This window comes from Lagopus muta, chromosome 2, assembly GCF_023343835.1.
Source record: "Lagopus muta isolate bLagMut1 chromosome 2, bLagMut1 primary, whole genome shotgun sequence".
Classification (NCBI taxonomy): Eukaryota; Metazoa; Chordata; class Aves; order Galliformes; family Phasianidae; genus Lagopus; species Lagopus muta.
Window position 1 is genome coordinate 25,224,796 of NC_064434.1, and position 1,153,433 is coordinate 26,378,228.

General features: G+C 36.1%; 6 protein-coding genes and 3 long non-coding RNA genes across 19 annotated transcripts; 2 read left to right on the plus strand and 7 right to left on the minus strand.

Moving 5' to 3' along the window:
• Positions 1-38,468: 38,468 nt before the first annotated feature.
• Positions 38,469-56,406, minus strand: LGSN (lengsin, lens protein with glutamine synthetase domain). The gene is made up of 4 exons (XM_048937653.1): positions 56,377-56,406; positions 48,466-49,456; positions 42,119-42,297; positions 38,469-40,674 (listed from the first exon to the last, which is right to left on the minus strand). Exons 1-4 carry the CDS (start codon positions 56,404-56,406, stop codon positions 39,475-39,477), a joined length of 2,400 nt encoding a protein of 799 aa, XP_048793610.1. The 3' UTR covers positions 38,469-39,474.
• A 5,928-nt stretch (positions 56,407-62,334) lies between these two features.
• LOC125689335 (uncharacterized) lies at positions 62,335-66,702 on the minus strand. Its single transcript, XR_007375207.1, has 3 exons — positions 65,946-66,702; positions 64,981-65,075; positions 62,335-62,980 (listed from the first exon to the last, which is right to left on the minus strand). It is a non-coding gene; the product is annotated as an uncharacterized LOC125689335 (long non-coding RNA).
• Positions 66,703-124,781: 58,079 nt separating this feature from the next.
• Positions 124,782-139,846, plus strand: PTP4A1 (protein tyrosine phosphatase 4A1). The gene is made up of 6 exons (XM_048936086.1): positions 124,782-125,037; positions 133,531-134,081; positions 135,583-135,675; positions 135,977-136,107; positions 137,297-137,371; positions 138,388-139,846. The coding sequence occupies exons 2-6, from the start codon at positions 133,977-133,979 to the stop codon at positions 138,503-138,505; spliced, it is 522 nt and encodes a 173-aa protein (XP_048792043.1). The 5' UTR covers positions 124,782-125,037; positions 133,531-133,976; the 3' UTR covers positions 138,506-139,846.
• Positions 139,847-148,769: 8,923 nt separating this feature from the next.
• On the plus strand, positions 148,770-194,213 carry PHF3 (PHD finger protein 3). 11 transcript variants are annotated; one of them, XM_048937848.1, is made up of 17 exons: positions 148,770-148,989; positions 162,820-162,953; positions 164,413-164,568; positions 165,140-165,301; positions 166,351-168,136; positions 177,364-177,691; positions 178,649-178,826; positions 180,918-181,068; positions 181,194-181,350; positions 182,327-182,443; positions 183,930-184,058; positions 184,427-184,562; positions 184,848-185,046; positions 187,707-187,854; positions 188,840-188,929; positions 189,875-190,070; positions 191,152-194,213. In XM_048937848.1, the coding sequence occupies exons 4-17, from the start codon at positions 165,160-165,162 to the stop codon at positions 193,329-193,331; spliced, it is 5,937 nt and encodes a 1,978-aa protein (XP_048793805.1). In that variant the 5' UTR covers positions 148,770-148,989; positions 162,820-162,953; positions 164,413-164,568; positions 165,140-165,159; the 3' UTR covers positions 193,332-194,213. The 11 variants fall into 11 exon arrangements, with proteins under 11 accessions (XP_048793805.1, XP_048793811.1, XP_048793804.1 ...); XM_048937854.1 differs by having other exon boundaries at positions 164,413-164,487; XM_048937851.1 differs by lacking the exon at positions 148,770-148,989 and adding an exon at positions 157,702-157,803.
• Positions 194,214-194,587: 374 nt separating this feature from the next.
• On the minus strand, positions 194,588-896,845 carry LOC125689991 (protein eyes shut homolog). Its single transcript, XM_048937860.1, has 45 exons — positions 896,823-896,845; positions 891,021-891,135; positions 868,845-869,004; positions 859,259-859,363; positions 858,841-858,980; positions 850,269-850,435; positions 843,066-843,319; positions 831,892-831,996; positions 748,902-749,015; positions 746,927-747,049; positions 733,780-733,884; positions 715,016-715,138; positions 713,347-713,460; positions 712,210-712,323; positions 710,072-710,185; positions 695,068-695,265; positions 692,671-692,792; positions 657,795-657,916; positions 635,979-636,238; positions 628,659-628,755; positions 627,605-627,712; positions 626,830-626,975; positions 604,046-604,217; positions 603,431-603,509; positions 597,781-597,980; positions 541,226-541,350; positions 539,716-539,840; positions 532,288-532,531; positions 466,110-466,300; positions 464,312-464,403; positions 449,419-449,569; positions 415,270-415,382; positions 390,156-390,385; positions 345,194-345,358; positions 334,381-334,534; positions 292,972-293,080; positions 289,147-289,367; positions 238,797-238,969; positions 228,063-228,245; positions 225,586-225,752; positions 225,257-225,401; positions 222,493-222,667; positions 218,659-218,831; positions 207,284-207,445; positions 194,588-198,414 (listed from the first exon to the last, which is right to left on the minus strand). Exons 2-45 carry the CDS (start codon positions 891,129-891,131, stop codon positions 197,216-197,218), a joined length of 7,650 nt encoding a protein of 2,549 aa, XP_048793817.1. The 5' UTR covers positions 891,132-891,135; positions 896,823-896,845; the 3' UTR covers positions 194,588-197,215.
• LOC125689994 (uncharacterized) lies at positions 586,507-588,131 on the minus strand. Its single transcript, XR_007375471.1, has 2 exons — positions 588,080-588,131; positions 586,507-587,227 (listed from the first exon to the last, which is right to left on the minus strand). It is a non-coding gene; the product is annotated as an uncharacterized LOC125689994 (long non-coding RNA).
• Positions 828,592-830,470, minus strand: LOC125689990 (uncharacterized). Its single transcript, XM_048937859.1, has one exon. It carries the CDS (start codon positions 830,214-830,216, stop codon positions 828,669-828,671), a length of 1,548 nt encoding a protein of 515 aa, XP_048793816.1. The 5' UTR covers positions 830,217-830,470; the 3' UTR covers positions 828,592-828,668.
• A 563-nt stretch (positions 896,846-897,408) lies between the features above and the next one.
• On the minus strand, positions 897,409-952,389 carry LOC125688619 (protein eyes shut homolog). Its single transcript, XM_048934820.1, has 7 exons — positions 952,359-952,389; positions 951,671-951,736; positions 948,924-948,998; positions 941,185-942,032; positions 939,065-939,178; positions 898,135-898,328; positions 897,409-897,495 (listed from the first exon to the last, which is right to left on the minus strand). The coding sequence occupies exons 4-7, from the start codon at positions 941,927-941,929 to the stop codon at positions 897,409-897,411; spliced, it is 1,140 nt and encodes a 379-aa protein (XP_048790777.1). The 5' UTR covers positions 941,930-942,032; positions 948,924-948,998; positions 951,671-951,736; positions 952,359-952,389.
• A 29,233-nt stretch (positions 952,390-981,622) lies between these two features.
• LOC125689993 (uncharacterized) lies at positions 981,623-998,705 on the minus strand. Its single transcript, XR_007375470.1, has 3 exons — positions 998,654-998,705; positions 983,142-983,295; positions 981,623-982,834 (listed from the first exon to the last, which is right to left on the minus strand). It is a non-coding gene; the product is annotated as an uncharacterized LOC125689993 (long non-coding RNA).
• Between the last annotated feature and the right edge of the window lie 154,728 nt (positions 998,706-1,153,433).

A 1,153,433-nucleotide genomic window follows, 5' to 3' on the forward strand; every position in this document is an offset into this window, starting at 1 on the left:
TGCATTTTGCATGAAGGAGTGGAGAAAAAAAGCTTGAACCAGTAGATAAAAGAAACTGGAAAGCTGAAGCCAAAAAGGGATCTACTCAATTGGCTGCTCCTTACTGAGATGAACTGAGACACCATTGCATGCCGGCTCTTTAAGCAAACATATAAAATAGACTTCTTGATTCCTGTCTGACTAGGTCAACTAATTGTACTGCCTGATTTTGAAAATGAATGATAATGGATTTCTCTTTCAAATTTTCTGATGCAAAAGTAACACAGAGAAATCTGACTTGATTACATGCTGTATTAATCGGTAGTTTGGTCACTTGAAAGCATTGAGTTATTGACTGAATTTTAATTGTGATTTTGGCTTTCACAGTCATGATCATTGCACTGTGCCACTTTTAATTAACTCTCTGAAACTAGTACATTGGACTGATAATGTGCTTGCTTCATTTTATTAAAAGAATGAGCAAGCAAACATTAAAAAAACATAAAAAATACAAAGGTATTTATTTCCTTCATCAAATTACCACATGGGTTATGCATTCAAGGGCAAAGGTGAAATTAAACTACTTGCAAACTGCTTGGCTCACCTTCAAAACTAGTATTAAATCACTTGTATTTGACAGTCAATGGAAATGAAAAGAGAATATGCTTCTTTAATCTATAGATTATATGGATGAAATATATTTGGTATCCACCTATTTCACAGTCTTCTTTTGGATAATTTTAAGAAGCCTGGTTTGGGATTGATTTTATTTTTTTTTTACTCAGAATATTTTTCTCTTTTACTGATCAAGTAGAAACTAAAATGAAGACACCTTTGGGTGGAAACTCAGATAACTTGCTAAAACCTTGAGTTTGCAAACATTGAAATATTTGGGTTTTTTACCAACACATTAGAATGACAGCTTTTTTAGGTATTTGGGTTTCTCTCGGACAGTAATTCATGATACTTACTGATGTAACTCAGGAAAATGAAGCTGGAATTTCAAGCCCATTCAAAACACTATTTTAACCCATTAATATTATTTCTTTAATTCCACCTCATTATTTTCAACCCATATGTTGCACCCCCACTACTTCTTCATGTCTATGGTATGTCCATGAGCATTCTCATGGAAATGGACATCCCAAGTTTGAATATTTAATTGAGGTGACAAATTCTGAATCTAGGACTTCAGCTGATAAAAATGAGACCTTTATTAGAAAGGAAATTGTATTTTATTACCTCTACTGGCATTCTTACTTCAGTATATTCATAACACAGGTTTTACAGCCAGCTGTACAAACAATAAGGCAGGCAGGACTGGGAAAACACTTACCTTGTGATCCTTGTGAAGCTTAACTCTGAAATAGGTTCCCAGTATTTGAACCACCAGATCTGGCTGCTTTCACTGCTCAATAAATAGGCACTAGCATCTAATGAACTGTAGTGATCAAAACTTGAGTTCTCAAAAAATGCCCTGGATAGATAATGGGCTCATGAATTTTGTGTAGAGTTGGGGAACTAAAATGGCGGTTGACTGCCCAAATAGCCTGGGGCAGTCAAATACTGTGGCACAGTGGTGAAAGAGAGGTGAGCCAATCAATTTGATTTTTATTGAAAGAACCCTAAAATTCTGAATTTTCATTTAAAAAAAAAAAAAGAAAAATTGCATAATTACAACAGCAATGTTTTGTAGTACTTGAAGTTGAATTTCAGGCTGAAGATGAAAGGAAAATCTCGTTTCTGAGGACTTTTGACAGGTTAGTTGTGCATTTCTCCTTTTTTCCTATTCATTTATATTGTTTCATTATGCAATGTTAAGGCACCAATTAACTCACAGAGAATGTTCCAAGATTTCATGATTATTAATCTCTACATTTCAAAGGACTAACTGAATTACTGTTGTGTAAACCCAGAGCATTATTCATGAAGCTGTGGCTGAATCTGCATTTCTTTCAATCCTCAGCATGAACAGCCATATCCTTGATGAACAAGAGAAAATGAGAAATAAATCCAACAGAAGATTTTGATATCAAATTTGAGAAGACTACAGTCTATAAATCTCGGCAGGAGGACTAGGAAAAAAAAAAAAAAGAAGAAGAAGAAGGTTTAAATAATGCATGCTGATAAAAAAAAAAGGAAACATGTCCTGATTGCATAAAAGTGTTAGGAATAGTATGATCATTTAATTTGCTGCAAAAACTTCACAAATATCCTAAGATACACCTTTTCTGATACATAGCGTATCACACTACATAGGTATAACTGGTTATTGTAAAAATGCTAGAAAAAAATCTTCATATATTCAGAAGCCTGTTTTACAATCCTTTCTAATGTATTATTTTCCCCACATCTCCTAGTATATTTAGAACAATTAAGACAGTCTTTGCTGGGAGATAGTTGAATTCATTATTTAATCTGAAAATCTGCTGTTTTCTCAACTTCCCTGTAGCAAAAGCAAATTTATCTCCATGATAACCATTTCACCAAGCACCTAAAACTTAAGGCAGAAATTGTCACCCATGTGAAGCAAACTGGATCATGTTTCAGTTTGTGTCTTTAATTACACTTTAATTAATACTATTATCAGTCAACAGCAGTTGGCTATTCTATGCTCCACTCAAAAGCTATTTCTACTGACCCATATTAATATGCCAACCACTGTAGCTCTTCTTTCTGTTACTTGCATTTGCCTTTTCTGAAGGAATGTTGCAAAGCTAATGCAGCCCGCCTGTGTTAAACACTGCATTTTTCTTCAGTTGGCTTAGTTGAAAGATCTTGACAACCACGTATGAAATCAGAAATTGATAAAACAAACCTGGATAAATCTTGAAGTAATTACAAAATTATTACAATATATGGAACAAATGAACAGTTATGTTGGAGACTGAAATCATATAAAAATCGCAGATGGGTAGGACTATACTGGCAAAACTCTGCTTTGTTCTGTTGTCTAGAAGGGAACTGTTAAGACCATGTTCCTACACAGAGAAACTTTCATATGCTTGAGGGAGATAGAAGACAGTGATGAAAATTATACTTTCCTTGGAAAGTAAGTTTTTCATTTGGAGCATGCCTGAATTTCACTTCGATTTGCGAGCTAGAGTACATTAATAATTCATAACTGCTTTGGCAAACTACTAAAGAAGCCTTAAACTTCTTCAGAGTTAACGTCACCAAAGATTTTATGTAACAGAAATAATAAATGGATAGAAGGTAAAACCATAAGGGCAGAGTTGTCACTCACTAGGCTTGCTGGAGCTGTGCTTCAGCTTCCTAAACCATGTGTGTTTTTCTTTTCTGTTTCATCTATCACAGAGTGGCTTGGGTTGTAAAGGACCTAAAAGATCATCGAGTTCCAGCCTCCCTGCCATGCGTAAAGTTACCAGCAACTAGATCAGGCTGCTCAGGACCCCATCCATTCTGGCCTTGTATAGGAATGGGACATCCACTTCTCCTCTGGCCAATCTGCTCCAGTGCCTCATCACCTTCTGAGTAAACAATCTCTTCCCTGTATACAACCTAAATCTCCCCTCTTTTAATTTAAAGCCGTTACCCCTAGTCCTATCACTAGTACTAGTGAGTGCTTGTAAGCACTCAAGTACTGGAAGGCTACAATGAGGTCTCCCTGGAGTCTTCTCTTCTTCAAGATAAACATAATCCAGTTCCCTCTTTCTTCATAAGAGAGGTACACCAGCCCTCTGATTGTTCTCATGGCCTTCCTTTGGAACCATTCCAACAGCTCCAAGTCATTCTTTTGCTGGGGTCCTCAGGCATTTCAGGTGTCACCTCAAAAAGGCAGAGTAGAGGGGGACAATCACCTCCCTCTCCCTTCTGGCCACCCAGGAGCAGCGCAGGATAGAACTGGTCTTCAGGCCTGCAAAATCACACTGCTGGCTCCAGCTTTTCCTCCATCAAGACCTCCAATTTCTTCTCCACAGGGCTGCTATCAAGGAGTTCTCCCACTCTGTACACATATCTGGGATTGCCCCAACTTGAGTGCGACACCTTGCACTTGGCGTTGTGAACCACATTAGGTTTACATGAGCCAAATTTTCACGCCTATCCAGGTCCCTTTGGATGGCATCCCTTCCTTCTGTTGTGTCAACTGCACCACTCAGCTTGGTGTCATCAGGAAATCTGCTGAAGGTACACCCAATACCATATGCCTTTGATAAAGATATAGAAGAGAACTGGTCCCAAGACAGAAATCTGGGGAACACCACTGGTGACTGGACTCCACTTGGCTGTACAGCCATTGATCACAACCCTCTGGCTGTGACTATCCAGCCAATAGTTTACAACAAATACTCCACCCTTCAAATCCATCTCTCCAGTTTACAGATAAGGATGAGGTGCAGAACCATGTCAAAGGCCTTGCACAAGTCCAGGTAGACAATATCAGTTACCCTTCTTTGTCCATCAATTTCATCACTCCATTGCAGAAGGCCTCCAGATTGGTCAGGCACAATCAGTCTTTTGTGAAGCCATGATGGCTGCCTTGGATCACCTCCTCATCCATGTGTCTTAACATATCTTTCAGGAGGATCTTCTCATGAGGTGGTCTCAGACTTACTTTGCTCTTGCAATGTGAGGGATTTTGCACCACCAACACCCTCCTAGAGGTTCAGAGACACGAGAGGCATAGAAAGACTGGCTGCCAGTGAAAATCAAGGCAAAGAACTGGTTGAATACTTTAGATTTCTTCATATCCGTTGAAGACAGTTCTCTATCCTTGTCTACGCTTAGGTAAATTATGTTACTAAGACACTCTGTATTAAAAAGAGAAATAGAAAGAAAAATAAAATTCTTGTATAGGACGTATTTTTTCAAATAATACATATAATATTGCTACATTATTTATGTTCAATTCAGTGACAAGCTTGTAGATGGACTTCCTAACACTGCATGCCTGCAACCAGTTAAGGGGGAAAGGGCCTTTGTTAGGCTAATCATTGGAGTGTTATCAAAATGATCTTTCTGGGCCCATTTAGAAGTCTAAATACTTCTTGCAGTTGAAATATAGTGCATACATACAATTAAATTTATAAATATTGCTAACCAAATGAAATTGCTAGCAATCTGGTAGCTAGCAATAAACTCTTTCTCGGTGAATTCACTGAGCTGAGAATAACAGAAGATGCTGTAATTGAACAGCATGTGGTAATATTATGTTGAAAGTTTCCAAATAGTGTTCGTTTTCTCACTCACGTTTCAATGATGTGCTATGAAAATAGAAGTTATATAACTCAGCTTTTGAAATTGAGAGAATTTGAAGAAATTGAAAGAATATTCTTCAAAGCATGACATTTTTTGTTATTGATGTATCTTTATAAGTCCTCAAAATAATATCACAGATGTTGAATGTAAGACTTTAGATAGTTTCCTCATGTCAGTCATTTTGCATTCTTTAATAGAATACACTTCTTGTTTAAAATAATTAAGTGATTTCATGAATGTGAGGTCTCAATTTTTCATTTACTTTTACTATATGTAATAATATCTTTATATGCAGTAATATATGATGTACAAATACATCCATTTATTTACACATCAGAAGTAGTCAAATCTGAGTTAAAAACAGACAAGCAAGGAAGTAAAAGCACATTGCACAAATATTTATGTGATTCTCAATCAGTCTGGAGTAATGGTCCAAAATACTTTTTAGTTCAAAGATAGGAGAATTCACCCCCACTTAAAATGCTTTAGATGCTTGAGTAGCATCTAAAGAAATGTATTTCCTTTTTTGTTTGAATAGAATTTCTTCAAAAATGTCATCTGCCTATGAAATACAAATTAGCACATTTACAATCCCAGAAAATAAAAAAAATATGGCCACATTCACATATCAATTCAATGTTGGGCAACAACTGTTAGAAATAGAAATGCATATATACGATTTATAGTACCCCATAAAATGCTGGTCACCTACAAATGGCTGTAGTGGTTCAGAAAATGCTTCCATGTTATGCTATCCCCAGCACTGGCTATAAACACAAGCCTGGGGAAAAGCAAAAACAAAGCAAGCATTTATTCCACGTCCCATGGATATGCTCTCAGCCTTTGCTTGTTTTATGAGTCTTACTGAATTCCTGAGACTGACACAGATTGTCATTTATTTATCCTCACCTGATTTCTCTACCAACAAATTGAACTGATTCCCTTGAATATCTGCAATTCTTTTCTTTCTTCCATTAGTTATCTCCCTCATTTATAGATCACTCCCATGCACATCTTCTCCTGTCTTTGTCCAGACTTGCATTCAAGATTATGTGGCACATTAGGATGAAATAAGCTCCTAAATTGGTGCTTCTTTAACTCAGTTCCAGCAATACACTTTCCTATTATACCATTTTCTCTCTTTTCTCATAGTTGTTTGGCTTGTTTCTGGATGAAGTCAACACACAAGAAGAAAGTACATTTAACAGGCTGCTTGAAAAGAACTTGCCACCTAGGCACTGGTCTTTCCAATTCCCAATTCCAATTTCTTGCAAATATATTTGGTAAATTATGGTCACACATAGAGGGCTGAGGATGTTAGAAAGAGAGTAATAATTAAAAATAAAACTATCTCCTTTAATATTGCAAGAGGGTGATTGTGACCTCTGCTGTACTAGAGACAGTAATTAGTTGTTTTTCATCTTTTAGTCCTTAAATCAATTTTGGTGCCATAGAATGATATAAAATCATATTTCTTGAAAACCTCTAGAAGAATATGTGCCGGAAAAGCAATTATTCACTGTTTTTAACAGTCTATCCTAAATTGTTCTAGTCAACATTCATGTGTACTTGTTTCTTGGGATTCTTCAGGCAGCTGACATAATCTGTTGTTATCTCATTGCAAGCAGTCAGCATGACCAGACAATATTATTTGTCTTTGCTTGTCCTGTGCTACTTTCATAATAGAACTATTTGCTGTCCTGTCTATAGATTTTGACAGGTTTTCCTGGGAGAAAAGGGCCAAATTGATTACATAAACAAATATTTAAATAATTAATTATTTTAAACGTGTGTAACAGGATCAGGCATAAAGGCTTCATCAAAATGTTGTTAAAATAGAAATATTGGGAATACAAGTCTGATTTAAAAGGGTCGACTTTCAAAGGAACTATGCAGGTTAGTTGGCATTAATTCTGCTACTGCTTTTATCTTTTCTATATTATGATACTTTTTTAGATATTGATTTTTTTCTTCCTATAAAAATAGAATGTGCACATTGTCAGGAACATGATAAGGAAAGATCTCAATAACATTAGTGATTACCATCATCATCATCTTGGGGAAAATGTATCCCCTTGACATTTGGTGGAGGGAACGGGGCTCTGATTTTACCTGTCATGTAGCTGTATGTCCAGAGGATGCATCAGACGTGACTGAATACAGAAGAATTCAGTGTGACTTATCCATTAAGCTCCATTTCAGGATGAATAAATCCATAGGTGAAGGTTTTCAAAGAAGAGCTACAGAAGTTCAGTTCTAAAATATATATTTCACTTAAGTAAAGGTCTAGTGCACTGTTCTAATTCTTGCCCTAGTGTAGTTACTAAATTCAGGCATAATTCTTTAGAAGAAAATGTGCAGAACTTAAACCTCATTCATCTGCTTTTCAGAAGACTGAACATTCAGAAGTCCCTACTGAAATCAATAGGGTCTGCTGAGAATCTGGCATTTCTGACAATACCATTTTTTTTTCACTCCAGCTATGAGTCAGGAGTTAAGCTAAATGTTTATCATATATTCCAAATATGGAAACAGAGAAAGTGGAAATCTGTGATTGTATTTAAAACATTTTACAGATGCTTCAGAATTGTTTGTCCAGAGATGCATTCATTTTTTTAGTGTGTTAACTCTTAAAATTAGATTCTTCATTTCTGCCAAATATTTTCACTCTCCCAATCTAAATTGAACTGTGTGACACGGCAAACTACATTTCCTCCATGATAACTCCAGACATAATGTTCTCACATCCCAAGGTCTAACGCATGAAGTAATGCTACTTTATTGATTGGAAAGTAAAATTAAGATTAAAAATGCCATTACTTTATTCAGGGGAAAATGGAATTGCAAGTTTTGAAACTAATTTAAATATTATTTGAGAAATTGGATGACTGTGTGCAGAACTCTACAGAACATGGCAAATATACTTGTTACTCCTTAGTAAGATTTAAAGGTAAGGTATGTTAGTCTTCGAGTGGTAGACATTTGTTTTATTTTTATTTCCCTCTCCATCTGAGTACAATAAGAGTAATTATTTGCTGTTGTTTTCCTAGAAAAAAAAAAAAAGGAAAAAAAAAAAACTTTAAGCATGTGAAAAAGAATCTTTAAGAGAGGTATGCCAGACATAAGTTAACAAGAAATGAAGTAGTTGGTGTATAGAGATACTGACTTATCTGTTTATAAGATATACCCTTACTAGGTTGTCATCACCATAGTTTCTAAAAAAAAAGAAAAAAAAATCTGTTACATATTTGTACTCTACAAATCTGACTGGAAAAAAAGAAAAAAAAAAAAACAACAAAAGTCGTTTTTCCGAATTAAACTAATAAAGAACTGAATTATGGAGAGGTTAAAATGACCTTCCTAATTACATACTGGTTATCTGAATAGGAACTTTTCCATCATTTTTCCGTTTCTTGTGTTTTTGGGTTTGGTTTCTTTTTTTCTTTTTTTGGCTACAATCTCTTTGGATTAGTGCCTATTATTTTTTTTACAATCGTACACTTGGTCTAACAGAATATGACCTTGTGCAAGTCTGTCCTTAATGCAAGTTGGCTTGGTACTAAGATGATGAAATACTAAATCAGGTAATTTGACATAAAATGAAAGAGAAAGAGCTGTAGAAGAAAATTAGAAATCTTAATTTAATTTTAAATGTTTTACCTTTTAATTACTCAGGAGAAAAATCAATTTAGACAATTCCATGCTTCATTTGCTTTGAAACATCATTTTGAATGTTTGATTTTGTCTATTGTCTCACTTTCTGTGCTACTGTTTTGGTGGGGTTTTTTTGGCAAATTATAGAATGAAAATTAAAAGAATAAGACAACTACTTAACCTTCCTTACATTGTTTGAAAATTGTTTCACATTATTCTAAGAGAAAGAAAAAAATTAAATGAAAATTATTTTTCTCCCTAATTTTACCTATTCCCCAGGCTTTTCAGTGGGAAGCAAGAGAAAATTTAAAAATATTACAAGAAAAAGTATCCTATTATTTTTAGAAATGTCTTTTTAGAATTCTTTCATCAGATAAGAGAAAGGAAACACTGAGAAATAATCTTTTTCACTAACTTTTTTTCAATTAAACTCAATGTTCCTCCTTGCATTTCTTGAAGAAAATCTCAGCATCTTCTAATAATACTGATAATAATTAAAGTAGTTTCATTTTAATTGTCTGGCCTTGGGCTATAGTTTCATGATATGTATTGTCCAGATAAAATATTATCTCTAAGTCTGCCTTTGTCTCCTGACACTTCTTTCCACCTCAGCCATTTTGACCCACTCTCTTTAATGTGCAAGAAAATTCTGGTGTCCTGCATGATATCATCATGCTGGAATCAGATCCTGGAGTGGCACAGCAAGAAGCCAGCATAATCCAAGAGTGAAACCAAGGGATAACCAACATGGTTTTGAACCAAGTCATAAGTCATTGTTAAATAAGTTATCTCAAGGTGAGATGATTTTTATCCAACATGATATTCTTGAATTTAAGTGTAGATAAATATAGTATGGGTGTAAATGACTAAGTAAAAAGACAGAATAGCCAGTCTCTTGATTCTTACTAAAGAGATGATGTAAAGATATGAAGAAAAAAAAAAAAAAAGGAAATAAAACTAGCTGACCGGTATAGCCATATATCTTTCCTACTGGTGATTCAGGTTTTTCCATGTTGAAATTAATCACTTTTAAGATTAAGTGTTTGGGGTTGTAACATATGAAATTTGGACTATTACCCCCATTAAGTAGTCTGTGCCTGTAGGTAATACATGCAAAGCTTATATACAGAGCATCAAATCCAAAGAACAGAACAGCAGTGTTCCATCTGCACAGTACATTAGGTTTATAGAAACACAGAATCACAGAATCATTGAAGGGTGCATGCTGGAAGGGAGGGACTTTAAAAATCATATATTTGTAAACTCCCTGCCATGTTCAAGGATGCTACCAACAAGATTAGGCTGCCCAGGGCCCCACCCTGTCTGGCCATGAACACTTGCATGCATAGGGTATCCTCAGCTTCTCTGGGCTTTTAAACCATTCTCTGTCATTCTCTGTCTTTGTCCTTAGGATTGCCCTGACTCAGGTGCAGTACCTTGCAGGTGGCCTTGTGGAACTTTATAAAGGTGTCATGGGTCCAAATTTCAAGTCTGTCAAAGTCCCTCCGAATGGTATCCCTTCCGTCCTGTGTGTCAGCCAGATCACACAGCTTGGTGCAGTTGAATCAAGGTACAGAAACGAATTAAAGCACATGAGATTAGACAATCATAATATTAGGCTTGGTACAGATACATTGAAACACATATCATACTTCCAGAGCATGACTAGAGTCTACAAGAAGAAACGTTCATACAGGTTAGGAATATACACAACAGCTGAAGTGTTTTCATCAGTGCAGTTGCCTTAACATTTCAACATAGGGCAAAACCTTGGCAAGCATTGAAGTAATCATCCTTTATTCCTTCTCAAACTGATCTTTTCTATAAGTAGAGGAAAAAATGTCAAGAGATTCTTAGCGCTGCACTGCCATAGCTGCGTGGTGCCAGAGATGTTTCTCCTAAAAGCACTTCTGCAGCAAGCAGAGTGACTGCTGTCTATCTGTATCAGACAATCATGCTATTCATGCTCTGTAGAAGAACTCTTTATAAAATTATATTTCTTTCTCCTGCTCAGTCAAAATAATACGTGTTTTATACTTCCTGGGGTCAGTCAGTACAAGAAAAACAAGAAGTGAATACCCATTCCACAAACTTCTGAATCCTAGAAAGCTTCAATCAACATAATATAAAGGTACAGGCAATCTGCAAAATTCATGTTTCCTACAGATTTGGTAGACTGGAGAATGGATAGTTGGTTTCAGACCCTGTGTGACTGTGGCAGATTAAATTAAAGAAAGAAAATTAAAGAAAATTAAAAAACATTTAAAGAATTTAAATGACTCAATTCCAAGAACTTACCTTTGCTAACATTACTTAAATGTTGTTTTGTAAAGAAAAAAAATTGCAGTTTCGATTGTTCATGGCCTATCAGTCTTTAAAATCACTTTACGAACAAATCTTTTTTTCAGACTGATTCAATGAAATCTGAAAGTAGAAAAACAGCAACTACCCCTTTGTCATGTGCAGAAGAATCTTGAGCAAGCTCAAGAACTGAGAGAAAGGAGACATAGGAAACACTGTGGAACCCCATTAGCAAAAATGATTTTCTTCATAGGCTGGCTGTATGCTTTGCTCTGCCTGAACTGGCACTTTGAGACACTGCTAAGTTTTTCAGAAACCAAACCATATCCATATATGTTTTCCTTCAGTTGTTTTTATTTAATAACACTACTGTCACTGCAGGTGAAGTTTGTGAACTATATATCACTATGTTAGGGTGAATCTTCTCAGTTTTGTCTCCTCTAATATGCTACTATGAGAAACATGGGTGCCTCTGTGAGTGCCATTTATTGCAGTGTTTCAAACACCAGTGGAATAAATAAGCACAACTCTATCTGTTGGTAGGGAGAGAATATATGGTTATTTAGGCTAAACCACAAAAGAATCTTCTTTACTTTATTCATTCAGAATATCAGATTACTAAGGAGATTCCTAAAAACGGAAGATGGCAAAATGGGCAAAGTGAAGTAACATGGAGATGATGTGTATGGAACAAAAGGATTTAAAAGGTCAATTTGCCATTGTTTTGGCCTTGAGTGTAGAGAACTATGATTATTTAATTCCTCCTAAAATCATTTTTTAATTTATTTCTATGTTCATGTGTTGGTTTTTTTCTTTCTTTCTACTACAATTAACTACTTTCACTTTCTTACTGTCTCTCACACATTTTTATCAATAAATACCACTTCACTTCTTCTGGGCATCCTTCTGCTTTTTTCACTTGTGGTAAAACAAACTCAAAGGAGCCTTTTTTGCAGCTCATACATCTGCATTTTCTTCTGACAAATTCTTAAAGTGAGTTTTTAAGCTTTGATTCAAGTTCGTATAAATTTACTTTTTAATCAACCATTAGAAGTTCTATGCTTTAAACCTTCAGTAATAATTAATTATTTTCTAAATCTGAGTATTTGTGTCAGCAAGGACTGAACATGATGATACACACAGCACTGACTAACACTTCTAATATCTGCACAGGTCATTACACACCCTGTTTAGCCCCTAATAGCAGTGCATGACCTTCTTTTTCATTATCCTTGTCCATCACCATAAAGTCTTTTATCTTGCTAGAGAATTGCTGCCTTCAGTAATATTTTCTTATATAAGACGGAACAGAATTCAATTTATCATACAAATTAAAAGAGGATTTAGGCATGTAGTAAGGTGTAACTTTAAAAAAAAAAGATTGGGGGGAGGCAATCAAAGGCATGATGATGATCTATCTTCCTACCACTCTTGATAGGGGCAAAACTATTCTCCACCTTAGGCAACAATAGCAACATGGAAGGTCTAATGTCTCATTTTTCTTTTCATCGGAAGTGAGAGCCCGCTAATTTAAAAATGAGAGCATTCTATCATGGTTGTGTCTCAGCAAAATGGAGGACACTGGACTGGCTGCAACTGGTTAAACATAAAGAGTTGTCATTACCAAAGTTTGTACCCTTCAGGTGTGTTAAAATGCCGCATTGGTAGCAGTGCTGCCTGGTAGCATTATCTACATTAATCTGAAGTTATTGTTAAACAGGGATTTTTCAATTTCATGGTACTTTGAAATATGTGTTAGCACCAGGATCTGCGTCCTCTTTTGAAATCCGTGTGGCATCTCTCTCTACCTGCTGTGCTTAATTTCAAAATCCAATGTTATCATCAAGAAAATCTGTTTCCTCTTTAGTCCATGTGCTCTATTTCACACCAATTTTCATCAAAAACCTTCCACAGTTCTTACTATAAATTGATCCTGTCTAGCCCAGCCTGACCTTCAGACCTCATAAAATGATGTTTATTAAAAGTTTTAAGTCTTGCACTGTGAAAGTTCTGAATAGTCAAGAACTACTTTGTTCCTATTGCAATATCTTTGAAATTATTTGATTTAAAAAAGGAATAAGTTTTTACACCAAGCAATGCATTTTTCCAGTAGATAGTATATCTCTGCTAACTTTGATATTAGGCAGACCACAGTCTGCTTTTATTCCTTGACTGGAAAGAAAGGAGAAAAGAAAGGGTAAGAGTAACTCCAGACGTCATCTGATGACTGCTGCAGGGGCAAAAATGCCTTATTTGAGTTAAGGTGGCAGACTTGAAAGCACAGTTGGATCACTGGATCTTTATGACAGTCACAACTATATTTAGTCTGTGCTAAGTTATGTCACAGAATCCATCTTGTTCTTCAATTTTTAGCATTACTTTTGCATTGTAATTCAATCACATGACCACAATACATGCTTCTACAGGAAACAAAGATTCCTTTTCCCAGTACAATTCTTCTTTAAACTACTTTTTAGAAGTTGCTGTTTGATACTTAGTTTTTGCTAATAGAGAGTGGGTTCTCTATACACACCTCCGAAAAACGCTATGAGTAGATCCATTTCTGGATATCAGCTCCAATTCTGGGTATTTTCAAACTTACTTAAGCACAGTTTGGTCTCTACATGTTACTAGGAAAAAAAAAAAAAAAAAAAAAAAAAAAAGGTGTTTTTTTATGACAGCACAAATGTTATCAAGTTGTGATTTTCTTAAATATATGTTACCAAAAATTAAATACTCTATAAGCAGAAGCAGAGTAAGGAAGGGGCTAAAAAAATAAAAGAGCATTCTGAAATGTACCAGTACTGACAGAGCAGCTTCTCAACTTCTGCTTCAGAGGACACATACTGTCTCAGGAATGCTTTCTTCAGGTCCTCTAGGTATTTCCTGTAAGCACTGGATACCTTGGAGCAAGGAGAAGTAGCTTGCAAGGATCTCTAAGAAAATGTTGCAATGTCTGCCTAAACAAAATCATATAAACATCTAGGTTGCAAAAGACCTCCAAGTCTGTTCATCAACCAGAGTCTCATCACTAAACTATGTTCCTTAGAGCCACAGCCATGTCTCTTAAATACCTTCAGGGATGGAGACCCCACCACTTCGTTGAGCAGCTTGTTCCACGTAGAAAAACTGCAATGTGTCCACCTCCGTCATGACTCTGAGTGAAGGTACAAGATCAATTTAACTCTGAGTTATTATTCTATATGCACATAGACAAAAAAGCAAGGTTTGAAAACACATTATATGTAAAAACTGATTCTGAAGCAGTTATAAAGGCATCATTAAAATTAAACCCTGAAGTTACTCCAGATTGCTCCAGAGTGAGTTTTATGGGATACTGTCTGACAAACAGCACTAATTTCACTAGAAACATCAATAGAATGTTTAGATGTCTAGAAACATCAGTATTGACCTAATTCTGCAGTTCTGATTAGACAATACTGCAGTGAGAAGTTTTGTGGAATGGGAAAACTAGACTCAAGCAAACTGTCTCGGCAAAATGAAAATGGCATCACAGATTACTAAGCATGTCTCAACATATCAATTGATCTGTGCAATATTTGTTCTTGTACTTGCTTTGAGAATGTCACAGTAACACAGATGGTGCAATTAGGTGGTTGGCTTTGATAAGCTGCACCTGCTTTTATGGTCTCAGAACATAATATTTCTGGCCATTTTATTTCTTACAGCATCTTTTCTCAAATGTTGGAAAAGCACTTGTTATTTGCACTCTTCCACATCTCTGGCAATAAAATATGCCTTTGTAGGAATACACAGCCTCTTTTATATTTAATGGTGCTAGTGGGATGATCCCATTACTCTTACTGTTGAATGGAAAATGATGGCACAGCATGATGTGTGAAACAACACTCATTGCCGTTTGTAGGCAAACAGTTTTTATCAGAGTATTCAAAGTCTGCTGCGACAAATATTCTGGCTAATAATGACAATCGACCCAGCTAAGGACCCAGAACATGGGGCAATGTGGAGGCACTCCTGCATGGGGTGCATGTAGGGTCACATAGAGCCTATGTCCCCAAGAAGGGGACATATGTGGGCCTACACCCAAACATTTAGTGCTAGGAGATGCAATCAGCAGGAACAGGGGATTCAAGGGTACAAGTAGGTATTAATTACAGAAGTGTATTTGGAAATCTGTATACAGTATTATATTTCGAGCGTCTGGAGTTGTGGCTTATGTCCTGTATTGCCAGTATTGATTCTGAATGTATAGTTCAGTGATTGCCAGTTAACTACATCGTTAATAAATCAATACACCGCTTTGAATCTGATTTGATTTAAACCACATGAGCTGAGCAGCTGTCCCTTGTGACACATATGATCTATTACTACAGAGGCCTAGGTCCCACAGAGAAGGATACATGAACACTCTTACTTCTATAAATAAAAATTCTTAGCTTAAAGCATTCAGCAGTAGCAACGTTAAAAATAGTGGAAATATGGAGGATGGAAAACTTCAGAAACCAGAACCACTCACTATAAGACCATTACTAAGGAAAGCAATTTTGACAAAATTACACTGTATATTTTGCAAACAGCAATACTCCATATGCTTAGTGATTACTATTTTTTCAATTTATTGAAAAACTACATTTTCCACCTGCTATTTACTGTCAATTTATAAAGGCACTAAAAGGCTTGCAACTGTTTTGGCTTCCCTGAGAATAGAATGAGTTTCAGCTACTAGTTTTCAGTGTTAGTGGTTTATTACTGAATATGATTTTAAACACTCAGTGGCAAGTTTGGATATCCAACGCAGCATGAACTGGTAGTCACAATGCAAAATAGATATATTTAACTGAAGAGTTGCTATTTTAGCAAGATCTTCAGTTTATTCTTGGGACAGCCTCTTCTACAGCAAGTCAGGAAAGAAAACTTAATTTTAGAAAACTAAATACTAAAGAAGAGCAAAAAAAAAAAATGCACAGAGAAGTTCTGCACTGAATCATTTCTAATAAAACAGAATAAGGTTTCATGTCAATGCACAAAATTTGCCAGTGTTTCAAAAAAAAAAAAGCAGAAATAAGTGGTCTTTCAGTACAGCTGGAGAGCAACTCTGTCAGGAAGTGTAGTGATAGGAAGTGGGTAATGGCTAAATAAAACCTTATGTGATGGGTGAACAAGTGACAGATGGATCAGATTCAATGAGTCAAAATAAATGTTGATGTATCAGACTGGTGGCCAGTCACTACCAGGGTTCTGCATCACTCCATTTTAGGGTCAGTTCATTGTTTTCATTGTTTTCATCAATTACACCAATATAGAGCTAGAAGGTATATTAAGTTTGTTTACACTAAACTGTGAGGAGCTGTTGACTCCTTCTAGTTTAGAGAGGTCTTGAAGAGAGATCTATATAAACCAGAGGGTGGAGCAACTACTAGTCTCATGAAGTTTAACAACTGCAAGTGCCAGACTCTGGCCTGTCCTAGAATAATACACCCAGGTTTGAGGCTCCCCAACACCAGAAAGATGTAGAACTGTTGGAGTGGATCCAGAGGAGGGCCATAAAGATGATCAGAGGGCACCTCTCTTATGAAGAAAGGCTGAGCACTGTCACAGGCTGCCCAGAGAAGTGGTGAGTTAGAGGCATTCAAGGCCAGGCTCCCCTGGGCAGGGGCCATGGCCTCAAACCTGGTGGACTTTAAGAAGCTCTTGGACAACTCTCTCGGACATATGGTTTGAATTTTGGATGGTGCTTTGTGGAGCCAGGAGTTGGACTTGTTGATCCTTTGTGTCCCTTCCAACTTGGGATATTTTATGATTCTGTGATTTCAAGGCCACTTTTTTTGTTATTAATTAAATGCATTACTGTTGCTTATAAATCTGACCATAGCTTCCAGTTGGCTGAAATGCATTTTCTCTGACACGATATGGCACAAAGCTCACTCCTGAATGGTGTGCATAAACACTCATTTCTCTATGTGTTGTGAAGCACATTCCTAACACCAGGCTTTGAGCTATTTTGTGTATTTTTGATGTAGAATTTTTCAGGTTCTCCAGGGTTTACCATTTACTTCATCAGGGCACGCTACTGTTAATAGAATAATTCTACTTTGTTCTTGAATGTTGTTTTCAAATGCTAACCTAAACAGCGAGCATCCAGTTTCCTCTTCCAAATCACAGAAATGTCTCTTATGCTCGTTTTCTTCTCCCCTATGGGTTCTGTACTCAAAAATGACTCTTCTGTTATAACACCAGTATTTCTGTTTCTTCAGCAACATACATTTCTCTCTATATTCCTTCATATTTTTCCAAAATTTTTAACATCAGTGATTTTCAGTACACAGCAACTATGCTCAGTTTGTTTGATTTCCTGAGTATTTATGTCTCCCTAAATTCCAGCACTTCACAAGAAACTATTTTTACCTAGAATGTATTGTCTTCATCTTTACAGTTTGTTTAGATACTGATTGTAATAACTTACATGTCATAGTGAAACACAACATTATTCCTTTCTCATCTCTCCCCAGCTCATCTATCAAAAATATTAAAAGACAGTATAGGGTAAAGAAGAGTAAGCTATAAAGACAAAATCATACCATAAAATCAAACTGAAATTAATGAATTCCACAGTATTCATTATACTTAATAGTTTTATTGTCACATAGAAAAAGAATACTATATCAGAATACTACATGTCTCACTTAGTATCTTCTTGGAAGGAAAAATACAAAGAAATGAAAAGGAAAAATACTTAAATTTAATTTAAAAGAATAAGTTATACTTACTTTTGTCTTATGCACTGGACATGGGAGGACTTTAGGGTTAGGGAGGACTTTAAACTGAATTCTGTGTTCAACAGCTGGCCTGTTTATTCCTGTTCAGGAGAAGAATGCTACAGGAGAGGTTTCTGACATCAGATTCCTCTCAAAAAAGAAGACAGGGTTTCTGATGTGAGAAGCCTCACGACCTGCCTCTCTCCCTCCTGGACTTGTTCTGCACTCAATCTGTTTGCTGCCTAAGGCCAACCATGCTGCTGATGCTCTCCCCTGAAAGGTGTCTGCCATCAGATCTCTCACTACAGAATGCCTGCTGATGGACTCTCCTGGGCCTGCTACCTGAGTCCTCCTGGATCCTGGTGGTGACTATCCCCACTTTACATAATTCTTGCTTCTTTCCTATTTTTTTATCACCCACCTTCCCTTCCCCATCACCCTAATTGGTAATAGTGTCTGTCTTTCCCTTCCCCATCTCCCTGATTAAGATTTGTAATAAACTAGTCAGACCAACATTTGAACTGTTGTTTTTTAATCTCACGCAGATATACACATATCAAAGAATCTCCTTCCCTCCTATAAATTGGAGTGAGACACCTTCTCTTCTCCAAAACTGGCCCTCAGCTGCCATCTATCACACAGTAATAAAATGTAATGGAATATTTATGGGAAGGTTCAACCTCTACTGCCATACCATCTATATCCACCTCTGATGTCATGGGCCTACATAACAAAATAGAATACACTACTTTCAGGGCAGCCCTTGTACTACACAATCTTTGCTCTCTCCCAGGCATGACAAAATGTCAAGCTCTGAAAATACACTTGATTGAATTAACAAATTGCAATTAACCCTGACATAACAAGTAAAGCAGGTCATCAGTATGTAGAGTACATTTCAGTCACCTTAAGAAAAGGCCTTCAAAACTTGTAATATATCTTTCATAGTTGTGAAAGAAACATTACACTTACCCTTCATGGTTGAAATATTGCATATTTTCAATGAGTCATTGCAGCATACTCAAGCATTTTGGAGTGGCAAAGGTAACTGAATTGTTCTTTCCCTAGTATATAAAGAAAACAGAGCTGAATAATGCCAAGATGAATTGTGATTATATTACTAGGGAATTCAATACCCACACTACAAGGCTGTTATGAACACTGTGACTTAATTAGGAAAGTGCTTGCAGTAACTTACTTACTCTATGGTTATTTAGATACTTTCATTAGTTTGTTGCTGTTTGTTTTTTGTTGTTCTTGCTTGGTTTTCTAAGAGATTTAGTTTGACATTAGAACTTGGTGGTTCATTCCATGTTGTAGTCATTTAACAGGAACATGAATAATGAAATCTGTGTTTATAAATGTGTAAGGTATTAAAGATTTGAAGGACATGTGAAGTTAAAAATGCATTTTTTTTTTGCACTTTCCTATAATTATCATTTTAAATATTAGTAACAACCTAGACATATTTATTTGTCCTGAACTACCATGGAAAAGATGCAAAGTAGCAAACCATAGCACTCCTTACTAAAGACCCATCAGTTGCATGATCCCGAAAATCATTATAAATATTATTGATAAATTTTTTTGTAATAATCTTATATGAAAAAAAGTTCTCTGAAGTGTCTTTCTCTCTTTAGAATTTGGATATTTGGAAAATAAGGTGATTTTAAGCTCTTAATGTCTTGTTTATATCTTATCTGATATTTTGCCAGCAATGCACAGAAGAGTATAATTTAACAGGACATCTATAATTTAAAAAAGAAGCACACTTTTATTTGGATTGCCACTATTGATCCAAATATCAGGTTGCCAGGTCAAGTGTATTTGGTTTTTGTAAGGTAAGTGATGGTATCTTATACATGTATTGGATAAATCAGTAACGAACAAATGCTAAACAGAGTTTGCTGGGAGTGAAATAGTACTAGCAGAGTTTTTACATATTCCCTTCAGCAGCTGAGTGTAAAGACATTATTTTTACCACATGGACATAAAATGTATAAGTAGGTTAGATAAGCAGGATAAGTGTGTCCAAAAGGAGATGCCTATAATATGAATGAATATAAGCTAAACTTTGTAGGATTTCTTTATACTGAATGGGTCAAAAATAAGTACATCTATAGTACAATTTACCTAATCCCAAACCTGGAATTTATAACAGTTAAAATACACAAAATTTAAGACAGGTTGAGGAGCCAGAACTGTGAGGTTAGATGTAGACACCCACACTGTATATAACTAAGTCCAAATGAGATGTCTGCTACCCACGTCACACCAAGACTCATGTAGTCTAGCCACATGACTCAAGTTCACTGAATTTGATCCCTAGTAGAATTAGTTCAATGGAAAAGAGAAATTACATTAAAAAGCTCCAGCTGTATTCATAGCATCATAGGGGTTGGAAGGGAATTCTGCAGTTCTGTGAGTAACTGATTCCCATTTTCTTTTGTTGTTGTTGTTTTTTCAAGGTAATTTCTTCCACAGATACACAGAAATGTCTTCTGAGTTACACACCTTAATAAAAAGAGGTTTTGTACAGATTCCACAATCAGAAAATTATAAGGAAAAAATAAGTGGAAAAGTGTCTGAAGGCATAGTTATACCTTCATGAAAGAGAATAAATGAAAAACAGGTTACCATTTGTTCTATGTAATGGTGAGCTCGACATAACATCAACATCACTCCCATCATTCAAAACTAATGGTCAAAACCTCTTATATTTGACTATATATGAAAAAATAAGGGCAGGCAGAGATAATTTGTGTGTAGGCTAACTGCAACTTGCCAGGATTGATAGCACCAGTGTCTGTATTAAGTATGTGATGAAGCTGCAGGGAAAAGATAGAAATAAATATGGAGCTCATTCACTCAGAGGAACAACTCCATCTCAACCACTGAGCATGGGAATGAATGTTGTGATCTTGGCATTAGCAATTTGATCTGCAATTAGGACATTCATGAAGTAATACTGGCAGCCAAAATGCAGATAAATACACATTTGCTTTTAGAAGAGCATGTTGTATCAGTAAATTGACACAGAAAATGATTACTCATCTTATGTGAGAGAGATGAATTATTATGAATTATTAGGCTAGAGAAAAACTGATGTAAATTTCCTTAGGCAGAAACCATGAATATTTGTTCTACCTGCCTGGTCCGTGAACCAGTAAATGAAATTCTAAGCTCTGTGCTAAATTTTGTGGACCTTTTTCTCTTATTACCTAAATGTTAATATGCTGTGCATTTCTAACCACATGTGCACGAGGACCAGTACTTTCAAGCAAAGGATTTTGCTATGAAGGCTGTAAAGGAGTGTTGCATTGGCAAACCCTCTGCAAGAATAGGGGAAAAAGGGATTGAACACTAAAAACTAATTCTGGTTTATTCCATTACTGTCTCAGGGTTCCTAGGTTATTTTTGTGAATGAAGTCTTCAATAAGGTGACTGGAATCCTTGGTTTGTAAGAATAGTGGTATCACTGGGAAGAAAATCATACCTGAGATTCAACCTTTCAGTCAAATTCATTAGTTTAATTTTGCAAATATTTAAATATGAGCGATACTCTCCTGAGAATGAAAACCTAAGTGGCCATTTCTTGCTATCTTCACTCTACATCTCATCTCATCACATGCAAGGAGTAGAGACTGTATTTCAATACATTTTGAAAACATCTGTCTTTTTATGGAACAACAGAATTAAGCTTTCTCTGCATTTGTCATTAAGAGATCACATTTCTGTGTAGCAGCCACACATAACTTTTACGATCACCAAAATTCACATACAGTGTGCAGCACATACCATGGGAAACACAAAATTTTTTTTGCTCTCTTCTATGTAGAGACTGGAAAGAGGTGGAAATCCGTCCTACTTTATAATCTGCGTTTGTCTTTCTCAATATTTTAACTTTGTGTTGTGACTTTTTATTTAAAGCCTGTCAAACTGGTTTGCTAAAGTATGATCTCTAGAGCAGGCAGAGTAAGCAGAACTAGCCCATTCAGAAGTCAGGTAACAGAAAGGTCTCAAATGTAGGATGATAGGATTCCACAGAGCGAACAAATATTTGAAACTCTTAACCACTTTGTGTTATTTTTCAGGGGGTAAGCTCCACATCTATTCTTTTTTCTCCCTCTTCTTACTCTCAACAAATTTTTTTCACCCTCCTGCCTTTGCATGCCCACTTTCTTCATCCTTCCTTGCTCCAGCATCTGTGTGAAATTCCTCAGTAAAATGTAAGCAATAATCCAAATGGAGAGGAAAAAGCCACAAATATAGAAAAACAGGAATATTCAATTTTACAAGCATTCCACTCAAACCCCTCAAATTTCTGCATTTCAGTCCCTCGTTCCATTGTTGGCCTCATTGCAAGCTTTGTAACAAGAGCCAAAGAGCAGGCCAGCTGGCTGGAGACGGCCTCACTTCCCATCTGCCTCCTGCAGCCCCAGCTCTCCTTCAGAGAGATGGATTGCTCAGTCCACAAGTATATCATGCCAGTCTTTTATTTTGCAAGTGTAGCAACGTTAGGGAAGCACTGAGGAATATAGTAGATGATTACAATTTCACAACAGAGCTGTTTGAAGTGTTCTATTTAATTCAATAAAATGTAATAGCAAATGGTATTTTTTTCGAAAACTTTCATAAGGCACTATAAAAAAATCAATAAAAATCTATTTCCCTAGCTCAGTTGCATCATTAGAAAAGCTACTTTTTGGTGTCGTATCCATGGAACTTTATTAGTTTTATTCCAATTTGATTTTGTACTACCCTTTTATAAAATAGTAAGAATAATGACAGTAACAAGGAAAGAAACACTTCTGTAAGGCCCAAATTACACAATTAAAGGTATGCTTGACACCAGATATGAATTTGAAATACTCTTATTAAGAAGAAAGTTGAAGTATATTAATTGCATAATTAAAGGATTTGAGGCCATATCCTACAAATATAAAAATGTGATAGAAGGAAAATATTTTTGTTCCAATGACCCCAAGAAGATGTTCAATTTATTACATAAAATAACTTTCAAATATGTTGCTAAATGCAAAACCCACCCAGCTCTGAGAATATGTTTGTTTAAATGTCCTGGCTGGTACAGAGGTGCCAGATTCTCCTGTCAGATGAAAATAGGCCACACTGAGAACTTTGTACTGATGCATAAAGTCCCCTACCTCCCTCTAGTGGATGAAAAGGAGTACACTGCTTTCTATGAAAGAGCTGCTTAGAGCTTTTACTTCATATTTGAAGGTACCACAAATTCCTTTCTCTTTCCATTTCATATATAGTTCTGCCATGTATAAATGTATTTCAAATGATAGCACTATTGATGCATTATTTTAGAGGAATACTTTCATTTCTCTTCCCTTGTCCTGTGGAATGTAGCTTAAAGTAACCATGAGGTAGTTTGTAGAGAAAGCAGTATATTTTAAAAAGTAACTAATGTAATTGGAATAAAAAACACGACAAATTTAAATCTCACCAGTCCTTCTTGACAGCTAAACCAGAACTGTTTATGTTTTGGAGCAAACTAAATCTTGCCAAAAGTACTGTTTTACTTTTTTTTCCCTTCTTGCACTAGAAGTACATAGTCATGGATCTTTTGTTTGCACCAATATTGCTTGTCTCCTATACAAGACTGTGTCATTGTATTACAAATACAAGAAATAATCAATATTGTTTTAATTATGCAGATTTCATCTATTTTCACCCTCTTAAAAAAAAAACTTTTTTTAATAGTTTGTAATGTGTTTTACATAATTTAAATAGTAGGAGAGAAATATACTTAGTAGTGTCTGCTAGCTACTAGTAGGGTTTCCTTCTTGAAACTTGGCCTTAAAGCCAGTCCAGGCTTCCACCTACTCCTGCAAAACTTGTATGAGTGGGAAGATCTACAGGTGGGTTCTCACATCTGTGGCACAGAGAAGCCAGGCATCACAGCACAGCCTTCATTGTAGGCTCCAGGAAAAGTGGGGGGCAAAGTCTTTGGAGAAAGGAAAGGACTCTTCAGTGCCCTGAGGGAAAAACACTTTTCTCATTAAATCTGAGTAAGCAGTTGAAACTGATTGTCACTCCCCCTCACAAAAGCAAGGAAAGTTCAGTGATGTTGCATGTGAGGTACCTCTATAGAAGCACACAGAAGCACATAGAATCACTCAGGTTGGAAGTGACCTTAAAGATCATTGAGTCCAACCACAACCTAACCATACTACCCAAACTCTAACAACCCTGAACTAAATCATGTCCCTGAGCACCACATCCAAACAGTTTTTAAATGCATCCAAGGATGGTGACTCAACCACTTCCCTGGGGAGCCTATTCTAGTGCTTAACAACCCTTTCTGTAATGAAGTTTTTCCTGATATCCAACCTAAACTTACCCTTGTGCAACTTGAGGCCACTTACCCGCATCCAGTCACCTGTCACCAGTGAAAAGAAACCAATCCCACTCTCACTGTAAGCACCTTTCAGATACTGGAAGAGAAATCTGCCCTCAGCCTCCTTTTCCCCAGACTAAACAGCACCAGTTCCTTCAGTCACTCAGTTTGTGGCCATTTCCCCTTGTTCTATCACAGCGCACCACTGAAAAGAGTCTGGCCTCATCCCTTTACCTCCTGCACCTTAGATGTTTACAGACATTGATCAGATCCCCTCTGAGTCTTCTTTTCTCAAGCCTGAATAGATCCATGTCACTCAGCCTTTCCTCACACAGGAGATGCTCCAGGTGCTTTATCATCTTTGTGGCCCTCTGCTGGGGTCTTTCCAGGAGATCCCTGTCTTTTTTGTACCAGGAAGCACAGAACTGGATACAGGAGTCCAGGTGAGGTGTGACCAGGGCAGAGTAGAGGGAAAGGATCACCTCCCTTGACCTGCTGGCCACACTTTTTTTAAAGCACCCCAGGATGCCATTGGCCTTCTTGGCCATCACTGCTGGCTCATGGCCAACCTGTTGTCCACCAGGATACACAGGTCTCTCTCTGCAGAGCTCCTCTCCAGCAGGTCATTCTCCAACCTGTACAGGTGCATACAGTTATTCCTTCCCAGGTGCAAGACTCTACACTTGCTTTTGTTAAACCTCATCCATTTCCTCTCTGCCCAGCTTTCCTGTCTGTCCAGGTTTCGTTGAGTGGCAGCACAGCCATTCCTCCCAGCTTCATATCATCAGCAAACTTGATGAAGGTGGACGTTATGCCCTCATCAAGGTCACTGATGAAGATGTTGAACAAGACTGGACCCAGCACTAGTTCTGTGTGTCCACTTCTTACCGTATGCAGCCCCTCCTCTGTCAACAGGGCCTAATGTGACTTCCCTTTTGGAGGCTCTTGGTGCTGCACGTGTGTTGTTACTGGAGACTTGGGATTGCCTGGATACCCACAACATATTGCATCTTTCTCAGCTATGGTCTGACGATGTGAGAGAGAAAAGGCTTATATCGTCTGCTGGATCTTAGATATATGCCCTCTGTCTGCAGACTACCTATGGCCTCACAGGCTGCAGCACTCCTAAGCATGTAAGTTATTTCACCTATTTGCCTGAGCACTTTATGCTGCTCTGCATGGCTCATTATTTGTATTGCAGGACTGCCTACCGCAGTAGTCTGCAAATTAGGAATTACAACTGGGAGCAGAAGTATAGCAGAAGATATAAGGGAGTGTTATAAGAAACTGAGCTGCTGGTGTTGTTTTTTTTTTGCTGTATTTGAGGTTGCACACCTGGAGGCGAGCAAGAAGTGAAGCTGCAATCATAAACAATTTGGGAACAAAGCACATGGTCTCTAGTAATGACTAAATCCTAATAGGCAAGGCAATGTAGAGATAGCAGTTAGGGACAGAAGTATATAGCTTACAATCTGTGTAGCTATTTACTTAATTTAAAAAGGTGGGGGTGAAATGGTATTGCTTCACCAATATAATGAATAGTCATATAAAGGTCTGAGAAATAAATGCCAAAAACACCTCGGACAAAGACCAGACGCATTTTACTTCTCTGGGAGTTTCCTAATGGCAGTTTTCACAGTGAGAAAGATAAAATTTTTCTACGCAGACACATCACTGTCTGAGAACTCCATTCAGGAGACTGATGCATTGCAAACTGTTAAGAACCATATTTCAGTAAATCAAATAAATGTCTAATCAGTTCCTATGTATTACACACAGCTAGTTCATATTGTCCACAAAAGATTCAGGCTTTGTGGAAGGATTTTGCTCTCTTTTCTATCCCTAACTAAGAGGAAATAATCTGATGAGTTCATACTTCATTTCAAAGGGTCCTCAGGGTGTAGTCACAACAACTATGCTAGTTACAATTCTATTAAGTGGCAGCCTATGCAACATAAACTACTGATATATGCTTAGAGATTTCAAATTATCTGTAAAACCTTAAGAATGGACGAAAAAGTCTTATACATTTTAAAGATTTTCATCAAAGTAGAGTTCTAATGTTTTCAAGTCCTTCCATGTTGTACAATTTTGACTGATATCACTAAATTGCAAAGCTGTAATTATACTCCTATTTTTAGTCTAGCTTTTAATATTAATTTGTTGCTTATATAACCTCAAGTGCATAAATCTGTATATAATTTTTGCATCAGGAAACATCCAAATAGACAAGATTTGAATTCATAAAACAATATTAGCAGAACAGATTAGTTTTAGAAGTATTTATTAACAATACAATTGTGTTAATATTGATAAAATTCCTATGGACCTTGGTATGGCACCAAACAGAACTGAGATATTCTCATATACAGTACTAGACTGCAATCATTGTAGTAAATTTGGTCTTGGGAAAGCCCTCTGATAGTGCTATGTTCTTATCAGACTTTCTCTGTAATTCTCCACAGCTTTACACAAAGCCTATAGTTTGTGATTAGTCTTGAGTGCCGTACAGCCAAGTACCAGACTCTCTTCTCATCTCTACCAGTTATTTGCTTTGTCACCTCCATCAAGTTCTCAGATTGATTCTGGGTAAAATTACGTATTGTGAAAACTATAGTATGTTTGTCATCTCCTTCAAAATAGATTAATTCAAACCTATAATTCCACAGTGCTCTCAGGATCTTCAATCTAAATAAAGAACTGGGAAAAAAAAATGATATCAAGGTAAATTTTGTTCTATAGGAACTACTCTCTCCAGTGAAAAAACCTTGCAAAACGTCTATAGTTTGAAAGACACAGACACATAATTTTTAAAATCATTCTGATTTCTAGCCATGTTAGAATCTTTTTGTGATATAGTAATATTAGTTGCAATTATTGATGTCATAACTGTGGGAGTATGGTGTCTGGAAGTAGTATATTAATTAGATAAATCTTAATTTAAACACAGCTATACTGGGGAGGGAAAAAAAAAAAAAAAAAAAAAAAAAAGGTTTTTGCTAGTACATCTTAGGTTGTTGAAGTGAAGCCAGCATGTTATAGTTCTGAAAGCTGCATTGAACTTAGTAATGTTTCTTGATTCAACTGTACAATAAATCTTTTTCTAATGACAGCTAAGACTCTGATCTTTCATTTCCCTTCACTTCTCTCTTCTGAGATTGTCCTAGTTTATTTAGATTTGAGCAGTTCTCATTGCAGTCATACTTGCAAGAGTTTTACAGCACCAAATCATAGCTGAAATTGTAATAAATCAAGGATTTGATGGCTTCTCAAACAAACATTTTCTAGACTGAAGGCATTTCTCTGAGAAAGTTGATAAAAGGTAGTTAAAATGTTTCCGCAGATCAATGTTGTGGCAGTGCACAAAGTTCTGACTGTAGAGGGATTTGCAGATCAAAACAAAGACTGAAACATTGTACAGAGTTAAACAAGAGTCCTCAAAAGAGGAAAGCTTATTTATCACTCCAATAAACAAGTTGGCAGCTTGTGTAAGTGTAAGTGTAGATTTCCTGCAGGCCTTCAAAAATAGCTCATGTGGTAAATATCTCATTAGATTATTTTGAAGACCTCAGATAAGCATAAACTTGTGCAATGAGTTACAATAACAGAGAGATGATAGAACAGCTCCAGAAATACTCTGCCTCTCACATCCTTTAGGCAGACAAAGAGCTTGTTTAGAAATGAGTATATTTCCTTTGCAGACAATACTGAGTTGGGAAGGAGTGTTGATCTGCCTGAGGGGAGAAGAGCACTACAGAGGGACCTGGACAGACTGGATCAATGGGCCAAAGCAAACTGCATGAGTTTCAGTGGGGCCAAGCAGTGTACCGATGGGCAGTTGGCTGAATATGAGCCAGTAGAGTGCCCAAGTGGCCAAGAAGGCCAATGGCATCCTGGCTTGTATCAGGAATGGTGTGGTGAACAAGACTAGGGAAGGCATCCTGCCCCTGTACTCGGCATTGGTGAGGCCTCACCTTAGGTACTGTGTTCAGTTTGGGGCACCTCGGTACAGAAAGGACACTGAGGTGCTGGAGCAGGAACAAAGAAGGGCAACAAGGCTTGTGAAGGGCTTGGAGAATATGCCCTATGAGGAGAGACTGAAGAAACTGGGGCAGTTCCTGAGGAAAAGGAGGCTGAGGGGAGACCTTACTGCTCTCTTCCAATATGAAAGGTGCTTACAGTGAGAGCGGGGCTGGTCTCTTCTCACTGGTGACTCGATGGTCTTACAGGTCTTTTCCAACCTGAGCAATTCTATGGTTCTAGGATTCTATGAAGCATAGGAAGTTCTTCACAGTAAAGGTGACAGAGCACTGGAACAGGCTGCTTAGTGAGGTTGTGGAGTCTCTGGAAACGATCAAGATCCTCCTGGATGCCTACCTGTGCAACCTGATCTGGGAGCCTGATTTGGCTGGGGAGTTGGACTAGATCATCTCTAGAAGTTCCTTCCAGCCCCTACAATTCTGTGATTCTGTGAACTGGAAAGAGTTCATCAATGTGCTCCAGGCACAGACAGTCTCCTGGGCTGTGTCAAGATTAATAACTGCAAGGAATCTTTCAGCTACCCTAGGCACATCCTCATTTACCCTACACCAGGATAATGCATGCTAACTTCCTCTCAACGGGTTTCATTTCAGTTTCTGGGGGGTGGAAACCAGGGCATCCGTGACAGAAAGAGGTCAAGGCATTTTTTAGCCTAGTTCCAATATAAATGATCAAGGGACAAGGACTTTTGTTCCTTTAAGTCTTATAAACACAAGCAAATATGTAAGAGTCACCGCCTATAGTCATTTTTTAACAGGAAAAAATATTATCTACCCTGTGAGTGAGTCCAAACATCCATCCACATCACTCTGCCCAACATCAATACACCAGTAGTGTTTTGTGGGACTAAAGCCCAAGTTTGTTAAGAGAAGCTTCTGGAGCCTCACAGAAGTGCAAGGCATAGCAGACAGGAGTCTGTCCCACAAAGCATGAGCGTGCCTAAGCCTGTCCTTGACAGCCATTCCTTGCAGACAACTCATGCAGGAATATGTCCTTGCGTATCTTCAGTTCACTGCATAAGAACAAAAAAATAATTAGATTGTCCTTGAAGATGTAATTAAGGGCTTAACTCTCTCTTTAAATTCTATTATCACAGAATTGTTTGAGTTGGAAGGGACCCTTAAAGGTCATCTACTCCAACTCCACCACAGCTAGATCAGGTTGCCCAGAGCACCGTCCAGCCTGACCTTAAATGTCTCCAATGATGGGATATTCACCACAACACTGGGCAACCTGATTCAGTGCCTCCCCACCCTTACTGTAAAAACAACTTTGTATGTCCAATATAAATCTCCCCTTTTAGTTTGAAACCATTTCCCCTTGTACTTTAACAGCAGACTCTGCAACAGAGTTAGACCCCTCCTTTTTTACAGCCCTCCCTCCCCCCCCCACCCCCTCTCCCCTCCATAGATACCAAAAGGTCTCTATCTGGTCTTCCCAGAGCCTTTTATCATCAAGATGCAAATGCAGAGCAGCACCACTTTAGAAGGTGGATTTAAACTCCCATAAACTGGGAATAAGTAAAATTATGGGCAAGCCTCCAAACACCAAGGAGGCTTTCCAATGCTGGGTAAAGTTATGTAAAATGATAGCATTCAAGAGAGGATTTTGAAATGATGCTGGGTAAAGTTATGTAAAATGATAGCATTCAGGAGAGGATTTTGAAATGAAAGGTTCTGAAAAAAATAATAGCTCTTACAGAGATCAGAGAGGATTTTCACAAAATCTGACATGGAAACAGCCAAAAGTATAGCCTACTATATCAGGAAGAATGTTTAAAACATCAGATAAGCTGAAATATATCTTCTTAAAGTTAATAAGTATTTTCACTGTTGTTATTTACACAGCAAAATGATGTGCTGATTTTGAAAAATCTTCTTATATCTTTAAAAATGCTAATGTAAACAGTGAGCAACCCTAGAGGTTAAACAGGCTGGAAGATAACAAGGAATTGAATGCTGTGGTTGTTTTGACTCGTCACACTTAAATAAATAAGATTCCACATATCTCTTCAAAGGTGAAATTTACTTTCTATGAGAATCATATTTTTTTCCCCAAAAATCTCTGCATGAAAATTCTTAACCATAGTGTCTCTTCAATTTTTTTTTTTTTGTTAGAATTAAATACAAGGAAGCAATGCCTAAATTAGAATAGATAGAGAAAATTCTCTTTTATAATAAGTAAATAAATAAACAAACTGTTTGTATTGGGCAGAACTGCAAAATATCTCTGCCTGCCTGCTGCAGCAAGGAATTGTTAGGCAGCAATTCTTTCAAAATCCTTAGCAAAGATTTACAATTGCATTCTGCTATTATGCACTTAATTGGCAGAACAGCATTCAAAAGAAAAAATGACAGAAGAATATGATGAAAAGAGAATATTTAAAAAGTCCTTAATTTTACATAACTTTTAACAGTGTAATTAACAGTAATTATGATAATTAACGGTTCTGATTTTGATTAGTATGAGAGAATACATAAATATTAAAACGTGATATTCTTGTTTGGGAAAATATGCATGCCTGGATCAGAGTGAGACATGGACAGAAGGCCAAGATAATAATTTTCTCTTCTTTCCAAGATCAAGATTAAGGAAAAAAAAAAACAACAAAAGAACTGGAAATCACTTAGAAGGGAAGCAACCTTTAAATTCTTTCCTTTCTTAGCAGGTGGCAATTACATTTTATGATTGTTTTCATTTGGGTACTATGCTGCTTAATCATCCATTTCTTCATGTTTCTATCTCCACATCTCAATACTGCTATAGGAAAAAGTATTTCTATGGTGCTGTTCCAAATGGGCTCACTTGAATAATTTGGCCTTACTGGAGAAAAAAAAAAAAAAAAAAGAGAGAGAAAGAAAAAAGAAATAAAAAAGAAAAAAACACTGAAAACAAACAAAATTTTAAAAAGATAGCACTATATTTTTGCAAGTCAGAAGGAAAAGTCAAACCTCAGATTAAAATCTTAGAATTTAAGATTTTAAAAGAATCCTTACAATAAAAACTTCTATTTTCAAGACTTCTGGAGGTATAATTACAGCAACTGAATAAACTAAGCCAGGTAAACCTGTGAATGCCATGAAATGTATCTTCTTCCTCTATCTCTATAAGCAGGCTAGTACAAACTGCAAAATATCAAACTATATTTTTATTCTATTAGATCTCATACTTAAGAAACATATAAGAGATTTTAGGAATCATCCTGTTGCTACAGAGATTATATGCTGTACTCTGCAATGTACTAGACAAGCAAGTTCACATGTTGGCAGTTTGCACAGAGCTGCTTAAATAATTGCATGAACATTTATTACATATTCCTTGTCTTTAAAAGAACACGTGATGTATGAGGATGTCACAGTTTTGTACTTTTGCTGTTGGTATTCCACATCACGACCTATGTGGTACCAAAAGGTAATTAAAGAGTTAATGCTCCAGTTCTGTGGATTGGCAACTTTCCAGATACCTGGTTCACAAAAGAGAGGAAGATACATCACGGGATCTTGCTCATGGACAGGAGCTTCCACCTCTCTCACTTCCTGGCAGAGGGTGTGTGGGTGTGCTTCCTAGCTGCATGCCTTCAAGTTTGCTCAGTTTCACAAAACTCTCTCTTATTTTATTTGATTTATTAGCCTCAATTTCAATTAGATTGCATTACATTGTGTTGTCTTGTATTCTGATATCACAGTTAGTAAAATAAGTTTTCCTCCTTAGATTGTTGCTGCTGTTTTCTTGTGTTTTGTTTTTTTTTTGTTTTTTTTTGTTTGTTTGTTTGTTTGTTTGTTTGTTTTTTTGAGCCCAGCTCCCATCTCTCTACTGTTTCCTTTTTCCCCTCTCCATTTTTGGGGTTAAGGGGCCCACAGGCCTACTGCCCCTCTGCCACAGGCATGGATTGATCTAGACAGCTCCTTGACACAGGAGAAAGCTTAGGGACACTCATTTTATTTATTTTGTTCTTAAATTAGGAGGTGTATTGGGATTGCTTGTTTGCAGCCTGAACCATTGATTGAGTACCAGGTGAGAAGATGTGGCTAACCCAGGGCACACAGGTGCAAGAAGTGAACCCAGGCAACTAGAAGCAGTTGGTTCTTCTCACTCTCATTTAAGGGTCTGAATTTTAAATTTAAGGGTTAGCAGCTAAGGGAGTAGAATCTCTATTAGGAAACTTCAGAAAAAGTAAGTCATTTATTCCTGCTATATCTTAAGAAATACTATTATGAGTATGTTTCTGTGCTGCTAAACCTTTTTATACCTCTAGCTCCCTATTTTCTTACAATTCTTCCTTCTTAAGTCACTTAATTCTATAACTTCTCACGCTTTTTTCTCTCCTACATTTTGTAATATATATTTTCAGCAACAGCCAAACTATAAGCTACACTGTAATAGCCTAGAGCCATTGTAGAGGCAAGTGGAAGAAAGCAGTGTTACAGCCATAAAGCTACATGAGTGGGACTTAGCAGGATGTCTTGGGTTTCTCAGTTCCAGCAGGACTCAATTGAAGCAGCAGATGAGCAGATGAATAACCAGTATCTGCAAGGTGTCATTCTATTTTTTGGTTCTTCAATTCTATAACAAAAATTGTCTCTTCTGGGGCTTAGAGTCAGACTGTTTAAAATGACAGATTAAGTCACTTATGCCTAGTGAAACTCGAAATAAACCAATGATTAAATGAATTAACTATTGATCCTTCTGGGATTTCTAGAACTGATATTCAATACTTCAATGGGAGGATACCATTTGACACTGTTGATGAATTCTACTTAAAATTCAAAATATTCTCTGATTGCAGAAAATGAATCAACAGTATGAAGTTCTCAAAGCCAACTTCAAAGTAGCTTCTGTTTGAAAACTTCTAGAGATGCATCCATCCCATCCATTTCTTTGTTGGCTGGTCATGTGCCAGATGTTCAGCTGGATGAAGAATGAACCTTTTTGCCTGAAAAAGCCAGATGATCTTTCTTCCTTCTATTTTGCTTTCCCATGACCACTATCTGTTTTTCCTTTCTCATTCTGCTGGTTTTATTGATGTCTGGTAATCTGCATGAATTTCCCTATTTTGTTTCTAGCTTCAAGCACACACTGGAAACATCCCTGCATTGGACAGTTTAAATCCTTCTGAAAATATATATTCTCAACAGTATTGCCTCAAACTTTCAATGGAATACACTATATAAAGAAATATGAGTGACTATGATTTTAAAACCATTTGTCTAAACAAAATCAAAGTGAGTTTTCAATTGAAGTTTCCACAGATTTTCTTGCAAATACTATTTAGCTCCTGTGTAACAATTAGTTCACTCTATGACAAAATATCTCTAGCTGACTGCTGAAAGCTACCTTGTATTTATACTTAATGAACATTTACAATGAACAAGGCAATCTACAGAGCCCCAGGATGAGCTCATTCTCAGTGTGAGGTGTGGTCAGCATGATGGGGCAATGTGCAGAATATTCTAAGTTAAAGAGACCATTTCATTGTTCCTTGAAATTCAGAGTTTCTAGTCAATATATCCTAGTGTGTTGAAAAACTACCATGTTTCTAAGCAGCACTGTGAGCATCCCAAAAGAAGTACAACTTTGCCTGGACCTGCCGAGATGTCTACATTCCACATACATCCTTAAAGTGAATGGGATTTGCCATTTTACCTAGATTCATCAGTCAAAGACGTATCACTACAGTAATAATAATCCAAATCAAGCAAGGTGCTTGCTGGACCTTACTGTCACTTAGTGATTTATGATACAGCACATGAAAGCTTAAAGGTAAACCTTATTGTGAATCTCAATGATTTAGTATATAATACAGAACTCTTAGTGTGTAATTCTGTTGTAAATTTGTATTGATTTACTGTGCAATATATAGAAACTAATGGTGTAGCTTCATTGTGAGACTCCTTGCACTTGCTTCCAGTACCATGCAGCTGACTGTGTAACTTCATTGTGAAACAGTGATTTACCAGGGAGTACTGAAGATTTCACTAAGCAGCTCTGTTGTAAGCCCCTAATGATGTGCTCATTCAGCAATGTTGGTGAATAAACTGGACTTGCTGTAACTTGCTGTTGCTGTATGGTGAAGAATTACATGCAACCAATGAAATATTTGTATAGAAATATTTTAATAACTCTATAGAAGACATCATTTAAATTAAAATATTAGCCTCTAATTGAATGAATAAGGTGCCATACAGAAAAGACTGTTTTCTTCAAGAAATATAACACAGGCATAGGTAGTATATTAAGTTTGCCTAAAATCTCCCAGGTTTCAGAAGCCTCAGAGTTTTCCACTTTTTAAAAAAAAATTCTAGTATTGCTAACATACTTCATTATTCATGGAGTCATAGAATTATTTGCGTTGGAAGGGATGCTTAAAAGTCACTTAGTCCAATTCCAATAAGGGGGGACACCACAGTAAAATCAGGATTCCCAGAGCACTGTGCAATCTGATCTTGAATGTCTTCAATGGCAGGATATCCACCAAAACTCTGGGCAACCTGTTCCAGTGCCTCACCCCCGTTATTGTACAGGAAACTTCTTGTGTCCAATCTAAATCTCTCCTCTTTTAGTTTTAACCCATTTCTCCTTGCCCTTTAGCAACAGGCTGCTAAAGCGTATGTTCCATTCCCACTTTCTGCCCCCCTCAGATACCAAAAGACTTCTATCAGGTCACCTCAGAGCCTTATCTTCTTCAAGATAACAGCCCCAACTCTCTCAGCCTGTCCTTGTAGGAGAGATGTTCCATCTCTTGGATCATTTTTGTGGCCCTCCTCTGGATGGATTCCAACTGCTTAATGCCTTTCTTTCTGCCTTAAAAATCTCCAAGATTTTTAGCACTGCCTTTCACCTAGGGTAGACTGGGCCAGGAAGTATTCAAATGATTATTTGTGGTCAACTGATTTTGGTCAGCAACAAACGCCTAATTCCTTGTACATCCTGCCACCCTCCATTAGGATGGAGGAGAGAATTGGAAGGGCAAACATGAGTGGAGACTTGCCAATCGCCTTCCACAGGCAGATCAATGGTCAGCCAGTTTTCCAAGCAAAGTCTACTGTGGAGAAAAAAAAAAAAAATAATAAACTGCCTCACAGTTTTGATTGCTGAGTATTCAGTCTTAAGATATGGAATATGTCTTTGGTCAGTTCATGTCAGCAGTCCTGGCCAAATCCCACCTTCTTGGCCACCCCCAGATTACTCAGTGTGGAGTCAGAAGCAAATAAGGCCTTGATTCTCTGCAAGCACTGTAGGCTGCAACCCTGTAGGTTACTATTGAGAAAATGAACCCCATCCCTACTAGATCTAGTATGTGGTTAAATGATGTATAAGAAAGTAGGTTTCACTGAAGTTGTGGTTAGCACCACCTCTAACACTAATGCAACATAAATTTTCAAATATTGTATAAATATATTGTATAAATACATATATCCCAGTTGATCTTTGGAGATGTTTATCCCTTGTCACTAAGGCCAGTTAGTTCTAGTGAGAACTAACTTCCACACTCAGGGGCACAGCTGAATACCTAAAAATTGACAGAGTGAGCCTGCACCCAAAAGCTGTGAATTTAACTTGATATTCTACAGAAAGACTATGTAAGTGTATATGGAAGGGACACATAACAATGTTGTGTATTACCTGTAATCCTGCATGTGGTAGCAGGTTCCATCTCAGGTATACTTAAGTTTTATAAGTCAAACAAAAAAGAAAAAGTAAGGACATAACATTTACGAGGATGAAATATCATTACCAGTGCAGCATGGGATGGCAGAAAACGCTGTCCATGGATGTTTTCATGATGAGAGCTTAACGTCAGCAAAGAAATCAAAAAGCACTCTTAAATTACAGATTAAATTGAACAACGGTTGTTGCATGCCTTCAATCAAAAGAAAATTGCTCTGCAGTTGCAAACTCATCCAAGTGTCTTCCCTTTCAGCCATGGTTTTATTCACCTTCAACTAATTATTCCTTATCCAGCAGCTGACATCCTGACCGCTGCCTTGCTGAGCTTTTCTCAGGTGGTGAATAAGAGCTTACGTAAATTGAGCACTCTCACCTACTCAGCCCTCTTCACTTCTTTCTCTCACTGCTGAAATATAACATAGCTTAGTGAAACTGCCTGTAGGTAGTTCCTCTTCTCTTTACTTCCTTTACTGCCATATCCTGGGACCATATTTTTCTATTTCCCAAACAGCTTAATTTCAGACCAGTTAAACGAATGTTTTGCAGCAACCATGCCGATTCAATTTTTATTAAAACATTTGGATAATTTTAAACTTGTTTGAGATTTTTACTAGGAAAGGAAATCAAACTAAAGAATATGTTGCAAAGAGTTGAGGGAAGGGGATTGTTAAAGCCTGAATCTTGCAACTTTGTGTTGAGATTGAATATGTGATAAATGTGAGGTGTGGAAGCTGACTTGCAGAATGAATGCTGACTGACTACGTATGTAGTCAGAATTATATATAGAAGTGCCTATCCCCAACTAATATCTGGACTGTATGGCTAAATCTCAATAACCTAAATTCTGCATTTGGGTTCAGCAAACCTTTACTCGGTTCTGCTCAGGAACAGAAATGCAGTTGGAACAAGTGTGTCTAGGATGCATTTATTATGTATTTATGATTCTCCCACAGCAGGCAAGAAATAATGAGTTGGAAAGGAAATAAATTAGTATAGGTAAAATGGCAATCCATATGAGCAAGTAGACTCTCCTCAGCATTTTAATAAGGCAATACTATGAAAGACTTTTCAGTGGTGGCCTACATTCAATTACAAAGTGCTGTTGTTAAATGACATACTTTGATTGCAGCACTGTTAATATATATGAAGATTATATGCATATGTACATACACACAAACATGGATGTATCTCTTTAGATTAACTAAAAATTTACATGATTTTATTAGGAATTGAGATAATGTTTTGAGAAGTCTGAAAATGCATCCTTTAATGGAAAATTCAACAGTAAACTAAGTTTAACTAACCAAGTGGTAAAGAGATGCACTAGCTTTCAGCTACTGTAGTATGATTCTTTGAAATATCATACATACATATACAACATAAATAGGTATATTTTTATGTGATGTTTTGCAGCACAGTATGAGAGTTTGAGATCCCAGAGGAAAGTTGCACAGTGCACTGCTGCCCTCTGGCTGGAGCCTGAAAGAAGACTGAAGATTCACTTGCGTGGATGGTGTCAGCAGTTTGACATACAGGAGATATGTTAATTACTAAATTAAATTTTGTTTTCGTATCTTACAAAACCTGAAGCATAGTTAGATGAATGCCATTTTCAAATTCATGGTACTGTATGGAGGAATCCGTAGATTTTATGTAATTTTTCTGACACTGTATCACAAAGTAGATCAAGACAAATTGTAATTAGGGGTTACAAGATTCTACAAATACCCACTAGTTAAAAGCATGGTGGTGACTCCAAAGGTTTTCTAAATGTCAATCCTATTGATTCATTATCCCGTGGATGTTCACTTAATGAACTTAATTATTCACTTAATTATTAATTGTATTTATTGAAAAGCATAGCTAGCCTAGCAAATATTTATTTAACTTATTTTTGATTTGCCAACTACCATAATGGCTTTATCATGCTGATATTCTAAAAAGTCATCTTTAATACTTTAACTATTTTAAAAGCTTAGGAGTTTAGACCAATGTTCCTTGTAATTCTTCTGCATGGCATGGAACCAAAGCCTGGCTCAAACCAATATGTAGAAACAGTAGTCATGACATTACACAGTGTCAAAAGCAGTACCACTTTGTCAATGAATATGTAAGTACATAGTCTGATTAAAGCTGCAAAGATTAAAAGATGCTTTATTAATAACAGAAATTTCTCATGCAGAGCACCTGACTGTAGCATCCTGGGAAATGAGCACTACCTTATGCAAAGCTAGAGGTTTTAAATGTCATCATAATTTTTTTTTTTTCAATTTAAAACACTGCACAAGTTTAAATTACCAAACTGTGGTGTTTGAGACATTGATCTTGGACCTGCAGAATAGTGAATGGTATTTCCAGACAATACTTCAAGTGATGAAATGTTAACAGCACATCACTCAATGGTTATTGATTTCAATTGAGCAGTATGAAGTGGTCATCTTTTCTCCTTGCCCTTCTGAAGCAAATGCATGAAAAATTGTTCAAGGATGCAAACAACTTCAAAAAGTCATAACTGTTTATTTTGAAAGAAATATTCTTGATGCTAGCCCACAGAGTTGGAATTACCTTATTTTTGTTACATTGAAAAATTCTATTTTTAGGAAACTAGTCAATTTTCTATTTCAAATAGTATTGTGACTGATTTAGGTATCTAAGTCACAAAATAACTGAAAGAACTTCTCTCAGTTTTACATGGTATTTCTGGATCTCTCTGGGAAAGGCAAGATCACTTATGTTTTATTTAATCTGCTTTATTTTATAGAAAAAATAATATGAAATATATATAGATCAGAAATCTGATTTTGCAAACTCCTGTGTGGGAATGTGCTTCTATATCCGGATCAGCTTCTATACAAACTTCAAACTTGTTAAGATTATTACATTTACAGAAGTTTAACACATGTCCATAGCAATTTCTGGTGCAGCTTTGTTTAGCCGGTGTGCCTGCTTTAATGTAAAAATCTTATCCTTTTAATATATAAGATTCATGCAGTGATGGTCATCAACACATCTTGCCAAGATGAAGAAGAAGGAATAGCTATTGAACTGTGCAACTGTTGGGACTAAACAAGAAGAAAGGTAAGAAAACATGATCAAAGAAAGTATTTTTGAGTTTTTTCTGCCAAGATCTTGTGAAGAATGAGAAACAACCAGAAATAGAAGAAAGGACTTGGTAAATAAATATGTTCACAGAGCCCCTGAAGAGCTTTTTGTGCAGCAAAATAGAAGCTCTTTTCCATTTCACCTTCTCTTTTCTTCTTTCTACCAGCAGGCCTGTTCACTTAAAATGAAAACTAGTATTCTAAAAGCCTGTCAATATCTTTTCATCAGTATCAGTTTTCTACTTTGCAGAATGTACAGACTATAAAATGAAATTGCCATTTACTCTTCAAAGAAGGAAATGCAATAAATAAAGCATGAAAACATTTTAAAATATATTTACTAATTTCAAGATATTTGTCTACAGTATATGCGTTTACACAGCATCAGTACAGAAGTGTGCTTCCTCTAAATAAAATACCCCAGGCATTTATTCCTTTCACTATCCATTTCTTCAGTTTCTAATTCATAATGTTTCATGGCAATGAAATAATTGATGAAAGTTTCACCTAATGCTTCCTTAATGCATGAATCTTTTTCAAGTGCCACAAGAGCATCTTCTAGCTTCAGAGGGACGGATGAAGGTTTCAGACCAGATATGTGGTTTTCTTCCAGGGATGTATCATCATACCTAAGTCCCCTCTTTACTCCATCTAGACCTGCAGCAATAGTAGCCGCAAGTACCAAGTAGGGGTTTGCTGTAGCAGAACTTAATTTATTCTCAATGCGAGTGCCTTTTCCACCATGACATTTGACATTAAAGGCACAGCTGTTATCATTATATGCCCATTTTGCACTTACAGTCTCTTTTGATTCTTTGCTGTATTTGGAATAAGGCTTACGGCAGCTGGTGGTAGGAGCCATCAAGCAGCTAATAGCTGCTGAGTGTGCCAAGAGACCAGATAGCCAATTTTTTCCAATATCTGTGAGCTCCTCAGCTCCATAACCAGCAGAAAACAAATTCTTCTGCCCATTCAGGTCCCACAGACTATGTGAGAGAGCACCTGAATTATAGAATCCTGATTCTGAGAAAAAGCTAGCTATGTAGCTATACTTCTTAGCCACCTCTTTAATGCCTGTTCTAAATGTGAAGGCACTGTCAGCAGCATCTATGCCAAATGCTGGATGAAAAGTGATCTCCATTTGTCCAGGCCCACTAGAAGAAGAAAAGCTTTCAATGTTGGCCCCAGTACAATACATTCCTTCAATGAGCTCCTGAATGAATGTCTGGTCATGGTTATTTAGTATCGTTGCTGCAGGAAAGGATATTGTCTTTGAATTTACAACCTCAGTAATGCCATAAATACAAAATTCATAAGTGAAGGCAGAGTGTAGAGAGAAGCCGTTGTCCTGAAGCTCTCTCAGCTGCTTCTTGGCAATGTGCCTAGGTGAGGTCATTAGAGGGTTGCCCAGCACAGTGAAGGAATCACATATCACTCTAGCTGTCTGTTCGGTCCAGGGTAGAATTCGAAATGTTGATAAATCAGGGTTCAGGATTATGTCACAATTAAAATTGGTTGCATTTATATAATCTATTTCATTATCCTTAGGATTCAGGGTCAGTTCAAGATAGCTTCTGGGCATGGCAACACCATGAATTGCTTTTTCCTAAACACAGAGCAGAATGACAAATTACAGAATAAGAAAATAACTGAATGGTATTTCTATGCAAGTAAAATTTATAAAAGTCTGATTTATAGCAAAACAGTAGCATTTTTCATAAAAGAACACCTAAAGAACAGCAATTGTTAAAGTGGAAGATACTTACCAATAACTGTATCGCTATGAAGTGGGACAATCTTGTACAAAATTTGTATGAAAATTCTGGCATCAAATATCCTGATGATTGTTCTTTTAATTCCCATTCAGAGATGTAGAAAAAAATGTTCAACACTTAGTATTCCTTTTTTGTTTTTCCTTATTTTTTGTACAACTATGGGAATCATCAGTTATGTGCAAACTTTGCAGCCAAACTTTTCTTTATAGTTACTTTATGAGGCTTTAGCATTCTCTGAGCATTTGTTTTACAGGGAGCTAAGTGACCATAAAAGACTCATGATGAAAGTCAGGCTGCCACTTCTCTTTGGATGAGATAACACTTGCCTCACCATTTTTCAAATGCAAAATTAAACCAAAAATTCTCACTTTCTGGTTTTATTGAGTTGGAGAAGAAAAAAGAACAATCAAACAAAAAACAAAACATACATAGCATTTTCAAGTGCGAAATTATTCAGTGCTCCCCTCTTAGGTAGCAAATGGGATAAACTCTTAGTTCTATCTTCTCTCTTTAAACAGAGAACTTCCACTTACACAGATGAAATGTAAATAGGACATCTCCAAGCAAGCGCCTGTACAACTTAAAACCACTGGATGATGAAAGCTGCAATTATGTGGCTGTCAAGAGAAAATTGGCTCACATTTACATTTTACCTTTATCCTTCTATGGGAAAGGGAACAGAGGATACAGAATGAACGTAAAAAAGGGAAAGCTCAGAGCTGATAAAATATTTCCTAACCAGGTGGAATACTGTTGAAATACTTAAAACTATAAATAATGGCTCCTCTAAAAATGAATGAATGAATCATCAGTACAGAAAATTCTGCTACTGAATCATATTTCTCACCTGATTGACTACTATAACATTTCTAATAGCTAAAGACATTTTAATTTACTCATTTTCTTTTTGTTAGTGGTTACAATTTTCTCATTGGATTTTATGATATCCAATAAATCTAAATCTTTATAATTGTGTAGAACTTGAAAAGATTAAGAGAAGAGTTTACTAGAAGTGCAAAGAGGAGAAACTACTGGCCCTATTTAATTGGATTATCATTTTTGAGAAACCAAGGGATAGATGATTACAGTGATGAAAAAATGTCCACATTCTTTGGGAAGAATAACAAGTGAAAGAAGCAGATAATTTGTTCTAAGTTTGAGATTCTACTTGCACTAGGAAAAAAAAAAAAAAAAACATATATATACACATATATAAAATATATAAAGGACAGGGCAATGAAAACACTAGGTGTACCTAGAAACCAAAACACTTACATGAAAAAAGCGAGAAGGAACATTCTTTGATCTTGACACACCATGGAGGTCTATTGATTCAAATCTGACAAATTGTATGCTGTCCCTGGCCATCTGCTGCTTAATAAATTCAATGTGAGAGAACAGGTGAAGGAGGCTTGGAATTCCGAGGCCGTTTATATCAGGTTCTCTGCTGGATGCTATAAGTGAAGAGAAATGTTCATATAAAAAAAAAATAATGAATGCTGCAATACAGGCTGTTCTAAAAAGTACAGTAGTGGCAAACTAGTGCAGAGTGTAAAAATAAAACTAAGAAAAAGATATGGATCACACAACATTTCTGTAAATATACAGGTTTGTTTTGTGTTTTTTTTTTTCCGGAGAATCCATACAAAATCCTGTATTTTTGGGAATAGTCTGTAACTCGAATGTTTTTTCGATAAGAAAACACAGGGCTATCAAGCACTGAAGCCAGGGATTTCTGAGGAATACCTCGGTGTGTTTATTGGGTGAGTTTAAGAGCACAAATAGCAACTGGATAATCTTTTCCCACTGAAAGTTGATTTAATTCAGATTCTGTGTTCCTTTGAACTCTTTAAAAAGTGCACGGATAAAGAAATATAATAAAAAGAATATTTATCTACTAAACCTGTCTTTTTTTCTTTAGAGACCTAAGAATAGTAACTTCTTTTCACAAACCTCTTGATCCCTGAGCCTGTTTTCTTTTGCATATCTATGTATTATTACTATTCAAGTTAAACTATATAAAATATTAATTTATATTTACTACCATAAACTAACTAAACCAAAGACAAAAAATATGATATCAATATTTTAAAATAAAATATTTCTTTCTTTGTAGGAATAAAGTCCTCCATTCTTCCATGGAAACTGAGAATTTGACTAGATGAATTTTTTAAAATCATTCAGACCAACAGTAAATCAGGAACAGCTGCCACTTATCATCAGCCTTCAAGTGGAAGTCAAAAGTTACATCGCTGATAGAAGGAACACTCCTAATCTCACCAGTACCAAATTACCACAAATGGGGTAAAATTCCTTTAGCAGAAGACAGCAGACAGATCTTTTTCATCTTTCCACTGGGACAGCTAGGACTCCCAGCTAAAAAGCTGCAAGGAGTCCAGCAAAATGGCCCAGCACAAAGCTGTCTGACCATTCCTTCAGAAGGCAGCAAACTTCCACAGTCATAGACTTTGTGGAAGCTCTGAATGCTGCTGTACCAATCTTCAGCTTCAGATGGCAAGGAGGTTGCTAGGATACTAAAAAGTGAGGAGACATTAAGTAATAACATTGCTCCCTGAGGAATAAATAACAAGTGAAAGCAAAAACAAAAGTTTAAGTAAATATAAAAGTCAAAGGAAAAACAGCATAAATCAAATAAGTAAAACCAAGAAAATAAAAATTGTCACAGACACCGTCTCTCTTTCCTGTCATCTGCTTCAGCTGTGAGCTGCTTATGGAAACAACTTTTTTCTCTGTCCTCAAAAGCACTGGGGCACTGTGTCCTTAAAGAGATATACATTGAATAAGGAAGTCCTGTTCAATTTTGTGCAACACTCACTCACGCTGTTACAGATGCTCACAAAACATAACCAGTGAGCAGGGAATCTATGTAAATTGACATTAATTTATGTATGTCATCCAGGAAACAAGGACTTGAATCCTACTTCAGTCATCCCATTTTGTTTTACAACATACAACAAATATTTACTGATAATTGGCAGATTTGATCTCCTTGTGAATTTGAGCATCGAGCAGCAGTCTATTAGCAGATAATAATCTGCGGCTACTGAGCAGATGCATAGAGCTCAAAAAGATTCTGAGGATCTTCCTATGGATTACAAGTGGCATCTTCAGCTCCAGGGTAAGAAGCCTGAGGATTTGGCTGTAAAAGTAGTGCTAGAGCCTTTATTCTACAAGTGTAATTTCCTGTGCAAAGATGGTACATATCTCTCTTTCTCATTCAGGGTTTACAGTTCTGTCACAGGTAGGTCTTAATGTTTTCATATTACTCAAAGTAATATTTGACTGTCATCCTTGGATATAAGGCTTGCAGATATTTCTTATAAAGAAGTTGCATTTATTACTTACATCTTCTGAGCACACATTTTTTCAGGAAAAAATCTCCACATAATTTATGAAAAACAACTTTAACTCTGACCCAAATAATCCTGTAAATCAGTGTTCCTAGGAAATATAAATAACTTTATAGTAATTTCAAAGTGAAAAATAAGTGTGATATATGTTCATAATAATGATAGATTAATTCATTTCAGAATGCAAAGCTACTGATATATGTTATTTAAATATCTAACAAGGTAAGTAATTTTTTTAAGTTATATGTGCATTGTCTGCAAGCTAAGGTTATTGTTATTTCAATAAATGCATTACTACATAATTATATTATATGAAATGTCATAAATTAATACAAAAATTCTGAAGGTGATATGTGTTCAACAACATTAAGGAAACCAAAAGAATTAACTGAAGAAGTAAGAATTTTATTTTCAGGTTTGACTTGTTATTAGTGATGGATCTTCTCAGATAATGAGCTTAAAATTAATATCAGTATTTTAATTTAAATTGGGCTAGACTAAGTCCTTGCAGCCTAGTGATGGAGAAAGTTTGGAGAAGAGTAGTTAGGAAACCAAGTACTTTGTCTTTTCCCAATTCATACAAACTTCATCTAGAGCATCACCTACTGTAGATAAGTTAGAAAACAAATAAATGTTAGGCAAATGTAGCAGACATAGATACACAATCTAACAGTCTTACACTCTCATGAGGGAGAACTGTGTTCGCAAGTGTAATTGTTTCCCTGGGACTTTAGAAATAAAGACATCTTCATTTTCAATTCATAAACTCTACTAACAGAAACATATATATTAGTTTCACAAAATGCTCAAACTTGGGTTCAGATTTTCATTTTAAAATTGATTTTTAAATCCAGATTGGACTTATTTTATAAAGAAAATTTCTGCATGTATGTCACAGTTTCTAAATAGTTAAATCAATAGTACACAGGAAAACATTTAATGTTTATTTCTCTGTTTTTCTATCTGTTCTATGGTTCTATCTGCTTTTTCCATGTAAGTTACCTCTGAGAAGCAATTGGTATCACTTGTGTTTGTTTTCTAATTGCTACAAACTAGTTATTAATATATATTAATTATCTACACATATTTAAAAATATATATGAACAATGCAAAACTACAAATACTACTCCAAAAATCTATAACATATACAAATAATAATATAAATATGAGTGAGAGCACCATATGAAATGGAATGCAAAATTATTTAGGGAAAATAAGCCTTTGCACAATGTTCAAGGTAGGTTAAACTCTTCTTTAGTACATTGTAGAAGGAGAGGTAGCTGCAGAGAAATAGTAGAGAATCCATTTCAGTTATATTAGGTCTAAACTAATTATTCTGGCCACACTGCAATGTTACTAGAAAGAAAATGGGTATCTCTACTAGTAAGGAAGAATTACCGTCTGAATATACCTTTTTTGCTCACAGCATTGCAGGATGACTGGCTTATCACCAGGTGAGTTGAATCTTACATAAAAGGGGACATAATGGAGAAGAAATATAGGATCTTATGTTGTACTGATCCAAGAAAAAAAAAAGTATATCATAAAGTAAGTAATCATAAGTATAAAACACATAGTCATACAGCAAGAAGAGATTTCAGCTATCAGTATGAAAGATAAAGGATTTAGGACTTCTGGTTTACTTTAAAGAAAAATATTTGGATTTTGAGCCAGTGAGGCAAATAAATAAATAAATAAATAAAATTAGCAAGGATTATGTAGGTTAACTCAAAAGAAAAAGGAAAGAAAAAGGCAAAAAATATGATGGTTTGCTCAACAAAAAATAGGGACAATTGAGGTTTAGAAAGAAGCTGAGCTTCATCCCGTGCTATGTCTGAGCTCAAAATGTAAAAAACTAAATGTAAAAAAATATATATTAACTGCAGAAGGGGCATAAAGAATGTACATGATGGAATAGCATGGCTTTGTTTTTTCACTTTAGGTAAGCTCCAAGAACAGAACAGATTATATGAGGGCTGCTTGAAAGCAATGCCTCCTATTTTATTATGCTGGCCCATGATGGCAGAGGTGGATGTTGATGGTATGGCAGTAAAGGGTGAACTTTCCCACTAATATTCTACTATGCTTTGTTGCCATGGAACTGGTGGCAACACAGGGGCTGTCTGCCCCTAAATGTCATTAAGATTAGATATCTGAAAATTTGCTATATATGAGGAGTTGCATTTTAGGTATATTCAGTGTCAATTCATGCTTAGATCCAAGACTTTTGCTCAGGCCCTTCAGTAAATAAAACGTTTAGGATAGTATTTTATCAATGTCTTATCAAAATTAATTGATTAATTTATTATTAGGGCAAAGACTCATTCAAGATAGCAGAATTTCATCCAAAGCTTTCTTCTCTTTATTTAAGCTACTAAGTATATGCAATGAAGTTGTTTCAAAACACATTTCTATTACTACTTCTACACAAAGATTGTACTTCCGTTTGTTAGAGGAAATATGAAATTGTACCCAACACTGTACAACTTGTTAAGTAAAAGTCAAGTGTAATCCAAAGCTCTGAGATTCCAAAATTTTTATTGTTGAGTTTGTTTTAGATGAGAAAAAACAGTTCTACCCCATCTCCCCTCAAAGTTAGCTTTCATATATAGATCTCCTACAGTTGTTATCACCAGTGACAGAGAATAAGAATAAATCCAGGTTGCTTCCAGCATTTCAAATCAGCAAGGCAAATAATCTAAGCTAACATGCAGACTTCTTCTCCATTGGGTAGAAAGAGAAGCCAAACTCCAGAGGCCAATTTCTCAAAAACCTTTAACTACCTCTTTGAAGACAGAATTCCTACCTTTCTCTACTGATAAAGGAATGAGCTTGGATTAGACACTTTAAGTGGCTAAAATCTGGATGAAATCTCCCTGTGGAATCTGCAATTAATCTCTTCAATTCCTTATAATTTTTAAATGGTGTCATAATGAAGAATAGTTTTTCCTGTATTTTAAAATGTATTTTCTGGCAAGACAGTAAATGAGAAAACAGCGGTAATCTAAATTTGGCAATGAATTTTGCTAGCCTTTCAGCAGAACAGGAACAAAAAAATGACCTTCTAAAGTAATAACATGCAGAGCAGTCTAAGAAATAATCCTCTGAGCTGCATATTCTAAGAGAGAGAGGTTTGAACACAAAGTATTTTTTCAGATCTGTTAAGTTCTCATTCAGTTCCATGAATTAGTTTTGATGTACAACCATTCACGGATATGTTGCCTGAATTTGTTCAAACTTGTTAACACGATATGTCAAAAACTGTTCTGTAGCTAACAAAATTAGGTATACGTTCAGATTCTTTACAGATTACCCACAGCCACGCTTCCACCATCTGAAAGCAGAACAAGACAGCAGGATAACTTAATACTATTGTATATTAATATTCTCTTGCATTCTGTTGTATAGCTAATAATTGACAAAATATCTTATTAATGAAGATAAAATATTCATATTTCTTGTATCACTGAAATAGATCAGAGAGCATCATACATACCCTGAAAAACTTATAATATTATCTGATGCTCCCAGAAATTTATTAACCTGATATGCGCTCAACTGGCAATTTTTTATGGGTTTTATTGTCCTTCCTGGAATAGATACAAAGCAACTAATTGCTTAAGTTCATCACATTATTATAGCTTTAGCTTTCAATTTGTTGACCCAGCTAGTCTAGAAGTCTAGTTTTTACTATTCAAAGAAAACACAGCCTATTAGTAGCAATTAATTTACTCTATAAACACTTCCAAAATGAACTTATTGAACATCATGAAGATAAGAGGATTTTCTGCATCATTTTCTTTTTCATATTAGATATTTTGCATTCTAGTCCTCTAATAGGGCTAATAACTGAAAACACCTCTCTCACATAGGGCCTATTTTCTCTTCTGTAAATGTTGAAAAGGAAATTTTAAGAAGGCCAAGTAACTTCAGAGTTCTACACTGCCTAGCAGACCTTTGGGAAATGTTGCCTGTGCTCAGTTTAAATGAGGAAATGTCTCAGTTTTAGTGAATAAGACGTAGCCACTTATGCATGGAACTCTTTGGCAGCTTGGCTTTGTAAAAGCCTTACTTAAATTAAAAAAAAAGTGCAGCATAGACGTAGGGTACAACTTCTGATCCATCCCTATCACACAAGTGTTGTTTTCTTCTGCTCTAGCTCTGACTAAATTTTGCAACATCACAAAACCACATGAAACAATAGAAACATATTCTTTAATAGTACAGCAGGTGATGGTTAAATATCCTTACCAGAGTTGCCTGCAGAAGAGTCAAACAGAATCTCAGGAGCAGAACTTTCGGCACTCATGGAAGTTTCTGGTTGTTTCAGGAATGGCTGATCCACCTCGCCTCCTGCTGGTTGTGGCTGGTCAGAACCTGCAGAGCTGAGGACCAGCAGAGGTTTGCTCTGCTGCCCTGCTTCCTCCTTGCAAAAATTGTGGTACTTCTGATTCTCTTTTCCAAAATGGAGACTAAGCATCTCAAATGGCCTGCCTGGTTTTTCAGCTCTTTTCTCCATGGGCTTCAAGTTTTGTTGACCAACAGAGCCACTTGACCCGCCTCTGTAATTTGGCCCATGGGCAGGCGGAGGGCCTTCACTCAGAAGTTTTTTTAGCTCTTGTAGAGTTTGTTTAGAAATGCCAGGTGCGAAAGATACTGCAGTGTCACTCCCTCGTGTGGTTGCAGTGCTCTCCAGGGAACCCATCTTTGTCATATGAAACTTGCTGTTTTCTTCATCCGTCCTGCTCCAGACCTCTTGTTTATGCTCTGTCTTCTCACTGTCCTCTTCTTCACACACTGTCTCTGTGCATTCAACTTTCTCTGTATTGCTGGTGGATTGTACAGCCATGGACAGCTTTGTTGTACCTGACGTTTCTGTCCCCTCCTGCATTTTTTCTATTGCTATTTTCCCACTGTCAGCATTTTCTGGGATGTCATATATTTCCCCAGACATGTCTTCTTTCACGTTGCTGCCAAAATGGGAACTGCCTCTGTCCCCTCTGTGGTTTTCTACCAAAGGAAAATTAGTCAGGTTTTGAAGAGAATGATGCAGTGGTGGTTCTGAAATAACAGTGGTTCCTTGAAGAGGATGACAATCTGGGATTTTTGAGGTGAGAGATGGCTCAATCTTCTCATTTTCTAATAGAGGAGACTGCTTTGTGGTACTTTTGATTCCCTTTTTCTTTCTGAAACTACATATATTGTTGCCATCAACTTCATCATTGCCAATTCCAGCTGTTTTCTGTAACCAGCAATAAAATATACAGCCAAATAATATGCATGAACGAAACAGAACAGAGAAAGGGAGTAATACCGCCAGCTGCTTTTACTTTGTAGCACTTCCAGGACTTCTTGCTAATAGAGATCTCTGTGAATACTTAACTACACTCAGATTAGGCTATTTGGGTAAGATTTCTTACTGAATTCTTTTTCTTAATTTTAGAATGAAGCTGGTGAAAGTACCTTTATAATTTAATTTTCAGGCAGATTTAATAGATTTCAGTTAATACACACAGTGTGACGTCATTTGTCAAGCAAGTGTGCTCTTTAAATGTGAGGAAAAAAAAGCATTTGTAATGATCACACCTATGTTTATTCTTATGTATGTTAAAATAGTTTGTTTGTTGTTATTTTTTGATAGAGGAAATGTATTGCCCTAAAACATGGAACAGTACCAATTCTTGTAAGTATGGGAAGAGAAAGCTGAAAATAAATTATTTTTAAATGAATTTTGCAATCTAATTTGGCTAAATAACCAAACTCCCATGGCAGTAGTCAAATGAGCAAATCCACGTTTAGATGTGTAAGCAGGAAAGAAATAAGAGATTATATTTACTTTTCTTTTTTTTTTTTTTTTTTTTTTTTTTTTTTTTTTTTCCCATTGATGTGATTTAGTGCTGGGAGCAGATTGTGAAATAGACATAAAAAAAAAAAAAAATAGAGATGGTGCAATGAGGAAGTAGAAAGAATATGTTTGTATTATCCCAATGAATATCAGTATGGGCCTGAATTGTCTCTCCATTAGTATGATTAATCTGCTGATGTCAAGGTAAAGAACAAAGGATAGAAAATAAGAAATAGCAAAGATTTTAATATCAATTTGATTAAAAAAATGATTAATTATTTCACAAAATATCAGGGTAGGGATCAAATTCTCCATCTTCTGATGTCATAATTATGGTTCTGTAGTACTGTTTAACCAACAAGGAAATCACTCCATACTGGTCACAAATTGTCATGAATACATTCTCAAGCATGTATTTAAAACACAGCAACATTGCCAACAGTTCTTGGCTTGCTTGGGTCAGGCTGGAATTGAGAGCTGTAAAATCACTGAGAAACAAAGAGGTATTCACTGTATCAGACTATTCTTTACCCTTTCCACAAAGGAATAATCTGCACACTCCACATTTTCTGAATTTCCAGAAGAAAAAATGATCAGCACAAAAGCAGAATGCCTGTCTAGGTAAGGCAATAGACCCTTCTAGTGGCAGACAAAAACATTTAGAAGAAAAGGAAGCAGCATCTGATATGTAAATGGAAGGAAACCGTTATGTGGCTTCCATTATAATCATTAATATCACCATTTTTCTCTGTTATTCTTTACCTATTATGGTATTTTCCATCATTATACCACTCAACAAGGCATAGAACTTGTTTCTTAAAACAGAGCTTGCAGAAATATTTCTTTCCTCTCTCCCCCTTGCTCTGAATCTCTGCAATGTGTTTTATTTACAGCTTCTTTCAGAGCTCACCAGGGCACTCCTGCTGGTGCAGAAAGCAGATAACAGCCAGCTCTCTAGTAAGGACATTACAAAACTTAAATGTAGTGAAGAAACATTCCTGAATAACAAAGCAGACAAGAGCTGCTTATAACTGAGCATTTTAACATCTCTATTAGTTATACAAGACCGTGAGTGAAGCTGGAAAAATGCCAACTGCCAAATGGATAAACCCAAATAATTTTAAAATAAAAGAGGTATCTAATTCAATTTCAAGATAAATAAAATGATTTTTCTGAAAGGAAAGATGCTATGAAAACTATCATGAAAAGACTGAGTTTCAAATTAATTAATGAAAAATATTTAAAGAAGCATCCTTTGTGGCAGAGGATGCCAGCATTAAAATTTTCAGATTTCTTCTTCATGAAGTCTTCAAAAGTCATTTGTTTTCTTCAGAAACCAGTACCATGACCACAATATCTGCATTTCTGCCCTATAATGCATTCCTGTATTCTGTGCTTAAAGATCACTATTGACAGTTTAAATGGTAGACTCAATTTTCGCCAGTTGTTCCTCTAACAGGTCTTTGAAAAACTATTCAACATAATGACTGAAGATTAATGCATCATTTTGTATATTACTTACATCTTGAGTCAAACAAAGTAGTTCATGTAACAAACTCAGAACATCAGAAACCTGCCCTTTCAGTTAAATGCTTTGATGAACACAAGGTAGCAGGCCCACATTATAATCTTTACCAAAACAAATTCTTTCTGAATAGAGATGGAAAATTTTATTCTTAACAAAATTCTAATAACAAATGTACCTGTTCTACTCTGCAAAGGGTTTGTTTTCTCTACAGAAGTGGAGGCTGTGGTGCTGCAATTTTATCATCGGATATTTGTCATAGGAAAGGGATATTGCACTTATTGTTCTAAAAAACACGATCATTTTTACTTTTAAAGAAAAAAAATCTCTTACATTTTTACAGAGAACGCTGTATCTACACTAATCTACGCTTTACCTGAGATACTCAATACAGGGCACTGTCCCTGGAGATTTTCAATGCCAGGCTGGACCAGGTTCTGAGTAACCTGATCTAGCTGTGGATGTCCCTGTTCATTGCAGGTGAGTCAGATTGCGATGACCTTTAAAGATCCCTTCCAGCTCTGAGGATTATATGATTCTATGGTTCTAGAAGCATGAGCCACAAAATAGCCTTACTGTCTGGCAGTTTATGTGGGTGTCAACAGTCAGAAAAAGTCCAGTACAGTGTGGGAAGCACCTGGGGAATATGACCTAAGAATTTTCTCCTTAATTTATTATTTATAGAAGTTTATTTTACAGAAGACAGGATAATTAAGTGAAGTAGCATCTTGAAAGAGCTACAGTACAAGTGAGCTGGAGAGTGATCATGACTTAATTTCATGGAATCATGCTGGGTAGAAAGGAAAAAGTCATGGCATTAACACGGTAAAAGTTCTAATTATTTTTAATGTCATTACCAAATGCTCCTACATTTTTTTGCTGCATAGCAGCAGTAACAGGATATCCTAAAGCTACATAGAAGTTTTTTTAGCCATCGTTTATTTCAGTATCATTCTGTTTTCATTTGTTTTCAAATATTTACTGGCATGCTCAGTAAAAAGCCTTGAAACTTTTGAAATTTGTTTCTCTTTCTTAGTGAACACTCAAGTGGTGATTCAATTATTCTTGCCAGAAATACAAGGTCCAAAATTTATGCAGTGTATGCTGCATTATGCAACAAATTAAAATTTACATTTTCTAAAAGATGTATCTGTTATGAACTGTCACTGATAGTTATTGGTGCTCCACAAGTCCTGACTTCCATTAGGCCTTTTTGCTCCAACACTGTAACTTGTGCTGTTCCCCTTGATGTGGGAGATTTGCTGCTGGGAGGGTTTCCATTTTGGTGAAGGTGGACCAGTGCAAGTCCTAGAACAGGCAGGAAGACTAGGGTGGAATAAACATCAATTCCTGTTATGGACAATTTCAACTCATGCAAATAACAGCTTAACTTGTATTTATTAGATATCTATTCCATTGCTCTGAATGCATAAGAGTCTGGATGTTTGTGACCAACAAGAAGAAAATGTCCTTACATTACAGACAGTGCCTCAGGGATATGCTCATGTATTACAGCGGTGTGTTAGGGAACCATGCCAAATAACGAGAACAAGACAATATCCTGCTGTTCAGCTCCCATATGATAATGGCAGGTAGGAAGTGGAGAGAATACAGGATAGTACAAGCAAGAGATATTTCAGCCCTTTGCAGATAAGATTTCTAGCTCTACTTAAACCAACTACCTGCCACTTCTGGCATGCTTTCAGGCTTTCACAGCTGATAGACATTTAATATCTTGTGGCAATGCAAAAGCCATACATCTAAAACAATTGATCTTAATCAGTGTGCATTCCCTTCTAAGCTTTGTACAAGCACTGAAGTGGAACATTAACTGTATCATGAAATGCAGAGCTGTCAACAGGTAGTTCATATGTAACCTGCCAATCTGTAGGCCAAGAACATTTGGAAATGTAAAGTGTCACCTTTGGGAGGAATAATAAGTGCAGAGACTTCTGGTGTGTGGAACAGGTGAAAGTCCAAGACAATTATTGAACATTTGCCTCAAAAGGATTTTATAAATGATTCAAAATATATCTGCAGTGTACTGTGGGACAAAGTCAGACGTTGCAAAAGGAAAATTCTGTTTTTCCTACTTTTTCGTCCTGACCTTAGGCAAAGATGCAAACACTACTGAGGTTTATAAATTTATCTGAGCAATGTATTGATGAACAGAGACAGAAAAATGAGAAAAAGGAACTCACACTATAGCATTTGAAAGGAAGAATTGAGGAAAGGAATATGTTTTAAAAGATTTCCTGCATAACTGTGGATAAACTGACGCAGAAGGAAAGTGGAAGAGGAAACAGTGCAACTCTAGCAGTAGCTTTTCTGTACATACATAATCAACAAGATAACTAATGTACCTGCTACTGGCTATCCAAAGAAATGATGCAGCTACTCAGTAAACTGCACTGCAGTATTAATCCCACCTTTGTTTTCACTTTTCTTTCAGATTATTAACAAATTTTAGCCACTATTTAATAAGTGTTAGGAGGTGAAATTGTGATGATCTTCCTCAGTTCTTAATAAATATTTTTCAAGAATAAATGATTCATTTTGCAAAGGCCATCAAGACATCAAAATGTGCTAAGATTTAGAAAACTGTGGAAAACAGAGAAATATATATGCTAAAAACAAAAGTGAAAAAAAAACATAAGGTCATTTGAATGTGTTATTTATTTAAACTGCTTCACTTGGATTTTTCATCACAAAAATCAGATTTGATAAAGTGAAATGAACTGTTTCCAGACTAATTTCCAGTCTTAAAAAATCATAAGCTCTTCTTCAAATGATGTCAACAATTGCCTTATTCACATTATTTGAGCATTTTTCGAGATTACTTTCAAAAGTAAACCAACTTTGAAGTGCTGAGGAATTTTCTCTGAACCACTTGGGCTGCTACCAGGTTACCATTTATAGCTTCTTCTGTTTGGCATGGTCAAGTTTAACTAATGTTTTTATGTGGTAGCAAATCTAAAAGTCAAGTCTTAAAGAGAGGGGTTCCTTAAGAATTTACACAATAGTGTGCATAAAACAAGTATGCCCACGTCCAAGTTTTTTCTCTGTCTCTTCTCCCGGCAGATAGAAAGGGTTGCCCAGCTGCCTCCCAGCAATGAAACAGTGAAGGAGCACAGGCAGCTGGAACTAATTTTCTACTGCTGGGAATTAATGTAGTTTCTCTAGAGCTGCTGGCGCTACTCAGATTTATACCAGAAGGGAATTTGGCCCATGGACTTAGAGGGAAACACAGGGAACATCCCAGGCATTTTCAGGAAGTTACTGTGGGCATACAGAGAGATTCTAGCTTTTTGCTTGTAGTGATAAAATAGTGTGCACTACTATATGCAAATGCTGGTGGTTTGTAAGCTAGAGATGTGAAGGTTGCAGCACATCATCAAGATATTGCTGTAACTAATTTCTCTCTCAGTGACCCTGTTTGATGAAGTGGTTCTCAGGGAGTGATTTACTACTACAGAAACTTCACAGTGAAGGACCTTCAAGTGCATAAATATTAGGTATGTGTGATTATTTTGCAGTTAGAGAAGCACAATCTTACCATAGGTTACAGGAAGATGACAGTAACATTAGGAGCAGAGGCAGAGTTTCCTTCCTGCTTTAAAACTTGTAAATATGCTCAAGATTATTAATGTTCTTCATGGGAAAATAAATTGAATGAGTTTAGCTCACTTATTTTTACATCTGACTTCTGCCTTTGTCTGCTGTTCCTATCCAAAGACTCCATACTACACATGCAATTAGTAGTTTTACTTAAGGTCACTGATTCTCTAACTGTTTCAAGGCAGCATAGTCCTTGTGGCAAAGTTATTTAAAAGTAGTTACCTTGGACTATGCCACCTGCACCACATAAAAAAATTCCCTTAAGTGAGATAGAATCTCAAAATGAAGATCATTTTGGACCAAAAAGAACACTGGTGGTGTCATCTCCAACTTGCAGCAGTGCAAATGAGATGTAGTAACAGGGTCCATTTAACACATGACTGATTCTTCATCTGGAAGATATTTGCAAGGAAATGGACTTAATGATCTACAAGACTTTTATGTCTAATTTCTGTGACTCATTTCATATACAAAGATGGTCTAGGAAGCAGCCAGTGACTCAGAGCAGGTGTATCTCTGGCATAAAAAGTATCCATTTCTTCATCCTGATGAAAATTTCTAGTAGCCTTAGGAAGTCTGCACCATTACTTCTAAGCTATGTTATGTCTTTCTAGCATTTTTAATTGAACATTTATACTTCATGTTTTTCAGAAAGAGATCTTTTGGACTCTACCCAAAATAACAGGTATTTTTAACTTTATTGAAAGTATTCATTGTAATGCTTAGACGAAAATCAGCTTTAAAAAGCACTTATATGAAAACTGAGCATCTGCAACTTCACCCAGCTCAGTAGAATGACTCAAAAGTGTCACTTTCTAATTTCAGTCAGTCTCTATTCGACAAACAGTAGTGGTTCCATTCATATTAATGAAGCCAATCTGATCTTCTACAAATATTAATGGAATCCGATTTTTGATCACTATTTCTGTTACTTTTGATAATCTCTTTAAAGAAAGACATGAGAAGGTAAAATGAGCTAGACTTGCTTTCTAAGGCAGTAACTGTTTCAGTTGATCTGTGTCTGCTGCAGAATTAGACCACACACAACACATACATGTAAAGAAAATTGTGTATAAAGCACAACAAAGTATTTGCTTGATTAAAATCTTGTAGCAGGTGCAAAAGTATTTTATATCAGCTTACCTGCTCAGAAATCATTCTGTCAGTTCCTTACCTGTTGAGTGAAATCTCCGTTTTTGTTCATGTCCACTTCATTCTAGTACAAGTCACCATTAGATATGGCTTGGTAAAAGAGTAGTGGAAAGACATCTCATATTTATAGGCCCAGACACAAAAAAGGTTAGTTAAAACAGAACTGCTGCAATGTTCTTTTCCCAGAAAGCCATTCAAATGACAAACCATAGAAAGCAGCCCTGATGTGTCATGGCCAGGAGCACTGTTTTCTGGAACACTGTTGAAGTAGTGAACTGACAAATGTACATTATTAGCTGCCTGCCTGCATGGAAACAAATACAGCTGAGTATAAAACTGTTTTGCTGCACTTTTTTCCTCCCAAAAGGGTGGGGTTTTTGTTTTTTTTTGTTTTGTTGTGTTCTTTTTTTTTTTTTTTTTTTTTGTCCTGTAGCAAACCATTTTCATTCTAGAACAGAAGGCTATTATTAGGCTTCTTCGATGTAAAACCTACGTGCCATTGTAACAACAGTGTTATTGGGGCACGTGGGGAGGAGTTTGAAAGGCACAGCTCACTGCAAGAGCAATGTGGAGTGCTCGACTGTCAATCAAGGTGTTTACAAGTTGCTAATTAATACTGGTTGATCTGGTTTTAGTAGATTTAGGTAGAAGGGTCTTTTTTTGCTCAAAAAGTCTCAAAATATATTGAGAATAGCTGAGTTCCTTATGCCTCTTTAGTTGTCAGGTTTAGCATGGATTTAAAGGACCATGTTTAACTGATGTTTCGTTCATCTAAATTTCTTCAGCTGACATAACATTAGAGGATGAGTGTGTGTGCTTACAGCAAGCAGCTGATTGTTAAGAATTGTGTTCAGCATTGTATTAATATGACATTTACTCCTGGAAGGAAAAAAAAAAAAGAAAAAAAAAAAAAAAAGCTGGTTTGGCAATCTTTCGTGTGTTTTAAAAATAAAGTGTTCAGTTCATGAAAATTATCCCACACAGATAATAAGTGTGGGCTAGGAACTATAGTTCACAAAAATTTCAGGCATCTTCAGTGAACTTGTTAAGCGCTCAAGTCCCAGAAGATGATTCTGAAAATCCTTTTTCATCTTGGAGGCACTGAAAGGCCAGACCTCTTAACTCTGCAATCCATCTACTCAGCTGCAATGGCTGTCCTCATTCTAGGCTGCTCCACTTGTCAGAAATCAGAGCAGATCAACAATTCTGTAACTCTGCAAGTTTATCAGTATTCAAGAAATGGGCTTAGTTATAAAACTTTCAGCACTGTAATGTATTAAAAATGCTTTTGACAGCTTATACTGCTGTGAATTCATAGTTAATATTGTTATTAGTAAATCCAGTTCATCAAGTGTATGTACTTGGTAGCTTAATATTCTCATGGATATGTGTTCTTTGTGGCATCAATGGAAAAGGAGCCCTAAGAGAACAAGCATGTTCTCTGTAGGAGAGGCAGAGATTTACACAAAATGTTCCTTTTCTTTTAGATTATAGGGTTGATGTCATGAGTTTACATAATTATTTAATTTAAATATGCTGGGCTTCAGCCACTAATTTTCAAATATTAATCTAAAATTGCAGATGCTTTGGAATTACAACACAGAGACCAAAAGAGTGATCACTTGATATTTTAGCTAGGGATACTTTGTAGACAGTATGATGAGTATGCACTGAAGAGAAAGTGGAAACTGCTCATTATCCCATTAGCAGCTCTTCTGTAGCTAAAAAAGAGATACAGCTTTGCTTATGACAGCTATGGCAGCAGATAACTGCCAGTTCAGGGAAGCTGTCTACTGGCTAGCTGCCAACTTCTCACTTCACAGTGTTTTACAGTTGTTTCTGATTCCAGCTACGGAAGTCAGGGTTTTTTTCTTTTCACATGTTTTCCAAAGAAGAGATGAAAATAATCACTGCTCAAAGTCTCCTCCCATACAAATTGGTTTTCCAGTTGTTTTTTAGGAAAAACTCTAAAAGAGTGGTGTCAGGTTCTGGAGCAGGCTGCCCAGAAAGGTGGTGAAAATACTATCCCTGGAGGTGTTCAGGAAACATCTAGATGTTGTACTGAAGGACATGGTTTAGTGGGAAATATTGGTGATAGGTGGGACAATTGGACTGGAAGTTCTTGAAGGTCTTTTCCAACCTTGGTGATTCCGTGATTCTGGAAGGGAATATCTATATCCTCTAGTTTTAGGTAGGAGAGAATCAGGCTTCTTTCTTTCCCCATTGGTGTAGGTTACCTTCAGTTGTTAATTTAAGTGGGTTTCCTGCAACGCCTCAAGATTCCATATCTTGAATAGGTCTTGAATAGGTCTTGAATGGTGCTTAATGCATCCCAGGTAGGAGGGAGGATTACATCCTGTAATCTGTTTATAAACCTGGAAAATTTATCAGATTAACATTATCACTTTCTTTTATCACATAAAGAATATGAGTTGCAAGTGCTCTTGTTTCTAATCCTGACAAGGATGGCAAAATCTGCCTATCCCCCCTAGAAGAGCTGGCTTGCGCAGTGTCTTTTCCTTCACTGTTTCTTTGCAGCTGTGATAAAAGATATTCAGCAACAAGATTTTGCAGAAAAAGTCAGTTATGTGTCAGTTTACATTGCCCCCTGTAAACTGGAAATACAATTACATCTTGGTACTGATCCTTTCTCAATTACTGCAGCTATCTTTCTGCTAGGTTCTCTTTTCGGACTTCTTGCTATGATTTTCTCTTCCAGCACTCTCACAAGAATGCTTCCACTTGGCTTCAGTGCGTATTTCCAGTATCCTTTCATTCATTGCCCTGTGCTTCTTGATTTCTATTCTAATTAGGCAGCCAGCAATGCTACTATGAAAACTGCTCGCTCTTGTATTTGTAGGTGGCAAAAACTAGGCACACACTGTAATCAAAGACATGGAGAGGACGAGAAGCTGGCCTAAGCTATATTGGAAGTTAATGAGGATAACTTTTTTTTATATCAATGACATGTAAGTAATCTTAACAATAGGTTATAAGCTATTATTTCATACTCATAAAAACTACAGTGGGCAGAAAGGTTGATCACTGGGAAGTGTAGCATTGTTTATGTTTCAAATGATGCCATAATACATGTGCTCCATAATTAAAGCATTAAAATTAAATGCCAGACCTCATTATATCTCAGTTCTTTGTCTTTCACATAATGAATGTGCAAATGAAATGCTGAGAGCTGTTGTTTATTTTACTCTTGTCATCACATTCAATTAATTTTCTAAGTTGAAATTTTAGAATTACTTCTCAAATTATAAAGGACGACTGGTTACAATGACAATTCTGTCAATCTGTGAGTCTAAGTGATAATTTGACATGAATATCTGAGATCCTGTAAGTTTTTATTATCCTTAATACATCCCCATATTCATGTATTCTTTCCTTCTTTGCATTGCTTCTTCATCTTATTAAGTAACTGGAAATAATTCTTTTTATCTGTGGTTTTGTTTTGTTTCTAGGTCATTGTGGTTTTTATGATTTCAGTTTCTCTTCCTGTTCTTTGTATATTAAGTAGAGCTTTCTGCTAAACGTCTTCCCTCCCCTGTCATCTTTTCTTTGCAAGACATATACTAATTTACTAGCTCCTGCATACAGCTGTCACTAAAAGAGAAGTAAATAAATAAGAGAGTTACAAAATAGTGCTAAGAGTTTTAGACAGAGAGTAAAAAATACTACATTGAAACTGGAACAAAACCATAACTAGAATGATGATTTCTGTGCTCCTAGCTCTACTCCATATTCCTTCTTTCCCATCCATTGCAGCCACCATTGCAAATTGTGCTCAGCCCCCTGGCAGTCACACACCATCACAAGGCACTGAGTGCACTGAGCTGCGCAGCTGAACATTCATGTTCATGCTTTACACTGGTTGGCACCACACAGGAAGCCCATCACACCAAAAAGGTGCCAAGGCGTGGAACAGCCTGTGCTGCAGTCTGGGAAGGGAGAGCAAGTAAGCCAGGTGCCAGAAACACCTCCCAGGGAAGACTATGTCTGCATCTGGCCCTGCAGGATATAATTAGCAATTAATCTGGATTAAATTAAATACAGGTAATAATGCTTGAATGCTTAATCCTAAAAGGCATGTTATGTGAGCATCACTAATACGATTCCAGTTTCACAGATGTCTTTATAACATTATCTAGCTGTAACATACTCTCAAGATGACCCGGAAGAAGCTGCATCGTGGAAATGGCACATCAGAGGTACCCCCACTATCTCCTACAACAGCTGGGATTTTCCACATTAATTTTCCATCTGAATTCATGGCAGATGTAACACATCTTACTTGACTCACCAACACAAGTGTCACAGGCTGACATGCTGTAACAACAGATCCTTGCATCCATGTTAATTCATTTCAGAGCCTTGCAAATTGAAGAGGCCGTGAACCCACACTGAAAAAAGGCTAGATGATAACCTCTGGTTGTCAGCAGAGGCTGTGGTCACTGCAAAATGCTTTGATCTCACAGAATTGTTTGAGTTGGAATGGAACATTTAAAGGTCATGTGGACCAATCCCTTGCAATGAACAGGGACACCTACAGCTAGATCAGGTTGCTCAGTGCCCTGTGCAACCTGACCTGGAGTATCTCCAAAGATGAGGCTTCTACCACTTCTCTGAGTAACCTCTGCCCATGCTTCACTACCCTTATCATAATAAATTGTGATTAAATTCATTATTCTTCAACCATCTCCAACCTTCCCTCCCTTGCCTCGTGTCTTCTGTGTCCTTTGGGTTACCACAACAAGGCAGCAAAACTATCAGACCTCATTCAATTCAATTTTTCCATGGTTATCCCTATGGCCTTGCCTGCTGCAGAAAGGGGAGCACAGTGACACCAGCAGCCTTGGTCCTCTGCTTGAAGGTAGGAAAAGAGTTCATATTTTTCTTGACAAAGCTCCCAGATTCTTCTGGATTAAGCCAAACAACAGACTGCAAGCTGCCTCTGAGATGTATTAACACAGCAATGAAAGGTGCTCCATGGCAATACAGTACTAAAAGGGGAAACATCCTAAAAGTATTTGTTCTTTCAAGAACAAAACTGGTCCAGTGTCTTTGCATTGTGCAAATATTTCTGCTTGCATGGTAGATGACTTGTCAAATAGATTTGCTGAGGAACTATCAGGTTTAACTATCAGCTTTCCATAGTATGAAGTTGTATGAGAGTGGTGCATATTGTGGGAAAATTAGGAACTGTAGTGCATAACCTGAGATTATTAATAATATTCATGCTAGGTGGTTTCCTGTCTGTAATTTTCTAATTGCCTGACCTAAAAGTATATGTATCTCATCACAAAGGAGAATTACTGGTGTCTACTACTTTTATTTAAATTTATAAATTGGTAAAAGAAATCAAACAAATACTTATTTGTCCATGTTATACACTTCCTTGTAAAGAAACGTTTGTAGCTGTTATGTTTAAAGTCTTTCTCAGGTTACATCTGGAGATTTAAAACAAAGAGAAATTAAGGTAATCTCTGGAACAGTTTTTAGTATTTTTTAATCAATAGGAATTATATACTGGGTTATTATGCTTTAAACTTGTGTATTTCTACTGGTTGAAATTTGATTCCAGATTTATTAACCTAATTAGCTGGACATTTTGATATTTTTGTGCTATTGCACCATTACTCCAGTATCCTTTATTTTTATATCCTCAGTAAATCTATCCACCATGAAAATAGATGCTCTTTCACACTATTTGCATGCAAAGAACACTTGGTTTATGTGCATTCCTAGGTGCCTATTTCCTTTTTCCCAGTAGATTATTTCTGCTGTTCAGACAGAAAAGAGTCTATGTTTCATTTGTTCAGTTAAGTACTCATCTAGGGTGCAGTAGGTAAAGTTTCAATCCTACTTGTGCCTGAATGGATTTAAATATACTGGTCTCCCCTAACAGTCAGTCCAACAGCTGCTTTTGCAAGAAGAATAAGAGACAAAGGTACTTAATCTTCCTTGTCAGAATTGTTCCATTTAATGTAAACTGATTATAAAATCATTGGTTCAGATAAAGTACATGTATAAGCAACTTTTCTAGACAGACAGAGGACCTAGTTTAATCTGTGTCTCAGTAAAAATGGTGTATTTTACAGTTATTTTTATCCTAGTTTTTATATCCTCCAGATTTTGCTTAGATGGTGTGGGTTCCCCTCCCTTTGGATGATATTCTTTCAGTCCTAGGGGGTTACACTGTAATCTGTCACATCAATGGGAATCCAGTAGTATTTATAGGATTTGAGTGAAATGATTATGATGACAGTAATAAATGTTCCCCACGAAATGGTTTAGCACTTTAAATGGTTATATGAAAAAAATGCATCTCCTCTAGCCTCCATAAACTCTGGTCTGATAGAAGTAAGGGAAAGCAGAAAATCGTTTTACATTTCATCTCACTTTGGCATATGTAGTGCAGACCTGATTATTTACTCCATTATTACTTTATCTCCTTTGCTATTCACAAACACAGATTTCTCTTCAAGAGAAGCAAGGTCAGGTGGAGGATGGCATACACCCATTTCTTGTCCTGTCTTGGAGTTGGCACACATTCAGGAGCAAAACTCTGCAACCTGAACTGTGAGTGGGAAAGCATTCTTGTCCCCTGCTAGACATGCCTAAAAAATAAAAATAAAAATATTTTAAAAAAGGAAATTAGCCTTATAGAGCTTAAATAAGGAAGATGGAATATCAATCCATGTAAAAATATGATTAAGGCAAAAGAGCAGAAATAAAATTCTACTGAATTGAAAATGGATTGGGCCTTGTATTCTTCAACTGCAAGTGAATTTTCCAGACCAATCAGTCTGAGAAGAAAACATGTTTTGTGTTATAAGTGCAATGAAATTCTTCTCGTGGATGTTATAGTCTGGCAACCCAGCCATCTCTTTTCTACCATGGTCGGCTGAACCTTGAATGATAATAATATTTTAAGTAAAATATAAACTGCAGTCCAATTGTCTGGATTTGCAATAAAAATGCAAAGGCTACTTACAATGCACATTAACAGAGTAAATTAATAACAACATAAAAGTGGTGTAACTGCCTCAGAACATTTTTCATCTAAGTACTTGTATGTATTCATATTGCTGCACCCCTTTTATCTGGTAGCTGTCAAGACTGGATTTTTTTATTCATATAAATCCTCTCCCTAGTGATCTGAATACCTCGCTTTTTATCCTTCTTCGTGCTTCTATAAAGATGCTCTCAAAAGACCCAAAGAATATCACAGCAATGTCAAACATTTAATATAATTCTACTCAGATAAAGAGCATTTTTACTATATAAAGACAGGCTTGTTCCTATGATTGTTAAAAATTCTCATGCTCTTAGATAGAGGAATAAACAGTAACTTTTGTGTTTTCAAAGTTGAACTCAGAGAATTAACTGCACGTTTTCAATAGCTTTAATGAAGGTTGTATGACTAAAACATTATTCATCTTTCTATAGTGAGTAGGTTTTCGTAACATCTTTCCTCAAGGTAGGTACCATGTCATCCAAAATCTGGGAAGAAAACTCTCTAACTCTAATGAGGTGTTAGAAATTGGCATTCGTCATGATATGAATTGGATGACTTGGCAACCAAGAGAACTCTCTCAGAGTTCAGGTTCTGCATTTAAACAGTTAAGATATACATATGCAATACATTGGCATATATATTCATTCTTTTCCAAGAATGCATTGATATACACTAATATCTTTCTGGGCATGCATGGTTGCATTTAGGGTGGTCATACATCCACATACTTTATCCCATTTTCCGCCATCAGCTTCATCACAGAAACTTTTAGCTGAGCTTCAGCTGTTTTTCCCCAGTTCAGCAAATTTCTACTGTTTATTAGGCCATAATGAGCAATTTCCAAAACAATACACATTTAATATTCTAGTACCTCATGAAATGCAAAAATAAGTAGTCTATTATGTCTCCAGTGCTTCTTGTGAAGCAGAATTAAGAGAAAACAAGGCTGCTCACACATCAAGCAAAGTTGAAGTGGAAAGTTTTAGAATTAGCACTCATTGATTCCTTTTGCTGAACTACTATGTTGGTCTTCAAACCAATACACTGATCTCTATTGCTAAACAAACCAGCCAGTATCACCTTACCTCTAGTTGTCCTTACTGAACTTTAAAATTAACTTTCCTCTTATGGAAAGAAAAAAAAAAAAATCTTTAAAACACATGTTGTGCTATGTTGAGCCAGAGCTGAAACTGAAGAAAATGCTAATTTTTGCAAACCTCATACATACTCAATATCTGAGTAGGCTTCATATAGGGGCAAATAACAGGGGCACTAAGCAAGCACACAGGTGTACACAGCCTGGATTAGGCAAGATCACAGCTAAGACTCTAACAAATGCAGTTAGGAACAGCATAGTTAAGGAGGCTGCATGGCAGGTCCTACTCTTTTAGGCTTTCTCTGAGTTATTTCCCCTTGTTTCTTCCCAGCTGGCAATGTATACTAATACTCCTGTCTCCTCCACCAGTGGAATTTGAAAAAGTTCAGATGAATCTGATTGAATTTAGAAGAACTACATGCAGATAAACATAAATCAAAATTTGTTCAAAACATTTTCCATATTTCACGTGTTCTAAAAAGAAGTAATAGTTTAAGACATACCTAAACAAAGTCCAGAATAGAAATGAGTTCTGTAGGAATTAGACCTTTTCAGTCATTCCACTGAAATCTCAGGTGGACGTAATTAGGCAGAACTGCTAAAAAGAGAGATACTAAAGTTCTAGCCCTTCAATCTCAGCTGGAATTAAGTGTTATCAAATACATAGGAAATGGTTGTTATGCTCTCTATTTACATTAGGTGGCATCATTCTCACATATTTTCGATTTACATCAAGAAGCTGTGAAGCAATCATTCTAGGTTGAAATAAAGTGTGAAATACTTTCATATGGTAAATACTCTATTTGCAACAAATAAGAACCTTTTATATTATTAAGGCAAGCAAATTTACTTCCTTTCAGTGTAGAATAAATCTCCATTACTGAAGAAATGCTGCAAGGCATAGTAAGCAGGAGAGTAGAGCAACCAACTGATTTACCAGTAAACCTTGCTCTCTAATAGGCTTATATTAAACCTACATTCTTCTCCCCAACTCTAAACAGGTTCTGTTCCCAGAAGAAAAAAAAAACCTCTAAAACCCACTTATGATTCAACTTATTTAGTAGAGCTATAACCTTTCACCAGAACTCATATTCTTTGAGAATTAGTGAGGGAATTCCTCAAAAAAAGTTGGCTGAAGTTGAGAATTGCTTTTTATAACAGATTTCACCAAGTGGTTCATTCCAAGTTAAAATGAAGTCAGAACTTCTAAAACACTTTTGGAAAAGGAATGATGGAGAGGGTAAGTGGAGACGGCAATCAAGTTCAGTTCAACTCATTCTCTTCTCAAATCAGTTATGCATATCACCTAGGTAATGTACAGACCTAGGAATGGATGTTCAGTATCTCTAGGTGGTACCTCAAAACCAAGTGCAACAAAGTAACAAGAGTCTTCTTCCTGCCTCAGAAGAAAACTTCAAATATACATCAGACCATTTTTGCACATTTTCACTCTGATATACTTCAGTACCTTGGCAACAGTTGTCTGTAGTCGTGTTTTAATGCTGTTAATCTGCCATCACAGTTGAAAATCTCATTAGAAAGAAATTCTTACAGGACTCGTGGTACTGGTGCTTCTAGTCTTGAGGTGAATTCTTGGAAGAGCGCTACTTGAAAGCTATAGATTACATTTTGCCAAACTTGGAGAAGGAAATACAGTCAAACACATGAGAGTTCTCTAAATGACTGGGGTTACTATTTAGATCATCTTGAGCCCCTGCAAACTCTTTTTATGGGTTGAGAAAAATTGGCATGGATTGATAATACAGGGTCTACTGAGAAGTAATTTCTGACCAATCTTCCTCTCTGCATTTTAGAGCCAGTTCACACCTGCCTTGCTTCTGCCTTTTCCAAGCTTATTCATGGTGGTATCATAAGCAGACTCTTCCTTCCCATATCCAGTCCGGACTCCTGCTCACAAATTGCTCCCTCTGACCTGTAGCTGCTTTCAATAATGGCTCATCACCACTGTAGACACCTGCTTGCTTCTTCAGGAAATACCTGACTGTCCTTTCAAATGGGAGTCAGAGGGGATACAAAAAAAGATTCCCAATCTGCTTAAATGAAGAACTATCAAATCTCCACTTTTTCACTGGTATTTAAAAGTGTAATTTTTTTTTTTTCATATGGCAGGTTGATCCAGTTGAGTGTAAGGACAGAGCACTAGCTGTACGAGTTCAAGGTAAAAGTCATTGCAAAAATAGCAAAAAGGAACCTGACCTTGTCATAATGAGACAGCCACTGTGCTGCTGCCAGGCTACGTCTGCCTAGAAACAGGATAAACACAGAGAGTGGAACAGGTGCTAAAGCACCTCATTAGTGTGATGAGTGTTTGCTGTAACCATTCTCATCCTGACGTGGGAGAGAATAAACTTCTACTCAAGAGGGACAGCTGCTCCCAAAGCTAGGCAGCTCTGATCTCATTAAAAGTCTGTGCTCCAGTTTGCAAAGAAATGCTAGAGCCTAAAAAACTCATCACCACACAGAAATTCAAGTGGATGTGCAGTAGAGCTGTGGACAGTGGCCTTCTTATTGGCTCTAGAAAGGAAAAGGGTAAAATGAGCACCAATGACGTTATGTGTTAGGGCCCTGGGCATCCCACTCTGGGTGTACCTGCTTGAGCAGGAGTTGGGCCAGATAGACCCTGAGGTCTCTGTCAACCTCAGCCATTCTGTGATTCTGAAACTATTGGTGGGTTTTTTTTTGTGTGTCCCCCTAAAGTTATTGACTGAAGCAACCCGGTGGGAAAAACATTTACACATCTGGTTAGAGAAGGGAAAGGTAAGAAGTCTAAGATATCAGCTTTCTCACAACTCTCCTGAATCTTCATGAATTGCAGTTGACCCATTTAGCAAGATTTTGAAAATACTGGAGAGGTTTTTCAGAGTCCTGGTGGAAGGTTCATTCTTGACAGGAGCACTATCCCTCTGCTAACTTAAAATCTCTTCTTCAAAGTAGGGCGATGCTTGGGCATTTCAAAGACCTCAAAGTATTAACAGGAGCAAAATGGCACTTTGTTTCTAGTCTCATTCATTGAAAGGGCTGAGTTATTTGGCTGAGATATTAAGGAATTCAGGCAGGGGCATGGGCAGAGTATGAAAAGTTTTGGCTTAAACTCAGCTTTTCAAAAGAAGGTGGAAAAACTAAAAACAGTATTGTATAATGGGAGTGGAGGCTGTTGTCAGTGATGCCTTCAATCGTGCATAATAAGTGTTGCTGCTAGCACTATGGGTAACAGTTCTGACCTGCTTTTATACTTTACTGCAGCAGTAAAGGGTACTTTCAATACAAATATCAGAATACATTCAAAAGTCATTATGAACCCATTGTACAGAATATTCATTTGTTCTCAGACTACTATAATGCTTTAATTAGAGGTGCAGGAAACAACCAAGGAACAAACGTGGTCTGAGGGTGTCTCAAGTGTTATTCTCATGGGCATCTTCTATGAGAGACAAGGAAACTTATGGGGAGTGAGAGGTGTGTATCTGTCCTTCCTGTGTGCCAGCTGATGTTAATGTGATGTTCATACCACTGTGACTCAGCAGCAACAAACCTGCAATTTCCTGCAGGCTTCAGGCATTTGACATCAGAATGACTCGGCATCCATACAGACAGCTGAAGAGTCCTTAGCACAATTGCACCAGGACATCTTTAAAATAGTTTGGTAGAAATACTGTTAATTTTCAAGGTCTCCTTTTCCTTTCATTTAGCTATTAAGTAATCTTTCTGGAATTGTTTCAAAAATGAGTTACAGTTGTGCAGGGCTTGTAGCAGCATCACAACTATTACAAAACATTTTTGCATCTTCTTCTCTGAGAAATGCTTATCACAACTTTTTTTTCCACCAGACCTTTGATATTTGGGGATGGAGGCAGCAGGAACATGGACACCATAGAGGAATTGTGCCTGCTTTTCTGTTGCTGTAAGGACCACCTTCTCTCAATTTTATTTCTCAGAATCTTTTGATGTCCCACTGAAAATAATAAGCACAAATTCTCTAAGATAAAAATTGTCACTGAACCCTGGTGAAAGAGAACTGAGCAACTTTCTGCCTTTTGAGGAACTTTAAATACCTAAGAATGAGAAGAAAGTCGTACTTCACCCAGAAACAGCCCTAACCAACCTCTTTCTTCTTGCATAACCACACTGTGAGCTCAGGGGCTTTCTGCTCTGAGTGAGGAATAGGAACATAAAACATAAGCTAAAAGGATCCCTTCACCCATGCTTATGGAAGCCACGGCTACCCATCCTCTATCAAGAAGTCTCATGTAGAACACAAACTAGCTCCACAAACCATCCAGTGTTTGTTGGTCTTTCTTCTTCATGAAGGCATCTAAGCACATGTGTACAGACTCATTCCCACATAGAATAAGCAACTCATACTGTGTGAAAATCAGCTCTGTCAAGTGTTGACATCAGTGATGTGACGATTAATTGAAGGCTCAAATCTGATAACGGCAATTCTTACAGTGCCATGTGACAGAAGTTGTTTCAGTCATCTTTTCAGACAGATGGCTAAGGAATTGACTTCAAAATTAATATGCAAAAGGAATATTAGGTTGCAAGTTCTTTACTGTCTTTTCCTTTTTTAGGTGCTGCTACTTCCAAGCAGTCTGTTTGTGCTGCTGGCAAAAGAGATTCCAAGTAGCTTCAGTCCATGTGCTGGATAGTCACGTTAGCCACTTCTGGCCACTTTAGTCACTTTAACCTGATAGGTGAAAGAATATGAGTGAGTGCCTGGACATACTGACACAGCACTACCTTAGCATAGTCACACAACTGAATGCAGGTTGAGGAACTTTGGTTAGACATGGAAGTTAGAAAAAAAGCAGATAAATTACCTCCTGGCAACCTTAATTCTATTCTCTTAAGCAATTGCATTTCAATACAATTTTAGTTGTATAATCACATCATGCTATTCCTCTGTTATTGCTTCTTACATTTAATTTAAAAAATGGATTCCTATGGTAGCTAAATTAAGATTTCAGAGGAAACTGTAGGTGCAGTGGTGGTTAGCTTTCAAGTTCTTGACCCCACATCCTATTTTATACTTCTGCATTGTTTCGGTTCTTTGCATATTGAAGTTTAAACGGAATGATAACATCAAAGTGAGGTGAATTTTGAATGTTTGTTACCACAGCTTCACAACAGACTACCATAGATGGTGTCTGCTTTTCACGTATCACAAGTTCAAACCCACACACACTGCCTTGTGGAAAGTTTCATTGTTTGATTGGTTTGTTTCTAGAAGAAAAATGCTCCTACTAAACACAGAAATGTGTTCATATTTCATGGGAGATATTACATTCTGAATATCTTGAAAGACAATAGAATAAGAGCAATTGGTCTGCAAGTCCCACAAGGCATCAAAGTAGTTTTCCAAATTAAAGAAGAACAATATTGTTTTAAACATAGAATTTTGGTGTTGAAAATTGGTGAGTTTGGGTTCACACTTCTAGCATTCAGTTTTTCACCAAAAAGCAGTATTTTCTTTCAGGCAAGTCAATCCTCCTACTTACTTCCAAGTGGCAGCTGACACTGTTTGAAAATGTTACTAGGCAATGGCAGGGCTGCAGAGAACAAATTAAACAAAATTCTTACCTCAATGTACTTTAGCTGGCATTTGAATTTTAAAGGAAGAAACTGTTTTGGATTTTGTTTACTTAGCCTATTCCAGCTCCTTTGTTTGTAGTTCTAATGAAGTTCTGGCGTTATTGATGGACCCCTCAAAGAGCACAGTGTTTCTATCCCAGCCAGTCAGTGGCTTCAAGGACTGAAAACAAAACATTGTATTTTCTCCCAGGTAATTTAAGAAGCTTTGATATTTGCTCTTTCTGCATAGTGCCTGCTTAAAAACATATTTTTCCAACCATCACTGACCAGACTTGAAAGCTTTTTGCTTTGTTCCAAAGGAGATTATTCATTCTGGTTTAATCTATGGATAGCTAACATGATCTGAATTCAGATTTGCTCTTTATTCAACCAGATGACTCATGGCCACTTCAGTTCTGGCCTGTCTGCATCATCAGCCTGTTTTTCCAGGAGTTTTGCTCAGAGTTCGGGCTAAGCTGCCTTCAGGCATATGATTTTCATTTTGGCTTCTCTTTTCAGTTTGATAACTAAGTCTAAAGTGTGAATGTAAAAGAAGCCAAATATCCTAGGAATTCAATGAAGAATGAAACTTTCCTAGAGGCCATTAACCTGTGAACCTACATAATCAGTCAAGGAGATTCCATGCTACTATGGAAAATGGGAAATATTTGAGATTTATGAAGTTTTAGTATGATACAAACTTTTGGCATATGGGCTTTTGTATTAAATTCTTTTATGAACCTTTAGGAAAACAGATTTTTGCTGTACAAACCTGAGACTTTGTCATGGTTTGCACTGAAGTCCTGTGCCTGGAGCTAATAATAACTCTGATATCAAAATTCAAAAGGCAATACTGTGGATGCCTATCTGACTCCTCCTTTCCAAAAGCCTTTCACACTAACAAAATGCCTTCACCCCACTAAAAACAGGAGTTTTATCAGGACTGACTTGATGCAGTTTGCCTATCCTAACTTCTTGTTTGGAAGAAATGGAAATGGACCTGGGGGTATTGATTGATGCTCGGCTGAATATGAGCCGACAGTGTGCCCAGGTGGCCAAGAAGGCCAATGGCATCCTGGCTTGCATCAGAAACAGCGTTGCAAGCAGGAGCAGAGAGGTGATTGTTCCCCTATATTCAGCACTCGTGAGGCCGCACCTCGAGTACTGTGTCCAGTTTTGGGCCCCTCACTGCAAGAAAGATATTGAGGCCCTGGAACGTGTTCAAAGAAGGGCAACGAAGCTGGTGAGGGGTCTGGAACACAGGCCATATGAGGAGAGGCTGAAGGAGCTGGGAATGTTCAGCCTGGAGAAGAGGAGGCTCAGGGGAGACCTTATTGCTCTCTATAACTTCCTGAAGGGAGGTTGTAGTGAGCTGGGGGGTCGGCCTCTTCTCTCGTGTCATTAGTGATAGGACCAGGGGGAATGGTTTCAAGCTACGGCAGGGGAGATTCAGGCTGGACATGAGGAAGTATTACTTTTCAGAAAGGGTGGTCAGGCACTGGAATGGACTGCCCAGGGAGGTGGTGGAGTCACCGAGCCTGGGGGTGTTCAAGGAAAGACTGGATGTTATGTTGAGGGACATGGTTTAGTGGGAGCTATTGGGAATAGGTGAACGGTTGGACTGGGTGATCTTTTAGGTCTTTTCCAACCTTAGTGATTCTATGATTCTATGATTCTATGATTAAATGTAAGGGAAAAGAAAACAATCATGTAGAAGAGGCACCCGACAAATAATCTCTTTAAGAAATGAAAATTACGAGCTGTTTTTGCTTATCTGAAACAAATTTTCTGCTGTTTGTTCAATATGGTTCTTTCAGAGAACACCTTTTTCTATAAGGAAGAATTCCTTCATAACAAACATCCTCTTTGCAGCATTGCTACAAAGGATTTCTTTTTTTAAGATAGTTCTCCTTTTTACTGTTATGAACATTAATGTTTGTATGAAAGTGAGATTTTTATTCTTTTGGGCTTATTCATTATATCACCACCTTTTAACATTCATTTAGTGCTTTTTTTTTCCTTGAAGAGTGCCAAAACATCTGTTACTACTAACAATGTGCTATCTACTGCAATGTTGCAGCATAGGTGAAGTCTTGTCATTCCTTTTCCAAAGAATGTGCTCTTTTCTGCCCCTGAACATCAAAGAGGTATAGAGGTGTATGTGACATTAAAGTACACCACCATAATAATAATATTTTCACCCACATGCTCATGATAATTTTACATGGGAGATAAATGAGTATCACGCAGCTGTTTTTCCAATAGAAATAGGGAAAAAACAGCACAGCTTAGAAACTTACTGACCTTTTCTGCTTTCATACCAGCGCTGCTTCCTGCAATTCTGCTTTAGAGTCTTAACATCCTCTGTAAGTGACTCTAGGATGCATGAATATGGATACTGCAGAAAATACGAGGGAAATGAATTCTTTGTAGCATTTACTGGGATACTACATGTTGGTGTAGCCATTGCAAAACTTCCACAAACACAGAACTCTTGTTAGAAAACAATATTGATAGCTTTTAGTAAGCAAAATAACAACATGAAAATACCTCTGGCTTTGGCATTTCTGTACCTAATGAAGCTTCAGACACTTACTATTTATTAGAGAGGCACAGTATTGCTATCAAAGCTACCACCAATTCAATCAATTTCTCATAACAAAGATCTTGAACCCAGTCTTTAATTTTCAAGTTCAGTCTTTCCTTTTTATGAACAAAGTCTAACTGCTGTGAAGGAATGTACAAGATATATCACGGGTACTTTTGATGATGCTTCTTCGTATAAACATAATAATTACTATTTAAAAAAAATCAACTGGAAAAATATTTAAGTCATTATTGGTGCTGGAAATCCATAGGAAAAATAGACCATATATCATAATATTTTCTTTATATTTCTCGATAAATCCTCTTACATATATTGCAAGTATTTCACTGTTCATGCTCTTTCGTTTGTCTTTACCAAGGCGGGATTTCCATTTGAAGGATTTCCACATGACTTAGAGGATTTTTGTTTGTTTCAAATAAATCCTCAAAATCTTACAAAATTCCACATCCACAGTTCAGTTCCAGTGTTATTGGGGACAATCGTCTTGTAAGTTCTTCCTTCCTTGGAATGTTTCCATGTGGTTGGAAGTATGAAATCCTTTTACTATAAATTTATTATTCCTTCATGTACTGGGCCTCTGCACTTTACCCACCTAACAGTTTTGCTTGTCAGAAGATAAAATGACTAATGTATTCAGCAGAAAATGTGCACATTTTTAATGAAAAAGTCAAGGCATCAAGTGGTACTTCCTGGCTATTTTTTAGCTGAGGTACACTCACCAGATCCACAATATCAAAATACTGCATTGCCCCAGAGATTAGAAATAAAATAGAAAGCACTCTGTGCATCTTCTCTCATGCGTTCTTGTATGTTGAATAGTTGAGATGCCTGTCTGGATGTCCTAGATCCACCAATGGATAACTGGCACCTTATTCTCCTGTAATCCAGGACCCAGCAGTCACTGAAAGCAAGTAGAATTTTTTAACCTGTGTTTGATCTGATGTCTGAAGTTTTAGAATGGCACTTATCTTCTTGATGTGTGACTCACTTCCATGGCTGAAATGCCACATATTTCAGTCTGTCTCATCAGTGTTCTGAAGATCTGAATTGTTCTGTCTCAAAATGTTTTCATAGTATCATAGAATGGCTTGGGTAGGAAGGAACCTTCTAGTTTCATCTAGTTCCAACCTTCCTGCCATAGGCAGGGCTCCCACCTTAGATCAGGCTGCCCAAGACCCCATCCAACCTGGCCTTGAACTCCTACACGGATGGGGAACTGGCAGCTTCTCTGGGCAGCCTATGCCAGTACCTCATCACCCTCTGAGTAAAGCATTTCTTCCTAACATCTAATCTAAATCTCCTCTCTCTTAGTTTAAAGCCATTCCCCCATGTCCTATCAAATCATGTAAAAAGTCTCCCTCATGTTTATAATCTCCCTTTAAATACTGAAAGACCACAGTAAGGTCTTCCTGGAGCCTTCTCTTCTCTAGACATAACAATCCCAGCTCCCTCAGCCTGACTTTGTAGGAGACGTGCTCCAGACTTCTGATCATCTTAGCTGCCCTCATCTGGATCTACTCTAACAGCTCCATGTCTTTCTCATGCTGGGAGTCCCAGGCTTGGGTGCAGTACTCCATATAGAGCCTCAAAAGAGTAGGGTAGAGAAGGACAATCTCCTCCCTCTTCACCTCTCTTCTGATGCAGCCCAGGATACTGCTGGTCTTCCAGGCTGCAAGTGCACACTGCTGGCTCACGTACAGCTTTTGTTCACCAAAACCCCAAAGTCCTTCTTCACAAGGCTGTTTGCAGTGAGAGCCCTTTGGATGGTATCCCTTCCTTCCATTGTATCAACTGCACCACTCAGGTTGTTGTTGTCCACAAACTTACTGAGGGTACACATACTTGATCCCATTATGGCATTGATAAAAATGTTGACAGTTGTCCTGATCCAGTTGCAGCACCTTGCATCTGGCCTTGTTAAATGTCTTTAGGTTCATGCGGGCCTACATCTCAAGCTTGTCCAGTCCCTTTGATATCATCCCTTCTTTCTTTCTATTACTTTCAGATACTTTGTTATTTTTTTTGCTTACTCACAGTTAACAATTTTACTATGGCCTCATTGCCTCAATGTCGCCTTCCCAGCATCCTTCTGCACAGGCTAACATTTGTGGGTTGTGGCAGGCAGAGAGATTTACTGCTTTGTCCACGAGAGTGGAATTCTCCCTGCTCTGGAAAAGCCAAGCATATCTTCCTCACTCCTTGCTGCTGAACGTATGCTAAGCTTGATCTTAAAAAGTCTTGGAAAGCTCTTGAAAACTGGAGCTGCTGGCAAGCCAAGTAAGTGGCAGTCACTCCCCACCCCCTCCAAGAATTCATGTTCTGCAAGGGGGATTTTCCTCTCATTTAAGACTGAAAACATTCCTGAGAAGAACAGTTTGTCCTCAAGTTGGCATAATGTTGCACTAAACATTTGCCACTTACTGTTCTGCAAGCTGTTAAGCTTCCTGTGAAAGCCGTAAGATACCACAGAAGCACTCTTTTGTAAACAGAGACCTACATCATTTTATTAAAGTACTGTGGCAAGACTTATGTGGGAACAAAACAAGGGGAAGTTGCATCAGTATGTGGGCTGCAAATGGGGCAAGGGGAACTGTTATCCTAAATTAACAAAGAGAACAAATGACATTCAACCAGGAAGACTTCCGTTTACAAGGAACAGCATTTCAGAGGAAAACAGAACTCTAATGGTAAGCGAAGAATACAGGATAAACAGACACAAATACGGAGAGATTTAAAGTAGTCAAGACACAGAAGCATGATGGAAAATAAAGAGGAGGAAAAAAAATTTACAATATGCTCTACAGGTGTAGAAATAGATGAGAAATGCAGTTCTTACAAGGACTCTGGATAATCATGCTGAGTGACCAAGAAGTCCCTTCTTTTATCACAGAACAAAGACAACCACACTACACTGTGTGGATGCCTTGCTCAACTAAGGTCATTGGTATCTCCTTACTGAACTGTGGAGCTTATTTTCAGTCTTGAATCATAATCCTATTTGCTATGCACTTACCAACCCTCCTACTGCTAACAACCTAATTACAACACAAAAATGAACAGATACACATAGATGAACACAGTTCAGTGAATCTAGGTGGTTCTTTCCTGCCTGGCATCCCCACGGAAATGAGAAAGCACCCTGAAGCCTCCTTGTTCACCGTGACAGACTTTGGTCAAAGAACGTCTGAATCCTGATTGCCAGTACAGAATTTGTAGGTTACTGATTCTCCAAAATACAGGAGAATGAGTCCTGCCCTTGTATATATATCAGAAAAAGGGATCAGATTGAACCTTCTCAGAGGTGGCAAGTATGTAACATGCTGTGATAAAACAGGCAAAACACTGCACTGCTTTACAGAAAAGTAAACACACAGAGCTTCTCTGAACCTTCCAACACTGAAATTGACTAGACCAGAATGGCCTGTGTCTGCACTACTGATCATTCTTTCTCTCCAAAGCTTAGCAGCTTCCAAAATGCCTGCAGGGAATTGCCTCTATTCTGCACCAAATCCCAGGGAATGCCCAATGCTTGGAGGAGCTGGAGTTGGTCCAGTGTGAACCAGGGCCCAGGTTAATGATCTAGCAGTACAGATGGCTGAGCTTCATTACTCTAGAAGATTTAGAATCAGATACCACCTGTAGCACTAATCTGATGGAAGTCATGAGCAAGAATTAACTGAAGGAGAAAATGGAGCTTTCAAGTATTTACTGCAAAGGTAAATTAAGTGGACTGCACTTCTGTATGTATGAGAGGCAAAAAACAGATTGATGCTCCAGAAAGTAACTGCAGGTCAACAGAGCACTGCTTGGAAGGGCAGATTCAGGACTGTGAGAGTGGGAACTACATTCTTTTTTCTGTTCCTACTGCAAGGCAATGGTGTGCTGAGTGCTGGGGTGAAGGCCCAGCAGGGAGTCAAGAGCAAACCTATTTACAAACAGACCAGATTGCACCACAATTGCCTAACTTACATAAGCATTTTGTCATCCTGGAGAAAACAATCCAGCTAGACCACAAATAGCAGATGAGTGCTCAGGTGAAAAGCAGTTGCAAGTCATTGTTCTGAGAAAACACTTGGAAAGGCAGAGCCCAAGGCTATGACATCAACCACAGAGCTCTGTAAGCCAAGCCTGGGTGCTGGTGAGTCAGTGTGCATAAACCATCAGCATTCAGGAAGCCCTTCATGACCAAGTCCAATAAAATTTATTGCTGTTAATTTGCAATTAACTCAGATTAAGTTGACATAAATTGGAGAATCTGACTCATAGACATTTTGTAAGCTTATTTTTTAAACCTTATCTATTAAATAAACAGGTTTTCTGTTTTTTAAATGACATAAGTTAGTATTACTTGCCTTTGCATGAAGTAATGCTTCTTTTCACCTAGAAAAGGATCCAGATCCAATTTTTTTCTATAGCTGTTCTGTGTCTGGGCTGAGAAACTAATCAACACTCTTAATTTCTGCCCCAAATGATCTTTTATGCAAGCTTATGGAGAAGGTATGATTTAGAAATATATATATATATTTGCATCTCAGTTGTGTTATAACTCTTCTGAGGATTTACATTCAGCAACACCATGAGTCAGATCTTGCCTTAAAGCCACAGCCGGATTTATGTTGCTATAGGAGAGACAAGAATTTAGTGCCATCCCTTGTGTTGGGCAGTTCTTTTTATATTCCTGTAGCAGCATCAGCACTGATTCTAATCTCCTGGGCCGCAGGATAAGCCCATACCACTTGTGCATTGGAGGGAGGTGCTCTGGGGCCACAGTGCTGTGACAGCCAAATTTGGCTGCGTAGAAGGTGGCAAGAGCAGGGCCATTCTCAGCTGTATAAAGAAGTGTCGCTAGGCAACAAAAGTAACTATGGTTACCTGTATCTGAAATGAAGCACGGAATTCTGTGATTAGTCATTCATCTGGAAAAACACTTTTTTTTCCCCCTTAATGAATGTATCAAAATGTAACAACGCTTCTGCATAAATGTTGTTGCACTGACAAGACAGGTTTAAATAGATCTTACCTTACTGGCACTTGCTCCACCTCAGGTTCCACAAGCTCTAGTTCTTTTGCTTTCAAACACTTGAAGCTGCAGCATTAGTGACACAGTATGACTAGGAGTCAGGTTCTTCTAAACTCTCCATAAGGGAAACACCCTGGAGAAGCTACAGGAGAAGCAGTAGAATTCCTTTGCCTGGTGAAACTGGCTATTCCTTCCCCAGAAAAAAATAGAAACATAGTATCATAGTATGGTTAAGGTTGGAAAATAATCCTAAGAACATTTAGGTCCAACTGTCACCATCATGCCCACTTAGCCATGTCCCTCAGTGCCACATCTACATGTTTATTGAACACTTGTGGGGATGGTGACTTCACCATTTCCCTGGGAAGCCATTCCAATGCCTCATCACTCTTTCTGAAAATAAATTTTCCTAATATCCAACCTGAACCTCCCCTGGAGCAAATTAAGGCCATTGCTTCTTGTTGTATCTCTGTTACTTGGGAAGACAGGCCAACTTCCACGTTGCTACAGCCTTCTTTCAGGAAGATGGTGTTGGTGTTCACTAGGTACATAAGATTGTTGATTAATAGTCAAAAGTGCCATTAATTTTGTGACTAATGCTGTAATGCGTATCATCTCACATGTACTGGAGATTTCTGAGAATAAAAGGTGGCTCAGAGAACAACATCCTGGAGACCTGAATCTAGTTTCAACATCAGGGACAAAGAGCATCTGAGGTCACCAGCACTTTCCCTCCAGTGACTGCAGGAGTGCAGTGATGTGGAATACCTTCATGTGACCTTAACAGAGCCAGAAAAGCTCCCAAATCCAGTATCTCCTGACCTCTGCACTTCTAAGCTAAATTCCTCCCAGCTCCTAACATGGTGATCCATTTAACTTTGCCTGCAGTTATGTGTCTTGGTGCAAACACTGACTCAGAGGGTGGTTGTACCAGTCTTTTTCCTGTCACTTCTCTCACCTAATGCTAAAGGATCTAGTCAGTGAAATTGATCTGCAGTCAGTACAGGCACTTACAGGAGCATGGATTTGTCCTTGCACAAAGAGTGTATTCAAAGAGATATTCTCAGCTATTCCTTACAGGAGCCTGTAAGCAAATCATTGATTTGTGGGAATTTGGGCAATGCTAACTGTAATTTGATTTTACAGCAACAACTCCCCTTACTTCATGAGAATTGATTATGAAAATATACCAAGGAGCTCAGCTGGTAACAAAAAAGTTGTATTTCTTAGCATCTGTGATTCGTCAGCTACTTTAAAAATGAATGCAAAGCAATAAGCAAATAAATACATATGCTGTATTATAACCTACCTTGCTTTAATTAACTCGTTTATTTTGTTTACCATTGGAATGAGGCAGCAATGTATTTTAATCTACTTAATCAACATCTTTATTAAAAATCATGCTTTTCAGCTGTGATCACTAAGCCAAATAATACATGGTATGAGAAGGAAGCTTATGAAAATCTGTAGAAACTATTTTGATCAGTCTTATCCAAAAAATGAATTGAGCTTCAAACAATGAGCCTTTCATCCTATGAAGCCTGTTAGGAAATACAACTGCAAACATTCTTAAGCTTAAATGGTAGCTACTGAGGCTACAATGTCCATGCTAGAAACATTATATTTGATTTACCTTGCATCACAGAAAAAAGAGGAGAAAGGAGAAAAAAGTTTGTCCAACTCAGTAGTACATTTGCAGTACTGACACAGTCATAAACTACGCTTTCATCGGTCTTGTGGTTGAGATGCAGTGATGTTGGAAAAAGCCTAATAATTTCATAGATTTTCCATGATGAAGCCTACGCACGTCTAGACAGACTCCTAACAGGCACTCACACACAGTCACTGTTATTAGAGTTTTAGATACGACTATCAAGGTGAAGCTTTTTTTCTCGATACAAGAAGTGAATCACAGAGACAAGGAACAAAATAGGCCCTAGCAATGAGTTTTTGTTGGAAATTATGTATTAAGGAAAGAAAAAAAAAACTGGACTAGATATTTAGAATTAATATCTTTTATTGAGGTAACAGTCATCTAGAAACACAGAAAAAGGCTGGAACAAGAAGCACCATATTGAGTACCTGTTATAAAAACCTGTTTCATTTTGAAGCTGGGCACAAATCTCATAACAAATTTATTTTCACATGACTGCCCAGACTTTCTGCTCTAAACTGGCTCAGTAATGCCTTGGCCTTTTTCACAGTGTTACTGCATTTCTCCCAGACCCAGCCAAAAGCAGAGGCACTTGCAGAATGTAAGAATGAAGGAATGAATTATTTACTAAGTAAAACAAATCTCTCTCTGAACACTAAAGCTAATAAAACATGGTTTCCTATAAATTTTTGTCCTGTGCTTGATTGACTTTGGCCAGATTTGAGCACTTGAAACACTGCTTTTCACAAACTGTGCTGTCCGAATGAAGTTTCTCTTCCTGGATTCCAGGCTTCTTTCTCCAGTCTGTTCTAAAAGAGTATAAATTTCTATAGCAGGCTTTAATTAATAGAATTCCTCCCTTTCAACTGTTCATTTATTTGCATGAAACTTGGAATTTAATTATTTTTGAGACCTCTGCCATTTTGCTGGATGTGGTAGAAATCAGACAGGACATTCCAGTCATTATAGTGAATTCAGGAAATTGTCATACATAGAGAAGTGAGCTGAGCACATACAACTGTGTAAATCTCATTTCTGTAAGGAAAAAAAAAAAAAAAAAAAAAAAAAAGGGAGTAAAAATTGGTTTGATTACCTTAAACTAAAGCTGCTAAACAAGCCTATGTCTATGCTGTGAATGATTAAGATCTAGATTTAAAATGTAAAGTTTTTTGGATATCTTAGGACCCTAAAAAATTATTTAAATCTGGCTTTGGCTTCTTTGTGTCATTATTACCTGGGAAATATTTGAAGGTAGATTCTTTGAATTCTGAATGTGTATGTTTGGTGGCCCTGCTAGGCAGGGGGGTTGGAACTACATGATCCTTGGGGTCCCTTCCAACCCGGGTGATTCTGTGATTCTGTGATTCTGTGATTCTTTGCTCTTATCTACCTGTGGCTGTTAGTAATATTTTCATATCTAGACAACAAGAACAGAGCAGTTGCGTTCAGAAGGGCAGAAAGCTACATTCTCCATTTCCACTTTATTTACTCAGTCTGCTGGAGTATTGGAGCTGGTTGTGAATGTTAAGAATGGCCATTTCCTAGCCTGCTGATGAATTCAAACACAACGCATTTTTGTAAAATCCTAAGAACCATGACTAGCTTTAGAAGAATTTTCTGAGGTAATAAATCCAGTTTCCATATCAAGGGCTGCAGAACCTTCCAAAACAGCAGAAAAGTTTTTTTGTTTTTTGTTTTTTTTACATGGCTCCTGTAGAACACTGCGCTCTTTATTTCTGGATGCACTAAAATGCACAAAGTGCATGGCTGAAGTGTACCTTTCATAACAACACAATCTGGTACAAGTGCTTTTACATTTCGACCTGAACTAAATGGACCATATCTGACCGTTACTGAGCTTGTGGCTGAGGTGAAAACAGATTTCTCCCCTAGGACAATACCTATGATTGTTTGTTAGCCTTTATCTTTCTTAATAAGTTATTTTACCCCATAATGTTTTTCAAATTAATAGGACCATATCTGTAATTAAATGCATTTGTTTTCACAACATTTTCCCCAAGGGCTTAAATAAAGTCTACCAGTATTACACATAGTTTGTGAAATAAGGCATTTATGGAAAGATTGAAGTGAACAGGAGTCAAAGTAGCCAAAATCCACCCCACCTACTTTGCAGTCAGGATCTGGGGGCTGATAGCTCCTGGACTAGAAGTTATCTCTCACACTGCTGAGATACCCTCATCTGCACCCACTCTTACAGCTGCTGGGCTGGAATAAGACTCTCGGGCCCTTGTCTATACTCCAATTCCAGTGCCTTAAAGAGCGCGCTAATCTAAGAGGGCAAACAAAAGGCAATCTGTGTCTACAGCCTTTTTTTAGAGCTGTTCTTATTCTAGTTTCTGGTTTGAGTTCTACCTGTGCACTACCATTTAAAAGACATAAGAACAAAAATTATGAACAATATTGGCAACAGATATTTTCCCATTCCCCATGAGTTTTTCTCTTCGTGGTTCCATGAATTTTGTGATCTTTTCTGTGCAGTTTTCCAGCTTCATCTTCACTGTAGAGTATCCATCAACCCAGAGTTCCCCACACTCTGAGGCATGGAAGATACCGCTTCAACATTTCCCAGATCAACCGTGAAGGCCAAAGTTCTGTATTTCCTGGGCAAGTGCTATATTTTACAGGCTGTTAAGTAAAAGCAGGTATTCCTTCCAAGGGATCTCAGGACTGGGAAGCCCCAAGGAGATGTTCTTGCCTGCTGTGAGTCCCTCAGAGCCCGAGTTTCAGCAATTGAAAGATTGATTACCATACATCTTGCTGAAGACAATTGTCTAAATCTTTGGAAACCTCTACCTTTCCTTTAGCAATCAGAAGCAGCTTTGCCTCATGTAACACAATGGAAAATTCCCAAAGACTAGCTTACTACAGATGCAAAGTAACCACTCATCCACAATATTTAGAAAAAGGTAACAAATTGATGTGGTAACAAATTGATCAAGTATTTTTCTCCATCAGATGGAAAATATTCTATAACTCAAAATAATCTTCAGAGTACAGGAAAAAATCTCAAAGAAAATCTGCATTTTTACAAACATTGGACATTGATTTACAGATTTATAGCTTGTTTCTTTGCTGTAATTTGTGTAGGCGACTGTCTTTAGAAGTAATGCATTTGAAAGCGTATGGCATCTTATAAGAGTGCCATCTGACATGACACCTCCAATGCAATTTTTCCTTTCTATGTGAAATGCCAAACAAAAACAGTTACTGGAAGACTGACCCTTCTACTTATAGTTCTCTAGATTCACTCTGGTTTAACTTTCAAAAATTCTTTCTCTCTTTGTTTTTCTCTTGGGGCTTTTAAAATAACTACAAATAATACAAATACGTCATCAGAAGTGCTGTCTACCCCAAGGCAACACATGCCATCCTTGACATCTGTAGCAGCTTACGCTAAATTGTTGTTTATGTTCTGTAAACAATTTTTTCAAATAGGAATTCTTCTGGTCATATTCGTGGGCTGCAGCAGGACATGGAACTAGAACCTTTTCTTCCAGGAATTAAATGGTGGGGCAAATTTGGTGTTATCATTTTTCAGGTCACCTATATGCATACCCACATTGGGACAGAAACAGACAGTGAACTCCAAAAATCCCATGCAAACAACAGGGTACATAGCAGGACAAAGCAGACAGAATAGCTGATGCAGAAACAGATAGCAAAAAGCAAAACAGAAAGCTAGGGATATGTCACTGTTCTGGAGATCAAAGAAATCACTTTAGAGCAGCTTTTCCCTTGATCCAGACCTGGATATTGAGTTGTTAATAAACATTTCTACCCATTTCTAAACATTGCAACAACCACATCTTTGTTCATTGTTTTGTCTGCAGTAAATTCTACTCATAGTTAATTTTAATTCCAAAAATGACTATTTTCCTTCAGCTGGGATCTTGTTTTGTTTTTGCAATATTTCAATGTGAAAGTATTTTGTTACGTAAAACAAATAATTAAAGAGTTAAGAAATGTTGTTCTTAAGCATATTCTGAGTGGGAAAAAAACCTTTTTTTTCCTTTTTATTTTATTTTATTTTATTTTACTTTATTTTATTTTATTTTGCTAGCTCCTTCTTTCTTTTTTCTTGTTTTTAACCAGCATGAGATTGCTCTCTGCAGCAGTGTTTTTTTCTTTTTGCAATTCCAGCAAAATTTTCCCTTTCTACTTATTGTTGCTAGCTACAAACAGAGATGAAACACAGACATGTTCCATCTTGGGACATATTACTTATGTAGTCTTCTAATAATAAGTATTGTTATTTATACTTTATGGATGTTTCTGTTAAGTTCTGTGTTGCAGGTGCTGCATAAGCATAAAATAGAAAGCTAGTTTCTAGGTCAATAGGAGTTAATTCCTGTTCACATTATGCTTTCGAGTTGCCACCATAAATACAATGAGTAGTTGAAGATAATGGGAAAAGGAAAATCAAAGGAATTTAGAATGAAAATTAACAGAAGCCAGCAAAATACATCTGCATCATTTTGTTTTATAACAACTAATTACCAGAAATCCCATTTAGCTTTTCATTCACCTAGTTCAACTCAACATAAAATTCAGTCCACATAATTTTTGTTTTATTTCTTTGTCATCAAATATTTTCTACTAATCTACTCCTGGCAATGAATTCAAAACAGAAATGTTTTCCTTAATTGCCTTGGGATATGACATATCATCACTCAAAGTCATTTCTGCTTACTGACTGAAGCACTGCCTTTTAATAATGAGAAATAGATACAGGTCTGTGATTTCTGAAGGCAAGTAGCCAGGAAATGTGAGATGTACAGCAGATAATCTGATCTTCTGAGATGAACTCTTAACAACAGCGTAGTCTCTGGCTGAGATAGTCTCTTAAATCTACATACCTGTGAATTTTGGTGGCAAAATATATATTAGTTAAAAATAACTTCAACAGGTGTGAAAATACTTAATTAAATATAAATCTTGTGATGTCTATCTTAATTACCTGGTCAGCACAGAAATTTCTGGTAGATAATTTGCTTTAGCAAATAGCCAGTGGAAAAGCATAGAAATATCAATAATGCAATTATCCTCCAAAAGCGCTACGAGAAAAGTCTCTGAAGTCAGCCCAGAGGAATCTCAAAAATATATATATCAAAATAAATAAAAAAAGGAAGGGGTTGGGTCTCTATTTAGGGGATGTGGTGCCTTTCTCAAATCTATAGTTAAATTCTCCTAACCTTATAGATTAAGGATTCAAACTCATCTGTAAGGGCTTTCCTTTTAAAGCTGCATTTTGAAAAACTGGCAGTGAGTCCTATGCTTATTTACACTAACAAAGGTTGAGGACACAAAGTTGTCCTTTAAATTTTATGCATGAACATCAGATTGATATCACATCTCCTTTTATAAGGTGGATATGCAACCTCAGCACTCTCTTCTACTGAGGAAATTTAAGTGCATAAGCACAGATAACTTTTCATCTTACCTTGAACAACAGATGAAAGATTAATTGGATAAAATTGACATTCTTTATTATTTTTTCTGGAACTGTCCTTCTACACAAAAGAACTGCAAGAGGTAACGATGAAGTAGGGAAAAATACTCTCTTGGATATACAAGGAAGCAGAGTTCTAAATACAGGTAACTATGCAGAGCTACTTTAAATATTGCATCCATGATGCTCCAATATCAAGAGGCAGCTCAGAAACTTTTCAAAATTCAGCTCCCTGTCCTCCCAGTGTGTGCCCTAACTACAGTAGCACAGGATCAAATTCTCTCTTGTGCTTTGATTTCATAGCCCAACAAAATGGTCTGCTTTTCTTCTACAAGTGCTTTATTTACACAAAGGACACTGTAATAATGGCTTGTTGCTCATACCATGGCTTATGCTTGACTAAAAGCAGGCTGCAAAAGAATAGATAGAAGTTGTCTTTTTCTATGGCTTGCACAGGTTTTCGATACCTGAACAACACCAGCACCATAAAAACTTGAATATTAATAATATTAATAAATAAATGCTCTGAAATGAGAAATGGCTATTTTTGTTGGCGTCACTACTTTGGGGTCCTGTTCCTAGTCATATAACTGGTGGCCAGCAGTGTGAGGGAGTTAAATGTCCCCTTCTGCTTTGCCTTTGCAAGGTCCTGTCTGGAGTACTGATTCCAGGCATGGGGCCCAAAACACAGGAAAGATGTGGAAATTTTGGATGGATTTCCAGATGAGGGTCAGTACACCTCTCTTATGAAGAAAGATTGTCAGAGCTGGTGTTGTACAGTCTGGGGAAGAAAAGATTATGAGGAGAACTCATTGCATCCTTCCAATACTTTACTTAATGAGAGTTTAAGAGCATGAAGGAAATCAAATTTTTACACAGGTTGATAGTCATAGAACAAGGGAAAATGGTTTTAAACTAAAGGAGAAGAGGATTAGATTTCAGGGGGAAGATTTTCACTCAGAGAGTGTTGAGGTGCTGGAACAGGCTGCCCAGGGAGGCTGTGCACGTCACATCCCTGGAGGTGTTCAAGGCCGGGTTGCTTGGGCCCAGGGCAATCTGATGTAGTGGTTGATCTAGCATGCGGCAGGGAGGTTAAATCGAGATGGTCTTTGAGATCTCTTCCAACCCAGACCATAATTCTATGATTCTATGATTAAGAGTAATCCTTACTCAAACACATAATCTACAGGTAAATGGACTTATTTATCCTACCGTCTGCAAGCAGTAAGGAAGCCTACTGTACCATTTCATACAGAAGGAAGATGTGTCAAAAGCAGCGCTTAAGATGCCAGGCCCTACAAACCTCAGGCTCTATAATAATTACTTTTGGCAGGAGGAGGATCAAATACAGTTTAAATATTGGGACTGGACAAAAATACCATAAGTAAATATAAGGAGCACGCCTCCAGAGCCAGGCCAGCATGATCATGGACCTCAGATGGCATTGAGGAGACTAGGAAACCCAAAAGCTAGCTTGTGTCCTCCAAAAATACCAGTAACAGAAACAAAGGCAGAAGTTATTCAGTTTTAGATTCAAGTTACTGCAGATAGAGAACTGCTAAGCTGTTTGAACACGTAATTGGGTTTTAAATCTTTCCTCTGTGCAAACTTCTGGAATTCAGTATGCATTGCTGTAGGAAAAAATACTTGCAGGTCTCAAAAATTGTTAATTTTTGGCTTTTTTCTTTTATTTCCCCCCTCCTGCCCCTGTTTTTTCTAATGAAAACAGTGTGCATACCTGTCTCCTGCCTCTACAAAGGCTGTGCAAGGCAGCCTGGCAGACTATACTAAATGCCAGCGTAAATGTGGCTCTGTGGTGCATGGCTGAGGAGTAAAGCCTTTCTCAAATGAGAATGGATTGTCTCAAGGGAAGAACATTCCATGGCTGAGTTCTTTTATATCAGCTAGCTGTGTCACTGAATGCCAAGAAATGAGACTGAGTTACTATTCCTTGGCTTAGGTTTTTGCAAAGAAATAACCCCACTTTACAATCACAGTGCAAATAATAATACGAGGAGTAGCTGCAAGACACGATAATTGCTTCTCATAGGAGGATGAGATGGTATTCTAAAAGTAAGATTTTATACAAGAGCTCAACAATCTGCCTTTGATATACCACGTAGCTTTCAACAAATTGCATCCTTTCCCAGTGCTTCTTTATCCTCTTACTTTTTTTTCCTCTTGTAATTTCTTTACTCTTGTTTCTGGAAGATTCATATGTACATGGAGTGTTTAATAAGAAGGATTTTTTAGTTCTAGGCTGCATTGTTCTTCAAAAACACAGGAAGGACTAATGATTGATAAATCAAAAAACTGTGAATCCTGAAAGTTTAATTAACATTTACTGTGAATTCTGAAAGTTTAGTTAACTTTTACTGTGAATTCTGATTAAATTAAAGCATAATATATAGTTTTCCCCTCTCACTATACTCTTTATGAGTACGTCTGTGTTCCATCTAAGCTGCTGAAATAAAATCTAGTGACTTTAAGGTCTACAGTCTCTCATTTATACTAATATAAAAAAGAAGATTCTATGCATGTTGTGCATGGATGCTTAGGAAATTAGGAATGGGTAGAATGAGGAATTGTCCCAAATCTTGGTTGAATAGTAAGGAGGAAATTCTAATGGTAATTTTCTGCTTGCCAAACACTGCAACTAGAAAAATAGTAGGTGCAGAGTCAAAGAAAGGACTTTACCTTAGATGATGTGTAGCTATTTTTTTGTGAGATATCTGAGCATTAAATATGTTTTGATAAATGAGGATTCCTTGAGTAACAGTAAAAGACTTATTTGTCAGATAACTTCTTTAACAAGGATGTGACTGTGGAAGACCTTACATGTGAAGAAAAAGCTAATGAATGTACCAAATGAACTTTTATTATTCCATCTCAAAATTCAGTCTTAAGTCAACAATTCTGTTCTATTCCTATAGTGAATAGGAACTTGTATAACAAGTTCTTGCATCAGAAGTGTATAACAAATTCATCCAAGTTTAGCTGCATAACTGAAGTCTGAGAGGCAAGACACAACTGTAATGAGGCTCCAGATGTTCAGTAGAGTTAATGAAGGATAAAATACCTGTACTTGTTTATGTTTCTTTTATGTTAGAATGGTAGTTTAAGAAATAGTGCAGATTTATTATAAATTTCCATTCTGATGGAATTTTTTCTACAGGTCATATAAAAATTCAGCCTCCTGAAACACTCATTTTTATTTATACATATTTTGATGGACTACACTACATGTACAGGTATGTACACTATTACATACTACAGGTATTTTTAATTGTTACCCCTTATGAAGCAATCTTTAACTCTCATTCCCCATCTAGAACTTCTCTGAGTTTGGTATTGTTCACTCAGATGTAAAGTTTTCTACAAGCTGATAAGCTGATATTTGACAGACAGTATGGGCTTTATTCAGATATCTTCCCAGACCCAGAATATTCAGTTTCCATTATGACTTGAAAGATGGGTCATAGTGAATTTTCTATGTTGCTCGGAGATTGAATTCTGTCCTGTTTCCAATTAAGAATGACTACAAGACAGGAAAATCACAAAGATAAATACTAGAAAGCTTGCCAGGAAATGTATCTGCCTCTTTGATTAAATTTAGATATTCTTTTACTTGTCAAGTTTCACACACTGAATCCGAAATAGACTTGGCTTCTATTTCCTGCAATTTAGACTACATACATTTACATTCTGTGACATCTTTACTTCTTTTTTACTCCACTATACCAAATGGATCATCATTATCAAAGTATACTAGTATGTGTAGTCTATATGATCAAGGAGAAAAAAAAAAGACCAGAAAATGGCTACAGAAGAAAGTGTGCTTGTTTTGCAGAAACACAGAATCCAAGACTATAAAATGTATAAAATATATTCCATGTTTCCAAAGAAAATGTAGGGAGAGCTTCCAGTGTTTTGTTTTTTTTTTTTTCCATAGAGGAATACCATTCCAGCCTTGCTTCCCACCTGTTTGGTGAGCCCTTCTGTAGGACATCCTTCCACAAAATTATTCAATTGTGAATTCAAAGGCGAATGCAGGGAAATTCAGAGAAGCATACAGAATACATGAAAGACAAAGAAAGGAGAAGAGAGAAGAACTATTCACTGTTTTCCACAACACAAATACAATGCAGAACAAAATAAAATTACCAGGCAACAGGTTTAAAACAAATAAAAGGATGTATTTTTCTTGTAACACATAATTAAATTTTAGTACTCATTGACATAGGATGTTGTGGATGCCAAGAGTATAAATGGGCTCTAAAAGCAATTAGACAAAATTTATATAAGAATTCATGAAAGACTTCTGTTCTGAAAGTCAGTGAGTCTTAGATTACTGAATGTTATAAGGGTATAACTAAGGGAAAAATCATTCTGTGTTTGTGTTGTTTCATCATCATTCCCAAAGTGTCTACTGGTAGACATTATCAAAGATGGGTTGGGGAGACAGATAAACAGGATCATGGGACACAGAAACAGAGAATGATTGGCATTGGAAGAGACCCCTGGATGCCACCTGGTCCTACCCTCTGTTCAAGCAAATATATCCGAAGCAGAAGACTCCATTACCTCTCTGGGCAACCTGTGCCAGTGCTCCATCATGGTATAGTAAACTGCTTCCTGATGTTCAGACAGAATCTCCTGCATTCAAGTTTGTGTTCATTATCTCTTGTCCCGTCTCTAGGTACCTCTGAAAAGAGTCTGGCTCTGTTGTCTTTGCACTCTCCCTGTTTTTCAACAGTGCTATTAAACAATGCTGCTTGGAAGACAAGCAGATTATTGGACATGTGGACTGCAAAGCATACCATCCTCTGCACTGCCAATCACTAGTGGCTGAGATAGTAGAGATTATAAACCAGACGTAGAGAAGCAATTGACTTTAGATGCGTGCCAACAAAAGTGGTAGATCAATCTTGCATGGTTGCAGCACTGACAAATTCATAACCATAAGTTTCAATGAGAACAGAACAAGCAAGTTTTTCTTCTAGTAGTTTAGTATGCTTTAGATACTAAAATAGTGGGAATAGACAATCTACTGATAGCTGCAAAAATGTAGATTGTCTAAGACATGACTACACTGGTTTACTCCTGTTTGCTTTAATCAGATTACCTCAAAGCATCTTTGTACGTCAGGCACCAGAAAGTTATACATTTGTCAACAATGCCGAATCTATACTTACTTCTGGAATGAGCCTATCAAATCAGAGAGCAAGACAAATACACTACAGTGGGAGGATGGTAGGTTTTGCTTGCACACTTGTCACAGGGATGCATTTCACAGTGATCAGTGTCTAGAAGACATGAGCAAGTAACTAATTGTAAATTACTGTATTTATGAGTGCAGCAGGGCAAATTCTAGCCTAATTATATTTAAATTCAAGGCACTTGCTACACAATAAGACACAATATAAATTAATTCTTTTTAAATTGTCCTTGCCTGTAGCTGGGATCTTAAAGCTCCCTTCCAACACAAACCATTCTATGACTCTTTGATCATTCTATGATTATATATTATAACTTTCTCAGTATAAAAACAAAAGAGAAATATTAAATAATGTTTTAATTCACTCTTTCAAATTGAAGTTGATAATCTGTAGTGTTTGTACCTTTGTAGATTACTCATATGCCACCTGACAGTACTTCATCCAAATTGAAGAGGAATATAATTGTCTAAGCCGGAACTGTAAGAGGTTTTCTCACTCTTGCTTTTTTTTCACTCCAGCTGTCTATCTCTTCTTTTTCTTGAGATAAATATTAACTTACCCAAATATGGTAAAAATAACTTGCTGCCAAACCTTTTCATCAAATTTGCTTAATTCAGTTGCTTTGTTTTTTTTTAACTTGTAGCTTAGAACCAAAAAGCAGTTTGGGTTTTTTTGAAAGTGCCAGAAAATGGGGATCAGGTCTGTTCTGCAGATTTTTGGGAGCCTGACACAGTTAAGAATTGGGAAATTATTTGTTTCTATCCTATTGCTTGTTCTCTGTCTAAGGGGATAAGCATACTTTTTATTTGGTTCCTGACTGGAATCTTCCCCTTTCAGAGAATCGCTGAATCACAGAATGGCCAGGGTTGGAAGGGACCTCAAGGATCATTAATCTCCAACCCTCCTGCCACATGCAGGGCCACCAACCTCCTCATTTAATACCAGACCAGGCTGCCCAGGGCCCCATCCAAGCTGGCCTTGAACACCTCCAGGGACGGGGCATCCACAACCCCTTTGGGCAGCCTGTTCCAGCACCTCACCACTCTTCCTGTAAAGAACTTCCTCCTGACATCCAACCTAAATCTTCCCTCCTTCAACTTAAAACCATTTTCCCTTGTCCTGCTGTTATCAACCCTTTCAAAGAGTTGATTCCCCTCCTGTTTATAGACTCCCTTTAGGTACTGACAGGCTGCAATGAGCTCACCCCGCAGCCTTCTTTTCTCCATGCTGAACAAGCCCAGCTCCCTCAGCCTGTCCTCATAGGGGAGGTACTCCAGTCCCCTGATCATCTTCGTGGCTCTCTTCTGGACCCCTTTCAACAGGTCTTTGTCTTTCTTGTACTGGGGGCTCCAGACCTGGACGCAGTACTCCATTACTCCAGTACTTTCATCTGAAACTGACTGCTTTGTTAGTTTATTATCTCAACTTTTTTGTTGAAATAATGAAAGGTCTTCTACACCTTCAGAGACACATAAATAAGGTGTTTTATCTTTCAAATATCATGAAAGATTTTTTTTTTCATGCTTCATTTTCTTCACCATGTGATATTTCCTTTTTTGAAGTACTTGCAACTATGTTTCTTTCACAGTCTGTAGGCAAAAGAGTAATTAATGCTCACTTTTACCACTAGTTATCAGAGCTGAGGTATTTGTATTCACAACCTATCCACAATATGTCTTGTCACGATTTTTTGAGGGTTGATATCCATTATTGCCAAGGCAGATCTACATTATGCATTTTGATAAATTGGTAATAAATTCAGTTTAATAAATTTAACCGTGTGTTCTGATTAGCTAGTGAATACAATAAGACATAGTTTCATGTTGATGCCTTGGGATGCTGGTGCCTCCACTCAGAACTGTTTCTTTCAGAATGAGCTCTTTGCTGAGGCACAAGTGGATCAGCCAAAACACAAGAGATTCTTGACATATTACACATGAAATAGCAAAGGCTCTTAGATGTAGGGCTGTTTCAGGGAAAGAATATACTTCTACTGACGTCTTTAGCACTTATGTGCTGTAAAGTATTACGGCTCTATTCGAAAGAGTCATGTGGTACTCTCAGATTTGATGCCCTGAGTCCAGATCTATGACTCTAGGGTATTTATTTATTTTACAAGCTCAGAAAGTGAGTATGATTAGAACTGGACCAGCACAGGTGATGACGAAGTTAGCAGGCCCAGCTACTTCAACTTCAGTCAGCTGGCCTGTACTAATCGTTGTAAAGAATCCCACTGAGCTCAGTGTTTCAGTGGTTGGGCACATATCAGAATTCATGTGCTTGAGACAGAAATATCATCATCTGCCAAAGTCCTTTTAGAGCAGTTCTCTCACTTCTACCCAGGTGAGAAAACAGATATGAGTGGCGGCTGACAATCAGCTTTATTACAGCTGCAAGCAGGGGTAGCAACCAAACTCCGAAGCAGCATGCAGATGGAAAGGCATGTATATGGCAGTCTTGAGGAAAGTAGAGGGAGACAACCCCCAAAAATATCACATTAAACACACGAGAAAAACTGACATAAAGGCATCTTTCTAATGGAGGCAGTGACCATGACTTGACCTTGCAAGTACGTGTTGAATTGAGCCTACTCTGTTTTACTAGGTAATCTGGTTTGGGACAGATATAACATGGCTGCTTATCATTATACTTCATAACTAGCTCTGAAGTCAAATAAGAACAGTGTTCTGAAACCAGCAAGTTTTATAAATTCATTTTAATAATCCACCAGTTAGAAAATGAGCACTTTGTCTTTATTGTTCATTTTCTTGTGACTACTTGTTAAAATGTATAAAAAGAAAAAGCACTTGTGCTTTGTACATCTTTTACAATGCCATTTTTTTTCACTGGCCAATAACTGTCTATGTATACACACAGACGCCCACATGTATTTACTAGATGATTTCTATTAATTGTAAATGCTGTCCCCAAATACCTTCTAGCCTAGTGATGCTAAGCTGTTGATAATAAATAAGCAAGTGCTGCAGGTGAAAAAAGTAGCTGTTAGTAAGTTCAAAGTGTCAAAATATCTTGAATATACATACACAGAAAATTTTCTTTATCCTCATGGTTTCTCCAACAGTACAGAGTTGTAACAGAAATATCAATTTTGATATGGCTGAAGTATGTACAGAAAAGTTTGTGTGCAAAAGCACCACAAGAAACAATAGAGCTGAAGCTAAAATAATGGTCTGTATTGACAACAAAGAACACAATCCAACTGGCAAACACTTAAAAATGTGGTTTTGTGAAGATCAGAGGGTCTGTCATCTAATCACAAGAGGATGACAGCAAAGATGCACTATATTATATGCATTGCTCTTGCTCCTTTTATCCTCAGAGGAAAGTAGATTGTAATTATGAAGATACCTCAAATGAGAAAAAAATCATTAGTGCCCTACATAAAATTCATGGTAAGTGAAATAAAATTCTGAAACAGAGCAACCATAAAAAAATTTTTGGTTTCTAAAGAGTATTGAAGACCAGACCAAAAATCCATTTGTCATAACCAAAAAAGACAAAGCCAAGAGACACAGCAAGGACTCAACAAAAAATATGCTTTGCATCCACATAACACACAGGTGTTCCATTCCAGACCGTGCAGCCTGTACACCTCTGTGCTTGTGAGTATGTGGGTATGAGTAAGAAAAAACCTACAGGTGATCAGAAAAAAAATTGTTTCCAAAGAGCTTCTGTAAGGTCTCAAGTTGAATTTTCTTTACATAAATTTTTCACTGAATTGAGGAGAAAGGAATGTTCATATTTAATTTGTTGTAAATGATCCCCAAAGAGAAATTAGTTAAAATAAAACCTATAATCACTTGACATCTTTAAGAACTCTATTCTTTCTGTGTGGAACGCCAAGAAAACAGGCAGGACGAGTTGATGAAATGAAGCACTTGCAGTAACCATATAATTTATTATTATTATTATTATTATTATTATTATTATTATTATTATTATTATTATTATTATTTATGTATAGCTGCATTAAGTATGAGATTAAAACACCTAAATGTAAGAGTTCCAGGTATCTAAGCTGAGGAACTGTTTTATTTGCTATTAAGGTCATAGCGATAATAAATATCAGCTTTAACCTGAGCTGAACTTCTCGTTAGACTGCACTAACTGCTGATTAGACTTTCATCAGCCATAATGATAGCTGAGACCTTAGGCATGTCCTTTGTCCACCTAAGTATAAAAGTGTAAATATATGTATCTTCATGTCTAACCAAAAATCACCTTCATGTGTTCAGATTTTATTGGTCTATTTTTGGGTGTGCGCAGCAGTATCATTAGGAATGTCATAATCAACAACATTTTAACTGTGATAAATCTGTGCGGGTTTTTTTGTGGTTTTTTTTTTTGTTTGTTTGTTTTTTCCCTCTTCAAAAACATCTTTATATACTGTAAATTTGGGTTAAATTTTCTAATACTTGAAGCTTCATTTTATGCAGTAGAACTATTTAACACAGTTAAAAATCACCATAACTGCAAACTCTTAAAAAATCTCCAAACTGTTGTTTGGAAATATCTATGCTGGTATCCGGTTACGGATACCATATTCTGGGTTAATGTTTCCTGAGAGGTTATCAATGGACAAACTACATGACATGAAATTCAGTATATCTGGTATAACTATTCTGTTTCACTCCCACAGATTTTCCATTATTTACAGATAGCACAGAATGGAAAAATTGTTCAGACTCTTTTACTGTAACAGATCAGGTTGCATTTTTCTTTTCAAGGTGAAGGTAAACTCTTGTTCTTGGAAATCCTGACAACAATGATATCTGAAATCTCTTGTTGAGTCACATATCAACACTGATATCTAAAGATGAATTTTCCCCATATTTGGCTGCTGATGGTTTCACTGCTGAATAAAATACTCTGTTTCAAAAGTATTAGATTAAATCTGCCCATTTTGTTTTACTTTTTTTCCTTCTTGCAAGCTCACTTTGATTGTGCACTTGTTAGAGCACAAGTAGGACTCACGCTCTGGGGTTTTATTCAGTTCTTTGCTGACTGTTCAGACCTACACAATCTTTTACTTTTTATTTAATTTTGTTTGTATAGAGTTCATTATATAGTCCAGAATCTCATGTACTTCATCATGAAAACAAATTTTAACAAGTATTGCTGATGGTTTTAAAATCTATTCTACCCATCTTAAACATCACTACCACGTTGATTTTTTAATGAAGTCTTCATTTTTTTTTCTTGCTCTTATACACACTCTAAAATTTCATTTGGACTTTGTTCATACTTGATTTGGTTTAAGATCTGAAGCTCCAAGTAAACATCTGCTTTGTTCCATCCCACTGATTACAAAGTGGAGCATTGGAGAGAACGTTGCACAGACAGTGCAAGAGGAAGACTTATGTGGGAATATTTCCTCCCAGGCAGGCACCTCTTATTCTCCATCCCCATGGATGGTGCTGAAATCTACAGTTTTACAGAGGACTTTATGGTCAGTGGGGAGAAGAGACTTGGCATGAGCAACCTTCCACCCACACACCTTTGACAGAGCTGAACATGACTTCATTGCTGATTATAGCAGTATAGTTGTGGTGTTGGTACTGTTTTATTTCCTCTGGTTAACATCCAAAAGAAAGGGAAATGAGCAAGGGAAATGAGCTCTGGCCTTCATCTAGCCCACATACATCCTGTCAATGATATAGTACACAGACAAATTTTCAAGTGCCATCATTTGTTTTTAATGATATTCAGAAGAGGTAGGACATAAAAACTGTCAATGGAAATTGTAAGATGAGTGGCAGAATATGAAACTTCTCCATTCTCTCCTGTTTCTGGTAACAGATTGAGGATATTCTGTTGTCAATTAATTCTGCCAAAAATGCCAAAAGTCACTAAGTAAATTATACTCATGGTAGATTTTAGTGATTCTTCTTCTGTTTTGATACATAATTATCCATTAATTTGTAATACTTGCTTACTATAATTTTTGAAATTTCTTTTTAAAAAATATGCTGAACTTGTTTCCTGTTTATATGTATTTTGTTCAATATTTGAAACAGTTTAAAGTCTTACTTTTCAAAATTGTTGCAAAATATAAAAGATGCTCAAACAGAAATCTGACTTTCCTATATCCCAGTCTGTTGTTTTTCCCTTCTGGAGCAGCAAATAATTACTTTACAAATATGAAACTATTTAGTGATTTTTTTTCTCCCCCCATCTTCTGTTGATTGAAGTGACCTCACATAAAAGAGGAAGTGTCCTCTAGATTCTGATATATTACATAAAAATGTTAAAATCTGCTTATTGCTTTACACATGAGGGCCCTAACTATCTGTACTATGAGAACACGTGTATTCACTACAAAATAGATTGCAAAAGATTCCACATCTCATCAGATACAGTATGAGAGTATCCTCCACAACAGTTTCCCAAGAGAAGATATCTAGGAAGATACCTGCCTTAGCAGCCCTGTCAGGACATAGTTTTCAGTGTCGGTCCCCAAACAGTGTAGTGACATCCAGCATATGGTGGCAGAAGCACCTCAGTGGCAGAAATTTGCACCGTACATGAAATAAGTGCTAAGGGAATAAAGCACATCTGCATTAAGCATCTTGGTATTTGATCTCTGCCAAATAAATAATGCAAATAATCATCCAGGGATTGTGGGGACATACATGCCTTAAAATTGGAAGTCCTAATATCAACAGATGGCCACGTAACTTTTCTGAACTTAGTTCAGGACCTAAAATGCTTAGTCTAAACAGATAGATAACACAAAATTATAGGATGGGAAAAGTATAGATGGCACATAAATGTACTGAGGAACAATGGGAATGTTTTCAGGCATGCATTCTCAGAACCTCTGCACATAGTGAAAAAGTATCTTGTGGAAGCTGCTCAGAAGCGTCAGCTCCAGCACAAAATTCTCCTGGTTGTTCAAGTTCACTTCTAGTTTGGGGATTTAAGTGAGAGTTCAAGGTTGAAAATGTTCATTTATTTCTCACTGTAATGTTTAAAACTAGCAGAAAGATAGTTCATGCAAGTCCAGCATGAAATATTCACAGATAGCAGCTGGTCACAGAACCAGATTCTAGATAAAACAAACATTTTTCAGTACCTCATTAGAGCACCAAGTACTTGTCACATATGGGCATCAACTGATCACTTTGCACAAAAAATTCATCCCAGACAAACAGCAAGCAGGCAGGTCCGTGTTAAAACAATTCTATTTCACTTCCTTTTATTTTCTTTCTTTCCCACTTCAGAAATTTTATATCCAGCCAAGCCTCCCATTTCTCCAGTCTTCAGTACCTCCTACAGTGCTGTGAATCAAGCTTTAGAATCAGCACAGTGAAATCCTCACATGATTGACAAGTCAGTGCATCAACTGTATTCAGATATCTAAACACAGTATTTCCTATCCTAGATAGACAGAATGAGTTCAGGACAAATTGTTTCAACCTCTCATTTTTTCCTTCTTGTAACCCAACTTAGATTTTTTTTTACTTGACCCCTTACTTTATAGTTTTAGAATTTTTCATTTTTTACCTTCCTCCAGTCATATCCCTTTCCCCTGTGTCATCATCCCAATCTATGTTAGCTCTGTGTTTTTCCTTCTAAAAGAGAAAGATCAAATCAACTTTTATCATTTCTTCACTGTTCTTATTTATACATAAGAAATAAAGTTTTCTGGCTAGAGAAGGATGTTCTCTAGCTGAATACAGTCATGTATTACTAGAAATTGATGGCAAAGACTGATATGATTCCATTTATTTATTAATATAGTTCACAAAGCAATGTTATGCACTTCAGACTACATATTAAAACATGCAGTTATCCATATGCACTTTACATATATGGGAGAACAGACAGATGTATATATGCATGTGGATGTACATTATCATCTCAATAGAAAGAAGTAAAAGATAAACTAAAAATCTAACAGAAAAATAATAAAACCCCCAAATGACTGAACTCTTACTTTCAAAACATTAACTGTTTAAAGTTTAATTCCCAAATTTACTAAAATAAAATGAGGTCTCGTTTCTGTTCTCTTCACATGCATGAATGCCTTCAAATCTTTTCTTTTCTTTTCAACGGAGCTCATATGTCAGCACATCTTTTCTTTTAGAAAAAAAAAAAAAAGAAAAATGTGGATATCAAAAAGATATCAACATTTTACCAAACTTGGGACATTTGCTGAAAGTAAAATCCCTGTAGTTTCAACAGGATTTTTCCCAGAGAGTTGTGGATAGTGGTTTCTCAACATGATAGAAGAAATATATTTCATTCATAAGTAAAAGTTATGTAATTAAGTCTACGGCATTTCTTAAACAACAGCAGATTTGAAGGGCACTTATTTTATTATGCTAAAGCATCTATTATGAATCAGGCCTTAAAATGAATTTCCAAAGTGTATTTGAGGACAGATGATTATGTGGACATATGGAAATAGTTACATGTTCCAAATGTTTTTTTCACTTTTTATTAAAAACCCTTGTCATCATGTTTGGAATAAGTTCATGCCAGAAAGTTAGAAGTTACTACAAAAGTAGTTCTTGCAATTATGAAGAAAAATAACATGAATTCTTCTCTTACAGCTGTGCAACCATATTATTGGCAATATATGTTCCATTTTTCCACTTCTAAAATAACAGGAAATAAAAGCAATAGAAAATAGAGGTTTTTTTAATACTAACTGTTTTTCTCAGCTGGATTTAGATCTCTTCTATCCAAAATGTATATCTACTTCAATGAAAACGCAGTTTCTGCTTCTGTGCCCTTAAAACTGCATTGAAACAGAAACCTTGATATTTAAGCCTGCCAATGGAGTGAATAAATTAATATTTTATATACTATTCAGATTAATATTTTATATATCATTCAGGTAGAATGTATGTTCTTTATGACTTATGTTGTTGGAATAAATCAGCTTTAAGAGAGGAGAACTTGACCAATATGGCTAAGCATGTACTTCTCATTGAGAAGTACACAAATCTAATACTTCTGGAGTATCTGGTGGGAAGCAGTTATGTCTTACTCTTACCACTGTTATCTTCTTCTTTCTTAAAAAGAACAATTTTATTAAACATAATAAGGAAAAAATCATGAAATTAAAGTTTCAAACCATTGGAGAGGTCACTCTTCTACATCTGGAGGAACACAGAATTAATCACACTGCCTAGGTTTTCTGCTTCTACATAATCTTGACTTGACACTGTCGCATTGGTTATACTGTTAAAGACGATAGAATATTTTACATAAAGGGACTCAGCCTAATCAGACTGACCACCCAAAGTCAAGATTTTACTCCATATTCGATTGGAAAAGATTAGAACCTCCTGGACGACATCACGCTTTTAAAGTTGATATCACAACCATTTGTTCTAAAGAGAGTTTGGATTTAAAACAACCCATTTCTCCCTAATCCAACTACTCATTTCTGTTTGTGTGCTACCCGTCTTGTTTTGCTGGTTTATTCATTTGTGTGGCCAAGACCGTGAAGATGATTCAGAACAAATGATCCAGGGAGAAAAGAAGATAATTATTTTAACTCATTTCACCAGCTTCAGTAAGGAAATCTAGCAATTTTGTCATTTTTTTTATATTTGTTGGGATATTCTTGCATCATGAGACACTTGAGAGCAACTAAGGATACGTGGCCGCTTCATATTAAGGCATTGCAAAATTAAACATTAAAGGATACAAGGTCCAACATTTGAGATTTTACTAGTAGTCAGTGGGGTTGGACCATTCACAGTGGTGGAATTCATGGCAAGCAGTGAAAATATACAGTACTTACACTATACCCAGAGTACATCACAAAATCATTATAATATTTAATATTATTTTCCTACAGTAGATATAAAAATAGCCTATTTGAAGTGTGTTATAAATGTCACTTAAATATTCATGTATCTTCCCTGATGAGAGGAAAGATACACATTTAGATGTGTGATTAAAATGATTATTAAAAATAATTTTATTTTTATTTTAGGATTCTCTACTTAAGATTGGTGTTGATTTAAAAAGTAAAGTAATTGAAATTACTGGCATCTGTTAAGATCCACTTGAAATCAGTGACAAAGTAGACATTTTTTTCTCTTTAAGTATTTCTAGATTTCAATTCAAATAGCCCTTCTAGAAAGCAAGAGATTATTTTCTTGAAAATATATGTTAGTAATTCACATATGCGTAACGCAAGTATGAGGAAACACATTCTACGGTCATCCTGTGAAAGCTACATTTGGTGAAATGACTGAAATTTAAAAACATGCACTTTTACAAATTTTTTTTTACACACAGTACACGTTTTATGTCCAGTAACATATATGATTTCACAAAATTTAGAGATTTGACATATCAAGCAATATTATTTCCTGGAGTGACTTTCCTTTGTTAAAAAACAGCAACAACAGAAGACCTGTTTGGGGATAAATATGCGTGAGTTAAAGGGGAACTGGGGCTTCTCATTCCTTAAGAAAAAGAAGTTAGCTCCACATAACTCTCCTTAAAGTTCAAAGAAATCTCGACAGAAACCAGTAATTAATATAATGTCAGTAAAACCTATAATGTCAAGCATTTCATAAGAAGCCTAATATTTTTAATAAATTCCTAAAATAAATTCACAAAAATGTAACATATTTTTTGCATATTTTTCCTATTGCTAAAGTAATATGATTTTAAACCAAATTAATGTTTGCATGAAACTTGAAGTGGACTAATAAGGTTATTAGCAGTGAAACAGACTGGATGTTTCTTTGAGGAACTAGTACACAAGTCACATTCCAAAAACAGGATACACAGAAATCATGTCAGCTGCTGCTGCAATGAAAAGCCACTGCGATGTATGATGCACATAGGGTCTGGCTTAGCTCCAGATATGTACAAAGTCCAAGACACCATCTGATACTTTTAATTTCCAGTCAGGAAAAAATAAAGGCAACATAAACAGGATAAGATTCAAGATTCATCATGGTCTTGCTAAGATACTGTTGTTCTTGCTACAGCATTAGCAAGGCAAAAGTCAGACCTGACTACAATCCTCATTATACATTTCACCTAAAAGTGTGCTTACCAAATAAATTGTTTCAAATCATTTCTTATTTGAAATTGTTTTAATTACTTGATAGCTCATTTGCACTGGTAATTGTTTGACAAAATTGAAGTTATTTTGGAGTTATATTGGTGTAATATAGAGCAGAATTAGACCTTATAATTACTTTAAGAGCAGATGGATGATAGAATCATAGACAGTGTTTTTCCCATAGAAGAAGTTGGATCTGGATCTGGAACTCACCCAGCAATAATTGTTGTTGAAACTGACGTTTTCCATACTGGAAACCTGTCTGAGCCTGGAAACTTTCAGGAAACGCTAGCCATAACAATTTAGTTGTTTGTTGGAGAAAATAAGGAAAAACAGATTGTTTTCTACATATTAAAAAAAATAGAGAGAGAGGAAGATATCTTTTATTTACAATATTTTAGTCCCATTTCACTCTCCCATGGTCTTCCTCTTCAAGGTTTGTATGATGGCCTTAAACTTGAGCAAGATGTGGACATGTCAAGGATGGACCTTTCACTCTAAAATTCCATCTCAAATATTTACATGATAAAGCTTTAAAAACTCATATGTGCCCCTTGCGACCTGTGTGAGAACAGTAAAAAAATCCTTAAAATTACACACCCATTGAACACATTAAAGTTTTACAAGGCATGTAGTGATGAGTAGGCTGTTCCTGCAGGATCTCATAAAGTGAATGACTAAGCTGATACACAGGCAGTTTAATTTTTTTTTGGCTGTTCACAGCTGCTTTGCCTTGGAGAAGTTCTGGTACAAGAAGTAAAATTGCAACCACACAACACTAAGCACACAGATTGTAACAGTTGTCAGTGGGACCTCTGCTCTAGACATATGTTTTGCTAAAAATACTTCTCTACTTGAAAAATGTGGCCTCAGCCTTCTTGGACATATGATATTAATGTATCCTTTTGACCTTAACCTCACTATAATTTTGCTTCCTACAAGGAAATAAAGATAAAATTATCCATTATTTCACATGGGAGTTGGGAAAATAGATCAATGACTTTTCATGATTTCAGATATGAGCAATAGATTTCACAGTAAAATCTGTGAGAAAGGTAATGATCCGCTATTCAGAAAGAATGTTAATGATGTGTTCAGTCATTTGTAATGAATTAGGCAACGTTGTAAATATGTGTTTCTGTATCATTATACATGGGGATTTGGATGCCAATCCAAGATTACAAAAGTACTTTCATTCTGGTATTTACAAACTTTATGATGTTTGGTTTCTCAACGTTACTTACATTTTAACATTTGTGTCTATGTCTACAGTCTTTAAAACAGCGAATTTTGCTACAGCAGTGCTTTCAGTCTGTAGTTAATGGCAAATTCTACAGCTCCTGAATAGAAATGAGCTTAGTTATGACACCACGATTGTTTCTCTCTATAATTGTTGTTAGTGACTGTTGACTGTATTTTGACACAGCCTGTTTTCTCACCGTAGGCCTTGCCTTGCAGATTTATCACTCCCACTGCTTGCTCTGCCGCCTCCTCCCTTTGTGTGTGCAGTTGTGCCAGGTGAGCAAAGAGATCTGTTTATAAACAGTTCAGTCTTTCAGCTGATGACCAGAATGAAAAATAAACTACAGATATACCACTGGAGAAAGCATTCACTTATTGAGTTTTGCCTAGGGGCTATAAAATCGGATAAATGAGCAACAGAATAGATAACTGTTTGCCATTTTTTGTCCCATTTCAGCTGCAAAGAGACATTTCTACGGACCACTTATTTAGCATCACTCAGCCTTGAGGAAGGTTGGACATTTCAGCCTGTGCTTCACGTCAGTACACTTAATTACATTTTTAACCATTGCCAGCTAAAATCAGGCACATAAATAAGTCCTTTGTGTAACATCTGGAGATGTGAAAGGGCTCAGTGTGAAGATATTTTTTATTTTGTTTTGCCACTGGCTTGCCATTTGCAGGTGTGGCTCTCATTTAATGAAGAAATACATTTATTTGATAATAAGGTGTTATATTTACATAAATATTGTCCAAGGAAAGCTACAGCCTGGCATTTTAATTAGAATTTGAATGAAGTGGAATTTGCAATATCAAGTAACCTTGAGTTGATAAGGCAACATAACTATATATTCCCATCCATACTGTGGTAAAAGCCAATACGAAAAACCACACAGAGTAACAGATACTGTGGTAAATTTTGCACACTGTCAGAAAGAAATCTTGAGCTGATCTTTTCTCTGCAGACTGTGCAAGCAGACAGATTTCTAGAAACTACTTTTTAAAAAAAGAGCATAGCCAAAAAGAATGTCTGGACATTATGACGGCCAAGTAGGTCACCAAGAAAACAGCATCTCAATGATTGTAAAACAAAAATAAACCCAAAGATGAAAACTAGTTTGGAAAAAAAAAAAAAAAAAAAAAAAAAAAAAACCTCAGAGATCCTGCTGATGCAATCATTTATATCCTAAGGAAAAAAAAAAAAAAAAGTTATATAAAACAATTTCTCTGAGAGGTCACTGTGAATCCAGGTCAACAAAGATTAAAATAACAGCAGGGGAAATTCATAACAAATCAATTTTACAAAATAAAAGTCCTTTATCTCACTTATAAACCAGGAACAAACTAAACATTGGCACAAAAAGGTTATGCAAAAGAATATCTTCAATATCTGGTATAATAAATCACAGTTAAACCAGGAATACTTTACATATTTTGATAAGTTTTAAGATCACAGCATAAAAGTTTAGAAGAATCCTGAGGCCAGGATGATTGGATACTCCAAATATAACATGTATGTTAGAGAAACCCAATCAGAAACAGAATCTCATGTACAAAAAGCATATGAAATTACAGTCACTCTTCTAAACAATGCAGTATAAGTGAGATACAGACTTAATGTGCTTTGTTCACTGTAGTTCCTATGAGATAAAAATCATGGGTTTGTTTTCATTTCATTTGTTGTGCTGCTGCAAATTTAAACATAATGGATGTTTCACAAATTATGGATGTTAAGAAGGCATTCAAATACACATGTAGGTGCTAATTAATTGTAGAAGGCACTACAGACCATGTCACTCTTCCATATAGTTCACGTAAAAGAACAGATTTGGAATACTACAGCCTAAAACTGACAAACGTTAAACTTGAATTATCTGTGCACTGTATTGTGGTTCCCATTTATCAGCTTTCTAATGAAATACATAGAACCAGTTTACATTGCAGTTAGTAGCGAGTCAATGTTCAGCAATTTGAGAAACATAACAAGCATGTTCTATTGTGTCCTTCAAACTGTTTCATCAGAATTCCTAAAAGACAAAAATTACAGTGTTTTTTTGTTTGTTTGTTTTTAGCACAGTGAAGGATAGTGGTGCTTACAAATCAGGACCATTCATTGTAGTCTATATATTCACCATCAGCACTTGAATCTCTCTCTTAAAGGTCTGACTTCCCATTTCTATCATCAGACTATACCTTTCCAAACCTTTCTCCAGAGATCTCAACTGTTCCACTTTGTCACAATTTTCTCCAAAATCTGTTTCTTCTATAAATTTTTCTGTTCAGTATCTGAATGGTAAGGATTATGGTTCTTTCAAGTAACTGTATCTCCAAACAGATGCCATAAGCCATAAGCCACTGAAATAAATGTTAGGTAGGTAGGAGAGAAAAAATCATTCTGAAAGTCCAGTACTTAACCCAAGTTAGAGAACTTTCAGGTCATCTTGAGAATCAGATCCAAGTCAATTTGCAACATGCTTTCTTAATCTCTCATTTACACGGTGGAGACATAAAATTATTGTAAACCAGAGATAAGTCTCATTGAGATTATTTGAATTTGACACTGAAAGAATAAGTCACAAATGTGTATATGTATTAGTATTTCATTATTCTTCCTGCATATATGAAAGCAGGTTGTTCAGGTTTAGCCTTTTGAAGCAGTGACATCATTTCTGAGTAGCAATTTGAACTTCCAAGATGGTAAAGAAAAAGCTCTCTTGTCTTCACTAAGCCTTTACTAAGAATACTGTATACTTCAGCTTTTTTTTATGTAGAAGATAAGTTGAGTTTGTACACATACATACTTATTCACATGCGCTGTTTCCTGTAAAATGTCTTCAGATCCTGCCACTTTCCAATCACATGAAAAAAAAAAGAAATTATTAAGAGATGCAGAACAAGTCCATAAGAAGTAAAAACTGACTACTAGGTTTAGACCTCTTCAGTACTTGATTTTTCAAAGTCAGTGATTCAGTCATAAAGCAAGAATATTCAGACTTCTGAAAACTTTGAAAAACAGACTCCTTTTGAGCTCCTTGAAAATCTATCGTACAGCTACTGAGCAGAGAAGCACTTGCTTTTCATTACTGATTTAGCCAGTCAGATTAGAAGACAGCAAAAATAGAAAAAAGAATTATAGCAATGCCTGTGTCTTTTGTCTTAGATCAACATGGAAGTACTTAAACAGTATAGAGCCAATAATAAGGCACATAAGCAAGGAAGAGTACAGCACCAACTCACTTTGTGGGATAATGCATACTTGTAAGACTTATTTCTAAACCACATTTTTCAGAAATATATTCCTTAAGAGACTGCAGCCCGATTCTTCTCCTTTTTATAAACATCATCCATATATATCTGACTGAATTTTAAGTCCTGTCTCAGTAGTTTCTGACCTCAAGAGAGAATCTTCAATGGAATTTCTGCACAAAGTGTCCTTTGATTCTTCAAAATGAATTCAGGGATCCAGCATATATAGCCTACTCTTTCATTACTAAAAATATGTTAAGATTCTGTAGGTCTTGAATATGTATTTCCTGTCCCTTCAGCATACAAGTTGTTCTTCTTTAGCCTTATCAGAATATGTGAAGACCTTATATAGTATGTAAAAAGAGGGAAGAATATTACACGTGTACAAGCAATGATATGTGAAAACTAACTGTAAGTTAACTTGAGCAACAGACTCATAAGCTCTCAGTATGTCACTTCAGGGTCCCCAGAGACCAGTAGACAGACTTCCATTTGATTAAAAGTCTAAAATTTGGTAATGGATTCTAGGATTTTCCAATTGCTACCAAAGGTTAAAATCGGTAGGAGCCCATTAGCTTTCTACAAGCATGTACCTTGGCATGAATTAGAGGAGCTGAATAGTAGCAGTAATTTGTGTCATTGGCATAAGGTTATGGTCAACATACACTACTGACAGACTGAAAACACTGGATAAATGTAATAGATTTTGACACTGGTATAGTGCACTTGTTTCCAATCTGGGCAATAGAGTATACCTAACTCTCCTGTACATAAAAAAGGAATATTTAACTTCTTATCATTAATCTTGTTTTATGTTCCATTATTTTTTTGAACTAGCCTGACAGCTGAATTTAGGATCTTTCTTTGCCTTTCTTGCCATGGACCTCCAAATCATCACATGGTAACAAAAGGCTATGGGCAATTGTTAACTCAGAGTTGTCTGTATTTGTTTTAAATTTTAAAGGTACTTTCACCATTCCTAAATGTCCTTCTGCAGGAATTGGAAAGCTGTGATTTCCTTAATTGCATTTGCCTAGTCATATCCATAGAACTGCTAAAAACAGTAGCTCTGATGCTGACTCATTTCCCATTGCGTCCTATGACATTTGTGTTAAGTGACTATGAATAGCAGGATTCAAAGGTGTTTTACCCATGAACGGAGTGGCAATGCAGTACTTTTAATTCCAGTTCCAAAAGACTGTAAATCAAAACTGCAAAGTCCTTCTACTTATTTTTCAGAAGGAAACTGAATGTATCTTGAAGTTACTTAATTGCAATGTTGAAAGTCAAGAGTCTTCCAAATATGAAGGGTTGCTTTGACTGATTTAAAAAAAAAAAAAAAAAAGAAATCCTTAGAAAAACTAAGACTGCAGCTTTTAATGTTTGATAACATCTGTTTGGCAAAAACAGGTGGTACACAGGCTTGTGTTCCAAGGATAGATTCTAACAGTTCTGTATGATCTGAAATTGACACTGAGACAGTTTGCTTCTAGCTAGTGTTTCTACAGCATTTTTTCCCCAGTTTATACAAAGCAAGTGGAAAAATCTTCTATCTTACTTTGATTTCTATCTTATGAGCCAGTGTGTCAGGTAATTATCCCAGGTCTAGTACTTTGAGGCAAATGAGCTAGAGAACATTTTTCTCCTAGAAAATGTTAGAATATCTTCCTTGAAAAGACTGAAAAAGAATGGAAATTTCAGGTTCTTCACTCCCTGGTGCAGTGTCTTCTTTTTTTCCTAGAATAAAATAAAGGCAAAATTAAAAAGAAAAAATTATATCTGAGATGTTCATTTGCAGACTTATGCAGACTAACTATAATTGTAATGCATTTTCTGCTATTGCAAGGTCTTTGGAAGAAATTTTGTCCTTAATTAATCTATCCGTCTCACCTATATCTCTATTTGCTCCTCAGGATAACTCAGTATTGTAACATTTGACCTTCTCTGGTAAATTGTTTGTATTTTCGGGCAAACAGCATGTCATTCTGACTAATTTCATACAGCTAAAATTAAAAACAGCACTGAGCTTTGCTTTACTGAAAATATGTGTTTTTAACATAAATTGATTAATTTTTACATGTAAGAAGAAATAAATCACATAAAGCTGAGCCTATGTCTTAGAGACTTCAGTCTCCAAAATACCATTAGTATTACAATAATAAAAATAGGACTTTATAGAGGCCATCCTAGTTTAGTTAGAGCATTGCTCTCCTGACACTATCATTATATGAACACAAAGCACCTTCTATTCTCAGCTCCCACTCGCAGTTCATAAATAGCTGTGGTGATCTGTACAAAAACAGGTTGCAAACAAGATGGAAGAAACCTGTAGTGAGAACAAACCTATCTTTTTGCTAGAGTTTAATTATTGTTTGTACTGCTGCAATGACCACAGTCAAAGTACTAGAGTGCCCTGTGTGCTTTAGAAATAAAATTTGTCCTTTTTTGGGGGATCTTGTGAGAATTATTCATAAAACAAAGCTAAAGATGAGTCCTGCGGTGGTATGTATGTTGTCATAATAGTTGAGTTTAGAAATAGTGTTCCTTATAACATTCTACACTACCACTCATTCTGCCTAGCATTGGGATGGTCACAAATGCTTGGTGGGATGATGGCAAAGGAGAGGTCAAAGGAAGAGCCAGGCAGCACTGTAGCCTCTGTAGTTCAGAGGAAAAGGCATAGGGGCTGCTTTATCTCAGATCTCCTCAGAGTACATAATGTTCTGCACAGCAATTAGGAGGTATCAAACATGAATGGCAGCAATGGCATGCTGGAGGCCTACCAGCTACAGCAGCTGGCCCATAGACCATGTGATCTGGTCTGCCTGAGGAAAGGAACTATCAAAATTAGACTTTGTCTGGCAAAGATCTCCGAGACAAAGAAAAAACTGCATAGGAAGGAATGATCTTAAAAGTCCCAATAAAAAAAAAAAAAATGCAGCAGATTGAGTAGCTTTGGGAGCATTTCAAGAGATCAGTTTCCTGTTGCAAGGGAATTACCTTACACATTTATTCTTTCTCTTCCTTCACTGCTTCTTTAGTGATGCTAATAAACATCCAAAAAGACAGTAATATCCAGTAAGTCTATAGTCAGAATGTTCATCTCGCAGAAAACTCACCATCGTGTCTAACAGGTCTGCCCCTGAGACCGAAGAGCATCTGTCTCTCCAAGGCAGTTTGCTCTTGTGACCTTCTTGCCCCAGGTATTTTCAACTGGAAACCTTTAAGTCTAAAAGCACATTGCATGTTCTGTTCAAAGAAGATCTGAAAAGAGACACAATAAAGTGCTTAAGCACTTGGCCCCAGGAGTAAATTTCAAAACTGAGGATTTGGTATCCATGTGAAATATAAAGCACAGATAAATATGCAAGTGACTTGGAATGACAACAGGAAAAGTTAAAACCCTGCTTTTCAGACAATAAAAAATCTTGAGGATAGTGATACGTCTGAAATCCAACCTCTCCAGAAATGTTCCATGCAATGCCAGATTGCAAAAAAGCATTCCTTTCCACTCATGACCCATGGTCATAAATTCTTATTTTAGAATAGTCTGGATTTGAATATGTTCTTTTCCTCATATACACTGATGGAATGGTTTCTGCATAACTGTCTCGAGGTTAATATACTGGGGACAGAAAGACTGTCTTTAGATTAAAATTTATTTTCAATTTCATACTCATGTTTCATATTTTCTAATTGACACATTATTAATAGGAGGTAGATAGTATTGTAGAAATGAAAATAACCCTTTCCAAATGGAAGCAGAGAGGAAAATAAGAACGGATAAACTAGTTAGCCAACTGCAGTTCTCAGGAGAACACCACAGTAAACAACCAAGGAATACTGAGATCTCAACAAGTCAATCAAAAAGATATGTAAGGGACTCCCTACCATATTATACCAATTTAATCTCATTCTGACCAATTTAATTCTCATTCTGGATAGAAGATAAGAAGAAAAGATTACATACATTTACATGCAAAACTTTTTGATACTTTCCTTCTTACTTCAAGCAATCAGAGAAAAATATCTTGATTAAATTAAAGTAGAATCAATGCAAAATCTTGGAAAACTATTTAAAGGAATATGTAAAGAGAAAATAAATTAATTGTTTATTGTTCAGTGAGAGGGATGACTGAGTGTAAAACTGCAGAAATTTTAATTGCACATTCTAAAATGTGCTGTCAGTAACTTACATTATCAAATAGAAGAGTAAATTACAACAGTTGCATGCTGCACACTTTTTAGAGACTGTAAGTAAATTAAGTCACAATTTAAGAGCTTAAACAAATTGGAGAAAAGATAACTGGAGAAAAGATAACTGCAAATTAAAAGAAATTTATAAAAGAAAAGAAAACACAGCATAAATTTATTTATGGTTTAAGGTATATATTAAGGCATACTAACAGTACAACAGAAAAATGACTAGACAAAATTTCTCACTGTTTTTCAAGATAAGGTGAATGAACACTATCATATTGTTGCAAAAACAAAACAAAACAAAACAAAACAAAAAACCAAAAACAAAAAAGGAATATGTTTTCCTGTTTTCCTGGGATTCATACAATTCATACACAGAAGTCTTGCAAATAGCACAACATGAAATAGCTTTTGTACTCAAACAAACATGGACAGATCCTTGTCTGCTTCCTGTTTGGGGCAGCTAAATCTAAGAAAGTAGTAAGAAAGTAGTTAGAGAATGGTAAGAGACAAATTATATGCACTGGAGCAAAAGACTGAAGGATCCAGGCTGGCTTAATTTTGGAAGATATCTAAACCTGAAGAATTCCAGAAGTGATTTAAGCAGACAAGACGTTAGCTGCTTTGGAAAATGACCAAAGCCACATCTGAAGTTCTGGGAAGTATGAGGTTCCTTTCATTGCCATCCTTTCAAATGAGAAAACTCAAAAAGATTTGCTTTTATGGGGGGCAGGACATCCATATCTACAATTGTAATGAAATTACTGATATTGTATTTCCTCTTTAGTTTCCTATTTACAGTGTCTGGCTTAGTTCCATTAATAACCTCTTCATTAGCAATGTAAAGTCAGCAGAAAATGTACAAAAGGACACAAGGTTGAAACAAACAGCTTTAGCCCTTGTAAGTTAGAGGACCGCTTACCAGACAAAGGACCAAGGCTCCTACCCTATGCAGCACTTCTCTCTTTAACCAAACAGATGACTAAGTGCTAGCAATAGGAAGAAGGACGATAAAATCTTATGCTGTTAAGTGCAGCAGAATGAATTTGACAAAGAGCCATGAAAAAATATTAATTTAACTAATAGCGCTTAATTTAAACTTGTTTCTCATAACTATATTTCTAATTTCAGAAAAATCAGAAGACATTATGTATGCTGCCACGAGCAGAAAAACTATTTTAAGTAATCAAAATTGGAGGGAGGTATCAGGTGTTGTTTATCCATATAAACGTTAGTAAATCCAGAAAATAGCAATTGCAAAATAGCAATAAAGGTCTCTTTTTTCATGTTAGAAGGCATTAGCCCTTTGTCCAAAATCATAACTGAAATCTTCTACTTCAACATTGTGTATTGTCAAAGCCATTTTTTTTTTAATATATAAATAAATGTTTGAAGATCAAGATATGCACCTTTTAAATAAACAGCAGAAGACAAGGATTCGACTTGGCTGCCACAGAAGTAATTAGAATCCAAATTCCTGTTTTTGTGTTGCACTAAATTTATATCCATATCTCAGGTGAAGTATATTCAAAGTATAACACAGAGCTTCATCAACCCTGCAGTCCAGGATTTGTCCTTTCTAAATTGACATTCATGTAATTTCCAGCCTTTTAGTGTTTGGTCTTACATTATGCTGACATTTAAAATATGTTATGTTTGAAATATACATTAACTCTTTATTCTTTTAAATGCAGCAATAAGAAATAAATTACTAGTAGTTCATATATTATCCTGAAATGTTTGAGACTTCTGTTTAAATCATTATCCCAAATCAATATGAGTTTCCTGTTTCTCTAATCACTAGTCAATTCTGGACCATCCTGAACCAATAATATTGTTCCACTATGGATAAAATGGATAAACATTAAGGAAGTTAGAGACCAAAAGCATAAGAAGGCAGACACTTAGCTAATAGGTACAACACACATTCCAGCAAACATTTTTACAAATTGCTAGAGTGGAAGTAACTCTAGTCAGTCACTATGTACTAGAGAAACAGTTCATTTTGAGGATTAAACCAGTCTTCGGAGAGATTCAGATTCAAATCTCAGGAAAAGGAACAGAGGATTAAATTTAAAGTCTTTATTTCTTAAGAATTGGCTTGACCCTAGAGTGGAAAATCTACACCACCACATAATTGTGCTTGGAAGCCATGTGAAATTCTTCATTTATTTTGCTTTTCTTAAAAGTACACAAGTAATTTTAGGTCAAATGCACCTTTTTCTGTTGCAGAGATGAAATGATGATTGTTTTTGTACGTTATGGTTTCTGCATCTTAAATGCTTTCCCAGTGAGTCTAATAAAGAGCTAATATAGATGTCTGAGAAACTGTAGTACCCCAAACATTGGAGTATATTCATGACAGATTAGAAAAGCGTCTGCCAGCAATGACATTCACTGATCCTTGGGACAGGAAAATGGACTGGGTCACTTCCTGGAGTTCTTAGCTAGCCTTTATTTTTTCATCTAATTTTCTGTCCCTCAGGAAGGAACAGTCTGGGTTTAGCGCTAGCAAAAGCAGAAGATCCTCCCACAAGCTCAAAGATCACAGGTCCCATTTGAATACAAGAAATTGGATTCAACTGCATAGGTCTGAAATATAGACATATGTTCTTAGGGCTTGCAAGTATGCTACTTGTCCATTTAATTTGATACTCTGAAATATAGTATTGCCAGCTAACATCAGGATGATGAACTAAGAGAACTTATCAATATCCTGCTGAATAAAGGTAGAAAATCACATCCCGTGGCATATTAAATGTATTGTATCAACAGGTTGAATATATTTATTGATAGTCACATTTGATTGTACTGCAATCCTACTAATTTTCACAAGTGGATAAATTACTAACAAAGCTCTGGAGCACTGTGGTTTCATGCTGATGGGCAACTAACCTCCACCATGCTGCTTTCTCCTCCCAGTCTTCAAGGGACTGGGGGAAAAAAATGAGAGCTAAAGGCCTGAGATAAAGACAGGGAAATTGCTCACCAATTACTGCAACAGGCAAAATAGACTCAGAACAGGGAGATTAATGTAACTTATTGTCTATTACTAACAGACTAGCAGTGAGAAGCTAAAAGCAAACTGCAAACACCTTTCCTCCATTCACCTTCTCCCACCTCTTGCATTAAGCAGAGCAGAATGGGACATAGGAGCTGTGGTCAGTCCATAATGCTTTGTATCTGCCACTCCTACAAGGTCTCTCTAACCTGCTCCATGTGAGATCCCTCCCACAGTATATCATCTGTACGGTAACTGTTGAGTCACAGCCTGAACCATTGATTGAGCACGTGGGGAAAGGATCAGGTCAGCCCTGGGAGCACAGGTGAAGGCAGTTCACTTGTGTGAACAGAAGGGGTGGAGCCTGGCTGCACTTCTCTTAGACCTCATTTAAGGGCTGACTGCCACTCTGGAAGGATCTCTTTCTGGAGTTCCCTCCTTTGTGGAGTTTTCCCCTGTGAGCCTAGAGCTCCAGAGCTGGATTATTTTTCCTTCCCTTCTAGTACATTTCTATTGCATTAGTCTCTCTGTCATTACACTTCTTGTATCACCCTTCCATTATGTTGATCTTTCTGGCTGTTACACCATCCTTTCCCCAGCTGATCTCAGGTAGGCTTCCCACTAGCTGCAGATCTTTAAGCACCTCTCCAATGCTGGTCAGACCTTTTGTGGTCATGTGAGCACACTGACGATCATGTCTGGCTAGCTGTTGGTCAGCGCTCTCCAGCCTTTTTTTGCCAGACAACTCTCTGCAAACCTGTAACACTGCACAGAGTTGTTATGATCCAAGTGCAGGACCTACCACTTAACCTTATTGACTATCATGCAGTTGGACTCAGAAATGCAGCCCATCCAGATCCCTTTGTAAAGCCTTCCTATGCTCAAACAGATCACCAGTCCAGCCTAAGTTGATATAATTAGTGAACTTCCTGGAACTGCACTCAATTCCCTCATCCCAATCACTGATAAAAATATTAAACAAAAACATCCCCACTATTGTGCCCTAGGGTACGCATCAGTGCCTGAATGCCAGTAACGCTGAGCTCCATTAAGCCCAGTCAGTTCTTTTCTTGTGGAGCTGTCCTGGCCATGAGCAGCCTTCTTCTGAATGTTGTGGTAAACAGTGTCAAATGCTTTTCTAAAACCCAGGTAAACAATATCCACAATACGTTAACTTTATATCTTGTACAGTGCAACATTATCTTATGACAAGGACAGTAACTTTGAAGAAAGTAACAGCTATACCATTTTGGCCGCATAACAGTATAGAAGATGGCGTATTGGAACGAAGCACAGAATAACAGAATTCTAAGAGTTGGAAGGGACCTCTGGAGATATCTAGTCCAATCTCCCTGCTAAAGCACATTCCCTACAGGTTGCATCATATGTTGCACAGGAAAGAGTCCAGGTAGAACTCTTGAATATCTCCAGAGAAGACTCCATAACCTCTCTAGACAGCCTGTTCCAGTGCTCTGTCACCCTCTGAGTAAAGAACCTCTTCCTGATGTTTGTATGGATTTTCCTGTGTTCCAGTTTGTGCCCATTACCCCTTGTCCTGTCACTCGGAACAAAGAAAAGCTACATGGGCAGAAATGGATATCTCTGATCAAGGGACAGTATCAAAGACTGTATAGGAGGAATACAGAGCATAAAGGAGAGGAAAGAGGAAAACCAACTAAGATTAAATATAAAATGGAATTCCTGACCATTCAGAAAGGGGAAAATGAAGTAATAAAATTTCACCTCTGACTCTGAGATTGAAAAAAGATTGAAGAATATTCTGAAGAAGATTGGTGTGGCCACAGATCAAGGATTCAGATCATTGGAATGAAGAAAAAAAAATATAGAGCCTGGTGGCAGATGAGACCAAGAAAACAATGTTGTTAGTATTGATTGGTTCCTGTAACATCTGCAGAGAAAAAAGGCAGAAGGAAGGGATAGGCCCATGAAAATCCTTAAAAACAAAGAAAACGTAGTGCAAGAAGACAAAACAGCATGCAAAAATAGCTAAGATGTTAACATAGCCATAACAGTAAATAAGGCACGAGACTTTAGGTTCTAGATAGAGAATTACTTGTATGTGGCAGTGTGAGAATTACAAAACTGTAGGTGGGACGTTCTCCCCCCCCCTACCCCCCCCTTCCTGTGCTCATGGCTGTAGTGGATAAAGACAGAAAAGAGAACAGTAGTTTGTTTCAAGAATTATTATCCTTGTGGTACCTAGGTACCTTGTGGTGCCTAGGCTAAAGTGTATTTGTGAGCTGACTGGAGGAGCTATTTGCTTTGCTGATACTTTCATTCATCTGCAGGTTGTATTTATACTTTTATTTTCCTTAGCTAATCAGTGACTTTGAGTAATATTTCTCTGAGGTTGTAGTATCAGTTTCATGGTTACATTCAAGAACTTTTAAACAAACGCCTGCCTATTTTCTTTAAAAATCTTACTTTGTTTTAATTGCAGGATGAATACAAATTATTCTCATACTCCAAGAGTTGACTGAGAGCTATTTTATTTCTCAACTCTGCTTTTTTTTTTTTTTTTTTTTTGGTCTCATATCTCCTTCCTAGCTGCATTGGTTCCTACTGATTCTGTTCTTAGTTTCTTAATTCTCCTCATACTTTCAATAGGAATCCTTAAAATATAATTCAGGTTGTGAATTCCCTTACACTGGAATCATCTAAAGCCCTGCATCTCGAAGTCACAATTGCCCTGGAAAGCTTGATTTATGCTGAGGTCATTTAGAACTTCTAAAAAGTAATCTTTTAAGCTAGAGGACAACTTCCAAAGGTAGAATTTACCTTCTTCTCAGTTCTTAAACAGAAATGAAGTCCCATTTATTTTTTCCAAAATTAACATTGTATGTGAGAATGTGCCCAAATCAAGCAGAGTGGAACCTGAATAAAGTTTTCAGACTGTTTTCTGAAATAAGACTGAAACAAGACTGAAAAAAAATTGGGGGGGGGGGGAGGGGGGAAATTTGGCATTGTTTCCTAAATGTGGGTAGAGAACGAACATCAAAATAGGAAACAGCACAGCTAGATAAACAAGTAAACAAATAAAATCACAAGATGAGTAATGGAATAGTCTTTATGGTCAGCTATATATACAATAGCACCTTCAACCAAGTTGTGATTCCTGCATTACCTTTCACTGTACTTTAGTTAGTTTAGAACAAGTTTTACAACCTTAATCCTGTACAAATAGTCTGTGGTTCTGAAAGCTTCTGTTCAAGTCTGGACTTACTGAGTCACTAACAGTTTGAAAGGTTTCAGGAAATGCATGATTCACAGAGTTCATTCATGAGCCCAGCAATACAGACAGTAGAGGTTTCCAGCCACTGAGTAGCATAACACACCCAATTTCAGAGGTTTTTGTAAGAGTTTGTAGCATTAATTCTTAGCAATAGTGTATGTGGAGTTCTGGTATCACACTGCACAGACTTTTGAAAATGTCTTCAGATTGTTTCTCGTGGCTCACAAATAGCTAAATAAAACCAAATCTTGAAATGTATCTTGATGCTTAGATATTTAAATTTTGGGAATGTTATGATGTCTTCTGCAATGAAGTTCAGTAAAAACCTGAAAATTCTGGCGACAAGTAAGACGTAATATTTTAGAGTTTGATTTCATCAAAAAGCGTACACTATGTAGTGAAAATCTAAGGGTCTATTTCTATTTTGTATTGGTTATTGTTTTTGCATTTATTGGTTTTACATCCATCTTGCCTGTATCCTAAGAATTTTCTTCTACTGCTTACTAGGAAGACTTCACATGGAGTTTCTTTTAGGGGTACTGAAAACTTTCAAAACTGTCTGAGAAAGACTCTTCAGGAAGTAAAGGCTTTATTGATCTCTCAAAGAGTAACTTAATCTTTTTCTGTTCTTGTAAATATAATGTTTTTTCTGAATTACTTGTCATAACCTATTTAGTAAAGCTTAGCACTTAGCTCTCTATCTTTCTGCTCCTTCTCCCCTTGTTTCTGAAGTCCAGCTTCAAGGACATGAGTTTCCTTGTGTATGATTATCAACAGAGGATACATCTACAAGGCAGAACATCCTCACACCCATTCAAGCCACATGAAGTACCTCTGATCTGCAATTCCATAAGCAATATATATCATACTACAGTGGCTGAAAAGATATAACCCAGTTTGCATAGTGTCCTTCAGAGTGGTGTATCTTTAGGAAAAAAGCCAAATAATTATTTCTCCTTTATATTTCTTAGCATTCTTCCTTTGTAATACTGACATCAAAAGACATGCCCCAGATCTAAGTGTTTATGTTTTGGTGGATGCATTTATGTGATGATTGATGCCTTTTGCACAGTACTAGATGGTGAGGAGAAAAATGAAAGCAACAAAAACACTATGGTAATGTTTTTATGACAAACTGGATGGCCATGAAACCTGCTGCTACCATGTCTCAAAGTATATGGTTAGTGTTTCAGGCAGGAATTGTACAATTCTACAATTCTACAATCTCATTCTATAATGAGATCACTTAAATACAGATGAAATGGTTGATGTGGCTGCAGAATTTTGCATCTAAGATGCAGAAGTAAATATGTCCCACTGCTCTTGGTGTAGAGACATTAACTCATTAAAAATAATTGCCTGTGTGACATCAGAAACATGTTGAAGTAATAGCTTCAGAAGTTGAAGTAATTGTTTCAGAGAATAGGGTCATGGCTAAGATGCATATGCCTACAGCCTGCGTTGCTGAAAACACATATGAACATGTCAGCTACAACAGATTTACTCTCCAGTCTTGACCTTGATGGCAAGTTCAAAAATACTAATTTGAAATTTATTTTAAAGGCACATCTCATTAGGGGTACAAAGGAAGTCTTTCAGCATAAATGAACTACTTGCATGGACAAACCACAACGTATTATTCCTCATATTCTCAATAGCATAGGAGTCCTCACTACTAGTGTGGTATGTATTATTTTGGCCAACGATGTTAATGTGACTGCTGGCCAAAGCAATGTTCTATTCAAGTCCTGGGAAAAGACAATTTAATTACACACATAGCATCTGTGAAGGCTTGTGCAGAGTTCATCTGGCAGATTGAAAGCAAAATAGCATAAGGCCTACAAAACCATTTGAACACAGTGTAGCAAAAACTTCATGTTTAATGATAGTCTGATACACTACCCTCTATCTGCAAGACCAAAGAACATACCATAAAAAAGACAGCATACTTCTGTTTTTATGAATAAGTTTACTCATGCAAAAGGCAAAAGAAACAAGGGATACTAATTCTCAGCATCTGACCATGGAATATGATAGTCCTCAGGTGCTTTCTTGTTTAAAACAAAATAGAAAATCTGCTGTATTTATCTTAGGAAGTACAGAAAACTTAAACTTTCCCTGTACTGAATTATGGCTTCCAATGTGATTTTGAAATGAACTTTGCTTTCTCCTATTACTAGCTAATCTTAATGTGTTTGTGAATTTTGTTTCATAGGATTCAATATATTTTGTTTTTCAGGTGATTTGTTTTTTCCTGTTTAATTCAAAACTTCAGAGGTATGAGTACTAGCAAATCCCTCTAATACACTGACAATTTTAGTATTATATGAAGGGGAAATATTCACTAAACACAGAAGAGACAAAAGGAATATATATGCCAAACACAAACAAGTAATTTTTATTTTCTATGACGTGTTCTAAATTCCTATCTGGTATGATAATTTTAATTGCCATTTAATGGCATAGGGTTGTGTTTGAGCATAGAACTGAACTGCAACAGGTCTGTTATCAGCTTTTGCTTCTGTCTATCAATTTTTAACTTAAAGATCAGAATTAAAATTACAGGCAGGAATTCATAATAACAAAATTCAAGCAACAAATGACAAGGCAAACTTTGAGTATGGTGACAATACAGCTCATCAGTTGCTGGAAGCATATAATGAGTTGTATGAATGGACCAGTAATGTTCTCCTGTCTCAGTCACTGCTGAACAGGCAATGAGTGACTGATAGCTGCAGTAAAGAATATGGAACAAGTTCAAGTCTGGGAACTTCTCTAGATGTTTTCATGACATCTTTTAATCCATAATTCCAGACTTGGAATACTAGAAGCTAATGGCATGTTTAAAAAATGCTCCATTGTCGTTTAGCCTGAATACACTGACGAGAGATTACTCTTTAATGGTGGTTGCAGCATTAACAGCACAAGGCAATATAACTCTGGTTAATGTTTTAGACCAGAAGCATAAATGACTTTTCACATTCTTCCAGAATAATGTTTCGTAAAGGAAAAGTTACAAGGCTGTGTAATCACTGTGTACTCTCATAATTGCCATGAAAATGTCAAAGATATTATTATTAAAGCACTAGCATAGCAGTCTTCATGCATTCATAGCAGCATTGGTGCAAGCCAGTAACAGAAAGATCAGAACTAGATTTGTAACAGTAGCTGTATAGGATTTTTGCTCCACAATTTCTTCCAGTCACAGCAAATAGGGAGAGCTCCAAAGGCTCTGTTTTTGCCCCTATGTCTAGGCTCTGATTCAGTCCTGGTGTCCCTCCCAGACTGTCAGCTTGAACAGCTTGTGGAGACAAACACTGTGATATACCCAAAATGTCAGACTGTTGGATTGTTCCTAAAAGAGTGTAGAGAAAATCTAACATAAATGAAATCAACGAGTATAGGTTTATGCTGCTTAAATAGGAATAAGTAAAAATGTAAAAATGGATAAGAACAGAACACTTATTGTGAACAGTACCTTTCAAAAAAAAAATATTGAGACTGTTTTTCGTTCAAATTACTCCTGTAACACTGCTTAAATCACCAGCCACTGGGATTATCTGTTGCCTAAGTGCCAATTATAAATGTTAAACCTGCAAAGTGACAGCTCCACTACAGCACGCACATGGCTTTTAAAGATCAGGCTGCGGTTTAGGTTACTTCTTCAGTCACGAATAGTTGTTCATATGCTGAACTCTGATGTTTCTACATGTATTGATCATGAAGTCTCATAACAGAGACAATATTTTACTGAATAAACAGGCAACGTGAGAAATATACTGAATTTTCTGGATAAACAACTGAAAAAGGACTGCACAGTATGTCTTTGTACTGAAGAGGTATCAACTTACTTCAGTTCCTCTAATCTTTTCATGACTGATATTACTGAATTCCAGAAAGAAATGGATATTACCTTCTCTGCCAAAACCAAGTTGAAAGTGGAAAACTCTTATTGTCCTTAAAGCATATAGACAAGTTGCAGCCAAAGATCATAATGCCATATTGAAATCTTTAGCAGACCACATCTTGCATATGAAATGCTTATTTACATTAATGGGTGAAGAAGCCTCTTCCAAATCCTGATAATGAATTCAGAATTTAATAAATATGTATGGAAAAACAAACTAAACAATTATAAAGTCTAGAAAGTATAAAGTCTTTCATTTTTGATAATGTGCTAGAGAGAAAAACATTCATCTCCTACTATAAGTTAATCAACTACCCCTTTATTCCATTCAATACAACAAAAACATCAAATATATCTTTAAAACATCAATGCAGAAATTTCCACAGCAGAAAGTTTCCTCTTTCTAGTGTAAATCATAGGTCTGTTCCATTGGTCTTCTACCAGAACAGCTTCGTTAGGTGCAGCAACAGAGGACTCGGATGTTTGCTGTGACCATGCTGGCCCAGGACCGTGAAAGCAGAACAGGCATCGCCACTGCACTGTTGAGTGAAACTGAGGCAGAGGAGAGAAAAGAACTAATGGTTTTAGTGTAAAGTGGAAAACAGTCATGAGATTTTTAAGAGACTGAGCAGAAGAGTGCAGTTTGAGAATAGATTTTGATCGGAAATATCCATCTAGCAATAAGAGTAAAATATACTAAGCAAAAATGGGATAAACAAGCTGTGGAAATGAAGATGACAGTTTAAAAGAGGGGCAAGAAACAGAAATTCAGAAGAATTTCATGTACACAAAGAAAAGATCGTTAGCTAAAAGTATAAAGCAGCAATTAAATGGTAAACGTTAATAAACTTCAGAAATATTAAAAGCAGAATTTTCATATAAGACAAACTTTAAGAAATAATTTATCCCCATTGTGACATAAACATCATGAGGGGTTTGAACTAGCTAAATAAATACAAATAAAGGATCCACTACTAAAAGTCTTTTCCTATTAGACATTCTCAAGATGTGTAAAACTCTCATTTTGTAGTTTACGACCTCCTTCGTATCTCATTCTGCAAAATTTCACCAATTATTCCTGTATGGAACTTAGTAACCTCTATTTTTTTCAGAGCATGTGAATTTTTATGACCTGCTATCATTTATTTCCCCTTTCTTTTCAAATTAAGAAACTCTCAGGAGCCTGTATTTTCTCCCTGTGAGGTATCTCTGAATCCATTTTTTTTTTCCAGTTAAATAGGAAGAGTTCTTCATGTGTCAGTAACTTTTTCCAGTCTTCAAATATTTTCTCAACCTGCAGTCTCATCAATACATCAATGTCTCTTCTAAAACAAGTCTCTGGATCAATCACAACTCAAGCACATGAATTACGCAAACTATTGACTTGTGCCTTATGCTATCCTGTGACCTCTCCCACTCCATGGCTCTTTTCACCAGAAAGCTAGAAGATTGTGGAATCTGAGAGAGACCACAGCACAAAACCTAACCTGAGGAGGGAGCAGAAAGGTCATTAAAATGGGTAATGTAAAGGAAAGGACAGGTAATAGGGCAAGTAGCCAAATGTCATGCACAGGCTTCAGGATTGTTTTTTTAATTTGAGAAGTCAAGGGCCAACAGAACTACATACAGTATTTCAATAGTCAGTATTAGTGCTATATAAAAATACCTCTAACTCGTCTCATAATTTCCTATTACTTATAACAGATCACATAAGGATCACTTTTACTGCTACCATGTCACTTGACCCATATTGACTTATGTGTCCACTCTGAGTCCCGGACTCTCCTCAAAGTAACAGTAGCATTCTTAAAAACTCACAAATTTTGCTTATGTTCCACGTTCTAGATGTATGACCTTGCTTGCAGCTGCACCTAAACACATTTTTGAGTGGACACAATTACTAGACAACCTCTGCATAATTACTTCAACATCATTGCTACTTGCTATTGCATCAGTCTTTTTTTTTTTTTTTTCAGTGATAATTGATTATATTCCTTTGATAAAATTGTTTGAAAACATGAATATTTAGTGTTCCAGACACGCTGTTACTTTCATGCCAATCTTCTAATCTTATCAAAGCATTAAGCCAGCTTTCTTTGACAATAGCTATTTTCCCTAGAACTATATCAATTTGCACTAATTATCCTCTAATTCTTCTTTGTTTGTTTTAATCAGTTTAGTCATAGAAAAGTTCTTTATTAGATGACAGTTGAACCAGCCTATCACTCTACCTTTTTAAACATTGGCATAAAGTGAGTATGAACACAGCCTTCGGAAATTTCACCACAAAAACCTATAGTTATGACAGCAAGTCAAATTTCTATCTAGAAAACTCTTCACTGTGTACATCAGCTCCAGGAGTGGCTTTAGTACCAATATGAAATGCCCCTAATTTCATTCAAACTTAGATAAGGATTAGCATATATAAAAACCAATTTCAGTGAGACTACTGCACAATTACATGCAGCTGCTACTGAACTGAATTCAGACTCTGATATTTCTTTGTAGTGTAGAACTTTTACAAATCTCATAGAAAAAGGTACTAGAAAAAAAAATATGTCATACAATCATAGGTGGGTCTAGGTTGGAAGGGACCTTAAAGATCATTTAGTTTCAATCCCCCTGCTGTGGGCGAGGACATCTTCCACTTGAAAAAAGCTTTGCTCAAAGCCTCATCCAACCTGCTCTTGAACACTTCCAGTAATGGGGAATCCACAGATTCTCTGAGCAGCCAGTTCCAGTGCCCTACCATCCTCGGAGGAAAGTATGTTCTTCCGAATGCATAATTTAACTCTACCATATTACAGTTTAAGACTCCTTGCCCTATCTATCCTTATACTCCTTGATTAAGTGAGTAGGCCCCTCTTAGGTACTGAAAGGCCATAATAAGGTCTTCCCAGAACCATCTCTTCTCCAGGCTGAAAAAAACCCAGCTCTCTCTGCCTGTTTTCACAGGAGAGGTGCTCCAGCCCCCAATCATCCCCATGGTCCCACTCTGGACCTGCTCCAACAGCTCCATGTCTTTCTTGTGCTGGGGACTCCAAAGATGAATGCAGTACTCCTGCTGGGTTCTCAAAAGGGTAGAGGGGCAAGATCACCTCCTTCACCTTGCTGGCCATTCAGGTCTTTTGATGCAGCCCAAGATATGATTTGCTTCCTGGGCTGCAAACACACACAGCACACACTGCTGTCTCATGACTGATTTTTCATCCACCAGTATCCCCAAGTCCTTCCCTGTCTGGCTGCTCTCCATCCATTCATCCCCAGTGTGCACTGATACAGGACTGCCCTGACCCACTTGCAGCACCTTGCACTTGGCACTGCTGAACAACAAGAAGGTTGACAAAAGTGTTCAATTTTTTTCTTATTGTAGCCTCTTATCGTAAAAGATGTATCCATTTTCCTAATGATAATTGCCTCTTTTCTGAATTCTCCCACAGGTTTATCGTTACAAGTATTTCTATTTAAAATTCTTCAGGAGTCTTGTAACTTTTTTTATTTCTTCCTATCTCTTCAAACCACTTTATTTCATCAGTACACTGGTTTGGATCCGTAACTACTCTCGTCTGTCTCTCCAGTAAATACCCTTGTATGAAACACTAGGCCACTTTATTGACTCTGTTATATTACTCCAAGTACCTCTTGTCATCTTAGATCAGAACACACAGGGACTGTGTCTTACAGGGTGATCAATATGACGTATATGACTACAAGTGAGGGATCCAGATAGGGACTAACATAATGAAAAGTGATACAAATATTTAAATGACACAAATGCTGTTTCCAGAAGAAAAGATCATAATAATAATAATAAAAGGTTTCAGACCAAAAGCTTCCTGAGCTAAATCTTAGGGAATATAATTTCAAAGGCAAAGCCAGTGATCTTCAGTGACTCTTATTCCCAGTGTAAATTACTGCGGTGGAGTACCAAAAGGCTGTTGCAGCAAAAAAAAAAAAAAAAGAAAAGAAAAAAAAAAAGAAATCTGATCCTAAAATGCGATCAGTTAAACGTACCACGAAACAGTAAACAAAAGCTTACATTGTCGGAGGAAAAAGCAGCACGAATGAAAGGAGGCAGAGAGCTGTTCAACCTGTCTCACAGCTCTGCACAACGCAAATTCCTTCATCGACAAGAGGGAAGCTTTGTCTGCGTTTTCTCTTCTCTGAAAACCTTCCTAACTTTGTATAACCTCCCACAAACAGCATCCCAAGCAGCCATTAACCTTGAGATCGTCATTTTTATAGTGTTTTGAGAACATTCTCAACTTTTATGCCGAGAAGCGTAAGCAGCTACGAGCTCACCAGACACACCTCGAGTCAGTCAGTAAACATTAAACGCAAGTGCAAATAAACACAGGCTGGAGGTATTTATAGCGCAGAAAGGCTGGTTTTATTTCCACGGCTCCCAGGCAGAAATTAGCTCGTGTCCGTGTTGTCTCAACATGGGTGGAGCAAAAGGTAACACGGTTCTGAGTAACATCTCTCTCACATGACAGTCGTCACAAAAACTGCCTCTGTTTGAGGCACAGCTATGAGATCTCCCTTCGCAATTCTTAACGAAGCAGCCAGTAACGCCCGGCCCCTGCGGGCGAATGGCGAACGCCCCTCACTACCCGCATCCGCCCCGGCGCCGCCGCCGCCCGCTTCATTTCAGCAACCGGTTCGCGCCGGCCACCTCCGCCTCTCGGCGCCCGCCCGCCCTCGCACGGCCCTGCGGTGCCACGCCCCCAGGCTATCTAGCTCCCGCCCCGCCCCGCGGGAGGCGCCTCTTATTGGCCGAGCGCGCCGCTCGTCAAGGCCGCGCGCCAGCGAGAGGCGGGCTCCGCGGCGCTAGTGCAGGAGGCGGCGTCCAGGCTCCCCCCCTTGTGTCGCCGCGTCCGCTCCGCACCAGCCGCAGAGCCGCCCGCTGCCGCCGTCGCAGCTGTATGCTCCAGCCCCGCTCCGCCGCCGAACCCCCTCCGGCAGCTCCGCGGCCTCCAGCGCCTCCGCCTCCTCCTGGTTCCGCTCCTCCTGCCCCCGGCGGTGGCGCCCGCACCCCGGCTGTATGATCAGGCTACAGTCTTCAATGAGTAACCATATTCCTGTGAGTGCCGCCGCCCGCGCCCCGGACCCTCGCCCCACTGCCCTTGTGCGCTGGCTGCGCGCTTCTCCCTTTCTCCTCCGTCTCCTCCATGTTGACTCTTTGTTCTGCTACCTGGGCGAGCGGCGGGGAGCAGCCCGGCCCTCCCGCGTTGCGCCTCGCTCTCCCTTCCGCCCCGCTGCCGTGTCCGTCAACCGCCGCTGAGCGGCCCGCGCCGGCCCACGAAGCCGCTTCGTAAGCGTTCCCGGCGGTTGCGGCCCGGCCCGCCCTGGCGGCGGTCCCGAGCCCGTGGCGAAAGGCAGCGCCCGGCGGCGTTGGTCCCCTTGTCGACGGGAAGGCCGGGCCGGGCGGCGGCCGCGGGGTACAAGATGGCTCCACGTCGGGAGCCTGGCGGGAGCGTGATTCGAACTCGTGACCGCCGCGGCGGAGGCGCCGGTCCGGCCGCCCGCGGTGTGGCGAGGCGAGCCGGGAGTTCCGCGGCGAGCGCGGCCCTCGGGATTCGTAAGGATGGGACAAGCCTCGGCTTGCCCGCGGGTGCCTGGCGGTCAGGTGGTGCGGCGGGACGGCCGGGAGCCAAGCCTGGGAGGGAGGGAAGGAGGGAGGGAGAGAAGGAGGGGAGGGAGCGTGCGGGGAGGCGGGCGGTAGCCATGGCGGCTCGTCCCGTCCTGCGTTGCCCCCGGCCCGGCGGGCACGTGCGCGGCGGCCATCAGCGGGCTCTTTGTCCGCGCTGCGCCCGGTACGCGAGGCCCTTCTGCTGTGAGCCTCCCGGGCAAGGCCGAAGATGTGCGGCTGGACTCGCTGCTGTCCGGGTCTTAGAGGTCGGCACGGGAGGAGGTATTTATTTGCGAGTCGAAGTGGATTTTTCTGTACGGTTGCCAATTTATAGTTAGAAGCTCACGGATGTAATAAAATATTCTGATGGAACTTGTTTTTTGAGACATTTCTTCTTCCCCGGCTGTAGTACTCTATTGTGCCTCACCTCTGTGACCGCAGGGCACACACAGCGTGCCTTAAAGAGCAACCGTAGTGAGGCTTGCTCACAGCAGGATGCCCTCCAAAAGGCAGAATGTGATCAGAACATACTTGTTATCAGTTACACGGCATGGTCAGGGACCATTTTGTGCTGGTCTGTCAGCTGCAGGCACAGCAAATACTTAGAACTGATGAACACACAGCCCTTGTGCTACAGTTCCTGGTGTTCCTTACTGTTGCTGGAGACAGCTTCCAATGTGTCTTATCTGTGACTGCAGAGCTGCTGAAGCAGTGACTCAGAAGTATGAACCCTGTCTCCTTGTAACTTCATTACACTGTCAGATCAGAAAGCCTGAAGATGACACGTAAATGTCAGCTCTTATTATTCCACTGATGGAGCAGCAAAGGGCTTTGAAAATTTCTTGCAAGATCAGAACTGTTTTAGAGGAGAAATGTGGAAGAGCACAGAAATGGCAGAGATGGGAGGAAATGTGAGAATGAGGAAGAGAACTGACTGACAGCTACAGCAGGGGCCAAGCAATATCGTTGTCTTAGCGAGGCTGAATGTCAGGCAGCAAATAAATAGAACTTATCCTGATCCAGTAACTCCACTTTTGTGAAAATGCTTTTGCTATGACGAAGATACACTACGTAGTAATGCTGAGTCTGCCTCAGTGTGTAGGCAGTCTGTAAGAGAGCAATTTTTCTTAAAGGTAACTGGAATTCCCAAATAAGGGTAATTCTGGTGAATGGTGAATCCTTGAATGAGTACGTTGTCATAGTTTTTAAGAAATAATGAAAGTGGGTCTGTAAGATCGGTGAAGAGGTAAAAGGAGGTCCGTAACTCTATACAGCTTTTCGCGGATTAAATACTTACTCTTTGGCACTGATATTAAATAGTGAAATGCCATAACTCTTTACATGCATATGTTTAAAACGTAATGGAATAGGTTTTGAGTAGACTGATGAGAAATATATAGTTTGCTGTATAAATGATGGAAGTGTTATGTCACTTTGAAACTGTTCTTGGCTTCAGATGCTCAAAAGATGCATTAGACAAAGGAGTGGAATGTTTTTTGGAACGTCTTATTTGCCCCAGTGTCTGTTAAGGCTTTTTCACATGTTCATTTGTGGCGCAAGTTAGGAGAACTCTGAAAACAATCGTGTCCTCTGTTTCATCTATGGAAGTTGTGTTGACTTGTTACACAGGAAGTTTTGAGATAATCTTTTCTTCCCCTTAACTGCATACTTTAACCACAGGAAGCATCCTTCTTTTGCAGAGCGTGTTGTAGCACATTTGTGATAAACTTCTGGCATCTTCTGTTTGTGATATGAGTGTGTATTTTCTTACGTTAAGTGTTGCTTTCTCTGGTCTGAAGAGGATAGTTCTGTTGCTGTGGTTATCATAACAGAGGTATCGTGTATCCTGTAGATAGGAGGTGAATCTCGTCAACAATCTCTGATGAAGGTGTGCTTTAATGTTATAGAGTGGCTTTGCTATTTGTACCCCTCACCTTCCCATTCCTTTGTATCTATCTTGGTTATCACCTAGGCTTTGAGTAGTATGTGAGGATTGGGGTATTTGCCCTCCTGTTTTTTTAAAGGTAGACATTTTCAAATTGTAATGAAATGTGTCTTCTAGTTCCCTTTTCTAGCTATGCCTCTGTAGGTTCAGTAGCTAAGTATCTAACTTCAGGAATATGATCCCACATAGTTGATTCTGGAGATAAATGTTTGTTCAAGAAGCAGGTGGATTGAGCAACTGTGAACTGTCTTACATGTGTTTTGAAACTGAAGTACCATGCAGCTGTGTACACAGGTGCTTCTGTTTTCATGCTTCTAAAGACGCTACCAGCCTGTGAACAAGAATATCAGTAGCGTGGGATAGACTTGCATCTCCTCTCTGTATACACGTTGGTACCAATCTGATAGATTTTTCATAAGCAGTCTTTTTGAGACACAAGTGACTGTTTCAAATGAAGAACGGGCACGTGAATCTGTTTGTCAATGGAGATGTATATTCAGCTTTCCGTCCCAAAGAGGAGTGTGAAATAAAGCTTTTCTTTACAAGATGTCTTCCTTTTGCTTGAATTTAATTTATTCTTTTTAATTTCTTCCAGCATGCGTGATAGATGGAGCAATCCTAGTTAACATGACTGTCCCTTATTGGATAGGATAACTTCTCTTAGTAGGGAGTTTTGATGTATTAACCTTCCTTATGTTTTCAAGTTTTTGCTGTACCTGAGAGTCTAAAGGTAGCTTGGCTTTTTGTTACTTATAGAAACAGCTGCTTTGCACTTAGGTTGCTCTGAATGTAATGCCTCCTATTTATTTCCGTGGATACTGCAACACCTACCAGGAGCACAGTAACGCTTCGATAGAACACATTCTTGGCTACAAAACACAATTTTTTCAGCAGTCATCACCATTAGCTGTGCATTTTTACCAGTGATGAACAAGAGCCTGCATACAGTGCTTGTAAAAATCTGCGCCAGCGGAGGTGTTCCATTGTTTCACAGCTGCTATGGTGGTGTCTCTGCGAGGAGCATGTTGCCCTCATAGTCTGTCATTCGTTAGCCCTAACAGCTGGTAGTTGGAAGGCATTCAATCTGGATTGTATTGTAGGATGGTCCATCTGAGACTGGTAATATGGAGTTGGCATTATCATATTGCAGAAGAAAGGTTGTCTTGTTCTCTGGCCTAACTCTGGAAGTTTGAAATGGTGGTCGTAGTTCATGGTTTGTTCAGGTTCCAGGAAATCCAGGAGAATCATCCCTTTCCTATCTCAGAAGACAGTGCGTATCACCCACCGAGGGCTGTTCTGAACTTTGATGGGAAATTCTCATGTTGCCAGTGTATACACTGATGTTTTGACTCCAACTTGTAGTGGTGGTGTTGGTCTTGCCATTAGTAATGATGAGATCCAGGAAACTCACTGTGTGGCTTATATTTGTTAAGTAGGTCCTGACAAACTTGCATGCAGTGTTCTTGTTCATGGGACCTACCTGGTGTAAACTTTGTACTCTTCCAGTGTGTCCACCATTATTTTCAGTGCATTGGAACCCATATTCAGCTTGGTTCACTGTTCTCTGGTTGTAATCCACTGATTAGTGCAAATGAGCTGATTGAGATGCTCTTGATTTGGTGATGCGGCAGCAGTACACAGGCACCTGGAACATGGCTTGCCTTTAATATTTCTGTTCCCACTACTGAAACACACTGCCCACCACCTCAGTGAGCTCGCATCCGCTGTTTGGTCTCTATCAGCATTCAACAAGTGTTGATTTATATCAGTGGGTGCCACTTTTTCCCCATGGAGTAATTCAGTTGTGTGCTTTTGCTTTGTGCGCACTTCTGTCTGACATTCTGTCAAACTGCCCTTTTGCTGCTGTCACACAGCAACAAACTAATAGAATATTGGTGGGAAGGTTCAACCCCTCCCACAATATCACCAACGTCTGCATCTGATGTCATGGGCCAAGATAATAAAATAAGAAGTGTTACCTTTGGAGCAGCATTCATATCTCCAATATCTTTCAGTGTTCGTTTTCCTCAAATAATACTCAGTTTGAGATGGGAAACAGCAATGGAGTACTCAGATTAATTGCACAAACTGCTATTTAGTATCATTCTGTGTTAAACTTGTGTGTGCAATAACATGGCCATTGTCATCTGCACAGCTTTATGCTTTCATATGCTAACTTGTTGGTTTTTTTTTTTTTAAAGCTTACCTACCAAATAATAGTCTGAAAATTGTACTTCCAAGCCTCTTGTGAGTTGCTTAAGTCATTTGAATTCTACCTAAATACAAGGTGCTCTTAATTGCTACAGCAGTATTTTTTATAGCTCAATTTTTGTCTTGAGATCTAGTTGCTGAAGGTGGCTTTAGCCTTGTACTCCAGCTTAATGATCTAATGCAAGTAGTGTGCCCATATACTTGTCTTTAATTTTCTTTTGACTGCTGGAACAGACCTAAACTAGGCTGGTAAAATCTCTTTTAGTGTAGTACAGTCTTTTACTACATCAAGGTATTGATCTAGGTATGGAACTTTGTAGCTACCAGTGAGGAGAGAGAGAGAGAGAGAGAGAATATTCATCAAAGGAAAATGTGAGCTTTGTCTCTTTGTCATGCAGCAGCAGCTGTTGCCAAGGCAAACAGTGAGAATGAAATGCATGCGTAGTTAGGTCCTCAGTTCTTTGAGTTGGTAAGGTGCTGATGTGTCTGATTGAAGCTTGCTAAGCCAGTATTAAAGAAATTAATTAATTTGTAGGGGTTAATTGCATGTAGAACTCAAACTTAACGTTGTGTAATGTATTTCAACTTTGTATTGTGGCTGCATCTGCTGGATGTGATTAACAATCTGCTTTAAAATGTAGGTGTTATGACTGCTGTGCTGCTTGCCTTTTGCTTAACCCCTGTGATGTATTTGCCTGGTGTTATAGTGAGTATTGGTAGTTGTAGATTAAGGGCAGCCAACGTACCAGATTGGGTAAAACCAATTGCTTCTTACCTACGCCAGTATGGGGTTGTGATGGCTTTCCTATTATTCAGTGTTTAATTAAAAATTCTTCATCTTGTTTTGAAAAACCTTTCCTGTACCCTAGTGACCGGGTTCTATTTCATCACTTCCTCAGGCTCACTTTTGTGTTCTTCTTGTTTGTCAGCCTTCTCTCCCTCATTCTCTATTGGAGAAAATGGCCAGGCTTGCCTTAGAAGTCTTAAAAAAGAGATAATCATAAGATCTGTCAGCGCATGAGAAAAGCAGCTAAGACCTTGTGCAGCTGTATCTGCTTAAAGCTGTCCTGTGCTTCTCTGCTGTTCAGCTTCTTAAACTAATTAAAAGTGATTTTAAATAAACCCTCTTCAGTTCTTTCACTCGGTTGCTATTTTAGTTGTTGCCGAAATCTGAACCTAGGTCTCCTTTGTGCATCATCTGAACTTCTCCTGGTATGGTATGGTTGGTATGTCAATGATGATTCTTGAAATCCTTCACATTCTTCTGGTTACTGTTCTCTGCTGACAGAGGAATCCTTCTTGCTCTTTTTTTTCATACTTATTTCTGTTTGAGATTTGCTGTCTCTCAAGTTGCATCACAGATAATTCTGAAAAGTAAGTGGCAAGCTTAACCCTTTAGTCCTCAAAAATGATGGTGGTAGTACCTCTAGAGCGGCAGTGAAATGTGTATGTGCAACTGCTCTAGTACTTCTGTTCCCTTTCTGCTAAATTTTGTCATATTGGTTAGCAATTTTGTTTTTGAAACCATGCTGTGAGATGCATCCCTTAAAACTTACTACCAAGAAGTTGTCAAAGAACGTGAAAAAGATGACTGCAGATGTTTATAGGAAGCCTTGTGTGGTGCATTTCTGCTGCAATCTGATCTGGTAATGGTTTGTATCTCCCCTGTTAATGTTTCTAAAACTCCCTCTTCTGCAAAGGAAGGAAAGGAGCAAAGCCTGCAACATTGTTACCATTTTTTAAAAGAGGTGACTAAGAATTCCTGTTCTGCTAGGGTGCTCCATGGAAAAAGCTACAATTAGGTCGTTTGATCTCAGCTCTTTGAAAAGGCAGATAACAGCAGGACGAGAGAAAATGGTTTCAAGTTGAGGGAGTAAAGATTTAGGTTGGATGTCAGGGGGAAATTCTTTACAGAGCGCGATTGGTGAGGTGCTGGAACAGGCTGCCAGAGAAGTTGTGGATGCCCTGTCCCTGGAGGTGTTGAAGGCCAGGTTGGATGGGGCCCTGGGCAGCCTGGCCTAGTACTAAATGGGGAGGTTGGTGGCCCTGCATGTGGCAGGGGAGTTGGAGCTTCATGATCCTTGAGGTCCCTTCCAACCCTGGCCATTCTGTGATCTGTTGTGGCTTCTGCTCAATGCTAAATATGGTTATTAATAAGGGGCCACTGTTGTCTTTGTGGCTTAGTGTGTGCAGTGGGGCCTTGATCTGACTCCAAATCCTGGATGGCAATTAGCAGCTGTGACTTTATTGCATGTAGCTTTTCTACTTGCCATTTTTGATAGTGTTTTAAGACATTAGCTGCTGTTGGGCTACCTTCTTATGTTTGGGCAGCTCTTCAGCTCAGGGTATTTGAACATATTGCTACAGTGTAGTTACCATTTGATTGCTAGAAACTAGATTTATGAAGGCAAAACTGATACTGCTATCTCCCAGCTTGGGAAAACAAACAAACAAACAAACAAAACCACCTTATTAGATACAGTAAGTCTGACAGCAGTTATCTAATATTGCATGCTCAACCCATTCCTAAGGTATTTTGATGATGTTTTGATTGGACTTAATGCATGAATTCTTCTGGTGTTTAGAATTGGCTGACCAACATAAGTCAGTTTTTCTGCTAAGGAGCTGTGGGATTAGTGATGCTTCTTTCTAGTACCTACGTATATTTTGTGGACGTCTGGTCCAGCTTTTATGTATTTTCTGGGAAACAAAACTTGTGTGCTATTCTAATTCTTGGAAAGGAAAGACTTTCTGGGAGTATGAACAGCAGTACTAATACTGTTAGCTGAACACACATCTAGCTCCTGTGCATAAGGTTCCAGAGTGCGTTAAAAAAAAACAACATGTATTTTTGGATCATATACACAGCACCATCTGCAAATGAATACATAACTCATGGCAGTTCAAAAGCTATGATGATGAACTTCCTGGTTTTGCATCTTGTAGTACTGTTATATGCAAATTCAACCACAGCTGGGAATTACTGGGAAAGAATTACCTATTCAATAAACTTGCCTTTAAATTTTTTTTTTAACTACAGTGTAACTGTTATCTTGATGTATTAATAAAGCAATGATGTCGAAAGGCAGCTAACACTAGATGAAAACTTCTCTGTCATCAGCCTTAAGTATGTGAAATGTTCTTCTAGAAATCTGTGTGTCTTGACAGTCGAAACATGTTTAAAAGCTTTGCTAGGCCACACAGATTTTTGCATTTTATTTCAAGACTTGTCACACTCAATATTTTTTTCCTGGTTACCCTGTTCTTAAATTGATGATTTTTGAATGTAAACTAAGTCCATTACGCTAGGCTTTACAACCATTTTTTTTCTGTATCAGTAGGCTGGTAGTTTTATATGAATGTTTTAAGTTCTGTGATGGTCAGCTTGAAGATTGAAGGAATCTCATCCTTGCCTTTATGTAACCACTTCAGCTTGGTGTAGCTGTAGGTGTTGTGATATGTCTTAATTCACAATGAGAAACATGCTGCAACTTGCAAAACTTGATACATTGTATTTGTGCTAGCTCTTTTGAATATTGAAATATTGGAAATATTAAATTCATTAGCATTAAGGCTTCCTTATCTGGCATCTTTCTATTTAATAATGTATATATGTTTTTCTTGTTAGAAAGGTAACAGGGTTTTCATGCAAGCCTGATTCTTTGATTTAAAAAATAAACCTGCTGAAAATACTGTCTCTGCTTTCATTTTGTTCATTTTATAATGCTTTCTTCAAAGTGACCTTATTTCACATATGCTCATTGTATTTTTTTCTTGTCTCTTTACAGCAGTTCTGTGGTGTTCTTGGTCACACATTTATGGAGTTTCTGAAGGGCAGTGGAGACTACTGCCAGGCACAGCACGACCTGTATGCAGACAAGTGAACTGTAGAAATTCATTACTACTCCACCAAGAAGCCCCCCTAAGAGTGGTTGACCAGGATAAAGAAGTATTGAATTGAAATTGGCAGAGCATTTAACAAAAGAATTCAGACCTGGATGGGGTAAACCTCAGTGCACTGCCTTTCTTTTGCCTCAGTATTACTGGATTGAAGAATTGCTGCTTCTTGTTAGGAGGTTCATTTCATTTCCCATTGCTCCCGACTTCATACTTCCAAGCACTGAGAATTTCACGTGGAGTATAGTGAAGTAGACTTCGGTTTCTCTACATCACTTCTATATTAGATTTTTTTTGAATCCTTTCACAATCTTGTTGCATGTTTAACTAAATTAATATGGCCCGAATGAACCGCCCAGCTCCTGTGGAAATCACCTACAAGAACATGAGATTTCTAATCACACACAATCCAACCAATGCAACCTTAAACAAATTTATAGAGGTAAGGTCAAACTAGAATTCTTGTTGGTGTATTCTTATGCCTAGTATCTAACTATTTTTTTTTTTTTTAACAAGTGGAAGCTGTACGAAGGGATACCGAGTGAGACAATGAACTCATTTTAAATAGTGATGCAATGTTTCACAAATCCACTGACAGATATACTCAGACTTTGGCCTTCACTGAGGCATGCTTCTGGATGTGAAGCACAGAAATAATAGTGTTATCTGCTATATAATATGTTCAGTATGCTACTTTGGTGTGAAACAGGAAAGGTCAGGCATAGAAAAACTGAGATCTAGTAGCAACAGGGGATCTTACATAGATTCATCTAAAGTTGTATAAAATTCCCTTGCTCTTATTGAAGTAGTGATTGAAAATAATGATTCAGTGTACAGTGTACACCAAAAAGTTAGGAACAAATGATAGAATTGCAGTATGCTTTCACTGCCTGTTTTCCTTCAATATTAGCAAACACTGGTTTTACTGTAACTTAAAAGAATTCCATGTGAGTCATTTTTACTTGGATGAAATTTGTGGTGGTATACTTACAGTGCAGTGTGACCTGAGTTGCTGAAATTGTTTCATTTTATGCTGCAACACTTCCCCATTTAAATCTATGTGTATTGGCATGCACTGCTAGTATCTGAATTTTCTATCTAAACCTTGCAATTTGCATGTTGGAAACATAAAATGTACAGTTGAGTGCATGCATATGATAATAACATCTTCCTCCAGGGTTACCTCTGTGTGAGGTTTGAACCTGTAATGCAGTCCCTCCTTAGTAACATTTAAGTTACTTCCATTGTATTTTATATGCCCATTCAGTATGGGCTAACAATGTATGAGAAGCACAGTGAATTCATCTTTGTTTGCATTTATACCTTCAAAGCTAGATAGTGTGGTTAAGCTACAAGCATGTCCTTGGCAGTTGTAGTCTAAATGACAGGAGAATATGGGGAGAATGAAAAATTAGTAATCTGTTTTCCCATTTATGAGGCTTAATAGCAGAGTGGAAAGAGTTTTTCTTTTATCTTCTAGGTATAAAAACCCATGAACTGGAATGATTTACTGTTCTGTGCTCACCATTCTTATTAGTAAGATGTTTTAAAAGCTTCTAGTTTTAAGTAGAGCATGAGAAGAGGAAGATGTAAACTTCATTCAGGATGTTTTGAGTGAAGCATCTAGCTTTGCAACCTTGGAATCTGGCTGTTATTTTTTAAGAAGTAATCTTTCAGAGATGAATTATTTCACTAGTCTTTATCTGGAGCTAACAAGAAAAAACCTGACCATCTTAACCTTCAGATACTTTTGCAGAAGAGCATTAAGGTATCTGCTATTTGCAAGGTATTTTAATTATTTCAGCTTTGTGTTCCGTACACCTGGCAAGCATTTCTATTAATTTATTTACTGAAACTTTTGGAATAAGTTAGCTTACTAACCTATTGAGAAAGTAAATAAATGAAGTCAGTTTACCATTAAAGCAGTTCTTTTCACTCCCTAGGAACTTAAGAAATATGGCGTTACCACAGTGGTAAGAGTGTGTGAAGCTACTTATGATACTGCTCCGGTGGAAAAAGAAGGCATTCAGGTTTTGGTAAGTAATGCAGAAACAGTGGTTTGGGGGTTGGTTTTTTAGTTGTTATTTTTTAAAGAAAACTTTTTATATGTTACATAGTCACCACCTTGATTCAATTCTGTAAGCGTATTCTAGCAGCTCATGTAAGCAAAAGCTATTCAGATCTCTTAGGGGTAAAAAATCCTGGAGTAAACTCTGTCATTCAATGAAAATAGGTTGAGAGGAATATATTCCTCACAATGTTAATTTTTTTAGAGAACTATAAATTCTAATTCACATAGTAAAATTTCTCTTTATATGTATTTATGTGTTCTTATAGGATTGGCCCTTTGATGACGGTGCACCACCATCCAACCAGATTGTTGATGATTGGCTAAACCTCCTTAAAGTTAAATTTCGTGAAGAACCTGGTTGTTGTATTGCTGTACACTGTGTTGCTGGTCTTGGACGGTGGGTGAAATTTTAAAGATCTGTTGAATTGCCATTCGTGGTCAGACTTCTTAAGATTTAGTGAAAAAGTGTAGTTGGGGCAAATTTCAAAATAGTCACAGATCTAGTATTGGGAGGAGCTCACACTTAGAAGTAGATAAGATGACTGCAAATTGTTGCATGTAAAACATTAGACTTCTGAGCATTTTAGACAAAAGGTTATCCTGTTCCCACAGCTATCAAACTACTAAGTGAAGTAAACAAATACATTCCTGTACCAAATTGATAAGTGTCACATTGGTATTTTTTGTCTTGCTGAAGTCTTCCTTTTCTTATGGCTTTATTGACTCTCATCTGTAACTTTCTTCTTCTATCCCTATTTCAAAGGTATTGCCAGTCTCTTAATAAGGATACAGTAGACATTAACCCCGCCCAAGAAAGGTGTTTTAGTATATGAAGGAACAACTTTCACCCATCAAGTAAAATGATGGGTCTGCTTCCCTCTCCCCCAGATTTGGTGGTTAAATAGTTGAGGAAAAGTACCTGATTTTTATCATGTAAGGCTTCGTAAATACTTAAGTATGTTAAAAAAAATACTCAGCAAGCTTGTTACTAGGTAAACATATCTTTTGTTGCAGTGTAGTATGTTTCTTGTCCTCTGTGTGGTTGTTTCTTTTTTAAAAATAAAAAGCAGTGTAAATTGTTGTTATTTGAGTAACAGCAGCTCTCTCAGATGAGAGATGCTGTGGCAAGCAAGGAGGTCTCCCCCTCACGGTAGGATGGCATGGAGATTGCATCTGTAGTTTTCATTGGATCTGGTTTGACCTCTTACTTTTATTTTGGGTTTCTCATTGCTTTTAAGGAGGGATTGTTTGTGGGAATAGAAACCCATGTGCAACTCTTGCCTGGAATTAATTGCCACTGAAAGTACTTGCGTATTATTCCTGCTGTCCTTCCATATACTTCAGGTCAGGTGAATAAAATTAAGGTTAGCTAGAGCTGATCCCTGATTTTTAACAGAGGTGAATGGCTTGTAAGTGTCTGATATAATTGCCCAATTAATTTAGGAAAGTCTTCTGTCCTTATTTGATATTTCATCCCTGGGGAAGGAAAAAGCAGGGGAAAGAAGTGGGAGAATTACACTTTTTTTCCCCTGTGTGTGAATTGGCAAATCCTAAACTGTGAAAACATTACTATTTTTTTTTATTAGAGCTCCAGTCTTAGTTGCTCTTGCACTGATAGAATGTGGAATGAAATATGAAGATGCAGTGCAGTTCATAAGACAGTAAGTATGAAGTTAATATCTGTTTCCAAGATTTAACTTGCCAACATATCTTTGGTCTTTACAGGGAATTCTGAATGCTCTTCTTGTTTGTTGTTTGTAAGATGAAATCTGAACCTTTTAACAAACTTTCTGAACACAGTCAGTGTTGTGGGACTTGTCTTGTGAAATGGGTACTTCTTCATGAGAGACAAAACACCTTAGAAACTAGGTTCTTTCTAGTAGCTAGCACTCATTTACATTTCTGAATCATCCCTTCTTTTAATATATTGAAATGTCCTAAACAATTCCCCAATTGTCTTTCTGGTAGAAAAATCAGAAAAATATTTTTTTATATTTTTTGTAAATCTATGCAAGTTGGATGAGGAAACAAGTAGTGCCAATGCCCTAAGTTTGTAGGCATCAACTATATCTTAAGAACACTGCATTGCAAACAAAAAATAGTAAAATACTATTTGCGTAATTGCCAAACGTGTAAGGCCTCAGATTGAGTTCATCTTGTGCACCTTAACAGGGTGGTGTGTACAAAATGAGAAATATAAAACTTCATATAAAATATAGGTCTTTCGTGGACTCTTGGTTTGAATAGATCCAACAAAGATCCACTTCTGTATAGATGTGTTATAAATATAACTTAGTATTGTAGTATTCTTAATTATTTTAAGAGATTAGACAGATTAAGTTGTTTAAGGAGGAGATTGTCTCAACTCTCTGTAGCTTCCTTTTGAAGTTTTTACTAAAGATCTTATGCAAGATCTTTGGCTTGTGTATATTAGGGGCTAAAACACCATCTAAAATACTATGTGCTCCTTTGATCATGTGGTCCAACGAGGTATTTTTCAAAGGAAGCTACCACCCTCTTTTCTGGCACTTAGCTTTTAATTAGCCTTATTTTGGTTACAGTCCTGGTTTAATCGTGTGTGTTTTTTCAAGTGACTAAAAATATTTTTTCTCCAATGGATGATGTTATTTCACTGGGCAGTAGATTAATATTTTAAGATATTTCTTCTTCCATTTAGGAAACGTCGTGGAGCTTTTAATAGCAAACAACTTCTGTACTTGGAGAAATACCGCCCCAAGATGCGCCTGCGTTTTAAAGACTCCAATGGTCACCGAAATAACTGTTGCATTCAGTAAAGCCCAGCAGCCTATGTTACTACTTTGGGATTAAAGGATGGAAACGAGAATTGAGCAGACTGCGTGCCAAAGGCATGGATCTGATATTTTTAAGTAGTAAAGGAAGCTTCCATAGGAGTATTTAATAGGCTAAAAAGTTAATAGTAATGCAACTGTGTTTAGATGAATATCCATCTGTTTGGAGACCTGATAAATGTTTTTGCTGTACCCTATTTCTGAGCTGTCTCCTTGTTTATTAATTACCAATTGAAATATCCTTTAATCATGCCGTTGAGTCTTACCCACCTAGTTTCAACTACTAAAAATTGGGGTACTAAAATAAATCAGTCTGTAGAGAAATTAGGTGCCAAAATACTTAGCATATCAGCTACGTGTTTTTCCTTATAGATGGATGTAGTTCTGATAACGTAAGAACTACCAGCTTATCTGGACCTTACTATTTTTTTCTAGTCATTTCAATATTGAAGAATATGGCCTCTAAGATAGTCTTGCCTGCTCACCGTATGTTTTGTCTCCCACAATCGCACTAGAATTACCAGGATTTGCACAGTGTTTTGTTTTTTTTTTTTAAACTATGACTTACAGCAACTTTTTCCTCCAGTGTCTGTACTTTTCTGTTTTCTGACCTCTCCATTTTACAAATCATTACGCTCTGATTACTCATGTAGAAAATCTTTTAAATTGTACAGAAGCACACAAGTCTTTAATGTCTCCAGACAAAAAGCCTTACAGTAAAATTAATGTTGACACTTGATGTGCAACTTAACAGAGGGCCTAAAAAGGTTGGGAGGGGCTATTTAATATTTCTAGTAAAATGTTGCCTTTGTCTTGTGCAGGAAGTATAGAATATGCCCTTTACTTTAGTAAATATTTTTTTAAAACTTAGAAATGCTTTGTTATCGTAGCTAAAAATTCTTAATCAGAAAATTTCTGAAAAATCTTGTAGTTTCTTTTACTGTACCTATTGAAAGTTGTTTACCAACTATTGCTTTGTTGAAAGTGTGATTATTTTTTTTTTTGTTTGTTTGTTTTGTTTTTCCTCCTTGAGTTTCTGCTATGACTTGGGCAGACCTCTGTAATATTTTGTATGCCTTTCAAGCTGCGTAACTTAATATTTGGATACTTGATAATTTGTTTTATTATGTAATTGATAAAATGGTGATGTGTATTAATGTTAGTTCAACCATATATTTATACTGTCTTGGGAATGTGTGGTTATAGTTCTGTGGGAGAAATAATTTTGCCAGTGTTCACCAGCTTGTAAAATCTAGTGCGAGAGCTTAAACATCTAAATAAATACTGAAAAGCACTTACAAAGTTTGCTGAAACACTCATGATTCACTTCTTGTGTACTTTATTGGCAGTCTTATGGTGCCTAAGTTCTAAATCTATCCAGGCATCTTTTTTTTTTTCTCTTCAAATCTGGGCCGGAGTGTCCCCTTTGCTGTAATGTTTGCTGTTTGTTTTACTCATAAATAAATGTGGACAAAATTAATAGTAGAGGGTATGGTATTATTTCTTTATGGAGCTTACTTTTGACTTCTTTCCTCAGTACTAAAATAACTTAATTATTGAAATTCCTTGCAATAAATACAGAGGAGTAATAAAATGCTGCTGATATAAGTGCTCTCACGGCTTTATAGATGTATTTATATGTTATCGTACAATCATAGACTGGTTTGGGTTGGAAGAGATCCCAAGGATCATCAGATTCCAACCTCCCTGCTGTGTGTGTGTGTGCGTGTGCGGGGGGGGGGGGGAGGGGGGAGGGGAAGAGTTCATAATGCTTCATTATCAAGGTAGAAACTTTAACGAGGCTTCTGAAGAATTGTTTCTGGAAAGGTATAGCCTCATTATAAAGAGCACTTTAAAATGTCAGTGTGTCTTGAAAAGGCCTGAAACTCAATATACTTTACCTTAGTTATGATTCTACACAGTAGTAAAATCTCTTGTAAGAGGAAATCAAGCTTTGTTTAAGTTTGTGTAAGTTTGTAAACTAGTTTGTATTCTGAAGATACTATTTAAAAATCAGCAGTCTTGATGTGTTATATCTCAATCCTTGTGCTTCCACTTACCTACTTCCCTTCATCTTTTCAATTGCTGTAATCAATCTTAAAATTCCTCACATTGCAGTTATAATTCAAACTAAAATGACAGTCAAATCTGAAGTGTTCAGGTAATTTTAGAAGTTGGGGGAAGTGAAGTATGGAGAAGGTAGATAGTCTGAACACTTAGTTTCAGTGTCAGAAGCTTGAGGGGATCAAGTTCTGCAGGGTGACAGGACACTAGAGTACATCTTTTGATCCTATAGCAATGCTTAATCGGTTCTTTGTTGTTGTGGCTTGTCAGACTCCATTTCCTGCAAAAACAAACAACTTTACACAGCAGAACTGGGGGAAAAAGTAGCATTGAACTCACTGAATGAGCAAAGGGATTGTTTAGTATCTTAACATCAACCCACCATCTGAGGTGACTTCCCCAGTTTACTGTAATTGGGGTAAATATAACTCTTCTATATGCAAAATGGTACTTTTGTTAAATTGGTCCTTGAATGGTTTTAGTATGACCAGGTGCGTAGGGGCTTGCTAGCACCTTGTGCAAGTAAAAAGTGGCAAGATGCAGTTCTACTCTGTCCAGCTCCGTTGGCTTATTACTCCTGTGTATACATGACAGTTTATGGTCATTTGAAGGACTGAGACCACCTTTGAAATGAAAAAGTCATCGATATTTCTCTTGTCAAGGAGGAATTGCAAACATCCTACAAAAATTCTGTAACTCAGCAGTTAGCAGGCTGAAAACTGACACTTGTTCAGTGTAAGCATCCAAATTAAGGTAAAAGTAATCCGTTCATATATTTCAGATTCTTCACATTTCTGTAAATCCTAGTGAAATACATTTGATTTTTTTATACTTAAACCTCTAGGTGTATATTCTTAGTCTCTTGCGTAATTCCTGTATTTTACACATAGGAGGGATGAATTTAGGTTAAGAGCTGTAACATACTTGCAATACTAGTTTGGTCCTATGAACTTCTTAAAAGTGGACTTGACCTCAGGCACTTGCATAAACAGACACTGATAAAGAGGAAAAACTTTGCATAATGTTTTTTATCAGTTTAATGCAAAGATTAAGTCAACTTCTGAAGTGTGTATTTAAATATGAATCTGTAGGGAATGAAGAATAAAATTTTTTTTGTCTAACAAGACCTTTTAACAGAAAAAAAAATGTTGGCTCTATCTGAACTGTGAGTATAGCAGATGAAAATAAAGCTAGTTTAGGTTATGTATAATTTATGAGTCTATAAAAAAAAAGGAAGAAACTCAAATGGAATTACTGTATCTCCTCTTAATGCTAAGGCCTCACATTAAAGAGGCTCTACTAATGCATCTAATTTTAGATAATTTAAAATTATTGCTCAGCTATTGTTCTTTTATGTGTCTATATGTTGTTGGCAGTTCTTACAGCATATTACTCTTCTTTTACAAGGCTTTCATGTTGTGGACTGAATGGGTTGGGTAAGTATGGTTTGTAAATGGTAATATTCCTTTGCATGTTTAACACAAGTTTAAAAATCTCTGTTAAGTATTTGGAGGAGTATGATCTTGCAGTTGCGGCAGAAAATTGGTAGATTGTAATTGTAATGTTTTGCCAATGTTGGGGAAAGGCGGTCAAACAAGATACTCTGTAACCAGGCATCAAAATTGAATATGAAGTAAAAAATTTTTTTCTTGAATCTGACTACCTGAAGTGCTTGAGTACTCAATTTCAAATGAAGTGTAGAAATGATTTGATACTATGTAGTGTTACATTTTTCTGATGGGTCCTGAAGCATTTCTAATGTAACACTCAAAGCCAGGTAATGCTTGTTAACCAATCAGGTTCCTCAGTTCTCCATTAATTGGTGTCTTTGCATAAAGAGTGCAGTTGTAAGACCCATCCAAAGTGCTATAAAAGAACCACACAGGAAGATCATGTGTAATGCACAAATTTTAAATTAGAGCTGAGATCTTTGACCATATGAAAAACAGTAAAACATTGCTAATTCATATAAGCATTGCTCATTCTTGTAAATGCAGTGGTGGAGGGAAAAAGATGTATAATTAAGTATTTGTATTTGAGGGGAAAACTAAGGTTTCATAGCTGCCCATATCCATACCGTGTTTAAACTTCTGCATGTTTGACTGCAGCATTCAAGACTTTTTGTTTGTTTTTGTTTTTGCAAGGTGGTTTTTAAACATATGTGATACAGTTTAAATAATTGAGGTAGCATTCATTCATTTTTAGAGTTGTTGCAATTTTGCTATATTAGTAACTGTAGAGGAGACAGTCGATTTGGAAACCACAATAATCTATTTGGAACAGTGCTCTCTTTTTGTACATATTTGTGTAATCTCTACTGAAGTTATCACTAATAATTAAATATACATACATACATAAATACACTATAATTACAATTTGACAGTTTAACTCAAATCCTAATAGCAGACCAAAGTTTCTTTTAATTGCTGGGACTCCTGAGCAAAGAGGATGTTTGCCCATTGTAATGGCTTACATTCCATTAAAGGAATTCTGAACTTATGTCAGGCAACTAATTGTGCTAACAGAGATGCCTAAAGCAGGCTGCATTACATAAAGGTGAGAGCATGTTCTGTAAAGGGAGCATGAGACAGCAAATTCAGTTCTGATCAGCACTGATATCTGCAGGTAGATAACAAAAAGTCTCACTTGTCTACACGCAATATACATTTCAAAGTAAGGTAAAAAGTCATTTATTTCAATTTGTAATAAACACTAATGATTATAACCTGATTTCATTTTTACTGATATGAATTTATGCTACAGCACAAAGCAAGCCTGACATTATTTTCCTTTTGGTGATTGCTTTGTATGAATTCTGTTAATTTTGATGTTGTTATAATGCATTCTGTCCTAGGTGTGTTGATAATTAATTATCTCAATAACAACACAATTGCTTATCATGGGAAAACATCTCTGTGAGGGAATAGTGGCTAAGTGATGGTCTGACAAGAAGAGATAAGGATGGTGCCAGAAGATCAAGTTGTCTGCTTCCATTTCTGATTCAAATGAGAACTCTTTTAAAGTGCGGCCAAAGAAAACCAGATACCACAGTGTTCACATAGGTGGAAATGCCAAACATAGAAATGTTTATACAGTGAAGAACTTCAGTGGTCAGCACTGTATGTAGCCTGCATCAATGTAACAAAGCCTGAGTAATGGGGAAAATGCTTTTTGTGGTGGGTTTGAATCTTAGTTTCACTTCAGGAGTAATAGCTGTATAGAGCTGTACTTCATTCTTATTCTTATCCTTCATAAACTCGCACATGGAAATACTTAGCAAGCTTCACAGATACCTTTTTCTGAAGTTGAATTGCATTCAGGCTTTGTAGGAGGAACGGCTGAGGACGATACAATCTTCCCAATGCACAGCACCACAGTTATGATACTGATCTGAATGCAACCATATCTCTTCGGCATTGTAGCTCAATGAATTTTTCATTGACTGGTACTAATAGGAGGCTATTTGTTGCTTAGCCTCCCTTCTTCAGTTTCTGAGTAAATCTGTACTCCAATGTAGGAAATACAAACCCTGAACTTACCTTTAATGTCTCAATTCAACTCTACAACTCAATTCACTCTAATAGAGATAGGTAATGACAAAGGAAGCACAGCAGAAATGCAAGCCATGAAATGATTCCTTATATTGTGAGTGTAACTATCCCTTTGAGCTTGACGTGTGTGATGTTCTATGTTAACACACAGCCCTTCTCCCAAGGATGGCTGCCTTTCTCTCCCATCTGCTCTTTAGGATGGGATGTCTGGCTTTTCACTACTCCCTTGATCCTGGTAGAGAGTTCCTTGAAAAGTACAAAACTTTAGGGGCTGAGATAAGTGCAGTTTCATAAATGGAAAAAAAAAAAAAAAAAGGAAATTAACAAGAAGTGATGTATAACACAGTTGCTCACTATATGCTGACTGATGCCCTGCCAGTTCCCAAGCAATGGCAGTGAGCCCCTCACACCAACTTCCTGTTTTTTGTTCAACATGATGCCACAAGACATGGAATTTGCCAAATTTGCCACGTTTCAGAAAACAGAAGAGAATAACGATGAATTATGAACAGTCTCAACCTAAATTAACACTTTGCCTCAGTATTGAGTAATACAGAGTAGAAGGAAATGGCTGCAAATTTTATGAAAATAAGTATGTAGAACATGAATATTTCTCAGAAGCATTTCCAAGGGACTTTGTATTTTCTAGTTTGAGAGGTTGGAGAATGTCCACCTACAAATTCTGAAAGAGCTGACTAATCACGTTTCAAGTTCAGAGGCAAGATTTCTAATGCATACCATAGGAAAGTTACAGGCAACACCCAGGAGAACATCTTTCTGCTTCTATAAAAGCTAGGGCTGGGAGTGAACCATGCAGTTGTACCGCTCACCCTATACAGCCGATGACTCCCAGAGGAGCATGAGGAGCAGAGGCCCGTCTCAGCAGGAAGCCAGGGTTAGGAGTGGGTTTATTGCAAAGCTGAATGGTGTACAGCCAGTATTCCCAGGAGCATCATAAAATGTTTGTGACTTGTTGCTGTATAGACTCCCACTCAGATATATAATACACCATTATCTAATGACATTTGGATAAAATCTAGAATAAGAGCAAGAATTGTATTGATGGAAAAAGGCCTGGATGCCATGCATAGTCGTTGTCTAATTTGTCCAAGAAAGATTAATTCAGACTAAATATGTGTGTTCAATAAGATTTCTTCTACAACAGATGAGGGAACATCTAGGGAACATCTAGCAAAATCAAATTACAATTTTGAATCTTTGAAGTTCTTTCACTTGATTTTGATTTTCAGAGTGATAAATCATATGTTCTTCATTCCTAAACTAGTTTATTTATACTGTATTTTTCTTTATTCTCTCTCTCTCTCTCTCTTTTTTTTTTTTTTTTTTTAATTAAGAATCATGTATTTAAGAAATAATTGGCCTTTTGTTTTTTAGCAATCTGGTTACCTTACAGCCTCTTGGTTCTGTGCTTTAGCACTCAGCAGAACAGCCCTACAGCCCAACAACCTTAGCAAAAAGGCATGCTGACAGCCTCTATTTCTAGCACCATGCTCATGCTCCAGCTACTTGATGTGGCATCACATTTGTTGGCAGGAAACACTTGGAACAACCTGCTATACAACAGGGATAGAGGGTAGAGATGATTGCTGAACATGCATGTGAAGGAAATACAATGCCAAGCCTTAGTGGAAAAGCAGAGAGGAAACACCACAAATCAGAAAACAGCTTCAAAGAAAACCTGTATGAATTTCTAATGAAGATATATCACGTACACAGTGCAACTTGTCTGAATAATGTTCAGTAAGTATATATATATGGTGTATACATATATATATATATGTATATATACACCTGAAGTTACTTATAGAATAAAGATTTATGCTTTTTTACATATCTCCTTATGAATATCTGTGGGAAAAAAATCATAAAATGAATACTTAGTCAAAGCGTATTCTTTTTAACCATTATTTAGTACCAAACAATTGTCTCCACAGTACCTAAAAATAAAGTTAATCAGGCACTGGAGTGAAACATCAGGTATTTAGAGTATTAGTATCTCTAGCAGCAGTTCCACAGGCAACTGCCCAAGCTACTGTAGGAAGTAACTCAGAAAAGCCAGCTTTATGGAGCTATTGGAATTTGTTTTCCTCCAATCTAAAACTTCATTCAAGGATGTTTTTTTTCCTGTTTTACACAAACGTCTGCATATAATCATAACTCTATCTTATCTTCCAGTATAAAATACCTTATTTTAGTCTTTAATGTGTGTATTCCATTTGATAAAATAAATAGCTTGTATTATCTGTATGTTTCATATCTCTACTAAAAATATCCTGGTATATAATCAATGGCCAAACATCCTTGTCTTCAGAATCACACTTTTGTTCTGTTTTTTAAACCAACAGCTTAATCTACTTCTATTTCCATAGAACTGCATGATTTCTTGTTGCTCACATGAAACTACTGCTTTTTCTAATGATCAGCAGCTTTTGATGAGTCTTAAAGTGGGGAAAGAGAACAATCTTGTCTTAAACCTAATGGAAAGAAGTGGGTATAGTGCAACATTTGAGTTCAGGTATATATTTAGATGTTTGCACTCTATAACTACCTGAAAGGAGGTTGTGACACAGTGGGTGCCAGCTTCTTCTCCTGCATTAGCAGGAAGAAATTACGTAGTTTACAAAATTACTGCAACACTTGGGCTTTAGTATGATTAAAATTAAATACTTTTAGAAAATTCAACGAACCTCCACAACCAAAAAAGAGCTGTTCTTGTGAGAGTTTCCCTGAATAGTTAAAGGACTAATGCTGTAGTGTATAACAATGAAAAATACTATCCTGGGGCACAGGAGAGACTTGATAGTTTGCAACATATCCCATCACTTCATCCTTGATATAATTTGGGTGTGCAGCAATCCAGCTTCTTTCTATATTTTGACTGACGAACTGAAGAAACAGTATTTAATACACAAAAGCAAACCATGTTCAGTAAGAAATTTGACTACATATAAGATATTTTCATAAGTAGTATTTAGAAAAAAACATCATGGAAAGCAGAAGAAGGGTATAAGGAAAACAATTCAGCAATCTTTTGGAATGAACTGTAGAGATTTGGAACTACTGGCAAAGAAACTGCCTTCTCCTGCTGATTTATCTTGTGTTTTAGGGCAGTGGCACAGAGTTCTCAGAAAATAAATAGGTTGCTTTCCAATGGAAATAGCTTGCAAGATCTGGAATATTACCAAATATCTAATGTAATAGGATGGCATTATAAAAGTGTTGCTGGGAAAGATAGCAAGTGGTGCAGCTGTACTTGTGCGTAGCTGATATGCCATTGTATACAAAGTTATCTGTAATGCCTATTCAGTTGCTCTCTGTGGTGATATTGGTTTTTTTTGTTTGTTTGTTTTTGTTTTTCTTTTAATTAATGTTACCTAAAACCATAACGTAAGCATTATAAATGGAAAGATCACTATATTTGATAGGCAGTCATGGCTAAAAGAAGTATATGAGCTCTACTACAGTGACCTAGGTCACAGGAGTTGGGCAAGTTTGCAAAGTGTAAAAAAAGAACAGAGTGTGGCAATGAGCAGTGATCAGATTGCTAGTGATGCTTTGATGGTGCTTCCATCTGAAGTAGTGCAATCAATAGCAAAATCTGTGCGATGCAGATGTGGTAATGGGAGTTTCACTTCAGACAGTGATTTCATACCTTACTATAATCTTAATAATATATCAAAGTATTAGCACCTTGTTGAAAGCCTGTGGAGAAATTAGTGCCATAAACTCAGTAGCCCAGTGCTATGCCATTGTAATGTAGCACTATTCTTTGAAGCAGACGCCTGCCTTGGAGAGAGAATTTCTGAAACTGGAAAAGCACAGATGGATAATTTGAAAAATCAACTTGTGGTGATGTGATGTACATAAATATGATCTAAGAAGGACGGAGAGAGACATCTGGGTTAAAAACCATGCTTTGCAACGAAGGTGTTTGTCTCATTGCAACTAATCCGCGCAGCAGCTGAAAGCATGCGCTGTGACAGTGCTGTTGGTAAGTAAGCTGCATTTAAGTCGTCATAATGAAAACTAGAAGAAGGAAAAAAAAGGTTATTTGTTTAGGCAGCGTTACACGGTGCATAAATCTCTTCAGGTGCTGGAACAGGCTGCCCAGAGAGGTTGTGGATGCCCCGTCCCTGGAGGTGTTCAAGGCCAGACTGGATGGGGCCCTGGGCAGCCTGGCCTAGCATTAAATGGGGAGGAGGTTGGTGGCCCTGTATGTGGCAGGGGGGTTGGAGATTCATGATCCTTGAAGTCCCTTCCAACTCTGGCCATTCTGTGATTCTGTAATTCTGTGTGCGGAGGCCCACTCTGGCACGATGCACACGCACAAATCGACCAGAAAGCAAAAGAGAGGCAAAACGCAGGCCTTCCGCCGGCCGCCGCAGTCCGTCTCGTGGTGGCCCTGGGGTTGCGAAGCGGGAGCCATTCTAGCTGCAACGGGAGTGACCGGGCGCGAATCAGCGCCGATGTCCTGAGGAACGCCATTACCTTGCTGCAGGCAGACGGCACGCAGCACACGCGCCCTTCCCACCCGGTCGGGCCAGTCCCGCCCGGCGCCTGCGCAGCGTGGCACCGCCTCCCCGTAAACAGCACCATCACATGAGCGGCCGGGCCCGGCGCGGCGCCGCTCGCCTGACGCCGCGGGGGCGCGCTTACGGGAAGCGGGCGCGCGGCCGACACCGCCAGCCCTGCCCAGCCCAGCCAGCCAGCCGCGCCAGGCCGGGACGGAACCAGCCGCGGCAGGGGGAGCCCCGCTCCCGCAGGCCGCCCTCTCTCCCTTCACAGCGGCAGCCGCGTCCTTCCTGCCGGGGCAGCGCCGGGCGGCGGAGCAGGGTAAGTGGCCACGGCAGGGCGAGGGAGAGAGGGCAGCGCCGCGCGGCCTCGCCCCCCTGTCCCGGGGCGTGGCGGACGGACGAGGCCCGGTGTGGCGAAGGCGCGCCCGGCCCGTTGGCAGGGCCCGGAGTCGCGGCTGGGGCCGGACGGGCCGCGGCCTGCTTCCGTCGTACGGACGGAGCGCGGGCCGGGCGCGGAGGCGGCCTTCCTGCCCCGCGGAGGCGGCCCGCGGGCCTGGTGGGAGCTCCCGGCCCCGCTCCGTCGGCGATGACCTTGTGGAGGCCGCGGGCCTTTGGCCGGCCGGGGCCGGGCTCCGCGGTACTGTACGGCCTGGCCTGGCTGCCCGCGCATGCGGCGGACTGCTTGTCTGCCCCGGGGCCCGGCCCGTGCCCCCTGTCGTGCTCCTGCCCGCCATGCGCTGCCCCACGTGGGCGAAGCCTTCACCCTTCGCTGCTCTTGCCTGTTTTCACCTCTGCTGCCGTCTTGCCCCACGCAAACCTGGCAAACAAACGCCAGTTTAGAACCAGCTGTGCCTCTGCTATTGGTCTGACCTGCTGCGGGCTCCTCCTCCCATTCCTCATACTTAGCCTCATCAACAATTCCCGTGTTTAACTCTTGTGTACAGTACTCGCTGTAGGAAGCGTGGCACAAAATATGGTCATCTGGGGTGCATGGGGGAAGCTGTGGCCTGGTGGCATTCTGGATCCTGATTTTGAGTGGTATGGCTTTCCAGGGGCAGTGTGTCCATGCTTCCTTTCTAGTGCTGGAGTGTGGATACCTAATATGCATCGTGTATTAGGAGAGCTATCACTCAGGTTAACACGCATTCCTTCAGTATAGTCTGTATAGTGGAGACATAGCCGTGCAATGAGCAACTGAACACAATTGGATGCTTTCTTGTGTGACCTGTTCCAGAGAACCTGCTTTAGTGGCAGGCTTGGACTAGGTGATCCTCAGCAGTCCTTTCCAAGTCCTACAGTTCTGTGACTGGGAGAGGAACACTGCTTACTGTAGGGTGAATTAAAAGAAATAGTGTGAGGAATGGAGCGTGAAAATGATTAAGGGAATGCAGGAGCATGAAATGACAGCAGGCGCAGTGTACAAATTCTTGTGGCAGCATTGTCTTTTAGATGGCTGTTATTCCATTATGTGTCTATATGTTTACATTTGGTACTAACATCACAAAACTGAGGAAATATGATAGGATAATATGTGATAATTGTGAATATGGCTTTTCTTTAATGGTACTAATTCACATTAATTGTGCTTAATAAATTAATCTGTTAAAGTTTGGGGAACACCCAGTGAGGGAGATCTAGATATACTGTGTTTTGTATTTCTTGATGTAGTTTAGCTTGAATGGTCTTTATGCTTAGTTTGTAGCTTGCAACAGAACTGTGGTCAGCTCTCTTTTTGCTTCACTACAAAGATTTTTCTTCTAATTTCAGTTCTGCTTTAAAATTCTTACTTACAATCAAAACATTTAGCTATTTTTTAACTATCATTGTCTGTTATTCAACCATTTGTTTTTTGCAAGTATGTTACATTTGTTAACCTTCATGAATTTTAAGGAGCTGAGAGGGCATCTAGAACTCCAAGTCATGTTGAACTAGATCTAATTCTAATTAGCACTGGAACAGGCTGCCCAGGGAGGTGGTGGAGTCTCCTTCTCTGGAGATGTTCAAGACCTGCCTGGATGCCTACCTGTGCGACCTACTGTAGGGAACCTGCTTTGGCAGGGGGGTTGGACTCGATGATCTCTGGAGGTCCCTTCCAACCCCTACAATTCTGTGATTCTGTGATTCTGTAATTCAGTATAGTTGTCCCAGTGTAGAATTGGTTCTTGTTTCTGAGAAAACTAAAGCTCGAAGAACTGTTTAATAAGTCTGCTGTACTTCTGTGACCTATTTGGAGTGCTTGACTCTACTCTTAAATGGAGTAAATGCTGTTCATGTGTGAAGGGCTGAGCATATGTATGATACATGGAATAATGTTAGTTGTTAACTTTCTGAAAGTCTTCAGTTTTTTAAATTTAATTTTCCCTGAACAATGTAAGTATTATTGAATCCAAATCACAAAAATGTTAAGAAAGAAATTATTTCTAGGAAATAATAATCTTTTATTATCTTGCCTGTCATAGCCTTTTATGACTAAGAATAAAAGGCCTTTATACCTTTTATGACTAAGAATACTTTTAAAAGATAGTATTTGGAAGTAGAAATGACAAAGTGCAGTGAAGAGGATATGAGTGTTCATTATATAACAGCAAAATGAGAAATATGGGCAGCTTGTGACATGCATCTGAATGATATCAGTGTGATCTCATGGAGGGTGTTGTATTGCCATGGAAAATCTCCCAAGGTTTCACCACTGAGCATCTATTTCTGAAAATCCTAATTCTTGGGTGCTTTTCCAAATGAATCATATCGGAGAGAGTGAGAAACTCAACAAGTGTTAGGAATGAAGTTGCTCTATCGGGGACGACTGACAAGCAGTCAATGTAACGTATTACAAAGCTTAACACTTAGGCAGTGTTCAAACTTAAACTACCTTGGTCATCTTGATAAGGTTGAAAAGTGGGCCCTTATGAACCTAATGAGATTCAACAGGTTTTACACTTGGGTCAAGGTAATCCCATATATGTATACAAACTGGGAGAAGAACTCCTTGAGAGTAGTCCTGCTGAGAAGGACTTAGGGGTGTCCTGGTTGATGAAAAACTGAACTTGAGCCAGCAGCGCATGCTTGCTGCCTGGAAGGCCAATGCTATCCCAGGGTCCATCAGAAGAGGGCTGGCCAGCCGGGTGAGGGAGGTGACTGTCAACCTCTACTCTGCCCTTTTGAGGCCCCATCTGAAGTACTGGGTCCAGGTCTGAGGCCTCCAGCATAGGAAAGATGTGGAACTTAGGGGGAGAGAGAAGGGCCACAAAGATGGTCAAAAGGGCTGTAGCACCTCTCCTGTGAAGACAGACTAAAGGAACTGGTCTTGTTCACTCTAGAAAGGAGAAGGCTGTGACGAGACCTTGTTACGGTCTTCCAATGTTTAAAGGGAGTTCATAAGCAAGAGGGAAGTCAACTTTTTACATGGGTGGATAGTGATAAAACAAGGGGGAATAGTTTTAAACTGAAAGAGGGGAGATTTAGATTAGATGTCAGGGGAAAACTTTTCATTGAGAGTGGTGAGGTGCTGGAACAGGTTGCTGAGGGAGACTGTGGATGCCCTGTCCCTGGAGGTGTTTAAAGCCAGGTTGAATAAGGCTCTGGGCAACCCAATCTAGTATTTGATCTAGTGGCTGACAACTCTGCCTGTGGCAGGAGAGTTGGAACTTGATCCTTGACGTCACTTCCAACCCAAACTGTTCTGTGATTCTATGATAAAGCAATTATTGAGGAATTTAAGGGGGGGGGGGTGGGGTGGGGTGGGGTGGAAGAGTATAGCAGTTATGGAAAAGGAGTCCTTTGGAGGTCCCTTCCAACTCCTACAGTTCTGTGATTCTGTGAAAAGTAATCTGTCTTAGGCTTTTTTATTTTCAGGGGAATATTTCTTCTTAGCGGGCTTATAAATTCTAGTGTTGTATAGAGATCTATAATGTGTCTGTGAGTGATATAAAAAAGTATAATCCTTCTTTGTTATCTTTGTGAAATTCAACAGTATTCATGGAAGGGATGGTCCAGCAAAGGAGAGAGGTCTGCCTTGTGACATATGGAGGATATCCCAGCATTAAGTTGTTCTTGTGACAGAATACAACTTCTAGTGTAACACTTAATTCCTCTGCTAACAGCTGAAGTGAAAAAACGTTTTATTTGAAGAGTGGTTAATCTGTTGAAAGAAGGTCTGCTAATTTTATTTTGTGTGATATAATTTCATCTTGTATGATTAGGAAAATATTTTTCTATCTTTTGCATTTCTTTGTCTTTTATCTTAAACCATTGTTTGAAATTTATTTTACTTCTTGGTCACTGAAAGAGAACAGGAGACATATAGATACTTACGGGATGATGTTTTTGGCATCCAGCTTTATCAGTGTACCTGCTATGCACAATCCTGATGTTTCAAATACTCCTTTTGACTGCATGTTGCTGTTAGACATATCTTTGATGGTGTCCTGTTTGATGAGAGATGGATAAATTAGATAAAATCTGATTATTCTCAAAGGCCAAAGCTTAGCAAACCATATGCTGAGTTTTGTTTGATTTATCAGTTTTCTTGTTTGTTTTGTTTTTGATAAAGAGCACTGACATTTTCTGTAGTAAATCTGAACTCAGGTGTTCATAAATCAAATCTTCTCGTCCTGTGAAAAGCATTTTGTCATTTCTTTTATTTTTTGAAGACTGCCCTCTATGATGGGATTTGAGACAGTATGAACCAGAGTAAGAACAGATTGGTGTGGGAGCTGTAAAATCCAATTTAGTTACTGGCTCTGCCACTGACATATTGCCTAATACTGATTTCCTTCTTTATCCCATGATGTGTTTAGGTTGCGAGCTCTGTTGGCTAGAATCTGTTCTACTGTAGAGAACATGAGTCTCTCACTTGTGGCTTTTGGTGCTGAGTTAGCTGTAAGCATTGTAAGACTAAATACAGCTTCTAATGCTGAAAACATGGATGCATGGCAGCTTAGCATTAATTTTCATCTAGGCAGTGGTAACCTTAAACATTAAGGTTTTGTATACATGGAAGTAGGAGAGTAAGAGTAAAACTTGCCGGTGCTCAGCAGGTGACGCTGGTTGATGGGTGAGTTACAAGTATAGGATATCAGGGGCACTTGAGGTGGTTTGTCACCTCTGTTGAGTGAAGAAGTGTCTGGTGTGCTGAGTGCTCTTTTTAGGTATGGTATTTACAAAAACACTCAGGAGAAGATTGCCTAAACCCCGTGTGCAGTTAGCTAACTCCATGTCAGTTCAGATGCAGTTTCTTTCTATCCTGTTGGGAGGCTGTTCTTACAATTTATGGCTGACTGATGATGCAGTGTCAGCTTTTTGCGTATGTTTTGATCTCTAAGAAACAGTTTATCCAAATAGCTGTGTTCCATTTATACACTTTTCTAACCAGTGCTTTTAATACTACGGCTTGAGGAAATGAATGTCATTTGAGGCTTCTGTGGAGTTCGTTAGCTGCTGTTTAGACCAGTCTTGCTCTGGTTATTTGGTGTGTGTAAGCTGATGGAAAGCGCTTACAGGACAACAGGCCAAGTCGCTTGTTTTCGACATTGTTGTGTTTCTAACATCAGTCCAGTCAATAGCTAGATTTAGAAAACCTTTTAGAAGCATCAGCCAAGTTCAGTGAATTGAAAAGAAAGTCTATTCAGGAATGTAGATAAATGAAATGGAAAGAATTATAATGTCACTATGCTGTCTTCAGCAGCTTCAGACTTACTGAATCAAGTAGATCTGTTACGTAGGTGGGATCTCCAGCGTTTAGAATGCAGAGTATCCTGGCTAGGAAGAGTGAGTTTTTTTCCTTTCTTTGGTTTGTTTTTCAGATGTTTTTCCTGTCTGTCCAAACCTCAGGCAATCATTACTATGTTTTTAATAGAACTACTATATTTTTCTAATATCTTAAATTCTGTGGACTTCATAAGCCGGACTTCATTTTAAAGATGCAATTATTAAACATACAGGAACTTTATATGCTTAAATATAAAATGCAATCTGTGCAGAAGAGGGAAGAAATTTTTAAAAATGTTTTTAAAATCTTGTCTAGCATGAAGGATGTGTTTCTTTTTTTGTCAGTCCCTCCAGGTTCTACACCTCACATGATGATTGATGTAGTAGTCATAGAAATACTTTTTCGAAACTTGGTATGGTGCAAATTGTACAAAGAATTGAACATTAGTGTCTTGGAATCAAAATGTTGCCTTACTTTGTTCATGTGCTTTGCTGGCATGCTTCTCTAACTGTCTTAGCAATTGAAGAACGTCAGTTTTTTAATCTTATTAGATTTGATTGTGGTGGGACTTCTATGTGAAACCACTTTGATTGTAAACTTGCAGTGATGATTTACTGCAACACTTGGCTAAAACTTTTACTTAATCATAGAATCATACTCCAGAAACAGACTTTTTGATACAATTTATCTTGAATTCTCTCTGTAATTAGCTAGGTGTTACTGAAGATGACTGTGGCCATTACATTGTAGATGTTTTGACAATTATTTTGCAGTGCATTTAGTGTTCTGAGTAGGTGCATGGTGGTTCTGCAGTACTGTAGGTAGTCTCCCCCCTGCCTCTTATCGGGTAGTTGAAGAGAAAGATTAGTTTGTCCGCAGCCATTTTTGGTAGCAGGGGCTGCAATTCTACCAGAGCTTTTGTTATGTGGAACTTGCTATTAATGAAGTGGACAACACCACCTTGATAACAGAAGTTTTTGAATGAGTACTATATAGATGTTCTCCTCCTGTAGAAGGGAAAACAGGCAAACATTGTATGTGTCTCTCCTTCATATTTAATTTTAGGTAGAAAAGATTTCTTACAGTAATTTGTGTCATTGGTGCTTGCTGGTGGCTAAGTTTGCCATCATTTTATCATGTGTTTCTTACTCACATGCTTGTATGATGCAAGTGTTTAAAAACAAAGCAAAACACACACGCATACAAAACAAACACATGTCATTACAGGAGGGAGTTTTAAAGTTCCAGTTGTGGCTATTATAATTATTTTCCTACTTGGAGCAGCTCCAGCTCTTCAGTTCACTCTGTGTAGTATCAAATTGTTGTAGCTTTGTTGCATAATAGAGTAGATCATACAGTACAGCACAGCACCTCCTCAGCTGCAATTAGCTTTGCTTGTTGCCAAACTTGGAAATCATTTTATGAACTCTGTAGAAGCCTATGGATTGCTGTAGACTCTTGTTGACATGCTGCATGCATAGATGCACTGCTTAATAAAAAATGTATTTTTTGGTGTAGGGAATTTTCAAATTAGAGCATTCTTGTTGTAAAACTGCTACTTTATTATGTAAAAGCACCTGATTTGGCATGGATTTTCCTTTTGGCTGCCTGGTTGGCCTGTAGGATGTTGTGCATTAGACTGTTTTTGTCATGCTTAGCGTGTGAAAAGGCACTATGCTCTGCAGAGGCATCATGCTACACCTAACAGTTGTTTTCTGCCTTATGGGGGAATGAAGAAAGTCTGTCATGTTTTTAATAAAAAAAGGTATTTTTCATGCTCACGTGTGGTTTTTGTGAACTTGTGATATTAAATACATTTTTAAAATAGTTTTTAAATGTTAGCAAGACAGGTACGTCTATGTCTTAGATTGCTCCCTTGATCACTAAAATGGAAGTAACTCAGTTAATATGCATGTAAAAGAAAGAATACTTACTGTTGTAGTGAGCATAAGTAGACTCATATTTTGTGGCAGTTTCCTAGAATAGGAATCTAGCAACTAATTCAAGCACCACAAACTGTAAATCTCACTTCTCTGCTTTTCCTTTAATGCCTTCATGCAAAAAATCAAATCTTGCTGTGTGGGTGAAGGTGGCTGATAAAGGAAAGTGTGGGAGAGAATGTGCCCTTTTCCTGTTTCCAGAAGCCTGGACAGCTTTGTATGTGCCAAAATTGGTCTCTCAGGCTTTCTAGATATTGCCAGACACTACTCCATCTCCCTTATGTCCTAAGATTACCATATTTACTATAATGATTAATCTGCACTCAGAGTACGTGGTTATGCTGAACTTTCGAAGAAGCATTTTGATGACATCTTTCTATCATGTAGTTGTCCATTTTTATCAGTTGAATCTCTGCTGAAACAGTGACATCTTTGCTATGTTGCTAAGAACTGATACAGGAAATTGAGAATTGCTTCCTGTAAATTGTAGGTACAATCTTTGAAGCTACTTAGGTCTCACCTGAACTTTTTCAAAACTAAAGTTTGTAAAGCAATTCTTGCCTTTCTGAGGCCATCTGACAGAATTCTCATGTACTTGATCGGGGTTACATTTTCGTGTAAAACCTTTGTAACCTTGAATATAACAATAAGTGAAAAAATAGTAGGGTGAAGACTCCCCTGCTTAAAAATAGTTACTTGCTTTGAAGTACTTGCTAGTTCCTGTGTGAGTGGGAATGTAATCTTTCTCAGTGTTGGGCCCTGGTCTTTGCTCCTGAGCTTTCTCAGCTTCACTGGTGTTGGCAGAAGCTGACCATGACTTTTTATTTAGAGGAACAAAGATGTGCACATGCAGAATACTAACCAGGTTCCACACCACCCCCTGCACCCCAGCTCTTTAAGGTTGAGACAACTAGAAGGATGTTTTGCTTAAACCTTGTTATAAGCACTCTGTGGAAGTGGCAGCACTTTGATGTTGATGAAGCAGCTATTAGTAACTTAGCATGCAGCTTCTTTTTGAGATAGCTAGAAAGAGAAATGATTTCAGGTATGCAGTGAGCCATAATAAGCCATAAGCAGATTTTTATTTTTTTTAATTTTTCAAATAATTCCAGAATACCTTAAGAGTTCTGAAAACAGCAGAAAGAATTTACTAGTTTCTTAGGTGTTTTACAATTTGTAGCTTATTTTCTTATGATATTTTTCTTGTCTTTCTATAGGGCTGAAAGACACACAGGACTCTTCATGGATATAGTTGATACATTTAACCATTTAATTCCTACTGAACACTTAGATGATGCCCTATTTCTAGGATCCAACCTGGAGAATGAAATCTGTGAGGACTTTAGTACAAGTCAGAATGTCTTAGAGGATTCGCTGAAGAACATGCTCAGCGATAAGGATCCTATGCTAGGATCTGCAAGTGCCCAGTTCTGTTTGCCTGTTTTGGATAGCAATGATCCCAATTTCCAGATGCCTTGTTCAACAGGTAAATCTTATAATTTTTTAAGATTACAGTTTTAAATACAGTAATACTTCAGTGCCAATCCTTTTTCCGTAATGTAGAAATAACAACTTGGGATTTCTGTCTCTTCCCTGCCGCTTTTGTTGTGCTGTTTACATGCTTGGCATGTACAACATGCGGTTCTTTTTAATCTGGTCTGAGACAAAAGTAATTTGGGCTTTGACTTGAGTATGTGTAAATTATTCCCAATTAAAATTGTGATTTGTTTAGCATAACAACTGTGCCTCGTGGAGTTGCTAGGTGTTTTCAAAAATTTGACAGTTTGGGATGAGCAATAGGAGTGTTTGAGGTGAACTAGATTGCTTCTCTAATGTCAGGGTTACTTTGTCAGGACTGGAAGTTCTACTTCTCAGTTGATACTGAGTGCGTGTTGTGCTTTGGTTGTCTTGAAGCAAAACATTGGAACAGTAATACTATTGGTTATTGTTCGGAAACACCTGATTTGGAAACACGTTAGAACAAAGTTTTAAATAAAAATCATGTTGGGAATTATGGAGCAGTTTTGAGAGACTGGAGAAAACTATTCTAACTTTGGAGAAGAGTTGGGAGAAAATTATATTCTAAAATGATGTATGTTGTAAATAGGTTTTTTTATTAATTTGACTACAAGTTATGAATTTTTTTTTGATTCATTGCCAAAAAGTGTTGTAGATTAGTGCAGAGAACTGATCACACTGACTTTTTTTCTATTAACTTTTGTGAACTATTTCTGAAAATCTTGATCTATTCCTAGCATAATATATTCTGTTTCTACTAACAGACTAAATTCTCACCTTCATTAGATCGAGTGCTGTTATGGCTTAGAGATTAATTTGCCTAAATAAAAGTTGTTACTGATTGAAGCAGTGACCCAGTGAGCTACAGAACCAAAAGAAGACTTTTGTTCTTTTACTGCTTTAGTACAATGTGATTTGAGGCCGTCTTTAATATTTTTGTTTGCTCTTTTAATAGTTCAGATCCTTACACTCTTTTGTCTTTAGCCTAAAGGTAAAATGCATTTTATCAGTTTTAACGTGCAGCTGAACCAATTTTCCTCTCTCATGCCAACATGAAACCAGGAAAAAACATATCTCTGCCATCATTTTGTAAATTTGACTGGCTTCTAATTTTTGTTTCATTCAGTCAGGATACAGCTGGATGTTTTAGAAGTTATGGGGAGATATCTCAGGGCTTGTGGTACACTAGTTAAATATTTCTCTTAAAAGTGATCAGCAGTGGAATAATGAATACTGCAGATGTTTAAATAATTTTTAAGCTTGCTATTCATTTAAATAAGTGAACTAACTCAATTAATTGTGGCTACTATTTTAGTCTGCAGGGAATCAAAACTGAAAGCACGACTGAAAGTGGTGGAGTCCTCATATCTGGAGGATGTTTAAGAGACATGTGGACATGGCATTAAGGGACATTGTTTATTATAATTATATTATGCTTATTATTTGTTTATTTTATTGTTTATTGATGGGACTTAGTAGGTCAGGTTGATGGTTGGACATGGTAATCTTGAAGGTGCTTTCCAATCTAGGTGATTCTATGATCCTGTATCTTTAAAGCTGAATTTGAGTACATTTCTGTGAAAGGAGCTTTGAGAAGGGCAGGTGTCAGGCCTGTGTAACCACTTAACAGATTTGTAATAACCATTTTTCTGCTAGTCTCAGTTATGGGTTGATGTACTGCCCTTTTGCTTGCTGATGAGTAGACATCAGTCCTTGATAAACATTATTTACAGGCCTAATACAAAGTGATTGCTTGCCAACACTGCACCAGTCTTGCTCACCTTTTGTGTTTATATTGCATATCATTCACCTGGAGTGAGCTTTCTGTTACTGCTGAGCTCTTTTCAAGGTGGTGATCTTCCTGTATGTAATGGATGCTGATAGCATCTTAGCTGTACAACCCCTAAACAATTTAAGTACTTGTCTATGAAACAGAGCTGCTTTGATTTTTAAGTTTGATTTCCAATTGCTGCTTGTTAGAGGCATTTCCACAGAAAATGTTCAAGCTGTTCTATAGATTGGATTATATGTGATTCTTATGGGAAGAGTATTAGCATCATAGTCAGCACTGACAAATACCAAAGGGGATGTGAATAGATATCTGTTGCTTGTGTCTTGATAGGAGGAACTTTGTCAGTGCCTTGTCCTATCCAGTTTGTGCTGGATCTAATTTTTTTGTTCAATTAGATGACATTATTGATCTTAATCTACTCTGAGCTTGCTCTGTAGTTGCCACAAAGTAATGGGATGGGGTTGTCTTGTTCAACGTTGATTGAATGATTGGTGTTTGGAGAAGAAAAGATCGTTTCCAGGTCTGCTAATGACTTTGAGTAGAGATGGAAGTAATTTTTCATTACTTTTTGTAAGATAGAAAGGGCATGGGTCAAATCAGCATTTGTTATGCTGAAATCCTTTCAGGACGTGTCTGAAAAGTGAGTGCTAAACAGCGAAGATGTAGTTAGGTTGCTGGTTTGTGGGATTAAACAAAGCAGATTTCTGCTTCTGTAGCACACTTGGGAAGATTTTTATTTCAGTAATCAAGGTACAGACCATTGGCAAATCTTAGTCCTCAACTGCAGTTCTTGGGAACTTTGTAGTAATGAAAGTTGCTTATTGTGACCTATTGAAATAGGTTTTAGCAGTAAGACCCAGTGTCACTAGTAGAAGTTGACAAACTGCTGTCTTTGCCAGTTAAGAGACAGAATTTGATGAAGTGAGGCTTTCAAGAGTGAAATGAAACACTCAAAGCGTGGTGTGTAGGGTACTTGTAGGTGTGTTTCTGGTTCTGATCATCTGTATGGCAGAATGTTCTCCCAAAAATGAAATAATCAATGCAGATTAATTATGTGGAATAGCTCCCACCTGTCTTTCATGTTTGAGTACTGTGTGTGTGTGTGATGTGGTAGTTTTGGTTTTGTTTTAGATTGTGTTTCCTTCTTATCATTTTTCTTTAATCAGAAGTGGAAAATATGAAGCTTAGGGTATGACATTTCTCTTCAGAGCAACACCTTCTTTTCACTCTTGTTTGACAGCGTAGTGATAGGTTTTGTTCTGTTATTTCTTGCTGTAAGATATATGGAAATTTATCCACTAATTTTATGACCTTCTGAGATCAGACTGAAAACACTTGTAGTAGAGATTGTATGGTTTCATTCATTGCAAGTAATGCAGTGATTTGCCACTCATCTCCAAAGATGTTGACTTGCAATCAACAGCTGCAGAATGGCGATTTTCATCTTGTGTTGTTGAATTGAGTATGGCTGTGTGTGCATACATATATAATATATATGCATAATGAGACTAAATAAGCAGTATTCATACCAAATGGACATTTCTAGCTCTTGTAACTCTGTAGTTTTTCAGGATGTCACTCACTGGAGTAGTTTGATGTATTGTGTATTACACGTGTAGTAGGATGAATGGGATTTGAATTGCCTAACATTCAGAGATGTTTCTGGATTTCATAATAGAATCAAATTTTTAACTAGTGTGTTTTATAAGTATGTTTATCACAGAAATACTTCTAATAAATTATGTGGAAGACTGGCCCTATACGAGAGCGTGCAGAGGCTGTTGGGAGCTATAGCACTTTTTTCCTGTCCCTCTGGATTGCTACTTGGAAAAGGTTTCCTCCAGGTGCAGTCTGTTCTTTCTAGCTTTAGCCTGTGTGTTCATGAGTACTGTTGAAGGCATTACCTCTGCTAAAATTGTGACCACACACTAAATGTTTGGTGTCAAAATGATTGTTCTGATTACAAATACTTTTTAATAATTGGCTGGATGATACTTCAGGCTGTTTTCTCTAAAATGAAACATACATCCTTTTTTTTTTTTTTTTTTTTTTTCTTCTTCCTTGCATATAAAGTAATTTTGAATGTAACGTCTAGATTGCAACCCAAAATGAGTTACAGTTTCAATATTTTTACCTTTTTACCTTCCTTCCTCTAAGCTACACAGTGTCTTGTGACCAAGGTAGTAACCTTTGTGTAAAATTGAGTTTGCTGCATTGGCGTCAGATCGAGAATTTGGAAGATGTTTTGCATGTTTTTTTGTGGGTTTTTTTTTGTGTTTTTATTTTTTTGGGGGGGTAGGTAATGAACTGTCAGTTTTCCACACTGTTGGTCCTTCTGCAGAGTTTACTTCTTTCTTTGGAACAGGGAGAGGAGTTGAATCTTCAGCAACAGTACAAAGCAGGAATAGTGGAACATTATTCGATGTGATTAGCTAAGCAAAAAACAGACCTTATATCCTCAAAATAAGAACTCCAGTTCTATACTTGAAACTTAACCTTGTCAAAAATGTGCCAAAAATTTGAATATTTCTGTCTAATTTTGGCTGAGAATAATAATTTCAAAGATGTTGCTGATATTTTACATATTTTCTTCTCTTTTTCTTGCCTTCCTCCATCAAGTAAGGCCTGTTTGCCTCAATTATACATTGGTGAAGAATTTGTCACAGTTTTGTTTTAACACATGCAAAATTTACTTAAATTTGCAAATACTTTTAATATGCTATTCTATTAGTGTCAAACACATGAAAAGATGGCACAGCAGAGTGTTTTGGAAATATAAACACTTTGCAAGTAACAGAGACACTCAAAATATTAAGGTGATAGTGGTATTTCTTCCAGTATTTATATATATATATGTATATTGACTATGACCCTTTTTTTCCTTCTTTGCAGCTTCTTCAGTTGTATGCTAGTGTACACCTTTTCTGTTCTGATATGATTTTTTTCTTGTTTTTCCTTCTTCCTACTTGATTTTCTATCACTTATACCTCTTTCTTTATTTCTGTACATGCTTATTACTAAGATAATCTCTAGTTATTTATTAATAAGATAATTTCTTTCTGTCTGTATCTGCTTTGGTTGGTTTCCTCTTTCCAAATCTGTATCTCTGCCTCGTCTTCCCTTTCATAATTCAATTTTCTCATCTCCCCTGTATCTGTTACTATTCTGTGTCATTTTTTCCTTTCCCAGCAGGGTTCTATGTTGAGTGCTCCTCATCCCACCTCACGTGGCTGTAGTAACTGAGTTGTAGCTCAGGTGGTTTGAAATAAACAAGATTCTGTGCTTCAAATTCACTCCATAAAATTAAAGCTACAGCACAGAGTCTTGTAAGTATGAAAATATTTTCATTCTAATATTTCAAACTGTCAATAGTAATCTGAATGTATCCCTTGTGTTAATGAAGAAGGGTGTTAAATTGGATTAACTTGTATAAGAACATGTAAAATCTGATGCTTTAATGAGCTGTGAAATCTGTTCTAGAACTGTTCCAGAACTTTTCTGAATAGTCCTTATTTGTCACATTATCTTCAGTATTAGTGTAGTTCTGCATTAAAGGGTCAGAAGGAGGTGAGGGTGGTCTCTTCCCCATGCTCACTCCCTGTCCTTGGAGACTTTTGAGGCAGGGCTGGATCAGGCTCTGGGCAACCTGATCTAACTGTGGGTGTCCTGGTTCATTGCAGGGAAGTTGAACTAGATGACCTTTAAAGGTCCCTTCCAAGGCTAATGATTCTGTGATTCTATAGTTTTGTAGGAATATTGTTCTAATAAAACAACAGATGCCAAAGTGTTGTGCTGTTGAAGGAATGTAATCTTTCAGAACACAAGAATGGGTAGCCTGAGTTAGGATCCATCTTGTTCAGTTTCCTAATGCTGGCTGTTGTCCAAGACAGATATTAAGGAGAAAATAAAGTCTGACAAGGCAGTCAGTGTCACATTTTCCCCAGTGTGTAGCTTATAGTAAATAAGTAATTAAAGAACATGTGGTTGAGTAGAGTAACACTAGCTTTATCAGTCCTGTGCAGCTTGTGTGATATCTGTGTGTATGCATTAAGATAGCTGCGTGACTTGAAAAGAGTTGCCAGTAATTTTCAGAAATATGCTTTTCCTCTAACCAGAGGTAATACAATGCAGTAACTAAATAAGATGGTTAAAATTAAATGAGTGACAGTAATTTGTCAGCTAAAGAAACTTCTAGCTTTCAGCTCCTGACAGCTTTCTAATTGCAGAGGTCCAGAATGCAGTTCACCAGATGCCAAATTCAGCCTTACTTTAAAAGGCTATTTAAAAACTTTCTAATTTTTGAACTTGGAAAAAAAATCTTTGTTAGTTCATCCTGTCATGTACCTGTGGGTTGAATGACAGTCTTGACAGGCCTGGTTATTCATCAGTGCTTGGCTTTTAGCAATCTTTTACAACCTCTTTTTTTTGTTTGTTTGTTTTTAATGCTCATTATTGCAGTGGCTTCATGAGAGCTTTTAAAGCAGAAATTCAGAGTTTCAGAGGCAATCTGAAAATTTCAACTTTTCTATTAGTTTCTTGCTTTTTTGATTTCTACGATAAATGCATTAAATCTAAGCAACCTTAAGTCAGCAACTGATTAAAAAAAAATTAGCTTATTTCTGTTGTTTAAGTTTTGCCTTTAAAATTCTTCTGCCTAAGTGCCTGGATAGTGAGGAATAGGGTAACTTGCTTAGAGTCTTGTGTTGTGTTTGTAAGACTCTTCTATGTGTTTTTATAAAATTGCTTCAGTCTTTGGCTTGATCTCACAAATTTCGCATCCTACAGGGACCAGGATTCATTAATCACACATAGGATCTTGGGATAGGAGAGGCTACCATTGCAGAACCAGACTTAGAGAAGGTGAGGAGAATGGCTGGTACAGTGGCCTGACTGCCTCTTAGGAAACCTATTTTCAAGAGCAACCTCTGGGATCCTTCTCAGGTTAGTGGAGGATAGGAATTGGACAATGTTCTCTAACTCTGGCTGGGAGACTTGTGCATGCTGCACTCAATACCCTTCCAAAAATGGGTTGTAGGTGGAGATGTGTGATGTGGGTGGGACTTGCAGTTTCGAAATTGTATCTCATGAGAAAACTCTGGTTTTTGAAGTCCATTGTTCTTCTGGATCAGCTTTTTCTACTGTTTATCTTTCTTCACCTTTTCTTAAATGAAAAGGAGCAATGAGGGACAGCTGATCTTATTAAAACTGGGGACCTTCCTGTGGCATAAAAAACAATAAAAATGTGAGTCCACCAGAAAGCTATGAGGACTATCTGCAGAAATTTTAAGCATTGGGTCATAGTTTCTTCTACACTAAAACTGCCTCACATGGGAATTTTTTGTCTTGCCTATCTTCATTTTTTTCCCTTTTGTTTGTTTTAAATGGCTTTTTACTTATTTTTCCCTGTCTCTTTCACTACCTTGCTTAGCCCTACAGCTGCAACACATTTTGTTCATTTTAAGTTTTAGGCTCTATCTTGGTTTTTTCTTTTTTGTTTTCTTTTTCCCCCCAGTTATTGGTCTTGATGATATTATGGATGAAGAAGGAGTTAAAGAGAGTGGTAATGATGCTATTGATGAAGATGAGTTAACTGTACCCAGCCGGAATTTGAGGAGCCGTCTGGAAGAAACATCAGTTGCATCACCCAGGAAATCACCACGTTTAATGGCACAAGGTGGTCATTCAATAGGTTATGCATGTTTTTGCACATTCAAGGTCAACTGAATTTTTATAATCCCTTCCTAATGTTTATACATGATAAATGAAGCTTAATATTTGATCATGTGAATTAGAGTACAGGCTGTTTTTCATACACTGTAGCTAGAATTCAGTATCAGTAGGGTGTATATATACATAAATCAGTGTGGTTCTTTAATAAAACTGTTATATTTTCAAACAATATTAGAAAATTAAACTAGCATGGCTATTTATTTTGGATTAAAAATTTTAATTCTGTTATTTTTGTGTATTCTTTTTGTTTTAAATTAAGTTAAAATAGCAATCTTTCATACAGACATCTCAACATGCTTAATACTTACTTCAATTACATACTTAAATTCTACATGATTTTGCTTATGGTAATGATTTGTGATTATGCCAAATGTTTATGATTAGGGATTTTTTGAACTTATTCAGCTGGTGGAGTTATTGACAGCCCTACTTCTTCCTCCATAGCGTACTCTGAGTTAAAAAGATAAAATTAATTGATAGAAAAATGGGAATTTAAGGAAGAGTCTGTTACAAAGCTGGTGAATATATGCCTTTTTAAAAAGTGAAATTGATGATTGGTTAAAATTTGAAAAGATATCATCAAGTGAGGCTGTTACTGACTTTCAGATTCGTTTATTGTGCTTTCTAAAAACCTTCTAAACATTACAGCTATACTTCTAATCACAATATTATCTAGACGTCATTTTTATTTAGAGTAGATAAAGTTCAGTGCTAGAAAAGTAGTGGGTTTTGATTCTTTTTCGTCAGAGGTTCATCAGAAGTTTTTTTCATATGCTACTTGCAATTTTAACAGCTGTTAGAGTAATGAAATGCTTAGATTCAAACTGTTGTGTTTTTGTTTAATGTATTAAAACTTAGTTGTTTCACTAAACTTGAGTTCCCTTCGTGCCTGGTATTATAAGTAAGGCTAAATCATTTCTGTTCTAGGTTATTCTTGTGTTTGCAAATAGCAGTATACAGTAAAGTTAAGATGTTTTCTTTTTGCCTTCGTAGAGCCAGTCCGGAGTTTGCGACAGAGCACACTGGCCAAGCGTTCAAATATTGCACCCGTAGCTAGTACCAAGAAATCATCTGTGAAAAGTGGATCTGCCACCAAAACAGGACAGAAACAGCAAGACAGAAGTCCAGCTAAAGAGGCAGATGTTGCCACACCCCTGAAAGTGGAACAGCCTAAAGAAGTTAGGCGTAGTACAAGGAGATCAGGACAGGCGGAAGGAACAGTAGCAGCTTCCCAGAGTACAAAAAGTATTCCTAGTCCTGAAGAGGTAAATGAAGTGAAGTCCGAACCCCTTGAGCAGGCAAAAGTTGAGGAAACATCCCAAGAGTTAAGTTCTAATTCTGCAGGATCTTGTACTCTTCCTAAAGAAACAAAGGAAATATCAGAGATTGCTGCAAAGGCTGAGTCTGGGAATGTTGATTCAGTTTGTCCTGCAGATACTGAAATTACTGCACTTAATGATGAAGCAAATGATGTGAATGATTCAATGGGCTCTGAAGCTTCTTCAGAAGAAAAGGCTGAAAATAAAACAGTGGAATTGGAGAAGATAACAGAAGAGCAAAGTGGGCAAACTGGAAAAACTAATGATCTGTCTAGTGCTTGTGTGAATCAGAGTGAAATTTATGAGACCTTTTCCAATTTGTCTGGCTCTGTAGAAGATGGGGTTGAATGTAGATTGGGTTCCTGCAGTGTGGAACTCCCAGATGAAAATAGATTGTCAGTAAAAGAATGTGTAACAGAGGCTGTGGATGATGGCAAGGGACTGGAGAAAACTGTAACTTCAGCAGAGAAATTACTGGACAGTACAGAGTTTGATAATAAAGACTTGAAAAGTGAAGAGTTTACTTCTGTTGACCCAGGAAATAGCATTTTAGAAAGCACTGTTCTTGACCATACAAGCCAAAATGTACAGCAACAGATCAACAGTACTACGGTAGAAGACTCTGACACATTAAAATTTCAGGTTGATGATAAACAAATTAACATTCCATCAAAATGTGAAAAGAACATGAAACCTCGGCATAGTAAATCTGTAGTAGAAAATAAGCAAGATATGACTGAGGGTACTGAACAGAAATCAAGTACAACGCAACAGGATGTGAAGCATTCAAGAACAAGAGCTGATTCTACTGTTTCAGGTCTTCACAGTTCATCTTCAGCAAGTCTCAAACGGAATGCAGAAGAACAAGAAAGTCATCAGCATCCAAATAACCCTGTTAAAATTAGGAAGAAACAGACTGATCTGGCTTTGAAAACAAAGAGTCGTCTTACATCAGCCTCGGTAAAAAAGCAGGCTAATACAATGCTGAAGAAAATACCCCGAGTCCAGGCTTCTGGGCTTGTGCATAAGTCATCAATTCAGAAAGCAATTGAGAAATCTACTCAAAGCAGTTCTAAAGATACCCACCACTCTGGGCATCCAATACCAGGGCATATTTCAAATCTTGGTCAAAAGCAAGCCCAGAAACACCAGTTTGCTTCTGTGCTAAAAACAAATAGTTCTACAAAGGAAGAGCTAGAGGCAAAAGATGCCGCTACGGTAGAACATCTGAAGGAGGATGATAAAGAAAAAAACAAATCAAAAAGAACTGATAAGAATCTTCAACCTCGCCAGAGAAGAAGTAGCAAAAGTCTTTCACTTGATGAACCCCCGTTGTTCATTCCAGATAACATTTCAACTGTTAAAAGGGAAGGCTTGGAGCATGCCCCTGCTAGTGAAAGCAGACATGTTTGGGTGCCCAACAAGCAGTGTGGCTTTTGCAAAAAGCCACATGGCAACAGGTGTGTGTGGCTTTGTGCCTGCAGAGTTATTTATCGTTGGACTTTTTTTCCCTTTTATCAATTGTTTCTTACTGCTGGTACCCAAACAAAAGCATAGCCTAGTAATGGTAGCCTGTTATACTGTGAATTGGTGTCATTTGCCCTCATGCACTTTTGTCTTTTGTTTGGAATGTTAGAAACTAGCTTGGCTATATGTTTTTACTAGGAAAGTTTTGTTTGCATCTCAGCCAGAATGTTGTGTATTCTGAACTAACTTTTTTTCTCAGAAATCAGACAAAGCTTTCCATGGTCTAGATTCATTTCTTTCCACATGCTCCTTAAGCTAAAGGTTCACCATCTATCAGAGTTGAATGGTTGTATACATACAATTTATAGCTGTTAGAACTAGGATTGTATTACATAGAGGTGAAGAGGGGAATAACAAGTTGGGTGGGGAGCAGAAAAGGCTGGGAAAACATTATGAAACTTTCACATAGGCATACCTGAAATTGCTTTCATATGCAGCCTCATTTGCCATTTAAAGTTGACGTCCCTCTGTCACTAAGTGAACTGAAAAAGGCCATTATGTTCCAATAATGTGCTGTCAATCCAGGAATAAGAATTCCTTCACTACCACTTTTTTATGTTTTAGATTCATTATCTAGTAACTGTTTTTTGCTCATTTAATTTGCAGCTGTAGTATCTGTATTGGTGTTATTAAAAGAGGTAATGATAGGTTTGCTCTGCAAGCTTAATTTCATATGCTTTCTTTTAGAAAAACATTATTAGAACTTGTTACCATTTATCCCTCTGTAATACTGTTTTATTTTATGCAGTTGGCATCTCCTCAGTTTAAGCCAGGACTAATCAGTTTGAAGTAAAATTAACGATATAACACATATAACCTATGTATTTGTACAGGAATAAGTGCAGCGAACCAATTTGACATGGTCAGGTTTTAGTGCTCTTAGAATGGCATATAACAGTATAATATTTGGATTACCAACTGAGGTCATTGTTGATAGCGGTCATGAATTTTCTCAGATTGTGATTACTGGTATCTCAAGCTTTTTAATGTCAGGTTTTGTTGTGTAGGTATTTTTTTTATTTTGTCTTTTTTTTTTCTTCTTTTTTGAGACAGCAACAACAAAAATTTGTCAGAAGTCTTGATCTAACCAAGTTTCAGCAGAAGATTGTATTACCTAAATTTAGAAAGATATAGGGAATGTGATTGAGATATGCTATTGAGGAAGCTTTCATTATTGAACCTCATACTTAATAACAGAAAAATTAAGACCAGTCCATCACATTCCATTAACACTTTTTAAAAATTAATTTTTTTTATTTCATAAACCTTTCTGATTCGGTTGATGTTGCTGGGATTGAAGGGGAAGCAGAACTTATATCTGAAGTGTCTTGGCGTTTTTATGTCGGTTTAAGAATTGGTACAAAGCCAAGCAAACATCTTCAGTATTCAATATTAAAATAATAAATTTAATAGTTTTGATGTATTTCCAAGTGAACAGCATATCAAAATTATCCAGAGGAATGTTTCCTCCTCCAATGCACTTTGTGGATTGCATTTCAAGGGATTTTTGTCTTCCTCATGTAACAGTGCGGTCAGCCAGCCCATTCTGTTTACTTGTATGTTTGTGGTATAGGGGTGAGGAGAAAGAAAAGTGTGACATGATAGAGAAGTATCTTAAAATGGCCGAAGTTTGACAGGCCTAAGATATGGAACAGTATTTGCAATGGAAATTCTGTTCAGTGGTCACTTTAGAAATTTTTATTAATGCTGTGGTACAAATTATTTGTAGAAAAAGTTGAGCTGAATTTGCAGTCTTGTTCATAAATAATGTGCATTACCACTTTGCAATATGCCATAATAATGAAACACACAAAATTTAGGCTACAAAATACTAGACTCGTGAACCTTTTAATCTTCCCTGCAATAAATACAAACTCACCAACTTATTAACATAATACTAAGCTTGGAGAATTGATTCAGGTCGGAGAGAATGTAGAGATTGTTTCATCAGCCTTGTTTGTGTAGAGAATCCCCAAGCAGGATGCTTATTTAGGCCTTTCACAGCCCCAGGGTAATCTGCCTGTGATCTTCCTATGCTATGCTAGAAGAACAGCACAGGATGGAGGTGCTGTTTTATTTCAGAATCAACTCGAAAAAATTGTATCCAGTTTTCTACAGTTGACCACGTTTAGAGTTGAAGTTGACTTACGTTATACAGCTGACAGAGGGATTCGGTTGGGAAAGGAGTCCATCCTTGTAACTTTCATGATCAAAAAAACTTTCAAGTTAAAATATGCCTTATCTTATAAGAGTTGTACCTGTTTCTTAATGTTGATAGATCTGATTATTGTTCTTGCTTTGAACAGTAACTGTTTATATTCTGCCTTCTACTTGTCTTGATGCTTATAAGCTGGAACCAACATAGCTGAATTGTATTTTGTGTCACCCTTTCCCATAAACTGGGTGATCAGTGCTTGACTTAAAAATTGGTTGTTATAATCTGTTTGCTTGATGGTTTTCTGTTGATTCCCATTCAGAGATTTACTTTTGCAAGATAACTAAATAAGTAGTTGTTCTTTCAAATGGAAACTAAACTCTTTCTGGGTCAGGTCAGGTAATTGATGTCTCTTTATATTCAGTAATTTTTATAACATATGGCACAGTTTTATCTGCTTAGAGCAAAGTTTGAATTGTTTTTTATTACTGATTGCAGTATTTCTTTCAACTTGTTTGGCTTTAGTATTGTGTTCCAGTACTGTCAGATGTTTTCTTGTCATCTAGTAACATACATCACACCTGTAAATTTTGATTCATTCATATATAGATGAAAGGCATTTGTCTATACGTGTATACATATCTATCTATCTATCTATATATAGATATAGATATGTGTATTGCATGAAGATCTTACAGACCAAAGTTATTACCTGAGTTTCTCAGTGAGCTGAAACTATGTTGGAAATAATAAGATCTATCACAAATGTAAATGTTACTTTTACTGAAGACGGATTGAAGATATTTAAAAATAGTAGAAGAAAAAAAAACATGGAATTTCCTGGCATAGAGATAGAAGAGGATACCCTGCAGATTGTGAGAAATCTGCTAATGGAGGATTTCTTCTTGTGTCCATATTATAAATTTCTCCATTTTTCCTTGTAAATGTTCAATACACTCAGATTCATAAGCTGAATTAATTTCTTTCTTAGGCAGATAGACAAAACTTAACTGAAGTTTTGAAGGTCCTCTCCTTTGTTCACCAACTTAAATTTAATAATTAGTACGTAACTTGCGATTTTCTGTTTCTAAACAAATTTTCTAGAAAGCACTATGGAAAGCAAAAGGAAGTCTGTAATTCTAATTGCTTTCTGGTAATTTCCTCTTGATTTCTACAATTCTAGTAATTTTTTTATTTTTTATTTTTATTTTTTTTTAAATAAATCTGTTTTTGTGTTGCTTGGAATTTGATGATGCCATTTGTGTGGTCGGAGTACTAGAACTTCTCAGAGCTCACAGATGAGCTTTGTACTGCAGAACAAGATTCTTCCTTACTGAGGTCATGCTTTTTTCCTGCATTTCAGTTGTGGAAAATGGAGGAAAAGGTACCGATACTGTAAAAGGCAGTTGTAAAGGTGTAGAATTTGATTAAGAAAAGATAAAATATTCTAAATCTCCTGGGTACAGAGAGCCACCAAAAAGCTTCTGTAAAACTAATATACAAAATTACTTCAATTTATGTGTAAAGTTTAAAAACAAACAAATCCACGTGCTGTTGTTGCTGTAGCAAAATTAAATTACAGTGTAAACAAGGTGGCATTGTAATATGTTATTAAAAAATTTAAGGACTCCAGTGTGTTTCATACAACTGTGCCATTTTATTGCTAGTGTTTTTAATACAGGTTCTATTAATTTGCTGCAATATTAGTAGAATTTCCATTAATATCAGTACCAGTGGAGAGCCAGGAATCCATGGAGTGGTTTGGGTTGGAAGGAACCTTTAAGATCATCTCGTTCCAACCCCCCTGCTATAGGCAGGGGCACGACCCTCTAGACCGGGTTGCTCGAAATCCCATCCAGCCTGGCCTTAAACACCTTCAGGATGAGAGCACCCACAGTCTCTCTGGACAACCTGTTCCAGTGTCTCACCACCCTCAAAGTAAAGAAGTCCTTTCTAATATCCAGTCTAAATCTACTATCTTTCAGTTTAGAATCATTTTAGTTGTCTAAAATACATGGTTTTATAACATGCTTGTGTATGTTCAGTTTAGAGAACTGGTTCTGCAAGATGCAAAACGTAGATAAAACCGCTTACTAAGGGAGCTGCCTTTAGTATTGCTTTTAGCAGGTTTGTGGTTAGTGTTAGGAGATGCAGCCAGTTTTTTCATGGTTTGGGGAAGATCAAGGATTTTGGTTTTTCAGTTGCTTGGGCCTGTTTTTTGGTTGTTTTTTTTTTTAATTACCTTCTGTTCAGGCAGAATAGAATTGTCAGTGTCATAGATTGCTTCCATTTTAGAAAGGCTTGTGTAACACGAAAAATGGTAAAGAATCAGCCTTTAAATGAGAAAGGAGCTTGTATTGTACAATAGAGTTACTCAAATGATAACTAGGAAATTAGAGTTTTCAGTATCTTTATCCTATGCTGTGCACTCCTTGTAAAGACATCTGATGATAATGTTTCTTTGAAAACCACCAGTACTTGTTTCTAGAAGACTAAAAACCTGAAAAAAATCAGTAATCAAGTGTATTGAACTTGTATGGTAAACAAACAAAAACTTGTTATCTGGTAACAAGGTTGTGCACTTTTTTTTTTTTTTTGTAACTTTTTGTTTCTCTGAGTTTTGAATTGAGTCCAGGCTACACTGATGTGAAACACAGGCTTTGCTAAAGTTGCTGTGAATATCTTTCTCAGTCTCTATGGGAATGAAGTGGATTGGTAAAGGTTAAGCTCATCACTCTTCTAATAATGTCTGAAGGGAAAACAATTGTTTCCATGCAATGTCTCAGCTTTAATGTTGGCTGACTTGTAGCCCAGAGTTTTAAAATCTAATTTCACAGTGATTGGATTCTCTAGAAACTTGTTTTTGTTGTATGTATTGAGTTTATGTAAATTAATTTTAAAACCTGACCCTGCATTTTGAAAATGTGGTCTAAACCTGAGGGATTTTTTAATATCACAGATGAATTTAATTTGCACAAATAACCCTAAGGGAAGTCTCCCAGACTTAAAGGTGGTGATGGAATGTTTGCTTCAATTATTGTCTCTTTTCATCTATGATCTGTTCTGATTTTTGAAGGTGCATCTTTTTACACAGTACGGAGACTGCCAAGAATTATTTAAAAGGAATGAAACAATAAAATGTAAAGGTCCCAGTGAACTGTTACACGTTCCACTGTCACCTGTCAGTTCTTCTTAATTTTTTTTCATGATGAAAAGTTTTTATATTGAAGAAATGTAAAAGCAGTTCTAATTTTCTATTGAATGGGGGTTGATAACAATATTTTAAAACACTTTTTTTTTTCTCTTTCAGCTTTACATCTTCCACTCCAGCCTTACAACACGGGTAAAACTCCTGCTCTGCAAATTGAAGCAATCTGCGTTCAGAAACTTTGGTGTTTTAAATAGTCCAAGATATCAGAACCTCTTCAGTCACAACTGACAGCTTTGCAAGAGGACACCTTTGATCCTTCAAGCGAGGCTTCAGTGTCCCTTGATGTCCCCTTTTAATTTTTGAGCATTGCACTGTCACTATTGTTATCCAAATACAATTACTGTTATAAATCATAATTGCATTTTGTGTGCAGATGAGTGAAACCGATAAAGATGCAAATACAGCCTTATGATACAAAGGATTTCTTACATTACTTGTATCAAAATCATATGTTCTCTTTCAGCCTTGAAACTGAGACTTTCAGTTGACTAGCGTGAAAACAGTGACATTTTCAGGCAGGCAGCACTACTATCTTTATTACCATTTTGTATAACAAAGTTTAAGCCAGATAATTGTGAACAGTTAAATTTTGTTGATAGCACAGGCTTCATGGACATTTCCAGATTCTCTTTGAGTCTTATTTTCTGAATCTGAAGCTTTATTATGTGTGTTTAAATACAGTGCAATTGAAACCTTATTGTAAAACCTTATTTGGGATAAACCCAAATGGATACTACGTCTTCAGTAGTTTCATTAAGATGGCTAAGATGACGTCTCTCCATCTTGGTGTATGTTCTTTGTGAATAATTACTTGTTTCTGAGCAGAATTCATTTACAGTTTTTCCTTTTTTTTTTTTTTAATTATTTGCATAAAAATGTAGAAACAAAACCAAGAAAGTACAATTTGTAAATATCTTTGAAATTGGGCTATTAGGAATCAGCTTGTTCTTGGAAGCCTGTGCCTCTGCTCTTCTGCTCAGTTGCCTTAAATTACTCCTGTTCAGCAAGGTTAAACTATTTAGAAGCTGAAATCCCTAGTTCAGAGTATGGGATAGGACTTTATTATAAACTGTCCAACTAGGTAAAGCCTTTGTGAAGGGGGAGGGAAAAAAAAAAGTCTCACTTCTGTTATTGCTAGACCTGAAAATAAAGATATAAGACTGAATGCTTATTTGGTGCTTTACTGATGTCGCAAACCATCCGTCCCTTTTGCCACTTCCAGTTTGTGAGCAAAGCTGCAAATTACACATGCTGTCAGTTTAAAGCTGAAGTTCTGCAGCATTTTGTTTGTTTTAGTCCTGAGTTCATCTGTGCTTTCAAATCAAAATTTTAGTTTTGGTTGCTGCAGTTGCAATGTGTCCTGCTCATTTAACAAATTAGTTTCCAATGCTTGAGTTTACAAACTGAAATTAAAAAAAAAAAAAGTTTTTAATAAAAATTCCAGTAGTATTTGCAGCTTCGAGATTGTGCTTTCTCAGTTTCCTTCAGTTTTTAACTAGAAGGCGTTCATTCATCAGTACAACAAAATACTTGTCTGTTTTGATCTTATTTCAGCTCTGTAGAAAATGGTTTTGGATTTTTATAAACCAGTTTTTGGTATTCCCAGAGTTTTAGTAATTTTTGCAATGCTGCAGGATGTATCATGTCAAGCATCTTGTAGATCCTTGGAATTGTGAAATAGGAATTGTGACGTAGGCATTCATACAGTATTTCATACCATCACATTTGGCTTTACGCTCTCATAAGCAGTCATCTTTGTGTCAAATTTCCACCCCTTCTCTTTTGTTTTCCTGTAATACTACAGTATTTCTGTGGTAGAGAGGGTCAGAAGCACGTAACAGTAGTGTTATCATTCTTATATCTTGCTTTGCTGGAACATGTATGTGAAGAGATGGAGGTACTGGCAAACTTCGAAGGAACCTGTGCCTTCATTAACTGAAACAACTGAATAGACAGGCAGATCTTTTTGTTAGTTGTCATTAACACCAACTAATGTACTTGTAGCTTAGGAAAAAGAGAAAATAGCTTTCTTCACAAAGTAGATTATTATAAAGACTTTGTTTTTTCAAATCTAGTGAACAGCATATATATAATATAGACTACTAAAGCTGGAAGTGACCTGTTCCTCGAACAGCTGGAGCTTTAAAACTTATCATACTCTCTTTGCATCAAAAAACTTATTTACTTCAACTGAATTTAATAAATCAGGTATTTTGGGTAAGTAAGGACAGAAGATAAAGCTATGATTCTTTTCTGTTCTTGCACTTCAAACTTATGCTGCTAGACTAGGAAGATTCTCCATCTCTTGTAGTTTTTTGAGTACAGTACTGGCCTCAAACCACCTTGAGTGTTCGTCTGTAGTTCTGGTGAATGAGAATTTCTCTAAGCACATTTTGTAATATATGCTTAGTCTTTCAAAGTAGGTAAGTCAGAGAGTAGCAGCTCCTCATTTTTACAGGAGCTTGTACACATTAGGAGTCTTCCTTCGAAGAGTCTACAGACTTCAGATCAGTCATCTATGGGATTTACGAAGAAATTGTATATAATTTTTCAGTACTTACAAAGTCACACTTTTCATAATGCAATCACTTGCAGTCTTTCTGTATTTTCTGCCAGACATTAAGATACATAATATGTAAAGGAAAAAAAAAAAAAGATAAAAAGGAAGAAAAAAATCTAGGTAGGTGATGCAAGAGATCTTTTACATCACTTGAAAGTAGATCAGTAGCACTTAACTTAGGTGCATTTTTTTTAATAAGAAATTATTTTGAAAGCAGTTACTTCTGAGTGAAACAAATCTACTGATGTATAATCTGTTTAACTCTGAAATTCCACTTTACTCCAAAATAGTTCCTGTGAGAAATTATACCTATCAGTGCAATTAGGGGCCAGTAATACTACTGAAATTTCAAAGTAGCTTTAGCAAAATCATTGGAAACTAGGGTTTTATCTTAGACCAGGTCATCTTCATTGCACTTTGAAATGCAAGCTGTGTATAAAGTCACATTTGCTGAAAAACAATGAAACAGTTTAAGTGACTGTGAGATGAGAAGTGTTCTTTAAGCAATTCTCATTTTGATGTTATAAGTATGATTCAAGAAGCTACTAGCTTGGAGTAAGATGGTGACAGAAGTGACATACCTAATTTCAAACTTACTAATAACTGCAAACAGGTCAGATTTAGCTGGAAGCCACATTCCTAACCCCAAGTTCACAAGAAAAGAGAAGGGGGGAAAAAAAAACTTTCTGGAAGTAGTTGTGTTCTGTTTATATTTCTCAAAATGCTTAAACATATCTTACTGCAGTAGAAGGCTAAGTCATCAGCTGATACATTTCTACTGTGAGTTTGGAGGAAAACATGAGATATGCTTCTGCAGGAAAATGTTTCAGTTTTCTCAAAGTTTGTTCAGTGGTTTTGAGTTTTTGAGAGTCTTCTTTTTGTTTTGGTTTTTGTGTTGGTCTTTTTGTTTTGTTTTTGCTCAATTTGTTTTGGTAGTATTCTGAAAAGATTCTGTTGGTAGGGCTTACAGGTTACATTACATAGCGAGGTTGTGATATTCTCTTGGACTATTGCAAAAAGGCAAATAAAACCACTCAAACTCTCAAATACAGCCATTTCTCAGATCATACCATGTTGTAAGGCTGGAGATGGATGTAAAGCTACAAAAAGAATCGTTTATCAGGTAAGAACAAGTTGCTGAGATGCACAAATCAAAGCAAGTGTGATACATTCTGCTTGAATTGTTGCTTGCTTTTTTTTTAATGTGCTAATCTGTATCTTGCTTTGTTTTCAGGTTTATGGTAGGCTGTGGTAGGTGTGATGACTGGTTTCATGGTGATTGTGTTGGACTGAGTCTTTCTCAAGCGCAGCAGATGGGCGAAGAAGATAAAGAATACGTGTGTGTGAAGTGCTGTGCTGAAGAAGATAAAAAGGCAGAGTGTTTGGATCAAAGTGTTCTGGATACTCAAGTGAAAATGGACAGCCATAAAGAAGAAAAAGCAATTGAGTATGAAAAACCGGGGATGTCAAAGCAAGGACCTACTTGTAATCTGAACGTAGCGACTGAAAAAGGAAAGCAGACAGAGGACATAGGGAAACATAAAGTCAAAATTTTCAAACGGGTGAGTCTTATTTAATGCTTAAATTCTTTTTTGCTACTGAGGGTAGAGCGTTTTCTCCTACCTCCCCTGTTTGGGAATACTACATTATAAGCATTTTTGAATCTAGTATACACTGTAGATTTTCTCATGTTACATAACTTGCATAATCTAATGCTGTAGCCTCCAATCAAAGCATAGCCAGATGGTTTTGAACTTTCTATTCATCTTTTTTTTTGAAGAAGTTAGTGAATTTTGCCTTCAAAACTCCAGTCACTTTTCTTAGGCATCTGTCCATTTGCTATCTTATGAAAAGCATACATCCTTTAAGTATTATGGGACTAGGTGAAAACAGCATTTTAGTTTTGACAATCTTACTTTAGGTTTGATTTAGAAGAAAATGCTTGATGTCTTACTTAGTATCTTTCTGCTTTCTTTTACTTATCAAGAGCAGGAGGTGACTTGCTTTTTATTAAATTTACTCAGTCTTTTGACATATTGTATCATGTTTAGCATAACTTAATCATCATTGATCATTTTTTGTTTTATTGCATTGCTGTGATTCTGACATGTAAGCTCTTCTGTTTAACTTTAATCAGGTTTTTTTTTTTTATTTGTTTTGTTTTACATGTAAGCTTCAATCATATGTGGCTTCCTGTAAATGTGTGACTAAAGCTGGTTATGGGATGTTCTGGTCTCCCTGGCAGCTAAACACAGTGTTTTTCAACATAGAGCTTAACTGCAAATTGCCTGTGGTGTGCCTTGGGCCAGTTCAATTTTCAAGGAAATTGTCAGTCAGTAGTTGGTAGCAATTTGAGAAATTATTCAGTAACTTCCAAGATGGCATTACATGGTGGTGCATGTACTTCTGGGGGGTTTACTATACTCGTATACTTAAAAATTTGAGAAAAATGCATGGTAATTATGCTGTGATTCATTACAGCATTCAGTAGAATGTTATCATGTAAATGTTTGTTTCAGGAATCTGGTGATGGGAAGAACTTAACAGAATCCAGAGACTCAGATACTAAAAAAGGCCAACATGTTCCTGCTCGTAAAGCATCGCAAACTGCTGTAATTCCTCGGCGGTCCTCTGAAGAAAAAGGAGAAAAAAATAGTAAAGAGTCACTTAATGTAGTTGAAAAGTCCACAAAATCAGGTAATGACTAGGAAAAGTACTTCATGCTGTAACTGACGTGTACAGTGAAGGGCAGTGATACTATGTGGTATCAATTTTTAAATGTTTTATTCCTGCGAATGATTTTCATTTGAAATTTTATTTGAAAGATGAAAGGTACATATCTTCCCTCAGAATAAACCTACCTGCATCCCCTGTCTCCCTTCCTGGAAACAGTACTCTTTTAAGCTCATGGTAAGATGGAATTCCTGTGATCTGGTATTGAAATCTTAGCAGCAGTGCTAATGAGATTTTGTATGAGAACTGTCTTTGAATCCTAAACTCAAACTTTGAATTCATGTCTAAAAAAAAAATCTGCTTTTCTGGTCGTTTGTCAATTCTGACATTCCAGAAACTTTTTTTTCTGGAAGAAAATAATTGAATGTATCAGGATTAAATGTAAATCTAAATGTAAGTATTTGATACTGAATGGTGTCCTTTAGACTTCAGATACTGTACTATTCAAGTTCTGAGTCGCAGAATAGCTAAGAACCTCTCCAACTACGTATTGCATGAGTGAAATGAGTCTTCGGCATCTGTGGAATCACTGAATTGTTTTAAAATGTATTAACTGAATTAAGAGGTGACAAAAGGGTGTCTCACTGATGAGTTCAGAGTAAGAATTAACCTGAAGATCACTTTTAAACTGGATGGCTTGGCAATCTTCTTTAGGGCAATTAGCATAAAAATGGATAAGCAGTGAGTTTGTCTTAATCTTAACTGCTTTTTAGGATGCTTATAGTGGCATTGTTTATTGCCTATCATTTCCCTCTTATGGGACTGTAGTTTCAGATGGTTGAAATTTGTCTGAAATATTGCTTGCATGTGGAAAATTTCTATTTCCCCTGACACTCTCAGGCTTCATTTTATTTTTAAAAACGTTTCAACTTAGCTCTTCATCCAATTCTGAAGAGGAGATGAGCAAATAAAAGCATTATTAAAGCTGCTTTACTTAATAAGTCTAGCATATCAGATCACAGTGTAAAAGTATGACAACGGTTTCCAGTCTTAACTGCCTTTCTAGTGAGGAAAGAGAATTTATAATCTTGGTAGGGCTGATTGTCACATTAATTACAGAGCTGATGTTCCAAATACGTATTCTGCCCCATGGAAAATAAAATCTGTCGTTTTCTAGTTACTTGAAAAAGTAGTATGCTTCTGGTATTGAAGTGTTTTAAATTGCACACAATAGTTGAAGGAAATAATGAAGAAATGTTCTTTTTACCATCAGTCATAAAGCTAGGTCTTTATTAGTCTTAGATGTTTTGTTTTTTTTTTTTCCCAGAGTAAAAAAAAAAAAAAAGTTAATGTTTTTTCTCTTTAATTTCATAAAAAGAAGTTAACTACTGTATATTAGGGATATATGCATAAGCTGAGACATGAGTAGTCAGTTGAAACTTTGCAAATTAAAATTTGAAGTGATTGTTGAAATGATTGTAGTTTGGGTCTAAATGTATATTGTTTATATATAATTTTAATCGTACACAATATATGATTGTTATTATTTACGATACAAACATTATAGTGGCCATGTTTGAGACTGTCTTTTACCTGAAATGGCAGCTGAGATTCTCATGATTGGAGTAGTTTTGATGGCTAATAGGTTCACGAATGCTACGTTGAAAAATTCCATTTTAAAGTAACATTGAGTATGCTTGTGGTAGGTGCTTCCCAGTGTGCTTTTTTTCTCAATGTAGCAATGGAAAAATTAGTTTTAATTAAAATTAGTCTTAGTAGAATATCCCAAGTTGGCGGGGACCTGCAGGGGTCATCAAATACAGCTCCTGGCTCCAAGTAGGACTACACAAAATTCAAACCCAGTGTCTGAGAGCATTGTCCAAATGCTCCTTGAGTTCCAGCAGCTCGGGGCTGTGCCGACTATTCCATGCCCACCACCTTCTGATTAAGAACCACAGCCCAGGGTGCGGTTGGCCTTTGGGCTCCCAGGGCACAATACTAGCTGAGGTGCAACTTGCTGTTGACCAGAATCCCCCGATTCCGAAAGAAAACAGACAAAGAAAATGTTTATTGTAGTGGCCGTGCAGCTTATGGTTTTTAACTCTGTTTTCGTAGGTGTTCATGAGAAACAAGAAATTAAGAAAAAGAAAAATGAGAAAGGACCAATCAGTACAGCACATTTACCAACCGTGCCAGCTTCCAAACCTTCTGCTGATCAGATAAGGCATAGCGTTAAGCAATCTCTTAAGGAAATTCTGATGAAAAGGTATGAAAAGATAATGAAATGCATTTATTAATTTGTGTTTGCAAGTATTTCAGAAGAAAACAGAGGGGAAATAATATTTGGAAGTAATTGCTAATTATTGCATTTGCTCTTCTATTCTTTCACAGGTTGACAGACTCCAGTTTAAAGATTCCTGAGGAGAGAGCAGCAAAAGTTGCCACAAGGATTGAAAGAGAACTGTTTTCTTTTTTTCGAGACACTGACTCAAAATATAAGAACAAATATAGAAGTTTAATGTTCAATCTAAAAGATCCTAAAAATAATGTATGTATTACTTGTCTGTAATGTTTTGTTGAAATCCCTTATTTACTGTGTACTAAAGGAACAGTCTTCTATGAAAATGTTATTAAACCTCTCACAATTAATCTTGTTCATTATTTTTCCTCTGTTTCCTTGTCTCTTTGATGTTTTGTCCTCTTGTTGCATACCCAATCTTCTCTGTTTCTTTGTGTTTTTTTTCCCTACAATTAATTCTACAAATCTTTGCTCTCAGTGTACTTAATAGTCAGATTTCAGATTGTAGTGAATGTAGCTTGCCTTGTCAAAGTTGTCCTTACTACTGATGTGTATTTTTTCTCATAATTTTCTTTTTTTTTTTTTTTTGTTTCTGTCATGTAGCTTGTTTCACTGGAGTTCTGGCTTTCTGTAAGCCCATTATTTGATACAGCCTTTTTAGCTTGTCTTTTTTACTTTTTGTCAGTTATTCTGATCATTTGTATTCTGTTCTGATCAAGTTTCTTTTTTCAGTCTCTCGTTCTTTAGTAATAATGGACTGTAAATTGTAAATTCTCTAACTGGCTTGCTTTGTTTGCTCATGCTGCCAAGTAATGTAAGTCCTCCCTCCTACCTGCACGCCCCTTCGCATTCACTTAAGTCAATCAGGAAGCACAGATATCCTCTTTATTATTAGCTTCTTTCTGTTGTGTCGTACAGAGAATTTACAGCTTTACAGAAAAGTCTGTTACTGCTGCAGTGGGGATAAACTTACTTTCTATTTTTGCAACAACAGTTAATCATACAGCTGATCATTAAGGGTGTATGTAGATGTAGACTGAACAGGGGACTCTGGAGATGAGATTTTTATCTTTAAAAAAAAAAAGTCTAGTAGTGTTTCTGATTCAGAGACTATTTTAAAACAATACTCATGTTTAGAGAGAGTATATTGAATTTGTTCTTCTACTTTGTTTTCTGTTAGGAGCTGTTTTTGTCTCCACAGCAATAGTTTTCTTTTTTCTTCTAGATATTGTTCAAAAAAGTACTGAAAGGAGAGGTTACTCCAGACCATCTAATAAAAATGAGCCCAGAAGAACTGGCCTCCAAAGAACTGGCTGCTTGGAGACAAAGAGAAAACAGACACGTGAGATTTGTCAACTTAATGTTGTTTAGTTGGCTGCCTAAGTGTATTTATCTTCTGTTTCCAGGTTAAGTGTATTTAGAAAGAACAGAATGTATGTCACATAAGTCAACTCCAACTGGTCAGGAAGACCTCCATAATTTATTGAGTATTCAAAACTGAAAGGAGATGTTAGTACAGAAGTGAAAGAACTCTAGTAAATTCCTGAAAGGGGGCAACGATGCAGCTTTGTTTCTACTCTTTTTTTTTTTTTTTTTTTAATATGTCTCAAAAGGAAAGGCTTTTGTGTCTTTCCAGCAAGATTTTAAAGCTCTTGTTGGAGCTTTGTAGAACAGTTCTAACCAGGGTGAGAGATCTCTTAGAAACAGCCAGACATAACCAGTGTTGTTTATAACTCGCATGTCGATGAAACATTGCATCTCACCCATCAAGAAGTCTGGGGCTGAAAATGTTATCTGCCAATCTGAAAACCATCTAGAGAAATAATTAATAATACACAGTATAGGAAGTTTATTAGGTTACTTTAAGCATTACTTTCCTTGAAATAGAAAGTCATGCAATATTTGTAACTGTGTTGATAGTTTAAAAGGAGAAGCAGGAATAGTAAGAGCTGTGTTACTACTTTTATACTTTTTCTTGAATAGTACCCAATAACTGACAATAGTTAACAAATGACAGTTAAGCATAGTTATTTAAAAATGGCTATATTAGAGCATCAAGATGTCTAATTTACAAAATCTGGACTTGTATTGGGGAGAATCTTTAATATTTGTGTGCCAATATATAGGACTGAAAGGCAAAAAATTTGGATAGGGTTGATTGGGATATAAGTTTTATGTTTGGGTTTTATGGCACTAGAAATTGTTAGTTATGTTGGATGATTTCCAATGAAAATAAATAAATGAGTAGATACCATGACATATAGTAGATTTGGGAACAGTGCATACAAACTGTTTCTGGATTCAGAAGTTGAGATGTGCTTTAAGAAGCAATTTTAGAACTAATGGTGTTTTCCTTTTTTCAATGGAGCCAAGTAGCAGTACTGATGAGAATTAGCATATGCATTACTGGAAGAATATATTTCTTTTTTTCTTGGGGAAGAACATTATTAGATTTATGTACTCAAGATCAAGTTCTTGAAAAATTACATAAATCTAGGTGTAGTTATGTCCTACATTATCCCCTATATATTTCCTATTATTATGGAAAAAAGTTAATAAATTTTTCTTTAGGAAAATGTGGATTGCTTGTACTTAAATTCAGTGTTCAAGGTCTACTTTACAGTTTCCTTATTCTCGTATCTTAAGTGAAGTTAGATGAGGTTCTTGTGTTTTTCCTTGAAGAAACTGCTTAACACTTGTAAAATAAGCATATACTCATTTATTTACGGAGAGGTCCTTGATTACAGTCCTTATTTTATATATTACATATGCTGAGTTCCAAATTTTATTATGTGGAAACAAATAAATAGTATAACTTATTTTTACAGACAATTGAAATGATTGAGAAAGAACAGAGGGAAGTTGAAAGAAGACCTATCACAAAAATTACTCACAAAGGCGAAATTGAAATTGAAAGCGAGACACCAATGAAAGAACAAGAAGTTATGGAAATTCAGGTAGGAAAGAGAAACAGCACATTTGGTTCATAGATAACGTGGTTGTAAGTCTGATTACAACCACCAGACCAGGCTGCCCAGAGCCACATCCAGCCTGGTCTTGAATGCCTCCAGGGATGGGGCATCCACAACCTCATTGGGCAACCTGTTCCAGTGCGTCACCACCCTCTGGGTGAAAAACTTCTTCCTAATATCTAACCTAAACCTCCCTTGTCTCAGTTTAAAATCATTCCCCCTTGTCCTATCACTTGTAAACAGCCATTATGTCTGAAAGGAAGAAAATACTATAAATAAATAGAAGCAGTACAAATAGTGACATTAGGAATATTAACAGAAGAAAAAACCTGAGATGTTTTGACTTTCCTTAGGAACCTAATACGATGAAGTTGCATGAGAAGTCAGAGGAAGCTGAGAAAGATAAAGAAGGAAACGAATCTGCATCTCCAGACACCACAAGTCAACACAAAAATCATCTCTTTGATCTTAACTGCAAAATCTGCATAGGTGACAAGAACATATTTTTATTCTCAGTTTGCAGACAAAGATGTGGCAGCAGAGTTTTACAATTTTAAAATGATAGTTGCCTTCTATTTATAAAATGTAGACAGATAAATCTTTTCAATGAATGCATGTATTATTGTTGATACCTAATGTATTTATCCTATCGCACTACAATGGCAATAACATCTTCCATGTTTTCTAAGGAAGTTCTCTTAGCTTTTTTTTTTTTTTTTTTTTTTCCAATTACGAAACAAAACATATTCAAAACATTGTAATTCATCTCTGCAGGTCGAATGGCACCGCCTACTGATGATGATCTTTCTGCAAAAAAAGTGAAAGTGTCTGTTGGAGTTGCACGGAAGCAGTCAGACAATGAAGCAGAGAGCATTGCAGATGCGCTTTCTTCTACATCCTGTATTTTAGCTTCAGAATTACTGGAAGATGATAAGCAAGACTCATCAAAATCGTCATTCCCGCCTCTTCCAAAGTAATATAAACTTAAGAAACAGTATTTTTAAATGAAACACGTTATTTCTGTTGTTGAATTATTATGATTAATTTTAGTTGTTTTTATAGCATTTTGTAATTTCATGTAATGGAGGTTGTACACCTCTTCTTAGGAATGGGGCTAATTGCTTGCTGCTGTGCATTTGTATAAATAATGCTACTTGTGTAGTGACTACAAACCTCTGATTCTCGTAGTTCCTTTCAGGGAAGGTAGATTACTTTCTTGAAGGTGTATATATGCTTGTATGGATATATATAATGTTAGAGAATTTGAGTTTGCTGTGAACAAATTGTGATGGATCAAGCTAGTTTCAAATCTCAAAAATTATTTTGCTAGTTAGTTGACTTTCTGATGTTTGTTTCTTACACTTTATCAGTTATTACCCTTGTGTACTGCAACAGCTAGCCCTTTAAAGTTTTGCCACCAGTTAACTCTGAGCATGTAGTACTGTAGGTCTGATGCCTTGCAGTTAGCACTGGTGTTCATAGTCTTTGTCAGGGTTGTGGGACTAGAGGTCTTCTCAGGGGTGAGAAGGTAGAGCTGAAGTGATGCAGTCCTTCTTACCGATTTTCCCATTGCTTATTCCTGGTGCTTAATGCTTTCTGTATTATCTCTAAGAAGAAAGAGGGGAGAATGGAGAAATCTCATCTGTTATCAACATAGTGTATTAGATTTTTTGCAGTTTTGTTTTCGCCAGGCATTTCCCCTGCTTGTCCTGCAGTATTATTGTATCAGGCATCTTTTCCTGCCTGCTCTACATCCTTTGTTGTTGCCATTCAGATTTTGTTATCATTTACAAATGCTTTCTGCACCCCATGTGGAAGCCAGACCACAGCTCTCTATTTTTGTTTTATGCTTTGCTATGTACACAATGCATGTGTGTGTGGCTGACTGTATTCTTAGCAATGTTTTTCCAAAAATGTTAACATACGTTGCTTGTTTATGCACTTTTTATGTTTGGTTGTTGCCTTTTTTTTTTTCTTTATTTGTAGCAAGTAATTATTGTGTCATGCTTAACGTTTTTTTTGAATCATGGGGTTCATGAGGCCTTTGCTTTGGCCACAATGATGTCTGGTGAAAATGATAGTTAGAGAATAGCTGACAACATTGAGTTTATTGTATGGGGCATCTTCATTTGAAAGAAGAGTAGTTTAGCTTAGCAAGGCTTTTGACACTATCTCCTCTAACATCCTCATAGGTAAGCTTAGGAAATGTCTAAAGGAAAGCATCCACCTGGATGCTGCTTTCCTGTGTAACCTGTAGGAAACCTTCTTTAGCAGGGGTTTGGAGTAGATGATCTCCAGAAGTCCCCTACAATTCTGTAGTTTTCAACAATGTCAGATTGTGTGTTCTGGGATGCTCTCAGCTTTTTTTGTGTTGAGGAGAACACCACAGAGTAAGTGAGGGAAAGCAGCAGCCGTAACTTCTAGGCCTGTCACCATACTCCTTTTAAAATGAAAATGCAGTGGCTGTTCTTGAACAAGTTCTTCTTTCTGATGAAGAATTTTCTTCCTCACCACTCCTTCCATTCTCCCTTTCCTCAGCTTATAGTTGATCTAGTATGGATGTTGCTGTCAACTCTCTTCATTTTCTTCCTTTCAACCTTTACTCTCTTCTAAATTGCAATTATGAGGATAATTTTTCTGGTCTTGGAGACAGGTTTCTAGAAAAACACTGACTCATTTGTTTAGAACTGACTGTAGTCCAGGAATGCAACCTTTATCAGGACATGATCCTTCAGCAAGGACACGGGACTTCGGTTTTAGAATGGTTTGCTGAAGATTCAAAGAAATCATTTCTAGTGTAGAACAGCATGAAACAGGTTACTGTGTTACTACACAGCACAGCTTTTGTTACTAGTGAGTGACTGATAAACAGTGCTAGTAGCATGCCTAAAATATATATTTTTTAAATGGGTTCAGAAGTGTTAAAATGTAGCTGTATTATTTTCTGTGAAGAAGCTCCCAGGCTGAGAAACGATTTTCTATGAAATTATTTAAGTCTTTCAGTTTATTTTTTGCAGTTGCTATGCTATAGTTGCTGTTTTGTTGTCGTTGCTGTTTTGTTTTGTTTTTTTTTCAAGTGTGAGGCGGTAAAGTTGCTTTGTGTGGGTAATGATGTTGGAATTGAGAAGAGGTGCTGACCGAGCCAGTGGAAGTGATGCCTGGGTGAGAACAGCTAGCTGGCCAGGCAATGTATCTATAACTGGTGGTCAGTGTTGCAACAAGAAGTAGGAGCTAGGAAAACAGGGTGAAGACAGGCCAGCAGTTCACATGCTGTCTTCTCCCTCCCTACATGTTGCAGGGGGAAGATAGATCTCAATGGATCTGCAGCACTGTACATGTCTCTCTGTCTCCTTTGGTACCATTTTTTAGTTCTTGGAAAAAATAATTTCTGCAGGTTCCAAAAATACAGTACTAAGCTAATATGCTGTTTATTTAATGGCTCTTCATGTGAGAAATATCTTCTTCTACCCTGGAAGATGAGGAACAGTAGGCTTGTCTGCTTGTGTGTTTTCTTACCCTCTCAAGTATTCTTAACTGAAAAATAAAATTCTTAATGATCTTATTTTATGAATAAAGGTGATGATTTACATGTCATGCTCTAAACAAAGTGGTTTTGTCTTTTATTTTTTTAAGATCGGAAACACCTGGTACTGTAGAATGTGAAAGTCTGTTTCTGGCACGCCTGAATTTCATCTGGAAGGGTTTCATCAACATGCCTTCCGTGGCAAAGTTCGTTATCAAGGCTTATCCAGTTTCTGGCTCCTTTGAATATTTAACAGAGGTACTTACATTTATTGCAAAGAGTGGACAATTCTTTTGTGAACTTTAGTGACTTATTTACCATATAGGCGAATGGTAGTATAATGATAAAAGACAATGAAATGTGATTATACTGAACACAGTGCGTGCAGGAGGAAAGAAGGTAGGCACAGTTTATCTGTGTAAGTAAATATTTTTCAGTTTGCCCTAAGTGAACCCATGGTTCAGCAGGATTCAAGTTCTCCAATGTATTTTAAGGTGTTTTTCTCTCATCTTTCTTGAGAATGAATAGCAGTTTCTATTGAGATAATTTTGCAAACATTCAACTGTTTCTAATTCTAATTAAATAGTGTTAGGTCTTCTATTAATGTGCTTATCTTAATTTTACTGTAACTTTAACTGTAAATTGATCTTCAGTCAATTGCAGATCACATATTACCTCTTGGTGTTAAAGGATTGTTTTAAAAATAGAGTGTACTTAGTATAATTCTTCTGCTTTATTTCAAAACAACTCATTTTCCTAAGTTCTGCAGTTATTCTGGAAGTCTTTTTATGTCATTAACAAAAATGAGTTCAGTTAGTATCTAAGAACAATTTTTCTTCTATGTACATAAGTGTGTAGGTTATATATTTTCTCATTATTTAAATTTTAAAAGCTTATTATATTTCCCTATAGGTGTGCAACTCTCATAACAGCTTAATCATTAATGAAACTTGAGTATTTCTGGAGTGGAGTTCAATTTTGTTACTGTGGTGAACTGTTTTGGAGGAAGGTGTATATGAACAGCTTTGAGTGATAACTAATTTAGTACTAATTCATTTTGCTCTGAAAATCCTAATAGAAATATCCAAAATCTGAATTTAATTAATTTTCTAAATTATTTTTTCTACTGTTGTAACTTCTACTGACTTTTAAAATTAGTAGTTAAGAACTTTAATAATTAAGAATGTTTTGAATATATAAAATAGATATGTTTGATTCAGATTTTTGATTTCCTTTTTCATAGGATTTACCTGATAGTATTCAGGTAGGTGGCAGGATATCCCCTCACACTGTCTGGGAGTATGTAGAAAAAATCAAAGCCTCAGGGACCAAGGTAAGAAATTCTACATAGTGCTTGCTGTTTAGCATACATTCTGTTTCCTCTGTATATCTTATTTTCCTGGAACATCTGCAAGATATGTCACAATTCAAGGATAAAACTGATAGTTATGTTAAATGGGATGGCTGGCAGCTTGTGGAATTTATTTTTTATCTAATCTTAATCTCTCATTTATTGTTTGAGAGCACATGTATTTGTTGGAGAGAAATGCATATTTGAAGACAGCTTGACATGTCAGAAGTACTACTTTCTAGTTTCTGTATTGTTAGAGTATGTAAATCCACCTTGGTGGCCCAAATAATTGGCAGTGTGCAAATTATCGTTGTGTTGAGGAGCCCCAAACTAGACACTGCTTTCTCAAAAGTACTGAATAGAAGGGGATGATTGTTTCCATTGATCTGCTGTGGTTCTGACACCAAAGATGCAGTTGGCCTTCTTTAAAGCCCAGTTGCATTACTGTATTACTTATAAATTGATCAAACCATTTAACAGGATCAGCCCCAGCATCAACTGCTGACCTGGGCTTTGGGTGTTATTCTGGGATTTGGATACTCATTTTCCTTTAGTATTAGATATTTTAGACACAGTAGACTATACAAGGTAAATCTTCCTAGTAATGTTATGGGTAGGGAGGGGAATAATCTAGGGAAGCATACCAGCTTCCAAGTAAACTTCTTATTTAGTAGGCTGATAAAAGGATGACTTTTTGTCATGAGTTGTAAAGCACTTTTTTTTAAACTACTGAACATTTTTTATTTATCTTTTCCATTTTCCTTAATTACTTTTGACACTGTTTCTGCTCCTTCTGTTTTCTCTGCATTTTTGGGGAGGCTCTTTCTCATCTTTGAACTATGCTTTTAAATAAAGAACAGTAAGTAAAACAGTTGAAATTTCATGAGAAATGTATGTATGATCTTTTATTTCTCTTTTTGTTAACAGGAAATCTGCGTAGTTCGCTTTACCCCTGTGACTGAAGAGGATCAGATATCCTATGCTTTGTTATTTGCCTATTTCAGCAGTAGAAAACGTTATGGTGTAGCTGCCAATAACATGAAGCAAGTCAAAGATTTGTATCTCATCCCATTAGGTTCCTCAGATAAAGTCCCACATCATCTCGTGCCTTTTGATGGGCCTGGTAAGTACAGCATGGAACTTTATTATCATAGCACTTCATGTAGAAGCTTATAACAGTAGAGGGAATTAAATTTTAAAAGGCAATTAATGATATTATAGAAAGTAAGTCATTCTGTTCAAACAAGTCACGATTTTTCCATAGTGTTTTATTAACTTCCTTGAGAAGACATTAATTTTCAATTGTAAGATCATTCTGATTTTTTTAAGTGTCATTGAAAATATTACTTTGAACATAGGTTTCTTTGTGTTTACAATCTCAGAAAATTCACTGGTGCACGTCACCTATAGTAGTAATCCTACTGAGTTCCAAATTGATACTGTAACTTAAAAACAGTATTTTTCTGGGTTTTTTATTTGAAATCTATTAACTTTTTTTTAAACTTGAGCATCCCAAGCTTTTTAAAGGAGGAAAAAAACCAAGAAGGATGGACATTGGAGGTTCTGAAAAAAAATGAGTAAGAAATAAAAAGCTCCAGAAATGACTGGAGCTGCTGCTTAAGCCTGATTTTTTTGTGTCAATTTATTTTGATTATATATATAAAAAAAAAAAAAGATGGATGATTTCATTTTACATAGGATGAAACTAATACAGGATTAGCTACAAATCCTAATTCTCTTTGTGAGAACCTAGTTTAGACAAAACAAAATGCATAGTGAAGAGAGAGATAGTAGTATATCTTGAAACACAGTACCTTTCTGGAACGATGAAAGCATTTGGAAAGTCACTTATGGGTAAATCTTTGAAGAAATCTGTCTAACACAGATTGATTTTGGGACTTGTAGGTGTTAGTGTTTTATTAACATTGTTTTTCCTCTTGTGCTTCTCTATCACTGTTATTAGAGAGTAACTCTTAGACTAACACAAGTTGTTTAACTTTTTTTTTCTTTTAAAACTAGATATCCTATATAAGTCTTGTATTCTGTATTTAGAAGTTATAGGGGGTGATGATGGAAATCTCAAATGTCTTAAAGTGAAGAATTTCTGTAATACATTATAAAAGCATGTGATTTATTTTTGTTAAAGCTGATTACTTTAACCAAAGCACAAGTAGTTAATACATTGCTGTTACAATTTTGTGCAGGGATTGAAATTCATCGACCAAATTTATTACTGGGATTGATAATCCGCCAGAAAATGAAGAGACAGATTTCTGCTGTTACAAGTGTTACTAGTAGTTTTGTGGATGAAGTTTCTGAAAGTACCTTGAGTAGTGTGCCACCAGAAAAGAAAAGCAAGCCAAGCAAACCTGAAGTCTCTCATAATGAATTGGCACTAGAAGAAGAAGAGGAAAATGATTTTTTTAATTCTTTCACAACTGTGCTACACAAGCAGAGAAATAAACCTCAACCATCTAATACAGAAGATGTTCCAGCAGTTATTGAACCATTGGTGGAAAGTAACAAGCATGAACCACCAAAGCCTCTCAGATTTCTTCCTGGTGTTCTAGTTGGGTGGGAGAATCAGCCTTCTACTTTGGAGCTAGCAAATAAACCACTGCCAGTGGATGATATTCTTCAAAGCCTTTTGGGTACGACAGGGCAGGTATGTGAACAAAGTAAGCCAGAAGCAAGTCCTGATGAAGATATACCTTTATTAAATGAGCAAGCAACCTTAAAAGAAGAAAACATGGATGTTGATGAAGTAACTGCTGAAGTTAGTGAAACAAAGGCTAGTTCAGATGATACACAAGAGTCTGCTAATGCTACTGTTGGACCTGCAGATGCAGCAATTACAGGGTCCTCAAGTTCTACAAGAAATGCTGGAACTTTGATAGGACTTAATCTTAAGGGAAAACCTCTCGATGTCTCCACCGAAGCATTTCTAGCAAATGTATCTGCTCAGTCACAGAATAAAGAAACTGAAGAAAGTAAAGAAAATGATTCAAAGCAGCAGACACCTGACAAGGATAATGTCACACAGGAAATTAGAAGGACCACAAATTCCAACTTTTCTTCTTCATCAAATGCAGGGAAAAATACTGAGAACAACACTAATGTAAGTTCTACTGAAGGCACTACTAGTAATACCTCTAAATCACCACCATTTATTAATCTTAAAAGAGACCCTCGACAGGCAGCTGGGCGAAATCAGCAGACTAATGCTTCAGAAAACAAGGAAGGGGATGTTAGTAAAAATGAAGACCAACAGGTTGCTTCAGGAAATGATCAAATGGAACCAGAGAATAAACAGTCTTCTGGTGATACAGGCTTAAACCTGTATCCAAATGATGCACAAACAAATGAGATGCAGTATAGTTCAACCACAACAAAAGCAGATAATGCATGTGCATCGCAAGCAGAAGATACCAAACAGTCACAAGAAGATGCAATGCAAAACATTGAGGCTCTGAACTCATTTAGAATAGGACCAGCAGCAACTTCATCTCATTTTGAAACAGAAAATTCTTCTTGTTCTGAATTTGTTTCCGAAGTTCCAAGCCCTGTAACAAGTGGCAGCTTCTCATCTGTTAGACCTCCACAACCGAATTTCCAGCATCCTAAATCTAATCCACCTGGATTTCAGTTTCAAGCTCCTGCACCTCCTAACTTCCCTCCACAAAACAGCCCTATGTTTGGATTCCCTCCTCATTTGCCACCTCAACTTCTTCCTCCTCCAGGCTTTGGCTTTCCTCAGAATCCAATGATGCCATGGCCACCTGTAGGTCATTTATCCGGTCAGCCACCACCCTATGCTGGACCCATTGCACAAGGGCTACCAGTGGCTCACAAACAGTCAAGATTTGTGGGGCCAGAAAATTTTTTCCAGAGTAAAGACAGTAGGAGACCAGAAAGGCGTCATAGTGATCCTTGGGGCAGACAGGAGCAGCATTTGGAGAGAGGGTTCAGTAGAGGAAAAAACGACCAGCAAAGACAAAGATTTTATAGTGACTCTCACCACCAAAAGAAAGACAGACATGAAAAAGAGTGGAACAATGAAAAATACTGGGAACAAGATTCTGAAAGAAATAGACGCAGAGACAGAAACCAGGAAAAGGAGAGAGAGAGGAAGAGTAGAGAGGAGGGACATAGAGACAAAGAAAGGTTGCGACTTCCTCACAGTGATAGGGGTGCTGATGGAAAAAGCCTCAGAGAGACTAGAAACCCAGAAAAAAAGACAGAGAAGCCCAAACCTGAAGAAGAAAAGGCTCAAGAAAAAGATAAAGAGAGGGAGAAAAGTAAAGAGAAACATAGAGAGCGAGAAAGTGAAAAGAGCAGAGACAGACATAGGGACCACAGTGACAGATCTAAAAGCAAAAGGTAAAAAGATGCAGGCAGTCTTTTTAAAATCCTATTTAAGTAAACCATTAGAGTTATGTAGTAAAACTTTCTATTAAAAAAAAAAACAACAAAACAACCAACCAACAGCCTGCTAGGATTGTGCCATCTTTTTTATTCAGTCTTGGTGTTTTGCAGAAACAAGTCTGTGTTTTGGTACTACTCGATGTACCAATACTCATCCTTTTTTTCATTATACCAACTGTTGCTAGAAGTAGGAGTTTAATATTTTTAAAAAATTTACATTGCTGTATATTCAAAATTTTAAAGATTTCTTTTATTAATATGCAATAAAGGCTTAGAAATTTTCTTAGCTGATAAAGCTGGCTTTAGTCATGTCTGCAATATAGTTGCCTTTGGTAATTTGTGCTCTCTCCTGTTTTAAGATGCTCGGATAATTTTAAAGATTACTTTAATACAATACCCTTCTTTGTAAATTGCACTGTTTTTAAGGACTCCAGCAAGACCTCAGAATCCACACATGCTACAACAAAACATAACATGCTTGATGGTGTGAAGAGTTTTTTAAATTATTCAGTAGTACAATAAAGTAATTCAAGTGTATTTCATCAGTTTTTCAAGTATTTCCTAAGCATCTAAAGCAGTCTGTGACCAGAAATTGGAAGGCTGAGCTGCTCGAATGTTATTGCTTTAAACTGCACTTGTTTAAATAAGAAAGCATTTTTAACCTAAGTTCTTGAAAATATGTTTTGTAGTAGTTGATTCATTTTTCCGACCATTTTCCATGCTTCAAAAACTTGAATACCTGAGCTTGTACATTACTTTGTGTTTTGCTATCCTTTTTACTGTAAAATGTAAATATTTTAAGGGATATTTTGATTCTAAAATGATAAAACTTTCTCACATACTGTGTGTGTTTGATTTCATAGGTGTGAAACTGTAGGTTGAAAGAATCTAGAAGGCTAAGGTGTAGAATGTAGAAGTGTAGAAATGTATTTTACATTTCATGGCTACGCTGTTCTGAGTTCCGGAGGAGCAAAGAGAGGGGAAGAAGGTAGAGGAATGTTTGTCCCATTGGGACTTGCAGTAAATTGATTCCTAATAGTGACAGCCATTCCGCTGCAAAACAAAAAGCCCAAAAAAGAAAACCTGAAGACGAGCTGAAATCTCCTGCCCTTACCTTTCTCAGATACACCTGTCATTTTGCTGAGTCAGTTAGCAACAAACATTCCACTATGTAAACCAAAAATGAGGTTTATTGTTCTATTTTTCAGTATTCTGTTTTGTTTTTTTTTTAACTTTGAGTACATTACCTTCTGTATGGACATGGCATTTTGCACTTTGCTGTAGAACAGCCTCTTCTTTCTGAGAAGATCTTTCAAGTTTAACACCACACTAATAATATTTGCTAATTTTAATGTATTTTAAAGTAAAATTTCCTTTCAATATCCTACAAATAAGTAGCTTCACAGTCAAATTGACTAAAATAAAAACCTTGCACCAAATGAAGAGGTGGCAGACTTTTATTCAGTAATGTTTCTCAGCCTCATAGTTGAGATTCTTAGGCAAGAAATCCTCTTGTAAACAAAGCAGTAGTTAACCTGTCAAGTTTCGTTGTGTAATAAAATGATACTAGTTTTTCCAAATTAATTAATTCCATGGTTTATATATTTGGCATTAATATGTGTGTGGGTTGTGCAAATATTTACATCAGGGTTTTTAATATATAAAAAAATAATGAAACCTGTGTTTGGTTTTGAAATCGGTTTTAAATCAGCAGCTCTGCCTGTCAAGATTTTCCTTTTGACCTGTCCAGAAGAGCTCTGAAAATAAACTGTTATCACTGAAAATTGCCCCTGTTAGCTGAGGTGGGAATATTTTCTGTCAGTTACCAGAAATATTTGTTTGGAAAGAATATATAAACGTTTTCCAGATTTAGCTAGTGCTTTACTATCTGCCTCTTGGAGAGCCAAAGGAGAACATCTCTACTGGAAGAGTTTTATTAAGATTTTAAATTAACAGACAGAAACATCTGACAGAATTTGGTCCTAGAATCTGAGCTATGTAATGGGAAAGAAGCCCCACTGCTGCAGGAGTAAGGGGTTGCTGCCTTCCCCACATCTTCAGTCACTCTTCTAATGTTGGTAATTGTCAGGAGTGCTCTGGTTGCTTGCTGTACACTGAACTGGCAGTACACCAGGAACCCTAGAGTGAATGGAATAAATCTGAAGACGCTCCCTTCCCCAGCATCACATGGCCATAAAAGGCCCTTCTAAGAGAAATGAAGACAAGAATCTGGAGCCAGCTCTAATGCCAAGTAGGCTTTGAGAGCTGTTGTTAACTTGTTGGATAGGGGGGAAGAAAGCTCTGCTGTATCAGGCTGATTGCTTAAAAGTTCAGAGCAGCTTAAAAGGATAGGAAGAACCTCGACTAGATGTTTGCAAATCCCTGTTAAAACAGCTTGTGACAGCTCCATGTCCTTGCCCCTCAGCTCAACTCTGAGTCATCCTTAAGTGTTGGCAACAAGTTCCTTGCCATCTGGTTATGTGGAAAGTGACATGTGTCACCTGGTTTTGCTGTGCCTGTTGTCTCTGACCTGCTTTACAGAAGGGAGGAAACAAATCAGAAATAGTTGCTTGTTCCTGATCAGTACCCACTGTGGACATCCTTTCAGCATAAGAAAGTGATGGTAGATCATGTGCTTTTGAGCACGTGTTCACATAGTAAAGTTAAAAAAAAAAATAGCAATTCAGTGCTATTATTTCTGCATATTTTATTTATACAGCAATTCAGCAGTCAAATGAGAAATAAATGCCAACACCAATCTTATGTTTAAGCAGATTAAGATATAACTTCATTGGTTTTTATTGGTGACTGAAGTGTAGAGTTTAACAGCTTTTTCACAAGGAATAAAACTTTTGTATTTTATTTATTGAAGAACTCTATTTACTTTTGAGATTAAAAATGCATGAAATGTAGTCATGGAAATTCAATTCACAGTGACTAAGAATTTGTCTAGTAAAATTTTAAAATCTCATTTAGAGGGATAAAAGAATTATATAGCTAAAGCAGAGCAGTTGCTTGACAAAAAAACTGTTAGTAAGAGAAGTTAGTTGTAGGCAGACGGCCAACTGTCCCAAATACTGGCTGAGACACATTATTCTGTGCTCAAACTTGGGAGACCCCTGGTGGAGAGAAACAGTGGGCTGTTTTTATGCCTCAGTGTACATGAGCTTGTTTTTGTGCTCAATAATTAAAATACCTTTTCTTTTTGCCTCTAAAAGAGAATGATTTTAAACATAATATTTTAGCATGAAAGCAGTATCAAATTTTGATTTTTTACATAAATGTTTATGTAATGGATAGCAACTCAGAAGTTAGGGAGAGCAACTTCATTAGCTGAAATAGAGTCTTTGTGGATTTAGTAAGTAAATACAAATGTTATTTTTATAAACATGCATGTTTAACCCCAGATACATGTTTTTTCCACCTACAAATGTCAGATGTTACTCTTAATCATAAAACTGCAACATTAGAAAAGAGGCTGTGCATACTAATAAAATGTAGCTTTTTATCCAAAACTAAGTTGTCCTTGTCCACAAACAATATTAGATTGACAACCATCCGTCTACAAAATACAAAATTATCTCCAGCTGACTAAAAAAAAAAAAAAAAAAAATTAGACTTCATTATTTTAAAATAAATACTAAAGAGTACATATAAAAAGGAGTAAATTAAAAATTCTGGCCACATTTTACATATGTTATTAATACCCATCATTAAAACAGAAAAAGGATTAGGAACTATTTCACTTATTTTTGTACACAAATTCTAGATTGTCAGTTTAATACAAGAGGCAGTACAAAAATGAAATGCAACACTTTCAAGGAACCTTAATTAGTTCTTCAATTAATTTCTATGATCTCCATTATAAACATTATAACCTTCTCCTTTCATGAGCTGAATTTTTCTAGAATCTTGGAAGAGTGCAATATCTTTCATTTTACCAATGAACTCCTTCTGAAACAGCCCTACAGTGACTGTATGGACTTCTCTGCCAATTTCAAATCCACCGAAATAACAAATTCCACCATAGTTTAAAGCAGTGTATTTTCTGTGTGGATCAATGTCTTCAAAAATAATTAGCTCCTCATCAAGATATACCTTCACACATGTTTGATTTTGAATTACAGTAACAAAATGCCATCTTTCATCAGAACAGGTGGAATCTTTGCTGTGAATCATTGGAACAGAGATTCTTTCTCCAAGATTAATCACAACTTTTAATGTTCCGTTGGCGAGGCCAATGGCAAGGAAATCATTGTCTTCATCTTCAGCTTTTCCCAGCCACACCATTAAGCCCTCAATTTGATTGGTAGTAAAGTTTAAAGAAATACGGCTATACTGGAGGTCTCTTTTTCCATAAAGGGGATCTATGTATTTGATGTAGGAATTACCAACAAACTTTGCTGTGAAAAAGCTGATTTTGCTGTCACAGTGCTTACCTGACCAGCCTAGTGCACATACACAGGTATATGAAAGCAAAGTGGGCTGGGGAATACAGAGAGCTTGCGGCCTACATCTGTTCTGCAAGCAGTGAACAGACTCTTCACACGTGTTCCCTATCCATCCTTGTGGGCAGGAACAAGAAAAGCCTGAGCTTTCAACTTGGCATGTTCCATTGTTTTTGCACACTGAATATCCACAGGCGGTTCCGTCACAGTCGCCAATATTGGCTCCACCTTTGGGATCCGTCGCAGTCAGCTTCAGTTCTTTGTCATTTATAACAACCTCTCGTATGCAGCCACTGAAACCTGTGGGTTCGTTTTCTGTTGCCATTGAATTCACAAGATTTAGAGAGGATACCCCTCCAACATAAAAATCTGTGTGCGTGTCCAGCACATTCATCCCAGCACTGGCTGTATGGGTAACATTGATGCCATCCAGATCCAGGTAGCCTTCATTACCAACTCTTCCTACTCTGAGTACATGCCAGGTCTGCCTGTCAGCATGGACCTTCTGACTAGCCCGTAAGACAATTGTTTTGTCTCCAAGATTGTAGCGTAGCTGTATAAATCCATTTGCTAATGATATACATAGAAAGTCACCTGTAGAAAAAAGTAAGAAATAAATTTACTTTTAGAGGCAGCATGCTGAAGAATAATCCTGATGCTTTCATGCCTGCATTTCTCAATTCCATAACTTATTTCCAGTAGCTCTGTAGCATCATTTTTCTGGAGGCCGCCATAGCAGGAAGTGTTAGGCTGAAATGTCTTCTCATGTACTACTGGTGTTTTTGCCTGACAGGCAATATAGAAGGCTTTGAACTATTACAAGCATGAAGGAAAATATCTGGGAATGTTAGGAAGCAGGAGCTGAAAGGAAGGTATGAAGGGCAGAGATAGACTCCAACAGGGAAAGACAACAGAGGCAGAAGAGGAGGGCAGCAGGGTGTGAAAGAGTTGCATTTTCTAACTTTGTAATTTTTATTTTTTTTTTAAAGGTAAGCTAACTAAATTGATAAATAAGCTTATTAAATTTGCATATACTTTCTCTCCTTGTAGTTATCAGTAAAAGTTAGATTTTTATGTAATCTTTCCCAATGAAGAAATGCTTTTTAGATTTGGAAAGTGCAATTTCCATAAAGATTCCACATTCTTAAGGGTGGACCTGTTTGTAAAATTAATGAAGTTTGCTTTTGTTGCTGATTGCTCACTTGTCTTGTAATCAAGAGCTGAAGAAGTTGAAAATTTCTCCAACACCTGGCCTACAATGAAGTTTTTGATAGCTATGCAGTGTGACAGTGGTCTGTCTGAGATGACATTAGAAGACAGTGGTTTACACAGTTTCAGCAGGCTTAAGTTAACCACAGTAACTCAGATGCAAAACTAATGCTGCCTTTTGCTAATGTACTGTAGTTAACTTTGGAGCTCTGCATTACTGCTGAAGCAGATCTGTTGTTACTTCATCTGCTTTTAGGGTAAGGGGAGCTTATGGCCAAGCATTCTGGATTGTTCAACACAGGTTTGAGACCTCTCTTCAGATACAAGTAACTCACTCTCATGCTATTTGAGAAGAGGAAAAAAAAAAAAAAAAAAAAAACAAACAACTTTCTACCTCCATCTCTCTCCGAGGTTCTCAGGGCACTTTGCTACTCCTCAGGTTGTGTTCTGTGCTTTTCAGATGATGATTTGTCATCTTAGCCTTTGGAGAACAGCACTTTTATTACAAACTTAATGATGTGCATGCTGATCCCGGAGTTCAGCTCAGTATTTCTCCATGAAGTTCAGGTACTGCTCAGGGACAAATGGCTGAAAATATTTTAGGGCTGGAATAAAAGGTTTTCCTGGAGGTAAACTATGGGTGTGCCTTGGTTACTTTTCACTTTGACATTTGACATTTTCAACAAGGGAACTGTTGACCCGCCCTATCTGAGGGATGATTTGCACAGCTGAAGTTTGTGTGGGCTTATGCCATTTTAAGGCTCGCATCACCATTTTAAATGAATAGAAAGCATCCTGACCACTGAATTTCCCCTCTTAGTCTTAGCATGGAACAACATGAAGCAAAGTAGTTGCAACTGTTTTAGGTTAAGCATTATCCCAATCCATCCCATAACTAGCTGGGGCCAAAGACCTGAAGAAGCTTGCTTTTGTTAAGCAGAAAGGTGAAGACATCCCCAGTTTTTCCAGGACTAGATTTCAGGGCTGGTTCCTACATTCTAGAAAATACAAGACAAGACACAATTTTTGCTTCCAGCTTTTCAGATTAGTATCTAATCTAGTATGACTATTTATCTCTATTAGCATTGTCACAAAAGAGCAGAGACTCCTGAGGTAGGCATTTACATTCATCAATTTGCTGTGCATTCAAGCCTTTGCACAACCTGTTGGAGGGTGTGCAAGGAACTGTAAGACAATCTGTCTCAGTAAGTTTACGTCTGCCTCTTTGGAAATAGGCTCTTTAAGCTCAACTGTAGCCTGAAACAACATGTAGGACCCTGGGTGCTGGACAGAATTTTTGACAATTACAGCTTTCAGTTCTGTTCTGAATTATACCTTGCCCCATCATCTTCCCAGTTTAGGAAAACAGAATGACCAAATTAAAAAATTGAAGAGGTTGTCATTGCAGGTGTTGCCTCAAGCAAGAAACTGGGTTTAAAACACTTTTACTTGCAATACCAAATTCAGAATTGTCACCAAATGAATGAAGGTTAAAGTTGCTCCACTTTAAAGTGAATATTTTTTCTTTTCTGTAGAGGAAGCGAGCACCCTATAAGAGGTATCAATTTTTCTTCATCATTTTGATTTTCAGGGTTTCATCGTGAAGGTGTTCAAGTCTTGCCTGCTCCATGTCCAATATCCCAGTTCCCAGAGGCCAAGTCAACTGTGTCCTGAGTAGCCAGTTGCTAAAACTAGGAATTAATGAGAAGTCTCACATAGGTTCATCCAGCTACAGCTGTGAGATCTGGATTATCCACAGTTGTATCTATTTGCATGACAGACTCCGAATGCATCACAAAAACGTTCAACTTCTACTATGAGTAAGTATGTAAATCTGTAAGTAGGTTAGAGTCACACAGTTTTAAACTCTCCCAGACAGTAGCAATGCTATTTCACGCTCAGACTCTATCTAGACAAGCAGATGTCTCTCTATATCCCTATCTTAAGTGGGGAGTATGCTTAAGCAGTATCAACTCACCATAGGAAACTCATCTGCATAGTAATGTGTCAAGGCTGTATATTAGGAATGCGTTCTAACAGTGCCTCACTCTGAAATATCGTATGCATGCAGAAGAATTTCAGGGTGCAAAATGCTATGACAGGATTAAGTTTGCACAGCAGCATTGGCCAAAGATCTCTTCAGTAGCTGAATTCACTATCAAATCTGCCTAGTGATGATGCATTTCCTAGAAGGTCTGAACGTACTATCAGAGGACATTGGGCTGACTGACCATGGGTAGGGAATCACAGGTGGTATTTTTAGCTCTTCTCTTTTAGGGTGTCTTCCCCACCGTGACTCAAAGTCCGCCCTTCTGCTCCATGCATATGTGAATGAGGCAAAGTCTGTCTTATCAGAGGGTATGAATTTATTCCTATACTTCACTGTAAATTAATGTGCACTGATAGATTTAAGTCTGAGCTCTTACATGAGGGGTTGTCACCCCATTAAGAGTAAAGAGGATTTCCCAATGGCTATTAAGGCTGAAGAGGTTTCCAAAGCATCCTTTCAATTCATTTCAGTGACGCATACCTTTTTCATGCAGTTGTCATGTGCCTCAGCAACAGGGAGATGACTCCTTGCTTGTCATAAACTCACTGATAAGTTTTTGTAGTACTGAAGATCCAGGCTTCTTTACCAAGACTCCTAAGACATCTGACACTTATGCTTTATTTCTTCCTTCATTCTTGAGCAGAAGCCTCCACAGCATGATTTTCTTCTGGGAACAGAGGCTTCAGTGAGCTCGGAGCTTCATCAGTACTGGAGGGTGCAGTTCTCAAGAGCTTCAGTCAATGGTTGCAGAACAACTGTGGTCTTAATTCCTTCAGATCTCTGACACAGCGTTTCTGTTTGCTGCCCTCAGTCTATGACTTGTAATTGCTATTACCTCACCTTTGTTTCCTCTAATTGAGGGCAAGAATGCCAGTTTGTGTAGTTGTCATATGAGGAACACTGTTTCTTACCCCTCTCCTTCCACCTTCTATTTCAGGAACATTTACTGATAACTGGCACTGTGAGTCCCAGAGTCATAGAGGGAAGGAAAAGCAGAAGAGAGAAAGCCAGAAAGAAGTTTTGTACAGGGACAAAGGACAGAGAAAAGATGAGCATGATTTCCACTCTTCTGCAGTTTCTGCTACTAGTTACCAGCCTCGGCAAGGTTGAAGTTCTAATGGTTTTCAGCTTACTCTACATCTTTTTACTCTTGTTGGCTTTTGGAGCTTGTTAGTTGGACACTCTGTCTTTTGCCACACCTGCATGCACACAGCTAGGCATCAGTCAGATGACAGGTTACAGCAGCTTCTTGCACCTCTTGTAACTTGAGCCTGGTGATGATCATAGCAGGGTCCTTAATGTCTAGACATTCCTTTATAGGAATTACTCCACATACATACAAACTTTTATGGAGTATTAGAAAATTATTATACTCCCTGTACAGAGCTATATTTCATGGATAATGCAAGTCTGAGAACAAGTATCAAGCCAGAACCCCTAATCTCTCGATTTAGATAAAAGTCTCCATGTCAACTGGTATATTCTACCTTCTGCTTGGAGCACCATCCCAGAGCAGAGGTTGCAGATAGGATCCAGAACAATCTTCAGATACCATGATGTTCATTCATCCACAAGGAGTAGGCTATTTTCTCTTCGTAAGTTAAACTTTTCAGTCTCACATTTCAAAAATGCTGTTCTTAATGAAAAGATTTTCCTGTTTCATTTACACACCACTATCATGCTACCATATTTCAGCAGCTAGCATGAGTCACCTTTGTCGAGCAATCTCAATTTACTTGCCTCTTTTTTTCTTTGCTTGTGCAACGCTATAATACAATATTGTAATGCTATGGTGCAAAGGAAAGCACAACAATGACAGCAGGGTAGCAAAGTTCTAGGCTACAGCAAGTGAGGACGAGCCCAAACACAGCAGCCAGAGATACAGAATAAAAGGAAGAAAAGCTACTTACCTTTAGAAGGTCTCAGGCAGGGAGCTCTAGCAAGACACTCTTGCCTCCACTACTAACTCTTACATGAGGTCTGGGAAGGGGTGGAGCTAGGATCCACCCCTTCTGGTCACTCAGCAGCATTGCAATGCACCTGAGCTTCCCTGGGTTGGTCCTGCCTTCCCACCAGGTGCTCAGTCACTGGTTCAGGCCGGGACTTTGCATTTCCAATACAGTTTGCTATGAGTCCTCATATACAACAAACATAAGGACAATGGGGATGGCTGTTCTATCACATAAGCAAGTGAATAATTCTGCTTCACAGACTGCTAATTTAGTCTATATGAACCATCTTAAAATCAGATGAAAAGCAAAAATGATGCCCCTCTTGCCTACAGAAACATGGACACCAATAGCCAACCTAGTCACTGTAAGATACTTTTCTACTCTTCTCTGTGTAAGTATTCCAGCAATTCTGAGTATTTTCAAAGGAAAAAGGAAAAGGAAATTTATCCAATATCATGATTGAATTTTCACCATAAAAATGTCTTAGGAAATGACGTAGACATCACACAACCATAATCGTTTTCTCTTAGTTTAGGTTCTTAAATTGAAATGCTTTAAGTATCAGGAATTGAGGTTTTTCAGACCAGGCAGGTGGCATATTCCCGATAAAAGGAGACAGAGCACTGTTGTTGCAAATGTTGAGTATTAAATTTAGTGTGAGTCACCCTATTCTGTTTATTAACCTGACTTCCTTCTTAGTCACCCAGCATAACTGTTCTTTCTCATCTCATCACAGAACAAACCTTTCCAGCTCCTTGGCCTCAACTCGAGTTGTGCAGGCAGCCTGCAGCATATTTCACTTTTATGAACAAATATAAAGCTTTAGTAGTGGTATGAATTAATGAAAAATGAATGCTCTTCAATGTTTTTTACCCAGAGTGACAAGGTCTTTGAGTATGCAGAGTGGTTTCCATGTAAATGACTAAATTATACATTCTTCAAGCATCTGCTGGGCATCCAGATGAATTAAAAGCTATTAAATGGGGCTCTCACACCTTTATTAGTAGAAATGGGACACAGTTCACTTGTAAAATGTAAAGTGGCTTGACCTTTTACTGACACTTAGCTGAACTCCAAATGCTGTATTATTTGCAGAGATATCACTCAGAAGCAGCACATACAGCTATCTACATTTTCCACGTGTTTACCTTGCTGGCGTACAGCAAGCAATCAAAGCAGGGGAAAAAGCTCTTTGTCTTCCTATCTGCAAGTTTCCAAACTAAAATATGTGCATACAGTTCACTTATTCTGGACCTTTACTTCTTCCTTTTTTATTTTTCCTTTTCCTTGCCTTGCCTGCTCTGCCCTCCCCACTTCCCATCTTCTTATTAACAACTATATGCCTATTTAAAATATTGCTAGACTTTGGAACAACTTTCTTAAGAACTGCACAAATTAGTTAATTATTAATAATATTAATATTAGTATTGAGTCAAGAAACAGTTGTCAAAGCAAGAAGGCCCATGACTGACAGAATTATGGGAACTTCTGCTAACAGACTGGTGAGATGTCTTCTAGTGCTTTAAATGGGTGTGTTTAAGTAATCACTTTGTTACAGGAGTGGAGACTGGAATCAGCAGATCAAGTTTTGAATAAAGACACTATCCACCCTTTTCTAGAAATGTGTGTAATATTTTTTGAAAAGAACAAAACAAGAAGGAAATATTTCAAGGGGAGACTGGTGGTTAGTTCTTTAACTATTAATGCATTTTTCTGATGAGAATATGGCCCTGAAGTCCCTTGCAGGGAAAGTCCCAATATACTATTCATATCATTTAATAAGCCAATGCACAACTGTGTCAGTGTGACATGCTACAACTCAGTATCATTCCTATATTAGCTGCAGAGTCAGATCTCCTTTCTTTTACAAAGCAGACTTTGTTGAGTGAGAAAAGAGGAAAAGAGGGGGAAAAACAAAACAAAACAAAACAAAAAAACAAAAAAAAAAACAAGAAAAAGGAAAGGAAATGAAAGGAAAAGGGGAAAAAAATAAAAAAAAAAAAAAAAAAAAGGAAAAGAAAAATAGAAGAAAAATATTCTAATTATTCCCTATTAAGAAATTTAGAAAAAGATCTTGTGGTTTGGACAATCAATTTATTAAATCTTACATAACTGCACAGAAGAAAAGGATTTATACAAAGTGGTTTGTAAACTAATCCCCACCAGAAAGCTCTTTCACATCTGTTGGCTGCTAAGAATACTTCTGAGTCTTTCATCAGCCTAATTCTGTCTGGATTTGACAGGATTAGATTAAAGCAAATATCAAGGGCCACACGATTAGCTTTTCCTAAATCTTTTAAAACTTCAGGGCAGTGAAAAAGGTAGTGGGAAATGTGTAAAGAAAGTAAATTAAGCTACAGAAGACATTTTTTGTTTTGAAATGAAATTCATATGGTTCTAGAGATTGATTTTAAGAAAATATGCCTTTCTGCACAAACTAAACATTCCTGAAGGGCAGTGAAGGCACGCAGATGCTAAACCACTCTTGGCCCGAGTTAAACAGGCTGAGCTCTCTCTTTGACGCTGCCAAAGAGATATTTAATTTCTTTATATGCTAGCTGTTTCCATGACCTCTGACTATTCCAGGGTTCTTTTGAGAGAGATCCTTTCTTTCTCATCTATTTTTCATGGCCCATGTAATGATTTAGTTTACACAGGAGAGAACTATGCACTGAGAGTCTCAGAATTTGGCCTCTGAGTGATAGAATTATAAAAGATTCATTGTAGAAGACATAGTTCTTTGAAAATAAATGTATTTGTATTACAGATGTGCCATCTATTTTTCTTTAAAGCTGCTTCTTCGTATATGGTTGTAATTGGAACAAGACAAGCCAGCACTCTATGATATATTATCAACCTTACCTAACAGCAGCCTGCCAAAACAGCTGTGCATAGAATAGGAAGGTGGTAAATTGGGTGTATGTCTGTTCATACATATGCACATCTGAGGATGCTAATTCAATTGCCTCAAGGCTCTGGGCCTTGAATGAAGAAACAAAAAAATATATGATCAATAGTTGCGTACTTTTTTATCACACAAAGCCCCATTGTGGCATAACATTCTGCTTAATACAATTGAGCATTTGCTCTCACATCACATTACGAATGATTTGTGATGCTTCTGTTTAAAAACATGCAAGACATCACATAAATGCAATGTAAAGATGAGATACATTAATAAAATATAGTGCAGAAAATATACATCTAAAAGACCAAATTTTAAAATATATCCGCAATGGCCAGCAAATTACATTTTTGGCATGAAGTTTTAGGAATGTTTGCTCAGTAAAATTTAAAAGTTTATTTAAAATTTAAAATTTTATAAACAGTAGAAATCTTTTATTGAAGTATGTTTTTCATTCTGTATATCTGGAAAATGCAGAACTTCAATTTTTTTTTGCATAGTGCGCCAGCAAACTTTTCAGTACTATAGAAGAAACAGTTAAACTTCTGATGAACCTTAGTGCTCTTTCACAGCTCGCTTTTGCATATTTTCAGTTTTATCTGTTTTTATACTGCTTTAGTTTCGTTCATTCTAAAATACTGGGCCAAACTCTCAGCTTGTGAATCCTAGTGTAGCTGCACAACTATGGAAGCAGTAGCAGTAAACACCTGTTGAAGATTACATTTGTTGAAGATGCAATTGCTTTTCAGGAGAAAATGGTTTGTTGAATCAACTTCATTAAATCCTTGTTGGCTTTGGACTCATCTAAAATTTTCTTATATGTGTTTGTTCTCATGAACATGATTATTCACAAGGAGTTACAGGGACTTAACATCACTTCACAGAATCATAGAATCACTATGGTTGGAAAAGGCCTCCAAGATCACCCAGTCTGACCATCCACCTACCACCAATATTGCCCACCAAACCATGTCCCTCAGTACAACATCTAAACATTCTTTGAACATCCCCAGGGATGGTGACTCCTCCACCTCCTTGCGTAGCCCATTCCAGTGCTTGACCACTCTTTTGGAGAAGAAACTTTTCCTAAAATTCAACCTTAAGCTCCTCTGGCACAACTTCAAGACATTCCCTCTAGCCCCATCGCTAGTAGAAGAGACTGACTTCCACCTCGCCGCAACCTTTCAGGTAGTCGTAGAGAGCAATAAGGTCTCCCCTGAGCCTCCTCTTTTCCAGACTGAACAATCCCACTTCCCTCAGCCACTCCTCATAAGACTTGTGCTGTTTCTTCAGAAAAGCAACTGGGTATATAATTCTAGCTAATTCTAAAACTGGGAGTATCCTTACCTGACTGAGTACCCAAACGCTGTGCAGTGTAAAACAGGATACCATCTGGAGAAAGAGGCTGAAACTGCAGTTTGATATGGGTCTTATGTCGGATATAAAAGGGTGCAAATGACATCCATGATGATTCGTTACTTCGGAAAGATGGATCACTGATGGAAATATCTGAAAATATAGGAGGAAATGTCTTCTTATGAAAGATACTTGAGAATACTGCATCATTGTGACACTAGTTGCCTACAGGGTATTCTGTGTAGTTCATGTATGCTGAACATATACTTCCAGTTCTTTCCTTCCTGAAGACTAAAAAGAAGATTCAGAATAAAAGTCACGTAACAACAGATGAATGCCATTTTGTTTTCTGGGTGCCCCTATTTTCATTGACAATCTAACCTGCAGTTTTCATGCAAACAAAATGTGATCTGATTACTGTTCAATTACATAGAAATGCAAGTGTTATTTCTACATTTTATAAAAGTTTAAGCAAGAGTACTTTTGTGAGAGTCAAGATAAACAGTCATTTATTTACTACACAGGCAAGAAGAGCTGAGTCTGTTCACCTTGGAGAAGAGGAGGCTCCTCTAAACTAATTTATTATTATTGTGTGGTTGTTAGCTTCCTGTATTTGTGTCTTAGTGGAACACCGCAACACTAGTGGTGACCACAACAGTCAAGCTATTCAGATGTGCAGAGTACTTTTAGATCTTTGTTTAATAAGCTCTTTTCACTATTTAGTTAACAGCAGTACTAAATGTCTGAACACTAAGCGCTGCCCCACACTTTCCTCACAGTTTTTCCACTGAACCTGTGCTCTTTCTTGTCTGAAAGACCAACATCTTTTCTCATTTTGATGCTGCAGATTTCCTAGAACGTTTATAGAAACCTGCTTTTATTATCTTTCCATATTTAATTTTTCTCCATAGCATCTGCCTCCGAATTCAATTCTCATTCAGTTGCACCCTGAACTGCTTATCACAGATGGGCCTTAATTGTTAGACTGGTATACAGGTAGCATGCTGCAAGACATGTAATTCGTCTATTTGTCATACAGCCTCCCTCAGAACAGGATTCAAGGTGTTCCTGGTGGATTGTTCCCAGCAGACAGATGCAGCATTATGCAGGATTCAGATCTCTCGTCTGTTGTCAGTACTTGATGATGCCACAGAAAGTAACAACACAGCTGGCCTTTTAGTTATTTTCCCCCCTAGGTTACAGCTAATACTTCCAAGGAATGTGCATAGATTTAATTCACATCATGCAATCTCAGTTAACTCTAAAAGTTTCGACGTTTGTAAAACTGATTACAGTGGATTTATGAAATGGCCTAATGATTCCAACAGAACTTCTGAAGATCTGCTACTAAACCTACACATAGATTCTTACACAAACACCTTGCATTTACAAACCACTCCCATTTTATGCATCAAATAGCAGTTGTGATATCAAGGCTGTACAATATCCTTAGTAATACATTTTGTCAGAAATGAGAATTTTCTGGCATCTATGCTTAAAAGATGATAGTACTAAAAATGCTGTCCTAAGAGCAGCAATTACTAAGATAATATTAACAAAACTTGTTAATCAGATTAAGTGATGCAATGTATACCACTAAAATTTTACAAGCGCTATCAGTTACAAAAGACAAAACAAAATAAAACTTAATGTTAGTAATTTTCATACATTTTTATGTGCTTGTATTTTTTTATTTGATAAGAGACAATATTCTCCAGTAGCAGTTAAAGATTCAGTCCATACATTGGTGGCTTCATGTTTAAAAATCACTCTGAAATAGTAATTCATTTTGTTCATAGACATTATTGCTTTCTGCAGCAGTCAGTCAGTCTTCTACCAATTTTTTTTGCACAGCAAGACTAACATGTGGAATAAATGTGCCACAGCAGTCAATCTTGTACTAAAATATGCTGCTGCTTATGAGGTCAAACTAAGTGGAATGCATCTTCAGGTCTTCATGGCAGATTCAGTTTTACTTTGCCAGTGTAGTTAATTCTTTACAGCTTATGAAGGAAGCATGGACAACAACTAGGGTAAAAGCAAAATGCAGCAGGTGAAATGCTATGTTGCTTATCATTAGCAGATATAGAATAATGACTGACATGATAAAAAGCCTTGGAGCAGAGGGAGAACAAAGATGAAAAAAAGGTGATTTTATATTATCACTCAGAGTGAATTAAACTCATGTCTTTATTGCAAGCAATATTAAAAAATCTCAGCAACAAATGCCAAAATGCCTTAGAAAGGCAATATCACTATCCAGATGGATATCAAGTAAAATACTCAATTTAATATACTGTATTACTAAAGCTTACTTTATAAACTTTAAAGGTGTAGATATTTTATTTCCATTTTGCTAAAAAATGCTGCTATTCCCAATAAAACTATCTGAACAAATGTCAGAAAACAATGTCATATTTTGCAACAGGACTGACTACAGAAAGTGTCAGAATAACTTTTAATTTGCATATGAATTATCCTGTAAATCCTGTAAATATTGATTGAATGCATGACAAAGGATCTGACTTGGCAGGCAAAGGAAACCAAAGGCTGGAATTCTACTGCAGCATACAGTGATGATCAGAATAAAATCTCATTTTTTTTTTTGCAACACTGCATTTGTAAGTAGACAAGCTTTTAAGCTGAAAGATAAGACAATTTAAGATTTTCTATTTGCTTTTATGGCAGGCAAGTTCAAAGCTAACACGTTAAGTCAAAAGCTGAGATGATACTTCAGCTTTGTTTCCCTGGCAAAAACCTTCCCCCCTAAGATAAGAAAATAAGAAGTTTGGCAAAACTTGCACACCACAATTGCTCCAGAGAAACTCTGCTAAAACAACTGAGATAAATGAATGCCTTTGCCAATTCATTAAGCTAAATTTGTAGGACCTCTACTGTGTAACTTTTGCATTACTCATTATTGCAGTCAGCACTGCATGGTATATGTAAGCACAACAGGCATTTAAGCAAACCTTTTTGTTCTGTATCGACCACTGCTTGAAACTGATTACTGGTATCCAATGAAGATACGCATCTCTGAATAGCACCAAGACAACTGAACTCTAAATCCCTTCAGATCAACTAGGGCTACAGGAAGACACAGCAAGTTTCTGCAACTACTGTTGTTGAAGTTTGCATTTGTTTCCATCCAACACATTTTGTGTCCCTTCTTCTACTCTCCCTCAGGAATTACACTGTAATAATTTATTCATGCAGCTTGCTGCCTCAAAACTTACACAAGCACATTCTGTCGTACAGTCCATGAAGAAGTTCTGCAGATGTAACCATCAACATGAAAAAGTGAGATAAAACACCAAGAAGAAAGCATAGAGGATGTGAAAGCAGGGATGGGCTACCCAACAGGATTACAGAGCCAGCACCTGAGCATAACAGGTTCTGTAACACCTGTAACAGGAATTAGGAATCTGCAGGAATAGAAACTGGCATGGGACACAGAGGAAAACAAGAAAGACTTCCAACAAAAAGACTAAGGAAAATGTGAAGCCTCTTCTCAATGGAGTGGGGACCTACTGACATAAGACATGGAATAAGCCAAAATACTCAAAGCCTTCTTTGCCTTTCAGAACTGGTAAGGTCTGCTCTAGCCTCCCAGGTCCCGGAGTCTGGTAGCAAAGCCTGGGGAAGTGAAACACTCTGTGGCAGGGGAAGAAGATGGGAGCATGTCAGTCAATTGGGAAAGCAAAGGCAGGGGATTGCCTGAGAAGTCCAGTAACACCACAATGCTGCTTGCAATTGATAAGCTTTGAAAGATCACAGTGATTACAAGAGATTCCTCATGATTCATGGAAAGCAAAACATCACATTCTCTAACAGAGGCAAGAAGATTTGATGCAGGGACTTTTTGCCTAGTCAACTGCACTTCACTTAGCAACTATAACAGAGAAAAATATTTTTAAATGCAATATCAAAGAACATAAAGGACAAGATACTGACAAGGCTAAATTATGCACAACTAGTGTGATAGCTTTATTCGAAGAGATGAATGTCCCTATGACAAGCCAAGATGAATGAATGCTTGCCTTGGGTTTGGCAAGGCCAAAGCTATAATAGTTTGCCATACTTGTTTGTTTTTCTTCATTCCATATATAAACAATCCAAACAAGATTTTTCACAGAAATCTATCACTTATGAATATAAATATACTGTCCTGATCACACCATAATTTTTGCTTCAGTATTTGTTTTATTTTGTTTTAGTACTGTTAGAAGCCAGGTTTGCTGTCAGGGAGCAGTGAGAGCCTGGATTGATAACATGGCTATCAGAACTGAGGCCTCACCAGCCTGGCTGAGGTCTGTAAGCCCTGAGTGATGTGAGCAGGAAAGATCTGGAGGAGCAGTCATGGTCAGCTCTGGATTCCAGATCTAAGCTGGGTCAGGGTGATGAGGCAGAGCTAAGGTCAAGGCCATAAGTCAGCCCAGAATTGGGGTCCAGGTCCAGATCAACATGGCCCACTACAAGGTAAGGCATGGATGTTGTGCTGCTGCAGTTCAACTGGAGATCAAGAACAAGAGCCTCTATTTAAAAGCTACTCCTGAGCAAAGTGGAAGGATATACTCCTGCTGAGGCTTCTTAGCAGATCTGCCTTCGAGGCTGGACACCTGCATCACTTCTAGGAGGTCTGAGACCAAGAAGACAAACCACCAGGAAGTAGTGGAAGGATGCACTCAGGAACCTGGCATGTAGAGTGCTGCACTAGCACTTCATTGGCATTAAACAGTTGTCTGAAACCTTTGAAGTGACAGATGTTCAATGTTTTGGTTCCTTAATAGAGTGAGAAGCTTGACCAGGCACTTTTATTTTCATTTTGCAAATAAACAAATGTGGCTGCTTGAGCTGCTATTTGTTTAAGGTTGCAGCTGAAAGATTACTGATCCTTCCTTCTCTCAGTCTTTCCATCTTTCTTTCTCTCTTTCCTTTGAGTAGCTGTTTGGATGAAGTAAAAAAAAAATAATAATAATAAAAATAAAAATAAAAAAATTGTAATTTATCTAAACTGAAATGTGTTTTTCTTTTCAGTTATCACTGTTTATTTAATCTTTGAGGAGCTAACGTATACATAGCCAACAAACTAGTTCATGTACCAAAAAAAACCCAAACAGTTTAACTTCCATTTTTAGTGCATTAACAGGAATTAGATCATGTTCACAAAAAAAAAAAAAAAAAAACTGATTACTAGCACAACTCTAATATAAGAGTTAGAAAAACAAATTCACAAAACTTGTAATTTTGCTGGACCTGCAGCCATTATTAAGCCTTGCCTCTGAAGAGATGACTGAGGTAATCATTATTCTCAACAACACTGGAACAAGCGATGGCAATTTTGTAAGTGAAGTCTCCAGTTATATTTGTTGAAGTGGAGCTGTAATCTCTACTGCTTCCTGACTGTGTGTCTAGTTAGAAAGTAACATCTGGGAGCATATGGTTAAATCCCCAAAGAAACCCCTAGTTTTCTGAACTGTAGACCTCCGTATGATACATAGTAAGAGAGGAGTGCTTAGAATAAGCTAAAGGGGCCAGCAAACTATACTGTACTGCATTTCTGTAGTTATATAAAATTTTCCTACAAGAGATTAGAGGACATAGGGGATTAATGAAAAAAAAAAGAGAAAAAAAGAAAGAAAACCTTACATACCCAATAGCTCAGAGGTATGATATTTTTAGAGAGATGATTTCAAGCATGTGGTTGACAATGAAAGTGAATGCCTGATCACTAGATATGTGATAAAAGCAAGAGCTACAAATGTTTAAGCCATACCTAACTTTGGTACCAAGCTTCCTCCAGGCACTGTAAAGCTCTTAAGATGCTTTCAAGATGAAACTTGCAAGAAGAAACACCCAGTTTGAGAGTCCTCCAATGGAACCATTTCTGCAGTGGAAGCCTTCAGTTGTCTAACGACTAAAGACTATGGTACTGAGCAGCACTGTGTCTCAGTGCAGCCTGATAAAATAATTGATAAAGAACAAATTATCTAAAACTTTATGAATCTGTTTCCAAACCGAGATCTTCACTTAATCATATCTTGAACTAGATTTGGTCTGATAACAGATTGCTATCAACCAAGCCTACAAGCCATTCTGCTCAATCTGGAGCATCCTCCTCCAAGGCTCCATTTGGTTTCCTAAACATAGACACCCATTGCTATTTCACAGCCACTTTCGCCTTACCTTCATGTGCCATTCCAGAAAGGCACAAATGTCCAATAGGTCTTGTAGCATACCAGTGAACCCTAATTGGATGCTTTTGGATACACGTTCAAATGCCAGAGCATCTCAAGCAGCATTGAGCATCTGCCTTTAGACAAACTTCTGAGCAGCTAAATAGCACCACTTCCTCAGCTGACTAGATGTTCATCAACCACTATGGCAACTAAGCTAATCATAGAATGGACATGTAGATACTCAAATCTAAGTGTCATGTTTATAGGAAATATTCTACCCTTGTCACAGATTCTATCTCTGAACACTTCCACAAAGTAAGGTGCTTATCATATTTTCAGTTAATCATTCACTGTTGCTGAGGAAGTCTGAAAATAATTCCAGAGACATCCTGTTATGTAGTTACCTGGCTACACTTTGTTGGTGCTGCACTGGGTACCTTGCAGGAATTATAGCTGCATGACTGAATTTTTATTGTACTATCACATTACTCTTGGCTGATTTAGTGGCATTACTTTTGTACTGCAGATCACTTCCTTTTCAAGAATAGTTTCCACTAGAGTTTGGATATGATTAATCCAGGACACATTTAAATATGCAACTCAGCGTATTCTACTTCACATTTTGAACGATACAGTTAAATATTACAAACACATATATACTTGTGTCTGTGGCCGGTGTTAGCTTTACTATTACTGACAAATCAGAAAGTTTAGATCTTTCTGATTTTGATCTTGATGACTTAACATGCTAGTAAGAGCCTGCAGTTGTCCTTAAAATGGCTAAAAATTGAAACACGGTAATATTAAAATAGTTTGTATGTAACACCAGCAAGTCCACCTGCATTGTCAGACAAATCAAACAGATCATACATGTGTTTATATTAAGTTCTCTAGTTAAGGTAAAAACCTTGAGCTAAATCACACTGTGAATTAATATGTTTTACAGTAAGATTAAATATACATTAAGAAATATTCCAGGCTATGTAGAAAGATAAAGATCTTTATAGTAAGTAGTATTCTAAAGCCAGTTTCTTCTGCTTTTATTCCTCCTTTGTGGCTACGAAGATGAAATAGAGACAGAATTCTCTTCAGTTATTTTACAGTTGGTTTCTCAGGTATTTGAAAAATAGTGCTGCATTTTTGTATTGAATAATGGAATTTGACATCAGAATGTCTAGAAAATTTACTTCAGCTGGTAAACACTGACAAGGGAAATTTTCATTTGTTCATCAAGGAAATTGTTTTACTGCTTGATTAGTATCCCATTAAACTGTGAATAACAACAATAAATATCTCTTTTGCATTTCCTTTCTTTTCAAGAGCTGTGCAGAACGCAGCTCTGGAATTCAGAAGATGAGGTATAGTAGAATAAATCTATTTTACCTTTATTTTTCTGTTTAAATGGTAGCACATTCCAGTATGATACTTTGAAGTCAAGAGAAGTTATTTTAATTGCTGTTGTAGAAGTATATGATACAAACTAACCCCTTTAAATTTGAATGTGGCCGTTTTTCAATTTTAAGTGGCCACTTAAAATTAGTGTTGTTGATATATATGCAAATTGATCAGCAACTGTTTAACAGTACCCAAAGCATCCTTGCTAAGAAGAGAATTGCTGAAATTCACAGGAATGAGATGAAAACTGCTTATTTTAGCCACTGCAATTCTTTACCAATGCTGCCATCTACAGAATCTTTCAAATATTACATTGCTGTCCCCTTAAAAGAGAGTATTATCAGTTCTGTGAAATCTTTCCATTAACTCCTCTGAAATTACAGATATTCATTCCTCTACAGAGCCAAGTAAATTATATAGGATATAAATTTGGATAGGATATAAATACTAAGCATATGGCTTAGTATCTAGTGGAATTCTAGCTTACAAAGGAAGATGATTCCAAAAAATTGTCGAGGTTTTCTACTACCTCATGTGATAGTGTTTATGTCAAGATGAGAGACTTGTTTTATTAAAAACATGAAAAGAAAATAAAAACTAAAGAAATAGGAGCTCAAATTTCTTTTGATACTAGAAGACTACTTCAGGGAGATGTCATACACAGTTGCTATATTAATTTTTCTCTGACAAATCTTCATTATTTGCCACTACAGGATTAAAAAGACTCACAGAGGGTCCCTGCTGATATATGAGGAATAAACAGCTGAGGTGCAGTTTAGTAAAGACTGAAATATAAACGCAGACGGCCATTATCAATAATAAGTATGTTAGAATGGAATATTTGGTTTGAGGAAGTGATCCTTGAATCAGCTTTCTTGGGCCTGTTTTCCATCAAGGGCTTTATCTTACAATACTTTATTAAGGAGATCTTGAGAAGGTCAAAACCTTCTCTCCTAAAGTCCAGAGTTGTAAGCTTCTTATGCACCTCCTCACTGTTCTAAGGATCTTGAACTCCACCATGTCATTATCAAGGTAGCAGAGGCCAAGGACCTTCACATTCCCCAAAAGCCCAAACTTGTTAATGGGAACAAGGTTCTGCATAGCGCCTCCCCTTGTTGGCTCTTCTATCACTTGGAGAAAGAAGTTATTATCAGTGCATTCCAGGAACCCCCTGGATTTCTTACGTCCTTCTGTGTTATCCCCCCAGCAGGTATCAGGCTGGTTGAAATTCTCCTGAGGACCTGGGCTTATGAATGTGAAGCTGTTCCTATCTGCTTTTACAAGACTTTACCTGCTGTCTTTGTGGTCAGGTAGTCTGGGGCAAACATCGATTATAATATCTTCTAGCCTAATGTAATAATAACTCATAGAGTTTTGGTCAGCTCCTCATCCATCCCCACACAGAGCTTCATGCACTCCAGTCGGTCATCAACAGCAGGGCAACACCGCTCCTCATGTCCCCTGCCTGTCTTTCTTAAAGAGCCTGTATCCTTCCATTACAGCACTGCAGTCATTGGAGCCATCTCACCACATTTCTGTGATCTCAATAAAATCATCACCTTCCAAACATACGCACATCTCAAACTCATCTTGTTTGTCCCCCATATTGCATGCATTACTTGCCAGGTACTTGAGAGAAGCACTCCAACATGTTGTGCTCCTAGAAAGTGTTTGGAGGATTTCTCCATAATGGTGGCTTGTGGGTTAATGGAGCAAATCATCTTGGATGAGATTGCACGGCATGTGTGCTGTGTCCAGGGGATCAGGCCCAGCCAGCACGGATTCATGAAAGGCAGGTTGTGCTTGTCCAACCTCATTGTCCAAATGCTTCTTCAACTCCAGCAAGCTTGGGGTGGAGAAGCCCGTTCCAGTGTTTGACCACCCTCCCAGTGAAGAATCTTCTCTTGATATCCAATTTGAACCTTATTCTGTGATTCTACAACTATGATTCAGGGGATAGTAGTTAGAGGGTTTTTCATCTCTCATGTGAATGTTTTTATAAAGAACCAATATATATTTTTAGTGCTTATTAGGTGGGTTATTACTTTATTTCTGCCAGCTAATATTTTTTTACCTCTAACTTCTGAAGTCAGAGTACTATCTCTCATTATTGTGGTTCTAGCTCTACTGCCCTGTTTAGTCATTTCACCTGATCTATTGCTGTGCAATCCACATCATTATCCTGTATTTTCCAGTTGCTATTATTTGTAAAACCTGTATTTGTTCTTACTCTTTGTTATTCTCCTCTGATTTTTTTTTTCCCCTCATAAATTTCTGCTGTCCTTTTCTCATACTTCTTTCCTTCTTTTGTGCACATTCATTAATCTCCATAACTTAATTTCCCTCCATTCTCTTCTGGTCCCCTGGGCCATTCATTCCTCTCTGTCTCCTTTTCTTTTGGCTCCAATAACCACCATAAATCCAGAGATAAGATGTTCAATCTTGATAAACAGCTGTTTTTTTTAGCAATTTGCCATCCACTAAAAGTGCAAACTGGGCTTTGAAAAATCTCATGATAATTAATTACTCTGCCAGAGTAAGGTTAAATGCAGGGCAAAGAGTTTGTTGAGGACCAACAGACCCTATTTTATAAAGAAAGCTTTTAAATAAAACAGAGAAGAACCCTCTGATTGCATATGTGCCCAACCCATTTGTTTTATGTTTCTGTTACTCTCTTTTTTGTTTTAACATATATCTATAAGTTTTGTTACTTATATACATTAACTCTACTATATATTTTATGTGCAGTCCAAGCCAATTCCTCAATTTTGTGTTTGAAGCTTGCTCTATAGACACAACAACAAGAGTGGCTGGACTTTAGCAGGCAGATTGAAATGGGAGCTATTTAACAGTAACCCGAGTTCTTCAAAAGATGTGAACAGAACATTTTGAAAGAAATTCACATTTCTGCAATACTATTTTGAACCCAAAAGCTTGAACCTTCAGAATAGAAGGTGCAACTCATACTACACCTCTTTGCACACAGAAGCACTTCACTCTCTTAGAGGAAAAGTCCCTGAACATGTAGCACTTGTGTATGCACAGTGTCGGATACTCATTTTTACAATTTCTTACAGAAGAAAACACCTTGATAAAGGATTCCTATAATTAAGTGTGAGAGACAAAAGACAGGCAGATTGAGGACACGTTTCAATGGTGATACACTGGAAGAAAACCAGGGAGAGCAGACAACTGAAGATTATCACAGGGATGTAACAGGAAACATTCTCGGAGCATCCCTATCGAATAGCTAGTGAAGTGAACAGCTGCCTCCCCACTAATATCAGCGCAGGTTGGATAAGATCCCAAATACTTACAGTTTCTGGTGTACTTCTGATCTCTTAAATATATGTCCCAATGTACTTCATTAAGGTGAGCTTGGGAATTGAACTAAGGAAAGAATCTTTTTAACATTGCTCTGGAATGCAATGTACCCAACAATGTACCCAACAGTGCCTAGCCGCCTCTGAGTTTGGTTGACTAATTTGGAAAAAAAACAAACAAAGAAACAAAGAAACAAAGAAACAAAGAAACAAACAAAAAAAAAAAAACAGAGGGAAAAAAGGTGATGAAAATAAGCAAAGTCAGAAAGCAATATCTAATATTTCATAGTTTTAAATGATTTGGTTTTTTAATAGAAAATAGCACCACTTATTTATTAAATAAAATCTGTTTTGTACTGTGTGACTTTATTTCACATTACTTTCATATGCAACAAAATACTGTGCTTTTTATCTGCCTGGACATTATTATCAAGCAACTCTATGTACACATGCTATTCACTTGACATACCTTGTTCACAATAGGTGCCACTTGTTCCTAGAGGACAGTGGCATGTGTAGCCATTAGGCAATGGCACACAGGTACCGCCTTGCTTGCACAGATGTGGAGGATCATGCTCTGGATCACATACTGTCACCATTTCTGTGCAAAATGCACCTTTCCATCCAGCCAGACAGTCACAACTATGGTGGTTAAGTGAAAGGAAAGAATGCAGCATTATTTCCAAAAGAAATCAATATTTCAGTAACAAAGTAATGAAGATATTCAAGCCTTGTATGCCTATATTTAATCTTCTGCTCCAAAACAGCTAACAAAAGAACATAGCAACAAAGCTTATAATTTATCTTTTTTTGATGTCTTATTGCAAGAAAACTGTATATAATACAGAACACATTATTTTTAATATTTGAATTATAGTCTCAATATCCACAAGAAACAATAATACTTGTGGATTTTTACTGTGTGTTTTGCTCCACAAATAACTCAAGGTAGCTTTGGTTGCATAAACTAGGATGAATCGAAGTGCGAAGTGTCAAGCATGGTGTCAAATCAAACAAATTTCCTTATATCAGTAAACCAGGGATTCAACCCTGCAGATTCACACACCTGAATCGGTGAAGGTGCACCTGAGAGCAGGTGTCTACATTTAAGATGAGTATCTACTCAATGGAGATGAGAAGCTCAATTAATTTACCTAATGAGTTAGGCCAACAGAGATGAGGCAGATGTTTAGTGCCAACTAAAGCTCCTTGGGGTATCCCATCTGGCCTCTGACTACAGTTCCAGAAGGACAGTAGTCAGGTTCATAAAGGCTTGTGTTGGCCATATCAGGTCAGCCCAAGCTACTGGAGATTTCTGGGTATATTTCTTCAGTTTCCCATGTATTGGATCTTAAAGATGCTGAGTAATGGAGGAGATCTCTTAATAAAGGTGACTTTAAACAAAGGCATTGGGAAACTAAAGCATTATGAAATACAGTTTATCTTCATGCTATAAGGCAAAAGTGGAGTGTGGAAACAATTAAGATTGGAATAAAATTAATGGCATTTAAACAAAGAGTACAATAATTTGTTGCAAAAGTCATATCTGTCATATATAAGGCTGTCATATCTTACTGATCTAAAACATAATAAACACAGAAATTGCTTTTCTTCTTACAAACTATAAAAGCATGTCCTTTCATTGAAAATTGGTTCTATCCTAGCATTGAAATTTGTTTTGAATGAAATCAAACCTAATAATAAAAAAACAGCTTATTTCATGGGTTATCCCTGTACAGTATGAAGATAGGATTTAATTTCCTGAGACCAGGCTGCCAGTGCTATTTGAAATGCTATAGAATACTGAGAAATCCACATGTGTCTCAGAGATACGATAGAAAACTTATACAAATCCTGAGCTGTTCAAAGATACAGCTGAAGGACAAGCAGCCTACCCAAGGGTATCTGAAGTGCCAGTATAGGCTTACATTCAGCAAACGCAACCCTACCCAGGATGCATGATGTTCTTAAAGTATAGAGAAAACATACTCTCCCTCTCACTTCAGGAACTTTATGGAATAGCCATAACACTTCATAAACAATCTTGTTAAATGTATGTGAGCGGCCTTGAAAGGAATGCCTCCTATTTTATTATGTTGGCCTACAACATCAGAGGCAGAAATTTGTGCTATGGCAGTAGAGGTTTAACCTTCCCACCAATATTCCATTACACTTTTTTGTTGTGTGACAGATGGCAGCAGAGGGGCAGTCTGAGCAAATGGAGTTTGACACGGAAGCAAAGATGTGTATGTAACAGAATTCCTCCATGTGGAAATAATTGCACCCACTGACATTCACTGATGCTTGCTGAACATTTATGGATACCAAGCAGTAGATGTGTGCACAGTGAGGCACTGGGTGGTGTATTTCAGCAGTGGTGACAGCAACGTGAAACATAAGCCATGTTTTGGACAGCCATGCAGATTTTTATGAGCATGGCATGCGGACTCTTGTTCATTGTCAGTGAAAATGCATAGATAACGGTGGTGGCTGTGTTGAAAAACAGCATTTTGTAGCAGGAAATTTTCTCTATCAAATAGTACTATTATGCTCTTTGTATATGTCGTAGTTTTCATGAAAAAAATAAGAGACATTACTTTTGGAGAAAGATAATTTTTTGTTATGTATAATTTTGTGCTATAAATGAAATAGTGGAGCATATTATTGTTTCTTGAACTTAAAATTCTTTACTTTATTCTTCAAATATTTCCTCTTAATTCTGTTAAACAATGTAGCTTTGCTCAGATTCTGGCCAGAATGTAAAGTTTAATGCTGTATATTACTGCTTCTATTTAAATCAAAGCATTTTCCCTGTAGAAACTGAATTTACATGGCACTGCACGCTTTCTGGCAGAGCGATGGAAGCAAGACATAAAAATAGTTCAACACAGCAAGAAAAACTTCTGAGGAAATCTCATTTCAGGACAAAAATATCCGAACTCAAATCGAGGACAATGCTTTACAGAGGAACACAGATGATTTAAGAACAGAGCGAAATTCTGCTGAAAAATGCAAGACATTACTGACAGCTACTATACATCAGTAGAAGTCATGCGCCTGCTACATTCACAGGTTTTTGTTTTTTTAATTGAATTTTTATTTATTTATCTTGTGAGAAGTGAAACTGGCCATTACTGGTACATACATGCCTGTATAAATATAGTCTGTGACAACATAGCTGCTCTGAAATATGGGGGCAGGAGTATAACACAGTAGGAGATCAGTACAGATCAAAAACAAGCAAACAGCTCACCAAACTAAATGCAAATAACCTCCCAGTTTTACAACAATCCCTAAAGAAATCTGCAATAGAAAATATTAATCTAGACGAAAATGAGCTTTATCTGCAATTTTAGAGGTTCCAGTACAGCTCAGTCACCAACTGCTACTTTAGGTTGTCACCTGTATTCCAGATGTTCTCTTGATCTTGCTAGTGGTAGCTTTGTATACCTTATAGACATGAAGATGGTGCTGGATAAGTTCCTGAAGCTAGGACTTATGCTGGTACAGGATGACACATGGGAGGTGCATACTTCAGTTTAAGTTTCTGCTATTTATGGTTGCATTTTTGATTTTGTGACTTCTCTAATATTGCTATAAATGTCTTCTCCTTTCTTTTTCTTCAGGAAGATCTAACAGGCTGACAGCTAAGGATTTAATAGTTCTGAAAGGAATCTGCAAGATCCAACAGTTGTGACATTGTATAGCTCAGCAATTGGAAAGTAATTCCAAATTGTGTTTTTCAGAACTTTCAAAGCATTTCTTCACTACTGCATTTAAAAGCATATAAGTATGCTCTTAAGAGAAATGGGGAGGGGAACTGAAAGCTGTGTTTCAGGGGTGAATTTTCCAATATGTAGTAAAGCCTTAATAGCTTTAGAACCAGGTATTTTTGTTTGTTTGTTTGTTTGTTTGTTTTCCAGGAGCTTGAACAGCCCACTGAATTTCTACAACAGATCTCCAGCAAATGTCCTATCAATTTTAAAATGCTGGGTTTGATTTTCATAGAATCGTATCTTAGAATTGGGTTGGATGAGACCTTAAAACCCAGCCAGTTCTAAAGCACTGCCACAGGCAGGGCTGCTACCCAACACATCAGTCTTCCCAGGGCCTCATCCAACCTGGCCTTGAACTCCTCCAGGGATGGAAGTGTTGAAATGAAATGAAACCCTTCAATGATTTTCTTCCTTTCTGATATGATAGATTTCTGAAGATTTCTGTCATCAAGCAACTAAATTATCATAGTTACTAAGCCTAGTGATCAGTCTGTGCTGTAGCCTAGAAAGAAATTTTTTATACTTACTAAACAGTAGAGCCACTTTCCATGCACTTCCCACCATTTCTGCATTTTATTAAACTGCATGGAGAAGCTTTACATTGCCCCACACTGCGACCAGAATTGGGGTGACCTTCTGGATTCCCTGGTGATTTGAACTCCTGATTCATGTTGGTGCGAACTTGCACATCAAAAATGCAACCTTAGAGGTAAAAAGGAGAAAGAAACGGATTTTAAAAAAGGTGCAGGAAGACAAAACAAATCAAACAACAGTACTCTGTAATCTGTCACCGAATGGGTTCCACCAGAATGTCTTCGTGATGGATGGGCAATTGTACCACCTCCAAAAGCTGAAGTTATGCTGGCTATTTTCTGTTCAGTACATGGGTGAATGATTTTAAGACCCTTCATTAATGGCACGTAAAAAGAGCAGAAGTAATTTCTCAAGGAGCAGACAGAATGATAAGTCAGAGACTAATGTGAGAATGATGTGGGTCTAAATTTGTATTTTCACACACACATGCTTTTATAAGAATGCAACTACATCAGGTAAAAATGGTCTTAAAAAAAGTAGGACAGAGGATAGTACATCTGTTCAATGTCAAATATATAGGAATCCAGACAGAACTAACAGACTGCAGGCAGAGAACATGGACTTGAATTGCTGAAAAGGACTTATCTTACAGCTATCTTATAGCTCTACTTTTCTGTTTTTTTTCCCTTCACTTTTGGAAAACTTGCCATTAGATTACCAGAGGTATCTGCAGAAGATATATTTTTTTAATATAATCATAACTTCATAACTTCATAACTTCATTCATAACAATAAGCAAGATAATGATTTTAACAACAGTTAGAAAACTTTAGAATAGGAAGCTTTCTTAAATAGGATTTTTTCTTATTGCATACATTTTGTAGTTTTGTTTATACTGTCCCATAACTGGTAATATAAAAACTCACATTAAGCAATTTAAAAAACATACAACTAAGTTTGGTGTTTATTTATTTGTAATCTTCATATCATATTCCTTCTCCTTTTAATGGTGTTGGTTTTAGGCCACCACATAACTCAGTAAATCCTAACCTTTCATCTGTTTATCAGATAAAGCATGTTCTGTTCTCTTGAGTCTTGCTAGAGTGGTAAGAAAAGGCTGCCCAGAGCTCTGTGTAAACAATGGAAAGCACAGTGAGTACCCAAGAACTGGTGAGGCCATAATGGAAAATTATGACATTCATGACTACGACTTATTTGATTGTCCCAGCAGAACACATAGGTCAGAAACAGTTCTACAGCATTTATAAATAAAGCATATAGGACATATGAGAGAGGTTTTTGGCAGAACTTTATGAATTCAACTGATTTTTTTCATTTAATTTTCTTATTTCTTCTAACTGTTGATCAGTGAGATATGAATGAAGGACTTTAAGAGCAATGATTTGTGCAAGCACTATACAACTTTCTATGGGGGGGATCAGCTGATGAATGTGCCTTCCCTCTGACCTGGATCCTTTTTACTCTGGGACAGTTCTGGGCCTCCTATAAAGAAACACTGCCAAATATTCTGAAGAGTGGAGAGGTTTTCTGGCACAGACAAGTTTGCAAGAGAAACACAAAAGAAGTTTCTGACTTCGTGAGTTGAACTCAGTTTCATACCAAAGATCAGCATTTGATGCAAGTTAGCTGAAATCAGATGTATTTAGACAGTGAACACACAGAGGATATACTTACTACCTTTGTGATTGCAATCTTTCACCTTGTGGCTCTGTAGACCACATTTGGGGCTTCCTATCAACAAATTTTTTACTCTAAATTTAATTAATAGCTTTCACACCAGTCAAACAGTTTACAAATCACAGACCTTTTTTTGACTCCCCCACCCACAATGCTATCTGCCACTGTTGTTCATCACATCTTAAGTGGTGTCTGCTACTTCTCTGGCTGCCCTGAATAAAAGGACAAAAGAGTTTTCTACCTTAGTATAGTCATAGAAGTACAGGTATAATATTGTATATTTTTGTCTGCTTTCCCTGTAGCCTATCTTGAACTATCACAAACATTTAATTTTAACCTGTACCTAAATAGCTGATGTCATGATGCTCTCCTCACCTGTTCATGTCTTGGTTTGGTATCTCTCAGATTATAGGTTCCTTATCTTCTGATCTTGGATCACAGAATCAAAGAATTGCTAGTTAGAAGGGTTAGAAGGGACCTTCAAGGTCATCTAGTTCCAAACACCCTGCTATAGACAGGGACACCTCTCCCTAGACCAGGTTGCTCAAAGCCCCATCCAGCCAGGCCTTGAAAGCTTACAGGGAGGGGGCATTCACAACTTTGCTCGGCAACCTGTTCCAATATCTCATTACCCAGTAAAGAATTTCTCCTGATGTCTAATCTAAATCTACCCTCTTCCAGTTTAAAGCCATTTTCCCTCATCCTGTCACTACATGCACTTGTAAGAAGTCCCTCCTCAGCTTTTCTGTAGGCCTCCTTCAGGTACTGGAAGGGACAGTTACCAAGCAGATGCACTGCCTTTTAAGTCAGCCTTGCATGTAGACTTTGTGCTCAGTGTGATGAGAAGCTCCTGACTATTTGCCATATATTATTAAGGCATAATAATTAGCAAACAAGAACAGACCTGAAGTTTGTCCTGCCTCTCTAGTCCACTATCTAGGTTGCACTTTTAGCTCTGGTCTCTGCTGTCTTCTCATTTTTCTGGTTTCTTCCTTGATAGACGGACAGGAGGAATCTGATGCACAGTTTAGCAGGGATGGAAAAGAGTATAATCTTTACCTTGAAAGCCGTTCTTAAATCTGGATCCCTTGGGTAGGAGTTCTGGATTATACTCATGATAGCCCCCTAAATAAAACTGACTGAAGACATTGAGTCCAACCAGCCTTCCAGGAGAAGTGATAGTTTTATTCTTCTGATCATCCACCTTTCAATGAAACATATATACTTGTTACAACAAAAGATTTTATTTGGGAAATACTAATGAAAAGAACCCTCCAAACTTAACAGGGAAACATAATGCCATCATTTTTACACTTTAATATGGAGGAAAAAACAACAACAAAACACACCATAATTTAAACGTGCACCCTTCCTCAACAATTTCTTACCTTCAGCCAGCCTTTCTGGAGATATCTGCCAAGGTGGATGACATGAATATTGAGAGTCAGGTCAAGTGGTTTGCTAATGATTGTTGCTGTGCCAGAACCTAGATTGTAGCTATATACTACTCTGCCATCGCAGAGGCCTAATACCAAAAAATCATCTCCATTCAGACCTGAAAAGACAAAAGCAGAGTAGCTACTTATTTCAGGATTCAGTGAATGATGACTCACAAAAAATCCTTCAAATCCACTGAAAATACATCAGTTTGTGGTGCGCTTCCACCTACTTTTGCCAGGCTCAGCTTCACTGCCTCGCTCCAGATTCTTTCCCTCCCAGCACCAAGGGGTGAACTGGGGTGGGAGGTAGCCCTGCCTCCTTCTCACAAGGGATGCAAGCCAGTGTTAAGCTACAGATCTGAGAAATGATGAAGGAGATGTATACACTAGGAGAAGGAGAAATCCAGAGGACTGTTAGTCTGAGAACTGTGAGAAGTTCAGTATGAAGTGAGATAGTAGAACAAGACTTTTGGCTTTGTGGAGGTAAGAGGAAGAAGACGTTAGACATGGCTGGCATTGTTCATGAAAAAAATTAGATGCTGATGGTAATAAGCCAAGTTTTCACCTGACGACTACATAATAATCTCAGAATGTAGTATTCTGGTTAATAAAAATGACACCATGGAAGATCCACTAAGAATTTGTTTTAATTTTCAGCTTAGCTAAATATGGCTGCAAGAACAATGCTCACTATAACTTTGACACTACAGGGTATGACTTGCAGGCAAGCCTTTCTGAAATAGATTTTGGTGCAAATAAACAGTCAATTTTTTGGATCTATATTATTCATATTAAAACAAATGTTCTGCATTCTGCTTTGATTTTTGCAGCTGAAAAAGAAATACAGGTTATTTTTCAACACCAATGGTGTTTATTTTATATTTGACTTTTTTTCTAACCTCAGCAAAGATAGTAGATAAATTGGTCTTTATTTGGTTGCTTCCTACAATTTCTTTACCAACAGTCTGAAATTCAGCTTCCAAGGTTGCAGAAATGTTCGTAAATTCTGTGGTTGGTTTTTGTCATTGAAAGGAATGTTCTAAGCATTTGCTTGTGTTTGTATTACAGAAGAGCTAATTATTATTTGTTACCCCCACCACTGTGAGGGTGATGAGACATTGGAACAGGTTACCCAGAGAGGCTGTGGATGCCTCCACACTGTGGCTGTATGAGGCTTTGGGCAATCAGGTCTAGTGGGAAGTGTCTCTGCCTATAGCAGGGGGGGTTGGAAGTGGATGACCTTAAAGATTCCTTCCAACCCAAATTATTATATGACTCTGTGACTATTACTAAAACTTAGTGATGGGAACACTGATTTCTGAAAACTGCTTTCTGAATGACAATATGAAAATGGTTTCGCAGTGACAAGTCCATGCACAGTTTCTAATTGACTAGCTGAAAATGACAGACAAAATTTCTACCATCCAAAATCCTATCTCACAGCTCTAAATATAAAAGCCAGCTCATATTCTAATTGCATGAACAAGTATGGTATAAATAAGTAAAATACTTTCTATGATCTATAAATGATAGAAGTTTCTACCCTGAGTGCTGTATGTTTGCAATAACATTTCACTAATTTTTTCTCAACATTCATCAGTGTAGTGGATCCCATGTTGTCAGTAGTGCTAAAATGGACAAGACATGAGTATCATAATGTACCTCATTCATCTCTGAAACTGTGCCAGCATTCTACATTCACAGATACGTAAAGCACTGTTAAAAACTCAGTGCAGATATTGTAAGCAGATTTATATAACATGCTTCTCAACTGTGCTATTCAGACCAAGTGGAATACTTTCCTACACATACACAGTTGTAGCAATATAATTATATTGAGTTAACTTGCACTGAGTGACATCAGAGTTAAGGGTTAGTATTTTACACAAAGAACACAGAATCCAATCCTGGCTGCCCCTGGGGTGTATGCCATTCTTGTGGGCCATGGAAGTGCAGCCTCTGTGACAGCAGTAGCAATTCATGGATGCCTCTGTGGCAAGTTGTTTGAGGACACAGGAAGAAGAAATGACAGGGTGTCTGTGACATGCTGGATAGCTGAACTGACTTTCCATTACAGTAAGTATCAGTATAAGGAGATTTGAGGCAGCATCTTCCAAAACTGATGTCCAAATAAGTGCAATCAATCTTGAAATTCATGCTGATGACTGAAAAAAGAATTTTGTTTTCATATATTTTCTTCAGAAATCTGCTACCTCAAGCATCAGATTACTAGTTTCTAGTGTTTAATTTTAATGGTTATACTTCTTTATGGAAAAAAACCAAACATTTCTACAGTCTGATTGCTTACTTTGCACTTTCTGAAAGTAAGTATTGAAGAGATTATCTCCTTCCTAAAGATGTTGTATCACCCTACTTGTATGGGGAATATTTTAAAGTCTGCAATACACCATAATAAAAAATCTTACCTTGGCCCTTCTGTCCAGTGAAAAATATCAAGTTGTCTTGTAAAGCTGAGTGGTGGTTTAACAACTGAAATTTTAAGTGGAATTCATAGTAGAAGGTGATATTTGGGATTGTAGCGTAAGCTAGGAATGAAGTATATCCAAAGACATCTGTGCCACTGAAACTAGGCTGGGTAATATTAATAACTACATTAAAAAAAAATAAAAAATCAGCGTTAGAGCAAATTCTTTAACGTGTATTTGAAATTTGCATTTAATAGTTTGCTTTAAAATTTAAAAGTAAGTAAATAACACACACAAAAAAGTTATTCTGCAGTGTTTTACATATGTGTACACCTAATTTGTCCTTTCCTGTAATTTTATAAACAAGCTTTCTTTACAATGTAATTATTAGCAACTACTGCCATCTCCTGGTCTCTATGTGGCATTGTTATAAATAAAAGTACACTGCAATATTTACTGAGAGGTCATACAGACAAAAGAAAACTCACAAACAAATTCTCCTCCTAAAAGTAAAGCCATTATTATGCATCTCCAAGTGAAAGTCAGCAGGGTTGTGCTGAAGAGGTTAAAGAACAGTAATTCTTCATAGGTAGGGAAAAACATATCATGAAATGATGAATTTGCAGCACAACAAACAGGACTTACATGAATTACATTGTTCCACATTATTTGCTGTACCATTTGAATTGGTGGTTGGACTAGATGGTCTTAGTGGTCTTTTCCAACTTTAATTCATCCTATGATTTCATAAATTAAATATCCAGGAATCAAGTTTATAGAAATGTCTAATTTACAGTACTGGCAAGTTATTTATCTTTTTTAAAAACACTATTTAGGTTCAATTTGATTTAAAAAAATTATTTTCTGTTAGGCATTAACCAAGTGAAGAAAGTAGCATTAATATAAATACCTTTAAACACCTGGCCTGAAATAAATGAAAGAAACAATCAATTGTAATCATGCAAATTATAACACCATCTTTACTCTGAGGAATATCTTTTCAAATTTTCAACCTGGGAAATTTGCCATATTGACACTGAACACATTATTATCTGAACCTGACAAAAGGTACAGACATAAGCCTGTGAGAAACTGTTCATGGCACAAACTTCAGGTCCTCAGCAGTACACTGTGTACTGTCCCATCTATTAAGCACTACTTCAGATGTGGCACATTATGCCTTCTGTGATTTTAAACAGGAGCCAGGAAATTTCCACACGAAGTGGTTGGTTTCTCCTAATTACATGAAAACTGGCATAGAGTTTGTTCCTCTCCACACAGTCTGCTTGAATGTAACCTCAGGTCTTAGACCTTTATGAGTAATGTGGATTGGAGGAGAAATACAACTCCCATATTTAAATTTGGTATTGGCTGCAGTCCACTAGCATTCCCTCAGACTACCTCAACGTGCCTACAGAAGGCTCACATTTTGCATCTGCTTTAGTTTCTCAGCTAACTATGACAGATAGACAGCTCCTTTAATAAGAAGCCTTGTCTTTCTCTTCTTCCCTTTTCTTCCCTTTTCTCTTCTTCCCTTTCCCTTTCCCTTTCCCTTTCCCTTTCCCTTTCCCTTTCCCTTTCCCTTTCCCTTTCCCTTTCCCTTTCCCTTTCCCTTTCCCTTTCCCTTTCCCTTTCCCTTTCCCTTTCCTCTTCCCCTTTCCCTTCCCCTTCCCCTTCCCTTTTCCCCTTCCCTTTTCCCCTTCCCCTTCCCCTTCCTTCTATTCCATCCCATTCCATTCCGTTTCATTCTGATTTACTATAGGAAAGACACATCTAGATCATTAGCTTTCTAATTGAAAGCAATTTGCACAAATAGAATTGGTGGCAGTCATCTGACCACTGGAGGGCATCTCAGGTAGACGTTTACATAACAGCTGACTATCCCAGGTTATATCTTACACCAGTGAAAATACAAAGAACATTTAGGATAGAGTTTTCTTAATCTAAAACACTTATGTAAGTCAACTGAACAATATTTTAAAATGTTTATTTGACCCCCCCAAATAAAAAAGCAGCCTTGAATGGTAAGTCAGAGGGGAGAATTATAGATTTCTAAAATTATGTGGCACGAAGCCTACCTTGTGTGTATCCTGCAACAACCTAATAATGATCTGAATGTCCTTTGTTCTCTATTGCCATAAAAACTGAATGATTCAGAAATTCTGAAATAATCCTCCGTGAAATAAAGAAAACACTTTTTTCTTTTTTTCTTGTCTTTAAGACTGGGAATTGTAGGACACCCAGAAACTAAATTAATTGTTCAGAGCCACAAAGCCAGAAATGGGCTGAAGAATTGAGTACAGAAGTCTCAACTTCAGGCTAGAGCAGTCACTAAGCGTTCCTGGCAAACTCAGTTTCTCATTTTCCTACTCCTGAATACCTGAGCACAACTCCTGTCAAAACTCCTGACAAGACGCAGTTTTCTTAATTTCCATCTTTGACTATGTGAACATCTACATTTAACCCATTATGATCTTTTGGTTGAGTTTTGAGTCTAATCATTGATGTTCTGGGTCCATGAAGTACTTTATATAACATCCAGCACTGTAAGTGCTTGAGGCACCCCTGTTGTCCAATAGGTTCAGGATATTGAAGATACCACTGACCAATGGCTTTTGGGATAAATGATTCACCTCAGAAAAACAGCATAGCAACAAATAAAAATTAGTAGAACAATTGCCCAAGTTACAGTGACAGTAAATCCAATAATTCACTAATATGGGGCTAAATGTAGTGTCTGGGCCTGCAGATGTACGTAATCCAGGTTAGCGGGAAGGCCAGCAGGAAGTGGGGCATGGCTTCTTCTCCAGATTTGAGAGATTTGAAGAGTTTCAAATTCCCTATTAGGGCTGCTTTATTGTTCACTTGTGGAAGTGCCATCTGCACTTGTCAGCCAGCTGTCACACCCATCCTTATTCCCCCTGGGCTCTCTCTTGAGTATACGCAGTGCTCAGATGCTACCTGAAATGGTGCTTAACACTGAGTAGAGCAGTACTTAGGTACAGCATGGTCACCAAATGCAAAAATATCACACTGAGCAACAGTAGACTCACAGGCATATTTAGCTCTTCACAGTGTACTGCACAGTGTTGAAGGAGTTTCTGACACCTACTAAAAGTGAGATGCAGCATCTAATTAACCGGACTATCTTTAGCAGGCAGGTAAACACAGCAAGTGTTCCTAAACAGTCCTCCCTACAACGACCTCTGGGGAGCAAAATGTATTCAGATTTCATAATTAATCCCGAGGCAAAAGCTTTTATTTTTCACTGATCTAATCTATCTAAATCATCAGGTGATATTTCTTCCATATTGTGTATCTTTCTGGTCTTTTAAAACTGATTTTATACCACATTTTAAAACATGATTCTTCTCTTCATTGAGTATTATGCATCGCCAGGCCTTCAACCAATCATGAAAAAATGAAAGGTTACAGTAAATGTAAAATGTTTGGTCTTAGAGATATCTTTCATACAATAACCTTCATTAGCCTGAAATTAAAACAAGACTAGTTTGCCTCACATATTTTAACTTTAAAGTGCAAAAAGAAAAAAAATCCACAATAAATCAACTTTGAAAAATACAGTGATTGGTAAATTTGTATCAAGCAAGATTACTCCAAGTTAACTGTGCCTGACAGAGTACTTGAAGCCTTTTATCAACTTTCTGTCCTTGATCTTATCCTGTGTGTCTGTCAGTCCTACATCATTTACCATTGTTCTCTTCCGCATTTTCACTACTGAACAGGTAATAAAGTACCTGTAATAAGGCATGGTATGTTCCATTGCCTCACAAACAAATAATGACAAATTATCCCATTATATAAATATATTAATGTAGCTGGCTGCCTACTTCCCTCAGACTGTACATCCTAGCAGATGTGAATATAAAAATGGGAGATAAAAAAACCCCACAACACTTACAGTTTGAAAAAAATCTTAACAAAGAGAATAAAGTGACAAGAAAGAGAATAATGGTTTCATTATCTTTGAATTTTCTTGTTGTAAGTTAAAATAAATGCTCCTTTCAACATTCACTGTCAATACATCCTGGACTACAGTTTTATAATTCATTGTAAAAAACAAGACAAATCAATAGGCTAAAAAGAGTTGAAGACTTTAGGCTATATAATTGCAATCAGATAACCCAGTGCTTTATGTTGAAATTGACTAACTGTGAGCAGTTACCAACCCAGTGCCTGGCTCCAGGATGAGCAGCCATATACATTTGGGATGAGTTCTAATCAATTCTCCTAAATACCAACTCACATATTTGAGAAGGGAGTATTGAAAAGGGGAATGGAAACTGCTGGCAAGCATATTTTCCAGTCTTCCAATCTATAAAAACGTCCTCATAAAAGTGTCTTTTGTCATCATGAAATTCTGCAGCCACTATTCCTCTTGCTGGCTTGCAGTACAGCTTTCAATAAACCAGAGCTTACTCTAGTGGATGAAGAGAGTGAAAAATATTTTCTTTGCTGAGTGTACAAAAAATATTTTAAAATTAGATCCTTTTCTTACTCATCATGGAGGCAGCAAGAGTAGATGTTCAAGTGACAACATAAGTTCCTGATGGAAGAAACTGGCTTAAGAAAGCAAATGCATTTCTACAATTTATTATATATTCACAGATTTAAATATCATTTTGCTGGCATGGGGTTCTGGCAGAAGTCTCTCTCTGTGCACTGCAGGACATCATGGGATATTAGAAAAGGGACTGCTGGCTGGAAGGTGAAGGAAGAACTTTCTGCTACAATTCCCCTGTCCTTTGTGCAGAGGGATGGGGAGGATGGGAGCTATCCAGACGCCAACAGTGGCAATGAGAGTGAAAGCCTGCTGTACAGGCAAGCAACAGATACCAGCATAATCTGGGAAGGAGAGGCAAGATGAGGGAGATAAGCTGGTGTTTAGTTGACATGCTTTGCTAGTTCTACACAAAAGCTGTTTTCTTTAATAGTCAGCACACCTTCCTCACCAGAAGCTATGGGAAGTGCAAGGAGGAAAAGTTAAAAGAGGGAGGGTGGGGATTGAACTGCAGGAAGGTGCTGTGCCAAGTGGAGCTCAAGGACAGACCCGTGATGTCTGGAAGGCGAGTACAGGAGGGGTCTTCATAATGCCTAATTCAAGTGCATGATTCCCCCCGAAGAAAAAGGTCTCAGATATCTTCTTTGTCTTGTGGAATTGGTGGTATAGTTCTGTGGTATCCTTACGGAGCCCTTGGGCCCCGTTAGCTTAGCTTATTTTCTGTAATCATATGGACTAGTAACTTTAAGTGAGATTTGATATAATAAAACTGATTTCACTGCTCAAGGATGAAAGTACAAATCTGCAAAACTGGTAATGCTGCAGTGACGTTGTGTGTGTACATGTGTGTTGGTTTGCATGTTTGTTTTTTACAATTTTTATGACATATCTCATTTGGAGAGAAAGGAAGAAAGAAATTAAAACTCAGATAAATGCAAATGACTCAAAATAAATTCTCTTGGGTAGGAAGAAATGCAAGTTTGATCAGCATCCCCCTATCCTATCACTAACCAAAAGCCTCATAATGTGGTTTGATTTTATTTTTTTATATGAGGAAAATCCCCTTGGGCATCTACTGTCACTGAACTGCACAATTTAGTCTGCAGACCTGAACACTCTGAAGGTGACATTGTGTGACAAACATAGCTGCAGAGAACATTTCACTTGCAGGCTGATTTTCACACCACCGAGTTTGCAGCAAGAGACTACTCCCACTTCAGCACTTTGAAATGAATTTTATACACGGGGGAATGCATTCTATACACGCTGGACCCTTCGGACTGGCAAAGATTACCATAAAGGTTGCTCAGAAATGTGTTTCAATGGACTTTTTTCACAGATTGCTGTGAATGCATGCTGGGGACAGCCCTCTTTGATATGTGTTCTATGAAATGCAATGCCACAGTTAGGATTCTATTTTATCTTGTCACATCTGCATCTTTACACAGTGAAACTAAAATAAACACAGTAGCTTGATCTAAAAGACTGCAGTTTATACAATTACTCATTTTTGTAATGCACATTCCTTTGAGATGCTTTTCTTTCTTTTAAATTTACCTTTGTTAACAAACTGCATGCCTTTTACTCTTGCAGCATGAAATATTCTCCATATTATAACCAAGATCTTCCCAGAAAGTCCCAATTTATTGTGTAATACATAAATCTCTGTATCAACAGTTGAGAACTCCAGATATTCATATCCATTCCTGGTGAATAAACCATTTGTACTTCATGTTTTTTGTAAGCTTTTTTTTTTTTTTTTTTTTTTTTTTGGTTATAATTCTTAATCTTAAAAGTTGAAGTATGGTGATTTGAATGTATTTGAACTCAAGCATCACCTTTGGGTGGAGGAAGCACTACAATGGATGCTGTTGGTCTTGATGATCTTTAAGGTCTTTTCAAAGCTGAGCAATTCTATGATTCTATGATTCTAATTTTTTATTTAAAATCGAGATCTTATGAAATGATAAATCTCTCCAGGTGGCAAGCAATTCCTGTTCTAACCTGATCCTCATGTGTCTCCATAGTAAACTGCTGATGTATTTTCCTCACCAACTTTTAAAAGTAGACAAAAAAATATCTAGGTGGTAATTTAAAAATCACTATGCAGGAAAAAGCAACCTCATAGCACTATTGAAGAATATGTGTTCATTTGGTCTGAAATGGTGCCATTTGTAAACATTTTCATTCACCACCATGATCCTAACTACTGGAGGAGGGGGTACAGGCACTTTCATTTATAATCCACAAGAAACATAGTACAAGCCAATTTTTACTAAATTAAATGTGAAAGAAAATTTATCAGACGAGGCCTTGAATCTTCAATCTTTTAACATAAAACAGCTGAAAAGGCACAGCTCAATAACTGGATTCAGTTTAAATGCTCTGGATTCCTTGAAGTACATCTTCAAAAACATCAGTCACTTCAGAGTCTGAGTCAAGTCACTCAAGACATGGTCTCTGATCCAAATTATTTTATATTGATGACGTACAGGGCTAAATATATTCTAGTTTTCACTTTTCTAAGTGGCTGTGCTCTTCTTTCAGGTGCAAATTTGTTTAATGTGGGCTTTTCTTTCTCTTGTGCAAACCAAGAATCCCTTGCTAGCTGCTAAAAGCTCATCTACAACTGGCTGTCCCACTTCTCTGCTTGCTGGACTCAACTTGAGCACTGTCTGCAGGTGTGTGGGCACCGTAAGATAAGAAGGACATAAAATCTTCAGAAGGTGACCCTACAAAGATGCTGAAGGACCTTGAGGAAAAGATATATGAGGAGCAGCTGAGGTCCCTTGCTTGTTCAGCTTACATTAGAATGACTTAAAGTAATTGCAATTTAGAATTCATGTTTTCCCATATTTTCACCCCCTCATGCTGACCCATTACATATAGCTATGTAGCTTCATGGGAGAGAGATCCACATACAATGGTCAAATTACAGTCATAGTAACATGGTCATACAGTGAAAAATCAAGAAAAGATGTGTAGCAATAGATAATTACTACTTATATATACAGAAAAATGAAAATGTTTTAAGGAATCTCAGAGTCACAGAATGGTAGGGGTTGGAAGGGACATCCAGCCCTCCTGCAAAGCAGGTCCCCTACAGCAGGCTGCACAGGTACGTGTCCAGATGTGTCTTGAATATCTCCAGAGAAGGAGAATCCACAACCTCCCTGGGCAGCATGTTCCAGTGCTCCCTCACCCTCACTGTGAAGAAGTTCCTTTGCACACTGGTACAGAACTTCCTATCCACTAGTTTATGGCCATTTCCCCTTGTCCTGACCCCACAGATAGCTGAAAAGAGATTGGCCATGTCCCTTTGACACCCACACTCAAGGTATCTATACACATTAATAAGATCATTAGTTCTTTTCTCAAGGCTGAACAGACTCAGTTCACTCAGGCTTTCCTCATAACAGAGGTGCTTCAGGCCTTTTGTTATCTCTGTGGCCCTAAGTAACCTTTATTTGAAGTCTGAACAAGAATAATGTAACCAAAATAAACACAAAGCAATTGCTCCTAGTGTGACTAGATTGCAGCATGCTTCACCTGTTTCAGAAGCTGAAGGAAAATCCTTGTTTGTTCCAGAAACTAGTCTTCTTTTTCCATATTACATTTAAGTTATTGTCTGTCTATAAGTTTCTGCCATGTTTATCATTTGTTGTTTCTCACTTCTAGAATGCTGTGCATATCCCACAAATTGTCACATTTTTCACCCCTGCCAATTTTTTTTCCCCTCTCTAATAGTGACACAGCTTTATCATAGCTTACTCCTATATATTTGTAAAGTTGGATATTGTTCTTACTGTGTCTTTAAACTCATAACTGATGGTATTTTGATCTCTAACATGGGCAAGCAGAAGGCTCATCTGTGTTTCTGTCTACAACTCGAGTTACTTTTACTTTGTCTTTTGTAAATAACCTGTAGGAGCAGCAGTGTTGGTAAAGAATCTGCAGTTCTATTTGGTACATTTGTTATATTCATTTTAACAAACAGTCACTCTAAGGTTTGCACATTTTTGCTGATGAGGACAATCAATTACTTGATAAATAGTTGGGAGAAAAAGGCTTCTGTGTTTCAGACAAAAAGCAGCATGTAGCATGCACTTGGTTACTAATCTTCACAGGAGAAACAGTGTTATTTCTGTCTCTTGAACAGAAGAAGATTCATTAAAAATACATGCTCCTAGCCTTTTAAGTTTTATGGACCATTTCTTTCTAATAAATGTATTATCTGGGCCACTCATTTTCTTGAACAATTAAAATTGGCTTCTAACACAATTTAAATTGTTCTACCACTGTAATTAGGCAATCTATCATTATCTTCAGTTGCAAAAACAAATGTACATCTTTGGCTGCCAGGGCTATCCATAAGGCTGCACGCAGCATGCACTGCATTGTGGTACTGTTTCTTACCTCTTTGTTCAGGTTTAGCTTATGTGATAAAAAGATCTTTCGCAGCTCATTTTAACTTTCAGAGTAACGTTTAGCTTAACAAGATTTCTACCTGTGCTCACTTCTAAACTCTTAAGACACAAATTCAATAGAAGGCCTTTCCATATTTCAATAATTTTTCACATAATGGTCTTTAAGACCCTGATAGATGGACACTGTTCTATCGGCTTGTTTTTTCTTCCCCATTTTTCTTACAGTAATGATTCAGAGAGAGTTTTCCCTTTCCACTTAATAAAAAATAAAAATTATTAAGTGGATTTAATAAAAATCCACTTAATAAAATTAATAAAAAACACTTAATAAAAATAAAAATAAAAATAAAAAGTTCCACCTGAATAAATATCCATCCTAAATAAAAATCCATCCTATGCTTTCACATCCTTCAGGTTTGTAGTCCAGAGAAACTCATGAATCTGTGTTCTTCCTCTCACTTTAGACTAGAGGCGTCTGACTACAGAGAGCTGTGGAAAAGCCTTGCTGAAGGACTATGGGAAAAAAGCACGAGATGATATTCAGTGTAGACAGGTGTAAAATGAGGTAGATGACAGAAACATTCCTAGCCTGACATATAGGATGGTAGGCTCTGAACTTGCTGTCAGCAAAGAAAGAGGGTTTTAAAGTTTTAATAGGCAGTTTCATGACAACGTAAGCACGTTCAGTAATTTATTATTGGAAATTTCTTCTTATATAAATTTTAAATGAGGTAAATGTTTATGGTAAAAAGAAAAAGACAGTGTTGCCCTTTGATCTGACCTGAACACTATTTTACATAAAAGTATTAATTTTGAAAGGAAATTCAAATGTACTGCTGAATCATCTCAGAATCAGCTATTATTTTCTATATGCAGATTTTTCTGCCATTTCTTGTTGCTTCATTCAGTGTCAGGGAAAAGAATACCTTGGATGTTAATACACAAGAAATTCTGACCTAAAACAATCATTATAATAAATACGAAATAAATAAAAAACCTTCATTTGATAATAGTCAGATGACTTATTTGCTTATCTTTAATAGTTTTTCTTCTTCCTGTCTCCTATTTCATAGCAAGCACTTGGTTACATTTAATCTGTTTTTCTTTTTTGATCCAAGGAATTAATCAAATTTTAGCATCTGGCAGTATTTCTACAATCCAGAAAGTACTTTTTACACACTTCTTTCATGTACAAAATGTCACAATTCCCTAAGTACAGCAAAAGTCAAACTACAGGAGAAAATGTTTTCTCCAAAGGAATACTTCACTCATATATCTTTGTCAGCTTCTCTTAAGGTAAATTACTGAAACATCAGCCACTACCTAGTATTTCCTGGCTTGTCTACTCTCAGCTTCTCTGATCTTTTTGTCTCTCTGGATGATGCCTTTGTAAAACAACATGAAGAGAGAGTGCTCAATTCAGATGTTCTTTGCTTGGGACTGCACTTTGGGTTGTGCTGTGTTTACAGGCAATAGCAAAATTGAGGAGGTTGTCGAAGTGGTCACTTACAGTGTTTTGCCTTCAAAACATTTGATTTTGAGAGCAATGGAACAAGTTGCCCAGAGTGGCTGTGGAGTCTCCTCCTATGGACATATTCAAGACCTGTCTGGACGCCTACCTATGCAACATATTGTAGGGTACCTGCTTTGGCGAAGAAATTGTACTCAATGATCTCCTGAGGTCCTATCCCCTGCAATTCTGAGATTCCATGACTTGTCTCTTGCCACAGCTTCCACGAATGATAGAAAATATGACTAATGCACACTAAAGAGTATCATTCTTACCATCATTGCAGAGGATGCCAGATCTTCCATGTGGACAAAGACAAACAACGTCTTGCCTGGACTTCGGAAAACATGTAGCACCATTTCCACAAGGACTTTCATCACAAGTCATGAACTGGCACAGTCTTCCTGAGTAGAGTTTAGGGCATTCACAAAACCAATTTTCTGCATCACTGGCAAAGTTAAAAACAAAACAAAACAAGATGTATAAGTATCAAGACACACAACCCACAGAGTGGGTTTTATTCTCACAGGAAACCAGTGATGTTTGACTTGTGCTTGTAATACATTGCTTTGGTTTCACTCTCCTAACTTTTATTTGCTTGTTTGTTTATGTATATGGCACTAGAGATGCCAGAATGTTTTCTGTGTCACACTAGTTGACAAATTATTTTTTGTTTAATTTTATATTTCAATTCATCTTTCTTGGTAAAATATGTGGCTTTTATGATGTGCCGCAATAGCAAATTGTACTGCTCCTTTTATTAAAGGTTGAAATAAAAGCTACAGAAAAATAGCTCTTCTATCATGTCTCAAAAAAAGGAAAGGAAGAAAGAACAAAAACATAAAGGTTCCAGTTTACTTTGCAAATGGAAGCATCATTTGTACATTCAAGCATTACCTATAGCTCTTGACAATACAACAGAATGTAAAGGAAAGCTGAAATATGAATACTTACAGTGGATATATATTCCACTATTCCACTACTGGAATTGAACCAGAGTAAAGAGGTAATATCTTTGCTTTTGTATACCTGTGCTCTCAAATACGGAAAAAGTATTAGAATAGACAAGGAAGAAAATAAACTGTAATCAGTCCCAAGGGTAAGAATGCGCATATTCTGTTTTCAGTAATTAAATCTCTAGTGTACAAAGACAGGAAAAGGGCAAATATGGTCCAAAACAAAAAATCAGATAGGAAAACCAGGATTGTAAGGCATTCCTATCTACCACTTGCTATAAATGTAATTTCATTAAAGGCTTTATTTTATTCCCTCCCTGTTTTATATCTGAAATCAGAGGACAGCCAGATAGGTCAGTTTATGTGATTACTACATATCCTCTGCATTGAGCAGAAACATGTCTGCCTTATACTTGATAAGGTCACATGTGCCTGTGGGTATGAATGCAAAAGAAATGATGTGAGCTATGTTAAACCACAGCCATTATGTTTTTCCTGATAATAGCATAATCATTAGGAATTTCAATGATGAAATGTCAAATAAATGTGATTTTTAAAAAAATGTGTCCACAGCTTATAATATCCATGCAATCAGGTTAAAGAAAATAATCTGGAGCAGACAGAACTGCTGCATTTTTTAAAAAGGAAATAAGTAAACCTTCTGACAGCCTGTGCATAGCAGTTGATTGGTATATTTCTAAACTGACCACCCGCAGTTCTGGGAAGAGAGAATCTCAGCTGGAAAGTCTACCAGAATGAATCTCATGAATAATGCCTCCAGACACCTTTGGAAAAGAAAATTGCTATCAGCTGCAATAATAAATTTCTATGTGTAGCCTATTCTATTTATAGATCTGCTGCAGACACCAGGACAGGAATGTAAATGAGATACTGGGTCGACTTAGTTTGTGCAGCACTGAAAAGTCTGCTTTCTGCTGTTTCAATGTCAACATTACACAGTTAAGTTAATTAAAAAAGCAACAATACACTGAATTCTTCCTGGAAATCCACAATTGACAGTGATGATCTTCTCTAAAATTAGTTTCTATGTGCAATTGTTTTTTTTTTTTTTTTTTTGTGTGTGTGTGTGTGTATGTATATATATGTATTTTTTTTTTTAATAGAAGAGAAGAAAGATCATTGCTGCTGACTACCAAAATACAGACTTTTAATAAACCATTTTCATCAACTGTTCTATTGAGCTACATATATCAATATTGGCTATTCATTCTGTGGTCTTATTTTCAGTGTAACAGCAGACCAAAAATAACATGACTCACAATATTGTGACAAATTTATTTTTACAAAAAGGAGAAATGTCCTAATGTTGTTATGATAATGCCCTAATAACAAAGAAGGATGAATTCCAATGAGGCAAAGAAAACGGTCTTTGAAAAGTTCTCCAAACTCACAAGAACTTGAAAATATAATAGTTAATCACATGCAAAAAAATATTACAACCAATTCACAGTAATTAGTATACTGAAATACAAAGTCCCAAATGGCTTATTATTCTCTCTCAAAGCAGTCTGTTGCTGTACTTGGTAATGAAAAGGATAAGGTTTCCTATATTTTACCGAGTTAATTTCAGCTGGAAGGAGCACAAAAATGCTTGAATGACGAGGGAGCTTCTCTCTTCCCAAGTGAGTTTAACAATTTCACGGTATCCTGCTAATTTTCATAAATGCATGAAGCGAATGAAAAGGGACAGCAAATGGGAATAGTAGTATTTTTTTGCCTACATTGTGTACTGTGAATGACTCAGAGAAAAAGTATTTTGATAATTGCAGATATGGGCTAAAGAAAGTGCATATTGCTCCTCAGAAAAAAATGTGGAAAATACCAGAATTTTGAGCCTACAAAATTGGAAATGTAATTAGAATGTTTTGCTGAAATGTGTTCAGCGTCTATATTGGTGTTTCAGCTCAGAATCAGAGCATGATTTAGAAGCAAACCTCCTTGTCATGCCCATTTGAAATGCCCTAGTTCACATTACAGAGTGGCCTCGAGAGTGCATGAACTCAATTTCAGATGAGCCTAAACCAAAAGTCTGTCTCACACCTCAGGTACTGCAGCTGCTAACGGGCATCCATTTCATGGGGTGAGACCAGATCCAGTGTGAGTTAAAGATGCTTGAAATGATGAGCAGTGAGGATGCTGGGTCCTCAGCACTACCCCGTTTGTCCTGTAAATCTACTCCTATTGAGATACATTATCTGTTAATACAGATACAGATTTATAAGCCATCAAAAAGAAAAACTAAGTTGCCATGATGTAGTACGTATCCAAAAAAGTCACAGATTTTAAGCAGGGCAAAGTCCTGAAGTAGATAAAATAAAAAAAAGTCAACCATCCACCATCATTTGAAGCAGGAATGTCACAAACAATAAGAGAAAAAGAGAGCAGAGACAGAAATACTGTAGAAATTGAGTAGAAGAGACAGGTACAATACTCCTAGGGCACCATCACCTCACATCACCAGCCTTATGGGATATGAACAAACAAGTGTAGAGAGGATGAACTGTTTTTCCATCTTTTTACAGTCCTCTTCTGAAATGGTAAGGTATACACTTTTCATTAACATTTCCCATGTGAAAATTTTATTTTGATTTTTGGACTAGACTTCAGCTTAGAAAGAAAATCAAGAAACACTTGCATTGTGTGACATGATACCAGTAATTCAATAACATAACTTCTTCCACTTTGGTCATTACTTGATATCAATGCCCAGATTTAATAAAATTAAAGTTTCATATCAGTGACACCTTTGGGACGACAACACTGGTTTTTTTTGATAGCTATTTTTTTTCTTATGTTGCACAATTCAGAAGAAATAGGATTATAAAAATACACAACCTGTGATAATGCAGTCACAATAGCATTTAACCACAGTTTTGACTTTAAAACTAAATATCTATTTGAAAACAATATTACCTTTGTACGAGGTATCACAGACATTACTTGTATTATGGTGATACAATGGTGTGGTTCTCCACAGAACAATCTATAGGCCTGTGAATTCTCTATCTGTAAAATGGGAATACTACTACTCACAGAGCCTTCAGCTGTCCTGTGACCCCCTCTGAAAGCACTGTACTTGCCATCTGTGTAGCTGCATGTGAGAGGGCTGTCTGGAAGGAAATGCACTCAATGTTCTGTAATCATGACAGCACTAAGGTGAGAATTTCAAAAACTACTTGTTACAGTAGTTTTTGTGCTTAACAACACAGGTTCTTTTTACTGCTAACTGACACAAAGATAAAGAAATTGGAGGGAAGTGCTTCCCAGGCTGCTTCAGTGAATAAATAGTAGATGTGGTTCCATTTATTTTCAAGTTATTACCATTAAGTATTATCAATGCCATTAAAAAAAATAATGGAAACTTAAAGGAGCATCATATTTTACCAGTTTAATTTGACTTACATTTCATGTAAAGAGCTGTAAAATCTCTCTCTAGAAAGTGCTAGAACAACGTAAATGTGATTAGACCTTCATCTAAGAGCTCTGTGTAATAGCCAAGTCCACAGAAACACATTGTAGCCTAGCCAGAAGCATATCCCTATCTCATCAATAATATTAAAAATATCAAAGGACAATAGATAGAAGAAGCATTGCTTCCTTCTGCACAGCAGGTGATTTTCTTGTATATAATATAACTGCCAATCTTTCACGGTATTACAAAGCTCCAAAAAATCAATTCAGCTTTCCTGATGCTTTAGGACTCTCACTCAGGTTGCCTCAATTATGGTATCTTCTCTAGATCTGAGTGCTTTTGTTAGCTTTACTGTTTTGAATCTTTTTTCCGCTATCAGGAATTATTATTCTGCAAGCTCTGGTGATTCACTTTAAATTTCCTTTCCTTTCACTGAAAGCACTTTCTAAACTGCTTCTCTTTATATAAACAACTACTGACAAGCTCTCTTTAAACCAAGCTTAAATCACTTGTGAACTAAATTGCTTTTGAAAACTCCTAGGGAAAATACTTCCAGATTGCTTGGGTGCACTCATGAAAAAAGCTTTTGCTTTGAATTTTGTTTGAGGCAGGCTTACACTCAGTTATGCTGGCTCAAGCATGGAATAAACAGCGCCTGATTCTACTGCCGAGCCCACATTTAGCCTCTACCTCCAAGTACTTTGATCCAGGTGAAAAGCATTAAAGTGGGAAGGTTCCAGCTCCACTTCAAGAAGGAGAAAAAGAGAAACAAAACAGTTACAGCACCTTCTTTGCTGGCTGCCAATATACAAGAGCCTTTTGCATACAAAACAGTTCAGCTCAAACAAAAACCATATGTATAGGATCTAATTAAGAAATTTAATTAAACAGATGCTTAATCCATCCCAGTCAAACAACAATAAGCATCTGTTCAATCTTACCACTTCTACGCATACAAATTTGTCTGAACAAGAATTTACTCTTGAAATGTTACCTAAACTTTAGAAAGTTCACTGAAGTATTATTTGTGTTGGTTATCACTTGGGAACAACTGCATACTTCTTGGCAGAATATCTATTTGGGAGCTGTGAAGATGTCATTATTTTCAGAAATCTAGGCCTGCTAAAAGTTATTTTAAAATGTACTCATCCAAATAGCTAACACTGTACTCTGTTTTCAACACTGTATTTAACTTTTCAGGACCATGATGCCTCTTATGGATTCTTCTATAAAACTTCTTTATCCCCATCATGTGAAGGATAGGCATCCATTAATCTGCTGGATGCATAGGAAGCCCCATGATGTGGCAACTGCTATCACTACTGTCACATGAGAGGATACACAGTTGTGTTACCAAGCACTTTTGGACACCTATAGCATAGTGGTGGATGGTAATAGATCTCTCAGCAAAATGTAGAGCAGACAATGGTTGATGGTAAGAGTGTATGTGGGAAGCAATTCATTCCCTGGCCACATCTCAGAAGAGGAATAGGATCTGTCAGGCAAGTGCTCTGAGGCTGTAATTATCCTTCTCCAGTTTTCTGGGATTTCTCAGTTCTTTTCTGTCTTTCAGTTGCATGAGAAGAATTGTAAATAGATGTTATTATTTGTTACAAGATATTTATGAAAATGAAATGAAAAATTAAAAAACGCTGAAAGGATGATTAAATTGATAATAAGAAAACAGCACTTCATGAAAAATGGCCAGGTAAACATATCAACATTTTCATCAACATAAAGTGGGAGCTAGATCTCTAACTCACGAAAACACTGCCTAACTTCTATTTGTCCTTTGCAGATCTCTCATAATTCTTGTATGACAGCAAGTTTGCAATTGCTCCCAGCAATTGCTCCCAGCAATTGCCACAAACAGTTTTGCATCAACATATTTACTCCTTGCAATCAGATTCACCAGTGCTGTATCCAGAACAGTAATGCTGATCATTTGCATGTAGCATATTGCTTCTTGCTCTGTATTCCTTGAAGAAGCTTTGTATACTATTACTCATTTCTGTTAGAATATTAAAACAATCTTTTAGCACAGAAGCATTCATTACTGAAATGTTAGATGAATTTATAGGTTGTAGAAGTATGTAATTTAGTCATTTAAGAGATTTCAGTTTTCTCACATAGCAACAGTAGTTTGCTACGCTGATCTTGAGGAGATGGATAATCACAACGTTGAAGAACAAAATTGTGAATTGTTTTTAAAATAATAACATTTACTTTAAATTCACAGTGTAATAGTTTTGAAATGATTATAATCTAAATCTAAAAACAGTATACTGTGAAATAGTTTATGTAAATCCAATTTTCATTACACTTTCTCAGTTTCTTCCCAGCAGTATTTTCTGTTTCTAAAATAGATTTTTGTTTACACAAAGCCGTTCTGAGTTCAACTGATGGAAAGAAGGTTTCAAAACCACCTCTTCATTGTGGTGACCCTAGTTCTTCTCGCAGTTTGAAGATTTAGTGACCAGTGGCACTGCATTTTCTTCTTATCTTTTTAGCACTCATTATCCTTTGTACCATTATTTAAAAATGTTTTTATTTGTAAGTAATTCAACATTGGTATTTTCTTACAGGCCTGGTCTATGCATAAGGCTGAAAGCCAGGAACTAGTAGAAAAGAGTAGGTCAAGCTTTGAATTACACCTCAAAGCAGAAAGGACTTGCAGACAAATATTCTGCATTTGCACTGTGTCTAGTGAAAAGTTCCTTCTGCCTACACATCATGCTTAAACAACAATAAACATATATTAAACAAAGTATTTTACATACATTACAAATATTAAAATGCATTTTTCTTTTACTATTCCATGGTGTAGTTAATGTATATGAAATTTTTCAATGACCTAATCAATCGTGACAGAAGTATAAGACATTGCCTGTACATTAACTTATTCTTTGAAATAACTGACTGAAGTTTAACTTGAAATACATCCAAAAATAATTTGCCTATGGAAAAGATTTCTTCATGCTCCTGGTCTAATGGAGTAAATCACTACATACATAGCATAGGACATAGCAGATTCCCAAACACCAGCTCCATGGAACACTGTGGGCTGTGTTCACGTCTATTAACACCTGAATTTGGATCTATTATGAATCTTGAGGGGATATGTGAATGATACCAGGAACTGACATATTTTTGAAAATTTCAATGTTTATGAAAGGTGTTCAGTTAATGAAAATTCTGGGATTGGCACAAATTTGATAAATAAGCATCCTTAGCACCCTTATAAACGACCAAATGAATTTATATGCCTCAGAAGGCAACTCAGGTGACTCTGCCTTTTCCATCTGTGGCTTCTTTGACTGAGAAGAGCTTTAGCTTAATATAGATAACACCTGGAAAACTGAAATAAGGATACTGCTAAGTACCCAAAAAGCTTTGTGAAGCCTTCAGATGGCAGTAACAAAGGTGCTGATAATTCATCAGCAATCACATGATATTTATAACTCAGAGGCAACTGAAATGGGAAGTTGTGTTTCAAGATCACTGGTTTTCAGAAATCTCCTCATCTATAGTGGGAAATAAAGTCTAGAGTTAATTCTTATTTCAGCTTGACAATATTTTTCATAACAGGAGAGACATTCAGTATCTAAAGGAGAATACAGGAAAGAGGGGGACAGACTCTTTAGCAGTGTCTATGGTGATAGAACAAGGAGAAATGACTTCAAGCTCAAAGAGGGTACATTTAGGTTGGATATAGGGAAAAAGTCTTTTATAGTGAGGATGGTGAGACATTGGAACAGCTTACTCAAAGATGTGACGGATGCCCCTTCCTGCAGATTTTCATGATGAGGTTGGATCTGACCCTGAGCAACTGATCTAGCTGTGGATGTTCCTGTTCATTGCAGGGGAGCTGGACTAGATAACCTTGAAATGTCCCTTCCAACTGTAAGGATTCTATGATTCTAGGATCCTGTGATACATCTAATTACACTTTAAGCATGGAACATAGGCTTCTGTAAAAGCAACTCACAGGCCTTTCCCAAAGTCCAGGAAAAGAAAAAAAAAAAATAATACAAAACACTCCAAACCTCTAAGAATAGTAAAGTTGGCCTCAGTCAGGCATTGCACACTTACATCGCGTACAGTATGAAGACTTTCCAAAACAATAAAATAATGTTTTTCTGACTTCCAAAACAAAGTATCTCACAAAGCTTTTGGATGTCCAGCCTCTGCTTGTCTCATTCTTCCATGCTGCTTGAGATTCTCTTAATACCTTGCACTACTCCAAGTGTCTTTCTGTACCATCTGTAGTCAAAGAAAGGTACAGAAGTGTTTCCTTGTGTGTCCTTTCCTTGGGGTGCAACCAGCTTTCAGAAGTTGCAGAAAGTCCCTGCAGCACGTGATTTATTTTTATATATTAACTGAACTGTGTGGTGTTAAGGAAAACTTCACAGTTTCCCCATGCTCATGCTTTATCAGAATATACACAATAATTCAGATTAAGCTATCTCTTTAAATGATATCAAAGGTAGGTCAAAAGAACTGAAAACAAAATCCAGTTAGGAACATAAGCACATTTGAAGGTGCAAACCTTCACCTGTTTAACACATTTTTGTCCTACTGAAAATTTGAGAGAACATGTAGTAGGCTGCACAAGCCTCTTACGGGGATTAATTGCTTAAGTTTCTACAAGTAATTGAACATAAGAAGTGCAGGAAAAGGGCTGAGTACCAGCACTATTGACAACACTGATTGAAGTTAGCAGTCACAGTGTACTTTCATTTTTTTTACAATACAGTTTTTATCAACAGCTTGAGTTGTTCTGTCATGTAGGTTGACCTTTCACTTTGATTGCTGCCTCACTCTGAATTTCACACATTCCTGGATGATGGCTATGAAATATGAAGGGTATAAGGTGCCCTAAAACCTGTGAAATCAAATGCTTTAAAACATTGTGTTGACATTTTTTAAACATGCATGAACTGCAACCATTAGGCTTGTTCCATTCTTGAAAATTAGCATCGCTGGATGACATACCAGGCTACACTAATGCAGACAGACTTTAATCTAATTAGCACAGATACCAGCAGTAGTGAAAACACAGCTGAATGCTTTCATCCTAACTGCTAATATCTCACAGAAAGCAGGGGATGTACTCAGTTTACTATCATGTATGGACGTTGCTACTCATTCTATCTTCACATAAACTATCTTTGCTGTGCCTTTTCTACAGTCATTCTCTGTTTTGCTTTATAGGCATGCCCTACATTTATCGATAGAAAAGAGCACTGAAGGAACTGTAATGCCTTGTGGTTATTTCAAAGTTACCACATAACGGCAGTGAGACTGCCTAAGGAAAGAAAGAACAAATGCGTGAAAAAGTTAAGACAGAGAGGTAATACAACTAGCAGAAAGAATACTTTTTAACCCTTTCTATTCAGTTTCTTCAGTCAATTTATAACAAGCATAGGTACCAAATCCATATCTGCTGAAATATTAAGCCATTTCTTCCTTTGATATCAATGCTCCCATCAGTGAAACATACAGAGCTAGTGAGCTTTCCCAACAGTTCAGCTAATAGCCTGGGGAGAGAAGTTAAACATCCTGCTTCTGGGCACACAACAACTTGCTAATGGCAATAGATGCATGAAGTTTTCCCAGACTTACTGGCTCAGTTGACTAAATCAGGACAACTCAACTGAAATCTGCGGTGCTCTTGAAAAGTTGCAGTTTTGGATGTAGATAGTAGTAAAAAAAGGCATACTTATGAACAGAAACACAATTTTGGGATACTTAAAAGAAGGCCATTTCCTATTTCTGGATTTCTTATGCTTTGATATTAATAATTCATTGACAAAAAGCAAAGATTATCCAGGTATGCCAACTAGAACTTCAGTTCTATTTTTGTTATTTCTCTGATCAGAGGCAGGGGCTAATCCCTATTGATTATTCTTGGTCCAGAGGAAAATATTCTTTCACTTTGCTAGTTACAAAGTTCTACACTTCTGAAGAGAAGGTGAAAAATGCTTCTGAGGCACTCCTGTACCAAAAGACTAAATTAGAACATGGCAAGGAGTCTAAAAGTTATTTAAGACTGTAACACAACTTACAGTAGAATCATAAGATAGATTGCAGATAAAAAATACACGACAATGTGCTAGTCAAATAAATCATACAATTATTTACCAAACAAGAAAAAAATTCTTTATCAACCTATTCCATTTTCTCATGTGCTTTGGGAAGCCTTCGGAAGAGGTTCAGGACTGAAAGGCAGTTTTCTGGAGTTGAGGTCCTCCCAAAACTGAATAGTTCCAAACAAAGAATATGATTCTCTCAGAACTCCAACTTTTGACTTAATCTCCAACACAATAGTTTTAAACTTGCTGAAGCATCAGACCACTGTGAATGTTCCGTTTGTGCCTAAACCAGATGACTGCTTTCAAGAGGATCATAATCTTCAGCACAGTAGCAGAAGCTTTAATGCAGACAAAGACCTCCATGTAACCACTTAGCAACTACAGAAGCTTGTAAAACAGATGAATTTTTTGATGTGCATCCTGTTCCTCCAAAATAATAAAGAGTTTTGTTTTTACTCAAGGACTTCAGAGGTTGATGCACAGAAATATGTTGTTACATGTCAGAATGTGCTACTAATCAAATGACAAAAACAAAATAAAAACCATTGTATTTGTACACACAGCCAGTAAAAAATTTGTGTGTGTTGGATATAAAAAAAGGCTTCGAGAATGTTGGAATTCATTCTGAGGCACAGCTATAAGTGAATTTCAATCTCTGTGATATATAATCTGTGTAATAAACTGAGGTACATTCCTGGGTAGAGAAGTAGCAAGCAATATATTGTCAACAAATAATGTCTTCCATTTGTCTTCACTGTGATTTTTTAAATTTGATTTCTGAAACCATGACATTATTAATATCACTTAGAATGTTTAAGATTGATTCATAATCATCTCTGGATGTGTTTAAAAACCATTTGGATGTGGTGCTCAGAGACATGATTTAGCGGAGGGATGTTAGAGTTAGGGTAGTATGGTTAGGCTGTGGTTGGGCTCAATGATCTTCAAGGCCTTTTCCAACCTGAGCAATTCTGTGATTCTATAATTCTATAATCACATGCTATAACATAATCATAACACGGTGATTTCTTAGGACAACTTGATTTTGAGTCACATATGAAATAAGAACTGTTCTTTACCTGCAACTGATACAAAACATGACTGGTTATAAGCATTTATTAATCATTCAACTACTGGATTACTTAAAATATGTAATCAGCAATTATAGTTAATTTGCATATTCGATGAGCAAATTCTTTTAAAATCTCACTTTCCTTCTGTACTTACACTGCCATTTCTTTTTTAAGTTGCCAAAGAGATCCGTGACTGAGCTGTTTTTAAATACGTTAATACTCCTGATCTTTTAATTTGTCACACAGCAATAATATTCAGGTCACAATGGTATTTCTGGGAAGAGGATTTCTGGCAGTGATTTCTGTGAAGGCAATTGAACACAAAATAATTTATCTGTATTGTGATTGTAAAGAAAGCAGAAAAAGAGCAGCCTGTGTTGCAGTTGTAAAAAGACTTCAGTTCTTTAAGGTTCTGCAGTGCCTAAAATCTTTTCTGGCAGAAATTCCTGTAACTCGGATGGCTACCTTTAAATGTATTTTCTGTGTGTAATATAATTCTATGTCTGCTAGTATAAACCAAAGCACTGTTTATGCCAAGGTATCTTTTATGTGTGTCCCATGTTCCAGCAGTTGGATTTATGCTAGACCAGAAATTGCAGTACTGGAAGAATGGAGTTATTCATCAGTGTTTCTATGGTGAGCTTTTCTTCTGCTATAATTGTTTAGCTCCACAGGTGGTAGCTATGGCAGCGTCACTTGTGCAGAGAGAGTACCATGTAGTGTCTGATGCTTTAAGGAAGGTAGAATATTCTACTGCTAAAAGCAGTCTTATGCAGTACAATGCTTATATATGGCATTAATTACACTGTTTCTATTAAAGACTAACTCAGGTACAAAAAGAATATCTGAAATAAAAGCAGTAAGGAGATACTATAAAGACACTTAGTAAACAAAGATTATTTGAAGCTTTCCAAGTAAAATTTATAAGAAATATTTGAAGATACATTATACAAAGTGGTTGGCACAGCTTAAAAAAACCCTGCAATAATATATATAATAGACAATAATATTATATACAATACACTCCTACAATAGACACAATTATAACTAGGATTTTGGTAATTTGTCTATTTTGTCTAAGAGTCAGATTTTTCTCTGTTATTTTATTACTATAAATTATATATAATATATGTATATATTATAATATATATATTATGTTATACTATATTTAGTGTGGTTATGCTCCAAACACACAAGTTAATCTATTTTACATTAAATTGCACAAATTTGAAATTTCAGAGAGGAACTTTTGTGGGGCTTCTTTAATACTCTGTTATTTATCACGTTTCTTTTTGCATACATAGCCGCGTTGTGCTGTTTTTGCAATGCAGCAAGATGCAAGGAGCACTAGCCTTATGAATTCATCTAAAAATCACCCAGCACAAACCACACAGGATCACGAGTCATTCATCAGTCACAAATCACTCCTTTGCACCACCTGCCAGGGCACGGCCAGCAGTGTGCCTCCCTCCTTCTTAAGCAGCTGCCTGAAATAGCGCTGTGTCCTGTTTTATGAAGGTTAAGTATCCTGGAGAAAAGGCATTGTCCTCTTACTACCCAAGCTATTAAAAAGCCACCTCCTCCATTCATCATCATTTCAGCACACATTTTGCACTGCCAGTCACTGAGTGCTCCTGCCTGCCAGGCAGTACAGCTCTGCAGAACACAACCTGCAGTACGTCGCTACCACCTGTCACATTTCAGCAGCAGATATTTCCCAGATCCACTCGAGAGACTGCAAGAAAGCACCATATCATACACTGGAATCCATCCTGATGACAAGAAAAAAAAAAATTCGTCCCACGGCCCCAGAAGAAATTAGCACAGTGTTCACAGTGGCTCGGAAGACCCACAGCTGTGTTCTCAACTATAAATGGGAATGAGTGATCTCACAGCAAGAGCTGGGGTCTATCAGGCCTTGTCGTATACCTTTCCTTTTCTGAGATACAAAAAGGAACTGGTGACCTGCACTTGAGCGTGTGCCTTCCTAACTCATGTAAGAACCTCAAACCTCTTTCTTCCTACAGACAGACAAACAAAGCCATACTCCCTTTTACCTTACAAGGCATGTGCTCTTGAAAATGAAGCTTTTTGCTTCCAAGCCTTGCCTTGTGGCCAGAATCCACCAAGGCTGGGTTGCATCCCCTCACTTCAAGCAGTACAGGGTAGCAAAGACACAAACTATATGTATTGCTACTCTGGCAACGTCTCCACCGTTAAGAATTTTGAAGTATTACTGCCTAAGAGAAAAGAGGGAAAAAGTGCAAAGCCTAGATATTGTGCTTCATTACATTTGGCAGCAAAACAGAAGAATGAGATGATTTTTCCCCCAGGAACTGCTTTGCATTAGGTATTCTGATATTTTTAAAGCTAATTTTTAGAATTATTTTCCTGCAACTATCACAAGACTTCTAATACTGCAAATATTTCACACCAATGAAATGTTTCTGCCTTGTGACAGATTTTAGAAAATATACTAGTTTTCAGAATCACATAACCGTAAGCGCTGAAAGGGATCTCTGGAGATCATCTAGTCCAACCTCCTGCTAACGCAGGTTCCCTATGGTATTCTGAGTTGAATTTTATACAAAATTTGAAAAGGATGAAGTTGTTGGGGTTTTTTGTTTGTGGGTTGGTTTGTTTTTTTTTTTTTTTTTTCCCTTTGGGAACTAGCACTTGCTGGACTGGCTAGGTCCCTTGTGTTAAACTGAAATCAGTTTATTCTTCATTTGTTCCCAGTCTCTCAATTCCCCATAAGAAGCCAACTGCTGTTAAACAACAGTAAGGGCACACTCTCTCTAAATCCTAAATAAGCCACAAGACAGGAAGAAGTTGATATTATTTATGATTTGTACACTGTTCCATTCTTCAAGTGTCATCTAGAGGACAGTTCACAGATCACAACACAGACAACCAGGCTCTCCACACTTTTTCCAGTTAGATGCACTGGCGCTGGCTGGGATGGAGTTAGTTTTATCCAGAGCATCCTTGGCTGCTAGCTTTTAGACTGGCAACTAAGCAGACCAAAACATCCAGCTGCATAGTTTTCTCTGTTTCTCTCCACACCCCAGCACTTAGGCAGGGGGCAGACAAGAGGCTAGGGAGGGGCACTGTAGGACTGCTGACCTGAATTGACCAAGGTGGATCACTGACTATGTTCCACACCAAAAAACATCATGACAGGCTGAAAAACTGGGCAAGGGAAATTTTCCCGAAGGCACTACTGCTCAGGAACTGCCTTGGCCATTAGTCCATGATGGTGAGTGGATAAATTTGCATCTTTTTTTTTCTTTTTCCTTATTTTGTTTCTTCTCTCCTTTTGCTTATAAAGCAGTCTTTATCTCAACCCATGAGATTTTTTGCTTTAGTCCTCCTAATTCTCTCTTATCCTGCTCGAGGCAAGTGAATGAACAACAGAGTGGGAGCTCACTTGCTGGCCAGCATCAACTGCCCTCACTAGGTTACGTAACAAATCCCAAATGGGCCTGTGAGTTATTGTAGCAAGAAATGCACACATTTATTCTGGAGGAATTTGTTTTTGATGTGCCAGTGAAGGAGGAATAATGTGGCCCAAAGACTGGAAAATCTAGACATTGCAAGGGACATTAACTTCCTGCAGTTCTTCCCCATTTTGATAACAACAAACATTTGTCAGAGTGAGTTCACCAGCTGGTCGAGGTTTATGTGACAAGATGGCTACAATGCATTTAATCAAGAAATAGATAGTTCCTGCATATCCTAAAGGGCTTTCATACTTTTTGATTTTTGATTCTTTCTCTACTAGCATACAAAACACAGTAGGCCTTTTTTTCAGGGTCTGTGATGGCAAATACAGATAACCCACCCCCCTGGAGGCAGCATAAGCCCTGTGAATACATCCTTGATGCTGACACAAAGTGGGGGCTGTAGCAGCACAGCTAAATATGCAGAGGCATTTCAGGCAGACTAGTGAAGTCCTTGAAATTTAGGGACAGAAAGGACTGCAAGGCAGGCAAGCTGAGCACTGTCAGGGGATGAATCTGACACAAGGAACATGTATCATCATCAAGTAACTCTTACACTCACTTAACATTGGTGATCTTCACAGAATAAGTGTTTGAAAAACATCAAAGGGCAAGACCCAAGAGGAAGGTCTGGAGCACACCAGGTGTTTGATTCTGGTGGGGCCTCTTGTGATACCTAGAGATACTGGCTTTGAGAAGAAGGCGGTATCTGCTAGGGTATTTCAGAGCATTCAGAGTCAGAGTTGGCTCTGCTATTTTGCAAAATAGGTCGAGTTCTGGACTGGCTGATCTACAATGGACGATAGGTGTGTCCAGTGCCTATGATCAAGAGCATCTAAAAGTAATTTGTTACTGTCTCAAGAGTTTTAAGCAGGTGAAGCAGCAAACTGCACTGACTTGCAGAAAAGAAAATTCAGCAGTGTTTAACCAGCTATGTAAATACCCCAGGTTAGATCAACGCACAAGTGTGCCAGTATCCTATCTCAGACAATGGACAGCGCTGGCATGTCACAGAAGAGGACTGCTGTAAAGTAAGGTGACATTCATCTTCTTGCGACCTGGGCTAAAGGACATCTTGAATCAGAGTTGATATTCTCATGTTTTACAGTTCTTAATAGAATTTTTTTCTTCTCTGTGAAAATGGCTAATCATTTTCTCTACAGATATACCTCCTTTGAACAGCTTAATGGTGTGGCAGTTTCACAGCTTAATGCATGAAAAGTTATCTAAATATCTAACTCTGCTTGGTTTGAATTTGTCTCCTTGCTTAATGGGATGCACACAATTTTCCACTAGATGAACAGTTATTGTCTATTTGCTTTCATGATGTCTCTCCTAATGTTGTTGGCTTCCTTCATAATGGTCTTTGAACATCTCTTATGCACTGGAAAATCTGAGGCTACTCATTTATTGAATGGAGACATTCCAGTTCTTCAGTCATCTTTGTTGCCCTTATTTCCCCCTGAATTTCTCTAATTCATTGTTCTTCTTTCTGAGACGAGAGACTAAGATGAGAAAATAGTGTGGGGTAATGGTGCCCTGCAAATTAATGTTAGTGCACCATCATGTTTTTCTTTTTAATTGTTTTTCTTTCCTGAGGATTATTCTTTGCTTTCTTGATTGCTATTGAGCACTGAGCTGTGTATTTCATTGAATATTAAAAAAATTAAAAAAATCACACAATATTAAAATCTATGCAGTTCCAAAACATCCTCTAAGAGGGAGCAGCTCATTCAGAGCCGATCCTTCAATTGGTAAAGTTAAAATCTTCCCCTCTTTTAAAATATGTTTTACTTCTCAGTATTTCTAAACTTCATTATATTGGATCTCCATCCATTATTTATTACTCGGTCACTTAGTATTACAAGACAACTCTTTCATTACAGCTCTCACACAGTTCTTCCCAGTTGTCTTGAGTGACTAAGGATCACTCTTTAGAAGTAAATTAAACTAATGAGCAAAAGACTATAGTGGACCTTGTGCAAGGTCGGGATTCTGTATCGACAAGAATATTGTAAGACTTACTTACATGGGCCTCAGGAAGAACAGCAAACCCAACGTATTTAGTGAACCATATGTCCTAATTCCTATCCCAAGTGGAATTAAGCTTTTTTTTTTAAACTCTGATTTCTAGAATACGGAGGAGAAAAGGTAAATAATATCAACACATGAGTCACATGCTTATGCCTAATAAGACACATACATATGTTATAATGCAGGTGCAATTTCTACTTTTAATCTCAGGTCATCCATTATGCCTGAATTTGTGATATTGTTTACAAGTGAATAATTGAAATAATTATTAAAAATTCAGTTGTCCTTGTTTCAGCAGTGTTACAGTTAAAACTGGAGTGGTGCTCTGTTTTGGATTTAGGATGGAAACAATATTGATGAGACAGTGATGTTTTAATTGCTACTGAGTAATGCTGTACAGAGCCATAGATGTTTCAGCTTTCTATGGTACTCTTTCAGCAAGGAGAAGGGGGTGCACAAGGAGATGGGAGGAGACAGCACCAGGATGGCTGACTTAAATGTCCAAATGGATATTCCATATCATATAACATCATGCAAAAACTGTAAAACTGAGGGGAGTTGAATGGGGAAGGGCTCAGAGACTGGCTGGGCATCAGTCAACAGGTGGTGAGAAACTGCATAATGCATCACTTGCTTTGTATCTTCTTTTATTATTATAATTATTCCTTCCTCTTATGGTCTTTTAAACTGTCTTTTTCTCAACTCATGAGCTTTACTTTCTTTTCTGTTCTCTCCCCCCATCCCACTAGTGGAGAGTGAACGAATGGCTGCATGGTGCTGAGCTGCCTGCCAGGTTAATCCAGAACAGTCAAAAGTAATGAATTCAAGTACAGAAAAAGAAGTGAAAATTATGTCTTGCTTATTATATCACATCCTGCTGGCTCTAAACCATTTTAAAAAGCCTGGTTTAGAAAGCTGTTAATTATGTTCTAAGATGCTCTGAAGTAAAATAATGTTAAGTCTGTTTCTAAATGTGTTTGCATTCAAGGCAGATTAAGGGAATTTATCTCAAAGAGCTGTTGTGCAGAAATGATAAGGATACAAACATATTCTGGTTATACAGGGCTATCGGCCGCTTCTGGAATATAAAGCAAGACAGTATTATGAGTTGAAATAAGGTTGAAGATGGTGATAAGAAAACATGACATCCGCCTGGATTTTTTAAAATTTACACTCTCATCTATCATGTCATTTTTTTCTAGAAATCAGCCAACGGGACTGCTAAGGCAGACTAGGTTGATAAAATCTAAAGTAGACTTTCTGTTGCCTACTCTCTAAGTGTCAGTAGCAATACATTCAGTGTTACGAATATCCTGAAGGTACAAATGTCTCCTGCTCTGACGCCTGTTATATCTCTCCTTTCTCAGAAATAGCAGTTGCCATTGAAAATTATGTTTTAAAACTGGTAAATCTCCGGAAAGCAAAGAAACAAAACATCAAATATAGGATGGATGCCAAACAGAAAGCAAAATTTAATCTTCATTTTCTCCAAATGCTTCTGGTGGAACATGGCTCTTTACTGTACAGTTTGTGAAGAAACCTGCTGTATTTATCAGAAGACTAGAATGTGCTGTAAAGTGTGGTAAAGGAAAATCTCAGCTCTTCTATGGTTTCTCAGACGTGGAGCAAATCTCTTAGATGTTTTCACTAAAAAGTATTCTTTTGTGAGCGACAATTGACATACTGCCTAGAAAGCAAACCGATGAGATTTCTCTGATAGCCTAACCTACAAGATTTAAAAAGCCTACCACCTTTGAATTTTAGGTATGAAAGGGACTCAAGTTAGAGGCAAGGCTGAACTTTGAATCTGAATAATTGTTCCCCTAAGGGAAGCCAAAATATCGATGAGCTTCTTGGTACTTCATTTGTAAAATGGGTACAATTTTGTCTTTTTAGGTGGCTTAAAGAATTGCGAAGCACTGTGAAAATATGTTCCACATAGGTTCTTAATATACATTTGAAACAAAATCTGTTACAACAACTTATGTTCACGTTGGAACTCAAAGATTTTCCAACTCAAGCCATTCTATGATTCCACGTTTAGTTTGCTCACAGACTAATCCTACACCGACTAATATCTCTACTTCCATACAGCAGTATTTACTTCTTGGTTTTAGTTTCAGAGCGTTAGTGTGTTGGTTGGAAAGAAAAACTACTTTAATGTCTCTCAAGATAGAAAGATTTTCATTTGGAAAGGAAAACGGAAAAGTGCTAAATGCCAAAAAACCTATTTTTATCTGAATTAAGTAAATTGCTATGAGTATTTTGATTTTGTATTTGAAGCCAAGCTTATAAGTGCAAAATTTCAGAAGCAAAATCAACAATATTACAACATTTCTAATGTTTCTTGAAGCAAATGTACTAAAGATGTTTACATGAAAATGAGTTTATGACTTCCACTGCATTAATATGCTGAAAATGGCTTCAGTGCTAGTCAGGCTCACCAAATATTCTCTACAAGCCTGCCCAAGTCCCTAGCACATTCCCTGAGAACTCTTCTGCAAAACTGTATTACCTGCACTGAAATTCATGCACAAACTGTCTGGCTATGCTCTGTGTATTTATTTTCCTCCTTCAACAGTCATTTTAGAATAAACATAATTTTCCTGAAGAAATAGAAACATAAGTTATCAGGAGCTTATTTTTTTTTTAAAGCTTATACTGAACATCAGAATTCTACTTAATTCTACTTAAAAACAACCAATAAAAACCCATACTAGTTGGAGATTTTTAACTCTAAGCTGCTGCTGAGTTCTAACACAGATCAGAAAAAACAAAAGTGAGAATAATTTGTAGACGAGTATCTTATAGTCAAGTACCACTGTCAGAGCAGACAGGAAAACTTACCAAAACCCCAAGCAGAAAAAACTAGGACTAAACAAGATGATATTCAGGATGAAACACTGTGGGAAAAGTTTCCATTTTAGTGTTTGTTTTAATACTTGTCAGTCATCTAAAAACCCCTCAGAAAAGTACCTGTTTGAAAGCACTGTAAATACTAAATGCAGAGGATGGTGAAAAGTCTATAAAAATAACTACAAATAAAGATTGGCACTTGGTAAATGGAAGCAAAAAGCTCACCCCTTGAAAGACTATTGGAGTTTATCTCTCAAAAGTCATAGCTGTGGAAATTCAAAGTAAAAATGCTTCTGGAAGCAACTGGTTTAACCAGTCTGTTTTCAGACTCCCAAAACTGGAATTAATATAGATCTGAATGACTGTAAAGTAAACTAAAGTCATTGCAGTGGCTTATAGAAACGATGCACTCCTATTTACTTTACTACAAGTTCTCTATGGAGTTTGCATGGAAACTACCAATAACATATGCATTTTATTTCTTTTGAGAGAACTGGAAGATGGTATGCACCATAACAGCCAATACTTTTTGTACTAGTCTCAGCACTGTTAAAGATTGTTCTTTTATGCCTTGGTTTTCTCTCCCTTTTCTTATATTAAAAAATAAATAAAAACAAAACAAAAAAAAAGCCCACAATCTGAAGTGAAGCATTAAAGAAAGGCAATTAACTTTCTATGCTGATGATCACTCAGGCAGTGCTGTGTGATTCTGTTGAGGACTGGGTCTTGTTAAAACAGGTGTTTAATGCACTGAGAGTCAGTTCTGGTAATATAATATTTGAACACCATGGCAACTGCTCTGTGCACGCAATTGCTCAAATACTATGGAGAAGACAATGAGATAAGCAGAAACCCTCAAGTTTTCAAGAGCTTGGCAGCTTTTGCAGCTCCTGTGTGCCTTTCTCTGTGGGCTGGAAAAAAGAGGGGGCTCATCTCTCACTGCTCCTCCACTCCTAAAATCTGTCACTAAGCAGACTGACAAACATCCCCCACATGCTCCTTAATGCAGTTCACTCTGATGAGCAATTTTTGTCTGTGCTGGGAGTTTGCCACATCCCAAAAGCCTGGGAACAAGATTTGTATTATTAGACCATGATTTGTAAGATTATTTCATTACGCTTAAATGCTTGAAAAGTTAAACAACATTCTGGCAATTTCATTTGAAGATACATGTGGGGAATGAGCCATTTTAGCAAATGAAAGTCTGCCCAGCATGTTACAAATGTGTTGTGTATGTGAAATTTGTTATCGGAGTGTAACTGGCTGTGTCTAGCTTTGCCATCCATAGCATGCTTACCATAGCACACTTCAGCACCAAGCAGCACAGCCAAGAGCCTCCATCAGTCAGGCTTTGGAAAGGCCTTATGACAGTTTGTAATGTTTATGATTCTGGCAACTGTCTGTAATGTAAACTCCACGGTCATCAGGATAAAATAATGCTCTTATACTAATATGATAAATCAAAACTATGATATGGAATTTATTATATATATTATGATGCACTAGGTTTAGGATTATCTTAATGCACTCCACAGCAATATGGCTCTGTACATTTGTGGTAATATACTGCAATTTTATAGTTACATAAAAGCTCTATTGAAATAGTACTGCAAAGCATTTTTATGCATTCCTTAAAATAGCAGACATAATGTAACCCAAAAATCACAGGCTATTTAATAATGCATGAGATGTTAAAATTATGCCACTTTCGTATTGTAAGTTTCCCTTTATTAGTTCTCAGTGTCTCAGATTTCTCTTAACACTGTACTACACCCTCCTTTACTCATTGCAATGCAAAGAAGTAGCATTGTACAGCACACTACAGCTGTATTTTTTTCTACTTATCTATAAAACATTATACGAAGAATCTGAAGAGTAAAGGAGTTCCTTCTTCCTTACCTCCTCATTTTCTTTGCTTCTTTTGCACACCTTCCGAAAAAGCAGGAGGAACCACTGTGTTTATCTTGCTGACTGCTATCAAAGGCTTTACTAAAATCAAAGGGGAGATTTAGCTGTCTAGCTAATATTATACATAATTTTTCTTTCATTTAGACACCTTAAGAGTAAGAAGCTATGTTCACAGGAGCTATAGTCTTAACCTACCAGTCCAGGAGTCTGTTTTTCACAAGTCAGAGCTCATACTGCTTACCAGAGAGGTAACCTTGCCCATTAAACTCCCAAAGTAGGCAGTCATTGTAAGGCATGTAACACATTTCTGTCATGAGAAGACCCTAAAGGAGTACAATCTTATTGCTTAGCAATATCAAGGAAAAAAAATTTAAAAAAAATGATTAAAAACAATTCTCTTCATCCTGTTTTTCTCTGTACCACACTTGTTCCTTTTCTGAAATATCCATGGGCATTTTCGACTAAGCCCTACTAAGCTCACATCCAGTATTATAGCCTACGTCTTTAAAAATACAAAGTATTTGAAAATATATGAAATATATGAAATCCCTTAATGGAAGTATATTTTAAATTATTCAGCTGCTAATGAAACCAGAGCAATTTGTGGCAGAAAGAAAACAGCTGTGAGATTCATTTTCCTTAAAAAGCAGAGAAAATACTACTGTGCCAGAAACAGAATTTCTTGTTTAAAGATCACAGAATCACACCATCAAAGTATGGCTGAGGCTGGCAGAGCCCTCTGGGTCCATCTGGCCCAAGCCTGCTTAAGTAGGGACACCCAGAGCAGGGTGCCCAGCACCATATCGAGGCAGCTTCTGGAGATCTGCAGGGAGAAGACTCCACAGCCTCTTCGGGCAGCTTCTAGCAGCATGCATTTAGCTAACAAAGCAAATGATTGCAATCTCAGAATATAGCCTTTTGCTCGTTTCACTCCTTATCAAGGTACTCAGAAGGGAAAAAAAAAAAAAAGAAATGCAGATGCCAGAAACATGACAAAAAAAACCCCAACAAAACAACAACAACAACAACAAAAATCTACCACAAAAATAAACCACCTTTAATTTCAAGATAGACATTAGATATTAATAATTATGGAAGTCAGTCAAATGAAAGCTGCATAGGTAAAAGAACATTATAGCAGAGCAAATAGACAGTGAAAGATATTCTCCGGATTTTGAGTGCTGAAAATGCTTACTCCTCAGATGTCCAGACTGTGTTTATAATCAAATTTTCAGATGCACTGTGCTTTGCAAACAAATGCCATATAGGACAAATTCATCATAAACTGTGACATCCAGCTTCTGAAAAGAATGCTTCTCACCTCAGAAGTCTTCATTTCTTCTACCACTTTATTTTCAGCAAACAGCTCAAATTATACTATTTCACATTGTACAAGACATTTCTTCACAGAATGAAAAGATACAAAAAATGTATGTGTGAGTGAAGAAGAGTGAAGAGAGTGCAGAGAATAGATTAAAGAATGGTTGGGGTTAGAATGCAGATAAGATTAACGATATGAAGAAAAAATGCAAGGACAAAAGGCATGAACAGTGGTCTAGATAACATACTGCAGGTATAGAGGCTATGATGCACAGGGAGAATGTTGTTACTTTTAGAAAGATATGGCCTGTTTTTTCTCTTATGTAACACTCTCGAGAACACAGCCCTTATGACAAAATTCAACCTTAGCCTTGCGATGCAACCCAAAATACGCTAGGTGGCAGCAAAAAGTAAGCTAACAAAGCCTTTAAAATAGGGTATATAACGAGATTTAAGTACAGAAGATCTACATGATTCAACAGGGAATGAAGGTGAAAGAAATTCTACTCTTTTTCTTTTGCTTAGATATTTTCCATTAAGTAGTACCGTGCCTAAGAAAGTTGCCCCCTGCATTATATATTATTCTGTCACAAAGCTGAGTGACACATCATGGTCTTAAAATGAGAACTAAGTACAGGGTTTCTACACGGCTCAGTGCAAAGAAATTTGGCAACCATTACAGTGTGCTAACTGGCACAACAGTAATGATGTCATGCTTGCTCTTTGGGTCAAATATTTTAGGTAAAACGATATATCATATTTAAATATTGGAAAATGCTCAAAAATATATGCCAAAATTATTTGTATGTCTGTGACCTCTATATTTTAGTTTCTATCATTAAGTATTCAAACAACTGCCATGTAGCAGATCCCCGAAGAAGACTGATGGACTGACCAGTGTAGTCTGATTAAAAGTCGATCTCTTGCCCAAAAGAAGAGCTATATAAAGCTCTACTTTGTAAACGTGACCTAAAATGGCTACCAGAAGTTCAGCTCTAATGATGTAAGCAATGTAAGCATTATACTTCAAACAGCACTTGTAAGCTCTCATACAGTACTTATGTCTCCCATTAAAAACTGTGTACAGCTAGCAGTTTGGTTGCCTAATTTATAACTAACAGAGAAAAGATTAATGCAATTCCTTTTATCTCCCAAGGAGCGCCTTTGCTATTAGGATTTATCATTCAAAGCAAACTTGGAAAGCTGGACCAGGACTAGAACGTGTTCAAAGAATGTACTGAAATTAGACTCTGCCCTTGTGTCACTCTACTACAATAAGCAGTGAACAATAAAAATACTTCTAATATATTTATATCTTTCTAGTTCCTCTGTTATCAGTGTAGTATAGACAATGAGCTGTTTTCAGTTGTTCATACATTCCATCTTAATGGTCTCTCCTGCATACCTGTCTCCCATAGGGTTTCCTTTGTCTAAGACAGGAGAAATGGGGAAAAGGGAAACAGAGTGGAAGGCATTGCTTAAATGGGACCTCTTGAATATCATCTGCTTTGATACATGTAGTAACAGATATTAAATAATCTATTAAACAATATGGGATCTGACATGATAGATCTTTGTTGCAAACAGGGTAACATTTCATATCCAAAAAGGAATTTTCCAGTAATGCCTATTATTTTATTGTAGTCAAAAGCAAGTTGCATCAAGATATTCCCACTCTTGACACTGTGGTTAGTTAACCATTTCTGTTTCCTAAAACAGTAATAAAACTTCCCAGCAATGCAGCAACTATTATTACTTGAATAGAATTGGTTTCTCATGTCCCTATTTCTGTGCATGCGGATATAGATCTATATTCTCTTCTTAGTCCCTTCCTTGAACTTTCAGTATCTTTCTCTGTGTACAGACATGAAAGCTTCCTTCTCTCCATTTCCAAAATTTCCCTGAAAGCTTCTTGCTGGTGCAATTTCCACTGAATTAAACTGGTTGAAAGGATATTTCTGCTTAAATAAGTACACACATATTCACTTTCTTGCATACACATAACCATATTATTCTAAATTGCTTTTAATTAACATCAATTTTCATTAATTTTGTGAATACATAGCTGCATTGTTTGATTTTTTTTTGTTCTGGAAATTCACTTGTTGAGGACTATAAATAAAAAGACCTTTTTACAGAGTGTTCCATAGGAGATGTTTTCCTGTTTTGAAATAGTTGTTTTGTTTATTTGGGTGAAGGCATTCTGTCCTCTGGAGTGACGAGGTTCTACCAAAGATTGCTGTGAATTCAGTCACTAAAGACAGCAGATGATGGTAGGGAAATTCTTTGTGGACTTTTGCATCAGTGTATTTTTTCCATCTAAAAGAAATATAATCCTAATTATATATACATATATTTTAATAAAAGGGTTTGCTACAACCTCTAATAAGAAATAACTGCTCAAATTCAGCCAAGACAGAAGATTTCTGCAAGTTTTTCTGTACTTGGATAAAATGTTCTCACACAACAAATAGCATTTCTGAAAGGACCCACTTAGAATTAATTGATATGTTTAACTGGCCAAAAAAAAAATCCTCACTTTTTAATCAGAACATTGGTGATAAACTGTATTTCAAGTGTATAATAAAGTGACTGAACTCTTTACTAATGTGTGAGGCTCATCTTGGATTAAGTTATGGAACAACAAACTACCATTTCTTAAGTTAATAAATCGAACTCAAAAATACACTTAATGGATTCCTTTCTGCACCACTGAAGTGCCTTCTTCAGGAAGGAAAGCAATAGCAGCTTCATAAGAGCCATATATCTGGGTAGGAAATACTCACTTTGGGTGTGCAAGCAGAACTGCAAGGAGCCATGCTGGTTTCCCACCAATAGGTTACCCTATGTAAATCTGCCATAGGAATTCTTGGAAGTTTCAAAAAGCCTTTCACAACTGAAAGCAGCTAAGAGTCATGACTACAGTTTCATCTCAAAGAGAACTGCTCTGCTCCATAGCATTAGGCTGAGCAGTTTAATCAGAGACGATTTACAGGGATGAGCATCCCTTGCTGAAACAACAGCGATGGCTCTTTACCACCTGGGTTTTCTGCAGAGAATTCCCATTCGAGCAGTGAACTTGCAAGCACACAGCTTAACTCCTACGCTCTGACAGTTTCACTGAAAAATACAATGGGCCAACAGGGTATCTGCCCCTCTTATACTATTACACAACCTTTCTTTCTGAAAGGCAATTATTTATTTGTTCCACTGCTTCCTATTTTAGGTCAGGTGGACTTTCTGGAGATCCTTCTTTACTGATGTAGTAATTGCAGACCACAAGGTCTACCTGAGTAAACATGTTTATACGTGCAGCTTTAAAATGCCATGTCAAATTTTTAGCTGTATTTCAGAAGTTTCCTTGGATGGTAAGCGTATAAATCTGCATTGAGGAAAATTTATTTTTCTAATATATAAAATAAATTGAAAGGAAGCTGTTAGGAATAATTTTATAATCATCCTCCAGGCAGAAACCATTTAAAGCAACAGTAGCAGCATGCAGGTACAAACTCAGGAAAGCATTGAGACACTTATGATTGTTGGAGCCACAGTCCAATTTGCATTGAACTAAAGTGAATGCATGACTTGGAACTACGAAGAGTAGATAAGTTGAGGTTAGAACAGGATCACTGTCACACCTTTGGGTATGTCAGAAGTAATGTGTACTAATGTATTTAAGGATTTTAATGAAAACTGAGTCAGATGAAGTGAACTGTTTCTAATCTGATTTTCAGTGTATCAGGCTTAGCCATTCTCAGTGATAATAAAGCCCAAGAAATCAAATAAAAATAAATAACCAATGATCAGCAGAGTGTAAAAAACTGCGGTCTGCAGGCTGGGAGTCAAGCACTAACTTTCTGTTATTAGTTGATTTCCATCTTGCCAAAATATTTCCTTGCACTCTCAAGAGAAATTAGCCATTGATAAAAAATTCCAGTTTACTCCACCAAGGAATGCCAGAAATTGAAACCTCCAGCCAGGATTTCTCAAACAAAATACACATTATTAGTTTTTTCTAACCAGCAAATAGTCCCTCAAAACCAGCACTTATCATCAGTAATTAACAAACAGAATGCAAAGTAATGTGCCACAAGTGTTGGTTGTGCAAACAGTGATAATAAATTGCTTCCACATCTTTTGTGGAAGCATTTAGATGCTTCAACATCCAGATCTTTCAAGATTAAAAAGGCTGCACTGTATAACTCTGTCCAAAAACCTCAGACTCTGTTCCTGCTTCACTCCCACACCATTACCCCTTTGGGGCCTGGGAAGATTGTGAACTAATAATACAAAGGCTTTTCACAGAAGCCAAATGAATCAGAAAACTGCATCAACAGTTCTACCAAAAATTCTTTTTCATGGTCTGTTAGCAATGACATGTCCATTTTAAGCAAGTTGCTATGAAGAAAAAATACTGTCTCAAGAATGCAATTACAGTTTTCAGAGATTGATAAAATGATACTTATATAATAAAACAGTTAAGCTTGCAATCTCAGGCTAATACCTGGCTAATTTCAGCAAAGATAAAGGAATAATCTTACTTGATTTGGCCTAGTTCTTCACAGACTGAGCAACTTCTAAAGATTTTGCTTGATCAGACTACTGAATTGGAGTGGTGAAAAATCTATGGTGTCTTATCTCACTACAACTTTCCCATCTAAATTTTGAATTCTTTTTTCAAATAGAGATAGTAAAGACAAGGTAAGAGTGATAAGTATGGGTATTCTCCCTTCTTATTGGTTTGTCTAGGCCTGGGATTAAATTCAGACTGTTACTAAATTACAAAGGAAACCAATTCTTTCGGTTTCCCAAGGGTTTCAGTCTATATTTTGCTCTAATTAATCATAATTTGTTTCTAACCTTTACTTCTATCTATTATGCTGGCCTGTCATATTTCACCATCTTCTCCCATCTGCCTTGGAGAGGCTGATTCAGACCTTCATATGTTAGCACTACACTCTGATAACTGTTGCATCTCATAACACTCAATTCTAATTATCGTTATGCAAATGGATACAACAACCTATGTCTACCCTACATCTCACTAATAAGATTAAAGTTTAAGGACTTTTTCAGCACTTTCAATTCCGCACCATGGTTACAGAAAACACTATTTCTGTAACACTGCCCTTCTTCCAGTGCTGCAGTCCAGACATTCTGATAGCTTCCAGATAATTTCTCCTTGACATGTTTCTGCTATATGATATGTCTTTCCCTCTGGGCTTCTTTAAGGAAAAATATTCTCCACAAGAAGCTCAGGAAGACATTTACTGCATAGCTGCAACTGCCAAAAAATTACTATTCTTACCATATTGCTGATTCCACAGACAGGGTATGGCACTTCTTTCTATAAACTCAGACGTGAGTTAAAACTTGAATGCCCAACTTCATTTCTGTGTTATTAACTTTCTCTCTGGGTGACAAGCCTAACTTTTACCTTGTTCTTTATATTTATAGATGCATACCAGATGTATTGTCATGAATCTTTGATGACTGTGTAAAAAAAATAAAAAATCTTACTTATGTTTTACGAAAGTGGTAGCACTTATTCAGCTTTATACTTGCTGTATCTGTAACTTCCAAGAATACTAAGTGAAATTTAAGAAAAGTGTTTCCAGGCTTTCTGTTTCCATTTGCATGCAGTCTTTCAACAGTCAAGTGTCCAGACACAGAAAATGATTTTCTGAAATGTGCCAATATCTTTGTGTGCCTGTGGTACTACAAATATTTAGTTGAAATAAAACACCGGAAAACAAATTCAAAAATCGGAGTGATCATTAGGTTGATTTTTGGCAATCAAGGAGAACAAAGTGACAGTGCAAAAAACCATCATGTGCTAATAAAAACAGTGAAAGAACCGCCCAAACTTCTATCTATTTCTTAAATTAAATCAGTTCAACTGAGGTATAGTCAGTGATGTTCAGAAATGTGGCAATACATTCTTCCAGTTTTGTAAGGAGTTCCAGAGATGTGTCCCATTATGAAGTGCCACCATGATCAAGTTTAAAAACTTTAATTAGTACAAACCACAACATTTGGTAATTTTGGTAAAACTTGTAAGCTACAAAAATGGTAAATCTTACACAGTGAAGATGGAAGAATGACTCTGGAATATGTTATGAAGGTGTAATTCTAAGCACTTCATCAAGCAACCAATTTGCCCAACTTTCAGCTCATGATAATTTTTATCATGATAATTTAGCACTTTGAAGGAAAATAAGAACAGGAGTCCTTCAGAAATGCTATAAAATGTATAAAAGACGGTGAAAGAAGGGACTTGATCATAATCAGGCAAAAGATGTCCTCTCAAGTTACATACTGACCTCTGAAATTCAGTGTTCTTCTATACTGATTTGATTGAGCACATTAATTTCAATTTAAGAGACAGAAAAGCAGAAGTCAGTAACTATTGAATGCAATACTGTCAATATAGCTCTGACACTTGTTCTTCAGAGCTAAGTGAGAAAATTCTATTCACACAGGTAATAAAAAAGCATGTTTTCTTTTGTTTACGGAGTTGTCTTGCATTATTCTTTTTGAAGCATTTAAGGAAAGTTTCTAATCTTCCCATAATATTTAATCTGTGATACATTAATTCTTGTTACTGTACTGAGTAATCTCTATAAAATATCACCTATGAACAACTAGAAAGTATTAATAGAGATGAGTATTTTTAAATGGCCAAACCTTAACTGAACTAAGTTAACCTTTACTGGTACTCAAATCTAAAACATAAAAAATAGCCAATCTTCTCAGACTCTTCAAAAAACAACAACAAAAACCCGACACAACTTCATAATAAACTCACTGACTTCACTAAGTAAAGATCCTGTCTTATTTTACATCACTTCACTAGATTTTTTAAGCTTTTAGTAACGAGACACATGCGCATGAAGTAGTTTTTAATTAGAACTCTACTAAACACAAATGTGTGCTCTGAAAATTTACCGAGAAATAGAAGTATTTGTGTTTAGTTTCTATACACATACAAATAAAATGAATCTGAAACTGCATGCTTTTTGATGCTCAGACAAGAATTTTAGCTGCACTGGAAGTCTGAATGTGATATCAAGGTTATGAGATGTAGATTAGAAACAATTCATTTTGAATCAGCTACTCTCCATATTATGCATTATGTGAAACAATACTACATCTATGGCTTGTACCACACTCTTCTTCATGTTCTATCCTGAAAATGCTTTAAAATGGTTTTTGGAAAGGAGGAAATAACATGAGGCAGATGCAGTATCTTTAAGTATATATGAAAACCTCAGCTTTCAAATACAATGCTGAATTGTAAGTCTTTACTGAAGAAAGTTTCAAAGAATAATTAAATGTGATACATCATCATAAGGCTATGCCCTTGACTATACCATCTGCCTTGAATGAGGAGCAGCATTACTGTATCTCAAGAAAGATAAAGGCACTTTAATGAGTCCCGTTGACCACAGAATATTACCAGTAAATATTTTTTGTTGCTGAAGTGGCAGAAAGAACAAATTATATTGGAAGAGTAAAAAGGATGGAGTGTATTTTAAGGCATATGCTACAGCTAAAGAAGAAATAATGGGCTATCAACAGAGTGCAACGAAATTCTGTCTTATCTTTAAGGGAATATCTCAGGCTAGACAATCACAGTGATTCACATACTGCTAGATTTATAGTTCCAATGGACTTACAAAATATGCTGAAGTGTTTCAGTTATTCAGGACATAAGGGTTTTGAAGTCTGGGATAAACTCATTTATAATTTGTGAAAAAAAAAAACAGTGAAAATACCTCCAGCAAACTAGAAGATAAGAGGTAATTTAGTACTGTATATATAGGATTGCCTAAACTCTGACTGTTATGTGCTTCATTATCAGTCAAATGACCTAAGAGTCTCAATCCCTTGGCTGTCAGTACCATATGCTGTTCAGATGCAACACACCACAGGACATTCAATAGCACAGAATTGGAGACTGTGGTTCAGCTGAAACTCTTCACAGCTCAGTATCTGGTTTATACTAAAATGCCAACTGTGTGAAGAGATGCAGGCATACATTCCTTCAACTGATTCAGAAGCAGAGCAGACAGGCTCAGTCAGTATCATCTCTCACAGCATGCAACAAGTTCATCTGGAATTGGAATTTCACAATGGACAAGGGCAAGTTTATGTGCCATCTTTTTGGACTCTCAGGTGTATCTAACTTGGAAGACAGAGAGATAACAGTCCATTCTAAGTAGCAAAATAATATTTAAGTATATCTGCATAAAGTTTGGGTTACAATCATTAAATCAACATCTGCATGTTTTATGATGTTATTCATAGATTTGACATTACAGACTATGCTCCTCTTGTGCTTCTTGTTGTAAGTCATTGTATCATTATGCTATATACAACAGAACAGAATGCTCTCTTGAAAGTCTTCAAAGATGCTTTTGAACAATGGACCCTGATTATCAGAAGGCTCATGTATCAAACCCATAACTATACTTGCTCATTTTTATGCACTATAAACAGTCTCAGTAATTTCTGCTAAAGATCTCACAGGTGATGGCTCTTGAGGCAACCTTGATCCAACTGGAATGCAAGGGAATGCCTACAGGGAATTTTCTGTCTTTGGCCTTACAAGAAACCAAAGCATACAATCTGCATTCATTCTGTTTGTTTCCATGGTCATTTAGAAAGCCTGAGCCAGTTTATTGCTGATAAGAGAAGTGTCACTCCATTGAAGTGAATGATGTCCTATCAACTGTGAATTTGGCTCCAGGTATCATAATGAATAAAATAATCCATTAAGATTTAATTGCAAAAAGCAGCTGTTACATGGTCTGGTTTTTGTGCTCCCGTATTATATTTTATATAAATTGTAGGGTTTGTCATCTTCGACATTCAAAAAAAGAGCTCCACATTCTCTGTTGATGGTTGTTATACATATTGAACTGCTAGGCCACTACCAAGAAACCTTTGCTCACAAGGTGACCATACACTATATACACATATATCTTCTGACATACCAAAAAGCAACTCATCATCCTTCAGTCAAGAAATGGCATTGCCAAACCTCTGTTGAAACCAACCAACAGGACAACCTCCAATCAGGAAAGACGTTCACAGATGTGACAGCATCATAATGACAGCATTCATAATGAAAATAGTTCAGCCTTGAGAGAATCAGAGAAAAGTGTGCACAGCTCCAACTGGGGTCTGGGGACCCAAGATTAGTGGAAAACATCTGCTGAAGGAACTCAGATTCAACTAAAACAACAGATCCTTGGACTATATCTAGCACATTCAGAACTAATAAATAATGGGACAGAAGATCCAGTGTTTATATTCCATTTGCATATAAAGAAAGAACAAAAGTGGGTAAGCAAACTGTACTCCAATCATAAAGCAATACCAGCCATGTGAGGTGAGACAGCAAGAAGAAAATGTAATTATTAACAAGAACAATAATCAAGCAATTTAGTTAGTAAAATGATTGAATTTGAGCTAGGAGAATGGATACTGGCAGTGAGGAAAATAATGTCTCCTAGATACTGCAATATTAAAACGTAAGGAACTTGAGCATTATTCAGAGAAAAAAAAAAAAAAACACAAAGAGAATAAGCAGACCATAAAATTTGATATAATAGAAATAATAGAAACATGGTACAATAGCTAATGCAGCTGAAACAGGTTTTCAAACAAAAATATTCTTCAGGAAGAAAACAATGATCGGGGGTAGCACTGCACAGAGATGTTATGATAGAACATAAATCTTTCTCAAGAAAAAAGAAAAAGGCCTGAGGCTCCCATAATGTAAAATGAACATAATGCATTTGGATCCTGGTAGATAATTTAACTGAAGTTATGTTCTCAATTATTAAACTGTATAATAATGCTGGGGGCATGCCTACCTGGTACACCTTCAGCTAAATGACCTCAAAACCAACACTGGACAATATAGCAATTGCATATAGGAAACTGTGAATATGGGAAAAATGTAGTGTAGGTGCTTTGGGACCAAATCCACCTGCACGTTTGTCCCAAACTGAAAATGCTAAGGAAGAATTCCATGACAGCCACCAGTCAGACTGAGCATTAATTGGAGAACTATGATTATACTTTTGAATACAGACTGAAATGCAGTATGGAAGCACAGAGATTTGCAAAAGGTGTTGGGAGAGGCCATGAAGGGCTGAGGAGCAGTGACTCAAGCTGACACAGCCATATCTTGCCCCACAGCCTCCCAGCCCTGCCAGGGCCAGGCCCACATGTCCCGGTGGCGTGCAGGACACACAGGCTCAAAGCGTGAGATGGGACAGGGAGGTCTGTCCTCAGTGCACAAAGGATTCATGCTGCAGCATTATGGGGTACAGGCAGCAGCAAGGGGGTGTGCAACAGAGAGCACCCCATCCCTGGAGGAGCTGTACCAGGGGGACACAAACTTCTCAAAGGGTTTCCAACCACACTGCCTGGAAGAGTTGCAGGCCATGATCCTGCTCTGTGGCTGTGTGCAGATTAATTATGGAAAATTGCTTACAAGTTTCTTGACGTTCATTAGCATTTGGTAGTGTCTAGAATTGTGGCTTTTCTGTTGTACTGTTGGTATTGATCCTGAGTATATAGTTCGCTTATTGCCAGTTAATTACATCTCACTAATAAATCCATAAACTCCTTTGAATCTGATCTGAGCAGCTTTTTCCTGTGACAAATATTATTTTTGAAGTGTTAAAGAGGTAAAGAAATGACAGTGTAACATGCATTGAGATTCCTATACCACATTATTCTAAACATGTACAAACTGTTGTGCTCATGTATTTGGGAAGTGTAGGTCAAAGTGAAAATACCAGCTAATTTTACACACTGCTTGAAGCCAGGCTCTGCTTGAAAGCAAACAATCTGAATTACTGTCTGAGACAACCTAAAGTTTGTCTAAATTGAGAAAATGGATGTAGACAGAAAAAAAATTGCAAATGTGGACATCCAAGTAAATATGCACATTGCACAGTGGCAGATTTGTTTTCAGGTGTATCAAACATAAATGAAAGAATGTAATGGGACAAAATATTTGAAGCATAGAGTTGGCTAAAACCAGATGCAAAGGCTCACAGTCATGTTCTCTTCAGAATAAAGGAGAGCCCTGAATTAAGCTCACTTCAGAAAGAGCTAATTGGTTATTACTTAAGAACTGTGCTCTTCTTTCTGATTACCGAAAAAATTACCCTCCCTCCCTCCCCCCCCCCCCCCTTTTTTTTTTTTTCTGCTGTTTCTCAAAAAAGAAAGAATAAGGTAAACGTAATGCTATTTACCAGTAGCTATGGTGACTGCTTGTAGGAAGGGGTAATATGTTCACAAAGGATAAAATAAAAGATCCTCACTGTATCCTTAGACTAAAACAGAACTAAACCAAACCAAACCAAATCAATTCATCTGTTAAAATATGTTTCTTTACTCAAACAAGCAATGTGGGAGGGCAAATAACTTCCTGCAGTTCAACGAATTAATTGGAAAATTGTTCTAGGAAGAGTGCTTTAACACTTCAGGAATTTTATGTAAAATCATTATATCATCTTTCTCTGTTCAAGATCTCTGCAATAGCTGACAGCTTTGCAATAATTAACTCCCTCCAGAAAGCAGGATGATAGTGAGGTCAGGAAAGAAAATGTTAATAGTTCATGCAATAGGCAGGATTATTGGCACACTATCATTATAAATAATTTAATCAAGTAAGTCTGTTGGATGTAAAATATCCTTGAGATGTTGAGTTCTTGTTCATATTGATGTGGCTCTGGGACACAATATTGATTTAATCTTCCTTTCCTATTAAATCGATATTGAGAAAACAGGCTGGTTTTATACTTCTCTACATGTTCTTTCCAAAACAGGGAGATCTCAAAGTGTTTATTTGCAATTGCCCTCTGTGTTTGCACTGCATTTGTTCAGAAGCCAATTTTAAGCTGGAGTGCAACAGCTCTGTGCTGCTTAATCATGAGCTGCATTCCACTAACAGTGTGCTCTAAGGGACACTTCAAGTATTTTATTTCAGCAACATTAAATATATATTAATGCTTAAAATACTGAAAAACAAACATGGGCCAAATTGACTTTATATTTATTTAGAGCTTACGGTAGGTCCCTGCTGTTACTAATCAGACCTGCGTGGATCACTTAAATCATTCTATTGTGAGGGTTGCAAAGTCATCTCAAGATGAAAATACTTTTTTTTTTTCTCAAAGGATGAGTTCTCAGCAACACATATGCTTATCTATGACTGCAATCACTAGAGGCAGAACAGGTTTTGCCCTTTTCTTTGTCTCAGAAGTGAGAGGCAAGTAGATATCTTTTTTTCCCCAGTTTTACTTTGCACTGACATCTACAGTGACACACGCTGGTAGCAGCAAGCCAGTGACACTACAGCAATTTCTCTCCTACAGAGTCATTCATCCAGCAGTTTGAAATGACTCAAACAGCGCTTTAGTGCTCTGTTTTCCATCTCTCTTTATACCACCCTGCCTCTTCCTTTCTACCCGGCTACATTTAGCTTTAAAGAATAATAAAGGCAAAGTTAGACAAATTTTGAATCACCAACACTGCAGCGTTTTTCATACTGCTGCACTCCCACCCCCAGTCTTTACCTTCTGACTAAAGAAACCACTTAATAAGTTCAAGACATTTTTATGCATGCTTCTGACTGTGGGTCCTTCATTGATTTCTAAAGATGATCCAGCTGAGTACGGCAATGAAACAAGCACCTTAAGAGCTTTTATTAGGGTCTAAATGAGACAGCGTTTCTCAGATTCCCCTCCTGTTGTTTTCTGTTCAGTTCTATAATGCAGATCGATACTATCCAGAGTTATCTTGGGTGAACAAAAAGTTGTTGAATGCATCCAGCTGTGGGCTTGATTAGATTTTCACTTCACTGGTATAAATCAGAGTAGCTTCACGTAAGGCAGGGGAATCTCGGCACTCTAAAATGGTGTAAGCTCAGAAGTAAAATGAGAACCAAGCTCCATTTTCTTTCATGCACTCTGCTGGCAGTGTGAGCTCAAAACTGTGTGTCAGAGAATGAAGCTCCTTTACATGTAAACAATGAAATGTACAATCGCTAATTATTAATGATTCCAACAATTGGCCAGAGAGGAACATACCCATAACATCTGCTGGCATGAAAAATAATTGGAGATGCTGCCTGAAAGAATACGTACTTCAGCCTCTCTGACTCAGATCTGTCATAGTTCCAGTTCATAATTCCTGTCTGTGGAAAGGTAAGTGCTTTGAAGAAATACTGGTTACAGGCATAGTTAGCTCAAACAAAAGGCAGTGCTGATGGGCTGGAATGTATCGATACCATCTCTTTAAAAGTACAACATAGTCCTGTGTTTTTTCTTAGGCTCATTCTGCATTCAAAAATGAAAAACAATATCTCAGGCTTAATTCTTTTTTCATAAATAAGTTATATTTAAGTGCAGTATAAAAAACAAGTTTCCTGCACTATAAATGAAAATAAGGTAGCAACACTACAAGGCTTTTGCCTGTGTGGCTGCACACTTCACTGCACAGGATACCTTCACGAACACAGCATTTCTACTAAAATACCTCATTCACTAAATCTCACTGTAACTACTTACATAAGGAATCCTTTAGGGACTGAAGTAGCCTGATTGGCCCACACAGAGAACTCTTCTTTAATGCAGCATAGAAAGGGAAATTAAATCAGGAAGAGCATAGAAAAAACCCTCAGATATCACAGCAATAGCGAAAGAACAGGATACACTCGGATGGAAATAAACAACCATTTCCCCTCTTTCTCATGCATTTTTTTATGCCAATATTCCCGGAGTTAAGCAGCACTGGACAATTACTATAAGTTAGCTTCCCTGAATGTTACTTACTGAAAAAGATATTGCAAATAACTGCAATGAAGCACAGAACTAAGAAAGGGGAGCAGCCACAGAAAATGGCATACTACTGCTGCACATTATTATTCCCATTCTCCTGAGGTCTTAATTTAAAATGTGTACTGTTTTCTTCCTTTTTTTCTAAAGTGCAGAAAAAAAAAATGCAGAGCAAAGCAGGGACAGAGGTTGCGGGAGACAAAGAACATTGTAAGCCTTTTAAAAGAGGTGCAGTACACAAAACCACAGTGGCCAAATAGTCTTCAGCACAATAGAGTCTCCTTCTCTTTTTTTTTTAATGTAGTGTTTCAAATTTTGGCTGAATTATCAAAAGTAGAACTTTTTTTTTCCTCTCTGTGAAATTTAAACATTTCTGCAAAGCTACTGCCAGTAGGAAGGTGCTTTTATGAGAAGTAAACTGCTTGAATATGCTGCTGTGGGATTTACTTTCTCTGTAGCCCCATTTTTATTTAAATATCACAAAACGCCAGCAAAACCCAATTACTAGCAGCTTTGAAAAGTCCTCCTCCTTTTGCTCACCTATAAGATCTAATGCATTTTGTCTGGAGGGGTTTCAGTGCAGCATCCAATTCTTTAGCAGTGACTGGGCGACATTCCAGCTGTAGGTGGCAGTAACCTATAGCTCTTTCATTTCAGCCTAGCAGAGGTTTAAAACCAACCCAGGCAAACAGAACAGTGTTTCACTTCAAAACAATATGCAACTAATAAGGACTTCTCCCAGCCAAGGATTCCACGGTTTTCCTGGCAAAGAAAATGAGTTTTTGAGGCATCTGTTTACTTAAATCACAATGTTTATTTTTAAACTAAATTGTACAAATAGAGCATGCTTCTTTAAATTGGGTTTTATTTGAGAAAGGGGCTATTTTACATCCACAGACTCTTCAACAGTGTATAATAAAACAGCTGCAGAGAGAAAAAGCTGGAATTTGATATATAAATAACCTTCCTCATTTTGTCTCCAGTTATGTTTTTGCAAATTGGGGTAATCTATGTTGGGAGAACTCAGGATGCTTTGAGTATTTTGGGTTTGTGGCTATGATTGCAGTGTCCCTGTCTAAAGAAAGTCATTTAGACATACGATTAGCCTCCTAGTGTAGAATGTCAGATCTTGTATGCAACCTGTGTAAAGGACTTGACAAATATATGTATATTGGCAAAATCACTAAACCTGCCTATTGTCAAAACTCACCTACAGAAAATGGCTGCAAACTTAAACATCAAGGAATTAGGAACTGCCCAATTTATACAAAACAAAGCAAAACAAAACAAAACCAACCAACCAACCAAAAAAAAACAACAAAAATACCCATACAAAAATATGGACAAAACCTGATAAAAAGTCATCATATATCTACGCATACCAACCTACCTCTGAATACACTTGTAATAATGTACAATCATTTTCTACTGCACAAAATAATTATCCACTGAACATGGATCAAAAGATGAGGTTTTAACTATATTACTACTATGCAGAAAAAAGAGATGATATCATTTCAACCATTTTTTTTTTGTTCTGTACCAAGCAAGATCATGCCCATGAATACCATATTTTTCATATTAAATCACAGCATTTTACCATCAAGGTACAGGACAAACACCATCTCATTTTAAAACTGAAGTATTATAATCCCACATCTGCTACTAAATCATCCACCTTGCTTTAAAGTCTTGCTTGAAAACAAGCCAGCAACCGCCTATAAATAAAAACAGTGTCCTTATGTTGAATTCTACTCCATCCCAGTATTATCTTGCAGTAGTTCATATGCAAAACATGCTCTCCTACTGATGGAATCCACTTGTCCTTGCTTTTAAGTGAAACACAGCAGGACCCAGAGAGCATTTGCTGAAGCTGAAAACTGACTTTACAATTTAGCCTTGAATCTTCAGCTGGCATAACGATCACATTATAAATCTGGATGCTCAGTCTGAACACTTGTAAAGCAAATAAAATAAAATCCTGATTGCTTTGTATTTTCCATTTAAGTTTAAGAATGCATGCTAAAATTAGATTTCAACGTTAAGAACATTTTATATTTGTCCGCTCAAAGAATTTCAAAACCTAACAATTAAATCTGTCTCTGCCAACAGTGAAATAAATACAGTCTATGTACCCTACTGTTCAAAGTAGGGACAATGTAAGGATGCTCAAAGACTGCATCAACTTTTAAAATCTAAGTGTTTGCATTGGACTTACTGTGACAAGAAATGAATGTTTATACATAGCTTGCTCATGCAGCGGTGCCTGCAATGGTGATAAATCAAGGAGCCATTTTGTTAGTGCAAGTCTGTGTCTCGTGTAAACTTGGCTACCAAAGTTTAAGTGAGACTTAAGCAGACAAATTTCACCCTGCAGAAGGCTGGAGTGTGAGGATACTGACAATAAGAAAGTGTGAGAAAATGCCAAGAAATGTAAAAATGAAATGTATCGTAACTCTGCTTCTGCACATTGTCCATGACAGTTTTGCATTTAATCCTTCTGCCTTATTGTCATGTTTAGCACTAGACATAAGGGAGATTTTTTGGATACTGTCTTTCAGAAAAAGGGAGAATAGGGTTGAAGCAAATTATTTTGTTAACTGAGGGAAAACTGTAAGCGTATCTCATAATTTAGAGCAAAAGGACCATATGGACTGTAAGTCCAGGGGAAATTACAACCCTCAACAGTCTTTCACCTTACCTTCTTCACAAAATCTGCCTGGGCAAATAGAAACAAACAAACAAACAGAAAACGTAAAAATTAGAGCCACCCTTACAATACCCAATTTATTTTTTAATGATTGTTAACCACAAATAATTTTTAGTGCAATTTACCCTAGATTTTTCAATATAGTTTACTCTCTCCATTACATGAAGTTACAAACTACTTATCCAGGTAGCAACTCTGTCCCACATAGCAGTACCAGAAATAATACCAAGAAAAAAGTGTAGTTGCATAAGAAGATACCACGTCGAAAGCATGTTTAATGTGATTTTAAAGGATTTTAAACAATCTGTGCATTTTTTAAGGTGTGAATTTCATAATTAATCCCTGGAGGTATCTAGGCAACCACTTAAATTTGGGTTAATGAACTACTATGCTTGGTTTCCACCCTGAAATATACTGCACTGTTTCTCCAAATGGCTTAGACAATGGAAAAGTGTATGAATAATTGGACAGGTATGACAACTGAAATATAATGATGATATAGTACATTATTATATACTACTATAAAAAAAAGGAATAATTACTGGAAATTCTTCAGCCTACAGATAGTAGCAATCCAGTTTAAGCTGGATTTGTGTGCAAAATGCACACAAATTGTAACTCAAAACCTCTTGTTAAGAAGGATGTATTTTAGGTTGAACATCTCTGTTGCTGATGCTGTATCACCTTCCAGCAGATTTATGTGTAATTTACAGTGATTACAGCTTTTCCAGACCCATGGTCTAAATAATGATGAAGAAAATAAATTAAAGCTGTGAATAGTTGCTGGGCTAAAACTGTCATCAAGAAAAATAGAAAAAAAAAGATTATTCGTTGAAGAGCAATTGCACATCTTGAACAAAAGATATTCATCTATATTTCATTACCAACATCACTCTCACTCAAGATTGTGTTCCTATTATCATTGTTGTCTATTTGGGGCTTTACCTATTTCCCTACTGTTGTCTTACAACTGAATGGAGATACAGAATAAATGCAATTACTCTTAGCACCGTCACCAACAAATTATAAAACTCCACAGTATGAAGAGAGAAGACAATTACAAATGAATTAACAATACATATAGATGAACAATATTCATTATAAACTAAGGGTGTATACAAATACATGCATTCATATATGCGTTCCCATACAAAATACTTAACTCTCACTTCTGTAACTCCTGATGACACTGAAACTAAGTTTGAAACTTCATGTCCTATCAACGGCCTTAAAGGAAACAGGAAAAACATGTTATGTCCAGAGTTTCTACTGAAGGGTCCCATACCCCACTGTAATCCAGAGAAAATTTTGGGAAGAGATTATTAAATAACAGCACTACATAGAAGAACCCTTATAACTTCCACTTTGAGTAACTTCAAATCTCTTCATCTGAGTAACTGTTTTCTGTCTGGGGCATTCATTTCAGCATGGGGGATTCCTGAGATGCTCCCTTCAATCAGATTTTTTCAGAACTTGACTGCATTTCCATTACAACCTCTTCTGACGTGAGTGTGAAAAACCAACAGCGGTTCTATATTCTTTTATGCACACACACAAAATACGTTATAGTAACTTATATGTCAATACAAATAGAAGTAATCCAGGTGAAGAAATGAGTAGGATAGCCAAAACCAAACACAACTATTTCATAGGGTCTAATTCAAATATGACAACAACTTTAGAAGACAATGGTAAGACCAAGTACAATCAGTCTTCTATGTAACTTCTCAACATAAAAATGAAATGTTTTCTTATCTGACTGTAAAATGCCTTACTAGGATAATATAAGAAGAAATCTAGTGCAAACGCTGACCTCCAAGCCAGATGAATTTTTCAAAGCATTCAATATAGCTAAAGTGATGGACAGATTGAGAAGGTGACCTGAATACACGAGTACACAGTATCCCTTATTGAACACTGATGCCTTGTGGAGTAATAGAAATCAGGCCTTGACATCTCTTATCCTTTAACTCATAACTCCTAAGCACTATCAGCTGAAGTAGGAAAGAAGCAATACTAGCTGTAATCCTACAAGAACTCCGAGACTGTAGTTTAGTTGTATATGACTACTAAGTTGTAATAATACAGACACAGCTATTATGAAGAGGAGCCTGTCAACTAAAGGAAACACTTTCAAAGTGTTTTTTCATTTTTTTATTTTTAAGACTTTTTATTTAGTAATAGAGTATTACTCTATTATTATTATTCAGTCAGGTAAATGAACAGTATTGATACTGGCTAATAGACAAATGAAATGAACGATAGATAACTACTACTAAAAAAAATGGCATCAGCTTTCAAGGTGGTGTTATGAAATAGCTTTTATTGTTCCAAAATTGGTATAAAGCAATGCTAGAAACTCCACAGATTATGAATGATGCTGATGTACCCATGTCAAACCTTGTGCAGGCTTCTGCTATTACGATTCAGGACAACCCAAGGAAGGAAAAACAGCTTTTTTTGTGGTTTTAAGGTCACTTTATCTTTGTATCTTGTAAGTTTATTATGCTATAGAAATTCAATCTTCAAGAGCAGTTTTGTATCTTTGTTCAAGACAGTATTTTTTTGAACAGGGATGTACTAATTCTCTAGCAGCACAGCAGGTAATTCTTAAGTCCGATGATTCTTTACAAATAACACATTGATCTTCCACATAATACACATCCTCAGTAGGTCTTCCCTAGCTAAAAACAAACAAACAAACAAACAGCAACCACAGAATCACAGAATCACAGAATCACCAAGGTTGGAAAAGACCTTCAAGATCATTCAGTCCAACCGTCTACCTATCCCCAATACTTCCCACCAAACCATGTCCTTTAGTACAACATTTAAATGTTTCTTGAGTGCCTCCAGGGATGGGATGGTGACTCCACAACCTCCCTCAGCAGTCCATTCCAGCACCTGAACACTCTTTCAGAGATGTTCTTCCTAAACTTCAACCTGAATCTCCCCTGACACAACTTCTTTGTATTCTCCCCAAGTTGCCCATCCCTTCTTCCACAGAAAGTAGGTTCTCTTTTTCTCCTCAGGCCTCAGGAAAAGCTCTCTATTCATCCATGTTGGTCTTCTTCCCTGCTGGCTCATCTTGCAGCTCAGAGGGAAACCCCGCTTCTATACCTTTAATATTTCCTTCTTTAGGAAAAACCAGACTTCCTGGACCCCTTTACCCTACAGGATGGAATCCCAAGGGACTCTCCCTACTGATGTCCTGAACTGTTCAAAGTCTGCCCTTGGAAGTCCATGGTAGCAGTTTTGCTGCTCCCCCTCCTGACTTCACCAACAACTGAGAACTCCAACCCAGCCATCCAAACAATCAAAAAAACCCAAATCCAACAAAAGAAACACTTTCCTCCTTCACAAATTTTTATATTGATATTTAATCTGCATTAACTGAATTAAACTGTGGGGAAGACTGCCTTTACAAGCACTATAGGTACTGACCCATAGGTATGGGCAGTGAGAAAAAGTGAGGATCTAGTCAGCTTATGTCTCCTCTGAATATTGAGGTGGACAACTGTGGATAATCTAGGTACAGGTAGAATGTGCATTTTATTTCTGTTTCTTCTCCTCTCTACATCTAGATTTGGTTAGGATGGCCAGGTTTAAGAAGCCTAATCTAAATGTATTGTATTCATGCACATGAATTACTTCATTTATGGACACAAACATAGAGAACGGTGACTATGTCTACACTACTCTTCCTATCTAGCTGTACACATGATCAACTGGCTGATTTTATAAGATCAAAAAGGCCAGACTTAACAGTTAAAAAAAAATAATAAAATCAGTTTCCCATCTTTCTGAAAAATGAACTTAAATGAATGCTTTTACTGGAAGGAAATAGAGTAACAAAGTTTTGTATCAGTACAGTACTTCATATTCAGACATTCCAAATTCAGACTGAATATTAACCATGTGATTTTTTGTTCTGCATTCAACAAAATGACAAAGTGAAGGTTTCTTCAAACTATAATCAAAATCTGTCCTGTAAGGTGCCCTCAGATAATCTCTCAGTCATAAGCTCCCCAAGAAAGGCATTCAGTATAGCTGATAATCTTTCCTGTTCCTTCCTCACTCAACCACTCTAGTCATGACTAAATCTCATCATTTTTTTTTCCCCTCTCTTACATGATTTTCATTGCTTGAAGTCTAGAAATCTATCATAGTAGGTAGGTCTATATGTTTGGTTAGGAGCATACGAATAATGTTCTAACACACATTACAGATAGTGCATTATTCATCTTTTGCAGTACCAATCTTGTGATTTTACAGTAATATCAATAAAATACACAGTTACAGCGTATAACAGTCCCTGACTAAGAACATATACATTTCAATGAAAGCATTATCTCTGTGGAATTTTAATAATTAGTAAAAAGAATATGGCACATCTATCACTTTTCACACACCTGTTACATGTGATACAACATACAGCAAACATCACCAGCTACACTATTTGTCAGGATTTCTAAGGTGGTGAAATTCTTACAGGAATGTATGCACTACTTCTCTAGTTGGACAAATGCATATGAATGTTTTTTTTAGTATTTCTGTGTACATTTAAACATCACAGTGGCCTTGGAAAAGGATAGCATTCAATTCAGCTTCCTGATATCTTTTGTTTTAAAGCTATATCAAATACAATCTCTTTTCTGGATGCAATGCCATCACAAATTCTGATTTGGTTGTGCTGTAATTCTTGAAAATGATGTTGCATAGTATTTCTGGGAATTGAATCAAATCATTCTAGAATGAGTGGTATTAAAATGGCACTTACTAGTATTTCAATACCCACACTAAAATTTTAGCCGTGGCAGCTTCTCTGATTTAAGCACAACTGAACTAAGATGATGTATAAACATCACATTTAACAAATTCTGTGCACAGCTTGCACATTATCTAAACAGTCAGGAATTTAAAGTCCTATTTACACTTGGATACTTGCTTTTCCTGCATGCTCTGTTTTCAGCAAGTTACTTTTCACACTAATTGAATACTAAATCTGCAGATCCGCGAACAGAAAAAAATTGATTTTTCCACAGACATTTTTAATAGACCCACCAGTTCACTGACAGTATTAAAAACACAGAAAGGTTTACTCTTTGATAATCTGTTTTTCAAAAGTTTGCTTTGATTTGGATTTAAATGCTATGACTCAACAGCCAGAATTTGTTATTTCAGCAACAGTTCTATAAAAAAAGGCAAAATTATTAAGCCAACAAATTCTGAAACTGAGCCACATTTTAATCACTGGTAAAAAAGCTGCATATTTTTAATGAATTTAAATAGAACTTTTGCTTGGCTATAAAGTACAGCAGTCAGGCTGTAGTACATCCAGCAATATATATTAATATGTACTATTAGTGAAATTGAAGATAAAATTTTCTGGTTTGATTGCTACTTTGACTTTCCTATAAAAATATGATGTAACAAGGTCATGTCCAATGCTATTTTGATCAATTTTGAGAAGCACAATGGCATTTTCTCTCATACCTCTCGAAAGTAACGTGAAAGATGTTCTAAGTGTGTCATTACTTATTCCTAACATCATGTGGAACCTGGTAAGATGAACAATCTCTCTGCTAGAAAAATAAAACAATTTGAAAATAAGCTTAATATTTTCTTCACCAAGGCCTGATTTGATATACGTGTTAGAAAAAAACAACAGATTACCAAATGTGAATCTCATTCATATGCACTGAACTCCAGCTAATTTAGCTATATAGTCTTATGAAGAGTACAGAATTCAACATGTTCAGTCTCCCAAACTAGCCTTTCTAAATATCAGTATGTAGAAACATGAATGAAAATAGTGATACCATCTGTTTCTGGAGTTGTTAATGTGTGAGCATCTTTAGTATTGACAGAATTAACAAAAACACAGTCTTTCAGAAAGAAGCAGGAAGCAGGGTATCTCTGTACAAATCATTTTACTTAAGTACATGTGGTGCAAATTCTAAAAATGTTTGAGGCAGAACTGAACAAGGTATCTGAGTCCAGGAGCAGAATTCTCAACTCTTATCTAGAAACCTATTTCCTTTTCAGATCTACTAAAATAAAAATTAATCCCTTTCATTGGTTGATCTTTGTGAAAGAGCTGAACACAGAAGAGCTTAAAACAGTTTTGGACTGAATGTGGATCCTAATAATAAGTAAGTAGGATTCAGATTTGTAAAATAAACACAACAAAACTAGAAGTTCTGGATAATGCTCTTGTCTGACTCTCTTAGTTCATTAAACAGACCAATAAGAGATCAGTGTAAGTGTGATCAGTCCTGCCATTCCCAAATATCTGATTCCTTTCTTGCTCTACATATAAAGCTGCGATAGAAAATCCTTAAGGAATTCTCAAAAGTTAGCCTGCACCACTACTAGCATTACTAGAAAGTGTTTCAATGGTTTCTGTTTTGAAATGGGAACTTTCTTATGTAACAACTTCCTCTTTAATTCAAACGACACAAACCAGATTATGTGAACCAGAAGCAAACTCTAGCTGTGTGCTAAAAATGTGAGAAATGTGCTTATAAGGAAATAAAAGACTACCCTCGATGAATTCCTTCAGCTAAAATCTGACTTGATGTGTATTTCTGATACATGAGCACAAGCAGGCATAAGAATCATTTCTAGTGCATGATATGGGAAAGATTCACCATGACTACTCTTTAAATAGAAAACAAGAGGAAAAAAAAAGCAAAATTACATTTTAGTCTCCAAGGTCTTCAGTTAAGTTGTTTTTATAAAAAATAGTCACAGTCATAATGACTGAGGATATATACAAACAAGGAGCCATGGCACTTGTTCAATCACTTTACCTTCTCCTTTAAACAGCTGCAATACATGGAATTTTATCACATATCAAGTTCCACTATAACATTTTCTTTTGCTTTCCACAAAGCTAATCTAGAACTCATTTTCTACTTTTTAAAAAGACATTTAAAACCTTTTCAGATGAACTCTGGGAGATGTTTAGGATTTAATTTATAATTTGATGAATCAGTTCTAAGTCTTACAAAGAAATGCATGGTCCTCCAGTGTGCAGAAAACAGTTTCTAAAATATAATTTAAAATATTACTTTTACAGTTCATGGTAGAAAAGCTACTTTCCAAGTGAAATACCTAAACTTCTACAAAGATATTTATTATGCTGCCAGGTACCAAAACTGAAAATTTGACTTCCTTGCATATTTGATGCATATGGCATTCCTTGTGGTTGGAATCTGAAGACAACTGTCTCTCTATTGAAATTTATTGCTAATTGAGTTTGATTTTTCAGTCTGAGTTAATTGATTAACATTAATGGACCCATCTGCTGCACCAATACAAGGAGAACAAAAACAGTAAGAGTAATCGCTATGAGAATAGTTTGAGACACTGGAAACATGATTGTTTGTGGGAGCAATTAACTCTGAGATTGTACTCTTCGCTACAAAAAGCAACTTGTCTATGTCTACATTTTCTTTATACAATTTAAAACAAATGCATTAATCAACTGCCACAAGAGTTGTGGCTCACAATTGTCAAATCACTGCTAATTTTATGAATTTATTTCCCACACACAGATGTGACTTTTTAATTAACACTAGTCTTGGTTTGCAACATCTGGCTCACATGAAGAGGGGGCAACACAGAATGTTTAGCACTTCCAAGGTTAATCTCCCTCCAAATTCATATTTAAAATCCAGTGAACACTGAATTCACAGAATCACTCACAGAACTGTATGACACTACATTTACTGAATAGTTGTCATTTTTTCCCCTCTGAAATTAACCAGTCTCTGGAATTCTACTTGAGCACAGATAGAAAATGCTGTAAAAGAGCTAGTAAATTTGCAAAAGTGCCTCTACAAGCCATAGGGTATTTACAAAGGTAAGAAAATACTTTCTTTTAAAAAACTAACAAAATAACTGTTATGTAAAGAATCAGAAATTTAGATTTGACTAAAACTCTTATCTGATACAGTGCAATTTGAAACAGAATGGCTTTTGTCGTACACACAGTTTTATACCGTGGCAAAATGGTGACTGTGTGACCCATCATTGCTGTGGTTGGCCATTCCAACTCATTGGTCTGTCTAATCCTTGTCAGGCAAGTAACTTTCATTTAAGAATGAGGGTAAAAGATGTTTCTTATGAAACACACCTGTCTATGTACAGCAAGCTTCATTCCTCATTATAAAACATGTCTGAGTTATTCATTATATAACACTTGGCCTTTCAGAAGCAAAAGCCCCAATTAGTTGCCAAATTCACAAAGAATAACATGAAATGAAAAATGGCTTTTTTTTGTCATTAAACAGCTAAGTGAAACAACTGGCAATATCTTAAACCAGTCAATAATAGCTTTATAAGAGTTGTCAGATTGTTTTCTGATCTGAAAAAAGATTTAACTACAATTAAGGTTTTTTTTTCTTTTTTTTTTTTTTTTCTTCTCAGAAGTAAGTAGGTAAATGAATACAATTAATGGTGGAGATGGGAATGTTTTTAGTACTGTTGAGATGGTGGTTTAACAATGATGTGAGATGGTGGTTTAACAATGATAGTCAGCTTTGCTCAACCACATTGCTATCTCATTCCTCCCTGTAAACAGCACATATTGTGTAAACACAAATATGTGGGAAAAAAAGGCTCATAAGCTGAGAATAAGACAGAGAGATCAGTCAGCACTTACCATCACTGGAAAAACAGACTCAGCATAAGGGAGATTAATGTAATTTATTGCCTACTGGTAGCAGACTACATCAGCAAGAACCAAAAGCAAACTAAAAACACCTTCCCTCCCATTTACTCTCCTCTACCTCCTCCCCTGAGCAGTGAAGGGAGAGGAGAACAGAGGCTGCAGTCAGCTCGTACTGCATTGTTTCTGCCACTCCTCCATGGTCACTCTGCCCCCTACTACATGTGAGATTCTTCCCACAGGATGCAGTTCTTCCCAAACTGGACTTCCCAAGGGCTGTAACTCTCCAAGCACTTCTCCAGTGTGGATCCATACCACAATACTCATCCTTCAGGACCGTACTGTTCCAGTAAAGATCCCCATGGGGACAGCCTGCTCCACCATGGGCCTTTCCTGGCTGCAGAGAACTTCTGCTCTGCACCTGGAGCACCTCCTGCCTTCCTTCCGCACTGACCCTATTGTCTGCAGTATCTATTGTCTCCCATTTTCTCACTTAGCTCTCCCAGCTGCTTTTGTGCTCTCTTAAGCTTTCTCTCTTGCTCATGGCTTAGCTCTAGAAGCTGTAGGTCCTTTTTGGGAGCCAGCTAAAGCCTACCCTTATCTAGATAGTTTCTGGACTCTTATAACTGGAGGCATTTCTTGTAGCCCCACCCACTATCAAAACCTTGCCCTGTACATTCTAGCACCATATATTATTTAGGGCTCTTGTTGGCAGCAGTCATACATCTGAAGGTAACCATGCTGTATTATAGTCCACACATACCACTTGAACACTAGAAACTATACACAAAATGTTTACTTCTGGTTTTTCAGTTCTCCTACTCCACACATGACATGCTGTGAATTACAACAGGATTCCTCTAAATCTGAATACTAGTTTATCAAATAGTTGCTAGGATAAAGCAACTAATAAACTACTGTGGAACTAAGGGAGAGGCTATTACCTTTCAGCTGTAAGAGTTATCAAAGAATGTTTGTAACCAAAGCACTGAAGAAAGAAGGTGGTAAGTACTATTGCTTTAAAATCGGATCTGTCTTCTACATAGAATTTGTAAACTGTGTATGGTTACTAAATAGATTACTAAATAGTATTAGCAGAAATTGCTTGGAAGGAAGAGTATATAGCACACCATTCCTTTTAGGAGATGCTTCATCCACTGAAACACTCAATTTATTTTTTAAGACAACAGATTCAGAAGAACAAGCTTTGTGGATTGCTCATCAGATTAAAGATGTTCTGGAGCCAGATCTCCCAAGGCTGATCAGAAGGTATGCAAGTTATTGCTTTTCCACACTTTTTCAGCATGATGAAAGCTGTGGAAAACAAGATCAGTAAAGAAAAAAGTGAAGCATACCCCAAAGGGGTTTCTGGCCTTGGCATTGTCAGAGTCTGTGTATAATGCCTGCCAGCAAAAGCAAATTTACCTTCCATCTTGTCACTCTGTTTACATCCTCTACAAAGAAATTGAAGAAGATAGGTACATGACTCGTCAAGAGTGAGACTTGTAGATGTGACACACGCATAAATTTCATCACTTCTCAGAGAAGCAGAAGCAATTTGTTTTTCTCTTAGTTCATTACACAGTATACAGTGATGGAGTTGCATTGCACACACTGTGGGCAAAATGAAGCATCAGGACTTTGGAATGCAGGAATTACTTCTCTGAAGATCCCTAGCTAGTAACCTATCCAAATGGGACTTCCAAATCTCAAGAGATAATTGGTTTTGCTACAGCTAGAGCATGTCTCAAGCAAACAACCTTTCTTAATAAGAGGCGCCTCAACCCTCATCTAGACCCCTTCCAACAGCTCCACATATTTATTGAGGTATGGACTCCAGTCCTGGGTACAGTACTCCAGAGTTGTCAGACAGAAGAAGGTGTTATGTGATCTTGTCTTACCTATAAAAAAAGTCTGAACTGGTCACTAGGCCGGGGAACTAGCTGATCCTGAAGGAATTCTATCAGCAACTCACTACACATGCACCATGTACAGTGTAATTACATTTTATATCTGTTTTAACGTAAGCAAAGAAGTTGTAAAATTTCTTTGGTTAGGCATGAAGATGTAACATTTCCTATTTAACATTATCTGGACAGGAGTTAAGTTATTGCTTATTACACAGAAAAGTATAATAATTTCTACTAAGGATGAACTTGCCAGCTACAAAGAGATGACAAAATGCTAACTCTTACCTAATGCAGGTTCCACCATTGCGACATGGATGGTAATCACATATTGGAACATTACAGTTCTCAACATTCTTCCCTCCAAGAGCATCATCTATGATGAAAAATTCTTTGTTGTTTACTTGAAAATCCCTAATGCATCCTTTATAGCCATGTATGTGCCCAGCACATTCAGGAACCTCTTTGTGAACAGGAACATTCCCAAGAAAGGTTGGTCCAAAGGTGATCTGCAGAAATAAGAGAAACATCAGAAAAGAATGTAGTTTGTGATGTTGCTATAAAATAATGGAGCATTAATAACAAGAAATAATGGAAATAGCCATTAATTAAAGATAGCAAAAAACTATGTCATTGGCTTGAAGGATTTTTTAATTTTTTTTTTTCACTTTACATGATGTAAATAGACTTTTATGTAAAACTGTGTAGTAACATTCCATGAAAAACAAATTACAATTTCCAGCCTTATCCACAATGAACATGAACAATAAGCTTTTCTTTATGTTTCCATCATTGTACAACCATGAGTTTTACAGTCTCATTTAAGAGCTGGCACAGGAACATAGAAGAAAATGTACACCATGCATAAAGATTTTCTTAATGATCTGGAACCTACAGGAAACCAAGATAAAGGAGTTATATAATCAAGATTTTACATTTCTTGAATGAGTGACAAGATATACATCAGACCACAATAATGAAGACCAGGAGAAAAGGGAAAGTTTTAGTAAATTCTGGAGTCACAAATGCCTAGGGCATCCTTGATAAAGATGCCGAAGAAACACCCACAACTAATTTATATTGGGACTGACCCAGTCATATTAGTGTTCTTGGGCTACCTGATCTAGGAGATAAATCCTTATACATCACTTACAAAAGTTCTCTTAAGTGACTAATTACGCATGGAAAATGCCACTTATAAAGCTGGTGCTTGACTTTCACGGGCTCTGACACTGGGTTTCAACATGACTAAGTTCTTTTGCCAGATGTCTGTCTAGAATTGAAAAGACCATAATATAATAACTATATAATTCTGTGATGCATTTACATGTATAATACAACCAATCCAGAAACAGAGTGACAGGTAGTCAACTATGAATAAGTCACCAGAAAAACAGATATATCATAGGGTTTGTAAAGTGAGGCGATCATTTACACAAGGAGATAAATTATAGTTAAAGAGTCCTCTTCTATAATATCCATACACCAACTGTAAGATTTAGGAGCAGAAGGAGGAAAGTACCATATCAATTTGTCTAGATTTCACATATCGATATGAGTGTGTTTTGCTGTTCTCGAATGGCTTTTATCACTGCTTGAGCTATGTTGCTGACAATCTAAAGTGAAATTTGGAGATACAATGACCACAAATGTCTCCATTTACAATGCCTTTCATTTAGAAAGAAAATAAGAAAAAAAAAAAAAAACAAAACCTACATCTCTTAGAGCATGGATAAAATTAAATCAAATTTTTCATGTGGAAGGAATTCGAAGACATCAGCTCAGCACTTGTCAAATTCATTTCATATCACTTGACTTTCTCCCTTGTCAAACATAGATATAAACCAGCACAGATTTGGACAAAATTTGTAAGTAGCATTTTCAGACAGACATTTTCTCTCAGTTTGTGAACCTGCTATAAGAATTAAGCAAGGCACTGGACTGGAATGTAAAGTGTCTATGATTAAAAAAAAAAAAAAAAAAAAAAAGGTGTACCAAACACTACTCTTGCAACATAATCTTTTATTACTGGACTTATTTTACAAAAGCATTGACCTGGGGGCAGATCCAGTGAACCACAGAATAACTTCACTTGGCTTTGCTCAGTTTCTCACATCGATGATTTTTATCGTAATATGTTAGATGTTCAAACTCACACTAGTACACCATAATACACATTTCTTTCTGTAAAGGTCTGTTCTGAGTTAAATGGACAAAACCAGAATCTATTTTCAGGAAGCACACAGGAAGAATTTCTGTAAATCTTGTTAATAACCTAATAGCCCTAAGATAATATTATGGTAACATTACGGTAACATTCCTAATACTTTCATGATAATGATAAGAGACTTGGAAATGGTTTTAAACTAAAATAGGTGAGAATTAGGTTAGATTTAAGAAGGACGTTTTTTATTCAGAGGGCAGTGAGGCACAGGAATAGGCTGCCCAGAGAAGCTGTGGATGCTCCATCCCTGGAGGCATTCAAGACCAGGTTGGATGGGGCCTGGGGAAGTCTGAGCTGGTGCGTAGCAGGGAGGTTAGAACTAGATGATCTTTTATGTCCCTTCTAACCTGAGCCATTCTATGATTTTGTGATTATGCTTAACTTTTCTAATGCTAATTTGTAAATGGCTTTTCTTCATTTGGAGCCTGAGCGGTAAAGAGAATCAACTGTCAGTCATTAAGGGGAAAAAAATTCCTTAGTCCCCTTAGAAATAATATTTTTCTTTCATTGCTTGTATGCTTCTGAAAAGATTGGAAACAGACATGTAAAGCATAACCATTTTTCATGAAGATCCAACATTCATCCTATATACCATGTAAGAATTTATGTTAATTAAGTGTGTTTGGTCCCATGAAATACCTCTTAGTGGTATAGTACATTAAGTGCACCCAGAGAGAACATCTTCTGCATTGCTTTTTCCTGAGGGAATTAAGTTGTTTTGCTCCATGACTGCTCTGCAAATATGAATTGAAATGTGCTAAGTGCGGAGGACTAGAACATCCACTTCCAAAATCCATATGAACTGAAACAACTGTGCACTCACATAAAAAGAAAAGAGTTCTGAACTTACTAACAAATGAGATAAATTTCTTGATTGGGGCAGAAAGATTCTGCTGTATCATCTTGGGGCATGGTATCAAAGGTAGCAGCTGCCTGTAAGTCTTTCTTTTAGTGAGGTAGTGCTTACTTCTTTACATGACCACGCACTGATGGGTCATTTCCACAGATTCTCTACACAGAAGTTGCAAACAGTGTTAGATACATATTCTGCCAGAGATATAGGCTGCAGACATAAAGGGGGAGACAAACAACATTCCCCTTCAGAACATCAGGCTGGTCATCTAGAAGATATGAACAGAAATAATTTGGGTAATAATGATATCTAACTCAGTTCTATCAGACTGAGCACCCAGACATTGACTGGGAAGAGAAGAAATTCTATTACTGACAGCACATACCGTACAATACACATAATAATTAGTCTATCTACAATTAATTGTCCTGTATCCTAGCAAACAAACTTATAACGTGAAAGCTCAATCACAGTTCAAATTCTCAAGCTCAAAACAACTTAGAACATAACATGCAGGAATAATCTTCTGACACTAGAACACAGAGAAAAGAAAGGTGACAAAATGGAGACAAAGCAAAACAGAAAAAAACATGATATGGGAAAGCTGGCCTATGGTAGATTTAGAGTGGCTGGTTTGAAAATGGAGACAATCATATTTACAGTACTGCTCAGAAAGGAAGTCCTAAAGTTCTGGCATCAAGTTAAGTCAGTAATGATTCATAATTGCCCACCACAAGACAGCAGAGATCGCAAACAAAAAAGAACCAGAGTTACTGCTGAACTGTGTCTGAATTGTTCCTAACAACACCATGGCTTAATTCACTGACACTGCAGATACTTTATTTTTTCTCTTGCAGTATCAGCATCCTTTTCATAGACATTAAGCAGCTGAAATAGATGTTTCAGAGTCAGATAAGGTGAAGAAATCATTGGAAATATTGTGGATGCTTTCTGTGAAATGACATATTAAAGAAAATATAATGATATCTGTGTTTTCAAAGCAAGCAGCTATTTTTTTGATGCTTTTTAGACTCACCTGAGATGCCTGATATGAGAGATGGAGTCTGTGTCGTACAGGAGGGTTTCTGTCTGCAGCCATTTCAATCATGCAGTAACCTTCAGGACTGCTAACAGGCAACATATAGCTAGAAGGAAACAGAAGATCTCATTACTGTTTATGCTACTGACAGAGGAGTATTCAAACCTCAGACAGCAAAGGCAAGGTGAAAAAGATGTTTCTACCTCATGATAGATGACAATTTATGGATAATAACAACTCTAGTTTCATGCTTACACGAATTACTGAGGAGAAAAAAAGATGTAATGTTCTTCTTTTAATGTTTTCTATTTGCTTTCCTACTGCTCCTGACTCCACTGTTTGAAATGTACACAGAGACAAAGAAGACATGTGTAAATGGGCACTGATAAATTTTAAGTGCTAACTGTAGCTGACGTGCTCTCCCTAATATAGAGGGCTGTTGGACAAGTATCATTGATGCTGAAAGATGCTGAACTCCCTAGGTGGAAATTTCCTTTTCCTGCCCTACAGGGGAAACAGACATGGAGTAAGAAATAAAAGGCTGTGTAGATCTGAGTAGAAAGATTACACAGAGATATCGTTATCGCTACTTGAGAAACATGCTCTTAATATAAACTCTGGTACTGAGCTTCACAAATAAAGCATATAATGTTAAAGAAATTTTTAAAGTAACCACAAGAGAACATTCAGTCAGACTCCGAGGACTCTTTAGGTTCTTTCTATGATGAGATATGATGAAATATTGTAATAAAAATTAAATCCCGCAAGATGATTTTCTAATATGTCTTTTTCAAATATATATTTTTAATATTTCAAAAGGAAATTTGGATGAATATTAGTGAAGCAATGGCAGAATAGCAGAATATTAGTTGATAGGTTCTTTAAAACCAAACTTTGATAATCCTGCAGAGGTGCTTCCCACTTATACACTCAGTTTGAATTTTCAAGTACTTGAAAAGAAAATGTGATGGGCCTCCTTTTAGGAAGCATGATAGGGTTTACTGACTACATGCACAACATGACATCAAACTCTTATCAATCATGTCCACATAATTAGGTTTCATGACTAATGTCCTTAGCAAGAAAAATGTTACATTTTCATAACAAATTTTATAGATCCTGAAAAAAAAAATATATATATATATATTTAGTTCGACTGCCAAATATCCCATGATTTTAGCCGGGCAAGGACAATGGCAGGAATGTAATAAACTGTTTTGTGTTGGTGCAAATGAACTGCCATGTCAGGCTGCAAACACATGAAGGAGTAAATGTATTTTAAAGGCCATTCTGTCCTGAACACTGTAACATTCCTAAAATGGCATACCTCAGCACTAAGATAAAATAAATTTACCCAAATAAATGAGTAAATTTACACATGGATGAACCACATCAAAACCTACAATGCTCTTGAATGCTGATGTTTTCACAAATCACCACCCATTTGGCTGCTGATTTATCCCATGTTCTGCCTTCAGTTATGCTCTTCTACTTGTGCCTACAGTTTTACTGTTCTATCATCCTATCTGCAAATTAGCATCTAGAGTCTCAATTTTCAGCTCTGAAGTTACCGGGAACATTGTGTTAACATAAACATATAGTATTAGGTCCCTAATGAATGTGGGCACATTATTAATACTTAACTGTAGTGACATCTGAGTGAGCAGCTAAAAACAGTGCATTTTCTAACACAAGCCACATAGGTAATATGTCTATATCAGCAAGTAATGCATCTTTATTAATAAATTCTACCTTTCCAATGGCTATCTTGCTCTGGTTCCAGAGTTACTTCAGACAACGCTAACTCACTGACTCTTCACTGCACTATGATGCATGGAGTTGATACGTATCATGTTATTTCATTTTTCTAAGTAGGCAGAACTTTTTCTCCTTTTCAATTAGGAGCATTATTGCTTTTAGAACTGTTTAGAATACTGCGACATTTGAGAGGCATTGTCACATATTCAGATGTGACCCAGACTCCTAGACTATTCAAATGAGTTTGAAAAATATTCACATTTTTCTTTAATTTTAGATTTAAAAATTACCACGTGTATTTTAATAAGTATATCTTATAAGTACATTTTAAGTTAAGTTACTTCTTATGTAATACAAAGTTATCATAACATTTTCATGTTGAACATACAGACTCAGAAGCAATGTCTGATGTTCTGAACATCAGCTAATTCTCACAATTTCTTTACAAAGTGTGAGTTTAATAAACAGAAGATTCTCCTCAATAAGCAATGGGCATATTGACAAGTTCTCTAGTGATCGTTTTTTTTTAAATACTCAGGATAAGGACAATTTTGAAGAAAGTACTGCTATCTACCGTGATTTCCAGCCAGTTGTTGATATATTAAAAATATCTTGAATTTCATTTCTTGTTCCCATTAATATTTCTGTTGCTGGGGATTCTCCTGCTAAGTCACAGTGTATAGAGATAATTTCTCTTATAAAATATTTTAGCTCATTTACCATTTTTGTGGGGAAAACAAACTTGTAACCTTTTCTTGATACTTACCAGTCAAAGCAGATTTTTAAGCACAGACCAAATACGCTCATGGCAATGCATTCCCTTTGCCTCTGCCTCATGCCTGCTTTTCAAGAAATTGTCTAAAGTCTGCATCTAAATCAATTCAAAGTCTGGTCTTACAGATCACATTTTATAATAGTCCAGCCTACAGAGAATAAAGGTTTAAGTGGTGTAATCATGTTCATAAACTAAAATGTTTGTCTGATGGGAAAAAAAAAGAACACTGTGGCCTATGTCACTTTGATCCTCTTCAAGCGATTAGCCTACTAAGCTGAACTGAGCACTGCAAATTGTCATTGTGAATGTCTGGTATTCACATATTCCCACTGATTTGAGTACATAATTTCTTCTGTTTTGACTCTTTGCAACAGAAAAAAAAGTAAAAAAATACAAATAGGGATAGTTAAAATAATCTTTATAGATTATTCAGCGCTAAAATGTTCTTTATGTAGATAATCACAGGTATCTTAAATTCACATAAATGTTAACATGCTAAGATAGTCATCCTTATTCAGGCTTACTTGTGCCTTTCAAGAAACATGTCAGAAAAGAAGAAATAATAAATTACAAAGGCAAAAACAATACCTGAAAGCATCTGCTATTACACAGTGATTTTGAACATCAGGTCTCCACTTCACTGAGGACATAAAGCTTTTTACTTTCTTTTTTTTTTAGATGTGGCAATGAAAGCTCAAAGAAAAGAACCGATTAGTTTGATGTCAGCCAGCAGATTAGTGACTGAGCTGTGAAAATAAACCACAGGCTACAAGCAGCAATCCATTGTCCTGTATTTTGGAGTACACGTTAGGAATGTTGCCACTATTTCCTTTGGCGGTTGTTCCTTTCTCTGCAAGAACTTCCAGGCAAATAATACATGAAATTTCTATCTGCTTTATGTCACAGAAATGGAAAACATTTGAAATGTGAGAAAAATGAATATTTTTCATGCTTACGTTACCACAAAATTAGAACTGTTTGAGTTTGCTAGATTACTCAAATATGCTTAGAATAGCTTTTGAAAAGAGACAGAGCATGGAAAATTTAAGCCCAAAAGACAGCCTGCTGAGAAAGTTATGAAAATAGTGAAAAATGGCAATTAAAACAGAAATGCTATCTCTATCTTTACTGCAGCATTTGAAATTATAAAATGCTAAAATATGGACATATGTAAGACATAATTATTCTAGTTAAAGAAAAAAAAAAAAAAAGAGGTGAAGAAAAGAATTCATGTTAAATGTTCTGCAGCAGAAATGACCAGACATAAAATGCCTCTTGAGCTAGCCATACAACTTGATAAAATTTCTCTTATAATCCAAGATTAATTCTGTCCTTATCTTGCAACTGGAGAAATGCAGCTGTATTATTACACACATCTGGTATAAAAATAAAATCCATTATTCACGTTAGAAAAGATAAAACTGAAATGATGATTTATTCCCTTGACATTTTTTTCCTTATTTTTCTAATTAACCTCCTATAATGAAATGCTGAATTCACATTAAGAACACCTGAGATGAAAATGGCTAATCACTGACATCTTTACATTTTGAAGAATCTGTAGTTCACTCGTGCTTTTTCACTTGTTTAGATGCTGAAGGCATTTCAGTCCATCTGCCTCGCTTTTCAGTTGCATTCAAAGCCAGAGTATTTTTACCTCTAGAGATAGTGACAGAATAGAATGCAATATGATTCCTATTGCAGGATTATTTTGTCAGGCACCAAAATTGGTCTGATTCATGCACATCACACTTGTAATGATATAAAAAGGTTTCACATAGCAAAAGTGAGCTGTGTGTGTGGGGAACAGGTATGGGAAACGGCTTTTCAAGGAGGATGTATGGGAATGATATATAGAGTATTTCTCATAGCAATCTAAGTCTGGAGCCATGTGGAGCTCAACCTTTTCTTGTTAATGCTAATGTTCCTGTTAATGCTAAGGTATCTTTATTCAACAGACTTGAAATAAGAAGAGGTTCAGCCTTCTTTTCTGCACTTGACTTAAAATAACATGATTTTTCATAGCTTCTGCGGATTTTATGTAATCTCTCGTTAAGAACAGGAATTAACAAAGGATTTAATTCAGGGGCTATTTCTTTACAAAAGTCTCACTGACTTCAACAGATGAAAGGCAGAAGTTATACACTGATTAATTCCATTTCTAGCTACATCTTGATGAATAACATGAATGGACACTGAATTTCTAACAAAGTGCAATGTTTATATAACATTTGTACCTATTTGTACACATTGTGTGCACAGTAAGAATAGAATTAATTTAGGTTGGAAATGGTATTAAAATAAATCTTTTTGAACTAGCAAAGACTGAAGCACTTCTAAATCTAATGTCACCTGCAAAATCTTGCTCAAGTGAAGGTTTTAGCTCAGATCATCAGCTACCTCACTACACAAGGATCATACTCTCTTTTTCCTTCAAGCTGGTCACCAGGTGGCACTAAAGGAGCACAGCAGAAAGTATGATCACAAAATTCATACTGATGTCTGGTCAAATCATCGGAAGGACTGCCTTAAGCCCTAATTGATAGCATGATTGCTTCAGCTTCCAGTTTATATCAAGGGAAACACAGTAAAGAATCTTAAACTGATTACATATTTGACAATATTGATGAGAATAGGTCCAGAGAGTGGAACTTCTGGAATACTTTTAACTGCATCTATGCATTATGGTTATCTAATGTAGTCATCTAAAAATGGTGCATTCATGGTTGTGTAAACAAACTCAGGAAAATTTAGTTTATAGCGATTATGTTCTCTGTATAGTGCTGTAAGTGCAGCCACATTTCCAACAGTCTAAGGAGATACATAGCAAAATTAAAAGGTCAGATCAGTAGGTACAGAAAAACGAGGCTTTATAAAGAGAATTGATCTTTGACTTTATGCAAGCTAAACTGTCATAGGAAGAGTTTTTCCAAATGAATATCTTACATTGCTAGAACAACAAAGTTTTGGGTCTTCTGAAAAATTATTACAAAGCAATACTACTACTACCAACTTTATAATGCCATAATTGGAAGATAACATTTAGAATAATTTACTATTTTTCTCGTCCAAGCTGACATACACTAAGCAAAATTAGTAACGATCACTGTGAAAAAAAATCCCCACAAAAACAAATATAACTCTTCACTGAAAAAGTGTTGATATTAAAGAGACAATCTAAAATTACTCCTGCAAAACATTGAAACAGCAGCTTCATTTACACCCTTGATTAACCAGCAGTTGTCAAGGGAACATCTAACCAGCTGTCAAGCAATACAGGATATTTTTCAAGAACAGTGATTTTACTTTTGACTGAGCACATTCAATTCACAAGTGTGAAAATGTGTACTCTGTCTTACAGTTTTAATAACCTCTTGGTACTTCTTTCCAAAACTGTTGCATTTATTATTTTTTTTCTTTAAAAATCTTTTTGTTATTAAAAACAAAAATAATCTACAGCACACTGCTTCTATGCAAATGTTCACATTTCTTTACCCTCTTCAATTTCAACAAGGTCAAATTTTAGTATTTTTTACCACTTTCAATTAGAACACTAAGAAGTAATAATTATAGAAACGAACACTGTATTTTACGTCTGACATTTTATTTGAAATCAATGAAACGTCTATTGCAACCCCCAGCTATTCAACACCAAATTTCAGGTTCTCAAGTTGTTATGAAGTGACCTGGCTGTAAAAGCATACCAGCAGCAGAGAAAGAGAGAGAAAGAGAGAGACAGAGAGAGAGAGAGAGACGAGGCAAGGGAGCAGACAAAAGCACAGAAGTGGGAAAAAAACCCAAATGACTTTGACCCCTAATAGTGTCTTGCAGTACTAGTAATCTCCTGATGCTCTTTTTAAAAAAGAAATTGGTGGAGGCGGAAGGGACACACTCAACTATTGGAATGTGTTACTTGTCAAAGGTCTGGGTTTAGAAGAGGAAAGAAAACCAAGCTTTTAAAAGGCTCATCTGATGGGGTAAAAAATCCAAGCTTTGCTGATGATTCCAGTGTTTTCTTACTTGGTATTTGTGTAGGATTCAAGAGCTATTCTTCACTATGAGTAGTAAAGCTGTTAAAAGATTTTGGCAGCATTACACCAAGCATTACTTTCTCTATTACTGCTGACACATTCCCCATATTCTTGCATGGTAGGAAACAGCCCATCTCTTAGAAATGCTTAAAAATAAGTTCTACAATTTGTACATAAATTATTCCCTTGTTTCTTGCCCAGTTTACTTAGAAAAATACATGAAGGTAGAGAAACGTCAGAAAAGGAGAAAATTTTTAAGGACGATATACATAAAAATGGACATAATAATACAAGTGAATATTTTTGGGGCCCTAGCCTGCCTCATGATTAAAAGCAATTGATCTGATTTATTCGTGCCAGTAACAGGAGTACTGTATCTAGGATACAAATGATACTGCTTTTCTATCTATATGTGTCTTAAACTGCTTGGTGTGTTTGCATTGCATAGAGGGTCCTGCATAGTGTCCTCCATTGCATAAAGAATCCCTACAGGGTCCTCCTTGATGCAGAAACAAAGAGGTCTTTGCAATTGGTCACGGCAGAAAAGGAAAAATATTTCAAGGTTTTTTTTTTCCCCCACAATTTCTAATAGATCTAGGCTGAAGGCAGAGCACTAAGTGCTCCATACTGTATTTTTGCAAAACACTATTAATTGTTTTCCACAAAAAGAACAGTTGCAAAAAGGATCATCTAAGTGAGACTAAAAACTGAGTATCCATCCAATTGCATTGTAATTGACTCTGAAAGTCTTCCCAACACTTCATTTTCTCTTTCTTCACTGTGGTTGTAACTAATGAAAAAGAAAAAAAAAAAAAAAGGAACTCTCTAGTTGCTGTTTGATCACAGATACACACAGTTTTACAGAAATATAAGGCTTAGACATCACTATCAATATTAATTTCCTTTTAAATGACGTTTCTTATTAGCATTTGTCTTCAGATTTATTGATAGGGTTGTTTTATTCCAAAGATCACATGATTTTCTGCCACAAGCATTTTAGTCAACACTTCAAAATATATGAGGAAGTTTGAACCAGAATTCATATGTGATGTTTAAACTAGAACTCTTAAGCTATATCAAAGCAGAATGATTTTCACATTAGTATCATGTTTTTACACCAAATATACTTTTTCCACCCATTTTTCCGTATAGATTTTTTTCCATATAGATTTTCAAAAAACATCTTTAAAATTACATTTTGAAAGGGAAAAAGCAACCAGAAACAGAATAACCTTATAGCTCTTCCCCATTTGACTTTACATATTCAATTTGCTTAATGAAAGGCTTTTGGTATTAATAAAACTGATGATATGTTACTGTATTAAAACTTTCTTCCAACATTCTATATGCTCTCCTATAAAGATGATATTAAGTCCAGAGTTTGACCTTAAAAAGTTACTATTTGCCTTTTGTTTCTTAGTGGACCTTCAGCTAACATAATTTGTTGTATATTAGAATATGGCATTTGTCAAAATTCCAACTTTTAAACAGCCATCACAGTACTTGCTGGGGCTTCTGAGAACATGCCAAATTCTAATAAAGTGTAATGAATGTCAATGGACTTACATTAACATGTGGGAGAAAAAATTGCCAGCTCTTCCTCAGCTCTGATTAACCAAGGAAGAGTAAGAGCATCCTTACATGGCTCTCATTAAAATTGCTGAGCTTTCTCCTATCACACGTATATTAATCTACAAGGAATGAGGTATCCAGAAGAGAACATTATTTAGGACTTGGCTTTGCTCTGCTAGCAGGCTGTGAGAATATATTTTAGACGCTATCAAAGTGAACTTGATAAATTTCAAATCTATTTACTACACTCATGCTCACTCCTGTGGTAACCAGTTTTAGTATAGAAACATTAGCCTGTCTGACACTGAAGTTTTGCTATTACTTTGTTGGACATAAACTTTTTTGTACTGTGTGTTGTACGTGTAGGGTATTAAAAAAAGAAAACGCGCAAAAATACATATTTATCCTACTCTTCTATTTAGAAGACAATTAGATTCACCAAAAATTGACTTAACGTAAATCATCACCTCCCAGGTAGATTTTAAGGGGTGTTTTTCCAGGCTTATTGTCATGTCCCTTCACACAATCTAGAAATAATTAATTTATTATTAACACTATGAACAATGCTTATTGTGGTATGTCATGGTTTTGTGATTTTTGTGATCATAACATCATGTGGGGCACTGGGACTTTAACTGTCAATGCTCAAGTCCTGGGTACCTGCCCTGAAGAGAAGAAGAACTACATTCCCCAGGGAACCTTGCTGTCAGGGAGAGGAGGTTTAACTCCTGGCAAGGTCACCTGATGTGCTTTTCTCGCCTGCCCTTCATCGTGGGCGCTGCTCCCGTCTCCCTGCTGCTCAACTGGACTGCGCATCTCACCTCAGCGTTGTGGTGAGGCCTATCCACCTTTCAGACATTCTCTCTCTCATTATATTTGATTTATTAGCTTCTATTCTGATTATATTGTATTATAGTGTGTTATCTTGCATTCCGATAATATATTTAGTAAATTAGTTTGTTTCTCCTCTGATTTGTGCTGCTGTTTTTAATTATTTTGGGGTCCTCTGTTTCTTTTTTTTCCGGAGGCGCGGATCTGCGGATCCCTCCGCCCCGCTCGTCACGGAACCGGGCCGAACCAGCCCATAAACCATTGACATGGTACAATAATTATAATAATTAAGTATTACGTACTCTACAGAGTATTTCAAAAGTTCCTTTGACTATTGAAAATAGCTGAAAACAGTTCCATAATGAAGATCTTTAAGAGTAGACAAGCTGAAAACATGACAACAATGTCAGAAAGAAAGTAAAGATAATAATGGAATGTATAAATAGGTAGATAGACAGCAGACACATAAACATTGCTCTGCTTTCTTCCAGAATAAGAATAATGAACGATGTCATAATTTTTAATGGCCCACTTTATCAATCAGCAGGAGTTTCACTCAGTCTATCAGTTTTCACTAGTCTCTGATTCTCTGCTCCCTTATGATCATCAACATATTTGGTATCTACATTCTCTCATTTCTACTGTTGCTGATACATAAGGCATGCTAACAGCTTTGAAATTACATTGAGAAACACATGAGCTAGGAGGGCAAGATTAGAAGAAAGCATCAAGAGCCAATGAACACCTGAAAAGTGACCTAAAAGAGAAGTTTAAATTCAGGTTTCATAAAATCCGAGATACATTCCTTTGTTATTCTTTCAGTGGATAATTAACGCTGCTAATACTAACCATAGATCACTTAGGCAAAATTGAAAGTGCTGAGGAAGAGAAGATAAATCATATGCACAATATAATCTCCAAGCACATAGAGGGTTATTACAAACAAGAAATAAATAATCTGTTGTCTCCATGACAGGCATGAGAAAAAAAATCTCTCAGGATGGATATTGAAGTAGATTGCACAGACTACCTCACTGGAGGTTTATAAGTACAGGTTAGACAAACAACCGTTAGATATGACATAAGTACATAATTTATAGGTATGGCAGAATATGGAGTAAGCATGTCCTGCTAAGCTAGTATTCAGTAGACGATATTCTAAGATCTGCAGCCCTATAATTGTAACATTTCTACTGAAATAATTAAATACTATTCAGTGAAGGAATGTTAACATATCTGTCTCTCATTTGGTAAAAACTAAGCTTAAAATTGACATAATTTCCAGTCTTTCAGATAATTTAGGCCATTTACAAAGTAAGGAAAGCACAGAGCAGGTCTTAGAATGGACAAACAACAGGTCTTTCACAGAAGCGATCTCAACTGTTAATGTCTCTGAGGTTATACAGGCCTAGATTGTCTCTATTAGACATAATTCTAATGTTATCTCCTTAGAAAAAAAAAGTCTTTTTAAAGACTGCTGAATACATGGGCAGAAAGGAAAACCATTTTTTTCCACCTTCAAACCATATTTTTTTTCGTCTGCAGTAGAGATTCTACTTGGAATTGGATAATATTTGGAACATAAATACACTTTATCATGTATAATGTTGTTTATCTTGCACAGGAAATTTAATTTCTTTATGTAATGCCCGAATGCAGTTTTTCACATATTACACAGAATGTAAAAAAAAGCAATTCATGTTTGTGGACAAGCACATCACTAGCTGAAAATGGTCACATCTACTTTAGGTGAAACTGGTCCTGTTTGTGCTAGATTCTATTTAGCTTTCTTTATTCCTCATGTGCCAGCTCTGTCAATCTAAGAGTCAAGTATATGATCCTTCAGAAGACTGGCTAATGGGATTCTTTCTCCTGCATGTATCACCTGGCATATAACAGAGAAATGGGAAACTACTAATAGGGAAATGTAAATTCTGCTTTGAGTTCCATCTTTGCAATTCCAGTGATTTCATAGGTACTGCACTGAAGTAAGCTTAATACATCAGTACACTGTGACAAGACTGATATGCTGTGACATCTCCATTTCACACATGCAAGAACAGGATTAGCAAAACAATACTGGAAAAACAAGCATTAATATTTACAAAGGATTTTGAAGATGCAACAAAATTTAATTGTGATTCTCATAATCATTACATCAGTTATTGCCATCATTATTCATATTCATGACAGTACTGCAAGAGTAGACTGCTGATTCTATCAGTAGGCAACAACTCTTAGGAATACCAGATGTTCGATTCTGAGGTCAAGACAACCCGGTTTTACTTACACGGATGGAGAGTTTTTACTACACTTGTGCTTATGCATTGACCTCCATTGGATCAGAATAGGCTTCTTTGTGTATTTTTTTGTCTGTTTTGATTTACATGGCTGTTACGATTTACATCAAGGCTACCTTATATACTAAAATAAAATACTTCTACTCTTTGGAACTCCAGAAATGAATATTCCCTGAGGGAAGTGCTTTCAGTTCTTTGTTCAGCTCATTCTTACCCTCTATTCTGGTTTTCCTCATTCATCAAATTGCATTCAAGCATGTTTTTTTTAATACTATGTAACTGCAGAAAGAAAAGTTTATTTCTTCCTCCACTCTCTTTATGTAATCCCAGCATATGTAGCACCTAAGAAAAAGTGTGGAAAATGAGGGAAATTAAAACTAGTCTTCACTGAAAGAAAAGAGGGAAACCCTTTAAATGAAGAATCATTACCAAATAGATTTTAACCAGTTCTTCCTTAAAATGCAGATTAAGCCATTTAAGTAAACTAAATAGCAAAGAAGGTCCATAACAACAATCTATTATCTCAAGCTATATGCTTCCCCTGAGGAAATCAAATTAGACATATTTGTTAATTTAGAAAAGGCTTGAGTAGTGATCAAAAGAAAGAACACATTGTTACATTGAGAAAGGGTGAGTTGGGGACTTCTATTGAACAGTGAACAAACTGAAACCTAAAAATGATTGCACTGAGTAGCTGAACTACTATTGTAAAGCTAACTTTACAATAATACTCTTTATAAAAGTAAAAGGCTTTATTGAGTCACAAAACTTTTTTTTTTCTAGAGAGAAACATTACTCCATTAGCAGCCACATTGTTCTCTTTATCTACAGTATCAAATGTAGTAGCATTGATTTTCATCAGACTGAAAATGGGTGTTGGATCACATTTCTATTTTAAAAACTGACAAGATTCATATTAACATCATTAGAAGCAGACTGTAACTCTGTGTAAGAATCAGCCTCTATTATTTCTCAGTGATCAAATTAACATTTTCTAAGTCTAGCAAAATATAAAAGAGAACACATTGTAAAACCTGAAATTTCAAAAACTACTTTCGTTCTACATTCTTATACAGCTGATGTGAGATCATGTTTTAACAATTTTTGTTAAATCAGTTGAATCTTATGCATATGAAAGCACTAGTGAAAATAAAGAAAAATAAGAAATCAGCGTATGTATTTATAAAAGTAATGGTCTAAGTGAAAGAGCTATAGACAGAAAGTGAAAGGAAAATACATGCCCACATATAATTCTGACAACCAATGTTTTACTTACAATGACTGTAATAAAAATTTGCCTACAGTGATAAGATTTTCTATATATACATAAATTGCACTTGTAAGAGAGGAAATGAATAAGGAACATATAAAAAATATATTTTGAGTGGAGAAAATTCCATTCAAAATAACAATGAAAAAGGTAACTCAAATAAATGTTGAATATTTAATTATCATTATACCTAGCCAACAAAATGCCTCAAAGAAGCATGAAAAGGTACTCACAAAGAGACAAGCTAGATAATGTCCTACCAGCTATGTCTTTCTTCCCTCCCCTGAAGAGGACTTTCACTCCCAGCAGCATAGTGATACTGCTTGGGTTAGAAGTTTAGCACTAGAATGTAGGAATGAATGATTATGTGAGCCATCTCAAGATACAGTCTTCCACTTAGGAAGTGAATCTTAGATCTGATCCTATGAATGAAAATTAGCAAGCCATCTGACACATGAATTAAGGTGCTCAATACAATGTTGTACAGATAACAATATAATACTACAATGACCTCCAATTGAGAATCTTCTATTTCTTACCTATTACAGACAGAAGAAATACAATAATGAATAACATTTATCACTTCCATCAGGCAGCACTAATTATTTTCCCTTTATTTAGCCTGATGGCTTAAAATGAACTGCTACACCCCAATCTAAATTGGCAAAAAACTAAAGGAAAAATAGGTTAAGCAATATGGTTAATGAGAAATCTACTACTTAACCTGAATGCCAAGGAAAGGAACAATTTATATATGTACACTGATAACACAGGGGAGACTGCTAAGAATAAAATCCTTCTGTTGCCAACAACTGTAGACCTTGAATTCAAGGCTGGTGTATTTACCAGTACTCACAATCAAGAGACTTTCTGCTGATATTTCAGTTCTATGCATTTAAGTATTTATTTATTTTTTAAAAAATTGAAGATTATTCTCAATAGTGTTTTGGTTTCAGAGTCTTTAAGGCTCATCTTTTCTAGTCCTTTGAAGCCCTGAATCTTCAGTTCTTAGAGATATCCTCACAATGCGCTAATTCAAACTTAGGTAAACTTTAAGCACCTGCTTCTCATAGTGAGATTCAGACAGCCTATTCTCAGGCTCTGCTGATGACATTCAAGAAATTTGCTTCTTCAGTTTATCAGCAGTAGCCAAATCAGACAAAAGGAAAAAAAACGAAAGAATCTAATCTGTTATCATTCAGAACAAGCTTCTGAAGCACCTATCTTGTCCATTCAACTGTTCTACACCATAAGGTCTTAGAATGCCTAATTTAGTTGAATTACATTTAAAATCAGAAAAAAATGATAAAGGAATGCGAGACTGGCCAGCTTCTTAGAATAGAATATGGAGATCTCCGCTGCACTGCTTAACACGGGAAATGACTATTTTAGTCTAACTGAAACTGTGTTATTGATAAAACACGTTCTCCCTATGATGAGAATTATCACTAACATTTTATTTGTGATTGACATTACTTCATGTACCGTCATAAACAGGCCAAGAAGTATAGCAGTGTGTACTGCACAGAGGGAATGCACCATTTCTGGCCTACAAGAAACTGGGAATGAATAATTTTTCTCTCTCAGTAAGTTGTAGGAACAGTTAAAGGAGTAATCTCTGTGTCTCCAATCCTTACCTACAATTCTTCTCTTGTTTTGACATCATTAGTAAGAAAGAAGATAAGTCCTTGTCATCATAATTCCTTCAGGCTTTTTTCAACACAAGTAAAGAGTAACTCTGATTTTAGATAACAAATGAGAGGTAACAGTGCTACTAAAAGTGCCAGGCACATTACAAATCTAATTTCACAAACCATGAGCAACCCACCTCAGGTCAATAATACAAGACAGAAATGTTAAATGGCACACATGCTTACCAGACTGAAGAATTATTGATTTGTGAAGTCTAACTACCAGGCACTGTAATCAGTTGCTTGCATTTTTTAAAAAAACATTTCTTGACTTATTTGAACAAAGAACAGAATGGAGCAGATCTGCACTTCCAGAATGCGTATGTAAGCACAGAATAGCATAGAACGTTTAAGTTTATTGCTATCATCTAAATTGGACAAAAGGTGTTCACATACCTTTAACTGCACCGGAGTCATTAGCTATTTTGTTGCTGCCTGCTTATGACAGTACGCATGCTGTGTGAAAAAGCACGGGCTTTAAAAGGACCATGTCAAAGAAAATAATATTCTCAAAATATTTTAATGTACAGTTTTCTAAATCACGCCATCCAATATGAGCAAATGAGAATATTTCTTAAAAGAAATAAAAGAGACTGCTTTATGGTGATATGCTTATATACATTTTAGCTGCATTTTTCTTTAAAACTACACTTAAATGTGCACGAAACTACCTGATTACAATGTTTACTCCTTATTTGAATATAAAAAAGATAAAATATAGATTACAGTATAATTTGGATATAGTTCAAGAGAGACAATGCTTAAATAACCAGATGTACATTTTATGATGTATTACAAGTGCCTCATTTCCTATTTTTGTTCACTCACTTTGATTAGCAACATACATTTGAGCCAAAGTGTTACTCAGAAAATAAATAAACAAGTTCATGAATATTAACAGCAAAGAAAAACATGGTAAATATTTATCTCATCTGGGTAAATGTGTGTTCACAAGGCTTCCTTTATTAAGTTTTCAATTTTTAAACAAGATGGATTACTTTCATCAAGTCACAAAAATAGAAACAACGAGATGTTTATGGAAAAGGCCAATCTTGTGTGCTGCATTTCTTCATGGGTAGATGAGATCTTGTGTTGGACAGTAGCCTTTTAACAAGATTATATTTATGAATGTATGTCATTAAGGAAATCAAAGCAGTGTAAACACAACAGTAACCACTGCTGGGTATGTACAATCTGGTTTTCCTTGCATATGAGGTGCTTAATTTCTATATTTTGATGTTCACTTTTCAAATAAATATTGTGAATGCAAATCCGTACATGCTGAAATGGGAAATACAAGAAAATATTTATCTAGAAGAAAAATGCTGAGATTAAATATTTCATTTCACAGGGATGCTCAGTGCTATCAATCATGTAGATACTCCAGGTAACAACTCAGGCACTGTGTAAAGTTTCTATTTATCGCAGTAAACATCTACAGTGGACAAAAATTTGTTTGAGATGAAGCTGTCTCTGATATGCATCTTACACAGGTTAAATCAGATTCAAAGTAACTATTTTATTAATAATGTGAAATCACAGAATTCCCACCAGAAAATTTCAGTTGGCTCAGATTTTTTTTTTCCCCACAAGATGAATAAAATGTATTTATCTTATTTACACTTTTTTTCAATAACAAAGCCCATTGTTGGTGTAAAATTAAGATGTAGCTCTGGGCAGCCTGGTTTAGTGGCTGGTGACACTGCACATAGCAGAGGGGTTGAAACTAGATTGTGGTCCTTTTCAACCGAGGCCATTCTATGATTCTATGATTTCCTTGTCAGAAGGGCATTCATAGGAGTACACTTTTTTTTTTCCTCTCTCTGAAGAGGATGCATTACTTCATTTTTTCTTTTGGCTGCAATTTTGAACACTAAAAGACGCCACAAGTAATTGACTGCTGGCTACATCTCACACTGCTGACCATCAAATTTTGAGCCCTGTGGTCCAAATTTCCTCCCACTTATCCCATTCAGCTATAAGGGTACTATGGAGGACAATACCGAAAGCCTTGCTTTAAAGGACAGTATTAGGTTCAAGCAAAGTTGATCCATTTTCAAATGCATTTGAACTGAACATCAGCGTATTTTAGGAAGCACCTATCACACACCAACTACCTATTGACATTATTTTAGTCTTTGGCTATGCAGCTCAGTACTTTGTGATTATTAACAATTTTATAACAAGATTTCTGTGAATTTTGGATCACAGACAAAGAGCTAAAGCAAAGGTAGATGAAAAGACTTGCCCAAGACCATGGCCCAAGAAAGCCAAGTACAACCAGATAACGAGATCAAGCTCTGTGATGGTGATAGTAACATTCACTAAGATATCTCTTCCCTATACGAAGTTACTGGAAATTAAGAAGAATCAATCTAAATCTAAAGTGCTTTTAAAGAACATATCCACTGTTCTAATTAAATTGTAACAGCTAAAAATTTGTCTGTTTTCAGTAAAGTGCTTTGGTTATGATGAACCTGGAAAGCTTTCTCTATTATGCATCTGCCTCTCACTTGTAAGCCAGAGGAGCAGCGTGGGTAGGATGTTACTGTGAGCAGGATTAGATCAGGTAATCCTACTGCTGTTTTCAGTAAAAAACTATTGGAATTGGATTATTTTTCAAATTAAATGAAAAACAAACAAACAAACAATAAACAAAGAAACAAAAAAGCTATTGTCTGGTCAGGAAAGAGAAACATAAACCCTAACACCTGTGCCTCTCATAGGAGCAGCTGGGTGCATATTGCTGATGATTCAAATGTAATATGTGCTGTATATCATTATATAAGCAGAGTAAGTTGTGTGGGGAATCTATTACAGTAAATCTACTGTGTGGCTAATTATTTTCTTTTCACTTTCATGCTTTTATTACTCTTATGCTGTCAGGAAAGGCTGTGAGAGTAAAGGGAATTCTATTTCTGTGTCGTTACTGCTGAACGTAATGAGAAGAGATTGAGTAGGCACAAAAGAAACAGCTTATTTGGCTTGAATCATAAAACAAATCTATACCATATAAGTAGACAACGTACCTATTTTTAGAGAGAAAACTGCAAAGGAATAATCTTATTAGAAAAAAATTATAAATACTCATCCTTGATCAAATCATTCTGTGTTTTAGATTTCACTTGTCCTCCATCCATGTAAACGATTCAAAGGATACCAGTTTTATAGCAGAAATGATTTTTAGTCCATAAAAAATCATTCTCAATTGTTTGGGATTAAAATGAAGAGGGATACTGTCAGCTGCTGACATCAAAAGATCTCAAATGTTTGCATATGCACTTCTGGTGAGTCCTAGGTTCTCTAGGCATCACCACTAACAGGGTCTTCAGTCAAAGAAGTCAGTGCAGTTGGGATCATCTCTGAATAATGAAGAAAGAACAGAAGCCAAAAATCATGGTGTAAACTATTCAGCCATGACTTAATAAGATCTGTTGAGATCTATTAGGAATCAGTACTCCAGATTTTTATCCTATTTTTTAAAGGATTATATAAAGGATAAATGCAAAGAGATCAGAAAAATACAGAATGTATACCTGCAATTTTCCCAGTTATTAAGCAGTTCATTTTTATCACCTCAAAATGGAAAAGCACTATGCCATGAAATATGCAAGTGGCAAGATGCTAGTTCACGCATTGTTCAAAAACTTGTGTAATGTGAGATGAGATGCATCATCTTCCTTTAGCTCAGCTTGAGTTCAAACAGAACAATTCTGTGCAGCTTCATTTCCTACTTAATGTAGCTGTAAATGTTTTGGCCCTTTGGTCTCCTGTATTTACTGTGCATATTTAATAGTTTTCCTGCTTATCACTAAGAAAAATGACATCTTATCTATTCTCTGTCTTCCTAAAGTAGATTTTCACTAGTCTATTGAAAAAAAATAGAAAAAAGAAAACATCACAAGAAAAAATTCCCATAGCACAAATCTGTTCTGTGTTTAATCAGTGATTTAGTACTACACAAACAAAAAGATAAAAGCTATCAAAAAAACGCACAACCTCACTGCCAGCCAGTCAGAAAACACGATCAGCTGCAATTAAAACTATCTGGACAAATAATTTCAAATCATAAAGAAGTGGCATGAAGAGAACTAATTCTGACAGTGCTGCACCCATGGTCTTTGGATAAGGTTTGTCATCCACACATTAACTCAGGCATGTCCGACCTGTGGCCTGTAGGCTGCATGTGACTCCAGACAGCTATTAATGTGGCCTTACAAGATCACAAGCTTTTAACATTATTATGTGATTTTTAGCAGTATTTTTCATGAGTTGATTGTGCGTAGCTCAAGTGTGGACTGCATAGGTGACAAAGAAGCACTGTGGAAGGAAGGGTATAGTATAGTGTTAACTCACGCCCAACACACACTCTCAGCTGAATCAAAATCCACATGTATTATATGCTACATTGGCTTGTTGTCACCTGGACAGCAAAACACAGTGATTACTGATAATAATATTTCAACCTACATAGATGTGTGTTTGCCTGTGACTCTCAAGTAAGTGCTCACAAAAAAGAGGACCCTAGATAATTAATAAAAGATGAAGCAGTTGCCACCACCAACTCACGTTTGATGAAATATCACTGCACGACGTATCAAGAAAATTTATGTGAGGATACTTTAAAAATGGGTAATGTGGAAATCATCATCAAAGCTTTGAATTTCACAAAGTCCAATGGACTGAATCATCACTGATTCCAGGAGTTCCTTCAAAGTTTGAAAGCTGATTACGAGGACATACTTTTCTCAAGTAAAGTAGCTAAGTTGGGGTAAAATGCTAAAATGATTTCATGATTGACAAAATTAATCACAGCACTTATGGAATCAAAAGGAAATGAGTGCCATAACATGAAGATGAAAAATGGCTCATATATCTAGCATTTCTGGTGAATTTCAGCACTCGTTTAAATAGTTAAACAGAAGTCTTCAAGGTGAAAATCATAACTTCTGTGTTATGTTTCTAATCACAACAGTATTTGAAATTTTGATACTTCATCCTGTGAGCAGTGAAAAATATGCAGCCTTCCTTTCCTTTTAATAAAGGAATTTGAGAACAGGTTTAAAGATTTCTGGGGAAAAAAAAAACAAACTTGTTGTTGTTGTTGTTGCATATTTGTGACTACATTTTCATTTGACATGAATTTCCTATCAATTTTCAAATGCAATGCATAGAGTTGCAACCAGATTTTCAACTCAATGAAAAATGTGATCACATCTCCTTTACTACACTTTTACAAGATCTATCTTACGAGAAAAAAATATCCCTTGCTTCACAATGATGTAATCACTTTTTGGTACTACACATATTTGCAAACAACACTTTTCAAGAATGAGCCACAGGAAGAGTAAAATTTCATAAAGAAATCTCTGATGGGACACTTTGAGAAGTCATTAAGAATCGCAACCACTTCCATTGAGCCAGACATGGATGCATTATTTTCGCAAAAAATAAGGTTAAATATCCCACTAGTTTTATGATTTTGTCACATTGTTTTTTATTTTTTTAATTTAAGAAAATATACATATAAAAGGTTTTGCTATTAATATATTATCCCATATTATATATTTTATATGCAGCTCAAAACAATTTCATTTCAGGGAAGCCAAAAGGTAGGATACTTACGCACTAACTCAACAAAATAGGATTCAGTAGAAACTGTTAGAAAAAATGAGAGAAGCCTTTTCAAGATCTAGGCCTCTTTTTGGATCTGACGTCCATTTCCATCTGAATGATAAGATGTTGTATATTTGACTCAGTGTTAGTAATAGGCAGTCAGTCTAGCATTGTGCTACTGCCAAAAACAAACAGTGTCCACAGGGAGCGTGATTTTCAGTCAGAAGTCTGACTGAAAGCCAAATTACCAAATCCTCCAAAAGACAATCTTTTAATGAGATGGACAGAACTTCAACAGCAGTTCACAGTTAATCACTGCAAATTATTCAGCCTTCTCTGGAAATGTTTGTCCAGCAAGGCCGACAATACCTCCCAGATCATACAGGACTTTAATAAGATATATTCTAATTCCAAAAGCTTTAAGATGCTGAGCAGTCTAAAACACATAATAGTTTGTCACAGATGCTATAATGTGCAAAAGTGGCTTAAAATATGTAATTCTAAAATGTATTATATGGAATAATATGCAGCCATTTGCCTTTCAGTAAGAAAGACTGTTTCATGTGCTAGAATGTGAGAATATCTGAATACCAAAGAATTAATTTTTAGCATTAACTTCATTTTTGCAATTGCTATTAGAAGCAAAGTTAATTGCCATACCTACCACATTTACTGTAATAAAAAAAAAAATTCCTATTAAATGTATGGTTTGTACTGAAAAACAAAAACAAAAACAAAAAACAAAAAAAAACCCAAAAAAACCACAACAAAATGAACACCAAAACCATTAAAAACAAACAAACAAACAAAAAAAAACCACAAAACCCCACAACCTTTGGGGCTTAAGTCCATGAGGCAACATGAAATAATACAGGCTTTAAAAAGCACTAGCATTTTCTGTCCCTGGAGCAGGAATTGGCTGTTTAGTCAGCCCAATGATACCACTCCACTGGCTGGGAGAACAGTCCATTACTACACTGAGTCCTGAAACTGGAAAACATCATGTATACTTCAGTCTCTCTGCTGAGACTACTGTCAGCATCAAGCAACGTCCAGTCAGATGTTGCTGTGTGCCTCTTTATCTTACATATCTGCACCTTATGTTTTCTGTAAAACAGTTTGTGTGTATACAGCTCCGCAGAGGAATTGAAGAAACATCATTTACAAAATGGTACAATAAAATTGTCAGATTCACTACCCTTATGAAATACAGTTAGAAATATGGGATAAAGGAGATGACAGAAAGATTATAGTGGGATGTATTTAATTCAAATAAATTCACACAAATAAAGCAATATACGTTTCTCTGTTAAAGGTGAAGAAAGAACCTACATTCTTAATAATAAACATCTGCCTCTTGAAAAGTTCAGGAAGAATTCCATTCATCTACTTCAGCCAAGGATAGAAATGGTCAGATCATGCCTTGTCTTATGTCAGGCACAGATCAGTGTTTAAATTTGTATTTTTCACAACACTTGCTGTTGAGCAAAACCTACACCCTCCCACAGAAAGAAGACAAGTATAATCCTGTTATTTTCCAGATGGGTGAACAGAAGAGGTTGCAGAAGATTGTTTCTGACAGTGACGGGAACAAAACCCAGGGGCCAAACCACCTATCAGATTTACATAAAATGTATTCAAATGCAAGAGAAAATATATTTTCTGAAGATGTTTTGAACAGCTGCTGAGTTATTTAGTAGCAACACAGCAGGCAACACTATAGCTCTCACATTCTCATCTTTCATTACTACTTGTCCCGTAGGTGCTGGCAGATCTGACAAGACAGTGTGAACAGTGGGGGGGATAAAACAATTTCTGTGGCAATATATAGACCCCAAGCTCCTGGTGCTCTCTCTAAAACTCATCAGTTCAGTAGGAAGCCATATTCACCATCAGCACAGAAGCTGTGACCAGCATTGTGAACAGCACAGAAGAGCCATGGAGACACAAACCACAAGGCACAGATGTGACTTGGTGCTATGCAAGCAGAACAGAAAAATGTACAGCAAACATATAGTTGAGCAGAGCCTTCAGAAAAGGTACTCCACAGCCTGAAGAAGAATTTTGTTTTAGCATTCTCCAAAGCTCCACCTCACACATCTGTTTAACAGGGATCACACGGAGCATGAGCTTGAGCAATAATTGGCCTTCTGCAGTATTCCCTCATTTCACAGCAAAACTGTGTTTCAAAAACAAACACAACTTGTTTGCAAACTGCATTAAAATATATATCATATCCTGAAATATCTTGTAACACAACAGATGTTTTTTTATACTTCTGGAGAGATGATAGTGCTGGCAGTGCTAGGCATTAATGACTTCTCTATCATCAGTATATGCTAACGCTTACGGTGTGACTACAGGAATTCTACAATATATTCACCTTTACTTTCCACTGAACAACAAAATAATAAAATCTTGTCTAACACAGGGTAGCAGTAGCTATAATTTAAATAAAATACAGAGGATGCATCTTTACTACCAAGTTGTTCTTATACATCTACATCTGCAAGGAATGTAGAAAAACTGCTTTCTATATCACTCTGAGTTCCCTCTGTGGTGGATTGACCTCTGCCACCTGCCAACCCAACCACTCTCTCACTTTTTCTTGTCAAAGCGACCATTTAGCTGCAGGAATTAAATAACATGAAAAAGCTCAAGATACGGGGTGAGACAAAGATAAGAAAATACCATGACAGGCAAAACAGGTTTGACACAGGGAAGTCAAATTTAATTTTTTGCGAGTTAAAACAGATTCTGAAAAGATAATAATAATATGTTCCCCATACTTTCTCTCTTCTTGAGTTCAACTTTGCTCTCTCATTCCAAACTTCTGTATTTCCCTACTCCAAGTACCACAGGAAGGGTGGGGGATATGAAGCTATATTATATACCATATTATAGTCTCCACTACAGTTACCCTCAACTTAATTTTCCATCTGCAATCAGTCTCCAGTGAAGTACAGTTTTATTTAATTCTGTATTTCTAGAAATGTCAAATACAAGATTCAAGTAATGGTCACAAAATGACCAAACCTCTGTGGATAAAGGTGAACAGAGGTACGGCAACAGTATAATTAACTGCACAGAAAATAGACCAATAAACATAAACAGAATGGGAGACAAGAACTAGCAGACAAAGGTGAGCAAGCAAAGAAGAAAGTTACATAGTTAATGGTCTAATATAAAGCCAGGCCAGTGTGCACTTCTAAGAAGCAAAGCATAAAAAGGACAGTCAAGGTGGTGGACAGATGAATAAAAAATCTTTTCTCACCTGAATTAACTACATCCCAGAAGACAAATTCATCACAGAATTGATGCACCTTATTCAAAGGAAGAGAAATACCTTCCTTCCTTGACTGTGTTTCTTAAATGAGTTTCTTTCAGAAAGATGCAGCTCACTTGTCTTCCCCTCTAACCTGACTACTAAAGAGGACTACTTAACAAATGTACCTGTAAATTTTACTCAATGCTCTCTTCAATCAGGTGACTCCATTTGCATCACCAAGTTTTCTCACATCCAGTATGTAACAGTAGACCTAAGCTGACTAGTCTTAAAAGAATCAGCTGTCTGATGTCCTGTTTTGGTTCTTCTTCTCTACAAACATGCAAGTAGTATATTAAATATTGGTCTGAAATCTATTTAGAAAGCAAGCACTTACCAGAAGTAAGGTTAGAGCAAATAACATAAAATAATAAAACATAACTGTCACCATTTCTTCTTTCCCTCAGTCACCATCAAAAGATGGATTTCCAATGAACTGTGTAAAACAAAGATCCCAGTAGTATCTCTGAGGTTTTGTAATTATTTTGGGTCATAGATCTGAACTTGGCATAATACAAACAACAGATCCCAGTCCAACATATTTTGAAATCTATTTAGATATTTAACTTCCCTCAGAACGTGAGAGTCTCAGAATCACTAAATACATTAAACCACACTAGAAGTTTTCTGTTGAGATAGGAGCTGATCACCTAGACTAAGAACTACTCCCTTCTCAGCACAGAGGAGAAAATCCAACCAACCCCATATCAATCTTAACCATGTAACTTTATTGTCGGCTTGTTGCTTCATGGAGACCTGCATTAAAATTCCTTTAGAATACTAGTGTTAATGAGGCATCTTAAATAGAGCCAAACTGGCTTGCTGGGAGCTACATTTCTTCCTCTTCTCTCAATCATCCCTCCTTGCTTTGGATACACATTCAAAGGCTAGATGCTTACTGTTTTTTAAATCAGAATGTGCCACAGATTTTCAATATTCACAGAGTTGATAGCACTTTCTCTTACTAAAGCAAAACTTTTTTGCTAAAGCAAACCTGTAGAAAATGCTATAAGCACACAGAACCAATTTTATTTCTGTATCGATCTTCCACTTTAGCAACAACAGGCTTGAGAAGGAGAACTTAAAAAAATTGCTTTGACTTCACAGATTTTTTGTTTGTTTAGCTCTTCAAACCTCAGAATTACTCAGCAGTGTAAGCATTTATTATTGTGATCTCATGTCTTAGGAGGAAGGCAACACGGCATCTTCATAAGCTTATTTAGCAACATACTGTGCTGCTTTATTTCCAGGCACTTTGTCAAACTAACAGAAACAAAACTGTTGTCTGAAAAGCCCTCTGTGTAAAGCAGTGTGTGACCAGACAATGAACTAATGAATTTTCTAGAACACTATACGCTTTAGAAATAAATTTTAAAAAAGCAACAAACACCAACAGAAACCACCAAAATACTGAACAAAACTTAAATATGCAGTATAACATACTCTTAAATTTAAATAGTTTATTTCTCTCTCTGTACTGCAGTGATTCCTTTTTCCTTCAAGTCATAGAGATGAAGATCTGCTTTGTTTCATTAGAACACCTAGTGTACCTTCAGTAACACATACATCCCTTAGTATTATCAAGTATGTGAAAGAACTCTTCTTTCTTCCAAAAAGGCTTTTCTCTGAAATGAATGGAACAGCCAGGTATTTTGAAATCTTTACCATCTGTATCACATAGTCTTAACCATCCACAGGAAGAAAAAAAAAAAAGTGAATCACATGAGATCACGGAGCAGAAAATATCTAAAGAAATAGCATATCTAGAAGAAGAAATCACACAGCAGTATTTGGAATACAATCATTAATTCAGTACACAGGAGAACTACAGCACACTTGAGAAGATCAGTATACCCAATTTCATTTGGAGAATGATATTTCCTGGCTACTCTTGATTCTGAAAATTACATCAGCTATTATTTACGTCAATTTTCATAAGAGTGGTTGCTAAACAAATGTGTTGGGATGGTCTGAATTATATAATACTGCAGTCATGCTTTGTGAAGCTTATGAGATGCAAAACTAACAGTCTATTTACCTATCTAATTACCAACATATTTATGATATGTGCAATGATTAAATACTGATCATACAATAGAAATTAGCATGGTCATTAAACATCTGATATTGCTTAAATGTGAACATTCATATGACAGTGCTTTTGTGCATTCCTTATTAGTCCTATTCCTTTTAGCATTTCAGTTCTAATAAGACAAATAGAACAAAAATATGCTGTCTTGAACAATTTGTTACTCCCTTGCAATCAGTAATTGACAGCAATTAAATTCAGACTATGAGGGCTAGGAAAAAGGGACATGAAGAACTGTGGGCAGAATTGGGAGTAACAGCCTTTTTTCAACTATTGTTTTCTACTTCAGAGATAGAGAACGGTAGAAATACAACAAAATTATTGCCCAGGACTGCACCTTAACCATTGGAAAGATTAAATAAGTGTTCACTGTACAACTAGTCTACACAGGCAGTTGTAGTGGGACAGTGAGTATATTATATATAAAACTTGATTCATGTAAAGATGATCACGAACAAGATGGTAGTAACTTCAGAAATATTTATCTTTTTGTCCACAATCCTAAATCACTTCTTTCTACGTATTGTGCTTCATCAAAAAGTTACATCTTTGTTTAAATAGCTATAAGACACAGCATTGCGAAATGAATAAAAATGCATACCTCTATTTCTGTTATAAATGCTTATAGGAAGTGGGACAAATTCTATTAAAACCAAAGGTTACCAGTTGTCACAACACAGAAGACAGGAACTCACAATGGTCTTCACGTATAATATGTGCATATGTACACTGTAAATATATTCCTAGGATATTTTATTTGTGCAGACAAAATTATGGATTGGTAGAATTTATTTCTTGTGCTGATATTCAAATGTGTTGTTACACTAAAAATTTCCCCTTGAGACAAGATTTACTAGTCCTTCATGATAAGTTAGTTCATCTTGCAAAGGTAACTGCAATACAAAATAAACTTCTTCAAAATCTGCTGTGATTTTCCAGTGTTACTTAATTTTGACTTATGGTGCTAAGCTGAATATGCTTATAAACATAAATTCCCTGTAGCAGAATTGGTCATACAAATGAAGTATGTTACATTCTCAAAAGGGATAATAAAGATAAAAACAAAAGCTATCCCTTTTTCTTATAGAGATATAAGACATTTCTTATCCTATCAAGTAAAATGTTCAAATTCTAGTGGGTGATAAGGAACAGAGGTTAAATTCTCTTGTCCTTTTTTCTTCAGGATACTGAAGAGTAGACAAGAATCTAAGTCCATCAATTTCAAGTGCAAATTTAGAGCATCTTTTTGAGTTAAAAGTCAGCGTTTGCCCGCAGACAGAATTTAATTTATCAGAATACCAGGTCCGACATAAATCTTGATTACATGAAATTACTAACAAAATCTAATTTTTCAAAGTCCATGTTCAACAGTAGATTGGAAATGGCATCATACCAACTGAACTTGAAAAAGAAATTTGTCTAAAATTCAAATATCTTTGTCACTGTTTGCTGTATTATTTGTAATGGTACTAAACACAGTGTTTAATTCCTTTTTATCATTAAGTTTCAGAACATTAGAACCCTGAACTTTCAATTAGATTTGCATTTGCAATAATTACAGCAGAAGAAATGGGCTATCAATGGAGAAAAAGGTTGTGAGAAGAAAGTACATTTTGTTTTGCAAGCCTGCTACTTATCTTTTCAGAATATTTGTTAACTAAACACTGAACTTTATATTTCCATTGAGATAGGTAACCTAAAAGTAAGCTGACAACTTTTAGCTGAATGGCAAACAACATAGCAAGCAATTACAGTCAAGAGTATTGTATTAGCTTTTATTTTTTGTTGTAAATCCACATACAGATAAAACAATTTAGGCTAGACACCAAACTTGAAAGCAGATAAGGTTAGATGAAATGAATCCCACTCAAGAGAATATTTCTCACAAAATTAATCAACAGTCTCATATTTCTTCAATATCTTTATTTTTGTGGTTGGACTTGATGATCTTAAAGGTCTTTTCCAAACTGAGCGATTCTATGATTCTATATGAAGATATCTGGTAATAACATTTTTCCTGTCTTTCCTGTGTTGTTCCAGGTAGGCCACAGTATTCTATCTATGCCTGAGAGTTCATAATTCACACTGCTGCCCACCACAACTGTAAGAGTTCTGAATGCCTGTGATTTTAGGAAAGGCAGCAAAGAATTTGTACTAGGCTACTCAGTACTACTGTACAGCTGCAATAGCTCGTACTTAAAGCTTTATGTTGATATAAATGTATTTAAAAGAGTCTGAATGAAATACACCTAGCAATGGAAATGATTAAATCAGTTGGTTTACATTCTAGACTACACATCAATGCAGGTACTAAAATGGCACTTACTGCAGCTTCCTAACCTGCATATAAGAAAACAAAGTTGATATCAATCATGCAGGAAAGGATCTGAGATTAAGTAGAATGATATACTATGAAGGGGAAGATGAAAGTGCCATTCCCCTATATACTATGAGCTAATCTGTGATGAGTCATTTAGAAATAAACCATCCAAAATCAGTTAATGATGGAAATTATTTCATGTGAGAATAAACCTACCCAGCTAGGAGTTATAAATATCAGAACAAAACTGTAATTATATTCTTGAAAATTGCATTGTTAAAGGAAGAAAAAAAAAACAGCCAAAGCACACAGCACTTTTCCCCTCCCTTTAGGACAGCTGCCACAAAACAAACAAACAAACAAACAAAAAAAAAAACAACCCACAATAAATTATATATGCTGAAGATGTTTAAAAAAAAAAAAAAGATGGTGAAATATAAGAATTCTTAAGTTTTCTTGTACTCTATGGAACTGCTAAGACTGCATTTAGGCAGTATTTACTAATCTATTAGGCTTTGTCCCTGTTGAAGAGACATAAATCATCAACTGTGAAGAGACCTCTAGTGCTTACATAATAGACTGAAGCAATCAGACTGGTCAAGACCCAGTTAAGTCAGAGAAGCAAAAGTTTTTGAGAAGCAAGAATTTTTGAACTAGAATCAGAAGGTGTTAACCATGCTGTTATCTACGGAAATGACAATGCAGCAGGGCTCAAGCAACCTATAAGATTTCTAGAGTATATTCATTATAACTTCATGACGAAGGAGCCAAAAACAGCAAGTGCTTTGCTGGACCTAATACAAACAAGGAAGAACTGGTTGAGGATGTGAAAGTAGGAAGCAGTTTCAGCTGCCTTGAACTCGAGATGATGGAAACCAGAAACATAAAGAGAAGTGAACAGGTAAAAAAGCAAGACCACAGCTATCAACCTAGGTGAATAGATTTTGGTCTTTTCAGGAATCCTCAGAAGAATCCAATGAGATAAGACCCCGAAAAGGGGAAAGACCCAGGAAACCTGTTAGACATTACCACCTCCGATCTCAAGAAAGGTCCACTCAAGTAGAAGATCAAGCAAAGAAGTCCTCCATAGATGAACAAGGAGCTTCTAAGTAAATTCAGATATGAAAAGGAAGTGCACAAGGGATGGAAACACAGGCAGGGGATCTAGAGAATTAAGTAAGATCTCCGATCTTGCACAGTTAAGGTTAGGAAATGTGAAGGAAGATACAACTGTGAGTGAGTCACCAAAGAGCTTATCAGACTCTATGTTAGCCCTATCACTGTAAAACCTGGGGAGACTGGAGTGTAAGACAGAGAGCAAACAGTGTCTCTTTGCGTCTAAGGGCAACCAGAAGGTTCTTCTGTATGCTTTGTTAATCTTGTCACTATTAAGAAACCTTTCATCCTTTATCACTGTTGTTTGGGAGAAGCTGAGGCCAATTAACTGATTAGAGGAACTATTAGAGGAACAGGAACTTCTTGTTTGTTAGTGAATGGCATATAAGATGTATGTTGAATACAATGAAGTATAACTATTCTGATGCTACAAGAAACTATGAGAGCTCTCTAACTCGACTGAATGCCAACAGTTGGCACCTGAACAGGCACCTGAAACTTAACCTGAAGACTGACCGGTCTGGACGTGTTGAGATGAACGCGGAACACGTTGAGAGAAATGCAAGCAACCTGTACAGGAGCACATTGAGACAAACGTGGCAGACGTTGAGATAAACGTGGCAGGCATTGAGACAAACGTGGAGCATGTTGAGAGAAACGTGGCAGATGCTGAGATAAACGCGGAGCAATCTGTACAGAAGGACATTGAGTGAAACGTGGAGCACGTTGAGAGAAACATGAAGCATGTTGAGAGAAACGTGGGTGCATGGACCCATTCCCACTGATAACTTGGAGGAGAAGAATCCTTAGGACAAACTGTACTGGTTATTGTCACTGTTTTTGTGATTGTTAAATGTTTATGGTATATGAAAGTGTAAATGTAAATGATATGTAGAAATGTAATTGTTAATGTTATGCAGAAGAGGAACTGTTAACAGTATACAGAAATGTAAATGCTAATGCTATATGGAAGTGGAATTGTTAATGGTACATGGAAGTGGAATTGAGGGTACAACGAATGGAATTGTGAAAAACAAACAAACAAAAAAAAAAAAAAAAAAAAAAAAAACAGCAAAAAGTTTAAAGAAGAACAGCGAGTTAGAAATAATGTTTTTGATCTGCCCTAGCCAAAGCAGATAAGTGCTAGCAGGAGAACACATCCCCATGCTGCTCCTCCCCCCGTGGCTTGTAATCAGAATGTAAACAAAATGTTACTTGCGAATGGGGACAAAAAAAGCAAGAATAGACTTTATCTGCAGAGACCTATGAAACTTGATTATCCCAATGTTAGCACGGGAAGCCTTAGGAGGGAAGGAGCTGAGAGCAGGGCTCTAGGACCCAGAGATCTTCTCAGGAAGAGCTGAAAGGAGGGGGGGTTGTCAAGATCCAGGAGTGTTCCGCCCTCATTGAACATAAGAGCAGCTAGTGCAAAAAAGCGGCACTGGATTTGGTAACAGATGCAATAACAGTTAAGGGCAAAGAAAATTAAGCTAGGGAAGGAATTGCAGCAAAGCGTGGAATTTTTAGTAAATACTGGAGTAACTTATTCGGTGTTAAATACTTCTCTAACTCCAGTAAGTGATGAATTTGTAACCATAAGGGAAGCCACTGGCCAAACGCAAGGAGGCTTACTTTCTTAAGCCTTTACAATTTCGTATAGCTAAACAGGTTGGCATACACAAATTTTTGTACGTGCCAAAATTCATCTAAACCTTTACTAGGGCAAGATTTACTAGAACAACCGGAAAATGAATGAAAGTTTAAAGGAAAATTGGAAATTAAGGTAAAAGAAGAACAGTTAGTATAGGTGCTTATTTTAGCATTAATCACTACCCCTGCTTATCTTGGGGTGTGGGTAGTAGAAACCCAGAGTAGGGCTAAGAATGCAGCAACAATAGCATTCAGAATAAAACAGGGATCCCAGCCAGTTCGGATTAAGCAGTACCCCCTCAAATTCAAAGACATGGATGACCTGATAGCTACCAAAACAAAGGAGGTACAAGGACAATTAGATTACTAAACTTTCTCAGACTTAATGCCTATCAAGTTTCTCCACGGAGAGACCAGGTGGCATGGCCACCAGTAACCTATTTGCATTATGAAATCACTGCTGGATCCCAAATCCTAGGGATTTGCCAGACTCTGGAACCTCAAATAGCTAAGGAGATCCTGACTTTCCTAGGGATGATGAGGTGGTGCTGCCTACAACTATGGAATACTGCTAAATTCCCTCTATGTCCTTTTTAAATCCTCTCAAAGGTCCTCATACAGGTTGAGGAAGACTGGGCATCGACAAGGAAAGCCAAAGCCAACCTGTCCTTGAATATGGCAAGTGACACAAGTACAACAAGAAAGGATTCTACAAGAACATCAGAAGCCAATGGAAGACTTAGGAATATGTTGGTTTGCTGCTGAATAGTGAGTGATGTGGTGATAAACAACCTGGAAAAGGCTGAGATACTCAGTGCTGCTCTGCCTCAATCTTCACAGGCAAGACTGATGTTCAGCCCCTGATACCCCTGGAGAAAAACGTACCCTGTACTCTAGTTACAACTGGGATAGAGTCAGTCGAGGGAATTCTATATATAGCAGCCCACATGGTGTTGGGTTTGGAGTGTGTGACTAAAAGCATTTAAACAAGCTAGACATATGTAAATTCACAGAAGGCGACGTATTCAGACAAGTGCTGAAGGAGCTGCCTGATGTCACTGTGAAGTCATTGCTAAGTGTCTCTGAAAGGCCACTGGAAGAAGTTCCTAAAGATTGGAAGAAAACAAATGTCATTTATCTTCAAGAAGGACATGAATGAAGATCAGAGCAAGTGTAGGCTCAACAGCCTCCCTTTCTGTCTTTGGGAAAGTGATAGAGAAAATCCTTCCAGAAACCATTTACAAACACTTCAAGGACAAGGAGGTGATCAGTAGTCAACATAGATTTTCAAAGGGAAAATCATGCTTAACCAATCTAATAATCTTCTAAAATGAAGTGAAAGTGCTTGGTGGCTGAGTGGAGAGTGGTTACTATCGTTTACCTTGACTTCATAAAGGCTTTGGACACAGCATCATCCTAAACAATCTGAAGAAGTTTTGGTTAAGTAAGAGCAGAGTGAGAGCCTATATGGCTGGCTTGAGAGGGTAATGGTCAGTCACACAAAAGTACTGATTGGGTACTGAGGCCAGTATCATTCAACCTCTCCATTACTGTACTAGACACTGGGACAGAGGACATCCTCAGAAAGTTCCCTGTTGATACAAACCTGGGAGGGGTAGTTGATACACGAAAGCATTGTGCTGCTGTTCAGAGGGACCTCAGTGGACTGGAGAACTGGGCATACAGAAAATACAGAGTCTTATATTTGGAGTGGAAAAATGCCAGACATCAGTATATGCTGGGGAATGAACAGCTGGAAAGGAGCTTGGCAGAAAGAAGTAGACCACGGTGAACAATAAGGTGACTACATTAGCAATCCACCCTCATGGCAAAGAAGGCCAGCAGAATTCTGGGTTGCATTAGGAAAAACACTACCAGCAAGTCAAAGGTCATTTTTTCTCCTGTCTTGCGTACTGGTGACACCACACCTGGAGTGACATATAAGGTTTTGGGCTCCTCAGTACAAGTAAGACTTACAAGAGCTAGTTCAGCAGCAGGCTACAAAGGTGGTTGAGTGACTGGAACCTCTTTCAGAAACTCAAAATCTGACTGCACATAATCCTAGATCATTATGCGATGCAGCTAAAGGACATCATGATCTCTTCTGTATTCCTGTGTTCTTGAGATAATTCTGTCAGGTCAGATAATTTAATATCCAGTCAAATCCAGACCATGAAGGTAAAGGAATTCAAACATCTGCTCATCGTGTCAGTAGCTAATGAGCCTCAATAGCCGTAACAGTTGGTTTGTTGGCTTTGACAGATCACTGATGAAATGCTAAATGTTGTTACTGCGTCAAAGCAATTAAAAAAAAAAAAGTTTTAAAAAAGTGACACACATTTCTAAACACACTATTCTTCTTAAGCACAAAACTTGAAACTTAAATGAAAACAATAAGAAAGCTTTTCCTTCTAAATGAAAATCTACTCTTCCTAGTTGAGTTATTTCAGTTAGAAGGACAAACAACAATTTAAGTGGTTGATCACGTTCCATCAAATGGTCAATTTTAGTTGAGTATACAAGAATTTATATACATCTGTATAGTGTAATGCATGTTTTATGAGACTATTTTGAGACTAACAGATGTAAAATTATTGAATTATGTAAAAATGTAAAAGATTAAAAAAAACTTTTCAAGGTGCGAGGAAAATTGGATTGATGGAACTGGGATTAAAGTTTACAGAGAACATAGAATCAAACAATTATAGAATCACCAAGGTTGAAAAAATTATAGAATCACAGAATCATAGAATGGCTTGGCTTGGAAGTGACTTCAAGCATCATCAAGTTCCAACCCCTCTGCCACAGGCAGGGCCACCAACCTCAGATCTGGTACTAGATGAGATGTCCCAGGGACCCATCCAATCTGGTCTTGAACACCTCCAGAATTGGGGCATCCACAGCCTCTCTGGGTAGCCTGTTACAGCACCTTACCACTCTCTCTGTGAAGAACTTCCTTCTGACATCTAATCTAGACATTACCTCCGCCACAGTGAACTAGATCAATCTATGCCCATGACAGGGGGCAGTAGGCCCCTGGGCTCCCCCCAGCCCCACCAAATGGGAAGGAAAAGGGAAAAGAGGTAGAGATGGGAGCTGGGCTCAAGGGAAGAAAGGAAAAACAGCAGCAACAATCTATGGAGGAAAACTTACTTTACTATGATATCGGAATGCAAGATAACACAATGTAATACAATCTAATTGAAATTGAGACTAAAATAAAATAGAAGAGAGTTCCAGAGACAAAGTCAAACCTGAAAAACTTAGTACGGCTAGGAAAGTACCCTCCCACACTCCCTACAAGGCAGTAAGAGACACCCAACCCTGAAGGGTCAGATCCCCTGACTTCCACGAGGTACAGGGACAGGTATCCGGAATTGGAGCATTAACACTTTAACTCCCAGTGCACTACATGATGTTATGATGTGGAATACTGAAAACCAAAAAACAAAAACCATGACATCCTCCTTGAGCTTAAAACCATTCTCCCTTGTCCTATCACTATCTACCTAAGTAAAAAGTTGATTCCCTTCCTTTTTATAATCCCCTTTAAAATACTGGAAGGCTAGAATGATGTGTCCTCACAGCTTTTTCTTTTCCAGGATGAACAAGCCCAACTCCTTCAGCCTATCTTCATACGGGAGGTGCTCCAACCTCTGATTATCTTTGTGGCCCTCCTCGATACCCTCTCCAAGTGTTCCACATCTTTGGATGTGGACCCCAGACCTGGACACAGTACTCCAGATGGGTCCTCAATAGGGCAGAGTAGAGAGGGAAAATCACCTCTTTGTCCCTGTTGGCCACCCCTCTTCTGCTGGAGAAAAGATCTCCAAGATCACCCAATCCAACCTACCACCAATATTTCCCCACTAAACCATGTCAGTACAACATCTAAATGTTTCTTGAACACCTCCAGGGTGTGACTCAAACACCTCTCAAAGCAGCCTTTTCCAGCACATGACCACTCTCATTTCTCCCAATGTCCAACCTGAATTTCCCCTGGAGCAACTTGAGGCCATTCCCTCTAGTCCTATTTCTAGTTACCAGGGAGGAGAGGCTGGCCCCCACCTCACCACAACCTTCTTCAGGTAATTTTTGAGAGCTATATGGTCTCCCCTGAGCCTCCAGACAGAACAATCCCAGTTCTTTCAGCTGTTCTCCATAAGACTGTGCATCAGATCACAAACTCTGTATAAGCACTTACTGCACAAACCTTCCCACTTTGCAGGGACAAATCCGATGCTTTAATGAAACAGATATACAATATAAATTGAAATGAGCCCATTACTGTTTCCACAAGGCCTGATAAACTGTCATCAATAGCAGATAATTTTAGTGGAAAACCATATCTATAAAAAGCCATTCCTAGGTGCTTGTCACACTATGATTTATGCTGACTTATGATTTATAATTTCTATTAAAAATGCAGTAAATATATGTAGTTAAATAGGCTTTCCTCCTGAAGGCAATTCCAAATTTAATTCAAACTTCATTATAATCTGTTAGATATTTTACAGCATATAGTTTTATGCATTTAACACAACATCCACATGGATGTGATTAATATTTGTGCTGACTCAAAATCAAAATTAGAATATACAGTATGTAAGATACTCAATTTCACAGCCACATCTAAGTTTTTTATTCATCAGTTATAAATTCATATTTATATTATTATTATTATAATCCAAATTCATACGTCCAGTGATTCTTTATCTCTCCCAGACTACATCCACTGTTAATATTCAAAGAATTTTGGTAAGCAGAGATATGATGAAGGAAATATTGCATTGAATTGGCTTAAGGTGCCTAACAAAACACCTTTCAATTTCTCATTCTTACATAACTAACAATGCTGGAATTCAGTGCTGTAAAGGTTGCTCTGACCATAATGTCTCCTAATTTATTATGTTGGCCCATAACGTCAGAGGTGAATTTTGGTGGGATGGCAGTGTATGTTGAACATCCCCATCACATTCAGTTAAATTTTATTGCTGTGTGACAGATTGCAGCTGAAGGGTCATGTGACAAAATGGAATGGTGTCTGAAATAAAAGTGCATATGAAGAAAAGGCATGTAATTGAATTCCTCCATGCAGAAAATATGGCATTCATTGACATCCACTGGTGACTGCTGAACATCCATGGAGACCAAACAGAGGATGTGAGCACAGTAAGGTGGTGGGTAGTGTGTTTCAGCAGTGGTGACAATGACAGTGGGTCTTCACCTCCAGGACCCATTTTTACGAGCGTGGCATGTAGGCTTTCGTTCATGAATGCTGCAAATGCATAGCTAATGGTGGCAACTGTTGAAAAAGTGTAAATTTGCTCTATAAAATAGTGTTGTGCTTTCTTGTTTTGGTTGTAGTTTCCATGGAAATAAATAGGAGGCATTACTTTTGGAGTGACCTACATATGGAGCTTTGAATTACTTGACAGCAAAACACCTTCCACATATCACAAATATATGCTATACCATATAGTCCTTCCGATAAAAAGATGTTGAAAGAGAAGTTGATCAGATGTTTCCAGTTTTTCAAAATATATGCATTTCTTGGATACAACGGCAAACCATCAGAAAATTAATCATTTTTTTGTTTTAGAGATCTAATATAATTTTCAGTAGTAATTTCACATTATGCAGAAGACCTGGCATCTTTAAATGCTAACAAAATGATGACTTAAAAGTATGCATTAATATGAGAACATAACTCTCTCTGGAATGGAGTAAAACAGGTATGACTCAATGACTCAAAACAAGCCAACAGGTCATATGGATGGTGATTTACATATCCTTTATAAAAGCAATTACATTTTAAGAAGGAATGTGTAATAAAAGCTTTATAAGATCAGTTCAAACAACAGTTTCCTGAGGAAAGTGAGGAAGTGGGAGTGTCAGTAGAAACATGGACACTGATAATCATGTGGCTTACACTCAGTACCCTATGTCTTGCCATGCACCATGTGGAGATACAAAAATACTTTCAGAACTTTCGCACCTTTTTTAGAAGGTACCATCTGCTCTTGAAGAGCAAAGATCAAATAAACTTCATCAGCTTCTATCTCGCATGGGCCAAGCTAGAATTGGTTCAACAGCGTTGACTGAATAATTTATTCTACAAATTTTGCTTTTATTGCTGTATGTGACCTTCTCAACCATGAATAAATTCTGACATCCACACCACAAGTACTAATTTAAGCGTGACAGAAAATTGGAAGCAACTTCATTCAATATGTTCCCTTGGAAAATTTATGAAAAAGTACTAAACACAGTACAACAATAAAGTTCTGTGAAGATAGGCTCTATGTTCATTAAGTCCCACAACAAAATTCTGGCAATTCTGCCTGTAAAACACAATGAAGTAGTATTATGCTATCCATGCAATATTTTTTATCAATGCTTGCTCAGAGTCTTCCAAATAGAAAAGAATCTGGTGTCCTCCTTCAAGTATGCACTCACTATCACAGACAGAGACGATGTAAACTTTTGGAAGGAAACATAATCTAAATAAAATATAACTGAGAGAAGATAAGATATTAAAAAAAAATAATCTCCTTATCTAGAAAAATCAAAATCCTGGTAATGTGGTAATCTCAAGCACCTCTTTGTTAAAATTACTTTCTATCAATCAAGGAATTGAAGAAACACAATCTGGCCACAGCAACAGCCGTATCATTTAACTACAGATTACTTACACCAAATCTTGTGTCAGGCAAACTTATTTCAGAACCCATACATGGAACAAAATGCTCCTGAACTTTTGTTCTTCGAATAATCGAATTCATAAAAGTAATTTAAACTACACCTCAACTACGTGGTCATAGATCTAACTGAAAGGATGAATACGCTATCTGTTATGAAATTACAAAAACATTAAATTAAAACAAACACACATTTTCAAAACCAGGCATCAACTTACTCTAAAATAAACAGAAACAAAAACAGTATAAAAAACAAACAAAAAACAACAACAAAAAACAAGGTAGGATTGAAACAGATCTCTAGTTTCTTTAGGCAAGGCAAAAAAAAGTAAGCAGAGTTTTATTGGTTGTTTCCATAAAGCTGTCGTTTGCTGTTTCACAAACCATAAAGAAAAAGACTGAACATTTTAAACTCACATTTAAATCTTCATCAAGTTTCAAAGGGAAGAATATATCCGAGGGAAGTAAACATATAGTTAAACAAAACCATATTAAACCACGGGGATATCTTAGCTTCCTATAATTAGTGGATTTAGAAAGAAAACGAGAAAAAGACAGATATAGAAACTATTGGGAATTATGCTGTTTATCCCATAGATATACCTAAAACTGGAATATCTGTCAAATATGACCTTATGGAGAAATTCAAAGTCAAATTTAACAGAAATATCATTTTCCTACTGGAGTGTTTTCAAACAGTAACAAAGCCTTTTATGCTAGTCTTTGTCTCTTCCTTTCCTGAATTACAGGTGAAAAAATGGATTAATTTTGCAGGTAAAACATTCAGATAGAGTTATCTATCTTCAACAGCCAGTAAGAGAACACAAATCAACAATTTTGTCATGAATTCATATTTTATAGCCTATGATAAAAGATCCGGGGGGGGGGGGGGGAGGCACAAACGCCTTGTCAAGTTTGCTTTTTCCTTTGGCAGAGGTTAAGGATGATTGCTGAAGGATTACAATTTTACTGCTGCTTGGTGAAGGATATACTGCTCTCTCTACATTTTAGAAGGACTCACAAGAGTAATCACTAGTCATTTTGAAGGCCATGCCCATAAACTCGGATGCATATAAATCCCTGCCAGTCACAGTCTACAAGCATGCATTTCAAATTATTTATTCTGTAACTATTTAAAGACAGTGTAAATTCCAGTAAACAAAGGTAACGTGTAAACTGAACTGACACTACTATTTAGTGTTGCAACATGGACTGCAAAGCCATAAATATACATGTTAATTTTAGGGTAGAAAAGAGGAAATAATTTATTTTTCAGTGTCAACTTGAATTCTATAACTAGAACTAATGTTTTTTTTCAGTGATATATGTATGCATTTGTTGCTAAAGTATTATTACACTTTGAAAGCTATCCAGCATTTTAATGCCCTAATTTTATGAATCAGAGAAATAGCTATTGCAGGTGATACAGTACAGCTCAGGCAATCAGTGGACCAATGCCTCACACATGGCTAGTCTCCACAACTAAAGAACAAAAAAAACCCTAACAAAATCATTTTTTAGAAGTGAACTGTACACTTCTACCAAGTATTTTCTATGAGAAAAACGTCTTTATCAGCTGGCTCATAGGGTAAAGAAGGGATAGTTTTCTTTGTAAGCTTTGTATACATTTACATAAAAATCCTAAATCAAATTAATTAATATCCTATCAGGTAGCAATTAAGTTTGAGTATACTATATGACTTTGTTTCATTAATGCTAGGCTTTAAAAACAAAAACAAAAACAAAAAACAAAAAAAGGTTTCAAATGTAGTGTAAAAGTAAAGTAATGCATAAACCTGTGGCTTAGAAGCGTAAGAAGGAGAAGGAAATGTGATGGTTTCTTAAATGGTAAATCCTTTCATTCCTCTGTATTTTGAAATGAGGTTTTCTACTTAAATTCTAACATTTACTATTTTTCATAACAGAATATGGTAAGGATCAAGGGGTGAATGTAAAAAAATAACAACACACACACACAAAAAACCCCATACCAAATATACCAATATCCATATAGTACTACCAATCTCTTCTATAATAACAAAGTCCTCAATTCTTCTAGCATAAGCAACATTTACATAGTACATAAATATTACTGAAGACAAACACAAAAATCTTCATGATGTTTTTACTTTCATGTTTTGATGTTAACAAGCTGATTTTGAGAACACTGCTATAAATGTTTCAAGGGGATTTTTGCAACGTCCTTCATATATTATCCTCTACTAACAAAAATGTTCCTAGCTAGTACTAAATTTAATGCAAATAATTTGCACTGAGTTCCCTCATATCATAAATGCTTACAGGTCAGGTACAGCAATTTAAATATACGATAAAGTGAAATATATAAATATCGGAATGATAATAATCAGAAAAATTTAATGGACATCATAATTCTTAAATATTTTAAAGTAAACTTCACATACTCTAGCATTTTAAAAATATTATTAACAGAACAGAAAATCTGTATCATTTGTTTCTAGCTTTGTTCTAACTAGTGCGTATGAAATCCCTTGAGTGTAAAAGATTTTTTTAGGGATATTATTTTGTAAGTATCTTAAGTGTGGGAGCCAAAAGGATATGGCCAACCTCTTTTCAGTGGTCTGTGGGGACAGGACAATGGGAAATGGCCATCAACTTGAGGACAGAAAGCTCTGTAACAGTATGCGAAAGAACTTCTACACAGGGGGGGACAGAGCAGTGGAAAAGTCTACCCAAGGAGGCTGTGGATTCTTCTTCTCTGGAGATATTCAAGATCTGCCTGGGTGCCTACCTGTGCAATTTACTGTAGGGAGCCAGCTTTGCTGGGTTAGACTCAGTGATCTCTAGAGGTCCTTTCCAGTCCCTACAATTCTCTGATTCTGTGATTAACAGAGCAGAGAAAACGGTCAGAAGCCTTCGCAAGGAAAACAACATATCTTCATCCCACGACCCACTACGCACACGCAAGAGGGGAGGGTCTGCATGCTAACGAACTCTCGGGGGTATAATGAATATGTAACCAAATTCCAGGAAAACTATTGATTAGTTCAGCCTATATCTGTAGCACAGTTTTTCCAGACGGTGTGCAAGCTAGGTGGATCTATTCCCCTTGCACCTGGTATCTGCACAGCACTGAATAAACCATACCGGCTTTATAACTACGTTGTAGTTATAGAATTTGATTCCGCACATCACTGGTCTATTTTTAATTTCTCATGTTAAAATTAACCAGTAAGTTAGGCCTATACATATCACAAGAAATACGATTACAAGTCTAATTAATTCAAGGAGTAAATTAATGAAATAGAACAGAAAGAATAGATAAGAACAAGTACATCCAACCCATGGGCTGCACGTGGCCCAGCCTGGTTGGCAATACATCCATGCCCCTGCCAAGCATCTCTTGGCCCCCTCTGCCAAAGTGGCCCAGCTAGGCCCTGGGAGCATTCAAGGCTCAGCAACAGACAAATGTCAGTGCACTACTAATGCTGCCTGACCTGGAACCAGGGCATGGGGAGGGAGCAGTGAAGTGATAGCTCTAGTTATAGCAAATAATTTCATGCATTTTAATTCGCTGGCTAAACACAGTCCTGCGGACAGCAAAAGTCTTGCATTCCATTTTGATAAAGGAATTTGAGAAGAAGTTTTAAAATTGGAAAAGAAAAAAAAAACAACCAAAAAAACAAACACATCATTTTTTTGGCATATCTGCAACTTCATTTTCAGTTGACATAAATATGTTACCTGGAATTTTCAAATGGGGTGTACAGAATTGCAATCAGACATTCATCCCAAAAATGTGACCCTGTCTCTCTACTTTTATAAGCACTATCTTACTGGAGAAAGACAAATTGTTATTTTACAATCACACCTTACTCCTGTCACCATTTGAGAGTTTGTACATTTGTGAACAACTACTTTCAAGGATGAAAGACAGATAAAATTTCATCAAAGATCTCCGATGAACACACTGAAAATTCACTAAGAATCGCAGCCACTGACATCAAACCAGATATTGATGTATGAGTTTCACGATAACAAGTTCACATATCCCACCAGTTCTGCGTTTTTGTTGCCTTCTTTTTTTGTTTTAATAAAAACTACTTAAACTGACTTATTTTTTCTGTCTGGAGTTTGAAAAACTGAAGTAATATATGTGAACTACAAGGCATCTTAACTCAAGGGCGCTATATTATGAGAAATATTTCCAAAAATACACAAGGTTTTGTTTTCCATCTTTTTTTCCCTTTAAAAAAAAAGAAACAAAAACCAAAAAACAAAACAAACAAAACAAACAAACAAAAGAACAAAAATGTACACTTTTTTACTCAATATATAAGGAGACTAAATCTCATCAGTGTAACACAGTATTAAGTTCTTACCTTATTGTGATAGGCATGAATATCCCTTTGCTAATGGATTGATTGACAGATACAGTCAGAATGTTCTGAGAGTTTCCGCAACTGAATCGAACTGTTGGTCTTCCTTCCACAAGATACAAGTGAAGAAACTGATCCCCAAAATTCTTTTCACTACCTTTGAAAACAAAAACAGATAATCAGACTTCTGAAAGCACAGAACCTTTTGGTACTCTGACACACATGCAATTTTTGTTTTTATTGTTCATGTATACTCCTATGCCTTATATGTTTTTTTTACAAATTTGCCCTTTGAATTTAACTGTAGTTCCTTGCCATAGAAAGTAAGACACAGCTCCTGCTTAGGATTTTTATTCCCCTCTAAGACAAACTGTTAAAATGTTTTTATGTTTTTTGCGCTATATTTTACCGTATTTAACTGAAGAAGAAATGACTCAACAGCTAGGTCATAAAACTGAATTAACTGCATTTGAGCATAAGATTACTATTTTCTTCTTCCAGAATCCTAATATCTTAGGTTGTCTTACTATAACTCAAATACATCATTTGCAGACTAGAGAAAACGTGTTACGATTAAGCCATATCATGAATACCATGATTAATCTCCACATAGTTATTTTCTTAATGATCAAGTTCATATTTTGCTCTTAGTCTACTAAAGTAATTAAAGAATAAAAAGTAAGTGCAGTATGCAGTATCTCAGCTATACATCTCCATTAAGTTCTGCAAACCGAAGCAAACAAAAAATGTATATTTTTTTCTTACGAAGTCTCAAAATCAAAGAGTACATAAAAATTAAAAATGAACTATCTTAGTAATACATTTTCATATAGAAAGAAACCTTTTAACACTGCAAAGTGTGAGAGCAGGAAGTCACAGAGGGTCACTACATTTAAAGTGATATAACATCTTTCTGTATTTCTGCCATTTAAAAAAAGCAGTTTATTAAAAAAAAATCCTTCTAAAGTAAAATTCTATCACAAGGGATTACTGCAATAAAAACACAGTAGTTTAGATTTCAGCTTCTTCAAAATTCTGAATAATCCAATTTATCTAATTTTAATTTAAAAATGCCTTAATTTCTTAGATATGCTAGGAATTTATATGAAAAATATCCCACATAACTGGAAAGGTTTCAATACCTTTGCTATCCTATTATTTCTCTTGTCTCATTAAGGAATGGAAAGCCCATGAAAATGCATTGGGAAAGTATTCTTCTCTCAACATTTACCATAAAAATCAACAACAACAACAACAACAACAACAACAACAACAACAAAAAAAAAAAAAAAAAAAGCATTACTCCCATAGATATAGATACAGACTGGAATCTCTTTCAGTATCACAGGTACCTAACTTCATTAATTTCTAGATATTTCCATTTTCCTTCTGGTCTGGAGCACATCACCCACGCACTATCTGTAGCTGAGTTGAAATAAAAACCACCACATACATGGTCCGAATAAACTTTTTATGAGGGTAAGTGGAAGGGAAGAACATATGCTTTTCTTAAGGTTATCTGTTCAGCAATCTTGTCAGATGGGATGATAAGGAAAAAGTGTCAAGGACTTTAGTATGGCTTTTGCCTTGACCAGCACATTTTGTCCTCCTGCCTTCTTACCAAATCCTTTCCCAGCTATCCCTTTGTGTAAACTCTCTAATTCCACATGAGTGCTACAAGGACTAAGAGCCAACTGCTTTGGGGCATCAGCATTAGGAGTCAGAAAAGGGGTGTAGGCATTCAGGCGTATTGGACCTCAGCGCTCACTGCAGTGAGCTGGGATCTCAGCATCAGCTGCCAGATCAGGCAAGGTCTCCAGTGGCTGAGTAGGAGGTCCTTGGGGTGGGGTGCAAGAATGTGCACTCTCCTCTCTTTAGTATGGCTTTTGCCTTGCTCAGCCTCTGCCTGTAGGACTGGAGGCCTTGCTCAGGCAAACAGACACCACAGTACCGGCTCAGGCTGAGTGCTGGAAAAACTGGCAGCTAGACATCTTGCTCAACAGTCAACAGCTTAAATATGCACCAGAAAACATGACTATGAATCAGTAATTTTAACCCATAAATAGGAAACAGCCCAGAGCTTGCTGAGCTCTCCTGCACAGCAGTGAGCTATACAACCTCTTTAAGTACAGATGCCTCTCAGGGTTAATACTTGCTGCAGAGATCCCTCACTCTTTGACACTGAGAGATTCCTTGCAGTAACAGATCCTTGCTAAGAGACTAAGAGCTTGCTAAACAACAATTATTTACAGAGCATGGAATTTTCCAGCTTTTCAGAAGAGTGGGCTTGTGACAATTGGCATAACTGAGACAACAATGAAGGGCATCTAGAGGTAATTAAGGGCTGTACAAAAGATGGGAAATGGAAAAGAGTTATCTGCAGGAAGCTAGGAGCCTGTTTAGAAGCTGCATATTAAGAAAAGGAGAATAGAAATAAAAAGGAGGAAGACCTAGAGCAAGAAACAGAAGCTAGAAAGGCACCCGACAACCTGATAACTAGAATTAGAAACTATGTTTAGATGCGTTTCTGTATTCTGAATATATAAATAATTCAGAAAGCTACAAAAATTCAACTGGATTATATGCCTTTGACTTTTATGATTTCCCTCTACAGTCCTTTTATAATAATCCTTTAAGATGTTCTGCACTGTCACTGTTAAAAAGGTCACTGGCTTTTAATGGTAGCATAACTGATATATGCATATCCTGCATCATTTGTTTCCTTATCCTCTTCTCCCTTCTCACACATGCTGTGCCAGGCATTTCCCAGTCTCAACAGTATGTGCACCTGAAAGTTATATTGAATTCAGGTAGAAAGAATATGAATATATTTGGAATACGTATTGACAATGTGTCTTGAAAGAAAGTTACAGATAAGTAGGTTATTTTCTTAGTGACTACATTTATTCATTCACATTACTCACTAGCGAAAACCTGGAAAAAGGTCCTTTCTGATACGATTACTAGTAAAGTAAAAAAACCTGGGAGAGGTTTCCAGGAGTGCAGTGCTCCTTGAAACACTGGCGAGTATTAATTACTTCTTGAGCTTTACTCTAGGGAGCTCCTGTGGTCGTGCTTACAGGTATATTAGTTTGATAGCATTCTTACGTATCTGCCAGGTAGTGCCTTTGGAGGACAGTCCTTTAAATTTTTCTACAGTGAACATGAAAAGGCAGTGTCCCTCTCAAGAATTTTGATCTGCCAATATAAAAGAAAGTGTGTCACCCAGTATGGTGGGTATAGGAATACAAAGTAGGAATATATGCAGACATTTGGTATATATATATTCCTTCCTTGTAAGGTGAGAAGTTGCCTGAGGCTTAAAGAAGAAGGAAAAAAACAAGGGTACCAGGAACATAAAGACACAGAAATCAGGAGCCATTTGAGTAAAAAATGTTTTTGCATAGTAGCGTTTAATTATCTTGACCTTAGTTAAAGTTATGTGAGGAAATCAAGTTGAAGAAACCATATCTCAGCAAATATTCTTCCACAGGAAACTGCAAAGCGGTAAGGCTGGTTTCATGCTTTACTACAGTGGCAAGCAAGTGGCCACTGATTTCAAATGGTTGCCTGTCTAGAACTTCAAGTCCCTTTGAGCTATAGGGTGGGATTTATGAGGCAATAACTTATCTTGTCACTGAGGAAGGATACTGTGAAATGCTCTGCTTGAGAATGCCAATCTAAGATAACAGAATGTGACTGAATTTCCGGAAAGGCCTATCTTTACTTTTATAAGTACAGTGTGAGTAGATCTGGAGGATAATGCTTTCATGAGTGCAGTAACATAATTTATGAGCACAACAAGAAAAAGGAGCTCGTGTCCTAAAAGAATTCTATGAACATGGGCTCTGATACTGTAAATCCAACAGTCAGAACTTAGAAAACACCATACAGAATAGAAGTTGAACAGTCTGCCTTTGAAGGGTTGCAAAAAGCATTATTAAAAATGAAAATGATGAAATAATAATTGATAAATGTATCAGGCTTTATTTTCTCAATGACAATTTGCATTTTATTTCCCTCTGTGGTTATATAATACAATATGTTTAGATACACTGATGAACTTAAATCGTGAAAACAATATGTAATCAATATAGGTAAAAAAAAATAAGAATGTATGCTGTGTCCAATAAAGAAATATTTCTCTAGTTATGGTTAATTTTTATCAGGACAAATGCAATAATTCTATTTTCAAGCCTGTTCACCTGACACACAAAAAGAGAAATCTCCTCTCATCCTGCTAATTATGAAAAGATGAGGTAAACTGCAAAGAGTATCACAATATTTTTAGTCCATTTATATGACAAATACATTCTCAAATAGTTAAAGACATCACCATTATTAAAAAAGTTAGTACAGTATGTAAATATTTACGAATTATTTGACCAAGAAATTAATCTAACCTGGTAAAATCTGGTATGTCTGTACAAAGAATTATATAAAAGCAGAGTAACTAAAAAGTAAGAGTTTGTAATTATTTTCTAGTAAAATACACCTGAAACAAGCAGATCAATGTGATTTTCTTCCTATTTTAAAAAAGTTTTTGTCAAAGAGGTTTTTGCCTAGTAAATTTTAAATTAATTGCAAACTTAATCATGAAGCTGCTGGTAACATTGCTGTATTAAAAATATGAAAACGTTAGAAACATTTAACTTTTTTAATAATTTTGTAGCTCATGTATCTAGTGAGTGCACTAGCCTCAAGAGAACTTTCTGCTGGCATTTCATTTCTCAGCTGTTTGATGGTAGCGCAGCTTCAAAAAAGCAGCAGCACAAGCAGGAGTTGTACTGCTTTGAAAGAGCACAACTGACAACTGCAGCTTTTCTTTTGAAGTTGTTAGAAGGCAAGAAGAAACAAGGAACAAGGTGCAAAAAACAGGGATGAAGGAAGAACAGAAGAAGCATATGAACTCATGAAGGGTATTATGTTTATCTGACAGAACTACAGAAGAGCTTGGTGCTTGCATAGAGAAATAATAGATTACAAAGCTCTGGGTAGTCTGTATAGGATCCATTGTTCTTTCTAAATGTACAGAACACTAATACACAAAATACTGGAGAATTTTCTTTTGCACAATAACACAACATTGTATTTTACATTCTTGCAAAATTAAATAAGGATATTGATATGGAGATTCAAATAACTGGGGAGGACAAAAAAGAAAAAAGGAAAAACAAAGGTGCTATAGAAAAGGAAAATGAACCTGAGGAGGATGGTAGGAATGTAAAGCAATGATGTACTTAGTGTTAAACTGAGTTCTAAAAAATATATAGTTCTCTTCTACTTTGTATGTTTGTGTTAAACAGGTAGAATAAGATCCAGATTTTCTTTTTTTTCTTAAATCTTAGTGAAACCTAACCTTAGAATAAAGCCTAATGATCACTGAAGAGGGGAATGTTCAGGGTCAGATAAAGCCCTGTTTGGAGAATAGCAAGATGAACAGGAATGCAAATTACCAGAAAGTTTTGGAGAAAAAGCTGATAAGAAAACTATGAGAAATCACATAAAAATAAGTCCATTTTCCTAGAGCTGTTTCAGCTCAGTGCCGGGATGAAATTAAAATCACAGCACTGCATCCTGATCCTCCCTGTCTGCATGCACAAAGTGACAGGAAGACAGTTATGACATAGACCATAGAGGTATCAGATATGCATAAATAGAAAGCAAAGAAATAGCTGGTTTTCCAATAATAACACTTTACCTTTCTAGAATGTGCAAAGGAAAATGTTCTAAAGGATGTGAAATGGTCAAATATGGCCCCAACAAAATCTCCATAAACACCTCAGAAACACTGCATTATCAGTTTCACATGGAAAGCAGGAACTGACAGCTGAATACCTATTTGGTTAGACTCATGATGAGTACAGTATTTGAAAGGAGAACATCTTCTATCTTAAGACTAATAATTCATGTCACATTGTTAGACAAAACATTTCAACTGTCTGAAGTTAAAGCCCTTTTTAATTTCAGTTTTTTTTTGCAAGAATCTGGAAAGTTAAACTGGATTGCAAACACTTCAGATTTCTGTGGAAGTGGAGAGGAAAGTATGTTAGTAAGAAAAGGAAAACACTTCAAAAAGTATTTTAAGACATTCACATACTGAGCCAAAGGAGGTAAGAGAAAAGAGGACCTTCAAAAAAAAAGGGAAAAAAGAATCTCTGTAGATGCTGAAAAATGGTGCCCTCTAGCTAGGAGGAATTCCATGGAGGAAAAATATGAGAATTCCGATTAAAGTCTTCTATGAACTAAAAATGGAATTGAAATATAATAGTCTTGTGCAATCAGTTTGAAATAAGCTAAGATAAAAATTATCCTACAATAAGGAGCATTAAGAAGATATAATTCAAATAAACATGGGTTTTGAATGGCTTAATTCTTTTACAAGGCAGAAATTAATTCTTTCTGTTTTCTCCGATGTAACTTTATGGTATATATATAGTTGGAAGTATATCACATTATAGATTACAGTAGGTGGAGTTCAAAACTTTCAGTCAGGACTAAACAGCTTTAAAAATCTTTGATCACATTTCTTTCTTAGGCAGTTAGCCTATGTAATTTCAATTACCAGTAACTCAAGAAAACTTTCTGAGGGAATTAATGTGTGCAATTTTAGACATCTTTGCTCAGATAAGATGAAATATGCTCTAGAATCTCCATTAATGTGACAAGGATGGTAGGCTTTACCTTCTGTGTTTTCCTTCATGAGGTCTTCAGACAGACAGAGTAATACAAATCTGCATATTTTAATAAGCAATATTATACAAAAACAACAGCAATCACTAGGCAACTTCAAGGACTTCAATGCTCAAGTAAAAATAGACAGTAAGTATAGATACTTGAGAGGCCAGTAAAAAATAGGAAAAAAATACCTAAAGGCACTTCTTCTCTGCAATCTTTTGTCTTTAGCTTCATGACTTATTGTTCTACCTACTTCGGAGAAAAATTTATGCACTTGTGTACATGATGCAACAAGGGAATATTTTTGTAAGCACGTAGGAAAATAAGTAAAAATGGCATTGTTAATATACAATTTTAACATATGTAACTTCTGTACATTAATAAAACGTGCCTTCTATTTTTTAATTTAGCTTTTGGTGCTGGAATGTTTTAAGGAATAGTCACAGATTCTAACAAAATGGAACAGTATGTTTGGAAACATAATTTTAAGGTAGCCATGAAAAAATATCAGTCTTATACATATTTACCAGAGTAAATGCTAACAAAAAACATCATAAATGGTTTTAAAAGATAAAAAAATAGAAGTTCCTCAAATAAAAGAAATAGAGTCCACACCATCCAAATTTTTGTGTGTTTATCTCTTGGGAATAATATTTCCAAACTTCATATAAGGGCACAAGATATACATAATTCTTCTGGAGTGACAAACTCTAAGTTTGACATGCTTGTTTCTTTGTTAGTGCTACATATAAAACAGGAAAGACTGGTCCTTCACTCGGAGAGATATTGAGGATGTCCAGTGGCAGAAGTTTCAACAGACTGCTAGACAGGAATAGGCGAAAGATGAGAGGATTGGAAATGCAGAAAGGAATATAGAGATTGTAAAACGAGCAAACACTGAGACTGCTGAGAAGAAGGGGAAACATATGTTAACTCCATAAGATGGCTGCAAGAGAAAAAAATTCCAGAGAACTTCACTTTTGTTAATTCAGTATATTTCTTTGGATAAAAACAGTGGTAGAAGGAGATTTACTGGAATACAAGGACTGAAATTAAGAAGTGTAATACAGCTATCAACTATATTCACTGTGGTGCCTCCCTTATCAAAACACAAAGAAGGTCTCCAAACCTTTTGTTCTTTCCCCAGCACCATTTCAGTTGTATCTAAACTCCGAGTACATAGTCCTGAAGTAGTTTACATGCTTTGACCGACGTTACCAGTATATTTAAATTTTCAAGTAGCATCTAGCCAAAATACTCAAATACACTTGATGCAAATGAAATACTTGCAGATTTTATTACCTATCGTACCATAATGATTGGTCAGAATTAAGCATGCAAAACGTGACAATTTTTACATTTCTCAAAAAATGATTTGAAATACTACAAAGAACAAAACAAATTCCACAGCCCGCATAGATTTAAATCATAGCATGAAGGCAGAATATAACACCCTGTCTCTCAGCCCTCCTCTAAGGGAGCCCATTAATTCCGAGGACATGCTAGCTCTTACCTGACAATTGGAAAAATGTAAAAAAGAAAAAGCAGTTATCTCCAAACAAATTATCAAGTTTAATATACTCAGATGTTTCAGAGCATTTTGTTTTAAATGATGGCAGATGGAACACCTGCTTACCAGTTTATTTTGAAGCTCTGCTTTGTGTAGCTGGATGGATACAAAAAATACTGTTCATCTTCGTGTAATTTTCGTATGAAATGCAACAGAGAAGCAAGCATCTTATGTCAGTTTTCAATAAAGGGAAAACATACATTCTGAAACAGTTTCCAACTTTGTGGAAATTCTGATGTTGCGAATTTAAACAGACACATTTAGCATGTTTAAAACATTTGTGTAGTAAACCAGGGAAACAGCATTCAGTAATGGAAGTCTTGCTTAAAAGCTACACCAACAACCATCTCTCCCAAACGTCATACATTTCCTACTTTCAAATCAATATGTTTTCCATCAAGTAGTGATAGAAGCAAACTAGGCTCTGTTTATAGGAGCACAGTATATTTACTGAAGCTTTCAGACAATCCTGCTTCCTCTAAAGACTAGCAGAGAAACTTCTAAATTGGATTTTAATAGACATGCTTATAATTGAGGTTTACGTGTAGTTAACAAGCTTTGTCACAGAATCACAGAATGGTCTGCGTTGGAAGGAATCTCAGGGATCACCAACCCCCAAGTCACAGGCAGGGTTACCAACCTCCATATTTAATACTAGATCAGGTTGCCCAGGGCCCCATCCAGCCTGGCTTTAAACGCCTCCAGGGATGGGGCATCCACAACATCTCTGGGCAGCCTGTTCCAGCACCTCACCATTCTCATAGTAAAGAACTTCCCCCCGATATCCAAACTAAATCTTCCCACCTTCAACTTAAACCCATTTCCCCTTGTCCTGCTCCTGTCTGTAGGCTCCCTTTAGGTACTGGAAGGCTGCAATAAGGTCACCCCACAGCCTCCTTCTCTCCAGGCTGAACAAGCCCAGCTCCTAAACCTGTCTTCATAGGGCAGGTTCTCCCAGCCCTCTGACCATCTTTGCGGCCCTCCTCTGGACCCCCTCCAACAGCTCCCTGTCTTTCTTGTATTGGGGGTTCCATACCTGGACACAGTACTCCAGATGGGGCCTCACAAGGGCAGAGTAGAGGGGGACAATCACCTCCCTGTCCCTGCTGGCCACCCCTCTTCTGATGAAGCCCAGGATACCATTTGCTTTCCGAGCTGCAAGAGCACACAGCTGGCTTATGTTAAGTTTTTCATCCACCAGGACTCTCAGGTCATTCTCCGCAGGGCTACTCTTAAGGACTGCTCCTTTCAGTCTGTCTATATGCCTTTATTTTAACTTTGCCTTGCAGTTTTGCAGTGATGAGGCAAACAAAATCATTAAATGATGAAAATATTCAAATTACTTCCACTGAATTCCTTACATGCTTCTTGAAATTGAAAAAACTGTAAAACCCTTCAAAAAAACCCCGACTGCTACGTCATCAATTATCCAGGACCATTAGCAAATACTGCAGGCATATATCTTACACATATACATCAATAGCCTGGCTATACCACCATGCAACAACTTGAGGCAGCACTTTGAGCTTTAGTAAACATAAAAATTCAGTTGGAAACTACATTTTTTTTTGTACATCTAAAGAGAATGTTATACAGATGATAATAAAAAGCATAACTAAATAATGCCACAAAGTTTATACTATCTTAAACTCTGCCTTATAAATAAATACATCGTGCAGATGATTTCATATGTATAACTTCTAGGTGAATATAAAAACTACAGAAAATTAATAAATATCAACATGATTTGTTCTTCAGACAAACTAGCTTCAGTGAAGAGAGAATACTCCTGCTGATTTGTCTTGGCAGAGAAATATGGTATCTGTGAGAAAGACTTCATAAATATTTTTTCTAGCTTTTCCTGTACTCAGGAACCACTTCAGCGTCCACACTTTGCATTTGAATAGAAATTACAAGCTACAATATATAATGAAATATTTAATAGGGGAACTAACTAGTGAAAAGCATGCTATGACAGAAGTTAACATCATATTCTGAGGAATTAAATACATTGGCAAGAAACAACACTTGTAATATTAACATATGTACTTCCAAGTCTGCAAGTATTCTCTCAGGACACCACAAAAAAAAAAAAAAACCCTGAAAATATGAATTATGAAATCACAAAAATATGGAAAATTTGCAAAACTTATGATAGCTCTGCAATGCAAAAAACTTTGGAATTAAAATCATTATAACAAATGGATTTCAATACAAGTATTACAGAAGTTGTTCCTCTGTAATGAATTGGTAGAAACGCCTTCATTTATATTTTAGATTTGTGACATTTATTACTGAAATCAAATGCTTCCTTGTCAGAAAGCAGCATTTCAGTTATCAGTTATGCTTTGCTTAATGAGTCATATATGAAAGAACTTTCCAGAAAAACAAAAAACTGTGGTTCAAATTTTGTAGTGTGTCATGCATTAGAATACCAATAGGCTTCTGCTGCATTTTAATGACTAATTTTGCTGCTGAATAGAACATGCCAGCTGATCTACACTGAAGTTTATAAGAACCGAAAGTAGCTATAGCTAATCCTTAGCTTCAAGTGTCATTGGTACTCACTGTAAAGAATAGTGCCACTTGGAGCAGTTGTTTTCACTGTCAAGTACAGAGTTGTCAGATTGCTTGTTTCCTGCCCAGATGCAGTCCTCATCTGAGATACAGATGTTAGAGAAGGAAGTTCCAAATAAGAATTCCCATTGAAGGATGGAAAAAACAGGGTTACGTCTGCAATGAATAACAGAAAGCTATTTTCATTAGTTCGTTACAAAATAAAGTAATAAAATGCAATATAATCAACAAAACACATTTGAAAATATCCATTCTTTTTTCTTTTGAGCACCTTTGAACAGTGTAGCAAACTACTTTATTTGCATGCATTAAATTTTAATTTCAAATATTCAAGTTAAAAGAATAGAAGAGGAAGATGTTCCAATATATGCATGTTATCAGTAGTGAAAAACCATTACAGACCACTGTTAGAAGATGCAATAAAGTTCAAAAGTTTTTAATCACGCATTTTCATCTCTAATTTTATGTTTTATGTTTTGCTTTTATTATTATTTTTTTGGGGACGAGTGTGGCATAATAAGAATTCTATTAATATTAAAAAAATAGTTTTTGATCACGAAGACTCATCCATTATATCATCAATCATTAAATTCAAATGAGAAATATGTAATGCTTTTCTCTGGGGGGGGGGAAGGGGGAGGCATCCCCCCAGAACCAGTTTCTTCTTGCCCTGTGGACATCTAATCACCTCCCTGCCAGATGTCTCTGGGCTGTTCTCAAACCTTATCAGTATGTCCTGCACTCTCCCTCACTGTCCCAGACCCAGTGTCTGCCATCCCTTATTTTTCTAACAAGCTCTACATTCTTACTTCTATAAACTATCTCTAACTATCCCCCTTCACCTTCCTTATTCTCAGTCACTGTGAAGCCTTCTTGCCTTTTTACTTTCACTTATGGGGCCCTTCTCACCTTTCAGCCCGTTTCCAGACAATAAAATATGAAACAAAATAAATGTGACCCTCACTACTTTCATTCACTTCAATGCAAAAAAGCATTCTGCTTGCTGAAATTCAAATATACTCCAGGGCAAAAGCTTCTTATGGGATAACACACACAAGTTTCTCATTACTAGGTCAACCTCATGCCTTGTTAATAATGCTCTCGCCTGTCACCTGGGAGATCTAAATTTAGATCACTGACTTAACCTTTTATTTTGCAGATTGCTAGAGACTTCAAACAGCAAAGAGTATACTTAATTGTGAAGACTTAGAGGAAGAAATGGGTAAAACAAGCAATCCTTAAGAGCAGGACAACCATTCCATTTTCACAGAAAGAGGCTTCCATACAAGTGAAGCAGTATTAGATACAATGAGATTTAAAACATCTGAGCAGATGAAGGCATTAAAAGTCTTCTGAAAGTTCCAAACATGTCTCTGAAAACGTACAGTGAAACACAGAACAAAAGTGCGAATGATCAAAAGGATCACAAGAGTGAGAAACAGATCAGGACTACAGAACGTGGGTAAAATGTGCAGAGGAAGATGCGAATAAGAAATGACTATGGCTTGTAACATAAAAGCTAATAATGACACTATCAACTGATTTGATGATCAGAGATGAGGCTGTGGAGCCTCTCCTGTGAAGAAGGGCTGAGGGAACTAGGACTGTTTAGTCTGGAGAAGAGAAGGCTCTGGAGAGACCTTATTGTGGTATTCTAGTACTTGAGAGGAGCGTCATGGTTTTTATGATTTTGGTTATTGGTATTCCACATCATAACATCATGTAGTGCACTGGGAGTTAAGGTGTTAATGCTCCAGTTCTGGGCATCTGTCCGGAAGAGAAGAACTACATACCCCAGGGGGCTTTGCAGTCAGAGAGGAGATACGGCAAGGTCACCTCATGCGCTCTTCTTCATGAGGCTCTCCTCCCTGCTGCTCAACCAGGCTGTGCATCTCACCTCAGTGTAAATGGTGAGGCCTTTCCACCTTCCAGACACTCTCTCATATTTGATTTATTAGCATCAATTCTAATTATATTATAGTGTGTTACCTTGCATTCTGATACTATATTTAGTAAATGAGTTTGTTTCTCTTCAAATCATTGCCGCTGCTTTTAATTATTTTGGAGTCTCCTGTTCCCCTTTTCTGGAGGCACGGATCTGTGGATCCCTCCACCCTGCTAGTCATGGAACCGGGCTGAACCAGCCCATTAAATGTTGACAGAGGATCTTATACACAGAAGGGAGACTGACCTTTTACACAGGCAGATACAGGCAGGACAAGAGGAAACAGTTTTGAACTAAAAGAAGATAAATTTAGGTTAGGTGTTAAACAGAAATTCTTTACTCAAACAGTGGTAAGGCACTGGCACAGGCCACCTGGAGAAGCTGTGGATGCTCCATCCCTGGCAGCGCTCAAGGTTGGATGGGCCGTGGGCTGATCTAATAGGTGGCAACCTTGCCAATGGCAGCAGGGTTGGAACTAGATGACCTTCAAGGCCCCTTCCAACACAAGCCATTCTATGAGTCTATGATCATGGGCTTGACAAACAAGCAAACAAAAAAATTCTTAACTTTTAACTTTTAACTTTTGATAAAATACAAAGTTATTTCAAGTAATTTGTTGCCTCACATCATGTGAGTCAAAATCATAAATCAACAAATCTGAACAAATCTGTAAACGTTAAGGAACTGCAACTCAGGTAATGTCTGATTGGCAGAAACTGTAGCACTCAAGAAAAATCATAGTTGTCCTGTCCTTAATATATCTTTCATTGCATATCTTTAGTGACCCTTAAATATTGAGCAGTTCAGGACTTAGCTGCATCCTTCACAAAAAGAAATGACAATAAAGCAGGTTTATGTTCCTGTGCTTTTGGAAACAAGGAGCCAGAAGAATTTACTTTCACATTCATATTTGTTGCATTTCGTTTTTCTTCCTCAGGCATCACATTTATAAAGTCATAATCACTTTTTCTTTGTCTAGACCCTTACTATAATTCAGCAATGCTACAAACTACATCAGATTGTAAATCAATGTTTTTCAGTCAACTCCTGCTTGTCTATTAAGGGAAGACAATTACCTATCACATTATTTTTCTCTCACTGAAGTTTATGGCTACAAAGCATGCTAAACTAAGTGAAAGATGCAAAGTAATTATTAAATTCTATTATTCATGGATACTGCATAGCTATGTAAAGGAAGGCCAGATATATATTTAAATGAAACAGATTAAAATGACAAATTTAAAAGGAAAATAATTCATAACCAGCTCATCAAGATCTTGGGGAAAAAAGAATGACAGTAGTATTTCAACAAAATAAAGTATATAAAAAATAGTCAATACAAGTAAATCGCTAAGTATCTGTTTCCTGGTGCTTTATCTATTGTTTTGGAGTGATAACATCTACAGCACATTGAAAATAAAAGTAACTTTTTTTTTTTTAAAGTCTAAACTTATAAATTAAATTAGCATTGGTTGTACTATCATTCAACAAGATCAGGACAGACTGGATACCTGGGCAGAGAGGAACTTGGTGAGGTTTAGAAAGAACAAGCAGAGTCTTGTCCTTGGGGAGAAATAATCACATGCGTCAGTACAGATTAGGAAATGATCTACCAGAAATGAGCTCTACTGAGAAGGACCTGGAGATCCTAGTGGAGAATACGTTGGCCGTGAGCCAGCAGTGTGCCCTTGTGGCCAAGATAGACCATGATAGCCTGGGATGCATTAGAAAAAGCATGGCCAGTACATGGGGGGGTTGAGGGAGGTGATCCTGTCCCTCTGCTCTGCCCTGGTCAGGTCACATTCAGACTACTGTGCCCAGTTCTGGTCTTCCCAGTTCAAAAAAGAAAGGAATCTCCTAGGAGTCCGCTAGAGGATCACAAAGATGATAAAGGGCCAGGAGCACCTCCTGTATAAGAAAAGGCTGAGTAACTTGGGCCTGTTCAGCCTAGGGAAGAGAAGACTGAGAGGGGATCTGATCAGCATTTATAAATATCTAAATGGAAGTGGGAGGCAAATGGATAAGGCCAGGCTCTTTTCGGTGGTGTGTAACAATAGGACAAGGAGAAATGGCCTAAAGCTTGAACATAGAAAGTTCTGTATTAACATGTGGAAGAACTTCTTTATGGTAAGGGCAACAAAGCATTAGAATAGGTTGCCCAGAGAGATGTGGAGTCTGTTTCAATGCAGATATTCAAGACCCATTTGGACGCCTGCCTGTACAAACTGTTATAGGCTACCTGCTTTAGCAGGGAGTCGGACTCTATGATCTCCTGAGGTCCCTTCCAACACCTGCAATTCTGAGATCACAGCATGTATTTTCAGTTCTTTTGAAAACATCTGATCCTTAATCTTATTGCTCATTTAGTTTCATCTCCAAAACTTACCTTGTTCCCAAGTGCCTAGAATTTTGATGCAAAAAAGACTGCTTGTAATTGATACTTGTACTTATTAAGGTTACAAATGCTACCATTCAAAATGGGCCATAGAGGAAACCGGGAAGCTACCATCTAATTTTTACTTCAACAGGTTTGACCAGAAATATGATCTTACTGCAGTTTTATTCTTTCCTTTTCTTTAAATAATTTGTCTGGGAGGAAAATGAGGCTTCTCTATAGCTTCATTTATGTTTTTCAACGTCTCCCAATTACAAGAAAATTGAATGGATATCTCACCATAATTTACACTAGAGTTTTAATAATGTATTACTAGATTTGATGATGGAAAGCTGGCTGCATTTAAGGTCATCATGACACATTACAACAAACCCTAATGAAGCAAGAACTTCTACAGATCTTTTGAAGCTCACTCATTAATACATTTGCTCAGTAAAATATCACAGAAAGTCTACATGAACACAGATTTCACATTTTTGATTGAAGTCGAATCAACTGGTAAAAGGAGTGAATGAAATAAAGTAATGGCCTTCACAGAGGGGATGGGTAGAGAGGAAGGCAGCAATACAAGTAACACCAGAAATTGGAGGCTTTCTGATATAAAGGGAACTCTTTGGTTGCTTAAACACACCTTATTTCTTGTTGTATCACACCGAGCATCAATTAGATACGTAACTATTGTGTTTGCATGTTTATAATGACCATGTTTACTAAAATCCTAAAGCTTTTTTTTTTTTTGTGCTTTGAGATACCAGTGTATTTTCAGTCACTTTATTTCTGCCAGCTAAGTTTAACTTCATTCTCTGCAATGGTACCTGAACATATAAACTATTATTCCTGTCCCAAAGGATAGGAAGAATATGTGACAAATAATTGGCTATAAAAATTTAATTTGGATAAATATTTAGACTTTCAGTGTCACATTCAGTCACTTGAAGAGGAATCTTCTCAAACACGTACATAGTTTAAGTTACATTAGGTGTATATCACATTTTTATTAGACTTTCACATTTTACTATTATTTATATCTATAGATGCAGATTTAAAGAATTGAGTAAATCCAAAGTGATCTGAGCTTTTTTTTTCCCCCCCCATAGGTTCAGTGTGCAGAGGTAATTCCTGAAATTACTTATTTTCTGATAATCAGTAAAAAAAAAAATAAATAAATAAAATTCTTCCTATATAACACAGGAGAAAAAAAACAGTATTTTAGATGCAAACTGCTGTGATCTTCTGAAACCAAGAAGCTTCTTTAACTTTCTGCTAGGGCTTTGGTAATCAAATAATATAGTTAATTTCAACTGCATTTATGAATAATCTCTTACCCATTCAACAAATTCTGCATAAAATAGAAGGGTGAATTCAGTAGGACGTGAAATGGTTCATTGACATCATTCATACCTTTTTAAGTGACTGTTTTGAAATAATTTCTGCTCTGTTTCTGTCAGAGATTCTGAATGGCCCAGTTTGGGGCCAGTTCAGCCTGGTCCCATCATTAAATGGGGCAGAAGGACCCATAAACCCCTGTCCAGGAGAGGAGGAAGATGAGTAGGGAACAAGGAAGAGAAATGAGCTTAAAAACAAAACAGTGAGAAAGAGCCAAGGGAAAAAAACTAATTAAACTAAATATGATAGCAGAATGTGAGATAACACAATATAATTAAATATAATTGGAATTGAAGCTAATAAATCAAATAAAATGAGAGAAAGACTGTCCAAAACCAAAGGCCTTAATCTAATCTGAAGTTGAGATGGCTAGGAAACTATACCACAGAGATGTAGAGTAAAAGAAGGGTTATCTCATGACTCATGAGCGGTTTTCTCTCTCCCTCTAAACAGAAAATGGAAACAGAACAGTGAATGTCTTCTGGCATTTGTAGTTCTCTTCTGAGAGCTACAAATATTTACATTTATTTTGCGTCTCCTTATTTTGATGGTCTGGTAATTTGTGATTAAGATATGCAGACTTATTCCAGAAGACTGTTTGTCTTTTCAGAGTTTTTTATTTTTATTTTACAAAGCATACATATCTCTATGTTAAAAGTAATAGCCATTAAAAAAGGGACAACTGCAAATAAATTAACAGAATGATTTTCAGTATTAGAAGTTAATAATTTACCAAAAAAAAAAAAAAAAAAAAAAAAAAAAGAAAAAAGAGAGAGAAAAATAAACCCTGCAGAGAAAGACAAGAAAGTGACAGGCACAGGTTGTGACACAGCAACAAAATGTGATATCAGCAGAAGATGGGATTTCAAATAACGTGATAAAGCAAAAGTGACTAAAAGCAGTAGAGAAGAAACATGCTTATTGCCTTGTCATAGCTGCTGCATTTTGGGGCATCCCTTCTGAGAAAGAACAGGACGACAGCTTCCCCAAAGAATGGCTGAGCAGCCTCCTTCTGAAAGTGGAAAATGCCTTCAGCAGACTGTAAACACAGACATTCCTAATCTAATTTCTCCTCCCCCTCCATTCTACCCACTTGAAAGTCCTGCCTGAATTTCAGTCCCCTAGGCAAAAAAGAACTATGAAAGTTCCACTAAACCCAGGAAGCCACCCCTCTTAACCATGTCTCCAAACCTTTTTATTGCAACTTGTTTCTCAGTGCAAACCTGCCCTTTATACAAAGAGTTACTTTCTTCTAACTTAGTGTTTTATGTTCTAATGCAGGATGTCCTTAGGCATAGAATCATTCAGTGCTTTGAGGCATTCTTTCTTAAAGAAAAACAGCATTTCATCTCCAGGTTGTGGCCTACTTGGGAAGCTGCCAGTTGCCAAGTCAAACTTTAAAGCTCTTATATGGCAGAACCATTTCTGGTACAATTTTTCAGTTATTGCAGAATGCCACATGCCTACAGAAGTGAAGCATTACACGTCATCTAACAATTTTTTCTACTTTTGCTAAATCATACAGAAATAAAATTTATCACTGCTGTAAGCCCCTTTGTATTCATATAAGTAGGTCTGCTCAAAAGATTTGATTTACAGCGTTACTGTTTGTAAAAATACATAGTCAAACAAACAGCAAGCGGTCAACGAAAGGAGATAATTTTATCCTACAGAAACACATGTAAACAAATGTTTCTTTTTCTCACCGGTGCTACTGCAGAATTCAAACATTATTTTGAAGGTAAGTTAATTTTCTGTTAATTTAAATCTGGGTGGCCAAGCTATGCCACCAGAATACAGTTTGAAAATACACAGCACACAAAACTGGTGCAAACACTGGAAAGCAAATAAGTTATTTCCCAATACTTACCAACTATATCTACGAGATTTTCTTTCATATATGGATATTTCTACAAAGGATTCCAAGAGGAAAATTAGATTCTCTTCCAGTCCACAACACAAATACAGCAAAACTTTTTAAGGACTAAAACAATCCTTGTACCTCAACATCACATAAAAGAAAATCTTTAAAGCAGAGTATGTAAGCAGCAATGGATCTCAAGAATGCTTGATTTGATTAAAGAAAAAGGTTCAGAAACTATTATAATCTTGTCTGATGCTTTCTGATGCTAGAAATACACACAATGTATGAACATTATCTGGCAGTAAAAGCAAACAAAATGTGTCAAAAAGTTTCTCAGCAAACCAGGACAAGCAGCCCCTAAAATGCTGGTGCCGCAGCATGCTTCTGTTTGCTCAGTTCAGAAGGTACCAAACTGAGACATACAAAAAGTGGAAGCTGGTCTGCTTTAAAGACAAAATTTGGCCACTACTATGAAAGAAAAGGAACCAATAATTGTAAGTCACAGTGCTACAATCAGCTCTCAAACTAGAACAGCTATGCAGTCTACCTACCCACATTTCAAGTGCTATTGGACTTATTGTACTGCACATCTTTTAAGTAGTGTGCCCAGAAATAGTAGAGAAAAGAGAATAAGCTTAACCTTAGAAACCACATCCAGGCCTCCTGGGCTGTACTGTTTAAAAACCTTTTTTACCTTATTTTATTTATTTTTTTTTTTTTGAGGCAGAGAAGTCTAAGCAAATATAGTAGAAAGGAAACACTAAAAATAAAGTAATTATACATTTCAAAAGTGATACCAATCTAATTCAAAAAAGGGAATAAATATTTGACAAGATTTGATTTTATTATTTGTTGAGCTAAGGAATTAATCTCATGAAATTTTATTTTCAATTAAAAGTGTATTTTTAAACAGTGCACTGCACTGATGCCTCATGTAATGAGAAGACTTTCACCATGTTCTTAGGTCAAAAAAAAAAAAGGGACAATTCTATCAGTTTTCCACTGTAAGACCTATTTAACAGCTGAGCCATAATTAGGAAAAATCGACACTAGAAGAAAGATACTGAGTTCTTTGCGGCAAATAATGAATCTAAACTGCAATGTTTAAAACTTTAATGTCATGTGAAAGCAAGATATTCTTCCCTTGAAGTCATTGATAAGAAAGACAGGAGGAAAGCAACTCTTCCTTTGTAGAATTTAGGAAACAGTATGTATTTTGTAAGTAAGGCAAAGTAAATTGAGACGGTTATGCGAAGAACGGATACATATGAGCTACAAATCTTCTCTGAACATATACAATTCTGTGTATGAACTAAAAGTTCTGATGAGTTCCTAATGGCAGTAATCTTAAAATAGTATATAGTTTCCAGAAACCATTGTTTTCTTTGTGATGTTTCAAATTTACATTAAAATAAACTTAACTCCTGATTTTTTTTTAATTTTTACTTTATTTATTTAACATAACTGCATTTGCAAGCATCAAAGCTTAAAAAAAAACTACTGCTAAAAAGCAAACACTGGCTTCTTTGATTGTAGTTGGTTATGTTACTCTGCATTATTTATTACTTTGTGACACGGCATACTTTTTATGTGCTTCCAATAACAAGGGAGAGATAGTTAAAACAGCCTGATTTCTTTTCCTACTTGTTGTAAAAGCGAATTTTTCAGGACAAAAGTTTATGTAGGTTATGACTATTTCCTATCTGGTAAATTCCAACTCTAAGACAGAATGTAACCATTCATATATTCATGAATATTATGGAAAGTATTTGAATGTACTCAATATTTAGAAATACATGCCTTAGCAACTCCTAATTACCGATTCTTTCACCAGAAAAATCCTTCTGAATAGCAGCTTCTAAAAGATTCCAGGGAGACGTTATCAACCTAATTCATTCGTATCCTTTGGGAATTTTTCAAAGACAATATTAAAATTTAGTAGAAAAAAAGAACAGTACACTGTGAGAAGTTTTAAGTCCAGAAGCCTTTTGTAGATGTGAGCTAGGGAAAAAAGTAGTACTAAGATATGGGGAGAAGTTCCAGACCAGAAAAGAAATACTTTTCACTCATTGGTGTAAAAGCCCCTGAAGTCTGAATAGTAAAAGAAAATGAAGTGTTTCACTTTAGTGAACTGCTTAGATCACTGCCTATGTCAAAAGTACAAATCACGTTGTACAAACTTACTCTTTACTACTTAGAACCTTATTGAACTGCAGTTCAGAAGAACAGATCCTTCTATTGAACCAGGAAACTACATCCATTCAAGGATTCAGAGAATTCATTTTTTGGTATGGGTGAGTGAAGCAATCAAAGCTGCTGAAAACTACAGAGTCAGGATTCAGTACAGATGTTCTTTTTTCTCCTTTTCTGATTTGGACCTATGCTCTGTACAAACAGAACACACAAAATACTGTGGTGCACAGCAAACTGTTGCAGGAGAACTAAGTGTTGTGCTTGAAATTTGCATTTGTCTGCCAATATGCTCATCTTCCTTGGCAAGCCACAAAGAATAATTTTGTGTGATTTATTACATCTTTATTATTAGAAGTTCAGTGATTGTATATTAACTGTTCTTTTCTTCCAGCACACTCTGAAAGGTCATTTCAAAATGAAGCTGCTGCTGCAAAGTTAGGCTGTCCTCTGCTTCATAAACAAGGAGAATGCTCAGTAAAGGAAACTCCAGTATTATGTTAGATATTTATTTCTTTAAAGCTGAAATAAATCTAGCTATATATCCCTTAGGGATATTACTTCACTGTTACACATGAAACTAGGAAATCTGGTACAGTGAGCTTAGGTACAGGCAATGTTTCAGTTTGGAGATGTGCACACATGACAGACAAATACTCGCTTTTCATTACATTTTGTTCAACTATTACCGCTTGAGCTCAATTCAGTATCAATTTTAGAAAAAAATAAATGAAGTAACTCCTTTCTTTTAAAAGTATTTCTGATTACCTTCTCTTTCCTCCATCCATCCTGAGTTCAGGACATACATTCTCATCAACTCTGAGATGCAGAGTGTAATACTTTACCTCATGCCTGCTAATGATTTTTAGATTTAGCTTTAACATTTTTTTTCAGCTAGCAGGTGCTAAAATCAAAACTGTACCAAGGCAGAGAGGGATGCATGGGAAAGATGATTATCACGATTACATGATTTCAAAGATTTCAAGCTATCAGAGCTAGAAAGCCTGCTGCCCTCAATAATCAGAAGCACATGGCATTTCCAGCTGTTGTAGACATTTTTGACAAAAACACACTATCTCTACTCTCTATCACAGTGACACAAAACACTCACTCTATCCAACAGCACTGGGCAGTGTTTGCTTTACTCAAAACAACTGTTGTCTATGCTACAGCAGCATCTGAACTCGCAGAACAGGCTCAAAACTCAAATCCTTCCTTTGTAATATATCACTGCTGGCAGATAGCAAAACACCCACAGCAAAATAACTCAACTTGCAGAGACTGCTGTTTTACTCTTTGTGACACCTATCACCGACTTACAGGTAACGCATGTTAAATAAATTATCTACTATTTCCTATTACCTAACATACTGAAGTACATTACCAAAATCTCAAAATCTTTATTTTTTTTTTTCCGTATAGCTAAAATTTACTTATAATCTACAGTATCATTAACTGTCCAACTTGCTAATCTTTAGCTACGTTACCTGTACTTTTTCAGAGCTGTTTCATGAAGTTCAGTACTACTTCTGTTGTTTCTACCACTTGTTTTTTCCAGCATTGCTACTGTTATTGTTTCAATTTCAAGCCTCTATCGTTTCACAGTGAATTTCAATTACGTGACTGTTCAAGGCCAACTAGAAAGCATCATAAAAAAAATGTGGCTTGTTGCCAGTTTTAGAAACCAGCTGTTATTGGTCTGGAATAGTAAAAATTTAACAACAAATAATGAATTTGTCTGAAAGACCCTCTGAAAAAAAAAAAAAACAAAAAAAAACACACAAAACCCCAAACAAACCCCAAACAAACCCCAAACAAACCCCAAACAAACCCCAAACAAACCCCAAACAAACCCCAAACAAACCCCAAACAAACCCCAAACAAACCCCAAACAAACCCCAAACAAACCCCAAACAAACCCCAAACAAACCCCAAACAAACCACCAAACAAACCACCAAACAAACCACCAAACAAACCACCAAACAAACCACCAAACAAACCACCAAACAAACCACCAAACAAACCACCAAAAAAAAAAAAAAACCAAAAACACCAAAAAACACCAAAAAACACCAAAAAACACCAAAAAACACCAAAAAACACCAAAAAACACCAAAAAACACCAAAAAACACCAAAAAACACCAAAAAACACCAAAAAACACCAAAAAACACCAAAAAACATAGAGCCCCCTGTTTAACCTTGAAAACTGAAAGTAGTAGCTGGGAAACACATGCTCAACTAGAGTCCTAAACACAAAAAATCAAAAATAAGCATATTAAATTACTTGTTGATTGACAACTGTAAATATTCCTAAAAGAGATCTGAACTCTTTGAAGTAGCAGAATTCAATATAATCATTGCTAGAAAAATTGGGAATAAGGACGTTTCACTACTTTGGCAGAATTGATCATGTACCAGCTGCTCCACTCCCCCAGCAAATAGAAGGGTCATTTCAAAATGAGGGTTGACTAAATGCAGCAGACAGAAAAAAACAGGAAGAGATGAACAAATTCAGTTCACGAACATGGCTCAAGTAACACTTATTTCTCTGCCTCTAGAGACCACGGCCTGAATGGCAAGAGTCAATGCCTCTTAAGATCTGCTCCTATACAACAAAACACAACCACTAACAACCACGTGTTAATATGGCATGCTGCTTTAGGACAGGAAATTTTATTTACAAGTAACAGCGAGGTTTGAGCTAAATAATGTAGTATTAATTTTCTATACATTTTCCGTAGTCTGATGATCACCTGCAATTGTAAAATAACCTTCCAGCACAGCTCTGCCACTAGCACTCTGTGATATTATGGCTCTCCAGTACACGGTACAGGAAAAAGGAAAGGAATGGATCAAACAATATTGAAATCACATTTCCTGCTACTCTTAAACATATGCTCCTCATCTGCCTTACTCAAAAATCTGCTTGGCTAGAAATAACCAACAATGAAAATACTTATTTTTCAAATTGTACAGAGAACAACATGAATGGAAGTGGAAAAACAAGGCTAAAATGAACCAGCATTCAGCACAGCCCAGATGCAGTTGAAAGCAGAAGCAGTGCTGATTATTCTTTAGAAAGAAACAATCTCCAAACATGCTGAAAGAGAAATAAAACATCTTCACAAGAACACATCCCAGGATAAAGAACGTCTGCTTTTTCGCTTCTAGTATCAAATTATTAGCAAAGGTTCATTTTGCCCTTTATTGTTTTTGGATTTTTGTTATTTGAGCCACATTTTACTCAGTTACACCTCAAATATTTCTTCCTAACAGTCTCAATGCTGATGGATTTCAGATTGGAAAATGTAATTGCTTTTCTGGGATTTTACTACATTCATTTGGTAACAAAACTGCTGAAAAGTATCACAGTGGATGAACTGCAGGTAAATGATCCAAGACAGATTTAATCTAATATATCTACTAAATCACTTTAATTAGTTTTGGACTGTCAGCTCCTAGTTCTATGTTTTTTAAACAAAGAACACCACCACAACCTCTTATTTGAAAGGAGCTCACTGCCTTCCTCAAGCCAAATAACCTCCCAGAAGTTTAAAGACACATAAACAAACCTATAGTTTTTTTCAGTACATGCTTTAAGAGAACACCTTGCAGAAAAAAAAAAAAAAAAGTATAATCAGTATGCCACTTATAGTTTGGTAACAACAAAAAAATAACTGACACCTTGAAACCTTTATCTGGTAGCTTCTGACTCTAGCAGTCTTGTTTAAACTGATTTAAATTCACATTTATTTTAATACATGCTTACAAAAACTGAAATTTGCCACTTGGTTGGTTTTTCTGCATTGCTTATCGATGTCAAATACAGCAATATAAAGTTGAGGCCTTTAAAACTAAATAGGGTAACAACTGCTACTCCAAAATGTAGACAGCTATTATGAACAATTTAAATAAATCAAACTATATATATATATATATTTATCTTGGACCAACAAAACTCATCTTTTTTTATTAAATGTATAGTATGTGAATAAACAATAGATGTTATAACCTTGTTGTAAATAGTGCTTCCTTACTCCTCAGCAGCAACTGTTTTGAAAGAAGTCTCATATTGATATTAAAGAACAAAATGCATGAGATAAAGCTGTCATTTTAAGATCAAAACAATCCCGAAATTATATCCAAAGTGAAACAAATCTACAAATCATACTACCAGTTCTAACAGTGCACATACAGGTCTTCCTTAGGTGCCATGAGAGACTTGTCCAAACATTTTACAGTGAAGAGGAACAAGAGACAGAAAATAATACAATGAACATAGATTGAAATAGATATCTTCCCCGGTCACCGCAGTCTTAAAAGATGATGCATTTTATTTTTTTTAATCTAGTGGGAATTCCCATTCATATTAAGAACTGTGTGCCTAATTAAGCCTTTTCCCCCCCCCATCTTTGACAAAACGAAATTATGTACTACTATGGCACACAACTCTCTGCCATGGAATGGATAGAGTGGCAACTAAACTCACACTACTGCTGTAAAAACGTACTTCTTGGCCTTTAGTTAGATTCACACATTTGCACAAGGAGCTATCTGGTGAAAAAATGTTTACTCTTCTTTGTCTCTATTTATGTATTAAGGAGCCAAAACATGTCCTGATGGATCAACAAAATAAATGGTAGAAAGTATTACATTCTTTCCTAAAAACTACCTTTTTTTTTTTTGGTGATAGAGGTAGATAAGAATGTAAGATAAATGTGATCTGTCAGTTCTGTGTGTATTTATTACAGGGAAAAAACAAACACAGAAACAACAAATTAGGAGAATGAAAGGAAAATCCAACATATTTGGCAGTCTTCTCAGCATGTTTTGAAAATTTTGTTATTCAACAGAATCACTTCTGTTTTTTTCATAGCTAGTTTCAGCTCCGGTGTTTGTAATGGTGAATACTGAAATCAGATATTTGGATGTTAATATTTATCTTTAATTTTTCAGTAAAAAGATACTGACAAATTTTAAAGATAGTGCCTTACCAACGCCCTGCCAATTTCACTTTTATCGCTGACAGTTACTGATTATCAGGTCAAATAAAGTGTTCCTGTCTCTATATTAGTGAAGGAAGACTGACAGCATGAAGTGCAGATCCAAGCTGGAGATGGCAGTCTGTTGTGTGAAGCAGATGTGGCATGCAGACATTGTATTGTCTAGCTCCCAAACACAGGGCCAGGACAGAAGTATTCTCAAGAGAATGTGGAAGTTAGCAGTTCTTGGCTAAGGAATATCATCTCTTGTGAAGGTGCCCCACGTTGTCCACACTTGACCTCTCTGAAATAAAAGTATAACAGCTGTGTCTTATTCCTGGGCTTATACATGATTTATTCTCAATTACAGAAGAAGTCTTTCTGTTTGCTAGGAGAGCCGGGAAGAGACCAGAACAGCAGTTGGTTCATGTCATGGAATTAAAGCCCTAGTAAGACAAACATCAGAAAGGAGATTTACAGAGGGGTAAATATGAAGGAGGGACCTGAGATGGGTATCTCAGATATGAGAGATATAGGATCAGAAACATTCAGGTGATTAGTCTGCTCTCAAGAGCTGACTCTCCTTGCAGGACGTATATCTGGGGCATATAGTCAAAAAAGAAAAAAAAAAAAAAAAAAGCTGTTCCACCCACTCCATTTTGACTGCTAGAAATAAACCAGTTGTAACAGATGAAATTTTTATATCAGCCAAGCTGCTAAGTACAATCCTTGTGTGATAGGAAGAAGTAATTAGTTCAACCACTACCCACAACCCAGGATTCCTTTTAGGTAGGGAATAGGAGGAGAGGGTGCCCCAGAAGTGTGTAAGAACACGGCAAGCATATAGTGATGCTTTTGAAATATGCTCCCCCAGGTTCCAACAATTTGCTACTTGTGAACTTCATGAAAAAAAGATTTTTCTCTTTGCATTTAATACCTTTTAATGAACCCTCTTCATGAATTTATACATATTGCTTTCAGAACCCATGTAATTTTTAGTATCCACAGCATCCTACAAAAAGAGTTCCACAGATGAATTACTCAGAATTCCCAGATATTTCAACTACACTGAGGGTATTTTTCCCCTCAGAATGTACAGAGTTACAGGAGAAAACAAATTTTAAGTTATCCTCCACTCTAATCTGCTTAAAGAAGGCAGCTAAAAGGAACTAGTCATGCATCACCTAACAGCTGTGGGAAACTAATCCCATGAAACACGGTTATCTGGACATACTATTTGCAGTTCCATAGCTCTAGGAAACTAGCTCCAAAACCAGGAACTACTTTTTTTTTTTCCATGAAGAACTTCCTATTTAACCTTGGATATTTTTAAAAGGAGAAAGCCTACTGTAGCTGTCAGCACATGCTGAGGATGAAAGAAAAATCAATCTATACTTTCAGTGTACAGAGGAAAGTATTTTATTGATATGTAAAGAGTAGTTAGACATAACAGAATATCACAAATTGCCACTTGATGTCAAAAGAGCTTTCTATTAGGAAAATATTTTCTGCTACCATAAATAAATGGTAGAACTCAAGACCTGAACCTTTGAATTGTTTTTCCATACAGTATACATTTGTTATGTCATGTGAGAAGTTCCTGTTCACAATCCTTGTGCTCATAAAGAGGTATGTTCTACTCTAGTCTTCGTATCTACACAACTGGATTTAGTTCATGCCTCATTTCTCTCATGCCTCACAAATACCAATGAAATACCATCTAATGAAAGAAGTTTAACTTATCTGGAAAAAAGAACGTCAGGATGCATGTAACAGAGAGCAAGAACTTGCTAATTTGAAAACAAAAGCAGGAAAATGAATGACCTATAGTTTCAGAATCAGTGGAAATGTAAAGATTATATTTATGTTCATTAATGAATTTGATATAAAAGCTTAAAATGTTACTGTTCCTCAACTACTCTTCTATGCCCTCAGATAAGATCTTCCAATCAGGTGAATCATGAATACTTTCAGTACATTTCAGCTCACAGTAAAACATGCTAACTTGAATTGTGTACAAATGAGAACATTACAGAATTCATTTTTATTGCCATGGATTACAATAATATCCTCAATTACGTGAAAAATTATATGGCAGACTCACACTTTACCAAGTATCGGAAAAAAAAATCTTTAAAAATAAGCCTTCTGCTTCATACATTCAACTTAGTTCTTCCAGAAGGCAAATAAGTATTCAGCTTTCAGAAAACAGAGCACTCGATGCAGCTTTAAAACTTTGTTAGCTCTTACACAAATCATGAAACAAATACTGCCTTGAGGCAGGCATGTGGAAAACAGCTTTCTAAATAACCAGCACATCCTTGATAGCTTCATTAGCCCCAAACAGTAATAAAACAAAACACAGACATATCCAGGAAAAGCTTCTATGGTCTTTGGTTTTGGTTCTTACTTAACTCATGCATTACATTATATTGTATATTATTATAATGCAGTGACTGTATCATTGCTAAACTTTTTTTTTTTATACTTAAACTTTTCACCTATATTGTTTGGTCATGACCCTGTTCAAAATTTTTCATAGAAAAAATAACTAACTCTCATGTATGACAGGGGAGGTTTAAGATGGTTATATTTTGGATAATCAAAATGGTACTGCTGTTCTGTAAAATGAAAAGAGGAAACTTCAACACTTCTTGGTCAGTCTTTTTTGTTTCAGTTTTAGCAACATCAGCTTCTGTGAGAAAGTTGTCATAGTTACAGCACATTGGACATGGAGCTCCAGCTTCTGTAGGTATTACGTGGAATGACTGACATAAAATGACCTCTAAAGTTTTATGAAGTCCAATGCAATTCTTCAAAAAAAAAAAAACAACAAAAAAAAAACACATGGGGAATTTTCATACTGCATCTGAAATAGTTGGGAACTGGCCTGGACAATTTCACACATTCATGCTGCAGAGTGGAACATAAAACTTGTTGGTTCAATTACATTCCCTATGCAGTGTCAATACTGTGTCATAACAACTTGAACTACAAAAAGTTTTAAACTCATTAGTTAGCTGTGAGGTGGATCCTTATCAGGTAAACATATGAAATATTATTGTAAATCCACAAGCATGCTGCTACTCACAGGGCGTTTTGTATAAGCTGACTGTATATTTGAAGAAAAGTAGCAAGGATCTTGCAGTTTAAGTCCACTGTTGCATGCTTTGATCTTAAAAAAAAAAAAAAATCTGTTGCAAAGGATAAGTAACTTTTAAAGAATGCTCTATTTCTTACAGAAAAAAAATCACAAATTCTTTCATGTTTTAAAGAAATCCATTAAATGCTGTGATTTTATAACTGTGAAGTTATAAAAAACCCACAAGTGTCAGAAAAGTATATGAAGGTACCAAAGCACTGTCGAGAACGAAAGTAGTTGTTAGCTTGCAGACACTGTTAAAGGCTACTGAAGGCAAGCTGAAGCTGCTGCTCCAACATTTCTAATACATTTTAAGTTCTATTTTTCTTCATTTTTGACTAAAACATTTAGGTCGACTCATATGACAGGTGTATTAAGCTGCACTGTATAAGCAAAATCAAACGTTTCAAAATACCAACTTTGATGTTTCAAAATGAGATCTGAATTTGTTAGTGAAGAAGGGAGTAGATTATCACATCCTTAACATCTTCAGATTTTGGATAGATACCCTGAAATCGAACCCAACATCTACATACGCCTGAGGTACAATCAGAGTCCAGGGAAACTTTACATCTTTGAAGCATTCATGATCACAATAGGAAAAAAAAACTGTTATTGCCCCAAATAAAAAAAAGTGTTATTAAGAAGAACCGCTAATACAGAACAGTGAAAAAAGGTGGAAATAGTACAGAATAACATGAATAAGACAAAGAGGGGAAATGATTCTATCATTCTGAAATTCATTTAAAGGACTCATTAAAAGGATACTTCATACATAGTTACTTCTATCAACTGAAGAGTGGTCACATACCACAGGTAGTATGTGTAAATATTGAAAACCAAAGTTTATATAGGCAAGTGATGACAAAAGCTAAAGTGCACTATGACACCCAGTGATTTCTGGATGTACTGTGCATAGAAGCGCTTTTCTCCAGCTCAAGAGAAATTCAAAGCTTTCAGTGGAGAGATTTCTGTGGGTATTAACAACAGCAGGGGCAGTTCCTTCTCTACAAAGTTTTCAAGACTGAGCAGTGGAAATAGAAAATACATCATAAAATAAGTCTACAATACATTCGAAAATTCACAGCTTACTGTGAGATAATCATAGAATCATAAAAAAGCCTGGGTTGAAAAGGACCACGATGATCATCTAGTTTCAGCCCCCCTACTATGTGAAGGGTCACCAACCACCAAACCACACTGCCCAAAGCCACATCCAGCCTTGAATGCCTCCAGGGATAGGGCATCAACAGGCTCCTTGGGCAACCTGTTCCAGTGCGTCACCACCATCTGTGTGAAAAACCTTTCTCCTAATATCTAACCTGTCTTAATTTAAATCTCCTGTCTTAGTTCAAAACCATTCCCCTTGTTCTATCACCATCCACCCTTGTAAACAGTCCTTTACCCTCCTGTTTATATGCACCTTTCAAATACTGGAAGGCTACAATGAGGTCACACCACAGCCTTCTCTTTTCCAAGCTAAACAAGCCCAGTTCCCTCAAGATTTCTTCATAGTCTGTGTTCTCTGAAAGTCATTTGGAAATATTCGTGTGGGAATACTGTGGGGATAGATTCACTTATGAAACAGTGTACAGCTAACTAGCATTATGTACATGGTACAGTTTTATGAAATATGTCAGGAGATTCAATGATCTATGTCTGTTATCCACTTCTGAGAGGTACTGTCACTAGTAATGAGATAAAATACCCATAAGATTGAAACTGAGACTGTGAGGTTTTCAAATTTCTAAATGCTAATATAAAGCCAGTATACATTCATTTAACTGGACAATTTTATTTAAATCCTTTGAAAAGGCTGCCATTTGCTGACAAAATGCTGACAAACCCCTGTAACATATGATACATGGCTGAGGTAGCAGCTAAATATGCTATTATCACATCCAGTGACAGGCAAAGCTGCTTAAGCAAATAGTTTAGCATAACTTGGATCTGAGATATTGTTAGTAATGGATTTCACGGTAGACAAAATGACAGTGTTTTTTCACTTTGTGTGTATCTATCCATATCTAGGTCTGCTGGAATTGTTTGTGTCATGCTCAGACCTCTAGGGAATTTCTGAGACACACACCTTGTCTCAAAGAAACCATGCACTGAGCATTCACTATGGCTAGCTGCAAGATGACTTAGAACAAAGTGCAAGACCAACAAGCTACCTTTACCATAGAAGGAATGTCTACTGATGTACACGAAGTAAAAGCGTGAATGGTCTTTACAAGGAATTGATCACGAGTCATTTAATACTTATTATATTTCAAGGCATGAGATGATTACTGCAGCAACTGCTGACTATATTTAATAGCAGTATTTCATGAGCCTGAAAACAAACAAAACTAGCAGAAATCTCCATTGTCTACTCAAAAGACAAAGAAAGCATGTGAGACTCCTACATCCATGGAAGGAAAAATGGCACATGTTGGAAGAGAACACTGGTCCACAGGGGTTGGAAGATTTCTCTTTTGTTTGGTCCTTACTACCACATGAAGTTTGGCACGAAGAATTAGTAAGAATTTCCCAGAAGTGACAATGCAGCATCAGCTGCATCACCACAGGACACGCTAAGCCTGCTGTATCTGGCAGGCTGGTTAGTGCCATCAATAAGGAAAGCAGAAAAACTGGGAAAAGTGGTTTTATAAATTAGGTTAAGTAAAAAGAATGTTTGAATTCTGTAAAATGGTTATAAGGAACTTTTAGATCACCCTAATTTTTTGCCCTAGGTATAAAATCTCCATATTTAAGCAAACAATCAGCAATGAACTGTCCTTAAAAGACCCCCCAGGCACATTCACAGACCTTTTTCCCTTTTAACACTTCTATATAGCTCATGTCTTTAAAGCACATCTAAGGAAAAAAAAAAACTGAATAGAAGCTGAGATTCAGAAAAGAGGAATTCAGAATGTCAGACTGAAGTAATAATAAGGAAAAAAAACATTGTTGCCTGAGGGTGTTGTAGCAGCCTCAGCTAAATGAGAGCTCATTATCAAATTTCCCTATTTTATTATTGGCAATAAAAGAATCCACATAATGTCAATATGAATTATACACAGCTCCTATCTAAAAATAATCCAAATGAAATATAAGTTAACACTTCAGTACAAGCTTATCAATAAAACAATAGTCATTTAAGATAGCTCATGCTTACAAAAATTATTCATTCTATACGAGGAAATCCAAGAAAATTGTATTTGTTTATGCTCAAAAAGGAAGTAAATCCTACATTTAAGACACTTAGGAAAGCTGTACCTTTAGCACGGGCCCAAAGGGCTGAAGCACAACACAGGGGCATCACAATGAAAATCAGAATCCAGTTCTTGGTTGCAGTCTTAGTGTTTAACTCTGTTTAGACCAGCATGTGTATTTGTATCATAAATACAATCCTAAATATTAGAAGATCAGAGAACATTTAAGTCTGGAAAACTGGGGCTTCACCTCTCTTTTTGAAACTCTGGTGAGAAATTTGACAACACTGGTTAAAGCTATTAATAGGTTTAAGGTAAGAAGACAGCTACCCAAACTCTAGAGCTTTCATAGAGATACACCTTTTAAGAGACAGCTACACTCAAGTGATTGCACATGGTCAATATTTACAAACAGTCATTGAGAGCTTGGTTATCACAGTTTGAACTCAGGGCTACAAGAGCTAGCTTGCTGAAAGCAATTGCTAATAGCATTTGATAACTGTAACTGAAAAATAGACACATTTTGAGGGATAAAACATTTTAGAGATAATTAATTATAACTAGAAGCATTTAAAGTAGTATTGCTGCTAATTTTCTAGGTCCCTCTGTCCAGAAAGCTTAGTACAATATTTTACAAATCCATTTTACATTTAGAACTTACTGAGGAAGACAAAAGTGCACAAAAAGTGACAAAATCATTTGTCATATCAGAAGGTTCAGAGAGCTAAACAAAATAACAAAGCATTGTCTGTAGCTTAGCGCTAGTGTTTAACTAAATATAGTACACCCTGCTGTCCAGACTAAGAATTTTCAAGGTAATTAACAAAAGAGATCCAAAAGAAGCAATTTGTTCTTGTACAGTTAGAAGTATGTGTAGTTACCCATGACTGATGAAAATGTTTGTGAGGTGAATATACAGGCAGTCCCAGATAACTTATCACATTCTTTAAAATTTCATTATAAGTCTTCTGCAACTATCTACAAGGTTCGTTACAGCTATTTACTTCTCATACCTCTTGAGTCAACTAAAATCAGTGTTAATTGAAATGAAAAGTTGATGCATATTAGAGAAAAGTTACCCGATCAGTTTTTGAACAAGGTTTTTCAACTCGTATTAAATATTAATTCCCTGAGACATTAACACCCTGCAATACCAAGACTTGAAATATTCTTTTCCCTAAATGATTCTCATTAGCAACATGATTAATACAGGAAAAAAGTTGCAGTATATTGCAAGTATAGTATGATCAATGGGTATAGCAAGCATTGTCTCCTAGCCAATTTTATAGGTTGATAATAAAAAGAGAGACATTTTTCTTTTAAAATTATACAGTACAGCTGCACTGGCTATCAGCCACAAGAGGTAAGTCAGGTGGGCACACAAAAGAGCCTCATCTTAATTAGTAGTGAGGACACCATCACGTACCTTCACTCTGCATGTTCACTTGGTTCCAACTTAAAAGTAGTATGAGCCCAAGCCTGTAAAATTTGAGGTGTTTACAAGTAAACAACTTGAAAGGTAAATAGTTGCTTCTTGAAAATAGGGCAAATATGCTTTCTGCTTAAAATTCATAATGCTAATTACATTCTGCCTTTTTATTTATTTATTTTAAAGATAACAGAAGTTTTCTTCTTGCTGACACAAAGCTGGATACATAACACTGTGTATAAAAAAAAAGTTTAATTAAGAGACAATGCAGAGCATGACAGTTCAGCTACTTAACCTTGTGTCTCAAGTTGTACTTCACTGCCTTCAAACTGCTGTAGTTACAAAATTCCTGGAAAAACTGTATTACACTGCTCTTGCAGTGAATAATCTTTGCATTTGCACTGCTTTACTTCTCTTATACTCATGCATCTTCTTTTGCCTTAGCACTCTGGTTAAAATAAAGCTCTCCAACATAGTTTTCCAAAGCAACTTTCCATTTTTTAACTAGTCTTTTATAAGGGCATACTCGCTCAGGCAATGGATTTAAGTGATTTACACAGTGTTAGACCAAGGGGGAAGAAATGTCTGTGTCCCCCAGAGCAGCTACACTTTTAATCAAATATAGCTCATAAATCACATTTACAACTTTCAAAGCTCAATCAATACGATTCTTTATAGTCTTTTACAAAATTACCTGGAAAGAAGGTAGAAGTACAAGAGGGATGCTACTGAGAGACCACACATAGCTAGGCTCTGCACCCTGCCTGCCTTTAGGGATTAAACCATCACTTTAACAATGAGTGATTCGTCCCAGAACTCTAATACATTTATAAGCTGACTGATAATGAAGAATTCTAGGAGTCCATGATCAATAGTACCAAAGCACAGCAAGTTTCCTATTCCCATTCACCCTAGTTTGGGGACAATTATTAATACTTTTTTCATCAAACTTTAGTTAAAGGCTTTTTTTTTTTTTTTTTTTTTTTTCCTCATGGGCAAAAGTTTTCACGACTTTGCTAACTCCACACTATTAAATTTCTTTGAAGGTCTTGCCAAGTAATAGAATACCAGGGAACTTCTCAGTGTTAATTCAATTACATTTCTTTCCTAACTTCAGTTTGCATATTTAATAAAGTAAGCACTTCAATAAGTACTTATGTATAGATAATATTGCACAGCCTTCTACAAACTGTATTAAAATTTTCTGCATTACAGTTGCTGCCTGTACAGTACTTAATCTAGGACTGATGTACAGAAGTCAATATCAAGTTCTACACATTATAGCTAAAATACCTGCATAACTTTGTTAATACATTATGCAACTCTCATAACATCTAGAGTATGCAAGGGAAAGTGAGTAATCACCACATGAGGTAATTGTTTGAAATGTGTTGTTTACTTATATTCCACTGACACAAGTGCACTGTATATTTTGTGTTGATAATTTGAACTCCCTTTTCCTTGCAAAAGGAACCATTATTATATTTTATATTGAGAGCACAAATAACAGAAAATATATATATATAACACCAGTCCTCATGAAATTATAAATGGATGGCCACAGCTGTTATATCAATATTCAAATTTAACACATACTTCAGCGATACCAAGGAGTTCAGCCTAAATGGATTCTAAGTGATGGACTATTCAATAGCAGGTCTTTATTCATATGAAAATCATCTCAGATTGAGTTCAGACAGCTTTATCATTTTTTTTTTTTTTTTGAGACAGCTGCAGAAAGTACCAAACAGCTGGATTACTTCAATTTTTAAGAGACAGAAGACTGAAACACCCTAAACATTGAAGATCTAAGAGCTGCTACCATCTCTTTAAGAGTGAAAAGGATAAAAATTATGAAATGGCACTGATACATTAAAGATTTCACATGAAAATGTATTTCTGTATTAAAATCCTGAAATTCAGAACTTCAGATAGAACCTGTAATGAAAGAATACAAAAAAAGTGCCAGAGCTCAAAAACCCTATTATTTTGACAAACTACAGATTACTTTTCCTCAATATATCTATTAGGAATAACACTGCCACTTATTTAAGAAAGTTCCAAAGGCTAAAAGTGGTAAATTAAGGTACAAGATGACTGGCTCTTTAACAGGTAGAAACAGTTACCTTTCTAAAACAAAATTTTCAGAAATTTACTTTAAAGGACAATAGGAGCCAGTTTTTTTTTTTTTTTTTTTTTAAGCACACAGAAAAGATAGCTGATTAAATAATTTTTTTTACCAAATTTAATGCCAAATTGCACTTTCCGTTTTAATAAACTCTGTAACATGAAAGATATCAAGCTCTCATTGGTATCAGTATCCTGACATTGCCAGTACTGCCACTGAAAGTACTCCTTATACTTCAGATACTGTATCTCTCTTATGAAGACTTCAAAATCTACTATGCAAAGTCTAAAACACTGATTACTTATTTACAAAACTTCATTTGGTGACAAGAACTTCAGGTGGAACTCACACTGTTGAGGAGGGAAGGTAAAAGGAACTGAACTCCAGAAACCAATTCTTTGAATCCTGCTTGACATGCATACTTTAAAAACTAATGAAAGCCCAAGTATTACACACTTAAACATGTCTTTAAAGATATCTTGGATTTCTTGGACTTGTAGTATGAAGAGAGCACACCTCCTAAAGTTGACTGTTACAATGTTCTGCAAATCTGATGTACCATATTAAATCTAATCTGGTGTGCAGAGGTCCGATTCTTCTCATACATAGAGAGTATGGTGTGTAATAAAATTGACATATTTAACTAATTTCTATGACAATCAGTTTCATGACATATAGCCACTCATGAAGATATTAGCAATCATGTCTTTCTGGTATTCCAGGGATGGTAACTGGATGTTTATAGAAATAGTTATTCCTATTCAAAATTGGTGAGACATGAAACAGGTTTGCTGTAAAAGGTATCAAGTTAGTCTAAAACATACAGACAGCAGTACTTGTCAGAAATGTGCATATCCCCATGCTAGTAAATTCACACTATTCATGAGTTGTTCACATGCTGCCTGAAGACCAGTGATTTCTCAGAAGAAGCTGAGAGCACGACAGCATTGCCGATATCTGAAAGTGCATAGAATGGTGCCATCTTGCACCTGGACAAAATATAACACAAAATACCAGTAGTGGAAGCATAACCTGGATTATAGCATTGTATGAACGTTAAAATGTCATGGATCAACCACGTATTCTAGCAAGGCAAGTAACATTTATATTATGGGGTATGGATTTACTTGTGGTTGTAATAATCTCAAAACTGCTCCAAACCAGATAAACTCTGATCTTGAGATTCATCTCAAGAGAAATCTAAGGCCAAAGATAATACAGCTTTCTCAACATATTGAATATAATCTCAATATCCAGTTTACAAGATTGTTCTCTCTCATATAAGCCAGTCATTCAGGTAAAAGTTTAATTAACTAAAACTGAGGGAAATTGTCATTATGTAATCACTAAAAAAAAAACACCAAACACATTTCTTACTAATTACAAAGAACATCCAATGCCAAGAATGAAATGCTGATACCTAATACACATTCATATCATGCTGATACACAAATACATACTTTAAAATTGCTTTATGCAAATGAATCTTGAAGATTTATTCTGAAAATTAATATTCTCAGTTTACAAATTTGAGTAAAGTTAAGCTTTCCTTTGTGGAAAGGCATTCTTTTCTGGGATAAGAAAAAAAAAAAAAAATCACTGGTAAGATACACATGCCTTTATTGGATAAACAAAATCAAATGCTGATGTTTTAGAAAAAAAATCTGTGATTAATAGGATCTTACAAAACAACATGGTGTATCCACAGTTGGTCTTAAGCTACTGCCAGTGGATTTAAAACTCATGATCAGATGCAACTGCATCCACAGTATTAAGCTTCTATACAGAAGCATTTTAGTAAGAATGAGTTTTGAGTGTACAGCATTGAGTTAAAGACAGTTTATTACGTCTAAAAAAACAGCCATTTTTCTGCCACTCCTTGGCATAAAAAGGGTTTTGGAACTTAACTTTGTGGTACTTGATTGCTCTTGGACAGATTTCACTACTGAAGTATGAATCCTGACAGATCACAGTAGCACCTAATTCATTAAGTCTTGTACCTTCATGATATTAGCTATCAGGAACAGCAGTTCCAAGCTATCCAAGCCCTACCATTACCCTAGGAAGTACATAAGGAACTTTCTGAAGCAAATCTTAAAAAGTATCCAGTTAAAGAATGAGAGACTGAATTATCCTTTGCATCATAATTACTATATAAAGATTGGAGAACAACGTGGCAGCAGGAATTGCAGAGTGACAAAATCCAAAGGTTAAACAGTAAGCCTGAGGCAAATTCTCCTATACTATTTAATAGTCATGGTTTATCTATCAAGATCTGAACTTACCAGGCTACAGTAGAAAGACAGTATGTCAGCAACTGCATGGAAAATCAGTTACCTGCAGAACGTTCAAGGAACTGCCTCTAGTTTTCTGAAGCAGTCTAAGTTACTCTGAGCTGCAAGGCTTTGCTCTACTACATGACTGTTCCTTGGAGTGGGTTCATTTCCACTATCTTATCTAATTGTCCTTTCTTTCCTCAAATACACTCTGTGAAAGAAACACTCACATTCTTAGATCAACGACAGTCTATCCCACTTTTCTTTCAGTATTTTTGACTTTATTTCTTTTCTTTAATTGAACATTGCCTTGCAAGTACCTCTTCTACTGTTACTGTGAAACAAATTGGCTCTAGGAAACTAATCCTACAAAGCTACCTGATGTAAACTTTTTGCTAAACTTATCTCTTTCAAGTGTAAAACTCTGGAATGTAATCTCTCTTCACACTCCATCTTGGTGAGGGTGAAGGTTTTTTTTTTTGTTACCTTGAATTCAACTGTATAGTCCAGTACCTATAGTCAAACAAGATTATTTCTGTGGTCTCACTATAGTGATTCAGGTCATCTTGGTATATGTTTACTATTATTCCTCCCTAAATCCTTTCTTCTTTCCCTTTTTTCTTTTATTGTAGGTTTGATGTGATAGGTGCAGAACACCAAGCTAAACTGCATGGCAGACTCTATTCTCCATTGTGTCACTTACGTAATGGTCCAGCAGTCTCGAAAGCAATGAAAATAAAGAAAGCTACACCAGATTTTGAGAGAAGAACTGAAGGAACTAGTAGAAAAATGCAAAACAGAGACCACAGATTTCAAAAACAAAGAGAAAAAGTACATTAGTCATATCACAACTATTTGAGTATATCTTCTGAAATAATATTTGTTTGACAGCAGATGTATTTACCTTTTGGTGAAATTCTGATAATTCTCATACACTATATCTTTAGCTGACCATTATCTTAATAAAATTAAAACCTAAAATTTCCATGAGATTTTTCCATTTGATCTTCGCCACATTCCCTTAATGTTGAAGATTACAAGGAAAGCTAATTGAATTTTGCAAGCAGCTGGTCTGAATTATCAGGCAAGCCACAATTAGAAAAGAAAGTAAATAAAAGGCTCACAAGCCTGTAGTGAGATATAGCATAGAAAACTTTCTGGTTTTATTATGCATACACTGTTACCCAGAAACATAAAGGGCAGAAGAAATAATCTTCAGCATGTTCATAAAAGTCAACCTTTTCAAAGTTTTTGCATTCGTCATTATTTTTTCAGTAGTCATTCAGCAGTTACACTGCCATAACTTGTTTTCTACAAAGTTCTTAGCTTTCTCTCAGAATAAAAACTTATAGTCTCTGAATTACAGCACAGACACAGAAACAACATATAAGAACTACTATACTACAATTAGAACAATTGTTTGCAGAACTGCCTCTAGATTTTTACCAATAAGTAACCAGATTGAGGTTTATTACATATCATGGAATCCCAGAATGGCTGAGGTTGGCAGGGACCTTCAGGTCCATCTGGTCCAACCCCCACCCAGCCAGGGTCACCCAGAGTGGGGTACCCAGGAGAACATCTGGGTGGCTTTAGAAGATATCCAAGAAGGAGACTCCACAACCTCTGTGGGAAACCTGTGCCAGTGCTCTGTCATTCTCACAGTATAGAAATGTTTCCTGTTTAATTATCATTTTCATATTATTGTTATCGTCATTTGTAAGTAATCACAGAGTATACTGAGACAGCACATGGAAGCAATGGGAAATTTTCAGTATTTTATGTGGAAATATTTTCTCATTGAATATTTACTATATAAACTAGTATTGTTGCATGAAATCTTTTTCATGCACGTTCTGTTCTCTATTAAAAGATATGTAGTACACAAAAGTAATACTGACCTTACATTCCCTTCACTTTGTAAGGGCCACCAAAACCACCACGTATGCCCTTACCACAGAATGCATCCTCCTGATTCACATAAAATGGCTTGATTAGTTACAACAAATACTGTTTTAAGTGAGTAAACTGGAAAACTGCAGGTTGGCTAAGACTGCTTCATGGAACAATATTGGAGTCCATATGCAACATATACTTTGTATCCGTTAAATTTCAACTTGTTTGGACTGGAAATCAGCAATGTTTTTCTGCACTACAAAGTTTGCAACAGTTAGCAGGCATCAGGCAGAAGACATCACCTTCCATCTGAGCAAAGATGGAAAAATCTACATATAAGTTTGCCATTGCTTTTGGCAGACTGCTCTGCATGCAAAAGAAATCAAATACAAGGTGAATTTTAAAAAATGTCTCTTTCTTCTGCGCCTCATTAAAAAACAGATGCAGTTGTCTTTTCCTATGCTATTGACTCTGCTGTGGATGAGTTGACAAGTTACCAAAAAAACAACAGCTACAGGAAAAAAAAAAAAAAAGAACAAAGACAATAGCAACAAGAAGAGTTCAACCTCCTACAAAGTTGAAAAACAGTGTTTCTGTATGGCTTTCTACATTATATACATATACACAATAGCATAAAATCAGGTATTATTTAGGGGAACAAAGCCATAAAATACACTAGCAACATTGAACAGTCTGTAACAATGTTTAAAAAAAAAAAAGAAGAAGAAATAATCTTGGTTTAATTCACCAAGAAGCATACCATACAGAGTCATACATAATTCTGCTGGGTTATGTGAAAAATAAGATGCAGAAGAGTTATAGTACAGTATTAATCTACTGCTTTTGAAACTGTAACCACTCAACAGGACTTTGGCATACCATTTATGTATAAAATATTAGTTACCTTCTCCTCAGATAGTTACAAGTTTTACTTTCATACTCCCTGCCCTAGCACACAGCTTCAGCAAACTCCTGCCTGCTATTACATGACACAGAAGTAGTTTCTTCACCATATAAACCATCTGTTTCTTACATACCACGAACTCCTTGGTGCATCCAACAGATCAAAAGACTTCATCACCTTGTTCATGTACCTATGAAACTAACCCTCCATTACGCCATGTATTTTGCTCCATTATTTTCCGGAACAGAAAAATTTCTTGTTACTGCTCCTTTTAAATAATTTGAATACTAATGTATTATACTGATGATAATGTATCATCACTGGATACATTTCAAATCTGAAAATGGCAATGGCATCATGGGAGTGTTCAGGCTATAAATATGAACATGCCTTCCGACCTTTTTCTTTCTACTCTTAGTTTGGCCTCCAGAAGTATAAAAAAAATTTCAAAAAGACATTCTGATCACCCATGGGTGAATTTTATCTCTTCCTGTCTTAGTTATATCCTGATTCATCTTCAAAGGAACAGATGTATCTAACCTGCTGGATGTCAAAGACCAATGAGTGAAACATGCTCTCTTACCCAAATTTTTAAAACTAATCGAAATCCTTTATTTTCTATACCTTTTTGATGCCTTCATGTTTTTATGAGTAATTTAAAATGCTTTTGTATGGAGTACAGAATCAGCATCATATAAAAATCCAACATAAGAATTTCTGGGAAAAGAAACAGCAATATACTGATTTTACCATGTTCTTAACAAGACTTTCAGTGAGGCATACATGTGCAATGTACAGAACCACAGAATAATAAAATGGTTTTGGTTGGACCTCAGAAATCAGCTAGTTCCCACTCCCTGCCATGGAAGAACACATCTTCCACTAGATTAGGCTGCCCAAAGCCCCCAATCCAATCTGTCCTTGAATTTCTCCAGTCATCCACAACCCCTCCAGGCAACCTGTGCCAGTGCTTCACCATCCTCTGAGTACAGAATTTATTCAGAATGTCTAATCTAAAATAATCCTCTCACACTTTAAAACCATTACTCATTTTTATACCACTATGCTCTATTGACACAGAGTGCTTCCCCAACTTTCATGCAGGCCCCCATTAGGTACTGAAAGGCTACAATGAGGATTTCTCCAAACTAAAGAAGCCTGAGCCCCCTCAGCCTGTCTTCATAGCAGAGGTGCTCCATCCCTCTGATCTTCTCTGTGGTCCTCCTCCGGACCTGTTCCAACGTGGCCTCTCTACAAGAAAGGGATGATCATTTCCTCAACCCTGCTTGCCACACTTTTTTTTTTTTTGATGCAGCCTAGGATACGGTTGGCTTTCTGGGCTACAAGTGCACCTTGCTGGATCACATGAGTTTTCACTAACAAAAACCCTCAAGTCCTTCTCCTCAGGGCTTGCATTAGAATAACATAGCTGGAATAACCAGCTTTTGGAAAACCCAAGAAATGTATCATCACAAGCTAGTAATAAGAAAAGAATAGCTTACCCCATGTTCTGAACATAAGTGCTCACTAAAAGCTCCCCCAAATAAAGCACTTTCCAAATAGACATCCTTCTCTCTTGGCTACCAGCATTTGAATGATGTTTGCAAGGGGTGGACCTTGAGTCATACAAGCGAATTGCTTCCACCTGTGCTCCCAGGGTAGACCACACCTCTTTACCAGGTGTTCAATCACTGGTTCAGGCCATGCCCTAACAGTTCCCATACAGGGCTGCTCTCAATCTACTCTCTGCTCAGCCTGTATGTGTGCTTGGGATTGCCCTGACCCAGGTGCAACACCTTGCAATTGGCCTTGCTGAACTTCATGAGATTAGCATAGACTCACTTCTGAGGCCTGTCAATGTCCCTCAGGATGGCACCTTTTCCCTTCTGAATATTGTCCGCACAACACAGCTTGGTGTGATTAGCAGACTTATTGAGGGTGCATTCATTTACACTGTCCACACCACCACCAAAGATCTTAAATGATCCTGGACTTAATACAGGCCTGAAGGTCACCACTGGTCTCCACGTGCTGGACATCAAGCCATTATCCACAACTCTGAAATTCTGAAACTATCCAACTGTGGTCCATCTATCAAATCCTTGTCTCCATTTTAGAGAAAAGGATGTTATCCAGACAGTAGAGGTAGATGACGCTTTTTTTTTTTTTTTTAAGCATTAAAATAACAACTCAGTAACTCAGTAATTTAAAACTCAGAAAAGTGTACAATTATAAGCCTTTTTTTTTTTTTTTTTTTTTTCTTTCATACTGCGTTACAAAAAATCACTAGCATATCCCTTGTTATATAAGAAAATGGATGTGAAGAAACAAGAAACAGGAATCCAACTGGGACCAGGCTTCTGCTCTTAAACTCAGAAAGAAAACTTACAATGCTGTACTTTGCCAAATCATACATTCTTCCTAATACAAATGTGGAGCTGACTTATACTCTTTAATTTGCTGAATTTCACCAGTTTTGACGAAACAGATTGTTGATCTGAATAAAAAAGACAAAGTAACTAGAGAGCTATGATTATTTCCATAGGATGGTATTAAGAATAATGCCATGTGTTGGAAAATGTGTTTGCAAGTCAGTTGTCCATTGGAAATTGAATTCAGCAACTGGTATTTTCAGAAAGCAAACACTATAGTTTAAATAACTGTTTCAAGAATTCTTTTTGATCATCTCACAAATTTCAAAATTCTTAAGCTCTTGAAACTTCACTAGCTAAGCTAAAAAATCTTCTGACAATTACGCAATTACAATGTATTATGATTGACAGCAGCTAATAGGAGAGTTGTCTTTATTTGCTCAAAGAAGAAAGATGTTGGTATGGACAAATGTAAGACACTTAGGAAAATTTTTTTGGTTTATGCAGTTTCCTGCCTAAAACACAGAGCAAGAATCTAACAGAAAGTTGCTTTTCTGTTCAGGTAACACCTCAACTCTTTGCTCTGCTGATGGTGCATTCAGTTTTTTTTCCCTAATTCTACTGAAACATGCATACACACAGACTTTAAAACCACCCACATGTTCTGCACAGAACTGATCTACACATGGAGAGCAGCCCTGTAGAAAGGGATCTAGGGTTCTGGTCAATAGCAAGTTGGATAAAAAGTCAGCAGTATGCCCTGGCAGGCAAAGGGCCAATTGTACCCTGAGGTGCATCAAGTCCAGTCAGTCCACAGGGATTGGAGGTGCAGTGCTGAGCTCTGCTCTCTGGTAACAGTGGTAGGACCTAAAGAAATGGCATGGAGCTGTGTCAGGGGAGGGTCAGGCTGGGGATAATGAAAGGTTCTTCACCAGAAGGTGCTTGGGCATGGAACAGGCTGCCCAGGGCAGCAGGCACTTACTGTAGGGAACTTGCTTTAGCAGAGTGGTTGGACTCAGTTTCTAGAGGTCCCTTTCAATCCATGGAATTCTGTCTCTTGAGATTTCATAACCCAAGCTGCCAGAATTTAAGGGATTGCCTTGGTAACACTCTCAGACTTAGAGTTTGAATTTTGTGTATTCTGGTGTGGAGCCAGGAAATGGACTCGATTACACTTCTGGGTTGCCTACAAGTCAAGGAATTCCAGGAATGAACACTCATTTTGGGAGGTAGCACAAAAGGGTCTGCCAGCTGACATGCTCCTCAGAAGTGTGCTGAGGGGAAGGTCCTAGCGATGGTAGCATCACTCTCAGCTGACTGAAACTCATAAGAATGGTCTGGGACCAGCAGTCCCACACCTTTGTATCCAGGAATGAGACAGCCCTTCTGTTGCTAACTACAGCATTCTTGAAATCAAACTGTCAAGGTAGTACGATCTACAGTTATCCTAACTCAGTAAAGCAGGTGATTTCATTGGCAAAAAAACCTAACTAACTACTATTTATTCTATGCTATTAAATTGAGCACAATCTTCTGTGTTTCATTCTTACAGACTACGTAATAAAGCTCAAAGAGATTATTTAAAACACCTCACCTGCTTTAGTACACGTTGTTTCCTGTGCAAGAATACAAATGAGACAGGCTCAGAAAATATGTCTGCAGTTACATTGCCATACTGCCTGGGGAAGCACAAAACATTTCTGCAGATGACTTGATTATCAGCAAATTAGCAGAAACAGAACAAATGGTAAGAATGCAGGCATTAGTGAAAGAAGGTGTTTCCAGTAAATGCCATAAATGGAGAAGGAAGGAAAAAAGCAGGCATTTGTCACCTGTGCAACAGTGGTTATCTTCGAATGAAAAATGACATGAAGGAGCTGGGAGATTAGTAGCTGAATAGGTTGCAGGCTTTAGAAATAATCAATTTTTATACCAACATTTTCAAGTGGAAAATGAAGGAAAGAAAGCTTTTTCCCAAATTCCTGACTCTTCATTACTTCATTTTCTGCTGTTATTGTTTGAAATGGTGTTTGTTATCAAATTGTTTCAGTTCTCCTAAAGATTACTACTACAAGAAAGCTTTCATTCATATTAAACAGCAATTTTAATGCTGAATGCTAGAAATGCCAAAATTTCAAAGGTTTGATTTACATGATGATAGAGAGAAAGTTATCTACTGCTTTCATCCACTGTTTTTCCCAAAAATAAAAGGATAACTTCTTTAAAAGTACTTATCCATGCAAACCTTTGTAGCTAAATGTGACAGCTGTCTCATTTTAAATGATATCCACACGATAAAATAAGAAACTTGCATACAATACCTAAAAACAATTATTTTAAATAGCTCATGACTGGATGTAAAGAGTTGTGAATGAAGAATAGAAAACATATTAGCAAACTCTTCAGAATATTTTTGTCATTATTTTTAACAGTTTTTACAGTCATTTTTCAAAGCAGTTAATACCCTGCAGTATACTCTATAGCAATAGACCTTATAAGCGTTCTGAAGATCTTGAACTGGGGGCAAGTGGCAGGATGGACAACAATTGTTATAAGTGGTTGCCTTTTTGCTCAATGTTTACCTTGTCTCAAAAAGCTCCCCCCTTACCTTATCTTCCCTCTAAATATAACTAAGGTGTATCTGAAACTATTGTTAAATCAAGCTTTTAATCTGGTCTTAATCAATAATCACAAAAAAATGCCATAATCATTTACAGTTTCACAAAGTGTTCTGGAAATGTTTTAGATGTAAGTTGTTTTTAAGTGAGAAGGCACATCACTGATCCAATTAGGAATATGATGGATTCCAGTTTGGGATCTGAAGTAGCAGAATGCCAGAGTCTTCAACATGAAGAACAAGAATCACAACTATTTCTCATTTTCTTAAAGTTAAATAGATGTAAAGCTGAGACACTCCAATGGATCTGGGACATGATTTCTAAGTTATGCAATATTAAACTACCTAAGCTCAGTTCTACCGACATTTATTTCTGAGGTAGTAGAATTCTACCAGCAGTTGAGAAGAGCAGATGAATGATTAGCTCAAAATTGCTTTACCACTTATGAACCCAGCTGCTTTTCCCTCAAAGTCTTGTTCTTCTCCACTTTCAAAAATACTTAAGCAAATTAACCCATAGCAAATACAAAGCTGACATGTCGATAAAATGACACTGGATTGGGGATATTCTCCAAAATTTCATGAACTTAGAAGGAAGTTCCATCAAAAGAGGGGTGGCCAGCAGGGACAGAGAGGTGATCGTCTCTCTCTACTTTGCCCTTGTGAGGCCCCATCTGGAGTACTGTGTCCAGGAGCCCCCAGTACAAAAGAGACAGAGAACTGTTGGAGAGGGTCCAGAGAAAAGCCACAGAGATGATCAGAGGGCTGGAGCACCTCCTCTATGAGGACAGGCTGAGAGATGGGCTTGTTTAGACTGGAGAAGAGAAGGCTGAGGGGTGACCTCAATGCAGCCTTTTAGTACCTAAGGGAGCATATAAGCAGGAGGGGAGTCAACTCTTTACAAGTGTAGATAATAGCAAGACAAGGGGAAATGGTTTTAAATGGAAGGTGGGAAAATTTAGTTTGGCATCAGAGGGATGTTCTTTACTATGAGAGTGGTGAGGTGCTGGAACAGGCTGCCCAGTGAGGTTGTGGATGCCCCGTCTCTGGAGGCCAGGCTGGATGGGGCCCTGGGCAACCTGGTCTAGTACTAGATACACGGCAGGGTGTTTGGAGCTTGATGATATTTGAGGTCCCTTCCAACTCTGGCCATTCTATGATTCTATGAAGTTCACCAACCAAGTCCAGGTGATTTTGCTGCTAGTATGAGACTGGATGCCTTCTCCTCTTAACAGATTTTCAAATCCATACGAACTCTGTGCATGACCATGTTAGTGGGATCTGTCAGTGCTTCAAAGGTCATATAGGAAGAACACAAAAGGTAACAATAGAGAAAAAGCTTTGTCAGAACTTCAGGAGGGAAAAATACATCCTACCTGGTTACATTTTTTCTGATGGTTAAGTTATATCAGAAGAAAGAAAGTACAGAAATAAGATGTGGTGAGGATACAGAGCCTAAATAATCACAGTAGTGTTTAGTGGAGAATAAAGAATGAATCTTTTGAAAACACGTAAGTAAATATACTGACAGACACAGCCTTTGTCTGCAGTCAGGAGTTAATATAAAACCATGACAAAAAAAAAAAAAAAAGAAAGGTAAAAGCCTATCTTCAAACACTGATTGAGATCACATTTATCTGATTGTCCTGAGATGGATCCCTCAGGGAATGAAAGATGAGTCATTCCCCAGCTACAGAGCAACAGTTGGTCTAAGTGAATCTAAACTTTATATTAGACATGATCCAAAGAGACTAGCATGGATAGGGAAATTTATTAGTTTGTCCAAGTAAGCAGAAATATTACTAAAATTGGTATGTTTACAAGGTGGTTTATTTTTACATTTTCTTGATAACAAAGCAGTTATAAATCTAGATCCTAAGCTAAAAAGTTTCAAGAAATTAAATAAATGGAAATACATTTTTTTCTTAACGCTTTAGCTGAAAATTTCATTCTACTTCAGGCATATTAACGGCTCCCTAAGCATAAATGATAATTACAGTAAACCCTTCAGAATTTTGCTTTTTATCATAAATATTTTTTACTATGACTCGCATATTCTGCCTATACTAACACATCATTCTTACTCTTCATTTAAAAGACACGTGGCTATGCCTTCTGCCAATGGTAACTCTCCTGGTCACATTATATGAAATCAAGCGAAGACTATGTTAGACCTTGCTAATTTTCACAGAGGTAAAAAGAGTCCCAAACATGACGTTGGGTAACATACCTTGCACTGGACAGCATCATAGATAGCTAATGTCTAATTTGCTTCTTTTTCTCAATTTTCTTTGTGTGGCTACTTAACAGAACTACCTGAAAATTGCACATTTTAAAATTCAGGACAAAGAGAATGCAGTCCACTGAAACTACAGTCTGACAAAACAATTATTTTCTTTCTCTGTCTTTTGCTAAAGTCCCTGGAGAAGAGCTCTTTGCCTATTTCCAGCATTGAACCTGAGGCAGGCTTATTCCTTCAACCCACATGTAAGATATTATTCTTTTACATCACTGTCTCAAAGCTTGCTGGGGACACAGATAACAAGTCCAAGCAAGTCCTGGGCAAGTGTTGTGAAATCCTTTGTCTGAGGGACACAGATGGACAAGGCCAGGGGCGATGAGAGAGATAAGCCACAGCTTAATGGCCATGAAGCAGTCGTTTGTGTAGGCTTATCTCGAGGAAGATGGCCATCTCAGGAGGTGCTGCACATGACTCTTACCCAAGTGCCCAGGAATGCCATGATGGCAGAAGAAGAAGGATAAAAAGGGGACCTACAATCATGAGGTTGAGGTTTTCTGGCCACAGACTCCTCATGAAGAAGAGGTTTCTGCCACGAGAAGCCTCACAACCTGCCTCTCTCCCTTCTGGACTTGTGCTGTGCTCTACCAGCATGCTGAAGAACAAAGGTGTCTGCCGTCAGATTCCTCAGCATGGAGTTCCTGCATGCTGACCAACTCTCCTGGGCCTGCTACCTGAATCCTGCTGCTTCCTCTTGGGTTGGCTCTGCGACTTCTTCCTGCTACCTGCTTGCTGCCCAAGGCCGGCCACTCTGCTGCTCTCCCCTCCCCCCTGCAGCTTTTGCCTCAGACCTTCAAAACATCGTGCAAAGGGACCGCTGCTGGATCCTGGTGGTGATTATCCCTGCTTTACATGATTCTTGCTTCTTTCCAATCTTTTCTATCGCGCTCCTTCCCTTCCCCATCTCTCTGATTAGGATTTATAATAAATGGGTTGGACCAACATTTGAACCGTTGTTTCTTAATCTCACACCAGGTATACAGATATTAAAAGAACCTCCTCTCCCTCCTATAAATTGGAACGAGACACCATGCTAATAAGGAAAGATTGTTTCACATAAGCAATTTTTCATTCTCCTTCCACACACAACTGCAAAATGAAATAGATCAGTTTCTAGTAACACTAAAAAAGAGTCTCTTTCTTATATCTACATTATACACAAAAACTTATTTTATAATGGGCAAACACTAAGACTGAAAGCCAAGTCAGTCACATATGATTCTCAGAAAAGAGCTATTTCCTGGAAGAAGTAGGCGTGTAATTGAAAGACAAGACCACACTGCAAGTATTAACCACATTCAGTGAGAATCTCCAAGCTAATATGTAGGACTACAAATACAGTATATAATCTGCTGGTCCACTAGTTTGGAAAATCAATGCTGGACTAAAACGATCGCTTGCCCTCAAGAACCAAGGACCCTCTCTTTTCAACAACTGGAGTTATTTGCTTTGAAAATTGCTTCTACAAAACACAAATACAAGACTGAACGTGCCAAGAAGTTGCATGCAGTCTGAGTGATTAGTTTGCATACCAGTGGTTACATAGCAGAAACACTGATTTCAGACTCTTGTGGTCGTCTCCATATTCATCCATGAATAGACTGGTTTCTAAACACCTTTGTATGACATCATATTGTAAGATATATGATAATATATTTTTAAAAGATAAAAAGTATTTATTTAAAGGTTAAGCTGATGATAAAGACAATTAAAAAATCTGCAGATACAAAAAAAAAAAAAAAAAAAAAAAATTGATACAAATTGTCCCAAATCATACAACTTTATGAAACCACATCTAGAAACTTTCCTAAAAATAAAAATGGATAGCTGAAGAACAAAATAATTAAATATTGGAAGTACAGGTGATTTTTTTTTCTTGGACTGCAATATTTTTAAATACTTTCTGTCATCTTAAATGTAGTATTTTCTTCATATCTACTACTGCACAAAAAGGAAAATAGATTACATAACTTGTTTTCCTTAGAAATAGCTGTGAAAATATCTGTGTTAAAAGAATCCTGGAATTTGGTGAGCTGTATGTATATTTTTTATGACAAACGTACCAACTCTTCTGGCATTTAGAGATAAAAGATACATGTGATCATAATCCTCAGAGGTGACATCTAGAATCATAAAATCACAGAATTGCTCAGCTTGGAAAAGACACTCAAGATCATCAAATCCAACTATAACCTAACCATACTACCCTAACTCTAACAACCCTCCACTAAATCATGTCCCTGAGCACCACATCCAATTAAACACATTCAGGGATGGTGACTCAACCACCTCCTGGGGAGCCTATTCCAGGGCTTAACAACCCTTTCCTAATATTCAACCTGAGCCTTACCTGGTGCAACTTGAGACCATTTCCCCTCGCCCTGTCACCAGTAAGTAGAAACCAGCTCCATTCTCACTGCGATCACCTTTCAGGTATTTGAACAGTGCAATAAGATCCCCCCTCAGGCTCCCCTTCTCCAGACTAAACAGCCCCAGTTCCTTTAGTGGCTCCTCATCAGGCATATTCTCCAAGGCCTTCACAAGCCTTGTTCCTTTCTCTTCTACCATTTATAGTGTCATATTTTTTATATTATTTTCCTTCACCATTTCAATAGTTTAGGAATTAATTGTATTCTTTTCTTAATGCCCCAGCCACAACATATTTACTTGTTAGAGTGAACTACTGAAAACTGGGCTTGTTAAACACAGTAAAAGACATTACTGAGGACATAAATAGACCAATGACACAGCAGAGTCATGACATTCACTGTTTTAAAATATGACTCATGGACAAGCTACATTTATTTTCAAAAACAAAGACAAGAAAAAATTCTGAAGTGAACAATATTAGTCAGCGACACAAGTCAGAAATATTAGTTATGAGAAAATTATGGAAAAGCTGCTATTAAAATAAATCTTCAGTGCTTAAGGTGATATTACCAATATTATTCAATAAATCAAGTATTCAGAAGTGTGTATCAGAGAACAAATATAGCAGAATTCTTTAAGGTCTTTACTATGAGAATGGTGAGGTGCTGGAACAGGCTGCCCACAGAGGTTGTGGATGCCCCATCCCTGGAGGTGTTCAAGGCCAGGTTAGATGGGGCCCTGGGCAGCCTGGTCTAGCATTAAATGAGGAGGTTGGTGGCCCTGCATGTGGCAGGAGGGTTAGAGATTCATGATCCTTGAGGTCCCTTCCAACCCTGACCATTCTGTGATTCTGTGATTCTGTGAAGATCTCTAGGTGGGACAGGTAAAAGATAAATACCTGTAACAGCCTCCCACTTTACTCCTTGTTTTGCAGCTTTGTCAAAAGAACTGACCTTTATGTAATGTACAGCATATACACAGGCAAAATATCAAATTTAACAGATGATTTCCCGTTTTTAACACATGGCATTTAAACATTCATTGATTGAACAATTTATAAAAGTTTTATAGAATACTAAAATATTTAGAGACATTAAAAATGTTAATCTTATAATTAACAGTCAGACACATACTTTCTTTGCACATGCAAGACAGTAATATTCTAAACCTATCACTGTGAACTTTACCATAATAAACAACCATCTGTCTTCATGCTAGAAAAGAAACATTGTGTTTTTTCCACTTGGAAATCTGTCTGTATGGAAACCACAATGAAACAGATAAAAGAACTTAGCTAATAAAGAATTGTTTAATGGAGGAAAGAGTGAACACATTTCTTATTAAAATCAAAGCTTATTTACTCAGAAAGGAAAAGTACACTATTTTGTCACGACATTTTCAGTTAACCTTTTCTGTACTTCCTATTTGCGCAGTCCTTCCTTCCTGCTGTATGACCTATTAACACTGTTTAAAGATTAATTTTAATTGGCAGCAAATATTTTACACTAAATTGAAAGTTAGAATTTTTAAGGTAAAGCTTGTAGCACCTTCTCATTTGCAGAAAACTTTGGAAAATTGAATTAAAAAAAATGGAACAAATTTAACGCAGTATTAAAAGAATCGAGGCCTCAGCATTGTCATAGAATCATATCACAGAAACATATAGTGGCCAGGGTTGGAAAGGATCTCAAGGATCATGAGGCTCCAACCCCCCTGCCAAAGCAAGGCCACCAACCTCTACATTCAATACCAGACCAGGCTGCTCAGGGCACCATCCAGCCTGGCCTTGAGCACCTCCAAGGATGGGGCATCCATAGCCTCTCTGGGCAGCCTTTTCCAGCACCTCACCACTCTCTCTGTAAAGAACTTCCCCCTGATATCCAAATTAAATCTTCCCAACTACAATTTAAAACCATTTCCCCTTGTCCTGCTATTATCTACCCTTTCAAAGAGTTGACTCCTTTCCTGTTTATAGGCTGTTTATAGGCTTTATAGGTTTATACTCATATGGGATTAATATCTTCAATTGCACTTCAGGAAATACACTGAATCATATAAATTATTCTCTTTTTTTTCTTTTCTTTTTCTTTTTTTTTTTTTTTTTTTACAAAATTAGAGATAGATTTCTACTTATAAAAATCATCATTTAAGCGTATCACAGATTTCAGAGGTATCAGATCCTTTAGAGTAAAAACCCTACAAGAAACCTGGTTGTCTCTAGTATATCCATGATACGTCTGACCTCAACATATTTATCATGAGGGCAGAACAATCTGCTATGGTTTATTGGTTAAGGAGCAACCTAATCAGAGAAGGAACTATTTCATATAATATAACTCTATCAAACTGAACCACATAACTGAGATAATGACATTCAGTTGCTTTCACTATAGAAGATGGTCTTGTATGCTATCAGAAACAGAAGTTTTCTTCCGAGAAATGAAATGGTGCATCTTAAACCAGATATAAAATAAACAAATGCACATATTCTAATGAAGACAAAAGAACTATAAAAGGTCTTGTGAACAAGACTCTGTGGTGGGTCTTGTTGACTGTTACTATGTCAGCTGAGAAAATATTTTCCTCCTGAATTTAGTCAGTGGTAGATATAAGATAGAGTTCTATGTGAAACAGTGTGTGAAATATACGTGTATTGATCATAGTATGATTAAAACAGTAAGGTAAATTTATTCTTAGAGTCAAAATACAATTTCCTTGACTGGATTGTATACAAGACTGTTTATTTTCTCCCTGTAGTCTCAGCATATCCTTACTCTGTGATTACCGTTTCTCCCTGATCTACAATAAATAATTACAAAATGATCACTGGATACATTCATGTCCTGTAATTATGAATTCTTCCCATACTTTCTGAAGAACTGGTCCCTGAATGTCAAAACATTACAATGACAGTTCAGCTGGGCAGTTTCTCATCTCATTACGCTAGATTATCAGGCTTGTAGAAATCTTAGGACTAAATAAAATCACTTTACTCTACAGTTACTTTTCAGCTGCTAAATATAAAATACATCAAATCTGATCCTGATCTATATAAGCTTACAGCGTGGAAGCACATGGGTTGCAGCTGCCCAGGGAGCTGCCACTAAGCCTATCACACACCACAGCCCTGGTGACCCAGCAGTGCTAAGCATGAAGCAGAGAGCTATTGAAGGTGAGGTTGTGCATTGTAAAAGCAGAGATCTGTGAAAAGAGGAACTCCTTAATTCATCTACTCCATACAATGGGGAAAAAAGAAATGTTCTTTAAGTGCTAGAACTATTACAACACATCCTATGCAGAAAAATGGATCACTGTCAAAAATCTCTTCATCAAGCATGCCTACAAGGTTCTGCAAAGCAAATGGCTTCCCTTACAAGTTTAGAAAAAAGAGAAATCTCATGGAAATGAGATACTCAGCCATTAAAAGGATGATTCTCTAATGGAGCTAACAGTTTCATTTTTTTTTTAAATTCCTATTCAGGTTTTACCGAACTGAACAGTTACCATTGTGTCTAAAAGTAGGATGTTTCAGTCCTAATCATCATAGCTCTAGTTATAACACTGTCTTACTGTAGTATTCCCCCACTTTAAATTCCCCCGCTCATGAAATGGCTATAATTCAGTTATATTTCCACACTTGATTTTTGAAATAAAGTTACAGAAAAGGGAACCGGAGAAGATAACTACTTCCTTTACATGGACAAGATAAATAGGTAAATTCTCCAAAAACGTAGTTGAAAGACAGTCAGTTCACCCCATTGTAGGAACTCAGCAGGCCTGTCCTGGTTAAGTTTCAAAGGTGGAAATGGCTTAGGATGACATATTTTTGTATGAGCAACATAAAAATAGTTGTTTCAGTTAGTGGTCCAGAAGATAGCTTGACAAAAGTCTGGCTCCATGAGGTAAGTGCTCTTTGAATAACGGCATTATTCAGATGTAGATTACATTCTTTTCCACTGAAAACACCAAAGATCAGAAGATTCCTTGGGACTGACAGATCATTTGTAAAGTAGAACTAGATTGGAATATGCACCAGTCAGACATGAGTGGAATCCAGAAAAGTGCCAACCCAGTGTTGTGCTTGTATACATATCCTAGTATGGGCTGGTACCACAGGATGTCTACCAAACTCCTGTTTAAATTTAACATTGCCTACTCTTAGCATAACTCTCTGGAAAATCAAAATTCTCCCATCAAGAATACAACTTCTAGCTGATACAGAGGATGTCTACTGTGTTCTTTGGAACAGAGGAGTAATTTTAGTAAAATAAATGTATGTACATAGACAAAACGCTTTATGGATGTATTGAAAATGCTTCAGTGAAACACACACCGACTGGAAAATAAATCTGTTATCCTTGAAGGAAACCTACTTTTCCTGTTCCATTGTTCTTTGGTGCTGTTTGTACAGCCACTGAGAGCAAATGCAAACTATGCAGAAGATATGAACAGATTTCAATTTTTACACTGGTAAAACTGAATGTATATGATTTACTGCATTATAGACTTGGGAAAGGCTGAAAAATGTAATATTCTCTGATATCTACAGCAACACACTGCAATTATTTTTTTGAGCTGACTGCCATTGATTGTTTTCTCATACAGTGAGAGTAATGACCTACCTTCAAACTGTAATACAAGGTGATATTAGCTCAGATACACTAGCAGTCTGGAAAGGGCATTTTTAAACTCTTTTTATACCCTGGGAAGTTCATTAGGAGAATGTTACAGTTGCATAATCACAATCGAGGGTGTTTTTATTTTGCTTTTTCTGTACAACAGTGACAATGTGCAATACTCTGAGAATTATCTACCAACATTAATAACTGACTGCAACTTAAATGCTAAAACAGCTTCTGTAGCCATTACAAAATCTATCAAAAAACCCCACACCTTTCTGAAAAGTGGTAATGCAAAATAACTAGGATTTTAAAACAGAAAACCTAGTAGTTAGGGGTTTGTTTTTTTTTTTTCTTTTTTTTTTTTCCCCAAGGAAACAAAAATTGTTCAAAGAATTAATTATACTGAAATTCTAATTATGTTCATTTGAGTAATCTGTGCATTATAAGCAGTAGAAATACAATGCAAGTGTAAATGATGTATAGAGTGTTTTTCATTGAAATATCATCTATAGAGGCAAAAAAAAACCCACCAAAAAAACAAACAAAAAAACTAAAACTGTAGAAACTAAAAATGTATCTTTTGAAGAAATATTCTCCCTATATTAATAAATTAACTTTTTTCTCTTTGAGAAATATTAGGTTGTATGCCATGCATTAAAGCTGCCCATAAGGTTTTGCACAAATAACACCTTTATTTCCATTATCTGAATTCTTACTCCTATTAACGTGCCCAGATCTGCTATCACTTGCCTTACACTGCAAGATAGAATTATCCTGAATACCTGAACGAATCTACTTCAGAGTTATCAACAATCAACAACAATTGAGAGGGAAAGCAGAGCAACATGTTTCCTATTACTCCTTCCCTTTTCTTGTTTCATAGGAACGTAAGACACGCGTTTCACAAATAATGCAGAAAGAATGAGCCACAGCTACCTTTTTCGCAGAACCGTCCAGTGAAGTGTAATTGGCAGTCACACTCAAATGAGGTGGCCCCAGTAGGCAGGGAGATTGGATGACAAGTGCCTCCATTGTGGCACAATCCCTCCTGGCATACAGATGGCAACTCAGGGGAACTCAGAGAGGGAGTGACCGGCTCAGGCAGGGTGAGCACATCAGAAGAAATTGTAGGGAATGGTGTTGGCAGATGTGTAGGTACTGGAGTTCTGAAAGAGTAAGGACAAAATATCAAAACAAAACATAGCAGTCCTGATTTTATCACTACATTTTAGCTTGATTTTAAAATAGCTTTTTTCATTTCTTTAGAAATTCAGACTATATGTAAGAAAATGCGAGTACATTAGTAATTCTGAAAATAAGTCCTCATCTTGAAATGTAGCAAAAAAGATAATTTTTCAATGTGAATGATCAAGAAATAATCTCCATACATGTAGCACAGTTTGTACAAGCTGTCATAATTCTTTTTTGGTGCATGTTAGCAATGGAGTAGTAATTTACAGCTTGAAGTTACCATTCTAGAAAACATGACTTCCATGCAAGTTGATTAAGCATATATATATATATATATATATATATATATATGTATATAAAGAAGAAAAGGGCTTTGATGCAACAATACAGCATTTTTTGTGTTTAGTTATAAATGGCTACATAAGAGAGAGGACAAGAGAGGGAGAAAAAAAAGAATGATATTTTTCATTGTCCCCCAGCAATTTTCTCGTGTAGGATGACATTATCTTTCTCCTCTCAGCTTTTGAGCTTTCACATTAACTACCAGACTGTTAATCAGTTTCTTCCCATTTAATTACTTACAATCTCCAGTTTGCTAGAAATGAGTTAGCAATGCCACTTGTTTGTCCTTCGTTTATTATTGTTTTTTGTTTCTGTCCTGAGAGCCAAACCTGTAGCTTACAATAACCATTTAAATTTAAGGTTTAACTAACCAGAATAGTTTAAATATGACATAGAAAATTATTACTATGAGGGCAAACCAAAAAGAATCAAAAGTCACAAGAATATCCATGGCTATTTAAGATATGCTACTTAATATGCCTGCACAGTTAAAAAATAAATCACAAAATTTTACATAAGAGATTGGCAATTATTGTTTTACTTTATGAAGTTCAGGAGGGTTCACTATTTCCAGAAAGGAGCTTACAGTTTTCAAGTTTTGCAAAAGTAAGCTAATAAGATAATGTACTCTACTTACTTCATTGGTAATTTTAGCCTCCTGAACATTTCTCTTGTGTCTTAATGTTGCACAAATACTTGTATTAGAGAAAGGCAGGCTTAGCTGAGCTGAAATGGTAGTCGCATTTTGACAAAAAATAAAATAAAATAAAAATAGTCAATTAAATTCAATGAAATTTCTGGGAGTATGTGATACATCAACAGCAAAAATCATTGCTTTTTTGTTTTGGTATGGTTTTGTGTGGGTGTAAATGGTGGCATAACTGTTTGACAAAAATAAATATTAAAAATAAAAAAAATATATAGTTTGGCCCTTTCTGCACACCTTACTCTCTCCTTTTCACCCATTCTTGCACAAGATATAACTTCTGCTTCATCATATTGTACAAGCTGGGATATGTCTTGAAGTGTTTGAAAGGGATGATGCTTCCTAAACATAATTAAGACTCTGGCTTATTATGCTATTCCCTCTCACTTGTGTTAAAATATGGCTTACAGAGAAACAAGAGTGCCAGGTACAAATCTCTGTTTATCAAGACTGACTGCTTCATTAACTTCTGCCTTTTTGTAAACATTCTGTATAATACCACACAAAAATGACATGAGATCACATAAATGATAAATAAAATTATATATAAATCATAAAGAATATACACTGGTGAAATGAAAAATGACTTCATGACAAAAGTCATCCCAAATGAGTTTGGTTGTCCTTTATCCAAAAACAAACAAACAAAAGACTGAATCCTTTCTAAGATAGTTTTCCCATTAAGCTTACCACATATTCTTGATGACTGCTTCTGTCTTATGTTTTTACTAGCCTTGTTTCTGAAGGATATAAAACTCATCTAAGTTTATTCAGTTCCATTTACTTGATAGAAAGATTCATCAGAACCAGAACTGCTTTTTATTAAAACATTTTCATTGCCCCAACCCACACAAGCTGTGTGAAAGATTCTAGGAGTTTATAAAGTTAGTGGAATTTACAGATGGTGGAGTTAGTACCTCATAGCACTCAGAAGCATACTGGGACTTCAAAAATACAAATAAAATCAGAGAAATAGGTATGTTGGAAGCTTGGTTATAATTCCTCACTGAAAATAATTGAAAATGTGTTCAGAAATAGCTTGAATGAAGAGTGACATAATCAAAAACATGATATCGAAAACACACATGCTGTGGTTGTTAGAAATGAAGTTACCAAGGTTTCAAGGAAGTCAAAGTTTTCCACTGTATGTGACAGAAAAGCATCCTAAAAGATAGCAGATAACAAGATTGAAAGTAAATTCTTAAAAGATTTTGGAGGCTGAAGACAGTGATAAGAGGTTTAGAAATCTATGAATAAATAATGGGCTTCCTGTTTATTATTATTTAGATTGATAGAATTACAATATTTCAACTTATACAAGTAGAATTATAACAAATAACTATCTGGGTTGATACCTACTCTCTTCTCTTAAGGGAAAATCTAACATGAATTAAACGTGGAAAACACGTTAAACGTCTGTGGAAAACACACCAATGTGGCTGTTACGTTTTACAAGGCTAGCACAAGAAAACAGAAAAGCTATTTACCTGCCAAGATGACAACAATGAATTAAAAAATGACTAAATCACTTTCTCCCAAAGCATTATTTTATGTTTGAAAAACTCTGATCTAACAGTGGATCACATAAGGAATCACACATCCATAGGAAAAAAAAAATTGGAAACTGTTACTAGGACTTGTGGTTGACTTTTCTATTTTGTTTGGAAAAAAAAAACCAAAACACAATAAAAACTAAATAAAATTTGGGTAAGGACACACACCTACACTAAATGCTTCCTGTTAGTTATGAGAAAGGCTACCTCTCTAATGCCATACAAACCTATAGGTGATCACTGCAAAATTTACTTCTCCAGATCAGGTCATAGCTAGTGTCAGGGGTAAAGCACTGAATGAGAGGCATATTAGCAAGCCACGCTTTCTTGCATTGAAAACAATGATTTCCAACTATGGAAGCTACAATTTCTCTCTAGAGTAGAGCCAAAGGAGCATTTCAAACAAAATGTTATAAGTACAAATAATGCAGCCAAGCTCCATTTTTTGGTTGTCCATCTAATCCACAGAGAAGAAATTAAGAAAAGCTTCTTGGCAGATTGATTTCTCCCTGGTTCATACACCAGTTTTTCTCAGAGCATCGGTCCTTGCAGTGCTGTTCTGGATGTTTTACTTTAGATGGTGTCTGACTGCCTCTTTGCCAGCCCTGCTGCCAGGCACCCTGCAGCTTGTTTGTTTACTGCAAAAGCAGAGCAGAGTTTGCCTGTGCTCATCAATGGGACAAACATCTGCAGCTGCACTCACAACCTATTCCAACTGCTATGAATAAGCAATGACCTTGACTCAACTGTTTACCTAAAATATTTAGTTGAATAAAGAATCAGGAATTGTTTAAAGTAATTTAGAAATTGAGATGTTAGAGGTTTTGACAACGTGTAACAAAAATAAATCAGGCAAAACTTGATTCACAAGGCTACAATTTTCTGTTTTTCCTTTTTGATTTCCCAGCATGGTGCTGCCTCTCGGGTCAGTGCTACACATGAAGAGCTTGTAACTCCCTGCAAGCATCAACACATTGCTTATAAACTTCAGACGAGCTCAAACAGCTGAGTCTTAGTCTGTAACCTTGTGTTTCATAGCTGAGTACATGTAAGTTTGAAATGTGTGTCTGAATATCTAAATATAGATGTTAGTGCATTTCAAAGTTGTTTGTTTTTTTTCTTCCCCACATTCCTCACCAACAAGGGAGATCTATGATGGCAGGAATGGCAGGAATATAGCACTTCGGGATCATGCTTATTTTTCTGCTGTTAAATCACAAGCACAAATAGTCTGACCAGCTGTTCTTCCTACATCCCTATGCTCTCATTCCCTTTTCAGAAAGGGCCTGAAACTAAGAGATAGGGATTCTGTGAAAAAGGTAACCAAAATTAAGTTCTTAGCTTTTCTTCCCACCAAGTGGAGATGTTCAGATGTACAGTGACCATTTCAGGAAAATATTATTCATACATGCAGACTGAAAAAGTAGGTGAATGTGCAAAACAGATGAAGAATAGCACAAGAAATATTGTAATTTCTTGAAATTAATATCCCTGTACTCCTGAATAAACAATCAAAGCAAAGAAATGAAGTTCTAATGTATTTTGTTATATGGATACATGTTATATGAACACTATGGCAGAAGGCTATTTAAGAAAAAATTGTAATTTCCTATAAATCATGAAATGTAATAATTGTGCTTATGTCTCTGAAGAAACAGTCTAAAAATTACAAAATCATGAGCACTTGTAATTTTTAAAGGCCTGAATAAATCCAACGATCTTTATGCTGAGATAACACAGTATGCAAATTCCTCATTTTTGTCAATCTCTTGACTCTAGGATCTCAATCTTTTGCACAGTTTTAATTTGAAAAATATTCATCATATTTTTATTAAGCTGTCTGTTACTTATTTTCATTTGCTCCTTATTACATCACCAATCATGACACACTTCTAAGAAACGCTCTCCTATTCTTCTGCGGAAGCTGGCAGCCTGTGGCCTGGACAGATTCAGACTTTGCTGGGTAAAGAACAGGCTGGATGGCCAGGCCAAAGACTGGTGGCAAATGGAGTTAAATCCAGCTGGCAACTGGTAACAAGCGGTGTTCCTCAGGGGTCCTTATTGGCACCTATCCTGTTCAATATCTTTATTGATGATCTGGAAGAGGAGATTGCGTGCACTCTCAGTGAGTTTGCAGATGACACCAAGTTAGGAGGAAGTGTCAATCTGCCTCGGGGTAAAAAGGTCTGAGGGATCTGGACAGGCTGAATGGCTGGGCTGAGACCAAAGGGATGAAGTTCAACAAGACCAAGTGCTGGATCCTGCACTTTGGACACAATCACCCCTTGCATCACCAGAGACTTGGGACAGAGTGGCTAGAAGACCATGTGGAAGAAATGGACCTGGGAGTGTTGGTTGACACTCGGCTAAACATGAGTCAGCAGTGTGCCCAGATGGCCAAGAAGGCCAACAGTATCCTGGCTTATATCAGAAATAGTGTTGCCAGCAGTAGCAGGGAGGTGATCATCCCACTACACTCAGTCCTGGTGAGGATGCACCTGAAGTACTACAAGAAAGACATCAAGGCCCTGGAGCATGTCCAGAGAAGGGCAATGAAGCTGGTGAGGGGTCTGGAGCATAAACCTTAAGAGAAGAGGCTGAGGGAACTAGAGTTGTTTAGACTGGAGGGGTCTTAAGGGAGACCTTACAGCTCCCTAAAACTACCTGAAAGGAGGTAAATATTAAATAATAACACTTTAAATTCAAAAACCTATAATTACTGGAAAACTGTGTAAATGTTTCACATGAAATAATGAACATGCTACACTGACTGGTATCATATATGTTGATTACTAATTATCTATTCAATATGAAATAACATGAAAAAGGTGTCTGAAATCAGATCATAGATTCTGTGTCTTTAAGATCAGACAGATGCACATCTGTTCAGCAAATTCAGTATTCCAGAAGAAAAACCTGCTTCAAAAAAACATGAGAGCCTTGTGCGGAATGGTCAGGGAGACGACAGAGCCAAAGTCTTCTTAGTGATGACCAGGAAAAGGAGATGAAGCAATGGACACAAACTGAAATACAAGAAATGATTTTAGTAGCCATAAAATGGACTTCGAACTGAAATCTGCAAATAGAGTAGACTTGTCCCCAGAGTAATTAATTATCAAGCTAATGGAAGCCATGTCTGCAGAAGCACTCTGACATTTTTCTGTGAAACACCTTGATGAGACATGCAATGGCATGGGAGTCCCAATGATATGATAACATCTGCATTGCCTACATCTTCTGGTATTTATGCACTTAACATTTTATTACTGAAGTAATGGATTTAGCCTTATCTGATATGAACAAGATAAGGAAGCTTGTATTTTTAGCTTGTCAATAAAGTAATTTGTGCAGGGAAGCAACTGCACTTATTTGTAATTTTCTTTTTGGAGATGTCTGTACATGCCAGTTTTGCTGGGCTGTGACAGAATATTATTGTAAACAAATGTTTTAGATTTTGGAGCCAAAAAAAAGATTTTTAGAAGCATTAGCATGCATGGTGGAATATAATTTCAAAACCCTGTGAAACTGAAAGCAACTGCACTTGAGAGAAATGTCAGCTTAAACAGGAATAAAAAATTAATACCTTGCATGTCATTTGGCAGGAATGAACAAAGCTTTTTACAGGCTGTTTATTTCACTGTTCTCAACCATGTCAAAAATAATATTTTAAATAACAGTTTCCTGATCTCCATGAATCTGCAGAACACTAGATCTGCATGCTTAGCCTACTAGAGAAATCACTTAAATTGCTTGACACATTAAGGTGAGAAAACAATTCAAGAGATTACCAGAGAGGAATTGCTTTTGTTCAGCAGTTTCTGTCTGAATCATATTTCCTCACTAATTCCAGCTTTTGTTTGATTTGGAAGAATTAAATGTCTGTTTTCCTAATAAAGTATGAAGAGATAAGTTATAATCAGTCATAGCTCTTCGAAAAATTCAATTCTCAAGGTTTGTTTCAGGCTACGAGCCCAGCTTCTTCCTCCTACCAGGCATAACATTTGGCAGCAGAACTAAGCGATGCTGTACTTACAGCTTTTCATTTAAAAATTCTCAGCTGGTATAGCATCATTTGCAACTGCTTTTGCACACACAGCATCTCATTTAATGGTGCAAACTCTTATCAATGCAAATCATATTTTTTGATATACAACTCAGTGAAGAATGTGAAAATATAATTAACAGACGTAGTGAAGTTTATGAAACCTTTGTTTACAAATAATAAAAAAAAAAAATTGAACTCTTGAGATGCAAGCAACTCTTGTTTGCTTTAAGGCATCTAGGTTCCCTAGGCTTTGCAGCAGATAAATATGTAAGCTAATGTGACAGTTTGTAGCAAAACATTTTTTGTTGTTGAAACTGTAACGCCAAAAAATTTAGTAACCAAGGTATTGAAGTGAATCTTCTGTAGATGAGGCTTCTTTAGATAATATTTGAAAAAAAAAAAAAAAAACAAACCCAAAAAAACCTTTTACATTTAGTACATGACAAACATTATATTTGCTAGAACTGAACTTCTGTACCAACTGCAGTACTTTTTTTTTAACCTGGAATAGTGTCAAGGCCTGCATGCAGAATTGAGCATTGAACCTGTCAATTGTTCACACTAATCTTTACTTTGTTTTCTTTCCTTCTGTTCTGTAGCCTTCCTCATTCTCCTTTTTTAACCTTCTTCATTTTCTGTCATCCAAGTATTACCATTAAAAAAAAGGGAGAGCAAAACTACAGAGCAGCGAGGAGATCAATGTGCAAATCTCAAACTTTCTGATGTTTAATCAGATCTTAAATCTGTCTGAACTTCAACTTTGCGTTATACATTTAGTTAACTGTCACAGAAAACCTTTTCCCAGTTCCACCTTCTGCATACTGTTTAAAAAAATTGCACTTAAAATGCCCAAGTAATATAACTTCCAGTTGATTTTTGCTATTTATTTTGTTTCTTGAAATTATTGTTTCTGAATTGGAAAAATACTTCAATTCTTCAGGCTTCTCCTAGCAGATTAGAATTTTTTTTTTTTAATTTTTTATTTTTTAACACGTCACTCTATCTGTCCTTTTGAAGGCTCTTCAATATTAGAATGTAACCATTCTGTTCCAGTCCTCAATGGCTAACTTTTACCAGGCAAACTACATCTCTGAAACGAAGCTGCTGTGAGAATCCACAGTTCCAGGATAGAATCACTACTGTTTATCAAAGCTTCTATCTAGCTTCAAGGGCTACAAACATTCTGCCATCTCGTAACGCCTCATAATTTAGACTCCAAAATAAAGGAGAATCACATTTAGATCATGGATAAGCAAGAGATTTCCTATATCATAATTAATCTCAGGGATGCTTTCTGCATTGCAGGGCTGCAGTAGCCAAATCTTTGCTTCTTACCTACGGTGAAGATTTTTCATACATGCAGAACTGCCTCTTCATGAAGGAAATGAGGTACTTAAACATATATTAAAACACGATGCAGTGAAAAAACAAACAAACAAAAAAAACCAACACCAAAACCAAGATGAATTTTCTTACCTAATCGATAGGGAACTGTATTCAAACACTTTTCCTTTCTCAATTCAACTCAATGAATGCTTATTCCATGCAAGCCAGAACAGACCGAGGGACTGGTTTCAGGAGCTCTTATCGCACTTCCGGTCTGTTAAGTTTGTAATGCCATCAAGCCAAGGATGAAACTGAGTTCAAGTATTTGATGAACTAGAACAGCACACTTATAACTGATCATAAGAATGAGAAGGGAAAGCAAGGATGTGCCAAAGGTGAGTTTTGTCTTGGACAGTTTCATCTCAATTTCTTTTGGGGATGCCCTTTGTGAGATGCATTTTCAAGGACAAGAAGTGCCACTCTCAGATACTAGCAGGAAAGAGGGGAACCTTAAACAGAATTGAGGTGCTTCCAGAAATGCACTGAAACACACACACTGTTAGGACAGAACTTCAGTGTACCCCAAGTGCATTACAGATGCTTGAGAGTATGTATTTGGTTTTTAGCTGCCTCACGTGAGAACAATTTAGACATCTAAGTTTATTTTCACAGACACAATCCCTAACCTCTTTGTGTATTAAATTCCCAGTGTACTGACAATTGTTCTTGCCTACATAACAGAAATAGGGAAGGCCTACACCGCTTTATAAATATCAATTAAGATTGCTGGATATAAAGTATTACACTATTCAAAGACTGTGTGACTAGAGAGTGACGAGAACATAAAAAGGTTTTATGGATCAAATACTATTGAAATTATCCTCACTCCTAACCTAGAAGCAAGGTGAGACAGCCATGTAGACGGTATTAGTACAGAATGAGTTAAAAACACAGAGTACTTTTGTGTATTATCTAACTTTCCTTCCAGATTTAATTTCTAATTATATCTTAATGCTGCTGGATGGCTGGCGTGCATAAACACAAGCATCATTTATTCATCAGTAATCCGGCATTTAATTAAAACATTACTGCATTCCCATTCAGTGCAAAAGGAAGAACAGTGTAAATATGACAGGTCAAAAATTTGCATATTACTAGATAAAGAAATATACTATTGAAAAAATCCTAAATAGTATTTTACAATGTATTGAATAATAAACTAGAATTTTAGTTCTTTATGTAGCATTTTCCTATCAGGACTAAATGATACTATATTCAGTAATACATTTGTCATAGGTGAGATAGTGAACAACAGCCCACAGTAGATTTAACAACTGGAGCTTACTGAAGAACTGACAAGATCAGAGTTTTACTTTATTTGATTATCTCATACATTCACTTACTCCTCCCATCATCACTATGTTTGTTAGGTGTCCATTATCCTTCCCAGTAGGGAGGTTGCTACTGATTTAGCAGTGGAAAGCTTGGTGGAAAGTCATGTCAATTCACATTTAGCAGCTGCTTGTAGTTACTGGTGTTGTTTTCAGCCATGATCCCTATGCATCCATGCCCCTCTGTGAACTTCAGGATCTTTCCCACCTTCCAGAATCCTTCCCCTAGCCAGAATCTTCACCTTTTTCCTCCGTAGGCCCCTTTTTCTCTCCAAGATTCCCACTTCTTTTCAGGAACTTTGTTTTTCAGCGCTCACTCTTTTCTCTAGAACCCTCAAATATCCATTTTTCTTAATATAAAATGTCTCTCTGCATGCTTCATCAGCCTCCTAGCCAGAGCTTCTATTTCATATTTTACTAGTCGGAGGTTTCAAATTATGCCATGTTTGTTCAGTCCAGAGATTATCAAAATTTACAACTGATTGCAGATATTATGTAGGAGATTCCTATTTCAGACTTCTAAAGTTTAGTTGGGGATATTTGTGTCCTATTTTTACCTATTTTTTGATATTTGTGGTGTCCTGCCTCCCACTCCCACTCCCCTCCCCAGCTATCTGCTGCCAATCAATGTTAACAACATAATCCTTTTATTGTCTACAACATTATCATATTTTAGAGCGTCACAGTTTAAGAGATAGTGTAGGTAAATATCTTTTCCTTCTTCCTCATATTAATATGTAATGAATGTAAGCATACACTACATGAAGTTATGTTTTTATTATGGAGATTTTCCTAGAGACAAACTAAATCCTGATGTATGGAATATTTTTCTTCCTTTAAATTGGAGAATCATTTGAATTTTGACCATAATGCATTTTTGCAGTGAGCATTCCCACTTGAGAATGAACAAATACTTTAACAATGTCAGTGACAGCACCAACATGGAGAATCGATAACAAAGAAATTAACATGTTCAATACTTTCGACCTCATGCTCAACCTCCTTTCCCTTCCAAATAGTCCAAGGCATCAAAATGTCACTCAAAATACTCTTTTCTCTCCTAAATATTTTAATACATTTCATCTGCCAATAAGACACTTAGGACAGAATTCTCTTCATCAAACACTATCTAAGATTTTGGAAACTTGCTGAAGTTGATCACCTTGATTCTCTCTGCAGCTGACCCAAATGAAGAGAAAGGCATCTCATGCTGTTCTAAGATAGATGACCGCCTGGAGATGGAACTGAAAAAATTAACTTTGATGGCCAAAGACAAATTCTTGCTTCTAGTCACTGTGCCATTCTTAAAATAATGTATGTTTTGATTATATAACACAACAACAGCCAAAAAGTTGTGGGTATTTGAAGCAGATGCTAAAATACTCCATATGAATTATCTAACCACAAAGAACATGGCTTACATTTACTTTGTTCAAGCCTAAACTGTTCTTTTCTAAACCTTTGAACAACTTAAGATGACAATGGAAAAAAATTCATGAAATTTTAATGTCAGCAAGAGAAAGAGACTCTGGTTTAGCTAAATCTTTTACAGAAATTAACAGACAGCATTATCACAATTGCAAATGAGAAACTATGTTATTAGTGTGAATCATCAGAAAAAAAGAGCATCAGTTCAAAAACAAGAAACAAGGACAAGAAATTCCAGATGTCTCCAGATTTCATTCTTTCCTTTCAACTTGTAGAACAGTAACTCAAAAGAGTCAGTGCAGGAATCAAGATCAAATACAGCAGAAAAACAACACACCACTACACTGGATTATTCAATTTTGGTTATGACTAGTAATAATTAAGGAACTGTCTTCTCTCAAAATGAATTACTCAACAGGAAATACTAAAAATGGATTATTCATACTTCCACATCTTCTCACCAGCTGAAATGCTCTAACATAAAAAGATCATAGGGAAGCAGAGAAGAAATTAAACTAAAAGCCTTCTATATTAAAATTATCACAGGTCAAACTTAAATAAGATGATATTATGCATCTGCTGCACCTAACAGCAACATACACACTACCTGTGTCTAAATGCTACACCACTGGACGTTTAAGTAACTGGTTACAATTTGAGAAAAGGCAATGCCCATCACTGAAAGTCACTGATCTTTTCAACCACGAAACAAGTGTCAAAGGATAGGTTGAAGGAACTGGGATTGTTTAGCTTGGAAAAGAGAAGGCTCTGGGGAGACCTCATTGAGGCCTTCCAGTACTTGAAAGGAGCATATAAACAGGAAGGGGAATGGCTGTTTACGGGGGTGGATTGTTGATAGGAAAAGACAGAATGGTCTTAAACTGAGACAGAGGAGGTTTAGGTTAGATATTATGAGGAAGTTTTCATTCAGAGGGTGGTGACGCACTGGAACAGGTTGCCCAAGGAGGTTGTGGATGCCCAATCCCTGGAGGCATTCAAAGCCAGGCTGGATGTGGCTCTGGGCAGCCTGGTCTGGTGGTTGGTGACACTGCACATAGCAGGGGGTTGAAACAAAATGATCATTGTGGTCCTTTTCAACCCAGGCCATTCTATAGTTCTATGTCATATTTGTGTTTTTAGAGCCCAGATATTTAAGAACACGATCACTTCATTTTCATACAATACTTTTTCAATTTTATAATATCAATGAAATACATTAGGCAGTTAATTCTACAAAATGACTGCCTTTTCAATAGACTAATATTACTTGGCCTTCAGCCTTGCTCCTTATATCCATTAAAAACTACATATTTCAACTTCTTATTTAAATAAGGAATGTTTCTGAGGGTTAAATGAGCTAGCTCACACATGTCAGCTAGGGCCTTGGATGGGTACTAGTAGTGGAGCATCTTCTTCTCCTAATTTTAGAGTGGGTGGGGAGATTCAAATAGATAAATCTGGCTTCAGAGACCTGGCCTGTAGCACATATATCTCAATACATAGAGATTTAGGCATAGGTATATGCATATGCATACATAGACAAAGATTTTTGTTTTGCTTCTTTCTTTCTCTCTGTCTTTTGTTTGACCAAAAGCCAGGCTTCCCCTCTGGCCAATGCCAGGCTGGATGGAGCTGTGAGCATCTTGGTCTAGAGGGAGGTGTCTTCTTTTTTCCATTTTTGGAAAGTATTAGCAATTTCATCAGCTCTGGGGTTAATGAGCTGAATCCTTCCCTTTTCCCATATATAAATAAATTACTTAATATTTCCACTATTGATATGACAAAATACTGTTTCCTACAAACCACATAGCTTCAAAAGAAATACTCAAAACCAGAATTGTTTCTAGAAATTTACCACTAATTTGAGAAGGATATGTGAAGGAACTAAAAGAAACATCAAAACTTGTCTATTATACATGTGATTTTGTGCAAATTGCCCAATATATATGTGAATATCTGCTGCAGGTTTGCATGAACTAAACAGTGACTGCTTTATACTCTGAAAATTCTGTGTGTAGTGGAATATATTCTGAGAGAGTGTTTCTTTTTGGAAACTATTCATTGAAAAGTTTACACATACATTACAAATTCCTGCTTTCAATATACCAGCTCTTCAGGAAAAAAAATTCTACTAATGAATATGTCTATAAAAACGTGTCTAGATTTTAAGGCTAAACTTCTAAAGCATTCTCTCTGTACTTACGAGCTGTGATTTCACTTCTAAAGAAAGAAGGAGAAAAAGGTAAGACTACAACAGGATTCAAAGCTGTCAAGATATTTTTCTGAATAGTTACTCAAATAAAGATCAAAATTTTAAATACTATATTAATGTTTCAAGGCTGCAGGGGGCACTAATGCACTGTATATCTGTACTACTGCAGAGCAAGAGTCAGACAGGATATGATTAAACAGTCCTGCAGGTTACAGATACAGAAAGAAAAAAAACAATAAACAAGCAATGAACTATTTATAATCAATTTAGGTTTTGAAAAATTAGGTAATTGTAAAATATTTATATGAATTTTTGAGAGGAATTGATGTTTCTTTTACTGAAAAATATATTTGTTTTTCTGCTGCAAACAAGTAGTTACAAGGATAAGACTGTTTTCTTAACTTTATAACCAATGTCCCTTGAAGGATCATATATCTTTCTAGTATGGCATTACTTAATACTACAGCTTTAAACAAATAATCCCAATTCCCTATAGAAAAAAAAAAAGTTGCTTAGCAGATCTCTGGAGAAAACCATTTGTTAACTGTTGGTAATAACCTGCTTATATCTTAATCAGCCAATACAGATATTATCTGGCTCACAGACTCATTTTAATTATAATGTATTACAGTAAGAAATTAATATACATGTTTTATAAAATGCAAATACATCTTTCAGTATTTTATCAGGTTACTCAATATTTTTCATTTTAGAAGCTAGGAATGATGTTTCTCACTGCAGGTGCAGCTTCTGCTCAGAGGAGAGCCACAGAGCTGATCAGAGGGCTGGAGTACCACTTCTGTGAAGGAGTGGGGCTTGTTCAGCCTGGAAAAGAAAAGGGTTTGGGGAGACCTGTTGTAGCCTTCTAGTACCTAAGGGGAGCTTACAACCAGGAGGGTAACTGAATTTTTACAAGGGCAAACAGTACAGAAAAAGGGGGAAGGGCTTTAAACTAATAGAAGAGAGAATTAGGATGGATATTGGGAAAAAATTTTTTACTCAGAAGGTGCTGAGGTGCTGACAGGTACAGGCTGCCCACAGATGCTTTGGATGCCACATCTCTGGAGACATTTCAAGTTGGATGGGGTCCTGGGCAGCCTGATCTGGTGGGTAGTAACCCTGACTACAGCAGGAGAGTTGGAATTAGATCTTTAAGGTCCCTTGCAACCTAAGCCATTCTATGACTTCATGATTATCAGTTCAGAGTTTCCAGTTACATCTTTCAGCCATGGGTTCTAACATTCTGTCCGTGCTGAAGAAGAAATCTCCTCTGTGTCCAGTGTTTCTCCTTATTAAATGTACGTGCTCTCATCAAATACAGTATGATGACTGTATTCATCCTGTAGGACAAATAAAGAGACAGATTCCAATTTCTTCGAGGATTTTTTAAACCCTTTATCCTTTCTAATTCTCATGCACTTCTCTGGGAGAAACTAGTACAGAATAACCAACATCACACTCAATAATGTAAACAGAAATTATCTATTATCTGTCTGAACAGGAAAGTAGATAATCACATTTGCCATTTTGGTCCAGAAGTTTTCTTCACACTTCTTGTCTGCATTAACCAAAAAGAACTCCTCAGGACATTGGCCTTACTTTTGGTATTTGTCCTGTTTAAACAACAACTCAAAATATGAAGTTGTACAAAAAACTAACTTCAAAAATATTATCATGCATATTCTTTTCTTGTAATAATTGAACCTACAATGTCTGAGCAATTTAAGAGGAATTTTATTTCAAATACCTTTTAAAAAACAAATACTACAGATGCTGAATTACAGAGCCACAATACATGCCACTAAAATTGACATATTTTGGTTATCAATAACATAAAGCACTTTAAAAAATCTGGTTTTAAAATTTAGATTCTTGAATCATATATAGATCTGAAGTGAAAAGGCATTTTGAAAGTGCTCTTCTAAAGAGAAGCTAAAACTATTTAAATTGTAAAAATATGTTCAAAGCCTCTTTAAAAAAGTGAAATACTATCTGTGACTGGCTTTATTTTCTGTAAAAACACAAAAGGTTTTTTAAGGCTGATTGTTTCACTTCTAGCTTTCTTAAATGAGATTTTTACAAACCCACAAATACTTTATAAGTCGTGAAGTTCTGTACTCCATTCACTGACATGATAAAGCACAAAGAATGGATTCCTGCAGATACCTGCCAGCCAGAATAAAACTGAGCTTCTAAACTTTTCTCTTGATATTCTGGTTTTTGTAAGTTGAAGGCAACTTATGACTCCTTATTACTTCTGTATCAGTTTTGATGCTTTTATATCAAAGCAATTCTCAAAGATGATAAAAAGCAAAGACAAAATCTTATACTGATTCAAGTTTCAGTAGGCAAATTCTTTTTTTGGTATGACTATTTCTCCTTATTCTGCCTAATATGCCTCTCTTTTTACAGAACAGGCTGCTACAATAACAAGAGCAACTACATCTCCATTACAGTGCACTCTCTGCATATAACTTGGAAATCATGGAAACCCGCTGTGAAGTGTAATTATTTGTGAGTATATAACATAACATTTTATCTCTATTTCTAGATTTCTGAGATTGGAATGTCATCGATGCTAGCACTAAAACTTAGTGTGATTGTAATCCATTAAGGAAGATATACGATATAATTTCTTTTATTAACCAATTGCTTTTGAGACATTTCCTCTGATTATATATACTTAGCTTTTCTGAACCATTGCTCATAAAAAATTTAAGGTGGGATATATAGGGAAACCTCTTTAAAGCAGAATTCTGTCAAACCATCCATACACCCATGTGCAAGTTTTAGACAAGCAGGAAAAAAAAAGGTTATTTTTTTCTACTCTAATAGAGTAGAAGAAGAGGGTTTTACTGTTCACAGACCTGTCTGGCTAGAAGCCAAAGTGATTATTTCAGGAAACTACTGAACCATACCACTTGATGTCTCATGTCACTAAAATAATTTTTCTTAACCATTAAAGAAGTTCCCAAAGAGTATTACAACTGCTTCACACATCATATAATTAATGCTGTGAAAAATACATGTGATGAAGTTTTAAAATCCCTGAGAAACATCTTTAGCTTTTGCTTTGTGAAGCAGCTCCAGTCTTGTTAGAATGTTTGTTTGTTTTAGATAAAATTTTGTACTTTCATGTTTATGAAATCATTTTGTATTTGTGGGGAAGCCATATTGAAAAATGGCAGCAAAAAGACAGATAATTCATCAGAAAATAAGACTCATGAATCTTAAAAATGCATTTTGTTAAAATACTTCTTTTCATGGCTTTATATTTCAAAAGCTAACTATGTTCTTCCGTGAATTACAGATTTTCTGAGAAGGTATAAATACTCACTGTGGTAGAAGGCAAGTAACACTGTTTTTAGTCTACAGCAACCCCAAACAGTGCAGCAATCTGTAGGGTTCCCAAAATTATAATCTTTGATGTAAAGCAAAAAAGGAGTCTTCCTCATTTACTGTAGCTAAAAATATACAGTTCAAATCGTACATCTTTACACCTGTCAGATTACCAGAGAGAGGCTGGAACACTGAAAAAGCACCTTAAAACCATCTTTGCAGCCTTGTAATTCTGATCACTTTTGACTTTGATAACACTCCAATTACAGACAATTCACACTATGTAGTCCTTCAGATTGTAATGCCTCCCAGAATTTCTTAGCCACTCCAGGCTGGCCCACTGACCTTCATCATGACCTAACTCTCTTATCTCCTACCAGAACTTGTGATGATCTACTGAAAAGGCATCTGACAGGCAGTCTTTCTCATTTCCATATTTTAAGAATGCAATCTCTCTTACTTCCACATTTTAAAAATGGGTTGTGGTTGGATACAGTGACTTTATATACTGATCAGTTTTTGTGGCTTTGAATCTACCACTCAATGTAAAGAGGTCAAGGCTGATAGATTTTTTTGTTGTTATAGAAATCTTTAACACACATAATTCTCCTTCCTAAACACGTTTCTCTTTCTTAAAGTATTAATGTAACAAACTGGATAAATTCTTCAGTTCTGTACCATGAGTGTTCTGAATAAAGCTTGGCACTTTGTTTTGCTGATATACAAAGGGATCAATTAATATGTTAAATATTTGGAGTGAAAGAAGCTCTACAAATAGCATTAATAAATTCAATAATCATATAAAGTAAGAATCACCAGTAACTGGAGATATTAAATATCACTTAACTACACTAAAATAAATGCAAAGATGTGAACTGATTGTAAAGTAGCATTTCTTGAGCACTGGAACTTTCCTTTTAGCACACAAAACAAATGTATTATAAAATAATGAAGTGCATACATATGAACAGCAGAGCAGAAAGTCAGTTTCTTTTAAAAATCTGTGAATATTCCCCAAAATTTCTCTACTGTGCAGCTGCATCAGACTGTTTTCCAAAATATCTGAGGTATCATTTATTTGCAGCGACAGTGTCTCAGACATATACATTGGCACAACTAAATTGACACATATCCTTGCTAATGCCTCCCTGATAAAAACAGGACAAAAAGAAAAGCATGCTACCATTTATGACTTATTAGCTGTTGTGCAAGTACCTGGCAGTTCCAACAGAAATCAAGATCTCATCACACTTAGTCATTACAGACACAACAACGGTGACTGCCACAGAAATTTGTTGACAGAATTAAGAATCACTCTCCTGCTGGTGTAACACATGTCTGAAGTGGCAGAAAAGTAAGAAAGATAAATATAAACACAAAAAAATATTATTAGTCTTTTAGAAATTGAGGGTTTTGCTAACAATGGTTGGTGTTAATTCTGTGCTATGCTGATGAGATGATGCCTTTTCCAGAAATAGGGAGAAAGGCTTATGAAAAAGACTTATGAAGATGCTATCTCACCTGCATATATGCCTGCACATGAATTTGTCTAATATCTATCACAAACAATTTCCACAAAATTCTTCAAAAGACTGAGCTAAAGGCTTACATGAACATTTACAGTGATTTTGAGGATTTATAGGCCATCAGCTGACAGGAATGTCAAAGGAAGAAAAAAAGGTAACAGAAAAATACCCAGAATTCACTCACACACTACAGCAGAAAAGAAATTTCATTTGACAGCAGAACTCACAATGGAAAAGAAAATATTAAAAATAAATATGATAAAAGATGCGGGTAATCAGAAAGGACAAATCAAGCAATGAGGATGAAAGTATAGAAAATAAAATCAGGAATGGGAAAAGGAGAAAGAGGTAATCAGTAACACACACACAAAAAAGGTTATCAGCCAGCAAAAGTAACAAATGACAGAGGAAAAAAAAAATAATAATAAAAAAGGATAAAAACCAAACAATGCTTATCATTATGTTTACATTGTACAAAAAAGCTATTAACATCAAGCATAATGTGAAATGAATATAAATGAAGCTTTATCTTCAATTCTGTACTCTGGAAACATTTTTGTCCAATCTGTACATTAGATACAGAAAATACAGAAAATATGTTAAACAAAGAGCTGAGTAGTATGAGTATGATTAATTGAATCGTTTTCTTCTACACTACTACACTTCTACTTTCTGTTGTTTCAGTTAATCCCGCAACTCCATGCTGTTTATGAAAAAATACAAAAATCCTATACTGGAATGCAAGAATTAAGTTATACTTAAAAGTCTGAATAATCTTTCATATACAGTATAAGCTCAAAGTTTCACAGTGTCTAGTATCTATTTAAACACTGGACTGAGTGTGAGTTCATCACATTGGATGAATTCTGATGAAGAAAACCTTTAACCTTAACTAAGTCTTTTACAGACTCTTATTGTGAACTCTGAAATACAGTATGCAGCAATAATAGCACTTTTCCATTTCCAGGTGTGGAATGGTAACTTTTTGACTTTCACAACCGGCTGAGAAATAATTTTCAGCAGTTCCAACTTTCCCCTTTACAAAGTGCATATTTCATTCTGTTCATAGAAATCAAACTCCTCCTACACCTGTTGACAGATGCTCTGGATTGTGGAAGTTATACCATGTTCTTACAAAGCTAGAAGTTTCACAGGGAAAAAAACATGATGAGAAATTGCACGGGAGAATGAATTTTAAAGAGCTGTTAGGGGTCTCTTGCAATCTTTTTAAAAATAACACAGAAAATAACAGAACGGAAAGGGGAGCGAATGCCCACAGAAGGAAGGGAATTTAGAACTTAGTGGGAAGTGGAAAACTGAGGATACAGTAGAATCGAGGGCTTACTGAAAACATGTAGAGAACTCCAAAACATATTTTGTAACTCCTAAGAAAATTGCCATACATTACAAAACCCATCAATCCTCTTGATGGAATGAAACGTAGGTAATACATATTCAAGAGTTTCCTTCCTAAATGCAAATAGCAATTATAGTCTTTTCTGAAATGAAGCTTAGTTTCAGCCTAGAAAAAACATCTTAAGATAAATTAACAGCAAAGGAAAGTCTTCAGGAAATAAAATCCAAAAGGCTGTCCTATAGACAGTGACAAAATCTGTTTCTTAGCTCCAGACTGTGAATGTAAATTGTACATTTGCATCCATCAGTAAGAATCCTCTTAGGAAAGCAGCCAACAGTAATTTTTTTGATTTAGGAATTTTTTTTTTTTAAAAACTAAATGGTATGGATAGGTATCTGTGTATATATATATGTGTACGTACATGGTTTGTGACTGTGCAGTCCTTGTCCCTTCCCCCCAACTCAGCCTAATTGTTATGCCCAAGGCCTAATGCATACAAAAAAGTGCAAAAGACCTCTTCTTTGGGACTGATAACAATCAAGGTTTCATGGAGATAGTTAATGACCACCATATTGTCTCAAGCAGGGCACTCAGAGAACTGATAACAGACACCTAAGTCAATAGGATCATAGTTTGGAAGGGACCTGCAAGATCATCTAGTCCAACAGTCCTCCCATCTCCATTACTACCACGAGTTACTAAACCATATCTTGTAGCTACTCATCCAGACACCTCTTGAACATTGCCAGCTGGTGACTCCACCACCTCACTAGGCAGGTCGTTCCAGCACCTGAACACTCTCAGAGAATTTTTTTTTCCTTATACCTAATATAAATATCCCTTGGCACAACTTGTGGCTGTTTCCTTGGGTCCTGTTTGTTGCCTGGGAGAAGAGGCCAAACCCCACCTCATCATAACCTCCCTTCAGGAAGTTGTAGAATGCAATGAGGTCTCCCCTGAGCCTCTTCTTTTCCAGACTAAACAATCCCAGCTTCCTCAGCTGCTCCTCATAAGATTTGTGCTCTGGACCCCTCACCAGTTTCATTGCCCTTCTCTGAACACGTTCCAGGGCCTCAATGTCTTTTTTGTATGGAGGGGCCCAGATTTAATTCTAAATTGTATGACTATGAGTCAACCATCTTACCCCTAAGAACTCCTTTGAGAGCTCTTCAGGCAAGCAGCTGGCTGCACACCGGAATCTCCCCTCTATCAGGAGCACCCCTTGAGGTTACGAACACCTGCACAGACATTCACCCAGGATATGGTGATGCCTTGCCAACACATTCCTGGTAAGTGATATATTGCTTTTAAGCTAAACCACCTTCACTAAGATTTGATCTTAGATTCATTGTCTACCTCCCACCTCCCGTGTAGCAAATGCTTAAGGATATTTTAAATCTTGTTAAGTCACTGTCATCAGTGTTCAAATTACCGTGTTGTATCTAATTTATATCAATAAATAACTTTCTGCCTTCCTCTTATGAGTGAAGTGTGCACTGCTTTGGTCTCCATCCACAACAATGTGTGCATTTTATTTATGTGGCTGTATGTTTGAAACCTTTGAATTTTCTGCATATAGTATACACAGGAATATAAAGCAACCCCAGGTCCCAAACGCTAAGCCAGAATTGAGCTACAGTAAACACTAGCTTTTAATACTGGGAATCAAAACTTCATTTATATCTGTTATCTCAACTCTGTCTGACAGTGATAAACATTTTTTTGCAGCAAATCTATTCAAGAAACATTTTCTGAAACACTTACAGAGGATTTTTATTGCATTAACACATCCTAATATCCTTCAGCAGAAGGAAAGAAAAAAAGATTTCATTTCTTAGCAGATCTCATCAGAGATCTCCAACTGTCTCTTCTACAACTGTAGGCCATTAAATGATATCTTCTAAAATGCCCTATATATTCATAGCTCTGGGACAGGAATAGTTTAAATACAGTCTTAAAATACACTCTGAAAAAATTTAGATAAGTATAGAGTCTAGTGTAATTCCTGAAAACTACCTATTGGAGGTTGACCTTTACTAATTCATATGGGTCTACGATAACCTTTCCTGAAAGCAAAACCTGCATACCTCAGAGGACTTTTAGGGCTGCAAATCTGCTCTCAGACAGCCAAGCTCACATTCATTTTCCTGCCCATAGCTTTATTTTGCCATTTCCAACCCTGCCTTAGTTGCACCTTGCAGCAGAAAGCTCTGACAGGCCCTCCGTGTGGCTCATCCAGTACAATCCCAGCTCTTCCACTCCCCTGGTACCATGTACTGCAGCATCTCACTGAACTTCAGGCTTAAACAGGCTGTATCTGCAGAAATTTCCTTTCTCCATTTTGTGCCACAGAAAGATGGAAGAGGAGTCTGCCCCATGGGAAGCCAAGAGACACTTGAATTAAGAGCAGAACAACCAGAGCATCCTAGCTGCTTCAGCTGAGAAACAAGGTTTACGCTTGTAGTGAAAGCCCATTTCAGAATAATACACAAACTTAGATATATCCCATCTCAGCCTAGAAGCTCTGCTGAAAACAAAGGATTGGAGACTGAACTGTGTCATGCTTGCTCTTCTCTGCAGTGCAGTGAGTGCCCCCAAATTCAGCTGCCTGTGTGAACAACAGTGTCCCTGGATCTGTGCCATGATACCAGAGCATCCAGTTTAATAAAGGGCCTTATCTACCTGAAAAGTAATCCTCTGTCACCTGAGCCCCATTAGAACATCATGCACTTTTTGATATTGTAATGAACTATGTAATTTGAGGAGTAGGGACCAGAAGTCCAGTCTGCTTCCATTTGAGAAATACAGCTTCCCTGAGGCTCTGCTTTCCATTACAAATGACGAGCAAGGACCCAAACATCGCCACACTGAAACAGAACTGAGAAGAAATCAAATGCCCCCAAACTGAGAACAAATCCTGACTCATCTATTACAAATAAAATTTATCTCTATTATCTCCACTTTTTCCCAGAAATCTATTTTTTGGAGCAATATCGGCTCTGCTGCTGTTGATACCTGTGCTTTGGAGGAGGACCTGGGCTGTGACCATATATACTAGAGGCTGTTAGAGCCTCACTTTTAGAACTTTGGTGCTCCTGTATGTGCCCAGAAATCCTGCATCATTCAGAATGATCAGGACTACTGTAAGTTTTAAGGTCTTTGATCATTTCTCAAATAATCTCTTTCTCAAAAGTTTTTAAATTGTAACCTAAATTGTATTGCTGTCCTGAGATAAGCTCCAAAGTCTATAATATCATATGAAAAGCACTAACACATCCCGAAGTAATGATGCTAATAGTTTTTAAAAGGTTAATGAACTGTATCTAAAATTTGTTTTTGAAAATTCTCTGTATTCTGTGCACACATTAGCACATCCTTTTGGCATTTTAAAATTCAAATAGATCTAGTTAGAAAAATGGCAGAACATATTTGAGTAAATTTCAAACCTATTAAAAATTCATAAGCTTAAAATTTACTCACAAGCTCACACATACACTTTAAGAAGTTTCTGCATGTCTTCTTTTGGCTGACCTACTATATCATAATAATGAAGTAATCCATACAGAGGACCAAGAAGTAAAAAAATCCATCAGATTACATGGATGACACCAGAGTGTGGCTAAGTTTGTAAAAGCTGGGATATTCAAAATGACTAAAAAAACTAAAAATGGGTGATGACAGATAGAAGGGCAATTAAAGAAAAATGTCAATAGCAAGAACAGAAACAGTCAGTGTCACAGGAAGACAAATACAGGGATGTGTTATAGCAGGAAGAAATTGGAGAGCATTTTCTGCCACATTGCAGAGTACTCTGTGTCTGCCAGGCGGCTCCAAGTGTAGCAATATTGCATCAACAGAACCATATGAATTCTGTGTACACCAGGCTTTCTATCATTCACCAGCTTCTCATATTTGCAACGTGTACTGCCAAATTTTAACAACTTCCTTCAAACACTTTTTCCTTCCTCCTCAAGACAAACGTCTCTTCTCAAAAGGCTGATATTGTAAGAGAATACTAGCAGAGCTTCCTGGATACCTTCTGACAAGCAGAATTTATATGTAAAAATCAGTGATGGCCAGAATGCACACAGATTAAAACTAAAATAAAGAGCAAGGAACAATGCAAGCTGCCACATTCGGGCAGACACAAAATCCATGTGTCAAAGGGCAGAGCTGCCAGGATGGAACTGGTCTCCATGAGATACAAGGAGCTAGACACTGCTAAGACTCATCATCAGGATTCTAGAAAAAGCAGGGAGAGAAAAGGAATGTGCTGTCCAGGATAGGGGATTTGTGAGGTCCAGCATCCCTTCCACCATCCTTTTACAAATAAGACTATTTTCAAAGTTCATCTATATAATCTGTCATGTAATTTTACTCACCTAATTAGTTACGTATACACAGTAAATATCTGCAAGTAACAGGCCCTAGAATTTCAGAATGGCTGAGGTGGGAAGGGTCCTCTGGATCCATTTGGTCCAACCCAGAGAAGGGTACCCAGGATCACATCCAGGTTGCTTCTGAAGATCTCCAAGGAGGAGATTCCACAACCTCTCTTGTAACCTGTGCCAGTGCTCCATATCCCACATATCATCCCCACACAGATTCTTGCTGTTCAGAGGGAATCTCTGAATTTATGCTCACTGCTTCTTGTCCTGGCACTGGACACCAGTGAAAAGATCCTGGCTCCATCTTTGCATTCTCCCTGCAGGTATTCATAGACTCCTTCACATTCATTGGTGAGATTCCCCCAGAGATCCCTCTTCTTTGGCTGAACTGCCTCAGATCTCTCAGCCTCTTCGCATAGGAGACATAGTCCTGTTCTTCAGTCACTCTTTCCAGTATGTCCAGATCTCTTCTGTACTGGCATAGCACTCCACACGTGGCCTCATTGATGATGAGTAGAAAAGAAGGATCACCCCGCTCTATCTGCTTGTGATCCTTTGCCTAACACAGCTAAGAATACCATTAGCCTTCTTAACAGCAGGAGGACATTGCTGACTCATATTCAACCTGTTGTCCATCAGGACTCCATTGCTTGCAGAGCTGTTTTCCACCTGGGTGAGCCCCAGCACATTCTATTTCAGATCACTAAGTTCTGTTTCAAATAAATCACTGAGTTCTGATTCAAATAAAACAATATTTAATATTGATGCTACAACCCTCAGCCATAATCTATGCTAATGGACAAAATAAAAGAGAAGTATCAATACAAATTGGAATAAATCTTGGCATACAATTCTATAAATCATAGTGTCACAAATAATATGCTATTCTAAATTACAGAAGTTTAAAAGAGAACTAAGCCTAATTTGCTTGGAAGCCTTCTCCTTTTTTTCCAGATTCCTGTACATGCTATAAACACAGATTGGACTAAGCAGATCTCATTGGTTTTATGTCTCGGCAGACCATGGCTGAAATCTCATTCTAAGTAAGCCATCAAACTTAATTGATCTACTCAGCAAAAAGCATCTCATGTAAAGAGGCTTGAGAAGCAAACAAGAAAGCACAATATCCATCTATGTAATCATCTTTTTCTTTCTGACCACTGCAGAAATTATCTAGAATAGATACCTTATTTAAGAAAGAAACAACAGATTCTTCTGATTTGAACAGGTACAGAGAGTACTTTACCTGCAACTGTCAATATTCTTTCTTCCCACAGCATTAGAGAAGTTGAAAGGTCCCACATTATTGATTTCTATTACTCGTATACAGCCAGTGAAATTATAGACAGGTCCAGGTATCTACAAAGGAGAAAAATGCACGCAGTTCATCAACAACGCTTGTTGTCTTTATAATCAGTTTTTAAAAGCATTATGTTTCTGTAAAAGATTTCTAACATACCTCAACTTCACTGTTGAAGAACCCTCCTGGTTCTTTATTTTACCATTATGGAATTCTATCAAATACCTTTGAAATGACAGCAAATAAGCAGGACTGCCTTTTGAAAATCAACTCTGGACACAGAAACAGCACAACAGGCACAGTAAGATTTCAGCAAGAAGTGGACTTGTCTAACTTTAATCAGGTGCCTGTTTTTTGTGGTTTTTTTTTTTGGGGGGGGGGGGGGAGGTTGTGGTTTTTTTTTGTGTGTGTGTTTTTGTTTTTTTTTTTACAGGTGAACACAGGACATAGGGAATAGCAAACAAGAAAGCTTTGAAAAATCTACTTTTAAAAATCTACTTTTAAGTTTACTACTTCCCTGCTCAAAAGATATCTAGCACCATTAATCATGATTCAAAGCTGCCTAAGGACCTACTGAGAATAAGACTAGAGGCACTGAAAAAGAAAAAACAACCCACAAACAAACCAGTCAACAATAAATTGCCACTTAAACAAGCAACACTGACACATTATGTTGGCAAGTGTTATAATGTATAAACAAGCCACCCAAAACGTTGCAGCCAAGACTCTATGGAATCGGTGACTGAACTGGGATAGGGTTCTGGTCACACCAGGCCCACATGTACATATTCACAGTGCCAATGAACTGGTGAGAGTCCATAGTTTTGCAGTAAGTTCAATGTCTGTGGATTTAAATTTTATGCCACAAAGCAGTGAAAGAGGGCACGACTTGAGTCATCTAAATAACAGATGGCTTAAACACAGAGGATGAGAAGTAATACACAGATTGGTCCTTAGCACAACCATTGCTAATACTGATGATCATTAAGGCAGGTTTAGATACCTGCAGAAGAAGAGTCACTAAGGTATTTGTTTAGTATAGGAATGCTGTATAAAAATAAAGGGATATTTTTAAAGGAATTCAAGTAAGCATTCGAAAGGTTAAAGCCTATGCAGCTGAATACTTGAAACAAGCTATCAGAGATTCCTTCCTACCTAAAAAATAAAAAGCAAATAAACTTAATAGAAGAAAAAAGACTCCACAGCCACCTAAACCTGTGATGTATAAGTATTAACTTAAAAAAAAACAAAAAAAAAAAAAAAAAAAAACACACAAAAAACACAACCAAACAAAAAAACTCCACAACATCTATAAGGGATAAGAAGATATCCTTTAAAGGTTGAAGTCCTGTCCAAACTAAGGAGAATAGAGAATAACATAAGTGTTGGCAGTGAAAACCTAATAAAGCAGGCAAGGCAAAGAAAAATAAAAAGATTTTCAGTAACAACTTTATAAAGGCATAATGATGAGCATTAAATGCTTTTTAAAATCCAAAAGGAACAGGAAGCCTGCCAGAAAGGTAGGACTAACACACCATCAAAGTACAGAGTTTTCAAAGAGATATGGTTCTAGCAGGAAACATAAATGAACTCACCAAATAAAAAATTAATGCAAAGGATCTCTGGGAGGTTCCCATGCCAGAAACCCTTTTTAGAAAGAATACATCAGAGATCTGTCTCACAATGAAACACCACTAGAAAAAGTTTTAAAATAAATTAACAAAGTTGAACAGTAGTAGGGAGAAAAAAAAAAAGCAAATAGTGTTTAACTGAAAGGAATTAATGAGCTATTTTACTACAGTCATCACTTGAAATTGGCTTCCAGATCACAGGAATGGAAGATGTGAACTTCTGTTTTTGTTTTCAATTGATTGTTTGACCTTTTTTCTGTTTGGCTGATTGGTTGGTTGGTTTCCTTTGCTTTTTATGATTTGGGAAAGGATGACAAGGGAGGCAAATGCAAGAGCACACCTCAAACTACAGGTCAGTAAGTCCCATTTCCATTCTAGACTAATAAAACCACCTTAAAGAACAACAGGCACACACATGAATATAACATACCGGGAACAGTCTAGATGGCTTCTGAAAAAGGAAATTGTAACTCATAGGAGGAATACAACATATGGAAAAGATGCCTTCATACATAGTCTTTGATTTCCAAAAGGCTTTTAACAAGTTCATATGCTAATGGACTTTAGAGTCACTCAGTCACCTTGGGATAGTAAAGGTCTTCAATAAATGAGAAGAATGGTTAAAATAGAAACAACAAAAAAGGGAATAGTGAGCTTTCTCAATTATGGAGAGCCCCTAGAAAGCCTCTGAGAAATCTGTATTAGGATCTGTGTTCCTCAGCTTATACACAAGTTACTTAGGGTAGCAATCTCCAAATCCTGAGAAGAGATGCAAGAGAATTTCAAAATATGCAAAAAAATAGAAGGTATACAGGGATCAAGATGCATATGAGTTTCTGAACAGACTGACTACAGAGATCAGGAATCTTTACTTGGAAAATCCACTGTCAAGGAGAGTTAAGAGAAGTGTGCAGATGAACGAAGAGTTTCCACAGTTTCTTACAGTACAGGATCAAAAGGACACTAAATTACATAAATCAGTACCACGATTGAGTTTTCACACAACTGAAAGTTAAACTGAGAAACTCTGCCATGGTATTCTGTACATGCTGCAAATATAAGGGAGGTAAAAAAAAATTGAAATTAATAGAGATTTTTCCAAAAGAATCTTCCCTTTTCCTATTCTTATTATTAGAAATCCTTAAAAGAATTATGGTCTGTAGGCTATCTATTTGCTTTCTTCTTTACCAATCAGCAAAACATTTTTCATATTGTGATGGCTTCTTGTTCTCTCCAACTCACTGAAGTCTGCCTTTTACTTTAAATGAAAAACTGATTTTTAAAGGAGAGAATGGTTTTAAAGTTAGGTTTTACTAGAATGCAAAACACTAAATCAGAACATGACAAACACTTAAGTAGATCTCTGGCGTGCTGGATGTTAAAAAGATAGATCAAATTGATATATCTTCCACATCCCTCTTTCTTGGTATGGAGAGTCCCTTCCTCTAGTCTTGCTTTTAAAGAAGCTCAATGACTCCAGCAATGTTCTGCATTCAAGATGTACATGGCTGCTCCTGAATCCCGAGGAAAATTCCCATCCTACTGTCACTTCTACAGGCTGACAATTCCAGGTAATCTTTGACTGTGCACTGTCCTACCAAGTATCACTTTTTACTTTTTGTAAGTGGTACTTGCAAGCTTTTTTTTTCCCTGCCTTTTATAAACAAATTCACTTTAAAATTAATGGAATGCTGTCTGTTGCAAATTTAATATGAACAAAGACATGAAGTTACACACTTCTGAGAAGCAACATGAGACCCGAAACATTGCCTGAAACAAAAACGAAAAAATATACAATGTTTTAATATTATATAAATTTTAATATATAAATCAATTTTTTAGAACCTTTCTCTCTCTTAAACATTTATGAAGCTTCACCAAAGCTTAATCATGATACTTTCCAGTCACAACCATGTAAGTTGTTCAAGTTGCCTTCATTCTTGGGAGTGTAAAAGCAAACAAAGAAAACAAAAGGAACCAATAAAAGGAAAGGTCAGGCACAATATAGCTTTAACATTTATGATATCCACTGTTCCTTGTTAAGTTCTTTCTAGACTCAATATCAAGTTAGTGTGGGGAGAATTCACTATGGCAACCTATGATCCATTTTGCACACTGAACAGAAAATTAATGCTTGGCTTGGGAATCAACCTTTATCTGAGCATTCCCCCAAGCACCGTTATCAGTGAATATTTTAATAACATGATTTCCTTCGCCCAGAAACAAACACACAGACTGAGTGCCTAACCATTTCTCTTACACTGATATTTGTATATTTTGAACGTAATAGATTTCTCTAAAGTACTATCAAAATTCCTAGAAGCCTCTTCTTGGTTCTGTAATCATAACTACATCACAAACACCCTGGTCAAACAATCTCTTGCTTCTGGAGTGCAATCTTGACAAATAAGCTATCTATACAAAAAGTTAATGTATTCTTAAATGCGTTTAAGAATAAGGGCTATTGATATAAAGAAATAAAAAAGTAACCATGTTTTATTCCACTATTTTTGAGAATAGATATTAGCTGTTATCAGCAGATTAGAGTATTAAAACATAGAATTCACATTTCTCGGTTTCCTCCCACTTACAGAATTACACCCATATACTGACAGATTGTAATACTTAAAATGCCTGAAAATGTCAGGGTCATAGCAACACCAAAAATTAAATTGAGTACAATTCTCTATTCAGAAACTATGCAGATATGTTTGACATATAGTAACCATGCTCTTTAAATGCCCTTTATACTTGACAAAAATGAGTACAGATACTTACCTGATAGGAAAAGTTCACACATATATGCCAAACCATTTATTAACATCCCTTATTGCCTAGCCTAAATTAGAGCTGCTGTTATGTAGAATTAGCCTAGAACTGAGTTCCTTGTAAAATGAGCTTGCATGCTGTCATTTCTCCACAGATTTGTAAATAATATAATTAGGTTTTGGCCTATGATCAGAGCTTTTTATTACAAAAACATAATTAATGCAAAACAGAGCATAGCGTAATCTTTCCTCACTTGATTCGCCTCAGGATATATTTTATACATCTTCGAGTTTCTCACTATAGAAATTACAGTATACCACAGTGCAGTGTTTGGTAATCTTTCACGTTTTTTTTCCCCTGACACATCTATGCTGTTTGTCACTGCACTTCCCAATATTTACTTTTTTATACTCAGCTTCAATGCGAATACACATGCATTTTAATTGTTAGATAATGTAGCATAAAATAAATTGTATTAGATTTTAGTGACATTTCAAAAAGTGTACGAAGATAAAAAGTGGCATTTGTTCCGAAAACAAAAGTAGTAAAAAGAAAACACCTAAAATAGAGGAGAAGGAACATTACTTAAGTTTCTGTAGTAGTACTGGTTAAGTAGTAAGTAGGAAAGAAAAATGGAAAGGTATAAAGGTATAATTGTCTACGTACCTCCATAAATAAAATAAAGCATATGAAACACAAAGGAACTAGAGTTTCTCTTACATCCTGACTGGAACTTATCAGGAAATTAAAACCTAAACATAAATTGAAAAACGGTATAAAAGTTTCGTTTATTTGATATGGTCATATAACAGATGACTTTAAACTGAAATTGTGATGCTGAGCTAAACATCTCAAAATTATTTTAATTCTGATACTAAAAAAATGGACTTCTTAAAGGAGTTTAAGGAGTAAGCTAAATCAAGATTATTTTTATGTAACAGCTTGTACTGAATTTTTTGAAGAATATATTGCTCATATCCTGAGTCTGTGTTTATCAGATCTCTCATGGATATTGAAACACTTTCACAAAACTTTTATAAAACAAGAAGGGTGAAGCGTAACATAATAGACAGAAGAGGGGGAAAAGAATCCCTGATCTTTCTAGGGCAATGCATTTTTGTGGTTCGCCTTCTCATTTCTCATTTGCTCTAGCAACTCAAATCAGGGGTTTCAAAACTTCTCCTGCTGGGGGAAATCAAGAAGTTAAGAGATCATCCAGTCCTCTCCACTGAAGTGTATGGAATGGATCCTGTGAGCAAACCAGGATGTAATCCACGTGGAGTAAACCACCGCCCGCCTTGCTGTGCTTTGCAGTGGGAGTTTGACTGTTCACCTGCCTGGTCCCAGATTTTGGTACAGCCAGCACAACATGTAACAGGAATCCACATTCTTCCTGCATCGTCTGAACTGTGCAGCAGTAGAAAACTTACTCTTCGCTGTTTCACTGCCAATTTCCCATTATTCTGCCATTTTGTTCTAGCTGAGAATGGCTCATTAAGCCAAAAAGAATTAAGAATTAAGACCTTTAAAATCAGCAAGTCTGAAAGATTCAAGGGTAGTAAGCTCCTTTACCACTTGTCCTTGGCCAAGATCCTTATTTTTTAAACTTCTCTTCCAGCATTTAAGCAAGTGCAATTGTGCTTCTCAAAAGTTATATGAATATTTCAAAATATGGAAAGATTTCCCTAAGTTTTATGGCAAGCAATGTCTGACCTTTCTTTAAACAACCGCAGTGTTTCTGCTTGCAATCATAATTCATGTTTTAAGTTCAACTAATGGATTTTACTACTTTGTTGATGGGATGCAATGCCTTCCACATGAACAAGCTGAAAAATACATTGTCTTGAGAAAGAGGAGGAGGGAAGTTTGGAGAACAGTTTTTATCCTGTAAAAATTCTATCAACTAAATGCAGAAATCAATTCATCTCTCTGTAGAATCAAGCACTTCACTATTACAGAGTGGTGATGATGAAATTTAATTTAATTTAATTTAAATTACAGAGTGGTGATGATGAAGTTAAATACTTATACTATATACTAAGTTATACTGTATATATATATATATAACACTAAGTTATATACTGCTGGATACATAAAATAAGATTCACTGTGAAACACATCATGCTCAATAACAAATAGTGAGTTACAAAAAAAAGAGAGCAGTTGAAGCAGATTTGTGCACCTTCTGTGTGAATGAGAAGAGACAACACTTCATGTAAAACAAAGATGAACACGTTTCAAATAAATTAATATCCCTATGACTATTTTCTGCATAAAAATGAAATATACACTTTTCATAAATTACAGTATTTATCTGGAACACTTGGAGGTCTTCAGAAATAAAAATGACTGTAACAGCAAAAATGTTCCAGCAAAACAGACTTTCATTCAGTGAATATAATCTGAGATATACAGTATTCAGAAGGGGTCTATTTTGTCAGTTACAAGAATGTCAAAGAATATGACCTGTAGAAGGAAGAGACAAGAGAATTTCTTTATAAATTTCTAGAACTTTGTATCTTACATCATGTCAGTACATTGTGTAAACATTTGCAACTAGATTGTATTTGCTTTTTTTATTTCTTTTAAAATTTGACAGGTTGCTACTGATTGTTGTCATCACTGTCTTTTGGGTAGATGTTGCTGCAGACGTAACACCATAGGAAATATATCTGTAATTCATCATATTAACAAAGATTGAGATTAATGGCAATTTAACTTGGCACAAGTGAGAAGAAGACCCATGACCTATTTTGTCATCCCTCCCGAGGAAAGAAAAATCTTTAGTAAAGTAGTGAGATAAGCCATTGGATTCAGTCACCTAATTATTAAAACTCCAATTTCAAGATTCACAGTCCTCAGAGATTTATAGCAATAAATGATTCTCCAGAGCTGTGAATTTCTTGTTCTGCCTCCTCATCGCTAGACAAAGTTGTTGGTTTATGAGGGACATCTTTTTTTTCCTCAGTTCTACCTTCTCCCATGCTGGTTTGTATACTACTAATATACATGTCAGAAAATACACCTAGATCAGATATTCTCAAACTTTCCTTGGGTTTAATGTATTCAGCATATTTTTCTATTTTTTTTTTAACAAATTTTATATAAAATTTACAATATCCAAGAAAGCCAGTGAAGCTCAAACCATCAGATTCACATGATCTCGTTCTATGCACTAGAGGATCTACAGAAATCAAACATCATTCTATAAGCTGAAAATGTGGCTTTAGTTATTCACTTAAAAAATAGTCCCCTGATGCTAAGTCAGAGCCTCAAGTGTTTCACTTTGTGCCCATCAGCTCTTGTTCTGGCATGGGCAGCTCTGAAAAGAGTCTGGCTCTGTTTTCTATGTACCTAATTTATAGACACTGGTTTTATCACTCTTGAGCCTTCTCTCCAGGCTGAACAGCCCAAGCTCTCAGCCACTCCCCATAGAGAAGGTGCTCCAGACTCTACCATCTTTGTGACCCTTTGCTGGATTCTCACCAGTATGTTCATAGTACCAGGGAGTCCAGAGCTGGACCCTGTGCTCCAGCTGCCAGTGGAAGGATGACTTCCCTCCAGCTACTGGCAAAGCTCCTCTGAATGCAGACCAGGATGCTATTAGCCTCTTTTGCCAACCGAGCACATTGCTGGCTCATCTCATCAACTTAGTGAATCAGAGCTGCCAAGTCCTTTTCTGCAAGAAATCAACAAACTTCTTCTTGTAAAAACACTACAAAACATATAATACTTGATGACATCAGGAATTTCTTTAGCAAAAAATATTTGCTATGTTAGTAGAAGACTTTTCACATACTGATTATGGCATGATATAACATCATATGGCAATTCATCTATTATGATTTAGAACAGTCTTTCAGGCTGTTACACCTGGTTCACTCAAATCTGCCTCCTCCAACCTAGTGCCTTTTCCCAGTACAAGGTTCAACATTATTTTGCTAGTTATATTCAACAATGGAAATCCACCAGAAGATAGAAAGCAGTTTTGCAGCATGGATGAACAGGTTTCACTACTTCCACAATCTGATTACAAGGCTACGTCAATAGCTTTGTTTGCCAGGTATTGAGTACATGTGAGCTTACAAATGGCAAACAATTTAGGATCATGTGTAAAGCCAGGGTATTCCTGCTGTTTCAGGTTCACATTAATACTGTATCATACAATTTACTTCTGTTAATTTTGAAATGTATTCTATAAATTCATTTGTTTTTCATGTTTTCTACTCCTTTTCCATACTACTCTGCTTTCACTCTGAACAATAGCCTGTAAAACAGCATTTTGTAAATGGGAATAAGAATCTGTAGTGCGACACTGACAGAATCAAGGAAAAATTACATACAGAGGAAGCAGCTTACAGTAGTTGTATAAATAATTTCCAGAACTTAATAAACACTAGCAGAGAAAAGTAGGTAGAAGGTAAGTAAGTAAACAAAGAGGTTTAAATCACAGAAGAGAGTGACAGACACTGATATAGTCAGTTGTCTTCACTCCTTTTTGCTTTTGAAATGCAGAACATTAACAAAAATATAACATTGACTTTTTTTGCCACTGTTCAGGAAACTTCCATTTTACTAAGGCCTTCCTTTACTCTTTCATTTTTAATCTCTCTTCATTAAGATGAAAAAGCAAAAAGCTACATTTCCATTGCTTCATGAAGAACAGTTGCCACTTCCTTTGTTCATTTCTTGTTTTTATGATGCACACTAAAAATGACAGATTTATAAACAATGTGATCACTGTGTTCCTTTCTTAATATTGACTCTTGCTTTTCATTACAACAGCTTAGTTGGCTTCCACCTTTAGAGCAGAGTGCACTTCCCACTGGCTTGGCAAATGTGTTATTTGGCTATTTTTCAGGCTCGACTATGTGTTGTATGCCCAGTAGGTACATGCAGATACTTAGTTTAGAGTGAAGCTATTAAGCAAACAGCATTGAGAGGGTTATTTGCCAGAGATCAGAAATGGCCTCCATTTACTTTTTTCTGCAAAAACTGCCTCTGCTACAATCTTTGTAGTTAGAAAAAAGAAATGAAAGGACACAGTAAGATATCAAAGCTGTCAAGTTACACAAAGTCAATTTACTGTTATGGAAAAAATGGAAACTTTTCCATAGAATGAAAGATTCAGGGACTGAGATTGAATGTGAAGAGAGATTGCTAACAGTATTAGAGAAGCACTTCAGCTGGAAATCACACAACCATAAGACTGACTGAACACATGTAACTGGAGATCTCAAGCTTTTGATACTAATAGAATGTCTTTATTCCTCTTTGCAACATTTCATCTTTTTTTTTAAATTAATCAAATAAACTCTGAGCCTAAAAATAATGACAATGTCCCATACCTAGGTTGCTCTGAAAGTAATGCCTCCTATTTATTTCTATGGAAACTATAAAATATACAAAGAGCACAATAACGTGATTTGATAGAACAAGTCCTCATCTATGTTTCAAGTCACCACTGTTAACTATACATTTTTTTGCAAGCGATGAACAAGAACCAATATGCTGTGCTCATAAAAATCTGTATCAGTGGAGGTGACCCCTGCTGCTGAAGAGCAACACTCACTGCTTCCTATGCTCACATCCACTGTTTGATCTACATGAATGTTCATCAGGTGTTGATGAATGTCAATTGGTACAATTTTCTTTGGAGGAATTCAATTGCATACCTTTTCACACACACTTCCATATAGAACATTTTGTCAGATGGCAACAAAATGCAATGAGATATTGGCAGGAAGGTTCAAGGTCTACTGCCATACTTCCAACATCTATTTCTGACACTGTAGGGAAAAATAATAATATAGGAGGCATTATTTTCAGAGCATCCTTTGTATTTTAGTTTGTTGAAAATCAAAGACGCTTTAGAAACACCAATCATTAAGACTCACTGTGGAAGGAGCAAGTACCATAATTTAAACAGAATCTAGATGATTGTTAATGAAGATTTTCTCTTTTGGAAGGAAAAAGTCTAAATTTAAAGGAATCAGCTAAAGAACTGGAAACATCAGAGGTGGGAGGTTTGAAATTTCCTTAATTAATGTGGCAGAAAAGGTCTGGCAATCACCAGCTGAAAGAGGGCACTGGGAGTAATAAATATGAAACAGAAAGAGGGAAGAAACTTGCCAAAACTCAAACTGAGTTGGAGCTCATACAACATTTAAAAATGCTAAGGAAAGAAAGGGGATTAACTAAAATAGAGTAAATAGATCAAGTCACAAATACTGTAGATGTGAACAAGAGCCTTTGTTTTACTAACTTTGTGGAAAAAATTCTACAGTTCTCCTTGAACTTGTACTTTATACTGGCTTGTATTTTAAGTTAACATTATGTTTTCTTAAGACAACTGGCTACTACCAGAAAAAGGGAAGATATTATTTACTTCCATTAAGAACCAGAGAACGTTCTCAGGTGAAGGAGGGAAGCAGGAGAGGGGAGGAAGCATAGAACCTCATATGACTATCCCAGTTGCGACCCCTCCCAGCCTCTTGCCCACCCCTGGGATGGCCATGGATCCAGAATCCAGAATTTCTTAGGCACATGACAAGAGCAGTTGATGCAATGCTTAATGTAAACCAGTGTATGTAAATATAAGCAACTACCACTAAAGCTGTCAGCAAAATGCAGTGTAATGCAAACATCACTTTAGTGATAAGGATAATGGAGGTGAGAATTAAAAACTGAAAATGCCTGTCCTGGAATATTGTAAAAACAAAGATGTGAGAGAATGTAAGTTTTATTATCTACTGGGGATGGCACTAGACACATGGATGCTTTTGGTTACTAAGTTTTTAGTTGTCAGAAAAATCAACGATTTGCTCCTCTTACTATCCAAAGCACACAAGTTTAATCAGCAAAAGTAGTTTCCAATGGGATTTTGTGGGATTTAGTAGTAAATTGTCTTTCTTTTTTCTTGAAATGAAACTCACTGATTTGAATTTTAATAGGATGGAAGTGCAAGACCAAAAATTCATTTTAGTGGCATAATGCTCTCAAATTTTAGAAAGCTTGGAGAAATATCATTCACACATAAATTAGAAACAGATGAATACTGTCTATTAAAATATGATGTTAAGTTTACATAACATGCTTTCTCTCATGTTTCTTGAATTTTGTGGTTATATTATTACAGTCATTTAACATGATCAGAACCAAGTTCACAGATGAGTATACTGATAGTTCACTTTTGACAGCAAATTGATCAACCCTTGATTTTAGCTGTGCATTACAGAGAATACATGAAGAAGCAATATATGAGATTTGCACATTCCCATCAGTTGCAGAAGAACCTGCAGTTCCCAAACATGCAAGGAAAGAAAGGGAAGCTAACCTAGGGAGGTTGTTAGGCCTTGTTGGGTAAGTACTGCATTAGTTGCTGGACTGTTACAAATATTCTGTTAAGAACCTATCTGCCTTGTCTGGCTGTTGTCTGGATATTGCTCAAGTTCAAAGGATCCTAGCTAAACTATTTCCAAATAATAACTGCCTTCACACAGCTCTTTTAGATTCATATCATCATGCTGTATTGCCATAAGAACTAGAAAGGAAATATACAGACCAGTAAATAGTATCCACTGATCTGCATGGTCAATACATACCTTATCTTGATAGATTACCTGAGGTTTCCCCGTTTTTCCTCATGGTTTATAGGGAGAGTGTAACAACCACCATTCAAGCCTCTAAGATACGATTCTGCCTTGAGAAAGGGACTGAAAGGGAGAAGTAAGCCAGGGTGAGGAGCTATGCATGAATTTTTGTTGTGAAAAGCTTCTGTTTTCAGGAAAGTATCCTCACATGAATTTTTAATTCAAGTAGGTACTCTGCTATCAAGCTTCTTAGGGAAGATCCAAGAGTACCTTTATGCAATGAGTGATTACAGACTGTCTTCCTGAGCTTTGGGAGACTGCTTGGGAACAAAATAATGTTCAATGAGTGTCTGGAAAGAACTCAAAATGATCAAACAACAGATGTCAGGGATACAACACTGAAGAGCACTGCTACATGAAGTCTCTTCAGAGCAGCTTCTTTAAGCCTTAAGCTTTGCTGGAAGGGATTTATATCAAGCATATCCTCTAAGGGCTCATGGAAGTTACCTCCTAATTGCTCAAGCTTTACTTCTCACGTATTATCAACCAAACCTACTGAAATTTTCCAAAAGGGATTTCAAAGAGTCACATGAATGAATCACTGTAATGTCATTTCAAAAGATGATGTCATTTACGGAGCTCCATTGTTTCCAGACAAAGGAAGATATTTCTTTTCATTGTTTGCACAACATGTGGTGAAAAAATTATGCCTACAATTCTCAAAGGTACAAGCATTATACATTGCACAGATTTCCAAGATGTCAATGAGAAGGCATAATTCTATCTTACACTACAGACCCGAGCTGCAGATTCCTTTAATATGCCCTCCACCCCCAAACATTCTGTGCTGTTGCTTTCAAGACAACAGTCACTTTTTAAAAAGCAACTACCAGACTCGATCATGAACAACAGGGAAATGAGGTGAAATACCTGACAAGGCAGCTGAAAAGAGGTATAAGCCATTGGATATGAAGTCCTGAATATGCTCAGCAGAAGATAAATCATCCCATATGTCGGCAACTGCCCTTAATTTTTCTCAGTGAATAGGGAGAAGAGATAAATGGTTAATGTTACTAAGGAAAGCAGGGTTGTATAAGGATGAAAGCATTGCACAGACACTGAAAATTTTCTCTCAGGACAATTCTCACATTACCCACACATGAATACAAGGTATGAAGGAGCTCTTGTCCTGGACAGCTTTTTTGCCAACAAAAATGGGCAGAAGCTGTTGCCAGGGTTCTGTTGAATATGCAGGAGATATGGGCTAATTAAGTGGCAATATCAACCACAAACCAAAGGTGTTAACAGCAGGTCAGCCTGCCAACTGAAAATAAGTGCCCTCAGTTGAAAGACAGAAAGTTACCTACTTGCAGCCTTGCCAGTATGTTCAAAGAGAAATTATCATCTGGATTTGAACTTAGAAATTCATAAAAACAACTTGCATGCAAGTTCAAAAGAGTCCCATCCCTTCAAAATGTTCTTCAAAATAAGGGAACAGTCAGTGCAGAATCAGAATCAAATATACACAACTCTTGGCCAAAACAACATCTTTCTTCTGATAAAATTAATGTCTCCTTGTGCTAGGTGCAGGCACTTTGCTGCTGGCAGTGTGCTGTGAGCTCCTCTGTAAGGTGAGGCTGGGGCTGCCCTGTACTGCACACAGCCAGTTCCAGATTGCTCCAGTGGCCCCACTGCAGGGCACAAGGATCAAAGCATGAGAGGGGAAAAAAAAAACAAACACAAAAAAACAACAACATAAGTGCAAAGACAATGTTCAGAGAAGAATGAGGGAAGGAGGTGATAGAACAGTGTCTCGTTCCAATTTACAGGAGGGAGAGGAGGTTCTTTTAATATCTGTATACCCAGCGTGAGATTAAGAAACAACAGTTCAAATGTTGGTCTGACCAGTTTATTACAAATCTTAACCAGGGAGATGGGGAGGGGGTGGACAGACGCTATTATGAATTAGGGTGATGGGGAAGGGAAGGAGGGCGATAGAAAAGATAGAAAAGAAGAAGCAAGGAGTCTTTATAGGAAGCAAGAGGGGCCATAGTCACCACCATGGATCCAGAGTGGTTCATAGCTGAGAATCTGATCTTCAGTAGTGGTGGGCCATTGTTGTTCTGTTGATGATGATGGTGACCATGGCAATGATGGCCCATTTTCAGTGGTTCCAAAGTGGTCGAGTCAGCTGTCTTTGGAGTGACAGCTCAAATCCAAAGTAGTTGAGTCAGCTCTCCTTGCAGTGGCTGCTTCTGGCTCTGGGATCTCAGCAGGAAACTCCTTTGTTCCTATCTTCCTGGCCTTGCCGGCAGATAAGAGGGAGCAGGGAGGTGCCAACTTGTATCTTGCCTTCACAGGATAAAATGGCATCATTCCCACTCTCCCATAGCAAACAGGATTTATTTGGTCACAGGCTAGATCTTCCGCCAATAAACAGTCCTGGGCACTATCTTTCAAAGGTAAACAGCTCCAAAGAAATGCTTTCAAATTGTCTACACGGCAACACCCATCTCTCATCTCCTAGAGTCTTATCACAAGAAATACCTCAGAAAGCAAGCTTTGAGCCAGAAAGCGAAGAAGGATTCATACAAATAGCTATTCCCCTGCAGCCAGTGGAGAGGACCAAGCCAGAGCCATTGAATATTTCCTATAAGAATTATGGCCTGTAGGGAGCCTTTACCAGAGCAAGCTTATCCCAGAGGACTGCAGTCTGTGGAAAGGACCCACACAAGAGCAGGGGAAAACTGCGAAGAAGAGCAGAGAGGAGCTGCTATAGACTGACTGCAACACCCACCTCCCTCAGCCACTCTGAGTTCAGGGGACAAGATGGGAATGTAGCTAAGCTTGTGAAAATGGTGGAGGGAGATACTGTTTTGTTGTCACTCACCGCTCAAATCTATTTTGACTGTCCACAAATCAAATCAGCTTTCCCCAAGTAGAATCTGGTTTGTCCATGATGGTAACTGATTAGCAATCTCCCTATATTTATCCTGACCCACCAGCTTCTTCACCTTACCTTCTCACCTGTTCTCCTGAAGAGAGGCAGTGAGTGAATGACTGAGCGAAAGTTGAGCCCTTAGCCAAAGATTACCCGCCTCACTCCCAAAAACTGATCAGGGTTTGGAAGGTAGGTGGGTGTTAAGTTAACCAAACCAGCATATATGTCTAAGATTAGACACTACATATACAAAAACCTTAAGATGACAGATGATAGTGTTGTTTGCAGCAAAAGGCAGAAAGCTGAAAAATAATATCAAATCCTCCAGCTTAAGGCTGCTAATGAAGGAGTGGAGCTGGTAGAGACCGCCCATGATGGATGAATAGCTGCAATTTGCGAGGCTGATTAAATGGCTGTTGATATTGACCTTGAAGAATACCTAGGGGAGGAGGTAGGAAGAAACAATTTCATTCTTCCTATGAACCACTGGAAAGATTCTGAGGGAATGTGAGATGACACAGGAACTTTAAAGGAGCAGAAGACTTGAACCAGTTCTCTCCTGTAGACTCCTCTTTTGAGAACCCTTTGCAAAAACAGAATTAAAAGAGTACCAACAGGAGGTACCTGATAGATCACCATCAGCTTTTAACATATGAAGAAATGGTGCCAGTGACTTAAAAGTCTTCTAAGGTCTCATTCAAGACAGATTCTGTAGTTTCAGGTATTTTGAACAAGAGCTCTTCCTGCTGAACAAAGCTAAAATAGTTCACTGGTGAAATCTGAGAGACATCTGTTTCTTTTAGAAGTCAGTTCCTTAACATCTCTTTTTTCTGTGAGACACATCTCTGATGCAGCCACGGAAATAAAAAAAAAATAAAAAATAAAAAAAAAGAAAAGGACAGCAGAATATATACATAGATATACTCAGTATTCCTGGGGATTAAGCAGTTGTAGTTTATTCTTTTTATAGATAACATTATGTAGGAAACAGTCACCAAATTGGTCACACATGGCCTTGCTGATGGAAAAAAAAATATAAATCTTGCATGGTTTAACATAGAAGAAAATTTCCATTACACTATGGTTGCCCTAATTCTTTGAATGCTGATCAAACAGCACAGTGGATAAGAGGTGGAGGCAGGCTGAGCATGAAAACCTTCAGAACTCAAGGATAACATATTACAAGGCATGCTGGCCTCACTGACACACTATGATAACACAAAAAAAAAAAGTGAAGAAGAGTACTGACTTGCAGCTGCAGAATGGAAAACAATAAAGTGAATTACCACAGACAGCGGCAAAAAGGCAGGGTTTAGGTGTATGCTTTGACCCCTAGTATCTGTATCAACACTCTGTAGTGCTTAGGAGCTTTTTGTCACCAGTAAACTTGCTGAAGGTTCTCTCTCTTCTATCATCCAACTCTTAATAGGATGGGACCCACTGTTGATACCTAAGTACACCTCTAGTTACTTGCTTCCAACTAGACCTTATGCCACTGACTACAAACCCTGAAGACCTGTTCAATCAGCCAGTTTGTAATCCACCTGTACTTTGTCAGTTTGTCTATGATGATGCCATGGGAAACACTGTCAAAGGCTTTGTTAAAATTGAGCTAAACAGGCACTGCTCTTCTTCTGTCCACCATGCCAGTCATCTAATTGGAGAAAACTGTAAGGTTGGTCTTCTCCTTTTCTGAATACTCCCAGTCACCTTGCTTTCCTCCATGTGTGGAGGAAATGCCTTCCAGGAGGATTTTTTTCCATCACCGTACCAGAGACTGATATGAGACTTGTCCACTAGTGATGCCTGTTTTCTTCCAGTCTTCAAGAATCACTGCAAATTGTTATGACCTTTCCAAGATAATTAACAGAGACCTTGCAATAACACACAACTTCCTCAGAACTTGCAGGCACAGTTCATCAGACCCCATGGATTTATGCATGTTCAATTTGTTTGAATGCTCCTTTACTTTGTCCTCTTCCATCAATGGTTAGTCCTCCATGCTCCCTTTTCCCTCTGGTCACAGGGGCCTAGGATTCCTGAAGGCCAGTTTTACAGTTTTACTGATGTAAAGGCAATATTGAGGACTTCAATTATCTCCATGCCATTTGTCTCACCAAGTCCTCTACCTCACTGATCACTGGGCCCACGTTTGCCTAATAGACAAACAGGTGAACACCTGCAGTGGACTTGTTTTGCCAGTTAAGACTTGAAACACTGGGATTAGTACAAGGAAATATAATGTGGCTTAGGAAATGGAGTACAAACCACATAACTGACATGAAACTGAAAGAGTCACAGTTTCCTATAATCCAAAAAGCAAAGACCTCTAAATGTCAGAGTTATAAATATGAATTACAGTGTGAAATGGTTGCAGATATGTTTTACATGTTGACTCAGAAAAGAAATTTGAATAGGTACTCCATTAGCACTGCAACAGAAAAAGCTTGTGATATCACACAGAAATACAAACCATGTACTTTATTTCCACTGCCTTTGCAAATCAAATGGTACCATACTATCTTCCTCTTATCTTTTATTTAAATTGATTCCCTGAACCATTATTTCCCACTGTAGTAAATATTACAGAAAAAAAAAAAAAGTTTCTTCCTAACTAAATAGAAATTTGAATTCAAATATCTTATTAAATTTCCCAAATACAGAGTTTGTTTACAGTCTCTTCCCTGTATGGCTTTTTCAAATTGATCCCAAGAGAACAAGACAGGAAGTTTTACTGCTGCCTTTGTATCAATCTTTTAATTTACTGAGAACACTATCTGGTTAGCTTTGTGCAGTTAGAAAACACAAATCAGTGTTCAGGCACTGTAAGTATGAAACAATTACAATCCTTTGAGAAAAATACTTTCATAATGCCAAATTATGAGGGGATTGCAGAGAGACAGTGGCAATCATCATCATTCAGGTTCAGCAGGAGACTCTTGCCACACTCCTTTTATTTCAGACACAGAGGCTTCAGGAGTTTGATTTCCCCATGCACAAACAGAGAGGTATGTTTCTTTCTTTTTTTCTTTTTTTTTTTTAGCATAAAAGAGCTTCCAGAGATCTTAGTTAAATCCATTCATATTAAGATTCTCATGCAAGTATGGAACAGGAATAATCTATTTGGCCCAGTATCCTGATTCTGCCCTCATTTCTGGAGTGCAAACCTACTGTTTTTAATATTCTAATTCAAGGTGGCTGAAATCAGTTAAGGCCTTCTCCACAGATGGCCTCGGGCTGTGTAGTTCTTAAAGTTCCTTGTCTTCTTTTCTGCAAGAATATAGAGTAACCACAATATCACTGGTATGTGTGTTTTTTTAGCTTTGTAATAAGTACAATTAATTTGGCATCTACTATTATCTAATTAAGATTAAATTGCATTTTTAATCTTGCTTATATTAATCAGTTTTAAACTTTGTTTTACTGTGTATATTATATATGTAGAATGCTATTTATTTGTGTATGGGGCTTTTTTCCCCCAGTATTATTGTTGGTATTAATAAGATTTTGCACTTACGTCTGGAAATCACAGCTGTGTGAAAATTATCAATTTAGATAACAACCTTAAGCATCTCCTTTAATATGATTCAAAGAGCACTGAGAAAAAGTCTCACCAGAAATAATTTCTGGTTCTTAATTAAGGGTTGGTGTTATTTTTGGTTTCTGGTTAGAATTTCGCTATGTCTATTTTTATTGGACTTTACAGAAATTATTAGTAATATATTAATATCAATTGTTAACTCACATTGATATTATTATCAATAGATCATATTGTCACTATGTAGGTCACTCTGAAAGAAATGCCTCCTACTTTATTTCCATGGAAACAAAGACAGCTACAAAGAGCACAATAAGATAGAAAAAGCACTATTTTGATAGATTATCAGCTACAAAACACCTTTTTCAACAATTCAGCACGAAAAGAGAGAGACCATCCTGACAGACCTAATCAGGTTTGAGCAGTTGGTCCAGAGAACCTCATCAGATTCAACAAATCCAAATTCAAGGTCTTATACAACCCCCCAGTCATTACAAGCAGGGGATGTAAAAATTGAGCACAGCCTTGTTAAAAAGAACCCAGGGGTTCTGGTGGATGACACGTTGGACACGAGCCAGTGACATACACTCACAGCCCAGAAAGACTACTGTATTCTGGGTTGCATCAAAAGATGCATGATCTGCAGGTCAAGAAAGGTAATCCTGCCCCTCTGCTCTGTGCTGGTGAGGCTCAACTGGATTACTGCATCCAGATGTGGAGTCCTCAGTACAGGAGAGACATGGATCTGTCAGAGCAAATCCAGAGGAGAGTCACAAAGACCCCATCAAAGGGATGGAACAGCTCTTCTATGAGGACAGGCTGAGACAGCTGGGGCAATTCAGCCTGGAAAAGAAAAAGCTTCCGTATTCAGATAGTGGCCTTTCAGTATCTAAAGTGGGACTAGAAGAAAGAAGGGGACAGACACTTTAGTGGGGTCTGTGGTAATAGGACAATGGAAAATAAATGTTTTCAAATTAAAAAAAAAAAAAGAAAAAAAAAAAAAAGAAAAAGATTTAGATTGGATGTAAGAAAAAGGTTGTTTGTTTGTTTGTTTGTTTGTTTTTCTCACAATAGTGTTAGTAAAGCACTGGAACAGGTTGCCCAGAGAGGTGGCAGATGCCCCATGCCCGGAGACATTCTGGGTCAGGCTGGATAGGGCTCTGAGCAACCTGTTCTAACTGTAGATGTCTCTGTTCATTGCATGGGACTTGGAAGAGATATCCTGTAGAGGTTGCTTCCAACTCAAATGAATCTATGATTCTATGATTAGCTATGCATTTTTGCCAGCAGTGAGTAAGCGCTTGCATACCGCACTAATAAAAATGTGCATGGCCGTCTGGAATATGGCTTGCCTTTCACACTGCTGTCGCCACTTCTGACACACACCACTCGCTGCCTCACTGTCCTCACATCCACTGTTCTCCATAAACATTCAGTAACCATCAATGAATGTCAGTGGATGCAATTTTTTTTGTGCATAAGTGAAATCAGTTCCACACTTTGGCTTCATACACACTTCCATGTCAGACGTCATTTTGTCAAACTGCCCCTCTGCTGCCATCTGTCACACAGCAACAAAATGTAATGCAATATTGGTGGGAAGGTTCAACCTCTACTTCCATACCACCACCATCCACCTCTGATGTTGCGGAACAACATAATAAAACAGGAGGCTACTTATGTGCAGGCCTCCTAAAATTACTCTTTACATGATCCAATGTTCAATACACACATATATACAAACAGATACACACTCTAACTTCTTTAAAACAACTTCAGTGAAGGAAAGAAGCTGTAAAAGGATTACAGAATACAGATGAAGAAAAAGCAGAAAAAAAGATGACTGTTTCTAATATACATGTTCACAATCAATAAAAAGCCTGATATTATAAATGTCAAAAATATTTCTCTGCTATCTTTCTAATAAAACTAAAAAATGCAATCTGCAACTTAATATGAATTTTTGAATTTGTAGTTATCAAGAAGCATTAGAAAGCATACTAGTAACTGGATAAAATGAATTGAGAAGTCTTTCACTCTGCAATCTCAATACTATCAATTTAGATTATATTAGACGTAACAGAAAGATTTATTGCATATTTTGATAAATACATTTTAAGTTCAGATTTTGGTATAACTGGCAGAATCCAGAATTTCTGCTGTCTCTCTGAGTTGGGATTATTTTTTGGCTTTTCAGAATGCCAGAACACTAACAGTGACCTTCAGCAAAATTTGTACTTGCTTCAAGTTGATAAAAGAATAATAATTTATTCAAAGAACTTACATGAGAATACTCATTTATAAGGATAAGAATTAAGAAACAATAATATGATTAATATGCATAGTCGTTAAATTAATCTAATTTTAAAAAAAGCAACAACAAAAACCAACAACAATAGAAGGTGGCTCTATTTACCATAATGCCCTCTGCACACAATTACAGAATCACCAAGGCTGGAAAAGACCTACAGCATGATCTAGATTAAAACTATTTTCCTTAAGCTGATATCACAGATGCTGCAATGCCCAAGATCATCATCTGCAGACACTTGGAACACAGACCAACTTGAATGGAAGAACACAAACAACTAATACAGTCTTATAGGAACAGTTTATATTTTCCCTGATGGTATCATATTTCTGTATTGCTTAGCCTTGAAGATCTAAAAATATCATATCTTTAGATGCCAAGTGCCATCAGCATATTACTCACAAAGAATCCCAACAGGGAAGCACTGCGTGCATCCAAAACTGACAAAGAAATATCTCATATCTCATACATTCATTTTTGAATCAATGGGATCAAGCAAGACAGTATATTACTACTATATAATAACCATAATTAGAGTATCAAATTAGATTAGAAAGTCAGTTTTAATATAATTCTATTTCATTTCTCTTCTTATCTGGAAAATCTGTCTTTAAAAAATCAAAAATTCATGTTCAAAATAAACAAATAATACCACTGAGTTAGATAAATATGCTACAAAGAACATAGAACAAACAATTTATTTGCTCTTCAGTACAACTCCTCCATGATCCAACTACTAAGCTATTATTTCTTTTGAAAAGACAAGTAATTGCCTTTGGAAAAAATACCTAAGTTCTAAAGAGACGTACTCAAACAAAAATATGATAACCATTTAATGGTAGAAAAATAAACACTGGAATATCATGATGCCAGAGCAAAAATCCTTTAAAATGTGGGCTGCATTAGAACCAACACAGTATAAATAAGGCAGTCAAGTAAATATATCTACAAGTCAGTAGTGCAGATCCTTCTGCACAGAAATTTCGTGAAGAAATAAAAGCACAAAATTAAATCTATATAATATAGCAACTAACCCAGATGATGATAGAACTTGTTAAATACTGAAAGAAAGTATACTTTTAGAAAGAAAGTTTACTTTTTTAGAAAGAAAGTATACTTTTAGAAAGAAAGTTTACTTTTAGAAAGGCTAAGGCAGAGAACACAGAAATAACAGCAGACTTTAATTACTCCCAGGCACTCTGATTACAAATCATGACAAGATATGATTCAGGGAGCACAGTTTTAGATGTTGTAAATAATGGCTTCTTGGAAACATTAGAGAAACTACCAGAAAATAAATAATTCTTGATTTTGTATTGAGCCTGGACTGCATAGGATCTGCTACAGTACATAACCATCAAAATACCTTGGAAAAACAACCAACATTTCAATACTGACTATAAAGTAACCGGTGTTCTTCTGGGAGAAAAACACACTTAAAAAAACCACCAAAAATAGTTTAACTGTAATAGAGAGATGTTATCTAGGATAAAAATAACAGGAACAGCTAAGGAATAGAATGCTTGCAGATCAGAGCAAAACAGGTGCATAGAGTTCAGATAACTCTATACACTCTTGTCAGTAAACAAATAAATAAATAAATGAAGCATCAGTTTAAAACAAGGAGTTTGAGTGATAAAACAGAATGATTAAAAGGACTATGAGAGGATATCTCATATGCCAAAAGAACAGTGGATGATATAAGGCCATGCAAGTCAAATAAAAAACTACATCTTTTCAGAAAGATGCTAGAATACAACTCACATTAGGCAAAAACAAAACAAAACAAAAAAACACCAGTGCACATAAAAGCTTTCAACAGTGTTAAAAATAGGAAGCCCAGAATTTTTCAAAGGTGGTACATAACTACTCACTTAAATGATGGGATTTATTAATAAAATGCCGGAAGGCTGCAAAATACAATACCAGTAAGTTAACATGAACAGTGAAAGGACAAAAAGATTGAAACTAAGAGCTATCAAGACTACGTTTCAATGGGGGCAATTTCCTAAGAGTAATAATAAAGAATGTAAGTAGCAAAATCTGGGAATAAAATGGCATAAAGAATCTCTATAATTCTGTAAAAGGAAGTTGTGCTTTCCAGTCATTAGAATGCCTTGAACACGTGAACGGTCACATAACAGAAGGCCATTTGATCAACATGGCTAATTTGATTTTCAAAAATATTATGACAGGGTTACCGACCAAAAGTTTTTAAAGAAAATTAACAGTCATGAGAAATAAAAAAAAGGCCTTTTGGACTAATAAGCAGGCTAAAAGACAGGAAACAAAAATTACAAACAGATCAGTTTACACACTGTACAGTTACCACAAATACCACCAAATGAATTCAGTGCTGCTAAACAAATTATCTGTGAATGTAGGAAGTATAGAGGTAAACAAGTTTGGTGATCACAACAAAACAGAACAGTCAAAAGAGCAGATCCCTGCATAGGATTACAAAATGATCTCTTTGTTGGAGAGACAGACTACTGATTTTCATGGATATAAGTAATTGTATGAAAACACAGAATGCAAATCATGTCTTCTCAACCTAAAGACAAGATGACCAGGGGTGAATGTGACAGCAGTCAATAAAACAATGAAAGACATGTAAAAGTTGAATATTTTATAATGTGTCAAATATTCACTTAGTCTCTCCCTGAGTACTTATATTCAAGCATAGAAATACATAAAATAGCTTCCAGAAGCTTTTAATCAGCATAAGCATTTGGGTGGTGCAAAGACAGATCCACAGCATACCTTAAGCAGGACTCTGGAATTAAAATCTTCATCAGGATGTAAGGCTGTCACGTCAGGATACAAGGAGAAATCAGACAACCTTTAGGTTGCATTTACAACCAGCAAATACACTGAAAAAAGCCTTTCGGAATTCTGTAATCTCAAATATGACAACAGAGCTGATTTAGAAGAAATATAACATGAAAAATCAAAAGGGTGTGGTATTATTACAAGGACACATATTTAATATATTTTTTGGAAAAACACATGGACTGAAATTGATGAGGAGCAGCTCACGTATCAGTGGTTCACCACTGACAACCTAAGAAGATATTGTAGAGGGGCTGATGCTGTTTGCTCTTTCTGTATCACACAGCTGAACTTCAAACTCAAGGTGCAGTGAGATACAGGTGCAGAATCACTACAAGCTGTGCACTCACATTCCACTATATCTTGAGTGAAGATTAATGCCAGGCAATTAGCTCCCACACAGCATATTCTGAGCTCCAGCTTAAACACACGGGGCAGATGATGCTTTAAATTATAAACTAAGTATGAAATAACATTCGAACAACTGTCAAACATATTTCTGATCTAAGAAAAAAGAAAAAAAAAAATGAAGAAAAAAGAAAAAAAAAAATGAAGAAAAAAGGAAAAAAACAAAATCAACCAACTAGTGAACCCAAACCACTATAACCAGTGCACAGGTCTCATTATATTCGCTGATTAAAAAATGGAAAAGCTCAAAAAAAATTGAAAGGGTCATTTTTAAACAGAGGGGACTGTATGAACAAATCGTTCAATCTGACTGGTCACCAGTATATAAAAATCTCGCCAAAATAAAATGCTTTTATAAGTCATATGATTCTTAAGTACCAAAATTTCAGATGTGCTGTACACCAATAGAAAATTTCTGGAGATTTGAGATATGGTCACTGCAATATTTCAATCAAGCCACTCGTGTTTGTACCGCTATTACACACAGCTGCATAAGGCTATGGTCCAGTATGTGCTGGTAATCTCATGGAAGATGGATGCCCTTTATTGTTGGCTTCTCCAGAAATCTTCTCAAGCTGAATGCTGCAGCCCAGCAGTCATCAACGGGGTCAAAACCACTAACAGCATCTTTACTTCACTCACAGCCAATGACTACTGTAGCAGGTTACTAAAGTACCATAAAAATATAACATTATAAACTCTTCTGTAACAGTTAACATCAGAGCCCTGTTCTGTAGCTTTATCAGATAAGGTGAATGCCAGATAATCAAACCTGAATACCATGCACAGATTGTACTAAATTCTCCCACTGCTTTGCAATACTCTGGCAAGGGAAATGGGTCATAAACTACGTCTAACTAGGCAGTTACAGAGGGTTTGCTGTTGTTTCGGTCTGCGGAAGCACAGCAGCTGTAATATACAACAAACTGTCTTCAGATCATTCCAAATTGTAGGCCTGATTCTGTGTTTTGTAACACCTGCTTCACAATGTCTCTGTCTTCACTGAATGACATTGAACTCAGTGGATGAATAAAACAGTTGCAACAGAAAAGAGATAAAGCTACACATTCCAGCAAACATTAGTGAAATGTCTTAATTATTTATATCTATTTATATCAATCTATAATATTTATATCTACCTGAAAATATTCTGAAACTAGATGGGTAGTTTTATATCAAAACATAATTGTATTATAATTTATACACCATTTCATGTAAATGCAGAACTGCAAATTTTCTACCTATGTCTTTAAAACACAGAATCATAGAATTGCTTGGGTTGGAAGGGACCTCAAGGATCATCAAGCTCCAAACCCCCTGCCACAGGCAGGGCCACCCATATCTAATACTAGACCAGGCTGCCCAGGGCCCCATCCAACCTGGCCTTGAACATCTCCAGGGCATCCACAGCATCTCAGGGCAGCCTGCTACAGCACCTCACTACTCTCTTGGTAAAGAACGTGCCCCCCCCTCTCAAGGACATCCAGGTATGCACCAGTGGTCTAATCAAGAGAATCTGAATGTAGAATCATCTCTATTTCGTCTTAGTTACAACACTAAAACACTATGATCCTGAGCATATCACTCAATTATCTGCTGCATTTCCCAGATGGTAATATGGAGATACCAGTGCTTGTATGTATTTGTGCGTACTTTCTACATAATCTTTTATCTTAATTTTATTTAGAAAATTATTCTCCTGGTACAGAAGCTTCCCTTTCTTCTGAAACTTCTCCGTTTGAATATTTGCAAAGTTTAATTAAGGAGATTTGTTTGTGTTGAAAAGGAATATGAACATGTAATGACATTTCTCATTCCCAATACTAAAATACTATTAAGTCTAGAAATATAAATCACTGTAGCAATTATAGCAGCAGAAATAACACTATTACTGCAATCAACTATTGCTGGAGGTATTTGAAAACAATCTGTAATTTCCTGTCAAGTGTACCAATCTTATCTTTTCTGCAGAACAATAAGGTACTGTAAACAATTAATGATACTAAAGCTAGCATGAAATTAATTTTTCTGAAACATGTCTTGGGAGTTCAAAATACATTTTTTTTTAAATTTCTGATTTCTGATTTCTCCTGTAAGTTGGTTTATATTCTTCCATTATTGATTTTTATGTATTAGAAAACAAATATTATAAACAGCTTTCAAGAACAGGGATGAAGCTATTTACTGTTCAGTCGATTTATCTGTTTGCCTATTTGTTGTATGTGGCAAGTCTGAAATACACCCTTCATATTCGTTAAGTGAGAAATGGGATATAACTTTAAAATAAGTAATAAAGAAAACTGTCAAAGAATTGGAGGATTATTTTTGCTAATCAGAGACTGCAGGCCAAGATCTGTGTCAGCCAGCGATTTGTAACACAGCTGTTTAGCTTTTCTTCTGATCATATTCATTTTACTACCCTCTCATACGAACCTACTAGACTTTTCAAAGGAAAGTTTACAGAGAATAATAAAAACAACTTATTTCTTTGTATGAAACAGTTTACTGCGCGTGAACTTGAATGAATTCATCCAAGATGTTTCAATGCATATACTTGTTACCTAGTTTTTCACCCATATCTTCAGATCCCCAATCTTTGATTCTCATTGAGCCAGGTTTTTATTTTTATTTTTTTTAATATGCTTGTTCTTTGGAAACGTGGAATTGTTTTCTTCAGAATAGCTGGTATAATGTTATGTTACTGGTTCTAGGAGAAAACGATGCTGATAACACAGCAATGTTTATAGCTGCTATTAAGTAGAGTTGTACAGAGCCAGGGCCATTTCCAGTGAAGGGCCCAAGGACCCTGGGAGGGATCAGGATTAGGATAGCTGACTTAAACTGCACAAAGGGATATTCCATACCATAAGACATCATGTGGAAGGAGCTTCGAAGGGGGTGGGAGCTCATCAGGCTCGTTTCAGCTGCTCAGGGGCCAGCTTAACATCAGCTAGGGGGTGGTGAGCAATTGCTTGTGGATTACTTGTTATATATATATATATATATATATCCACATGTGAGAATGTATATAACAAGTTATCTATCTATCTATCCATGTCACAACTATTGTACTTTTCTCTATTTTAGTAAATAGTTTTATCTCAACCCATGAGTTCTACAATTTTTTCCCCTCAATTCTCTCCCCCATCCCACTGGGAAGACAGGGAATGAGCAAACAACTGCATTGTGCTCAGCTACCTGCTGGGTTAAACCATAGGAGTAACATACAACCAGAGAACTATACCTGCATTTCAGTTGCAGGTGCCCCTGTGTGAGGCAAGGCCAGGTCTGCCCCATGCTGCACACAGCAGATTCCATTGGGCTCCAGAGGCCCCAGCTGGACCCTGCAGTCAAGATGGAGGCACCTCTGTGGACTGCGTTTGAGAAAGGGCCAAAATGCTGTACAGCAGTTCTGAGAGAGGAGGGTGGAAAAAGTCTGAGAAACAGCCCTGAAGAAATCAATCACAGAAGTTTCAAGGGAATGGGTGCCCCAGACAGCAGAGCAGGAGCACGTGAAGCACCCTGCACTGCAGCAGGCGTCTGTCCTGACAGGAAATGCAGCCTGCAGAGCATTTCATCAGGGCTAGGGAAAAGGGCAAACAGGAAGGAGCAGCAGGAAGGAGCTGTTACAGCCTGACCAGAGCCCCCATTCCTCATCCCCTTGGGGTGGGGAGAATTGCAGGCATCAGAAAAAAAGCTGAGCCCAGGGAAAAAGCTAAGGAATAGCCACTGCTCCCCCTTTGCCCACAGAGCCTTCCAACATGGAAGATAACCATATTGGTCAGGCACAGTTTTCTCTTGGTAAATCCTTGGTTGTTCCCAAGGACCTTTCTGTCCTTCATTTATTTCTATAATTGTCTCAGGAACTGAGGTATGTTGTTGGCTTGACCAGCTCGTTGTTACCCAAATCTTCCCGGTGCTTTTAAAGATGAACACAACATGGTATTTGTCTTTTTCCAGTGAACAGGGACCTCATCTGATTGCTACAGTTCTTTCAGAGATGATAGAGAATGGTCTTGCACAAGCCAGTGTCATAGGCTTGTAAGCATGGATCCATACTGCTTTCTGCATCCTAAGTGCTACCTAAGTGCTCCATAACTCTGTCTTGCTCTACTGCTGGCAGCGTTTCTCCCACCAACCATGACTACAAGGCTGTTGGTAATGTGGGAGGTCGGAGAGCTCCTGATTAATGAAAAAATCTATTGAGTGTTATAACACTGCTTTCCTGGGTGCCACAAATGTTCTTTTAAAACATACTGCTGCCTTGAGAGTAATATATTTGTTCTCTGCACTGTTATAATCTCTGCATTCCCAAACCATGGCAGCAGTCAGGGAAATCAGTTGTATGTACTTAGAAACAAAATTCAATCTTTTGTTGATAGCGTGCAAAGACTTCTATTACCCTCAGCAGTGGAAACATGCATAGTTGGTGCTAATCCGGGTTTCTAGCCTAGAAGTATTATCTCTTTGTTTACTGATATTTCTATTCAAAATAGCATATCCTAAGCAGAATACCAATCAGGTTCAGAACAGTCTCAAGACCTCTGTAAGAACACAGAAAAACAGTAAGTTCTCAATAATTCTTGAAAGGCCCTATGATTTCCCATCCAAATTTTCCAACAAATTCACCCTTAAAAAAAGAATCAAAGGGTATCCCTTCAATAGTATGTAAGAACACAAGAGAAAGCAGTCAAGGTAAGAGAAGGCATTTCCCCTCATTTTTGGAAATGAAATCTTCAACTTTTTAAGACTGAAAGGCGTGGAGTAATTTTTGCACCTTACCGTATATGTGAGTACCTTATATGTGGAGGGCACTCAGACTCAGCAATACAAAATAATAAATGTGCCAACCAATTAATAAATAAGTAAACAAATAAATAGATAAATAAACGAAAAAGTGCACAGACATTCAAGAGATAGTTAGGAAATCACAATATAGGAAATTCTCAGAGGACACAATATTTTACCCTGTGGGCTGCAGAAATCATATCAAACTTCACTCAAAAAGAAAGTAAGAGAAGTCTCACATGGAAGTCAATATTACACTAATATGGACAAATACCCTGTAAACAGTTTTGGCAATTGCGGATAGAAATTCCTGTTAGACAGGAACTGGCATCAATTAAAATGATCAGCTGAAGTGCAAGATCTCTTCACCTGGGAAGAGTACAGGAATGCCGTCCGGACTTGCAGACGTGGGATCAGGGAAGCCAAGGCGCAGGCAGAACTGAACTTGGCAAGGGACGTGAAAAACAATAAGAAAACCTTCTACAGGTACATTGCCCAGAAGAGACAGGCCAAAACGGGCGTACCTACTTTGGTAAATTTAAAAGGAGAACTGGCTTCAACAGATGAAGAGAAAGCCGAGGTGCTGAATGAGTTCTTCACCTCGGTCTTCACTGGTGGCCAGGATTCTAGTCTTTTTCACGTCCCTGAACCCTGCATCCCCAAACCTCTATGTGGGGACCAAGGAGGTAAATCCCTCCCCACTGTAAGGGCAGAGCAAGTCCGAGAGTGCCTCCTTAGACTGAATGAATACAAGTCTATGGGGCCGGATGGCGTGCATCCCAGGGTCCTGAAGGAGCTGGCCGAGGTGGTTGCCGAGCCGCTCTCCATCATATTTGAGAAGTCGTGGCTGTCAGGTGAGGTCCCGGACGACTGGAGGAAGGGTCACGTCACTCCCATATACAAGAAGGGGAGCAGGGAGGACCCGGGGAACTACAGGCCGGTGAGTCTCACCTCCGTGCCTGGGAAGATCATGGAACAGATCCTCCTGGACAACATGCTCGGTCACATAAAGAATGAGCATGTGATCCGAGACAGCCAGCACGGCTTCACCAAAGGAAGGTCATGCCTAACTAATCTTGTGGCCTTCTATGATGGAGTGACGGCATTGGTGGACGAAGGGAAGGCGACCGATGTCATTTACCTGGACCTGAGCAAGGCCTTTGACATGGTCCCCCACCACATCCTCATCTCCAAATTGGAGGGAAGTGGATTTGATGGGTGGACGACCCGATGGATAAGCAATTGGTTGAAAGGCCGCAGACAGAGGGTGGTGGTCAATGGCTCTATGTCCAGGTGGAGGCCGGTAACAAGTGGTGTCCCCCAAGGGTCTGTCTTGGGACCGGTGCTCTTTAACATCTTTATTAATGACATCGATGAGGGAATTGAGTGCACCCTCAGCAAGTTTGCTGACGACACCAAGCTGAGTGGTGCGGTTGATACGGTGGAAGGAAGGGATGCCATTCAGAGGGACCTCGACAGGCTGGAGGGCTGGGCTCGGGTGAACCTGATGAGGTTCAACACGGCAAAGTGCAGGGTTTTGCATTTGGGCCGGAAGAACCCCAGGCACCTGTACAGGCTGGGAGGAGTGGTCCTTGAGAGCAGCTCGGCAGAGAAGGACCTGGGGGTCCTGATGGACGAGAGACTGAATATGAGCCAGCAGTGCGCTCTGGCAGCTCGAAAGGCAAATGGGATCCTGGGCTCCATCAGGAGAGGGGTGGCCAGCAGGGACAGGGAGGTGATTGTCCCTCTCTACTCGGCTCTTGTGAGGCCCCATCTGGAGTACTGTGTCCAGGTGTGGAGCCCTCAGTACAAGAAAGACATAGAGATTTTGGAAAGGGTCCAGAGGAGGGCGACTAAGATGATCAGGGGGCTGGAGCACCTCCCCTATGAGGACAGGCTGAGGGAGTTGGGCTTGTTCAGCCTGGAGAAGAGAAGGCTGCGGGGTGACCTCATTGCAGCCTATCAATACCTGAAGGGAACCTACACCCAGGAGGGGAGTAAACTCTTCAAAAGGGCTGACAACAGCAGGACTAGGGGAAATGGTTTTAAGTTGAAGGAGGGAAGATTTAGGTTAGATGTTAGGGGGAAGTTCTTTACTAGGAGAGTGGTTAGGCCCTGGAACGGGCTGCCCAGGGAGGTTGTGGATGCCCCGTCCTTGGACGTGTTTAAGGCCAGGTTGGACGGGGTCCTGGGCAACCTGATCTGAATATGTATGTTTGGTGGCCCTGGTAGGCAGGGGGGTTGGAACTACATGATCCTTGGGGTCCCTTCCAACCCAGGTGATTCTGTGATTCTGTGATTCTGTGATCTGAAGTTACTGTTCTCCACAACTTAGACAATATTGGACAGTAGAGAGCCAACAGCAGAGTGAACTACTCCAGTGAGAGATTGAGCTCATCTGAAACAAGACAACGTATAATTAGGCAGATACCACAGATATCACAAGTGTCATTATGAGACTTGACTCAAAGGGCAGTCAGAGCATTTGCCAGGAAGAGCTGAGTCACAGCTGGAGCAGAAACCTCCCTTGAAGCAAACTACAGGATCAAGGTCAAAATCAGGCCTTTTCTATTTTGGGGATGATGAAGGTTTTACAACGAAACTGCCTGTGTCAAATCTGATGAGAAAGAAACTCCCTGGAGTGGTTTTCTATTGCTGGGAATGAGCAGTCAAAATAAAGAGAATTTGGGCAGACTGTTCTCAATTGTATGACAAAAACTACAAGTACAGTCCTTATAGACTGTGTGCGACTTACAGCCAACACACCATGATAAGAAAGCCAAGAAAAAATAACCTTAACTGAAACTACAAAAAAGTAAACATTAGAAAAAATGAAACAGTAAGAAAATATAAAATTGAACACAGAAATCACAAAGGAAAAAGGAAAATAAAAGAAAATAAATTGCATAGGTAATCAGAAGCAACAAGAAATGAACTGCAAAAAAGCTTCATGAAGAACCAGGGAGGCAACTGACAGCCTAAGATACATTTTTACCTTTGGGAAATTTATATGAATAAATACTTTCCAAGTACTAACTGAGGTAAAGTATCAATGGCTTGAGCACTTACACACTGCACAATGCTGTTATTACCTCTTCTGAATAAAAAAAATTAGACCATAACATTTCACCTATTAACCCTGCATTAAAAGTAGAATAATCTATTGAACTATCATATACTTAAAGAAAGGAAGCTCATCTTGATATGAGTCTGAGATATGTCCAAGCAATATATTTTAGCAATAAATTACCTGTAAGCCACTGTATTTTACTGCTATTTTAACTTGCATAAGCTTTTGTTTTGTTTTAATCGAAATTGGCTGATAAGGAGCTATTTACTGTCTCAAACTTTTCACACACACAGAATTAAAAATAACCCTCAAATAAATTGCTTCTTTACTTTCTTCTAAATACATTCCAGAGACTGAAATTCTAAGTTTTCACTGTTGTTTCTTTGGAAGATCCTTCAAAATATTAATCTTAGCCAAAATTATACAACTTTGAAAATATGTTTTGGAATTTTTGTTAGTTTAGAACATTTATTGAGGGTGCATGCCTCTAAGTAAGTTAATTTTATACACAACTAATACAAAAAAAAAATTCCATATATTAAAAAATATTCCATATATTATAATACAAATGGTTAGTTGATTACGAATGTTTGAATTAAGGAAAAATCTTATACAATTGTAAATGTTGTTCTCTTAATGCTAATATAAGGTATTTAGAAGTACACTTTTGGATGAGTACTTTACAACTCACAAGAACATGTTAGATTTCAACAACATTGTCAATTCATTGGTTACTATACAATTCACTAAAAGCAAAAGCAATCTAAACACATTACAAAAACAGCATGAAAAATCGCATCCGTGCTTGAAATTACTGTATTCACCTCATTACAAGATAACCTACTTTTACCAAAGAACTGAAGAGATAAAAAGGTTAAAACAATTGTCACACGGTGAAGCCTACCTAAAGTATGGTTCAGAAAAATGAATTATTGACTACATATACTCAGCTCTACATGATCCAGCTATGCACTGGGAAAACAAAAACACAGATTAACTTTGTTACAGTCACCAGGTGATGACTATCCAAAATCACTGCTCAGATAAATGAGACCCAGACTATGCTGAACCAGCACTGTTTTGTGTATTGTAGATTGCACAGAAAACAAAGACTCGCAGAAGAACTTTGTTAGGCGTTGGTGAACAACTTTACACTCTTGTAATACAGCTGGGAGATAAAACTAGGAGGTGAAACAATCCAGGTAACTAACCGTGACTTGCTTTATACAATGAGAAAGTTGGGGCTTGTCCTGGGGCTCTATGATTAGAGAGGCCTCTGGTACCTTATGCCAACAATTTAATTATAAAAATCAATACATACTTAGCACAGTGGTCCCTTGGTACAGAGGCATACTCCATATTGAGACACCTGACAAGATGTAGCTGGCTGAGCTGTCTGGTAACTGCTCTGTACAGGAGCTATGCTGCCAGGCACTGGAATGGGTGTTTTGTTCCAGTTTCAACTTAATTGGAGGGCCTGGGGCCTTGGTTTGTGTGAGTGTGAAGAGTGCTATAGAACTAAAATTCACGTCTACATTCATTCTGCCCAGATTAGTAGTCACTCACTAATGTCCATTATAGTGACTACCCTACTTGAAATTCCTCTGTAACAATAATTCAGTAGTAATCCACTTCAGTATGTCCCTCAGTATGTCTCTGTATGTATTCTCATCACCATTTCCACAGCTATTTCTCCTCCACTTCTGTTCTAGTCCCACTGCATATTACATCACATGCTCACATACACCCAACTCGTACTACAAATATGTCCCCACAATCTCCAGTTCCTGTACTTGTCAGTCTTGAATGCTGTTCCACAAGTTAGTGCTCTCTATTCATTTTCAGACACATCTTTCCATGCAGGCGAAGGACAAAAGCAGAGGTCCTTTCTCTTTGGATAGAAAATTCAGTGCTGTTAGACTTCCCATATAAAATGCAGCTAACAGGTACCTCCAAATTTGTTCATATTTGTTCCCTAACTGTCTACCCAAGGCAAATAGGATTGCAGCTTGAGTCATAATGCCATTTCTGTTCAATTCACTTGCTGAAGATCAAGACACCAGCAAAACTCAAGGCATGCCTTAGATGTAATCTCCAAAAGAGTGTAAGCAATTCTTATTTTTTTGTATGATTTGTATCTCTCCATTTATATTGTATTCATATGCCACTGCTGAAACATCAAACATCTTAAAATAAATAGTGGTAAAAAAAATACCTGCTTTATTGCAGAAGAATAAGGCAAGCCACCAACAAATATGGATCCTGTTTCAAGCCCGTATGAATTGGACGAGAAATTGCTAGGCATTCTTGTCTTTGCAGATATCTCCAGGATCAACATTTCTGCTTCACATGGCACCATGCTTTGCCTGCACAAATTTAAAAACAGGGACATTTTACCAATATATATAGTTTGCATTACTGTTTATCTGACAAATTAATTAGGCTGTCTTGAGGTTTTGGCCGGGATATATTATCTTCATAGAGGCTTATATAATGCTGTATTTGGATTTTTGATGAAAATAGCTGTGATAATTCAGCTTTTAGCTGTAACAGAGCAATGCTTACAAAGATTGAAAGAAATTTCAGCCTTTTTCTGCTGTCATATCAGAGAGGAGCTAGAGACAACCAAGGAGCTGGGATAGAACAGCACCAGGACAGGTGATCTAGACTGACCAAAGGGATGTTCCATAAAAATAGCATCACACTCAGCTAAAAACAAACAAACAAACAACAGCAAAAACTGGGGGAAAGAAAAAAGAAGGGAAGTAGATTTATAATGATGGTATTTATCTTCCCAATAAACCATTACACTTGCTGAGCCCTGCTTTCCTGGGAGTGGCTGAGCACCTGCTTGCTAACAGACAAGCAGTGAATGAATTCCTTGTTTTGCTTTGCTTGTGTACGCAGCTTTTGCTTTGCCTAGCAAGTTGTCTTCATAACAGCCTACAAGTTCTTGCACTTTTACCTTCCCAATTTTCTATTCCATCTCACCTGGGGAGAGTGAGTGGGTAGCAATGTGGTACTGAGCTGCTTGCTGGGGTTAAGTGCCAACAGGCTGTTACTGAAATCGACAAGGAAAAAAAATCAAACAAATAGCTGTTCTGGTATTAAAGACTATAAACATAAAATAAGCTGTTTAACAAGCTGTAAGCTGGTGTGTCTTCGGAGTTTGAACTTTCATTAAAATGAAAACATACAGTAAATCTAAGCAGTTTAATTGCTAAAAAAGCCAAAGTACATAGTAGCTGAATAAAACAAAAGCTAGACAATATTTCACAATATAAATAAGAATTTTTCATTTCACAGAAAGACATCTAATGAACTGAATTATTGTAGATATCCTGTCTTTCACCATACCAAAAAAGATAATTCAGAAAAGCAATTGAAAATAAACTGCATTTTACAGAGAACAGACTTACTGTAATCTGTAATACATGTTTTCAAAAGCATCATTTTGAAGACTGAGAACAAAACAAGAGCCTCCAAGGAGGGAATTTCTTCCAGCCTGTCCTCTCATTAAACAGGACAGTTCAGGTGAAGCTCCGTGTCAAAAATATCAGAGCTCAATCAGATGTATATGTAAAAATAATTCAAATGCCTTTGTAGATCAGGTGCTTAAAAAAAAATAACCTCTTAAAAACAGTGTTTACCAGCCAAAGCTCTGAAAGTAACAGTGTGTCATTTAGTTAGGACAGTATAGATAAAGTGTAAATTCAGTGTATCTTCGATAATGCCAAATCAGTTTCTGAAACTTAAACAAAAAGCATGGAGAGAAATGTATTCATTATTTTCTCTCAGATGATGTGTAAAGGCCTTCCCGTGTATAATCTGGCAAGGTTTCCTATCTTCTTCTGTTGAGAAGATGGAGAGTTCACATTAGCAAAATTTGTTTATTTGTTATATAAGCAATTCTGTTTATTGTCTGCACAATTCTATTTTTGAGACACTTGTAGAGAAAAATGCAACTGTGTGTATTAGCCTTTTAGCAGAAAGGACTGTAAATGTTGTTGCAGGCAAACAAAATAGCCTTCTATCTTACGACAAATAACTTCAGATGAAAAGCATCAAGTTCACTTTGTTGATGAAATAAACGTAAGAGAAATAAAAAGGGCTTTTAAGTCCATGGGCTAAAAATCAACCTAAGGACTCACTTGCTGAAATTAAAAATAATAATAATAATTCTCATCAGTTTTTAGAAAGTTTTATGAAACTTGCTAATTAATAGCAAACCTACACGGTGAAAATGAAGAAATTGTACCCAGAACTGCAATCAAGGAGAGGAATGTATTCCTGACATGTTTTGTAGATAAGCAAATACAAACTGTTCTACAGCACCCAGTTTTCATTACTTGCTTACAATGGAATTTTGCTGATAAATGCACGTAATTTCATACATGCATTCTCAGTGGCTCTGTTTGCAACGATCAAGCTGTTTTTCCCATGGCTTAAACCCAGTGTGACATCTTGAATAAATTCATTCTGCAGCAGAAAGCTTTGGTGTGAGTTCTAAAGAAAAAAATCAGTGAGTTTTAAATAACTACAATTTCTTCTGGGGCATAGTATCTATCAATAAAGGGATATTAATAGTATAATAATCCTTCTGAAATATTTTAAATCAGATATTTTAATGCACCCTAATTCAGGATTGGAATGGAAGAGGTTTAGGAGGGGAACTGACAGGAAGAAGTTATTTAATTTAATTTTTTAAACTCATTTACAGGTACGTAGAACAAAAAAGCTGATCACGTAAGCTTTTTTTTTTCTTTTTCTTTTTTTAATTACAGTTTTTCCTCTGCATATTCTGGGATGCTAACACTGTAATTGGTTACATGACCATGTAGGTATTTCTATTGCACAAGCATTCTATCTAAAAATATAGTTCTTTTCATAGTAGCATTGGAGATATTTGTTAGCTTATATGATGGATTTGCAGAGGGATTTTTGTATGCAGATATAAACACACTTTGAAATTAATTTTCACTACTCTATGTCAGAAAACAAGTTAATGCAATTCATTAGTGTGTGAGCTGCCTAGCCGTAAGCTTGTTAGAATGTCAGCCATGCACCTTTGATTGTGCTTGATTGAATCTAGCAAGGTCTGGCCAAATTAGAATAACAACCTAAAACCATTATTGTTGAGCATTTGCTGATGATACAATCACCGGGTCGCATATGCACTCTACCAAATTTCCATCAAGCTTTTAAAATACTTTTTCTACAATCAGCGCGTTGGGTGCTTTAAAGGTCATGTAAGAAGATAGAGCTTTTTGCATAATTATAAATATGGAAATGCACATAGCAATAATCAAGCACTTTTGCCTGGTAAGCTACCAGTAATTGAGCCTCTGTCCAATCCAGCAGTAACAGTTCACAGATTTCTCAATTGTATTTACGTAAATGCAGTGATTAAACACAGGCCTATTACTTATAACCCAAAGATAAGTTCTGTCTAAACAGTATTAAATCCATTGCCTGATGTCTCTCAGTTTGGAAGGATGGAAAGGTCAGATAATCATTTGATGACTGTTGGGAAAAAGGTACCTAAACATTACAATAGCTACATGAAATGCAAATTCTTTTACAAAATGTCTTTACTTGCTAATATTTGCCAGTGAAGATTAAATTACACCCCTCGGATTATCATAAAATGGTAAAAAGGTAATAAAACAAATAGAGGAAGAGGAGGAGGAAAAGGGGGATGCCCACAAAAAATACTATTTAGCTTTTTTGATCTGTTTTTTTTTGTTTGTTTGTTTTTTGTTTGTTTTTTGTTTTTTCCTGATAAGAAAGGTAAAGCTCTTATTTTAGAAACAAGACTGAAACTCTTACCCATCTAGCAATTTCACTTTGAATGTGATAAACAGTAAACAAGTCACTAATTACTTCTGAAACACTTAGGATGCAATCCTATCGTTCAGTCCATTAAACACAAGTAACAGTGGATCTGCAAACAGTTCTGTCAGATATGAGCTGAGAACTGCAAGAATAGAAGTTTCATTATCAAACATTCTAAAAAAAACCACAAAAATTTCTAAATGTTATTAAAGCCAACTGACAAAACTCAAAAACATGTTTCATTATCATTTTGTTTTAACATTATAGATTTGCTATCCTGAAAAAGAATCAAAGCAAACTCCTGTTTCCCCCCAGTTTTCCATAGGTCCCCGTCCAGCAGCCCTCCCCCATCAAACCATGGCTGGGGGTTCAAGACACCCATCTTGTCCAGCAGCTAACACTTCTCCCAGTCCACTGTGTTCAGAATCTCATGAGCTATAAATCCCAGAGATCATCCTGGAAGTGGCACCTACAGTTTCCTGATACGTCCATCAATTAGCAAGTTTTGGAAGTTTGTTTCTCGTCATTGTCTCCAAGCTTGCTGTGTTAAGTCTATGTCTTGGCATATTTAGTTTCTGGCTTCTCCATTTTGCTGCAGTCTTCCAGCTGACAGTGTCCCTGACCAGTTAACCTTGCTGGAATGAACATTCCCAAGCTCTCACATACCCTCATCAATTAGGATGAGTGGTCAGGTTTGGCTCCTATCGCTGCCTTCTTTATTACTTGTAGGTCAGCTTTAGGTCCTTGTCCCTCTCTTCTTAACTCCTGTGGTATTGAAAAAGGTCCTTGACCAGATAACTTTACAGGAGCTGTCACTCTCCTTCTACATACCATTACACTCACATTACCCCCAGTAAATTTATTTAGATAGGAAGCATCAGTTACTCTCAGAATCATTACATTTTCCCTCTGCAGTGAGATGCATCATTTCAGACTCCTCACATCTATTGGCCCTGATTGTTCCCCGCTGAGGCACCAGGGTAACATGCTCTAATGTCACAGATGAAACAATGAGTCAATAACATATTTTTCTTGTTCCCTCTGACAGGAGACTTATTTCCTGGACCTGGGGCTAATTTCTTAATCTAGACTTGTAGAGTGGACTAAGTAAATAAGAAAGGACAAAAAAACTAAAGACAAAGCATCAAGTAAATTACTTTAACAGTGATGAAGGGGGATGGGGGTTGAGGTGGGTTTGGTAGCTTGTTCTTGCCTCATATTCTAAGCAATGAACAAATACATAAACATAGTTCCCTAATTCTTATAACTTTGATTAGTTTATTTTAAAACACTTATTTATTACTAAATTAAATGTCTGCAACGTGAGCTCAGGTCCTGACACTCAATTAGCCTCATTTTTTTTAACCAACTTATCACTTTTCCTGTAAATGCTGCCACTCCTTTAGCTGTCACCTCCGATTCAGACTGAAAAGGCTCACTGGTTAGTGTAGCTCAGGAATCACTTTTTATTTCAAATGTTGCCTATATGTTCTACAAGAAGTCTTATACAGACATGGTCTGAGGCCAGTCAGTTGGTTTCAAGTCCTGAGAATGGCTTTCAGATTATTTTATTTACCACTATAGACTTAGCTAGAAAAAAAAAAAATCTATTTCAGTCTTTGACTATTTCTGTCTTGTATGATTTGACCTCTCTGATGGTCCTAAATTTTAACTTCTAAATGTTTTCTTTGATGGCAAAGTTCCAAAGAGTTGTATTGTATGATTTATAACTAAGATGAAGTATGATTAAATGAGCTTTTATCTTGCAAGTTACAAAACAACAGTTTGTATCAAATTAATTGGCTGTATTAACTTGTTATTAACTGTTATTAGGAACAATTTGTTATAATTAAATCCACTGCATTCAATTAAATTGCTAGAAATGCACTTGCTTATTCTGTGTGGATCTGTATGCGTGGAATAAAAAAATCATGTAAAATATTGAACTTCAATTTTCAGATGGTTTTTCATCCCAGATAAGCCTGGTTTTATGTTATATTGCATTATATTAATGCAAAATAAAAAAATATAGTTAACTGTAAACAAATGTATTTTTTAACAGTAAGAAGATAAAAGCTTCTGCTGCCAAAACTTAAAATTTCTCAGCTACACAAAAGCTGTTGTTACAGTTAGCACGCATTTGGTATTTCATCCTCCTGTACTCAGCTCTGGTGAGGCTGCAGCCTTAGTACTGAGTTCAGTTATGGGCCTCTCACTAACACAAAGACATTGAGGCCCTGGAGCATGTTCAGAGAAGGTCAGTGAAGCTTGTGAGAAGACTGGAGCACAAGTCTTATAAGGAGCAGCTGAGGGGACTGGGATTGTAGAGCTTGGAGTAGAGGAGGCTCAGGGGAGACCTTACTGCCCTCTACAACTACCTGAAAGGAGGTTGTAGTGAGGTGGGGGTCAGCCTCTTCTCCTGCAGAACTTGTGATAGGATAAGAGGGAATGGCCTCAAGATGAACCAGAGGAGGTTCAGGTTGAATATTAAGAAAGAATTCTTCTCTGAAAGAATAGTCAGATACTGGAATGAGCTGCCCAGTGAGGTGTTCAAGAAATGTGCAGATGTAGCACTAAAGGTTTAATGGGCAATACTGGTGGAGGGTTGATGGTTTGACTAGATGACCGTAGTAGTCTTTTCCAAACTTAACAATTCTATGATTCTATTATAAAAGACTGAGTAAGGAACTGACAATCTCTTTAATAACAAACGAACTAAAACAAAAGCACTTTAGATGAAATATTTTGAATAAAAACACTTCCCATTATTCTTTACTTTATGAAAGTTAGGTTTGTCATCATTGTACCAGTGTTATTTTCAACATCTTTTTTTCTGAAAAATTGATCAGCACAAATTTTCTAAGACGTATATGCAAGGAAAAAGTCTACTTTCAGTATTCTCATTTTTCAGAAACTGATTACAAGATCTGAATATCCCAGTATCCTCTGTTCCATCACATATTCCAGTTTCCTCTGTTATCATTTCTCCATTTCCACTATTCCTTCTTTGTCTGCAAAATCTTAGCTTTTGTTGAACAAATAAAGCACTTGTAGAGACTTCAGAATGGGAAAGAGCATTCTGAGAGGTCCAGTAATTCAGAAATAAATTATATTCTGAAAGAGTATATCTATGTAACATTAGCAGCATAACAGCATGATATTTTTTCCTCAAAGAAAGCTTGGCTCTCAAAGTTAAGCTGCTCATTATCTCAAGATAAGATTTAACCTAGCATTTTGGAAAAATGCTGAAAGGACTGGGAACCTGCACTGTAGATGTGGTGGAACTTTGGGTCATCTCACTGCCACTTCCAGTCCAGGTATATTCTGACTGGCAGTTCAGGCAAAAGCTAAGTTCTAGCCTTTATTCCATGGGCATTCATATGTTCCTTCTCTCTTCTTTGCACAGCAATTTGTATTAAGGAAATCACTCAGCTGAAAACAACTGAAAATAACTGAAAACAAAAGTAGTACCTATTTTTAACTGGATCAGTTCTCTCTATATGAGCTCTGGTTACATAGCTGGGAAAGAAAGAAGAGAGAAAGAACAAAGCATCTTACACATGGAAAAAAAAAAGTCTCCCTGAGGCCAGAAGTGTGTCTAGTGGGGTTTGGCATTGTCTGTCTTTCACTGAAGTCACATCCAAAAAGACATAAAAGGAGCTCACTCTTTAAAGGTATGCTTTGTTTAGAGCATAAAATAACCAGATTTTGAAAAGGTAACATTTTCAATAATGAAAATGTAGAACTAAGTGTGATAGATTAAATAAAGGGTTTGAAAGTAAATTTATTCTCTGACTTGAACAAATTCTTTGCTACATGCTGTTGGTCCTGAACAAACTTTTCTTTAACGATCTCACAAGGGTCATCTTAGCACTTGCTTCCTACATCAAATCCTGGCTTTTTTTCAGTATTCTCCCAGTCTGTTGCTGCAGACTCTGCAAACTTCAACCTGTCCTTTAGGGAAACAAAGCTTATTTGCTTTCAGAAGAGGAGCAATCTCCCTCCCTCCAGATGACTTCAACTGAAAGTACATTGTGCAGGATAAAGTGGAAAGACAGCTCCCTTCTCACTAAGTAGAAGTGTTCCAGTGTACAGTATTCTTACAGCATTCTCTGAATAAACAAGCCAGGTAGATTGCTTGTCCAACTCTCTGTATTCCTCTATTTTTTCAGGGAGAAAAAAGATGGCTAGCATCATGTCTCAAATACTCATGCTACCTCCTCAGTACAATTATGTTTATAAAACTTCTATGGCATATTTCTGGATACAATGTGCAGTGCCTAACAGCACTTTCCTCCGAGCACAGAACTGGCTAATAAATTTTGTTTCTCCATACTCTGTGATATCACTCAAGTAGCAAAGCTTGAGATTTGTAGGGAAAGCATACCTAGCAGGTGAAAAAAATAAGAGAAAAGACACTTAAGGAAGAGTGAATTGGAGGTGTCTGCCACTGTGCACACAGTTGATGCTACATGACTAAGAGACATGGGGTTAGCAGGGCCCAAAGGGAATACTTATGCATCTTTTTTCCAGTCTTTCAGAGAAGTATTGGATGGGGCTTGCCAGCTGGAATCGTTTGGATATATAAATTCCTCAGCAGTAGTTCTATGTACTTGGTTTTAGGTATTTATGGGTTTAGGTAGAGATCACCATGGCGGGATCTATCTCAGAAAGATATTTAAGAACTGAAGGAGTTTGATTTAAATGAAGTCTATAGCTTTCCGAACAAAATTCTGACATAGATGAGATAAAAATCCTTGGTGGTCAAATGAGTGACCCCTTCTAGCCCACAGCTCCAAATCCAAGAAATGTTAAACATTTTATCTTAGGTAAAAGCAGTAGCTTGTGATATCATATTCTGTATTCAATGATTATCCATGGAGAGAAAAAGTTTCATCAATTATCCTTAAATGTTACACTGTTTTTTGTTTTGTTTTGCTTTTTTTTTTTTTGTAACTTCCCTTTGTGATATTTGATGTATATGCTCTTATTTCCATAATATGTACATAGAATCAAAGAATTGATTTGGGTTGCAAGGGACCTTTAAGATACCTAGTTCCAACCCCCTGCTTTAGGCAGAGATACATTCCTGTAGACCAGGTTGCTCAAAGCCCCATTCAGTTTGGTCTTGAACGCTTCCAGAAAGGGGGCATTCACAACCTTACCAGGCATCCTCTTCCTGTGTCTCACTACCCTCATAGTACTGTGTGTGTGTGTGTATATATACACAACTACATATTCTATAAAATATATTGGCACCATATGCGAGAAATGCGATTTTAAAATCATTACATTTGCTTAGGAAGACAAAGGGCAGAGCACTTTTAAGTATATAAAAAGCTACTGGAGTCTATGTATTATGCATGTTTTCTAAATAACTAGAATTATTCAAATAGAGGATACTATTATACTATTTTTATAAGTAAAAGTTATTTCAAATGTATAAAAGATGTCAATCAATGTCAAAATTACTTTATTTTGAAAATTATCAATTTGGTTATCAATTAATTTGGGCTTTTCTGAGAATGAGCAGTGTGGGAAATTAATAGCTTGAAGAATGGAGTTGAGTTACTGTATTGATCACATCCAATAAAATAGGATTTAAATGTGCTTAAGCAGAGAACAACTTAAGGATATGTCCTGAGGATAAGTTTCTGGCAAATAAATAAATTGTTCAGAAAGTATCTCTGAAATACAGGGAGTTTAGTAATATGAAGTAACCAATAAGAGAGGGCATGTTGTTTCTTTTTCTTCTGAAAAGAATATTAGTAATAAGGGAAAAGAAAATTAGTTTCAGAACCTACAAATAAAAATACAGTTTTGTTTTTAGTGATAACGAAACTTCAAAGAAGAAATGATGGCTTTGGTAAAGTAGCTCCACTAAAGTAGAAAAGCAAACAACAGAAAATAAAAACAAAACAAAAAAAAACAACCAAATCCTAAAAAATAGTACCTAAAAACACCAGAGATTAATAGAAGATAAATAATTTGATACAATGTACAAAAACTCTAATTCCTGGAATTTGTACTCAAAATAATCTTCAGCAAAAAAAAACAAACAAACAAACAAAAAACCCAATGCTTACAAAGCAAACTGGACAGGTAAAATTTCACTGCACATCTATTGCTTTCCTTAATATTTCTTCAGCAACAGAAATCATCAGTGCAGTCTCAGCATTCAACCTATGCATAGACCACTTTGCTTATCTAAGTTTCTTACTCTTTAATTGTTCTGATATTTTTAGTGAGATTTTGTATTTGTATATACATTGTAACTAATCTCCAGCATCTAAAAATCCTTTTTACCGTAACTTATTAAAAAAGGAGGATTAGGTTCTTGGCCAAAAAAGGAGTATAAATATTTTTGATTGAATGTTTATTCTTAAGAAGCACCATCATTTATTCTGAACACTTGACCTCCAAGTAGAAAGGTACTTTAAGCTACATTTAAATTTTCAAGTATTTATGAGATAAAGTAACGAATAAAATTAGTCACAAGAGGGAATGTTATTTGCCCAACTTCCCTTCTCCTTATCTGTGAAAGGATTAAAATTAAATTAGTTCACTTAATATACTGCTCAGGTTTGTAGAATGAACTGGAAAAATACATAAACAGATATTCCGACTACTAATATTATTTCAAAACTTTCCTTGTTTAGAGGTTTCTGATTCATAGTTGTTTTAATCTCACAGTTCATAAATCAGAATCTTCTTTGATTCTCTTGATTCAAACAAACTTTGCCTGATAGTGATGGGACTATGGGGAATGGCTTTAAATAAAGATGAGAGATTTAGATTAGATGTTAGGAAGAAATTATTTACACAGAGAGTGATGGATGCTGGCACAGACTGCTCAGAGAAGCTGTGGATGCCTCATCCCTGGAGGCATTCAAGTCCAGGTTGGATGGGGTCCAGGGCAGTCTGATCTTGTGGGTGGCAACCCTAGCCACAGCAGAGGGGCTGGAAATGTATGATCTTTATGGTCCGTTCCAACTTAAGCAATCCAACTGCGATCACTGTGTTTATATTTTTCACCTTATGAACTCAGATTTTGATCTAGGTATTGGCATTTCAAAAATTTGTTCATCTCCACATCTACATCTCTCAGGGAGGTTGTGGATGCCCCATTCCTAGAGATGTTCAAGGCCAGATTGGATGGGGCCCTGGGCAACCTGGTCTAGTATTAAATGGAAACTGGAATAAATATAATACGCTAGATTTTTCCCAAGTAAGATCAGTGAGCTAGGAAAAAAATTAGAAATTATTTCATATTTCATATACCCTAGATTTCTTTAGGTACTTTAGGAGTGCCTTCAAATCCAAGGCCAAAACTGTAAGTATTTTAGTACCCTCTCAGTGGCCAGTTTAGAGGTCCAAAAAGTTCTTAAACCTTTTACATCGGTAATAAATACAAATAAAGCTCAACTCTGTGCTTCATTAACTGTCCTGCAGCTAATGCAAGTCCACTGATGTTTTCTATGTGAGAGGCCCAGAAAATGAAGAGCATGAAATTATCTTATACCAAGAATCATAGAATCACCAAGATTGAAAAAGACCAATAAGATCATCCAGTCAAACCATCCACCTATCACCAATAGTTCTCACTAAACCACATCGCTCAACACAATGTCTAAACGTTCCTTCAGCATCTTCAGGGTCAGTAAATCCACCACCTCCCTGGGCAGACCATTCCAGTGCCTGACCATTCTTTCGGAGAGGAAGTGTTTCCTAATGTCCAGCCTGAATCTCCCCTTGTGCAAATTGAGGCCATTCCCTCTAGTCCTATCACTGGCTACATGAGAGAAGAGGCTGACACTCAGCTCACTGCAATCTTCCTTCAAATAGCTAGAGAGAGTGATAAGGTCTCCCCTGAGCATCCACTTTGCCAGACTAAACAGTCCCAGTTCCCACAGCTGCACCTCATAAGGCCTGTGCTCCAGAGCTCACTAGCTTCATTGCTCTAGACATACTCCAGGGCCTCAACGTCCTTCTTGTATGCCTTGCAGCATTAACACACTTCTAGTATTAACAGCCATTGCTGTTAATAAATTATAGCTTATACTCGTCAGTCAGTTGAAGAGGTAGCCAATTAAGTATGTTTCCATTAAGTATACTGCATTTACATAGTACATGAAATAGCAGCTGGATGATCTCTTCACCTATATATTGTTATGTTGGAATCAAGGTAAAATAGTGGCATCTTTGAGATAATAAAAAAAGTAGGAATTTACTATAAGAAAATCCAGAGAGATCAACATACTATGAAAGAGATATCTCTATCATTTTCTGCAGTTTTTTTCTACAAATTTTATTTATTAACCACGTATTTCAACAGCCCAGAAGCCCTAGGGAAAATCTGGGCTTTGTTGCATATTCTGAAGAGTAACAAATACAGCATATTTTGCACCATATGGGTTATTTCAGGCCTTCACAAAAGCTATCAACAAACAAGTAAAGTACAAGCTCCAGAGAGAGCATATGTTGCATTACGGCATGATTAGAAAGACCTTATCCTGACTAGAAGAAAACATCTTCATCTCAAAACCAAAGACAATCAATCCCCCAAAGCCCTAAAGATAATTAGTGAAAATTTCAAATTATGAACTTCATGAGAAAAATGCACCCTTTTCATATGATGTCTAGGCTGATGCAGCACCTAGACCAGTTTTCTAATCTTAATGGTCAATTAAAAAAAGAAATACAAATGTGATAGACTCATTTTAAAGAAAAGAAGTTCCATTGGTGACATCTACTGCATAATCAATTCATAAACTGCTAGATTTGTTAAAGTCACTGCCAACTGTGATTTGAGATAAAAAGTAAATTTAATTTAACTAAGGATGTTATGATGCTATTATTATCAGTATGGAAATGGTTATTCTTCCAATGCAGTATCATAAACCAAGAAAAGGACAAATTTCTTATATTGCAACTGCAGCATCTCCTGTTTCTGCAATTCATGATACTTTATCAGTTTGTGTAGATGCCAAATATCAAAGAAGATAAATACTAAGACATTAAAGGCAGTTTCATAATGGCTGGAATAAGAAGACTGTGGTAGAACATTCTGTGTCGCTACTAAGGTAAATTCATATTCACAGTTCGAACAAACATGTAAGCTTCTTTCCAATGCTCAAGACTTTTTAACACCTTCTTCCCTCTACAAGGCCTGCAAAAAATCTAAGCCCTGTGGGATATTGTCCATATCCAGACTTTCACTATTGCATTAACAGCTCACTTGTAACAAAACCCAGACAATCAGATGTGGGTAAGATAGGCAGAATGATTTTCATTAAAAGAAGACTTAGTGAACAACCACGCTATCTTGCATATAAATACAGGGCTCTTGGGCACTGCTCCGAGGCACATGCTCCATTTTGCAGCCAATACTACAAACTAATTTGGGGCAATATCATATCTGAAATTATCAATCTTTCCAAGATCTGTGATGAAAATCCTGTCCTCTTACTGCATCCATTTTTTTTCAGCTGTTACAGTTGAGCCACAACATTCTATCATCATGAGAAATTTATTTCAGAGATGCTGCTATTTTACTTTCAGCATGAATGTCCTGGTGAACTACGAGGACGGGATAGAGAGCAGTGCCTCACAGTAATATGCATGTCTATTTGCAAACATTAAAAGGTGTAACATTGCTGGTGTGAACAAAAGTAATGATCTCTGTGGGAAATTTGTCCTTTTCTTCGTCTATGATGTAAAATACTTTCTTGTAAGCAGAAAAGGAAGATATCATCACTGATTTTCATCGTGCTTCAACTTGTATTACACAATCCTACTTCTATTTGTTTTGTTAAATTTGACACTATAAAGGCAGCATACTGTTTGCAGATGGCTTATCTTCAGTAACTGAAATGTGATGCATTTAGCAAATTTACCAAAAATCTTTCAGCTCCACATCAAAGGTGCTCCAAACAATTAGTGATACTTAAGAAGAAGAATGAAAAGTTTATTTCAATGAAATAGTACTGGACCATCATTATGTTTTTTTTTTTTTTTTTTTTTTTTTTTTTAATTACCCACGATGTTTGTTCATAATTCTTAACATCTGCAAAACAAAGAATATCCTAGCCTGTGCTTATACAGTGTGGTATAGTATTCAGCAAGTCCTGCATTCCCATCCTGGCTTTGCCAACTTCCTAGATACTGTTATTCCAAACTTACCTCACTGCAAGTCAGTTCTGTGATGATTAAATTATGTTTGCAAAGCTCTAGACAGCCACTGAATAAGCTACTGCAATGTTTCACCACAGTTGTTTTAATTTTTATTTTGCCTCATTATACCACAGTTGATTAAACTAAATGTTAATTTCATGAAACAAAATAGTGAACATATCAAGAATGATTATATCAAATCTAGTTGTCAACGCATTTTTGTTAACAGAAAGGATATAAAGCAATGAGTAATTTTCAGTACAGAATATACTTTTGCTTAACTCAAGCACATGTGAAGATGCACTTTATGAAATCAAGATGATGCAGCTTCTAACCAAATCCTTCTGACATTTGTACCATTAGGATTTTAAATCCTAAAAAAATTTCAAAATCTATTTCTAGTCAATTAGAGAGGTTGGACTGATTGCTAACAACTACTCGCTACATATTATGAATCCTATTAATGTTATGCATTCCCCTTCTCTTTCAACAGCAAAAATCAGTTTGCCTAATCTTACCTGAACAATCCTTAACATTCATCATTCACTGCCAATGAAATAACTTTTTAGACACACTGGAAATAGAAACGGGGATGTTTTTACCCCAGGCTATTGATATGCATTTTAGTTTGAATATTCAAGTTCTTTCCTTCTCAGGGAAGTCAGAGAAAAAAAAATATCACAAAATAGGTGCATTTACACTATGGTAGTCAATGCAGCCCTGTTTTTCAAGAATTGCTACATCAAATGTTTCTATTAGTTACATTTTTGTTCTTGGAAATTCAGATTTTTCCTGGACTTAGTAAGCATCTTGGACTTTTTGCACAGTATCTTTTCTCTTGATTTGTAATTTTAGCTTTGGCACACGATAATGATGAAAATAAATATATTTCCTTTCAGCACATCAGTGATGTAATTAGCATTGTCCAACTACTTGAAATATCCTTTCCAAGGAAGAGTTGTATTCCACACTGCCAGAAAATAATTTCACTGCACACATTCACATACTACTCATAGCTAATGAGATAAAATGTCATTGTCCAACTTAGACAATCTCTGAGGCAATTATAAACACAGACAACAATGAAATATAACACTTACCTAATCTGCACTTTATACCACTGTCCATCATCCACTCTAGCAGTTGTTGTGATGTTTTTGACTTGTGTTGCTTTACCACACACAAACTGGTACTACAGAGTGGGAAAAAATGCTTTTATTACATTATTTGTAATAACTAGAGAGCTAGTGGCTTAGAAACTTTGAGTTAAAAATAATAAATGGTTTCATGAAAACCTGAAGGACATCACGGAAATCAAGAAAAACTAATGCTTTATTAAAGATCCAGATCAGGAGTATATCACATCAGAAATACACAAGCACACGAAAATGTTTGCTAGCCTGCATGAAAATGCTTTTATCTTTGTGTACTGTACAATCAGATTGTATTATTATTATTATGGACCTGATTTGCAAAGAAGTTGACCATCTGCAACACAGTCGGAACTACCATTGACCATGAGTAAATTATACTTACCGTTTTACGGCCTCCTTATACTTCCAAACACGTAATGTAGCATGCAAGCTTGAGCATTTAGGAACACCATTTAATTTCCTACACTAATGTGAACAAGCACTTGATTTCATGGTTTGTCTACTTATAATTGTAGCTTGATTGTGAGCTTAGAACCTCTTGTTCATTGGGCTTTAAATCTACGTTCAATTGAACAGTTTTGTGAATGATTAAGTGAATTCAATTAGTTTTAACATGGCACACTGGGAACTCTGAATAGATTTTTGTCAATTAAAGCACTTTCATATTTTATGGTGCTTACGATATGTTAGGAAAATATTTTTCTGCATCATTACTTTACTATGAACAAGTAAGATGGACTTAAATCCATCTACATTTTCTAAGCCTTGAATAACATCCTGTCCAAAATAACCTTGTTTATTTCAGATTAAGATAATCACTATATAATAAAACATGGTAAATAACAATATAAAAAATAAAGTAAAATGTTATTTTTAATTATTTTCCCTTTCACCTGCAGTTTATATACCTTTTTATAATCATGTTCTTTAAAACATGAAAATCAATAGGATACGAATACTCATTTCACTATCCTTGTAAAACACTCATTTCTGTCTTTGCAGAAGAATATAATAGCTTTTGGAAGTTTTTAACAGTAAAAAGTAAGATGCATTATGAGAAAATAAACCATTCTTTTAATATCTTAAATCTTCTTACATCTCTTCACAAATACAAAATGATGTCTTCCTCAGAAAAGAAAGAATAATTTGCCAAAAGTAAAGATAACATAGTAAAGATAACATAGACTTCATTCCTTACTGCATATACACAAATGTATTTCAATCTAGTTTTTTCACACCAGTCAAGCAAATAGGTTTTATGCATACTTTGGAACTATCAATTATCATGACAAATCAAGTAAAGGGTTTCTACTCATACCCATGTAGTAAGAAAGATTTGCTCTCTTCCCTTATTTTAATGACAAAATTCATTCAGTTCCACAGCCTTTTTCTTTACAACAATTTTAACGAACACACGAGGAGATTAAAGAGGTTTAGACTTTGCATGTAAGAAGGAATATGTAGAAAAATCTGATTATGGTTTTTTTTGTTGTTTTTAAATGTTATATTTTCTGATAGACTTTCCCCTTGTAACTACTATTCAGTTTAATCAAAAACCACTTGTTATGAGACATATACTCACATCCCATGAGACATCATTCTGAGAAGTTTGACAAATATTTTCCTTAAAATACTGAATATAGCACAATTTTCTACAGTAAAAAAACAGAATATATATACTAAAATGATTACAGATCCCAAATTTTACTTTCTTCCCCTTTAGCAGAATATTTTGATGCCCTACCTGTAAGATGCCACGTCTGATAAAAAGCTGAATTAAAAACTGTCCTATTGATTCCGAGCTCTCTTCAACATATAGGAGTAGTCCATCAGGTTTATAGGTCTTAAATTCCAAGTGGATGAAGTTTTGCACGTTTAAATGCAAGCCTTGAAATTCCAGGTAAGAATCGCCATAATAGTGAGCATAACTAAAATCTGCAAATGGAATTTTGAGAGAGATAAATAAAAGGATACATTTTTTATCTATAAACACTGCATTCTTATTCTGCTAATAGCAAAGATATTAATCTGCTAGTAGCAAAAATAAAGGATACTCTCTTACATCTACCAAACCAACACATAAGAATAAAAAAAATGATATTAGTTTTATTCCTTTGAAGACTAATGCTAACAATATGTAAAAACTGAACACAAAGGTTTATGATAAACCAGCCAACTAGGATCAGTGCCTGAAAGGAAAGGCTCTGAAAAGCTGATGGCACTTGGAAAATACCTGCAGCAAAGAAACATGTTCTCAAGCAAATCTTTGGCTCTTGCTTAAGACAAAAGTAGCTTTCTCAAAGTTAGGAATTCACATAGTTTTCGGTGAAAGAAGCAAGGAGTCATCTTTCTTTCCCTTCCTCCCTCCCTTTCTCTTCATTCCATAATGTCTTCTATTTTCTTCCTCTTTTCTTTTTCATTTTCCTTCCCTTTCACATTTTGTGTTTCTACAAGAACAGTATTCAACGTGTACGTATATTCATGAACAAATTCACACGCTTATGAGATTAGCTTTGTACCTCTCAGTATTTACACTGACTCCTGAATCAGTACATCCATCTTCTCTTAATTAAAAACATGTTCTCTTCCACACATGACACAAAATAAATTTAGTTGTTTTGTTGTAATCAAACTATGATATTTTGAATTTTTTACAAGTAAGAATAAGTCTCACTTCCAGAATCACACAGAATTACTTGCTTAAACAACTTTGTGAGACTGTTATAAATTTAAAGAAATAACAACTTACCCATCCTGCCAAAAATAAAAAAATTCAGTAAAACAATATGAACTAGATAAAACACACAGCACGCAGTAAGTAAATTTTGTTATTTTGCCTGGCTAATATCTCTCTGAATTGTGAACAGTGAATATGAGTATCTCTGAAGACTACAAATCCCATTTATGTTTTCTAAAATAGACTGAATTTTAATTTTTTTGGACACTGATTTCAACAGCAAACAATATGTTTAAATTGTGAGCACCAATGAATTACACACTGTGCAAATATAGCCCTCCTTTGAAGTTATGCTGAATTTTATCTTTTCATGCCTTTTCAGAAAACCATTTATAAATTTGTGTTCAGAGTCACTGTAGTCAAACATTCAACAAAGCTCTTCAAAAATTCCAAGAGGTGAAGAACAAATCGCAAAAAAACACTGATATATGTACACTATATATTCCACACTGTAAAAGAAACAAAAAACTTCAAACAATACCAGTTGATAATCAGTGATACAAAAAAGTTGTGCTCATAATTTTAGATGCAAATAGATTTTACATTTCTGTTTTGAAATACCAGCCTTTATCTGTAAAGTTCAGGAGACTCAAAATTGATCAATTTCCTCCATTTTACAGACAGGATTATCACTCTATAAAAAGAGCAGACACAGCTTTAGAGGATTACCAATCCCCACCCGTTTTGTTTGCCTTCTCAATTTCTAAATCATTCCCTCATTCCATTTGCCCTAACCTACCCCTGTGCATGGTTTTGCTCCTCCTACAGCACCATGCAGCTACCTACACATCCCTGAGTCACTGACATCAAACCTGCTTGACTCCACTTAGGAGATATGTTCAGCACATAATTAAGAAAATTTGTGCAAATAGGTCAAAGTGTTGTATTTTCTCCGATGCTGTGCAGATGCAAGGCATCTGATCACTAGAAAGGAAATTAAAGTCTCTATACCGTGCAAAGAAAAAAAAAGCAGGAGAAGAGCAAAGACATTTACTTATGCTTCCTAAATTTATATTGTAAGTGGTAACTGTGCCCAGAACTGGATCTCTAAATTTCTAAATTTCAAGAAAAATCAAATAAACCAAAGCTAGTGGTTTCTACGTTCAGCTTTCTACGATAATTACAGTAAGCATACAGATACTGCAGAAAAAAATTATACTTTATTCTCCCTGAGGTTCACGCTTATTTATCTTCCTAAGATCCCAAGTAATGCTGCGTTGCAAAGTAATACATTCCATTATTCAATGGACCTAGTGACAGTTTACCTTCTGATTGGAAATATGTTTATGCTGCAACAAAGGAAGCTTTTTAAAGGAAACAGTTCAGTAGTTAAATTATTGAAACAGCGCTTTGTGTCCATGAAAATGGAAAGAGTTAATGAGAGAAAGCATGTAATTTGTTTTGCAGACTCCAGTTTTTGTGAGACCAACCAAATGTGCTACTTGAATCACAAATGGCTCCATACCCTCACATAATAGCTATTAACTAAATCTACCCCTGGGGTTTTACCTATAAGGATTTTTACATTATTTTTAACAATGCATAATTTCCTTTCATAGAACAGAAGCTTTGCTTATAATCCTTCTGCCACACTTATAAAAGCAGCTTATCCATTTGACCTCCAGAATTGTCTTCCTAGATTGCTATTTGTCCTAAAGCAGAGTAGGGCTCATCACCCAATCCTAGCAAAGAAAAAAAAAAAAAAAGGAAAGAAATTGAAACTGTATTTTATCTTTCACTCTGAATGTCTAATACTTGCTTTTTCCTAAAAAACAGGAAAGCCCTTTGGCTGACAAAATCCTTTCAGCTGTAGCTTGTTCCCCTGCGTATATACAGTTCTCCACTTGAATTCTTATTAATTTCAGAATGTTAAAAGGGTTGAGACCTAACCATACCGTAAGCATCTACACAGACAGTTCTGCAGCCTAGTTGACTGGCAACCTTCATTAATTCTTGCCAGTATCAACTGGATTTCCTCAGTTCCACTGAGCTTTGGCTGCCTAAGCTTCAAAACCAAGAGCTTCAAATTTAAAACCCAAGCTAGACAAGTGTAAATTTTTTTCTTTTTTTAAAGGCTGTAAAAGATGATCAAAAATTTTGATATGCTCATTAGCCTGTCCAAATGGATTATGGAACTTCCGTCTTTGGATATTCCGTTGTCTAATGCATTCTCTGCAATTTGCAAGGATTCAGTTACAGAAGATTCCAATAAATGTTTTTCTTCTTTCTACTACTGTTATATAATGTTTCACATTAAACTCCCTGTCAAGATATTGCTTCTTCCCTTTTTTATGGACTCATCTTCTACTTAATTCACTGTTCTTTTAATCAGAAATACCTTACAACAAGCAAAGAGAAGGCATCATTGCCTATTGGAGAGACTCTCTCATGAAAAATATTAACAATTCTCTATTTGGAAATTTTATCTATTTTTGATAAAGAATGGAAAGATCTCTTAGAACAGTGTATAACCACTGCCATGAGAAAGGTATGTTCATTGAAAACAAGGAAATGAGAGGTGACAATTTTTTAGATAAGTGAAAACGCTTGCACGGATTGCTTCACTGGACTAGATATAGAATCACGTTGCCTCAAAACCAAACTCCAACAGCTGCCCCATAGCCAATGCTTGTGCAAACAGACTGCAAAGAACAGCACCTTTGGGATATCCTGTTAGCTTTCAGCAGATGAACCCTTTAGACAGCTGACTAACAGGCCCCGATACTTGTAAGTGCTTTTAACCAACTCAGTATCTGCTGTAAAGGTAATTGGCTGGACGAAATCCAGGAGATTTCTAGACAATCTCTTGATGCAGGTGACTAGTTAATTAGCTAGGAGAGATGCTGTGAGAGATGTTGTGCAACACACCACCAAGGGAAGACTGCTGGATAATGTAAAGGTCAAGGACAACCTTAGCTGCAATGACTAGGAGACTGTGGAGTTTAAGATTCTAAACGAAGCAAGATAAACAGCAACTCTGGACTTGGAGAGACAGATTTTAACCCCATCAGGGATCTTCTTGGCAGAACCCCATTAAAAAATTCTCTTGAGGGAAAAAAGACTCAAAAGAACTAACTAATCTTAAAAGACATCATTCTCAGTGCACAGGAAAAGTGCAGTGGTGGAAGCAGAGACAGGCTGCTTGGAAGGAACACAGGATCAGAAATATGTAGAGTCTGGAAGAGAAACACTGGGATTGAAACTATCAGAATATGCAAAGGACAACAAGAAAGGCTTCTGTTTGCTATAACTGTAGCAAAACAAATATTAATGGGCCCACTGGTCAGCATGACCTAGTGAGAAACAGAAAATTGAGGTACTCATTTTGCCTTACTATTCAGTGTTGAGCCTTGTTTCCCACCTTTCAGATCCCTCCAAGCTCAGTTTGTAGAGTCAAACCACTTGGACATATACAAGTCTGTGGAATGAGATGGCACCTATCCATAGGTGTGGAAGGAAGCAGATGATGTCACTGCAAGATGGGTCTCTTCTATCTCTGAGAGGTCATGACAGTCAGCAGAGACCCTTTGTGTCTGGAAAAAGGCAGTCAGCCTTAACACTGTCTCTGGCAAGGCTACAGAGCAAACACTCTTAGAGGCAATTTCCTAAGTCATGAAAGACAAGAAGACAACTGGGAACAGACAGCATGGGCTTACCAAGGCCAAATCATCAAGGCCTGAACCTCACTGCTTGCTATGGTGAGAAGGATAAGCCCTTTAAAGTCATTTTTCCTGCTAAAACACTGCAGGTATACCAGCACTGTAAGAAACTGTTATACATGAGGTAGAATTTCCTGAGACTACCAAGAATCAATATCCTGTAAACTGTGGCAAAATAAATTGATTTGCAGGATACTATAAACTGGTTTGCAGATCATTAAACTACTGATAACAAAAAGATTGACAACACACTGTAAAGAGAATTTAATCCAACAAAATATACTGGGATAGGACAGACAAGCACCTCAACCCCTGACACTTCACATGAAGAAAAAAGCAGTACAAAGAATTGCAGATACTAAGTCAGATAAAACATTATATTCAGCTAGCACTTCCATCCATTTCAGTCTCTATAAGTAGTCATTCACAACATTCTTTTAATTTACAAAAGCACCTGCAGAATGTTTTAGTTCAAGAAATATTTTAGTGAATGTATTCTTGGAGAGATTAGTGCTGGTAATAATTCTGCAGTGACCTCATAATTTTTTCATTTTTAATTTATAAAGATATCTTCAGTCCTCTAACTACAACAGCACAAGGAAAACTCAGCCATAACATTTCACAACGAATCTTGGTACCTAGGTTTACTTCTTCACTTTCTGAGGACCATGGAACATGAACAAAAAATAAATTTTATTAGTATTAATTTTTCTTGAAGTTGAACATTAAAAAAAGAAAGGGGGAGATATTTATAAGAAAACTCTCTAAGTGGTAGAGCTGCTTAGTGGGACTTCCTTTCCTAATTGAAATGTATGTCTTCACCAAAGTAATTTTAATATTACATGTCATTATCAAAACAGTGCCTATGTCTGTGGCAGCGGGGCTGGAACTAGATGATCTTTAAAAGTACCTTTGCATTCTACGATTTTATGATTAGTCATTCTATGATTCCACACCCTGGAGAAGATTTTCAAACAACTCTGACTATTCTCAATTATAGTTAAATATTTTATCAAAGCTACAGCGTATGCAAGCTTTTCACTTAATACTTCTAAATAATTTCAAACATTAAACAGCTATTTGCACTTGCTTCATTCAATCTACAGTTCTGTTTGCACCTAGATCACGTTTGATATTGAGAATTCATTCTTTCTAGCTACTACCTTCTTCATACTGCAGTTGGTATGCACAGTTTTAATTATGTGATTTGATGGCAATTTCAGCCACTATACCTTCACAGACATGAAAGGCAGGAGGATAAGAGACAATGATTTTTAAGTGAAACAGGTAACTTACCACAGCAGAAACATGCTTACTGTCAGAGCCATAAAGAATTCATGCTTCACTACTCCTGTGAGTTCTAACAGAATATAAAAACATGGTGTAAGAGATTACTCTGGGAGGTCCAGGGCCCCCAATACAGCAAAGATGGGGTGCTGCTGGAGTGGGTCCAGAGGAGGGCCACAAAGATGATCAGGGAGCTGATCACCACCGGTACGAAGACGGGCTGAGTGCCTGGGCTTGTGACACTTGCCTGCTGCCTGATTTGCCTGGGCCAGCTATCTGAAACTTGTTTGTCTCTCCTGGACCCGCTGTCAGTTGCCTACTGCTAACCTGCTTCCTGCCTAAGGCTGGCCCATTCTGCCACCACTTAACCTTGCGCCATTGCTCCTGCATCAGCCTTGGACCATTGGAACAGCATATAACAGGACATCACTGGATCCTAGAGGTGACTATCCCCACTTGACATAATTCTTGCTCTTTTCCTATCTTTCCTATCACTCATCCACCTTCCCTTCCCTTATTTTATATTTGCAAACAGTATTTTAAAGGTTTTAGTTCATTTTCAAGTAAGTCTCATATTTTTCCATATGTTGTCTTTAGTCTTTTCAGCTGAAGTACCTTAAAGACAGAACAGAGCAATGATTTTCAACCAGTATTTTTATTTCTAGATGCAATGCTACTTTCACTGTGATATGCCTCACCTTTGGTTCCACATAACATACTCTCAGTTACAGTGAGCCTGCTTTACCCTGTCAGAGAAGCCTGTACTGCGTGACTAGCAGAGAATTATAGTTATGTTTTTCTCTCAAAGTTGAAATGTTCTCTAATGTGGCGTGCTAGACAACAATAAAATGTGGTTAACATCCAGAACTGTTGCTAGTGCAGCCTATAAGTAGCTTTCAAGCAAAGAAAAACAAGTTATGAATAAACCCTCCTTACTGTTCTTTTGTCATGCTTACACAGAACAACAGATATGAGTATCACAGAATCACAGAATCACAGAATCACCCGGGTTGGAAGGGACCCCAAGGATCATGTAGTTCCAACCCCCCTGCCTAGCAGGGCCACCAAACATACACATTCAGATCAGGTTGCCCAGGACCCCGTCCAGCCTGGCCTTAAACACGTCCAAGGATGGGGCATCCACAACCTCCCTGGGCAGCCCGTTCCAGGGCCTAACCACTCTCCTAGTAAAGAACTTCCCCCTAACATCTAACCTAAATCTTCCCTCCTTCAACTTAAAACCATTTCCCCTAGTCCTGCTGTTGTCAGCCCTTTTGAAGAGTTTACTCCCCTCCTGGGTGTAGGTTCCCTTCAGGTATTGATAGGCTGCAATGAGGTCACCCCGCAGCCTTCTCTTCTCCAGGCTGAACAAGCCCAACTCCCTCAGCCTGTCCTCATAGGGGAGGTGCTCCAGCCCCCTGATCATCTTAGTCGCCCTCCTCTGGACCCTTTCCAAAATCTCAATGTCTTTCTTGTACTGAGGGCTCCACACCTGGACACAGTACTCCAGGTGGGGCCTCACAAGAGCCGAGTAGAGAGGGACAATCACCTCCCTGTCCCTGCTGGCCACCCCTCTCCTGATGGAGCCCAGGATCCCATTTGCCTTTCGAGCTGCCAGAGCGCACTGCTGGCTCATATTCAGTCTCTCGTCCATCAGGACCCCCAGGTCCTTCTCTGCCGAGCTGCTCTCAAGGACCGCTCCTCCCAGCCTGTACGGGTGCCTGGGGTTCTTCCGGCCCAAATACAAAACCCTGCACTTTGCCGTGTTGAACCTCATCAGGTTCACCCGAGCCCAGCCCTCCAGCCTGTCGAGGTCCCTCTGAATGGCATCCCTTCCTTCCACCGTATCAACCGCACCACTCAGCTTGGTGTCGTCAGCAAACTTGCTGAGGGTGCACTCAATTCCCTCATCGATGTCATTAATAGAGATGTTAAAGAGCACCGGTCCCAAGACAGACCCTTGGGGGACACCACTTGTTACCGGCCTCCACCTGGACATAGAACCATTGACCACCACCCTCTGTCTGCGGCCTTTCAACCAATTGCTTATCCATCGGGTCGTCCACCCATCAAATCCACTTCCCTCCAATTTGGAGATGAGGATGTGGTGGGGGACCATGTCAAAGGCCTTGCTCAGGTCCAGGTAAATGACATCGGTCGCCTTCCCTTCGTCCACCAATGCCGTCACTCCATCATAGAAGGCCACAAGATTAGTTAGGCATGAATATGAATATGAAATGAGTAGTCTGCAAAATTCTTCTGAAAGGGAAACATGTCTGTTTTAGAGCTCCTGTCTTACAGCATTTGTCCTTGAAGCCTAAACGTACACAAATACACACACAAGTTATTTGCCTGAAATGTATGGAAAATCAGACTGTAAAAGCCATGAAATTCATTCCTTTTTCCTGCAATTACTGTATAATTTCTCTTTTCATAGGCATTCATCAGCCAGACCCACTGATCCATTTGTTGAATAACTCCTTCAGTTTTCAACCAGACTGCGATTCACATGAAAACCCATACCTTTACTGGCTGTTTGTAGTGAGATCTGCATTTACTTTTCCTGCTAACTCCATAAAGAAATAATTGGCTGCATTTGCTTTTATTTTCTGTCCTCACTCCCAATTCTGTTCAAGAGTTATAAAATACAGTTAGAAAAAGAAATTTCCTACATAATACATCTCTCTCAAATACATTAACAGTTTCAAACGTGTAACTTAGATGAGTCTATTTCAAAGTAAATGGAAATCAGATGTACTTTTTTTTTCCCTTCTCAGAACTATAACAATTTGGAGAGCTTTAGCTCCTGTGCCTTTATTGATGAATTCAGGAAATTCGTGAATTTGGAACACTTTTAAAACGATATTCACAAAAAAATACTCAAGTTTTAACACCTAACATTAAGCTCTCAATTTCTGTTGATTTCAATCTCAATTTTCATAGATACCTGCATTCTGAAAGCCAAACTACTGGCCATTTACAGGTGCCCAGTCTCAGCACTTCAGACTACACTTTTTTCCAGAATCACTTAGCACAGGTAATTTATGAATATTAACTGCAATACTGGAACAATTATAACTACACCAAAGTTCTGGAAATAGTTATTTGCAATTTATACAAATAATACATATGCATCTTTCAATACCTTAAAATTCAATATTTATTATCAATCAATATTTATTATTTATTATTATTATTATATAGTTAGAACATCAAAAAACAAAAACATTAGAATAACCCTAATTGGAAGGGCCCCAACAGGTTCATCAAATTCAAAGTTAATTTAAAATTTCTGTTATTCCCCCAACCCTTCCCTTATAGTGACAGAACTTGAACTCTATGCTCTTGCAAGTTTTCTCCTTCAGTTACTTGCCTGTGAGCAATGCTTAAATTGTCAGTTTACCTTCTTACTTTCAGATGTCAAAAATCCTTTTCCTCTTTTGCACTCAAACATCTTTCAAGGCCCACTATAATATCTTTCCCAAGGTTCAGAAAATTATTGCTAGGGTCTTGTGCCAAAGCATCTTTTGGCATACTTCACTGATGTCGAAATTAGACTGACAGAAATGTGTTCTCTAAGAGCAAACTACTAAAGTTTGCTATACAAGATGTGTCAACTGACACTTGGAAATCCTCATGGTTCTCTTTACGCATTTAACGCTAAGAGCGTTGCACTTAATTCTACTCCTACCATTACTGATAAATAAATTCCATCAATAATTCAACCTGAAAATGCAAGTGTATGATACAATGGGAAAAAAATCTGACATTTAAAAAAAAAGAATCAGAGCAAGATATATGTAATGCAGCTTATCTAAATTAAAGGTTTAGAAGAATGAGAGCACAATAACAAGAGGCATTGACTCTACTGAGTTCTAATAATAAAATACTTAAAATGTCTACAGGTGGAGATAAGCATGAAAATCTTGAAAGTTTCAAGTATTTCTGCTTTAGTTGTCTAGTCTGATAACTCTTGTTTATTTTTGGAAGAAATGTTTTTCTGTCTACAAATAAACACAGTTTCTTTTCTAGAAGAGAATAGTTCCAACACAGCAAAAGCCATAAATTCTATATATACTTCATGTTATATATTTCTCTCTCTATATATAATTTATTTCTCTATATTATATAATTCTATATATACTTTATATATACTGGAGTACAGTGACAGATATTGTCTGTTTTCTTAATTTTAAAAGTGAATAAATTAGTTGATTGCTGTACATTTAAAAGTCATTTATTTATACATGTTGATACATACATCACCAACCAAGAATTGAGAAAGTTCTGAATCCTCACCACTCTCTGAACTGAGTGAAAGGAGGAACAAGACCTTCTAATAGCAGTCCATTTAAATTATAGGAGACACTTGGAATGTAATTAATGGAGGAATTTAACTTTATTTTTATTATTCATTAATAAATAGTTCCTAAATTCGGATTTTTTTAATGTTTCAATGTGGGTTTTGATGTAAAATACACTGCATTTTCAGATCTATTAATTATTAGCTTAGCGAGAGGAACCAAGATCTTTGTGACTGCTATCTGCCAGTGTTTTCCCACAGGAGATTTTCCAACACATTGGCTAGCTCTACAAGATACGAATAATGGAGAGAGGTATTAAGTTTTACTGCGATCTGAGGGTGTGTAGAAGAGATCCTTTCAGTGAAGGTATAAAATCAGGAATAACTCAGCTGCATACAGTTCTATTTCAGCTAAAGCCTGTGTTGTTTCTTTCCTTTTAGATGTACCATGAGGGACAGAGAGAGGATCAAGTATTATAGCAGGAATCAGCAGCTGATCCTACCTTGAGGATAACAGGGCTTGCTTTCAGCAGAACTTCACAAGCAGTGGTAAAATCTTTCCCTCCTGCTCCCCCTTCTACAAAGTACTGGCAGCTGGTGCACAGCCACCACCAAGCCCTGCTCTGCTGCTTGTGTGCTGACAGCCCCACAGCCAGAAGGCACTGCAGCCACCGCTGGGAGAGCAGTACAGCAATCCCTAAGCTATCTGGGCTTGTTTTTCCTACTCATAAACCTATTGCTATTTTCAGTCTCTTACAATTGAACTTTGAACAAATGGAACTGAACTAGTTTTAACATTTTAGCTACTACTTTATAAATTTAAAAATAAATTTTCTTGCTGGTTACAGCAAGAAGTATACATAAAATGGCTTGGAAAAGCTTCATAGTATTGTAAGCTAATCCAGAAGGTAAATCTCTCATTAGTCAGAATAAATATAGATCAGAATAGAACAATAATCAAAATCTTGCATAGTGCCCTAAGAACTGCACACCAAAAGCACAACATTTTCATTCCATAGTGAGGTAAGCAATAATTCACTCCCATACAATAGCAGATCAATCGCTTAAGAAACATGATTTTCTGACTAAAAAAAAAAAAAAACACAACAGAAGAACATAGTGAAATCCAGAATAAAACCAGACTTGGTTTTATTATTTTATCTCGTCAAATCCACTGGGAGAAAGGATGGATTTTTAATTATTATTATTTTTTTCTAACAAAGCAAAAAAAAAAAAAGCTGTGAACAAGTTTAGAGATGGACAGTATTTGCAACAGTTCCCTACCAAGCTGTCTTTTACAAACAAGGCTGAAGCAATTGATCCTAATAACAGGGTGCTCCAAAATAATTTGCCCCACCTGCTGGAAGTGTGACTATCTCTATATCTTACATATACAGGTGAGTTTAGTCTGTTGTATAGCCTGTTTTATTTTCCCCAAACCACACTGCAGTGCTAAGGAGAGGCTGTCTTACAAAAGAAATATTAAAGCACTTAACTAAAAATGTGGGGAGCCTTATTCCTCATTCCCTCATTAACCTACGTTAAGTAACAGAAACCTGCAGGCTGCCTAGTATGCATGGATTTTATCCCCACTTAACTTAGCAGTTCTAAAAAAGACCTGTATGCATGCAAAATATTAACAAAAATCACTTGGTGAATGTTAAAAGTCCTTAATCATTCACAGTATTAATTTACTCAGTGATGTACAATAATCGAGGTATAAGATGGATGAATACAACATCACACGCTCTGCTTCATTTTTTAAGATGCAAAGGTCTAGATCCTGCAAATGTAACAAGTACTAACAAAACAAATGCTGCCATGAATATTTAAAAATTTAAGTAGGGAAAAAATTGTTAATAACACTATAGAAAATGCCACACCACATAAAACTCAGTGAAAGTTTTGAAGGTTACCCAAATGAACTAGGTCTAAAAACAGGATCAATAAATTTGGTATATATCGTTTATGACATATAATCTATTAGGGAAAACCAGAATATATAATACATGATTCATAAAATAGATAGCCAAAGGAGTGCCAGATCTTATCATTTGTATGAAAACTAGTCACTTGTACCATAGTACAAAATTCTTATTTGATAGCTTTTTAATATAGAAACTTGCAGCTCAGGGGTAGCAGAAGACGTAAAATCATAGTGCTGTTGGAGTAACTTACTTCAAAATATTCATTTAATGTAATTTCTTAGCTGAAAAATTTAAGTTCACAGTTGGAGTTACAGATTAACCACTGTAGAATAATTTCCACTGTGTAGAAGTACTTCTACTGCCAAAAAAGCCTTCCCAGAAATGTTGTGTAGCAAAGATTTTGTATGAATCATGAAGATTAAAGTGTTCAGACACAGGACATCTTCCAGAATAACTAGATGTATCAAATTTGTCTCCGGTAATGAAACAAACTCATGTTGCTTCAGAGTCAGTGTATTTGTTTGCATTATGCTTGACTGTAATGTTCCTGGTTTAAGTGCATGTTGGAATCCGAAAAAAAATATATGTGGTTGGGATAGAGGGTTTGTAAACAAGTATTGAGGGAAAGCTTCCCACTTTTGATCATAATGTAAACAGAAAACTAACTGAAAACCTAACTGCAGGGACTTGTCTGAATGAGATAAGTGGCTTAAGAAATACTGGCTAGCAAGCAGTCAGAGCTGTAAAACAAAGAGTAGTCACCCATACACCCTTATTTCTGAAGGAAAAAAATAAAGTCAAATGGGCGAAGGTGTTCACTATCAAGATGATACAGACAATTAAAATGGCAAGATCAAGAGATTTTGCTTCTGAATAAACTTTGTGAAACATAGCGTTTGATCATGTTACAGAGAAATGCATTTATATGGGAAAATTTTCCAATAGAAAAGAAGATCTGAGGACAATAAGAAAATCTGTAAACACTGGTTACATTTAGAATAGATCCAAAGACATCAACGAAGCAAAAAAGATTCAGGTAGAGATAATATAACCACATACATTTATGCATGCCACATAAGAAACTCAGAAGATATTATAATTCAGATAAGTGATCAAAAGTGAGAAAACGATAGAAAAGAATCCTAGGTAGCAAAGGATAGAGAGCAGAGATGAGAAATCAGGAGCGAGAGGTAGAATCAGCAAAGTCTAATGCAAGCTGAGGGGAAGGTAAGTGTTAAGAGCTTCACTCTAGATTATAGATGGCATTTCTGAAATTGTGAAAAAGACAAGACAGGATTATGTGTGATCAGAACTCAGGTGGAAGCTTATGCAAAGTGGTAATACCATCTGGCAACCTGCAACAGCAGGAGAATTAATTTATCATGTAGAGGTCCTTGCCAGCTTTTGGCTTGTGTTTGCAGTTGCTCTTCTCACATTCACGGAATGATGTTGACTCTTCCACAAGTATGAGGAAACCATAATCAGCTTTAACTTACAAAGCACATCTACCCAGATCCTCTAGAATTTTAACAAAACAACATATTTCAACTACTAGTTTATCAGCAAGTTCCTGGTGGGTATAAAAGATTTTACAGAAAATAAAAAAGGAAAACAAACATTTAAGTCAAGTCCTTAAATGTCAAGAAGGAAAGTACGGGCTCTGAATGTTAGTATCAATTTAAGAGATCACTTGTTCTTTGGATGGGTTATTTAATTTATCCATTAAAAAAAAAAAGCTGGAAAAAAAAGCTGTATATCACATTATCTTCCTGTTTAAGCAAGGGAGAGAAGTGCCCAATGGGAACTTCAACTGCTCCAAAGCAATTTCTTTCAAAGAATGGCAAGAAAACACTGCCAGTTCTTCTGCAGATCCTAGAAAACCACTTTGTATCAGTACTCAAACACGAGAATTCATGATGTCGCTATAGAAGGTGTGTAGTCCAAGAAGACAGGTTTTTTTTTGTTTGTTTGTTTTACCGGTCTCTGCCCATCCAAGTAGCTGTGTCACCACATTTGCAAGTTTGCTTTAGGAAGAGCCTCTTAGTGTTGTTAGCTTGAATGAGCCAAATGCCTATAATTTCAAGTCACATATTTCCTAATATGCCCCACCACTTGTAAGAAAAATATAGGATATTAGGATAAGCTGGTTATAGAGGGACCCCCTTTTCAACTTTATACTTTTCCTTACAAGACTTTATATAACTTCCCACCTATGATTGTTTATATTACTGTTTATAAGATATTAAGTAGGTAAAATCAGTACCTTTACTATATCTTGTGCATATTTACAAAGGCCATGTGTTTATCTCCTAATAAAAAGAAATAATATTTGTGAGGAAGGTGAATGTAAATGCCAACTTATCTGCATCTGACAACTCCATAATTAATGAGATGTAAACCTGAAGATGGAAATATTTGAAGAACTTAAGGAAAAGCTGAGGTACAAATTTAGAGTTTACACTGGACCTGGCAATAGTCACATTTCACATCCACGGGCCTGTCCATAAATCTTTTTTCATAGCTGCACGATATTCTACCCAAACTGGCAACTGGCAACATACCAAGCACTTTCATTTGAGTGTTTACCTGTCCTAGACAGTGTTCTCACCATTAAAAACAGAAGTAAGCAAACATGAATCCTAACATGCTTATGTACCACACAGGACTTCTGACAAACGCCAGATCTTGTTTTGGCCAGAACAACCAGAAAAAACATCTGCAAAAGTAGACTACTGTTTGAGAGCAAGATTGTATTATATTCTATTTATTTAGAAATTGAGATAGGAATTGTCAATAGATATACATAAGGATGAGGAAATAAAAAAGACTTTTCTGCCAAAATAAAATTGAAAAAAAGAAAACCCAAAACATTTTATTATAATCTTGGGCATGATGGCATTTCCTCTGTTTCAAACTCTCTCCAAGATCCAAATTTGGCTCATTAAAAATGCTTTCCAAGGCATAGAAACTCAAGCAATTTGAAACAGACTTTTGCAGATAAAATACAAAACCAAAAATGGCTTCATATTAATTGACACCATGTTCACCAAAACCCTTCTTCTGAAAATCTTGTGATTAAAGAGAAATACTGTAGGACTTAAGGTTTATTGTTTTCAATTGTTATGAAATCAAAAGTAACAACAAAGTTGCAGTACTTTTCATAACGTGAGGAGCTCATGCTATGCATGCCATTAGGGAAACAGTCATGAATGAAAACTAGAAAAAGCCTGGAACACAGAGACTTTTGTCTGAAAACTTGCATTAGCTCAGCACACACCGATTCAGAGTCTAATCTACAGCATGGCACTATACAAGGCTTGTATTACTTACAAAGGTCTTTCTAGCCTAAGAGAAATATTGAAATCGCTAATTATCACCATTGTTAATACCATTCATGGTCTTCACTTTTCTTGCACAGGTAGTGAACTACCATCCTCCCAAAAGATGAGAAAATTACACACAAGGAAGGTAAGTTAAATAATATTCCAGGTTAACAAGTAACACCTACGTGAAACTTTCCCAATTTCCATGTACCTAATAGGAAAAAGAAATCTTGGGAGAATGCTCACAAAACAGAAGACAGACAGACCATCCTATTTTTCAGGACATATAAAAGATATAGAGAGGATCTTTTACAGCTCATCCTCAAATTATTATTTTCAATTCAGTATACGATTTGGCACTTATAAGGTCCAGAACATCACAAATTCATCTTATATCTTTCAAATGTTCTAATTTAAAGATTCATCTGAAATTAAAATCCTAGCATTATCAATGGTTAATACTTACAACTACCATCTCAAGAATAAGAAAGTCCTATGATTTATGTGACCTTCCTCAGCCTCATTGTGAAGCTTTCTCTCTCCTCCATCGGTACAAGTTTTATCAACTGACAGCTCTGATATTTAGAATGGGTGCTGAAAATGTCTGAGGAGAGAGAATCAGCTTCCTACTATACAGAGGATGAGTTAGAACAGCATGCAAACTGGCCAGCACGCTGAACTTTATGTGCAGCTTTAAGTTCCTATGACTTAAATCCTTCGCCCTTATTGAACCCCTAAATCAGATTCTGTCCATAAGATCATACTACAAAGCCTTTTCCTGAAGGAAGGAGCAGCAGTTTCTTTTCCTACATAGACAGTAAGCATATTTAATATGTGACAACAATTCACATATACACACACATTACTGTCAAGGAAGTGACATATATATTACAAAACCGTCTGCCTGAAGAAATTTAACCCACAGCTCTCATCTTCCTTAAGAATACTGTTGATCATATTCATTTCTGAATAATGCTGTTCTGCAGAAATGAATGCAAAACCCACTGGGACAGAGACCAGCAGGAAAAAGTCCAATGCTTCTGGCTGTTGCCTCATGCACAGGGCTGTAACCTCAGAGGAATTAAGTACTGTAACAGGATTTTGACTGCATTACTTCCATGGTACCACAGATATGAAGAGTAGAATTCAGATAATCTTTCACATTAAGAAAGTATATGTTGTTAAAAGAATGCAACATTCTTATTTTGATTTTTTAAGTGGGGGCTGAGAAAACAATTATAAGAACAAAGAAGACATACATTTGGAAGTGTAGTTTGGGAAATCTATGCAGGTATGGCATTACGTATTAGTTGCAATATGTCTAGAAAAGCATAAAGAAAAAAGTTAACACAGCCTTAATGGGTTAAGCCTCTTATTTAGTCTAAATAAGGTACAATCAGATATATTGAGTGAGAAATAATTGAAAGCCATGTGAGAGATAGCTATCTAAAAATTCGGTCTGCAAAATAATTAGTGTTCTGCTCTTTTTCTTAAACATAATTCAGGGAATGACTGACTGAGGACCATCTCCACTGGAGTGATCACAACCAAATCCCTATACTATGACTTTCTGCTATCCTAAAATAGGATTAAGAACAATGCAGTACTTGGAAAACTAAGATTTTTGAACAATATTCCCAAACCTTCACAGAAAATAGGAAGCTATCTAACACCAGATAATAGAAACCGTGCAAGGTAGCAGCGGGGATTCTGACCCCTCCTCAGCTACAGGCATCTGATGAAGGATCGCATGTAGGGCTGCCCATTTGGATGCTGAAGGCCAAACCTATCTGCTGTGTTTTGTCACGTACAATTGTACTTTCAAAGAACTAAACAGGAATCATTATTTTCCTTTACTGCCAGAAAGGTGATAGCAGTGCCACTGTTCATCTTTTATGCTACAATGCAATTATTACACTGTTCAGCCATGGGAAACCCAGGTTCAACTTTTTTTCTTTGTCTTGGACTTAATACTTGTATCTTCTACGTATCGGCAAATGTTCCATCTACTAGGTAGAAAGATAGCACAGAGGGCATTTCATCCCCAAAAGCAGCAAAATCCATGAAAAACATAAATGAGGAGGAAAGAATAGGTTCTCTAGCCTGGGATGAGGGCACTTCTTGGAGAACAGGGTAACAAAGGATAATTTGGATTTGACTTACGGTGGCTAGAAAGAAGGGAACATCTACAGCATGATTTATCGGAATAATTTCAGATTCATTCCTTGAGACAAACCACAACCCCAAACCATCTATTTCTCTATATAACGGCAGTCTACAGTCTCATTCAAAATCCTCTTACAGGCAAAAGAGAAAATAAAATCTGAAACCCAGAAATTATTGTTCTACAATTAACACAGAAACGTATAGTTAATTATTGGGGGTGCTACACACTGAAGCCTTCCTTTTTTTTTTTTTTTTTTTTTTGTTTTGTTTTGTTTTGTTTCTTCCGTTCCTTTTTCTTTGCAGTTAGGCTTAGCGTGCTACTCTCCTGTTGGGTCACAAGGTTAACTTTTCTGTCTTCCCCAGGAGGGATGGGGACAGGTGCAAGAGGTTGCAGCTGTCAGCATTCTCAGGTTTTCACCAGATAAAGCATCAAATTTTGTTCTCCTTGGTCTTAGGCTTAATTTGGATTTTTTTATTTTTATTTTTATTTTTTTTTTCAGCACAGACCTGTTTGATTTCCTTCTGCAGCCTAACAGATCCCAAAGCTCCATGCACACCAAGGGCTGCTGTTCATCAGGAAGTGACTGCTGGTTGTGCGGCCATGCCCAGAGCTGGAGCTACAAAAGGGTGGCATCAGCCACTGGGCTCTGACTCAGTTTAAACCAGCGAAGAGTGGCTCAGGCCAAGGCCTCCCTGCACTTTTGGATAAGCACAAAGCTGGGGTCTCCTAAATAAAAGTAATGAAAAGAAGCCACCAAATAATGATGGAAAAAATTTATAAAAAACATTTGGAAAAAACATTTATATCGGCCCATATGGATATTTTCATAAACTGTCAAGATGAGGCATGATTAAGCCTATCTTACATGCCTGAAATCTTGCTAGTGTATGACAAATAACTCCTATTGCAAATTTAGTCATATAACCCACGCTTTCTCAGCAACAAAAAGTTATGAAAAAAACCAGAGAGATGAGGCTATGTTGCCACTAGAATTGCTAGTTGGCTAATATTATTATGATGTGCATTAAAAACAACTGTTTACCTGCATGTTCTGTGAACTATTTTCTCACCCTTGTGCAAAGTTAAGAGAAGTTCAATTAATCCGATAAAATCTTTACTTTCATCTTCCCTCACAGCTCCCCTAGATCCTATAATCTCTTGGAGGAGGAAGCTTTACATTCAAAGAATGTGAGATGACTCTGAATTCAATGAACTTAAAACACAATAGATTTCCAGACAAAATAACTTGTTCTACTTTTGTGGATACTGAATTAAAGAATCTATCCCTCAGTTTTTTCTAATATTCACCCCATACTTCTCTAATGACATTACTGCACAGATTCTCTACCCTTCTTTTTTCTCTTTGTTTATAAGGTAATTATGTTTTAGTTCGGAAAAGTTCTGGCTTTTCTGCTGTTCTTGAAGTACAGAGAAAGGTGTTCTACTGATCAGTGCTGGTCTGGTGGTATGCTGACACAATAAGTAAAAACATAAGTTAAAACTTCATTCATATTCATCTGTGTTCAGTGAGTCAGTTCATACTACTGAACCAGAAAAATATCAGAAGACATTTCATATTATATGAAAAATAATCTCTAAGAGACAATAGTTTTTAGCTCCCTATCAATTGTGATGCAAGTTCTTAAAAATTTTAGGAAGTGAATACAACCCATTTTTCAAAGCTCTCAGAAATGTACCGCTTGCCTTTCGGTCGTCACAAGCAAATCGAGCATGTCTATAAATGGCAGTCTACTGCGTACATAAACTTACAAATTGGTAGTAAAGCCCAGATAATTACACACTATAGCTTTTTATTTCTTGTCACACACACACACACACACACAAAAAAAAAAAAAACAGCAGCAGATTTATCTTTAGTTACCACTCTACTTGGCTGCCAAGATGTTTGGTGTGTTTCTAAGCCTTCTGTTTCCACATTTGCTTATTAATCATGAACTTTTAACACATATTTATTTCAAGAAAGATACAAAATGACTTAGTATATTTAACTACTGGAAATACCACTATAAGAGCTGGTTTCAAATTGGAAGCTTAAATTAAGTTACACTGAATTTCTACTATAAAGCTATTAGAGCTCAAAAAAAGTAAATCAAAAGCCACAACTACTTTAAAAATAGTCTGGTCTCTAATGGAAGGGATGTACCTTCCAGTACATGTTAATATTCTATAGATTAGAAAGAGAAATAAAATAAGGTTAATTCCATGACGGTTGAAAACTCCGAGATAGCGTATTATATATCCCAGCTTCACCAAGGTAGTCTTGCAAAATCTTTCTTAGCTGAGCCAAAACTCTCACAAAAGCAGTCTGGAGACTGCAACATGGTGAGACTCCAACCCCACCTATGATTTCACTTCAGATACAATTCCCTGGAGAAACTAATCTAAATAAAAATCAGTCAATCAGTCTCTTATTAGTTTGTGTAAGTTAGCAGATCTCCTTCTGTTCTGTAACAGAAACCTTAAATAATTGTGCAGTCTTGACTCTAAATGGTTTACAGCCTTTAACAGGGAAGGGTATATAGGCAAACAAGATTTGTGCATTATTTCTCTATCCTTATCTATAGTTTATTTCCTGACAGAAGGATGGTGTCATAAACATGTTATGCATAAGAATGTAACAGAATTGAACTTTGTCATAAAAGCCTGTTGCACTTTACAGAAGGTTTCTTCCATTGCTCTTAGGTCTTTATTCGGCTAAAATTACCTCCAAAATATTTTGGTAGCAATTCACACAGCTTCTTCAGTACAGATCTTCTGCAGTGCTAAGCAGAACTCTAAAGAATGGCTACACACAAGATGGTGAATTTTCTCACAATTAACTTTAGGGCAAGAAAAAAAATGCAATGGTAGTTCATCTCTAGTAGATGCAGCAGTTGCTTAGCAACCTGCATCAGACATTTTAGATAATAAGAAATACCTACAGCAACATCTAGAGATGTGCTTGTAGCACTGAGAGGAAGCTGATACTCATGTCCTGTTGCTTTGCCCACTACATGAGTTCTGCCTTTGTGTCCACTTGTGATTAAGAGAGTGAGCTTCTCTCCTTAGCTAAGATTACTATTGGCATTTATAGGCTCTTTATTTCTTAGACGCAGTATGGATCCAGCAGGCCAACCAGCACACAGTCTAGCTTCCTGTGTGGCTGCAAGGACGAGCTGTCAGATGACTGACTTTGAGCCTGACGCTGGGTAGATTTTTCTGAACAGTATCATTAAGTAGCAGCCTAACAGCTTCTTTATGCCTGAAAGAAACAGCTAGCATACACTTCAGGCACCTGTAGGTAGGGTGTTTAAGTAGAGGCCACAACTCAGTATGGAAGAGCCCCCAGGGCTGCTTGCTGCAGCATTTAATGTGACTTAGAGATCATGCCAGCCTGGGCTGCTCAGGCCACATGTTCAGCTGTTCTTCAAAAACCACAGCATGTGCCAGGGAGACCTGACAGGAGCCTTTAGCACAGACATAAACTTTCTTATAAAGTGAACTGCTTCAGAGTTTTGGAGAAATTAAAAAACCTGCAGATCTGTTATCTAGAATGTCAAACAGATCATAGAGGGTCTAACCCTAACCCAACCCTAACACAATGTCTGACCACTCTGTGAGGGAAGAATTTCTTCCTTATGTCTAACCTAAACCTCCTCTGGTGCAACTTGTGGCCATTTCCTTGGGACCTGTTTGTTGGCTGGGAGAAGAGGGCAAACCCCTCCTCATCACAACCTCCCTTCAGGAAGTTGTAGAAAGCAATGAAGTCTCCCCTGAGCCTCCTCTTCTCCAGACTAAACAATCTCAGCTCCCTCAGATACTCTTCATAAGACCTGTGCTCCAGACCCCTCACCAGCTTTTTGCCCTTCTCTGGACATATTCCAGGGCCTCAATGTCCTTTTTGTAGTGAGGGGCTCGAAACTCAACACAGTACTGGACACACATACTCCATTACCTCCCATATTCCAAATGAAACAGTTAACACACTGGTAAAATACTGTCTGCCCTGCAGTAGCAGTCAATCATCTCATCATGAATTAGCCTCAGATATCCGCTTCATCTTGCATGATGCAACAGCGCTCCTGTTATGGACATGGATTTCACTGAGCATATGCAGGGATTCCCACTGAAGCAAATGTAACTCTCTGGAATGAGTTCTGATCACCAGTGCAATGGAAGTTGAAGCATCCAGCAGAGAAAAAAAGGAATGGTGGTACAAATTTTTGCTAGTCATGATTCTAGTCTGTAATGAAGTGTAGCCAACTCGGAGCCAGTGCCTATTTTAAAGAGTTGTGCCTCCCAGTTTATCACAATAAAGAGCTAATTATTCGGAGCCAATATGAATTATAAAGGCATCATGGTACTCTGTGCATTTATTTCTTTCCTTTGGATATAGCAAACTTCTGTTTAAATAAATGCATCTGTCCTCTCACAGACTCACTTTTTATTTTCACCTTTAAGCTAAATCAGGGCAAGGCTTCAGATTACAGCTAGTGTCAAGAAAGGTCATTAAAAAGGAGGGAGAATAAGGCACAGTCGTGAAAAAGAGAATAATTCATTTACAACCTACAGCTATACAGAATTTCTTAAAATGAATGTCCTCAGCAGGTTAATGTTCCTATCCTGTGGGCAGGCTACCTAATGAGAAAGGACAAGTGTTTAAATAACTTTTTTTATTTTCTTTTAGACTCTAGAAGAAAACTAAGTAACTTACAAAACTAGATATGCTTCAAAGGGATTAAAACCAGACGCAAAGATACAAAGCAGTGCAGAATAAACAACAGAATGTTCTATTATCTTCTTCCATGCAACTACAGTAAATCTGTGGTAACTCCATTGATACTCCATCCATATGGATGAGTAAATCTAAGGTAACTCCATTTGATTTAACAAAGTGTGGAAAAAAGCATGAGACTACAAGCAAGCCATAAGAAACAAAGCACAGATTTTAAGTGTTTCTAGCAATTCTAACACATACTCAGATGCCCTACGTGTTATTTAAACACATAAGAAACACAACTGTACTCTACACACAGTATTTTTCCTACATAGTGCATCTAGGTAACATTCCAGTCATAAAGATAGCTGCAAACTGAGATCCTTCCATTCTATTCAATACTCTGAGTCCCAAAAATTAGAATATTTACCATTTGTGACTTCACAGAAATTCCTTAAGACTATTTACAAGGACAGAACTGATAATAGGACTGCAAAGGGAGGTTCAAGATTAGTTTGTACATACTGATTCCAAATAATGCATTTATATTTTATTCTCTCTCTGTAATTCACTCTACCAATGGTTCCTCATTTCACTTAATATCACTGAGCTGTGATACTGCTTCACATGAGAGATTCAGATGTTTTTAGTAGTCCTAAAGTGATTGTACCCATACTGCAATACTAGAAAAAGCCTTCTGATGTTTAACACCTATAAAGCTGTCATTGTATATCACAGAAAATCTATTATAGCAATGAACACTTTCTGCTTCAAAAAGAGATGAGCAGGCAAACCTTTTATGGCAATTTGTGAGGCATTTAATAGCATGAATCACTATTCAGAAGTTTTTTATACATGTATTAAGTCCAAGATAATACTTGAGCTTAGAAAGAAGACAAGCATTAGCAAATAATTGTCACTGCATAGACTGCTCTAAGTGTTAATGAAAACAGCACTGGAGGCCTTAGCAAAAAACAAAACCAAATATAAAACAGCCAACACAATGTCGTTTGCAAATATCACACTAAGCTAAATAAAATATTGTAGTGCATGGAAAAAATAGAAAACAAGACAAAGAAAAATGGTATGAAAAATGGGATGAAAAGTAAGATTTCATATCCAGATTTTTTTTTTTAATGGTAATAAACCTTACATCAAAATAACTCAGGTTTCATCAAAAGAAGTTTAGCTAAATCATTGCCCATTATTACTATATTTCATTATTGTGATAGTTTTCCATCTACAGCCTTCCCTGTATTTCATAAAGTTGCTAATAAACAGAATAACGATATAGCTAATGACATAGTGCTTCACCCTCTTTATAGTGACAAAGCTTTTCACAAGACTTCTCTTTATTGCTACTGTTTTGAGGAAAAACGTATTTAAGATGCACCAAGCTATCAGCAAGACTTGACCTCTCTAGCTTAGAAACACTGTAGCCACTGTTGAAAATTCTATTTCATACAAACATATTGGTGTCCAATTTTTTTTTTATAAACAAAATATCGGTGTTCTCTTTACATGAACTGAGAAAAGCAAGAAAATCGTTAACAAAACACAAATAAGTGCAAATAACTGAACTTAAAGCTGAGAAATTGTCCAAAGTAGATTTACACAAAAGGTGAGGAATTGTTCAGAAGGATGCTGGCTAATTCTGGACTAAAGGAGGCTGCAGCTGCCCAGAACAGGAACACACTGACTGCAGAGAGGCACGCATGATCCCTTCATACTTCTTGCCCACACTCTGAATAAAGCAAGCTTTATCCCACACAATAAATGAGACTAAAACATTCATTTTTACACCTATAGCAAAGTGCAGTATGACTACTGATGTAATTTTCGTAATAGCTAAAAGCAAACTTCTCAGTTTACTACCAACAACTGCCTTCCAGCACACTAAAAATAAATGTATTTTCTAAAAGGTAGTAGTTCCCTTTACGGACTTTTTTAAATTTATGATAGCACAAAAGTAGTATTCTTTGTCAACTTGGTAAATCAAATTATCAGATCTGTTCACAGTCCTGTAAGAACTCGTCATGATTCTCTGAAAAACTGCAGTCAGTAGAAGTTCCACATGTTGCTCTAACACTCTTAAGCAATATGCTAAAATATTATTTAAAATGGCAGTGTCTGCTGAGGCCACGAGCTGACCTCTGTCTCCTTGTTTTCCCCAAGAGATGATACAACAGAAAAAAGAACTAGAATCCTCTCTGCAGACTTTGACTTACAATTATCAGCTGATCTGAGTAGGGCACGCTTGGGATCCGCTCTCGTAACAGAAACCAGTCATAACTCCTTGTGTTTTATGACAGTCAAGAGCGAGGTTACTTCACATTTCTCAAGCTATGTAACTACTCATCCAGCAAAACTCAACATATAGTGCTTAAAACAGCACATGAATCCATTTGCATCCCTGCTTTTCGAACAAGTACAACTGCACCATGCAGAGGGTGCAGCTTTTACCTATTGCAGTGGAGGTCTGTGGTTAGCGGAAGAGTTGTGATAGGAGCAGAAATGCGAGAAGAATGGAATCCATATGAGCTATTTGCTCATGTTTCTTGGCAGGTTTCACAGTGGTCACCTTCACACAGGTAACGTTATGCTAATATCAGTACCAGAGCAAGCATATTTAAAGATGGGTCACCTGTATCTCAACAAGATGTACTCACACCTTCGACTTCCCTAATAAGAAAAAAAAAAAAAAAAAAAAAAAAAAAGGAAAATCCTGTTGACAGAGGCTTCAGAAGCTCTAGAAGCTCTTAGAAGTAGTTTGGTTTGAAGAATGTATGAGGGATGAGATTCAATGCAAGATGTAAATGTCAAAATCGAGGTATTTTGATAAATATATAGGAAGGCATATTAAATTCCCACTATAATGCATGGAGTTTTACAGTGCATGCATTTATTGAACTGTCTGAACACAGACACTTGGTACCATATTAGATGCAACTGGATATTCAGCTCAAATTTTCAGTGTGCACAGGATAATGTGGTATTTCACTTGACATCTGGGTTTAGCTGACTGAATTGGTAAGCTAAATAACTTTTTAAAAATCACTAAAAATACCAACTACATCTCAGCCACATCTAGCAGTTAGCAACACCTAAATTTACTTTTTAAAATCATATTGAATTTCAGTCTATGAAACTCGGTCTTTGAGTCCTTTTACTTCTATACATTCTCAGTAAAACTGCAGTCCATTTAGTTTAGAACCTAAATATAACTACATAAAAACCTGAAAATCCTTTGAATAGAAACCCATGTTCTATTCAGAAAGTCTCCTAATTAAATGTTGACATTTCAAAATGTGTTCTCTGATGATATTCATGAACCACAGCATAAATGGGCTCTTCAGAATTAAGAAACGAAAGCCAAAAGCAACTCATAGTGGGGCAAAATCTGGAAAATTGGATTCCACGGTGGTTGTCCTTCCCATGTATTCTCTAACTAAATCAGAATTAAAGTATCTTTCATACTGAAATGGAAAACAGACTAAATCACAATAGAGGAGATCTACAATTATAAAAAAGGATTATCTTTGCAAATAGTATGATGATGACTATAGCAGCACATTCAGAAGAACATCACTGACACTTTACAGTTAACACAGAACACTGAACCGTTGTCTCTGCTTATGACACGTCAGCTAAAATTGTAAAATGCTGCATCAGTTTTGTTAGAACACTCAGGTCTAAGTGGGTAACGTAGAAAATAAGGAGAACATAGTTCCAGAGCATTCAAATTCAACCTGACATTTGTTAGAGCACTTTCCAGTTTCCATTTCTTACCCTTTCATTATGATCAGAGAGGTTCTTGAGATACAATCATAGTCCAGCAAAGCTAAATGAGTCTTTGTTTAGTTTAACTACTCAGTGAATCTCAGAGATGATGTAACACTGAAATTCACTGTTTTTAATATATGACATCTGAAGTTAAAGTTCTCCCTTCAGGGTTTGTCAATTACAGCATTCATTCCCAGACCTATCATATTCCTGTGCAGTTTAACCCTAGATGTGTTCAGAATTTTCAGTTTCCAAAAACTCAGCAATGTTCTAAGATGCCACAGTTTCGTTATCTGGTCTTACAGTATCTCTGATTGCATTTATTAATGAACATAATCAATCTACTTGAATTGTTAACTAACATAGTAGTTAAGCATCTGATGACTACAATTTGCATTAAAAGTATAGAACTAAATAGAATTTAGGTAAAACTGAAAAACTAAGCTCATCTAAGTTTAAGAAAAACCCTTGCCTCTTCAGATAAAATACTGTGGAGCTTTATGAACTTAGCTCAAATATTGACGGTTATGCAGGACTGGTATGCAAAGTGGATATTCAGCCAGCTCTCCCAGGTTTCTGCTAGAATCATGTAGAATGGTAGAAAAAGTTCAGAAAATTTTCTCCTTCTCTCATTCAATGGAATACACAAATTTGCTCTGTGTTGCTGAACAACTGTCAGTTTCAATAATTATATGATCAATACACCGGGGTAAATAAATGCAATTTCATGGAAGACTGTGTGCAACAGAAAGTCAGAGAGATGAAACTACAACTCAGACTGAATGTAGGTAGAGAAGAAAAAAAAAATGACTCTCCCAAAGCTGATGACATTTTGGAAATTCTGTGCTCTGTTCTTAACACTGTGTAAGCTTCATTAGAGAGACAGAGACACTACTGCTTGTCCATCTATAAAATAGGATACTCAAAGATTGCACATGTCAACGTTTTACAAGCTGGTTTGGCCCGGTTCTGTGACAAGCAGGGCAGAGGGATCCACAGATCTGTGCCTCTGGAAAGAGGAAACAGGGGATCCAGAATAATTAAAAACAGCAGCAACGATCTGTAGAGAAATAAATTAATTTACTAAATACAGTATCAGAATGCAAGATAATGCACTATAATACAATGTAATTAGAATTGAAGGTAGTAAATCAAATACAATGAGAGAGTGTCCAAAAGCTGTAGGCCTTACTCTAGTGCTGTGGCGATGCGCGCATCTGAGACCAGCAGCAGGAAGGAGAGCCAAAGAAAACAGGGAAGGTCTTGTGACCTTGCCAGGGGTTATATCTCCTCTCTGAACGCAAAGCCTTTTGGGTTATGTAGCTGTTCTTTTCCGGACAGGTGCCCGGAACTGGAGCATTAACTCTTTAACTCCCAGTGCACTACATGATGTTATGATGTGGAATACCGATAACCAAAAATCATAAAACCACAACAGCATGCCAGGAAAAAAAAGTCATTCTTTTTTTAATGCATGACTGCCTTGTAATTCAAAAATGATATAAACTAAGCACAAGTGGAAAACATGAGAAAAACAGGACAGCAAATGAGATCCTGTGGAAGACAACTATAAACAAGTGCACTTACAATCCTGACAAATAACAAAACTTAAAATATTCATCCATGCAAAGCTACTAAAAACTGAAAAATAAGCAGCATGCTCTTAAGTATACATAGCAAGCAATCTTTCTTTGCACAAACCTAAGCACAAGCTATGGCTAAAAATATAGAGCCCTCTCCTTAAAAATTAATGGAAAGAAGTGGATGCCTCGAAATAGTAATTACATTTCCTGATTTTTTTCTTCCTGTTAATTAATAAAAGACAATGTAAACTGATGTCTCTAAAAGCAAAATTTAGACAAATAAAGCCATCCACCTCAAGCCAGACAGTCGTGCTTGTTCTTGCAGTACAAGTACATCCACTGCTACACCAAGCTGCATTGAATCCAGCAGCTTGAGAGATGAGACTTGTCCAGTCCTGTGCTTCATTCTGAGTGGGCCTTGCCACTGGACACACACAGACACAAATGTACAGTTTCACAAACAGCTCTAGTAGCCAGGTCCTGCTGTCCTCTCTGGCTGATCATGATGCTAGTGCAAAGACAGACATATGTACAATAGTGCAAAAACATATGTACAATCCCTCCAGCAGCTGGGCTCACACCCTTGGTCTGCTCAGGACCCTGAACCAATCTCCCCAGTTGCTGTTTCACTTGCACAGATGTACACAAACACACTTTGGTCTTTGATAAGCTGATAGCTCCTGTGAGTGTCCCTGGGAGGTGCTGTGGCATGGTGGTATTCAGGCTCCCCAAAGGCTATTGTCTCTCAACATGCTTTCACACGTGTGGAGACGAGGATTTTATCACATTATTGAAGCACAAGCAAATCTCTCAACACGGTATTTTCTCACATAGTGCACCCAAAGAACACTACTGTGATCACACAGATAGCTGCAGTTCCTCATCCTGCCATTTGCTTCTGCAACCCATACACTTTTCTTTTTAAGATCGGGAAAGTTAATCTTCCTCCTTTATGTTGATTGAGCTTCTAGAGCTTTGGTGAATCTCAAAGACTTCTGTGCAGAATTATACTTTATACCTACTGAAGAAAACCAAAGCATTTAGTATGATGGTTTGTTTTATAAATCATAGCTGAGAAAGCAAAAACAAAAAGTCAACAAAAAAAAAAAAAGATAGAACAATTTTCTAAAGCAGTCAGGACCATATTCCTTTTTACCAAGAATTACTTCCTTCTGATATCTTTATACCTAATCTATTTATTTATTTTCACCATCTACTTATGCATTCATCATCTTCACTTCACCAACAAAAAGATGATCCCTCAGCTACATGCTGGAATTCATGCAGACCCACCTCTCTGCAGTTTACAGAAACTTTGTTCAGCCTAGCCCCATTCCCATGCACGTTTCTTATGCAAATGTGCCACAGTCATAACACGCTTAAAAAATCCCAAGGATTAGCCTGAGGATCTACAGCCCCTGGACTTCTCAGTAACTCTCTGGTGTGATCTTCTCTGAGCTCACTGCCTTATAGTACACCTGTGAGTCTTGCAAAATGCCTCTACTTCTGAACTTGAATTCATAAAGTTCTCCCACAGAAACTAGTCTTCTTACTTTCCATACTAAGTCTTTTTACTGTTACCTAAAACCCACAGGTTCAGGAATTTTTGTATAGCCATAAGCATGCATTGCAGTTAAATGAGATAAGGCAGAAGAAACTCCAACCATCTAAAATTCCCATAATTGTACCCTTCAGTGAAGAAATGATGGCAGCAACCACAGGACAAGCACCAAATTTTACTTCATAAATTCTGCATACCCCGAGGAGTTAAACAATTTCAGTCTACTTTCTTGATCTAGCTTTCAACTGAAATAGCCCTGAACACAGTCATGGGTCATTCAAAAGGAATGGTCTGTGGTTATGAAGTCCTCTGGATTACTGTGATGTCAAGGAAGCTCTGGATCCCCAAAATATAACCTTTACAAACAGACACACAGAAACTTTAAGCACACTTTTAACTGCAAAAGCTTACGTCATGTTTTATAAGCAGAAGAAAGGAACTGATGTCCACCTTAGCATTCAGTGTATTCCATCTCTTTCATGGCACAGGATCTCCCCACTTTGATGTGAAAGAGACATCACTACTAATAAAATCCATTCTCTGTGACCAGCAATGAATCGTTCTAACACAAAAGGGTTTTAAAAAGCACTGAAAACAAATAAGTACAGGAGAAATAAGAGTAGGATTTATGTTCAGGATATGAAAAATCTGAAGAGACCATTTTCTTTTCCACTGCAGTCAGAAACTTTAACAAATTGCCATGGGTATATATTTCATGCTTTCACAAAGGAAACCCACAGACTGCTTTTAAGAGTTCTTGGGAAAAGTTCTTCACAGACAATTTTTCCTTAGAGTCTCCGGGTTTTAAGGAAAGATCTTACGGGAAACAGCTCTCTCTAGGTAAAACAAGACATGGCTTAAATAAGTTTAGGCTGTAAGATGTGTTAAGAGCATCAATACTACTGAAATACATTTTGTATTGGAAAGGTTGGGTTTATGTGAATAAATAAAGTCAAATATTTTTGAACAGGAAAGCAACATAAATCTTCACACAGTGGTCCAAAATTAATATAATAAGCTGATTATGAAAGAGAATTGATGTAATAAAATATAATAAATGAATATAAATAAGAGAAGTGAAGCACACAGAGTTGTTGGAATATGTTCTGAGGAGGGGCACCAGGATGATCAGAGTGCTGGAAAACATCTGCCATGAAGGAAGTCTGAGGGAATTGGGCTCGTTCAGCTTGGAGAAGGCTCCAGGGAGACATCACTGTGCACTTCCAGTATTTGAATGGAGCATATAAACAGGGGGGAGACTGATTTTTAACTCTGTCAGATAGTGACAGAACAAGGAAGAATGGCTTTAAATTAAAAGAGGAGAGATTTAGATTAGATGTTAGGAGGAAATTTTTACTCAGAGGGTAGCACTGGCACAGACTGCCCAGAAAATCTGTGGATGCCCCATCCCTGTAGGCAAGGCAAGGTTGGATAGGGCCATGGGCAGCCTGACCTAGTAGTTGTCAACTCCACCCATGACAGAAGGGTTGGAACCAAAAGGTCCCTTCCAAACCAAGCCATTATATAGTTCTATGATTCTACAAAGAAAGGTGAGTAAACAGAATTAAGGATGAAGGAAATACACAACACTGTAAAGATATTACAACATTTCAGACTACAGGCCAAACATGGATATTCTGAAGCCAATCCTCAAACTAACTGGTCAGTTGCAGAGTAGATGCAGATAGAGACACCTGCAAAATCATGTGTAAAGAAAGCTTACCCTTTAGTATATTTTAGGTATCTGAACTTAATTAAGCTTATCTGAACTTATTAAGCTTAATATAGTTTATAGTTAAACCTATGCTGTTATAACTAGATCAGGGTAAAATAAACCTTCCACTAAAAAAAAATCATATTTTGAATGCTAAATAAACCTGTGTATGTTATTTATACAGATGACTGGAACTATATATGAAATTTCACCAGTCAAAAAACAGGAAAATTTTCTAACTCCGCAGCTCCTTGTACATAAGTCTCTTTGAAACAGTGCCATGTCCTTTAATTCTATCTATACAGTTTCTTTACATGGATTATATCTGTATCCCTGCCCAAGGCAGGAGGGTTGGAAACAGAGGATCTCTAAAGGAGAACAGCAGCTGGAAGATGTATCAAGACAGTATTATACACTCCTTTGTTCACCTCATAAATTGAATGTATCAGCAACGCACTGAGTGGCATGTTGTTCTCTCCTCTGAGAAAGGGATTGCATGTTCTCTTTCTTTTTTTTCTTTCAAAGTTAGGAGAAAGTAATAGGTTTCTTCAAGAGCATCTAAAGGATTTAGGCACACAATCTGGCTGACCCCAGTCCTCTTTTGTCACAACCAAGTTCCCACAAAGCCTTCTGGGTGCAGTTGCTAATACAGATGGGGAAAGAAAAAAAAAACATTAAGTACATAAAAATCTGAGCCCTTAAAGCTATCCTGTAAAGTGAAGACAGAAAATGTAACAAGCACAATTCAACCATTGTCGTCCTTGTATTAATTTAAGTTTGTTATTATTTCATAGTTTTCCAAATTATTCATGAAGATCTAACATAAGAAGTGATCATTTGAAAAGCACAGATGTACTTGTATCTTAACAAGGACCACAGTTAATGTCTTACAAAGCTGTCAGATTTGAGACTTGATAAGAACACTTTGTCTTCCTATGATTCTTCAGACGACATTCTAACAACTAGGCCAGGTTAAAAAGATTAAATTGCTGGCTGCTGATAATTTATTTTACTGTTACATGAAAAGCCTTGCATAATAGGAAGATGCAATACAATTTCTTGACTCAGTTTCAGATGACATTCCTGTAGCTATCCAAGTAAACATTGCCTTGATTAAAGTATTGTAAAGACTGATTGTAAACCTAGTTGAGGAAACTAATATTCACAGTCATGAAATGAAGGCTACACAATGTCACTGTCCTTTTGGTTTTGTTCAGAATACTTCACTATGAAAGAATGAAACAGGGCACGAGCAGCAAGGTATTCAAGAAGTATTTCTTGAATGTCTTCCTTATGAACTTCCTTTGTAATTGCATTTATAATACCATGGAAGATCCAGAGACCAATAAATTGTAATATTAAAAAAAAAAAAGCCAAGAAGCATTTACATTGATTGTGCTTTCTCCCAAGCCACTTTTCTTTGAGAAAAATACATTCAATATTCAGTTTCTTGTACTGGATCTTAAAGCTCTTTGCAAGCAAGACCTAATGTATTAATCACCTATTTTAGATACTAGGAAATTGAATCATGCTGAAATGACTTATGAAGTCAGCATATCAGAAGAAGGGAATGAAAAAAATTGAGATGGAAACTGATGCTCCTGCTGAAAATTGATTGACATGGTCATTTTCTGACATCTTTAATAAGACAGCTGAGTTAGTTACTGCCTTACACATTTTAGGATTTCACTTGACAGTCTTTTTTTTTTTTTTTTTTTTTTTGGTGGATCCATTCACCTACCCCTTTTACCTAAGAAATATGGCAAATCTAAGAGTGCATTCAGTCATGGCCCTACCCGAGCCATCAAGACAACCAGTGAGACCCCCAACAGGATGTTCTCAAGTGATAAACAAAAAATAATGTGCACTATCAGCCAGTATGAATGTAAACTGTTCAACACTTGTGGAATGGAACAAATTTTCTAATTTTACCCCCTTTTGCACCTTTTTTTCCTTTTTTTTAAATATATATCTCTGTCAAAGTCTAATTTCTCCATGGGTAGTCAAAATCTTGCCTGGGAAAAAGTTTAATTACTCAAAAATTTTTTAGAAAAGAAATAAACAACAACAGCAGAAATAAAGGCTGTATGGTAATTAAAAAATATATCAAAACCAGTATGTTACATGCCTATCTTTCCCATTTGGTCTCCATATCTTTTACATCTGTAGAGCATGGAAGTTGAAGCAATGAACTATAAAATAAACTTGAAATAATTGACAGTTCTGAAGGTAAGACTGATGTTACTGGTATCACATAAGGAAAAATAAAGGGAATGTTCCCATAGAATGAGGGTTTTCTTTCCACAGTACTTACAAAGTAAAGCTTGTACTCCTGAGAGGTAAAGAAAAACTGTGTATCATTGAGCAGAAAAAAGCCGATCAATAGTATTAAATTTTAATTCAGCAACAAAGCAACTTCTGTGAGGTATGAGAAAACGGTATCTGAAAAGAAATGGGGTTAGAGAAAACAGAAGCAACATTGTTTTTCCTAAAAAAAAAAAAAAAAAAAAAAAAATCATTAAATGTCTGTCATTAACCTTTAAAATATTTTAACTTTTAGCTGCTCAGATTGTGTAGTTGCAGAGGGCTCTACGGCTGTAGATTTCTTATTTGAATGTCTCAGCACTTGGCATATCACTTCCAGTGAGAAAAAATTAGGTAGATCCTGTGGATGTTCGATAACTGTCTTATGAACAACTATTTTGAAACAGAGACACTTATTACTATAAATCAACATTGCTGTGCATTCTTCTTATCAGATATTTTCCCCATACCTTTTAAAAATACATACACTGGATTGTAAATGCCATTTAAAATTTAAAATTGTAGGCATATAAAGCCTCAAGAGGAGGGGAAGGGATAAAGCTTCTAAATATCAGATGTCTTAAGAACCACACTTCACTGCTTCTTGAAACCTAGGTAAGTGTTTTAGCATAGTCTAACTCTCACATACAGCTTTGCAACATATAAGAACAGTTAAAGAAACACAAGAGATTAAGCTCTATAATGTATTATTGAAAACCCACATGCAACCTGACTTCCCAGGAATTTGCCTGTTGACACGAAAATTTCTCAGCTGGCTACTGCAACATATATAGTCCAGACACAAAGTATCCCATTAGTACTTATTCCTAACATTATTCTTAAAGATCCTGATGCTTCATGGAAAACAGATCTATAGTGACTGTATGAAAACACATTATTATGACACAGTCCTGGCACAAGCAGCATTCCTTCCTGTACACAACTGAGCAAAAAGCCTTTTCAAGTGCAACACTTTCATCAAGTGAAAAGTGTTTTCACTAATTTTTTATTAGTGAAAATTGACAAACCAATTGAACACGTCAGAGCAAGGAGGAGGTGATGTATAACAGCACAATTTTAATTGCACAAAGTAATATTTTTAGCTCTTACCATTTGCACAGAAACTCATTATTCTCCATTATGGGCAAAGGGGAGACTCTCTCTGTGACCAAAGCTGTGACTTCTCCAATTTTAAATCTAGCTCAAATAATCGTTTTCCATAGGGAGGAGACTAAATGATACATGAGATACTTGTCTCTTCCTCAGATTCAGGAAAAGCTACTAAGAATTAAACTCTGTGCAGTCATTACACTTGTGAGAATACTAAAGCCAGGAACGTATTACATTAGGCACCATGTAATGAAAGATGTTGCATTTTAATTGGTCTAGAATTGATGCCAAAAGGAGGGAGATTTGTGTCACAAACAATATCAGCTACAGCACTACAGTTCTGTGTGTACTAAAGATTGAATACTTTGACACAGCATAATCATTCCATTCATGTGGTCTCAAGAGAATTCCAAACAGGATCAGATAACTGTGTCACAGAAGGCACTTACTGAGCATCCTGAACACACCTGTGTACAGGACAGCAGCAATTCTCATTATATGAACATGAATGAGGAAACTGAACAGATCATGTGAATGTGAAAAGAATCTGAGAAAACCTTTGGGGGGGGACGACTCTTTTTGCATTATCAGGACCTGTTTTATATCTGTTAGTTAGAATGAAATCTGATCAATAAGATCAGTAAATTCCAAACCAGTTATTTTCTTGATCCATTATTTCCAACTGTATCAGGCATTGAAGCACTTTTATTAACTATAAATTTAACAAGAAATGTCTAGTTGTAGCAGATGCTTCCCACGTAACAAATTTAAAAAAAAAAAGAATCATTACCATTATTTCACAGTAATTTAATTTAATTTCTTGTTTACCTTTGAGTCAGCTAAAAGCAGTATTTGCAGTAAAGCCTCATAATAGTAAGACTGTACTGAGACAAAGAAAGCATAAGTTTTTGCTTAATAGCATTTTGCATTGGGTAATTCACTGAAACCACGTGGTCACAGAAGGCAGAGAAGTACTCAAGGTCTCACAGGAACCACATCCTGTATTTGACTTTCAGGTGAGTGCACTGCCTGCTGGACTGTGGATGAAAAATGCTCTGCCTCACTGGAATTAAGAAACAGAAATCACAGCTTACACTCGCAGACACATTTACAAGTGACAGACTTATTCCTCCATGTATTCTTTTAGTAGTGAGTGTATTTATTTCTTTTTTAATGTTTCTCACTTTTAATGAAAAGTGAATTGAGATCTGTTTTGATATTCAAAACAGATTAAAAAAAAAAATTGTTCTTGTGTGAATTGTTCCAAGCAAAACATGAGATGCGACTTCCAGTCCCCCAGTACTTCCACTCACTAGGGTGAAGGAAATTCAGAAAAACAGAAGAGAACCTTTTGTCCTGAAACCATCTGAAGATGAAAATTAGCAGCACATACAAACTCAATAGTTATTAAAAGTTATTAAATAGTTATTAAAAGGAAAATGAAACTATAAAGGCCTAACCCCTACTAAAATTAAACTGCAGCAAATTCCCCAGAAACCATAAAATTTCCATTAGAAGAAATTTATTTTATTGAGAAACAAAACAACCTGTTTCTTCTCCTCCAGGGTAGGAGATCATTCAAATTCAAAGTCTTATTGAACATTCACATTCGAGACTCTTTCAGTACATTCAGTTCAATAAGTGTGAACTCAAAACGATGATCAGACAGTCTAGACAGTAGCTTTACGGGTCTGTATTTTGACTATGTAGTATTTATTGCTAACAAACTATTTGCTCATGTCATAAATAGACTGGGAATCAAACTTCCATTTATGCACAGAGCCAGTAGACAGAAACAAAACACTGAATAACTGGGCAATAATTAATGACGTGTAACCTTCTCTCAATTAAAAAAGCCAGAAGTGAAGAATCTGAAATTTAACTTAACACCATATTAAGAAAAAAAATCACTCAAAATACAGTTCCTGCAAGCCAATAGTTTCCTTGGCCTACTTCTACTGGAAGATGACTAGTTCTAAAACAGAATCTAAATTAAATCTCTATAATTCTATTATCTTTACTATGGTAAAATCTGAGGGTGTAATTTGAAGATAAATCAGTTTGATAAAGGAGACTGCAAATAAATTGAGTTTTGATAAACATATACAAGATAAAATATGAGTTTATTAACCTTTAGAATCATACTGTTATAAAACAGGAATACTTAATAAAATAATCAGTTCAATTACAAACTCAAAGATCATATATATAAATGTAAGAAATTGAACTATATTTGAAAGAACAAAGGTTTTCCTCACCATACTTTGCCCTAAATATCGGGAAAAGATTGCTTAAAAAAAATTGTTATTCAGCGGCAGACTAGATGCTATAATTAAATGTCTCTTCAGCACAATTCTTTGAAGTACAGCCATCCCCTCAGCTTCCTAAAGTGACTTCAGATCCAGACTTGTTCCCTCTTTACATTTGGGCAAATTGCAAATTTTCTCAACTTGTTTTGATACACATACTACAATTGCAGAGTATCTACTTGATACATCTTAAATCCAAAGTATGAATCATAACAATGTATTAAAAATAAACAAAAAACAACCTGTTGTTAAGATTTTTTTTTTTTTTTTTTTTGTGTGTGTAAGATAAATTGAACACATTTACCTTTAAGGAGAAAGGTATTCTTAACAGCATTATTAAATGCCTTTCTCTTTATAGAAGAGAGACTACTGCTGTTGGCCATCAAGCTTGAAACTGCATTTGTATCTGATTTTATATGAGTATCTCCCTCAGGGCCTGACAGGAAAGATTCCTCATGCAAAGTAGAGGGAGAAAAAGGCGTTCTGTCTAACAAAGCATCCGACTCTTAACAGTCTGTCTTGATCTTCCCAGATTAAAAATGGAAAAGATAGAATTACAGTGGAAGTTCAACCAAACAAATAAAAACAAAACAAACCCAAACCCTTTATCTACTTACCAGGTAGCTAAGATTTCAATGAGAGTTGGAGGAGAAAAGTTTTAAGAAACTACGAGATTTTTTTCAAAAATACTAAGATCCTGCAGAGGCTTGAATAGCACAGTGATACAGTAACAACAATAGACTAGATTTCAAAAGGAAATATAAATGTACCGAGAGCATAGAAAACTAACTAGCATGCTGTAAAATAGCTGTTTGATAAATTACTCATGATAAAGAACTTCAAAGTTATAATTTTTACAGATCTTCTTGATTTTTCTTATGCAGAATATACATAATTTATCCTCCGATTTCTTTGGTGATTATTCGATGTCTTTCTTATGAAGCAACACCCTAAAGGATTCACAAATCCTTTTGTGAAAAAGTACAGCTCTGGTACTTTTCAACTTCTAGCTTTTTAAAAGAAATTGGAGCTTAGTATTTCTTTTTTCCTCTTTCCCCTATAAAGTGGAAAAGCTTTTACAATATGTAGAGTATGTATAATAGTCTAAAACTGCTTAAAGGCTCTCAAAGAATAAAAGATTTTTCTTCTTGTATGGAAAACTTTCTTTGCTGTTGGACACAAATATTAAGAAATGGCACTTTGATGGAGATTCAGAAACTAAGATTACACAGAAACAATATAAGTGCACATAAAATTAATTTTGTTATTGAGGGATAGGATACAATTTTTAGATAGATGAGCAGGCCTCCCGACCTGAGTTAAAGCACAGCACTGCTTGTGCTGTGAGCGAGTCTCACTTCTAAGCTGCCTTAGAACTCAGATTAATTTTGAAGACCCTCTTTGAATGTTTCTTTTTCAGATCTCTAAATAAATTAGAGTTTCTCTAAAAATTCAGGTGACAGAATGGCTAAGTAAAGGCTTTCAACAGACGTGAAGATCTTTTTCTCCACCTTGCCCCAATTCAGTCTTCCAGTGTGATTTGTTATTGTTTATGAAAGCTTTATTTCTCATGTACTTATACAGCGGCATTACAATTAGTTTTAGCAAAGGATAATATTGCATCTTTGTTTCTTTTAAGAGAGAGTTTTGATTTGGATTTGGCTGCAAACTTAACTAAATGCATGCTTTATTTCAGCTCATTTTCTTTATTCTGAAAACACACTATTTAATCACTTTTGAAATAAGTTTTTCAATCATCATATGAGGAAGAATCTTTTTTTTTTTTTAAATGTGTGCATGAATCTCAGAAAGATAACACATGAAACAGATACTGATAGACAGAAACTCATGCTTAAGTCAAAAGACAGCCACCTATATCAGCTCAGTTCTATATGATCCTGCCAGATTTTGGACAGTGCTTTGGTTTTATGCACAATTTGTATCAAAACTTTTTAAGCCACTCCAAGACAAGTTAGGGTTAAAATACTGAGATCACAGTACTATGTCCATAGCTCCAGACTATTAAGTCCTTCCAGATTTAATGCTGGTGACTCAGGTGACAGCCCGTTAAAGCAAGAGCAAAAGTAACATACAAGGTAAAATGCAACCTAAAACTGTTGTAAATTTTGATGTCATTTTGATGAGAGCAGGAGTTAACTCTTCAGTAAGCAGCAGCCATTCTATTTTAAGGAGAATTGAATATTTATCTTGTCAGAATAGAAAGATCTCAATCAGTATAATTTTCTATTTCTGTAGCAATTTCAGCAGTGTTTTTAGTCAGATATATACATGTCCAAACCTTTGGGAGCAGTTAGTCTTAGTCTGGAGATTTTCTCCAGTCCTGTCCTCAACCCAGATGCCACTTGTTGGCTGAAGAGTGTGGTGACATTAGTTAGTTCTACTCAAGACTTAATGTCCAATATTATGCACGTCAATGTCTTTTGTTACGCATCAAGACACATTTCATAGTACTTGAGAAGCTTTCCAGAGTTACACAGGGGTATTTGTTAAAACATATTTTGTTGCTTAGGTTCTCTTTATTCTCATTCTGAGTTTTCTCAATGGATCAGATTCACAAATGGAATCAACAGAACATTTAATGTGGTCCTACTTAATGTTTACCCTTTCACTTACTAGTACAGAGCCCCAAGAGTTCTTTTGTGGGTAAATCAAATCAACAGAAGAGTTTCTGTAGAGGAGCACCAGTACAAAGCTGACTTCAACTCATGTTATTCTTAAACCACGAAGAAACCGTCTGAGCAGCGGCAAGATGTGAATTCAGAATTTTTGCCATCAGCTCAGACTTTTTCAAGAATTAAATCATCAGTGTTTTAATCTGTACAGAAAAATATTTATTGGTAATACAAAATATTTATAGTAGGAAGAGTGCAGGTTTTAAAATACAAGTCTTAAAACTTTCCAACACAAACCAATGAGATCAGATACTAAAGAACTACTTGCTTACCTCTTACTTAACACTGCTTCAAATTATGTAGCAAAAACAGAGAACTAGAAGACATTCCAGACAAGGAAGGAGCTAGCTCCATAAGGCTCTACTAGTGAGGCTTTTATGAGGATACCTGCGAATAAATCTCAATGTATTAGCTAGATTTATGTCTATTTTACTCATGTCAGCAACTACCCTATCACACACTTTCTTTGCCCTTACTTTAGATCAGTAGATAGATTCAAATCAGAAACAACATTTTCTGTGGTAGCTTTAGATGTAGCTCATCTAAATTCAGATTTATTCCATTAAATATCTACCCACCCCACATGTAAGGCTGATGCTCCAGTTATTCAGAAATTAACAATGAAAAGGATGCTGATTTTTGTTTCATTTGCAGGAGCTAGTTTGCCTTTTGGGTCTACCTGAAATTATTTTACAGCTGTGGTAGACTGGAAACGATACAGTCATATACAGACAGACAAGCAGCTGGAACTAGTAGTGATAAAGTCTATGTTCTTCTGATGCTACTTCTCATGTAAACAGCTACAGGGATCACATTATTAAAACAAAAAGCCTTTGCAAGGTACAAGCTACCAGTCACTGTGTTTTTCAGAATTCCCAAATAACAGAAGCCATTATAGAGGCTTTTAGAAGGTTTTGTTTTCTGGTTTTCTTTTAAAGCTACGGAGTACATTAAGGTGTAAGGTAATGCCTGACACATTTATTAATAACCATCACATTCTGAGTACGCTTTCCTCTCCAAAAACAAAGGAAACACATTTTATGGTCTCAAGAGAGCATAAAACTGTCTATATGCCAAGCATCATAAAAACATAAAAGTTATGTACCTTGCTTATAGTTCTATCTTTCCTTTTTACTGTGATTGACTGCCCATCCTTTTTACTCGCACATCTTTTGAAAACATTTCAATTGATCATATTTTGTCTTCATCTTTTCTCCATTGATGATACATCATTCATTTGCTCTGTACTTTCTATTTTTCTCTAACCATCATTGTCTCCTGGCACCCCATGACACTTACGGAACTCTCCCCAGTGCATTTTGTTCATATTAAACAGATTAATATTCTAACATGTTAGAACAGTAGATGGGGTTGCTTACTGGACCTAGACATTGAGTGGTCAAAGATCCATGTCTGCACTTAGGTTTATTACATGAAGCTCATACAAGTCAACCACCAAAACAGATACAGAAAACTCTGTTTAGAGATAACTGGTAGGATGTCCAGATGACATCAATAATTTTAATTCACTCCTGATGAGGGTGGAATCCACTTGTCAGATGCCTTCTGGAAGAAAGAGCTTAGGATCTTTCTCTATGTACTCGGTATAACTTCATGTTTTCTTTTCAGAAAGGGAGAGCAAGAGGCACTGATGCTTTTTACTTGATTTTCAGACATTTGTGCAAATCTCATAAAAACAGATCTCTAGCACTGCTAACTGGAAATAACTTCAGAAGTTCACACCCTGAATCAGAAAGACAGAAGCTACCATTCTGTGAGGAACCAAATCTTGGTGGTATATGCTAACTAGGAACGCAAACCCGATTGTACTAAAAGACAGTAAATGAGGAGGCACTGTGATTTTTTGGTAGTGTGATGAGGATTAAACACACACTAAAGCAGCGCAAATCCCACTTTCCCTGAGACATTGTTACATTTGGTCTACTGGATCTTGTGCCTCTGAGACCTCTACTGAAAACTGGGAAATAATGAAGAGAGCGACTGAAAATAAACCTGATCTTGAGAGAAAAGGATCAGAAGTCTGGTCTGAGGAGACTGATTCTGGTAAACAGCAGGTGATAAACTGCAGAATGCAGATCTGCATGTACTATATCCTATCCTTCTGAAGGTAAAAAGAAAAAGTTGTACACCTGTGCACACATACAATTTACCTACATTCATAAGAGGATTAATAGTTAGGAGAGATTTGGTCATAAACAGTAAGATATCTAGCATAATTAAGTTGTTTAACTTATTCCTACAGTGAATAATAGTTCATACAGCACAGTACAAGTCATCCTTACAAAAGATTAAAAACGCCCTTCTCCTTTATTCTGTTTTCAAGATGTCCACTGCAGTTCTTCAGTCTTAAATCTAAAAACTAAAATAACTCCCAAAACACAGAGCTGCATTTCCTCATTCATTTCTGTCATCTCATGATGGGTCATGAAGGGTCTTCTCATTTATAGAAGGAAGCAGAAGAAAATAGAATTTTACAACAGGTCAGCTCTAGGCCTCACTCCACTCAGCAAAAAGAAAAAAAAAAAAAAAAAACTATTTCTAAACTAATTTACTGAAGTGTAAAGACAGATAGAAATTGAGAAGCTGTTCAGTAAATTGTAGCCTGAGCAGCTACACATTTTTGCTTTAGGATGACTGTTTTCTGATTAATAGTCACAAGGAATCACAGATTTTACTTGTCTGCAAGATAGAAACCCCTCTTAAACTAAAAGATGGAATAAAAACTTATCTCTTGAATTTTCACAGCCTGCTCATATGAAGGTTGTTAATTCTCATCTGCTTTTTTACCACTGGACATTTCTGAGGAAGTAGATATTACGTACCATTACCCTGTTCCAGAAGTATATAGTATTTCAGATATGAAGTGACCTTAAAAGGTATCTTGTCCAAACTCCTGCTCAAATCAAGGTCAGTCTTATGATTACACCAGGTTACTTAGAGTCTTACCCAGTTTGGAAGCTGCAAAGGATGGCTACCTACACTCTCTCCTTGGTAACCTGTTTGAGTGTGACCAGCCTCACATAAAAAATTTCTCCTTATCTCCAGTCTAAATCTTTCTTTCATTTTATGCCTCTTGAGGCCCATACTCCCACCTCTGAGTTTCACCTGCATCTTTTCGCTTATCTCCTTTTGTCACCGACATGATTCTGCTGTTGAGTCCCATTGAAACTGCCTCTTTGTGCTCTGTAAGCTCAGTTCCCTGCCTCACTTCACAGGACAAGTGCTCCAGACACTGAGCATCTTGAAGACCCTCTTCCAAACTTTCATTAGTAGGTTGATGTCTTTTCTGTTCGGGAGGTCCTAACATCAGATGCAGCATTCTGAGCATAATCTATTAAGTAAAGAGAGTTAATCCCTTTCTATGACCTACTGGCCACGTTCCTCTTAAACCAGCTCCAGAAGCTGTCAGCCATTTTTGTTGCCATGGCACACCGCTGGCTCATGCTCAGCTTGCTGTCCTTCAGGTTCTTCTCAACAGAACTGCTCCCCAGACAGCACGTCCCACATTCTTTCTTGTAGGTTCTAACAAGTTCCACTGTCTTGACTTCACACACACCAGCACATTAAGTTCTTTGGCAGCAATACTTCTGTACAAATGTGTGCTGGCTCTAGTTACCACAGACTTGTATCCCAGCTCTCTGCTGACCTCAAGCTACCTTTGAAATAGAGCTGCTCTTCCCTACACAGATCTGGTTCTCTCTGTAAGCTTCTCCCTTTCAAAAAACAAAACAAACAAAAAACAAACAAAAAAAACAACACCAAACACCTTAAGTCCTGAAGTCTTAGTTTCAGAAAAACTTCTCTAGTTATCAACTTCTCTCTCAAAAGTTTATCTCCTTTTCTCTTTCATTAGAAGGTTTCCAGAAATCTTACTTTCCTGAAACATCAGCAAATATCTAAGGACTTGATCTCAAAATTTAAATATGATGCAGACCAAATGTATTTATTGTTTATTACATATAATTATTGTGTATTTTGAGCTGTGACAATTTCTTCTGTCATGTCTTCCTCTCTGGCTACAAGTAGTTCTTTCACTTCACTTACAGAATCAGTAGAGCTTAGCAGCCTGTTTTTTGTATAATTTATGCCAGTCTTCTGCATCAGAATCCACAGATGCTTAGACAACTTCTGAGGTGAGAATCTCATTAGTTGATTCCTTATATCCTGACAAACAACTCTATACTTAGTCAATAACCACCTCCTTTCTGCTGTAGGAGAGGACCACAAGAAATTCTAATTATTTCTGTACATCTCAGCTTCAACCAAGATTTACTATAAGAAAGCTGCTGATTGAGCTACTGCAATTATAGTATTTTAGGACATAACTTTCTTTTTAATTATTTATTTTTTAGGTAGGAAGTGTGAGATGAGTTTAAAAGAGAAGCGCATAACATTCAAGGCAGAATGTAACACCATGTCCACTACTTGACTATTTGTGTGGTATACTGACTTTCCAGAAACAATCGTAGTCTTAAATTCCTCAGACTCAGACTTCACCTGAACTCTGAGTTTAAACAACAGTTATGGCTATTCTTCAACACGTAAGGTCATCTATTCCAACTGCCAACTCATCAATATCACACCAACTAAATCACAACCCTAAATGCCGTATCTATATACTTCTTGAACACCTCCAGAGATGGCTACCCCATCACCTCCCCAGGCAGCCTGTTCCAGTGCTTGATCCACTCCTGCTGAGAGGAAATTTTTCCAAACATCCAAACTGAACCTTCCTGATGCAAGTTGAGGCCATTACCTCTCATCCTATTACTAGTTACCTTGGAGAAGTGACTGACCCTCACTTTGCCACAACCTCCTTTCAGATAGTTGTAGAGAGCAGTAAGGTCCCCCCTGAGCCTCCTCTTCTCCAGACTACACGATCCCAGCTTCCTCAGCCACTTCTCATAAGACCTGTGCTTCATACCCATCACCAGCTTCATTGCCCTTCTCCGGGCACACTTCAGGGCCTTGTTGTTTTCCTTGTAGTGAGGAGTCCACAAATGAACGCAGTAATTAAGCAGCAGACTCACCACACTAAGTACAGGGGGATGATCACTTCCCTGCTCGCTACGCTGTTTCTGATACAAGCCAGGATGCCCTTGGCCTTCTTCACCACCTGGGCACACTGCTGACTCATGTTCAGCCATATGTCAACTGAGACCCCCCAGGGTCCTCTTCTGTTGTACAGAGTTAGAAAGTATTCTGAGAAAATGAACGGTTAGCTGAAGTCTATCACTCAGCCTAACAGAGCTGGATACCTCATCTGAAATAGATTCAAACATTCAAAAAACTTCCTTAAACACAGTTCATCTTGTATTCTTTCCCTAATTATTTGGAAAATAAAATCACTTGTCTTCAAACTTAGACAATTACTACAGAATGGTTTAATTTTATGAAGTTTCAATCTAAAAAGCATTCTTATTTGCATACTGGCAAGTTTATTTACATTTTAAAAGATTTTTTTCTTCGTTACATGCCCCAAGTATCACGTCTGTTAAGGTTTACATTATAAGGCTACAGAATTGTTCTAGCAGTGCTGCAAAGGTAGCTTATACACATTAAGAGATTATTAGGAACAGGATTTGCTTGAGCAGTACTTTCCTAACTCATTCTGATGATGTGAAAACAGAAACTATTGACTGCAACTGTAATTTTGCTTTAAGCAACCAACAAATGACAGGTTTCAGAAAATATGATAGTGCAATCATAAGAAGTCTTTCCCTTTCAAAAATGATGTAAGAAATGAAGCCAGCATAAATTAAAAATAGTGACAATTGGCTGGCTAATTACTTTCAAATAATCATGACATGGTCAAACTGAACATGACACAAACAGTACTCCAAATATTATTTAAAAAGTAATTGTCTTATTATTTATGTCTTATTATTTAAAAAGTAATTGTCTCTTCCCCTGTCCCTCCCTCCCCATCAACATGCATAGGAGCACATTTTTTAACTATTCTTTTTCATACCAGTACAAACAGAATCTGTTCATAGAAATATTCTCTGATCAAGTTCTACTGTTATAACCACTGACTTTCCATAAGGTCAGTGGATATTAACAAAACAAATACATACTTTCCGTTGAATCTCAAGGTTAGAGGCTAGATATCAATATTTCATAACTCTGCAAGAGGCACAGCAGTTAGTTTCAACAATCCTAATATATGGGAGGGTTTTTGGTTTTGAAAAAGTTGTTGACAATAACATTTCAATCTCTGGGGAGAACAGTTTTGTCATTTTACAAGCACAGAGAAAAGGATGGCATTCACTCATGCCCTGATGATAAAGTGTATTTTAAGCAAGATTAGCTGACTGCTGAAGATGTATCAGTTCCTTGCAACAGAAGCATTGTTTCAGTAGCAGCAGAAATGATGGAATTTTAGGATGCACCAGAAATCAATTAATTTTTAATTAAACAGTTTTAATGAATGACAAAATGTTTGAAAAAATCATTTCACAAAAGAAAATAAAAAAAATCACTGAGCTAACTCAGTGACACCAAGACATCAAAGCAGCGTAAACTACCCTTCTCTGTCACTTTATCTCCACTGTATTTACCCCTCAAAACCATGTATGCACTAGATCAAATTAATAAGACCCGAGCTGAAAAAGCACTTAATACTTTTCACTGATTTTAGGAAAACAGCAATATATACCTCTGCATTCATCCTCTGGAGAAAATATTCTGGTTAAACTCAAATCTTACTGAAAGTCAAAACACTACTCATCTTCATATGCTTTTCCCTCCGTAAGATCTCCAGAGTTCTAGGCCCTATATTTGAGGTGTTTTTCTGTTTTCCTGTGAACATCTATTTCCATTTAAAAAGTGAACATTTATCCTCTCTCCTGACACTCACCTTCTCTCCCTACCCTTCTAAGTCTCCAACAGAGTTTAAGCACACTTTACTGTACCCTTCAGACAGACTCCATAACATAGACTTTAACTTAGTAACAAAAGAAGCATTATCCTTTATGTTTCTCCACCTTTAGCAAAGAGGAAATATCCATTTCCTTTTGTCCAGTTATTGCACATCTGGCAAGCAGAAACACTGCAGGCTGAGGAAGGAGAGGGAGTGCTCCTTCCTTAAAAGGAAACACATTCTGCAAGGAGTTCATAATGCGAACACAAAACTGAGAAAAGCAGGGAGCGGGCACATAGCTGTACTTAAAAGGTGACAGCAAGATGTTTTCCAAGGGACTCAGTACAGACTAAAAAGAGATTTTCCGTGCCAAACATAGCTTCTTCGCTTTAATCTACATAAGCCTTAGAGGATGTAAAAATTCATAGTCCTTACACAACTGTAAAACTTAGTTCCAGAGAGACACTGATGTTATAAGACCAAGCAGCACACAACTACCCTTTCAAGTAGTTTGTCCTTCTTGCATTATATCCACTTGCCAGATATAATGCCACTTCAAAAGACAAAGACACTGAAATCAGTGTTAAGTTTGTACAACAGGCTCTTTATTTACCATTTCTCATTACAAAACGAGAAAATATATCAACAGTGCTTTGCTGTCCAAAAGATCTTTTTTGACCACCTACCACATCTTTCACAACTTCTGTTCAAATGGGCCTTGCCCCCTGCCATCCCCCACAGTTACTGCAAATCATCAGAAGTCTCAACTCAGTAATCTGTCTTTCAATCTCTGCGCTTTTTTAAAAAAAGCTATAAAAACAGCTCTTGGTTTCTCACTTTGTTCCACAAGCCAGTTTTCTTGTTCTCTATCTAAAATCTTGTTTAAACTCAGCTAGCTCCCCTTTCTGTTTTCCACCTCCCCTCTGTTGCTCCATGGCAAAGCCTTTAAAGGCTGCATGCACATAAGGCCAAGGAGATAATTTTTCAGTAGATTTTAGAAAGAATCTTTCTTTTTTCCTGAAGTGGATTTTCATAAGTTGCAATTTTCATCTAAAACAGTGCTTTCAGCATCATGACGACAAGTTTTCCTCAGGGGTATGGAGGCATTTTCATGTTTATATGTTTAGCTGCTGCTAACTTCCCCTCATTCTATCTGTAAATAATTTTTTCATGAATAAAGACAAAAAGACAATTAAAAAAAAAAAAAAGGAATTTTAGGGATATGACAAATACAGACTGAAACTAGCATACCAACAGAAAGGTACCCGAGATAAACCCAATGATCTTTAGCAAAAGAAGAGTGAAGTTATTCTTCAGAGAAATGAGTCTACATAGCACATTATTCAGTAGTTCTAAAACTCCCACATTTTCAAAGGCTAAAACAGGATTTCTGTTGAGTAAAATGACTCATTTTACATAAAGTGTTATTTCAAAGTCACACTGAATTTAAGCCATATTTAAGTCAACCTGTACATTTCCAACACTCAATAATCTAGAATGCTACCTTCAGAAATATGACAGTGATGAACAAGATGATTAGGATTTACTACATTTCTATCAAACATATGCAAAGGCAACAGGAAAAACTGTAGATATTTTTCCACTAACCTCTGAGATTTAATAATCATATTCTACAACTGTGGGGGCCTAGAACTTCTGGCATTCTGAACACTTCTACATTCACATCTGTTTGGGGGGGGAAAAAACAGACACATTCCTCTAACTCCTTGGGTTCAATTGTCCATGCAAACAGCTAATTAGAATCTCTGTTTTACATCATTTACAACCTGTAAGTAGCAGAATCTGTCTTCAGCCTATTGATGATTACACTTAAAGGTTCCTAACTAAACATCGTAAGAAGCTGCTGTATGTGCCAGAATGTGACACAGATAGGCCCTGCCTACAAATAAGCAGAAAAATAAAAACAGTAATTCAAAGCGTAAAGTAATTTAAAATCTTACAAAAAAAAGGCTTCAGTATGGTGACAAGCAGAAACACATGAAGTAAACACAAAGGACAAACTGAAAGACAGGAGCTTTTCAGTAAAAAAAGCAAAAAAAAAAAAAACAAAAAAAAAAAACACAAAAACAAAACATACAAGATCCTCGAAGAATGCCAGTGTAGGACTCCACCTTTTTAAGTATGGGCATGTAGTTACACACCTGTATAATCAGTGAATATTAAGATGTTATAATTATGAAATAAACAAAAGAGTAAGACAAAGCTTACCCGTATCTTGACTCTATAAACTCCAGCAGAGAGGATCTCCAGAAGAGTTCCTTCCCCGCTGGTAGCCAGCTCTTAAATGGGTCTAGGAGAGGTAGAGCCAGGCTCCACCCCTTCCGGCAGCACAGGTGAATTGCCTTCACCTGTGCTCCCATGGCTGACTCATGGCTCGCCTCAGGTGATCAATCAGAGGTTCAGGCCACGATTCAGCTGTTCCCATACAACACCTATCTACGAACACAGGCATACATTTCAGATCTCTAAATACTCTAGGCTAAGGAATTATACATAATTTTAGTTGATTGATTACACATAACTTTAAGTGATGTTAAAAGCAAAACACATAACAGAAGAAACTTCCTCACTCCCTGAATACTAAAATGAAAAAAAGCTTTCATTAAAAAGCACTTTCTAAAAGGTATGTTTACTCCTTACTTTCCCAAATGATTTTAGTAGAAACCTCTACACCTTTTATAACAGATTAATGGAAAGGCTCTTTCCATCTATCGCTCTCTAACCAGTCTACAGGAGTTTAAAAACATCATAGTAACTTATGTAACAACATTTACTCTCCTCATCTATCAAGCATAATTTTGGAGCAAATAATTAAATGCTACCCCTAATTGGCATGCCTAATCTGTGACTGATCAGGCTAACACTTCTCCAAATGGTTGTGCTCCCTTAACCTGCTTTAGTCTCTGTATTTCTCCCTTCCCCTAAACAAAGCCATTTTATTGCCTCTTCTGATGAGAAAGAGTATATGAGCTTTTTTGATATTACCTGTGTTTCAAAAACTATAAAGATTACTGTTCTTGTGAGGAAGTAAAAAAAAAAAAGTAAAAATTAAGCTCTGTTTCTCATCAAGAGCAAATTAATAGAGGAGGAAGTTAAAATCAGATCCAGGTACATAAAGAATTTTTCAGTTTATCTTCTTGTTAAAAAGCAACTCTTACGGAACACGTTTCCAAGTTCTTATAACTCATTATACCTTTAGCCTAGAAACTTTGACTCCAAGAGCTACAAATCACAGAATTCAACATATGAGACAAAGAAGCTGTATGACCTTCTCTGTGAAAATCCTCATGTCAGAAGTTCTCCCTAGGAATATAATTCAACAGACTGAATAGCTTTCTTACCTACACATGAAACAAAAAATAAGATGTGGGAGGAGGTGGATACTAAAGGGTGATATAACCAACTGTTAAGAGCAGGTTTTAAAGGAGGTGACTAAGCATTAGAAATAAATAGTTACAATTTGTCTTCTCTAACGTAGAAGCAAAACAAGAAAAAAAAAGTTATTGTAAAGCACCACGATATGTTGGCATTTGAAGGTAAAATAAATTCACTCTTAAATTGCAGTAAGACAGATGAACAAAAAGAACTCCATCAGACTCAGGATGGAATTCCAAATTCTGCCAAACAAAACCAGTCATACTGATTCAGATCAGAAATCCCTGTTCTCCAGAAATATTTAAAATAAATGACAGTGGAAAGACAAGAACAGATCAAACATACATGTTTCTCTACCAGTCTCCTAATATTCATCAGCTCAGACAAAGCTTTGATGGCTTTCACACTAAAAACTTAGAAATGATCAGAGAAGAATATCCATGATTTCCTCTTAACATAGGAAGACCCAAACCACATACAGTATTCAGAATTTTGCATCTATGCTGCATTTATGAATCTACAGAATTCCTCCTTATTTATCTTAATAAATTTCTAATATTTGTTTTCAAAGTTTTTGATCATTACTCGGTACTGAACCTATATACACATGACAAATACCTGGGCCAAACTGGGCCAAAACAGTGACCACTGAGCACAAATTCCAAACACTGCTCATTTAGTCTCTTTACATAAACCACGTCAGGATTGTTTTGAGCAAGTGCACCATTTTAGGTGTATCACGACTTGCATTATGTCATTTTATTATACAGTCTCACAGTATCACAAAGGTCTTCTAAAGTACTTCAGCTGAATAATCTGATTTCCTAAGCAAGGCCTTTTTTATTTCATTGGTTATTCTCTTTTCAGAGCATTAAGGAACATACTGGTTTGCACAATTTCACTACTGACTTCCATCTGTAGAAAAAAATTGTTACTTTACTGTCTTCCACACTTCAGCTTCTTCATTTCCTTGAAGCCTTTTTAAAGGACCCAGGAAAAGTCTTCAAGAACTGCCAGAAGCTGCCATCAATTGGATTACCTCTATCTACATGGCAGCTGACTATTCCAAACTTCGCAACATGTTTTAGCGTACCATTTCTATTTAAAAGCATTAAATAAAGTTGTCTGTTCCTAACTAGTTTATATTTCACTTCTGTAATGCTTTACCAAGAGAGAAAACACAGCAGTGATAGCAAAGTAGCAAAGTCCCTGGCTGCTAAGTAAGCAAGAGATGTACTCAAACAGCCAGGGACACAGAAACAAAGAAAAAAAGCTGCTTACCCCTAAAAGGCCTTAGATAGGCAATCATCTCCACGTAAGATATACATATATCTGCTACCAACTCTCAAATAAGGTCTGGAAGAGATAGATCCTGGCATGCTGGCTCCACCCCTTCCAGTCACTCAGCTGCACTTCATGCATCTGAGCTCCCCCGGGGATGGCTCTGCCTTCCCACCAGGTGCTCAATCAGGCCATGACTCAGAGTTTCTGCTACACTTCTGTACTCACCATTTCACTAATTTCACTCTTAATGACCAGTCCCACTATCTCACCTGATAGAATAGGACAACAATCTTGTGACTTGCAGTTCTCTATATTCTCTTAAAAGCTTTTCTAGCATCATATTAAAGTCTTAAAACTGACTTGGCACTGAAGACACAGAAGATTTCTGATGTTCATTTTCTTAGGCTTTTCCAATACAGTTGATGAATTTTAATTTCAAAATGATTTTTTAATGATTCCCACTGAAGAAGGGATCCAGGCTGAATGTTTCTCGTAAGTGAAAAAGGAACAAAAAATGTACAGATTTAAAGTGTAATTTCAGTTCAATCCAATTTCAGTTGGCTCTATTGCCTCCATTACTTCTTTCTTTATCTTTATCCATCAACCTTATGAACTTGCTTACTGACATCCCAGCCTTGAAATGGTTAGGAAACTGTTGCTAGATCAGACACATTTTGTCAATTGTTCTTCAAACACTTTTTGACCTTCCTTATGTTTTTGTATGGTTAGCCTGCCAGAATTTCAGAAGTTGTCGCCTTTTATATTCTTCATTAAAAACAATATTTATCCATGACAGCTTCCTACAACTTTTTTTTTGTAGACCTCTGTGTGAGTACAATCTTGTCGTGGTTTTATGATTTTTGGTTATTGTTATTCCACATCATAACATCATGCAGTGCACTGGGAGTTTAACTGTTAATGTTCAAGCTCCGGGTACCTGTCCGGAAGAGAAGAAGAACTACATTCCCCAGGGGGCTTTGTGGTCACAGAGAGGAGATAAAACTTCTGGCAAGGTCACCTGATGCACTCTTCTTTGTCTGCTCTTCTGCTGCTGCTCTTCTTCATCTCCCTGCTGCTCAACTGGACTGCACATCTCACCTCAGTGTTATTGTGAGGCCTATCCACCTTTCGGACATTCTCTCTCTCATTATATTTGATTAGCTTCAATTCTAATTATACTGTATTACAGTGTGCTATCTTGCATTTCGATACTATATTTAGTAAATTAGCTTGTTTCTCCTCAGATCGTTGCCGCTGTTTTTAATTATTTTGGGGTCCCCTGTTTCCCTTTTCTGGAGGTGCGGATTTTGCGAAATCCCTCTGCCCTGCAAGTCACGGGACTGGGCTGAACCAGCCAGTAAACTGTTGACAAATCTCTAACATTGCTGTTTAGACATATAATACTCAGGAAGGAAGGTGCCCAACTTTCTAGTGCTGCAATTAGAACACTGAGAAGAACAGTCTTTTTGACTGTTCCAATCCAGGTCTGGTTCCACAGTTTATGGAAGGGATCTAGAATGCAAATGTAAATTAATTTGAAACAGGGCCAAGTGAACCACAACTCACTAGATTACATTCTCCTCCTTTTCTTAGTTATTCCAAGAAATTGTATTAGAACGGGAAGTGTTAAATGCCTGAATTCTTTTAGGTGCAAATTTTTGTCTTTACAGCCTATGATACTTGATACCCATTAAATCTGAAGTGACAGAAGATTAAATTAACATCAAGGTGCATCACTGCCAGTATGCTTTATAAACAATAAAACACCAAGCACATGTAAGCTAATATGTAGACTGGGCTTTGATCATATTGAGAAGAAAGGTATATGTAACTTGACAATTAAGATGGCAATGTGAAGTATTCTCTCATTAACTATTTTGCTTTGAAAATACATGACAGCTGTGTGTGTTTGATTTTCTTTAATTTCACACTCAACTGCCATGCACAGATTATTCAAGAAATAGCCCATATATTATGTGTACTAATTACTAAACTATTCATATTTTTAATATTAGAAAATAAAAATTATATAAAATAGAAAGTTAATGTTAGGAAAACTTCAGCTCTGAAGGAACAATTGTTACCTTTTCTGAAGTCCTGGCTCATTTTGCACTTTCAGATATCATACACACGTATTTCTAGACATTCTGGGTTTCAGTAAGAATCAAGAAATAAGATTAAAGGGTTTATTTATTCATCTATTTTATTCATTATTCTTAAAAGACACATTCTAACATATTTCTAAGAAATTCTAACATATTCCCAAGATAGAACAGGAAAAGAGAAAAATGTGATAAATTCCAGTGTTTCCAAATCCTCATTAAGTATGAAGGAAAACATGGGACTCCGTTTTCCCAAAAGAAGATTTTTAGTGAGATTATTAACCTAGGAGAGCTGCAAAATGGTCACACGTACAGCAGCCACCAAAATGTAAGTAAAGCAAAGTAAAACTCAGATAATATGGAAGGCATTAATTCACACATGGTACACTTAAGATAATGTAGATACTACAAGCGTGAGAAACTGGAAACTGAAAACCTGCAATAAAGAGAAAAAAGGTTGGGGAAAATAATGCTTGAATACATTACTGTGAGAAGCTTCCACTTATCTTCAAGGTTAAGTAGCTGCATATATTTATTTAAGTACATTAGCAAGTAGTATTCTAAATATTTTCAGAATACTAGCAAGCAAATTTAGATTCTGAAACTATGCAGATGAATAAAAGAAATTCAAACACAAGCATGTTCGACCAAAGGACAGAGCTCCAAACATTTTTCCAAGTAAACAGGCTGCCTCAGATGAACTCAGTGTAACTGTGTTTTCTCTCGCCGGAGGAAAGCCCGTGGCCAAAATTCTAATTTGCCTATTTCTTGCAGATGTATTTTCTCAAGTAAATTCAGCATCACCAGGAGGTGACATAATGACAATTTCTTATACTGAAGTGCTCAATTTATTCACAATACAGACACAAGTCTATCTATATTCTGTGGTTGCTGAACTCAAGCTGTTTTACTCCTGAACAAAAAGTTGGCAATATTTAGTATGCTGTACTGTCAATAACTTCTTGAGCTGAATCATAATGAACTTACTACCATAGATTTTACAAGAAACAAAAGAAAGTTAAAGGATTAATATCTAAGTCATTCACATATCCTTATTTATGTCAGCTAGTGAGGCTCATCATAAGGACTACTGACCACAAACAAGTATAAATTCTGAGATTTTGACAAGACTTTGTTAAGGCTCATTACTTTAAACAATTCCTGATGCTCCTGTATTTAAGTGAAGTTAAATAACAGTATAATAGTTTTCCACTTGATTTTGAGATACTCAATGTGAAAAAAAAAATCCAATGAGGTTCAACTGAAAAAATTCCCATAACTGAGAATTTGTGATAAGTCAGTATTACAGAACTTTGCTCTTTTTTCAGTCTTCAAATGGAAACTATCTTCCAACATGATGGCTCTTCAGGAGTCTTAAATAAAAACTATGAAAGAGAAGCAACATCCGAATTAATAATTCAGCATTTTAGGGTGGTCGGAATTATAGTACAGCATCATTGCTGCCAGGTTATCTATTTCCTTTGTACATTTGATGTTACAAAAAAAAAAAAATGAAGAATGAAAAAAAGGCAGACGATTATTACAAGAAAAAAACCAAGGCACACACCTTAAAAGTAACTTAAGTATTAGGTACCATAATAGATATACCCACTTTAAAGTATCATGTGGGAAAATAAAAGAAATACTACCACTTTTTATCCTCCATGTCTTCTTAATATAAATTAAGATAAAGTAAATGTAAATGAGCCCAATCCCTAATGAAATTCTTATTTCCTTTCTCTTTCCATCTCATAGTTTCTCTTCTTTTAATTAAATTTAAAACTCAGTTTCAATTGGATTTTGGCCAAAATTACAAAATATTAAAAATCCATTTAGAAAAATAGGTGTCTTGGAGCCTAGAGTAACCTCTGTGATAACCAAATTCACTTTTTTTTTTTTTTTTTTTTTTTTTTTTTTTTTTTTTTTTTTTAGGAATAATTGAGTAGTCTTCAGTAATTAAGGAAAAATGTAAATAGTTATCTCCTCAACTTAGGAGAAAAACATCAACATTTCAATATTCAGATATCAAATTAAGAAATCATGAGAAACTGAAAATACTTTGTCCAAAATGTACAGGGTGATCCTCTGCTCAAATATTTAGAATATTCAGAGACACACTGCTATCCCCATGAGAAGCCCTGTACTGGAAGAAAACTACTGTTTGTGTAAGAAAAATTATTCTGATTTTCTCATTATTACTCCTATTCTGAAGTGAACTCTCAACATTTAACTCTAAGTGGAAATCTTCAGTTTTTTTCCCTCCAAACTTTTCTGTCTCATTTACTGTGATACCAACTACATTCTGAACATTACAGAAACTGATTGTAATACATACAGTGACTGAAATTGATACTTAACTCTAGTGGGTTTCTTTGCTATTTGAAATATATGACATTGCAAAAATGCAAATAATTATATAACTAAGGATTAACAGCCTTGCATCTACCCACCTTGGAAGAACAAAAGAACGTTTAGAATAAACTATGCCAAGAAAGGTTAACATTTCTCTTTTCCTCCAATATAGAAAACGGTACCCAAAAGTTGTAGGTTACAATCTTTAGTTGTAGAGCAACTAATTCCAGCCAACAAAAAGGTTGAAATATTTTTATTTTGGTATATACTTGACCTATTCAGGTATGCAGAAAAAGCTGCAGTCCAACATCTTTACAGCTATCCTATTTGTCCTCTCATATCAATGGAGGTTCCCTGTCAATTGTTTAGTAACACATGCCCTGGAATGCTAGGGAAAAGCTATAGAGAGGTATTTAAAGCACTTCTGAGGCAGTGCTGAGACAACACACCCTAGAGAGAATTTGGTCTATTTCCATATTGTGTACTTACTAATAGGGAAAAATGTATTTTATTTTAAGAAGAAAATAAAGAATAGCTATGCTCAACAAATTGCTGGCCAGGCCAAGTTAAGCCACAGGGCAACATACTGTTAGTCAGGCATAATCATCTCAAGAGTATTGCGTAATCAGTTCAGTCTTTATGACAAAGTGACCCATGTGACATCAGAGGAAAAAACAGGATTGGCTTATGAGGTCATTTTATGTTTCCCATAATTGCACATAAATATTTACTGGCTATTTGAAATAAGACAAACCCCTGGTCAAAGGTGTGAGGTGCATAACCCACTCTTGCTCACAATTTTACAAGTCTGTTAAAATTAGATGCACAGGACGGGGATAATTGTGAATTTACACAACCCATTCTCCCTAAGAAGATTACAGCTTAATTCATGAAGACTCTTTTTTCCACCAGGGTAAATAAAGATATATCAAAAATAAATATTTTGGCAGAAACTGGTTTTCCTGAGGATCAATAATATGTTGTACCATTCCAGGGCTCTTCCTTAAGCTTGTCATCCCAAATACTCTCACACCCTCAATCAGTTTTACTGCTTGCTTCTTATATACCATTATTTCAATGTGCATTCACTTTTGACTACCCTTTCCTGACTCTCCAGGCTCTCAATCTCATGATTGGAGAACAGTACATATAAATAAGGTATATACTATGCTTGCTCAACACTTTCTCTGTTCTGAGAAATTAGTCCACTTATAAATGTGCATGAACTGAGATGTTCATGCCAGTAGAAATCACAACCAACAGAAAAGTTTTCAAGATGCACCGTTCAAGGAAACAATACTTTCCATGTAACTGTTGATTATATTTTCTTAGGAGAAACTAAAATGCAGGTCAAGTTTACTCAAAGTTATCCAGAAACGTCATGATTATTACTTACATATATAATCCATCCTTTTTTGTTATCCTCCAGTCTTAGAGGAAAGAAAGCTGCAATACTTTATCATTATGTAATAGAATTTAAATGTAAATACCTCTGTTTGAGTAATATTTATCAAATTAAGTATTAGAGACTTTGTACATGAACACAACAATGCATCCCTCCTATTGTAGCCCCTCTTAGGTTCAGATCCCAGTGGCTGTTATCAGCACTCCTCATTTTTTTTTAAGCTTTATTTTCTCTACTAAGCTGTGGCAACAGTTTAACAGGCAGTGTTTGTACTTCCTGAATGCTGCTAAATCATCCCTGAGGATTACTTCACTCCAGAGCATGTAACAGTATTTCTGAAGACTACCCTGAGCATTTGGGATGCAGTTCCTATTATATCAAGTAATAAATTGTTCAAATAAGTAATGACAGAAATTCTTAATATGGGGCTGTCTAGACTCTAAAAATGTTGTTATAATTTTAAACTACATAAACTATTATTATTTTGATTAATTCAATATTTGGATTTAAGAGCAAAGCAGGAAGAAATTCAGTACTTATGCTCACCACTCTAAAATTTAAATGCAAAATGCCAGTTGCGTGGGGCTTCCAATACTGTTCTGCAAAGAAAATTGAACAGTCTTTTTAGGCTAAACAGAACTTACAGAACAAGTGAAATTTCAAACCATCAGAACACTTCTGTGTATATTCTTTGCTGTTTTTTTTTTTTTTGAATGCTATTATTATTATACTAATGCATTGTAATTCTTTTTGTCCAAAAGTCTGCAACCTAAACCAACACAAATACAGCAGGAAATTTAACACAGAATTATTTAACAAAAGCAGGTAATTCTTATTAGTTACTGTCAAAACATATCAGTGTTTCAGTCAGTCCCAGACCAGAGATGCCATTCTCTCAGTTTCAACTGGCTTTGAAACACTGAATGTCAGAAGCTGCTAACTCTCATATATACTGTTGCTAAGGTGGCCTCAATATTCCTAGCACTCAAATTCTTCAGTTATTTGCTTGTGGGACAATAGTTTTTTTTCTCAATATTACAATACTCTCTGCTGTAAACTATCACTGTCTTAGCAATATAAGGCAAAATGAACCACTGTGCAGAAGGACAAAAGAAACTCAAGACACCATTTAAATATTAGTGGAACACTTTTAGATGGTTAAAAGGCAGAATATAGCTGTCAAGCTTGGTCAGCTCACAGGGGAAATTTCACCCATCATAGGTAATTATAACCATCGTCTTTTTTAAAACAACAATATGCTATCTAAATTACCACCATCATTTTTTAAAAAAACTAGATCTAATTACATATTTCTGAGATATGAAACAGTTCTGATTGAAGAATTTATTCTGTAATTATACTCTGTATTGCTCTGAGTCACTGTCTTCAATAAGGCTTCCACTACAGATGTATCCTTGTATGCAATCTCCTTGAAAAATCTCCTCGAAAAATCTCCTCATTAATATTCATGGAAATCAGTCGGTATATTTGATGATCAGATAACATAGAATTATACGAATCGGTTTCTCATGGTAGTTTTTTAAAATCATTAGTAGTATTGCTACCTGACATGTTAATGATGCTGATACATTTATGTGAGTTTTATATGATTATGTCTGCTGTTGACATGGAGTACACAAACTGGAAAAAAAAATAAAAATCAAGGTAAAGTAGTTCTGAAATGAAAATGAGATGACCTAACTTAACAGGCTGGCTTAACTGATCTCAATTTTCCTCTGACTAAACAGTACATAATGAAATCAATGAAGATGAGAAGGATTTCTATTTAGTCAGAAACATTGAATTATTTTAGTAGTAGACCTCTTTAACCTTACTTTCTATAAAGGTTCAAATGTCCCATCACATGATCAACAACAACAGTTCTAAGCACTTCAGATAGAGTCAAACCACTAGTTTCACACTACTATAATCTCACATTCTTATAAGTGAGCCATGAATGCTATAATGTTGTGGACTGTACACGTTTGATTGAGATATTTTTAAAAATCAGTTAAATTTATCCATTCCATATCCATTCCATTCCATACTTTCTGAAATTTTTCTCCCAAATTTCACTGTAATGGAGTGCATCTCCCCAGTATCACCATTTTAATTAGGTTATAAAGGATTCATGTCAAAACTGATCCCACACCAAAAATTAGCTGCATATTCATCTCTTAATTTCCCGATCATTCCCTGATCATTCTGCATTATGTTATGACAAATTAGGTAACACATTTGAAAGTACAACATTAACAAATTTTGAATGACTTGTTTTTACTACCTACACAATTTTTATTAAGAATTGAAGCATTATTTACTATACAGGTACAGCATAGTAGTGAGATGAATACTAAAAAATTATTGAACTAAATATTTGTTGAAGTAAGGTAAAAGACAGTCATTTTCAAAAGGAACTAAGTAATTTTCAATGTGACTAAACTATTAACAGCAGTTCACATTGGTAGTAGAGAATGTATCTGGCTGTATCAGGGGTACGGAATGCCTATGTGTGTGGACATGTCACAGTGTCTATAAGTGCAATTTATAAATTTTGTATAAAGTAGGGTATGTGTTCATTCAATTTTCATAACTCACAATTTTCATAATTTGTAGATACATTAACAGACTGCTCTGAAAGTAATGGCTCTTATTTGTTTTCATGGAAACTACAACAGATACAATGAGTAAAATATTCAAAATTAAATTATCTGCTACACAGCACTATTTGTCAACACAGTTGCTACCAAGAGCTCTTCATTTTTTCCAGCGATGAACAGAAGTCTGCATGCTGCACTCATAAAAATATGCACCAGTGGAGGCAACCCACTGTCACTGTCACCATTGCTGAAATGCATCACCCACTGCCTCACTGTGCTCATAGCCACTGTTTGGTCTCCATAAACATTCAGCAAGTGTCAATGAATGTCAATAGGGGCATTTTTGTTACATTTGGAGAAATTCAGTAACGCCCCTTTGCTTCATATGCACTTCCATGTCAGATGCCATTTTGTCAGACTGCTGCTCTGCTGTCATCTGTCACATGGCAACAACATGTAATGGAATAATAGTGGGAAGGTTCAACCTCTACTGCCATGCCACCATCTGCCTCTGACACTACAGGCAAGCAATACAAATAGGAAGTGTTACTTTTGGAGGAGCCCTTGCACACTGCAGAATATTCATGTATTCATTTTCATTCTCATACAGAAACTTAGAAATTAAGAAATTATGTATCTCTTAACACCAAAACACAACAGTCTTTTTCATTTGTTTACTTTTTTTTTTTTTTTTAAACGTTATAGCGCTCGTGTACATTGTTTTGCTTGCCCAAGTCTGAGGAAGAAGCAGAGTAGAAAAAAAAACAAATCACATCAAAGTTACAGGTTGTAAAAATGCTTTCACTTTCATGGCAGCAGTTTGCACTTGAAGAAAAACAGAAATGGGCCAGACTTACATTAACTCGTCTATGTGTCCTTGGTTGGTATCCACTTGGGATAGTGACTGCTTCTGATCAAAATACGGAAAGCTCCCAAACTGAAGCTTCCAGCAGTTACAGATACAGTACAAAAATGTGAATGTTTCAATGCACTCACTTAGCATGAAATTCCACATTGATCTACACAGGTGGCATCTTAACCATGTTAAAATTATTTCCTTCCTTGATGTATCAGATATAACAAGATGCTTTTAAACTTAGCATATGATTACAGCTACTGAGAGCAGGGAAACTAAACATAATGGATTGAATAATGCTATCTGACAGACCTGATAAAAAATAAAGTTTAAAATAGTCATGAAAGTGATATCAGCTCTAGTGAATGTAACAGACACAAACCAATATGATAAAACAGAATTACAAAGCAAAAGCTTAAAAAAAAAAACAACATTTTTCAGAAACCTCAGCACCTATTGCTTCATATAAACGGACAGAACTTAATTAAGAAGGATGGAAAAGCATTTCTTTTTTATGGGAATCTGTGTGCAGAAAACAAAGAAAGCATTGAATTTTGCTTTCATCTAAGAGCGTTTAATTAATAAGAACTGAATAGGAGCAAGAAATTAAAAAATTGTCAGAGAAAGATTTTATAAGAAGCTTTGTAGTACGTGCCAATTTGACTATTACTAACTACATTTTCATATATCCCTTTGTATGTCACACAGTTTTGGAAAAGACAAGTATTATAACATACGCTTTCCATATATAATATCGCCCTTAGGCAATAGCAATATGTGGTGCAGTCGAAGGATGAAAATCCAGTTCAATGAAGTATGATTATTAAGCATTTTAGTCTTCAGAAATAATAGAAGTAAAACCATTTATTGTATGTGTAGAAGCTCTAGTTCTCTGAGATGTGTTGTTAACATTGATTTCTGGTTATACTCTTTTGAGTCTTCTAGACACATGACCTTTGCTATCCACAAGTTTTAACAGAAAAGTCAGCCTAACAGTCACCTCCTTTTCCAAAAATAAGAGAAGAAGAATATAATACACAAAAGAGTTATATGAGTGGACAGTGGGGCAGAATGAGAACTGGCTGACTGGCAGAGCTCAGTGAGTTATGATCAGTGGTGCAGTCTAGCTGGAAGTAACTAGCAGGATTCCCCAGGGATCAGTGATGGGTCTGGTCTTGTTCAATATCTTTATTGACCTGGATAAAGGGATAGAGTCCACCCTCAGCAAGTTTGCTGATGATACAAAGCTTTGAGGAGTAACTAACACACCAGAAGACTGTGCTGCCATTTAACAAGACTTGGGATTTGGACAGAGAGGAAATTGATGCAGTTCAGCAAAAACAAGTCTAGAGTCTTACACCTGGGGAAGCGCATTAGTACAGGTTAAGGGCTGATCTGCTGGAGAGGAGCACTGCAGAGAAGGACATGCGTAGATGACCTTGATAGATAGCAGACTGGTCCCAGCCATCATGGTCAAAAAAGCCAATAGTATTCTGGGATACATTAAAACAGCATGGCCAGCAGGTCAAGGGAGTCGATCCCTTATACTCTGCCTCAGTGAGGTCACATCTGGAATACCGTGTCCAGTTCTGGTCTCTCCAGTTCAAAAAAGACAGGAATCACTTAGAGAGTCCAGCAGAGGGTGACAGAGATGATTAACATTGTCCAGAAGAGGGCCATGAAGAAGATCAGAGGGCTAGAGCACCTCCCCTACAAGAGCTGGGGCTTTTCAGCCTGGAGAAGAGAAAGCTCTGAGGAGACCTTATGTCAGCCTTCCAGTACTTGAAGGGGGCCTACAGGAAAGCTGAGGAGGAACTCGTTTTAAACTGGAAGGGGGTAGATAGATTTAGACTAGCTTTTAGGAAGAAATTCTTTACTGTGAGGCTGGTGAGACACAGAACAGGTTGCCCAGTGAGGTTATGGATGCCCCCTCCCTCCATCTTAAGCCTGCATTATTCAATAGATTTCAAACTTCTGTGTTGATTCATATCTTGACCAACTGGCAATACACAACAAAGAAGACCTGCTTGGACAACTTGGACTCATGAGCATAAGCGTGTTTCTGACAGAACGAATTTTATCTGTTTACTTATGTATGCACATCGGCAATGGAATTTACATGGACAAACACTCACAGGGAAAGAAAAATCTTCTTCTGAAACCTCTTTACACATTCATAGCCAAGAATACATTTTAATTCTTCCAAGTGATTTTAATTAATTAAATAATACATCCCTCTATGTTTTTTTTTTTTTTTCCTTTCTCCTAAATAAAGCCTCAAGCAAGGAAAGCCAAAATACTGAATATCACAGAATCACAGAATCACAGAATTGTAGGGGTTGGAAGGGACCTCCAGAGATCATCGAGTCCAACCCCCCTGCCAAAGCAGGTTCCCTACACCAGGTAGCACAGGTAGGCATCCAGGCAGGTCTTGAACATCTCCAGAGAAGGAGACTCCACCACCTCCCTGGGCAGCCTGTTCCAGTGCTCCGTCACCCTCACTGTAAAGAAGTTCTTGCGCATGTTTGTGCGGAACTTCCTATGCTGCAGTTTCCAGCCGTTTCCCCTTGTCCTGTCTCCATTCACCGCTGAAAAGAGTCCATCCTCACCATTCTGCCCCCCACACCTTAGATATTTATAGACCTGGATCAGGTCCCCTCTCAGTCTTCTTTTCTCAAGGCTGAACAGACCCAGTTCACTCAGCCTTTCCTCATAGGAGAGATGCTCCAGGCCCTTCACCATCTTTGTGGCCCTCTGCTGGACTCTTTTCAAGAGATCCCTGTCTTTTCTGTACTGGGGAGCCCAGAACTGGACGCAGTACTCCAGATGAGGCCTCACCAGGGCAGAGTAGAGGGGGAGGATCAAAAGCCTCTCTTTGTATTGATTAGCATTCATTTTGTATTAAGTATTTTTATAAAGGAACAGTATTAAAAAAATAGTGCAAACTAATCAGTATTACCTCATATTTAATTGTAGAACTCATAGTTTTTCGTATGTTCTTTTAAATATGACCTTATTTCTGAAAGAGTTTTAAGGCGTCATATCCATTGAACGAGCTGCTCCGTTCAAGTGTCATGTAACTGTGACGGACACTTTTACCTTGGTTTAAAAGTGCTCCATCACTTCAAAAAGTTGTCTGAATAGATACAAGAAACTGAAGAATGCACATTAATCAGTTGGTAAAGGCCTGAAACTGAGCCCACTGTAGATATGTGGTGAAGTCTTGATAAAAGTGTTTACACTCATAAGAAAGTCCTTAACATGAAAAACAGTGTGTGCTCAGTTCATGCATTGCAGAACAGTGCTGCTAATATCTTGTAAGGGGAACTTAAAACAGGATAGCTTGTAAAAGATCAATACTTTGTTACTAATATTTTATGAATTTATATTTGCAGACACTTTGTACAGATAAAACTGAGTAACATTACCTGTCACTACAAAATACTGGGAATGAAACTTTTTTAGGATATTCAACCAGTAGGTCTATAACTGAGGTTTCTATAGGCAGTAGATAGAAAATGAGTATATGATTCTTGTGAAGATAAAGGCAGCAGAGACAGTCTTATCAGTGTGTGTATTTTCTGCAGTGGGATAGGAGGATGAATTTCTATGAACTCCACGGATGATGTTATTCTGCTTGATGAAGAAAATAAATACCCAGAAGTAATAGCAGTAGCTCCCATTAGTGCATACCAGCTGTTTAATATTTCTGAGTACACCTAAAATGCCTCATAAAATGGAGACTGTTTGCTGTGCAGAATTTGATCTGGGAATACATCAAAGAGTTTTATTCCAGTCAAAGAATATGTTGCTCATATCTGGCTTAATTCACTTAAAGAATCAGTAGACTGTGATTTAATGTTTGCAAGTCTGGCTGATGGATGAAAAGTAATAGCTAGATATTAACTAGGAAGAGATGTTTGCATTTGAGTTTCATGAATAACTAACGAAGTAAGGAGAGATTTCTGTTTTTAAATAAATATCTTAGTAGGCAAATCAGAAATTATTGAAGGACTTTGCAGTCTTTATTGCTCTTCTGATCCTGAAAAGGCATCTGATAATTCTTCAGGATTCATTTTGCAACAACCAAGAGAGAACTGACGGCATGCTTGTAGAAGTAGTAAACCGTAATCCATGGGAGACCAATGACTCGCTATTTAATTCTCCTGAAGTATCTGGAATGTTACTAATTACTGAAGTTGTGTCTCCAGCAGACAAAGGAACAGCCTGGTGCTGCTCTAGCAATTAAAGCTGTGTAAGAAAAACAGAAAGTGTGATAAATGAATTAAATGAATAATGATAAATGAATATAATAAATATACTGGGAAAGAAGCACTATCTTATATCTGGGAAAGTATTGGTAGCCACATGTGGTACAGGTGTGATATTAGTCTTTGTTTTTACTGGGCTGAACAGCAAAACAACGCGTGAAGAGGTAACATCTGTTGATTTTTCTATCTTAAACACAGTTTAACTCTGAAGTGATACTTAGTCTTTCTATTTTATAGTTTAGCTTAGCCAGATTGGTAATCAGAAGTATCCCTCAGCTATACATATGTGCTTTTTTAGATATATATTGGTAAACACGTTAAGAAAGAAGAAGAGAAGGAGATGGGAAGGAAAAGGGAAGGGAGAAAAAAAATGAACGCCCAAGCAGATTGATTGTGCAGCATATTACGTGACCACTAAAACCTCATGCAGTCTTACCAAGGTATTATATAGCAAATACAACTCTGTAAATCATATTTTTAATAAAAGCATAGAAATGGTTTTAGTGACCTCAAGAGCTGAGTAAATGCAAACCCTCCCATTATTCATATTTTATATGAGGGCCAGCACCAGAACAAATGGTGCACCTCAGAGCAGAAGTATTAAATTTTCTAAATCCATTGCTCCTGTGAATCAATATAAAATGAATGAATTACACATCTTATCCGTTGAGAACACCAGCAAAGTAGATGACATGGTATTCTGGGAGAGGTACAGATACAACTGCATTTAGTAACTGTATTTTTTGTCAGCCTCATTACCTACATCAAGAAGGAATATTGCCTATTAATTAGACAAAACAAACAACTTTTAAGGTATACCTTCAAAAAGACCAGTCTGTACAGAAATCAAATACTCAGTTAAACTTATAAAAATAAAAACAGAAATCCTGGCTTACTTATACAAATAAATACTTTGAAAGAGTTTATATTAAAGAATTCTGAAAAAAAAGTATAAGGACAAAGACGCGCATGCTGTGTGACAATCAAGATGCAATCTTCAAAGTAAACTGTTACAGCTGGTGTTTACTTAAGACATTTAAGAAAAAATAGGGACAATTTTGAGATTCCCCAAAAATCACACTAAAAACTGTCAGAATAGCAGAGGCTCATTCCTGACATTTTTAGTGCAAAACCATCTAGATGTACAGAAAAATAAGCACTCAGAAAATATGTGAACTTGAAAAGGAAAAACAAAGTCCCCAGAAAGTAAAGTAAAGTATTCCAGAAGAAAGAAGGGAAGACTGGCATTAGGGTCAGAAAAAGCTGAGCATTATATGAGGCACATGAAATTTTACTCTCTAAGAAAGCAAACAGAAAACCAATCTAAGAGCAAGTGCAGGTTTCCTTGTTGGGTACACAAGATGTTGGAGAAAAACGTTCAAGAGAGAAAAAGCAATTTTCCAATTATGTATAAACGTGTAATTAAGAAAGGACAATGGATTAAATTACAAGAACAAAGAATAGTATAGGAAGCAAAAAAACAACATGCTGAAGAATAAAATAAATATACTTTGAATACTCTTACCATGTCAACAAAAGCACAAACAGGGAAAAAAACTTGATATAAACATGACTTCAAAGCACATTTTTCTTACCTTGGGCCACCTCTTCTGTATGAAAATCAGGAATACCATGTTTAGACCAAAGTTCCATAGATACTGCTAATGCTGCTGGAAGGTCATTATCTAAAATTTCAGTAGGAAATTCAGCCATTTCTATTTTCTTACTTTGGAGGATAGTAGGTAAACAGGTGATATTGTTTATTCCATCAACACAAAGAAACCCACTGGAGCAGGATTGTATAAGGCAATCATTGTAATTAAGCTCACAGCTTCGTCCCTGAAAGAGAATTTTTAAAAAGCCATTTTTGAAGTCAATTTGCATTTCATAGTCATGCTAGTTCAAATTATTGCTTTCTTTTGATTCTAAAGTGTTGTTTGCTTATATTAAAATGTTCACATTTTCAAAAGCAAATCTAATCAACTGGAAAATATTGCTCAAGTAATTTAATAGCATAGTTGTACATTTAAATTTTTAGCTAAATGGTATTTTTTATTCCCACTCAGTACTACAAATTATCAATAAAAGTTGTTTCCCCACAAATGTGTATTTGTAAAGTATCAAAGATACTGGTCTTGCCAATTAAAATAATCATCTTTATATAAAGGTGCAACCTCAATTTAAGAAGTTAGTATATAGTTATACAGAGAACTGTACTGACTTAGCTGTCTGAAAACCTACGAATCGCTGATTGTCAAATCAAAGATATGTTTTCTTTTGTATTTCATTCGTTGTTGCCAGTTAACAAATCTTCATACAGCACCATTTTAATATATTTGGTTTGTAGTTTACTCTTTGAAAAATAGAAGTGTAGCAGCAGTTTTAAATTGGAGCTTTAATTTTATCGAGGATAACAATTCATGGGAAGTCTGAAATATTCTTTCTAATAATACATTAAAAATTTCACAGCAATAATTATGTGAATTAAATGCACTATTGAGGTGTGAAATAAGTATACACTGAATCCAGCCTATGTTCATTTTATCTTCACTTCTGCTGTAATGAACTAGTGGGCTACACGATGAGAGAGCTGACTTTGCTAACGTAGATGGATCTCCTGCATTTGGATAGGTATTTAAAATATGTATAACCTCATCCCTGAAAGGCAAGCATCTCTGATGTTATATAATCTGACACATAATCAACCCTGTATGCTACATTTTCCAATAACTGATGGCATTTAGGGTTGGGCTTGTCAATAATTTTATCATCATCGTTTCTAGCTACATTAAAGAATAATAGAATCACTAAAGTTGGAAAGGACCTCTAAGATCGTCAAAGTCCATCCATCAACCCAACACCACCATTCCCACTAACCATATCTTTAAGTGCCACATCTGCACATTGCTTGAACACCTCCAGGGATGGTGATTCCTCCACCTTCATGAGCATCCTGTTCAGAGAATAATTTTTTCCTAATAACCAATCTGAACCTCCCCTGGTGCAACTTGAGGCCATTACATTGAGGCATAGGGGAAGAAAATTTTGAAGAAAGAATCATGCCGTAGGCCAGCAGAACAGAGACAGCAGCAACCTTCTTTCCATAAATAGGGGGGGGGGAGGGGGAAGAGGAAGAGTAACCAAAGTTTTACATCATCTGCTGCCTCTTCTCTGCTGCCTTAAACAGCTGTTGACAGAGGGAGCCTTGGGCAGCAATGTCAATAAACCTCAGAAAGCACCAAAACACTGGTGGTTAGATATAAAAAGTATCCTTCCAACATCTTTTGGATGCAATTCCTACTTTCAAAATGGAGAATGCCAGGTAGGGGAAGATTTTTCCCCTTTTTTGAAATAAAGGAGTAAGCCTGATCTTCTCAGACCTTCTGCTCTGTCATCTGAGTTTCCTGCCTTCACTTAATAGATGTCATAAGAAGCCTGGAAAATCATGACAAGCTGAAAACAGAATCTTTTGGAAGTTGGAGCAATATATAAAACATTTTATATTTCTACAGTTTACTTTGCACTCTCTAGAACACTAGCAAAAGAGGTAAAAAACTAACATCATACTTGCAACTACAAAAAAAAAAAGAAAAAAAAAAAAAGAAAGAAAAAACCTGTGAAACTGCCTAACTAGAATCACAAATGTTTTAACAATGAAGTATTATTATATTAGCCTCAGAAATAAAATTCTCAGCCACACTGATGCATTGAATAAATATGCTCTTTGAATATAAACTGCTGAAGCCTGATATCCTGTGAAGAGTGTGTAACATGCTTAAAATCTAAGAGATGCAAATTCCAATTGAAGCTTCTCCCAGAACTGGGGCATATCTCCAAGCATCCAAGCAGCATTCAATAAGCATGTGCTGATTGAACACTTTCCCTCACATGAGATGGATACGAGTTTTCTCTTGTCCATCTGGTCTGATTTTTTTCAAAGAGCTTGAAACACTTCTGAGATTTCTATCAACATTTGTTTATGATAAGAGGAAACAACAGGGCACACAAAAGACAGGAATAGGGACTGTGAAACTCACATTTTTTAGAAGGATGTCAGTTCAACATTTGATAAAATCTCTGGCTATATCAGTCTTTTAAAACATGAAGGAACAGCAGGCCAATTTATATCTTAGACATCTGTATAAAAATATTTCTTCCTCATTCTATTCTAATTCCATACATAGTGCAAATGATCAGTTAGTTATGTGAATAAGATTTCTGCCTAATAATCTTTCTTACTGCTGTAAAACTTGCACTTCATTCTGACTTTCATTTTGACAAATTAGTGTACTTTTATTATTACAACATACAATAGTGAGCAGTATTTTATTATGATTTTATGACTTGTGAAAACGAAGCAGATGTGCATAAACTCCTCTGTGCATGAAGGGTATATTGAATTGTCACAGATAAATTTCATAGCATTGAAAGTGACCGTAAATGCTTTAGTTAAACAATTTCCAGGAAGGAAAATGCTGCAGATTTATATTTAAAAGTAGGTATGCTTCCATAGATTCTTCCATTTAAAAAGTAAATATTTATCCCATACACCACTGATAATGTTCTTATTCCCAAACTTTCTGAGAAAATTCATGATCCATACTTTACGATACATACTTCAGATAACATTGCATATATAGACTACAGAAGATGTATTTAACATACACTTTAGCTTGAATTGAATAATGACTCCTTTGGGAATTCCACTGTTTCTACTTCATATTGACTCATAGTTAAGAACCAGAATCTACTGGAGGCCTACCAAATATCCATACTGAGATGTTTAGACCCCAAGTGTCTTTGGTTTTCAAACTGAAGATAGGCATGTTGCACCTTTTACTATTTTTCCATTTCTCTATTGTGCAATTGAGAATTGTGCAATTCCCGAAGCACAGTGGAATCTATGGACTTAAGATGGAACAGTGGTTAACAGAATAAAAGTAATCTTAAATTCCAGCTACCTTAGAAATTTGTAACTTCTTTCTTCTTTACAAGTTTGTTCATATTACATAGGTAATGCTCGAGCTACATAATAATAGAAGAATGGTCTCCAGAGTTTAGACAAAATATCTACCTAGTCCCACCTTCAGCAAGCTCATAAGGAATATAAGAGGAAAAATACATGAAGAAAACAAGAAGATTTTATATCTGATAAAGCCAAAAATGCCATTGCATTTTCTAGCAATGAGTAATTCAGAGAATCCCTAAGCCAGGGTAACATTTAGAAGAGTAATTTAAATAAAGATGAACCTATCCTTGTTTTTTAACTTATTTCTACTTTTTTTCTCTACAGTGCAATGAAACATGTACTTGTACCAATGCATTTTGCATTAAGTGAAAAAATAATTCCTACAGATTTTAAACTTGTTCTCTGATAGTTTTATTTGGTATTCAGGTTTTTGAAGAGAAATACTAACTAAATAGCACAATGATCTTCTCCATTACAGTTGTTTGGGTAGGAGAAGTATAAATACTTCATGAATGAAATGAGATTATTTTCTCATGAAGATCTGAGTATTTTCCAAATAAAAAGACAGTATTTCTCAAATTATATATTCTCCATCCTGACCTTGTTTTCAAAGCCAACCTGCTTTTGAAGACAATCACAACAGAAGTTGCTATGAACTGCAGGGAAGTATCAACTATCTCCATTGTACTATGCAAAAAAGCTCCCTACGAAATTTGTATTCCTTCTTTCACTAGATCATCAGTAAATTTAGTCAGACTATATGCACTAGTACATGATTTATGGTAAAATACAAGTTTTAAAAAACTACAGATAGTCAGTCACTGCAAATGGGAGAAATTTCTGGCAACTGGAAGAATGCATATGACTCTCCTATCTTGAAGACTGGCAAGAAGGAACATCCAGGGAATTACAGGCCAGTCAGCCTCACCTCAGTTTCTGGGCAGCTGATGTTCTAACTACTCCTAGAAACCATTTTCAGAGGCAAGTGTCCATGCCTATAGCAGGGGGGTTGGAACAAGATGATCTTAAAGGTCCCCATCAAAACTAATCATTCTATGATTCTATGATTTTATGATTTCTGTGCAGAGAAAGGACAAACATGAGCATGATTAGAAATGGTCAACAATGAGCTATGAAGAGGAAATTGTGCTTTTACCAACATAATAGCTTTTTATGACAAGACGACTGGCTTTGCAGATGAGGGGAGAGCAGTGAACGTTTTCTATTCCAAGGTTAGTAAAGCTTTCAGCACTTTCTCCCATTATATTATTACAGACAAGCCAGTAAAAAAGGGATTAAAAGAATGGATGGCAAAATTTGCTAAAAGCTGACTGAACTATCAGGCTGAAAGGCCTCTTGCTAGGAATCAGCAGTGCAAAGTCGAGCTGAAGGCCAGTCACTAGCATTGTACCCTGGAGACTAGTATCACCCTAGAAGTGTAAGTTTCCATGTGACACACAATCAAGGAGGAATGGTTGATAAGTCAGATGAGTCTACTACTATTACATGGACCTCAAGAGGCTGAAGAAATATGAGATCTCGGGAAACTCCAGAATGAGAAATGCAAAGCTCTGCACCTGGGATAGAAAAGCTCCATTCACCAGTACGTGCTGGAGGCTGACACACTAGAAAGCAACTTTTGTCTTGGTGGATGACAAAACTGAACACAGTCCAACAATAAGCACCTCTACCAAAGAAGATCAACAACAATGGCAGCACTGGGTGAGTCAAGCACTGCCATTAAGTAAAGAAATGATTACCTCCCTCTACGCAGTAATGGTGAGGCCACACCTAGAGTACTGTGTCCACTTTTGGGCTTCCTAGTACAAGAGAGATATGAAGCTACTGGAGAGAGGCAAGCAAAGAGCCAAAAGAGATCATTACAAGTCGGAACACCTTCCGTATAGCAGAGGCTGAGAGAACTGATGCTTGTTCAGCCTGGAAAAGAGAATGCTCATGGTTGGGGATCACATCAGTGCTTACTGATGTGATAATGTGATATTATTTATTACTGAGGCTCTAATCAACCTGTGACTAACACTTCTGCAATCTGCTACTGCATCCTCTTCCATACCACTCACTGGTTTAGTTCCCTCAGCTCAAGATCAGCTCTGGTATGGTGCAGCTGTGAAACTTTGGATTGGAAAGCTGTGAAAAGAGCTAAAATGTGAGAAAGACATGAGAGATGTCTCACTTTCATGATCTCAGAAGCTTCATTTACACTCAGATACTTGTCACTGACCCTTAATCTAAACATAAACGAAAATTGTAGCTTACTGTGAAGGTAAAGTCTACTATAGCAAACCTATCACTTAGTTGATCACGACCTTGCTACATTCACATCCTGGCTTAACCTCAGGCTTGCCTTATGACCATGGTCAGCCCTTGAACTTTCTGAATGAACGTGGTTACCATCATCACTAGATTTACTCCGCTTTCCTTGTTCAGGTACTGTGGGACTCCAGTCCCTGTCTGTAAGGACATAGACCACACCTGCTTCTCTGCTCCTTGGCTTAGCTTTGCCTTCTCTTATGGAGAAGCCCAGTCAACACTTGTACTCTTAGACATGTACTTGGATATTCAGCTACAATGGGAGAGAATGTGCATAAGGGACAAAGATGAATACTTTGCCTGAGAAGAACTGAGGATTGACAGAAGTTTTTCCCACTTTTTTTCTTTTTTGCTCTATTATATGATTTGTTTTTCCCTCACTGATTTTAAACAAATTTCTGCTTTGGGAGAAAACCCTACAACTTTCTTAAGTCCAAAAATTTCTTTCTTTCTTCACTTGTTTGCACAGAATTTGTGAAGGTAAATAGGAGTCCTATTCACAGCAATTTTTTCCTTCTGTTTTACAGTCTTCAATACAGCAATCAAATAATGAATAGATATTAAAATTAGCACAATTCATAGAATCATAGAATGGCCTGGGTTGTAAAAGACCACCAAATGATCATATAGTTTCAACCCCCTGCTATGTGCATGGTCACCAAACACTAGACCAGGCTGCCCAGAATCACATCCAGCCTGGCCTTGAATGCCTCCAGGGGCATCCACAACCTCCTTGGGCAACCTGTACCAGTGTGTCACTACCCTCTAAGTGAAAAACTTCCTCTTAATATCTAACCTAAACCACTCCTGTCCTATCACTATCCACCCTTGCAAACAGCCATTCCCCTTCCTGTTCATACATTCCCTTCAAGTTCCCTTGGAAGGCCACAGTGAGGTCTCTCTGAAGCCTTCTCTTTTCCAAGCTAAACAAGCCCAGTTCCCTCAACCTTTCTTCACAGGAGAGGTGCTCCAGCCCTCTGATCATCCTTAGTGTCATAATTTATAAAGAAAATCAATTAATAGTATCAAAGTTAGAGTCGTAGAGGTAAAAAATACTTACTGTTTTTTTAGGTAAAAGATCATATACTCCTTACTGTCCTTGTTACTAACCCCAAAATATTGAATTATACTAATAATTTAAACTTGAAGTGTAATAAGGTGAATTACAAGCTCAAATTGTAGGTATCTACTGCACATCTCCAACAGCATTAAGAAAAAGCATAAAGTGGTGGAGACAGAGTGAAAATTTCAATCTTAGATAAATAACCTAACACATTAAACCATCGTCAAAGGATTCTTTTGAGATGTTAAGTAGAGAAAATAAAACACAGGACTAAAGCCCACAGTGATAAGCATTCAAAGAAATTGATTTACTTTCAGGGAGCTCATTTTCAAAACATAAATCTGTAGGACAGTCTGAAATATGACTAATCTTAATACATATGTAAAAATATTAATGTATTTTGATGACTGATAAAGCCACTGCATACAATAAGTCTTCTTTACGTTTTGGTTTTCTGTGGTATATGGTTCTCTGGAATGTTAGAGTTAATAAAATGAGTAAACAAAATAAAGACCGACGTTGCAAAAATATTGAATTTTTCTGCAAGGCCAGGTTTTATCTAAGTGAGGATAAAGTGGAAAGGGATTATATACAGCATTTTCTGTGCAACAACAAATAGTCAGGTTAAGTAAAGGAGAAGAAAGAATGTTAGCAGCTCACCACAAATCCTGGCTTGCAAAAACAGGAATAACCAAAACTGGGGTCACTCTGAACACAGATGCCATGTATACAGGGGTTGGATGCGCACTCATCAACATCTAACTCGCAATGCAAGCCTTCCCATCCTGCCAAGAAAAAGATACAAATAAAAGAACACTAAAATCTAGAACCGTCAATCAAACATAAAGCTATGAGCAACTATAATTAATCCTCACATCTATTTATACAATATATGGGAGATAGTACAATGAAGTATCTTTGAACTGTGGTTTCCCCAAGTAGAGGGAAAAAAAAAAAAAAAAAGCAGTAAAAAGTCAGAACCCAAACAATACAGACGTTACATTCATACTCTACTGAAAATCTCTTGGGGAAATGAATATTTGCTGATATTTGCTGAGACATAGGTAAGCAAATGAATAAAACTTGGATATGTTCCTGATTAACTGAATTAACTGGCTTCACAAGTTTCCCTTCACCTACAGAATTATCTGTATTGTTAGCTCTCTTGTGTCTAAGAATAGTCAAAGGTAAAATGTTCCCTGAAACTTCTAATCTCTTCTCAGATTTGCAGAGTGCAAACCAAGCCACTTTTTTTTTTTTTTTTTTTTCCCTGAAATTTAAACTGAAAGTGTATGGAAATATCTATTTTAATTTTTTATCTTTCTAACCTGCTAAATTTGTGCATAATCATCATACTGAGGAAAGAAAAGTGGAGGTATAGACAGATTACAGCAGTTAACAGTACATAAAAGAAAGGAAAATGTTTAAGAGAGAAACTGCATTGTGTAGAAACAGAAGTTACGGCCCTTAGCTGGTAAGCAATTTTTAAAAGTCTATATTCAAATATACTTACATTATCAGTAGCTTAAAAAAATATTTTTTTTGAATTTGTTAATTTCTTGTGTTTGAAGCAAAATAATGATAAAAAAATACATCTTAGCTTTTAAGTAATTTGTATTAGTGAACAGTTATGAAAAAACGTGTATACTACAAAAGACAGGTTATAACTCAGACTCTGAAGATCAGAAGGGACTATTGTGATCACGAATTCTGGCCCTCTATATGTCAAAGACCAGAAATTTTTCACTCAGTGGTTCATATATCAAGAATGCAGCATCTTTAGAGATTACTGAGTGTCTCTTAGACACAAAAAACATTTAAAAATAAAATATTGATAAATAAATAAATAAATAAGTTTCATCTAGGTGTAAGTTTATTCCTAAAAGTAATGCAGTCCTAGTAAGCCAAAGATATATTGCCTTATAAATGAGATATCGTCCTGAAAAGATTAAATCTCAGATTGCAGGACAATGTGGGCTAACTGTGACATACTTCCCTAAATTGCAATAGCTGTTTAATTTGATCTATGGAAGCACAAGAAAACAGCTGCATTCCACCCAGCAGATGTAAGCATGACATTGTGTGGAATAAGAATACTGAAGTTAAAATTTTCAAAAATTTTCATCAGTCAGATGAAATTTTAACCAGCGCTCCGTCAAATGTCGGTTACCTTTCTGACACTGACAGGTGTACCCACTGACATGATCTTCACAGGTTGAACCATGTAGACAGGGTGATGAATTACACTCATTAACTTCTATTTCACAAAACTGTCCAGAAAATCCAGCAAGACACCTGAAGAAAACAGTACAATGTGTTATAGTATGCATAGTCAATTGTATAAAATATATTTATGCGAAAACATTTCATCTAATCCGTGCACATTAACAAAACACAATGTCATGTATTCCTTTCCAACTTAAGGGGCATTTCATTGAAAACCATGGAGATGGATTTATGATGGCAAAAATCATCCACAAATTTTGTATTTGAACTGTAGTACCTGGATGATGATCAAACCCAACAATCTCAACTGCAGTTTGATGCTTCTAACATGGTTCTTATCGTGGTTTGGGGCGTCTGTTTGCCTAATAATATAGTTTATTTAGTAAACCAGCTGCAGTTTTTCTTTGGAAAAGTGCTTGTTGAGAAATGTTACACTCTCAAATATAGCTACACCATAGAAGTCAACTTTTGGGGACCATGTTTTTTATTATCATTCTAATCATCAAATATCAGTCAACTTAAAGCAACTTTTTCTGTACTTTTCTTGTTGTAAATCCCATGATCATTAACACCAAAGAAGATCCATAACATAATATAGTTCAACATTAATATAAACAGTTCATAATATACTTCAACATATTATAACTTTACAATTGACCAAACACACTAGCAATACCTCTAATGAAACTCAGAAATCTTGCTAATCTCTTCAATGAAAATGATTGTGTAAATATACCCTTGCATACATAATCCACAGCTGTGCAGATTCAAATGCATTCTGCAGAGCCCCAAAATGGTGTTTACAACATTTAATCTGTTGAGATGTGTTTTAATACGGATACATTTCACACAAGGTAATGTATTCAAAATCTAATGTTACCAGCTGGGTGGCATACATCTTGCACGTCTCCTTGTCTATAATGAAGAACATAAAACTTTATGCCCCACTTACAGGAAGATGAGTACATCAACAAATTGCCTTTGAGTAAATGTCACTTACACCTCAAGATACCATACACTGTGTGAATACAAAATACATCATTAGAATGAAATATCTGCAGTGTTTACCTTAGCTTTCCAGATCCTAATGCAAAAGAGAAGTGAGCTGGATCACATAACAGGTAGATGTAACAGTTCAAGAAGAATGATAGTATTATTTATTGGTAATTATATTTTGATTTCTTCCTTGACTATTGAAACATTTTTTCACCTTATATGGAATACATTCCAGATGATGGTACTTTGGAATCTATCAAGACGATGAAAGTAGAACAGATTTTCCAAAGCCCATACCACCCACAGAATACAGTGATGTTACACTGTTTGGAAAATGTACAAACTGAAGCATATGCTACTATATTGCAAAAAACTGATCATAGAATCACCAAGGTTGGTAAAGACCTCCAAGATCATCCAGTCCAATCGTCTATCTATCATCAGTACTTCCTACCAAACCACATCCCTCAGTACAGCATCTAAACATTTCTTGAAAACCTCGAAGGATGACAAATTAATCATCTCCTTGGACAGCCCGTTCCAGTGCCTAACGACTCTTTTGGAGAATAAGTTTTTTTCTAACATCCAACCTGAATCTCCCCTGCCACAACTTGAGGCCATTCCCTCTAGTCCTATTGCTAGTGACACAGGAGAAGCAGCGGACCCCTACCTTGCCACAACCTCCCTCCAGGTAGTTTTAGAGAGAGATAAGGTCTCCCCTGAGCCTCCTCTTCTCCAGAATAAACAACCCCAGTTCCTTCAGCCACTCCTTGTAGGAGTTGTGCTCCAGAACCCTCGCTGGCTTTGCTGCCCTTCTCTGGACACACTCCAGGGCCTCAATGTCTTTCTTGTAGTGAGGGGCCCAAAACTGAACACAGTACATAGGTGTGGCCTCACCTGTGCTGAGTACAGAGGGATGATCAGTTCCTTGCTTCTGCTGGCAACACTATTTCTGATACAAAATTACAATAATTACAATATGAGAGAGAAAAGTGATGAATAAGTCTTAGTGAGTGAGACATAGAGTGATCTGTATGGCATTTCTGCTACAAAACTTAAAATCTAATAAAATATAGTTTGGACTTTTATATAATTGCCAAACATCAGAATCTAATTTGGTACTGGATTCATCCTACCTAGCTTTCTTTATCTAACTGCTGTAATCACAGAATTCTTCCTCAATGGAGCAGAGAACACATAGGATGTTCCTTCTCACTGAAAGTTTAGATTATTTTCTGTGTATACCTTTGTCTTTCCTTTGACTATACAACATTATTAAGCAGCTTCTTCTCCAAGATTTGGGAAGGAGAATCAGAACAATGAATGCCAATAAGATAATGCAAATAACATTCTGTTGGCAAATAACAGAAAAAATGACAACTAAACAAGGGATATCTGGGGCAGTTTAAACACATTTAATGTTAAAACCTTGTACTCTAGTATGCTTGAAGGCATCTTGCTTTAGAAAAATAAAATAAAAAAGCAGTTAAAACAAACTGGAAGAACTACAAACTTCAGACAGAATGCCTATGCGTAGTGAGAAGGCTTGCTTCCAAGCACAGAAGAAAAGATTAAAGGTCTTTTTCAGAAATTTCCATTTGGAAGCTTTAAATGGACACCTTTTTATATGCCATGTATACTCTTGCTATGAATTGCTATCAATTTGCATGTACTTGCAAGAATGTACTCCCTTTCCTACGTTAGGTAATTATTCAACATAAAGAATATTTAATTTGTTTCTGTTTGTTTTGTTAATACTACAATACCACGATGTTGTTTGCTGGTGTTCAGATAGCATAATTGTATATAAATGATATGATTTTCCTGACTGCAGAGGCAGGCACTCTATTAAGTGAACAATTATGAAATCACTAACAGTAAGCATGCTACTGATGACTATTTGCAATTCATAAGACATCATCTTAATGTCAGCAGCTTTCCTAAACTACTTTGTTAAAATTGCAACAAATCTTATTGAGGGTATTAATGAAGTTAATGATTCTTAAGAGATGACAAGAACTTCAGTCATTTCTGAAATTTTTGTTTGCCTGCACTTTCCCTCATTCCTCCTCCTTGTATTTATATATATGTTCTTCCCCTCCACGTGGGCCCTTCCCATAACTGATTTCTTTTTGAGGATTAGGAGAGACATAAACAAAAGAAAGTAAATTAAAAAGACTTCAAAATTTTAAGTAGATACAGAAAATAGTTCTTGTGCTATAAGTGGCATTAAACCCAATCAAAAGCTTTGGAATAAATTTGCACAAGGGATACGGCCATTCTGCAAATGAAACACAGGTATTTAGATAGCTTTCATATCAAGGTTTGACCACTTCAGATCGTGTCTACTGATTAAAATTTAATAAAAAACAATTTATACCTTTATAAAGAAACGCATATCCAGGTTTAGTAGCAAATAACTCCTAGAGTTTATCTGATAAAGAAAGAGAACACACTGTGAAGGCTGAGCTTTTAAATTTACAAAGGTATCAACATAAAATCAATAGTTCCACAGTGAAAGGCAGCAGAAAAACACTGCTAATTTTCTGTAAAAAAAACAAACAAACAATGTTTTCAGAATTTAATTTTGACCAGTTAGTGAAGATTATGGCAAGCATATTCATTCTATCATTTCTCAGAATAACAGAATAATTAAGATTGGGGAAAAAAAAATAAAATCAAAATCAGCTAGTCATCAACTCACCTCCAGTGACTCAAACTGATCCTGAAGTGCAACCAAAACATGTGAGGCACTTCCAAGTTGAAATTCCTAAATTTGGACCAAAATATATAGGGAAGTTTAAAGGTGCTTTTCTGTATACTTGTCTCTCAGGACTACTGGCTGATACAATTCTTCAGATGAGAAGTTACACCACGAGGAAGTTGAGTTTGTCAGTTATTATTTTAGCAGATAAAGGCATTGTGAGAGCTAAGAAGATAAACAGCAGGAGTATTAAAAGAATAATAGGCTTACGGCAAGGTATTACAGCTGAACAAGGATCCAAACAGCAATGATTTAAAAAAAAAATCACCAAAGAAACAGAAAATGAAAGTAAAATTTAAAAAGTAAAGTATGATTGTTTGAATTCTATCTTGAGAACAAAAATAAAATCATCATGAAACAGAAAGAATAGAAGGGTCAGGCCCTGCTCTTGGAGCCAATGACACTGACTCTGGTGGGGGGAAGAGAGGATAACCTAACATTGCTCTGCTGGTTCTATGACTGGTTTTACACCTCTTTCATCAGAGGTAATAAAGGCACCAGCTTTGGGACAAGGACTGTTTGCACTCATGGAAGACTTGCATTCTTAGTGCAAGCCTCCTGTCTTCCCAGTAGCTAGCATCAATTTAGCATGGGATTCTCCTTCCTTGCCTGTATCCCTGTACTTGTGAAGAATATTGGGAGTTACAAAGCAGAGACACTTCCAGCCCTACTCTGGCTAGAAGCATCTCTGCTTAAAGAAAAGATGTTTATATCATAAAAGATAGATAGAAAGACACCATGTTTCTATTATAGTTCAGTCTTCAAATTTAGCTTCCAGTGGGAAGTTTGGCTTGAGAAGTTATCATTAGATGATTCCATCATGTGAGAGCTGCACTCTCACCTGAAAAAATGGTGGTGACAACTGTGATCCTCATGTTATGTCTTGATGACACCAAGAATCATTTTGCCCACACAGCAAGAAAATTAAAAGTTTTTACCTTTCATACACATTTGATGTCAAAAGTGTTTGCAGACACCTGGGAAGGTACAGTCATTGCAAAGCAGTAAGAAAACTTTGCTCTCTGGGTCCTGAATAACAGCATTATGACGGGAAGATCTGTCATCTTCAACATCTTTGCTTATTTAAATGATTTTCATTATGGTTTTCATTATGATTCACTATAATTTGATAGAATCTGCTATTTGTTCTTGCCTCACAGTCACTGTGGTACTTGGATTCAGTAACAGCGGAGGGAACAGTCTGAAGGGCTTTATGCACAACATGGCTAGGATACTTAAATCGAGTGAGGCATCATATAGAATCAGGGGACAGGTGGGAAAGGCAGTAGAGAACAGACCTGTAATGGACATGGTATAAAAACAATCTAGAAGCTTGCAGCTGGCCTGGATACACAGATCAGGCTAAAAGAAAGATGACTCACTTAGGATGAGGACTTAGCTGTCTAAGGATCTGCCCATTAATAGAATGATGAATTGACCTTTCAACGTGAGGGAGCTGTATAGGCAGAAAGACAACTGAGTTATTAGGGTGCTGCCTTCATATACTTGGCTGACCTATTTAGAGAAAATGAATCAAGCCCTATTAAATATTCCTATCAAATATTTCATTAGTAAGAAGAAAACACAATGTAATTATTAATAACTTTACTACAGGTAGATTTACAGAACTATGTATGAAATCATAACGTTAACATTTTATCTCTATTTTATCAGTATTTAACATTTAATATTTTATCAATCAGAGGTCATGTAAAGTGCTATCTACCTAATTTGCTCTGTTTCAAAGTGCAGCAGATGTCTTATTCCTACTCTTGCTAAACAGTGGGTCAGATCAGCAATTTATTATAATCATCCTTGTCTTCACACGTAATTTTTTACAATGTAATGAAGCATCTTTTGCACTTTATAAGACCAATGCCAGCTCTTCACTGATGCTCTTCATATCAATTAACATATTTAACTTGGCAAATGCAGCAAAGAAACGGACATTATGATTTATCAATAAGGTAGAAACGCACACTTACAACAAATCTGCAGAACATACATAGAAGAATGAAGTGGTTATTTTTCCATTAGTGAAGAGACGGTCAGATCGAACTTAAGAACATCAATGCTTTTGCATCAAAGTAATATTTTACTTTTTTTTAAAGAAGAAAGCTAAAAGGGTGGCAGAGGTATCTATTAATTAATTGATTCTTCACACTCCAGCATAAACTCAGCTAGCCACAGTCTCTCAAATTCATGGTTACTGAACAAAACACAAACTGCAGAAAAAAATCTTGCAGTTACTTAAACAACAAAAAAAATACAAGTACTAGACTAGAGGGAATGGCTTCAAGCTGCACCAGGGGAGATTTAGGCTGGACGGTAGGAAATATTACTTTTCTGAAAGAGTGGTCAGGCACTGGAATGGGCTGCCCAGGGAAGTGGTGGAGTCACTGACCCTGGAGGTGTTCAAGGAACGTTTGGATTTTGTGCTGAGGGATTGGTTTAGTGAGAATTATTGGTAATAGGTGGATGGTTGGACTGGATGAACTTGTAGGTCTTTTCCAACCTTGGTGTTTCTGTGAATCTGTGATACTTCTATACAAATAACAGATTTTGTATTTAGATCAGTATCAGAAATATTTAACTAAGAGATAAATGAACTTCACAGACTAGTTTAAGTGTCTTATGCAGAAGTGGAGTCATTCAAGCCTCGTCAGAACTATTCCACAGTAATTCAATGTTGCCAAAATATATGTATTTTGCTGATGATGGATTGCATTTCCATAAGAGTAGGTAAACCACTCTTTTAAATAAAAGCTCAGAATGCCCTACACAAAACTCTTGGGGGAAAACAAGCAAACAAACAAAAAAACAAACAGCAGCAATAACTGTCATCAAAGTTTTATTTCATGTTAATTCTGAATTCTATGAACCATTGACATGCATGAATTTCTACTATGTGGAATACTACATAAAAAAATTAAAAAATTTCAAAGTCATCGAAGTCATGAAATCATGAGTTATAAAAAGACTTAAATGAAAATGAAAAATTGACTGATTGATTGATTGTGACAATTACAGGTGTAATTTTTTTTTTTTAAATGTATGAGTAAGCTTCTACCCTCAGAGAAAATCTGAAAGAACGCAAATGTCAACCAAATTTTTCCTCACAACTTTAATTCATATGCTGCTATAACTCATAGGTCTTCAAGTCTCTTTTGTAACTAATTGCTCTGTGAGTCTATTTTTTATCTATACCCTTATCCTCTACTCTCCTGTTCTTTCTTCATCTGCCTTGTGACCTTTTATAGTTTATGAATAATTTGTATACCTGTGACATATAAGGTTCAGAAAAAAAGCCACGGCTTCTGCAATACAGAGTTTATTAGGTTTATCTGAGAGCAAGGATTAACAGTAACAGTAGTTATAAGAGAGCATTAATGCTGTAACCTTTACCTGTCTATTTGAATAATTAAACCCAGTAAAATCAATGAACTTTATGGACCAGTCCAGACTGTAAAATCTGTTTGGGACATCAATTTTTCTTCATGAGCGTTAATCTTAATGAGTAGGGTAATGTTTTGTTAATACTTCTTGGTTTGGTAATAAGACTTCAGGAAGAATAATAGATCAGTGAGAGAAGCACCTTTCCTGATCAACTGTCTTGGGTAAAATAATCTCGTAAATGTGAAATCTTTTTTGACATTAGTCAAAATCTGCATTTTCAAATCTTCATTTTCTGTGCAAAATAAATCTAGTTAACAGCTCTACTGTAACAGGCCAGCTCTGTCACTGCAAATTTATATTGAGATAGCTATACATTATTAACAAGCTATGAAAAGTCACTGGCTAAATGTCATGGAAGCTGAGATATAGCTGCACCTTGGGATTCATATAACAAACAGTTTAGTTTTAATCATCTTGGACCACAAGGTGCCTTGACATTTGCGAGGCAACTTTTTCCTTTTTAACTTCCACTGGAATCAGACCTTTATTATCTCAGCCATAATTCTAAACTTTCAATGCGATAGAGTTTCACCTTCTAAATTTAAAAAGTAAAAAATCGATCAGATGTGGACCTTATCATTCATTTAATCAATGCTCACATACAAGCTTAGAAAGTAAAAAATGGGAAAGCAAGAAAAACTAAATAATTTGAGCATCCTCAACATTATCAGAGATGTTTACTGCTAAATGCATGAGGCTTTCCTTAGTATTAACTCAAAAAACGTCATTAGTTATATTCCTTATAACTACTTTTTTGAAAGCAAGACCAATAGCTATAGGGATGCTACTATGATTGTGACAGAAGTTTCACAATCATAGTGAATTCACAGAGACAAAGATTCACAATCACAGAATCTAAGCATTTATAATTAACTGACAGTGACTGAATCCCAGTGACATCTCATTGCTGTAGAATCAAATCCTAATACCAACTTCCTTCAGCTGGGAACTCTTTCTTCCAGATCTTTCACTGTTCTGAGCTTTGCATTATGTATTTCAAATAACTTTCACAGTGAATTTTACCAAGGCCTTCAAGTAACACTAAAAATACAGAGCCGGATGACAAGCATAATGAATTCATCTTGGAGGAAATTGGTTCACATATCAGTCTAAATATGAGTCTGCCAGCCACAGCTTTTGAACTTTTACTACATTAAACTCAGACATGGTTATATTCTAAGAGAAACTAAAAAAAATGAAGGCATGACATCAAAACAAGTTATCTGTTAACTGATCATCTGCCTGAACACTGCAAATGTGACCTAACAAACATTTATAACCTTCTTCTGCTTTGAAATTTTGAAAAAATAATAGGGGAAATAAAATCCCAACACCTGTTCTAAAGGATTCCCATACTTGTGTGTGTGAACCCTTAACAATTTCCACAATCCCATAGCACGGAACTTTTCTGTTATGGTGGTTTCAGGGTTGGGTTAAACTGACAGTCTCTATAAAGCTATTGGCTCAGAGTTCAAAGTAATACGAGTCCACAGCCTTAATATCAGTAATAATACTGAAAATTACCTCTCTCGCTGTACTTTGGAGCATCTTTCTAAGGAAAGGATTTGAGAAAACAGCCAGTACACAACTTACAGACGTCTTCTGAGAGAGCTCTTCTCAGATTATTTTCTCCAAAATCCTTTTCTTCCCTAGAGTGACACTGCAATTGTTAATTTTACAACACTGACAATGAAGCTTTCACCGGCTACAAGTCTAGTATATCGTATTTCTTTTTTTAGTATATATTACTTTTTTTTTTTTTTTTTTCCTTTTCTTTCCTCCTTGGAACTCTCCTTGGAGACACTGTCAAGAATGGAGAACATTTATTTATCTCTAAAATAAAATTTTGCTTAGAATGAAGTAAAAATAAATAATAGCTCTCCAAGGCTGTCAGGAAACATTAGTTCTATTTTAAAAAATAGTGAGTGAGAACCAAAAAGAAAAAATTTCATAATAACACACTTGAGTGTATATTTGATTTTAGAGAGCTTTCTTCAATTTATTCCTCTACAGTTATGTTCCCATTACTTTAACACCAGAGTGCCTCCTAGATATTTATAGCCTGAGATAGCAAGAGTAATCTTTTGCCTTTCTGCTTTCTTTCTTCGATTATGAGAGAAAACATTCAATGATTTTTAGACAAAAAATAAAGTTGAAAAGAGGAGATGCATTTATGTACTGTAAGAGATCAAGGTTCAGACCACTTTTGCTCAAATTTATGTCCTGAGTTTTAGTTACAAGATTCTCCATATTAATCATCTGTTGCTCTGGAATGTAACTTTGCAAAGGTAAAATGAATTTCAAAAGGATAATTAAACTCTCTCAGAGAACTGATTTTAGAACAGGAGTCACAAACCCTAAGTTTGTGACCTTATCTGTATGTTCACTCTTATTTCAGATTTCATCAGATTGAGATTAAGCTTCAGATTTCATCATAGGCATACAAAAGTGATTTAAAGATGTAAGACATTTACTGCTTTTTTTTTTTTTTTTTTTTTTTTTTACCCCTGTCTCTTTTGCATATTATTGCCTGATTATATCATAGAATACCAGAGTTGCATAAGACCTCCAAGATCATCTAGTCCAACTGTCCACCTACCACCAATACCTCTCCACCACTAAACAACATCCAAAAGTTTCTTGAACACCTCCAGGGACGGTGACTTCATCACCTCCCTAGTGGGTAAATGTAAGCAGCAGCTTGTTTTTAGGAGAACTGCCCCTGAGAACATACAATGCTAGATACATCAGCACAAGGTGTTATCACTCTCTTTGTGTGGAAAACAAACAAATAAACAAAAAAACAGCAAAGCAGTGGTTAAGGCAGTAGAGATCATAGCTAGAGCGTTACTCCTGACTATAATAACAAAAGTGCAATGTGTGTTAAACAAAACTACTTTTTTACTAGTCAAGAGTCACAAAACTACTTGCAACACCATATTTTTATTTTTATTTATAAAATTCTCTAGCCAATAAGACTTTTTATTCTCACAGAATGATTCAGGACAACTACAACACAACCTACAAAATAGCTAATAGAAGTTCTGTTCTAAGGTCATTCCATTATTATCAGTAGTGTTCCTGCAGTAATCCTCATTATAAGAGACCTGAAATTTCCTCAGTCCATTTGGAGGCATGCTTTATTTTCCCTAAGAGAAAAAGCAGGTTTTACTGCCAGTACAATCTCCCACTGGGGTTATCATGGACATTTGTACTAAGTGATAAATTATGTACTTGCTAAATCACAGTTTGTGGGGTGTGACAATGTTATAGGAAAGGTTAATCTGTGGAAGATCAGGCTAGAGTGAATACAGTAAAATAGCCAGAATGACTGGGCCTTGATGAAACTGTATTGAAGTTAACATGTTCTTTTGTTTATTTTTGTTTATTTATTAATCCATCCAATTGGAAACTGCAAGCATTTCTTCACATACAGTAGTATGGGGAAAACTAAAGCAGGAACTGGTATGTGTGTGTCTTTGAAGGACTAATGAAAAAGCAGCATTCAGCTGTTTGTTAAAATACTCCATACCTACACTCATACTTCATAAACAGGAAAGCTCTCTGGTCCATCCTTCGAAGAGAAGTCTTTCTGGGCTTACAGTTTTTTTCTTCTACATGCATGGATATGTTAAAACAGATTCTTAGTCAACGTAAATGATCATAACATCAGTTTTGTCATCTTTGTGCTATTCAGGCAATGAGTCTCAGTAATGGATTCAGAAAAACAGCTTCATATCAGACTTTTTTTTTTAAATTTCTTCTTATAATCTAGAATTTTAAAAGTTGGAAAGACCCCTAGTATCATCTAGTTCAACCATCAATCCATGGCTGTTACCGCTCTAGATCAGATCCATCAGTGCCATATCTACTAATTTCTTGGAAACTTCCAGGGGATGGTGACTCAACCACACCCCCAGGTAGCTGTACCAATACCTCACCACTTTTTCTGAGAAGAAAGTTTTCCCAATAATCAACTCAAACCTCTCCTGGTGCAACTGAAGACCCTATCTCTGTTTCCTGGGAGAAGAGTCCAACACCCACCTTGCTACAAACTCCCATTCCCCTCAGCCTCCTCTTCTCCAGACTACATATCTCAGTTCCTCAGCTGCTCCTCCTAAGACATGCACTTCAGTCCCCTCACCAGCTTTACTGCCCTTCTCCAGACACTCTCCAGGGCCTTTATGTCTTGTAATTAGGGACCCAAAACTGAACACAGTACTTGACATACGGTCTTACAAGTGCTAAGTACAGGGGGATGATCACCCTCCCTGCTCCTGCTAGCAACACTATTTCTGCAACAGGCCAGAATGCCACTGGCCTTCCTGGCTACACTGCTGGCTCATGTTTAACTGTCAGCTAACACCCCCAGAACCTTTTCCTTCACGCAGCTTTCCATCCACTTGATTACATTCTTTCTAATTGTCCTAGAGAATTGTTGCTACTAGAAAAGTCCTTAAAAGATGATAATGTAGAGAAAACAGTCTCTAGCTTATTCCAACCAAGACAGAAACTGAAGATTTTTTTGTTGTTGTTTACACCACCCTCTCCTCCAGCCTCCTGAAGACAGTGGAACAACAGCAAGAAAATCTAATGAAGTTTAACAACAAGCGCAAAGCATTGCAATTCCAGATATAAGTACAGACTAGGAGAAGAACTCACTTAGAGCAGCCCTGTGGAGAAGAACTTGAGGATCCAGGCGGATGAGAAGTTGGACACAGGCCAGTTAGGGATCTGTGACTCGTGGTGTTCCCTAGGGGCTGTTGCTAAGTCTGGTCTTGTTCAATATCTTCACGGATGACCTTGATGAGGGGACTGTGTTCACCTTCAGCAAGTAAGCTGATGAGAAAAGCTGGGAGGAGTGGCTGACATGCCAGAAGACTGTGCTGCCATGCAGCAAGAGCTGGACAGGCTGGAGAGCTGGGCAGTAAGAAACCAGATGAAGTTTAACATAAGCAAGTGAAGAGTCTTGCACATCAGGAGGAATAATTGCAAGTATCAGTACAGACTGGGACATGACCTGCTGGACAGGAGCCCTGCAGAGAATGAACTGAGGGTCCCAGTGGACAACAGGTTGGCTCATGAGCCAGCAGCGTGGCCAAGAAGGCCAATGGAATCTTGGAGTGCATGAAAAGAAGCATAGCCAGCAGATCAAGGAAGGTGATCATCCCCCTCTACTCTGCCTTGGTCAGGCCTTACCTGGAGTAGTGTCTCCAGTTCTGGGCTCTCCAGAACAAAAAAGACAGGGATCTCCTGGAAAGAGTCAAGCAGAAGGCCACAAAGATGATAAAGGGCTTTGAGCATCTCCCCTATTAGGAAAGGCTAGGTGACCTGGGTCTGTTCAGCTTTGAGAAAAGAAGACCGAGAACTTATTAAAGTTTACGAATACCTGAAGTGTGGGAGACAAAGAGACATTGCCAACCTTTTTTCAGAGGTCTGTGGGGACAGGACAAGGGGAAATAGCAATAAAGTGGAGCATAGAAAGTTCTGCATCAGTATGCAAAAGAACTTCTTCATGGTGAGGATAACAGAGCACTGGAACATGCTGCCCAAAGAGGCTGTGGAGTCTCCTTCTACAGGGATATTCAAGACCTGTCTGGCCGCCAACCTGTGCAAGCTGCTGTAGGGAGCCTGCTTTTGCAGGGGGGCTGGATTCAATCTCTAGAGGTCCCTTCCAACTCCTATAATTATTCAATTCTGTGATCTTCTAGGTTCCCTCCAACCTAAGCCATTCTATGACTCTACGGTTCTATCAATATGAGAACAGTATAAGAAAGGATATACACATTTTATTTACTGACTCTGCAATAACTTAGCAAAAAGTTTATAAACAATTCATAGAACTCAGCTGGAAAACATCAAATAATTTCACAGATCTGCTTCTGAACAAGTGAGTAGAATAACAGCATAGCTGTGTTTTCCTCTGCAAGATCACATTTCTGAATATTTAATATACTACTAAGAATAATTTTATCCAAATAGCATCAATAACATTTATCTTTCTTCTTACCAAGTTACTGCAAATGGCATCATAATTTCTATTGCATTGCAAACTTCATTCTTTTCCATTACTGTTTATGGAAAGATCTATTTCTCACAGTCTCTATTAACATTCTCTGTTTATCTTTTATTTTCCCCACTCTTTCCCATGCTGTCATAAAATCTTTACCCTATAAAAGACTTTGCATTAATCATTGAAGCATCTTGTCTTTTGCAGAAAAATACTCTTTACTCTTATTGAATAATGGCTTCCTTCAGTTTTTTGGAATTAGATTCCTTCAGATTTTGGAATTAGAGCTCATATCTCTCTGTGGAAGAGCTTTTTCCAAGCTTGCTTGTGAGGGCCTTCTGCAACAAAGAGATTCTTGAAGTATTGAGTTACCAATATTAAAATTCCTTTTGAAAGGCTTTTTCTATCAGGAAACAGAAGCTTTTCTTTTTTTATTCAGTTTCATTCGGCTTACAGATATAAGAAGAATCCTTTGCCAGAATAAACAAGAAAAAGAAGTTCTAAGCTTTGTCTTTGACACTGAGTTTGGACTTTCAACAAGGAAGTTCAAGTCATGAATGGCTATCACTGGTTTTGACTGAAATTATAGATGCTTTGCATTTCTGAAATTAAGTCCTCAAACCAGCAGAACAAAATTTATCCAACTAATGATTTACTTAAAACACTCAAAAAATCTATGGCTTTCTTTTTCAGAAGATAATAATCAGAGAGCTTAGTAACACAGAAAACCCTCACAGATCCATGCACGATACTTCACTCCTACAGCTGAAAGTCTGTTTTCTATCATTATTTTGTGGTATGTTTAAAATATCTTCTTCTCTAAAGTAGAAGGTATTCTCAACTACTCTTAAATATGCTTGATCCTTAGAAATGAGAAATTTGTTACTCCTGAATACAAAAGATTTTTATAAGAGTTTGAGATTAGCTCCACATACAGCAAATTTCCATCTAAACCCATGAAAGGGAAAAGTGTTTTTGTTGCCAATTTCAGAATTTCTAAGGACCACTTAGAATCATAGAATCACTCAGTTTGGAAAAGACCTTAAAGATCATTGAGTCCAACCACAATCTAACCATACTATCCTAACTCTAACAACCCTCTGCTAAATCATGTCCCTGAGCACCACATCCAAACGGTTTTTAAACACATCCAAGGATGGTGACTCAACCACCTCCCTGGGGAGCCTATTCCAGTGCTTAACAACACCTTCTGTAAAGAAGTTTTTCTTGATATCCAACCTAAACTTACCCTGGCACAAGTTAAGGCCGTTTCTCCTCATTATGTCACCTGTCACCAGTGAGAAGAGACCAACCCCGCTCTTGCTGTAAGCACCTTTCAGATATTGAGAGAGAGCAATACGGTCTGTCCTCAGCCTCCTTTTCCCCACACTAAACAGCCCCAGTTCCTTCAGTCTCTCCTCACAGGGCATATTCTCCAAGCCTTTCACAACCCTTGTTGCCTTATTTGGACCTGCTCCAGCACCTCAATCTTATTTCTGTACTGAACACAGTACTCGAGGTGAGGCTTCACCAATGCCAAGTACAGGGACAGGATTACTTCCCTAGTGCCACTCACCACACCATTGCTGATACAAGCCAGGAGGCTATTGACCTTCATGGCCACCTGGGCACACTGCTGGCTTATATTCAGCCATCTGCCCATCAGTACACCAAGATCCCTTTCCATCAGGCAGCTTTCCAGCCACTCCTCCCCAAGCCTGTAGGGTTGCCTGGGGTTGTTGTGACCAAAATGCAAGACCAGACACTTGGCCCTGTTGAAACTCATACAGTTAACCTTGTCCCTCAATCCAGTCTATCCAGGTCCCTTTGTAGTGCCTTTCTCCCCTCAGGCAGATCAACACTCTCTCCCAACTTAGTGTCAGCTGCAAACTTATTGAGGGTGCACTCAAACACCTTATAAAGATTGTTAATAAAGATGCTAAGTAGAAGTGTCCGCAGTACTGAACTCTGGGGGGACACCGCTCATGGCTAGACCTCCATTTAACTCCATTTAACACACTCTTTGAGCCTGGCCATCCAGCCAGGATTTCACCCAGTGGGGCATACGCCCATCCAAACCATGGGCAGCCAGCTTCTCCACGGGAATTTCGTGGGGGACAGTGTCAAAGGCTTTACTGAAGTCCAGGCAGACCATATTGACAGCCTTACCTTCACCCACTTCATCCAAGGTGACTAAGCGGGTCACCTTGTCACAGAATGAAATCAGGTTTTTCAGACAGGATCTACCATTCGTAAACCCATGCTGACTGGACCTGATTCCCTGGTTGACCTTTAATTGGTCTATGATGGCTCCCGAGATTATCCGTTCCATAACATTCCCCAGCACTGAGGTAAGACTGATAGGTCTGCAGCTACCAGGATCATCTTTCCAGCTCTTTTTGAAGATGGGCATCACATTTGCCAGTCTCCAATCCGCCAGGACATTCCTGGTTAGCCAAGACTGCCAAAGAATGATGGAGAGTGGCTTGGCAACCACATCCACCAACTCCCTCAGCACTTTAGTGTGCAGTCCTTCCAGCCCCATGGACTTGTGAGTGTCCAGCTTTCGGAACAGGATCCATCTCATCATAGATCATGCAGGGCTTATTCTGTTCCCCATCCCTATCTACCAGTGCAAGGGGCTGTATTCCTAGGGGGTAACAAGTCTTACTATTAAAGACTGAGGCAAAGAAGGCCTTAAGTACCTCAGCCTTATCCTCAACAAATTGCCCTCAGCGTCCAACAATGGATAGAGATTCTCCTTAGCTCTCCTCTTAAAATTTTAGCCCCATAAAATGTTTGGTTAAATAATACCATGAACTCTCCTTAGAATTCTCTTTAGCATCTGAGGCCCTCCTGGATTTTCAAAATATGTACCAGTAGAGTGTATTAAATAACAACATTAAAAAGTAAACTTTCAAAGAGTACACAGATGAGCATTGGAAGTACTGAGGAAACAATAAGTAGTAGTATACTTATATATATATATATGTACTCTACACAGAGATACAAAATGAAACCAATGAATTGACTGTTCCATCTGTTTTTATTATTTCTATGCATTTATCTACTTGCACTAACTTTCATTGATCCAGTGTACTCATCATGAGGGCAGGGAGGAGGTGCACAAAGCATGGCAAGAAAGGGACCATGCCATTTCACTACAGTGCAGCAGAATCACAAGATTTGGGTCATGTTCACAAGCTAAGATTTCCTTCAGGGTTCATACAAGAATTCATCAAACCACATTCTAGTCATCTAAAACGTTGGTATCTAGATTAAAGCAGTAATCTAATACTGGGGAGCAGTCGTTACTTCCTGAGGGCAATTCACTCCACTTCATATACCTGTCCTATCTTGCAATCTCTGGAACATGACCTAACTGCCCATTTCAAGACAGGATGATTGATAGTTTGAGTGTGCCTGTTGGTCTGTTCAGTATTAGTAAAATCTATACATTTTGTTTACATAGATGTCTAACTTATGCATAGCAGATTTCAGTAAGATGGACCTCGTTAGTAGTTTTATATTCCTAGGACGTATCAGTAGTTAGATCTTGTGTTTATGAAGCTAGTTAGCTAAAAAACTTACTGCTTGCTCTCTAGGGCTTCTCATTATTTTAAGCATCTTTACATTTAAAATTTTTCTCTGCTTATAAGTAACCAGGTTCTACAAATTTTGCTCATGAGAAATATTTTATTTTTAAAAGTTTTAAGTTATAGACAAGTACTGTTTTTGTTGCCTAAAGAACGTGAAAAGAACTCAGTGTTCCAAACTGAAAGCTATCCTGAGGGAAAAATCTACAGGAGTACACTAGATTATAAAAGCTTTTCGTTGAAAAGTAGTTTACTCTTTGAAGCTCTCTTTTTGGTTATTGCTAAATTACCAAAGATACTGCTCTAGACATAGGAGGCTTTTTGTAACAGGGCAAGTCTCAAAACTAAACCCAATTTGGTGCCTTTCCTGGGATTAGTCACATATTTCCTTAAGGACGTCTGAAACTTAAGGATACCTTGTTTGCATAAGGTCATCCAGATAAGAAGTCTTCATAAGAAATAAAGAGAAAAGTAAAGTACTCAAACCAAATTACATCAGCCCCACAGATCAATAGATAACTGAGCTCCTAACAAAGATGAAGCCTTCTAGGTCACTAAGTGATGGCACATTAAAGGAGCTAGTAAAGTACAGCAGAATACGGATTCAAGTAGAACCTTTTAGTTGGCAAGAAAGGGAACATTATTATCCATATGATAGGAGAGATGTTTCTTACAGGACACGCAAGGAAGAATTTGGATCTGCGCAAAAATATTTACATGTATTTTTTTTTGTTAAGGGAATTGAGGGCACATGAACTATAAACGAAGGGCCATTAGCAGGAAGAACATCAACGTAAATTGGGGAAAACAATAATGGGAAGATACAGGAAGGAGACAGAAAAAAAGAAGGCTTGTGTAAACAAGTTACTCATCAGTACGCTTGACTAACCAATCCTTCCACACAGCCTGTGCCAGCCTATTACTAAATTCCATTATTGTTTTCTGTACGCCCTTGCTCTACTGTGTGTGAGGATTTGAATAGCCAGTTATCTCAAAGTGGGACCATGCACTGAAAAGAGCATCAGGAGAGACCCAATGTCAAAGACTGCAACTGGGCAAGGGCCAGAGCATGGATATAGAACTTAAGGTCTATGCTAATATTTGAAGGACTCATGAATACAAATTTATTTGTGAAAGATGGAGATGTTCTATGCAAGTTCCATTACTGAAAGCTAAGACCAACAGCCTGAAAGATACATGCCCACTTTTTTTTTTTTTTTTGTGTGTGTGTGTGTGTGTGTGTGTGTGTGTGTGTGGTTTTCTTCTCTGAACCATTATAGGACCTAACGTGATAGCCATGTCATAGCCAGTATTTCATGCTCCTTCACTGTGCTTGACTTGAACTCCTTTGTGTTTATCAGCTGATATTATAAATGAATAGCTCATAAAATTCATAAAATGCTGCAGGAGAACAGGAGAGATGTTAATCACTGGGATAGCCTTAATATAAAACTTGCGTTACTACTTCCATTAGCATAGGCTTGCAATTACTGAATCCTCCATACTTTCCAATGGATTTATACAACAGAATTGTGAAAAGGTGATTAACAGTTAATTTATTGTTAAGACCACGACCAGCCACCCTACCCCCATTGAATCCCCAGAGATAATTTCATAGCAGATGTCTCATTTGATTCTGTATATGCCATTTAGACTTTGGATGGTTCAAAATCAAGTGAACTGTAGCAAGCTTGGTTGGAGCACACATTCTCAGTTTTACAAGTAGTTTTAACACAGCTTGTCCCCTGCATCTCACTTTCTGAGTCTTTCAGCTCAGAAGATACTATCTTGCTGAGGGTACAAACCCACAGGGTTTGTGAAACACGGCAAGGCTGCTGAACTGGGACTTACGAGGCACAGCTTGTCTGGATTTGTCTTAAGCTTGCCTGGAGCTTTGCTTTAGCATTTTAGCTCTAACAGACTTTTATCTAACTTGTTTTGCTTATCATTGTACAATTATATGGCATTATGGCTCTTGTTACAGTATTTCTGATACAGCTCTGTGAGTAATAAATAGTGGTAACAAGTACCATTCTAGTATTCAGAGTTTATTGTAAGTGGAATAAATTATGTGGTATTGTGAAATACATGCACTGGACAACAGAACAGGCTTTGAGAAACATAAACACATAAATAAGTCTTAACTATTATTACTATGACTGAACAACAGTAATTAGATAATTTATATGGTAAGTATTAGTACTTTCCTAACTAGGCTAATAATACTTTTTTTGCCTGTCAAGATCCCCATCAGACCAACAGTAAATTTCTGGATTTACATATTAAGCAAGTTTTTGTGCAGACTGTGCACTCAAGTGTTATGCAATATACTAGGAGAGGGAATCAGATATAAAATGTTGTTGAACCTTTTTCCCCAGCTTTTTAAGCACTACAAAGTTTGGAAAAACTCTGACAAAGCTCCAACAAAGTCCTTTCCCAACCTATTTTTATTTAGGAAAGAGAAGGAAAGTATCACTGGGAAAAGATGCTACTTTTTCATGACTAGTTGCTGCACTAAGAGTTCTCCCATGGTGGTGAAGGTGGAATGCTGGCAAACTACCTTAGCAAGGAGAAATTGTGATATATAAAAAATGTCTCTAATGGCTAAGAGCAACTCATTTAAAGGCACAACTGTTACTTTAGATTCCCTAGAAGCATGATCAGACAATATTGCAATCTGTCCAGGTTACTACCATCCATAGCAATTTCTGCACAGCAGACATTTTAAGAGAGCATATAGCTCCATTTAACAGCAGTAGAGAACAACACTGTCAAGTCAGTTTATTTATCAAGGGACATATTTGACCGCCATCAGTGTAGTTAAAACACTTAAAAACAGTACTCCTGCAGAAATAGATGAAGTACCTCTTTGAAAGGCTGGACAAGGCCATAATAATTCTCAGAGACATGAAAACAATTTTGACACAATGAAAGAAAATAGTAGAAAAACCGATGAGAGCATTTAAGTGCAAATGTAGTACTTACTGCACTATTTTAACATACATGTATTGCTTTATTCAAGGTAACTGTGGAAGAATAATGTAGAACAGTTCTGCATGCCAACTTCCTGGATGAAGTGTAAAGAGGTCATTGGGGATGAAACAGGAACATGCTTTTAAATAAAAGCTCTACATACTAGCCACAGTAGTGGTCTTCTCCTTACAGTATCGCTGCTGAACATTTCACCATTTTAACATTGTGTGATCCCATATAGAAATTCTCCAGGCTTTGCTCTTAATACGTACCTTCCTTAAAATATGCACAGACACTACAGCTAGTGGCAAAAGCAGAAAACTAACATAGTAAGGACAAAAAAGAACATTTAAAATAAATCAATACTTTCAGCTTCTCAGTGAGACCAAATGAATAACGTGATTTTTTTTTTTCCCCATTACATCTTTTTTTTTTTTTTTTTTTTTTTTCCCCCCCTCGGTATATTTTTCTTAGAAAAGCAGATCTATTGCAAATAAGAAGGAAAAACTTACGGTTTTCTTACACTTAGTGGTATCTTACAAACACTGATGACAATTTATGCTCAACTATCAATGCCACTGTCAACAGATCGTTTCTAGTTCTGGATTTAAGATAAGAAGTGGATTGCCACCACACTCATCTCCTACTTCTCCATAAAACGCAGAATATTAGCATAGAGATGGTGTTAGGAAGTGCTCAGTCATAAATTATACTTGTAAAACTTGGTACTAGTGTATTATCTGTCTTAAAAACACAAGAGGACCATTGTACATTTTGCACAAATAGGACTGTCAGCTTCTAGGACATGGAAAGGATAGGAAGCATGAGCATAAAAAACACCAATAAAAGGGCAAATACTAAGAAAGTGTTATGTAATAACCATAACTGCATTCACTAATGAGTTTTTTCTTTTAATTCAATAGTTCTGACCACTATATTGATAAAAAAAGTTCTTAGTTCCACTATCCATTTTGTCCATCTTAGCACTCACTGCAGCACTCTCTAAACAGCTGAACTGTACTCCAAACAATAGGACAGCTCTCATTCCTTCAGTTGTCTCCGTTGTATGCTATAGTTTAAATAGCAATACTAAGCCTAACTTCAGCTGATGAAGTAAAAAACTACTAAGCTGTGCAAGACTCTGCAGAAAGTTAAAATATCATTATGAAGTACTCAAGAATTACAATCAGCATTATACTTGAAGGCCTGATTTAACTGACTCTTTTTACCTGTATTCATTCTTCCCTAGCAATCAGAGAGCTAATATGAATATTCATTAGGAAAGTTACCTGAACCTTTTTAAGGCGCTGTTTTAATTTATTCCTAACTTGCTCAGATCTTAATCACGGGAGGTGATCACCTCCCTCACTTGCAACATTTCTGAATAGGTCAGCTAAAAAAAGCAATCCATTCTTTAGACACACTATGAGTTCACAGGGGGGAGAAAAATAAACACAGCCAATTTGTCATGGTCTTGCAAGCAAAATCTTCCTCTACCAGCTGAAAAACTGATCTAGGCTTTCCATATAATAAAATCTGGTCATGAGAGGAAGAGGAAAGGGAGAAAGATGAAGCACAAGAAATAATAAACAAAACAAAACAACAACAACAACCAAAACAAACAAAAAAAACCCCCACAAACCTGCACACTAAGCAATCGTGATTTCAAAAATCTCCAAATATTTGATTTTGGCAAACTGAGTAAACAAAACCATGCATGACATCTAAGTGGGTGATGAAGTCTGCTGCCCAGGGTAAGCATTCAGATTAGTGCAGTCAGGGACAGGAAAACTCATTTTGAGACTAGCTCTAGGACAAGATATCACCTGGAAGGGAGTGAGGAGAAACAAACAGGTGGGCTCCATTGACTGGCTCAACTCAGTCGCAGAAATCTGTGGCAAAAGCCCTCTTGGAAGGTGTTTTGGGATGATACAAGAAAATGACAGGTAGGAACAGACAGCACATGTGTACTTACCCAGTATAAAGCATGCCCAACCAATCTGGTTCTTTCTGGTAAAGCGACTGGGCTGCAACCAAGATGAGGGCTCTGCACACAGATCAAGCTCTACAGTCACATGCAGGAAGCGTGGTGATGTACTGCACCTGAATGTATTTTCTGCATCCTCCCAGCCCCACAAAATGCTCAGGTCCCTGCTCCCTAGGAGCTGTATCTACACACAACAGCAAAAGCCACCCCTGCCAGGAGTGCACAACAGACCCCACCTCCCTAGGCCCCAGAACATCACCAGGTGGCCAATGGAGAAACAGCTAACAAGCAAGATCCCACCAATCAGGCAACAACTGACAGAGCTACTGGCTGATGAGCCCCCTGGAAGCTATTGGAAAGTTCCAGAAGTAGGAGGCTGTAGAGGCCATTGCTAGCCAGAGAGAAATTGGTCACATCAAACAAAGGGGGAAACGGGCTATGCTGAATGTGGCCTTTCCTGTATGCTACAGTTGTCAAATCCAAATAAGAGCAAACAAAAACTAAGACATCGGCTAATTAGATATCATAAAAAACAGCCAGCATGCTCTGGAAAACCTCCTTTTCTACCCTCAAGTCTTTTTTTGCCATGTAAACCTTACAGAAAACTTCAGACTCCCCAGTCCATCTAAGGTTTTTAAGCACGTTTTACAGCTGTGTAGAAGAAGCCAAAGACACTGTGACATTTTGTTGCTCTTACTGACTCTGACAGTGTGCTGAGTACAAATGGAGTGGACTAAATTGCTCTAACACCTACAATTTTTATGCTTCTCTTTTGCCATTGTTCTCTCACTTCAGCCAATTTAGGATGCTGGGACTCAACTAAGTAGCTTTCTAAGCCTGATCTGCTCATTCTTTTGAAGTCAATAACTGTTCACTAGATAGAAGTTATAAGTAATAAATTTCTCTTTGTGCCTCTTACTGGCAACAAGAAAAACATTAATTTAACTTCTTTGGCTTGATGTGAACTAAAGCCTTAAAAAGAATGAGTGACTGAAACTACTTCACTGTTTCTCTGCATCTCTCAAAGGGAATGAAATACCACAGAAATCCTAGGACTCAGTGAGAACAGAATTCTCATGGGAGAGAATAATTTCAGTTACAATCTGCCAAGCCATATAAAAAGCTCTCTGCATGTTGTTTCCTTGTCTCTGCTCAATTTGGAAAAGGATACATATATTTAAGGGACTTAACAAACAGTCTGCCTCCAGCTGATCTTTTTCTAGCAAAGAAACAATTGCTAATGAATTATTTTTCTCCTGTAGACTCAGAATCAATGTACAAATTATTTTATTGTTATAATTGATGCTGTCATTCATATTAATGAAATATCAAAATAACTGCAACAACAATTTCAGGTCTGCATAAATGGTAAGAGAAAGTTCTATCAACATAGATATTTGAAACTGTTGCACACTATGGCAACATAGTCAAAGAGAAATGAAATAATCAATGTTATCCAAAGTATCAGTGAGAAAGAACAGAGGTTTTCTCATGGTGAAAATTCCTGAAGCATTCCATATGGTAGTCATCCTAAAAGTAATATAAACAACTTGCCAAATTAGAACCATCTAAATTTAGAATGCTTTTCTGCATAATGTTATACCCTCTAGCTTGATCTTCTTTAATGAATCTATAGTGACTTGCTAATCCTGTCTGACATAAATACAGAATAATCAGAAGTAATAATTTGTAACTCATTAATCTTGATGACAGTTATAATATCTAATATTATATTTCATATCAGAGCCTTATAGCACATTCAGCAACAATACAAATGATTAATCAAAATTAGAACAGGAGATGCAGCTGTATAAATAGACTCCTGCTTTTTTTCAAACTTTCATTTTGTTTTTATATGCACGTACATAATTATGCAATTAGCACTCAGCTAATTCAGAACTGTAGTATGTTTATTTAGCTGTGTACATTTGAAATGTTTACAACTACATTTATCATACTAATTAACAGAAAAAATATAAACCATCCCTTTTTTTTTCAGGCTTCTATTGTTGAAAAGCATTGCACAGATGGCATTTTTGAGCAGCACTATGCAGTGCAGTTTTATAAAAGTTGCATAGAGGCCTATGAACCCCACTGAATATTTAAAGCCTACTTTCAGTGGCAGCAGGAAATGATCCACCTATGTCAATAGCAGAAAAAAAAGAGCAACAAAAATTTCCTTGGGAGATATGCCCTTCTGAACACAGGGCAGTTCATCTGTCTTGTAGAGAAATGTTTAATGGGTATCCTGTGTGCATATAGTGTCTCCCCTTTTGCTTGGGCTCTATTCATCGTGCTTCAAACTTTCCATGTATCTTCAGTTTTATGTGGCTCAGCCTTGTGAAAGTTTACACTCTACTACTCCTCAGGAAGAAATACCAGAAACTGCTCTACCTCCTGCTTCTATTTGTATACATGCTCATCAATAATGGTGTTCAAATATCTTAAGTCTTGCATGAGTTTAAATACCTACTGGGTAGACTCAATTGGCCTTTTAAGGTAAAAGAATAAGCAGAAATTGAAGGTTTGGTTTGTCTAATATCTCAGCAATCACTGATTTACATCCTTGGCTCTTGCTTGCCCTGCAATGTCTCAGTTGAGCATGACATAAAATCAATTTTTCTAAATACAGGTATAATTCTGTATTATGAGATTCGGAACAAGATTTCTACGAAAACTTAAGTAGATATGAGGGCAAAATCCTTTTCTCTCTCTGAGAATTCTGCAGTCTGTAATTAATGTTGTTCACTTAAAAGAGAGAAACCAAAGGAGGTGAACTGACAAAAAATAAAAATGATAGGAGTTTGGTAGCTCTCAGTGTTATCTTTGAGCATATAAAAATACCTTATAAATAAGTATGCACTCACAGAGAAATTTTTGTGTTCAAGTAAACTCCTGCAGGCATATAAGCATCTTCATGTAAGCACTCTAAAAAGGTAATGTGCTGCAATCTTTCAAGATACTTGTACTTATTATGACCTCTTTTTCATTTTGAGATAGTACACTTAAATCCACATAAACACCTGTGTGTGTATTTAAACTGCTTATTTACAAGAAAGCTGATTTGCTCTTACAAAAACTAACACTTGCAGATGTGCATTACAAGTTTAGCTTTATATTTCAAAAACAGTGCTTTTGAAAGGGTTTATTTTCTGCTCCTATTGTTGGTTTACTGAATGAAATACAAATTCACATTCTGCATATACTCCAGAAAAAAAATAAAAAAACATTTCAGAAACTTTAATGCTTGGATACATGCAGAATTCAATCTTGAAAATTCATGAAACCCATTTTTAGGGCAGCAATTTGACATATGCAAGCAAATACTTTGCAACTTCAAAAGTGCACGTGTTGATTTAAGTACACGTATTGTTGCTGTGACTGGATGCTGTGATGTGAAGTGGATGCTCCTAGATGTTCATTTCCTTTTGAATGTAGATATAGCAGAAAACCAGGCAGCAGTTATCTAAGAAGGCCATGTAGAATGCAACTGAGATGCAAATCAATGAAGATAACAATCTCAAGGACCTTTCCATACACAAAGAAGAGACACTGCTGTGTGCTTATGAAAAAAAACCAACACCAATTTTCCTTATGCAGTTGTGTTCAATCCAGCAGCTGTCAATTATAAAGCTGCAGATGTTCCAAAATCTGATTAGGGCTGGCTGAGTCCTTTTTGTTTCGTCCGATTGATTTCAAGTGTGCTTAGAGATTCGTTACAAGGCATAGTGTACAAATCTATATAAATAAATAAAAGAGCTGGCAATTTGACAGAGTATTATATGTAATCTCATAGTCCAGCAGGTGCTTGCTTTGGAAAAACAAAGTGCTTGATGTGGCTCCCAAGTTTTCTACTAGGCAGTGCCTAGAGTAAAGCATAAATATTCTGTGATCTTCCTTCTTTAGATGGAAGATTAAAACATATATACCTTGTATGTATCAAAATATATTATTCCAGTGCTATACTATCCCACAGTTCTTATTTTATGACCTGAAGAGAATTGCAATGACACTGACTTTATAACTTCAACATATATCTAAGGCCCAAAAAAGGAGTATGTTTTCACTTAGTAATAGGTGAAACTGGCAAAATAATAGGAACTTCCCAGATAGAAGTTAGCTATTTGGCAAGGAAGTTGTTTACAAGTGGTGTTCATTAAAAGTGGAAGCTGGGCAAGAAAAAAATTATTTTTTCTGGATGCAAAACAAACAAACAAACAAACAAAAAAGGGGTGAACGGATACATAAGGAAGCAAAACCAAACTTAAAACTAGAACCATGACTCAAGTATGAGATACTGGTGCCCAAGGATGGAAGTTGGTTTAATGTTTCTCATTAATACTTTGACCTGTTGAGGATACTTTATACACGGGAATCACACTAAATGTCAGGTATATCTGGTACTTTATTGCAATAGATATTAAAAATGAATTTCTTGTTTCAACATGGAGTATAATCCTTATTAAAATTTCCATTGGACTGTTTTCTACTTTATCCAACCCTTGTCATAGCTCTGGACATATTAATATATTCTAAATTCAGATGAATTGCTACCCTTAACTATTGAGATTTCTGACAAAACATAGATAATAAAGCTGCATACAGAAATGTATCAGTTCATCTCACCAACATCTGTTTAAACTGATTGTGTTTACACAGCCTGATTTCTTTTCACATATTTACTGGGTCTGTGATTCTGCATTCAGAATCACTGCTTCCATTGCTTCCCTGTTTAAGTCTCGCTCTTACAGGCAGCTATACATACTAAAACTTTCCTTCTTCTAATTGGTACTCTTGATAATTTTCAGTGTAATGTACACTTCCAAATTTCCCTTCCACCTCAGAAACTAAAAATACTTTAAAATTTAGATATATCATAATGCATTTTGGGTTACTTTCATTACTCTCTCACATTGTTCTGATTAATAATTTGTTCTGACTTGCTCAGACATTTTTCAGAGTACTGGAGAATTCTAAAAGAAGACCATCACAATGCTCCCCTCAGGTATTTCTAGATATTGTTGAGGTCTCCTTGGGCCTCCTCCAGGCCAAACAGTCCCAGTCCTCGACCTCTCCTCATAGAAGAGATGTTTCAGTCTCCTCATCTTGATGGCTCTTTGTGGGACTGTCCGCTGTATGTCCAGGTTTCTCTTGTACTGGGGAGCCCAGAACTGGACACAGTACTGTAGGTGCAGCATCACCCATGCTGGCTGCAAAAGAACTCATCTAATTGCTTATTTCTAATATTAGTTTTGTAACTAACATAAGAAATGCAGAATTGGAAAAATAACACAATTTGAAGGTTACTGGAAAACACCTTGCATTAGGAAAATACCTGGGTGTTGGTCTGTGTGTGGGAAGTAATGACTGCTTTTGTCATTGTCATGACTGCTTGCTCTTTCTTTCTTAAACAGTCTTTATCTCTACCCGGGATTTTTTTTTTTTTGTATTTTTCACTTTTGCTCTTGCAATTAGCAGTCTAACACCAGACAGGACTAGTTGAATAAAACATCTTATTTCCACCAGCCTGAACTGTGCCATCTCACTGGAGTGGCAATGGAGCAAGCTGCAATTAACTGCAGCAGTGTGTGCTTGAGTGTAAAATGCTCCTTGACACCACTTCTCTCTTGGGTTCACAATGGTGGCTCAGCTTCACCTCAGCCCTCTTCTTTTAGCAGTGTTACCTGTCTGTGCAACAGTATTTTCCCCCAGTCCTTATTACTGTGGTGTTTTATAGTCAGGTACTGACACAGGCCACCAATCAAATCAGCATACATTGTTATCATGTTATCCCTTTCCAACAGTTTCAAGCGTTCTCACTTGTTAATCGCTCTGCTTGCACAAAGGCTCATCATCTTCAGTTCTTATTGACTTGGTTGTCACACATTATAGTCAATTACTCAACTTCTAATCAAGGTGGAGTCATTATGCTCTCCCAGTGATAGCGTTGCTTTGCTTCGCTTCTTGCCACTTTGAAACATGTCCTAAAGTCTTAATTTTTTTTTCCATAGAGCTCTCCCTCTCATTCTTGTTAATTTTACGTTCACCTGCATTATTTTTCTATGATTTCTTATCCTTTCACTATTGCTTTCTTCTTGTTGCAACTCTTCCATGGAACAATAAACTGTCTCTCTGACAAACAAGTTTCTAAGAGAAAGTCAGGTTTGAGTGTTAAATTATTAATCCCGTGTTTCCCTGTGCAGATGTTTTAATCAATGCTGCAATTCTCTTCGTTAGTTTCCTTTAAAATTTAAAGACCAAAACGTGACAAATAAAGTGGCTTTGGGTCTGACTGAATGGAACATTCAGGAAACTTTCTATTCTACTGTGAACAACAGTTTGATTGTTTGTTTCTATTGATGAAGATCTCAGAGCAAGCAGCAATTTCTAAGTAGTACAACAGATGAATTTTAGGTGATGGGCCTTACTTCTAGGCTTTGAAATTTGGCATTTCATACTAAGGGTTGCTGTGCTGGATGCACGATGTTTAACAAAAGACAATAAATAGCTTTCCCTACATAGTTGTGTTGTATCTTCTACCAGCCATTATTTTCCTGAAGCTGAAGATGCTGCTTGTAGATGAGTGTGTTACTGAATAAATGTGCCTAAGCATTCAATTAATTTCTCAGAAAATGGGTCTTTAAATACAAATCCTTAAATACAGAATCCCTAATGTCCAAGGAAAAATAATGTTCAATTCAGGTTCTTAAAAAATATATATAAATATACATCCAGAAATATTTTAAAAGCAGTATAGCTGATTTGTATATTTTTGTTTAAAAAAAAAAATTATAACAAAGAATTATTTGCTGACATAATTCATGAATTCTGATCTCACTCCATCTGTAATAGCAAGAGTAAGAATAGCAATCAATGAGTTGAAATTGGCAAATCAAAACTTGAGCTTAATTGTTGTTAAAATAACAGAGGCAGCAAGAAAAAGATAACCTTGTCATTGTGGTCCTTACACCCAACTGCTTCTCTGTTCTCAGGTTACATTATAGCACTATTTGTCTTTGTTTGGAAACTGTATGACCATAGACCGAACTATCAACCTTCATAGATGAATTTGCTTTTCAACTATTAACTAGCATATTAAAGCTTCAGTCCACAGGCTGTCTATATTTACTTTTTTCCACACTACTTTTGCAAATCACATCTGTATGCAAAGAATCATCCTACGTGGTTTTCCTCAAATAAGCAGATCTTTAACTGCAACAACAGCAGTACTTGCAGGCCTCTCTTTTGCTTTTGACATCGAATGTTCTTACAACCTGGTAAATCCCAGATCCAAGTCTGTACTGATGTCTAGCCTACTCATAAACAAGTAACATCAAGCAACATCAAAAAATATCTTCAACAGGCTCACATAAAATTTATTTTTGAGTCACAGCCGAAGGTGAATTTTCTCTTTTTTGCATCTATTTTTTCATATACTTCAAAACTCTACTTCAGCTTGCATATTTTTTTCAACAGCCTCTGTATTTTCTGTTTTCCTGTCCTCTGTCTTTTAAAGGATTCACAGCTTTGTAACAGACTTAGAGTTGAAAGTACGCATACCAAACTGACTTGGAATTCCCTTTTTTGTCAAACACACAGGGTATAATGCAATGTTACTAAATCAGGTGCTCTGAATTGCCTTCTAGAAGCACATATAGTTAAATCTGTGCAGTGTGACTAGTTCATCTCCTCGCTTTCCTTAAATTGCCTTCACCATTGCATGCCTAAAAAAATTCTACATTAAATTCAAATTTTGTTTTGTTGCACTATCACAGAACAAAGTGCAAAGGTAAACTACAAGGAACTCCTTCATCAGACCTGCAACTGTGTTTGGAAAAAAGTCAGAAGTATTTTAAAGGTTCCTTTGCATAGCAGTTTCATTTTGCCAAAGGTACTCTTTTAAAATGAGACATATTGATTTTTCTCTTATTTGACTTGCCTATAAGCCATCATAAACAAGCACAATCATTCAGATTATTGGTGGAGCTTGGAAAGGACCACTGGAAGTCATCTTGTTGAATTCCTTGCTGAAGAAGTGCCAATTAGAACTACTGGCCAGAAACCACTCTCAGATGGTTTTTGAATATTTCCAGGGAAGAAAACACAAATTCTGGACTACCTGTGCCAGTGTTGAGTCACTCTCACAATGAGAGAAAGTATGATACTCCGAAACATGTGTATGTTTGGTGGCCCTGCTAGGCAGGGGGGTTGGAACTACATGATCCTTGAGGTCCCTTCCAACCCGGGTGATTCTGTGATTCTGTGTGTGTGATGGACCTTGATGTTTTCCAGTTTGTAAACACTGCCCCTTGTCCTAGCACTAGGAAGCACTTGAAAAAGCATAGCTCCATCCTCTTTTTCTCTTGGCAGATCTACCTTAAGCCCTCTCTTTCTTAGGCTGAACAGTCCAAGATCTCTCAGACTACCCTCATAGGAGAGATGTTCCAGTCCATTAATTACAGTATTGACCTCCATTGCACTCTCTACACTGTGTCAATTTGTTCTTGTGTACTGCAGAATCCTGGACACAGGACTCCAGATACAGCCTCCTTAGTGCTGAGCAGAGGGGAAAGATCACCTGAGGAATCAGATTTCTCGCTCAGACTAGGATTCCTACATCTTTTTCTGACATATCCCAGAGTTCTAGCATAGATCTCTTTGCTGCCTTATCTTTAACTACCCATTTCCAGCCCCCCATCAATATCTAGGGTTAACATTTTGTTCTACGTTAAATCTAATCCTCATATTTTACTCAGATTGACACTAACATTCACACATCTATCTTATACCACAAAGTTACTCTCAGCACAGATTTCTATAATGCCTTAATTTCTCTTTGGCAGACAACTTCCAGACTTCTGGGCTCCCTTCTTCATCCAACCCTAGCCATAATCCTAATTCCTGGCTCAGATCAGGATCAACAGCCCCATGCAAAAGGTTCTCCTCAGCACAGATCTTTGCTTTCCCAACCTGGTAGTCCTGATTCAGGCCCATTTTAATGACACCTCTAGGCTTTCTCTTTTGATAACTCTAATACCAATCCTAATTTCTGGCCCAGGCTTGGACTCAGAAGTCCCACAGAAAATTAAGTTCTTCTCAGCATAGATCTCTAAGGCCCCACTTATCACTGGTCACATAATACCAGCCTTACGGCAAATAACCTCTAGGCATTCTGTTTTGCTCAGTCTGAATCCTAACCCTGATTTCCATCACTGACTAGGTTTAATACACTCTCACCTCTGTCCTAGCCCAGCACAGGCCTCTTGCAGATTGCCAAGGACAATTTGCAGCTATTTCTAAACCCACTACCTCAGCTGTCACCCTAACCCTACATATACAGACCAATCTCATCACAATAAAATATTTACAAGGAATGTATGCATTGATTCTTAACTAATATGTTTAGCAGATTTATGCTTGAATGCAATTGATTTAATTCTTTCTTCTATCTAACAGAAAAATAACCCGCAGTTCCTGTAGTATGATTTTCCATGTTGGCAGAGATTAAATACTGCATAGAAGCTGATTCTCAGAGCACCTAATAACTCCCAGTAATACTCTATTATTTCATATATGTGTCAACTTTTCTGCATTTTTTTTTCATTACAGCATGTACAAATTATCAGTCTTTGAGATAAAGATATTTCTCGACATTTTTTTATATTCTTATCTTCAAGCAACGTAGAAGGAAATCATTTGTGCTTGTACAGCTGAGCTGAAAATATATAGTACATTATCTCCACATTGCTTTTTTTTTTTTAATAACAGATCAAAATATAGATCTCTGGTTCTATTCAGGTGTATATGTAACATAGGAAAGGCAATACCAGCTAATCTGATTTTATACCCATAAAGCAAAAATATGTATAAACAGATGCATTTTCACACAGAGTTGAAAAAAAAAACCTAAAAAAGAAATAAACATTTATACTATTAACCTGCATTTTTATATAGCACATCTTTTCTTTTTGTATGTATTTTAAAGGCTGACCTATATAGAAGAATTTAAACACATTAGGTAGTCTGGAACAGCTGAACGTGTAAGACATTTAACTGTAGCAATTTTATTAAAAATCTTGCAACTTTAAGGGTTCTCTACCTTCTTTTAGCTGTGATTTCATTACAGAATGATTAGCCTTAAGTGAGATTAACACCAAGGATTTGATGACTCAGATAATCATCTATTTTAGAAGAGAAATTGTATATATAAAGAGAAAATAATATATATTTTTTTTCTTATAAGTCAGAACTCCATGTTTTATTGTTGCTTGTAGTTTGAATTGTCTCTCAGGAAGATATCGAGGTGAATTATGGCTCTACTACTCTAATCGTGAGACTCACCTCAGTTCATTGAAGGAGGTTTTAGGACACATTACCTATTCTCCGAAATTATTCTTCCCTTTTAAACAAAATATTCCAAAATGCCCCAGTTGCAGTGGTACTGAACCAAAGAGTTGCACAAAAACCTGGTGGAGGTCCAGATGAACATGAGAAACATGAGTCAACATTCATGTGCCTCAAGAGTCTGAGAGATGTAGAGATTCAGCAGAACTAGATAGGAGAACTCATCTTTTTCTTTAGGCACTTCTGTACAGTGCTCATTAGAGAAAGAAGGTTCTGCAGAAACAGCTGCAGGTTATGAAACTGCAGCTGAGGTTGTATGTATCTATCCCTACATTCCTGGTGTCTGGCCCAGTTTCACCAAAGCCTGTGAAAGGTTGTTCCCTTGGGTGTTCTTCAGAATGCATCAACATGCAGTATCTGTTGGTTGATTTAACAGTTGATTGAATCTGGAGGTCTTTAAGCATATTCTGTATGACAGAGTTAATTTAAAGTCTACATATGTGGCTAGAATAAAACAGCAGAGTGAAGATCTTTGCTATTCAGAAAGAAAAGGAAAACATAGGAAGCCACTGCTGTATCCATTTGGATGGATACCAGTATACGCTTCAGCATGACAGACAGAAGTAAGAAAAAATGACTTTTCATTTATGTGTATGTATACATATATATATCAGAGGCAATAATAACATGAATTATATAAAAGAACTAAATAATGTTGCTTTGATCCCATTATACTGCAGTCAGGCACATATTCCATTTCTGTACCAAAGGAAGAAAAAAAAAAAAAAGGACATACCAGAACAAGAAAAGAGACAGGGAATGATAAGGTGAAGAAATTTCTGATAAAGAAAGGTAGGATGCCTGGAGTATCCATAATCAAATAAATTATTAATAAGAATGCAATAAATGCTGCAATGAATGACCATCAGATAAAGTCAGGATCACAAGCTGAAGTGCAATTGCTAATATGACATCCTAAACATATTGAAAAATTATGTTTCCACTTATTTCATGAAGTCTGAAGTCATGCCTTCATGATGAAAAGTGCAACAGGAATTTTTGAAACGAGCAAGAAGGAATTATTACCGTATAACTACAAAGTTTGCATGATGAACTGATGCACAATGGACTGATCTTTTGTCAGAGCTAATTGGACCTGCTCTAGTTAGCCCTTATTTAGCAGGATTTTTGGATGACATAACCTCCAGGGATCCCTTTCATTCTGTGTTTCCGTGACCAGTACAGAGAAGAAGCTGGTGTACTGTATGATGAAGAACAGAATCCCAGATAACAATAGTACTTTTTTTTTTTTTTTAAGCTATTTCAACTCAAAGAAATGTTACAAATAAAATAATAATTAAAAAAAAAAACCTAAAGAAAGCCAAGTTACAGATAAAATATAAGTACTACATCTACAAATTGAAACCCAAGTTCTGGATGTTTTTGTACTTTATGAAGATGAATTTTACACTTCAAATGCTCCAAGTTATAAAATGCAATTATAATCTTAATCACTTTAAATACCTACAATCTCAAAATCCAGGTTATATTTGTAATTTGCAAGAGTTTTTCTCAGCTAATCTAACGAGAGAGAAATTGAAACCATCAGAGCACTGAGGTAATTTGTGTTTTTCACGTAGATATGATAGTCTGAATGTAATTTTGAAGTTTGAAGGCAAAACTGATTCAACAGAGATTAACACTATGGAATATAACACTTCACTTGAAATCTACGATAGTGTCCACCAGTTGTTGTGGTTGGTTTCTTCAGTTGAAACAGATATCCATTCAACCATGAATTAGAAACTGGCAAATAAGAATCAAATCCCAGAAGTGTATATGAGTTTGTTTAGTGAACTTGTCTATAAACTTACTGTAAGAGGAAGAAAGTATTGAAACCATCATTCAAATGCTTAACCTTACATTTACCAGCAGACATTGAGGAGTTCTACTATTAACAATTAACTTTCTTCAGTAACTTAAGACATGAAGAAATCTATATTAAGATACTTCTTGTACATGAATAGTAGAAATACTAGAATAAAAGTATTGTAAAGAATCTAGAAACAATCACCTAATAATATTAACATTTTGGAAAAGACAGCATGTACTTACCGTTTTTTCTCCCCAGCTACTACTCTAACAGAATACTGAAGTCACGATGAGAAACAAAAGTGATCTTGGGGTAAATTATAAGAAGTATAAAGTATCGCACTTCTGCTGTTTTACACGAAGCTAAAAGATTTGTTCCAAAAAATGAATTTCTTCCTGCCATTAAGCTTAAGGAAAGATCTGCCCATAAGTAGTCAACTGAAAGAATGACTCTTACATTGGCCTCTAAGTCTAAAACCTGGCTTTGAATTCACCAGATAATAATTTAGGAATAAATATAGAAATCTGAATCAATAACAAGTTGATAAAAGCTATTACATAACTAAAGAAAAAATTAGTCACTGTTATGTTACAAAAAAGCAGAAAAATATTTTTAAATAATTAAGCTTCAAGAGCTACAAAAGATGTAGCAGTTATGAACAATATATTCCACAAGGCCAAAATAAAGCATTTTAACATCATGCTCTTTCAGAAAGAAATAATAAACCCGAGTAGTGTATATAAGAGAAAAAATAATATCAGGTAAGAACCACAGTAACTGAAGGAACTGAACAACTAGTTTATATCTGTTTGTATACAAATTATAAGGATTGTTTTATTATAAACTTCTAAAACTATAAATAAATAAAATTATGACTGAAGATCACACTGTCAAATAAGAAACTTTATATTCACATTTACAACGCGAGTTTTGACTACGTGGATCTGAAACGAGTGGAAAATAGGTACTGATTCATATGAAAGCAAGATTATGTTGTAGTGCTTGAGGCAAAATGAATCATTTCTGGGGGAAAAACTAAAGTTACAAAATATTGCAGCAAAGGGAAAATAAATTCTTCACTTGAGCATTGCTGTAGGTCAGTCTGGTACATTTAGATGTAGTACAACTCCAGCTTTTGTAAGGCGTGCTCCCAAGTGAAGTAGGCCATTGGTTGAGAGTGAAGGTAAAATGTCTGTTATGTGAGCATTAAACAATGGGCATCTACAAGAAAAATACAATCAGACAAAAAGCACAAATCTCCACATTCCAGAGCACTCTGGTCCTGCTACAAAAATTCAGTTTAAGCAGAAAAATCACTCACTCTAAACAATGGAGACTATCTAATAAAAACAGCACATATTAATACTGTCAGTGTGACAGATGGTTGTGCAGTACATAATAAAGTCAAAGACATTTCGATGAGAAAGGAGATGTATCCGATAATTTGCAAATCAGAATTCTGACAGCAGACTAAGGGAAACATAACTGAGTGCACGTCCCGCTGGCACATCTTTAATATTTTACATTTCAATGCAGTAAAGGGATGGAGGTGAATAGAAACAATTAGAGAAATTAAAGGGGAAAATAAGGGTGCAAATGTTTGTCTGTTACTATGAGTCATACACTGTAGCAGCTTCTGGCTTGAAAAAATAATATTACAGTTCTAACTAGGTCCATATTAGTGGTATGCAGGGTATGCACACACCAGAATTATTTTTTAAAAATCTTAATTAGATTCAATCGTATTTCTAATGTCAAAAGATCCAACTTTGCTACAAGTAAATGAAAAACATAACATTACAAAAATCACTTTGATGAGGAATTTATATGTCACCACTCCATAAACTGCCTTTTTGACTCCAGTCATAGCGGTGACAGCATGTCTCTTCTCCATTAACAAAGAGATCCATGAAACTGTCACCTTCAGCCTCGCTTGGTTCAAAAGGTCCTTGCAAACTTATTTTCTTACTGTTCCTGTGTATTTGTGGGACCCACATGGCACAAACTTCACAATATTCCACAGTTGCCACCACTGTTTCCAATACATTAAGGCCTGTATTCAGTTCTGTATACAGTTCCCTGGTTGTAATCTGCCAATTCATGCAAATGAGCTGATTTAGACACTCATCATTTCATGGTGTGACTGCTGTGCATGAGTGTCCAGAACATAGCTTATCTTTCACTTCTCTGTCTCCATGCTGAAACACACCACACCCCTGTCAGCGTGCTCACAACATCCACTGCTTGGTCTCCACAAGCTTTCAGCAAGTGTTGATGAAGGTTAACAAATGCTTTTTTTTTTTCCTCTCCACACAAAGGAATTCAGCAAGACTTTGGCTTCATACTCACTTCTGTGTCAGATTCTATTTTGTCACACTACTCCTCAGCTGCCATCTGTCATTTGGAATGAAGGTTTAATGGAATATTGAAGGGAAGTTCACCATTTACTGCCATACCACCATCATTTGCCTCTGATACTGTGGGCAGTATAATAAAAATAGGATGCATTACTTTTGGATCACCCTTGTGTGTATGTATGTATATATATATATGTCTCTCACATATAAGAACTTGGTAGATAGGATCAGGATGATGGCCAAAATTTTCAGGATTTTTACTTTTTAGAAGTAACATTCACAAGGTAAAATGCTCACCATGATCTTAGACAGATGGTGATTTCTTCACTTGAATTTTCTCTCACATTGCAACTCCACTTTTAAACTTTGTAGAGCTCAAGGAAACACGGGCACAGAATTAGCACTTCCTTTCATAGTCTAGCTTACTTTGTGTTAATTTATGAACTTACATTCTTTTGTTCTCATGGTAATTACAAAACAAATAATTTTCTTAAGTAAGGATGTGTTCACATGCCTTTCTGTAGCCTCTACCTTCTTACTACTGACTATTCTTAAGGCATTTCAAAAGTATTCTTACATACTAAAACTTAAAAAAAGTACTTTTTGTTCAGAACTATTTGGTCCACCATCACCTGTAGCAGCAGTTACAAACCTCACTTAGGACTTAAAAAAAAAAAAAATTAAGAACAATATATACTGATCCACAAAGTATAAAAGGATGTTTTCCTTAAATATTTCTATTATTGCTTCTTACCAGAGAATTCTTAACATCTTTTCCTACGATTTTTGTTTTGACCTTTATCAGTTCATGTCTCTTCCCAAATTCATTACATATGTTCGCTGTAGGTAAATATACTCATATCTGCACTGCATTTTTCCCCCTCTTAATCTTCTTGTGGAAGAAAAAGCAACAAGAATCTTGACACGTTTCCTAAACATTTTTACATTTAATGGAATTTTACTTAACAGAATTATTTTTTAGATTATTCAGTAGGACTGAAGAGAAGCTGGCAATAATGATGGTCTTTCTCTCAGCATTTCTGCCAACCTCTATCTAAAGTATAGTTACTTCATTGTGAACATCTGCTAAGGACACACATGATGAAAAACAATCACATTCAGTGGATCTGGCTTTTCACCTGACAGAGTGGACAAGCTGGATCAGAAGAGTTCAATGAGGCTTTCAATTTTTATTTTTTTTAAATAGTGTGCGTATGTTAAAACATTTGCATATATTAAAAATAAACACTGGCAACAGTAATACAAAAATATGTAGAAAACAAGGTGTGCAGCCTTCTCAGAAGGCAACAGAAACAGCTGTTACTGAGATTCTGAATGCTGTATATTGCTCTCAGAAAGATTTACATTGACATTTGAGATTGCAGCTTTCCATTAAGGTCAGACACAGGGACAACTCTCATTTGCTTTCCATAAAAATGGATGAGTAGTGCAAAAGGCATTCTGTGTATCATAAGGGTGTGTGATAACAGCATTCTGAGAATTACTGTTCACTTGACCATTTTATGATTGCAAACTAATGGGAATTACTAGGCACTAAAGTAGCTGCAGGTAAGCTTCTTATAAACTGCACACTATGAAGTGATTTTCTATCAAGCATGACACAAATGTAGAGACAGTGCATCTCTTTCCTTTGCCAAAAATTCAAAACACGTTTCCAGTAAATGTGCTCTTGGAGTTAGGTGTTGTAGTTTACAGTAGGTCACCAGATAATATAGTTCTTACATCTCTAACATTCAGGTCTTTTAAAGCTTAACACACTTATCCACGTCCTGCAATACCCAGCATACAAATATTAACTACTGTTGATTCACGTACATATAGACACCTTCCCACTTATTAAAAAAAACAACAAAAAAATGGTAAGTATGTAATACAATTTTTAATCTATGTTGTTTCTTTTAACCACGGCAGGAATAATCTTCATCTCTGACACCTGTTTATTAGTCAGTTTTCTTTGTAAAGATTTAAAATCATAAGCTCTAAAATTATAAATTTTAAAAATAATAGGCAGAGTATTATTCCTATTCTAGATGTCACATAAAGCAGAGAACATATATGGATTTTTAAAAAATTGATTTTTGAATTAGATATGATAAAAAAAAACACAAGAATGGTAATACCACAGGATACTGTGTAGAATATTAAAGAAGGAATATCCTACATAAATGTAAAAACGTAAGGTTAGAGGTTTACCTGTCATGAAACAGGTAATGTAAAGATATAACTAAAAGAATTTAAATCAAAATCTTGTCGCTGCCATTTCACTGTCAGCAGCAGTTTAGTGGAACTATAGTTTGAATCAGTTTTTTTTAAAATAACTTGAATGTTTTTTTTTCCCAGAATTCATTTTTTACACCAATTTCCAACAACTTTGGCTTCCTCATGATATCTAGCTTTAAATTTTGTTCATGTAGAAAGTTGTTTGGTACTTAATCCCAAACAACATCCAACTTTACAGAGCTAGGAATCAATAAATCAGAACTGCAGTATCAAGAGATAGATGCATATTTAAAACTTCAGAGGTTTTACAGACAGTTGCAGAAAAATACATTTTCCATGAAGTATTTAAAAGTTCATTGTTTTATCATTTAAAATTTACTAAGACAAAAAGATTTGTAAAATAAATAGCAAAAAGCTACTCTTAAAAAAAGAGTCCGTTAGCCATTAATATTTTCCACCCAGTACATCATATTCCTTCCTTGGCTAATGCATAAGCTGAAGCCAGTCAGATATGAAACATAAATCTAATCAGTTGAAACACCAAAGTTTTTGGTCATCAGACTTACAGGCAGTGTAGTATTAGCTAGTTCAAAGATTGCATATTTGCCGATTATATTTTCTACAGTTTTTATCATTAATATATTTTTACTTTCTTTTAGAATAGAGTTGTCTTTTGATTACATTTTTAATGATATTTCAAATATGAATTGACCAGGTTACATTGTTTTGTTCAGGATTTAGTACTGTGGATTTCAGCATCTTTATTACCAAGAACACAATGATCTGGAAACAATCTTACAATATATTAAATAATCTTTGAGAACAGTGAGGCATGTCAATCAGTGGGAAATAGCATTAACACACAAGAATTCACACAGTAAAATAGGTGAAACTTTTTTGCTGAAGAAACAAATCAAACATGAAAAAGAAATTAAATTGACAAAAAAAGAATCAACGGAACCAAAAATGTGACATATTTCTAAATAATTGGTTGGTGAGTGAACTGGCGCAATTTCTCTCCAGGAAAGTTTTGTACAGTGCAATGTGACAACTTCTAAGCTAAGTGTTTAACACCATTATTTAGGGAATGTACTCTGAGTTAAGTTCTGTGTCTGGACTTCAGTAAATAAAAAGCGAGTGTATTTACTGTTAACCCTATAAAAGTTAAGATGTGATGCCTACTACAATGATTGTGTACTGACACAACGAATAAAAAACCAGACACGAGCTGCAGTAAGAAAGCATGGATTAGAGTTTATATTCAGTACTGCAACTTGCAAAACCTAACATCAGAATTCCGTAGGGAAGATGCTCCAACATTAAACTTCCTGTGTCCCTATATTCCTAAACTTCCTATACATTCCTATATTTCTAGATAACTTAATTTCCTCAGCAGCTTAGTTAAAATTGCCCTAAGTATTCTGTGGTTCTAAATGTTCATTTAAGATAAATTTTATGCAGATGCTTGCAGCTGTTTTTCTCACCACAAAAATTCACAAGCCAACACTTGCAGCACAGCCCCCACTCCTCATCACACATGCACACAGTGCTCTGGGAGAGATTTAATGATGATGGAACAATGTTCTGTAAAAGGTTAGGAAATGTATTCAGATGGACAGCTAGTAGTTCATGTACTGAAGAATTATACAGATAATGAACAATTCTGAGAGAATGATATTCAGAGACAACTAACAGGGTGGCCTTAACACTGAAAGTGTTAACACTACATATTTCAATTAATGACTTGAAAATTAGAAATTGAGATAAATTAATAAAAGAAAATAGGAAGGAGGCTTAAACTAACATGGTAAAGTTTCCAAGGAATGCTGAAATACAGAAAATAATGTAATGCTCACAGATATTTACATCACTGAGGCTGTTTTTCAAAAAGGAAGAGCTTGGAATACACATCTGTGCTGAATATCCAGAAAACAAACAACAAATGAATTATTTGCTTGACTTAGACTGGAGGAGGGAAAGCTATGAAAATCACTCCCATACATTCAATCCTATTGTAGACCAAGCACCCACAAGTTCTACAGCAATTGAGCTTTCAGATGTGAACTTGGAGATATCTTACAGATAATGTTAAATTTCCAAATGCAACAAAACTAACAGCAAGAAGTAAAATCATCTCTATTCACATACTTGAGTCAACTGAGAAAAGGACTGTCACTCAATTCCAGACTACTAATAAAAGGGCAGCAAAGCGTCCAGACCCAGCAGCTTGGTCTGAATGCAGGAAAAATCACTGTAGCTTAATAGCAGATGGATAGTTGACATTAATTTGAAATGAAAAATTATGGTAATGTCGAGTAAATATGAGTGGAAACATCATTTCTCCAGTGAAGGAATTTGGCAGATGTACAACTGGAAGCAAATTACTGATTAAACAGAGTTGTTTTAGCTTAAATCTATGAAGGGAATAAACACTATGGATTTACAGAAAAGATAAAATATGCTGCCTATTTTCAGCTAGGACAGAGTTGATTTTCTTTATGGTATTTGGTATGAAGCAATGTTTTGGCTTTAGGAGGAAAAAAATGTTGATGACACACTGATCATTTAATTGCTACTGAGCAGTACTGTACAGAACCAAGGATGTTTCAGGTTTTTAGCATTTTGGACTGTCCAGACAAAGAGGATGGCGGAGCAAAAGGAGCTGGGAGGGAACAGAACCAAGGCAGCTGATCTAAACTGGTCAAAGGGATTCCATGCTCTATGACATCATGCAAAAAAAAAAAAAAAAAAACAAAAAAAAACCACAACTATAAAACTGCAGAGAGTTGGCCAAGGGGAGGGAACGGGAGCACTTTTCAGGGACTAGCTGGCATTGATAGGCAGATGGCAAACAGTTGCTTTATTCATCACTTGCTTTGTGTTACTGTTATTTCTGTTCCTTTTCTGCCTTAGTAACCTAGTTCTAATTTTTCCCCCTCCAAGTCTCTTCCCTCTTCCACCGCAAGAGACGGAAGCAAGTAAAAGGCTGTGTAGTGTTTAGCTGCTTGCTGGGTTCAACCACAACAAACACATATAAAACAAAATAATAAATGAATGATAGAATATCTATATACTTTAACTTTTAATGTAAACTTACCAGTTTGAACTCAATCTGCACCTAAAAAATACCTTCATTCCACATATTAGGGACAAGATTTCTTTCCTCCTACTACTTGATTCTGAACGGTTCTTTCAAAATGCTCTTACATGATATAGGAATCTATTCAGCAAGAAAATGAGAAAGCAGCAACTTCACTCAATAAGAAAGGAGAAATTATTTTTAAAAAATTGAAATTAGATGCAGCTGCTTGCTTCCATTTTCTAGAATATGAAGTTAGCTCTGCCTTTTAAGGTGCTATTGAATAAAATGGCTTTGAGAGAAGTGAGATACTAAATTAGAAAGGAACTGAGACAGAACTGGTTGTTCTTGTTCAGTAAAGAAAGCAGGAGAACTAGAGCTCCCCTATTTTATAAAAAAAATCCCTCATTGTGGTACAGGGCAATATTTATCTCTGAACAATTTATGAGCAAGAGAGATTTATTATTTGATTATGAATAGACATATAGTAACATGTTTTTGGAAACGAAACAACTTTTGATTTTGCTTATCTGTTCTAGGTATATATTATGTTAAACAGCTTCTCACTGTTTTGATTGATACTCCAAGGAGTTGGGAAATGAGCTAGAGTTAAAAAAAAAAAGATTCATTTGGATAGCCATAAAGAGGAACTGCTGACACCAAGTGCATGTATAAAAATCCACTCTCTGCAACTATGAAACAAATTGCCAGAAAACAAACAAGAAAATCAGGTCAAGAAACAGCCAAGATTTCTAAGTAACAACAATGTGCCTACCTATTACAATGCTTTCAAGCCATCCAAAAGTTGAGCAGTTAAGGACATAGATTATCTCTTTTCCTCCATAATAAACATACTATTATTTATGAGTAGATCTTGCTGCACTTCAGTAAACCTGTATTAACTGTGTACGTTTTCTTTTATTATTTGGATTTTGCTATATATCTACTATACCTACTACATTTCAGAGAAAAAAATATTGCTTTTATCAACTAGCTTTTATTAACTAGTAAAACTCCTTTTGGGTACCAATCCATTTAATGAATTCTCAAACAAGAAGCTAGGTTGAGGATATTGTTTAGCATCAAAATGATGTGATCACCATCCAATGCAACCATGATTGATTCTTACTCAAAACTGTTACTCACTTCACCGCTAGGAGTTCTATTGAGTATTTGAGCAAAATAATCTGGTAAGTATTTGGCCTGAAAAAGTGACACAACTGAACGGCTTTCAAAAGAGTTCTTAGAGAAAAATCAGCTCCTCAGAAAACAAAGGACTCTGCTGAGCATTTGGTGATGCTCTCCTGTCTTCCATCTTCCATCCATCACCATGATGATCAGATATCAAAACAATATGTTTTTGTAGTTACAGGTTTGCCTGATTACTGTGTAAGTTAAAGGGAAGAATTAAAGAGTTGCTCAGAGTCATCAACAATGCTGAAAAGCAGTATCATTTAAGACTGAGATAGAAAAGAACTTGGCTTGAACTGTGGGATAAATAGAAGTGAAGGAGATTTATGAAAAGGTAAAATACAATTGGACAAAATTACAAAGATAATACTAATCATCTTACAGAAACTTAAAAAAAATTGACCACATAATTTGAATGAAACATGGAAAGTAATCATGTCAATTTTTTCATAATATTTCCACATTTCCATATTACTTTTTTTTTTTTTTTTTCCACTTCAATTTCCTTGGGAAAGGTGGGGGGAAAGTTTCATGATATTGCTAGTAATTATGCTTGTCATAGAAGATGTTAAAGTGACTGTAACAAGCATGTATGCTACCAGTAGCTTTCTCAATGCATTGCTGGCTACTTCACACAGAAGGAAACTGTTTAAATGTGAATGAATAAACACAAAGGACTAATCACACAGCAGGACTTGCGCTCTGCACCACCTTGTGTAGTTAAAATCAGCTATTTCCTTATGCTAATCATTTAATGCCATCTGCTGAATTCCTGCCAGCCACATGTCTTAATGCAATCATCAACTTTTTTATTTATTTATTTATTTATTTTTTACACACTTTGGAGTGGCATTTTTATGTTTACCATACCTACACATTTCTCCCCATGTCTGCATACCAGCTATAATTTCTTCTGGTTAAATAATAAAATCATCTGAGAGGCATAGTTGAATACTACAAGAGAAAACATAGTATACTCCTAAAGGAAATGAGACTTTTTAAATAAAAATTAACATATACTTCATTTCTTACCCTGAAAACAATATTTGCAAGAGAAATTTTCAAGGAAATTATATTAAGTATTTCGTGGACCATAAAAGATGAAGCTATTTGTATAGCAGTTTAGTTGCTACAAAAGCCAGAGTCCCTGAGTAATCTCAAATCTGCCCTGATGTGTATCTGAAATATTCACACAGTGCAGATGAAGCACAAATAAGAATATCCTGTGGCTATGGAGAAATTGTCTTACTATATGATATGCAGGCTGATGGATTAGGCATTTCCTATACTTCAGTTTTTCGGCTTAGTAACCCATACAACTATTGCTTAGCACATTTTTTCCTACATTTTCTGAGAATGTAGTTCAACAAGTTAAAAGATACACTCAGGCGTACAATTATACATAAATATACATAGCATATATATATGTAGAGCATGCAAGTGTATGCCTTGAACTTTGTGACTTTTGCATTACCTGCATTTCCACACTTCTAGCTACATACCAGCCAAGTACTAGATTACTTGTTACATGCTATCACCTGGATCAAGTATTTCCAGCTTTGTGCTACTGAAACTACATTCAAACAACTATAAAATGAGCCTTTCTAGACTCTCCCATCTGATAGTCACATCTTTCTGAATTCTGAAGAAACTCTTCTGTATGCCATGTCTGCAGACAGTAACATACAGGCATCTCTTTCCTCAGCTGATAAAATTGTTCTGCTAACTCCCAGGGAGTGAATGCTGCTGCAGGTGTTGTTTTGGCAGCAGTGTGAACCTAGCTCCTAAAAACAAAAAAACAAAACACACCTAGTTATGATTTTGTCAGACTGCCAATCCTCCCCCCCCCCCCCAAGGAGAAAAGCAAAATGACTGGGGCTGAACTTTTAATGTTTTGCTAGCACAGATGCAGTGAATCTGGAAAAAAACCCACACATTTCCATCTAACAACTATGGAGAAAAAAACCTCTGGGCAGACATGATTCATACAAGAGGATGACTCGTGGTAGTGATGTGGGTTTTGCCATTTAAAAAAGCAGTTTAATTACAGTAGAGAATTATATTCTTTTAAGGTAGACATCTCTCTGTAGAGAAGCTTATTGGCATTACTGTACAAGCAAGCTTGCTTCAGTCTTGCAGATTCTCAAATTTATCTCTACAACCATGAAATTCTGCAAGAATTTATATGTACAGAATATATAAAATATACATTAGATACATAAATATATAGGTACTATTGTGCTAAAGATCACAATGTCAGCTCCTGTGTAGCTAAGACAAAAATTTAAACAGTTAATGGAAAAAAAAAATCAGTGAATTCACTATGCTTTTTTTTTTTTTTGTATAGGGAGCTAAACTAAAAAAAAACACCCATACAACATGAGAATTTCATGAAAATCAGTTCGCTTTAGTAGTCTGCTACTTGATCAAGGGTCAGTCTTCTCATTTCCAGTCTTTTAACTTGGTCTATAAGAACCAGATTTCCTGAAGACCAGTCTTGCAAGTGAAGACTGAGGTATAAAAGGCATTCAGTACATCAGATTTTTCTGTTTTCACTGTTATTAAGTCCCCTGCTTCATTCAGGTACCAGTTAATATTTTCCTTTGTATTTCTTTTGTCACTGATGTACTTGCAGGAGCTCATCTTGTTGCTCTTAACATCCTTGATCAAATTCAATTCCATTTGGGCTGTAGCTTTCCTATCTTCATCCCTGGATTCTTGGATATTGTCTCTGTATTCACATTTTAGTGTGGACAGGGGCCCCTTGTTCATCCCATGTAGGCAGATGTTCTAGAAGTTCTGCCTGATTTTTTCTTTGTTAAGATGCATCACTCATGAGGTCACCTCCTGACGGAGGCAATCCTTTAATATTAACTAGCTTTCTTGGGCTCATCATTTCACGGCCACTGCAGCTAAGGCTGCCTTCAACTTACTACTTTCAACAAGCACTGTTTGTTACTGGTGAGTGTAAGGTTCAGCAGGGCACCCCTTCTCATGACCTCCTCTGTTACTTGAGGAAGGTTACTTGAATTTCAAGAACCTCCTGGATTGCATATGTCCTGTGTTGTCCCTACAGAACCTGTAAAGACACTCTTTTTCATCCAGCAGTCACACAGGTTACAAAGTAAAGAGCCCCACTTTTTTGTCCTATTTATTCATGCAACCTTTAGTATATCCCCAGTACAAAGCTACTTTGCCCTGTCCTCACTTTAATCATTTAATGCATTAGTATACAGACACTTTAGGGAGGCACATCAGCATGTTGAGCTCCTAGGAAGAGTTTGATGCATTTGTTCACAATGGTACCTTGTAAACACTTTTGTGCTTATGTGCAAGTGCTGGAGAAGATCCTGCTTAAGCCCTATTCTTGTTTTTTTTTTTTTTTTTTTTTTTTTTTTTTTTTTTTTTTTGTGATGTTTTCCTCTCTCAAGGGAGACCTCACTGCTCTCTACAACAACCTAAAAGGAGATTGTGGTGAGGTAGGGCTGGTCTCTTATAGAAAACTAACAATTGAACAAGATGGAACAGCCTTAAGTTGCACCAGAGAATGTTCAGATCAGATCTTAGGATGAATTTCTTCACTGAATGAGTGAAAAGGCACTGGAACAGATTACCCAGAGAAACAGTGGAGTCACCATTACTGAAAGCATTTAAGGAAAGAACAGACATAGTATTTAGGAACATGGCTTAGTAGGTATTGATGATAAGTGGACAGTTAGATAAGGTTACCATAAAGGTCTTTTCCAAACTTAACAACTCTATGGAACCCTCCTTATTAAATCAGCCAGCTATTCCACACAAAAAGAAGAGAAATTGCTTAAGACAGATTCTTAGCAATAACAATTCTTAACAATAACAAGTAAAGCATAGATAAGCTAAGAAAGGAAGGAAGGAAGGAAGAAAATAATAAAAAAATTGAACACAAACTCACCCAACTGAGGAAGGAGCTCTCTGACTACACAACACTCCTTCTCAGGAAGCAGCCTAAATCTGAAAAACCTCCTCCCAGAGGCTGGCCTTTATATGAGACCAGGGTAGCTCCACGCTTGGTCCCCCCTTCTGGTCATGTGGACAGCACAGGTGCAAGCAATTTGCCTGTGCTCCCTGAGCCTGGAGCACCCCTACCCCAGGTGCTCAATCACCCGTTCGAGCCATGACCTAACAGTTCTCCCACGGCCACCTGCTTGGCAAAAATACTTTTGACTTGTTGAGTGAGGTGGCTCTTATCTTCCCAAAGCAGATACTGATCTGTAGGCAGGGTCATACGGTCATAGAAGTTTAAACCCCACTGCCAACACCAGTTCTGAAGCCAATATTGATATCTGTCTTATCAAAAAGACCCTTTTTCTCACATCCGTTCATCAGAATCGCAGGATGAAGGAGAACACAACCTGGGCCTCCATGCCTTTGACTGCCCCCCTTAGAGCTCTGTAATTACTTTTAATACTGCTTAGGTTTCCCCTGGAAGCGTAATTTTTGTGTGGAGTAACAGCACATGGAGTAACAGGAGAGAATAGTTGTCAGAGGATCAGCTTTGGTAGTCCCTCTGAAATATCTCAGATCTAGGCCCCCAGCAGGCATCAAACCTGCAGCTGTTTCTATAATGACATATGATGGCATTCTAGCACCATTCCTAAGTACTTCTATTCGTGCCAACTTGCAAACTCAAACCTTGGTTGTGAGATATATATTCTTACACATTTTCTTACTATTTTTACAAGTTTGAATTAGTTGCAAGATTTGATTTGTCTATATTTATCACCTAAGTCTCAAAAGACTGATTCTACCACATTTTACATTGAACATCAAACTGTATTTCCTTTAGTTTTATTGATTTCAGTGCTCTCACTTTCAGATTAGGCTGTGCCTCATCAGTTAAAAGGTTCAGAATGTGGTACATATTTAATAACTTCTAAGAGCTGCCTCTAGAAAATTCAGTGAATAAAAAATCCAAGTTAATGAAATATATAAGTAGTAAATGGTAAGGTAACACATGAGAGAACTGTGAACATGATAAGTGCAGAATGGGTCTAATCAGAGAAATGCAAAAGGCTTTCTGAGAAGTATCCAGTATTCAACAATGCTTATCTTGGCTGAAATTCACTCTTTGATACCTTTTACAATAATATGATTGATCCGTGCTTGTAAGCCTTTAAAAAGTGTATTCAAGAGTCTGTTCTCTTGATTGGTGCTATTTTGAGAAAAGTACAAAATCAAACTAATGGGAAGTTCTGCAAGAATCACTTAGATCCATTTTGCTTGAGGGAGAAATATCTGAACTGGAAAAAAAAAGTTCATAATTAAGACAGAAATCTACAGACTTTTAAATAGGTAGATATTACTTAAAAAGAAATATTGATTGCATGTTATATGTAATAAAAGTGTGCACAGGATTCTTCCACACACTGCCAGATATTGTTGCTCTTGTATTTGAAGGATAGATGTGGTTTGGAGAGGATTTTCTTTATTGTTTTGAAGCATATTGTTTCTTTTTACTTGGCTCCAAGTAAAAAGAAAACATCATGCTGAGCTTCTTGGAGCTGCATTCATTCTCATTTGGAAGCAGGCCATGCATTCAACTTTGCTCTCAATTTCCAAATATTCTCAGCAATATGCACCACACATACTATTTTAGACCTCTGAAAAGACTCATACTTTAAAGCATCTTAGTACACTCATCTTATTAGTGATCTGGGCTTGTCTTTCTTTTACTTCAGTTTCTAATTTTGCACACCTTCCACAATTATGCGATGAAGAAAATTGCCAGTGCCATTAACAATGACTTTTTTTTCTTTAGGTAGAAACACAGCTTTTCACTTGAAAGAAAGTGAGAAACAGATAATCACTGCAAGTTCTGTCACTGATTTTCAGAAAGTATCCATGGATAAGAAACAAACCAAATGAACTGTCAGCACGATAACACTTGAAATAAATGATATAACTGGATATTGTGCGCTTCAGCACAAATCCTGTCACTGAGAACAAGACCTGGAAAGATATTTAGATCCTATATTTCCCTATCACCAAAGCCGGCTATTGTTCTATTTGTCATTCACGTATACAACTTAATACCCCAAAGACCCTTGGAAATAGGGAGCACTTTTGATTTACTTTTTAATTTTTTTGAATTTACTTTTAGGGCTTTTTTTTCAGTACATCAACCAAAGAGGGAAAAAGGAAGAATTTACAGCAGCAAATGTCAATTTATTTAATATGTTCTACTCTATTTATTCAGCTCTAATTAAAGCACAAGTTCAGAGAATAGAATATAAATTGGAGGCCACTAAAAAGGATACAGACTATTCAGTTCACCTCAATTTAATTATAAGACAACAACAGCACTGATAATAAATTATCATATGCACTAAGATGATATGACATTGTTATCAAACCTCTTCTACTGATTGCCATTCACTATACAGTATGGCTACATTTATTCCTGAACTACTAGACAAGAGTCATATTATTGACTTTACTACTCTATTGATAAAATATTTATACTGACATTTAGTAATGACCCACCCACGTCTTCTTCCATGGGAAGTTAAACTTCCACATAGTCTGCAATGTTACGCAACTGGAATGAAAAGTCTTCTCTTAGCATTGGACAGCTGCTAACCAAGAGAGCACAGGTATATTAACTGCGCAGCTGTTAAAAAAAGAATGAGTTATTACCACACAAAAGTGGTATTGCTAAAGTTAAAAAGACTGCCATTTAAAAGCAAAAAACAACAAACAAACAAACAAAATAACATTAACCTGAAGTTTCCAACTTCTTGCTGTAAATGATGGATTCATCAATAAAAACAGATATTTATCTGTTGTAATGATATTAGTAGTCAGGCACCCATAGTAAATTAAGAAATGCTAATTTTTCAGGAAAAGAAATGGCTGTTTTTACTCCCACCAACATAAACATTAGTGGTGTTAATGAACAATGACTTTAGGCTATCTAACAATTGGAAAGCGATTAACATTAAGTTTACTTTTAAAAAAATCAAGAGGGAAGACTGCACTACACATCAATCAGCTGCATCTCAATCTCTAGAAAGGCCATAGGCATAGCCTTTTGGAATCCATTTCCAAACACAGAAATGACAGGAAGTTGATCGTAAGCATTCAACATTTATTTACCATGAGCAAATACTGCTTGACTAAACTGTTTGGATTCTGTGATTCTGTTTGAATACTACTTGGATTTTTTACTACAGCAAGAATTCACATCACATCCTCATTTTTAAGCCGAGAAAATCTGAACTAGATGATCACTCTGTTAGATGACTTCAAAAGTAGATGACTGTCAGGCTTACAGAGAAGTAAGCAATGGCCTGGTATCTAGTTAATGGCTGATAATGAGTGGAACATCTAAGGTACTCTCAGCCATCTTGATTATATTACCATCTGCAGACTCCATGAATCTGTAGACAGAAGACTCATGAAGGAGAATGAGGAGGAGTGCAAAGCTCTGTCATCAAGGCTGTGTAAATTCATGGTGTAGTGTACAGCCAACTAAGTAGCAGTGCTATTGAAAAGTATAAACTGGGGGTTTATATTTGCATGAGGCAATAGTACTTTCTCGCTGCAGATTTGACAATCTGCACACTGACTTCTATTAGATGCAACAGGGTCAGAAGACCCAGGGCAGTTAACAACCCTTCTGCTTGGCAATGATGTGACTGCATCTGCAATAGTCTAGATTTGCATATATAGAAACACACCCATTGGCTCTCTTCAGTTAAGTAACCAGAGAATATAAAAATACTCAGGCATACAGATGACATGACCTCAATGGGCATGTTGCAGGAATTATCTTGTTTAATCTTATGAAGATGCGGACAGTAAATGATCTAATAACAGCATGCAACTTGGAGTGTTACAAAGATGGTGAAGACAAATTCTGTTTGGTTAACGACAGAATATAAGAATGACCGGAAGTTAAAGACTGTGAGTAAGAATGTTCAAGCTGGCTATTAGAAAAATATTTTCAAAGACTGTGCAGTTCTCTTATTTGAAAACTTTCAAGATTTGGCTGGACAAAGCCATGACTTGATCCAACACTGGCAATACACCAACATAAAGCATAAGGTTGCTTCAAGCCAAAATTTATATGATTCTATGGTTATTTTCCCCAGTTCATGAGACCTTTAGGTGTAGACCTTTCACTGTCACTCTAATGAGACCTTTGGAGATAAGCTGGACAGCAGAGGAAAAGACTCCAACACTATACTTTTATTTTACCCCTAAAATACTGTTATTTTCCATTGTTGGAGAAATTCAAGAGTGGAGGAATATATAACAAGCATATATCACATATACAACACTATTACAGATACAGTTGATTGCAGATTAGCTAAACGTTAGGCATAAATAAAAGCTTGGAAAGCTTATAAATTTTATGAGATAAAGACATATCAATATTTAATGTAATTTTTTTTTTTTAATAACCTTTGGGAAGGGTCTTAACCTTATGCCTCAGGTAACCACTTTATCTGACCATTGAACTGAGATCTATATGTAGTAATATGTAGTAGTAGACAAAAAGTTGGGGAAAAAAATAATCTTGTTTTTCTACTGAGTTCTGGCATTCGTTGGAAGTCTGGTTATGATAGAAGAAAAAAGAACAAGATGAAACTTGAAATACCACCTTCTCTCTCCAGATTTCCTAACATAATATCTAGTCAAAAGAACTACACATTGAATTAGACAGAGCTACCAAAAGTGATAGGGACAACACAAAACAAAGTTTTTACAGCATAAAATATGAGGAATAATATTTTACAAATGTTTGACTGTTTCCTAGCATTAGTGTTTCCTATATAAAATTACTTCCATAGCAGCAGAAAAAGAATCAGTTTGGGGTACCATAATGGCCATTACCTGCTGCTATACTACAATAATTTTAGAGAGAGAAAAAATAACCCACTGAGATTAGATCCTGTTGGTACTATTTTTCCAGTGCAGATGCATGGAAACTTTGTGAAATGAACACTGGACACTAACTGTGGCCAGCAAAACTGAAAATTAGTATTTCAGTATGAAACCCTCCGAGGAAAAATGAAGCATCTAGTGTAAAATCAAGTACAGGAAGGATATTTCTTATCAGTTATAGACATTTCATGATATTTTAGACAAATTCAAGAAGGAACCCATTTTATGTTGCATTTTGTCATAGAAATCAATACCCTATATATTTTTTAAAATATGAGTAGCAGTAGAATGGTTGTTTAAATTAGAACAAATACAGTAGCTTCAGAACACTTGGCAAAGAGAAAGACAATGATATAAAAAATTGTTTTGCTTTGCCTAACAAAAACATTAAAAAAAAACGATATGCTACAATTTGCTGGAAAAGTACAATGAAGCAACAATATTCAATGATTTCGTCTAAGATCTGTCATAAAGCTGTTGACATTATTTTCATTTGGTCAGGTTGGAAGTAGGTTCTCAAGACAGCATAGTCTCTGAAGCTAGTCAGTAGGAATGGCCTGAAAGGCACATTTGAAAAAAGCTCTATGCATGCAGGAGTGGGAAGGGAGGATTTTTTTTCCCACTTTCTAAATCCAACAGCAAACACATCAAGTATTCTTGGTACCAAAATTTGTTGAAGTGTGGAAAAACCAGCTATGGTTCTAATATAATGAAAAATGAAATCTGATAATTTCATATGTAACAGATTATTTTCCTTAAACTACTTGCAAAATACTATGAAAAGTTCTCAGAATTCTTATTATTCATTTTACCAACCACATGTAGTTGGGTTGGACTGTCTTCGGAAAGCCCCTTTAGGCCTCATGATAGCTTTTTTATTAATTAGCTAAAATATATGGTATTCATTCACGTTGCAGACAGTTGCTTTAATAAAAGCACAATAAAAAGCAAGGAAGGTGGGCATTTCAGTTGGTGATGGCTTTCCTAAGGCCCTGATTCAGTGGCAGTCTGCCCAGGATGGAACTGAATTACAGCTCCCAGCTCCTCTCTCATTTTCAATGAGTTGTTTTAATTTTAAACAACGTGTTTAAAGACAAAGATATTTCACATAATACACCATTCAAGGGCTATCCCAGAGGGCATTTTTCATATTCATTTCAGGAAGAAGCCTGTAGGGTTGTTCATGTAATTGATTCCCACATAAGTCAAGAAAACTTGGACCTTTAACAATACTACTGGGTAAAGTATCCCATACATCACAGCTGACGCTAGCAGCACTGCTCACAGTTAAGGCAGTCTGACACTTATCCATTACTGAACACTTTTCATTACCTGTTATTTTGTTTTGCCAACCAAAACAGTACAAGCATTCCACAGCAGATCCTCAAAATAAAGAAACTCTAAAAGATACAGGATTTTTGTCTTTCCTCATGTCCATTCCTTTGGAGTGTGTAACAGCTGTCAGTGTTAGGATTCCCCATTTCTTTGGATATTTGTGGCATTCTGCCAAAGTAAAAGCTGCTTTCCCCTCCCTTATTTTTCAATTACTCTTCTGTTCTACCCTCTGTACCAGTTCTATCCTCCAGTTTGCACGCAAGTTGTGTTTAGAAAACTTGCACAAGATATAAGGCCATTTATGTATCATCCCAATAAACTGATTCTTTAACAAGACATATTCCTATTTTTTTTCTTTTCTTGTATGATTATGAGTCTTTTCCAGCTGAGATGCTGGAAAATGATGCAAATATTTAGTTAAACTACCAAAAACCAGTAAGTCCTGGAAGTCCATGGGCCATTTGTTGTGCTAATTATGTTGAATACTAATGAAATTTCACAACTTCTAATGCAAGGGCACAAAGGAATACCAGTGGAAATTGAGCCACAGGTTAGGAGGAATAAATTTGTTTTTTAATATGAAATATTATTGGCCATACACTATTAGTTTTATCATGCTAAGAAGGGATTCCAAATACATGAATCAAGAGCTTTTATTTTTTCTTGTGCCATTTTAGAATCAGTGACTTCCTTGTCTGAATATAGTGGAATTTAAAATTTGTTTCAGATTTAAAACAAAAGAATATGGCAAATAACCAGGGAATCATCAACATAGCTAAAAGAAGAGACATGGAAACCAGCACCTGATTAGTGTAGAACAAAAACTCCACCCTAGTAGATTAACTAGGATATAAAGTAAAATAACATCTAGAATGTTAAAAGTTAGCAACAGTTCTCTTAAATTTTGCATTCAATATCATCACTTCAACCATTTATATTGGAACATTTTCCCCTTATTGATTTCTCCCTTAAAAGATGTAATCCTTACAGTAATTCTGTCAAAAGGAGTAGACAGCTACTTATGTTAATAGCACAGGATTTCTAACCTCACCTAACAACAACTAAAGAGTTTAGAAGAGTTTTTGAATCAAGCTTCAGAACACTTTGACATTTGCTAAATACTAACACGTGTCCATGTATCTGAGAGAAAAAACAAACAAGCATATTTTTAACAGCATTGTATACATTACACTAAAACGTATTTCTACTAGCTTCTTCTGTTTACTAAGAGAATTGAAAAATACAGAATTATTTGAAAACGACATTTCAACCTTAGCTTCATTTCAGTATCATGGATGAGTTTGATGAGGATGCAAAGCATTATTTCAATATTTCTTACAAGCCTTTTATGATGGAGCTACAGCCTCAGTGGATGAAGAAAATGACATCATCTACCTGGACTTGTGCAAAGCATTTGACACTGCCCCGCATGATGTTGTGGAGAAAAATGGATTTGATGAATGGACCAATCGCTAGATAAAGCATTGGTTGGATGGTCTCACTCAGAGTTGCAGTCAATGGCTCAATGTCCAAGTAGAGAACAGTGATGAGTGGCATTCCTCAGGGATCAGTACTGGGACCGGTGTTATTTAACATCTTTGTAGACAATGTGGATCAAGTTCACGCTCAGCAAGTTTGCAGATAACACCAAACTGAGTGGTGCAGTTGACATGCTAGAGGGAAGGGATGCCATCCTGAGGGACCTGGACGGGCCTGAGAGGTGAGCCCAAGGTCAACAAGGCCAAGTGCAAGGTCCTGCATCTGGGTTGGGGCAATTCCAAGCACAGATACAGGTAGAGTGGAGAATGTCTTTAGTGCAGCCCCGAGGAGAAAGATTTGGGGTTGTCAGTTGATGAAAGGCTCAACATGAGATGGCAATACGTACTTGCAGCCCAGAACACCAACTATATCCTGAGTTGTATCAAGAGAATTGTGACCAGCAGTTACACGGAAGTGATTCTGCCCCTCTACTCTGCTTCCATGAGACTCCATCTGTAGTATTGCAACCAGTTCAGAGTCACCCAACACAAGAAGGAAATGGAGCTGTTGGAGAGGGACCAGAGAAGGGCTACAGAGATGATCAGAGGGCTGGATCAGCCTCTTCAGCCTAGAAACAAGAAGGCTTACTTGGGGACCATATAGCGGCTTTCCAGTACCTGAAGGGGGCCTACAGGAAAGCTGTGGAGGGACTTCTTATAAGTGTGTGTAGTGACAGGACAAAGGGAAATGGTTTTAAACTGGAAGAGGGTAGATTTAAACTAGATATTAGGAAGAAATTCTTGACTGTGAGGGTGTTGAGACACTGGAACATGTTTTTCAGCAAGGTTGTAGATGCCCCCACCCTGCAGGCATTCAAGGCCAGGATGGATGGGGCTTTAAGCAACCTGGTCTATAAGGAGGTGTCCTTGTCTATAGCTGGGGGGTTGGAACTAGATGATCTGAAAGGTTTCTTCCAACCCAAACCATTCTATGATTCTATGATTCATCTCTGAAAGTATATTATAAAGTTATAAACTGATACATCCAATAATGATTACTCTTGTCTCTACATCAGCATCTATTTTAAATAAAACAACTACCTTAAGCTTCATTATTGTACATAAATAAAATCCAGATATTGCACATAATTACACAGGGAAAATATTTGTGCTTCATTATTAAATGAACTAATAAAACACTTACTTAGTATTTGATATTTCTGCAGAATGATTAGAGACCTAGATAACATTTCTGAGTTGATGGATTTATTAGATACAGAGAACAATATGTAAAATCTGTTGAGTATATTAAGGGAGTTTTACTATACTACAGTTAAATAAGCTTTAAGATTACACATAACGTTACACATACATTGAAGTCAGAAGCCTTCAGTATCCAGAGTATTATAATCTTGGACCACAGGAGATTTCTTTGGATACAAGCTTTTGCAAACATAATGCATAAACTACCTGTTGTCTAAATGTTACAGTAAATTAATACCTGAATACAAATTACAAGAGTACATATGCATCTATAAACATGAGTTTTAAATTATTAAGTTCTGTTTATGCTACATGTTTCCACATGTAATTCTGGAAAGGACTATAACACTAATGTGAAGGATTTTGATTTTTTTTTTCTAAATACTTGCAGTGTCAATATTGGAAAATGGTGGCTTTTGCTCAGGGTTCAAAAATGTCTAAAGTGATATGAGGCCACAGCAGAAAACTGCAATAATTAACTCTGATTTTTTAATAACATTTCTAATATGTCCTTAAGTGTTATCAAACCCAATTAAGTTCACATAATGCATACAGCAACACTGCACTGAAAACTTGGCAAATGAATGTCCCTTAACTACAGATGTTAAATGACAGTATTCTTACTAACCTGCAATGAAAAGTTCTTCCAGGCCCATCAACACATACACCGCCATTTTGACAGAGTACTGAGCTGAGTGCAGGCTCACTGCAAACATCAATATCAAGTTCACAGAACTTGCCAGTGTATCCAGTCAGGCAGATGCAAGCAAATTCGTTAACCAAATCTTGACAAGAACCTCCATTAATGCAGGGAACGGATTCACATTCCTGAGGAGAGAAATAACAGTGCATTGATGACGTCTTTAAAGCACTTTATTTATTCATTCATGTTTATTGCAAGTGCAAGAAACTGTCTGGAAATTAGAAAGAGTGATAGATGTTTCTAATGTCTGTTACACAACAGCCTCAAATTTCAGTCAATTTTTCATTTCTGTAGAGATACTTTTATTACTGTTCATACTCATTTCTGAAACTAGTTCTTACTGATTAATCTTGGAGAAATTCAAATATATTTTATCTAAGAAATGCAACAGATTTAAGTGCTTCCTATTCATTCCTATATTAAAATTTTAAAGCATGTTTTCAGCCATATTTTTTAGACTTTCTTCTCAGTTTTTACAGCAGGATCTATCATAGTGAAAAAAGGCCAATTAGTAGAATAATACTGGTCAGAATAAATATATTAACCAAAGCATATGGACCTTATTTACCTTCATAAAATATTTCTTGATAAACCATAACTCTCCAGTTATCAATTAATGCATATCATTGCAAATAAAAGCATACAGGAATGTTTATTTGTTCACATAATAGCAATTTCCTTTGAGAAAGCCACTGCAGAAATAATCAAATTAAATCCATGAAAACTACCAGCAAATTAGTGTTTAGTTAGTGCAAAAATGTGGTTTTGCCCTTGAGCACATAAACTTAGTTTTTGCCTATATCCCAAAGGAGTTTTATTTTGCTGCTGGACTGAAATAGTCTAGCTAAAGCCAGTGTTTTAAAAGGGAATTTATTCTCATAGTTACTTTAACTTTAGACAGCTTGATTTTTTTTTAGGGATATCCAAGGGCACTTAGATTTCCTGCAGTTACTGCAGTTGCCTTGACAGAATGTAAATTCAGAAATCCACAGAGAATTGTGAGAAAACAACTTATTTCCCTGTATGTTTTACAGCTGGATGTATATAGGATGATTTATTAGTGAGCTTTACATAAACTAATTGAATTATACATCCCACAGGAATGCTGGGGATAGTTTTATAGACTGCCAGAACCTCTGAGTATAGAAGTAGTCTTTTGCTATATTAATTAAATTTTTTTGCTGCCAAACAGAAGTTGTCCTGTTTATAAAAAAAAACAACAACAACAACACAATTCACAGTTCAATTTATTTTTTTGCTTTTCTCTGTTCTCGTAACTTCTTTTTTTCTAGTCCTATTTGCATTCACTAGTATCCCTCTTTACTACTTCTATTTTGTTCATTCACAGAAGAAATTAAAGATCTATTCAAAAAGTATAAAAATCATTAAAACAATTAAGTATAACTTCAAAGTTCAAAAAAATGTTCTGATGTTGATCAATGTAAAAAGGTTTTTACAAAAGTTTTTTTTTTAAAGTCAAATTTCAATTTGTTTATTAAAATGCAAAAACTTCTATGTGGGTGGGTAATCACACTGTGTTTTGTGCAACAAATGGTTATCATCCTTCTCTCCTGCTCTTGGATTTCTCTACCTTCATCTTGAGCATAAGCTACACTGTTTTTGGAAGTTTACACTTGTTTAACTTCTTTGAAGAAACTACTTACTCAACCATTTTAGTTTTCACACTAATTTGCAACAGGTAGAAAATAATCGATAGTTGAAAAAATCCAACATAAGCACAAATTAGAACATCCAACCTATGTGAGGCTTTTCCTATGTTCACCAATATTTGCCATACATGTATATGTTATACAGAGAAATCTGAGAAAGGGATTCTATTCTCTGGCTTATCTATGGTAAGTTGGTTAAGAACCAGTCTCCACAATCAGTGGAGTCTAGACTCACTAAGTGAAACTGCCCCTTCCAAAAGCAGCTGAACAGCTCAATAGATTTAACTCAATATTCACATTTTGAAAAAAAAAAAAGAAAAAAGAAAAAAGAAAAAGAAAATATCAGCAAAGCCATCCAAAAGAAACTAATTCTAGAATGCAGTCCTCATTCCCATTCATCTGTTCTCACTGAATGATCTGTCCTTTCCCAGATCACCTGATCACAGTCTTCTACAAGACAGAAGCAGGAGTACCAACAAGCTCCATAGCCTGCTGCGTAAGAAGAAGTCTTGGAATATATTTTCTAGCAAACTATATTGCAAACATATACAGAAGATAAAAAAATCCAAGAGAAAAAAAAAAAAAAGGAAAATATCCCTGTATCTCTAGGGAAATATATATAAAAATGTACACATATAGGTTGTTTAAATTAACTTAGTTGCTGGTTATGCCTGGCTGCTTGATGCCCAATCAATGCTGTCTCAATCCCCCTTGTGAATGGGATGAGTAGAGAAAATAAGGTGAAAAAGCTCATGATTCAAGATGTAGACAGGGAGATCAGTTACCAGTTACTGCCATGAGTAAAACTGACTCAGCATGGGGAAAATTATTTAACTTATTACCAATGAGAGTAGGACTGTGAGAATCAAAACCTAAAAATGTATTTCCTCCAATCTCTTCTTCCCAGGTTCAACTTCATAATGCCCTGCCCTCTCCTCCAAACCAGAGGAGCACAGAGGCATGGGGTACAGATAGCTGTTGTCTCTGCTTCTCTTTCTTCATGAAACTTCTCTTTCTTTCCAGAGTGGGTCCTCTCCATGGTCCACAGTTCTTCACATGACTGCTCCAGCATGGTTTTTTCATGAGCTGCAGCTTCCTTCAGAGCATATTCATCTCCTGCAGCATGAGGTCCCCTATGGGCTGCAGTGTGGGTATATGCTTTAGCACGGTTTTCTCCATGGGCTGCAGCAGAATATCTGCTCTGGCATCTGGAGCACATCTTCTCTGATCTTGGTGTTTACAACATAGTTTCTCAAACTGTCTTCCTCACTGAGCTCTCTGTTGCACAGCAATTTTTACACTTTTTAATTTTTATTTCTACAGATGGGCCACCAACTTGGCTGACAGGCTCAGCTGTACTTTGCAATGGATCCACTGGATCTGGCTGGAACCATCTGTGTCCAGCACGGTCTCTTCTCATGCAGACCAGGTCTGCAGTTCCCTCGAAGCAAGACTTTGCTATCTACACCCAATACCAAGGGTATTTGCTATCTACACCCAATACTTGCATATACCAAGGAACTGCAATGGAGTGCAGTGAACAGAATAGGCAAACAGGGCAGGGCACAGTAGTAAAGATGTGGCTTGTTAGTCTGTGCAGGCAGGGCATGCAGGAAGTACACAAGGCAGACCAATTTCTTCTCATTTGGGAGTGGCACTCAGTCATAGCAGTTTGTGCAGGCATGGCACTCTTCCTTGCTTGCAGGTGCACAACCAGAGGAAGCACTCTTGATCTCAGCTAACATGGTGATAGGCATTTGCATGAGGGCTATTCCAGTGCCCCTTCAGGGAAATCCCCAGAGATGTCTGATGCATTCGCCCAGAAATGGTAAAAAAGGAGACTTGTTCAAGTGGATGGTTGTACTGAGTGCCTTGAACCTTCTGCTAGCAATGAGGTAAGTACCTGCACAAGATGTACACATATATATGACCTTTCATGACAAGTGACTAAGCTTCATGAAGCAGTTAAAAGGCTTCATAGTTTTAGAGGCATTGAGAGATAGATAGATTAGTTGTTTAATAATTATATTCCAGTGACAGACAACAGTGAAAAGGCAGCAGGTTAGTCCTTGTTGACCTAAAATCAGGGCTACAATAAACATCCATGACACTCATAACCAAGACCTGCAAGAAGAAACCATATTGCAGCCAGAACTGGAAAGTGTAAAATAATAATAATAATAATAATAGTCACAGGATGTTCCATATGAACTTGGGGGAAAACTTTTTTACTTTGTGGGTTGCAGAGCACTGGAACATGTTGCCCAGAGAGACTGTAGAGTCTGCTTCTCTGGAGATATTAAAAGCCCTCCTAGACACTTTCCTGTGCAACCAATTGCAGAGAACCTGCTTCAGCAGGGGGACTGGACTAGATGATCTCCAGAGGTTCCTTCCAGCTACTACAATTCTGTGATTCTGTGAAATACATCAAGTGAAGAACATATTGAAGTATATTTACATGGATTCACATCTGATTTTTTTTAACAGAAATGCTGCCTGATTTCAGTCTAGAGGAAAACAATTTTAGAGCACCAGTCTAACGTGACTATCAAGATTTGCACACCTCTATTGAGTCAGAAAGCCTTGTTGATCTCTATAAGACTTGTAAAGTCATTATATATATCTGAGGAGGATGAATGAAATATTATAACCTTTAAAAATATGACATCTCCAGCATAGTCTAATCTGGGAGGCACTGTGCATGCAAATAGAATGAATATAAAAAAAAATGAAGCCATCACTCTGACAGATTATCACATGCATATGTATACTGTTTCTTTCTGAGAATTTCTAATCTATAATATTTTCAAACATATCAGTATGAAATATGGTTATCTTTTCAGTTTGATTTTATGCAGTTGTCTACAGGTCATTTAATCTCTTACTCTCTCAAAATGGAGGAAAGTGTAAATTACGGATGTTACCAGAAAAAATATTACCTAGGAGCATTCTGTATTAGCACTGGCAAGAGCTGATAATCATATAGACCTGCAATATCATATCATGATGCACAATCTGCTGAGTAGAATTACTTTGTCTCTTTTTTTTATTATTTTTTTTATTTTCTATGAAGGAAGTTCAAAGATAAGATTTCAGCCAGATTCACTCCTTTCGTGTGAATGCTATGTATTTTCAACAGGAAAATTAGAGACATAGCCATAGACATCCTCTATGTAATATAGGGCATTTTAGTTATCTAGTACTTCTAACTGTAATTAACATGCATAAATAAGTTAAAAAGAAGCTTGGATGACATTTTTGAATGCGTTTTTGGCAATTTAGAAGCACAATATTAAAAGCCAAATAACCCATAGGGGAAGGAAATCTCAAGCCATATTTTCTCTGAGACAAAATATGTTTAAAATACCAAGATCTGATTAAATCCAGTTTGGCGCAAAACCTAAAAAAGTCTGAATCAATGTAATACTTTCCTGAAAGTGTAGCCAATTTTCTAAGAGCTGTTCATTGTTCTGCCAGATGTAGTCACCTTCTACAAAGTTGTTCGCTGAGCATGGGAATCTTCATGGCATGAGTCATGCCTACTTTTAGTACAGAAAACTGTGTCTTGGGCTTTGCTATGCAAAGCTACAGCAAATAGCAATACAAAGAAGATAGTTATGTCTTTGCATCAAACTGAAAGAATAAATTATTTTCAGGGAATATTGGCATAGTTTGTTGTTACTTTTCAGATTAATCACTTGCAATTCACATGTTTAGGCGTATTGTTAATGTTCTTTCTAATGCCATTTCATATGAATAACAAATAACGAGCTTTTTGGAATGGACTTGGAACGACTGTCATGCATTTTCAATAACTGGACACATTCAGGAATTACCTAAAAAAAGTGAGTTTTAAGTAGCATATTACCCTTTCCTTTATAATAAAATAAAATTTGAAGACATACATTAATATTTATCTCACATCTTGAGCTGGTCCATCCTGCTTCACAAGAGCACTGATATCCATCAATGAGATCTATACATCTGAAATACAAAATAGCATTATTCAGATGAAGTTATGTAATTATAGATTCTGCACTTACAGTATTGTTCCATACATTTCAAAGTACTGCTCTGATGCAAATAATGAAATCAATGGGATTTTAATTAGGTTTTCTAATGGGTTTCAAATATGCGTTTTATTGGTGCTAAGGTGTTTTATAAGGGTCATATCAAAGACACCTTCTTATTTCAATCTACTGGTATGTAATGGATAAGGATTTGCTTTCAAGAATATTTAAGTCCAATTCACATTTCCTAAAAAACAGTTTGTGCTAATGGAACACAAATTAAAGAGGAACTGAGACAATATTACAGTATGCTACATTAGCTTAAGCTGGCAACATCTGTAATCTTTAAGTGTGATTGCACTCTTACTTTATGGAAAAAATAGCAAAAGAATATATTTGTCAACCTTCCCATGACATAATACTGTAATTACAAATTACAATATCATTTATAAATATTGCTACTAAAGTACTTTATCTTGGACATAATAATAACTAAGTAAAAATGGTCACCTTCCATGAAGACAAGGATCTGGCCAGCATTCATTAACATTTGTCTCACAGTTTGTTCCAATGAAACCTCTCCTGCAGTGACACTTGTAGGAATTGATGTCATCAATGCAACTTCCATTGTTTAGGCAAGGAGTAGATAAACATTCATCTGTATTTGTTTCACATCTATTACCTGTGCAAAAACAGAGCAGTTGTGACTGAGTTTTGAATTCTAAACTCAAAGCATCTAAAAGTTTATCTTTCACATTATAAATTCCAGCTAAACTATTTTTATTTACATACGTTTTTTAAATAGCTCATTATATTCATCAGCAAAGAATATCCCACCAGAATGGTGGTGTGTTTTTCTGTTTGTAGTTTTCCTGCAAATCAGTGCCACACATCTTCCATCTCAACATCTCAGTGTACTTTATGAAATACTGACTGACAATCAACATGTACCTAGGGATAATGCAAGATCATTATTCTGATTTTTCATGTGTATGGGTCAAGGGCAGTATGGAAGAGAGAAAAAGAATGGTTAATACAAGTAATTCAGTTTCAAGTCAAAATAATATTTGCTATTTTATACATAAATGTGAACAGTGCATGAGAAGTTCCTATAGCCTTTTCTCATTGCTATGCACCCAACTACTGGCAGCTTGTTTTTTAAGCTAATAAGAAGCATAAAGATTCCTTAACTTTTGCAAGTCCATGTATGAGCATAGATCATAAAAAGGAGCTTGGAATAAATCTATTAACACAGCAACAAATAGAATTTCTTTAAGATCACGGTAAATGATTCTTACCTAGTAAAGACTAACAGAGTAACTTTCATATTAATATGAATAACAGCCATTTACATTTAATGTACATATTTAACACACATATAAACTCAGATTCTGTTGCAAATTCTGTTGTTCAGATTGAAGAACATTTGAAGAAGCTGACATATCAATATATTGATTCTGAATGAGGGTTAAAAGTAATCACTGATATTACTTCCACATTCAGATATGCTTCCATTATTGCATACTCTGTTCAAAAAGAAAAACTTATAGTTATTTAGATGACTGACTAACATATTGAAATTAAATAGATTGTTATGTTATTCTGCTCCTGATCTACCCTTATTTATGCTACCAAAATGTCACTGACTTAATTTTTGCTTGAATTTATCAATGAATGTAATAGCAGTGTAGTGAAAATCCATAAGGAAGACATGTAGGAAGACAGTGCGTAATTCAACGTGTTAATAAATGATTATAAACATTAACTTTCAAAAGATAGCACACTATATGTAAAGATTTTCCTTTCCTGTAATTCATTTTAAGATTCAGCCTTGATATAATCTAATATATTTAATAATCATAATAAAAAGAATGTCATTAAAAGGACACAATTGCTATCAAATCTGCTACTGCTCATGAAAGTATTTGACAGATTAATTCTACTGCACTGCACCAACAGTTGCTTGATGAGGAAAAAAACAAAAACTTCTGATCAAAGTGCCAAATGAGTCATATTATTAAAGCAAATAAATGTGGGGTTTTTTTTCTACATACATATCATTTTGTTGAAATTAAAGTTGTCAGACTATATCCTCTCATTCCTAAACTTCTATATGGCAGTAAAGGAAAGAGGGCAGAATTCAGATAATAACTGTACTAGGGAAATCAAAGTCTAATACAGTCCCACAACTATTAACTATTTAAAAATCAAGTAGATTATTTAAGGTGTCTATACTGTCTTTATAATAGAGGAAGAGAGAAATAGACTCAAAGGATGACCTGAATCATTTGTCTTGAGGAAAGGGGGAGGGGAAGAGGAGAAATGAGGGAGAAAAGAGGAAGAGAAGAGAAAAATTTGCAAAAAGAAATTATCAGGCACAAATCAGTGATGAATGCCAGTGATGAAAAACTGGTTACTATCCAAAAATGATAAAAAAGAGCACACCACTCTCCACTGAATCTCTTCAAGGGGATGGGGTGGGGGAAGGGGGGGGGGGGGGGGAAGGGGGAAGAGGAAGATAGACAAGTGTCATTTTATGCTTAAGTTTTTTTTTAAGAATAGGTATCATGAGATATAATTAAGATTAGATTCTACTAAGAAAGACTAAGCCCAATGGAAGGAACAATAACGCCTTCTAGTGCTATCTCTATATTATGCATTTAGAAGGAAAACTTCAACAATATTAACAGGCAAAATGGACTTCTTATTTCCTGCTAGAATTAATATTTCAGAAATCTTAGGGAGCACAAGTCCATTTTGTTTTTCCTACTTTTAAAGGAGTTCGTGAGGTTTGCTGTGAATACAGATGATAATATGACAGTAAATACTTAACAGCGAAAACAAATAATTGTAACATTGGAAAAACAATTCAATAAAAAATAAAGTAAGCTATTTTGAAGTCTTTGTTCTAACAAAGAAAATAGATTCCTAGGTAGTAGGAACTAGTCCAAATGTTCTTGTTAAAATGGACTTATGAAAAATATACTTGATAATTTTTATAAAACATAATTTATATTCACATGCAAAAATCTATTCTTTGAATACAACACCCATATTCTAACCATACTCAGAGAGTGATTGTTAATGGCTCAGTGTCCAGATGGAGATTAATGATGAATGGTGTCCCTTAGAGATCAGTGCTGGGATGGATGTTCTTCAGAATCTTTATCATTGACATTAATAGTGGAATCAACTGCACCCTCAACAAGTTTGTGGATGACATCATGCTGTGTTGTGAGGTCAACAGGCTTGATGGATGAGATGTCATTCAGAGAGACCGAGACAGGATCAAGCAGTGGATCTAGGAGAACAAATCCAAGTGCAAGGTCTTGCAGTACGGGTTGTGGCAACTCCCACTATCAGTACAAGCTAGGAGATTTAGTAAAAAAGAAAAGATTTAGTACAGCCTTGCCAAAAAGGGGACTTGGAGGTCCTGGTGGATGGCAAGTTGGACATGAGCTAGCAACGCGTCCAGCCCAGAAAGCCAAATGTATCCTGGGCTGCACCAGCAGAAGCCAGTGGATCAAGGGAGGTCATCGTGCCCTTCTGCTCTACTCTGGTGAGACCTCATCTGGAATACTGCATCCAGATGTGAAACTCTCGGTACAGGAGAGACATAGACCTGTTGAAGCATGTTCAGAGAGCAGTCACAAAAATGTTCCAACAGATGGAACACCTCTCCAACTCAAACAATTCTATGGTTCTATGATTCTAATACTGTCTGAATAAATTGGGCCAAATATGCTCCTGGAATTAATCCCTTAGCTTCATTGGATGAATTCCTTCCATTATGAATAAAGATTATCATGTAAATTATTTCCAAGTGCAAAATGTACTAAATTTGTAATTTGCCACTTTATAGACACAAAAGAGTTGGTAATCATTCTTGACTGTAAGCTCTACAGTCTGTCATCCTCTTCCAGTGTGACTGACATTTAATTTGAAATACGTGTTTTTTTTAACTCCTGTTGAAAATTTTAATAGAAATCTGCTTGCTGCAGTATAAGTATTCTACAAAGTTGGTGTGAGAAACAGACTATAATGCCACAGAATTAGCACTTAAAACATTGTCCACGTGTTCTGTTTCATAGCTATGACTGTGCCACATGTGTTCAGGCAAAATGGGCTGAAGTGGAGTTCATGGAGCTCTGTTTAACAGAATTATAAACAACATCTCCAGTTATGCAAGAAAAAGGGACAGTTACTCCACACATGCCACATTTAAATGACTGATCACATCAGTGTTAACCTAGGGACTTGTCAAAGAGTCAGTGCTGCAGAAGGCAAGGAAATACCATAGATTGCAGAAAACAGTATGATGAAACAGTATGATTAACACTAACAAAACTAAGAGACAGCTATTTTCCTCCTACTCCTTCATCAAGGAGCACTCTGTTTCATATCTTAACACACAAATTTAGTAGTCCTTTTCAAGTGCTTTTTTTTTTTTTTTTTTTTTTTTTTTTTTAAATCTTCGATGCTCTTCATTAATTGGAGATGCCTCACACTTTCATGTTTCTTACAAATCACTCGTGGTATTCCTTATCTACATACTTATACAGAGTAAAGACTCACTTTTTCAACTGGAAACCCAAATAAGAAATTACCCTTCTCTGCCTTTTTTTCCCCACCAACTTTTCATGCAACCTAAAATCCTTTCCTCTTCTGATCTTTGGGTATTTAGTCTCAACCCTCTCCTCTGTCAAAAACAGACAAACAACAACAACAACAAAAAAAAAAAACAGTTATTTTTGCACATTCCTCTAATATCCAACTGAGATTTTACACACTGTATTCTACCCAAGTGAATAATCAAGCCTTTCATTTTATCATCTGAGTATTTAAGTACAGTAAAGTAAGAAGACTGAAATGGTGGTAAATCCTAGAAGACTCTCCTAGTTGCAAAAACATAGTTCTTCAATAGCTTTTACTTCTCAAAAGAACAGGGATGAAAGCAGACACTGGGAACATAATAATGAACCATACAACAAACACCACTGATGCACATGTGGGGTTTTTTAATTATTATTATTTTATATTTTTATTTTTTCATTTTGACTGTGATTTATGATGAATGCATTCATCCATTCTCTGTAACAGTTTGCTCAGAGAGGCTCTGCATTTCCCATCTCTGGAGGCACTGAAGGCCAAGTTGGATGGGATCATGGGCAGCCTGATCCATTGGTTGACAATCCTGCCCATGGCAGGAGGCATGGAATTAAATGATCTTGAAGGTCCCCTCCAATGTAAGCCATTCTTTTAATTGTTTTAATTACTTTTTGTGCTCAGATGTTGTGATTTTATGCCACATTTCTGAGAGTAAAAATATTTTCATTTTTGAAGCTATAGTATATATTCTGGTTTATAATAAGACATAAGAATATTTACATTAAAATATATATAAATAAATATAGAAGTATTCAATTTTTAGGGCTAGAAGTTGAGGAAGTTGCTAATGTAAAATGCTAAACATCTCCAGGAGTTTTTTACTGAGATTACAAAAATATTTGAGTGCTGTTTCAAGAAATTAAAACTTTGGGTTAATTACTTATAGTAAGTGGCTACATTTTAGTACAGAAGAGAAAGGAAAAGGAAGAAACACAAAATTTTGTGTGAATAAACTCATAAACACATTACTTGGAAGAGAAAAAAAAAAAAACATGGTAAAGAACAACTAGTTGCTGAGGACAAAACTGAAAATTTAATGCAATAGTAAATTAACAGATTATACTAATCTACACACAATATTGGAAAAGATGTAGCTACTTCTATGGTACTTAGAAGGTTCTTCACCAAGAGACTGGTTGGGCACTACAGCAGGTTGCCCGGGGCAGTGGTCATTGCCACAAGCTGCTGGAGTTTAAGGAGTGTTTGAACAATGCTCTCAGACATACGGTTTGACATTTGGGTCCTGTGCGGTTATAAGTTGAACTTGATGACTCTTGTAGGCCCCTTCCAACTCAGGAAATTCTGGAACTCTATGATGGTAAACAACTGTGTTTTGAATAACTTGTTTTTTTCCCTTTGTTTGTGGTCTGCTTTTTCCTTTTTTTTTTTTCTTTTTTTTTTTTCCTTTCTTATTCAACACTCTTTATCTGAATTCACAAGTTTTCTATAAAATACAGTGGTTCTTAAACATCATTTAACTATTGCTTCATCCTGCCTGTTGTGAGTGAATAAACTGTAACAAATGTTTTCTAGCTATATTGCAAGGAAAAACTGATAAGGTTGCTGAGCCTGATTTTGTTGATGTCATCTTAAGGAAGATTTAGTATAGCTTAGTGACTAATACCAGAGATTTAGATTTTCTCATTCTGTTGTATTTTGTGTTAGTAATAGATTTATTTCAGGGAATTATTTCACCTTTCTTGTATTAAGCCAAGTTAAATTGCTGTTGACTGCAGAAAGTTTGCTTGGTTGCTGTCTTAGATTATTTTTCTTTGTTTAGACAAGCTTGATATCCACTGTGGCTGGGAAAGTATAAAGAACTTTTAAAGTTAAGATTATACAACAGGAAACACTATAATTAATACAAAGAGGGATTAATCTGCTTGTTCTAGAACTTTTAAGACATTCTTTTTCATTAAATGTCACCTTTAGGTGTTAAGTAAATAGGCATAACTTTTCAAAACTATAGCTGTCCTTATAATTTAACACAAACGGAAAAAACATATGGATTAAATATGGAAACATATCCAGTAGTGTGTAATAGCTGATATCTAGACATCTGAACTCTAGATTAGACATTCAGGATAAGCAATCTGCATCAGGGAATTACTTGGTGCTTTGTACTGCCTATTCATAGAGAACATCAGATCTTTATGAACTGAACACCTTCTCCTAAAAAAAGTACAAATTTAAACATTCATAAACTTGTAAGATGTGAAAAGAAACACAGCATTTAGAGAGAGTTGAGAATTTAGTGATGCTTCTATTGATGTTTTATGAGTATCAAAAAGCTTCAGTATTAGTTTGGTTAAAATGGTTATACCAAAAATCTTCCCAAATTCTTATTAGGACCTGCTCCCTTCCGCTGGTGCCATGGTCCCCAATCCAAAGTACACCAAGGGCTGTTGTTCATCAGGCAGGGACCAGTGGCAGAGGTGTCACCCCCTCCAAAGAGGCGGCATACCTGGACCTGGAGCTACTACAGGGAAGCACCACCAACTGGGCTTTCATGCACGGGTTAAACCTGTGAAACATGGCTCAGGCAAAGGTCAAGCTAAGTCCCTGCACCACTGGCTCAGCACAAAGCTGAGGCATCCCCTTCACAAGGGCAGAAATCATATTTGTTGGGCTAAAAATGATAAAACCAGGCCTAAAGTTATCATAGTTTAGAATTATGATTCAGCTCATAGATAAGAAATTTACAGAAAGGGTTGGAAAAAAAGATAAATCTGTATCAGCAAAATCTATTCTTCTTTGAACTGGAAACATCATATTACACTGGAAACATCATAAGCAAAATGTCATAGTTGTCAATATTGCTAGAGTAGGTCACACTGCAGCTGGGCAAGATGCAAATATCAATTCAATATTTACAACATTTTAACTTTGATTCTAAGAACATGGGTTTTAGTATGAACAATTCCCTTATAAAAATTTAGGATAAACTTTTAAAGCTGAAAGATAACTAAAAAATTATACCTAAAGGTCTGAAATTTCTAAGAAGGAAGGCATCTGCTACCAGAAATAACAGTCTATAATTTTGTATTGTATGTATATATTTTCACTTCATCATATTTATTGCGTGCGTGTATATTTATCTACTCACATAGACAGACATACATAAGCATACAGAGAAATGCCCATGATCTATACAGCATATGTGCTGTATAAATGACCAATACAAAATACAGCACAAAATTAAAATTAAACTAATATAAAATTGGAAAGCTTTACTATTTTACTAAAGGTATCAAAAAAAGAAGTTCACTCTAAAAGAATATGAGCATAGCTTGGTGAAAAAATAGTATTCACATTTATTTTCATATCACACCAGAACCAGAATGCCTCCACAATATACTAATTTTATGATTATTATTACAGCCTTTGATTTTCTTCTCTGTTAAGCACATTTTATGTAGTCTTTAATATTCCTATTTAAAGCTGAAGTACTTATGCTTTATTTTCTACTCAAATGAAAATAGAAGTCAGTACAAATATCTACTTAAAACTGAAGTACTTATGCTTTATCTTTCACTTGAATAAAAATAAAAGCCAGTACAAATATGGCTAAAAACTCAATGTGTCATTCTCTTCTTGGGACACAAGGAATCACAATTACCACTCCTATGTAATGTAATATTTCCATTACACTTTAAATGCGCTATTAGAAATGAGACAATGCTGTCCTTGGTGGTTTTTTGGACCTAACTCCACATTGAGCTGCTTGGTCTGATCTCTTGGCTACCATTGCTGTCAGCAAGAGTTTGGGCTAGAGACCTCACAAGACCCATTCCAATATGAATTATTCTTACTCAAGACTGAAATTTCCTTCGTTGCTTGACCCTAAGCCTGATTAGAATCATAGAATCACAAAGTTGGAAATGACCTGCAAGATCATCTAGTCCAACCATCTTCTCATTATCATTGCTACCACAAACTAAAGCCGAGCATCAACCAACACCCCCAGGTCCCTTTCCTCTTCACAATCACCCAGCCATTCGTCCCCAGGTCTACAACACTGCATGGGGTTGTTGTGGCCAAAGTGCAGGACCTGACATTTGGCCTTGTTGAACCTCATCCTATTCACCTCAGCCCAGCAATCCAGCTTATCCAGATCCCTCTGAAGGCCCTCTCTACCCTCAGGCAGATCAACACCACCTCCCAACTTGGTGTCATCTGTAAACTTACTGAGGGTGCACTCAATCCCCTCATTTAGGTCATCAATAAAGGTATCAAAGAAGAGGGGCCCCAGTACTGACCTCTGGGGGACACCACTTGTAATGGGTCACCAGCTGGACTTCACTCCATTCACCACTACTTGCTGGGCATGGCCCTCTAGCCAGTTTCTTACCCAAAGAAGGGTATATAAACAGGCAGCCAGTTTCCCCAGAAGATGCCTGTGAAGGACCATGTCAAAGGCTTTGCTGAAGTCTAGGTAGACTACATCAACAGCCTTTCCCTCATCTACCAAGCTGGTCACCCAGTCATAGAAGGAGAGGAGGTTGGTCAAGCACGACCTGCCTTTCATGAACCTGTGCTGGCTGGGTCTGATCCCCTGGATGCCATGCACATGTAGTGTGATCTCACCCAAGATGATTTCCTCCATAACTTTCCCTCGCTACCTACCTCTCCCTTCTGGACTTGCTCTGCGCTCTACCATGATGCCAAAGAAGAACAAAGGTGTCTGCCATCAGATTCCTCACTACGGAATTCCTGCGTGCTGATGGACTCTCCTGGGCCTGCTACCTGAATCCTGCTGCTTCCTGCTGTATTGGCTCCGCGACTGCCTCCTGCTGCCTGCTTGCTGCTCAAGGCTGGCCATGCTGCTGCTGCTCTCCCCCCAGCTGCTTTTGCCTCGGACCTTCAAAACATCGTGCAAAGGGACCGCTGCTGGATCCTGGTGGTGACTATCCTTGCTTTACGCGATTCTTGCTTCTTTCCTATCTTTTCTATCGCCCTCCTTCCCTTCCCTGTCTCCCTGATTAGGATTTACAATAAACTGGTTGGACTAACATATGAACCGTTGTTTCTTCTCATGCCGGGTATATAGATAATAAAAGAACCTCCTCTCCCTCCTATAAATTGGAGCGAGAAAATGGCTGAGAGCGGCTTGGGGCAATCACCCCTGCCAGCTCCATCAGCACCAGAGGGTGGAGCCCATCTGGTCCCATGGACTTGTGACAGTCCAGATTAAGGAGGAGCTCTCTGACTGTCTCCACCTGAATCGCTGGGGGCATATTCTGGGAACAGCATCCCAGACTTCCAGATCAGGGCGTAAAATGCCTGGAGGATAACTGGTCTGGCTATTAAAGGCAGATGTAAGGAAGGCATTGAGGACCACAGCCTTCTCCTTATCTTCAGTGGCCACATTTCCTGTTGCATCAAGTATAGGATGAAAATTCTCCTTCGTTCTTCTTTTACCGTTGATATATTTATAAAAGGATTTTTTATTCTTTTTTACTGCAGTGGCCAATCTGAGTTCAAATGGCAAAATGCAAAGGATCAAAGGTATGCAATGGGTCAAAGAAGCAGATGACAGTGCAACAAGAATTTGGTTACATGGAAAATTAGCTGTAAACAAGCATGAACTTAATTCCTTCATTTTCAACATTATTATGATATTTAAGAATACTATCTGGTCAAATCCTACTTCCTCCAAAAAGTTGCAAAAGAAAGTCAGTAAAGAAGTTAGGCTGCTTTTATTCCTTTTAGATTGATGTTAAAAACGTACTGAGACTCCATGCAGGCAAGATGGTACAGAAACTTGAAAACAGGAACAAGAAATAATTACTGATGAGAAAAATGTATTAGAATACAGTTATGCTTTGAGCAGTGTGCTTAAGCAAGCATGTTTGATTCATTTAAATACTGTAGCACAATACCTTTTCTATTTATGCCAAATGAGAATTTTGCAATTTACAACAGTGTTTTAGAGAGACTGTGGGGAAATAAAACAGATCAAAGTCACATAATTGGAAAGACCTGAAGAGCTGCCCCACACACTTTTTCATTAGAAACTAGAAACAAACAATTGAATGGCTAAGAAAACCAGTAGATTTTTAGCAGGGAACGCTAGCCGATTTTATTTCAATGAATAAAATAGTTTTTATGCAGTCATCTACTTTTCTGAATCCTTTTGAGGTTAAGACAGTTTGCTGGCAAAGACAGCTTTAGAGAACCTAAAAAATCCGTGATGCTATCACTGCTATGCTCTTCAGAAATACAAAGAAGCACAACATTAGGGTAACTGTTCTAACATAGAGTATGCTGTGTTCTGCTAAGTGAAACACTCCCCCAGCAGTCATTTGTTTTGCCATTTAACACTACGACTGATTGAAACATCCAGTAATGACTTGTTTTTATCTAAATGGTTCCTGGTCATGACATTTTCTCAATACCTAGCAAAAGAAAGAAACAATATTATAAATCACTATTAAAACATTCTTATTTCACTTATTATCATTTAGAAATACAACAAAAACTTAATGTAGAAGATTTAGACATTAAATACATTTACAACTTACAGAAAGCTCAAAGAAATACTGCAAAATCACAGAAGAATAGACTGGCATTATAATGCATAATGTTCCTCTGTGTTGTTAATACTAAAGCTGCTTAAAAGTTCCTTTTTCATTGTATCTGTAGCAGAGCAATTTGTGTGGAAATTGAGATTTCAATCCCCTGGGTCTTTGTAACTCTTACAGAATAGAAACTCCTTCAGGACATGCAAAGTAGTATGCTTGAATATATTCAAAGACCATTCCAAAGATAGACTTGCTGAAAAGCACAGTGCCTTCCCCAGCTAGCAGTAACAACAGTATTACTACACATCAAGTCTCTAACAGCTGTATCAGTGTTTTTCCAGATTTGTTTCAGGTATAACATGGGTATAATTTAGGCACACTTTTAGGTCTTGAAGCCCTTAGATAATTTGAATTCTCTCCTAATCATAGATTCATAGAATAGCTTGAATTGGAAGGGAGCATAAAGACTGTCCAGTTCCACCCTCCCCTGTCATGGGAAGTGTTACCACCCAGTAGATCAGGCTGCCCAGGGTTTAAAAGTGTCCTGGGATGGGGCATCCACAGCTTCAATGGGCAGCCTCACCAGCCTTCTATGCTAGCTCCTCACCACACTCTGATTAACAAATTTCTTCCTAACATATAGTATAAATCTCCCCTCTTTTACTCTAAAGATATTTCCCCTTGTCCTGTCATTACTAGACTATGTAAAAAGTCAGCCCCTCTCCTGCATATAAGCTCCCTTCAAGTACTAGAAGGATGCAATGAGGTCTCACCAGTGCCTTTTCTTCCCTAAACTAACCAAGCCCAGCTTTTTGAGCCTTTATTCGTAGGAGAGGTTCTCCATCCCTTTCATCATTTTCGTGGCCCTTCTCTGGACCCTCTCCAACAGCTCTGTATTTTTCCTGGGGACCCCAGGCCTGGACACAGTACTCCAGATGGGGCCTCACAAGGGCAGAGCAGAGGGGGACAACCACCTCCTTCACCCTGCTGGCTACCCCTTTTTTGAGGCCTTCTGGGCTGCAAGCACACAGTGCTGGCTCATGTCTAGCTTTTCATTCACCAACCCCACAAATCCTTCTCCATAGGTCTGGTCCCAGTGAGTTCTAACAAGTTACTGTAACAGACAATCTCTTGGACATTTTTACTAGATGGTCCTATCCCAAAAATTTAAGGTCAAAAAAATCTTGAGGGAAGAACTCATCTGCTTTAGCATGAAACACAGATCTAATTGACTATGATAAGATAAATTAGAATTTTAGTAACTTCAATTTCTTTAGCTGGAAATTGTCTCTGTTTTATTAAATTATTCTGTTGCTTTAAATAGTATGTGTGTGTCATAAGAAAGGTGCATATAGTACATATAGTATCATGATCAAAAACACAAGTCTAGCCATAGAATTTCAAAGCAGCACTTCCATAATTAGGATGGAATGTTTAATAGTGATTTTGCTCTTGTGATAGTTTTCTGGAGGAACAGATTTTTAAAAATATTCTTAGTAGTGCTATGATTTCTTTGATAGTCCCTTTGTGGCAACAACATAAAAATCACAAGAATTATGCCAATATTCTAGTAGACAGAAATTACTAGCAGAAGAAAGGTTCAAAATTTTTACCAATCATTCTCATCTATGTATTTATGGAAAGTGATACTTCTAATCTTCAACTTTATCAGACCAACATCTTACCTTCTATTAGCTAAATCAGAGTAGGAACATAGTAAAATTGGTTTCAAACTTCCATTTTAACAGTACCTCCTAAGTATTACCAACATATAAATACTAGACATATATTCTGCCTAGGAATTAACTGCCTTATCAGAAAGCCTGGACACATACCAGAGGATTTTTCCGTGCTAGATTTGACATAGGCTACACTCACAGCTTGCTGGTATTAAAAACACCTTAGATATAGACAAGTAAAATTTGAGCTCCAACAAAGAAGTAAGTTATGGAAGATGAGTTCAGGTCACAGAGAAAGGTTTCATCATTATGGTTTAGCTAATCCAAATAACCTTGCGCTTGAGAATTACGGTTCACACATAGGCATTTACTTGCAAAAGCTGCCGTGTACTAAGTTATTTCTGTATTAAACTAGAAGCATATCAGCTACTAAATTTAAAGTATTCTACTTGGCAGCCTCAGCAAAATCCATAACTCTGAGGAAACCAACCTTTCCACAAAATCCACATGGGAGACAAGTACCTAAGGACTTCAGAAACCTGTAAAAAGGGAAAGAACTACCAGTGCATGCCTAAGCAGTGTAATGCAGTAGAATGTTAAGAGTTCCTAAGAAATATGTTCAAAGAAGTAGCTCTGGAAGGTCAAAAGCACTTTAATCTTGTTAGTATGGCATTATATCTGGCTTTACTGCCACATTTCAAGAGGCTGGGGCTGACACACCATGCTGATGCAGTTAAAATCTTTTTACGTTCAATATAGCTGCAAAATCTTGGTTTGTGACGTGCAGTATGTTCACTGGTGCTCATTACATGAGTTTAAGCAATCACCTTCCTTCATTTTCACTAAATATTAACTTTTTCCAAATCTTTCCAAAATTGCTAGCTTTGGAGCAAGAATGTTTCACATAGCCTGCATATATGGCATATACTGGATTGGATATGTACTGGTAATTTTGTTTTGAATTTTTTATTTTTTATTTTTTATTTTTTTCTCAGTATAGAATCATAGAACAATAGAATAGCTTGGATTGGAAGGGACTCCATGGATCATCAAGTTCCAAACCCACTGCCACAGGCAGAGCCATCAACCTCCATATCTAATACTAGTCTAGGATGCCCAAGGCCCCATCCAATCTGGCCTTGAACACGTCCAGTATCCACAATCTCTCTGGGCAGCCTGTTCCAGCACCTCACTTCTCTCTTGGAAAAGAACTTCCTCCTGATATCCAACCTCAATCTTCTCTCCCTCAACATAAAAACATTGCCCCTTGTCCTACTATTATCTACCCTTGTAAAGAGTTGACTCCCCTCCTATTTGTAGGCTCATTTTCGGTACTGGAAGGCTGCAATGAGGTCACCTCACAGTCATCACTTCTCCAGGCTGAACAAGCCCAGATCCCTCAGTCTGTCAGTAGAAGTAATTAATATTTAATAGACAAGCTAAAGACACAGAGAAGTGTAGGAGAGAATGAATCAGCATAATCCTACGTTATGCGCAAGAATCAGAGCTGAGACTTTGTTCTGGTCAATATGGAGCGATATTATGGAGTTAGTGACCTCTGTGAAGATGCAGAAAGCTTGGATAAAAGTCTGAGTGAACCAAAACTGAGATTTTCTCCTAGTCATTAATTGCTTTGTGTGGTGAGTACAGCAAAAAATAGGTGTAGGTTGTCACATACGCGTAACTGAATGAATACAGTGATATCTTTATGATTATAACATGGTGCCTTCTACAAAGATGCTATTCAAAATTCAGCATCACTTCTCTTCAGCACTCAACAATAAGAGGCATAGTTTGTTCTGTTCCTCTTTTACTGACTTGTATTAATCCAGTAAGAGAAGCTGTATCTGTTTGAAGATGAATAGTAACTAACTACACAGCACATAGGTGAAATCACCTTAGAAATACTGTAATACACAGTCAAATTTCACAGTAATGAACATAAAGAACAAACACTTCACTTTTAGATGTTCCTTGGCAATAGACAAGGATTTTTTTCCCTAAAGGTATAGATCTGTAAGCCAAAAACAATTATATTTCACTAAATAAGGAGAGTGTACTGTCATCCAGGTTCCTAATCACCAGTTTCAATTTGTAAACACAGTGAGAGTCACTGTTGCTGAACAGTCACTACAAATAGGTTGTAGAATCACATATTTTGAGCTTAATCTGTAAGTGTGTTTGCAGCTTCAAAGCAGTGATGTTATTGAACAGCTAAGAATCCTGTTCGTAAGAAAGAAATAGATAGTTATTGAATTTACCTACTTAATGATTGGAGAATTCGCATGTACTACAGAGACCTTTCTTACGAACAGGATTCTTAGCTGTTCAATAACATCACTGCTTTGAAGCTGCAAACACATTTATCTAGCTGTCTAGTTGGAAGTCCCTGCTGTATGGCATACTAGTCTTGACAGACCACAAAAATCTTTCTTCTAAGAATTTATTCTATGCACTGGTCTATCTTCCCCTATTGCTGATGTTGTAGTTACAAGATCTGAAGTAGAACTGTCAAAGGGTTACATCCAAAAAGTGACTTTAGGTGGCTAAAAATTAGGCATGATAATGTAACCATGGGTGCTTTGTTTCTGTTCTGGCATTCAGATCACTGGGCCACATCTACAAATTCTTCTATTTCATTCCTGTAGTTCAATACCCAAAGCATTGCATCTTGGGATGCTGAGAAAACTGGCTTTATCCTTGGAAAGCTGCTTTTAATCAAGGCTGAAAGTGTATGCAAACTTGAAAGTTCTCATTCTGAAAGGGTGGTCCCCAATCACTTGCAGAAGACAAACATTGTATTCACCTCCCACCCATAAACCAGAAAGATTATCTGGGGAACTACAGGCCAATCAGCCTCACATCAGTCCCTGGAAAGATGATAAAGTGAAGATATTTCTGGAGACCTGAAAATAGTGACTGGAACAGTTAGCATAGAGAAAACCATGCCTGATCATCTTGTTTGCCTTCTATGATGAAATGACTAGGTTTTTGGAAGAAGAGAGAGAGGTGAAGGTACAAATCTTAATTTTTGCACAGCTTTAACACTGAATCGGTGTTCTTGTACCCAAGTTAAGTTGTTACAGTCTGGAAGGGTGGACAATTGGATGGCTATAACAGTCTGAATGATTGGACTAGGAGAGATTATTTTCTATCTGGAGGCTGATTATCAAATGCATTACCTTAGACTTGGCACCACTAGTCTCAGAAACCTGAGGGAGGCCTGAGAATGAACTAATTAAATAGTAAAAAAAAAAAAAAAAAAAAAAAAAAGACAGTGAGTAACTCAGTTTTCCATGTCTTTTGTCTCCAGTTCCACTCACCACTCTGAATAATATATTCTTTTTCCTTTGCCTTACTTTTGCTGATGGTGTACATCCAGAAGGATTCCTTCCCCAGTCTTCTCTACACTCAGCTCTACCTGAGATCAACTCTGAGCATTCAGACAATCATTCTCTAGCCACCTCAGGGAGCCCACCTTGCTCCTTCTGTCGTATGTGCTTCTTTTCTGCATCATGGCTCAGTCGGATATTCCCTTGCCATGTTTTCTTGCAGCTCTTCTCCTTGATCAGGGATGAATGGTAACTGGAACAAAACTGCTACCAGACTAAAGTTTAATTGGTCAAGGAATGGCTTAAGGCTTTAGTTAGTAGAGTTTAAGCACTTTGAAAGTTAAAAGCAAAGTTTATTTCCAGATCTTGACTTTCTTGATATGCAGTACTCTTGTATGTTTCTTTTATGCCAGAAAATCTTCTGAATGATGTTGAAACTCAGCAAGTACAGCAGAATGTGCATCCTCTTTTCCTTAGAAATCAAAGAAACTTACAGCATGGACATTACAGCACTTCTCAGGAAAATTGATAAGGTGAGTTTTCCTCTTCAAGGTGGGAGTTTTCACTGGACCAACATCGATGTGAATGCTCTAATTATTAAACTAAAAGACATATACCACTACCTCTAGCCACTTCTGTCAGCATACATGTTAGATTTGTTCTCAGCACATCAATCACTTTTGGATTCTTTAGATACTCAAGCTGTATCTCCCTTTGATGTCTCAGGGAGCACTCCATGAGATTCCTTCCCTCTGACTCTTAAGTAGATGAGTCATTCTTTTAGCCGTGTAGTTGCTCTTCTTCCTTTGTATATCAATAGCAAGTAGCAAAGACAGAGCTCTGAAGACTCAGATGTAATCGCTGCCTGTTAGTTGGCAGCAGAAAGGTGTAGAAACAGCTGTGAAGGTCAGAAAGATAAACCAAACTTTTCTTTTTTTGTTAAGTCTGCATAAAAAACAGAACAGAGTTTTCTTTGCCAGGCAGACAAAATAAACGGCAGGTTTTAAGGCTCAGGATAAAAAAAAAAAACACAAACAACTGGGCTTCAAACCCAAAATTATAGATAGAAGAAGATGAAGTAAAATTTAAGCCAAGGTTTTGACCTAATTTAACATAAAACTTAAAGGTCTTCTTAGTTACTTCCAAATGTCAATTTGTACTATGTTATAGTGAAAAAAGTCTATGGGGGGTACTGTCTGACATTAAAAAGCTAGCTATTTGAATTTAAGAAATAACTACTGTGCTCTGAAGAAAGGATGACTAAACTTTCACAGCAATAAGTGTTTTCATGGTACTTACATCACTTTTGGCATTTTTTTAAATCACATGTCTAATAATTGGCTGTTTGAATCAAAATTTTGAATTTGTGTACTTGTTTTATACACATCATGTTTTAACCTTTAAATCCCTGTTTTTTTGTTTTGGATTTGTGTATCAAGGTGTTGTATAGGGGAGCTGCAGGTGGAGTGGGGAAGAGGCTGAGACTGCTTTGTGCTGGATGCAGCTGGTTGTAGCCTACTCAGCAATGGACCTACTAATGGACATAGTTGCTAGCGATGCCTCTGCAAAAGTGCATTTAAGAAAGGGAAAAAGACTGCACAGGCAGAGTGAGGAATGAGGGAAAAAGTAGCGTAGGAAACAGTTCTATGAAGAGCAAGTTCAGAAAAAAAGGAGGGAAAAGAGTAGTCCAGGCAGCAGAGCAGAGATTTCTCAGTAGCCCATGTAGGAGCCCACAGTACAGCAGTGAGGTTCCCCTGCAACCTTCAGAGAGAACCGTGGCAAACCAGAAATTCAGACTGCAGCCCATGGAGGAGTCCCACACATACAGGAACCAAAGAAAACTGTGAGGAGTAGGGAACAGTAGAGAGGAGCTGTTAAGAAATTACTGCACCTACAATTACTCTGCGTTGCTTGGAGAGGGGAAAATAAGAGTAATTGGGGAATTATATTGACCCAATGAAGAACTGGGGTGAGAGAAACATGATAGGTTAATTTCTTTACTTCTGACCATCCAAAAATCTTAATTGGCAATAATATCAGTTTTGCCTAAATTGAGTCTGTGTCACCTGTGATTATAAGAGGTAAATGACCTCCCTGTCTTTTTATTTTGACGATGAGCTTTTTCAGCTTACAATCAACCATTGGCAACAACAGCAAAAAGCCACCATAGTATTTGGAAGGTATCTCAGAATTATGTAGTTAACCTCAAGAAGAAAAAAAAAAAAATCAACAGGAAGAACAGACTTACAAATTAGTAAATCTGTCAACGAGTGCAGTGAGAATATTTGTTAAACCGAGAATCCTTCCAAGTGAAGCAAGAAAACATTGCACAAAACAATTCTCTAGGTAAAAAAACTTGTATTCTAATTAAATTCATTCTGCAGCAGACTTGGTGGCCCAATCACTTACAGTTTATACTTCAATATAAAATCATTTTTTTGCAAACATGAAAGAATATTTAATTTGAGGCATGTCTGTGTTTTCTGGATTGTACTTAGACATAACGTTGTTCAGAAGATAAAATGTAAAGAAAAAAAGGATTAACACCTTAATCATGAAAAAGTATTTAAGTGTAAGTGATCATCATACATTATGCTTAGTTAGTTATTACTTTGTTATATTGCACAGCTGAGGCATGAGCTATATTAATGTTTTAATTAGTTGGTTTTTTTTAAATATACTCTGTGGAAAACGTATGTATTTTTTTCTTGACATTTACATAATTGTATATCAATGCACGTTCAGAATGGAACATTACATTAATTTGGATTAATGAGGATATAGTCACGCTTAGTTGATTACAGTTCATTATTTCAATTTTAATTTTAATTCCACAATGAGTCACTTGAGTTCTACTTGTTTCATTGTACCTTTAGTTTCCATAACAAATGCTTAGTCTGTCAAGCCAAAATTACATATATGAAGTAGCTTTTGATTTTGATTTCCCTTTTAGCTATCAAAATTTTAAACACATTCCTCAAAGTTTGTATCCACCAGAGAAGCTGGTGATGGGCAAAAGGCTGGGAAAAGAAAAATATGTCTGCTCACCCAAACAGACCAAAGGAGATTCTCTACACCATACAGAATACCAAGCTCAGCAGTAAAAATGAAGATAAATGAGGAGGAGAGAGTGCATTCATTTAGGAAGCCTTAAAAGTAGCTGGATATCACCTGCTGATGGGAAGTAGAGATTTATTTTCTTTGCCTCCATAGAAGTTTTTTTTCATCATACTTTGTCCCGGCCCTGCTTAAAAGAGGGAGAGAGAGAGCCTGGGCACCTGACCTGCGTGGCTGAACAAGTCAGACAAAAAAGCAGAGTGCAAGAGGCAAAAGGTAGATCAGATAGATCAGGCGGCCTGCAAAAATATGGAATTGCCATCCAATCTTGCTAGGATAGGATTAGGAAAGCCAGAGTTGACCAGTAGTTGAATCTGGCAGGGAAATTTTATAGCAACAACAAGGGATTTGACAAGTACATTAAAAAAAGAAATATTTTTTCACTTTAGTCCTTACATATTCAGTGCCATCAATATGATTGAAGAGGTGTATTTTTAGTTGAAAAATTAATAGAAAATTTATTAGGTTTTTTTTTTTGGTTTTTTTTTTTGTTTTTTTAACTTGTAGTAAAGCATTCCTTTAACTCTAAAATAAATTTGGAGGGCTATTTTCTAAGCAAGCACGATTTTCAAGTGTGAAATTCAATTTTTCATGTTTTATTTACAAAAACAATTTTTCAAAGATTACAATATTTTTGCTTGTGTTGCTGCTTCTATTTTGGCAAGAATCAGGCCAATTGTACTTATCACTTTTTCAAACACTTTCAGTTGTCTTAAATCTGTTGGTAGCTCAATTATATTTGCCTCTTCCCATTCCTGGCTGCATAAATCATGAGTGTAAACTCCATTTGAGTCTTTAAAGACCATTCACTCAGTCTTAAATTGTGGAAGCACACAAAGGAAAAAGTATTCAATTAGCATCTGGAAGAGAGTAGAATTCAACATGTACGAATGAAGCACTTGCCATTCTTTCTTCAGTTTTAGATGAATACACCTAATACCTATTTATGAGCCATCTAAGCCTAAGCAATATAATCTGCAGAGGTTAAATAAAAAACATCATAAGAACTTGAAGACTGACTCAGTTGACACTAAAGGCACTCAGGGAACGATTAAGTTACCTAAAGTTGGCTTACTGTGCTGTATGGGTTCCAATACTACAGTGTAAATCTTGTAGTTATTTAGGTTCCATGGGAAAGGAACGACTTTCTGGAGCTAAAGACAAAATAGAATGCACTGGGAGAAACGTAAGACAGCAGACGAGATCCTTGTTTAGGCAAGATATCTTGATGCCATGATCTGACAGCAGAACAGATTGCTAAAATCCTTTGATTGCACAATTCTTATTTCAAATTTACAAAATTACTGAAGAGTAGAAGGACGCCTTTCTTTAAATTGACACATAGTCTTTGTTCATAGTGGCACTAAATGTATTTTTTTTGCAGTATCTGTTTCAGTGTAATTAACAGGAATATTTCACAATCATATCACATTTCAGAAACTGTACTGAACATATTTTAAAAGGTATGTACTTCCTGTAGAAAAGAAAAAAATAATGTATAACATTGCTTTTCAGTATTTGCAATCTGATTTCATACTTAGGTGTAGTAAACTAGAATCATAGAGTCAGAGAATCATTCAATCATAGAAAATCCTAAATTGGAACAGAATCAGAATGATCATCAATATATATTTCTGAGTAGGATTAAATATGATTTGTGATCATTTTTGAGATTGAATCTGTTCCTTCTGGGTCTTAAATGATATCCTCTTTTGCCACCCTTCCCTGTACTAGCAATTCCTATTTATCCTATTTATTTATTTTTTTGTAAATGTCATGTGTCTTGAATCATAAGGAATTAGACAGTCTGGCTAATGACACAACTTCATAACAACAACAACAACAAATCCATTAAGACAATATTATCTCCAATTGAGAATGATATGGTTATATTGCTATATGGGAAAAATGGAAAAGGGTCAGGTTAACATATTTGACTAAGTATCAGGGTTAGGCAGAAATCCAATTTTCAATACTACTCTCCAGGAATTAATTATTTTTATAATTAGTAAACAATGAAGATGGCAATATTAGAAGCAAAAAAACTCCAACATTAGTATATTCTTAGACCCTTGGACAACTCACTAATACTCATTCTACAGCACAGCATATTCAAGTGGAATATTCCCAACACATTGACTCATATAATCTAATTTCACTGAAGTCTGCTTCGCAATTCTGGGGAGCAGTGCCTTTGTCTGAAAAGACCTTGCTTTGAAATCAAACTAACTTTCACTTGATGCTGGGCCTTTAAACTTTCTTGTAGATTATGTTTGCTTTCAAACAGAAATTGAAGATGCTGCACATACAGCTTTGCATCTTCATTTTAAACCCTTATTACCTGTCAGATTTCTGAAAGCAACTGATTCTCCAGACTCTCTGTATTGGGTGAATTATTCCTAGAGACAAATAAAGCGTACGTTCCGTAATACATTTTAAGGGTGAAAAAAATCACTCATTGTAATTAAGTGATGAAAAATCTATCATTAATTTTTAAGTAATGATTCAGTGTTTATTTATAGTCATCCAGATTATCACAGCACCATTATTAAGAAATAAATTACACTAAATAACAGTAACAGTTGCCCTTATAAATATAAGGAAGAGTAAAGAATTTTTAGCAATAGATAACTTCTTGTATGAGAAAAATACTACAGCTTATTAAAAAAAAAAAACACACAAAATAGTAAAAATAAAGGAAAAAAACACGTTATCCTTGTAGGTTGAGCAAGGAAAATGAACTCAAATCAAACTTGTAAGTTAAATAAACGTTGTAACATACTTGCAGATGCCTTGTTCCTTTTCAAATCAGAAGTCTGCAATACAGATATTTTGCCTTTTGTGAATAACTAAAGGTGAAGACAGTTCCTTCAAAGTCTAGTAGTTATAATTTTTAATGTGCAGCATCACTACATTACTGCAACCACTAATGAACCAAATTTCTATGATACTCAAGAAGTACTATTTAGAACACAGTCATTTCTGAAAATAATGTTCTGAGAAAAAAATTGCTTTTAAACTTTTAGACAAGGGAGTTACATGGATTTTACTAAATTTTGCTGACATGTCAAGAAAAAACTGAAGAGTAAAGCATGTGTGAGATATAAATTAAAGTTTATGACAAAGGGAATGTTATACAACCATATGTATTTTCCCTGAACTATTCTATCTGTTCTGCAGAGAAGACACATTCCTCTTAGCCTTTGAGATGCCTAGAGAATCATTTTTAATCTTAGGAACTTATGTTATATTCATCACATGCTGAAATGAGTACAAAATTCATTTTATGCAGAACATATGCAGAAATCTTGCAATTTGAGGCAGGCAACTATCAATACTTCTGCAAGAGCAATTATATGACCCCAAGTATATTCAGATAGCTTAAGCTGGATATATCAAAACACTAAGTATGAACTGTTCTGCTACATGCAGAAATATGAATTACATGCAAAGCATTAAAGTAAATGTCAGCATCAAATTTGAATATCTAATATTACACTAATTTCGTATATTTGTACCCATCAAAATTTTTGGCATTAGTTCTGTAAAAATGTAATGATTAACAGCAACACTGTCAAGTCCAACATGTTGGCAACGTCAAAGTACTCCTACGGTTACGTGCAAACACAGATGATGAGGTAGAGTCTATTGTGTTTGTAAAAATTACTTTGTACGTGCAACAATTCTCTATTTCTTGGCTAACTTCAAAAACCAGCAATTTTCTTTGCACTATTCAGTCTCTTAGTGTGTTTCAGCTTAATGTGCAGGTGATTAAAGACGACATAAATCAACCCTAAAGGTACGTAACACCTTGAGCTCCTTAGCAAGATCAAGGTTCTATCTGAATTAATATTGATTTATCCTCCAAAAAGCAAATGATGCTGTGTCCTTTTCCTTCATTTAGTTGAGGCCATCGCTATAAAATTAAAACCCAAGAAAAAGACCTCTCCACTGTGGTAGGGAACAAACTATACCTGTGAATCCAGGAGAACAGAAACACTGATAGCCTCCAAGCCTGTTGATGCAGCTTCCTCCATTCAAGCAAGGCAGAGTTTCACACTCATTTACGTCTATCTCACATAGAGACCCATAGTATCCAGGTGTACAATTACAGAGGAATCTTTAGAAAAGAGAAAATCTGGTCACTCAACAGTAGCAAATAACACAATCTATCCTAATATTCTGAAGCTGTATGTTCTTGATGTCAAGCTCTCATCCCTAATCACCATTCATATTAAAATAATTAACAGGCTCTTCCCATATGCATGTTTCTAAAGCAAGAACAGATATTCAGTGCCTTTTTCAGGTTAGTAGGAAAATACTGAACAATAATTTTAGCTGGACCTACCCAAAACCACACAGAGGCTGATATCTTGACACAAGTCTCTGAGAAACTGTAGCACTGTAAATACACACACAAGACACAGTATTTCTCTCCCAATAGCACTTTAGTAGTAAGCAGTTACCTTAGAAAATGTCATTCCTGGACACTCTCTTTTCTGAGAAATACAGCTATCTAACTGAAGATCAATTATGTTATTTCATTTATTTCAAATTTAAAAGAAAAAAAAAAAAGATCAGATCACCTCAGAAACAAAAAGTTGAATCAGCAGAATTTGCCTTTTTTTTTAAATAGAGAATCCTTGCCAAAGGTCTCATCTTAGCCTTAACGCAGGGAAGTAGACTTCATAGATAAAGAAATCTATGGGGGGGGGGGGGGTGGGGGGTCATTTATTGATAGTAACTAACCTGTTTATGAGGTCCAGACAAGTCCCACTGTTTTTGCACGGTCTTGATAAGCATTCATTAATCTCCACTTCACACAGTGTCCCAGTGAAGCCATGCTGACAGGAGCACCTGGCAAAAAGGATGTCACTGTTTTACTTTTCATTTTACCATAAAAAGATTCCTGAAAAACACGTGGCATATTTTTGGGAGCTATGAATCAGCTCCAAAATTATGTATTTTTTTCTGAACATTAGAAAGTACTTTATCTAATCAAACTTTGTAAGTACAGTAAACTTCAGCATAGGAAATAATATTTTTATCATTATTAGTTGAGGACTACAGATTCTGTGCTGATCCAGCTGCAAAGGGACTCAGGGCTGGCCTTGACTTGAGGTGGTTTTTACTTATTTTGAGAACTACCCTGGGACCAGCTGACTGCTGCCTCTCCTACTTTAGCTTCAGCTCTGGAATTAGCACCTACAGTGAGAGTATAACCCACTGGGACACTCATGATGTTACCCCTGTGTGCTGGGGGAGCTGATAAACAGCACTGAAGAAATAAATCATGATAAGGAAACATACAAAAATGGCTTCAATCAGGTATAAGACTGAAGACCACAAAACTACCCTCTGGCAAAGACTTTCAACTACCAGTGATTTACAAAAATGCTGCCAGTTCTTGAGTAAGTCTGATACCCCTGGTCCCAGTATCCAGACAGACTTTGTGAGAAAGACCATAACAAGCACAAGGGCTATATAACTATGTTGTTATAAGCTGTTTTATATTAATTTGGACTAGGAATATTAGTTTTATTGTAACCCAATTAGTAATAGCTGTATTTATGTGTGATTAGATTGTTAAGGTTTTCATCAGCCTAACAATAAATTCTTTTTGACCACAAGAATATTTTAAGTGTAACTTAACATGTAATGTGTCAAACTTATCATGAAGAAAAGATGCATTACATAATTGAAGGCCAGCAAACATAATACAAGCAAAGGACTGAAATAATAGCTAAATGATAAATATTCATGTATCATACTAGGCATCTGTTGCTCAAGTAATTTTCCTCACCTGTAACTGTTAATGCCATCCACACAGAGGCCTTCATTCTGGCATGGATGGGAGATGCACTCATCACTGTTAACTTCACAGTAAGTACCTTCATATCCTGAAACACAGATTATATGAAGTATGAATTACTGAGTTCCACCACATGATTTGAAAATAAGGGTCACAGATCCTCTTGTAAGTTGGGTTCTCTGAGATCAGGACCAATTTTGAAAATGCAAGTGCTTAAAAAACCTCGGACAGCACAGAAACTATTAGAAAAATAGCTGAGAAAAAACATCAAGTCCCTTTCTTGCGGTTGCAGCTATGTATCTGTTGTTCTGTATGCTGACTTTAGCTTTCAGACCCTTAGACTAGCTCCTTGGCTTCACCTCAGACCTGCTCCACTGCTGTACGTTTCACTGGTGATCTGGCATGCCAGGCTAATCATACAGATGGTTATCAGTCCTGCTCTTCTCACCTCATTCAGGTCATCAAGATGGGATCCTTGATGGTGAGGTTCCTGCTCTGGCATGCTTGATAAGAATCTCAGTTCACCTTTGCTTTCAGAGCAGCCCACCCTCACTGCTCTCTTATTCTAAAATAAGCTGCAGTAAGTGGACTCCATCCAAAACAAATTTTTCTCCAAATATTTTCATTCAGAACCTTCAACAAATTCATTTCCAGAGACTAAAGAAGCTTTATCATACTTCTATGAGCCAGAAAGTTCAGATTTGTATGGAGCATCTGGATACTGTGAAATGTAATTGAAAAGTCTTTCTTGGGGTGTGTAGAACACTATCAGAAATGAAAACCTAATAAAAATCCAGAGCATAATGAAAGTTTAGAGAGACCAAACTTATCTAAGGCAGTCAGAAAAAGAAAAAAATTAACTGATTTTAGGATTTAGATGAAGAAAATATGTGACTCATTAAGATTTTATATGGAATAACCTCTTAAACTTTCAAGATGCTATGTAATGGAGGAGCATGCTTCTCCTATTTAAAATACCACAGTTGTCACCAAAATACAGAAAAAGGAAATTGGAGACATTCATCAATCTGCTTCCTCATGACATATCCACTTCATTATGGATATTTTATAGGCTTTTGAGGTAAATAACACTGAAATGAAAATATAAAACACCATTTAGACAAATACTTGAGTGCGGTAGCATATGCTATTCCAGTCCATAGCAAAATATAACTACCTTGAAAGACATAAGTGAAATAAACACAGAGAAGGCATGGCTTTTTATTGTATTTGTACTGGAGAAAAATATTAGCTTCATTACAGAATTTAACCATCAATTTACTACATTATGATATAATAGCTGTGTGTTTAAGCTAATATTGAATCTTGCCTTTTTAACTCTAATTCACTTATATCTTTTAAAAAAATCAATCTCATTTTTCTTAATCATGTATGCTGAAGCTAAAAAGACATTGAATTATTTGGATAAAAATTTAATCTACAACTTAAAAAAGCAGCCTTTGAATTTATGCAGAAACTCAAAGTTAACCTTGATGGCAAATTTTACAGAACATTTCAGCAAAAACCTTTTGCCTCCAACTTAAAGTATTTAGCAGAACATTTAAACCTACTTAAAAGGACATACAAATATTATCAGTGCTATTTAATTCCATTTTACATGATTTTTGCATGTCTATTATAATTTATTAAGTCTGCTAAAAGGATGTGTCAATCAAAGCACAGGTTAATTAGCCAGTTTCACAGAGAAACTTACAGAAATAAATAGCACACAGTACATTGCTTGTAGAAACAAGATAGATCAAATCACAAAATATATACCATTATATTAAGATCAAAATATATGTAGTGTTTATTTTATGACTGTATTTGGACATAACACAATATACATATACACAAACATAACACAATCATAACACTTTCAAATCCAAAAGAATATTCAAAATGATCACTAAGCTTAAGAAAAGAATTACCGTGGTAGTTTATTTGCTTTAAGACTATGAGAGACTCCTGGGTCTAACCTCCATGGACATGCAGTTCTTGTATTTTACATGGTAGTCAAATTTCATTTAAAGGTCACTGCAACATATTAATATATTTTCTGTAAGTTACAAATACTGTATACATATACCCATGATCTTCTGGGGGTATTTAAACTAAAATTAATTTACAGATGCAATTTTTCTGTAATGCAGAGGTTTTCAGTTTATTTCACTTGGGGGAAAAACAGATGTTTGAGACTTAAAATGACTTCAAATACTTAAAGGGCCAAATATAATTCTGAACCTAATATTTTTATTTGTAAAGCAATTTGAATATCTAAGTAAGCATTCACTTTGTGTAGCCAACAAAATAAAACTTAATTGGTAGTTTATATGGCAAATATACTTTATTCATTTGAATCACAAAAAAAGTCATTCTTATTTTAAGCAAACTATTTTGTAAAGCAGTACATTACTTAAAAGCCTGAAAATATGCATGTTTCTGTAATGTATTGTTACAGTAACAATATTTAGTACTATATTTAACAAAGTAATATGCACATTTAAATGCAGCAACTTTCTGCCTTTGCTAGTGCAAATCAGTCAAACTAAGATCTGGACTGTAAATCAATACCACATGCAAATGATTTGTTGCAGCTCTCCAGCCATATACTTTAAAAGGTAGCTATTGCAGATTTCAAACCTGAGTGACATATTAAAAATGCGATTTTTGACCTTAACGGTTTTTTTAAATGTGCAAAAACTAAAAGCTTTCTGAACTCAGTTCAAATTACTCTGAACTTCTAAATGAGAAGGAATATCTAATCAATAGAGAAGAGCAAATGGCACACTCTGGCACTTTTGAAAACAGAATTCCATTTATCCATTAGCCAATTCATGGGCAGCTGTTTAAAGTTTCCAATATTGAGTTTAATAAATTACCCTAATAAGGATGGATAATCAAGTTGTTGGTATTTTATTTTTTTTTTTTTTCATAAAGAGTAGTCAAATATTACTGTAAATCTGAAAATTTAGAAACGAGTAAGAGGCAGACAGAATCTCATTGATATTACGAAGTTTCAAGTAGGATCTTCCTTATAGAGCAGTTATTCACGTTATGGAAAACAAAATAAGATATAGGGATACAATACTTAATTTTAGATTCACTTATTTATCATCAAAAGGAAAGACCTTTAATTATTTTTGAGGAATTGAAATATGATGGCTGCTCCAAAAATAATACCTCTCCTACTGGTCACAATGTCAGAGGTAGATGGTGGTGATATGGCAGTAGAGGGTGAACCTTCCTGCATTCAGTTACATTTTGTTGCTGCCTGACAGATGGCGGCAGTGAGGCAGTTTGACAAAATGGAATCTGACACAGAAGTGCCTATGAAGCAAAGGTCTGTCAGTGAATTACTTCATGCAGAAAAAAATGCACCATTCACATTTGTGTTTTGCTGAATGTTTATCGAGACCAAAAAGAGAATATGAGCACAGTGAGGTGGTGGGTGATGCATTTCAGCAATGACACCAGCATAACAGCTGTAAAACAGTAGGTCACCTTTGCTTATGCAGAGTTTCTCGTTTCAGAGAAATACCACAAAATTTACCTTTCCAGGCAACAAAGAGGACTTACGGGATTCTTTATGAGCTTTATGTATCTGCAGAGCATTGTGGACTTTATTTGTAAGTATCTATTAAACAAGGTTTGCAAGCAGCAGAGATATCACAATAAACTAATTCATACCTATGAAGTCTTCGCATTTTTAGGCACAGTGCTTCATACTATATCAAAATACATATTGTTGAACTCTTGAGTGTTACATCAGGTAATTCTCTGAAGCAGCTTGCTTCACTATTAGCTGAATCACTGTTTATTGCCTGTGCTTGTTGTGGTTTAACATCAATATGTAACTAAGCTCCATCACATTACTCTCATTCCTTCTCCTTATCATAACAGGAGAAAATACTATGAAAAAACTTCACAGGTTGAGATAAGGACTGGAAGATCACACACCAGTTACTATTACGGGAAAAACAAATTTGGTATAAGGGAGGTTCATGTAATTTTTTGCCTATTGCTATTATCAGACTAGAAAAGTAAGAAGCAAAAGCAAAATTATGTTACCTTCCCTCTTCCCCTCGCCTTCTTCTACCTCCTCCCTCCAGCAGTGCAAGGAAATGGAGGCTGCAGTCAGTCACAAAATTACAGAATTGCAGGGGTTGGAAGGAACCGCAAGAGACCATCAAATTCAATGCCCCTGCTAAAGCAGATATTACAATAGATTGCACAGGTAGGCATCTGGACATGTCTTGAATATCTCTATAGAAGAAGACTCCACAACCTCTCTTGACAACCTGTTCCATTGCTCTATCACTCTTACTGTAAAGAAGTTCTTCTGCATGTTATTACAGAACATCCTGTGTCCAAGTTTTAAGGCACTGTTCCTTGTCTTGTCACTACACACCACTGAGAAGAGCCTGGCCTCATCCACTTGTCTCCCACCTCCCTTTAGATATTTATAAACATTAATCAAATCCCCTCTCCTTTTCTTCTTTTCCCCAAGCTGAACAGATGCAGGTTACTCAGCCTTCCCTTACAAGGGAAATGTTTCAGGCCCTCTATCATCTTCGACCATAATACTTCATTTCTGCTGCTCCTTCATGGTCACTTCTTTGCTCCTGTCCCATTTTGGGTCCCTCTCATGTGCTGCTGTCTTTCTCCAGCTGATCCCAGGCAGACTTTCCACAGGCAGCAGCTCTTCAAGCACTGTTCCAACATATCTCTGTACCACAGGGCCCATCCTTCAGGAGCTGCTCCAGCACTGATCCCTATGGGCAGCAGTTCTCCCAGACCACCTGCTCCACTATGGACTCATCTCCACGGGCTGCAGTTATAGCCCAGGGCTGCTCCTTCAGGGGCTCTCCATGAGCTGCAGCTTTCTCCACACCACATCCACTGCTGCACTGTGGGCTCTTCCATGGCTACATGGGGGGGATCTGCTCTGTATGGTGCCCATGGGCTGCAGGGGTAGGTATGCTCCACCATGGACCTCTTCTGGGCTGCAGGATGCTTCTGCTCTGCTTCTGGAGCACCTTCTGCCTTTCTCCTGCACTGCACTGACCTTTGTGGCTGCAGGGTTTTTCCACTCACATTCTCTCAGTCTCCCACTTGCAGTTGTGCAGCATTGTGTCTCTGTCCTAAACCTGCTCTCTCAGAGGCACCCTCAGCATTGCTCAGGGCTCTGCTCTGGCCGTGGTGGTTCCCTTTTGGAACAGCTGGAGCTGGCTCTCACCTTATGTGTGGCTGCTGCTGTGATCTTCTCAGAGGCCACCCCTGCAACACTCTGCTACCAAAACCTTCCCACAGATGCCTAATACAGCACACATCTAGAAAATTTACAAAATTGTGCAGGCAGTTGACACAAGTATTAAATATCTTTTTCATTCTAGGTTAAAAAAAAAAAACAACAACAAAAACCCTTCATTGCTCATTTACATCATGTCATATGCTGCTATATTTTGCAACTCTTGATAAAACAGATTCAAACTATCTAATTGACTGGATAATTAGCTACATACCATGCAAGTCTTTTAATCAGAATGTCATTGGTACTAAGTCAGGTATCTTGGAATATTCCAACAATGTCAGTTGTGATTACCCTTTGTAATCAGATCTGTAATTCTGGCAGGCTTATCAGGAGAAAAAGGGATACACATTGTAAAAAATAAAAATAAAAAGAGAAGAAGACACCTGAGAAAATGTATTACCATAAAATGCCTTCAATTAGATTTTTATATTTTACTGTCTCTCCTGTTTTGAAACTCCTTAATAAGTGACGGTGTTTCTTTGAGCACTATTAACTCTTCATAAATTTTGCCTTTTAGCCCTTTTCAATACTGAGATATTTTTAGTTTTCCAAGATTTGTTAGTTATGCATTTTAACTGGTTCAGATCTCTCCAGCTAGCTCCCTGAAGATTTCTAAAAATTCCCATTTAAAAGTTTCAAGCATCCTTGAAGATTCCTTTAAAGTTCCATTACAATATTGGCTGCAAGGTTTTTGTATTCTTAAGAAACTGTTTGCAAGTATGTTTGGAGGAAAAGATTCGAACTACATGACTCCTTACAGATCTTCCCTGAAAAAGTCTTCAGGATCAAAATACTGTATTGAAAGCTGTTTTTTTTCTTGATTTCATAGTGTTCAGTGCTATACTTTCATTCAATAAGTGACTCACACACTTTCTCAGTGACTTTTTTCAACTCTGTAACTTATGGTAATCTTAGTAGTAAAAAACCCATGTTATAAAGATAACATTTTCCCTGCATTTTTGCAATTCAGTAAGCAATAAGATGAGTGATAATACTGCAATGTAACACATCAAATATTGTATTTGCAATCTTTGGCTTCTAGTACTCACCTATAACCTGACTATTTTTATGTATTTTTTACGCATTGACTTCAATATCCTACTTAAATTCCAAATTCATTAATTCCATACTTACTATTCTCTCTACTGCAGTTTTAATTAAAGTATTCTTTAATTCCCATACTGAATTTTATAGAGATGTTTAGCACAGCTGAACTATTCCACCTTAGAATTTCTTGTACACTGCAGGAGAGATTGTGGCTTTTAAGCCATGGGCCAGGAAAGCTATAAGTACTTGCTGTGTATGAAGACAGAGAGCAATCTACATTTTCAGTCACTTAAGGGAAGATTATTCCTCTGATGGGCCAGATCTTCCAGACATCTCAGCAGGAAGAGGAACCAATTCCAACCTTGTCCAATTTTTGCACATCTTTTAGAGATGTTTTGCACAGTTAAACTGTTCCTCTGCTCTGCATTAGAATTTTTTGTACACTGCAGGAGAGGTTGTGGTTTTTAAGCCATGGGCCAGGAAAGCTTTAAGTATCCATTGTGATTCTGGCTGTTGTGTATGAAGACAGACAGCAATCTACATTTTCAGTCAAGGGAAGATTATTCCCATGTTGGGGCAGGTCTTCCAGACTTCTCAGCAGGAAGAACCAATTCCAACTTGGTCCAAATTTTGTACTGATTCAGCCTGCCTGTTTTGTCAATTTGGTCTATCAGCTCTGCTGATCAAATTCATCTCTATCTTTTTAGTAACAATTGATTTAAAAATGGTAATTCTGAATACTGGAGTATGAACAACCATAGATTTAATAAGTATTGTAATACAATAAATTAATATTAGGCAAATTGACCACTATTTTACTTGCTATAATTCATGAAGATTTTATGTGCTTTGAAAGGTATACATTTTCAATGAAAATAATAAGTTCAACATGTATTTGCAAATATTCTGCAGTGCAGACAATAAAGAATGCTAATTACACCAGCTCTTACCTGTTTTGCAAATGCACATGGGATTTCCATCAGCTTGTGCCAGGCAAGTTGAGTTGTTTATGCATGGATTGTAAGGCAGTTCACAAGGACTGAAGCGCTGATGGCAAAAGTCACCAGTATAAAATGGAGGACAGATGCATACAAACTGTCCCTGCTTAACAGATTCATAACAGGTAGCTCCATTCAAGCATGGTTCAGAATCACATTCATTTATGTCTTCACTGCAGTCTGGACCTGTCCATCCTGCTGTACACAAGCATCTGAAGAAAAAAAAAAGAGGCAACACATTGGACAAAGGAAAACCCACAATTTATCCCAATTGATTCCATATATTTATATAAAAAATAATCAAGAATCCACTGTGAATAGCTTTTTTACTATCAGCTTGCACTACGAGAAAAAGTTATGTTGAGGTTCTTCTTCCACAGTTCATTTATGTGAAGACAAAATGAGTTATTGTGAGTCACTAGATTTATCCACTTGAATTATATCTAGTTTATTTATGCTGGCAGAATCACCTGTGAATCTTTTCTAAGCTGTTACACAATAACAGAAATTGTCAAACATGGAATACAATGTTCTTCTAGTTTCAGGAATGGAAAGACAACTTTTCATATGTGTGAAATCTCCAGATAGGTAGTCCACTGTTTAGGATGAAATGTGGCAGGCAACACTCCGTACACTTTTAAGAAAGAAGGCAGTTGATCAAAAGCACAATAAGAATTAAGAATCTTTTTTTCATGACATTCCCTTTTTCTGAATGTCCATGTGAAGGGCTGATGACAAAAAAAGTCTACATTTTATCTCGCCATTAAGAATTTACTTTCATGAACTTGATAAGTATCTGTTTTTATTTGCAACAAGAATATAAGGTTCTAAAAACTCAAAGATTACAATTTGCTAATAATTTCAAAGTTTACAAAGAAAATTTCCTCATTAATGCAATAAATGAAGATTCTGTTCTGCATTCTACATATCTAACTAATGAATTCAACTACTCACTGCCTGCCTATTTAAATATGATTTGAGCATATTCAATCATTGAAATGAAACTTGTCCAAGGCACAAAATACTAATGTAATGCTTCTCTGTATCAAAGCAAGACATTATTAAAGGCCTTCTTGTTTTACAAAGTTTTTTTGATAATATATTTAATTTTTTCATATATTTTTGAGCCTTTAAATGCCATTATACATGAAGAGTATGCACTTTGAAAAGTATACATCCTTTTTACTTTCACTGAAGATAGCAGTAAATTCCACATTAATTTGAAAATATTTTGCTCTACAACAGACAATGTGAAAGGTTAACTACAGCAGCTTTTACTTGTTTTGTCTGAGGTTGCTTCCAGGCATTAAGCCATTCAAATATAGCTTGATAGTTCTACTTTGATAAAAGAATGTTTTCTTAAACAATAAGAACATTCAATGGAGGGCGCAGGTATATTTGCCACATAAAATGAGAACTTGGACCGTTTAAAACAAACTGAGTGTTTTCTTTGGAATGTTTAATTTTCTGTGTGATTGGTTTGTGGGGTACAATATCCATGCTACATCAAATGAAATGGTTATTACTAAGGAACTTTATCATTTCAAAGTCTGGACTCCTTCAGCAATGAAGACACAAAATTAGGTTACTGCGTCTTATTAATGGGAAGAAAAATAGTCTTTTCTAAAAAGACCATTTCATTCATTACATTAGAAAACCAAGATGATTTTTAGGCTACTTGAGCAAGCAAGCAAACAAATAAATACAATTTGTTATTTATGATAAATATTTACATATTTATATATATACACTAATAAGAGTCACTGCTCAATTTCTGCCAATTATACCAACTTCTAAACTCACATAAAAAGTTCTATTAGTGCTAGCAAAATATCATTAATGTTTTCATATAGCTGTTAAGGAGCAAAATGCAAGTATGAGAGATATTCTTTGTGTTTATTCCTTAATATGTAAACTTTCAATTTCTTTTTTTCATTGATACTTGGTATTTAAATAACGACAAGCTTTATAAAAGCAAATCTTCACAGGGCCTTTCTTATAAGAATGTCAGTATGTGTGAAAAGATGACAAAATTTAAAATTAAAAAGCAACAAATTGCTAAATAGAGCATATTATACATCTCCAGAACAACTATGGAAACATAAAACTTATGTTACAGTTATGCAAATGGAATCTTATGCTTTCCCTCTTTTAAAACACCTGTTTAAAAGAATAGTAATAAGAAGATAATTCATCAGAAATATCAAGAATGGTGTTATACTCTTTTTGCTCTACTCTATCAGTTGTGAGAAGAACCTGAAACTTATTGAAATGGTATTCTAGTTTTAAACAGCAGAATATTCTTTTGAACAGAATAATTTATAGCATTTTCATAAAGAGGAAGCATATACCAGCAGATGTAATATGACAAACAAGAATTAAACTGATTTAAAATTCTTAATTTTAGTTAATTACCCTTCCTTCAGAATCTGTATTAAATATTTCCTTTTGAATAACCAAATTCAAACACATTGATATTCCAAAATCAAATACACACAATTATATTCTTTAAACTATTTATTTAGGTTATAATATATATCCATATATTGTTTTAAATGTGACTTTAATATAGAGATTAGCTTCTATAAATATAATACATTAACTTTCCATATAGATTTCTCAAAGTTAAAAATGGTGAGATCCAACTTCATTACCCTCTGCAATTTCATGAGGAGGGGAAGCACATAGTGCTGGTGCCTTCTCCTGGGAGACAATGACAGAACATGTGGAAACACCACAAACCTTCAGGGGAGGTTTAGACTAAACTATGGGAAAATTTATTTACTGTAAGGGTAGTCAAATACTGGAAAAGGATTCCTAGCAAGATGCTTGATGCCCCATGCTCGTTGATGTTCAAGAGGCATTTGGATTACGCTCTTATTAATGTGCTTTAACTTTTGGCTAGCCCTGAAGAGGTCAGGCAATTGGACTCAAAAACATTTGAAAGTCCTTTCCAATGTAACTCCTCTATTCTACTCCATTCTAGGCAAATCATAGGCAAGAATTTTAGGAATCACAGAACTGAGAATGCTAGAAGATGTCATTAGCTGACCGTCTGTGAAACTATTACTTTGTGTAGTAGAAAAGAACATTCTGTGCAGTTTTGGGTGCTGCAATATAAGGACATAAAACTGTTAGAGAATGCCCAAAGGAAGGCTAAAATTGTGAAGAGTCTTCAGTGCAAGATGTATGAGGAGCAGCTGAAGCCCCTTGGTTTGTTCAGCCCAGAAAAGAGGAAACATGAGAGAAAAGAGGCCTTATGGGGGGAGTGGAGTGATCAGTGTTGATCACTCTCTGGTGACAGTGGCAGGACCAGTGGGAATGGCATGAAGCTCCATCGTGGGAGGATCAGGTTGGGAAAAATTTCTTCACTGAGAGGCATATCAGGCACTGGAATGGTCTCCCCAGAGACACAGCAACAAGCTGATGGAGTTCAGGAAGCATTTGGACAACGCTCACAGACATAAGGTTTGATTTTTAGGTGGACCTGTGTGGAGCCAGGAGTTGGACTTAATGATCCTTTTGGGTCTCTTCCAACTCAGGATATTCTATGCTTTTATGATTCTAGGTTGCTGGGAATAAGGGTCAAGAAGAGCAGGTTGTTCAGGTTTGTGCCCAGTTGGGCTTTGAGTATCTCTAAAGATTGGAAAGCTCATAACCACTCTGAGCAACGTGCTGCAGTGCCTGGGTCTCCCTCACAGTCAAAAAACATTTTTTTTGTGATTAAGTGAATTTCATCTTATTCACCTCATGCCCATTTCTTTTTGTCCTCTCACTGGATTGCACTAAGAAAACTCAGGCTCCAACTCTTTCATTTCCATCCACTCGTTATTTATACACTTTGCTAAGAGGCATTCTGAAGCAAAGACATCTTTACAGCAACCTATTTTGAATCTCAGAATTCTAAAGTGTCCTTCTATCCATTAGAAAAGCCTACTGATGTGCTCATTCCTACCCAGTTCAGCTAAAAAATCTGGAAAAATATCAAATCTTAACAAAAGCAGTAATGCAGATGATTACACTTGAGCAAAACACGTTCCAGAAGGAACTGTTCTTGCTTTCAAATATCTTACATAAGAAAAACAGAAGAAATTGGCATTTTGAGCCCTAGTTCCATACATATATATATCAAAGTACTTGCCTTTTCACAGATAACATCTGCACAAAAAAGATGATACATGGATGACGGAAAAAAAAAAAGAAGAAAAAAAAAACCAAAAAAACACAAAACTACCTATAGTAGAACTGTTCTTTCTTTAGGGGCTCAGTCAAAGCTACTAGAATCCTGAACCGAACCCACGATAAACTGTGGCCATCATTCACCTACCTTTTTATTTGATAGGATCTTGATTAGAATGGGCAGTACGTTGAGTGAAGTTTAGGTCAGCCTGTTAGCTATACAGTACATGCAGTAATGGTCCATTTTATAGCTAGTTTGTATTCTCTAGCACATCAAATCACGTCAGCTAGCAGCATGAAAAGCTGCAGTGCTCAATAACAAATTTAATCCTTGTAAACTGGAGGCTATTGATTGTCTGAAGTAGTAAAATGAGAGCTTGCTTTCTACACATGTAAAGTTTTGAATTTAGAAAACTGTCAGTAACATGCATCACAAAATTCTGGACATATATTTGCAGTTACTATAGAGGCCTCAAAAATTCATTTTTCTTGCTCTTATTTCCTACACAAACATTTTTCTTCTATGATAGTTTAAACATTCTTTGGTCCTCAGACAGTTGTGACCCATCTTATGTACTCCATCTTGCACCTGTAAAAGCCCCATTATGAGGCTATCTCTGATATTCATTTGGTGCTACTACTTCTCCATTTTTCTATGCCACTCCTAAATGCTTGCCTCAAATTCCCACATCTCTCCTACTTTCCTCCAAATTCCATCTTGAGTCTCTCTTTATCTTCACTCATATTCCTTCTCAATTTACTTTATTCTGAAACTCTCCATTTGTAAGCCATTAAAGCCACTGCTTTAACCCCTAGTGCTTCAGCCCACTGATTTCTGTTACCCCTACTTTAACTTCATTTCAGCCCCTGTGAGGTGAGTCTATGCCTGACAAACAACAGCTCTTGATGTACAACAAGCTGAGGGATTAAGAGAGCACTACAAAGCTGCAGCTGGTAACCCAAGAGAAGGAAGTTAGTTTTTTACAGGAAAACATAATGACCAGAACAGCGTATGAGTAAAATCCCTCCCACATACCTGGGGCTCTCCCTTGTAGCAAAAACTTCCAGATGCTGATATTTGTCATGACCTCTGTTCCCATCCCACCCCAGTTCTTCTTGAGAAGGACTGAAAATATTGACCTCAGGACTCAGACATTGGCACTGATCGTAACACAGAGAGAATGTTTTGACAGTGACTAGCTTTCTTGCTTAAGAGTTTTAGTAGTAATACTGATGCTTTTCTGTATGAGATCATTTTGACCATTAGGCTGTTAAAGCTCTCACTGGACTAACGATCAATTCTTATTGATACATCCCTCCACTTCTATTTTGATATACCATACGTAGCGGGGTTCTTGTCCTTCCGGATTATGTAGTATGCTTGAATACATTGCAAGCAAAGACTAGAAATGCTGATAAATTAGTTAACTACAGTGCTATGGCACATTAAGGAAACTCCCATCTACTTTGTACCAAATACAAATACAACTATATCAATAGTTTGGAATGCTATCTTCTGCCCCTGCTCATCCAAATTGCATGTGTGCATATGGATGGGTGTGTGGGGAGTGGCATTATTTATATATATTTAAAGCCTTGATCAGTTAAGATACTACAGTGAGAGTACATGGAGAAGCAAGAAATACCTTCTCATGCTACACAGATGCCACCTCTTCATATCTTCAACAGAAAACAGCATTGTTAGCTCTTTTCTTTCTTGAACCTTCTAGGGAAAGTTATAATTTCTTCGTTGTTAAAATCATATGAAAAGTTTTCCATTGGAAAATATTGAAATAATTACAAGTTGCCTGCAAAACTGCCACTAGAGGGCGATCTCATTAGAAAGATTGTGCTCAGAAGAACACAAACACTGAAGAATTCTAATAAAGAAAGATGCTATAGGTAAAACTAAACATTAATGCCGTCACTCTAGACATATGGCTTGGCACCAGAAAATACAGTATGGTTTGGCATCAACAGTCTTGTTTGTAGACCATGACCAAATAGAAAACACTAAACTGCCTTCAATCTTCTTGAAATTCTTATTATAGATATGATAGGAATCCACCAAACAAAAAAAATCATGTTTTTAGGGCACTTATTTTTCCATTTGCTTTGCTGTTCTACTTACTGCATTCAAGATTTAAAAGAAATAATAATAAATTAATTTTGAAGTATCAAATCATCCCTTAAAAAATTCCATCTCTTAAAATCTCTGAATTGAATCAGAAGGGCATCATAGTTTATTTTAGGAAGTCAGAACACAACAGATAATAAAGAGAAAGAAAGATCTGGCTAAATTTGTGTTAAGTATGAAAAAGTGCTAATCACTTGAATTACTGCTGATCTCATACAGATTGTATATTCTGGCATATGAAGTTGCTCTTTTGAGTAATACTATCTATTACAAAAACTTGCTTTAGACTTGCCTCTGTTCCTGATGAAAAAGTAAGGGAAAAGAATATATTCCTTTTTATCTTGCCATTTGTTTTCACTAACATCAAAAGCTACATTCTTTGTCTGTATGTCCTTTCATCCCACACCGCAACGACAATCAGTACAACAACAAAGTACCTCAAGACTGCTTCCAGCAGTCTAGAAGAAAACACATACTTTCCATCATTTTAACAGGCAATTCTTCTCCAAATACTGAGTGAAAACCTCTTTGTGAAAACACAGCATCAGTTAATAAATACTACAGTGAACATTACACAAAGCTTTGGTCTCCAGTATCTTGGATGTTAGCGATTCACTTCAGTAAAGAAAGAAAACTTTATTCATTCCTTTAAGGACTAGAGGAAAGTAATTGCCATGGTGTGCCAGGAAACTCACATTACATAAAGTTAACATTAGAGTTCAGATGTCTAACAAATCACCTGGAAAACTCTTCATCCTTGAAAGATTACTGAACAAAAGGCTTCCATGTCCCTAGCTGCCTGTTTTCTTGTGCTCTTCCATCTTAACTTAATGACAATCTTTGATGAAAAATCTGGCAGTGTTGGTTTACTGTTGCACCTGTTGGAATTGGTCTCTTCAGTTCCACTTCCCCTTGGAAATCTCTTCCTCTCTGCTACAGTCCAACGTAAAACATGTAGTTGATTCTGGAGATTGTCTCAATGCCCTATTTTTCAGCCTAGTCCTGCTCTGATATTTTCTAAATTACTGTGCTTTAGCACACAGGTATTGAGATTAATTCTCCTTGACCTTGGAAACGTGAAAGAAAGAAGCATGTCACTGAAAAAAATAAAAACTGCCAACAGCAAGCAGGTAGGAGCACCTGCAGGCATTTGTTAAACTTGGAAAATACAGCAATGCAACAGTAGGACGATTGACCTCAAAGCTCTTCACCTAATGCAGAGATGGCACTGACTATCATAAAGAAAAATGAAGTCTTCAGGTATACTGCTGACAACAAAGGGTATCTTTTGCTTTAAGGAAGTAAAGGAGATTGTCTGTGGTCCGTTCTTAACCTCACAGGCAAGAAATGAAGAACAAATAAAGGTAATTACGACTGCTGATCTTCATTAGCACAACAACACTATATAGTAGAAAGCAAGCTGCAACTTTGGAATTTTGTAAAGAATGATACATGAATATTACCTTGAAGACAGGTTACTGAGATATTTAGAAAATTTTACATGAAAAATAACTGAATGCAATGCACAATAATTCAAAAGTCTATGCAAATGAGCTCTGCAGAATGATTTGAACTGATTAGACAAAGATGTATCATTTATCTCCGCCACATTTCTGATTGTTTATAAACTTTGAGTACACCTTTGCAGTTTAAGCAAGATGTCTTTATGAGCCTTCTTCAATGTTCTACACCTGTTTGTTTTTTTTTATCTACTTTAAGGACAGCCTCTTGCTGTCTACTTTGGGTCTACTCAATCTCCAAGACAGTAAATCAGAGAAGAACCTGTCTTTGCTCAGTCTGACAGTAAGGCACTACCAAATCCAGTAACAGCATCGGGAAACACATGAATTAAATGGACTAAGGTTCCAAGTTAAAAAATCTTACTCTTTTTTCTAAATTCCAAATACAGAATACACTGGGTACATTATGCTTAAAATAAATTAGGTGCCTGTAAAGAACAGATAACCAAGGACCACTGTAGTATTTAGTATAAAACATGTCAGGTCATTAGGGCATCGGTTAAAAATATAATACCTGTTTCTACCCGTTTTAAGAGCACTAATCAAGCATTTTCAAAACTCAGCAGTAGTTAATATATATCAAAGTTTATCTGGTGAATCATTTACCATGTGTTACCAATAATTACAATGACAATTCAACATTATAAACTGAGCATTTTAAAGTAGCGTATATGAAAGTCTACAGTTTGTCATTAACACTGGTAGTCTAGAAAATACTTTAGAAGCAGATTAAGATATCTCTGGTCTCACATTTGTTAACAGAATAATAAAGTTGTACACAACATGATTCAATTTTAGTAGATTTCACCTTTGCTAATGATTTAACCTACTATGTCAAATTATCATCTCTTTCTGTTCACCTAATCTTGTATAACTCTAAATTCCTAACAGTATATGAGGCAGAAACATAAAACATTAAAACTAAATTTAATAAAGATCACTTAAAATAAACTTAAGTTTACCTACCTACCTACGTATGCATATATGTTCAAAGGCTGCAGTCACCACTAGCTGTGCATTAGATTTCCTTACTACAGACTCTAAGAAAACAAAATTTGTCTTGCCATGTCTTGGAATCTAGCCTTTCAAAAATTGTCTTCTCCTTAAAAAGATTATTCTTCTGATAGAAAACTATGAAATCAGACAACAAAAATAATGTGCAATTGGTTTTCAAGAGTCAGTTATGCCTTTATGTGTCTTTGAGAAGATACAATCCAACTTTCTCCTCAGGCTGTCTCACCGAGTTATTTTAATGGAGTAAACTGATGAAAATTTTATGACGGCCCCTTCCTGATACAGAATGAACAAACCAGGAGACATGCATAACAATACTTGTGGCTGCTCGTGGTGTGACTTTTAGATTTGTGCTTCCTTTTCTCTGCTTGTGACCTTCAAAGACAAAATCTTCCTATTTTCACTGCAATAGATCTCTTTCACACATTCAAACTGGCATTTGGCGGAAGCAAATATGGTAATTCCTGATTCTGCCCCAGTCTGCTTGCTTTTGCTGAAGAGACAGCGTTGCTTTATAGAAAACCTATAATAGCATACTATCTGTAATTGCAGTTTAAAATTAACAGGTTTTTGTAATAAAAACTGATCTATCAGAACAAAGAAGTTCAAATCCCAGGTAAAACCAAGGTGACAATTAGTGAAAATTTAATTACATGTAGAAACTAGTTGTAGGGGAGACAATGTTGATTTTCTAATTATGCACTGTGTAAGTTTACCTATACTAGAACCATCTCTTGTAGTTTATACACATGTACGTATATTTCATGTTGTTCTATCATATCAATATAACAATGCATCTCAAAGATACAATTGCTTTATTTGAATATTTCAAGTATATTTTCTAAGCACCTAATTACATGTGTAATTGCTAGAATACTTTTAAAGTAAAAGTAGAATTGCTTACAGAAATGATTGATATTTGTTTCATTACTTTTAAAATTACTTTAGTCGCTTTTTAATCTGAGAAAGCTCTTAATTTTTTTTTACTTCCACCAGCCATAAGCCACATACTGCCAATATCACATATGTTAGATTGCATGAATTCTACTCTATTAAGTTTTGTGAAAATATTTTTAATCTTATCCTGATCATCTCAGTGATCTGAAAACAGAAATATGGAATTCAATGCTGTATTACATTACTGAATTGCTTCACATAACTAAAACACAGTAAAACACGAGGCTCCATTTTCTCCTCCTCATCTCCCAAAACAAAACAAATCATAAATAAAATTCTTAGCAATGAGGAAATTGTGGCTTTCATTCAAAACAGAATGTCTCATAATTTAAGATGAAAACTTGCTTTTGTTTAGGCTGTGAAGTTATTTCAGGACAAAATAGTACAGGTTACATTATAGTACCATGGCATTAAAACTGACAAATGTATTTATGAAAATTTTGATTCTTAACTACTATTAAATTGCTTTAAGAGATACATAAAATTAGATTTTAACGCATGCAACATATTCATTTTATTAATGATTTTTTTTGAATAAAATAAATACAGATATAAAAGTAAAGAGAATGAAGAGCTACATGCTGTTCTTCATGGAACTGCTTTTTATCTGTCCTGCATGGTTCACCAGGATATAATGTCAACAGCAGTGCTCATAATATTTTCTAAATTTTGTTCCTTTGTGCATGCATTGGACACTGCTGATGCATGGAACTCTATTCTACAGCTAACAATGACTGATGGTTTTCTCATTCATTTCTAATTTGCTGTTTTAAAACTATCTGTACCATTTTTTGCTTGCTTGATTAAACTTCATATTTTACTAAGGTTTCCAGGAAAAAAAAAAAGTCAACATGATTTTAGAGAACCATTAAATGAAGGGCAAAAGAATAGGCAAAACTGAGCCTACGTGAATCATTTGCAACAGACGAGAATTATAACGGATTTGGATTTGAGATAATGAGATAGTGAAGTCTGTCTTGAAAATTCTTTCAGCTATGTTCTTCTGTTCGTTGTGTTATTCTTATCCATTCATGTGGCAACAGCCACAGAGAGGAAAAAAATCATTTCATATCAATATCATTGCCATACAACAAGATGGTGAAAATGACTACTTCTGAAGATCAGTGAGATTAAAAACAAACAAACAAAAACAACTAAGTGCTAAAAATTGCATTCTCCCTCTAAGGATTATACCATAAGTAGGCTATAGCAAAACAAATAAATCAAAGAAACAACACTATCTGTTTTCATTTATACTGAAAGCAATTGGGAATTTTTTGTTCAATTGTTTTCATTACACTAGATCTCATAATGAACACACAGTTGTTTTTATTTTATTTTTTTCTCTCTTACACCCTCATTAAGCCTCATCCACTCTTTCCTTCAGTACTTTAGCTTGTATACCTGTCATCTACTGCTTAACTACTTTATAGTCAAACTTTAAAAACAGGAATACCCTAAGACGGTCCAAGCTGCTTCAGGGTGTAAGCCAATGACCTTTATGTGTTTAGGTTAAAACACAACAGTGAGCCAGTACTTGTTCCCCAAATCAGTTATGAATTACACCAATCAATGCTTAAAGACACAATGATTTCCATCTCACCTCATCATCTGCAAGAGAATAAATGAAAGGGAATTTCACATCCGTGTTTTCTCCCCCATCCTCACTTCTACCACCAGAGGAGAAATGAATTTCAATAGCAATACAGCTCAGTCTGTCTTCCTTAGTCCTTTCCTTCTGATTTTTTTTAAATGTTTCCATATGATCATGTCTAAATATTGTTGAATTAATATCACTTCTCCATATTTTTCCACTTATATTATGCCTAATTATTATAAATACTGGTATAGCAAACATCTTTCTGGGCATACATGGATCTTGCTGTTTTAAAGCATCTGAATTCTGAATGCGTATTAGAACTGCAAATACTGAGAACTGCAAATATAAAATCCCACATTTCACATGCGTAGAGAGGAGTTAAAGTGCAGAATGACTCTTATTTATGTTTTATGATTAAAACTATCTACTGATTGCAAAATTTTGAGTGATATACATATTAAAACTGATGAAAAATCTGATTGATGACAAAAAAAATAAGAGAAACTTGCAAAAACAGAGGCAGGAAGAAACTTTGGAGGTTGTCCAGTTCTGGATCTTGTCCTGCTGGGTTTTGAGTATCTCCAAAACCTTCATGGACAACATATTTATTGCAATAGTGATTAAATACTATAATAAGTTTCCATTACATTTAAATAGATTATCTCACATTTCTGTCTGTACCCACTGCATCTTGGCCTTTGGCTGAGCACTGCTGAGAGAAGTCTGGCTCTGTCTTCTTTACTTGTCCTCACCCCTCTGGTATTTATACATACTGACAAAGTTATCCATTAACAAGTCATATTATCAAATGATGTCAAATTAGTCAGACATGCTTTTCTGTTTGCAAATCCATGTTCCTGACCACATTCCTTCATTGCTGCATGTGGAAATGATTTCCAGGATTATTTGTTCCATAGTCTTCCCACAAACTGAGGCTGACTGCACAGTAGTTCCCCAGATCCACCTTCCTTTTCTTGAAGAGAGCGGTGACATGTTCCATTTCTGGCCTTCCCTCTTCTGATTTTATTTTCTTCTTTACTTCCATTTTTTGGTTTTCTTCCAATTTTCAAGAACCTTTGCCAATCATCTAAACTTTGCAAAGATAATCAGGAGTGGGCTGACAGTGATTCCCTCAGCAGTCATGGACACATTCTATCAGGTCCTTGCAGATGGGAGTCTCTCAATACCATCATCTATCCCATCCCAGGGCTGCTTTGTGGCTCAGCTCCAGCTGATTCAGATGATTCCCTGGACAGAATTTCCAGTGCCTCCTCTGTTCTCAGGTCTCTGAACCTATTCTGTAGCTGCAAAACCACTGATAAGGGAGGAGCCCTCATCCTAATGTTGATGACAAGCTTCCACACTTCATCATCACAGCCTCCATTTCCCAATCTCATAAACACAGACTGTGCCTGTTTTGTCCTTCACTGTGCTTACACTATCCCACTCTTCCTTCCAACCTTTGCAGTTCTGTGATTCTGAGTTGCAAAAGTTCTTACTGGAAGCTATTTGGAGAAACTCCTGACCAGAACACTTAGACTGCATTGTAACACTTCTGAGAAGAAATATCTGTATCTGCATGTGGCAAATGACCGTTTGCTATGTTTGCCTTTTGCTTTGTAATTTGTTTTTGCATGTTAGCAAAGCAGTGAAGCGATTTAAGAAAATGCACCTTACAGCTGATGACTGTGAAGTTCTTGGTCAGAGCACTGAAGGTTTATCCTCCCTGACACAGCCACTGAATCAAAGGCGAAGCAGAGGAGATGGAAGCAGAGACCTCCAACCCACCCATAGAACAAGGAGGCAACCAAGAGGTACACTGTTTGCTTTGGAGTCTGGGGGATTTGGGGCAGAGAAACTATAGTAGAACAAAATAGGTTTGGGTCATCCATCCATTGGGACTCAGGCATCAGTAGGACTTAATAGGATGGCTTTTCTTATTTCCCTTTTCTTACACAATGCCTTTGTAAATGAGACCTCTTTAAGCTTCACTTTCATGAGCATCCAGGAATGAAATGTAATCAAAACAGCTTGCAATTCCTCCTCCACTCCCCCCCAATTTCCTCTTAGCTAAGCATCAGGATGTTTTTGCAGACCAGTAGCAAGACAGAATGGTCCTAGTGAGCTAGTTGCATCAACAGGCTTCATGGATCAGAAAATGGAGAGGCTGGGAGAAGTCTTTTGCCAAGTTTCAGTTTTGTTTATGGTCTCCAGTGTTTCTGACATTGCAGCCAGGAAGAGTTTGGCAGGAAATGGCTGTTTATCCTCTTAAAAAGAGTCTGTCTCCTTTACCCTGCAGTTGGGTCAGCCTGATACAGGCTTGGTGCTGCGATCTTGATGGTTGGACTATATGATCTTGTAGATCCTTTCCAATCTTGTGATTCTGTGATTGTGATTCACTATACTTAGCAGTTCAAGTTCTTGTAACTGCAGTCTTGGAGAAGATGTTACTCTTTCAGTGATCTCTGGAGCTGCATAGTCTGATGACAGGCTATCATAGCTCATTTACTTGGATACACAGATCCTCCTCCAGAGCACATGTACATCCTGCAGGCAGGGACACTACATCCCCTGACCATAGCCTCAGCAAGAGGCCCCAGGCTTCTCTGCAGCCCCAGGGCTGAATAATTGCACCCTTCTTTGGGAACTCAGTCTGTTGTGTGATCTATGATGTGCAGGGATAGTTATTCCAGCAGGTAGTTGGGGACTGTACCCCGCAGCATCTTGTCACCATTGCTAAGCATATGGATTCTCTGACAGAATTTCTGGCCCCCTGCTACACTGCTGCCTCCCTTGACTGTGCTCTAGGCCAGCTAGTAACACATGCCCTCTCTTTCACTTGCTGAAGAAATGCTTGATTCTCCCTTATAAGAAATCAGCTGGAAACAAAAAGCTGAAAGCCCATTTTTTAAAATCAAGGAAAGTTGACAATGAGGCTTGTGAAAAGCTGCAACATCTTGCTAGCCATTACAACATTCTGTAGCTGTTCCTTCCCAGGAGCAGGAGGCTTCCTGAAGCTCCTCAAAGAGTTTCAGAAGTTCTCTGGTGACCGCGGATGAAGTTCCCAGAAAGTCTAGAATCTATCAGTCTGCAGCCCAGAAACCACTGTGCGAACTGGTGCATGTTAGGTGCACTCATATTTGTATATTATTTATATTAAAAGTGCAGAATTTAACAGTATTTTGGTTTTTTTTGTTTGTTTGTTTTAAACCTACAGTATGATGAATTTAGGTAAGTTTTAGCACATTTCATGCACTCACAATTACCTCAGTTTTAGAAATCATTTTCTACTTCCTCCATTTAACCAATGTTCAACAAACTGATCATTTTGTGTCTCTCTGGGGGTCTGAAACCAAAAGATATTATAAAGTTACTATAAATAAATATATATTATATAAATATATAAATAAAAACACATCACAAAGTGATTTAATATGCCAGGAGGAACAATGCTACTGTTTAAGAAGTAAAAGTTGATGAGCTGGCTTAGTGCACTTTCATGCCTTGATATTAATTTCACAAGAAATGTTGTATTTCATTAGGATTTTAAGTAAAAATGCAAGTATACTTTCAGAAAACTGTTAAATAATGGTCAAAATCTCCCCCAAGGGCTTCAACATGTCAGTGACTTTTTTAGTACATATTACGGAGCAATATTTTGTTGTTTGCCTCAGGCAACAGAAACCCTAAAGCTGATTTCACACAGTGCATTGTAATAGGCAGCACACTACACATTTTCAGTTGTTAGTATCATTACCAGTGATAAAACCATAAAACACTTGCTGTCTTTGGAGGAAACACTTGTTTGCTCTTTCACAATTTTTTTTTTAGATAATTCATTACTACATCTCTCTACTGGCCAAATAAATCTTTTGAAGATGAGTTTGTGTAAGAGACTCACACATAATTGGATAGTAGCGTAAAAATAAAATTATGAGTCACAACAGAAGATGTCAAAAGCATAACAGTGAAACATTTTGGGAAACATCTCAGCAGCAAGAGAGAAAGAGCTCGCCAAAGAACCCTGAAAAAATGCCAGTTTGGAAGCCAGATGCTGCCTGCAAAAAAAGGTTCCAGAGTTTGGCATCTGGGACTACTAAATGCCAAGCCGATTCCCATCTGTAGGAAAAGCTGTTTACTGCTTCTGGGGAAGAAAAAGCAAGAAGGAATATGGCAGTAGTTTAAAGGACTGCCAGTGAAAACAGAAGGCAGACTGAACTCAGCATTCAAATTAGAATCATATCACAATTGACTTTTTATTTCCATGATAGCTTAAAATCTCTTAATTCACAAATAAGCATAACCTTAAAAATATAGTGGACTCGCATAATCATCTAGGTTGGAAAAGACCTCTAAGATCATCAAGTCCTACCGTTAACTTACCACTTCCAAATCTACAACTATACCATGCCCCCGAGTACCACAAGTACATGTGATGCATAAGTATGCATTCTTTTACTTACAGATCTGTAACATTCTTGAAATAACCTGGGAACCACCTGCTTCTACAACTTAACACAGAAGAATTCTTGCATAATTTTAAGAAAGTGCGGAGACTACTTTTAACTTTTCTAAATAAATTTTCTCCAGAAGGGGAAAAAAGAATGAAACAGTATGCTGTTTTCTGTACCAACAGTATAATCAAAGCTCATGGTATGTGCAACACTGAACATTTCCTAATGAAATACCTAGTCATTTCTTAAGAACTCTGACCAGGTAACTGACAGTTACACCAATGAAAAACTAGTTTTTGATTTTGAAAAGATAACTTGGCTTCAAATACTAACAGGCAAAATGGTGAGTCAAGGGAAGAAACGTATGAACTGACAAAATAGCAGGAAGGAGACAGATTAAATCTAGCTCTTGTTGACAGCATGATTACCCAAATAAGTTACTTGAGTATAGATGAAGAAAGATACACCTTCATTTTTACTTAGTGTAGTACCTGTACAGGGTACTATGCTAAATAAAGATAATAGTAAACATACTATTTGAAGGAGAACTACCAACAAATACTTGAACAACTTGAGATGAGTTAAGAACTCAGAAGTCCTCCACTACAAACATAGCTCTATACTTCAAATGGAGTCTAAATGCTAGTAGGAAAGCCAAAACCTCATGCAGGATAGAAGAAACAAGTTTTTAAATGACTGTTTAAAAACAGACAACATTTTTTCACATTATCAGTAATTTTTCTAAAGCAATTAATGAACTCAGGCCCCATATTTAAAGATAATTTAAAGAGCAACTTTCACCTCTGCAGGAGTTAGTGGGAGCCAGGTGTTTTAGCATCATTCATCTCTGAAAAGGAAAAGCTAGCTCCTAGAATTAAAGACATACCAATAACAATGAAAACCACCTGTAAGGCTGCTGAAGGGTAACATTACTCAGGTCTAGTAAAGAAAACACTGTAACTGTTATAAAAGATACAAGATCAATAGAATCACAGAATCACCTGGGTTGGAAAACACCTTCAGGAACATTGAGTGCAACTACTAAACTGTTATTGGTGCCACATCCATTTATCACTTAAATACATCCAGGGATGGGGATTCTGCCACTTCTCTGGGCAGCCCATTCCAATATGTGGCCCTTTTTGCAAAGAAATCTTCCTAATATCTAATTAAAATCTCTTCTAGTACAATCTCATTTCTTTGCATCTTATGCCTTATCACCTGAGATAAGAGACCAGCACTCTCCTCACTGCAACCTTCTTTCAGGTGGTTGTAGGTAATGGTAGAGGTCTCTCCTCAATCCCCTTCTCCAGAGTGAACTTCAGCTACCTCAGCTGGTCCTCACAACTCTTTTCTAGTCCCATCACCAACTTCGTTGCTCTTTTCTGCATACTGAACCCTAAAAAATGCCACTATGATTAGCTGCAACAGGATTGAAATCCTTTCACTAGGGTTCATCGAGCATGGCCAACCAATCAGATCTTCACCCAGTAAACCTGTTGTAATGCTATCATGTAATAAAAAACATAGCAATGACAGTGGGGTAGAGTCCCAGGCTATAATGAGTAAGCATAAGACCAAGTGCAACAGCTGTGGATGCAGAAACAAAGGAAAAGGGCTGCTTACCTTCAGAAGGCCTCAGTTAGGCAAGGATCTCCAGAGAGATATCCTTACCCCACTGCCAACCTTTAAGTGAGGTCTGGGAGGGCATGGATCCTGGCTGTACTACTTCTAGTCACTCAGGTGCATTGCATGCACCTGAGCTCCCCTGGGTTGGCCATGCCTTCCACCAGGTGCTCACTGTTTCATGCTATAACTTAACATTTTCACTACACCTGTCCAAGCCACTAGCAGCCAGTTTCTACAGGAGAATACTGTGGGAAAGTCAAATACTTTACTAAGATCCAGGTAAACAACCTTCAAAGCCTAAAGCCTATCTAATAACAGTCATTTTTGTCACAGGAGATCAGGTTAGTCAGTCAGGACAAGCCATTTATATATACACGCTTCCAGCATTTGATCACTCTATTGTCCTGCATACGCCATTACATGACACTTGTGATGTTCCTTATAATAGTTTCAACAACTAATACTGCCAAGTAACATGAACCTATGGGATTAGGCCTAGGTATAGAGTACACATGGTTAATTCTCCAAGTTTTCAAGTCATATTGATTAAAGCCAAGTTTCAAGTTATTCTATATAATTAGAAGTGTTTCATCTATAAAACTACATTGCCTATTATTTTGATAGAAGAGTTTAAGAGATTTTCACTTAAAGTTTCTCCTAGTTAAGGCAGTAACAGCAAAGGAGACCCATAAGCTTTAACTAGACTTCATTGTTAGTAAGGCAGAACCTTAGACGGACCAGTAAAGAAGGTGCAATACTAGAGAGGAGAAACTGGGAATTCAGTTGATAATAGATGCATCTGTCTATATGTGATCAGAGACAAAACTGGAGAGTTTATGCTGTTGTGAGAATTGCAGCAAGGGTCACAGTGTACTAGAAATACATGCAGGTGTAAGTTCATTTATTTGTTGAGCCTGAAAACTGAAAATAGAATTTTTTGTCAGCTAAACTAAAACCAGATTGAAATCCAGTCCTGTGCAAAGCATTTGACTGTCCTTCACTAGCGCCTTATCCCCAGATTGGAGGGATGTGGATTTAATGGACAGATAAGGAACTGTTTTGATGGTCAAACTCCCAGCTCCCATATCTAAGACAGATACTAGTGGCAAGTGGTGTTCTTCAGGGAACTCTATTGAGACCAGTGTTACTCAACACCTTTGTTAGTGACATGGACAGTAGGACTGAATGTATACTCATTTGTGGATTACTCCAGTTTTTGTGGTTTGAAGACATATAATCTGGGGGTAATAGATAGAACTACATGACTTCTAAGATCTCTTTCAACACAAATCATGCTATGACTCCAAACAAATTATGTAAAAAAATAATTCGCATTTGACAATTCAATCTTAACCATTGATTCAGGCTTTTTCTTATTCTAAAATTTTTATATTGATTTTTATTTTTATTTTTTAAATGATGCATCTGGGAAGATCTTTCTTTTTCAATATTAGCCTGTTCTTTATATCACTATCAAGGGAACCCATTAAAAAACATTCAGTTTTAGCACACTTGTTGATCTTCCAGTTTTGTCAGCAAGTTTTCATAGCAAGGTTAAAAAAAAAAAAGAGTAGTGCTAGTTAAAATGTTAGATAATTTTTCAACTACTAATTATGGTGTGCTATTTTTCTTGTTATCACAGATTTGAAACTTGGTACAATTTTTTTTTTTTAATTATATGCTTTTGACACCAAATGCATTTTTATGGTATTGCACATAAATCATCTAGTTTTTCAAGAAATGTTATCAGATGGAATTGAAAGTATTTAGAGAAAGTAAGAAAATGAGGATTATCAAAGGCATGTTAACTATCCATTCCTTTAAGTTAGAAGAAGCAGCAATATCAATGGTGTGGTTAAGATCAAACAGATTGAGAAAATTCTGAATCTCAATAGCTGAACTTATACCAGAAAAATGAACACTGTCAGAACATGGGCATAGGCAAGGTCAAGACACAAGACAACTGCTCTGTTTGTCATTGCATTCCCAAAGCAGTGTTTGGCATGGTTTTGGTTGAGACAGACTAGCGCTCATTGAAAGCAATAGCTAGGCACAGCTGAAGAGTTAAAATAAGCCAATGATCTTTTCTATCAGGCAAATAAGAACAGTTATCCTGTTTTAGAGACTACACTTAATTTTAAAGAATTGGCTGGATGTCACTGAAATCAGAAACTCAGCATACTCTGCACTTGCCCTGCTTACCTACCAGGAAAATGAATATTTTTTATTTTATTTTTTAAGAGGGGTGTTAAAAACAGTAACAAAGAGGGAAAAAATTCTTTTATTATACGTTAAGAGTAATAGTGAAAAAAGCAGAATATCTTATTATCTGTGAATGTACATACACTGACTGAAATGAGATTGCATTAGATTATACAACAAAAACATTGGTCTAGTCTCATTTGTTGTGGTTCCTAAGTCTCAGGCTCCCAGTCTCAATTACAGGTATCTTAGAATAAGTTGTTTTTTTTCTTTGACTTATCATGAGGTTTATACATAATGAATCAGCGGTATGTCTGATATGTCAAACAGGACAAATAACTGTGAGGAAAAATGTGTAGTGCATACACTAACTGAATTTTCCCATAAACATTTTCTGTAGCAGTTCAGTATGTGATGAATCCAGAAAAAGTACTTTTTGAACTTTTTCTTTTTCTTCATTTTACAATAGGGAGTCCTTGCCTTTATGCTGTTGATCCAGATATGAATAAAAGCTAAAGAAGCCAAGTTACCTTCTGCAATATATATCACACTTCGAGAAGCTGAAGGAATAGGTAAAATGTAAGGATAAGTAACAGCCACTGCAAAATATTCAAACACCATCCTTGAAGACACTGAAATTACATTAGCTTATATAATCCATCATAACATGCAAGAATTAAAATTGCCATAATGTAACAGCTAATTAGAGATAAGCTTTTCATTAGAATTCTAAAAACAACTAAAATTTTCACAATAAAAGGAACTCTATAAAAAAAAACTTCAGCAATTGCTTTTTCATAGCCCAGAAAACTCAAATAAGGGAAGAAAGGCAATTTAAAATATTTTAACGTATTTTCTCAACTATAATAGTCTTCTTTTTGGATTACTGAACTGAAAAACATCATCTACCAAAAGTATACATCTAACAATACATATAAATGCTCTAAACTATACTACGTACATATAAATAAATATCTCAATATATAAATTAAAGCACAAAGTAAAAAAAAAAAATCACTAAATTCTATATACCTCTTCTGACATTTTTAAGAGAAAAAAATCAATTTTAAATTCAAGAGATTAGGTAAAAAAACACCTGCAAAATTAGAATTTTTCCTTTCAAGTCACAAGTAAAAGTGGCATTTAGCCTAAACTAAATCTTGCTTTTCTCCTTCTGACCCTCATAATCCAAATTATGTAATTACATCAGGGTTGATAATGAAATGATTCAAATAAAAAAAGTTATAAGAGTAACAGACAAGTTAAAATTGTCCTTGGTGCTAGGGAAATTATTTGCCTGTTTCTAACTGTGGTACATTTTCTTCTTATTTACAATCTGTATTAACAGGAATAGTATCACTGTGCAACAAACTATACTGTATATACTTGTTACATTGTTACCTATAAAGAGTTTACATTCAGATAAAAAAATAATTGTTCTAGTATTGGCATTATAATTTGATGAACTTGGTATAGATAATCTCTGACTATAAATAATGGAAATTGATTCTTCATTGAGTTTTTATCCTTATAAAACACAATTTAAAATCATAAATGTGTGGATGAAATGAAGGACAGCATTTGTGTTAGAAATAATATGGTTAGTATCAAACCCTCAAATTTTCTTTCAATGTGGCTGTAAATTTTAGATAAATTACTTTTTCTTTTTGTATTTTAAGTCACAAGGTGGCAGCAGTGATATAATCTCTTCATCTAAAACTGCAAAAACACATTCACTCCCACTACTTTAACTCTTAAAACTTCTCCATTGCTTACAGGGCATAAATGACAGAAAGAGATCGTGTATTTTCTTTGACAATGTGCAGTTCCAGATTACTCACTAAGTGTTTTGAATTGATGCTTTGTTTTTTTTTTTTTAATTTTCCATCAACAATTCATTATGTTTGCTGACTTCAAATGAATGTGCAGTGAAACAGTGTATCCATGACAGCAGTTGTTTGCTCATCTTTCTGTAATAACACACCATTCACAGAGCTGAGAAATAAAAGAATAACTGGATACATAAGCTTGTCAGTTCTGGAACATAATCATGTAGCGAGAAGGTGCAATGCTTACCGATAGCTGTTGAAAAGATCTGTGCAGGTGCCATTATTTCTACAAGGCTCTGAGTCACATTCATTTGACTCATTTTCACAAAATTTCCCTTCCCATCCAGGCAGACAAACACATTGGTATCTCTGCAATGCATGACAGAACATAAATTATCTGTTACTTTTTAAAATTTTAAAAGAATACATTTACAAGGGGTATTATTATTATAACTGCTATTTCTTGTCTTCAAATGGGTGATTCAACATTTTAAAACAAACAAAAAAAATAATCTATTGCCAGTTGGGCCCACTAACGTGATGAAAAGAGGGTAGGGTATGAAGCATGAGACATTACTTACTATCTTTTTGCATCATCAACTTGTATTATAATAATTTACTACCTCTTCCTCCCTTGATCGAGAATGGTAGCAAAAGGTAATACCTCTCCCATAAAACTACCTTGTCTCCTTTGCCTAAAGCACAGGTATTTTCAACCATCTTGAGTTGTATTGTTGAACATGCAGTCCAAACAGAACTCAATATAAAATAATTTATCATGGATGTGTTTAATATTTTTAATTTGAAATTGTGCACAAGTATCTCAACTGTACAATAGTAGACAACTTACAACATGAGAACTATTGTCTCTTTTTAGGTGTATTAGATAGTAATAAAAACAGCATAATTTAAAGTATTCTGCCTCTGCAGTGGCAATTCTTAATACATTAATGATCAGATGTGAATGCAAAATTTGATTGAATTGAGTAAAGTTTTTCAGCAGCACATACATCCACCTTTAAATGGCATATATTTTAGAATCTTTTTGATCACATTGCAAAGCTGTATCAAATCGTAATCACACCATACTATTAAGCCTCAAACTTATTATCTTGTAACTTCATGCAAGGGAGTGTTTGACAGTTTCACAGAAGTTAAAAGCATAAAGCATCTTCTCTCTGCCTACGTTCTAAAACAAAAGAGAAAGGTGAACATCTGCTGAATTGAATATTCATTAGAGATGGGCAGCACAGCAAACACTTCCATTCAGCAGAAGTTTTAATTGCTTCTTTTGTAACATGCTTACTTCTAACAAGGCTTCTTTCTATCAGGAGTTAAGAAATGCTTTAATGGTAAGCATGACTAATGCATATTATTTCATTACTTGCTAAGCATTGCAATAGGCTTCAGGGTAGATTTTAAAACCTATTAAATTCAATGTAAATTGGAAAACATTAAGAAACAAACAGCAAAAAAGTTTAAGGGTTTTTTTAAAGCTAACTGCATAAATAAGCTGCCATAGCATGAAGATCAAATGTATAATGTATCAGTGTTCCAAGTGCAGATCATCTTGTACTGTTTTAACCATCTGTACTTTGGAAATAGACATACACGATTGTGTTTAAAACAGACCTGGGCTATGAACTTAAATATGGTAAACAGGAATTAATTTCTCAATACAATTTAAAGATAGTGCATTTGTTCTGAAGTTCTGACACGTTTTTGCAATTGTCCTATGCTTTTCTTTAAGTTCCGATATTCTTATCTACTCCTGAGAAATAAAAGCTTAGAGTATTTTGTTGGAAGAAAGGCATCAAAATTCAAAAGGTAATTGTTCAAAAACAAGCTTGGCATGGTTGCTGTGAAGCATCAGAAGGTGTGAAACAGCTGAACTGTTTCCAATATTCATAATTCAATTACTTACATGTATACGATTCTACAGCTGATCAAGTCAGCTCTCATGCAAATGGATCTGTATATAATGCATTTGTGATCTGTATTTTTTCCCAGCTCGATGAATCTTTTTTGTGCTCATAGTGACTAGCAAAGATGTGAACTTGGTTAGGACATATGGATGGATATGGATTTTCCGAATGCAACAAGATGTATTTTAAAAGCCAGAATATGAAAGTGCAGGCCTTTATCCTCAGTTAAAGTAGGGCATTAAGAAAATTAGAACTTGTCTACAACTTCTTAACAAATAAAAAAGCAGAAATAATTTTGCCAAAGAAAGGAAAAAGGAAAAAATTGTTGAGATAGAAGACACAGACGTATGGGCTAGTAATATAATCTATTACATCACAAACACATCCAAATTAACTGTTAACTGTTTTAACTGGACAGTTTTTCTGAGATTTCCTCCATTTCCTGCACACGTATCAGCACATCAAAATAAATAATAGGAACAAATAAGCATGCCACAAACGCAATGCCAAAAGCAGGGACAACTAAGCCATATTTGCAAGTAACTATTAGACACTTAATAACTGTTCTACTAGCAGGATAGGCTTTCACATATATCAAGAATGTGACAATGATTTTTTTTTTTTCTCATTATTTCCAAAAACCCTTCCAGAAATTGATTAAAAAGTAGAAGTAAAAGGAGGCTGAAAACCATCCTGTTTAGAAAGCAGTAGTATTTTGTGTCAGGTTCTATAAAAAGCATCTAATGATCAGCTAATGAAATTCTATGCTTTGCAGATTATTTCTCACTTTAGGAGAGCTGTCACATCCAGCACAACACACAACTCACATGCACGTATACTATGCATGGATGCAGTACATATAAATAAGAAAAAGTCATTATTTCATCTCTGTATTCCAGTTTAGGCCAACTGAAGATGCCAGATTACAATAAATTGTAAGTAGAGATAGATAAAATAGATATAAATAAGATAAAGAAAATACTGCAGAAAAGGACCTGCAAGTTCTTACAGACAGGAAGATGAATGAGGCAGTAGAGTGTCCTGGAAATAAAGGCATCTAATGATCCACTGGGCTGCCACAGGGGAAGCGCTGGCAGTGAGTGGAGGGAAGTGACCATTTCCCATACACAGCCTGCAGTGCTGTGTCCAATTCTGGGTCCCCAGCACAACAGACACATGGACAGACTGCAGAGATCAGGAAAGGGCCACCAAGATGCCTAACAAACTTGAGCATCGTTCCTATGAGAAAAGACTGGAAGAAGGAAGACTGTCATGGCACAGCATGCATCAAACAATGCAGAATGACAAAATGCTGTGTTTGGAAAGTTTGAGGTGAATCGTGCAGGAGAGTGGAAGAATGGAATCTGATAGTTATGTATTTCTTCCTTTTAACTATGTACTGCTATCCATATTAGACATGAAAATAAACTTCTGAGTGCTTCTGAGTTCCTCCACATCATCTTTTGCTTGCTCTCTAAACAATGCAGTAAGTGTATTGACACCTGAACAAATATCCAAAATAAAAATGTCATAGTAAAAGAAGGGAGATTTAGACTGGATATAAGGAAAATTTTTTTTATAGTAAGTGTAATGAAGCACAGGAATGAGTTGGCCAGAGACATGGTGAATGCCCCATTCATGGAGATGTTCAAGATCAAGTTGGATGGGGCTGTGAGCAACCTAATCTAGCTGTAGTTCATTGCTGAGGAATTGGACTAGATGACCTTTAAATGTTCCTTCCAACTGAAACAATTCTATGACTATGATAACTATAAGCATACTAATGTGTCATTATCCAATTAATTGTGTGGATAGTTAAGAAAACAATATTTGAGAATATATTTTTTAACACTGTAATTGAAGAATTAATAATTTTCTTAAGCCTTACTCACTGTTATTTTACTGGAAAATGGTGAATAAATATCTGGCAAATAGAAACTACAGTGAGAAAGTTTCATCATGCACAACCAGAATCTGAATTACAAGCAGGCTTATCTTCAAGCCTGAACTTGCAGGTGTAGGTTGAGAATAAGTTTTACCCTACAGAGCTAAATATCAAGGATTCTTTCCATGTGGAGTACAGAATTAAAAAAAGTAATTTCACTTTCAAAGATAATATTGAGTTGGTGCATTTTTAGAAGTTGTAACAGCCTTTTATTTCTTGGCAAACAGAAAGAACAAAAAAAGATGAAAAATAGCTGGAAACAGAAATACTCAAGCAGAAATCTCTACTTCTCTGAACCCAGTGCGCCAGCCAGACCATGCTTCCTGCAGTGGAACTCTTTCTGTTAAGGATGAGCACACAGTAAGATCACTCATCACTGCCTCATATTGTGAGATGTGTTCCAGTAAGAAAGTCTAAAGTTTGCCGTTGAGGTTTTCTTCCCCCACCCCCCCCCCACCCCCCCCCCCCACCCCCCCTCCCAGAAAATGACTGATGATTAGCTGTACCTAAAAGCATATACGAACAGCAAATTTATCAATGGTGTCGCTTCACAAGCAAAAGAAAATTGACTTCTGAGATGAGTACATACAATAAGCCTGCTCCTTCCTTGTGTTAAAGATACACCTGATTTTTCTAATATTAGTTACCAGATACAGTCAGATTGTCTATACCAAGGCAAAAAACCCCAAGCAAATCATTTCTGGGGGTAAGTGCTATGAGGATTACAGTATGATTAATACTGATATTAACTTGATAAATTGTTATAATAAGTGATATTAAATACTAAACTGAAAAGGAAGTACGAAACATGGATTCGGAAATGTAGAAAAATCACTGTCAAAAGTATATTTTGTAAACATTGCTACAAGAAAATAGCTCAGCTAGAGCACATATCCATTTACAATGTCAAAGTGATCTTTGTGATCTTTTTTAAGCATTGAAAAAAAAATGTGAAACACTAGGTTAAATAAACTAATACCAAATAGTAGCAAGATAAATTGATAAAGCAATATGGATTTTTAGAAATTAAACCTCAAAGTCTGATATTGAAAATGCTAACTAGTAATATTTACTCATTCTTTTAAATTCTATTTATATTCTTCTGCCTTGAAATTATTACAAGTTCTGTACTAACTGATTAAAATATTTTTATCTAAATTTTAAGAAAAACATTTTAAGTTCACTTATCCGTCCAGTCTTTTAAATGATTAATGCATTAAATGAGTAGGGTGGAGTATATATAAAACAGACAAAGGCTGTGTTACACTGCAATAGTTTTATATTTATATATAGCAAGAATAATAAACACAAACAAAATACCATATCTTTCGCATAAGTCAATAACACACCAGTGCTAAATACAATCTTACCCTTTCATTTAATGTGGGCTTCAACTTAAAATACATCCAGTATCTAGACATGCAGCACATTCAGAACTTTAACTGCAATGTACTGTAATTTGTGACCATAAGGAAAATTACTATAAATAGGAATACTAGTTATTTACATGGTATGCCTTTATACACTACCATTTCATAAAATAGCAACTTTGCTCGTAAATTTGTAATAATTGCTGCTTTCAATATTGATCACTTTAAAGCAACACATTTGTAAAAGCAGTATATTTCAAAAAAAAATTATGCATTTAAAATTAAATAATGACTAATGACAAACTCCAAGCTACTGTAGATTTCATCTTCCCATGGGAAACAAACGGAGTAGGGCCTGTGCATTAAGAATCTAATAAATTACTTCCTCTGCTGCTCAGTTATCACAATGCATCTGAAATTTCAATGGGATTAAGGTCTGCCACGATTTGTGTGTGAAGATTCATCTGTAACATGGTAAGACATGCAAACATTCTATGTGGTTTTTAACAAATTGATAAAGGTTTTCGATTTAAGAATTTCCCAAATCAAACATAATTTAAATGTTAAGTTCACAGGAAAAAGAAAGAGTACTGAATAACTAATCAATTCCTCTCTGTTCTTATATATAAATTTAATTACTTTAAAATACTATTCTAGGGGACACAGCATGAAATATGTACATTAGAAGATCCTAAGAAATATTCTGGAATAACCATAAAATAGAAGGTAATCAGCGCTTAAAAATAGGCTGCTCCAAACTGGGAATAATTGATCTGAGGAAAACTGAACGGTTTCTAAGGAAAAATATTCATTTATTTGAAATGCTTCCAGAAATTGAGTTGTAAATTGAATTAGAGTTGAAATTGAAATAGAATTGAGTTTTTGAGCTTAATTTGATCAGATTAATGTTAATTTTGTGACAACAGTAAGTCTTTCTCCTATGTAATTAATGATAAATTTTTGCCTTTACAATAAATAGTATAGAACATTGAATATTTATACCTTTCTTCCATCCCCATCCCAGAGACAGAGCTTACTAGGAAATATATCAAAGAAGCCACTCTTAAAGTGACAAGTACTGAATAGCACAGGAAAACAAATGAAAACCAACAGCTGTAAGTTGTTCAAGCAAAATAAACCAAACAACTAGTCCAGACAGTGACAAACATTTGAATATCAGCCTTTGATCAATGCATTTGGTTGACATCTACCTCAGTTGTTCAATAAGCAGTTGAAGGTCATAAACAGATTTCTGTTAAGCAGAAATACAACAACCTGACCCACTTACAACTTGTTAAGAGCTTTCAGCATGCCCCTAGATCCCAGATATGAGAAGAGCTATGGGAGCTAACTGATACTGCATAAGAACAGTCCAGGCACTAATAAACAGAAATAATACTTGGCTTCTGAATTTCAAATCCAGTGTTGCTGCTAGCAGCTTTTTAAATCAAGTAAGAAAGCCCAGTAAAACTGTTTTCCATGAAAAAAGCTATCTTGTAATACCTGATTCCAACCAAACCTTAAACATACAACCATTTATGACAGTACACCTCAAACACTACAAAGTGCTGTTTTTGCCAACTCAGAAATAAGGGAAAGTTAAAGAAACAGGCTCATCCAAAAATACTTCTACCTAAATAATCTTAGAAGTGCACAGAACTTCAAGGATTATTTGATGTCAACTGTTCCCTTTTGAACTTTCACTCATCCCTACTTTAAATTTATAGAGCTTTTCAATACAATAAATCACATTATAAATTAATGTGCTGCCCCTATCACATCTAATACAAAGAGGGATTTAAGAGGTGCCAAGCTCAGGCACTTGTGACCAGATCTACATACTGTTAGCATAAAGACAAGCTGCTGGATACTTAACAGACAACGATCAAAGAAGAAAAGATGATTTTGTAATAAGTTTTATTCAATCTAATCTGTTATTATTATAAGCAAGAATAAGATAGATTCAAAATCATACACATAATGTAAGTGATGCTATTCTCCAAACTAAGACAAAAAACACAAGGATCAGCTCTGCTGTATATTCATTATTCAATGAATATACAGATAGCATAATTACAAAATATACTAGAGAGGTTGGTAAAGCAGGTTATTACACCAAGAAAAGAAAAAAAAACAGATACAGTGCTTACCCTTATCCTGAGCTCACTGCAAAATTCCAAACAGGGATCTCCAGAAAGAGATTGTTCCCCACTGCTAGTCAGCTCTTAAATGGGTCTAGAAGAGGTGGAGCCAGGCTCCACCCCTGCCAGCAGCACAGGTGAATTGCCTTCACCTGTGCTCCTAGGGCTGACTTATAGCTCATCTCAGGTGATCAATCAGAGGTTCAGGCCATGATTTGTCACATCCCATATAGGGCTATAAGACAGCTGACAGGTGTTCTGTAGTGGATAAAGGAAACAAGCTTCCTATAGCAACTAGAAGCCTAAGAAGAAATCATTGTGAGGTGAGGATGGGAGTATGCAGAAAAAATAATAATAATAATAATAATAATAATCAAGGTATCAAGAAGGAAAACACTAGAAAAGTTCTGACAAAGTGAGATCTGATCAACTTTGGTTAATATAAAATTCTTAATTTACATTTGGTTGTTATTAATCTTGTTCTTTTCCACAGTCTAAGAGCCCCCTGGCTATCTGGCCATGTGGTGACTGCCTTTTGGTATCTCACAGCCATCCCAAACAGCTGTTTGCAGTTCCTGGAAGCACACGCTTTCTCAGCTCCTTGTAGTTCACTGTGTAGCTCAACTTGCTTATATGGCAGCCTGGTAAAAGGCTGACACTACCTAAACCCCACTGACCACAGTTAATGGCGATACAGCTTAAACTCTACCAAGAGTGGCCTATCCTCTCTTTCAAGAATCTTCCAGAAGCTGAGGCAGGGAGCAGCTAGGCAGCAACAGCCAATTGGCAGGTGCTGCAGAAATGTCATTTGATCAGAACCAGGTATTCCCCATCCCCTGCTGTGGCCATACTTACACAATAAGCTACCTTACAATAAGCTAACTTACTTGTTTCTTGAGGAATCCCCCCCAGTTTTTCTATTTCAGTCTTTCCAAAACATAAAGCAACATCAAAGTTGTGCTTCTACAGAAATCTGGTGTGTTCTGCTTACTGAAAGTTGTTCCAGCTGTTGTGAGCTACGGATCTTGAAAATAATGTTTTAAAACACGGAAAGAACTTAAGGGGAGGGGGTTCATTCTTGTAAGGGTGGTATAGTTTTACTCAAATATCTTACAAAGAATACTGAAGTAGAATGGAGTACACGCTTGTGTCATCTAGAACAGCAGATTTAAAATTATTTATTTCATGTAGCTTGCTAAATTTTATTTGTGGATTTTTCATTCTTCTGACTTTGATTATAGCCACAAAGGAAAGTAAAACCATAAGTTGACACAACGGCATATGGTTTAAATATGCAGATTACATTAATATCATTGGCTGTAGCTGATTTCTTTCTCTTTACTTAATAGAAATTTCTAAAAACTACTTAAAAGGTTTAGTCTGTGTGCAACTAACTCTTAAATAGCATGAACCTCTTCATCATCTGATTATAAGCTGAAAGAAAATTAATTAATTGAGTCCCATATAGGATTCTTCCATTACTGCAGCAGAACCTTAATATATTAAAGATCAATTATATTAGAGATCAATTATACTGCTGACACAGACTTGAGACTCAGCTCCCTAGAAGGGCAGGCATACAGTTGGAACAGTATAGAAAGCAAGGGAAAGAATTTTCATTCAGTTTTCACCTGCCACAAACCTGGTGGCAGCTTACCTCAGGATGGGAAGGGTATAGCTTACTTTCCCAGTTGCAACAACTCATATACCAAGTAGGCCTGAAGAAGGCATGACAGTATGGGTTTGTCAACAGACAAGTGAGTTATTATTACAGAACTGTATGCGAAGGGCTAAAGGTAGGAGAGAAATTCAATACTAAGAGGAAAGAAATTGGAACAGCTTCCTTTTCAGATGCTTTAAAATATAAGTGCATAGTTGCAGAATTGCCTTCAATGCAAATGTAAATAAAAAGTTTGTCTCCGGCTAAATGATTGTTTCTGGAAGGTGTATGAAGGAGGCAGAAAATACCACTGCTTAAGCATTCTGAAAGTTGAAAGGTATTTTAAAAATAAAAATGTTTTGAGAATTGTTCCTGTTCTTATTTTCATTTGCATAATGTGCCTATAATCTTCTGAAAGATAATGCAGCTCAAGGAAACAAAGCAGAGCTCTCTAACATTCTGCACATTGACAAATCAGGACGTAATGAAGTGCACCAGAGCATCTTGCTGTTTTGGTATTTCATTAAGCACGCATACCGTTAACAAGAATAAAGAATATTTGTTTACTGATTAGTATGGAAAAAGCCAGCATAAGCATTATTCTTGATTAGTTGCAGCCACTGTACTAAATAATAAATGAGGAAGGAGGTCCCAGTTTTATAAGGCAAACAGGATGGGGCTTATTTAGAATACAAACACTGTATGCGTAATGAATAATCTCTTCATTTAAAAATTAAGATAAAAGCAAGCAACAATCTTTATCAAATATTAAATTTTTTTATTTTTTATTTTTTTCAAAAAAATTCATTTTTTTATGAATGGCCATGCTGTTAGTAAGCAATTACAGAAAACACCCATAGTCCCTGCAGGAGACAATGACTCTATATTCATGTTTAATAATTCAGATATACCAAGATTCCTCCTCTGTACTCCCTTCCCTATGTAAAACACAGATATATTTAAGAGAAAGTTGAAAGAAGCTCATTTGACATCCAAATAACTAAAAAGGCAGTGTGAATTTGTAGTACTTAACATTCACTTGAATAAATTGTGACTTTGTACAGAACTGAATTATAAAGATTCTACAGGTAAGGGTAAAGCAACACTGCATTAGAAATACATGACCAAAACTAGAAGTAGAACCAAGAAGTGAGTGAATTGCCAGGGACAGGAGTAAAGAGAAAATACTATCATTAGGCCAAGGAATAGTCATGTAATGTGACAAAAAGGAGTTATATGGACTGATTGATTTCTCCTCTGTCTCCCCTCAGCACGATTTAGTTAGAAAACTTTTGTTTATAGAAGTAGAACTGTATGAAAGTCACTGAAAATAATGCCTCCTGCTTGTTTCCACGGTAACTACAACAGATATCAAGAGTGCAATAACACTATTTGATAGAGCAAATTCTCAGCTACAAAATATTTTTTTTCAACAGTCATCACCATTAGCTATGCATTTTCAACAACAATGAACAAGAGCCTGCATGCCACACTTGTAAAAATTTGCACCAGCAGAGGGGACCCACTGTTTCACAGATGCTGTGCAGGTGCTGTTGCTAGGAACACATCCATCTTTCACTGGCTTGAACAGATGGAAACAAATCTGGACTATATATAGGGTGTGGTAGGATAGTCCAGCCAAGACTAGCAAAACACTCCATGGAATTCACAGGTCATCATGAACTGCCATTATGACTCCAGTTCATAATGGTGACAGTGTCTCATCACCAGTAATTATACGATCCAGAAAACTGTCACCTTCAGCTTCATATTGATTCAATATGTCCTGATAAAGCTGTATATGGTATTCTTCCTGTTCCTTCCTGTGTGAGCATTCATGGGACCCACCTGGCACACTCTGCAATATTCCAGTGTTGCCACCATTTTTTCCAATGTACCAAAGCCAATATTAAGCTCAGTACACGGTTCTGTAGTCATAATCCATTGATTCACACAGATGAGCTGATTGAGATACTCTTCATTTCATGGTGTAACAACTGTGCATAGCTGTTTAGAACATGTTTTGTCTTTCACATTTCTGTCACCATTGCTGAAATACATTGCCCTTCACTTCACTGTGCTCACATCCATGGTGCAATGTTTTACTCATGGAGGAATTCAGTGACACACCTTTGCTTCATGCACACTTCCCTTTCAGATGCCGTTCTCAGACTGCCCCCTGCTGCCATCTATCACACAACAACAAAACGTACACTAAACACTGGAAGAAAGGTTCTGGCTGTACTACTGTACCACCAACACCCATCCGATATCATGAGCCTTCAATAAAAGGAGGCTGCATTACTTTTGGAGTAGCCCTCATAAATAAAATTTGGTAACCCAATGGCAGTGCAGGTGAGGGCACAGCTGCTTGAGTTACCTCACTAGAAAAGGTATGAAATTTTATTTCAAGGGGATAAGGTCATGATTCAATTGCTGAATTCACTTCTGCATAAGTGTGTTGTTTTAATGCTACAGAGTATGCTTAGAGTAATAAGAATTTCCTTGTTGTTGTAGTACAGCAATCCTAGAAGAGGCATAGATCACTTTTTAGCAATTGAATGTAGCTATTGATAGTTATTTGAAAAAAAAAAAATCCTTTTAACTTCAGTCTCACCAATAATTATAGTTAATTATTTATCATCTTTCTAACAGAGAATAACACCTCTTTTTCCTCCATAATTCCATTTGATTTGATTTCAGAGTTTAAAGAAGAGTAATGTAGTGGGGCAGGGATATTATTCCTTAACAGCTTTGTCTGAACACTGACTTTGAACTATTCTGAAATAAGTTATGTCTATCCTAGCCAGTTAAATTGCACAAGGGCATGGACAGCATCCCAGCACTGAAACTTAATTTCTACTGGTACATATTTAGAGTAATCTGGTCCCTGAAATGTTTCCTCCTTGGGTCAACTACTGCACTTTGAAACATTTCTGAGGCACAGCTGAAGAGTAACCATGTCTAGGGAACACTCCCAAGGGTACTTCCTCAATTATAATCATATAAGCATTACTGTGACTTTTACATTTCTGAAGAATGACATTTTCCCAGAAATTAAATCTACAGTGCATTCTTCTCTTACCGACAGGTTAGAAAAAGAAATATAAGAATACTCTGATGTACCCTTGGTAAATAAAACTTGGTTTTTAATGTGTGCTCTGCTCATGTCATTTTTGAAACGGAACAAAATATTTGGGTTTGAAAATGTAGTATATCATAATGCAGGAGGGAAAAAAAAAAAAAACACATGACAGTAACAGCAAAATCTGTGATATGTGAAAAAAATACGAGAAGATGTAGACAACTGTCTTGAGGGGGAAATAAATTCACTAAAGGTGGAGCAGGGAAGCCTAAAACATTATGGAAGTCTGGGTTTCCTTAGACTAGTTCAAGCAAGAGTCAGTGCACTTTAACTGGATCAAAACTTGTTATACCTATACCTATAACTTGAAACTTTTCATACACTAGTTATGTAGTTTCATAATAAATTTCTGATTTTTTTTAGTTTATAGTAAACTTGTCAGTCAACAGAGTGCCCTGGTGGCCAAAAGTGCCAGCCATATCTTGGAGCACAGTAAGGACAATATAACATTTCAGTCAAAATCAATGACTGTCCCACTGTATTAGGATGGCTTCACCTTGACTACTGTTCTAGCAGTAGAACAAGATCTGCAGGAAGTGATCACTGACAGTCCTCAAACTGTCAGTAGAAGCAGTTGCACTCAAGAAACATTCGGACAGTGCTCTCAGAAATATTGTTTCACTGCTGGCTAGTCCTGTTCGGATCCAGGACTGGGAGTCAATGATCTTTGTGGATCCCTTTCAGCTTCAGATATTCTCTGATTCTACAATTCCACAGAATCATACATACCGTGAGGATGTGTATTTAGTGTAACTGTTCATGATTAATCTTATTAGTGAAATTGACATTTTAAGCATGGAAGCAGCAGCATCTCTATTATTATTCCTTCCTCAAAGCATAAAAAAAACCAACTCTTAAAACATAACTAAAAAAAAAATGTCCATAGCCAGAGGAGACTGAGAATGTTGCTTAGGTAATAGAACTAGGTTGCTTTTGGGAAAATGTAAACACTGTACTCTTTACTGTGCGTTTTCATCCTCCCATGTGTACACATGCAGATTTCACTTTGTTTTTCTGTATAGCACTGGGACTTCTCCATGAAAAGACATTTCAGGATTGGACTTTTCCTGTGCTCATTTAGTGATAGTCATCCCAGAAGTCTAGCTAACCAGCAAGTGTGTTTTTCTACTCTGTGTGAAATACATAGTTGTTTCTCATATGGAGAAAAAAAAAAAAAAAAAAAAAAAAAAAAAAAAAAAAAAAAAAAAAAAAAAAAAGGTAATATTTGAAACTTTTAAGTTCTTACTCCATATATGTACTTTAGGACTAAGAAAATTTCTCAGCTGATTGTTCGAAGTACTACATATTGTTAGTGCCTTCAAACAAAAATCAGAAATCATATGTAAGATTCCCCATATGAATCTTATGAGGCTGCCAACAATTGTGAAGATTGTAAACTGATTTACAAAGAGCATAAACTGCAGATACTTGTTTCAGAGGACATTTTATACATACAACAGCAACAACATACATAAAACAAGGGATGTACAATGTACTGATAAGTACCAATTATAGTTTTTCATTTTAGGAATGTCTCATATATTTGAGCTGTAGTTAAGGTAAAGTAATACTTGCACACATAAGCCATAGGAAACCAGAGCAGTTGAAAATATTTACAGTCCTCCATCAAGAGTCTTTTTCCCCCCCCCCATTATAACTCAGTGGTTGCTTTTCAGTGAAATTGGAAAAGCAAGGTTTTTGAATGCTGTTCAGCAGCTGATATATCAAGAAGCACACATATCAAGAAACAAAATGTCTTTGTCCTTCATAGTCAGGAAGAAAAGGAACTAGAAATACCTACTTCCTAGGTTTCTATTTCATAACACTAATTGAACTGCATTGACGCAGATGTTACACTGATATATAACCCAGGCTTTTCACATACTGAAACTACCTAAAGCATATGGTCATTCACTTTTCAAAGAAAATTCACATTCTTTGATATCTGCCAGTACAGTGCTAACAACCAGCTGGTTCCTTCAAGCTTCAATTCAGTTTCATAGCAAGGCTCTGTCAATTGGCACACTTTTAGTAACTACTACCTAAATCTGCTGTCCTTGCTCTGATGCCTCATAGGGCTTGGGATAGTGTGTGGTATTTATTTGAAGTATGGATGCTGAATTTCATTTACATTTGCTTTATGTGTAAGGATGTGAGAGTATGTGATACACTGTTATGGTCCAGTAAGAGTTAAGCTATTTCAATCACTTGGCATGTTTTTTTTTCTGACGCTTTTAAATGAACCACTGATTTTCTAGTGGGCACAAAACCAGACAAACATATGGAGAACATTTATAGGCAATCAGCACACTTACACATAATTTGAGTGTCCTGGCTGACTAATGAGATTTCCAAGCTGCTGTCCATACTGACATCACAAACTGCTGTTTCAGAAGGCCTACCCTTTATGAATCTGTTGCCCCAAGTAACTCTAAAACAACAAAATATGTTGTATTGTATGTTTCTTAGAATCCATAAAGTTCATCCTTATCAGCATTTTCGTTTATATAATGACTATTCTTTTCAGATTCTCAATTGTTCTCATTTACTCTGCTTTGCTTTATATCATATAGTGGTCTCAGATAATATAAACCAGATTACTTCAGGAATAAAGTGAACTATAATTTGTGCTTCAAGCGCACACTTGGTGCTCTCCAACCAGTATTAAATATTTGGTCCACAGAATTGCACTCAGTACACTCAACTAGTCCAAAATTATAAACTTTTGCTCCAATACATGTATATTGTTTGGAGCGAGTTTTGATGCACCTCCAACTGTTTTACTCTTCACTTATTTCTCTGCACTACTTACTAGTGTAGCAAAATCCTTACCTCGAGTGTGCTGTGAAATGTGAGTGAAAAAAAAATCTATTTTTTTCCCTTTCTTTGATCCCCTTTCTGAAGTCTTCACGCTGATTAACACCTACTGTATTGTTGTGATTTCACACTGATAGCCAGGTAAGTTCCAACATGCTGCTCTCATTGTCCTGCCTCAAAAATAACAGGGAGAAGAAAATACAATGGAAAAAAAGGCTCATGGGCTGAGATAAAGACAGGGAGAACACTCCTCAATTGCCGTTGCAGGAAAAACAGACTTAGTATGAAGAATATTAATGTAATTTATTGTTTATTATCCACATGCTGCACAATGGGTTCCTTCACGGCTACACATAGAGATCTGCTTCACATAGTGTCCACTGGCTGTACAGGAACAGCCTTTCCCACCATAGGCCTCTTCTGGGCTGCAAGGAGCTTCTACTCTGAGCCTGGATGACCTCCTGCCCTCCTCGCATTCACCTTGGCAGCTGCAGGGCTGCTTCTTTCCCATTTTCTCACTCCTCACTCCCAGCTGCTATTGTGTAATATTTCCCCCTTTCTAAAATCTGTTCTCCCAGAACATACAGAGTTACTCATGGCTACACTCTGGCAGAGACATTTTCCTTTTGGAGCAGCTGGGACACCTGCCAGGCTCTGCTCAGAGGCCACTCCTCCAGCCCTTCTGCTACCAAAACATTGCCACATAAACCCAATACATGTACTTAAATGAAAACATTCCCTCTTCATGTGACTACTACTTCCTGCACACTACCCATATAATTAAGTTTATGAAGACCCATTTACAGATTTTTTTTTTAAGAAAATCATGGAAAAGTTATCTAGAATCATCTATAATGATATATTGGTAACATATCATTAAAAATTAAGTTTAGGCCAAAAGAACCTGAACTTGTTATCTCACTATGCTCATTTACATTCACGTGAAGTGGTTGTTAAATAAATTACCCCTGCATTTTCATATGGGGATATTTTAGTGTCACACTTTGTCATTATAATTTTCTCTACCTAAGTGATTTGTACAGGTGTAAACCTCCATTTGATCAAGTCTTATTGTATAATACCTCTGCAAATTTAGGGCTTTTAAAAAAAAAAAAAAAATTCATTATTCTCATATAAGTTTATATCAGTAGTGAACAGTATGTATTAAACTGTAGGCAGGTGAATCAGATACAGGCATTATGCTAAACACATAGTTTTATAACAGCAGAGGTTGGAAGGGCCCTCTGGAGAATTTTTTAGTTCAGTGCCTCAGCTCACAGCAGGGTCACTTGGAGCAGCCTGCTCAGGATTTTGTCCAGTTTGAGTTTTGACCATCTCCAAGCATCATGATTTTGGCTGGGTTAATTTTCTTCCCAGAGACCTGAGTAACACTGTATTTTGAATTTCTAAATGACAATAATGGTAATAAAACACTCATGTTTTTACTTGCAGAGCACTGTTTATATAGTCAAAGACTTCTCAGCTTCTTACACTGTTCTGCCAGTGAGAAGCTAGGGGTGCTCCAGAATCTGGGGAAACAGGAAGAACATCTGACCCAAACTGGTATTTTGCTCAACAATAAAAGCCAAGGTAAATAAGGAGGAAGCGGGAGGACATTTGGAATGATGCTGTTTGTCTTCACAAGAACCCATTATGTGTGCTGTGCCCTTCTTTCCTGCCAATGAGAAGCAGTAAATGAACTCCCTTTCTTTTTTGCTGCTCTGCTGGTGCACACAGCTTTTGTGTTTCCTAGTTAATAGTCTTCATCTCAACCCACGAGTTCCTGCACGAGTTACTTTTCCAATTCTCTTCCCGACCCCACCTGGGGGAGTAAGTGAGCAGCTGCATGGTGCTCTATTCTGCATACTTTGGCTTACCTATATGACCCTCCAGACTTGGCTTTATCCAGTTAGTCATTTCCACTCTTAATTGGTTGACCAGCCTGTTGGCAAAGATACTTTAACCTCATTTGATCAAGGAATCTCATTTCTTCCTAACCTCAGTCCTGGAAAAGGATCTCACCACACAATTCACCCACATATCCTCAAGCTCGTTCTCTCATTGGCAGTATCAGGGAGAAAACCATTTGGGCCCCATGCCCTATATTATATATCTGGAGCCTCACAGTCAGCTCTATCTATGTGGAAGAGCAGAAAGTTGTGATGGTGCCAGAAATGTATGAGCCTTGGTAGCCTCACCACACTATCTTGACCCAAGCCCTCCAGTAAGCAGCAGTCCACCCTAAACAGCAGCTCACACTGGCAGACGTGCCCATCCTCAGCAGCAGGCTGTCATCCATTGCTGTCAGTTGCTGCTTCCCCACAAAACTGCTGAGTGGCTCAAGCTCAGCAAGCTCGGAGTCAGTATTGGCAGATTTTCCAGCCCCTCATCTGTTGCTAAGGCACCAAACCTGTTTTGCATAATAACTAAATAGAAAATGCAGTAAAATTTATACAGTCTCTCAAAGTACCATTGCTACTTGATTTTACCTCATGGGGAGATCACAAACTCACAGACTATATATACACACATATATATAGCTTACATTAGAGAAAGTCTAGTACTTTTTAAAGAGAATTCTAATCCCTTTATTAAGAGTATAGTAAGTAAGTCGTATTTCCTCAGTAGTAAGAACAATCACCTGAGAAATCAAAGAAAATACAGATAGAATGCAAAGAACATGTTTCTTCCTATACATCAGTAATTCATATTCTCCAAACGCACTATATTTCCATTAAGCGTGTATGAATGAGTGAAACTGGTAGTATCTTCATTTTAGACTACATTATATATATGTATATAAAATGAAAATGGTAATTAAAAAAAGTAGGTTTTCAAATCTTACCATCATATCAAGCAGGCTTGTCATTTGACTTGAAGAGAGGATCAGCAGCAGACATTAAATAAGTTTTCCAGACTTTAAGTAATTGCTGACAGAGCAGAGCAATCTGAATTATTCCTATGGGACTTCTTTTTGTATTGGTGAAATCTCATTTTTGCAGGATGTTACTCAGCAGATGATGGCAAGAAATGTTACAAGCTAAAGTATGCAGTATTCTATACAAAATGCTAGTGAAGGGAATAATATTTTAAATCTACATTTTTGCATTAAAAAGAACCACAGACATTTAAGTGAGGTTGTACTTATCTCAAAAGCAGCAGGTTCATTATATACAGACATTTTAAGTAACATGTAACAGTGCAGTACTCTAATGTGATAGAAAGCGCAGCAATAATAGCAAGGTAGCCACTAAGTCCTAGGGTGCAGCAAGTGAGGAGAAGCCCAAGTGCAGCAGCCAGAGATACAGAAACAAAGGGAAAAAAAGGTACTTAACCTTGAAAGGCCTCAGGTAGGCAGGGATCACCAGCAAGATGCCCTCACCTCCACTGTCAACCCTTAAATGAGGTTTGGGAAGGGGAGGATCCTGGCTCCATCCCTCCTAGTCACTCAGATGCATCCAATGGCCCTGCCTTCCCACTAGGTGCTCAATCACTGGTTCAAGCTGTGACTTAGCATTTCTTCTACAGACTGGTAAAATTTCAAGTCAAGTTATGGACTGAAAATGAAAGAATCTAAGAGTAAAACATTTTCAAAGATTTCTTACTCTGAAAGTAATGTATCCTATTTCATTATGATGGCCCACAATGTCAGAGGCAGATGTTGGTGGTATAGTAGTAGAGGCTGAATCCTCCTGCCAACATTCCGCAGCATTTTGTTGCTGTGTGACAGATGGCAGCAGAGGGGCAGTCTGACAAAATGGCATCTGACATGGAAACACATGGAATTGAATTCTTCCATGAGGAAAATATGACACCCATTAACATTCATCATTTGCTGAGCATGTAGTCACAGAGAGGTGGTGGGTGATGTGATTCAGCAGTGGCAAGCAACAGTGTAATCTCTAATGGTGCAGATTTTTACAGTCATTTCCTGCAGGCTCTTGTTCATGGCTATTGAAAATGCATAGCCAGTGGTGTTGAAAAACAGTGTTTGTAGCTGAGAATTTGCTCTATTAAATAACATCATTGTGCTCTTTGTATCTGATGTGGTTTCTATGGAAATCAATAGGAGATATTACTTCCAGAGTAATCTACAAAGTTTTGAATCACAAAGACACAACTTGAACTCTGTGAAAAAGAAAATCAAGCAGGATGACTTATTAAAAAGAAATATGTGTTGTGTGTGAGGAAATTAAGGAAAGCTGTTTGACTCCTGAGATCAAATTGAGGCATCAGGTCTTCAACCAGCTACTGACCACATTGGATTTGTGATTCATACTGTCATAAGATTGAAAAGAGATTTTTAAAAAAACAATGTTGTACAACAAAGACTCTGGATGCTTGGTGCTAATTCTCATTTTTAGTATCCTGCTTCTGTACCATGGAAACAGTATTTTGTGCACAACATATTACTTTTCACATAAGATACCATTTATCGATGCGAGGACAACAGCAAGTGTAGAAAGTTAAACGGGGGGTTGGACTCGATGATCTCTGGAGGTCCCTTCCAACCCCTACAATTCTGTCATTCTGTGACTCTGTGAAATGCATTTTTTACAACCTTATGTCTCTCAAAATGTGGTAGGTGCAGTTCATTCTGACTTTCAGAGAAATTCTATCTAGCGCTGATGCTGTACTGAATCAATATAAGACATTTATGTAATATATGAAATCATTGCATCAATATAAACTAAGATAAAAGAATTATTCTGTATGTTAATGGAGAACTCTACAATAGCTTTTTTTGTATAGTTTTTTAACAGCTCAAGAAGGTGATGCAGATGCCTATTGATCTAAGAGATGAAACCTCTTTCAGTGTAACTTACACTTCTTGCTCCTTGTTTCCTCAATTCCTTGTGAAGGGAAAGCCTCCACCCTTCTTGAAACACCCTTTAAGATACTTAGAGTATCTCAGCATATTTCGGGTTTGCATGCTACTTGACAGAACAAATAGAAAATATACAACCAGACTATATATTTAATATAATTTAGTTTTAAAAGTTGTCTCTGACAAAGCATAAGTAAAATACAGAAATTAAAACAGCTGGCTCCTATACAAATAATTCAGTACCAAATACATGCATAGGACCTGCTAAATTTTTAAGGGTCTTCCTTAGCAGCCTCCTTACCTGTGTCATGAGAAGTAAGTAAAGGGACAAATTATAATGCATGAAATAAAAAAATAATATATAATATGTGCTAATTAAAAATATTTGAAGGAGCACTGTGTTTATTTGCCAAAATACAAAATTTGTCAGGAAGAACTTATAGATTCCTACTGGTTAGTTTTAACAAAGATTCCACTTTCTTTTTTTTTTTTTTTTCTCTTTTCTTATCTGTGGCAAAAATAATATTTCAAGTCTTCCATATAACCTTTCTTTGATCTGCTCTTATTTATTGTCATGCAGAACTCAATGTACATGTATTATCTTTTTCCATTAATTACTCAGATTGCTATAGAGTACAGAATAATCATTGAATTTAGGAAACCAGAAAAAAATATTATTTCAGTTATCAGAGAAAATTTGTTCAACTTGTTAGTCTTGAAAGACTATGGAAGCTTTTTGCTACATCTACTTGAGTGAAATAAATTCAGAGATGTAAGACAGAAGTAACCTTGTGGATTGCTATGCAAGAAATTGCCACTGCTGTTTTAAGGAAAAGCTTTTAGCAGAAATGAACTTCATGAGGTGAGTATCAGACTCATGCAGTTTTGCAGCAATGACATCATTTTACTCTAAGCATAATTTTGAACATTTGAGGGTACATGCTCTGAATGTATGGAGTAAATATTCCTGGAGTGGCTTACAATTGACTTTGCTACAACATCCATGGCAAAATAAATGTACTGACATATATGTTACCCTATATATGTTATCTTACTCTTAAAAATTCAATGGCATTTAAATCAGGAAAAATGTATACATTTAAATGTAAATACTATGTAATAATATGTAAGGCTGAATGAATTGTGCCATATTTTCGTGAGACTTTAAATGACTATATCTACATAGCATAATAGAATGGCCTGGGTTGAAAAGGATCACAATAATCATCTAGTTTCAACCCCCCTGATATGTGCAGGGTTGCCAACCACCAGACCATGTTGCCAAGAGACACATCCAGTCTGGCCTTGAATGACTGCATGGGGCATTCACATCCTCCTTGGGGAACCTGTTCCAGTGCGTCACCATCCTCTGTGTGAAAAACTTCCTCCTGATATCTAACCTAAAGCTCTCCTATCTTAGTTTAACATCATTCCCCCTTGTCCTATCACTATCCACCCTGATAAACAGCTCTTCCCCCTCCTGCTTATATGCTCCCTTCAAGTATTTTAAGGTCATGATAGGTCTCCATGGAGCCTTCTCTTCTCCAAGCTAATTAATACTATCAATCTTGAAAAATAGCAACAAATGTCTCAAAATAATTGGTACTGAAGACCCAACAATCATGCTACCTTGGCTCTGAGAGTTTTACATTAGGATTGTTTTTACCTAAAACCATGGACTGAAACTCAGTGATTGGAGCCTATTATATGCCTATGTGGAGAACTGCTCTTTCAGTTTCACACAAAATAAATTCTGTTTGCATAATGCAAATCTCCACAATGCAAATTATATGTGGGAAGTCAGTACGGTTAGGAGATTCACTTCAGAACACTTCAGAAGTGTTGCTGTACTACAAACTAAAATGCTAACCTGAACATGATTTACAATAAAAAGGCATTTTAAAGACTTTTTTCTAATTCATTTTTAATTCTTATTATAAGATAGAAACAATTGTAGGATAGAAATTATAGATGATTATAAGATAGAAAGAAGTTTGTTTTAAAGAAAAAATAATTTACAATCTGTGGTATTGAAGAAAAAGACTGATACAGGAAACATTTGTTTGTGGAGCAATTTGGTGTAAGAGAACTGAGTTGGTGTGTAATTTAAGGCTGAATCCATCACTGATAACTGAAATTCAGAACTGCAAGTGAGAACTTTTCCCAGAGAGGCAAAAAAAGTTGGATTTGCATTTGTTCTAAATTAGTGAGCTACAGCAGAGAACTATTAAAAAGTTTGCCCTGTGTTAAACAAGCCATTTTAGAAGTCTATTAAGCCAATTTTGGCACTTTTATTTCCGGAATCTCTCTTGTGATCAGACCTTTGCAGGAAGCAACATTATCTCTAGCCTGAGAGCTTTCAAATTTTATGTCTAGTTAAAGCAATTTCTATGCTAACAGTTGATATTGTGTGATTTAGTGATTAGCATGCACGTGGAAAGCATTACTTATGAGAAATATTCTGGAATAATTTATTTTCATATGATAAAAGGCCCACTACTTCACGTTGAAAAATCAACATGCTAGGCCCCTAGACAGTGTAAAATTTTTAACATTAAAACTAACCTCTTATCAAACTCTTAAGTTATCCTATGCCCTTAGACCTCCTAGCAAACGTAACACTTATTATGGCCTGTATGTGATGCATGACCAATTTCAGATTTTTTTTGATTAGTGCACAGATTCTTTTGAACCTCTGAGAATAAATTTCCAGCTGGTGGCATAGCTTTTTATAACAAAAGAGAGACAGCAATAAGTGGATAGTCTGAGTAAAACTGTAACAATATATACCAATGATAAAATCTAACCTACTTGGCAGTCAACACTGAATGCCACAAGGTCTTTCTACTTTATATGTATTAATCTGCAAGTCTGCACAGAGAGGCAGAGCAAATTCTGAATATCTGGATTCTTCAAAGCATCTTTCTTTATATATATGTTATTGAACTTTTCACTGTTGAAGCAGGTGAAATGTATAGGCATTTTTATTTATTTATTTATTATTTGAGAACAATATATTAGACGAAGAAGATGAGAATCTGATAAAAATGTCAGTTTTTCATATAATCTGGTCATGCTTTTTTTCTATAGGTTCTCCTTTTTATATATAAGTGCTGTGCAGTAAAACAGCATCTTTATTAAGAAGAAAGGCAGAGGCAGCCAACACAAGAAAAGTTTTCACGTATTCTGAGCAAGTACATGGCATACTATATAATAATTGTGTATGCAAACAGAACATTTTCAGCATGGAGAAAAGATAATCATACATGATTTAGAAGTGGCAATAAACAGCAATACAGCAAATTCTGCACATGACAGCAGCTTAGTAAGGATAGGATAAATTAGATGAATCAGCAACAAAACAATAGAATTCAATGAATTAGATAGAATTCAATGATTAAAATTATTTAAGCTCAACCAAAATATTAAGAAAACATGCTTTTGCCTTCTGTGAAACTGTTTTCACTAGTGAGATTAGAACCACATAACAAAATTGAGAAAGATCTTCCTCAGAACTTCTACTGTTCACTAAGGCCTTTCAACCAATGCAATGACTGTCATTTTGTGAAGAAAACAAACCCGATAGTATTCTCGAGCAATTACAGTTCTTCCACATATACAAGCTACTCCAGATATGTACTCACCCATTAAAAGGGTTTCATGTCAAGTGCTGTGTGCAACACTATCTGTTAGTGCACATTCCTGTATACCTTGAAAACCACTTAATCAAAGTAAAAGTATGCCAGAAGCTTAGTTTTCACTCACAGTTTGTCACACCCCCAAATCCTTCTCTTCAGGGCTGCTCTCAAGCCATTCTTCGCCCAGCCTACACCTGTGCTTGGGATTGCCCTGACTCAGGCGCAGAACTTTGCATTTGGCCTTGTTGAACTCCATGGAGTTGGCATGGGCCCACCTCTCAAGCTTGTCCAGGTCCCACTGGATAGCACCCCTTCCCTCTACTGTGTCAACTGCACCACTCAGCTTGGTGTCGTTTGCAGCTTGCTGAGGATGCACTCAATCCCACTGTCTATGTTGCCTATTAAGATACTGTGACAGTCCCAGGACTAAACCTTAAGGAATGCCATTCACCACTGATCTCTACTTGGATACTGAGCTGCTGATTTCAACTCTCTGAGTGTGACCATGCAGCCAACTCCTTATCTAAGGCTTGGTATACGAGAAATAATATAAGTTCTTGTTTCATTGTTTCACATGGAGTCAATGGGAGCATACCCAGAATTGGCCGCTTGTAAATAGTAATGTGACAGTCCAGTCCTACGCATGCATTTTCCCTCAAATATATACTTCAAAGTAAGTATGTTTATACAAAATAAAGTACATGTATTAAGAAAATTATATTGCTTTTTTACATTCTATTTTATTCTGTTGAAACAACAGCACTAAACTGTTTCAATTTGGTCTGCAAACAGCTCAATTTACCTTGATGATCTAAACCAGTCTGTTGGAACTTGAAAAATATCTCACTGTATGATCATTTTGATAACTTTTATCTTATTATCACCTCAGTTCTTTGCTTTATAAATAAATTTTTATTATAAAAGTTTCCATCTTCGGCTAACCCTGTAGTGAAAATGGACAACACTATATCTAAAGCCTTGATATGATTTCTGAAAGTATTCAAAAGAACTGATCGAAGGGCCATCTGAGAAGTAGCCCAAGGGCACTAGGTATAGATAAGTCTAACAGGCTTAAGTTTCAGAAACAGAAAATTCAGTTGCTTTCAGATGTCAAAATAGCAAACTCCCTGCAGACCATAGTACAGTAATTGGCAGAGCTGGCAGTGTAGGATCTATGAGTTATATTGCCAGGGAAGAGTTATCAGAAGACTTGATTTTGTTTGATATTTGATTATCAGTTTACTATAATCGCACCTAGGAGTGCCTCAAAAATTAAGGGTGAGCTGCCTTTTATATTATGAAATTCTTAGATAAGAGTTGATAATGTAAGCAAATTTGCTTAGAGTAGAAACTAGGTATATCTTTGTATAAGACTTTTTCTTTCATAGAAAGAGAAAACAGACTGAAGTAATTTTTATTAATAGATTTTTTTTTTTTAATTTTTATTTTTATTTTTATTTTTATTTTTATTTTTATTTTTATTTTTATTTTTATTTTTATTTTTATTTTTATTTTTATTTTTATTTTTATTTTTATTTTTATTTATTTATTTATTTATTGTGAGAAACAGATAAAGGGATGAGCAGACCTGGAGTTAGAGTTGATTTTGATCTTTTCTTTCTCCTTCACTACCATACCTTTGAAGATCTGGCTGTAAAAATCAATGGATAGTATCCTGGAAAGCCTTTTTTTTTTTTTTTTCCTTAGAAAAAGATTAAAAATTGACTTGACAGTGGGTTATGCATGTCATGTGTCTGCCACAGTATCCAAAAAGTTGATCCTGTAATTAGAATACATTTTTTTTGGTGGCACTCTGAAATCAACAACAACTTTTCTGTCAGCTACAGTGGGAGAAGAGGAATGCCAGGGCCTTTCGAATATAGATGTGGATACATGCATTATCTGTTCTCATTCAAGAATAAAAAAGATCTACTATATGATGACAGAAAAATGACCTGCTCATTGAAAAACTTCTATGTACTGACATATAGATTACATTGAGCTCACATAAAAGTGTAAGTCAAAATGAAAATGCAAGAGTTTAAAAATCAAATATACTCAAAATGTACGTAATGCCAGGATTATGGTGTTTTTTTATCTACTTGAATGAAATAATTTTTCATTGCTTCTTACAATGCATAAAAGAGCGTGAGGAAACCAGACCACTCAGCGATGCAGTAAAGGAAAATATGTGTTTTTGTGTCCACTTATATTTATAGTAATGGAAATAAGAAAAGAAGAGTTAGTTTAAGGTTTCAGTTGAATGGTGCCCTAAATAAATTAGATAATACTTAAGCTGAGTTTGGTCAAACCAAGCAGGTAACTTTTCATAGGTTGAATTAATGCCTCATTTTTTATTTTATTTTTTATTTTTCTGATTTTTTTTATCTTAAGAGATGATTTTCAGAACTGTTGAGCACTCAACACCTGCTACTAAAGCAAAAGATTCTATGTTTTCAAATAAAAGTATGTATTTACAAGATGCCTAGCTTCATTGATAACAAATGTCACAAAAAATACATCATGAGAGAATGTGCAGTGCTGCTCTCTAAACAGAATTTAGATGAGACTTAAAATTCTCTGCCCAGAATCATATGGCTTGATTTCAGAGACAATTGTAATAGAAAGAGTTATGTGAAATTACAGTCCAAGAGCTCCTTTTCAGTAATTGTCCTGATGCTCCAACTTATTCCACAGCAGTTTGATTAGTTCATCATGATTTTACTGGAAAATAAATTCAATCTTATTTCTCGTGTGCTGCATGTTAAAAACACTTATGGGCAGCTACCAAAGACTGACTGAAGATCTTTACATTTTCTGATTCAACTTCTTTCAGAGTGATTTCCTCATGGACCCGTATCCTTTTGTGACCTTCTGTTCTGTAAATGTAATAAAAACAGACAATTTGCTGTGTCCACTTCTCTGCAGCTAAATCCTAATGAGTCACTGAAGTGTCCATAGGCCTATGTATCTATAATAAAATTGCCTGCCCATCATATAATGCTACAAAAGGTACAAAAGCTTCAACTCCACCTCAAAGAAAAGTCAGTCTCTATACCATATAAAAATCAAAGGTTTAGGGTTATGTTTTCCACACACAGGCCATGGTTCTCCAGACAGTTCTCTGAAGTTCTTCAGTTTTTCCCTGCTATCAGTGGTTCACTCCATCCACCTTCCTTGCTGCTGGCATAACCTACAGCTTACACACCATCTGGGATCCCCTTCCTGTAACTTCATCAAAATGATTTGCCATCTGTTCAGAAATCTCATTGGAAATTTCATCCTCAGCTGCCTCTTAGTCTCCCTTTCCTCGACTCTGTAACAATCTTATTCAATTCTGCATAGTGCTTAAAAATTCAGTTTATGAGAAAGATAATAGAAGGTTTATATGCCTATGGCATTTGTCAACATTGCTGGTTAAAGCTGTTTTCAGGTATGTCTACAATTTGCTTCCAAAAACTCAAACTTAAGCAATTTAAATACTGTAATAAATAGAGAAAATATATTAAATGAGAAGTTAATGAACAATTGTTTGCTTTTATCTTTAATAGATCCTGTTTTTCTCTTGCTTAATTGCTGACTTCAATTAGAAGACTAAGACATAAGATATCATAATCACTTCCTCCAAGCAACAAACAATTCTATGGATCAATGTGAAGGATATTATCCTAAGTTAGCAAGTCAATAGTTAATTTTGTACATTCCAATGGCTTTGACTCAAGTGGACATAGTTGAGCATAGAGAAATAAAACTCATAATGCCTTAAGTTTTCAGTCTGTATACTGCTAGCTTTGCAGTGCTGTTTATTCACTAGCTCTGCAGCACAAAGCAGACAAGTGAGTTATTTCACTAGATCTTTTACAAAGACAACTTTTATTGAAGGACTATGAGGACACCTTTTTTTTGAACTATATATACGTAGAAGATGTAATATATCAGGGCAAGTTAAATCCTCAGGGCAGCACGGGGACTTGTATTAACAGTAGAAGTTTACAGAACTACTGCAGCTGTGAGTTTCTTAAGTGAACTCCAGCTGCTGTGTTGCTTTTTTCTGGGGTGTGTAATTGGTAATCTGAAACTGATTTGTCAAACAGCACATTCACAACTTCAGCAGATGGATTCTCTCAATGAAGTCAATTAAAGACATATAACAACTCTACTTGAATTCTTGTGGCCTGGGAACTGTTAGCAGTTTCTTGCTTGCTGTACCCTGTATAATATTCATGCTATATGGTCTGACCTTTAGTTAAAATTAGGTTCTGTTTCAGACCAATTCCAGAGGTAGAGTTTGTTTGCTTTATTGACACCTTAGAGAATTTCCAGTCCCACAGAAATCTGGAAGTGCTTCACTGAAGGAGGTGTATCTAGTCTCTGTACTCATTTTGAATGTCAAACCACCTGTTCTTATCAGCAAGAAGGCAGAACCTCCTGAGGCTGAGTTACTTCATCATACCTTGAGCATCTCTGGATGTTCTAAAATAAATTAAAAGTTTTGGAGATAATATTTTCTCCCTAGTAAGAAGAATATACATGTGATTCTGCTTTTAACAGGAAATAAGGGTGGATGATAAATTTAGGAAATTATGTCAGTGCGAAGACTTTACTCCTATCTTTTTTGGCAACATAAACTGTTAACAGAACGACTACTTTTTACCTTAGTTTTCAATGCCATAGTTCCTTACAATTAATCCTTACTTCACAATTTATGTAATGTGCTACTTGTGGGTTATGCTCTTGAAATATGATCAGTTGGACAGACCTCTTGTCTATTAACTCTGAATATTTTTACTGATTTTTTATTTTTTTTTACCCAGGGAAATGTGTATACATATATAGCTGGTACTATCTCTCTTTCATAGAAGCCTTCCGTAAAACTTCAAATATACATTCCTAAAAACACATCACTGAAATTCACCTTGAGTCCTTCTGCCGTCTTAAAAACAAAAACAATACAAATAATTACAGTTTATAATATAATTACTGTTTATTTTCAATACTTATCTACTGTGTGCTTAAAGCTTCAACATCTCCTTCCTTTCCTCAGCTACTGCAGTAATAGCACTACAGCCTTCCAATCATTCTGCTACTTCTCTCATTCCTTTATTCTGATCCATTAGTTTGACTGAATAATTAATTTTTTCTACGTACTTGTAAATCTGGTATTTCTCAGTCTTTTGTATAGGACTGGCCAAATGGCCAAATGTCTCTTAGAACAGTGAAAATCACTTAGATTTTATTCAGGAATATTTTGTTATATATATATTTTAAACAAACAAAAAAATTCCAAACACATTGATTGATAATATGAAAGTCAAACCAACCTTCCCATCAATCTCTTTTTTCAATACCTTAAGTTCTTTATAGTTACTCCACAAAATAAAATGACAATTTGATCAGTATAAATGATCAATGATAGGAATCCACACTAATAGTACCAGAAGTATTAGCCACTTTTAATGCTTGCTGGCCTAGGAGATCCAAAGAAGGAAGCAATTGGTTCCTCTTACTCATAGTAGTTGGTATAGGTAAAATAATTCCTCTTCCACGAAGCTTGAATAGAAAAGAACTTTATAATTCATCACCTGTTGCTTAACATTGCTTCACTCTCTCTATTCTCTCTCATCCTACAATAGGGATAGAGTCAGTGAGTAGCTGTGTGGTGCTTAGACACCAGCTGTGGGCAACACAGCACACAGGACTGTGGGAATACAAGAAAAACTATTCAGAGCAGAAGCTGTGGAGCAAGATAAACAGCATGAGAATCAAGGACACCTCTAGGAGAAGAAAGAATGTCTCACGGCTCTGATTGGATAAGCACCTGCATGAACAGTTGAAGAGTGTTTTGCAGAAAGCTCTGTTGACATGTAAAGGTGGATGGGAAAGTTGTAGGGGTAAATGGGAAAGCTAGAAAAAGAAAACTGGTGAAGGTATATAAGTGATGTGAGAACTTGTAATAAACAATTTGGATCATTCACATCTGAGTCCATGCATCAGACGCTGCAAATGGTGCCCACCGTGTGGGGCAAATCAAGCCAAGGCTGAGCCTGGTCCGGCAGCGCCGCTGACTGAACTGCGGAGAGATTGTTCGGCGCCCGCAGCGTTCTGCAGGACAGAAGTGACTGGCCCTACGTGGGTTCCAGCACAATTATGTTTGGCCTCATCTCAAGGCAGAACATAGCATCCAGCTTTTATAATGACTGGGACTGTGTGCTTCTTATTTATTGGTATTGCTTTGTGTAACTTATATTGCAAATAGCAACAGTAGTAATGGTATGATATAATGAGTAATTTTCCTGTGTTATCAATGCAGTCTCAAGAACTAGAATTATTGGGCATTATCTAGGTTGTTGTGTGCTTCTTTTATTTTAGTAATAGATTGAATGTGAATTAAACAGGATTTAATGTTACCAATGCTGGAATCTATGGGAATAGCTCTTTTAATGTATTAGTAATGCTTGGTTATGATGCCATCAACCTATCAATTAGCCTTTTCTTGATTTGCAAAGACAAAACCTGGAAAGGAATCCCAGGCAAAGGGATAACCCTGTATTATAGAATGATTAACTTTCATCCCATTTATTAGCAATTTTAAAATATGACCATGCATCACCTGAGACAAAGGCGCATGCTAAGAGAGCTACACATGATAGTTTAGATAGATTTCTGTTTTGCAAGCAGGTGTTCCACTTGGGCTCTGTATCACACACTGGACACGCGGATGCAGTGTACAAATGGAAAATACCCTTCGGACCCTGAGAAGAATAAAAGCAAGAGAGAATCTGTGGATGGGTGAGAGAGGAAAAGTGCAACTTCAAGGGGGGGACGCCCTGCTGGCACTGCCTATCGCATTCACCACCACCATGTTCTTTCTCTCTCTTTTTCTGCAGGTTGCTGTTTCTCGAGGGTCAGTAAGTAACAATGCCCCTAGTGATACTCCAGCACATTTGCCACTAATATCTATCTGACATGCAAAAGATTGTACGACCATTAATTTTCTATTAGCCCAAAGGCATGATCATGAGCACTCTAAAAGCATCTGTTGTACAAATTTTAGTGATCATTCAAAATCAATATATCAGAATATACAAAAGTTGAAGACCCCTTTCTAACCAGTTAGAGATTAACTTAGAACGAAACCTTTAGGGATTTATTTGCAGGTTGCAGAAACTTCAGTTGCAGGCCAAACTTGTATTTGTTCTTTTCAGTAGGTTAACTTATTTCTTGTCATTATGCTATGTTTGCCTTGTCTCCTTTCTCACATTTAGGTATTGTCAATTGAGGCCTTGATTGAGTTATAATGATCATGTTATTGATAAAATTAGTGTTATCATTTTATAGTATGGTAGTAGTTTGCAAATAAACAAAAAAGGGGGAATTGTGGGAATACAAGAAAAACTATTCAGAGCAGAAGCTGTGGAGCAAGATAAACGGCATGAGAATCAAGGACACCTCTAGAAGAAGAAAGAATGTCTCATGGCTCTGATTGGATAAGAATGGCTCTGATTGGATAAGCACCTGCATGAACAGTTAAAGAGTGTTTTGCAGAAAGCTCTGTTGAGATGTAAAGGTGGATGGGAGTCCGAGTCTGTGCATCAGACTCTACACAGGACTGTAATTTTTTGTACTTATTTGTGCTAGTGCATGGTTAATATAACAAGATTGTCTTGTTTTAAAGCTCTGTACTATGCTAGATACCAACACAAAATGTAAAAGGATGTAATGTGAGTATCTTTCTGGCAATGCTAATTGTCTCTGTCTGCTTCTTACTTTGAACTAGAAAAATGCATCAAAGATTTCTGATATTGTTTGACCTCAGAATAGAACTTATGTTAGGATAGTTATCCAATTAATTATTCCTGAGCTACCAAAAATTCGACTAATTTGACTAATAGTGACTTGTCCTGGAATATAGTAGATAATAGATAGGTGATTGGAATTCACGGATGCAGTAGAAAATCAGAGCCTCCTTAGGTTGACCTAGTTGTGTCATTCAGTTGTGTACTTTACTTGTCCTGATCTCATCCCACGGTCCAATTGCTTAAAGCCATCCACTGCCTGGAGACTCAACAAAAGTCTGTGGAGTGTATGTTGCCATTACAATGTCTGTTGGAACTCTTTCTCACATTAAGATCTTTGGTCCTTGACTTGTATAATAAGGGAACTGTAATTTATCTTTGGATGAAAAGCATAGCTCATATAGAAATTATGACACTATTGTGCTCTCCATCTGTTCTTAAGTCTTCCTTGATTATGCCACAGTTGTTTCCAATTCTCCAGTTTGTTAACTTTTTAAAAGAAGAAGCCCCTTTAAACATTAAAAATTAATTCACTACAGGATTGTTATGTCAATATCTATTTTTTTCCCACTATTCTGGCTGAAGATGAAGAGGGAATGTGTCTTCCATTTTTATCAATTCTCGTAAATTCATTAAGCTTGTTTGTATTCACTGACCACTGAGGAATCTTGGGGTATAAAACTGCATAATTTTAAATGGAAGAAATTCAGTGTCCTTTGAAAGTGAATACACCAAGAACAACACTCTATGCCCAATAATGTCATCCCATACAAACTGAGTAATGCAATTACTTACTGAGCTAGTCTTACATGTACCTTTCTGGAGTCAAATTAAAAAGATGAACCACATGTGATTTTCTTCGTATACTAGTGTCAGAAATATTAGTTTAAGTAAATGTACTACAGAGAATATAATGAGAATATATAAATATTGAATAGCAGTGCATTATTTTTGCCATGGCTAAATAAAATTATTAGTAATTGCATATTTTTTGTATTAGTAATTACATGCTGATACTAGCCTTTCAACTAAGCAGAGCCAGTTCTGTATTTGTTTTCTTTTTCTTAATAGCACAAATTCACATTATTATCACAAATTACAGTCTCCTAACACAGAACAAATTCTGAATTTCTTTTATGTACCCATTAAGTAACATCAGAGTAAGCATTTCACTTCGAATGTTTTCTGTAATGTTGACAACATAGGTGAATGATGTTGAGAAAGTCATTGAGGTCTGAAAAATATCAAATCCAAGGTCTAAAATTACATCTTAACATTAAGTTTCTATTTATTTCCTCTAGACAGTCATTGAATCCACACTGAATACATTTTTACTTTTTTTTTAATGTCAGATTTCTCTGAAAGTCTGCATGCATCTCACTGATTTGCTGCGTCACAGTCCATTTACAACAAAATGGCATCAGACTGTGACAAAGAAGATGAGAAATGAATAGGTACTGCAGGACAAAAACAAACACAAACGAATTGAGAAAACAAAGATGAAAAACATCAAAATTAGTATTAAAAATTGCTACCATTTTTTGGCAGGTTTAATTTTGCCTAAATTAAAAACTCCCCCTGGATTTGTATTACAACTCATTTTGTGAAGTTTAGCAAACACTCTTGGTGGAATTATATGTTCATTATGTAAAGTATCTGTAAGTTTGTTCATTTCTGATACTTTTGGGTCTTGTTTTAACTTCTGCATGTATATATTTCCACTTTAATTCCATCTCAGGTCTCAGTTAATGCATCAACTGCAGACAGGTAATACATAGAATATCCACATTTACAACACAGTCTAATAGAATTAGGACAGAAAGTCTCTTACTAGCATAAAACTTATTTCTGAAATACCTGATTTTAATATGGCAATATGTGTCCAGTATGAGAGATTGAAATATTGAGTTCTAGTGCTAAAGAAAATGTATGCTTTTGCAATAACGTCCAAAGACAACAACAAAAGCAACACAAGCTCTGTAATCTCCATATAAGGCAGTGAATTTTATCCACAGTACTTACTAGTTCTCAAAGCATAGTTACAGAAAGTATTACGTGTTCTAACCGTGAAAAATAAGAAACAGTTCTGGAAATGAGAGTATATTATTGGAGAAAAGTCTACTGAAGCATGTAACTTCTGTTCAAGTTCAGGAAATAGTGATAACTGGATTACCACCAGGATTTAGCAGAAAGTGCAATTTCCTTTATATACTAGAGAAAATATAATAATAATAATAATAATAATAATAATAATAATAATAAAAGTCCAAACAAAGACCACCGCATTCCCACACTCCTCACATTGTTCTGGGCTGCCTAGATGGAATTCAGCTGGAATGCTGGAAACATGAGTGCCTATCTCCGCATTAGTAGTCAGACAGTAGCCATATGGGGCCTATACAGTCAGGAGCATCTACTGTGTTGTTCAGTTCACTCAAAGTGGACATCTGCATATGGGTGGCTGAAATCATCCCTGGCTAAGCATTTTGATCTGAATTCTACTCATTTCTTTAATATTTTGTTAATTTAAATTTGTTACAAACACGCTGGGAGAAATTAGAAGAAATTTTAAAAAGCCAATCTTTCTTCCATTTTTTTTTTTTTTTTTTTTTTTAGATCACAACTGATTTCCTTGACAGTTTGAATGTTCCTGAAGGACAATATTTGTCTTATACAGCCTTAGTGTTCCTACTGAGTACATTGAAAACAAATTGGTTTCTGACTTAGGATTTCTGAGGATTGTGACACAGAACAGGGGCCAGGCTTGGTGCCAAATTTTAAAATATGCTGATGCTTGTTTCTCTCTTTTCCTTCCATGAAGGAACCATTTTTTATTTCTGAGAAGTTGTTATTTTTACCACTTTTCAAGTTTCAGGAACTAATATAGCTAAATAGTTTTGAAATTAATTGCTGAAGTAGTTAAATTAAAGTAACTTTGCACAGTAAGAGAATTTTTAAGCCCTTTGAGGGCAATGTCATGCGTGTAAATGAGTATTACTGTCACCTAAATAAGGCCACAAACACAGAAAAAGTTTGTGGTTGAAAATATTCTCCTCACTGAATTCCCTAAATAATCATATTGACTCAATAAGAAATTTTATATGATAAAAACATTCATTGCCTGCATGATTATAAATAAACAATAATTCTATTAGTCTGCTCTGAAAGTAATGCCTCCTACTTTACTATGTTGGTCCACAATGTCAGAGGCACATACTGGTAGCATGGCAGCAGAGGTTGAACCTTCCCACCAATTATTCCATTAGTTGCTGTCATGTGACAGATGGCAGCAGAGGGGCAGTCTGACAAAACGGCATCTGACAGAGAAGTGTGTATGAAGCAAATGTGTGGAATTGAATTTCTCCAAGCAGGAAAAATTGCACCCGTTGACAACCACTAGCGCTTGCTGAAAATTTATGAAGACCAAATAGTGGATGTGAGCAGTGAGGTGGTGGGTGATGTGTTTGAGCAATAAAGACAGTGACAGTTGGTCACCTGCACTGGTGCAGATTTTTATAAGCACTGCATGCAGCTCTTGCTTGTCATGGGTAAAAATGCATTGTCAATGGTGGTGACTATGTTAAAAAACAGTTTTCGTAGTTGAGAATTTGCTCTATCAAGGAGTATTATTGTGCCCTTTATGACTGTTGTAGTTTCCACACAAATAAATAGGAAGCATTACTTTCAGGGAAACCTACATTTTTAAAAAAATACAAAAATGGGAAGACAAAACATAAAGCTCTTAATAGGTGAATGGATTAAGTGCATGTTCAGGATTTGGAACAGTCCTGAACACACAACTCTAGCTTTTGGGCAGAACTGAACAAACATCTTAATTAAAAAATATGTTTTACTAACCAAATGCAGGTCAACACAAGTAGAATTGTGCTCACAAGCGTTGTTTATGCAGTCGTCAATGTCCTGCTCGCACGTTAGTCCTGCATATCCTGGGTTGCACAAGCAATAGAAGCCATTGACAACTGTAACAGAGATAGTATTTCAGTAGTAGGGTTGCTTCAGTATCACAACTGAATGTTGTAAATTTAAGTAAGCCACAGTAATGACTACTCATCACAATGGTGTACATGAAAAGTGTAGACATGTTAGAATGGAAATAAATTAAATGCATTACTTTAAAACACCTTTTTAATATTATGCACTGCATTTAATTTAAAAAATCAAATGTTTTAACATAAGAATTATAAATCAATTTTCATTTACTAGCTTCTGAAAAAGTAATGACATTTCACGAGCTAATAAAGAATTTTAGTTCATAAAGCTGTGTATATAAGATTTTATCTTTTATATTGTGCCTGAGATTGGGATGGCTAAATGTTGTGAATTTCTTGTGGTTTTTTTTGGTTTTTTTTTTTTCATTTTGGGGGTTGGGTATGAGGTTGTATTTTTGTAAGAAATGCCTTCTATTATAGCACTACATTAAAGAAAAACTTGCCTAGAATTTGGCAGCTTAGCCTACGATGGATATTTATGCCTCATTTCAATATTAGCAAGGTAATAAAAACAATTATATCTGTTTTTCATCATTAATAATCTAAAGGGAGAGCAATCTTTAGAGTGCTACATCTGTATAAGGAGTTTGTGAAAGCAGTAATTGCAGCTCATGCAGGCCTGGATATAAACTCAAAGAGGTCCCTGGGTTCTTCATTATCTCTGAGATTTACCACGGAATCTAGTCTGTCACTGTGTCTATACACAGAGCTGCTATTATATTCATCAAATATGTTAAGTCCTCCAGAGCAGCAGCATTTTTTATCTGCTCAGAGCTTTACACCTTCCTCAGTATTTGAGCTTTTTACAGTCAGTGCAAAAAGTGCAGTGCAGAAGAACTGACACGTCCATGTGGTACAAGTCAATTTTGGAGGTACCACAAAGCCAAACCATCCACAAAAACATATGGCATGAAGAACTTTACTGCATCTCATCTAAGTTCCAGTTCAAAAATGTTCCTGAGTGAATATACTGTGAATAGAAAATATCTTTAAGCTTCTCAAGAGACACTCTGTACTAGACAAATTATGAAGTCAATCATCTTTATTCCATGTATGAAAACATGGAATTCTTAAAGCTTATTCATAATTATTTTTTATTTAACTAGGAGAGTATTAGGCAATGATATACTTAGCAATTTGGAGTTAGAATTTTAGGACAGCAAGTCAATTCAATTTTTGGTAAATTTGTCTAAGAATTCTGAATTTCAGGGAAATTCTCATGTTGGCCCAGTGCTTCAAGTATGGGGAAAGGTGAAGTCAGCTAGGCTCACTATGTATTAGTCCCTTCAGGAAAAAGTTAGTAGTTAGATAATTAAGAAATAATAACTTCAAAAGCAGTTACAGAAATGACAACTGAATTCCTTTTTCTAGTGATATGGGCCGATGGATAAAAATCATAGCTTAGAAGATCCATATGGGATATTGAGGGCATAGAAATAATTATAAGAGTAGTGCAGAAGTGGAAAAGGCTTTCTAGTGTTTCTGAAATTTCCATCCTTCCTTAAGGGCTTTGAAAACTCAGAGAGAAAAAGACATTAGTCCAGTAGGAGGTTTAACTATGTGACCTCCAGATATCATTCCCCTTTTCAATGAGAGTTAGTAAGTTTTTCTGAAAATTACCACTTTCCCTTTTGTTTACCAAGCACAGAATGGGTTCTGATAGGTTTTAACCCACAACACTTTCCATTAAGTACTCCATTAAGTACTGCCTGCTATTCAGTGTAGCCTGCTGATCCAGACAGAATATGTTAGAGTAATTCATCATTAGGTTACTTCTAAAGCATGCAAATACGATTATCAGGAAAAGAGGCAGTTACATGCTTACATGATACAGAGCACATTATAGTAAATGGACACTCTATTTTCCATGCTTGATAATTAATGCAATTTTTGGACTTGTTAGAATTATCACATATAGTGCTTAATTGCTCTACGAGCTCCTTTTTAGTAACTGACTATTCTCTTATCAGATGCACAGTGTAAGATATATTTGGCTAATTTAGGTATCAAAGGAGACAGCACAAATCTCATTAAAATTTCTCATTAGCTGTCCCTAAACACACAAACCTCAGGACCAGGAGTCGAGGCAGTTGGCAAAAATAATCCTCCAGGCACTGGCTGTGGAACTCCAGACAAGCTAAATTTCAGTAAATTATCCACTGTTCTCCCCAGAGCAGCTCAGTAGCTACAGATGCTTCAACAGAAAGACTACTCTACATTAAAGGAAGTAACCAGTCTGACTTACTGTCATAACAGTATCCATGGAGGCAAGGGTTAGAACTGCACTCATTGACATTGATCTCACAGCGTGGACCTGCAAAACCTTTCACACACTGGCACTGGAATCCAAGGGGAAAAGCATCCAAATTCATTTCTTCTGTGCACACAGCTCCGTTCTCACAGGGATTACTGGCCTCACAAGGCCTAAACTCACAGTTCAAACCTGAAAAGAAAAGTAGCAAAGCTGTCAGCATTTAACTAATGAACATATCCCTGCAGCTGCTGCCTATTGTGAGCTGTATTTTCTTTAGACTACTGCTTAAAATTAAGTTGGAGGCTCTCAGAGATGTATATGTACAGTGCCATGCAGAAACACTTACTTGCTTTGCTTTTTTACAAACCAAAAAGGATTATTTGTTCCTATTTTGATTATATAACGACATTGTTTTTCAAAATCAAAATAGCACTTGGGTACCTTTTATATTTTTCTGTTTGCCCTTGCCCACTAAAATAGCTCAAAAACTGCACTTAAAGAAATAAATTTTAATTTGCAGCTTCCTGTTACTTCCTTATGATATTATTACAGCTACGATACAATTTGTATATAAATGATATATAAATGAAGTGCGAGTAACCTTGTATTATTAAATATATTATTAAATATATATTAAATTATGTGTTGTTGCTTTTATTTTACTTAAGAGTGGCTACCTCCACAGTACATAAAATACAAAATAGAACTTCCTACAGTTTCTTTGTATTCTACTCTAATGTGTAATAGATTTTGTACATTTCTCTGGGGTAATTAGGGAATTGTGTAATTGTGATCTTGGGTCACAGATGCCCTCATCTAAATCCTTAGTTTGCAATAGATTTTAAAAGATTTAAAGGTCCTTTAAAGTGAATCTTACTTTGTAAGCACATAAACAAGGCTGATTCATGTTTTCCAGCTGCAAAGCCTCAAAACACTGAGGGCAGACATAAGAGAGATCAAATGGGATTGTAAAGCTGCTTCTCCTTTCCCTCACCACTGCTGGAGGCAAGTCTGTTCTTTCAGGCTGTTTCAGGCAGACTTTGCTGGCTTTCAGGGCTGCAACCAGCTGTGAACCAGCTCTCTGAGGACTTGTGGAGCCTGTCTGCCTTTCCACTAGTGCTGTGAGCTGTGTATGTGCTGTGCCTACCAAAGGTGGTGTGCACAGTTGCAGTCCTTCAGACCCTCTGCCCACTTCTCTTATGCTCCTGCCCCAGCTCTGGCTGCTCAGACAGTCCTTCCTGAAGCATCTCCTCCCCATCCTTCTTCAGTAACACTGGTGTCTGTAGGGTTGTTTCTTTCACATTATTTTTCATTACCCTCTTACGCAACTGCTGTGCAGCATTTTTGCATGCAGAGCCCAGTTATGTCCTGTGGTGGGCTGCTGGAGCCAGGCAGCCCTGGCCTCACCTCAAAGAAGGCCCTGCAGCCCTGCTGCCAGCAGCTGGGTGTCTGCACACAGCATGCGAGAGAAGCCCTATTTGTGAGATGTATTATAGTCCCTAGAATTTCCAATTTTTGTTCAGATAAGAATTCTTGAGAAGTAATTGACAGTCACCTGGAATATTTAGCAGTTTTGTATATTGTATACAATTGCTAACAGAACTGACTATTCATACAGTTTATTGGATGTAATTTTGGGAAACTGAATCAGTTAAGTGGTTAGCTTATTTTGGAGCAACAAATTGAATATTTTTTATGGTTTCAGAAGAACAAAACTACAACACAGTGGTTGAGATCAGGCTACAGAGTCATTGAGTGCCATTCAGTGGCTTGTTTGAATGCTTAACAATCCTTAAAAATACAGGATACAGCGAAGGGATGAAAAACTCATTGTAAAACTTAAGTATTAACATGACCATTAGACTGAATGATATTGAAGTTTAACTTGAAAAATGTACTTATATGCACCGAGATATGTTGTCACTAAAATGATTCAGGCTCTTGTGCAAAAGAGAACCATCATACTCACTTTTGTGATGTGCTTAGTATAGGCCAAAGTACATTGAACCTATGTATTTTCTCCTTTGCTTGTATTTTGCCAGTATAGGCAAAATGTTTTTGGCCTATTCCACATTTTGTTCATCCTATGGGGACTGTTACTTACATAGTAGCCCACTGGCCATCACTGGGTCTTCTTAATAATGAAAAACATACTCTCCAAAACATCCCAAGGATTTTACATGAGCTGAATCTTTGCTGTAAGGCAGAGTAATTTGAAGGCTGAACTCTCAATGCTTCTGCACGGGAATTATAAGGTCATGGCCTGAATCTGTGACTGAGCACCTGGTGAAGCAGTATAGCCAGCCCTGAGAGCACAGATGGAAGCAATTCACCTGTGCCATTGCAGGGAGTGGACCCAAGGTCAGGCCTTTGCTAACCTAATTTAAGGGCTGGCAGCAGTAAAGAGAAGGATCTTTGGAGTACTTCGTGAATCCTGAAAGGGATAAACAATTCCTTCTTTTTTTACTAGGCTGTGACTTTAACCTTTTTGGGGTGATCCAAAACTGGTTTAAAGCAGCTATGTCTGCCAGCGCTTATCTTTGCAGCTTCCAAAAGCAAAAGAAACAAGCAGGAATAGAACTGGAATAGAACTAACAAATAATAACAACATACAATCAACTATCTGATCAATGCAGTGATACTAATGGAGGAGAAAAAAATGGCACCACTTGTTTCCTGTCTTTCTGTCACCCGTAGTCTCTGATGCACAGTGTTCTTGCAGGCCACAACATGACTTTTGGAATTCCCTGAAACTGCATAACAAAAGCTACCATATGGTTTACTGAGATTTGCCCCAAAGTTTTCATCTTCATGTCACAACAGCATGACATGAGTGAAGACCTCGCTGATTCCTAAAGTGGAGTTCTCACCCCTCTAAATAAGCTTAACACATAGTTCACAAGTGGAACTGTCAGATGGTCCAGTAATGCAGTATTTATTTTTCTTCTGAGTTGATGGTAATAAGAGTTGCCTGACCTCTTACATTATTTGGTGGCAGATGCTTTTGTTAGATAAAGCAGAGGTCAGGACATAGTGCATCAGTTTTTGCCTACTGTAGTATCCTTCACCAGTGCTGGATATTAACTGCTTTTCAGAGGAGAGCATAACAGAGTCTTGATGCACAACTTGTGAATAATCAGAGAAGAAACAAAGGTTCTATGCTCTAAAGGCACAGGTTTACATTTACTTAAAAATATTTGTTCTGTATGAATAACTTTGTGCACAGAAAACCTGCTGGAAATAGCCTCTTAGAAAATGACTTGGGTGTTCCTGAGAACAACAGGTTGGCCATGAAATAGCAGTGCACCCTTGTGGCCAAGAAGGCCAACGCTATGCTGGGGTGCATTAAAAAGAGTGTGGCCAGCAGGTGGAGGGATCTTATCCTTCTCCCCTACTCTGCCCTGGTGGCCATTTAGAATATTGTGTCCAATTCTGGGCTCCCCAGTTCAAAAAGAAACAAGGGTCTCCTGGAAGGAGTCCAGGAGAGGGCCACAAAGATCATAAGGGACCTGGAGCACCTCTATGAGGAAAGGCTGAATAACTTGGGTCTGTTCAGCCTGGGAAAAAGAAGACTGAGGGGGAATCGGATTAATGTTTAAAAATATCTCAAGGCAGATGGGAGACAAAGGGATGAGGCCACTCAGAAAATAAGAGATAACGTAAACTTTTATGTTCTTCTTTTGCTTTCATAAATTTAGTTTTACGACATATTGGCATATTTATGTTCTGATGATAAGGTTTTATTGTTCTGCTTTTTTTTCATTTTGTTTTTAATGAAACCCTGGGTGGATGTCTTCACTGTGCACTCTGACAAAAGGAGCTTGAATCAATCATGGAATCACAAGAGTCATAGAATCATAGTGTCACAGAATGGCTTGGTTTGGAAGGGACCTTGAAGATCATCCTGTTCCAACCCTCCTTGCATTTACCTTTTTTGCACATGGTTTTCTGTTCCCAGTTTGTAAATTTTTCTGCCACGTATGCTTGATTTCCTGTATATTGGGAAGGTTTGTACTTTGACTTATCCCTCAAGATAAATCAGTAGGATCAAGATAAATCTGTTTTCCCTTCAGTGAAATCACCAATGGGAGCTGTAAAAGAGATCCCTAAACAGACCAAAGTCAGCTCAGTGATGTCAAGGACCTGCTACATGCATTTCTTAATTCTTTTAGGATTATAAACTCCATCATCTCACTGCTATTGTTGCCAAAGATGGTTTTGATCTTTACATCTCAAACGACCTCTTTGTAGTCTAGTCATGCTATTCTGCAAGCTGCAGCATATATTTATACCTCTTCAGATTCTTGCTGGTACATTCCCAGAAGGGCAAGAATTTCAGTGATGTATGCACTGATTTGTCATCACACCAAAATATATATTTCCCTGATAAAATGGACATTTTCCCACTACATAAGAAATGAGGAGGAATGTAAATTACTGCCTTTGCTCTAGCAATAGAGAAGTTACAGCACATAGAGCAAAAACATTTATGTTGTCCTTACAAGTATAAAGAACTGAAAATTTAAATCTAGTCGTAAAGTTCTAGGGTAATATTCCTATTTAACAAATGAGGCCAAAACAGATGATACTATACTAACTATATGTAGTATTCTAAATTGTTTTTGCAGTGCTTTCTTTCAAGCCACTTCACCCTCATCTTAATTGGAAATGCAACCTCTTTTTCTCCCACACAGCTTTCCTGCATATCACTGCTTGGAAAATTTTTCTCTGCGACTAAAGTGTGAGAGATTTCATTCCTATACCAACTAGGAGGCTGGAAATAAAAGAAAAGAAGACTTTATCTTACCTATTCAGTTCCTTTCCTTGAGTAAATTATTTTTTTACTGTCAGTGTTGAGAATCAATAATGTAAAACACTCTTCCCTCATTCAGAGGATCACAAGCATTTGTATTATTTTTAGTGCAAGCATGAAAATCATTCATTATTAAATAACTAATTAGTAAGCAGCAAGAATACAAGAAAATTATGTTTGCTGATTTAAATTAGAATGTTTTGGAAAAGGACATATTCAGAGGATGGTAACAGGCAGTTGTGGTTATGTGTTAGTAAGATGAATGGCCTTCTGCTGTTGCTGCCATATCAGCATTTTGTACCAGGCTGTAAATGTACATTTAAGGTTACTTGGTCAAATCAAGCAACAAACAGAGTAGGGATGCAACATTTGTTTATGAAAGTAAATTTATCAGAATAGAGATTCACATCTACTGCATTTTCTGGTTTTTTTTGTTTTTTTTTTTTTAATAAAATTTAAACTATTTTTGAGGAAATAAGTAATTGTGAATGTGTAGCTGATTAATTATACTCTACACCTATTTTTACCTAAATATTAGAGAGCTTTTCATCTGGTAAGTTTCTGAAAGTCTGGGATTTTTGACAGAAAGGTATGCTATATACTAGGAAACACAGCATAAGCTGTCTTCTCCCACTCACATATAAGGATTTTTAAATTTGCCATCGTAGAACAAAAAAGATGATGTTCACTAAACATAGTTAGCTGACAGAAAAAACGAAGTAAGTATGTCCAACACATCAAATGTGGAAGAGTCAAACATGGAAGTTCATTAATAAATTAATAAGTTCAGCATATCTTTCCAACCGTGCTCATTTCAATTAGACACGTTTAACATTTTTGCTGTTTTAAGTCTTGACTATATTTTATTGATTACAAGAAGAGATCGCCTTTACTAGAGAATGTAAAGCCTCTCCGTTAGTAAGAAACCATACACAACACAAAAGAATATGAACTAGCAATTAATTTACACAGTTGAAGGACATTTCAGTTTTCAGTGGCACAATATATCAAATGAATATAACTCAATGAACATAAAATATATAACAACTAATGAATAATTTATTTGGAAAACACTTTTATTTTGTTTAATAATGAGAAGCATATTGCATGATCAGAAATATAATTCTACTAGTTCTAATGAATTATCTCTCCTACAGCATTTGCTTGTAATATTTTCACAGTGGATACTAAATATCATAAGTGAAATCTGAAAATAGGTGATTTCTTCCTAAATAATACCTTGATTTGTTAAAGCCATTATTAAAGTAAATATATATATATATAAATGATGTAATAAATAAATGACCTGTCATAAGTTTCCATTTTCTTATGTAAAACGATTGATGTTTGTTATTATTTGCTCAGCATAAATTTGTGCATGAAATGTTCTGATGTGTACTACAGATTTCTCTTATAATCAAAAATGGCATCTCTTCAGCGCTGCTATTCTTTCGGAAAAATAATTTAATAAAAAAGCCATTTGCTACAAACATTTTAAGGAATTAAATCTGACAACAGCTTTCAAAGTCAGCATTTCACAGTAAAAGTAGGAGAGGAATCAATGACAAAATATATCTGATTGCAAACTGCTGGCATGATTATGAGAATATAGTGAAAATAAACTAACTGTGGCTAGTTCTGGATCAAGAAGAGTGTCACTTGAGGACCAATGTCTTAAATAATATTAACTGATCTAGTACTATTGTGATATATGTACTCACGAGGACAGGAAGCTTTGAGGACAGATGAAATGGCATCATGGTCCATGTGGAGGCATGGACAAGAGGTGATGAACCAGCCAGGAAGTATCACCTACCCTTGGGCATCAGATGAGGGTCAGAAGAGGTAGATGCACTGTGAAACTATGAACTGTCAATATCCCAGATCTACTAGTAAGACCCATTCCAAATTCATGGGCAATTTAATGGTGTTCCCAACATCATTCTTTTGAAAGCATTTTAATCTACAAAATAATTTGATCACATCAGAGAAATCTGTATTGTTGATTTCATCAACCTTCTACAGTCCCCATCACAAGAGGCCTTCATTAACATATCATAGAATAATGGAAGACTCAGGAACTGTGACAAGCAATCAGTTAAGTGCTTAAATTTTGAGGTCTTGGAACATCTAAAGAATAAATGTCGCAAAAAACAAAGATTAAACTGTCTCTATAAGTGTACAAAATTGTCTTTTTCTGTAACTTTGAAAAGTTCACAGATATCTCTGAGAAGCCTGCAATTATTTTATCAACTAGCTGCTTAGTTTCATCTGCCTTGTGGCATAAGAAAACAACGCAGTATATCTACATAAACAAAATCTAACGTACTCTGGAATATGATAGGAAGAAAAAAATAACTGCAGAAGCATGCATGTATTGGTATTACTCAAAACTAAGCCAAGTATTACTCTAACACTTTATAAATACAGCATCTTTTCTTTCAGTTCAAATTTACAGGAATTCCTTATTTTCAGTGGAATGCAAATTATAATTTATGTGAAGAGCTTTGTGATTCTGTGTATGTGAAAAATCTCTTTCAGTGATATTTATACAAATTGAAAATCAACAGGTTTGTTATCATTTCTTTCTAAATGAAGAATATTCAGAAAGCAATACTTGGCACTTTCAAATAAAAGATATTTCCTTAATTTTATATAATAATGCACGCCATGCAATGGTGATGGAACAAAGAAAGGGACAGACCCACATCACAAATTTCAAATGAAAATCACATGTTTATATTACCGTTCCATACCTGTATAAAGTTCTGTAAAACCAGACAAAAAGAAAAGTTGGATGTATTATTTAGGTGCTTCATTAAAAATATTTAAGTACTGTACAATGAAGATAAATTTATATGTATATTTGTGCAATTCAGATTTTGTTATAAAAATTATGCTTCACTCTTTCTGAAATAATGAAAAGAAAAATGCTACTAAGGAAAACAGTAGCAGTAGGTCCTAATAAATAATATGCAATTCTTCTGTTGCTGTTTTCTTCTTCTATCTTTCTTTAATATATCAGAGCTCAACATAAATTACTAATGTATGTGGACATACAGAAATGTGTACAGAAAGCTAGTATTAAACTCATTTTTTCCTCATGGCCTTGAACCTGTGGATATCATTTTTGACTATATTGATTCTCACCTTTAGTTCAGGCAGACAGATCCTTCTGTGTTTTAAGATCCTGTTTTCATTTGCTTAAAATTTACCAGATTGGACAGGTATTATTTACAACATATACCAGGATTATTGTTTTCTTACTCTGATTTGCATGTTGGCAGATATCTCTACATCACAAGCAGACCTGCCATGTAGAAAAATAATGCTGCAAAGTTTTGTTTCACCAACCAAAACCAAACCAAAACAAAACTTGATGATCAACTTTTTCTGATAAAGAGAAATACCCTCATTATTTGTAGGGCCGCCAGGGAAAAAGGTTATCATATTTTAAACCTTTGAAAAACTGTGATTTCACATACTTTTGGGGGAGTAAGGGAAAGATGCATAGAGATTTTCATTTGCAATAAATATACTTTGTATCATCTACCTAACATAAATCTCCTCCCTGTCACCAAGGTAGTTGTACAACATTCTCACAGCATAACTAATGAGATTCAAACCCCTGATCTGCTGTAGATGACTGGATTTAGAGAGGCAGTATTCCCAAAGTACTCGTGGCTGTAAAAGCTTAGAAAATATTTCTTGTGGATCAAGGTGCATCCCAAGGTGCAAAGTGAAAGCGGAGCTGAAATTACAGCACATACCTCACTGAATTTTTATGGACAGATTTCTCATCTAGGGTTATTTGAGATGATTTGGGGTTTTTAGCACTGTACCAGAAGGTCATAGGTCTCCTACAGGTCTTGTCACATCCGCCAGTGCTTTGTGGGTGCCTAACATACCCCGGACTGTTGAGATGGTACTTCAGTTGGTTAGGTTAAAAGTCTACTCACTGACCTGCTTAGTTTTGGAGACAGAAACATCTGAATTTAGCCATCCAGACATTAATTTTTAGAAACAAGAGCAAGCTTGATAGAAATAACAGAAAAATTTCCAGAGAAGTTCCACAGATATTTCATATGGAAGCCAACAGCAATTCCCAGTCAACCTTTTTCTTTATCGCTTAGGGGCAATACTGATTTCCTAGACCATATACCATAAGCATGGATACACTGTTTCTCCATCTATAAAAAGCTCCTACGTGACACAAAGCATCCTTCACAGCTCTCTGCACTCATTCTATTTTTTTCCCTAAATGAAATTTTATTTGGCTGCTCAGCATCAAGAGAGTGGCAAAAACAGATATAAACTGATGTTGAACAGGAGATATTCTTCTGTGGTCTAACACATATATATGCCACCAGAAGCCACAAGTCTGCCTTTTAGCGTGGGTGTTGGCACAGCAGAGACTGAGATTTGGACTGTGAGTGCTGAAAAAGTAATTGCTCCATTATATCTACTTTAGTCCTTTGCCATCATGAGCACTTACATTTCTTACTTATTATCTGTTTTGTAATTAGCTGTTCCCATAATAGAGTGTCCTGTGCTGAAAACTCCATTATTAGTCTTGCTTTTCAACAGAGTTAAGCATTTTTTTTTCTGCTGAGTTGCCTTTCTCACTAGTTTACTTTCTTCTGCAACATGTTTAATGGCTAATTACCATTTTTGCTTTAATCTTAATTGCAACACATTTGGAGACATGTGTCATTAAGACTGCAACAAATAAGTACACATTTCCTCAGAACTGAATTTCAATTTTCCTCCACAATTACATGTATTTGATTTAAAAGGTCATACCTATTAGTAGCATTTAGACCAAACAAATACAGTGCATTTTTAAATGAGTCATGCAATCATTTAGATCAGAGGATAATTTTCCTTTCTCTCATTATTAAAAGCATGTTAATAAAGAGTTTCTTTGTTTGTTTTTAAGGAAAAGTAAAAGGAAATATTCATGTCTCCTACTGAAGGGCTATCACATATCAAATATACAATCTCAACCCAAAAGGGGCATTTTTTTTTTTCTTCCTTGCTGAGATTTTCTTGCAAATAGCAGTAGACAGGATTAGTAAATGGGTAACAGAAATGATGGTGAAGTAAATCCAAGCACAGAAAATGGAAGAAATTTGCAAAATGTAAGATCTGTTCTTAGCTTTCAATCCCGAGTAAAAATAAAGCAGCCTCATAGAACAGGTCCATGTCTCTCCTATACTGAGGACTCCACATCTAGATGCAGTACTCCAGGTGAGGTCTCACCAGTGCAGAGTAGAAGAGCAGGATCACCTCTCTTGACCTGCTGACCACCCTCCCTTTCATGCAGTCCACAATACAGTCGGCTTTCTGGGCTATGAAGGCACACTGGCTCATGTCCAGCTTGCCATCTACCAGTACTCCCTAGTTCATTTTAGCAGGGCTGTGCTCAGTAAATCTGTGGAACTAGTTGTTCAAAGGATATTTGAACACACTGCATGGCTCCTATAGAACAAGAAAAACAGCCAGGGCACAAATACATCTAAATATGGAAGAAACAGCTAATGACTGCTGTGAAGCACCTAGAAATACCTAGAAGTAAACATATAATACTAGATCAATTTACCAATGTAAGAATGAGACATCTACTACTTCACTGGCCTGTTTCATCAAAAAGCAGGCAGTAAAAAAACTGTTTAGTAGCAGAGCATTTAAAAGTCACCTCAACGTGGATATCTATGAACCTCATACAGCTGAGAAAGACTCAGCTAAAATCTGTGAACTAATGTGCCCTTCAGGCTTTAAGATACTTGAAGACTTCAAACTCATGAAAGCAAATAAAACTGCAGGAATTCAAAAAGATGTTTCTGATTTTGCTGGCACAGATGGAAGTGTATAACGGATATGTTTCATCCTTGTAACAAAATAAATAGCATAAGACAAGAAAGGTACTTTGCTAAATGATAATGGAGACCAGCAAGAGACCATAAGATAAGGTAGCTTAGAGGCTTAGAAAAAAAAAATTAGAAAAAACTTAGCATAAAAGAATTAGCAGTCTTTCTCTTTTTCATGGAAAAAGAAGGAGCTTGTTGATTTCATAATAAAATTAGTAACTTCTGCTTCATACTACTTTGTATAAAATAAATTATTTCAGGTCCCTATTTAACATGCCTCCATATATGGATAATATATATATTTATATACAGATAAAGCATAGCACTGAGTGCTACATAATTTCCTAATGGCACTATTCTTGAACTGTGTTTTTGAATTTTTAATGGAACAGAACAGTATTTCCATTCAGAGACATTGGTGCTTTTATTCTACCTTCCATGAAATTGCTAGTACTCCTAAATGAGCTACAGCCTCACATGTTTATCACACATTCTCTTCTGCAGCACTTAATATCAGTTCCACAATAACTGTGATTCCAGTAAAGAAATGCTACAATTGTAGAATCAATATCATAATAGAAAAGTTATTATAACTCCTCTTTGGCTAGGATTCTATAATGGAATCAAGCTCATAAGAGAACTGAGAGCCCTTTTTAACACATAAATTACTGGGAAAGACTATCACTGAGAATTTATTGGCCAAAACTGTAGCTAAATATAGCTCTAAGCTGTCTGTCTCCTATTGCTGACATTACATTCTTTGACTTGTCCTGTACCCAGATCAAGTTAATTTTTCTTCCTGATCCCAGTTCCAATAATAGGGAAAGTTGCAGAAAACTAGCTGATCACATTCCTTTGTTTCTGAACAGCTAAACTTCTGAATATCCTTTGAAAAAGTGTCCCATATAGATAACTATAAGTGTTGTATCTCAGATACGATATAAAACAGGTGGGAGAGGGAACATTTCCAAAATAGGAAAAGAACATTGTATAACAGTAGAAGTAAGTGGCTCGGTGGTAAATAGCCCTTCAGTGTTTAAGTATGAAGTATAATAATAGCTTGTACCATATAAAGTCAGTGAAAGAAACAAAGAACTGGAGTTAAAAAATTGGAGTATCATACTGAGATAATTAGAACATATTTGCAAGTATACACAGTATTTATGGCAGATAGCAGAAACATATATAGATACTATTATATTTTTTTTTTTGTCTGATCATAGATACAACACGTGCACAGTGAGCCTCAGTAACTACTGGGGTTTTCATGTGGACTGACATAAAAGTCTCTTCATTGATAAAGTAATCTGCTGTAAATTTTTTATTCTTTTATCAAATGTAGAGCTTCCTTGACAGCAAGGTCTAAAGCATTATGATATAAAATTATATAGACTTTGAATGACATTATTTCATACTTTACCAGTACAAAAGGTAAATCTCTATATCTTCAGAAAATAGAAATTCAATTTCATCCTCCACAGGACAAGAAATTTAGCTGAAATAGGGTGACAAGACTTCAAATACCATACTTAGTAATTAGAATATTATTAGGAGATGACAACAATGTTATGTTATATCTGGAATTCTAAATGCTTCTTAAGTTTTCTTTTGAGCTGTGCATAGATTGACTGCTAGTACTCTCAGGCAATGTTCAGTAGAACATTTGGAAAAAATGAAAGGTAGCAATTTCAATGATAATAATTCCAATGAAATATCTGAACATATAGAAAGACCAGTGATCTGCACTAGCTGTGGGGAAGTCCTCTATCTGGTGAAACTTAAGGAGATGAATGTATTTGTTTTGTCACTGTCAGAGTTACAGCAACAATGGCAGAAGAAATACTTCTCCACTATTGACTTTACTGTAGAAATCAGATTTTCCAAAACAGTTTGTGGCCGCAGGAAAACATCACACACACATCTGGCTTGTAGAGTTATTTTAAACAGCCAGGACCATCAGACATTTGAAGGAAAATCTAGATATGTACAAGTGCTTAAGTATCATCGTGTTTAAAAAACGTAGCTGTCTAGAAAAACCAGTGGATGAAATAAATATTTTGTCATAGTAGAACTACCCATGCTTTATAAAAGCACACAAATGCAGTAAAAATATTATTTTTTCATTGAATTATCATAGTCACTTGGGATGAATGTAAGATTTATCAGAATATAAAGTATCAAAAAGTGAGTGAAACAAAAAAATGAGAAGCAGCTGAGCTTGTCCTCCAAAGAATGGGAAATAAAAAATAAAAAAATAATAAAAAAAAGGATTTTAGCAACAGGGAAAGAAAGGAGAGGAAACTATCTTTTTTAAGCCTTCTTGTCACAATAAACAGATTTTCCACACTAACCAAGGAAATAGTCAATCAGATAAACGTATACAAAATGATATCAGTAAGCTAAATCCATTTTTAGGTTAATCTGAAAGTCTACCTTTTCTGTGAGTGCACCTGAATGTCCAAATTATGCTCTGAATTTCTTAATTCTGTGTTCTACATATTAGAGGGTTGGTCTACACATTCTGGAGTGGTTTATGTTGGTTGGTTTTTTTTTTGTTTTTTTTTTTTTTGTAGTGATGCACAGTCTGTAAGTCAGATTGTGTGACCAAAGAATCAAACCATTACAACATATTAGGGATATACAACTTCAATTTTTTTTCCCAAGAAATGGTGACATTCACAACATTGCATGTATACTTTTCACTACACAAGAACTTCTATGAAAATATTCACAACTAAAACAGATATTCCTATATTACTTTTATGATGTCTTTACTTACTCAGTAAAATAATTCTGTAATAAGGTACACACAAAGCTATTTGTTACAATAACCAGAGTATTACCACACAACTTGAAAATAGAGTTTAGCTTCCCATTATTTATCTTGGGCTTCCTGTGAATCTGTTAAAGACTACGCTTACATCCATCTAATACTAAATAAACATGGTAAGAGATTGTGGTAGTGTGCTCATATGAACCTTGCTTTTTACTTTTATTTATACCATCATGAACCTTGGTAGTGTCAGTTTAAGAATTTGATTTAAAGCAATGCCAAGTCAGCCTGTAAAGAACTCAGAAATCTCAAAAATCCTTTATTTAAAAAAGAATCCTTAGAACAAGATTTTAAGCATTCTATACCAAGAGCTTTATGATTTTAGAGGATCTCAGTTAGTTAGCATTTATGAATCTTTCCAGAGGAGTTTAACCTTACCACTGAGAGCAATAGAGATTGCTAGCTTCTTGAAGGATGACTACAGAAATGCTGACTTTCTGAAATTTTAATAATTTATTTAAATATCTAAATGAGAACGAAAGTCTCCTGAAAATCTGGCTGCTTGTGAAACAACTACTTCCAAGACCAATATTTGTAACCTTGTGCTGGAAATGGTTTCACATTTTTCTGTGCAGTGCAAATTCTGAAACTGTGCTACTCATTTACTCGTTATCTTACTAGACTTTATTCAGCAGAACATAAATTAAAACCAATAAAAATGACAAACTAGATTTTGACCATTAACTAAAATAATAAGAACATTAGAGCTCCTTTTTTTCTTGTGAATGATGAGTTCAATGCAACTATCTTCCCCAAAGGGGAAAAACCCTGCTGTCTCAACATACAAGGAAAATAGTCTTTTAATGATTATTCTGGAATCCTAAGTATGTATCATTATATTGAACGGCGGGAGGAAAAATGTGTTTATATTTAATTTATAAATCAACAAGCATCTTTAATGGAAATTATCACTTAAACTAGATTTGCGCAAAAACACTGCATAATTTATTGTCTCAAATTTTAGTACCAAATGTTTAAAATTAACCCCACAACATTTCACTGATAAGGATCACAATAAAACTTACATTTTAAATGTATTTTCCTTAAAAGCATCAACATAAATAACCACACATGATTTATGGATTCCAAGATAACTATAAATAATTATCTGGGAATAGAAACATAATTTAGAAAATGCCACAAATCAAATTAGAGTGAACAATGTTTAGAACAAAACTGTTATGGTTGGTCATTGAGCATATGCCTCTCATTTTGTAAATAATCTTGTTTTGTTAGCAAACTGATTTTATACTATTCATTTTGATAAATAAGTAAACAGTTCAAGTACATACATAAATAAAGTTTACTTCACATTACTTGCAGCCTAGGGTGAAACTGACTGGTCATTTTAAGAGTCTTGCCTGAGAAAATGAAAGACTAATGATGTTGTAGGAAGAGTGAAATGAGTTTAGACAATTGACAGAAATGCTTTCTATAGTTAATTACGTTTGCTTTCCCTTCTCCCTTGGTGTTCATTACCTTTAAATGGAGCCATACATTGGCAGAAGTAATTACCCGGTTGGTCAACACAGGTGGCTCCATTCTTACAGGGAAACGAAGCACACTCATCTATATCTGTTTCACATCTTGCACCTTTGAAAAGACAAAATACGTGAATGTTTAGTAAGACAATCAGGTTCCAAGTTACATTCCATTGGCACCACAGTAACTTCAAGCAGCTTTTGAGAAGCAGCAGATATAAATCAGCCCAACAAAGATCTTTCAATACAAATGTCAACATTCATTTAATTCTTATTGCCATAAATTTGTAAGAACTTATTTCTGAGTTGCTAAGTGGTAAGAAATCTTCCTGGAATGAAGACTAAATTATCTACCAAAGCTAAGAACTTGGAGAAAGAAGATCTGCCTGGTGTAAGTGAAGATTGGGTTCAAGATGATCTAAAGAACATGGAGGGGCCATGGGATCTAATAAGATCTATCTATGTATTCTGAGGGAACTGGCAGATGAAGTTGCCAAGCCACGATCCATTATATTTAAAAGGTCATGTCAGTCTGAAAAAGGAGAAATAATACCAATTTTTGAGTATAGAAAAAAAGACGGTGCAGGGAACTACAGACCAGACAGTCTCACTGCTGTGCCTGGCAGGATCATGGAACAGATCCTCCAGAAGGCCTTACTAAGGCACATGGAAAAGACAGATGATGTGATTAGTGGTAATCAACAAAGCTTCACCAAGGGCAAATCATGCCCAACAAACTTGGTGGCCTTTTTTATGGAGTTGAAGCATCAGTAGATAAAGGAAAATCAACTGACATCATCTACTTGGACTTGTGCAAAGTATTTGACAGTGCCCCACATGATGTTCTGATTGCCAAATTGGAGAAAAATGGATTTGACGGATGGACGACTCACTGGATAAAGAATTGGCTGGATGGTTGCACTCAGAGAATTGTGGCCAATGTCCCAATGTCAAAGTGGAGACTGGTGATGCATGGCATTCTTCAAGGATCAGTACTGGGACCAGTGTTACTCAACATCTGTGCAGGTAATGTGGACAGTGGGACTGAGTGCATCCTCATCAAGTTTGCAGATGACCAAGCTGTTGACACCATAGAGGGAAGGGATGCCATTCCAAGGGACCCAAATAGACTTGTGTTGAGGGCCCAAGCAAACCTCATGAAGTTCAACAAGGCCAAGTGCAAGCTCCTACACCTGGGTCAGGGCAACCCCAAGCACAAACACATATTGGGCAGAAAATGGTTTGAGGACATCCCTGAGGAGGATGACTTCTGGGTGTCAGTTGATCCAACATGAGCCAGCAATGCATGCTTGCAGCTCAGAAGGACAACTGTATCCCGGGTTGCATCAAGAGAAGTGTAACCAACAGGTCAAGGGAGGCAATTCTGCCCCTCTACTCTCCTTTTGTGAGATCCCACCTGCAGTACTACAGCCAGTTCAGTGGCACCCAACTCAAGAAGGAAATGGAGCTGTTGGAGTGGGACCAGAGAAGTGTCAGAAATATCATATGAGGGCTGGAGTACCTCCCTCTACAACAACAGGCTGAGACACCTTGGGCTCATCAGCCTAGAGAAGAAAAAGCTCCAAGGGGACCTTATAGTAGCCTTCCAGAACCTGCAGGGGGCCTACAAGAAAGCTGGGGAGGACCTTTTCATAAGGGCATGTAGTGATGAGACAAGGCAAAATGATTTTAAACTGAGAGAGCGTAGATTTAGACCAGATATTAGGAAGAAATTCCTTACTGTCAAGGTGGTGAGACACTGGAACAGGTTGTCCAGAGAGGTTGTGATGCCCCCTCCTTGGAAACATTCAAGACTGGGCTGGATGAGGCACTGAGCAACCTGGTCTAGTGGGAGGTGTCCTTGCTTATAGCAGGGGGGGATTGATGATCACTTGATGATCTCAAAGGTCCCTTACAACTCAAACATTATATGATTCAATACGACTGTAGCTGTGCAGTTTTGTTTACAGATGGAATCAAGTGTTCCAGTTTGCTATCATGGAAATGAAACATTAGGTCAGGGCAGATAAGGAGAAATGACAAGGAAAGAAAAGTAAATTAGTAAATGATATCTTAATGCATGCTTTTTAGAATACCTCTTCATAGAAAACATTGTTTACTACTAACAGGACTCACCAGTAAAGCCAGATAGACAGATACATTCATAGCCACCAACAAGGTCTGAACACGTGGCATTATGAAGACATGGAGAAGAGTGACATTCATTTATATTTGTTTCACAAGTTGTGCCTATAAAGACAGTCAGTCAAATAGAGAAGTTACAGTATAGCACATATTTGTGTACCAACATTTTAACAGAATATAACTCATTAAAATACAACTCATTAAAATATAACTTATAAATTATTATTAATTCAGTACAGAAATATAGAAAACAAATTACATTAGATTAATAGACTGCACTGAAATGACATGAGAGGAAGTCTTCTATATGGAAGTACAGCATATACAAAATGAAAAAAGAAGTCTGACAAAGAGAAGAACACTATTTACTCCAGTCTAGATTATAGCTAACACAACCACATAGCTTCTCAGAGTATAGAAATATTAGCGACAGACTTTGTAAGTGGACTGTTTTGTTGTTTTTTAATCATTTGAAGAACAAGTGAAAAATAATAGCAAATTACAAGGTTTGGTAGGTTTGAAAATTTTTTATTAAAAAAAAATAAAATCAAGCTTTAGTTATTTTGAATATCACTAATTGTACAGACATAGTAGATTATCATGTGACATTTGAATTGCATAGTACTTTATTTCAGTAATTAAAAATCTGTGAATTTTTTTTTAATGAAGCACTAGAAAGAAAATGGATGTACTTTAAATTCCTAACCTGAGCTCAAAGTAAGGATTAACTGCACATAGCACTGCATTCATTTATCAGAGTTGATTACATTTCTCCCATGAATTGTACCAGTATGCCAAGAACAAAACAATCTTTTTTGTCTGATTCTATTTAATAACCTGTCAGCAGTTTAAAAAGCTTACAGAAAACAGCATAGACTTTTTGTAAAATTTCACTGAAGCCACCTGATTTTCATCAGCATGGGAACCAGCCAGCAGAAAACACCCATTTTCATACAGTCGTTAGAAGAAAGTAGATAACTTTAGTTAAGACGTACTCACACTGAATTTACTTGCTTGGAACTTCAGATGACACTTACAAGTACATAGGTATCCAATCTGACATGCTAAAAAATTCTGCGTAAAACTCAAATAGATTTGTGAAGTTATATTTCTGTATCTTTTTAATACCTTTAAATCCATCCTGACAGATGCAACTGAAGCTGTTCAGATGATCAATGCAAGTGGCTCCACTGTGACAAGGGTCACTAAGACACTCATCCACCTCAATCTCACAGTTATTACCTGGAAACAAGTGAAGGAATCACTTTATTCAGAACATGCCACTCGTGAGCTACTGGTTGCAATAGGAACAATCAAATGAAGTAATTGAGGCAATCTTTTATCAGTTATCCAAAAACTACCCTCAGCAAATTTATTTATTGATTTAAGGCAAAGGTGAAATGTATATTTAATATGCAATGCTCATCAAAGACACAATTATAGATGTACTCTTGTATTTTGAAGGAAATACAGTCCTGAGTTTTACTGAAACATCATGAAAGTATGGTTTGTTAAACCAAATATCACCATGGGAAATATTCGGAAGTGTCTCTATTATAGCCAAAGATTTTCATTAACTTTTGTTTAAATTAGTATTCAAAAAAGTAGATACTTCTATGAATTTTTAAACATGTAGGAGAAAAGCTTATAGATGCTGATTTGTTGTTTAGAACTGATAAACCTAATATCGTCTCTGGCTTGCAAGGTAGAAAAAGATCAGAAAGTATTTATTTGCATTTTGCGTATGACATCCAAATGGATGATCATAGCAAAAATGTTCATTATTATTTCTGAGGTGTTTTGAATACTTTGGACATAGAAAAATATAAACTTAAAATAGTAATCTAATATTATGTAGATGTGAGTATAAGACTCCAAACAAATGTTTCAACAAAATAAGACCTCATCAAGAATAAGTAACATCAAAGAATTTCATGTTTTGATAATAACAATAAACAAACCACAGCTGTAAGATTTCATTATGCTATAGATAATAGTCCTGCTGTTATTAAATTACAGGTTGTATAGTCTAAGTGGATGCCTACATTAGGATGCAGAGCAACAATTTGAGAGGCAAGGTGGTCATAAACAAATCTCTGAGATCTGAATCCCTCTGTCTTCCTGCATCCTCCTTGACTATAGAGACTAGAATCAGACTTGTTTTGATTTACAAGCCAAATCAAAGTCTAGGCTCTTAGATAGGATAGATCTAGACCACAGAGTTGACCTGCTGCCCAGCAAACCCCTAGTGCACTCAATTATAATATCAACCAAGCCATCAGAATGATCAGAGTCTTTATCTAGGAAAATGCTGTTTACTGTTTCAGTTGACACTGCAATCTTGATTTATAATGACAGCACAATGACATCTCCAAAGTAATTTTAATCTAATCATACCCAGTCCTAATGACAATGGCCTGTGGGATAGATTTCAGCATGAGTAGTTAAGTCTGTCTAGGAACTTGAGGGTAGAGTTGGCAGTTCAAGTCCTTATTACTACAGCTTTACTGCCACAGGAAGTACAAGCAGATAAATTAAAGCCAACTTCCATATGGCTACAGGAGCTACAATCCCATCTGTGTGAGACAGACATCCTGTTAAAAATAGTATAAAATAAGAATTGCTGAAGTGGAAGTAGTCCCTTGTAGTCAGTGATTTTACAACTGAATACTCATATGCTGGAAAACATAAACTGCTTCTGCCTGAAACAGAAACACCATTAAATTGTACTATCATGATTTTCTGTGCTTTTAGGACTGACTTAATTAGATGTTACATAATTTGCTATTGAACCCACCTATAAAACCAGGTGCACAGAAACAAACATAGCCGTCAGACATGTCTTTGCAGATGCTGGAGGCCCCACATGGTTGTGAGAGGCAAGCAGCAACATCCACTTCACAAAACTGACCAGTAAAACCTGATGAAAAATAGATAAAACAAAGAAATACATATTTTATTATGACAATTACTCTGAGAAAACAAGTGAGACATCAGTTCTGCTAAGTACCTTTAAATTCTTATTTAGAAAAGAGTAAAATATTCCACTTACTTTGAAAACTTTTTTCATATACAAATCACCTTTAAATGAAACAAAAGAACTGTAGGATGAAGACATACTTGAAGCAAGAGAATTTGATAATATATATATTTTAATAAATAATAATAATAACTAATAAATATAATAATGCCATTATTTTAATTCATTATAATATAAAGATAATATAATAATAATAAATCTAAATATGTGAAACACTTAGCACCCTCGTTTCCCGTTGAGGGTCACATACGCACAATTTACAAATACATTCAAAGATAAAACCTGAATATAAATTTTACATTCAAGATACTGGCACACTGACAATGGCATCAGTTTCTGTAGCCATCTTGCAGGAAGAAAATCACGTGGTTCACAGATTACACTGTCTTTACTTTAGAACACAGTATTACAAGTTAATATCATTTCAATGAAAAATATTTTCAAATTTACTAAATAATTTTGAGTTAATTGATATATAGCAATAAAAAAAAATCAAGTACTGTGTGTGGAGATAGGATCCCAGTGATGAATTCCAAATGCCAAATTTCAAACATCAGACACTTTTGTTGTAACAACTGTTAAGAAAAATCTGTGAAAGTAAAGGTTTAAAGTTCTCTGCCTGCTTATTAATAGAGCACTGGAACAGTTTCTAAAGACTTCAACATTCTTGCAAATGTAATATCTCAGTTAAGATCAAAGAAGTCTGGACCTATTTATTATAATGTAACAATTACAGCATGAAAAGCTACTGAAGACTTAAACTGCAAATTTGGTTCAGTGAGGTAAATATCAATTTCAATGTTTTACAAGCTTGAATACCAAATCTGACTGAAGACTTGAACTTCACATTTCATTTTTGAAAAGATTTACGATTGAATGCCTTGCTTCAGTAGTGCAGATATTGCCATAAAAGTCTAGTGTGCCAGTAAGTTGCTCAGTATCTGACCTTGAGTTCCTTAACATTCTGTACATCAATGAGAAAGAGAGAAAACCTTTGGTCAATGACACAAGAAATCAAATCTGTATTCCTACCATGTACAGCAAGAGTTCCAAAATCTAAAAAGAAGCCTAATAAATTAAATTTCAATAAGTGCAGATGCTGCATAGTAGACCACTACAAAAATGTAGAAGTTCAGTCCTACTTAAGCCTAGTTTAGCATAGTCTTCAAATCAAAGGAAATGTAAACCATGTCCTTAGGGCACTACTGAAGAGCTCCTGATCTGGAAATGTTTTCAGTTTTGAACAGCTGGTTAGATGAGGTAAGACAGCAACTTCTGACCATCAGAGTAAATTGCTGAAACATACTGAGCTGTAGAAATCCTGGCTTGTAAAATAAGCCTTTGAGGCATGAATACAAGAAAATGCATATTAAAACTGCCCTGCACATGCAGTCACTTTGGTTTTTAAATCAGTAGATGCAGAAAGGTGTCTTCAAGCTATGTTTCTACTCCATCCAAAACACCAGCTGTGCAATGTTCTCACACAGCTGAAATCTTCCTCCCTGTTGATTGTTATTAAAAATTTAAGCATGTATCTCATTTCTGCCTTTGTAAATAGATGTTAACATCTGCTTATTGAGGTACTACATAAAGCATAAAAATTAAGATGAAGTAAAATCAAAACATTTATCAATAATGATAACTGCTATGCACAGACAAATGTATCACTGTTGTATGTGATTAAGTGAGGTCATCAAAGTGGAGACACCATGCAGAAAAGCCAGTATGCTTTTACTTCAGAAACTAAAAATAAATAAGAATAATTCTAAAGATTTAAAAGAAGAACCATGACCCATGAATGCTTTTATTTCTGTGTTTTCAATCTACTGGTAGCACTGCAGCATTGAGAAATGTATCTCTCACTGTCACTGTTCAGAGAGAAAAAAAGCAAGGGGCAGTGGTTTTAGGGACAAATTTTAATATTCAAAATCAATTTTTGCATAAAGTGTCTCAGCAAACAAATTTAGAAGCAGTACTTAAGAATATATTATTGCCCATCAAATAAGTCTACTTCTTTCCCACAGGGTCTAAAATGATATTTCATTAATTTAGACAGTGGAAACATGACAGTCAAGTATTTAAAATCATTCTTTCAGATATGCTGCATTTATATTCTTAAGACCTCTCTTTTAGGCTAACCTAAATTCCTCATGACAAAAGAGATTTTTACCAGTCAGACTATGACACTTAAACTCTCCAGGGAGATCACTGCCTTGTGATCCATTCTGACATAGTCCAGCCACACAGTGATTTATGAGTATTTCGCTACATGGCTCCTTATATTCTAGATGGCAGGTACATCTGAAGCTATTAGGTGGAACCTTACATTAAGGGTTATCGTCAGGGCCAGCAGGATCTGATGTGCATTCATTCACTCCTATTGAACAAGTATTACTTCCAGGGATAGTTATATGGTTACTGCTAAAATTACAGTGGAGAAAAACTTAAGCAGACTGTCAGGGACAAATGTCAGAATTTGTTTAAGTGATTTAAAACACAAACAACATCTTCACTATCATAAAGATACTTGCATGCTAATGGGTTGCTAATTTCTCCTTAATTGCTCTGGATATTAATAATATGCAAGCATGTTTTTTTGTTTGTTTGTTTGTTTTTTTTTTGGGGGGGGCGGGAGAACATTAGAAATGATTGCTACTATTTTTGTCATCTAATATCTATCATACTTTGTTAGACTTTCAAATATGAAAAATTGAACACGCTACAAAAAATTACACACTGCAAAATGTATCCAGTGGATAAGAGCCTAAGCAAACAAAACAGGAAAGTAATGATAACAAGGAAAAATCACTTCTGGATGTGGAGCAGGAAAAAAAAAAAGCTGCCATTACCTCACAAAATGTAACAGGAAAGTACTGTGTTGTAATCATCTGCTCTAATAAATACATGTTATTGTGTTGAAGTAACCACTCACTGCTATAAAAGACACAGTGTAACATGCAATTTTCTCTGCTGTATCTCTCTCGCCTATGATTTCTGGAACTCCGACATCAAAATCCACAAAATAATTCTCAGCAAAGACATTGAGAAATTCAGTTCAGATTCAGTAACTTAACAGAACTACCATCCAGAAGTTTTAAAAGCATCACATTCCAAAATTAAAGAGATTGAGAAATGATGATTCTGCGACCAAGAAGTCTTCTGTGTTCTCTGAAAACTGCTCATTTTCACCGCCAGACCGCATGATCTTACAATGGCTGCAGTCTGAGAAATGGTACTCTGTTCCTGTGAGAAATTCAGGTGTCATTTAATCATAGAAAGGTTTGGATTGAAAGGAACCTTGAAGATTATCTAATTCCAACTCCCCCCCTGTGGTCCTGTCTAGCCTGATTTCCCAGACTAACTCAGGGGACACGTCAAAACTTGTGTTTACGTACACACCATCTGAACAAGTTAAAACACTGTAAGAGTGTGTTAGTAAGAGTATTTAAGTTGTTTGTACATCAGTTTTTTGCCTAAGTATTCAATTCCTGGAATAAATAGATGAATATTCTAAGGAATAATTATTTCAACAGATTTACAATTTTATAGAACTCAAGTCTGAATGGAAGCTTTTCAACTATTTTAAATCTCTTGACAGAGTTTCTCATCTAAATGGTCAGTTAAAGAATAAATGTCCTAGGCCAAAAGTCAGCTTTTATCTCATCACATCAGTATTTTCAGATGAAATAACACTGAATTGTATACTCCTCAGAAATTCTCCCATGCATCTGAAAAGTCCACGTGTTAGCTTACCTTGAATTTTATACAATTTTCAAATAAATAAATAATAGATAAATAAATAAAAAATTCTACAGCACCAAGACATCTGCATTATTTAAGATCAATTTAATCTGGAGAGGAATCTTAAAAAACACTCCACCTTCCAATCACCATTCACTCTCTTTGGCATCAACAAATACACGTACATTTTAAGACATCACTGTTCTGCCCCAGTGAGAGTAGGCTGTTTACCATAAACACTAATGAGACAATGATGGCAAGATATCTGTCACAAGTAACAATAGCAGATTCTATTTAGGCAACAGATCATCCCATATTTTTGTGATGACCTTGCCATAAGAATGTGATGAAGTGAAGCTTTTTCAGCCTAAAACAATTGGGATGAAGGTAATTCCCAGTGGTCTGTTTTCTCTTCAGGGCTTTTACTCAGCAACTACACTTGTCCAATTTGCCCTGGTCACCTCTGTGCTTGGGCAGAAATTCTTAGTGCAGGCTCAGTAATTTCCCTTAAGTGGATGTGCTTGCAGGTGCAGCTTGTCCACAGAGATTTGTCCTCACCTACACACACTGCAGTCATGCAGTTGTACAGGGCATTATTATTTCATTTTTTACAAGCATTCTATTATGGAATCATGCTGAAACTGCAGGCAAATTTAAATTATGTGGACATGTATATAAGTTATCTGGTATATTTCACAAATTAGCAGTTTAACAAATTAAACTTTCTTTTGATTTCTCTAACAGTAATAAGGTGTTCTCTAACAATTTGATCATTTATTATTGAACACCAGTGCTTTTCTGAAACTATTCATTCACCACTGAAATGAGGCACTATAGAACTACAGAATCATTAAGGTCAGAAAAGACCATTATGAAAAATAATGAGCTTTTCCTGTGCTTCATGACCAAAATCAGAGTAACTACAGCTCCATACCAGAGCCTCAAACCCTCTAGAAAAATAATTAGTAGGATATGGAAGATGGGTAGTGCCTTGCAAGGCACAGATTACAACAGGCATGTTGTATGGCAGGTACACACCTTAACACTGTATTTTAACTGACTGTGCTATGCTAAGTTTAGTTTAATTTTTTTTTTTTAATCAACTTTCATTATGTATATAGGCAAAATTCAAATTTCAAAATGAAATTTTTAAATTGGCTACAACAAGATACAACATATTTACAACAAAAGTGGGGCACTCAAGCAGGACATAGCAACCGCCACAAGGACTAAGGGCAGCCACAGCATGGGCTGGGTCAGGCCACAAGCAACCCTGGATATGCCTGATGTACAAGACTCTTTTAAAAGATGGGACTTCATAAAATGCTGCTAGCGATCTTTCAAATTTCTCTGTAGAACTGTGACCTTTCTGCCACTCTCTCTCTCTATTCTCTCCCCTGTCCACCATTTCTTTTTGTCAGTAAGGGCTAATGGGTGCATTCCTTACCTCTCTCTGAGCAGCCTGACGTGAATGACCATTTCTATTGCATTGGACAAGCTGGACCTTAAGCCATAAAACTTAATAAGAAAATGTAAGAGAACTATTGTTCTACAATATTTTTCTTTCAAAAACCCCTCAAGCCCAGTTAAAGGGACACAAAGGCCAAATACACTTTCCAGTACTCTAGGAACATTTTTGTTAGTTTCAGTAAAAGATGGATTAGACCTAGACAAAGAGATGAACTCTATACATCTTACAGAAACGCACCAGAAGACTTATAGGTATTATAACAGAAGTTTGATTACTTTAGCACAGCAGGCAATTCCAGTTTCTCTTTTATTTACACTAAGAAGTCACAGAATAAGTTTTTATTTTGAGTGTGTTTTCTGCCTTGGATTGTGTCAAACTGTATCTTATCATTTTATAACACAGTGCATTGGAACACAACCTAATGCTATTTTACAACTGCAGAGTGACATAGAGACTGAAGAAAAGGAAGAACCTTATAAAATAATAGCACTTACTCATTTTATCATAAGGACTGCAAATTGTGTCTTCAGTTGGAAGAATGTCAAGATACACAGAGAAGATTACATGTGTCACAGTATCATATCATAACCATAGAATCATAAAATGGCTTGGGTTGAAAGGGACCTCAAGGATCTTCAAACTCCACTCCCCCCCCTCCACGTGAAGGGGCACCAACCTCCCCATTTAATACTAGATCAGGCTGCCCAGGGCCCCATCCAACCTGGCTTTGAACACTTCCAGGGACAGGGCATTCACAACATATCTGGGCAGCCTGTTCCAGCACCTCATCATTCTCATAGTAAATAACTTAATACGTATCTTATTTCTTATTATCAATAGGTAATGTATTGCCCTTCCATAGCCTACCACTTCCAACTTACACATAAAGCCTCAAACATTTATACATTTCTTTGTGCATAAGAAAAACATTAAAACTAAGAGGTACTTTCTTTTGCATCTAGTGATGCATCTGCTGTATTTAACACCCATTCTCTATTGATAATCTTTCACCTTAATGTATATGCCATCAAAAACTCTCTCAACTGTATATTGAGCTAGTCTTTCGCATTATTATTGTTTGTTTTTCTTTTTAAAGAATAGGAAATGTTTCCAGTGAAAAGAATTAAAATCTAATGAATGAACATCATACCTTCATTATCTTAATAGAATACATCATCAATTCAAAATACTGCTTCCTTAAAGCCTGTAATGGAGACTGACAGATTTCTTTTTTTTTTTTTGTCTCTGTGCATACTCAAAGTTTATATTTATTTGACATATACATATAATTTCCAACTGCTTAGTATTTTTAGAAATAAACACCCGTGAATTTCAATTGAAACTCAGTATATGAACTGTTTTAATACAAAAGCAGTAATTGTGATATAAACACCAATAGTAATAATTTAAATATATTTTTTAACTTCTGGTAATTGCACAAAACTTATCTCAACGTTTCTGAGGTTGAATTAAATAATTCAATTAAATAAATAAATAAATAATTACTGACATATGAACCTCTCAGTGAAATCAGCACAAGCATTGGTCAGTGATGCTGTCCTCCATTAGTTGTACCTTGGGGGCACTGCTTGCCTCTCGGTATTCGTGTGTCAGGAATACAGGAGGATGAACTGCCCCCAACAGTGTGATTTGACACTCAATTAAATTGAGAACTCTCCTGTGCAATAAATTATGTTTGTTACAGAAGGTAAGTTGAGTGCCCTAATTTAAATTAGAATTGTTTCTGAAGTGCAATATAAAGTTTGGTACGCAACTCATGTGCAAGATTTTATTTAGAAGTAAAATTCAGGAAGACAAAAAGGCAAATAAAAACAAAAATGCATAAGCATGCTATCCATAATATCCACGATATTAAGGTAGGCAGACAAACAAAGTTTTGTGGTTGAACCACTTATTAAAATTTGTTAATAGAGCAACACTTTGGGAAGAGAAAAAGCACATAAAACCTTTAGTTCATATATTTTCTAATTTATCTGTTGTAATAATGAAAGAAATTGTAACCATAAGATACAAGTATGAACCTTCATTTCTTATTAGATAACAATACAATACCAGAAAAGCTAGAAGAAAACCAAGAGTGTTTCTAGTGACAGATGAGTAGAATAAAAAGTGGTAAGTGATTAAAGCAACAGCTATAGACTCTGATGATGGTCTGGCCAGGTGATTACATTAGCTGAAAATTTTGAGGAATTTATACAAGATTTTTACAGCTTATTAATAATGCAAGTATAGCCACGAAAAATTAAAACTGAAAAAGTTACTACTTTAGTTTAACAGCAAATTGTTAAATAAGGAGATTACTTTAAAGAAGAGTAGGAAAGGACAAAGGCAGAACAAAAACACAGATTGAGAATTAAATGAGTCAATAAAAATGCCAAAGGAAAAGAAGAAATGCCATCTCCAAAATATTAATATTGCTAATAAGTAGCAGCAGACAAAAGACCATTTTCTATTTCTTTTTCCATATAAATACGCTCCATAATTTATTTATTTTTAAATAGGAGAGTTGCTGCCATGCAGAAGGCAATGGTGCCCAACAGCTGCTCCCTGACAGAGCTAGCCCTCAAGCAGCCAAAGCAAATTCTCTGCTGCATTGCAGTATGCTTCTCCGTGCCGACTCCCACATGAAAAAGGGGCCTTTACCTCACCCCACATTTAAATGCAGATGCATATTTCTTTTTCATTATAAGCAGAAAGTATGAATGCTCCTGCTCCCTCATCCTGCTGATGAATATTTCACTCCTTGTCATCACAGAATCTTTGAGAGGGATGTAGACATTACTGGTATCATTTTCCTTTAAGAAAATATGTTGTATTGCTCTTTTGTAGAGTATTGCCCTAGGTAGTTTTGGCAAATATTTTCAATCAGAATGTTACAATTCAAAAACACTCATGTTTGCCTTCTTCTGTCTAGCTATGCCTGACAATGCATAAGAGGAATGAGGAATTCATTATTATTCTAGTCACTATTTATTTGGAACTGACTTCTGTGGCAGAAGTACTTGCCTCTGTACAGTGACTCCAAATAGGCAGACTTGCACTTAGTAGCATGTTCAATTTAATTTGAGCATTTTTTTCACACTGCAGTTGCCTTGTGATCTTTTCTGTTCCCAGCGATGGTGAACAAAGTTTAATATCTCCAGTGTATGACTTCTAAAATAAGCTAAAAACTTGAAAATATAAAGTTTGGTAGTATGTGCCATCTTTAAAAATAATTTTAGAATATCCATGGTCACAATCAATACGCATTGATTATACAGTCGTAGAAGTGTATTGATATCAAGATGAGAGTAGTAATCAATGATTGTTTTTTATTTTTTATTTTTAAATAGCAACCATACCTATCTATGCCACTAAACATTTTCTAAAGCATGCATTACACTCCAGATATTTCTTCACAGGAAAGGTTTTAATAAATAGCTCGAATCTTCCTTTTCTCAGATCCATGAGTATGTTTAATCTCTTTTTTCATCTCATCAAGGACAATACTCTAAATAAGCCCAGGTACCCTTATATGTGCATTCAGTTGTCCATACAGCAAATTTTTATTTTCCTCTCCAGTAGAAGATTCAAACAACCTTCAGTGGAGTAAACAATGATGCTTTCTTATTTTTGGGCTATCAACACAAACAATGCATAAATCTAATTCCTTTGGTAAACACTGTAATCAGATTCTCCTTGTCCACAGAGATTATATGAATAGATTAAAAAAAAAAATCTGAGTTTATTCATATATTAAAAGGAAATAAATGACTTTCTAGAGTTGATTCACTGGTTTACCTGTCTGAATTATAAACCTTAGTTTCCTGTTTTTTCTTTTCCTTTTTTTTTTTCTTTTTTTTTTTTTTCATTGTTAGAGGTGATCTGACTTCCTGTTACCTGTGTATGCATTAAATCAGCAAGAGACACTTACATGGCAACATATTGATTACTGTATCAGATGATGGAAAAAATGCAGAGACATCAAATATAAGAGCCATCAAATGAAAAAATAGGTATCTCTTGAGGATCAAATCTTTTAAAGAAGAGTATAAACTTGTGAATTTTGCAATATAGCTAGAAAGGTTTGAACAATGTCTTTAAAGCAACAGCTTAATAGAGAACATACATTTCCATTCCATTCTGCTACTGTGTGTATAGTAGTTTTGGAAATGACTAGACTCAAGCTGAGGGCTACCATGGTGATACTTCTTCACCTGGAAGATTGGTTATGAGTTATTAAAATACCTCTTAAAAGATGTTTTGTCTGCTTTTGTTAAGAGTAACTCAATGTTTTGAAATAAATAATGTTGTTTCTATTAGAAAAAAATGTCAACATTTTAAGTTATCTCTGTTAGGGTTGTAGGATAGAACAGACAGTACAAATGAGCTGCTAATCAATAGGAAAAAAGAGCTTTTATTTTTAGCTTCCTAACTGACAGCACATTTTTTGAAAAAAAAAAAAAAATAGAAGAAGCCAAAAAATATTTTTTTTTGTTCTGCTGCAAGAAGTTTTCACTTATCTCTGTTGTAAAGCACTATACAGATAAAGATAGGAACACAGAATAACATTGAAATTGTAAAAGAATGTTAGGCGAAAGGCTAAAAGGCTGTTAGACAAATAAGTTCAGCTTGTTCTACAACAGTAGAAAATTTGCCATCTCCATCATACTTTCTCTTCCTTCATCACAGCCTCCCTCACAACGAAACCGTAGTAAAAGACTTCTTTGTGAACTTTGCAAAGTATGCTGCTCTTCTCATTTACCCTTTCTTAGCTTTCCACTTCAGTGCTTTCAACTTCTATGTTTTTCCTTCCCCTACACTTGGCTTCATGTTTCTTCACACTCCCTAAAGTGTGCTGGCATACAGTAGCGATTTGCATTCCTTGGTTTCCTTATTCTTTTCTTCCTTTCTTACCTATTGAAGAAATTGTCTGTAGCTAAAAGTTGTATCTATTGCAAGGAACGTTAACAGTTATCTTGTTTTATCTCTTTTTAACTTAGAAAAACAAATATATTTCAGTCTTAGTAAAAAGAGGTCACCAATTTATCTATGGGAGAATAACAATGAAATATCAACTATGTAGAAACTGCAGAGCTTTGTCTGTCGTACATCTACATCAACTTCTTAAACAAATTATAAAGGTTACATTCAAAAAATTAAAATTTTACTTTGCTTCTAGGAACAATATAAACTAACAGAAGGCACAGGTACCATTGCATTATGGAATATGATGAACACTTTGAACACAGTGTGTCTATGCAATTACATGACTACTGCAGAAATCACCTGCTGCATTTCTTTAAAAGCATTTTGTTCAAATAACTCTGGAGCGCAGATTTATCTTCACATTACAATTATATGTGAGGGTTTGTATAACACTGTAAAACATGTATGACAACTGAAAACAAGAGTATAACAATTTCAAATCTGAAAAATTAAAACTGAATATACTGTAATCCTATTCTTCTAGTGAAAATCATGAAAATGGTGAGAAATATGTACATTAAATATGATTCACAGGTCTTATATATACTACATTATTTTAAATGCCCACCCATTACATGGCTTAAAAGCAAAATAATGTTGCATTACAAAATTGTTTAAATACCTTTCATATTTGAAAATGTAAAACAAACTGAAGTTGACTTTTCACTGCCTTGACATTTATAGCTTTTTTATTTGTTAGCAGCAGGCAACAATTTCAGTCCCTATAAAAGAACAGGCCTGAACTAAAGACAAGGTCTGCTCTAAAAGTAATGCCTCTTATTTTAATGTTGGTCCACAGCATCAGTGGTGGATGTTGGTGGCACAGCACTAAGGGGTGAACTTTCCCATCAATATTCCATTACATTTTGTTGCTGTGTGACAGACAGTAGCAGAGGGGCAGTCTGACATAGAAGTGCACATGAAGCAAAAATGTATAATTCTTCAAATAGAAAAAACTGTATCCAGTGATGTTCATCGATGCTTGCTGAACGTTTATGGAAAGCAAACAGCAGATGTGAGGGCAGTGTATTGCAGCAGAGGCAACAGTAACAGTGGGTCACATTCACTGGTGCAGATTTTTACAGGCATGAAATGTTAAAACTCCAGGCTCCTATTCATCAATAGCGACAACACATAGCTAATGCTGACCACTGTGTTGAAGAAGTGTCTTGTAGCTGAGCACATACACTATCAAGTAGTGGTTTTGTGCTTTTTGTAACTGTTCCAGTTTCCTCTTATTTATTTCCATGACATTGCTTTTTGGAGCTATTAATGTACATAAGTAAGAAAAAAAAAAAATGATGGGATGAGGTGAGAACTGTATGGACTAAAACAGTATAATAGGAATATTATACTTAACAGTATAGAGGAAGGATAAAGACAGTTAATGAGTGAAGAAAAAGTGGAAAATAAATTAAGTGATGCCAAGGCATTCCAGTCAGCACTCAGCACCAGCAGACCCTTACCTAGCCAGTCAAGAGCTACTTGTACAAACTATATCCACTCCAGATTTATTGCTGAACACAACATCATGTGGTATGCAATACCCTTTTGGCCAGTTGAGGTCAACTCTTCAGGCTGCATCCCCTTCCTGTGCACTCCACACCTGCTCACTGGCAGGGCAGTGCAAGAAGCTGAGAAGTTCTTAGCTTAGTGCTAGCACTCAGCAGTAGGAAAAACAAGTCTGTGTTATTCATGCTGTTTTGGTCACAGATCTAAAACACAGATCCACTTGGGGCTGCTGTGAAGAAAGTTAATTTTCTCCAACCAGTTTGAACACAAAGCCAATCAATTCTTTGCTTGAGAGGAATAGCCATTAATGACTCATGCTTTTGTAGTCTTTCTTTGGAGGGTGTTTCTTTGACAAGGAGGAGGTTACAATTTTTTGAAGTTATTTTTGCTTAATTCTAAAATAGTCTTTTACTTAAAGAAGTAATAACAGAGAAAGAGGAATAAGATGTAGAAGGTAGTAAACATAAGTACTTTTTTCACATTTTCAGGACTCTAGCCTGTTGTACAGCAGGTATGGTGGTTCTGTGAAGGAAGGATGGGTTAAACATTTGCACTTCTAGATTTTATCCTAGATCCTCAAATGAGACAATGTTACTTACCCTGATTATCATCTTTGATCTGTCAGTTTCTAAGTTTAAGGCTAGCACCAGTCAGCATTCAGTTGTATTACCATGATTAGTTTCGTCTGACATTTCTGCTGAGACATGCAGGAAGTGATAGCAATGTCCAAGTTTCATGAGGACATGATTTATTCAACAAGTTTAATATAACTTCTTAGAAAGCTGAAATAAAACACACTTATTCATATCATGCTTAAACAGCATGATAGTTAAGGTAGGTGTTACAAGGGAAAGAGAAATGACAGGTTAAACATTACACCACAGAGTGAAAAAGCAAAGAATGGACCTGTACAATTATGTTTTTGTAGCCCTTCTTTCACAAACACTTCAAAATATTTACAAGTTTTATTCTTCTATTGGGTACAGCTGGCAAGGTTTTGGTAGTCAGAAGGGGGTGCAGGGTCAACCTCTCTGAGCACAACCCAGCACTGCCCAATGTCATAACAGAAGCATCTCCAGCTGCTCCAAGAGGGACCCAACACTGCCAGAGCAGAGTCATGAGCAATGCTTGGAGAGCACATTTATGGTAGGGAAAAAATACTGTGCAACTGCAGCTGGGAGAGAGGAGTGAGATATGTGAGAGAAGCAGCCCTGCAGGAACAGAGGTAAGTGCAGAAGGAGGGCAGGAAGTGCTGCAGACACAGAGCGAAAGCTCCATGCAGCCCAAAAGAGGCCCATGGGCACCACATGGAGCAGAGCTCCACATGCAGTAATAGAGGAGCCTAAAGTCGAGCAGCGAATGAAGTCTGAAGGCCACAGCCCATGGATACCCCTGCAGGAGCTGCCTGGGCCAGAGTTACAGCCTGAGGAGACCAGCCTGCAGTGGGACAGGAGGGCTGGGGGAGCTACTGCTGTCTGTGGGGGCAGTGCTGGAGCCCCATGGCATGGAGCCACGTTGGGGACATTTTGTCAGAGCTGCAGCCTGAGGGACTGCATCCCACAGGAGGGACCACAAAGGAACAGCATAGATAGACTGCAACCCCCTTTCCCTTTCCTCTGCACCACTCTGGGGGAAGAGAATGAAGCATTTTTATTTTGCTTGTACTTCTCAGTGCTCTAGCTTGCTAGCAATAAGTAATAAATTATATTAGTCTCCTTTATTCCGAGTCCATCTTTTCTATTTGACGTTAACTGATGATTGATCCCCATGTCCTTATCTCAACCCACGAGCCCTTTTCTCATTCTTCCCCTGTTCTGTTGAAGAAGGGGGAGTATGAGGATGTCATTGTGTTGGTGAGCTGCCTATCAATGTCAAAGCTCCACAATTCTTCATAAAAGATGACTCACTGTCATAGTCAGTGCTACCTTTAAAATAATCCTTGTTTTCTCCTAGGCTTTTTGTGTCTAAAATATTATATGCAAGGTAACAAATAAGTGACCTTTAGTTTGGTAAAATCTTCCGTGAAAAAGTGGAATAAATAGTCAGATCTCCTACAGTATCAATTTCTCAGTGAGGAATACCATTATTACAAAACAAAACAGCAAACCGTATCAAGATTCTTAAAAATGCAAAGGAATTCTCCTGTGCAGCCTACTGCAGGGAACCTGCTTTTGCAAGGGTTTGGACTAGATCATCTCCAGAGCTCCCTTCCAACCCCTATGACTCCGTGAATTTCCAGAGTAAGAATATACATGAACGTTCACAAATATCAGAGAAGAGAATCACAAGGGAAGCCCAGCTGCACTTCTCTGGCAGCTATGATCATCAGCATGTCAGTCTTCTTCCCAGAGGGAGGGGCAGACACTGCTATCTCCTGGATGTAGCTACCCGCATAAGTTTCAGTATAAAGGCTCAGCAAAGAGAAGTACCACGATAACTCAGTGTATTAACCATTGCTTCCCTAAGATACTGAGTACAGCTGCTTTTCTCTATATGAATACACACAGCATTATCCATTATTGATAAACTGCTAAATAGCATTTCTACAGCCAGCAAGACATGCCTGCTTAGAAAGAACGCTTTCACAGTATAAATAAGGATATTAGATATATAAATGGAAAAGAAAAAGATTTTCATAATGTATAAGTAAATTGCAACTGATAAGAAACTGATAAAAATGTAAACTACTCACCAAGAGAATTACTACCTTAAATTGAGAAACGGTTCCACGTAAGAAGGATTAGACTCTGCTCACAAAGAAACAAAATTGCTTCTGAGAAGCTCTTGGCAGTATCAGGCAAAGTACTCGCAGGTAGTCATATACAAAACTCACCCAACTCATAGTGGGAATTTTTGGCTATACAGCATTCCTTGTCAGGAAGCAGCCTAAATCCACGAAGCATCCTCTCCTCAGTGGCTGGTCTGTATATGAGCCCAGGGTGCCTCCACTCCTTCTGGTCATGTGGAGAGCACAGGTGCAAACTACCTGCGCTCCCTGGGCCAGCGGCATCCCTTCTTCAGGTGCTCAATCACCAGTTCAAGCCATGACCTAACAGGTCCCCTACAGACTCCCCTACAGATCAGGCAACTTTGAAATTAAAGCAAAAAAGTCATCGTTATAAATTTTATGTTAAAGATGATTGTGCAGTAGCAGTGTGAAGGACTCAATGATTTCTATTTCCCATCTGTTACCTCAATGAGTCACTTTGTTTTTTACAGTCATAAGATACAAAAGTTATCCTGAAGTCTTTCCAGGAGTAAAAACTTTTAAATATAAATTAAAAAAAACCTTTCAAATATAAATAAACTTTTACTCCATAATAACAGTTGCCAGAAAGGTTTGAAGGGAAGTACAGTCTTATTTCATGGTACAGTAATCTTTAGAACAGGAAACCTCCCAATAAAGAATTTAATTAATGATTTTTCTCTGTATGAGTTCTCTTAATCAAAACTATACTTCCTTGATTCAACATGCTAAACTGAACAAAAATTTATTTTAGGTTGAATCTAACAGCCCAAGCACCACAACTGACTGGATTTTCTGTTTCAAAATCAGTCTTCTCTAATAATCATGCTAATCATGTACTAATACCACCGGGAAAAAAAAATATATATGCATTCAGTTATCTTTAGAAGGGATGATCATAGAATGATTTGGGTTGGAAAGAACCCTTTAAGATCATCTTGTTCCAGCCCCCTGCTATAGGCAGGGACACCTTTCACTAGACCAGGAACAGTACTTCTCTAGTTTTCTATTTCAAGGTAAGATTTCTGCGTGACAGATTAATATTTTAATCAGTTTTGCTACACTACTGTACTATATTTCTAGTTTGTCTTTTTTTTTTTTTCAAAATTCTGTATAGATGTGAAATGATTTCCTAACAAAATATTAAATTAATACGTGGGGGAAAAGTGACATTTGAGAAGTTTTAAAATATTCATGTAAATTCTGGCTTTTTAGAAATATTGCATACAAACATTCCCATTTCTTCCATCTACAAAGTTGATTGATAGAAGATGACATTCTAATGAATATTAAAGAAAACTTTTGGTTTTTTTATATGGCTCAAACGCTTGCAGTCTTAAATACTGTGCATGTAGGAACAGGTAATTAAATTCAAAATTCAACTATAAGTATTATATTTATAAAGCATTATTAGAATGGAGGAAAGATCCCTTATTCAGTAATGCACTGATAAAATATTTTGTTCTCAAAGGGACTTCTTAAGGCCATCAAGTTAAATCCTCACCATCAGCAAGTCCAAATGTCTAGGTTTTTGGTTTTTTGTTCATTTTTTACAGTATCTGATCAGAGTTTTCCTGTGTTCCAACTCATATCCATTACCTCTTGTCTTGCTTTGATATTGAGCTCTTGGAAGTCCTTGTACTATCACATGAGGTAGTGGTAATCCCCCTCATAGATATAGTGGGGCTGCCCCATAGATATTCCCTCAAAATTCTCTTCAGGCTGAGCAGGTCTAATTCAGGAACAAATAACTGTTTTGTAGACAGGGTGAAAGGGACTTCTGAAGATAGCCTAGCCCAAGCCTCCTGCTAAAGCAGGTTTCCTACAGTATGTTGCATAGGAAAGTGTCCAGGTAGGTTTTGAAACTCTCCAGAGAAGGAGAAGAATCTGCATGACACTTTGGTAACATTATTTGTATGAAGACTGACTTGGCCTGCTTCAGCTGACACTGGAGGCTGCCTTGTAGCCCATGTTTGCAATCACTACAAAGGCTGCAAATCCCGAGCTGTTTTCAAAACTCCCCCTATGCATTTACAAAACTTTCATTTCCTATGCTCTAGCAGCTATGCTTCTTCCTACCAAGTTATAACTGCTCATCAATCACCATCTGAGCAGGTGCTCGACAGTCCCCAGTTAGCAGTAAGGTGAAGACTGTGCTCACTCCTTAAAAGGGAAACAGCTATGACATGCATAACTTTCTAGAACTTATTCTTCCATCTAAGTCACCACCTGCCAGAGAATACTCTCTGGAAATGTGGAAAAACTACTATAACAAACTACTCACATCCCTGTTAGCAGTTCAGTTTCTGTAGTAATAAACCTCACAATATGTAGTCGTTCCATATTATTTATCTTCTTTTATTTATAAACTGCCTTGCCTTCTTCTTTCAAATCTAGTACACATCTGCATAACTGCCTTATTAACCATCTAAATCGTTAATTTTCATCCTGAATTTTGTAGCTGTAATAACACTTCCTATAAACTGTATCTAACAAGATCAAAATATAACTGGAAAATGTATGTAGTCTAAGAATTCATATTAATACTTTTTACATTACTTTAATGTTCTTTTCATGCATATGATCTCAATATTTCAGTCCCGTAGAGCAGGCAGATGCTTTCAAAGTTCTTGTTGCGTTACTGATTGCAGAAAACAAAATACTCTTTGACAAAATGAGGTGTGACATTGGGTTTCTCTCATACAGAAAGAGAATTGAAATATAGTCACAGACTTTGCAACTTGAAAAGTAAAAGTAACTGAATACAAACAATCAATCTTAAAAAAAATTAACTATTTTAATAAATTAAAACAAAAATTGCATAGCAGATACTCTGCATCCTGAAATTCTGCATGGAGATTCTAAGGTTTTAAAAGAGGTTGTATGTGTGTGCCTCTATAATGCACACGTTTACTTACCTCTATATGCAAGCTATTTTTTATGCATATATTAATGTTATTTTTATGTATGTATGCTGTGATTTAGTAACAGTACTGGCTGTGATTGCTATTCCTACATTTCAAACTTAATACGTTTCAAGCAATTTAGACATTAGATGAAATGACTTGTATTTGATTCTTAAATCTCTTATATAAAAACCTTATAATTTTTATATAGATGTAATAATTTTAACCACTTTTTTTTTCTATCCAATATAAAGAAATATTTCTATTCAAAAATAAGCTTGATCCTCTAATTACTACATTGCTGACTTGACACAACGGAACAAAGTTTAATCCAAGAGCCCTAACACTATGAAAGAACTGCAACTGAAAAAGCACTATGTTTTCTTATTTTAGTTACTTCTTTCCAATCACACGATAATTAGTTGACCCTCAAGTAAGAAAGCAGAAAGAAATATAAATAATCGGATATCATACAATCATCACATTTAAATGAGCTGGTTATATTATCATTACAGTCCTGTGTATAGAAGTTGGTCTATAGCATCAGTCTAGCTTTACAGAAAAACAAAAACAAAAGCAAAAAAACATGATCAAGTTATGTAAGTTCATATATTTATAGGATACTGTGTATCTGATAATAATTATCCAAGCCTTCTAAAACAGAAAAAGATGGATCTGTTATTGTTAATGGCTTCATTTCAGTTATTAATAGCTTCTCTCTTCTGTGCAGGCAATACTGATTACAATTACCTGCTATGTAAATTTTCATATGTTTCTTCAATAAGAAATTTCAAAAATCATTTCTCCAAGTAGAAAAGAAGGAAACCAGAAGGGTAAGTGGAAAATTAATTTTAGAAAAGGTTCAGAAATGTAGAATTCTTTAAAGATTCTTCAGTGAATAACATTGATATTCTGAGACCATTCATTTTGCAAGGCATGACTTCTGGGATCCAAGCCATGTTTTGTAGGCAAATTCTTGTGGCATTAGCCACATAACAATTGTCAAGCACTCTTAAAGAGTGCCTGCTAAGTCCTTCTCTCTTTTCAAGCAAAATGACTTTTAAAAGTTTAGCTCTCTGATCTTATGAAAAAAAACTATATTTCTTTCAGAAATACCACAGAACATTTCTCACCAAAATAACACCTGACTTCTTACCTGGCAAACAGCTGCAGTAAAATTCACCAATCAAATTGTGGCAATGGCCTCCATTTTGGCAGGGCTTGAAGGCGCATTCATCAATATCTGTAGAGCAGTTTTTGTCTGACAGAAAAGAAAATGAAACATTAAAACTATAAATCATGCTGGGTTTGGGAAAGCAGAAAAGCTACTTCACAGGAAAAGTGACAACTGCATAATTTAACTTTTCCAGGTTTGAAACACTATTTTATTTCTGCTTGACAGCTTTAAAACTAGAGCTGTTCATACATCATAGCTGATAGTTAACAAATTGAATATTGTAAAGGAATAAGTATAAGCTACATTTGCAAATGTATTTTGTGTGTTCTAGCATTACATCTCAACACTGTAATTACTGAAATTATCTGCCACATTTTAAAAACTTTTTAATAGCCTCAGTAACAATAATAAGAAAAAAAATCTAATTTGCTTCCTTACTTAGTTAAATAAACCCATTCCTTAGAAACAGAAAATCTGAAACAAAAGAAAATAAAATGTGGGAGAGCATTGAGAAGACATAAAAGAGAATATTTAGAATACAATGTAATATGTGTAACAATTAACTCATGAATATACCAAAGGAAATCCACAGTCTATCACACATCCACACCTACCTGTTGGGTACTGAATATATTTACTGCAAGCTCTGGCATGCTATATAGTAATTATATTAGGATCTTTCTGATCCAAAAACAAGAGTCAACTGTAGATAACAGAACAGCTCGTGTGACAAAGAAAGAAAGATGTAGCTAGCACTGATGTAAGCAAGTGGTATTTGTTATTCTACTCACAAAGTGATGGAAGGTTACTTATGCCACTCAAATCAGATATAAAAGATAGGTAATGTCTCTCAGGAATCTAACTCTGTGGAAGAATTATCAATAAAAAGTTCATAGATTTTGAATGCATTATTGGCAACCTCTTCAATAACAGAAAAGGCAGCTACAGCACAGATTGTCTGAGATTTGCATCCAAGAAAAAGGGAAGATTGGTATCTGAATATTAAGAAAATAAAATGAAGAACTTGGATGAAAGTGATCTATATCCATGCAAGAGGAGGGAAGAGGAGGTGAACAGCATGAGAGCAAAGGAATTCAGAAAAATCACAAGAATTGCAGAAAGCTGGTGATGTGAAACCTGCTGAGAGGCTGAACTAAAAAAAAATAAATACAGAAATAAATAAATAATAATATTAAAAAAAAAAAAAAAATTAAGGAAGTTGCTCCTTTTTTTAAGTTTATCTTTAAGTTTCTGTGGGAGAAGGACTCTGGATTTTAGGAGACCAGGTCAGCACCTTATTGGTTTCAAAAGATGAAATTCACAACTAACAGAAAATAGGTCAGGTTAACCTCAGAGATGTTAACCTAAGATAAGGATAACCTAAGAAATACAGCATAAGCGTGTAAGCATAGAATCAAAACAGTGAAGACAGTGAATACTATTTAATTATCATGGGATGCGCAGGGTAGCAAGATACTATAGTGTATGTATTTCAGCATTAAAGATGAAGGAAGGGTATGGTTTGCAGTTCAGAGGAAAAGGATAGCTACTGATAACGATTGCCATCATGCTAAATTATTTAATGCTTCTTTTGTTTCAATCACTGCTAAAAAGGTCAGCTTCAAGTAGATCATTATCATAACTGATACCTATGATTAAAGGGCAAAACCTCAGTGATGAATGAAGAAGACAGGTTGGAGAACATTCAGATGAGGTAGGTGTTTAGACAGGTAGGCCTGATGAACTTCATCCTTGGGTACTTTGAGAGCTGGCTGGTAAAAACTTCTTTGTGAACTTGGGAAAGATATTTAAAGTATCTAAAAACTCCATGATGTCAGCCTTTAAAAAAGGAGAAAAGAAGTAGAAAAAATGGGGAAAAAAACAACAACCTGCTTTACTGTAAGATACTAGAAATAAAACATGATTTATTCTAAATGAGCTCCATGTAAGCAAATAAATTCTATTCTACACTAGAACTATTTTTCTGGTTGATTAAAATTAAAAAGTGTACATTTTAGTTCAAATCTCAGCAATGTTTCTCACATGACACACTGATAACTAGACTAGATGGAAATGACAAGACAGTATTACTGAATAAGTAAAATTTGCTAGAAAGTCAGATTTGTACATTAGTTATCAGCATACTTCCAAAATAGATGAAAAAATTGCAGAGATTCTGGAAGAGGTATACCATAGAACAAGTTCCACTCAAGAATTTCAACAACAGTCTGAATGGTGGACAGTAGAATAATCTACAAAAATTAAGTTGGAGGACAGGATTAGAAGTCTTCATAGATTTTGATTGGAGATAAAGTTTCTTTTATTCAATAAGAACAAGTGAAAGATATCATAATTTGTCAGATCGTAAGTTAAGTAGGAGAAAAAAATAGAATTTTGCTCCAAAATCAGATGAGATACAAAAAGGGAACATAGCCAGTTAGACACAAAAATTAATCCTTCCATTCTTGTCTGCCCGGAATAAAGCTTCATTTGGAGTGCTTTGCATTGCTCAGTAAGCTGAATTAAATAATAGTATTAGAATTACAGAACAGCCTGAGTTGGAAAGGACACACAAGGATCATCAAGACCAACTCACGCCTTCATACAGAACAACATGAAAATTAAATCCTGTCTCTGAGCGTGTTGTCTAAACACTTTTTGAACTCCACCTGGCTCCGTGATGTGACCACTGCTGTGTTGAGGAAATGAAGTCAAGAGGACCATTCAAAAAATGACAAAGAACTACAAAGCAGGACCTCTAAGGAAAAAAGAAAAGCAAAACATGAATCAGGCTGTAAAGCCTAAATAAGGAAGGTTTGAATAGAAATGTGATGACAGTCATCAAATAAGAAAAGGCCTTTGCAAATGTCTTTAGTTCTCCATTTCCATAGCCAACAGAATAAGAAAAAATACATTTAAATTGCTATGAGAAAATGTCAGATTAAATGTTAAAGAACTCGTAATGCTTAGAATAATAACATACTTAATATGTTACCTGAGGAAGATGAAGAATGGTTTTGGACATCTTTAAGAGAGATGTGAGACAGACATGTCAGGAATTAGGTATAGTGGTATTCGATTTCTGTGAGATGAAGCTGGAACAGATGATATTTAGTGTTTTCTTCTAGTATTAAGATTATGTAATTAACAGGACACTACAACACTGAAGAAGATTAAAGGGCTTTTATGTTTATTGAGTTGTGAATTGAGTTGTCTTGAAATTTGGTATGCCTCATAATAGTGTAAAATAGGACAAGCATTTTAAATTGGTGGGCATGTAAGTAAGACCAAGAATCATCTACATCAGAAAGTCTGGGAAATTTAGAACCAAATAGGAAAGGTCTTAAGTTGCTTGGTATATGGCAGCAGAGCTGCCGCTTGAGAGCCCTGTGCTTCTGTCCAGATCTGCATCTCCACTCTGTCACCCTATAGAGCCAAGACCAGGCATGCAGTAGTCAAGAGAAGCACAGGACACACTGCATGTAATAAAAATATCAGTGCTAACAGGGAGAAAAAGATTCTTCATAAAAACAACATATTTACAGAGTTGCAAATACACATGAATAAGAGGCAGTACAGCTTTTGATACTCTTAGCCTGTAGCTGTCCAGCAAGTTTTTGCCTTTCAGCTGAAAAAATCATAACAAGATCAATGAGCCACTTCATGGTTCTCTGATGTTCATTTTCTGCAGGTGTAAAACTTTTGCTGTATTAGTTCAATAGTGATTCTGAAAAGCAATGCATTTCCACTCTCACTTCCTTTCCTGAACACGGCAAATTTCTGCTACAGGAGAGCAAACAAGCATATGCTGATGTCAATTTTGTGATAGACTTAGATACTTTTGTTTGTTTGTTTGTTTACTAACAGTTTTTGTCAGGTACTGCTGCCAGATACAAGAAACTAAAAAGATACACAGCTGCTAAAGATGCAGCTAGTGAGCTGGAGCTGAACTGTATGTATGGAAACAGTGATAGTGATCTAGAATGGACTGCTGAGGATGACTTCAGCCTAGGAACCCAACTGCAAAGCTACGACAAAAAATAAGAATGCTTGATGTATTCAAAAAAAATGAGGAATATTTATGTTTAAAGGTAATTTTACCTATGCATACTACAAAGTTCCAAACAGTTCAAAGCCCCATATATTTAAAAATATGTGGAAGGGATGCAGGAAAAGCTCTGCCATTTATTCAGCCACACAAGAAAGTATGCTGTTGGCGAAAGCTTAAAGATCTCCATTTAGAACAAATCTCATTTAGAACAAACAAAACTAAGAAGTGACTTGATTACAGTGTGTATCTACAAAGAGAAAATACTTGAGTAGTAAGAATTTTTTTCCTTTTGTGTAGAAAGGTAGTGAGACACAACAGCCCAAAGTTGACTACAATGTGCACAAAGTATTTAATATAAACTTCTAATTCTGATGGTGATTGCTGCTAAAAGAATTGCCAGCCATATTCTGGCTATGCATTCAAATCAGAACTGAATGCTTTTGGATTCAATGTGTGCTTTAATCAAAACTAAGTAATTAGATTCAGTACAAGGTGGTTAATGGGCAACATTAACAGCCTTTTGGTAAACAGACCTAATGTAGAGCATACAACCAACAATCTAGGAGTTGTTAGAATGCTCCCAGAATAAATCACTTATCATAGCCTTCTGCTACTGGCTATCTTTTCTGGGAATAATTTAAGAGAATTCTGCAAGTCAGATATATTGTGTCAGAGATAGTGTCAGAGATAGCACACCTCAAGAGAGCTGGGCCCTGTTGCATTCTTGTCATAATCTGGAATATACATGTTCTGTCCTTGGGCAGCATACATGCTCTAACATGCCTAGGAAAACTGGCTGTCAGGTGCTGCTCTGATGTTACCAGAGCAAATAATATATGCACTTTTGTTTCTTGCTTGAATGCAAAAATGCTGAGGAAGAAGACTTCTGATGTAAGTTGTATAAACAGCTTTAAAAAAATTATTCCGGATTTAACACTTTTCCCTTCCCACACCAGACACTCCTCTGATCTGGGCAAGCAGTAGTCCCTGGCAAATTGACCATTCAAATGCATTGAGTCTGGCTATAGGATGATATCCCCATCATCACCACTGCTTCCCAGTAGCCCAGTTCCTATGGACTTGCCATTGCTCGCATCAAGCCACAGGTTTTGTGTCGAGCTAACAAGAGACCTGAGGACTTGTGTAATGGTCAGATGGATCTTGCCATGTTTGTTTTAGTATTCCTTTGTTCTGAACAGTTTCATGTTGTTATTATTAGTAAGTTGTAGGTAGGAATAACAATTCTATAGAGCAGTGCAACCCTAAAGGAAGGTGGCACCTAGGCACTGTTTGCTGGTAATAATGCAAACGTAGAAGCTGAGCAAACACTATTCCAGGGATAACAAAAGAGACAAAAAACAAATGCCTAACATGTGCAGAGTGCCTCAAATATAGCAATATCACAAATTATAGGAAGTTGCAGATCTGAGAAAGAGGTGTAAAATAAGCAAAAAAATCCCTAAAAATCTGAAGAGTGAGGAAGAAAAAGCCAGCTGTGTTACTGAAGATGGCACAACATATAGTGACTAGTGTGGTCATTCTAAAACTGATAATGTCAGACTTGTTCTAGCATGATGCTTCCAAAGAACAGGGAACCCAAACGTGAATTGCTGCACTTGATAAAAAGTCCAGTGCATACTGGGAAATATCAAAACCTCTGGTACAATGCTAGATTGTAATGCTAGATGTAAAAATGCTACAAATTGTTAAACTGAAGAATGGGCTTTGTCCAAGACCAATAGTTTTAATTCTTGTTGTTATCAGAAGAGGAGCTGTCTGCTAGAAAACAGAACAAAAAATCCCCAAGCCTAGAAGAAGCTGTTCTTATGTAAGATGTCCCTTACATTTTCCAAATTCAATAACAGAATATTTGGGAGGAATGAAAAATATGCTCTGTGGAAATTGACAGATTTCTCATATCAGAGTTCACTCACTTACTGCTCATGTTATAACATAAAGTTTAGTCCAAACAGCTTAGCTGAAATAGTTATAATGAAAAATTTGATGCAGTAGGAAATTCTGTTTTGTTATCCATATGTTATTTTTTACATATGTAGTCAGACAAAAAAAAAAAAAAAAAAAAAAAAAGAAATGGTACTCACTATACTGGAATATTACTGTTCATTCTGTGTTGTCATGTATGACATCACAGTATATATAAAACACACAAAAAAACCCTGATAAATTATTTATAGAAAAAGTAGGTAGTTTAGGAAAATTTAAATACATCCCTACCAAAATTCAGGAAAATAAAGAATTTAAATAATCTTTTCCAGTTTAACACTTGTGCTTTAATTGCAGTATGAGGTTTTATAGACATGATTGCTTTCCATTTTTGAAATGTTAAGGACTTCCCAGCAACCCACAACTTTTTTTAACTTAATGCAAAGTAAGCCCCTTCATTTTAAATCATGTTTCAATTTATGTAAATTAATTAAATACACAGTCATGACCCCAAAATACTGATGTATGTTCTAAATATATTATTTTATACATGACAATTGGCATCATTATTGAAAAAAAAACAAACAAAAACACATATCTAAAATAAAGGGGATAAAATGAAATAAAAAAAATAATCACAGAACACATCTAGTAGAGCAGTGATAAAGTAAATCCCACATAAACTAATTACATTTTTGATTGAAGAATGAACTTACCTTTTTTTTTCAGACGTTTCTGACTGTTACTATTCATCTTGTAATTCAAACAAATCATGCTTAGCATTTGCAGATGAGAAACTACTGGAGAGATGTGCCATTTGATTCTTCATACAAAAGAAACTGTCTAGTTTTTTAGGTAGCTGGAAAACCCATTGCCACTGAACTATAATTGATTTGTTTTTCTTTCTTGCAATTCAATAGGTTTTCATATATATTAGCCTATCAAAATTTCTATGTAATGTAATTTTCAGCATGATGAAACTTAAACAGACTCAACTGATCTCTTTTTTTCCACTCAGCGTTCTAAGTTGAATTCCTTCCAGGGGAAGCAGGTATATGCATTAGACACAATGATAAATGTTCTCTAATAACCAAAGAAATACATATTGAATATTCTTTCATATTTGCATAGTGTTTATTTTCCAGAAAGTTAGTTTTACACACCCGACTGTGGGAAGCTTGCCCTAAGTGACCTCTCTTTTGGGGTATTGCTGCAAGCCAGCAGCCCAGCAGCACAGCCTCATTCTAGTAGCCCACTGTGGGTCAGAGCTCTGCTGGCCAGGGGAAAAAAACAATCCTTGTGCAACTGTATGTCTTCAGGTTTTAGTTTGAGCAGAAAAACACCAGCACTCAGATAAGACAGAGGTACTTTGTTTTTCTAAGGAGGTATCACTTAAAAGGCTACCTGGCTTTTGATATGGGACGCATGTGAGGCTGAATATCTGTGACTTGAAATGTAGGTAAGCACTGAAAGCACTTATGACATCCTTCCTTTGAATCATTTGAGTACAGAACTGGAGATGATCACTGTGGAACAGATGATGAACAGACAATGATTTTAAACTGTGCAGATGTCCTGACATTGTCTAAATCTCTGTGTCCAAAAACTGCCTGGAAGAGGACAGATTTTGCATACTCACTGAAAGCCTTAGAAAGACTTTAAATCAAATGCACAAGAAAAGATTTAAAGCACAAACAAGGTGTCAAGTTTTCTCTTGTGATGGAAGGGTTGAGCTAGAAGGCACCACACTGCATTTTGTAATCTTGATTTATAAACGTTCAGTGTTAGAATGACCACTTGTTCAGCCGCAATAGCCACTATGGGATTTCTCAAACTCATTGTATGAGACATGCCAGAGGAAAATACATAGATTTGATCTTCAGAAAAGATATAGAAGGCTTTAAATGTATTTATTCTGCTTTGAAAAGCTTAAAGACTTATTTAAGTCAACATTCAACTGATGTTAGATTTTGACCCTTCATCTTATCTCTTATAACAACAAACAAGAATGAGAGAGGTGGAAAACTTAAAACCAGGATCATGTTACTCATAAAGCATTCATATGGACCATGATATAAGTGAAGAAGTCAGATCAACAATCTCTTGTATATAAATAATAACAAAATTCAGAGCCAAGTACTAACAGGACCTGGCAAAATCATGACAATTGCTTTTAACTGTGCTATGACTGGTGGATACATGTGATGACTAAAATAAGTCACTTACGTAAAAAGTAAATATTAGTGATAATCCAGAGCCAGCTAATTTGTATCACCTATTTCTATGATTATTTCCAAGAGAGAACATGGTGCTCTGATCAGCAGCTTGCAGCTCACATAAGCTTTTTGCTTTCCTGGATTTCTTTTCCCAACAATTTAAAACAATTCCAGACTTATTCCAAATCATTCCTACATGCAGAAAGCATGCATGAAAAAATAATTAGCAAATTCAGGACCATGACAAGACTTCTTCACTACTGTTTAATTGTGCTTTAGTTTTAATATCTTATCAATAACTCATGGCATTCAGCTGAACAAACCTACTATATTTCTGTGTTTCTACTCATCTGGTTAAATTAATTGGGTGATAAGATACTGAAGTGACTCAAGCAAGAGGAGTAAAAACCATTTTGGAGTTATGTTATTTCTCCACAATATCACTGGGGAATTCCATACCAGCCCACCTGAATTATGCTGTGATTCAAGCTATCTTGGTACTTCAGGCACCACAAGTGTCCTGGTATTCAGTATTGAAATTTCCTACTTCAACTACATTCAGGTTCTGATAATTCCTGGAATTACCTAGTCTGGATAAATGGAACAGATCTTTTTCTAATTTGGTATTAAATGTGGTGATTGCTGGCCCTGCCTGTGGCAGTGGGGGTTGGAGATTCATGATCCTTGAGGTCCCTTCCAACCCAGGCCATTCTATGATTCTATGATTCTAATTTAACAAGGCTGTCTACCCTAACAAACATGGACTGTCTCTATCTATCTCAACCACTAAAGGTACTTGAAAGCCTAACTGATAAAACGTAACAAAGCATTGCCTGGGAAGAAGTCAGCACTGCCTCCGTCTGTCAGTTTTTGTCTAGTACCTCTTTCCTATGGGATAATTACAATGATCTTGGATGTTGACTCCCACAAGAGGGCATTTTAGAGCAATGTTTGATTTAATAGGGAGGGAAAGGCTTTTCCCTGTCTTCCTGAGAAGCTGCTTCACTTCACCTGCCTATCTGCTCAAAGGAATCTCTTTACCATGGGCTGCAAAGCTGCCAGCACTCAGGTGCTTACCATTTTAACAATAAAAATTGCTTTTTGAAGCAGACACTGCAAGAAGACTCCCCACTCCTCTCATGAATCTCAGTTTGTTCAGTCATTATTTCTATCCCACTGGATTTCCTCAGCAGGAGAGAATTACTCTCTCCATCCAGGCCTGCTCCATCAAGACAGACAACTGTCTGCCTCCTATTCAACACTGCCCTTACAGCCCAACGTGTATAGTACAGTGGCTAACTTAGCCTTGATCTGTGCTGGAATTTGCTGGTACAACCCCTGCGCTGGAGCACATTGGCTGCTGCTGCCCAGCTGTAGCTTCAGCTTGAAATGACCCTCCGGAGAGGGGGTGACATCACCAGCAAATACTGCCAGATAAACAGCAATCCAGCAGAAAAAAATGTATATGTATAAAAAAAACAACTGGGTTTAAGACTAAAGAGGAAGAAATCCATAGCATGACTTTCCTCTTGAGGGAGGTCTCAAGATGCTGATAACTAAATCCTAAACTCCCCAGTTTCTTGAGAATATTGAAACTGTCACCTGTAGGATACAGAGGAACACTGGAAGAGTGAACATAATGAGAAAGAAAACAGGTAGATAATAGCAAATTCTTTGGTATAACAATTTGGATGTTTTTTTGTATCCATTATATAATATGGATTTCTACACTGTCAAATATTAACTGAATGAACCAGAAATTCTTGTATGTACACTATGTTTCCTTTCACTTGAAAAAATATTTTGAATGTACCACTGTTGCTATGGCAATGTCTTCTAGGGACATTTACATCAGTACTAGAACTCAGAAGTACATAGGACATAAATGATACTGTAAGGAAACGATGAAAATTGAGCTAGTTGCAAGGTATCAAAATCTGTACATCTCGTATCAAATCTCATATTGGTGGATTACATTCTTCTACTACTTTTTGCTTTTCTTAGAGCATGCAAGATCAAATATTCAGTATTTGGCATCAAAGACTATTTCTAGGAAGGATGAAGCAGTTGTCAGAAAGCTTGGAGAGATCTGATTTAATGACATTCACAACAGTTGACCGTGCATTTATTGCACAACCAGCATAAGCACAGAGGAGAATATTCATTGTAATCATGAGAGTCCTTATCCCCACTTCCAGTTTCAATCAGTGCACTGTCTCACTTGCTTTCTTATGGAAACTCATGTCCTGTATCTCCAGAAAAAAAAAAAAAAAAAAAAAAAAAGTGATATCCAAAGCACATTCATGATGAAAGCTCTTACACAGAAAACAGAAAAAAGCTCTTACACAGAAAAGGCAGAAAACAGACCTTTTCAAAATATACTATTATATAGCAGTGAACTCTTATGAGTTCACTGTAGCCTCAAGGTACCCATTAAAATCTGCCTATAATCTATTGCTTTATCACTCATCATGAATCTTTTTGTCTTCCAATGGGCATACATTATAAACAAACTGTATGCATGAATCTAGGATTAAGAGTTCTACTTAAGGAAAACTTACCTTGTTTTGGGCAGTTTTTGTGACACCTACAATTCTCTTTATATTTCTAGTTCTTTAATGTAAACTCCATTATATCGCAAAGTAGATGTACTTTTATAGGAACAGGCTTTCCTGCATTCTCCACTTAAAACTGACTGGTTCAAAGCTGCCACAGAAAAATTATTTTTTCCATTTTGATCCTGCAGCATACTAATAAAAGTTTGTATAAGTTCAACTTTTAAAAGTATCATACTAAAAATGCTCCTGTTGATATGAATATGATGTAGACTTATGTACAAACTCCTGACAGCAGTTAGCAAAAAAAAAAAAAAAAAAAGAAACTGTGATTGAGAAGGAAATAAAGCACATTACAGTTTTGTAATGTAGAATTATTGTAGAATATGTTGGCAAGAATCAAGAAAACAAGAAAAGTCATAGGCATTTTCGGGAACTGCAACTAATATCACTTTCACAGATTCTAAATTTCTGTGTATCAACTTACATTCCTTGTGTCCCATCTGCCAATTCTTAGCTATTGCTAAAATAAGTGTGAAATGTTCCTAAATTGAACGTAGTTGGTGTTACTCTCAACCTCAAATGCTTTATTTACTTAAAACTTAATTTTGCCTCCTCATTCTTCACCACTCTACTCATCCCTTTAGTCTTCCATTTCTCCATAATTGGTCTCTTTTATTTTAGATTTTGAGCTTCCTATGAACACAGATTTGGTTTCTTATACGACTCCTGCTGACTTTGTTGGATTTCTGAGACTGCTAAGCAAATGGTGAATTTTTAATGCCATGGCTAAACTTAGAATCATAGAATCATAGAATTGCTCAGGTTGGAAAAGAACTTAAAGATCAAGTACAACTGCAACTTAACCATACTACCCTAACTCTAACAACCCACCACTAAATCATGTCCCTGTGCACCACATCCGAACAGATTTTAAACACATTCAGAGATAGTGACTCAACCATCTCCCTGGGGAGCCTATTCCAGTGCTTAACAACTCTTTCTTTTTTTCCTGAGAAGTTTTTCCCGATATCCAACCTAAACCTCCCCTGGCACAATGAAAGGCCATTTCCTCTTGTCTTGACACCTGTCAGCAATGAGAAGAGACCAACCCTGTTCTCACTGCGATCGCTTTTCAGTATTTGAAGAGAGCGATAGGGTCTTCCCTCAGCCTCCTCTTCCCCAGACTTAACAGCCCCAGTTCCTTCACTCTCTCCTCATAGGGCATATTATCTGAGCCCTTCACAAGCTTTGTTGCCCTTCTTTGGACCTGCTCCAACACCTCAATGTCTCTTCTATATTGAGGTGCCCAAAACTGAACACAATACTCAAGGTAAGGCCTCACCAATGTCAAGTACGGGGGCAGGATTACTTCCCTAGCCCTGCTCACCAAACCATTCCTGATACAATCCTTTCTTGGCCACCTGGGCACACTGCTGGCTCATATTCAGCCGACTGCCCATCAGTACACCAAGGTCCCTTTCTATCAGGCAGCTTTCAGCCATTACTCCCCAGGTCTGTAGGGTTGCCTGGGATTGCTGTGACCAAAATGCAGGACCCAGCACTTGGCCCTATCGAAACTCATGCAGTTTACTCTGGCCAGGTAGACAGCCTTACCTTCATCAACTAAGAGGGTCTTCCTACTACCTCTTGTGCGTATTAATACTATTGATTTGTGTCTCTGAAACCAGCACCTGAAAAGCAGTGTGTTCCAGTCCCTGACATCACAGGCAATTAGTTGTTAAGATAGCATATTCTGAGACAGTTTTATTGATTTCCATATGATCCTGTTAGCTGCTTGTCACAGCAAGTAGGTTCATGAAGACTGTTCCTGATGCAAAAGCTATTTTCTTAAACCTGTTAAATAGTCATGCAAATCCCAGGCTATTTATCATAAAGATCTAATAGCATCTTTCTTGAAGAGCGAAGTGCTCGCTTGCTAAAATTGTACTCTCATTTCTATCTGAATCACAAGAAAAGTATGGTTGCGATATGATCTTCTGGAGACAAATACTTCCAGCTTTATCTGTTCTTGCTTACCTAGGAAAAGATTAAATAATGTTTTTCACAGACTACTTGTTTTCTGAATTTTTTTTATCTCAATAAAATATAGTTTTTCTTTCCATCAATTAATCAAACATCTCACACATTGCTTTCACTTTTTATCATATTATTAAGGAAGCAAAAGCAGATTAGCAATAGTGCAGAACTGTTGGCAATGCAACAGAACACTGAGTTGAATTTTTATTTATTAATGCTAAAATACTAAACAAAATTCAATCATGAATTTGTTTTTTATTTTTTTGTTGTTGTTTTTTTCATTTTTAGCTACTTAATGTCTTAAGTACAATAAATCTTACCAGTGAATCCTGGAGGACAAACACAACTGTAGTCTGCAATCAGGTCCAAACAAGTTGAATTATTTTTGCAGAAGCCATAAGTGCACTCATCAAAGTTGATTTCACAGTTAAGACCTTCAAATCCTTTGTTGGAAAAACAAAACAAAACAAAATAAGAGCTAGACATTATTCAGCTATGTGTGCCTTCTTTTCTAAAGCACATCTTTTGGTATAGTTTTTTCCTAAAGAATAGATCATTTTCAATTCACTCCTATAATATCATTATCTGCCTTTTTGAAAGATCTTCCTAAAATCCTTTCCTGTGTTATCATTAACAAAAAATACATCTGACCATTAAACATGCTTTAAAAAGAATCAATAATTGAAAGAACAAGCTTAGTATTCATTATTTTCATTATTCTAGTTGAACTTTCTGTTCAGCAGAGACTAAATAACTGGTGTATCTTTTGTGATTTTGAGGACAGTAGAGATGATGTTAAGATGTGCTGGTATTTGGACATCTGTTCCATTTATTGACTCTGAAATAATTACTTCTCTGATTTTTCTCTTTTCTTTTTTTTTCCTCATGTAATAGCGACTTTTAGCAACTAGCCAGTCCAAAAGGTTTTTTTGATACTTGAAATTGAGAGAGAACATCCAATCCAATATCTGACATTTTATGGTTTTGTAAATGTATTCTAATTCATGGTCATGCTTCAAAATGACTATCATTAGTGCTGTCACAGGCCATGGCTGTGGGAAGACCATGACTAATGCTAAGCTATCAACATCCTCAGTGCAAGGCATATTCTCATAATTTCTCAAACTGACCATGGAACCAATTTCCACTGATCCTTAAGTCATAAAACTTTAGAATTATCCTGAGTTCATTAATAATGTATTCAGAAGCAGTTCTCATTTACAATCAGAGTTTAATCAGATCCATGTCTCATAGGTAACAAGTAAGCCACAAAATTATTAATTTAGATGCCAAGATTTATTTTTCTGTAAGCTGATCAGGCAATCTAAACAGAAGAATGATCTTTTCCAAAGTAAATTTTAAACTACCTTCCAATATCAGTTTTGGCTTCTAACTTAAACTAATGATGGAGGCTGTACTTAAAAGAATTATTAGCATCAATTTTGTCTTTTGTGAAGAATTTCTATAGTTATCACCACCACTACAATGCTTGTATTAATTTATAAATAAAAAAACCCAAAACTCTGTATGCTATGGAATCAATTCACTATCAAAAGTATAAAATATTAATGTTTGATATTAAACTCATATATAAGGCATTTTAAAATGCAATTTGTAAGCCACAGATTTTTTACTCTTCTTAAACTACAATTACAATTATAAAATACATTAAAATATTAATCAATAACTCATTTTTGAAAGTATCTCAGAAAGACACTGTAATTTTAAATGTTGTAAAGTTTTTCAGTTTTTCCTGGAACTACTTTTTTCTTGAAACTTCTCATTTGTTCAGATATTTTATATTTTACCGGGCAATACGCACTCTTACAAAACCAGACCAAAACTACTTTTGTCTGTGCAATTTTAGCATTTTTGCACTGCAGAACTGATACAAAATCATTATTTTCGCCATTATGACTTACTTCCCGGGCTCAGTCAGAAAATTGCAAATTAGTGTATCAGTACAATATATTTTCTATGTAAGCTACTTGATTCAATTTTCTGTGATTTCCAAATGCAATGTATTTATGTTTTCTTCACTTGTTCACTTATTATTATTATGAGGTTTTATGTGATAAAAGCAACGCATTTATCTGCCTCCATTTATTGTGAGCGTACTTGTTTTATTGGTCACCTTGAAGGACTAAGATGCAAATTAAACCAGAAAAGAATAACTAACTTTCATAGACAGGAAATTTTAACAATGATTTTCAAGACTGTCAAGAAGATGTCCTGCAGACTGCAGGCAATTTTGAGAATTGTCAAAGAAAAAAAAAATTATTTTGAACAATTTACCTTCAGGGCAAATACAGTTGTATCCATTGACATCACGGTGACAGACAGCACTATTCAAGCAGGGACTTGAATCACATTCATTCATTTCTATTTCACAGTACTGTCCTGAAAAACCTGCCAAGGAAGCAAGGTGATCTTTAATTTTCTTCCTCTTTATGTGTGCTTTTAACATGAAACTATTATTTCCAATCCTTTACTGTTAATTAAAACCAAGACATGTTTAAATCTGTATTTCACTGAAAGATGAACCTGGAAGTCAGAACTTCTGTATTTTATTAACAAAGAATTAAATTTCACACATTTGTTATCCAACAACACAAATACATGCCTTTATTCCTGAAATAAAGCAACAAATAAAACAGGGAGTACTTCCAGAAAGTAACAAGAAATTCATAGCCTTACGCAAATAACATACATATTTTCACACATTTTGCTTATAATAGAGTCACTTCAATTTTTTTAATACTTTTTGTGAATCTTGACATGTTACTATAAGAGGCGGTACATCAATTATCTTTCTTTTGTTGTCTTATTCTTTCAGCTGTGGAGATGTAAAATATATACAAGTACTTTGAGGCATAACAAACACATGTCACGCAAGTCAGATTTTCAGCATGCATGAATTGTATAACTTAATTACAGTAGGTGAGGATGCTGCCTATATGCCTTAAGAAAAGATGGAAAAATAAGCATTATTAAAAGCAAACTGCAACACAGTTTTCCAATTTCTGACATGATACACTGCCCGCAACTGGGTGCAGGTGAACACATGCTGGCAGTGGGGTTGCAATCTCCTGTGTAAGATGAGGCTAGGGCTACCATGTGCTGCACACAGATGGTTACATTTGGCTCCAGCAGCCCCACTGCAGGGCATGGGTAGGCCCCACTGCCAAGATGGAGGCACCTTTGGGAAGCATATTTGAACAAGAACAGAAAACGCCAGACAGGTAGGGGGAGTATCTGAATGGAGAAAACATATATATATATATATAAAATTAAGCTCATGGAAAATGAAAGATGTATAACAAAGACTGGCACATCATAAAACATGTATATTTACCCAAAGAAAAATAAATCCCAATCTGTGCATTTTTTAAATAATCTTTAAAACTAGAAAATGCAAGTTACTACATTAAAAATGTAGCATATGTTAGGAAAGACAAATGTTTTTACACCTTTCCTTCCTACTTCCACATCATTTTTAAAAGTCTCTAAAACCTTATCTCATTCAGGAAACAAATTCAAAAGCCTTCTGAGCCGTGATAACGTGTCAATCTATAAAGCATTTGTGAATACCAGAAAAAATAATTTGTATAGAGTTAATGGTTGTGTCAGCAAAGCAGTAACAAATGCCAGTAAATAATGAAGTGTCCTGGTGCAATAAGTGTCTATCAACACACCTTTCCTCTTTCTTGCAGAATTTATTTATGAATTCTGTTATGTGGTTGGGGGCTTAGGTAAGATACAGTACACAACCTCAACAGAATACAGGAGAAACTTGGATTAGATATGCTTTCAAAAAAAAAAATCTTATTTTTAATATTGTTTTAAACTGAATTTTGTCAAAAGACCTCCTGCACAACCATCACTGTTTAAATTATTCTGGATTATTTGGCATCATATCTTTCTAATGATTATCTTACTATCAAACAAAATGCAGATGATCTGTAAGAGTTAATATGTTGATAGTACGTGGTCCAAAGCGTGGATTACTATGAGGCAATCTGTAATTCCTTTTCTCCTTTAACAGATGGTATGGTTTACAAACCTTGCTAACCATTTTACTGTAATATTTTGAAATATCATTAGTCATCATTTTTGGGAGGACACATTACTTACTAAATACTAAAAATAAAAATATAATCCAAAGAATGGTTATCTTAAGAACATATTTTTTCACAAGCCTTTTTTTTTTTAAGAAGTTAAAAATGAACCACTGTTCTCACTTGCATATGTAACGAAAGAAAACCAGGATATTATAAACGTGGTTTTATGTGAGGACTACTCTGAAAGTAATGCCTACTGTTTTGTTATGGTGGCCAATGATATCAGAGGCAGATGGATGTTTGTGGTATGGCAGCAGAGGTTGAACCTTCCCTCCAATATTCCATTACATCTTGTTGCCGTGTAACAGGCATCTGACTAAATGATGTCTGAAATGGAAATTCCTATGAAGCACAGGTATTATGGAATTTAATTCTTCTATGTGGAAAAAATGGTACCCACTGATGTTCATTGATGCTTGCTGAACATTTATGGAGACCAAACAGTGGATGTGAACACAGTGACGCATGCACAGGTGGTTCATTTCAGCAGTGGCAACAATGACAGCAGGTCACCTCTACTGGTGCAGATTAGGCTTTGTAGAGATGGGATCATGTCAGCCAAGGCCCCAAGGAATTGGACTTAGTAAGGGGCACAAAGAAGAATATGAAAGTCTTCTTTAGGTACAGCAACTGGAAAAGGAAAGTCCAGGAGTACATATCCTTGCTAGCGGGCAACATGGGTAGGCTAGTAATGACAGACAAGGAGGTGGCTGAGGTATTTAACAAAATTTTTGCCTTAGTCTTCACTAGCGACTGCTGTACACAGAGACTTCAAGCATGTGATTCATAAATGGTGGAGCATTGCCTCTCCTGCTGTAAGCAAAGATCAGGTTCACAACCACCTAAGGAACCTGATCATCCACGTGTCCCAATGTATCCCAGAGTCCTGAGGGAATTGGCTGATATAGTCATCAAGTCACTCTCAATGATATTTGAAAAGTCGTGGTCAGGTAAAGTATTTGGTGACTAGAAAAGATGTAACGTAATACCCACTTTTAAGAAGAAAGGATGACCGATTGTCTCGCTCCAATTTATAGGAGGGAGAGGAGGTTCTTTTATTATCTATATACCCAGCGTGAGATTAAGAAGCAACGGTTCAAATGTTGGTCCGACCAGTTTATTACAAATCTTAATCAGGGAAATGGGGAAGGGGAGGACGGACACTATTATGAATTAGGGTAATGGGGGAAGGGAAGGAGGGCGATAGAAAAGATAGAAAAGAATAAGCAAGGAGTCTCTATAGGCAGCAAGAGGGAGATAGTCACCACCATGGATCCAGCGAGGTTCGTAGTTCAGTCTTTGATCCTCAGTAGCGGTGGGTCATCAGGCAGAGTTGTCCTGTTGCCAATGACGACGACGACCATGGTGATGATGGCCCTTTTTCAATGCTTCAAAGTGGTTGAGTCAGCTCTTTTTGGAGTGACAGCTCAAATCCAAAGTGGTCAAATCAGCTCTCCTTTGAGTGACAGCTCAAACCCAAGGTGGTTGAGTCAGTTCTCCTTGCGGTGGCAGCTTCTGGCTCTGGGATCTCAGCAGGAACCTCCTTTGTTCTTATCTTTCTGGCCTTGCCAGCAGATAAGAGGAAGCAGGGAGGCACCAACTTGCATCTTGCCTTCGCAAGATACAATGGTATCATCCCCCAACCTTCCATACTTAGCTGGAACGGTTTGGCCGCAAGCCAGATCTTCCGCCAGTGAACACTGTTGAGTACTCTCTTCCACTCTTCTACAGAGCAAGCAGCTCTGGGGGAAGGGGCTTGCAAATGTTCCCAAAGAGATATCGATTGTCACACAGTTAGCACCCATCAGTTGCCTCCCTGACAAGTCACTCAGAGTCTTATCACAAGAAAAACCTCAGGAAGCAAGCTTTGAGCCAAAAAAAAAACTAAGAAGGATTCTCACACCGATGACCCTCAGAAACACTGCTAGCCTCACTTCATTGCCAGGAAATATCAGATCAGATCATGAAAGCTATGCTAAGGCCCATGAAGAGATATGGGATAATTAGCATGGCTTCACCAAGTGCAGGTTCTGCCTGAACAACCTTGTTGCTTCCTTTGAGGGCATAAATGCATCAGAGAACAAGGGAAGAGTCACTGATGTCATCTGTCTGGACTTCAGCAAGGCCTTTGACATGGTCTTCCACAGTATCCTTCTCTCTAAATTAGAAAGAAACAGATTTGACAGACAGACTGTTCAATGATGAAGAACTGGTTGCAAGATCATTCCCAGGTAGTGCTGGTCAATAGCTCAATGTCTGGATGAAAACCACTGACAAGTAGTGTCCATCAAGGGTCAGTACTATGACCAATGCTCCTTAATATATATTCATCAATGACATGAAAAGTGAGATCGAGTGCACCCTTAGCAAGTTTGTGGATGATACCAAGCTGTGGTCGATGTAGAAAAAAACCTGTCAACCTCATCATCATTTTTCAAGGCAAAAAATATATTGCAAGATATAATAAAATAAAGACTGCCAGACTTGAAGGATTATCAGCACAGTTGCTTGTAACATAAGTGTTACAATGTTACCATGAAATATTCAAAGTTCCAATGTAAAAGCTGCTGTTCACGTTTTTAATGATCTCCTTCCTAACGCCTCTGTTGGTAAGAATGCCTTTAAACTGTTTTTTTCCAGGTAACACTTCCATTTCCCCTGAAAAAGAGAACAATTAGGTTACCTCCTAGCCCTCTGTTTTACAAACTAGACAACTCAGTTGTCCTTAGCCTATCCTCTTAGTACATACCTTCCTGCCCTTTGTCAATTTTGTTGCCTTCCTCTGGATGCTTTCAAGTACCTAATATTCTTTTTATACTGTGGAGCCCAGAACTGTACACAGTATTCAAGGACAATAAAAAAAAAAAAAAAAAAAAGTAGTTGCGCTGTTTTTAAAGTACTCCAAAACACGGTTTACCCTCTTGGCTGCCTGTGCACACAGGCTCTTGCTGAACCTCCTGTCCCCATATTCATATCTCTTTTTCATCCTTTTTTTAAAATCCGTTTACGTATATCTTGATTTTATATATGTATATGCATATGATGACTTATATTCTCACTCAGACTTCAGTCTGTTGATACAAACAAACTAATAAACGTCCCATATTTCCTCATAGGTTTTATTCATTAGATCTCTGTTGAGTAAAGCTCCTGTCTTCTGTTCCTGTACTCTGGTATAATACAGTTTTCTAACTCATGCTCTAATGTGCAATATGACCCTTAATTTTTACATTTCTCAGAAAAGAATATTTGTCACTTCTTGGGCAACTGTGTGATGTTTGAGAATCATAACTAACTTACATCACCTATAGCTCCCAAATTTTCTGTCTAATTTTCTAATGAATGAATTAATTTAAAAACATTATTTGAAACACAATCATTTACCCATGCATTATGAGGGAAAGGTCAAAATTAATTACTATAAAACTTTTAACAAATTTTAATGCACTATATACACACATGAATTGTCACATTTAATTATTCTTTAATTCATAAATCATTTCTATTCTAATTATTTCTATGTCTATTTCTAAAACATTGTAAATTGGGAGCTTTGAAAAATAACTGATTTTTATGTAATTTATTAGATTTTTCAGAGAACTCAAAGTTTATTAATTTAAACATGTGGAAGAGTAAGTTCGGAGGCACATGTAGTACCAGTGGCACCATGTTAAAATTTTATATAAATTTAGCTACAATATCAAATTGTCATGTTAAAAAATGTCAAACTCTTAGACTAGGGCCTTCATTAAAGTAGCAATGAGAATACATCTCTCTTAAGCAGCAAATTTAACTCCAAAGTTTTGTTATTTGTATCTCACTGATTTGCAGATACGCAATCAGACATTGAGGAATATTTCTAAGAAGACTTCCGCCAACTTCAAATGATAGAAAAAATGTTCAAGATGTGAGACTGTTGAAGACAGACAGGAGCCCTTTATTCACTCCTTTTATAGATATACAGCTTAATCAGAAACTTTTAACAATCTTTCCTCATGGGACTGATAGAAAAAAAACTTGATTTCTTGAGTCTTTATAGCGTGTTTTATTGTATTCACTAGTAGGTAGAGTAAAGCATTATTTCTCTAGCAAGCCCATGGTTACTGTATTTTGCATTTCCTCCTTCATCTTCTATTGAATTTGTCCTAACTCTTAGTCATTTTATATATGGTAGACTCGATATGCAGAAAAATGAAACCTTTGCCACTTCAACACCCTTTAAACTCAAATTTTGAGTTATTAACTCACAATTGTTATTGCCGCAACTTCTTGCTGCCTTTCTTACTTTCCAGGGGGGAAATAATAATTTCTTCATGTCATAGAGAAAAAGCAGGGAGATGGGAAACAAAGCTGTGATGAAAGGGAATATTCTATAGGTTGTTGAGAAATAAAGAAAATTCTTCAGTATGTTAGCTTTTGTTGTTAACCACTAAAAACATGAAGTTACTGCCACTTTTATTTCTTATAAAGAAGAATCTTCATGATTTGGCCTCTCTGAACTATTCTAGATAGAAAAAATGAGAGACTGCTACTGTTTTGATAATTTCTCATCATTCACAGTGGCATCAACCATCTTTTCGCCTGGTTCATCAAAGAGATATCCCCAATTAAAAGAAATAGATATATGTACTTAGTAGAAGTACTCAATAACAGAAGAAAGATGGATTGAAGATCTTACAACATTTTTCTACTTTATAGCATTACTTCTCGGGGGGGGAAAAAAGTATAATAAAAAAAGGTGAGTATTTTTCAGACTAACAAGAGACCCACACAAATCACAGGGGATAACATATCTCACTTTCTGAAAGCCCTGGTTTTGAAAGCAGTCCTGTTAAACTGTGATTGACAATTTTCCTCCCTGCAAAGGCATTCTGTACCATCACTTCCCTATAGCTCATGAGAAGCCTCAGAGCTCATTTTACCCCCAAAGGTAAGGCAGCTGAGATCTGTTCGATTTCTTCAGATAAAGATTAGAAAGAAGATAGTCTTCTCCCTGTAGAAGACAGAAAATATCAAAGACAAAGGAATAATTTAAAATACCTCCAGAAAAAAAAAAAATATTTTTTTAGAAATGCAGAGTGAAGATTACTTTTTGAATAGCCATTCCAGTATAAGCAGACAATGGCTTAGAATGAAGTTGGATACTAGATAAATAGTGGCAAATTTTACAGCAAATTGCATTCAGTATGAAAATAATTTATGTTCATATATTCATTTTTAAATTAATTGAAATTAATTTATATTAAATGTATAGAATTCAGAGAAGTACAAGATGAGTATTGGATGCATTTAAAAGAATTTCCTAAAGGAAGAATGTGTTCATATATTAAATTTCTAATGCTTTAAGTTATTACCAGAATGACCTGATAAAGCTTACTTACAGAAAGTAAGAATGTTTTTATGTCCAGAAAGCCAAACCCTGTTCAAGGCTGAATCAAAAGAAGTGTGAGCAGCAGGGTGGGGGAGAGTGGTGAGACCCCACCTGCATACTGCATTCAACTATGGGCCTCCAGCACAAGACACAGACCTGTTATAATAGGTACAGAGAAGGGCCATGAAGATGGTCAGAAGGCTGGACGACCTCTCCTACAAAGAGGGGCTGAGAAAGCTAGGGTTATTGAGCCTAGAAAATAGAACAACCTTGTAAGAATAGTAACTTAAGAATAATAAGAGCATGTAATAGAGGATATTAGTAGCTAATTTTCTGATATCAGCAAATATCTAACACTAAAACATTGTTTGAAATGCAAGAAAAATTGTATTAAGTCAGAAAATTTCTCAGTAGTATCACAACATACTAAGTACTCATTGAAAAGATCCCTCCAAATCTTGTATTGCTTTAATTTCCACCTGCCCTCACATCTCCACTGGCCACTGCCTCACCAAATTTTATTTAGCTCTACAGTATCAGAGTCTGTTGCTGTCTGTTCTTGTACAAATCATGTAATTCTGTCTGATTTTTGAGGGTCTCTCGAATGTGCTAAAAATGTATGCTGGCTACCTGACAAAGGTGTCAGAACATATCATTACATTGACAACACACTAATTGGAGGCCCAACTGGTTCATGAGACTCAAGAGTGAATAATAGCATACATAGAAAGGATAGGACTGAAAATCCCCCAGGAAGAGATACAACTCCCTTCTTCAGAACTCAGATTCCTAGGAATTCAGTGAGAGGGAAGGACAGTCTGTATTTCACTGGAGACCTTACCAGGTAGGCATGCTAACAACAAAGAAGGAACTGCAACATGCTTTGGGCCTGTTAGTCTTTTGGAGATAGAAGAGTGATCTCCCTCAAAACCCACTGCATGGGATGAGACACATACAAAGCACTGGTCACCTATAAACACACCTGACCATGTCCTGTGCCTGATGAATATAATTTGCCTTCTCTTCTTATTTCTAGCTCCTGGATGAGAGGTCTCATGGATGAGAGACTCTCTATTGTTTGTGTGGGGGGATGGTCTGATGCCCTCAATAACAGTGGGACCTTGAATCAGAGAGGCTATGTGTCTAAGGCCCATGGATGGGTGTGCATGTGTATGGTTTGGTGCACATATTAGAGTGTGAGCCCCAGCAAACACCAACCTGGAGCATGGGTAAGCTGAGTGTGTGAAGTCTGGTACTAGAGGCACTTACGGTGTGTGTGGATGTGCACATCCGAGCACATGCATACATATAGGTTTGAGTACCACTAGCTGTCATGTGGCATAGCCTTCAGTTCTTATGCCCAGCTACCAGGAACAGGGCAGCTACTGGGTAGACTGAATGTCTGAGTCCAGCTGCTGGGAAATCAGGGCACAGCTAACTCACTTGTTGCTAACATATATACACCAAATGCACAAGATGAATTGGCAGCCTCATAAATAGCAAAGAAAAGTGCAAGATTTAATCTACAGTGATTGTATCGAATAGTCTAACATGCAAACCGATCTATATATTTTACTTTATTCTGATGACAACAAGCACTGAAAAAAACTTGAAAAAATACTAAGAACACTGAAATAAGCTTTTAAAATGTAAAATGTATAAAGGTATAAAGATTTTGACATAGCCTTCATTTAGTGCTGCTAAGCAACAACTGCTACACAACTCTTCTCTATACTTAAGACCCAAGGGTAAAATACATCTGAAACACGAATTAAAATATTAAAGGAGCTTAAATTATTGCAAGGAATTGGCAACTGACAGTTTCTAAGACTATATATTTAATAAATATGCTATGTTTTTTCTAAGGATATAGTTTGCTGCCTTTTTTTTTTTTTTTTTTTTTTTTTTTTTTTTGCCAAAGTACTCTTTCAAAGTAATTTGTCTTGGCTATTGGGCATTAGGGATCAGTTTCTTTAGCCATGATTTTTTGAGCTAATGAAAAATTAGAATAAAGTATAAAGAAAATAAAGGGAAAAGAACATAATTCAATGGGAAACAATACAAGGAGTCATTTTATAGAACTGTGAAGACATGGAGTGAGCTCATACTCATATTTCATATGTCAACAATTGAGCATTATTTTGTTTTTGAAAGACAAGTGTTAAGGACTAAATAATGAAAATATTTTCAGTGTGTCATAAATAATCCAAGAATCTGTTGGAAAAAAAAAATTAAAAATGCAGTTATTCCAATAGAAAGTGTGGAATGAAAACACATTTCTAATACTTTATACATGAGAGTTACCACTTAAGAAGTAGATCTAAATAATTCTTTCTAATTCTTAGCAGAAAGGACATATCTATAGATGAAGTAATCCGCATTATGGTTATGTAAAGGAAGTGACACATGCCCATGACCCTCTTCTTGACCTGCTCCAAGGTGCAAGCCCCTCTTATGCTGCAGACCCCAGAGCTAAATGTAGTACTTTTAGAAGGGTCTCATGAGAGCAGAGAAGGGGAGAAAATGACATCCCTCAACCTGCTTGTCACACTTCCTTTCATTCAGGCTAGGATATCATTGGTTTTCCAGACTTCAAGTACACAGTGCTGAACAACCATAACCTGGAGAACATCCATAACCTGGCTACCTTTTTTTCTGTAAGCTACCCAACTTTCCTATGGGATTTCACATCATATTTTTAGTTTTTAAGCACCACAGTCTGAGGCAAGGATAACAAAATATCAGAAAATTTCAGAACAAGGAGAGAATAGACACATTACAATTGTCTACTAGAAGGGTTACACTTATTTGTACAAGAGATAAAGCTTTCTTGACAGCCAGTTCAAGGCTGCTGAACAAATTTCAGTAGGAATTAAGAACAAACATATAGCAGAGTACATCTATTCAATTATTTAAAGAAAACCTGCATGATTTGTCCTTGTGGAGAAAGATAAAGAAGGGCTTGCATGGGAGAGATTCTTAGTACACAAACCATAATGTGGGCCCAAACAGAAAACCACTGCCCCAGACAGGGTGATCAGATGAAAACTGCAAAACAGGTTGGGGCTTCCTGAATATCCTTGGCTATCTTGCACTGACAAAAGGTTAAAAGGGCCACCAAATAGAGCTCTGTTCCCAGCTGTTAAACATACCAACACAGTGACAACTTTTTCATTTATATATCTATGCCTAAGGAACCACTTTCTGAATATGTTGACCTGCAGCTTCAATAAAAGGAATAACAAGACTTACAGCTGAATAAAGAGGATAACTTATAAAGTGTGCACAGTCATAAGAAAATATAACACACCTGCATAATCACAATCTTCCCTGGTGTAAATATACTAAAGATAATGTATTTACAAGGATTTAAGTTGTTTTAATTTATTTACTTTGGACTTTAGCTTACTTTTCTCATTGCAGCTGCTGTTTTGTTGTTGCTCTCGTTGGATTTTTTTTTTTATTTTGTGACTTATTTCCCAGTAATTTCTTTACATCTATTTTTTCTAACACAATTCAAAATAAAATCAAATCAATATTCTTGATTAATTGAGTGTTAATGAAATAAAATGGAGACGTGGTATTGGAAATAATTGCACATCTGGACTATAGTAACCAGATGGGAATTTTCCCATCCAAGGGACTAAAATTATCTTGTGTATAACCACGATATTTTTGCTGCCCAGCAAGGATACAATTTTTTTCCTCTGGACTCATGGAGCACTGTGAACTTGTTTTAAATAATTCAGGAGTTGTGGAATTATTAATATTCTGCTAAGATTCATAAGTCTTCTTAGATTAGCTATTTGTATAAGCAAAGTATTCAGTACACAGTTTTACTCAGGGAAAAAGTCAAATGTAAATTCAGAAATAGTTTGGACACTGAATTTAAACTGAAATGACAAATATTGGGTGTAGCATTTGAACTAGCACTTAAATGTTAACTTTTACCTCTTAGTAGTTAAACCTGTACAAATTCTGTCATGAAAAGATATGACTGAGGCTCTCTAATTTTATGTAGTTTATAGTAACAAAGATGCTGCATATGACTCCCAGTGAAACTGGTCAAATCAACATTCTTGAAATATGATAATCACAAATAGAAGTCCTTAATATATATCACAGTTGGGAAGAAATAAAGGAAAAAGAAGCCTAAACTGTAAATGCTAATGGCAGATAATAGGATGTGGGTATGGGTGAATATCTGAAACTGATTTTTAATACTCTCAAGTGAAAGCTTGTACCTTGCAGTCATCACAGTGTCTTACTGTTAATTTTCACTCTACTTAGACCAGCTAAAAGAGTAATGTCCTGAATCTGCCAGTTAACAGAGAAATATCAAACAGAAACACCTACTAGGAGGCTTATCAACCATTGCACTTTGGCACAGAGTGAGAAAACTGGAGCTGAGAGACCATAGAAAAAAAAATCTAGTGCTTAAAAGGAGGAGAATCTGAAAAGAAGAGGTGTTGAAGAGAAGGGGGCTGTTAAAGTGGCAAAAATCTAGGCTGGAGGAAAGATGTAAATGGAGTCTCTTTGGAGATCAGAGGTATGCATGGAAACAAATGCCATGGTATTTTTAAGACTAAAAGCTCTGAGTTGCAGCTCACAAGGAACCAGTGGGACAATCTGCATGGATTTCCAACCAAGTCAAGACATAGTGAATGAGATGATGAAGAGGAGCAAGTGGGTGTGGCAAAACCATGCGTGGTAAAAGCTTTAATCTGATTAGTTCTTAAATAAACTTCATTATCCAGACCCAATATGGGTTGTCATCTACACTGTGTCACCCTCCACACACACCCACCCTCCACACTCACCACCACAGTGGCTTAACTGGCAATAAAGATGTCTTTTTGAAGAGATTGAAAATGTGTGATTTCTCTTTATGGAGAATGTAACTTTAAAAGGAATAAATGTCACTAAACAAGAAATATCCTAGATAATAAAATTGTAAGTCTGATTAAGCTGACTAGAGAACTATACTCAAGATTTTGAGGACTGTCCCGTGCAACAAGTTCATTTCCATACTGATACAAGTAGCCATCAGAAATGCAGTTTCTTATAATTGTAAAATTTTCATAAGATGTCATGTTTTCATTGCTATGATCACTGCTCTTCATGAGTACTATACCGTATTAGAATGTGCTTCTCTTATTGTCCTTCTGAGCATGTGACGGGAATAAGAAGGAAATTTTTCTCTCACGTGATTCTGGGAGTTGAGAGTCCTGCTTGTTCATGGTGATGCCCCTACAGAGGCAGGGTGTGGTAATAAGCTGCTAAATACTAATCAAGGTAATTTCCATTATATCCCAGTGTAGATGTAGTTCTGAATTTTTGAATCAATGTCTTATGCTCTGTGTGTTGTGTTTCTACCACTAGAAGAGATACTGACTTATACATTTTAATCTTTGTTTGCAAATTTCTTTAAATTCTCAAATAAATAGTGTAGCAAGAATTCAAAATCATAGAAATCCAAAAGTAATAACAAAAATATTCCTAATGTATCTTTTAATTAATTGTTATTACTCTTACTCTGAATACACTCTGTCAGGTGCAACAGTTATAAGTTTTCCAAGTAGCCAACGAACCACTATATTTCCATTTACATTCCAAATTTAGATCTATTTAAACCAGAGTGCTGCTAAATTAATTCTGAGAAAAACAATATATACAGGTTATTTTAGTCTAAAGGTTACTCTAAAGCTGAATTCATAGTTTTTCTCTTTTGGGTACTTAAGAAATCAAAGTTGATAACAGACTAAACACAGTATGTTCTTGCGGTTTTGTAAAGAAATAAGGAGATAGTTGAAGGGCATTCTTACAGAGTGGTTTCAAAGTGTTCGAGGGAAAAATATGTTTATTTATTTGTTTTTAATTCTTCTGATTGTTATATAGCAGTTGATACACAGTTCTGTGAATAACTGCATTAAAGACTTACAAGCCAAACGTACCATCTCAAATATTTTGTTATCTCAGAACTGAAAATAAAATCAAAACTAGGAGAATACTCAAAAATAAGAGAGCATATATTGTAGTGATTCAAAATCTAGTAAATTTATAAGTGAAAGTGAAAGAAATATTTTAAGTACAGGAAATTTAGATCCTACAACATACAAGATTATCTTTCAGATTTGTATATTCCTGTAAACCAAAACAATTGAATTGTAATAAAATAGTAAAATGAATTACTATCTATCTTTGATGTAGTTATCATAGATTTACAAATTCAGAATAAATCAGCAGGGATGGGATTTCAGACAGCTATCTAGTCCAGCTGCATATTCAGAGCTGGGTCAACTATGAGACCATATCACACTGGAACAGGCTGCCCAGAGAGGTTGTGGATGCTTCATCCAGGAAGGCAATCAAGGCCAAGCTGGATGTAGCTCTGGGCAGCCTGGTCTAGCTGTCAGCAACTGTAATGCTATAATGTGGTGGAAAGTACAGTAACAACAGTGGGGTGGCAAAGTCTTTGGCTACAGCAAACAAGGACAAGCCTAAACACAGCAACCACAGATGCAGAAATGAAGAAAAAGAGCTACTTACCTACAGAGGGCCTCTGGTAGGTAGGGATCTCCAGCAAAGCACATTTGCCTTTACTGCCAACCCTTAAATGAGGTCTGAGAAGAGGTGGATCCTGGCTCCACCCCATCTGGTTACTCAGGTGCATTGTATTGAAAACATCCAAAGAGAGAGACTGCACAACCTCTCTGGCCAGCCCATTCTCAACCATCCTCCTGCTGAAAGGCTTTATCTTATACCTAGCCAGAACCTGTCTTGCTGCCCTATGTTCCTCCTCAAGCCTTCTACCTTCACAAGCAGGATCAAGGAGACTATTGCTAGGGTCCCAATGCCCTGAGTGTTCTTTCCCAGTGTCTCTCTGACATTATTTTTTGTGACCATGTAGAAAAGCAGCAGATGAGATGTCTTGGGAGCCAATCAGGCCTGAAAACTCTCTTCACTACATTCTGGATCCAAGTGCCTGGAAAGCAGAGCATCACCTTTGACATCAAATAAAATCAGGAAATAGGTGATCTGCAGGCCACTACCTGCTGCTGCTTAGTTCAAAGGAGTCACTGTTCTCTGCCTGCTGAGATCTGGATGGCAGTATACTATCCTAGGGCTCAGTCTGGTTCCTGGGCACTGTACTCCATCCTAGGTTGGAGATTACACCACATGGTGCCTCTTATTTTTCTCTACCTACGCTTCAGTCAAGGTTTCTCTTGGCCCACTCTTTATGTCTGCTCTGACAAATGCTTGGACACATTAGGTGTACCAGATATATTATGTCTGCTAAATATTCAAAGAGATAACCTTCTCATTAGCATGCTTTTCTGGTGTGTTGAAACTGATTTTACTTTTTGGTTTTATTATTAAGATGAAAGATTTTATTAAATTAAAAGAATTTAAGTTAGAGTCAAGCACAGTGAGTTTAGTTTCTTTCCTTGGAAGAACATCATAATACATTTCTCTTCCATTAAGGATCTCAGTCAATATGTATGAAGCTATGGTAAGATACAGGCAGAAAAAGACATTTGTGAGAAATTAATACTCAGAAATATCAAAAATCAAGTTTATATCCTCTGAGGGAGTGGCTGAGCTATATACTTAGCAAAAAAAAAAAAAAAAGTAATGAGGAAAAAATGCATGTTTAGACTCAAAAGTTAGGACAAGGCAAAGTACAAATACAAAGAAACATAAATATTGCTATGAAAGTTAGTATTAGGGTTAAAATGTTCATGGGATCATTTTGAGACAGATAAACAAAGAAAATGGTTAATCTCTATCATCACTAACTACAGAAAAATGATTTTCCCTCTCATTCATGAGTAACAGAGTAATCTGTATGAGGAATGAAGTAGTTATTTTTTGCAGCATTCAAGATGTACCATCACCATTTCCCAAAACAGAGAATTTTAACAGTGATGTGACAGTTTAATGGAAGACCACGGAGACCAACTACTTTCTATGCTGTTACGAGGTGAGATAACCATGACAAAATGATTTCTGCATGTGTCTATAGGGAGCCCATTATGAGTCTATCATGCTGGCATTACAGTGTGAAATTATGATGGGGAAAAAATCATTCAAATTTGTACTGCATGACAATGTTGTCCCATCATGAGTTAATGATATATAACCATGGAAATGCAAGCCTTTTTTTTTAACCTGTATTCTGATTAAAAATCTGTCTAAACACAAAGTTTTGATTCACTTGTTGTGCAAGAAAACCTGATGTAGATGTGAATTATCAGAATTGCCTTCAGTTAATCACATATTCTTCACTAAGCAGAAAAATTCTGCCTTCCGGCTAAATAATGGTGCTTCTTCACACTTTCACAATCATCAGAAATTTACTTTGTACAGATAAACTAAGCAAAGATAAACACATAACTAGATGTCAACTATCTGTGTTCCTACAATCCAAAGAAATATAGTAACATTTCTTTCTCAGATGAATTTCCATTTGATTTCTCCAAGCCAATCATTCTTATGTATGTATCAACTTGGAACTTTTTTTAGGAAAAAAAAAAAAAAAGTTTGAGTACGTTCTTATAGGTGTACAAGTAGAACTATTTATGTATTTCCCAATATTTGTCCTCCATAATCAGTGGTTTTCTGTTAGGAATTAGTATTACTGTATTTACTGATTAAAGACAATTTTTTCTCTTGTAAAAACTTCATTTACCTGAAGTCTGTCGGAGTAAACATTATTCATTATATTGTAGCTCCACCTCTTTCATGCCTTTCTATTCAAAAATCTTTCATATCATTTCTAAAAGGAAGTAATTTTTTCTTGTTCTTCTCAATCTTTTTTTTATTTATCTGTAGATTTTGTTAAATTTCACATCTTTACAGAATTCATATGTAGCCAAATTTATTTCTGCTCTCTCTTTAAAGGAATTCTGGTCTGCATTTCCTTGTTTACCAAACAACTAAGAATGGTAAGAAGACTGGTTTTTCAAAGAAAAATTATGCAGCTGTAAAAACTTATTCAGAATTGCTTCATACTTCTTATGCCAGGTAAAAAAGGAACTTTATCACAGAATCATAGTGGTTGGAAGGGACCTTTGGAGATCATCTAGTTAAACCCCTTACTAAAGCAGGATCCTTAGAGTAGATTGCACATTTCTTTGATATATGTGAATATATGTGATATATGTGAATATGTTTGTTTCACCAGTGGATATTGGAATAGTTAGTGTGTCTCAAGTGCATCTTTCCATAGAACAAAGTAATGGAATTTGAAAATTCAAAGTCTTCTGTAGTGTTTTAGCTATTCTCTTAGTTAGAAACATCTCATTGAAAAAAAGTGAGTACAGTGCAAATACAATGGAGAGGCAGTGTCCCTAAATACAGGACTTAAAAGTACAATAACATCCCATATGTGTCCTAAACAATGTGACTCACTCTGGCTTTTGAAGGGACTTGCTTTGGGAACAGAAATGAATTTCATTTTCCATTATCTACTGCGTATTATTACTGAAATTACCTAGTTGGAAACCATGACATTGTGACTTCAGAAGAAAACAAATTATAAATATATCTACAGTCATGTGAGTATCATGAAGAAAAGCTCATGAATATTTCTCTGCTAAGTTAGGTTTGAGATACGACAGGTGAAGAATAACATGTTATAGAGTCATCCTACAACTAACTTTTCATTTATGTTAAGCATTTTAGGTAAAATATTTATAAAATACATAATGGAAATAAAAAGGCCTCCTGATTGTAACCTATTTTAATTTATTTTAACAGACAAAATAGCGATTCCTGTCAGAACATTCTCCTTAGGTGTTATTAAGTATATTAATTGTTTCAGGAAAGTTAACAATTTCTTCCTGTCCACTTTTAGATATCTTTTCACTGCACTGTAATAAAATAAACAACTTGCCAAAACAAACAAATAAACAAACCCACAATTACATGGGAAAAATAAATTGAAAGATCAGATTAATGAGAGTTTTATATACAGTAATAACTGAATATTTGCTTAATAAAACTTTAAGATGATAGGACATGAAAATGGCCACTGCTACTGAGGAAGGCTAAAATATTTAATATTTATAAAATAAACCAGCAGTGAAGAAATCTGAACTGTAATTAATAAACTAAGCTACTTAGTTATGTGACCTGTAAACTAAGCTACTTAGTTATGTGACCTGTAGTGTTATTTTCAGTAAGATTAAATGAAAGGTACCCAAGGGAGCAACTCTCCACTGACTTTGTCAGTGGAAGTCAGGTGTTTAACTGCAATTAGCAGTCGGTGGAAATTGAGCACTTAAATGCTTTGAAACCTGTCTCCTTGAAGACTGAATGTGAAAAAAAAAGAGCAGTTCTTTAGTTTCTCATACTGGAATTTTTAGTAAAGCTTATTTTCCAGTAAAGTAAATTGATACAGTTAAGACAGTAAGAAACAACAAGGATCAGCTGTTCAATTCAGAGCTAATGTATCCTATCTAATATGCTTGTAAGACCAGTGGAGTTAACTTTAAGGTTTTGAGAGTCTTTACTAGAGTATATTTAAGAATAAAAGAAATATCTAAAAAGCAAATAAATTCTAAGTCATGTCAACAACTACAACCAATACAAATGAATAGAATCATAGAATCATAGAATCACTACATACAAGAGAAGTCCAGGTGGGCAATTTATATACTGCTTCTTTGAAACAAAGTTTGATCTATTTTAAATATAACTTCCTGTCACTTTTCTCAAAACCTGGCGTTAGCCTGATAGGCACACAGACTGAGACATCCTCTGACATACTCTTCCACATACAGAGATATTCTGGTTCCTTCACACTTCCATAGAATCATGAAATATCCAAGGTTGAAAAAGGGCATCTAAGTGTCTACCTATCACCAGTATTTCCCAATAAACCATTTCCCTCAGTACAACACCTGAACAGCTTATATAAGGACAGCTTATATAGAGGAATTCCAAGGTCACAGCCTGAACCAATATGTGAGCTATGTGAGCACGTGAATGCCTGAAGCAGGGGCTAATGCCACCCTTTCTGTCTCAGGGATGCTTCCAGGAGTGCGTGTGCAATCTGCCCTGAGAAGGTTCACCTTCCCCCTGCCCTTTTTCTCTTGTGGCACGAGAGTACGAATGGGAAAAGGCTGCATTCCTCAGATAGTCCCTTTCTCCAAACTGTTACTGGGAGGGGTGAGTTAATTCCTCTTTGATATCTTTTCCTATACTGCCTATTTCTCAAATGAAGACTGTCATCACCATTTTTTGCTCTACACATGCTTACATTTCTGATTGTTAATTATTTATTCAAAGAGTACTTCAAATTAGTTTTAGCACATATGTTTCAATAAACTTTTCTTGTGATAGCAGGTTATTATAAAATCTTTTTGCACCTACTGAAAGAAAACCTTCTATTTTCTAAAAAAAAATATTCTTTATTTTTATCCTTCAAAGGCACAATTCATGTCTAGGGAATGAAATTTAAATGTGCATCTCTGAGTATTTGTAAAATAAACTAGATGACAGTTGTGACTGGAGGGTTGCTGTTTTGTCAACACAATAATCCATGCCATCTATAATTGTTTAAAAAAGCAACTAACTGAGAATGTAGTATTACCTTAAATTGCTCTGGAACAGGTGTTAGAAATAGTGTTTGAATAAGTGCAATTTATTTATTTAGAAATTAACCACACAGATGCTTTCAGCCACCACACACATCCTTCCTTTTAATAAATGATTTAATGGTTTCCTGTACAGAGCTAGTCCAAGTCAATTAAAAAGCTAATAAATACTCACAGTGGAGGGTAAATTACCTTTCCTTCAAGAAATATGTGTGCAACAAAAAAATAAGATGTCAATCTCAATCTCAGCATAATTCATTCCCATCAGATGTTTAGATCATTGCACATCTGAACATCACACTATAACTACTGAAGATCATTCCTGCATTCAGCATGAAGATGTGACAGTGGAGGTTCAGGTCAGATTTCAGAAGGTTCTTCACTGAGAGTAGTAAGGCACTGGAACAACCCCTAAAGGGCAGCAATCATGGCACCAAGCTTACTGGAGTTCAAGAAGCATCTGGATAATGCTCTCAGAAATAGAGTTTGAATTTTGGGTGGTCCTGTGTGGAGCCAGGAGCTGGACTCAATGGTCCTTGTGTATCCCTTCCAACTCAGGATATTAAATAATTCTGTGATACAATGTCACAACCCAAGAGCATAAATGAAGCAGTATTACTTGTGACACTGCAAATATGAAGGTATATTAAGAATCATTTCCTTTTGAACTTACAGATACATCTATCCTACATCCTCTAAATTTAATATTATTAGAAAAAAAAAACCAAAAAACAAACAAAAAAAATGTGATTGAGATTAAAAATAAGAAATTAAATTAGTAAAATACTGAAAACAAAGATGTTTTATGTATGGACATATTGCAAAATTTTCATGAACCATCCATATATGTTTAATTACCATTGTTAAACCATACACTGGAAATACTGCAAAGTTATAATTAAGAGTTAAGTCAAGTTTTTCATTTTAACTTGGGAATTACCCCTATTTTTTTACAGAGATCGTGACATATTTTCTATTTCATCAGTATTACAGATAACATTAAATAGCAGGCATTCAATTTACTAAATTCTCAGTTGAGAGAATTGAGAGTGGAGGCAGTGAATTCTTGTCGTCATTAAAAGAATGAGCTGAGTCATCCCTGGCTAATATTCACCAAGACTAAACTTGGAACAAGTGCTCAAATCCACAGTTTGGTCTCTGAAAACATTCAGCAAGTGTCAGTGAATGTCAGTGGGAGCAATTTTTTCCACATGGAGGTTTCAGTTCCTCACTGTTTCTTCACATGCACTACCATGTCAGAGACCACTCTGTCAGATTGCTTCTCTACTGGAATCTGCCATATGGCAAAAAAAGGTAATGGAAAACTGGTGAAAAGGTTTGAGCTCTACTGCTGTAACACCAAGATCTGCATCTGATGTCATGGCACAGAATAATATAATATGAGGCATTACTTTTGGAACAGCACTTATAATTTTTGTCTCTGTATCATAAAATATTCTGAATAACACTTCAGTGGTTTGCAAAATAAGGGCTCCTCAGATTTACTGAAAATAAAATGAGCTGAGATAGAAGTAATTTTGACTATAGATATGGAGGAGATCTTTTCTTGGCCCAAATGTGTTCAGTATTTTCAGAAAAATACATTACTTTGTAAGAGAAAAGACCAACTTTTCCAAAATCAAATGCTAAACTAAGGAATTGGGTCTTTTAGGTAAGAATTGAACTATAATTCAGAATTACTTACAAAAGGCTTATGGGTCACCAAAGCACATCAATTGTTTCAAAAACGATGATGTTATATGTATCAAATGAGAGAGATTAAATATGAGTGGGAAGAATAGTACCAGTGAGACCATTATGGCAATCCTGTGCTTAGTCCTTGGTTTGGTATTTTTAAAATACCAAGGTCTTCAAAACTTTGTCATGAGACAAAGGTTCAATCAAGCGTGCATGAAAAATACAAAAGACTCTATAGATAAGGAAGATGTACAGGAAAGCCTACACCATCAGAGTCCATGATATATGTATATTTTCTCCATTTCACTGTTAAGAAGAATTAGACTATTACTGATTTTGATTTCTATGAAATTTTTACTTGTCAGACAGAAATTTGTAATGCTGCCTTTCAACCAAGTAACAGCTCTTGCTTGAGCTCACAGAAATAACAATAACTAAATTGCATCATTCTGTTCATGCCTGTATGAAATCTATTTATAACTCCACTCCAATTAATCTTAATTTTTATAGCACTATGTAGAAAAAATAATAATTAAATATGTCCACAACTGTAATGAAAACAGCATTTCCAAATTATTTAAAGGAAACTGATCAGTGTATTAAATTAATTTTTTTGTTTATATTTTTCATTAATGTGATCAGTTGAATCAATCTGACCTTCTGAAATGAACATGCATCAGAAAAATGAAAGTTTTCCATAAATGTCTATTTATTATTACATTACTCTGAAATAAAAAGAAACATATTATCTAAGGACAGTTTTTTAGGCTTGAATCCAAGAAAGCACTTAAGTAGGGGTGCACTTTAAGAGTGTGAGGAATGGTATTGATTTCAGTAGAGGCACTTACATAATTGGAGATACTCAAGTGATTAAATACTCTACTAGATTTGAACCCCATTGGTACAGCATGAAATTCACCCTCATGTTGAAATATAGAGTCAGCAGGATAGAAAGAAATATCACAGGACTTTCAAAATAGGGACTCTACTGTGGGCTGACACTCAAACTTTTCATTTTTTGAAAGGAGAACACCAAGCAGCTTATAAAACAAATCACACAGTCAAAGAATGCTACGGCTGACTAGCATCTCTTATTTTGCTTTAAAAGTAATCGTGTAGTTATTTCCTCACTCATTTCCTTAGTCATTTTTCAACTGGAGCAGGCTACTTCAGACACACCTAGTGCAACCCAGGAAATAATTTGTGCTACTAAGTTTGCAGAATGCACAGGATGAGAGCTACAAACTGATTTATTACATTTTAAAGTGGGAGACTGTGGATCATGAGCTGAGAAGAGCTGTTTATAGATGAATGAGGGGGTTGCGGATCAGAAACCCATTCACAGGGTTTCTGTGAGTACATTCAGAAACCTCTTGGAGGGTGCCAGTGGGGCTTCTCTGTGTTTGAGACTTAGTTTGGCAGCAGTGAAGACTCTCAAAGTTCCAGTCAGAAATCTGTGTGTGGCATTGCAGACTGGAAGGAAGGCTGTAAACAAGAGAAAGGCCTAGTGGCGGATCCACCTAAGTCAAGTTTGCTGGTTACGTGAATTTCACTTGTAGCGTGTAGTAATTCCTCCATCCTAGCTTTCATCACTGTGATCAGTTCACCATTTCTCCTCACCCAATGTTTTTTTCTACTGGCTCAAAGTGGAAGATTGAGCAACAACACAGAAAAAAATAGCATTTCAGCATAACTGTAGAGAACAGGCAGCAGACCAAGTGGGTCCTAGGTCTCCAAACCTCTTTGTTAAAATTGCATGCTAAAAACAGATCAAAGGATTTATAGAAACATTATTAGTGGTATTAATTTGGAATGCCATAACATTTTAGCACACATGTGCTTGTAAGACTTATGAATAAATGACTTCAGCATATGTACATGGAATTTGTTCAGCAAGCTTCTCTCTGAGGTTGCCAGAAAATCTAAAGTAGGGGGTCTTTATCCAACCTGATTCAACCTCAAATGCCTCTGCCTTTTTCCTTTTCACTAAACACTCACTGAATGTTTTAAGAAGCCAAACAATTACTGAAAGCAGTTTGATGAGGCAAACTCATCTGAAGCTAAGACGTGACACACAATGTATTAATTAAATTGTTCTGATATTTTGATTCCTGCTATTATAGCTAATTTAAATAACCACATAATTAATTTTATGAGAAAATTACACAGCACTACTCCTTTAAATCTGTGTTTAAACTATTTTTAGATTTAGAATGCAAGCATATCAACTACACTGGCATTAGGCTGCAATTATGCTGATCTTGTCAATGTTTATTTCCTTTTGTGAGCCTACAACCAGTTGGTCTCCAAAAAACTTAACTCTCTATTGTTACTTTTGGGTGTAGCCATTTAATGCATGAAATTTTAGATCTTCATGCTGAATATTTTGGTGTAGAACAGTTATTTAAAATACTTTTTATGAACTTCTGTTCAAATTAAAGTTTTTACTCAAGAACTGATTAAGGTCCAAGCAATTTTCAATTTTCTTTTGTCTTATACTACTTTATTTCAACTCATTTTGTCTTATAAATACTAACACTAAAAAGAATTTTTAAAATTCTTTTGGGCAGTTTTCATACAAACTTAAAAAATGCAATAAGTACATCCTATGAAAAAAAGAGGCCTTCAGCTAAAAAGAAAGAATGTTGACAAGAAACTTCTAACTTGTCACCCATATTTAACCTTTCTTCCTCTTATATTTACTGTTTTTTCATTGTCAGTGTTGCAAATTGTGTTGCACATCCCAACTTGTTCAGATGGTTAAATTCAAAAGAATAAATGTTGGTATAATAAGGTGCCTATTGCTATGGAAGATCTAGTATCTTAGAACACACAAAGATTAGTCAGACAAAGTAATGAAATAATGAAATGAAAACAGGCACACAATGAAATTAATTTCTCACATCTGAGCAGATTTGAAAAAGCATTCTAGGTTTTGCCTATGCCATCCAGAGCTCTGACTGTGAGCTCTTGTTTTTACAGCTGAGAAATGCAATACAATGCCTTCAGAGAGAAAAGAGGAATCTAAAAGCCAGTAGGCTGTACTGCAGCTCATTAACTACTGATGAAAATCATGCAGCTGAATCTCTGAGCACAGTGCATAAACAAAGATGAAACTGAAATGGTTTGTGATTGCTCTATCCTGAAGAAGAATGAGAAATAGTTCAAATACTGTTTCTTATGTCAGTTGATTGGACAGGCAGCATTTAATACCTAGCTATATGCAGCTGGAATGGCTGGTTAGTGTTTCACAGCTTTATGCAAGTACTGACACAGAGTCGAGCAAAGATCAACGATTAACAGATAACCCAGATATATAATGTGCCACAAATGCATATATTTTTAATTAAAAAAAAAAAAGAAGAAAACCTAGCACATATGTTGTATGTGATCTGTAGCTAAATGATGAGTATGAAACAATGAATGCATTGTGTATAGGGCTGTATTTTTCAGTGTTTACAGTATCTACTGTAGCTGAAGCAAATGTTTAAAATCACTACGTAAAAACAAAGAGCTTAAAAATATAAATGTTGTGGAGGTGGAAACTAGAGATGGCTTTGTTCAGCTCATTGACCTCTATATAATTCTTTCCACAATTTTCACAGCCTTATTTTACAGTGCTTTCTGTTCTACCTACACCCTTGTTTAATGCTATTTAACTACAATGTAGTTATCTCTCTTCACTTTACTTTTTCTGTTTACTTTTTCAAATGATTGATATATGTGGGTTTGCTGAGAATTTATAGTCTTTTATGGCTCATCTTCTCCCCATATTACTTTACAATGGAGCCTTCATGCTTCTACTGAAATATTTACTCTGAATCTACTTTACATTGCAAATTCTGAATATACCTATTTCTCTTACCAGATCTGTCACAATGTTTACTCCTTTTCCATTAGCAAATTTGATTATATCATTCTTTGTAACTATATTTTACCATGTCAAAAATCAGCATGTAGGCAAGAGAAGATGCTGGGTGCAGCAAAATGAGGGAACTTCCAATTTTAAATGTACAAAGAAATTTCTTATGGAAAGAAGTTCTATAATTTTATGTTGCTATAATACTGTACAGTTTGAGATAATAATTTATACAAGATAATCTACAGTTTCTACAGAGCAACTCCCTCTATGCACCTTTGTTTCAGTCACAAACCAGTAGCTAATATAAGCTACTTATCCTGTAGTGTTGGATTTTTCTCACACTACTCAGAACAACTGTACATTATCTCCACTTGATAGCCTGCTTTACAAGGGCTGAAATCTTAATCCAGAAACATTCCTCAGGAAGAAATTTATGCCACCATATATTTTGGCTTTATAGTACACATTTTCCTAGTATTCTGATAAGTAACTTTAATCTATATATTATGTACTGTAATAAGTACATAAGTACATAAGTACATACATTCTGATAGTTAATTTTAATCTATATATTATGTATTAAAGAATTTGAGATCCTTAGGACAAATTTCTTAAAGATAAATAGCAATAATGCCCAACTTTCCAAAATTTTCAGATAATTGGAAAGACTTTAGGATTCACAGCATAAGAAGTCAGAAAAAAAATCCAGCAAGGTTTTTTTGTTTTCTTCTTTATATAGCCTATGCAAACATACTTAAAAACAAACAAACAGCAGAACAACAAAACAAAATGGATAAACAACTGCACTGTCAAGTAATTCCAGTGCCAGCTGGCTTACTAGTTCTGCTGGAAAACAGCATCACCAACTAGGGGAGAACTGGATTGCAGAGTGTAGGCTGATTGGCTTTGGTTCCTCCAGGCTGTTCTCAAAGGCCTGATCCCCCTGAAGTCAATAGGATTCTCTCTATTGATTTAAATTGTCTTTGGCTTAGATCTTAATTTCCCCAAGCCAAGACCTCCATGGAGAGGATTACACTTGCTAGTCCAGTATTTAGCCAAAGCTCAGGAAGATGGCTTAGTACCACACTGAAAGGTATTTTTTAAACTTTATTTAATAAGGACTATTTTCAGTTTGAATTGCTTGGTATTATAATCAGAATAGCTATAATTGTGCATAAAATCATCTGACAGACCATCAGTTCTTTCTGTAATTAAATGCTATATACTGACTTATTCAACCACATATGCTAGATTCTTACTGTTTTTCAGAACCCGTCATATTTATGGCACTTTCTGTGATGACTTCTGAGGGGTCATTAGTAAGAAGTTAGTGAAGACCATGTATAGAATGGTCAGGGAAAAAAAGAAATAAATTAATAATGAGATTAAAATGAAATTATTTGTATCAGAAATAGCTGGTCTATTCACAGTCCTTAGAACTTCTTATAAGGGTAAATATTTTCTACTGAATATAGTTTTGTTTATATTTCAACAAGATATTCATAGAATCATAGAACCATTGAATGTCCTGGGCTGAAAAGGACCACAATGATCAGTCTCGTTTCAGCCCCCCTGCTATGTGCAGCAGAGTTGCCAGCCACCAGACCAGACTGCCCAGAGTCACATCCAGGGTGGTCTTGAATGCAACCAGGGATGGGGCTTCCACAACCTCCTTAGGCAACCTGTTCCAGTGCTTCAACCACCCTCTGTGTGAAAAACTTCCTCCTAGTATCTAATCTAAACCTCCTTTGTCTCAGTTTAAAACCATTCCCCTTGTCCTATCATTATCCACTCTTGTAAACAGCCATTCCTCCTCCTTTTTGTATGTTCCCTTCAATTACTGGAAGGCCACAATGAGGCTTCCCTGAAGCCTTCTCTTCTCCAAGCTAAACAAGCCCAGTTCCCTCAACCTTTCATCACAGGAGAGGTGCTCCAGCTCTCTGATCATCTTCGTGGCCCTCTTCTGGATTCGTTCCAAGAACTCTGCATCTTTCTTGTACTGGGGACACAGGCCTGGACACAGTACTCCAGATGGGGCTTCACAAGAGCTGAGTAGAGAGGGACAATCACCTCCCTCTCCTTGCTGGCCACCGCTTTTTTAATGCAGATCAGGATATAGTTGACCTTCTTGGTTGCAAGTGCACACTGCTGGCACATGTCCAGCTTCTCATCCATCCAAAGAATGCTCAGACAGGTGCAAAACCACAAGTGTTTTATAGGAGTGTCCACACAAGTGTGACAAGTGTCCACACAAGTGTGGAAAATGACACTTTAATAATCACTTTATGACAGTTCTTTTATAAGTCAATTGCTTTAAAATTATAATAGTTATAAGGCTTTGTATCATGTATTTTACACTTAGGCCAATAATTTCTTCAGGTACAGAAGTTCAATTATTTTAATCTCTCCTGGTATCAACAAGTTAAGACTATAGGAATAATCTTAATTTCTCCTGATAGTTCAGCAGCAGATGAATATCTAGAATAATCACAGCTTCTTGTGTTCTAGGGCATTGTTCTACATCTCCCACTCACATTCAAATCAGTTCAAGTCCCAATTTTATAATGACTGTAAAAACAGATAATTAAATACTTTGCCAGAAATTCTTTTCTTCTTCATTTCATTTTACCTCTACACTGAAAGTGATGAATCAAGGGCAAAAAGCACTTTTTGCAGAGGAATTTTATATTAGAAAATCAAAAGTATCTGCATTAGGTGAAAGTGGGAGTATAAAACTGACATAACTGCACATGAGTACGTGCATGTTAAGGCAAAAAGGAAAAAAAAAAAAAAGAAAAAAGAAAAAAACCCTATGACTGTTCTCCTTCTCCAGGTCATAAGAACATGCATTTTCATTTTATTTAATATTTTATATGAGGAGACAAAATAGATGACTGCAGTGTGGATATGCTGGCTGTTAGATTTGCCTCAAGCAAGATACATATAGTCATAATTTCATTGAAGCAGTATTTATGAATTCTGGTGATCTAACAGCAAATTAGGAATTAGAATATACTAAATGACTCTAATATCCTGCTCTTTAAAATTTGTGTATATAATTACGTGAACCATATGACTAATGACTTGTCTACTGCAATTATTTCACACATGAAATACAAAACTTTCAAACTTCTTATGTTTAGAGTTGGAGACCTTTACTTAATACAGAATCAAAGCAAATAATACCTGTTAATTAAAAACATAAGTATCCTAAAAAATCCTCTTTTTCTTGAGGTCAGTGGATATATTTTCAGATTTTCTTATGCCTGTTTCATGCAGATACTTTCTTTTTAAAATTCTTGTTGCCTTTTAATTATCATCTGATATGAACAAAATGTTTGGCATTCTACCAATTAACAGTGTATATTTTTAAACTGACACTACTATTAGAACTGGGAACTATAAAAATAGGTATAAATGCTTTGCATCAGTTTGAAAAAGAAGATTCATTCTTGATTAAGAGACCTGATCTGAAATTAAAATTCAATGAAGGCTCTCATATAATGTCAAATGTCTTTGTACATCTGAGTATGCTGTGTAAGAGACAAGAGTTTAACTACAGAGATCAATCATAAACACATCCCAAGAGTATGTGTGTGGAACATCAGTGATTTCAAAAGGCTGCTGTTGGGGCAAAACACTGTCAAAGGTCATCCCAGTATAAGCAGGAACTAATCTGCTGGAAAAAAGAAGAGAGGCAATGGAAACTTTGCCAAATCGTGATGAGTAGGTACTTTGGCATAAATTAATTTGATAAATTACAAATTATGTAAGTTAGATTTATGAAGTAGATAAAGCAATTTACAGTGGCACAGTGTCCCTCTATCCCTGATGATATCAGTTCATGCCTTGGTCACAGAATGGGAATGAGCCTATGTTGTTGCCAAATGCACTTTCCCTATGAAAATAGCATTGTAACTCATCAGCTCCTGGAAAGGCTCCTCAAAAGTTCCTGAAACATCTAATTGGAAGACATAGCTGCAGACATTAGCTCAAAAAAGAGGCTTGTGCTCAGTTGTGCTGGGATAAATTATATGGAATTTCAGTGATGTCAATGACATACCATTGTACAGCTGTGAAAAGAAATATTAGTCTTACTGTTTACTGTTTATCGTTCCACAGATAGTCTGGATTTGTTTATTCATACATAAAGAAAATGTACCTAAGCCACAAATCAATTCTATCCTCTAGAGCAGAGCAAAGGATTAATAAATTGAAATTACATCACTAACTGCTAACTTTGGGGAGGGGTAATACAAAACTTTCTCCCCCCTCATTTTGTTGCAATGATGAGAAGTAAAAACAGTAGTGGAAAAATAAGGCAAAAATTTCATTCAGTCTTTTCTCACCACTTCTATCTCTCTAAGACTTCTTCCATCAACTGAGGTTGGACCACAGTGAAAGTAATAGATGGGCTAAAGACAATTTACATTTTCAAATGTTTGGACTGATTAAACAGGGATCTTAAGCTTCCACACCCACTTCTTTTCTTCTTCAGACAAGAAAGAAAACTGACTTGGATGGAGAAAAACTTGCTGCAAAGACAACATAATGTTTAGGCTTTAGATCACATAACGCTGATTAAGCAGCTAGCGTTGTGATAATCCTTTGTTTTTTGGCTCACAGCCTGCTTCCTGAGGTATTTCTTGTGATAAGACTCTGATTGATTTGTTGAGGAGGCAAGTGATGGGTGCTACTGTGTGACAATCGACATCACTTTGGGAACATTTAAAAGCCCCTTCCTCCATAGCTGCTTGCCTCCAGAAGAGAGTGCTCAGGAGTGTTTACTGGCAGAAGATCTGGCCTGTAACTAAACGGCTCCAACTTGGTATGGGAAAATTGGGGAATGATACCATTGTGTCCTGTGAAAAACAGGATGCACATGGGCATCCCTGCTCCCTCTTATCTGCTGGCAAGGCCTGGAAGATGGGAACAAAGGAGATTCTGCTCAGAGCCAGCAGCTGCCACTCCAAGGAGAGCTGATTCAACCACTTTGGATTTGAGCTGTCACTCCAAAGACAGCTGACTTGAACACTTTGGAACCATTGAAAAGCGGCTATCATCGCCATGGTCATCGTCATCAACAGAACAACAATGCCTGATGACCCACCACTACTGAAGATCAAAGACTGAACTATGAACCACGCTGGATCCATGCTGGTGACTATGTCCCTCTTGCTTCCTATAAAGACTTCTTGCTTCTTCTTTCTTACCTTTTCTATCGCCCTCCTTCCCTTCCCCATTACTCTAATTCATAATAGTGTCCATCCTCCCCTTCCCCATCTCCCTAATTAAGATTTGTAATACACTGGCTGGACCAACATTTGAACTGTTGTTTCTTAATCTCACGCCGGGTATATAGATAATAAAAGAACCTTCTCTCCCTCCTATAAATTGGAATGAAACAAGTGTCCTTCCTTGTGGATATGATAAGAAATTTTCTAAGGACTGATGAAATTCAAGGCAAGATTAAACATCAAGAGGGATGAAACCTAGAAAGATTAATTCAAACAAGGTATTCTGTAGGCAGTAAGGGGATACACTGAATCCTTGCTGTCTGGGAGGAAGGAGGGAAATTGAGTCTGAACATTCTTACCGTCAGTCTACCACAAGTTTGAGAAATTGGGACATTTAAGAGAGTTTAATATACATTATTAACCTGTAGACTTACTTTGCACAAATTATCACAACAAATAAGACAGGAAATAAACAAAAATGTGATAACATTGAGGACAGTAGGGTATTCATCAAAGCTCTTGTATAGATTATTTTTTTTTTTCAGCCACAGTTTTCAGTTTCACCTAAATTGCTGTCATGTGTTTCATAGAACACCAACTCTAACTTTCTGATTATGTGCAAAGTATTTCAGTACTCTAGGTATAACCAAAGTAACTACAGAACAAATCTGTGATAAATGAACCTAGATACAGCACAGTCTAGAACCCAGAGAGCACCAAATAACTTCTTTGCCTACACCTGACAAGTATATCCTATTTAATTTACCATACCCTATTCAATTTGTCATTAAATTAATAAAGCACATTTATACAGTTTGTTTTTGAGAATTATTTCCAGGATTTATTCATGCTCTGTAAGTGTACAGAATGACAGAATCTGCAGAACTAGGCAGAAAGTCCTCCATGACATCAAAAACAACCACAACAGCATCGAACAAAGTGAACATCAGGAATCTTGCACAGAAACCCAAGGGAGAACAGCTGATGCCTTGGAGCCACCACCTGGCTGTTTCTGATGAGTACTTCAAAGAGAGTGACTGCACAAAATCAGAAGCAAGGACAGAAAGGAACTTGGATTTTTATTCTTTATAGGGAAACAGATCTTTATAGAGAAATGATTCTTCTTTTTGATTTATAATAAATAAATCAAAAATTATACTGAAATTCTAAGTCAAATCAGTTAGAACTGTCACAGTTAAGGACAGTATCCATGAAACAATTTTCTCTTGAGGCATATATTCTGATACATAAATCTCTTTTATATATAGACTTCAGTATTTTTAAAAGAGAGAAAATGTTTATTGCTCCCAAACTTACTGAATTTCCAGTAAATTCAAGGGTATTAAAGGCATGGTACACTGTGTTTGTTTAAATTATATAGACTCGCAAGAGAAATCCAATTCCTAATATTTAAAAAATATTATAAGTATTTAAAAATATTTAAAATATTCTGAAAATAAGGTCCAGGTTGCTAAGGGCCATTCTAAACTCATTGGAAACATGGAATCTATATAATTTGCTTACATAAACAGTCAGTGGCAGAAATTATTATTAATGCATGAAATCTCAACCATAGTTAAAGGCAGTCTGACATCTTACCTGCCTGGAAGATGCTTACTGTAGTGAGAAAAAAAAAAAAAAAAAAGTACCTTTAACAATCAAAGATCTCAAACAATAAATTTTCTTCAGTTACATTCACTTAGCTTTATTGTGAAGTGGGGGAGGAAATGACAAAAAATAATAAATAGTTGATGACACTGAATAGCACTGAATAAAATCCAGATTTTCTTTATAATCCCAAATTTTTTGTTTGAAGAAAAGCCTTGTATAAAGAGATAGTGCCTGGTAGAAGTTTCTGGATCGAGTTCTAGCATCCATCTTGAAATCATACAGTCTCCATTTTACTGATGGGGAAGTCAAGAGTAGGAATGACTCAAGACTCCAAAAGATACAGCGAGAAAAATGAGGCTAAAACTTATTGCCACATGATCTTCACTTTATGGAATAATTCTGGTGAGATTCTCATAGTAAACAATTTGCCAAGCTCCTCTAGGGCCCTTCAACTATGCCTGGCTTTGGTTATCCACACAGGTACAGATTCCATTGCAACTTGGTGCAGGGAGGAGTGGGCATCAAAATACTCATCCTTGAAGTATATCTTATTTGCATTTTTGTAGTCATGTTGATCGATGGATTTATCTTGAAAAAAATAATTTTTCTTTTAATTTATTGCCAGTGTTCTCAAATTTCAGCATTTTTCTTCAACATTAGCATATATACTTTTTTTTTCTGATATCAAATTACTATACTCTATTTAACCTACTTTTACCATTGCAGAAAGCTTGAGGCACATTTGGCATCTTTTTCCTTTACATAAGCTACGCCCTATAACTGTGGGAGAGGACTGTTAAACTAAATCTTAGTGATTAATACGGGGAGGTGGGAGGAAGTTAGGGATCTGTAACACAAAAATGGGAACAGATGTTTTGATGATCCTTGTGGCATAAAACTCTGTGTAGCATTTCTTCTTCACAACTTCTTCACACAATTAAAAATAGAACACAAAGTACAGTTTATATTCATTTCTAGGGAATAACAGGCATCAAGGCACCATACAGAAAATTAGGCAGAAATTAATCTATTCTCATATTCTCATTCCATCTTGATTTCTGTTTATGTGCTGTTCAGGATAAGCTTAGTTTTCTCAGCTAAATAGTTCCACTACCTAAAGAGAGCCTACAGGAAAGCTGGAGTGGGGCACTTCATTAGGGAATTTAGTGACAAGATAAAGGTGATGATACTGAACTATAATGGAGTAGATTTAGATGATACATAAAGAAGAAATTCTTTACCATGAGAATTGTGAGGCACTGGCACAGGCTGCCCAGACAAGCTGTAGTTGCCCCACCCTTCAAAGTGTTAAAGGCCTGGCTGGATAGGGTTTGGAGCAACCTAAAGTAGTGGTAGGTGTTCTTCTCCCAGATGAGAGGAATTGGAAGTGAGTGAACTGTAAGGTTTTTCACATTCCAAACCATTCTATGATTCTAAGAAATACGGCTTAGAGACTAGCTTATAGTCTTGCGATTTAATTACACTGATTAGCACATTTTTAGTACTATGCTCATGAAGGTGCAATATGTTAGGATCCACATTAGCACAATTTTCAGAAAAATCTTTGAGTTGCCAAATTACACTGCCATCTGCATAGAAAGCTAGCAGAGAACACACAGCCACAATTAATACAGGAGTGGCAAAAAGGTTGGATTACTGCACAAACTAATCACGCTTTAATTCCTCAGAAAGAAGGAGCATAACATGTCCACTCAAAATAATTTTATATATATACATAAAAAAAATAAGAAGTCTGAGAGAATTTTAACGGTTTACAGGCTGGTTCGATCCAGTTCCATGACTCGCAGGGTGGAGGGATTTCACAAAATCCGCACCTCCAGAAAAGGGAAACAGGACCCCAAAATAATTAAAAAAAACAGTGGCAATGATCTGAGGAGAAACAAACTAATTTACTAAATATAGTATTGGAATGCAAGATAGCACACTATAATACAACAGAATTAGAATTGAAGCTAATAAATTAAATATAATGAGAGAGAGAATGTCCGAAAGGTGGATAGGCCTCTCCATAAAGCTGAGGCGAGATGTGCAGTCCAGTTGAGCAACAGGGAGACAGGAGGAGAACCGACGAAGAAGAGCAGATGAAGATGAGCGCATCAGGTGACCTTGCCAGGAGTTCTATCTCCTGTCTGACCGCAAAGCCCCCCAGGGAATGTAGTTCTTCTCTTCTGGACAGGTACCCGGAACTGGAGCATTAACAGTTAAACTCACAGTGCAGTACATGATGTTATGATGTATAATACTGATAACCAAAAATCATGACAGATACTGAGATAACAATTGTTAGTGTTTAATGAAACACAATTTCAGTTACTCATACTGTGTTTTGTGGTCACCCCTTAATTAAAAAGTCCATAAATCAAGAGTGATTGAAAAAGGGCTCTGCTATAAAACAAAATGGAACCCAGTGTACATTTACATTCTCAGTGTCCATACTGAAGCAATTCTTCTAATGGTATTGCTTACATTTGTAGTATCATCACTGAAAACAATTCTGCCTGTTCATTTCTGGATCACTAAAACACTAGAAACCTCTGTAATATGGAACAAGTATTTGGAATAGTCAGTTAATAATCTACAGGCAAGCTCATTTCTTCCCTATAATGTTTGTGAGGTCCCTTTCAACTGAATTACTCTATTTTATTCTACTCTACCTTACACAGTCAACATTTGACTTAAGGGAAACAATACTCAGTATTATCTATGTCTTATGGTGTAAAAACACAAGTGCAGGTTCTGTTCTGTGTTTGTGAACAAGTTAAAGCCCTGCAATTTAATCTGTGCTTCAGCAAGGGGTTATAGCACTGATACCAACAAATTCTCCATTACTCCAAAAATAAGAAAAAAATATATCTCCTGTAAAGCATGAATTACCTGTGACACACAAAACTTTACGAAATTACAAAGTTACATGGCAGAAAAGCAAATATAAGGCAAATGCTTCTTTCTTTTCTATGTGTTAAATAATTTCTGTTATACGAGTAGCAAATTTATGGGGAGAATTAGTCTTTTAAAACCTACAATAAGTATTTAGTTATTCCTACACTAGCAAGATCATATTCATAGTAATAATCTGTACATATTTGGAGAAAATGTAAATTATGCTTCATTGAGAACTGAAATTATATTTACATCCTCAGAAATGTGAGGACTGCTCTGAAAGTAATGCCTCCTATTTTACTACATTAGCATGTATTTTCAGAGGTAGATGTTGGTGGTATGGCAGTAAAGGCTTAACCCTTGCAAAAATATTCCATTATATTTTGTTGTAGTGTGACAGATGACAGCAGAGAAGCGGTCTGACCAAATGATATCTGATGTGGAAATGTGTATGAAACAAAAGCATCTCACTGAATTCCTACATGAGGAAAAAATCGCACCCTTTGACATCTGTTGATATGTTGGTCTGTTTCACGAGACCAAATAGTAAATGTTAGCATAGTGAGACAGTGGGCAGTGCACTTCAGCAGTGATGACAGTGCTGTGAAAGCCAAGCCAAGTTCCAGATGGCCAGAGTCATCTGGAATCAAAATAGCAGTCCATGGAGTGACAACGTGAATTTTTCATTGAAGAAAACCATCAAGAAAATCATAGATACCCCAAGTTGCAAGGGATTCACAAGGGTCATTGAGTCCAACTCCTGAACTGCCCAAACGTCAAACTCTATGTCTGAGAGTGTTGTCCAAATGCTCCTTGAGCTCCAGCAGCTCAGGACCATGACCACTGCCCTGGGCAGTCTGTTCCATGCCCATCACCCTCTGGTGCAGACCTGTCCCTAACCCCCCGCTGCCCTTCCCCTGACACAGCTCCATGCCATTCTCTCAGCCCTGTCGCTGTCTCCAGAGCAGAGCTCAGCGCTGCCCCACTGCTCCCTTTAAGGAGCTGCAGTCACCATGAGGCCTCCCCTCAGCTCCTCTGCTCTAGGCTTAACAAACCAAGCGACCTTAATTTCTCCTTACATGTCTCCTCCTCTAAACACAGTCTTTGCAGCCTTTCTTTGGATAGTCTGTAACAGTTTTATGTCCTTCTTATATTGTGGCACCAAAAACCTGCACACTGAAGTGAGATTGTGCCAGCACAGTGTTTCAATCTCTACCATCACCCCATTGGTAGTGCTGGGTATGGTGCACCCCAGGGTACAGTTAGTCCTTTTGGCTTCCAGGTCACACTACTGGCACATATTCAACATATTTTCAATGAAAACAGCCAGATCCCTTTCTGCAGTGCCGCTCTCCAGGCTGGATGTGGCACTGGGCAGCCTGATCTAGTGACTGGCAACACTGCACATTTCAGGGGGACTGAAACTAAATGATCATTATGGTCCTTTTCAACCCAGGCCATTCTATGATTCATTCTATGATTCTCCTACTATTCCCTTGCCTGTATACAGATCAAGGATCCATTGCCCTAAGTATTGTCCAGAAAGATATTCTGAGAAGGAGTATCAAAAGCTTTGCTGAAATCCAAAAATATCACATCTACTACATTTAAATGTCTACTATGCTACTAGTTATATCTACTGTATCTGTCTACTGTATTTGTCTACCAAGTATCTACTACAAATATCTATGTTAAATGTAAGTAAATATCATTTTTAATATATACATAATATACAGCAATTGGGAAATATCAATATTCGATCAATAATTTTTTACAAGAATATAAAGATTCAATTTTTTGTAGCTGTAAAGGACTCAAGTTAGCAAAAGTCGCTATGCCAAAAATTTAAGGTTGGTAATTGGTCTATAATTTGTGTGGAAAAAAAATACTTGAGTTAATTTCTTTCAGTTCAATTATAATTTCAGATATCCTAACCTGCATAAATAGACTGTAAAAATATTTAAATTTTGCCTTTATCAGAAATGATGCTAATTTCAGAAAGGATTTGTCTTCTCCTCTTACCACTTTGTCTTGAATTCAGAATCATTCAAACATGTTTACTGCCACAGATACCAGGATGTGCCGCAATTACTGCTATGAACAACCTTGTTTTTTCCTCTAACAAAGCTTGAGTGCTATTTGGCAAGATCTCCACACGCAAAATGTTTGTCAGCACAAAGGGAACCTGATTATCTATTTCTTAAAAGCTTTTATAGTTATTACTACCTCCATGTGTGTGATGTCCGGAATTGTTTTACATTGTTTTAAAGCAACAACACAAGCAGAAGAGATTGTATTGTGGATACTGCATGTTTAGTACACACAGTAGAAAATTTGCTTAAATCCTAATAACAATACAAATAATGCAAATATAATTGGAAGATAAAGGAATGGAAGGAAAACTTTGATGTAAGAAAGAAATATTCTAATAATTGATAAGAACACAATAGTAACAGAATGCCTAACTGTTGATTTAATACAACAACCTATGTCTCTAAAAAAATGTATTTCAAAAATATTTTTCTGGGAGATACTTAGCTTCAAACAAGATATAATTCAGTATTCACTAGTTTGTTTCCCTGACCTACCATGTCAAGTAAAAATAATACAATCTTCTTTAGAATCAGAAGCATTTTAATCTTGCTTTGTGTCATGTGAAAATCAGAAATTGTGTTTTTTTTTTTTTTCCTCTGGATAAGTCTAAAAGTGAAATCTTATTGTACAGACAAGAAGCAGCAAAACGTGTCTCACATCACTTATAGATTTTATCAGTGCATGTTTTATTAAGGAAAACTAGTTTATAAAATATTTTTCCACTGCAGTGACCCTAAGACTGATAAAAACAGTATCCTATGAACCAATTTTAAAACCTTCTTTGGAGTGGAAAGAAGAATAATTTGAGAAATAACTGTGTTGATAAGTTTATATACACTCCAGTTGTGTGAATGTTTTCACATGAAATTTATATTCTTTGCAGTTCCAGGATATTTGACTTTGATGAAAAACCAAAGATTCCTAGATACTAAGTGGAAGATGGGATTTTCCAATGACATCCAGACTTCCAGATCTCAGACTTTTGTTAGGGCTCCTGAAAGCCCTGATTCACTACACGTCACAGAATCTGAAAGATGTTGATGACAGAAGTGTACTCATCAAACCAGGTGAATTTCACAGTGATTAATCAGAAGTTAGTTGAATGCAAGACAAAGTTGAATGCAACATTTCTATGAAATGTTAGCATTCTACAAAATAGAACAGATTTCATAAAAGTTTTTCCAAATAATTTTCAAATATCTCCTATTGCAATTAGACTGACAACCTGAGAGCATTCTATTATAAAGACTGTATTCCAATATATCTTTGAATTAAATGGAACGAAAGAAAAGGCTATTCCGAGACATTGCTCTGCAAATATTTTCTATCTAGGAGAAGTAGACATGAATTTTTGCACTATGATCAAATCACTTGTTTTTTTATTTTATTTTATTTTATTATTTTTTATCTTTTGAACTAAACTTGAGCTTACTGTGAAGGAGCTGTAGAAAAAAATTAATCCAATTTGCAAGGTGAATCACTTGAAAGCTCACACAGTAAGAAGTATTCCTTGCCATCATATATTACAAATTGTGTTTGAAGTTAACCTTTTCATTTTAAGTGGTACTATTTAACTTCCTGGGAAGGGCCTTAATGACTGACAGATGGTACATTTCACTTCAGAACTCAGGATAAAATTCTAAAAAAAGACAGAGAAAAATCTTGGCCATTTAAAATTAAGATGTAAAAAAATTAGTTTGATTCTGTTAAAAATCTTAAAGAACCTTGATTGGATTAATAGTAACTTTTTAATTTTATTTAATGGAACCCATGAATACCAAACTATCACAAAAATTTATCCTCTGATTATGCTTTGGGAGACATCAGAGAATATTAAACATGATAGATATATTTAGTATGATAGTCCTCAATCATTAATACAACAGTAAATACTGCATTACAGACAAAAAAAAAAAAAAATAAGCAAAATTAATATGAAAATTGTAAAAATTATGTTAAAGACATGAAGCATTATTAAAATTAAAAAAAATAATAATTATTGTACAATGGTCTAAACAGACAAATAGATACTGACTTAGCCCAGGATAATATTAAATCAATGAATACAAATTTGTCTGAATGATTTTTTTTTTTCTAATGTTAATCTGGAAGCTGGATGAGCAAATAGGTACATATTCTGAAGCTCTGACACCTTCCGAAAAGATGATGAATCACAGTTGCTTTACAGATTCAGAAGACAGTGCTCAGCTATCTTAGAGAAATAGCTAACACTAGTTCATATCTTCAGAAATCTATAATTTTGTCTTAAATGGCCTTGATATTCAGTCGTCTGCAGATATATTAGAAGCTTTAGCATGTAAAATGTGTAATTTTTAAGTAGCTCTTTGTTTTTCTTTTTCATTTTAAGAAAACAAAAGCAGTTATTCAATTTAAACTTATACCTGATTCTCTTTACATCACCTGCAGTAACTAAGTTTTGGTTTCAAAACCCACATAAAGCTAAGGCCATATTGCAGAAAATAAACACATACATTGTAACAGCAGTAGAATTTAACCCAATTATTTCTACATTTCAAGGTGAAATAGAAGTTTACACTGATTCATGGCAGGAAGATACAGTTATTCCTACATATTCTTGCAATATGTTACAATGAAATTTCACTCGCTACATCTTTGGGAAGAAATTTAAGCCCATATCTGAAATACTTATGCTTTCTCTCAAGACATGGAAGACCAACATAGCTGCAAATAATTCAGAAAACCTAGAGATCTTCCTGTTATAGAAAAGTCTGAAGCTTATAACCTGCAGAGGTTTTCCTGACATATATCCAATATAGTGGATGAGAAAAAATGCTATTTGAAACTATCAGCAATTTTATTTTACTTTCAGGTCTACATTTCACACAGTTCTGTAAACATGATTAGAAATTTAAAGTAACAGCAGCCAGCTTTATTTGAAGTTAGCTTTCTTATGTATCATCCAGCTGCTATTTGGACTTCATATCAACTTCAGGAAATCTCCAGAGCAATAAGCATTTCAATACCTGAATGAACATGTGCTCTACATATGGAGTGCAGCGCAGCTAAAAAATCAATTCAGTTCAGATTCATCAAATCTGAATGATGATAACACAATAGGAAACTTTACAGGTAGATAAAAACAGCTACACAAGAATAAGGTAAAACCAAACAACCAATTTGCTGATCCTGTCTTACAGCTATATATTTCCCAATAATTAATTTTTAGAGCTCTATGTACTTCACAGTATGACAAGCACACAGAACAGTCCTTTTTCTCCTCATGTACAAAATCAGTTTATGTTTTATAGTGCTAACCTGATAGCTTTTTAGTTTAATCTGTTAGTAGGTCTGAGATGTGCAACAAAGACCTTCTTCTGTGAAAGTGATGCTTTATTCAGTTTAGTTTGACTGATTCAATCTACTCCATATTGTTTTGCCAAGACACTGATCTCTGCACAATACCTAAAATAAAGGCAGCACCTAGCTGAAAGAATGCATAAGCTCACGATGCACTGTATATATTTAATTGATCAGACTGTTCATAAGTGCTTGGAGTGATAGAAATATGAGTAGGCAGTGGTGCCTGACGTTTTTTGTGGATAAGATTTAGAAAAGCTGAGATTGACAGAATGAGGATACACTTGGCTAGGATCTACGGGGGTAGAACTACAAAGAGAACTCGACATCTTTTAGAATTCATAATTTCAGCATAAAATATGCTATCACAAAAAATTTTAAAAAATGTGTGCTTACTTGAAATTTGTATAGTTAACAGTGGCTGGTAAATTTTAAAACTTCGATTTAAAAAAGTGTTTAAGAAATGGAGCATGAGAGAAAGTGAAGCTGCGGTTAACTGCCTTCGTTACCAGGATTTGTTCATGCTGTGAACATAGGAATGAGTTGCCAAATGTGGTACTGCTTATATTGTGCAATTTGTTCTTTGGTCCATATAATAGTCTTATAATTTTCTTTGCTTCAGATGATCCATACTAAATCATGTCTATTGTTGTTTTGCTTTGAAGATGTGAAAGATACTGAAAATGATTGAAATACTTTTCATTGCTTAGTAACAAAAACAAACAAACAAACAAAAAAAAAAAACCAAAAAACAACCCTTTAACAACTAAAGAAAGAGAGAGAGCACACACAATCAAGAGAACATAGTTCTTAATTATGGTAATGCATAAGAAATAAAAATAAATAAATAAATAAATAAAAATAAGTAAAAATACTTTGACAATGAAGTGTACCCTTTTTTAATGATTTAATATTTACTCTCAGATACTTATTTCAGTTTTTAATACGCAGTATTGAATTTTGCATTGTTTTGACAATAAAATTTGTCATCAGATTTATTTCTCAGATAAGGTGGCCATGCTAATTAAAAAAAAAAAAAAAAAAAAAAAACTCACAGGAAAAGAGAAAACAAGATGAAAATTAATTAGAAAATATCTAATGCAATAGAAACTACATTTTTTTTTTTTAATAGATTTACTACAGTCCCAGATTCAATAACATGAATAAATGTGCTCTTTCTTCTGCCCAGAGTCTATCTAAACATATCCTGAGATCAGTGTATGTAAATTGATTGTGACTGAACAGTTCTACTTGAAATGGTCATCACTTCCTGAGCTCCTTTACCCTAATGAATATTCCTGAATAGTATTATTCCAGAAATGCTCCAGAAAGGAATTATACAAAGCTTTTGAATACTCTGTCATCCCTCAGTTACATTAAGAAAGTAAATTGAACAACTAAATTGAACTTCCGTACTGAAGAGCTTTTAAAAACATCCAGACATAACACACTTTTGCTTCTTTTGGGAGCAGGCTGCCCAGAGATGTTGTAGATCCACCCCAGCCCAGGAATGGTGGGGTCACATGGGATGAGACCCAGGGCAACCTGAACTTGTATCTGATTTAGCAGTTGGCAACTCCACCCTCTGCAGAGTCTGTGGAACTAAACGATCTTTGAGGTCCACTCATGCCATTCTATCATTCTACAACTCCTCTGCTTCTCTGTATCAGTAGTAAACATGAGTTTTCAATGCTGTTAAACGGACATTGAATATTTTTGCCAAGTGGAAAATGACATAGTTGGTCAGGAAAAATTATTTTTATTCTTCAGATTTCTTTTCTTCTGTTTCTTTCCTTTTCACCAAAAATGCATTTAATAATAATAATAAAAAAAACAGCGGCACAATACCAAAAAATATCATAATACTAAGTCATGTTCTCAACAACATTATTTTTTCCCTTGAAATCTTTCTAGTGACAACTCTGGCTGAGGAAGTTCCAATTCCAGCTCCTCCAGTGGCTAGGACGCATCCTTAGAAAAGTATTTTTTATTTGCTTTCCTTCGGACAACTCCAGCAGGATCTCTCCAAAACAATGCTCAGTACTGATCCAATGTACCAGTATAATTTGAATTCTAGATATTACTTAACAGTCAGCAATTTTTTTATTTACTTTTTTTTTACAGATGCCTAAATATAAAGCTAAGGACCTAGATCTGGACTCTTGTTAACATAGTAGAATATCAAAATAATAAGGAAATCATGTGTTCATAGAACTTTCTCAGAGTCAAGTGCAAAAAAAAATCATTACTTACTGAAAGAAAATGCTCCTAACTCCTCAATAGAATACCAGACCTAAATGTGCTACATTTATAATGATAATGTTAGGGGTATTTTTTTTCCTAATGTCTTATTAACCTTAGGTTTGGGAAGTATCAACTATAGAAAACTAAGTAAACCTAGGTGAGGATGAATATGAAACTTGCAGTATGTTGCTGAATGTAAGTCACAGTAAACCAAATTTGGTAAGAAAAGATAGACTAAACATTCTTTTGCTGATTTTGAATTTAAAGCATGCTCTGAGGGACAGGAATAATAATAATTAATGCTTTGCACTTATATATTACCTATTATCTGAAGATATTGAGTACTGCACATTATTATCCCATTAAATCTTACAACACCCTTGTGAGTAAGGAAAGTACTTCATTAGAGATTTTACAGATGAGCAAACTGAGGTATTCAATTAAGAAAAAGCATGTAAGCTCAGCAGCAATATTAGTTCATTGTGTCATGGCAGTTAAAAGGGAGACAATGGTTTTCCTCATTAATGAGGAGGAGAAACAAACAAAAAAAGAGATTAAAGCTGTTTTAGAAACTGGACAAGTCTTCATTTAAAGCACTGCTTTTGGTGTAATTGCTTAAAAAGCACTTTGGAAGGACCTTTGAAAATGGGCAAAGAGAGAAAAAGTTGCCCAGAGAAACTACTAATATTCTACTCTTAGGGATTTTAAAAACCTTGCTTAATAATAACCCCCAAATAATTTGAATACTGCTCTGCTTTGAACAGCTGTTAGAATGGATTATCTCCAGTTCTTCTCAGAGAAAATCTATGAATTATAATTATTACTGTGATACATATCTTGATCTCCAGACTACCAAATATTTTAAACAAAAATTCTCAATCAGATACATTTAATAACTACAAAACACTATAGAAATAACCTACCACAATTTTCACTACAAAGAAAGAATAAATTCTAAACATTTTTGATGCCTGTTAAGAATTATGCTATTATTTTTGGCAAAATTAATAGATTCCATTGTAAAAACATTACCTGTTGTAAATATGAGGACTGCTCCAAATGTAATGCCTCCTATTTTATTATGTTAGCCAACAACGTCAGAGACAGGTGTTGGTGGTACGGCAGTAGAGGCTGAACCTTCTTAGCAACATTTTAACACATTTTGTTGCATTTCAGTAACAGCAATATGAAAGACAAGCCACATTGCAGAAGACCATGGACAACTGTCACTATGGAATGAAGAGTATTTCAATCAGCTCACTTGCACCATCAGCAGATTATGACCAGGGAACTGTGTACAAAGCTGAACACGGGATGGAAAAACAATGGTGGTATCATTGGAATACCACAAATTCTGTGCCAGGTGGGCACCATGAATACTCACAAACGAACAGAAAGAGCATTACAGGCAAGTTCATCAGGACCTGCTGAACCAATACAGGACTGAAGATGGATTACATCATTAGAGGAGACACGATGTCACCACTACAAGCTGGAGTTGAAAAGGCAGCAGCCCCATTGAAGAAAATCTTTAAGACGCACCCCTCAGTGAGTAAAGTGATGTGCAACATCTTTTGAGATAAGAGGTGATCCATGTGGTTTTTCTGTGACCTGTACAAACCATTAATTCTCACTGCTACATCAGAACACTGGCTGAGCTGAAGGCTCAAATTTCCAAAATCAGGCTGGAGAAGAAGACAGCCTTTCTGTTGCAATCTGATAACATCAGGCTCCATACCAGTTGGAAGACCATGGAGCACACTGCCAACCTCAGCTGGACTGCCCTACGACACTCACACTGTATAGTATAGATTTGGAGCCTTTTCACCTGTTTGGGCTGATGAAAAATGAACATCACAGACATTTCTCAAGGAGTGATGCTGTCATAGCAGCTGTGAAACAGTGGGTCAACCTGTGCTGATGCAGATTTTTACAAGCACTGTGTGTAGGCTTTTTTCCATGGTAAAAATGCTGAACTAATAGCGGTGTCTATGTTGAAAAATGGTGTTTTATAGATAAGAATTTGCTCCAGCCAACTGTTATTTTGCTCTTTGTATCTGTTGCATTCTGCATGCAAATAAAAGTGGAATTATTTTCAGAGTGGCCCAAGTACACAAATGCACAAAAAACTTACAAAAAATTAACTCTTAACAACATGGATGCACAGAACTGTGCTCCTTCTACTTTAACTGGGTTTTGAAAACTCATTGGAGGCCACTACACTTCAGACAAGTAATACCATGATTTTTGTAGCTAACTCAGTTACAAAACCTTTTTTAATTGAAAACATTAAGTTTAGGCTTAGAAAAAAGATCAAAATAAGTATTTTTCTTCCTCTTAACACATCTTGTGTGAAAGCACACAGTTGTGTAGATATTTGATTTACCTGCTTTTTAAAGTATCTTTACTTAAGCATTTATCCTTAGAATTGTTAGAATGTAGTCATTTTCCCATGATATAAACACAAACTGGTTTCTCTAATTTTCATAAGGTTTAACGACAGTTCTCAGATGTTATATCTGTCAAGAAAAATCATTAAGTACCTTTCAAAATTTAATTTTCCTTTTTGTTCTTTTAGAAGAGCAGAGCTGAAGAATGAGTGTCTACCACTTGTGTCATTTTCCACTTGTCCACTTATCAATATTAAGGACTTCATTCTTTTTAGTACTAATAGAAAAATTATGCAGTGCAGAGATGTAAAGTTTGATTATTCAAACATTTATATTTAATTTATATTTAAAAGGTTAGCCAATGGTACACTATGTCCTATGTAGAGTTTATAAGCAGAAGGGACTTCAACCAGGTCTGATTTTCCATAGACAAAAGGTTATTATATATCAATTTATTCTTCTAGAAGGACAATTAACTGGACTTATGAAACAGATCTAGAGAATAAGATTAGTGAATAAGACATAAGAAAGTCTAAACAAAAGAAACCGCTGCTGCTTCTTCTCTATACCATGGATTATTTTTTTTTTTTTTTTTTTTTTTGAGCTATGACATAAACCTCCATTATTTGTTACCGATAAACTGAACTCATATTTCACCACATACAGTTTAATCAATTTCATACATTTAACATAGTCCACCCTAGCTCTTCACACCAAGCAGGCTTTTTAATACGAGCAGAGAGTATGTTACACTGTCAGTGTCTTAAGGGTGAGTAAAACTGAATTTCCATACTAAAAGTCATTAGCTTATCTACCTTGTCTAGGCTAATAGACATATTTCTAGCAGGCTGTAAAACTTTTTTACTGTACACATTGTGTCTATATTATATAGCCATAACCCCCTTTGATTATACTAAATCCATCTTTAGCATTGGTTATTGGCATTATGTGAATCTTGATAGGACATTATGGTTTTAACCTGTCTCCTTTCATTAAAGAAGGAGAAAGGAGTTGCTACTGATGCTTTGAAGAAGCAGGACTAACGTGAACTATAGTTTCTCTATTTTGTCTCACATTTTTTTTTTATAGAATTGGATCATAATACATAAAAAGATATATCCTAAAGTTAAATTTCTAAAGTATATTTCCCTGAATGCAGGCAGGGGATTTGGGCTTCTAAATTACTTAAGCACTTTTGACAATTACCATTCTAAACACCTAGGGATGAACCTTTATAAATTATTCATGCAAGTGAGAACTTTGCCCATGAGAGCACAGACTACACTGTAAGAATTGTTGTTACCTTGAGGTTGTTTAGACCCTAATTCCACAGATGTCATTCTCCCTTTCTCCCAAACAGGAGAAAAGAAATGGTTTCCAGAAATTCCTTATCCTCCTTGAAGAGGGGAAACAAGAAACCTCATTAATTTGGAAAAACTTTGAAGCATCTCCAAGAGAAAGTGAATATCCTGATTGTAGACTTTTTTTTGCCAATTGTGCTTTTAACATATGCCAAGGTTTAATGCTAATTTTGGTTTGTGAAGTACTTAGAGTAAATGAATACAAGTAACAAAGGGAAAGGCAGTGTAGTGACATGAATACAAAATTAGAATTCAGAGACTTTATAAATAAGCTAAAAGCTTTCCTGAAAATGTGAAGCAAAATATTTCCAAGTGCCAGATTTTAAAATGATCCTGTAGATGCTATTATTTCATTGTCAGCACTCCCTTTAACATGGGCTTTTGTTTCTTTCAATTTCCTCAGGTTTAGGTCAAAACAGATTTACACTGGAAAAGACAAGGAATATATAGCAGACAGCAAAACTACAGTTGTTTTTCTTTCCAAACACCTAATAACTAAAGGCTATATTTTTCATGATTTTATTTTTTAAGATGTCATTGATAATTCATTGGAATATCTGGAATAGCAGTTTTGCAATATCACCTCAGGATTTGGGGTATTTCTTTTCATCCTGCTGGTCCCTGCAGTTGGAAGCTTTGTCCCTCCTTTATGCTGATGAGGGAAGGTTTGCAGAACCAGATGCCTAGATCATGTTCTGCCTTCTTGATGTCATGCAGCCTCACTCACTTTCGCAGCTCAGCCCCTAACTGAGGAGGTCCTCCACTCGGCCTCTCTTTCTGGAGGCAGCTGTGTTGCTGCCCCTGCTACAGGAGAAAGGTCTAGGCATTTCCTGCAATCTATGCTCTGCACAGCAGCCTCTCCCCTCAGCAGCTCTATCCAGGACAAGTCATCAACCTGGGGATAGGCTGCAAATGGTGAGCCTATGGATCTCAGAAGACTGCCCACAGTTTTGCCGTGACAGCCATATGGAATGAATATCCTTGAGTAGTGCAGGTGGTCATGGAATGAATACCCTGGTTCCTAGTTTATGTGTCTTTCAAGCCTCTCACTCAAGCGGAAGGATGACGCTTCCTAGGGCTGCTGTGTGAGTGTGCAGAGAACACCCACAATTACTCCTTGCTCTGCTCATACCTCAATCAGAGGCTCTCCTAAGACTGCTGGCTCCCGCTGCATCTCTGTGCAATCTCTGGATCTCCACTAATCACCTCAGAGAGTGACTGTTGGTTTAATTTCTTATTTTCTTTTTCATTCTTTCAGGTGCAACAGAATTTTCTTTTCTTGAAACATTTCCAAATGAGTTATGCATTGATCTACACCATATGAAAACAAAGCCCTTACATTAGGAAAAAAAATTAAGGCAAGTGAAACTCCATTTCATTTAGGAATGATCAAAATCACAGAAGGTATTGTATTCAATTTCATCTGTCTAGCATGATTGAACAGAGACTTAGAAACTTAAAGTACTTCCCAGGAAATTATAAAACAAGTTCAGATCTAACATGAATCTAACATACAGTTTTGGTACTACAAAATAAGAACATTTTTTAGAGAGGGATAATGCAGTCTTTTTCAAAACTTGGAAGAGATTCCTTTGTTTCTGTAAAAGGTTGATATAAAACCATGGATATTTACTATATTTTTTGGAAGATAAACTAAATCAAAAAACTAATATATTTCCTCTCAAAGCAAATTGAAATAATTTATTCTTGAATCTTTAGCTTCTGAAATTCATGTTCTGTAATTAAAGATAGCCATAAACAGAGGTACTGCAGAATATCATTGACTAACTTGGTTCTTTCCTGAAATTATGTACATCAATTACTTAGTTCTACCCTTCTAATCATCAGGTATCTTTTTGCAAAAGATGCAACCTTCATTAGTTTATTTTCCTCAATGAAGAAATAATACATAAAATTAATAAATGAAAAGCAGAGACAGACAGAAGTGGGTAAGTTTGTAGACTAATGATTAAAAAAGAAAACATTAGAGTTGAAAAGCTTTAAGAATAAGTGCATCTTTGCATGGAATCTGTAAAATAAGAACCCTAATGTGATCAACCTAACTGCAAGGCTACAAAAGCAGCCTTCCCTTTCTTTCTCTTACACAGTCTCTTGGTAGAGGATTTGGACTCATACTTTGGGGCTAACGTGCTATATCCTAGCTGAATCTTGCATTAAGCTTGTTGAAGAAATTAAGCCTTGAGCCGATTCCTTACAAAGGCAATTATAATAAATGCAAAAGATTATTTTGCAGAATATTTGAATACTCAAGGTGGAGTAACTTGAAGACCAAACAAGAGATTTTCTCTTGTCTAAAGAAAATGCACCTAAAGTGAGCATTAGCAACACCATCTACCACAGCTTACTTCAGTATAATATAAAAACATACTCATTTTCAAACTAAATTATTAATTCTGCTAGTAGGCCAGCCATTAAAGGTATTTAGTGCAACAAGCTCAAAGCAGCTTACAGTACAGCTGTATCTTGTTTATTTTTGCATGAAAAAAAATGAGGTTTACTATAATATAGTATTATTTTGATTTGTCTTCTGGGTACTTATGTGAATTACAGTGATCTGCGTGCTCTCTATTGATAAACTCACAGAAAGTTAAGATGTACATTAAAAATCAAAAAAGAAGCAAAAGGGAGAGTGTGTGAATGTTAATGCCACTGCTTGGATAATATACTTGATTCAGAACAGCAGATGTGCTAATGGTAGCTGATATGCTGATAAACATGAGGTGCTTACAAGCCAAGGGAAAGCAAAATATATCTGTATCTGCAATTCATGCAGACACAGCCATAAGATGCAAACATTTTTTTCTTTAATGCATAGGAAAAGCTACAGATTTATGGAGAAAGGTGCTCAATTTCTCAAAAAAAAGTTCTGAGAAATTATCAAGCATGCACTATGAATATCTGCAGATAGAGAAGTGTGGAATAAAAATTATCAAACACAGACACTTGTTCTAAGCAACATCAGCTAGCAAATCACCTAAGATGCAGTGGTAAGGACATCATTTCAAGCTACATTTAATACTGCATGGTATAATACAAGCCATTTTAAAAGATAATTAGATGCATAATTTCCTATACAGACTGCATGAGAAGCCCAATCAAACTAAATTTGTCATTCTACTGACACGTTTTTGCTGTCCTTAATGTCAATTTTCTGCATTTTTTCCTCCCACTGTGTTGTTATTTTTGGTGAGGTAGTGTGCCAGGGAGCCTTGACGTATATTTTGCACAAATCAATACATTAGAATGACAGCTATGAAATTCATTTACAAAAAAAAAACAACCCACAAGGTTTGAAGAAGTGACTGCAGTGGGCAGCCTGAAAATCATATTTAATACTGATTTTCACTTTCCTCATTGGCCTTACATCTATATTCATTTATAAGTTAAAAATGATTGAGACACTGATAATCCCCTATTAGTGATGTCAAAACTGAAAAGGTCAAATACACTGCAGAATTTCACAATGTCCCTATGAAACTAATTAACAAAATTGATTCTTCCAATTCATACACACCTCCATATTAGGTCCTGATAGACTTCATTGTAAAATACATGTAAAGATGGAGTAAAAACACCAATAAATCACCACTAATTTAAACTAAATTGGTATCACTTCTCTCCTTCCCTCTATCTCTGTCTGTCTGTCTCTCTCTCTCACACACACTCTCACTTAGGCAAGTATCCTCAAATTATGCACCTCTTTGTGAAGATTAATATATACAGTTACACTAAATAAAGCATAGTCAATTAATTACAGTATTCCTTATATTCATTAGAGCTGACTGAATTTCACATAACTACATGCTTTATTTTCCTGATAAATTGATTTTTCTCTCATCTTCCTTTTTTTATAGGCACAAACACAAAATTACACTGTTTTTGAATTTTACTAGGGCTGCTTGCTGGATATCAATCCTGCCTGACTGTTGCAGTAATACATGCAGCTCAAAACTGAGTATCTCTCTGTGAGAATCAGAGTGGGAGCTCAGAGCACTAAGCAGTAAGTTATGAAAACAAATCAGTTGAAAACAGGGAAGTGATTTCTGTTTGGACTTAATGGTGTCTTTGTTGAACTGGGTTTGCACACAAGAATGTGTTTCTGAAGCTGAGTACTGAAGTCACCTTCTTTTAAAAAGTGTATTTTTTCACTTTAATACAAATTTTATTTGTATGCATTACACAGTTCTGCAACAGAACAGTCATGGAACAAGGTGGATATACAGGATCATTTCTCTTAGTTAATGACACTCAAGGTGTACTGTAGCTATTGCAAAGCTTGTACTACAGACTGTACTCTGAAGTCCCTGAAGCGAGCTACATTCTGGGAATGAGCAGCAACAAATATAATACTTGGGAAAGAAAAATTGGAAGTGCCAGGTTTGTGGCTGTCAATTCATGCAGTGTCTGGAGTACAGAAGCATTTACAGGAGCAAGGGTGGAAGCCAAGATCACACTCTGACTAAAATATGCCAGCTCTGGGCTGCTAAGAAGCACAGACTTTCTGACATTCCTTTTTCTCACATCTGTGAACCTCAAAATCTTGACTGTACAATAGTCTGGCTACTACAGAAAAGGTTTACACATTTTCCTCAAGTTAGATGCTAGTCCAAAAAAGCAACTGAAATGCTAAGCAGGGACTTGGCTTAGAAATCTATTGTTTAGTCTTTCTGATAGTAACAAGAACATTTGATAGACGAACATAAAACTCCTTAACAGGACTATTAAGGTATTTGCACAATAATTATTTTAGCAGTGGAAAGATTACATAGCTGAAACTTATTAATTTCTGTATTGCTGTAAATTTCTTCATCAATACCAAATACACAAACACACCAAAAAAAAAAAAAAACAAACCAAAAACCAACTAGTATCACAGAATGGCCAGGGTTGGAATTGACCTCAAGGATCTTGAATCTCTAACCCCTTCCCCTTCCCCCCCCCCCCCCCCCCCCCTCCCGCCACAGGCAGGGCCACCAACCTCCACATTTAATACTAGACCAGACTACCCAGGGCCCCTTCCAACCTGGACGTGAACACCTCCAGAGACAGGGCATCCACAACATCACTGGGCAGCCTGTTCCAGCACCTCACCACTCTCTCTGTAAAGAATTTCCTCCTGACATCCAACCTAAATCTTCCCTCCCTCAATTTAAAACCATTTCCCCTTGTCCTGCTGTTATCTACCCTTTCAAAGAGTTGATTCCCCTACTGCCTGTAGGCTCCCTTTAGGTATTGAAAGGCTGCAATGAGGTACCCTGCAGCCTTCTTTTCTCCAGGCTGAACAAGCCCAGCTCCTTCAGCCTGTTTTTGTAGGGGAGGTGCTCCAGTCCCCACATCATCTTTGTGGCTCTCCTCTGGACCCTTTCCAACAGCTCTCTGTCTTTCTTGTACTGGGGGTTCCAGACCTGGACACAGTACTCCAGATGGGGCCTCACAAGAGCAGAGTAGAGGGGGACAATCACCTCCCTGTCCCTGCTGGCCACCCCTCTTCTGATGGAGCCCAGGATACCACTTGCTTTTTGAGCTGCAAGTGCACACAGCTGGCTCATGTTAAGCTTTTCATCTCTCAAGGTCCCCAGGTCCTTCTGCACAGGGCCGCTCTCAAGGACTACTCCTTCCAATGTGTATGGATGCCTGGGATTCCTCCAGCTCAAGTGCAAAACCTTGCACTTTGCATCGTTGAACCTCATCATGTTCACCCAGGCCCACCGTTCTAGCCTGTCAAGGTCCCTCTGAATGGCATCCCTTCCTTCCACTGTGTCAACTGTACCACTCAGCTTGGTGTTGTCAGCAAACTTGCTGAGGGTGCGCTCGATTCCAAAACACATATGGAATAACTTTTCATGACCCAGAGCTATGGTTTTATATAGTAAATACTGAGAAATGTAGCTCAGTGATTCCCTAAATAAATCACTAGACATATCCTGTTCAAAAACTGGCAGCAGTTGTTTCTATATTCTTTTTCTCTTTGTTTATAGGCTTTGCTTCTATGCGCTACATTCCTGTCAGAAGCATTTTGTGCCAGATGAAGACTACTTCTAGTTCATCTGACATACTGTGCTAGTTTTCTACCACAAAATGTATTGAATGGCAGACACTCATTTAGTGCTGCATTTTTTGTTTCTGTTACTTAGCTATGTCTCAATTATACACTGCAGATATCCAGCTATGAAGTACGGTTCCTTATCACCAACCCACAGAAACACAATATCTTCATACTTAACACTATTTTCCTCCAATACCCTTTATAGATCTGATTTGCAATGGTTCTCTGCAGAGAGTCTAGATATTAATATAATTGTTTGCAATTGTAATGTAAATAAAATTACTGACAGATTCATGGAGGCTGCTCAGAAGATGACTGCACTTATTACAGGATTTAGCATTTATGAATGCATCCTGACCTAGCTTCCTACAGTAAGTTTTCAAAGCAAGCATTGTTACATAACCATGGCTTTGTTTCAGATACACTGCTCTAGATTTTCAAGACCATAGAAAGTAATGTATAAAACTTACTACTGGAAAAATAACTGGTATACTACGTTCATGTAGGTTTCAATATATCAGTTGTATAGTGTATGACTGAATTAAGTATAGGCGGCGTGGTGGTGAATGTGAAGGTAGTGAATTTGAAGAGAAAACACAGGGGAGGCATATTGTCTCAATATCTACAGATTTAGCTCTAATAATTTTTTTCCCCCTTTTCCTGAATGAAGAGTAAACATTTTAATAAACATTTCTTGTCCTTACTGCTCTTCCACACAGTAGTAATTGTAACAATTATTGTATAGCTTAGTTTCTTCTGAAAGAGTAGGCTGTGAAGTAGCACCTTCATTAATCTTCAGAGTAGCTTATGTAAATTCACATGGATACTAAAGCAGATACTTCAGTATGTTATAGAATAGACAAGCCCTTCTTGATGAAGTATAAATCACCAATAGTCAGCTCCTGAAAATTTACTGTATACAGAAAGATCAAGGCATACACAATGTTCTCTTGTCACAGTTTCCCCTAATAAAGAGCAGCAGTACAAGGAATTCCAACAAAATAATGTATGTGTATATTAAGAAAAAAAATGCAAGTACAAATTTATAATATATGTTGGAGCACACTGAAGAAATTAAGAAGTCCATAAGCTGAGTATGGCTGGAGATATAATGAGCCAACAAATCCTTGAGACAATGCAACATAATGTATTTCCATTTCCACAGGACTGCTACTACGTTCTGCTGCAGTGCTCCAGGTAAGCAGGCAGGCTGCACGAAACCAGCCCATACCCAGCCACCAGAGTCAGGGACAAACATTTCTGAACTGGATCTAGAAAGACTACTCATGAGACTTATTTTGTATTCTATTCTTCCTTTCTCCCCTCTTCAGAATGAAACAAATATCAAAATTATCAAAATTGACCATAGAACTGAGTATAGAGAATTTTTAATTCATCTGCTATTAACACCCAGAAAAGAGAAATTAAAGAGGGATATATCTGATCGTTTTCTTTCATATAGTTATAAAATTATTATAACTGATTGTAATAATTATCACTCTAAGTTCTATGAATGAAAGAAGCATATGTTTCCTGGACCTCATTTACCACCGTCAAGTTGAAAAAGCATATGATATTATTTTAGATGCATCTGAGACTCCTTATTGTGTGAATAAAACGCCAGTAAATTAATATTGGTGAGATGAATTCATGAATATTTACATTCTCCTTGAAATTGATTATTTGAGAAAAACAGTCATTTGTGTGAAATTTATCAAAGCAGACAGGTAGGAAAAAATGCTGAAGTATATTTTTATGAAGATGGGAATGCCTTTCAGTGCAACTTTATATTACAAGATACCACTTTCTTATTCTGACTAGAAGGCCAAACTTTCATTTCAGAATATGCTGATAGACCTGGCAACAGTAAATGCCACGCTGAAATGCAAAGTCAATAGAAACTGTAAAAGAAATGTTGAAGAACACATTACGCAGTTATTCCGACACACAGCAACGTAAATGTTTCGAGTGTCATGAAGTACAACTCAGTTAATGTTTATCAGATGTAAAATAACACATTTATAAATTATAGAGGTGGCAGTGATATATGCAGAAGTAGCTGCACATATACAAATATATAAGATGTCTAAAAGTCTGTTTATCTCAAAAATATATTTTGAAGTTCAGTATTTGATGGTAAATAAAACAGAACTTGAAGTATGATACTGGTAAAAATCAGTCACAATCAAATAGAAATAAGAATTTTGAAAGTAATGAAAGTGTTTCCAGAACTACTTTTCTGCATATCAGGATCAAAAATTTATTACTTCCAAATGAAACTTCATCAGTTTATGACAAGAATTGTAAATTGTGCTAATCTGCAATTCTAAGGAACAAAGGACAGGCCCAAGAGATACCTTCTAATACTACATTTCTTCATAGAAACTTGTATTCATGGAGTTTAAGACAGCTGGTTACTGCATAGCTTGTAGAACTGCACAAAGAACAAGGAATTATCTGTAAATTTTGGCAATCAATGACTCTTACTTTCAAATTAGTTTTGTTAAACTGACATCTGGAAACAAGTGTATGGATTTTTTTCTGTTATGTTTCCAGTAAAAGTACTGTTAAAATAATTCCCAACACAGCAGCTTCTCATTTGCTGATTTACTGATTTACCTTTAACAATATCTTGAGGTTCAGATGTACTAATCAGGAACAGAAAGACCACTTAATTCTACTGTAAACTTTTCTGTCTAGCTATGAATGCTGCTACTAGATGAACGAAGAGAGGATTATATACAGTTAATAGAAATGCTAATAATGACTGCTTTTCTAGTTAAAATTAAAAACATGCTTTTAAAAACAAATAATTTTGTGAATTATTATATCTTTCCTTGCATTTCTTTGCTTTTTAAGGGAACATAGTTAATGAATAGCTCATGAGATGCGAAAATGAAAGCAGCAAAACAAGGTTTCAACTTGATGGGTGAAGGTAAAAAAAATTTAAACAATTTCAAGATTATGAAAAACATTAAGTATTAAAAATAAGCACATATATTCACTGATGAAACTCATGGCAACCCAGTTTAAAATTAATCACTGGCCTGAATTACTCAGAAGAGCTTTAAGCCGTGATTGATTTCAGTCTACAGCGTACTTGCAGCCCTCATATACCTTTAACTGTATTTATAGACATTACTTTTTTTGCTTTCTTTTTATTTTAATCATCTTTTTTGAGTAGGTTGATTTTTCTCCTAACACTTGGAGATTTTACAGACTGAAGTGTCTCACAGGAAAATTTGACCCATTATTTTTTAACTACACACTGTTAAAATTTGAGCTTAACATAACCAATGCAGCACATGAGATCTGAAGAATAACATCTTATCAAACTGCTGGCACTGTCTGACCCTCAGCCAATAATGTCAATTTATTTAGACTAAGTGTATTCAAATTTTTAAACAAAATTAGCATGTATGCATTTGTACAGATAAGATGCATTTATAATGTGATTTAAAATGGTTGAGTTAGAAGTACCTTGAAAATGAAGGTTAATAAAGAAACTATGGAAAGACACTTGAACATAGCAAGTGTATAATGGCATCTCGATATATAAAAGAAAACCCATTCTCTTTTAAAGTTTAATGACTTTTCATTACTCTTTTGCAGTATCCCTAGACTACAGCTTCATATCCTATGAAGTGTAGAATAGAATAGATAGAAGTTTAATCCTATAACTATTTGTCATCATTTAGAAGGTGCCTCAGGAAAGGACACACTAAAACACCTTCAATTCCTCTCACTGGTTTAAACCTTTACAGAAACTCAATTTTACTGAAATTGTAATTCAAATAACATATATCTGCAGTATTACAGCACACAAGTGCTTTACTTCAGCAGGCAGAAAATCCAAATGACTTATACTTAAACAAAGGTTTCACTCCAAAGATAAAATGATAAGGAGCGTTCTTTTATTCTCTTAGCTCCTTTTCAGAGAGCTTAAAAAAAAAAAAAACAGCCACCATCTTTCTCCTTTAAAAACTGGTATATTTAAATGTAACAGCAGAAAACTATTAACAAGAACATGTTCCCCAAAGAGATATCAGTGCAAGTAAATGAATACTGTATCACATAGAAAACAACTTTGTTTGCTCTGTTTAGAAAAACTGCATGAAACTACTTAGTTTTGCACTAATTGCAGTAAGAATATTCATAGCACCAGAAACTGTTCAGAAAGCTTCACAACAATTGCCGTCAACATAACTCCATTTTTATTTTAAATAATTCACAGGAGACAATATATATAATTTCTATTTTAAATACATCATGGAGGATAAATAAATCATGCATTTTCTTTCAAACTTCTTAGCGGAAAATATGAAAATGAAACAGCAATTTTGTTAAATCATAGTAATACAGGTGGAAGGACTGTGAGGGGTCCAGTACCTCAACCTCCAGCTCAACACTGTTCTAATTTCACAAGCTAATAAATTTCTCAGGATGTGACACTGAGTTCTGAAAATATCAAAGAATAGAAATACTTGAACTTCTGTGGAGGCTTTGCTACAACATTTTGACCATCATCCCTTGCTATTTTCTTGTACATGTTACAGAAAACTCTGCTCCTCCTTCTTCATTTCCTTCAATTATATACTGGACCCTCTATGCTTGCCTTCTCTTCTTTGGGCTAAATAAACAGCCTTGGGTATCCCCTCCTAACTTATTTATCTGAGCTCTACTAAGAATAATCAACTCCTTCCATTCTGACAATGGTTTAGTTATACCTCACATGGGTAGTACCCGTATTCAAATGGCAGAGAGGACTTCGCAAATACAATTTTCTTGCGGAAAAATAGGTGCTTTTTAAAAAAGAGATAGAATTAAGACTCCGTAATCATTTGAAAAACATCAGATATTATAGCTGCTACTGGAATTCCATTGGTAGTGATGAACAGTAAACCAAGTTCTGTTATTCACACATTGCTATCAGCAGTCTTTCATTCCTGTAACTACTTCCTGAGTTGATAAAAATGAATACAAACTGGATGTAATTCCCACAGTTATATTAAAACTTGAACCCGCTATGTTCTTATTATGAGACAACCTTTTCAATTCCAAATTTCTTCAGAAGATAGTTTAAAATCATGCACAAAAGGCATATGTACAAATTCTTATTCCTCTCCCAGTGCTCGAGAAAATTAAAGTTATAGTTGTGTTCATGAAGGAAGGATTCCTGTAAATCAATGGATATCCTCTGAAAAGCCTTGAAATAGCTATTATCAGTCCTTCCTCCATTTCTTCAAATTAATTTCCTAATTTGCACACCTCTTTGCAGTCCTGTTCCAGTGCAGTAGTCCAAATGAAGCACACAGTTTCACTTTCTTGTACATACAGGCACATACACACAGCCGTAACAGAGATTTCAAACAGATATCGGGAGATTTTCTTGTGAACATTTTATTCTCTCAAAGAAATCTATTGAAGGTGTTTGATTTGCCACAAAATAGACATCTAAGTACAGCAAATGAATCATTCAGTAAAGTAACACCATTCCCATATTTGCAATGCAGCAAATAGTCATGTACTAATGGCTGTTTCAAAGAAAGATACATTAAGTTGAACATGATGACATCTCTTGTTAAGGACTTCCTATTGTGAACATAGGAGATTTCTGTAAGGGACTTCACTTTTCTGCAATAAAACAAATTTTGTATATTATTCTAAAATGCTTGACTGTTCTTTGGGAAATTAATACAATAAAGAATTCAGTCCAGAGACTACATCATGCAGGTATACAATATCATTACTACCAAGTTATGGAACATCAGTAGCAGCTAAATTATCTGTTGTTTCTTCAGTGACCATGGAATACTAAGTGCTTCTTTTCCAGGATACCACAAGATAGGAAAAGTGCCATGAAGCTTGATAATCCTAGTTCTCATTGCTGCTTAAACATATTATTCTCCAGATCAGGTTAAAATATTATTATAGTGCTCTTCACGTAGAAAAATTCTCATATTTTATATCACGTAAAAAAAACCTGAAGAGTTCACAGTTCATGCTTACATTCAAGTTTGTACACTGACTTGATCACCTTCTTTCTTCTGAGTAGTACTTGAAAGATTAAAGTATCTTCAACTCAGAAAAATATTACATGGTCAAGTTGCCTAAGAATTTGGATTGTAGCAAGCTGATTTAGTAATGTGCCCTACCTCTCAATTGTCCTGTGATAATAAAATACCAATAAAATTATGACCAATAGCCCAAACACTGGTAGATTTATGAACACAGGTTTTTTTTTTTATTAAGAAAACTGAGTGAACTAACATTACCATGACGGCCTATGTGTATGTTGATAGTGCTACAGATGCAGTACATTGGTTTGTACTGTTCACTTCCTATATTCCCAAGATCAAAACATAAGGAGAAGAAAGTTGCAAACAAATACACAAACTAAAAAAAAAATATAAACATCACTTTGCCCTGCACCCTATTCCAAAAAAATCCTTTAAGATCACTTTGTGCTATATATTTATTGCATTATCTATTGGGTGGCAACCATGCCCAATGGCAAAGAGTTTGGAACTAGCTAATATTTAAGGTCCCTTTCTACACAAGCCATTCTATGACATTATCATTACATATAGGAAAGCTGATTGGCTTTGGTTGTTTCACTGATTTTCTACATCCCTGAGGAACAGAAAAAGTCCTTTTCCTAGTCAGCGTGGGAAATGGCCTGATCTGAGACACTGGAATCAGAAAGGCTGTACAGAGAGCACTGGGAAGACATACTGGCCTGGCCAACTCTGAGCAATTATTATCACAGAGAATTCCCGGTGAATGCCTGATGGTTTTCTTAGAGAAAGCGCCTTTGGGGCAGAAGTCACAGTATAAATAGGGCTAACAGATGTAACTTGTCTGATAAACTACTAAAAAAGCCAATTTCATATGTGGAACAAATACTCAACTACATTTTCTTTCTTAACTATAATATTCCTGTGTTTTCGTTTTATTTGTTTGTGCATTTTAAGTCAGCCATAGCATAACTATTGCACCTCCTCTATTTTCTCAGATGAGGCATTATTTCAGGACTTTCTTTCATAGCCCTTTAGAAATGTAGAAATACAGCACACAGAAGTGGGAAAAAAATGTCTCTGACTTTATGTTAACAGAGAGAAAACCTTCCACAACTCAATATTTCCTTTAATTGGGAACTTACTTCCCATTAGGCAATGGCAAACATTAGTTCTGTTAGCCTACTCATTGGATTTCTCAGAAATGCGTAGTCAGAGAAGTACAGTTATCATAGAATCACCAATGTTGGAAAAGACCTAAACAATCATCCAGTCCAACCGTTCATCTATTCCCAATAGCTCCCACTAAACCATGTCCCTCAACACAACATCCAGCACGTTAGATTACAAAACAACCATGGCTTAGTGTAGAATGAACTGAACGAATTATTCACATGGATTATATGATATATCAATTGATTATATTGATATATCATATTCTTTAGGATTGCTACTCTCTCTTCATTTTTATGTCTATAGCACAGACTGATTGCATAGTATCTGTATTGTACGTATCACAATCACTACTAAAAAACATCACCAAATAAATTTGATTTTTAAATATAGCCTACATTAGTACAATACTACATTAGAACAGAAAGTACAGCAATAGTAGCAGAGTAGCACAACCCTACACTATGGCAACTGAGAACAAGCCCAAATACAACAAAGACAGAAATGAAGTAAAACTGCTTACCTTTAGAAGGCCTCAGGTAATCAGGGACCTCCAGCAAAAAAAACTCCTTACTGCCACTGCCAACCTTTAAATAAGGTCTGGGAAAAGGTGGATCCTGGCTTCATCCCTTCTGGTCACTCAGCTCCATTGCATACACCTGAGCTCCCCTGGGTTGGCCCTGCCTTCCCACCAGGTGCATAATCACTGGTTCAGACTATGACTTAGCATTTCTGCTATAATTAGCTATAACACTATAACAAGAAATAACACCTTCAGATTATTCTCTGTGCTTTGCTAAAACAAATGTTAGACATTTTGCTTTAAATAAATGAATGTTTTAGTTAATAGTCTGAATTTTAATAACTGACTTCTAAAAATAGCTTTTCTAACTTTTATCTTGTGCAAACAGAGAGATTTCTTTCAGAGAATGAAGCTGAACAGCAATGATGAGAGTTTCATTATCCCTATTATGAGATGAAATCTTATCTTCTCAACTTAATTTTATTCTGATTGATTTTAAATATGGTACAGCATGATAAAACCATGGAGATATTTTTAAGCCATGCATGATGATAAACCAAAATATAAAATCTAAAGGTGTACATATGCAAGATAATAGTGCTATTAGACTATCAAAATACTGTAATTAATCTTTTATTAAAAAAATACATTTATTCAAAGATCTGTAAAATGCGTTCCTACTGCCTATATGCAAGTATCCCTGCAAGAGGAGGATATTTTAATGGGGAGACTAGCTAGAAACTAGAGTAATTGATTTTGTATGTTAAACTGAGGTAAATTTAAAAATATATATTTTATATTTCGATATCAGTGAGACAGAGGTCTAGCCCGAGTATTCTAAAATCTGTAACAGTGATAACTGTTTGATGAGAGCAACAAACAATAAATTGCTATCAAATGTAGTATCCAGCTCTCTTGAAAATTTCAACTTGACATTTCTTGTATTTCTTCATTCTGCAAATGTACAATAACTTTATAATTTTTTTTTACAATTATTACACTATACAGGGAAAATAAATTTTATGTATTGTATAAATAGGAAGCATGAAAATTATTCTCTAAAATAACATCATTATTTTCTTAATGCTTTCATGAAAATGGTGTCCTAGTTATTTAATGACAACAAGTTGTATGGAACCATTAGATCACAGCAAGTGATTGAGCACCTGAAGGCTGAAGGGACATAGACTGCCCTGAGAGCACAAGAGGAAGCAATCCATCTGTGTGTGACCCAAAGAGGTGGACAATGGCTTCGCTCCTCCTAAACCAAATTTAAGGGCTGGCTGACACAAGGGAAGCATCTCTACCAGGGAGTGTTTAGTGAGTCCTAATCCTCAGAAAGGGAGTAAACAATTCCTTATTTGTTACCAGATTGTGATCTCTGCCTTTCTTGGGTGATGTACAACTGGTCAGAAGATGCTTTATCTGCTAATGCCTATCCCTACATAAATCAATAAAAATAGCATAGTAGGAAATACTACGAATTTGCTACTGTAGGTATTCTGAGTCCTATTGACACCTTTGGAAAGTATTTCTTTTCCACTATTTTTACATAGTATTTTTTTTTATAATATGTCTTCTACTAATAATAATAAACTGTACACAGGAATGCATTTTAGAACATACCTGGATATAGTGCTATCTGTGTATGTTGATACAGACAAAAAGTCTTTTAAGAGGCAACATAAAAGACACTGCATGCCACTTTCAGCCCGCTGCTACAGGAATGTGAGTTCTCAGAGGACATTCAGAAAATACTTAGACTGCAGGGCTGACTGTGAATAACAAATGGTAGTGTAGTTGGAAACAAGTAGTCATTTTCAAAACAACAACAAAAAACTAGTATTCAATAAATTCTAAAAAAAAACTAGTACTCAATAAATTCCAAAAAATTATATTTGGAAAGAAACAATCTCTGACAATCTCCAGTCTTGTTAGTGAAATATTGCTAAACAACCACCTGCTCTCTGAAACAGTAGTCGTGACAGCATTTTTTGTAAACACTCCTGTCATTTTTATTAAAGCTAAACAAGTTGCCAGTTTTGTGAAATTACAGCTTTCCCTTGTGTTTACTCTGCTTCTATTCTGATATGACAAATTTATTAATTTTAGAAACAACAAATTTAGTAATGTCATATCAGACATGTGTTCAGTGTAAAATACAGTCATTGTGAATTAACAAATTTGAAAAGATACATCCTACAATGCATTGCAGATATCAGAATTGATGTGCTGTATGACATTCCTTGCAGATCAGATAACACTAGCAAAACTGACGGCGAATGTTGTGTGTCCATTTGAGGGTTCTCTCACCCAGTTACTCTTGATAGGTCTTCCTTATATATGTGGAAATGCTACTGAAATAATCTGTTGTGTCTCTACTTTCTAAAATCAAGTATAGGGAAGCAGAAGCACTGTGTACTTACAGATCAGCCCACTTTTGTGAGGCTTTGATAAATGTGCAAAAGTAGTCCTCATCCTTCTTATAGGCATTATACAACTGTGTCTAGGTGGAGCTGGTGGTATAGAATAATGGAAAAGTCTAAATCAGAAGGGACTGCTGAACATCATCTTGTTCCAACCTTCCATTGAGAGTAGGACCAATTATGAGAAGGTGGTCACATCAATTTCTCTAGTTTCTGAGGATAAATGTTGTTTTGGTTCTCTTGCTCTAGTACCTCTTACAGATGAAATGCACATATTTCCAGAGTTAGCATACTGATGACTGCCTTCTCCTCCACACATTCTCTTTCAGCTGTCTCTGCTGTCCATAACTCTACTTCTCTTTATTCAGGTCTACGCCCTTGGCTTTCTTTATTCTTCATAGACTATGATCTCAATTGTTCTATGTTGTTTATCCAGACAAGTGCTTTACCTCTAGGGTAAGTAGAGCATTTACTGCTGTCATTTTGTCAGGGCTAGCATTTAAACTTTAACTTTCAATCATTTTATTAAAACAGCTTGAGACAGAATTATGAGACAGCTTCACTTTGGTTTCCAAGATGTATCTGTGAGACTCAGAAGATGAAGTATACTATGTCCTGAAACATGAAGACTATGACTGTTCGTGGAAATACAATCAGAAATTGTATTTTATGAAATAAGGAAAATAAAGGCATAGTAGCATTGCTTTTTTATTTGTTTTATCTTTGGCTAAAAGGCATTTTTCTTTTCAAACAGTTTTGTATTTTTCCACTATTAAAATGACTTTTTTTTTTTCTAGGAAAAGATATACAGAACTGAATGCAGTCTTACACCTAAGGCAACAATTTAGCATTGTTATTTTTTCAGTGTTTCCAAAGCTAGTAGTTCATAAAGTATGTTCCTTTCAAAGCTATGCTCACCTTGGAAAATACATGGTTCATTGTAGACAAGTAGCAAATTCCATATCAACAGTCAAGAATTTACCTTGGATTTCTGAAGTCTTATTAATTTAATGGTGTTTCTGTACCCAACACCCAGTTGTTGAATACAGTATTCTTTTCCTCTGTGAAAAAACATACGGCTATTAAATCTGTAACTTATGAGGCAAGAAAAAAAAATTCTTAGGAACAGTACTGCATTACTTGGTCTTTCATGACCAATTAACCTCCTTCCAATATTACTGGGGTTGGTGGCATTTTTAGTGAACAGGAACGGAGGAGGGAAGTGTATATTTCAGAACAGTGATCATCTGGGTTAATACATATTGACTAATTTCTTGAAGAAATGCTTCAAGTAAAGCAGCATTTTAAATAGATTCAGTGTCTTATAGCACAGAATGAAAAGCTGGTGAGATCTTTCTAACTATTGTCATATTAATTTGAAAATCAGCTAAGCCACATGGCATTTTGGATAGAAAGAATAAAAAGTGAAATACCAGTTTCAACATGACAATTCTTCAAGTAGGCAATTCTTCAAGAAACCTAATTAATTTACTAGTAATATTTCTCTCACTGCTTTTAGGATTCTTCGGTCGGAGCCATTTTGTGTGCATTTTACTCTGTAATCAAGACTCATTGATAATGATTGGTCTTTTGATGATTTGAAATATATTAATATATATATATTTCTTCCATAGAAAATGAATAATTTGAAGACATTTAGTATAATTAATGATTTCCAAGGATTTCATTGTGTAGAATAAAAAAAGATTTGATTCATCATACATAGCTAGCAATTGTGTTTATGTGATCGATACCATTGCATAAATGTCAGCAAAATTGTAGACATTAGCAATTTTTGCTGATATTCTTTCAGATGTTCAGAAAACCAGAAGCCTTTATGAAAGACAACAAAATATCAAGTGTGATCAACTTCATACATATCCTGATAGCCTATCTTTTGTATTAGGTATAAATTTGCTCAAAATGTAAGATAGTTCTATTTTTTTCTCTAAATTACAATAAAGCTCTTTATGAAATCAAGTCTCATTATTTTATTAAAATCTCATTTCATTTAATTTTTAATTTCAAATCAGCATGTTAGTTGATATGCTAGAACAGAACTTTTCTTTCTAACTTGTTAAAAAGTTTATTTCTGATATTTGTTATAACTTGGTTAGAAATTAAAATTTGAAAATGGTAAGTAAGATATGCTTAAGCACTTAAAGAATACAGTATGTTTAGCCTGATTTTCTTCTAAGTTAAACTGCATATGAAGTATTTTTTTATAAGAAAACCCTATTCAATGACTTTATGTATATATATGCAAGAAAAAAAACAACCCAATACTAAATAAACTGATCAATTTGAAGTTCAAAAAAACCCACATAAATATAAAAGTGGCACTTCTATTTATTTCAGGAAACTGAAAGTTGAGTTTCTGTGCTCCAATGACTAAAAATCTTTACTATTAGTTTCTTTTCTTCCAATTCAGCATAGAATTCAAAAGGGATTTCAGCCCTTGAGAGATAAACATCTAAAAATTAAGAATTCATTAGGCAGTACACATAAGCTTTCTTGATTTTAGTCCCTTATGGCATCCTTTTGGACAATCGTTCAACTGTGAAATGAACAGGTTCATGATAATCTGGGTGATGAAGTCATCAGTGTTAGAGTTCTAAGGGCTGCAGTGAATGAGGCTGCATTTGGCTGGTGGACAGTCACTAGCAGTTTTCCCCAGGTCTCAATTCTAGGGCTAGACCTTTTCAACATTTTTATCAATTATCTTGATGCAGGATTGGAAGGCATCCTTTGTAAGTTCACTGATGATACTAAACTTGGAGGTTCTGTTGTGTCTTTGGAGGAATTAGAGGCTTTGAATAGGGATATTAGATACATCAATGCATTGGACAATTAATGGCCTGAAGTTCAACAAAGGAAAACACTGGGTTCAGCAGATGGAATGATATGTCTCTCTTTACTGCATTCCCAATGGATAGATGAGTGACTGGGGAGAAACTCAGTGAAAGGGATCTGGGGATACTAGGTACAGTAGGCTCAGCATGAGAGAGCAGTGTGCTCCATTGTCCAAGATGGCAAATCACATTTTGGGATACTTTAAGCACACAATAGCCAGCAGGTCAAAAGGCGTAATTCATCCACTATATTTAGCATTGGTGTGGCCTCCCCTTGAATATTGTGTTCTGTTATGGACTTTACAATACAAGAAGGTTAAGGTACTTGAAAGGATCCAGAGGAGGTCAACAAACCTGGAAAAAGGGCCAAGAGGCTGATAGCACCTGGGCTGTCTAGTCTGAAGAGATGTCTGTCATCTTACTGCTCCATACAACTTCATGAGGAGGTGAAAAGAAGTGGGAAGTGCTGGTCTCTTCTCCCTGGTAACCTATGACAGGATGCTAGCAAATAGCACAGCTGTATCAGAGGAAGTTCATACGGAGCATTAGGAAAAAATTCTTTACTGTGAGCGTGGTCAAACACTGAAACAGACTTCCTAGCAAGGTGGTGGATGTCCCATGGTTACCAGTGTTCAAAAGACACTGTTCTAGTAGATCAAAAATAAGCAAAAAGCTCTCCTGCTTCTTTCGGTTAAGATACAACGCTGCTCCACTCTTTCTTTTCATTGACTTGTAAAGGAGCTATGTGAGGGAGCAGTATCATTGGGTCCAGACAGATATGTATGTTTTACGCCACTAAAATTACATAGCTCGCTCAGAAAGTAATGCCTTTTTTTTTTTTTTTTCTATGTAAACTACAACAGATACAAAATACACAATAACACTACTTGATAGAGCACTTTCCCAGCCACCAACACCAACACCCGCTTCTGACATCATGGTCCAGTATAAAATAACAGGCACTGCTTTTGGAGCTGCTCTTATAGATTTATTACCCTAAATGTAAAAAAAAAAATGGCCTATGGTAAAGATATCTTAACACCCAAATATGCAACCACTGCTGTAAGTATTTCAATTCTCAGGGATACAGAATATTTTCTGTACCATGTTTGTCTATCTTAAATATGCTGTTGAATGTAAGCAAGATGAAAATGGTGGGGACAAATCCATTACATAAACAAATCTTAACATGTGTTCTCGAAAGAAAAGGACAGCTAACTACAAGATCTGAGAGAGAAGAGCAAGATTTGCTTAGCTAACAAGCGAGAACAGGATATGTGTTACTAATCTTAAATATTTGCAGCACAGATTTAAGTTATCCAGTGCACATCTTATCTTCCTAATGACTTCTACAACAGTGATAAAAAAACAGAAGCATTTCTGGATCATGACTTAGCACTTGGTAGACACTTGAAACATTAAACAAAATGACTCCTAAGAGTTATTGTTTCTCTCCTTTATCAACATAAAATTCTGAGCTGTGTGCTAATTGTGAATATTTAAATTGGACTAATGAATTTCTGTCCTTCCTAAGTAAAACTAACTCCAACCAGTTGCTGGCTTGTATCAATCTTATCATGCTTGTTGTAGAACTAGAATTTGAGGCACAAGCTCAAAAGAGCTGGATGACAAAACATTTGGGTATGTTATAAAATAAAGAATTAAACTTCAGCCCAGTCCTGGTCAAGTCATATCTTTTCAGTACAGTAATTAAACTTCTATATACTGCATCATAAAAACTTTGAACCAGAGTGGAAAAGAGGTAGGAAGAAATAAGCAAGACGTTTGTTTGAGATTTATTTTTTGAATTTACTATATATGAGCATAGTAAATTTTTTAAAGAAATCTGATAATGAATATTTTTCCACACAAAAGATTAAGATAACTGGGTATAGAATGGCAAATGATTAGGATGTTTGTGAGTAAGGAATTTAAAATCTCTTGGAATTAAATAAAGTACAACGTATTTTAAACATACAGAATTGTACATATTTTAAACATACAACGAATTAAAAAACATATGTATCAGGAGCAGAGAATACTTAAAGGACAAACACTAAATATTATGTAAATTATATCTTCCCCAAATCATTTGGCAAATTTTAGCAATTGTAGTTTTGACTTCCATATTTTGCCAAGATAAATTTCAGCACTTAATATGAATGCACTAACCTATTAAAGATTACTAGAATAAAATGTAACTTTCAGACAGATACCTTCAGTTCCTGTGTGACTTCAGTAATGTTTGCTGGAAAGGGGCTCTGCAGAGAAGGACCTGGGTGTTCTGGTGGACAACAGGTCAGCCATAAGCCAGCAGTGTGACATTGTGGCCAAGGAGGGCAACAATATCCTGAGATCCATTGAAAAGAACATGGCCAGCAGACCAAGGGAGGTGAACCTCCCCCTCTACTCTGTCCTGATGAGGCCACATGAGGCCACTGAGGAGTACTGTGTTCAGTTCTTTACTCCCAGAGTGAAGAAAGACAGGGAACTACTGGAGAGAGTCCAGTGAGAAGCCACAAAGATGGTTAAAGCCATGAAGCATCTCCCATATGAGGAATGGCTGAGATACCTCAGACTGTTAAGCCTGGAGAAGAGATAATTAAGAGGGAATCTTATCAATGCTGATAAATATCTAAATATCAAGCAGATGAAGACTGGCCCTTTTCAATGGTGACCAAAAACTGAACAAATGTCACAAACTGGAACACAGAAAATTATTTCCATACAAACATAGGAAAAACCTTCATACGCTGAGAGTGACAGAGCACTGGAGTGGGCTATCCAGAGAGGTTGTGGAGTGCCTTTCTGTAGAGAGGAAGGGAGGTTGGACTAGATGATTCCTAGAGGTCCCTTCCAATTCCTACAATTCTGGCATTCTGTGATTTTACTGTTATTACAGTCAACTGTGTGAATCTCTTCTAAGGCATTTTTGAGTTGCACTTCTTTTGGGTATCTGCCTTTGCTGACTACCTTGAAAATTAAGAATTTATTTGCAAGAAATAATGCTATCAATTAGTTTTTTTATGATACTGTACATATGGTATAGTGTGTACAGATAGTGTGCAACTTGCCTGGAATGTTATCAATGAACCTTACCAGACAGTAGCTTAACTGTTTGAAACCTGAGTTACTCTTTAGAAAGGACTGCCAGTTATGTTGAACTTGATGTACCTGAGTGACAGGTTTTGTGAGGTTTCATTTTACTGAATTTTTTAATGGTGCCTTATTGTAACGTGTTTTCATTGTTACATATAGACCGAAATTCTGCTCCTATATCGCATTGTACATAACTTCTTCATTTTATTTCTCTAAGGATTCACATTCAGTTCTAGTACATACACATATTGCCACTTCTCCTTTTAAGATCTAGTCAGGATCTAAAAATAATTATGCTTTATTAAATTCAATGAACTCGGTTTGAAAATTTTAAGGTACAATGAGAAAAACATAGTAGAAAAGTGTGTAAATCAAAAATACCATCCCCAAAATTGAATTATAAAGGTAGTAAAAAGGTGTCAGTCTAAGACTGAGGACCATTCACTTTTACTGCAGTATCTCTGTTGATGGAAAAATAAATAAATAAATAAATAAATAAATTCAGCTGGGATTCATCCCAACCTTCTCAGCTGGGATTCATCTCATTTCATCTACTTCCAAATTTCACTGTCTAAAATGTAGTTTTCTAAATCCAAGCTCTCTCAGCCTAAGCTCTGGTACAAGAGACTGATACCTCTAATAAAATGTTCATCCCACCTCTGTTCCTCTTGCCTTAGGAATTAAAAAATAGGAAAGGCAATACTTATTTTCAGATTAGTTTCTTCACAACAATGACAATTACACTTTAAACCAACCAAAGTAAAGCAAAAGAAAACAAAACAAGATCTATTGAACTTTCTTGATCTGGTTAATGCCTATAGCAAAAATACAAGCATTCGTAAAGTACGTAGTATGGAAGTCTTTAATGTAAATCAGGTCTCACTTGCACTACTATAAAAAAAAGTAAATAAATATGTTCTATCATGTATTTAATCTGATTTTTTTATAAGGATGAAAAAGAAATATCTAGTCATTGAAATAACATATAATGAAAGTGATTAGTGGCACAGGAATAATGCAGAAATGCTTTTTGAAACTCCAGGAAAGGAGGTTGTCATAGAAACAGCTGCTTTTTAATCTTTTGTTACTACAATTTTATTTAGCTGCTGCTTAATATTTATGTTCTTTTAATAAATTGATCTTCCTCAAGTCATTCTTGATTTTATATTTCTCAGAACAAAATGCTATGTTAAGAACTTTTTGGATTGTAGTCAATAACTAATGGCATATTCATCTATATTGAAATATATAAAAATGAAAACTCCTATTTTACTCCTGCACACACTCAGCTGAAAGATTTTATAAGAGAAAGATGCATTAGTCACTCTCTCCATAAAAAGCATTCTAGACAGTATTTTGCCTGGAGTGAAATGAAGGAAAAACAAAACATGGATAAACAGTCCCCAAAATTTGGAACTGCTGAAATTACTTTATTTTACCATAAATGTAACATGTGAAGTAAAAAAGTCAGTTAAGATGATTTATGTATGAAAGTAAAAGGAAAGGAGTTGTAAAGTAAACAAGTAACTACCAAGTTAATTAGAAAAGGATAGAATACTAATATTCAGATGACAAAATAAAAGAAAAAAAATGCTTGCTAACTGGCCTGCCTGCAAGAAATTGAAGTTTAATTAGTCTGTATGAGTGTACCTTCCACAAATAAGCGTTTCTAAATATTAATTATATCAAGCAAAATAAGTACTAAGTACCATTGAGAGAAGAATAGAAAGGCCAACTTTTGCACATCTTCAGAAAAGAACAAACACAAAGGCAAAGAAAGTAACAGTAATTTAATGAGCAATAGAATTATCAAAAAGACAAAAGAAGAGAGAATTTAAAAATGAACAGAAGTTTGAGATACACAAATGAAGTATAATGCACAATGAATTAACAAGGCAGTAAAACACACGGGCAATAAATGCCTAACTTCTGCAAATGTGTATGTTACTATTCAAAACAAGAACAGGTCTAACACTCTCCACTGAAAATATTTTCTTTCTAAAAATCCTGATTTACTGCTAGCTAAAAAGTTCTGCGGATACAACAACTTCAAGAAATCCTGGAGCACATCATGGTTTCAAATACTACACTGAGTTTGTTCAGTTATATGCTCTTTGGATTTCTTGACAGCTCTGGTGAAGAACTGAAATCTTTCTGTGCTGAGCCAGGATAATATTAGATTCAGTATCACATGCTAAACTGTGTGTGTACGTACCATCACTGAAATCATTGTCTCTCCTTTCATTGATGAGGACAGAATTATTTTATGCTTTTAGTACAGTAACTTTGGAATACGGATCAATTTTTCTGTTAGTGCTGTAAAAGATGGCACAGAGGCATAGTTGTATTGTGTATCATGTTTTCCTTAGTACGTGTAGTAGTGGCTGGATGTTTTCTCATCATTAATGAAACATGCAGATATTTCTCCCTAACAGAAATTAGTCCATTGGGTTCAAACGTGCCTTGCTCTGGGACTCTGGAGCCAGCACAGGGCAGCCCTTGTCCCTCCCGTGCAGACCCTCCACAGCCAACAATTGTCAGTTTACACACAATACACTTTGCACAATCCAGTCTTAGTCTCTCTGGCCTAGATATATAAAACATGAGTAATGAATATGATGCGCCTCAGTTTCTTGTCACTGAATTTCCAGCTTTCTCAAGTATATATCTAGTTTTTGCATTCCAGATTCAAGAACTGAAAACTTGCCTTTGCACAAGAAATGTATGTACCTGTCACACAGTGCAGTGCCCATAATAGTCCATACAATGAGTAAGAGGTAGAGACCATTGTTAGGCTTACCTGTTTTTCCAGAAGCTATTCTTTCAGAAAGGAATTAATATAGAGACCTGAAATTCAATTGGTATATTCTATCCCCCAGAAAAGGATGCCCTTATCAGAGGATGTAGTCTTTAAGTTATATTAAAAAAAAAAAACTCTGAAGAAATTCATGGTAGGTAATCACGCACCACAATTAATCGATACTGTTCATCAGTTAAATAGAAATACTATTATCTAAAATGACAAAGTTTAACTGTAAAAAGATCTTGTAACATCTCCTGTATAAGGTCTAAGACTCATCAGAATATACCAACAGCCATACCAGCAGTAACCAGTAATTTTTAAGAAATAATGAGAATCCCACCAGCTCTGGAAGGTAATTCTTCTAAAGCTATATTGAACTGCTTTATAGGATGCTCATATGAATGGATTTCATATACTAAATATTCTTTTCTTAAAAAAATGATATTATTAATCTTGTTTTATCATCATAAGGAACTAAAGTATGGATTTCTGTTTACATGCTCAGATTTTATTTACCTGATTTCAGCAGAAAGACAACAGATACGAAGTGTGCTAACTTTTCTTATTTCTCTTATTTATTATTTCTTTAGAAAGTTAAATTTGTACAGCTGAAGGGAATGTATGTCCCTTCTTATTAAAAACAACAACAACAAACAACAAATTGTTAGTGTCCTCTAAGTTGTATTTATTTATTGGATGAAGGAGTGGAGGGAATTATGATTCTGTGCCTTTCTATCAGAGTGAAAACAGATTTCACAGAAGACATATTGCGTAGAATCATAGAACTGATCAGGTTGGAAAAGACCATAAAGATCATCAAGTCCAACCATGACCTAACCATACTACTCTAACTAACAACCCTCTTCTAAATTATGTCCCTGAGCACCACATCCAGCATCCTTTCTACCAGACTAAACAGCCCCATTTCCTTCAGTCTCTCCTCATAGGGCATATTCTCCAAGCCCTTTACAAGCTTCGTTGCCCTTCTTTGGACCTGCTCCAACACCTCAATGTCCTTTCTGTACTGAGGTGCCCAAAACTGAACAGTACTCAAAGTGAGGCCTCACCAATGCCAAGCACAAGGGCAGGATTACTTACCTAGTTCTGCTCACCACATAATTTCTGATACAAGCCATGATGCCATTGGCCTTCTTGGCCACCTGGGCACACTGCTGGCTCATATTCAGCTGACTGTCCTTCAGTACACCGAAGTCCCTTTCCATCAGGCAGCTTTCCAGCCACTCCTCCCCAAGCCTGTAGGGTTGCCTGGGGTTGTTGTGACCAAAATTCAAGACCTGACACTTGGCCCTACTGAAAATCATACAATTAACCTTGGCTTATCAATCCAATCTATCCAGGTCCCTCTGTAGTGCCTTTCTCCCCTCAGCAGATCAACACTCCCTCCCAACTTGGTGTCAGCTGCAAACTTACTGAGGGTGCACTCAAATCTCTCATCAAGATCATTAATAAAGATGTTAAATAGAAGTGGCCCCAGTACTGAGCCCTGGTGGACACCGCTCGTGACCAGCCGCCAACTGGATTTAACTCCATGGGCCACAACTCTTTGGGCCCGGCCATCCAGCTGGTGTTTCACCCAGCAGAGCCATGGGCAGCCAGCTTCTCCATGAGAATGTTGTGGGGGACAGTGTCAAAGGCTTTACTGAAGTGCAAGTAGACCACATTGACAGCTTTACCTTTATCCACTAAGCGGGTCGCTTTGTCATAGATGCACCACTAAATTCAAATATTTCTTTTGAGACATAACATAAATATATTTAATAAAATGCAAAGCATCAGTATAATTAAAAAAATTATTTTGGCTGCATTCTCTAATTGCAGAAGTATGAAATGTTAGTTTACCTCAGTTTCATTGGAAATTTTTAATTTATTTCTTTATTTATTTATCATGGTACTTTTATTATGAAAAAAGACACCAAATTTTGAATTTTAGGTGGAGAAAATAATAAGTTCTTCACAATCTATGAACATTTCCAAAAATATGATCTATCCTGAAAAGTTTATATGAACGTTAATACGACAGACTTGAACACGTAGAGGATTTCCCTAGTAAAGTAGAGCTCTCCTTTCTCATTTCTTGCACACTAGCTTGATCAGTCTATAACTCCACTCTGACAGTAGAATTATCTTAAATCCAGCCGACTGCAAAGTGTTCCGCAACTCCATTCTTCTTTAATATAATCCTTTACAAAGACACAATAACTGAAGGAGCTTGCTTCAATATCAGAAGCAACATAATTATTAACATGGTTTTCCCATTGGGTTAATGAACTAGCTTTTCAGTTATACTAATTATCTTGTTTTCTTGAAATTCAGCCGAACATCTAAATCATACAGTAGAGTGAAGAATCTAGCCCTTCAAGTCTTTCATCCATCATGTTCACCTCCTCATTTATTCTCATGAGGGCAGTTATGCATTTCCAGACCCAGCACTATATATCATGTGTAACCACATTAGAAAGTGTATATGTATTTATATATATATATCTTAATAATAATAATAAAAAAATTCATACCATTACATCAACTTTGCTTTAAAAAGATGTATAAGATAAAAAGAAGGGTTTTTTTTATTATTATTTTTTCCAAAATATTCAGGTTTATGGCTGATTCACCATAGAGCCATATAGCCATCCAGAAGGACCTTGGCAGGTTGGAGAGTTGAGCTGACCAAAATCTTGTGAAATTCATCAAGAAGTCCTGCACTTGTGGAGAAACCATCCCAAGCACCCGGATGAGAGTGGGGTTAGTCTCTTCTCATTGGTGGCAGGTGACAGGACGAGGGGAAATGGCCTCAAGTGAGCACCGTTTGCATGTGGTGCTCAGGGACATGAGTTAGCAGAGGGTTGCTAGTTAGAGTAGTACGGTTAGGTTGTGGTTGGATTTGATGATCTTCAAGGCCTTTTCCAACCTGAGCAATTCTATGATTCTATGACATGCTGAGAATTGCTACCTGAGAAGCAGTTCTGCAAAATAGCATCTGGGAGGTCCTGGTAGATACCAAGTTGACCATTAAAAACAATTAGCCCTTGCTTTTAATAAGGCTAATGGTATTCTTTGCTGCATTAGGCAAAGTATTGCAAGCTGGTCAAGAGAGGTGATCCTTCCCCTCTATGCAACATTGGTCTTTTTGTATGCATTGTTAACCTTATCACACTTAAGAAACCTTTCACCCTTTACCACTGCTGTTTGGGAGAAGCTAGGCCAATTAACTGATTAGAGGGACAAGATTTTCCTGCTGGTAAGTGAATGGTATATAAGATGTATGTTGAACACAATGAAGTAGAACTATTCGGAGAACTATTCTGAGAACTATTCTGATGCTACAAGAAACTGTGAGAGCTCTCTATCTCGACTGAGCACCAACACAAGGCCACCAAGAAGATCAAGGATCTGGAGCACCTGTCCTGTGAAAAGAGCCTAAGAGATTTGAGACTGTTCAGCCTGATGAAGAAGGGGCTCAGGGAGGATATTATGAATGTGTACAAATACCTGAAGGGTGGAGGCAAAGAACACGGAACCAGGATTTTTTCAGGGACAGTCAGAGACAACTAGAACACCAGAGGCTCTGTCTAAACACCAGGAAACAGTTCTATATTCTGTAGGTGTCAGAGTACTGGCACAGGTTGCCCATAGGTTGTGCAGTCTCCTCCTTGGAGATCTTCAGAAGCTGCCTCAGGGCAGCCTGCTCTGAGTGTCCCACTTGAGCATGGCTTGGACCAATTGGTCTCCAGATGTCCCTTCTAACTCTGTGATTCAGGAAATGCTGTTTCTGCAGCATTCCTCCACTATTAAGCCTAAGCTAAAAGGTAATTCATCGCTTTACTTCTAAAATGTACATCAAAATAACATACGCTCTAATAGCCTCAAATAAATGGCATTACTGTTATGGCATAATTTGAAGGAAAAAAAATATTTTTAAGCTCATTATTTTAAATTAATTACAAGTATGTAACTCCTAATGATAACCCACCTTTGAAGATTTTAGTCAAAGAAATGATATTGCTTTTTACGTGACATGCTACTGAAATATTTACTGTCCAACACCGTTATTCTAATATTTATTTAGGAAAATGGAGTTATGATTCAGGCTAAAATAATTTTAGTACAAACAGAAATAGAACCTCCACCACGCTCAGTGTAAAGCTCTGTTCCTTATTTTTAGCATATTTGATAATGTTGAGAGGTCTCTTGTGGAAAGACATCAGGAACCTAAAAGTAAGATACAGTTTGAGACTGTTTCAGACAACAGGGACCAAAGCAGAAAAGTGAACAGATAAAAGCTGTCTAATGGATACCAAAGTATTCCAAACATAAACGGGCAGTAAAAAAGAGGTTAATTGCTGTCAGAAAGACAGTTGTGGATCCGAATGTGTTCATTTATCAGAATCTGATAACTAGGGCATATTCAAACTCTCTGTTGTCCCTTACATCTTTATAATTCATATAATATTAATCTGGAGACTTTTTAAAATTATTTGTTTAGCTGCTTGCTAAAAGTCTGCTATTAAAGACCATATTCTGAGTGGATCTGTTGTCTCAGAAAACAATATGGCACTTTTCACATGAAAGTACTGAAGAATAAATTGTTATTTTTCACTTAAGGATTAATTAGAGTAAGCTGCCCTATCTTACAAATTGATGCTTTTATTGGGACCAAGACAGCAGCAAAAATATCCAGTAATACAGTGATTTTTATTTTCTATTTAATCATTGCAATATCTTTGAGAGATACATTTGCTTATCTACAGCTTCATCACAAGAATATGAACTGTGGATATTAATTAATTTACCCTCAGGCAAAAAATGAATTCATATAATATTTAGCTTAAAACTCTCATCTTTTCAGTTCACTGTTAGGCATGTACACCACTACACAGTTTTTGCCATCTCTAACTCAGCTTCTCATAACATTATTAATGTCACTGCAAATGCAAGTACAGAAAATCCTGACTGTCTTCAAGAATAACTTATCACCTCTGTTTCACTGACAGTTACTCAATCCTTTGATAATGACAAATGCTATTTATAGTATTTTTGGAGTCAGTAAAATGAAACTCTAATTTTTTTCTTTTGTCTACTACATAAACCTCACTGTTCCTAACAAATCAATGTATTATCCAAATCACATATATACACACCAAAAATAGTAATAAAACTTCATTGGATGAGCCCAGTTTACAGTATATCATACCTCTAAAGAAGGACGTGCAAATGAGTTACTGAGACAATGTCAACAATAACTTGCTCTCCTATCAATGACATGTCTACTGTGTGAAAAGCATTTTCCTTTCAGATCTGTGCAAAGAAGTACAAGATGGATACTTCTGTCTAAAGTTCCACCCCCGTGTAAGAGTGTTAGCAAATGGGAACTAAACAGAAGATAGCAGAGCAGTACATTGAATACGAAAATCCTTATATCAAAAGAACACAGGAAATATTGTTTATGATAAGTATTAGCTACAGTCCTAATTCAGTAACAGTTGAATACACATGTATATGAAGCACAAGAACAAACACAAAAACAGTGCCTTGCATTTGAATATTGTCAATTCAATATTGCCTACAGTTCCAAATTCAACTGAATACTACTTGTGAAACATTTAAAGATCTTTTGATACCAAGTCTAAAGTGCTTTTAAAACAATTATTTAGCTTAAGAGGGATGGCTGAAGACATGTTTCATCCTTCTGACATTTTCAGGTTTTACAGATTTCTATCAGTTTCTTTTCTAAACACCTCAGTACTTCTGTAAGCCCTCTGAGAATACATATATATATAAACAGAATTTCTAAACTTGTTTTCCACAGTAATAATGCCTGAATATATATGTAAAAATCAAAAACCTTTCTATAAAATTTATCAGTAATTTATTATCTGTATTTATAGGTGAACTTATCAGTCTTTATTTCAGCCTCCTTTGGCCTTTATGCTCATAAAAATTTGAGGAAGCCTACTGATCTTAGCTTCAGGGTTTCTAATCTCAGGAATTTCTACCACATTGTTTTCCATGTTTTCTTAACATGCATACCATAACTTGCAAAATCACAAATTATTCAGTGTATATATGTCTCGCTCCAATTTATAGGAGGGAGATGAGGTTCTTTAATATCTGTATACCCGGTGTGAGATTAAGAAACAACGGTTAAAATATTTTCATCATGATATATATCATTATCACAATATTATCATCATATATCATTAACAAAATATTCAGCATCACATTTATTTCTCCTTTTATTTTGTTGCATTATGTTTATATATTTTATCTTTTATTTATTTATTTATATATTTACACTGTATGCTCAATACAGTTGCTGCCTGATTTGTCTGGCACGTCCTTTGTATCCAGCACCACATCTGCCACTCTCATGCAATATTGTGGATACTTAAGGGCACCTCAGATGGCACAAAATGCACATACTCAGGCAACCTGACTGATCTCATGCATAACTTATATCAGTGCTGTCTCGCTCCAATTTATAGGAGGGAGAGGAGGTTCTTTTATTATCTATATACCCGGCGTGAGATTAAGAAGCAACGGTTCAAATGTTGGTCCAACCAGTTTATTACAAATCTTAATCAGGGGGAATGGGGAAGGGGAGAACGGACACTATTATGATTAGGGTAATGGGGGAAGGGAAGGAGGGCGATAGAAAAGATAGAAAAGAAGAAGCAAGGAGTCTCTATAGGCAGCAAGAGGGAGATAGTCACCAGCATGGATCCAGCGAGGTTCGTAGTTCAGTCTTTTGATCCTCAGTAGCGGTGGGTCATCAGGCAGAGTTGTCCTGTTGCCAATGACGACGACGACCATGGTGATGATGGCCCTTTTTCAATGCTTCAAAGTGGTTGAGTCAGCTCTTTTTGGAGTGACAGCTCAAACCCAAGGTGGTTGAGTCAGTTCTCCTTGCGGTGGCAGCTTCTGGCTCTGGGATCTCAGCAGGAACCTCCTTTGTTCTTATCTTTCTGGCCTTGCCAGCAGATAAGAGGAAGCAGGGAGGCACCAACTTGCATCTTGCCTTCGCAAGATACAATGGTATCATCCCCCAGCCTTCCATACTTAGCTGGAACGGTTTGGCCGCAAGCCAGATCTTCCGCCAGTGAACACTGTTGAGCACTCTCTTCCGCTCTTCTACAGAGCAAGCAGCTCTGGGGGAAGGGGCTTGCAAATGTTCCCAAAGAGATATCGATTGTCACACAGTTAGCACCCATCAGTTGCCTCCTTGACAAGTCACTTAGAGTCTTATCTCAAGAAAAACCTCAGGAAGCAAGCTTTGAGCCAAAAAAAAACTAAGAAGGATTCTCACACCACCCCGTGGCTCAAAGATTGCTTGAAATAAAGTATAAGTGACCCTCCACGGTGGTGAGGAAAAGAAAAGGGAGAAAATAAAAAGACAACAAAGAAGCAGGGGGGGAAGGAGGAGGGGGAGAAAGGGAAGATAATCGTTACACAATTACTACAAAAGATTTCTTGGGCTTGGTTACAAATGTTGCCCTGATCTGTTGGACTTGTCCATCATCAGTTGAAGTAGTTACAAAATACATGGAAGATACAACACGTTGTATAAGTTGAATAGAACATGGAATCATACACGGTACACACATAAGAGTTGCAACAACACACAGTAGATAAAACAGGATACGTTTGACCCATGGGCCACCTGGAAGCCAGGAAAAGAAATCAACGTCTAGGCCCTTCCAGGTTTGGACAGGAACATGGGCTATCTTCCGCATACCCTGGGCAATTTGTTTAACAACTTTACCGTTATCATCAATCTTTAGACAACAATTAGAATCATTCAATTTGCCACAGACACCACTCGGTGACACCTCAGGAGTGGTGGCACAAATGTTACATGATGAATAAAAGGCAGAAAGTGAAAAGAGACAACCATACATTTAGCAATGACCACACATTTAATAATAACCAATAATAATAAATAAATAGGTAAAACAAACTTAGGTATTTGTGTCAGCTGCTTTCCCCACCCAGGAACTCCCAGTGTAAGCCAGGATCCAGATGGGAATTCTTCAGTAGAGGTTGTGGTGTTTATGAATAGCCATACAATACTACACTTCAGTTAATTCACTAAACGTGTATCTAGTCTAATTTGACAATATGTGGACTTGCCATGTAATGTTTTCTAAGATGATTTAGTGTCTCGAGAACTTTACACTTGAGCATTTCCAAAGCAATTCAAATGCTAAGAGATACAAATATTAGTTTGGCAAGTTCAAGTATTGTTGCAGTCCACAGAACTTTTCACAGGACAGTGTGTGCAGGATACCCCCACAGTACAAACCATCAAAGAAGGGTAATCCCAGAAACATACACATCTCTTATTATAACTTAGACACTTTCCAACAACCATGTTTTGGATGGAACTCCTAGAATGGTGTGACACTGAAAAGCGTCAGTGCAAAAGGCTTTATGATAGATTTCTTTTGTGACCACATCTAACAGATATTAGATGGGTCCCTTGATTCATTTCCCAGTTTGTTAGGAATTTGGAAACACTGTGGAGGAGTTACATGCAAATCATAATCAGTTTGGTAAAAAAGGGGTGAAAGAAGGGGTCAAAAGAAATGGCATCACTGTGCAGGGAGTACCAGTAAGCAAGGATGACCTGTAAAAAACCCTGAACCCAGTTGTGAAGTTTAACAGATCCAAGGACTGATACCAATCACCACCCACACCCATAACAACAAAAAACATAACACTATTGCAACCAAAAAATGTAATCAAGAGATACATTTCAGTATTCTAGCATGATCAAATCTTCAGTATTTCTGTCACAAAACACAAATAGTTAAAATCAGCTATTAGCCTTTTTGTGTTCTGTCAAGGTCCCACGGGGATCTTCTGTGAAATAAAAACAAGACACCGACTTGCCCTTTTTGGGCCTTGTTAATATGGTTAAAAAACGAGGGAACAATCCAGCAAATATTGATCTCATATTCCTTTTTCGGGGTATCTTTAGCCTTCCAAAGATATTTGTTAAGGGATCGTGTTAAGGTTAGGGAAACTGGCCTCAGGTTAGCTGAGTCAATCGACACAGTCTGGCCAGGGAGGTAACAGTGTTTCCCTGGCTTATCAGCTACTGGATCGTGACTCACAGGGATAACTGGCAAGAGTGGTGAGACTTTTAGTAAAAGGTGTTAAATCGACGATCTTGTTTCCCTTTGTTGTGAGCTTTCTCATGCATCCACCCTTCACCGCCCCCACCCCGCTCACTTGGGAGGGGCGAAGACATCAGTTTTGTAATGGCTTAGATAGCCGTTCAGGTTCCCTGAGAGAGACCCTAGGACCTGGGGTTTTGCTCTCCTCGAGATTCTGGAGCTTTTGTTCTGGCCACCAGTTAACTAATTTCTCTAACCTGACAGTGGGTAATCCATTCATCAAATCTCGTGGAACACCCTTTTTCCAGCCCAGTATCCAGAGACAATTACGTTTATGATCAATATTTCGCCTACCTGTTTTTACTGACAGTGAGACCCTTCCAGTCCCACTCAGCTTTGAGCTAGGAGGCCTGGGGGCAAGGCTGACTGCTGCAAGTCTTACTTCTCTTGGCTCAAGTTTAGTGGAGGAAGAAACCACTGGCCCATATTTCCTTCCATAGTTAATTAACTCTCGGGCAACTTCTCCCCACGTCCATACTTTGTTTCCTGACTGCGGATGGTTAGGGGTTACAGTTCTTTCTAACAGTGGCCGGGCACTCTCTCCCTGAGGCATTGCCTGTATTTTTCCTTGCAGCTGAATACCTATAGGTTTTAACGACTCTGGAAGCCCCCTAATTAAAGCAGTCATTCTCTCAGGATCAACAGGCATCATCATAGGTGATTCATGATGTGGCTGCAGCTTTCTATCGTACATCATTTGGAGACAAGCAGCCTTTTGAACGCTCTCTACTAACTGGTCAGTTGTTCCAGTAATGGCAAGAGGGTCTCCCCGTTCTAAAGGGTTGAGACCACCTGCCCAATAGGCAGCCCTTTGTGTTAATGACCAGGGAGCACGATTGTTACCAGTAGTTAAAAATACTCCTGGTCCCCAATAACCTTCTGCTTCCTTTTCTGTTAACCGAATCTGGTCGCCACCAGTGAGGCTAACCCTCCATACATATTCTGTTTCAGATTCTTTTGGAGAGCGGCTAAAGTCTTTCTTCAATTTTGCTAGTTCAGTGGCTGAGAAGGGAATTTCCTTAATATTCATTTGAGGATCTAGATCCTCACTGTTATCAAATGTATATTCAGTTTTTATCAAAGGACGCAATGGGGCTATTGGAGTTTCTAATTTATCTAGCCTTTCCTTCTTTCCTGGTAGTTCCACCTGAGGAAAAGTTTTTTCTCGAGGCAAACTATGGGTGATGGTATGGCTGGCATGCTTACACGTTAGCAGTTCCTTAAAAGCCATTTGCAACAAAGCCGAATTACTCTTCTCTCTTTCTAATTGTTCCTCGAGGTTCACTATTTGATTCTGCAGAGTTTTCACCAATTCTTGTGTTACTTTAACCGATTCCTGCAGTGCTTGTATGGTTTGGAGTTCTGCCGAATGCTTTTCATTTCGAAACTCCACGGCAGCTTTTAAAGCAGCCCCGAGTACGGCACAAATAAACGACTTTCCTTTTCCAGCTCGTGTACGAGCCTCATTCTGTAAGACACTAATACGGTCCGAAACACTTTGCAAGTTATACCAGTTCTGTCGTGCCCAATCCATGCCTGATAAAGAGGGTCGAGCACCATGTTTTTCTAAAAGATCAAATAATACATCTTCACTTTTCATGGTGGCAATGCTGTCGCTCATTTTTTCAATACAATGAAAGGCCTACACTAAGGGAGGTGTACGTATTCAAAAGTTCAAGTGACTCCTTATCTCCCCAGGGAAACAGACACTTTTCAAATGCTAATGCTCAAAGCACTCTTCCCTTTCTCTGAGGGGAGCACACAAAAAGATGCAAATTTCACACTTAAGTTACAAGATACTTAAAATCGCAAAATTCAGAGAGGTCTTCTCGAGGAGGCACAACACTTAATCAAAATTAATTCATACGTCCCCGAGAGGTATACGCATAAACTGTAAAGTTTCAGAATGTGGAGCGGTCTTCCTGGAGAAGGACTCACGTCTAAGTTTTCAAAACTATCGCCCCATGCAACTCCAGGAGGTGCACACAAAGAAAGTTTCAGACTATATCTGGAAGGACAACACTCTCACGGTGGGTATCCTGCAACGACTACGCCATTAAATAAATGTCTCGCTCCAATTTATAGGAGGGAGAGGAGGTTCTTTTATTATCTATATACCCGGCGTGAGATTAAGAAGCAACGGTTCAAATGTTGGTCCAACCAGTTTATTACAAATCTTAATCAGGGGGAATGGGGAAGGGGAGAACGGACACTATTATGATTAGGGTAATGGGGGAAGGGAAGGAGGGCGATAGAAAAGATAGAAAAGAAGAAGCAAGGAGTCTCTATAGGCAGCAAGAGGGAGATAGTCACCAGCATGGATCCAGCGAGGTTCGTAGTTCAGTCTTTTGATCCTCAGTAGCGGTGGGTCATCAGGCAGAGTTGTCCTGTTGCCAATGACGACGACGACCATGGTGATGATGGCCCTTTTTCAATGCTTCAAAGTGGTTGAGTCAGCTCTTTTTGGAGTGACAGCTCAAACCCAAGGTGGTTGAGTCAGTTCTCCTTGCGGTGGCAGCTTCTGGCTCTGGGATCTCAGCAGGAACCTCCTTTGTTCTTATCTTTCTGGCCTTGCCAGCAGATAAGAGGAAGCAGGGAGGCACCAACTTGCATCTTGCCTTCGCAAGATACAATGGTATCATCCCCCAGCCTTCCATACTTAGCTGGAACGGTTTGGCCGCAAGCCAGATCTTCCGCCAGTGAACACTGTTGAGCACTCTCTTCCGCTCTTCTACAGAGCAAGCAGCTCTGGGGGAAGGGGCTTGCAAATGTTCCCAAAGAGATATCGATTGTCACACAGTTAGCACCCATCAGTTGCCTCCTTGACAAGTCACTTAGAGTCTTATCTCAAGAAAAACCTCAGGAAGCAAGCTTTGAGCCAAAAAAAAACTAAGAAGGATTCTCACAAGTGCGCAATTCTTTTAGGTGTGAATAGTGCAGCAAACGTAATTGGATTCCAAAGACCAGGAATTTGGATATTTGTAAATTTCAAAATATTTTACTGTCTGAAATGTACAATTTCATCAATAAATGTGTTGCAATAAGGTCAAATGTATAAATAGACACTAAATTAGAATTAGAAATCTCCAGTTTTGTTGTATTTATATATTTAAGCATCATGGCACTCACTGATACAATTTTAACTTTCATTAGTTTAAATAACTAGATCTGTACTTTTCAAAATGCAAGCAAGGTGCTTTAACCATATGAGATTTCATAGCATGTAAGTTATAAACGTGGAACTTACACACAATGTCAAATTAACAACTGTACTAAAAATATATATGAGCACCTACCTAGAGGGCAATTGCATTTGAAGCCATTTATGTCCTCTTCACAGGTTCCTCCATTCCAACAGGGTCTGTCTGGACACTCGTTCACATGAGCAGTACATGTTTTTCCTGTAATTTTGTATTAAAATAAATAAATGAATAAACAAATAAACACTATGGCCTGTTCAAATTATAAGGGTATATTTATAATGGAAAAGGACTACCTGATTGCCATAGTCTGAACGCTGACCTCACAAGTCAAAGTGTACTTACTTGAGTATACACAGACACTGATAGGCATACTTTACGTCACTAATTTTTCTGCTATTTTCAAGAAAGTCCACTGAAAACATGTCAATTGTGAAAAAAGAAAGCTTTCCTGGTAAGGATATGCACAGTCCTGGAGGTTTTTCCATTATACAAAATTACTGTATCCAGGCAATCTTTGTTCAGTTATGTCAACTGTTTTCTTTCATTTCACTCATTGTCTCCTTCGAAAAAGAATGGTAAAGTGTCACTGCATATGAATAGCAGACTAACATCAATTTACAGTTAAGTGTAACAGTAGACTTCAAACTAGGTTCTGCAGAAAATCATCAGTACTATAATACTAGATATTCCTTTCTCCATGTAACACAAAGATAGAGGGTAATAAGTCACTGAAGAATATTTAATGAAACAAAATGCAGATGTTAGTTAATGTAATAATTAAGAGCTGTGGCGAGAAGCATAATTAAATGCAGATTGGTAATCTACACAGGTGTTGCCTTGATTTGTAACAGGAAAAGGTATTTCCAGCCACAAGAATGTGGGGAAAAACAAACAAACAACAAAACAAGTAAGAATATATGCTTAGTGCCTATCATAGGTCATCAGTGTATAAATCAACTGGATCTTTCTGTAAACCTCATAGAAGAGTATAAAAAAACAAAAAGAATTCTGAAATTGCCCTGTGTTCTTTGCACTGAGAAAAATATTTGATCTCTTATCCTCAAGACAAATATATGCCCTCTCATACAGTCATACCTATCAAAGAGAATCAGCTCTCAAAACCTGCGTTTTGCCAATCAAGCTATCTTCCATATCAACTAGAAATAAAGAACTTGCACTGAAGAAGTCCATAGTAGCATTGAGATTCCCTTCCCCACTTAAACTGATTGTCAGAATGACTTCTATTAGTTTTTTCCTGCATCTAACAATGCTCTGCTTTGGCCTTAATATTTTGAGAAATCTCAAGAAAAAAAAGGGACACATATATAAAGAGAAAGAAAAGTAGGTAACTCAGTAAACCGAGGACAATCTGCTTGATAGCAGCAGCTGCTGAATGTTGCCCAGCATGCTGTCATGCTCTCCATCATATTTGAAAAGTCGTGGCTGTCAGTGAGGTCCTGAATGACTGGAGAAAGGGTCACATCACTCCCATTTACATAAAAGGGAGTGAGGAGAACCCCAGGAACTACAGGCCAGCGAGTCTCACCTCTGTGCCTGGAAAGATCACGGAACAGATCATCCTGGATGACATGCTTGATCACATGAGGAATGAGCGTGTGATCCAAGACAGCCAGCATGGCTTCACCACGGGAAGTCACGCTTAACCAATCTAGTGGCCTTCTATGATGGAGTGACAGCATTGGTGGACAAGGGAAAGGCGACCGATGTCATTTACCTGGACTTGAGCAAGGCCTTTGACATGGTCCCCCACCACATGCTCATCTCCAAATTGGAGGGATGTGGATTTGATGGGTGGACGACCCGATGGATAAGCAATTGGTTGAAAGGCCGCAGACTGAGGGTGGTCATCAATGGTTCTGTGTCCAGGTGAAGGCTGGTAACGAGCAGTGTCCCCCAGGGGTCTGTCTTGGGACTGGTGCTCTTTAACATCTTTATCAATTACATCGATGACAGAATCAAATGCACCCTCAGCAAGTTTGTTGATGACACCAAGCTGAGAGATGCAGTTGACACAGTGGAAGGAAGGGATGCCATTCAGAGGGACCTTGACAGGCTAGAAAGGTGGGCCTGGGTGAACCTGATAAGGTTCAGCAATGCAAAGTGCAAGGTTTTGCACTTGCACCAGAGAAATCCCAGGCATCCATACAGATTGGAAAGATTGGTCCTTGAGAGCGGCCCTGCAGAGAACAACCTGGGGGTCTTGATGGATGAAAAGCTTAACATGAGCCAGCTGTGTGCTCTTGCAGCTCAAAAAGCAAATGGTATCCTGGGCTCCATCACAAGAGGGGTGGCCAGCAGGGACAAGGAGTCCCCCTCTACTCTGCTCTTGTGAGGCCCCATCTGGAGTACTGTGTCCAGGTCTAGAGCCCCCAGTACAAGAAAGACAGAGAGCTGTTGGAAAGGGTCCAGAGGAGAGCCACGAAGATGATGGGGGGACTGGAGCATCTCCTCTATGAAGACAGGCTGAGGGAGCTGGGCTTGTTCAGCCTGGAGAAAAGAAGGCTGCGGGGTGAGCTCATTGCAGCCTTTCAATACCTACAAGAGCCTACAAAGAGGAGGGGAATCAACTCTTTGAAAGGGTTGATAACTGCAGGACAAGGGGAAATGGTTTTAAATTGAGGGAGGGGAGATTTAGGTTGGATGTCAGCTGGAAATTCTTTACAGAGAGAGTGGTGAGGTGCTGGAACAAGCCGCCCAGAGAAGTTGTGGATGCCCTGTCACTGGAGGTGGTCAAGCCCAGATTGGATGGGGCCCTGGGCAGCCAGATCTAGTATTAAATGGGGAGGCTGGTGGCCCTGCATGTGGCAGGGGAGTTGGAGATTCGTGATCTTTAAGGTCCCTTCCAACCCTGCCCATTCTGTGATTCTGTGACATCAGGAGTACAGACATTTGGAACTGGTCAAAACAAGACATTTTTAAAGTTCTTTTTATATTTGTGGAGTTTATCTGGGGTTCTGAAAAAGAAACAGTACTATATTCAACCTTTTGGATCTAATTCCAATGTTTTCTTTTCTTATATATTCTAGTTCAAGCCTTTTCCCACTGTTACAGAATAAAGTAATTTTCTTTTAAGAGATATACTGGAGACACACAGACTCTCTTCTCCACAAACAAGTGGAGAGTAGAACAGTTTCCTGTAGGAGTCAATAATCTGGCCACAAACCATTGGTAAACTGTAATATGTGCAAGAAAAAAACACCTGAAACAGATTCTATCACTTCTCTTAAGCTGTAGCATACTAATGGATACATGTTTAATTATTTGTTTTTAAAGTAAGTCTAAGGGAATTTTTTCTTGATTCTTCAGCATCAAAGGTATCTTTGTGAACTGTAGAGTACCATAATTTGAAGATTTATGTATCAACCCATTCACAAATGTGGACAATTTTTAATCATCTCTTTTTTTATATATTGTATTGCATTGCATTTTATAGAAGTGGAGAGAGGGAGCAGGAGAGATGGAAAATTTGATTTGGGGTACCAGTCAATTGCATCTCAACTTCTGATAATGAGCTCTATACCTTTCAGCTGAGCACTTACAGTGAAATCCAGTTCCCTAAATGTTGACATCAGATGCCATATAGAATATTCTGTATTCAGCCTCAAGAAAATAGTCCTTAGGGGATGAAATGAACTCTAAGTAGAGATAGACATAACAGTTTTATAACAGTACCATAAATTGGTACCATTAGGCTGGCAGTCCTGATGGGATAGTAGGAAATAAGAGAATGGAATGAAGACAGAGGGGGCAGCTGTGAACTGTGCAGTATTTCCAAAAAATAACAAAAAATAGTGTGCACTTGTCAAGTTAATCCTTTGAGGAATTTAAAAGCAAAATGACAAACTGATGAACAAACCAAAAGGTTAATTCTGTGGCCATGTTTTGACTGAAATACAATGCCTGGGGAGTCCTGAGAGGATGATGAAATAATGAAGGCTGAAGAAATTTGAAGCTTGAGATGAACACTGGAGTTTTAGCTGTGCTGAGGAGCAGTGACAAAATCTAATTGTGTGCAGAAAATCTGGGAAAAGAGTCAAAGCCATTCTCCCACTGAAGTCTAACAGGAAGGAGTGATTCAGTCAATATAAGATAGGATGCAGAGAAAGAGAATTTATTTTTTTGTGAATTTATGCGAAAAAAATATCTCTCAATCTATAGCTTGGATTTTCCTATTAGTGATATTGGAAACTGAATTTCATTTCTAATATCACAACATTATTACCATTATTTTAGGACTTTATTAATTCAATTTTTTTCTTAATGTATTAATCTGTAATGCAACACTCCATATATTAAAATATTTAGTTCGAATTTAGATAATTAATCCCAAATATAAATGTCTAGACCAGTCCTACAGAATAAAGGTACAATGTTATGCATGTTATATATGTTCTACACTATGGTGCAAAACAATCTGGTATTTTGCTTTTATTTGTGACTATGCTCAATGTGTGTGAATTACGTTTCTCACTTAAAAGGGAATTCGGAAAAAAATAAATAAATCCCTACTCTGATAACAGTAGTGTTGATTTTTATGATTGGAAGCTGTAATTACAGCTGTATTACTTCAGTTGACAAAGAAGCAATTACATGCCACTCAGCCTTAACTGAGTTATCAAGCATGGAGAATACTTTTTGTATAACTGACGAAAACATTTGAAAAATCACTGACTGATGTACAACTTTCCTCTAGCTATTCATACTTGCAGAATACTTTAGAAATTTTTGAAACATTCCAGCTGAACATACCCTTAACACATTAAACAGTTCACTGGTTTCCGTATTTTTGTTTTTGTTTGTTCGCTTCAAATTAGCAGTGCTTTTTACATCCACATCCAAGACATTAGCTTCCATAGATTTCTATTACCATCCTCTCCACATCAGTTTTGTTTTCCTCCTACTTTTGCTATCTAGCCACTGAAAGGTACACTGTTAACAGATGTGATTTACCAACTAAATGTTAAAAGTGCAGTTTTAAAAATTCTGTACACCTCAGAAAAGGCTAGGGAAATAACTACTTTTTTTTTCTTCTCTTGAGTTAGAAAAACCCTCCTGTTTTAGTACACATTCTTCACATCAAAAGAATATGTAGTGGATGTAAAGGTACATCTTGTGAAAGGACTGCACCAAAAGTAATTCCTCCTATTATTTTGGCCCATGATGTCAGAGGCAGATGTTGATGGCATGGCAGTAGTGGTTAAACCTTTGGTTTTATTTGGTTATATCTTGTTGCTGTGTTACAGATGGCAGCAGAGAGACAGTAGGACAAAATGACACCTGATGTGGAAATGCATATGAAGCAAAGATATGTAATTGAATTCCTTCATGCAGAAGAAATTGCACCCACTGACATTCACCTATGCTTGCTGAACATTTGCAGAGACCAACCAGTGGATGAGGGCACAGTGAGGTGCTGGGTCGAGCATTTCAGCAATAAAAACAATATGAAAACAAATCATGCTCCAGGCAGCCATGCACAGCTGTCACACCACAAAATGAAGAGTGTCTCAACCAGCTCATCTGCATGAATCAACAGATTGTGGCCACAGAATTGTGTACTGAGCTGAATATCAACTTCAATGCATTGGAAATGATGCTGGCAACATTGGAATATTGTAAAGTTGGTGCTCAGATGTGCCTCGTGTAAGCTCAAGCAGGAAAAGAGAGAACACCATAGTGAAGTTTGTCAAGCCCTGTTGAGCTGAAGGTGAGAATTTCCTGCATTGCACCATTACTGGTGGCGTCATAACTATGAGCCAGAGTCAAAATGGTATCTCATGGAGTGACAACATGTGAATTCCTCTTGAAGAAAAGGTTCAAGACACAGCCCTCAGTGGGTAAAGTGATGTGCACTGTCTTTTGGGATAGAAAATGAGTGATCCTTCTGGATTTTCTGGAACCCGGTCAAAGCAGCAACTCTGACAAATTGCAATGCTGACTATGTTGAAGGCTCAAATTTACAGAGTCAGACTAGTTCTGAAACAGTGGGTTACCTCTGCTGGTGCAGTTTTTTAGAAGTGCAACTTACAGGCTCTTTTTCCTCAGTGGCAAAAATCTATAGCTAATGGTGGTGGCAATAAAGAAAAATAGAATTTTCTTGCTGAGAATTGGTTCTATCAAAGAGTGCTATTTTGCTCGTTGTATCTGTGGTATTATCCATGGAAATAAATAAGAATCATTACCTTCAGAGCAACCTATGGACATTCTGTGATCTATTGACAGTAACTAGTTCTTGTGGTTACGTGCCCTAATAGCGGCACTAAACTGACCATTGCATCTGGCAGAACGCCTGTCTTCAAACTTCTTGTTGACAGTTGCTTGGGAAATCTAAGAATTCAAGACTTCCATGTAGGAAGGCAATATCTGAACAGTATTTTTTAAAATGATTCAGAGAAAATAAAAGAATCTATAAGGCTAATGTAAGATTACGTTTTATGAACATGCTAGAGAGGAAAACAGCTGGAAAAGCTGGACACATACTGTGCAGCCATTATCTTTTTCAGTATGCAGCTAATTTAGCTACACATTGGAAATTGATGATGAAGAACTTCTTTGAATATCTGATAGAAGAACTAATTAGCTACAAATTACTTTCATCATCAAAGTATGTTCATATAAATATTTTCTGGGTTTACGCTTTTAAGTTTAACATTAATAGAACATTTCTAAAGATAATTAGTAGTAGAACATAATATTCAATTGGTTATTTAATAAATCATAGCTTCAGGTCTGAATTCCTATTTACAATTTACAGTGTTTATGTCATCAAATTATGAAGTACAGGCAGAATATTAAATCTCATAATGAGCTAAGTCTACTTCCCTTGACTCCACAGTGTTCCTTGCCATATATAAAATTGCAGTGTTCTTTAAATACCTAACAAATTATTAGAGATGCTCACTCTTGTAAATACAGCCTGATGCCACATTTTCTGCAGGAGCACTGATGACACTGGGGAAACAGATCATTCTGTGGGAACTTTGAAAATCCTTGTGAAGAGATATAACTTAGGACCTCCTACAGATGCTGACAGAAATCCGGCAGGTACATGAAGCGCTGCATTAGCAATAATACCATAACATACTTTGTTTAAAGTAATTGTGCTGTTTTAGCAAATTAATACTTGCTGAAATTTTCAGGTAAGTGTAACTGGAGATCTACAATAAAATAAGGAAACTATTTTTATTCAAAAAGTAAAGAATGAAACCTCATTGATTATGGCATTGGAAGTCTGCACCCTTCAGTAGTTTAAGCTATGGATGTTTTATTTCTGCTGACAGAAGATCCAAACCTCTCTCTTCATCTGAACTAACTGGACTATTCTTAAATATTTTAGAATATTTGCAAAACTAATATTTTGTCTCAATCTAAGAATAAAGTTAACTTCATATTGTTCTCAAGTTAAATATTCAGACATTAGAGTAAAACAGAATAAAACAGAATAAAACTTCATATTTCTTCTGAATTTTTGACAATTGATACAAATCTGAGAACTTAAGTGTCTATGTCATTCTATTTTTCATACACCACCACTGAATTCTTGAATCTGATTCATTTTTTCTTTTTCTACAGATAAAATTTTAAGGTAACTGAGGATGCATAGAATTAGAAATTTAGGAAATCTCTTTATGGGCAGTATGAAGGAATTGACTAGTCTAAACTTGAAAAGAAGGAACTAAGGAGATGCAACCTTTCATTTTATAAAGATCTTTATAAAGACATTCTCTGTGCCCATTTTTTATGTTAAAAAAAGCTTTTGAATAAACATAATATTACAATGAGTTTGATTAACAGCTATCATGGTAGCATATATACTAACACAAATGAAAAACATGACATGCTGATGCCTTGCTCTTGCAACGACATAATAACATAGTCAATCTCTGTTATATCCAGTGTTAATTAGCTTTTCTGCACATTATTTGTATTAGTAGTTAAAATAACTCCTATAATAAGGATAGATTTTTACACCACTTCATGTTTCCCCTTCAAGACTTGTGTTTAATAATAACATAAAAGACATACCGTTCCCATATACCACAGAAAGATTTGAACAACATCCAACAATTTAAGAATAATGAATAACTTCTTAAAAGTACAAACAGTGAAAAGCTTCCTCAGATAGACTCTAAATGTTATGTGTATTTTCAGCATAAAAAAGGAAGAAAAAAAATCCACACCAAAGTACAGAATTTTAAAGTAACACAATGATATTTTAAAAGCCCATATGTTATTTTCCCCTTCTGGACAAAAAGAAGAGAAAACCAGAAAGCAGCATATATAATAAAAGTTTCATATTAATATAAAATTTTTTTAAAAAGCTACTGGAAGGCCTACATTTGTGATAAGCCTTAATACTGTTATTCATTTCTAATACATGTGTAAAGCAATAAAGGATCAGTGTGACACAGTATAAACACAGAAAAAAAAAATCCAAATCTTAATTACAGAGCAATCAATGTCATATAGGCAAAAACCCTCAAGAGAAAATAATGAGGTGATATTGCTTATCTACTTAAGAGTTCTCAGCAGCTGTCATCCTGTGCAAACAGGACTTTTAATGAAGGATGTATTTGAATAAAGGCAACGTTTTATCAAATACTTCCAAGAAGAACTTATTTAAGCCAGAAATGAATCACATCAGTGTTTGCTTAGAAATACATTAATTGTGAAAGATGGAACCATGTGATGCTAAGCACGGATTTTGAGAGATGGAATAAAATGAAGATACAGAGACAGAGAGACAATGACAATAACTTGTCAGGTGAAGAGAACTGTGTGATATTAGAAGAACTCTGAAGCAGAATAGAGGGTTGTCACATGATCATAGTGATGGGATATAGATTTTTTTCAAAAATCTTCTCAAATTCTAGAGTTCATACCACAAGTTTCTATGTTTGTCATATGTTTGTCATTCTTACAGGTAGTGTAATAGTGTAATACTCCACACATTTACGCAATGTCTCCATACTAAAGTCTCCATTACAAGTACAATTCACAGTTCAAGAGGGAAGACTCTTGATAATGCTACAAAATACATAATTTTAATAATTTTAATAAGCAGACACTCAAGACAATTTTTTATTAGTTTGTTTTTATCAAAGAGATCATCCAAGCTATTCATAATGGCAAATCCCTCTGCAATGATTAAAGGGACCCTTGCTATAAGAATGTAAAACATTTGACAAATGCTGATATCAGACTAAATTGGCCATCTAGACAGAGGAGACAGTTATGAGCAATGTCAAATTTTGTCTCTGAAATAAAAACTGATTCTAATGGGGGTTAATTTTTTATAATAAAAAAGTTGGTGGTAAGGAACTTGTGGTTTGTTTCCAAATCTATGAATCCTAAAATATATCAATTGGTAGTTCCCAAACTCTTATAGACTCATGAACAAGAACAACTTGGGTTTTACACTTTCATTTCTCTGCTACTGCATTTGATATTTCCTCTGAAATTGAATTTGGACTCTTAAGGAAAACTGAAGCAAATGGATATGTAAAGAGCTTGAATTGCATGAACAAAACTAAAATATATCTTTCTAGCATTACACTGAGATACTCTTCACTGATTAATAATATAACATTGTTATGATGGAATTGGAAAATATCCTAGCATCACAAAACCTAAGATATGATATGGATATACAAATGGAAATGTTTGAGTTGTAATAACACTTCTATAAATTTCAAGTTTAAATTAATTTTTGTTTGTTTTTTTTTTTACACTCAAGGGAAAAAAAATCAATATTTTCAGTACATGTGATAATGAGCTAAACAATATGAATCATACTGAGAAAAGTTCCTTTAATCTGAAATTCTTTCTCTTGGAATGCTATCATACAATCCCTAATTGAGTTACAAAATAAGACAAAAATGCTTTCTAGTGGGATGTCCTCTATACTAGCTCATGCTCACAGAGTCACTGAATTGAGTTGAGTTGAGATTACCCACAGTTTGAGATTGCGTCACATCTTGCCACCAGTAATGGTGCGATGCAGGAAATTCTCACCTTCAGCTCAACAGGGCTTGACAAACTTCAATGTGGTGTTCTCTCTTTTCTTCCTTGAGCTTACACGAGACACATCTGAGCACCAACTTTACAATATTCCAATGTTGCCAGCATCATTTCCAATGCATTGAAGTTGATATTCAGCTCAGTACACAATTCTGTGGCCACAATCTGTTGATTCATGCAGATGAGCTGGTTGAGACACTCTTCATTTTGTGGTGTGACAGCTGTGCATGGCTGCCTGGAGCATGATTTGTTTTCATATTGTTTTTATTGCTGAAATGCTCGACCCAGCACCTCACTGTGCCCTCATCCACTGGTTGGTCTCTACAGATGTTCAGCAGCTTCGTAGTACTACACATGCTTTAAATGTCTCTCTGAACTGGAGCAAGTACCCTCACTAATTTATAAGAATAAATTGTAAATTAAAGATTAAAAAACCCATTAATTATCAACTAGTACAGATGACAGTCTGCTTATTATACTATTTATGTTAATCATTGGTAGTGATAGCATACCTCACAGTAAATATGTAATTATATTGGTATTGGTAAGAAACCTGTATCCAAGATATTCAGTTTTTTCAGAAATCAGAGTGTCAAGCATTTACGCAAAACAGAAAATTATTATTAAGAAAACAAAACACCATTATTAGCATTATGGAACTCATCTAATCCAGTGTTGAAATATCTTATCTTAGAACAGATGTGTAAGATTGGCAGATGCTCTGAAATACTTGTTTGTCTTTTCTGAGATTGTTTAAACAACTCATTTATATGTAGCTGTGTATTGAAACAGAGTAATGATACTGTTGATCTCATCCCTCCTCATGCTTGGATTTTCCTGTTCTGTATGAAAACATTAATTCCCATCAGGATACTCTGAATTTGTGTTTGTGACTAAATCTACAACACCTTAAGCTGCCTAATAGGGAAACTAAACTAACACAATTAAAATTGTGTACTGGAACATGACCAACACTTTATTGACAACAGCATCACATTTCCTGATCAGAAATTTACATTTAGTATAGGAAGGATTCACTGAAGTACTTAAGAGACTCAATCTGAGAATATCCATGCTAATTCAGTTAAAACTCTTACAAGTAAAAAACATGTAAATGTATACTCATGCATATATACACGTATTTCTTATAAAAAGGTTTTATAAACATCGTTGAAATAGAGTTGGAAAATCACATTTGCAGTACAAGGCTTTCCAGTAAAACTTACCTTTGAATCCTTCAGCACAATGGCAGGAAAAGTTGCCAATTAGATTCATACAGATAGCCCCATTTTTGCAAGGTGAACTTGAACATTCATTAATTTCAACTTCACAGAAGGGTCCTCCATATCCAACCATGCAGATACAGCTGTAATTATGCAAGTGGTCCTGGCAGAAGCCATACTCAGAGCACTGGTTTCCAATGCAGTTGTCTATATCAATTTCACAGAAAGTGCCAGTGTAACCAAGGGGACATATGCACCTGTTGAAAAGATTAAAAAAGATGATCTCTGATATTAATGGAACTGCATAATAATAACACAATCATTACAGTTAAGATGGGGCAAAATAGCAGCATTTAAAATTAAATTTCCTATCACAATATTCAAATAAAATCTAGTATATGCTACCAGTATTATGGGTTTTAAGGATTTTTGTAGTAACAAGAGTTAGTTGCTTGCTACAACACTGTGAGGAGAAAAAAAAACTGTATTATAGAGATTTACCAAGTTTATCTCCATTTAAAGAAATAAATACAATTTGAAACATCCTGCTTTCTTTAGACATAAAACCAATATAAATGTGCTTTACCATTAGATGCAAAGGTTGTAATTTCTGTCTGTAACTGGAGAAAAACTCAATATGACTTCAAAGAAATTGAACTGATTATTATTTCCACAATTTGGTATGACATGTAAAATTAGAGATGACTTTCTATGCTTCCTTCTTTTTTTTTTTTTTTTATAAATGTAAACAAAATTGGATTCTTTTATTACTTCATAGATTATTAACATCTTACAGAATTCCAAAGCTCTTATATTCAGCAATATTTTCCCTGCTTGTTCATTTCCTTATCCTGTTTATAGGTGTTATTTAATGGAAGAAACAGCTGATAAGCTTAGATATTCATAATCCACAGAGATATTATTTAGAAGCTGGAAACGCTTTAAGGAAGCCTTGATTATAGCAATTTTCTGTACCAATCCATCTGGCAGAAAGTCTACTTTTTTTCAGAAGTGAATGTTTATGAGGCTTTTTCCTTCATTCTTTGCTTGCTATTCTTCCATTTTTATATTAGACTTCTTGAAATTTCCATTTCAGTATTTGTATGTCCCCATCACATTTTCAAGAGGACAATTTTAATTCAGTAGGGAAAAGACTCCATGTAAGACTGAATACAGAAAGACAGAATGATGGGAACTGATTTGAATGTCATTTTTCAGAAGTTTTCGGCAATATAACTTTTGGACTAAGGAAGTTATAAACCACCAGTGGTACATATTTTTCTCTGTTCAGTTAAGCTCTTAATTTTATCTGCAACTCTTCTTGGCAAGAGAGAATTTGAAGAGCAAAAATACTTAATCTATGTACAAACTATAGATACCATGGGATCTCCATCTGTCATGATACAGAGGAAATACCTCTGAAGGAAAAAAAAAAGAGGAGTAAAGAAACTGTTATGTGTAAAATGAATAGCTCCTAAGCTTTAAACCAATTATTTATTTTTATTTTTATTTTTTACTTCCAAGATAATATGTACTGCTAGTACTGAAAATTCAAGAGTAGCTTCAGAGTATCTAAAAAAATGAGGAGCTCAAGAAAAAATATATATTCTCAAGTGTATGCCTGACAAGAATAACATCTCCTTTTCTTTCAGCTGGCTCCTTGCAGAAAAATTCAGGTGTCTTCCTGGTCCCTCGGAAAAAATTTCATAAGAACAAGCCTGGTTTTCTGCTTTTCATTGTCAGAAGGTGCATTGATATAACTATTTTAGGTCAGAAGAGGAGAAAATTTTATCATGCGTTCCGACTGTTCCAAACTGTAGTGTTTTACTTCACATGGCAGAGCACTTATTTTATTTATTTCAGATGATACTAAATCAGAAGATGTACTTCTGATGGGCCAAACTGGAGATTGCTTGTAGTAAGTTCAGTGAGATTAAGAATTCTTCAGCACAACCACTTTTGCTTTATGGATCCCTTGCTTCTGCACTACAGTACCTACTCAAGTAGGCGCAGCTACCATATTTTTCATTCCGGCCTTAGCCAATCCTTCGCAAAGAATGAAGCTTTCTTCCTTCTTGAGGGCTCCAGATGATTCTGTTCCTTTTGGAAGGAATACAGCTCTGAGATTATCTCACAGAGTTGCATTATAGCTAAATAAAAATGTTGATTTGCATAGATCGTTATCCTCATTGAGCATGAAGATGCAAAGCACGTGCAACTTTAGTTATCTTTAGGTCTCTAGCTATACTGACCAACAGTAAAACTTTGGTATGGAAAGTATCATAGAATCATAAAATCATAGAATCGCAAGGTTGGAAAGGACCTATAAGTTCATCCAGTTCAACTGTTCTCCCATTACCATTGCTAACACAAGCCTCTAAACCATATCTCATAGCTCCTCAACCAGACGCCTCTTGAACACTGCTAGGGACGGCAACTCCACCACCTCCCTGGACAGCCATTCCAGCACTTGACCACTGTCTGAGAGAAAAAGTTTTTCCTTATGTTTAACCTAAACCTCCTCTGGTACAACTTGAGGCCATACTTGGGTCCTGTTTGTTGCCTGGGAGAAGAGGCCAAACCCCTCCTCATCACAACCTCTCTTCAGGAAGTTGTATGTAGTTAGTCACTCTATTTTTTTAGTTAACTATAGACACAAAAACCATTTTAAGTAATTATTTTTGTGTGCTATCATACTTTGAAAATGTAGCTCACCATAATAATGAATAGAACATTTAACTTACAGATTTTCTGGAAACGATAGAAAGAAGGAATTTTCTTTAATGTCCTTGTTCTTACTACTAGTGTAGCTCATCTTCAAGATCACAAAAGAGTTACACAGAAACAGAATTAATGAAGAATGTTCTAATTTCAGTTTCACGTTTCCAACTCCATGCTATCAGTGATGATATTAAATTTCTTTAATACTTCAGTGTCTGAACGTATCTAAAATAACTGAGACTGAAATTTCCTGGTTTTCCAGCTGAAATTATAACTAGATACCTATGGATTTAATATGTCATCTCTTGCAGCAGATAAATCAAGCTCTCATATGTTTAGACATTTATTCTACGTTATTGCTGAAGAAAAGCAAAAATCTTAAAATTCTCTTGTGACTTTAATGAGAAAATTTTGCATAGTTTAGCTATCGCTATTTTCTTGCACACACAGTAGCTGGCTTTTTTTTTTTTTTTTTTTTTTTTTTTCAGTGTAATACTAGGTTAGAAAACCAATTTAAATCTGAATCTTCCTGTCATATGAAGCTCAGTGACTGATGTATACGGTTAATCATGACAAGAACTGAGGCAGTGGCTCAAAACAGTGGACTATAAGACTAGTATTGCAGAAAGACGTTTTGTTCTGTTATTGTTTGTTCAACATATTTGTTAATACAAACAGGAGTATTAAAATTCTCTTCATAATCTAAATTACTACTGAGTATTCAGGTATGATTTGAGAATGAGAATTTTTAAGAATCATTTATCTACTATCGTAATGCAGGTTGAGTTTTAGCAATACAGGGTATAGAAATTCAGTAAATACTTTAGAAACATAACAGAATAGTTGACCTCAAATTCTAATTGTATTTTTACAAATAACATTAATACATAACATCACAAATGGACAGTCTATAAAGACCAAGACAGTTATGAGTACATTAATAACAATCATTGATTTAAATCTGTTCTTCATAGATTATCTTTTTTTTGGAAAAAAAAAATGGAGACTATTTTTGTGAAGTAAAAATCTAAACTAGTCACATTGTCAATGTATTTTTTGTTAATTTTTTTTGTTAATTGAAAAATAATAGTTATTTCTGACATTAATGTTTTGAACATCTAACAGTAAGTTGTACTAAGCAGATATGCAGTAAAGCAGTGCAGGAGTCAGCCTGGCCTTGGCCTGGGATGGGTTTCACCAGATTAAGTCCTATTAGCAGCCTAAGCTGCTGCCCTGCTGTAGTTCCCTGATGGGTCTCTATGGCTCTGCTGGGAGGGGGGACACCCAACAAATACCTGCGGAAGCTAATAACACCCACCATCTAATTTCTAAATGTTTCTTAAATTTAACATATAATTACAAAATTGGAATTCTATGGAATCATGGATTATCAGCATCTGACTGCATTTATCTGTAGCTCTAGCATTTTTATAATATTTTAAATTATGCAGGATGTTTGAATGATGCTATCATTTCACCTCTACATCAGTCTGTAAAATGAGTGTTGAACACATTTTTGTTAAACACCATGCTGGTATAACACTCATATTGCTGAACTTCAAATATATTTTCCTGCCTGTTCTAAAAGTAATATGAAGACCAGTAATCTCTAAGCAATTGGTACTTTTACACTTGTACTAGGAAAAGGCTGTCAGCATTTGCTTTAATGAATATGACCTTGCGTTATTACTTCAACATGAATAAAATACTGAACACGATATCAAAAGCTTTCAATGATAAATTGACTTCAGTTTTCATTTGCTGTAAAGCTAGAATGCTTCTCTCCAATAAATTAAGAATCACTAAAATATTAGTATTTCAAATTTTTTCATATTTTTGTGTTATTCACATCATTGTTCACCCTTAGTGTAAGGGTGGTTACGGATATCCCAGTACGTTACAGTAACCACAGGTGTACAAATAGCACCAATGTTTGTATTTGTAAGTGAATCTCTAGCTCAGTAAACATGTTTTTGTCCTTACCAGTAGGAGCCCCTCAGCTGTGAGCTGGACCAGCAGTGCAGGATGGGTTTCACCTGATTAAGCTGCTGCCCTGCTGTAGTTCTCTGATGGGTCCCTATGGCTCTTCTGGGAGGGGGGACACCCAGCAAAGATCTGCAGAAGCTAATAACACCCACAATCTAATTTCTAAAGGAAGACTGTCAGCCTTAAAAAATGGATTAACACAAAGGATGAGAACGGCACCAAAGAAAATGTAAATATGAAATTTTGTGTAACAATTTTAACTACTATTTTTGAGCCCTTCTGGGTTAATTTGGATTATGAATTATGGTCACCAGACTAAAAATGAGATTCATCACACTCTTAAAACATCACTGGAAATAACAGTAATTTCTTAGCTTTGTATATGCTTCTTTTGTCCATAAGAAAATCTGAGTGTAAAATATCATGGGAAAGAAAACCTACATCTCAGTGTGTTGTTGTTTGTTTGTTTGTTTTTTCTATAAATATAGAAATCAAACCAAAGACACAATTACCCTGCAGTGGATTGCTTTACTCCTGTATATACTGTGTTTTTGCTGGATACTGATACTGTATTGCCTAAACCTTATTAACAATGCACAGTAATTCAGTATGTCCATGAAATAAATGTAAAGGACAGACTCAGATAATTCAGGCATGGAATTTAGTCTAATGAGCAACATGTCACTGGAGTATGGACAGTTACAGTGTAGCTGTAATGTTTTCTTAACAATACCAGTAAGACATAACTTTTTATCTCCTAAAACCTATAGCAACAGCTATGTAGGTAGGCAAGTTCACATTAATGAGCCAGGCACAGCAGCTGTCACAGCGCACTTTCAGACTGCTTGCACAGAAGTGATGTAGAACTTTGGCCACTGAGTAAACTGTGGCCAACTAATGAATCTTTAAAAAAAGTGAGAAAAGCCAAGGACCAGACTGAAGATATATCTATACTGATCTTTGCTAGATGACCCAACTATTTTCTAAGTTGCCATTGAAAGCACACTTAAGATGAGCCCAGCAGATTAACTGCATTTATTTAGTATTTCTGCATCTTTCATGGGCCCTAAGAGATGGAAGTCAGAAGATGTCAAATCCAGACTATTTTCTGGGTGTGGTAGGACTGTCCAACCAAGACTGGCAATGTGTTCCACAGACTTCACACTGGTATGAGACATGGCATTATCATATTACAAGAAAAAGGTTGTTTTCTTCTCTAGCCTGACTGTAAATTTGAGCCTGTATCAGTCAGAATTGCTGCCTTGTCCAGATTCTAGGAAACCCAGAAGGATCACCTTTATCACCTTTTTCCTATCCTGAAAGATGGTGCACATCACTTTACCCACTGAGGACTGTGTCTTGAACTTTTTCTTCAATGGTGAATTCACATGTCATCTCTCTATTGACTGCTGTTTTGATTCCAGCTACTAGTGGTGGTCAAGATCATCTTCTGGCATGTGGATGAAGTTGGCCTATTGCATGGAAACTGCCACATTCATCATATCTGCAGCTAAATCAATACAAAACTGTGTTTTTTGGAGGAATATATCACTTCAAATGCATTCAGATCTAGTTACGATATCTCAAACAGCACAGACTCAGCTGGAAGTGCAGTAATTCATTTGGATTAATAAGAGGCTTTGTGGAAATCGGATTGTGGCCACTTTAGTTCTAAGAGGAGGCTCACTAAAAAAAAAAAGGAGATTTTATTCCAAGATGTTATTCTTATTATGTTGTTCCTGTTATCTACTATTGCTTGGATTTCTATCTGTATCACAGTTGTAAGGCTTGAAACCTAGTGCCCCTCCTTCATCCAGAGCAGCTCCCCATGGTGAACTCAAATTCCCTTTATGTTGAATGTATGTACAACTATATGCCACTACCGTTTTAAAATTTCAAGAGTTTTAAAACTGAGAGGAGAAACAGAGTCAATAGAAAGTTAGAAAAATTTCAGTTAAATGCACTTTTTCAATCTGTAAAACTGTAACAGCTCACTTTGTAGAAAGCAACAGTTTAAAAGTGGGAGAAGAGTGTTGTTGAAACAAAGCTGGATACCCTACATGTTTTTCTTGTCTTCACAATGCTATAACAAGCCACCACTGAAAGAATATGACAATCACTTAAAAATTTTAAAATTATGCTTCCTTCTAGCTTATACTGCAGTCTTATATTCAAATATCTATATTACAGATCACAAAGGAAAGCATGTATTTGACAGTTTTGCCAATATTAAAAAAAAAAAAAAAAATCACAAATAAAATTTCAACCATTTTCTTCAAAATTATCATTCAGATTTTATAAGAAAAATTATTCCATGTCACACTCAGGCTCCTGAAAGCGTTTACCATTTGCTAAAGTGGATGGTTTATTTTTTTGAGATTTTGCTGGTTTATTTTCCTTGTCCAGAAATATAAATATTTGTGACGCTTTCCTTTGTTCAGACAAAACAGTCTATCTTATCCAAGTGTGCTTAATAAACTTCTAACATCACATCAGTACCTGTATTTATTCACTTCATCTTCACATGTGGCTCCATGTTGGCACTGGTTTATCTCACAGTCATTAATATTCTCCAGGCATGTTTGTCCTGTCCACCCAAGAGCACAAACACAGTGAGATCTTTGGTTGTCTTCATCATAGTAACAGCTACCTCCATTTGCACACACCTGAACATAAGAATTACAAGAAAATATGAAGAGGCTTTTCTCTAGATGTTGACTGTTGATTTGATGTTGGTTTAGTTTCTTTGTTTCTCAAAAGAGCTTAACTGAATAACCAACAATTACAAACACTGCTATTTAATATTTTATTATTTATTAAAAATCATAGTATCACAAGACATTTTACATCCTGAGAATGTAAATACTGAATGTTACTAAATCAATGTATCAATTAATTAACTGGAAAACCCCACTCATGATTCAATTTAACAGTGACATTTATCCTAATTCACTTTAGAATATAAACATTTTAGGAGAGGTGTTAGTGACATCATCTGCAGCCATTCCTGCCTTTAAAACAGAGATGTAATTTAATTTAATTTGTGGTCATCAAGAAAAACAGACAAAGCTTTTCATAATGATTTTGATTCGCAATTTTCATAATGATTCTGATTCACAACCTTGAACCTGTTTATTTCAATAGATTTATAGATACTGATATATCATGAAATCACAGAATATCCTGTGTTAGAAGGGAGACTCCTGCAAGTATTGCTGATTCCAGCTCTTGGCTTCACATAAGAGGAACAAAAAAAATAAAAATAAAAATAAAAAGAGTGCTGCACAAATGCTCCTTGAACTCCATCAGCACAGGACCGTGCCCACTACCCTCTGGTGCAGCCCTGTCCCTAACCCCCAGCTGCCCTCCCCTGACGCAGCTCCATGCCGTTCCCTCAGGCCCATCGCTGTCACACAGAGTAGAGCTCAGTGCTGCCCCTCGGCTCCCTGTAAGGAGCTGCAGCCGCCATCAGGCCTCCCCTCAGCTCTTCTGCTCTGTGCTGAACACACCGAGGGACCTCAGCCGCTCCTCATATGCCCTGCATACCCTCACCCCTCCTTTGAATCCATCCATAACCCTACTTTGAACCCACACATAACCCTCCTTTGAACACATCCGTATAATACATCACAGTATCGATATCTCTTGATGTTCTCCTTCAGTGTGCGTATAATGAAAAAGTAATAACCCTAAGCCGGAAAAACACTTCTCTTAGCTTTTTTTTTTTTCCCTCCTAACATCGCTTACTAAAACAGCGTCCACTGTATTTTCCAAACATTACAGAAACTTCTAAGTAGAAATAAACACTCCTTTCTTTATTTTCATTTGAGGTACAGCTTCATTTCCATGAAAAATTTGCAGGAGTAAAAATGGATAATTGCATTTTCTTTTCAAAGCAATTAAGACCTCTTTTTCTAATCAATTGATTTCTAAAGAAAATGGTGTCTTGAAGATGAGCTAATGCACTAGTACTTCAGTTTGATTGAGTCTGAATCTCTTTAAAATGCCATTAAGATTTGTAATAATAACAGTTCTTGCCAGAAATCCTGTAAAATTCATTTGTCTTTGATTAAGTTTTAAATTGACCTGAAAATTGAGAGATTTTTGCTGTGCTCTCAGTCCTGAATTTTAGACATAACTTGGAATTCTTTTTCAATTGGACGACTACTTGAAGAGGAGCACAGCTCTACATCAACACAAAGAAATGTCGTATGTGTACAGTCTTAGAAGTATTCACTTTTTTGATCAATGTCTCTTCTTAATTTTTTAATTAAGCACTTCTGCTTAAATAAAAATGCTGAGCCTTACTATTTTATCAAAGTTAAAAAAAAAAAAAAAGAAACAAAAAACCTTATACTCAAGAAAAAGTAACAGTTTTCAACACCTAATTTTATTCTAACAACCTGTTCCACTCATTGATGTTTGCACATACTTGGTCAAGTATAACATTAATCTTTGCTTTAGGATAACAATATTTAATTTCACTACCTGTGAAAAAGTGACTGTGGAGTTAAGTACATTCAACTCCCATTGATTTAATTTTTATATCTTTCTACTTCCTTGTAGATTAGGTAAGCTCTAAGATTTCCTCCATTAAAAAAAAACAAAAATATGATCATGTAAATTATGGGCTATAAACTGTAAGTAACTGGGAACTCAGTTAAATGGATCCATTGCAGTATTAAGACTTATAAGAAGGTAAAAAGTAGAACAAAATCACAAAATTGTTAGCACAAATGTTGTTAACACTAACAGTGTTTTTAAATCCTAAATATCTTCTTCATAAAGTGTACCCAGGCCTTGTATTAACATATTTTAATATATTGAGTACTGTGTGCAGGCCTGGGGCTCCCAGTACAAGAAAGACTCAGAGCTCTTGGAACAGGTCCAGAGGAGGACCACTAAGATGATCAGAGGGCTGGAGCACCTTTCCTATCACGACAGGTTGAGGGAACTGGGCTTGTTTAGCTTGGAGAAGAGAAGGCTCTGGGGAAACCTAATTGTGACCTTCCAATACTTGAAAGGAGCATTTAAACAGAACGGGGAACAGCTGTTTTCAAGGTTGCGTGGTGATAGGACAAGCGGGAATGGTTTTAAACTAAGACAGGGGAGGATTAGGCTAGGTATTAGGAGGAAGTTTTTCACTCAGAGGATGGTGACACATTGAAACACATTGCCCAAGGAGGTTGTGGATGCCCTGTCCCTGGAGGCATTCAAGGCCAGGCTGGAAGTGGCTCTGGGCAGCCTGGTCTAGTGGTTGGCAGCCCTACACATTGGGGGAAAATAGATGATCATTGTGGTCCTTTTGAACCCAAGCCATTCTATGAATCTACAACATAATTTAGAAAAACCTTAGAAAATTAAGACTAAAGTTATATTTCAATATCCTCTTTAATTTAATGTTGTTCAATAGTTTATACTGTGAAGCTGCTGTTCTTTAAGATTTTAGTGCAACTTCAACAGCTTTAAATTTGAATTAAATCAATGAAATATATTTTTTGCGTGTAATCTAATTATAAGTTTTCTCTATCTGAAAAGTTAATTTTCTATCAGTTTAAATCTTGAATGCTTTCTGCTAAGATGATAAAGGATTTTAAGAGAAATTAATGCTAAATTAATCTGATAGTGAAATCAAAGTAAAAGCCTGCACACTGTGTTTTTCTAGTTTCTCTAAGAAAATTTGCTTGTCACATTTTTATAGAGTAAATACTTCTAAATTAAAAACAAACAAACAAAAAAATTTTGGAAAGAATTGTATACTCCCACCAATATCTTTTTTTCCCCAAAGTCAACCTTCTTCATAGCTAGAATTAAACACAAATCTTACTGTTTAAGCGATGATAAAAAAGAACTGTGGTGCTCTGTCTCATCACACTTCTGTGATGATACTGCTTATACTGTCAATAAACATAGCTTAGCATGTTGCATTGATAAAAAAATTGTAAGCAGAATCAGTTCCTTCAAACAGGAAATGTTACTACAGAAAGGAAAGATAATTAATTGTTATATGATTACATTTTATTCTTCTTTTTATTTTAGCTTTACAGTAAGGCAAGTAACTCCACATACATGGCTGTGTATTCTCCATGTGACATATTGTCCACTGTTAGAGACAACACCATGTGTTTGAGGAATCTCATCCCAGTGCAGTAATTACTTCCTAACAGTTCTCTCTGAATACTTTTCTTAGATTTCCCTACAGTTCAAATGAAACTGATTTTTATTATTATTATTTAATCTACATTTCAGGCATATAGCTATTACAGTCTTCAGACACTGTTACTGCAAATGCAACTGCACACAGATACTCATATTTTTCTCAAAGTGTAATTTTGATTCATCTGCCCTGTGTTCTTTCCTAGATTAATGATACTTCAGGTAGATAAAATGATTTCCTTAAACCAATCAATAAACAAAAAACACACTAAAATGTAAATGTTTAATTTTCAAGAAATATTTGCTAAAAATATCAAGGTAAAAGAAAGAAACAACCATCTATATTTTATATCATCATTCCGTAATTAATATGATTGCTTTACTTTTACAGATGTGCCTCAGAGTTTTCATAAACTTGCAGAGCATGCCAATATGAGGACCATGAGAAATATGAAAGTTGGAGTGCCTCTAAGTATGCATTGAGCAAGTAAATATCCTTATTGAGAAGGTGGGAAATACAACTCTAACTGCAGATATAGCTGGGTAGTTTGTGATTGCTCAGCTCACAGAAAAATACTTTGAAAAAAATGCATTTTGCAATCATACCCAACATGTTCTGGACAATAATTCAGCCCATGGCACCAGTCTGGATCTAGTCTAAAAAAATCAACCTGAGATGTACTCAGTGCAGAATCATGATCTTCAGCGAAAACTGTTTCTCTCTGTCAATTTGTCCTTACATTCCACTTACTAATGTAGGCAGACATAAATAAGTACACTATGCTTGAAATTTGACATAAAATACTGAAGTTTTATGTTTCTGGCAAATGACACTCTGGCACTGTGGTCACGTTTATAAGAAATTCTCATTAGGAACAGTTTCTTTTTGGTGTCTACATACAGTAGTTCAACTGTATGTGCAAGGTACAATAGCAGAGTAACACAGAGAATGGCCTATATTATTACATCAGTATCCTACCTCACTAAAAACCTATTCTAGACAAAAAGTGAGAAACACTGAAATAGTAACATTTTCCCCTTTTCATAGAATTTTAGAATCATAAAATCACTAAGATTGGAAAAGATTTCTGTAACATTCAGAAAGATCAACATGATGGAAAGGTGATATAAGAGGTGTAATGCCAGAGGAACAAATGTAATGGAAAGGAAGGAAGGAAGAAGGACTGCTCATCAGTCTCTGAAGATCTAGGCTCACAGGGAAACATCACAAAGGACAGATCTCCAATCAGAGATCCATCCACCGTGGCAGTCAGCCCTTAAATGGGGTCTAAGAGAAGAGGAGCCAGGCGTCCAATCACACAGTTGAATTGTCGTCACCTGTGCTCCCAAGGCCAACCCAGTCCTTTCCCCAGGTACTCAATCAGGCCCTGACTCAACAGTTAATACACAACCTCTAGGATCATCGAGTCCAACCATCCACCTACCACCAATATTTTCCACTAGACCACGTCCCTTTGTACAACATCTAAATGTTTCTTGAACACCTCCAGGGATGGTGACTCAACCACCTCCACGGGCAGCCCATTCCAGTGCCTGATCACTCCTTCAGACAATAAATTTTTCCTAACATCCAACCTGAATTTCCCTTAGTGCAACTTGAAGCCATTCCCTCTAGTCCTATTGCTTAACACATACATTCAAGTAGCTGATGACGTGTTTATGTTGAAATCACTTTAAAATTATGACACCAATCATTTCTCTTGCAAGACAGGATAATTTTTTTAACAATGTAGATGTTTTGGTATTTTTCAAAATCTCTGTATTATTGTTTATCTACTGACACTTGTATGTCTGCCTGAATCTGTTCAAAGTTTGTCATTGCCTGTTTTTGACATAGATGACTTTGTGAGTGCGGATCCTCAAACAATAAATACCAGGAATGTCCTGTGGACAGCATGCTAACCTCTGCTGAAGAAATGAATATCGTTCAGGTATGACAGCTATTAGCCTGTAGTGAGCAACCAACTAAATGCATGTGGAAAATCAAAAATGCACACAGTTCACTAACTGGCTGTCATACTAAAACCTGAGATATGGCTACCAGCTTTGACAATGATTTTGATAGTAAATGTCTTTTTAGCTTATCCCTACTGTATGTTTTTCAAGGATGAATTTAATCAGACAACTCACTGGCCTGTTTCTCTACTGAGTTGTCATATGTTTTGATAACAAAAGAAAAAATTAAACTGATGTAATACTAAAGGGAACTGTCTCTTTCTTTTAGAGATATATAAGATTTTAATTAAGGCATTAGCCTATTCCCATAGCTATGCTGTAAGGCACAGTAAAGCTTGCGCTTCTGTCTACTCCACCTTGGACTAACATGTTGCAATAAAGTTATTTGTTATTTCTGCTGTTCTTAGCAATTCTCTTTTAATTCCTATTAATAAAAATGGTGGGGGATATAACATATATCTTACATTCTAATGAGACAGGGATATTTTCATTTTTCCTTTTGATGTCATACTGAGTAGATTTATTTCAAAGAAAAACAACCTAAACACTTTAAATGTTATGGGAAAAAAAGCTCATGTTAGTATCATTCTATGTTTATAAAAAGATAAAAGAACCCCAGTGAGTTATATTTACATGAGAAATATTAACATTCTTTTTGATTTACTGTGCTGACTGCACAAACTGAGTCAAAGCAGTTCAGCATATCTAAGGTACAAATGGAAATGGAAAAAAAACTGAAAAAAAGGCTTACTTTTTCAAGCAAGAGAATAGTACTATAAATATAATATTGTATATTCCACAGGTGAAGAAAACAAGTAAAAAAAAAGACATATAATTCCTTTGTTTTAGTTCCCTTTCCTATTAGAAAATTTCCTAGTTATTGGCATTATGGCTAAAACAAGTGGCCTGTAGAATGGGAATATAGAGATAGATACTTGTGTATGTATAGTCCACACAGTCTATGTAATGTTTGTTAAACAAATTAAATATCTGAGGGTTTTAAAGCGAGTATTACAATAAAATGTTTCAGTAGCTCTCATCAGCATCCTTGGCACACCATCACTTCCCATCCTAACTAGTCATAATAATTATTATATCATTATAATGTTATGCCATGTACAATAAATTTGCACTCAGTATGACAATTTAAATTATGAAATTGTTAAAATTTACCAGATGCTGAACAATTTAAATGCAAACCTTTGAGCTAGTGGGTATTTCAGTAATACATTTTGTAGTCACTGGTGAGTGTGTACTCATAGACTTCAAGGTGACATAAATGTTAACTGCTTCTTCATAAATGCATTGTTTGCTCCATATAGTATATTGTTATGTTGAATGTATTTCAATAAAAGAATTGATTAAGCTTTTGAAACACTGGTTATCATGTGCAAGCAGCTGTTTGGAAGGGGTAAATGGCATTCTCTACATAGCTGGTAAAATAGCTATCATAATGAACAGGCGCTACAATATTTCACTTTATCATATACCAAAATCTCTGTACCTCAAGGGCCTGGGCCTATAGTCTACCCTGTTATGGTGGAATTAGGAATATTATCCAAACCAATGACTTAACTGAAGGGATCACTAAAGGGAAGTGAGGAGGACATACTAAATAAAGTTCTTAAATACATCTGCATGCATACTGGATGCAATTTTGTCCTAAATATTATCAGCATCTAACTCAATTTTCCAATTACATTTTTATATCATAGAATCATAGAATGGTTTGTGTTGGAAGGGACCTTTCAGATCATCTAGTTCCAACCCCCTGCTGCAGGCAAGAACACCTCCCTGTAGACCAGGTTGCTCAAAGCCCCATCCAGCCTCGACTTGAATGCTCCCAGGGAGGGGGCATTCACAACCTCACTGGGCAACATATTCTACTGTCTCACCACCCTCACAGTAAAGAATTTCTTCCTAATATCTAGTCTAAATCTACCCTCTTTGAGTTTAAAACCATTTTCCCTCATCCTGTTGCTACGTGTCCTTATAAAAAGTTCCTCCCCAGCTTTCCTGTAGGCCCTTTCAGGTTCTGAAAGGCCACTATAAGGTCCCCCCATAAGTTTTCTCATTTCTAGGCTGAAAAGCCCCAGCTTTCTTTGCCTGACTTTGTAGGGGAGGTGCTCCAGCCCTTTGATCATCTTTGTAGCCCTTCTCTGCTCCCTCTCCAACAGCTCAATGTCCTTGTGTTGGGAGCCACAAAACTGGACACAGTACTGCAGGTGGGGTCTCATGAGAGCAGGGTAGAAGGGCAGAATCATCTCCCATGACCCGCTGTCATGCAACTCTTGATACAACCCAGGATACTGTTGGTTTTGTTGGGCTGCAAGTGCACATTGCCGGCTCATGTTGAGTCTTTCATCAACTGACAGTCATCTCTCAACCTTTTGTCATCATTCCATGCAGAAACTTTCCTAGCAGAAACTTTCCTTGCAGAAACTTTCCTAGCAGAAACTTTCCTTGCAGAACAGTTAGTCTTGTTTTAATTTTTGTTGTTTGTCTGATCGTGGTTTTTAACCTTGTCTGTGGAAATGCACTTTTTGTCCTTCTCTCTATGCATCGTTTCATCATCAGCCTTCTCTCTAATAAGTTTTAAGCACATCAAGACATTTCAAGGAATTTTTGCCTCAAGTTCTTAGAAGGTTCACTACATAGCAGAAAGTAAGGAGCAGGAGATACCAAGAAATAAACCTATAATGAATAAGACAGGCAGAGCTCAGACAACATGAAGTTTGTTTGGTGGTGGTTAGACTAGTCATGTCATGCACTTTTGGTTTCATGTGTTACACGGGAAAGAAGGCTAACATAAGAATATAATGAGAATGAGTATTTGTATTTTGTTTAGATAAGCTGAGGGTAATGTCAGCTTACTGCAATTACAATAACCTGTTTGGTTTCCCAAAAACACTGGAGGGAATATATAACTTTATCCTACCTCTGTGTTTCCAATACATGGTGATAAACATGTGTAATTAAATCCATGAGATTTATTCATGCACACTGCTCCTGGGGCACAGCTTATATTGTAGAGTAGGCAGACGTCAATATCCAGTTCACATCTTTCACCTTCAAAACCTACACCACAAAGAGAATGTTTAATCACAGTTCATTCACAATATTGACATTGTGTCTGTTCATGGTGTTAGCAGTTAATACCACTCTACTAAAGTAATTTGGCAGTTTCATTTCCTATACAAAGAAAAAAGAGAGATTTTACATAAAATATTATTTGCAGACATTCAGATATATCACTACTTTTAAAATTATTTTTATATTTCTTCTATAAAACTTAGATATTTCAATAGCATTTTCTTGTTCTGCTCAGAAAACACTATAAATTTGCATTGACTCACCCATGGGGCAAATGCACTTAAATTGGTCCTCATAGTTAACACATGTTCCTCCATTTTCACATGAATTGGAATTGCAGTTATCAATTTGCACCTTGCAGAATTCTCCTGGGGTTGAAAAAAAAAAAAATCTTACCAAGGTTAAGAATGAATTTAATGTACATAAAAACAAACAAAAATGCAATAAAGTAATGAAACCATACTAATAACATTGGTAAAACGTCCATTACTTACAAATTACATTACATTACAAATAATCTTTCTGCAATATTGCTTAAAACCTTGCATAAGGTTCTAGACAACTTAAACATTTATAAAAAAATTATATGCATGCTTTGAAATTTAAAAAATATAGACAATAGGAAATTAGATGCTTCAAATTTTTTTTTTTTTTTTTTTTAACAATAATGCAATAAATAACATTATATAGACAGCTATGGACAACTTGAGCTTACATTAACAAAATTGCAATTTACTCACTTTGTACTGGTACTAAAGGTAACTAAATCTTTCAAAAAATACTAAACTCTCTCAAACAAATCTGATATTACTGTGATTAATAGTTAAAAAAAAAAAAAGGAAAAGAGGAAAAGAGATAAAATATGATTTTATGGAATACAATTGGCATAAAGAAAGGCTAAAATAGTTAATAGATGTTTTAATTAGGAAATGAACTGAATGCATCTAGGAAGTTATGTTAACTCCTAGAAAATACGTTATTTTTTTCCCATTAATTTTATTAAGGTAAGGAAAGTAACACTGGGAAAAGAAAGCTGGAAGAAAACTTTGGCCCCATTCAATAAAGATTTTTGATCCATTTTTTCATATTTATGCATGAAGGTGAAATCGAATTGTTCAAAAAGCCCTTGTGAATAAACATTAGTATAGATCAAACTAGGTTAAGGAGTTATTTTGGTATAAAACTGAAATCCTTATAAAAACTGAATCCTTTAAGCAAACTTTGCAACTTTTCACTGCCACAGTGAGGTCATGAAAACCTAGTAACTCCAAACTGCTATAAAATTTATTAGAAACTGAATACTGCTGAGAAATGCATAATTTATAGTATTAAGATCTGATTAAGTGTTAAATGGATGTCAGGAGAGATCTCCACAGTAATCCACTTAGCTTTTAATGCCTAATTATCACTTCATAGTGAGTGAGGGCTGAATAATTGAGAACTTCAATACTCATATAACTTAAACAAGATTTTTGTGTGCAATTAGGAATGTTATTCTTCTATCAGGAATAAGTTCAGCAGGTGCAAGAAACAAAGAGGGAAGTAAACAATGTTGTTAAGGATTTTACTGCTATACTGTTTATTTTTAAAATATCCTTATTCATTTTTTACTGATGTACTAAAGGTTTAATTTAACCCTGAACAAAACAAGTTCAGTGACAAATGCAACTCATCCAGTTATAACTACTTTACTAATTTGGTAACACCAGAAACATAAGAAAGCAAATATTTGGTGACAGTTGAAGTTAGAAGCCACAGATTGATTTATTCCAATTTCCTATCTTCTTTCCCCTCCAGAACTTTAAACAAAACATACATTCTTTAGAAAGACACAAATACTTAAAATTCGCCTGCTGAAATATTGGCCTTTATATCCATGTATTTATAGGCCACAAAAATTAAAAACTTAGCAAATGATGTCTCATCCTAAACATTGGATGCAAATCAGATCAGAAGGTTGGAGTCCTTAAAAATGTTATTTTTTTTTTCTACAGGATCTGCAGATAACAGAGTGACAATCTTAATACAGATATCTACATTGTAGGCTCTTAAAATAAGGCATGATTTCTTTCACTTCCAGCAACTTTATACTTAATTATTTTGACAGACATTAAACTCACTTACAGTAACCGTTATTGGACTCACTAGAAGTTTAGTGGCTCTAAATATTTCCTCATCCTCATTGGGAACTGTGTTGAACAGCATAGTAAATGTACTTTTAGATCAGTCTAGACATAGCAATTAATCTTTGTACTTTTCCAAATAAAGTAGAATTGGTGAATGAGATAAAAAAAAAAAAAAAAAAAAAAGCAGAAATAAAGAACTGACTTAACAATTCAAATGTGCAGATGGTAAAAGCATCTGCCTGTCTGTAAGTTACAGAGTTGAACTAGCAAGTTTAAATTAGTTGACTTCATTGGAATTCAAGATTCGTATTATAGCCTCCGTGAAAATTCTGTCCCTAGTAGTTACCACAAATATAAAAATTAAGAAATATCTAGGACCAAAGCCCATAATTTTATTCTGATATAAAATTATTGTTGTCTACACTCCCTATATAGGTAAGCATCAAAAAGAGGAGCAAATAATGAGTTCTTGAAGGAGAAATATCAAACATAGGTGAAATTGTTTTATGTGTTGAGAATTTTACAATTAGATAATCTCCACTGACTATACATAGAATCTAAACAATCTGAGACTAGTTGAGACTAAATTAAGTTTAAAATTGCTAACGATATATCATATTTAATTAGTTACAGCATTGACTATCTATCCTAATATTTAATTACAAAACCTTTGAACAGTTTTATTAGGTAAGTCACAGGCATTGAACGTAGGTTGTGTACTATTCAATGTTGACCTCTACATGTGAGCTATGGATGATATAATGCCTGCATATATGCTTCTCAGAACATAGGAATTGTTTCAGAAAATGTTACAAAAGGTAATGAACAATATTGCCTTCTTAAATGGCAAAAGATTTTAGTATGCACATTTTTCTACAGTAGTATTATAGAAGTAATCTGTGAATACTGTTTTTATTAAAGTATGTGTTCTTAAATATAAGTCCTGCTTACTTTATTTCCAAAATACCCTCCATCTCCAATTTTGGATTTCACAAGTACTTGTAAAGGATGGTACCATGTATGGAATCAACATTTATTTCTTAATTGCTTTTTAAGAATTTTTACCTAAGAGTTTACTGAATGCTACTTAGATGGAAAGTTTTGGCCATCTCAAAGAAATCTTAAACGCTGCATGTAAAAAAGATCTCTGCCTCCATTTTAAGTTGTTTTATTAATTTATTTGAGAATAAAACAAATAGAGGAAAAATAGAGGCCAATAGGTTAATGCAGAGAGCAATAAAAACAGTTGTGGTAAGAGTGGAAAATGATATTTTGAAAATAAAGAATTAACAAGGATGAAGCAAACATTCAGTCTCTATAGAGATTAAATCCCAGAGTGGGAGTGGGGATGGGAGGAGAAGTCCTCTCTTGATTTTTATTTGTTTTTTTCACTAAGAATCTGGTGTCAGTATCATGGATATTTTAGGGTTTTTAGCTCAGTAGAGGTCTCCCTAGTTGAGTAATGGCTAAGTGTTTTTTTTACGAAGAGAATGAAGCAAAGATTTTCAGTCTCAGATTGCAAAACATTTAATAAAGGAAGACCTCTATCTCCTTAAATTAATTCTTAACAAAGAGTAAGTGCTAGATTGTGAAATCTGTAGGGACAGTGAGAAATAATTCAAAATATCTGAAGTCTGTGTTTGGAAGCTAATATTTTAAAAACCCTTTTCCTGTTGATGTGCTTTTAAATAGACAATTAAATGTTGAAATTACAAAATCTTATAGCACAGCATAGATTTGTTTTCTTTTAAAATTTGAATTTAATATGGGCGCACTTTAAAAGCTGTCATTCTTCTGGGATAAAGGAATTACACAGTAAGCCCAAGAAAAATAAAGCAGTAATAATTCTTAATATAGTTTTTCTAGTTAATATCAAATGGGAATGGTTTCTGCTAGCTCCTCAGGAGTGCTAATTGATTTGAGCTGAATATAACAATTCTAGAATCAGATCTATGAAGAAATCCAGAACCACTACACACAGAGCCAACTATAGAAAATTAAAAAAGCAGATAGGCTCACAATGCCTATGAAAAGTGCTTAGATCAAATGAAAACTTCAAGAACAGGTGAAACCACGACTTTAGTCTGCCACTTTGTAACATTGTAGCATTTCAAGTTTTGTTTTGTTTTGCTTTGTTTTTAAGAAAAAACTGAACACGAAGCTTGAGAAATAATTAGAAAAGCCTAGAATAACTAGTTCTTACATCAGCATAAATCTAGCTTCTGTGGACATACAACAGATTATGTCAAATGGTGGTGTTTGTGTTCTGTACATGTTCATGTAAGAACAGCAAAGGAGATTGAGTTCTACTTGATAATTCTATGTATCACTACTTTCATGATAAATTCTTCAAAGAACTGTAAACCTCAAGTAATGTACTTCCACTCTATAGAAAGAATTCAGGAGAAAAAATGAATAAGACCAATACCTTTTAAATAAATAAAATAGAGTTACAAAGATCAGCTGTGTAAGCAAACCTGCCACGTGATAGTGTTGTTCAGTTCTCCAGTATATTTTCTAAATGTTTTATGTTTACTTCTACAGTATACATCTTTTCTTGTTTTAAGGCCATCAGGTGATTTTATAGCTATCAATAGTTCTTTACCTGGGTAAGATTTGAACTGCTATGCTGGAGAAGCTAATCAACACATGCTCAGCTGAAAATCCAAAACAAAAACAAAAACAAAAACAAAACTGTGGCTGTTAAACAGCAACAGCATTTAAAAGCACTTCAAACAATTTGTTCTGAAGAGTTTTAGATGGAATTCACAAAATGGCAGACTTCCCACCTGTTTTTGGTGATTTTGGGGTGATGTATAGCTATTTGAAAGCATACTGTCTCTCTCCCAGCTGTCTTCCTGGGTGTTGAAAATAAGCTGCAATCTCCTAGTTTCCCTTGTCACTTACAGCAGACTTTTATGCTGCATAATAAGAATGAATAGTACACTGCGGTTCTTCTTGAAAGACTAATGAAACTATCCCTGGAGAAGAGATCCAGATTATTATTATTTTTTTTTTAATTTACTTTTAAGTCTTACTCCAAAGGAGTAAACAAGGAAAGAATATACATTGCTGAGTTTCTTTACCTTGCCAATCTCTTATGGATTTATATCTGTCAGAGCTCTGCACATTCCCTGAGAATAAATTTAGGAGTTTTGTGCCTTAAGAAAATTAGAAAGGGCAGGTTGATAGGATGCCAAAAGAAAGAGCAGTGGTAGAAGTAGTTTGTTTTGCAACCACCTAAGAAAAAAGTAATACTTGAAGTTCATGAGCAGATGTACCAGCTAGAGTAATTTGAATGTCAAGTTTAAGGGCATGATTTTTCAATAGCACATTTTATTCTAATGTATAATTAAAAACCCATAGATGTTGATGTGCTTTTCTACAAACTACAGCACCTTTAAGTTAAGCATGTAATATATAACCAACAATGAACAAGAATACTGTCAAAATTATTTCTTGTTCATAACGACCAAATATATTCACTGTACACTGAAATGAAAAGAAACTGTATCACTACAAAATACAAACATATTCATAAGCATCAATGTGCTTTGGGAGTGATTTATTCCACTTAAAAAGCAGCCAGAACTTAAATACTGATACTGCATTTCATGTTGAAATATCAGACCATTTATCAATTTTTTTTTAATGTAATTTCTGCATGACAAAGCAAGAGGAGGAAAAAGTGTTTCCATCATAAAAAAAAATTCAGTAGGCTCAATATTTCTTTCAGAAATCAAGATCTGAGGAAGAAGTTGACTTTATCTGCTTAGGTCACAATCTGCCTGGAGTTTTCACAGGTATGGTACATCTTTATCATTGACATCAATGATGCAATGGAGTGCACCCTCAGCAAGTTTGCTGATGGCACCAAACTGAGTGGTGTGGTTGACATGGTGGAAGGAAGGGATGCCATTCAGAGGGACCTCAACAGGCTAGAAAGGTGGGCCCGAGTGAACCTGATGAGGTTCAACAATGCAAAGTGCAAGGTTTTGCACTAGGGCTGGAGGAATCCTAGGCATCCATATAGACTGGAAGGAGCGATCCTTGAGAGCAGCCCTGCAGAGAACGATTTGGGGGTCTTGACAGATGAAAAGTTTAACATGAATCAGCAGTGTGCTCTTGCAGCTCAAAAAGCAAATGGTATTCTGGGCTCCATCAGAAGAGGGTGACCAGCAGGGACAGGGACGTGATTTCCCCCTCTACTCTGCCTTTGTGAGGCCCCATCTGGAGTGCTGTGTCCAGGTCTGGAACCCCCAGTACAAAAAAGACAGAGAGCTGCTGGAGGGGGTCCAGAGGAGAAACACAAAGATGTTCAGGGGACTGGAACAGCTGGGACAAAGACAGGCCGAGAGAGCTGGGCTTGTTCCGCCTGGAGAAAAGAAGGCTGCAGGGTGACCTCATTGCAGCCTTTCAATACCTAAAAGGAGCCTATAAACAGGAGGGAAATCAACTCTTTGAAAGAGTAGATAACAGCAGGACAAGGGGAAATAGTTTTAATTTGAGGGAGGGGAGAATTAGGTTGGATGTCAGGAGGAAGTTCTTTACAGAGCGAGTGGTGAGGTGCTGGAACAGGCTGCCCAGAGAGGTTGTGGATGCCCCATCCCTGTAGGTGTTCAAGGCCAGATGGGGCCCTGGGCAGCCTGGTCTGGTATTAAATGGGGAGGCTGGTGGTCCTGCCTGTGGCAGGGGGTTTGGAGATTTATGATCCTTGAGGTCCCTTCCAACCCAGGCCATTCTGTGTGACTGGCCGCTCCAGGTTTTCTGGTGTTCATCTGCCTCAAAGTATGACAGCCCGGTTTAACATCATCCTCTTATTTTTGGACTGTTTTGTCTTTTTGATGAGTGGTAACACTAATGTTTCAGTGTTTTCTCATAATTCAGCTTACTATCTTCTAAGGTACAAGATCTTCGTAAAAATCCACACCGTAGCTTAAAATTGTTTGTCTTTCACATTACTAATGTTATTTACCTGTACCCTATTCTAAAAGGAATTTTAAACAGGAGGAAACATTTCTAGACATTCATTAAAGAGATTGCATTACCTGAGTTATTTTTGTTCCCAACAGTTGTAACCAAACTTCCTTAAACAGAAAACTGAACTCTCTTCAAAGCAGTGATCTGTTTTGCTTTTCTTCTCATTAAGAAAATTAGAGTTAGTCTAAATGAATTCTTATACTTGTGTTTCCTTTTATTTCATTATGTCAATTTGCAGTCTTAATTCCAAAGATCAGTCTTTGGAATCTGTGTGCACTAACAATTTCTCTTTTAAAGGTGACATCAGTGAGAACACTTGAAGCATATTGAACAAAGATTGAAATGACAGCTTTTGTTTCTGAGACATACCCCTTAGTGCAATTCCAGTTACACTCTTGCGAAGTTGGATCCTCCATTATACTATCTTTTTTTTTTTTTTTTTTCCAAACCATCTCACCTTTAGTGTAGAACTGTGGAAGAAGTGTTATAGTTCTTTTTATCTGTTTGAAGATTTGAGACTATTTTAAGTCTTTTACTAATACTAACATGAAGTAGAGACCTTACCAAGTATTTTAAAGGGCAATTCCTTGAATGAATGAAAGAATACAGATATTTCCGATCAGGGACTTGATCCTGACATCTTCTGTGACTTTGATGACTGTAAGGCCATCAGTTATCCTGGATTCTTAAACTGTTCATTGTGCTGAGGAAACACAGCTCATCCATAGAGGCATCTTCAAGACCCATAGGTTAATCTATACCAGTAAATTAAACAACTTCAGGAAAAACCAGTGTTCAGAGCTCTCCTGGATAGGTTTGTGTATTGTCTTGAAAAACTCTGAGGCATGATTTGGGTGTTAGCACCATGCAAAGACTCTTCCCAATTGAAAGCTTTCAATATATTTGTTCTATTCAGGAGAAAAGAATGATTTTAAGATGTGGATTTAACCAAATACAACCCATTTTTTTAAATCATATCATTGATTTATTCACTGTTGTAAGCACCATCTTGACTAGATTGTGAAAAATGCGGGATCTTTGACATCCAGTATCTTCCTTTGGACATTAGCAATTATGGTGTCAGTGATCATTTCTACAGAAGAGAGTCTCAAACCACTTCAATGGCCCAGTAGTACAAATTTCATTCTTATCTGTTTATATTTATTTCCAATAAATCTGTGGAAATTATTAGTAATTTGAAAAGAAAAATGCAGATGAATCTCTGGACGAACTTAAACGAGACTTCTGAAAAAAAAATTGAAGAAGTAAAAAGTATAGTATTAGAGTACTTTAAATTCTTGTCTACAAGTTTGCTTGGGGTGCAGTCCATTTCAGCAGTAGTAAGATTACTTTAATTAAAGGATTTTTCTACTAACTAAATGAAGTATCCAACATGCCCAATCAATTCCTGCCAATATGACTGCTCTACACAGAAAGAAAGTTAGTAATTAATTACAGGAAGCTTCTTCAAGGACTATTGGTCTACTGTGTAAAACTTGATAAACTGCTGACAAGGATTGTTTCAATGTCATAAGCTGTGTTGTTTACATGGACTGTTGTAGATAAAAAATGTTTTTTTCTCCTTTCAGAGGAAAATAATTGTAGTTCATTTTATTTTTCTTTACAACAAGATCAAATGAGTCTGCTATTTATTCACTAAAATAACTACATTTTATAACCTTTCATTCTCTCCTGTTTTCCTTTAAATCAAATATGTATTTTCCCTCTAGTTATCCAAAGTGTATTTTACATATGAACAGATAAAAAGAGTAGTTCAAAAATCACATATGGGTGCATATACTAAGTTTCTGTAAAGACTCCCATAAAGAATATGAAAACAAAAATTAAGTGCTTTTATTGCTTTTTAAATAAATGTGCTGCATTTGACAGCTGAGAATGTTGTACCACTTTGTTTTCACTAAGATAAGTCTTCTCCAAATATGATATAAATGTTAATGGAAAGGCTGCAGCTGTACTGTTGATAATTTATAAACACAATTAAGAACAATTAGATGTGAAACTGCAATGGCCCTTGTGGTTGCAGATGCTGTGTAATTCAGAATTGCATAGTCCTGCCAAATTATCACTGAATTGTCCTTCCTTCTTTCAGTCTCAGACACAAATGATATAAACATGTATAAATAAGAAATATCAAAGAAAAATAATGGAGTATTTGCTTTTTATGAATAGAAAAAAAAAAAAAAAAGTAAGACTCACTAAAATGTAAAGAGCTTCTTACAGTGTAATCCCATGAAGGAAAGAATATTGTCCTGAAAGTAAGATGTGACTCCAGCAACAACTGAATATTGAAATCCCCTCTATTTGAACCAGATATAACTCTGTGTTTAGCAAGATTAAATTGTAGTACTTGCATACATTTATTATGTTTAATAGATTGTAATACTTCTGTTTGAGAAACTATGTTGTACAGGGTAAACCTTACTATTACCTCAAAAGCCTCGAAGTGTTCTAGTGAAATATCATTGCTATTAACAAAACTATAGTTTTGGTTAAAATGCTAATAAAAACTAACCCAATACAGAACTACTAAAAATAATCCATACAACCAACAAGGTCAAAGTGAAATTGCAGGCTGATAGTTACAACCACTTATGGTTCTTTTTCAGTGGCATTCAGTACATTTGTAGTCTGCTTCCTCTGTATATTCTTACCATTTAAACAATTTGATTTTATTACCTTATGTAGTGAAGTATTAGGTATTACTAATCTAATAAATACTTACCTGTGAAACCACGAGGACACAAGCATTGAAACAAAGGTTGCTCTCCCAGTTGGCTCATATCGATGCAAGTAGATCCATTAGAACAATTGTTTGGGTAAATTAAACATGCATTTTCAGCAACTTGGCAAAATTCTCCAGTCCAGCCAGGTGCACAGAGACACTAGATATTAAGAAATTAGTAATAGAGTTAAAAACACCACCACCACCTGAAACACGAAATGGAAATACAGTGTGTTCGTAGAAGTTTGTCGTCTCTGTCACCACAGATTAAAAGTACAATAAAATACAGTAAAAATACAGCTTAAAATATTTTCCATTATTTTGGAATGTCAAAAGAGTTTCAACATCTACCATACTGAAAAAGTGTAGGAAAAGGAGGCACATGAGTAGGAGAGAATGGAAAAGGTGAACTACTTACAGTAATGATAGAACCACAGAAAGAGAACTTAACGTGAAAGATTTTTAAGGTAAACAGGTAAGAGTCAAAGCAGGCTCTGGGGAGGAGGGTTTAATTTACAAATAAATACAGATAAAGAGGAGTTAGAACATCAGAACAAACAGATAATTAATATTCCAAGAATTGCCTTTAGTTGTAATTTTCTGTTACTCCTAATAATTTGGAAACACAATGTCGCAATATTATAATCATACTAGGAGATCATTGAGAGTGACTAACAGCAAGCAGTATAGAGAAGTCTTTAAAAAGAGAAAACAACATTATCTGTTGGAAAAGTCTTTTTCTTGAATATCCTTCAAGGACCAAGACACAACATTTAAAAAATAGCAGAAGACAGTGGCTTGTGCTGTAAAATAAAACAAACAACTAAAAAAAAAAAAAGCACTGAAAAGATTTTATTGGAATACCAGATTATATTAGCTTCTGAAAACTGTCCTGTGCAACCTTCAAATTTCAAGTGCCTTGATTAGTATATAAGTAATATTTGCTTCCCTTCAATCCAAATATAAGGAGAATAAAACAGTATAAACAATAGAATAATGATATTTTAATACTGTGAGAGATATATACTTTGCATTAGTATGTACACATTGTGACCAGCAAAGGGGCAGAGGTGTGTGCAGCTGCACATCATCCAAGTAACAAAATGCTCCCAAAGGACAACGGCATTGAAAATGCAAAGAATATGAATACAGAAGAATAACAAGCAAAATACAAAAAAGCCCTAATGCAAGTTACGTTAAAAGAAGTCTCCTTCCCTTCCTCTGCCCCCTTCCCCACCTCCTCCCACTCCCTTTCCTCCACCATAAAGGAGCAAAATATCACAAATCATTAAGTCTGAAGAGCAAAGAAGGATTAAAAAGAAGTGAACAGCCTGATTCAGTAATGATTTCCCTCAAAATGCTCCTGAAACTGATAACCTTGATTTTGAACCAGTAACGGCCAAGGAACTTAGCCACCTACACAGACTCTAGGCATCTTCACTGTACTGTAAACTCTAAATTAACCGCAAGTGTTAAAGAATAACAATTTCTTTAGCTACTAGAATGGCTGGAAGGCATATCTCTATAAGGAGAGGATGAGGACGCTGCCTAGTTTAGAGAAGTGGAGGCCAATATGTTACTTTATTATTCTTCACAATTTCCAGAAGAAGGAAAATAAGAGGCATTTGGATAATGCTATCATTAATATGCTTTAGCTCTTTTTTTTTTTTTTTTTTTTTTAAGCTTGGATTGGCTACATTTGGGCTTCATGCCCTTTGTAGTTCCATTTGAACTACTCTATTGTCATATTATAGATATAAGAAAGTGAAGTGGAATGTTTTAGTTAACTGTATTGATTGCCACATCTACCCTGTCATTAAGTAGACAAACCTTCCCCAAATAAACCTATGAAAACATTATTTTGTATGTTAGCATGTTTTAAACCCCTAGAATTCCAGAATAACTTAGGTTTGAGATAGAATTTTGGAAGTCATTTAGTCCAACCCCTTTCTCAAAGCAGGATCAACTTAAAAGTTTAATCTGGTTACTCAGGATCATGTCTTGTTGAGAAGAGCTCTGAAGAACTCTGAGGAAGGCAATTCCACTGTGTTTCTGGGTAGCTTGCAACAGTGCTAAACTATACTCACTGTGAACAATGTCCTCTTAAAACCTACTCAGAATTTTCCTCATTGCAACATGTGCAAACTCCATTGCTATGCACTTCTGACAAAAGTTTTCCTTCATCTTGCTTATCATCACCCAAAAGGCAACTGAAGAAGAGAATTATAACTCTCATTCAGTTGTTTGTTTTCAAGGCTAAACAAATCCTTCAGCCTTTCCTCGTACATCATGTGCTACGATACTTTGACAATGCTGATGGCTTTCAGCAGGCCTTGCTCTAATTTATCAGGTTTTTTGGAGGTGCTTTCCTAGCCGTTCCAAGCTTTTCAAGTTTGACTCGGTCCCGGGAACTTTCTCTCTCTCATCTTGTCTGATTTATTAATCTCAATTTCAATTAAATTGTATTATGTTTTGTTATCTTGTATTCTGTTATTATAGTAAAATAAGTTTTCCTCCATAGATTGTTGCTGCTGTTCTTTTCCTCCCTTTCTTCCTTCCCATTTTTGTGGGACTGGGGCTGGGGGGGAGGGCAGAGGCCTGCTGTCCCTGTCACGAACAGAGATTGAACTAGTCAACTCCGTGACACCATGAAATGGTAGAGTTCTCGATTCCTGGTGGAGCCAGGATGGGGAACAGCAAAACTGCTACTTTGGTCCAAGGGCAGACTTTGAATTGTTTAGAAGACTAGCAGGGGGAGTCCCCTGGGATTCAGTCTTGGAGAGTAAAGGGGTCCAAGACAGCTGGTCACTCTTCAAGAAGGAAGTCTGAAAGGTGCAGGAGCTGGCTGCCTCCCTGAGCCACAAAATGAGCTAGCAGGGAACAAGACCGGCATGTATGAATAGGAGCTATTCTTGAGGCTCCGGGAGAAAAAGAGAATCTGCCTCTTGTGGAAGAAGGGACAGGTGACTCAGAAAGGGTACAGAGAAGTTAAGATGTGTAGAGAGAAAATCAGAAGGCAAAAGCCCACCTTGAACTCAACCTGGCCGGTTGAAAGGAACCTCATTCAACAGTTATTGAAAATAACTGAAAAATAAATAATTATTTTTTCCTGCTGCTGGAGGTACTCTGTAGAGAAATTAATATTCAGAAACTAAATCACAGTTTCCATGTTGTACCTGAATTGTGTTGAGGATAACTCAAGGACTTGTCTCACAGATGCTTAAGCCAGTACTTTCCAGCAATGTTAAACCATATTTTTAAGCTGAACTGAAATCACCCTAATAACAGACAGGTACTTCTGTGGTAAGACAGTATAATAGCCTTTTTTTATTTTTTTTTCTTCCCTTTGTCAGTTTCAATTGCTTAGTAAGATGAATTTAAAGAAGGTGTTTTTTTTTTCCTATTTCTTCAGCAAATGCTCTTAACTCCAACCCAACTCAAAACATAGATCAAGCCACCAAGCTAGGTATGAATATTTTCATTTTTTTGTATGTTTTACATACACTTATGCCATTTTCCAATATCCTTATTTTTCTTTTCTCTTCCCCAACCCCCCTTCCAAATTCATGCCACAAATACAGTATGAATGATGTGCATTTTCTTACTGCTCTTTATTTTCTTTTTCCTACAGTTATGCTCAACACAAGGAAATTGAGCTACTTGTTTATGGGGAAATTTAAACAACTCAGCACGTACCATTTTGGCAAGTGACAGGAAAGAAATACTCTTTTTCTATGTAAATGCAACCGTGACAATTGTTACTCTAAAAAGAGAAATCTTTATCTAACTATCAGGAAAAATATCTGCTTGCAATCTTTTCAGAATGTGAAGCTAATTCCTCAGTCACTCAAAATGGGAAGATAACTGTGAGGAACATGGAAAAATAATGCATAGTTAGCAAACTTCACTAATTAGTGAACTGGATTGAGGGAGCTATTCATAGACATCTCCTTAATCACTTCCTTCCAATCTTTCTTTTTAAATGAAATAGATGGTTATGATTTATTTGCCTTCAAACTGTGTACAGAAGTTATAAAGAGAATATTTCTATAGCTGTAAAAAAGTTCAGCCAGGTGAGACCTAGCTGAAGACTTAAAACTCCATAACACTAATTATCCTGCGATAAACGTGAATAACTTTTTAAGATAAAAAGAGAAAAGGAACTCATTGCGACTTAGCATACCTGTCATTTTAGGCAGTGGAATTGTTTTGCAAAATATTCTGATGAAAAGAAAAAACGAAGGAAAAAAAACAGGAAGTTTTTAAAGTTAGCTTCCACGTTCTTATAAATTTTACTCTAACATGCTGTTTAAAACAGTATGAGTTGCATCTTGGGCATCCCACTCAACAAATCCCTTGGTATTAGAATTTTGGAAGCTTTCTCCCTGAATTCCAAGGGTACAAATTCTATTTCAAATGGTTCTGGGGTAAGAAGATCTGATTTCTTCTCCCTATTCACAAACAGCAAGGATTCGGTGAAGATTATTTTGTTTGGTTTCTCTTTATCTAAGTAGAAAGATATCAAAGTTGTCCGCATACATAAATGGAAGTTTCCTACATCCTTTTAATGGTATAAGATACCCCACTTCCTGGAGGCATTCAAGGCCAGGCTAGGGGTGGCTTTGGGCAGCCTGGTCTAGTGGGTGGCAACCCTGCACATAGCACAGGGGTTGAAACAGGGGTCCTTTTCAGTCCAGGCCATTCTAAGATTCTATGACAAGAGGCTTCATTGCAGTATTAATTCTTGATGGCTGCTAAGCACCTCCATTACTTGTTTGATCCCAGGTCTGTGTAAGAGACCCACAAATATGCGTCAGCATTCTGCTAGTACAGCATCCTGCTTGCTGCATTCATTGTAATTCCTGCTCATAACTCCTCAGATGTTTTGGCATACATAGTCCAAAAGGCATTTTATTTCACATTTAGGCAATGCAGTTCATGCAGAAGTCAGTTTTCCAGTGAGTTCTCATCTATCTTTTCAGAGTATTTATTCTAACTTCTTCTAGGAGAGTCAGAGCCCCTTCAACAGATTTGCTCTAGCACAAGAATATTTTCCTCTTCCTCTCTCACTGTGGGAATATCTCATTCATCTCATTGGAAGGTCCAGATTTTTTGTTATAAGCATCCACTTATGACATGTAATGAATATGCACATACAGCTATAAAGCAATAGATTAAAAAAGTAAGCAAAGCTAACTACTCCAATGAAGTTTAGCATCCCACAACAATAAAAATTATAGGAGAGATCTATCCCCTCTATAATGAGTCAATGTTTTTGCTACTCATTCATTTTCCAGTGATACTTAGGGTTGAAATGCATAATTTCTAATATGATACACTCACTCATGGGAATCTCTGAATTCAAATGAAGTTATTCAAGATCTGAGCAGACAAAAGGGCATAACATCAATTAATTAATTGAATTAGAGGTTTCTCCAATTTTTCAAGTGGACAAGGAGTACAGCAGAAAATACTATTCTTATGATAGCAAATATTCCTCTGGCTTCAGATCAAGTAAAATTCTTCCATCCACATCTTGTTTAGAAAAAAGTGGAGAAACTTGATTTTTGCATTGTCCATAAAATCATCAGATTTATGAAATAAAGACATTTTATTAATACTTAATTGTATGTGAGAAAGGGAAATTAAGAATGTGCAATTTTTGAGTGTCTTTTGAGGTAGCAGAGGAAGAAAAAAAGATTCTGAGGGAGGAAAAATAACATCCAAGTAGTTGTGCATGCTAGAAACTCACTATGCAGTTTTGGAAACAGCTGTTGAGAGCACCTTAAGATTTGTGGAGAATAGGTATCTGATCTAACTGGCATTAACAAGTTGGTTAAAGAATTTTGCTGTAAATTAAACACCTCAGGAATACACAGTGGTGAGATGGTGGGTGAATTTTTAAGGAATATTTCTATAGGTCATCCTCTTTATCTCAAGAGGCCAGCTTCTCATTACATGGGGAATAAAGAAGACAGCACAGAAAATGTTTGGGGAATTTCTGAATCCCTGAAAAGTAGTTCAAGGTTGAGCACATGCTTGCTTTTAACAGATTAGAAAAATATTAAAGTCCAAACTCAGCTAGTTTGCTCTCTCTGAAGTACTTCATGAGATATGGGAAAAAAAATATTTCAGTAGTTACAAAAAGCTGTCAGTTCCATATTATTAAATGTATACTTTCCCATCCAATATGCAAGGCTGAGCAAACTGCTTTCATTTGTAGTGAAAAAGTGTCACAGTCCAACAATCTGCTTTGTTATAAAAATGTAACTTACAAGCAGCAGGGGAAACTCATCCCTCCTGCTGCTATTAATCACTGTCATTAAAGATAACCTAGCTCATACTCCCTGCCATGGGCAGGGTTACCAGCCACCAGATCTCACAGCCCAAGGTCCCATTCACACTGGCCTTGAATGCCTTCAGGGATGGAGCATCCACAACTTCTCTGAGAAACTTGTTCCAGCACCTCTCTGGCCTCTGAGTGAAGAGATTCTTCCTAGTGTCTAGTGTAAATAAGCCTTTTATTTAGTTTAAAGCCATTACCTGTTGTCCTATTACTCTCAGACCATGTAAAGAGTCAGTCCCCATCCTGCTTGTAAGTTCCTCTTAAGGTTACAATGATGTCTCCTCAGAGCCTTCTCTTCTGTGAGAGAACAAATCCAGCTCTCTTATGAAGAAATGTTGAGGGAAGTGCTTCAGTACCTTCTCTTTATGGCCCTTCTCTGCACCTGGTCCAACAACTCCACATCCTTCCTATGCTGGAGGTCCCAAGTAGTAATTCAGATAGTGCCTCATGAACACATAGTAGAGTCAATACATATTCAACTGATATGGATCCTTCTTACCTTACTTACAGTGAAAATTTAGCTTACGTTATTAACAAAAGTTGAAATTTTACTTGTAAATTTGTAAATTTAAGCATAATATAGTAGTAAAATTCAGTCTATTTCCTAGGTTACCAGTTATTCAAAGAAGTATTAAATCCCAGGCCCCATCTTTCTTTTATCCCAAAAGTACTAATATTCCAGATCAGTTAAGACACAAGAGGTCAAAAGAAATACAGATTATGAAAGACTCAACCAGGTTCTGCCACGAGTTGAAAGCAGACTCATTTCTTCCCATATTTCTTATGAGTTCATGGGCCACATTCTTTGTTTGTTCTTAACTTGAGCTTACTTGTAAATAATCACAGCTGGAATAATTACTGCATCAATTTAGTTTCCAGACAGTGTGAACCCAGTATACTCACCTTGCAACAGTGAAACTACTACTGGCAAGTTATTTACAATACCAGGCAAGGTACCATGATGAATACCAATAGTCATACACAGGACAAAAGCTGAATCAACAAACTGGTGATGAGGGTCTCTAGCTGTAGACCATTCCTCTCAGAAAGTAGCCTTTACCCAAAAGACATTCTCTCTTCTGAGGCTAGCCCGTAAATGAGCGAAGGGTGGGTGGACCTAGGGTCCACCCCTTCAATCATGTGGGAAGACAGGTAAATTCTCTGTACCTGTGCTTTCTGGGCCAGACACCTTCCCCTTACCAGGTTCTCAATCATGAGTTCAAGCTATGATGTAACAGTTCCCCCACAGCTACTATTATGATCCTTTGCCCCTCTTTGATACCAGTTTAATTCCTATTAGCTAAAGATATTTCATTCATCGTTTTTTTTTTTTTTTTTTTTTTTTTTTTTTTTACTTAGAAAATCAACATGTTTATTTTTCACTGGGAAAAATATTCTAACTGTTGTTTTGGTTTACTTATGAAACCAACATTAAAAAAAAACAAACAAACAAAAAAAAAAAAAAACACAGTAGATCTGCTTTCATTCTGTTAGTTCTGTTTTGGGGATAGTTGATTCACTTCTTCCTTAAAATGAAGGTTTTGTGGAGGCTTTTAATGATTCTGTTAAATTATGAAAAGTCTGGTGAACTTACCAGTTTCAGTAATGGAACAGGAAATTCATAAATCAGAAATTTCCAGATTAAAAACTTAATTTTTAATTTTGCACAGCTGCCTAGTAATTTAAATTATATTCAGCCAAATTATCAAAAAAAAATAGGGAATTCTAGTTACAACCTATCACTGCATTAAGAGTTTAATATTATGATTGTAATTTATTTACGTTGGCAAGTACAAATGCTCTCATAATCTCATATAGCATAGCATATTTATGGTTGCCTACTAACAATGAAAGTACAGCTACAGAAAAAAATCCTCATATTTTTAAAGGTTTAACTATTAGCTTAAACTAGTTGACACTGAAACACAATCAACATGCTTAACAATTTACATTGCTATATATACCATCATGTGTTCCTTACAATTACTAGTGCACTATTGGGAATTGTTGAGTAATCTATGTAGCTTGTGTAAGCTATACATTCCAGTCCTAGTACAGCTCTTATGAGCTGACAATTGCCTGGCTCAGGCTTTGAAGATTTAACAAAAAAAAAGACAGACAAAGGAAATGGAAAAATAATACTTAGGAATCACAGGAATATTTTTAAAATGAACATTATGTTATGTGAAAAGCAAATTAATTTCTTTAATAATATCATTATTTCAATGAAAACAATTACAATTGCATGCAATTGCATGTCATCTGTAACTTTTTATTTATTTATTTTTAATAGATCACCTTTTAAGTTGTTAGTATATTCTACACAATCTTTTAATCTTTCAGGTGGGAAGGGAATTCAGGAGGTCTCTGCTCAAAGAGTGGTTAACTACAAGATCAGACCAGGTTGCTCAGGTGCTCAGAACATTATTCAGCTGACTCTTGAACACTTCCAGTTTGGAGTTTGCATAACATCTCTGACCAAGCAGCTCCAGTTTGTGAGAATCCTTCTTAGTTTTTTTGGCTCAAAGCTTGCTTCCTGAGGTTTTTCTTGAGATAAGACTCTGAGTGACTTGTCAAGGAGGCAACTGATGGGTGCTAACTGTGTGACAATCGATATCGCTTTGGGAACATTTGCAAGCCCCTTCCCCCAGAGCTGCTTGCTCTGTAGAAGAGCGGAAGAGAGTGGTCAGCAGTGTTCACTGGCGGAAGATCTGGCCTGTGGCCAAACCGCTCCAGCTAAGTATGGAAGGTTGGGGGATGATACCATTGTATCTTGCGAAGGCAAGATGCAAGTTGGTGCCTCCCTGCTTCCTCTTATCTACTGGCAAGGCCAGGAAGATAAGAACAAAGGAGTTTCCTGCTGAGGCCCCAGAGCCAGAAGCTGCCACTCAAAGGAGAGCTGACTCGACCACTTTGGATTTGAGCTGTCACTCCAAAGATAGCTGACTTCACCACTTTGAAAGCATTGAAAAGGGGCCATCATCGCCATGGTCGTCGTCGTCCTTCTCACCGTCGTCATTGGCAACAGGACAACTCTGCCTGACGACCCACCGCTACTGAAGATGAAAGACTGAACTACGAACCTTGCTGGATCCATGGTGGTGACTATGTCCCTCTTGCTGCCTATAAAGACTCCTTGCTTCTTCTTTTCTATCTTTTCTATCGCCCTCCTTCCCTTCCCCCATTACCCTAATTCATAATAGTGTCCGTCCTCCCCTTCCCCATTTCCCTGATTAAGATTTGTAATAAACTGGTCGGACCAACATTTGAACCGTTGCTTCTTAATCTCACGCCGGGTATATAGATAATAAAAGAACCTCCTCTCCCTCCTATAAATTGGAGCGAGACACAGTTCTTATCTAACTGTAATGTGTAAGCATTTTTCCTATATCCAGTTGAAACATCATTTATATCAGCTCATGTATTGATACACACTGATGCTAAAAATCTTATCTATTGAAAATAAAATTTACCTTTATCGGTAGAACTTCTTTATACCTGGTAAAATTAACCTTTTCACTTTAATGCTTGAACTGCCCAATTGCTATGTTAGGCAGTACCATACTTTTAATGTAATATTTTTAATATGAAATTTTATGTATTTTTAATATATAGGACTTAAATAATTGAAAGATTATGTAATAAATGTTTTTTTGAAAGAGCACTGGCTATTAACATTGTGGTTACTTAGTATACAACATATTCAACTTCTATGTGCATCAATTCTGGCTCCACTATAGGAAATAAAAAACAAAATTCATTAATGAAAAAAACAACAAAATAACATAGTTGCACAGTAGCACAATGCCTTCCACACTGCTATAGGTTTTAGTCAACTTCTTATTAATGTTATTAACAACATTTCATAGTTATCATGTACTATCTCTTCTATTGTAATATTTACTGATTTTGAGTAATTTAGTCCTCTTTTTGTTTTCTGTCTTATGCTTTTGTTTGCTTTGCTGACACTGGGTTAAAATGTCTCCACCAATTTCTTGAAGGTTTGTTCAAGAATGAAACACAACACTCTTATGGGTTATCTCCAGTATATTTTATTACGCATTTATACCTAACTATATGCCATTATATTATATCAATTAAGATGCACTGTATTATAATTAAGACACATTGTATCTTTACCTTTGTTTAAATTGCATTATCAGAGCTTTGATATTTCTCTTCTAAATTAACACTTGTAAAGCAGAATATTTAGTTCATTACATGAATAATTCCACTGTTCATTAGCTTCTGTAATGTTCAGAGATAGTTAATAGAGTGTATGAAAAACACTTAGGGTTCTTTGATCCTGTTTATTTCAATAGAAAAGCAGGAAAAGGTTGTTTTGATAAAGTTCCAATTAAATACTGAAGAAGCACAAAAACTGTACAGGGTGCGTTAAAATTTATGTGACCTCCTCTGTAGAATTACTACTACTGTGTGGAAGGAAATTGGCTAATTAACTTGTGCAATACTAGCCCCAAATGGAAATATCTGACTTTGAAATGCTGCTTTTTGAACAGTCAGCTGGAAGGACAAATACAAGAGCGACATCAGTAGAATTAATGACAGTGGCAAAGTGGCTTCACAGAGACAGAACTACATTGCTCAGATAGTCCATGGGGACAAAACAGTAGGAGAGACACTAGAATTTTTTTAAAAGGAAAATGACAGTAATCTATTTTATATGTTGTACATAAGTATAAAAATTACATCTGAGAGCAGTAGGCTTTTCAGTGCCAATTTCCATTGCTTCTAACATAGCTAGCAGATCTGTTATAAATATTCATAACAATTTTATCACTCCAACCAACTGCTTTAATATATAGTATGCCAAACATATTAAATGTTTGTTTCCTTAAGGCTTTTTTTTTATTATTCTCAGAAAATAAATGCTGATTGATATAGTGAAGAGGGCTTTAAAAGAGCCCTAGTACCAGGTCTTGCCTTGCCTTGCCTTGCCTTCCCTTCACAAAATCACAGAATTGTAGGGGTTGCAAGGGACCTCCAGAGATCATCGAGTCCAACCTCCCAGCCAAAGCAGGTTCCCTACACCAGGTTGCACAAGTAGGTGTCCTGGTGGGTCTTGAATATCTCCAGAGAAGGAGACTCCACAAGCATGACCTCCCCCTCGTGAACCCATGCTGACTACTCCTGATAACTTCCTTTTCTTCCAGTTGTCTGGAGATGGCATCCAGCACAAGCTGTTCCATCACCTTTCCAGGGACAGAGGTGAGGCTGAATGGCCTGTTATTACCTGGATCTTCCTTCTTGCCCTTTTGGAAGACTGGAGTGACATTGGCTATCCTCCTTCCCTCTCCCTCCCCCTTCCTCTCTCTTTCTCTTTCTCCCCCCACCCACGTTTTCCTCCCCCTACCCCCATACCTTCCCCTCCCCCACATCTTCCCCTTCCCCCCCTCCACCTCACCTCTTACCTTTCCCTTCCCACCCCTCTCCCGCCCCATGTACCTTCCCCTTCCCCCCCACTTTCCCCTTCCCTTCTCTCCGCCCCCCTCCCCCCCCTTTCTTTCAGAACTACCTATGTTGAACAAGGGAATGCTTCTATCAGCTACACTTCCTTCTCATTTTGAGTATGCTATCTAGAACTTGTTTTTCCTCTCCCTCTCAAGCAGTAAATACAAATGGATTTTCTAAGAGTATAACTGTGGGCTTCTTAGGGCTACGAAATCTAAGCAGACTGACTGATGTACCTCAAGTTGGAAGATTCTGGGTTACAAATTCAACTGGACTTATAAACTATTGTCAAAGTGCATTAGGACTGATAGTGACTCCTTAGAGAATAGTTTACAAAGTGGAAAAGAGGAAATTGTAGCAGCAGAGTTTGCAAAATTTGTTCAGGCTGGTTTGAGGTTTAACATATTGCCTGCAGGCTTGGCGCTGCTTGCCAATCTTCTGTAAAGAAGCAGGCTTACTGACTCCCAGCCTAGCAGCTGGCTGATGGCTCAAATTCTGTACCCACAAGAGCAAAACACGCCTGGTTATGAATGAGACTTACAGCTTTGTCTGCTTGATTGTAATTTCTGCTCATGTTCAGGTGAAAGCATACAGCTTATCAGTATTTGGAAGGGGCCTAGGTGGGAACAAGCGAGAGGTTCCATACTCCTTCCTTCTTCCCCCATCCCTATAAAAGAACTTATATAACTGCCTTCAATAAAGGCAGTTCTTTATGTTAGTATGTAAGCCTCTTCTGCTTTAATAGTGACCATGATGATTCTTGGACAGCACACATTTGATTTTTTAATCTAAACTACAGTATGTGACCTCTGGTGTTACCGATTATTCATTTGTATTCACAATTCATTTGCACTTTTTCAACCACATAGCCACTTGGTACACATTCTGTTACTGAAATATCTCAAGTCCACCATAAAACCCCAAGTATAACAACTAAAGTTTTGATAGACAGTTGTGAGGAAAGGGATCAGAAGTGTATTATATGAACAGCCATAGAGCTATCTTCAGGACAAGATTTTAGATACTGACCTTTTCTATTTTGCTGTTTTTTTTCTGTCCTCTTACAGTGGATTATAGAGCACTGTATTTGACATAGTCCATCTATTAAATACATATCCAAAAGAAAGCAAAAACTAAGTGACTGTAGAGTGATTCTCTTAATGGTATGCATGTTGGTATATAATTAGGTGGCTTTTGATCTGGTTAATACATACAAGCTTTTATCAGTCAGTACTTCCCAGGCGTATGCTGGATGTTTACAGAAAATATCTGCTGCAAGATGTAAATAGAAGTTAGAAACACCACTCCTTTTTGATTTTGCTCTGCTTTTACACCACAGTCTGTCTTCACTGCTCTGTATGAACATGAGGCAGGAATCAGCAACAGTTACTATTGCTATTTTGAAAAGCACCAAGACATCCGAGAGTGCCTCCTTAGACTGAATGAATACAAGTCTATGGGGCCGGATGGCGTGCATCCCAGGGTCCTGAAGGAGCTGGCTGAGGTGGTTGCCGAGCCGCTCTCCATCATATTTGAGAAGTCGTGGCTGTCAGGTGAGGTCCCGGACGACTGGAGGAAGGGTCACGTCACTCCCATATACAAGAAGGGGAGCAGGGAGGACCAGGGGAACTACAGGCCGGTGAGTCTCACCTCCGTGCCTGGGAAGATCATGGAACAGATCCTCCTGGACAACATGCTCGGTCACATAAAGAATGAGCATGTGATCCGAGACAGCCAGCACGGCTTCACCAAAGGAAGGTCATGCCTAACTAATCTTGTGGCCTTCTCTGATGGAGTGACGGCATTGGTGGACGAAGGGAAGGCGACCGATGTCATTTACCTGGACCTGAGCAAGGCCTTTGACATGGTCCCCCACCACATCCTCATCTCCAAATTGGAGGGAAGTGGATTTGATGGGTGGACGACCCGATGGATAAGCAATTGGTTGAAAGGCCGCAGACTGAGGGTGGTCATCAATGGCTCTATGTCCAGGTGGAGGCCGGTAACAAGTGGTGTCCCCCAAGGGTCTGTCTTGGGACCGGTGCTCTTTAACATCTTTATTAATGACATCGATGAGGGAATTGAGTGCACCCTCAGCAAGTTTGCTGACGACACCAAGCTGAGAGATGCAGTTGACACAGTGGAAGGAAGGGATGCCATTCAGAGGGACCTCGACAGGCTGGAGGGCTGGGCTCGGGTGAACCTAATGAGGTTCAACACGGCAAAGTGCAGGGTTTTGCATTTGGGCCGGAAGAACCCCAGGCACCCGTACAGGCTGGGAGGAGCGGTCCTTGAGAGCAGCTCGGCAGAGAAGGACCTGGGGGTCCTGATGGACGAGAGACTGAACATGAGCCAGCAGTGCGCTCTGGCAGCTCGAAAGGCAAATGGGATCCTGGGCTCCATCAGGAGGGGGGTGGCCAGCAGGGACAGGGAGGTGATTGTCCCTCTCTACTCGGCTCTTGTGAGGCCCCATCTGGAGTACTGTGTCCAGGTGTGGAGCCCTCAGTACAAGAAAGACATAGAGATTTTGGAAAGGGTCCAGAGGAGGGCAACTAAGATGATCAGGGGGCTGGAGCACCTCCCCTATGAGGACAGGCTGAGGGAGTTGGGCTTGTTCAGCCTGGAGAAGAGAAGGCTGCGGGGTGACCTCATTGCAGCCTATCAATACCTGAAGGGAACCTACACCCAGGAGGGGAGTAAACTCTTCAAAAGGGCTGACAACAGCAGGACTAGGGGAAATGGTTTTAAGTTGAAGGAGGGAAGATTTAGGTTGGATGTTAGGGGGAAGTTCTTTACTAGGAGAGTGGTTACGCCCTGGAACGGGCTGCCCAGGGAGGTTGTGGATGCCCCGTCCTTGGACGTGTTTAAGGCCAGGTTGGACGGGGTCCTGGGCAACCTGATCTGAATGTGTATGTTTGGTGGCCCTGCTAGGCAGGGGGGTTGGAACTACATGATCCTTGGGGTCCCTTCCAACCCGGGTGATTCTGTGATTCTGTGAAGACATCCATTGGCAATGATCCCCCCATTAAATTTCATATTTCGGTATTAGTACAGCTTCTCAAAGATAATGTAAATATTTGCTTTGAATCACCCATATCAGGTGCAATTGAAAACCCCACAATGATTGTGAAGATCCTTTTCTCCTTTAATGCTGCTCTACTATTTATTTCCTTGCCAACACAGCCTTGCTATTGAGGCAGTATGTATGATTAGCTCAGTCCTTGACTCAGATGTGGTACATGCAAATGGAAATCACCCTTGCTCTGGAACTGTTTTGACTTCATCTTTTAGATTCAGTTTTGGGTCCTTTTGTTATGAGTAGTCAATAAGCTTCCATGAATCAGTGGCTTGTCAGGATGATGGGAGAATGATGGCATATTGGCAATGTAGGCTTATATTAATTGTGTAAGTTGATAGATTGTTGCTTTTAACATGGTAAGTAGCAGTTCAGAAAAAAAAAGTTGTGAATGAGTTCTTTTTACACAGTGCAAGAAGTGGAATGCATTTTTAATCTGCATTTATACCCTCCATAACATGTGTGACCAAAAAGAAATAGGAAAAAATATCTTGCTGTTTGAAATGTCCTGCTTACAAATGCTGTAGGGCTGCACCTTCTCCCACAGATTCATTTCTACAGGAAGTTGTAATTACCCATTTGATTCTGTAAATGCTATGCAATTCACTGTTTCTAACCAAAGAACACCATCTTTTGTCTCTCTGCAGAGAGGAAACACTGCCATGTTTGCAAGCTGACAGTCTTCAAATCCTCAACCTTCCACCATCATGTTCTAGAAACTGCTAGTTTTTCCAGGTTTGTGTAATTTGATAATGGACCCTTCTGTTATCCTCATCATTTAGAATAATTTAGCTTAATCTCTGATTTCCTTACTAACCTTGGTTTCATTATTTAACTTCAGTAGTAGTGATTAGAGAAAAAGAAACAAAAGAGTAGATCTTAAGCAAAGATCTGAGTTACTTTATGAAGGTAGCTGGATTCCACCTTGGTACTTATATGAAAGTTACATGTTCCCTGAGTGAGACCTTATTTGAATGCCCCTTTTTTCCACCCTCACAAAAAGATAAAGATAACAGAACCTTATAAATTGCCATAGAATTACATAGATTAAAAGCAACGAGAAAATACCATTAACTACAAATTGACGAGTTTTCATTCATAAAATAAATTTAATAACAAATAGAACTGACCACAAGAATAGAAACTTCTGTTGAAATGTATTTCTGTTCACAAAATTTTTTTAGATTTTTTTTTAAGAAAAAAGTTACTGTCAAAATAAACAAAAGAATAGTTCCATTAGTTCCATTGAATAAATCTATGTTCACAATTTGTTTACACTTTCAGAATCTGTCATTTTTAAAGTGAGACTTCAGTCAAGCCTACATTTATTTATTTTTTTCCCTTAAAATAGTGGCCTTTCTCCTCTAATTTGGAGAAAGCAGGTAGAGGTGTTTAGGGTAGAGCTTCTGAATCAGAGGATAGAATTAATTAAATTTTTACCTATGTAATGGATATCAAAGAAAAATCATAGAATCATAAGGTTGGAAAGGACCTACAAGATCATCTAGTCCAATAGACCTCCCACTACCATTACTACCACAAGCCACTAAACCTTATCTCATAGCTTGTCAACCAAACGCCTCTTGAACACTGTCAGGGATGGTGACTCCACCACCTTCCAGGGCAGCCCATTCCAGTGCCTGATCACTCTCTGAGTTTTTCCTTCTATCTAATCTAAACCTCCCCTGGTGCAACTTGTGGCTGTTTCCTCAGGTCCTGTTTATTGCCTGGGAGAAGAGGCCAAATCCCTCCTCATCACAATCTCCCTTCAGGAAGTTGTAGAGTACAACGAGGTCTCCCCTGAGCCTCCTCTACTCCACAGGATATATATAGCTATAAAATAATAAAAATAAAATTATATTAGATTATCTTCAGGTAATCAGAGATTGTATAGATTTTAAAAAGTGAATTCAAAACTGCAGCTGAAAAGCTGTCATGGCCTGATTCAATCAAGTCCTGTAACTAATGAGGCAGAGAGACCCATGGACCCGTGCCCTGGAAAAAGGGGAATTGAGAAAAGGGATGGATATGGTTTTAAAAACAAAACAGCAGCAGCAAGCTAAGGGAGAAAACTAATTTACTAAATATGATAGCAGAATGTGAGATACACAATATAATAAAATATAATCAGAATTGAAGCTAATAAATCAACTAAATGAGAGGGGGAGTGTTTGTAAACTGAAGGCCTTACTCTAATTCTGTAGGAGAGACAGCCAGCAAATGCACAGAGCCAAGGCAGACAAAAGAGAGACCATCTTGTGACTCACAGTCAGTTTTGTCTTTCCCACCAACCAGAAAATGAAAACAGAATAATCAAGTCTTCTGAGATCCATATTTCACTCTCTGCTTCCGAGACTGGAGCTGCAATGTTAACTCTTTAATTCCCACTGCATGATGTTATGATGTGACCGATAACCAAAAATCATAAAACCACGACAAAAGCAGAAGAAATTCAGTAGCTGATTTCTTTCAGTAACTACTAATCAGTAGTAAGTAGTGGTGGAATTTTCCATAGAAAGATTTTCTGAAAGCAGAAAATTTCTACTTTCAAATGTTTTAATTCTGACCTGCTAACATGATGTGTTCAAATGAGATTCAAATTTCTCAAACCGAAGAAAGATGCAAATCTTCCTTTCCACGTTTTAGAAACTAGCTATCTTTGATCTCCTGGAGTCTCCAAATGAAGTGATTTTTTAATGTTGATACCTTTCATGGCAGCTCTGACAAATACAATTTTTGTCCCAACATTTTAATATCAGTGGAATTAATCTTCTGCCCACCTATTAGAAGCCATTCAGAGCAGGTTCTGCAGCCCATAGTTTTCCATAGGAATCCCGGGTTTTGGATACCACAGTAATTTATCCTCATGAAATTTGATGTTTGCTGTACTTACTAAGACAGGACAGCTGTGACCTGGCCTTCCTGATTTAACTAAAAATCACTGACAAACTGCATTACATTGTATTTTATACACAACAATTTTTGAAAATGCTTTTGGTGTAGTCAGTGGTGCATGCAAAAAACAGCTGCACAGAATTGAATGCAAAACCAGTTAGCATTTCCATGCTAATATGGCTTTAACATCTTTTGGTACATAGAATTAAATATTTTAAATATAGCTGTTTCTTTGTTGTTTTTTTCCCTAAGGAAAACTGATGGATCATGGACTAGTTAAATTTTGTGAATCTCCACATTTAAGAATATATTTTAAAATACCTGTATACTACAAAACTCATTCTTAAGGAGTTTTCCATTTTTCAGCTTCATTAAAACAGTTTTCATTGTAGAACTGCCCAACGATATGCTTTCTACTGAGAGTCACAGAATTTTGTTCACACAGAAGTGCTTCTGTCTTTGATGACATGGATTGTCCTGCTCTCCATCAATAGTATATTGAGATCTCATGTCAAATATCTAACAGGAGCTCAAAGTTGTCTTGTCACTGAGCATTAGGAAACGGACACTGGTAGTTTTTCCTAAGCAGGCAGCATTGTATTTACCTCTCTTAGAACACCTCCTTTTTCTAAGTAGCATAGAAACGCTGATCAGATTTGCATACTAATGATACAATCATTCTCTGCACATCTCAAAGGAAATTCGTATTTTCTACTATATGGTCATGACTTTATCAGTATTCCATATCATGACACCATGTGGTAAGCTGTTGGGTATAGAGGTACAGTGCACTGTGGATCTGTACTTCCTGGTCCCATGGTCTCACCTGAGTTCTGACTCCCCAAGAGGAAGATACAGTGAGATGAACAAGGTATTACAATCACTAGTCCTTTAGAAAATTAGCAGGAGAAAATAATTCCCAATTTACAATTATTGTTCTATTTGGCAATTCATTCCATTTTAGATAATTTAATATGATTTACAAATATTTAAGTAGAGGAAACAGAACTGCTGTTATTGGTAAATGCTTGGTTGAACATAAGCCAGCAGTACTACTCCTAGGTGGCCAAGTAGGCCAATGATATCCTGGCTTGTATCAGAAATGGTGTTGCTAGCAGAAGAAGGGAAGTAATTGTCCATCTGTGCTGAGCACTGGTGAGGTCTTAAGAGGAGTGGCTGAGGGAGCTGGGATTGTTCAGTCTGAAGAAGAGGAGGCTCAGGGGAGGAGACCTTACTGTTCTCTTTAACTACCTGAAGGGACGTTATAGTGAGCTGGGTGTTGGCCTCTTCTCTTGTGCAGCTAATGATAGGAGTAAGTGGAATGGCCTCAAGTTGTGCCAGGAGAGATTCAGGCTGAATGTAGGAAATGCTACTTTTCCAGTCAGACACTGGAATGCCCATGGAGGTGGTGGAGTCATCAACCCTGGACGTGTTCAAGGAAGCTTCAGACGTTGTTTTAAGGGACACTGTTTAGTGAGAACTATTGGTGATAGGCAGACAGTTGGACTGGATGATCTAAGTATTTTCCAACCTTGGTGATTCTATGATAAGTAACATTTTAAAATGTCAACAACTGCTTCAAAGATTTTCAAGACTTTAAGATGATAATACAAGATTTTACTGAGCATTTGGTTATTTAAAATCTCAGTGTATATCTTTTTTCTAATTCTGAAAAAAAAAATAAAAATTCATCTATGAAAGAAATCTACTGTTACAGTTCTCTTGGAAGCTGGCCATAACATGTACATCCAGCAATATAAACTGTAGAATTATGTGTTTCTTCTCAGGAGGGAGGAAAGCTACAAAATGCAAAGCATTTGATTGTCTGGAAGCAAGATGTCTTCTCTGCATCAATATTTTTATTTGCCTATATCCATAAAAGCATGATAAAGAGGTAGATTTCTTTTTCCTTAAAACTGAGCTCCATTAACTGATTTATTTTGCTTAATGAGAGAATTGCAGCAAAAAATATTTCTCCATCTCTGTCCATGTGGTTTTCTCAATAAGTGAGTTATGTATGATGTGATCTCTTTTCATTAAGCTATGTTAACCACAATTAATTATGGATCTACACACTATTTTTCTATTGATAAATCCTATATCAATGTATACTTTATTACTTTGATCCTCAGGGTGATGGAAAACAACAGAAATAATTATTTTTCTTTTTTTTTTATTACTACAACAGTACTCCAAATTATGAAATATGAGAATTAAATGTATAAGAATTTGAGAACATGAATTATGGGGAGATCAGTTTCCTAAGAAGTAACAGTTCTTTTATCTTACACCATGGCATCATCAATAAATTCTTCCTGTAACTAAGTGTTACAGGAGTTAACATACATTGTAAAGTTAACATGCATTAGTCAGACATATTTCTTAATAGAGGTAGAAGTAATTTTAAAAACGTATGTAAACAATGAACGTAATAAATGAAATGAACGTAAAAAATGTAAGTAGAATAGTTATTCGTATTACAGTTACTCATAATTAATGATAATTTGTAACAAAGGATTTGTGCCAATAAAACCATAATTTTGAAAAACACAACTTTACTGTTTCATTTCTGATCGCTACCATTGAAACTAAGCTGGAGAAGAATTTCAAATTCAAAATCCATGTATAAATTAGAAGAAATTTCTAGAAATTGTAGAAATTACAATTCAACAGGTTGATTTTTTTAAAATTCTTTTGTCAGTTCTCTGTCAAGTCATCTTACAGATGTGACAGAGTTGCCACCCCTGGGGGTATTTAAGATACATGTGGATGTGGCACTTAGGGACATGATTTAGTAATAGATTTGGTAATTAAAGATGATAACTGGACTTGAAGATTTTATGGATCTTTTCCAAATTGAAGGATTCTCTGATTCTATACCATATCACTCAGAACTGTAAGTAGTAGAGTCTAAATAAAATAATCCAGCCTTTGCTATGTCAGCTCATTTGCTTCCATTGTAAAACCTAATCAAGTATCTGCTAAGGGAGTATCCCATCCTTATACAGATGCATTTTATTTTTATAATATGAAACCATTTACTTCCAAACACCTATTTTACTTCTTTCTTACATTTTTTTAGGGGTATGAGGGGTGGGGAGTGATATTTTTTATGTTTGTTTTGTTTGTCTTCTTTCCTAAAACTTTTTTTTCCCCTTTGTTCTTGATTAAAATGAATTTTGATTACAGTGTAAGTTGCACATATTGTAATCAATGACTAATTATATTACTTTTGTATTTTAATTTCTATACTGTATTTTTTTACCGCTGCTTGACAAAAGCAGATATAAGATGCAAATATCTGAAAAGAACTAAAGATGGTATTTTTTGTTTTGAATCTCATATTCCTATCATATAGATAAGTTAACTGTCAGATACAAACACCTTTAAATAAGCATACTCTTTTCTTGAATCTCCTTATTTCAGGGCAGTGGAACTGCTTTTAGTGTTTTGCTTTTTGCATCCACTATCCACAGTACAGAGGGGCAGATCCTTGGGCATTTCCTGGCCATCTGTTTTATTCTTCTGTTTACATATTACATTACATACAGCATATTCAACAGAAAGAAAATTGTTATTCTAGATGTGTATGCCTTAATACACTATTAGTAAAAGTTTCTGCTATTCAATATTTTGCAAATTGCCTCAGGGTTACTATTAAAACACATTTAAGTACTATTATCATAGTTAAAGCATATTTACAGACAGTACATAAATTCTTCCTAAAGCGTAAATGTTAAAATAATTTTAATTAATTGTTATTCAGAATTTAACAGATACTACATACTTATTTGTTTCAGTAAGATAAAATATTCATTATTTTCTCAAGTTATCATTTACATGTATTTACTTAACTTTGTCATGTTTCTAAGTAAAAGTCCTGCTAAAGATCTGCTACAGATCAGATTATGTATCTGTAGAAGTGCAAGCAACTGAATGAGTTACAGGAGAAAATAAACAGGTACTCCTTTCAATTCAGATCAAAGATCAAGGGAAAGGACAAGACACAGAAACTGGGAGACTGATGAAGTCAGTAGTGATATGAATCTGATTCTTAGTAACACTATAAATGTTCACAGCAGTATCTCACTTAGAGCATAATAGCATTGAAACAAAATTAGTTATATATTCTTTTAACTATAAAAATACTCATCAGTCCTCTTACTTGACAAAATACAAAACATGGTCTCAGTAGAAAAGTAATAAAAACATCCATACCAACCCAGTGAATAATTCTCATGTTACTGATTTAAATAAATAAATAAAATAACAAACACATAAATGTATGTCCCTCTTGTATCTTAGAATAATGAATGCATTTCCAGTTGTGGTTGTCTGAAGCAGCTTCGGAGCACTGAATTAGTTTAACATGTATTAAATTACTTACAGTGAATCCTCCAATTATATTAAGACACAATCCTTCATTCAGACAGTTGACGCTGAGCAGCCTGCAGTAGTCAATTACTTCCTCACAGTTCTTTCCCGTGAATCCTGGCATGCAGCTGCAAATACACCAGTGTATTTTAGAAGGCTTGGATTTTAAAAGTTAATTGTATTTAATTATGTTCCATAATTCCATTAAACAATGTTCTTGCAGTAGTGGAATAGAATTCATAACTTATTAAAAAGAAGCAGAACAGGTTTTCAAGCAATCAAAATCAGTTTCATGATTTTTTATATTTTGCTTCTCTGTAAAATATTCTTTTCTTTGAATAAATATTTTCATTCCAATCTTTAATGTAATATTTCAGAAATGAAAACAATCAAGAATGAGGCAATATCTAATAAAAATCTAAAATTCACATTTTCTAAGTCTATTAGAAAGGAGAGGTTAATTAAACTATCAGAGATAATAATGAGAAATACGATTGTAAATGAGGTTTAAAATAGCAATAATTGTTGCTAGTGATTAACTAGCATGTCAATAATGACAAGCTTAAGTAAGAAGAAATGATTAAAGGGATGTATGCACAAGATAATTTGTGGCTGTTTTTGTTTTTTACTTAACTGGATTCAGTAATTTCTTTAAAGGTAAAATACAATATTCTATTTTCTGAATTTTGGTTCTATGTGCTGTGAGTGGAGATAAGCTTCTACTGTAAGAGCAGTCATAGATATTTCTTCTGCCTCGTGTCAATGTTTATCATTATAGGAGAATATTCTTTTCTAATCTAACCCTCCGATATCAAAAAACAAAAGTTCAACACTCAATAACAAATATGAGATTCAAATGAGTAGCAGACAAGTCTTCATGAAAATAAATAACAGTATACTATACACAAATAAATATTTGAACATTTATATCTTGCTCAAAAAAAAAAAAAAAGGTAGAAGACAGATTGCAAAAGCTCTTGTTCTTTGGTAGATAAATAATCCCCACCGAATTCACTCAGTATGTACTTAGAGACATACCTAGCATATTCCTCTTTTTCAAGGCTACATCATGTAGTATGAAATTAAAATACTTAGAATAGGAAGTGTCTAGTTAGCTGAAAAACTGGTTTTGTTGTGGAACCTCAAAGTAATAAACAGGATTTTTTTGTTTTCTTTGTTTTGTGAAGGGCACATTATCTAATGTTTCAGTCCAGATGAAAATCATGATGATGATACAGAATTACTTTTTTTTTTTTTCTATGCGCTTGTTGCTAATGGGTGCAATATTCAGTCATGTCACTTCCATTTCCTGAATTTAAAAAATAATGCCATCCCTGGTTATAGAAAGCATGAAGCCTCACATAGTTACATGGTGCCCAACAGTAAGGCATATATATACAATATCAAATATAGTATAGACAATAACTTTAAAAGAAAATACATGAATTACTTGTATTTTGCAAACAAAAGAATTCTAAGTATGCCTAATCAAGATGCACAGAGGCATATATCGTGTCCAGAAGCACACACTAGTGTAGAAATAAGTACAGGAAGATGCTATATGCTACCCATAGGTAGCAATAAAGAACATAGAATCATAGAATGGTTTGGGTTGGAAGGGACCTTTCAGATCATTCAGTTCCAACCCCCTGCAATAGGCAGGGACACCTCCCTCTAGACCAGGTTCCTCAAAGCCCCATCCAGCCTCACTGTGAATGCTTCCAAGGAGGGGGCATTCACAACCTCACTGGGCAACCTGTTCCAGTGTCTCAACCACTGTCACAGTAAAAAATTTCCTTCTCATATCTAATTTAAATCTACCTTCTTCCAGTTTAAAACCATTTTCCCTCATCCTGTTGCTACGTGTCCTTATAAAAAGTCCCTTCCTAAGCTGTCCTGTAGGCCCCTTTCAGGCACTGGAAGGCCACTATAAGGTCCCCCTGGAGTCTTCTCTTTTCCAGGCTGAAAACCCCCAGCTCTCTCAGCCTGTCCCCATAGGCAAGGTGCTCCAGCCCTCTGAACTTCTTTGTGGCCCTTCTCTGGACCCTCTCGAATAGCTCCAAGTCCCTCCTGCACTGGGGGCCCCAGAACTGGATGCACATAATCTTCAACATTATCCTCAACCCCCTCTTAAGATTTCTGTATGCAAATCCTATACCAAATCTTACTGCTACCATTTCAGAATAGGAATACAAAGGAATATAAAGGGGGAAAAAAAAAAAAAAAAAAAAAAAAAAAGTGATATGATATCTTTTGTTGTAATTCTTTGTTTAAATCACACTTAAAACCAATCAGAGTAACTTGATTATATTTGTTTTACTGTTTTACTGATTTGTTTACAGCTATGATTTGAAATCAGATGGAAGACCTCCTGGTTGAATTTGTCTTATCTATGAGTGTTTCATAAAATAGATAATTCACTAGTTTTTAAAGCTGCTTCTTCTAATTTGTACATTTGAACATTCTTCATAGTTTTGTTTTTGTTTTGCAATGGACATGACTATATCAGAAGTAAATGAAGGCAAATCAACAGAAAAAAAAACTTGACAGTAAAATGGCAAAGATGACACTGACATAACATCCTTTCTTTCTTTTTTTTTTTTTTTTTTTTGACTTTTTTATTGTTCTGAAGAACACAAATAATAAAAAAAGGCACAAAGTAAACAATCACAATTTATTGTGATGGATATCTTTGTTCATTGCCTATTTGAATTCACCCTAAATTTTGACATTTAAGAAAAAAAATATTGTTATTAGACTCTTAGCACAAGGTTGTGCTTGATATGAAGACTGAACGGATGAACTTAGGATACAATATAGTCATACATCATAACCGAAGTGAAGAAAATTAAACTGAATCTGTTTGTTTATATGTTTAGACTGGAAAAGTATTACTTTCTCAAAGAAGAAAAGTAGATAGAAGCTCAGATGCTGATAGATATAAACAGAATGCAGCCCGAGCATAAGGAGAAGCAGATAAAATGACCAAAATAAAATGTAGCAAGCAAAAAGGTCAAGTGTATTGTATATGTTTACCCATGTAAGTTAAGTTGTTACATCTATTTAAAATGCTAAAATACTATTTAAGTGGATCAAATCATAGTATTACATTAAATAAAACACATGTAATTTTTCCAGCTAAAGTCAGAATCTACAGTACTTAAAAATAATTACCAAAATTGAAACAAAATTTCAATTTAGAACTCTGAATGACCAGCTCCTATCTCCCTGAATCAACCAAAAGAATGGTAGGTTTTCTTCATGTAAAATACATTACAAAAACATGACTTTCACTCCCAGAAAGCATCAAAGTCTGCAATGTAACAAAACTCAAATGGTTAAACCACTCCTTTTCTAGGTCTTTTGACATCCTCATTTATCTTCAGTAGCCAATGAAAGATACAGGTTTAAAAAGGGAATTCTGAATCCTAAAAATAGCAAAATCTGCTGACGGACCTCCCTGAGAACTCTGCACGTCCTCTGCATTTCAGCACTCTGACTTTGGCAAGACTGCAGCTCTCACAACTAAGTTACTGGATTTGGTCTCCTTGTGAAAAAGTGCCTGACAAACTCCCTCAAAACGCTTTCTCTCACCTAAATGCTTTCTTCCAAGTACACAGGTATAAATATATATATATATATAATTTGCATTTATTATGTATTTGGTATTAAGTGGTCAAAAACCGATTTTATTTTCACAGAAAAAAAAGAAAAAATCACTTTATTAGCAATACAGTGTTTAAAGACTTGTGATACTAGTAAAAAAAAAATAGTTGGAGCCTTCAGCGAGTGAATATTATAACTAAAGCTGAGTACTGAAACTTATTTCCAGTGTAAACAGTTTTATCTCATTTTAAAATCTGTAGTTTTAGTATCTACTTTAGGACAGAAGTCTCTCTCTCTTTTTTTGCAGTGCATTTTGGGATCCTTCAGAAAATGCTTTATCTCAAGCCTATCTTGGATTCCTCACTTTGGAAAGGATGAATCACTTTTTGGAGTTGATCTCTTCCTTTACCAAGACATTCCAGTATATAGCTTGTATTCTAGGGAACATCACGTGGAAAGAATTCTAGCCAAAAACTCTACTTGAATAGTATGTTCACTGATATTTTACAAAGTTGAAGTACGCACTTTTCATTGCTAGATTCACAGTGTTTTCTCTAAGCTGTTTTTCCCCCTTCAGAATCATTCTTGGTGTTAAAAGAATAAACTTAAAAGCTATAGTATTTCTCAAACTAGCTTTCCACAAACGTGACACTCCTGTCATATTGCTAAATATGTATTTTACAAAGAGCACAACAGGATGCATGAATGATGCACAACTATTAAAGTTAAAAATTTCAACAACACTGGTACTAAACGGATCTTAGTGTTTGATAATAGTGGTAAACAGGTTTGCACCTTTTTAGGGCCCCAAACTTAAATTTCTGATAGCTACCTTTAATAACATAATTTAAGTGGTTCTCTTTATAATCAATATAAATGCCTTGTTAATTGTCCATTTTTACTTTTCATTACACTTATCTGTAGGATGTCTGCCACTCTTTCTCTCTTAAACCACCACGTCTTTCCATATTTTTATTAACTGCATTCAGTGGTACAAGGTTCACAGTAAAGTATCATCTCAGGTTGTGCTTTTTGAAACTATAAACTATTGAAACTACATCACACACAGGGCCATGATTTTTTTCTTTGTTATTATTGTTACTTTTAGAAAAGGCATGATTTAAATGTGAGCTTTAGGCAACAGTTCATACTATTTCAGGCAATGCTTCATCATACTAATTCATGTACCATCATACTGTGTAAAAGACTGGATATATAATAGTAAACTATTAATATCTTATATCTAGATCGAACATACTGGAAAATAAATGAGAACACCTGTCATTGTGTACTATACATATTTATATGTGAAAACCTATCTCTGTATATGTGCAGGTATGTGTGCCAGAATATAGGTAGATGTAAGAATGAATAAAAATATTTATCTTTTTTATAGTGTGGAAAGATGTAAACATAGTTCTACACATATTTAGATTCACAGACTTTTCAGCCAAACTTCTTATGGACTGTAACTTCAATGTTCTATATTTCTGTCACATTTTCAGTTTTCAGTTTTTAAGTTCATTCACACTGTGTTTTCAGACTTCTGTGTAACACAGCTTTCTGTTTCCTACTTTTATGAATGTCTTAAAATTTGCAAGTTGTTTGCTGCACTTCAGTAACACTTAGCAGAAGTTATTCTAAGGCAAGGAGATAAAAGCCAAGCAAAAGTGAAGAGAAAAAATTGTATTCCTCAGTAGCGTAAGAAAATATCTATAAAGCTATTTAAAATGGAATAAAATTAACTACCTAATGGAACACTTCTGTAATTTGCAACAGGATGATTTTCAGTGTGGTCTTTCCGAATAAAGCAATTTTTAACATGGTTCTTGAAGGATCAATCTAAGAACGACTAACGCATGTCTATGAATTAGGAATGAATACAGCTGTCTTAACATTTTAGAAACACAACATAAGCATCAAACCACTTGAATGGGAGTAGTACCTGTAATTTAATTGTGTCATTTGCTCTCAGAGTGTCAGGATTTATATATTTCTTCTCACACAATTAATGACTAAGCGATTTATACCTCATTAAGTGCTCCTTATGATATTTCATGAGTTTTCAACACAGTAGGCCACCAAAATTAAGAAACAAAATGTTAAAATGAGTTTTTTGCATTCTCTTTAACTGACATCTTTTCCTTCTGCAATCAATAACATCGAGTGATCTAATTAAGTACTGAAACAAATGGATTTCTAATCTTACCGGCATTCATAGTTCTGCTGTTGAGATACACAGGTTGCATTGTTTAAACAAGGCAATAATTCACATGGATTCAGTATTCTCTCACAGAACTTGCCAGTGAATAACGGCAGACATCTACATGCTACATCCTATAGCAGAAAAGGAAATAGGTAATAACTATATGTTGTATTCAATTAATAAAAAATTCGTATTTACTTCCATTATTACAAAGATACTAAAGATGACATATTAAGCAGTCTATGTATACATAACAAAACACAGTTCTAGCCCCAGATAGGTTTTAAACATAATTTAGGACAAGTGGAATAGGCCTTCCAGCACAGAATACATCAGAGTTGGGTTTACTAACTGAAAATACTCTAAATAGATCTGGCTTTGTGAAGGAGCTTTATAATTTGTTTATGTTTTTGTCCTTTATATGTTTCAGTATGAAAGTCTCTATTTAACAGTAGCAGTGCATGAGATATATCAGAGTACTCAATAACTACAGAAGGAAAAAAAAATGGTTTGTACTTTTTTTCCCTCAAAATGTGAAAGACATTTGCCAGTTACAGTAGTCAATACTTTACACAGAAAGAACAGTAAGTTATATTACAACAAAATATTTATTGGAGCTAATACTCTCATTCTTATTTTTCTCTACAGTATAATGACCTTTACAGGCATTTTCATACTAGAAAGTAAACAAAAATTATATATGAGTTTGTTTCCCCAATGAAAATCACAATTTGCAAAATTTAGAAATCCATCATATTTTTAGAAACGTAGATGTCTCTTTTTCTTTCTCTTGTGAATAAGCATATATCATTACTATATGTTAAGTGAATTTTTGAGCTCTTCTTTTACTATTTTGCTTCTCCGTAATCACTGCTATTTACAATTGTAGTGTTAATGAAAGAAAATTGGCAATGCAGTTTGAAATGCTACCAAATATGACTCTGTTATCATACCTTGGTAAGCATGCACAAACTCATTTTATTAAAAATAAATAAATAAATAAATACAACATATCACTGGAAAAGCAAGAATAAACTTCTAGGCAATAAAGATGATTGTATTGTGTTTTATATCCTATTTTATTGAAGAAAGATTAAAAAAAAGAAAAAAGGAAAAACACTGCTAGCTTCTTAAGTGATATCCAAATATCTCAACTGAAAATGGGGAATTCAGGCTTTTTCATTGAGAAATATTATAAATACGACATGTGCATTTAGTGCAGTGTGTCTTCAGGATACATCTAAAGCTGACCTTAAATTAGAATTAAATTGTTTGGCACTGTGTTCAAATACAGATCTCTGAAGCTTATACTTACATTTGGCAAATCAATACATGTACCTCTGTTTTGACATGGCCTTGAAGAACACTCATTGATATCGATTTCACAATTGTGACCAAGAAAGCCTGCTGGACAATCACAAATATATCCAGACTGATAATACTGGCATACGCCCCTGTTCAGGCATGGCTGAGATGCACAAGGATCACCAGGTTCCTCACAAAAAGGGCCTAAAAAAGCAAACATAGGAAATTAGAGCATGCTTGAGAGAAGGATACTTCTTAGTGTGCCCATAAGCATTCTGTTGTTACCATGTAGTGTTTGACTATTATTCCACATTAATTCTATTTTTAACTGTAGAAGGAATTACTTATTTTGTTTGTGAATCAGATTCAAAGCTCAGCCAAACAAGCATTTTGAGTGACAGCCCACTTACACTCCATCAATACTTTTGTCATGCCTCTGCATTTTCCCATGTTTTTATTTACATCCACCTTTCCTAAGTCTTTGTCCCCATTGACCCCAGTGTTGTCACATTCATACACAAGTTCAGTATTTCTGATATGGTGATCTAGATAACCTTAGCTTTATCTGAGATTATCTGAGATTATTGATATTGTTGCACAGACCATGTTGGCCTTGCAAGAATATCATATATAATCTTCCCAAAATCCTCAATACCCTTCCCCTCCCCCCCCCCTCCCCCCCCTTTACTTATCTGTGAAATTTGTCTCAGTTAATTCTCCCTCAACCATCTGTGAGATCCATTCACCATCCATGGTGCTATCTGTAACTTCTGCCAGCTACTCATTCAGCAATGTTGTTTTCAGTAATTTCTCATGTTCTGTTCAGTTACTGCAAGCCCATTTAGGGGCTTACAAATCTGTCCACATACTCCAACAGTCATGAGCTGCCTTGTTGTTTTGGGCAATTAACTTTTTTATTTTTTTAATGGTGCAACATCGAAGATGTAGAAGGAAAATAGCAGATTGAATCTATAGAGCTGCAGAGCAGGTCACTATGGCCAGGATGCAGCAATCAAGACTACTTCCATTTACTTATGGAAAATCGTAAAGCAAATATGATTTTTTGCATATCTGGTACTTTGATATTCTGCTTACAAATTACGTCAGAAGTACTTTTCAATTACTTGCTGTAGCAGCAACACTAAGTTCATAATAAATCCATTTTGATGTAGTAGTCAGTCACTTGTCTCAAAAGAAATAAAAATAGACATTCGTATGTTCATGCATTTGTCAAAAAGATGTATTTTCCTGAAATGGTAAACAAAATATTTTAAACTCAGAATTGTAAACTGCTAAGAAAACAGCTAATTTGTTCTAAACCAATTTGTAGATAAACATGTAGGTCACTAAATAATTTTCTTGCCAATATGTACTAGCTATATGGAACAATTTTAAGTACGTGGAACAACATTAACTAGTTCGAAATACCATAATCAATCTCTATTGTATACAAAAAACAGCTGATAGAACAAACACCTTGCAAGAAAATACCATTAGCAAAAAAAGGGTCAAACAACATTTTGCTTTTTATCACTCACTCCATTCATTGGAACCAGTTGTTTCAGTAAGGCAAAATAAATCAGACTTATCTTAAATGATATATTATTCACTTTTCTTTTGCATGAGAGGATATTCAAAGAATCCTTTTTGAATTTGATTGTATCTCTCATCACCATAGTAACAAAATTACAGTAAAATGATGTAGCAGCTTGTAGATGTTAGGGCTTGCTAATAGGAAAAAAATCAAGAATGCCAATTCTCAGAATGAGGCCAGTGACTGGTATTAGTGTATATATGAGTACATTTGAAATGGAAAGTGAGAGGAATTATTTCTTATTATTAGATTTAATATGTAGCTGTCCTGTTATTCTTCAGTACAATACTGTAACTCAGGAGCACTCACAGATGATCTTTGCATGGAAACAGATTATACATCAACACTTACCCTATTTATTTTTTCCTTTGACTTGAGAACATCTGACAAGTATGAGTACTCCTGACTCACCCACATTACACAGCTGCAGGAGGCAAATCATCTCTGACACAACTGCTCTACCAAAAGACAGATGAAATGGTTCCTCAAACCAAATTAATTGCTGAATTGTTCTTTACATTGTTTCTATCCCTAAAATCGAATCCTCATTATTTTCCCACCAGAAACATACAAATTTTCTTAGCCTTTTGATAAAAATGCCACTGGATGTGATTATTGGAACAGTGAAAGGCTAAATGAACAAAATAACATAGTACAATGAAGGCCAATTGAGGAGAAAAAAAAAAAAAGATGAAAGAGGTTCCTTTTTGGTAACACTGTGTTCATTTGTTGCAAAGCGAAGAAAAGCTATTATTCTGCTAAAAAGGACATAGTGAAACATTTTTTATTTTAGGGAAGACTAAAAGTAGCTGGAAGAGAAATAGAGAAAAGCTTGACAGGAGAAAAGGAAATTGTTAATCACAGCATGGGAGGAAAGGATGTATGGTTCAAGGATTGCAAAAAAAATAAAAAGTGTTTAACTTCTTTTTTCCTTGACATCATCATGCAAAAAGGAAAAAAATATATATCTTTGCTACTTTGGAAGAAGAGTGCATTTAAGTTTGAATTGGGAGCCAATTATCTAACCAAGTCAAAGAGGATCAATTTTAAAGAGATGGAAGCAGCAACTGTAATCGTGATCTAAAATACAATGCACACTTTCAATAGGTCTATCTAGAGTGAATTCAATAAATACCAATGGTCTAACATCTTTTAGGAAGTGTTCAGAGCTGAACAGGAATGTTTCTTCAATCATTAAAGCTATGTCTTTGGCATTCCACTGCTTTGTAATATACTGTGTTCATAATCTGTGAAAAGTAAGAACAATGCTCTTTTACCTGAACGTCCATGTCTGATGAGTTTGACAAATCAAGTCAACAAAAGGAATTCTGGAGAACCAATGTTTTGAGCTTTTTATTCTTTAATTCCCAAACCTGATGTCACATTGAATATATTTTCAAAAGAAGATTGAAAGGTGACTTGATTACAGCTCTCAGTTGGAGAAAATGTCAAGCACTTAAGGGCTTTCTAATTCAGTGGAGAAAAGTGTAACAAAAACACTTGTCTGAAGAGAAAGCTGAATCAAATAAAGTTAGAAAGGACTCATATTTTTACGAAAGAGTTATCTGCAACAGACTATCACGAAGAAATTGTATTCTACAGCTGTTGATGTTTTCATGTCAAAGCTAGATGGTGAATTTGAAAGACTAGATTTGAAAGACTATACTTCAACCATATATAAGATAGAAGCCTTAGAATGTAGGTAAGCTAAGCCATATAAAGTCTGGCCAGAACAGGTGAACAAGTTCTCTAAACTTAGGAATCTTTTAATCTATTTTGAGTCAAACGATCTACAAGACATGTTGAAGATTGTGCAAAATTCCTACAAATTTCCTATTAAAAAATCACTTTTTTTTTTTTTTTGCTTTTTAGCTTTTTTGCTTTCACATGTGAATGAATAAAATTCTTCACAATCTTCATTTGAAAAAGTCAAGTAACAGCAGATTTTTTTCTCATTTAACTGTATCCCTACTATGCTAGTCTTCCATAATTTCACTGCTGTGTTTGAAAGTTTATCCATTAAAAGTCAAAAGAACATTGTTGACATGTTTGATAAAGATCAATCAGTTTATTAAGATACTATATAGTGCCATTTACGTAAATATACTGATTAACATAAATTTATCTCTCTATATATTAATATGAGTCTCTCTGGGCTTTGTATTTATCTATTCCAATTCTTGGGGAGAGAGTAGCAAAATACGTGAAAAATCATCTTAGCTTGCTACACTTTAATATTATTTCAGTACTTTTATTTTGTCATACCTCTTAGGAAAAAAATATTTTCTAAAGCAGCTATGTGAAAAGACCAGTAGAATATTTCAGGAAACAGTATGTGTTACACCAATATTCATTCATTATCAATACTCTAGTTGGAATAAGAAGATAATATTTCAGGGTTAGCATAAAAAGGGAGAACTGTTTAGTGGTAAAGTGATTTATTTTTGGTTTAGATGAAACAAATGGTTACTGAAAGTTACAATCAAAGACCAAGATATAATGTAGGCAGCAAACAGCAGGAAATCTGTGAATGCTGAGAAACATGATAACTCAAATATTAAAAATTGTTAATATTTTAATACGCTTAGTATGATCACTGAGAGTACATAAACCCACTTGTCTTCCTTATGTCATTACTAATGCTCAGCACTCTTTTTCACTTTAACTCCAGAATAAGGCTCTTTTAATCTGAGGACCATTGAAATTTAGTTGATTAAATGAAAGCATTTCTGTAATTAAATTAATCCTTATTTGCACAGCTCAGTTAGCAATTCATTGTAATTAGTCTCATTCAGTTCACTCCTTGCTTTTACGTCCACAAGTTTCGGTAGCTGCTCTTTCTTTTAAACATAAAGCTGAAATGGATTTTAATAATTCTCTTCATAGAAAGAATATTTTGTTTCTACTTAGAAAAATACTGCAACACAAGCTCTTGTCTCTCACATATTCAGACCCTGAAATATAGCAATATGCTAGTATTTCTTAGGAATCCAGCTTGGAACTGGTGCTCTTTAACGCCTTTATCAATTACCTAGGCAGTGGAACCAAGAGCAGTCTACAAGTTTGCTGGTGACACTAAGCAGAGTTGTGCACATGATACAACAGAAGAAAGGCATACCATCCAGCGGGACCTGAACAAGCTCGAGAATTGTGCCCATGAGAACTAATAAGATTCAACAAGACTGAATGCAAGGTGTTGCGCTTGGGTTGCGACAATACCAGATATATGTGCAGGCTGGGAGAAGAACTCACTGAGAGCAGCTTTGAACAGGAGGACTTGAGGTTTTTGATGGATGAAAAGTGGACATGAGCCAGCAGTGTGCACTTGCAGCTTGGAATGCCAAGAGTATCCTGAGCTGCATCAAAAGAGGGGTGGCCAGCAGGGAGAGGAAGGTGATTGTTCCCTTATACTATGCTCTCTTGAGAACCCATCTGGAGTACTGTGTCCAAGCCTGGGGTCCACAAAATGAGAAAGATGTGAAGCTCTTGGAGAGGGTCCAGAGAAGTGCTATGAAGGTGATCAGAGTGCTGGAGCACCTCTCCAGTGAAGAAAGGTTGAGGGAGCTGGGTTTATTTAGCTGAGAGGAGGCTCCAAAGAGACGTTTTGTGGCCATTCAGTACTTCAAGGGAGATTATAAGCAGGAGGGAGACTGGAGATGATCTAGTCCAACTCCCTTGCTAAAGCAAGTTCCCTACAGTAGGTCACACAATAAAGCATCGAGGAGAATATGATCTCCTGATCTCACTGTGTAGTTTGCTCCAATGTTTTGTAATCCTCAAAGTAAAGAAGGGGGGCTGGAACTATGTCATCTTTAAAGTCTCTTCCAACCCAAGCCATTATGTCACCTATACATGGTTCTACAAAATATAAATACGATATTGATAACTCCATGTACATTTCTAATAAGACAAACAACAACACTTTTTTTTTTTTTTTTTTTTTTCCCATGTGAATTTTTAATAGAGTTTGAAAGAAAATGAAACGGAAATTAAGGCACAAACCTAAGACTTAGAAGGGACTGTGTGCAAACCTTCCTGAAAGACTATGAAGTCTACAAACTTAATTACAGAACCACAGAATGGCCAGGGTTGGAAGGGACCTCAAGGATCATGAATCTTCAACCCCCCTGCTACACACAGGACCACCAACCTCTACATTTAATACTAGACCAGGCTGCCCAAGGCCCAATCCAAACTGGCTTGAACATCTCCAGGAACGGAACATCCACAACCTCTCTGGGCAGCCTGTTCCAGCACCTCACCACTCGCTCTGTAAAGAACTTCCTCCTGACATCCAACCTAAATCTTCCCTCCCTCAACTTAAAACCATTTCCCCTTGTCCCACTGTTATCTACCCTTTCAAAGAGTTGATTCCCCTCCTCTTTGTAGGCTCCTTTTAGGTACTGAAAGGCTGCAATTAGGTCACCCTGCTGCTTTCTTTTCTCCTGGCTGAACAAGCCCAGCTCCTTCAGCCTGTTTTCATAGGTGAGATGCTCCAGTCTCCTGATCATCTTTGTGGCTCTCCTCTGGACCCTCTCCAATAGCTCCCTGTCTTTCTTGTACTGGGGGCTCCAGACCTGGACACAGTACTCCAGATGGGGCCTCACAAGAGCAGAGTAGAGGGGGACAGTCACCTCCCTGTCCCTGCTGGCCAGCCCTCTTCTGATGGAACCCAGTATATAATACTATAATTTTAGACAAAATAGGCTGTATCAAAGCTCACTGATGTGCTTTACGCAAAGTTCCAGTCAGTAGACTTGAGAGCAGATATTTTTGAAGCAAATCAATGAAAACATTAGCTTCCATTAGAAAATAGCCTATTAGAGGCAAAATAATGCCACTGCTGTAGGGATTCATTGAGAGTATTTGTCAAGTTTTTCTTTTACTTAATATCTTAACTAAGCAGAGTGTATAGAAATTACAAAATGGCTGAAGCAAATAAAGGTGGATTGACTAGCTGATGCCACCCTATCCACAATGAAGTCAATAACATTAATGAAAGTTATTCTCCAGGGCAAGGATAGGGTATCACTCTAGTTGTAAAAGATCAGTATATTATTCCTGATTTAAAATCATTTCATAGTTACTCATTTTGTTGCAGAAATAGATGTTCACGTTGCTGCTAGGAGCAGTAGGAAGAATAGCCATAATGTTCAGGATACCAGCTCTGCCCACCCATGTAAAGCTTAGATTTAAAGTTGCCTTTCTCGCAGCAATCTCCTAGGGCTTAATGATGGATATTTGAGAAGAAGTTTCCTGAGGAAACAGATATAAACAATTTCTGTTATAAAAAAGTGTGGGCAAAGCAGCTAGAATAAATCGAATAGAAAGAAAGCAATCATAGAAGAAAGAAAAAGGTTAAATGACTAAAATGGCATATATCCTTAGCCTTTCATGTCACAGGGATGTATATTTACTGCTCTTCAAGAGCTGTTGTATAAAATAAAAACATTATTTTTCAGTGAATTATAGGTTAAAAAATCTCGAAGAAAATAAAATTATTTAGAACACATATGATCCAGCTTTTTCTACTTCACTGTGCGTTTATGGCCAGCAAGAAATGAAGAGCAACATCACTCCTGAAGAGCTTAATGATATGGGAAAGGAATACGCCTCAAGGAGTGTAAGTCTATTAAATTTGTAATGAACAAGGTGTTACTTAAAACTTTTATGGATGTCTATTAAAAAAAAGAAGAAAAACAAGACAAAACAAAACAAAAAAACCCTGAAAAGTCTGAACCTGTCCGTTGTTTGTTTTTGAAGCAAGAAAATCATATTACCTTCTTTTGAGTTTAATAGAGTCATGACCAGTAGTTTCAATAGTTCATAATGACAATGATTAACTGCCTACTGAAATCCTATCCTGTAAAATATTTTTACCCTTTCTTCTGAAAAAAAAAAAAATAATAATAATAATAATAATAATAAAAATCATGATTTCACTCAGCTAAGGAAGACTAGAAGGGAGAGAAGGTTTCCTAGTAAGGCATCAGCATCCTCTAATGTGCTCTAGAGTTAACGTGATAGACATGGTAAGCACTTGCATAGGCTAAAGAAAATGCTAAACAATTAAAAATGGTGTCTTAACAATCTAATCTGTAATTGAAGATATCTTAAAAGCACTTCTAAAATGTGTCTAAATTATTAACTGTCAAAATAAACAGATTCACCACTTATTCCAGAACTGACATTCTTAGAAAGTAAGAGAAAGGCCCTGATCCTGAAATGCTATGTTTTTTTTTTTTTCCTATGGAATATCCACTAAAGAAAGCTACACAGGTACATTTAGATGATATTACCAGCAAAACAAAATCTTTTGTTTATATTTACTCTGCTCAGGTTTGCTGACAAAGCAGGATGAGAAAATAGTTAATCATTTTATAAACGGAAAGGACTCATTGTAGGTAAACAAAATAAAAGGAATAGCAGTTCAAAAATTAGCAAAGCTTATAATTTGGTACTGTTGAGACAATAATAAGATCCTATTTAATTGACTATGTTTATTACTGAAAACACTACAATAATATTAAGACAACCTATCTCCAATCAGCACACAAAGTAAGAAATATGATATACTGATAAAGAAAGAAAGAAGATAAAATACAGGCAAATCATAAATATGTATTCTTAAAATAACAGTTGCAGGAAAATTTAAGTTTTCAAAGTTAAAACAGATTAAGATTTAATATATTGAAGCCAGCTCTTTATTAAAATCCCAAAGAGCATAAGAAAAAAGCATGACACAATTAATCAAAAGGAAATCTGTAGGAACAAAATGGCTTTTGTAGACCAAACCTGACTTTTTATTTGCTTGCTTATTCCTCTGCTGCTTTTTATAAAATCAATAGATGTATTTTAACTTCACCATCTTTGATTACTTGCCGAACTGTTACAAAACCCTGAAAATCAAATTTTTTAAATTGAATTAACTTGATCAATTGATTTTCTTCTAGACTCTTCTTGCTTAAAATGGAAAGGGACAAAGAAAGAAACAAAAACGCTTCAGCAGATACTGAATGCCTTTTTAATGAGATTTATAAAATATTAGCCAGAATTACTCCAAAACACTCAACATACTTTGGAACATTCTGTTTTACAAAAACATAAAATGTTCACAACATGAACACCAATCTTAGTCATATTATGTGCAATCTTGTTATTTATGATTGTTAGTACTTACCTTTCTAACACTGTAAAACTAGATGAGACTTTAAAGAACACAGAAAAGCCTGAACGACATTTCTGAAAGCACCTAAATGGATTGACACACAAAATAAATGTGGTATGTGAGATATCCCACTTAGAGATCTCTTCTAGTAAAGTCAGACAATTTCACATCTTAAAATAGCTTGTTATAAAGTAGTGTTGGCAGCTCAATATTGAATTTTAAATTTCATTTCTGAGGCGAGTTAGGTACTTTGATATTCTGCAAAGCCCCATTTTCAAAAACAATCTAGGTCCCCATAGAATGGAAATTCTATTGCTGGCACAGAAAACATGATGATAAATAACAGCTTTAAATAGTGGAAAGCACATTTCAACCATATGTTTTTCAAAAGTGATCGTGAACTATATGCCAGTAGCTTTACTGAATTCTACACAATAATTTATTCTGCCCATCTTCTTTTCCTTTCTTTTTTTTCCTCAATGTGTCTTTGAAATCTGTGAGATTTACTCTGTGCATTTCATAGCACAGTTTTGTTTAGTTACTCATGGGGCCTCACGTAGTATATAGTTTTGTCACCAATGAATGTATTTGCAGTTCAGGAAAGAACAACCTGAAATTAATAACAGCGGGAATATCCTATGTCTCTAAAATTAAAGGTTTAAAAACAAATAATGATAGAAACAAACACAAATAATATCAAACAGCAGCAACAAAAACAAAAGGCATTTAACAAAAAGAATGATGCATTCTAGAAAAATAAGCCTTCCTCTCTCCCTGTGATAGAAGCCACCAAATAATTTTAAATGCAACTCACAGATTTATGTTTTTCTATTATTCTGTGATTGATGAGACATAAGGTCTGAAATGAACTTAAATTCTTCACCTGCCAATGTTATATGAAAAAATTCAAGAACTCTGAAACTTTGATTAAAGCTTCTGAGTCAAAGAATAGCTACTACAGTTATAAGAAACACATAAAACAGAAGTTCCCATTTCTACAGGTTTAGGTATAAAAGTGACAGAGTAGGAAGAAATGATTGAAGACATACACACCTTTCTTTGGTAAGAATCTGGGTTATATTGGGTCATTTTTTAATTCACTAATACAAACATGCAAATGTCACATATCCCATCTTTAGGCAGACATAGTCACATTTAGTGGCTATCTTGTCTCAGTGCATGTATTCTCACACAACCTGGTAGAGACAGAAGACATCCTCTAAGAAAGCTATTGAATGTATATCAATGAAATGCATCGCTAGAAGTCCCCAGATCAATATTTTTTAGGTCTCTGGACACAAAAAGATAAAAGTTTAAAGAAGAAAAAGAAAGAAACAGACTTTCCCTACAAGGCTTCCAAAAACTGACTCTAGTACTATGTTCCTTGGTATTCAGCAATCATCACTAAAACGTATTAAATGTTTAGATAGTCATATGAACCATGTAAAAGCTTTAAATAAACCAGCAGAGAGAAAGACAGCATTTTGCTATTTTTTGTTTCCATAGTTTTCAAAAATAACAAGCCTAATAGCAGATTCCTTTCATTACAGTGAAACAGAGGGTTGCAGCTGAGATACATCCCTACTAAATTACTTAACATTGTGCAGAAACATGTCTGTAGATTTGAGGCAACTACCAAGATCTGAAAAACAGATCTTGGAGAGATATCCACTTGAAATTCAATAAGCAAGGTCGGAGTTGAGGAAGAAAAATAAATTACAGGAGTATATCCTTTGAGGGTATATGCTCAAGCAACTTCAGAGAACAGGAAGACATGCTAGATAAGGGAAAGCCTGAGGCAAAAGTGGAAACTGAGTATACTGCTGCTGCTGCTGGTGATGATGATGATTACAATGCTTATGAGGAGAAGGGATTGGATTGTAGAAAAAGTGAAAACAAAAAGAGCCCTTGAGTATCAGGAAAGGAGTCCACCTCAGTAACGAAGAAACAGTACAAACATCCTTTTCTAGAAAATCAGCCTCTGAGCAGCCAGATCTTCTTAGAACTGTAACTTTTAATCTCCAATAAGCTTTGAGTATATTTCAATTTCCTGAGTCCAAATTTGAGATATATCATTATTTAATGGGACAAAGTGATCCCTGGACACTGGAAAGCCTTCTAGGGCACCCAATAATTCAGGAAACACTGTAGACATAGAATGCGCTTGGCAATGACAACATACCAGGGTAATAATACTAAGAGGGGAGTAGAGTGTGGGGTCTCTCATAAAAGGGACTGGCATCATCAAAAACGGTTGGCACTGTCACAGTCTTACAATTCTGAAACAGTGATGCAATATAGATCAATACAGGCCTGGTATAATAAAGGACCTTTGGAAAGTGGAGACAGCATAATGTGTAAGGGAATACAAGTATGGGATGATCTGGGGCACAGCCTTTACACTCGATTTGGTGGCTATAAGCAACTTATCAGTGGTTAGTTAAAGAAAAGTAGATCTGGAGCTGAGATAAACTGGTGTTAAGGGTAAAAATAATGAAGAAAGAATATCTAACTTATACAAAGGCCATTCTATGCAGTAAATTCATGTAACAAAGACTTGCATCCAACAAAGAAAAGGCATAAAAGCATGTAAGCAAACATAAATACGACCTAAAGTGGATGCTAAAGTAAAGAAGATGAAACTAGAAGAGAAGTATTCCAGGTTGTGACAAATTACCCTAAGACCCCTTCTGTCAAAATCAGTATGAAATTCCTTAGATGTAAAGAAGCTGGAAAAGAGTAAGCATAGCTTCTAGAAAAGAGTTAGAAGTCGATAAGTGTGTGTATGACAAATATAATTATTACTGAAAAATTTTCTGTGTAGTAAACTGCTAATATTTCAACTATACTAAACATTTTTTGCCTTTATACACACAGTATTATCTCAAGAGTTCTGTATTCAAACATTAAAATTTGAAACATCCGATGTTAGCAAAATAAGAGGTCCATGCTACAAGATAAAAAAAGTTTTGTATGACCTTATAGATGTTATATAAAAACTAAACTCCTATTAAACCCACTAAAGTAAATTAAGCAGCTCCAGAAGATTATTTGCTCCATCCTAAAAAAATGTCTACGACAGATGCAAAGAATTGTTTCTGGGCAACCTTTCTGTCTTCTAACAAAACAGAGCAAACCAAATAAATAGTTCAGGTTAGATACGGAACTCTATGCAATGGATCTGAAGTAATGTTAAACCAGTCTATGAAGGACATCTGAATGTTTTTCAAAGAAATTGATAAATCAGATAACATAGTCTTACCACAGATTCAACTTCAGAAGCATTCAGAAACAATGCTATGCAGAAAAATACAAAAGTTAATTGATAAAAATAATGGGTTTTAGTCTGTTGATTTTGCTGTCAGGGTGGTAAACCACGTTTGTTTGTTTGTTTAAAGTACTTGTTACTGTTTGGAAAAGAAAATAATGAAAGACAACATATTTCAAACGTGATGCATTCCTACCTTTGCTTTAACAATTTTAAGACAATGCTTAACATATCCTTTTCATTTCTCCTAAAATGTATTTTTATTTTCATCTTTTATCTTCATCCATTTTGAAAAATGCTTTTAATTCAAGAGATCTGAGTTGAATTTTATTATGATTGAACAATTCAGCAAATATGACTCAAATTTGTTTTAATTTGTTGTCTTATTTAAAATCCTCTTAATCTTCTTAATTAGGCAGCAAGCATTCTGGACTGATCATCAGAGCTTTAAACTATGTATGATGGGGGAAGGGAATGTACTTCTGAGCGACAGAGAACGTTCAAGGAATGCTGTAACTTCAGGATACAGCAGGAGAAAATCTCAGATTTGTCCCAGAGGAATTTTGGAGGAATTTTATCTGAGACCATAATATGCCCAATAGTTCAGATAGTGCCTCTACAACAATGCACACAGCATGGGAAATTAGCAGGAGGAAATAGAAACTATGGTGTAATTAGAAAACTGTGACTTGAATGCTATAGTTGGACAAATAACTCAACTGGAATACCACAAGTAAGGGCAACAAATTTTTTAGAAGGCATAGGCAAGGCAGGAGGGGCAGAGGATTTGCCCTTTATGTTAAGTAGATGGATTCCAAAGAGCTGCCTCTGAGTAACAGCCATGATCAGGTTAGAGCTGGTGGGTTAGAGACCAAGCCAACAAAAGAACATCTAGTGGCCAGAACTAATGGCCATCCACTACATCTACTACAAGCCACCTGATCAAGGTGATGAGATCTTTCTTCAGCTACAAGAAGTGTAACATTTGCTGGCTCTCAGTTTGATGGGATACTTCAACCACCCAGACATCTGCTGGAAAAGCAAGATAGTGGGTTGCAAAAGATTGAGGAGACTCTTGGAATTCACTGAAGATAACTTCCTGGCCCTAGTATTGGACAAAATAACGAGAGTATGTTACTGAACCTGGTGCTCACCAATGCAGAGGAGATTATTAAGGAGGTTAAGACTGGAGGAAGTTTAGGCTGTGGCAACCATGTTAAGTTCATGATCTTGAGGAATATGAACCTGGCAAAATGCAGTTAAGACCATGACTTTCAAGAGAAAAAACTTATGGCTCTCTAAGGAATTACTGGATGGGATCCCTTGGGAAACTGTCCTTAGGACCATAGGAATGGAACATAGCTGGCAGCTTTTTAAGAATATCTGTCTGAAAGCCCGAGAGCTTTCCATCCCCCAGTATAAGAAATCAAGAAGAGGAGGCATCAATGAGCAAGGATCTGCTGATCAAACTTAGGCATAAGAAGGAAATGTATAGTGAACAAAGAGATGTGGCCTGCAAGAATACATGGATGCCATATGGACACACAGAGATGGGATCAGGAAAATTAAGGTGCAGATGGAAATGAAATTGGTGAAGGATATGAAAAATAACAAGAAGTTTTTCTACAAGTATATTGGTCAGAAAAGACAGGCAAAGGAGAGTGTACCTCTTCTGATAAATGTGAAGAGAGACCTAGTTTCAATGAACATGAAGAAGACTGAGTTCTTTGCTTCAATTTTCTCTAGCAGTCAAGCTTCCCACTCCTTGTGTCCCTGGACCTCGTGGTGGGGGTCAGGAAAGCAAAATTCATCCAACTGTAAGAGCAGAAGTCTGAAACCAACTCATGAGAATGAACATATACAAATCTATAAGGCCAAATGGCATGCATCCTAAGGTCCTGAATGAGCTGGTGCTTGCCAAGCCACTCTCCATCACATTTGAAAAGTCATGGCTGCCAGGCAAAGTCACCTCCCTCGGCCTGATGAATATGCTTTTCTTGATGTAAGTCAGGATAGGGTTGGCATTCTGGACTGCAAGTGCACACTGTCAGCTCATGTTGAGTCTTTCATCAACTGACATCCCCAAATCCTTCTCCTCAGGGCTGCTCTCAAGCAGACCTTCTCTACCCAGCCTGTATCTGTGCTTGGGATTGTTCTGACCCAGATGCAAGACCTTGCACTTGGCCTTGTTGAACTTCACAAGGTGGCCATGGCCTCATCTCTCCAGCCCATCAAATCCTTCTGGATGGCATTCCTTCCCTCTAGCGTGTCAACAGCACCACTCAACTTGGTGTCATTAATAGGTAGTATAGTACACTACAGAACAATTTAGTACAATATGGAATATTACAGCATAGTATAGTCTACTGCAACATAGTATATTGTAATACAGCATTATTATACTAAACATACACTCATTTCAAGTAAGCTAGAACAAAAGGTATTAGTGTGGCCTAGTAAAAAATGTGTTGATTACCTTATTATTTACTCTGAGTTAGGAAAAACTTAAACAAAATAGAAAGAAGTATAAGAGAGTATGGAAGACAAAACAGAAATGCTGATAGCACTATAAAATGGGCAAACATACACAAATATTTATATATAATATTTATAGCTTCCTATCTGATTTTAAAGCTGCTTGAGTTTCAGAGTCAAGAAAAACAATTGCAATCTTAATTTGTTCACTGAAGAGTGAGAGTTCTTCTGCCCTATTTGATATACAGTGTAATCACTCAAGACAGATCCATTCAATCTGCATGAATTCTTAGGAACTAAACCCTAACTGTAAACATTAGCTAAATTAATTATTGAGTTATTTAAATGCTTCACACTAATGTACTATTTCTGATGCTGAATGAGTGGAGCTACATCTCCCAGAGCATTACTCCTGAAGATGGAGCCAAACAGCATAATAGACTCTATCTATACCTGTCACAAGTTGAATTTCTTTTCCTTCATTTTCTTGTCACATGACAGGGCCCAGCCTCCTCCCACTCCTCTCCACATTGGAAGCCAATGGAGAAAAGACAAGGAGAGTTGCTGCTCAATTGAGATCAAGAGAAACAATCCTACTAAACATAGTAAAGAAACGTGAGAGAATATAATATAAAAGGAATCAAGAGTAATAAATCAAACAGATGGGAAAGGGAGCATCTCCTAATCAGGTGCTGTAAGATTGGAAGTGCAGAGCAGAAGAGGACATTCTCACATCACTACATTACTTTGTATTTCCTTCCCAGAAATCAGTTGGGAAGGACTGGAGCAGTCTGGGAACTCTAGTCCTCCCTTAGCAGCAGTTCCAGTTCCACCAGTTCATTGCATGATGTCATGATTTGAAATACCTATGGAATACCTATGGAAAACCATGACAATAACTTTTCACCTAATATGTTATTTACCAACCAGTGTTACTCTTCTGCTGGTGTTAAAACTGAGAATAAACTATGATGCTCTTGAATGGGAAACGTATGATGGACTTAACTAAACCAAGAGCAAGACAAAATGACAAATAATGCAGAAGTAATACTATGCAGATTATAATGGTGTAAAAATAATTTGTAACAACAACGTTATGAATTTGCTAGAAAATGAGAGTTACATGTTATGCTCAAATTATTATGAGCAAAAGGAAACAGCCAATTTTAGTTAGACCAATTAATGTTTTAATAGCCTAACAATTTATTTTCTTTACTTAATGGAGAAAAGCTTAAAAGCCCTAACATACTTATAGAATAAAATGTACTAATATCTCCTTTCTCTGATGTCATATTCACCGTTCCCATGGCTTTCTGGATCACAAAGGTGATAGTTATTATACTTTTCAATAAGGAGATGAATGTTCAAGCATTAACTATGAGAAGTACAAGCATTTTAATGCCTCCCTAATGAAAGTTATGCTCATTGAAGTGGTTTCTTCCTCCTCTGACTCAGGCCTAGGTTGTTTGCTTTAAACATATTTTCCTATCACAGCTTGCTTCTGTTAGGCTGCCAGCTGTGGCCCCAGTCCCACACACAGCAAGAGCACAGTTAAGCAGTGACTGGCGGCAGTGCTGGTGTCACCCAGGGTTACTATTCCTAAAGCTGAAGCTAAAGTAGTGCAGTAGCAGCCACTGGGTCGCATATTGAGTTTCCTCCAGATGAGTGAGACTACATATTTCCAAATTTTTTGGCTATGAACTGATATTAAAATGGGTAATTTGGCTTCAATAACCAGTTACACTGTTGCCTCTTGAAGTAAATAAACTGTGCTTTTAAGATACTACATATAGTCTTTACAGACCTTTGAAATTAGATCTAGTTTTGTTTTAACTTTTTTTTGCTTGGTCTAAGTCTAGACTTCCTCAGAGAAGTGAAAAGCCATTTGGAAGGATGAGGTCATGAGATATACTGAAAGAGAGATTCATGAGTTGAGATTTGTTTGAATTGTCTTTGTAATTGATTTAAAAATATAATAAATTTATGCAAAATACATAGGTACGTATTTAAATTCTGTTTTATTGTTTTATTCATTGGTTTATTTGTTGGTTTAAAGCGACATAATATATCAACTGAGATCATCAAACAAAAGTGATTCTGTTTGTTATCTAACTCTTTTAAGTGCTCTCCTGAATGGGCGCCATTATTCCATCCTGCTTGCTTCAGTTAGTTTAGAATGATGCTACCGATGTCCGTAACCCTGACTTACTTACAGTCCTCCCCCTCCTACCTGCCTTTTGACTGAACTGCCTTCTGTTCTGGATTTACTGTCCTATTAAATACTCTTATGAAATACTATGGATATTCCTATAAAAATGATGAAAGTACTGATGATACTGAGTCATGATATATGTTTACAGTTAATATTATCACTACCAAGGAAGACAGGAAGACATTTTTTAAAAAGGCTTTCTTTTCATATCTGTAAATCTTTTCTGTGTAAGAGATGCATGTGAATACTTATACATAGCAGAAGCTTCTAAGACCAACCATTTAACGAAGTCCTAAAAGAGCTGTAGTTATTGATAGAACGTAGCAATGAAGTTTATAGTACATAACAATCTATGCATTTGGAGGCATGTAATTCTGGTAGGATGCGTACGTAACTATATAACAAGTTGAGGTTTTTGACTAGGTTTTTGTTGTGGAGATTAAATTATGAAATTTTTTTCTGCTGTAGAACCACATTATATGTTTTGGTTAGTGGGCTCAAGGTTCAGTGTACATTTGCTAGAATTGCTTATGTGTGATTATGGTCAGTGTGCTGGAAAGTTTTCAATAGATTTGCATTCTTAGAACATTGGTGTATGATATTTATAAACCACTCTGAGTCAGAAAGAGAACCAAACTGACTGAAATATGGCAAAACTCCCAGTGTCCAGCTTCTTCTTCTTTAAGAGTGATAAAAAGTTTTTTTAAATTTTTTTTTTTTTTTTTTTTTTTTTTTTTTTTTTTTTGCAAATGGCTTATTTGGAAATTCTGGAATTAGAATTATTATTCTGGATAGTAAACCAAATAATCAGTCAATAATCATTCTCTGTCCTTCATTGAACTTATAGCCTATTTTGCAGGAAAGAACACCAGCATCGAGGATGAATTTCAAAATGAATCATGGGTAAAATGAATTTGCAGACTATTTAAATCTCTTCTATTTGGAACTTCTGACAAAAACTGCTATACAGACTAATTGTCAAAATACAGACCAATAATTTTCATACAATGATCAATGTGATAATTGATAATTTGTCCATGCAGTAAGGAAGAAAAAAACAAAATTCTAAATTGAAATGTCATGGCAAAAAGCCTCAAGAAGTTATATTCTTAAATTATGTAATAGTTTACCAACATTAACATTATTACAATAATAAGTAAATTCAAATTTAGTTACACTAAATGTTTATTTTTCTAACTGCATGTGCAATTAATTTTTTTAACAAATTAATTGGCATTCTTTTGAAACAACGTAAGACTTTCTAAAAATGAAACACTGCCTAATATAAAAAGAAAACAGGCTTTGCTTTCAAAAAGCACTATCCTATATTTTAATGACTTTGATTCATCACTGTGCAGACAAAGATAGTGCTGAAAGGTATACTATCTGTTAACTTCAGAGTGATTAATGACAAGGCAAGATATCAGGTATCCAGAGTTGAGAACCGATTAGCTTGAGAAAAAGCTGAAAAGCCAGAGGGAAGAAATAAGTCATAGTAACAAAAGGAGATGAAGAAGCAATGCAGTTCTCTTGACTGTAGATTGATATGCTCCTGTAGTCATTCTTAGCATCAAAAGAAATTTCAAACTACTGCTCATGCACACAATAGCTTTACATCTGAACAAAATACAAGTTGACCAGTAAAGCACTGAAGGCTTAAGAGATGTGTAAGAGTTGCCAGTAGCAAGGTAAAAACTATTATTCCCCAGATTCCATAAAAACCACTACACAGGTTCTAATATAGAAAAACAAACAGCAGCAACTTTGTTCCATTAACATATACTTTTTTTAAAGTACTGAACTGTAATGGAGCAAATAGAATTGTACGTTAACTTACAATATAAGTTTAATCTGTAAAACGTATGGAATTCCCTTCTCAATTCTTTTTTCCTTCTGAACTCTAGAGTTCTCAGTGCACAGTCAGAATAAATATATTAGGAGTTTACATTCTAGAAGGATATCAAACAAACAAAAGCAAAAGCATTCAAAATTACTTAATCTCAACAGCATTTTATGCAATATCTTACTCTACCCTTTTAATTTTTCTGCATTTGCAATCATTCTCATCATTAAAAAAAAAAAACCTTAGTTCCTTACATACCATAGCATTTCTCTAAAGGGGTGAATTCCATATATGACTGTGTAAGTTAATAAGCATCCACACAAGCTGTTGTCTTGCACAACAATTTAAGACAGTACAGTAAAGCGTTCTGTACACTGAATGAATCTGGTTTCAGTAACTGTTCTGCTTCTTTGTATAGAAAAATACAAAGTTAAAGAAACCCTACTGTGATAAGCAAATCATTCTTCAGTTGTTGAGTGTTGATAAAATGGTGCCTGTTAAGAGATCTTCTAGAAAATTAATAGAGTAGAGAATACCTGCTGGTTTTAAAGGCCAATAATAACAGTAAGAAATTGTGAGCATCTCATGTTGATAATGAACACTTATTAAGCTCTTAATTCCTTCAGCGAGAGAGATCTCGTTTGGACAAATCAAATTATGTGTGTACTTCAACATTCTGTATCAATGAATAGTAACGGATCACCTCAAGGTACAGTGGTCAGTTCTTTTACAGGCAACTCACAGGGTTAAACCACCTAAGCCTGGAAGAATCATTTTGTGTATATGGAAGTCTGTTTATGGAAGATCATGTGATTTGAATCCTAGGTTCTCATGAAAACTTTGGCATCAATTACAAGACTCTGGTAATTAAGTTTTCTCTCTATACAGAACTATGATAAAATACCCTCTAAACAGCTACTGCCTATCCCGCAAGGCAATCACATCCTACAGGCACTGATTTTTCTGTCTTCTGTATTTGCCTAATACACAGATGCTATATTTCAGAATCACAGAATGGCCAGGGTTGGAAGGGACCTCAAGGATCATGAATCTTCAACCCCCCCTGCCATATGCAGGATCACCAACCTCCCCATTTAATACTAGACCAGGCTGCCCAGGGCCCCATCCAAGCTGGCCTTGAGCACCTCCAGGAACGGGGCATCCACAACCTCTCTGGGCAGCCTGTTCCAGCACCTCACCACTCACTCTGTAAAGAACTTTCCCCTGACATCCAACCTAAATCTTCCCTCCCTCAAATTAAAACCACTTCCCCTTGTCCTGCAGTTATCAACCCTTTCTGATTCCCCTCCTCTTTGTAGACTCCCTTTATGTATTGAAATGCTGCAATGAGGTCACCCCGCAGCCTTCTTTTCTCCAGGCTGAACAAGCCCAGCTCCCTCAGCCTGTCTTCACAGGGGAGGTGCTCCAGTCCCTTGATCATCTTCGTAATATTTATATTACCTTATTAATATTTATATTACCTTCATGTTTAGGGTAGAGCTGCCCTATCTAATGTGTTTACTGCCCATCTTCAATGTTGTAACTGTGATAATGGAGCTAAATGATATTTATTCACTTCTAATTAAAGTAACAGACTAAGACAACAGCTTATCTGTACTTTTCTTACTCTGATGCTTTTATACCCATTTTCAGTGAGGATATAAAAATTAGAAGGCTCTTTACATTACCAGAAAAGCTCAATATATTATACATGATTAGAGAAAGACTTACATATTGATAATAAAAAAGTCACACCACATCATAAGAGGCTACAGTTACAGGCAACCACAGATAATTTTAATAAAACTGGGACTTATTCACTTTCTGTGAGACAATATCACTTTCATTAAAACTTACTGCAGAATGTTTGTATGTTAGGTTTACAAAACTTTGTCTTGCATTTAAAATTCAAATATTCAGAAAATATATAGACACACCATTACAGAACATGTCACTATACTCACAAGCTTTCAGAAGCTTCACTGGTTCAAAAAACATTTAATGATTATTTAACGATTATAATTAAGTTTAATTTGTTTTAAATAATTCAATCACAAAATACAAAACTACACTTTAAACTGAAGTAAAGTAATATATGCAGATTGGCTACTTCTTTTACGTAAAACTAAATGCAAGCTTAAGTGATGTGTTCCTCTTAGCCAATAAAGCTATAGTAATCTTGCAACTGCAATTCATTCTATTCAAAACATGTTTCTTGCAGTTCTTAATGTGAATTCATTTATGGAATTATGTTTGACTTGGGGGTTTAAATCTTTTGTAAATGATCACTGAAATAAATCCATAAAATCATGTTGGTCACACTGAAAAATGAGTTTGATATAACTCAGCGTCTATAATGAGAAATTGTTAAGATGTATGAAGAACAGCTTTTTGCTATGGAATATAGATTTCAAAATACTTCAGCAATGAAATATGCAATCCTATGGATCATGTGCAGAATTCTATAATTAAGTAAGAAAATTAATCTATGCAATATCTACTTAAATAACAGTATTCAGAAAAGAGCTTCATGCTTTCAGACCATCACATTCAAAATGCAAATCACTGATTTCTTTCTGCTGAAAAAAATAAATTGTATAAAAGGAAAAACTTACTGTATACATACACACGTATATGTATATATATAAAAAACTATTTTCTGTAAAATATTTTCTACTTTAATTTTTTTTTTAATTTTGGCCACTGGCATGATTTTGAATAGAAATTAAGGCAGCAGTGATATTTTCTAAAGCTCTCAGGGCTTGAAAATTGCCCTTTTTCCTATGTGGCACTGCTGCAGTTCTGAACAGTGAACACACACAACAGATTTAAAATAACCTGAATATGTAGAAGTTTACACTTTTTCTACTATCAAGCATTAAATAAAATGTTATTCATTGGCCATATTCAAACAATTTATAATTACTGTCATATTTTTTTTCAACTGGATATGTCAATATATAATTAACATACAGGAAAATAGGAATGAGATTGCACAGTATTTCTTGCTATGATAATTATAAAATACATAATTTGGATATGTACTCAAAATCAATACCACACCTGTCCTTTTATTTTCGACCATATCAACTCCTGCAGTGCAGAAACATAGGAAAAGTGATAGGCAGATGTCATAGTTGGAATTTAGAAATGCTTCGCCAGCAAATCTCAGCTGGAAGGCTTTGAAGCTGCCTGGGTTGGCAAAACAAATGAAGGAAAACAATAGTATGTAATTACTCACAAATGAATTCGCTATGTAAAGACCTGGTGAGCCAACAGTTGGTGTTCCTAAGAGCAAGCTTGTTACTCTTTTGGCAACACATTCAGTATGACGGAAAAACACAGGAGGTCATAATTTTATGAGGGCAATGAATGACATGAAAAGACAAACTCTTAACTCCCTATATAGGAAAGGTTAACATACAATCAAAATTTGTGAAGCATGCAGAAAAGACTGTATCAGAATAAATTTAGAGAGGAAAAGTAATAAACTACAATTTCAGGTGGTAACTGATACAGACTCACAGAATGGTTTATGTTGGAAATGATCTTGAATATCATCTAGTTCCTAACCTCCCTGTCATGGGCAGGGACACCTCTCACTAGACCAGGTTGCCCAAAGCCTAAACCAACCTGGTCTTAAAACCTTCAGGAATCCGCAGCTTCTCCAGAAAATTTGTTCCAGTATCTCAATATCTGATCTAAATCTCCCCTCTTCTAGTTCAAAGGGAGTCTTGAACTTATCACTTGTCTTATCACTAACCTCCATGTTAAAGAAGTCCCTTTTCCAGTAAGTACTGGAAGGCTACTATAAAGTCTCCTTCTTTTCTCTAGGAATACTAAAGGAATTTTAAATTATCATTTAACTTTACACAGTCTGAGTCCCTTTCTTACTGGGGTCAAAACAGACCAGCACTTTCTGGTGCAAAATACCTTCATGATAAGAAACACTGAAGAAAAGCCAAAGTAGACAATGACTAGGAATTATATGGCAGCAACCTTCTAAAAACACAGTGGTCTAAAAAAGTAAAATATACCTTTCCATAAGGAAAGATGCAGGAATACATTATCCTGTACTGGAGAAAAGAAACAGAGCAGACAATACTGAGAAGTCTTTAACGTTATGTTTCCTTGACTTTTATCAGTCAGAATACAAGTATCTCAGGCAGCCTGCAGTGACTCAGAAAAAGTTCTTTGCTTTGTCAATGAAAAGTATGAGAAGTGGCTTGTTTGCTGTCACTTTTTTTTCCCATAAAAAGTGATTTCATCAGTACACTGTGAAATACAAATATAGCACAAACCTTGAGAAAAATGTAAAAACAGGCAAACAAGAAAGCTGCATAAATGAAAATTTTAAAATTCGTAATGAGACAAAGCATAAATGTCAACAAAATTCAAAACAGTATCATGTCAAATACCTTTACAACAAGGTATATCCCCTATGACGGTGCAAATGCACAACATTCCAGTGGAGATAATTAAATTCAGTCAGCTGATAAAAGACAAGTCCTGAATCACTAGTGCAAAGTAAAGAATTCAAGATCATTAAATCATTCATCTGACAAAACGCTAAATGAAATTTAAGCTGCCCATCACAAAGCAGCAATACCCTCTTTGTGACATATTTAAGACTACTAAACAGATGAAATAAAGTAATTCAACAGAAACTCATGGTACTCCCTCTGAAATAAAAAGACATAGGGGGTACTAGTGAGACAGAAAAGCAGTGTCTGTGATTGACGGCATGTAAAGAAGGAGATTTTATTCATTAGAGAAAGTCAAGTTCCCACTCTACAAGAAGAGAGTGAGGAACATTACCTCTCATGCATGACAACTGCCATATTGATTCTCTCAGTGGAAGAAAAATTATAAGAATAATATCAGTTGACAGTGATGATGTAATAAACTCCTTCTAGCATATCGGTTCTGTTTCTGAACAAGCTGATGTGATTCCTTGCAACACAGAATGTTTAAGAAAAGTTCTATATATTACTACAGTACCATTAGATTCTGCAGTGCTTCAAAAAAATAAGTCATTATTCAGACAAGTTTTTGAGTGTATTTCTTGAAATATATGACAAATGGCACAGGTCCTTGACTAAGGTGGTCTGCTTAGGTCTTCCAGTGTGAAAAACAGTTGTATTACAGTAGTTGGTGCTTTTCTGCTACTGTAAAACATACAGGTTGTACTTAGGAGACATAAAAGAATCCATGCTTGTCAGCATCTTTATGACATGGATTTTGATCTAAATCAAAATTTATATAATCACTGCACCATATTTTCTGTATCATAATTACTTTTTTCAATAATTATGCGCATATTAGGATGCATGTCATGTATAATTAACTACTTTGATCACAGTATCAAGTGATTAAATATGTACATCAGCATAAAGGAAATTAAGGTCCTGGTCCCATTTCACAATACGGGAAAGTTACAAGATGCTGAAATGTCAGTTAGACCTGTGCACTGAAAATGAGGCACTGGAAAATCTGTGAGAGAATATGTCTAGCCTGGTAACATAACTGATAACATGTACATGGATGACAGCGAAATCCAGTTCAGTTTTGGAATACTAAAAACTCAAACATGGATTAAAAAAAATATATATATAGAAATTGAATTAATGTGTTCCTCTCATTTTTCAAAACTGTTTTTAAGTAAGGTATAAAAGTTAGAAACTTGCAGTCATTTGAATAAACATCTCAATGCTTTCCACATAAGACCATATGAATGGTTTTACCGATATAAAATGACAGAACATAGTTTTAAATATTGAGATCAGCAGCACAGCTATATGCCTCTTTAGGCATGAATGCATAGGTCCAGGCATCTGTATGTCAGATAACAAATTACTCAAATCTCTTTCCACTGCTGAGATAATAAACAGTAAATGGCTGAAAAAGGGTTTGATGAAACATTAAATGGACACTCTCAAGATAATTATTTAGTGGAGTGGCAGCAGTATCACAGCAATATGGAAGTCTAAAGGTGGAATTTGCTGAGTCACAGAATCTGCGTTGATATGTACAAGGCCTTCAAGAAAAATCTTTCAAACATACAGAAAAAGGACAGCATTCAAATTAACTACAGTGAAAAATAAATAATATTTTTTAGGGCATTTATAGAACTAATCATCTACACATCAGTACTATAAACTTCTGTGATTACGAAAATGGGACTTATTTCTCCTGAAGAAGCCACAAAACCCAATCTTCATATACTGAGCTAGTAGCGACTCTGTGAAGACATTCCTGGAAAATCCATATGTTTAAATAAACGCAGAAGACAGTTTGGTATTTTGGATATTTTGATGGAAGCCTGGCACTACAGAGCTTTGGAGAAAAACAAACAAAATAGAACCAAAAAACAAGCTTGTTTTACTCAGGATGAGTAGAATTTATGGGAGCTGTTGCTATCTAATTTTTCGGCAGCAAAGTTTTTGTGAACTGATTCTATTTTTATTTTAGAGACATTTTTAAAATTCTGGAAAAAAAAACAGTGACAGATACGCTGCAATCATAGTTTAGCAAATGTAAATACTACCATATCTCTGTGGATGTTGATGATATACCTTCATGCTGATTTTGTAAATCTGACCTACTATGTGAAAGCCAGAAAAAGATTAATTTGTGGGGATGAAGTCATGGGTAATAACATTTTCATACAAAGAAAATATTTACCTCATTATCATCTGTATGCTGGTATGTTGCTTTGTGGCATATAGTAGATATAGTTAGTAATAACTAACCTCATTTCATCTCAGACATAATACAGGCTCTTTCTTGCTAGGAAATACTGGCTTACTCATTTTACTACTGAGTACAAACCAGCAGTGATTGTGCAATTATTACTTCTCATGGTTACCATAACAACTGTATTATCAAGTTAGCCTTCTAGTATTCTTCATTTCTTCCTCTTATACTTTTATGAAGAAACTTTATTTATTTTGTAGTCCTTTAATAAATATTAAGAAAGTATCACATAATCTTCAGTTTACTGTATGATGCTAAATAGTTCCTTGATTTATTCAGATCTGATTACAGATTACAATATTCTTAAATTAAATAATTTTGGGGTTTTTTTCTAGCATTTCTTCCTCTTTCAATCATTTTAACTGCCATTTCCTATTTTCCGTTTAGGACTCATGGGAAATGATATTACATGAACTGAACTGAGAATACTATATGATATTAGCACGGAACATACTATGCCCAAAGTATAATGCTAGATGGTGGAAAATATTTACTTTGGAAGTTCGAAACTGAATAAAAAAGTCTGTATCAATCCAGGATTGTTAGTTCAATTACAATTGTTTTGTTACTGTGAAGGCAGGTCACTAATAACCTTCTGCTGCTAAAAATAGATTTTACTTTAAGGGAATATACAAATTAAAAATATTTCTTTGGACTGTAGAGTCCTATGCCCTTTTAAAATCACTATGGCATATAATTACTTTCATAAAAAGGAACAGGCACTGTATTTGAAGAGATGGAATCCATCTAACTAAGCAGGGCAAAGGCATCATCAGTAGGATAGCTGATTTAACAAGGAGAGTTTTAAACTAGAAGCAAAAGAGGAGGAACAAAGTTACCAGATAGTCTGTGAGGGAGTTATGGACAGGGCCTGGAGTGATAAGAACACAAAATCATCGAGCAGAGCTTAAGTGGGATCACCTCTGGTGTTTTGTCTTGTAAGCGAGGAAGTGCCAACAAAGCAACCCTATGAAAAATAAAACAAACCCTAGTGTCATTATGGGAAATCAATATGCAGGGGTGCCTCTCTGAAGTGCCTGTACACTAATGCACACTGCACGATATGTAACATGAGGAATTTGAGAGCTTGAGAATCAAAATCATAGCTGCAGGGCTATGATTTTGCTGTTCTGACAGAAACTTGGTGGGACAGGAGCTCCCAGGACTGGAGTTCTTCTAAAGTGTTATACAGAAATATAAGGAAGAGAGAAGTTTGGGATATTTTCTATATAGAAAGCACAGAGATCTGTCAGGGGAGTTGATGCAGAGAACTAAGAGTTTTTAGTTAAGGACTGAAGAGCAGAACAGTATGGGTGACACTGTAATTGACTTACTGACCATGCTTCTTTAGATGCAGACCAGAATACTGTTGGCTTTCTGGGCTATGAAGGCACACTGCTTGCTCGTGTCCAACTTTCCATCCACCAATACCCCCAAGTTCTAGATGGCAGGGCTGTGCTCAATCCTTTCATCCCCCTGTTTGTACTGACAGCAGGAGTTGTCACAATCCAGATGCAAGAACTTGCACCTGGGTTTGTTGAACCTCATAAGCTTCATCTGGGCTCACTTCATCCCATCCCTCAGACATGTCAAACACATCACACAGCTTGGTGTCATTTGAAAACTTGCTGAGGGAGCACTACATCCCACTGTCAATATCATTAATGAAAATGTTAAAGACCACCACACCTGGTATTGACCCCTGAGGGATACCACTCATCACTGATCTCCATCTGGACATTGAACCATTATTCACAAACAAGGATGGACTTGGTGGAAATGTGAAGGTAAAAATGCAGCTTTGGCTGCAGCATACCCATGCAATGATGGAGTTCAGGAGAGATATCAAAAAAAGAATGGATTTCAGGAGCACAGATTTGGCCTATTCAACTATCTGTTTGGAAGAGTCCATTGAGATACAGCCCTGGAGGGAAGAGGGGTCAGGGAAGCCTGGTGAATATTAAAACATCCTCTCCTTGAAGCTCAAGAGTGGTCCGTTCTAATGACCAGGAAGTCAGGCAGAAATGCTAGATGTCCTGCATAGATTGACAATTTGCTCCTGACCAAGCTCAAGCACAGAAATGAAACATAAAAAAAATGGAAACAGAGACAGATAACCTGGGAGAATTATGGAGATACTGCCCAAACATACAAAGACTCAATCAGGAAAACCCAAGTCCAGCTAGAATTGAATCTGTCCAAGGGTTTCAAACTCAATAAGGACTTCTATAAGTGCATCTGTAAGAAAATGAAGACCAGGCAAAGTATAGGCACACTGATTAATAAGTCTGAGACTTGGTGACACAAGATGCTTATGTACTGAAGGACTTTTTATCTCAGTCGTTACAAACAGTCCTAGGCTCTGGAGAGCAGGATATAAGGGGAATAGCTCAGGGAATGCTTAAACAAACTGGGCATAGACTAAGGGTCTGATGGGATGCACCCATGAGCTCTAGAAGCTGGAAGACATTCTTGGTAATCTTGACCACATTGGAGATAGCCAAAAGTTGTCTGGATCTGGTCCTAGACAACTAGCTCTAGCTGTCTCTGCTTAAGCACGACCCATATGAACCAGATAACCTTGAGAGGTCCTTTCCATTGTTCTGTGATTCAGTGATTCATTTTAAAATTTTTCAGGTTGCATGTTTCACAAGTCAACTTGTCAGTTTTACTGAACATTCACAGTACAAAATTACAGAAGTCTGTCAAACTCCAGAAAAAAAATAAAAATCACTGTATTCTCACACTGTTTTGCAAGATTACAGAAATAAAACTGTTATTAATCCCCTGTTCGCTCCTTTGTGCTCTGCTTTCACAACTTCACTTCCCTTGCAAGAAGATAAGCAGAACTTCCCCGAACATATTACAATTAATTTTCTTATTTAATTACTGAACTGAACACTGAAGGTGTGAATACTTCTGTATATCAGTTGAAAATACCTTGAGTAAAACATCACAGGACTGTAGTTGTTTTTTGTTTTTTTTTTTTTTCTTCATAATGGTACTGTACTGCTTGCTCTGCATGGATTGGATTGCTTTGGGATTTGCCAAATACCTACATCTTTCTCTCCATGTAGTCATGAGCTTGCATTTCAACAGATTTTTTTTTAGTTTTACTCCTTAAGAGTATAATATTTAATGCTTCTCTTACTCCAGTTTTGAAGGTCACTCAAATCTTGTAAAACTTTTCTAATTCTCCTTTTTATTGACAGAGCATTCTAACTGGAGTCCTTAGCAAATTTCATTACCACATCTTTACTTCTGCACTCAAGTCATTAGTGGGTTGATATTAAGTCATTGCTGCTCCTGTCTCATGCATATTTGCACAGCCCACGTCCTCAAGAATAATTTCCAAATGTAGTCACCTTTTTAGACAGTTGTATGATGTAGATTTGCAAAACACAGTTCTTTTGAACATCTATAGATGAATATGTTCTTTGATTGATATAGATATTTCCATCAGATATTTAAAATATTTAGCAAGGTGGCAATTGTTCATTTTCCTATGAGGAGCTGCAGTAATTACTGTGGATATAAAATGGTTCATCATAGTAACACTCATTTTTCTGAATAGGTAAGTGGACACATACTATGATTTCTATCATCATGTATATTTTAATTGTTACTAAGGATTTCCTTTCATTAAAACTCTTTTTGGTTAATCACTTTTGGTTGGTATGTGCTGCATACAATACTACAATTTATCAGTAATATGCATACTATATAAGTCATTTACATATACATAATTTCACTGCAAATTTATCCAGTAAATAAGCACAGGTGTGTGGCACCTGAGCTGTAGTCTTGGCTCCTGCAGCATCTTGTTGAGTGACTTTTGAGCTTCAGCAATGAATGTTATTTCAATGTTATTATTTCCTGCAGCATTTGTCCTCTTCCTAAGATTACTATTATTTTTAGTATTCCTTTTAGTCACAATTTGCCAGCTTTTTGCATGCTTCCTATACTTAAGTTTACATCCCTTTGTGTGTTTTTTGCTTCAGCAAGTGTAATTTATAACTCTGAAAATGAAATGGCAGCACAGGTAGAACAACAAAACAAAACAAAACAAAAGAACATTGTATTCACTGTTTTGATCTTTGGAAAGAAGCAGAAATGCTTCTGCTGTTTTGTCTTGCTTCATATATTCTTCTTTTAATGAAGATTATTTAAGCATCATGCTTCGTAGCTGTAAGAGAAGCAGCATATATCTTTCCTTTAAAAATGTATTCTACAGAAGTGGCTACTTCATAAAAACATATTGATGACATTTAATTCATCTGAATGAACTAAAATGAATTAATGTTCAAAATTATTCTCTTTACCCCTCAACTCCACTTTAACATTGTTTTAATCATGTCCTTGTTCTCCATAACACTGTACAGAATATAGACCAGACTAGATTCATTCAGTTGGAAGACCTACATAAATCATGAAGTTCAAATCCCTGACCAGTTCAGGGCTACGTAGAAGTTAAAGCACATAAATGAGAGTATTATCCAAATGCCTTTCAATCTCTGAGAGGTATAGGTCATCAACCACTTTGCTTGGAAACTTGTTAAATTGCATGAACCCATGTATGGTAAATGCACCTAAAAGACAGCATAGAGATTGGAACATTTGGAATCACAGAATCATAAACTCACCAAGGTTGGAAAAGACCTCCAAGATCATCTAGCCCACCCATTCACCTACCACCAATATTTCCCTACCAAGACCTGTCCCTCAGTCTAACATCTAAACATTACTTGAACACTTCCAGGAACAGTGACTCACCTTCCTCTCTGGGCAGCCCATTCTGGTGCCTGACCACTCTTCTGGAGAGGAAACCTTTAAAACAGGCGAAGCTAAGGAAGATATGACTGAAGAGAGGCAGAACCATCTTCAGGTACATCAAAGACAGTTGCAGACAGGAAAGACTTCTCTGTTTGCTAGGCTTAGATCATAGCATCAAACATAACTTCACAAAAAAAAGATTTAAATTACCTGTTTGAAAAACTGTTAACGAGAAGGGTGATAGAAAATAAAGGCTTGGGAGATTACAAAGCTTCTGTCTTTGGAAATCTTTAAGAACACATGAAAAAAATATTGGAGTGGTTTAACCTTGCCTAATGGCCAAATGCTCATCCAGATGCTTGCTCAATCCCTCCTTCTCAACAGGAAAGAAGCAGAAATAGGAATAAGAAAACTCATGAATTGAGATAAAGACCAGCAGGTTGCTTGCCACTAGTATTATACACAAACTAGATTCAATATAGGGAAAATTAATTTAGTTTATTGGCAGCTAAAACTGAGTTTAGTAATGAGGACCTAAGATAAACAATAAAACATCTCTCCTCTTCGTTTTTGCAGGCCCATCTTCACTTCATCCATTCACACTTCTCTATTGCTTGTCCAAGCAATGAAGCACTGCATCATCTGCTAGTTTTAAAAACTTTTATAAATATTCATTTAATGTTTTCTACAATACTCTGATACTTGTTGCCTTTGTTTCGGCGACCCTGGCTGAAGTCCCCTTGTGAAAGTGTTCCGACAGCCCCAGTCAGTTTCGCACGCTTTTCATGACACCAATATGGTGAGCGGCAAAATGGCATTAATTGCAAGGAGCACATCCTTCTTAAAACTTTCCCCATGCCTTAGGGCTACTACCGTTATCTCTGACCAATGGACATGTGGCATGTCTTGTTTCCTCCTTATTTGGTCTAACCTGTTCTTCTCTCTTATCTTCAAGACATTTGTTGCCATGGTTTCCCAGGGGCCAAGGGGCCCCTGTGGACCCTGGAGACTGCCACAGCCCATTCAGTTAACTACAGATACTGACCAGATTAGGAACAATATGGCAATAATAACACAAGATAATGATTTATGCCTGACACTGTCAGTCAATTATGTTTGTATTGTTTACACACTGCTACTTATTTTAGCACTTCACAGATGCTGTTATTTTGAAAAGTCTAAATTTAATACATAAACACTATGTATAATTTCTTCAAGTAGATCTGTTTTTCAGAAGACTATTTTGATAAGTGTTAATTATATAGTCGTCAATGGTATTAGAGTATTAAATATTTCTTGCTTTTAAAAACATATGGCAATATATTACATAGCATGGGCATTATCTACTTCTGCCTCTCAAATCACATTGACAAAACTACTTGCAATTGGTTGTTGAAAAATAGAATTTAAGTACGTAGTTCAACCAAAAGTACATCATCAACATCAAAAGAAAACCTCTTTCAGCACAGGTAATTTACCATCTAAGTTGAAAAAAAAAAAAACAAAAAACAAAAACAAAAAAACAAAAACAAAAAATCTACACTACCTGGATGCAAAAGAAGACACGCAGAAAAATGGCATGAGATTTTTAGGTGATTTAAAGCACAAAGCAGTAAACGTACCTGACTGTATTAGGCATATTAAATCTATTTTATCCCTTTTGAGAAAGTCATTTTTTTGCTCTCTAATGCACTTGATACAGAGTAATTTGCCAGTGAAATACAGAGATAGGAAATTAACTAATCAGATATATATAATGCTCTGAAATCATAATGAAACTAAAATACTGAGATCATCAGCAGTTGTTATAAGTCACATGTCTGACTGAGACAGCGGATTTTTCAGGAACACAGGAGTAAAGAGGATTGCAAAAAGGAACCTCATTATAAGAATCTTGAGATATTACAGCACGACCAAGTGAACAATGAAGTGGTGAACAATGAAGTGTTCTAATGAGCTGATGGATATGTCAGCTTGTAGTCAGCTTTAATGTCAGTGAAACCTCTGAGAAACTAATTTTTTCCTGCCTGCCTGCTTCATTTCTATTTCTTTCCTTTCTCCTTCACTCCATTCTCTTGCTTCCTCATTCAATTTCTTTCCCTCCCTCCTTTCTTTGCCTCTTTTCCTTCATTTGATAACATCCAAGAAATATGCACTACATTTTATCTCACAGACGTTTGCCTATAAAACAAAATAACAGTCTTCCTATATCACATACATATACATGCCAGCAGCTTTTATAACTTCTGTATTACATATCATTAAATGCAGGTCACTAATAAGTGATTGTAACAAGTAACGTCCATTCCTGAGGCATGAGTTTTGATTAAAACGATGCATTTTTTCTGTTGTTGTTTGCTTGTTTAGAGTTGGAGCTAATTATTAACCATAAAATTAGGTTCCTTCATCTTGTCTCTTGACGATAGCAGATGCTTGTCTAGTCTAGTCATGATTGTGGCTTCCTGAAATATGAATTGGTTGCTGCATTGCAAGGGTTTATCATTTTTTACCATTTCATTATTTCATGATTCATTAGTGCAGTTTAAATATTAGGATCAGTAGGACAGTGACTGTATCATTACTAAAATGCTCTTTAGGACTTATTTCAATCTTTATCATTTATAAGTTAACTGTCAAATGTTTTTGGTATCAATAGTGCCTCACGTTACTTCTTAAGTCATTAGTATTTTCAGCCCATTATTCAATCAAGTACAGATGAGAGCAGTTTGGCTGAAATATCCAGGTTCTTACATACTGCTTGCATCTTTATTCTCTCGTGGATTTTGTAAACTGTAGGTAAACTCCAACAGTGCCTCAGAGCATCTTCTATTATCCCTACCGTCACAATATTATGTGTTTATTGCTGAAATAATAACTACTGTAGACACTAGTTTCTACAATATTGGGTTCATTTTTCTATCTATTCAGAGCAATTATATCAAGAACTAGGGGAGAATAAAAACAAGAGCTCTACTTTGAGCCCACACACCCCTGTTCTCCCTTGGTCTCCAAGCTTCTCTGAATAGAAATATGTGTTCTAAGATTGAGATTTAGAGAAAACGTATGATTATATGCTAGGAATTACAATTAGATAAACATTTTTGCATTTCCTACCATAACTGTTTTAAATAGAAAGTTAACTACAATTGCATTCAGATTCAAATGAACAGAGATTTGTAAAAAGAAAATTGCTATGAACAGCCCTGTTTGGTATCTGAAGAGAACAATGGGACTGAGAAAGTAAAAGAAAAAAATGCATTGCTATGCATTAGTAAGCATACTACCTTGGGTGGAAGTACAGAAATGCTGGAACATTGAAGCTATATTCCACCACTTTAAAAATCCTAAATTAAAATGAGATAAAAGTTTATCACATACTTTAAGTGATTTATAACTAAAAATTAAGTTTTAATTTTTCTCCAAAATTTTCACTTTTTCTGCTGAATTTGCCTTTACTTCATTCAAAGTAAGGCAGATCTCTCTACAGGGACTTTGAATAAACAACTATGGTTAAGATGAGAACAGGTTGCCCATGTAGGCTATGGATGCCTCGTCCCTGAATGTATTCAAGGCAAGGCTGGAGATGTGTCTCTGGGCAGCCTGGTCTGGCTGGAGCCTTCGTTGGCGACCCTCCCTGTGAGGGAGGCTGAAATTAAATGATCTTTGAGGTCCTTTTCAACCAAGGCCTTTCTATGAGATTATAAAAATTTACATTTATACAAATTCTCTAAAGGCTTAAGATCTGGCCCTACCAAACAACAGTTAATCAAAAATACTTTATCTCATATACAATGTCCTGTATTTGTTCAATGATTATGTAACCAAAGCTGGGTTTTGAGTGTTTGGGTTTTTTTTCCTTTATAATGCATTTATAAAATACTATATCTGTGAAGCCACAAACTTTATTTTTTATAGCACATGGAAAGTATAGTTTTGAAAGAGACACTTTCTCTTTATATATTTGTCTTTATATGTTTCTTTTTGTCTAAAATAAAATTAATACCAACTTAATATACATTAACCTAAATTATATTATGGGTGAAATTAAGCTTGGTGTAAAATATATTTAACTGAACAGTAATGAGAAAATATATTTTTTCCCCTAGTTTCCTTTATTTCACTATCCATATATAAAAATGCAACTTCCAAATTTATTTTGGATCTTTTACTATCAGCACATAGAGAAAACACATACATTTCTTCACTGTAACTTATGGATGTTTAGATCTTAGTGGTTAGATATTTAGATCATAATGTTTAAGTCTTACAAGACTTTATTAAAATATTCAGCATAGTATAGAAAAGAAAAAAAAAGTAATTCTACAATAATATTTGACATCTCAGTAAAATGCAGCATTTGGACTATTGCTATTTTTGTTGTTGTTTGGTTAGTTTTTAATTAGAGTTATTTCATAAGAAATCTCAGTTTTCAACTTTTTTCAGATGTATCAGTTTAGAACAAGCCAGTAATATAATCTGCTGACTGAAACTGATGGCAAAAATCACTTTAGGCCACACTAATGCATTCAATTACTTTTTTTTTTTTTTAAACTCAAAGTTATTATTTTTTTTGTCTTTTTTTCTTTTTGATAACAATCTTACTCTCCCAACTGTAACATCAGCCATAAAATTTTAAGGAAGTGTGAAATAGCTTATGGCCCTGATCCAGCAAATCACTTAGGAGAGAATGCAACTGGGTCTAGTCATACAATTGCATATGCATACGCACTTATATCACCTGTATAAAGCTCTGTTCTTTTATTGAAGTATTCATATGGAACTTCCCATGTTCCAGTTCGTGCCTGTTGCCACTTGTTCTGTTGCTAGGCACTGCTCGGAACAGCCTGACTCAACCACTTGATTTCTACCCTTCAAATATTTATAAGTGCTGATGAGATTCCCTCTCAGTCTTCTCAGGTCTCTCAGCCTTTCCTCATAGGGGAGATGCTTCAGGCACCTTTGTAGTCCTCTGCTAGACCACTTCTAGAAATTCCTATTTTTCCTGAACTGAGGAGCTCAGAACTGGACACACTACTTCAGATGCGGCCTCACCGAGACAAAGCAGAGGAAGAGGATTCACCTCCCCCACCTGGCGGGCACGTTCTTCTTAATGCATCCCAAGATACCATTGGCTTACTTGTCCACTAGGGCACACTACTGGCTCACAGATAATCTGGTGTCCACAAGACACCTAGGTCTTTCACTGCAGAGCTCCTTTCCAGTAGGTCATCCCCTATCCCGTACTCATGCATGAGGTTATTTCACTCCAGCTGTTGGACTCCACAATTGCCCTTGTTGAACCTTATGATGTACCTCTTCATTCAGCTCTTTAGCCACTTCAGGACTTGCTGAATTGCAGCACACACTTCTATTGTGCCAGACAATCTCTTTCCCAGCTTCATATTATCAGGGTTATCAAGGGGTTTCAAATCACATAATAAATAATAATAAAAAATATTTTTAAACCAAATTTTAACCAAATTTTTAACGTGATACTGCCTGTACTATCAACAAACAGCGTGCTTTCATAAAGCTGAATAGAAATGATGAGGAAAAATACATTTTCTGAGTTCAGTCATTCCTAATATTGTACTCTACATTTTCATGGGCCAAACTGTTCACCTCATCACAGCTGAAGTACACAACTCCAATGAATTTTATAATCAGTATACTTAAAATCTGTACACAATCCAGGTGTTAGCATACTGTCATCTATTTTAGGTTTTTTTTTGGTGCTGACAGTGTCGCTTTCTTTTTTATAATAGATCAAGTTCTCTAACTATAGAAATACATATTTTTATTCATCTCATTTTCAGTAATCATTCCTTTTTAAAAAAAAAAAAAAATATATATATATATATATATATATATATATATATATATATATTGCTATAATTCACTTCTTTAAATGCTTGCTAGTTGACAGTTTGGATTAGAGTGTCAATGAAATGTACAATTTACTCTCCAAGGTCTTGACTTACATTTAAGCTTTGGAAAGATCAATAGAATTTGCCCTGACATAAATTTTAATAATAAGGAAACTTGAGTGCAAGTTGACTAATACCTAAGAAGTGAGCAAAGATCACTGACCTCCTCAGTGTTTGAAGCTATTCTAGTAGCTAACAGTAAACTACAGGAAGAATATGTATTCAATGTTATTCTAGTATAATTATATTTGTCTATCATAAAGCACTATCAGATATTGAATATATACTCAAAACGTGAATATAATTAATGATGCTTTTCTATTAATAAAAGGAAAAGCATGGTAATGTGCAGAAGGGTTTATCAAAACTCATAAGAAATTTTGAAAATTAGATTATTAGAAGTGTTCAGCAAAATCATGCATGAAGAGAACATTTAAGAAAAACTCTGCTAAATCAGATAAATTAACTCATTGTTTGGAGTCACTAAATCAGATAAATTAACTCACTGTTTGGAGTCACTCCAATAAGGCTTTGTTAAGTATTTTTATTATTAGGTAAGGCTGATTATCTGCACCATGTTTAGGCACAAGTTTAGGCAATTCAATTTCATGTCTGAGTCACATGTGACTGACATATAACATATGTCTCTGGCATGCAATAGGAACGTCATCTGGAAAATAGTTGAGTCTCAACCATCAGATCAGAGAAGACAGGAACTGTTTTAGGAACATGTTGAATGTGCAGTGGAGCAAAATGTCTACTTTGTAGCTGTATTTAAAGCACAAACTATTTTAAATATAATTATATTTTAATAATTATATTAAATATAGCAAAGAATGCTAAAGTGTTAATCTCTAAAATCTGAAATTTCTAGTTTAAGTTTTGCAAAAAAAAAGGATTAAAGATAAGTTGTAAATGAAACTGTAAAAGGGGCAAAGAAAACAAATCAATTTGAGTTACTGTGTAGAAAGCATTTTATAATAAGGAATAAATGTTTATGAGACTTGAGATAGGTGAGAATTTCAAACTCTTAGTCTGGACGTGCTGTTACAGATCTCATGGTACTGCATGTATTTCATATACATGAAATTATGTGATTAAAAAAATCATAACTTCATGTAAAAAAAAAAAACAAAAACCAACAACAATAAACCACAGCATTCATTTTCTTCCACAGCACTATTAAACCTATGGCCATTTTGGTGTCATCCATGAAAATGGCCAGAAGCCTTGGCTATACTTTCTCCACTCCAGTGACACCGAGTAGTTATAAGGTTTTTACTTAGGTTAGAGGCTAGAAGGTTATAAAATATTTATATAAGTTCTAGTATATAAAAAAATAATTTTTTTTTGAGATTATTTTAGTATCAAGGATCATCATCCTCATAATCTAAGCCTGAAAAGACTCGATCTCCAATTGCCCACTTCCCTTCACTTTCCTGCATCCCTGTTGTTGTCATCTCTATTCCCTGAAAACTTAAAACCAAATACTGTACAGCAGGTATCTCTTCAGACTGGCTTCACCCCATCCCAGTGCCTTACAAACAAGTCATTTGTGTTTGAGGCACCGAAGTGCTGCAAGGCTCCATCTGAAAATATGAAAGTATGTAAAAGAAGCCTGAGATGGTCTCTTGACTAATGGGAGAGAATCTTCCACCATGGACATTATACTTCTCCCTACAAGTTCTCAGAATGCTGATGACTTCTTTTGAGTCTTACCCCCATGAAGAAGATTCATGTATTGATCTTGGGATGAAGTGGAACAGTAAAATCACAGAGTGGCCAGGGTTGGAAGGGACCTCAAGGATCATGAATCTCCAACCCCCCTGCCACATACAGGGCCTAACCTCCATGTTTAATGCTAAACCAGGCTGCCCAGGGCCCCATCCAACCTGGCCTTGAACACCTCCAAGGATGGGGCATCCACAACCTCTCTGGGCAGCCTGTTCCAGTACCTCACCTCTCTGGGTAAAGAATTTCCCGAGAAAAAAAAAGAAAGCTGTGCATAGTGAAAAACAGGTACTTGGAAGAATAGCTTCATGTTTTTTCTCTTGTATAATGTATTTGGAATATTATTAATAAGGTTTTGGGTATTAATTTGGACAATATCTGCTGTTTGACAGGTGAGGAGGGAACTAGTCATAGACTGTAAAGAGGCTAACAGGGTCTCTGGGGAAGGGAGGAAATAAGGATTTCTATTATAGAAATATGTGAAAAAAGGCAACAATCTCATATTCAATAGAGAACTGTATTTTAATCACTTCTCATGATAAAGTCTCCCCTTTTCCCACCTATAGAGTAAAAAGTTTCCTGGATTTAACAAAATATATTCAAGTGGAAAAATACTGCTCTCAATCCACCACTGTTCACAGTAAACATCCTAAGCGTTACCATTACAAATAGCTAAGACACTGGTATTTCCTTCAGCTTGTGAATTAGACACATTAATTTTCAGTGCATCTTCAGATAAGGATCACAAAATCTGTCAGAATGCTAGTATCCCATGAAAGCTGCTACTTTCCCATTTGCACGTTCAACCAGTGGCAAAGATGAACAGGTATACCAGTGATGTATGCACATGTACACAGAAGACATTAATTTGGCCAGCTACCAAGATGGTCCAAACAGAAGGCACTGATTTTAACAACATCCACATGAAAAACTACCAAAAGTGATATAAAACAAGCACAGAACAACAAAACACTGTCCTCCTTTCTTGAATCTCACTTTCAAGAACACGTACATTTACATACCTCAATTTTCACTGACAAGAAATTTAGCAATTTCTTTCAGATCGTGCTGTTACTGCCAGTAGTATTTTGCTTGTTAAGGTTTATAAGATCTTAAGCATCATTTTATGTTCATGTTTTCTGTGCATGAGTTCAATCACTAAAACAGATGAAAGGTTTTAATCTACTACTTAGAACAGCATTCTCAATAAACAATTAGTAATTAAACAGCACATCTTGACTGAGAAAACAATACAGCTACAGTGGAATAACAACAGAAAAATGTCTTTTTACATCTTTATAATTCTTATAACCATTCTTGAAATTGCCCTAACACACACTAGCACAGAAAGAAATGTAAACTTAAAACAAGCATATTTTGTCAGAAAATAATTGCAATACTATGTTTTATATGTGGATCGGTTCTGCTGTAAGGTATTCCAATGTATTGCATACTTCCAATTGTTAAAACTGAAGTAGTTCATATTACAACAGGAAAAAATGAGGTAATTTCACAGAATAGAATCATCTAAGTTGGTAAAGATCTCCAAGATCATCAAATCCAACCACCAAGCTGGCCTACTGGAGTCCCATCGCTAAAACATGACGCTTAGTGCTACTTCCACGCATCTTTTACATGCTTATTTGGCTAGGGACTGCACTACTTCCCTGAGCAGCCTGTTCTAACGTTTGACTACCACGTCCATGAAGAAATTCTTCCTTATATCCAGTCTAAACCTTCTCAGGCACAACTCATTTTCTTATTCTATCACTTGCTAGAGAATAAAGAGAATCACAACTTCCTCAATTCCTGAAAGCCTGCCTTCTCCTCCCATGGTACTTATTTTGCTTAGAAGGAAGAAAAAAATACTCAATTTCATTTAAATTTGATAGAGAAGAAAGTGACAGATAATTCAAAATCACAATTTCTTTTCTTCCCTTTCTTCTCAATTCTTACCAGAAACCTAGAAGACTGTAGCTGTATGCCACCCTCTCAAGAGTAGAGTGCTCTAAACTATTTTCATGTCACTGTGGGTTCAGATTTCTATATTTAAGAATTTTCCTTGCCACCTCAACTCAACCTCAGTAGATGAAAACTGTAGAGATTCAAAGATTTCAAAAGAAATGTTTTGGGAGTGAAAAGGACAAAAGTGGGTATTTTATATAGATATAGATCATGCATGGGAAAAAACTTTACTGAAAGATTTTTCTTCTTTCGAAAAAAGGACTTTCAGTTTTCACAGAATGAGTCTGACTGTGATGCCCTATATAGTGAAGGAAGGATGACACTAAGTTGGCAGGAAGCATTGATCTGCCTGGGGAAGGAAGGACCCACAAAGGAATGTGGGCAGGCTGGATAGATGGACTGAGGACAGTCGGTGTGAAGTTGATGAAGTTCAACAAAATCAAGTGCCAGGTCCTGCACTTTTGTCACAGCAACCCCAGGCAATCAACAGGCTTGCAGCAGAGTGACTGGAAGACTGTGCAGTGGAACCAGACCTTGGGGTATTGGTTGACGCTCTACTGAACATGAGACAGCAATGTGCCCAGGTGGCCAAGAAGGCCAGTGGCATCCTTACGTATCAGAAGCAATGATGCCAGCAGAAGCAGGGAAGTAATCATCCCCCTGTTCTTAGTACTGATGATGCCGCATTTCAAGTACTGTGTTCAGTTTTGGTCCCCTCATACAAGAAAAACATTGAGGCCCTGGAGCATGTCCAGAGAAGGGAAATAAAGCTGGGAAGGGGTCTGGAGCACAAGTCTTATGAGGAGAATTATTTTTCTAGCACATCTATTAAAAGGATACTGAATTTATGAATATAGGCGTTGTGAACATCCTAAATCATCCAACAAAAACTGATTCTGAATTCTTGCAAAGCTTTAGTTGACAACCAGTGAATTGATTCTGGAAGATTATGAGGATTATGAACCTTTTCTTGTCATATTGCCAAAAAGAGGAAAGTCCTCATGGATGCAAAGTAAGTAGCAGCATCTTCTGTTATTTATACAGTTTCACTTTAGTACAAGGGTCCTTTAAAATAGTCACAGAGAAGTCTGATTTCTTTATGACACAAGACATTTAAAAAACCTGAGGAAATGTAAAACTGTACAAGAACAACCTAAATCGGCCATTTCAATAAAGAAAAGGTTTACACTATTATTATAGCCCAAGAAAAAAAGATGTTTTGTCTTACCTGTAAAGCCCTTGTCACATTCACAAAGAAAGGTGTTTGGAGTTACATTGCTGCAGTTACCATTGAAACATGTATGTGGTTGGCATTGTCCAACGATTTCTGTACAATTTTTACCTATTTAAAAGGAGTAATAAGAACATTGAATTTAATTTTTTTCTCAATATTTCAAATATATATGTTAAATAATGTATTAGATGGACAGATAGATATTAGTACTAACATTGGTCACTATGTTTCAAGAAAATTACTAGAGTTATAAAGAACGGTACAAAACTGTTTAGTTACTTTAATATGAACTAATGTTATCTATCTACCACATGGTTAGAAATTCACGTGTAACATAAAATCCAGAAATGCAATTAATAGAGTATTATTTTTTGTTTTTGATATGAATATAGCCTACACTTTCTTCCAGCATAAAAAGTAAAATGAAAAACAAAGCTGCTTTCATGTGCAATCCAATTTTTGACTAAGTTTTTCTTATTATGCATCTTTCTGAGAATTACCATTTCAATTATCAATTGTTTATGCTATTACAGCATATGGGCGTAAAAAAACATGAATATGCTTTCTACTTGTATTGTTACTATAACATTATTTATGATTCGGCAATTATCCCACTTTCTAATACACCTTTTGTTATGGGAAATGCTTTTACGTCCCCACAATTTGATGGTTTAATTTCCTAGTTCTTGTTCTCGTACAGTTTATTTATTGGACCGGTACTGTCAGTACAAAGTGATGGCATTAGCCAACACTGCCCCATATAGGCTAGCAGAATATTTTGAGCATTGCTTAATGACTGCATTAAACATGATTAGTTTTAATTACCTATGAATATTCCAATCAGTCTCAATAATAGGAGTAGCAGGCTTTTTAGGCATTATTATTTTCAGAGCATTTTATGCAGCCCCCAGAAATCTCAAAAGAAATGGGAAACATACTGCATCAGTGATTTCTGCCATTAGTTTTCTGCTGCTTTTTAAAGTTCTAAATTATAAAAAAAAAAAAAAAAAAAAAAATTTCTCATAACACAGATATATTCATACTTGCATAATCTATTTGCAAATGCATTGGTATCTGAGCTATTACGCCATTTAAAAAGCAAGTAAAAATAAATTACATCAAACTTTATTTTAACATAATCTTTAAATTCTTTGTGTGAACCTGCTCATTCCTGACTCATCAAATGTGTTTCCTAACATAGCATCACAATTGAAAGACACAACAGAATTGCAGCCACTGAGTGAACATTTGCTAGAATTCTGCTCCACAAGTACGGACAGAGTTGCAACAATCCTTCTTTTGATAGGAATGACTAATTCTGGTACTTTCTGGTTTCCTGAGCTGCATTATTCTGAATGCAGGAAAAATACATCCACTGTTTACATCATCCCCTTTTGTTTTTCCATGAAATCAAGACTATGACTGGGTAAGAATGTATATAATCATACTGTACTCTGATAGCAAACAAATATGTTTTCACCTAGATGTACAACATAAATACTGCAGCTTTACATACATAAAATTGAGTGATTTATTATTATTATGTGAAATATTTAATATGATGATAGCAACAATTAGTTAAACAAGCATGTTGAGCAAACTTCTTCGGAAAGGAACGTGAAATGTAAAAATTATGGGAAACGTGTAAATATTGGTGGTTTTGGTTTTTTTTTTTTTTTTTCCTCCTAATCAAACAAATTATTTTTATTGAAAACCCTGATTTTTAAATTTTCAGAACTTTGTTTAAGTAGCTGTTATGGGCTGACTCCCAGGAATTTCTGTTATTTTGTGTAAGAAATTTTGTTGTTGTTGAGCAAACATATTAAAAAAAAAAAATCTGTTACTTCTGTCACGTTCTTAAGTGGGAAAGAAGCATGAAGATGATATTTTAATTCTCCCTCTACAATCAACACAAGAATGTAAGCAAGTACAAACTATCTTTGAATGACTGCCTAGTTTCCTATGAGAGACCAACAGTAAAAGGCACTGCGCATATACAGTAGAGGCAATGGACAATCAAAATGTATGGAAACATTGTTAATGACATGTTCATTTTATATATATTCATACTCTTTAGTAGACAATAACACTTATTCATAGATGGAAAAAAATACCTGAAAACTCTGGAGGACAAGTGCACTCATATGAATGTCTGGTGCCTTCTGATTTCTCGGTACAAGAGGCATTGTTATGGCAAGGTTTAGTGGAGCACGCATTAAACTTCTGGCAGAATTTTCCAGAGTACTCTGAGAAGCAATGGCAACTATACTGTTTTTCCCAAACATGGCTTAAACATCTTCCATGCTTAGAGCACAATGGTGAATTTGGAGTCTCTTGACAAAACTGCTGCTTCACAGTTATGTTCAGACGAAGGCCCATGTTGCACAGATGTGGGCCTCTCTTATGTAGTTCTACAAAGTAATGAGTTCCAACACTAAGCCAGGTAGGGTCAACTTGGTGCAGTCCTCTTATCTGGCAAACAAAAATCTGCTGCTCTTGAAGAAAGCCACTTTTGGGGCAATTAATAAAGTCTTCCTTGGAGACATTTATCAAATTCATACCATAGGACTGAAATGATGGATCAGAAGAGATGAAGAGACTATCGCCCAATTGAAGCTGTACAGGGCATATCTGAGGGACACTGAGATTTTTGTCTTCCCTAGTAGAGTTTTTATTCACATTCCAGCATTCTGAGTAAAAGTCTGTGCATATATTTTTCCTTAGTGTCCACTCCATTACAACGTGTGCTGGTTCCACTCGCCATTCAGCAATTATTTGCCTCTCACATATGATCTGCCCCTTCACAATGCAGAGCTGAAGAAAGCACACTATGATGTGAACTGTTGATTTTGAAGTCATTGTTTCAACTAGCACGTGGGAGTCTTCATTCACATGTGCTTTATTACTGAAGGTGGATTTAGATCACCTTTTCCTAAGCCGTTTCTGTATTCTCTTTGGTAGCCTAGGAATTCAAACAGAGAAAAGCATTGTTTTCATGCTAAATGCAGTAGACTGATAAAGGTTTGTTAAAAAGAAAAAAAAAAAAAAAAAAAAAAAAAAAAGGGAACACAGGGAAGACTCAGCAAAGTAGGGTTGACATGTAATAAAACATAATCAGAATTCTTTTTCTGACATTCCTCAGTTTTTCTTTCTTTTGGGCAAACCCATTGAAGGATGCAATATTATTTATGTACAAAGCTTAACAGTATATAGCACCTCCCTCTGATGAAAGAGAGCAACATCCAGTCAGTCCTATATTCACAACTGTAGTGCATGCAGAAACAATCTATAGGCAGTTTGATGAAACTGTGTATTAACTATGGTAAAAACACATGGCAAGCATTTACTGCACTGGAGTGACTTCTCTTCCCAGCTAGTCAGCAACTTGATTTTGCCTTTGCCTTCTTGCTCACCCTCTCCTTTTGCTTCAAAGTGATCTTCACTGTCTGAGCCAACCTCCAACAGAATTGGACCTCCTTAGCAAATCATGCATGAGAGTTTGGCCCAATGGCCTTTGTGAAGCAATGACCAGAGCTGTTAAAGTCTTAGATGAAACCATAAGGTTGTGAATTATTAACTAGCAACTAGTAACAGTGCAAGACCTGAGGCTTAGAATGCTAAACTCAAAAGGGGTACAAGCTGCATTTTGCTTGCCTTCTCAAAACTTTTATTTTCGTTTAATTATCAAATTCCAATTCTGCCTTCAGATAAGACACACTCTAAGCACCTACTTCACAGCCAGGCAGGTAAGATAATTCCTAATTCCTCACTATTTCCACACCTGGGAGCTAATTCCCTGTAGGGGAAAAAAGTGATTAAAAAAAAGACAATTTTGCAGAATTGCTATCCTTGAATAACAAGCATTACCTATATTGAGACTATTCCATCATCTTGAGTGTCACATGATGTTCAGCAATACCATTAAATAACGTTCTAGCAAATGTACAGTTTTGATCATTTAGCATTTTTTCTTCTCATCTAGCAAGTTGAACTATTATATCCATTATAGCTGCTATTGCATCCGTCACTATTATCAGATATAAAAGTCTATGCTTTATATTACTGAGTATTAAGAAATTCTACATTCTGCAACCTGTCTTTACGCATCTTTTTTTGTAATGAGATTTTCTCAGGGGTTACTAAAATTAATGTTTATAAAAGGTTATCTTTCTTTTTAGACATTTTGAAAAGAGAGCAATTGAATGACTAACATGGAAGAATTCTTGCCCACACAGTTCTCCTTTCATCTCTGTAATTCTGCATAGTTCTGATATCAAATACAGGCTTCTTTTTTACTGATAAAGGGTACCTCTTCAGAGTACTTGTATGGGAAAAAACTTCTGAACTCTTTCTAAGTAAATAATCAGTAGCATTAAAAAAGTTTATATTTGGTCTTTACAACATTCATTACCAGTCTTCACTCAACTGAAAGATATTGCTGTAAGAGTACTAGAATAACCAACTTTAAATAAGCAATTTTAAATAAGCAAATACATACTGTAAAGCAATGGCAAGAATAAGGCAAGATGCAAAATATGGAAAATGAAAACCAAGAGTGAATAAAGATTATTTGTTTTGAGTTAGCAATAAAATCATGAGGAAAAATATATATATATATATATAGTAAAGAGTATTAAAAGTTAAGACCTAAGCATGAAATAGCATCAATACTGACGTAGATTATGTAGAAAATCAACAAAAAAATGCAATATCCACAAAATGCTGATACCATAAGTCATGAGATAAAATTTGAAAGCAATTATAACTGTCAGATTTTATGTCTAGATCAGGCAAGAACAAATACTTCTTATACTTCCACATGCTTCCATGTAATTTATAAGGACAAAGAAAAACCCAAGACTTGCACATGTTGACACACAGTAAGATACTTCAAAACCTCGCAAAGGAAAAGTTACATAAGACTGGGTGAAAGAAAGCATAATCTTTTTATAGTAATGGAAAAGTGAAACAGCAAGGTTTATGCAAGACCCCAGGGAAGTCATTTAAAAGCAAAAAGCAAAGTCTACGTCATTTGCATTCCAGTGCAGTATCTTAAATATTATGATTTTATTTTATTAATGAGTTATTAAATATTAATGACAAAAACAAAATGTATTTTAAGTAAGATTGCAGAAAAACCCATACAAGTTATATGACTAAAGAATCTCAAAAAAAAAAAAAAAAAAAAAAAAAAGAGCTAGCCAAAGAAGGAAATACATCAGAAAATTTTTATGAAAATCATGACCCTTTGCTTGGGCCAGGAATGCACTTCTTGCCCCCTCCTTGCATCTTGCATACATCCTTCCTGGTCTGCCTGTCCTCACTTGTGGTTGGCTCTGGCAGCAAAGGGCTATGACCTTGGATTAAGATGGTACGAAGAGAGCTGGGAGAGCTGTAGGGGACCTTCCTGGAGGCCCCCTGCCTCACTCAGGATCTGCATTTAACCTCAGGCTCTCATCATTGATGCTGGAGCTGGAAAAGTAGTTGGCATTGTATACCATTTATCCAGGCCCTAACTCAAATATTCAATTTCCTGAGTTGATGTGGAGATTTCTCTCTCAGTGTGCTGCGTGTGGGAACCACTGAACTGTTGGCTCAGGGTTCCAGAGCTGTCAGCTGTGTGATGGTACTTTGAGCTCACTGTCACACCCATTACCATCTTCTTACCCTTGAAAGACTTGCTGCTTCATGGGACAGTGATACCACGCTTGCTTTATTTCCAATGCACATTTAAAAACTTCTTTTTTAAGCATGAATTAAACTACAAATAATATAAAAAATGCCTCAAGTTAAAGCACTTGCACAATATGGTTTCTATCCTGTGCATTTTACAAATATATGTGCTGTGTCTATTACATAGCAAGTTGCCCTTTATGCCTTTATGCTTACCACAAAATTAAAAATCCTTAGAAAATGATAGTGCCAATCTTCACTGTTTGTAAATGGTCATTTCCCTATTTGCACCATTTAAAACAAAGTGGTGGATGAATCATTAACTTGTTAACATGATTTTCTAGAACACTGAACATCCTAGACTGCACCTCAAAATACAGAATCGTTATTTCTAATTTCAGATAAACCACAGCTATCAACAGAAGTAGTGACAATGCAACCAACATTGGAGTTGTAAGGCTTCCTAATTCATAACTGCAGGCAAAACAGCCCTCAGTCAGGGACTTTTACTTGACTTGTGTTCACTGATTTATATTTTGATAATAAGAACCACATAAACAAACACATGAATAGATGTTTTACTCTCACCCATCTCAGCTTTATCTGCAGATTGCACCGTTACTGTCCAAAATCCTCCAGAGCAAAGTAAGTAAGAAGCTACGGTGTTTTGCATCACTTTTTTTTTTTTTCTGCTCCTTGTATTTAAAGGATTCTTGATGCTCAGTTCCCTATCCTGGTGTGGGTTGCCTATGGCTGCAGCTCCTTGGTGGTATATGTACCACAGTGGTATGGTGGGCCTCCATTCACATGTCTCCAGTTCCCATTGTCTATGGATCCAGATGTACATACACTTGAGCTGGGCTGTAAGCTCCTCTAGCTTGGTGGCAGTTTTTTCCTTCGTTGTGTACATCACATACAGAACATCAGAAACCAGCCTTGATGGGTACAGGCTCATTCATGACATGATTCCTCCACAGCCCTGCAGCCTTCCCCATGCCTCTTACTCATGTTTACTTCTCTTGCAGTTTTATGCACCTAACATGCTTGCATACCAATATAAAGACCAAGCACCTACCAAAAATAAAGTCCAAGGAGACAAAGAGCCAAAATACATGCTAGACAAAATATGTCATTTCCAAATAGCCTAGATAGAAAGCACCATTATTTTTTCCTGCGTTCTTTGCTTGTACTTCTCTACCTGGGATTGCAATACTTCCCCTGACTGTGATCCTCACTGTCACTTGCTGAGGTCACAAAGGCTGAAAGAAAGCTCAACAATAACAGGAGATTACAGTTACCTTGTAAATTGGGCAAACAGCTCAACACAGCATATTTCAAGATTAACAGTTAAATATCTACATAGAATCAGTGCCTGTTTCTTGGAACATTAGGTTAGAGAATCTACTAAATGCAAAGCAAGCCTTGCCATGATTTGTTACTTTTGTTATATTTTACTTCTTTATTCAGAATTTAAGAATGGCACTCTAACAGAGGCCTTTCTTTTCTTAGATTCAAAATGATTGTAGAAGCAACAAAATTAAAAACCTCCATAATAGTTCCCAGATTCCAAAAATGAAACTACTTTTACAGGTAAATTAGTAGAAAGAGCCTTAAAAGAAGTCAGCAGGATTAAATCCTCATAGAGAAAGCCAACATTATCTAAGGACACTGTATTAGAGGGAGAAAAAAAAAAAAAACTGTACCACTAATGAGGACTTGAAAACAGACAAATAGATAAAAGGAGTTGATAAGGCTGAAGAGGAAAGGAAATCAAGGTGCACACCTCACAATCTTCAATTCCCTAAAAATAAACGAAACAAAAACATCACAGGCTCTGGTATATTGAGTGTGAAAGCATAGATTCATATAAAAAACACCAGAGAGATGAAAAAATTCAATAAGCAAATAACAGTATTGAAATGAACAATAAATCATTAAAAACACTGTAGTAACAGAAAGCGTAGCAGCCTCCATTTATATCGAGCAGACATTCTCTGTACAACAGGAGCGTTTGAAGAGATAAGTTAGAAAAACTAAATTACATTTTAGTTTTCTGCTCACTGTGAAAGAGTTTGGTTATCTGGTACACAGAATTTGTCAGCATTTGGAGCGTTAATAGAAAAAATAGATAAATGGACAGCAACAGTGAGTCTGATCCACAAAATACCCAGTGTTACAAGAACTCAAGAATTAAATAGAATAACTTATTCTTGTACATATCCTCTTGCTGTGAGATATACTTCCATGTCAAATATTAGAGAAGAGTCAATATGACTCCATGTAATGCAAAGTCAGGACTCAAGAGAATTATCAGAGTCCTCCGAGGATTCCTCATAAAAGGAACATTATAAAATCACTCTAGAAATTCAGGATTGGGACCTTGCCTTTTAAGATATCCTTCCTTCAGGCTAAGAAGAAATTGATGTACTTAACAGCATCATTTGTAGGAAGAGTCAAAGCATTACTCCTTCCTCGCAGTTGAGTGCCCTACTATGCTCATTCTTAATGAACAGGGAAACTTGAGTTATTTTTTGTTCAGTGGTATTGCAGTTTTCTGGAGTAGAGTTGAAAAGTGGCCTCCTGTGAATTCAGCTTATCTTCTCAGAGATGATAGAAGGAGGTGATAGAAGGATGAAGGAAAGTTTTCATGTTCAGAGGAGAAAATTCAGGACTGATTGGCAAGGCAGGCACAGTAGGTAGCTGGGTGCTTGCAATGCTTAAAGAGAAGTCACAGGCCTCCAGGGTGATGACAGTACTTTCTAAGGACTGAAGCACACAGAACTTGAGGGAAGCCAGAAGTTCACCGAGATGACTGAATTCAGGGACCTACATAGTGTAACACAGAATTGTTCATAACCCCTATCTATATATGTTCTATCCTGATTATCCTGCATTTTCTCTATTGCAAAACTTATAATTAAACAGTTGCTTCTTTTTTTTAGTAAAAAAATTATTTTTCTTTGCTTAAACATTTGGAGGACCATGCTGGAATAGAAGGTCTAAGCAGATCATGATTCTCTAGGAGGAACAAGTGTTCTCTGCCTTTAGGATTGACACAGCACCTTTTCTTATATCTTCTGAAGACATTGCTGTGCCCCAGGATGTGTGTCCTTGTGTTATTGCTGTGGTGGCACGAGTCACAATCACATTTAGTGAAAACTGTGATCACAGTACAAACTAGAGAAGGAAAATACATATTCAGAAGATATCTCAGTCAAACCCAAAGAGAACTTCACAAGTCACTGAGAATGACATTCCCTCTAGAACCACTGACACCACTCTGCTGAATAGAGTGAATACACTCTGCTGTAGTCACCAGTGATTTCTTGTAGTGAGGGGCCCAAAACGGAGAACAGTACTCAAGCTGCAGCCTCGTAAGAGCTGAGTACAGGAGGATGATCACCCTCTCTGCTCCTGCTGGCAGCACTGTTTCTGATACAAGCCAGGATTCCACTGACCTTGGCCACCTGAACACACTGCTGATTCATGTACTGCTGAGCACTGACCAACAGCCCTAGGTCCTTTACCTCCACACAGCCTTCCAGCCACTCTGTCCCAAGCCTGTAGCATTGCTTGGGGCTGTCGAGGCCAAAGGACCTAGCACTTGGCCCTGTTGAACTCATTCTCTATTTAAAACTTCATGTATGTTTCTTGTGAAGCCTGTTTTATACCGAAACCATTCCTGATGTGTTTAAAGCTTTTTTTTTCTTTTTTTTTTTTTTTTTAAGTATTGCTCTTTTTTTTTTTTTTTCTTCTGCTTATACATTATGTAGTCATTAAGACAATTCATACTAAATTAGGATCAACTGCACATTAGCTAAAATTGAGTTATATTCTATAGAAAGTTATTCTTGTGTATCTTTATCAATTTCAATATGTAACTGCCTTAAGAACATAAAGAATATAAACAGATCAAATCAATCTGTACCGTACCAGTAACTGAGATCCACAAATCCATTTTAAACTGATTACCACCTTATTTTCATGTTTTCAATAGTCTGAGAATATTTCTTTTTTCTCTTTTTCTGTTTGTTTGTTTTTTGTTCCTATAGCATTTTTACTTCTGAATTCCACTCCAAACTATACCTTTTTAGTGCGCTTTGGTTCACATAATGCAGCGGTTTCAAAACAAGTGACCTTCAAATGAAATAAACCTGAAAGAAACATTGCAATAACTAACCTGTGTTCTGCAGCCAATAGCGGTCATCAGTCTGTATGTATAGGGAAAGCTGGCAATAACACATCTGAAAAGAAACTGTTATGGATGTCAGGTAGCTGTATCAAGTAGCTTCACTGCTTCACTTTCAATTTCTCTATTTTCTGCATTACTTGGAAATGTAGACTTAACTGTGAACTAAATGTGAACTAAAATAGAACTAATTTCTTAAACTATTCAAGGAGTTCCACCCTGCTGTATTCAACAGAATTGTTCCCCAATTAGAGCAAAATGAATTAAATCCATCACGTAGATTAATCTGCCTGAAATTAGCTGAAGGTTTAAAAAGAAAATTCGTTTTTGCTAAGCCCAGCTAATTTAGGTACTGTGAATTGATCTCTACAACTCAGTTAAAGGTATTAGCCTAAATTCTTCATTCTTAAGAAACTATATTAGTCAAGGATTGCTTGACTATTTCAGTTTATTGTAACTGTAGTTGAGAATAAAAAGGAGCAAGATTACTGAAGACTCCTGGATGTTCTACTTAAGTAAAAAATGAACAGCAAAGGAGCTAGAAAGATGGAGTAAGGTTGGATGATAAAGGAAGGTTCAATTGTCTTTTGAATCATTTTGAAGCATTCAGGAAGAATCAATGGACTATGATTTTACTTCCCCCCCCCACACACACACATTTATTTAAGTCATACACTGGAATGCATATTTTCCCTTATTCCAATAAAACCAAAAAATGAGTGGAATCATTACCAATAAGAATGAAACAGTATTATTTTGTAACCATATATGTTTCAAAATTTAGCAGTATGGTATTACTGAGAATTCAGATACAATGCCTACATCCATACCACTAAACATTTTCAAAGTTAAAGCAAATCTGATGTTGCCTTTGCTTCGGCAACCTCTGATTAATGTCCCGTCGTGAAGTGCTCAGACAGCCCCGGCCGAATCACACGCTTTTATGACACCAATGTGGTGAGCGGCAAATGGCACTTATTGCAAGCAACACACTCTTCTTATAGTTGTCCCTTATATCACAGTGCTACCAATCACCCTTGCTACGGTTATCTGTGCCCAATAGACGTGTGGCATGTCTTGTCTTGCCATGTCTCATCATGGTTTCTCATGAGTCAAGGAGCCCCCGCAGAGCCTGATGACTGTTACAGCCCCCCTTTCACGGATTCGCTAACCACACAAGGGGCCCACACAGATTACGCCTGGTTACGCCTGGTGACCTTGACAGCCCCCGCTTTACGTATTTCGTTGACTATATCTCTTAGAGATATATATATAGGCTATGATATATAGGCTGTCAAGGTCACCAGGCGTAAGGTGGTTAGCGAATACGTGAAAGGGGGGCTGTAACAGTCATCAGGCTCTGCGGGGGCTCCTTGACTCATGAGAAACCATGATGAGACATGGCAAGACAAGACATGCCACACGTCTATTGGGCACAGATAACCGTAGCAAGGGTGATTGGTAGCACTGTGATATAAGGGACAACTATAAGAAGAGTGTGTTGCTTGCAATAAGTGCCATTTGCCACTCACCACATTGGTGTCATAAAAGCGTGTGATTCGGCCGGGGCTGTCTGAGCACTTCACGACGGGACATTAATCAGAGGTTGCCGAAGCAAAGGCAACATCTGAAGGCAAGATGCATAAAGAATAGTATTTAGACCACAAATATCTACTTCTCTGCCTAATTATATTAACAATAAAGAAAAAAATTAGTAAATTATTTATATATATTACCAAGTCTAGTACTAAGAACAAGACATTGTTATTCCACAGTGTTCAGCTGTTAGGCTGTTTCTTGGAACCGTTGTGACTCTTATCAACTCATCTTTACCAAACTCACTTGATCAGTGAGTTTAGAGGCACAGTTTATGAGATCTCTGGCCATGGATCATTCCCGATAGGCAGTCAGAGAGCAGACAGACATTCTGAAGGCTGAGAAAGAGTGATAGTTTTGATAGGTCAGACCATCCCATCAAACCTCAGGACTAGAAAATAGCCTTTGTCAATGTTCAGTTCGTAAATTTCAGGCCTTCAGTGCTGAATTTGATTATTACATTTCAAGGAGCTAGAAAACACAAGACAAAGCATAGTATCTACATCCATTTCATGAAATTATTTAATTTGCCAAAATAAATGAACCAGAATAAATACCCAGAATATATTACTATTTTACCAGGATTTTAAAATACAGGTTTTATATAAAAGCAAATATATATATATATATATATATAATAAAAAAAAATAAAAATCAGACACGTAAATAACGAAATGATGACAATAATTTCATTTCTATGATTCACAGCATTAAAGGGTTTCAATTATAATTATCAGTTTGTAATTATGTATTTCACTTGATCCTAGACATTATTAATTCACATTTGGGAACTGCATTTTCCTTGTAAACATCCCATACCTGCCAAATGTATACTAACAGCATGCACAATACCTAATTACAGATAAACATTTAAGTTCACATAGTGATGAAACCTCATTCTTACCACATTGCATAAGTGCATAAATGCAAGGAATACACAAGGAGTATTAAAAACGTATGTTCCTCACAGTTTGTTTTTTTTCTTTAATTTTCCTAATAGATGTGACAAATTTGATGTTAGCATTAAGACAATCTATTTAAAATGTTAATAATATATTTAATACTAAAGGTACAACAGCATACCTAGGTACCAAGGAAAAGCGATTTATTTTTCAGAAGATTTTTGTGGATTATTAACTTACAGTGAGGACAACGGGAACTAAACCACCATCCCATTGCATCTCCTGGTATATTCTCATCTACACTGGCTGGAACATAAATTAGTTTAAACTTCCCTTAATTTGTTAGACTCAATTTTGAAATAATAACTAAAAAACACAAAAGATAGTACCACCTGCAAAGTTATTGTACCACTTATTGAGGTTTCAGTTGCCCTCATCATAATTCTTGCACAAACTCACAGAATAAAGAACATGGAGCCTCCATACAAATGAAAAAAGAGAAAGCTCACAATTTTCATCTTATTTAATTTGAAGCAAACAAACAATTGGGATGCTGATGAAATTATCTTAGGTCATCACTGTCAACATTCAGAATATCAAACAACCATTTACATACAAGTTACTATCAAAACTCTTCTAAGTTTTGTCTGGGATAAACTGCAGCAGGTGCACGGGGGAAATCTTTTTCCACACACAGCACAGGAAATTAAAGCATTTTTCAATGCCAGTCTTTGCACTAGCTGAGACGAATAGAATTTTAATCTAAATTTTGAACAAGAGAATAAGAGAATTTCAGCATTGATGCCTGTAATGCTATAACGGGATGGAATATACAGCAATAATAGCAGGGTAGCAAATTCTTCAGATACAGCAAATGAGAATGAGCCCAAATGGAGCAGCTGCAGAAATGAAGGAAAGAGCTGCTTACCCTAGGCAGGCCACAGGTTGGCAGGGATCTCCAGCAAGAGATATCCTCACCTCCACTGCCAATCCCTAAATGAGATCTGGAAAGGGCTGGATGCTGGCTCCACCCCTTCCAGTTATTCAGATGCACTGCTTGCAGCTGAGCTCCCCTGGATTGGCCCTGTCTTCCCACCAGGTGCTCAATCACTGGTTCAGGACATGACTTAGCATTTTCATAACAATGTCAAAAAGATGTGAGGAGCTGGAAAGTATAGCATTAGAAATAAATGTGCAGTTTTCCGAAAAGCTGAGCTAAAACGAACATTCAAGTAATCAAGACTCTACCAACAATACTCAAAAGCAGACTTTAACTTATTCAAATAAAAAACCTGTATATAGAAAAAGAAAAAAGTACTCCCCAGACTCTCCTCAGGAAAAAATGATCACAATATTAGTTTTTTGTTAACAAATGCCTTAGGATTAATTCCTGAATTCAAATGCTTTAATTGTGAGAAGGCAGATATCTTGTCACTTGTTTCAATTGCAGAATCACATTGCAGGACAGAAAGTGTCTTATGAAACTCTAAAGAGGCTATGATAAATTTAATAGCCTACAAATATCTGTTTTGGTCCTCAGGCTGCTTTTATTTATTTGGTGATTTTATTCAATCACATACCTGTGTTAGAAATCAAAGCAGAAACACTTCTTGGCTCAGAAGAAAAAGGTCACTGATGCATCAAAATTAATTTGCGTTGGCATCTGAGTTTTGGTTTTCTTTTATTAGAATACCACTGTTCTAATGTTAGATTTTAGATGGAAAAAAAAAAGGTTTATATATTACTCAAATCCTCATCATGATCTCAGAAAAGTAATCTTTCACATAACTGTGCTGTTCTCCCAATCATTCATGGAAGAGTTTCATCTGCCAGAGTAGATTTCAGCTCTCAAGAAGCATGCAGACTGTAATTGGCAGAGCAAAACAGAAACTGGTTCAATGCTTCGTGCTGAGAGCACTTCATTTCTCCCAGTAGGCCTTGGCAAAACTCAGCAGAGATCAGAAACAAAACAAAACAAAACCCTTAGAACATCTAACAAAGAAAAAATTTAGTGAAGTCTCTCTCAAACTTCTATACTTGAAACTGATTGATGGCTACTGACCCCAAACCTGCTACAGCTTTAAAGTAAAATCACCTTTCTAAAAAGATACAATTATTTTAGATTTCTAGGATTATTAGAGGAAGATATTTATAAACCAGACATGATAAGGAGAAAAAGTATTGTTTATAAAATCTAATACCTGTTTTGTGTAGATACAACCTTTCCTGTGGTTCAGCAATTTTTGAAGATCTTTCAGATTAAAAAAAACAACAAAAAACAAAAAACTGCTCTGTTCTCTGGAACCTGAGAAGAAAATTCCTGTCTCTCCTAGAGTTTCTGAAACATGCTTGTTGTTTTTTTTCTTCCAGAACTCCTGGCTCTATTCATGATTGACTAACCTTGCTTACTGGGATTCATACTCAAAACCTGCATTGCAGCAGCTTCCTCAAAATCTTATATTCACCTACAGTCAGGCGAAGCTCACAATTCCATATAGACATCCTTTTTCATAAGGATAGGATGGGGAACATATATTGTTCTTCTCTGCTGCTCAGCCACACTTATTTTAACATATTATGTAAAACACAGCAAAATGTAAGCAAACAAATGAAATCACTACCATCTGTCACAAGTATCAAGGAGATACTTCATAGAGAGAAAGTTATAAAATGAGTTGCTCAAGCTGAGAACTATGTCAGAAGTTCTAAAATGATACCAGAGGATATATCATTCATCTCCTCATAAGAATGATAGAAATAAATTTGTTTAATCAGAGCCAAAAATGCAAAAAGTTCATCCATTAGTTACCATTAACTCAGAATACTACATTAACTATATTCTCTTATATAAATAAAATTGGAAAATGAATTCAACTCACTGTGCATAAAACAGTTTCTGAATATTTTCAGAAATTTGCATTAACATTCCAAAAGCTATAAAATATTTTTGATTCACAGCTGGAATATGAAGGAATATGCCTATATTAGAAAATATATTCTATATAAATCTATATATCTATATATCTACATATCTATATCTCTCTGTCTATATATATAATATGCCTATATTAGAAAAGCAGCTATTTCACTTTTGAAAATGCTTAGATGTTATATTATTTTATTTGCTGTCTTTAAAAAAAAAAAATGAAAAAAGAATTAGTTTCAGATATATTCACTAACTCATCAGGGAATTCAACTCCCATAAATGAGATTTACAGTCCATTTATTTTTTCCTCATTTTTGGGTATTGTAAAAATTTTTATCACCCTCAGTTTTCCTTGTGTGAAAGCATTATTTTTAAAAACAGTATTTGTTTAAAATATTTCATCTCTTGACTTCTGTAACACATTGTAATATATGAGATATGCTTGGAGGTTACAATATCAATTTTTGACATTTGAAATTACTTTTATTTGATGTATGATTAAATTCACAATTTTACATCTTCTAACAGTATTACTATTAATTTTCCATCTGTGAAATTCAATTGTCATGTATTGCTGTGACTTCTTAGGGGTTTTAATCAGAATTAATCATCAGTGGCTTTTAAGTCCATACATCTGAACAATGTTTTCAATCTGTTCTCTTGAAAAAGCACTATTTTTACAAGTTACGTTGTGAGCATATCAATCAGTATGATTTTTCATTTTGTTTTGTCTTATTGAAACCATACTACAGATTTCACTAAAATCTTTAAAATAACACAGAGATATTTACTTCAGACAGCAAAATACATGATATAATTGTAATACAGTGAAGAGTTCTATAATGATTTTTCATTCTTAGTTGTTTGCTTATTTTATTGACTATTGATTTCCTGTGTTACTGTAACTATTTATCATTATTCATTAATTGCAAGAAACGTTATTCCTAAAGCTAATCACACACTAAGATTTTATTATATTATTTGTGTAAACAGTGAAGAAAAAGTCTGATTCCCATATACCTTCAATCTGCAGATCAGAAAGTTTTCAGAAGAAAGTTTCATAGAAAGGTCAGAAAGATCCTTCTGTAGAAATTAATAAGAAATGCATTTATCTGTATGACTTCATTCTCCCCTCCTCAGTCTTATTTTCTCATATTTTTCCATTTGACACATTTTACTTCCCAAAAATTTTTGTATTCTCACCATGTAGTGGTTGAAAAACCTTTCAGTTTCCTTGCTATTCCTTTCTCATTTCTTCCATATATAACTGTCAAAGTCTGATTCTCTCTCTCCCCCCCCCCCCCCTTTTTTTTTCCTGAGCTGTGTATTTGCTAGGTATTTTGAGCTGTAGCTATTCCTAGACACTGCCTTTTGAATCAAGGAATTCTAGAATTGCTTGGGTTGGAAAATAGAAAGATCATCTAGTTCCAACCACTGCCATGGAACAGGGTCACCAACCACTAGACCAGGCTATGTTCCCAACCTGGCCTTGAACACCTCCAGGGATGGGGCATCTACAGCCTCTCTGGACAGCCTGTGCCAGTGCCACACCACTCTCAGAGTGTAAAAAAAAATAAAAAATAATAATAAAAAAATCTTACTATCTAACATAGCTCTTCTCTCTTTTAGTTTAAAACCATTCCCCCTTGTCCTATCACTATCTGACTGTGTAAATAGTTGTTCTCCGTCCTTCTTATAATCTCCTCTCAAGAACTGGAAGGCCACAGCAAGGTCTCCCCAGAGCCTCCTCCAAGCTTAACAAGCCCGTGTCCCTCAACCTTTCCCCATAGGAGAGATGCTCCAGCCCTTTGATCATCCTTGATGCCCTCCTCTGGATCCGCTCCAAGAGCTCCACCTCCCTCTTGTACTGACATCACCAAGCCTGGATGCAGCACTCCAGACGAAACCTCACAATGTCAGAGTAGAGGGGGACAATCACCTCCCTCTCCTTGCTGGCCTCTCACAACTTCTGATAAGTAGTTGTATTTATATTCGCATGTGCTACATCTGAGAAGTCTTAAACTGTGGATAATAACTTTAGATTGAATGTTTCATACATAAATAACCGTGTAACTTTTTCATTTGAGCTGTAGGTTAGATATAGTAACAAATCTGTCTAATAGCACTATAACTACATTTGTAAGATTAGAGAACTGTTTAATATTTCTGGCAATTCATATTTTGAGAATAAAAATGTGCATATTTTTTACTTTTCCTATTATAAAAATGCTATGTTCTTTCCTGAAGTATATATAAACAAATTGATATGTTATAGATTTGTAAAATTATATTATTTATAATGTTAGAAATTCATTTTTCTCTTACAAATGCATGAATCAATTCTAATTTGTAATTCACATTCAGTGGAACATTTACAAGTGGAATAGAAAAAAAGGAAGTTAACTGCATAAAAATGTGCTGCTAGCAACCCATCATATTCAAAACTTTTAAAATGGTAATAATTTCTCATGAAGTAGTTAGGCTTAGCATCTGTTCAGTTAATTGACAGTAATCATTCTCACAGAACAGGCCATGATATCATCCTCTAACTCACAGATCACCTTTACAGCAATGTATGACCTATTTTAAAAGTCTTCTTTCCTTGTAGGACAGAACAAACATTGCGTAAGCACAATAGCAGTAACCTACTTATTTTCTACTCTTTAGAATCTTCTGCATTTCAGCAGAAATACCAAGAGTTAGTAACTTGGGAAACATTTCTCCAGGAAAAGGTGTACATCATGTGCTAGGTTTTCTTATGTTTGTTTCATTTTGTAAATTTGTTGCATTTGCTCTGTGACACCGTCAATGTAATCATGGAGATTTGCAGCACAGGTTTTGTATTTTTTTTCCCCCCATCTGGAGAGCAGAAGGCTGGGAAAATATATATTAAACATGTAGAATGTGAATAGGATGAAAAATGCCTTTGAACTTGAAAACAATCTTCCTTAGCCTTAAATTAAAGTCATTGCTTGAATAATTAAAACTTAATGTTTGTTAGCTAGGCCAACAAAGAAATAAATACATATATTCAAAATATATGTATGCACACAGTAAGATAAAAGTAAGTGATGAAAAGATAAAGCTATCCAGTCTGCTGACATTTTTTAGTGTGTGGTATTTCCGACTTTTTTAGGATTGCATTTATTGGCCAGGTGTACCATTTATATATCTGTCAGCAGTGTACAATGACAGTATCCAGAGCACATAACTGAAATAAAGTGGAATAAGATTTATGTTCTGTTTCAGAAGTGGCCACTATGGCTTTTAACAGAATGAACTACTCCTGTGGTAGAAAGCATTATCTTGAAGGTAGAAGTCACTTTCCCATCAGCATTTGAAGGAGATCTAATGATGCAGGAGATCACTGTAAAAGATGAGTATACAGATGTAAGTTATAGGCTTTAGGAAAATGAGATTTGATCAGTCAAGCATTTCAGGTGAAGATCATGAGAGCAGTTAATGAACTTGAAAAAAGGTGTTAGCTCTCCTGAGATAGTCTCTTAGTGACTGGGAGGTAATGGTACATATTTGCAGAAGCAATTTGGGTAAGACGAGCTAAAAGAAAAATCAAAAGCAAGTAATTATCAGAAATGTCGTACATATTGCTTTATTATAAATGCAAAAATCTATTACCTACATAATAATAAAAAGGTTGTTTTCTAGACTAAAAATACTACATAAATCGCCTTTTTTCATCCAAGAAAACAATCGTCTCATATGAGGTTAATTATTTCTGCTAATATAACACTGATTTCAAAGCAGAAATTTCAGGAGCAATACTGAGTTCTCAGCAATGCAACCTCATCATGAAAACTTCTGTAACAGTAAAAAAAAAAAGTTAAAGAGATTAAGATTTAAAACTGCTTATCAGAATCCTGCCTCTCAAATTCTTCTTTTTAAAAACAAATCAGAACCATAATTTACATTATGCCAGTTGCTCAACTGAACTATATCATGTGATACCCAACACTTTAGTCAATTTAAAGCATTATTTGTGTTGAGCAGGGCATAGTATAACTGTGAGATCACTAGACAAAAAAATAAAATAAAATTTACTGGACAAGAAATCCTAGGGATTTGAGACAAGAAAAACAGAAAGTTTTCAAAAATATTACCACAGGTAATAGTTAGCTGATTCACCATTGTTTCAGTTTTGTATTAGTGTATAGAGCCTTTCATATCAATTATCCTTTATCTACAAATTTTGTATTACATATTCAGAAAGAATAAAGCTATTGCATTTACATAAAAAGAGTTTATAATTGTCCTGTTTCGTATAAAATGTCAGCCAGCCACAAATATTGTGATCTGACAGAATCGGATGCAGTGTCCAAAACTTAAACTTGATTTACATATTGTTACACCGCACCACTTCCAGAGAACTTTTGGAAATAGGATTTTTTATCTGGAATCATTTTTGCTTTTTAATAACACATTTCAATGTCACTAGTTAGACAAGAACCATGCTTTGCAAGTAGGGAAGATCTTCATTAAGAAATCACCTGAGAGTACTTCAACATATTTTCACATTCCCTTGATAAATTAAGGTTATTTCAGATCTGAAATAAATCTGTTCATTTGTTGGCTGTGTTTATGGAGTTAAATTGAATAAAGTTCTTAAAAAAACATTATTGCTCTTCAGCTACAAGCTTTCTTACTTCAATGACTGCGCAGCTGATGAAAGTATAGAGACTAATGGTGAAAACAAGAGCGCAAGATCTGACAGTTGTAAAGACAAACTGCTCTTTAGCCTTTCTGAATATAAAAGGAAAAAAAAAAAGAAGTCACATAGCATGCATATAATTTGTTGCATTTGATTCAGTCACCAGTCATAACTTCAACAAACTATATTTATCGTGAGAAATTGTGTGTCCAGTTCTGATGGATAATCTAAGAGCTACATAATCAGAATGTTTTAAAATAATTTGTTGAACATCCAAAGAAGAAAAAAGGTTTGCAAGAAGAACCAAACCAGGTAAAAACCAACTTGCGGTAATTTTCCTACAATGCTGTATCAAAAGTAAAGAAATAATCTTGATTTCAGCAGTGACAGTTCATATTTGAAGGGGAAAGATTTTCAGCAATTTCATTTACTTTGTCACCGATTACTTACAATAATCAAAGAATACGGAAAGGTTGACATGTTGCTAAACATAAGTAATAGATGGCAGCACTGCAGTCTTTTCAATCTATTGCTAAAATGTCATAAGTGCTGTAAAACAAAACACAGCACTTCACAGAGAAAACTTCATGTCTTTGAAATAGTGGCTTAGCTCTGAAACAAAATTACATTAGACAAATGAAAGCTAAGCAGCTATCTACCATCACTACCTGCATGGCTACCTCGGAGAATTTAATTGGCAAACTGCTGCAAAAGCAAAGCTAAAACTTGAAGATGACTTCAAGAATTTACTTGCCAATGCAATGATGAGTTAAGGAGCAGGGCAGCTGTGTGCAAATGCTGAAGATATTCCTTAAGTCTTAAATAGAAAGGAAAATGGCTAAGGCCAAACAGCATAGCAACCATCAATCCTAAACAAGTCTTGCACAAAAGGAATCTGAGAAATTTGATATTTTTAATTATGCTATCAATAACTTGGGATGCTTGATTTCCTGCTCATTTAGTCAAACCCTCATTTCTTTTCCTGTCGTGCTGATCAGGAAGCTCCAAGAGCACTGGAGGTTTTGGCACAGTTATATCTTGTCTTGAAAATACTATTCTTCTATTACTAAATTTCTCACTTCTATAGGGTACTAGAATATCTGATAAAAGCATAGTTTGCTCTAAAATGAGAAGCTTCAGCATCTTCAAAACATTATACATTCTATTCATGTGTATCTTCATGAATACATATAACTAGGATTTCTTTTATTTGCACTCTCAACATGCAAAGCATCTTCTTTTGCATTTCTAAGACGACCTCTGGTACCTACAGTCCAGTGACAAAGAAGAAGAAATGAAAGGGAAAAAATCACAAAAAAATTAAGAAGAAACAGAAGCCTACATCATCAAACAAATGGGTCTTTAAAGGGCCTGAAACACAATCAGGGCAGGGGCTGTACATACAAGCTGTGTTATGAAGTGCATAAAAAGCCCTGCAAGGGAAGGTACTGGGTGAATGTGAGAGGAGCTTACAAATAGGCAGTCAGGGGTGGAAATCCTAGAACTCAAGATTGAAACTCTTCATACATGGATGAAAAAGAACTATGCTTTGAGGAGAAAGTAAATAAACTAATAGTATCTGAAAAAATTTAGATGTGTTTTTTAAAAATATTGTGAGAAAAAATTATCTAGTTAAATAAACACTGGGAAGACTTAAGGAAAATGTAAGCATCTTTTTTTCCTGCATCATTTACCTACTCTGTCTACAATGAAATTGGAAAGTCAGTGTTATTATTCCTGTTAAAATATATATTGTTTCCTATACTTTCCTATATTCACCTAATTTCCCTGTTAGCTTGAAAACCACACCGTTTAAAATAAAATTTAATTTTTAATAAGCTATTGATACATTTTGATACTTAAAGAAACTATGTTATATAAACATATATGCATATTGCATTTCTATGTTATTCTATCCAACAAATTTGTCATTCCATATTTCTTGTGGAACTACTAAAATACATTAAGTGATATTGATTACACTGCACTTTGAACTGAAATATTGATTTTAATATTTAAAATTTACACATTTTCTTCATTGTTCATTCAGTTGTTGATTTATGCCGATAATAGAAATGCAAAGAATTACACTTTTTTCAACCACAAACTTAACTAAAAAAACTCATGCATTTGAATCTTGGATTCATTTTTCTTGCTACTACCACACAGCTGAGGATATTGTGTTCACTTTTTTTTTTTTCTTTTTCCTATTTATTTATTTCAGAGAAAAAAGTGATAATCTATCTTTTTTGCAGTTTGATATTTAGTGTGTTAATAGTACTCACTTTGACAAAGATTGCAATTGAAAAAGAACTTCATTAGATAATAATGACACAAGGGAGCAGAACTTCATGTAAACTCATTAGGTACTAACTGAGATTCCCTTTAGCACCTACTAAAGAAACCCAGCTGCTTCTGTACATTGAAATACACATTTTCTTTGCTCAGTCTGGCAAGTAGCGCAGCTGCTCACAGATGACAACTTCCCTAGGAAAAACATGATTAAGAAAAGATATATGACACAATATAACAAAACCATCCACTGTTGCATGACCAAGCAAGTCCATAGAGGTGGTTATGAAATTATCTCTATTCAACTCTATTAAATGTTATCATTAAGGTAATAATGTAAAGCAAAAATACTATTTCTTTTACCTCTCTGGATCATTTTTTTTTTTTTCCCCAGTGTTATATCTGTTTATGCAAAGGATTTATATTCATTCAAGTGGAAAAATAAACTTCCAATTTTCTGGATTTGTGTAGAAAGCCTACACTACATCCTCTTGCTGGTGTTGTTTAAAACAAGATGCCATTTAGTGTGTTAGCACTATTAAACTTCCTACAAACAATGGCAATGCAAATTTAATAATGCAACTTTGAATAAGAGTTTGAATATGCATACTCTCAACAGAAAAAAATTATTTTAAATATGGCTTAAATGCTATATTTATAGAATAGACATGAATTGTACTTAACTATATCTGCTTTGGAGCATACAGTGTAAATGAAAGTTAATTTATTCATTTGCTGCCATGAGACACAGCTATTGAATTGAACGTCTTCCCACAGAAACACTCCAGATATTTTATGGACTCTGAACCTGACTTTTCAGAATCGCAGATCATGTTAACTGATGAAAGGGACCAACAAGTCAGTACTAGAAAGTTACATTTCAGTGTAATGTTTGTTGAGCACTATCCATTTCAGCTTTATAGTTTGGTGGGATTTTAGAGAACAATGTAATGGCAGCTAGATATTTTTACTTTATATTTGCTGGAGATGGTGGTTGAGCAAGTCCACTGAATTTGAAGTTCATTCTCTTTTTCCATGATACACTTTAATGGGTTGATAAACTGGTTTACAGCCCTAATTCTAAGGCTTCTAATATCAATCTTTGTTTTGACAAAACAAATTAGTCATAGCTGATAACTGAGCTATGACTCTTACTTTTCACATTAACATGCTATAAGCTGGTTCCTGATAAAGTTATCACGGGAATGAGAGCTGTGGCTTATGTTACCTTAAATTCCTTTTGACAGCAAAGTGCTCTGGCTTTTGTGTGGGCAGTGAACTGGATATGATATTGAATATCTGAATACTAAAAATGCCAATCTGCTTATTTAAATCATGGGATAAGCAAAGATTATACCAATCTCAAAACAAAACAATGGTGGACCATAAATAATTGATTTTAGAACACTACACTGACTACACAATTACTCATGTATACACTCAATAATATAAAGGTGAGCTACACTGCATTATAACAAAAGTGTGATTAGTATCTTGCAGTGTGATTTTGTATCTTGCAGCAACCAACTGTAAATGCTCAGGAAAAAGACTAGAAATAGGCAGATCTGCAGCCCAACTCCTAAAGACATGCAGCTGGGGAACAGCCTAAGCCAAAAGTAATAAACTTCATATTTTATAGCTTTCAGTAAATTTCTTGATTCATAGAAGTTTACCATTTTTACAAGTTCTTCCTTAAAAAGATCAGCAAAGTTGGATATACACTTATTTTCTTTAGTACTCCCCCCTTTTTTTATTAAATATAACCATTTCTATTGTAAACATCTCAGTAAAATATCAGAAAACAGTGTATTAGTACATAAATAATACATAAAGATTTTCCTCAGTTCACAATCATTTCACACCATTTTAAACAGCTGTGAAGATAAAGCAATGATAGTAAAGACTGAAAGGCATAAACACATTCAGAATCCCCACACCTGTTAGGTCACCAGTTCCAGTTATAACACCCATAAGCCTGCACTTAAGTAGATCTCAAGATAAAAAATGACTTTTTTTTCCCTTCTTTAGTATCTACAGGTTTCCTACATTGCATTTCAAACACTTCATTCTAAACAATGAAGGTCGTAAGTTTCTGTTTTGAATAAGAAATTAATTCTCAATCTAAGCCTAAAAGTTAATGCACAGCAGATAAAATGGGAGAGTGAGTATTAGCTTATTAATACAAAATGCCAATAAAAGATCTGCATCTGAAACTACCATCTACTCAAGCATCAGCTGATGTGCTCTTACTCAGATGATGGCTGATAAACAAAGCATCACCAGTTTATATTTCAACAGAAGTTGCATATTCTAATGTTCTGTTATTCACATTAGCCAGCAATAAGCACTTGGGAAAAGAATGGAGGAAACAGAGCAAGCATGAGTAAATTGCATTTGGTGATGCTATTCAGTACCGATTAGAGTAGCAGTTTCTGATTGACCTATCATTAGGTAAACTACTTTTTCTCCATCCAGACATATGCTATGGCAATATATCCCACAATTTAAGTTATAATGCATTATGTTAAAAATAATACATTTTTTTATTTTTCTTAAGTCTGGCATTGTTAACTGTAAAATGTTGTAGCCTAACAGTTTTCTATTCTTCAATGATTTAAAAATCTTTTTGTTCCTTTATTGAAATTATATGTAAGGATCACATCATGCCTTAACTAAAGGCAACATTTTGCTCAGAAAGCTACATATTTTAAGTACTTAATCAGGAAGATTAAGGCACACCTTTAGTTTCCACCTCAGCGATGCAGGATACAAATCCTGTCCCTTCAATTTCAAGGGAGAATAACTTGGTAATTAAGCTGCAGAGTAGTTAAGTATATGTATAGTTAAATCAGTTTGGTTCAAAATCAAATATGTAATATCCTCGACTGACTTCACTTCGAGATTATCTGGGAACAGTTGGCTTAACTATTTGATCAATGCTACATGCAATTACTGGGGATAATTTTCTGCTTAAGAAATCGTGACAGAAAGTATGAAAGAAGTCCATATATTTTCCTGCCTCTGGTCTTCTATACAAAATCCTCCCATAGAGTACCTATGAGAGTGCCTTTGTCTTGATCACTGGAGTGTGCTTAGTTTCACAAAGCCTTATGATGGACTGGGGAAGGGAAAAATTATATTCAGACTTGTTTAATCTATCTCACCAATAGATCTTAGTATTTCTGCTTAAAGAATCATTTTCCTCCCATTTATTATTCTTAGAAGCTCATAGTTGTATTCTTAAAGGATGAAAAAGACTCTGTGACAAGTAGTAGCCAATTCTAGTTAGCAATTTATCTCAGCTGGATATTACTAGCACCTAAGATCCAAAAGATAGCCTAGCCTTTGAGGTAGGTCCTGCACTAAAATGATTAGTTACGTAGTATAATTACTTTCCAAAAATCTTGTATTTACTCAGGGAATTATTGTGGGACAGCTCCCATTCACGACGGGTCTTAATCTATTCATTGAAGAGGTGAAAGTAATGATACTAGTTTATACTCAAAGACAGAACAAGATATCCAACAAACTAAATCACAATTCAAGCCAAGAATGAAATATACTACTCAGAAAGAGTGGTTTCGGTTTTTCTGAAAGTAAACTTAGATTTATGCGCAGCAGAGAAATACCAAAGATGTGCAAGGAAAAAATGGCACCCAATGCTGCTAACCCAAAAAACATCTGTTAGGAGATTTTTGATGTTCCTATTCTACACATTTACATCACAGTAAGTTTTAACTTTTAACCTCAAAAACACAGTGAAAGTAGTCTACTCAGCACTGCAGATGTACAAATAAGCAAGGTCAAAATAGCTACAGAGCAATTATACAAATCATCATCCAGGATATTCTGGCAGAGAACATTAGAAAATCCAAGATTTACAGTGAATAAAACATAAGCAAGCTTTATCAGATTATAAAAGATTGAACTTCAATTATTTACAAAACTTTCTGTTTCTTGTTATATTACGTTGGTAGATGTAGTACCAAAATAATATCAGTTCTATTCTTATGAATTACATGTACCTTACACTTTCTGATAGTAAAACAATAGAATGTGGGCTTGGTATAGAAGCTTTGAGAAAAAATAAAGCCAATATTTATAATTATTATAAATATAACTTAAAATAACAGTTATACCTTTGAATATTACAGAAGAAAGAAAATACAAAAAGTATTTATATATATATGGTTTTTGTTTTGTCAAATATATATATATTCAGCACAGTTTACTATTAAAGGAGTCAGAAGTAAGAGGAAGAGACAGAAAAGTCTAAATTTTCACTTCATTTTCCCTTTTTTATCTTTCAAAGATATAAAGCTGCTTCCAGAAGAACTGTCAAACATGTATCGTCCCAGTTAACAGACTGTCACACTGAACATCATACACAGCTCAGTAAAATTAGCACTGCTGCATAATTGAGGCTTTAAAAAAAAAAAAAAGAAAAAAAACCTTTTCAATTATACAATAACATGAGAGTCAATAATAAAAAAGCAGCAGCTTTTTCTTATAAGTGAAAACTTTGATCGTGTTCTAAATGAAATAAGCAATAAGCTTTTGCATTTTAAAATCCTCAGAAGGCAAGAAACTGGATTAACTGTTCTCACTGTTAGATTAGTGTTGTTCGGGTCATAAAAGAATGGCCTTTCATATAATATTTGTGTTCATATTTTCATGGGTATTCTCAAACTCCATTTGAGTACCTAGCATACTTCCTATATAATTGGAAGATAATCTGAATACTGCAACCTGAGGAGTTGTCTCTGCAACCATCTTTCAACATGATTTGTTTAATCAAGAACTGCTAATTTTGTTTCTGCAAAATTGAGCTTAAGGAATAAGTTGCTATTTAGGACATGATATTTCAAATAATGTTTAATCAGTAAAAGCCCATTTTAGTTAATAAACATCTGTGTACATACCAAAAGTCACACATGAAACCAATTCACACAGAATTACTACCGTATTTTTGAAAATGAAGTGCTTGCACTTATTTTAGAAAGAAGTACTCATTTCATTTACGTTGCTTTTCTGAAAAATGTTATGATGTGTTGCTTTCCCTCAAACTATAGAGATGTGATGCAAGATAAAGATGTTAACCAAAACAGAAAAGGATTAAATAAGCATGAAGTTTGTGATTATACAGCAATGACAGCAGGGTAGCAAAGTCCAAGCTGCAACAAGTAAGAACGTGCTCAAACACAATGTCTGTGGGCACAGAAACAAAAAGGGGGGGGGGGAGAAGGGGAGAACAGACTACTTATTTTTAGAACCAGTCAGGTAGATTGAGATCTCCAGCAACATAGCCTTACTTCCACTGCAAACACTTAAATGAGGGAGGGGTGGATCCTGGTTCCACTCCTGGTCACTCAGCTGCATTGCATGCACCTGAGCTCCTCTGAGTTGGCCTTGCCTTTTGACCAGGTGCTCAATCACTGGTTCAAGCTGCGACTTAGCATTTCTGCTTCATGTATGCATGGGCATGGTTATGTTGACTTACAAAGGACAAAGATAGACAAAATTCTGTATTTGTCAATTAATCATGGAATGTTCATCAATTACTAGTGTAAAAGAAACATGAAAACCATTGTTTATGCCTGATAAGGCCCTGCACCTGAAATTAGCATGGAATTGTGCCAATTTGTAAAATATTGGATTAGATTTCTGCTGGAGTATAGGGAAAATTACTATGATATAACTTCAAATTTCTGACTGAAACACCTTTATCACAGAAAAAATTTCCCTATGCAGTCAATAGAAACAAATAACCTCCAGATAATATTATCAATATTCTTAATTATTATTCAGAACAGCCTGTTTTAAAATTTTATCATTTAAGGTATCTATATTAAATTCCTCAAACAAGTGATATGGTCAATTCCTCATTGTATACTACTTGGTTAATTATTTTATTATATATTATATATTATTATTATATTATATATATAATATAATATATATAATAATACATATATGTACATTTCCAGATGCAGAAAGTTACCAAGAATTAGTTTAATTCAGACAAAATTGCTGACCCAGATTGTATTACTTGTTCTAGTGAAATGAAAGCTCTATGAGGTTATAATTGCTTATAAATACAGCACATTCCAAATGTCTGCGAAGGAAAAGCACAAACCTGACTCAAAAACAAATTAATTTAAATGCACCAAAAATGCATCTAGGAGGAAAAAAGGGGTTCTAAACCTCATACTGCTGAAGTTGTGGAACAGTATTTTGGTAAGTAAAAGCAGTGCAAAAAGTATCTTGCTAATTGTATTAGAAAACTGAATCAGTTTATTATATAGTTGCTTATGTTACTGAGAGACAGAGTGAAGTGACAGCGACGAGTCCTCCAGAATAAGGCAGAGTTATCTGTAAGACTCAGAAGGGTTTTAACTTTGTTTCATTGAGAACTGAGGGGAAGTCTCTTTGGCATGCAGGTTTATGCTTTTATTTGTTAGTATTACACATCTGATTTCCTATTCAGAATTTCAAGATGTGTTACATCACTCAAAGCTGATTTTTTTTTTTTTGTTAGCCATACATTTAAACTTCAGTAAGACTTCCTTGTGACTCCAACGAAGCACTTATTTTCAGATAAGCATAGTGTTAGGAATTTGGATCACTTGATCCTCATATTTCAAACAGTAATAGAGAGAATCATGTCAAAACATAGCTACTAAATATTAATGGATATCCATAGATACCCAATTTAACTTTACAGATATTATGTGCCAAACACTACTAATAGTTCAACAGAAATAATCTCATTCTTTTGGACAAAACACATACATGAAAAAGTAAGGGTCAAAAAATATTGCATCCATGTTCTTATGATATCATACTAGAACAGCAGAGATATTTTAGAAATTATTTTAAGGTGCTCTGATAATCATTTTGTTGTTTACAAACTCAATCATATCCCTGCAGTAAAATCTAAAATTCCTCTTGCTTTGGTTTGTCAAAAGATAGCACTTCTGGTATGTTTTTAAGGAAGAAGATTTTTTGTTCATTGACTACTTTGAGAAATGTGAACTTAGGTGAATCTGGAGGAAGTTAAAGTGAAACAGTAGGTTCACAAGGTACAGATCTTATATTATAATGCTATAATTACGTACAATTTCAAACTTATAAAACATACAAAATACAAAATGTAAAATAGTATTATCACTGGATTTCTCCATATTATTAAACTTCATTAAATTATTTTATGTCTTACTGTTAATTATGTGTTAATAGAAATGCTAGCATTCTGCATAGAATCATCGCAGAATCATAGAATGGCTTGGGTTGGATGGGTTGCAAAGGACCATCAAGCTCCAACCCTCCTGCCACAGGTAGGGACACCAACCTCCACATCAGATACTAGATCAGGTTGCCCAGGGCCCCATCCAAGGTGATCTCGAACACCTGCAAGAAAGGCTGCTCCACAGCCTTTCTGGGCAGCCTGTTTCAGCACCTCACCACTCTCTCTGTGAAGAACTTCCCCCTAACACCTAATCTAAATCCTCCCTCTTTGAGCTTAAAACCATTTCCCTTGACCTATCACTATGTACCCAAGTAAAAAGTTGATTACCCTCCTTTTTATAATCCCCTTTTAAATACTGCAGTCAGGATAGTCACTGGATATAGTCAATGGATATATAGAACATTTGTAAGAAAGGAGAACATCTAATCTCCAGGTAGGCATAAATCTTTACAGAAATGGAAACTACACATTTTGAAGAAAAAGAAAGAAAAAAAAAAGAGTGAAAATGTTTTTCAGATATGGATACAGAAGCCAGAGTGGGTATAAAGTTCAGTCCCATTGCAAGGAAGCTGTGTCAGCCTCAGCAGCCCTGGGTAATTTGCTCTTTTTCCATGAATAGCTACAAACAGCCTAAAAGCCCCCTGCAAAGTCAGGTTTCACTGCTGATTGCATGTTGTCCCTGCAAGAGTTATGCTTGAACTCCTTGAAAACTAGGTGAAGCTCAGTGAAATATTATTTGATTATTAAACTTATATCTATTTTGTATATATCATTCTATTTTGTATTTTGTGTGTTCATGCGTATACTGGGGGTGCTGACCTCGAGGTCTAACTGTTCTTCTATACAAGAACCTCTTAAATAACTGCTGAACTAGAAAATAAAGAAGTTTAACTGACCCCCTGTTTCATCTCATACAGTAAACCTGCAACGGCTTACGTGAAGACCACTAGGTTTTATCCTCTTTGCAATAATAAAGGATATACAAAGCACTCTTGGAATTGAAAGTGATTTAAAGTCTTGGATCAAAAAAGAAACAAAAACCCACAGCAACAACAAAAAACAACCATAGATGTCCAACTTTCTGTGTAAGCAGACATTTATAACTGAACAGCAGTTATATTCAGAACAGTTCAGAACAGAGCAGACCAATAGTATTCTGAATCTAGCCACAGATTTCCTTTGCTTTTACTGTGCAAGTACTGTGCAAATTTCTTAGCAGTCTGAGTAGAACACATCTTTTAATACTGAATAAGTTTTGAAGATTTTCATAACAAACACTGTTTCTTCACAATCTGGTTTGGTTCCAAAGGATCTCAGTCTATGTTAATGTGCATACTGTCAAGTCATTTTGGTTACACTTGAACTTGGCATGATGACTTCAGTAAGAAGTAATTTATGAAACTCCATATGGACAAGAAGATTACTATTTAGTTTCATTCCTTATGATAAATGTCCAGAGAATCATGTCTCTATTATTATTATTATTTTTTGCAAAACAATCTGCTTTTAACAAGGGCTATGTTAACAAATCTGTTATAGATTGTGAAGTACCTGCATGACATGTTAGGGTCAGTCAAAGATGTCAAAATGTGATAGAACACACTCTCTACTTCATAAATAAATGAAACAACTATAGTCCACTCCTCATTTAATGCTTCATATGTATGTTTCATTTTTTCATAACTTTCAGCACCCTTACATGTTCTTTGTCAGATATATACTTTGACATAATGTTTCTGTTTATGTTCCATCTTTTTTTTTCTTTTCTTTTTTTCCCTGTCTGGAATACGTGAAATGTGGTTTTTCTCTTCAGTGACCACTGAAATTAGTTGTCAGACTCTTGATGGTTCCTGAGGACATAAATAAAGGCAAAATTCAGAAATAGGTAACAGTAAGATAAATGATTTCTTAAAAATTAATGTCAAGTAAATTTAGAAAGATAAATAAGAATAATGCAGTCACATTCAAAAGCACTTGAACTGTTATTCAGCCAGCAGATGGCAAGTGATGATCAGTGCAGAAAGATAAGGCTGAAGATCTTAGTTGTACTATGCAAATATGCTATGAAATGAAGATCCAGACAGACTTTTTTCAATGAGTCATCCAATTATATAGTACGCTGTTCTTTTCTTATTGGGAGAAGGAAAAAGAAAATATCTTATGCACCCTAGCAACATGAAGGCTGATATATTGTAAGACGCAAAATAATTCCTTTGTTATGAACCTGAAGGAGCATCATTTCACTTCCTTACTGGATGTTCTAATCTGGAATACATTAATTTGCTTTCATTTTGGAGTATTAATCTCTGTTATTTGCCAGAACATGCAGAGGGACATGTAGTGGGAAAAGGGAACAGTATCAACAATTACAGAAAATAAATGCTGAAGATTGCCAATAAAACATAACTGTTTCTATAAAGAATTATCAAAGACAGAAAGTATAGCTGTATCCTGAAGTAAACACTAAAAATAACAAGTATCTAGAACACTGGTAAAAAAAATCATGTAAATAAAAAAGAACAAAATTTTTTTTCCTTTTCTCATACCATGAATTATATCAAATTTAATGTTAGTATTGATAAGAATATTAGGGAACAGCTTTTAACTCTTAACAATACAAATTACTCTAAAAATAGAAAATGATTTTAATGATGCAGTTCTGAATCTCAGTGCATTTGCTATATTATCTAAAATCACTTTGCCTGAAGAAAAATGTCTTACAAGGCAAATGTCAAAGTTTCCTCAAAAGGTGTGATCAGCTTCTATTGTGTACATAACCAAGCACATGCTGATTTATGTACACATTATCTGAAGAATCTAAGAGACAGATTTTTATATAAATGCTTTCCAAATAATGCTAGTCAAACATCTGAAGGGAATGTTAAGATAAAAGCACGCATTATTTTCTCTAGTTTGTGTGAACACTAAAGTTTTCAGCTGGCTTTCACTTATACTTGTTAACAATTCTAATTATTCTCTAACGGTAAATGATTTTGTCTTGGCTTTCTCTGTATAATACTGGATAGCATCACTCTTTCTTAAAATGTGCATTTAAACTTGGCTTTCTAAACATGCTCACTAACATTAAAAGAGCAAAAAGAATTCACACTAAAATTATGATTAATTAGCTTAATGGAACTAAGGCAGGAAGAACATCACAAAAAAAAAAGAAAATATGCAAATTGGATCCTTCATCCTTAAAATAGTTTGCTTTTTTTTTTTTTTTCCTTTGGTAACAGTAAAACATAAATCATGACATGGATATAACAGAGTATGGAGTAAAGTCAGAAGACTTCAATTTTTTACAGCCTTGATGTTAATTGGCTTAATGATCCTGCCAAAGCAATTAAAGCAGCAGTGGGTGGTTTGAGGATGATGCAGATCATTGATGCCCCATCAAACATAATACAGTTACAGCCATATTTTGTCTGAGTGGATTCTAAACGAACCACCCACACAGGTCATAGATTTAAGAAAGCCTCTGTTTGAAACATTTTAGTGATAAATATATCACAAAAGTTTTAAGTGTTGCACACTTCTTAGATTATAGTGTCAGACCTGACAATCTGATTTCTAAGAAAAAAGAAAAATAAAAAAAGAAATTGAATAAGAAACAGCAAGTGCTGCTTTGATATGACCAAGAGAAGAAAGTACATTATTATTTTTAGATTTTGCACAGGATTAAGCATAGACCTGCCAAAAAGGGCTTGGGGGTACTGATGGATGGGAAGCTGGACTTGAGCTAGCAATGTGCCCTCACAGCCCAGAAAGCCAAGTGTATCATGGACTGCATCCGAAGTGTGGCCAGCAGGCTGGAGACGTGATCCTTCCCCTCTACTCTGCACTGATGAGGTGTTACCTGGAGTACTGCATCCAGATGTGGACTTCTCAGTACAGGAGAGACATGGACCTGTTGGCCTGCATCAAGAGAAGGGCCACAAAAATGATCCAAGGGATGGAACATCTCTCCTACAAGAACAGGCTGAGAATGTTAAGCCTAGAGAAGAGAAGCTCTGAGTTGACCAGATAGCAACTTTTCAGTATCTAAAGGGAAGTTAAAGGAAAGAAGGGGACAGACTCTTTAGTAAGGTCTGCTGTGATAGGACAAGGGGGAATGGTTTCAAACTTAAAGAGCTGAGATTTAGGTTAGATATAAGGAAAAAGTCTTTTACAGTGAGGATGGTGAGGCACTGGAACAGGTTTCCCAGAGATGTGATGGATGCCCTGTCCTTGGAGACTTTCAATGCAAGAATGGATCAAGCTCTAGGCAACCTGATCTAACTCTGGATTTCCCTATTTATTGCAGGGGAGTTGGTTTACATGATCTTAAAATGTCCCTTCTAATTCTAAGTAGTCTATGATTCAATGATTCTATTATTTTAAATATTACTGCTTTTAGATAATTAATAAAACAAGGACAAATTTTATCATTTCATTCCTAGGTACAGTTTAACTTTCAGTCATATAACTGTTGTTGTCTTTGAAGACAAACAGCTTGAGTTCAAAATTCAAAACTTCTAAATGTATTCAAAATGTGCAAAGATATAAAAGCAGATTTATTAATGCGTCCAAGTCAAGCCACTCTATTATCTCAGATAATTACAAAACTTGCCAACCACTGAACTTGCTTTAGTAACTTTATTCTCAAGCTGCATATTCAAATAATCTATGTGAAAATATCTTTGCAATGACTTCTAAAAAAACAATACAAATATTCTGTTAGAAATTCAGACAATTAAAGACTAGCTTCTAGCTTCCTTCACTGTATTTTTGTCCTTTGTCATCCAATTGTATAATCTGAGTTTATAGACCTTAACATCATAAGGAGAAAAATCCCACTAGACTTTTGGAGTCATTTTTCTCTCTATCTGTTCCATTAGTCTGTGCATCAGAAGGCCAGATTCTTATCTACAGTAAATTAGAAGATATTTAAATTAGCTGTTTTAGTAAGACAAAGATTTCAAGAAATTTAGTAGCTGCAAGTTTTCTACTTTTTTTCTTTATGCTTCCACAATATGGTGTATTATAGCATTGCAAAAACTGATATGAACTGAGACTGGACTTACTTTTTAAAATACAAGACATTGTGAGAAAGAAAACATTCAGTATTTCGTTTCAGAAAAAATATTTGAAGAATGTATATTCCTGAGGAGCTTTTGTCGGAGAAAGTCTTATGAAATGCATTTGTTCTCTTTTTGTTAGACTTGGTGTAAATCTTTCTACATAAACTTGTATGCCTATCTGAAAATTCTAATTAATTTCACTGAAATATAAAACTTCTAAAGGTATCGCTGACCCAGTGTTTTTTAAGAGGAGCTGCAAAGTTCATTTCTACGATTAGCAAAGCTTTTAATGTATCCATATACACTGATTTTGCAACATCTCTCTTTCATAAGGCCTAGAATCCTGGTGTAATCTCTAACCTGCAAAAATAAATACAATTTTCTAAAAGCTGACACAATTTCCTGTCCTAGCACTTTAAAATTTCCTAAGCACTTCAAAAATGTGACTTTCAGGTACTACCATGTGTATTTTACACACTATCATGTGTATTTTGTTGCTAAATTATATAATTCTTCTTGAATATTTTCTGCTTTGACTCTGAAAGAACAGCATTTGTACTGAAAATATTTGACTTTAAAATATAAACAAAAACTAACCAAATTTTCATGTAAATCTAGAAGTCTGTACATGTTTTCTCAAAGCCCTCTGTGACTTACAGTTTGCTCATAGGAAAAATACATATGTGTAAATTACAGAAATCCTAACTATACACAGATCAGAAGTAAACTCCACAAAGCTGGAAAAAATGACTAAGAATGCATGTATCAGGGGGAAGTAGGCCCTTTTTAGTGAAGGTGGTGTGTCCTGACTTGCCACTTTGAATTGATCTCTGAATAAAAACAACAATAAAAACAAGGGTGGTTTTTCTTGTTTTTGTTTTGTTTTGTGTTTGTTTTTGGTTTTGTTTGATTGTTTGTTTGTTTGTTTTACTGCTATTTTTCTCCTCATAGGCATTTATAGAGATGCTCCCTATAGAGGAAAAATAAAAGGAAAAGAAAAATGTGAATGTTGAGAGGAAACTTTGTCCAAAACATTGCAGGTTGCTGAAGCAAAAAATTACACGCATAAGATTAACTATCTCCTTTGCATACCTGCATACATATACCAGCACAAAACTGAATGTGAAGGTATATTATATTTACAAATAGGGAGTAGGAAACATGTTGTAAAGGAACAAAAACAAATGGAGACATATTTATTCTGTTGGCACTATGCAAGTTCTTTGACTTTGCTTAGAACAGCAAGCACTGTTTTATGCTATTGAAAATTATTTTTGTTTATTTTTCTAAAAGCGGTTTTTGTACAGTGCCTTCAGGAAATAAGTTTCTTCAGAGTTTACAATAGTATAAATATTTCTTATTTTTGCTGGCCAACTTAAAATATATATTTTAGCAGTAGACACCTTTGTGCTGTGAACTAATTGCTAACCTTGGGCACTTCATCAGCACATTAAAAAAGTTTACTCTTCTTACGTGATCAGCGTAACTACTACTTTATATTTCAGTCTAACACGATAAATTTATCATTTTAGAAAGGATGGTCCAGTCAAGTAACTATTAGCTAGGCAGAAACATTACCATCTTAAAGCATCCTGTAATATAGAAGTATAAAGAAGTATAAATAATGAAGACAGATTTTTTTTGTTGTCATAGCAAATAAATTATCTTTTGTCTTTTCTTTATCTATTCAATATATGGAAAAGCTTCAATTTTCTTCTTTCAGCAACCTTACAGCAGAATTATGATATCTGCATCTCCAACCTGTGCATCAAATTTGAACTCCTTATACAATTTATTGTGAAATGGACTTTTTGGCTGAGATAAGCATGAACAAACAGAAATATATATTTTAATGCTAAGTTTTTTTTGAGGAAATCAACTACTGCAAATGACTAAAAAGTTACATAAAATTTAGGGTAAAAACATTATAAGAAATTAATCAGTTAAAATAATGTTTGTTTTGGTATAGTTAAAAGTATGCATATTTTTAATATCTCAGAATTGTGGGTTGTTTTCAAGATATATTTCTTTGTTTGTTTTTGAGATGAAACGAAAAGACTGTTAGCATATTTTCTTGTTACTATCATGAGCTCTGAAAACCTCTTTCTAGATGTGATTGACTATCTACTATTATAAATTCTATATTTTTAGAGTGGTTGTGTTAGTTAAGGCTGAAGAAGGAAGCAGTATTTTCATGTATTTACTCGCAAGCTGTGCTACTTAGTCTAATTTTTCATTTGTTCCTTAAGACTAGAAATCAATATTTCATGACATCTAACTGAATAGATAGGGTAGCTACATTTCAACAGTGTTGGTATTTGTTGTGGTTGAGAGGCAATACAAAGACTTGTTCTGCTGCATTTCAAAAGATTATGGACTTTTTTCACATACAGTAAAAATTATTTTAGTGAAATAAATTTCTTTCAAGAACATTTTTTTTTCACTTTCTATTTTTTATTTCAGGTACTCAAATTTATCACAGAGTTTTTCAGTGTGCCTTGTTTTACCCATCATATGCCTTTCTGAAACATGATTCTTCCTCTGGATGGAGAATGTTGGAGGGTCCAATCTTAGAGTATGTAAAATCTGGTATACTCATATTATTGAAGGAAACTGTACGCAATTGTCTGAATACCATGTTCAAAGATCTTCAGTAATTCTTGCATTTCCAAGTATTTCATGACAGAAAAAGTCTTTGGTGCTTCTGTCACACTCCAGTAGGTTTTTTGCTGTTTTTTTTTTGTTTGTTTGTTTTTTGTTTGTTTGTTTGTTTGTTTGTTTGTTTTTTAATTCATTTTCTGACATTGCAAGGAATTTTCTAGCTAGCTTTTAAAGCCTTCTTTTAGTCCAGGTGATGTTAATCACTTGCCTTAGGTGTCTAAATTAGATCCTCCTTCAAACCCTTTCTAACAGTTTTATCAGGATTTGCCAGATTTTGTAATCCAATACAGACATAAGCCATTCACTTTGGAATTGTGTAGCGACAATATTTTAAAGCTCTATGGAAGTTCAGCAACTTTCCAAAGGAGAGTCTAACTCTCACAGATTTTCTACACAACAGAGGGCTCAACAGTAGAAAGGTGACAGGAAAGAAATGACAGAGTCTAATTTTCACACATATTACTTGTTCATAAAATCCACCTTATTGTATTTTCACAGAAGGTGCACACACTGGAATCTCTTGATTTGTGTCCATAATATAACTGAATTTGGTGAATAATTTCACCCCCAATTGTGCAGAAAATCACTGTTATATTTCCTCTAGAAGTTTTTCACATTGTCCCCTTTAGATGAGTGCTGTTTCCACAAAATTTCCACAAAAATTATTCCTACATCAAAAAGAAACATACAGCCATCTTACTGGCATTGCTTTTACTTTTATTATCTTAGGCTGTCTTTTATTCATCTTTTTTTTTTTTTTTAATTTAAATCATATATAATAACTGTCTTCACTGCATGTTTTTTTAATATATATTTCAATTCTTCTTACCATAGTAGAGGGTAAAGTTATTATTTTATTGTTATGTTTTAAAAATTACTATATTATTTCAGTATAAGCATTTTATGCAGGTAATTATGAGAGCAGTTAAATTTCAGAATATAGCCTCAGGTGTCTTAACATTTATTTCTAATTGGTTCATTCCATTGGAGACATGCAAATTAGAACAAACCAAAGTTGCATCAAAGGAGATGTTTTGTGATGTGTTTTGCCATGGTAGAATGTTTCAGATCAATAGATCACTGTCAGCACTCCCAAATTTTACAGTTCCTCGCTAGCCTCTCAACACCAATTAGTTTCTACATTCTAGATTTTATATGGCTTTATGGGGAAGGCAGAAATAACAGGGTTGGTTATTGCTGACTGCAGTTTGGGAAGAGATTAAGTATCTCCTGTAAATATTTTATTTTGAGGCTAACGTCAACACGTACTTTGGCAAGACATTGAGATGAACTTCCTAGATGGCATCTATTTACACAGTGCTTTATACTTCTGGAAGGAGAATCATTCTGGGGGTCAGCTTTATCTGTGAAAAGTTTAACATGATAGTAACATAATATCAGTCTCTATCAGTATTTAAACATTAAAAATTTAATTTTTGCTATTTGATAACACTGGATTTCAGCAAGATCATCTGTTTGTTTGTTTATTTTTCTTAGACATAAAATGACTTCTTTTAATCACATTTTTATAATATTATAATATGACTGTAACCTTACAAAGACTCATTTCCCCAGCCCTTAGCTTTACAGCTTTTATCTTATCTTGTCTTGTCTTATCTTAGGCTATTTTAAAACCTCTTGAGTTTTTCTAGTACTTGGAGTGAAAGTCAGATGCAGAATATCTGCTACTTTACTGCAAAGGGAATTATTTATGAACTATCAAAACCTATTTCCTAGGAAATGTGCATTCTGCATTTCAATATACAATGCAAAAAATAAGTAAGTAGTAGTGGGATTGCTGTTTTGTAGAGAAGCAAAATGAAAATAGATGAGCAAAATCTTGGAAAATTGGGACACTATCAAATTTCTATTTCTGTATTTAGCTTGAGCACTGGCATGTCTAGCTGCTGGCCACCAAATCTTATTAGCCATTCCTTTATGACTTTTGGGAGAGGATATTGTGTGACTATTTTCTCATCTTTTTCTTTAACTCAGATTATCAGATTGATAAGTAAAGACAAACCAGGTTTTTGGGTGACTGTGGGAAGCCATAGCTTCAAAACAAGAGATCTGTTGTGACACAGACATCATTATATCCTCACAGGCTTCCAGCTACTGGTATGGTTCCAGCTTCTATTAAACATTTCTATTAAATGTTCTCTGACTGGGGAAAAAAAAAGAAAAAAAAAAAAAGAAAAAAAAGAAAAAAAAGAAAAACTGAGATAGAAGAACAAAAGCCATCAAGAAGAATTGGGCAGAGTTTGAAAATATTAAGCCTTTCTCCTCTTTTGTATATAATGAATGTTGAACAAAGGTTGCCACTTTTATTTATAGCATATTAATTCTTTACAATTAAATTATAGGAGGACTAAGTAAAAAGACAGACCAAATTTCCATAAAACAGAAGCAACTCTTATACTCTCCTTTCACTCTTTCTTTTACTGCTTCTGTTAGAACGTATCTCCATCATCCACTCTGTAGAACATTACCTGCATAGATATATTGATATAAATTTAGAATATATATATTAGGAACACTATATTACACACAGGCAGTTGGCCATAAATATCCACTGCCAGATTGAGAGAGCATATACTTTAGAATATTGAATGCTGTTTTTAACAGTCACTCACCAATTGCTTCCCTACTGCCTTTGCTGACTGGGGTAGCTGAACATGTGGCTGCAGCTTCCTTGCATTTAAGCTTAACAGCTAACTCAGTTTTGAAAAGGTACCAGGATATCATTATATTTCCTGTATTAAAAACAAACCAAACAACCAAACCCAAAACAAAACAAATCAGTTATCACCCCAAACAAACAAACAAACAAAAAATACCAAAGTGCATGAGACAGGAGAAGATGTGCAAAAATAGTAGAAGACAATGGGAGCCTTTAACAAAGTACACGTGGTTGGATAGATGGGGAGATTACTTTAAAGCCTTTTAGTGCTCCTATTTTTTCAAATCTTGCACTAGCCTCTGAGGTGATTTCAGAGGAGATTTATTACTTCAGTCCAGGTAACACTGAACTTCACAAGTTATGGAGCAACACTAGCATTTGATGTCACCAAAATCTCAAATTACTTCTCTAAAGATAGTGTACTAAATATGAAATCTGCAGACAACAGTAACAGTGACTGTTCTTGAAACCATAATCTAGAACTTAGAATCATAGAATGGCTTAGGTTGAAAGGGACATTAAAGATCATCTTCACACTTTCAAGCTTGGTTTCTATAGTAAACAGATTAACTTTGATTTCTGTGAGTGGCTATTCCAGTTCTGACATTTTTACCAAAACTAGGAGATGGGTTGGAATGAAAGCATTCCTGGAATTCCCCTTTCCATTATCTTTTTCCTTCAAACATTTTCCGTAGTCCAACTGACAATACGATCATAATTTTTGAGCTTGTTTGGAGGTTCTAGCAGGGGAGCGCAGCTACTGTATACCGTTGACCGATGAACGGTACCATCTCTATTGGGGAAGGTCGTCCTCTTCGACTGAGTGCGCAGCTTCGGGAGGGACACACATGGAGCGGTGAGGGAGGAAGGGGACACCCGCCTAGCCAGCCAGATCAGCCGAATCAACCCTGACGATCAATGGGGTGACAGATGTTGCAGCCAGATCGCCCTCACAATCTGTGATTCTGTGATCATAATTTTTCTGGCAAGCTTTCCAATAACTATTCAACATTTTGCCACTATGGGACCACAGTATCTATACTGTATCTATACAGTATCAATTACTTATCTAGAGGTAATTGATTAACATAGAAGTGTTTGGAAACCTTGAAATGATTAAAGGAACATAAAAATTCAACCAATTGGTTGAATTGATATTACATGAGATCTTTTTGCTGCCTAGTATAATCTGTAATATTGTCCTCCATGGATGTATCTCTCCCTTTTCCTCAGATGCACACCCATCCCTCAGCAACAACAAAATCAGCAGCGTACTATTAACACTTTCTCAACTAAAACCAGGGCAGTATGTTTAAAGCTAACTTAAACACAGAAGAAATTTGTGTTGACAATAGAAGATTTGAAAATGAAATTAATAAGACTAAATTTGAAGGATTGTTTCATGTTTTTGAGTTCCTTTTATAAAGACTGAATGTATTAACATCCACAGCTGCCAAACCAGAAATTCTAAGATGGACACTGTGTAACAACCTTTTCTAACCTTGAATGACATCAAATCTATCAGGTAATCACAATACAAACATTAAGTAATTAACATCTTGTGCATATCTATACATATTTCTACATACATTGTCATATTTTTAGAAAGAAAATTAGGGTAATTGCCACAATCATAACTGACAAAAATTCCACTTGTTTTTAGAATCTAATAATCTAAATATTCAATGTTGCTGAGATAGTCAGAAAAATTTCCCCTTGTCTGCAACTAATGCTTGGTAAACACTGTAGGGTCTTTCATTTACTGGAAACATAAATCCAGACTGTTAGATACAAGGGACTAGTAACAGCCTTTCAAAAGTTTTAAACGAAGATCTTTGCTGTATCTTTGGGTGATTCTGAATTTAATCCTTTTATTCTTAAAAAGGACTGTACACAAATTGATTTCCTGACATATTTAATCTATTATTTATTTCATTCTTCAGTCATTTTCATTTTTGACCTTTATTTCATTAAGTTGAACAAGCTAACTTGTATTTTACACCCATAGTTGAATCTTCTGTTTCCCTGACAATACCTGTGAATTCTGTTTTAACATTTCCAATCTTATTTATCCACTACTGAAGACATATGCCAGCTTTAATACTTAAAAATTTCTTCTGGGGATGCTACTCTCAATATGTAAAATGATCACTATTATTATTATTGTTATTATTATTATTGTTATTATTATTATTGGAATAACATTGAATAACATTGGCTCAAAAACGTCGTATGGAACACATTCACCAATATTTTCCCCTCCTGTTATTTCATTTTGGAAAGAAAACTGCTCTCAGTGACAAGTTCTTAGTTAAGGTCTAATTCACTGAACTTCCCATCCAAGGCAGAAAGAAATGACAGAAAGTGTGATTCAAGAATCTGTAAGAAATCCTTTTATCTCCTGTTAACTCTAGAGTCTACCTTAACCATCTGTCTACTCACAAGCAACTGAAGTGCTGGAAAGACCTGTAGTCTTCTTCTACAGTGTACTTGACAATTAGTCTGTGTACAATTAAGAATGTAGCATTTGCTATATTTGTAGGAACAACATATTTCTTGCATAAATAGTTGCAAAATGATAAAATAAAACATGATATTCCTAACTATGCATAATCATATCAAGTGAAAATTTGAAACAAATTAAACACAGGTGTGTTACATATCAGATTGGTTTTAATCAATCTTATAGGCTCAGATAATTCCTTAGTTATTTGGCTTAATTACATTTCCATTTATTTCCCATTACAAAATTGTTATTCCAATGCTTAAGACATATGTCATAGTATAGCTTTAGAATTTACAATTAGAAAACAATAGTTAAAGAAAATACCAATAAACTCACATAAACACAACAAGCTTCAGTCAGGCAGTCTCAAACAAGAATAGCAACATCAGCCTCTGCTCATATCAGTGACCTATACGTGTCTCCTTAAACATTTGAAAAAATAGATAGGATTTGTACAAAGCAAAATCAATATCCTATTAGTTCCTTATCCTGACCTACTGTCACACCATCAGGACTGATATACTGTAGCCATGAAGAGAAGATCCTAGGCTCTGGACTCTATTTCCAAAACAAAATAGCTTTTTTTCCCCAAACTTTTCTGAAACCATTACAGTTAGATACAACTATCATTTAAACAAGCACACCTATCAGTGCCACAGTATACATTATTTTCCTCCCAAGCTAAAAATATATTTCCACTAGCACAATGTGTTATTTACTTATCAAAAGGGAGAATGTGATACCTGCTTCTCTCTACCTGCTCACCTTTCTTGATGAGTTGTTGCCATGACACCCAGTTATACCTTCCAGATGAGATTATATGTAGGGTTTACACAACATTGTGGGAAGATTCCATTTCTGTTGATATGTGCATGTTACAGCATAAAGCAACATTTTAGTCTCTATGGAATAAATATAGTATGCTCTCCATATAATCCATTAACTAAAAAAATTGTATTCATAAAATTACTTTCAAAGGTAACATTTCATAAACTGACTTCAAATGAAATTATGCTACTATAAATTAAATGATAACATGAATGGTGTGGAAGATGAAGCTTCTGCTAAACTAGATAACAGCACGTAGCAATTAAGAAATCAATTTTTATTATCTTACTAGTAGTAGCATTTTAATGCACTTTATGAAAGTTGATTCCATTTTATACTGCTCACAACAATAAAATTCTGGTGATGGAGACTGGTTTTTTTTTTGTTTGTTTTTATTTTTCCCATATCTTTTTTCCTTTTCTCATCTTTGTTTAATCCCAAGTAGATTTAAGTTACATGTGGAGTGAGTGGTATGCTTCCTTATAAGATGAAGGCTGTATCTTCACTTAATGCATTCATAAACTGTTATGACTCTGGGGAAGATTTAAGAAAGTACTATTAGCACTATTAACACTAATTCTTGAGAGCACAAATCTTAGTAAAATTCAATTTTTCCTTACAGTTAGTAATTTTTCCTTTCAGAATGCAAGTGTTTCAAAGAATGACTGGATGTCTAAGAAAATGTCAAAATTATCAGATAAAAGGATGTCAAAATTATCAGAATCACAAGTGTACAACAGTTAGATTTTACTGTCATTGGTATATAAGAAAATACTGAACTGCAGTTAAATTAGGTAAAAGTTAAATATAAGGTCCTGCACTGTGTTCCAAATAAGTTACCTCAAAATCTGGTCTCCAAGAGGATCTAGTCCTGCTGGATTTCCATCACTAATGGAGAGAAAAAATACAAGCCCCAAGGAGGTACATGCCTTCTTTCTTGGACATTTAGTTTGCTCTCTGAAGATTCCTCCCAGCTAGACAACTTTTCCACAACCTTATTGACAGAAAGCAAATGAGAAGAAAAACCTTATTATACAAAGTGGTCACAGAATGATAATGAGTTATCAGTGTGAATTAGCAGAGGAAAGATTAGGAACCAAATACTTCAGCTAAGACCTTCCCCAGGAAAAAGCAAAAAACAAAAAAACAGGGAATCACCTTTCATTATATTCTTAAGTGCTGAATACCATTATTTTTCCACATGTACAAGATCAGTAGCATCGAACTATAAAAAGATGGTGTAAAGAGCAATAACAACGATAAAGTGAGCAGGGAGCTGAGCATAGGAGAAGAAACAGAAAACAGTTTAGTATTCATTCTAGCACAGTACTTCTAGTGTACTACAAAATGGAATTGCTGTATTGGAAGTAGCTTACTACAGATTTAAAATGTCATCTTCTTGTCAAAAATATTTACATTAGGCAAAGAACTATTTTTTTTTTAACTAGAATCTAGAAAATTAAACTCTCTGTATGAGATACAATATAGCAAATGAAAGATAGAGGAACAGTATGATGCCTCTTTACAGGACACAACCAGAATATAAATATCAACAAAGAAAAAATGTTTTGTTTTATCTGCAAGTCAATATTGGCACAATAGTAGATAGGTATATACCAGCTATATTGAACCAGAAATTAGAAAAACTGTCCAGTATTCCAGTATAAATATGGTTATCAGCTACAAGCAAGAAAGACAAAGATTAATCAATATAAAAAAAAATCCAAATATTTTAAAATGGATTTTAATAGGTTTTTAGATAGATAATAGAGCTATGATTACTGCAGTAATGAAAAATTTGTTTGTCAAACACCCAGGAGCTCCCAGCCAGAGCTATGTTTCTATGCACTGACTGCAAGCCATATCTCACTGTGTAAGGCCTAAAATGATTTGGAAATATATATATGTATGTATATATATATACACATACACATATATATACATGTGTATTTATATATAAATTTAAAAATACTATTGTTATACTTTAGTTACATGATGCAAATAGTTTCTGAATAATCCTAGTAGAAATTTTTACAATTAAACCAAACATAGAGACCAAAAATAAGAATAGAGAGTGTTGGAAAAAAAATAAAACCTCAGAAATGTTAATTCATTATAACATTAATGTTCACATGCATATATGAATCTAAAAATTTATGTCATATTTAGGATTGACATATATTATGTGAGCACTAAAAACAGAATACTTAGCAGCCACACAAATGGCACCTCATTTTTAAAAAGGAAGTGTCTACAGAGAAGATAGCCCATCACAGCTACTGCTGGAAAACTTGCAGCAAATGATTTCAGAAACAAAGACTGTGCTTGCAGTTGCTAAAAGGCTTTTGTGACAGCCAGAACTAGTCAAAAATGTCCTTCTAAGTTTGTCCTAAATTTGTCTGAGTAATTGGAAGAATTTTTACCCTTTTGTTCAGTATAGTTTCAAGTGCAGGTGGTCAAGCTCCCAGAGGAAGATGAAGCATAGGTTTAATTTCCTCGTTTTGTTAAGTTTCCCCTCCAAAATTAAGACAAACCATATTACCAATTACTGACCACCAGGAACAAATAAGAATCTTGGCCTAAGTGGTTCTGTAATTCTGTGAAACAAGCCACTGGCACTTCCCTTTTGGGCTTTGTTTGGTGGTAGCATTGTGGATCTTCTTTTTTCCTGGTTGTTTTTTGTTTGTTTTGTCTTGTATTGTTTTAAATCTAACCACAAATGGAAGAGGAACAAACCCGATTGTAGAGCAGAACTGGATACCTTTCTTTAATTCCCATCAACATGAAGGGCTTTAGAAAAGATTAGATAGAAGACGTTCAGAGAAATTTCACCTTAAAGATTTAATTACCAAATCTATCTACTCTCATATAAATACACTGACATGAATATAGTTACCATGCAGACTATGTGACTGCGAAAGAAGTTTTTGTAGCATTATTTTATCACAGATTATTTATAGATGTGAATGCGGCATATCATAAAGAAGTGATATAATAAAGAATTATTTTAATTATAAATATATTATTTCTGCTTCTCTTTCAGACTGCCATTGCTTAACATTTATTTTGATTACTAAGTCACAAATGCCATATGACTACAAATTGTTTGTATTCTGCATTAGTTTATATGGACACAAGTAGCACTACATCAAAAATAAGATTTGTAACTAAAAGTTTTGGTCTCTAGTCTCAGTAAGGACTCTAATGCCTCAGACAATTGAAGTTTTGCCTATTTGACTCAGTATTGTACTCTTAGATTACAGAGCTTCCTGAACTACCTTGGGAATGGTTACAAGTTTCTTGAAGTGAAGTAGCTTTTTTAATTACAAAAGCTAAGCAAGTTAAATCCCTTGCTACAACTTAAAAACCATCTTTAAAACATCACTGACAAAAACACTCATTGCACAGAAAGAAGTTGCTTTAAGTTAAAAACTTCATTTTTATGAATGAAACCCCTGAGATTCACATATGAAGTGTGTATCTATCTTAACACCACCACCAATAGTGCAGCTTACACAGGAGCAGTTAAGATAGGAATTGCTTTCTTTGAGCTTCTTTTTTAAATCATCATCTCAATTTAATTTTATCAGTTAAAGAAAAAAAAAAAACAACAGTTATTCAGTGTTCTTGAATTTACTTATTATCATAAAAACAAGAGCAGTGTTGCAAAAAAAAAAAAAAAAAAAAAAAAGAATTTTTAAATCAAATATCTCTTAGTGGTGATTGTTCAGATACTACAGTATTAAAACACATTTAATATAGAGAATTACACAGTATCTTTATGTTTTTAATCACAGAACCACAGAAATGCAGGGCTTGGAAGAGACCTCAAGAGATCATTGAGTCCAAATCCCTGCTAAAACAGGTACCACAGGTAGGCGTCCAGACAGGTACTGAATGTCTCCATAGGAGACCTCTTCTTCCGCTTGGGAAACCTGTTCAAGTGCTCTGTCACCCTTACCATAAGGGACTTATTCCGTATGTTTTTATGGAACTTCTTACGTTCAAGTTTAATCACAGTAGTACAAAAAATAAGTCGATACATATAAATAAACAAACAAATATTACCTGATATCACCTTTGTCTCACTTATGAGTACAGATAGGTCTCTACTTAAGCCACAGTCTGCATTAGATAATTATAATTAGATAATGCACTATTTTGTTTTGTTTTGTTTTTGTTTTCCTGGCCTAAACATTATATTGTAAGAATAGAAAATACATTATATTTTTTAAAAAATATATATATCTAACAGTAACAATAATGTTTACCTGCTCCTCTAAAGATATTAGGGCATTATCTGACTTGCTTATGCTCATCCTTAACTTCACAATGGCAATTTAGTAATGCATTGATCTTTGGTCATTTAACACAGCCAAGTGCTAAAATGAATATAGATAGTAAAAATTATTGAGAACTTCAAAAGCAGCATTGTATATGTTGGCATAAAACTTTACAGACAAATTTAAAACTTTGGATGCTTTTCTTCTGAGTGCTTCAGATAAATGCAAGTGTAATTGACAATAAACAGCAGATTTACTTATCAATGCAGAAGTAGTAGAAAATGTCATTACAAGTACTAAACCTTTCTAACAGTTCCCTAGATTATTCATAACAAGTAGTTGGTTATTTCTCTGTCACTTCTAATAAACTGAAAGCATTACATTTTGTTTGTCTATTTTCTGCTTTAATCTCATTTTATCTCATTTTAAGACCTTGAATTATACTATTTCAGTTACAAATGAACAGATTTCAAGTGTCATCATTATTTTCAGAAGGGAAATAATGGTAGCTACCTTCTTTATGAAAGCTCTTCGAATTCTTAAGATCAGTTCATTGTATCAATAATGTATATATTGTATTTTTAAGGTAAAATATGTTAAAGAATAACTCCAAATTATCTATTTTGTCTCTTAATATAACCCCAATTCTGTTATATATATTGATCTTTTAAAAAAAACACAGAATAATTGTATTTCTTCTGTAATTATTAAAATTCTTTCTCAAAGCTTGCTTCCTGAGGTATTTTTTGTGATAAGACTCTGATTGATTTGTTGAGGATGCAAGTGGTGAGTGCTACTGTGTGACAACCAACATCACTTTGGGGACATTTGAAAGCACCTTCCTCCAGAGCTGTTTGCCTCCGGAAGAGAGTGCTCAGGAGTGTTTACTGGCAGAAGATCTGGCCTGTGATTAAATAGCTCCAGTTTGGTATGGGAAAATTGGGGAATGATACCATTGTGTCCTGTGAAAAACAGGATGCAGATGGGCATCCCTGCTCCCTCTTATCTGCTGGCAAGGCCCAGAAGATGGGAACAAAGGAGATTCTGCTGAGATCCCAGAGCCAGAAGGTGTCACTCCAAAGAGAGCTGACTCAACCACTTTGGACTTACAACAACAGTCTTCAACAACAGTCTGACAATGGCCTCAAGTTGTGCAAAGGGAGATTCAGGTTGGACATGTGGAAATACTCTGGAATGCGCTGCCCATGAAGGTGGTGAAGTTGCTGTCCCTACAGGTGTTCAAGAAACATTTAGATGTACTGAGGGACATGGTTTAGTGGGAAATATTGGTGGTAGGTGAATGCTTGGACTGGATGATTTCAGAGGTCTCTTCCAACCTCAGTGTTTCTAAGATTTGATATATGTTACACTGATTAGCAATATGTGCAAGACACAGCTGCTTAAATCTATAGGTGTGAATTTAACATCCAACAAAAATCAGTGAATGGTCTAGTGAACTACTATTAATTTAAACAACGTGGCTATATTTCTAGAAACCAGGGAAATAAATTTAAATTTAGTAATATGATTCTTTTTATCCTTACTGACAACTACGACAGCTAAGGCTGATTTCAAAACAAGTGATCACATCTAATTTTATTTTGACATAATGATTCTTCACAGTGAAACCACACAGTGCTGCATGGAACATCAGTCACTATTACCCATTTGGATGTTCAAGCTACATGAAAATGAAAGTCAACATCATGAAAGAAAACCAATTAATCACTTTAACAATTAAAATCTCTGGAAATGTAAATAACAGAAAAGATAGAGAGGAACCAAATTTACTCTATGTTTATTAACATTTAGCAACATGCCTGAAAGTCTCTGTGCTATGAACATGCTTATTACTTTATATTAAGAACTCAAAAGCTTGAAAAATAAAGTCCATAGATGACTACAGACCACAGTACTCCAATGTGAAGCAGAAATAAATATAGTACAAAGCTATTTTTTCCCCTAAATGAGTAGTCATTAGAATTCTTTTCCATTTCTATTTTTACGCAAATTGAGAGCTTTTTAATTAACAGACATTATGAATACAGTATATTTAGAGACATAGCTTCTAGAGAGTCAATTTGTCTCATATTTAAAGTAAATTCTACTTTCTGAGATAAAAATAGACTTATTCAGTTATATACAGCAGTTTATCTTGAGAGCTTCTGTATTTTTCACAAGAATATCCTAAATGTAAGAGAAGCAACCAATAAAATTTGTGCTCAAAGCAAGCTCATTCCAGGTGGGTTAAAACAGAGTGTGGCAGCCACTTCTTGGATAAGAGGGTACAAAACATTTCTGCTCTTATTAGAGTCTATGGATACGGCACCAACAATAATTGTTGGTTTTCTTCCCATTATTCTGAATTCTTAAGAAATTGCATTCACACAGTAAACTTTTCATTTTACATTGACAGTAAGCTTTCCATTTTACATTGACCAAGGCATTCTAATGATCCTTCCTTATGTAGGCAGGTCACAACCTCCAGGAAAGTTAATGCTTGTTATTTTTATCCCAACAGTGACTTGAAACTTCCAATTATTAACAAAAGTCCCAGCATACTAGACAAAAATGCAGACAAAAGATAGGCGTTGCTACAAAGAACTCATGAGTGGGTGATCATTTGAACAAAGACCTATCTTGACCAGCCCTAATTTTGAGCTAATGATTACTCACTTAAAAGGAAAGCACAAACAATTTGATAGCTGCTTTTTGACTTTGTGTCAACTAATGGCAGTAAGGAAAGAGGCAGTAGATAGACTAAGACACTTACTCTATAGCTGATGCAGATAATGAAGACTTGGGAAGTTACCTCTCCAGCCTTCCTACAAGGCAGATACTTTATGAAAAACTACCTATATTGAAAACTTCAAAATTTCAAGAATCATAATTTGAATTTCACTGCAAACTGATACAAATAAATCACAACCATATAATCTTTAATCTGATGTTGTTGCATTTTGTCTTTCAGTCTTTAATGCGTGCAAGATCAAGCACTTTCTTGTGATTTAAGTATATCTTCTTCCCCTGGCATTAAAAAAAAAAAAAAAAAAAAAAAAAAAACAGGAAAAAAGAAACAAGCTTTCATTTCATAGCTGTTTTGATTCTACTTCTGTACTGTCTCACTTCCCAAGATATTCTTTTCATTTTTTATTTATTTTTTAAACAATAAATTATTTTCTTTTCTTTCTTTTAGACATGTGAAAGACAAAGAAGGTGGTCTGAGACAACCAGCATAGCTTCACCAAGTCCTGCCTGACCTGCCAGGTAATCTATGTTGGTATACCAGTATCACAGCATCAGCAGACAATGGAAGATAAACTGAAATCATCCATCCAAACTTCAGTAAGGCCTATGACAAGCTCTGTCATAACATCCTTTTCTCCAAATTGGAAATATATGGATTTGATGGGTGGACTATTTGATGGACTGGAAACTAGTTGCAGGATTGCACCCAGAGTGGTCAGTGGATCAGTGTCTGGAAGAAGATCAGTGACGACAGGTAACCCTCAGGGTACTGGGACCAATGCTCCTTAGTATCTTTATCAGTGTTACCCATAGAGGGATGCATCCACCCTCAGCAAGTTCACAGAGGGCACCAAGCTGCATGGTGAGGCTGACACTACTGAGGGACATAATGCTGTCCAGAGAGATGAGACACACTTGAGCAGTGAGCCCAGGAGAGCCACATGAGGTTCAACAAATTCAAGTGCAAAGTCTTGCACCTGGGTCTTGGCAACCCTCCACTACCAATACAAGCTGGGGGACAAAAGGATTGAGCACAGCCCTGCAAAAAAAAACTTGGGGGTGCTGGTGGATGGCAACCTGGACATGAGCCAGGAATGTGCTCTAGCAGCTCAGAAAGCCAACAGTATGTGGGTTACATCTAAAAGAAACGTAGTCATCACATTGACAGAAGCAATCCCAACCCTTCACTCCACACTGGTGAGACTTTTTATGGAATTACATCCAGATGTGATGTCCTTACACATGGACCTGTTGAAGCATGTCCAGAGGAGGGAAATGGAAGTTATCTAAGGGATGAAACACTCCCCCTGCAAGGACAAGCTGAGAGAGATGGGGCTGCTCAGCCTCTAGAATACAATGCTCCAAGATGACCTGATATTAGCATCTCAGTACCTAAAGAGGGGCTATAAGAAAGAAGAGGACAAACTCTTTAGCAGAATCTATCTGTTTGACAGGACAAGGGGAAATGGTTTCAAACTAAAGGAGGGGAGACCTACACTGGATATAAGAAAATGATGAGGGTAGCGAGGCACTGGAACAGATTGCCCAGAAAAGACAGGATGACTCATCCCTGGAGACACTCAAGGTCAGGCTGGATAGGGCTTAGAGGAACCTAATCTAGCAATAGATGTTCCTGTTCATTGCAAGGGAATTGGACTAGACAACCCTTCCAAGTAAAAAATAAGTATATATTTATTTTTAACTCTTAAAATTTATTTAAAAAAAAAAAAAAAGGTGATTTATGGAAAAACTCTTTTACTACAAAATGCTTCATATTGATCAATCTGTAATTTGGTACACTAATTATACTTAGAATTCTTAGATGTTTCTACTTGTGCAAATAATAATCGCATATTCATACTTCCATATTTCTTTTTGCCAATAACCATATTATCTAATTATTATTATCTTATTATTATTATTATTATCTAATAATCAATCTCTGTAATCACAAAAACTACTGTAATTCAAAGTACCTCATATGCATACCTCATTTTGTATTTGCAGAAATTAGCTTTCCTTTGTAGCCATGGTACCTTTGAGTTCAGACTCCAACTGAGATCCAAGAAAAAGTTTTCAGTTCATGTGAGACAGAATCTTTTTCTACACGGCAAGAAGAACATCCGATCAGGTAGCAGAGAGGAAATTTCTGCGTCACATCTCTCCAGCTGAGCTTGCCTCAAAAATTCCAGACTTTCTCAAAAATTCCATAACAGGGAAGATTCTCATGCTTTTACAAATATTATACAAATGTTTAATGTCATACCTTAGTATTTTTTAAGTCTGAAGTCAAGGCACAAGAACTGGACAAAAAAGGTAACAACTGCATGTAAGCTTGAACAAAGCAAACATTGACAAAATGACATCTACAGTAATTGTATATTAAAATCTATGGCAGCTATTTTGATATTATTTATAAGGGCTGCTCCAAAAGTAATGCCTTATTTATTATGATAGCTCATGACATCAGAGGCTGATGGGGTGGTGTGACAGTGAACATTGAACTTTCCTGCCAAAATCCCATTAAATTTTGTTGCTGTGTGACAGATGGCAGCAGAGGGGCAGTCTGACAAAATGGCATCTGACATGCATATGAAGCACAAGTGTGGAATTGAATTCCTCCATCTGAAAAAAACCTGCACCCTTTGATCTTCATCAATGCTTGTGAATATTTTTGGAGGCCATTTGCAAAGTGAGGAGGTGGGTGGTATATTTTAGCAAGAAAGCTGTCTTAGCAGCTGTGAAATAGTGGGTTATCTCCACCAGTGTAGCATGTAAGCATGGTATGCTCATCACTGGTGAAAAAGCACTGCTGATGGTGGTGACTATGTGGAAAAATAAAGAAAATTTGCACTGTCAAGTACTATTATTGTGCTCTTTGTATATGTTGTCGTTTCCATGGAAATAAATCAAAGGCATTATCATTCAGAGCAGCATATGTAATGGATACAGTCGTGACAAAAGAATTATGCAAATCACTGTCACCCTCTTGGTTTACTAGTTGTTTTTTTTTTTGCCTACTTTTTAAATATAGTGAGATATCAACACGTGATTATAATAGATGATGTGTGGAAACAAATATACTCACCCCTAAAGAAGGGTAAGACAACGGAATATTACCTAAGATGTCTGATCTTATTATCTCCATCTGCTTCACTTGTTAGCTCATTAAGCCTCATTAACATCCAGGTGAAATCCCTGTTCTTGTTGAATATCTAATATGCAAATACATTTACTGTACATAGACTCTGATTCATGCAAAACTCTTCTAAAGCAAGCTTTAGACTACATTTTCTATACAATCAAAAAGTAAATGTACAAACAAAAAAAACAATATAAAACTCAACTTCTTCACTGAATTTTACAAAAAAAAAAATTGTAAAACCTTATGAAACTGCAGAAAATGAGCATGTGTCATGAAGTACACAGGAAGCTTTCTGCCTCTTGGATAGTTTAACAGTGAAAGCTACCAAAAATAAATTTTATTTCTAAACCACCCTTTCAAATATATACATAGTGACTGTAACACATGTGGCTTCTTTAACTTCCTGTGTGATAACATTCTTATCCAACAGTGGCTTTGGAAGCTTTTTGCCTTTTTCCCCAGCATTTTAATGTGACATATCAGATGTCATAATGTTGCTGAGTTTTTCCACTGAAGTAACTAGTCATAACAAACTGAAAGTTATAAGTTGATCTGAATCACAGTTGTACAATCAATAAGCATACAGAGGTTAGGCTAAGTAAGATTACCACAATGGAAAAAATGCTCACTGATGATATAGACTCACAATAAACTCCACTAGGAGCAATCTCCAGAAAGAAATCCTTTCTTAGTCACTGTCAGCTCTTAAATAGGATCTAGGAAAGGTGGAGCCAGGCTCCACCCTTTCCAGCAGCACAGGTGAACTGCCTTCACCTGTGCACCCATGGCCAACTCATTGTTTGCCTCAGGTGATCAATCAGAGGTTCAGGCCATGATCAACAGTTCCCATACAACAATCTAAATGAATTAAGTGAGATATAGCATAATAATAAATCAAGATGTTTATTAATATGTATACAGATAGATGTTCACTTCTATTCTGAACAGAAAATTCCCATGCAATGTTTTCTATGGCAGAAGCACGCTAGTTTAAACTCAGAGTGTGCACTGTGTATTTCAAAAGAAAAATTCCCTCAATGTTACTGATAATCCTGCAAAGATTTACTATTACATTTAAATGGAGAAAGAATATGAATTACTTTTACTTGAGACATTGTTCAGTTAACGACATATGGATGTTCGGTAACTTCAGTTGATTTCATTAGCTAGCTTGCAAAATACCTTCTATATAGTATTTTAAAATATTCAATAAAGTAGTCTTAGCCAAGAGGAAATTAAGAAAATGTAGAAGTGATTCAGTATTTATAAATGAATCTTTGGGAGAATAATTTCGTATTTAAAATACCATTTTAAAATATTATAATGAAAAGGATAAAAAAGTTAACACAATAGTTCAAGCAGAATCATCTTGAGCACTATATGTGAAAGTTCATTGAGTGATTAAAATAGTGTCAGTTTAAGCTGTGATAGTAACTTCAAAATGTTTAATGTAGTCAAAATAATCCTAGCACTATGTATGAAGTGATGGGATATAAATTATCTGTTCTCACATGGGAAAAAAAGACTGTTGAATCATCTTATTTAGTTCTTTAAAAATAGCATCTTATTGCTCATTAAGGTCTAGAGGGTCAAAACAATAGAAAATATCAGAAAAGCACATCAGAAAAAGTAGAAATCTTTGTCACAGTTCAAATTCCTAATGTACTTCAGTTACGATGTATGCGCCAATTCTCTTCTACACTTTGTCAAGTATAAGGGAAAATGGTCTCAAGCTCAAAGATAGATTTAGGTTAGATAGGAAAAAAATATTTTATAGTTGAGTGGTGAGGCACTGGAACAGGTTGTCCAAAACGTGGTGGATGTCCTGTCCCTAGGGACTTTCAAGATGAGGCTAGATCAGGCCATGGGCAACCTGATCTAGCTGTGGTTCCCTGTTCACTGTAGGAGAGTTGGACTAGATGACCTTCCAAATCTAAGGATTCTAGGACTCTGTGATTCTAAGTTGAATCATAAGGACGAGCAAATAAAGCATAAGACATTAGAAATGTTCAAAAATGTAAAAAGGCTCCCACAATACAGACTGACAAAACTTATAGATTCAGGACTGGCTATACACCATTATAGATGATGACTGCTAATTCGCTAAAATTAAAAAAAAAAAAGCCAAATACAATGGCAGTAAATAATTTACTTTTTTTTTTTTCCCCAGAAAAATAAACCAAATTCACAAGTTGGATTTAAAGAAGTAAATCTACCGTTCAAATTTTATCACTTAATGAATGTTTGATACAGATGAAAACTTTTAATATGGGTACCATAATATAGGTTATGCAGCGTATAACATAATTAAAGGTCATTATTTACCTGGAGAAAGCTAATGCATACTGACAGTTGTGAAAATCTGATGTGGCACAGATAGTTCCACTTACAAGCGAGAAAACAGAACCATCTTATTAAAACCTGTCTAGAAGTGAAGATGTTTGACATGATGTCAGTATCACTGTTTGGGAGCTAAAATGTTGACAGTGTCTTCATCATTACAAAGATCAAAACATTAAAAAGAGGAAGATGCATGGTACAATAATTTAGACTCTTCAACAATACACTCCCAGGTGCAAGAGCCTACTGAGCTACAAGGAATGCAATAGAGTCTTTCCTAAGTCCAGGTAACATTGCAAGCCACAAAGAATCAGACAATTAGAATCCTAGGATCCCTTGGATACAAAAACAGTGAGGTTTACAAAGCATGCTGTCAGCTTTACAGTATAGATTAAAATAAAACCTTGCAGCTCCCAAAAATTTTTGATCAGTCTTTTCTTTGGCAACAATGGCAATGTGGGAGGTACTGCAAGTGAAAACTGAAGAGCGCTTTTCAGTAAAGCTACCATAACAAACAGGCAAACTTATGAGCCTCCCTGTTATCATTCATATCATTCACTCAACTCAAACCCAAATACTTTCCCATTTCTGTTTGATGGCCACATTGACAGCCAGGAAACGTCCCACTGCCCTGCCACATACAGAAGTATGATTAATAGAAAAGGAGATGGACACTGTCACTATCTTTACTAAACCTTCTAAACCCATTCTTTGGTATCCAACTGAAGACTATTTTCTGTGTCATTTACATGCTACTTTTAGATTTTAGACTAAGAAATAAAGCTTCTTGAGCCATTACAAAAAATCATGTAGGCCTAGAAATTTTACTTTTGTGTTTTCCTAATATGTTTGCATGTTCTTTGAAAGTTAGTAATACTTTAAGTGTTTCATTTAGAATGATTTTTTTTGTCCGAATCCATATATAGTATGTTGGCCTTTTTCTGCACTCAGTGCACTTATATGGGAATTTCTGGCACCTTCTGAAGTGGACACAAATAAATCATAACAAGACAGTAAGACTGTCTTGTCTTACAAAGAGACCTTACTAATATATATACACACCTAAAAGTACTGTTTTGATATCTCTATCTAAAATGAGTAATTGGACATTACTTTCTTCTATCTCCCACATGACTGCAGTCTTACAAAATTGGCAGAGTAAGCAGTGAATTACTCTGTTCAGTAACTGATTATATAATAATAGTATGAATGGGGGATAAATATGAGTTGGGTTAGGAATACTAGATTTCATCAGCAGGAGTTTTATATACAATTAAAAGTCATCAAAATTTGAGAATAAGCACTTGATGGTGACCTTTACACAGCGGGTGTCTTAATGTAACCTTTATCTAGTGAGGTTTAGAAGGCTTTTTCATTGTGATGATGACTGACCTGCATTCTCACACCGTAATTTTCTTAACTGCAGTATTTCACAGAATTTCTGAGTGCTTGTTCTACTCAACAAATAAGACTTACTGTTTCTTCATAAATAATTTTGCAACGTTTACTTTAAATGGTAGCAGCAGTCCAGATCCAAGAAACCGAATATATAAAAATATATATCTAAAAGCAGCACTCAGCTTTTAGATACCTGTACACTGGAGCATGATCAGCTTTCTAGTAGACAACGTACAGGCATTTACAAGAAAAAGCAACACAGATCTGAAAACATAGCCCCTAAACATTGAACAGGAGTCCACTAGAAGTTAATACTATCAGCAATTGTCTATAGCCATCTCTATAGGCAGGAAACGTGAAACACAGTGGACAGCAGTAACCTCACAGGACCAACTCAGTGGATGGGAATTACTATCTCACCCAGTCAGGATTTGTCTTCAATTTGGAGGATTCACGCAAGAAGCGAAAGGTTCAATGTCTTTAAGGGCATTCAAATACATACACACCTAGAGATTACTCTGCATAAGTACATGCTAACTAATATGAGGCTAGGAAACTCACTTTTAGGAAAGTGAATAGACCCAATGAAGGAGCTGAATTTCTTCTTATTCCCAAACCTGTTATCACAGAACCACAGAATGGCCAGGGTTGGAAGGGACCTCAAGCATCATGAATCTCCAGCTCCCCTGCTGCATGCAGGGCCACGAACATCCATATTTAATACTAGACCAGGCTGCCCAAGGCCCTATCCAATCTGGGCTTGAACACCTCTAGGGCAGGGCATCCACAACCTCTCTGGGCAGCCTGTTCCAGCACCTCACCACTCTCTCTGTAAAGAATTTCCAGCTGACATCCAACCTAAATCTTCCCTCCCTCAACTTCAAACCATTTCCCCTTGTCCTGCAGATATCAACCTTTTCAAAGAGTTGATTCCCCTCCTGTTTGTAGGCTCCCTTTAGGTATTGAAAGGCTGCAATGAGGTCACCCCACAGCCTTCTTTTCTCCAGGCTGAACAAGCCCAGCTCCCTCAGCCTGTCTTTGAAGGGGAGGTGCTCCAGTCCCTTTATCATCTTTGTGGCCCTCCTCTAGACCCTCTCCAGCAGCTCTGCTATTCTCACACTGGGGGCTCCATACCTGTACACAGTACTCCAGATGAGGCCTCACAAAAGCAGAGTAGAGGGGGGACAATCACCTCCTTGCCCCTGCTGGCCACCCCTCTTCTGATAGAGCCCAGGATACCATTTGCCTTCCAAGCTGCAAAAGCACACTGCTGGCTCATGTTAAGTTTTTCCATCTCTCAAGACCCTCAAGTCCTTCTCCACAGGGCTACTCTCCAAGACTGCTCCTTCCAGTCTGTGTGGATGCCTGGGGTTCCTCCAGCCCAAGTGCCAAACTCCGCACTTTGCTGTGTTGAACCTCATCATGTTCACCCAGGCCCACCTTTCTCACCCGTTGAAGTTTCTCTGAATGGCATCCCTTTCTTCCACCGTGTCAACCACACCACTCAGCTTAGTGTCTTAGTCTCTTGCAGAGGGTGCATTCAATGCTATCATCAGTGTCATTGATAAAGATACGTTCTTTTATTTGTGATGTCTAATTTATCAACACTCCTTCGAGTCAGAACTTCTAAGTATTTGCAAACCTATGTTTTAAATTGAAACTGATGAGTCATCAGCTCTGGTGCTAATATATAAGATATTATTATTGTAATAACTTTTCCCCCCTTAAACATATCACTTTACACCTGACATTTCTGACTTCTGATAAGCGTAAGCCAGAAAACAAACCTGACACTGATTACAGACAATCATCAGAGAGTTTTTCTTCCTTCTTAAAAATGGGAATATGTGCTTCCTTGCAAGTAATTTAAGAACTATGAAAACAGAAAGCACAAGCGGACATTTATAAGACAGTACTTTTAAGAATGCTTTTGCTCTTCTTCTAAAATAGATATTGATTTATACCAGCCCTATGTTCTAGAGACAGACCAGAAGAAGTCACAGCATTTTGAAGTCAAGTTCTGAAGCTACGGATGTACAAACCATTTCCATGATTTACAGTCTTATTCAGGAACTAGTCCAGTACCAGACCAGCTACGGATAATTAAGAATTAGTAAGCTTTCTGAAGCTAACTTTGTAAACATAAAAGATGCTAATATAAGCAGATGTAATCAATAAAAGCCTGGTCACTGTTAATTAGATCTCAGATACACAGAGGGATATAATCAGAAAAGTTTGTCATCTCAGCAGAAAACTATTTATTTCCCACAGTTCTGATGATGCGCAGGGATGATTCCCACTTTTTAAGTTCTTTATTTACAAAGAAAGTAAACAACTTGGACAGTCAATGAACATAAAGATGCTATAATTATGAAGTAAACAAAAGAGTTTAGCAGAGCAGATTATAATAACAAAAAGAGAATAGATAGAAAGCTTACCCACATCCTGGGTTCACTACAAAACTCCAGAGATGCGATCTCTACAAGAAATCCTTCCCCACTGGTAGCCAGCTCTTAAATGGGTCTAGGAGAGATAGAGCCAGGCTCCACTCCTTCCAGAAGCATAGGTGAATAGCCTTCACCTGTGCTCCCATGGCTGACTCATGGCTCATCTCAGGTGATCAATCAGAGGTTCAGACCATGATTCAGCAGTTCCCATACACAACTGAAACCTAAACCATGTAATATACCAAAATGTAATACAAAACTTCCTAATTCCTTGAGAAATAATCAACATGCTATACAAAAACTACAACATAGGGAGAAAATCAACATCCAGACAATGATTTCAGACATTTCTGTGGAAAGTTTGCATCGTGAAAGCTTGCCTGAAAGGAATTCACTTCTGAAGCAGCTAGCAAATCCTGCAATACGTGAGGGGAAATTAAACTATACATACCATATTTTGGTATGTATCTTTAGAATCAGAACAGATTTTCTTAAAGTTGGAGAATATTCGAAAGAGGGTTAGAAAGTAAGAATTTGGAAAAAATATATTTTCCTTCCTTAATGTTTACAATCACTTTTCTTAGGAGATAATCATTTGTTACTAACATTTGCTAAATCTTTTTCCCCCATTTTAAAAGAAAAAAAATATTTTAGCTTTACTAAAAATTAATAATAATGTAAGAGTAAATTTTGTAGTGATGGGATTATTTTCATACTATAATAGAATCATAGAATTGTTCAAGCCATGTCAGCCTCCTTCCATTCTTTTCTGATTTCCTACACCAGCTGTGCTCCATTTTCTTGTTCTTGATGATAGTTTTCCAGGGGGTTTTATTGATTAACTCCCTGAAGAGCTGGAATTTGGCTTTCCTAAAATTTAGCATCCCGATTTTAGTCTTTGCTTGTCCCATATCCCTCAGATAGAGAGTTTTAATCCAGCATTCCAGACAATGAGAAATTATTAGATTCCAAATCAGAGATGATATGCTTATTTGCTTCAGGCAATAGTAACAAAGTGATCTCTCTTACTTATTTTTCATTTAACAGATTGACAAAGATTTAATGCACTCTGAAGTGGAAGAAGTAGGTAAAGTAGAAGAAACTCAAAGACAGTTATTAAAGACAATATTGATAACGTGACTTTTTCAGTTTTCATTCAGAATTTTTTCTTGAATGGTAATAGAAATTGCTTTATTATACTACACCCCATACTGCTAGGGAAAACATTTCCTTCTTTGATTACTGTTTGTATTACTGATAGCTTTTAAACTCAGCTCAAGCAAAGCATACTAAAATAGGAAACAAGGTAAAGACAATAATAAGTTTAGTAAGTTTAGATTTTTAAGTGTATTTATAGTTCTGAAGATGCCTCTCCAAACAATATGGCTACTAAACTTTGACCACAATCATTAAGTGCCTTCCAGATTCAGATTTTCTTCTAGAAGCGCCAGCTGTAGTGGTTTGATACTGGCTGGCAGCCAGACGCCTGCTCATTCTTTCTCCCTCCTCAGAAGTAACTGAGGATAAAATAGGATTAAAAAACTCTCGTGTGATGATTACAGGAAGATCACTCACCAGTTAATGTCATGGGCAAAGCAGATTCCATTTTGGGAACAATAATTTAATTTATTACCTATTAAAAAGAGAGTAGGACGGTGAGAAACGGACAAAAATTTAAGTCTTGTTTCTACCCAGGCTCAGGCTCACTGCTTAGTTCTCAGCTTGTCTACCTACCTTCGGAACAGCACAGGAACATAAGTATTAGGGACTACATATTTAAGAACATAAGTATTTAACTAGGTCACTTCTAACATATTCACTCTTCTACATGGGTACTATATTTTTTTACTTTCTACTGTTCCTGTTAAAATTACATTTAAAAAATTCTTAATATTTTATAAATTTTAGTGTGCTTTCTTTTCTTTAGTTTAACACAAGGTTAGACTATCCAAACCATCAAGATAAAGAAGTTTTAAGTCCTGTGAAAGTTTTACAAATTCCTATGAACTCAGTAGGTCATGAAAAATTTGGTGCCTGACTTTCTTGACAAAGATTAACAAGAACAGAAGATGGCTTGGCATAAATCCATTTTGTGATGAAAATTGCCATGAGAATACAAAATAGCACAATATTAATCCATTCTCATGAAACTGATGGTAATGAAAATGAGAAATGGCATCAGCTAAATCCATTTTCATTACTCTGTTATGATTGCAATCTTGTAGCTCTCAGATGGTGTGTTGAGTGAAAAGATTTGTTTTAACCACATTTTTAGTGTCTTTGATGCACATCTCCTGGTCATTCTATACTACTTCATTCTATACTTCATGTCGTTATTTTAAAAAGCTTTCAGATCAGTTCCAGGTAGCTAAATCTGTCAACATGTATATTAATTGGCTGTTGCTTAACACATAGAAACAAAGCTGTGGGACTGTGAAGAAATTGCAATGGTTGACCTGATTTGTGAAAATGAGGACACCCTTCCCCCATATTTGTGAAAATTATGTAAAAATTGAGAATAGTATAAAATTGTAAGTATGCAGATTAAGCTACCTTTCCCTGAACAAAAGAACAGATATTCCACTGAAAAGAAATGTCTGAGGTTTTTTGGATTCCAAGTGGCTTAAGGTATTCAAATTTTTAACATGGGAATTTCTCTTGCATTTAAAAGAAACTTGATACACATTATAAGATGATTTTCTCTTAAAAAAATCTTCCAATTTTATTCACATAGAATTATTTTTGTCTTTTTTTTTCTAAGTAATAGAAATATCTTGCAATTGCAAAATGTATGATTAATTACAAAAAATTAGAAAGCTTAGATCTGATCAGCTTTGAGTTGAATTAATAGTCTTGCCTTGCTTCTTACACTTTAGCCTACATTAAATCTGCCTTTGGACCTGATATCCTAACTAAATTCAAAACTGACCCATGATCTTCAAAACAGAGTCATCATTACTCTTCTTTTTGCCCACTGGCTTTGAAGCTTTAAAGTAAAAACAAACAAAACAAAACAAAACAAAAAGATAAAATATACTGATTCATAATTAATTGTATTAAGCTCTGCTCAGTGCTCTGTATCATCCAAGCAATTAGCTATTTTTTAAAAGAAAGTTACCCCATCTCCACTTGCAATCCAGTTTACACATTCAACTGCAGTCACTATAACATGCATATAAATTTACATATAAAATCTATGTAAATTATATAAAATTCATTTCAAACTGTTATTCAAAAAGACTATTGAAACATTAGCTATGTTGGCTTCTGTCTCTTTTCATTCCCACGGAATCTTGATGTCTAGCTACCTACTCTTTTAATGATATCATGAAGCTGTCTCATAGGATCTAGCTGATAATATTCTCCCAATGAACAAAATGCTATCTCTAGGCAGTGACATCAGACACTATCTTCAAGGTGATCCAGGGTCGTATAAAGTATTAGTGTTATAAAATTACATATACGGTTCCTTGGAAGTCATATCTAGGGCAGTTTTTGAAGAGAACTGATCCAGTGCGGACAGCAGGGAACCCAGCACTCAAATCTCAGATTAGTTTAAATAGAACTACTTGAACTGAGCAGAAGCTGAGTGGCCTACACCATCTGAAAATTAGTCTTGAACAGTCAGATTCTCTGACTGAACTTCTTCGTGTAGGTTCAATGATGTTTCTAAGGACAGATGTTACACTTACTTGTAGTGCCCCTCATAAAGTTGCTGTGTCAATTACCATTCTTCTGTTCTCCTTCTGTTTTTTAACACTCAGCTGGTAGCCAGGAAACAAGGACTTCTAGCTAAAGAATTCACCAAGAAACACGAAGGCTTGATAATATAATTGAAAGTGCAAATTAAAAACATCTAAACCTCGAAAGGCAAATAAGGCGAGAGGTGCAAAATTTAACAACAAAAAGAAGAAACCCTAGAAATTGGAATAACTCTAGTTCAGGAGCAGAAACTCTCTCAATCTTAATGAGGGAAATAGTATGCTGTATAAAATATGAAAGACAAGATTCTGTATGTCACTGAAATAGAATTCCAGAGTACACCGTTTAGCTCTCACAGTGATGTTTCTTAGTAGATAATCCATAATAATGTATATATCAGACACTTCTTTCATCAGTTTGGGGAATAAGTCTCTGTGTATGTGTGCATTTGTGATTAATGCATTCTGATGTGAGGAGTTATCTGCATTGTTTTCTTGTACTTTGATTGTCACCATTTTCTTACTTTTTTTTTTCTGTAAGGATAACAAGAACTGCTAGTTTTGTGTCTGATTATGAATCAGAAAGAATAAGCTTTTTCTCAGTACAACAGCGGAGTAGGTACAACATGCATAACACTAATGATATGCAGAAAGGTGAAGGAAGTATGTTTACACTTGGCCATTTTGGTAGATCTGCAAGTTTCTTGAAAGTGCTAAATACATCTATTCTGTTCCGTTCCATTCCATTCCATTCCATTCCATTCCATTCCATTCCATTCCATTCCATTATTCTGTTCTGTTCAACTGGGATTTGTTCTTTGGAAAAGTTTGTTTCAATAGAATTGGTAAGCTATTGATGTCTAGTTTCACTGGAGATGAGTCTCAGAGATTGCTAGTTCCATTCTGCCTTATTTTTCTTTATTGAATCATACAATTGCTTTATCTTTGGCTCAGTAGTGCTGGTAACAAAACAGACCTTCTGATGACAAAGAGCAGCTTCATTTTATGACTTCTAATACAATGCAGTGTCCAAAGTACTACAGAAATATTTTATATAGGTATATGTAATGATTATCATCCTGCTGCTGTCCTGGATCTAAACAGCTAGTTTACACATTGAGTTACAGTACTACAGTCTTTAAAGGGTCAGAAGGTGATATATCCTCTTTGAAGCAGTCTTGTAAAAACATGTGCACAATAACAAAAAGCAGATTTCATAAAAGTAAGGAGCCATAAAATGAAGACTACACCAAGTGGCATGATGTAGGATTGGCATTAACAGCTCTTTGGTAAATGAGAATGGATAGCAATTGACATATTTTATCAGCTTTCATATCAGCATGAGATACCATTAATAACATACCATATTATGATTAATATGGTATTAATTAAGACATTAGTGTAAAAATGACTTTCTATAAAGAATAAAATCCAATAAAAGTATGCAATTCAGTGTGCTGCCTCGATTACAGGATTTGTTTGTGTCTTTGCTTTTAATAAGATGCATTTTGTTTGCAATAGTTGTATCATACTGTGTCTGACTTAATGCGTGAGGCACTTCAGTACGGCATGATTGTTTTCTTTCTTCAGGCAGCCCTCCAGCTGTGGACCAGCACATGGTCAAACTGATTTGTTCTTGGCAGGAAGCTAAGAACATTAACCCTTCCAATTGAGCATTATGACTTTAGGGGGTTGTGGTGGGAAACAGTGTTATCTCAGCCCCTTCAAAAGTGTACAGTTTGATCTGCTAATCAGTCACAACCTCTGCTCTTAAAAAGGGTTACATTAATGCTAATGTGAAAGTCTTCAAAAAAATGCTGTTGAGTTTACAGCAGTTTGTTATTTTGTTAGACTGCACTCCATCCACTCCATCCTACTGATTCTCACTTATGATGATTGTAACAAGAAGAAAATTGTAGAACATGAACCTTTTCTTGTGACAAAAGTTATTGCAAGGATTTGACAGGATACAGAATTAAACTCATTTTCTTAAAAATCTTGAGATTATCATCTGCTGTCCTCTTCAAATGCCATGATGGAGGTGGTTGCTTGGACATTGTCAGTCACGAAAATAGAAAGCAGATCTGTGTGCTCATTCTGACACAGTGAATCATCATGTGGAGATTGAATTGTAAGTGATAAAGGCTGCTACTTATGCAAATTAATTATCAGGCAAGAAACCAAGTCTTTTAATTTAGCTGAACAAGACAGGGAGTAGGGATGAAAAGCAGAGCTTGGCCAAATTGACATGTTTGGCAGAATTCTTTCTTTTCTCGTGTTGAGATGAAAATGATTTGTGTAATAGAATCAAAAGAGTACATGCCCAGGCCATCCTGCCAGCTTCATTTTTAAAAATGCTTTGCTTTTTCCAGTATGTTGCTGTTTTTCACCCTCCTCTCTGGTATGCTGTTGAGGCTACTACCTTTAGTATTTAAAAAAGTAAGGCTGAAAATCATTTTTGTTTGTTTTAATTAGATGTTCTTGCAATAATAAACAAAGATATTTCCTGAAAATCAAAAGGAAAAGGACATATATTAAACAATTCAACTGGCTAACATTATCTGAATTACACACCACAGTTTTTTGTCAGCCTAGAAGATAAAAGTTCTGCAATTTAGAAATTAACTGGCATGTCAAATGCCCTTTATGTTGTAGTCACAGGCTTTTAGGCTCTGTAATATTCATCAGAAAGCATTAATGTTAACTAGTTCAGTCATTACTGTACTGACTATTTCAGATTCATTAACACAATGGGCTAAATTTGCAAAACTTGCTGGCTGTGTTTCACAACTGAGTTAGCTTCACATTAACTTGAAATAAAGCAATTGAAATGCAGAGCTGAACAAGAGCATGACAGAGTATATTATTTACATGATCATTCAAATATTGTTTCAAAAATTGAACCTGAAAATCCTTCTTTGTCTTGTTCAGATAAAATACACATCCTAGACTAGGAAAGATATAATTCTCCATTACATCATAACCTTTGCGTTAGCAATATGCGAGTTCGTTTTTACAACAGCAGCTGGTTTTTAAGTACAATTCATAATACTTTAGCTAAAATAATCTGAAAATATATTAAAGATAGTGAAATGTTATGCTACATGTAGTTATACAAGAGAAGATAACACTTTTAGAACACACTAAGTTTTCTTGGTTTTATTTTTTTGTTTGTTTTCTTTAAGACTATTAATACAAATCAAATGAAGCATGATAAACAACTATGTTTGATGGTTACATTCCATAAGCACTGTTCGTATTTTAGGCAAAAATTACTATTACTGTCTGTTTTAAAAACAAGAGAACAGTTTGAGGCCATGATAAGGTCACAGAGTCCTAGTACTGTTCTCCTTTATGTTATAAATCACCATTTAATTTTCACTAAAGAGATCCAACCTGTACAGATGCAAAATGTGACCATGAATGAAAATAAATTACTTCCAAAGTGACAAGTTGGGAAAATATGGATGCATTGTAACAGAAAGTGATTCATCCATGTAGTTATACAATGATAAGGGCATACACTTTTTAATTATGAGATGGCCTAAAGGTGTCTTTCTTATGTTTGCTTGAGTATAAATAACTACTCTGCTTTCAGCAATACATCATTTATCTTTAAAAGAACAAGCATGTAGTGTAAGACAGCAGGGACAGAAAGGAAATTCTGATTAATAACACTGCCTATGAGTTCCTGTTGTATGATTAGCAAATATCATGAAAATGTCCAATTAGCTTTTTACCTAGAATGAACATAAGGTAGCTCTGCTCACTATGGAGTTAAAAGTAATGAGGCAAGTAGTTCTTTCAGTGAAGGGACTGCCTTTGCTGTTTAATCCACCACCTACAGAAAGTGAATAATAAACTGAGAGTTTGATAAATACAGGTATTACAGCAGGTAAGGCTGACATTATGCAGTGGTGAGAGATGTGGCTTTTAGAAGAATTTTTTTTTTTTTTTTCCCCTGAGAATTTGCAAAGATGTACAAGCACCTACATTCCTCATAACCTTTCTCAAGGAATGCTGCATTGCTTAGAATACAAAAGAATAACAAAGTGTGAGACACCAAAGGAAGGAATTTACAGAAATGTAAGCAATATTTTTAGTCTTCCTAGTTTTAGTTCCTCTATTTCTTATGATTTTATGAAATCTTTATCCTGATGCACAAAGGGTGACTGCGATTTACTAAAGAAGGGCTCCAAATCCTGCCACCTGGAGCTGTCACCTAGTCACAGGCTCACAGTAGTGGGGTGAATAGGCTCAAGAACAGAGGAAAAATAGGAACTACTAGCAGTCACCAGAATGTCTCCCTGCAGAGCTGGAAATTTTACACATTTTTAAAAGAAAAACAAACAAACAAACAAACAAAACACTTATTTACTAAAAGAGTTGTTAAAGCATTGGAATAGGCTCCCCAGGGAGGTGGTTCAGTCACCATGCCTGGGTGTGTTTAAAATCTGTTTGGATGTGGTGCTCAGGGACGTGATTTAGATGAGGGTTGTTAGGGTTGTATGGTTAGGTTGTGGTTGGACTTGATGATCTTTAAGGTCTTTTCCAACCTGAAGAATTCTATGATTCTATGAAACTGGAGAATGCACCACTTAGTAAAAAGACTGCTCAGCTGTTGATTTTAGTATTTTAAATTTATTTCAAGCACTCAGTGCATAAAGAAATAGGTAAGCAAGGGCTTAATCTGTAGCTGAAGAAGGAATTGTGCTGCAGAGTTGTTTTTTACTTTGGATCAGAAATGCATTTTTTTTAAGATTGCCTCTTCTTAGCTTGCTTCAGATCACAACACATACTGTATTAAAAGGATTCCCTTCTAATGACACTAAAACAGAATACGCGATCCTGATATTTAACTAAGATATCCAACCACTAACAGTCTCCAATAGTGGCCAGACTTAATCCAAAACAAAGGTCCTGAAATGCATACCATGGGGATTCCAAGCATTTAGCTTGAATTATTTTGCTGTCAAAGATTCCCTTCAATTGGGTCATGCAGCTTTGAAGCTTGTCGGACTCTGCTACAAAAAGGCAAAATGCCCCAGTTTTTGCATACCATGCACAGTACACTTCCAATTTTTCTCTGAACAATTGCTGTATTGCAGCCTGAGACATAAATATTCACTATAGCCACATGAGTTTCCTCTTTAAGAGCTTTAAGGAAGACAAGACAGAATTTGTGACTGAATTCAGAGATCATCTTTAGAAGTGGTATTTCTCCCATGAATTCTGATTCTCTTTATGAGTGAACAGTAAAGTCTGAAGTAGATTCTGTTATTTTAACCCAGAAGTTTTATGAGTTTACTCTGAAAATTACTGTGCCTGGAGGAATGACAGCGGGCTAAAATGCTACTTATATTAAAAAAATGTATCAAAATATATATAAAAATTTATATGATATTAGAAATGATGCTGCTGATATTCTCTTTTTCTCCCAAGAAAAATTTTAGTTCTATATTGTTACTAAGAATTTTGGTGGTTTTTTTTTTATTTTTTTTTTATTATTATTATTTTTATTTTTTTTAGGGAAGCAGGTCTTCTTATCTGATATGCTCTCTGTTACTTACTGTTGTACTTCATTATGTCAAATTACCCTGGATTTAACAAAACCCTGAAAAGAAAAAAAAAAGAACAGTTTTCTTGTGGCCATAAGGTAGAGGAAACTCCACTGCTTTTATTTTAGTAGTTATTCACTCTCATTGTTTAATAATATTGCTTTGGTTTGAGTTTCCATCTTCTAGCTTTGATTTCTGTATATTAGTTCCTACTATGTTGTGCTTATGTTATTGAAATAGATACTAATAATATGAAATAATTATATTAAGATGATTTAAGATAAACTTTCATTCTTGCATTGAAAAAGTTACATTCTTGAATTATATCACAAGCATTGAGAGGTTTAGTAACAACAACTCACCAGTGATTTTTGTGATTCTCATTATGTGCTTTTCCCATTTTCAGCATAAGTGATATTAGATCACCGGTCTCACCATAAGCACACGTAGGAGTGCAATTAATCCTCCAGTCTTTTTTCTTTATTTAACTGTTAAGTTCTGTAGTTGCTTTTATTTAAGTTCAACATTGGAAAGGATTTTTGGAATAAACATGCTTGCTTTCAAAACAGCATTTTGAAATATCCCACTTTTTGATATTTTAATGTTTTATTAAAACAACAGAACCTTCAAAGTTAAGTAGTGAATACTATCAGTAAATATATAATATTTTCATAATGACAGTAATGGTATCAAATAACTATTCAGTCTTAATATGACAAGAGGATTTTGTGCTTCACAGACACAAGAATCAACACCAGTTTCACTGACAGTTTGGAAAAATAAAATTGCTTAGAATTTTATGCACCTCATAAACATTGGATTAATGAATATTTATGATTCCTTGTCAAGATGTGTAGTTATAAAAGACTAGAGGGACATTAGAGTTTTGTTTTAGTAGCTCTATGTAAGTGTAGAAGAATAGAATAAATCACTTTGGATAGATTAAAAGAAAATAATTCAGCAGCCATTTATTTAGTTTTCTTCATTGAAATGAAAAGATACAAAAAATATTTTTCCCCAGGACAAATCTCAAATTGTGCTCCTCCTGACACTGAATATATCTTTCTGATGTTGATATTGTAGCATTCAGGAAGTAAACTAACCTTTTAGCTTAAGTAGTTTGGGTATTTTCTGCATGTTCTTCCCCTACCCCTGTAAAATTCCTTACATATCAGGACTTTATTTATTCCCACTATCTAATTGAAGCTAACTTGAAATGTATAAAAATATAAACATTCACTTAGAAAGCAGATGAAACAACAGCTACATCAATTGCAAGTCTTCCTCAAGCAAGTGCAAGAAATAGCTTTAAAACTTCAAAGAAGGAGACTCTCATAGAAATCCATGTTAATCTCTTGACTATTAAAGTATAAAAACAGCTCCACAGTTTCAAACTCACTATCTATCTGGAAGAACTTAATATCTTTCCTTTACTTTGCCACTTAAAAATATTTCAGGTACCTTGAATCCCCTTTTCCTATGAAGGGTTATCTGTGTGACTAATTTCTCGCTTCTTTCCTTTTTCTATTTTTCTCTTTTTTTTTTTTTCTCTCTCCCATTTAACAGTACTTTGTGCTGTTAATCGAGAATAGATAAATGCAAAAAGTATCCATTCCATCTGTGAAGAAATCAACTTTCAATATTATAGGTCTTTTAAGACAAATAATCTGAGCATACAACAACAACAACAAAAAAAAAGAACTTACACTGTAACATCTTGGCAATGCACCAAGATATTTTACAGTCTGTATCAATGAATACTCTTTAAAGAAAAAAAAGAATCTTTGTGCCTTTTAATTCAATAAATAATTACCATGATTTATAATTGCTGTAATAATAGGGCTCATCCAGAATGTCAGTGCTCAAGATATGTTTGCAAGTAACAGCTTCTTTATTATGTACCTTGGAAATCTTTATTAACTTTAAGTATCTTTCACACTTTAGTATGAAATTCACATTAAATACATTTTGAGATCAAGGTGATTTTTAATATAACTCTCGTCTGAGACATGCTTTGCAATATACACATGGTGATCAGCACATTGAGAGACAGATCATGATCCAATTTTGCATTCCATTTACACAGGCAGCTCTTCAGCAGATTTTACACTGCTCATCTGTCCATTTGATTTGTTAACTTTATAAAAAGTGGATTTACAAATCAGCTGATGTGTAAATAATCGTGATGTTATTTTCTGTTTTACTTCATCACACATCTTTTCCAGATAAATGGTTTTGATTGGTGGAATAAGTGACATTATTTTTTCTTTTTCTGTTAACTCTCCATAGCTTAAGGAGCCCCAAGAATATGGGACTTGGATGTGGCTAATTTGACTGGCAGAAGAGAATGGATGCTAGACTGAGAGAATGGGGAGATAGTAATTCTAACAAAATGCATCATTATATACATGAAATCATCATGTTGCTGCATCTATCACAGTCAGTTTCTGTCACCATCTTCAGTGTATAATAAATCTCACTTTCTTATGACTCTTCTATTTTTACCAAATGCTTTAAAAACACATGAAAAAAAAATATATATATACATTTGCAAATATCAAATCAAGGTGTATGGCACCAAAACCAAAATCAGCTCTCACAAGTGGTTTTGTGAAGACATATTTTCTAAGTTTATACTTATGAAGATTTTTTTCCCTTTTCTAAAGCTCTCTCCTGTTAGTATCCTTACATCTTTGCAAAAGATATCATGTCTGTGCCAAAGTTCTAGTAATTGTGGATATTTTCCATTCTTAATTACTCCTCAAATCAACTCAAAGTTGCCACTAGCATCACATTATTTCCTAACCCCTTTCTTGTTGGAAAGTGTACTGAGTGTGCACCTCAAATGAACAAATCTCTCAGGTAAAGATTATTTAACTCCTCTTCACAGATATATAAATGTTGACATTTTTGTTTTACATCACCACGAACCAAAAATACATTTATGTAGAGAAGTGCACTTGTCTTCTACATTTAAAACTTTTCAAATACGTCATATTAAAATAATATTCTATCTTTACGACATTTTTCCAGAGCTTATTTACGCGTCTCTAATACCACACCCTTCTCTAGCAAAGGCCAGCTATCACTGATGTTTCTTGAAAGAGGCCCCAAGGTATTTCCTATATATTCTGATTACTTCAGAAAAGAGGCTTAGCCCTTAAGTGTATGAACACAGCATTTTAATGAAATTGCTTAAAGATTTCTTAATCAACAGAATTAATGATCAAATTACTTAACAATGAAATAAATAATTCTAGTTAAGAGTTAAACAAGCTGCAGTTATTTAAAGTTTAGTATTGTGCATAATTAGATTATTTCATTGCAAAACCAGAATAGCATCACCGGGGATGCTTGACAAATGGACAAAAATACTGATTATGTGAAAGTTCTTGATGCTTATTGCATTGTGTCTTAGTGATGCCCTTTCTCATGAATAAAATGTCACAGCATTGTTTCATAAGTGTGTTATAAAATGCATATTATATCAAAACATTTCTTACTTTCTTCCAGTGTTTAGAAGGATAAAGGCACAATCTTTTTAATTTATGTAACGTAGTCACAATCAAAACTGTTTTATACAACCTTTGTCATATATTTGCTCACTAATATAAATAAATTTTGTGCACTAGTAACAGTACTTCAAGTTTATGAAGGTCTTTTTAAAAACATGTCAACAATGCTTTGTGTAAATATACAAATAAATGGAAGCTGTATCTAAGTAAAATTCCTTAAAAACATAAGCAATGTTATCAATAGCAACGATTCAATAGGACCATAAATAAATAATGAGAAAGAATAGATAATTACTAAAATGAAATTCCCCCTCATATGACAGCTGTTCATGTCATTTGAGTGAACTTTCCACTGGCTTTAGGGAAAAAATGTTTTTAGGGAAAAAAAAAAGACAATTTCTTTGTTTTTAGTTATCAGAGAAAAGCCTTTAATCAGGATACATTAAAAAGTACAAAAAATCAATCTTCAAATCCCTTTCAGACGCATTTTGCAACTTTCCTTAATGAAATCCAAAAGAGTTCTGCTTAATGTTCGTAATTATCATATATTTTGAGTGCAGTACAGTTGTCCGTTTTGTGAGCAAGAACTCCTAAGCCCTACATTACTTGCATGCAGCTTGCTGCTGTCAGCCTGGAGAGAGACAGCAGTGTGAAAACAGTAGCACCGAAGCTAACTTTAAACACCTTGGGAATATATTTTTCCTTTCAAATATGTATCTAAATGAAAGTAAAGATATTCAGTATGTGCTGCTTTAAATAAGGACTAAAAGCCTGTAACCTCTTACACTTTACAGAGTACACTCATAAGCGCATGTGTGGGCCTACATATAGCTCAGCCTTTATCTTTCTAATCTGGTGAAGAATTCAGCAGGCCACCATCTGGTGTGCGTGTACATCAACAACTAAAATACAGCTCTACAATTCAATAATCACAAACTTTAACTGCTACTTACCACTTCTTTCCAGATACGAAGATCTCAGACTTAGCCTGTCAAAAAGCATAGAAGAAAACCACAAGATTAACTGTTTTTGTTCCGGATTTCAGAAGCAGACAGTGGAGCAAGGAAAGCTCTTCTGTTGCTACAGAAACCTGACGCTGAGGATTTAATGACAGCATCAGATGGTATCATGCTAGAGATTCTCTGCTTGAGGGACTAGGCAGAAATCCTGTTGATAAGGAGAAAGAATGAGTACCAAATATTTTCAATTTGCTTTACTGGTCGATTTTTTTCATTGCCACAAATGTGTTAATTTTATAATAGATACAAAGAGCTTATATTAATTTTAGAAACACAAGTGAAACATAATCTGTCTGGAAACTGCCTAGGCAGATAACTAATCTTCCTTAAGCCTTTACTTGATGTATAACGTTCACAAAATTAATATTGCATTTCATGTTTTTAGTTTGAGGAATATTTATTTTGCTGCTCATAACCTTTGTCCTTTAGCTGACAACATATAACAATGAAGAACTTCTAATTCCATGTACATACGTTCATTATGTGCTGTTAGAAAGGGATTCAAAACTGAAATTTTTTCAATATGCTACAGATTCGTAACACTCTGGAACAAATCGAATTCAGGGATTTGTTTTGTAACTGTTCATTCATTTAGAGTTGTAAATATTCTTATTTTGTAATGTGAAATTTAAAATATTATTACAGTTAAAAGCAGTCCACATGAAGTGTAAGACATCGCCCGTCAGATCATAGGTACACACATATATGTGGCAGCTTAATATTTTCTCAAATAAAGCCTTTTTGCACCTGAAGATAACACCATCAATGAGCCTCACAATTATCATTGCAGGGTATTTCTGATTATATTAATAGTAGCTCCAAGGAAAAGCTCTACCTTCAAAATAAAGATTAAAAAATAGTGACAAGCTGACAGAAATCTCTTGACCTGCGAATATTGGCTCCTATGGGACTTAAAAAATACTAAAAAAAGGAATAAAAAAAAAAGTTGACTGTCAATCCTTGGTCAAGTTAAAACAACAAAAAAATGATGATGAACTTTTTCATTTCTGATTAAGAGTTAGTAAACTTGAATAGAGTTAAGAGGAGATAAGAAGGTTTCTTCAATATAAGTCTTCCTGAGTTAAACACTTGGAAAAAAAAAAATCACGAATGCCTCTAGAAAAAATCAGATTTCCTTCTAAATGTAGATTGTTTCCAATGGAAAAGTTAAAAAAAACTTCTTTTTAAACTATCAAAAGAATGTGCATTTCACACGTGAAATGTATTAACACTTCTTGAAAAATTCCCTTGTATTTTAGCCCAAGCTGCTCTCTAATTTAAATCTTTATTTTTCCTTTCCCTTCTTCCCAATTCCTTATTTCACAAAATGAATACTGATCAAAACTAATAAAGATTTGCACAGTATATGTTGCACAATACCTTCAAAAATCATCCAGAAGGAGTATTTCCTAGATATCTCACTAGACAATATAATATGGAAAAGAATATAGTATTTGAACAGAGAGCACACACCTTCAACTTCCTAATGAAAGATGGTATCAGAAAGCAGAAAAGTCTTGAAGAGGCTGCAACAATGGATTTTAGAAAAACAAAACGGAAAGTCACTCTGAAGTTCTTTGTATTAGGGGAAACAAATTAATCTACGATGAAATTTACATGACAGCAAATATGATCATGTTGAAAACTAACAAGATAAAATGTAATATGTAAATTTCATATTTGTAAAATAACTATAAATTGATCTCTTGAAATCTTTTTCAATAAATCATATAAAAATCAAAATAATACAGATGTTGAAGATATCTTAGACAAATTTGCTCTTCGAATCATTGTGACACGCAGTATCTCTTTTATTGTTGTTGTTGATTTTTTCCTGGTAATACAAAATGTTGAAAAGACAAGTTCATCTAGGAGTGAGAGAGGGACATCTCACTCCTCGCAAGCGAGCAAGCTTAAGAGAAGGCTCCAGAGATTACAGGATTTTGCAAAAGAATTGCAATGAAAAAGCGGAGGTCTGAATTTTTTACAGAGGCTACCAAATTGTTGTAAAAACTGAGCCGTTTGCTGCTCAGCCTTCATAGGCGACAAAAGAAGAGCTGATGTTCTTATTACTGAGTTATAATTAAGTCACTGAACCGTTGAAACCAAGACTAGGAGAAGAGACTTCCTAATAGTGACATGCCTAGGAAGAGGTAGAACTGCTTATAAATCCTTCCCATTTCTGTTCTCTTCTCTCTCTGAATTTTTTTTTACTCAAAATATTCACTTTATCAGACACATTTAAATAATGCCTTGCTTAAAATAAAACTTTCTGTTCTTCATTTCGATAAAGTTCTCTATTTTTCAAAAGACTGGTGGCAAGCAAATTGTAAGATTGCTTGATTACTGTACCTGAAGTATGATAATAAGCCAGAATCTTTATTCTGACCATGCAAGGAGTTGAGCTTGTTTCTGCCACCAGGAGGATCAACGAGGGAATGAGACAGAATTTCCCTATCTGGACAGCTTGATCCAGACAGGTGGATTGAGTATCTCAATATCATCATGCCAGTGATCCTTCCAGGCAAGACAGCATTGACAGCTACCCATTTTTTCCTAACTGTATGGAGGTGGAAGTTTTCCAGGCAAAAAAGATGCTATGTATTTTGCATGGAACTTGCTTTTAAGTGACTCTTGTTCATTACTAAAATGCATTTTTAACTTTTGAAACTAACTAAACTAACTTTTGAAACTCGTAAAGCATGATTTCTGAAATGTAATTTAGAAGCCAGTTTTTTTTGTTTTTAATAATAATAATCAGAAAAGCCTGGAGGAAACTGATATTCGTGTTAGATGAAATAAAGATTACTCAATTCAGAAGATTTAGCAGCAGCGAATGTTATAATGCTTTGCTGAAACAAGGCCACTTGTTTTACTTCCACTTTGATGATGCTATGCTATCCATAACAACAGTGGGACACTGAGAGATATGATGCTATAGAATATGTGAGTAAAGACATGATGATAAACCAAACTTAAAAATTTGGTTCTTCTTGGGGCTTGAGTATCAATTATCTTCTTTGAAAAAGCTAATTGTGTTTATTTTAGAGGAGAACCATTGGTAGACAGACTATAATAGTTTCAGACTACTGCTTAATTCATATGGGAAAGGATGAAATTGATTGGGTTAAAATAGTCAATCATTTTATTCTGTATGCTAGAAATATTCTCTTACTAGCATTGTGGCAAGATATACTACTCAGATACAGAATGAAGGAAAAAATATATGAAAAATGTCAAAATTGTATATTCAAACAATGGGGTTGTAGCAAATCATTCCTACAGGTAGTTCAATTTATCAGGATAGTTAGCATTCCAATCTGTCTGGGGCTCCTATCAACAGTGTTTTCTGTGGAAATTACTTCAGCATTAATTTTCAAGTGCATCATCTCATAAATTATTGTCATTAAGAATTTTCTGATCAATCCAGAAATATGAATGTAATTAGTGAATAAGACAAATGTTCTGCTTCAAAAATTTAACTTGATTTTGGTTTATGAGGTTTATTTCTACGAGCTCAGACAAATGTTATAATTAATAGCTTTCTGGTAGTTGAAACTCACAGCTAGCACTCAGGTAATTTATTCTATTACAGACACTATGAAAATTAATATAAATATTAAAATATACTTGTGCATGTGCATACACATTATTTATATCTTCTGAAAATTAACAAAAGCATCCCTATTTATGGAGAGAATTTCAAATGTGTTCATCTGCAGGCATATTTCTATGTCTAACAGATGGATCTATTAAAGGAACATCAGATATTTTTAGGCTGAGTTTTGGATCTTGTGTATAGGATTGGGAGATAACATAAGATGTACATGTTCTCACAAGCCTATTCACTCTTCTGAAGGTCTGTCAGCCTACCAGCCTACGTCCTTATTGTTAGAAAGGTGATATTTATGTGTATTTCATATTTTCCAGCTTTCAGCATTTGAGGTCCTGATTTTGACGCTGGAATAAAGCTTAAGAATGATGTGCACAGTGAGGCTTTTCCTTCCAGCACATATTTACATAATCCATCTGCCATCTGCACATTAGTACCTAAGAATTCTACAGTTTGGTCATACATCAAAAGAAACTACTGCTGTCACAAGTTCAGTGAGTGAGTGATATCTTTGAGGTTTACTACCAACAACTACATGGAACTCCAAGTAAAGGAAAGATGTCATTTCAACTTTCCACTGGTACACCACAAGGTTTAGCAAGATGAAACATCTAGTTTAAAAAAATGTACTGATCATTGACTGGTATACTACAATATTCCTCTTCCTGGATAATCCTCACTCCTGAATAAGGTGCGTCCTACTAGTTACTCAATTAATTCAAATAGAAAAGCTCATTCTTTTGGTTCTGGGTTCCATTTCAACAGCATATGTATGTGGAAACTCATATCAAGAATGACTCAAAAACTCTCCATGAACATGAAGTTCATGTTGTCAGTTCTGTGATTTGCAATGGATTGATTCCTTCTCCTCCCTTCTCATACTGCTTTTCAAATTTTTAAAGTTTTCTTCCTTATTTCTATAAAATAAATAAATAAATAAATAAATAAAATACCCTATAGGAAATTATCTAGAAGAAATTCTATTCTCACTTTAACTGTGGGTATCATATCCTTCTGTGTCACTGCAAGAAGTGGTCTCTTTTTCAAAGGAGTATGCATTTGCTCTCTTCGCTGTTAGATGCATACCTGTGAAACTACATTAAAATGCTGAATAACAAACAATAGAAAGTAAATTAGAAGTGTATGTTACCAACCTTAAATCTGGCAAGATTTCAAGGAAACATTATTGGAAGCAAACTGGGAACAGCCGTAAGTGAACTGCTTGTAGATTTATGTTTTGTGACAATTTAAAACAGACAGCTTTGTATCTGTATAGATATTCAACATATATATGAAGCCTAACAAATAAAGTAAGCACTTAAAGGCATTTTGTTTCATTTCTCATTCCATACTGTTATAACCAGAACTCAGACACAGTATAATATATACAGCGCTGTCATCAACATTTTCTTATTTTCTATATATCTGAAGATACTAGCTAGATACTAGCTTAGTTCTCTAAATAGAGACATACATTTTTATATGAAGCCGATGAGAAAAAGATTATTAAAAGAGTATTTCGGCACTGGAAAGTACCTCATAACTCAACTGTAATTTATTTCCTTCCTTCTACAGAAACCCATTTTCCTGTATTATTTATATGTATTTATATTTATATTTATATGTATTTAAAACTTCCCTTTATAAAATATAATTTTACTCTGAACAATGCTTAACAGAAATTTCCTTGAACATAAATATACATAGCCAAATATTCCACTAAAAAAAATAAAATACAAACAACTACATTTATTTTCCATTTTCTCATTCATTTTCATGTCATAGCCTTCATCTAAGCATCTTAACTCCAGCAGGTATTACTTTAAGGAAACTACCTAAATACATATCTTAGACATATCATACTGTCTAAACACTTAATTTTGATGTGCAAATCAGTGGCAAATATTGGTTTAAGCAGGATTGGGTCAATTTTCTGAACGACATTCCCTGAATGCACTGCAGGAAACAGATCTGCTCTTTAATCTGCACCCTGACACTGAATCCAACGGGACATTGTCAGGGCCAAATTAGGTAGAAAAAAGTGCATAGGAGTAGATGGTTCTTGGCTAATCACAGAATCATAGAATGGCCTGGGTTGAAAAGGAACTCAGAGATCATCTGGTTTCAACACCCCTCCTATGTGCAGGGTCGCCAACCACTAGACCAGGCTGCCCAGAGCCACAACCAACCTGGCCTTGAATACCTCCAGGTAAGGGGCATCCACAACCTCCTTGGGCATGGCAAAGAGTGTGTGAGAGGGATATAGAATGAAGAGAAGAATGTATTCAGATACACAGTAGAAAACTATATCAGAGGGATTTTTGTTGGAATGTCAGTTTGCAGGATTGAGATAAGCATAAGAATGAAAGAAAAGAGGATTATCTTTAGCCAGAAATGCATGGCAGAAAACTGAGCTTACTGTTGCTACTTGCTTACACCTCTACTTGCATACATCAGCAAAGGCTGGATACATTTTCTGCAATCTCATTACCAAGTGATTACAGACTTTTCATTAAAGCATGTATTCTGTCTATATTTTCTTCCTCACATCATAGTCCAAAAGCTCTAGGCAATGTCTGCTGATGTGTTGCAAGTGTCAATATTTTGTAAATTACTAAGCTCTCTCAAGAGAAATATAATGCACTGTGGAATACCTCTAAGACAAAGAGGCCCTGAAGCCTAATGGACTTTGAAAGATCTACTGGCAAAAATCCAGTGAGGGACTTCGGTATCACCCCACTGTTTTATTTGTAATATCACTAAATTTAGGTATACTTAAAGGCTTTGGGGCAAATTGCTGAAACTAAGGAGTGTGTATGGAGGGTAAAACTATACGGAAAATTATCTTGGAGTTTTGCCGTGCTAAGGCAAGAACATGCTTTTCTTTAGGTTTAATAGGAGCAGGATATCATTGCCAAGAGGAGGCAAATCTCAGGATATAAAAATTGTTTGTTTTCAAGAGAATTATGTAGCTTAAACAATAATATAAGGCAGAAATATAAATACAAGAGGTTTGCTAATATAAAAAAGAGATTTGCTAGGTGTTACACAAACAAGAAAAAATATTTCTGTTTCTTATAGCTTTTTTAAAAAGCTGTTAAATATTGATAAAACATTTTTTTTTCCTTTCTATACCAGATTAAACACTAAAAAATTTTCAGTTTTGTCAACCACTCCTAGTGACTGCAGTCCTCAATAAAGTATTTTTACGCTGTTAAATTAAACATTCCCAAGGAAAAGACCCAGGAACTGAAATGTTATCATTTAAAGTGAAAATTCTTCAACTTACTGTGGTTAAATTCTTGAAATCATCTCTGGCATGGCTGTATCCATAGGACAACCAATTCTTTGCCAGAATTCACAAGCACAGTTCAAATGCATGACACGTTGGCCTATTACAGTATGGAGTCTGGTTGTAGCCATAGATATGGTTTTATAGTGCAAGATATTTTAATATTATAAAATTGACCATGTCTTGTCTGGATGTGGGACTTCAAGACCAGAGAATCTGACATTGCTCAGTTCAGTAATGTAAAATAAACCTTAACTGTTACTTACTCAAAGGAAAGTAGATGACCTCTTCAAAATCACCTTGTAGAATTCTGATAAGTAGAATAGAATCTAGAATCATAGTCATTACGATTGGAAAATGCTTCTAAGATCATCTAGTCCAACTGTCTACTTGATCACAACCACCCTCACTAACCATGTCCCTCATAAATGACACATTTACACGTTTCTTGAATATCTCCAGGGACAGCGACTCCATCACTTCCCTGAGCAGCTTGTTCAGTGCTTGACCACACTTTAAGAGAATAATTTTTTCCAGATATCCAACCTGAACCTCCCTTGGTGCAACTCTTTCCCTATCACTAATTACCTAGAAGAAGAGGCCTACCCTCACCCCTCCACAACCTCCTTTCAAATGCCTGTAGAGAGTGATAAGTTCTCCCTACAGCCTCCTCTTTTCCATTTCTACTCCTCAGAAGACTTGTGCACCAGACGATTCACCACTGATACTATAATATAGCTATTAATTAGTAAACATTCTAGACATAAATTGTGAATGCAGTTTTAAAACTGTGTTATTTGAGTAAAATATGTGAACTGTTCTCCACAACATGGATAAATATATTCTTTTAAGCTTCTTTCTCCTGAATAATAAACAATTAAGTCTTTGGTATTAAGGTATCAAGATTGCTGTGTCAGGATATTAAGAGAGATTCAAATACAGCTTTCCAAAAGTCCTTGCACGATGTTGTAAAAATGATTGAACAACATTTTTAATCCAGATTTTATTTCAATTTTACATGATTTTTAGTTGATAACTTATAATATTAAATGATAACACAATCTTATAGTACTATATGTTTGCTGTACTCATATATGTAGAATCATAGAATCATAGAATCACAAGATTGTAAATGACCTATAAGGTCACCTAGTCCAACCGTCTCCTCATCACCATTGCCACCACAAGCACTAAACCATATCACGCAGCACGTCATCCAGACGCCTCTTGAACACTGCCAGGGACGGCGACTCCACCACCTCCCTGGGCAGGGGAGTGCTTGACCATTCTCTGAGAGAAATAGTTCTTCCTTCTTCTTTATATATATATATATATATACATATATATATATATATATATATATGTGTGTATATAAATTCATGATAGTGTGGAAGACTATGTATTAACTCTTCCATTTTTCATCTACAAAAGCTCAGGATACTCTGAGGAATCACCAGTGCACATTTCCCAAATAAAATCTCAGTAATTAAAAACGAAAGAGGGGGGGAAGGAAGGAGGGAAGCAGACCTAGATCTGGATTCCGTGGTCTATTATGGTGTAGATTTGTACTACAGAACTGTTGTACATCTCAGGTGCTCTCATCCTCTGGAATAGGAGTTTTTTTGAACTACACAATGATTTACTCTCTTCCAAGGAAACTAGGTTGCATAGAGGGATGATGCATGGATGCCGAATGTTTTTGAAGTGCACCACCAAGCATTAAAACACACCTAAAAGTGTAAATATTACCAATTTAACTTAATACCAACTTAACTTAAATATGCTGTCAGTCTTCATATCCTCTCTATTTCCCCTGTGCAGAGATAAAAAAGATACCTGCCAGACACGTCAGTCACTAGTTTGTGGCCTTACAACACCTAAGATCCAACAAAATTCACAAAATGAATGTTTGAATGTTTTCCTACTTGTCTTACCTAGGAGATCCAGTCTGATGAGTATCCTTAGAATATGATCAGCCATGTGGAGGACTTAGAGGTCCCCAGTAGATGAAGAACTTAATATAAGCCAGCAGCATGTTCTGGCAGCTCAAAAAGCCAGTAGTATCCTGGGCTGCATCAAAAGAGGGGTGATCAGCAGGGCAAGCGAAGTGATTATCCCCCTTCTACTTTGATCTCATGAGATGCCATACGGAGTATTGCCTCCAGATCTGTTCTCCTCCAGATCCAGAAAGATGTCGAGCTTTTGGAGCAGGTCCAGAGGACAAACAAAAAGATGATGAGAGGGCTGGAGCACCTTTCCTACACAGATAGACTGAGGACATCAGTCTAGTTCAGCCTGGAAAAGAGAAAGCTCTGGGTAGGACTTAAGCCACTTAAAGTAAGCTTGTAAGCAGAAGGAAAAATTAACTTTTTACATGGTTAAGAATAACAAGTAAAGGAGTAAGTGTTTAAAATTATCAGAGGGGAAATTTAGGTCAAGGGTAAAATTTTCACTGAGAAGGTGGTGAAGCACTGGAACAAGCTGTCTGGAGAAGTTGTTGATGTTATATCCTGGAAGATGTTCATGGCCAGGTTTGGTGGGACCCTAGGCAACATAATCTAGCTCCTGCTTTAGTGGTTGGTAACCTTGACCAGGACAGAGGAGTTGAAACTTGATGATCTTTGAGGCCCCTTCCAACAACAAGCTATTATAGAGAACTATGCTATGCTTCTATGATTATACAATTCTACGTCATCTCATACAAAACAAAATAAGCAGCCAACAGAGTCTACTCACATTCAGTAGACAAAAATTCAGCAGACTTACAATGTGGAAATACTGTCTCCAAGTTGACTTCAGCTCCTGCAGCTCTCAGGATAATTTTAACTGAATCATAGAGCCACAGAATAGTTTGCCTCAAAAGGGAAGATCATCTCATCCAACTCCCCCTGATATGGACAAGAACATCTTTCACTAGATCAGGTTGTCCAAGGTCTCATCCAACCTGACCTTGAATGTTTCTAGTGAGTGGGCATCCCCATGAGAAAAACTCTTCATTAAATTTGTCTACTTTGTATGGAATGGACACGTGAAAATAACTTGCCACATCACACATGACATCCTTGTATCTCAATTGGAAAGGCATGTATTCAATGGATGGACCACTCAGTGGATAAAGAATTGGCTATATGGATTGCACTCATAGAGCTGCGTTCAACATCTTGACATTCTGGTTGAGACTACTAATGAGAAGCAGTCCTCAGGGGTCTATAATGTGACTGGCACTCTTTAACATCCTTATTGTTGACCCTGACTTCAGGATTGAGGTAACCCTCAGAAAGCATGCCAATGACACTAGCCTGTGTGGCTGGAACTAGATTAAGATCCAACTCAAACCATTCCATTATTCAATGAGCTAATGAAACACTGAAGTATGCAGAGATTAAAATTAGCATCTGCCAGTTGAATTTTCTTGTTTATCAGTTGTAAAAGTAATTACTATTTGTTCTATCACTTAATGACTATTTAACGCCAAAAAGAGAATTATGTTCCCCTTGATATTTTCTCATCATAGCGACATAACACCTCAGACTATTGCTGTACCTAGGCTATTGCTCTGTAAAAAGCAGAGATTGTGTTCAAACATATATTCAAATGAACTGCTTGAGAAGATTAAGGACTGTTTCTCAAGTCTCTTTCAATTCAAGAGAAAATTCTCCAAATGCATAGGAACTGCTTTTCTTTATTTTTGAAAGAGAAAGTGTTGTTTTATTCTGGGTGATGGACAAGCATGGCTTGTGCTAGACGACTTCTCTGTACTCTCAGTAGACAGAAGAGGTTGAACTCTTCTCTTGAGTAGTCTAATAAATATACATTTTTGCATTTTAGCTGTTGCCAGTGGACAAAAGATCCATAGCAGAATTAATGCAGGTTTCAGGCTGTTCAGCTTTGCTTAGCTGTACTTATAATTTACACTCCCATATCCCTATCTTTCTGCTAAGCTCAGCTTCACTTGAGATGAATTCAAATGGTTATCCCTTCAGCCACAGTTATTTCAAAACTGTATAAAACTCCACAAGAGCAAATGTTATTTTCTAAGTGGCTTATTTATTGCTTTGTTCTTTCTCTAGTTCTATAATATAAAATATAGCCATAGGATATGATTTTCTCTGGTTAGAATTATATTTTGAGTTAAGGTTCTAATATTAAACAATAACATTCTTCTTACTATTTTTTTCTTTTCCCTTTTTATTTTCTTCTTTCTTTTCAGAAGTTAACTTATGATTTTATATAGAAAAAAAGAAAAATGCAAATGCTATTTTTGCTAGTTGAAAGAAAAATGGATAATAAAAGATAGGCAAAATATGTTTTGAAACATGACTTATTTCTGTTAAGTATTATATTAGCAAAACAATTTTAAGCAATATATGCTTGATCATCAGCTTGAAAATGTGAGGTTAACAATGAAAAGAATACTTTATGCAGCACGTAGACCCTGATAGAAAGATTTTCGTCTCTTTGCAAAACCAGCTTATGGTTTCCAACTGTGAGGGGACTTAGGAGAACATCATTAATAATTCAACCTTGAACAGCTACATAGTTTCGGAAGGACAGGTATAGTTCTATGCAACTTTTTCATTTTTATCATTTGGAACTACGATGCTGATCAGTTCTCTTGGGCCACATGCCAAAAGTGGTGAAATACAGTAAAATCACATAGAGCTCTATTCTAGAAGATGTAGTTCACACACTGCTACAAGTCGTCACAGTTTGATTTAACTTTTAACCCAGAGGAAAAAGTATTACACATTAAGATCATTTACCTTATAAAAAGATATGAGGTCACAATAGGTTGCAATATCAGACTCTAGGACATTTTTTAAAAAGATATCTTTAAATCTGGTAATTGATAATGATAATGTAATAAAAAATTTGTAATGTGGTTTGTCATATAACCGTTTATACAAAGTATCTTATTTTAAAGTTTTTCTAACACACCTGTTCTGCAATCAAAAGCACTTTAAAAAATACCATAGTCTGTAATTTTGAATGTTCAGATTCATAAGATATTCTTTCATGTTACAATTTTAATCCTCTTCTGATTAGTCTTATTATTTTTAAATGCAGTAGGCATGATATGACATTAGTATCACTTTTAACTTGACTTCCATCCTTTTTTCAATACTTAACTATTCTGCTTTCATCTGAGATCCTCCAAATGAAGAACTTCTTTAAGTGTACACAAAACCCCCAATAACATTCACTTTAAAGGCATTTATACAACAAGAGGTGAGTAGAGCTAAATCTTTCATTTATCTCTCTAGAATATGTCTGTGAATTCAGAGAATACAAATACACAAATGTCTGATTGATGTCTGAACTCACACTGTAGCATATGTTAAAGACTTCCATATAACTAAATATCAAAATTTCAAAATTATTTCTTGAGCTCTGGGCTAGCTAGAGAAACTACTTGTGTTTCTCTTCTCTTGCCTGTTTGTTCTCAGTATGTTTGTATAAGTATGCTTATACAATTTCTCAAAAAGAGAGTCCTTATTTATGCTGGATTTTGAAATTTTAGCTAAAAAATACATACATATATATATATACATATATATATAAAATATACACATATATACTATATATATATTTATATATCATAACATATATAATAACATAACGTATAATATATATGATTTATTTATTTATTTATTTATTTATTTTGGATGGAAATGTGAGTTTTTAAAAACTATTTCAGAAAAAAATAAAGAACTTTAATTTCAGAAATGAAAATTGACAGATAAATACTTTTGCCTGAGATTTCTAAATATTTCAGTTTGGTATTGGTGCTATCATACTTCAGGAGAATTCTAAAGTGAACACATCATATTGCCATTTTCCCCCACGGATCAATATCTATAGTTCCTCTAATATCTGACTGATAAATGGATTTCACAGAGAAAAGTTTTATTCTTCTACAAAAAGTTGTTTTGTATTGCTAGAGAAATTTAAAGCCCCTTTTCCCCTCTTTCTTTTGTTTGAACCCCTGGTACTTGATTCCATTTGTGCATGCATTTTATTGATAGAAGTGTTTTGAGATCTTCTACTTAATGTGATCTGATGCATTGCCCACAGAAGTGAAATAAAATCTCTCTTCTATAGGAATGAGAAAGAAGCAATATGTTTGCCTGGGGGGGGGGGGGGGGGGGGCGATTAGGGTTAGTGTGTTAAGTGTTAAGTGTGAATTTATCATTACCTGTCATCCTCTTTATTTTTTATTATTCCAGGAAGCATGATCATCTCAAAGGGAATAATCTGTTCCTTTAATATGTCCAGCAACAAATGTAGATCAAAATAGAGTTAGAAAACTGTATTTGCTTAACAGGAAGGACAACAAGCTTCTTCATCCATAATTCCCTTTTATCACATAGGTATTTAGTCTAGAGTAAGAGGAAATATTCCCAATTCATTTAGCTAACACTTTAGGATTTGTTTTCCTTACACAGCCTCCCAGAACTCTACCCATATTTGATTCTTCTGTACATTTTCTATGAGAGAAAGACAATCTTTGAAGGCATCAGTCAAAATAAAAACATCTCTAAGCCAGAAACCCCTTCATAGCTCCATGAACATACCTATTTTTGCCTTAAGGGGTAAAATGATGGCAAGCACTAGGAATTTTTAGCACAAATACAAGGCAGATTGAACGACTGAGCATAAGCTCTTACTCCTCATCTCAGAACATAGCCATCTCTCTTTCAGTTTGACAACCTCTTTCATGTTCAGGCAGAAAAATGAAATTGGCTGAAATCAATCAGCTTGCAAATGACCAGAAAAAAATGCAAAAGCAAAAATTTACTTCTAATAGTAAAAAGGCAAGTACACTCCATAAGAACCTCACCTGTCATAATTTAATTTTTAAAATCACTCTAGCCTTCAATAGTGTTTCTTTCCCAGGCATATTTTAAAATCATAACCTCTGAATAGAGCATGTATAGTAGACGTGATTAATTCATGCCTTGAGAGTGCTGCAGGCATATCTGTTTCCATACCCCTAGTCTGTTACAGTCAATTTAACTTCACTGTTGTCGTATTTTCTTGTTTGTTTATTTGTCCATGTTCCTCATCTTTCTTATTCTATAAATACAGATATATATGAATAACATCAGAAAAAGTATGATGTCATTGGTTAAGTTTTGGTATAGAATTTCTTTTACAATAGATTTCTCCCTACTTAGCAGATTCTACTTTTACTGCTCAGTAGAAAATTACTCATAGTCCCTATGCAAATATGGAATGGTTACCCAATTAGCTTTTCTTTTTCAGCAATGCTTGCATAGTTATGACTGTCATCAAAAGAGCAAGACATTTAGCTTAATATTCCCAGCTATGATAAGAAGCCACCTACAGGATATTTTGCTTCCTTTTATGCACTGAGCCATAGTTAGGAAAGAGAGAGGAAGAGACAGAGATTACACCTATCATTTACTGTTCAAAGTATAGACTCAACTAAGTATCGCTTTACTTAAGACGTAAATTAGATGTCTGTATATAGGCAAAAACTAAAGTTTATAAAAATATAATATTTATGTATCAGATTAGTCCTATGAATTTGAACAGACTGTATTCATACTGAATGATGAGGTCCTGGCCAAATTCAACCACAAAAAGGAAGCATACAGAGACAGGATGGAAACAAGGATGGTGTAAGATATTATTCTGTTACATCATTGTCTCAAAGCTTGCTGGGGACACACATAAACAAGTCCAGGTAAGTCCTGGGCAGGGGTTGAGAAATCCCTTGTCTGGAGAACTTTGATGGACAAGTCCTGGGCAAGGGTTGTGAAATCCTTTGTCTGAGGAACACAGATGGACAAGGCCAGGGGCAACGAGAGAGAGATGAGCTGCAGCTTAATATCTGTGAAGCAGTCTTTTGTGTGGACTTATCTCAGGATGATGGCCATCTTGGGGGGGTACTCAGATGACTCTTGCTCAAGCGCCCAGGGATGTCACGTAGGCAGGAGAACAAGTAGGATAAAAAAGGAATCAAAAACCATGAGGATAGGTGTCTGCCATCAGATTCCTCACTATGGAATTCCTGCATGCTGACGGACTCTCCTGGGCCTGCTACCTGAGCGCTGCTCTCCCTCCTGGACTGCCTCCTGCTGCCTGCTTGCTGCCCAAGGCCAGCCATGCTGCTGCTCTCCATCCCCTGCTGCTTTTGCCTCGGACCTTCAAAACGTTGTGCAACAGGACTGCTGCTGGATCCTGGTGGTGACTATCCCTGCTTTACGTGATTCTTGCTTCTTTCCTTATCTTTTGTATTGATCTCCTTCCCTTCCCTATCTCCCTGATTAGGATTTGTAATAAACTGGTTGGACTAACATATGAACTGTTGTTTCTTAATCTCACGCTGGGAATACAGATATTAAAAGAACCTCATCTCCCTCCTATAAATTGGAGCGAGACAGATGGGTAGTCTGGGAGGAATACAGTGATACAGTATGGTCGTCCACAGTGGAAGTCAAGGAAGACAAAGCCCAAGTAGAAGAGAATGTGGCCAGAGATGTCAAAGACTACAAAAGTGGCTTCAGGAGACAAAATGATGACTAGGGAAATGTGGGCCAACTGCTGAGCAAGGCAGGAGAGACAGCAACACAGGACAGGCAGAAGATTGAGTTACTGATAATTTTCTTTGCCTCAGTCTTTACCAGAAAGACTGTATTCAATAATCTCACGACCCAAAAATTAAGGGACAAAGCTAAAGCCAGGAAGATGTGCCTTTAGTGGAAAAGTAACAGGCTAAGGAATACTGAATTTTCAGAAGTTAATTGGCCCTGGTGGATTGCTGATGATTTCTGAGGGAGCTGGCAGATGTGGTTGCAAGGCCACTCCATAACTGCTTAGTCATAGCTTAGTGGTAGAAGTGCCTGAAGACCAGAGGAGTGTAAACTAGTTATTACTCCTGCCTTGAAGAAGGGCAAGACAGGAGACTCAGGAAACTGCAACCTGATTAGCCTTGCCTTGTTTGCTGGGAAGGCAATGGAACAGCTAATCCTGAAAACCATCTCAAGGCCCATAAAGAGCAAGATCATCAGGGTCTTCATGGATCATGGATCATCAGAATCATTATGGATTCACCAAGGGGAAGTCACGCTTGAACAATCTGATCAGCTTTTTAAGTAGCCTGGCAAATAAAGGGAGAACCATGAATATTATCTGCCTAAACTTCACTGAGGCATTTGACACTGTCTCCCATAAGATCTTCAGAGATAAGCTGTTGTATATGAGCGGAATTAGCAGACAGTGAGATGGATTGAAAGTGGCTGAAAAGCCAAGCCTAAAGATGCAAATTCTAGTTGGAGGCCTGTAACTAGCAGAATACCCTAAGAGCCAGTATTGGGTCCAGTCTTGTTCAGTGCTTTCACTAACAACATAAGCAATGGAGCAGTACATGTACCACTCAGCAGACTCAGCAAGTCTGCTGAGGACACAAAATTGGAAGAAACCTCAGCCACTCTTCACAACCCCAACTATTCTGTGATTCCTTCCTTGATTCTTTACCACTGTCATTCTGACCTTGACTATGATAACTTTAGGGGAAATATGTGAGTCTGTATGCGTGCATGTGTGTGTGCATGTGTATTTGGTCGGTTGTTTTTTGTTTTAGGGTTAGGGGAAGATAAAGATTGTTTATGTAATGTATTGAGAACTCAAAGGAACATTGTTTTATTCATATCTGTACATTCTAAACACAAAGGATGTAACCTGATCTAGTAACAGAGTTAGTTACAGTGCCATGAATTATAAAGCCAAAATGTGAGTTTATTTGGAGATGGTGGAAACCAAGTCTCTTGAATTTGATGAGCCGATACCGAAATACAGTAGTCTGGACTATTTTACAACGACCTGTAATTCATTTTATCATATTAATTAGGATTGAGATAAATTTATACCTTATTTTTCAAACAAGAAGCAACTGAATACTCTGTATTTTTTCACAGGCTGCCTCTGAATGTGATTCAGCCTGTGCAGATGGCCTGCACAGGGATGACACATCAGTTAAGTCTCAATTAGCTCCTCGCTGCAGAGTTTAAATGGGATTACGTGATACATAAAACCTTGCTGGCACTGTCTGAAAAGAGATGATTTACAGCCTCTAATATTAAAGGCTAACATCTAATGATCCCACAATTTAAGTACTTTATCATCTTCTTTAGAAAATTTAATGATACTGGAAAGTAGTCTTTTTCTTTTTTTATACTTTTATTGAAAAATATTTTGGCATATTCAGAGATTCCAAGTCACAAAATCTGGCAAATGACCAGAAGTATCACTGTCTTGCTGACTTGTTTCTCGTATCTGTTTTCTGAGAAGTATGCATCTACCTCTTAAGTCATATGCTGCAAACTGTTACCTTCCTTTAGTTTTATCTGTTACAATATTTTCAATTCACAAATAGTAAAATCTAAGCCATTAGGTTCTTCTCAACCCATATTTAAGGTTGAATATGATACCTGAAATGCTCAGCAAATGTTCCAGTACATCTAGTTCTGGGACATAGATCTCCAGACAAGAAGTCAGCTGATAGTCCTATGGTCCTTCAAGACTGATTGTAGCATCTAGATATATAATGGTTGCAACAGAGGGTTAAGATGGATTTGCAGACAGTGTTTTTTCATGTTGTATTATAACATGGCAGAAGATTCTATAAAGGTGCCTATGGAAAACAAAAAAACAAACGAACACTATTTCTGTTCATCAGAAGCTGAACAATTGATTTGTAAATTATCTTCCATTCTTACAAGAAGTTTTACAGCTGTACTTAACTGACTACCTCTTTCCTTATATAAATAACTTGCTCTTCTGTTGAAGTGTACTGAAACAGACAGTGAGGTTTACTCATAAGCTCAAAGGAGCAAATTCTATCACTATATAACTTTCTTTTGTGGTAGAACTATTCGCAGGAGGTTTTTAACTACTTATAGAATTAATATGTTTATTAAATCTAACCAACAAAGCCTATATTTATGCTTTCTTTTGAGCCCCTGATGTTCTTGTTTTATTGCTCACTGATTTTTTTACCGCTAAAATCTCTACCAATGTGTTTTGAACTGTTCTGGTATCAACCAGGTTAGGGTTGATTTTTTACATAGAGGACAATATGATGCTGTGTTTTGTATTCTAGATGAAAATTGTGATGATAACATGCCAGTGTCTTTAGTTATTACAGAGCAGCTCTTACACAAAGCTAAGGACTTTTCTGATTCTCATAATGAGAATGGTTGCCAAACCAGCAAAGAGGCTGGGGTTGCAAAAGGAGCACAACCAGCACAGATGACCCAAACTGGCTAAAAGGATGTTCCATGCCACATGGTCTTATATTCAGCTGTTAAATCTGGAGTGAGGAAGAGTTTGGAGAGCAGGTATTTGTCTAAGAAACCATTACATGTGATGAGCTCTGCTTTACTGGAAATGACTAAACATCTCCCTGAGGATGGGAAGCTGTGAATTAATTCCTTGTTTTGTTTCCTTTGCTAGCATGTGTAGCTTTTTCTTGACCTAGTAAGCAGTCTTTACCTAAAAGTTCTTTCACTTTTGCTTTTCTGATTCTCCCCTATGTACTGCAAAGGAAGAGTGAAAAAGTGGCTGTGTGGTATTTAGCTGCCTTCCAGGATTAAACCCCAATATGAATAAAGAGTCTGATAGTATTAGGAGTTTGTAAAATGATATGTGGTAGAGTAATCCCTAATGCAGGTTATTTCCATGTGGTAAAGATTTTGGAAGCAGAATGTTCATTAGACCTTGAACACTAGACCAGTTTTAATTCTTACCTTAGTGGACATTTTCCCTCTTGATATGTTAAGGAAGGCATCAGAAAATAATGGTGTGTATATATATATATATGAAAAGATATCATTCTGAAAGATTTAGAGGATTATCAAGAAAAAAAAAATATTTCTTTCAACAGGATATAAATCAATCCATAGAAGTGTGAACAGAAGTTCATTAAACAGGATCAAAAAGGCAGCATTACATGAGTACTCAACATTAACAAGATCCCTGTCAGGATATTGCAGGCACTTTTTCACTTTAAAAGTTGCTTGATTTTAAGAATGATTTACAAGAATGAAGCAAGAACTGAAATGCAATTTCACAGAGGTTTGGAGTTAGCCCATTGAAGTTGGTCTGTGCTGAATTCAAACTTGTACATATTGAGGTGCCTGTAACATAGGCATCTATAAGTGACTGGAACGACTATGCTTTTGAGCTCTTGTCCATGACTGTCCGTTTCTTTTAATAGTTAATGTACCTGGAACAGATTTGTTTCAGACCAGTTAAAACTCTCCCAGGAAATGCTGAGACACAGGCGGAAAAACTGCTGGAGAACTTCTCCCCCTGTTGGAAAAATTGTGCAATGACTTTTTCCAGTAGGTAATACAAGTCATAAAGCAAAAAGGCGACGACAGAGCCTTAATTTGAGAAGCAGGTGCTAAAGAACAAGATATCAAAAAAAGAGGAATAAACTCACCCCTCCCGGCAACAGTTCAGAAAAGGTGTGAGCTCAGGAATGCAGCCTTCTACGGTTCAAAATCTGGCACAACAGAAGGTGGGGGTGGGGGTTGAGGCCAGGGGACAAATCGCTTGGGCTCTGAGTGTATGTGCACTCCTGGAAGCAGCACCGAGAGGGAGAGGGAGGGAAGGTGGGTGTAGGCCCCCAAGCTCTGGGCACTCAGGTGCTCACCCAGGTGCTCATTTACCGGTTCAGGCTGTGACCTGGCAATTCCATTGCACATGTGCCATCACCCGGTTTGCTCATTTAGTAGGAAATTTTTAACTGGTGGATCTACAATATGCAGCTCTGTACTTAATGAACTAATGATAATATGATAATCCTTATTTCTCCTCCTCCATATGTTGCACATAATATGGGAACTCTTAATTCCTTCTTACAGTTGATAAAAAGTGCTATGACACCTATGTTACTTAGAAAAAAAGCATGGATTTCATACTGTCAGGTTCAGTTTTCCACTTTATGGCACCATTATGAGGAAATCCTTTCCAAATTTTTATTTTCCACAAAAATATGGAACTTCCTCCCTCCTAAACTCAAGCTATCTTTCAGCACACCTGGTGCGCATCTTGTAGCTGAGATGCATTGGAAGAACTAATGCTGTGCTACTGCTAGCAATTCACAGTTAAATACCAATCTGCACTAACAGCCATAATGATGTACTGCTAAGGTTATGATATATGTAGATATATATATATATATATATATAAGCTAATTTCAAGTGTTACTGTGGGATAGAGAAGGTTGTTGTATTGCTGATGAGTGGTAAAGCTCAACAATAACTTGAGCTGGATGTAAACACCCACAAGGCCCTAGCCCTTACATGTAACCAGTCTTGGTTTCATGGGAAAACTGTTGTATTGTGCACGGGTATAAAAGATAGTAAGCACCTAGAATACAGATGGTAAACACCTTTTGTTCTGCACCAGTGCAGGAGTCAGCACCTCTTTCACCACACCTGCAAAGGAGCTTGAGGCCCTCTTACAACATATTACCATTTTTGTTAAAGAAAAATAAACAAAATTGTATAATTTTATTATTATTATTATTATTTTTAATATAATATGCTTTGAATTTATCAGTATATTTCAATTGAGGATAGGCCATGTGGTGGATCTGCTATATTGTAAAGAAATGTATATTAGTGTGCATTTTTAAATACATATGTTGTGGTTTCTCTGTAAAATATCTCGTGCTTTAACAAATGGGTTTCATTACAGTGTGTATAATTTCTTTATGTGTATCTGCTTCGTAATGTGATTTATGAACTTAATGGCATCTATTTTCATACTCTTCCTTTCATAAAAATTAAATCAAACACTATCTGTTTATCTGTATCTGTTTTTTCTCAAGAGCAATAATAAGCTGAATATGTGATGTAGCTCTGGTAAAGATCAACCTCCTCTGCTCTCTTGCATTGCTGTATTTGTATCTTCACATATTACAATTCTGTATTTCTACACTTCCCAGAGTGCATGGACAAAAGTAATGCTGATGTCTGTAATCTTTCTGCTTGTCACCTGTTCTCTGCTAAGCGTGTGAGTTTCTTCTGCTCTTCCCTCTCCAAATAAGACCAGTGCAAGAGGTAGGTTCTTTATTCCAGAACTTCAAATTTACGGACAGCTTACAGTTTGTAAGATATTATTCTGTTAACATCAGTGTCTCACAGCTTGCTGGGGACAGATGGACTTATTCAAGTCCAGGCAAGTCATGGGCAGGGGTTGAAAAAACCTTTGCCTGGAGAACTTTGATGGACAAGGCCTGGGCAAGGGTTGTGAAATCCTTTGTCTGACACAGTTCAACTCTTAATGGACATAGCATAGTAAGAGCAAAAGGTGACAATTCTTCAACAGTCTATATTCTGATACTTTATGAACTACAATAAAAAAAAAAAAACAAAAAACAAAAAAGAAAAAACAGAAATGAACAAAATTTTTAACTATGTATAGATATTCTTACACAGGCTCTCTTTTAGGCATTTAGAATAAGGTCTTGGTTTTTGGTTGCTGTTGTTTTGTTGTTTTAAGTAAGGACACTTCACTGGAACATAAATTGATTTATCTTCTGAAGCTTCTATTCAGTATATCTGGTAGGTGTGTGTAGTACACAGGTCTGCAGGGCACCCTGTATGGGACCTATTTATCTGTGAGCTCAGCAGTGGCTGGAAAAACTCCACTGTGCGCCGGGACTGCAGCCAGCTGGGGAATACATGGCACTGCTCCTCAGGCATAGTTAAGAAAGGATGGAAGCTGCTAGAAGCAAAATACATTGACTTAGCAGAGGAAATATGTGGGAAAACATGGAAGAAGACAGAAGAGACACAAGGAGAAGAAACCATAAAGGTACATGTTAGAGAGACATGGAAGTAGACACCAGAGAACTGTGAAGAGGTAAGACTTAGGAGAAAATGGAGGAGCAAACAGAGAAAACACATGGAAGGGGGCACATGAAGGGGACAGAGCTGGTGTTATACGTTTTGAAGAAGGATCTGAGGTCTGAGAGGAATGTAGTTGTGAGTGACCTTTGCTGAGGCAGGGGCAAACACAAGAGATTTCAGTTTGTACAGGAATGCAGGCCAGAACATAAGAAAATCACAGAGTGGCCAGGGTTGGAAAGTACCGCAAGGATCATGAATCTCCAATCCCCCTGCCACAGGCAGGGCCACCAACCTCCACGTTTAATATCAGACCAGGCTGCCCAGGGCCCCATCCAATCTGGCCTTGAACACCTCCAGGGACGGGGCATCCACAACCTCTATGGACAGCCTGTTCCATCACCTCACCACTTTCATAGTAAAGAACTTCCCCCTGACATTCAACCTAAATCTTCCCTCCCTCAACTTAAAACCATTTTCCCTTGTTCTGCTAGCTATTAAAAAAAAGGGCTATTGAGAATGGATCAGAGTAGGAAAAAGAGTAAGAAGGCTGAACAGCAGAACAAAATCCCTAGACACTGACTCCAACCTCTTGTTCTTCCTATTGCCTCATCAAAGCATTTGGGAGGGAGTGAGCATAAGGCGCACAGTTGCAAAGAAAAGGACACAAGGTAAAACTTTCACAAAGATAAGAGGGTGTTTTATTGCTATTTCCAAAATGATCCCAGGTTATATTTTAAATGTAATTTAAAGGCATTTCTGTAGAGGATGAAAATCTGAAGCCACATTTCTCAGAAATGTGAATATAAACACTATATGAGATTTTCAAGGGAACTTTTTCTTTCCAGGGACTTTTTTTTTTAATTTTTATTTATTTATTTATTTAATTTGTGACAGTGTGGAAACAATTTGCCGCAAGCTTTGGTATATTTTCTCTCTCCTAAACTAGTTTTCTGTCTCCCCTAGTCAGTGGAAAAGAGAACTCAGCTGCTGCCTGTCTTGCTCATTGGTACTGGAAAAGTGAAGGCATTTCCACCTATTCCACATATTTATCTGTGATACAAAATAGTTTTTATTTCTCTACTTTGTCAGAACAACACAAATTACATGCCTTGAACTAGCTAAGATAGAAGCAATAGTGATCTAGGTAAGAATCATTTTAAATAAAATCTTTATGCCGGGTCTTTCTTCCCCATTCTGGCTTTCATATGTTTATAACCACATAAGCTGACAAATGCAGAATAAAAAAAAGCCTTTTAAAATATTTTTTTTTCCAAAGAGCACTGAAGGATTTATAAGAGGAATTTAATAAAAACTGATCTGCAAAGTTATCATTGCCTGTCAGAATCTGCTTTTGTTTTAACAGTAAGAGAATAGCTGGAATGTTTTGTGGCATTCACATGTCTTGTGAAATCAATGAATAATCCTTTCAAATTCCAGGAATAAACTATCTATGTGCACACATACATACAGAAGTCTTAGTAAAGCGTACATTTGTATTGGTATATGCTTTTGTGTTATAAACTCCTTAGTTCAGTGGAAGCTGCATTTTCATAGGACTATTTTGCAAGACAAAACAGCATGAATGTACTATCCATTTTCAATACTGAAATTTATTTAAAATGAGTTACATTAATTTGTTTGCTGATTAGATAAACTGCTGATTAGATAAACTGATAAAGTATTAATATCAGAGTAACATCATCACCATTTTCTGGTCTGGACCTAAGCACAAGTGAGTTCTCTCAGAGATAATAGAAAAGTTCTCACTGCAAATTAGTGTATTTTTTTATACACTGGTTACAAGCTCTTCTTTCCCATATACATTTTTCTTCTCTAATGAGATTTCGTGGTTGCATCTTGAGTTGAGAGATCCTACTTACAGAGCTATCACTTAAGCTTGGAATAATTCAGAAATTATGACTATCAGAAACACTATCCTGAATGGTTTGCTTTCTTACTGTTCTCCCTTATGAATTTACACAAAATATTGGTAATAGTACTTTGAATCATGACATCTGACTATACTCTGTCAATAGCACATATGCCTAATATTGAGAAGATACCTTACAGCCTTCAGTGGATCACTAAGTTTTTTGAAAGCATGGCATTTATTTTTTCTTCCTAGTATAGCTCATTTGTAACAACACAGAACAGTCAGTGCTACCCTGTCCTCAAGCAGGAGTAAGAGCAGACTCAAATATGGAGACCTTCCAATGATTCTCATCACCTTCTTTATACCAGACATCAGACCATTCTCCCATCTCTACCATTTGGAGCTATTAAATAGTAGTGGGATTTTCCGTAACAGTAGGAGCATTAACCCCAGTGTCCTGGACAAATTCCAACATGTAATTACACTGTGCCAGTAAATCCCTCTGCATTTTATTTGGACACTGTATTTCTTATTATTCTAGTAAAACATTATGTGCATTGTTAAACAGATGCTGAGTCTTACCTAAAGCAGCTACATTTCAATGATTTTTTTTAACTGATGCTTCTGCTTCGTGTATCAATTTGCATGCTCTGGGAAAAAAAAAAAAAAAAAAAAAAAAAAAGTTATATGTTTTAATTTTTTATACTTTATTAATAAATTAATGTAGAGAAATACTTAAAAAAGCACAAGAAACTTCAGCAATTGTGAGGAGAATAAACACCACACTGAAAAGTTCTTTCAGTGATTTTGAATAGTATTGGGATGACCATTTTTTTTTCTCTTCATAACATCTCAGGATTTGAATAATAATCTTGTTTCATAATATTATAAAGTTATTACTATTATAGTTTCACTTACAGAAAAGTGCTTGCATCCTAGAACAGCTAGTAGTTTATCATAGAATAATAGAATGTTCCAAGTTGGAAAGAATTTGCAAGGATCATAAAATCCAATTGCTGGCTTCACTCAGAACCAACCAAAACTCAATTACTATCTATGAGAGCATTATCCAAATGCCTCTTGAACTCTGGGAGTTTAGGATCATGACCACTGCCCAGGGAAGACTGTTTCAGTGTCCAGTTACTCTCTTGAAGAAGAACCTTTTCCTAATGCTCTACCTGACCCTTTCCTGACACAACTCCATGCTGTTCCCTCAGGTCTGTCTAGATACAGGAGAAATTCCAATTCTGTTTATGACAAAAGTATGATAAATTCTCAGGCAGATTGAAGCTCCTGATGTTTCCAAAGGAGTCTGCGGAAAAATCTTGATTATAGAAGAGTTCTAGGAATACTTTTATGTCTTCCAAATGAGACAAAATTTTGCAAATTTTGACAAGGTACTGGCAGAATGTGGGCAAATAGGAACTTCATCCTTGCTCCATGTTTGAATGAATTTTGTGAGTTAGTTTTGGATTATCTCATACAGCTCTAGTACTTGGCTTGTAGTCACCTCTAAGTTTTTTTGAATTTTGTTATAATTAAGACTAATCTCTAACTATGAGTCATTAGGAAGCATATATTCTACACAGATATACTCTAGTTTTAAGTATTGGTGCACTGCTTACCTCTTGTCCTCTGAAGTTTGTGTTAAACAAGATAATGCTTCTGTTTAAAAGAGTAAACCAGTAATTATTCCTGCCCATATTTGTCGATTATTCCTAGAGGTATCATCTCTGCATCTACATCCTGCAGGCAGAATGCCTGCAGGAAACATCACATGGCTAGTGCCTTGTTCAGTCAGCTTTATACGATAATGCACTTCATGCACTCTTTTTAGCATATGCTCATGGAGTGTTATACTGGAAAATGGACTGTCTGTGTGCTTGACTCACAAGGAATGATTTTACAAATCCAGCCTGATTCTGAACCCTGTGTTGGTAAGTATTTTAGTATAACTGCTACTACTCAGAATACTGTTCTTACTGTTAATATTAGTGCAATTATTATTAACCAAGAGAGCAGACTTAGTAAAATTGAAAGCATAAATAAATAATTCAGTGTCATAGTATATTGTGTTCCTGTAAAATGATAAATAATTCGAGAAGCTTTTCATTTCTTATTTATTTTCATTATGCAGTCTGTTACTTTGCCTTCACTCTGCAAGAAGGTTACATCCAACAATAGAACACAGAGTAAATAATTTGAGGAACTAATCAATAAAGAAAAAATATGCTGAACATAAACAAGAGGTGTAGGTGTTGGTTTTTTTTTCATATAATGTAAAACAAGTATCCTCCCATAGTTAAACACATTGTTTGATATGATCTTCACTTTCAAAAGGATATTTCATGATCAAAGTGGAACAAGTGACTTGCCAACAAGTAAAATGCAATGGAAGAGTCCATTCAACTTCTGACTAACATTTTGGCAGTCAAACAATTAAATTTCCTATTTCTACTGCTGAGTGCTTTTTTACTTAGAGGATCTCCTTACAAACCATAAAATGGATACTGGATACTGGATGTTGCGTTGAGGGACATGGTTTAGTAGGAGCTATTGGGAATAGGTGAACGGTTGGACTGGGTGATCTTTTAGGTCTTTTCCAACCTTAGTGATTCTATGATTCTATGATTCTATGAAAATAGCTTTGGAAGGCTCTATCAGGTAATCTGTATCACACAAAACAAACTGGGACAAGAGAGGAATTCTTTCCTTGTTGATCTAGGTCGAAAAGACAACTTATGAGGAAAGGGAAGTGTAGCTCACAAATTTCAACAAGTTATGCCAAGATATAAGCTGCAATTCTGAAAACATTGACATTTTTGGGATGACATTTGAAAGGGTTTCAACAAATCAAAAACAGCATAGTAAAAAATAAGTAGTAATTTAAACATAAATGTGGAATTAAATAACAATTCTCTGAAAGAATGAAGCACTCAAATATAACTGAATTACTTTACATACTTTTTATACTATGCTTACTACTGTTGATGTGCTCAAATTGACTCAATATTTTGAATGTCTTACACTTCAATCTTAATGTCTGCTTTTATTGTATAGTAGATCACTTTCTTAAGTGTTTTTTTTCTTTCTTCCCTTTTCTTTCTCTCTATTGTTTAAATCCCAGTTGTTTTAAAGTGTGTTTTATGTACATTCTAAAATATAAGCTTTCTCATACTGAGAAATTTTGCAGCGTTTTAAAACTCTTTTTAATAATTATAGTGTTTATTTTAGCAGTAAAAAGCATTTATTTACAGCATTTTCTTCACATCTGTATTTCTGATAAATTAGTTAAATTTCATTTCAGACATTTAAGGAAAGTGATGTATTACTTTGTGAAAAAAGTTGTTAACAGTTGAATATTCAAATTTTCGTGCCACATTATTTATCTTACTCATTTAAATTTTATCTTTCTATCCTGTTATTCACACTATGGATGACAATATAGGTAAAAATATCAGTCTATTTTAAGAGACATAGTAGAATGTACATGTAAGTAACTTGCTGAGAGCACCTTAAAGTGAATTATGAATCGAAGTCTGCCCCCCAAAAATTATGAAATCAATTAATGTATTTCTAAACAAAACAATCTGGAACCCTTGGGTACATTGAGAATGCTGCCAATTGTAAAACTAGATATTGGACTGGCTTTTCAAGTTGTTAAGATCTGAACACTGTCTTCACAAAAAAGAAAATGATGCAATGACAGTCGGGATTGTCCTCCAGGGAACTGCTGCACAAAGACACTAGTACAGTAATGAATCATTATGACAATGTTTTAAATAATAAGAGGCTGAAATCTTGGGTAAGTCAGTGAAGCACTTGTTGCAAATTTGAAAATACCTTAAGCATAACATACAGACCTATAAAATCTATGCTGCTTTACAAAGTAAAAATGCTTCTCCTGGCAGATTTATCTATTTATTTATTTATTTTGGTCATTGTAAGTGGAGTCAATCAAAGGGGAAAAATATTTCTGTGGAAACTAAAATGCTAATGTTTTCTCAGAGATCCTTGTTTATTCTCCTAGTTTTATGTGAAGCAGAAGAAAATTCATGTGTGTACAGTAAACAGCCTTCCTCGTTATTACAGAGTGGAAATATTAGATTGTGAGAAATACAGCAATCACAGAATTTGGACTTTAATTTTGAGACACGCACACACGTACCCCTACAGACTCCTCTTCTCTACTCCCACAGTGAGTTTCCAGGTACCATTGTTAAACAAGCATTATGCAGCTTCCAGCAAAAAGTCCTGCATGGTATAGGGAGCTTTTCTGCTCCTTCCACATTTCTATGCAGCAACATTTGATGCTGGCTTTCTCCCCATGTGTCTGTGTGAGGGGGATGGCTGCTCTCATGGAACAAGTAACAAAGGATCGAAGTTGGCTGGCTCACTGGCTGATAGAGAAACATATCATGAAAGGCATAGACATGAGAAGTAGGGGAGCCTTCTATTGGGACCAGCTTCTACCCAGTTCCCCAGCTCCAAGCAACAAGTATTCAGTGAACCACCCAACAGCCATCCTCGCTTTGTCATCTAGAATGTCATCCTAGATTGTAGATTTTGTTTGTGCTTGTGGAATAGCAATAGAGAGCTTTGTAATCAAAGCACATCTCAGAGAGATGTATAATAAAAAGGAATAAAATACCAAAGTAATAGCTTAAGAAAACCAAACAACCCATCTTCTTAAGAATTACTGTATTGCTGACAAGAAGCCTACATTTTTGTATACCATTACTTATGGAAAAGAAACATTTAAACTGAATACTCTGGTCTGGATCAGTTAAGTAGGACCGGTTTTATATGAGTACTACACTGGTAATATGTACATCCATTTAGATGTAAAATTAGTGATACACATTAAGAACAATTCTTCCAACAATTTATGGATTTTTTTTTTTGCTTATAAAGATACGTAGAACTCCTTAACTTGGAAGGTCTTCACTTTCTTAAGTGAGAAAAAAGAGGAGTACAAGGATTATCTGAACAGTAAGCTTTGTTAAAAAGGCCCTCTAGCACTGTAATTACAGCACTTTCCAAGGAAAAGAATCCCATATAGAATGAAAAATCTTTTTATTTGCTACGTGAAAAGTACAAGAATGTGATGAGGGAAAGGTATCTTCATTTAATCCTGGAACAGTATAAGACAACATTGTCAAAAGTATCCGATTATTTCTGCTATGTCCATTTTGGGTATCCCCTGGAGACTGAGCACTTAGATATTTTTACTAAAAAAATTTGGATTGTGTGTAGACTGGAAGCTTTTCCATTTGAAGCAATGGATCCTTACAAATTCACATTTTACAGTTAAAACAATATGGAGGCATATCTGACAGTTTGGAGTTAAATAGGTCGCTCCAAAAGTAATGCTTTCTGTTTATTTCCATTAAAACGGCAACAGATACAAAGAACACAGTGACAGAGCAAATTCTCAACTAAAAAGCAGTGTTTTTCAAGTGTGTCACCACCATTAGTTATGCATTCTCACCAACTGTGGAAAGGAGCTTGCATACTGTGCTCATAAAAATCTGCATCAGCAGAGGTGATGCACTGTTTCACAGCTTCTAGGACCAGCATTAGCTGACTTGTACAGATGAGTTGATCGAGATGCTCTTCATGCTGTGGTGTGACAGAAAACACTGGTGAATGTCAATGGGTGCAATCTTTTCTGCATGGAGGAATTCAGTGACACACCATTACTTCATACACACTTCCATGTCAGACGTCACTTTGTCATACTGCCCCTTTGTTACTTTCTGTCACACAGCAACAACATGGAATGGAATATTAGCAGGAACATTTAACCTCTACTGTCACACTATCAACATCTGCCTTTGACACCATGATAAATAGAAGGATGTCATAATAAAACAGTAGGCATTACATTCTGTGCATTTCTTGTATATTCATATACTGAAAGCCTATGACAAGAAATAACGATTATTTAATAGGCTACAATTAAATATAGAATAAATATTTGGCAGAATCCTTTAATGTGTTGATGTAGATTTGGATGATTGTAAACAAAAGCTTTCATTGTTAAAATTAATATTTGCAACCATCTATAAAAATCACTTCTAGAAAAATTGTAATATTTACAGTTCTGTGGTTTAATCTCATGAATGTATGCTACTCTAACGTCAGAAAAATCATAGAATCATAGTCTGTTCAGACTATATATGGTAGCTCTTTGTGTCATCCTTGCATCTGAAATGCCCTCTTTAGTTCATTTGGAAGTACCACATTTACAACTGCAAATTGGAATCCTCTGAATAAATCCAGAATATAGTAGATTAACAGTAGTGTAACTCATTGAAAATTGCCAGTGAGTGATATGCTGACATCATTTTTATCAAAGGAGCTGAAATTCCAGTGTAAGTAATGAGGAACTCTCAGACTGCCCAGGATTTATAGCATATGGTCTGTAATATTAGAAACTTTGTCTGATTAACGAGCATATCTGCATGGGCTGAAAAAAAAACAACCCAAATCCACTTAGTTTTTCAGTGATTCTGAATAGTGGCATCATTGGCACAATTAACAAAGATAGGAAAAATACAAACAAGAACATTCTAATTGTTTTTTTGTTTGTTTTTAATGAAAATTCCTCAAATTTCAACAAATAACTACAAGAGTGTTTTTTGTTTGTTTGTTCGCTCTGGTTGTCAATATTCGTTTCATCGCAGTCTATCAGCCATGCATCTGTGTCGCAAAGTATGGCAGCAAGAGGCTAATGAGTGAAGTAAAACTCTTCAGAAATCCATGCCAATTGAAGGCCAGACAGTGTAATTGATACAGCTGAGTCCAGCTGTGCATTGATCCCTTCTAATTGTTTTCCAGAATTGTCTTAGAGAAGTGGATATAATTACCTCAGTGTTTGCAGTGTTACTAAATACAGACCTGAGAAGGACACTTCTGAGTTATCACAGAAGCAAATTCCCTGCCCTATGACAGAATCAGCTGTAGCTAAGATTCCCCTTGCACATTCACTTTATTTTTTTTTTTAAATATATATATATATATTACTCATATTGATTCAAAAATTATCCCGGACAACGTATTACAAAACTTAATTACCCTTACCAATAGACAGATTCTTTCTTTTTTTTTTTTTCTTTTTTCCTTCCTTTTATGCTCTTAACTGTCCCTCCTTGCAAATTAAACCTGTTGCTTTTGGGCCAATGCAAATAAAATAAAGAGTAGTTGTTTCTTGATTCCAATTGTGTAACTGAACACATAAGTAATATAAAAAAAAAATAGAACTATAGGACACATTCAGAAGTAAGTTATTAAGCAAGTGGTAAAGATATTTGAGGTGAGAGGAAAGTTCAAAAATCACTAGAATATATATTTCTCAAGGGAGATTACAGTACTTTTTACTTTGCAAAAGAACTGACTATATTGTGGTGAGTCTGTCTTCCATAGAAAGATTCTGATTAAATCCATTTGGGATGATGAAAGGATACATGGGTTTATTTAATTATAACTGCATTATTAGTAGGGGAATCTAAGTTTATGAATATTAATGTAGTGAGACTGGAATTAAAAAAAAGGATTTTTCAAGTTTTCAGATGAGAATAATTTTTAAAACACATATTGAAAGTGGGTTGCATTTTCCAGAAGAATAAAATCAAAGTATATCAAAACAGCTGTCTAAATAGAAAAAAGGAAGAAAGTTCTACTTAATTTGTCTGAAGTCAGCAGTATACAAGTTTTGACAAACTGAAGTATATTGATTTCAATACATTGTTTCTGAAAACAATTTGCCTGAGTAATTAACGGTTTATAAGGAACATCTCCAAATGATTACAGTCTTTTAAAAAACGAAATAAAATCTTTGGTTATTAATTGGCTGTTCAGAAAAGAATTGTTCCCAAATGATGCTGCTTTATCTGAGCTTTGAAATCATATGCATCTGCAGTGCATTGTTTGCACAATATATTTTATACTTGTTTTTTTTTTTCTGCAAGTCCCTGAAAAGACAGAAGAAACAAAATATACAAGTAAAAACTTTCAAATCTTACAAAAATCACATCAGAAGAGGTAATAACCTGAACAATAAAGGGAAATTTCAACAGAGCAGCATTTCAAGTAAATAAATAAAACTAACTAAGCAAGCCTAAACTAAAGTAGGAGAGATGTTTAAATATATATATATATATATCAATCGATATACATATATATTATAAGTTAGCACTGACGACCTAGAAAAAAATATGTTTTAATATCTTGGCAGGGAAAGTCGTCGTTAATTTGACTTTACTTTCCACACTCAGAATTGGAAAAAGACAAAGATTGGGAAACCCACCAAGTCATTAATATAAATCAGAATACTCTTTTTCATTTTTTCTTGAAATCATACTTTGTTTTTTTTTTAGATGTAAAGCCATCATAATTCCTGTATTTTAATCATTTATTTTTCATTTCTAAATTTAGTAAAAATCAAAATGACTGAAAAATATATCTTCTCATGAAAGCTTTCAAGACTTTGTTTACTCCAGGATAAATTTAGTAGGTGTCATTTCTAAAAACAAAATCAGAAAAATAAGAAAAACACCTTTTCCTTAGTGGATAGCAAAAACAAAAAAATAAAAAATAGCTCTATTCTTACATATATTGTTGTGCGTAGTTAGGAAGCACGGTGGAGCTTCACTGCAGATTGCAAAATTTCAGTTGTCCTTTTCCAACTGATTTACATTTTTGTCTATCAGTTAAACAGAACTTCAGTATTTCCTGACTGCTGTGATTAGCTACAATTATAGAAACAATAAGTACTTCTGATATGAAAAGTATGGATTTTCTTATTAGATAGACTTCTGCTATGAATGTCCAAATTTCTTTTGTTCAAATCACATCTGAGTTTTCCCCAAGACTTTCATCCATGAAAAGCTAAGGTTTTTACTGCTGCGCTTTCATTTGATCCACTGCCACTTACAAGTTCCCATTGTAACAATGAAAAGCTACATGTGAGGTCGGTGTTAAGACATGAAACTGCAATTCAAAGGACTTCTGAGTATGAATCTCATGACACCAGGGCAGTGCTTAAAAGCTTCTGTTCTAATGAAGAGGGAATGATAGGATGAAGGATACAGTATAGTGTAATATTATTGTGCCTGTCTTTAAATCAAGATCTAACCGAAACAAGGTTGCGTCAACCGAGTCTATTAATTGTCCTTCACATTGGCCTGCCTCAGTGGCATCCCATCAAATTTACTTCTGCTTGAAAAGTATAACTGCTGAACCTATTTTCTTTATCTGGAATTTCATCTTCATTTATTTCATTCACATCCTGCACAAGATTTTTAACTGAGCTGAAGATGTGCTAAGAATGGACTCACTTTCTCCAACGTGTCTTGATCTGAAGTGCTGGCCTTGTAAAATTGTGTATTGTCATTTAATTTGCGATATAATTATGCAAAGCCTTTGTTCATTGGAGCAAAAACTATCTTCTAATACTGAAAGTAGTTAGTTTAGTGTTGTCTTTTAGCATAAAACTTTTAATAATAAGTGGCAGAACCTGAACAGACAAAAGTATAGGGAATATAATGGAAAACATACCACATTTATACAATTCTTTTTATTTCTTTTAAGCTGAATCAACGTCTGGTTCACCTATAGATTACCAGAACCAAGCTAAAGGCATGTGGGCTATAATCTTCGGAAAAGTTTAGAGACAGGTATTCTCTGCTCCTCTTGTTTAGTCTAATTGCAATATAAGTGAGTTTAAAGTCCTCTGAAAGTGTCCCTCATAGAAGTGCTTGTACTCTAGATTTTTAGAAGACTGCTGTTTTATATGTCAATTGAGAAAAAAAAAAAAAAAAAAAAAAAAAAGAATGTAAGCAGATATTACATGTCTTGTCACTATATAAAAGCAAGGAGGAAGCATAGTTTGATTGTTGAGTACAAGACCTTGGTTTGCACATCACAGAAAGGCTGACCAATCAGTACTAATCTTAGGGAAGATTTTGATAAGGAAATATAAAGAAAAAAAGAGAAAAAGGAAACAACAGAAAGAAACATTCTGAAATAATTACTGAGCAAGTATGCAGAAAGAAATTATTATTTTCTGGAAAGATTCAAGGAAGTTTAGCATTTCCACTGTATTAAAATGCCTCCTCACAAACGTAAAACTTACACTCTCCAATTACGCTCTGTGGGGTTGTATTAGTGAAAAATACTACAATGATCAAGCAACATATTCAATTTTTTTTATATTTGGAAACACATAGCAGAAGAATTATGGACCTTGTGCACTGAACTAAAGCACATAGCCACTATTGGTTAAGATTACACATGTAAAAATTTGCCTTGCAGTTTCTATAGCATTTTTTGAACTGAAAACAAGTTCTTAGAGAAATTTATAAGTTTTTCCGTCCTCTTTTCACAAAATATCTAGTGTCAAAACTTAGTACTTAATGCACATTGAAGTAGTTACCCACTTTATACTAGTACTGATTGCTGACCTTCTTTTCACTTTGCAATGCAAATAAATTGCAGAGTTTCTTTTTTGTTTCTTTTATTTTTATTTTTTATTTTTTTAAAAGGAATATCTCAGAAACTGTTCTGAGCTGAAATTTATTCCTGACTTAATAGGTATAATGTGTGTCTTCTAAAAAACGTCATTGGATGTCAACTTGTAAGAGCAAATGCAACCATATTAAGAACTATTCCTAGAAATATATAGTTTATAACCATCATTGAATTTAGAATGTTGAATAATCCAAATCTGGAAAGCAATGAAACAAAAAGGAGAAAAATCATGATATAGACACAAAAATAGCAAGGTTACCAGAATGGAGAAAAAAATACTTTCACAGGAGAAATTATGCTCAGAACACTTGAATCCAAATAGAAACCTATGTAAATATTTTAAATAACCTAGATATCTTAACACTTGTATTATCATTGTAAAATGTACATTTCTGAAGAAAACATGAGATTACAAATCTTTTAAACACATACAAAAGATACAGAAGTGTAATTATCAATTTTGTACATACAGTTAAATGCTCGGAGTATGTTATTATGTAAAAGGACAGAACAGTTGGAAAACAAACAGTTTTACTACGGTGAGAAGATAGTTTGAGAGTGATGATCCAAATCTGTAAACATCACATAAAATATTCATAGAAAACATAATTTTTACTCAATACAAAATAATAACTTTTAATGTTTAATTAATTAAACTCTTGTGGCATTGTAATTTGTAATTAGAGTTGAGATAGATAATTTCCTAAGGGCCTGAGATGATCTGAATCTAAAACAAACATGCAAGTTTCAAGAAACTTTTCTATTAATAGCCGCTTGTAATAAAGTACAAAGATAGAGCCTCACATCAGACAGTACTTTTTCAGTGATATGCACTTCTTCAGAGAATAAGCCTCTCCTGACCTGAAAGCTCTTAGATATGTTCTTTGTAATAAATTAGCTTGTTTTTAAGAGAGTCTCTGGGAGCAGAACATGGCTAAGAGAGGTCACCTTCATATTAAAATCTCCAAAACTTGTAATCAATGCCACAAGCAAGAAAATCTTCAAAAACCCTTAACTTACTGAATCACTGAAGAGAACTTCCTATTCCTTTCACAGCAACCCACTCACTCTATCGGGAAAAAGGAATATTTGCATGGTAATAAGGTAGAAAAGCTTCCCCAAGGCAAAAGAATCTTTTCTCAGTGACAGTTCTTTATATGGTGTGAATTTTCAGAGAAGTCCATGGTCAGATAAACATTATGCCATATATATTCATCTGACAATGTTAAAAAATATAATCATATCTGGGAATGAATATAGAAAATCCACATAGATGGCAAAAGACTCTGCATAATTATACATGCAAAAATGTAATTGTAAACTCACCTTCTGCTATCTAGTTAAAATTCTTGGAGTGAAAAGTAAAATTTAAAAATAAAGTGTTGAAAAGGTAAAATAAATGGCCGTCATTTTCCCATTTCCAAAGTGATCTAAATAAACTGGCTGCAAAGTCCCTGGAATAGAACAGAATTCTATTTCACAGAGTTAAAGATCTTAGAAATTCCATTTCCTTCCATGAAACATATACTGATTATTTTTGTATATTCTTATAATTATTTTGTGAGAAAGTTTCTTAGAACAAAAGAGAAATACAAAAATCAGATTCATAGCCAAAGTACTTAACGTTTGTCACCTGCAGAATTTTTTTATTTTTAAGAACACTTTCATAAGCTAATTGGCAGCTAAATATTTAACACAGAAATGGACACACAAAAGCCTAATTACTTGCTGAAATGAATGAAAGTTACAATTCTGATGTCAGTGGAATAACACTGAACTGAAATTCAAAGAGCAAGTGAATTTACCATATGGCATACACAGTATTTGCAAGATTTATGTAACTGGAAATCATATCCCGATACACACTAGAGGAAATCAGTGTATCTGATGTCCATGGAGATGTTAGTGCTCTGAAAGTGAAATCCTACTTAGGACTGATATTTGCATTTTTTGAATAAATGATTAACTTTGATCTTAGCTATCTACTTCCTCCCTTGTGTCCGATTACTCACTTCTGCTAATACTCAAATGATACCAAGCCAAATACACCAAAATAACACAGTAAAAACTTCCTTCATATATATCAGAAGTGTTCTGCTAGAAAGTCTGTAGGGTCTTAAGATGTTCAGGGTAGAATAAAGAATAATCAAAAAAGTGAAAACCATAATAATTAAATATATTCATTACATATCTGTTAACCATGGAAGAAATTGAGGATATTTCCACACTGGAAGCATTTACAGGGAACTCAAAGTAGTTGTGAAATTATATTCATACTGAAATTACATTCCTTCTGAAATTTAAACGGTGAAAATAGAAGTTACAAATTTATTAAAAGTAAAATAAAATCCAGGACTAGATAATATATGTTCACAAATTCTGGAAGATTAAATTATTTCTCTCATTTGTAGTCAGTGACCATCAGTGATTCAAACTGGCCTTTAAGACCTGGCTGGTAACTCACGTGTGTCTACAAGTTCAACTCCTGGCTCCATGGAAAACCATCCAAAATTGAAACCTTATTTCTGTGAGTGTTGTCCAAACACTCCTTGAACTCCAGCAGCTCAGGGCACTCCCAGTTTAGTGTCATCTACAAACTTAGTATACATTTAGGTCCTGCATCCAGATAATTTACAAAGTAGAGTTCTGTGGAGTCCCACCAGTCACTGGGCACCAGTCAGATGTAACCTCATTTACTATAACTCTTCAAGCCCAACTCATTAGCCAATTTTTACTCATCATATGTATTATGTATTTATCTAGCTGTATTCTAGACATTTTGCCCAGAAGGATACTGCAAGAAAGACTATTGAAAGCTTTACTGAAATCCAATGAGCTTACATCACCTGGCTTCCTTGGTAAATTTAGTGGGTAATCAGCTCATAAAAGGAAATTAAATTTATTAAGCAGTACTTTCTTCTTCTGAACCCCTGTTGGCAATGACTGATGATAGTATTGTCTTTCAAGACTACCTGGTAGCCTTCTATGATGTCATCACTGTCTGGGCAGATGAGGGGAAATTAGTGGATGCTGTGTATCTCTGCTTTTAGCAAAGTTTTTGACACTGTCTCCCACAGCATCCTTGTAATAAAACTTATTATGTATGGGACTGATGAGTGGACGATGAGGTGGCAGGACTCAGAGGCTCATGATCCATGGTACAAAGTTGAAGGCAGTTCGACACCTGTAACTGGTGATTCTTCCCAGGGATTAGTGCTGGATCTTGTCTTGTTCAATATCTTAATATCATATGTCATATGATATGTCAATATTCAGGACCTGGATGAAGGAATAGAGTTCGCCCTCAGCAAGTTTACTGATGATACCAAGCTGAGAGGAATAGCTGGTACACAGATGGTTGTGCTACCATCCAACAGAACCTGGACAGTCTGGTGTGCTGACTGTAGAGGAGCCTGATGAGTTTCAACAAGAGCAAGTGTATGGTCCTCCATCACATGCATCAGTACAGATTAGGGGATGACCTTCTGTAAAGGAGCTCTGAAGAGAAGGATCTTGTAGCCAGGAAGACCAATGGTATCCTGGAATGCATTAAGGGCCAGCAGGTTGAGAGAGGTGATCTTTCCCCTCTAGCCTACCCTGGTTAGGCCATATCTCAAATACTGTGTTCAGTTCAGTATGTTTTACATGGAAATAAGTAAGAGAGATTATTTTTGGAGCAACCTAGTAAACTGTCATCTTCACTTCACAAATGTAGCAATACTGGTCTACATGGGCATCACTGTGACTGAGATTATGCTTATTTCCCCTCAAAAAATGGAGAGAAGTAATGTTGAATTAGAGAGATCTTTTTGTTGTCTCTTTTTTTTCATACTTACAGAGTACGTTCAAATTTTGGGATTGAAAACCACAAATAAAAGATTCTTGAAGAGTGCTTTTCTAATTGGAAAAGTTGTACCTGCATGAAAATAAGCATTTTTTTTCATTTGGTTGGTTAGTTTGTTTTGCTTGTTTATAAATGGAAGCTTGTAGATATGGAATTAATCTAATTCATCTATTTAATCTAATTAATTTATAAGGACTCTCCAGTCTTCATAAATCCATCAAATGCAATACCACAAACCATGTTGTTCTTTAGCTTTTAAATTGGATGAACTTATTATTTAACTTAAGTTTGTGATAAAAATATTTTGTTTCGGAATATTTCAAGCTGACATTAAATCACCCATGTTAATGAGAAGAAAATGAGATAACATTGAGGAAAGTACTCTTGTATAGACTCAAAAAAAAAAAAAAATAGGGACCAAATTAAACAATTTCCCAGGCATACTAAAATAAAGATCTATGTGACAAGGTCTCTATGGAATTATACTGGTTTCCTTACTAATCAATAGAGGGTGTTCATATCTGATTGATTTACTAATCTCTTTCTTGTGAATCAGTTTTAATCTTCTGAGATTTAATTTAATTGCATTTATTGTATGATTAATTGCATCAGGGTGCTTGGAGCCTTGGACAGGGTTTTATAATAATTTTACATCTAATTAAAACCTAAAAATATTAAACATATTTTAGGAAGTTATAACAAAAGAAAGTAATTCTTGAAATCTAGGGGAAAAGTAGTATCTCAAGTCTTGGATATGCCATATTAAATGCTGATTTTCATTATGTATTCATTTTCTTTTAGTGCAAAAATAGTAGAAAATATTGTTGAAAAATTTGCTTTAGAAAGGCTATTGCTTTTTAAGTCTATAAATTGAATTTAGTGTGAGGTTTTCATGAGCACTATGTCTGATTAGTCCAGCTTCCATGTGCTCATCATTTCTCCAAGTACTTTGTGTTGCCCTTTAGTAGGATGTGTCTGCCAAACGAAAAATAATAATAATTAATAATTATGTTATGTTTCTACCTATACTTCCAAAATGAAATTCACAGCGTAGAACTGCTTATGATACCAAAGAATGAAGCTCTTTGAGGATCTTGTGGGAGTAGAAATTACAAACTGGCAACATAGACTATTCTATTGACAAAATCGGGTAACACTTAAACCAACATAAATGTAATTTATGAAGGGATAAATCCTTAGTAAATTGTTCAATATGTGAAAATTATTTGTGAGACTTTAAAATTGCTGCCTTTTTCATTCTACTTTCATATCACAGCTGTGATCTCTTCAGGGATACCAAAAACATTGTCAATCTCTTTTTCACCTTCATTCTTTATCTGTGAACTTTCTGACAGCCTGATGGGAATGCTTGTGTAATCTTTTCCCACCTGAATCAAATGAACCAACCAGATTTTTCACCTATTTTATAATTTCCAGCCCGGTAAAACTTCATTTTGAATAAATATCAAATCTGCATCGTTCCATATAAAATATATCTTAAATATATGTATTTCAATTGTTCTTTTACATATGTGGTACAAAAACCCACAAAAGTGCTTATATACGTGGATAGAAATTCTGACAAAAAATGCAACATTTCACATTCTCGGTTGAAGCAAAAATTCTGTATTGCTTGTTTTGAGGAATCTGCTGTTTAATCTTTTGCATATAAGGTATACAATTCATCCTGTGAAAAGATTTTATCATATCTTATCTCAAAATTGCCTCCTATGCACACTCATTCACTCAGTTATTCTTCCTGTTGATTTCTCATAATTTTTGAGTCACATTTCTTAATCTTGTATTTTTCATAAAAAATGCACTAGCGCAGTAAAAGGCTTCAACATTTCCTTAATCTTTCTTTCCTTTAAAAGATCAGCCTTTTCTGGCATGCTACTCCTAATCCTTCTTTGGTATTGATTATAGGCCATACTTGCCATTGCAATCACTTAAAGAATTCTATCCCAGTGTTACAATATATGTGGACATCATGTGTAGCTAGAATAGGAGGATAACAGAAAATTCACTTTGATAACATTTCTCTCTTGTACTGCTAACTAACTAACTAACTAACAAATATATACACATATATAAATGATTCTCTAAAGAAATTATGGATAAATCAACATAGCCATAAGGAAAGAAGTTAGGTTTTTCAGTTCAATAATCTGCTATCTTCCATGAGCTTCATTTGGAAATCAGACTTATAATAACTTCTGTTGTCTCCTAAGGTCTTTTTTTCTTTTTTAAAGTACATTTCCCCCTAAGATCTGCCTTCTTTTTTAATTATTTATTTAGCACAATTATTATAATTTTTAGCCTTTAACTGCACATCCACTGGGGTTTGACCCTTCTCTAGATCATTACATCCAATGTGCTCATACTCAGCCAGATTCTTTTTATATTTGCTCAAAGACATCTTTCCAATGGTCTCACACCCTAGTAAACTTGTACATCACCTCTAATCTTGATTTTCTAACTTTCTACTTACTTAACACTCATGAAATGACAGCCAAAGCCTAAAGCAAAATTCATAGTCTGTTACTTAAGCCTTATAATCCTTTTTCATTGTTCTTGAGCAGTTTTTCTGATATTTGAATAAAAAAACGCCCTCTTATTTTCAATACCCTTCCAGACTCCAGCAGCTCTCAATTATTACTTAATATTTTTATATTAATATTTCTGTCTATTTTCAGAAATTGAGTCTGGCTTCATATTTCTTCTAAAAGCAATGATTATTACTACAATACAGAAACTATGTGTTCCAAAAGAAGGTGGGAAATCATTCTATCTAGTTTGCTGATGTTACAAGAAACTATTCTTATGAGCCAGCATATCACATAGGCTAACACTGTAATGAGCTTGACTCTTCATTCTAACTAATTCAGTTTTTATGAAATGGAAATTAAGCCATAAGAATTATGCAGACTCTTTGAGAAGTAAGTTCAATTTTCACCAACTTTTGAATCAAATGTGTCAGTACAGGACCACTGAAACAGTATTTGCTGAAAAATTCTTCTATTTTCTAAGTGTACTCTGTGAAACAGAAGCTCTTCCTCCCTACTGCCATCTCAGAGAAAATGAGCTCCTTGAAGGATTGCTCTATTCTGTTCTACTATACTTCAGATCTTTTATATTAATATAATACATTTAATCCATTACTTTAAGAAATAATTCCACTTTCCTTTTCCCTTTAAAGAGTTAATAACCTAGCATAAAGAGCTAAAGTCCTTTATCCACAAAGATAAAGTGCCAGTTGTTCACAATGATTATGTTCTGGATAATAGTCACCGGGCAAAAATATTTTTCACCTTGAGATTTGAGCTATTAACAAACTGTATTGTTATATATTTATATATAACAATTATATGTATATATAACAATTATATATGTATATATATTTATATGTATACCAAACCAAATGAAAACTCATGAAACTCTGGCATGATATTTACCAGAAAAAGAAAGTACAGAATTTAGAGCATCTGATATTACGGTGACATTGAATCTATTTTAATAATGTGAAAACATAAGAAAAGAAGCTGAATAAAGACCTACAGTTGGATTAGGGGAAGAAGAAATAAAACTTAAATATTGAAATAAAAACTGTAATTAATTACTTTTTCTCTGAAATAAAAAGCTCTATGGATATTTATTTATGTATTTTTTTCTCGTAATGAGAGTAGAATACCTGCCATTCTGTTTGTGTTAAGCTCTACAAAATATTGTCAGATATTCTGAATGATTATTTTGTCATAAGTAGGTAGTAACCAATGAAGGTAAGCTATATCCTGCACAGACTGCTTTTCAGAATACCATTTAATTTGTAGAAGTTATGACTGAAGTAGGTATTCCACATGTAGTTATGCCACGGTTCAACCAAGGGCAGATCATTGCTAACAAATGCAGAAGACTCTATCTTCTATGATGGAGTGACAGCGCCAGTGGAAGGGCAAATGATGTCATCTACTTGGACTTGTGAAAGGCCATACAGAGAGATTGGACAAGCTTGGAAAGTGGGTCCACATGTACTTAGTGAGATTCAACAAGGCCAAGTGCAAAGTGTTTCACACGGGTCAGGGTAATCCCAGATATCTCTATAAACTGAGAGAAGAACTCATTGAGGGCATCTCTGCCAAGAGGGTCTTGAGAGTTCTGTTGGAGAAAAAGCTGGACTTAAGCCACTGCTGGCAGTGTGCATCTGCAGTCATTCTATGATTTTATGATTATATGATTTTATGATTCTTGGTCATGTTTGACAAGTAGGCATCTGACCCAGTTGCCAGAGAAAAATCACATTAATTACTGCTGAAAAAATGCAGACTGGTATTTTAAGTAAAAAAAATAATTATGTAATTTGGGAATTTCTCATACTTGTGAATTTTAATACTTTATTGTAATTGGAAAACATTTTTCTTAAAATGGAAAAATCTTGGAAAAAGAATAGCTAAGCATTGGGCTTAAAATATTGTGTGAAGGAATTTTTGCTTTCTCAGTAATTAATATTTAAAATCAATAAAACAGTTAGATTTACCATAATTATTAAAAAAAAAAAAAAAAGAGAAAGAGAAAAGAAAGAAGCATATGGCCTTATTTGCTTTAAAATGAATTTAGACATCTTCAATGATCTTGAATTTCAAATAATTTTGGTATCAACAGACAAGAGTATATAGTTTGTTACACTACTATTGTATCAGGAAGATAACCATATTTGTTTTGTTTTATGTGTTGTCTATATATATATATGTATACAGCAAAAAGACAATAAGTATAATCCTGAATTGCAAAGTGCTGTTACATATTTTAAAATGTACCCTAAAAATAGTTGTCAGTCATTACATGAGTTCCATGCATAAAATAAATAAATAAAGTACAAAAATATTTGAAAGGTATCAGAGTGCCCCCCTCTTCTTTTATTCTCTTCCATGCTACTTCATTGATTTTCATGCTCTTAGTTATCAACATGGGGCAATCTATTAATTATATAATAAGCAATCACTAGCACTAGTTCTGCTGCTATAAATAAAAATGCTTTATATGGACTCTTGTATAAAGTGTAGCAATGAAGTTACACTATATATTAAGTACTGTAAATGTTGGCACAAGCATTAGGTTCACTGGCAACCTGAACATAGCGTACAGCTCTGATGTCCAGGTACGTAAAAGGAATTCTAATGTTTTGCATTTCATTTGCTAAGTCATCAAAGTTGTTTTCAAACCATCATCAGAATTCTGCATCCTAATGAATAATTCACTTTTTTTTTTTCTTTTTTCCTTTTTTCCTTTTTTTTTTCCCCGAGTGATGGATTTCCTGACATTATCAATCTAGCAGAGATACACCATCCTGTACTCCAGCTTCATGAAATGTCAGGCTTAATACTTCAACATAAACATTTACATCAAGATAGGGCTGGAGCAAAGAATGCTTAGAGTATCTATTTTCTTGAAGTGGCAATTTTCTAGGTTCAGTTGACGGGAAGCTTGATATTCAGGCTCCTTAAGCTATTATCATATTACATTCATCAAATGCTCCGAATGTATGTCCTAAGAGGACATACTTCCCCAGAAAACATATAAAGCACATTCAATATGACAATACAAAACTGGGAAGACAAACAGAAGGAGAGAAGAATGAGACCAATAGTCATAAGTAGAGAAGGCTACTCATTCACACTACATGGCTGCCACAGTAGCTGGCATATATAACAGAAATATCATATCATAATTCCAGGATTGTATACATTTTATTTGACGTAATTCCTAGTCATCCTCACTGATCTCATGGAAAAAGGAGAAAATACATGAAAGTCATTAACTAGAATGACAAAAATGGCAAAAGTAGCCACAGACAGTTTTTCAAGCTCTCAATTCTCTGTCCCACTCTCAAAAGAGATGCAAAATCTGAAAGGCAAGACTAAAATGAATAACTTAATAACTTTATTTGAAATTTAAAAGGATTCAATAGAGATTGAGCTTCATGATGTACCATAATTATTCACAGTTGTGCTATCTTCCAGATTTTCAGTGTTCCACACAACAACTCCATAAAGGAATGTGTTATATCACAGACCTTGTTACTGAGCTCATTGCCACATCCTCCTTTGCTTCACAGGTGTGAATCCCCCTTTTCTCACATACTGTCTGATCAACTGATATTAATGAAGTTAATCATTATTTTGAACTAAAATTAAGAAAAAAATCAGAAATACAATTTTTTAGTTATGCTGACTTCAAATATCTTAAATTCACAATATATATATATTTTTTAAAATCATATTTGAGATATACAATATATGTATCTGACCACAGAGGAGTGTCTGGAAGAATTATATTACATGATGTGTGAAGGTCCAAATGATGCTGTGTGATTATCATCTTTACTTCATGTAATTCCTATAACATTATAGGAAGAAAAACGAATAACATAAAACAGTGAATGATTTCAAACAGATTTATATGAAGAGAGTAATAAAAAATATTTTGGCAAAGTCATCCACATGTAAGGGAAAGAATCATAAGGGTTTTATTTACTTCAAATTCCAAACAGATAAAATTAAAATTAAAATTAATGTTTCTGTTTACTTGCCAGTATATGCAAAAGTCTAGTCAATGGTGTCAGCCTATATCATAATAAAGTTTGTCTGTTAATATCTGATACAGGAAGCAAGGGAAGCATGAGGCACACTATTTAGCAGGCCTACCACTGAAGGAGTATTATGTTGTCAGCTGTGAGCTGTCTGAGCTGTAATAAATAGTACAATTAGTAGAAATTAAACATAATGCAGACAAGATTGAAATGGTATTGAACAGGACACTTTGCAAATGCACAATTTTTTACCCCAAATGATTATAAGCTAAGAAGAAAGAGGAAGAGGTAAGCAGAAGCTTACTGAGAAACTGAAGAAAGTTTTGGTATCTCAATGAGCTGCCTTCCATGAGTAGTTTCTGTAATGCAAAAGTGCCAGTGCTTCTGTGTAACGTTCACCAATTCCAAATTCCAATTCCCTTAGTACTGTGGCAATATAGGTAACAGCAGAATACAATAAAGCACTGTGTATCAGAATAATCAAGGTTATTCACAGATAGCAAGGATATTTATTTACAGCTACAGAGGAGCTTCTAATAAGTGAGTTTTTTCTGCATGCAGAAGTTAGAGGCAGCTTACTTGTATTCCAGGCTAACTCAAGCTCTTTCTCACAGGCTAGTCATCTGTTCAGGCTGTGATCCATATTTCTCCATACAGCCTCTACTTATTTATATCTGGATTCCTGCTTTTGATACATTCTGATATTCATAGTTTTTAAGATACTGTTAATTTACTCTTCTGGAGTTCTCATTCCATTATTTAGTCTTACTATGGAACATTTTGTCTCCTTTGTTATCGTTTCTTATCAAGCAGCTGTTTCATACTAATTTTTCTCTCTCTATTTCTCTCTCTTTCCCCCCAGCCCCCCACCCCCCCCCCCAAGATATAGCTCTTTAGGTCTCATAGTCTACACTCCTCTATCACTAGCAGAATCATAGCCATCTTCAGCAATTTCAAGTGACTGTGGCTATTTATGTAAAATGAGAACCTGTTTCTAAATTTTTTATGATTAATCCAGGACAAATACTGTAAAAGGTAGTTGAGTATAAGCCTTTCTTTTAAAATTCAATTCAAAACATAATTTATTGATGAATTTCATTTGGAAAAGAAAGCAAATCTAAAGTATGAATCCTTAGGCAATTATAATGTCTTGCAAACAATGTAAACATTTACAAATATTGCGAACATTTGCTTGATTGTTTTATTACTTAAGCATTTAAATTCCCACTATCTATAAAACTCTAGAGATTATAACTGTATTTCAAATTGATTACTCTGTTATTTTTAGTAGATCTGTATTGTTCATTGATCTTAGCCTTAAAAATCATTTAATTTGCATAGGAAAGTCTTAGAAATATTGCAGAAATTTGCAAAATACATAAGATTCAGACTTTATTTCAATTTTAGATGATTTTTAGCTAATTTTGTATCTTTTCAATCACCCTCCTTCCCTTCCCCATTACCCTAATTCATAATATACTCCATCCTTCCCTTCCCCATCTCCCTGATTAGAATTTATAATAAACTTGTCAGATCAATATTTGAATCGTTGTTTCTTAATCTCATGCTGGATATGCATATATTAAAAAGAACCTTCTCTCCCTCCTGTAAATCGGAACGAGACAGAGATGTGAATACTGAGTTACATTTTTAGGGTATTAATGGAATTTACAGGGTCAGATTAACATTGAGCTGTCAAGATGGTTAAGAAGAGCAGTTCCCATTAAAGAACCTCCTTAAATTTGATAAGGGCCAAACAGAGTTAAATTAATACATCATGCTCTTGATCAATATATCTGCTATTATACTTCTAGTACTGCCACCAGTGTATTCATTTTCTTTCTGTTCTTACTAAATTGTCATACATTTTACTAGGTTACTGATTTATCTTCCTGATTATTTTCTACTATTCTTTGTTACCTTCATGCCTGGCTTAAATCTATTTCAGTTGATAACACACAAAGTAAAAAATTTGTTTTGAAAGGAAGAAAGTAAGTGAGACATTAACAAAAAAGGAAATTAAAACAGAAGATGATGTAACTAAGATAGAAATCTTTTCATGTTTGTTTCTAAAAGGAAGTATCACTACTGGATCCAACATTTCTACGAAATCTTTGATGCTAGCAGTGATAAACTGCTACACCGATTATCTGAGACACTACTGGCCATATGGTCTATGTGATTTTCACTATTGTCCTCTGTTGCAAAGTGTCCTGTTGCAGTGATTGAATTCCTGGCTAACTTCATGGGTTGATAATCAACAGGACTAAAGGTGAAAAATGTTGGAAGGTCAGATCCTCCTGGGCACACGTTTAGTTTTCCCTCTCCTACAACTCTGGCTGTTAAAGCACTGAGTCAAAGAAGTAACCTTGAAAATACTCTCTGGCCTTTTACACAGAATGCTGTTGATTTATAATTGACAACAAATGTTGGTCTTAAGAAAAAAACAAATTTATGTCCTTCACACTAAATTTTCACCACAAATAATGAACACTTGCTTTTTTATGAGAGTAGTATATGATTTTAAATCTCAATAGATATTAAAATATAAAATATCAAGCTATTTTTTAAAATCTTTATTGATTACAGACTGATAAAATCACTTCCTTCCCATGTATGCATGGCAGAGATGTAGGGCTGAGACAGTAGGCATCTGTTTAGTGGTAAAATATCATGAAAGAAGTACAACTGTCAATAGGGATTTTACTTCTTCATCAGTTTCCAATAGCAGGGCAGTGAGCTCTTTTAAATATCTGGAAAAAAAGTTGGTCTACTCACTAGGAAAAAACAAACAAAAAGACAATCCTGATTGTCTACATAAGGAAACATATTAATAATGTTCACTGCAGATTGTTCTACATTTTGATAAAAAACATTTATATGGTGAACGTAATTCTGCAATTCTAATTCTACTCTGCACACTTTTTTGTGGTCAGTGTTTCAGAAACATGAATGCTAAAAGCTTTCCACAGCATCTCACTATTTCTAACTTCTTGAGTGCTTCTTCTTTGAAGATTGTGTTTGATTTCATATACCTTATTTTGATCAGCTTTGTTTTCACATAATGGGCCACTTAGAGATGAAGAAGATACAGTAAAACTATCTAAGTTTAAATTGTTCTCATAAACATCTGGGGACCTGTAGTTTCTTGTGATCATTTTTTAATGTTATGATTCATGTCAGTAGTGTTACAAATAATATTTTCTTGGGATTCATACAAGATATGTGCAGGTGCTACAAGATGATAATTGATAAAGTGCTTAACTATTAAAGTTAGTTATTAACTGTTAAAGTTTCTTTATCTAAATGTAGTATCATGTAAGGTTCCTTGGAGGTCTTTACTGAGTTCAGTGTTAGGATTTTCAGTAAGCATATAGATAATGGAATAGAGAGTTAACATTAAATTAGCAAACAACACAGAGGGACAGAACATTTGTGGCAAATCAGGATTCAAATGTTAGATTATTTTGAAAAATTGGGAAATAATCTGATAAATGTGAACTATAATTCAATAGGGAGCAAAATGACTCTTGCACTTAAGAATAGTCTTCTGCATAAATGCAGTTTGAGGACAAAGACTAGCTTAATAGAAACAAACATGGGGAGTATAAACAAGTTGCACATGCATCATACTACTAATCTGATGCTGAAAATGGCAGATGATGTATTGACCAATTACTCTGAAAATCCTGTCTATGTGGAATGCAGAGAGAATCTTCTTCTTTACCTAACATTGCTCAGGTCTGTGCTGGGGAGCTACATTCAGAATCAGCCACAGTACTTCCTGAAATATCTCAAATCACAGTACTAAAGTGATAGCAATGTAAATTACTAACTTAGAAATCAGAAAACAATGTGCATAAGGACAGATCTAGAAAAAGATTCATTTAGGTTCTAAAACGTTAAGTATTGAAATGCTCTCCAAGTTCATCAAAGGCTGATGCTAAAGGAAAATGAATTATCTCTGCTTTATGTCCATATTCAGGAAAAGTGGATTTTAATCAGTACGTGAGAGATGCAGTTAACAGAATAATAATAATAAAAAATAATAATCTGATTATTATAAAAATGGAACAGTGAATATAAGGAGTCTGTTGATGCTCTTAAAATTGAACATCTATTATGAGAATCATAGCCAGAGCTGATACTACTTTAAAACTAGAAAGCTGCCTAGATTTCTTTGTTATTTTATATATGGGTATACAGACACTTAACTGAAAGTACAGAAGATTCCTTAGAAGTATGTAGGATGCTCAAGAAAACAAACAAAAAAGCCACACAAACACAAAACAACTTACCAACTCTACTGGCATACATGTTATTGCTCACATTTCACTACAAGATTCTCGCAGTTCTAGTATGTTAACTTTCAGTCTTAGTTACCTGTTTGAATCTGGTTTGAAACCTAAGTATGCTTATATTTATGTAGTATGTAATGTGATTATGAAAGAATTTTAAAATATTGAAGCTACAAATCCAATCTGAAGACACAAGTGTGCCATGACTTGTGGCAAGGGGAGAAACAGTCACTTGATTTTTGGTAAGAATTTCATATTTTTATGCTCCCATACTTTCTAAAACATTGTATTCTGTCTAGATTTCAATGATTCTTTATTTTTCCATAGGAAAGTGCTAAACAAACATGTCTCCCTTTTGCCTTTGAGTATTTGGCCCAATCTGAAAACACATATAAATCTTTCTAATACAAAAGTTATAGCAGCATAAGCAGAAAATAGGGACTATGCAACAATAACATTCAGATGTTTTTCAAATGCTTCAGCACCAAGGTAGAGTTTATTTCAGATATAAAACAGATAGAACAGGTGCTATCAAACAGTTTTATTTCCTTTATGACATAAAGCCTCCATCCCATGAATGAAAACCTAGGTCTTTTCAAACACTAAACTTGTTGAAATATGAATTGAAGAGGTTTAGGATGGTATCCTTATGGTTTAAAAGAGACAATACTATACAGAAAAGTACAGAGCAAACTAGTCAGATGATTACTTTTTGAGGTAAACAAAAATGGGAGAATTCTATGCTTTGAATGAGATGATAGGTTAATCTCCCATTTTGCACTTTTTCTTATGATGAATATTAAAAAAAAAAAAAAACACCCTACAAAATAACATTCACTTAAAAGCAAAACTGTGTGATCCCAAATGCTGTCATTTGAAGTGGTTAGAGTAAGAATTGTTTAGTTATTTATTTTGCTACACCTTTGGAGATATATATATAACTAAAAAATTAATTTGTTAATTCATTTTCTTATTCTTATTCTTGAAAGAAAGATGTTATTTTTTTTCTAAGTCTAACACAGCATGGTTCTTTACTGGATGTAAATTGTCTGCCATTTCACGTGAAGTGAACCATTTAAAACGTGGGTCTCTTTGTAAGAGACATCTAGAAATAAACAAATGTTGTTCAGTTGGAAGGGACCTACAAGGATCATCAGTTACAACTGCTTAAATATAAATGTCTATATTTCAAACTGTAGAAAACCTAGTGAAAAGCCTCTTTTTAGTTTTGGTCAGTGTTCTAGTTGAAAATTTGCTTGACATTTAAGTAGTAATAATAGTAGAAGAAAAAAAATAAATATACTTTCATATAACTCCACATAATGTAATTGCACATTACATTTGTTAAACTAAGTGAAATTTTGTGAAATCTAACACACAAAAAAGTATCAGTTGATCAATTCTAATTATTTATTTCAAGAAAACAAAGCAAACATTACATCCAAAATTAGTCACTTTAGGGAGCAAAGGAAGAACAGATTTTCACAGTGGGTAAAATCTATAATGGTGTGTTTGATTAACAGCTATAGGGTAGGAATTGAATCTTTAAAAAGATATCGCAGAAGAAATTTGTTTCATTTGTCTTGGTATTTCTAATCAAACAATTGAAATAGACAAGCAGTGCAAGGCAGGCAAGATAATGAAACTGAAAACAGGCGCTCATATTCATCCTATCTAATTTTGAGTTCATGAATAATATACAAAGTTGAGAATTTATATGCCTAGGGATCTGTACAAAGTCGATGGAGCGAAACAGACTCCTCTGGATGGTGCTTCTGTTCATTCTGAATCTTAAAATACTTCATGAAAGTGCTCTCTCATGCAAGTTATTGTGAATAAATTTAGAAAAGATGAAACTGGGCCAACAAATATTATCTTAGTACAATGAAAATAAACAAGTCTGGTGGAGGAGTGCACGCAAGTCAGTGAGGCCAATAAAAAGACTTAAAACAATGGTATTCAGTTCATCTTTCTCAACACATATGAACAAAAAGGGAGGGATGGGCTTCTATGATTGCCTGAACATGGCTTTCAGTTGTGCAGATAGATGTATTAGATCTAATCATACAGAGACTGAGGAACATGGCCCTATTCATCTAAGACAATTAATTTGTATGTAATTACTCCGAGTATTCAAAGCCTTTTGAAGTTTTTCTGGAATTTCTTCAAAGTGTTTATGGTGTTTCACACCTTAATTTTAGAAGTCTGAAAATGTGTGAAGAATACTCTTCATTACTGTGGGGAAAAGTACTTTCGATACTTTATACTATAAAGCTTATTCAGTAATTTCTATCCTTTCCAAAGAATAAAAACCCAGAGAAAAATCCTTCTCTCTTTCTTTAAGTGTATTCTCTGTAGAAACATATTAAAAATGATACAAAATGGAAGTATCTTTATCTCTAATTCTTTTGCTGGAACAATACAAGTATAATGCAGCAGCACTTGTGAATATATATTACTGTAGAAGCATATAATAGATTATTTTATAAATTTATATATTGTTTTATCAGTTTAAAAACTGTGAAAAACAGATAATCTGATCCCAGTTAAATCAAATGATATTTTGTGGTGAAAACAGTTTCTTCAAGCAAAAGAAAGTAATTTTAATGTTTAGTCTATGAATATTTATCAAAGCCTAGCATTTTGATTAATTTTACCTTTCAGAGTCCTCTTTCTTCTGAATTTACCTAGTGTAGTAGGATTTCAGGCACTGGCTTGCAAAATGTTCTCAGATTTGTTTTATTTGTAAGCCGTTGACACAGATAATATTTTTCAGTGAATTTAAATATTTAGATTCCTATTTGCAGAGATTTCACCTTTTTTAATGCATTCTATTTCCAGTGCAATGGCACACTGATGCATTTTAAACATTTCCCACGAACACCAAGAACTTGACCAATGATTTTGTATTTGAGTGCAAACTTGTAAGTCTCCAAAGCCAGGAACACGTAGTAAGATATGAATGTATGAAGAAAAAAAAAAATTGACTTTCTGAGAGGATAAAAATAGCTGGGTACTTCTGCATTAAAAAAAAAAAAAGAAAAATCATATATTAAATACTCTAATTTCACAATTGAAATAATCAATATTTTAGATTTTTTTGATAGCTGAAGAGAAAGCATTTATTCTGAGTTTTGGTATACACATAAAGAAGATGTACACCATGTCAGTTTTTGTGGATTTTTTGTTTGTTTGTTTGTTTTTGTCTTAATAGTACTGTGCTTATAAATAAAACACACAAACATAAAAGGCTAAAGTTTCTTCAGTGGTGCTAATGTTGATAAAATTATCTCTGTTCCTTAGATGAGCACAACTGTCAGTGAAGTCAATAAGAATCCTGCTGCATGTAGGAAGGGGTGGCATTTGGCCCTCAGCGTCTGTAAAAGAAGTATTTGTGTGACAGTGGTGCACGACAAGCTTGGAAATGACACATTTCAAGCACAGCCACTCCTGCCACCAGCAGCTATTTTTATAAAGCCAGAATAAGCAGAGTAGCCTATAGGCCAAATGCTTCTATGAAGTATAAAAATTCAATTATTTCTTGAAGCTGAATATGACATCCAATTTACTGTACCCGTAACAAAACCAACTGGTCTTAATGCAGAAATATGGGCACTGGGGCAAGCAGGAAGTAATACTGTTAAAAACTATGCATTATTTCTTGCTAGTTGCAAGTAGACTCACAGCTGTACCAAGCAAAACAAAACAAAAAAAAAAAAAAACAGAGGAAATACAATATATACACATAAACAATGTCAGAGAATCAGAACTGAAGCATGTTTGGACTGTGCCATTCACATAATTTTTTCTGGTAGTGGAACAGTGGAACGACATGGGAAGTGTGAAATGGAATTTTCAGTCCTCTAGACAGTTTTATTACCTTGTAATTCAAGTGTACATGAGCTTAATTTACTACAGATTAACTTCATAGATGGATAAAGTTTTTTGTTGCTAAATGCAGACAAAATTTCAATCATATTGAAATCCACTGCATTTATACTCAGATTCCTTTTTATCTTTATTTATTTATTTATTTAGCTATTTATTTGTGTGAAAAGACAACATAGCAATTTTGTGAAAATAATTCCATCTCTGGAATTTAAGTAGACATAAAGTAGCCCAAAATATCAAATACTGTTGAGCATAAGCACATCTGTATTCCCTATATCACTTGCACTGCATTTTATAACTAAGTAAAATGAATTATTGTACAGACAAATAGCACTGTAAATTTAGATGGTAATGAAAATCTATCTTTGGCTTCTAGAACTCACACCTGAATCACATATCATCATAGAATGGCATAGGTTGGAAGGGGCACTAAAGATCGTCTATTTCCAACTCCCTGCCGTAGGCAGGGTTGCCACACACTATGTGAGGCTGCCTAGGTCTCCAACCTAGTCCTGAATGCCTCTAGAGATGGGGTATCCACAGCCTCTCTGGGCAACCAGTTCTTCCCACCATCTGAGTAAAAATTTTCTTCATAACATGTAATCCAAATATCCCCTCTTTCAGTTCAAAGCTATTACCCCTGATCCTGTCGTTGTCAGATCATGAACAAAGTCAATCTCCTTCCTGCTTATAAGATCCTCTGAAGCATTGGAAGGCCACAATAAGGTCTTTCTTTTCTAATCTCTCAGATAAATAAACCCAACTCCCTCAACCTTTCTTCATATGAGAGGTGCTGTAGCAATCTGATAATCTTTATGGCCTTCCTCTGGACTCTGGACACTGCCTGCTTGTATCCAGCTTTTCATCCATCAGGATCCCCAAGTACTTCTCCGTAGGACTGCTATCAATGAGTTCTCCCAGTCTGTACTCATATCTGGAATTGTCTCCACAGGAGGGCAAGAACACCACTAAATTAAGATTCAGAAGTGAGCTTTTTAAAATGAGTAGTGTTATTTGTAAACTCTAGATGTGTAAAATCTTCCTCAGAAGTCAGTTCTCTTGAAAGTATAAGAAAGATTAAAAACCACCACAGGCAGTATTGGAATTGAGTTTCTCTGGGCAGACATTTATTATTACACAGTGAAGATTCTTTTTTACAGAGGAAGTCCTTGAAGTACTTACTAATCATAGAATCATAGAATGGTTTGAGCTGTAAGGGACCCCAAAGATCATTGAGTTCCAACATCCTTGCCTTAGGCAGGGCCACCAACCTGCATATCTATTACTAGACCAAGCTGTCCAGGGCCCTGTCCAAGCGGGTCTTGAATACCTTCAGGGGTAGAGCACCCACAGACTTTCTGGGCAGCTGGTTCCAGCACCTCACCACTCTCTCTGAGAAGAACTTCCCCCTGACAACCAATCTAAACCTTCCCTCCTCAAGCTGAAAACCATTCCTTCTTGTCCTTTCACTGATTACCCTTGTAATGAGGTCTCCTTGCAGCCTTCTCCAGGCCCAGCTAAGATTGACAATAAAACTTTCCAAAACTTGAAAATGGTACTTGTATTTTTCAAATTGCATTTATACATTTTCAAGCAATCTCTTATTTTCTTGTGAATTCTGAAATTTTCAACTTTTTGTCCATTCAGAACTATTGTAGGTACTCACACAAAGTACCAGAATTTGGACATAGTTAACATTCATTACCAATCCATTGGAAATGAAGTAGGTCCAAATAAAGGCCAATAAACCAACCAACTGAACAATAACAAAATACTTAAAACAAAGAAAGTGTTTTCAGGAAATGATTTCAGTAGCAAAATAATTTCCTGTATTAATTATAAATTTGAGTCTTTGGCTTTCTTTTTTAATAAAAATTGAAGACTTCTGGAAACTGTTATTGCTTTAGCTCTTTCCTAAAATACTGTAATGTGTGCTCCTTAATAAAAGCGATCTGGAATAATATTATACTAAGCAAATTTAATAAAGCTTTACGGTGCATTTGAAAACCCTTCCTCCAGTCTAACAATCAATGTAAGCAGTTTCCATAAAATGCTAAAAATACAAACCTGGATTCGCTCTAGATTTAAACAGCTGTAGCTGAGGACTCTTTTACTTCAAAAGCTATAATTTACCTACTAAATGATCTTTTTTTATTTTTTCTTTACAATATGACTGCTCAAAATGTATATCTTAATTTCACTGGCACAGGCCCCACGAATTCATAAAAACATAAATGTTTTAAAGTAAGTAACTATATTTTTAAATATCTTTAATTTCCTTGTCCTTTTACATCTTATCTATATAAGAGGCATAATAATATCTGCCACATCTGATGAAAATATTTTTGTAATGAATGTCTTTCAAGATAAGCATTAAATAAGCATGTAATTAAAAAAAAAAAAAAAAAAAAAAAGTAAAATGTATAATTTCACACAGTGTAATATTTGAAAGATGTATAACACATAAATAGGGATTTCATGACGGACAGCACAGAAAAAAATAAATATTTTCTATCCTGTTCTTGAACACAGATATCCAGATTTTTAAGTCAATGGAGCTACTAAGTATGAAGAAATGAGTACCTGAACAGTGTTGATGAAGACAGACTTAAATGAGGAAAGGATAAGAAACCAAAATGTTACTAGACGAATTCGTGAATGACAAAGAGTAAGCATAAATAAGAATGAAATTGGTAAGGTAGAGAGGGCTAGACAAAAATCTGATGCATCCTAACTTTCAAATGTTTAAATAGCAGTCTTCTGGTCCTTGTCTCAATCTGTCTTGCTGTAGAGTGAGTGGCTTGGTGGACACCTGGCAGCCAGTCAAGGCTAACACAGCCTTCTTCATCTACATGCTATGAGAATGTAAGCAGTTGATGTTTAAAATGTCTGAACCATCCTGAAGATTTTTGTATACATGATTACTGGGTAAAGAACTCGTTAAGAAATTCTTATTTGTCCCTATGACAGATTTCAACATTAGAATATAATGTCAGAACCGTAGAGACTTAAAAATAGATCTCTACAACTGTTCTACTTGCAAAAGTTTTCCTTTGTTTTACATGTAGAGAAGTTTGCCCTTTTAGGGTGCAGTGTCTCTTTCCTGTTTTAGATGTCTCCTTAGATGAGACAAAACATACAAAAAAGACATTTCCTAGCTAAATACAGAAAGAAATGAGGTGAAATGGGACAGCAAGTCAAACATCTCTAAAATTTAACTGAATAAATTTTAGCCAGTTATCTGGGCTTATCCATTTTAGGTCATAGTTTCAAGCATAGCATTGGTGATCTCTGACACTGTGAGCACAAACAGGGGAAAAGTAAGAAGCATTAAAACCATAAGAACAAATAGCAGACAGGTGTTTTGTGCTATTATGTGAGATAGCTTCAGAGTCTTAGTGGATAGTAGTTGTGTGAGTCTGGCTTACCTTCAAGCAAACTGCTTCCTTGGATACACAGTCACAGTTGGAGTACAATTACTATAGAATCATAAAATCACGGAATGGCTTGTGTTGGAAGGGATTTTAAAGATCATCAAGTCCCAGACCCCCTGGTCCATGATCAAATTATCAAAGATTCAGTTTGTTATCGAATTTGTACAAGTACAAACTTGTGGAAGATCTTTATGGTAAGGGTGATGGAGCACTGGAAGAAGTTGTGGAGTCTCCCTCTGTGCAAATATTCAAGACCTGTCTGGATGTCTACCTGTGTGACCTATTGTAGGGTACCTGCTTTAGCAGGGGGGTTGGACTCAGTGACCTCTTGAGCTCTCTTCCAACCCCTGTGATTCTATAATTACGTATAGGAATAGTTGCAGTTTTCTGAGATTCTTTCTGTCTCTGTGGAGATAATTTCAGTATTACAAATGACAAAAATAAACAATGAAAAGCTCATCTCAACGGATTTGTTTGCACATGAATTTAATAATTTAGTAAAGTTGTGGGTTTTACTTGATTGAAAGACTAATGGCTTAGAAAACATTGTTATACTGTAGTACTCGACAATTTTGTAGATTTTTTGGTCCTTTTTTAAAAATAAAGGATATGCATGACAACATATTAGATGCCATTTCATAGTCTTTTTCTCAAAGTGAAAAAACAAAGATCTTTATGAGAAACATTCCCTTCTTTACTAGTTTTATTTCCAGAAGAGAATAAGTGGAGAACCCTGTGGTAGAGGTTGTGCTGATATGCTTTGAAAGCAGTTAAGTTTTGTATGTATATTTGTCAGTGCTAGCTTTAGAAGTTTCAATTTCTCAGATATGAAATCTCAACAAAGCTCTGATATATGAAGAAACAGATTTCATATCTGCAAGCGTAATAATGCAAGATATGTAATAGAAAAAAAAGACTATTACCAGGTCAAACATGTCTCTAAGTAATTCAAGATTAACAGCAAAACTTGATAAAAAGCAAGTTTGCGTAACAGTTAGATTTTAAAATATAAAATACTTTATATGTATATTTAAACAATTATTAAGCTGTCAAATGAGGTTAAAAGCTATTTATTAGACATAAAGCAGTCTTATTTCCACAAAGTATGCCTAAGTGTCATGATCAAACTGCATTGCAACCTCTCGCAATGGTAAGCATTATGTACTTACTTTGGTGGAGGCAACCACTGGGTGGCTTGAAACAGATGCAGTATCCCATGCTACCACCCGAAGCAGCATATTAGGTCTCAAGAAACAAGTCGTATGGCGATATGGGACTCCAGAAAGAATTGAGTCCATTAATGGGACTCATTTCAAAAATTCTCTTGTAAATACTTAGGCCAAAGATCATGGGCATCGAGTGGATTTATCATATCCCCTATCATGAATCAGCTTCTAGTAAAACTGAAAGATACAATGGATTGTTAAAAACTACGTTGAAAGCAATGGGTGGTGGAACATTTAAGAACTGGGAGAAGCATTTGGCAGAAGCCACCTGGTTGGTCAATACTAGAGGATTGATCAATTGTGATGGTCCTGCTAGCTTTCTACATACTGTAGAGGGAGATAAGGTCCCTGTAGTACATGTAAAGAACATTTTGGGAAAAGCAGTTTGGGTCTTTCCAGCTTCTGGGAAGGGCAAACCTCTTCATGGAATCGTTTTTGCCCAGGGACCTGGGTCCACTTGGCGGGTGATGCAGAGAAATGGGGATGTTCAATGTGTATCACAAGGGAATTTGATGTTGGGGGAGTGCAGACAGTAATTCCATGTATATGTATATGCATATGTATGTGTGTGTGAGTGTGTTTATTGTTTGAATAGATTAAGCATGATGTAGTGATGTGGAATAAGTGGTGGAATGTCATGGTTTTATGACTTTTCGTTATCGGTATTCCGTACCATAACATCATGCAGTACACTGGGAGTTAAAGAGTTAATGTTCAAAATGTGTAAAAGCACAGATATTCTGAGAACAAGCTTTGGCTGATCTCAGTAAAGAAAAACAAAATGAGTACAAAGTTTAATCTCAGTGGGAAATTTCCAGTGTGATAATGACAGTCAGAGACAGTGTTCTATATAAATGTTAACCTTTGTACAGAAAAAGACTTTTGCATCATTAGTCCTGGAGGGTTTGGTCCTTCTGAGACTGTGTTGCTTTGAAATTCGTAGAAATAGTGCTGAATATATATATATAATTTGACTTTTTTTTTTTTTTTCCCCCAAAGGAAGTGTTTATGGATAAAATCAAATGTTTTGATCAGGGTATTCCATCCCTTTTTGGAGAGATTGGAGTAGCATCTCCAGGTCGTCCAGGAAATACTCTCTGAACCTCTGCTCTGCTGAATTCAACTGGGCTGTGATCCCCTATGACTTTTCAGAACATGTCTGGACCATCATTATTTATTGTCTTCAAACTGTATCTTGTATGGAAACTGTATCTTGGCTATCTTAAGTCTGTATATAAACGATGGACCTATCAATCCCTTATGCATCTGCAGCATTTTTTTTTTTTTTTTTATCAGCTATTTACATCTTCTATACCTATACCCAGTTAGATCAGTTCTGCAGGAACAACTCAATTCTCCATCCAAATTCTTCAACAAACACTTCAACATCTGTATTGTGCCTATATTAGTAAATCTGGCATGCCTGGGTGTGAGGTCATTGTCTTTAAAATGGCAAAAACTTTCACATTTATTATTTCCACTGGTGTCTTAGATCTAAGAATGTGTAAAGAGAACATGGAAGAATAAACACAACTCTGACATTTTCATGTTTTTGAGATAGATCAGTCTGGAACAGTAAGTGCAGCCCCACTTAGTTTTAGAAGAAATGAAACCAAAATTGTTCTGGAACAACCTGGAAAAACCTTTTTCTGTACTTAGGTGTTGCCCATAATTTACATTGTGGTAGAACTTGAAAATGCAAGTGCTAAGTTCTGTACCCTCAAAAAAGCAACAATTAGCATATTTTAAGAGTGTTGAAGAAGATCTACAAATATCTATGTCTTAATAAACAGATATGATGTGTAGTGATAGTGGAAACCCATAGTGTTAAAGTGAGTTGTAGGAGAAAAAAAAAAAAAAAGAAACAAAAATGTTTTATTTTTGTTTTAATACATTTTACAGTAAACTGTGATTCACACTTTATGCTTTTGCTTTTTTTTTTTTTTTTTTTTTTTTTTGAGATGCCAGGGCCTACATCTCCAAGATGTACTAATATGAGGTACAAATATTATTTACCAGCATATACAGGAAAGTTCTTATTTCATTTTTTAGAATGCTATATAACACTGCTTGCAAAATGCCTTTTTCACTTTATCGGAAAGTAAATTTGCTATGATTTTCTAACTCCTACAACTCTTACTACTCTTCCTCCACAGATAAAACACATACATTTAATTAGAGAATGGCCTGAAGTAAATGCACTTAAAATCCAATGTCATATTTGAAGTTAATACCCTGGTATTTTGCAATTAATATTTTGCTATTAATTTTCGAAATCCATTCTTTTTAGTAATCTCCCTTTTTAGTCCTCTCATATTCTTATGCGTTCTCCACTTACAAGGGTAAATGGAACTTTTTTTTTTTTTTTCTTCAAAATATTCAATTTATTATTATTTTTTAGTGGCTACTAAGAACTGCCTTAGATGTTTCTGAAGATCTTATTACAGCACATTAAAAATAATTATACAATATCATCCTGGGGCTCTAATTATGTTTGATTCATTAAAAAAAAATCCTTCATTTTGATACTTCTCTCAGATCATGCAAACCCATGCAAGCCTCACCTTATCCACTTGCAGCTGAGGGATAGGCATGAACTGTTTGTTTCATCCATGCTTCCTTATTCACGTAGTTCTGCTGCCACAAGCCAATGTGTTATTTGACTTGTTGCTTTTTGCTAGCTGATGAACCAAGAGTTTATGTCCAGTACTGATAGAATAGGATACAAAGTGATGTTGAATTCAAGCTTGTGTGTAACTTACACTGAAGGAGAATGAGAGTGGTGAGAGAAAAAGTATGTTAAAACTCACTTCTGATGCATATATAAAAATCACAGATTTTTTTAATTTTTTTTTTTTTTTTTTGCAAAATAACTTTTAATTTCCTTATTTTCTCACTTGCTCACTATTTTCATTTCCAATAAGAAAACAGATCTCTAATAACAACAACAAACATGATCTCAATGCTTGCCTCTTTCCCTGGCATTATTTCCCTTCCAAATCATTATTCATCACCCCAACCTATCCTCTGTCTCCTCCTAGCATATTCCCAACAACAACTCTTCCTGTTGCCTGCTTAGTTTTTCAATGCTGCTATTGATAAGTACAGAATGAGAAAAACATTTGATATTTTGTTTTTTGTGAAAAGGTAAGAAAGAAAGGTGTTTATGCATTTGTGTTTTGTTTGCTTTAAGCTCTCAGAGGTCTTGTGTACAAACCATGCTTGCCACTGGCAAAGCATGGAGTTCTGGGAGAGATTTTCATGTCAGAGTTTGTGTGCCATTTGCCTGTAACTAATTTCTTCTTCAGCAGAAATGCCAAGAAACCTAAAACGAGATGCTTGTTGAAGAAATATTTCATAAAAAAGAAATAGGAAAAAAAAATGATGGTTTTGAAAGTGTGTATTCAGCAGTCCTTCTCAGTGGTAGACTTTGATGAACAGGCAAAAAAGAGAATGAGGTATGCATGGTGTATGATGCAGTCTCCAGATAGCCTCAAGGGATAAAAAAGTTATGTCTACCCTCATGTTTCTAGACACATGTATGCATATGTTTCAACTGAAAAATTTTGTAACTCTGTGTTTTAGTTTTGTTACTTTTATTTATTTATTTTTAATTCCTCCTCTAATCTTTCTCTTTTACATTTAGATTTAGATTTAATCATAAATAGAATCTTTCTTAGATGCTAGATACTGCTCTGTAGGAATATAGAAGGGAAAAAAAATGTTAATTATTTATTTCAGAAGTTTCGTGGAGAAGTGGAAATTCTATACCTGGTATACAAACTAAGAAGGAATCAGTTTCCTGAAAAACATTCCTTTCTTTCTATCCTCATTCTCCTTTCCTTAGGTAAAAAAGAATGGCAGGATCAGATATTTGATGTCAGGAATTGCAAATTAATGTACAATGATATTAGTATATAGTATACATATCATATTCCTTACAATAAGGAAAATATATTTGAGGAGATTAATAGTGGTTAAAATTATTATCTATACAACATAAGTATATTTTCCACTTTGTCTATCACAACCATGATAGTTATGGGTACGGATAAACATAATTTACTTAGTAGTACATATTCCTATATTTGAAACTTTAAAACTTGAATGTTTTGAATTGAGGGTATCTGCTAAACCTATATGTTTGTTTCTACAGCGAATGTAATCCACAGTGCAATAAACTTTTGAACTATGTATACTCTTATCCAGTTGTATTAATCTCCACACTGAGAAGTTGAGAATACTCTCCAGCCATCAATTCACCTCTTAATGAGGCATGGAAAAGCAACCTGTGTACTACTATCAGAGTGAGAATGAATGTATTTTATCATCAGCTTCCTTTTATACAGCCACATAGATATTTTGACGTACAAAGAAGTTATGCAAACCTCAAAAGAAGTCTTCTAACAAAGCTTGCAAAGAACAGCAAAGCGGTTTTAAAAAGAAGATGAAAATATTTAATGTTCTGCTTCCTTTATAAAAAAAATCAAAAACTTTCTAAAAAGTTCTTAAATTAACCTCCTCTAAAACTCTACATTTTTTGATAGGGTTTAAATTAAATTTTGGTATAAATTAAACACTGCACTTCTCTTTGTTGTTCTTTTAGCTTATCAATGACAGTGACAAATAAAGAGCTCAAAGAGCTTTCTGGACCTTGATTTTGATATTGACTAATGTGGTCACTCACATAGTCTCTCTAATAATGAACATATCTCTTGAAAATGAAAAAGTGCAGTCATTATGCAGTAGTTTCCATTATCTGATAAGGCAAATCTCAACTTTCTTGATATAAATAATTTTTAGGCAGGAGAAAATTCTCACGTATGAATTACTACATTTTCTGGGATTCATTTTCAACAATCATTTAATATATATAAAAAAAAGTTTTGTAAATTACTTTCCATATTTAGAATCACATAATCCTTTTTTCTTCCCCATTATGTATTTTTACTTCATTTCATTAAGATCTGGCATTTATTGTCTTCCTAGTATAAGCATGTGATTCCATAATACAGTATTTCCTAGACACAGTCCATAGGGTTTGTACTGAATCTACCTCAGGTCTGAAGTCCACCAGACTTGCTTTGTCTGATTCTGTTTTCTTTGATTGCAGTTTTGGTTTACTTAATTTAGCTCTGACAGCAATTTCTTCAAATGACCTGTTCATTTTTTTGGCTAATTTATTTCTCAATTGTTATCTTTGTATGATTCAACCACATGTATAGCAAACATACAAGAGTATGTCAAGTAGATCCTAGAGTAGATCTTAGATCAAGTAGATCTTAGATAAGGAAGACATTACCAATATGAACATCATATTCCAGATGCTGCCAACTCACAGTAATATGCATGATGAAAGCAATAAACTCTGGAATACAGATGAGAAGGGGAAGGGTGAAATTAATATAATGAAAAGGGATGAAAACTAAGAACTGTGTGTCTAACAGTTTAATATAGATTATTATCCTTGGCTACATCAAATTGTAACCAGCAGGTTGAGGGATACGACTGCCCTCTCTCTTCCGTCATGAAGTTCCACTTGCAGTACTGCATCCAGGTTAGGCCCCTGGTACAAGAAGGATATGACACTGTTGGAGCAGGTCCAGAGGAGACCATGAGGATGGTCAGCAGACTGGAGCACTTCTGCTATGACAAAAGTCCAATGGAGATGGGCTTGGTCAGACTGGAGAAGAAGCTTTAGAGAGACCTCATTGCAGCCTTCCATTACCTGAGGAAGACTAGAGGAAAGCTGGAGATTCCTCTCCAGGTTTCCTGATTTTTATAAAGAAAGTAATAATGGCTTTAAACTAAAAGAGAGTAGATTTTTATTGGAGGCTGACAAAGCACTGAGACAATTTGGCCAGAGAAAACTATGGATGCTCAGAGACAGTTTACTGGAAAAAATACAAATCCTAAATAATACAAAGTGTGCTTCTGATTGGATGCAAGCGTGAGTCACATGTAACACCTCCATAATCGATTGATTAGTATGTGGATGGCATGAGGTAATCAAGCACCTAAGTTTCTACTCTGATTCGTTGGCAATAAGCAACTTCTTACCTCACCCTAAATTGTAACTTTTTGTTCTTTTGCTAATGCTGCTTTTTTTCTGCTTATGCATCTGCCTATTCTTGCTGACTCTGTCAAGGACTGTGACTGACCATTGTCAGTGTAACACACCACAGAACATAGGCCTTAGCCTAGGCTCATGTAGTCATGTCCTCCACTAACCAAGTATGTCTCTATACCTGCCCACCTTAAACTTTCTGAAAACTGGAGTGACACAAGATTTTTTCCAGACCTTGAGCACCTACCTCATTCTCCTTGACTTTTCAGTGATAAAGAATGGCTTGACAATCACTTCTGATGGCTCCCTCAGAACTCGTGGATACATCCCATCAGGCCCCATGGATTTGTCTATGTAGAATTTGCCTGGACTATCTCTGACCAGGTCCTCCTTGTCCAAAGAGAAGTCTTCCTTCCTCCATACTCCCTCTTACTTCCCACATCTGGGGTTTCTGAAGGGCAGTCTTTGCAGTAAAACTGAAGAAAAGAGGGTGCTCAGTACCTCTGTCTTCTCAGTGTCCTCCATTATAAGGGCACCTACCTCATTCAGCAGCAGACAGACATTTTCCCCTGGTTTTCCTTTTGCTAGTGATCACTTAAAGAAGCCCTTTTTGTTGTCCTTGACATCTCTTGCCAGATTTAATTCTAAGTGGGTCTCAGCCTGTCTTGGTATATCCCTTCGTGCTGTGTCCAGGCCCTTTTTCCACTGTAGGTCATCTTCTGTCTGAGTCGTTGTAAGAAATCTGGTGTTTACTGCAGAGTAACTGAATATTGTTACTCTAAACTGTTGAAATAAAGTTTATTTAAGGATTGTTGAATATATCCAATCACTTGATAGATAAAAGAAGGATATGAAGACAAACAAAATGGAAAGCTACAAAGAGAGAAAGATATTCATTAAGAATAATGAATAGAAATTCTTCAATAAGCTATAACGTGTAGATAGATCTCTGAAATCTTTGAGCCTCAGATGAGTCTGAGATCCAAATTTTCAGATTCCAGGTTAGATACTTCACACTTAGATATCTGATAGAAACATGTCTGCAAAGCTATCTTAATGATTAACAATAAATCATTAAAGGAAAATGAAGATTTGTATTTTCCATTGGTCTAACATGAAACTGCACTGCTTCTAATTGCTTATAACCATTGCAAAAGTTATCTACTTATGCAGTCTCTGTGTACAGCAAATGCACTAAATTCAGGTCAGCAAATAAATGAAAGCAGACATTTACAAACACACACAATTGTATGTTCAAATTTTGTCTAAGTGCCTGCTGTCAACAGCAATAGAGCTCATTATTGTTAAGACATTTGTTTTGAGAGACATTTGTACCAGACTTCACTACACAGTCAGTGCGCGTTGCAAGAAAAATATCAGCAATGATTCTTTGATGCATTTGAATTTTTCTTGAAAGGTCAAATCCATCAATACTATCTTTCATGAAAAAAAATACCCCCTTTACATTGTTACATACGCACAAACTGTCAGTTTTTCATTTCTTTGCACGAATTGTTGTGCAATAGCAATGATAAAAGGTGCTTATTTTAATGCAGAAAAATTCTGACATATGAACTGTTTTTCACTATTGTTATTTGAAGCCACTACAAGTCTTTCTAATAGGAGTTGCTGACATATAATTGCCTTTTACACAGTAAAATACTAAAACACTTAGCATTTCAAGTTGGAATGCAACTTTAAAATAGCGTTTCATTAATTTAATCTGGTCAGGTCTTAATGTTTATAGATATGATTCCAAATATTGATTATGTACTGTTACCTTAAACCACGTCTCATGGATATCCTATTTCAGAATATTTACACAAGGTCACTTCACTCATATCTAAGTCTCATAAATACCTCAATTTCAATTTTTAAATTTTTCCCCTAATTGCACACATTATTTTCTCTTTAGAAGAGAAAATGGCTTCTGCATGTCATGAAAGAAGTCAGACTAATTCTGAAACAAGACAATTGAATTTTTTCACAGTAATTGGGATAGTAAATTTTTAAATACTATCTAATTCTGAAACATCTGTGAAAAAGATTTTTACAAAAAGATTTCTTCCTTCAGGCTTTAGAACCAACCATAGTGCAAAGTATTTTTCCCCATATATCGACAGTTCTAATAATTTATTTATGGAAAGAATCAAAGTTGCAGTTGAAATACAGGGAATTATTAGCCATGATCTTGTTTCAGTATTACTGAGAATGTGATACATCAGTGTATCACGTTACTTTGAATGAATATGAAGTTTTTTTTCAAACACTGAAAAATTACTTGGACATCTGTAGTATGGATGTGGAAATTTTCTTCTTCCAGCCTTTCTTGTTCTGCTGGTCTCAGTCAAAACTATAACACTCATAATGTTTATGCTGTATTTAAGCTCATTTGTAATGGCTTTAGAAGCCAGCAGGCAAACAATCATTTCCAAATTTTGGGAGAAATCCCTTTGTGCCTCAAAGTCATGAAATAGATATAGCTGCAGTGGTACTATCTCAGTCATATATGCATCTCAAGTTTTTCCCCTGTGTTGAAATCATCCTACAGTCACAACAGCACCATACCAAATCATTTAGAATGCTACATAGCTTACAGAATGGGAAATCTTACATATGGGAAAATCTGGAGCATTTTATGTAATCACAAAGCTATGCTGAGTTTCACTGACATTAATTGTTCATTTTTTGTCATGATATTTTATCATGCTTTCCTCTCCCCTGTGTGATAATCTGTGGTTATTGTGCAACAAAACAAAATCACTGAAGTGCTTAAATATTCATTATGCTGTGCTATTCAAAGCAACTGCTGCACATGAAAAATAAGATAAAGGAAAGCACTGATTAAGCAATCTGTTTAAGTGGTACGTTAGCAATGATCAGATACTTGGGTATCCATTATTTAAGACTAACTTCAGCAACTCAAAGTGACTACAGACAAACATCAAATCCACAACATTGCTATTCTACCCTTTGATAAACATTGGAAAACACCAGTCTTGTGATGCAATTCTGCTTTGCGAAAGCACAGGGTAATTTCTACCCTTAGATGCTGCAGTTACCTTAGCCATTTAGCACTGAATGCAGTGGCACAGACAGCTGCTTCCAGTGACTCTCCTCAGATGGTGGCTACACAGGCCTCAGCTGAAATTATAACCTTTGCTAGACCTGCTATATGTTATGCTGTTTTTTCTTTTTCTTTTAAGTGTGAAAATTCCTCTTTTGTGTTGTGAACATGCAAATTACTAGTACTTAATAAAGGTAATTTTAGCATTTTTTTGCACATTAAAGACTCTGCAACACCTACATATTTTTACTAGGACTTTTCATACAACCATTGAATTCTCTCTTAAAATTGTTTGGTTCCTCTATAAAAGCAGAGGTTGTTTCAGCTCAGCACCTTTACAAACTTGTCTTCACTGTGTTGCCCTAGTGCTGCAGTATCCTCAGAAAGAAAAAAGTTGCCAACGGATTGCTTTTAATAAACTGTACTGAAGACAGACACATGACTTGAAAATATCTGGCAACTGTAGTGCAACAAAGCATTTCTATGGTCCTTTCTAATAGCAGGTTTCCCTCTGTCAGATTTTAATCTCTTAACAGTGTTTGGAAAATGCAAAAAAAAAATCTGTAATTCAATAGGCAATACATCAAATAATGTGGAGTAAATACATTCCTAGAACTACCCACATTATGGATGGATTTAATACATAATTAATTGAAGCACAGTTTCTCATGGCAGTATATTTAAAGCAAAGATCTGCCAACTGCTATAGCATATTTATTTTAGGACCAATAGAAAACAGTTTATTTTAATTTTCATAGCTATAGCTGATCAAAAGGGAGAGAAAAACCACCCAGATACTGAGGACTCTTTCTGAACACCGTGTGGAGGCAGAGGCACAAGTCTAGGTCAGGCAGAGCAAAATGTAAGCCTGTCAGTCTGCTTCATCTTTGGGGAAGCAGCATTATTTCCTTAAACTCTGGATACTGTAAAAGGCAACCTGTTTCTAACCTTATGTCCTCTCACAAGGCATGGATGACAGGCTCAGCTTCTACATGATAGAAGACAGCAGATGAAAATAATTGTTCTTTTGAGCTGAACAGGCAACAAAACTACTAATTAGATTAAGCTAGAGAAGGAACTAAATATGGACTTTCAAATCAAGAGGTCAAAAAATCCTGATTGTTACCTCAGGAAAGCCACTTAACCTTTTCAAGCCTTAGATTTTCCAATTACTTCTACTGTCATCAGTTCTGCACATTTAGTATAACAACAAAGTATGATAATATTTCACTGCTTTCAGAATTTTAAATAATTAACATTAGTAAACTTTTAAACTCATTAAGGAGGAAAAAAAGTTGACCAATTACAGTGGCATAGGATGATATTCCCAGCACATTGTGAAGCCTGGCTTTCCTTTTGAGAGAGATTACTGAAAAGCAACAGGTTATTGGAAAAATATATAATTTTTAAAGAACTGTGCTGGCACTGCTTTTTCTTTCTTCTTCTTTTTTCCCTTTTAAATTAGCAGTTGAATGCTTTATACTCAAATAACTGCATTCTTTTATACACTAAAAATAATAGTATTTCCTTTCAAAACTATTAAAGAGTGTCCAAAGAAGGGCTACAAAGATGGTGAAGGATCTAGAAGACAAGGCTTATGTGGGGTGGCTGAAGTCCTTTGATTTGTTCAGACCAGATAAGAGGAGGCTGAGGGAAGACCTCATCATGGCTCACAGCTTTCTCATGATGGAGTGGATGGGCAGCACTGAGCTCTGCATTTTGCTAACAGCAACAGGGGCCAAGGGAAAGGCAATGGAGCTGTGGGCCCAATGGAGCTGTGTCAGGGGAGAGTCAGGTTGAGGCTTAGGACAAAATTCTTCACCAGAGGGAGGTGGGCATGGAACAGTCAGTAGGCATAGCCCAAAGCTGCTGGTGCTGGAGTTCGAGAAGTGTCTGGACAACGCTCTGAGCCATACGGTCTGATTTTTGGATAGTCCTGAGTGGAGCCAGGTGTTGGATACAATGATCCTTGTGGACCCCTTCAAATTCAGGATATGCTATGATTCTATGATTTTTTGAGTTCAATAACAATGAAATTTGCTCTATGTATATATTGATCTGTATTTTATAGTTGCTCTGTGTTTTGTTTTGTTATAATACTGTGTTATACACAAACAAATGGCATGTAGATAGCAAGAAGAAAAATAGCTAAATACACGACAAGAAATAAATGCAGGTTTGTTCATTGTGTTTGTTTGTAATCTTTGAAGAAACTACCTCATATTTTGTATATACAGCTTGCTATTCTGGGCACTATACTTCTTAAGTTTTGTCACTCTGATGGTAACTAATACAACAACCTCTATGATTTCATATGATAACACAATTTTTCAAGGAAAATATTAATGTCAATTGTTCTGCTCTTTCTATTCTACTTATAAACATGAAATACTGTGAGTGAAGTTGAGTGATTAATTCTGACTGCTTTCCATAAGGTGTATTTTAAACACTATTTCAGATTCAAGGGTAAAATAACACAAGAAAAAAACAGAAATTTAACAGCAAATGTAAATTTAAATAAATCATAATTTTAAGGGACTTAATACTGTTTTTTTTTAGATATTCTCAGCTATCTAAAAGAGCCTTTTCTGTCTCTTCCATGGGAAAAACATCAAATACAAGAGAAGAATAAGAATGTAGGAAATGAAAGAGGGGAAGTTAGAAAAGGAAAAAAAAATCTATATTTTAATGTTTTTATTCTTTTTATATCATTATAAATATATTCATTAAAAACAGTTTTTAAAGATTCTGCATACCAGTATATTATTTTATAATCCCTTTGTCAACTTGATAACCTAAGACGCTTTCCCAAAACCTTGATAATGTATATATTGTACAGGAAAACACCAAAGGTTTCCCAGACATCCGGACACATCTGGTGTTATGAGGGATACTTACAATACATTGTTAGTGGACATTAGAGCCAAATCTGGGGATGTGTAGCAGTTTATCTAAACAGATAGACTAGATATTAGGAAGAAATTCTTTACTGTGAGAGTGATAAAACACTGGAACAGGCTGCCCAGTGAGGTTGTGAATGCCCCCTCCACGGAAGCATTCAAGGCGAGGCTGGATGGGGCTTCGAGCAACCTGGTCTAGAGGGAGTTGTCCCTGCCTATAGCAGGGGGTTGGAACTAGATGATCTTAAAGGTCCCTTCCAACTCAATCCATTCTATGATTATATGATTCTATGATTGAACTGAGCTTTTGTGTTGTTGGTCATTATATTTTTCCTATCCTAATAACCCGATAATGAATGTTACCATTCCACTAAAACAGAAAATCTCAAAAAACCTCACATAATTACACTGTGATTGCTCTAGGAATTAGACTATGTAAAATATTTCTAATTGTATCGAAAATAAAAATATGTATGCTATGGAACTCTAGATTATAATACTGTTGTTGACCCAAAAGTTAAAAAAAAATGAAGAAAAAAGTGATGACATTTGATATGTTTTATTTATTATTTTAATGAGTGAATAATTTGTGACTACATACAACATTTGAAAGTAACATTAACTCCTATAAACATTTATTATTTATATATTTGGAATGGGTATGAGTCACCCCTCATTAAGTCAGATATTTTAAAGAAAACAAGTCTAACCACTGTATTCCTTGAAGTTATGAAAAGAATCAGATACAATTGTTTTGAGAACAGGAATTACTTCTCTCTACAATTGAAGTGACATTAATTTTGAAGCAATCATAATTATAAAATAGTTTCAATGTTACTTAAGAGCTCAAAATGAATAATTACGGAGTGAGATTTTTGACCTACATATATTTATCAACCTAAATGTTATGGGACTATTAAGATCAAAATAAAAATTGTTATGCCAAGCAAAGACAGTTAAGATCTTGCTTCAAGTGCCCATCTATCTGACGTAATGCAATGGAAAATACAAAAAATGTTGTGGAGTATTCCAGAAGGCTAACCGTGTTCCGGACTGCATTAAAAAAAAAGGGTGGCCAGCAGGGAGAGGGAGGTAATTGTTCCCCTCTACTCTGCTCTTGTGAGGCCCCATCTGGAATACTGCTTTCAGGCCTGGGGTCCCCTGTACAGGAAAGATGTGGAACTGTTGGAGTGAGTCCAGAGGAGGGCCACTAAGATGATCAGAGGGCTGGAGCACCTCTCCTAAGAGGAAAGGTTAAGGAAACTGGGCTTGTTTAGCTTGGCTACAAGCCAACTGAACTGAAGACAAGCCAAGCTAACTGAAGACAAGGCTTCAGTGAGACCTCATTGTGGCCTCCCAATACTTGAAGGGAGCATATAAACAGGAAGGGAAATGGCCGTTTATGATGGTGGGTAGTGATAATAGGACAAGGGGGGATGGTTTGAAACTGAGACAGGGGAGATTTAGGTTAGAAGGAAGTTTTTCACACAGAGGGTAATGACACACTGAAACAGGTTGCCCAAGGAGGCTGTGGTTGCCCCATCCCTGGAGGCACTCAAGGCTAGGCTGGATATGGCTCAGGGCAGCCTGGTCTAGTGGTTGGCGACCCTGTACATAGCAGGGGGGTTGAAACTGGATAATCACTGTGGTCATTCTATGATTCTATGACATCAAAGATTCCTTAAAGCAAGTCAAGCACCAGTTTGCATCAACTTTGTATTTATGTTTTAGACATAAACAACAGTCAGTAAAAGCAAAAAAACTTCAATTAAAACATCTCCTTTCAGAAACACTTGTTACTCAACCAAAGAAATTGTTAGTTAATATGGGATGGCCTTGATTCAGAATATTCTCTAATACAAATCAATCAGTCAATAAATTTACTGGAAACTGAATATTTGTTGTCCAAATTAAAATAACTGGAATATGTTAACCCCAACAGTTATTCTGCTTTAAGGATAGAAAAAGGTAAAATAAGCATACATATCTCCCTATGCTTCTGGAAGTAAAACACTTCAGTGAAAAGGCTTGAAAGGACCATTATGGCATGTAGAAGAGGTAGCATTGGACACTGATTACAAACAAGTCAAAGACAGGAAAGCTTTGGTATAATCCCTTGGATTCATTTTCATGGAACTGCTGTGACTCTCATTGTATGAGGGCTGCTCCAAAAGGAATGCCTCTTATTTTAATATGTTGGCCCACAACATCAGAGTCAAACAGTGATGGTGGTATGGCAGTAGAGGTTGAACCTTCCCACCAATATTCCACTTCATGTTGTTGCCATGTAACAGATGGCAGCAGAGGGCCAGTCTGACAGGGTGGGATCTGACATGGAAGTGTGTATAAAGCAAAGGTGCATCACTGAATTCCTCTGTGCAGAAAAAGTTGTACCCACTGACATTCATTGACGCTTGCTCATTATGAAGACTAACCAGTGGATGTCATCCAGTGAGGCAGTGAGTGGTGCGTTTCAGCTCTGTCTCAGTGTTTCAGCACCAGTCTCCACTGGTGCAGATTTTTATGAGTGTGGTCCACAGGCTGTTGTTCATCACTCTCAAAAAATGCATAGCTAATGATGGGGACTGTGTTGTAAATAATGTTTTGTACCTGAAAAATTGCTTGGTCAAACAGTGTCACTGTGCACTTTGTATCTGTTACAGTTTCCGTGGAAATAAAAAAGAGGCATTACTTTCAGAGCAAGCTAGGTACACAGCCAGAAATAGCTACAAGTTGTAACCAGGCTGCAGAGGTCTTGCTGGAAAGTTCGGTTTCATCAGTCTTCATTACTGGGGCTTACAGTTTGAACTGGGGCAGCTGAGAAACATCAGCTGGTTATAAACAAGTTAAGTAGGATTATATAAGCCATGGGAAAAGTTTCCATCTGCCTGAAAACAAAACCAATAATTGCTTTTTGTTGTTGTTGCATGTATTTACCTAATTTTTGTCAGCTTAGTTACTTGCAAATGATGACTACCTTCTATCAAAGTACATTCATTCTGAAAATGTGAATAATTTTCAAATAAAAGGAAACATTTTCAAATAAAATAAGTCATGTAGGAGATGATCTAAATGAAGACAAGTGCCAAAAGAGGTAAGACGTTTTTCCATATTCTTTTTTAATACGTGCTTCATAGCTGTGCTATATAGTTCCAGAAGTCCCTTAAGAGTTTATTATCTTCAGAACAAACACAACTGGATAGCAGCTGATAAATAAAATCATTATCCACATTTTCCCATCTACTTTAGGGATTCAGAAACAGGTGCTTCAAAAGAACCTTCATGAAACAGCTACTTGTTTTGTTTCCAGTAGCAGCACACACATCACTCATTCATGTAAGAATTGACTATGATACTGTTGCACAATTTGGTATAATCTACTGAATAAGTGACCACCTTCTTTGGAAAACCTCAGTCCCAGCTGGAACAAGTGACAACAGTGCAATGGTAACATAAAGACTGAGAGCCTGATTCAATTCTGATTTATGTGAGTAGCATTTTGGTCATGATTTCCAAATATTATACAAGAATATCAGTGTTGCTTCTTAATCTTTTTATTGACATTTAGTAATAACACACATCTGTATTTCATGATTTTCTGATTATTATAATTTTTCATCTCCTATGAGATATACAACAGCAAATAATAGACACCCTTGCAAGAGATGCAGGCTATAGGCCGTTAATGAACAAAAAAATCCAAACCCATACACATTTATTTTAAGGCAATACTACATCATTTTTTAAATTTATGGTTCTCCACTTCTACTAACAATATTTTACTAATAATATTTTGTTGTAACAGAGCCTCTAGTGACAAGAAAGTACAATCATTTAATTTGGACAATACGATGTTGGATTTTTCACTAAAAGATTATTTAGTAAAACTATTCTAAATGGCTAACAAGACCAATAACGGCTCACTTTGGGAAAAAAGATGTATAAAAAATTCCTATTTATTACCTCAGCCAATTATTTTTAATCACAATTTCTAAATTTCTTTTAGATTGGTTTGTTAATGCTGTCAACTACTGCTTTACTTACATTTAAATTTCTTAATGAATGCCATTGGTTATGTTAAAAGACAATAATCCAAGACCATAAGGAAAACTCAGGTTTTTGGGATTACAAAGATTACATACTGCCATCACACAGTTTCTTCTAAATTTTGTTTCAAAACAATATTAAGTGAGGGGTCTGGAGCACAGGCCTTATGAGGAGTCGCTGAAGGAGCTCGGATTGTTCAGTCTGGAGAAGAGGAGTTTCAAGAGAGACCTTATTTCTTTTTATAACTACCTGAAGGGAGGGTGTAGCGAGCTGGGGGTCGGCCTCTTCTCTGGTGTATCTAGTGATAGTATAGAGGGAACGTCTTCAAGATGCTCCAGGGGAGATTTAGGCTGGATGTTAGGAAATACTACTTCTCTGAAAGAGAGGTCTGCCCAGGAATGGACAGAATGGGCTGAAATGGGCTGCCCAGGGAGGTGGTGAAGTCACCGATCCTGGAGGTGTTCAAGGAACATTTGGACACTGTGTTGAGGCACATTGTTTAGTGAGAACTATTGGTGATAGGTGGATGGTTGGACTGACTGATCCTGTGGGTCTTTTCCAACCTTGGTGATTCTATGATTCTGTGATTCTATGAATTAAAATATCTATTGTGAAAATTTGTGTGCATATTGCATGCTAAACAAAAGAGTGGGGAAATAAAATATCATAGAATCATAGAATCATACAATCATAGAATCATACAATCATAGAATGGTTTGAGTTAAAAGGGATCTTTAAGATCATCTAGTTTCAACCCCCCTGCTAAAGGCAGGGGCCCCTCCCTCTATACCAGTTTGCTCAAAGCCCACCCAGCCTGGCCTTGAATGCTTCCACGGAGGGGGCATTCAGAACCTCAATGGGCAACCTGTTCCAGAGTCTCACCACCTTCCCAGTAAAGCATTTCTTCTTAAAATCTAGTCTAAATCTACCCTCTTTCAGTTTAAACCCATTTACCCTCATCATGCCACTACCTGCCTTTATAAAAAGTCCCTCTCTACAGCTTTCCTATAGGCCCTCCTTAGGTACTGGAAGGCTTACTATAAGGTTTCATCAGAGCCTTCACTTCTCCAGGCTGAAGAGCCCCAGTTCTCTCAACTTATCCCCATAGGGGAGGTGCTCCAGCTCTCTGACCATCTCTGTGGCCCTCTTCCGGACCTGCTCCAATAGCTCCATGTCCTTCTTGTGCTGGGCCATCCAGAACTAGATGCAATACTCCAGATGGAGTCTCATGACCTAAGACTTGTGAATATGCAGAGCAGATTAAAATGACTACTTAGAAAAAATTATAGTTGGTGCTGTGCAAAAATGGTAGTTATATGTGGACAACTGAGACTTTTTTTTGCCTGTCAAGCTACAGAAGTCTTAAGTGAGGTAGTATCTCCAGGTCCTCTGTTCTGAGGTCAGAGCTTTACTTTGTATGTTGAACTTCATCTTAGTATAAGCTACATCTTTATGTTATTTTTATCATCTCTTGGTCCTTGTGAAGTTGTTTTATTGCCTACTAAATTTAGAAATAAGAAAGAATCCGCTTACACTAACTCTATGTTACTGATAAACCAGCAATCACTGTTATCCTTGCAGTTGTTGTCATTGGAAGCTAAGTATAGTTGTTATGATCCATTGAGAACTGCTGATGTAGGAAGTTACATAATAGCTTTCAGCAGAGTATAAAACGAGTGAGAATCTGTAGTTTGTGTCAAGTCTTATTAATACAGGCTATGCCCCACTGCTTAAGGAACTCTGGCTATGGCAAAATATACCGTGACATACTTGCAGATGCTGGCTGAATACAATTGATTTTTGTTCAACTAAACGTTGAAAATGAAAAAGTGAGAAAATCCTCAGGCAGAAAGAAGAAAAAAATTGATATATTTAAAAAGAAAAAAAGAACAAAAAAAGAAAAGAAGCCCATATTGGTTAAAACATTTGATCTGACCACAGATAAATAGAATACTAGATTTAAGATAATTTATACTACAAAACCAATCCCATATGAAACATAATAAATTAGTGACCATTTCTATTGTGAAGAATTTTAAGTCTTTCTACCCTGAACTTTTTTTTAAATTTCCTCTAAACATACATTGACAGTAGCTAGAAGGATAACCACTGAAGAGATTATAATTGTCAAGAATCAATTTCTTATTAATTGTTTACTTTCACAGCTCCCAGTGTAAAAAGGCATAAATCAGACATATGGAGCTAAAAAATTACTTTGTCACTTAATATTTCAATTAAAAAAAAAAAAAAAAAAAGTAATTACTGGTCCATTTACACTCATGGTCCTAATTAATAAAAACAAGACTCAAGAATACAAGGACTAAAAGTGTTACACCACAACTAAACCAAACTAAAATACATTTAAAAAAAATGCTCGTGTAATATCTACATATCCTTCTGATCATTTATAAGCCAATTTAATTACTTGTTTCTGTAATTATATTTCCCTTCCGATTTTTATATGTAGATAAAATCATATTTAATGCATCAGTGTAGTGGGGTTTTTTACCATCTGCATTTAGGGTTGTTCCATAGTGTGTTTCTCATGTGTGATGAACAGGCTAAAAAGATACTCACTATAATTCATAAATATATACATCTAAAATGATATATATTTTCATACACTGCAATCTTTGTAGCAACTATTCTAATGTTATCCCAAAAGCTAATGGAGTTAACTGCCTTGAGCAGCTGAAACCCAAGGCAGTTACTCTTCCCAATGCTTTGTTTCCTATTTTGTTACACACTGAATGCTGGTAAGAAACTGCATTCTGTATTTGCCACGAAGATGCTAACAGTCTTCTGTGCTACAGCAGAAAAGTATTAGCAGTAACATTCTCTTTTTGCCTAATAACAAGAGTGTCTCTAATGCATTCCCACATGGTTGTCAGTGGTGGTTGCCATAAATGGGAATTGCTTCTATTTTAAATACCAGCTGAAGGGAGGCTTTGAAGAGCATAGCTATCCATTACTCTGCTAAGAGCATCAACAAAAAAAAAAGGTGTATGATGCTGAAAAAGGCTCATTTTTAACTAGAGTCTCGTGAAAGCAAATAGAATGCCTACTGGGAAAAAAAAAAAAAAAAAAAGTTTTGTGGGTTTTTTTATACATTTATTCTTTGTGGTATGATTATGCAAAACATCTGTTGCATTGTGAACACACCAGAAAGAAAAGAAAGATAAAAGGAGATAGGAAACTTCTAAATTAATGTATTTCTAGATACCACTTCATTTAAAAATCCTTTCCCAAAATAATCACTAACCAACAGAAAAACAAAATGATTCAAAATGAATGAATGAAACCTCTCTGCCTACAAATCTAAGGAAAGAAAATAAAAGAAAAACATATCAATCCCTTTCCCAAGGCACATATCTTATATCCCCTAAATATCTGTGAATTAGATTTTACAGCATGGCAGCTATCACTATGGGACAGATCTTTAAGATACAGATCACCAGAAGCTAAGAATCTTTTCAATAGGGTTTATTTGGCTGTGGGGAGGACTATAAACTTGACTTAATAACATTATCTCCTTATGGTGCACACAAAATTTTCTTTTTAAAAGAAGGTGGTTAATCAAATTACAGAGCAGAAGTATATGCTATAGCACTTAGAAATAATTTCAGGGAAGGAAAAATTAATTAAAAAAAAAAACAAACCCTCTCCATGGATATTTTATTCTTTGAGAAACCAAAGCATTAAACTGTAAGATTTTGCCTTGATTCTCTAATCTACTGCAAATATGAGCACTTCAAATAATGGAAAAGTGAACGGAAGTAATTCTGTATTGATTTTGGTAATCTTTTGAATTTCCTCTGAGCTTATGAAAATGAATTTTCAAAATGGAGGAAACAAAATCAAGTCCTTTGTACACCTATTATGTATTCTTTTGTATAAAAGGATTATTTAGAAAAGATTATTTAAAGAGCAGTTGAAATAAATGTACGCAATGTGGTTGCTAAATAGAGAATTATAAAGTATACAGAAAAGGTAAGGAAAAAATAGCAGGAAATACAGATTTTTAAATACCTGGATCCCTTTATAGTATCCTCTTATATTATTACATCAAGAATGTTATACAACAACTTTCACATTAGAGGGTGTATTTTTGCATTGTCAGAATGAGTGGTACAATTTGAACTACTCTTTGAAAAAAGGCTCTTCAGATTTCATTTTGACAATTCCAAAATATCTGTTTAATCAATGAACTTTAACTCATGCCAAAATGTGCTTCTTGGAAAACTCAGATTTTTTTTTCTGTGAGTTCTAATTGAGCATTCATCTAAAACAGTAACAACAACAAAAAGTAGTCAGACAGCATTATGCTATAATGTCTCTCACAAATAAGTTTAAAAAAAAAATAAGAACTGCTCTTCTAGATAAAGAAAAAGAATATAACAAAAAAAAAAGTGATTTCATATATCTGTATTATTAATAATGCTGATCTGAGTAGAAAAATATCTTGAAATTTCACAAATCAGAAACATTTTATTTTTGCTTTCCTGAAAATGGAAGAGAGAAATCTGAGTAGCCATACCATTTACTTCTAACATCACTTTTTTTCCCACGAGCATTTACTGCTTCTGTTTCAACATAATTTCCAGGTGGGACAATTTCTTCTCTCATTTTATTAGTAAAATTTAACATCAGAAAAGACTCAGTAACAACCACTGTGAGTGTGAACACATTTCTATGAATAATCTTGATAAAAACATGAATATATGAATGTAGAAAATAAAAAAAAATAACTTTTAATGTAATCATATGATTGGATCATGGCTTGGACAGGACCTCAGAAGGTATTGCTCGAAGCAGGGTCAGCTCCAGGGTCAAACCAGGGCTCTTGAAAAGCAATGATGGAAACTGTACATCCTCTATTCAATCTGCTCCATGCTCATGCTCATTTCTCCATGAAAAAAAGTGCATTTCCATGAAAAGTGGATTTTGAGAATAAGACAGGAAAAAAAAACAAAACAAACAAACAAAAAAAAGAACAGCTAAAACCGTGTAGGAAATACAGCCTGAGCTTTTGAATACATAGAATAGAATAGAAATACATTTTTTAGCTAGCAAACTTTCCAAAACCTGATTCATCTCTATTCATCTTCAACTGTAGATCAGTAGATTTGAGTTCTTAACTACTAATTTATTTCGAATAAGCTTGGGGGTAGTCATATAGGTTTTTCTGCTTTGTATGTTTTTGTGTGTGTGTGTGTTATTTTCTTTCTTGTTTGATTTTTTTTCTTATTGTTATTCTAATATAATAGATAAACATTTTCTCTGAGAGTTTATTTCTTATTGGATGATTTCCTGATTCTTCGCATTATTTGTTTAGTATCTCTAAGATGAGCTTAATCAAACTGTATGTTATGTAATACATGTTGCTAAGAACTAATTTAATTTAAGGGACTCATAATCCAAACAGAAGAAAACATTTTTTTCTCATCCTTCAGCTATGCATCATCTCAGTCCATAGTCTGCCTTTCCTGGATAACTTGTCTGTCTTGGGAAACATGCCTGGGTGTGAGAATCCTTCTTTGTTTTCTTATTCAAAGCTTGCTTCCTGAGGTATTTGCTGTGATAAGACTCTAACTAATTTATTGAGGAGGCAGGTGGTGAGTGCTACCATGTGACAATCAACATCACTTTGGGGACATTTGAAAGCACCCTCCTCCAGAGCTGCTTGCCTCTGGAAAACAGTGCTCAGGAGTGTTTACTGGTGGAAGATCTGGCCTGTGACTAAAAAGCTCCAGTTTGGTATGAGAAAATTGAGGAATGATACCATCGTGTTCTGTGAAAAACAAGATGCAGATGGGCATCCCTTCTCCCTCTTATCTGCTGGCAAGGCCCAGAAGATGGGAACAAAGGAGTTTCTGCTGAGATCCTAGAGCCAGTAGCTGACACTCTAAGGAGAGCTGACTCAACCACTTTGGACTTATAAATAAGTTGGTTCTACCACTGAAAAGTTGCCGTCATCGTCAATGGAAAAACAATGCCCAATGACCCACCACTACTGAAGATCAATGACTGAACTACAAACCACGCTGGATCCATGGTGGTGACTATCTCCCTCTTGCTTCCTACAAAGATTCCTTGCTTCTTCTTTCCTATCTTTTCTATCGCCCTTCTTCCCTTCCCCATCATCCTAGTTCGTAATAGTGTCCATCCGCCCTTTCCCCATCTTCCTGGCTAAGATCTGTAATAAACTGGTTGGACCAACATTTGAACTGTTGTTTCTTAATCTCATGCTGGGTATACACACATCAAAGAACCTTCTCTCCCTCCTATAAATTGGAGCGAGACACTGGATTTATACTGAAGTACTTGTGCAATTTATTGAGTCCCCTAGGTATCATGGTGTTAAAACTATACAAAGTATAGGTTTTTCAAAAGCCAGTGACCACCACAGTGACTTTTAGCCTGTGGTTTATTTCTTTTTTTAATGATACATTGCACGTCTTCACCAGTAACTTCTCTATTTCACACTTAATTTCCTTCACAACCCTCAGATGAATATTATCTGGTTTTACTGATTTAGTACACTTAGGTTTTTAAGTTCCTTCATAACTTCCTCCTTGGAGACCACCATTTTGTTAAGGCCATAGTATAATTTCACATGCAAAGTGCCCTTGGAAGAGTGATTTCCCTATAGCACTTGATAGTGAAGACAGATGCAAAAAATTAATTTAACTCCTCTTCTTTTTTACTATACTTTCTAATTGCTTCCCTTGGTACTTCCTTGAATACATCTAATGTAAGGTATGCAATCATCTTGGGTGGAGAGGAACCGGATGCGATTTAGCAAGGGCAAGTGTAGAATCCTACACATGGAGATGAATAAACTCATGCATCAGAACAGGTTAGGGCTAACATGCTGGAAAGGAGCTCTGCAAAGGACCTAGGTGTCCTAGTGGATAACAGGTTGACCACGAGCTTGAAGAGTATCTTTGTGTCCAAGAAGGCTAATGGTACCCTGGGGGATATTAAAAAGAATGTAGCCAGCAGGTTGAAGGATGCTCACCTCCTCCTTTACTCAGTCCTCTGCTCAGCAACCAGACAAGGGGTAACAGTCACAAAACAGAACACACGAAGTTCTGTACGAACATGAGGGAAAGCTTTACTTCGAGGATGACATAACACTGGAAGAAGCTGCCCAGAGAAGTGGTAGTGTCTCCTCTGGAGATATTAAAAATCCATTTGGATGCTGTGAGACCTATTGCAGGGAATCTGCTTTAGCAGGAGGGCTGGAGTAGATGATCTCCAAAAGTCCATTCCAACCTCCATGATTTTGTGATTCTGCCTTTTTACCTACTGCATGATTTTTTAAAATTTTTATTGATATACCCACCAGTGCATTGTAGTGCATGCTACAGAAATCATATAGAGTATCTTTATATTATTCATCAGAATACTTGTGTCTTCTCAGTGACCTTGCATTTTGCATAGTCGCTTACATCCTTGCATGGAGAGAAAAATGCTACAGAATAATCATGGTGGCATTTCATAACCTACACAGCATGGATGTAAATAGCTGCATGGAGCAAAGAAAGAGAATCAGAAAACCACATAGATATAAATGTAACTGAGTTTGTCAAAACTAACCGTTCTTGAATGAATGGGAAAAACATATTTCAGGATTTATTTTTCTGAAAGACCATGTTAGGTGACTGCTAAAAGAAGTATCTTCAACGTGTATTCAGCAGAGAGACGGTAATATCTTTATAAAGCTTTCTTGCTGACTTCTTACCACTTACCACTTTTTGTAAGAGTACTGCAAGGTGTTAGATCAGTGGAGGCCTAGGCCCCAGATGGGTACTGCTGGTTTTATTTCTGCATCAGGGCTCAGTGGCTGCTGCTGCCCTGTTTTAGCTTTAGCTTTGGGCATGGGCCTCACAAGGAAAAGGTGGCATCACCACCACTAGTCCCAGTTTGACAAGAAACAGTCCATGATTTGTATAAGGTTGGAGTGACAGCCAGCAGCCCAGGAAGTGGAGGAACCTGTGACAAGATCCTGAGTGTAATAAAAATCCTTACCATAGACTGTTCTGTCGTCTTTGCTTGAATTTAAGAATTTCTGTTAAGTGCAAGGTTTATGCAAGTCATAGGGCAAGGAAATCCTGATGCCATATCTACATGTAAGAAGTGTTGAGAAGCTGAGATTAGTTCTAGGAGAATACCAGAACAGCATGACTTCAACAATGCTGATATATCAACACAGATATATGTACCAGTGTTTCTTAAGTGATGACTGTTTGGGGATAAAATATAACCACTCTGAGGGAATCTGTTTTTGATCTGGAAGAAATAGATATAGGAAACTAATCTCTACTGGCTTCACAGTTCTATTGTTATTCGTCTCCTTTCTAAGAAAGCTATATTAATTACAACATATAAAAAGTAAGGAAGGTATAGGCTCATGACACTGTGAAAAATTAATTTCATAGAATGCCATGAAATTCTGTGGAAAATGTGAACTTAATTGAAGTCTGTTGCCAGGTTCAATCTATGAAGAAACTAGGAGTTTTGAAAAAGATAAAAGATGGGTAAAAACTGAATCACATAGATAGAACTGTAACTTTTAAGTAACTGTTATACATTATAAAGAAAATTTAGATGAAAATGCTCTAAAACAGCTGTCCTTATCACAGGCACTGTCCTTATCACCCTGATCTAAGCAGATCCTGCATTAATCATGAGGTTGCACCAGATAACCAATAGCAGTGTCTTTTTTTGTTGTTGTTGTTTTTATACCATTACTTAAATATTATTTATTTCTCTTGAGATTGTAACAATGTTTAGACATATGAGACAAAATGAACTATTGTGTTAAAAAGTGCTGTTGCTTTCACTGATAGCTTAATGAAAGATGTTCAGAATATTACATGGAAGTAACAAAGCAAAACATGGACTTCAGGAGAGCCAACTTCAACCTCTTCAAGGACCTGCCTGGAGGTATCCCATGGGTTATAGCACTGGAAGATATGGGGAACGAAGAGAGTTGTTTGGCATTCAAGCACTACTTATTCCAAGCTCAAGATTTGTGCATCTCTAAACAGTAAGAAATCAGGCAAAGGTGGCAGGAGGCCTGCATGGATGAGCAAGGAGCTCTTGGAAAAACTCAAACGGAAGAAGGAAGCCTATGGACATGTGGGGGGAATACAGTTACATTGCCAGAACATGGAGGGATACAAGGAAGGACCACTTGTAATTAAATCTGTTGAGGGAGGTCAAGGACAATAAGACTTTTTAAAGTATGTCAGTGGCAAAAAGAAGGAAAGGGGAAAATGTGATTCTGCTGCTGAATGAAGTGGGCATCTCAGAAGACACTGAGAAGGCAGTTTTACTGAATGTAACACTCTTTGCTTCAGTCTTTACTGCTAAGACCTGCTAAGAGTGTCTCTTCGGAATCCCAGACTCTGGAGGTAAGACAGAGTATAAAGAAAGGAGGACTTCCCCTTGATCAAGGAGGGTCTGGTCAGAGATTATCCAGGCAAACTTAATGCATACAAATCCATGAGCCCTGGGATGCACTCATGTGTTTTAAGGGAACTGGCAGAGGTGACTGCTGAATGCTCTCTACCATCTTTGAAAAGTGATGCAGAATGGGAGAAGTACCTCGGGACTCGGGAGGATAACCAATATCATTCTAGTCTTCAAAAAAGGCAAGAAAGAGGAGCCAGGAAACTACAGGTCAGTTAACTTCACTTTCATTCCTGGGAAGGTGATGGCGCAGCTTATTCTGGATGTCATCTTCAAGCAAGATGAAGAGAAAGACATCAGGATTCACAAAGGCAAAATCATGCTTGACCAATCTTGTAGCCTTCTATGATGTCATAACTGGCTGGGCAGATGAAGGCAAGTACAACATTGTCTACATTGACTTCAGGAAGGCCTTTAACACTGTCTCCCATAATGTGCTTGTAGGTAAGCTTAGGAAATGCGAGACAGTGAACAGCATAAAAGACAAATAAAAAACACTCTCTGACTTTCTGGGGTAAGCTTGGTATGTCTTGAACATTTACAGTCCAAAGTGGTCATCATGACAACAAATTGAGGGCTATTATCAGTGAGGCAGGAGATACTGTGAGAACAGGGTAGTCTTCCTTTGCTCTCAAAGCAGGCCCACCTTTCCCTCCAGAAAGTTTTTCCTACAAACTTATTTCTGACAAACTTTTTACTATGAGCTCTTGTTTACTGCCTTGGTACAGTGTGCAGGTGCACACTCGAAATGGACTAGTAATCAGCCTTTTTCCTGTTCATTTCTCTGTCACTCGTTCTTTCTCCATTTCTCTCCCTTTCTCCTTTCATTCTTTTTCTTTCGTAAAGTTATTAAGTAACTGCAAGACTTATTTCAGCTGAAGGTCGCATAGTTTAGTTGCACAGTTTATGATTTTGTGTGTTAGAGTGCCATCCCATAATGTCACATAGTTTAACCTCACAGCTGAGACAGATTCAATTGTTAAAATGCCAATATTTAAAATATAATTGTAGTATACTGATTCTCATTAAAACAGATGATCGTGTGTGGATCTCTGCCTAATACTTTACCTTAATCTAACTGGGGATATTTGTGAATCTGGTCACCTCTTCTCTCCCCTTGTGGGCAGGATGTGACAGGCAATGAGGAGGACTGAGAACTGGCTGACTGGCAGAATTCAGAGGGTTGTAATCAGCTGTACTCAGGATCTAGTTGGAGGCCTGAAGCTAACAGTGTTAACCAGGGATAGGTAGTAGGTCTGCTCTTGTTCAATATCCTCATAAATAACCTGGATGTAAAGATAGAATGCACCCTCAGCACATTTGCTGATGGTACAAAGCTGGACAGAGTGGCTGGTACACCACAGGATACCATTCAGTGAGATCTGGACAGGATGGAGAGTTGGTTAGAGAAGAACCTAATGAGGTTCAAAAAAGAAAGCATATTATCCAGTGGGATGCAGGTTCTTATTCATTGCTGGAAAACATTCATAGCTAATGGTGCTGATTGTTGAAAAACAGTGTTTTGTAGCTGAAATTTTCTTTATCAGATCGTGTTGTTGTAATCTTTCTATCTGATGTAGTTTCCATGGAAATAAATAGGAGATGTCACTTTCAGCATGACCTACATAAATATGTAAAGGTCATGTGCCAAGAGAACAGTGCCAGGCTCATTTCAGTGGTGCCCAGTGTTAGGACATGGGGCAATGAACATAAACTGGAATACATGAAGTTCCACACAAACATTAGAAATTTTTTTTTTTTACTTTGAGTGTGACTGCACTGGAACAAACTGTCCAGAGAGGTTATGGAGTCTTTCGTCTTCTGGAGATGTTCAAAACCTGCCTGAATGCATTCCTGCGTAACCTACACTAGGAAGTTTGCTTTATAAGGAGGGTTGGACTTATCATAGAATCATAGAATCACAAGGTTGGAAAGGACCTGCAAGATCATCTAGTCCAACCATTCTCCCATTACCACTGCTACCACAAGCTACTAAACCATATCTCATAGCTCCTCATCCAGACACCTCTTGAAAACTGCCAGGGATGGCAACTCCACCACCTCCCTGGGCAGGACATTCCAGTGCTTGACCACTCTCTGAGAGAAAAAGTTCTTCCTTATGTTTTCTTTCTTGATAATCCATAGAGATTTTCATCCAACTCTTACAAGTCTGTGATTCCATGATTCTGTATTTCTGTGATTCTGTAATGCAACAGAGAATGCATGACTTTGAGAAAAGGAAAAAATATTGATTGGAGGAGGAGGGAAAGTCCTCAGACAATTTCTCTCAAGATTTAAACATTTTTTTGTTTTTAAAAATACAATTATCAAATGAAAAAAAAAAAAAGAAATTCTAGTGTAGCGTATGATAGCTGTAAGATGTACATTAGAAAGCAATCTCAGAAAATATTGTCATATCGCAGTAATATTGATGATATGTATTGCATATACTCCCCAAATTCAAATTTTGATCAAGATTTCCAAAGAAAGAGGGACCTCACAGGAGAAGAGCAATGTGATGGAAGATGTAGCAACTCTGCTATTCCCAGCTGTATAGGAGTATTAGCTGTATACAGGAGATTTGTCTTTGGCAACATAGAGCAAACAGTAAGTGCCATAAACAAACAAACAAACAAACAAACAAACAAATAATACAAAAGAGGGATTCTTGCTTCAATGGGATCACTATAGTAGCAGTACTAGTGAGCATTCACAGTCTCACTAACACTGACATAAAGAAAACCAGGAAAACTGGCAACACTGGATACAAAGTCCCAGGGTTTAATGGAAAAAAAATGAGTTCAGTAACAAACAAGACCCAGTAATGTTGCCTATCTAAAGCCCTGCAGCAAAATTGATGAGTCGTAGAATGGCTTAGGTTGGAAGGGACTCTAAAGATCATTTAACTCCAACTTCCTGCCACTTTCCACCAGACCAGGTTGCCCAGAGCCATATCCAGCCTGTCCTTGAACACTCCCAGGGATGGTGCATCCACAGCTTCTCTGGGTAAAATGTTCCAAATCTTCCTTTCCTTAGATTAAAACAATAACCCCTTGTCCTTTATATAATGTAATGAGTGTAATAATTCTGGAGCATAAGAAGTTCTGCACAAATGTGCACAAGAACGTCTTTACAGTGAGGGTGATGGAGCACTGGAACAGGCTGCCCAGGGAGGTGGTGGAGTCTCCTTCTCTGGAGATGTTCAAGACCCGCCTGGACGCCTACCTGTGCGACCTGGTGTAGGGAACCTGCTTTGGCAGGGGGGTTGGACTCGATGATCTCTGGAGGTCCCTTCCAACCCCTACAATTCTGTGATTTTGTGATTCTGTAATAAGCCATAACAGGGGGAAAGAAATCTGTTTGGATGCCCAGCTATCTTAAAGAAAAAAAAAATCTAAAGTGTAAATTGTCTTGTATTATACCACTGCACACATAACTGAGACCGTGAGTATTGTGTGTACATGGCACATGCATATTGAAGAACAAAAACACTAAACTTAATAAGATTTCACTATACTTGTGTCAAAATGTAAATCTTGCCCAGACTGTTTAAATCTGGAGCTAAATGTTATATTTGAATTACTGCAAGTCCAATTTCTAGAGCCTCATATATATTCTGTCAAAGATTCATTCATAGTAGTGCTTATGGGGACCAGTTTAATACATATTTTAAAGCAAAGTTTAAATATCCCTTTGGGTAAAATGAAAGACATGGATTAAAACAAAATCATTGAACCCATTGCCCTTAACTTATCCTTTTATGTACAAAAGAGGAATACAGTAGGATGTAAATGTGAAAAAATCCACACTTTAAAACCTTTACCTACTAGGGACAGAAGTTCCTAATGTAAAACCTTTCTAAACTGTTTCATCAAGTCAGTTCTCAATGGGTGAAATAGACATTCAGTTTCACTCTCACATTCTGTTTTCCAGCCTATCACGTCACAGAATTCAGACAGATCACAGCATTTCTCATTACAAAACCAATACATGCTTCCCAAATCAATCATGTAAAAATGTTAATTAGTAGTTGCTGCCCTCATCAAATTGTGACGAGGAAGCATGGTAGTTTATTTTTAAGATGCAGTTTGCAAATAATGCTGGGACATGGATACTCTTTTGATTCTCATTGTATTTTCAGCCATAGCATTGTTCTTTACCCTTTAAAAAAAATAAGTTCAAATTTTCTGAAATGTCAATTGTTTCCATTTCATATCCTTTCTCATGCTTCTGTTGCACTCTATTCTATCGCTGGAAAAAAACAAATTCTTCTGTAACTTGGGAGAACAGTGACTAGAAATGACATCTTTAATAATTTATTTTTTATAATAAAACTAACTTTTAATTCTACTTGTCACATGAAAAGGCAGAAAAGAAAGCCCCTTGCATTTCAGCTTGTCCTAAATTATCAGAGGGGCTGGGGTTGGCTAGGCTTAGATTCTTCTAAGTGATTCCAAGCAATCCCAATTCTGTGTTCTTAGTCCTGTAGCACTCAGTATACAGGCTGTTATGTTCACAGATTCACAAATAGGACATTGTCCAATTCTCTAGTTGCATTTGAATAGGCTCTCGCAAACACTTCTAAGGATTTTGGACATGCACAATGAGAACTCTCAGTGCTTATCAGTGAATTTTGCAGTTTACTAAAGCAACAGATTACAGATTCTTTTGGACTGCTGATGATACATTGTCTGCAGAGCACGTCAGATTAACCAGGAACATGAATGATATGGCTATCTGAAATCACATTAAATTATGAAATAAATCTACAGACATTTCTGTGTTTCCTGGGGAGGCATTCAATGTGACTGAGTGTGCGATGACTGACCCCAGCTTGTCTGTAAGGGTATCCTTTCACTCCCAAAGTCCTTCTCTCTTAAGTAATTTTATACTCTATTCTTACATTTCTTATACTCTATTCTTATTATTCTATTCACACAAGGTGGAACTTGTGTGACTCTAGTTAAAACATACCATGGTCATGTAAAGTTTGCACAAAAGTATGGTTTTGACAGACAGGTGAAATAGTTCTAGCTCAGGAAAACAAGATAGTTTATCAGTTCTAACAGTTTCATCTAGTCACTGTCCCTACAGGATGATCATCAAATTTAGCCATGGGACTTCCACCTTTGTTCACATTCCATATTATTTTCTTTATTACTCTACTGGACTCTCTTGGTATTTAATTACAGCTAAGGTTGCAAGTCACGTTGTTTGGGGAACAATCATGGAATGGATTACCCAGTGCATTCCACCCTGGAGGTCTGCCTTCTCCCAGGAGATGGAGTTTTCAATAAAAAAAAGTTCAACTTTCAATAAGTTATCTCCAGTAAATATTCCACACTCTTGTCTCAAAATCCTACACATGGTCTCACTATTGTGACTTAAAAAAATTAAAAATAAATAAATAAATAAACCATAGAATTCTTATACAGTGTTTTCATCACTGGGCAATTTAAATTATATGGACATGCATTTCTCTCTAGTTCTCTTGCTCTCCTTTTTCTTTTCACTTGCTCTGTCTTTTCTGGCTACTGTGCATGTAGGAGACCTAAGCTTTTGGTCATTAAATGAGATGCTTACAATCAGGAATAACTTGGATAGTTGAAAAAAAAAGCTTCTCACAGAAGTCTGAATTAAGAAAGGTATTCAATTTTGCCCTGGTTCCAGTTGGAAAAGTTATTTTCTTCATACTGCCTGGTATGATGCAGTGTTTTGGCTTTAGGAGAAAAGCAGTTTTGATAACACACCAATGTTTTAGTTGTTTCTGAGTAGTGCTGTACAGTGCCAAGGATGTTTCAGTTCTTTCAGCTGCTTGTGCTGTCCTGCCAGCAAGGGGCTGAGAAGATGCAATGAGCTGGGAGGGAACAAAACCATGACAGATGATCTGAGCTGGCTAAGGGGGTGTTCCATACCATACGATATCTTGAAAAAACAATATTTAACTCTGGGGAGGCAGCCACTGCTCAGGGACTGGGTGGGCATTGGTCAACAGGTGGTAAGCAATTGTACTGTGTATCAGTTGTTATGTAAATATATGTAATAAATATATATATTTCTGTCTTAGTAAATAGTTTTTATCTCAACCTATGTGTTCTATCCTTTTTCACCAATTCTCTCCCCCACTGGGACCATGGGAGACTGAGTGAAAGACTCTAGTATTTAGCTGCTTTCCAGGTTAAACCACAACAACTTTCTATTCCAACAGAAAACATGTAATGTATACAAGGCATCGGATTTCAGTGGCAGCACCTTAGTAATCATGAAAACATCTTTACATCTGTCTCGCTCCAATTTATAGGAGGGAGATGAGGTTCTTTTAATATCTGCATACCTGATGTGAGATTAAGAAACAACGGTTCATATGTTAGTCCAACCAGTTTATTATAAATCCTTGTTCATCTGTGTCCTTCAGACAAAGATTTTACAACCCTTGCTCAGGACTTGTCCATCAAATTCTCTAGACAAAGGGTTTCTCAACCCCTGCCCAGGACTTGCCTGGACTTGTTCATCTGTGTCCCCAGCAAGCTTTGAGACACTGATGTAAAAAAAGAATAATATCTTACAACATCTGCAAAACAACTGTGCAATCTCAGCATATCCTTCAACTGCTAAAAACCTAAAATGCATTAGGAATTAAGCTAATTAAAACTATTCACCAATAATATTACTCAGATCTTTTTTTGGCCAGCCACTGACTATGTTCTTTTTAATATATTTTCTGCATCTTGTGAATACTTCTGAAAGGAAAATAGTTGATGCTTTTGCAGATTTATTATGACTTAAGACATTTAGATGTCTTTGGTAACCATGTTCTTTCAAAATTTATTCCAATCCCTTTATAGTGTTCTTTTGCACAAAGCTGTAATCTTCTCTGAGATGCTTGTTTAATTAAAATTCATAGAACGAAAGTAAAATTTGATGCAAGACTTCAGAATTATGATGCATTCTAATTAGCTGGAAAATTAATACCATTTTTCATAGTGGGAAAAAAGAAAAGAAGCAACATTCAGCATGAAATATAGCAGATTCATTTGAAGTTTGACTAATACAGTTAAATGTGTTTCATATTGATTTCATCTAATTACGTTAGAGTAAGATTGGTTTTTATTGTACTGAAACTAATAACAAGAATTTTGTAAACTTGGTAAATCTGAACTTTTTGTTGTTGTTACTGTTACGTGACTTACTTGAAATTAATATGCTTGAAATGAACATTTGGCTTCAAGTTCTGCCAGGGTAACTTTAGGTTGGATATCAGGAAAAACTTCTTTACAGGAAGGGCTTTTAAGCACTGAAATAGGTTCCCACTGAGTCACCATTCCTGGACATGTTTAAAAGCTGTTTGGATGTGGTGCTTAGGGACATGATTTAGCAGAGGATTGTTAGAGTTAGGGTAGTATGGTTAGGTTGCAGTTGGACTTGATGATCTTTAAGGTCTTTTTCAACCTGAGCTATTTTATGATTCTATGATTCTCCCTTTCACTCTTTGGTATGCACTGTTTGATAACAAGAAAGGGTTCTACAAGTGAACGTATTTTTATATCTCTTTTATTCAGCATGAATAGAAGACCTTAAAAATAATATTAAAAATGATTCATTCAGTTCTTGCTAAAAGGGAAACTATTGAAGCTCTGCAATGTTCCATGTTGGGATGTTCCTGTTAAACTTATAAATTACCTGGAAAAAGCAGTAAATACAGAGCCTGCCATTGGTACAAGCCTTTTTTTTTTTTAATTGCAGGGCTAGTATGTACAGAACAGGTCTCATTTTCCAGAAAAAACTCACACAGCTCAGGAAACCTACTGAGATGAAAAAAGTCTATGAGAGACTTAGGAGGGACAAACCATATGGGCCTCTCTTGCTCTTTTTTCCCAACTTCACTTATGGGTACTTGTTGCATACCTCCTCCTACTACTACTGAATGCCACTGTGGAAGATGTAGTAATTTGAAATACTGTGGTTGTCTGAAACATGGTGATCAGGTCCTACGGTCCTGCAGTTTTTCCACAGTCTGAATATGGCTGTAGAAGAAAGAAAGAAAGAAATGTACTGGATCTTTTGATGTGCTCTTCATATAAAATATTGAACGTGAACTCAGTAACTCAAATATCAGCATACTCACATATAGTGTGAACGTTTTGGTTCAAATTCTTTCTCTACTTCAAATCTGCATTTTCTGCTTCCTAGGACTGTGCATAAAACACCATTATTACACAATTTTATTCTCACTATCTTTTGTTGATACTGTACAAATACACAGATACTTGCGGAACTGCCTTAAGTCACAGAAGGAGAATGACTGAAAGTTCAGACATTATATGAAAAATAATCTACAAAATAACTTCAGCAGAGATGTGAGAGATTTGCTCCATACTCTGTATTCTAAATCTTACAATACTCATTTGAGAAAGGACGTTCAAATATCTTGTAGTTATAAGGATTAAAATTTGGATCTTCTGTTGCCTATACAACCAGACACAGGGAATTAAAAGAAAGTTCTCAATTCTTGATGCTAAAAATATTCATAAAATAAAAACACAGTGAGAGGAAACTCAAATTGCTTACTCTTCAGAATTTTTTGCTAGTAGGACACACAAATTTTGGTTATTTTGCTGATTAATTTTTAGTTGGTAATTAAAAATTGAATAATATCAACAAGAATGAGAAAGAAGTGAGAGCTTTTTTAGAGGCGCATAAATGTATTTCAATAATTTAAGGTAGATAAAAGCTTGATAACTGTGACAAGCCTTCTACAGTAGGGTAGGAGGCTGATAGGAGGTGAACCTAAAATCACTCTACCTTTTCTTGCAAATTCACTAAATTCAGAATTTTATACTGACGTAAAAACACCGTTTGCTTCCTCATTTCTATGAGGAAAAGGAGTAAAAACACATTTCTCTTAGCTTGTTCCCCTCTGTTCCCCTCCCTCCCCCCTCTTTTTTTTTTTTCTTTTTTTAATGTATTTTCATTTTACTGTTAAATTGAAGAAACTTTGTGTTTACATAACTCTAATATACTATTACATCCTCCAATTATTCATAATATTTCTGTCTAATGTACCACAGACATGGTACATAAGGTTAAGCTGGCATAACATTTTCTGTTTTAGCCAAGTGGTTTAGATTGTTCATAAATATGTGACTCATTAAAAGCCTGTCCATATGATCAAGAATACAGAAAAGAATTTAACCATAAGCTACTCTTTAAATCAAATGATGGAACGTGTCGTCTTTTCCTTTTTCTAACTCAATTTGATCTTCACTTACTGAAGACCTGTGTTACTGGGAAAACTGCAACCTTTTAAATGCCTTGCATCACTCGGTCTGTAGTCAGCTACTAAGAATAATGCATGTGCTTTGATGTGTCTGCTTTTGATACTAATAAGAGTTCAGAAATGATAATGTTTTTTCCTTGCTTCTCTAAGAGAACAATCATTCTTTTCTCAAATGTAATATTCTCTGTGTCAGCTGAAGAAAATACAATTTTAACTTTCATATCCAAAATAAGAATAAAGAACTGCAGCTGGAAATGCTGCAATGACCTCTCACCAGATGTCCATGACATTTTGAATTGAGATAGACTTAAAGACTCTAAATCTTGTTTTTTAATCTCCTTCACATATATACTTATCTGTGCAATCTAGCTGTTTCTTAATGTTTTCTTCTCTCAGAGATGGATGTTCTATGCCTCTGGCTTTTAGGGATTATGCTGCAGCTTGAATACAACTCCATAGTAATTTCACATGACTCAATTCTGTTGTTGATTCTGACTGTAATGAAAATAAATGAGATTTTTTTTTCCAGTCTCATTTTAATTTACTTAATGTAATTTAAAAATGATTTGTCATACAAAGCCCTTATGCTTGCATATTGGCAAGTAAAAGTAGTTCCTTCTCCTAAGTCCTCAGTTATTACAGTGTCTCCACATAGACTAAAATATTAGTGCATGATGAACAACTTACTAGACTGGGCTTTGAATTTGCACAAAAGCAAGATTTTGTCACTTGATTGAAAAAGGTTTGGTTCTTCAAAAATCCCTGCAAGATAATGGATCAAGTTTTCATTGATTTTAAGCACTTTCTCCTCCAGGGAAGGAGCCCTAAATTTTTAATTTAGAAACCTGAAGTGAAAATTTAAAAATGCAATTTTTAACCCACTTCTCAAAAGTTACCAGAAGAAATGCCTTAATTCTTAAGTAACCTCCTTTCCCACAGTTAATTTCATCTTCTGTTTATGATTAAAGGTTCCCATTCTTGGCAGTAGTAAATTTTTAGCACTTTGCGCTAAAATCAAGGCATTATTTTATCAAAGGAAATTTTAATATTTAATTTTTAAGAGGACAAAAATATTTTTCCAAATATAATAAATATAAGAAATTATTTTTATTATTATTTTATTGTAAATACAATAAAAATATATTTCAAAATATATTGGAAAGTCTTAATAACTGTTCAAAGGAAATGAAAGATCAAAGGAATGAAGCAATCAGCATCATTTTGTGGACAATTTGACATTTGAAAACCTCTCTTTGGAGTAGTTTGCCTTCAGAAGAGAGGGCTCCAGTGTGTTTACTGGCTGAAGACTTGGTCTGGGGGCAAATGAAACTAGCTGGATGCAGGAGTCTGGAAGATCTTGCCGTTGTACCCTGTGAAGGTGAGATACAAACTGGTGTCTCCTTGCTTCCTCTTATCTGCTGACTTAAATTTGCAAGGCCTGGAAGATGGGAACAAAGAAGTTCCTGCTGAGATCCAGAAACCAGAAACTATCACTCCAAAAGAGCAGGCTCAGCCGCTTTGGACTATAAGTGAGAATTTGTACCGTTGTCATTAGTCGCCCTCAACTGAACAATGCAACCTCTGAGGACACATCACTACTGAAGATCAGCACCTGACACCAAGACATTCTTGGATCAAGGAATGTGAACTGCTTTGCTTTGCTGTGTTTGTTCATTTGTATGTTTGTCTCTTTCCCTGTTCTCTATCTTTTCTCTTTATTTCCTTTTATTCTTTTCCTTTTTGTAGTAGCTGTTGCCTAAAATTGTCTTATCTGTAAAGCTTATTAATTGTAACTAGCCAGTTAGACTATTTAACCTCCATGTAGTTGTTGTTAATTGTAGTTTAGAAAGCTCTCAATAAATTAATGTGCATTATTCCTCTGAGTTTTGGATGACTCCATCGCAGTAGAGACCTCTTGCTGACTAGGGGAGGTGCAACTCAGGAGAGAGAAAAAGATTCACCTCCCTCAAAACCCACTGAGTGGGAGAAGATAGGAAGATATAAACTCGTGTTCTTTCTTTCAAGTAATAATGTAGCAACAAATTGATATGCTGGATTGGAAAATTTAGGAATACAGAGAATATTCTTTCTCTTGAAGTTGTTTTAACTGCAGCATTGGAAGCAACTAAACTTGATGAGCCAGAGAAAGTGTAAATGAGAACACATCTGTTTAATCTGGGGATGAGAGTACCTGACTGCATGTGATAAATAAAACCTTCTTCTACAGGTTTTTTACTATGAGGTGAATAAAGTAAATGACCATTGAATAATAAACAATTCTTGGACTGCTGGGGAACTCTGTGAGATGCAAAGTGAGAGAATTTGATCTCCATTAGGCCGGAAAGGCAATTTAAACATATTTCATACCATGGATAAGTGCTCTAACTCAAGAACTGTCAAACAATATAGGACAGGAGGCTAATCTTCCTATTTTGTTTCAGAAGTAAAATTTACTTTCTTATTTGCTTAAAAAAAAAAAAAAAAAAAAAAAGAATACAGTTACTGAACTTAAAGAGAGAGTTTAAAGATAGAAATACAGACTGGAAGGTTTTTTGGTTGTTTTGGTTTGGTTTTTTTTTTCTTTCTCAGATGATACAGTGGTTGTGCCTTGGAACTAAAATTTTTAGAATACTTTGTACTTGGAAAGGATGGCTGAATATTATTTCCTTCTTGTGGGCTATGATTGGGCTGCCATTCTGACTTTTCAGTATTAGACTCTAGTTTACAATGAGACAATAAGTACAAATTTATCTTGTACATTTACAGAGTTATTTATTTTGTTTTTTGCCATAGTTTCTTTGTCTCAGGCATACACAAGCTGTATTTTTTATGCTGATAAGCAAAAAGGCTGTAATTATTTTGACTTATGAACATGTGAGGCATTGACACATTGGCATATGAAGCAATATGAGATAATCTACCAGACGAAGAAAGAATATTATCATTTAGACTTCTAGTTCTGAATCAATGAACTTAACTCTGCAAGGTCTTAGATTCATTATCAATCCAGTTACTACAATTAAGTTTCATGGGGAATAAATGAGAATAGCTCTAGCCCTATTATATTTATATAAATTTCAACAAGGACAGTTCAGTAGTGTCTGGAATTTAATTAATTTAAAGATCCAACTTTTTTTACTTGTAGAAATAAGAATTACAGAAGGAATATCACTTCTTGATGTCTTAATTCTTCATTTGCTCTTTTGAGCAAAGAAAATAAGAAAGTAAGATGCTAAAAAAATTGTTTGTTTGTTTGTTTGCTTCTTAGATATTTCATACTTTCCCAGAGGCAAACAAAGGAAGTTATGCTGTTTTTACTGAACACCATTAAGTTTTCCCACTGAAAAATGTTAATTTGAAGAAATTCACAGTGAAAGTTATATTCCATAACCAATAACACACGTATAGGTTCACTGGACCTTGCTTTTTGTTGTAGTGCAACTATTTTTATTTCGTAAGATAAAATTTAAGCCCTTTAATTTAGTTTTTAATTTGCTTGACTTACTTATAGACCAAATACATCTCCAGTCATGGAGGCACTTTAAAGTTTGCTCCTAAATACATTTTCTTCCTCATTGAAATATGTTCCCTTGAAACATGAAGACAAGCATCAAGACTATCTTACTGATATAATATTCATGAGTTTTAAAAAATCTGATCTAAAGCTTTAGTATGTAGCATTTAAGTACAAAAACTTTTACATCCAAAAGGGCTTTGTATGTGACTTTTCTTTTTCTGTGTGGTTAGCTTTTGTCAGAGAATATCTCTGAGAGTGTGGAGCATTTGTCAGCCAGCAAATTTTGATATAATTCATAGAATCATAGAATCACCAAGGTTGGAAAAGACCTCCAAAATATCCAATCCAGCCATCGGCCTATCACCAATATTTCTCACTAAACCATGTCCCTCAGTACAACATTTAAATGTTTCTTGAGCACCTCCAGGGTTGGTGACTCTACCACCTCCCTGGGCAGTTCATACTCTCTTGAAAAAGTATTTCTCAGTGTCCAACCAAAATCTCCCGACACAATCTGAGAGCATTCTCTCTAGTCCTATTGCTAGTTACATGGGAAAGAGGGTGACTCTCACCTCACCACAACCTCCTTTCAGGCAGTTATAGAAAGCAATAAGGTCTTCCCAGTGATTTATCTTCTGCAGACTGAACACTCCCAGCTCCCTCAGATACTCCTAATAAGACATGTGCTTCACTGCCCTTCTTTGGACATGCTCCAGGGCCTTATAGTGAGCCCAAAACTGAACACAGACTCAATGTGCATACTCACTGGTACTGAGGGGGACAATCACCTCCCTGCTCTTGCTGGCAACCCTATTTCTGACATAAGCCAGGATGCCACTGGCCTTCTCGGCCACCTGGGCACACTGCTAGCTCATGTTCAGTTCAACTTTGATCAATAACCCAAGTTCTGTTTCTTCTATAGTCTTCCAGTCACTCTCCCTGCAAGTCTGTAGTGTTGCCTGGGATTGTTGTGGCCAAAGTGCAGGACCCAGCACCTGTTGAATTTCATCCTAACATCCTCAACTGAGCTATCCAACCTGTTCAGATCCCTCTGCAGTGTTCTTCCTACTATCAGGCAGGTTGACATGTCTTCCCAACTTGACATCATCTGCAAACTTACTGAGGGTGTCCTCATCCAGCTCATCAATAAAGATATTCAAGAGGACAGGCCCCAGTATTGGGCCTTGGGGATCACCACTTGTGACCGGTTGCCAGCTGGATTTAACTCTGTTTACCACCACTTCCTGAGCCCAGCCCACTAGCCAGTTCCTTACCCAGCAAATAGTGTACCTGTTCAAGCCATGGGCTGAAGTCTTCTTCAGGAGAATTTGGGAGACGATGTTAAGCTTTGCTGAAGTCTAGATAGATCACATCAACAGCCTTTCATCCATCAGACAGGTCACTGAATCATAGAAAGAGACCAAGTTGGTCAAGCAGGACCTGCCCTTCATGAACCCATGCTGGCTAGGCCTGATCCCTTGTTTTCCCTCACATGCCATGTAATCTCCCTCAAGATAATCTGTTGCATAACCTTCCCTAGCACCAAGGTCAGGGTGACAGGCCTGTAGTTCCCTGGATCCTCCTTATTTTTGTAGATGGAAGTCACAATGGCAAGCCTGCAATCCTCTGAGACCTCTCCAGTTGATCAGGAACGCTGATAGATGATGGAAAGTGTCTTGGCTATCACCTCTGCCAGCTTACTCACCACCCTCATGTGGATTCCATCCAGCCCCATGGACTTGTGGCAGTACTAGTAAATTAGCTGGTTAATACAAGAACGCCTCTTGCATACAACCACAATTTAGCTCCCTAAATCCCCCATACTCATTTTTAGAAATAGGGATTGCAAAGTTCCCAACAGTAAACTGATCACTGTAGAATATATATGTGCTGTTGAATATATACAGAAATGCCTCTCATATGTTCTGTGTGTAACTTGAGTGTTGAGTTCCATTTCTGTCTGACTTACCTTCAGTAGGTACATTATCTGTGTCCATACTTAGTTTCTGAAAGGACAGAAGGGCAGGATTTTCCTGCTAGAAACTGTGTCTAGATGTGGGAGCTCTACTTCAGATGTCCTCTTTCTTTGCTTTAGAATTAACAATATAAACATGACATATCCCATTGTTCAGAACTGGGATACTCTCCGTTGAGTTTTCCCCATTCTATTTTATTGGTCCTGCTATGAGAAATAGTAATTTATTCTCCACATTACATCTATGCCAGTGAACATCACTAAAGCACAGGAGCAAGTGCTAGATAAAAATTTCCAGTCTACCCAGTGCCAGTGTAGCTTCACCTCAAGCACTGTGTACATTTTTGAGTGACATAATATAAGAAGGATATAGAACTATTAGAGTGGGTCCAAAGGAGGGCAAAAATGATGTTGAAGGATCTAGCGAAATAAGACGTACAAAGTGTGGCTAAAATCCCTTGGCTTGTTCAGCCCAGGAAAGACAAAAACTGAAGGGAAGCCTCCTGGTGGAAGCAGAGGGGCAGCACTGAGCTCTGTGAGAGAACCCGAGGGAACCCCATGAAGCTGTGTTAGAGAAGGGTCAGGTGAGGGTTAGGAGAAAATTCTTTCTGGAGAGGTCAGTTGGGCACTGAAACAGGCTCCCCAGAGCAAGCCTTCTGGAGTTCAAGAAGCATTTAGATAATGCTCTCAGACATATGATTTGATTTTTCTTTGTTTTTTACTGATTCACAGTGTCTTACCACAGCATCAAGACAAGTAGTCTTTGGAGTAGCATGGTAACTATGAGTAAGCCTTTTGCCTGTATAGGTTTCTCTTACACTCTTGTGCTTTCTAGATGGCAATTTCTTTTCTAAAAAAATTGAGGAGATGATGCTGCCTTCAGCATATGCACATTTTATAACAATATGGCATCTTGAAATTGTTCTACAGCCCTTGATAATAATCTCTTTCTAAATTCTGAGCATAATGATAGCAATAGAATATATAGTAGCAATTTTATTATCCTCTTCAGAATACCAACAAACTATGGATGAAAGAATTCCCTCATGAAGTGGTAACACGTCAATATACAAATTAAATTGAATTGTATAGACTTGCTATGGGTGAGACCAGTTAACTTTTTAAATCCTAATCTAACAAAATATAGAACCTTTCAGGAATTAATAAGATCATACACTAAAGTAATAGCACAGCAGTACAACAACAACTGTGACGTTTTTAAGGAATATTTTATGAGATAATTAAAAATCCTACATAAAACTGGTGGCTGTGTTCAATAGGAAAGGCAACCATTATTGTCTTTCTTCTGCATTCAGAATATCAATGCCACAGTGGCTTTAAGACTGAGACCTGTCAATCACAATTGATTTAATGGCAGTGATAAGAATTAAGAACATTAAATTCAAATCAGTTCTGCAACTGATGGTCTTCTGAGAAAGCAGAAAGGTCTAAGTACGTAAATATTTTAAGTCTTCCTTACCCAGGAGTTTTTAAGTTTTCTATATGATTATATCAAGGATTGTTGAAAGGCATGTTGCATATCAAGAGCAATTACTCATTTGTTTGCTTGTTTCTCTGAGGGAGTTTGTTTGTTTGTCTGTTTTATGATGATTAATGGCTCCTTCACAAGGAAAGTCAAGGAGTAGGTTCTGATCTCTTCTGCCTGGTGACAGTGAGAAGACCTGAGGAAATGGCATGGAGCTGTATCAGGAAAATGTTAGGAAAATGTTCTTCCCTGAGAGGGTGATTGGGCACTGTAACAGATTCTCAAAGGCACCAATTCTGCTGTCCAAGAAACATTTGGACAATGCACTGAGACATAGAGTTTGAACTTTGGTAAGACTGTGTGGAGCTAGGAATTGCACTTTCAGTGTTCACTTTCAACATGAAATACTCTATGATTCTTAGTAAGCATTCTTACTATGACTCCTTGTTTTTTCTCTGCAAGTCACAATTATGTTTTAACAATTTTTTTGCAATTTTTTCCCCTGTATTTAATTTGGGGGATACAGTGGGTAGTTTAAAGTGGTTTTGATCTATTAAATTATAAATCCAAAAGTTAGGGTATGGACTTTAAGTAAAAAGTGGAGAAAGACAGGCATATCTACATGGAATAAGCATTTAATATAGTTAAGATTCAGAAGATTTATATTTTTACTGAATACAGAGGGAGAATGGACAAAAATTTTACACTGCATTCATGACTTTAAGACAATTAAAGATAAAACTGGGCAGCTCACAACATTTATTACTAGAATAGAAAGCATGAGAATCTCTCTTAGGTGAATAACGGGCTCAGTGAAAGGAAAGTTTTTTCTCTGTTTCCTGCCACCCATGGAACAATTTGACTCACTATCTATAAATCTGAATTGTTTCATTGACAAAGTTTTTTGTGTTTGATTCACATTTTTTGGGGGGTGCGGGGGGGAGGTGAGGGAAGCTGGGGGTGAATTTAATGCGGTGTATATTAGATTCTGTATATTTTATGTTAATTTTTAGGTTTTCTTTTTTGTTTTTCCTGACACTATGCAGAAGTTTTCATATCCTAATTATAATTTGCAAATAATAGATTCTCTGTTCATAAACAGAACAGGATTAAATTTTTGATTTGGAGAAGTGGACTGGAGGTATAGAAATCTATATTTTCAAATAAATTTTTATCAATTTTTAATTAATCATTAAATTATAGAATATCTTAAGTTGTAGGAACTCATAAGGACCTGTAAAGATCATTGAATCTACACAAGATCACCCAAAAATCAGACTGTATGTCTTAGAGCATTGTACAGACATACATGAACTCTGACAACTCAGTGCCATGAATCTGAAAAGGCTGTTCCAGTGCCTGACTACCCTTTGGTTAAGAACCTTTTCCTGATACCCAACTTGAATCTCCCTTGGTGTAATTTCCTGCTGTTCCCTCAGATTCTATCACTGGTCACCAGAGTGAGGAGATCAGCGCTGCCCCTCCAGTCCCTTTTGTGAGGAGTTGTAGGCTGCACTGCAGCCTCCTGTCAATCTCCTCTTCTCTGGGCTGAATGAACGAAGGAACTTCAGCTATTCCTCCTACTTCTTCCCCTCTAGACCCTTAACAATCTTTGTAGCTCTTTTTTACTTTATGTCCTTTTTGTTCTGTAGCACCCAAAATTACACACTGTGCTCAAGGTGAATGTGCCTCAAGTTTAGAATGTTGACCCATATTGTTAATGTACCACCATGAACTGCAAAACTTAAATTGTTTTATTTAGAATTCTTAAATGATCAGAGTTTAAAAAGATGTCTCAGCTTTAACTGTTATCAGTTAGACACACAGCAGAATGGACAGTGCAGTAAATGGCTTTCTGAGTGCTCAAGTTTTGTTGCTGTTTTTTGTTTTAATTTCTAATGGCTGTTTAATGAAAGGAAATAGGAATGAGGCCTCTTGAGATCCCTTCAAAACATCATTATCCTCTGTTTTTTATCATTTTAGCCCCAATGTCAAATTTTCTGTTACATACTACAATACCACTTACATTTCTAAGATTTACCTGTTGATGATGCCAGCAGGAGAAGGGAGGTAATCTTCCCCCCATACTCAGCACTGGTGAGGCTGCACCTTGAGTACTGTGTTCAGTTTTGGGCTTCTCACTGCAAAAAAGACATTGAGGCCCTTGAACATGTCCTTAGAAGGCCAACAAAACTTGCAAGAGGTCTGGAGCACAAGTCTTATGAGGAGCAGCTGAGGGAGCTGGGATTGTTTAGTCTGGAGAAGAGCAGGCTCAGGGGAGACTTTATTGCACTCCACAACTTCCTGAAGGGAGGTTGTGATGAAGAGGGGTTTGGCCTCTTCTCCCAGGCAACAAAGATGACCTGAGCACATGACGGCAACTTCTACCAGAGGAGGTTTAGGTTGGACATAAGGAATAACTTTTTTTCTCAGAGTAATTAGACACTAGAATGGTCTGCCCGGAGAGGTGATGGAGTGTTCAAGAGGCATCTGGATGAGGAGCTACGAGATATGGTTTAGTGGTTTGTGGTAGCAATGGTAATGGGAGGGTGGTTGGATTAGATGATCTTAGAGTTCGTTACCAATCTTGTGATTTTATGATTCTATGATAAATACCTATATTGAGTGGACTTCAGAATTCACAGCACTATGAGTAAAAATACTTGGCTGCTGTTTCCAGTTAACTGGATTAAATAAATCATGGTTACTGCAGATACTGTCCATGTATAGCTTACCATAAGATACTAAACCAGCAGAAATTATACAGTTTTCAGGTACCTTGCTTTAATCAGTATAAATCAGTTGTGCAATCACAGCGAAACGAGGGCTAAGAAGGGAGTACCTGTTAAAAACTGCTCTAATGCATTGCAAGCTTCTACTCATTTATTTTTGTTGTTTAATTGAATACTTCTAGTGTGAGCATTAAAATGTTGTTATGAAATTGTGCCTGATAAATATTTGCAGATGGCAAACATAATTTACTCCTTTGTAGTGATGTCAGTGACATGAAGTATTCTATTTTTGTGTCTTGTGTAGAGAAACTTCTTAGTTTTAATTTGAAGGATCACATCACGTCCTCAGTGAAAGAAGACATTGCAAGGCAAGTTTTAAGAACTGTAAAATTAAAAATGTGAAATACAGTTAAAATTCTGAATAGAATCCTAGAATCATAGAATGGGTTAAGATCATCTAGTGTCAACCGCTCTGCCATGGACAAGGGCAACCTCTGCTAGATCACATTGTTCAAATTCCCCTTCAACTTGACCAGGGATGGGGCATCTACAACTTCCCTGGGCAATCACATCTCAGCACCACCATAGTAAAGAACTTAATATTTAAGGTAAATCTACTCTCTTTTAGTTTAAAGCCATTGCTCCTTTTTCCTTACTGATAGTAAGGCACTCTGATAAATGTTTTCTCTCCATCTTTCCTGAAGGCCTCCTTTAAGTTCTAGATTGCTATAGAGTCTCTCAAGAACCTGAAATACTTGCTTGAATTTTTGTCAAGAAAACAAAACAGGCTACTTCCTATGTAATAAGTTTACTTTTATGTGAGACTAAAGCTTTAGGAAAACATTGCAATTCTTTTTATCCAAGATTTTTTAAGCTTGTGTGTGTAACAGGAACTTCAACAAAAATGCTGCTGTGCACAGAAATTAAATGGAGCTAATCAAATATTCTGAGGAAGCATTACTGTAGTTTTAGATTAGGTGTGTAAAACGGAAGGCTTGCAATACTTGGGCATACAAAAATTTTGTAAACCAATATGTAGATTCCTTCAGTGTATCTTACATGATTTAACATTTATTCTTTAAATGCACAGCAGTATGTTAATGTTCTAATCTTGGCACTACTTAAAAAGAATGGAGTTACAAAACCTTAGATGGCTACTTTTCAAAAGCAGTTAGTAAGAGACATTTTCTTCTTTTCACATTATTGAAAACTTCTGAGGCAGTAAACAACAGGATATCATGTATATTAAATATACATGAAAGTCTCAAAAGCCGTTTATATTTTGAAAACTGAAGAATGTTATCAAGTGCTGATGAAAGAAAAAAATGTAAATTATCTTAAGGCTCCATGGGGAAAAAGAAAAAAAAAAAAAAGAGGATTCAAAAAATCTTGTTTATTTCTTAGTTTCAGAGAATAATCATAGAGAAGAATAAGTCACAAAAGAAAGAAAGAAACAAACAAAAACACCAATACTAAGAAACTGAAGATTACTGTCTCTAACAGAAGTAAAAATACAGAAGTGATAACATATTGGTCAGGTTGAATAACATGTGAATAACCTGTGTTTTTAAAGGGATTCTGAAAATTCTAGAAGTCTGAAGAAATAATTTTTCGAAAATGCAAAATTTTTAGTTCTTATAAATTTCTCAGGGATTTTACAGCTCAGTTGACATTTCCTGAAGCATATATTGTCTCAAAATTGCAGGACCTTTTACTGTATTTTCTTTTTGCAAACTTTACCATCCTTACTGATTTATCCAGGTACTTAATACTTGAAGATAAAATTTCTTCTCAATAAGCAAATTAACATAAATTTTGTCACTAAATAGGTATTTTTAATACTAGATATTAAAATGGTAATTTGGGCCCATAAAGAATATTCTGACAAACTTTTTAGACAGGTATCATTAAGGAGATAACGATTCATTCATTGATTAACCTAAATATTAATTACAAAATCTACTTGTATGCTTTTAAACTGACTATAATTTCGCCTTGTTTTTCAGAAGTGAACAGAGCCCAGCACTTCTCCAAAAAAAAGTTGTGGACTAGCAAGCATTCCCTAGAAATTTTCTTAAGCAAGTGATTATACCTCATAAAAATTCCATGCTATTAAAAAAAAAAGAAATTATAACCCAGCTATTAGAGTTCTGTCTATATATACGTTTATGTCTTTTCAATTCCTAAACTACTAAAGAATCATTGATGTATGTATATATTTTTTTTCTGTGATAACACTATTAAAATAGAAGAAAAGCTGGTTTTTTTTTTTTTTGCTTGTTTGTTTTTTTTTCCCCAGCATGTAAAAGAATTCCACAGAATAATGCTAGATTGAAAAATTATGGAAGTATCAACTACATTCAACCCTCTGAACTATGCACAAAATATTCAAATAACAGCATGACACAAAAAACTACTACCAGATACTACCAGATAAAGTGAAAAAGAAACAAATATTTAGGAACTGTTTACAGGCATGAAATTGACAACATTTTTAACAGTCCACTGTGGTATGAGGATAGGTATACCAGCAGATCCAAGAGGCCTCATGAATATAATTGGATAAATCTGTTGCCATGCTTCTTCCTAATACATAAGATTTGGATGCCTCTTGTATTAGTTTAGTCCTTCTACTGGGTTTATACTAATTTCCCTCAGAAAGCCTCAATTATGTTACCTACAAGCACATACAGTTCAAGAGCCATAAGTTCTTCACCAGAGGTATAAACGGAAAGAGTGACATAATGCTTCAGCTTATTCTAGATTTCAATTTTAAGTAAAAATAATAATAAAAAAATAAAATAAAAAAAAACAGACTCTGATCTGATTAATAAAATTTTTGTTTGAATTTGAGAATATTGGAGAAAATAATTATGTACCATTAGGGGACAGTCAACACTTTACATACTACCTCTTTTCACCTTAATCAGCAGAACAGTGCATATTGTCTTATGGTAATTATAAAGTTCTGTCTTTCAGTAGTTCACAATACTGTTGGTGAAGAAGATGGAAGAAATGGAAGACAATAACGAGTATCTTCATCTTTTATCTCTGAATTTTATTTATTTGAATAAAGCAGTTTGTTGTACCTAGTAATTTATGCTATTTTTACCCAGCAGCAGGAACCTATCTATACCCTGTCTCCTTTCTTTTAAAATCAACCATCTCAGCAGAGGAATGTAAAATACTTATGTCTCTAGTGAGGAACATTAAACTTTCTTTTGCTCTTATCTTTGACAAATAAAATACCAAATAATGTAATTTCAACTTTATTTATCTGTCTTTAGTGTATTTACAGTAAATATTAATACAGATATTAGTTTTCCCCAAGCCTGCAACATTATAATAAAATTCATATTACATATTGGGCTACAGCTTGATGCATCCTCACTAGATAAAGAGGAGGGGAAGAAGGGGCAATAGCTGCTCCTGACTCCTCATGTACCCCCCAGTCCCAACCAATGGGGAACTGGGTCTGGGTTTGCCCTGACACTGTGGGGCAGGCAGGGGTTATTGCTTTTGATTATTCACTCGATAAACTTACCTTCTGGAAGGAAGAAAAAAAACAAAACAAAACAAAGAAACTAGTGTCAGTGTCATAACTAGATTAACTTACTGCCACAGGAGGAATAAGATCTAGCCCTTCCCCTCTTGGCAAAAACAAAAGCCAGTCAAAGAAAACAAAACCAAAGATTCCCATCAAACAGATAAACCCTTAGCATAAATGGGATTTAGCACTTGGCCTGTGAGACAAAAAAAAAAAAAAAAAAAAAAAAAAAAAAAAAAAAAAAAAAGAATTATAAAATCATAGAATGTTTTGGGATGGAAGTGAGCCTTAACAGTCATCTAGTTCCAACTCCCATTGTTTGCAGGGATGCCTTTCAATAGACAAGTTGACCAAAGCCCCACCCAACCTGAGCTTGAGCACTTAAAGGGTTGGGGCAGCCACTGCTTCTGTGGGCAACTTATTTAAGGTTCACTACATTGAGTAAAGAATTTTTATCTAATGTCTGATCTAAATTTACTGTCTTCTAGCTTTAAACTGCTACTCATTCTCTTGTTATACACCTTCCCCATCTTTCCTCTCCCCATCTTTTGCTCTCTTCAAATACCTGAAAGGTGCTTACGCTGAGAGTGGGGCTGGTCTCTTCTCATTGGTGACAGGTGACAGGATGAGGAAAAATGGCCTCAAGTTGTGCCAGGGTAAGTTTAGGTTGGATATAAAGAAAAACTTATTTAGAGAAAGGGTTGTGAAGCAGTGGAATAGGCTCCCCAAGAAGGTGGTTGAGTCACTCTCTGAATGTGTTTAAAACCATTTGGATATGGTGCTCAGGAACATGATTTAGCAGAAGATTGTTGGAGTTAGGGTAGTATGGTTAGGTTGCAGTTGGACTTGATGATCTTTAAGGTCTTTTCCAACATGAGCAGTTCTATGATTCTATGATTCTATGATTCTGTGATTCCGTGATTCCTGAAGACTCCCCCTTTCAGTACTTGGAAGGCTGATATAAGGCTCCCTTTAGCCTTCTCTTCTTTGAACTGAACAATACCAACTCCCTCAGCCTATCTTCATGGAAGAGTTTTTCCTATCTCTCTGATCATCTTTGTGGGCCTTCTCTGGACCCCCTTTAACAGGTCTATGTATCTCTTATATTGGAGGCCCCAGAGTTCAATGCAGTATTTCATGCAGAGTATCACAAGAGCAGAGCAGAGATGGAAAATCATTTCCCTTGATCTGCTGGCCAGTTCTCTTTTGATACAGCCCAAGATATTGTTGGTTTTCTGGGCTTCAAATGCAAATAGCCAGCAATGTTGTACCTGAAGAAACCCCTTGTGTTTTGTTGTTTGTTTTTTTTGCATCTCTAGACAAGTTTAGTGTCTGCTGTGCCTTTGCTTTGTTGCTCCCCTTCCTACACTCTCAGATAATATCCATATAGTATAACAAGCATATGTATCCCTGCCTCCACTCTGTGTGGATTTTGTTTCTGTGTTTTAGTTTGGTTAAGTGGTCCTAACTTAGCAAAGCTGGTCTCCTATCTCCCTTACCCAACTTCTTGTCAGTCAGGATTGAGAGCTCTCCTACCCTAAGGAAATACCTTTAAGTCTCTCCCCATCCTCATTTGCTCCTTCATGTCTGATGGCAATTTCACAAGGAATCCCACTTTGTAGTGACCTAACTAGCCAAAAGTATGACCTTCAGAGGTTCAGAGACTTGATTCTATTTTTACCCGTCCTGTACTGTACCAGTCTTGATAACTCTGATAAATTTCTTCTGCATTAGTAAGCAATAGATCTAGTAATGCTTTCACTCACACCAATATCTAGTGAAGAAAATTTATGCTTGTATTATCACAAAAATCTTAAACTGTTTTTCAAATTCAGATTTTTTTTCCCAAAAACTGAAGAAAAATTACAAAAGTAAAAATAGCAATGAAAAACTCAGTTGAAGAAAATTATTTTTTTTGCAAAAAGTACAAATATATTTTTCTCTGAATAAGAACTTGAAAACTAAAAGTTTTTCACCTGGTTTATAGACAAATCCTTGTACAGCCATACTTTAGTGAAGGCATGTGTTCTTTTCACTTACATTTCCATGGTATTTACACAACTTGTTATCTTCTATTCCTTGTTACAAATCTATCTTCCTGTTATCCTTAAATCTGACATAAGATATAGCTTTATTCTACAGATACCATGGTAGTGATTATCACAAAGCAATATATATATATCTTTAATAAAAATACAAGCCACATTAATTGGAAATCTAATATCAAAGGCCAAATTTTGTGCTGTCTCCAGGCATGGAGCAGAAGTTCTCTGCAGCCTAAGAGAGGCCCATGGAAGAGGAAGCTGTTTCTCTGCAGTTTAATTTTACATTAAGATTTATGCTTTTGAATTACAATTTTTATAGTGATTAAAAAAAAAAAAAAATCTTCCTAACATTATAAAATTTGGACTAGACTTACCAATTTTCAAAAATATTTTCCAGAGTGAGGATGATATAGCATAACTGAGAATTTTGGATCAAGGGCATAATATAATTCTTCTCTGTCACTTGGGTATTAAACATGAATTATATCAGGTTATTACACCTACCACCTTGCCCAAAGCAATGATATTAATGTTTTTACAGAGCTATCAAAACCTGCTGTATCAGAGACTAGAATGATTTCAAATTATTATCAAGTGCAAGAGTAACACTGAGGAAAATCACATTAGAAGTAACGTGGAAAATATAAAGGATATTTCATACTTTAAAAAGGCCTAGTTGAGTGTCAGCTGTTAGCAAAAATGACAGCTTAATTTTCACTACTATTTTTGCTTTGATAATTATATAACTTTTTTTTTTTTTTTAATATAGGAAAAGATATTGCAGTATGTTTTAGAAAAAGTCAAAGCAATCCCATTGAAAAGCAATAATTTCTATAGTAAGTGTGGAACAAGTGGTTACCACCCTTTATAGTGATCTGTGCTTGATGGACTGTTTTAACAGTGATCCATGTCTCAGTTACCTGAATGAAAATTCTAAGAAACACTTCTAGAAAATCACTTCTAGAGAATCACAGAATTGTAGGGGTTGGAAGGGACCTCCAGAGATCATCGAGTCCAACTCCTGTGCCAAGGCAGGTTCCCCACACTAGGTCACACAGGTAGGCATCCAGGCAGGTCTTGAACATCTCCAGAGAAGGAGACTCCACCACCTCCCTGGGCAGCCTGTTCCAGTGCTCCATCACCTCACTGTAAAGAAGTTCTTGCGCATGTTTGTGCGGAACTTCCTATGCTGCAGTTTCTGGCCATTTCCCCTTGTCCTGTCTCCACTCACCACTGAAAAGAGTCCGGCCTCGCCATTCTGCCCCCCACACCTTAGATATTTATAGACCTGGATCAGGTCCCCTCTCAGCCTTCTTTTCTCAAGGCTGAACAGACCCAGTTCACTTAGCCTTTCTTCATAGGAGAGATGCTCCAGGCCCTTCACCATCTTTGTGGCCCTCTGCTGGACTCTTTCCAAGAGATCCCTGTCTTTGTTGTACTGGGGAGCCCAGAACTGGATGCAGTACTCGAGATGAGGCCTTACCAGGGCAGAGTAGAGGGGGAGGATCACCTCCTTTGACCTGCTGGCCACGCTCTTTTTAATGCACCCCAGTAAGCCATTGGCCTTTTTGGCCACAAGGGCACACTGCTGGCTCATGGCCAACCTGTCGTCCACCAGGACAAATATACCTCTTTTTATGATGAGCTCTTGAAAATGCACTTCTTTACTGTCACAGAATCACAGAATCACAGAATCACAGAATCACCCGGGTTGGAAGGGACCCCAAGGATCATGTAGTTCCAACCCCCCTGCCTAGCAGGGCCACCAACATACATATTCAGATCAGGTTGCCCAGGACCCCGTCCAACCTGGCCTTAAACACGTCCAAGGACGGGGCATCCACAACCTCCCTGGGCAGCCCGTTCCAGGGCCTAACCACTCTCCTAGTAAAGAACTTCCCCCTAACATCTAACCTAAATCTTCCCTCCTTCAACTTAAAACCATTTCCCCTAGTCCTGCTGTCGTCAGCCCTTTTGAAGAGTTTACTCCCCTCCTGGGTGTAGGTTCCCTTCAGGTATTGATAGGCTGCAATGAGGTCACCCCGCAGCCTTCTCTTCTCCAGGCTGAACAAGCCCAACTCCCTCAGCCTGTCCTCATAGGGGAGGTGCTCCAGCCCCCTGATCATCTTAGTCGCCCTCCTCTGGACCCTTTCCAAAATCTCAATGTCTTTCTTGTACTGAGGGCTCCACACCTGGACACAGTACTCCAGGTGGGGCCTCACAAGAGCCGTGTAGAGAGGGACAATCACCTCCCTGTCCCTGCTGGCCACCCCTCTCCTGATGGAGCCCAGGATCCCATTTGCCTTTCGAGCTGCCAGAGCGCACTGCTGGCTCATGTGTAAAGTCATTCATGTCACTGTCATTCATGTGTAAAGCAGTGCTTAAAATTACAACATCTATTCAGTAGTTCTTTTAGATATATATTCTTTTCAGTCAGATCAGATTACACAATAGATTTTTTTTTTAATTAAAGCATAAAAATGGAGCAGCAAAATCATAAAACTAAGGAGATATATGACCTTGTTTTTGTGAAACTAATACATCAGGCTGGTTGCAATTCTTAGTGTGTTCTGAAGATTTTTGTCACAGTGTTGATGAAATTTTACTCCTCCTGTACTTCACCTTTGAAAACAGTTGTTTACAAATGTACATACTGCCAGAATGGGGTGACATGAATGAGACATGATTGTTAAGTGAGGAATATTTCTGATAAGAAGGATTTATAAAAATCTGGTAAAGACATAGGGTCCAATTTTTGAGTTGAATATCTGATTGCAACCCGATACATTCCATTTGAAAATTTGCAGGTAATGTATTTATGCTGACTAAAATTGAGTTGCAAAGATACAAAAAAAATTGACATATTTTTCGTTAATCTTGAAATCTATTCCTAAGTTCCTGTATTGAAATGGAAAGCATAAATGCATATTTTTTGCTGTTCACAGGACTGTGTGTAGGCAATGTTTGTCGTAGCTTGAGTTAGCACTGCACTGTGATTTCCTTGTGTTCTAGTTTCAGCCCAGACTGTTAATAGCCACCTATGTTTTGGTTGCTGCTGAGGAATGGATGCATGCCTGGGGCCAGGTTGGACTGCTTGGCTGGAAAGATTCATTGCCAGGATGGCACAGGGTAGGGGATGGCTGCGTTGCCAGCTGTGCCAGGTCTCATGTAGCCCTTGGGCCCCAAGTTGAAGATGTGTGATGTACATCATGCAGAAGATTGTTGTGGGGAACTGTAGTGGGGCTGATTGAAGTGGACTTAATTTCATCATAGCAGCTTGTGTGGTCCTGCATTTTGGATTTGTGATTAAAACAGCATTAATAACAATGTTTTAGCTATTGCTGATCAATGCTTACACAGAGTGAAGCCTATTTTGTATCTCTCCTTGCCCTCCCAATGAGAAGGCTGGCAGAGCACAAGGAGTTAGGAGGGAACACAGCTGAGGCAGCTGGCCCAAAGTGATCAGAGTGATGCCCTGTACCAGATGACATTATGTACAGTGCTAAGAGCTCAGAGAAAGAAGGGAGAAGGGATCACATTCATGTTATGGCGCTTTTCTTCCCATTTAACTGTTATGCACCCTGCTTTCCTGGAAGTGGATGAACTTGTCTGCTAATGGCAAATAGAGAATGAATTTCTTCTTTTGCTTTGCTTGCATGTGCAGCTTTACTTTGTCTATTGTTATAAGCATGTATATTTTAAACATGGGCTAACAAGAAAGGAAGCTTAATAATGACTTATTTATGTATTAGCCTTCTAAGTATAAAATAAGGTATTGTCCAGGACTTTTTGGACAGTGAAACTTGGGAGCAGTACTGACCCTGGTTCTGAGGATTTGGTTTATGCATATTTTCACTCCATAGGAGAGTCTGGATGCAGTATCATAAGCAGCACCATTTATTTAGTTCTTCATGGAAAAGTGTGTACATGTGGAAAAGAAACAGTAGTAATCAAGACTTAAGAAACAAAGACACAATACCAGCTGAATCTAAAGCACAGTTTAGGTTAATTTTGGCTAATTAAGCATTCAATTCCCTACTCAATGAAAGTATAGTTCCATAACTGCCATAGCAGCAGAATGTCTGTCTGAATATATCTTTCTAAGTTCATATCATATAAAGATAGGTATAGCACAAAAAATGACCTGACTATTGCAAGTGCAAGGGTACATGCAGATGAAAAGTACTGCTATATGAACATCTTCCAAAAAGTAAAGCTTAATTACATATGAACAACATATGTAATGTTGTCTATACTTTGTTTACTTTGTTTACTTTGTCTATATGTTATATGACAAGCTGTTATGGATATGTGAATAAATATCCCCGTATTGTTTGACCACTATGTTTTCATTAAAAATCACATTCTGCAGGTCAGAAAATTTAAAGATGGCTCATACTGATTAAAAATTTGTTGAGCATATGTTTTTGCAACTGAGAAAAGTTTGATGTTAACTGGCTTCTAAAATTTAGTCTTCTATGTATGTAGTTAGTCCATTTGACTGCACTGTACTTTAAATGGTATATTATGGTAAAAACAAGACTGAAAATGTTTAGACAGCTGTGTTTTGTTCATTCAGGACTGTCTTCTTTTTTTTCTTTATAGATAAATAGAACCAAATTATCACAAGAGCATTCAGATTTGGTGAATAAGGTTTTTAGCTTTTTTTTACTACCATGGCACATATTTCTGCTTCATGGTGTTTTGGTTGTTGGGTAATTTTGTTTGTTTGTTTTTTCTCCCCATGGAAATAATGTTCCCAATACTCATGATCAGTTTTCTTTTGTTAAATACCTTTATCTTCCTCAAAAACAGACTTGATGCTCTAATGATAGATAATAATGAAATTGAAGAACAAGAAATCTGGGATAAGGCAATCCTGGATATACAACCTGGGGGGTGAGAGGCTGGAGAACAGCCTCACAGAAGGGAATATGGGATTTTGGTTGATGGTGAGTTGAATATGAATAAACAGTGTGCCCTGGCAGCCAAAAGGGCCAGCTGTGTGCTGAAGTAGCACTGCTAGATGGTTGAGGGGAGAAACTGATCCTCTCTGTTCTGTGTTAGTGTGGGCTCACCTGTGTGCAGCTTTGGGCACTACAATATAAGAATGACATAAAACTATTAAAAGAGCATCCAAATGAGGGCTACAAAGATAGAAAATGGGGAAGACATATGAAGAGTAGCTGAAGTTCCTTGTTTTGCTTAGAAGAAGAGAGTGACGGGAGACTTCATCATGGCCAATAGCTTTGTTATGAAGGAGAACAGAGGGACAGGTGCTGTTCTCTGTGATGACAGTGATATGACCCAAGGGAACAGCATGGAGCTGCATCAGAGAAGGTCAAGTCAAAGGCTCAGGAAAAATTCTTCCCAGAGAGCTTGGTTGGGCACTGGAGCAGGCTCTTCAGCATAGTGACCTTGCTACCAAGCTTGCTGTGGCATTCAGGAAAAGTTTGGACAAAGTTCTTATACATATGATTTAACTTGTAGGTGATCTTGTGTGCAGCCAGAAGTTGGAATCAATGATCCTTGTGGGTCCCTTCCAACTTGGGATATTCTATGATTACAAGAGAACTTTTTCAGTTCTGAGTTCTACTCCTGAATACATTCTATTACCTCAGTCCAGGGTTTTGAAACTTTGATGTTCCTGGAACATTCCTTTTGTATTAACAGCATATAAGGTTCTTAAAGGGTATTTAATCAACATTATGATCAAGGGAAATTACTTTATAGGAAAATAACATTCTACATTTGATTATTTAGAATATTTAGCAATTTCTTCATGGAAACTCTAAAGTTTCATTATGTTTCAATGAACAACAATTCATATATTTTGTGCTTCCCTCCAGGCACATTTCTTTTTATTTCTCACTGTACTACGGAGAAGTTCCTCAGAGACAGCAAATATTGAGGTGGAGTATGGAAAGGGGTCTCACCTGTATATTGTTTAGCACAAAATTTTGCCCTGAAGGAATGTCCAAGCCTTCAGAAAGCTTTTCTGTTAGCTTAAATGAGAGTAATTCTGAAGACAAAGGCCTACTCTCAGCAGGTGCTTGGCTTGTTGTATGAAGCTTTCCTGAATATTTCATTACTGATAGGAGCAGTCTTTCACATACTATGAGATTTATTAACTGTTTCTTACGAGACCTTAGTCCATCTTTCTATCCATAGCATTTTCAGAGTTATTCCTGTGGACTCTGATTGCTTCTCTGGTCATCAGACATTCTACCATAAATCATAGCATGCCAATGAAAGTATCCTTCTCTCTGTTTCTTTGTAATATCAGGCATTGTTTGCATTCAGTCAATTAATTCATCTTCTTGCCTTTTTTTTTTTTTAATAAGAAATATTTTCCTTCCAGTAATCTAAGTAAGTGTTCTTAATTGTGCCACTATACATTATGTGGGAAAACTGGCATGATAAAAACAGGGTCTGATGTTGTCATGAAAGATTACGTATAAATGATGCTTATTTCTACTTTCAGACCATTTCCTGAATGCAGAATTCATACAATTAGTTCAAAGTGTGCTGTTGGAAGTAGCAAAAAACACCCCCACAATCTGTCAGAAATATTGATTGTCATAGCCTACTGAATTCTGACTCAAGCTTTATCTGCTTGAAAGTCCTTTTTAGTTTGTTAAGTTCTCCTAGTAAGCTTCATTTCTTTAAAGGAAAGTGATCTTCGAGCTTCACTACACCTTTAAAATTCTGTGCAGAACTCCTACTGCCTTGCAAGGGAATTCAACAAGGAGTTGAATGTAGCTCACAAGCTACATTCACATCAGGAGACAATTAGCTGAGGCTTTGTAGTGAAGCTTCTGTAAGTCAGATAGCTCCTGTAGGATTTATATGGAGAAACAGAACTGGATAATTAGCAAAATATTAGTTAAATAATATGAAAAATAACTATATCTAGTAAAACTAGTGTTCAGAGAAAATAATATATTGAGCTTTTTGTAGAATACATTTAATCATTTTTACCTTTGTTAAATTCATTTCTGACCATTACAGCTGAAATTGTCACAGAAGATCACAGTTCTGTTGCAGCTGACTTTCTTATTAGAAAATCAAGATTGCTTACTTTGTGTATCTGAATATAGTACGACAAAAAAAAACCACGGCATGGTATCCAAAAATATCATCTCATGTACAAGAGTACATTACCCTAGACATGTTCTTTCTGTTTTATTTACAGTATTTGTACATTAATTTAGCATCTTTTTGCCTCATGATGAGAATAATTGTTTTAAATATTGATATAATTCTTATACATATTGCTCTAGTTTCAAGTTTGCATCAAGCTTATTTTGTAACATGGATTTTATTATTATTACAATTTGCTCTTGTATTTCATTATGGATCAAAAAATACTTGTAGAAAAGCAGCCAAATAGACCTAAAAAAAAAAAAAGCTTATTTTCTTTTTTAATAAACAAATAAGGACATTGCAATATTTCTAAAGAAAGGAGATTCTGTGTATGATCAAATCTACATTATAATCCATTTACCTCAAACATCTAAGTTTTCACATCTGCAGTATTGAAGTACATAACTCATATATCACGGTTAAAAACACAAGAGACTTCTATGGAAGTGATAACCTTGAACCTAGGCCCATATCACTACAAGACTAGCTGAGGGCAAAAAATTTAAGATGTTTTGGGCCTCTTCAAGGCATCAAGTAAATACTGTCAATACTGTCAATGCCATTTTAACTTAAAAAAAAAACAAATGAAAACCAGTCTAGTGAGCAACAGCATAGTTCATACACTTCAGACATTTCAAAAAGTGTAATTTCAGAATCATTTCTGGCACTGACTGGGGGGAGTACACTCAAAAAACAGTATTTCTTTTGAGCCTTGGAAGTACTGGATGAGCACTGAGAAGACTCAAGATAAGGGTTGGGTTGTGTGACAATTGTCTCAGGCAGTGTTAAAGTGTTTTTCAGAGCTAGTGTGAGATAGGAGTAGATAGTTACAAGCTTTGTGTATAGATTTTCCCCCAACTCTGTTTATCAATGTATCTGTAGATTGTATATTTCTGTACTCTACTAATCACTGATTACTGTAATAGAAGCTGTTTTTAGAGCTTGATCTGAGAGTATTACCTGTGAAAAAGTAGTTTAAGCAAACACCGTAGTATATATTAAGTATAGACATAGTTCACTTAAGATGCTGTTTTGGGAAAAACAACACAAAAAAGAGGGAAGAAGGGAAGGCAAGGAAACAAAAAAAAAAAAGGAAAAAGGAGAAACCTTGGCCATTGATCATTTAGCATTTCTACTGACAGATCTAATGCTCCAAAACTGCACCCTATTATGCATCCAAGTAATGTTCTATGAAAGTCCTGTAGTTTCTCTTTCAAAGAACCATAGAATCATAGAATCCTTAGAGTTGGAAGGGACTTATAAAAGTCATCTAGTCCAACTCCCCTGCAATAAACAGGGACATCCACAACTAGATCAGGTTGCCCAGGGCTAGATCCAGTCTCTCTTTGAAAGTCTCCAAGGACGGGACATCTACCACATCTCTGGGAAGCCTATTCCAGTGCCTCACTATTCTCTGTAAAAGTCTTTTTCCTTATATCCAACGTAAATCTACTCTTTTTAAGTTTGAAACCATTTCCTCTTGTTCTGTCACCACAGACCCTGCTAAACAGTCTGTTCCCTTCTTTCCTGTAAATCCCCTTTAGATGCTGAAAGGCTGCCATCAGGTCAACTCAAGCCTTCTCTTCTCTAGGCTTAACAGCCCCAGCTCTTCCAGCCTGTTCTCTTAGAAGAGATGTTCCATTCCGTGGACTATTTCTGTGGCCCTTGTCTGGACATGCTTCAACAGGTCCAGGTCTCTCCTGTGCAGAGGTCTCCACATCTGAACGCAGTACTCCAAGTGAGGCCTCACCAGTGAGGAGTAGAGAGGCTGGGTCACCTCCCTTTATCTGCTGACCATGCTTCTTTCGATGCAGCCCAGGATATGGTTTGGATTTCTAGGTTGTGAGGGCAGATTGCTAGCTCAAGTCCAGCTTCCCATCCACCAGTACCTCAGGTCTTTTTCAGCAGAACTGCATACAATCCTTTCATCCACAAGCTTATATTGGTAATAGGATTGCCTTGACCCAGGTGAAAGACCTTGCATTTGGATTTGTCGAACTTCATGAGGTTCACCTAGGTCCACTGCTCAAGCATGTTTAGGTTCCTCTGAATGGCATCCTATTCCTCAGGTGTGTCAACTGTATCCCATTGCTTGGTGTCATCAGCAAACTTGCTGAAGGTGCACTTGACTCCACTGTCATTGTTGAAGATATTGAAGAGTACTGGTCCCAGCACAGAGTCCTGGGGGACACCACTCATCACTGATCTCTATTCAGACATTGAGTCATTGTTCACCTCTCTCTGAAGTCGATCCCGCAGACAATTCTTCGTCCGCTGAATAGCCTATCCATCAAATCTGTATCTTTCCAATTTGGAGAGAGGGTTGTTGTGGGATACCATTTCAAAGGCCTTACTGAAGTCAAGATAGGTGACATCAGTATTTCTTCTGTTGTCCATTGATGAAATGACACCATGTGTCTTTCCAATCTTTGCTAATTGGATGTATCATGAAGAGAAGCCTGTGAAATATCTTGTTGATGTACATTTATAGTAAAAGTATCAAGAGTGCCTTCATTCCATCATGTAGTACAGATGATCTTCAGTCATACCAGTTGACAAGCATTCTTTCTCACTCTTTGAATTAGATGTTAAATTGCTCTCTCTCTACCGCAGAAATTAAATGAAAAGATATTTACAAAAATAAACTGTTTTTGATGAGGTTATATTTTATTATAAATGCACACATTTATTTCCTTTTCTTGAAAGTATATTTTTTAAGTTTTTTGTGAGTTACGCCCGGTATGCAGCTAAGAACCATATAACCACACATTCACTTTTTCCTCCACTACCATTGGAACTGGAGAGGAGGAAAGGTAGAGTAAAAGTAAAAAAATTCATGGGAAAGAGATGTGGAAAAAAAAAAAATATAAAAATAAAGGAAAAATAAGGAAGAAAGAAAGAAAACAAGTGATGGAAAGGCAGTCACTACCTCCCATAGATAGACAAATTCCTAACCAACTCTCGAGCAAAAGTTGTCTAGCCTACCTAAACCCTATCCTATCTGTTTTAATGCTGGTTAGTTCAGGTTATTGGCCTTGTTGTATTCCTTCCCAGCCTCTTACTCATCTACACTCTTGTGCACATCGAGGGGAGCAGAGAAAGAAAATCCTTGACACTGTGCAAATTTTGTTCAGCAATATCTGAAACATCACTGTCTGTAGTAGAAGCCAAGATTCTCAGAAGTCTGGAATTTTCTTTCATCAGAAAGTGCATATGAAAACAGATACTATTTTCTCTGTTCTCTAGTTTTATTCATAACTGAAAATAACAGTAGTGCTACTCCTTGGTTGCTCTTTTAACCCATAGAACAGAAAGCTGTGTAGCAAACCCTGGCTTCCTGATTTGCTGTGGAATTCAGTGGATGTCAATATGAAATACTTCTGATTTTCTTTTCTCTTGCTTTTATTTAAATCTCATAAAACACCAATGAAAAATCTCAATAAAATAGCATCCTATTCAATCAAGGAGCTTTACATGCTACTTTACATATTTTTATAAAGTTTCAATATGAAAGAAGCTTTTAGCTTTTTTTTTTTTTTCAGTCTGCTCATATTAGAAGAATACCTGAGAGAGTTCTTATCACTTGTCCAACATTAGTAGAACATTGAGCAAGACCTTTCTGTCAGTATTTTGTTATAAAGTATATCCCTTCCCCTAGCCATCATCTTATTTCTAACAGAGTGGAATTCTTTCTCTTGAATGTGGTGGAGATGTTCCAAACATTGTCTCGTCAAAACTTTTTACATGGCACAAGCAGTGCTGGTATTCCTTATCAAATAAATCTTGAAATACCTTTAATGTATTGTTCATTTTGCATCATATGTTTTTCCCGTGTAAAGAAAATCCTCATAGCACTTCTTAGAGAGAAGTCTAAGATGAACAGGTGAGCCATAAGAAGACATGGATTTTGAAATGCTTCTGCTGAAACACTTTGATCACTGGGACTCAGCATTTCCTAGTAGAAAAATACTATACCAATGCATATTAATTTACTCCTGCTTCTCAGTCGTTATACATCAAAACAAACAAACAAACAAACAAACAAACTTTAACTTAACTTAAAATTTTAACTTAAAATTTTCACAAGAATTATTTTGCATTCTTTCTTCTTTGTTTCTCTACTTGAGAGCTTGAAAAGGGATTAACAGGTACATTGTATTCCCAAACTTAGATATATTCACTAGGATCTGGGCTTTAATATAGAAAATTCTACAGAATAATAGCCCTTTGAAGAAATCTGTCCAATAAAGAAATCTTTTACAAACTGCATGTCCAAATAATATCCTTTTACAGTTAATGAGCTACATCTGGCATAGAATTTCTTCAGTAAAATGGGAATAATACTTCACTTGATATGCACTGTATGAAAATAAATGAAGCAATCTAACCGTAGGGGTGAATGTTGCAAGAGAAGCAGAATAAAGTTACTAATAGAAATATATAGAAACCAGCTTCTCTCACTTAAGCGCTAAATTTCACTGAAATTTTAGAGGCCAAGATAAACAATTCTCACCACTCAGGTTCCTTATTTCATCAATGGAATGCATCTGAATACACAGAAGAGATAGGAGTGTCACAAGACGATATCCTTCTCCTTGGCTTTTTTGTATTTTTTTTATATTGTAGAAATTGTTTTGAATGTGTGTGCTATGTAGTATCAGAGTACAGAGAAACCATGCATTAAATCAATTGAGCTGTTTGATACTATTGCTAAGTATTATTAAAGCGGGGTAGCTGGTGTTTGAATGACTTAAATTGTTAAAGATTTTAAAGTAATGCACTGCTCTGCGCAGTAACTTAATTTACCAAGCCCACGTACTCATTTTTAAAATTCAGTTTTTCTGCAAAGAATATCTTCTAAACTGCATGGTAAAGCTAAGTTACATTGCTTTATTACTGGTAAGTTGTACTTTCAGTTTATGCTTAAATAAACTGAAAGTAGCACCAAAATATTCTAAAAACCTTTTATCTTGTTATTTATACCTTTTCTATTTTTCACCAGTTATTAATGAAAATGTTATTGTTTTGAGGTTATGACTTTATAAAAATTTTGAAGCATATTTTGATTACAGTTATTTTTATTTCTTGCTTGTGTTTGTCTAAGCAGACTAAGATTTTGTGACTTAGAGACTGTTTTTTTTTTTGTCCCAACTCCTTAGCAATTTCTTTTTTTCTTTTTTCTTTTTTTTTCTTCTCTTAAATTCAATATCTCAGTTGTTATGCTGCTATACTTTGTATAACAAACTCCTAGACTTATTAAAGATACCGGCTTTCATGGCTCTGTGAAAATACTGTCCTTTGGACTGTACTCCATTCTCTCCCATCCATGTGGACATGAATGATATTACAAAGGAGGTCTCTGAGATTATCAAAAGTAAGTACAGATCTTAGATAGCTTGTGGGAATATCAGAGCAGGACAGGTAGTATTTTCTTCAACCCCAACTGTCAAATGGAAAGACTTGGGTAAGATTTACTGCATCCCGTGAGCCAGTGTCTGGCTGCCCAGCTGAACTGCAGCTTAAAAATCACAGGACCTTCACAGAGTCCTGAGAAAGCTAAAGAGGGACCAGATTCTGAGTGTCAAGTGAGGCAAAACATAGTGTATCAGTAAGTTACTGAGGACAGTTTAGCAATTGGTTTGTGAAAACATGTTAATTCGATACTGAAGAGAAGTTGTACCTGTGGCAATGAGGAAGAGCCAAGAAAATGGTTTGACAATGTTGTAATACTTGTCAGAAATCAGTGGATACGGGCACCCCTCTTGCATGTCTCTAGGTAAATATATGCTGCATGGAAAACAAACTGGAGGGATTAGAAGTCTGTGTATATTCAGAGCTTTAATCTCATTGGGATCACTATTTGCCCATGTAAAAAGTTGATGTCCTTCCTGTTTATAAACTCCCTTTAAGTATTAGAAGGACACAGTGAGGTACGTCCTGAGTCGTTTCTTCTCCTGATGAAGAAGCAGATGTTGAAGCAGAAGCAAGATCTCCATGACATCAGAGGCAGATGTTGATGGCAGGTGATGGACTTTGAACCTTTTCAACACTTTTCTGCTACATTTTGTTGCTGTGTTATAGATTGCAGCAGAGTGGCAGACTGAAAAAATGGTGTCAGACATGGAAGTGTGTATGAAGCAAAGGTGTGGAATTGAATTCCTCCATGCAGAAAAAAAATGCACCCATTGATATTTTGTCAACTGCTGCTGAACATTTATGGAGACCAAACTGTGGATGTGAGCACAGTGAGCCAGTGGGTGGTGCATTTTAGGAGTGGCAACAATGATAGTGGGTCACCTGTGCTGGTGCAGATTGTTGTAAGTGTGTCATAAGGTTCTTGTTCATGGTTGGTGAAAATGCATAGCTGATAGTGGTGACTATTTGAAAAAGTGTGCTTCGTAGCTGAGAATTTGCTCTACTGAATAGTTGAATCGTGCTTTTGTATTGGTTACAGTTTCCATGGAAATAAATAAGAGGAATTACTTTTGGAGCAACCTTCATAGATGCTATCCTGGACAATTCTTCTTCGTTCAGTGCAGCCTATACAGCCAAAAGGTTCAACACTTATGCCAGAGCTAATCACCATTCCATGAGTTACAAGAGTAGTTAGATAAAATCTATGACATTAAATCTGTATTTTTAGGTCATATAACATGAAACTATAAAGAATAATAAAGGAATGACAGAACATGTTTTGAAGTAAAATGCTGTTACATTTCTATAGAAAAGTGCTGACTGACTTGTTGAATCTTACCAGTGATATCAAAGAATCAAAGGCTTGTAAAATAATATGAAATGAAATCATCATATTTTACAGGAAATTAAAAACCAAATATCTAACATTTTCTTTGCCTCATAAATTTTTACTGTAGCAATAATTTCTCATTGAATACAATTATTAGATTCTGATCAATCCACTTGGGACAATTGTAAATTTAGGCAAATATTGACATTTAATTTATATTCTTTCATCAGAAGCCCTGTCAGATTTAGCAATCCAAACTTTATTTTTCCTCAACTTAATAAGTTCAGATGAATGCAATGCATGTACAATTATTTTGAAGATTTTTATGATAGGAAGCATCATGCACACATTGTCACATGTCAGCTGGATAAAAACCATGGCTATCACAGCTAGATCACTTCAAGGGAGGGAGGGAGTACTCAGTTTTGATGCTCTTCACATTTTACAACACTGAGATAAATTCCATTTGGCACTGGTGATTTAACAGTGGAGACACCTGTTCACATGGAGTTACTGTAGATAGATAAAACCCCATAACTCATTCCTCATGGGCAGTTACACAGAACAGCTGCCAGAGAGTAATGACTTCCAGTCACAACTAGCATAGAATTAATTTAAACCAGAAACCTAGTAATAAAACCATGTAATCCACTGTCAGTCAGGGAGCTCATTAAAGTAAACTAAGGTCACACAAGAGGACTGTGGCAGATTCAAACACAGAAGCATTTTTAAGAATCAGACCATGGTGAGGAAGGAACCAAAACATCAGTATATAGCTTGTTTTAAAACATAGATAGATAGATAGATAGATAGATAGATAGATAGATAGATAGATAGATAGATAGATAGATAGATGCGGAAACAGAAAGTTTACACTTCAATGCTTGATGAAATTTCAACATGATGAAATAAAAAACAATATATTTTCTTAGGGAGTGATAAAACATTTTTTAGGAAACAAGGCAACACTTGCAAATGGTTTGTTGGCATGATTATGTAGGCTACAAATATCTTCTGAGAGGAAATGAACAGAAATCAGGGTAGAGATATTCTTTAATCATTCTGTAAAATCTCTTCCATTTTATCAAATAAATAAAAGAGTTTATGTGAAAGCATTATGGGATGCTGGATGTTAGATTTGTGAAATGCAGAATCAAAAGTTTAGGGAAGTAACTCAGCATTTCTGAAATGAATGTATAATACTATTCAGAACTAATCACGGGAAAAGGGCAGAAGGTCTGATGGATAACTAAGAAAGAAAAAAGTCTATATTTGGTTAAGGAAAAGGAACAGATAAAGCAAAGTATGAAAAGGACAAAGAAGGTTATGAAGCAAAGCCAAATTATTTATAAAAGCTAAAAATGACTTGAGAGGATTACCCAGGAAAAGAAATAAATAATAAAAGATATTGCATATGTAATGGTTTTGAAAGGAAATATAGTCAGAGTGCTCTGATCATAAGAATCCAAATCATGATATGTAGAGAAGCCTTAGAATCTTTTACAGAATACATTTACCCTGCTTGTGGAGTCCTTTCTTCAAAGCACAAGAAAATTCTCAAACAAGAGAAGGTCATGTTGTCTCCCCTTGAATGAAAATAAAATACTCAAAAATCTCAGGTCTATGGAGCATCCTTCCGTAATGAATCTACAATAAAGATGATAGCACAAGTTCAAGAGATCAGAGGCAAGAAACTGATATTGTAAATATGATTATATATATGATATGGAGAACATAATTATGAAATGTTCTTCTCATGATCATGTTCAACACAAGTGCTATTTAAGACAGATCAGACAGCAGCTTTATTAGCTATAATCATAGCGAAAGAATGTTCAGGCAGTATCTCCACTCCAGGAGAGGACAGAGACCTGAGACAAGGAGCTAGGAGATCTGATTTACAGGTCTCTAGAGGACCTATCACAGAGACCTGATTTACATGGAATTTCAAAGAAATGAAAGAAGGAAAATATTTCTAATGTTAGCAAAGCCAAATGTGCATTCTCGGGAAGAATGAACTCCTGGTAAATATTTATGAGAGCTGCTCTGAAAATACCAATATTATTAAATTAATTACTATTATTTTTTTTCATTTATGTTCATCTAAATTTAAGGTACAGATTATCTTATCTGACTGTTATTTTGAATATTAAAATGAGAAAACTCATCATTTATGTCCCTATCTATCTTCAGTTTCCTCATTCTGAAGAATTTCAAGAGAATAAATGAATAAAACATTATATTTCTTTGGATCAAGAAGCTCAGTTTATGTTTCAGGATATCCTTTACCCGCACTATTAAGATTTAGTAGAAGTCTTAACTCCTGCATTGGTTATATATTTGAATTAAGACTGAATCCCTGTCCTATGCAAAGGCAATAAAATAAATAACGTAATATGTAAAGGAAAGAGTAGCAGAAGTCAAATCACAAAGAATTGTTCATACTGACATGTATTATCTAAATGTTATTAGTTTTGCAATTGTTATTTAACCTTATATCTCAGCGAGATTTATACACAGAGGTTCAAAGCAACTTCAGGGGCTAGTTTAAGAGAACAATTCCACAAAGAAGGCCTTTCAGAAAAAGTGAAAATGATTGTTGGTGAATGTGAAAGTAAGCTGCCAAGAATGGCTTAGCTGGCATGACTATACTAGAGCCAGGCAATATAAAAGACAAGAAGATCCTTTGTATTCGAAACATCATATTTAAACTTGAAACCAAAATACAACTTCACAGTGAGATCATTAACAGAGTTTCTATTCATGTGCAAAAGTGTGTTTCTCCTGTTTAATGATTTTCCTCTATGTGGAAGAAAAGCTTAGTGAAATAGGTACAGACATTAGAGGGGCTCCTCATAGAACTTGGATGTAGTAGCCCTGGGTCCAGTTCCCAAAGTACAATTCCCGAGAATCATGTGGCACACATAACCAGTTGAATTGGATTTTACAAACTGCTGACATATACATATTTTTACTATCAGGACTGAGTATGCATGAACCAGGACTAATGGAAAAGTAAAGTTTTTACCTTGGTAACTACTGAGAAATTTTTGTTATTTTAAAATTCTGGTTACTAATCTTAAGTCTAAAATTAATTCTTCCCCAGTCACCTAAGAATTATGAGATCCACTGGTGCACTGTTAGGACCTTTTATAGTTGATATTATTCCATGGCATATAAGATGTCTATATGAAATACAATAGTGTATTTGGTAGCAAGAGAATCTTGGGCTATTATATTCTATTGGTACATGTTCATTTCTAAACTTATTTTGTTCCTTTTTTTTTTAACCATTTACTATTTTTTTTTCTTTGCATTTTATTAGAAACAAAATGTAGAGTATAATAGAATTAAAGCTGGGAAGGTATCTTTGTGTTTTAAAGTTGCTAAATCTTGAGATATTATTATATGTAACCTAAAATATTAAAGACAGTTTAATAGAATAAAAAAAAAGAAAGGGGAAATAATAATAACTACAATAGTAATATACTATTAATAATAATGATCTTTGGAATTATATACTTACAGAAAACGTGATGCACAGTGGAATTTCTTGTCATTTGCTGACCTCATACCCTGCTAGTCCCTGAGTAGCAGCTGATCCCCTAGCCAGTTCCCCCCAGCTTAATTGTTCTGCACAATGTGAAATGGTATGAAATATCTGCTTGGACAGATACATCAGCTGTCCTGGTTGTGTCCTTTCCCAGCTCCTTTTTCCCACTCCCAACACCCTCACTGGCAGGACAGTATGAGTAGCTGAAAACCTGAAATGTCCTTGGTCTGTACGGTACTGCTCAGCAGTAAGTAAAACATTGGTGTGCTGTCATTGTTTTTCTCCTAACTACAAAACATGGCAACATACCAGACGCTATGAGGAAAATTAACTGTGTATAAGAGAAAACTACAACATGTGGGCTGATGACCTCCAGAGGTCCCTTCCAACTGCAACAATTTTGTGATTCCGTGACTTTCTTAATGTTATGATCCACTCACAGTAATAAAGAACTAATATTCCAGAAAAATTAAGTACTGTAACAGGCAAGCTTGTTCAAAAGATAGCCACCATTAAGAGGTATCTAATCCTATACTGTATTAATTAATCTTTCTAAAAGTCTGTGACAAACTAGCATACAATTTTTTTTTTCCTATGGCTCCTGAAAAATTATATAATTTATTTGAGAACTCTTCTGAGATGTAAACCACAAAATAGATCAAAAAATCCTTTCAAGATTATATTTAGTTACAAGAAAATAAAAGAGTGAAAATATTTTTTTTTCTACTTTTCAAAATATATATTTTGGGGGGAAAAGTAACATTTTCTGAATGCAAATCTGTGGGTTAAAATCAAGTTCTGTCCCTACTATAGCTCCACAAGTAAAACTTAAATGGACTTGGAGGAGTTTTCACTTTTCCCATGTCCTTCACCCAAATCAGACACTCATACGACTTGGTTATCTTCCAGTGACTCAATGCATTTTCAGCTGTAGAGAATTCTGTTGAAAAGATTCATGAAAATTTCATATATAATTTGTTGATGAAATGTGCAGACATATAATGTTGGTGAAATTTCTTAGAGAATACAGATATTCTCTAAAAAAATTGCACAAGCTAAGGTTCGTAACCTCTTTTGATGTAAAATTATCTAAAGGGAATATCTTTGGAGTAAAAATAGATAGAAAATAGATAGAAAATAATCTCTATACTTCTAAAATATCTAGTATCATATTTTAGAGTTATTTTCTAATATGAAACCTACTGTGTTTAGCAATGATAATAAATATATTAGTAAAAATACAGGAGAAGAGATCTCATATGCTAAATTTGTATTTATCAAAACTTCTAATGATATTCCTGTGACTATATAACTCTCCTCATATTCATTTAATACACTACTGATGCTAGTAAATTATGTGTGGCAATAAGATTAATGTGATCTGACCTCTGTACAGGAAAATTAAGACAAATTGAATTCAGAAGGAATACTGGAAGACGTCACTATAAATATTACTCATCATTTTCCTGCTATTCTTCATACTCATATTCATGTAGGAAAATATAGAACAATTTATTTATAGTATCAAAATTAGCAGGTATGAAAGAAGCAGCCATACTCCATTTTCCACCTCTATATCCTCCAGCAGTTCTCATCTTTGAAGGAAAAAAGTATATTCCATCCTTATGACTCAGGATCCAGAGCAGGACTCCGGTGTTGTTCATAAAATGGATATGGGGATGCTGCTACTTTGGATCAAGTAATTTATAATCAGTAATTTCAGAAATGCTGACAGTCAGTTACAATATTGTTAGGTTAGTTAGAAATTAACTAAATTATTTGTGTTTTGTACCATGTTAGGAAGTTGTTGATTCAATTTTTTCAATATTTGATAATTGAATGTGATTAAATAAATTGTCAACATTGTATTTCTGAATCCTTCCAGAAAGATGCAGATATTTTTGAAACAAAAGTCAAGAGATTCAATACTGGGGATGGGAAAGATTTAAGGTTGTTGAGAAATACCTTGCAGGAATAACAACTCAGAAAAAGGCCCAGGTGAAAAGTATTATGCTTTTCTTCTGCTAGCTTTTCCTCATTAAAATCTCCCTTGAAGATTTACTGCTCCTGTGATACATACAAAAAAAGATTTTTATATTTATGAAATATAAAACCTGAGGGCTTTAGTGCATATTGTGTTTTCCTGATCTACTGCTCATTTTGCAAACTCTTTGGGAAAGGTGTTCTTTGTGTCGTTTATAATATTATGGGTGTTATTGATCTTGGTCAGAAATAGAAACAATACACTTGATATATACAACATGAAATTCAAGATATACTTCAAATAATAATCACACGCTGTATACGGAAAGTGAAGGCTACAAGGGAACTCAGTTCTCTCAGCTGATAGTTTTCAACTATTTGGCTGTCCAGTGTAGTTAACACCTGAGAATTAGTGAATATTGCCATAGTGGAGATAGGAACATATCTAAAACAGAATTTCACAATCTTGCTCACTACCTTAGTCAAAAAGCTTAAAATGTAAAGGTGCAGATGTGGTATATGTTCAAAGACTTTTATTTACCAGTCTAAATGAAACCTAGGCTAAATGGAGATTTCTCCTTCCTTTTACTTGTGAGATCTTTCAACTCTAAGTCAGATTTAAACAGAATAGAAACCTGGCTATTTAATGTCTCACATGATACGTTTTAATTGAACGTGTTTTAATGAACTGATAAAACATGTAACCAAGCATGTTACTGACTCTGTGTGAGTTTCAGTCAAAGTACTCTCTCAGAAGGCATATTACATGCAGCATGTTTTTTCTGATTTTATCAGGTAAATAGTGTTAGGTATAGAAGGGGAGCCAAAAGAGTCATAGAGGAAAAGGATGTGAGGCAGAAAGGAAAAAGGAAAGGAGATAAAATGAGAGAAATGGAAAAAAGGAGACATGGAAAGGGAAAAGTGGAGATGGAAGAGGAAGAATTGTTAGATGCTTGATAGGGGTACCTTAAGCAAAGATGCTTACTAGTGCAGGGCTGACAGGATTGGATCCATCTCCATTGTAATTTAAGGTAGAAAGAAGAGAAGTACAGCTGTATAATTTTTATTCCTGTAATAATTTCAAGCAAGTCTGAACCACTTGGCACAGCTAGTGAGACTAAAATCCTCTCATTAAATCTGCAAATGAAACTTATGTTCAGCACTGTCAAAAAACTTAGGTGGCTGAAAAATTAAAACATCTCCTGGGAAGCAGCTAAAAAGTCACTATGCTTTTGAGCATATTAAAATCACTTACATCTGTATCCTATCCATTTACCTTTGAAGTGTCATTTTTAGTAAGAAAAGTATACAGTGGTCTAGAATGGCAGTATATAGCACATGTAATCATTGATTAAAATATTTTTTCTCTCATTTTCTTCTTATTCAGCCGTTCTCTTTCTCTCATTCTCTCTTGGAAAATTGAAGGTTTGTTGATGAAGCAATATTCTTTCCTCTTCATTTAGACAATTATATTTCTTGCAGTCTTTGAGTTCATTTTTTATTGTCACAGTTCAGGATCACACATGATTAAGTATAGAATACAGTAAAAAAATCCCTGGTAAATGAAGAAAACTGTCATTGTTGCAGACAGTATTTCAAATAGTCTAAATCATTTATTTGCAGGCCACCATGTTTCACTCAAATGCTTCAGAAAAAAAAAAAAAAAAAGAAAAGAAAAGAAAAGAAAAGAAAAGAAAAGAAAAGAAAAGAAAAGAAAAAAAAGAAAGAAAATATGTTTACTGTGTTAAATATAATGTGAATTTTTAGCAGTGTCTATCTCCGTATATTTATATGTATTAAAAACACTGGTGTATCAGTATCATAGCCTAACATTTTAGTCTTAACTCCTTTATTCCTGCTGCTGCTATATCTTCTTTTTATATTACATCAATCTTAGTTAATAGCTAACATTTTTAGGCAGCTTCTTTATTGCATTTTACATTTATTTGTTCTTTTTGATGGATAAACTCACTGTTCTCTAAGATCCGGTGGTTTGCTGCATTGTCCATTTTTTTCGTTACACCACAACTGTTTTCTCTGTATGCCACCTTAGGAATGAAAGAAAATAAATAAAATCTAATAGACCATGGCCTCGATATCAAGACAAAATAAAATAAAATAAAATAAAATAAAATAAAATAAAATAAAATAAAATAAAATACAACACACTAAATCCATGTTTTGCACCTGGATTTGAAATAGCGTTTCTTTACCCTTATTAGACTTCATATCACTCACAAATTTATGTACTAAAAAAACATAAAGTTTTTTAATGTTTGCAATCTGCAAAAATTCAGTTACTGAGGTATAGACTGTACTTTTTCCAAAAACAACATAGTGAAGAAATATAATTTTGTTCTGAAAATGCTGGTAAATCTTTGTTTCAGAATTTATTCTGATTTGACTTATAGAGTAACTGATTCAGTTGTGTGTTCTTTATATATTAAGCAAAATGTACATAAGAGCTTCTATTGAAGCCAACAGAAAAATATGTTCTATTAAGGAGGGCTCATGTGCAAAAGATGAAGACTTAGACTGAAGAGTAGTCTTCAGAATTAGTACTCTTAAATTCACTATTCACAGTTTCTTTTTAAAGATTTCTTTTTTTAAGACAGATCATTTTTCTCTACCAAAAAGCAACATCTGATGTTAACAAATTTGTGAAGCAACATTGGTAAAATAAATATATAATCACAGCTTTTTGAAAGTTTATATTCTTCAGGTCCAAAATTATTTTTACTCTGTCATTCATTTCTTCATAATTCCTCATTAATGTACTCAAAGGATTAAAAATAATGTATTTGTTTCATTTTAGAACTAGCAATGGTATTCCAGTGCTAGGCCTTCAAGGACAGCTTGAAAGCATGAAAATTCTATTTTTACTTTATTTTTATTATGTATAATACCTTATTCTACTCACATTCTCAAGGAAAATATGATCAGAGATTCCCTAGCAGAACATGATATTTATTATAATTTTCAGAGGCAAATATGGCCCCACTAGTAAAAAAAAACATCACCTCACTGAATATGACTGTAAGGAATTAGTAGCCGTGGTGCAGTCTTGGCTTTGCTAACATTTATTGAACTTTACAGTCAAATTCAATGAGATAATGTTTTTTGCTATGTGCAGTAGAATATAAAATACATAAAGTTGTGTGATTTCTAACAGTGTTTTGAGAAGTCAATTGAAAAAAAGTATATTGGACTTGGGAGTCTGTTTTACTTGTTGCTTCATTAGCAGACTTCAGAGTTGTATTTTTTTTAGCTTGTCACTACCATTCATAAAGCAGAATCTGAAATTTTTTTCCTCACCTCACTAACTTTTATGATTTATTAGCAGAAGTCTGTTTTGGTTCTTAAATTGATCCCTGAATACATTCTACTTTTCAGTGATAGACAGAGTCTGAATCTCCATCAAAACTTGTTTCTTATCTGATTTTCATGAAATCGTGTTTTCAGAAGTGTCACAATTTGTTTTTCACAATTTGTCTATTCTATTTGAGTAAGAAAAGAGAGAACCCCAGACACTTCCATCCAGTTTGATTCTCCTCCTGCCAGTGAACACTAGACCAAACATGATATGCTATTGTTTTCAGAAGAAATTTTTGCATCCCTTTTAAACAGTTAGATGAATGCCTTAAAACTCTAAAGACATTTCCAGAGAACTGTCAATATCAGTTTTACACAGCTGTAAGACAGCTGCCATTACTATGTAAGGCTGACAAAATTGGAACTACAGTAGAGCAGAGTAAAACATAGCCTGTCAAACTGCTTAAAACTGCTTACCTTGTATTCTATAAAAGCTTCTCAGACTTCTTTTGTAGCCTTCCAGCACTTTCTTTTCATCATGGTACTGTTAATATAACTATTCAATAAAGTGTTTTGAATTTTGAACAAGCAGATGTTAGCTCTATAGAAGTTATGTTATCCTTGGTGATTGGACACAAATTGCAAGGAGATGGATTGTTCAGTAAATAATTGATCACAAGAAGCTTTCATAGGTAGATGAGGAATAGATTCTATTTAAAGTGATTTTGTCTCCGTGGTTGATCTAACTCCAGGGGTACTTTATCTCAAGCTTGTTTTAGTTCTGCTTCAATTAGGATTTTAGTCCCCAAAAGGGCACTGCTGATTAATTAGTTATTGTTCAGCAACTTTATTTTCTGGCCTTGACTGCAGCCACTCAGTCTAGTATGTATTGATCAGTTTCTAGGTCTGTTGCATATTTTTTTAAGGGTTGCTTAAAAATTGATTGGTCTGAATGAACCAGATATTGACCTTGGTCCCAATTCAGTAACGCATGTAAGCACATGGCTACATCTAAGAAGGAGAATAATGTAGTAAATACAGCTAACTTATTCTTCTTGCTTAAAGTTAAGCAGACACTTTAATACTACATTCCAGTGAGAACATTGGTGGTCTTGTTGCTGAATTACATGAGATTTGAAATGTACGAACACTAAGACTTGGACAATTTTTTATATCCACCTTATATCTCAAACACTGAATCATATCAGACACTTCATAACAGTATAAAAAAAATAATCTTTGTCATGGACAAATCTCCTGTTGTTTTTTTTTTTTTTTTTTTTTTTTTTCTCTAAAAATATGTAGTAAAGACTTCAAAATCAAACAGTTTCAGAACACCCTGTATACTTTCTACCTTCACAATGGAGTATTTTTAGGAATGTTTGATGATAGTGTAAAAGGTTTGGTGGAATAATTTAGGCACTATAAAAATACAGATGTTCCTCTGATCACTTTTTGACCTTTGTCATTCACAGATACTCCCTACATTTCTTGTAAATAAAGGAATATAAGAGCAAATACCAAAGAAATGATTTTTTGCTTGAATGTCACTATGTAGGGAATTAGGGCCAGTAACCTCCAATGTCCTAGGATAACAGAGCTCTGTGTTTCTGGAACATCTTTTGCAAATTCAGGACTCTATGTAATCTCATGAATATTTGTTCTTAATGTTTGACACGTTACAATTTTTGTGTGTTGATCAGATATAAAAGACAGATGTTGTTCAAATTGTGTGGTAACAGTTTCCGTTTTATTGCTAATAGGCATTATAACTGTTAAGGAAAAACACAGAAGCCGCCCCAAAAAAGAAATTGTAGGAAACAAAGTACTAATAATTTCCTTTTTTTTTAAAAAAAAAAAAAAAACACAAAAAACTGGAATTTAAATGTTGGTCATGATCTAAGAAAAAACAGAAAAACAGAAGCAAGCTTTTGATCCCAGGTAGAGTTGTATGCAACAATCCTTTGTGTAATTTGGGCTAGCTATTCCAGCTCTACCCCATCCCTTGCTGAGTTGCCCAGCCTGGCTCTGTATGCGCTCCCATAATTCAGCAGCAACCAAAACATTGGTGTGCTGTACTAATTTTCAGGTGGTTCTATGTATGCAGATCTGGACAGGTGAAGTAAGCTTGTGCAAAGGACTCAAACACATAGAGTGTGAATAAAAAGTGAACTTGAGTAGGAGTAAGTCATTCAATTGCAAAACATAAGATTTCCAGCTTTTTAAAGTTTGATTATGAATGCACTTAATGTAGATTTCATCGGACAATGCAATATATCTTCAGTAAGACATTTCAGATACTTTCCTTGAATCTTTCACACTAAGCAAAAGAAAACAGATGCTTCATATAAACATGTGATTTAATGATTCAAATAAGACTTCAGTGTAGATTTCTGAAGTCAAGTTAGACTTTTTTTTAAGCAGTGGTGACTAAAATCCAGTTGTGGGTATAGCAGTGTTTCAGCTAACACAGAACAGACAAGCTTGCTTAGCTCCTCTTCATAGCAAGACCTGTTTCATTTCCATGCATTAGATCATTCTGAACTCCACTTTTGCCATCTTTTATGATCATTTTTTCAAGTTCAGACACTACACACAATGCATCTGCCACAGTTCTACAAGATGTAAATTTAAATCAAGAGGAAAGTATTCTTCCTTCTTCTTCCCAACTAGTGACAAAACTCTGGTAAGATCAATTGTGTGGTAATAAGATTAATTTTTTTTGTCTTGAGGAAGCTAAAAATCATTGTAGACTAATCTTAATAACTGAATTTTAGTGGGGAGAAAGTGATATAATGAAAATTCCAACAACTGTGCAAACAAGAAATTAAGATTTATCAGATAAGAACACACTGATCTTATGTATTAATGTTTACAATTATGGCAACAATTAATGAAGGAGATGAAATGTTTTTTCATTCCACTCCTTAAGATTTTCTTATGAAATTCAACTGCAGTATCTGGAGCAAAAAAATGAAACTCAGAAGTCTTCCTTCCTAAGTGAAAGCTCTAACATCTAGTCATAGTCAGTCTATTCAGTCACCTCTTCTTTCCTTGATGTCATAGCTGCTTGGATTTTTTTTTATGAAAAATCATTGTGGGCACATTGTTGTTGACAGCATGTATGCTGCAGGTAATGTTTTATTTTGAAGGAGACATAAGAATTTTTATCCATGTCAAAAAGAGGCCTTGAATTCATTCTCTCATATACTTTTCCTAAACCCTATATACCCTACTGCTAGAGGAGAGATAGTGGGAGGCTCACGCGGGAAAGAAAGATATTGCTGCTTGGTCTTTGAAAGCAACTTGTTATACCCCAACCTAGTCACCAATTTAAGACCTTAAATCCCTAGAGAATGCAGGCCATTTCACATATGTTGACTAAAGGAAGCTGATCCCTCCAGAAATCCATCTCTATTTTCATTCTGATAAGTCAACAGTCATGAGTGCATTTATATTTTCACAGACATTTCCAAGAAAGCCCAAGACAAAAGTTTCCCCTAACTTTTCTTAATTTTTCACCCTGCCTACTGTATGAAGTGGAATAAATTTCTGTGGTTTTTTTTTTTTTTTTTTTTTTTTTTTTTAACATCATTGATGTTTTGAATTTATCCAAATGTTAAACCTATTACTGGAAGGAAAATCAGCTACATGCAGGAACCCATGTACCATGAACCATGTGAAACAAATCTGCTAGTTCTACACTGATGTAGTTATGCATTTAACAACAATATTTTCTCAGAATACCACTATCATATAGATAGAATAGGTAGATACACATTGGTTGCACTGAAATAATTAATTTAAATGGAAAATATAACAGATACAAAGAGCACAATAACACTATCTGATAGAACAAGTTCTCAGTTACAAATGAGATTTAAAAACAGTCGTCACCATTAGCTGTGCATTTTCACTAATAATGAACAAGAGCCTGAATGCCTTGCTTGTAAAAATGTGCACTAATGGAGGCAACCCATTGTGTCACTGCAGCCATGACAGCATCACTGTTGAAACGCACTGCCTCGGTGTGATATCCACTGCTCTCCATATACGTTCAGCAAGAGTCTATGAATGTCAACAGGTGCCATTTTTTCTGAATGGAGGTATTTAGTGACACACTTTTACTTCATATGCACTTCCACATCAGATGCCATTTTGTCAGACTGTCCCTCTGCTGCAGTCTGTATCATGGCTACAAAATGTAACAATATTGTCAGGAAGGCTCAACTTCTACTGCTACAACATATCTGATATCATGGGTCAATAAAATAGAAGATATTATTTTCAGAGCAGCCCTTGTAGGTGGAATAAACAAGCATCAATATCGTTAGTATTGCTGTATATTATTCAAAAAAGTTAAAGCATTACTGAAGGATGCATGGCTCCAGGTGTTTTCTATATTAACAAAGGCAAATTACACCTAAAGCCACTTGTCATGGACTTTACTAACCATTATAAGACAGTTTAATGAAAAACACACAGATCTGGAGTATCTTATTCTCCATATAGGAGCTTGAACTTTTAGTTTTAGTGTAATTTGCTGTTATACTCCCTTCATTTATGTCTAATGTAATATTCCTGAGTTTACAGAACATCTCTGTCATAACTAGCATGCTTTACACAAAATAAAAATATAAAAAAATAAAATCCATTACCACTTGAAGTATTTAACAGTTGAAAGATTCAGAAGAAAATATACAAAAATATATCGGTGTTATATTAAGGAAGATGTTTTCTATGAATCATGTTAATAATATGTAAACATAATAACTGGTTTATATCAATATCCATATAAGAGATAAAGAAGACAGTGAAGAAGACAAAGCTTATAAAGTAGCAAAACTGTTTAAGGAATGTCATTATTTTTTGAAAAATAATAACAATAACTTTTAGTTGTATTTCAAAAATACAGAAAGTTAGGAGAGAATTGATCCTGTGTATTCAGTATAACCAGTAAGTGGGGGTATATATTGATTCAAAATAATTTGTTACAGTGAAATAAGGTTGAATGTAAAGTATATAGGCAAAATCAGGCCAAAATTCGTGTTATTGAATCCTCAGGTATTATTACATAGAAGAATAATTTTGTTCTGATGAGATGCTACTACAAATTCAGATATCCTGAAGAAATGTATCAGAGAAGCAATTCAGCTGCACTGGAGGCCAAGAGAATGCAGGCTTTGCACAAATGTGTTTGGGTTGAGGACCTTGATATTTGTAAAATAAGTCTAGTTCCTTCAATACAAACATTCTCTACTTTGTTTCTATGCAGCTGCTGATACAAACTCCTCTTATGCATTTTTCAGTTGACATCTAAAACATTTTAAGCACCAGAAGGCATTAGGTGACACTAAGGTCAGATCTCAGCTGAACTGCTTTGAGCCAAATGAGTGTACATGAGTTACTATTTGTGGCAAAGCAGATATGTCCTCACATGTCTTTTTTTCTTCTTCTTCTTCTTTTTTTTTTTTTTTTTTTATCCTTTTCCATCATGTTCAGTCAAGTTTTACTGCATAAAATCAAATGATAACCTATCCCCAGGTTCCAGTCAGTTGGTATTCTCTAATGGATGTTGTGATTTATCCTTTTCTAGCTCCATGTACACCTAAATGAGAATGACCCATGGAGTCATTTTAATTAAACACTTAGCTGTCCACTTGTTTGCCTCTCTGATTCATGCATCTTTATCAGTCCACTGACAAGACAAGCAAGGTACATGATTGAAAGTAGATTATAGAATTAAAATCTCCTTGATAGAAACCTTGCAACCAAATTTATCTTTTCTAAATACATGTTATGTTCAGCTCTAAGAAACGACCTGATATTCTTGAAACAGGAGATTGTCAGCATTATTTCACTGTTCTTTTGAAGATATTTCTGCTCATTTTTTATTCTTTCATTGAGTATCTTAATCAGTCCTATCATCCAGACAAATAAAAGGATCACTCTGTTTTAATTATCAGACTAATTTTTCCTAAAATTTTCAACAGGGTAAGATTGCATTCTCAAAGGTTGTAGTAAAATTAATATCATGAGGTCCAAGATTTTTATATATAGCAACAAGAAGCAGAACATAAGCCTTTTCAAAAACTCTTTTAGAAAACAGAATTTTAGAAAAAATGAATGTACTGTATTTTTACCTAAGTAATTTCTGTTCAGTGAATACACACAAGGGAAAAGAAGCAAACAAAACAAAACAAAAGAAAATAGCACAAAGAACCACCCACAACATTTCAGCTAGAATCTCAGCTATATAATTGTTTTTAGACACTAGTGTGTTATGTAAAACCACTGTACATACCTCTGGTTGCTGGTTAAGGAATGAAAAATATTAAAGAAATTTTGAATTCTTTTTTTTTTTTTTTCTCATTTCCTGAGATGAGACAGGCAGATACTTTCCATGCAGAGAGAATAATCTTTTGCTTTTTTTCTGAAATACTGCATCCAGTTCTGGGCTCCTCAGTTCCAGAATGATAGGCAACTTCTAGAGAGTCCAGTTGATGTCAACAAAGATGATTAGGAACCTTTAGTATCTGCCTGTTGAGGAAAGACTGAGACTGGAGTCTGTTCAGCTGGAAGGAGACTGAGAGGGGATTCTTATCAATGTTTATAAATATCTGAAGAGTGGGAGCAAAATGGTTAGGGCCAGGCTCTTTTCACTTCTGCTCAGTGACAGCACAAGGGGCAATCAATGCAGACTGGGACACAGGAAGTTCCGTGTGAACATGATAAAAAATTTATTTACTCTGAGAGTGACAGAGCACTGAAGGAAGCTAAACAGAGATGGTGGTGTCTTCTTTTCTGGAGATATTCAAAATCTATTAGGATACTTTCCTCTGTAATTCACTCTAGGGAACCTGCTTTATTAGGGAGACTGGACTAGATGATCTTGAGGTCTCTTCTAGCCTCTGTGATGCACTCTATAGTCAAGTGGCTGATTATATTTCAGTTAGAAATTCTAACAGTTATAAAAGTAAAAGAGCATCAAACTCTTAATTGGGATCTTATTTCCATTTGCTGGCTGGAGAATTAATATAAACAGATATACTAAGGAAAATGAAATGATGCTAACAACAGGACTACAAATATGTTCATCATTTTTAGAATTTCAGAAACACTGAAGGATTTCACTGGAAAATGAATCATTTATTTCAGTTAAAGAAGTATCACAAGCAGGGACTGATACACTTCACTTTATTAATTGAAAAATATAGCTGTAACAGTTGTAAAATATTATTTCATTGATAACTATTAATGTCCTAAAAAAATTCTCAGGAAAAATTTAAAACGCTCTTACCTCTTTTCATGTGATTAAATATTTCATCTCATTCGTACTTCATTCATTTCTTTGAAAACTTATAGTCTTTTCTGATGGTAAATCTCAATTCATATGTTCATGTGTTAATGTAATGAAACTGAATAATTAAGTCCTTTTAGTACTAGATATCAAGTAGGTTAATGAAGAGAAGATTTTGGAAAAATCTTTTCTATTCTGAGGTTATTTTAATAGCTAATAAAGAGGAAATAGATACAGAGTCTACAGCCAATACCTCTGTCTGACTGACATACTGAGATATGGGGCTTAGTTTTTTCATGTTTATTCCTCTGTCTGGTTTAATGCTTGAGTAATCATAGCTGACCTTCTAAGATGACAAACTGAATAAATAAAACAGTTATTCGAATGTTAGAATCATTTAGGGCAATAATGACAGAAGACCTGCATTTCCTTTTGCTAACAGGTAATCCATTCCAATGGATTCAGACATTGTAAACAACCCTGTTTGTTAGTTTACACTAAACTCTAACTACTATTATGTTATTACAAATTTGAAGAGAACCTGAGGAAATACATGTGGAACTTAATCTATCACTTAAAATGATTAATAAAAATTGCCTAATGAAGTTTCAAACAATCTTAAATTCCTTGTAGCTGGAATGCATTAGAATTTCTTAACTGTGGAGTTTGAATAAATTTTCAATTTACTTATTTATTTTTATTGCAAGTTATTGATGTTATGATTTAGGCAGTAAGTATGGAGTTTAACCACTCAAGAAATTAGATACTGAGATTACATTAATACTACTTCACTCAAAATTGATTTGGTTTAAGGTATCAATCAAAAGCTAAGAATAAGATTACAAGGGTTTCTCTACAAAGTTTTTACATGGCAAATGTAGTTGGGTCAGCAAATAATACTAAAGCTGTCACAGACAAATCTAAAACTTCTTTATAGTTGTTAGATGTTAAGATACGTTTAAAAAACCTGTTCAATTGTGGAAGATTGAGTTAGACAATGATGAATTGACAATATTTTATATTTCTTTCACTAACCATAACTGATATAATTTTTTTTATTTATTTTTATTTTTTTTTAGAAGTAGATTGCAGGGAGGAAGGCTGTCTGCCTGCCTGGATGTAAAACTTTTCTATGTCCTTCCTACTGAATGGTGTTTTATTTTTTCTAGGTCTTTTTAGTAGAATTGATTTTATTCAGTTGTATCTCATCCAAAAACTGAAGGACTGATTATTCCTGCATGCAGCTTCCTACGTACTCTTTTTTTTTTTTTTTTTTTTTTCCATTTTGTTAAAATCAATTTAAATTCTAACTCTTTCTTCCGAGTACCTGAAGCTTGTACTCATTTTTGTGTTATCTGGAAATATAATATTCTTTCTTATTCAAGTCGTTAATACAACTATTGATTCAAATAGGTAGAGTATTTCATTCCATTCTGGTAGTGTGTGAGGGAAGATTCTTAGCTCTCAAGGGGAAAAAAAACAATTTTAGTTCTTCTGCATTTTCAAGATCTAATTCTAATTAAGATTTTTTCCTTTCAAAACAATTTTGTGAATCTCAGATTATTTTGATTAATAAAAAAATGTTTATGAGGATTTGTTTTTTTCTGTTGTAGAACAATTAACTGCTATATTCAAAATGAACAGTACTGAAAACTGTTTCAAAAGAACACAGTTTATTAAGGATGGGAATGGGTGAGATGTAAACGAAAAAGAAGTCTTACCATAAGAATCAAACACAGAGAAAAAGAGTCATAAAACACAAAAATATGGTAACTTTCTGAGATAGACAGAATGAATTAGATGGTTGCAGATTCAGGGTTACAAAATCAACTCCTACAGTAATAAATCTCTGAATTGAGATTTGCTTTTATGCATTTATTATTTCCTGTTCCTCAAAAGAAAATCAATTCCCCACTGATTTAATTAGATTTGACCTATATTTTGAAGATGAAGAAATTAAAATGAAGACTAAACATACTTTCAAAATAGTTTTCATAAACTCTTCATACGGTACAGGAGGAATATGTAAATAGAGAATGAAGCTATATTGCTAATATAAAAATATAAATAAAAGTTAACTGTACTATCTCATGGAACAAAACTTATGAACATTGGTTGAAAGTATTTTCTGAAGAAAACATGCATCCTAAAATCACCAATTGATTACCTTGCAAATACCTAATAAATTAATCCATGGCTATTCTGTGTACAGCAGTAGTAAGCTTTCTGTGGAGTTTAGGCGTTTAAGTAAATAACAACAGAAAATCCACAATGTTGGAGAAAGCATGCAGTACATCTCTTTCAGTATCTTACTTTGGGAAGTTTAGATTTTGTGTACCTCCATTGTTTTTTGTTTTTGTTTTTTTCTTGTTTTCCAATAATTATTTTCAAATATTTCCCTTCCTTTTTTTTTTTTTTTTTTTTTTGGTTGGTTTGTTTTCTTATATTTCTATAAGGATTTCTCGTTGGTTATGAAGATTTCTTAATGGTTTTAAATAGACTCAGACTTCAACATTTACCATTTATTTATTTTTGTGATTTTTAGGATAAGCTTTTTCCTACTACTGCCTTTGTTTATCAGTTTTCCTCCAGAGGAATCAAATCAATAAATCATCATCTTACTGAACTTCTCTTAAGGGATCTAAATTTATTGATTAATTGTTGCTATAAGAAATTATCATCTTCAAAATAAAGGAGGAAGAGTATCTTGTCTTTAAATAATTGCTATTGTATTATTAATAATATACAGCATTTTACATCTTCAAAGCACTCTGCTAATTAATCCTCACAAGACTTCTGTAAAATCTTTCTACATTATTAATACTATTATAAGAAAAAATATTTAGCTAATCCCCATAGGGTAAGAATCATAATAGGAATTATGATAATATATGATATAGGAATAGATAAAAAAAATCTCTTCAGATAACAAAATGAGTCAATACTACTATTCACTTAAGTCCCAACTAACCTTGCAAGTACATAAAGTCTCTAGCTGTTTGTTTTTTTTTTGCTGGTAATATTGCCTGACACTGGCTCACCATTGGTAGCAGAGGAAGTTGCAAGCAGTTGTCAGTTTTACTGCTTTCAGGGCTTTTGACACAGTCACTCACCACATCCTTATCTCTCAATTGGAGAGATATGAATTCAAAATGTGAACTATTCAGTGGATCCAGAACTGGTTGGAAGGTTACATGGCTCTATGTCCAGCTGGAAGCTGGTAATGAGTGGTATCCCTCAGGGGTTCTGTCTTGGGTTTGGTACTCTTTAAATCTTCATCAGTGACATAGATTATGGGATTTAGTGCACTCTCAGCAA

Coding starts and splice junctions, on each gene's coding strand:
- LGSN (XM_048937653.1), bottom strand. CDS start 56,406: ATGAACAAAAACGGAGATTTCACTCAACAG. Junction 49,457..56,376: donor ACGGAGATTTCACTCAACAG/GTAAGGAACTGA, acceptor TGCTGGTTACAG/AAAACAGCTGGAATTGGCAA. Junction 40,675..42,118: donor TTCCTTCTCGCTTTTTTCAT/GTAAGTGTTTTG, acceptor CTCTGTGTTTAG/GAAAAAGCAATTCATGGTGT.
- PTP4A1 (XM_048936086.1), top strand. CDS start 133,977: ATGGCCCGAATGAACCGCCCAGCTCCTGTGGAAATCACCTACAAGAAC. Junction 135,676..135,976: donor AAGAAGGCATTCAGGTTTTG/GTAAGTAATGCA, acceptor GTGTTCTTATAG/GATTGGCCCTTTGATGACGG. Junction 136,108..137,296: donor TGTGTTGCTGGTCTTGGACG/GTGGGTGAAATT, acceptor TTTTTTTATTAG/AGCTCCAGTCTTAGTTGCTC.
- PHF3 (XM_048937847.1), top strand. CDS start 157,560: ATGGATATAGTTGATACATTTAACCATTTAATTCCTACTGAACACTTA. Junction 168,137..177,363: donor AAAAAGCCACATGGCAACAG/GTGTGTGTGGCT, acceptor CTTTGTTTTCAG/GTTTATGGTAGGCTGTGGTA. Junction 190,071..191,151: donor CGTGCCTTTTGATGGGCCTG/GTAAGTACAGCA, acceptor AATTTTGTGCAG/GGATTGAAATTCATCGACCA.
- LOC125689990 (XM_048937859.1), bottom strand. CDS start 830,216: ATGAGCGACAGCATTGCCACCATGAAAAGTGAAGATGTATTATTTGAT.
- LOC125689991 (XM_048937860.1), bottom strand. CDS start 891,131: ATGCCAGGATTCACGGGAAAGAACTGTGAGGAAGTAATTGACTACTGC. Junction 733,885..746,926: donor TTGTCCTCCAGGATTCACTG/GTAAGATTTATT, acceptor CTTTTCTGTCAG/ACAAAAACTGCTCTACAGAT. Junction 626,976..627,604: donor TGTCTGGACCTCATAAACAG/GTTAGTTACTAT, acceptor TCTTTTCTAAAG/ATTCCTCTGTAATTGTACAC.
- LOC125688619 (XM_048934820.1), bottom strand. CDS start 941,929: ATGACTTCAAAATCAACAGTTCACATCATAGTGTGCTTTCTTCAGCTC. Junction 939,179..941,184: donor TTGTCCTCCAGAGTTTTCAG/GTATTTTTTTCC, acceptor CCTTTTAAATAG/GTAAAAATTGTACAGAAATC. Junction 897,496..898,134: donor CATGTATTGATTTGCCAAAT/GTAAGTATAAGC, acceptor TTTACTTTCTAG/TATGAAAATGCCTGTAAAGG.